This window comes from Cloeon dipterum, chromosome X (genome assembly GCF_949628265.1).
Source record: "Cloeon dipterum chromosome X, ieCloDipt1.1, whole genome shotgun sequence".
In the NCBI taxonomy this organism is placed as follows: domain Eukaryota; kingdom Metazoa; phylum Arthropoda; class Insecta; order Ephemeroptera; family Baetidae; genus Cloeon; species Cloeon dipterum.
In genome coordinates, this window is record NC_088790.1 from 7,582,831 (window position 1) to 8,697,017 (window position 1,114,187).

The 1,114,187-nt window shown below is 41.5% G+C and overlaps 105 protein-coding genes and 4 long non-coding RNA genes across 212 annotated transcripts in view; 61 read left to right on the forward strand and 48 right to left on the reverse strand.

Annotated features, from left to right (window-relative positions):
• sei (seizure) overlaps nt 1-59,619 on the forward strand; it is a 100,190-nt gene extending 40,571 nt beyond the window's left edge. The window contains exons 3-29 of one of the 9 annotated variants that reach the window (XM_065494023.1): nt 2,339-2,536; nt 2,783-2,915; nt 5,935-6,058; nt 6,910-7,126; nt 8,315-8,389; nt 9,335-9,486; nt 9,904-9,984; nt 30,966-31,034; nt 47,857-48,100; nt 48,610-48,803; nt 49,500-49,654; nt 49,715-49,835; nt 49,890-50,010; nt 50,143-50,303; nt 50,363-50,511; nt 50,691-50,833; nt 50,897-51,090; nt 51,149-51,372; nt 51,432-51,550; nt 51,885-52,034; nt 52,627-52,842; nt 53,288-53,489; nt 53,553-53,694; nt 53,750-53,868; nt 54,144-54,387; nt 54,884-55,105; nt 55,160-59,619. In XM_065494023.1, the coding sequence (XP_065350095.1) occupies nt 2,339-2,536; nt 2,783-2,915; nt 5,935-6,058; nt 6,910-7,126; nt 8,315-8,389; nt 9,335-9,486; nt 9,904-9,984; nt 30,966-31,034; nt 47,857-48,100; nt 48,610-48,803; nt 49,500-49,654; nt 49,715-49,835; nt 49,890-50,010; nt 50,143-50,303; nt 50,363-50,511; nt 50,691-50,833; nt 50,897-51,090; nt 51,149-51,372; nt 51,432-51,550; nt 51,885-52,034; nt 52,627-52,842; nt 53,288-53,489; nt 53,553-53,694; nt 53,750-53,868; nt 54,144-54,387; nt 54,884-55,105; nt 55,160-55,231 (4,241 nt within the window). In that variant the 3' untranslated portion in view covers nt 55,232-59,619. Of the gene's footprint in view, nt 1-2,338; nt 2,537-2,782; nt 2,916-5,934; nt 6,059-6,909; nt 7,127-8,314; nt 8,390-9,334; nt 9,487-9,903; nt 9,985-30,965; nt 31,035-33,011; nt 33,493-36,363; nt 36,545-47,856; nt 48,101-48,609; nt 48,804-49,499; nt 49,655-49,714; nt 49,836-49,889; nt 50,011-50,142; nt 50,304-50,362; nt 50,512-50,690; nt 50,834-50,896; nt 51,091-51,148; nt 51,373-51,431; nt 51,551-51,884; nt 52,035-52,626; nt 52,843-53,287; nt 53,490-53,552; nt 53,695-53,749; nt 53,869-54,143; nt 54,388-54,883; nt 55,106-55,159 lie in introns of those variants that run through there. The other 8 variants (XM_065494024.1, XM_065494030.1, XM_065494027.1 and 5 more) reach the window with 8 other exon arrangements.
• A 301-nt stretch (nt 59,620-59,920) lies between these two features.
• On the reverse strand, nt 59,921-65,557 carry LOC135946030 (cyclin-dependent kinase 2-like). Its single transcript, XM_065494046.1, has 5 exons — nt 65,267-65,557; nt 61,168-61,369; nt 60,833-61,108; nt 60,579-60,782; nt 59,921-60,521 (listed from the first exon to the last, which is right to left on the reverse strand). The coding sequence occupies exons 1-5, from the start codon at nt 65,380-65,382 to the stop codon at nt 60,402-60,404; spliced, it is 918 nt and encodes a 305-aa protein (XP_065350118.1). The 5' UTR covers nt 65,383-65,557; the 3' UTR covers nt 59,921-60,401.
• A 3,710-nt stretch (nt 65,558-69,267) lies between these two features.
• On the forward strand, nt 69,268-77,030 carry chp (chaoptin). The gene is made up of 14 exons (XM_065494033.1): nt 69,268-69,450; nt 70,987-71,227; nt 71,279-71,391; nt 71,452-71,622; nt 71,813-72,048; nt 72,112-72,402; nt 72,459-73,589; nt 73,651-73,815; nt 73,875-74,060; nt 74,136-74,423; nt 74,478-74,822; nt 74,877-75,272; nt 75,326-75,561; nt 75,624-77,030. Exons 2-14 carry the CDS (start codon nt 70,992-70,994, stop codon nt 75,874-75,876), a joined length of 4,047 nt encoding a protein of 1,348 aa, XP_065350105.1. The 5' UTR covers nt 69,268-69,450; nt 70,987-70,991; the 3' UTR covers nt 75,877-77,030.
• A 183-nt stretch (nt 77,031-77,213) lies between these two features.
• On the forward strand, nt 77,214-81,323 carry LOC135946028 (synaptic vesicle glycoprotein 2C-like). 2 transcript variants are annotated; one of them, XM_065494043.1, is made up of 10 exons: nt 77,214-77,389; nt 77,480-77,641; nt 77,718-77,880; nt 78,033-78,195; nt 78,428-78,628; nt 79,372-79,718; nt 80,138-80,271; nt 80,707-80,866; nt 80,918-81,045; nt 81,102-81,323. In XM_065494043.1, exons 1-10 carry the CDS (start codon nt 77,302-77,304, stop codon nt 81,137-81,139), a joined length of 1,584 nt encoding a protein of 527 aa, XP_065350115.1. In that variant the 5' UTR covers nt 77,214-77,301; the 3' UTR covers nt 81,140-81,323. The 2 variants fall into 2 exon arrangements, with proteins under 2 accessions (XP_065350115.1, XP_065350116.1); XM_065494044.1 differs by lacking the exon at nt 77,214-77,389 and having other exon boundaries at nt 77,515-77,641; nt 77,731-77,880.
• LOC135946029 (corticotropin-releasing factor-binding protein) lies at nt 81,192-87,763 on the reverse strand. The gene is made up of 8 exons (XM_065494045.1): nt 87,259-87,763; nt 87,046-87,143; nt 85,262-85,379; nt 83,994-84,151; nt 83,321-83,591; nt 82,252-82,427; nt 82,080-82,188; nt 81,192-81,725 (listed from the first exon to the last, which is right to left on the reverse strand). The coding sequence occupies exons 1-8, from the start codon at nt 87,518-87,520 to the stop codon at nt 81,589-81,591; spliced, it is 1,329 nt and encodes a 442-aa protein (XP_065350117.1). The 5' UTR covers nt 87,521-87,763; the 3' UTR covers nt 81,192-81,588.
• Nucleotides 87,764-89,994: 2,231 nt separating this feature from the next.
• LOC135946031 (cysteine-rich hydrophobic domain-containing protein 2) lies at nt 89,995-93,005 on the reverse strand. The gene is made up of 4 exons (XM_065494047.1): nt 92,681-93,005; nt 92,345-92,555; nt 91,469-91,585; nt 89,995-91,415 (listed from the first exon to the last, which is right to left on the reverse strand). The coding sequence occupies exons 1-4, from the start codon at nt 92,794-92,796 to the stop codon at nt 91,365-91,367; spliced, it is 495 nt and encodes a 164-aa protein (XP_065350119.1). The 5' UTR covers nt 92,797-93,005; the 3' UTR covers nt 89,995-91,364.
• Nucleotides 93,006-93,132: 127 nt separating this feature from the next.
• On the forward strand, nt 93,133-97,309 carry LOC135946027 (zinc finger protein 532-like). Of its 2 annotated transcripts, none has more exons than XM_065494040.1 (6): nt 93,133-93,386; nt 93,870-94,002; nt 94,060-94,205; nt 94,263-94,487; nt 94,549-95,176; nt 95,821-97,309. In XM_065494040.1, exons 2-6 carry the CDS (start codon nt 93,877-93,879, stop codon nt 96,916-96,918), a joined length of 2,223 nt encoding a protein of 740 aa, XP_065350112.1. In that variant the 5' UTR covers nt 93,133-93,386; nt 93,870-93,876; the 3' UTR covers nt 96,919-97,309. The 2 variants fall into 2 exon arrangements, with proteins under 2 accessions (XP_065350112.1, XP_065350113.1); XM_065494041.1 differs by lacking the exon at nt 93,133-93,386 and adding an exon at nt 93,431-93,515.
• A 366-nt stretch (nt 97,310-97,675) lies between these two features.
• On the forward strand, nt 97,676-107,757 carry LOC135946025 (band 4.1-like protein 4). Of its 6 annotated transcripts, none has more exons than XM_065494034.1 (22): nt 97,676-98,051; nt 101,965-102,112; nt 102,175-102,279; nt 102,398-102,440; nt 102,532-102,610; nt 102,839-102,936; nt 103,062-103,182; nt 103,245-103,332; nt 103,392-103,480; nt 103,539-103,602; nt 103,655-103,806; nt 103,866-103,984; nt 104,040-104,121; nt 104,444-104,656; nt 104,796-104,945; nt 105,004-105,207; nt 105,612-105,821; nt 105,891-106,061; nt 106,160-106,357; nt 106,430-106,712; nt 106,819-106,952; nt 107,128-107,757. In XM_065494034.1, exons 2-22 carry the CDS (start codon nt 102,026-102,028, stop codon nt 107,267-107,269), a joined length of 2,832 nt encoding a protein of 943 aa, XP_065350106.1. In that variant the 5' UTR covers nt 97,676-98,051; nt 101,965-102,025; the 3' UTR covers nt 107,270-107,757. The 6 variants fall into 6 exon arrangements, with proteins under 6 accessions (XP_065350106.1, XP_065350109.1, XP_065350110.1 ...); XM_065494037.1 differs by having other exon boundaries at nt 107,141-107,757; XM_065494038.1 differs by having other exon boundaries at nt 107,048-107,158.
• para (paralytic) lies at nt 107,736-148,651 on the reverse strand. Of its 5 annotated transcripts, none has more exons than XM_065494020.1 (35): nt 147,963-148,651; nt 139,306-139,346; nt 135,578-135,675; nt 133,849-134,231; nt 132,233-132,262; nt 130,263-130,418; nt 129,949-130,154; nt 129,199-129,327; nt 128,813-128,904; nt 128,510-128,722; nt 128,392-128,452; nt 128,189-128,333; nt 127,968-128,132; nt 127,657-127,911; nt 126,294-126,368; nt 124,350-124,754; nt 122,455-122,557; nt 122,317-122,385; nt 120,556-120,830; nt 120,320-120,493; nt 120,095-120,257; nt 119,849-120,036; nt 119,457-119,661; nt 118,639-118,779; nt 118,389-118,521; nt 118,195-118,331; nt 117,872-118,137; nt 117,643-117,816; nt 116,798-116,920; nt 116,387-116,509; nt 116,133-116,327; nt 115,866-116,003; nt 113,234-113,341; nt 112,899-113,169; nt 107,736-112,445 (listed from the first exon to the last, which is right to left on the reverse strand). In XM_065494020.1, the coding sequence occupies exons 4-35, from the start codon at nt 133,993-133,995 to the stop codon at nt 111,301-111,303; spliced, it is 6,210 nt and encodes a 2,069-aa protein (XP_065350092.1). In that variant the 5' UTR covers nt 133,996-134,231; nt 135,578-135,675; nt 139,306-139,346; nt 147,963-148,651; the 3' UTR covers nt 107,736-111,300. The 5 variants fall into 5 exon arrangements, with proteins under 5 accessions (XP_065350092.1, XP_065350090.1, XP_065350094.1 ...); XM_065494018.1 differs by having other exon boundaries at nt 118,639-118,791; nt 119,427-119,661; XM_065494022.1 differs by having other exon boundaries at nt 118,648-118,791; nt 120,556-120,806; nt 147,963-148,649.
• Nucleotides 148,652-150,857: 2,206 nt separating this feature from the next.
• On the reverse strand, nt 150,858-154,798 carry LOC135945319 (uncharacterized). The gene is made up of 8 exons (XM_065492940.1): nt 154,639-154,798; nt 154,369-154,534; nt 154,170-154,271; nt 154,056-154,118; nt 153,780-153,974; nt 153,542-153,723; nt 153,033-153,480; nt 150,858-152,355 (listed from the first exon to the last, which is right to left on the reverse strand). Exons 2-8 carry the CDS (start codon nt 154,530-154,532, stop codon nt 151,599-151,601), a joined length of 1,911 nt encoding a protein of 636 aa, XP_065349012.1. The 5' UTR covers nt 154,533-154,534; nt 154,639-154,798; the 3' UTR covers nt 150,858-151,598.
• A 268-nt stretch (nt 154,799-155,066) lies between these two features.
• ND-18 (NADH:ubiquinone oxidoreductase subunit 18) lies at nt 155,067-156,201 on the forward strand. The gene is made up of 4 exons (XM_065492968.1): nt 155,067-155,228; nt 155,512-155,653; nt 155,707-155,882; nt 155,941-156,201. The coding sequence occupies exons 1-4, from the start codon at nt 155,152-155,154 to the stop codon at nt 156,116-156,118; spliced, it is 573 nt and encodes a 190-aa protein (XP_065349040.1). The 5' UTR covers nt 155,067-155,151; the 3' UTR covers nt 156,119-156,201.
• Nucleotides 156,202-157,039: 838 nt separating this feature from the next.
• Nucleotides 157,040-159,962, reverse strand: LOC135945323 (UDP-N-acetylhexosamine pyrophosphorylase-like protein 1). 2 transcript variants are annotated; one of them, XM_065492949.1, is made up of 6 exons: nt 159,805-159,961; nt 159,210-159,756; nt 158,906-159,155; nt 158,552-158,698; nt 157,897-158,148; nt 157,040-157,839 (listed from the first exon to the last, which is right to left on the reverse strand). In XM_065492949.1, exons 2-6 carry the CDS (start codon nt 159,698-159,700, stop codon nt 157,450-157,452), a joined length of 1,530 nt encoding a protein of 509 aa, XP_065349021.1. In that variant the 5' UTR covers nt 159,701-159,756; nt 159,805-159,961; the 3' UTR covers nt 157,040-157,449. The 2 variants fall into 2 exon arrangements, with proteins under 2 accessions (XP_065349021.1, XP_065349020.1); XM_065492948.1 differs by having other exon boundaries at nt 159,210-159,962.
• Nucleotides 159,963-160,306: 344 nt separating this feature from the next.
• Nucleotides 160,307-164,206, forward strand: LOC135945326 (PHD finger protein 7-like). Its single transcript, XM_065492950.1, has 11 exons — nt 160,307-160,527; nt 160,905-161,180; nt 161,230-161,331; nt 161,380-161,504; nt 161,562-161,739; nt 161,794-161,897; nt 161,955-162,068; nt 162,124-162,242; nt 163,185-163,320; nt 163,385-163,580; nt 163,642-164,206. Exons 2-11 carry the CDS (start codon nt 160,950-160,952, stop codon nt 163,729-163,731), a joined length of 1,395 nt encoding a protein of 464 aa, XP_065349022.1. The 5' UTR covers nt 160,307-160,527; nt 160,905-160,949; the 3' UTR covers nt 163,732-164,206.
• A 194-nt stretch (nt 164,207-164,400) lies between these two features.
• On the reverse strand, nt 164,401-166,030 carry LOC135945335 (thioredoxin-related transmembrane protein 2 homolog). The gene is made up of 4 exons (XM_065492960.1): nt 165,825-166,030; nt 165,575-165,755; nt 165,113-165,492; nt 164,401-165,056 (listed from the first exon to the last, which is right to left on the reverse strand). Exons 1-4 carry the CDS (start codon nt 165,972-165,974, stop codon nt 164,937-164,939), a joined length of 831 nt encoding a protein of 276 aa, XP_065349032.1. The 5' UTR covers nt 165,975-166,030; the 3' UTR covers nt 164,401-164,936.
• A 137-nt stretch (nt 166,031-166,167) lies between these two features.
• Nucleotides 166,168-168,488, forward strand: LOC135945328 (zinc finger and BTB domain-containing protein 14-like). 2 transcript variants are annotated; one of them, XM_065492953.1, is made up of 8 exons: nt 166,168-166,571; nt 166,824-166,964; nt 167,019-167,192; nt 167,236-167,604; nt 167,663-167,780; nt 167,842-168,064; nt 168,120-168,203; nt 168,259-168,488. In XM_065492953.1, exons 1-8 carry the CDS (start codon nt 166,509-166,511, stop codon nt 168,314-168,316), a joined length of 1,230 nt encoding a protein of 409 aa, XP_065349025.1. In that variant the 5' UTR covers nt 166,168-166,508; the 3' UTR covers nt 168,317-168,488. The 2 variants fall into 2 exon arrangements, with proteins under 2 accessions (XP_065349025.1, XP_065349026.1); XM_065492954.1 differs by having other exon boundaries at nt 166,170-166,571; nt 167,248-167,604.
• spdi (split discs) lies at nt 168,472-181,917 on the reverse strand. Of its 9 annotated transcripts, none has more exons than XM_065492929.1 (15): nt 181,760-181,917; nt 174,589-174,776; nt 173,654-173,775; nt 173,305-173,544; nt 172,961-173,112; nt 172,130-172,640; nt 171,579-171,770; nt 171,277-171,525; nt 171,058-171,220; nt 170,389-170,952; nt 169,822-170,052; nt 169,431-169,625; nt 169,283-169,375; nt 168,951-169,222; nt 168,472-168,862 (listed from the first exon to the last, which is right to left on the reverse strand). In XM_065492929.1, the coding sequence occupies exons 1-15, from the start codon at nt 181,786-181,788 to the stop codon at nt 168,773-168,775; spliced, it is 3,291 nt and encodes a 1,096-aa protein (XP_065349001.1). In that variant the 5' UTR covers nt 181,789-181,917; the 3' UTR covers nt 168,472-168,772. The 9 variants fall into 9 exon arrangements, with proteins under 9 accessions (XP_065349001.1, XP_065349002.1, XP_065349004.1 ...); XM_065492930.1 differs by lacking the exon at nt 181,760-181,917 and adding an exon at nt 181,507-181,725; XM_065492932.1 differs by lacking the exon at nt 181,760-181,917 and adding an exon at nt 180,858-180,983.
• A 315-nt stretch (nt 181,918-182,232) lies between these two features.
• Ho (Heme oxygenase) lies at nt 182,233-183,747 on the forward strand. Of its 2 annotated transcripts, none has more exons than XM_065492962.1 (3): nt 182,233-182,388; nt 182,545-182,638; nt 182,880-183,747. In XM_065492962.1, the coding sequence occupies exons 2-3, from the start codon at nt 182,551-182,553 to the stop codon at nt 183,536-183,538; spliced, it is 747 nt and encodes a 248-aa protein (XP_065349034.1). In that variant the 5' UTR covers nt 182,233-182,388; nt 182,545-182,550; the 3' UTR covers nt 183,539-183,747. The 2 variants fall into 2 exon arrangements, with proteins under 2 accessions (XP_065349034.1, XP_065349035.1); XM_065492963.1 differs by having other exon boundaries at nt 182,240-182,488.
• LOC135945314 (citron Rho-interacting kinase-like) lies at nt 183,740-191,203 on the reverse strand. 3 transcript variants are annotated; one of them, XM_065492924.1, is made up of 29 exons: nt 191,078-191,203; nt 190,271-190,490; nt 190,042-190,217; nt 189,822-189,982; nt 189,674-189,769; nt 189,438-189,618; nt 189,269-189,382; nt 189,050-189,212; nt 188,623-188,993; nt 188,274-188,564; nt 188,104-188,220; nt 187,873-188,046; nt 187,642-187,816; nt 187,460-187,580; nt 187,216-187,402; nt 186,924-187,151; nt 186,647-186,868; nt 186,265-186,594; nt 186,047-186,208; nt 185,808-185,996; nt 185,605-185,752; nt 185,370-185,551; nt 185,172-185,313; nt 184,912-185,116; nt 184,701-184,855; nt 184,428-184,646; nt 184,221-184,373; nt 184,052-184,166; nt 183,740-183,996 (listed from the first exon to the last, which is right to left on the reverse strand). In XM_065492924.1, exons 2-29 carry the CDS (start codon nt 190,476-190,478, stop codon nt 183,927-183,929), a joined length of 5,055 nt encoding a protein of 1,684 aa, XP_065348996.1. In that variant the 5' UTR covers nt 190,479-190,490; nt 191,078-191,203; the 3' UTR covers nt 183,740-183,926. The 3 variants fall into 3 exon arrangements, with proteins under 3 accessions (XP_065348996.1, XP_065348998.1, XP_065348999.1); XM_065492926.1 differs by having other exon boundaries at nt 190,271-190,487; nt 191,078-191,174; XM_065492927.1 differs by lacking the exon at nt 191,078-191,203 and adding an exon at nt 190,956-191,043.
• Nucleotides 191,204-191,338: 135 nt separating this feature from the next.
• Nucleotides 191,339-194,976, forward strand: Cib2 (Calcium and integrin binding family member 2). 2 transcript variants are annotated; one of them, XM_065492969.1, is made up of 5 exons: nt 191,339-192,433; nt 192,549-192,583; nt 192,647-192,764; nt 192,825-192,975; nt 194,528-194,976. In XM_065492969.1, exons 1-5 carry the CDS (start codon nt 192,383-192,385, stop codon nt 194,743-194,745), a joined length of 573 nt encoding a protein of 190 aa, XP_065349041.1. In that variant the 5' UTR covers nt 191,339-192,382; the 3' UTR covers nt 194,746-194,976. The 2 variants fall into 2 exon arrangements, with proteins under 2 accessions (XP_065349041.1, XP_065349042.1); XM_065492970.1 differs by having other exon boundaries at nt 192,828-192,975.
• A 302-nt stretch (nt 194,977-195,278) lies between these two features.
• On the reverse strand, nt 195,279-225,610 carry kon (chondroitin sulfate proteoglycan 4-like protein). 2 transcript variants are annotated; one of them, XM_065492916.1, is made up of 16 exons: nt 225,329-225,610; nt 210,728-210,891; nt 209,841-209,983; nt 209,087-209,392; nt 206,414-206,810; nt 204,455-205,108; nt 203,952-204,261; nt 203,443-203,690; nt 202,784-203,091; nt 201,000-201,697; nt 200,408-200,934; nt 199,822-200,352; nt 199,562-199,760; nt 199,167-199,322; nt 198,517-198,938; nt 195,279-198,080 (listed from the first exon to the last, which is right to left on the reverse strand). In XM_065492916.1, the coding sequence occupies exons 1-16, from the start codon at nt 225,384-225,386 to the stop codon at nt 195,933-195,935; spliced, it is 7,269 nt and encodes a 2,422-aa protein (XP_065348988.1). In that variant the 5' UTR covers nt 225,387-225,610; the 3' UTR covers nt 195,279-195,932. The 2 variants fall into 2 exon arrangements, with proteins under 2 accessions (XP_065348988.1, XP_065348987.1); XM_065492915.1 differs by lacking the exon at nt 225,329-225,610 and adding an exon at nt 221,943-222,205.
• LOC135945329 (beta-1,3-glucan-binding protein-like) lies at nt 212,623-217,041 on the forward strand. Its single transcript, XM_065492955.1, has 8 exons — nt 212,623-212,825; nt 214,273-214,403; nt 214,637-214,791; nt 215,332-215,495; nt 215,951-216,208; nt 216,267-216,418; nt 216,669-216,767; nt 216,818-217,041. Exons 1-8 carry the CDS (start codon nt 212,753-212,755, stop codon nt 216,932-216,934), a joined length of 1,149 nt encoding a protein of 382 aa, XP_065349027.1. The 5' UTR covers nt 212,623-212,752; the 3' UTR covers nt 216,935-217,041.
• A 4,419-nt stretch (nt 225,611-230,029) lies between the features above and the next one.
• On the forward strand, nt 230,030-234,873 carry PIG-O (phosphatidylinositol glycan anchor biosynthesis class O). The gene is made up of 8 exons (XM_065493008.1): nt 230,030-230,358; nt 230,512-230,798; nt 230,857-231,129; nt 231,184-231,254; nt 231,602-233,037; nt 233,638-233,863; nt 233,943-234,331; nt 234,393-234,873. The coding sequence occupies exons 1-8, from the start codon at nt 230,164-230,166 to the stop codon at nt 234,591-234,593; spliced, it is 3,078 nt and encodes a 1,025-aa protein (XP_065349080.1). The 5' UTR covers nt 230,030-230,163; the 3' UTR covers nt 234,594-234,873.
• Nucleotides 234,870-237,637, reverse strand: LOC135945376 (uncharacterized). Its single transcript, XM_065493009.1, has 4 exons — nt 237,526-237,637; nt 235,943-236,441; nt 235,083-235,575; nt 234,870-234,959 (listed from the first exon to the last, which is right to left on the reverse strand). Exons 1-4 carry the CDS (start codon nt 237,590-237,592, stop codon nt 234,942-234,944), a joined length of 1,077 nt encoding a protein of 358 aa, XP_065349081.1. The 5' UTR covers nt 237,593-237,637; the 3' UTR covers nt 234,870-234,941.
• Nucleotides 237,638-240,266: 2,629 nt separating this feature from the next.
• On the reverse strand, nt 240,267-248,537 carry LOC135945756 (zwei Ig domain protein zig-8-like). 2 transcript variants are annotated; one of them, XM_065493616.1, is made up of 7 exons: nt 248,253-248,537; nt 245,123-245,280; nt 244,719-244,929; nt 244,347-244,474; nt 243,592-243,760; nt 242,705-243,252; nt 240,267-242,294 (listed from the first exon to the last, which is right to left on the reverse strand). In XM_065493616.1, the coding sequence occupies exons 1-6, from the start codon at nt 248,308-248,310 to the stop codon at nt 243,152-243,154; spliced, it is 825 nt and encodes a 274-aa protein (XP_065349688.1). In that variant the 5' UTR covers nt 248,311-248,537; the 3' UTR covers nt 240,267-242,294; nt 242,705-243,151. The 2 variants fall into 2 exon arrangements, with proteins under 2 accessions (XP_065349688.1, XP_065349689.1); XM_065493617.1 differs by having other exon boundaries at nt 242,705-243,276; nt 248,253-248,536.
• An 81-nt stretch (nt 248,538-248,618) lies between these two features.
• LOC135945758 (uncharacterized) lies at nt 248,619-254,052 on the forward strand. 2 transcript variants are annotated; one of them, XM_065493621.1, is made up of 2 exons: nt 248,619-248,885; nt 253,389-254,052. In XM_065493621.1, the coding sequence occupies exons 1-2, from the start codon at nt 248,769-248,771 to the stop codon at nt 253,902-253,904; spliced, it is 633 nt and encodes a 210-aa protein (XP_065349693.1). In that variant the 5' UTR covers nt 248,619-248,768; the 3' UTR covers nt 253,905-254,052. The 2 variants fall into 2 exon arrangements, with proteins under 2 accessions (XP_065349693.1, XP_065349694.1); XM_065493622.1 differs by lacking the exon at nt 248,619-248,885 and adding an exon at nt 252,457-253,211.
• On the reverse strand, nt 250,246-252,230 carry purple (6-pyruvoyl tetrahydrobiopterin synthase purple). The gene is made up of 4 exons (XM_065493624.1): nt 252,072-252,230; nt 251,747-251,826; nt 251,153-251,232; nt 250,246-250,699 (listed from the first exon to the last, which is right to left on the reverse strand). Exons 1-4 carry the CDS (start codon nt 252,131-252,133, stop codon nt 250,502-250,504), a joined length of 420 nt encoding a protein of 139 aa, XP_065349696.1. The 5' UTR covers nt 252,134-252,230; the 3' UTR covers nt 250,246-250,501.
• Nucleotides 254,053-254,935: 883 nt separating the features above from the next.
• Nucleotides 254,936-263,498, reverse strand: LOC135945757 (uncharacterized). Of its 2 annotated transcripts, none has more exons than XM_065493619.1 (3): nt 263,476-263,498; nt 256,132-256,472; nt 254,936-255,392 (listed from the first exon to the last, which is right to left on the reverse strand). In XM_065493619.1, exons 1-3 carry the CDS (start codon nt 263,479-263,481, stop codon nt 255,056-255,058), a joined length of 684 nt encoding a protein of 227 aa, XP_065349691.1. In that variant the 5' UTR covers nt 263,482-263,498; the 3' UTR covers nt 254,936-255,055. The 2 variants fall into 2 exon arrangements, with proteins under 2 accessions (XP_065349691.1, XP_065349690.1); XM_065493618.1 differs by lacking the exon at nt 263,476-263,498 and adding an exon at nt 258,526-258,631.
• A 3,060-nt stretch (nt 263,499-266,558) lies between these two features.
• sbb (scribbler) lies at nt 266,559-281,687 on the forward strand. Of its 3 annotated transcripts, none has more exons than XM_065493615.1 (6): nt 266,559-266,875; nt 271,117-272,392; nt 275,913-276,039; nt 276,444-276,531; nt 276,857-279,504; nt 280,093-281,687. In XM_065493615.1, exons 2-5 carry the CDS (start codon nt 271,310-271,312, stop codon nt 279,462-279,464), a joined length of 3,906 nt encoding a protein of 1,301 aa, XP_065349687.1. In that variant the 5' UTR covers nt 266,559-266,875; nt 271,117-271,309; the 3' UTR covers nt 279,465-279,504; nt 280,093-281,687. The 3 variants fall into 3 exon arrangements, with proteins under 3 accessions (XP_065349687.1, XP_065349685.1, XP_065349686.1); XM_065493613.1 differs by having other exon boundaries at nt 276,857-279,423; XM_065493614.1 differs by having other exon boundaries at nt 266,559-266,805; nt 276,857-279,423.
• Nucleotides 281,688-281,836: 149 nt separating this feature from the next.
• Nucleotides 281,837-282,865, reverse strand: NP15.6 (NADH dehydrogenase [ubiquinone] 1 beta subcomplex subunit NP15.6). Its single transcript, XM_065493623.1, has 4 exons — nt 282,760-282,865; nt 282,498-282,686; nt 282,307-282,440; nt 281,837-282,189 (listed from the first exon to the last, which is right to left on the reverse strand). The coding sequence occupies exons 2-4, from the start codon at nt 282,651-282,653 to the stop codon at nt 282,039-282,041; spliced, it is 441 nt and encodes a 146-aa protein (XP_065349695.1). The 5' UTR covers nt 282,654-282,686; nt 282,760-282,865; the 3' UTR covers nt 281,837-282,038.
• A 1,346-nt stretch (nt 282,866-284,211) lies between these two features.
• Nucleotides 284,212-295,163, reverse strand: LOC135945347 (titin-like). 2 transcript variants are annotated; one of them, XM_065492976.1, is made up of 3 exons: nt 294,801-295,163; nt 285,215-289,042; nt 284,212-285,066 (listed from the first exon to the last, which is right to left on the reverse strand). In XM_065492976.1, exons 2-3 carry the CDS (start codon nt 289,040-289,042, stop codon nt 284,554-284,556), a joined length of 4,341 nt encoding a protein of 1,446 aa, XP_065349048.1. In that variant the 5' UTR covers nt 294,801-295,163; the 3' UTR covers nt 284,212-284,553. The 2 variants fall into 2 exon arrangements, with proteins under 2 accessions (XP_065349048.1, XP_065349047.1); XM_065492975.1 differs by having other exon boundaries at nt 294,793-295,162.
• A 5,756-nt stretch (nt 295,164-300,919) lies between these two features.
• On the reverse strand, nt 300,920-314,216 carry LOC135945313 (histone-lysine N-methyltransferase ASH1L-like). 2 transcript variants are annotated; one of them, XM_065492922.1, is made up of 18 exons: nt 314,021-314,216; nt 313,470-313,564; nt 313,298-313,412; nt 313,087-313,245; nt 312,870-313,031; nt 312,623-312,814; nt 312,309-312,563; nt 309,757-309,918; nt 309,461-309,704; nt 308,206-309,406; nt 307,940-308,147; nt 306,405-307,884; nt 304,719-305,921; nt 303,908-304,204; nt 303,703-303,850; nt 303,268-303,610; nt 303,068-303,211; nt 300,920-302,784 (listed from the first exon to the last, which is right to left on the reverse strand). In XM_065492922.1, the coding sequence occupies exons 3-18, from the start codon at nt 313,379-313,381 to the stop codon at nt 302,641-302,643; spliced, it is 6,426 nt and encodes a 2,141-aa protein (XP_065348994.1). In that variant the 5' UTR covers nt 313,382-313,412; nt 313,470-313,564; nt 314,021-314,216; the 3' UTR covers nt 300,920-302,640. The 2 variants fall into 2 exon arrangements, with proteins under 2 accessions (XP_065348994.1, XP_065348995.1); XM_065492923.1 differs by lacking the exons at nt 312,309-312,563; nt 312,623-312,814; nt 312,870-313,031; ... (2 more) ...; nt 313,470-313,564; nt 314,021-314,216 and adding an exon at nt 311,483-312,236.
• Nucleotides 314,217-315,122: 906 nt separating this feature from the next.
• On the forward strand, nt 315,123-317,064 carry LOC135945327 (uncharacterized). Its single transcript, XM_065492951.1, has 3 exons — nt 315,123-315,265; nt 315,319-315,703; nt 315,970-317,064. The coding sequence occupies exons 2-3, from the start codon at nt 315,320-315,322 to the stop codon at nt 316,852-316,854; spliced, it is 1,269 nt and encodes a 422-aa protein (XP_065349023.1). The 5' UTR covers nt 315,123-315,265; nt 315,319; the 3' UTR covers nt 316,855-317,064.
• A 47-nt stretch (nt 317,065-317,111) lies between these two features.
• E2f2 (E2F transcription factor 2) lies at nt 317,112-318,513 on the reverse strand. Its single transcript, XM_065492958.1, has 3 exons — nt 318,371-318,513; nt 317,749-318,312; nt 317,112-317,691 (listed from the first exon to the last, which is right to left on the reverse strand). The coding sequence occupies exons 2-3, from the start codon at nt 318,286-318,288 to the stop codon at nt 317,320-317,322; spliced, it is 912 nt and encodes a 303-aa protein (XP_065349030.1). The 5' UTR covers nt 318,289-318,312; nt 318,371-318,513; the 3' UTR covers nt 317,112-317,319.
• Nucleotides 318,514-319,994: 1,481 nt separating this feature from the next.
• On the forward strand, nt 319,995-324,338 carry Ubqn (ubiquilin). Of its 2 annotated transcripts, XM_065492945.1 has the most exons (8): nt 319,996-320,148; nt 320,693-320,885; nt 321,016-321,396; nt 321,547-321,657; nt 321,756-322,081; nt 323,006-323,395; nt 323,458-323,575; nt 323,638-324,338. In XM_065492945.1, the coding sequence occupies exons 1-8, from the start codon at nt 320,047-320,049 to the stop codon at nt 323,712-323,714; spliced, it is 1,698 nt and encodes a 565-aa protein (XP_065349017.1). In that variant the 5' UTR covers nt 319,996-320,046; the 3' UTR covers nt 323,715-324,338. The 2 variants fall into 2 exon arrangements, with proteins under 2 accessions (XP_065349018.1, XP_065349017.1); XM_065492946.1 differs by lacking the exon at nt 321,547-321,657 and having other exon boundaries at nt 319,995-320,148.
• A 32-nt stretch (nt 324,339-324,370) lies between these two features.
• On the reverse strand, nt 324,371-327,937 carry LOC135945320 (uncharacterized). Of its 4 annotated transcripts, none has more exons than XM_065492942.1 (6): nt 327,878-327,937; nt 326,808-326,939; nt 326,557-326,754; nt 326,155-326,472; nt 325,961-326,098; nt 324,371-325,904 (listed from the first exon to the last, which is right to left on the reverse strand). In XM_065492942.1, exons 2-6 carry the CDS (start codon nt 326,908-326,910, stop codon nt 324,886-324,888), a joined length of 1,776 nt encoding a protein of 591 aa, XP_065349014.1. In that variant the 5' UTR covers nt 326,911-326,939; nt 327,878-327,937; the 3' UTR covers nt 324,371-324,885. The 4 variants fall into 4 exon arrangements, with proteins under 4 accessions (XP_065349014.1, XP_065349016.1, XP_065349013.1 ...); XM_065492944.1 differs by having other exon boundaries at nt 326,557-326,712; nt 327,763-327,936; XM_065492941.1 differs by having other exon boundaries at nt 327,763-327,936.
• A 350-nt stretch (nt 327,938-328,287) lies between these two features.
• Nucleotides 328,288-333,114, forward strand: LOC135945318 (bromodomain-containing protein 4). Its single transcript, XM_065492938.1, has 12 exons — nt 328,288-328,425; nt 328,665-328,970; nt 329,037-329,191; nt 329,245-329,325; nt 329,381-329,941; nt 330,226-330,355; nt 330,478-330,578; nt 332,005-332,124; nt 332,181-332,560; nt 332,612-332,772; nt 332,828-332,957; nt 333,018-333,114. The coding sequence occupies exons 2-12, from the start codon at nt 328,693-328,695 to the stop codon at nt 333,042-333,044; spliced, it is 2,124 nt and encodes a 707-aa protein (XP_065349010.1). The 5' UTR covers nt 328,288-328,425; nt 328,665-328,692; the 3' UTR covers nt 333,045-333,114.
• Nucleotides 333,115-333,313: 199 nt separating this feature from the next.
• Nucleotides 333,314-335,516, reverse strand: Idh3a (isocitrate dehydrogenase [NAD] subunit alpha, mitochondrial). The gene is made up of 6 exons (XM_065492957.1): nt 335,370-335,516; nt 334,988-335,113; nt 334,717-334,889; nt 334,401-334,664; nt 334,096-334,345; nt 333,314-333,990 (listed from the first exon to the last, which is right to left on the reverse strand). The coding sequence occupies exons 1-6, from the start codon at nt 335,394-335,396 to the stop codon at nt 333,760-333,762; spliced, it is 1,071 nt and encodes a 356-aa protein (XP_065349029.1). The 5' UTR covers nt 335,397-335,516; the 3' UTR covers nt 333,314-333,759.
• Nucleotides 335,517-335,542: 26 nt separating this feature from the next.
• Blos2 (biogenesis of lysosome-related organelles complex 1 subunit 2) lies at nt 335,543-336,875 on the forward strand. Of its 2 annotated transcripts, none has more exons than XM_065492966.1 (4): nt 335,543-335,718; nt 336,147-336,277; nt 336,335-336,446; nt 336,516-336,875. In XM_065492966.1, the coding sequence occupies exons 1-4, from the start codon at nt 335,670-335,672 to the stop codon at nt 336,575-336,577; spliced, it is 354 nt and encodes a 117-aa protein (XP_065349038.1). In that variant the 5' UTR covers nt 335,543-335,669; the 3' UTR covers nt 336,578-336,875. The 2 variants fall into 2 exon arrangements, with proteins under 2 accessions (XP_065349038.1, XP_065349037.1); XM_065492965.1 differs by having other exon boundaries at nt 336,535-336,875.
• A 23-nt stretch (nt 336,876-336,898) lies between these two features.
• On the reverse strand, nt 336,899-356,043 carry Mhcl (Myosin heavy chain-like). 5 transcript variants are annotated; one of them, XM_065492921.1, is made up of 19 exons: nt 355,906-356,043; nt 355,209-355,840; nt 355,087-355,149; nt 354,873-355,034; nt 354,052-354,576; nt 352,825-353,271; nt 351,886-352,237; nt 351,617-351,776; nt 351,261-351,411; nt 350,830-351,159; nt 345,175-345,303; nt 344,791-345,024; nt 343,851-343,970; nt 342,684-343,078; nt 341,940-342,063; nt 341,089-341,404; nt 338,692-339,191; nt 337,619-338,208; nt 336,903-337,165 (listed from the first exon to the last, which is right to left on the reverse strand). In XM_065492921.1, the coding sequence occupies exons 2-19, from the start codon at nt 355,719-355,721 to the stop codon at nt 337,090-337,092; spliced, it is 5,187 nt and encodes a 1,728-aa protein (XP_065348993.1). In that variant the 5' UTR covers nt 355,722-355,840; nt 355,906-356,043; the 3' UTR covers nt 336,903-337,089. The 5 variants fall into 5 exon arrangements, with proteins under 5 accessions (XP_065348990.1, XP_065348992.1, XP_065348989.1 ...); XM_065492918.1 differs by lacking the exons at nt 350,830-351,159; nt 351,261-351,411; nt 351,617-351,776; ... (5 more) ...; nt 355,209-355,840; nt 355,906-356,043 and adding exons at nt 345,537-347,587; nt 347,654-350,237 and having other exon boundaries at nt 336,899-337,165; XM_065492920.1 differs by lacking the exons at nt 350,830-351,159; nt 351,261-351,411; nt 351,617-351,776; ... (5 more) ...; nt 355,209-355,840; nt 355,906-356,043 and adding an exon at nt 345,720-350,237 and having other exon boundaries at nt 336,899-337,165.
• A 1,395-nt stretch (nt 356,044-357,438) lies between these two features.
• On the reverse strand, nt 357,439-361,305 carry fabp (fatty acid binding protein). 2 transcript variants are annotated; one of them, XM_065492973.1, is made up of 5 exons: nt 361,238-361,305; nt 360,933-361,056; nt 358,104-358,276; nt 357,934-358,044; nt 357,439-357,585 (listed from the first exon to the last, which is right to left on the reverse strand). In XM_065492973.1, exons 2-5 carry the CDS (start codon nt 361,000-361,002, stop codon nt 357,532-357,534), a joined length of 408 nt encoding a protein of 135 aa, XP_065349045.1. In that variant the 5' UTR covers nt 361,003-361,056; nt 361,238-361,305; the 3' UTR covers nt 357,439-357,531. The 2 variants fall into 2 exon arrangements, with proteins under 2 accessions (XP_065349045.1, XP_065349044.1); XM_065492972.1 differs by lacking the exon at nt 361,238-361,305 and having other exon boundaries at nt 360,933-361,061.
• A 375-nt stretch (nt 361,306-361,680) lies between these two features.
• On the forward strand, nt 361,681-362,875 carry CHOp24. The gene is made up of 4 exons (XM_065492967.1): nt 361,681-361,835; nt 361,894-362,064; nt 362,131-362,456; nt 362,667-362,875. Exons 2-4 carry the CDS (start codon nt 361,941-361,943, stop codon nt 362,814-362,816), a joined length of 600 nt encoding a protein of 199 aa, XP_065349039.1. The 5' UTR covers nt 361,681-361,835; nt 361,894-361,940; the 3' UTR covers nt 362,817-362,875.
• A 428-nt stretch (nt 362,876-363,303) lies between these two features.
• Nucleotides 363,304-363,729, reverse strand: LOC135945342 (cytochrome b-c1 complex subunit 6, mitochondrial-like). The gene has a single exon (XM_065492971.1). The coding sequence runs from the start codon at nt 363,649-363,651 to the stop codon at nt 363,388-363,390; it is 264 nt and encodes an 87-aa protein (XP_065349043.1). The 5' UTR covers nt 363,652-363,729; the 3' UTR covers nt 363,304-363,387.
• Nucleotides 363,730-363,928: 199 nt separating this feature from the next.
• On the forward strand, nt 363,929-369,472 carry Set1 (SET domain containing 1). Its single transcript, XM_065492937.1, has 9 exons — nt 363,929-364,347; nt 364,407-364,499; nt 364,606-365,222; nt 366,042-366,459; nt 366,508-366,688; nt 366,748-367,413; nt 367,799-368,106; nt 368,294-368,551; nt 368,613-369,472. The coding sequence occupies exons 1-9, from the start codon at nt 364,135-364,137 to the stop codon at nt 368,784-368,786; spliced, it is 2,928 nt and encodes a 975-aa protein (XP_065349009.1). The 5' UTR covers nt 363,929-364,134; the 3' UTR covers nt 368,787-369,472.
• A 388-nt stretch (nt 369,473-369,860) lies between these two features.
• LOC135945336 (tubulin-folding cofactor B-like) lies at nt 369,861-371,046 on the forward strand. The gene is made up of 5 exons (XM_065492961.1): nt 369,861-370,161; nt 370,228-370,371; nt 370,443-370,536; nt 370,591-370,782; nt 370,834-371,046. Exons 1-5 carry the CDS (start codon nt 370,021-370,023, stop codon nt 371,022-371,024), a joined length of 762 nt encoding a protein of 253 aa, XP_065349033.1. The 5' UTR covers nt 369,861-370,020; the 3' UTR covers nt 371,025-371,046.
• Nucleotides 371,047-371,349: 303 nt separating this feature from the next.
• Nucleotides 371,350-372,839, reverse strand: LOC135945333 (uncharacterized). The gene is made up of 5 exons (XM_065492959.1): nt 372,628-372,839; nt 372,234-372,476; nt 372,125-372,182; nt 371,795-372,067; nt 371,350-371,734 (listed from the first exon to the last, which is right to left on the reverse strand). The coding sequence occupies exons 1-5, from the start codon at nt 372,747-372,749 to the stop codon at nt 371,525-371,527; spliced, it is 906 nt and encodes a 301-aa protein (XP_065349031.1). The 5' UTR covers nt 372,750-372,839; the 3' UTR covers nt 371,350-371,524.
• Nucleotides 372,840-373,192: 353 nt separating this feature from the next.
• Nucleotides 373,193-375,873, reverse strand: Srp54k (signal recognition particle 54k). Its single transcript, XM_065492947.1, has 11 exons — nt 375,659-375,873; nt 375,417-375,593; nt 375,106-375,335; nt 374,898-375,048; nt 374,656-374,804; nt 374,466-374,598; nt 374,076-374,204; nt 373,914-374,022; nt 373,692-373,862; nt 373,545-373,640; nt 373,193-373,485 (listed from the first exon to the last, which is right to left on the reverse strand). The coding sequence occupies exons 1-11, from the start codon at nt 375,734-375,736 to the stop codon at nt 373,337-373,339; spliced, it is 1,572 nt and encodes a 523-aa protein (XP_065349019.1). The 5' UTR covers nt 375,737-375,873; the 3' UTR covers nt 373,193-373,336.
• Nucleotides 375,874-376,790: 917 nt separating this feature from the next.
• LOC135946335 (acidic mammalian chitinase-like) lies at nt 376,791-379,541 on the reverse strand. Of its 2 annotated transcripts, none has more exons than XM_065494539.1 (10): nt 379,417-379,541; nt 378,416-378,496; nt 378,178-378,360; nt 378,015-378,115; nt 377,830-377,961; nt 377,652-377,779; nt 377,481-377,598; nt 377,242-377,427; nt 377,062-377,184; nt 376,791-376,998 (listed from the first exon to the last, which is right to left on the reverse strand). In XM_065494539.1, exons 2-10 carry the CDS (start codon nt 378,492-378,494, stop codon nt 376,864-376,866), a joined length of 1,185 nt encoding a protein of 394 aa, XP_065350611.1. In that variant the 5' UTR covers nt 378,495-378,496; nt 379,417-379,541; the 3' UTR covers nt 376,791-376,863. The 2 variants fall into 2 exon arrangements, with proteins under 2 accessions (XP_065350611.1, XP_065350610.1); XM_065494538.1 differs by lacking the exon at nt 379,417-379,541 and adding an exon at nt 378,617-378,771.
• Nucleotides 379,542-379,729: 188 nt separating this feature from the next.
• On the reverse strand, nt 379,730-382,521 carry LOC135946336 (uncharacterized). Of its 2 annotated transcripts, none has more exons than XM_065494540.1 (5): nt 382,346-382,521; nt 381,873-382,156; nt 381,664-381,820; nt 381,186-381,359; nt 379,730-381,042 (listed from the first exon to the last, which is right to left on the reverse strand). In XM_065494540.1, the coding sequence occupies exons 1-5, from the start codon at nt 382,352-382,354 to the stop codon at nt 380,929-380,931; spliced, it is 738 nt and encodes a 245-aa protein (XP_065350612.1). In that variant the 5' UTR covers nt 382,355-382,521; the 3' UTR covers nt 379,730-380,928. The 2 variants fall into 2 exon arrangements, with proteins under 2 accessions (XP_065350612.1, XP_065350613.1); XM_065494541.1 differs by having other exon boundaries at nt 379,731-381,042; nt 382,247-382,518.
• Nucleotides 382,522-384,180: 1,659 nt separating this feature from the next.
• Nckx30C lies at nt 384,181-481,753 on the forward strand. Of its 4 annotated transcripts, none has more exons than XM_065494532.1 (10): nt 384,182-384,552; nt 385,603-386,409; nt 413,489-413,512; nt 447,158-447,353; nt 457,468-457,730; nt 469,363-469,497; nt 472,706-472,853; nt 472,981-473,096; nt 473,791-473,927; nt 476,525-481,753. In XM_065494532.1, exons 2-10 carry the CDS (start codon nt 385,609-385,611, stop codon nt 476,763-476,765), a joined length of 2,061 nt encoding a protein of 686 aa, XP_065350604.1. In that variant the 5' UTR covers nt 384,182-384,552; nt 385,603-385,608; the 3' UTR covers nt 476,766-481,753. The 4 variants fall into 4 exon arrangements, with proteins under 4 accessions (XP_065350606.1, XP_065350604.1, XP_065350605.1 ...); XM_065494533.1 differs by having other exon boundaries at nt 384,184-384,552; nt 457,483-457,730; XM_065494534.1 differs by lacking the exon at nt 413,489-413,512 and having other exon boundaries at nt 384,181-384,552.
• On the reverse strand, nt 481,594-482,689 carry Apf (purine phosphoribosyltransferase family protein Apf). Its single transcript, XM_065494543.1, has 4 exons — nt 482,550-482,689; nt 482,363-482,480; nt 482,186-482,298; nt 481,594-482,126 (listed from the first exon to the last, which is right to left on the reverse strand). The coding sequence occupies exons 2-4, from the start codon at nt 482,472-482,474 to the stop codon at nt 481,932-481,934; spliced, it is 420 nt and encodes a 139-aa protein (XP_065350615.1). The 5' UTR covers nt 482,475-482,480; nt 482,550-482,689; the 3' UTR covers nt 481,594-481,931.
• Nucleotides 482,690-482,870: 181 nt separating this feature from the next.
• Nucleotides 482,871-485,394, forward strand: ReepB (Receptor expression enhancing protein B). The gene is made up of 4 exons (XM_065494542.1): nt 482,871-483,006; nt 484,232-484,464; nt 484,765-484,921; nt 485,136-485,394. Exons 1-4 carry the CDS (start codon nt 482,877-482,879, stop codon nt 485,177-485,179), a joined length of 564 nt encoding a protein of 187 aa, XP_065350614.1. The 5' UTR covers nt 482,871-482,876; the 3' UTR covers nt 485,180-485,394.
• Nucleotides 485,395-485,525: 131 nt separating this feature from the next.
• Nucleotides 485,526-488,006, forward strand: LOC135946334 (uncharacterized). The gene is made up of 6 exons (XM_065494537.1): nt 485,526-486,059; nt 486,112-486,248; nt 486,306-486,510; nt 486,561-486,709; nt 486,770-487,171; nt 487,237-488,006. The coding sequence occupies exons 1-6, from the start codon at nt 485,883-485,885 to the stop codon at nt 487,655-487,657; spliced, it is 1,491 nt and encodes a 496-aa protein (XP_065350609.1). The 5' UTR covers nt 485,526-485,882; the 3' UTR covers nt 487,658-488,006.
• Nucleotides 488,007-488,321: 315 nt separating this feature from the next.
• On the forward strand, nt 488,322-494,510 carry LOC135947389 (RRP12-like protein). 2 transcript variants are annotated; one of them, XM_065496229.1, is made up of 20 exons: nt 488,322-488,605; nt 488,925-489,093; nt 489,147-489,276; nt 489,333-489,515; nt 489,566-489,682; nt 489,732-490,177; nt 490,236-490,521; nt 490,714-490,890; nt 490,940-491,067; nt 491,131-491,257; nt 491,315-491,545; nt 491,597-492,010; nt 492,064-492,228; nt 492,292-492,436; nt 492,765-492,922; nt 492,985-493,250; nt 493,307-493,473; nt 493,527-493,682; nt 493,744-494,029; nt 494,085-494,510. In XM_065496229.1, the coding sequence occupies exons 1-20, from the start codon at nt 488,473-488,475 to the stop codon at nt 494,209-494,211; spliced, it is 4,011 nt and encodes a 1,336-aa protein (XP_065352301.1). In that variant the 5' UTR covers nt 488,322-488,472; the 3' UTR covers nt 494,212-494,510. The 2 variants fall into 2 exon arrangements, with proteins under 2 accessions (XP_065352301.1, XP_065352302.1); XM_065496230.1 differs by having other exon boundaries at nt 488,931-489,093; nt 494,085-494,505.
• A 181-nt stretch (nt 494,511-494,691) lies between these two features.
• On the reverse strand, nt 494,692-498,314 carry pasha (partner of drosha). The gene is given in 11 exon segments (XM_065496231.1): nt 494,692-494,915; nt 494,970-495,164; nt 495,215-495,472; nt 495,526-495,719; nt 496,041-496,187; nt 496,245-496,357; nt 496,419-496,723; nt 496,859-497,001; nt 497,060-497,149; nt 497,211-497,589; nt 498,164-498,314. Coding segments are annotated over 10 exon segments (1,908 nt in total). The 5' UTR covers nt 497,581-497,589; nt 498,164-498,314; the 3' UTR covers nt 494,692-494,822.
• Nucleotides 498,315-498,589: 275 nt separating this feature from the next.
• Nucleotides 498,590-499,604, forward strand: LOC135947395 (uncharacterized). The gene is made up of 3 exons (XR_010575623.1): nt 498,590-498,745; nt 499,296-499,435; nt 499,494-499,604. It is a non-coding gene; the product is annotated as an uncharacterized LOC135947395 (long non-coding RNA).
• A 76-nt stretch (nt 499,605-499,680) lies between these two features.
• Nucleotides 499,681-500,911, reverse strand: Ctu1 (Cytosolic thiouridylase subunit 1). Its single transcript, XM_065496233.1, has 2 exons — nt 500,364-500,911; nt 499,681-500,302 (listed from the first exon to the last, which is right to left on the reverse strand). The coding sequence occupies exons 1-2, from the start codon at nt 500,721-500,723 to the stop codon at nt 499,694-499,696; spliced, it is 969 nt and encodes a 322-aa protein (XP_065352305.1). The 5' UTR covers nt 500,724-500,911; the 3' UTR covers nt 499,681-499,693.
• A 54-nt stretch (nt 500,912-500,965) lies between these two features.
• Nucleotides 500,966-502,487, forward strand: LOC135947394 (stromal cell-derived factor 2). The gene is made up of 6 exons (XM_065496236.1): nt 500,966-501,058; nt 501,205-501,266; nt 501,339-501,472; nt 501,581-501,705; nt 501,761-501,860; nt 501,948-502,487. Exons 1-6 carry the CDS (start codon nt 500,992-500,994, stop codon nt 502,114-502,116), a joined length of 657 nt encoding a protein of 218 aa, XP_065352308.1. The 5' UTR covers nt 500,966-500,991; the 3' UTR covers nt 502,117-502,487.
• Nucleotides 502,388-510,802, reverse strand: LOC135947392 (MFS-type transporter SLC18B1-like). The gene is made up of 9 exons (XM_065496232.1): nt 510,486-510,802; nt 508,383-508,677; nt 506,140-506,235; nt 506,011-506,084; nt 505,722-505,938; nt 505,160-505,250; nt 504,961-505,100; nt 504,404-504,597; nt 502,388-503,943 (listed from the first exon to the last, which is right to left on the reverse strand). Exons 1-9 carry the CDS (start codon nt 510,665-510,667, stop codon nt 503,376-503,378), a joined length of 1,857 nt encoding a protein of 618 aa, XP_065352304.1. The 5' UTR covers nt 510,668-510,802; the 3' UTR covers nt 502,388-503,375.
• Nucleotides 510,803-512,548: 1,746 nt separating this feature from the next.
• Nucleotides 512,549-625,147, reverse strand: Flo2 (flotillin-2). 3 transcript variants are annotated; one of them, XM_065494987.1, is made up of 9 exons: nt 624,928-625,147; nt 523,211-523,305; nt 522,383-522,584; nt 517,165-517,397; nt 516,088-516,207; nt 515,633-515,847; nt 514,986-515,169; nt 514,786-514,932; nt 512,549-513,901 (listed from the first exon to the last, which is right to left on the reverse strand). In XM_065494987.1, the coding sequence occupies exons 1-9, from the start codon at nt 624,974-624,976 to the stop codon at nt 513,872-513,874; spliced, it is 1,275 nt and encodes a 424-aa protein (XP_065351059.1). In that variant the 5' UTR covers nt 624,977-625,147; the 3' UTR covers nt 512,549-513,871. The 3 variants fall into 3 exon arrangements, with proteins under 3 accessions (XP_065351059.1, XP_065351060.1, XP_065351061.1); XM_065494988.1 differs by lacking the exon at nt 624,928-625,147 and adding an exon at nt 523,361-523,379; XM_065494989.1 differs by lacking the exons at nt 522,383-522,584; nt 523,211-523,305; nt 624,928-625,147 and adding an exon at nt 519,721-519,905.
• LOC135946069 (glucose dehydrogenase [FAD, quinone]) lies at nt 524,593-530,103 on the forward strand. Of its 2 annotated transcripts, none has more exons than XM_065494110.1 (5): nt 524,593-524,764; nt 526,684-526,934; nt 527,549-528,149; nt 528,250-528,762; nt 529,226-530,103. In XM_065494110.1, exons 2-5 carry the CDS (start codon nt 526,705-526,707, stop codon nt 529,754-529,756), a joined length of 1,875 nt encoding a protein of 624 aa, XP_065350182.1. In that variant the 5' UTR covers nt 524,593-524,764; nt 526,684-526,704; the 3' UTR covers nt 529,757-530,103. The 2 variants fall into 2 exon arrangements, with proteins under 2 accessions (XP_065350182.1, XP_065350183.1); XM_065494111.1 differs by lacking the exon at nt 524,593-524,764 and adding an exon at nt 526,065-526,182.
• Nucleotides 530,176-533,671, forward strand: LOC135946070 (glucose dehydrogenase [FAD, quinone]-like). Its single transcript, XM_065494112.1, has 5 exons — nt 530,176-530,703; nt 530,906-531,292; nt 531,570-531,982; nt 532,255-532,603; nt 532,933-533,671. The coding sequence occupies exons 1-5, from the start codon at nt 530,309-530,311 to the stop codon at nt 533,285-533,287; spliced, it is 1,899 nt and encodes a 632-aa protein (XP_065350184.1). The 5' UTR covers nt 530,176-530,308; the 3' UTR covers nt 533,288-533,671.
• On the forward strand, nt 534,641-536,880 carry LOC135945576 (glucose dehydrogenase [FAD, quinone]-like). The gene is made up of 2 exons (XM_065493352.1): nt 534,641-534,735; nt 534,973-536,880. The coding sequence occupies exon 2, from the start codon at nt 534,985-534,987 to the stop codon at nt 536,836-536,838; it is 1,854 nt and encodes a 617-aa protein (XP_065349424.1). The 5' UTR covers nt 534,641-534,735; nt 534,973-534,984; the 3' UTR covers nt 536,839-536,880.
• LOC135945574 (glucose dehydrogenase [FAD, quinone]-like) lies at nt 537,012-539,538 on the forward strand. Its single transcript, XM_065493349.1, has 2 exons — nt 537,012-537,237; nt 537,315-539,538. Exon 2 carries the CDS (start codon nt 537,327-537,329, stop codon nt 539,217-539,219), a length of 1,893 nt encoding a protein of 630 aa, XP_065349421.1. The 5' UTR covers nt 537,012-537,237; nt 537,315-537,326; the 3' UTR covers nt 539,220-539,538.
• Nucleotides 539,665-542,026, forward strand: LOC135945575 (glucose dehydrogenase [FAD, quinone]-like). Its single transcript, XM_065493351.1, has 2 exons — nt 539,665-539,784; nt 540,089-542,026. The coding sequence occupies exon 2, from the start codon at nt 540,093-540,095 to the stop codon at nt 541,944-541,946; it is 1,854 nt and encodes a 617-aa protein (XP_065349423.1). The 5' UTR covers nt 539,665-539,784; nt 540,089-540,092; the 3' UTR covers nt 541,947-542,026.
• On the forward strand, nt 549,114-569,788 carry LOC135945934 (glucose dehydrogenase [FAD, quinone]-like). The gene is made up of 5 exons (XM_065493886.1): nt 549,114-549,417; nt 563,566-564,000; nt 565,473-566,034; nt 566,427-566,830; nt 567,144-569,788. Exons 2-5 carry the CDS (start codon nt 563,629-563,631, stop codon nt 567,693-567,695), a joined length of 1,890 nt encoding a protein of 629 aa, XP_065349958.1. The 5' UTR covers nt 549,114-549,417; nt 563,566-563,628; the 3' UTR covers nt 567,696-569,788.
• LOC135946281 (glucose dehydrogenase [FAD, quinone]-like) lies at nt 572,883-579,253 on the forward strand. The gene is made up of 6 exons (XM_065494437.1): nt 572,883-573,038; nt 575,490-575,558; nt 575,666-575,878; nt 576,343-576,952; nt 577,159-577,544; nt 577,989-579,253. The coding sequence occupies exons 3-6, from the start codon at nt 575,676-575,678 to the stop codon at nt 578,704-578,706; spliced, it is 1,917 nt and encodes a 638-aa protein (XP_065350509.1). The 5' UTR covers nt 572,883-573,038; nt 575,490-575,558; nt 575,666-575,675; the 3' UTR covers nt 578,707-579,253.
• Nucleotides 591,634-602,637, forward strand: LOC135946128 (glucose dehydrogenase [FAD, quinone]-like). Its single transcript, XM_065494191.1, has 5 exons — nt 591,634-591,854; nt 599,325-599,515; nt 599,805-600,158; nt 600,255-600,687; nt 601,202-602,637. Exons 2-5 carry the CDS (start codon nt 599,406-599,408, stop codon nt 602,201-602,203), a joined length of 1,899 nt encoding a protein of 632 aa, XP_065350263.1. The 5' UTR covers nt 591,634-591,854; nt 599,325-599,405; the 3' UTR covers nt 602,204-602,637.
• Nucleotides 606,505-611,619, forward strand: LOC135946678 (glucose dehydrogenase [FAD, quinone]-like). 2 transcript variants are annotated; one of them, XM_065494985.1, is made up of 5 exons: nt 606,505-606,657; nt 608,854-609,438; nt 609,779-610,301; nt 610,353-610,742; nt 611,020-611,619. In XM_065494985.1, the coding sequence occupies exons 2-5, from the start codon at nt 608,861-608,863 to the stop codon at nt 611,395-611,397; spliced, it is 1,869 nt and encodes a 622-aa protein (XP_065351057.1). In that variant the 5' UTR covers nt 606,505-606,657; nt 608,854-608,860; the 3' UTR covers nt 611,398-611,619. The 2 variants fall into 2 exon arrangements, with proteins under 2 accessions (XP_065351057.1, XP_065351058.1); XM_065494986.1 differs by having other exon boundaries at nt 608,861-609,438.
• Nucleotides 612,102-614,520, forward strand: LOC135946676 (glucose dehydrogenase [FAD, quinone]-like). The gene is made up of 3 exons (XM_065494983.1): nt 612,102-612,249; nt 612,339-612,973; nt 613,092-614,520. Exons 1-3 carry the CDS (start codon nt 612,232-612,234, stop codon nt 614,326-614,328), a joined length of 1,890 nt encoding a protein of 629 aa, XP_065351055.1. The 5' UTR covers nt 612,102-612,231; the 3' UTR covers nt 614,329-614,520.
• On the forward strand, nt 615,179-617,903 carry LOC135946677 (glucose dehydrogenase [FAD, quinone]-like). The gene is made up of 2 exons (XM_065494984.1): nt 615,179-615,840; nt 616,353-617,903. The coding sequence occupies exons 1-2, from the start codon at nt 615,194-615,196 to the stop codon at nt 617,587-617,589; spliced, it is 1,884 nt and encodes a 627-aa protein (XP_065351056.1). The 5' UTR covers nt 615,179-615,193; the 3' UTR covers nt 617,590-617,903.
• On the forward strand, nt 618,769-625,756 carry LOC135946675 (glucose dehydrogenase [FAD, quinone]-like). The gene is made up of 3 exons (XM_065494982.1): nt 618,769-618,840; nt 619,038-619,672; nt 620,154-625,756. Exons 1-3 carry the CDS (start codon nt 618,784-618,786, stop codon nt 621,388-621,390), a joined length of 1,929 nt encoding a protein of 642 aa, XP_065351054.1. The 5' UTR covers nt 618,769-618,783; the 3' UTR covers nt 621,391-625,756.
• Nucleotides 625,607-627,291, forward strand: Pp4-19C (protein phosphatase 19C). The gene is made up of 6 exons (XM_065494991.1): nt 625,607-625,756; nt 625,951-626,103; nt 626,155-626,307; nt 626,359-626,532; nt 626,591-626,907; nt 626,965-627,291. The coding sequence occupies exons 2-6, from the start codon at nt 625,954-625,956 to the stop codon at nt 627,092-627,094; spliced, it is 924 nt and encodes a 307-aa protein (XP_065351063.1). The 5' UTR covers nt 625,607-625,756; nt 625,951-625,953; the 3' UTR covers nt 627,095-627,291.
• A 37-nt stretch (nt 627,292-627,328) lies between these two features.
• LOC135946681 (NAD-dependent protein deacylase Sirt4-like) lies at nt 627,329-628,722 on the reverse strand. Its single transcript, XM_065494990.1, has 3 exons — nt 628,511-628,722; nt 627,764-628,387; nt 627,329-627,704 (listed from the first exon to the last, which is right to left on the reverse strand). The coding sequence occupies exons 1-3, from the start codon at nt 628,511-628,513 to the stop codon at nt 627,369-627,371; spliced, it is 963 nt and encodes a 320-aa protein (XP_065351062.1). The 5' UTR covers nt 628,514-628,722; the 3' UTR covers nt 627,329-627,368.
• A 229-nt stretch (nt 628,723-628,951) lies between these two features.
• cactin (cactin, spliceosome C complex subunit) lies at nt 628,952-632,856 on the forward strand. Its single transcript, XM_065494980.1, has 9 exons — nt 628,952-629,208; nt 629,325-629,988; nt 630,054-630,266; nt 630,795-630,909; nt 630,972-631,148; nt 631,206-631,422; nt 631,603-631,956; nt 632,416-632,560; nt 632,620-632,856. The coding sequence occupies exons 1-9, from the start codon at nt 629,126-629,128 to the stop codon at nt 632,806-632,808; spliced, it is 2,157 nt and encodes a 718-aa protein (XP_065351052.1). The 5' UTR covers nt 628,952-629,125; the 3' UTR covers nt 632,809-632,856.
• On the reverse strand, nt 632,847-638,483 carry LOC135946683 (uncharacterized). 2 transcript variants are annotated; one of them, XM_065494994.1, is made up of 3 exons: nt 638,199-638,483; nt 635,219-635,567; nt 632,847-633,500 (listed from the first exon to the last, which is right to left on the reverse strand). In XM_065494994.1, the coding sequence occupies exons 2-3, from the start codon at nt 635,548-635,550 to the stop codon at nt 633,143-633,145; spliced, it is 690 nt and encodes a 229-aa protein (XP_065351066.1). In that variant the 5' UTR covers nt 635,551-635,567; nt 638,199-638,483; the 3' UTR covers nt 632,847-633,142. The 2 variants fall into 2 exon arrangements, with proteins under 2 accessions (XP_065351066.1, XP_065351064.1); XM_065494992.1 differs by having other exon boundaries at nt 638,195-638,483.
• Nucleotides 638,484-645,627: 7,144 nt separating this feature from the next.
• AkhR (Adipokinetic hormone receptor) lies at nt 645,628-663,738 on the forward strand. 2 transcript variants are annotated; one of them, XM_065494667.1, is made up of 8 exons: nt 645,628-645,709; nt 651,244-651,515; nt 652,143-652,291; nt 653,447-653,552; nt 654,438-654,645; nt 656,921-657,053; nt 658,838-659,025; nt 662,271-663,738. In XM_065494667.1, the coding sequence occupies exons 1-8, from the start codon at nt 645,679-645,681 to the stop codon at nt 662,537-662,539; spliced, it is 1,356 nt and encodes a 451-aa protein (XP_065350739.1). In that variant the 5' UTR covers nt 645,628-645,678; the 3' UTR covers nt 662,540-663,738. The 2 variants fall into 2 exon arrangements, with proteins under 2 accessions (XP_065350739.1, XP_065350740.1); XM_065494668.1 differs by having other exon boundaries at nt 658,838-658,976.
• A 20-nt stretch (nt 663,739-663,758) lies between these two features.
• On the reverse strand, nt 663,759-675,121 carry LOC135946451 (zinc finger protein 474-like). The gene is made up of 4 exons (XM_065494666.1): nt 673,746-675,121; nt 670,567-670,683; nt 668,223-668,526; nt 663,759-664,540 (listed from the first exon to the last, which is right to left on the reverse strand). Exons 1-4 carry the CDS (start codon nt 674,886-674,888, stop codon nt 664,386-664,388), a joined length of 1,719 nt encoding a protein of 572 aa, XP_065350738.1. The 5' UTR covers nt 674,889-675,121; the 3' UTR covers nt 663,759-664,385.
• Nucleotides 675,122-677,281: 2,160 nt separating this feature from the next.
• On the forward strand, nt 677,282-696,955 carry Tsp (Thrombospondin). Its single transcript, XM_065495279.1, has 21 exons — nt 677,282-677,443; nt 678,579-678,755; nt 682,112-682,326; nt 684,899-685,049; nt 685,204-685,239; nt 685,309-685,382; nt 685,515-685,572; nt 687,175-687,572; nt 690,525-690,746; nt 691,329-691,481; nt 691,878-691,982; nt 692,043-692,150; nt 693,074-693,242; nt 693,304-693,481; nt 694,151-694,326; nt 694,761-694,866; nt 694,917-695,038; nt 695,091-695,178; nt 695,486-695,669; nt 696,466-696,703; nt 696,756-696,955. The coding sequence occupies exons 1-21, from the start codon at nt 677,368-677,370 to the stop codon at nt 696,854-696,856; spliced, it is 3,135 nt and encodes a 1,044-aa protein (XP_065351351.1). The 5' UTR covers nt 677,282-677,367; the 3' UTR covers nt 696,857-696,955.
• Nucleotides 696,943-698,873, reverse strand: LOC135946855 (cyclin-dependent kinases regulatory subunit 1-like). Its single transcript, XM_065495285.1, has 3 exons — nt 698,698-698,873; nt 698,400-698,527; nt 696,943-697,367 (listed from the first exon to the last, which is right to left on the reverse strand). Exons 1-3 carry the CDS (start codon nt 698,754-698,756, stop codon nt 697,267-697,269), a joined length of 288 nt encoding a protein of 95 aa, XP_065351357.1. The 5' UTR covers nt 698,757-698,873; the 3' UTR covers nt 696,943-697,266.
• Nucleotides 698,874-698,991: 118 nt separating this feature from the next.
• Nucleotides 698,992-699,925, forward strand: mRpL54 (mitochondrial ribosomal protein L54). The gene is made up of 3 exons (XM_065495284.1): nt 698,992-699,338; nt 699,422-699,631; nt 699,738-699,925. Exons 1-3 carry the CDS (start codon nt 699,203-699,205, stop codon nt 699,848-699,850), a joined length of 459 nt encoding a protein of 152 aa, XP_065351356.1. The 5' UTR covers nt 698,992-699,202; the 3' UTR covers nt 699,851-699,925.
• Nucleotides 699,926-700,196: 271 nt separating this feature from the next.
• FucTB (alpha-(1,3)-fucosyltransferase 10) lies at nt 700,197-702,044 on the forward strand. The gene is made up of 6 exons (XM_065495283.1): nt 700,197-700,462; nt 700,519-700,655; nt 700,713-700,938; nt 701,024-701,213; nt 701,273-701,447; nt 701,502-702,044. The coding sequence occupies exons 1-6, from the start codon at nt 700,324-700,326 to the stop codon at nt 702,012-702,014; spliced, it is 1,380 nt and encodes a 459-aa protein (XP_065351355.1). The 5' UTR covers nt 700,197-700,323; the 3' UTR covers nt 702,015-702,044.
• Nucleotides 702,045-702,089: 45 nt separating this feature from the next.
• On the reverse strand, nt 702,090-704,318 carry LOC135946852 (zinc finger protein ZFP2-like). Of its 2 annotated transcripts, none has more exons than XM_065495280.1 (5): nt 704,255-704,318; nt 703,668-704,198; nt 703,437-703,617; nt 703,143-703,380; nt 702,090-703,093 (listed from the first exon to the last, which is right to left on the reverse strand). In XM_065495280.1, the coding sequence occupies exons 2-5, from the start codon at nt 704,178-704,180 to the stop codon at nt 702,145-702,147; spliced, it is 1,881 nt and encodes a 626-aa protein (XP_065351352.1). In that variant the 5' UTR covers nt 704,181-704,198; nt 704,255-704,318; the 3' UTR covers nt 702,090-702,144. The 2 variants fall into 2 exon arrangements, with proteins under 2 accessions (XP_065351352.1, XP_065351353.1); XM_065495281.1 differs by having other exon boundaries at nt 703,668-704,186; nt 704,255-704,311.
• A 147-nt stretch (nt 704,319-704,465) lies between these two features.
• lig (lingerer) lies at nt 704,466-712,810 on the reverse strand. Of its 8 annotated transcripts, none has more exons than XM_065495274.1 (17): nt 712,702-712,810; nt 711,885-712,068; nt 711,588-711,671; nt 711,312-711,500; nt 711,055-711,256; nt 710,205-710,921; nt 709,785-709,936; nt 709,280-709,609; nt 707,406-708,059; nt 707,229-707,355; nt 706,913-707,049; nt 706,711-706,860; nt 706,364-706,486; nt 706,022-706,309; nt 705,767-705,913; nt 705,607-705,636; nt 704,466-705,354 (listed from the first exon to the last, which is right to left on the reverse strand). In XM_065495274.1, exons 2-17 carry the CDS (start codon nt 712,026-712,028, stop codon nt 705,259-705,261), a joined length of 3,570 nt encoding a protein of 1,189 aa, XP_065351346.1. In that variant the 5' UTR covers nt 712,029-712,068; nt 712,702-712,810; the 3' UTR covers nt 704,466-705,258. The 8 variants fall into 8 exon arrangements, with proteins under 8 accessions (XP_065351346.1, XP_065351345.1, XP_065351343.1 ...); XM_065495273.1 differs by having other exon boundaries at nt 706,711-706,857; nt 706,922-707,049; nt 709,785-709,954; XM_065495271.1 differs by having other exon boundaries at nt 706,711-706,857; nt 709,785-709,954.
• A 574-nt stretch (nt 712,811-713,384) lies between these two features.
• ND-B8 (NADH dehydrogenase (ubiquinone) B8 subunit) lies at nt 713,385-714,996 on the reverse strand. The gene is made up of 3 exons (XM_065492191.1): nt 714,835-714,996; nt 714,438-714,544; nt 713,385-713,527 (listed from the first exon to the last, which is right to left on the reverse strand). Exons 1-3 carry the CDS (start codon nt 714,921-714,923, stop codon nt 713,445-713,447), a joined length of 279 nt encoding a protein of 92 aa, XP_065348263.1. The 5' UTR covers nt 714,924-714,996; the 3' UTR covers nt 713,385-713,444.
• Nucleotides 714,997-715,104: 108 nt separating this feature from the next.
• On the forward strand, nt 715,105-723,300 carry Hs6st (heparan sulfate 6-O-sulfotransferase). Its single transcript, XM_065492188.1, has 3 exons — nt 715,105-715,332; nt 715,399-716,155; nt 722,007-723,300. Exons 2-3 carry the CDS (start codon nt 715,521-715,523, stop codon nt 722,647-722,649), a joined length of 1,278 nt encoding a protein of 425 aa, XP_065348260.1. The 5' UTR covers nt 715,105-715,332; nt 715,399-715,520; the 3' UTR covers nt 722,650-723,300.
• Nucleotides 723,301-726,729: 3,429 nt separating this feature from the next.
• On the reverse strand, nt 726,730-731,293 carry LOC135944936 (E3 ubiquitin-protein ligase rnf168-like). Of its 2 annotated transcripts, none has more exons than XM_065492186.1 (8): nt 730,854-731,293; nt 730,609-730,763; nt 730,404-730,481; nt 729,834-730,044; nt 729,665-729,778; nt 729,533-729,611; nt 729,363-729,487; nt 726,730-728,083 (listed from the first exon to the last, which is right to left on the reverse strand). In XM_065492186.1, the coding sequence occupies exons 1-8, from the start codon at nt 731,143-731,145 to the stop codon at nt 727,644-727,646; spliced, it is 1,494 nt and encodes a 497-aa protein (XP_065348258.1). In that variant the 5' UTR covers nt 731,146-731,293; the 3' UTR covers nt 726,730-727,643. The 2 variants fall into 2 exon arrangements, with proteins under 2 accessions (XP_065348258.1, XP_065348259.1); XM_065492187.1 differs by having other exon boundaries at nt 729,363-729,469; nt 730,854-731,292.
• Nucleotides 731,294-731,577: 284 nt separating this feature from the next.
• On the forward strand, nt 731,578-742,245 carry Mgtor (Megator). Of its 5 annotated transcripts, none has more exons than XM_065492174.1 (31): nt 731,578-732,472; nt 732,535-732,646; nt 732,700-732,921; nt 732,975-733,134; nt 733,191-733,365; nt 733,421-733,827; nt 734,305-734,514; nt 734,570-734,809; nt 734,864-735,043; nt 735,097-735,290; nt 735,347-735,497; nt 735,548-735,841; nt 735,992-736,208; nt 736,267-736,465; nt 736,518-736,713; nt 736,779-736,933; nt 736,986-737,231; nt 737,281-737,431; nt 737,481-737,741; nt 737,879-738,445; nt 738,509-738,701; nt 738,759-738,955; nt 739,117-739,203; nt 739,280-739,657; nt 739,881-740,021; nt 740,078-740,245; nt 740,294-740,420; nt 740,572-740,690; nt 740,742-740,910; nt 740,966-741,229; nt 741,932-742,245. In XM_065492174.1, the coding sequence occupies exons 1-31, from the start codon at nt 731,728-731,730 to the stop codon at nt 742,165-742,167; spliced, it is 7,161 nt and encodes a 2,386-aa protein (XP_065348246.1). In that variant the 5' UTR covers nt 731,578-731,727; the 3' UTR covers nt 742,168-742,245. The 5 variants fall into 5 exon arrangements, with proteins under 5 accessions (XP_065348246.1, XP_065348247.1, XP_065348249.1 ...); XM_065492175.1 differs by having other exon boundaries at nt 739,120-739,203; XM_065492177.1 differs by having other exon boundaries at nt 740,966-741,247; nt 741,932-742,070.
• A 463-nt stretch (nt 742,246-742,708) lies between these two features.
• On the reverse strand, nt 742,709-748,054 carry LOC135944934 (cohesin subunit SA-2-like). Its single transcript, XM_065492183.1, has 17 exons — nt 747,901-748,054; nt 747,613-747,786; nt 746,986-747,514; nt 746,692-746,896; nt 746,415-746,640; nt 746,201-746,354; nt 745,967-746,115; nt 745,473-745,914; nt 745,173-745,355; nt 744,900-745,112; nt 744,689-744,850; nt 744,128-744,488; nt 743,870-744,000; nt 743,641-743,811; nt 743,175-743,383; nt 742,949-743,109; nt 742,709-742,897 (listed from the first exon to the last, which is right to left on the reverse strand). Exons 2-17 carry the CDS (start codon nt 747,777-747,779, stop codon nt 742,833-742,835), a joined length of 3,528 nt encoding a protein of 1,175 aa, XP_065348255.1. The 5' UTR covers nt 747,780-747,786; nt 747,901-748,054; the 3' UTR covers nt 742,709-742,832.
• Nucleotides 748,055-748,426: 372 nt separating this feature from the next.
• Nucleotides 748,427-758,087, forward strand: LOC135944933 (nucleoprotein TPR-like). 3 transcript variants are annotated; one of them, XM_065492180.1, is made up of 19 exons: nt 748,427-748,633; nt 748,701-748,842; nt 748,899-749,120; nt 749,172-749,325; nt 749,385-749,559; nt 749,617-749,838; nt 749,896-750,077; nt 750,129-750,572; nt 751,023-754,013; nt 754,064-754,265; nt 754,320-754,402; nt 754,463-754,561; nt 754,620-755,027; nt 755,384-755,542; nt 755,597-755,714; nt 755,774-755,886; nt 756,245-756,506; nt 756,558-756,809; nt 756,970-758,087. In XM_065492180.1, the coding sequence occupies exons 1-19, from the start codon at nt 748,594-748,596 to the stop codon at nt 757,101-757,103; spliced, it is 6,402 nt and encodes a 2,133-aa protein (XP_065348252.1). In that variant the 5' UTR covers nt 748,427-748,593; the 3' UTR covers nt 757,104-758,087. The 3 variants fall into 3 exon arrangements, with proteins under 3 accessions (XP_065348252.1, XP_065348253.1, XP_065348254.1); XM_065492181.1 differs by having other exon boundaries at nt 756,371-756,506; XM_065492182.1 differs by having other exon boundaries at nt 756,416-756,506.
• On the reverse strand, nt 757,179-765,393 carry RasGAP1 (Ras GTPase activating protein 1). The gene is made up of 17 exons (XM_065492185.1): nt 765,211-765,393; nt 764,396-764,507; nt 764,143-764,341; nt 764,008-764,090; nt 763,789-763,945; nt 763,353-763,733; nt 763,145-763,293; nt 762,890-763,091; nt 762,360-762,578; nt 762,143-762,301; nt 762,016-762,089; nt 761,658-761,764; nt 761,477-761,604; nt 761,303-761,421; nt 758,837-758,991; nt 758,271-758,478; nt 757,179-758,209 (listed from the first exon to the last, which is right to left on the reverse strand). The coding sequence occupies exons 1-17, from the start codon at nt 765,263-765,265 to the stop codon at nt 758,134-758,136; spliced, it is 2,583 nt and encodes an 860-aa protein (XP_065348257.1). The 5' UTR covers nt 765,266-765,393; the 3' UTR covers nt 757,179-758,133.
• Nucleotides 765,394-765,420: 27 nt separating this feature from the next.
• On the forward strand, nt 765,421-766,321 carry LOC135944938 (transcription and mRNA export factor ENY2-like). The gene is made up of 3 exons (XM_065492190.1): nt 765,421-765,628; nt 765,884-766,029; nt 766,084-766,321. Exons 1-3 carry the CDS (start codon nt 765,573-765,575, stop codon nt 766,167-766,169), a joined length of 288 nt encoding a protein of 95 aa, XP_065348262.1. The 5' UTR covers nt 765,421-765,572; the 3' UTR covers nt 766,170-766,321.
• Nucleotides 766,322-768,556: 2,235 nt separating this feature from the next.
• Nucleotides 768,557-770,113, forward strand: PrBP (Prenyl-binding protein). Its single transcript, XM_065494417.1, has 5 exons — nt 768,557-768,720; nt 768,964-769,026; nt 769,085-769,220; nt 769,276-769,397; nt 769,461-770,113. Exons 1-5 carry the CDS (start codon nt 768,680-768,682, stop codon nt 769,540-769,542), a joined length of 444 nt encoding a protein of 147 aa, XP_065350489.1. The 5' UTR covers nt 768,557-768,679; the 3' UTR covers nt 769,543-770,113.
• Nucleotides 770,114-770,931: 818 nt separating this feature from the next.
• Nucleotides 770,932-774,585, forward strand: LOC135946268 (uncharacterized protein DDB_G0290685-like). Its single transcript, XM_065494416.1, has 8 exons — nt 770,932-771,000; nt 771,569-771,611; nt 771,669-771,934; nt 771,996-772,548; nt 772,604-772,843; nt 772,897-773,118; nt 773,172-773,306; nt 773,364-774,585. The coding sequence occupies exons 1-8, from the start codon at nt 770,947-770,949 to the stop codon at nt 774,308-774,310; spliced, it is 2,460 nt and encodes an 819-aa protein (XP_065350488.1). The 5' UTR covers nt 770,932-770,946; the 3' UTR covers nt 774,311-774,585.
• Nucleotides 774,586-775,227: 642 nt separating this feature from the next.
• Nucleotides 775,228-792,840, reverse strand: LOC135947528 (bromodomain-containing protein 4-like). 3 transcript variants are annotated; one of them, XM_065496471.1, is made up of 11 exons: nt 792,407-792,840; nt 782,529-782,645; nt 782,224-782,469; nt 781,773-782,165; nt 780,821-780,964; nt 780,654-780,764; nt 780,466-780,590; nt 780,160-780,409; nt 779,914-780,105; nt 778,408-779,494; nt 775,228-777,568 (listed from the first exon to the last, which is right to left on the reverse strand). In XM_065496471.1, the coding sequence occupies exons 1-11, from the start codon at nt 792,548-792,550 to the stop codon at nt 777,495-777,497; spliced, it is 2,883 nt and encodes a 960-aa protein (XP_065352543.1). In that variant the 5' UTR covers nt 792,551-792,840; the 3' UTR covers nt 775,228-777,494. The 3 variants fall into 3 exon arrangements, with proteins under 3 accessions (XP_065352543.1, XP_065352542.1, XP_065352541.1); XM_065496470.1 differs by lacking the exon at nt 792,407-792,840 and adding an exon at nt 785,916-786,131 and having other exon boundaries at nt 780,821-780,931; XM_065496469.1 differs by lacking the exon at nt 792,407-792,840 and adding an exon at nt 785,916-786,131.
• Nucleotides 792,841-795,349: 2,509 nt separating this feature from the next.
• On the forward strand, nt 795,350-799,303 carry LOC135946330 (uncharacterized). Of its 3 annotated transcripts, XM_065494524.1 has the most exons (8): nt 795,350-795,458; nt 795,956-796,313; nt 797,176-797,319; nt 797,376-797,486; nt 797,551-797,675; nt 797,731-797,980; nt 798,035-798,287; nt 798,342-799,303. In XM_065494524.1, the coding sequence occupies exons 2-8, from the start codon at nt 795,966-795,968 to the stop codon at nt 798,881-798,883; spliced, it is 1,773 nt and encodes a 590-aa protein (XP_065350596.1). In that variant the 5' UTR covers nt 795,350-795,458; nt 795,956-795,965; the 3' UTR covers nt 798,884-799,303. The 3 variants fall into 3 exon arrangements, with proteins under 3 accessions (XP_065350596.1, XP_065350594.1, XP_065350595.1); XM_065494522.1 differs by having other exon boundaries at nt 798,035-799,303; XM_065494523.1 differs by having other exon boundaries at nt 797,209-797,319; nt 798,035-799,303.
• Nucleotides 799,304-799,788: 485 nt separating this feature from the next.
• Nucleotides 799,789-803,027, forward strand: LOC135946331 (uncharacterized). 7 transcript variants are annotated; one of them, XM_065494530.1, is made up of 8 exons: nt 799,789-800,003; nt 800,176-800,438; nt 801,234-801,496; nt 801,556-801,942; nt 802,356-802,436; nt 802,492-802,602; nt 802,662-802,786; nt 802,843-803,027. In XM_065494530.1, exons 3-8 carry the CDS (start codon nt 801,380-801,382, stop codon nt 802,943-802,945), a joined length of 924 nt encoding a protein of 307 aa, XP_065350602.1. In that variant the 5' UTR covers nt 799,789-800,003; nt 800,176-800,438; nt 801,234-801,379; the 3' UTR covers nt 802,946-803,027. The 7 variants fall into 7 exon arrangements, with proteins under 7 accessions (XP_065350602.1, XP_065350603.1, XP_065350598.1 ...); XM_065494531.1 differs by having other exon boundaries at nt 802,359-802,436; XM_065494526.1 differs by having other exon boundaries at nt 799,790-800,016; nt 802,326-802,436.
• Nucleotides 803,028-809,428: 6,401 nt separating this feature from the next.
• LOC135947056 (uncharacterized) lies at nt 809,429-810,074 on the forward strand. Its single transcript, XR_010575579.1, has 3 exons — nt 809,429-809,672; nt 809,809-809,836; nt 809,899-810,074. It is a non-coding gene; the product is annotated as an uncharacterized LOC135947056 (long non-coding RNA).
• A 109,215-nt stretch (nt 810,075-919,289) lies between these two features.
• On the forward strand, nt 919,290-949,560 carry LOC135945783 (LIM/homeobox protein Lhx1-like). The gene is made up of 7 exons (XM_065493656.1): nt 919,290-920,014; nt 925,771-925,976; nt 945,358-945,575; nt 945,824-946,045; nt 946,670-946,973; nt 947,424-947,576; nt 948,707-949,560. The coding sequence occupies exons 1-7, from the start codon at nt 919,305-919,307 to the stop codon at nt 948,724-948,726; spliced, it is 1,833 nt and encodes a 610-aa protein (XP_065349728.1). The 5' UTR covers nt 919,290-919,304; the 3' UTR covers nt 948,727-949,560.
• Nucleotides 949,561-950,515: 955 nt separating this feature from the next.
• On the reverse strand, nt 950,516-965,203 carry faf (ubiquitin carboxyl-terminal hydrolase-like faf). Its single transcript, XM_065492147.1, is given in 37 exon segments — nt 950,516-951,444; nt 951,639-951,976; nt 952,602-952,745; nt 954,405-954,837; nt 955,175-955,275; nt 955,327-955,482; nt 955,537-955,709; nt 955,763-955,890; nt 955,948-956,144; nt 956,203-956,369; nt 956,432-956,682; nt 956,741-956,903; nt 956,958-957,111; nt 957,174-957,489; nt 957,544-958,027; nt 958,085-958,292; nt 958,351-958,593; nt 958,656-958,936; nt 958,990-959,233; nt 959,381-959,812; nt 959,864-960,154; nt 960,287-960,424; nt 960,477-960,717; nt 960,943-961,286; nt 961,398-961,727; nt 961,966-962,066; nt 962,120-962,408; nt 962,462-962,668; nt 962,720-962,977; nt 963,033-963,171; nt 963,224-963,396; nt 963,455-963,611; nt 963,664-963,798; nt 963,856-964,081; nt 964,139-964,316; nt 964,381-964,630; nt 965,080-965,203. Coding segments are annotated over 36 exon segments (8,097 nt in total). The 5' UTR covers nt 964,486-964,630; nt 965,080-965,203; the 3' UTR covers nt 950,516-951,272.
• A 53-nt stretch (nt 965,204-965,256) lies between these two features.
• On the forward strand, nt 965,257-969,384 carry LOC135944920 (uncharacterized). Of its 4 annotated transcripts, none has more exons than XM_065492154.1 (6): nt 965,257-965,390; nt 965,690-965,825; nt 965,970-966,678; nt 966,729-967,121; nt 967,816-968,127; nt 968,185-969,384. In XM_065492154.1, the coding sequence occupies exons 3-6, from the start codon at nt 965,986-965,988 to the stop codon at nt 968,404-968,406; spliced, it is 1,620 nt and encodes a 539-aa protein (XP_065348226.1). In that variant the 5' UTR covers nt 965,257-965,390; nt 965,690-965,825; nt 965,970-965,985; the 3' UTR covers nt 968,407-969,384. The 4 variants fall into 4 exon arrangements, with proteins under 4 accessions (XP_065348226.1, XP_065348227.1, XP_065348229.1 ...); XM_065492155.1 differs by having other exon boundaries at nt 965,279-965,390; nt 965,486-965,825; XM_065492157.1 differs by having other exon boundaries at nt 965,283-965,399.
• On the reverse strand, nt 969,057-972,323 carry Uxs (UDP-xylose synthase). 2 transcript variants are annotated; one of them, XM_065492159.1, is made up of 9 exons: nt 972,193-972,323; nt 971,927-972,134; nt 971,396-971,724; nt 971,054-971,339; nt 970,888-971,001; nt 970,651-970,838; nt 970,465-970,597; nt 969,941-970,074; nt 969,057-969,883 (listed from the first exon to the last, which is right to left on the reverse strand). In XM_065492159.1, exons 2-9 carry the CDS (start codon nt 971,991-971,993, stop codon nt 969,767-969,769), a joined length of 1,368 nt encoding a protein of 455 aa, XP_065348231.1. In that variant the 5' UTR covers nt 971,994-972,134; nt 972,193-972,323; the 3' UTR covers nt 969,057-969,766. The 2 variants fall into 2 exon arrangements, with proteins under 2 accessions (XP_065348231.1, XP_065348230.1); XM_065492158.1 differs by having other exon boundaries at nt 971,927-972,239.
• Nucleotides 972,324-972,463: 140 nt separating this feature from the next.
• On the forward strand, nt 972,464-974,189 carry LOC135944924 (dnaJ homolog subfamily B member 9-like). The gene is made up of 4 exons (XM_065492166.1): nt 972,464-972,703; nt 973,097-973,366; nt 973,434-973,660; nt 973,719-974,189. Exons 2-4 carry the CDS (start codon nt 973,132-973,134, stop codon nt 973,968-973,970), a joined length of 714 nt encoding a protein of 237 aa, XP_065348238.1. The 5' UTR covers nt 972,464-972,703; nt 973,097-973,131; the 3' UTR covers nt 973,971-974,189.
• Nucleotides 974,190-974,279: 90 nt separating this feature from the next.
• Nucleotides 974,280-975,542, forward strand: LOC135944925 (dnaJ-like protein MG200). The gene is made up of 4 exons (XM_065492167.1): nt 974,280-974,358; nt 974,443-974,651; nt 974,710-974,903; nt 974,963-975,542. The coding sequence occupies exons 1-4, from the start codon at nt 974,354-974,356 to the stop codon at nt 975,164-975,166; spliced, it is 612 nt and encodes a 203-aa protein (XP_065348239.1). The 5' UTR covers nt 974,280-974,353; the 3' UTR covers nt 975,167-975,542.
• An 8,657-nt stretch (nt 975,543-984,199) lies between these two features.
• LOC135946167 (uncharacterized) lies at nt 984,200-1,001,322 on the forward strand. Of its 2 annotated transcripts, none has more exons than XM_065494247.1 (7): nt 984,200-984,350; nt 992,192-992,530; nt 995,868-996,182; nt 999,841-999,918; nt 999,971-1,000,090; nt 1,000,142-1,000,225; nt 1,000,648-1,001,322. In XM_065494247.1, the coding sequence occupies exons 1-7, from the start codon at nt 984,243-984,245 to the stop codon at nt 1,000,903-1,000,905; spliced, it is 1,302 nt and encodes a 433-aa protein (XP_065350319.1). In that variant the 5' UTR covers nt 984,200-984,242; the 3' UTR covers nt 1,000,906-1,001,322. The 2 variants fall into 2 exon arrangements, with proteins under 2 accessions (XP_065350319.1, XP_065350320.1); XM_065494248.1 differs by having other exon boundaries at nt 984,201-984,350; nt 995,895-996,182.
• A 34,747-nt stretch (nt 1,001,323-1,036,069) lies between these two features.
• On the forward strand, nt 1,036,070-1,036,404 carry LOC135946225 (uncharacterized). The gene is made up of 3 exons (XR_010575501.1): nt 1,036,070-1,036,125; nt 1,036,184-1,036,240; nt 1,036,307-1,036,404. It is a non-coding gene; the product is annotated as an uncharacterized LOC135946225 (long non-coding RNA).
• An 878-nt stretch (nt 1,036,405-1,037,282) lies between these two features.
• Nucleotides 1,037,283-1,041,325, reverse strand: LOC135946223 (organic cation transporter protein-like). 2 transcript variants are annotated; one of them, XM_065494351.1, is made up of 12 exons: nt 1,040,961-1,041,325; nt 1,040,517-1,040,792; nt 1,040,322-1,040,459; nt 1,040,080-1,040,183; nt 1,039,868-1,040,022; nt 1,038,894-1,039,062; nt 1,038,716-1,038,847; nt 1,038,395-1,038,555; nt 1,038,211-1,038,345; nt 1,037,948-1,038,144; nt 1,037,736-1,037,893; nt 1,037,283-1,037,675 (listed from the first exon to the last, which is right to left on the reverse strand). In XM_065494351.1, the coding sequence occupies exons 2-12, from the start codon at nt 1,040,754-1,040,756 to the stop codon at nt 1,037,597-1,037,599; spliced, it is 1,668 nt and encodes a 555-aa protein (XP_065350423.1). In that variant the 5' UTR covers nt 1,040,757-1,040,792; nt 1,040,961-1,041,325; the 3' UTR covers nt 1,037,283-1,037,596. The 2 variants fall into 2 exon arrangements, with proteins under 2 accessions (XP_065350423.1, XP_065350422.1); XM_065494350.1 differs by lacking the exon at nt 1,040,961-1,041,325 and adding an exon at nt 1,040,851-1,040,937.
• Nucleotides 1,041,326-1,043,338: 2,013 nt separating this feature from the next.
• Nucleotides 1,043,339-1,046,336, reverse strand: LOC135946224 (uncharacterized). 2 transcript variants are annotated; one of them, XR_010575500.1, is made up of 7 exons: nt 1,046,205-1,046,336; nt 1,046,043-1,046,077; nt 1,045,555-1,045,993; nt 1,045,325-1,045,436; nt 1,044,555-1,045,269; nt 1,044,221-1,044,500; nt 1,043,339-1,043,922 (listed from the first exon to the last, which is right to left on the reverse strand). It is a non-coding gene; the product is annotated as an uncharacterized LOC135946224 (long non-coding RNA). The 2 variants fall into 2 exon arrangements; XR_010575499.1 differs by having other exon boundaries at nt 1,045,555-1,046,077.
• Nucleotides 1,046,337-1,047,607: 1,271 nt separating this feature from the next.
• Nucleotides 1,047,608-1,050,160, forward strand: LOC135945861 (protein yellow-like). Its single transcript, XM_065493783.1, has 6 exons — nt 1,047,608-1,047,638; nt 1,047,767-1,048,104; nt 1,048,416-1,048,988; nt 1,049,042-1,049,201; nt 1,049,250-1,049,441; nt 1,049,958-1,050,160. The coding sequence occupies exons 2-6, from the start codon at nt 1,047,775-1,047,777 to the stop codon at nt 1,050,158-1,050,160; spliced, it is 1,458 nt and encodes a 485-aa protein (XP_065349855.1). The 5' UTR covers nt 1,047,608-1,047,638; nt 1,047,767-1,047,774.
• A 281-nt stretch (nt 1,050,161-1,050,441) lies between these two features.
• The window catches only part of LOC135945257 (ras-specific guanine nucleotide-releasing factor 2-like), a 75,537-nt gene continuing 11,791 nt past the window's right edge, over nt 1,050,442-1,114,187 (reverse strand). Inside the window, exons 2-26 of one of the 9 annotated variants that reach the window (XM_065492825.1) lie at nt 1,102,753-1,102,887; nt 1,080,991-1,081,097; nt 1,076,003-1,076,150; nt 1,073,400-1,073,602; nt 1,072,414-1,072,643; nt 1,067,576-1,067,769; nt 1,063,891-1,064,016; nt 1,063,699-1,063,801; nt 1,060,981-1,061,107; nt 1,060,457-1,060,566; nt 1,059,010-1,059,269; nt 1,057,721-1,058,073; nt 1,057,501-1,057,622; nt 1,057,337-1,057,435; nt 1,057,068-1,057,274; nt 1,056,357-1,056,595; nt 1,056,171-1,056,305; nt 1,055,906-1,056,048; nt 1,055,194-1,055,214; nt 1,054,789-1,055,029; nt 1,054,489-1,054,668; nt 1,054,342-1,054,439; nt 1,054,009-1,054,291; nt 1,053,743-1,053,940; nt 1,050,442-1,053,668 (exon numbers count right to left, since the gene is read on the reverse strand). In XM_065492825.1, coding sequence (XP_065348897.1) covers nt 1,053,465-1,053,668; nt 1,053,743-1,053,940; nt 1,054,009-1,054,291; nt 1,054,342-1,054,439; nt 1,054,489-1,054,668; nt 1,054,789-1,055,029; nt 1,055,194-1,055,214; nt 1,055,906-1,056,048; nt 1,056,171-1,056,305; nt 1,056,357-1,056,595; nt 1,057,068-1,057,274; nt 1,057,337-1,057,435; nt 1,057,501-1,057,622; nt 1,057,721-1,058,073; nt 1,059,010-1,059,269; nt 1,060,457-1,060,566; nt 1,060,981-1,061,107; nt 1,063,699-1,063,801; nt 1,063,891-1,064,016; nt 1,067,576-1,067,769; nt 1,072,414-1,072,643; nt 1,073,400-1,073,602; nt 1,076,003-1,076,150; nt 1,080,991-1,081,097; nt 1,102,753-1,102,887 — 4,266 coding nt within the window. In that variant the 3' untranslated portion in view covers nt 1,050,442-1,053,464. Of the gene's footprint in view, nt 1,053,669-1,053,742; nt 1,053,941-1,054,008; nt 1,054,292-1,054,341; nt 1,054,440-1,054,488; nt 1,054,669-1,054,788; nt 1,055,030-1,055,193; nt 1,055,215-1,055,905; nt 1,056,049-1,056,170; nt 1,056,306-1,056,356; nt 1,056,596-1,057,067; nt 1,057,275-1,057,336; nt 1,057,448-1,057,500; nt 1,057,623-1,057,720; nt 1,058,074-1,059,009; nt 1,059,270-1,060,390; nt 1,060,567-1,060,980; nt 1,061,108-1,063,698; nt 1,063,802-1,063,890; nt 1,064,017-1,067,575; nt 1,067,770-1,072,413; nt 1,072,644-1,073,399; nt 1,073,603-1,075,990; nt 1,076,151-1,080,990; nt 1,081,098-1,102,752; nt 1,102,888-1,114,187 lie in introns of all 9 variants that reach the window. The other 8 variants (XM_065492824.1, XM_065492821.1, XM_065492819.1 and 5 more) reach the window with 8 other exon arrangements.

Here is a 1,114,187-nt window from a genome sequence, read left to right on the forward strand (position 1 = left end):
TAATAAAAAATATTAATTTCTAACTATAAACAAAATGCCAATTAACGTGTTTGACTAGCTGTAACCGTTTTACAAATAAAAACGATATTTCGATTGATCAGCTGTTGTGCGCAATCTACGTGATCGACTTTTCCTAGAAATATTGTCAATTTGTGCAGTTTTTTCGAGACGTGACCGTTGCCTCTTAAGCCTTTTCGCAGCAAAAACTTTTATCCGCAATAATGTTGAGTGATAGTTGACAGTGCAGCCCTTGATTAGCCAACGCAACTTGTTTGTCTCCTTCTTCCTGGAACCTGTTGCCTTGCAGCACGCCCTGTCCTCCGAGAAAAGACCTCGTCGGAAGCAGCAGAGTCCCTAAGAGCGTGGCGTGCAAATCCCGTGTCGCTTGGCCTCGGCCTAATCCCGCAGCCCTCTTGGCAGCGAGCTAGCGACTTAGCTTTTTGCCCGCAGCCGCTCGCACGCAAAGCATTTCTCTTTTTTTACGCCCTGCGCTTCCTGGAGAAGCCGATTCCTTTGTGTGTGCGTCGCGCGCGCTGGTAAAATCGCCGCCGCCGCTGCCGCCGCCGCGCCCAATGGAAACAAACAGGTGCAAAAAGCGCACGTGGCAGATTCAAATTGATCACCGCGCCGCGTTTTTGCCCGCTGTGGGCCGACTTGTCGGCGAAGCAGCAGGGAGTCGCCCGCGTGTAATTTAATGTACTTTTCTTCTTTCTTTCCTGCCCTGACACTCCCTCCCACGCCGACCGACACTCCTTGCCGCAGCAACAGGCGCTATTGATCACGCCTGCCTCGCTCTCAATGACTAATAATTCAATCAAAGCGCGCAAGGTGCGGCTCGCGAATCACCGCCGCACATTTTGCGCCCGCCGGGCGTGGAGAACACAATTTGCGACACCCTCAAAGGCCGAATCCGGCCGGGGTGGGCTCCTGCAAACAAAGGCAGTTTTTGCAACTCGTTTGCTTCGAACAAAGGCTCGGCGTGAGACCTGGTGTGAAAGGAACGACAACAATAACTTAATACAAACTCAATTAGGGCAAAATGTAGCTGTCCGTGATACTCATGAGAAAGGGAAACATTGTAATTTATCTCATTGTTTGGTTTCTCACTTTAATTTAAATGATACTTTTGTTTAAAAAGAAAACTCAACATGTCATTTTTATGTACTAAAAACTAACGGTTAAAATAGGATTTTGAGAATGAAGTGAGTTTTAAAGCCAAATTAATTATCAAAATCAACTAATTTAGTGCTATGGAATTTAAGCGGCTGACGATTTTTTTCTCCTGCCGAAGCTTCAGATTTTCACGCGAACATTGAACAAGCTCATAAATCATGTGAATGTTAAATTCAATTCAATTTGGTTCATTTCTCCGAAACAAGTCATGCTAAACATAAATATACAAAATTTAAAATCTAGCGAATCACATTAAGGAGAAATTGGCCATTTGTAATTTTAGAGAGCAGTTTAAGCCTTGCCAAACATCATCTGAGCCGGCTAGAAATACGCGCAAACTTTGGTATTTCAGCCATTTTGATTACTTAGGACTATGTATAATAGTTAGAGTTTTTTCAGTCTCTTCCATATCCTGGATAGCATAAAGCCGTTTGAATTGCAAAATTCTAACGCATCAATTAGTTTGTTAACCTTATAAAGTAAAAAAATGCAACTCATCGATCAATTTTTTTCAATTTCTATTGATATTATACAGCTCTTTAAATTTCAGTGGAGAATAAAAAATTGAAAAGAACTACAATTTTGAATACACAACTGAGCACACAATTTTGAAATATTATGAAAATCTAGAGTTTCACTTGACTATCACCAAATTTTTGAAATATTTCCTGCAAGCGTGAAAATAACGGGATATAATTATTCATGTTCTTTTTTTGCTAAGCAATTTTATTATGACATCTAATTATTTTTTAGATAATTTATACAATAATCATTCTCCACTAACTCCAGTATTGATTTCATTTACATATTTATTGTATTGGGCAATTAATTTTATAGCTATATTAAAAAAAAATGGAAATCAATACTGGCCAAAACATACTACTTCTGCTATATATTTCTGGGCTCTAATTACTTTAATTGAAAATTAGAATTTAAGAATCTTAATTATAGCTATTAATTAAAAATGCGTCGATTTAGTTCAGTGCTGTGAAGAAATTCACTTGAAGAAACACCTTTTCATTTTAAATTTGATATCCCTACGTTATTCTATTTCACAATCTACCCACTTGAAGCGAAAATCAAGTCAAGGGGGGTCGATTTAAGTATAGAATTAGTTTCAGTTGCAGCCAACAGTCGAGAGACTCTTAATGTTTATTTTTTGCAGGTACAAAGTTCCTGTGCAGTGAAGTAATCGCGCCCGTGAAGAGCGAGGTGGACGACATATGTCTGTACATTCTCAACTTTGAGGATCTCACTGCAGTCACGCCGCCCATGGACGACAGACCCGGCGGCAGCGCTTCTGCACAACCAATGCCAATCGGCGGTGCCGGGCCTCTCCAACCTGTGAATCGCCTTGGGCGGCGTAAGCTATGAGCTCTTGCTCGAAAGAGAAATTCTCAGCCGACCTGAACAAGCTGGCGGGCGCATTTTTATTTGAAAAGCGGCAACCTTCTCGCTTAATTAAAAGTTCGCCTGCGCCCTACTCCGCCTTCATGCACGGCGAAAGTGGAAAACGGAACTACGAGCTTTCCCCTGCACTTTTTGCAATTCGCCGCTTTCTAATTCAGGCAGGTCTGCCGATTGGACTAATTAAGGACGATTGTTTCAGTGGGCCGTGCGAGGCAGTCGTTCCGACAGTCATTTAAGATGGGACCATTAAGAAGAGGGCGTGCCTTTTTGGAGAACGCGATATCGGCCCCGCAGACCCGGCCGATCCGCGAGGAAATCTCCCTGGACGAGAGGTGAGGAGAGAAAGAATGAAAGAGAGAGAGAGAGAGAGAGAGAGAGAGAGAGAGAGAGAGAGAGAGAGAGAGAGAGAGAGCGAATGTGACTGCAACTTGCACAATGACGGGTGGCAAAAAACGATTGTATATTTTGAATAAGTAATTAATTAATGGAAAAGGCCGCCTCGAACAAGTGAGCGTGACTAGAAGCTAATGCGAGCGGCGCACCGGATTTAATTAATTGATTAATTGCTATCTGCGCGTCACAAGGCAAACGGGCCGAATAAATCAACGCGAACAAACGCGATTATGGGCGCACGGAGCGCGAGGCACCAAGCTAATTCATGCACACGAAATTTGATTTGAATTTTCCTGCTTCCTTCGCGGAGCTGTGCGCTCTCGTTCCAGCACTGGCGGCTCGGAAAATTGTGATTAATTACGCGGCGAAAAATCGATCTCGCCTGCCCAACAAATGGATGACTGTGAAACGTATACACACATCTGATGGCTGATACCCACGAAAAAGTGTCGGGTGTCCATCAAAGCGAATCACTTCGCTTCGCAGCTACAGAAAGAGCTTTTTGCTTGGCACATGGCATCAGTTCAGAAGCCGTATATTGCTGGAAATTAAAGGAAGTGCGCTTTGAGAGTGTTAAGAGCCAATTTGAGCAAAGCGTTTTAAAGAGAGCTCTTAAATGGAAAGGATTTTTATAAACCATTTGAAAACACTTCAAATTTTAAACAAAGTAATGTTATTTCTTTGCCATTTAACAAATCCTCCCGCGATACACCTGTCACAATTTAATTTGTATTAATCACTCAGGAAAAAATAAAAGTTATTAAATTAAAACTAAGCACTAACACTCCTGTGCGAGCGAGGAATATTTTTGCAAACAATGTGTCAAACAAATACATTCCTACCGTTTCTTCAGCTTGGATAAAAAAGCAATTTAAAACTCAAGACGAACAATATTCACACTAGAATTTTTCTTATGGTGTACACTTTTAAAAAACGAAACAAGTATCTAGTTCACTAAAACATTGCTTATCAAGAAGAACAGGTCATGACGGCCATTTTGAAAAATTAAAAATTTAAATTCCGTCCATTTAAATTACCGACAGCGCGTATCAATGAATTTCCACGTGAGCTGTTCTGCGACTAATTGTAGAAACACAGCATACTCGCGGCGTGTCTCTCTCGCTCGGCTGCACGACCGATGGCGTCACTAGACGGGGAGGCTCTGCTGTAGGTGCTCAATGCTGCAAAACGCGAAGCATTGCAAAGTGCACTTGTTATCGATCATGCAAGCGGCGAATGCGATAATACTGCGAGGCTCACGCAAGCAAGCAGCGCGAAGTCGTTTTAGTTTTAGTGGCCTCGCCGGTGATGCAATAAAATAAAGCATGTAGCAAATGAATGAAGCGCACACACACACACACCATACATGGAGCCCGCCCGCCGGATTTTGCCTCAAAGTGGAGAGAAGCTGCTTTTGGCACGAGCCCAAAATAATTTTATATGACGCTTGTTTCTTCTTTATTGCCTTCTGCGAAACGATGAGCGACGAGGGGAATGGTAAAAAAAGGGAGTGTGGAGAATAAGATAGTCCGCCGCCGAACCAACTTGCCCGCGCTTGATTCATAATTTTCTAGAATATTTTTGTTTTCATTTTTACTGCCGGCCAAATATTTATTTTAGCTTGCTGCTCATAAACTGGGTCATGGGACACCAAAACTATCGATTTGGGCTTAGTGTCTGGCCGTTTATTTTGTTTTTAATTTTATTTCTTCCGCCCCTAATGCATTTTGTCCCGTTTCATACAATTAATCTCGCGCTGCAGCTGCGTATCCCTCGGAGCAGCGGAATAAAAGTATTTTACGAGCGTGTCGACCCAGCTCAATCAAGAACATTTTCACGCTTGACTCGGCCCAAAAGGCCCTATCACCGTAAATTAGCCCAAGTGCTGAATGGACGCACGCCCGATCGCTGCGTTTCGGCCGAGGAAAAAATGCCCAGCGTCCTTTTTGTGCAGTCCGTCGCCCTTTGATCAGCCGGCGGAAGCGAATTGCGGATCAAACGCTGTTTCTCGTTCTCCACCGAAACGCTTATGCAACCGGATGGGCATGGTGCTGATGGAAATTAGATTGTGGCTGGTTCGAGGGGGGCGCGCGCGGATTTGTGCTGAATGGACCCTTTTCGCGGAAGGCAAAGGGCTTAATTTATAGCGATATAGGGTGTGGGAAACAACCCTCTTGACCGTCACAAAAGGGTGCTTCTCTTATCTTAGAGAAATAGCGAGGCCTTTGCACATCAACACCCACAAATCACCCCGTTAAATAAGGACAACATGCACAATTTGAAATTAAGCGCATTTTACTAGCATGTTTAAAATTATTCGGTTCCAAAAAGTAATAAATGGTACTTTCATCCCATACTCTTTAACAGATAAAAGTTGAAAAGACCAAATTATTGCTCTATAATTTCTCTACTATTGATCCCATTAAAAGTTTTGCAATAGGTTTATTGTTGTTACTTTCAGAAAAATAATCTTCGGGTGTCCTATGAACTATAATTTTGGTCATATCATCTTCAACCCCGTTTGAAATAATTACGCGTGTGTTTAATCAGTATGAGCGATAGTAATGAGTTAATAGGAGGAAAAAGAAACTCCATACATTTTTTCATTTTTTGTTTGTATTTAATATCAATAAATTTAACTTTTAGATTGGAGTATTTTTTATAAAATTATGCTCAACGCTTGCTTGAGAAATTAGAAATATCTCAGTGCATCTTATCAGAGGCCTCAGTTTAACAGCCTCTTGTGCGTAGGTAACGTACTTTTCTCCGCCATTCTATCGCCGGCGTGTACACACAAGATGAGCAATTTGCACTGTGAAACGGGTGCAATTCCGCACATGATAGCAGCAAATTGCGCGAGGCATGAGGGATGTGCAAAGGTGCGAGAGCAAGAGAGAGAGAGAGAGAGAGAGAGAGAGAGAGAGAGAGTTTATTAAATGTCGGTTGTTGTTTTGACAGGAGTGAAGTGCTGGAAGTGAGCTTCCCCGAGAAGCCCCCGCTGTCGGCGCTGCACCACCGCGCCTCTGTTCCATCGCGCACACCGGCGACGGCGCTACCTGCCCTCACGGCGCCACCCATAGGGGTAAATTGAGTTCTCAACCCCACCACGTAAACCCCGTCGTCAGCCGGCAGCACCGACAAGTCCGTCGTGCTGCCGCACCGACAGATTGCGCCTGAAGCAACTTTTTCAACTCGCACATCCAAAACAAAATTACTTGGAATTTTCAAAAATTTTCTTTTCCTCCTCTCATATCGATTAATATTAAATTTAAATCAACAATAAAATATAATCAAATAATCTGTATAGTTTTCCAGCATGTCTCTTATGGAAATTTGTTAATAAAGATATTGAAGTTTGCTTTGACTCGAAAAATTCTACCTTTCGGGGGAGATATTTTCCTGCTTTCCTGTTGACACTTTCTGGTTGACAGCATTTGATGCGCCCTTTCCGTGTCGCAAATGACATTTCTTTGTGCCAAAGGGTGCTGACCCTTCAACCAAACTTCCCTTTCATCTGAAAACTCACTTTCTGCTGTCCTTCTCTCCGCTGCTTTCACACAATGTCAATAAAAATCGGATTTGACGGTCCCAGAAAGGTGCTTCAGGCGCGTCCAATTATTATGCCTCAATATTCAATTTGGAGTGTGCGGCAAAGGCACCCGTTATGATGGAACAAAGTATGACAAATTTTTTTTTAGACCTAAATTTTTCTCAAGCACTAAAAATACTGATTGTTTAAAATGAAATCATCGCTGAATTATTTGAATGCAAAGATTGAATTCTCGAGTTCTTTCCATGTTTTGATTCTTAAAATTAAAAATTGTATTGAATTTCCAGGATATAATAATAATTGTTGTTTATTCTTCCTGCACTTATTATCTGATCATAAAAATTTTATATTCCAGAGAAGTTAAACGAATGTTTAATTTTCAGGCACCGATACGGGTCAGAGACGGTGACAGCAGTCCTGAGTCGTCTCCATCACAAAAGCCTCCGGCGCCACCCCCGCACGGTGGTGACCTCATCCCTTACAGCCACCCTCCGTTGCGGCCGGCGACCTCGCTGGACGCGATTTCGAAACAGAAACTGGCCGAGGCGGCCGCCGCGGCCAGCCAAAACGTGCCTAGCAGGAGTGCCACAATGAGTGCCCGTGAGTGCCAACGTTTTCCTTTCCAATCTGCACCGTCGACACTTTCATATTATAATTATTATTCTCTGCCTTTTTTATACTTCTTGATGAAACCTTTTAATGTCAGTCGGTGGTCACACAAAAAACACACTAATTTGCTGATATGAAATAATTACTATGCCCCACACACTTTCCTGTTGAGAGTTTTAGTTCTCTTTTTTTTAACTTGGTGTTTTTTTTAATGCAAAATACTCAATGAGGTTGATGTCAGCACTAATTTCTAGTATCTTTATTTAATAACGATTAGCTAGGGTTGAAAAATAATTATTAATTTTTTTGACTTGGTGAATGTATACCTGTTTCTTTCTATTCGCCTGACTTATTGCTCTGTTTTGTTTTTGACTAAGGTTTTTTTTTACGATAACCTACTAACACATTTTGCGTAACCACCCTTTCCCCCAGAGAAACAAATCAAATTATGGATTTGAGAGTGGGTTTTCTCAAGATTTTTGCCAGCGAAATTTGATTGATGACCATTTTATCAATCTAATACAGCTCGGATAAACAAACTATCCCTTTTCCCGAAAATAACCTCTACTAGTTTTTCAACCCTAGCACTTGATTTTCGCCCTCAACTTGTTCTGGAGGATGTTTTGTTGAAGAAGGACTTACACACGATTTACATTACGAAAAGTGTTTTTTACCAATTATTGGTGTTTTTGCTTATGACAATGGTTGATGTTGTGTGCATTTCTTGATGTTTTTGATGCATTATTCTTTGAAGGAAAGAAACAGTCTTTGATGATGTTCCATATCTCCATTGTTCACATTTTCTTTCATTTTGTGACGAGAACAGCAGAGAGCATTCGAATGGAAATTAAATTAATTTGATGCATTTGCTGAAAGACTCCGTCAATATATTTTCACACCAGATAAAGCTCACATCGTTCTGTTGTCAGCGTGAAAAACGGTGCTTCACTCATGCAGTCATATTTCACTTTAATATTTATTTTATTTATTTCCTTTAACTAATCTCATCTCAGCGAATATGAAATGGTCATGAATCACGATTTATTGCTCTCGCAAAATTGCAAAGTGTCATCGCGTGCCAACAATGGCGCTGGCGGTGCCAAAACAGACTTATTTTGAGAGCATTTTCCTAATTTGGCATGATGCTCGTTTGCAATGTAATTTTTTCAATGTGTTTAGTAACATGCAGCTACCCTGAGCCCACCCTCGAAGACACAAGGATTCGGCCACACACGCTAGATAATTTTTCAGAAGGTAATCTTCAAATGTCTGATCACTTGAAAAATTAAGCAGTCTCATCTCCCCCAGATTGATTGATTGATTGATTTGGAGTTTGATCTCTTGTTCCATATTATATTTAACTCTCCATTCTTTGATCATTAATCGACTTCTTATATTTATAATTGACTTTCATTGCCGCTATAGTTGCGTAGAGCGACCTTTCCCAATGGGTTTTGCTTCAAGTGTGAATACAATTTTTTTAAGCCAGTCTTGAAACTCAAAACCTTTCGTCGAGCCAGAGAATTCGTACTCTACTTGCCACTAACCTGTTTTTCGTTTTGGATGATTCATTATTCATTGTAATAGTTGGTGTTTTGCATGGAAATATTATTATCTTCTTAAGTGTTGTCAGTGTTGCCTGCTTTCAATGTGGGTCTCGCATTCAATTATTAACTGTTTAGCAGTAGACTCTCTTTCGTGTTTGTTAATTATTTATTGTACTTTGGAACTGCAACTCAATACACAACTTCTATTATGCCAACATTACGTGTAACAAACTCTTTGATTATACTTAGTAACTTTCTCAATATTGCTTATTTAAACACAATATATTTTATCGGTCACTGTCGTCTTTGAAATGCAATCGATAGAATGAAAACACAAATTTAAATAGCTCAAACATATAACTTCTAAACTCTAACCGTTAAATTTAAAGCAATAAAAATTCTAAAGCCACTTTTTAATCATTTCAAAATTTAAAATTCAACTTAAAAGTTTTGGAATATTTAAAAAGCTTAGAGTAGAGTCTACTTTTGCTAGAGGCGGCCATGATTTTACTGGAAGACAATCTCCTGCAGACAGGACACGTTTTTTCCTGGTACTTTTTTTCTCATTGTCCGAGAGAAATGTGATCGTTTTAGCAGCCCGAGTAGCCCCAATGGCCCACTAATCTGCAACAAAGCAACCATGTTCTTTCAGCTGCGGCGCGAAATCACGTTTCCAAATCCTTCCCGAACGCTTCGTCAGAGTCGGACCTGGCGCGGTACCACGCGGCCATCTGGGCCGACCAGAGACGCGACAGGAAGTCTCCATCGCTTAGCAACGTAGCCTCAGATAGCCTAAGACATAAGGTACAGACATGCGTGTCCCGCCTGCAAACCTCCACCTCTCGCTCTGTCTTTCTTCTTCTAACGCCACCCTCTCACGGATCGTGACTGATTCTGTGTCTCCCAGCGCACACCTCCTTACCCTGTGGTGCCCATTTTTGTGACTAAAACAAGCAACAACAACGTGTTTTGACGATTTTTGCAAAAAGAGCACCAGCTTGCTGCCAAACAGCTCCCAAGACTCAATACTGCTTTTTGTGCCGCAAGAAGCGAACGTTTTTGCCTCCGGATATCGAGTAAATACATGCTAGAAGCAAAATGTGCTTTTTGTTTGCTGTCGTTCTTACCATAAGACGACGACTATCGCTCTCTGCAAAGCAAAAACAAAACGTTCGTTTGTGCCTGCATGTAAATTTAGCAAAATTATCTATCTGCTTCCAGTTTTCTATTCAAGACAATGGATCGGCAAAATTTTTTCAAGGTGCTCTCCACACTCCTAACATGGGTGAAAAAGTTGCTCAGGTGAGTACCCTTTCCACGTTATTCACCTTTCTCAAACCGCGTGTACATACTGTAGCAACTTTCACCGTAGCATTTTCACTTTTCCTGCTGATACTCTTTTTCATTTCGTCCAAAATACGGACATAAATTTTTAACGCGTTGACCTGGATTTGTCAGGAAATTTAACTTTATAACCTATTCTACTGCGTAACCGGGGTGGTTAATGGATTAAAAACTACACCATTCGTTTTAAAGTTCGGGCCCAGATATGATAATGATCGCCATTAACAGATGCTGAAACTTAACTTACGCGCTAATAATCCGACAAAAAGAGGAAAGTTGTGAGCGTTTTTATTTAGGTCGGAGTTTATTGCGAGAACGAAGAGGCCTGAACTCTGAAAGAACCATTATGCAAAATCTTTTCGAGGCAGGGCCATTGCCTAAAAGCACCGTGACTTCTGCGCCACCGCTCGCAAATTGGCCGTTAGGGAAAAGGCGCTGTGTGCGATGACAACTTTAGCATGCATCCATTTCTTTCTAACCTCCTGTGTGCAAAGCTGGCAAATAAAAGAGCGGTGCAGTGGGCCACGTAACTAAGAGGAAATTGGAATTGGCAGCGCTTTGGGACGCGATTTCCTCAAGTATACGGCTTTCCAGCCTATATGTAGAGTTTGCTGCAGCCTTTGACATCTGAATTTGGCAGTTTAGTGTCTGCGTCACGAAAATAAACCTCTACTCGGTGAAAGGAGCCAAAAGATTTAACCCAATCTATTGTTCGGAGGATAAATTTAGATTAGCATTTAGCACACGTACTAGACATTGTAATTCAATTCGGTGGCATAAAGAACAGGGGTCATTATTGCACAGCATGGTCTCTACATCAGCATTCAATAGTAGAGAATATAATGCGGGAAACCAGAAGCACGTCACTCGGAAAATGCTTTGGTAGAAAAGCAAGTTAATTTTTATTGCTTCTCCGTTGTGCTGCAGTGCATATTAATTGGAATAAAACGAATAAATGCTGGAGACGCAAGCCAGCGTTGAAATAAACCAAATTGCCTCTTCAAATTCCCTACTGATTTAAATTTATGTTATCATCATCACGCCTCTGCAATTTAAAATTACGAGAAATAGGTTATTTAGATGAAAACACTGCTTCTCCTAATGCAAACAATAAATTTTTTAAGCCATGTGAGATTACTTATGTTTCTCCATCAATTCATTCACATTTGAGTTACAGCTCAAAATGAATAATTTTTAATTTTTTTTTTAATATGTTAGGCTTCTACTTAAATCTCAAAATCGTATGCATGGTCTGCTGATCGCAAGGTCACTCTATCCAAAAATAGATAATTTTTACAGCCATTAAATTTACGTCAGTGTCTTAAAAATGTGACTTCAATACTTTTCTATTTTTCAACAAATAAAGACAGAATTGGAGGAGCAGAGATAACTCGCAAGTTGTCAATTTTCGATCCTATGACCACCTGGCCATGAGTCATTACATTTTTAGCAAGTTGGCCGCACAAAGGGCGGTCGTTCCATTGTGTGGAGACGCCGAGATTCAAAAGAAACAAGGCTGATTTGAGCGCGCTAATTAGCTAATGCCCGCTAACAAGCTGGCTCGCCTTGCAGACTGACTCGAAGGTTTCGGCTCGAACGAAACAATAGCGCGTGATTAAATCTCAGCAATCAGACAGGGAGGAAATATTTTACCTAATGAATTTGTGCTGACATCAAAGCATAAAAACGACAGACAAATTTATCTGTGTGTAGTTGTTGGCATTGCAGCAAAATGTGCCGCGCCGCGTCGGAAGAGCTACTTGGAACAGGCCCAGTGGCGAGCATCGATTTTTGCCCTTTAACGAACTGATACATACTGGAACATGCAACGCTGTTGTTGAACCGAGCTGGCTGGAATTTTTTAAACGCAAAACACGGTTAACGAGCCTGATAAATAACACAAGATATGAAATGAAGTTTTGCCGTGTACCGCTCGGTAATTTAGAACTCAATCTAGTTCAGGTGCTGACGCAAATGGAATCAAATTTTATATGAAGCTCTACAACAGTTGCAACGCTAAATTGCAAGTTACTTTGTATTGATAAAATTTTTGAAACGACCTTGCTTTAACCCTTGAGATGCAACTATTCTGTCGTGAAACCGACGAGGAAATTCAACCTCAATTGATTGACCACTGGCCAGTGTGATGCATATAATTTATTTAATATGCAGCACGCACGTCGTTTTCATTGAATCTGATATTATTTATTTTGCTTTTATCAAATCACTCCTCGGTTTGATACCTGGAGACCATTTTTCAAATATAGCATAAATTTTTCCTCGTTGTAGAGGTCAAAGTTGTGAAAGCATTAATTCTTTTGAGCCATGTTCAGAAATCTGAATAATGGGGAATTCAATACGCACCCGTTTCGACTTTCCTTTGCTGAAATCGATATAGAAAATAGTCGACAGAATAATATCCTCTACTTCTGGCTGGGGTTGCAATGAAATTGGAGAAGTTAATCAAGAGCGATGAGTAACGGAGAAGAATTTCGAGTTGGACTGGGCGGCGGCCTTAATAACCTCCATATCAAATTGGTGCCTAGAGAAAGTCGTAATAAAAGAGGGTCGAGACGAGGAAAAATTTGAAATGGGCTAAATTCCTCATCGCTTGGCAAACAAACATTGGCTGGCGGAAAGAATGCGGCGCCGCCGGCTCTGGACGAGTAGCGCAGAGTGTGGCGTGCCCGTCGTCGATCGGCGGGCGCGCCGAGTCGCGTGAGGAGCCGAGTTGCGAGCGAGCGAGCGACGGAGCCAGCCAGCCCTCGGCCCACTGGTTGAATGGAGCCGCTGTAGGTGGCTTTAGTGTCGATTCGACGCAGACGAGTGAGACTAGAAGAGATGGCACACAGATTTTGGAGCTCCGTCCTCCGCGCTCTGCAGCAGTAGCCGTCGGTGCGCGTGTAAATTGGCCTGTGTCGGTTGGTTGGTTGGTGCGTCCGGTCAGTGCGGCTCCGATCAGCTGTCCCCGTGCGTGGTGCGTACTGACGGCGCCATGCGGTGAAGAAGGGCGGCGCCGCGCTTCCGGGTCCGATGCTCCTTAAATGTCACAATCGAATCACGTAGCAGCCACGGCGCCGCATGCAAATCCTGATTTCGCGCGAGCAGGCGGCGCCGTCACCGCCGCCGGCAGGGTCATGCTGTCGCCGACGGAGCCACTCGGTCCGTCCGCTTCCGTCGGCGCCGCACCGCAGGCGCTGACCATGACGCCGGTCGGCGCCGCAGTGTCCGAACATTTAATGGACAGCAAAGACATCAGGGTGTTGAACGACATTATCGATGACCTGAACCGCTTTGACGCCGACGGTGACAGCCTCGGCGCCGCAGACTCCCACAGCATCAAATTGCCGGAGGAGCAGGTACAGCATCCCTTCCTTTCCATTCTTTTCCGTTTCGCTCCAGCGAACATCGCTTCTTTGTTGTTTACTATGTGAATATTGATCATCGTCGGTAGAGATTTGTTTACGGCATATGGCGCAATGGCCGATCAACTGAACTAGAAATTGCCGCTTTTGGTCCATTGGCGGAGGCAAACCACCCTGCACGCCACACCCACCGTCCACGCATGATAAATCAGAGGCCTGTATTTTTGGTCCGCTCAAACGTGGCTTATAATTAATTAGTCGAACTGCTCGTTTGCAGCCCCGCGGAGAGTTGCCATGCTCACTGTTTACTTTGCAATCGTGCCTCTCCGTGGGGAGTTTCAATTCAAATGTCAAACGAAATCCCATAGGCTTCGATCCCACATTTGCCCTTTTCTCCCAATTCCACGCCTGGCGTGGTTAAAACAGCCGTCAGAGAGCTCCATTTGACCAAAAACCTCCTCGAGCTGACAATTCTCAGTCTTTTTTCAGTGGACAACAGGTTGGTCTCTTTGGCCTGCTATTTTACTCCTCGGTCGTAATTTCAATAAATATTATATTATGATTAATTCTCTCCGGACGGATTTGCTGGCTGAATTCACCCACGTGACTGGCTCTGTTTACTGCTGCCATCTTTGTAATGATGTAATTGCAACACGATGATGGTTCGCCAAGTGGAGGCTGGCTGCCGCTCTCCCAAACAGTTCATTCGCGGCCTCTCCCATTATTATTGATTACGCGGCAGGCCCCATGCTTTTCCTCCCGTCCGGCGCGTTTTGTTCCCGTGCGCTGGGTGAGGGAAAAATGCGGCCGAATTGGCTGTAGTCGCGAGGCCACGCGGACTGCCTTTTGTTTTCGACCGATGAGGAATTGGGACGACGTGGGCACGAGCTGTCGCCGTCGGTGTTGGGTCATCTCACCAGCAGCCGCCTTATTCCAACTTATCTCGTCCCTGGGGCGAAATTATTTCCAGCAGCCACCGTGCTAGTAACCTTATCGATCTCGTTCTATCCGCGATGCGATGCCGTGCTCGGAAAGCCAAGAATCAATCCCGACCTGGGCCGCTTCCAGATCGGAAAACAGCACCAACATTTGACTCGACTCGATCAATAGATAAACAACGAGACAATAGAGACGCGAAGCATTATTTATCAGTCTCGGGTTTTGTGCCGCGCCGATCGATGGCTATTGGCTTTGGCCTCTGCGAAATCCGCGCCTTTGATGAAGCAAAGAAGTCTCTCTCATCTGTTGACGCTTGTCAATCAGTCCCATTCGGAACCACTCCAGACTTATGCAACGTGCTTGTCGCCAGTGCCCGCCGTAGCTGCAGAACTCGCAGGAGCTACCAAGAGAGCGCGACTCTCCCATACAGCCGGCCGATCAATAATCTCCCTCTCGCAACTCTCAGTGGCTGAGGCACCCCCACACTTTCCTTTTAAATGGACGAATAATACGTATTTCTCGGAAAGAACTCTGCGGGGAGCTGAATTTTTTCGGCGGCAATAATTGAAAGGGAAAGACATGTGGCATGCAGTGCAAAGTCGTCCCACGTCAGCTCAGTTCAGAGTGGTAGGCTGTTAAATATGAAAGCATCGCCATTTGCAGAGGATAAATGCTATGGCCTTTTTTGCCATTGTGCCCTTTTAACGGTCTTCCATTGCTATCCATCGGCTTTTTTCACGTCGCATTAAAAACACTTACTGGCCAGTGTGATGTTGCTCTAAAAAGTGTAATGTATTCATTAGGAGTTTTTTATTGCCCAAACAGAGGGAATACTAAAACGAATAAAAATAAAACTCCCCTTATCTAAATGCGCCGGGTAACCATTTTTACGTTTATTTGTTTATTGGTCGTAATCTAAAGCGTGGGAGTGTTCCGTTTCATGAAAAATGCACGAGGTCCTTTTTTGCGCGCCAGCTCGAGTGTGTCGCTCCCAAGCAAGGACGTCTTTGTTTTGCAATTTTTAAGTCCCTCATCGGCTCTTTGTTTGGAGAGGGATTCCGCATTGAAGTCTCTGTTTATTCAGTCTCGCACGCATGCCGCACGCCGGGGCAATTCACAACGGTGCCTGCTCCTCCAGCACTTTCACCCTGACACCGGAAATTTTTATCGTCTAAGAATACAAAAAATGGCTTAACGTTTGAAGGGAAAAATGCACGGCTGTCTGTCTCTTGCTCTTGTTTACCTGTGAAAGCATCCATTACATCAGGAATATTTCAACATAGCTAATGGCTTGAGTGCTTGAGCTGATAAGTGTTGAAATGTGCAGAGTGAAAATCTGTCTGTTGGGAATCAAATGAGTTTATATTGATGTAGTGTCTCAGTATGGAGAGGGAAAACTCTCAAGTCAAAAACTTAGAGCAATAATCTTGTCCTCTTGAGCACGGTATTGCAACTCCGCATGGTAAAGTCATTAATTAGATACAACACGGGCATCCACGCAGCTCAAAGGGGAAGCAATTAGTGAGCAATTATTATGTTTTCATTTAATTGAAAAGTAGCTGGAGCGCCTCTATCTGCAGGCTGGAAGATAGAATCAGCGAGCGAGATTCAAAAGCGACGCGCATAATAAAGTGTGAGTAACATCATCAAACACACTCGCACACACACGCCGATTTCCAGGGCTGCGCAGTATTTTTAAACCTAAGCCCTCTCGCTCAGCTTGGAATAACGACAGACCTGCGGCAGCCGCTTCAAACGAGAGGCTCGGCCTCTCTTCGAATTACACGCGGGAATAAGCACTGGACACTAAATTAATTAGCGTCGATTCTAGTTGGTGTAGGAAGGCTGTCAAAGCGTGAAACAGAAGTAAATATGCCTTATATTTGAGAAAGACAGTTGACACAGCCAGGCACATGTTGACATGAGTTTCACGCATAGCTAAGCTAATTTGAATCGTTAATTTTGTCATTTAACGAAGCATGCAAATTCAGTCAGCAAAGCAAACAAGGAAAATTCAAATTCCAAAAAACCTTCCTCGTTCTTGAACTAGGATCTAGCGTATATATAAAGCAACTTCCTCAGCTAAACCAGCGCGCTACAAAAATCATACAAACATTCTCGGAATTTGAAATGTTGTGCCAATCCTTTCAAAGTCCATGCGCCAAAAATGTAATTCGGTTCGGTGGGTACGGTGGAGTTGTCAACAGCGGCCAGCCCAAGTCGCACAATTTTGCTAGGCTGACGAGCGGGCGGGTCCATTAGTCATTGTGCGCACCTCAGCGTAAGTGTGCTAATAAATGCTACTTAAACGGGTTTGTGTTCGTCTTTGACGCGTCTCGGTCGGCCGCCCGCTGGCCAGAAAAACTACGTCATGGAGGCCCTAATGTTTGGCAGCCGCCGCTACAAATATCTGGAGAGAGTTGGCCGAGTTTCAGCTCAGACAAACACTTCTTACCGCCTTCCGATTTCACGCGTTCAGTCACGCCGTATTCCGTTCAGCCGAGACGCTGACGCCTGAATACTCACTTTTTATGACTTCACCGCGAATTTATTGCGACTTTGATATGATACACAATTCCGCAGTCGGTGGAATTTCTTCCGTGCTGGAGTAAATCCGGTGCTGCGCGTGCTAGCTTACGTCATTGCGAAAGGCGAGCCAAGAATTTGATGACTGTAAAAACATCAGACGGCGGAATTAATTGCACGCCACATATATACCGGCCGGAAAACACCATTTTTGCCCGATAATCCATTCAAAATGCTTTTTTTCCTTCTGGCCACGGTGCTAAAATTTTACGGCTCCCCAGCTGCAAAACAAAAGCCTGAATCGGTTCTGGCATCGGCTCAACTAATGAGCTCCCACAAGGCATGATTTAGCGCACTCGATGCAAGCGCCGCTGCTCTCACCTCTCGCGCTTGCCGATTGCCGCCTGCTTTTTGCTAATCGAGATGTCTGACGGGGAACGTTGCACGCGCTTTAATTCTCCTGCGGTGCAAAGAAAAAACGACGACGCGCCGTCGGTTTACCCTTTTCTGCAGATTTACACTTTGTCACGTAGTGCAAAAAGAGGGGAACGTTGCTGTGACCAATTGTAGCGGCGCGCACACAGTTCGTGCCAGGCGCTTGCGAAGTATTTTTCCCTCGCAGAAAGGCATGGCAGCGGCACTTGGCACAAAAAACTTGCAGATTACAGTTGGAGTAACATGTATTGAGCTGGAAATTTGAAGCATTCGTGAAAGCCTCACGGCGGCGCTGCTGGTTGGAAAAATTAGGTCAATCTACCGGTGCTTGTTTATTTCCAAGTTTTTTGGAAGTTGCAAAACACCGGCACCGAAAATACATACGTGGTTTTAATTACGCGGGGTGAAATCCACAAGTTTTGTTAGCGACTCGTTTAAAAAAAAAATGCCAGCTTGTGGTGATGTTCTTCCGTGATAAATTTATCGACAGCAGGTGGTGCTGGGGCTGCGCTGTGCAGATCGAGGCAGAAATTTACGTCCGCGCGCTCGGTTAACCAGCTTACAAATTAAAAAAGGCAACCGAGAGCCGCAGTCGACGAGTGTATAAACAGCCAAGCGTGGTCTCACTGAAATCAATTAATGAGGCTGCACCAACGCCGTTTCTGTTGGCAGCCCATTGTTCAAACCGCTGTGATTTCTCATGCAAGACGCTTCCCTTAACAGTTCATGCACCGGAAGGGCGAATTTTACTTGCATTTTTCACACTTGTTGTGGCCTACTTTTAGTGTTATATTCCGAGGGGAACTTATTTTCTCCATTTTGTAATTAGAACGAACTGGTATGGGGTAGGTTTTTGAATGAAAACTTCTTGTTGTTATCAAATTATCGGCGAGTACTGACAATTGAATGCCAACAAGCGTTTTCTAACAAATTCAAAGAAGTGCTGACAAAAGTTACCCTCTATGTGTCTTTAATGTAAAGCATCTCCAAATTCAATTGCTGGGAAAACCTTTTGCGTTCGACAAATCAAACAGGGCCATTGCTACGAGCTCGTTTGAAAATTAGCACAGAAAAAGGATTTCTTCGCTCTGTTCCTGGTTATTGTTTCCCTTTGTAGATGGTTAGTCCACTTTGTAAGCCCAAATATTAACTGTCTTGGAAGTAGCGTTGAACTAAAAAACGAGTCTGATAAAAAGCAACCTCATTTCTAGCTATCTTAACTTTTTGAAAATTTAATTTAATTTCTTGCACCATATTTTTCCTACCTGTGTGCAACTGTGCTTTAACTGCCTAGCTGGTTAGATCTAAAATAAATTATCACATTGTATAACTTATTGCAAAATGTTACATTTTTTCGTGTTTTCCTCTATCTCTGATACTTCATTATTTTTCGTTAAAAGCTTTCGTGTTAATTTCAAAACAATTTTTACTGGTGTCTTTGAAGAATGTTAACATATTGTATGGGCACACGCAAAGAGTGTGGGAGTAATTAGAGGAGAACCAACTCAATCGTACTCGCACGGACTGTAAATAGTCGTATAGAGTTGTTTAGTTGGCTTTTGATTCTGATGTTGATTAGTCCAGGGAACTGGGGATTCTCTGCTTCTCAGACGAACTAAAAGAGCAGTTTACTTTTGGCCTTAGCCTTTAACTATAGTTTAGCCTTTAACTGGTTGTATCTTTGCATTAATTGAAATCAATCAGAATAAATTTAAATGAATATTTAAAACTCTTTGAAAGTCAGTTAACAGGTTTTTAACATTTATGTTAGTTAATGGCAGGTTTCAAATATTCATTTAAATTTATTCTGATTGATTTCAATTAATGCAAAGATACAATTAGTTAAAGGCTATTAATTTAAATTGAAACCGATTGATTTTAATTAATGCAAAGCTGTAATTAGTTAACGGCTAAGGTCAAAAGTAAACAGCTCTTTTAGTTTGTCTGAGAAGCAGAGAATCCCCAGCAGTTCACTGGACTAATCAACATCAAAATCAAAAGCCAAGTAACCAACTCTATACAACTATTTACCTTCTGTGCGATTACGATTGAGTTGGTTCTACTGTAATTACCCCTGATTGCTCTAATTAAATGTGGCATATGGTGTCCGACTGATTGAAAACTCATCAGCATAGCAATCTTGCAACTTGGATGCAGCTGGAAACTGTAGATCCTTTACTGTGCAAAGCCACAGAAGCTAATCGGAAATCTGCTTCTCTGTATAGTAGTTACTTACAGCTTATGTGTATGCAGAAGCAAGTACATACAAACAGAGCGAAAACAGGCCACAGGTTGCTGTTGAAAAATGCACTTCCCTACTCGGCTATTGAGTAGCCACTCTGAACTACTAGCGATTGAACGTCGTCGCAAAACCCGTATTTCTCGATATTTCTTCTTTTAACGAGCCCTTTCCTCACAACGCTCAACTCATTTTGCGTCCAATCAAATGTAAAATTTAATTGCCAATCAAAAGGAAGTTCTTGGATTCAACGGATGTAAATAAGTCAATCATTTTTGTTCATTGTTATTAATTGCATTCTTTATTTGATGATGAGTAGGCGCGACTTACATAATATAAAACACACAGAGAGGGTCGCTTTTGTTGTGACATAATATGCAAGCCGCGTCGAAGCACTGGGACTTTCGACTTTTGGCCCGGTGCCAGTCCACCTCGCACACAAAAGAAGAGATTACATTGGTTGAGCTGTCCTTACAAAATAACCCCTTTTCAAACTGCCCTCGGCAGCGATTGTGCACATTCATAAAGCCTTCAATTTTTAACATCGAATGAATAAACACAGATGCAAAAACAAATTAGCCACGACTGGACTGACATGCAAGCGCCTATCAAAAGGATGCAGCCACTTGTGAGAAAAGCTCAAAGCCTCTTTAACTGTCACATTATCCATGTGCTCTCAAGCGTTTCCTAAATATAAACTACTTACTTTCGGTGCAAAAAATGAGGTTGGTGTGTGCATTAGTGCACAATGAATAATTAGGTATTCAAGCTAACCTTTCACGTGAATATAAATTAAGTAGAACCATATCAAAGTTTTAGAAGTGAAATGTGTGTATTAGCAAAAAGCGCAACACGTATCTCCTGATAAAACGAATGTTTTACCAAAGGAAAATAACAATGATGCAAATGAGAAGGATCAACCGAGTCAACAAAAAGTCGGATTCCATGATCAAACATAATATCTTTTATATAACAACCTGATAAAATGATTACAGAGAATATCGTTGCTCGTAAAGGTGTAGCGTAACACGATCCAATTAGTGAGAAGAGTCATATTTATAAACTAAGGGTCAGAAAGCAAAGAGGCTTCGTCGCGATGAAATATGAAAGGCAAGTTGGTGCTTCACGAGCGAGGGAACTGTGCCTTTGAGCGTCATTATCATCGCTTGGCGGGAAACCGAAAAATGTGTCGTGAAACCTCGCTAAGTTATTCAAAAGGGCTGAATTCGCGGCTTTAAAAGCTGCCGCTCCCCAGGCGGCGGCAACGGCGAGCAAGAGAGGAATACAATGACTACGCAGAGAGGCCGATGGTGGCAGGCGGCTGTGGCCGCCTCTTTGGTGCCTACTCGCACCGGGGTGTGATCGGGGGTGCACTTGCGCAAGATGGCACGGAGGCTGTGAGATGCGCGAGTCGGGGCGCACCTCGGCGTTGGTGGCGGTGGCGGCTGGGCCGCTCTCGCTCTCTCCACTCTGCAGCTGATTGCAGTGACAGTGCTCCGAGGGTGAACATCGACGACCCTGTCAGCGCGCTCTCGTTTCAGTGAAACACCCACCTGCCCGCTCGTGTTACTCTAAGGTGTGAGGTAAAAGCTGTATTTCTGCAAAGCACCCCGCTGGACGAACAATTCTGTTGGAAATTCGCCAACACGCTCGCACGAGGTCAATTATTTTAATTGGGGGGCAACTGGTGTCTTTGCCGCTTTTCATCGGATTATTGATTAGCCGGCTGCTGCAGTTTGATCCTTTGATAATTACACTCGGTCTACCTCTCAAACAATTATTTCTTCTGCTGGGAGCTCGTTAGTTACAGGAAATTTTCCAACCGCTCAAAAGGTTCCGCGTCACCTTTTATTATGCTGTTTAAGCCTCCACGCCACGTTCAATTTTTTTTGCATTTTCATCTAGCAGGTCTCGCAGCAAAGGAAAAAAATAATCTTTTCCCTCTCAGAGTGTAGCTCACATTCCAATTTCCCGTCAGATCCAGACTGTGTTACATGGAGAGTAGCTTTGATAAAATGATTTCCAAAGTCACGTCGACAGGCGAAACATACTACTTATACCAAGCACGGAAACGTCAATTTTTCCACAAAAGATATATACTACTCCTTTACGCCACTTGGTTAGCTTTTACTCGCAATGCATCCATCCCGTAGCGTTTCCAGTTGAGCAAAATATAGAACAGCAAAAATATGAGGGTTGGCTTTTTTCGTATTTTTGACGTAGATCTTTTGTAGAGTCTCGCGGCTGCTTAGAAATTCACATCATATGAATTCTGCCTGGTCTGAACGTACAAATGAAAGGGATTACGGCCTAGTTCGAAATTCTTTTCGTATTTAAATGAATTCCTCAAACCACCATTAAACCTGCCGAGGCGTGTTGCTGAATTATTTTCCATTGTATTTACTTACATTATGAGAAGGCCAACAATTATTTGCTCGTGCTGTACCTGCTTCAACAGCTGGCCCCTTGTTTTTTGGAGTGAGTAGCGGTGGCCTCGCCGTTAATGACGCCGCCGCGCTGCTTGCGACACGCCCTTTTTTATAATTACACTTTCAACGGATTATACGATTATGCATATATTCTAAAAAGAACTCATTTAATTTAAAATTCTCATTCCTGAAATAACATTAGTTTGCGCACGAAAGGCTTTAATCGAAATAGCTCTCATTTCTCTCTACGTCTTAAATAAATTAAATATTATACAAATAGAATGGAAGTAACCTTTGAAGCGATGTTTCTATTTAAAAATGAGCATGTGGTTGACAAGTTAATCCGTTTATGTTCTTGAACTCGTTCAATCAAACCTCCTTAACCATGGCCACAAAGTTCCAAATTCCATGCATAAACTCTTTAGTTGGATCTAAAAATGCTTTCAGACAAGGCAGTTACTCATTTAAATATCTATTGGTATAAACGGCTGCGGTGTCAAACAATTCCAATTCTCGGCGGCTCTGCTTCTATAGCCTGAGTAAAATCGATCCTCATTGAAATGGTAATTGCGAGGCGAACCTTCGTCTGGGAGATGAAAGACCGTGATGATCGAAACGCACGCCCTTTTCTTCGTGAACTGCGTTCAGCCTTGAGGCAACTGTTGTGCTGTTTTTCACGTGCATGTAAGAAATGCGTCTACTGGCGAGTGGCATGCGGGCGAGGCTCGCGAGCCCCTTTTAGATTAAACGTAATGAAAAATGAATGGGGATTATAATACACAGCATGCGAGCATGCAAGGTGAGCGCACTCGCCGTCGTGTGTACAAACTTTTCTGCTCTGCATCGATCGTCTGGAGGGCAGGCGAGCACGCTTGCTTCCACTCGTGGCATCCGCTAATCCGGAAAACCCTTCCTTGCGTCGAGTCGCTCTTTCAATTTGTGCCCGAGGAGGGCTGAGGGCTGACGCTGGCTAAAGAAATTCTTAGAATTGGCCAGACTTGTGCTGCAATCGATTGCCCTTTTTCCGTAGACGTAAGTGCACGAATCGGTAACAACTATATACCAAACATGAGAGTCTCGTTTCTTTGGAAATTTATCAAGGGGAACTTTACTGTACCTTTTTTCTATTGCTTGTCAAGTTGCCATCGCACTTTTTACAGGCCAGTCTTGGCCATTTCGTATGAGGTTGAAGTTTTTGTTATAAAATATTAAATGACCCACTCTTTCAGTATTTTTTATTCATTTTCGCCAGGAAAATAAATAATATAAATGGTGGCTAAACCTTTTTTTTACTAGGAATAAGATTCATGGTTAAGATCAGGTTAGTATAATCATCCACATAAAGCTGGCTAAACGTTGCTCCTCTGTCGAGTTCATCTCTTATTTCATTTGAACAAAAATTGCCAAGGACGGGAAGACATCATTATTTACACAAACATTTATGTTGGCTAAAATCTTTTATAGAAACAACGTTAACAACTTTAAACATCTGTTTCAAATTTTATTGAAACTTACATTTAGAAGGTAGACTTACGAAAGAGAAAACCGCGAAATGCATTTGCCTTCTTAGGCATATACCAACAATTGATTAATAGGTCTTCAATTTGCTGGTTGCTCTCCTGAGAGCCAGCAAATTGAACGTAGCGTCTAGAGAGGTCAAGTGATTATTGCTAAAAGCCTTTTAAGAAGAAGTGTTGGTGTATCAAGAACCTAGCTTGGATAGTCTCTGGCCACATTTTTGTGAGACTCTGATGTAAAGGTTAATTGGATCTGAAAGGTTTGAAAAGCCGATCCGCTTGAGAGTTGGGATTTCGCGGAATGAACCAATAAATCAAGTCAACGTTGCCTGAGCGTAGATTGGAAAAAATTACGGTTACTCTCTCCAACCATGAAAAATAATTTCGACGAACCGGAAAACCAAAATAAAGGCGAAAAATCATTAGCTTGCTGCAGCTTTCGGGGAATCCTAACGATTGTGATTACGAGAGATGCAAAGCGCCGCCACAGAAGGCGAGGTAGAAATTACGAGTCCAACCGGGGTGCGGTGTGTAGAAACTTTCAGCGGCCTCTCATGCTCATTTCATGTGAATTGCTCTCCGCAGACCGCGTTGTTGCAAATGAGCAGCGCACCTAGCAGTCACTGATTGTGAGATCGCGTTTGGTTGAAGCTTTTGTGCAGCCAGTGGTGGCAGGCCTTATAAGGTGAGAACACTATAAGAGTATCGCTGGAAAGCCAATTTGCTATTTAAGCGTGAATGAAAATTTGTCAGTGTTAAGAACTTCTCTTTGAAAATTAAGCTGGCTTGTTGGTACAACAGTTTTAATTATTCATTCCGTGGTTACGTGCTTTTTTGTTTATCTAATTTTCTTGCATACATGCTACACAAGTTGCATATGTCTAAAAAAAATCATTTCTAATTACAATCTGAAATAGAAATTTAATTAGTGATTGTGAAGTACATCAAAATTTATTCTGCTAAGCATATTTAATCGGGAAGGAGCGATTATCAATGCGCTATAAATGTACACGAAATTACTTCCACTCCTTACAATAGCTGAGAAACCAACAAGTTATTTCGAAAGCTTGCAGATCACAAATGCAAACTGCAAATAATCATTGACGAGAGTTCTTTGAGTATTGCGGTCGCAAAGTGGCTACTCCAGCATACGCCTCTTCGAGGATGTTAGCACCTTTCGTAGGCGAATAAGTTAACAATTAGCAACGGCGTTGATTCTGTTGTCAATCGTTTTCGCCAGAGGCGCAACCAACCCTTTCGCGAAGTTTTTTTAATAATCTTCTCGCGCGCGAAAAGGGGGCCCCCGGCCCCCGCGCCTCTGGTGCCACCATCGGTGGTCGAGGAGGCCGACGATGATGATGCCGACGACGAGCAAGACATGGTGCGGGTGCTGCTGCATCTGAAGGAGTGGCAGACCCATGTGCGCAGTGCCAGCCTCTGCAGCGACGACATGGTTGAGGCACTCCCCGCCATCGTCAAGTCGGCCACCTCTGAGAAAGTGGACACGGTAGGACAACAGGCTAGTTGAGCACTTGAGTACACCATCTAGTTGTCCAAGCTGTTTATTCCCCGATACAACGGAGTTGGGTGTCTGTTCGTGGTGTTCCCTGCATGCCTGTTGTGCACTTTTGCCCCAAAACGTAACGTTTCTCACATAATTTGGGAATTAATTACAGCTCTACAAAAAAACCTCCACACTGTGATTTTTCTGTTATTGCCATTTTAAAAGAGCCGTAATTGGTAATAAAATTACCGTAATTACAAAAAAATTGAAATCATCAGTTTCTATTAAACACAACATATATAAACATTAAATTATTTCGATCTTAAAATCTCATTATTTTTAAAGTAGATTGAAACAGGGTGACTGTTAAAAATATTTGAATTTTTGGATGCAATAAGACGTTGATCGATAAACGATTTGTTCTACAATTTGCAACAAAAAAAAGATAGTGCTCTACATACAAATTCAAAATTTTTAAAATTTCTCCAAAATTTACCGCGCATGACCACATTTTCTTGATAGATTTCGATTCCTCTCGTTGAGATCTGTCCAACAGCGTATGAAACCTTTCAAGGAAACTCTTTGTAGTGAAATAAAATAATAAGATATCAAGTAAGGAGAGAGCCTAACCATTTGAAAAGAATGCAAACTTTGCAGCCAATTTTCTAAAAAAAATACGCTACTTCTTTGGTTTTTTGGCTTCAACTGAAGCCTAAAGGATGAGTTCATGCATTGGCAACAAGGATTTTTCCAGGGGTTTGCAGTATTCAAATCCTCTTTAAAATATTAAGCTTTTTTATCATTTTGGTTACTTGTTTTTTCCATTGAGGAAATTTTGCACTTGGTATTAGTTATCAGGAGCTGGAAATATTTTACCAATACACCAGTTGTGTAAGCCCTTAGTGTTCGAAGGCGCCAACAGATGGCGCCACCATAGACTTTCGTATTAAATTTAATTTTAAGGCACTTGCGCTGCGATTTCAGACTCAATCCTTCCATAGTGCATTTTCTATTAAATTTGTTTCCATTGACGTGCTGGAAACCAAAATCGGTTAAGCTAAATTTAAAGTATACGGTGGTGCCATCTGTTAGCGGCTTTGAACTCCAAGGGCTTATACAACTGGTGTGCCGGTGTACGGGTTGTTATGGTGATCCTTCAAATAGATGATGAAAAACAAAATCATTGGATGCAAATCCAGCGATGCTTTAGAGTACACTTTGTTAAGCTTGTACACAGATTCAAATGTAATCATTCAAGAGCAGATCACTAAAATCAGCTCTCATTAATCCAGTTTGTAAAACAAAGTGGATGTTGCATTGGATATAATCCCTCAGAGAGATTAATTGAAAAAAAAACTATTGCATTCAGCTCCATTAAAAGCATACATAAAGTATAGATTTTAGCTTTTTGATCAAATTTTCACTGATAATTTTGTTGAAACCGAGTGTGTGTTTATAGATTCATTTTCAGTAATCATTCAATTGGCATTATTTAGAATCACCCTGCTTAACCAACAGCCCTTGATTTCCCAATCCACACATAGATGCAACACCGCGCTTCAACACGCAGAGAATGACGTCCGTCCACAGGAAACTTTCTCATGTACTCCCAGTTGCATACTCAGCGGTGGCTTTCCTTTTGCGCGCGGCGGACCAGCGCCCGCCCGCCGGTCCGCGAGCAGGACATGGAGAGTTCGCGCAAATCCATTTAACCGCTCGTAAATTTCAACGCACTGTCGGGCGCCACCGCTGGTGCTCCACTCGTCGCTAAACCGACATTTGCAATTTGCATGCGCGAATGACAGTCTTGCAAAATATGTAGATATATGGGAATGTTTCAATGATAGAAATGTTTCAGTGCTTTAACCATAAAAAAGAGGTACGAGTTAGGCATGAAATGAATTTTCAAATGTGTGTGGGACTGTGGGAAGAGGAAACTTTTTGTATTTAAAAAAGTTTCAGATCAAAGAAAAATGACAGGTAACCAAACAATATAGCAAGCACTTTTTACCATGAAAACCATATGGGAAGAGATTAAATCCACTTGTACGCTCTCTCATCTGTAAATATGAAATGCTGAGCGCTTGATTTTAATGAAGGCTGGAAATTCAAAGCACACAAATACCTTGAGTGCAGGTGGAACAACTAATGCACTTGGAAAAGCAGTGGCCTGGAAATTTACGCTAGACAAGTATGTTGTAAATCGAAACCTTAGACTATTTGCCAAGAAAATTAAAAGCAGCCTGCAGAATGCCAGCAATTCAATTTCATTACAATTTTAAGTTGTACAATCCACTTGTCTCAGTTCAAACACTCTTGGGTATAATTGGCAGCAAAATCATGGCACTCGTAGTCAAAACCATTCGTTTCCCTTCCAGCCACTTCAGACAATAATGTAAGCAGACGACTCACACAATCTAATCGATTATATACCTTTGGCATTTAAAGTGCCCAGCACTTTTCTACCTCGCTCAGCTTGGCGTGTGTTGTCCATTTGCACATGCGTGCTGCTAATTGCGAAATCAACTCTCATCTAAATCCACACTTTCCTTTGGAGCAGCACACAAACCCGTTTTTAAGCACATCCCTGGGCACCGATCGATCTTTAGGGGAAAACACTAGGCCATGTTAGATTCGACGCGGAATTGACACACGAGCGGGATATCTCACACGCATTGCGCGTTGTATACACAGCTTGCATTTCTGTAATGCGATTCTCTCGCTCGCAAAGTCGCAAGCCAAACTCATACTTTATTGACGCGGTGGTGCCTGTAGCCGGCGCCGCGTTTCATGCTGCCTGCCTGCGCCGTGCACGCCATACGGGCCGGGCAAACAGCCACACGTGATTATTATTCAACCTGGAAAGTGTTCTGTCTGCAGTTAGTTTTGTGCCCATTCACCAGAGGGAGTTGGCTTTTACTCGGCTCGCCCTTTTCGCACGCCAGTTTTATATGAGAGCGAAGTAAAAAGGGGGAAAGTTTCAGCTTTCCCATCAAGGCCCGCACCGAATTCAGGGCAACAAGCGATTGCTGTCGTATTTTAAGCAATCTTTTGAAAGGCAACTCCAAAGGGTAGGCTTAAAAAAACGTTAAAAGGTACTTTCAAAGCGAGCAGGAAAATGAAAATTAAACTACACACACGGGCTATTTGTCTTCCTCAAGTTTAACAAAAAAATGCTTAACAAAATAACTCAACTGAGCAGTTTGTCATGATTTAATGATGACATTTCCTGGCTGTCCTGACTCACGTGACGTTATTCACACCCTCTCAAGTTGCATTTTGCCTCTTCATCTGAACACTTTTCTCATCTTCGGGTGCCTGTGCTCAAGCTGGCAATTTATTTACACTCTCGTGGGTATATTCTGATAATCGATATTTCATTAACGTGTTTTACTTGGGGAGATTCTTGTAAGAAGAGCCAACTTAGTGCCGCACACGTGAGATTCCGATGTAACGAGCCAGATTAGCGCGAGCGACGGAGAATTTCGCTCGCGGTGAAGCTCGGCACTGCGGTGTGGCTTGGCCCACCGAACCGAGCCACTCAAGTGTGACGGCGCTGAAGAGACTAAAACAAACTTCAGCATTGTTCCTCTCGCTGTCAAGTTTGATGGAAGACGAACACGCCAGTTAGTTTGAATTGGCAAACCCAATCCGATCCTGAATTGTAAATTAGAATAACAAAGAGACAACAGACGCATTCAAAGCAACCTGGAATGAATTGCGTTGTTTACAGGATGTCTCAAATTACTCGCGTTCTGATGTTTGTTCCACAGTCATTTGCTCCAAGTCGTACACGTCGAAGTTTGAATTACACCAAGTATACCAGATATATTTCCCCCTGAACTATTCTCGGTAGTTCAAGTCTATAAAGCTCTCTGAGAGATGAAATCCTTTTTTTATGTTGGTGAAGGAAAATTGCAGAGCGAACAATTGCGACTATTAAGCTTCTACAATAATGACGAGATATTTTCCTGGATTCAATATGTTACGTGCAAATATTTTGTACGCAGCATTGTTAGGTACACTTAAAACGAAAGGAGCTTCGTTATAATTGACCTCCTTTGTTAAATCCTTGCCTGGTGCTTTATAATATGCCTCGCACAATGTGCACCATTATAAAGGAATGAATCAGTGGCAACAAGTGCAAAATGAATAGGAAAAGATAGACGCAAACGCTGCTTGAATCACAACTTTTAAATATCGATTCCATCTAATCCTAAGAATCCATGCTGTTTTTCTTAAGAGTGCCTGGAGAGAAAGAAATGTTTTATTCACGAGATAATAATTGATAATGTCGAGAGGGAGGATATTGAGCCAGAAGCCGTAATATTATCATCAAGATCTGCTGAATCTGCCGTGAGTGCGCTTGCGTAAATAAATCATCGTGGCAGCAGATATACCAAGCCCAGAGGCAACGCACATATTTTTTCTTAAAGGTACTCTTGCCGGCGCAGGGGAAATCAGTGTGTCTGCAACTAAGTTGTCAGGAGGCGTGTGAAATGGAAACGAAGAGCACCACGTGATCGGAATATCAAAAAGACTGAGTGGGTCCTCTTATCAAGATGCAAATTCGAGTGGCCTGTGTCACAATAAAAATAAATTCCCTTCGAGTTCATACCGGGCGGAATCGTCTGCTTATGCTAATGCGAGCGGGGCGGCTGGTGCGAGAGATGGCTCGGTTAACAATTAAGGTGAGGTGCGAGCGGGGTCCTGTTGGCCCCGTGCCACGCATCCCTCCTCGATGCTTATGTACTTACATGGTGGCGAACAATTTTCCAACCGGCTTCGCACCCCAATTTGGCACACTTCTTGTGCCCTTGTAATAATTGCGGTGCATGCGATCTCGCCCTGGGTGAGTCTTCCCTCGCTGCTCACTGAATTTATGGTTGTGGAGGCTGGCTGGGCTAAAATTTAGTGGTCTCTGCCATATTTTACACTTCGGCCGTTTTTGAAAACGACCCAAGTCCTTGAGAGGCTTTGTAATGTGCATTTAAAACATCGTGATCAAAGGCTTTTGAAATATGATCAAACATCACTAATTTACAATGAATATGGGCTCAACGAAATTTGTTAATGCACAAATTGTTTGCAAAAGTTCCTCCTGCAATCATGACGAAAATTACTCAAACATTTATTTTAAATAAAATCAGCCATTGAACTCACAGGATAAGGCCTTTAAAATTAACCGTTTGTGTTACAAAAACTCAATCATAGCATATTAACTAGAAAAAAATTAATTCCCATAGTTTGTCAATTACTTCCCGGCAAATTTCAGCTCTGTTTCAGATAATTCAGCCCTAATCAATAACCCATGGTAAAAATCTAACTAAAACAAAATTAAAATACATTTAACATGTTTATTTTATTCTTCAATCATTTACTCTTTGCAATAAACACATTAATTTAAATAAGTATAATTCACAGAGAGCAAATGCCAGAAGCTTAATCTATTTTGAACGCTTGCTTTTAAAATACACAAACCATAAAGAATCGGGGCTCCGTCGCTGTTATTAATTTACCAAACAAACAGTTTCAGCTAGCCGTCTTCGGTTTCTCGGAAAATGCGCCACGAGCAAAGGCGGGCTCTTTTATTGACTCGTTGTGATGGCCGGGCGTCTTCTGATGACACGGCAAATATTTGGCCCTTGTGTCCGAGTTGACGGGACTGACGAAACAATAATCAATTTCTTTGCCTGAGGCGATTTGGGGGGATAATAAACCACGCGGCGCCTTTCAGTAGCCATGTGCGCTCTTCCGATTGATTTGACAATCACTTATGCACACCCGCCTGGCAACCGTGTGAAACGGCACAGTATCCGTTGGCTATTAAGGGGTCATAACAACAGAAAAGTAAAACCCATAATTGACCTGTCTTGATTTTTTCTCCTGAATTCTCATTCCTTTCTTCATTACATCAATTGGTTGTAGAGCTAGCCATTTTTGACTATTTTTTAACGTTCTTTTTTTTTGTTTTTTGTTAAAAAGGATTGCATGGAAATTCAGCCTGTTTTTAAATTTGAAGAGACAGAAGAAAGTAATTATGATGTCGGGCAGGTAAGACGTGAAAATAAAACGTAACACGCTAGATTCTGGGAGCTTTTCCGCCGAAATATAAAACAGCACCATTTCCAAACATCTATCACGCAACAGTAATTAGTTTAAACTAGAAGTTGAAGATTTAGAATAAAAATTCTTTTAGAATTGTCCTTCTTATCCAAGTATTTTGTCTTTTTATAGATACATCCAATATTGTCCTCTTTTCAGCAAAGTTGTTGACGTATATTGTAGCTGAGTCGTGTGTTGTTGTCATCTCGAAATAATTAAGAAGTTTTAGGGGCCCTCGAGCACACTACCGTCGGCCACAAAGCGTTTAATTAAAACCTTTTGCGCTGAAATTTCTCGCCCGAGAGGCACAAAGGAGAGACGTCAGTCTGCTTCCTTACCAAATCCCGTCCGCTCCTCGATCCTGCCGTGAAAATACGAATTGTAATTAGCGTGCTATTCCGACGTGGCAATTAAACGCGATAATTCACGAGTCACTCGGTCCCTGCGCGAGATAGCCGGGGTGATAGCGGCACTTCGGGAGTTCGCCACGACACATACATGTTCTTTGTACAATGAAATATTAAGCGTTCGCCAGTTGGTGAATTTGACTTGCAAATTCCAGGCTAACATGTTCTGTCGGTCGAGGAGGCACTTTGCTAGGTGCACGCAGCAGAAAGCCTCAAATAATTTTACAGCACGCCGTTAAAGCACTCGTAAAACTAGACATGCTTTTCCCCGGAATTATGAGTGAAACTTTTTAAGGGACAACAAAATTCGCCGTCGATATCTGTTTAAGGCCACGGCGGCAACTCCCGGCACCCGGAAGAAGCCAACGTCAATTGCCGCGTGCTTATAAATCGGAGTAATTTGCGACGCAAGTAATCCCCTCTAATAAATTGGCTCCGGGGGGAGAAGCGAGTAAAAATTCCCATTATCTTGAGCACATAGAGCCCGCAGATAAATTAAAGGACAAAACAGTGCTCTTGAAGAGTGGGTGGTGTTTTCACAGAAGGCACCGCACATAAATAACGGTCCGATTGTGCTTGCTTCTCCTTAACAGAACATTTTCATCGGCGCCAAAACTTTTTGTAAGCACTCTCCGAGACGTCGGCTCTGGCGGTTGTTGGTGCACGAGGAGAAATGTGTTTGTGTTTTCGTCCCGCGGCGCGAGCTCAAACAAACGAAATAATGGCACTTTTATTGATTCGTGTGCGCAGGCCTTGAATTTACTGCCGTCTTGGAACAATCAAAACGTCTGTATGCTCAAATCACTGCTGAGCACATAAAGATTGGCTACTTATTTTCGACGAACAATTATCCTTTGCGCTTTTGCTCAATTGCTTACGCACGAGAGCTATAAATAGGGGATAATTATCAAAGATGTCAGATTTATATCAACAAACAAATATGTTAGAAGCCCTGTGGGAAAGCATTTTTGTGAAATATTATTTGAATAGGGTTGTACTTAAAAAATTATTTGACAAAACAAAATTCATATTTTAAAGCTAGCAATAGGTGAAAATACATACAACTTTAATGAGACTGAATTTCTTATGATTTTTTTTTATTTAATCGTACAACAAACTCAATTTTAACTTTTAAATTTCCCCAGAAGCGGGAAAACGTTATAAAAGATTGATTGGCGATGTAAAATAAACGATCCAATCTTAAGAAACTTGCTACTGTGAAGAAAAAAATGCAGGCCGAAAACAAATATTTTCGGGAGGAATCCACCCTAACAAAGACGAAAAACAGCCTCTCGTCTCCAAAGCGAAAAAACTGCCGCATTTCCATAGAAATGACATTCGCTCGGCGCGTTGGAATAAATCAGCGTTCCCTGTTTGTGCGGGGGTGCGTGTGCCATTTCGGCGCTGGGGCAGCGGGGCGGGGGTTGGACGGACGAGTCGGTGCTGACACCAAAGCACCCTGCGGAGACGGAAGCAACTACTACGATGCCAATCATCCGCCATGCAAAGGCAAGCTGCGCCGGCAGTCTAACTCGCAGGGGCGGCACGAACGGAGGCCGCTTACAGACGAGTAGCGCTCGCGCAATGTGACTTCAGCCCGCGGCCCAGCGCATGGAGGCCGACGAGGCGGCCGGCGGCAGGCGGCCGTCGCGGCCGCTGCCACGACCCGACTTTCACATCGACGTGTCCGCGCGCGAAAACAGCGGATTCGACGACGACGTCCTGCCGTCCGTGTCGACGCAAAACTCGACCCTCGGCTCGTCCATGAGCCTGCCGACGCAGCGGCCGACGGCCCAGCAGGCGGCCACCACCAGCAGGGACATCGACGAGCTGCCGGTGCTGCTGCCTCTGCGACACGAAATGTGCATCACGTCGGAGCCGCGCTATGTGACGTGTAACAGGCCGTGGTATGGGCCGTGTGAGCGCAGGACTTCGAACGTGGCTCCAGCCAAACACTCGTGCCTCACAAACGGAATCATGAAAAAACTGCACCGTGACAGGTGCTCAGACCGTTAATTTGTGTTTTGTCCTGATCACCATCCATTAATCACACGACTTCCGCCTTTCCGCTCCGCTTCACACTTGGCCGATTGTTTCGTGCCCACTTAGCAGCAAGTGTCAGTTTCATTTTCATTTCGGTGATTGAATTTACACCTGGCCGGAGATAAAATTTAAATGAACCCTTCTCGTATGCAACGGAGATAGAAAAACGTGGCCATAAAAATGACAAATGGGGCTATGAATAGCTTTTCTCATACATTCAAGATTCTTTGCCTGTAAGGTAACGTTTTCACGAAATTTACGCGGCTATTTTATTTTTTATGAGTATCCATTCAAAAAAAATCCTGAAAGCTACTTATTCCGTAAAATATTTGCCCAACACAGAGCTTGTTCCGCTCTATTCCTGAAAAGCACTTCGTCACCAGGGACGTGACAACGCGAATAACAATGGCTCATTTTGCATTTTTAATTCAGAATAATAGAGTGCACGTGCCTTCAGCCAAATCATCTTGCTCTTCGGCACTCTGGCAGATAGCGCTATGTAGCTTTGCAGTTTTTGCAATGCGGCAGTTCCCATTCAACTCCCGCGGCTTGTGTAGCGTGCCTCGGTGGTGCATCGACATGCAAAACACAATACGGCCGTCGCCGCCTGACAACCTGGCGGAATAAATTCACACCGGAAAGCAAATATTGCGCTATTGACACTTCCTGCTGTCCATCAGACGGATTAAAACTGTCACTTTTTGAGAAGTGAAGCCACAGCAGTCGGCCGAGTGTTGGAGCAGTGCCCATGCAAAATGCATGCAATCTACTTCCCAATCGCATTGTGTTTGTTTATTAAACCAACATGCTCGGCAGAATGAAATTGCTCGAGCCGGCCAGATTTCGCAAATTGCATTAGTGTCAGTATTAAGACGTTGACGAATCGAAGGCCTGTTAAACAAATTATTGATGTTGGCAAAAAAGTAGGTTTCGTTGCCTGCGCACCTATACTAACCGATCGGGAGCACCGCTCTAGTGATCGAGAAACTTGTGCGAGCACAGCGAGAGAGCGAGCGAGAGAGAGAGAGAGAGAGAGAGAGAGAGAGTCTGAGAACCCATACGACTTCTAGAAAGGCTCAATTCACATAATACAGAGACGACGCAAAATAAAATGGACATATGTACGTACGGCGAATGAGTGACACACACTCACACAAGCGCGCAGCTTAACTCTTTTATAACCGGCAGCGGCCACGATGGGTGCGAAGAAGAGACCGAAAGCTTTCCCGGATAATGCTCCTAGTTATATCCCGCGGCCTGCTCCTACAAGCACGCATTAGGATGCACAGACCACTTCGTATGTTCACCACCGCGCCTTTCAAAATGAATTCACGGCCTCCTCGTCAATATTATGGAAATTCGCGCGGAAAACGCGCGCGTGCGGTGAATCAATATAATCCCTTGCTTGTTTTGAACCACCGGGTCAGTGGGGCTGATTGACGGGACCGAACGCTCCTTCCTTCGACCCGCGGCTCCTTGCAAGAAGCGCAAGCGAACTACACGCAGTCTGCTTGACCGATCGTGAGCACTTAATTCGAATTGAGTTTCGCTAATACGCTGGGTCGTCAATTCGTCTTCCGTTTAACGAGTCGTAAATGGTTACTTACGTAATTAAAAATACGCGTGGATTAAAAATTAGAAACCAACTCAATGTCAAGACCATGAACTTTCACAATCCTGTGCCAATCTATCGTAGAACCGAAAAATTACTTAAAAGCAAGCAGAAATTACCATTTTAAAATGTTAATTAAAAACCAAATTAATTGCCTGTGCCCCTATGCTATTTATTCCGTTTTTAACCACGCTATCCGAGAAGAGAAAGTGGCTAAGTTAAACAAACGCTGACTCATTAATCTTATATCAAGAAAATTTATTTCCAACGCGTCAAATTTCATGCGGAGCGTGCAAAATTGCCGTTTGTATCCGTCGTGCATACATCAACCTGTTTAGATCTACTCGCGAGAGCTGCCGTTAATGAACTAGTTTCAATTTAGAGCAAACTTCGTCAGCTGTTTTGCCCGTCGTGCTCGCCCATGAGCTGGCGCGTGCGATCACGTACGTAGAACGTTCGTTTTTATTAGAAAGCGCATTCCCTTCCTTTAAGTTAAATATTCTGCTTTGCCGTGGCAGACTGTAGCCACTTTGAAGTGTGTGTGAAAAAACGACACAAACATGCAAGCGGCGAGTTATTTTGAAAAATTGCTTTACTGCATTGAATTTCCGCAGTGGAGGTAACAGCAAATCTGCATACCACCCGAGGGAAATTTTCCGCTATCGTAAACCACAAAAGTCGATTTTGATAGACGCGTCCATAAGAGAAATCTCAATGCGAATCAGATCAAACCTAGCCCAGAAAAATAGAGAGGTCGATACGGAGATTTTATTCAGCCCAGCGTGTATGTAAAAAGCTTTATGATTGGGGTTGTTTGCAAATTAAAAATGAATGTTGAGGTTGCAACCCCCGATCATATCTCAAGCTGAACATTAGAGTCCATTTTGCCAACGTCAAGAGCGATCTTTTGCGGCACACTATATTGATGAGCTCTCACTTCACTGGATGTACCCAAGACTCACAATGGGTGACCGCCGGCAATATTATTGCCAGAGCAAGTCGTCGTCGTTGCTTGGATTATAACAACCATGTGCAGCATTAAAAGTGGTTGTGGCCATTATGTTTTCCACTCGTTTGCCCCGGGCCAAGTGAGAGTCAATGGGCGAGCGCAGAAGGACAAAATAATGAGATGAGAGGAAATCTGGTCGACAAAGCATGTTGGTTTTTAAAAGGGAAAGGCGGAAAATACGTGACAATTGGTGTTACTCCCGGTTAGGTCACCTGATGTAAGTGCCACTCCAGTGCCAGCCCACATTAACCCAACTTCAACGTCGCTAGCATCTTCCACACAGAGGTCAGCGTGGAGACAAAAAACTTTAAGCCAACACACAAGTGCCACAGGAAGTTTAGTTTCTTTATCACCTGAAGACCTTCATCAGTTACAATCTGCAGCTCAGGTACGCCACTATTTGAACACCAACAGATTATTTCCTCGACTTCTTATTTCGGTCCAAATTTATGCAACCGGCGCGACTCAAGTGTCTACTGTATAAGTTCAAAGGGAATTTATAAAAAAAAATTGAGTGCCCCATCTGGCGTGACTATTGGAGCTAATCCAAAAGTCAATATATGTGGCAATAGGGGAACGGGGTTTAAATCAGAACGCTGCATTGTTTCGTCAAAGCCCTCTCGGTTTCTCATTTCAAAACACCGTAGCCTGGCATTAATGAAAATAGAGACATGACTCATTAATGGTACGCATGAGCCAATTCATGCCGCAAGTTTATTTATTTCTTTATAACAGTAAGAAATATCGCCGAACTATCGTGATTCACATCAGGATTTCACTTTCTAGAGCAGGAAGATAACAAGTGATTTGTCATGAAAATAACAACGCGTCCACACGTGTAGCAACTAACCACACAAAACGTCCGGCGCAGCGTGGTTGCGTCGCGTGATTAATGCGATGATTCAGGCTATCAATCAATTTCACACTTTTTTCACGCGAAATTTATTCGTGCCTCTTTTCCTCCTATTTCCATCAAGGGATGAACTATGATTTGGCATAAAAGCGCCGCGTTGCATATGCATGGGGTCGACGACTATGGTGATAAAGCACAAACCGCCTGCGCCTGGCCATTATCTTCAACACACGCATCCGCACTTGTTTGTTTGGCCAAATTTTGCGTATAATTTCCAAAATAATTCATTGCCACAGAGGAGTGCGACCTCGTTCCGCGTGGTCTCTGCTTTGTTATGTTTTGTTAAGCTCAATGCCATCTGCTCCAATGGTGAAATGAGCAAGCGCCGCGCACTCGCAGCAGCTATTGATAAGTTGTAAAGTTTTTACGCGCCGATCCAAGAATAACAAGTGCTTCTGTGCATACGCACACTAACTCTCAGAAAAAGCAATGCCAGCTCAGTGAGTGTCTAATTGAATTTGCAGACTCGAGTGCGGCTCGAAAGAGCAGATACGCGCCGCGTTCTTAATTCAATTCGGCTGTGGGGCTGCCGTCAGATTTTAATTTATCAGGGATTACACAAAATATCGCAGAGGAGCCTGACGAACAGGTGGATATAAAATTTTCGAAGGGAGCGATCAATTATCAAAGAAGCCTTTCGCAGCGGTGCATGCCGGGCTGAATTAGCTGTACCCGTTGGCCAGCTCCACGCACGAGAACTGCACCTTAAAAGCTTCCCGCTTTTATGCCAAAACGGTGGAGCAGAGACGCCAGCCGGCCGTCCAGTGTTTGACCATAAACTTTCGTCCAATTCCCCCAATAAAACTCTGACCGGAATTATTTTTATCTCGCTGCCAGAAGTGTAATATTGGCCATCAATGTTTATTATTTTTTCCTTTAAGAAGCAGTCCCGGCGAGTGTGTGCACCGGCATGTATGCCGGCAATAATAATGCAGACAGCATAAGGGTCTATTTTGGGCTCATATCTGCGGAGGCAGATGAAGGAAGCTCCCGCCCGCGACTCAGTAGACTAGCAGCCGCGCCCTGGGCTGCAGCCGCCGACTCTCTGCTCCCCGCGTGCGTCCAGGCCGGAAAATGCTGGACGACGAGGCTGACATCCATCTGCCCGGCACCGACGCCGTCGCCATGCACTACATGGCGGCGCCTTGCTTCGGTGTCGACGACGCCGCCGCCGTGTGGTTCACGCCTTGCACCACCAAGGCGATCGCGAGCCAGGTAAAGGCTGGCCGCCCCGTTTGCTCTCAGAATGAGGATGGCAGCAATTTTTATTGTCTCAGAAAAAATATATCAAAGTCGTTATTAAAAACTGATGGAAGCTTGCGCAGAATAAAAACGGCAAAATAATTCAATAATGTGATCAAAGGGGAAAATCAGATGTCATGTATCAGAGCTTTGGTTGTTGATTTCACCGGAAACTGAAACTGAACCCACACAAAATGGCCTGACAAATTATTAAAATTTTCCCTTCGATATGCCGTAAAATTCTCTGCCGGTTGGCTTGGGAATCAATTCAATTTTTTTCTTCCCGAAATTCTACTTTTTGTGGATTAAAATACTATCCATTAAAAATATGAAACACTTTCAAGACCTTTGAAGAGCAGTATCTAATTTATCAAATAAGAACAAAAAATATTCAAACTCTCTTATTTCAGCTATAAATTTTGCGGCTTTTGCAAAAAATCATTTCGACCCCTTTTTTAGTTTTTCGGTCAAAAATGGTCAGTTTCTTATTATTGCTAGAAAAAACGGACAAAAATTGTCACTTGAAATTTTGCTTGCTTACTGCGAAGGAAAACATTTCTGCTTTTTTCAGCATGGGCAATTTCAATTCATATTTACGCAGATTCTATGCCTTGAAGTTCATTACGTAATCAAAACGATCGTGTCAGACTCTGTTGTGTGCCGCCGTGTGCTAAAAATGATTATAAAATACATTCATGCATAAAATTCCCATGCCAGTTTTGTTTTGGTATCGAAATCTGGTACACCTTCAATTCGCGATGTAACCTTTTCAATTTCTCTTCCCGGCATCAACAGTCGCGTTCGAGTACTCCGGCGAGAGTTCCCCTCATTTAAATAATGGAAATGCACAAACTTCATCGCACTTTCCGCGACAGCAGCAGTTTCGGCTCCACTTCGGCATTCAGGTCAAGCCGAGAATGTGATGCAATTTCTTTTCCCTTTTGTACCATCTCTGCTCGCGAACATATACATAAAAATCGACTTTTAAGTTTTCTCATAAAACGCGCCGTGCCTGCTCTTTCCTCCAGAGCAAAATACGAACAGAGTTGTCGATCGCCTTGTACCACTTTGGTCAACAAACTAACGCGCCAAGTCAGTCGGAAGCCGAGTAATACCGATCCCTAGAGCAACTTCACTTAAATTTCTCTCCCGCCATATCAGATCGATTCGCTGTCTGCTCTCGTTATCGCTCTTCTCCCCGACATTCAATCAATTAATCGGATATCTTGTAAAGACAATAAAAAATCGCTATCCTCCATTACGTAATGAAATAACTTGGTAACTGAAAAAATCGCGAATTACAACTTCCTTAGGGATATCTATTTCCTACTTTGAACAGGGTAAGCTTTAATTTTTTAATGAAACAGTGAAAACAAAGTTAACGTGCAGGGATTGCATACTTATTTTTATCCAAATAAATTATGTTAAATTTGCTGGACTTTTGGGGAGCAGATTAAGTGGGCCACACGAAAAGTCACACGACAACTAACCCTTTAAATTAATCAATTTGGCGGGAATCTGATGTTGGCGCGTGAATTTTTTCCGTCACGTTTTTACTACGCCGACCACGCACACCTCGGCACGAATTCGCCGACACGCCCAACTTCACGCGCCCGCCCGGTTTGCGGGTGTGGCATTTTCACCCCCGCAAACACAAAAGAACTACTTTGACCTAACACATTTTTCTTTCCTCTTCTTTCGGCAGGTCGTTTGCGTCCTAAAACAAAATCAAATCCTCTCTCCGCCGGATACTGTAATGGTACTGTGCTGTGAACTGCACAAAGTTTACCATCGCTCCTCAACGACGAACGCGAACGAACACGTCTAGTCGTAAACGGAAAATAGCATCGTTTTCTTCCTTTTTTCGCCTCTAGCTCTCGCCAATTTGTGCATCTCTCCAGGCTCTTTCCTTTTGTGATCTGATCCTACAAACGATCATTTCATCTCGAGTTTAGAAGAAAAAATGTCGAGTAAACTCCGCCGTCGGGAAACTAATATTTCTCAGATAATGGTACGGGAACGTGACTTTTGTAACGCGATTAGCCAGATTGAAAACGGCCGGGATTGACGTCTGCTTGTGGCAAAAGTGATTTCCAGAGCAATCTGATCGGCATGCACGACCGATGGAAACGAGTAATTGGCAAAAAAGCGAGTTTCTTTTCAACTCCAGGCCATTTTTCTCTCATGCGAAAATAACAAATTCCCAATATTTTCTCATACGCCATTATTTCCCTCGGGGGGTCCACGATTTTTGCCATCAATTCCGAATTTTTTACGCTAACGCGAAAAGCGCAAGTCAGTTATTTATTCGTGCACGTGATATCCCGAAATCAACACGATCGCACGTCGACCGGTGACGTAAAAGATTCATTATTGCCATTCGGCCGTGAATAGCGAGTCATTTGGCTTTGCCTCCCGGTGTGCTGATATACAAAGTGCGTCGTCGACTGCATAAACTGTGAATAATAAAAGGGAATCGAGTGAAGCGTGCATTAACTTGTTCAGTGATATTTCACCCCCGCGTGACACCGCAAATCCCCATCGGAGGTGCCTACCCGCATCCGCACGCACTCCGTCCGACCCGGCCGCGCCCGCGTTCGCTCTGGCAGTTTTTCAATGCAAAAAATTCGACACCGCTTCAAAAGCTCTGTTGTCATTGACGCCGTGCCAAAATAAATTGTACAACGGCAACTACAGCGAGACTTCAACACGCAGCGTCGCCACCGTTTAACACGCGACGTATTTTTTTAAAAGAATAAATCTTGTAATTATAATTTCGATGCCCAATTAAGATGTTAACAACGTGCTACATGGGTTTTAATTATCAAACCCTGTGTAAACAAGCAAAGCCACTTTAATTTATGACACTTTATGATCAGCAATCATAACACACGTTCAAAATTAATTGTAGAGAGCTGTGGAATATTAATAAAAATGATGCAGTGTTCGATCAAAAATATGGCATTATAACAGAAAATAATGTGACGTCTCTGTCATCGTCTCATGCCACTCTTGGAGAGCTATCGATTGGCAGAGCGTACCCTTAAAATTGTCAACGTCATTGTATTCAATTGCGAGCACCCTTCATTATTCGCCCCAATTCTGCTGAAAGGAATGCGCTGCCGCCTTTGTTGCGGTTGGAGAGTGAAATAACTCCGTATCAACAACGGCCTGGCACCAACTGGATTATACACACACGCTGCTGTCGTCCCCATAAATTAAATCCGCCGCGTACGTTCGGCGCGCATGTTTTCACCGCGCAAAAAGTTTCCTCTTTTATACGGCCTTTTCAAACTTTGCGCTGCAGCATCCGCAATTAGATCGCCGCGTGCTGCTGAATTTCAGTTGCAAATTAACAAAAATAGGCCTGGGATTTTTTGCAGCTGTTGGAAAAAGTTGCATTTGGATCGTCTTTTTGCTCGGGCGGACGAGCCGGCCGGAATAATTCATAGGCTTGCACCATCCAGCAACGTGTGTGCAGGCTTTGAACTCGTTACGCGCGCGGTCGGGCCGAAATTTTAATGAATACACTCGGCAAACACGGTGCAAAAGACGGGTCACAGCCTCGGATGGGCTGATTAATAAAGCATTAGCACGATGAACATACACGCCCCTGTGAAATGGAAGAGGACCGAGCGGAGCCCTCCGTGAATGTATACCCGTGGAATTAGCAGAGAATGACACACACCTGCCTCCGGCGGCCAATCTTGTTACTTATTAATGCACGAAACCAAATAGAAAATATTATGAAATACGCGAAGCGTGTGGGCTGTGATTTCTGCTCTGTATGAATGAGAATCGTTACGTTAATTTGATGGACGTCGGTTGCCCTTTGAAATTAGGGAAATTACTTTTTATAGCTAAAGGTCAAACCATGTTTACCTTTATCGATCGAGTGAATTCAATATCGATTAGTTATTTTTCATATTATTCCACAACGCAATTGTAGTACAAATGACGTACCGATTAATCGTAATTATTCAAAATATTCCTACTAACCTACTTGAGCATGAATGATTATTTAATTAAAGCTACCAGGAAAATTAAAAAAAAAACATCTAGTTTATGAAGCAATATGTGCGTCATATAGTTTTTAAGGAATCTGCATTACATTCTCCTTATTATTAAGCAAAAAATCGGTGAATTTATTGTAAGCGCTTGACCTCTTTCTCATTATTCCATTAAGTGGTGAATCCCTTGGTTTGTCATGACTCTAGCTGCTTCGAAGTCCTTTTATCCCCTTGACAACATTTTGAACCGAAGACAAATAAAATACAAGTCTGCCACGAAGCTTGCGTGCTCAGCCAGAGAAAGCCTAAGCACACTTGACATTTATGAGAAGCTAAAGAATGTGTACGTTTTATTGCATTTTGTTCGCTGCCGTGATATTTCTACTTTCGGGCCACCGCTTTTATCAGTCGCTCGTACAATTTTAATATCGGCGACCACATAGCTTCCCTTTGTAATTTACGTAAATCACACTGGCTGCGCCGCGAGGGCTAAAACGGTTTGCTTACTGATTTAATAAGTGGGCCGGAAAATTCTACGCTTGATTTTGTCCGCAGCAATATTGTTATCGAAGTTCAATAGTGCATGCTGTCCTCTGAACTGGGTCACCAGCTTGCCAGCCTCAAATCTTGGTTAAAAGAGTTGTGAATTTGCGCTAAATAAAAAAAACTCATTCGTTTCTGGAAAAGCAGCGCCAGTGATTAAAGCATTCATTGTCTTGAATACATGCTGGTTACATTGCCGTTCATTAGGGGGAAACAATGCCAGCCTTTATGGCGAAATAGAAAGGTATTATGGCAATCATTTCTAACCAAAAGTCCAAAGCAAGTTCCAACATCTTCTTTAAATAATAATTAAGTTGAATTTAGAATTTAAATACATATATCTTTTGGCTCAGTTTGCTGTCTGAGTTTATACAGAAGTCAGTTTCTGCTTTATTGGCTTTATCAAACAAAAATCTGGAAATTTGTATGTCTATTTTATAAAAAAATTATTGAACTTGATTTGGAATATTATGAGTAATTAAGAAAAATTTTAACCAACAGAATTGGCTGAGGGCTCCCCTTAAAAAATTTCAAATTTACAGTTCTGCCCACTTCATTTTTTAGGCATAAAACTTGAAAATTTTTGTGGCTTAATAACGTGAACATTTATAGCGAGTTGTCCCAGCGGGCAGAGTTTAGTAAGCGCTGGCAAATATGGGAGCCGCAAGCAGAACAATAAAAACGCAGCAAGCAGTCTCGCTTCGCAAAGATACAGCGTGCGTGCCCTCGCGAAAAGTATGCGCGGGAGCGAGCGTAAAAAAAGAGGAGCGCCGGCTGGAAAGAGAGTGGAGCGACCAAGAATATCTTTCGCCGTCGTCATTACAGTGTAAACACACACCCTGCTTTCTTTGCACAAAGAGTCTATCTTTCTGCGTGTTGACTCCTGGGTGAAAGATATCGTTACCCAAATGCGGCCAGCCCGGCCAAAGAAAGCTCGTGTTGTACGTGAGAGCTGCAGTTTGTGCGTGCGCGTAGGATGTGGTGCTCGCTTCCGCGAATTATTATTTCCGTGTTTTCCTCGACTCGCCTGCACGAGGGCTCCCATAATTTAATTTCGCACAGTGTGACATGCTGGTCAAAATGAATAGCCGCACGGCTTACATTATTAAAAGGAGCTCGTCATTGCCACAACCACTTAGGGAGGTATATATGAGAGGAGTGTAGCACTAGTTTCCACCCCTAAATGTTAATGCGTAAATTAAAACCCGAAATTTTGCATTAATTATTTAGACGCACTTTAAACTTTCTCTTATAAAATTTCAATTTTGTTAATGACACTTCTTTTCAGCCTGGGTATCTAATTAATTTTAATTTTGCCCCCAATTTTACTATAGAGTTACAAAACAAATATTAGTGTTATTATCTTACGCAGAATTCAATTGACCCCAGTGTAAAATAAGCAAATTTCCTGTGGTACTAATAAGGTAAATTTATTCCTCAAACACGATAGGGAAAGATCCAAGTCCGTTTATCAAAACACGACGCTCATGAACAACGTCGGTCTTTATTAACCATCGTCAACAAATCAGTCAAATTCAAGCTGCTGGTAGCGACGGAGCGTCAAATTACTCCGCGCGGCTGTTGATTAACGCATAATTTAGTGTTTTCATCAACTGAAATTAATTTGCATGCGCCGTGGCGCGTATGTGGCAAAATGAAACGGGAAATTGGCATTTTGATAAACAAGGCAACCAATTCAGCAGACTTCGTTTATTTTCAATTAAAATCTTGTTTGGAATCATTGAACTTTCAGCCGGCAAGAAACAATTGCCATACCACGACTAATAATTGTATGACCCACATATCGCGCTGGGTCACGCTTATTTCAATAGCAATGCCTGTATTTTCATAATTAATTTAGAATGGTGATGAAGAGAGCCGCACCTTCCGTGCAGTATCATAATTATGGCAGCAGGCGAGCCAGGCTACGGTGTCTGTGTTCATGCAAAACCGTAATGATTTACCTTACCGCGTATTGTAAGATGTCCCATTATGCATTTAGGTGTTGCCCCCGTGACTAAAAACAGGCATGTCCTTTTGTTTTATGTGAAATTAAATTGGAGCCGCATGTAATCCATTCGCTATTTATTGGACTAATCTGGATTAAATTTTACACGTTCGGAACGCCGTCTGCATGCTTATGTTGCGAATGGTGATCGTTCCCGCTGGAGTACCGTTTCGCTTTTAATGGCCTTAACTCCCAACTAATTGATTGTGCGTCGCAGTTTGTTGGCTTTTATTGTTGAGCATTTACAAGCTGCTGTCGTGTTCAGAAAACAAATTTGGGCGTGACAGCGAGTGACGATTTATGCGACAAAATAGTCGAGAACTTTTTTATCTTGATTAATTTATGATTTATTTAGCTGCGCTACTTCTGTCGTAAGGGAGCCGAAATAAATCAGAATTGTGATAACAATGATAAGCAAAAGAAACAAAGTGTTTTGTGTTATTGACACGAAAGCTTTCTAACCGGCTTGCCAGCTACACGGTGGTATTTGCCTTCTCACAAATTACCCCCGCTTCGAAATTTCGTATGCTTGGAAGCGGGCAAATGAGAAAGAGGGTGCCAGGGCACTCGGTGCTGCAGGGACAATAAAACTTGCATGACCTTTCTGGTAAACTCACAAACTTTCGCTTCTTATAACGTGAGAGTCAGTCAGTTTTTCGTTTCGAGGGATCTGGTGTGGCGTAAAATTTTAGATCCGATTCCCTCTACACTAGCGGAAATAAAAGCGTCCTCGGAGACGCAGCTGCTTGGTATTTCATGCGGGCGTAATTATATTTTCCTTTGCCGGGCCACATCTATGGCAAGCTCGCAGAAGAGCAGTTTTACTGCGAACACGCAGCGAGAGCGGCGCGCAATATTGATTCCAATTTTGCTTATTGCATTATACAGTATATGTACCTTACCGTCGGAGCAAGTGAGCCCTCCTCTCAATTCGCGATGCTATATTCAAATGTCGAAAACGGCCAAATAAAATTTACCGCTGCCTTGTTCAATCTACCGACAACTGCGGTTTCCTCTTTGCACTCTTCATTTTATCCCAAACGAACGAAATAGGCACTGTCCGCGCACAAATCCGATTAACACTAGGATGGAAATTAACCCTATCATGACCGGCAATAAAATCCAGTTCCCGACCGCAATTGGTTGCAGGCTAAGGAAAAAGGTCTTGTTAAACTTATTTTTTTTTAATTAACTGTATGTATGACTGATGCAAACATCTTCAGAAGCTTCTTAGTAATTCTAAGCATGAACTGAAGAAGCAAAAAGTTTTGCAATTCTGCACAATTTTCCTCTTCTCTGTTTAACGAAGCGCCAAGAGGCACTTTCTTGTTTTAACGCAGTTCTAACTTTCCCAATTAATTACTGTGAGATTCATAAACAAACTCGCGTTTCTCCACTTGCCGCAGCTATAAAAGCGGAAAAATTTGCGTGCGCGTGCCTTTCTGGCCTTTCTGGGATACGATCGCGGCAGCCCATAGGCGTCGGCGAACGAGCTTTCTAGTGGTCAGAACTGAGCGTTTCATGGCCGAATGCTAATTAAAATGCGGAATGTTTAAAAAGAAGTTCCAAAGGGGGAACGAGAATCGATATTATGCATACACGGCCGACCGCCCCACCAACCTATACAAATCAACTCATTCTCAATCTCGGCATTTGTACAGCTCTCGCGTGCCCGCGTGTGTATATGCAGCTGTAAATCAGAACACGCGTCCAGGACTCCCTCCTGGCTCATCGTGGGCAGCTTGCGTGTGAACGACTCATATCCGAAGCCAAATTGCAATATGGCCAGCTGGCGAAAGAGTCGCCGTCTCATACAACCGGCTTCATTATTTCTTATTTTAATACGATCACGATCTACGACCGACTAATTCAACGTCCGCGATGCACATTTGTTGTCCATGGGACGTAATTCACCCAGCCCGACGAAGGAATCCCTGATTAAAATACAAATTAGGGCCTTTCCACTGGTATTGCTTAATTATTTCCCGTGCTGAATGCTGAGCTCGAGTTCCTAGACCACGCAAAGGAATTTTCATGGCGCGCATGGAAGGGTGCACGTTTGACCTATTTTCAAACTAAATCGCGCGCTCCAGCTTGCTAATATCCTGTTGTCAGACGCTATTTTTCACGTGTTTGACGGGTCGTGCGGTATAAGAGATTGGGAAAAGAAATGGCTGGCGATGACGAGCCTGCTAAATCGGTTTCTCCAGCTACAAAAATAGCCACGTGACTCTGATTGTCCGAACGGTTATTACACATGAAATTACTGCATTGATGAATGCCAGAACCACGCGAAAGATGAATATCTGGACGCCAGGAAATTGGTGTGATTTTCTTGACAAGTTGGTTATCGTTCTAGCGTTTCTGGGTCATTTGGTGTGAGCGCTGGCGAAGCGAGGCCGCAATAATTTCCCCCGCGGTGAAGGCGGAAAGAGTTAATTGTACTTTTTTTGCCTCCGCTCGCTGGACGCTCAACAGGGGTTGCAAGGAAATGCAGAGGTGATTAAAAGAAAATGTCGGTTCGTTAAGGATTTCTTGTATGCACCTTCACGTGCAACATTTCCGAGGGGTTCTTTTCATTACGTAACCTGGAAAATATTTTATAATGCATTTTGTCGTTCACTCATCGTATTTAATAGGTTTCCTGCTTCCTAAAATCCCGCTTTACCTTAGCTTCTCTAGCATATAATTCCCCGGCTTGGTAAGCCACGTAGTAAATTTCCATTAGTATTTTCCCCTTCTTTCCCACGAAAAATGCGTTGCGCGCGGAAAAATTGGAATGCTCATATATCACCGGGTGGGCGGCTGAGCGAGCATGTCGGACAGCAAAAAACGCGCAGCGGTGCCCACCAGAGAATTCACCGGCCGTGTTTTTCCGCGGCGCGCACCTAAACGCACCACCGACCGCACAATGCCTAGATGTAGTGGAGAAAAGAGCTTTCCAGCTAATGAAAATTGATTTTTGCGCTTCTGTGTGCCGGCAGGTGTTGTCATTAGGAGCGGACGTCCTACCAGAGTACAAGTTGCAGTCCCCGCGGATCCACAAATGGACAATTCTGCATTACTCGCCATTCAAGGCGGCGTGGGACTGGATCATCCTTATCCTAGTCATGTACACGGCCATTTTCACGCCCTACGTGGCCGCCTTCCTCTTGAACGAACCCGACCACAGCAGTCGCAAGAACAAAAAGTACGGCGACGACCCCATTGTTGTCATCGACCTCATTGGTAAGTCAAGGCACACGTAACTTAATAGGAAAACTATTGAAAAAACAAATGAAATTTTTTAATGTTATATAACTACTCAGTTATGGTTATTTAAAGGTTTCGTCCTCTAGCATGCAGCATCAGTTATGTGGTTTTGCTAAAAAAAAATAAACCGAATTTTTCCTCCAATCAACATTTTAAAAATCCCTTCCAATTTTTTAAATTAATAAAAATAAAACTCAGCGATTTGATTAGATTAAATTCAAGACGTTGAACCCAATTCACAATTCAATTGCTATAGACTTCCAGTTTAATGAACCGCTTAATACAATCTGAACTAAATAGAGTTGTGCAAATATTGGCTCGTGGTGTGCCGTAATTGAAAGGAAACTGCGAATCAACATCAGGAGCGTGACTGCAAGATATTGCTTTGTTTGATGTACAAACGGCACAAGTGTACATACCTGTAATATATCGCGTGGCAAGATGATTGAGTTGCCGGCGTATTTATTTGTTGCATGCGGTTGCAGTGGACGTGACGTTCATCATCGACATTCTGATAAATTTTCGCACGACCTACGTCAACTCCAACGACGAGGTGGTGTCGCACCCTGGCAAAATCGCCGTGCACTACCTGCGAGGCTGGTTCCTGATTGATCTGGTCGCTGCTATCCCTTTCGATCTGCTCCTCTTCGGTTCGGACACCGACGAGGCAAGTGAAAATGTATGCCCTGGAATGCGTAACTATTTTTCTATATTTTTCGTCTTTTTTGCACACATACACATACCACAACATTAAAACATATGTCCCTTTCTAATTTTTAACCTAAAATGATTTTTAATTAATCGTTTAACAACCATGACCAGCACGATGTTATACATCACGAACCACTCTTTTTCTTTTTACCATGAATCATGTTTAATTTTAACCCAGTGAATGTTTCGCCCATTTTCGTGCTCATATTCAAGAACCCACATTTTCGAGATTAATATGGCTTTGAATATTTCCACTGCGTTAAGTTCCGAAGTGGTTGGCAGTGAATGGGTCACCACTATGTTCGAAAGTTTCCTTCCACGTAATCAGTGAACCCCCACAATATGGGTGTAAGTATGTGAAGGGCGGCACACTGATCACCTATAGTGAGAAAATCGTAGGGCTGCAACCGGCCGAGCGTGGGTGTCTTGCAGAAAGTATAATCTATTCGCAAAGGGGCTAAGAGATACTCCTTCTAACATATAATAATTAGAGTATATTACGAATTAAATTTTTTTTTTCATAAACAATTTTGAAACCATCAAGTTGAATGGGACTATTGACGGAAACAAAGACAAGTGTAGACGCACACTGGAAAACTTGATCGCACTCTCAGGCACTAATTTTGTTGGACTCTTGGGAGTGAATTTCGCCTGTTTTTTGCAGACCACCACTCTGATTGGGCTCCTCAAGACTGCTAGACTGCTCCGACTTGTGCGGGTAGCTCGCAAAATCGACAGATACTCCGAGTATGGCGCCGCAGTCCTCTTGCTCCTCATGGCCACATTTGCTCTCATCGCACACTGGCTCGCCTGCATTTGGTAAGTGCTGCGTGAGTAACGATGACGCAAATTTTTACCGCTGCAATTTTCGCCTTCCAGGTATGCAATAGGAAATGCAGAGCGGCCGCTCTTAAAAAGTAAAGTGGGGTGGTTGGATCTCTTAGCAAACGATACTCACCAATTTTACTACCCCAACAACACTGGCGGGCCTTCGATAAAGGTTTGCGCGTTTGCATACGTCACCCACGAAATTACACCCATTGTTTTGTTTCAGTCTCGTTACATCACAGCGTTGTATTTTACGTTTAGTAGTCTGACGTCAGTAGGGTTCGGCAACGTAGCGCCTAACACGGATGCAGAGAAAATTTTTACCATTTGTGTGATGCTAGTGGGATGTGAGTTGACCTTATAAATATTATCGATTCATAATAAGCGAGTAAAAAATTTATTCTTCATTAGAGAGAAAAATATGTTATGTTACCCATTGCTCTGCAGCAAGATATTGATCTCTCCTCTTCTGCTTCCAGCACTTATGTACGCCAGTATATTTGGTAATGTATCGGCGATTATTCAAAGACTTTATTCCGGTACTGCGAGGTACCACACACAAATGTTAAGAGTGAGAGAGTTTATTCGTTTCCACCAAATTCCAAATCCATTAAGACAGAGGTTAGAAGAGTATTTTCAGGTAAAAAAGTTAATTTAATGGAGATTTCATGATTTTAACTAAAAATGTGACCTTTGCAGCATGCGTGGACGTACACGAACGGAATAGACATGAACAGTGTCCTGAAGGGGTTCCCTGAGTGTCTTCAAGCCGACATTTGTTTGCATCTCAATAGAAATTTGCTCAACAACTGCTCTGCATTTAGTGGGGCATCGCCAGGTTGCCTAAGGTAAGTTCGCACGACGACAACGAAAAAATCTCTGCGCAGCTCTTGACCCAGTTTGCAAATTTCTACTGCTCGAGCGGTCATTGATATTTTAATTTTGCCGGGAAGGCAGAATGCTGTCGCGCTCCGTGTCATTTACCCCGTTCCTCGTGTAATTAACCACGCAACCCTTGTCTGGACAGGGCATTATCTATGAAATTCAAAACAACCCACGCGCCGCCGGGTGACACTCTGGTTCATCGAGGCGATGTGCTAACGTCCTTGTATTTCATATCGCGGGGGTCAATAGAAATCCTCAAGGACGACATTGTCATGGCCATTTTAGGTGCGTTGCTCTTTTGTACCCGCTCCCAGACGGGATAACGTGTGCTTGCTTTCGTCCTTACAGGAAAAGACGACATATTCGGAGAAAACCCGTGCGCTCACCCGACCTTAGGCAAGTCCTCGTGCAATGTCCGGGCTCTTACTTACTGTGATCTGCATAAAATACACCGTGATGACCTGCTCGACGTGCTGGATTTGTATCCCGAGTTTGCCGAATCCTTTACCACCAACCTCGAAATCACCTTCAACATGAGAGACGTGAGCAACGGCCCTTTTTCCATGGTGATAAGAGTAACGATTTGTTCTTGTTGCGCAGGAGGAACTGGCCGGAGTGGATCCGCTTGTGGCTCGACGGAGACCGCCGATCGCCTCCAGGTCAAACTCTCAAGACCGGGATTCCGACGTCAGAAAGGCTGCTTACAAATTGCCAAAGAAAAGACGAGCTACTCAAGCTAGCACTGGCTCTGGTGTTTGTACTGTGGCTGACCTCAGGGAGCAGCGGCAGGACGACGAAGATTCCAGCGAAGATCACTCAGAGTTGTATGAAATCACGAGACGCTTTCTCGTCGATTGATTCTGACGGGCCACTTTTCTTCCAGTGATAAATCAGGGCACGGTATCCTGGAGTTCTCGCCAGATAAAGCAGGACGCGACGTGACTCCTCTCAATCTGGACTTCAAAGAAGAGCCAAAATCCTCTGCTCTAAACTCCTTGTCAGGTACGCAGAGTGCTCGCGCGCCCCTTACGACTTGTTCTGTTTGAAACAAAAAGTCTTTTGAAACAGATCTCGAACTTTTTTTCTCACTGGATCAACTTTTCATATTTACCTGTGTGCAGTGATTTTTCACCGACAGATATATTGCATCATTTTTTTCATGCATCCTGCCTGCGAATTTTGAGTATTTTTTGCCTGGTTACATAACACTCTGTTGGCATTACCAGTCATGTTTTGCTGCAACCTCTCGCAGTATGCATTCGTTAGATCTCTATTGTTTGACATTTTGCATTTGTTTTTGTTCGTCTCCTCTCAATCCTCGTGGCCACGTATGCAGGCATGCTCAACCAATTGAAAAGGAGCTTCACAGACCTCCGTATTCATAAAAGCAACAGCAGTCACAGCACTGAACACCATCAGCGATTGCGCGAGCAAGACGAGCACGGATGCGTTCTTGCTATTTGTGATGATAAAGACTCGGCCAACGGTAAGCACAAGCACCACACAGAAAATCGCGAATATTTTACGCTGGATGTTGAAAAAATTTGTTAGTAAAAATTGGTCCATCGCTGAGAAAGTATCTACAACTATATAGTTTAACCGAAATGAATATTGTCAATAATTGGTGTGTTTTAAATGCTTCTTGCTTGATTTCTTTAGTTAATAATTGTTATACATCACTTAGTAGCTTAGATAATGAATACTCAATAGACAGAAACATAATATGTATTTAATTAATTAAATATGTGAAACAAAACCAGTTGTGAAATAAGTCTAGAGGTCAGTACGCATATTACGTGTTTAAACAAGCTTGGAGCTTCAGCTTAAAGGCATTGTAAAATCTGCTTATCAAGGCTTATTGGCTGCTGCCGATTCAGCTTGAATTAATTTAGCCGCTGAAGCAACGCAGCTGAGCAAGCAGATTTCCGATTTGCCTCGATGTTTCTGCCGTTTCTGTCGCACAGTTTGAGCGTTTGTGCCCGTGTTTTTTGGTGTGTGAGTGTGCTGGAAAAAGTGGCAGCGAGCAATGAGTAGAGTGAGTTTAACCCTGGTACTGTTGGCTTTATGTCCCAATGTAGGTAAATGGATGAGAAAGCAGAAACCCCTAACCACCTCAGCCACCACAACCACTACTTCTTCTTGCTCTAAGACTCAGCAAGCAACTTCGACACCACCAACAACGCCGCAGGACTCAGTAGTCGCTTTGGATTTATGCAAATCTAAGCATGGCACTCTAGCAGTTTCTGTCCGTTGCTTAAAAAAGCAGGAACCTCCTTTACTAATTAACACATCAAGTAGGTGGCTAGATGTACAATTTCTGAGTGTGTTCCCTATATTAACCGAGTTCTGCTTGGTTTTACATTTGTTTCGTTCTGCGCATTGCGTCTGACCGCAGAAAATGTTTTCTCTCTCGATTTCAGTTTTTGCTGATATAGTTCCTGGTTTTCTTCATTTCCATTTGAATATATCGTTGTACAAAAATTTAATCATAAAACTTCGTGATCAGTGAACATAAATACATAAATCGATCGACTCGCCATTCTAGCGTGGCTGTTAATATTCACTTAAACACTTCAAAATTGTATTACATTATATTTATCTGCACCTTTTTGAGAAATGCAAATACACGTTTTAATAATTTCCAACGCAAAACTTATTTATTTTTTCTTTCACTGGTGTTTTATGCGCTTGTCACGCTTGACTGTTTAATAACCGCGAGCTGCGCTTGTTTTTCAACAGGTGCGGAAGCAATGGTGCCTCGAATCGAGGAGACCGTCCTCGAGCAAAGCGGCGAGGATGCCAAGAAGCAAAGTCCAAAGAAACCTAGCCTCTTGGCCCCCTCGCCCTACGCGACTCCAGAGCCATCGCCACAGCCCTCCGCCACGGCATGTACATGTTCTCCCGTTGTTGAAATCAACGCTAGGATCGATCTGCTCAGCAGGTGCAAAATCCTCTTCGAAATCAGTCCGATTCGGTTTTAAAACAACGCAATTCTGTTCCTCAGGCAACTGTTCAATTTGGAGCAACAGGTTAGCAGCGATATGCGCCTCATCCTCTCTCTGCTGCAAAAACAGACTCCAATGCCACCGCCACTGAGGAGAGAGACTTCCTCCTCGGCATCTTCACTTGGACCTGACCTTAGAGAAGTGAGGGCAGTTACCTAGGTGAAGGTGCGGCTAAAATTTCGGAAAACTGTTCCAGACTTCATCTGACTACACAACTTCCCGATCCACAAGACATAATCGACCTCCTTTGATGCACAGTAGCCAAAGTGTCCCACAACAAGAAGCATTCCCAAGTGACATCCAAAGGCCTTACAGGTACGATACTCCTGACTCGAGTATTTTTTAATTCGCAAAAAAACATGGAAATTTAAGATTTTCGCTATTTCTCCAAATTTAACCAAAAAATTCATTATTCCATAAACAGTGTTTTTAAAATAAGTAAAATCAAATTTGATTTATTTGTTAATTCGTTTTTAGAATGCCTTTCAATCATTATTAAAATTGCCATAGGAAAAAATGTGAAAACCCGCAATGGAAAATGTTTTCAAATTTTTTTGCAACCTCTGTCTTATTAAAGAATGTAATTTCAGACTGGAAGGAGTTGAAGGGAGCGTGGAGAGTCCGAGCGGCGACGATGCCGAGCGGGCCATCGCTAGCGGTGGCTTTTCGAGCAGTCCCAGCAGTCTAGGTCCAACTTGCTCCAGCCATATGCGATACAGCTGCAGTTGCAGTCCAAAATGTCCGTCCTTACCCCAGGCAGTGGCTGAACGATTGTCCATGCCCACTGGACAGCAGCCTTCACGCAGCCAGTCCCAACCATCTGACTTACCGCAGGTGAGCCCCTGAAATTTTGAAACTTATGCAACATGCGCATCAGATATGGCCTGCCGGTTGCGTGAAAATTTGATATGGGAATGATCTATATAATATACTGTTTTTATCCAAGTTCACTAGATGGAATTCTAATGACTAAATTTGCTAAACAACTTGTGGACAAGAAATTTGATGTTGTTGTAAATGTCGATAATCATGAAATTTTGACCCACAAATTTTTGTTTTTACTCGTCATCTAATTTTCCCCAATACAGAGCTTCGAAATATTTTTTAAAATAACAAGTCAATTTAAAATAACTGGATTATGATCTAGTTGATTTTGCCTCCAGTAATTGTTTTTTTATAAGATCGGTCCAAAAATTCATAGGGCTCCTCCCTCGTCTGTAAACGATTTAAAAAAAATACTAAAAGGCTACCATTTTGACTGATCATCTGACTTAAATTCCTAAACTAAATGAAAAACGAAAAAACTAATTAATTTATGGAATTCACGTAGGCTCATTTGAAAGGCACCAAAAGACGAGCAGGGTCACTCCAGCTGAAGGAAATTCCAAGCAGCTGGCTCTCCTCAGCAACGACGCCGCTCAGACCAAGGCACGACTCGAGAGAGTCCAAAGAGTCCAAGGGAAGCGAGGCCGAGTCTTGGGAGTTTAGATCAGCCACTGAGGCGCCAATCGCGCGTCTCGAATCGCTGGACGAACTCGACCAAGCGTCACAGGTTGGCGCAGCTCATTAATCGCCGTGCAATCGCTCACAGATGAGTTATTTTCAGGGAGCTGATAGTCCACATTCCACAGAAAAGCCTTGCGCAGAGCAGCAACAAAAACGATCGTCAGATGTGTAGAGCAAAGGAAAACTAAATTTAACCAAACGAAATTAGAGGATAAAGCACCCGCCGCACACACTCGCATACACTTACTGATTGCCACGAAATGAAGAACAAGCATTATAATCTAATAGAGCGCACTTCAAGATTTATAAAAACTGTTGTTTCTTTGCCCAGCTGCTGGATAATGTTTTCATTGAGACACATAATGCAAACTACTTATTGTGTTAAATGATGAAAGCGTCAACAGTCAATCTTAAATGAAATATTTAAATTTTACCAGTAATTCATTTGATATGATTAAGGCTGTTGATGTTTCTCGTCCATTCGAGCGCTGTCACAGGCAGAGAAGGCGTTTTTAGAAAAGCGTCTCATTAATTCGCACTAATTACAAATTACGCTTCTTCGACTAGTTGATTTTGCTACTTTACTAGAAGCTTTGGTAGGCCCCATCAGAATAAGCAACTTACCAAGTTACGAAGAGCACTGTGACTATTATTCCCATCATGAGATTATTCTTTATGCAATGAAACATGCACAACGATGAGTGGAACATTTGTTATGTTTCATATCAATATTAGGCATGCAAGAGTGTGAAATCATTAGCAAGGCTGTTAATTCGATAGCTATGTCGCATCGGTTTCACTACGATAGAAGTCCACAAAACGCATTATAAAGGTAGAAACAATTTATTACCATAACGCACCTGAAACTCTCTATCATTAATTCCTTTCCATTGTAGATTTTTGCCCCATTGCCTGTTCTCTGTAAATACTGGCGCAATTGACTTAAACAAAAATTTAAAAAAAAATCAAGATTGGCTCGAGAGAATCGTGAAATGCTGGCCCATTTTTCCAGAGTCATTTGTATACACTGCTTATGGTTATAGTTTAATATGAAACGCAACTTTAAAGGAAAACCAAATGGTAATAAGCTTTAATAATTTACATAGAAATATCATTTGATCTGCATAACAAGAATGCGTACGCAAATAAAATATCAATTAAGTTCTGTAGAAAAAATGAAATCATTTCGGACCAGCATCACTTGTAATCATTCACAAATTTCTCCCGATGTAGATCACTATTTACCATTAACTTTTAAAAGTACGTTCAGACCTGGAGAAATGGTCGGCAATTTCTTTCCCTAAAAAGTAAGGGCAAACATTGGATGAATATGCTGAGAAGAGAAAAAGCAAACCTCATTAATGCACTACACTGCTACTTGTGTAAAAAATATATTGTTAATTATGTAAAATTATCAAAACAAATTTAAATATAGCTGGGACATTACAATTCATTGTTGATTATCAAACACACTGAATGCAGGTTCACGGTCACGAGAAAAGCGACGATAAAAGCTGATGTGTACTGTGTTAGCTCATTTTATTATTGAAGTTTTTTATGGGGGAGCGCTGTAAATTTGAAAAAGGGTTTCGTGTATACTACGTTCTTCATATTCATACCTAATGTGGACATGACAGATTATTTATACTAATTGTAGTGAAGTGCGTAGCAAATGGAAAAATGGAGAGATTAAAGCTTGATGCTTGAGCAGTCTGTGTGCAAAAACAAAAACTTTGCTGTCAGATCTAATTAACAACGGCTGCTCCAATACTGCCAAAGAATTCCGCTAAATTTCTCTAAATTTAAGTTGTTATATTAATTGAACAGAGAGTCACACAATGCGTAACTTTCCCAAGTTACGATGGCGGAACCAGAAGAGGGGAACTGAACATGGGTTTTTTCCACGTAAAATACACTAGTTTTATTTTATCCTCACCCTCTGGTTAAATTATCGCGCGATCTGTATGATTGATTGTTAATCTCTCAGGTATATATATTTATTAATATTTAAGCAGAAGTTCAGCATTAGAGTGAATTTAAAGTGTTTAGCCACACGTTGAAAGTGAGGGATTATTGCGGTGAGAATTTAGGAAGTGAGATAATTAGTTACAAGTAAGTTTAGTATTTCTACGCGGTTGTGAAAACTTTACCAAAAATAGGGACAACAATTCAAACACAAATGCACTACTTTTAAAAAAGGAAATCGTCTTCTCTTGAGCAGTCTAGTCGAGCAAACATGCCGAAATGCGTGTGTCTATTTTTTGGAACAAAATAGCGGCTCAGTACGTTAAATTTTCGATCGATTGAAAATTAGGTGCATGTGCAAAAATGAGGTGAATTAATTGGGTCAGCTCAGTTATGGCAATTACACATAAATATGCATGCACAGCGCTCTCAAAATAACTTGCAAACAAGCTTTAATAAAAGCTACATGACCAAAATTTTGATTGATTTTGATAAAGAAAATTAAAGAAACTAAAATCGATCATATCCGAATGAATGTTAAAATAATTTGCAAATGAGCGGCCTTTGTAATTGAAATGCTGTTGCGGCATCAGCTTAAACAGAAATTTAAAAGAAAACAAAAAAATCGAGGTGGCGCTTTGTCGTTTCTCTACCTACATGACTCTAATTCCAAAACCTTAAATGCTAAATTTTGTAAACATCAAAAAAGGGTAAAACTTATGAACTCAGAAGTTATAAATTTGTAGTTTTGATTCAGCGTTGATCTGCCAGAGACGCGACGAAATTAAATTGGATCTTTACTGCTGTGATCGCAAATATTACTGTGTATTAAAATGTAATAAAGGCAAATGTTAACAAATTAGTTAAGGAAGGCAGTGGTACATAAATATTATTTAAATTAGTTGCAATTGACCGAACCCAATAATAAAAAAAACAGGACAAGGGCCTGTCGTGATAATGTTTCTATCAAGAAAATCATGGTTAAAATTGTAAAAAAATTGTAATATTTATTAATATTATATTATGGTGAAAGTTTGCGTTTCCCCAGAAGACATGATGAACGAATTTGTTAACAATTAGATTCCGTGCCTTGGTTTAAATCAACTAAACTCGTTTGAAACACTCGCAAATACAAAATTAGTCCGATTTTGCTTTTTTTACGAAACGTTAATATACGAGCAACGAGATCGATTTTTCGTTCCAAGTACTTACTTTTGTACATACATTTCGGGGGGAAATGGATTAATATTACGAAAGAGATACACAAAATACACGCCAATTTGTACCTGGCTGCAGCCATTATTCCACTACTGAATTCATTCAAAAGTGTGCTCGTGTGTCTGTCTACATTTGAAGCGCGCGCGCAGTTATAGAGATCCTAATAATTGATGATCAGAATAAATAATGGTTTTGAAGCGCAAGCTTCGATTTAATAAAAAGCGGTTAGACCTAGTTGATCAATTGAATTGTAAACTGAAAGCGAGTAGCGAAACTTTTTTATGCAATTAGAGAGTGCGTTCGTAATTACCTTAGCTAGCTTTTGGAACGAGCAGAGTAGACGCGGCAAAAACAGATCAGTTATTTGTAAAAAGTGGTTTTTGCATGAAAATTATTACATTTAAATTTTCAAGCACCCCTCATAGCTAACGAGTTGACAATTAAATAGCGATTTAAACTTTAAGAGAATTAGCTGCTGAATTAAAGCGCCCTCGCATGAAAGACAGAATGATAAATCATTATAAAATACTGACAAAGGAAAAATGTGGAGCATAATACCACGCGTTGTAAACATTTTGTTTCAAGAAAATGGTGCTTTCACGAACACACACGTTAAGCTTTTATGATTGTGGATTTTTACTTGCAAAAAGCTTTGCAGCGTTGTGCCCTAAGAAGAAAAATCAAACTGAACGTAAGCACTCATTGAATTTTTCACAGCAGTTGATTTGTCATGTCAGATAAATTGTATTGTAACTTATTCAAAGAAGCTGCAAAACTCATCATAAGACTGATGAAAATGTTAAAAAATATCCAGCAACAAATCGCCAGAGAATATTGTTGTGGAAATGACAACACAAGAATTATTACTGACCACGTTAATTCTCATATCAATGTTTTCGGCCAATTTTCCTCTTTTTAAAACATATTCAATTTCAACACGGTTTTGCCGTCATTGCTTGCAGACGAACATTCGCGATGTTGATTTTATGAATGTTAAATGAATGTAAATTACAAAAAAAAAATGAAAACAAAGCGGCTTTCGGTGTCATCCAAAGTAAAATATCGCATATCTGGGACGTTTGAAATTTTGCCAACTCAAAAAAGTCGATGAACGTATAATAGCAGGATATTCATTTTCTGTGATTTTCAATTTGGTGATTTGTTTGTACGTGTAAATAGAAAGAAAGTATGCTATTGATCGTGAGAAAATACTGTGTACGAAAGTCTTTGTTCAATTACGAAATAAAAAGGATGCTTCAGTAAAAAAGAGCAACTTCTACGAGATATACAACTAATTGTTATTATGATAACGCATCATCCTCATTCTCAGTATGACTTGTCATGATATTATTTTGCAATAAACACGCTGGCACAAAACGACTAGTTTTATTAATTCATTTCTCACTGAACTCTCGAAGGTTTTTTACACAAGAATAAACTAACAATAAGTTATAGGAAAGACTTAGTTACTAAGAAATTAAGACTGACTCAATTTCATGTTATTATTTTAGCTAGTTAAAATCTGTTATTTAATTTCCAATATAATGATTTTCATCAAAATTTGTCAAAAAAATTCACAGCCCATTTTATGACTTTAGAATACTTCCGATGTGCGTAAGATCTGTTTAGTGCATAGCAATCAAAGACCTATGGTTTAAAAATGGACAAAAAGCATAAATTATTACTTGAAATAAACTTTTATTGAAAATTGAACAACTATAATTAAGTCCCTCTGATTATCACAAAAATTTATTTCAGGATTAAATATGAGTAATGAATGATGTGAAGCTCTCTCTCTCCCTCTCATGGTCAACCAACAATGCACAGTGTAGGCAATATTAACAAAAACCTATGTTTTCAATCATGTTTCCCCTGTTCCCCTCATTTGACTGACATACTTACTGGAATGCGGAGATAATTTGTACATGGTTGCAACATTGTTCCATTTTAACATCATGTGCTACTTAGAAAAAACAATTATGCAGATTTGGCAGTGTATCTCGACTAAAACCAGTTAGTTGAAGACATCCTTATAATTAAAGTTCAGCTGTTAGCTGACATTATTTTTAAATGGATTGATATGATAGTTGCAAGAGAATTTAATTGTTTAAAAAGGCACTGCATCTAGTATCACATTTAATTTTGTGCCATTTTGTTTTTCAGCGTTGCTTTTGCTCATTGATAGGAGGAGGGGAAACAATTTCCGCTTTGAGCAACCACGGGTGTTTCAGTGCCTCCATAGCAGTTATTCTTTGATCAGGATCATAGGTCAGCATGCCCTGAAGAAATCGATTAATTATTATTTGAAACTCTGGATGTCAAGAAAATTTTCTTACCAGGAAGAGATCGAGAGCATCTTCGGGTAGCTCTGGCAGCATTTTGTGGAGATTGTTCATTTTCCACTTGGGGAATTGCGGTTTGAATGATCCCAGTTTAGTCACTCCAGGCCAGGTTGACTCATCAGGAGTGCCAAGAGTTCGAAAGATGCGGAAGAGCTGGTCAATTTCAGAGTCACCAGCAAAGAAGGCTTTTCTCTGCAGCTGATATGAATTCATAAGAACCGCTAAACCGCTACAAAATTAGCACCTACCAGCTCAGCGAAAATGCAGCCAATGCTCCAAATGTCCACGCTGCATGTGTAGTAAGTAGCGCCCAGCAAGATTTCTGGCGCTCGATACCAAAGGGTGACGACTTCATGGGTGTAGTTCTTGAACGGCACCACAAACGCTCTGGCCAAACCAAAGTCAGCAAGCTTTACTTTTCCATTCTTCATGTCAATCAAAATGTTCTGCGGTTTCAAATCTCTGTGGAGGATTCGATTGATGTGGCAGTATCTGATGCCCTCAGTCATTTGGCGCACAAAACTCTGCAAACGAAACTCGTGAGTAACCTCATATAGCCATCGGACGGAGATGGGTTACTTACTCGAACAACATTTGTGGGCACAGCCATCCCGACACAATCAAGAAACTTCTTCATATCCATGTCTAAAAACTCAAACACCATGTAAAGCTTCTTCGTGGGTGGGACGTGGACAATGTCCATCAGAGAGACGATGTTGTCGTGCTTCAGTCCTTTTAGCAAAGCGATCTCCCTGATTGTTGTACTGGGAACGCCTTCGCCCGTTCTGCAAGCATATTTTGTTAGTGAATAGCAAATTCTCAGCGCAGTTAGCAGCTGACCGTTTCTTCTCAAAAGCCTATAATCCTCAATTTTATTATATAGCCTTGGTTATTGTATTAGTTTTTAACATTCAGTTACATAAGTCGAATCACATAGTATTGTAAAACGATCCTAGTTTTAAAAGCACTTAAGAATATTACTCGAAACTTGTTCAAGTCACAAAATTAATGATGCAGCAAAACAAGCAACACAAGACAATTTGCAATGCTGGAAAGATAATTCAAAAAAGCTGTTGGATTAATTTCCCAGTGGAAAAGAGAAGTTAGCAGCGAGCGAGAAGTGGTTAGTCGCCGATTGGTTAGTAGAGAGGGGGCGAGGGGCTAAGCTGAATCGTGTGGTGCTACGACCACGGCCACTACCAACGCATGCACCATCCGATTCAGCGGTGCCACGCAGCCCATGAGGAGCAACACTTTCGAACCAGGCCTCTTCGCAAGTCATGCACACCACCAACTTAGTTTGTTAGTTAGAATGTTTGTTTGTTTGTTTGTCGTTAGAACGGTCCAATCAGAACATTATGTTTGCAAGTAGTAGTGTAAGCCATGACAGCACACATCAGCGCACAAGCACAAAAATATGATGAGCTTAGCATGTAAATAGATGATTGGTCCTACTGAAAAATTGTCATTCCGTTTATTGACATTAAGCACAAGAAATTTGCAAACCACAGATTTTATAAATTCAACGCCAGATAAAGTATTAATTCACATTTTACACATTACAAGCTGTTTAGTGGTAGTCCAAAAATTATTTTTGAGATTGCTATGAATTACAATAATTATATTTCTTTTTGAAAAAAAATTATCCTAACACTGATTTGCAACCTCAATTTAGTTAAGATTTTCACAAAAAATGGTATTAATGCTAACAATGTTTAACAAGACTAAAGTGCACTTAAGTCAATTGAAGAAATATTAAAATCGACAATTTTCTAAATTAAAACATGCAAATGAGAGAGGTATTAAAAGAGGACACGGATAAAAAGCGACCCTATATAATATTTTTAAAAAATGCTAGCTGACAGTCTATAAATTCATAGATCAACGGATACGATTCTTGTTATGCGAGACTAAATCTGTTAAAAGAAGCTGAATGAAAAATTCAGGAGAAAACTGCGACGCTGAAAAAGCAGCGGCCGCTTTTCTTTCTTTTCACCCAGAGCAGGTTAAAAAGCAAGCAAAACAGCACCCTTTGATGTTTTCAAGTACATTCAGAGACGAGAAGTGAGGAGCGAGAGGGTTGCATAGCAACAAAAAATCCCCAGCTCGGGTCCGTGTTAATCACCTAAGTGCTAGCGCCAAATCAGCCCGAAATAATTCCGCCAACCCACCCCAACTGCAGGCGCAAGTGCAAAACAGAAAATCTAGAAATCAAACCATGAAATTGACCGTTACAAATAGCAATAATCGGCGAAAACCGAGTGGGGAGATGGTGGGGGTCAGCATGCAGCAATTCGAAACAACGAAAACAAACAAATTGACAAGAAGCGTGGCGCAGGGTGCCTGTCAGCTGCGACCGAGGGGCGGCCGGGGCCCTCGGGGTCCGAGAGGCGCACCAACAGCGGTTGCTTGGGTTTCCCGAGGCCCGCGAAGGACACGCTACGGCCGAGGGCGAATGCAACGCCATTTCCCTCCGAAACATCCCTTGGCTCGACTCGCACTGGGGGATGAAAATAAGCATCGATAATCGCGCGCGCCAGAGTCACCTGGCATGTAAACAGAGCATCACGAGCGGCGGCGTTTGGCGGGAAAAGGACGGCCCTCTGCGCAGGACAGTGGCGGGCGCGCAAATTTTTCGCTTTCGACAAAACGCGGAGATGAAATAAAGCCGCCGAACTAAATTGCCAATTACGTCACACACGCACGCCGGCAGGAATTTTTTGTGCTACTCGCGCGCGACCACTTCTGCATCCTTGCCCGATGAGATAAGCTACTTCCTGTGCCTGGGAGATTGCTTTATTGTTCACCAGCCAGCCTGCCGAGCACATGGACCACCAGGTTTCGCGCAGGACTGAGAACGGGTGTTCAGCGGCACCAGGACATCAGATCTGCGTGACTTAAAGAACTCTCAAAAGGGGAATCGCCGCGTGTTTTTAACCTCTCAAGATACCACATATATTTATTAATTAAGATTAACTGAATAATCAAGGATAGGAAATAAAATAAACCAACACAACCACAAACAATAAAGAGACAATAAAACAAAACAATATTACAAAAACTACAACCTTTCTCTACAGGCAAAGATTTCTACACGACTTACACAATACCAAACACATAATGGGGACGAAAATAACACCAAGCCAGCAAGTAGCGGTGATATCGTTCTCGGTTGGGGGTTGGCCACACCGACTAAAAAACTCCTCTCTTCCCATTTCGGAAACAGCCATGCTGGAGTGAAGGAACTCCAACTGTGATATGTGGTTTCTCTGGACCATACCACGGTACAAGAGTTCCTACGTCCAACACCACTAACTAGCAGACGCAAACTAACGACACAGGTCGGGTGCTATTTGAGTCATGCGAGGTGCTGGAACTTCAGCCGTGATATGGCGCTAGACAGGTGGACATACCACGGTATTGAAGTTCCTACAGCTAACTACTCAATTTATGTACTTCTAAAAACAGCTACGGTTCAACTAGAAATTAAATAAAAAAATCAAACTTGATCGAGTTCATGCGACAACAGAAAAATGGTACACTTGCTAAACATTGATTCATAATTAATAAAAGGATTTTTAACTACATAGCTGAAAATTAACTTTTATAAAAATCCAGAACATTTTTCCTTGGTACAGAGCAGATTTGGTTGCCACATAATCAATGTGATATGGACTAATATAAAGCAAATCACAAGAGATTATGGGGCGTCCACATCCACAATCTCGACTATTTCCTTGGCGAAAGAAAAGAAAAATGTAGTTATTTAAATGAGGAAAGCAGTGCGTTTCACTGTAGGCTGCAGTTTTAACACAAATTTTGAATTTTCTCAATAGAGCATAAAGCTCTACAGAAAATTTTACAACACAATGAAATTATTTATTATTAAAAAGCTAATAATTGGTGATGTTCACGGTGGTGGCACGCCAAAAAGATTGAAGGAACTCCTAATTGTGATATGAACAGGAATTAACAAGTCACAATCAGGAGTGCCCGAGTCTGTCGGCGCAAATTTCGCTGCAAAATAGATATCATTCGGTCGCATTCTGAAGATGACTTGACAAGGATGACGGATACTGGGAATGTGATATGACCTAGAATGCAGCAAATCACATCCCCAGCGACCGCACCCTCAGCCAGCATAAAGCTTGCTCTCCAGGTATTTCTCCACTGAAGCCGGTGGATTGAGCAATGCCTGTTTCGAAATCTCAGGGCGACGGGGGATTAATTTCACAACACATTTTTCCCTAAAATTTCACAACCGACTACCTGGCGTCGAAGACGACGCAAGTGAATAGGCGACAAGCCATCTTTCAGTTTTGGGATTAAGGAGGCCGAAATAAAATTGAATTGAAATAAATCTATTTATGTACATACATTCACAGTAAATGTGCGGATAAACACGAAGTAAGGACAGGTTTACGATAAAATATTATTCCATATCAAGAGCCTGGTTTAATGGGACAGAGGCATATTAAAATGCTGCATTTCTTGTGGTAGAAATTAAAGAAATCAGAATCATGTTTGTGCTACAGGTGTGGCTGATAATTAGCGCGGGAAAGTTAATTTGGCGAAATGGGCCGCTCATAGCCCGAATCGTCGAGCTATTTTTGGATGCTTTTGAGAAGAAACGACAAACGCTTGAACAGTCATGCTAAAATAGTTAGACAAGATGAACTTACGGCTTGAGTGTGATCTTTTTGAGGGCGACGTACTCGTTCGTCTCGACATTGCGGGCCTTGTAGACGATGCCGTAGGTGCCCTCACCGATTTTCTCGATCCGCTGGAACTTATTCATGTTTTCAGGGGCTCAGGGACATTCCAGCGAAAGGTCCGTGAGTGATTCGGTTCGTTCGGCGACGTAATTCGGCAGATTCGGCGGTGAACGTGCGTCACATTTCCAACCAGCACAAACATGTGCTTTCACACACGAGACGCTAAGTTGCCGCCAACAAACGGGCGATATAAGAAAACGTGGCTGTAACTGATCGATATATTTTAGTAAGTTGGTAAAACTCACGCAGGTTTTCAACGCAATTAGTAGTCAGAAGTTTCCCGACACCCGACACTTTATATCGATAGCGATGATTGTGGGATTCCACTTGCCGCGTTTTGTATACCTAGTAGGTGGTGCTACCTAACGGACGGGAATGAACTACATCATGCGATAAGTTTAGTTGATATTTCCTGCCACCTGCAGGGCCTAGTTTGAAACTAGTTTATTCAATATTAGTCGGCACGAAAGCCACGCGCAGAGGCATGGGCTTATTGCTTCTTTCTCTTCACAATTCTCTTTTTCCAGAATTCAAATTTTGAGTCATACAAAATTCTAACAAAATTTTATTTAATTTCTGATATTTAATAAGTTCTAAGTGAATGGGCACGTTATTCAAATAAGAGTGCGCTCGAAATTTCTGAGATAAGATTAAATTTTATTTACGTAATAAGTGGTACAAGGTTACACAAAAATCACTGATATTGTAAATATCAACAACTATATTGCCTGTAGAGAATCATTTTAAACTGCGAAATAGGCCTCTAATTTTTTTAATTCAATTATTTAGATAAACTAACAAACTACTTTTGTTATTACCAGGCAGTATATCTATATTTTAAAAATTTGTTTCCCTAATAAGGACTTTTGCAAAATGATTTACGTTGGTAGAAAATAACTTTGTCATTCGAATTTATCCTGCATTTATTTTGGTGCATAGTGATGAATATAATTTTGTAAATTAGCCAATTAGAAGACATTTTACATCACGCTCTCTTGGTCTGCACATTTATGATTTTCTTGTTAGCTCTTGCTACGTGATTCTTCGTTTATTTTCTCAACATGAAAAACAAGTGGAAGAAAATAAAGCCAAAGTCAAACGTCCATGAGAAAATGCAGGTTTGAAGAAAAATAACTTAAAAATGGTAAATTCTAGGTTAAACAAATGATTTGAGGTCTCATCGGAAGTACCTCACAAAATTGCTACTGCAGAAAACTACACGGAGATAAAAATGTTGCTGCATTTTGCTTCGTTAACCATGGAAAACGAATGACTGCACTTTTCACGGGCATAATAATAATAATGGAGAAAAAGTGACTGATTCCGCCTAGGTATTAACACAAATATCTCTCTAAACATTCCATTTTTCTCAAATTTTATTAATATAATGACCGATATTTTTAACTGATAATATCAGAGAAAAGTAGGTTACAACTGATGGCTGAAAACACAAAATTTATTATATATTTTGAATCATTATCATCAGCTTTTTCAGATAACACACGATGCGCTGACACGTGTTAAATAACAAGAGCTAATCAAATTCAACACAAATTTTATCGGGAACAAAGCGTTATTCGTGAATATAATCGCTTAATAATAATAATCAAAATACGTGATGTTTGAGCAGGTAGCATGGGCGAAGTGCGGGTTTCCTTTGCACGCCACACAGTATTTCAGTTTGCGCCCATGTACACTGTTATCCCCTTAGGTGGCTGATGTGAAGCCCCGCCGAACCCTGTCCACCGAGCCAGACCGCATAAAATATAGTCAAACAAACGCCACAAGTCGACTTCATTTATATATTCACGTGCGGCGAGCGCCATGTGACTTTCGGTCTCTGCGCGTTCGCCAGCACTTCTTTAGCTCCAAAAGCCTTTAAATCGCCGCGCGCTCAGACCGGCTACATATTATACCAGGCCAACACAAAAAGTCGGCATAGTTACCCTTAAATCGAGGCGGCCTGTTTTGTAGGGCTTTCCTGGCCAGGTCAGTGAAAGGAATTCCGGTGGAAAATGAAATCGAGCGCGCTCGCCGGGACTGCTGCCGGGTGGAAATACCATCAATTATAGTCACTGACGCCAGAAATGAATTATTTGTGGATTGGCCTCAATGTATTTCACAGTGTGATTGTTCGTTTAGTGCTTGCTAAATTAATGTGCCTATTAAACGAAGCGGTTCGGATCGTTGCACCTTGTTAATGCTCATACTCGTCATTGCGCAATTGCATTTTACCGCTAATAAATGTTTAAAATGTTATGTTTTACGCATGGATAGATGCATCCACCACAATTATAGTCATTATAAAAGCGAAAAATATAACCTGTAAAACTTATAAAAGTAAGTTTATGCTCATAAAGTTTACAGAAAAATGGAAAAAAACTGAAAATCGTCATTAAAAAGTATAGTGAATAGAGATTTTTGCACAATGTGGGTAGAATTTATTGCATCCTCTCTAGAGCTATCGTTAATTACAGTGTACTTATGGTGCGGTGAGAATAATTTTCTTCCTCGCTTGGGACATGGCTGGGCATCAGTAACGCGTATTTTATCTCTTTGAAGATAATTTGATGTTGCTATGCAACTTTGTTCCTCTCGGAAATACACAGAATGAATCGTTCATTAATGAATAATTGAGCTGTCACCACAGTCTCGCAATCATACTCATATAAATAGTCATTGAACAAACAAAATTAATATTCCTGCGATAACTTGTCAACAGCTCCAGTCTGATGTCTGACAGAAAAAAACTAACTGACACAAATGAAGCAAAAAATGCAGCAAATAAATGGGTCTCGTCAAAATCTTTTCTAATTTCGATTTTTGATGAATATTGTTCGCCATACATTTTTTCTCGGGGTTGTTAACACTGAAGGCATTGTTCGTCGATGTTTATAAAATGTTGCAATTCTATTAGCACAACGAATCGATTTTATTCAGCACATGTGCGACTTCTTAATATTGCCTTTAGATTAGGTCTCACAGATAAAAAGAACGGGGCTCTTTTTTACCAATTTGAAAAACCTTCAAAGGGTGACTGTGCGCTTTTCCAACAGTGTAATGAAAACACGCTGCTGCTGCTGCTGAGAGCTGATTATTGCTGTTCCCAATTGTGCACACGCTTGGCGAAAAGTTCATTTTCTTCCTTTTCTTGTTCTCGCCCGTCGCGTAATTTTATGCAGCGATCGAATCGATAAAAGCTATACACACAAGGAAGCAGCAAAGTTTGGTTTGGAACTTCTTGTTTACTTTTAGTCAATAATTCAGTCCTACGAGAGTCGTCGCGAGACACGAGTGGTCATTCAATTTGCACTGGGAAATTTTGCCTGCGGTGAAAGTAATTTGCAGCTTGGCAACGCAACGAGCTGCGACACAAACTCAATAATACAGTCGATTCCTATATAGAATGTTATATTTACTTCTGACCTAATTTTGCCGATCTTCGCAGAGAGCAAAACCGATAAGTACTAAAGTCATTTCGCTTATTTGTCGCGGAGCAATATTGGCTTATTTACTATTTAAGACCTTGAGTCCCTTGAGTGTATTTTTTCAACCTGCTGCGTTTGCGACATGCTATTTTGCACTTAATCAAAAATTCACGTTGAGCCGGTCAGAATAAGAAGCAACAACAACTGTCTTCACCAACATGTGCCGGAAATTGAATTAATGTACGTAGAGGACGTTCCGTGCGAGTACGTAGCGGTCAAATGAGCAAAACCAATCGAACGCATACATGCACGCGTCAGACACACACACTCTGAATTAATTATCCTCTCTTGGCCAAGTTTCTCGTGTGTGCGGCAGGGGTGGCGCGGAAGCTCCACCGCGAGTCCATTTCTTTGTTCGCCAGCCCCCAAATGAAATTAGCGGCAGGGCGAATCAGTACAAGTGAGCGAAGCTGTCTTTAGGCGGGCCGTCCCCGCGAGAACCAGTTGTTGCCGGACACTCGAGCAGACAAAACCAGGGCGGCGGTAGCGAATAGTTGTCGGCCTTCGAGAGCTGCAGCAGTCGGCGGTAGACGGTGGAGTCGTTACATTTATGAGAGAGCATCCCTGAAGTCCTTGCTTAACCAGGTGGATTTATTAAATCAGGTAAGCAGGCGTTATTTGATTACAGGGTTTTTGCTTTTATCGAACACTTTAATAAATAGGATAACATCAAAGCAAGTAAGTGGTTTTATAATGCAATAACTGCTTATAAAAACCGCTTGAAGGAACAAAGAGAGAAATTTCCAGATGCCTCTAAATTGCAAAGGAACTAGACTTTATCACCCTTGATGTCAGGCACCTTTCAACAGAAAGCCAATTTCCCGCAATTTATAAGGACGGAAATTAATGAAATCTCACGACAAAAGCTTAAATTAGTATTCAGGGCTCAGAGCCGCTGCAGCCTCGTTTTCTTTGATGTTTTTCTTGGTTCCATCAGCAGGCTGCTAGGGCGAATTAAAAGAGAAAATAATTGCCGCTCCGTCTCAATAAAGTTTGACCCAAAATCATCACAGAGATTCTAAAATAGAAATAATTCAAGCACTTTATGAACGCACTGGCTACATCTGGTGTCGGATGAGAGTTTGCGGCCAGTTCCAGATTTTAAGACCCACGAGCGTCTCACGTTTTGTTTAGGAAAATAAACATTCCCATAAAGAATAAAAACCGTGTGTTAGCTAGAGAAGACTCGTGCTGGCTGGGATTGTGATGTGCGCGTCGCTCTGTTGTTTTTCTTATCCGCTTTTACACTGGGCAAGCCAATGACCAGAGGGGATGTTTTCGCGCTGCTTCATGCTCACGGCTATATAGTGACGTAAAACTCACAATTGCTTATTGTTATGCATATGAAAATAACATGACCAGCCGCTCTTTCGTGCAAATGGACGTATTCGCAAAGCAAACATTTACTAACGGCTAACGGCACGAGGGTTCCAGTCAGCACTTTGTTTAAAGAGTTTGAGAGTGCCGCACGCAGTTCCAAGAAACGGGTGTGCAGATCGTTTGAAGGAATTCACACATTGCTCTCCCTTTCGAAGTATGCATTAGCTGATTGGCCGAATACCTACCGCAAAAAAACAGAAAATAATACATTTTACCAACTCCTACCGCAAAAAGCTAGGTACAATGATGCGTAAAAATATAAAAAATGTATAGGAAATTAAACTAACAGACAGGCGCGAGCAATTTAGTGAATAAAAATTAACAAATTAATGTAATTATTAGAAATAAGGGAAATAAAGATAAATATAGCGGTGGACTTTTATCACAATGAGTGATGCAACGCAATTTTACGTCATTTTGCAAGCAATAATGGCTATTTCAAGAAAAAGAAAGAAATACATTCGCAAGTCAAATTACATTAACTGAATTTCTTTAGTCTGCGGGGAAAATTAAATCAGAATGGTCAGCTACCAGCGAAAAATTCTGACAATGAGAGAAAAATCAGATGATACACGTTCTCGCAGTGTCCAGCAGTACTTTTGCATCCAAAACAAAATTCATAACCGCAGTATTAACTGCAAAGAATTCTGAGTCTGGGATTTTTAATTAGTTTAATATATAATATGCGTATATTATAAACACTTCACAAACATAGAAACTAATATTTATTATTAATGCATTTTTTCTTAAAATTTTCAGTGAAGATGTTCATCGCTGTGAAAATAGGCTACGCTATGATCATAGTGTGTCTATTACTGATGACTTGGGCCATTATGGTCAAGGCCAGTCCTGTTGCACTGGGCAGCGGCGTTATTAACTACCCAATGTCACTCGGGGCTCAGCAAGATGCTTCTGACTCGATTCAGTATCCTCCTTGTGCTTTCAACCCCTTGTGCACCTGCTCGAAAGCAGTGCCGGACCTTGGCATTGTTTCTTGCCGGTTAGTAATTTTTGTGCGTGCTTTTCTTTTTTTACGATCGATCTTTTGCAGGGATGTACCCCTAGCGCGACTACCTCCGTCACTAAATTCCTCTAAGATATTCATTCTCCGCTTAGAGAATAATGGTCTGCGATGGATTGAACCACAGCTCTTACAGTCCACTGGTGAGACTAATATTATTCGATAATTTTATGAATTATGAAAATAATTTTTAATTAAAATAGGACTTTATCGCCTCCAAATCAGTGACAACCCTCTACCGGAAATTCCCGATGACTCCCTCATGGGCCTTGAGAGATCTCTGTGGGAACTTGCCTTGCAGAGGAACAAGTTGACATCTGTTCCTAATAGAGCTATTCGCTATATGCAACGACTTAGGCTTCTCGATCTCACAGGTTGGAGCACTTTGTTCAAATTCCCAATGTTTCTCATATCGACTTTCATATGTTTAAAATAAAATATGCGCGTGACGGCTTTCAAGAAATAATTATTGTTTATATTAAACATTATTTGCAATTTTTTGTCTAATTATTAAAAAACTACTCGAACTACCTTGTTTAAACGCCTTAATAATTATATTTGCAGGAAACGACATTTACGAATTATCTTCTGATTCTTTCCGTGGCTTGGAACAGTCGCTCTTAACTCTGGTACTTGCTGACAACTCAATTAATGCTCTTCCCCCTGGCGCGTTCAGCGAACTGAGCAGACTGGAAACTCTGGATCTGCGAGGAAATGCTCTTCAGAACCTCGACGCCTCAGCTTTGCCGCCAAGGATTCAACACCTCTCGCTGGCTGACAACTTGCTATCGAAAATGCCGGTGCGACTTTTTAAAATTAAACAATTGTTTACAAGATAAACACGGCTCGCTCTCATTTATCAGGTTGCCGCTTTGAAAACCGGTATGCAGTCCCTGGACCTGTCGAGGAACAGGCTTGTGAAGATCTATCCTGAAGAGGAAGATGACGACACCGATCTCGAGTCGAGCGTCGTTGGTGACACCACGCAAGGAGGAAACAAGAAAAACAAAGGAAATAGCGACTACCCTAGAATTTCTTTGGATGTGCTACGCCTGGAATATAACTTTATTACTGAGCTTGAAGAGGCTTCTTTCCGAACCTTCACTTCGATTAATTATACCTTCCTTGACGGCAACCCAATCAACACGCTTCACGTAAGAAAAAATAATAATTAATTTGTAGAAAAAATTGTCGAGTCATTTTTTAACAGAACTACGCTTTCAAAGATGCGACCATCCGTGACCTTTCAATGCGCGACTGCGGTATCAACACACTTCCACTAAACGTATTCGGTGGACTGGAGAACAGCTTGCACTACCTCGACCTGAGCTCTAACAATCTGAAAGAGCTGCCTCACGGTATGCTCGCCCGTCTTCCAAACCTGCGTGGTCTCAATTTGAGGGACAACCGCGTGAAAATCGAACCCAACATGTTCGACCACGATTACTCGGGCGCAATTCCCGTCAATGTGAAACAGAGCAATAGAAATGCTGACACTTCAAACAAGAAAAATGTTATTGGAAACGCGAACAACCTGCACCACTTGGACATTTCTGGCCGAGAAATGGAAATGTTCTCCTCGGTGCCCGAAATGATGGAGCCGTGGACAGGCCTTCGTGAGATCTCTTTTGGAAGGTTCAAGGGTGGCAAGAAATTGTCTCCTGAGGACTTTACTGAATTAAGCCCGGACGTTGAGGAGCTGAATTTCATCAATTCTGGCCTTACTGGAATCAACGCTCACGCATTCCGCAATGCTCGCGGCGTGAGGCGGCTCGACTTTTCTGAGAATTCTATCAAGAATTTGGACAATGATGCATTTGTTGAAATTGGACACTCCCTGGATGAGCTGAGAATGCACCGTGCTCTTAAAATGGATTCTATACCTGCCAAAGCATTTATGCACCTGACTGGCACCAAGGAAATCGATCTCAGTGCTAACGGTCTGAAAACTATCCCAGAAAGCTCATTCATGGCTTTGAAGAGTTTAAGGCGCATTCGCATGCACGATAATCACATTGGGCGCATTCCCAAGGGTCTTTTCCTTCCCGAAACACACATGTACCTTGAAGATGCCGACTTTTCGTTTAATGCGATCGATCACGTTTATGTTGACACGTTCAAAGGTTTGACTTCTTTGCGGCAAATCCGCCTTGATGACAATAAAATAGCTGCAATGGAGCCAAAATCCTACGCTGATTTGCCACGCTTGCGATTTTTGGATCTGCAAGGCAACCGCGTCAATGAACTGAACACCGACACCTTCCAAAATCTGCCGGAGCTTGAGGAGCTGGATATTTCATACAATATGCTCAAACAGCTTAATTTCGCTGCCCTCGACCAGGTAAACATAATAAGGTTATTTTTAGATTTTGTTTTCGCTATTTATCAAACTATCTTTAAAGGTCGGAACACTAGCATCTCTTTGTTTCAACGTTAGTCACAACAAGCTGACTGAGCTAAAACCAGTAAACGTGATGATTAGCAATAACAATAATAACTACAACAACCAAGGCAATTACCACGTCAACGTCAAAACTATGGACATTAGTTTTAACAACATCACGGAAGTATGTGAAGCTGTAAAATATATTGCGCCGACATATTTATTTTAATTCTATCCTCTCAGATTGCTGGAGGATTTTTCCGTCCAATCGAAACGGCTCTGACTTATCTGATGCTTGGCCACAACAGCATTACAAATGTTACTAGGGAGGCTTTCGGCAATATGCCTCACCTTCAGTGGCTCGATCTCTCTCACAATAAATTACGAGAAGTTGATTTTGATGCTTTCCGCCACACTCGACGTCTGCAGGTAAAATTTATTATTATTTTATAAATTGAAGCTACGGTTTAAAAAATGATATTTATATTGCAATTTAAATTTTAGGTTCTATTTATGGATCACAACGAGCTAGCTGAAATTCCTGCTGAGACTTTCCACAGTTTAACCGAAATGAGAGTAGTTTCTTTTGCCCACAATCAACTTCGCCAGCTTCCAGACGGCCTTCTATTTGCTGCCTCTAATATGGAGAGATTGGATGTATCTAATAATCAGCTCACTAGAGTGCCAATCGGAGTATTCAGCTCTGGTTCGGGGCGCTCACTTTGCGAACTCGACCTTTCAGGCAACCAGATTGCTGCTCTTCAACCTAATGATGCTGTGAATAGGTTTAAGGTACACAATCTGCATTTCAGCTCCAGATGGTTTTTTGTTAATAAATACTTGCAGTCACTGACTTTCCTCGATCTCTCGGACAACCGTTTAACGCGCTTGGACGACAGCACTTTCCTGGGCATGTCTCAACTCTCTTCACTGCACCTGAGTTTCAACAACTTTGACTCCTACGGACTCTCTAGTGCCCTCGCCGCTCTGGACTCCAGCCCACGACTCGTGGAGCTCAGTCTTGCTGGACTGAATTTAGACACACTTCCCTCTCTACCTCCTCTTCCAGCTTTGAGGGAACTGCATGCGCAATATAACATTCTGCCCGCGCTGCCATCCGATTTGGCCGCCAACCTTACCGGTTTGAGAATGCTTGACGTGAGGGACAACTCCTTAAACACCCTGGGACAGGTAAATATATATTTCAATAAAAAGCAAGTTGCCCATCGGAGACCTAATTATCAGGTTGGACTTGGTGGCGGACTGATCCTGCCTCAGCTGCGAAGCTTAAAAATTGCAAACAACCCACTTGGACTGATCACAGACGCGTGTTTGGCCACAGCCACCCGTCTAGGTGAACTGGACATTCGCAACCTGACGCAGCTCACTGCAATCGAAACCGGGGCTCTGTCCAAGATGAACCACTTGCGTACCCTGAAAGTCGGTACCTTCAACATGGCTCGCGACTTCAACATCCCGCGTTTGATCAAGCATAACATTGCACTGAAAAATCTATTTGTGGAGCTCGACTCTCGTGAAAAGGATCTCAACGATAAAATGAACGGCATCTTCCCCACGAAGCTTTCAGCTGTCTATTTCACTGGAAAATCTTTGAAATCGATTGGAAATAATGTGCTTCAAGTAATTATTTTTTACTAGCAACTTTGAAAAGTTATTTAATATTTATCATATAGGGAATCCGCAGTCCCATGTTGCATATTGGAATTCACAACACCAGCGTTGAAACTATTCCCAAAGCATTCTTCAATCAACTTGGCCGCACCAGAAATCTAACCCTGGATGTCCGCAACAACACGATTAAGAGCATGGCTAACCCTAACAGCGGAGAACGTCCAGGGGCGCCCAAGGCTGTTTTCTTGACCCACCTGCAAATGTCTGGCAACAACTGGAACTGCGATTGCGAACTTGGGTAGGAAAAATAATATTTTTGGTACAAAAACAAAATAATACAATATTCCCAATTAATTATAGTTGGGTCGAAGTGTGGCAGCGCAAGAAGAGGCAGTTCTTGTGCCCCGGCGGCGATAGAAACAAATGCGAATACGGCGCGGAAGACGATCTGCGAAACTCCAAATGCGAGAACAAACAACGAACCTCCTTGATAGAAGTTCTTAAAGCAGACCTGGAGTGCGGATGGTCTTCGGGCAGTGTCAGCTTGACGGCCCAGAAGGCTGTGGCCATTATTCCAGCGATCGCCCTTATCATCATGTCCGTCCTTTACTAATCCATTTTCAACCGCAGGCTGAACATGTAAAATCTACCAAGCATTTCCCACGTGTGCAAATCAAATCATTATGTATAATGTTATTTCAAATTGCTGGCATTGGTGTCGGATCTGGTCATTTTGCGAACGGAAAATTCAATTCATCGTTATAAATCCTTTTTAAAACGCTAATCAAAAGTGACTTTTTTATTTTTATAGATGCTTTGTTAGTCGTCTCACTCAATAATTTTCATTACTGTCTACGCATAGTTAAAATTTGGTCGGAACCTGATGATTACATTTTCCTGTAATTGATTTGCATCAGATATCCGAATAAGGACGAAATCAGTCCAAAGTATTGTACGAATAAAATAGCCAACAAACTTACTTTTATCAAATGATAAATTAAAAATTTTAAAATAAAAATTGGATAAAATTTGTTTATTATTAGGAAGCGTTTTAGTGGAATGAGAGTATTTGGTGACAACCTTAAAATTTGTAAACGTGTTATCGATTAGTGAAGCAACTCACAATTATATAGATAAACACTCTTGCAGAGGCCGTTGCATTGAGCAGCCAATTGCGTTTTTTCTTCCTATATTTTAGTGTGTATTTAATTTACAATCAAAACACATCAGGAAGAAAAGCATTTATCAAACCAAACCTAATCAGGTGCTAATGACAGCCAAGTGTGTTGATACATTTTTACCGCATATTATAGTGTTCTCACAAAACAACTTCAAGCTGTTCAAGCCTATTTCCGTGATTTTTCAAGTCAGCTTAGCCTACGTCCATGGTAATTTCTATCCGGGTAAATACCAAATTATTTAATTTTTTGGATGGCTTATTTTCGACCAATTCATGAACACCTAAAAAATTACACAATTTTAGTCATCCCAAAAATTTACACTGTCACATTTATCTGTCACATCAAATTGCTGGCAATTAGTGTTAGAATACATGCACCTATTGTTCCAATCAAACCTCAAAACCTCCTTCAGACGAAAAGTCATAAATCACCAATTGCTCAGATATTTTCAATTTTTATTGATTAAATTAAAATGAAAAATATTAAAAAAATCACATCTACGCAAAATACATTAAATAAATCTGTATCAGCATTGTCGTTTTTGTTATTGGATAAATAAATTACATGATTAGATGAAATATCAAAATCGCATCATTTAATCTAACAACGTCAACGCAAAGAGACCTTGTAGTGGCAGTTGCATAGAAAACTGCGAGCAAAACAGAGATAAAGAGCACAAAAGCGGTGGCATATTTACGGCGTTTGCTCATTGTTTGCAAGCTGCAGCGCACTATCAAAATTTATAGTCTTTTATGCACGTGGGACGGTGCAAATCTCACGCATTTCCATAAAAGCTTGAACAGTGGCCGCAAGCGGTCGACCAAATCAGAAAAAACGAGCCACGGCGCAGTCAAGAGATGACACAGCAAAAATGTTTTGGCGCCGATCTGTTCCATCAGAAAAGGAACAAGGTGGCAAATTTCGAGGAATCGATAACATTGGCAGGTAATATTCTACAGATTAAAATGCTATTTTAACAACCCTTTGAGAAACTTTTGAACATCGTAATGATTTTCCCTTTTGCAATATTTTCAGGCAATGGTAAATTCCAATTAGGCGTCGTAATTTGCGTTGGCCTGTGCCTTTTCGCCGTTTTGACGGAGGCTTCAATGGCGTCTTATTTGCTGCCCGCGGCCGAGTGCGAGCTCGATTTATCATTAAAGGAAAAAGGTCTGCTCGGCTCCTCGGTTTTTGTGGGTAAAGTATTTATTTTCTGCACGAATTACACACACCAGATAGGCCGATAGAAAAAAACGTATGCCTGGTATTAAAGGATTTGCAAGCAGTTCCCTTCTGTGGGGCGCCGTCGGCGACGTTTGCGGTAGAAGGAGGACTATGATGATCACTCTTTTATTGTGCGCCTTTTCGACTTTGCTTTCGTCCGTCGCTCCATCCTTTTTGCCTCTGCTCATCTTCAGAGTATGCTCGGGTTTCTTGTGAGTGAACCTTTCTTTGAAATCCAATCACCACAGCATTGATCCAAACACAAAAGTTAAAAAAGTCAATAATATATTTTTTCACCAAACTTTGAAAATTGTATTCTATAAAATAACAACGTTAAAACTTGTGTAAATATTTTATTTCACAGCGCTAGCGCCGCATCGGGCCTCATGTACGTCTATTTGGGTGAATTTTACAACAATGCAAAACGGCCAAGGGCCATTGTGGTGGCTGCCTCTTTGGGGTCAGCAGGCGTTGTCAGCATCCCTGCTGTAGCCTGGTTTATACTTCCTAAGCCGTGGATTATTAATGCAAGTATAATAGTTAAGTTGCTAATAATGAGCACAGTACAGCATTTCAATTATAATGAAAGCGGCCCCACGCTGAGGAATGCGCTGCCTTGATCGGAAAATCTATGCTTTGCATATTATTAATGCCTGGATTAACGTCAGATATGAATGAAATACATTATGAACACGATTCAATAGATTAAATTTCCAGTCAGAATCAATCAACGGAAAAGAATTTAAACTTTTTGTCCAGATTCCTGATCTGCCATCAATAACGTCGTGGAGAATTTTTCTCGGAGCGTGCTCCATTCCTAGTTTTACTGCTGCATTCTTCCTCTTTTTGCTGCCTGAGAGCCCCAAGTTCCTGATCAGCAAAGGAAGAGAAACGGAGGCACTGGAGATCTTCAGAAGCATCTACAGCGTAAATGCAAGAAAGCCGAAATCAAGTTACTCGGTAAGCAAAATATATCTCTGCCGGCGCTCTTTTTTTAATCCGGGGAACGATATAGTAAATTCGAAACGGAAGGACGTAAAAAATATTGTACGAAATCAGAATCCCATTTCGGTCTATTTTGCAGCGATCGTCAGGCGCGCCGACTGAATTTTATTGGCGTGGGGAAATTGAATGAAGTTTCAAGAGTGCTTGTTCGCTACGGGCGGCTCACGATGCACGACCGACTCTCAACCTCTCGACTTTTTCCTGGTATTGCTGCAAACGCAGTTTGCCGCGAGATCAGCGGCAAATCGCAAAAAAATCGAGATCACAAAATTTACGAGCTCTGGTTTTTACCGATTCCGACCGTTCTTAAATTCGAAAGGGAAAAAAATCAATCTCCTATTGGTTGGCGAGGCAAAAACTCACCCAACGTACAACGCACGGTTTGAAAGGTGTCTATTTACGAGCTAAAGGTGGCTCAGAGGAATTGAATTCCCCGAAGCTACTGCTGCATGGCGTCCATTAATATTACAATAAACGATGAAGGCAAACACGCTGCTCGGTCCCAGCAGCATACATTTTTGCTCCCCACGTTGGGTACACAAAGGGAAAAGTATATAATACCCACGCGAATAACTCTCGCAGCACTATAATTGTGGTCCATTATGTTCACATTCGTGCGCGCACCAAGGGCAAAATGTAATATTTTTACTTTACGGCACAATTCAATGCACATACCTGCTGCTTTCGTGTGTGCCCAGGTTGACGCGATTGTAGACGACAACGAAACGTCTCACGCCAAGAAGGACAAGTCCATCATACTCATGTGCTGGGAGCAAATCGCACCGCTCTTCCGCCGCGACCTGCTCGGGCAGACCTGCCTGGTGTGCGTGCTGCAGCTGGGCCTCTTCTTCGGCTTCACGGCCTTCATCATGTGGATGCCGGAAATGTTCAACCGGCTCAGGGCGCTGCCGGAGGGCACGGCCACCCTATGCGATGCTATGGCCGCAGGTTCAGACCTCCCTATGATGGAAATTGTCGAGGCCTCTGCTGGGATTGTGCCCCTCGACACAATCGTCACTTACAACACCACAACCACTAACTTCACGTGAGTTTGTTATTGCTTTGCGGTCTTGTTAAGTTCTGTGCGGGCAAGGGAGCAAGAAAGGAATAGGGTTCCAATCGGAAGTCACCGAGGATGGTAGGCGCAAATATGCAACCGGCTCAGCCGGAATGCGACGCGTGGTGTATTCTTTGCAGATTAGTAATGAAGCTGCTCTCCAATAATATTTTCATTAAAAAAATCCTCGTTATTCAAATATCAATCAATAAAATATCAGAAAAATAAAAAAAAACAGTTAAGGATATTCACGAAATTTATTTACTCGCCGCAAAAAAGGTTTAGTTAAAAACACTGAAGTGTTAAAAACTTCTCTCCTAAAATTATTTAATAATTGAAAAATATTAAATTCGTTATCTGAGTCACTGCTGGGGTGGAATACGTTTGATAGCTGAATTATTCCACAGGGAGGAGCACATCTGCGACTCAAGCATCGACGATAACGTGTTCATCTACGGCTTGTTCCTGACAACCGCAGGTGGTGTCGGCAACATCATCGCTGGTATGCTAATTGGAATAGCCGGCAAACGCAACCTTTTTGGTAAGTCGGAATATTTCGGCCAAAAAAATTTATTTAATAATTCCGTCCAGTCATAATTACGTTGAGTTAGTATACAAAATAATTGAGTAATTTTCAAAGTATTCAGGATCCCGTTTCACCTAATTCCTAATAAATCAACTCATCTTTTTTTAACATTATATCGATCTGCATGTTATAGCATCTACGTCAATGTTAAAGATACTAATATTGCCTGTTTTTTAGGCCAGCATTTGTCATTACTTTAATTGATTTATGAATACTTTAACTTAACAACATTATGTCGGCTAGTAAAAAATTGTGAATTTGCATAGGATAATGCACCAAACTCCAGAAAAATGTATCAATCCATAAATGAAAAATGGATGATTTTATTTAGAACTGATATTTTAAAAGACATATTTTGCAGATTTTGGTATTTTGTATTTAAAATTACAGTGATATCTTCACTTGCTGCTGCGGTAGCGGTCGGCATTGTGCCGCAAATAAGGCAGCCTACACTTTTATTGGTGGTGTACTGCTCGGCGCTATGCTTTGCAGGTGCTGGACCTGGCATCCTCGCAGCCGGGACTATCGATCTCTTCCCAACCTCTCTAAGGTTAATCTCTACAATTAATCTTGCAGTATAAATAAAAAATTTGATCAACAGAGGGATGGCAACCTGCTTGTCGATGATGATGGCCCGCACCGGCGCTCTTCTCACAACAATAGCTTTTGCTGCACTGCTCGAAATCAAGTGCGAGTATTCCTTCTACATGCTTTGTGCAGTATTAACTGGTGAGCGTAATAGAAAATAAATAATTCACGCCAACTCATCACGACTGATTCCGCAGGTTGCGCGATTCTCGGGCTTCGTATCCCCGCTAGATGAGCGATTCCATCATGGCATTAGGGATTATTTGTTTGAAATGAAAACCGTCTGCTGTTTATTGCATTAGATTTTATCTCTTTATTGACAGACTCTAAAAAAGAAACACACCCACGAATGAATACACTGTGCAGACTCTGAAGAGGAAAGTGGTAATTCAATAAAATGTCAAAAAATATGAAACGTTTACGGGAAGTTTTACAATGTTTGCTGTTTATGACACCATCATTTTTGGACAGGCAGAAATGAGTTCAAAAATAGTGGGGCTTAGGCGCTCTCCGTATATATGTGTGATAAATAATGGTTACAGCGCTTATCAGAATACACATCATCTACAATTGGGATTTGCACAGCAGGAAACAAAAAATGTGATCAACTAGTCAGCTAACATCGTGTCGTTTCAGGTTTCGCAGATGCACAATATCGCACGAAGAGGAAACGTGTCGTAAGAATTAAAGACCACAAACGACCGCCGCCATGTCTTCCTCGCTGGCCGGCCGAACAGCCACGGTGACTGCGTTGTCAAACTCGCCACTCGACACCAAACGAACAGCAGTCACGCCGCAAAGCACCGTCTCCTCAGTGCTCCCTAAAACAAAATCCATGTTCTGCTAGCCTGGAGTGACACGGGTGGGAAAATTTGCAATTCAATGAAAAGTGGCATGAGCTGCCAAAACTTTTGACTCAGCTGAAAATCAACCCTGAACTCATGACGGCCATAACAAACTGAAAATATTTTATTAGTGTTCTTATGCGCTCGTTCATTGTGTTTATGAGCTTTGTTAAAATTTTATCTGGCATGAATACACTTTTTATTTGAGTGAAGATACTGTATTTACAGAATGGACAAAAACAAGTTGAATGATACTTATTGAATTCGGCATAAGCAACATGAGGTAGAGCTAGTCACACGCAGATGCACACGTATTTGGGTCACACGTACCTGGCCTCGAATCTAGACCGCAGATTGAGTCGGCTAAAGCCAAGTGCCGCGTGTCCAACCCTTCTGATCCGCCTACTTCGACATAATCTGTGAGTCCGCGCTTCTCACACTGACAACAAGCAAAATGATTTTTTTTTTATTTTAACACAGCACTTTCTCTGTTTCGACTCACCTTATGAATGGTTCCAATTTCCATTTCGAGGTTGCGTTTGGTGTTTGTCATGCCGACACTAAGAGACAGAACTGTTACCCTGGCAGGAAAGAGTGAGGCAAGGCTGCAATTGACCGATTTGCCGTAATTGCGCAGAGTGTAGACGTCAGCAGTACCCTCCAGCAGAATGTTGCAAGCTGCAAAAAAATTAATTGGCGATCGAACTTCAATTAAAATCGCGAGATTTTCGAGGGCACAAAATAAATGACGTGTCGGTCCTACGTTTCTAATTAACCATAACGTGGGCAAGAAAACAGGCGTAATTCAAAGCGTGGTGATGAGAAAGTAATCGAATAAGGCATCATAATTTAACACGCTGCCTCGAGAGATTCAGCCAAATTGATATTGTCGCTAACGACCTTCTCGCCTAGCGAGCTTCGCGGGGTGGTTAGGCCGTCGGCCCTCTTGTGATGCGAGAGATCTTCTTGTCTCATTACACGGATTAATAGGCGACGACAAGCTTTCAGCTGGAATTAAACTGCAGCGGTCTAACAGTGAGCAGTGCGTCAAATTCAATCAGCCCGGGACACTGAACTGCGGCACGCCAGTTACATCATTAGTTAAATTTCACCGTCAATCGCAAATCAATTATGAAATGAATCAACTGTTAAAAGCGAATTGCTAGGTTTGTTAGTCAGTCTTCCTGGGATAAGATTTATTGTGAGAGTATACGAAATTAAAAATCAACAGTCTCCCAATGGGCGTCATATTAGACATAGCAAACGCAGCAGTGCAACTCAATAGCGTTGCTGTGGAGTTATGAACTATACATTACTGCATCGCTTTTGTTGAAGATTTCTATATACAGACAATCAGCTAAAATTTATGGAGCTTCTTTGATAAAAATACCGCTTAAAGCCCATTGCTGCAAGTCGACATATATCAAACACCACAAAGCGTTTCTAAGGACTGGAATCAGAATAAGCTGGTCTCATTTTGCAAACCATACTTCTCCTTTACTTTAACGGGTGTGTCCATTTTTGCGTGCTGACGAGATATTTCGAACACTTGACTGTGTGTGTATACTCACGGGCAGGATTCCGGGGGAAGCGGACCGACACGGTAAAGCCGCGCGACTTCTGCGGCACCCTGAACTGGACAAGAGCCGCGTTCTGGTAGCTCATGAGACTCCTTTTCTGCTGGCCGAACGCGCTGGGGGCAGCTGCGACCCCGCGGAGGCCGGAAGTAGATTCCTCTGCAGGGGCTCCATTGCAGGTTTCGATGAATCGCCGGCGCATTGGCAGAGGGTGGTCCTCCTCAGCGGGGAAATACTCGCGGTTCAGCTCCCAGCCATCAAAAAGCTGCAAAAGTGGGACACCAGCCCGTTGCATTATTATACATATTTGGAAATTCCGATTTCGTCATCGCCGGGAGCGGCGACCCATTTTTTGCTTTCACGCTGCGATAAAATATTTTGATTGAATATATTGCCATTTTCTCTGAAACTGTTACAACGGAGATAGAAACTAATTGCAACGTGATGTCCAATTAGTGCTTAGAAATCAGGCTAATTGGCCTAATTGTTACGCGAATCTGACGCTACCTAGGCTTCTTGATTTGGTTAAACTCTGCAAGCAGCGTGCAAACGAAAGCTCAGGATATGCAACACGCTCGACAATGGCGTCGCGCGGGTTGCTTTTAGCGCGTCGCTAATGCAGTTTTCATCTCGAGCAGCGTGATACGCTCATTAAATTGGAACGTACCGCGACAAGGCCTCCCTGCAAGCACGGGACATCAACGTAACTGAGGGTGAGGTGCACTCTGCGATCAGGATCAGTGAGCAGGTATAAGCCGCACACCTCACCGCCGGTGTCACCTTTGAAGTAGTAATTGCCTTCCTCTGACGCAACAGTCATGCAATCTGCAACAATTTTCGATTTTCCTGTGTTAATTCGAGCACGAAAATGCATTTAGCTCTCCGAGGGATTAAACATTTATCGTGCACACTTGTGTGGGTGCCCTATTTCGCTTCACGGATGACAGAGCGTGAAATGTGCAGCATCGGGATTTCAAACACAGATCTGTTTTGCATATTACATTGTTTTGACAGCCGTGCATTACTTTTACTTTCTGTTGGAGATGTGTGACTGCTTTGATCGATTTATCTCTATCAACGGATAGATTTTTTAACCGCGGTGCTTACGTCAATTTCCACCTGCCAAATACAATCAACGTAATATATATTGTTTACACATGAAATGAAAATGTCTAAAAGAGGTGCATTTGCTGTTTTCCTTTTTTAATTATGGCTTTATAAATCGCAAGTTTTTTTCTAATTTCTCATAAAGGGCCTCGAAGACATGATAATTTAGCTGTTCACAACGAACCATCTCGTGGGTATTATCTTTGTTCAGCGGGGTCTTGAAGGCTAGTCGATATCGGGAAGAAGGGCTACCCCGCAATTTCATCACTGCCACTGAGCGAATAGGTGTTTCCCCTGTGATAATAGACCGACCTTTTTGTTGAGCAAACACTGTATCGTCCGCCCGTTATAACAAATACGTTTGCGTTGGATGCCCACAAATTGGGACGCAGGGGAAAATTTGCACAGGCCAGCTACTTCAATTAATCCTAGTTAATTAACAGGAAACTTGCCTGCCTCTCTCTTAACGCGAAAACACAGGAATAAAGAGAATTTGCGCGTAGGGGTTAGATTAAGGGCACAGCTAAAGCTGGGGAAGAGAACTTTTAGATTATAAATATGCAACAATTAGACGAGAGAACTTACTCTCAGCAGGCAGAGGTATGTTTGATAAACAATAAACCTTTCGCCTAAGTCGTGTATTAACTTACAGTTGCGTTGGGTGCTACTTCTTGCTGAAACAACCCCTTTGTGTGCAATGTTTGCGCTGGCACAACAAAAACTCTCAAGGAGCAAAATCCCCTTTCGCGAGCACCAAACATTGTCGTGCACACACAATTAAATGTACATGCTGCACACAAGAGATATAGAGATAGTTAAAGAGCTTGCCTGTTATAATGTGCTCAGCAGATCGTCTTGTGCGTTTTTCTACGAAACTCGACGGCAAAGTCAACCCGAGAATTCCAGACTTAACAGACAGGTTTTGGTTGTTGGATGGTGTCGTAACCTGGAACAAGAGCGGACGGAAATAATTCAAAAGTAAAACAATCGTTATATGCGGGTACCCAGTTTCCAAAATGTTGTAAAATTTATAAGTACTGATAAATCCTGCGTGGCTTTAATAATCAGAGAAGTGGCAAGTTTTGCTACTATTTTGGAATCATCAGTCTCAGCGACTTGTTCGCTAAAGCTACAAATGCCTGATTTTACCAATTTGTGATTTTTATTCTAAATTCTCGAAATTATATTTGTCCTGACTTATTTAAATTTGATATTTTTCTATCTTTCAGTGCTTCAAAATCGTTGGATATGTCTGGGTTTTTTTCATGTAATCAAGCTTACAGAAAAAATTGTAATCTGGCGGTATTATTATTCTGCACGTTCGCTCTGCAGTCCTCCTACGCAGCGATGAAAAATTATCACGTTAATTAGAAGACAGCGTTTCGCCGGGCATATCTATTATGCGTATCCACTTACTACACAAGTCTCTTGCTCAAGCGGCGTGATTACTTTTTTGTAAACAATATTTGTGCTTTGTTACTCAAAAACACAATAGTAAAGGCTTTATAAATATCTTGCTGTCATCTTGAATATTAATTTTCCTTTGAAATGAGAAGGATTCGGAGAAATACAGTTTTCACTTTAGCAAGCAGGCTAAAGGCAACACCTATTTCACTCAAAAAATGTGAAAATAAAAAAATATATAGAGTAGCTATATCGGCAAATCAAAATAAAAAAGCCAATCATATATTTAATTTACTGAGTTTGACATCACTGTCACGATGAAACTTTCCTTCATGCACATTTAGTGATATTGTTGGAACATGAGTGGGTGAAATAATGGCACTCTTAAAGCATAGAGATTTTTCGTTAGAATAAAGCCATGCAAAAGGCATTAGATTTCATTAATCGTATTTTCTATTGCGTCGTGGTAGGGCTGAAATTGCGCATCGCTTAACAAATAACCAAATTTTCTCTGTCGAATTGATTGCTGCCCTTTTCTTGCAAAAAGGAAATTCGTGTTTGATTGTTGAGCTATGCGCAATTTTTCCACCACCTGGATGATTTTTAATTTTTCAGGTGGATCAAAAAGATTTTATTCAAAGCCTAAAATGCTTATTTTTGGACGCTATCCACCAAATTAAATTCATTGTTAGTCTCCAGGTCATGAGAAAACTATAAATTAAATAACTGGAGACTGTTTGGTTCAAATCAGTTTTTGTTGAACCCACGTTGACTTGTTTTCAAATAAATGTTGCTTGGTGTGCTGTAAAAATGCAATTTGTTCGCAAAAATACCATCTGATTTCATTTCCGTTTTATTGCTCTGACCGATGAGAATAGAAAAAGTAATTCCATTTTCCAAGCTTTGTCGGGAAAAGGAAAATTTCCACTGTGAGCATCAAAGAGAAAGTGCCTTATTCTCAACACTACCGGTCCGGAAATTATGCTCTGATTGCGTGTAGATTGCAGCGATCGAAGTCTTTCAACTGTAAATCAGTTTGCTCCTTTAAAGTCCAGCGACGCAAACTGTATTTTATCACGGAATCGTTTTAATTTACAAATAATTGCTTGATGCAAAATATTTTGACTTGCCATATCATGCCAGTAACCTACGTAGTATTTTTTACTATCAAAAAACTTGAATTGCCTTTAATAGATTAAATCACATACCTTGCTTGAATCCACAAGTGCAGCAGGAAGGGCCAAAGATAGTGCCGAGAAAAAGGAAAGGAAGATCGCTAACTGAGGGAAGGCCGTCATTTTTTTACCTAGAACATCATCAAAAGTAATACGCCATGAGAAAGTTTTCTCATTTCAGAGATACTCGGATCAATCGAATGCCGCTTTCCGAAATTGTCGAGATAAAATAAAAATTATACTCACTCTGAACGGAAAGACGAACGAGAGCTATTTGCCAGCGAGCAGGGTGCGAAAAGGTCGGTGTGGCCGCAAATAAGGGAGGCAGCCAGTGCGGTCCAGCTCTTATACTTATGTGTAGGCAACCAGCGCATGCACCGCATCCATCCTCCCACTCGATTGCCGCTGTCACCACGCACTTGTGCTCATCCTTCTTCAGCTTTATTACAATTCCTCCCCGATTTCTTCCTCGCGAGAGGAATGCCAAACTTATATTTTCCATCTGCATCTTATTCTCAATTGGCTTGATTCGCACGCGCGTACGCACGTTTCCAAAGGAGGAAAAAGTTGTGTCGTCTTCATACTTTGTTTGTTCAAGCTTTTATTCGACGCGACATTTGGCCTGGAAGAAAATTGAATTTTCTGACCTAATGGATTCGCGACAACTTCTTCAAACTGAACGAAGCCACAGTTTCCACATGAAAATTGGCTACACTTCAGCAGGCACTGCAATTTTATTTCTGCCATATGGGTGAATTCGAAAGTGAATGAAGTTAAATTGTCTCTTCATATTAGAATCACAACGCGCAGTCTAATTGAATCGGGACCTCTTTAATAAACTTTCGGCCCTCTGAAGGGAGCATGCCATTCCTCAAATTTCCGCCGAGACCAAAAGCAAGCAAGTAGAAACGGAAATGGGACTTTTGAATAAATAAGCGTAACGCAGCTCTCACACAAAAAGAGCAATGGCGGAATGTTGACCTTGCTGCGAAATGCCAATGGATCAATATTGAGGGGTTTTCTAATTACAAAACTCGAATGGATCACTTTGCCCAACGTCAATGAGATGCTTCCCACTGGTTTTACACCGCGGAAAGAAAAAAGCGGGTTGCCTTCGTTTCAACGAAGATAGGGAGGAGAATGGGCCGCGTACACGGAGCTCGATGTTTTGCACAGGTTTTTTTCAGTGCGGTCGCTGAATCGTAAAAGATGGAAGAGCAGCAGGGCGCGCATTATCACTCTCTTGCCCCGTGATTGACGGCGAAATTATTATTAAAGTTGAAGGGAGATGAGTGTGTTCCTGAGGGTACTCTCGTAATGATGATAGACTGGTAGCAACCAGCGTCAATGACATTGCATCAATAGCATATCTCTCTCCCTGGCGCTCGAGAATATTCAAGAGCGAGTGTAATATCTGTCTATTCATGTGTGTTCGATTCCGCGGTGAAAAGGAAATGTGTCTCCTTCTCCATAAAAGCTCTAAAACAAATTGATCAAAGGATATTCCAGCAGCCAAATGCTAAAATAACGGACGAAGCTGCTTTCTCTCATCGTGTCTTTTGACAATTTTTCGAAATTATTTAGTATTCTTTTGAAGTCAAGGCGTCAAAGAACGAAAATGTTGGAGTGGGGCACAGATTCTGCTTAGTGGATTCGCCTGCGTGTTTCGTTTTGCAAAAGCGCAAAGGTATTGGAGAGGTGCTGCGTTACACAAAATTAAATTTTCAATAAAAGGCTTTTAACTCGAGCTCGAGGGAGAGCCCCTTCAAAGTTCGCTCAGCCTCTTGTGTCGCACCTTTTATCTCGCGCCTTGTGCGCCAGAGATTTTCCAAGTTTTCGTTTCCTCCTGCGTGTGCCTTTCTCTGCTTCTAATTCAGTTCCCTCGGATGCTTATTTATCGTCGACAAGCAGACGATTTCGCACTGAACACAATTTCCAAGGCACACAGGTGCGAATTGATAAAGGTTGATCACGGCCTTTGTGTAACTTCAGCTCCCAAAGCAATAGGGGCAGTTGAAAATCTATTACCGGGTTTAATACAATTTAGGAACCACAGGTGAGTCAAGCAATATTCTTGCCACTTCATTGAATAATGATGAACTCACTGTCAGGTGCAACCACGACTATAAAGGTCAGAAGTCTTTTACTCTTTGGCGTGTTCCCCTTGTTTGCCACCCTTTGGTGCGCGAGCACATCTGACACAAAAGATTCCCTCTGTGCTAAAAACTTCAGTCCCTGCTCCCACACACAATAAAAGTTTCGCACCTCTCCCTCCGTGGACACTTTGTGCGCCCTATCTTTTGAGCTTTCCCTTGCCGTAAAACCATAGAGAGGACAACGTGCAGAGTAAAATGTAACCTTTAACTACGTAACTTATTTTAACTCTAATAGAATTGAGGTATATGGAAAAGCAAAGAGACACGCTTGTAACGGTTTATTCCATCTCCTGATTTGTAAAGAGTGACCTACCACACCTGCGTGAGGACTGCGAGTGCAAATTTTGTGAAAACCCAATGAATTTCTACAATTTTCAAGACTGTTATAAAAACAAGTTGTCTCAAGAAATATCGTGTATCCTAATTTATTTTGTCTGTTATTCACTTTTTGTGTTTAATAAATATGTTATCATCATGGAAAAACAAAATCTTGTATTGAATGAAGGAGGCTGATTTAAAACTTGTCTCCAGGTGAGCTAAAACTGTAAATTTCCCTAAGGGGGAAAAAAGAAAATATGAATAAAGTGAGACTGAATCCAATACAGTTATTTCTACTCTATATTTTCTGGTTTTGTCACTCCCAAAATAAATAAAAACGTTAAAATCTCATTATTTTCAAATGTATGGGGCTATAACTATATTATTTATCTTGAAATTTCCCTAAGTTCCTTGCAAGCTGATAAATCAATGCTTTAGTAAATTAAAAAATATATATTTCTTCCTTTTTGAGCCTAACATTCTCTATGTGTTATTTCAAAAAGTCAGATTTACATAATGAATTCAATTTATTTGAAGAGTTCATGCTCAGTTACATATTAATTAATTCCAGCGTAGTAATAATAATCAGTATCATTGATCAGCTCGTTATGGCCACATGAGTTTTGAGACAGTATTGAATCATTCCAACGATGATACCAAATTAGTTTTCCATCAAGGAGAAAGGAAACAATAGTTGATGTAAAGATTAAAATATATCTGATATCATTTTTTGAAAATAATTTTGAAATCTGCTGGAAGCTGCTTCTTCTCCAGTTTCATAATGTTAACAATTATTGTAGCACATCCTCACAGCGAGTGGCGGCTAATGATTGCACTGCTTGCAGATCAAACATCTCCATTTTTCATGATATATTATACATATTTAACATACATTTAAGTAAATAGTCACAATAAGCTTGTCACGAGTTGTAAAAGTATTTGTCAGGTTGGGCGCACTCTCATACTTGTGCTATTACAAGAAATGTTAATTTCTACATGGTGCTTTAAATTTGTGTGCTTGAATCGTGGCAAAATGTGCGAGCAGACATTGGGAGCACTCATTTGGAAATAGCAAATATATTAAACACGACAGTTTCTAAATCTACCTATATGCAATAATGTACTCCTTGCAAAACACCCATATCACATTTCATTTAAAATCATCATCAATTTTAATAAAAATCTCCATTTTATTGTACATACACGATAGCAAAGTTGCAACAGCATTGTCACTGCAAGCAAATTCTGAGAGTGAGAGTGGCGACCCAACCCCTGAGTAAACCGTTTTTGCCAACTAGAGTATCTCAATGTCTATGATATCGACGAGACTGCTCAAAAGTTAAAATTTAAATGGATGTATTCGTATTTTCCGCTCCATAATTCTGGATGGTGAAAAGTGGGGAGTAAATTGTGAACTCTCTTGAAATTTATCCACACTGTTTTTAAGATTTTCTCAAAGCTAGTTAGGCGTTGCAAATTGGCACCAAAACAATTTCAAAAGCAAACATTTCTTTTAACCATATCAATGAAACTTTTCTCATACTTAGCTTGTGACGCCACTCTGCTAATCAGAAAGAAGTCGTTTTCCCACACACTACTGGCCTCTTAACCCAGATATTTACACCATTCCACAATAGTTAAGCATACACATATCTCAATTTCCAACCATTTTAAATTCAGTTTTTGAGCCGCCTTGACCCTTATTTAACGAGTATAATCAAAGACTCTAATAATTGAATTAATTGCTAGCAAAGACCAAGGGGTGCCCATTACTGCTATGATCACTTTGAAAGGCTAAAAATAAATAAATTGTGATACTTTCCTACTGCCTAGATGTAATGTACATTCAGGAACGGTAAAAATGCTGTCTGGAAGCCATCAATCTGGTCTGTAGATTGGAATTTTCGGTACAAACTCCACAAGCAAAACCTGCATCAAATTATGCAATTCTGATTCTGCTTTCCATCAATTTTACTACTCACATATTCCATCATTGACGACGAGTCACACCTTCTTTTGGCTAGTCTCCAATGAAGCCCTAATTTGTTATACAGCCTTGAGTTCTCATAGTCCAGCAGCTTGGTCAGGGATGATTGTGCCTGAAACATTTACATAATAATAATGATTAATGATGTATGACACGAGTTTCTCGAGGCAAAATAAAACATATGAAACGACACCAAGAACGCTCATTTCTGACCACTTTAATTAAAATCTAATATTTTTAGCTGTACTACAACTTCAAAGTTTTTAAGATGTTGTTGCCACGTTAATGGATCATATTTAGGCTATTTTGGTTTTTCAAACTTTTTTACTAGGGTATTCCAGTTTTTTTTTGCAACGTTCGACCTGATTTTTGTGAGCTTGATCTTTGACCTACGAAGTTTGTTACCAAGAGCAAATTGTTTGGCGTTAATTGTCGGAAATGTATTTCATATTTATTAAATCTACCTCAGTCCAGGCAATTAAGATTTGAAAATCACCTTTTCAACAAAAAGCAAGTTTAAGCCCCTGTAAAATAGGCAATCTTAAAAATTTAGACACCATATTTTAGTGTGCAATACTAAGGCAACACCTCTAGAAAATTCTTCCATGCCAACGGGGTTTAGAAAATGTATAATATCAAACTACAAATAACTGATTCGGCTCATTTGATTAAGAAGCCAAGGATCTCCGGAATAAACAATAATAATTTATTCTTGGGCTATAAATGAAAAAACAATATAATTTGTAAACATTTTACGAGCTCCATAATTATGAAAAATGTGATGTATTTATTTAAAATACATAATCAGTTCCCAATAATGTCATAGGTCATATATTGCTGCTAGCTCTTTCTCGAGAAATGATTTCCTTACCCTTCTACTGAGGCATACAACTGGCCACAGGGAGCAGCCAAGGGTGCAACAGCAGCACACACATCCGCACAGCAGCCACCGCACATTGACAGGTAGAGTTTTGCGGAGTTCACTGTTGATCCTTGTGATCGTTGCTTGGAATTCTTCTGGAGCCACTCGAGAGACAAGACCAGATGGGAATTCTGTGTTAAAGACATTGCTCAAGCCAAATCTGAAAATAGAAAAATCATTTGAAGAGAGGGTGTTGAAATGGTACACACATAACTTTGTAATTGGAGCAGGACACTGCGCAATTATTTTGAGCAGTGATAACGGGAAGATCGAGTGGCAACTCACATTGTCATGTTCCCTGCGCCTCTGACGACTACTGGATCAGGAGCAGTCATCGCGTGGTAATTTTCATCGAGATTTGTTTCCTCCTCTTCCTCGTAAATAGCGTCGAAATCTGCCATCTTTTCTTCGAAGACGATCCACAGTCTTCGACTTCGACCCGGATCTTTGCAAACCCTCTTCAGCACAGACGAGGGCGAATGGCACAAAAGTTAAAAAAATAATTTCAATTTCGTTAGCTTCAGAGGCATCGTCGACACGCTTCGACTCAACCTAAAAGTGTTTATGAAAACAATAACAGAAATTTTTGTCTGAGGCAGCACCAGCCTATTTCCCAAGAAAGAGACGTGAACAGCTGCGCACCACTGCGCACGGCAGTAAACATTTGGGCATTCAAATGCTGCCGCCTTGCGCAGTAATCGCAGCTGTATGAATTCAAATATGGCGCCTCAGGCAAACTATGGCATCTCTTCGGAGCGCACGCTGTTTATTATTGGATAAAAATATCATAGGAGCGCATCCTCGGCGGTCGACAAGCGAGACGGAAGAATCGAATCTTCAACCCTGGTTGGTTTGGTATGAGGGTGTGGATGTTGCTGCGGGCCCTTGAAGCCAAATTTCGGGGAAATTTGATCGGGCACCTTGCAAAACCTGGTTTAAATCGCGGGTTTCGTTGCAAATTGTTTGATCTCGACCAGCACACACACCACAGGTGAGACGCAAAGCGCATGGTTCAATAATACAAAGCCGGCAAAATGTGTGTACGTGCAACTAAAGCATGTGAACATGACGATTTCAGGCGTCTGAATTTCCCCTTGCAGCTGCAATTACCCTTCATACCGTTAGTTGCAATTGAATGGATTTGTCGCCATTGGTCTTACTGTTTTTATTTGAAGTATCGTATTGAAATAAGTTTGTTCTTTATTTTTGAATGATTGCAACAACTGAGCTGTATTATTTTGTTCAATGTATTACAAAATTTGTGACGTTCATTTTTATCTGACGTGTGATGATGGCAAATTGATTTTTCACTTGGTCACAGAATACGCCCTTTTTACCATTAACTTTTGATTTCACAATAATTTGAATTAGAAATTAATATGAAGTTATAGTTGTTAGTCTTTTTATTGATTTGTTGTATTTTCTTACTGATAAAAGAACAAAATCAGCTTCATTATTATTTGTTCATATTCAGATAAAAAATGAAGAGAAGCAGTTTGCAAACTACGAGAGTAAGTCGGACACTGAAAAGAACACCAACAAGGAAGCAAGTGTCTGAGAGAAACTCTAGTCCAGACTTGCAATCAGTTGCCAAAAAAAGAAACACGGTAATTTCAGGTCAGGTACTGATTTGCTTAGCTTTTAATTTTCCTTCCTCGTTTCAGACAAACACTATTACTGAGGAGATGATTGGGAAGTTTGTGCATGAAAGATTAACTCGGAACTCTCATGTTTTTCTTCCATCCCCTGCACCGATTCACTTGAAGTTTGAATCTAGTTGGCTGCACAAATGCGAAGATTGCGGTGATGCGTAAGTAAACTGTAGGTAGTTCAAAGGGAAATTGTTCAGTGGAAGGTATTTTTCTAGGTTCCTTAATGAGGAGACTTTCAAACAGCACGTAACTCGCCGCACCATGAAAATCACAGTGTGCGATGTCGGCCAAGATAGTGAAGTGTATTACAACCGATGCAACTTCTTGGGTGGAATGAGAAAGCAAGGCAGGAATCAGCAAGTGATCGACAAACTGAACATCAAGGTGGAGCCGCTCATCAAAGAGCTGTCCCATAAGTTGAGTGGAGGAGACATTGATCTGTAAGTATACTGCTCAATTTAGTTGAGGATTTCATTAAAACTAACTTCAAAACTCTCATAGAGCCTCGTTGAAAAAGAATTCGGAGGAGTTCTACAAGCAGGTCCAGGCCAATATAAGAACCAACAAAGCAAGCAGCCTTGATATCATCGGCAGCGAAGCTAACTCTCAGCCCAGGGCAAAGAGCGGTCCCATCAAATCCACTATGAGCAAACCGGATTCCAACCAGATTGAGCCCTTTGGTATGAAGTGCCCAGAGTGCGACTTGCCAATGGCCACGAGGCTCAGGCTGAAGCAGCATCTGGACTTTGAGGGGCCTGAACCTAAAATCTGCGCCATTTGCCACCTGCCGATGCCTAACAAGTGCAGTTTGAAGGCGCACGAGAGGCTGCATGAGGCAGCGAGCCAGTCTGCGGACCACTCATTCATGTGCCCAGACTGCGGCGTTCAGTTTCTCTCTCGGGACACGCTCTTGACCCACATCCATCAGGATTGCATGCACGGCTTTCTCAGTGCAACCTTCCAGTGTCCTCAGTGCTGCAAACTGCTCTCCTCGTCTATTAGCTTAGAAGCGCATTTGCTTAATGAGCACACAGAAAAGGTCTATAAGTGCAGTATTTGCCACTTAGTGGAGTCAAGTCCCGAGGACATAGCCAAGCACATATCGCAGAATCACGTTGAGAATGGCAGGGTAAGCATTGAAATCTGTGTTTGCTGTTTTATTTATTTATTTATAATTTTTATTGGAAAATGGCCAGATGTATTTAGATAGACAATCACTGTGATAAACTTTCCAATTAAAACAAAATAATTATTAGACCGTTAAATTTGGAAATAAGCGCAATGTTATTGTTAAATAAATTTGGCCAAAATACACCATAATTGAATTATATTAAATATTTTTTCAAAGGTAATAAAAAAGAATTATGTTTTGGTATTATTTTTTTAAAGAACACCATCAAATACTTAAAAATATTATTTTCCTCTGGCACATTAAGTTTATGAAAGTTTGATGATTGATGCTTGCTTTCTCCTGTTTTCAAAGTGTTACATACCGTTTTAAAACCACCCTTAGCCGTATTGCGTCAATTTTATTTTAAAAGTAAAGATTTGCACATTCCAATATAAGCTTAAAACCTGTGAACTCATATTTTCAATTAAAATTCAAGGAGGCAGAACTGCAGTACAATTGGTAGTTAAGGGTAGCAATAACAGATTGAGTATTAGTTTGGTCTTAGTGTAGATTACTAAATATTTATGATAAGAAAAGTTAAGTGTTATTTTCTTCTCCAAACTTGTTTACTGTTGACTCACGTGCAGTTTTAACAATTTCAGACTACTGCCAAGAAAGTGATTTTCAACAACTGCGAACTCTGCCCAGGAAGGTACATAAAAAGCAATGACATCCTTTTCCACGTCCACAAGCACGCAGAAGAAGCAGACTCTTTAGTTTGCTACGTCTGTGCGCCCTGTAATGTGTACGTGGAGACTAAGGAGGAGTTCCGCGAGCACAAGCAACTCTGCAAGCAATCTGTTTCCAAATTCAGCACTCTTGAGGTGGGGAAAAGTGAAAAACCAAAGAGCAAGCAAAGCAGCCCAGACCTCACTGACGAGGCCGACTCGCGATCCTCGACGCCACCTAAGAAGAAAATGAAATCCGACATAGGCCCGCGACGCAAGTCGGACGAGGATCTGCCGCCGGCCAAAAAGAACTGCATCCGTTGTGGTGGCCCAACTAAAGCGACCAAGAACGCCGCCTGCATGTACTGCCGTTCTAGCAGGGTAAGCGTGTTGTCAGACGACAGCCCCTTCAAGCAGCGCCTCACCATCACGCAGCGCGGCATCGCGGTCGAGGAGATCGACACGGACGCATTTGAGGACGCGATCCTAGGCAAGAAAAAGGCCGATGACATTTACAACTGCTACATCTGCAAGGAGAAGCTGGTCAGCAAGTATGGTGACGTGGAGCACCACTTCCAGGAAAAGCACTGCATCAACTTCACCAGCAAGAAGATCAACACCAAGAACTTTAAGGTCCAGCTTGAATCCATGAAGAACGAGTTTATGGAGAAGTGCAAGAGTGATTTCAGCTGCAAGTCGTGCCTGTTCAAGACACAGAATGAGACCGAATTCAACCGCCACTTGCTGGAGCACAAACCACTAAAACCGATCTCGTACATATGCAAAAATTGCGACATCAGCTTCGCCATGAAGTCGTGCCTTGCCATGCATCTGGAGCAGAAACACAAGGTCACCGACACTGACGTCTACTTGAAAGACACCGACCAGATGATCAACCGAAAGGAGTCGCCCACCATGAAGGAGAACCAATGCCGCGTGTGCTACAAGGAGTTCAACACGGCCCTTGAGATGAACACACACTTCCGCATCCACGGCATGGCCTTCCTGCTGAACAAGACGCGCAGCACCTAACAACGAACCGCTGCGCTGGGAGCGCAGGGAGATGCTAAGAAAAAACAGTGATTCGTTCAATAATAATTGTAGTCCCAATTGCTATACGGTTGAAGTGTCCTCCATAATATACACATTTACAATTTTTAGTACTTAATTATTTTCCTGAATGCAAATATTGCTTGCTGCTTGAATAGCACTTTTGAATCAATTTTGTTACGAGTCTTTCCTGAATAGACCTTTTAGTTTTTCTTTAGCCATCCGTAACTGACGTCAGAAGCTTGCGTGCTTTAATTATTTATAATTATTAATGTTTTCAAGAGATCTTGGAAAACCTTCCGCGAACAAGTAGATAAAATGTACTAAAGATTTGTCAAAATTAAACTGAATTAAAACGCTTAATCCTAATTGATGCGAATGATTTTATTAAGTCGACTTTGCCAATTCCCACAGTTCAAAACTAATTAAGCTGCTTTCAATGCCTTGACTTATTAAGAATAATGATAAAAGAGTCCGCTTCCCCAGACGGTTTTGGGTTACCGCGCTTGCGAAGTGAAATTAAACTCGTCGTGGAATTGAAAAATAGGTTTTTTTGTGCCCGCCGACGGTCGCAACCACAATATTGGATAATCCGATTCTCATCAAACATCAATTGGATAAAGAGATCGCTGCGTGGATAAAGGATAAACTGCGGCTGTTAGGTTGCAAGCCTGGTTACACGGTTGACTTCTCCCCCTTCTCGCTGGCGCTCGCTCGCTCGCTCGACTTCTGATTCCAGCGAGCTTCAGTGCGATCTAGATAGAGTTCGCTGAGTGAGACGGAGAGGTGCACGAACAGGTGTCGGGTCGGTCGGTCGACGGTCGGTCAGCTTTTTTAATACCGTGTCAGGTGAATCATCCACTGGTCCGCTGCAGTTTTTTCTTCGTTATTTATTCACGAGTCGAGGGCAGCAACCCCTTAAATTTCTGCATCCCTCCTCGCCTTTCTTCGCTTCGCAAGCAGCTAGAGGGAGAACGCGCCACAAAATCCTCTCGGCGCTCGCCGTGCGTATTCACCGCTCTCGCGGAGGCAAACGCTCGCTCGCTCTCCCAATGCGAAGGTGCAATTAAACTGAATGCATGGGTTCACGCCAGGAGAATTTTCAACTCTGACAGGTAAGAATGATTTGTGACGTCACACACACCGTACGGTATATATATCGTTCACTGCGTCTTTTCATATTTCATTGCTTCCTCATTGTTAAAATAATCGAGAGCGCGCGCGTTACTTTAATTACCGACTCGAGTAGTGCATCGAGATTTGAACTGTCAAGAAGAAGGTCAATAAACTTGTGGGGGAATATTACGAGTTTTGCGCAGAGAGCGGAGATTTTCGCGGAAACTCTGATTTCTATTAAGCATTAATTGCTCCGACCGAAGGATAGGCGTAATTTTGGTCCGGCACGGAGAATTAATATTTTCCTGGTAACTAATTTTTCTGTGTAGTGTACAATAAAGGCCAGAGCGCGCGGTCGAAGGTGGGAGAGGAGGAACCCACCTTCTTTTTGCCTCTGGTGGAAATCCTCATGAGATCGAGTTTGTTTTAATTATATTTCTACCGATCGTCTGCTTGTTGCCTTGCGTGCGTCTGGTTATTATGGTATATTTTTATATACCTGCTGTAAATTTTTTTCCTCTAACTTGAAGCCCTGAGAAAAAGGTACGTGCCCTGGGGGGTAAGCGGAGCAGTCCGTGAGAATTCACCGTGGATGGACACGGTCTGCCCACAACCCGAGCAATTCAAAAATTCTCCGCCGACACTGCATTTCCATATAATTTAACACGAATTAGTGCAGGCGCAGCGCGCACCTTTTTCCGCGCCGGGTGATAAATTACTACCATTAATATTTCGCATCTACCGCCGAACAAAAGTATACCTGCGCTCGCGATGAAAACAATCTCTTATTCTTGCTTGACTGTATGAAACGGGGTCGAATGCGCTGCATTCTTTCTTTCATCTCGGGCTTTTCTGGCGCGGTGCAATTTAACATATTATTTGATCCGCTTGATGATGTAGTAATTTAGAGCTACGCGCGCGAACTAATTTCTCCTTCCTCTTAACAGATTTCTTGGAATTAACCGGACTCTGCGGCCCCTAAGGAATTTTTAGGCATATTAAACGTTTAGCATTAATTTCACTTAATAACTCTAATAAACAAAATTCAGTCTTAAACTGGTCTAAATCTGATACCGTACGTTTTACTTTAAAATGTTCAGCAAGAATAAAAAATAAATGCTTAAAAAAGAGATCGAGCGCAATATATATTAAAGTTAATGTAGCATAAAAATTCAAGATGATTGCAAAGAGCGACATCAAAGGGCGCAGTATAGCTCAATTCCCATTAGGGAAAAACAATGAAGCAATTATTTAGATTTCTTTTGGGTCCTGGGTATTGCTTCAGACATGACGAGAGCAATTATTCTTCTTCTCTTTTGCGTTTTCATTTTCGCTCTAACCATTATTGTCCGGTTTGATTTTCTTAGAGCGGCAATAATCGGCTAGGAGTACCATACCAACAAATTTTACAAATAACTTAGACGTACGTGACTTGAAAAATGTGTTGAATATTATTTTTCATGGCTCTCTTGGAAATTTTTTCTGACAGAGGGAGCAACGTTTTTACTCAACAAAGGAAAGATGCTGTTTTGTGTTGTTGCCGACGTAAAATACTTTTTGTATTATGCTGTTGTTCCCCCAGCTATTCAAGGTTCTTTTATTGTTGGGCATCTCATTCTTCGAGTGTTAAAGTAATCCTTATGAATGGTGCCCACCAGCAGTCACTTTAATGTATGTCTTTAAGGGTCTTGAACTAATCGAATTAAAGAAAAGCAAAAAGTAAAAAAGCCGAGGAAGCCTTGAATGTCCACCAATATGATTTAAACCGATTATAACTAACATTTAATTTATTTTACCCTGTTATAAAAAGCTTAGATTATTGAGATTATAATTGCAATACCTTGAGGAAGAGAAACTATTACCAATAAATCTAATGGCAATTTACATAGGAATAATTATCAATCATTTTTATGAGAAAAATGTATTTGAATAAAGAGCAAAGACCTGGAGCCTCTGGAATTATTTCTCGGCATATATACAACTCGTTTGTATATATATATATATTTCATGATGACGTTACGTGTTTTACGCATGCACTGGCACCTTGGGGGATTGCAGCAACAAAGTATCGTAAGAAATGACTCTCCAAGCGTGTTGTTGTTTTCCCAGAAAATAGTGCGTATTGTCTCGTAGAAAAGAAACCTTTTTACGTGTATATATATTAAAGCGTGCACTTTCATTGTGGACGTGCACAAAGCTGCCGCGCGCACTGCATTCCCAGCTGAGCATGACATTCCTTTCAGAGAAGCAGATTTTCTGCTCAGCTTGTATAGAAGAGCAGAAAAATGATTGTTCCCTCTTTGTAAATGAAAAGTCTCCGCACCTAACGTTCCCCTTTTTTTTATTTTTCGTTCGCGGCTCTTTGTGCGAGCTCGAAGCAGCAGAACTCATCAGGCTGAGGGGATTTCGCGATGAAAATTCCCAGGGCGTTGATGCCGTGTTTCTCAATATCCACTAATGGAATTTGGCTAATTAACTCGACCCTGCTCGGTGCGGAGGCAAAATTACCGGCGAAAAAACGCGCTCAAGTGTCACACGAACATCACGAAATTGAGACGGCCAGAACGAGATTTTACGGCCGAACGGCAATTATATTATTTCAAACAGGGCGCTTTTTTGGGCGTTTAGGAGAGGAAAATAATAAAAAAGGACCATTATAATGTATCATTGGGCTGCTGAGTCACGAACCATTCAACAACACCTATAAAACAAGACCGGTTTCGCTCGACAGGAGATAAAAATGAAATATGCACACGCATGCACGGTAGCTCATTACACTCGGAACGGAAACTCAGCTCCAGATTTTTCAAATTTAATTGATATTTTAGTACAGCCGCGGGTGAAATTTCAGCAGAGTCGTGGCTGCGGCATTTTTTAGAGTTGAGAGTAACACACTGCTTAGGCTTAATTGAAATAAAAGCTGTTCTGCGTGGTGGCGGAGCGGTGAGTGGTTGGACCGTTCGCTGGCTGCGCCTCCGTTATTTTTTACGCGGATCCATAACTTCTTCTCTTTAAATTGCGCCGAGAGAGCTTCTTGTGGTCCAAATCGCTAGTGATTGTGACAGTTGAATACGCCTCGCTCTCACTGTGCCTGCGCGTTGACGCGAGTCGAAGGTCAAGGGCCTGTCGCGACGACGCCGAGGTGACCCCAGCACACTCGGGATGCACATAAACTTGAGGTTTTCCTGTCTCTCTGCGGCCGTAAAATTTCGGTGGGAATGCTACCGAAAAGCGAGAGGAAGAGGCGAAATTAGAATTTGCATTGTTGATTTTCCCCTTGAATACGTAATTGCCAGCGCGCATAATTATATTCAGCGAAACCTTGAGTAATTCGATTTCTAACGCGTGGAATTACAAAATGATATTCGCAATCAAGTGATGTTGCGCGTTTTCGTCATCTGCGACAAGAATCGCGCGCGCAAAAATGGCAAGGAGACTTGTAGGAAAGAATAGAGCGTTCCCAGCCTTACGTGCGTTAATATGAATGCACGCTAGTGTGCAGAGTCCGTTTGGCCAGGGTCCAGGGACTGAGGAGGTGCTCTCGCACATACTAATGGCGTGATGCGCGCTACAGACAGGGGAAGGGCGCTCTTATACTTAGAACAAATTCACAAAAACTTTTTGCTGAATCCAGGATCAGTTGGAAACCGTGGACAAAGAGCAGCACGCAGACGATATCAGCGATCGGTAAAATCTGATTTTATGGCAGCTCGCTCCGCTCGTTCCGTCATTTCTAGATCAGAAGAAGCAGAAGCAGATGAAGCGATAGGCGCGCGATTCTATAATTTTATATGGAGCCGAGTCTGCACGTGAAGGAATTCACATAAGCAAATTGCTATTGTAGCAGCGCGATGACGACGTCTGTCTCTCTCCCTGCTTTGTTTTTCATTGCGAAACCTTATTTGATTTCAGATCACCTTTCTTGCTCAGGAATGACTCATGACAATTGTGTTGCGACCGAAACGTAGACAATATGAGGTGCTTTGTTTGGAAAAAGTCGCAGAGCTTCCTCTGCAAAATCGTTCTCCTCGACGAGCAAGAGCTGATTCAGGAAATTAATGTGAGCCGCGCGCTGTTTGTCTTGCTTTTTCCACTTCATTTCGTAATCAAACATCTTTGCAGGACTCGACCTCGGGCCAAGAACTTTTAGACACGGTCTTTCGGCATCTGAATCTTTTAGAGACTGCATATTTCGGACTGCGCTACCTGGACCCCTCAAATCAGCCGGTTAGTTGGTTTTCACTCTGCTTGATTCATTGTTTGCTCTGCGGCACTAACTCTCCCACTCAGCGTCGTTCCGCAAACCAATTAGGCTAATTGCTAATGGCTCCTTGTTTGATTCCAGCACTGGTTGGACGTGAACAAAAAAGTAGCGAAACAGTTGAAAGGTAAATACATATATATTTTACGTCTCCTCGCAGATAATTCAAATTTTTCCTGCTCGAATTCTTTCATAACGAGAAGCTCTTTTTCTTCCAGGCTCAGATCTCTTTACGCTTTACTTTGGTGTCAAGTTTTACGCGGTCGACCCGTGCAAGCTGCTCGAAGAAATCACAAGGTAATAATTCAGTCATTCAATTTACGCAGTTAGTATGTGGGTCGTGTAAAACCTAATTGTTTAATGAGAATTTATATACTGGCGGGGGGACTGGAGCCATTTCATCAATTGAAATACGATCTCGCACTAAAGCTTTAACAGCAGGGAGGCCGGCGCACATTTCAACCACGCACCAACCAACCTTTGGAAGAAGGTTAATTCGGTTCGTGTTACTTTCTTTTGTTGCAGGTATCAGTTCTTCCTGCAAGTAAAACAAGACATTCTCCAAGGTAGATTGCCTGTGACGTTTGACTTGGCAACTGAACTTGGCGCCTATGTCATCCAATGTGAGTCGCTCATGGGATCAATTTTATTTCACACACGGGTTTAATTATTTTCCTTCCGTGCCAAATAATTTGAATTTACAAGTGCGAGTCAAACGGTGATTTACGTTTGATTTTTACATGTGCAGCTGAGCTCGGTGATTTTGATCCGCGGCGTCATTCCCACGGATATGTGTCCGAATTTCAATTGGTCTCTAATCAAACGTTCGAGCTGGAGAGCAGAATATCGGATCTACACAAGGGTTTAATGTGAGCCTGCTCAATTTAAGATGTAGATAGTCGCAGATTTTGACATTTTTTGCCCTTCTCAGTGGACAAATTCCAGCAGTCGCCGAGTTGAATTACTTGGAAAAAGTCAAATGTTTGGATATGTACGGTGTGGATCTTCATCCAGTGCTGGTAAATAATTTTTTGAAAAAATATTGTGTGAAATTATAATTTTAGCATCCGATTATTAGGGTGAAGACAATGTTGAGTACTTTCTTGGACTCACGCCTAGTGGAATAATAGTGCTTAGAAATAAAACCAAAGTGGGCAATTATTTATGGTGAGACATTAATAATTAAAATTGTGAGTTTAGCTTCATGTTGGTTTATCTCTCGCAGGCCCAGGATTACCAAAGTTTACTTCAAAGTGAGATACTTCATGCTGCGGGTGTGCGATAAAAATGTGAGTATCTCTAGCAAGGGCAATAAACAGTGAGCGCAAATAAATATTTTAGAACGAAGAAACAACGTACGGTTTTGAGACTCCCTCTAAGCAAGCGTGCAAACATTTGTGGAAGTGCTGTGTCGAGCATCATGCCTTCTTTAGACTTTTGCAAGTAACGCCGGCCTCTTCAGATAATTTATTCTCGTCCAGATTTAGATACAGGTACTTGAACGATATTGATCAGCGTGCGTTACGGCGTGAAATATATTCCCTGCTTGCAGTGGCCGGACGGAAAAGCAAGCGCAGTTGGACGCGCAAATGAGAATCAGGAGCCCGCCCCAATTTTCCCGAACCCCTAGCAGAAGACACCAAAGAAGAGTCGTCGAGGGAGCTCAAGAATGTAAGCTCATTATTCACGAAATCCACTCCCGTCTATGCAACTCACTCTTTCGCAGGTCCGAAAATCGTCGATGAAAACTTGAAGCAGGAAATGATGCTCCTCAATACCAAAATTATTTCGATACCACAACCTGTTTGGTAATTAAAATTCATTAGTCTATCAAAAATCAACAAACAAAATTAGATATTTCAATAGTAAAATCAATAACTCCTTGCATTTTTATGACAGCAAAAAGTGAATATAAATATTTTGCACGCTCTCTTAAAAACAGCAACTGATAAATAAATTTGATTAAATTATTTTAATAAACGCAGATATGCGTGCAACACTGAATCTACAATTCCTCAATTTTGAAATATTTTTTATGCTTCTCTCGCAGTCAATTTTCTTGCCGTACACTTTTTATTATAATATTTTTCACATTTCTCGCCAAAATTTAATTCATTAATCTTTCTTCAGTGCACCTGAAATGCACAGCACCTCCATGCCCAACGGGTCAGACTCGCCCAAGTCGACGAGAAGCGCGCCATGGACCAAACCAAGAGGACTATACACTGGATCTGCGAGTCCCAGGTCGGTGCGTTCTGCGGGCCACAGACCCATGTTCCAAAACTACCACCGACGCTCGGACAGCGTTGAAAGTCAAACGTCGATCGACAAAGAAGTCAAAAGGTAATTTGACACTTCTGGGAAACAATAATCGCAAGCTAGATTGCTTCCTATTGCTCACTTCCCTTGAGGAATTCCCATATTAGTAGACTCATTAAAGTAACTGTCGAGCCCGGAAACTTAATAAACAAATTTACCTCAGGCACAGGAGAAGGAGCAAAAGAGGCTCAGACAATGAAAGTGAGCACTCAAAGACCTCAGGTCGTTCCCACCGTCACCGGCACCGCAGAGAATCTGACACGGAGAACGACAGTCATAGGCACTCCCGCCGGCACAGCAGCAGCAGACACAGGTTGCTTTGAGAAACAAATACGCTATGAGACAGCAAATCTAATTTGCTACGGTTCCAGGCATAGTAGTAACTACGAACTGGTCGATTCGGAAGAAATGTGGAGGAAGGTGCAGCGGCAGCTGGATGAGAGCCGCGCGCAAATTCATCAAGCCACCGTTATCAGGGATTTGGGCTCCACCAGGCATGCCGCCTACTCAAACGCGATAGACACTACTTCTGAACCGGCGTACAATCTTCACAAGAGGAAACATAGGAAACACAGGTGCTTCAATCTGTCATCCTTAGTTACAAAGCAAATGATTCCATTATTTTACTAATTCTTGCAAATTTTCAATTTTTAATAAATTTGCTACTGACTTAAACAAGTATGGAAGTATTAGGACATAATATTTGGGCAATATGCGAGACTGAAGTGTTTCAGATAGCAAATTTTCAATGCAGAAGATACATTTCCGCGAAATAAAAATTTTTGCTCGTTTATCTTGCCTAAGGAATAATTAAAAGGGAAAAATGCAACACTTTACTTTATCGTACATTTTTAATGATCGTTACAAGCTTTAGTTGTTTACTGTGACTTTTCTTGGGGAAAAAAGATTTTTAATCCTTTTATAGTCGATTTGTAGAGCAGAAATGTGTTAAAGTGCGCATCACGTCATTATTTTTCAGGTCGAGGTCTCCCTCCAGTAGAAATGCGGCGTTGCCGGAGGAAATAAAGCGGCAGCTTGAGTTCGACCTGGTGGACACAGAAGGCATGCCGGAGGACAGGCTGCGCGAGATCGATTACAAAGTGGTGGAAACGAGGTCAAAATCATTAAAACCCAAGATTTCCGCAGCCACGAATAAGCACCGCCATCGCTCGCCGCGGAGCGTGAATGGGTAAATAGGCAGCTGCTTTGAAGTTTGTGTCGACGAGGTGTATATGTTTGTCGTGTGTCATTATTGCAGCATGGGCAAAGAACAGCCACCTGACAATGGTGACAGTCCTCCTCCCCCATACTCTCCCCCTCAGAATGCAAATAGCAATGGTTCGGAGGAGAATGTGCGATTAAATAGCGGTCTTTCCTTCTCTCTGGCATGCGACTCTGACAATGTTATTAACAACAATTCCGCTCCAAGGTTAGGCAGATATTAATGCTGTTTGTGCATTTTGTGTTTTAATTAAATTGTCACGAACCCTCATCTCAAATTTAACCCGCGATTAATGTGACTTGCAGACTGGATGCCGACGAAAACTACAGCTTGCCGCCGTACGAAACCTCTTACAGACCCCCATACCTCAATTCTTCCATAAATTATAACGCACCCAGTTCACTCAGCTTGCCGAACGGCAACTTGAAAATAGGAGCAAGGCAGCAACACAACAGTCTCGACAACAACTTCAACCCGGCCGCGGACGTGAACAGCTCTTATAGGTGAGTTGCGTTTAATTTGCGCGCGTGGCGCCACTTTTTTCCGCTTTGCTGATTTTCATTTGCCTTTCCCAGACTCGACGACAACGCGAGATATCGACAGAGCCCAATGTCAAACGTCAGTAATGCACAGCCGTCGCACTCGCGCTTGAATATTCTCCGCACTCACGCGGCAAATTCCCCATCGTTTCTGCCCTCACCTGTTGGCCCTTACCTCCCTCATGTGTCGCTGTATGAAAAAAATCAATATGCAAAGCCGGCACCACGCAGTCCAGAGAGTGTACGCAGCACCCGGTCCACCCCTGCGTCTGTGTGGATGCGACCCAAACAGCACATGAAAGAGGCAACATATGTCAAGGTATGTTTCATACACGTACTCGCAAGTGTGAAAATCGATTTTGCGGTTGAGCCAATCGGAGAAAACTCTAATTCAACCGTGACGCCCCTCTTTTGTCGTTTTGCAGACCGCCGACCAGAAAATCGAGCCTGATGACCGCAGCCCCTCCCTCGACCGGTGCTCCAGAAACCGCTCTTCCAGCCTGGAACTCGTGCTGTCGCCCCTGATCCAAAGTACCAAAGACCACTACAGCAACCAGCAGTAAGTACCAAACTCGACACGACTGTGACGACGCGAAAAGTCCTGTTTTCTAGTTATGTGACGTGAGGCTATTTCATTTGCTGTGCTTTTTATAGTTAACGGACGTAGACTCGATTTTTCTCTCTCAGCCAATCACGTTTTATGGGCTTACCTAATGGACAATTTCGATATGCTGGTTTGATTCGCAGACCCCTGCTCGAAGTATAAAAGACATGGGCCCGCAGTCATCCGCCGCGCGATCCTTTGACGGCCCCAGCAAATTGATGCCAAAACCCAACAAGCCCGACTTATCCCACGAGATGAGCACAGAACTCTAAATCTTCGCTGTATTTATTGTTACACTCAATCAAACTTCTACCAATTACCTAGAGCCGGTGTTTTTACTACTTCAGATAAAAAGTTTCTAAAATGAGAAGCAATTAATGTGTGATTTTTATAATCTATGTGTAACTTTGTTTTTTAAGGAACTTTAAATATATTTGTCTCTTTTGCTGTCTTTTGGCAAGAGCTATTTATTCAAAGAAAACTTTTGACTCAAAAGTTGATGTGGATTTTTCTGAAAGCATTTAAAAATTCTATAACATGTATGCTAATAATTTTAAGTTTTGATGTAAACCTTTAACTTTTGGCACGTTGTAGAGAAGCGACCCGACTTTTTGTAGCACTCGCGCAACGATATTATAACGATGAATTACTCTGAGATTCTATATCATTCTACGATTCTTGTGTTCATGTGCGAGAGAAAAGCTGCGACGTGTGGGGTTGAAAAATAAACACGACCACTTTTTAAAGCAACATTTCATAATTTTATACTTTTATTTAAACCTCCATTCTGATAACTTAACGTTAGATAATTCTTTAGATCTAATTCATGAAAATCTTAGCCCCCTTTTTATTTTTAATGCCAAGGCTAAAATCAGAAACAGTGCATATATTGTTTAAAGCTCAGTTATTTGAATTAAATATAACCCTTTAATTTTTGTCAGCCCTTCGCAATTTCTGGAACGAAATTCTTGATAGAGCAGAGAGCTGCTTGTGTTTTGTGTTCCTTTTGCAATCACACAGGAGAGCTGCAACGGACCGCGTGCGGAAGGCGGTAGAAATGTGTGTGTATATGGGTCAAATGTGTGTGTGTGAGTGAGTGTGTGTGTGTCCACCGAATGCATTTTTCATGTAATCCATCAAATTTTGATGCCGCGGCGTGGATAATATTATAATTATCTGTGTCTCGTCGAAAGGAGCGGAACTCAATAAGGAGTCATCACTACCACAAATTGACACCCGATTACAAATTTTTGAAGCGGATTTTCTTCCTCTAGACTGATATAAAGCATAGTATCGTATCCTATTATATCTAGGTAAAGGAGAGTTTGTGACATTCATATACTGCGCTGGATTGGTCTGATTGATTTGTTCGAATTCTACACAAACACACAAATCTCTCTCTGATAAATTTTTTATTTTCCATCAGCACGATGACAAATTCACTGTAGCAGAAATTCCTCCTTACAAATTGAGAATTGGGATTGACAAATCATTGGATCGAAGTAGTGACCGCGCTCGAGAGGACCGTGGGGAAGAGGGAGCCGGTGGCCATCGGCAGTGGGGAACTGCGCCGAGGGCTCTTGAACGGACCGGTCCGTTGCGGTCGCCTCTCACGCGCTCACAGCTTTCCACGTTTTCGATTCGTTGAATTCCAATAGGAGCGTTCGTATGTGAACAGAGGAGCGTGGAATCGCCGCCTTCCGCGAATTACATTATCGCTTGCTTTTTTCTCTAAAGACAAATCAACAAAATGCATACTCTCCAAGCAGCATTATATAAGGAGTCATAATTTGATGCTTTGATTTACGCGCTATAATTCGTGCGAAATCCATAGCAAGCATTAATTAATGTTTGTATTTCTCTTTTTTTAAAACTCTTTATTTGCAGCACGTAAGTTCTTTGTCAAAATTGGGGAAGTGATAATTTTGGCAAAGAGTCCAGCAGCTTTTCAGCTGAAAACGCGTTCATTGTGTGAGTGTAGCTGTTACTTTTAAATTCTTTTCTCTCTTTTTTTATCTTAACAAATTCTCGTAATCTCTCTTTCTCTTTCTGCTATGGAAATCCCGAATTTCTACACTGGCCAAGAAAACAAATTCGTAGCCGTACATTATAGCAAAAGAACAGTGCGAGTTTTTCCATACATCATCAATGGGTTTGATTTGTTATTTCTTTCTTGAAACTTCAGCCAAGCACATAATAGGTTTTACTTCATTAATCGCTTGTTAAAAATTTTGTTGCGTATTTTTTCTCACATAAAGGTTTGATGTCGTGTGTGTGTTTCTGAGTGTGTTTGTGTATGTTTCTTGCGTCATCATATTCGTTTTTCACACTGTTACAGTTCTTTAAGTTCTTTTTGCCGTTTTTCTTTTCCTTCACACTGCAATTATTTTTATGCTTTTCTTGTAAAATCAATTGTTGCAATTTATTTAGAAAAATAACAAGTGAAAAAGAGCATGCAAAAACAACAACATATCCTACTGCAAAAAGTTCATCGTCGCATATTCATTCAGTTCAAATATAGAACTTGTTGTGTTTTACTTTTTGTGAGTCTTGTTTAATTATTTATTGTGTGTAGTCAAATTAATTACTTTTGCGTGTTCATTTTTTTGGTTGTTGTTGTTGTTGTGTCGTACATTGCCGCCATATAATGCGTTTGCTTTTTATGAAACCGGATCAAAGACTCGCTCAATAATTTGAAAATACGAAACAACGCAATCAATGCTGTCGGGTGTATTTTCCACGTACGTTATTATAAAGTACCATAGTGGAACGTAATATAAAAATAAGGCGATCGGAACTCCATGCACACAAACACGCGCGCACTCAAGAGTCTTATCGTTAGTCTATTTAGTATTTTATGCAATTATTTTTGTGTGCTGAGGGGGCAGGCGCGCCGTCCGGCGGCGGGCAGGCGTGTCCGGGGAAGAATCTGCCTGCGGGCGCGCGGCGCGGACGCTCGCTCGCGCCCCCTCAGCTTTTATATTCTGTTGTTGCAAGCTGGAGTTCCATTTTTTGTGTTAATTTATTTAAAAAGTAGCAAATTTTATAGCTCGCGCTAAGCACACTTTTCATGCACCACTTTCCATCGCACCACTTTTCACTGAATGCAAGAACCAGTGCGTCCTGATTGACGAGCGCGGACGACGAGAGACGCGTACGCGTGCGTGTCCGTTCGGTTCTTTGGGCGCGCGCGGCGTCTCCCGTGCGCTCACCGCGAAAATTTCACGTCGCACACCACTGTTGTTGTGAATCGATTTAGATTTGTGACGAACAGTGCGTGGTCAACAACTTTTTCTCTTCTCTTGACGGTGGTGTAGTTGTACGAGCTACGTGAGTGATTTTTGCGAGAATTTATCAATTGGTCTGTCTGCACCTCTGGAAGCAGCGAATGTTGTACAAAGTGTCTATTCAATAAATGGCATTTATTGTAAAACGAATCAAACTCCCGTACGCCTTAGTTGAAAAATTTCTCAATCAAAGCCGAAACGCTGAGAAGATTGTAAACTGGTTGGAAAATCAAAGGTGGCGCAAGTTGGGGGGTGAGTGTTGAGAGTGAACAAGAGTAGAACACAAAATTTCCTTTTAGCAGCAGCTGCAGCGTCGTGTGAGTGTGTGTTTCGCAACACGTCCACGTTTTCTTTTACATGCGCGCTATACTTATCGCTCTCCTTTTCTCTCGCTCTCTCTCTCTCTCCTGCCTTCTTGCATAATCATTACATTTTACATCTCCTTCCGAGCGGTCGAATGGGGAGCAGAGAGAAAATCGAAAATCGGGAGCAGGAGGAGGAGCAAATCTCTAGTCATCACAATTTTTGCAGCGAGTGTGTTTTGTGTGTGATTTTCGTGAGAGTGTGAGTGTATAGGTATTTTATAATCGTAAACAGGCAGCGGAGATCAAAAGCGAGCGTGTGTGTGAGTGAGTTGTTATATTTTTCGAGTGTGTGTGTCGTGTTGTGTTCGTTATTAATTTTTTTCCTTTTGTTCTTGCTTCCGAGAAATGAACGTAAAAACAGGAGGGCTCAATACAATATTTTTTTTCCAACAATACTTGTGTGTGTTTAACAACCGATCAAGAAAACGGGATCGTAACGAGTGTTCGTCCTCTCTCGCCAGTTGGCTACGGAGGCGACCGTCGGCTGCTGCAGCAGCAGCAACTTGCGGGTCAGCCTCGCGGCGTGTGTGTGATTGTGCGAGAGCCCGAACTCACGCCAGTCATTCAGCAGCGTTGTTTGGCTCGACACCGTCGTCCGCCCGGCGAGTGTTGTTACTCGGGCGTGGTGTCCAGCGCACGGGGTGGCCTGTCTCAGACATCGGTCGAGCGCGACGTCACGCTCGGCGAGCGTGAGTGCTGCAGCACGACGCGGTGTCCGTTCTTGGTGGAGAAGCCGTCGCTCTCGACGACTACAGAGGTCTGCGCGGTGGTACCGCCGCGGCCGCCGTCGGCGCCGCCAGCCTCGTCGGGCGCATTCGAGTCGGACGCGTCGCCGGCCTCGTTCTCGCTCTGCGACTGCGCCTTGTTGCGCGCGTTTTTGTGCTTGCGCCACGCGTTCTGGATCAGCCGCGCGCAGTACTCCTCGCGCTGCCGCCACAGCGTCGACGACACCGGCTCGTAGCCGGCCTCGCCGGGCCGCGTGTTCACCTCGCCCAGCTCGGCCGTCTCCTCGATGGGGCTGCCCTTGCGGGCGAAGAAGTCCTTGGTCAGCGCGTCCAGAATGTCCACGCAGAACATGAGGTCGCCCTTGCAAATAGGGATGTCCATCGACACGATTTTGTACTTGTTGGGCTTGTGGATCTGCAGCGGCGGCTCCAGCACGTCGAGGAAGTCGGACAGCTGGTCGTAGCGGATGTACTGCGTGCCGTCCGGATCGAACTGCTGCCAGATCTCGTAGTACATGTCGTAGTCGTCGTCGGTCAGGCCCTCCTGCACGTCCTCCGTCGCCTGCGAGTAGTTCTCCAAGATGACGGCGATGTACATGTTTATCACGATCAAGAAGCTGATCACCAGGTAGGACAGCAGGAACGTGATTCCGACCGTGCTGCTGCCGCAGTTGCCCGGGTTGCCGATCTCCGGGTCCGGCAGCTCGCAATCCTCCTCGTTAATGATGCCGTCCAGCACGCCGTCCCAGCCGGCCGAGGTGGACATCTGGAAGAGCAGGATCATCGACTGGCCGAACGTCTTGAAGTTGTACACGTCGTCCAGACCACTCTTGTCCTTGACGTGCATGAAGAAGGACATGCCGAAGATGGCGAAGATGAACATGACCAGGAAGAGCAGCAGGCAGATGTTGAACAGCGCCGGCAGCGACATGGCCAGAGCGAAGAGCAACGTCCTAATGCCCTTTGCACCCTTCACTAAGCGCAGCACTCGGCCCACTTTGGCGACTCTCACCACTCGCAGCAAGGTGGGCGACACAAAGTACTTCTCGATCAGGTCGCTCAGCACCAAGCCTGCGGACATGATCAAACTCTATGCATCTCTAGGAGACTTTGGTCGTAAAATGATTATTTAAAACCGATTTTTTTTTTAGTGACAAAAACGGAAACTTTGAAGAATGAATTGTTTTAAATAAACGATTAATTTACTCATCAGGCGTTTTTCGCTCAAAAGTATTTAAAAACCTCCTAACTTTAATGATGATTTTCGGCTGAAAACCTTGAAAAACTGGACATTTTCGCAACAACTTAAACCAAGCTCCAAAAGTCGATTTTTAGGTCTTAAAAATAAATTTTTGAGTCGTACGTAAATCTACAGTTCCAAGGGAGAAAGCCGAAAAACAGCACGTTAAGCGGGTTGCGTTCCCAATATAAACGAATTATGCAACGTGCTAACCACAAGTGCTTAGCAGGTTGCATACTTTATATTTCTAGTAAGACTACGATAAAATCAATTATATCTGTTACCTAAGATTGAGAGAATCACAACTACAAAGTCGAACAGGTTCCACGGCTCTTTGAAGTAGTGGTAGCGCAGAGCAAAAATTTTCATCAGGCATTCCGACGAGAATATCACAATGAATATCGAGTTCAGGACATCCAGCATCAGAGTGAAGCTATGCGATTGCTGGTAGTGATCCATAGTCATGGTCAACATGTTGAAGCCAATGAACAACATGATAATCATGTCGAACTTCTTGTTTGTGACGATTTCGAAGACGATCGCTTGCGGCCTCCACTGCGAACATAAATTTTGGCAAGTTGCAGGATCGACCGACCGATTCGCGCATGTGATAGTTTACCCGTGGTCGCGGCGTCGCCTTCAGCGGCTTCTTTGAGCCCATCTTTTTCATGGCGTTGTAGTACTTTTTCTGGTCGTCTGTCATGAACATCTCAAGCGATCCCCCTGCGTGCATAGAAAAATGATATAAAATTTCATGTTCCAACTGAAATCGCTGTTTATTTTTTCTCTTTTTTTATTGAATAAATGCTATATTTTTTCAGGCATAGAGGAGCCAAAGTTACATACTGTGAATTAGATGTGCTTGATAAACGCTTCAGTAAAAAAATAGATGCATGTAATTTTTGTACAGGTTGGATTTCCTCTATGCTATAAATATTTTGTGTTGAGAAGTTCAATTCAAAATGAAATATATTGATGCACAGAAACGTTCCCATGTGCTTATGAAACTATAAAATTCTCCTATATGCAAAATAGTAATGTGGAAAATTTACATACCTCTCATTTATAATACCTGTATATTATACTATACTCTTAATGTCTTGGTCATATTTACAAGTCATTTAATTTAACTTAAATGACTTAAAAATATTTCATTTCTCTAATATGAAAGCGGCAAGAGTGATTTGTTGTAACCTCTTTAACTTCTGCCTTTTGTTTGAAATGATTCGCAATATTTCATAATATACAGAATATCATCCTCATGAAAGAGTTGATCATGGTAAAACGGAGATGCAGGATATTCAAATTGCAAACAAGCAACAGAGAGCCTGCAACCACTCGGTTCACTGAGTGAGCACAATTAATTTTGCAACTACCAATCCACGTGGGTTCGAATCATTGCAGGCTCTGGTGAGATTTGGTCGTCCATCAGGAGGGTAGTTAGTAAAGGGTTGTTAAGTGCATTCCGTGCAAAATTCCGTGCAGATGTATATATATAAATTGTCAGATCACAATCAACTAAAGTCGGAGTAGCTCCAACACTATTGGGTAAAGTACTATCAAGAAAGAGAGAGAGAGTTGAGGAGTAAAATTGTTGACTGTAAAATCAGTTAGTTGATTTACATGTGAGAGAATATTTAAGTAGACAACATACTGAAAACAATATATATGTATATAATTATGTACATCATGTCACATCAGGTGCAAGAAGTTTTGTATATCCACAAGTGTTCACTAAAAAGAGATCCATTAGCGGTGTGAGTTTCGAGAGTAAATAAGAGAATTTTGTTGATGGAAGAGAGAGAGCATGTAGTTGGCTGGGTAATGGATATGATGGATGGAGTACGGGGCGAGGGTGGATAGAGAGATTTCAAGAGAGTTTGGCCAAAAGTAGTTTTGGTTGCCAAGTACTTGGCGTGCTGAATTATAGATATCAAATATGCATTCCATGTTTTATAGCCAGTTGGCACCCTAGGTCAACTTCAATTCATTCCCTTGCGCATTCTCAAATATATTTTGGTCCAAAGATGCACGGTGAAGAGGTTGGGTCAGTTAAAAATTTTGCAGACTTCTAATGAATTGAGTTGCAAAAGCTTTAGGTAATATAGTAATAAAATGGTAGAATATGGTAAAGAAACAACGAAAATGTATAAGAAGAAATATTAAATTCAAACCAGATGAGAAGAAGTAAGATATGCTTGCTCAGGTCTCTCGTCCTAGTTTGATTGAATCAAAAAGGACTTACCTTTAGCGGATGAAAAACGAAAGGGAACCGAAAGGAAAAACAATAATTCAATCTACTGAACTGAGTAACTCTCATTTCCAGAGAAGAGTCGTAGGATATATGTAGAAAATATAAAAAATGGAATCTGAAGTGTCTAATAAGAAGACTAAAAAAGAGTCGTATATATAATGGAAATAGGTAGTCATACGAACCAAAAGTCGTACGATTTAATTACCTTAAAAATAGATAGAAGATTAACTTTCCCAGCTGATCCAGCATCTGATAATAATTAGGGACTTTAGTTCAAGTCTTAATCAGGGAGGCACTGTATAATAATGAACGAAATGAAACGACCTTTCAAGTCTAATGAGTATCAATGCACAACAATACACCTCCTTGCTTGCACACACTAGATAAAGAAGAGGCAACAACTGACTCATGATTCCGAGGTTCTTGTGATCAAAGTATTAATTCTAAAAGGACTCGTATAAGAGCAAACACGACATATATGTATATAAATATGAATAATGCAGTCAAGTCAGCAGCAGAGTATTTACAACATTGAGGTTGGTGCCTTGGAAAAACACTCAGCAACAACACAACAGGGTTAGAAGATGAAGAAATAAGTCTTATAGGAATCTTTTTAGAATCGAAGACCAGGGTCCACAACATTTAAGTATTGGTTACCTAAACGTGTCTATTCATCTACCACTCAATGATCTTAGGCCTAAACAACATCAACGTTTGCACGAATAGCATGAATGTAGTTATATCAGGGGATAGTAATTACTGGGGGAGGTTTTCTATATATATATGTCATTGATTCACTTTAAGGCAGTTGTCCGAAGAGAGTTGAGGTTACGTGTTTGCGTTACACCCATCTTAATCACAATTTCTACAATTTTATGCTGATTCCACACTAATATAGCATGGTTCCCGGAAGTATGTATTGAGTGAGTATTATTTTGCATTTGAATGTTATCTCAAATTGATCGGTCAGTTCTGTTTTCGCGTATTTGATACTTATCTTCTTTTTCTGCTCATTGAAGTTGTCGATGATGACACCAATGAACAGATTCAGAGTGAAGAAGGAGCCGAAGATGATGAAAAACACGAAGTACAAGTACATGTAGATGTTTGTCTCTCGAATTGGTTGCTTGTCCACCTGAAGTAAAAATTATAATGTTTCCTAAGTTCTACTCGCAAAAGCTCTATATTGATCGTGAAATCAATAACGAAATTTTATTAAAAATAAAATTTCTAAAATCAGGCGAATTTGAGTAAAAATCGCTACCTCTCGCGAGTCAATCGCGTCGTTCATGATTTGAATCCAGCCCTTGAAGGTGGCGACTTGGAAAAGCGACAAATACGCTTTGCCGACGTGGTCGAAATTCATGGGCGAGTTTTCCCAGGTGTAGTTTTCAGCAATGCACGCGTTTCTGTCGGGAATGATTTCGTGGCTGATGGTGGTCTTGTTGGCGTCGACGCACTGCAAAAGTAGCCAAGTGAGTCTCCACGTGCCACTTCGAGAGCCAACTCTATTCTCACCTTGAAATATTTTCCGGCGAACAGCTGCACGCCCATGATGGCGAAAATGAGCCAGAAGATGAGACACACGAGCAGCACGTTGAAAATGGACGGGATGGCTTGTACCAAAGCGTTCACCACAACCTGGGCGTGGGCCATAAATTAGTGTGCATAATTCATCCGGACTCAAGCGCGGTTTCATGCAAATTTCACATCATTTAAAGCCTTCACTGCGACAATTAATCTAAAGCGTCTGCTAAAAGCAAAAGAGCATGCGGCAAGCTATATATATTAAGTATTTCCTAGTACGATATACACGTTAGCCTTTTTATTTACTGTTAACAGATGAGAAAGAGATAGAGATAGAGAGATATATAGAAAGAAAGAGAGCACTACGTGTGCCGTGCCGGGAGCTAGGAGGGCTGTACCTACCCTCATTCCCTGCATACGAGACATGGCTCTGAGAGGTCTCAGCGCTCGCAGGGTCCTCATGGTTTTGAAGGCTTGAATGCCTCCCGCACCAACCAGTGACGCTACGAAGTTAATTAGGGACACCTGAAGTCAAGAGCGAAGCCACAAAATAGAGACATTCAAGGCAAGTGAGCGGAAGAGAGACGGCGCCTCTGCAATTTTTGCAGGCAAAAGCGGCCGTTGTGTGTGAGTTAGCATTGTTTGGTCAGTATAGTAGGTTCACATCTGCGAGAAGAGGTACGACAGAGATACGACGGCACTCGACTCTAACGCACGGTATATATATGTTAGAGAACACTGATATTAGCACATTGATTTTTGTGGAAATGTCATTGAGTTGGCCACAAATAAAGTTTCAGGATAAGGGGACAGATATTCAAAAAATGTAAAAAAAATGTAGCCCCATTGTCAAGCTTGCGAGTGTGGGCCACACTGCAGAAAGCTGCACCAACATCAAAACAGCAAAATACGACGACGACGGTGGTCGGTGTCGCTGCCACACAAAAACTTACTCGCATCCCTTCCCAACGAGATACAGCTCTGAGTGGCCGTAATGCTCGCAGGGTCCGCATGGACCTGAACGCAGGGATGTCGGCAGCGCCAGCCCAGATCGCAGCCAAGTTTATTAATGACAACTGTGGTTTTGTAACAAATTTAATTCACGGAAAACTTATTTTCACTTCCCTTCCCACGGCAAAATTACTCGACAACAGCTATAGCACCAAGTCAACTTTTTTATTAAGTTTTAGTAGACCAGCGCTGTGACAGTGGAGAGTGTGCGAGTGCTAAGTTAAAGTAGGACTCACCATCACAATCACGAAATCCAGCCAGCACCATGCGTTGGTAAAGTATTTCGCGAAACCAAGGGCAAGGAATTTGATCAACATCTCGATGAAAAAGATCACTGTGAAAATTCTGTCCATGTAGTACAAAATATCTTGCAGGATTGGTCTGTGTTGTAGGTGGACGTCCTCCAGAGCCTGCACAAGATCAAATTTACTCTAAAATTAAAAGAAAATAAATAAAATCTCAAACCAGTGCCAGACTGCTGAGGAGAATCATTGTGATGACGGCAGTCTCAAAGTATTTGTTCTCGATCAACTGGAAGGTCTTCAGGCGAAGGTGAGACCACCCTTGCCAGAAGGGCGAGTCGTCGTCGCCTGCCAGGAATGGAAACCGCTTGTACCAGATCTCAGGAAAGCAGTCGGACGGATATTCTTGCAAAAGAACATCGTCTGTGCCTGCGTCAATCACAATTTGCTGCTCCTCCTCTCCTTCTTCTTCACAGTCCTCTCCCAGTTCTAAAATATGTTTCCATTTGGTTCGAGTGGGACTTAAAATTTAGACATAAACCATACCGTCTTGGTCGAGGTCTTCCTTGCTCGCATCCTGCTTTTCCTCACCATCAGTGTCTTCATCATCAATTGTTTCCACACTTCCCTTATGGCTATCGTTTCTGTATGGATGGTTTTTATGGCTCCCGTATGATTTAGTACTGCAACGTAAGCAACCACCTGTGAAAACACTTGCAAAATTTAAATTGGTTGATTACCTTAAGGCATCATCGTCTCTATGAATCACAGAATTGTCAAATCTGTTGTCGTGATTTTCCTTTATCGAATTGCCGGTACCGGCCTTGATGTTATTCATCATCCTGCCCTTTTTGATTTTGTTCTTGAGATCACCTGCGGAGAGGAGGGACGTGAGTGCCCGCGGCCAGGACATTGTAGCATGCAAAAACACCGATCACAAATATAACTGAGCTCCCAGATTCTGACTCAGTAGCATTTTGTGACGCAGACCTAGCTCACCGTGAATGGTAAACTCCATTCCATCTCCGATGGCCACCTCGAGTTGTGTCTGGTCCTTGGGACTCTTCTTGTCTTTGTATCCAATGCCATCGGCGAGAATATCGTCGGCATTGAGGTCGTTGTCTGTGTCGCCTATGTGGGCATCTGGAAATACGTGAAAACTTATTCGTGCCAGGGAGAACCAACCATTAAGCTAGGCATGTCTAGTTAACCTCCCGCGTGAATATGTACACAAATAATTTTGACAAGGAGCTAGCATGCTCAGCAGTATTATTTAAATGGTTGGTTGGTTTGATCATTGAGTCAATGCCCAAAAAGCAAGGAAAGAAGGCGATTGTTTCAGGGATGGGGTTCGTGTGTGTGATTAATTAATGTACTCGGATATTTGTTACTTTTCAGAGAAAATCGCTGTGTCCAATTCAAAACCTTCCAGACACACTGACACGCAAACACGCAGACAAACGTCTCCACTCGTGTCATTTTTATGATTTGGTGACCATTGGTTGTGTAAATGCGTTTGTTGCAGTAAAAACTCAGAGCAATAGTGGGAGAAATCAAATATCATACATTCAAAAACTAAAAAACACAGAGTATACCGTCTCAATAATCTACTGACACAAAATCAGTGTTATGTACAACTGCAAAATTATAAAAGTAAGAAATAAAAACTAACTAGGAACGAAAAATAATAAAATCAAACTGTGGGAACAATACCATGTAATTAAATAGTAAACCAAATGAGTACACTACACAAAAGGACAATGTGATTGGATATAAACCTTCTTTCCAACTCGAAGAGGGGCCCTCACCTGGCGTCTGATCGGATATCTGGTTTGTTAATTTGGCTCTCAGGGCTTTGGCCACATTAACTACTGATCTTTTGACCCAAGCTTTGAATCTTCCGATTCGGTTGAAGGCTTCTGCAATCTTGTTTGTCTCGTTGTCGGCAGTTGGCGCGGACAGATTAGACGAGCCGAAGTTGGACAAGAGCAAGGCCAAGAAAAGGTTCAGTACCTGAAATGTTGACAAGTTTTCGTAGCCAAAGTATCGATCTTTCTAACTTTATTTTTTTAACAAAATTAAAATATGAATAAATTTAAGACTGTTCCTTTAAGGACACAGGTTAAATTTCCGGCGTAGTTATGCAATCCGCTCGGCATTGTTGTCAAGCAGGTTGCGTTACACGTTGCGTGATACTCACAACCAAATTGCCGATGACGACAGTGGCAAGGAAAAATGGAATGCACGACCAGTCTCCAACGTGCATGCAGTCCCACATAGATTCGATCCATTCTCCGCAGAGCACGCGAAAAACGATCATGAAGGAGTGCATGAAATCGGTGAAATTCCACCTTGGCAGATCTCCGTCAGGAAATCTGCTCACGTTGTCTGAAAAAATAGCAGTATAAATTAGGAGAAATTCTGCTTTCAATCCTTTGACACGTACCAACGTAATTCTTGCCAAAAAGTTGCATCCCCATGACGGCAAAGATGAAGATGATAATGCACAATACAAATGTTAAGTTACCCAGGGCACCTACTGTTCGACCCATGATAGATATGAGCAAGTTGAGAGTGGGCCACGACTTAGCCAATTTGAACACTCGCAACTGGAATCAGATGGAAGCAAAAATGAATGCACCACCGTAGAATCCAATCGGGATCAACTCACCAATCTGAAAGACCTTAACACAGAGAGACCTTGTACTCCCTCTAGACCTAACTCTAACAATGATAATGCTACGATTATAAAATCAAATATGTTCCAGCCTTCTTGAAAATAATATTTTGGACTCATGGCTATCAACTTCATAGTTGCTTCGATCGCGAAAGTTGCCGTAAAAAACTGCAAAAGAAATTAAATTCGATTACAAAAAACACCCTTCCTTAAGAACCCAGAAGACGTACGTAGTTGCCGCTCTTGAGCGCCTTCTCCATGCCTTTGTCCATGTCGTGGTGGTCGAGGGCCATGAACAGGGTGTTCACCACGATGCAGAGGGTGATGAAGAGCTCGACGAACGGATCAAACACGATGAATGAGACGAATTCCTGGAACTTGAGCCATGGCCAGCAGCAGTCCCAGACGCAAAAGATGTCGATGCACTTCATGCAGAACGCCATCGCTTTCTCCTTGAACTTGGGACCTTCGTCGTCGTCGTCTGTTGGGAAATAATATATGGACACTGGGCAAAGCACCAGGCCAAACACGCCAGGTTAGTCATGACTTAAACCCTGAACCTCTCACGAGACACCCAGCATCGATAAGGCTGATGACATTTATTTGACTTATCGCTTCTCCGAGCTTTAGTTAGTCTCCGCGCGCAGACGGCAGTTAGCTGAACTTGATTAATTAGGTTACAACAACTGACGAATATAAAAATGCTTTCTATCCCTCCTAAGAATGATTCGTGTTACGTAAAGAAAATTCACTCCACAGAAGACTGAAATAATTCGTTTGCAAAGTCCAAAAATCAAATTTAAGTAATTTACCTATGATGATACCGTGATTTTCTACGTGAATGCAGACGTGATTATAATTTCTCATGTAAATTTGTGATATGCTATGTTTTCTCCATTGATGTCAGTGTAAGCAGCAATTATTATTGTTGTTTTTAAGAGATAATTAAGTGAGACAGGTTGAAAGCAAGGTGCAAGATGGTCTAGTGTGTTCCAAGTAGTGATGAAGTGTAAACGGAACTTTAAATGGAATCAATAACCAGTGCTGAAATATGCAACTTTCAACACACAAGGGTTTATCATTTAATTAGCTGCAGTTAATGCAACCACAGGAGCGTTTTATGATGAGGTTGATGAATCTTTAGAGTGGCCACAAAAATTTAATTTGCTTTTTGTTATATTTTCAGTCATGTGACCAGCCTTAAACGTACTGAGATAGCTAATAAAGAGGAAATCAATTATTATCATTGTGTACACATAATACTTTTCTAAATTATTTGCTAAAAATGCATTATTTTTTTTCTTTTTGCATTCTATTTTCTAAATTTTCTGCAGCTGTACAAATCGTTTGAAGACATTCACAGGGACAGGCTTGACAAATCCAAGTCATAAGGCTCGTAACTCAAGCAGGATAGCGAAAAATATCAAATGTTTTACCCACGAGCAGAGTCGCATTGTTATGCAACCCGCTTTACTTTACTGTCAGGCGCGTTGCGCAGAGTTCAAAATTTTATCCGTCAAATATTTTTCGCTTGGAAAAAATAACTAGTGTTTAAAGAGAGCGTTAATTTTTTAAATCATGCACATGCCAGATTTAAAAAATGGAAGGAATGAAAAGACCTTTTATAATTTTTACCTAAGATCGTGCTTCACGGTTTGGATACAATGCATAAGGAACAAAGATAGACACAAGTAAACTAATTTTGAAAAGTTTCACACAATCCAAGATCCAGGATTTTTCGCATGCATTCCAAGAAGAGACAGAGTCAGGCACAAGCCGGTTAACTTGTAAAGGAGGGAATTCAAAATAGATTTTTAGATATATATTCAAATTCTATAGGATTCATTTGCAAAACCGTCCAAGAGCCAAAACAGTCATTTTATAGAATTCATTTAATGCACAAACACATATGATGTACATATATGTACAGCGTATCAAAGGGTACCACAGAGGTCATCAAGGTCTAAAGGTCATGCTGCCAGACAACTTACCTCCATGGTCACTGGCTCGGCTCTGGCGGCCTGCCGCCTGCTCGATAATATCGTTTAACACCATTACATCTGAAATTAGAATTGAAATTCGGGATGAAAATGAATTAATTCAAAGAGGAATTGACGACGCGGTCGCACCTTTCATGTCTACTACAGTTTGATGTTGTGCAGGTTCGATAAATGGGTTCTCTTGGTGCTTGCCTTTGGCCGCCCCATCTTCGCTCTCTGCACCCAGCGACTCCTGGCACGCGGAAAAAGCATCGCGATTAATTTCACGCTTGTTCTGGTAGTTCAGGATTGAGCATGCATTACTTTGGTTGATTTTCTAGACTTGTTCACTACTTTTATCTCAAAGAGGTTCTCAAAATATGCGTGTTTATGTGCTGTTAATTGTTACTTTATGAGAATTTCAAAAGATTAACAGGTTCGATTTTTTAATTGCAGAATCCGCGTCCCTCCGCTTCGTCGAAGGAAGCGAAAAGTGCAGAGACGGAATTCCGGTTTGAAGGAGAAATGATATGGATCGAAAACATGCAATGGTCAGTCAGCTTGAAATTGGTTAGGATAGCCATCCTGCGAAAGAGTGAGAAAGTGAAAGAACGTCAAACAAAAAGGTACGAGGAAGCGCGTAGGAGCAGCGCTGAACAACACCGAACCAACTGTGTGTCAAGGTACAATTGGTGCCGTCAAATCGTTTTGTACAGATTGTATATATTTCATTTTGGTATTTGTCTGTTTGGTCCTCTCACCACCTGTCAGAAGAGGATAAAAATTCTGCATGCATCTAGAATAAAAAGTATGTCATGCGTCGGCTCCATGCTGTTCACAAATCATCGTGCTTTGTATGAAGGGGTTATGGATAGCCCAATCAAGTCATGCGAGTTCGTCGAGAAGAGCGCGCCGACTGCTTCAATCAGCACGTCTCGCTCGACGCGAAAAGGCCGTCCAGTGGATTCAATTATTTTTAGAAATTTGAAAACGTGGCATTCAAGATATGGTTGAGGAAATTTTAAAAAAGCGCTAGTGTCGGTTCGTTTTGAGTAGCGGCGTTTTGGTGTTTGTCAGCAGTGGTGTTTGAATTTTATTTATGCTGCAAAGTATATGGATTTTGATTTCCTGCCGAAATGAGCCGGCTACTTACGCCGTCCTTGTCGATATAATCAAGTTTCACTTCGGGCCCAAAAAGTTCTCTAACAAAGTTATCAATAAGCTCGTCTTGAGTCGAGTCGGGACCCCCATCCTTGCTGTGCTTCTGCAGGATTTGTTTTCCATCCCACTAAACAATGGTCCAGGAAACACATAATCAATCAATGCTTGAAAATTGAAAATGCGCAGATATGAGGGGCATAGTTTTACAATGATCAGAGTATCATAATTTATACGTTGCATGCGAGTACAGTTTGTGTTTTTTCTAGTTTTTCTCCAGGTTTTTGAGGTTTTTGCTGGTAAATGTCGTTTTCTGTTGAGTTTATTTTGATGCAGGTGTAACTTGTCTTGCACAGATGATGGTCGGAATTTTGTATTTTTTTTAATGTTATTTCACGATAATAAGCATGCGAGATTAATTTGGTGGGTGCAGTTGCAGGATCCTTAATGTCGTGGAATAAGCGTTAAAGTAAATCAGCCGTATGCGAAATTGAGTAAGTAATTATTTTGGAAAAAATACAAAAACATCATGCATGAAGCCAAAACCGAGCTGCCTTGCTTTTTCTACTACTGCAATACGATGATGTAATAATATAATATATAATAGAGATAATAAGTCATTCTACAATTAAAAAGAGCGCAAAATGTTCCAAACGGAAACCAACGTCTCTATTCTATACACAGGAGGGATGACCACAAGTAGTATAAAAATACGTAAATAAGACTGGTTAAAATTGCTGTGTTCTTTCACGTTCCACGTAGCAGGATGCTCCAGGAATTGGGGGATGGGGTTGTTCATATTTTTATATATAAATTTTTTGTTTGTAGAGTATATAAAATTATAGCATTTGGTAACAGATGGAGGAAGAGCTAGTACAGCTACTCACAAAGTCACGGGCATATTTGTTGTTGCTGTCCATTATTACTTCAGGCACGTATGAACAGGGGTTTCTGGATCTACATCTTAAGCGTGACTCCTTGGTCATCCCTTTCCCGCAGAGGAGGTCACCGTGGGAGGTGTAGGATAATCTCGAGGCGTGCGATGTGTAGGACGAATGCCTCGAGCCTAATGTGGTATAGACGGGTACGATAATGGCTCCGTTCTCCTCAGACATAGGGGTAACCGCATTCGAATCATCAGCATACGGCAAATGTTCTTGTGCATCTAAGTACGTTGATAACACTAATGGCTTTTTATCACCGAAACGTCTACCATTTCTTAATGTAAACTGATGACTTCCTCTAGAGCCTCTTCTGATGTTAAACGGAGAACCGGGAAGGCTGAGACTCGCCTGCAAATTGGGTGATTGCTACAATCGCGGTGGACGGGGACTTTTGTTGGTTTTAAAAACTATAATATAATATATATCATAGATAGAGAGAACTTGTGATCCGTACAGAGTTTTCAAAACACGTGAGCGGACTGTAAAATTTGGATATGGATATGATGTTTATGGAACGAGACAGAGAGTAAAATCGCACGATTTTGAAAGAATAAACTGACGGACACTCTACAGGAAAAGGCAGACATGCAGATCCAAAATCTATCTCGGACGGAGCATTCCAAAGTCTACATATCCGCAGGCGTGTGAATGAATTCTGTGAACCTCTGCCTTCTTTGCGCAGGGCTTACAGGGCCAGAGAAAAAACATCCTAATCGGGTCTTGCGCTCTTATATGAGTTTTGCCGCAGTAGAAATTTCTTTTGTTCAATGAATGTGCGAAAGCGGCTGCAAACAAACGAAGCCAATCGAGTGACAAGGCATTATTTCCATGTGTAAGGCGATGGTGATCAGAGTTGGATGCGTGGGCTTAAAAAAACATTGCACAACGAGGCGCAAGCTGCTGGCTTTGATGTTTTGAAAAACTGACATGCAACCAAAGCGGCTTCGAATTTTTTGTTGTTGCTGTCATCAAACAGTGAACACAATTTTCATGGAAATCAGATGCCTTTGAAGAAGGCAGAGGGGTACGGGTTCAACAAAATTTTACTGGTTCTGCTTGTATAACAATTAAGAAAAATGGAATGGCGCAAAACAAATAGAAACTTGGCGTTCAGGTTAAAAGCACGAGAATTAATCCACGCTTTACGATGATGATGTTTGCAAAAATTAATGGTTCTAATCACATGATTGATTTAAAAATCGGTACGGGGCTTTAGGGTGACATTTATTATCAAAAGAATGGTGCAATAAAATACGTAATTCTTTCGGCGCAACAAAACCACCAATATGGTTTGATCGTTTTTCCATGCATCTGAACTAAGAGGGACATTCACTAAAACAGCTACTGGAATAAATTGTTAATTTTGAAAAATAGTCACATAATAATTCGACTTCTGCATTCAGAGAGAAAAAAAATAATACATAGAGAGAGAGAGAGTATTCCTAGTGGTTTGGTTGGTTTTGGATAGTTCTGCACTTAAGGGGATCCACCATGGAATGAAACTTTCACCGCGATATTTTGCAAGAGATCTAATTATTAAAAGCGTGGCGCAAAAGTTTCATAAAAAATGGTGAGGTTCAGATAAAAAAAACATTCAAGGGCATGATACTGCTACCGGTATTCAATTGACAACATTTTGTGACACTTTACTGCTCTTTTATACAGGGTAATTACGCTCATTAAGAATTTTGTCGAGATAATTTGAATAATTAAATGCATAATTGGGCAAATCTAAAAATAGAAAGCGGTTCAATTGATCAATAACATCTCACAGCACAGACAAAAGCTTGCCTGCCCGAGAGTAAAACAAAAGAATATATAGCGATATATGTTGGACAGAGTATATAATAATATATATCTCCAGAGTGGGTTACACAGGTGACATACCTTCATTAAGCTCTCCTGGTAAGCGCTAGTATACTGACTTTTAGCCGGGTAATTATCGCGCATCTGACTCGAAACCTTTGGGGAAAAACACCAGCGAGTACTCATTAATGTGTCACAATATTTGCAAACTGAACAATCGATGAGTGTTGTTTCTTTCTGTCTTTCTTTTTTTTCTATTGACAGGCAAAACCGACGACTCTCCAGTTACGGAGGGTCGCGCGCTCGACGTCAATAAATTTATTATAATATATATCAACAGCAGTGAACTTGTTCGATTTTTGCTCCAAAGAGCCTATATGCACTAACCCTATTTAGTAGATTAACGTCTGCTACCATTAACATGCAACACCAATTAACTTGTCAGACGAAACAACTCGCATGCAAGAAAAACGGCCGTATATACCAATGTTTATCCAGATCATTACAGGCAACAATTAATATGCACCATTCTTTTGAAACAATGATCATGTTACAACAGCGCTCTAGAAGTGAGCAAATGAAATGGGGCGGTAAAAGCAACCAAGGAAACATGGTCCAGCAAAAAATAATGAAAACCCGTATCAGAAAGCACTAATGAAACACATATGCACTTTCTGGTATTAGATATACATATGTAGTACATAGTGCTCATTGGCATATTGCGTGAGTGTGTCGCCACAGTAGTTAAAATTTTTAATTTTGGTCAGAGATTTATTATGCTGTAGTTGTTTTAGATAAATTGTATTTACTATTGTGAGCTTCTGTGAAACTATTACACACAGAAAGCGTTCAAAGAAAAACTGTCTTCGACAATTTATATTTCACTAAGCATTAACGGCACAGAGAAAATAAGGATAAAAGTAGCTTCTATCTTACAGAAACCAGCAATACACACTGATCTACGTAGGCAGAAAAGAGTATAGTAATCAGAACGGCACAAAATTAAAGTCCATTATATTGATTGCAAACGCAGAGTGTATGTGAAAACACAACTTTTCAAAATGTGTTGAGCATAAAATTGAGCAACTGCCAAGTGATTTTGCTTAAACTATAACACAGAACAAGCAAAAAATGTTGACAAAAAACATCTGTAAAGAAGCTCACATCTAAATCGTAATATATATGGATTGAATTTAAGGTTGGCGAGCGGCTAGCCTTTTTGATATTTCATGCAATCTTTTTCCCACAATTCTTTCCGACCAAATATAAAATTAGTGGAACACGTGAGCAATAAATTTCGGTAACACCGCTCGCCAGCCTTTTCCCATCAATAGTAAAAGTGGCACGTAACTTAAAAGAGCTAACGCAGAGTAAATTTGAAGTTGATAATGAATTTTGCGTCAGCGATTTGTCTTGTAAGAGAAAGCCAATTGCACAGACATACCTTGCGAACCTTGCCATTGGCGCGGCCACGGTGCTCACTTATCGAGTCTCCTCCCTCCGATTTGATGCTCATTTTCTCCTTGTTATTGTCATCGTTACCTTTCTCCTGTCCAACAAACAGTTCGTAGCTGTGACAGGAGAAATCTGATGGTGACTTGACGACTCCTTCATTTGCGGCGGCCGCGGCCGCCGCAGCGGCCGCCGCGGCAGCGTCATCGATTTTCTTTTGCTTCGCCATCGCAGCTTCTTCCGCTTCCTGCAACCGAAAAGTTGACAAATGCCTATAAAATGTTTCACGACTAGAACACTCACCCTCATTGCCTCTTCTTCGGCCGCCTCTTCCTCTTCAGCCTTTTTCTGCAACTCGTCATACGACATCGCGACGATGGCCAAAATCAAGTTCACGAGGTAAAACGAACCCAAAAAGATAATAACGATGAAGAAAAGCATATGCCATGGCCCCGCAGAACGCAGAACCTGCACGCAAAGGCTCGTTAATTCTGAGGAAAAACTAATTCTGAGATTTTTCGTACCAATTGGTAAAGATTTTCCCAATAATCCTGGGTCATGAGACGGAACGCTGATAGGAAGGCCCATCCGAACGTGTCAAAGCTCGTGTAGCCGTAGTTGGGATTCGGCCCGAAGCCTTGTAGACACGTGTAGTCGGGCGGACACATTCTGCGGCGATAATTTCATTAAAGCACTGCACCTAAATGGAAACTCAATGCAAAATTACCCTGCACCGGACGAATTTCCACAGAGTGGTATGTTTTGAGGATCTTCAAAAAACCAGTTGGCTAGAAAAAGAAAGTTGTTAGTATGCCGTGCAAATTTTTTGTTCTATTGTCACTGACTATCATTGCTCATGAACTCGTGCCAAGATTCGTGGGTTAGGTTCCCCCATGACCCGTCGAGTGGGAAGTTTCTTATGCATTTTTGGGTTAGGACGCCCATATAAATTTGGAGTCCAAGTAAGGCAAATACAGAAAGTGAAAACAGGGTGAGGATGATTACGTCCCGCAGGTTCTTGACAGACTCTATCACGGCACCCACGATCGTCTTCAAGCCTGAAATGCACAGTGCACAGCCGGTTTAACACCAATTCAGAGCGCGCGCAACATCATTTTCCGCGGGGGAAATATGGTTTTGCTCCGTACCTGGCACAATGGCCACAGTCTTCAACGCCCGAAGAACCCTGAATGTTCTCAAGGCAGCAAGGTTGCCCAAATCTATTCCCATAGTTACATAGCTGCAAGGGAGGTCATTGGAAAATTAGAGAATCACTTATATCCAGGCACAAGCGAGAATTTTTGGAAAATCGACTACTTTTAGAGAAAAATCTACACAAAAGAAATCAAACAAAGGTAGATTTTATAAAATCTAAATTGAAATTGTAATCTATTTAGAAACTTAACTTTTTATCAGTTTTCATTATAATAAAATCAAATTCAAGAATTTCCTCAGAGTTTTAAAAAGAGAACAAAGATTAAAATGTCTAAGATATATAAAATCTAGCTATCTAAGTTGTTTCTAAGTAACTCACGCTAAAGCTATAACTACGAAGTCCAACCAGTTCCATGCATCTCTAAGGTAGGTAAACGGCTGCAATATGAACCCGCGAGCCATCACTTTGACTGCAGATTCAAATGTGTAGATGCCAGTAAATATTACTCTGGAAAAATTACATTGCGTTTGAGTTTTAAATCAGTAGATAAATTACAAAGTCATATGGCTGCTAAGGGGGGATGAAAAACTAGTTAACTACAACATTTAGTAAATCGCTACGCCAGGCCCGGACTGGAGCAAAAATTACGGGGAGCTACTGAAAGAATCCAATTTATAAGATAGTGTCTGCGGATTTGAAATTTATTTTAGAGAGAGCCGATTTCCACTCTACGATTACCAGTCCGTACCTGCTCTTCTACACAATGATTATAAATTAGTTATTCAAAAGTTTAGATCCTAGGCAATTGTTTGATATTTTATTAGGAAACACTCAATAACCACACATCAAGTAGTGTATATCAACAACTGATTGGTAGTGGTGGAAGGTGTTCTTTAATTTTTGTAGGTTAATTTAATCAAATTTGGAAAATATTTTTAAAAATAAAGCACTGCAAATCATCAAACATAGTTGTGTTTCTTTTGAAAATGAATTTACGTCCCCAATTTTCTGAATGAAAAGGCAGCTAACGCGAACCAAGAATTTTGGTGTATGGAGAAATAATTTTGAAAGGTAAGATGAGAGTCAAGGGTGAGTTTTAAGCGAGATATCTAGAGGAAAACGTCTTACTCTGTGGACTCGACGGTGGGCGTTGTGGGCATGATCATGAGGATGCAGTTGGTCAGGATGGTAGTGATGATGAACAGCGAGAACAAAGGGTGAACCAAGATACAAATAGCCACACGACGTATGGGGTTAAATGGGTCCAACAGCCACATGGCGTCAGTTGCGTTGAAGCGGAAGATGTCTTTTCCTTTGCTTATCACCACAAATGTCTGCAAAGGCAGAGAGTGTCAGAACAACAGAGCGATTAGCCATACCAACGCGCTACGTGGGCATTCATTTTTTGTTTGTTTGTTTGTTTTCCTCGACTACACACTTACTCTTTGGTTATGGTAAAAACTATCAATATCTTCTAGAGGGGTGGATGAAAGCTCTGGAGGGAAACTGCCCTGCAGGCGCACTGGGATTGGTGCGCCCTGCTCCAAGGTAGGGTCCGGTTGGGGGCCTTCATCTTCGTCCTCGTCCTCATACCGAACCTGCCGAGAAACACGCCAGCGTTAGCTACACTTGCGGATGCACCTCTACCTCAGATCAGGACCTTTACCAGGCGCCTGAATGAGAATAATTTGCAATTCACCTCTACGCAAACTTTTTTCACTTGTAATTCAGTCTTATAATATAGTAACATATATACTTTGTGGCTCTAGGCAAAGCAATCCGGTAAATGTATATGATAATCGTCAAAGCTTCATTCTCATTGATCCTAAATCATTCTATGGTCAGTGCACTAAATTCCATTCTAGAGCCTTAAAATCGACTTTATAAATATTCTATCGGTGTTCAAGTTTGCTACGAATGGGCAATGAACTAGTGAAAAAAAACTGTCAAGATCATCTCAATTTTTAATTCGGACAATAAAGCAGGATTAGTCTTCAAAATGGACCATGCTGTTTCTCTCCGCAAAATACCAAAGAATCGTTCAATTATACCAATTCAATGATTTCCATGAAGCTCTTTAACAAGTCGCAAAATTCTTATAAAAACTGAGCATGCAAAGGTTTTTTCGTTTTTCTATTCTCGTTCTCTGATGCCTATTTTTTGACGCCATCGGCAGTAAACATAACCTTTTTTAATCAAGTGCTTGACACATTAGAAGAAAATAAGTTGCAACATCGATCTTTGATTTGAATTAAAATGTGAAAAGCATTGTGATTTTGTGATTATAGAAGATTTGATTGCAACCACACAGAATTTATGCGCGTAGCATTGACACATTTATAGTGAGGTAATATTTTTTTTGCAATATTCGGGGTGCATTTTCTGGAATTGCGCGGCGAGGAATTGCGTGTTGGTGTACTTTTGTAGTCACCCTCCTTCCGAAGCAAAGACTCTACATTAAGACTTGAAGGATATCAGTCAGTTGTTAATTGGTCTCATTTCGAGGGCAGAATTGATAAATAAATTCGAATATGCGCATGCAAAACAGGGTAAGGCAAGTTTGGGGTAAAGGGCAAACATATTTCGGGCGGGTTAGCAGCTGAAAATTAGAATTTTCACATTTAGCGCTGATTTTCAAGATTCAATTAGTCCCCAAAATCTTCAGTCCACTTTTCACTCTTTAGAAATCTTAGAGCTTAACAGCAAAGCAAAACAGGGCAGAAAACACAGATAACAGCAACATGAGCAACACACACAAAGAAGTTTCATCGCAAAGTTCCGTGCAGATGCAATGCGGCGCAGTTTGCAAAACAGCGGCAGGGGTTTGTTCGCGAGCATATAGCAGCTTTTTTATATGCAGGTGTGGTCTGTGGTGTTTCGTGAGGAGGCGGATTTCGTATATTACACGGCGTAATGGTTTGGAGTGGAAATGTTGGAGCGGAATTGCAACAATATTTAGGATTAGTTTTACAGCAATTCAGAGATCTTATTTATTAACAAAATTGAGTTAAAATTTCCACTCAGAATTTAGGAAGAAGGTGAGTTTTGAAGAAAATTAGAAAAACGGATTTAAGATAAAAGAGTAAGAAGATAAGGCGTCTTAGTGTTGAGAAAAAGAAGGTTTTTTCGGTGACCAACTATAGTCTGACAGAAATTCACGTAATTATTACGTCTCTTTTGTTTTAAGTTTTTGCTAGCAAATAGAGACGCCGAAAGCATATAATGTTCTCTCTTATTTAATTATTTAAGCAGTGACTTATTTAAAATGTTGAAGGAGAAGATGGAAGGAGCGAAATCAAGCAAAAGTGAACGCGTTTAATAGAGAGAATAATGAAAGAAAAGGAAACCATACAGAAAAAGGCTATAGACTGAACAAATAATTGCATAAATAGTGTCAGTTGGAAAATCTTACTTCTTTTTTCTTTTTCTTCCGCCCAAAATCCTGCAATCGAAAAATATGGCAGAACATTGAGAAACACACACAAGGAAAGAGGAGTTTTAGCTAAATAGATCCTATATAGAGTATGTATAGTATGAAGGAGGGAAGAGATGTGTGTTCTGCAACACTAATTGCTGCAGAGAGATTTCTGAAAGTCAAACACACGCTCGCACACGCACTGTTCAGCATATGTCTTTCGGAAATTATAGGAGTGAAGCAATAAATCGGTGTTTCAACACACCGGTTCGATCGCTCGAAATCAAATTTGAAGAAATCTGTACATGTAAAAGCATGGCGTTCAACTCTGATAACACACGGAGCATTCGTGGGGAACACAGGGCGTCCAAATGTCTGTTCATGAGGACATTGTTTGGGTTGATAGAATGAGATCGAAATTTCTCAACAAAATCCATCAATCATCATGCGTGATCCAATCCAAAAGCGCTTCAATGTTGCAAAAAGCCGCAAGCTTTGCTTTTCGTCGGGAATTTGGTCGTGATTGATTTGGTGGAGAAATTTATTTATTTTTGTATGTCTAGCGATACTGGGATCGAATGTAGTTGGAGGTTATGCTCGTAGATTCAAACTAGGTCTTATTTAGGAGCATAATTCATGTATCCTGCGAAATGATTTGGTTTTGAACGCTGTAGGAGAAATTGGTTTATGCAAATCACACGCCACACACGAATGTTTCACAACACTGAAAATGCAGAATGCTGCTAAGAAAATCAAGAGCTTTAAGGGCAATGAAGTGGTTGAGTTCATTTTATGTAACTATGGACTCTGTTTTAGAACAAACGATGAAAACCAAAAATGAACACTCAAAACAAAACTCATGCAGCTTCACATCTGGGATGGTACTCGTTTCTACTCACACACAGCGGGAATGTCAAACCGCAACTTTCATGGAAAACAAAAGGAAGACTTTTTTGTTCCTTTTTTTTAATGATCGCGCTTTTTGTCTCATTTGTTGCGGATGAGAGTCTGAATGGAAAGCGTCGCGATTTTGTCTCATTTAGCACCCTTTTTTAATAGGCTGTTTTTTGCTCGCGAAACGTGGCAAATAAATGTTGAAAGCACGCGGCTCATCGCTTTATTTGCCAAATCAAAGGAAATGTACGTGCCTTGGAATCTTCGAGTTGATGAGGAGGGAAATATTATTTATCGTTAAATGAGATATCATTCACGATGTGAAAAATGTAAAATATTGAGATGTATTTATACAAGAAAATGAGCAATGGTTGGTATTCTCCTCCACTCACCGCTGGTGAACTGACAATGAGAAAAGTTTGGTTTTAATTTCGAAATTCCAGCTTCCATGCTGTGAGTGTATGAATTCGCTTCATTTGAAATTTGAAGCGAGAAAAATGAGCAGTTGTGCATTTTGCCTGGTCTCGAAATAAATCTCGTGAGCTCACTCAGCCGCATTGAATTATAATAATTCGACAATAAAATGCACAACGGTTTGTGTCGTGAGAATGGCAAAAGTAATTCGGCAGCACTGGTCACTTCCATGAAGTGGCTGAAATCGGTGGGCCAAGCAGATAAATCGGGGACGGGCGGGGATGCGCGGCCCTCGTTTAACTCACCTCTCCTTCCGCTCTCTTCTTTTCAAGCTCCTTCTGCTTGGCATATTCCTCGGCAATGCGCGCCTCGATAGCTGCAAGAGATTCTCGCGTGAAAGGACGGAACAAGCTGCGTTCTTCCTCAGAGACGCTTTCCGAGTCTTCAGACATTGTCTGGGGGTACAGACAATGGGCTGAGAAGGTAATGGGCTAGCAGCTAGCTTCGGGATGCCGGCTGGTTCGCTCAAGCAGTACTTCGGCGGCGACAGGTCTCCAAGGGGGTGGAACTTGCAGCTGTGATTCTCTCAGCAGCAAGTGGGGCAGCGCTCCTCCGGGCGGGGGCCTCGCAGCAGCCTGAGGCGATAGCGTAGCGCATCATCCTCTCTGACCTATCGCTACCTTGACACCTGCAATGCAGAAGGAACGGTCACAGCGCAACGGCCTCAACAAAATCTACTGTGCGGACACGAGCCTCTGAATTGCATTGTAAGATGAAGCCCTGTTCTAAAAAATGCTCCATAACTTATTTGTCTTATTTTTTTTATCACATATTGTAAATAAAAAGATCTTCATTTGAGGTTGGCTCTTCTAAATTGAACACGAACTTCATCTTCGTTGCTTAATAATCTCCTTTTCGACAAGTTTTGGAGTAACAGTAGCGTTGTTTGTTAAGCATTTCACGAAACAAGGCACTCGTGTAATGCTGAAACTTGTCTGAAAGGAAATTGAGCATCAAGGATGAAGGCCGGTATCAATTTATTAAATATATATTTAATTAATATAACATTTTAAGGTTCAATGTCAATAGAGAAACAATATGTGTATATTTCACCGTTTCCATAGATAGTATCGCCCGAGCTCACCAAAAACTTTCAATTCCGTCGCAAATGAAATTGCCCTCAGAGAAAATCGGGAAGTTCCTGCTACAAAGTTAGGCATAGATGGCGCACCGGTTGCATAGATTCGATTTGCTCAGGCGCTCCGCTGTCAAAGGGTTTGCGAAGAATGTCTGTTGCGTGGAGCACACAGAACCTTCGCTCAAGCCTCGATTACCCAGGATTTATTCATTTGGCAAGCGCTTAGAAGCGAAATACCTCTGATGCAAAAGGGCTCTTGGCATTATTGGTACTCTCTCTACCACAAAAAGGCCGATATTTTTTTTCCAAAACACACCTGCAACGTGCCGATAAAATATGACCGCAGACACCGCAGGAATCTATCGGAGAAAGCAAAAATGCAATTTCGAGCAACTGTTTGATCTGCGTGAAGAGGCATCGATTGGAATACCGCGCGCGCGGCGCCACTTCCTGTCCAAAATATAAATAAGTGAAAGCACCAGGGATATCTCTATTGAGCGGGTATTCCCAGAATACGATTGCTACACCGCCGGCCACTGACGAAGTACATGGGGCGTGTCTGCGAAATTTTTATGGCAGGTGCACGGTTCGGGTGAAACGGACCATTTCCCCTGCACTAAAGCGGAATTATTTCGTGAAATACGACGCCACAAACTCAAAATCCGTAAATTTCCCTTAAGACACGTCTCGGGCGAGAACGGAAAGGAATTGCTGCTGACCTTCGCGGTGCGTCAGTCGGATCGATCATCGTCATTAGCATAAATTGCACCGCGAGAGTTTGATTGAGATATTGGTTCAGTGTGGGCTTGCTCAAACAAACACATCAAAGAGGCCGTGTAACATGGAGTGTGTGCTGATCGATTGGTGATAATAATAATGGGATCGGGCGTACTCACCACCCTCCTAATGAGGGATGTTTCACGCGTGCAGTCCAGCTTGGCTCACGAAAACGGCGTATTCGATGACGTCATGCTGTTACTCGGAGTCAATGTTCCTGGAATCCGAACGACACAATTCGTTACAAAAATTGCAAAAGGCGACTGCAAACTGCCATTGGGAACCAAAAGCACCTGCATACGAAATCAGTTTTTTTATTGAAATGACTCTCGCGAAAGGGTAACATTATGTATGATTTTTTTGTCCTATGTATACCACAAAAGGAGAGCGGCGCGCGGATTTTCTTGGGGTCAGCCCGGGTGTGTTCTCATCTAGGCGCCCTCTCGACCTTCTCGCCAACTACCTACCGCTCGCTCGTTCGCTCGCTCTTCCTCTCACAGCACAGCCCGCTCGCTGCGGAGCAAAAAATGCAGTCCGCATGAGGAGTGATCGAGCAGCCCGAAATTTGCCTCGGCAGCTGGGAAGTTTCCTGGGCCGGAAAGGTTATTCGTGTTTATTGTGTAAGAGAGAGCTGCAGTGTGACCGATTTCAACACCCAAACGGCTGCTTTACCGCCGCGGTGGCCTCGAGGGGCCCGTCGGCGCTGCGAACGCGTCTCCCGCGCGAACAGCCACACCCGAAATGGACTTTTGTGGGCTTTCTCAATGATTTATCAATGCACTCAGTCCTCAAAACTAATGTGTAAACCGGTGATTTTAACATTAAAAAAGCTTCTCTCTTGTATTCTTGGTTTTTTTATTTATATTAATAAAAATAAATAAAATAAATTCAATAGTGTTACGAATTTCCAAAAATCACAACAATTTTCAAACTAAAATTTCTCATTAATCTAAACTGTGCATTCAGTTTTCAGATTGTCAGCAAAGTTAAATGAAAATTAAATAAAAATTTGGCCACAAAAATACTCCTCTCTGTATTATTATATTCAATAATTGTTGCTAATAATCGACACACACACTGCTTATTTAAACTGTTATCCTTGTGATTTAAATTACAATTTATAGAGTAATTAATAGAAAAGGAATGTCAAAGTTGGCCACGAAATAGCGTGAGTTTCGGTTATAATTTGATCAATTTTAATTACGTTTTCGATCCGACCGAAACACGATAAAACCCCTGGCGAGCAATTAATCGGAGGCGTTCGATTTTGGCTGTTGAATCAGGTGAAACAATCGCGATCGTCATCACGTGCGTTTATTTGGTGCGCGCTCGCAACGCTGCCGAGTCTGTGCGAAGGCTTGTGATGACGCAATGCGGCAGACATAGTGAGAGTGCACATACTGCCTACTAAAGGGTTCGCCTAAGGGGTGCCGGGGAGTGAGCCAGCGAGCAGTCGCACCTCCCTCTCTGCCAGTTCCCTCCGTTCGCTTCTCGTTCTTTATTTTCACTTTTAAACCAGGTCGTTTGTATTTATTACTCTTGGAGGGTTCCCAAAACCGTGCTGGGTTTCCTGGTGGTGGTAGCGAGAGGATTTAATTTTTGTGCGCAAAGAATTCCACCTCGGCGTCTGCGAACGCGGAGAAACAATGACTGCTGCGCTGACCAGTCTAGCAAGCAAGCGACGCTGGCTGCGACAAAGTACTAGCATTTTAAATCAATACTAGGGTGAAAATCTCGATTGCCCCCTTCGCAAGCACGCGTTCGCCAAGACGGCGAATAAGGTCAGCCGGGGTCAATTCGATTAGCCGCGTGGACTCACAAACTATGCCACTGTTCGAGTCTTGTAGCTGAGATTGTTCAAGCTCTGCATCTAATTTTGATTGGAATAATTATTCCGAGAAAATGTAAAAGCTGTTTATATCTACACTGACAATGGAAAAAAGGTTTTTAACTGGTGCACTTCAAACTTATGTAATGTGGAGCAACTTTTCAAGTCGGTGCGATAAATCGAACTTCATTCGAGGAAATAGCTTTACACGAATACAGCAGATCCTTCGTAATAAATTATTTTGCTCTCAATGACGTCTCTAACCTGCACCGGAAACATTTTAGCGGTGGTTCTAAAACATCGGCGGCTATAATGTGAGAGTCAGCGGCGAGGAGGAAAACGGGAAAGGGCGGATGTGTGAGAGCGACAGGAAAATATATGTGACCTCCATGCGTGCTGGTGACAGAAAGCAAAATTAGTTTGTATAAATAGTGCAGGCGGGACACGCACTGCACGAATTTGCCAGGAATGTCGGACGCACGCATGTAATTCCGCTCTAATTATACGTAATTGGACAGTTTATTATAGCCTCAGGCTGGTCATTTGCCAGTGTCGTGCCGCGCGGAATATCATCGGTTCGTCCGGCGAATCAAACGACAAGGCCAACAAAACTCAAGGTAACGCCTAAATAGCTGCCCATTTTGTTGCGGAGCATATTCCTCCATTTTGGGATTCCGTTTACGATCGGCGCATAAAAATCCATCTGACTCATCGGAATGCGAAATCTGCCGAGCAGCAGCATCAGCAACCGGGAAGATCCAAAAAAATCTTGTTGACCCACAAATACACACAAGGGTGAGCGGCGAGAGCGGTCCTCGCGCGCGCAAATAGCACATTTCGTCCCCCTATACTCTGCGCGAGGGTTGCTCGCTGAAAACGATGCCAGCAATGGAAATGCAGCCGCGGTCTAATGACCTACTCTGCTCTCCTTCAATAAGGGGCCAACCGGCCGACTGCAAAGCAGGCAGGCGAGCGGGCGAGAGGGCGAGCGGGTGAACCAGCGAGAGGGCGAACGAGGGAGGGAAGAAATATACGCGCTGTCTGATGGTACACGCTGTCCTGACCCAGAGAATTGCGTGTCGCAGCCGATCAATTAAATAACGTCTCAATATAAGGTGCGTGAATGAAATTAATTAAGCGCGAGCGAGCGAGGGCGAGCCGCGCGCCAAATATTTCACCGGCCAATTTCGGTGGTGCGAATTCGGAGTGAAAAGAGCACGAGAGCAGAGCGAGCGAGCGGCTTAAAGTCAGCGAGAACAAGCGGCAGAGCTGAGAGAGCTGAATCCACGAGCACGGCTCGCCTGCTTGCTTGCTGGTGATATCGATTGAGCTACAGCTCTGCTGGTACTTTGCCACATTCACAGGCCACCTCCATTATGAATGAAAGGGGAGCAACTGCCGCGTAAAAACGCCGAGAGGCCAGTCTGTCGATGCTGCGAATAAATAAGCAGCGTGTGCGTTTCCGTGCCACTTTAACTACTTGGCTGGCTGCATGCTTAATCTGCGGCCGGCCGACCGGCCGGCCAGCGGAGATATGAGTGCGTGGGCGGGCGGGCGTCCTGCTCACGCGCCCGATGCCTCCGCGCCAGCCCGCCCGCCCGCCCACCCCGCTGCTCTGCTGACGGCGTGTGAGCAAACAAGACCTTTGGCCCCAATTTCGCGACTATCTCACTTGGCATGACCCCCGCGGCGGCAGCTCTCGCTCATTTAAATGGCGATTGGATCATAAATTTTGGCTCGGTGCGCGCCGCGTTTTATATCTTGAGATAAGCAGTGAGTAACTGCTGTCACCGGAACAGCCGGAAAATCGCGGCGAATTAACTTTGTCCGCGGCGCAACTTTTCGGAGAGACGAGCATGCCCTCCGACACCCGTACACTTGCGACAGCATAAAATATTTAAAGTAGGCAACCTGCTTGGCGTGCATGTGCTCCGGTTGCATAGCCGCATTAAATATTAAAGCCCACGAGCTCTTTACTCGTATTAAAAAGTCGAAATTTCGAGCCGCTGCTTAACTTACCATTTTCGCCTATAACACATAGTAATCCTTTCAGAGCAGCCCTGCAACAAAGAGGGGAAAGGTCAGTAAGACTCGTTATCGGCTCTTAATAAGGCTTCAGGGTAAGTAAAGGGCAAAACGTTTGTCCCATTCGCGGGGGTTAGTAAAACGGCTGGAATTTCAGCCGTGTGACGAGTGGCGCAAGTGTTTTTGATTCAAGTGAGCCGACAGATTTAGAAATAAAGTCGGCGTTTTCCTGATTGCGACGGCTGAAAAGAGTGGCGAGCAGGTTAATCCAGTCAATGTTGCATGGAAAAGTAGACGACGACCCCATTCATGATGCAAATTGAGCGAAGCGTGACTCAAAATGTTTATTATTAACTCCAGCTTCAAAGTTCCCAGAAAACGCGCCGGCTTTCTTGTCAGGCACGGCTTCTGCGGCAAGCTGCGGCGAGCGCAGCTCCGTCCAAACGCACGCATTCCAGACTTTGTTTCATATTTTTAAACAAAGGGTGCGGAGAAAGTGGCATCGCTATTGAAAGTTTGCGACTCTCCGCTAGGATTGTGATCGCGGCATTAATTTCACCTGAATCGTTCATGTCGCAAGATAATTTTTCATGTCTTTCCGAGCCACCGGCGCGCGCTCGTTGCTTGAGCCAAACAGCGTGCCAACTTTTATGCGCAATGAAGAGATTAGCCTCCGACGTAAATTATATGCTTATTGCCTGTTGGTGTGCGTTTTGCAAGCGCAGTATGTTCGCCGGCAAACAGGCGAGACGGCTCTTTAAACTGCAAACTTATATATTTAAATGTAAATCAATACACACGCGGCGCTACGTCACGGCCTTGGCGATCAATACGCCCAACTACATCGCCTACTCGCACACACTACACAGAAAGTCGGCTATCGAGCTTTAAATGCCGACTTCAGGTAGCCAATGGAACTTGTAGGCACTGGAGCATGCCCAGGATGTTATAATAATGCGGTGCTGCAGGAATCTCGAGAAGGCCAAACCCGCGTGCCTCTAAATATTTAACCAGCTTGCTCACTCGTAAATGATACTAAATGTTTCCATTTAAAGCTTTTTATCAAATAAAGGAAAGTCTTGTCATTTTCTACGCTTTATGCTTCAGTTTAATTTTATATTTTTGGCAAGTCTAATGTTAAAAAGAAGAATTAAATAAGAGATATCTTGCTCAAATTAATTCGTAGACACAACCAAAATGATTTAAGTAAAAAAGTTGTTGCAGAGCTATAAAAAATTCTCCAATCGTGATCTCGCAACACGTATCTCTTCTTGAACATTTTCCATATTCAACGTCTGCGAGGAAAAGCTGCATAACAAATCACGTGTGAACACGAGCGGGTAAGCTAATTAAACGGCGAGCGGAAGGAATTATCATGAGACTGAAGGTCGGTGACCGCGCCAGGGGCTGATGCGAAATGCTCCGAGGGAATCCGTCAGCATCATTCAGAATCCGAGTGTCGCCGCGAGAGAGTTGACAAAGAGCCCCTTTTACCATCAGACACTTTAAATACCGCACACAAAACGCAGTCGGCGGCGACGGCGGCTCAGTGTGAAAATGCCACTCTCAAATTCTTTTTCAAAAGACAGAAATTGCCGCTGTGCGCGATGCTCGCGGAAACAGCGACTGAAATTTGAATCAGTCAACCTGTGATTACAAGTGAGTGTGTGTGTGTGTGTTGTATTTTTTGCTTTAAGGTACGTTGTCATGGCAACTGGGCTTTTTCCGCAGTAGCGTTTCAGTCTCGGGCTACGTCACCCCGACCGGCCGCTTACGTCACTATCAAACGCTAGGAATATTCTGTGTCCTCGTTACCCCATAATCAAGATCGCATTGTGCATTCTCGAATTATTGAGGCTCACCAGGCTGTTTCGTATGCGAGCCGCCTCCGAGCGGGGAAAGAATGCCGCGTACTCCTTCGATCAGCGCAACCGTTTGTCCAATTAAGGCGAGAAATGGGCCAATTTCCAGCGCATTCCTCCCCTGAATTTTTCATCTCCCCCTAGTAGAGTGTACGAAATCACGGCCACCTCGCGCAAGAGGCGCAATTTGCAAAAATAGAACCGGCGAGCGGGAAAGTGGAGTAAAAATAAATGGCGCATACCGGACGGAAATTCTGTTTACTATTAAGATTCACGGGCACATGAGGAAAAACGATATAAATTCTTAGTTCAATAAACCACGCGCTTAGAAAAATGCTTGAATAGGAAAGGAAATTGATTCATTCTATTGCAAATTTCAATACAGACTGTTAAAACCTACCTGTAATCATTCATCAAAAAATTAAAAATTAAAAATTTCGCCCTCCAGAGAAAGCTGAACTCTTTTTTCTAGAGTCTTTTGCCCTGACCTTATTTGTAGGGGACATTCTCGCAGAGTAGTGGTTCCCGAGCCATAATATTTTTTATAGTTCTCAGGAATACGCTTAAAAGCTCGAGTAGAAATCATTAATGAACAATGAGACTATGTTCAAAGGGTGCAAGTGAAGCCTTTTTAATGCACTGGGTGAAAATTTAAATACTTATAAAAAGTGCATGAACGATGAGGGGAAAATAAACGGCTTCCGCTATAATTCCCAAAGGAGCCGATGATAAAATTCAAACGAAACTAGTATAAACTCGCATTGGATGCGCGTTTTATGTCTCCTTCCTTTTCTCATACAAATGTTAGAAAATAAAATAATATGTGTTTCTGTAGCTTGTGAATGCCAATAAGATTTAAACTTTGGGAATGTCACTTGAAATTCAAATTAACTACCAACCTGCAAGATGATTGATAGAGTTGCGTTGACTGCAAAGTCCAGCTTGTTAAAAATACATGTTTCAATTTTAGCACTCTTTATGGAAAAGTTTCTACGAGTGGTAATGAAACCCCTTGCTTTAGCCACCACTGGGATACAGAGCCACGTGCGACAAATAATTTCGCGAACGAATTACATGGGCAGCACAGGCGCAAGAGATGTGTCGGTGCTGAGAAATACCGCCGTTGTCCCCGCACCAGGAACTTAGGTTGAAATGCTACACATTCATCCCGTGATATCCTTCCATATAATTATGTTAGAAAGGTGCAAACCGACCAGTAGCGAGTCAGACACCTTTCACATTTCTCCCCAGTTCTAATTAACTTAACAACGCGAACGAGTCAAATGACGGAATCCATCTATCCAGCTCAGGTTCAATAACTCTCACAAATTTTACTCGATTTGAGAGTGCACGCCATCGTCTTAAGTTTTAACCAATTTGAAGTTGCTTAAAGAATCTTTAAATCGATTCAATTATTCAAAATGAGTCTTGATTCATGTTAATTTAATGAAAATATAATTTATGAGATATATACTGACAGTTTTAATTGCTTTCATTACAATTCCATGAATTGTTTACACAACAAAAAGAAAGAAAGAAAGAGATAATTAAGATTCTTCCTACGCGGCTAAGTACTACTGTTGCTGAACAAAGGCGATTCTCCAGCCGCCGTTTTGCAACTTACGCAAAACGGGAACAAACAAGACGGAAGACACACCCCTTTCATCGCACGCAGCCACACCTGGGATCTGCGAGGGAAGGCAAGGTTTTTTTTAGTGACAAAACTACGCACAGGATATTGCAGTTCACGCACAGGAAACACGGTCGGTTCTATTGCGTTTTCTCGCAAGTCGGCGACGCGGCGAAATAGATATATATGTTGCCCGCGGAATGCGATGCGCTGCCGCCGTGACTGACAATGACTTCAGGGCCAGTCTAATTGTATTTCACGCATTAGCTTCTCTTTTCCTCGTCACTCTCCAAGGTCCAACTGCAGTCGCAGCAACCGTGCGAGAAAGACCGCTTTCTCAGTCCTGCTTGCTTTTGGCCTGCGCAATTGTGGCTGCAGCGCACGAGAAATTTCTCGATCTTTCTTTCGGTTTTATATGTATAAGTGGGTGGTTTAGAGAACTCCAAATGAACGAATACTGGAAACTTTCATTCCACCTGTCTCGAATATGATTATTGGTAATACACAGAACCGCGAAGGGATGCTAAAAAGACACAGCATACGTCATTGGATTTAGATCCTAGTTGCACGAATTTTATTTTGTTGTCTGTGTTAATCATACAAAACAGTTAAATAAACTACATACAATCAGAACCAAAAATTAAGCTAATAAAGGAATGTCGGTTCGTAACAGGTACGGCACAAACTAATTTTATTGTTATTACCAACAACGCCGTATTAAACAAATTAAATTGCAATTTCAATTGCATTTAGCCAAAAAGTTTTGCTTCTTTTGTGGAGTATTTTTTCACGCTGTTTTCATTTAAATTCAAATGTAAAAAATATATTTAAATTTATGGACTACTATATTTTATATCATAACTTAGTCTACGACACTTAATCAAAACAATGAAATGGAGGCATAAAGTAAAATTCCTAACCGTCTAAGCTCAATGATTTAGGAATTAAATGCTAGGCCGACTTACTCATTACATTATTTCAAATTGCTTCGATTTTTGAACTTTTTAGTTGGAGAAAAATAATTTCATTCTAAAATGTTAAGTTCAAAATGGGTTAAATTGTAAAGTAAAATCTAAAAATTGTATAAGGTAATCAACCAAGATTTTAAAGCCAGTATATTGATTTAAAGTTCAAAACATTATTTGAGAATACTCAATTTTAATTGACAAAGAGAGACGTGCAGTTTTATTTCCTATATTTTCAGCACTATCGATCTTCATAAAATTACTAAAATATCACTCTACATCATAAAAAAATAAGAAAAAAGTCATACAAGGGCCTCAAATTAAAATCATTTGATAAATTGGCAGGCCATGAACAATATTAGCGATGAAAAGTCAATCTCGCGCGTGCGAAGGTACATCAATTATTGTCATCGCCGCGTTACGGTTGCGAACAATACACAGCTAATGATCTGATGACAGTGGTGGCAAAGGCGGGATTCTTTTAGCTCAGGGTATCAAATATTTGTGATTGTCGGGCTATTGATTGGTCCGAAAAAAGCCGTCCATGAAGTAGACACAGACACGACGAATAATAAAAAGCAGCAGCTTTTAAGGAAATTGATCGTGCGCGCGCGGCAGTGCAGCGGCCATAATTTCTATTATCTAATTCCGTTGTTTCGCGTTTCGCGGCCGAAAAGTGGGGCTGGAATGTTCAGATTCAGTGGACCAATTAAAATGGCCTTTGGATTGGCCAACGGGTGACGTCACGCGGTCCCAACTGATTGTGAGCGACACGCGAGAAAGTCTTCTTAATCAATACACACAAGCCTGCTTATGCAGGCTGCCAGAAGCGGCGAGCAGCGGCGGCGGCGGCTGGCCCGCGTTTTCCGCTTTTCCTCCGGCTCAGCAACCCCAGCGAGAGAGCCGCAATTTCGTTTGCGCCACGCGCGCGATTGAAAGCCAACATATAGAGGTGACAAATGACGCCGCCTCTCAAAAGATCAAGCTGCCAAAAATGACGAAAAATTTGTCTCGCCGCAAATTTGAGCCGCGACCTCTGGGGACAAAGCCAGGGGAAATTTCGCATTATCGCGCCGGCTGCTCGCAAAGTGGATTGGTTTACAATACATTTGCATTAGCGGCACTATCAAGCTGTCGTTATCTCCGGCAAACAGTACGAGCGATTATTGCCAATTGAATAAATATGTAACTTGAAAACGCAAAGTATCAGGGGAGCTAGCTCATCTGTCAGCCCGAGAGCATTTTTAGTGGAAAAGAAATAAATTTCGGCGTCAGACGCCCGCTGGGACTTTATCAAGAAATCAACATTCGCTTGACGGTTTTAAGACGCGGTATTGATTTTCAATTTTCTCGACACTTGAGCTCGAGTGTCTTGCAACAAGTTTTCAGATCAATAGTGTATCTTGACAAAAAAAAAAAAAAAAAAAAATACGCCGAGACGCCGAGAAATGTACATTTTGAACCGACCGAACTGACTAGTTTTGATCCGCGAGAGGAAGGTGCATTTTCGGCGGTGTATGACATATTACATGCCTCGCGGCTGGGAAACAATTTGAGCAACCGGCGAAATGTTTGCTTTGAGTTCATTATTGATGTTCCATACCTGGATGACAACCCACCAGCTTTCGGCTCAGTCACGTGTCCTCCAAATCGAAGCTATGCTTTTCTAGCCGACGCCTGTTTTGAACAATCGCCATGGCTACACACATGAAATATATGACTTTGTGCCAATCATTCCACGGCGAGCTTTCTCTTTCTGTCTCGCAATTTGCCACCGAGATAATTCGAAAGCCACTTTGCTAACTCGTCGCGGCGAAAGCAGCAACGCACGTCCAGGCCAAAAATGTCAATAGTTTTGATTGTATTTTTAAAGCTATCGCACGGCTGGATCGAAATTCCGTGGTAGCGAGCATTTAATGCTAGCGCGATGAAGCGATTACGGCGCAAACAATAATAAACTCGCTGATATACACATTGTGAGGGGTAAAATCTAGGAATTTAGATTTACCTTTTTTACAACCGCGAATGTTTTGCTCAAGTGATCTCGTTCGGTGTTGCCGCTCGATAAATTTTCCCTCTGCGAATTCGACTCAGACAAATCTCTTCCGTCAACGTCTGCGCGACTGCCGCGTTTGTCTTTCGGATGTGCGTTTCGATTATTGGCGGAAGACGATCAGATTCTGAAATGGCTATTGACGCCCCGACGGTCTCCCGAGGAGATTCCACGACTTTGAGGATCTTGTCAACTGCAGCAATTTTACCCTTTTGGCGGCTGAGCAGCAAAGAGTCGATGCCGTGGTAATTCATTTCCCGCATGCACTTCTTGCCGAGTTATGAAAATTTTTCCTCCTTCCACCCTGCGCTCACTGCGGTATTGGCATGTCGCGCGAGCCAGCCGAGCATGGAACGGCTGGCTGTGCCTCTACATGGGTATATTTATTTACAAAAGCGCGCGCCTCATTCATTGCGGCCCATCAATGAGGTGGCTGCTGCTGCTGCGGGGCGCTTTCCTTCCACCTCTGGTTCCTAGAAGCGAGGGTCTCCGTTCGCCGACCCACCGACCGACCGATCGGGCATCCTCTCACGACGCGCTTGTTGCCAAAGGGGTGCCCAAAAATCGTTACTCCGCCGTTCGTTCGTATTTTCCTGGCAAACGCCACCGCACGCCTGACTTTTTGTTCATCAGAGCCGCGCAATTAGCGCCAGACTGTTGGAAAAATGGATTTTGTCCAATGGCAAACAAGGTGGGGTTGCGTGGTGTCATGTTCGAATGCTCTTATTCTCGTCGTGTGCCAGTTTTTACAACGGCGAGAGTTCAAATTTCATCGAAGGAAATTTAACCAAATAAAACACGAGCCATTGCGCAAAAGACAGACAATCGAGATAAATCGAGAGCGATTTGAAAATCCATTTTTATATCACAGACAAAAGGCGATGCTATTGTTCTCTTGTCATTAGTCGGGCAGAGTAATGTCTTTTGTGTCAGCATTAGCGGCGCAAGTGGGCGAATGTGATCCCATTGAAATATAAATCAACAAAACGTTGCCACCGTGTCTCAATTACGGGCTTATGCCAGCAGATAGAAGGGAAAAAACTGGAGCAGCACACGGCATAGCGTTTCTGCGGCGCGCGCGAGTAGGTGTGTGTGTGTGTGTATGTGTGTGTGTGTGTGTATGTGTGTGTGTGTGCTGTGTAACATTAAATTTCCCTCAACAAGGTCGGGCCGCTTATCTGGAATTGAAATACGAACGGGGAGCCCACGTTCAAAATGTGTACCTGTGTCTCCTGCTCAACCAGCCGTCTCGCTACTGGAAAACGTCCGAACAGTTCATCAGCCGCCGGCGCTAATTACTTTCCGCAGACGATTTCGAACGGTGTTGGGAGTGTGTGTGTGTGTGTGTGTGTGCCATTTCATAATATGCAGTATTTTGTTTCTTGGCAGCGAGGGGAGGGGGAGGCGAAGGCGGTTTTGCGGGTGGCCGAGCTGCTGGAGGCTTGCATGTCGCACACCAATTGTGCACCGCACTGCAGTAGTGTAGACGGCCCTCAAGGTTAAATGGCAAGAACCGACGGACCGACTCACGAATCGGAGGAAGGCCGCCGCTGAGGATTCAATTAACTCGAACCCCCCTCCCCCTCTGGCTGGGGCGGCCCCTTATTAGGATTGCGGCAAACGCACTTTGGCAATAATTGAAATTCTGGCCAGGCGACCGAGGAAAAATGCGTGCTCGGGGTGTCCTACCTGAGCAGGGAGCGTTGACGGGCGAGCAGAACGCTTATGTAAGCCGCCGCTGATGAATGGGCTGATCGATTTGATTTGGGCAAAAAGCCCTGCCAACTCGATCCGAATTCGGGACGCAAAGGGGGCCGCCGATTAAATTCGGAGAGCGTCGGCAAAGCTAACTGGGCGTAATTATATAATGCCCTCTAATTAATTCAGGCAATAAATCAGCCGCATAATTGGCCATTAACAGTGATGGAACGGGCATGCTCGTTTTGCAAAGCGTGCATTCTGCTCGTATTTCGCAATGGAAGACGCCACTGCTCGAAGCTGCTGAAGTTGCTGTGCAGAAAGGAGGCAAAAGGCTTCTTGTCTGATTGAACGATTCGAGCCCAGAAAAGGAGAACGAAAAGAAAAATCTTCACTAGCTATCGATTTCTGGGGTTGTAAGGGGGAAAGTAGGTGGTACTCACCTAAATTATGCAGTAGCTGATGATATTACGGCTAGTTCGAGATGGCAAAACGATCAAGTGGCGAATACAGAGACTATTCCATAAAAGCGTCACTATTTTCTGCTTGCTTTAAATAATTGGACAGGAAAAGAATCCAGCACTGGCTTGCTTGATTGCGTGAGTGAACGAGTAGTGAATTTGCGTCCTCCGTTTTAGTCGTGTGAGAGTTTATGCAGGAATAGAAAAAGATTAAAAAACTGACTTGCAAGCGTCGACTGCGGTGGCGGCGGCGGCGTTGGCAATGGCGATTATCGTTAAACTAGTGAGTACGTAAGTAAGCGATGCACTGTTCTGGACAATTTAGGACGGCGGTTGGTGCTTGCGAATGCGACTTATGAATCTAGATATGAGGTGCTGCTTGCCTTGGTATCCGAGTTGCTCTCTCTCTCTCTCTCTGTCTCACTCTTCGTCTTCAGCCCTCCCGAGTGTTTGTGCTGCTTGCCTCTCCAGCAGGGGTTACACACCAGTCCTATTCGTGTTTCCCATCCGAAAAACTGGCAGTGAGAGCAGATTGATTCAGCGTACTTTCATCGAGGCCGTCACAGCAGCATCGCGGACTGCAAACCTTGCGTTCAAAGCAAGCAAGCCCTGCCTGTCGCACGGAGCACCAGCAGCAGCAGAACTCTGACAACTGCATCGATCGTTGCGCCGTTGCGGCGCCAACCGGCCTCCATCGAGCAGCCCCGACCGTTCTCCATCATGGAGGCCCCGGCGTCAATACCACACACCAGGCGCCGCCCCTCCCACCCCCTGCCTGCCCTGCGCCCTTCCCCGCCTCGCCCAGCCCGTTTTTATCCCCGATTATCTGGGCCTTCTTTTTTGGGCTGCTCACTTTTTCGGTCGCGGCCAGCACCGCGAGCCGCGCGCACGGAACCTTTAAACGTGTCGTCCGCGCTCTCGCTCGCTCGCGGTCACCGCCTCCGACGCCCAAATTCGGGTCATTTGTGCACGTTTTGGGTGCGGTCATTGCAGAACATTGCACAAACGCACGCACCCACACACACACACGAACACGCACGCCGCCTTTTTGCAGAAATGATCAATGGATTTTCCTCCCAGTTTGATTTCGCACCCTTGTCTTTCTTCCGGCCCTGTGCCTTCAGCTCGAGGTCTAATAAACTTTTCCGGATTGAATCGCACGTGGAAATTCAATTTTTATTTTTATTTTGCGTTTTGGAGATTTGTTAGCGTGTAAATCGCCTCGTGGATTTTTAGAACGACGCGCCAATATTGAATAGCCTCGCTGGCGAAAGAGTTTGCCACTTGTTTAAAGATTTTCTCCGACTACCTTTCGGTGAATGGGAGTTTGGGCGTGGCGAAAGCGTTTGAGACACTTTCTGAAAAGCGTGCAGGCAAAATTCGACCACTGCTGCTAGACAAATTGGCGCACGTGCACGTGCACAATAGGAAGCGTCTTTGGCACAAGAAAAAAGTCATTTCAGGGCTCAGCACTTGATCTTCTGAAGAAAGAAAAACTCACGTTTTCTAATTAAAAAATGAGCTACTCCAAAAATAGAAAACGTTCGGAAATATCAGGAAATCGTTTAATATTTATATAAAAGAGAAGGAATAACTCAACTCCAGCTTACTGAGCAAAAACACACTTAACGCGTCTGATTGTTGCTGAGAGAACAGCTGCCATCTGCCTATTGGCGACGCAACAATCAGTTCTTAAAGAACGGCAGACACAGGAACCGATATTCCCTTAAATCGACTGTTGCCCCAGGTGCCAATCCCGGTGGATCCCCCGGGGGATGCATCCACCGTTTTAGGAGTCGACTTTTCTTATGTTAGAGTCACGCGAAGATAATTAATGTTATTGATAAGAGCAATACTATTTGTAACTGGATGACCGAAAATGACGATAAAAGCGAGTGAAATTAGCGAAAATTAAACAGGGATAGTAATAGGAGGATCCACCTCGCGGGGGACCCATCCACCGCTTTCCACCACAAAAAAATCGAGATATTTACATTAAATAAGCCTCCAGACAACTCTTTATGTTGTAATCCATTAGGATCCAAATCTATTGAAGCGTCCTTACTTTTCATCAAACATACGCAAGTGTCAAACAACAGACTGCTGCAGAGAAAGCCTGTGCGCATCAGACAAAGAGTAGAAGTTGGTTTTAATGCGCATTTTTGTCACATCAATTAGTTTTGTAAAGCGCACTGGAGACAATGGCAACAGGATGCGGGGCGATTGCCGCACAAATAAGCCTGGCGCGTTGAGGCGATGTATGCAACCAGCGCGTCGGCTGTGCTCGAACGATTGCATACATACTCTCTACACGACACACGATGAGAAAACCTTAGAATTTTAATATAAATATAAGAGATGCACGGGAATCACCGTATTAAAATTGTCTCGATATTGAAATAAATTAATAATTTTTTAACATGCATAACTGGAAAAATATAATCCTCTGCGGTTACCTGTTATTCTGTGTTGAATGAACTTAATGAGGTTGTGAATTCTAATAAAATATTTTGACGGCAAAGGAGTGTACAATAATATATTAGGATGTACTATATATTATGCTAGAAAATACAAATTCAAATTTTAACCACTTTTAAAACCAACAAAATATTAAAAAAATAAAACATGGAAAATGAATAAAATATCAAATCTGCATTGACAATAATAAAAGAGAATCTGCATTTTACTGCTACAATTATTTAACTAATAGTTTAAAATTTATTAGTAGCTAACTTTGTAACCTTTAAAATCTACAATTATGTTTTTATTACAACAAAACAAATGTCATACAAAAACTAGTAATCAAAACGAGATAAAAAAAATCAATATTATGTTAAGATGTCGAAAGTAACATAAAATTCACAATCAGTTGGGATTGAAAACGCAGTTTATTTTTATTTACCATACTTTTGATTGGTAACAAATTATTATTTTTATAAATTAATTTAATAAAATTTACTCCATAAACAATGCTTAATCCATTATTACAATTTAATTAGCATTACGAGGCACTCATTATTTTCAAACAGGTTCTGTAAATTAAGAGTTAAAAGATATAATTTCTGCTGCTTTCCTGAAAGGCCTCAAACTCGCAAATGAGCATCATTATTCACCACAAAGCCGCTTTTAATTAGCAATTCAAATTTGTATTTGTATGCAGAAAATAAATGTCCTAATTGCATTTGTACAGAATTACTTTATTCTGTGATACTGTGTTGCGAACCCAAATTTTCTCTCATATTCCAGAAGCTCAGTGCAAATGTAATTATTGCAGGAACCTCCTGCTCTACAGGCAGGTTGGCTGCGTGCCCTCTTATTTGACTCTCCGCCGAAAAACTTTTATGACATGATACACGCTAGACATTTTGTCCCATGACTGAGCGAGTCACGCATGTAGAGAGAAGCGGAACCCTGCTTGTAGCAACTTTGTACAAAAATAATATTGAGCGCCCTGCTGTAGCAGAGAAACATTTGAAACGTACATGCACGGCAAAATGTTCCTTTTATGCAAGCCAGACTAAAATCCTACTCATTCCATTTCCGCGTTTTACATTGTTTCTAATTGGCTCGTTTGATGTTAAATTATTGGGGTTCGACGATGGCTATATTTCTTTAAAACTAAGAAATTTTCACAACATCCCCCTCCAAAGAAACTTTAATGGGATGAATGTATTGACTGGAAGTGTATTTCTTGTTTGGAATATCATACTCCAAAATTTTTTCAAGAAGTTCACATTTCGCTCTAAAGCTCATATTCTTTCTGAACCTCTTGGCTTTGTCAAAAACCACATTGTGGAGGTAGCAACGGTGAAATGGAGTCACTTGCCTGGCCACTTCCTTCCAGCTGATCTTGAGTATGTCATCCTCTTTCTGCTTCTGCACTGCTCGGACAGCATCCAACGCAACTTGGTCCCTCAGAACCTTATTCTCGAGCCTAAGCTCATGATACAGGTGGCGAGTCCACAGTCTGTAGATGTCGATTTCGCACATTTTCATCTGTTCAGCAATGTTCTTGTATGGGAGAGATTTCAATTTCTTGAACTGTTCAATGGTTGGCCGTTGGGTGATTTTCATTGCAACTTGCAGGAACGCAGCAATTGTCTCTTTGGAATTAACACTTTGTTTAGGAAGTTCTTCTGATTTTCTCTCCAGCATTTCGCAGTGGCGCCTGAGGCTTTTCCTAGATCGACCAATTGCGTTTGCCAAGCGAGAAAACTTGTCTTTGCCGTTGTATTGGGACAGGTAGTACCGAATGAAGTTGTTTTCTTCTTCAGAGTACACTTTGCTCTTTTTTCTTGCGCCGTACATCTTCAAGTGAATGAAGCGTCTGCTGATGGACTGAAGAGATCTTTTCGGGAGGCCAAGGCCTAAAAGTCTGAAATCACAAATAAAAGAAGCCCAAGCATAATTTCAATAAATTGAGAGGTTAGAACAAAAATTGTAATAATCAATGGATCGCTGTTTAACAAGAAATGATAATTATGGAAATAAGGCTAGGGGATTACTGATAATAACAAACTAAGAGGTTTTTGTTGATGCAGAGTTGAATAACTTGATTTATATAAATATTTTAAAAATAACGGTGTAATATAAATAATTAGGCAGGACAATTTTAAAGCTGAAAATTTAGTTTTAAAAATCTGGTATTGAATTGTTTAATTTTTTCAAATAAATGATATTTTCGTAAAGTACTAAAATTTGTATTATGATGGAGAATACACATTGATAATAATATAATAATAAGTTCCTCAAGAAATATTGAACCACCTCTCTTTTAATAATTATGTTCGAACTGAATTTATTTTGTCTGGATATGGCAATGTATGGGACAAATTAGCCCTGCAGAGCCATAATAAAGATTACTTTGAAACTTAAATAAATTTCAACAGTCCATTTTCTGAAAGGAATTAATTCTATGTAAAAATATTGACATTAAATTTTTTCAACTGATAAATGTTTAGATTTTGCATTATGCTTGTCACTCGTTAATGTACCAATTTTATAAAGCCACGTATCAGACATCTAATCATGATAGATTGTACAGCAATGTACCTATAAAATCCTAGGAGAGTGGTTCTTGATGCAGCATGTTTTGGATCAAAAACCTGCCAGTCATCTTTTCCAAGCTTGTGCTGCTTTTGAAACGATTCCCAGTTTTTCAACAGCACAGCATCTTCTTCTTTACTCCACAGCTTGCCATCTGAAATCACGTCCATTTTCTTCAGCTCCTCTCTCGTCCTTCTAGACAAGCACAAGCTGATGGAGTTTTCTATCATGTGCTCTTCGTGTACGTTTGTGTTCAGAATAATCAGAGAACCGAGTTTATCATCGATTTCACTCTGGGTCAGTGTCTTGTACTTGAGTTTGTCATTTTCAGGAAAGCTTGGCAAGTCTTCTGGCTCCAAAGGAATGCCCAAGGTGCGGCTCATCATCAGGTGAGGCTCCAAGATGTCTTCTTTGTTGGATGACTTCTTCGGCGCTCTTTTCCTTACAGAGTTACCTATTAATTCAAATTCCATTAATATTTAAATATAAAAGTATACTATAGATTGCCTCATTACTTGGGTTTTTGGTACTTGTTGGTACTTTCTCCTTCAAACTTATTTTTGGAGTGGATAAAGATTTCTTTATTTTCCCACCATTCACCTGCGAAGTGGCGCCTGCAACCCCATTCAAAGACCAATTCTTTTTCTTTGTCGAGTCGGCAGACATACCCTCAGCGCTTATTTGCATGTTGACAGACCTTGGAATTTCCAGATATAAGGGATTATGACACACCACTGGAAATAAACATCTTACTTGTTAATTCCATTTAAGGTTTGCCTTTCCAACTCTGCTACAAGCGATTTCTTCGCCCTCTTTCCTGAATAGTCCTCTGTCAAGCTAGTTTCTGCGATTTCAGCCTTTTTTTTCTTCTTAGTTCCCGACTTTGTTATTTCAGGAGTATTCTCAGACTCTTTAGTGTCTGCTTGCCCAGAGGTTGTTTCAATCAACCTGGAAAATTACACAGAAATGGTTTAATTGATATCACTACAATAAATTGAAATTCAAGCTGAACTATGAATCATTTCTTACGATTTGTCACTTTTGACGTTCTTAGGAGGTGGCATAATAGAGTCGTCATCTGAGCTTCCAGAACTAAAAAATAATTTGTAAAGTGATAAGAAGTTAGATGTTATAAATTCCTACCAGTCGACTGATTTTGTGGCCAAAATTAGTCTTGATTCTTTGTTTTTCTTGATCGACTCTGAAAAGCTCATTTCAGTTGATTCCTCATTCGCTTCAATTTTTCTATAAAAATTTCCATAACTTTGTTTTAGTAACATGCATAACATGAAACTTTTTCGCATGTACATATTTAGTGATAAATTTCATTAAAACAACAAACCTTTTCTTTTTCTTCTTGGAACCTTCATCACTGAGACTGAAGTCAGACACGCTTAAAATTTCATGAACTTCAGTTCTTTCAGCATTACTTTTCCTTTTCTTTTTCTTCTTTTTGGCAGAAGTTTGGTCAATCGCGTCCTGAACATCAACCAACTTGTTTTCCATCGCTGTAAAGTCAAATATGATGTTATAAATCATGCGTTTTTACATTGCATTCATAATAACAATTACATATAACATACAAAGAACAAATTAATTTTATTGCACAAACCTGCAGATCAAATGCAAGACACACAAGTCACAGGCAGGCAGAAGGCGTGCGATGAGGACTACAGACAGCACATGGACATGGACAGCACGAGCCGCACGAGGACTGATCGAGGAATATTAGATCGTTTACAAAACTGTGTAGTGTACAGTACATTATGCGCATCTATTTAAGGAGAGTAAAGGTAGGAGATGCGAATAAACAGACAGAGTCACCAAAAGTGGGGAAGGGGTGGGGGCGAACAACCAGCGAACAAGCGACGTTCACCCCCACCCCTTCCCCTCTTTTGGTGACTCTGGCTGTTTATTCGCATCTCCTACCTTTACTCTCCTTACACCTATTGGCCCATTCAGACTGAAGCTCTAATGTGATTGGGTAGTTTGTATGTACGTATATATTCCAGGAAATTCTTGACTTTAGCGCTCATAGATGGCGCTTAACTCATCTTGTGTTTTCGAGCTTTTGATTTCTCTCATCAGCTGTTAGAGTTAGAACTGAACCAGAGAGAGGTGAAAGATGGCTTCGAATCTGGTTCTAATATCCCGTCAACTGCGGCAAAAATTATCGAATTGTGGCACTCTATCAATTGCTAGGTATGTTAAACATCTATGTAAATCGCATTATGTTGCATTAAGTTGATTTAATAAAAATTCAATAAAACAAACTTTTTTCCAATTTTCGATTCAAAACACAAGACACACTGCGTTCTAAAAAATTATACAATACATATTTATACAAATTCGCAAGATATGTACCTGTAATACCATGCTCTATAAATGTGCTGTTCATAACTTGAACCATTAACTTTGCACTGCATTCAAAAAGATCTTTAATCTTGTGCACAAGACAATAATAATATTTTTTGTTTGCAAACAGAAACAACCTCATCCGTGCTGGTTTTGCAAGCGATGTTTCCAATCTGAAGGACACTCAGAAAGATGCCAAAGAACTCTTGGCTAGCCCTGAAGAGCAGGCGCACCGAAAGCAGATGGAAGGCTACATCACAGTCGATGCCAAGGTAAAACAATACACATAAAAACGAGCAACTCTAACATTGAGAATGGCGTAAAGGTCGACATCTCACCAGTAACCGGTGTGCCGGAGGAACACATCAAAAACCGAAGAGTGCGGATCTTCGTGCCGGCGAAAAATTCAATGCAATCTGGCACTGACAACATTAAAGCCTGGCAAATGGAGTTTGAGACCCGTGAAAGATGGGAAAACCCTCTCATGGGCTGGGCCTCCACGTAATCATTTCTCATGAGAGGAAGTCTGTGTTAATATCACTTGTCTTTTCTTTGGCAGTGGTGATCCTCTCTCCAACATGAAGATTCAGTTTAAGGACAAAGAAGATGCGATCGACTACTGTGAAAAGAATGGCTGGAAATGGTATGTTCAAGAGGCAAATACCAAAACTCCTAAGCCGAGGTCATACGGAATGAATTTCCACTGGAGCAAGAGGTCCCGTGTTTCCACCAAGTAGAATTGGGGCTCCTATAGATTGAACCCTTAATAACGATGCTATGTAAATTATGGTTAAATTAAAACTGTTGATATGTGTAAGAACTTAATTTTCATTATTACGATTTTAAATATTTCGCTGTAACGATGTTTTTTGCATTGTGCTTCAGCAGAGGGTAACTTATTAACTTAAGAACTTGGTGGATAGTTAAGTTTGCCATTACTTTATATCTGCAAATATTAAAGATCTCAGCCAGCCAAGCCATGCCAGCTGGCTAGTATTGGGTCTCGCGTGATTAGCCGCCGTAAATATGTCCTAGCTGTGCCAGCCACCAGTCAGAAAGTCCAAAATATTGGCTCCCACCCTTCAGGTCGTTAAGCACCATCAAGCTCCACTTCTATATCTTTTTGTTAGCCGCCGCCTAAAATTATGGGGCTGACAATGAGCCTCTAGCATATACCAACTTAAAATGAAAGGATGTCAAAGAGGAAATAATGGAATTTGTAAGAAATTACAGGAAATTTTCAATGACAAACCTTTTAAAAAAATAATTTGCCTTATATTCTAGGGTCCGCCTAGTTCAAAATTTTCTAAAAAAATATTTTGAGATGTGAAAATGATTTAACTTTCAATTTAAATTTAAAAATTCATTATCTAAATATATTCCAAAATCTATCATTTTTAGTCACTGAAGGAGAAAACATATCTCCAAATGTGAATTGCAAAACCCTGAAAATGATAAATCTTAATTATCGAGTTCTATGGACCAGCAGTTATCTAAAGGGAATGTTCAACAATTCGAAATCAAGAACCAACGCAGTAATAATTGTTCTGAAGTCCAATTAATTAAATTTCTGGATCCGCTCCATAAATCGCAAGAGCGTTACTTGACGAGTCATTTAAAAAAATATAGCTTGATGAGGAATTTCAATTAGCCATAAATTGCTTTTTTAAAATTTTAATTGTTCAAAGAGAAGCCACCAATGTGTTTTCAACAAAAATATCTAAGACTATATGACAAGTGAATCTTATAGAAACTGATGACTAAAAATTTCCTCACACAGAGTTATCATAATGGTGATGTAATTCAAGCTCCCAACCCTTTGTCTAATGGGAACTTTGACTGCAGCCTCTTCTTACAAAATGTTATAAAAATGTTAACTGGCGTGGATAAACTGGGAAAAGGCTATCACAATTTCTCAGAAATAAACTTTGACCACTCCCAACAGGGCTCACAATGCTATGTCCCACAAGTTTTAAATGCAGAAGAAAAATCGCCTTTTGGCAATGTACACTTGACAGTACCCTGCAAAATATAATATAATAATAATTGTTTCACACTAGCTTTAAAATCAATGCACTGTTTCTTTAGAGGGAAAGAAGAGATCATTGTCAGCGAGCTTTTTAGCATGGTCAATGCTGGAATTTAGGAGCAGCGGAGTTTGCAGTCTTTGTCCTGCAACAAGGGATCCTAGCCCCTCTCCCCTGTAGGAAACGAGTGGAGATATTTCAACAACCAAATTATCGGAATCAACAGAAAGGCCTGTTTCGTCAACAAAGCTGCCGCCGTTCGCCATGACTAATCGCCGATGGAATGAAAGAAGAGCTTGCCGAGCGGTCTTTGGAGTGTCGCTTTTTTCACCAGGCCTGTTTTTCAATGGACTGAATTCATCTTCTCGAGGCACTTCCCAGCAAGCAAATGTTTTGGCCAGAGGAAAAGCGTCAAACACAAATTTTTCAATCTATTATGTTAGATAATTAGTAACAACGCAAATATAAAACAAGAAAATAATTTTAACCTTAATTCCATTTGGCTTGTTAGGAGCCTTTGACTCTCCGGTTTCAGGGTTTGCCACTGGAATGCACTTGCGTGCAATGTGGAATTTCAGTCCATCGTTTTTGGTTGCGCATATTCTTTGCAGGAAAGGAACAGAAAAAATGTGGTTACAGATGCTCCCCAGGCAGTAGGTTAGCCGGCCGTCAGGATTTCGCTTTTCGGCCTTTTCCGTTGTCAGCTCACTGTACTCAACAACATTGTAATGACCATCAACCTGCAATAATTTGTCAGTTTCATTTTTAAATGCTGATAAAATGAGAAATTAATACTGAACTGAGCCTGGACCTTAAGTGAGAATAATTTAAAATTAAATAATTGAAATGACATTGAGTTTCAAACTTCAGCAGAAATGGAAATAGTGCTCTATATAGATGTTTACAAATGGACAAGATGAAGAGTTTTTTTTTTTTAAAGATAAGATAGGACAATTTTTATTTTGAAAAACACAGGATTTTCTTAACAGCAGCAAGAAATAAATAATGGTCTTGAATAATATATAAAATTGTATGAAATTATTATATATGCGCTATGCGTATTTGGCTGTGCAGCAAAAGTTGAAAACCAAAATGATTTGCAGTTAAGATTTTAACCATGTCTGGATTGAAAATATAGCTTACCAGGCAAATAACGCCAACAGCCTCCTTGGGCTGTGTTTTATTAACGACCTTTGCTCCACATTCCGCTCCTTTTTTGTTGCAATAACCAACAAAAATTGGGTCTGCAGGTCGCACAAGGACATTATCCACTCCATAAACATGAACATACTAGAAAAATAAGATAAAATATTGATTAGAACGAGGAATCACGTTGCTTGGTTGTGTAATTCTATTAGCATTGTTTGCGTGTGTTCTTCTAGGCTGGCAATATTTGAGTAAACAATTATGCGTATCTGATCAATGAAGAGCAAATCAAGGCGAAAATGTGTCAGCTTATCTCATCACGTATAATAGGAAGTGCAAATATTAGCTTACAACAAGGCCGCGTTTCTCCATGTCGTCCAATACTCCATTGTCTCTGAGCGCCCTGAAGAGGCCTCCGTTACCGTCCGGCGCTCTGGCGATCCTGCTGGGCGTCTCCAGTAAAATTTTTCCGTCAGGTGCAAAGCACACCATCATTGCTTGTTCAAACACAAACACCTGCTTCGGGTCAAGTCCGAAATAATTCCTGTCAGAGAGGAACTGAATCGTGGGCTCTCTTGTGTGCTCACTGGTCATAATGTACCTAAAATTAATTTTATGAGAACATGAATGGTAACATTATCTGCTAAATTAGTACCAAGGAAGAGAAGACTTTTTGCCGGTGAGCTCCTCCGCGAGGTTTTGGAGGCGCAGAATCCTTTCAGCCTGCAGTTGATAGAGCGATTTGTGGGAGGGAAGACCGATATCATACATGCCTTTGGGGTAAACTACCCCAAGGCGAGTCCCCTGTCCTCCTGCCAGCAGCAAGGTGGCGACTTTTCCATCGGCGATAAGTTCCAGTCCACTGTTCTCAAGCTGCTCCAATTCTTCGGGACTGGATTCGGACGCGAAGCCACAGATGTCCTCGGGCACAGGCTCCATCCTGGACTCCAGGGATTTGTTGTCGCCCTGCGACTCAGCCTCCATGGCCTGCCTAAAGAAGTCGAGGTTTTGCTGCACGTCGATCTCGGAGATGTCAGCAATCAGGCTGTTCCTCTCCGAGTCGGTCAGTCTGTCCCAAAAGTGAAGGAGGTGGCCCTGACCGTGTGCGTCCAGTCTGGCCTTCAGCGTTGCGTAGTCTTGTGGCATTTTGCTGCAGCATCAGCAGGTGTCTGGAGAGAGCCTAGGACAAGAGTGGCTGAAACCTGAGACACACTGACCACGTCAGTTCTGTTGTGCTTCGCTTTGCTTACTTGGCAACCCGGCAATGACACAACGCACAGTGGGGAGTGTAGTGCGAACACCAGTGCTTGCATTCACCAACGCCGAGATAAGCGGAGAACAGGGAGTTGACAGTCCTCGACACAGGCCAGGGCCGAGAGCTGTTCGCATGCGTACTGCTGTTACATACCTTCCATGTATTTTACAGTATCATAGACCACGAAACATTGCCGTGTATATATAAGGTATGATAATAGTGCCCCCTCTATTGAAAACTTACTATTTACACGTACGGATGGTCGCGGAGCTTTCTTGACATTTTATTTTTTGCAGCAACTGGTTCACGGAGGGACTTGAACGCTTTAAAAATTTGTCCGCGAAATTATGAACTATTTACGCTACACATAGCTGACAACAGGCTGACAAGAAGGTAGGCGTGGTTCGAACGGGCAAACGAACGCATCCTCCTCTCTCTTAAGTCCTTATTCCAGTTTTTCTCTGGCGCTACTTTCTACTCTTGTTTCCCTCTCAAATCCCTATAAACGTTTTAATCAGTCGGCAGTCCCAGTCCGAGTCAACGCCAAAATTTCTGAGAAACAAGGCTGAGACAAGTTTAGTTTCAATTTTGTGAATTCCATTCACTATGTATTGATATTTGACGATCCGGCTTTTAACATTGCTGAGAGCTATCATCAAGTGGTGGCAGTAGAATCTCAATCTCATCGGTGTTAAAAAACGAAAAATTGTGCTCATTGGTAATTTTTCATACTTTTTGTGTATCTATGTAGTAGCATGTATCTACCCAAACTTAAAGCCCAAAGCAAACATCCTCTCACCACTACTAAATCTCTTTGGTTAATTTTGTTCGATAGTTTTCGATGGACAAATTAAAAACAAAACCAAAAATGAATTTTATCTCTAACGAGTGCATGCTTAAGAAGTCTTAATAACACACGCTTAATATTATCATAATCTGGCAATCAAACTCTTTTAAGTGCCCGAACAATTGTTTTCTACTAAGGAATATCTGATATGTACATACATAATATATTGCTTAATTTTTGACTGTATCTACTTAAAATAAAACTTGTTTACAAATTTATCCTGATTTATTTTCAACATATTTTTTCAGGAGCAAGTTATTTTCTGATTCATTCTTCGCACATCCAGTGGGAGAATGAGTGCACAACGGGGCAGAAGTTTATCTAGCTTTTCTACCACATCACCCAACCGTCAAGTTGCACCATTTGCCAATTGCCACGTTGTCCTGCAGAGGTTGGATGAAAAGACAGTGAATGAAATCAAGAACAGGAAATATTGCAAGCTCTGCAATCGTAGTCCAAGTGACCAAATGCTCTATGGCAAGATGCACACTTTGAATAAATTAAATGTCCATTATTACTGCTTGGTAAGCCTGTTCAAATTCACGTGTAAACCCAACTAATTTCAAATTTAAGCTGTTTGCGTGTCACTTGGCCCAGAAAGGCGCCGACACCCAGGGTATTTTTGGATTCTTGGAGGCGGATATCAGGAAAGAGATCAGAAGAGCCTCTAAAGAGGTAAACATCAAATAAAAACAGTCAAATGTCACTAATTTAATTGTTCAGAAATGTAGCTACTGCCATGAAGGAGGCGCAACAATCGTCTGTGTCCAGAGATTGTGTAAAAAGGTGTTCCATTTTCCCTGTGGCGTGGAAAATGGATCTCAGCACAACTTTTACAACAAATTCCAGTATGGCGTTAAACTGGTTAGTTTATAAGGTGAAATTAGTAATCTATTTTCCAACAGATCGTTCTGCAAGCAACATCGGCCTTTCGTAAGAATCCCTGCCATATATGCAATTGACATGGAGCCAGTGTTCTGTTCCATTTGCATGGAGGAGGCAAAAAAAGATTTGAAATGCATGAAAACCCTGTGGGCACCTTGCTGCAAGAAGAACTCTTGGTTCCACAGACCTTGTGTTCAAGTAATGATTGAGATTTTGTACTTAAAATGATCTCTTTGACACGTAATGCAACAGAGATATGCCTTGAGCTCCGGATACTTCTTCAAATGTCCTAGATGCAATGACAAGGATGATTTCTGCAAAGCCATGCTCCGCTATGGAGTGTATGTTCCTGAAAAGTGAGTTCTCAGCGTAAAAAACTTGCCTAATTAATTTCTACGAATGTATAATTGTAGGGATGCTTCATGGGAAACCGAGGGAAACCAATTTGGTGCCCTGTATGAGAGGTACAGCCATTGTGACGCAGACATGTGCCTCTGTCCGCAAGGACGAGACGAAGACAATCACAGGTAGATATATGAAACTTGCAGATAGAAGTTCAGTTAATTGAAATTCTGACTTCAGCCCATGGAAAATTGTTCTATGTGGTGCGTGTGGTTCGCAAGGCATCCACGTCGGCTGCACTCAGTTTAAATCACCACTACGCAGATGGTATTGCAAGGGATGCAAACCAATCGTTGCAGGTAATTTTTTTCTCAATCCAGATTGCACTAGCAGGAGAAATGATAGGCTCCGTATTTTTTAGATCGTAGGTACAAAAATAACATCAAAAAATTTCACCTAATGAAATTTTTTTCTTTGGTCTTCGTGAGTAGTCCAAAAGGTTTCATTACTTAAACACAATAGCAAATTGAAGGCAAATCTGCCCACGAATTAATCAACATGTCATGTAAATTTCAAGAGTCTCTTAAATTCTATATTTAAGCCTTAGAAATGCTGAAAGCTCTATAAGGCTGAAAGTGAATTGATCCCAATTTTCTGCGTTCATTTACAAGTTTAGTGGACAACCAGATTTGTTAAGTTTGAATTAGTGCTTAAAACTGTAACATAACCATGGTTGCAGTTTGGAGTTGGGCGGTTGCGGCTTCCTTTACATCATCAAATTTTTGACTTTTTTTAATTGGATGATAAAAAATAAATGTCATTTAGGTGTGGTTTATGGTTAAGAGTGTTGTACAAACCTTCAATGATATCTTAAATTAAAAATGCATTGCTTCATTCATTTGAATATAATGCCATCAATATCATTTAAAAATTCATACAATATTGCTGTAAAACCTTCACGCTAAATCATTTATTTATTTCTTTTATCGAATAAACTATAAAAAATTTGCTGCACAAAATACTTCAATTTTATTAAAGAAAATAGGTAATTATTTTTAATCTTACTTTTTGGGCCACACCAAATAATTGTGCGGTTTGCGGATCAGTTTAATTGGTGCGGTTGGACGCGGTTTTTGTTTGGTTGCGGATTAGAAATTTTACCTCGCAAATTTGAATCCTAAGTTGTGCGTTTCGGAGGGACCCACTATAATATATAGACGAAATAGAAATAGTCCAAAAACTTAATATATTATGTTTGATGAGCTTAAAACTAGTATCTAAAACCACAACTTTTTGTCTAGCTTCCTCGAATGGTGCATGCTCCAGTGTCCATCTTAATTCCATTGCCCACAATTCAAATCTCCCTGGTCCATCATCCCTAACCCATAATCCCTCACCACCAGCACCTCAGGAGGAGGCTGCATCTGATGCCGAAAGGTATGAAACACCTGCAGCAGAATTAAGGTCCCTTACAGCCCTTACACCTCTGTGTGATAATCAGAAGACAAGCAGCTCTCCCCACCAGTCGCCCACAAGGTTATTCCCAATATTCTACCGAACCGATAGAAATCATGGAATCGGACGAAGAGGTAGACGTCGAAATTCTAGACGAGTCAATAAACATCCTGGAGGTAACATCAGCAGGTCAGGCAGTGAGCCCAGCACGTCGTCCAAGCATTTCTTACCCTAGACGAAAGGTGAATATTTTCAATACATTTTCATTTGAGCTGTTTAAAAACGTCCTGTTCCTTAATTCAGCATCAATTCGCGATCATTGTTGATGAGGAGTCTGAAGCAATGGATGATACTGATCTAGAAATATGTGATGACGTCATGATAATTTCTTGAAACCTATAGAAGCACTCTGACACTAAATTTTGTATTCACTTGGAATATTTTTTCGATTTGGATATTAAAATTGTATATACTTCCAAGCTAGTTGAATTGTTCATGCAGATTTTGTCTATACTATTTGCTACTCAAAATAGTGTTGATCTTGTTTTAATTAATGCTCAAATTTTTCCATTCCACCCTGGAGTAATTGCAATCAGGCTAAATAGGACCAGTGTGGCGCTGCAACTCATTCTGATTTCTTAGATTATTTTTGTAGTGGGAAATATACATCTTGCAATCTCTAAGAAATGTGGCTTGCTCGCACAACTTATAAATAATTAAGATTTCAGCATAGCATTACTAGATACGCCTTCCTCATTCCGAACGTTTCAATATCTCAATATAAGTTAGAGTCTTGATTTTGATGTTCTGAAGGATGAGAGTTTTGACATGTATGACATTTGTGTATTAAATAGGTATATTAAAGATGAGCAAATTTGTCTTATTTCCAAGTCAATTATGCTACTTCTGTCACTTTCAAATATTCAAGTGAATCTAAGCAACCTACTGAGTACATTTTTTGTAGAAGTATCAACTACTCCCAAATGAAAACAGTGGGATTTTATGCATAGCAACGTGATTATTGACTTGGTTTTGAGCAAGAGGTAAAATCAGTCCACAATATTCAACAGTCATGAAAATTTTATTATGTAACAAAAGTGCGATTAATATCAATGAAACACCTTATAATCCATCAAAATTGTGCTCATAAATCACTTAAGATGATTAATGTCCGCTATTTTTATTTAGTGAGGCGCAACTTTGATATAGAACAATCATTTACATTTGGGTTAATGTGATCAGAATTCCAATAGCGAGTTTCAAATTACGCTAGTCCAAAAATGGATATAGCAGACATGGGCACTAATGACTCTAAACAACAATACTTCATGCGTGTGACTTCAAACATAATGATGACCGTTTAGCTTTTCATTGATACTGGTCTATCAAAATGCAACGCATTTCTAGTCACCTAAACATGTGCGGGTAACGTGATTCAACTTTCAGGGACAAATTATTGTTTCAAAAACAGCACAGGCAGAAACAACTAACATAAATTTGGCAGCAGTAACAAACTGAAACAAGAATTTTTCTACATAGAAACTGATGACTATAGACATTTCCTCCATAGCAGAAATACATCTATCATAAGTTTACTTTTACTCAGACTTGATGTGCTCCTCAGAGCTGTCCTTTTTGCTTTTCTTTGGAGATTTAAGTGGATTATTTTTACACTCGTTGTAGATATTGTTCAGATCAAAGGCAGCTTTAACATTGTCCTGAAAAAAGAAATGTGATTCAGTTTTAACTTTAAATTAAGATCAGAAACTAATACTTCAGAAAAGTAAAATTTATGGAGTTTGTTGGTAGCGTCTATGTCGGGCCGCCTGATGTGCTCTTTGCCGTCCTTGAAAAGAAGAACGGTAGGCAGCTGTCTACTGAGGGAAGAGTCATCGATTCTGAAGCGTCGGGCCACTTCAGGGAATCGACCAACGTCCACCTTAGCAAACCTCAAATTTTCAAGACCATACTGGTTGGAGATCTCAGCAAAGATGGGAGCAAAGTTGACACAACTGGGGTTCCACGCAGTGTAGAAAGTAACCACCCAGACGATTTTCTTCTCCCTCTTGATCTCCTCCTCCATGTCACTGCCCCTAAAGTAGGTGACATTTTCTGGGCCTTTGTAAACCGGCTCAGGGAATATCAAGCCAACCACTGCAAATTTAAAATTTTGTCAAACGCTCAACTTCTATAAGTTTTTTTAACCATGTGACAATCAAATGAGGTATACACTTACAAATAAATAGCACTCCATAGCCTATCCCCAACTTGGTGTCGGCATAGAACCATAAAATAAGGTTCGCCCCCTTCGTGTAAATGAAGCTTGAGGAAAGGTAGCTGACCATGGACATGCTGCCCGTCTTTCTTGCTCTCACCACAACAACGATAAGTAAAAAGAACAATATCTCACTTTCTCTCTGCAAAAATAACATAAAACATTTAAAATGTGACCATCATATTATTCAATACCAAAATAGCTCCCTCACCATGTCAAGCTCCCCACATTCGACTTTGTCAGGGAAGAGGCGATCGCAAATAGGGACGATTTTCTTGCCAATCATGTAAGAAAATGTGAGAATCAGGTTGACCCAATAGTAGGGAAGCACCAGACGCTTCAGGTCTTTGGTGAATGCCATTATTTTATCTCAGAGCAACTTGCCCACAATTGAGATAGATACCTCTTGATACACGATTAAGCCTTACTCAAGTATCTTTAATAACAACCAAATCCACGACACGCCCACATATGCTTTGCTATTCTCACGAAAGATTCTACCCGGAAGCTTTGCGCATGTGCTGTGAGGCAAGGTTTGTTATGATTTATGGTCCAGCTGATACTTCTGATACTCACAATCAGCGCTTGGGAATCGTGTTTAACAAACATAACAAACGGTGGAAATTATTAGGATTATGTAATGTAATTAGTTAATTTCAGCACCCTAGAATCGAAAATTGAATTATTACAGTGCTTAATCATCGTCTCTGTATCTCAGGGAAACATTTTTGCGCATTTTTGTGATGCGTTTGTCTCGCAAAAGCCGAGAAATCGAACTTTTGGCGTGCATCGCAGCATAGAACGTATCTTATAATTACCAAAACAACCACATCGTGTTCAGTAAAAATTATCCGAGACTAGCCGCTGGCGCCGTCTCATTTTCCTTTTTACAACCATGGATGAATGCACTTTTAAAAGTTTTCACGATTCCTCAACCGTTCTATGTGAAGGCATAAAGGTATGTTTGATAAAACTTTGGAAAAATCAAAACCCTCGTTCACACATACACACAATTCTCGTCTCAGACATGTTAAGGACGGTCCTTTCTCAATTTTAATCTTATGGATGAAAACTGAAAACGATAAGTCTGAGAGGTGTGAGTGAACGATTATTATGGATTTTATGTAATATACAAGTTATATGTATAAATTTTACAGTATATTATTTTGTGCACAGACGAGTTTTAATTTGTATTTTATTCTTGTTCAAGACCCGCATTGTTGACGAAATTGGTCATCTGTTGCACGATGAAAAATTTGTCGATGTGACCATTCTCTGTGACCGTCATGTCTTCAGAGCTCACAAAGTGATCCTGTGCTTGGCAAGTCCACTCTTGCGTGAACTCTTGGAGGTATGCACAATTTTGCTGTAATTTCAGACTTAAAATGCCTAAATTTTCTTCCAGAACAACCCAAGTCCGGATCCAGTGATATCATTTTCAGATGGTGTGGAGTGGACACACATAACCTGGATTCTGCAGTATGTCTACTCGGGTCAAGTGTCTGTACCAGAAAAACATTTCAAAGAGTTCTTGAAGACGGCTAGACTTCTACACATCTCCTCTCTATATAACTTGAAGGTGAAATTTCAAATAGTGTGGCAATGATGCACTATATTAACAGATGAAATTGCAGGGACCTGAATTGAACTCACCGTCTGTGAAAAGGCCATCCACACCAGAGAAAGAGCCACCAGTTCCCCCTGCTAAAAAGCTTCGGATCAACAAAAAGGTGCCCAAGAGAAAGGGCAATCTAGTGCCTCGCAACATAGGCGAAGAAATTCCCATAATTATCAGCACAAAATCCCTCGAAAGAGAGTCATGTTTGCTGACTTCAGATTTGACACCCAGCCAACAGATCATCATCAATGCAGAGCCTGTTTCGCCAGAAATTTTGAAGGAGGGAGTGTATAGTGATCCCAATCAGGAAGTGATCACAATTCAAACAGGTCACGTTGATGATATGCCTGTAGAAGAAATCGTAGAGGTCATGGTATGTTAATGAAAATCACTTAATTGTTTTAATGATTGACATTTGTTTTATTACTAAGACATCATCTGGTTCTGACAATGCGAACGTCCTTGAAGCTTCTGATTCCTTTACCCCAGAAGTCATTGTCAGCGAATCACCAGAGAACCAGTTCAAATACCTGTATGCTCCTTCTAAAGGTAGCACTATCAATTCCATCAAATTAAACTATACTCACAGAGTGATTTTCCTGTTTTGCAGCACATCTGAATCCTACCCATTCGCTAGCTCCTAAGAAGTGTAACACCTGCGGCAAAGTTTACTCAAACCTGTCCAATTTGAGGCAACACGTAAACTTAGTACACACAAAGCATTCTGGAGTGAGGTGTAGCTTGTGCCCGAGAGGGTTTAAGCTGGAATTGTACCTGCGGCGACACCTATTAACAGTGCACAACATCAAGCCAGTGAAGAAGGAATCAACGACGTATGGACAATTAGAAATTACTGCAATTCAATTCACTAACTTCCTTCCCAAACAGGAAAGAGTCCCGCAGATTGATGAGTTTGAAAGCATCTCCATTGCAACTGTGCGTTGAAGATGAATATGAACCGGATCAAAAATTGTAAACTTAATTTTTCAAATTCGGACTTAAATCACTATACTATTTGTTTCCATAGGATATCTGAAGATGACTCGGCAGTGGAAAATATTGATCAACACGGCCCTCTGAGTTAACAAGAGCAACAAGATGAGAATTCTCCACATGTTACCTGAATTTAATTGCTAGTGTATTAATACTTATATGCTTTGGTGTGATAGATTTATTGAGACCATTTTAAGCACAGATGCTTCGTTTGAAGAAAATGCGCAATAAATTATACTAATGGGAGTTGCAGAATATTAATCACTTGACGTCTTTATTATTACTGTATATTTTATCTAACAACTCATGATCAAAGCATACAATATAAAAATAAGCAGTCTTTAGTTCCATGTAAAGTTAACGCCAGTACAATACACGAGATCCACGCACTTGGACGATTTTTTTAGAGTAAGTTTCAGGAGAAATTTCTCACTGGCTTGCAATATTTAACCACGGACTAACATACATTTTTTACAGAGATAAAATGAAATTCTTGCAGTAGGTATTAATAAAGTGGACATATAGAATAGTATGCAAAGAAAATTATCCTAGGATTCAAAGTGTTTATAGACTTCTGTCACATAGGCCATGACTTGCTGCCAATCAGGTCGCTCCATGTGGGTCATCTCCACAATACTCTGTAATGAAAAAAAAAATTAGTGTTTGAAATTTCTGTACAAAATATATAATATATTTGAAAAGAATTCAAGTGCAAAAATTTCTTACCAAAGTAGTAGGAATTCCAACGCTCTCAGCGGCTGAGAATGCCACAGAGAAATTTCTCCTCTTATCAGTGGGCACAAGTGTGTTGTACGGAACAAGTGCAGGCAGGTAAGAGTGAATAAGGGCACAGAGAGCAAGGCCGTCGTTCCATGAGCTCGAGAAGTTGGTGATATCAATGCCCTTGTAACCAGCTGTCTTCGCCTGGCACCACTTGAGCAGTGCGTTTCGCTTCGAACCGCCGTTTTTCACCAACTTCCACAGAGGGTCCTTAGAGGCTGTGATGGGGAAATATTTAATTGAGGATCTACCATGGAACAAATTTTCTCCATCCTTACCAACTTCAGGATTAGAGTAGTGTCTTGGGCGTTGGGATACTACGCTTGGCGGTTCCTCCGATTTTGTCGGTTTTACAGGTTCCTTCAAATACTCTGCAATTCCAAAAAGGAATCATGATCTATAATTGAGTTATTTTTTAGTCTCTACCTTGAAAGCTAGTTTTTCTGGTAAGGGAAGTTGTAGTCCGGTTATTCTGTTGCTGGTCTCTCAGCGGGCTCTTTGAGAGTTCGACCGCTGGAGGAATCGGGGACGGGGTGGAAGGGAGCGTGTTGCATGGCGACGGAGTGGGACTCGTCGGGGTCGTGGCAATACTGTTCGAAGTTGAGCTGCATCGGCTCTCACCTGCAAACCAGAAGAATGAGACTTCTCGTTAAGATAAAAAAAACGTTCGCGCAAATCAAGAAGTATAGACAAAAGACGCAAGCTGCTACCCCAAAAGCACCGGTTTGCTGTTTAAAGTATCAGCGGCAGAGCAATCGCACGAACAACGTGTTAGACCCTATACCGGGATATGTGGGAATGGAATATTGCAAAGTACCGCAGTCACCGCCAGCCTTGTGATGCTTGGTGGCGTTCTCGATGCTCTCGATCAAGTTTTTGACTGAGAGTCTGTTGTCGGCGATCGCGGTTCCTCGCAGCCTCCTCGCGGCCGCCGCCATTTCTTGCTGCACGGAGGAGAAAACCGCGTCGCACGCTGGAGAGGTGGGCACAGGCGAAGGGGGCGCCTCAGACAACGAGGTACTCACTGGCCTCGAGGGAGATTGTTGAGCTGGGAGGAACACAACTTTTATTGAGGCCGACCTTCTCTCGCACAACTGGCTTATCTACATTTTTGTCACAGCCAGGGGTTAGATAGCTTTTTTAATAAAGAGGCGGGCTTAAGTTGGTTACATGTTAGTTCTGTCACCTACGTAAGCATCCTAAATAATCATGTATCATGTTAGCTGCCACTCATTAATAAAGTCAAGGCAATTTTTACGCGGGTTATCAAGCCAATAACACGATTTGTGGGAACCTAACGGAAATATTTCTGCTGGATGGAAGTGTTTCACACACGATACAGAAGCAAAAGCAGAGACACAGAGATGGCTCAAACTGAACTTACTCATTTGACTTGCACTGTCAAATGCAGGCTTTGGCACTACTCGTGTTGAGGATGTTTGCGTTGGAATTTGAAGGGACAGTTTTCTCTGGAGCAACCAGCTATTTTCTTTATAGTCAGCAGCCGAGAACTGCGGTTCAGACCTTCTCTTGTCAGAGAGGTTGGGACTGACTATGATCAGGCTTTCGGGATCGCTCTGGTGCTCAGCCAGAGAAACTTCCTCGTTAACAGCATCAATGTAATCGTCAAAAATTGTCGGCAAAGGTGGGGGCGGTGTGCTCGGCAGTGGAGGAGGGAGTGGAGACACCAAGCACACCTTATCAGTCTCATCTGCGTTCCTAGTTGCGAGAGCTACGTGTTCGTTTTCAGTAAAGCTGAGAAAAGCTTCATCCACACTTGAGTTAGTGTTTGTTTCAAACTCGTCTACATACTCTTCTTCGCTGATGACAAAGTTTGATCTTATGTCATCGTATGCGAGCAAAGTGTCAGTGAATTTTGGATCCTCCAGAGTGGGTCCAGCACCATTGGATGCAAGAGAGTCATAGCTCAGTGCTTGACTGTTTAGTGCTGAGAAATCAACATGCATCAATATTTCATATATCAAAGCGTTTCAGAGGAAAAGAAGATTCATACCAGGTCCGTGTCAAGCAAAATCAAAGTAAAAATACCTACCCTTTGCTTTGGCCAATTCAGCTTCCAAGGAACGATTTTTCTCCTTGAGCGATTTGTTCTCAACTAGCAGTTTTGCCAGCTGTTGCTGGGCCTCTGTCTTGAAATCATTGGCTACTCGAACAGTCATCAGCAGGTCACTTCGGAACTGCACCCACTCTTCATTCTGGTGATAAGAATTGTTTCAAAATACATATTTCTCAACACAGCATCCTGACAAACCTCCTCGGCTCTGAGCCTCTTTTCTTCCTCTAACTGAGCCTGCACCGTCTTCATTTCTTCTTTTAAGGCTATGTTTTCCCTTTGGGCTTCAGAGAGAGTGGCCCGCAGTTGTCGCTTGTCCTCCAAATGTCTCTGCGCCTGAGCCGCCTGCTCTGTGGCAGCGGCTTGCGCTCTCTTGGTCTCCTCCCTCTCCTGATTTATCACAAACTCTAGTTCGGAAACCTGGGACTTAGCATTGTTGCGAGACACCTGCAGTACGGCCACATTAGTTCCAAATATGCAAATGCACACGCATATGTAACCTTCAGCTCTTCTTGAAGAGTGTTAGTGGTCTCCCTGATTCGAGCAACTTCCCCTTGCGCCTTTGACAGTTGCTCCTGCAATTCAACTATTTTTCCTTCCAACTCTTCTTTCTCTGACCGGATGCTCTCCAGTCTGGACTCGAGCTGCGTTTCATCAGCAGGGGTCGATCTGCACTCTTCAAGCTCTTCAATCTGAAAAGAAAAAATACTCTGCCAGTGAGAAAAAGATAAAACTGAAAAATTAAGCAAGTTGAGCAAGTTTTTTCAAGACAACATTAAAAAATATTCGCACCAAGGTTGAAAATGAGTCATGTTCCATTCAATAGATCACATGATAAGAGTTTTAAATATTTACACGTAAGGAAGAGTTCAATTTTATTACTTTCTGTGCAAGTCTTGAGTATTTCCAAACAAGAAGTTTAAAAATCACCAAAGATAAATTTTAACTAGTCTGTCATTGAAGTTAACACTTCAGGTTTCTTTCATGTCAGAGGATTTTTCCGAATCTTACTTTTAGCATTTATCTATTGACGACAGTGTTGTGAATTTACCTTAGCTTTCGCATTGGCGAGAAGTGTTTCCATCCGCTCATACTCGATGGTCTTCTCCTGACCCTCTCTGAGTGCCGCTTCAAGTCTGTCCTCAAGCCTTTTTTTCTCAGCAACGCTGACCTCAACCTGGGCTTGAAGTAGGGAGACTCGCTCATTTTGCCTGACAGAGGCAGTCTCTGCAGCGGACAGTCTTTCAAGGGTGCCTCTAACCCTGGCCTCCGCCGCTTCGTTCAAGGTCTGCTGCTCGGATCGCTCCTCATGAAGACCTTTAATGATCTCCAGAAGTTTAGTTTCGGTGTCGGTCGGCGCGGGCAGTCCCTCAGAGCAGAGCAAGGCGGTCAGCGACTCAGATCTGGCTCTGCAGTCCTCGAGGCGTTCAGTCTGTTTGCACAGTGACTGCAGCACGACGGCTTTTTCATCAGTGATCCGCGAATTTTCTCCTTGCAGCTCGGCCAGCTGATGTTGCAAATCCGCCAGCTCCTGCAGCGTGGCCTGCAGTTCTTCGCTCGTGCTGTGACAGTGAATTGATAAAAGGTGGTGATTTGTCTCTTGAAACGAAACGACTCTCAAGGGGAACGAAAATTAAGACTCAATACAAAAGTAACAAATAATGTATGTCACAATATAAGACTTGCAATGAGGGAGGGAACGCAAATGAGATAAATAATGGCCTTGAGAAGTGATGCAGGGGCAATAAAACTCACTCAGACGTCTGCGACAAAAGCTACACCTTGTGATCAAAGCCATGAACGATGGTAGTTTATTTGGCTTAGCGTCACAGCAAGGTCGAATCAATTGCAGCAGCATCGCCAAAAATAAATTTATCATTACCTGTAGTGAGTTTCCTCCATTTGGTGTATGCGGTCTTGTAGCCCAGCGACAGATACTTCACTGCAGCTCCCGAGACTTTGGTGTTCCCAATCTGGAGTGCCAGGTACTCCTTGCGAGCAGGTCGACGCTAGCATATCACTTCCAAGCACATCCTGAAGCACATTTTTTCATTAAAGTAAATTATCCATTCTATGTAAACGAAATGTTTAGATAAGAAAAAAACGAGTGAACTTAGATGTGTATTGAACTTTGTTTGGAGATTCAACAATGTGCAAACATTGTTTCATTCAAAGCAATAAAGCAAACGTTATTTCCATAGGCCAGGCCAAAGGTCAGATACTCACATAGGGCGTTGGTGGCTCTGTCCCGGCAATCGACGCTGGCGCAGACGAATGCTGGTGAATTTGGCCGAGCATTAATTTTTCCGTGTCTGAAAGCGGCTGCAGCTGAGACGCGGGAGGATTCGCGGTGGCCATCGCAGATGCGGCCGCTTCTAACTGCGCCAGCTTTGTTTTCAAAGCTTTGTTCTCGGCACGCAACTCCTTGATCTGAGCATTGCCAGCCGCTGCGGATGATGCCATTTCCTATTTTTTTAAAAATTAAAATTAAATTTGATTATGATTTATTATTGGTGGAAAAGATAATTGGTGCAATCGAATTTAATAATCTCTATAACCAAAAAGGGAGACATACTTTTTCCGCCTCTTTAAGTTCCCCCTTAAGCACATTCACTTCAGCTTCCTTTGATTGAAGCATTTTCGACAGCTCCAGGACCTTGGCCTCGAGGTCTAGCACAGCTGTCGTCGGACTTTTGACTGCAATGAGAAAATTACTTTCACAGTTAAAAAATGAAACTCATATTTTTTTAATAAATGCATTTTATATCTTGACATTATTTGGTGTTTTAGAGAAATAAGATCATTGTGACAACATTTGTGTCATCAGCACGTTTCAAAGTTAAATTATTCTTGTTTAAGCCACTCCACAGGTTGTATTATTTTTTGCTTGCTCAACTGGCATCAATGCACAATGCACTTGATTGTGAAACAGGTTGAACAAACGTTAGAAAACCGGCGTTCAGCATGATGCCGTGTAAAGCAGACAGCTTTAAATGAGTCATGTTGATACTCAGCGTTTTTAGCAGCTTTGTCATTTCGGAAGTTTAGTGTGTGACATTTTAACTCTGCGGAAGAGAGCTTGTTTAACATAGAAAGGGCGTGTCTGTGTGATAATTACAAGCGCTGATTGCAAAATTTATTTATAGCTTTTCCTGCACCGTGTCTCCCAAGTGGAAACTGCGGTGCCGTATTGAAATGAGCTACGCAGACGAGGAAATTTATTCGCGCTTAACATGCCGGCGCGCCGCGACAGCTCAAACGAGACGATGAACCATAATTTTTCTCCGACCGCATTAGGCAAGTTTCCTTAAAGGGTCTCGCTAATTGACCTTGATATGTTCTTAAGGCATTATTTGTGGACAAGAGTCTTAAAAAGGGAGAGAGAAAGAAAGGGATAGACAGCGGTCATGAAAATGGGGACAAATAATTGCACGTCTGCCAATGCAAATAGCGTTCGAGAACGAATAAATTACCAAGGACAGTTTTTAGATTGAATTATATTCGGCATACCTAACGAGTTTGCTGGACGATTTTCCGCTTGGCTCGGTGGAGGATTCGTAACGGTCTCGGGTTGCGGCTGCGGCGGCGGACGTGTCGCATTTGCATTGGCACGGGCACTGCCTTTAGTAGAAATCTTGCCCTTGTCCGGAACGGGGGTGGCTCCGCTGGTGGTGTTCGGGAGACTCGAAGTCACCGACCTGCGGAAAATAAGGCACTTTTTGAACTTGAGCATCTTGCTGGGGCTGCTGCTTTGCGGGGCGGTCAGCGGAGCATCATCTTTCACGAGAGCAGCCTGTTGAGCGAGCACATCGCGACTACAGCAGCTGCTGCTGCTGCTGCTGGCGGCGCCTCTCGAGGTCGTCCGTCTCGAGGAGCACCAGTCGAGCGAGCGAGCAGCCAGCAGTTGTGCCAACTTTTCTCTCGGCGGACCCGGTTTTTCAGGCTGACTCGTTAAACGGGGGGCATTTGCTCTCGAGCGACTGATGCGCAAGCTACCTTTTGGGTCGGCCCGCGCTGACCCTCAAGGTCGCTTTTCGCCCCAGGTGAGCGTTGACAAGATAAGGGGCATCGTCCAAAAATCTGACTTAATTAGATCTGATAACAAATCACCCAGATAGAAAAAATTAGATTAGAAAAAGAGTAATTTTAATCCTCTTTGAGGCAATTGTGAATCGAAGGGTATTCTCTCTCCTCTGCATTTCTAGCCGACATTTTGTCTGATAACATCTTAATTGCGTTTTTTATCAAATATATTTACTATCGTTTTACCCGGCATTTTGTCATATACACACATTTTGTAGCTCATAGTCAATAACAATTTAAAAGCATGTGAGAACAGGCAACACTCCTAGCAAACAACTTACGAAAACCCTGTCCTGTGATAAACGCTCCTAATTTAAGGATAGACAAAAAAGTTGTTTGGAAAAATGATATATATATATATTAACCTTTTCTTTAGGGACGACGAGCTAAACCATCTGCGGATTTTTTCCATTTTTACTGTTCTGAATTCCTCTATTCAGCTGAACTACTGATGTGATGCACGCACAGCCAGATAACTCTCAATACTGCGGATTGCCAACAGCGACAGTTAAGATTAAACATCGTTTTATCTGGCACTAATTTTTTGTGAAAAGCGGGGCTCCGACCGACTGGCTGCGTAATCTAAGTGAGTAAATAATCAAAGGCGTCGAGGGAGGACGCCTCATCCAGGAAATTTAAAGGCCGCACAGAGCCACCATCTGCCTGGCGTGCAGGCGAACACAATGCTTTGCCACTTTACCGCCGACGCCGCTGCACAGACAGGCAAGGCGCGAGTCGTGAAAAATTTAGTTAACGCAATTTAGGGACTCGTGTTTTGGCAATTTTCATTTCGCCGAGGAAGATAGAGAAGATTGGTGTTCGCACGAACACGTATCATCTTGGCGGAACCCCTCCTTTTCGCGCACGCACACAAATTTTTTTCATTCCCTCGTTCTCAAGAGAGAGAGGCGTAGTTATGTAAAATTCACGAAAAGCGTCGGCGTTTAAATCTTCGGAGGCACCTTGCAGAGAGGCAAAAGTTAATTTACTGCCGCATTCCGGGCGTCCACGAATTCGCCGTTTCGCCGGCGCTTCAAACTTTTATTTATTATCATCATCATCTTCAATATCCTATAGTGACTGACTGACAACGAGAATAGCTGGGCGGAACTCGCAGCCTGCGGCTAATTTTTCAGTCCAATTACACTTCGATACTTTCTGCGGCAAACTTCGGAATATTCAGCGGCTGTGGCGTCTTTGAAGAAATCTCAAGAGGAGAGAGATGAAATACAAAACTCATCAGGCTTAACTGTAAACTCATGAGAATACACAGTCTCTTTCGAGGAGGAGGAGGATGAGGAGGTAGGGGAAAGATGCTGTGGCTGCAGCAGCGGCAGGCGGCGCTTTTCTCGCGATCTCGATCAATCAAGGACACCCAGACACCACTACCAATTTTAAAACTCCCAGAAAAAAATGCTCCTTCGCATCGCACACCAACAACGAGTTGATTCGTGAAATAAAACCTGCTTCCGCAACGAAAATCCGATTATAGTAATGGCGTGGAAAGGATATAATTTCTCGAACAGATCCGCCGATTGTCCAAATGAAACATAAATCGAATTAATCCGATAAAACATGTGCTCCAGCAGAGATTTTCACGATCGTTGGCATAGACGATGGCGTGTAACGAGTTATGAGCATAATTAATTAATTGCAGTAGAGCAGCAGGAAACGATTTTCAAAACAACTTGGTGTAATAAGCCTTCGGAATGTTTGGCGTAGTATCACGTGCTGATTACGCCTATTAAAGCGGAGAACCAATTAGAAAAAGGGGACCGGCGAAAGGAGGATTCTTAGTTGCATAAAAAGGAGCTTTTCGTATTTTTAAATATCTGCGTTTTTCCAGCTCACAATTAAATGCTAGTTGTGGAGAAAATAATTTCAAAGCAGTAAAATATGATGACTTTTTCGTTAACAAAATACTGCGTAATATCTGACAGAAAAAGTGAACAACACACTAAAAATCTTATTGTTTACTTAACATTGCGTGAGAGGTCAAAACAAATTACAGAACAAACAAACAGGCTTTAAAGTGACTGACCAATAGAAACAAAATCCCAAAACGGATCCACATTATTGTACTGTGGCTCTTTGACACGCAACATTAACTTTAACTGTCGTGTTTCTATATTTCATCACGAAACCAAACTTAATGTTCTGTCCAAAGGTACAGCGTAAACAAAAGAAAACAGTTATTTTTATCACTTTCAGCCGATAATCCATAATTTAAGTGTATAAGAAAAGTTAAAGTTCCCCGTTTTAAATGAAATTTCAAGGCTCGCATTCAACAAATCGCCATTTGCGCGGCGCCACGAACAACCACGACAGCTAATTTCAACCAAGGTGCGTATTGTCCCACCAGCAACCCTTGCAGGTTTTTTGCACAGCGATAAGAGCTTGCGTTGGTGCGTGGGCAGCGGGAAGGCCGACACGTGCGGCGAGACTGAACAAAAAATTAGCGCGGTAGCCTCTCGAGAGAGGAGAAGAATCGAGTGCGCCATCTGCGATATTTACAATCGCACGCCAAATAAACAATCAGGAGCACGGGCTGGAGGCGGCAGCGTTCGGCGGTCGTGAACTGCTAAGTAGGCCGGCCTCAGCGCACCGACTCGCTCGCTCGCTAGGAGAGAGCAACATTCTCTTTTCAAAAAATACGTACGCAATTTTCATTCTCGGCGCGAGGCACCTGTCGTCCGTGCGATGCAGGTGCCGAGTGCACGTAAGGCTTCTGCCCACACCGGCTCTAACTAGCCGTGTCTTCCGCGGCGCGGCCGACCAAGATTTGAGCACGAGAACGTTGTTTTACTGCCCAGCGTGTCGCGAGAACTCCTACTGCTAATTACTTAGCACCTGACGCCGCGCGACAAATAAAAAAATTACGCTCACCAAGGCACCACATAATAGCTGAGTTCTTCGAAAAAATTAACAGACTTGTTGACTTTATGGCCCGCACGTCTCATTTTGGTTGGAACTGGCTAATTTGTTTTGCGAACAATGTTTCGCGACACATCATTTGGAAAATTAGCCGTTAAACGCCAATTTTTCTAAACCGCTTACTTAGAATAGGTTTTCGGTTACTACAAGTTCCCGAAACAACTAAGAAAAATTTTGATTACTTCAGATTTAATCAGTTACAAGGAATTTCTTTATCGATGTCAACAACGAATTAGAATCGTATTGAGTTTTTTTTCAATCCTCTCAGGTTTCGTGGCCTGAAACCCGAGAGGATGAAGGGTCAAAGGAGCGGCCTTCTTGTCAATGGCTTAACCTGCGGCCTTCCTCTTGGCACCCTACCACAAAAGAGAACGCCTTGGAGTTGGAAAGAGTGCAAAACAGGGCACTGCGTTTTTCAACGCGGCCAGACCCCCTTGAGTAACGGAAATTATGCATTCGCTGACATGCAGCACTGTAATATTATTTGTTTATTATTCATTAACGTCAAGATGACTACGTTTAAGGCCATCGACGCGCGACAGCACGAGACGAGTTCTCCCGGGAACCAACACCTCGTTTAAGCTTTAACTAAACTTTTCTGAGCAACACAGCAACGCAAAACGATTTCCCCTCATCGAAATGAGAAAAATTGTGCTAATTTTAAGTTTTTCCCAGGCTCGTCACGAGCGAGTATTAGCAGTTTCTTCCACCATCGAATTTCTGTGATTTGTTTAATGTTTCGTGCTAAATCCATAAAGTGAAGGCAACTTTTATTATTCCAGCAACAGCTTTGTGTTAATGGACAATGAAAAAAGTTTTATTCCGAGTGGGGTAACATAAATTGTCCAGAGTTAATGTTTTGAGTCTATGGCTTTCGATACAACGCAAGGAAAATAATGCAATAAATTCGGAGCATTAAACTGAAATGACACCAGCCCCAGAGCTACGTCTCAGGGTCGGCCCATACGCACCGCAGTTAGGTCACCAGCGCAGAGAATAAAAAATCACCGCGACAAGATTGAGTTTCCGTCGAGCCGATTGGTTGGCTCTTTTTCCTCCGCAATAAGCAGATTTTGCCAAGAAAGAAGCCAGAAAATAGCGAGCGCAGTCAATACTCTTAATAGGTACAAATGTATATGAATACCGCTTTCGAAACAAAAGCAAGCGCTATACAGGCCTCATTTTTGTCTCGCAACGCTGAATGCATTCGAATGGCGAATAATTTTTAAATTTCACTCCTCTCTTCAGCTTTTTATTGAATGGAATCAATTCTTCATGAAAGCGCTCATTGATTGCTGTTCCATTATGTGATTATTTTGATTGCAAACTTGTTTCTATCACGAATATTAATTTTCTCGTCATTACTATGACTTCATTCTCTTACTAATTGGAACATGTCTACCGTTGCAAGCAATGGATTAAATTTCATTGTTAAGAATTTTTTTAATTAAATTAAACATTCGACGTGTTGGTGTCGTTTATGTAATTAGAAGTTTTAAAGCGACATGCTGCCGAGTGCGACGAAAGATTGGAAGTAATCTGTATCATTCCACTGTTGGGTGGTAGCGTGATTAAAGCAGCATTTTTTAAGTCAAACAGGGATAGAAGAATTAAAATTGTTCAAATAAATGCACTGGTTTAGACCAGGGTTCGGAATTTACCAGAATTTCATATTTTTATCATACCAGGTGGTAATTACCAGCGGTATTTACCAGTTATAACTGATTTTTTTGCTGCGGGGCACACTTATTTCAACTATACTACTTACATATTGTACTATGATAAAAATTTCACTTTCCTGGTAAATATCGAATTACCTGGCGAAAACTTGGTGGTTTTTACCGTTAAATGACATGCTGGTAAATACTTGCGAACCCTGGTTTAGACTCGTAATACCAATATTGTTGAAGTTCAAGAAATATTTGCCAAAACTAACCAATTCAAATTTGTACAATTTTCGTAGGGAGTTACTCAGTTAGATATAGCACTCTTTGAATTACCATTAGAGAGTACAATGCGTGGATGCAATCACACAAATTGTGGGAAAATTATGAAGTAAATGGCATAAATATGTTGTTTCTGTCAGGATGAACCATAATTGAACTATTTTGTGAAGTGTCAAGATAACGAAATCGGGGAAAATGAAGTTTGGAAAACCTGAAAAACAAGCTGTTTCAATTTTTTTCAGTTCAAATTGATATGAAAAACCTACAGATGAAGGCTTTTCGTTCTTCAGTCAAGTTGAATTTTTAGCGTTTTCAGCTATCTTACTTTAGTTTCACGATTCAAATCAGATTTTGTGTTGTTCTTTTGAAATTTTAACAAAGATTTTAAACAACAACACAACGGTTGAATTGAAGTCAATTCAGCTTGAAACGCGATAGCTGCGGGTTAAGGCTCTTTTCTAGACAGCTCATTCTCATTTCGAGTGTTTATCTCGGCGTGCGTGCCTCTGAGGGTGCGAATTAACAGCCTCCGCGTTGCCCTAATTACCGCAGTGCGGAGTGCGGGGCGGGAGCGCTTGAACACCGCGATAAGCAAACATGACCCAATTATTTGGCCAAAAAACACGGCAAAGTGCAGGAGCGGAACACTGCAGCCAAATTTAAATTCCTCGTCATGCTCTATTCCCCGCGTCTGTTTTATTATCATTGGCAGGCTGCGAGCAGGTGCCGTTTCGAAATAACCGCGATGATCTCATTTTTATCAGTTGATCGGCAAAAATTTTGACTGCGATCCAAAGTAACATTACTACTACTTACTGCTTTGCATGCGTGCGCGATCCTCTTTCAGTGTCGCTCGAAACGGGTTGATATCGAGGAATCCGCTGCTGCGGTGAGACCCGAGGTGTTATTCTGAATCAATGCCGCGCGCGGATTGTATATTATTGATTGTGATGGGAGAATCAGACGCATGGGCAGATATAATAATATATAACTGCACCGCGTCGGGGAGAGCTCAAATCACATTGAGCGCACAGCGCACGGCAGGAATTTCAAAAGCCAAAAGGCGTGCCCGTGGATATTTAATACACTTGTTGTATAACGCATCACTAATCACCATCCTTTCCAACGAGAGGACTGGTATTAAAAAGCAATAAAATCTGATCTGAATGCAAATTGCGTTGGAAATAAAAATTATAATAGCATCTCCATCGTGGAAATCTAGCCTGGTAACGGGTCGCGGCCAATTTTATTTTTCTAAATTTAGCGAGGAACAAACTGGCGTTATTTTACTTCCTTCCTATAGCAAATTTTCTTATCAGACAAAATCAATAAAGATTAGAATCGGACGCTGAGATTTGTCTTATCAGCGTGAGATACGCGAAAAACGTGCGTTTTGTTTTTGTTGTGGAGCGACCGAAAAGCTGAGACGACACGCACAAAAGGGAGACACATAAACAAGACTCACCCCTTTTTAACGGCAGCTAAGCTCATAATAATATCCGTTGGGCAGACCAGTGGTCCACCCTCCTTCGGTCGGCGGCCAGCTTGTGATCGGGCTGGAGAAGTCGGCGGCCAATATTCGCGATATCACGAGGAATCCTCACGAGAAACTAAACATTGGACTGACAGCCCAAGGCCCAATTCTCCTTTTATGACACTCACTGACAGCCGCAAACCGAAAACCCCAGTCCTACAATGGAGGGGATAAGTGCACCTACCTAGGCTCAAATTTCCTGAATCGTCGCATTTCGGGTGACGGCCGGAATCCAGAACTCGAAAATCATGTGGGCTAGTCGAACCCATCGGCCGCCGACGAGAATTTGGCCGAAAACTGCACAGTTTCGCTGAACAATGGGCATGCGCCGCCACTTTAAAGGGTATACTGCGAAGCCATGATGCTGTGTGTCAAGTGGCGGGAAAACTGAATGGAGGGGCAGGGGAAATTTCAGTGCAGACAAGAGGTCTTAAATAACGCGATGAATCTTGCGTCGAATAATGAAAACCACTATAATTTGAAGATTCTTGGTCGAAATATTATTATATAGTAATTCTAATAAAAACTTTTGCATATAAAACCCAAAAGTTAATATTCGCTAAAGATGCTGCTTAGACTTTTATAGTGATTCGTAAGAGGCGCCTCCATTGCAGGGAGTGGGAAATGTGGACATGCGAGTCTCTTTCCATTTAAATTTAAATACGTCAAATACACTACACTGGTTCATTGAGCGAAGTCACAACAACAACACTAGTCTCGTAAAACACATAGAAGCGCGGCGGTCATTTAATTGAGTCATTAATTCCATATAAGATTTTGTTGCGATATTCCGGCAAATAATTACACTAAAACGTAAGAAATTCTTAGAAAGGATTCATTCATCGCGTAAAAAGATTATTTTCCCTTTTCTGATTGTCACTCTTCATCCTCAATCGCGCACGGACAGATAGACGTTAGTGCGCAATAAATTAGAGTGTAAAATAATCTTCCTCTTGTTTTTATCTGCAGGCAATCATGAAAACCTTCATCCAAGAAATGCGAGAAGCGACGCGAGACGTACATGACATTAGCGACAAACTTGTCAACGCAAAATTAATGTTTGGTAAGGTTATCCTCTTGCTTATGTGACTTATCCCGTGTTTGTTTGCTGTGATTTCTTCACTGCGGTGAACAACCACAGCCTGAGAGATCACAAATGATCACGTGCACGATTGCTAATCGACTCGCAAAAGATAATAATAGCAGATTCCATCATTTTTTGATAGTTTTAGAACTTCCCAAAATAAATGGAAAAATCCTTTGAATTAAATCTGAATTCCCCCTATTTAAATTTGTTTTCGCAGCAATGTCAGATGACTCGGTGTGGGCGGACGGTTTGCTCATTTTTTACGAGATCTTCAAATTTCTCGAGGGAGCAATGACACGGATGAAAGATTCCCTTATCGGAGAGTTGGACGTGGAGGGATTGAGAAGGACCGAGGCGTTTGAGAAAGACCTCTCGTTTTTCATGGGACGTGGCTGGGAAAAGCACTACCAGCCAAGGCCAGAGGTGGCAGCCTACGTTCGCTACTTGAAAAATTTGGAGGAAACGGACCCACACCAGCTGATGGCGTATATCTACCATCTTTACATGGGCCTTCTCTCTGGAGGCCAAATTTTGCAGAAGAAAAGGCAGCTAACGCACAAGTTCTTCCCCGTGTTCGGCCAGCAGGTGCAGAACCCAACTGACGGCTACGAGATCACCAATTTCCACAATAGGACAATCGCTCAAGTCAAGCGAGACCTGGCCAAGAAAATGAATGAGGTTGCTGCCGAACTGGACGAGGCTACTAAACAAAAACTGATTCAAGAGAGCAGAACTGTTTTCATTAAGAACAACGAAATTATCAGAACTGTACAGGGCGCAACTAATGTGGTTGTTCGGAGAGTTTCAATCTTTCTTGGCACTATTTTACTAGCCGTCGTTATTACTAGCTACCTTTTTAGGCATTACTCGTTTTGAGATCAGGAAAACCAAGGGATATAATCTAATGAGAAAATATGCACTCAGTATTGAAAAATTCGCACAATTATGATGATTAATTGTATTTATCCTGGATCTCAAAATTGGATTTTGATCTGACTGAAACTGTACTGTAAGTAGGTAGAAAAATTTCCACTTAACTAGTCTTTCGTAATATATGTCTGGATTAAAATAGGATAATTACGCAATTTTGTGTTTTATTCAATGCTTAAAAGCTAAGTGCAGTGCTCACAGTAAAATATGTCTAGCAGACGTTGTTACTATTTGAACGAGAAGGACAGTTGGCAAGATCAAAATTTAATACCATAAAATAGGAATTGTATGTTTTTAAAATCCAAATCACCTTAAACAGTTAAAATAGAACTCATCAAGGTTCTTCAGTTTCTAAGGATTCTTCTAATGAAGAGGTGAAGCTAAATTCATCAGCTGGCATATCACTGCAAATTAACAGAAAATTAGAGTCTGATTTATAAAGTCAATTTTTGCAATTACTTGTCAGATGTAAGTGACAAATCTTCGGCTCCCTGACAGCTGATCCTCATAACTGTTGTCGCTCCTGTTGACTGCTGGGCAGTTGCAATAGTCACTCCAGGCTTTGTGCCAGCGCCTAGAGTTGAATGGCTTAGAAATATTATGCACATGACAAATCTTTGTTGGTTACCCAATAGCTTTGGAGAAGTCAGAGCCAAGGATCCCTCATCCACACTCAAGAGACTTGTGGCGTCTTCATCTTTCATGCAAAGTTTATCTGCATTGGGTTTCACTTCATACAAAGCAGACTTGAACTGCACAAAGAGACTGGGTGCACTGTACACTGTTGGAAACAAATGATAATCAATTGCTCAAGGTATGAGGTGATGGAAGTTACCAAAGGCAAGAGGCTTGTGAGCCCACTTGAAGTCACCAGGTCGAGATCTATGGCCGAACGAGTCGAGGAATATGGCCATGTCAGGAAGGCACAGCATGAATTCTGGCTCTGCCTTGCCACTTCTCCTTGTCACGTCGATCAGCTTCACAGGCCCTGTTTTGCTGTTTTTCAGTGACACTCTCACTGAGGAGAGAGAAATGTCTGATATGTCCAAAAATTCTGTGAAATTGAATGAGATTAGGACCTTTACCGTTTAATTATAGATTAGCATACCCTCTACAGAAAAGTCTTGCAAATCAACTTCAAAGATATCATCACAAACAAGGAGCAATGACTGAGGGGTGAACAGAGCACTGGAGGTCGGGAAAGCTGTGGCCAGAAGGCGAATTGGTTCGAATTGAGTGGAGCCAGAGTTCCATTTCAGGAAGCTGGAAAAATTCCACAATCATGATTAACGTCTGGGATGCAAATAGCTCGTCAGTACCTTGTGTGTGTCTTATTTGCAACGCAGAGGAAGGTCATTTCCGTGTCTCCCTTGATGGCCAAAGGTTGAGAGACGACGCAAAAGTGACACTGATCTGGCACATGCTCCAAAGGTTTGGGCGAGATTGATGGTTTGGAGCACTGAGCAGCCTCAGCGGCCACAGTAAGAGCTCTTAATTCACACTGATGCAGGTTTGATGGGGAACCTGCAATTAAAAGAAATGTAAGAATAAGTCTTCATGTTGTAGCAAGCAAACTTACCTGATATAAATAGTGCAATACCCAGGTGAGGGACAAGCGTGATGCTCTTTACTCTATTAATGCCAGAAATGTGGACCAATTGAGTTCCAGCAGCCTTGGCATGGAGGCTGTACAGTCCTTCCTCTGTTCCCAATAAAGTAACCTACGTGTTGCGAATTAATCAGTTTTCACATATTCCAAATTTCAGCATGGACACACCTGTTCAGCAAGGGAGACTGCACAGTTGATTGTGATGCGGCAGTATTCAGGTAGGGTGCGTTGCTCCATAATGATGGGACAGTTTTTGGAGGGGAAGAGAGGCTTTTTCACTTGAAAATCGACTTTTTTCGGTGCCACTTGTGCTGGAGTTGCTGGTGTTGCCAATGCAGCCTCATTAATGACTGGACGTTTTTCCAATTAGTTGAATTTAGTAATTTTGTGTAAGAAAGAATACCTTGTCTTGTGGGAGTAGGGGTTGGCCGACAATCCCAAGTCCTGGCTTTTTCTTTGGCACTCATTGGTGTAGCAAAATTCTTAGACACGTATGGAGAAGGAGCAACATTTTCTTTGGGATGGATTCCAAATATTTTGTCTGCTAGAGTCTGCAAAATATTATAAATGAATTACTTTCAAAGTAAATAATATCCAAATACAAACCCTTTTCTTTTTGCCCGCCTCGCTCTTTGATTGCAAGTACACTATAAGCTTGTTTTGCTGAGCAAGCTGAGCCTCCATTTTCATTATTTTTTCATCATAGCGAATCTTCAGGTTCCTCATTTGCTCTTCAAGCTCGTCAATCCTTTTGCTTCTGTCTTTAGTTGTCAGGTTGGCTTTTTCCAAGGAGAGCTACAATAAGAAGCTTAGCAATTGAGACGACATAATATTCAACGTTTTACAGCAATCTTTTCAGCATCTTCCCTGGCAGCCTGAAGGTCAGTCAGGGTTTCTGAGATTTCTTCCTGCAGATCTGTATTCTTTTCCTTCAGAGAATCGATCACTTGACGCTGTTCCCTTGTGTGTCTGTCACTCACACACAGTGTTTCTTCCAACTCATTGATCTGAATTTGGAAGTATATCATGATTATTTTAATAGAGATTAGATGAAAACACAGACCTGTAGAATTAGTTGTTCATTCTGATTGCGGGCTCCAAGGATCTGGTTTTTCAGTTCTTTTATGTCTTCAACAGCATCTGATTCCCGCATAGCTGCCTCTTGTTTGATTTCGGCCAAAGTTTCCTCAAGCACTTTCTTGGCCGAACGTAGATCGTCGGCCTCTTTAATTTTGGCACTCAAATCGTTGCGCACTTGGGCTATTTCTCCCCTTAGCCTCTGAATCTCGAGCTTTCCTTGTTCAATCTGTACTTCAAAAGCAGCTCTGAGCACGTCAGAGTCGTCCAGCTGTTGCTCCTGCTCAGTGCAGATCTCTCTCAAAGCAGCATTATTCTAAGTTCAAAAATTTGGATAAAGGATTTTCAGGATAGAATGCAAAACAAACCTCCTTTAAAGACTCCAATTGAGCTCGGAGCTGAGCGACTTGGGAGCCAGCGCTCTGAGCATTACTCTTATTCGTTTCAGCATCTTTTTTTAACATGTCTAACGAGTTTTGCAGCTTAGAGGCCAGGTTGGTTTTATCACCAAGTTGATGTTTCAGGGAAGAAAGTTCTTGAACCTTTTCTATCAAACTGGAGTGCAGTTCATTTTCCTTCTTTCTCAGATTCTTAAGTTTTGACGGAACAGTTAGTAGATTTACGCAAATTAGTGCTAGTTTATACCTCAATTTCAGCAGTTGATTTAGTAATCGTGATTTCATTGGACTGCAACTTGTTTTTCAGCTTCTCCAGTTCCGCGACCGTGGTTTTCAGTTTCTCGTCAGTATCAGCCATAGTCTTTTCTATCACTGCCTTTTCCTCCTGGAGAGTTTTGTTCAGCGATTCTGAGGTTTTCAACTCGCGTTGAGTAATGCGGAGGTCCAATTTTGCATCGGAAAGCTCCCGCTCTTTCTGGAGGTTTGAACAAAATAGATTTAATTAGTCAAATATTAGAATCAATGGTGTCAGTATGCACCTTGAAAAGATCAGTCTGAGCAGTCCTGCAAGCTTGCCTGTCAAGCACAGCACCTTCTCTGGACTTTTCTAACTGTGCCTCCACATGCTCAAGTTGCGCTTTCAAGCAATCAATTTCCCTCTGGGTGTTTGCATTACTTTCCTTTTCCATAGGAGGGGTTATACTAACAGTTGCAGCAATAGAAAACCTATTTTTGCATTTCAGAAATATAAAGGTGAATTAGATTATTTAAATATGCTCTTACCGCTTTGACTGATTCAATTCACATGATTGCAGATTTTCGTTCTCCTCCTCCAGACCTTCAATTTTCTCCTCCATTTTGGCCATGCACTCTTCAAGAGCCTCAAACTTCTGCTGCTGCTCCTCTAAGAGTTGAAATAACTCAACAATGAGTCAATGAACAAAAATTGTTTCAACAATTAATACCATGTTTGCTGGTAGCATCCTCAAGCCTTTGCTCCAAATTGCTCTTCTCTGCCTGAAGCTTGTTTACATCCTTTTCAAGGTCAGCAACCTTCTTTTCCAAAGCCCTTTCTTTCCTGGAACTATTCTTAGAGATTTCCAATTCCACTATGGATGTGTCCAACTCATTTTTCAATTTCTAAACAAGAAAAGAGATTAGAATTTAGAATAAGCAATCAAAATTGAATAATTTACCCTCAGCTCTTTTTCATATCTGCTTGACTCAGCTTTAACTGCTTTCTCAGCGTCATCCAACTTACGCTTGTATTCTTCCAGTTTATCAGCCAATTTAATCTTTTCATTTTCAGCCTTGATTGCACGATTTTCCATTAAGTCGTTTTGATCTTTCAAAATTTGGAGATCTTCCACCTATATAATGTTTGATTAAGTGAGAAGTCGTTGCAAAAGTAAACCTTTGTAAATTACCAATGATTTCTTTTGGTTATCAAGTTCAGTTAAGGAGTTCTGAAGACGAGCAGATTCATTCTTCAGCTCCGATATTTTATCTGCACCATCCATGAAACTGAGAGTTTCTCTGCGAGCCTGGTAATCAATCATGCATCAAAATTAGATTTAAACAAATTAAATAGGTATACCTTAGAAATACTGGTCTTCTGTTTATCAAGAAGTGCTTGCAGACGGCTGTTAGCATCCTGTTCAGCTTTTAACTGCTCTCCTTGATTTTTCAACTTACGCTCCACATCTGAGAGCTTAGAGCCACTGCTTTCAAGTTCCTTTTGTGCGGACTCCAGTTGCTTGTTCAGTGCTGACAGTTGCTGCTGCGATGTGACTTGCCACTTGGCTTTCATGCTCTTGACCATTTCCAACGCTTTGCTCTCCACTTCGTGCCTCTCATTCCTCTCTTTTAAGATAGTTTTATGGTATTCCTGAATGAGAGGAAACCGTTAGCTCTTGGCGAACAAGAATATTAATATAATTAGGTACATTAGCCTTCCTGGTTATTTGGTCAAGCTTGTTCTCCACCTCTCGACGGGCAACCATGGCTTCTTCAATGGCGCGCTCCTTCGTTTTCAAAAGGTCCTTTAAAGTTTTCACTTCTCTGGCGCGGGCAACGTCCGGGTGCTCAGATTTTGACTTTAGGGGGCTGAGGACTTCAGGCGCAGACGCTAGGGCTGCAGAAGAAACAGGAGTCTGGTTGGGATTCAGCGAGAAACCGATGAAAGGCAACTGGCGCCCCGAAAATATTTTCTTTGTTAGAAAACACTCAGGGACAGGTGCTTCGAAGTCGTCGACAGAAGCGTTGAAGTTTGACACATCAGTTGCGCAAGATAATATTGGAATATAAGGCGGCACAGCTGAGAAAAAAAAATAATTGTTTTTTAAGCATACATAAAATATAATTTATAATTACTATCTCTGATTGAATTCCATGGAGTTCCAGCGAAAAACGCATGCTTTTTTATCTGCATGGCGTTCAGTCGAGATGAAGCAGGAGAAAGAAGTCCAGTAACCAACTGACGGAACTCCTTGCTATCATTGAAATCAGAGGGGAATGACAGGCTCTCACTTCCCAACTGAAAATAAATCATAAAGTTCAGTTTTAAAGCTTTCACTAGAATTCCTTTATTACCTCATGCGCAAGGATGTTGCTGTAGATGTGCGTCCTGTCCACATTCTTGAATGGGGTAACGCCATAGATCATCTCAAAAGCAACCACACCAAGAGACCAAAAATCGCATTCAACCTAGGAGTCAAAAATATAAATTACCTGAGAATGTGATTTACCAACAAGTACTTACGCCATATTTTCCACCTTCACCAGCGGCAGCTTGCAAAACTTCTGGAGCTATGTACTCAGGTGTTCCAACAGGCACGAGACTGTCAACCTTGCCCTTCTTGTTCAATTTAGCGGCTGAGCCAAAGTCACCAAGTTTCAAGTGACCGCATCGGTCAAGCAAAATGTTGTCAGGTTTAATATCCCTGGTGGAGAAAAATGATTATTAAACCAAACGTTTGTGTCAAGGTTTAGGTCAACCTGTGAACATATCCCATCTTGTGCAGACTGATAATGGCCATTAGAGTTTCTGCCAAGTAGAACTTGGTCATTTCCTCAGTCAAAGTTCCATGGAAGCTAAATTGAAAAAAAATGTACAAATAGTGTTTAAATTTAATACTGCTTTTACTTGTCCAGCAAGCCACTCAGATCTCCTCCAGGAAGGTATTCCATGACGATGTAAAGATGGAGAGCATCTTGAAAGGCGTATTTCAAGTATGGAATCCATTCAGATGCACCAGGTCTAGCAGCTAAAGCCAAAATGTCTCGCTCTTCTTCGTAAGAGTTAGCCTAAGTTTAATGCATGGTGTTCAGTCCATTATTCTAAATTTTTACACTTTGCAACTTACATCTTTTTGTCCAGTGGAGCAAAGTTTTGGAATTTTCTTCAAGGCATACAAATCGGTTGTCTGCTTCTCCCGGACCAACTCCACCTTGCCGAAATTACCGTTCCCAATTACTGCGACAACAGTGAAGTCGCCCTCTTTAATACGCATTGATTTTAACTCTTCAACGGTAGTGGCAACTGAAATTTTTAATTCAATTATGAATAATATCTAATTTTTGCTGTAATCATACATTTGTCGACAAACTCAGCAACTGGTTCTTCTTTCTTGAGTGCCTCCTTGTTGCATTCATCATACAGAGCGATTAGAGCGTCTTGCATAGCCTCTGTGTTCATCTTATTGTTTATTTCATCGCCTTCCAAGCCAATGTAAGGCGACTGCAAGCGTAGGTTCAGTTTCGCGATCCTCGCAGAAATTGACCTCTCTGTTTTGTTATCCATTATCTTCGGCTTCTAAAATTTAAATTAAAAAAAATAAACCATTTTATAATTTTTAACGGTATCTATAGTATGCGCAAATTAAAGATGGTGCAAATTTTTAACTCATCAGTCTACATGATGTGTAAAACAAAATTATTTGCGTTAGGCTTTGGCCCAAAATATCATTATGAATTACATTATGGCAGACTCACCATTTTTGCCCAATTCACACTTCTCGCTAGGATAGGGATTAACATTGAATCTTCCCATCAGAGCGAGAAGTGTGAGCGAGTGTGAGTGAGCGGAAAGTTTGAGCTCCCCATATAACATAATATAACCTGGTTACACTTCTCGCCAGTTTTAAAGATATATGTAATCATATAAAAGGATATGGGTGGTGAAAATTAAATGTCGGGACGAGGGACGAAAAGTGTTTTTTCCATGGAAAATTACAACATTATATACATTGTAATGTATCATATCTATCAAATATCATACTTTTTGTTGATGCAGTATGGTAATCCATAGGAATTGACAAATAAAGAGATGTTAGCGCGAGAAAAACATTGCCATGGGTCAATCATTCCAAAAGAAATAGATATTCAAAAAAATTAACCCACCTTTCATTCGCGTTTTGAGAGAAAAACGCCCTTTCTCGAGAAAGGGCCGTTTGCTGGTAACAACAAGCACCTGTGAAAAACTGTTTTACCTCCAAAACATCCCTCCTCTGTCGCTTACTGGCTGCAGCGGCTCGCTGGCTGAACGCGCTCATTGGCTGTCCGCTCCGAAACGTAACGACAAACTGATATACTTTTGCTATTTGCACGGATTTTCCGTGTGGATAAGGTACATGGACCAGAAGAGTCAGTCTGATTGTGAGACGTTATAGACACTTATGGGTTGAATTACGCTCGCATTCGCAATAATACAATTCTTCAGGGATAACAGAAGAGATGGGAATTTTTATTGGTCTAAATACATACGTGAAAATATATTTGGATTTCGATTTTTCTTTTCAAATTTAAAAAGCGTGCGCGACAAAAATTCGACGGATACTTTATAAAACGAACAGCTCTCAATCGAAATAAAAATAAAACAATATTTATGTTAAAATAAAACTTTTTACACAAGGCATAGTTTTAAAAACCAATTTTTTTATTTTTTGGTTGAGGTAAGATTTTAATAAACTTTTCAGTTTTACCGGATTTTCATTTCCATTAACACATAAAATTTGAGCCAGCGATGATCGAGTGATGATATTTCGTGTAGCATCAAATGATCAACGACGGATTACCCATGGCATCTAGAGAAATTAATAACATCTTGTAATATTATTTTTTGATCCGCCGGTATCTACGATTATCGACAAAGTTGACTTTTCTAATTCCATGAAAATATCAAGCTTGCGTCCAAAAAAAGAAGTCTTTTAAAAAAATGTTAGTGGGATAAAAAAATTGTCATGTTTTTAAAACTCTCAATAATGTGAAAGTTGTTTGAGAATTGATTACCACGATGAACTGATTACGTGTTGATTTAAAAAACACTTTTCTCCCAGATAAAATTCACTTGTGGAGTGGTAAAAAATAACACGCATAAAAAGTACAGACAAACAAGGGGCAATGTATTATGTGTGCTGAGTTTTGTCTCTTTTATCAGGAGCGTGAGTTTATACAAAACCTCGTGGTTAGCGTGTTCCACCCTTAAATAATTATACGGCCAATTGAATAGGGATAGCGAGAGTGCGTGCGTGTTCGCGGTTCGCGTGATATTTGGCACCACACCCTGATTAAGTTGGGGTGTGGAAAGCAAGTCCGCCTGCCTGTTGACCCGCATTACTCGCGGGCCATCATAGAGCGCGCGCGTGCAATCAGCACGTCCCTCTCCCCAGTGCCCGGCACCGAACGTAGACCGCACAAATTATCACCATGGGTAACAAGGTAGTTACTTTCTCCGAGGAACAAATTGACGACTACCAGGTGAGTTTTTCCCTATTAATATTGATGAGCTCGCGCGCCGGGGCTCATGTTCATGCAACAGATTTATCCCGACGGCGGCAGCAGGTTGTAAAACGCGCTATTTTACTTTTTCCAGGACTGCACCTATTTCACGCGCAAGGAAATTTTAAGGTATCGCCCGCAGGCCGTGAATCTTGGCGCCGCACACAGTAATTCAAACTGATTTCCCTGCAGAGTTCACAAGCGCTTCCGCGAATTAAGTCCCAGCACGGTGCCGAAATGCATGACCGGCGACGAGGCTCACACAATTAAAGTGCCGCTCAACTTGATGGAAACGCTGCCCGAGTTCAGGGTGAAAATATGAATATTTAAAAAGTTACAGCCGAAAATCACCAGAGAACTTTGCACTTAGCAGGAAAATCCGTTTCGGAAGCGCATCTTCTCCGTCTTCTCCAGCGACGGCACTGGCAACATGACGTTTGAGGATTTCCTCGAGCTGCTATCAGTGCTGAGCGAACAGGCGCCGCGAGATATCAAAGTGTTTTACGCCTTCAAAATATACGGTAGGTGCAGCGGCAAAGAAAAATTTAGAACGACGACGAGAAAGTGGCTGCTGCATTTTCCATTTATATGCAGGATGTGTAATAATCCCGCGCTCGCGGAACGAAATTGCACACTCGACACGAAATTTATGCATGCCGCTTTGACTACATGCACGGCGGCACAGCCTCGCGCGTAACGCCAGGCGCACACAAAGAGAAATTGAACCGGCGCCCTTCGCGGTGGACAAAAAGAGCAGCGCCGCGGAGAGCGCTGAAAATTAATTGTGGGGATTTCGCTTCATGTGAGTCTGCGGCGAGCTGCTATTGCGAAACGCGACGAGCAATTGAGCCATTTCAAACGGGCTAACGAGCTGTGCTCACCTTTTTACTTTTCGAGCTGGCAGGCATGTTTAGATTGAAATGGCTGGAAATTAAAACTTGCAGACAGAGCATTTCTTGAACTAATATATAAGGACACTTAACGATATCAAGCCTTTGCCTCATATAAGCCTCTTATACAAAGCGTTGTGCTCCAGTTAGTCGACTTGTTCTTTAAAAATAAGGAAAGAGCAGAGAGGTCGTTCTTTCTCGCTAACTAGATTTTTGCGGTGTGCTGCAGGAGTTCCCCATTACTTTTCCCAAGCCTACTCCATTAATGAAAGCATGATTTGTAAGTACAGAAATTTATGCAACTCGCTGCGAACAAAAAATCTTGGTAATCCCTCATCTGCAGAAACGAAGACCTTTACAAAATACAAACAAAAGGCTTCCAGAGGGAAAGAACTTCATTAGTCGCCGTGAATTCGAGGAAAGAGCAAAGCTACTTGAATAAAGAACAATATTTGCCTTGCATTTATAATTAGTTTATAAATAGCTACTGCTCTTCTTTCTGGAACTCTTGTGGATTTTTCAATTTAACCTGGCTAAGAATATGTTTGAATGCGAAATAACTAAAATTTCCATTCAACCGTAATACTACGTGTTACCCAGCTCCAAAAGAGATATATTATGTTCTTTATTATGGGATTTAACATGGTGTTTGTTTTAAAATTTTATTTTAACCACAATACGACGACAAACTAATCGATCGCTCGATCATTTTTACTTTTCCATTGCAAGAAAATATAGCTCCAAAGAAAAAGAGTTGTTTATTATAGGTCATACAAATTTTCTGAGCTAAAAGTTCCATTTTCATTTATAGAATTCATTTTAAATTAACTTAATTTTTGAAATAAATGTAAATTAACTTAATTTTTCCGGAGTTTTGCACTTGTAAAATTAACTTTAATTAGCACTTTGAAGAATCGAAGGCATTAAATGGTGTAAAAATGGTAGCAATATATTTCTCAGATCACCCTATGGAATGGAGTTTTTGTTTCTGACCGTCAGAATTGTTATTGTCTCGACCAAATGAATGAACTCTAAATTGAAAAAAAGCCTAATTTCATTTTTTTAAAGCCATTGCCAATCTGTATTACTGACTAATCAATTTGATCAGTTAACAATAAGGTTAACTTCTTGTTAAATCATATTATCCTCCTTGTTGAGATCTTGTTTGTGTTGTGACCAGCAGATTTCGACGGTGATGAACATATTGGTCCAGCTGACCTGCAACAAGCACTCACGCTGCTCACGAGTAACGAGCTCAACGCCGAGGAGACAAGCCAAGCGTGCGCCAAAGTGGTCGAGGAGTCGGATATCGACGGCGACGGCAAGTTATCATTCATTGAGTTCGAACACGTTATTTTGCGTGCTCCAGATTTTCTCACCACATTTCATATTCGCATATAAATAAGATACTTGTGCGTCTCTCAGCCTCTCTCCGTCTCATCCATTCTCCGCGACACGACGCTAATGTCATATATTGGCATTTTGTGTACCCATAATAACGTAATATCCGCGCCGAGGCGCATTTCAAATGCAAAAGGAAAATTTGGAATTCAAAGCATCAGAGAAGACAGAAAGATATCATTCCTTTTTCCAGGCGTGTATTTTATTGTCGCTAATAAAAGTTGATCCATATGTATTGTATAATTTCTGGAACCATTCCAATGCGGCGACCGTACTGCGTGTCACGACGAATTTTTCTCTAGCGCGCTGTGATCAATTTTTGTGTTATATGCACTCGGCAGTTAAATTCAAAACACGATAAAACGGCACGAGCGATAAATTTGAAGTGTTATTGGATAATTAGAATGGAAATTAGGGTCCTGCAAAACGGCGCGTTCCTTCAATGTTTGTAATTGGCTTCCAACATGTTGATTTACGGATCACGCTGTGTGTGTTCTCTGCTTTGCGCACGCGAGGAAGAAAAAGAGCCTTGGTGTGTTATATTGAAAAATTTATTCTGCACTTCAATATGCATACACATCTTTTTATGTAGTTCCATTCTAAACGAGAATCATAAACTTTCGCCATGAAAAGCGTTGAGATTTATTTACTTTTGACTTGAGTTTTGACGAGAGAGCCAAAATGACTGAGCTTTCAACATACTAATATACATTTTATCTTTTTGCAATACTTACAATAGTATTTCGATTTTTGATTCACATAACAATTCACATTTTGAAAATATTTTGAAAACTTTTACAAACTTACAACAAGCAAGTTATATGTAAAAAACATGCAGCAGACTTGATAAATTTGAAACTGTCAAAAACTTGAGCAAAAAGCATATATTATGTTTTGTAAACGAAATGCTATCGATACACCGGCAGAGCTCTACATCCATCTCTGTGTGCCTCTATTACTTTTGTCAGCTACGAACGTAGAAAATCAATTTCTTACAACCTATACTCGCTTACTCGCTGCTGGCACACCACATAGTTTCATACAAAAATAGCATAAATCACATTCAAAGGAGTGGTTCGAAGTGGCGGAGCGTGCGATAAATTTGCCAGTGTGCGCGTCTCGCCCGCGTCCCCGCGTACGTCGGACCTTAATTTTCGCGCCCGCGGCCGCCCTAAAATCTTACGTACTTAAACCCAGTACTGGTTCCTGCGCAGCATCAGGTTGCTGCTCGCCTTGGGATTTGGCAATTCTAGGTGAGTGTCGTAACTACTCCAGTCTTCTGTGTTGCTCTTGGGCTCGTCGGCCACTCCGTACGGGTACCTCACGTTGATTTCGACGTCCGAGTCGGACGCGGGCAGGGTCGGCTCGTTGAGGATGATGGTGCCGTCCAGCGGGATCACCTTGCACTGCGGGATGGACACCGGGATTGGCGAGACGGCGCGCCAGCTGTCGCTGCTGTCACTGTAGTGGATGGAGCCGTTGATGAAGCGGTTGCTGCGGTTGGGCCGCGGCGACAGCGGCAGCATGTTGTCCGGCGGCCGCGGCAGCGTCGGCGCCGCGTCGATCAGCTCGGAGGCGCCGCCGTTCGAGCCAAACGCGTACTCCTGCTTGCCCTTGGCGACGCCGCCGGCGTGGTCGGTGCAGCGGCGCCGCCGGTTTCGGCACTGCACCAGCACGATTATCAGCACCGACAGCGAGATGATGCCGAAGATGACGATGAACAGCAGCAGGTAGTCGGGGTGGATGTTAGGGCTGACCACGTTGCCCAGGTCCTTGTTGCTGTTGAGGCTGGTGCCGCCGCGGCGCGGTGGACTCACCGACGAGTGCACGTTTGAGCCCGAGTGCTCGCCGCGGTCGTGCCGCACTTGCAGCCGCAGCTCCACCACGGCCGGCTGGAAGATGGAGGCGGCCAGCACGAGCACCAGCAAGTCGTCGACGCCGTGCTGCTCGACGCCCAGCTTCTTGGCTACGTAGTAGATGACGCCGCTCTTGACCTCCTCGTGGCTGAAGCGCTGCACGTCCTTCTCGCGCTCGGTGCTTCCCTGCCCGCCGTGCCCGGACACGCGGATGATCTTCTTGATGCGGCCGTGCCTTGGCTTCTTGGCTATTTCGTACACGGGGTTGCTGTTGGTCAGCACGGCCAGCGGCGTCGCGTCGATCACGTCGAGGCCGAGCCTGTTCTTGGCGCCAGCCACCGCGTTCACGTTTCGCGAGCGCACTAGCAGCGGCTCCACGGTCACGTTGATGCGGCACGCCACCGACTGCACGTCCGTGCCGGGGAACCACGCTGTCAGCTCAAACTGGTCGCTAGAGGTCGTCATATCGGTCTGTACATAAATTATGCGGCGCGTGTCAACGTCCGACTGGCCGAACGAGCCGACGATCGCGTCCCTGAGGTAGAGGTTGCCGTGGCGCGGCTTCGAGCTCACGTTGTACCGAACGTGCACCCGGTTGCCGTTGGTCAGGGCGTCAATATTGTCTGAAGTGATGAAAGACTCGCTTGAGCCTTGCTGAACAGCGATGGGGTGGTCGGATTTCACCGACAGGTTCAGGGGCAGGACGTGGATGTTAAAGACGGTGTAGATCGGGTTGAAGTGACCGTCCGACACGCGGAAGTAGAAACTGGTCGGCTGTAAGGGTCCAGAGTGCTCGTAGAAGATGTGGCCGTGGTTGATGTCATCCTGAGAAAACTTGCCGGCTTTTTGCGTGTGCTCGGCGATGGATCCGTTCCGGTCCTCTTTGTACACCATCAGCAGCCGGCCCTGCTTCGGCTCGTTGATAATGTCGTAGATAATTTCCTTGGCAGAGGTGTCGGGGTCGACCGTGAAGAGATCTTCCGTGGAGAGCTGCTTTCGCTGGCCCTGCACTACGGTCATGTTGGGCGAGTTGGTGCGCAGGGAGAAGGGCTGGTCGTTGATTGGTCGGATATTTATGGGTATGGTGCCGTTGTACAACAGAATCGCGTCCCTTTCTTTGTCTTGAGTTTGCAAAACCAGGGAAAACAAAATTTCATCAGTCTCTGTGTCCGAGTGGTCGTGCTGGTAGATCACGTGGTGCGTGTCCAACTGCTGCTGCGTGAACATGGTACCCACGTCTGCAACAAGACCACCCTGGACAAGCACCTCACCGTTGGCTGGGGCACCTGTCATGAGCATCATCACACTCGGAGCGTTTTTCCACGCGCCGCTGTGCGATTTGAGGAACTGAGCGACACCAGTCATGTTGATCTTGATGGAAGACGCGCCGCCCTCGTCAACGACGATCGGCTCCAGGTTGAGGAACCTCTTCAGCCCTTCGGAAGTCATTGAAGAAACTGATATATCGATGTTGAAGAGCTGGAACAAAAATTTGTGGTTGTTTTTACTTCGCGCAGGATTAAAATTATTAAAAGTCTCCAATAAATTTAAGTCTTGCAATATTATGAGAAACGTGCATGCATTTTGATATTTCTTTAATTATTATTTAATGGATTTTAATAATGGATGATTTTTATGATTTCATCTTAAAAATCTTCGAAAAACCCATCTTTAAAGAAACTCATGACTAAAATCTGTTTAAAAAATTTAATTAACTAATTCCCAAAAAATATAATTATTAAAGAATAATATTTTCTCGTGTTAAACGCTTTACTTGTACACTTTATGATATAATGCAATCCAACAATAATGGATACAAAAATATGCATTTTTCTTTGACGCAATGAATTAGGATTAATTTCAAATAAATTTAAAAATGTCCTGAATGTAGAAAAAAATTATAAGTTTTTTTTACCTGGGCAGAGAGATGGTCTGCGAAATCGGTCGACACGTCAAACACGAAGGAGTCGTTTGCAGCAAGCTCGGTGAAGGCTTTGGTGTGCTCATACCAAACTTTGCTTTCGTTGACATCTCGCTGCGAGAAAGACGTCGCCTCCTTGGACAACCCTTTTGACGTCTCGACGATTATTTTTCCGAGGGCGGGCGGAGATTTGATTGTGTAAGTGATATGGCGGGGCGAGGGATTCGGATCTGATGTGTGAGCGAGGAGGTGCTTCGGGTTGATCGACTGGCGCATCATTGGGAAGACGTGCAGACGTTCGTTGTGAACCAGTGTCAGGGAGAGCTTCCTCACAGTCACATTGACCGAGTAGTGCTCGGGGTCAGCGTTGATGCCGTCGGTCAGGGACACTTGGAAGCCGATGTTCTCGACTCCTCCTGCAACGCAATAAAATGCCGCAATACGTAAAACTCTCAAGCTTTCTCATTCAAATATTAATCCGACCTCACTCAGCAGGATTAACGAGATTAAATCCAGTGTATAGTTATATAAACTCTTGAAATAAATTCCAGGATTGGTTTAATAACATGTATAATGAAGTCGGATGATAACTTAAAACACAGGCGCAATGTGTGCGGTGAGAAGTTAAATTCCAAGAGTCTTACCCGTGTGCACGAAGAGAACGTGCTTAGCCAGAAGTTGCGCTTGCGAAAACCGCTCAATGGGGTTCCTTGGTGCATGGCGCAAGGAGAGAAATCCACCTCGCGGAGCTGAAACCACAAATGTGATATTCTCGACGGGAGAGTCGACGTCCACAGCACCTGCACCAGACAGCAGTTATGCAAATATCAATTTTCAATTAAGCGCCTTGGGTATATAATCTCCATTTGCATAATTACATTTGCAGTGCGCTTGCTCATTCTTAGAATATGCACCGCTCTTTTCATAAAATATGCAAATTGGGAACCACAAATTAAATAACTTTTTAAACTATATGCAGTGCGGCTTATTGCTTTGACCGATACAATTTAATTTGATCAAATTTAGAATTAATTTATACCCAGTTGTTCGTGTCTGATGGCAACAATCGCGCCTTCATAGAGCTCAAGCCCGGTGTTGTTAACAAGTTTTGGTTTTTCATCGTCCAATGGCTGCACAGTGAGTTTGATTATGGCGGGTAAAGAGTCTTTGTCGGTTCCAGCAGCTCGAGCGACCACAGTAAATTGGTCATCCAGCTTTTCAGATCCGTTGTGTTGATACTGAGGAAGTAGAATTAAAAATATAATTGCGCTTTAAGATTTATATCAAATCGCGCTTTACCAAAATTTGTCCCGATTCAAGCTGCTTGCTACTAAATTTTTTAACATTCATCGATTTTCCTCCTTCCTTCGCTAACACGAGTTGACCAGCTTTAGGCAGTTTCGTTACTTTGAATTCATTAATTTTGTTAACATAGTAATCAGTAAGAATGGCAATGTTTGATTTGGACAAGGCTACAATTCCTCCTTCGACGACACTCAGCTCACTGCCTTGAACGTAAATGTGTTTTGGCACAACCACAATTCTGAGCCACAGTCCCTGCGTCGACCAAATTCCATTGGTCACGTCGAGCACGATGCGATCTTGCGTGGCATTTGACGACGCCTGAACATAGTGCAGTCTTCCCGAGTCGATCAGCGTCTGATCAAATATATTAATTTCGACGTTGGCATTTTGAGTTGAGAAAATCGATTCTTCCGTCGACAGGCTGGATGGCGTAATGCTTAATGGTTCAACCTCCAGGTAACCAAATTTCGGCTGCTCAGTTATTATGAACGTGACATCTGAGGCGGGTATTTGATTATGCTCGACCTGAATTTAGAATAAATATTACATAATTGAACATTTAAAAAAATTAAATACCAACCTTTAAGACAGATGATCCCAGTACAACACTTGTTGACTCCTCCACGTGCAGAGTTTTGTTTGCGGAAAAAACGAGAGGCTCCCAGTAGACAGCCGGATAAATCTTGAACTCGAACCTGCCCTCCGCGTAAGCCTGTTCTTTTGCCTCCACCCTGAATCTGAAATGATCCTTTAGCGCTTTGCCACCGTCGTGCTTGTAGACGACGTTTCCCTGCTCAATGTTGAGCTGGGTGAAGGTCTTGGACTCCTCTCCGTCGACCTCGAGCAGGCCGTGGCTAGGCGACTCCTGCACGGTGTATTTGATGTCCTCAAGTTTAGCATTCACGTTCGTCTCGACGCTCAAGTTCGCCGCATTTAAAGGAACAGCCACCGCTTTCTGAACCACCAGACCGCTATTGTTTGCAATCTCAATAAACGGCGCCGAGGCACGAAATTCCAGCTCGCCAACAGTGTCAGAGTCGCCATCGTTTATGTGCAGCGTGACTTTGCCATACTCCTCGCTGCCGTCGTGACGAAAAAGAATTCGGCCTGTAATGAAAGCAAATAGTTTATCCTGACTGGTTTCTTTTGAATTTATTAAATTGTTAAAATACCTGCATCCAAATCGGCCTGGGTAAATTGATAGACTGGTGATTTCGGCTCCGCGACCGAATAAAGGCCGCCGTGCGGTATTCCCCTGCGCTGGTAAAAAATATCTTCCGGCTTTGTGTCAATATCCAAATCCTCATAGCGCAAATCATTTCCGGTGAGAAGCCGCTCTCCTCCCTTCACCACCCTGAACACCCGGTCGATCGTCCGCATGGGTTTATTGTCGTTCTTCAACACTATATTAAAGTGCATGGTCCCCAAATACTGGAAGTCGGGTGCGTAGGCTATAAAATGAAACGAGTCCTTCCTCGTCTCAGAGTCGTCGTGGGTGTAGATGACCCGCTCGGCGGCGAGCTCGCGCGAGTCGAAATGCGTCGCGTTGCGGCGGCTCAGAACCGAACTCGCGTTCTTCAGCACGTCAATTCGCCCGTGGCGCGGTACTCGCGTCAAATTGTAGGACATGAACGAGATGCGCACCATAGCCAGGTTCAGATGGCTCAAAGAGATGATCACCTGGCCGCCCTCTTCAACCTCCAGAGGCTCCAGGGTCACCCTCAGCGGATCCGATGTCGGACCTGGGATGTGGACGAGCGAGAAAACGTCTAAGTCTGAACGCGGCTCGCCGTCGTTAACGGATTTTGAAGCAATGCGGAAGGAAAATTCGTCGTGGATGCGAGAGTAAGCTCTTCGCTTCAAAGCATATCTAAAATAAATATTTCAATTCAATTATTAATTGATATTACAATAGCTAATTAATATGAATGGAAGGCTTATAAGTCAAAAAATTATAAAAATAAAATAATATTGCACGCTCTCGTACCGTACAGCAGCTGTTTCGGCCCTGCAGCCTCATCAGCAGTACTTTACCTCCAAAACAAAATTCATAGCTACAGAGAATTTTGAATCAGCAATCATTGAAAACGTCCGCCTACACTCCTTTCAGAGCGCAAACAAAAAGAGAAACCAGCAACTAAATTGACAACCCACAACTCGAATCTTTCTGTGATAGAAATCCCGCTTATTTAAATTAAAGTTAATGTGTTTATTGAGCCATATATGTTCATGATAATTCAAGCGTCAAAATAAACTGAAGCAACTTAAATCAATGGTTTTTTAATTAACGTGGTACCTTTGAAAGCGTTAAAAATAATTCACACACAAAATTTGGATTTGCAGTTCCAATAGTTATGAACATAAGTTTTAATCATACAATTGAAGCCGATTTGAATATTTGTTAAACTGCCAAAACCACCTAGCTATTGGCTTAGAAATCTTGCAGATTTTGCTTTCGATTCGTAAATGAGTTCATTTTTACTGCTTAAAAATGATTTTATCGGTAGATTTATCATTTAAAAATAATTTTTAAAATAGTGATTAAAATGCGATTTGCAGACCAATTTAGCCTCTTTAATTACGTTCTAGTATTAAAATAGTGCTACTATGCGTGAAATTTATAATATCACTCCTCAAATTTTGGAACAATTCTGATCACTTTTGATCGCATGCAACAGGTATGCAAATTCTAAACAATGGCCAGAAAATTAATAAATCTATGGTCGAAATTATTCGATTTAAATCATTTAGGCATGTTATTCTTGTTTATTCTTGCTCTAGTCAAATACAATTAAAATTAAAAGATTATACAAAGCAAGAAAAGGCGAACAATAATAGCGAAAAAAAATATTCCAACCTTACAATCTTAAAATAAAATCCAGACATCTAATATTTATTCATGCATCAAGTTTCAGCAAAAAATACTGGGATATATGATTGTAAAAGAGGTTCTTACCTTATCTTTTCATTATTGATGTCTTGCTGAGTGAAGGTGCCTTTGTCCTGAATATACACTTCAGAATTATTTTCACTGAGAATGAGGTGGCCAAATTTAGTTGTGTGAACAACGTGATATACGAGGTCCTCGCTGCGGGAGGACTTTGGCACGGTGTCGTAGAGCAAGTGGGTTGACCGGATGGTGCCTTCTTGCACCCCATCGAGAGTGATTTCCTCAATATGCACGCAGTCAAGGCGCAACTCGACAAAGATAATTCGGAAGTCATAGGTGGTTGAGCTCTTTGTGTTTCCAGCAGATGCCCGAAACTGGGGAATAAAAGGAGCACGGAGCAAGAGTTATTAAGTGAATTCATTGTCAAAGTTTTTATCTTGAAGAAAAACAAAGTTAATATAACAAAAGAGATACAGAGCCAGCTCAACTATGTGCAACACACGGAGGAGAAGAAAAAACGCAACAGTAAATCACATAATTTTTTTGCTCGGCAGAAAGAGTTACAGATTGTGTGCAAGCCTGGCCCAGAGGCAAGGTATACATTTTAACAAAATGTCGATAAAACACAACCATTTATCATACCGATATGATTTAGAGGCGAAAATGCTTGCAACACAAAAAGAAAGACGTGTGTGCCTAATGGAGTGTAAATACTGCTTGCTAACCTTAAATTCGTCGTGCGTAGGGTTGGCCGACGTGTGCTGGTATCTGATTTGCTCCCGTGCTAACTGCGAGCTGGTAAAGTGCTGAACCGCTTGCCACTCGCCGTTTCGCAGACGCTTGAGCACACCAAACTGGGGGGCCGTTACAATCTCAAATTTGATCTCGATTGACTCGGGGTCGTCGGCGTTCGTTACGAAGGCGAGGTTTTTCGGCATGATCAATGTTGACGAGTTGTGCGTCATCACCAAACCTGCACGCACATTTTTAACACACATAAATAACACAAAAATTGCGAAAGAGGGGAAAAAATGTTTGTTTGGGAGTAAAATTTCATTTTGCCAAAACAGAAATGGGATAAATGTTGTCACAAGGGTGTATTAGTTTCATTTTTATGCTTTTGTCTTGTATTTCAATCAATATAGTATCTCAGAGGGAAAATAATTAGAGAGGTATCGCATTTCACCGGTGGAAATATGAAACACTGGTGCGTGGGACGAGAGGAAAAGTTCACCTGTATTGTTGACAAGTCGAAGTTGCAGGGCGAACGCAACAACGCTGAGGACGGCAACCGGGCTGGTTAAAATGCCATCAGAGACCTGGAGAGCGACGCGACAGGAGCCTGCGTCGCCAGTGTGTACAAACAAAACATTGCCCTCGTCCACGTCCTTTTGTGAAAAATTGACGATCGCTTGGCCCGGGCTGCGCTTCAGTTCGATGTGAGATTGGCTATTTATATTGACCACTGTGTACACAAGCTCTGCGCTCGGCGTGTCTGGGTCTACGGCTTGCAGCAAGTCGGACGGGATCACCTTTTTTGTTTCCTAAAAATATAACCGAAGGGCGACGCTTTCAGTTGCAAATTTATGAGGGCCGCTTTGGGAAATTATTGCTCGGCGTAGCGGCAAAAAGTCTAGCGTGTGCTATACATGTACACCGGAATAAAACAAAAGTGGGAGCGAATTATGCTCGGCACTTTGGGACAGTGATAAAATGTACGGATTTGGTGGTGCTAACCTGCGCCAGTTTCAGCACTTTGCCTGATGGAATGGCCAGCACGGGCCGGTCGTTGACAGCAGTGATGTTAACGGGCAGAACAAATCTGTGTCTGCCTTGCAAATAGCCGGGCAGCGTGTAGCCCGCGCCGGGGTTTAACTCCAGCTCGAGCTCGATCAGATCGAGGTGGTTTTCGTTGCCGTCGTGCACGTATCGCACCTTGTCCTTGCTCAAGTCCAAGAGGGTGAAAACCTGCGTCTCGCCTCTGGGGCGGGTCTGCTCGACTTGCACCGAGCCATGCTTGGGCTCGACCACAACTCGGAAGATAACGCCCGAATCGCGTACCCCGAACTTAGGGTAATCGAGCACCACGTCGAGATTGGCAGGGGTGAGCAGGGCGTGCTCTCCCTCGTTGACGCTCAAAGTGTTGAGCGACACGATTTCCAGGTCAACGGGAAGCGAGCCTTTGGTGAAAATTTTGTATCCAGACACGTAGTCCGGCTTGACGCACAACGGCTGCTCGCACTCGCAGCGAAACGAGTCCACGCCGTGCTGATAGCAGCGGGCGCCCGGCACGCACGGCTCTTCCTTGGCGCACGGGAAGTCCCAAACACAGTCGGGCAGGATGCCCAGCGTTACCTTCGCCTCTGGGATGCCGATCTTTTTGCCATCAATCTGAAACAGGAGATGGGTTTCGTCTTGATGATTGCCGCCAAAAAGCGCCTTTGATATTTCTCCCAGGACGCCGTGCCGCGCGCGTAAACGCCCGACAAGAGGCGCTCGGGGAATACTACTTGCGTTTTGATTTCGCACGCTATCGCTCCCGCTCCCCTCGGCACGTGGGAAAGAGAATTTTATCTCCGCGCGAGATGATTTAATAATTCATTTCTATCGCCTCGGGACTAAGTGAATTTTTTCCTCCACCCTCCTGGCTTATTTCAGCAGAATTTTTCATGCTGTCAAAATCTTTGAATACTTGAAGGTACTCCAGGACGTTTATTATAGAAAGTAAGCTCCAGGAAAATGAAAATACCTAAAAATAAATTAAAAACAGGAAAATCATGTTTGTGTTTTTTTACCGGATGTGAGAGGGAGTTAACAATCATGTTAACGCTACCCTGCTGAGGTGTTATTTCCATCAGAAAAAAAACCACAGATAAATTCCTGATTTAATCGTGTTTTTTGCGTTTTATGCAACCAGTGAAAAGTTGCCACTTAATATGTTTATAATTTAGTAACTGGCAATGGGCAAGCAAAATTTTCATTAACTTCCTGAAACGCCGCAAAAATTGGTGTTTGTTTGTGTATTTCTTTTTGTTCCGATTTAATATTTAAATTGTTAGACTCATTTACAGTTGATCTTCTGCTTTCCATCAGCATGAGAGCAAACACGCTAAATGAAAACTAGAATTTTGTATCATTTACTTAAATATTCCTGTTATTTGTTTTAAGCCCATCAAAATAAGTGTTTCTATTCAATCCCACTACTGTCAGTTGCTATTTTAAAATTTATTTTTGATTAATTGCATTACTATTCCGTTTAATTCTCCATGATGTGTTGATATTCTGAAAAGGCTGGAAATGATTACTGACAAAAATCGCAAAAAAAAAAACTAGATGTCCAGTGTATTTTTAGCAAAAATTCGTTTTACTGCCAAATGCTATGAAAAAAATAGCTGTTAACATCAGAGGTTTAATCATGATCATTATAATTAGAAAGGTCTAATGTTTTGGTTGCGGTTTCCAATTTCAGTTCGACCTACATGCAGAGCTGTTTACACAGTCAATTTCAAACAAAGTGAATTAACTCAATGATGCGGTGCTGATTACAAAGAAGTCTGATTGATTCGCCGCTGTCGGGCGGCGCGCAATCACGCAAATTGCGAAAGTTTACGATTGGGACGCGGCGAGAGCAAAAGTGTGCGCAACTTAATATTCTAATTACAGCGCGCGGGGAGTGAGAAACAAACATTTAATTACCTCGATGTTCCTCATGCATCCCTTGAGACTCTCCTCGGCCGCCCTGAAGCTCTGAGCGAGCGCGCGGGCTCTTTTGTTGATTTCCACGCCGCCCAAGTAGACGCTGTCCCCGAGATCCAAGTACTGCTTGCCGCTGAGGCTGAGCCGCATCGACGCCGTCTTGCCGTCGACGCTGATCTCCAAGTAAGTGGGGTTGAAGTGGATGACCACGCGGTGCCACCTGCCATCAGAGACGCTCGAGTCGCTGCGCAGCTCGGCCGGGCCGTCGCCTTTGTCCAGCAGCAGGCGCAATTTTCCGCCCTCCAGCTCGACGCCCATGTAATCGGAGCGCGAGGTGAGGCCCGTGTTGTACAGAATGATGCCCCGCTTCGAGCCGGTCTTTAGATCAAACTGCCACCTGCAATGCACAGGGTTTGAATATCGAGCCCGGCCAGGCAAGACACGATTTTAACAGTGACTGCCAGCCTGCGACTAATGAATCCATTGAATGGGAAACAATCGGCACCGCCATAAAGCCGGCCGGCCATTGAAAGCACCGTGTCAGCAGCATTGCGAAATAATAAAAAGCGGTGCGCAAAGGGACGAGTGCATTCAATTAAAACGAACAGTATAAAAAGTCAATTTGTGAAATTTACACAGTAGATTAGATGGACAGTAATATTTTATATCGACGCCCGTTGGAGAGAGAGAATGGTTCGCTCGCTCACTCGCTCGCTGTTTTTCAGCACACAGCGCCGAGCGAACGCATCGGAGCAAAATGATTTTGCCGCTTTATTTGATCGGTTTCCTATATGAATCGAATAGCTCGCTACATCAGATAATGGCGTTTGGTGTGTCATCACCGAAGATAAAAGAATCGGAGGAAAAAACTGCAGCAGCAGCGTGTCTGTCCAATCGGAATTCCCGGCTCGCTCCTATGCTCTTACAATGCGGTGTGCAACTCGATTTAATACTATATATGGCGCGCGCCTCCCGCCCGCCAACCATTCTATACGGCAAATTCATGCGTGAAACCGCACGCGATCATTCGATTAGCTCGACCGCGTTTAAAATCTGCAGCTTGGAATAATACAATTCCGTCCCGCCGGCGTAACTTTAATTTGTATTTTTCGCTGACATGAAACACGTCGACAGAGTGACGCGCGCGTTGTGACTTTTTGTGTGCGCTCTCTCGCGTAAATTTTGATGGGACGCGCGCGCTTACACACACATATATGAAAAAAGCGAGCCTACTTTTTAAACTCAATAACTAGGCTGCCACTCGGCGTGCGGGAGGGTGTCAACTTTTAAATTGCACCGAAAACACGACAGTTAAGAACAATATTTCACATTAAGGCAGCGTGCAACGACAAGTCGTCGGGGTGACAAACTTAAATATTAAAAATGGCTGCTCCGTGTATTTGAAATCAGCTAGGATGGACGGCACGTGAAAATTTAAAAATAAAAAATTAACTCGTACGCTCACGTGCTGGACAGCAACTAATTTGACCCCTTCATAGCTGTCAAAAAATCAAAGTTACAGAGAATTTTGCCTCGGAAGCCGTGGAAAATGACTGACTGCACTCATCGTCCGTAGCAGAGAACAAGTGACGAACTCTATGAATGTCACCAATCACCCTCTCCGCACCAGATTTTGTTTAATGTTTATTGTTCACGAATTACTAAAGTACAGTAAAAATAATATATCATCAATTAAAAAACATGAACAGTGAAGCATATTCATCCCCTGAATTGAAAGGAAAATTTTAAGAGAAAGAATTCAGCCCAGTCGTTGAGGAGAACAATTGACAAATTGTAACGTTGTAATTTCCCTAATTAGCTTTACATTTTGAGATTTGAGAACGTCTGAGAATCTTTTCTTCAGCTGTTTACCGATGTATTTATTTTAAAATATGTGTTTTCTCGCTAGTACAGTTCTCCCTTTCTTGCTTTGAAATCTTTTTATTTGATAGAAGCAAATTAATATTAAAGCGACGTAAAAAAAATTAAATCTCAAGATGAAGTGAGATATTTTCCCAAAATTTTACGACAAGGAAATTAAAAAGACTTAAAACTCTCTTGAGATGTTTAATATCATATTAATTTCATCAACCAAAAGATGTTAGCAAGAGCAAAATCTCTGAATGGGAATGCATATTGAAAAAATCAATTTCGGCCTGTTTTAAAGCCAACATCACGCAATAATTTTAGAAAAATTTGAAACGTTCTTTTGTGTGTCACAAAATTAGACGATTGACTATATTTTTTAAAAGCTCCCGATTGTCTTGAGACGACTAATCAGTGTGAAACATGCAATTCTAATTGTGAGTCATTTGTACCATACTTGCATAACTCATCGAAAACCATAAAAGTTGGCTAAATATCCGTGATTCTTTTAATTTTTAAGCGTCTCTGGCCATTTATTGACTTTCAGACTCTAAAACGTTTTCTGCGAGAAAATGAAGCCTTTTTAATTAGACCCTTTCCCGGCGGGAATGCTATTTTCGTCTCAATAAAAACGTGTTTATTAGGCTACAAAAGATGCATAAAACTGTAAAAACCATCCCAATCGAATAAATTGCTCCATCAACCAGTCTGAAAATAAAAAAGTCAACAATTTTCCGAGAAAAATCGTTTTAATTTCACAGCCCTACAAATAAGTGTTATTTTGGTTTCGAAAATTAATTTTCTTACCTGGCGCCCGTTCGCGTGATGGAGTTGGGCAGCGCGACGAATGCACCCTCCTCGACGAAGCTGATGTCGCGCTCGTGGCCCGCGTTGAACTCTTCAGCGCACGACCACGTGACGCCGTGCACGTCGACATTGCCGACGCGTTCGCGCGCCCTCGCCAGCACGTTGATGTCGTTATACTGCACGTCGGCCATGCAGCCGCGCAAGTTGTCCAGGTGGCCGAGGAAGAGCTCTGAGAAGTCGCCCTGGCCGCCGACGAACAGCCCGTAGTGGATGTTTAGCTCGTAGAAGCGGCCTGGCAGCTCCTCCCTGCGCGCGATTGCATGAATAAAATATGCAATTGCCTGCATATTTCAGGCCGTGTAATGAGGCGAAATTATTTATTGCCGGCCGGCCGGCCAGCCAGCAGGAGCTGGCGGGCAGCCGGTGCTGAAGGTTAAAAATGTGTGCAAATTAATTTTATTCAGGCCCCTTTTTCATAATAGAGGCCATTTAGCGGCGTTGCCGGCGGGTCGCGATATTATTAACTTTGCCTTGGCTCGCTCCATCCACACGGCTGGAGGAACACCATTTTCCACTTTTTATTCATAACACATCCGCTCATATAAAGCAACTGCACAAGGAGAAAGAGAGAGAGAGAGAGTGCAGAGCGGGTAAAAGGGGACGCCGGCCACAGCGCCGCTGTGCTTTTGGGGTGAGACTGGCTCAGCGACTGTGTAAATTTATATTAAGAAGGACATTAAGCATGTTTGCAAACCTGGTCACGTGGATCATATCCACCTGGACGGTCATGTCGGCGTCTTTTCTTGTTATGAACACCTCGTGCCACGACAAATCATCGAGCCGCAGCCCCTTCGCCAACTTAATTTCCGACTCGCCGGCTCCCAAGTTCACGTGCACCTATTCAATCCGAACTTCCATTACTTCTCGAAGCAGGGGAGGCGGCGGCGGAATAGATGACATAAATTTTTAATCAAAATTCTTTCCGCATAACTTTGTGTGTGTTCTGAGAAAGAGATCGTGCAATTTTTATGAGTTCGCGATGATGGAGCGAAATTAAATTTCTCTTGATTAAACTTGCCATCCTTCGACTTTATTATTATTCCCAACATTTACTTTGTGCTGTGTGCGCAAAGATGCCTCGCTTATAGAAATAAACTGCGCGAATTATGCATATACGCTCACAAAGGGAGCAAAATTAAAGCATTTTTAATAACAAACGATCCCGTCGAAATTCAGAGCTCCGCGCGTCGATTTCGCGCACGATAGAGCTGGCGACCGCAACCGCACAATATCAACAAACAAATTTAGTACTTGCCAAATACTCGTTTCATGAAAATTCAAAACGCGCCCGAGATCAATATGGTGTGTACTGCAGTCGGCCGAGCGAAGCATTCATAGGCAAATTCTAGACGCAGCTGTTGCACAGGCTGCATACTTTACAACGTTCGGTTTTAATATACCGGATTCCTTAGCTCCACCGCAGCACGATGAAATAAAAAAATGTAATCAGTGCAAAAATGTGAATGCTATCGGTCTTTCTCAGAATTAATCTCGCCGAAGGGTATGAAAGAATTTTGTCACACGATGATCAAAAGGAGCAAACGTTGTTGGAAAAACAGTGAACAAAAAAAAAACACCCACCTTTAATCTTCCAGACTCGAGCCGGACGAGGAAGTAGTCGGTTCGTCCCGCGGCTAAGAAGAGTAGGGCGTCCGGTCGCTTGGTCCTGAAGCGGAGCACCAGCTCGGTGGTGCTGCGCGAGTCCTGCAGAGGCACCGAAATGTAGCTGCTGCCGAAAAACGAGGCTGAAACACACGGCCAGAATTCGTCAACGCCATGCATTTTTCAGCGATAAAGGCGTCACAGCGACACAACAATAAATATAAAGCGGGCCCCTCGCTCAAACTGCCCCCAAATGAATTTAAGTTTAGAGCGCCCGCAAACAAAAACGCACAGACACGAATTCTTTTTAATGCCCTAAGCTCGGGGCTGGCCGGGTTGAATTTTTAGTCTGTTTTGCTAATATTTTGAGCCCTTTTTTATGCCTCATTTTGTCAACATGACCCAATTAAATATTTGTGCACGCAGACTCTGTTCCAGCGCGCAGTGGCAGCGGCGGCGGCGGTGGCGGTGGCAGCGCCCCGCTGGGTTCTTTATGCGCGGAAAAAGCAGTGTGGCGTTGCACACTTGGCAACACGACCGGCTTAGAGGCATGCGGAGACATAATTGGAATAATCTGACAACGAAAACGACATTTTGGCTACATTAAAAAAAGAAAGCAAGCAGCAAGACGCTGTAGGACGTAAAGCTTCATTCAGCACCGTCGCCGCCGCCAACAACGACACACGACGCTGCTCGTGCGCGCTGAAAAGAAAGAATCGAACGCTGCTAAATTTGAAATGCGCTAATCTTGGGCGATGCATCTGCACTCGAAAGAGGCTGAATCATCAGTTTGCCAAAGAAGGTGCTCGAGGCTCTTAAACCCTCGCGACATGCTTTGTGACGAATATCACCCTCCGTCGAGCACCGAGTCGCGCGCCGCGCACCGCGTCTGCCTGCTATACATACATACCCTCTTGCTCTCCTTTCACTTCCTTAATTGGACATTGCTTGTGCAAGTGGGAACGAGCAAGAGGAGCGAGCGAGCGACAGAGACACACACACAGGCTAAATTTAATCACTTTAGTAGAAATAATCATGTCGTTATGTGTCACATAAGAAGTGTCTCGTCGCACTTTTATTCTTTGAGAAGAAAAATAGCAGAATGTGTTCCACGGGACGTTCCTATTTTATCAACTCGCCGGGGGAGCAGTCTGAAGCTGCCCTGATTGTGCGCCTTTCGCAAATTAACGGCGACTTTGCAGCATTGACTTTTTGATCACAGTTGAAAGCAATAACGAACTTTTTCATGTGCCTAATGAAAACGGCAGTCGAGCGGACGAGTTCCTCGAAGAGACATTGGATTTTCATTTTAATCTTTAGCCCAGAATAGCAAGTTACTATTCAATAGGCTTTTAAAAAAGATAATGAGGTTCTCCTTGAGCTTTTTTCGACACTGATAAGGCAGCGATTTACGGTTGAAAGGGGACAATCAATTCGTTCGAAGTGTTGCACGTCGTACCCATTTAAAATGCATCGATAATCAGCATATATGAGTTTTATCTAGCGTTAAAGCGTTGTATAACTCTGAAGTGATCTTGAATGGTGTTGTGTGTCGAACTTATTTATCATTTTGTCGGTGTCATGCCTCTTTTTGTTAAGAAAACTCAATAAAAGCGAATTATCGTGCACGAATGCGCCCTCACACAGTTGCACTCAGCCGCGCGATCAATTTATCTTCTCTTTCGCTTGGTGTTTGCCGTTGTTGTTGCTTGCCCCTTTTTCACCGACAAAGCGGATGAAAATAAAATTACTAACGCGCGACTCTTGGCTTGGGCACTAGATGCCACACATGCACACACAGCCATTACAGATATTAATCGTCCCCACCGGTTGATCCGGGTTAAACCTCCTTCTAGAATTGATGCGGACACTTCGCACTTGGACTGCACCGAGCGCTTTAAGATAAAAAAGTCGAGATTCGATTGGAAGGGCGTCTCGCGTTATATAAAGAGTGGGTATCGCTGCTCGAACTTTATTTGAATTTCTGCGTTAGCTGCCTTGACGATGTTGGGCGCAAAACAAGTGGGCGTTCTGGCGCTGCTCGCCGCGCTCGCGATCAATTCTTCGCATCAGCAAGGTGAGGAAATGCGGCGACGATATATACATTTTTTTCCTGAAATCGATCTGTTTTAATTGCCGCGGGGGCTTTCCCCGAATCCGCTTGCGCCTACGCTTAACTAAAACTCTCAGGAATTTCGGTCGATTGGCAATTTCGCTGAAGCACTGTTAAATAGAACTAACAGCATATCTTAGCAGTTTAATTTAATAAGCTTGCCTTTAATGAAGTTCGGAAACCCCCGGTTTTTGTGAGCTTGAGTTAACTAAGAAAATATTATGTAACATTTTTTCTGGCGAACTTTTCTTCCAGAAATAGAATTATCGATTGCTATGGCCAAAAATAATTTTCTTAATTTGCCGCATAATGTAAAACACTGACGAAACAGGCTATTAAGCGTGCTTTATGTGCGCACCCACAAGTGCGGAGGAGCATGGCAAACACGGCTTGCGGCGGGGGAAATAGGGCATGTTGAGTGCTGCTGGGCATCCTTGTCCTGAGGACGGCCATAAATTTCCGCGCGACAATAGTGGAAGGGAGAAATTTGGCAATCTGGAACGGTCGGCGATAATCTAAATTTCCTTGCCGGCGCGCGCGATCCGCCTCTCCACGGTACATAAATCCGAAGGCAGCACGCCCCATGGATATGCTGGTTGCATAAATTTAATTAGCTGCCAGACGAATTCATCCCCGCGGATAACTGCGTGCTATCGAGCGCGCCCTCTCGATATTTTCAAGAATCTGCGTCTGATTTACGAGGCAATATAATATTTTTCGTGCCGACGCTTTTTCTGCGCGCCGCTTTTATGAGTTCGGCTTGTTATTTGCCTTTGGCAACATACTATTCCCTGCAGCAGGCGCACTAGCATAAACTTGCTGCTGCTGCCGCCGCCACCGTCTCGCAGCTTCTGCAAAAGCAAGCGCGACAGTAAAGTGGCTGCACCTCTGGCACCCAAGATTATTATCTTATTCGCCGACAATCTGCTTCGGCACTTAACGACTTTGAGGCCCGCTGTTTTTATCGCTCAATCACGACGGAGCGAGCGAAAGAGAAGCGAGTTGCATCAATAATAATATATTTTATATCTGGCTGATGGCGAGCGCGCGCGCTGGCGAACAAGACGTGCCAATAAGGGTGGCGAATCCATTCGCACTTTGCTCCCCCTTTTGTTACGAATTGATTTCCACTTAGTTATCATCGGTCGCGGCCAATTAATCATCGAGTAATAATTCAAAATATTCCGACGGTCTCGCGCAAACCGCAGACAATCGATATGTTCTTGATTGCACGCGGAGGGGTTAATAAATGCTCATTTATCACATCGGAAAAAGGGGACCGCATGTTTTCTGCTCTGCTCGCCTGCTGGAGGGAGCAAAACGCGACTGTCAACACCAACTTTTGTTACCATGAAGAATAAAATGAACCAGACGACCGGCAAAACCATAAAATCGTTGAGTTTTTTTACAGGATGCGAGCCTTCCATTACGCGAACGAACAAGGGTGGCACCGTCTGCAAAGGAGCGCTCGTTTTCAGCGATGAGTTTGATACCCTCGACCTGGACACGTGGCAACACGAAATTACCCTGGCTGGTGGAGGAGTGAGTTTTTATTTGATTGTTATGGTCTGTTACATGGCCGGTTCATAAAAATATACTGCGCGCAGATAAAAATATTCCCTAGAAATGTACTCTGAATCGCGCAATTGCTCTGCAATAACATTCATCGAATGCGGGTTTAACCCTCTCATAATTACATAAGACCTTTTGTTACTTTCCTTGTAGCGGTCTTTAACCCGACTTAAAAGATTAACGCTTAACGCTTCCTCTTGCAGAACTGGGAATTCCAAATGTACTACAACAACAGGTCCAACAGCTACGTCAAAGACAGCAAATTGTTCATTAAGCCGGGCTTGACTTCTGACCAGTACGGAGAGGCGTTCCTGTCCTCAGGTGTGCTCAATCTGCACAACGGCAATCCCGCCGACCAGTGAGTATTCGAAATAATTGCGAATTAGAGCCACCCCGGGCAGCCTTTCATCTTTCCCCTTTGTTCCCAAGCGGGCGGGCGAGCGCGCGCGCTTCCGACTAACAAGGTGCACGTCCTCGAATCGATATACGCGACGATAACCAAGAAGACGGCTTAATTTTTGCCACGGCACTCGAGAGAGCGGTGATGTGAACAACGCGATAAAAGACTTCTTGTTTTTTTACTCCCAATTAAGTAACTTTTGAAAGAGGCGGTCATAATCAGCGCGGGCACGTATTCCACTCTAAAGAGGCCGAATTTTTACAGCACCGCTTTATTTTCATGGGACCCTAAACTTTCCATGAAGTTCTCCCGCGTGTTTTGTTCTTACTTTCGCACACACACACACACACACACAAATGATTTCCCTCAAACAAAAGCAATTAAATCATAAAAGACCGCAACTGGCAAAGCCAGAGAGCGCCATTCATGCCGGCCTGGCGAGTTCCTCCCGCATTGTGCCCATGCACAAATTTTCTAGCTTTTCCTTGTTGTTTCCAGATGCACCAACCCAGCGTTCTTTGGCTGCGAGCGGTCCGGCAACCCCAGCAACCTCCTCAACCCCATCAAATCAGCTAGGCTGCGCACGGCCAACTCTTTCACCTTCCAGTACGGACAGGTGGAGGTCCGAGCGAAAATGCCCGCTGGAGACTGGCTCTGGCCAGGTACGAGCGCAAAATTTACGCCGCAACTGGGGCATTTATTTGATACTGCTGGCTTAATTTGCTCGGTCGCCTCTGGCGGCGGCAAGTCGAGCGGGTTGCGTTTCTACAATTAGCAGGCGCTTGTATTTACGACGAGACGAGAGGGAGTCGAGTGCGGGCATAAATCAATAAATTTCAGCCGCGTTCTACGGGATGAATGGGCTCGGGAGATTGGGTGTAATTTCTGATGCCTACTAAAAAGCAAGTGATACACACTCACTCACAAACACACACAGGAGGAAAATGTGATTTGAACATGAGCCCGCGAGCGGATCATCGCTCGCCGTGTGCCCCGCCATAAAAACAGGAAAACACACACGCACAGGCGCATTACTCTGCATTTAAAGCATCAGTTTCCGCTTTTTCATCCCACTGTGAATTTCGCTTTGATGTAATTTGATCGCAAAATTCTGCAGCTGCGTGGTTGCTGCCGGCCAAGAACGCCTACGGCACGTGGCCCGCGTCCGGCGAAATTGACATCACCGAGTCCAGGGGCAACCTGAACCTGGTGCTGGACGGAAAGAACATCGGCACCGAGATGACAGGCGCCACTCTGCACTTTGGCCCCTACGTCGAGGCGAACGCGTACGAAACGGCGCACTTTGAGAAGAACACAGCGGCCGGACAGGGCTACGACAAGGATTTCCACAACTTCCAGCTGGAGTGGACCCCTGGTGAGTTGGGAGTCGAAAGGGCAGAATTGACTGACTGCACAATCCAATCGGCTTGCAGACTTCATTAGGTTCGGAGTCGACGGAGAAGAAATCGGCAGAATTGATCCCGGCCCAGGCGGATTCTGGGAGTACGGAGGATTTGCTGCCAACTTGCCCGGAGTCGAGAATCCCTGGAGGTTCGGCACAAAGATGGCTCCCTTTGACCAGCAGGTGATTACTTTAAACGACTAACTTCCAATTTAGACGGCCGCTGACGGGCGCCGAATTTATTTTGATTTTACGGCGGAGGGAGGCACACACACGGGAAAACACGGAGAGCCGTGCGTTAAGAAGATTTAGCGCAGGTGCGCGGAGCTCGTTTAAAGGGCCCGCCGCCGTCGCAGCACACAGATCGCATCTAGAAACATTCCTCTGGATAATTAACTTTTCTCATTTTCGCCGATCCCCTCTTGTGTTTCAGTTCTTCATCGTGCTGAACGTTGCCACAGGCGGCGTCGCGTATTTCCCAGACACAGCCCAGAACCCAGGTGGAAAGCCTTGGGTGAACACCTCGCCCACGGTAATGATCGTCGTCGCGTATAATTTCGCAATAAAATCGAATTGTTCCAGGCGGCGGCCGACTTCTGGAACGGACGCGGCCAGTGGTTGCCCACCTGGAACCTGGATGTGAACGACGCAGAGTCTGCTGCCATGCAGATCGATTACGTCAAAGTCTGGGCGCTGTGAGAGAGAAACACCCGCACATATACACACACAGCACTCTAACACACACTTCCGCCAGCGGAAGACTGTAAAGCTCGTCTAACAATAATAAATATTCCATTCATAAGCTGCTGGCGCTGTTTATTGATTTACGCTTTATCACCGATCATTAGCGTCGTCGTAAATAACGTAGCCGCGCGCTCGCGGTTAGCGGTACTGCTGGAAAATAATAATAAAAAAAGAGGGAAAGAGAAAAATGGACGGCTCTCGCGACGATTGATTTCTTCTCTCCCGATCCAAAGAAAAAGGGTGGCGGTCAGCACCTTCCGGAGGAGGATGTCGGCCGGCTCATAGATATGTATCGCACGCGACTCGACCGTAGACCGCGGTGGGTGTCCTAATAAACCGACGACATCAGCGTAAAACACGGGCATAATTGCCGCTTTTCATGTGTTAAATCGGCCGTCGTTATGCGCGCGCGAGAGAGAGTGAGTCCAAAGTGGATATTAAAGCGGCTGCTGTTGACTTTGTAATTTACTGTTAATTAGTTGGCTCGGAAACGATTTTCCAAGGAAAAAAGGAATATTATCAGCAGGCCGTCCAGCGGAGTAAAAAAGAGCCGCCGTAGCGCCGCCGCCGGTCGAAATAAACCAACATTAAACTGTTAAAAGACGCTGATTGAAAATACACGCCGCTCGTGATATGCGTGCGCTATAAAAAGAAACAAGAGCGTTGCTTTCTGTTCAAGGGTGCTTTTTGTCGGTTCGAGGCGCACGTCATTTTCCCTGACGCCAGTTCATTTACACTGAGCAGATACATAAGTAACTCGATACCTGCCTATTCCCCTTGCACACAGCACGCCCTCTTGTTCTTCTTACATCTCGCGCAGTCCATGTGCCCGATGGAGAAATCTCGGCGGCTGCTGAGTGAGTGAAGAAAAAACGACGTGCGTGCGGCGAGGGGGCAACGAGAGCGCGACGCACCAATTTCTGCGCCCACGTGTAAAACAAACCCTTAACCGCATAATTCGAGGAGAGGAAGCGGTCGACTTAGATTTCGCGAATTTAAAATTGAATCTGCGCCGAAGCCGTCTGCGTGGAGTGCAAATGGAAAATAAATTTTACTCAGAACCGAGCGTGCCCGGCGCAGAGTCCATAAAAATATATACTATACACCGAGCCGAACTGCTCGGGAAGTCTGTGAAAAATGGAAATAGAGTGGATTTACTGCCCACACTATTTTTTACGATTTCTATATGATGAAATAAGCCTTTTTACCCTAGATATAGAGGTTCTGGAAATCTTGTAATACAGTTTTATACACGCCAACCAAGCAGCATAATGCAAACGGACGCGCTTATGCGGTCGGTTGGTCCTAGACTGAGCCTTGAGAGGCTGCCATGAATTTAAATTCGGAGGGGAATTCGCTCCTCACGTTCCAATATAAAATGCTTGAAATTCCGAGAGCGCAGCGGCGGCGCTCGAAATTTTCCGGTTCACCGCAAAAGAACCAATTAAATATTTCGCTGGGAAAACTTTGAAGACCGAAACTTGTCCCTCTATTGTGCGGAAACCGCAAAAGATTGGCACAATTGAATCGTGGTTTACGGGGGAATCCCAGAGCGGCTTTAAGAAAATAAGAGAGTTTTACGAACACGAAATTAGCTCAACTCATCGTGAAAGCGAGCGTCTTAAGAGGCTCATCCCTGCCAAACGCAGCCCCTTAAGAACCTCTTCTGGAATAAGATCGGCCGATAGCTGGCGCGTCTTGCTGGCTTGAGGAAGTTTGTTTCCGATCCTATTTTGAGCCTGTTTTCTATTCACTTTTAAGAGCGAAAAGCGGGGCGTATGACACGATGAGCTAGACATTGGTCGTGCGCGATGTCTCATGCGTCTATTTTTAAATTCACAACAAATTTCAACCGCCTTGTTACATTGCGCGCGCGGCAGGCAAAAGTGAGTGAGTTCGGCCGACCGGCGTTTGCTTTCGTCGAGGTTTATCAGGCATTCACACTCGGGGCGCGAAGTCGGATCGATTTTTCACTTCCAAAGGGTCCTCGCGCTACCCTTTCAGAGCAAGAGGATTTGGGCGGCAGCGATTCTCCGGCACTAATGGAAATTGTCTGTACGATGTTTTGTGCAATAACAATAAGAAGAATAAAAAAACAGGCTCGTCCGCTTGACTTATTCAGAGGCCGCAACAACAGACGCGCGCCGCACACACAAGATGCTGCGTGCTGGAACGCATCCAGTTTCAGCAGCAAGCATGTTTAAGTGGCCGAAATTTTACTCTAATATACGAGAAATAAGTGCCTCCGCTGATCCCGCGTCGTGCGGCGCATGTCATCGGAAAACTCGCACACGAAATTGAGATTTCCAGCGGTTTTTCGGGCCCGTGTGTGGGCAGGCCATATGTTTACATGCAGCAAAGCATGCTTTTGCTCTTGCGGCGGGCAACACTAACAACACAAATAGCTGCAATAATGGAGTGCTTGAGTGGAGGAGAACCCCGGCTCTCTCTGATGGCGTCACTTTGCGAGACGAGCAGGAGCAGACCGACGACGGCTGTCCTTTTTATTACATTTTTTTGAGTGCACCAAACGCCACCACACACGCGCGCACGCCCGCCCGCCCGCCCGACCGTCCGACCAACCGACCGGCCGCCCCTGCTGTTTTATTTCAGCCAATTTATTAGATCGATTTATATGAATCAACACAGACACACACATAGTACACATATAATGCTTTCGACCCGATGCCAAACTTGTACCCAAAACCTATTGTCGTTTATGTGGCCCAGTGCGGGAGAGCCATTCCATCGATTTGCAGGGCTCATTGTTAAAAAATTCCAGCGGCACCATTGGCACGGGGTCGGAGGCCATCGAGTCAGTCGCGCGCGAAGCATTATAAGCAGGTAAATGCTCTTTTTGCCCCGTTTTTGCCATTTCGACGGTCGGAATTATTATAATCGAAAATTCCAGCGCGCGGCGGCGACGGCGGCGAAATGACCGGCCAACCGAGCCGCGTTTCCGCACAAAACCTTCGTTATTCTTCTTTCAAGAAGAGATGGCTGCAATGCAGCTAGGGTTTAGGCGATGCTTGAGAGGGCACCGGCGACTTGATACTACTGGAAGATAAACTTCTCTCCTATTTTCTCCACAAAGGAGTGTCTTGCAAAATTAAACAGACCCTTTGTTTTAGCATTCAGCTGAAAGGGTTTCCACATTAGACGCCGTTGTTGGAAAGTGATCTCTGTTATAAAACTCGAGAGAATCTTTCCAAACAAGCTGCGCGCGCGAGATGAATAAAAAGAAAACAGCCACACAGCTCCATATATATAATGCCGGCCATGCACCGCACCGCACACATACAACCCCAGCACGTAAAAACAACCCCCATTTTTCCCCGAGCTTTTCCGCACCTGGCGCTTCGAATTTATGTTGGCTGGCGCATGCAGACATCAAAGTTTTAATTAAGCCAAAGTTTCCGCATCGGCTCATTGTTATTAATCAAAGAAAGGCGGATGGAAATATCAAAGCCGAGGGTCCTATTTTCCAACTCACTGAGTCTCGACGAGCATCTTGCGATAATCGGTGGGCAAGATGTGCTCGCCGGCTCCCGCTCTCCGGCCGTGTAACTTATTTGCCTGTGTGTGTGTGTGTGTGTGTGAACGAGATGGGTGGCGGGCGCTATCGATTCGGTGGCAGATTTATTTTGCACACGTTCGGGGTCATATTTTGTATTCAGCGTGGCCGTCCGGGCTGCCGGGGCGGGGGGCTCCCGCATTCGTAAGAGGTATTTGCAACCCAAAACGTGTTGTTCGGGCAGGCAATGGCAGGCAGTCACACATACGCTGGAAAAGCAGGCGAGCGCGTGCGGCTTTTCCTGCTGAACTGGAAAGCACGGCTCACCGCCGGCCGAGCATGCTCTGCCTGCCTGCCGCGGTCTATTCGAGATTTATGTAAAATTCTTCCAGTTTTCTCTCCTTTTGTTAAGAAAAGCACTCGCAGAAGTTTCCTCGGTAATAGCTCGGATGTGCCTATTGCGTGGAAAGAAGAAAAGGGTCTTGCGTGCGAGAGTATTTTCGCCACTGCAGAATCCTTTATTACTGACGTATAATACATCTTTCTCGGAGGAGCAGGCAGGGGCGAGGGTTGCGTCTGCGAGAGGCCCTCGCACACGATAATTTTAAACAATTTGCAGCAGCAAAAGGGTCGCGGGATAAACGGTGCGCACATAACGTTTACGAGTGTGAGTCCGCGGCGGCAAGCAGATTATTACTCTCTGCACAAGTGATGATTATCAACTTTGTCAATAAGTCCTTAACGAGATCCGTTTCGCGAAAATTGATATACCGAAAATTGCACACAGGGGTGCTCTCCAAAAAGTTTGCCTGCCTAGCGCGGATTTGCTGTTTGCACTAAGTTTGATCCCGGGCTCAATTTCTCCCAGGAGAGTTGCATAATGAGGGTGGCACTCGCTCTCTGTGTTTAATCCATTCCGGGCGTGCTCGCCTCCGTGTTAAAATTTGACAAATTCAGGGAGGGGAAAGGTCTTTAAATAGAGATTTTCGTTAAGATTGGGCGAAGTGTCGTGCGCGCTCTCTCTCCGCCAAACTTTTCCTCCCAGGCGTGGTTTTTATTTTAATATCAACTTTCGGCGGCTTGAGCGCGTGAAAAAAAGAGCAGAGAGAAAGAGAGAAAAGTCTAGAGAGCAAAATTATCATTTTGCGCCAATTCCTTAATGGAAAAGCATTGTCGACCGCAAAGGGGGAAAGATGACAAAAGGAGAGTCCCTCGCGCGCCGCTTTTCTTTTACACTCTCAGTGGTACCTTGTAATCACACGCCGACCGAGCAAAAAGAGAATCCTGCCCTTTCGTCGCCCTAAACCTCAATCAACACACAACTGACAATAAGGTCGGTAACCCTGACAAAAGCAGACAGACGGCGAGTCGCCGCCGCCGCCACCGTTGTCGCCGCCAATTGTGCGGTGATGGTGTGAAAAGAAAAGAGAGAGAGACACACACACTCACCGAGATCGGCACCGCCGGCCGCGTGACAAAGATCGGGTCCATTTTGCAGCAGCCACCAAGACGGCGCTACAAGCACGGACAAGAGCAGCAAAGCAAACCTCTGGCAAATTTGCGCCATTAATTCTCAAGCCATTACACCCGCGGTTTCACTGAAACGCACTGCGACGGCGAGAGCAAGCGGCGCGGGCTGAGGCGTGACTGGTTAAGTGCAAGGCGGCCAAGCGCTCATTTCTGCTCGGAAGAGTGTCACCTAGCGACTAACTTAACAAAGCTATCAGGGAGCGAACCCTCATCACACGCCCTCCGCCTTCTCCGCGCTCCGCGTTCTCCGCTTCTGCTCTCTCTCTCTCTCTCTTTCTCTCTCGTCTCTCCTATAATTATAAGTCTGCGAAAATATATATCGAGAACTACGCCCTGTAGTTTCCTGCGCGCTCTATCTCCCGTTCCCGTTCGTTCGTTCACTGGTTTGCCAGCTCGCTTCACTAGTTTAATGCCTTTCTTACTCTCGACGCCAGAGTGGTTTTAATTAAGGTCGGAAGGAAGGGAACAATAGTCGATATGTTCCTTAATTTTTTTAATTATCTCACGTCAACACCGAATAGGGCGTTTTGCGCTGGAGCACGCCGCGCGCTTAATAAAATGAAATGGCCCTCTGCTTCCTTCCCGTGCTGCTCTCCCTGCGCTCACTTAATAACACTTTTAGCATTTTCTGCGATATCAAGATATCAGCCGGCTGCACGGGGATAATGGTATCCAGCACCGGAGATAAGCAGCGGATAATTAACACGGGCCCCAGGCCCCACTTAAAATGAATTGTCCGGCTTAATGTGGCCGAGAGCGGTGTGCGCGCGGCCAAGGGTCTGAAGGGTTATATCTCAATTAGCATTTTTCACGTGCATTCCGGGGCAAGATAGCTTAACGATTCGCAGCACGTCTGATTTTTTCCTTCCGTCCTTTCTGAAGAATTGCCGAGTGCGGACGACTCTTTTTTCGTCGACGGCAGTTTGGCTTGGTATATGTATGTAGTGGAATTGCTGAGAAAATTGTTTTTATTTTCCTTCCAAATTGCCTGTAATCACGGAGCCGAGAGTATTTATTTCCTTTACTGCAGCGAAGGCAAACACACACACACACAGCCAAAGAGAAGAGCACCCCCGTGCATAAGAAACATTTCAAGTTCCTCGAACTTGGCCCGTCTTCTTAAGCGCGTTCTAATAATAACCACGCATATTAAAAAGTGTCCTCTCTCTCACTCACAAACACACACAGAGGAAAAAACAGTTTTCATCAACAACCCGCCTGCCGGTTTCCCCGCCCCCACTTTCGTCGAGCCCAAGGGCTGCTGAATAGGCGGCAAAATCCCAGTAATTCCAGCACTCTCTCCCACTTTTTATTGATTTGGAGACGCGCTTTTGATCTTTCGAGTAGAAAACTCTTTCCCAAACAAAGGAACACACCGGACAAGGAAAGCAAGAGGCTTGGCAAAATTAATCCTTCTTCCACGGCTTTCCATGCCGTCCGCGCATTATTTGTAAGGCGGCAAGACGCGGCGACATTCATCACCGATTATAGAATTGGAAAATTTCCAGATGGAAATCAAAACCCGGCAGCCAACAATTAGTCGAGCTCTGCGTTATTCGAGACCCTCTGCGCTCTCTCGATGCGGTCAGACGTCTGGAAAGAGTCCCTTTTTTAGAACCAACACTATTCTACAGTGTGTGTGTGTGTGTGTGTGTGTGTGTGTGTGTGTGTGTGTGTGTGTGTGTGTGTGCGACACACACACATAAGCGCGCGCAAGATTCGCTCTCGCAGCAGCTTTTTATCATTTGATCTGCCTGCCTGCTGCCACCCGTCCGGACGAAAATTACACACCGCCGGCGACAATTGTTTATGTAAATTGAGCAGGCACGTTGGCAAAATTGAGAGCATCATCTCTGGATGTTCGTGAGACGAGCTATTGATCGCGCACTTCGTTAAATTTGTAAAGGAATTTAAATATGAATGCGGCGCGAGCAACTTGACAACGCGCTCTCGCCGTGCAGTGCAGTGAGTGAGGCCGAGATAGAAAAATTCAGGCCTTGTCGTGTGTAAAGACGGCTGGGCAATTTAGAAGTTCCAATCACAGCACAATTCCGCGCGCGCGAGACTTTCGGATCCCATGAACTGGCGCCAGCATTGCTATGAGGTGGTAAATAAGTTTAGGAGTACCACCTATTTGAGAAGAAAAGTTTTGGCTGATTCAGTTCTCTCTCCGGCAAGTGTAGTTTTGCCTCTCTCTCTCTCTCTCTCTCTCTCTCTCTCTCTCTCTCTCTCTCTCTCTCTCTCTCTCTCTCTCTCTCTCTCTCTCTCTCTCTCTCTCTCTTCTCTCTCTCACTCGGCAGATCCATACTCTATCGTCATCTGGGGCGCCCGCCGCGCGCTTCCATTGCGAGAGAGAGAACGCCGAGCGCGCGTTCCGTGGCACAAAAAGAGTTATTAGGGCCGTGCCTGGGCTCCCGTATTGGAAGCCGCCGCATTTGAATCTGCTTTGGTAGGCACCGCGTTTTAAATTCCTGTGGGGTGTCTCTCTAGCCGAATTTCGCTGCGGTTTGTTAAACTGCCAAATTCTTCCGCAGATTTGCAGTTAAATGGACTCGCCCCCTGTTGTTCTTCCTTTTCGGGTCGCGCAGTTCTCGCGAAATTCATGTGCAAAGTTCCGCGCGCGCGTTGCCCAACTTTTTGTTGCTCTGCTCTCGCAACTTTCGAGCGTATTAAAAGTTAATAAAAATTTGTTTTTTTCCCAAAGTGCGTGGGAGATTTTTCTAAAGGGTTTTTTTATTATCATTATTCGGGAAAGGTGAGAGCAAAACTTTGTAATTAACTTTTTATAATGTGTGTGCTCTCCGGATCGAAGTTTCTTTAGGGATGCAAATTTTCTTTGCACAGAATTACCCGGCGGTAATTGCAAACCACACAAACACACTTCCCCTTTCTGAGAAACTCAGTTTCTTACACACAGTCGGGCGCTCTACACGACGACGAGCTTTGTGCTTAATCGATTCTGAATCTCATATGCTTTGTGCTTTGTCGGGCGCCTTTGACAGCGCGGAAGCGACGCTGAGAAAGTGCCTATTGTGGCCCAACTTTGAGCTAATCACCGGCATGTTACCCAGTAATAGTAAGCAAGAGCTCAACAAGAGAGCGAACCTAATGAAAATTTAAATAACTAAAATTTCAATCGATAAAACGCTCAGCGAGCGAGCTGGCGGGCAGCAGGCGAGCGAGCGAGCGAGCATGAATGGACCAAAACACACACACACGTCGGGCACTCAAGAAAAATGTCACGCGATCAACAGCTGAAACGCGAGAAAAATCGGTCATACATGAATAATTAAGTGGCGACTCACCAGTAATGGCAGAGGCGGAGTGCGCGAGGAGGACGGCGAAAAAAGGGGCCACCCACATGGTGCTGGCCGCCGCACACCAGACCGAGGGACGCGCGCGGCTCAGCGGTGCCGGGCCCTGTGCATGCTCCCTGCAAGCAGACAAAGACGCCTCCTGGGCTGATTAACGCCGCTTTTCCTGCGCCTCCAGCACAATGAACCGGCCTTCCGAGAGCAGTCGGTGTGTTTGTTGCAGCAGCAGCAGCCCTCGGTCGAGCAGCAGAAGCGCCTGCCTTCACACTGAGAGAGCAGCTTCCGCTCTGCCGGCGAACCCAAAACCACCCCTCCAAACAACCCCAGCCTGCGCACTCACCGCGCGCGTTACAGCCCTGATACGCATTCCGACCGAGCGCAAAACCCTGTGTTGTTCGTTTTGGCCAAGATTTTGGCAATTTGGAACGCATGGTTATTTCACCGGTTTTCCGTTTGCCCGCGTGTGCATATTTTAATATTGATTGCACATTAAACATTTCTCGCGACGTTTTCCATTAAGCCAGTGCCAGCCAGCGCGAGTATTATTTGGCGTTACCGATATGTACTGTAATTAAATTTTAATCTGTAATTAAGTACCGGCCGCGAGCATAATTTACTGCATATTGCCACCAACATTTTATGATCGCAGCAAATGAATTACCTGTGAATTATCGCTCTGATGATATTATAATGTTTGGCAAGTTTCGAACGCGAATCAATTTAATCGTTTAATGAAATAATGTTATTTTAAGCGATAGTGTATTTAACAAATTTGAATAAGCTCGTCGACATCTATCCACACACACCTGTAAAACCATTTCAGCCATGAATAGGGTGGACAATTTTAGACGATCGATGGTTTATATAAGTCTCCGATTTAATTTTTTCCCAGCAATGAGCACCAATCACGCAATTTCGAGCCATACTTAAAACTGTCTACGACCATCTTTAGAGCCCAAGAACTATCAAAACACATTTATTTTTAAATATACCAAAAATTCGTTCTTGTCTATATAGATTTTTGGTCCAATAATGATTTATCTATTCATAAAGAACACTTTTCACTCGAGGTTTATTGTAATTATGATAAGAAAATATATATAACAATTAAGGCCTCATCTTCGTTGAATTTCGGAGTTTTTTAATTAACTCGACCAGTTTCGGCAAATTTATTCCGCCCTTTTTCCAGAAAAAGTTTTATGGAATAAAAGCTGTTGCCTACATTATTTAAGTACCTGTTTCGAACAAAGCAAATTTTTCTGTTCAATTTATCTAGTGGAGACGGGTATATGGCATACAAATGAAAAAGATGCGTTCTATTTTTTCGTCAATTTTTTTGTAACGAAAATTTTTAGAATTTTTACTCGTGAAATAGGGTGAATTGGACTAGCCGAAACTCTGAAATTCGTTTTCTTATCAGGATAATTATAATTTCTCTTTTTAGAAATTTTAACCTTTTAAGGGGGTTTTGAGACTTGTCGCCTGCTTATTCAAGGAAGAGAATGTTGCTGACCTAAAAATATTAGTTTTCTATTAAATTCTCAAACCTGAGCATACTTTCAACAAAACCTTGTTATTTTCTGATAACATTTTTATTTGTTTCAACAAAATTTAAGATTAATTTAATCAATAGATTTTGGATAGTCTTAGAGACACGTGATTTTAACAGGCAATGTTTTACAGATGATTTTATTGATATTTTTTAGTTTATTCAGTAGACGATCCGAAACAAAGCTTAAAATTAAATAGTTTGGGGCTTTGACTCCAATATCTGTTCAATTTCCATCTAAATCAATTGAAAGCATCAGAAATTGGATAAAACCCAATTGGCTTGGAACATAACATTCCTACAAGACAGAAAAATAACTGCATATTTTGTAGAAAATCTTGATTTACTCACAACCCTTTAGCAATGCCATATGAATTTATCCGAAAGTAAATATCGAGTTCATTTGATATAGTTCGTTTTTTTCAAATCTTATAGCAGCTCACAATTTCACCAAAAACCTCTCTTGGAATTTGGAATGAAACGTGATTACAGACACATTAAATTAATCTTTTTCTACTTTATAACACGTCAGAAAGCAAAGTCAATGCTGCTATAAACCACCACCATATTTGCTTTTAGCGTACCTTTTTAATAAAATGCGAGTAAATACCACAATATTTGCTTTCAGGGGTAATCCAATTTGATATAACTCCTTAGAGCTGTGTGTTTGACTTTAATTCCGTGATAAAATAACACATTTTTTTATTTCTTAGACAATTTGCGGTCAGAATAAGTTTAGATAATTTGAAGGTTGGTTTTTTACAGTTTATTTCCCAAGGGTGCAAAATCCAATCAAAGCTGTAATGAGATCAGTTGTTTTTATGAGTGGCCAAAAAATGCAGACAGCGCTCCTTGTTTGTGTTCGCAAACAAATAGTTAAGCTGATCCGTACAAAAAGTCCAGACTTTTGCCTCTTTATCAGCGCCAAATTCGGTCTGCATTCTTTGTTTGCGGGACTTGCCACCGATAAGCAAAACTTTGCCATTAGTAAAGGCTACGTGTGTGTGCTGGTGTGTTTATGCGGTCTATAGAAAAGTTGCGGCCTGCGCGGCAAAAACTTTTGTCAATTGTGTGTTTAGAAGACCGAATCTCTATAGTTTCCTGCCCTTTATGCGGGGCGTTCTGATTTTTTTGTCTTGAAGGGATCCCGCGCGCGCTGAAATGGTGTGCAACAATGATAAAAAGCTGGAATGAACTGCTGCTGCTGCTGCTGGCAAGCGCTTGTTTCCAACATAAATGTGGAGGGCGGAATAATGCACATGTCAAAAGTGAAAAAGGACAGCTCAGTTTATTTCCATTTCTCCACCATGCCACATGTGCACAATTTTCCGTCGTGAAATTTATGCTGGATGATTTATATATAAATATATAATATATTCTGCACAATATTCCCTTTTTGCTTTTAGCTTTTCATTTAGCACTGGTTTAAAGTGTTTTATTTTTCCTATAGCGATCAAGAGGATGTGTCACAGTTGCAAAATTTAATTATATCTGACGTGGGCTACTTTTAATTGCGAGCTATCGAGGCTGAAAACTCACTGCAAGTCCGCACTCATTAAAAAAGAGTTCGATAAGTAAATAGGCAAATCAGTTTTTCGCACTATGGAAAGTGTCATTAAATAAAGTGACCTGCGCTGGAAGTGTAAAAGCATTTCTGTGGGCGTAAACTGGCCGGTGTTCAGTTGGCGTAAAAATCTGCCACCAGCAGTCTGAAACATATTAAATTTCTCAGTATCAGTGAAAAATTATTTAGATATTTCACGTCCATGGTAACGAACTTGTTAGTCAATAATTAAAAAGAATCATATTTAGAGAGGAACGCTGTTCTGCATGCAGCAATTTTTAATGAGAACTCACAGAGCGAACAATCAGGTCTTGCAGTAAGCTACAGGCGATGAAAATATAAATTATCGTCCGCTGTCGATATTTTAATACAAAATATGATATTCATTGTACATATCCATTTTCAAAAGAAATTAAATATAAAAAAGAAAACAATTCATCCAGCCAAACTTTTAACAGAGGAAGCGGTTTTTTTCTTATCACAGAAGTTGCTTAGCCAATAACAAACTTGAGATTCTTTGTAATTTATTGCGATAAAATTTAGAAAAAAATACCATGAGAGTATAGCAATCATATTCAGAAGAATTTTAATGGACAATAACTTTTACAATTTCCTCGTTGATAAATTACTCTAAAATTAAAAAAAAACTTTAGATAACGCGTTTTACCTCAGTCCTTGAAAGGATGATATATAGATAACAGCATTACCATTTATGCTACACATAAGCAAGATCGTGATAATTTTACTATTGAAATAAAAATAAGCTATTAATATAATTTTAAAGTTTGCAAGACTTAAATATATTTGGTAAACAACATCAATTATGATAATTTATGCAGTAAAAGTGTAGTACTACATGCGCTTTCTATATTTGTTCAGCGCATTTTTTAATATATATATAGATGGATGTATAATTTATTCAACCCCAACGGTGTACAGCTCTGAAGTAATTTAGCACTACTTCTTATATTAGACGCCTGAGATAAAAAGAGGTAATTTTAATTTAAAAAAAAAGTTTAAGCAAAAAAAATAAAAAACTTATTTGCATAAAGTAATCTTGTAATAAATATAACCACTACGTTGATACTAACAGGAATCTCAAATCATTAAACGACACGTAACGCTTACCTAGATCGCATTATTTTCCCAGCGTAATTTGGGAACGGGGTCGACAGTCTTGTCACGATCAGAATAAAAACGAAATGCAACCAGCGAAGCAACTCGGGCATGCTGGTTGCATACATATCAGACCACGCAACGAAGCTTTGTGATTTTCATCCCCGCCGGTCGTGTTTGTTTTTTGTCTGTGGAGGTGAGAAACGTGCCGTATGTACGCAAAGGGGATGAAGATTTTTATGTAAGAGGGAAGAATCGAAAAATGTTTTTAATTCGTTCGTACGCTTTTCTTAAATAATACAAAAAGATGGTTCCACTATGCGCAATAAATGCCAAAACGAAACGGCTGGATCTGTTTTTACGACGAATAAAATCCTAGTAACAATCTATGAAACACGTAACGTCCGTGTGAATAGTCGTCTTTATTGATCCAAGATGGCGCTCAATTCCAGCCTCCAATCAGCAGAAGTTCGTTCTGGGCAGGAGCAACACGAATCAGCTGCTCGAGTACGGGCGGCACACGGCCTGAGAGCAGTCGAGATGATATTTTTCTTCGTTTTTTCTCGTAAAATGTGATAATTAGCCTCGAATAGAAGGATGAGTCCGTTCTGGAAGCAATTCGCCATCATTTTCTGGCTGTTTTACGTCCTGTCGGCGAGCCTGCTCATTTTTATGAATGGGTTTCTACTCAGCCGGGACGAATTCACAGACAAGGCCTCCTGCGTCAACAAAAGCACTGTCCAATATTCTGACAAACATAACTTGCAAGTTTGCACCGATTCTAAAAGTCAGGTAACTTTGCATCGTTGGTTTAACTTACATAACGCTGGCAAAATATGTTGTATTAATAATTAAAGGATTCCGAATCGCTGAAAATTTGCCACTGACTTGAATTTTCATGTTATATTAAGTTTTTAACATGACCATAATAACAATGATTTTCAGAAACTGGTGCTTCTCATTGTTGACGCCTTGATGTATGATTTTGCTGATTTTGATGTGAACAACAAGCAACCCTTGCCGTACCAAAACAAGATGCCTATCTTCATGGACCTTGTCAAGTCAAAACCCAGGAACGCGAAGCTATTAAAATTCATTGCTGACCCTCCAACCACCACAATGCAGCGATTGAAAGGGTTAACGACTGGAAGTCTGCCCACTTTTATTGACGCTGGGTCCAATTTTGCGTCTTCTGAAATTGCAGAGGACAACTTTTTGGATCAGCTAAAGAGGTATTTAGCTACTTTATTAAAATATTTAAACACATTGTTTAATTGTGCCGTGTTTTAGGTCAGGAAAAAGTGTTGTTTTCATGGGTGACGACACATGGACCTCATTGTATCCAAACCGTTTCAAAAGGGAATATCCATACCCGTCTTTTAACGTTTGGGACCTGGACACTGTCGACCAAGGCGTCGTAAAACACATGGAACCAGAACTGAAGAAAAAAGACTGGGACCTGATAATTGGTCATTTTCTTGGTGTAGATCACTGCGGCCACAGATTCGGACCAGAGCATCCAGAGATGAGTAGGAAGCTAAGAGAAATGGACGATTTCATCAGGTAAAAATTTAAAATGGAAATTAAAAGAAAAAATAACGTGATTTTCCGCTGCAGAAATCTGGTTGGTATGTTGGATGATGAAACTACATTGATTGTGATTGGGGATCATGGAATGACAGCAAATGGTAAGTAAAATTATAGTTTAAAAATTCTACTGAACAATCACTACCAAAGTCTTGTCGGTCGGTACCCTTTAACAGTATAACTGCTAAAATTCAAAATTTAATCATCCCTAGATTCTAGTCTTTGATATTAATTAAAAAAAATCGTTTTAATCGTATTTTGCAGAAACCCCAGGTAAAAGTAAGCCAATGGAATTGCTTAAAATATTTGTGTAAACCAACATTTTAATATGATACAGACTGAATTAAATTCAGGTTTATCACGCAAACCAATCAGAAAAAGAGCTGGTTATCTCATTCATGCCTGTTTGATCAAGTTATAAATTATTTTAGTCATTATTTCTCCTCAGGAAATCACGGTGGTGACAGTGTAGCCGAGGTGACTGCTGCCATGTTCGTCTACTCGCCTCACTCGGAATTGTTTCCCGCGAGTGGTGAACCTGTGCCGCAGGTCATGCAAGTGGATCTTGTCCCGACTCTCTCCTCCATCCTGTCGGTCCCTATTCCCTTCTCTAATCTGGGCACTGTGATAACCGAAGCGCTGCCACTCATCGAAAGCGACTGGCCGGCGCTCCTGATTGATCTATTGAATAATGCCAATCAAGTCAATCAGTACATTACCAAATATCAAAGCCATGGTGGCCAATTTTCCGATGAACTGGTAGCTCGTTTAAGTAGAGAGCACATGGAACTGGTGGTGAAAGCTACTAAACTAAAGAATTTGGCTGGATTCCACGAATTTGTGGCAGATGTACGACGCTATCTCGGTTCAGTTAAATTAATGTGCGAGGAGGTTTGGGTGCAATTTGACTTGGCCTCGATGGTCCTTGGTTGTTTTGCCACATTAATAGCTAGTTTTGCTGTTTTCATAGTAATCAGTGCGATTCCAGTTCAAGAATTCATTGATTTTGCTTCCGCGAAAAAATTATCCCTTGCATTATTTGCTTCTGCCGCGATATCAGTCATTAGTTGGTTATTTTTAGGTGCTTTTCTAGAGTTTTCATGTTTCATGTCTCTGTTTCTTATCGTAGTTTTTATTTTCATTAATAGGCATGAGGCCAATAACCACTTGAAGGCAATCAAGCAATCAAAGAGCCTCATAGATTTAAATATTTTATCCGCGATTGTGCTCCTGATTTCTCTATTCGGTCTCGGCTCAGACAATTTCGTCGTCGAGGAAGGCTTTGCTGTTTCAATTTTAACGGCAGCTCTGATTGCGTCGCTATTTTTCTTTTGGGTTGAACGGAAACAAAAGCCGGGCCACCTTTTTTACGGCCTCCTAAGCTACCAAAAGTTGGCATTTACGGCTTTTATAGCCGCCTTTTTCGCCCTAGTTTGGTCACTCGCTCTTTACTGGCAATGTAGAGAGGAGCAATCTTGGTGCCAATCTCTTCCCTCCACTGATCTCAATAAAAATGGCAAACTCTACCAGCAAGTAGCATTTACCCCGCTCATATTCCACACATTCCCAGTTCTGGCAAATTGGTATTGGTTGAAAAAGAACGGCAATTTAGTCTCAAACGAACTCACAAGCCAATTCATTACTTATTTACCCATTCTAACCACCGTCCTCTCAATTATGTACTGGGTGCTCGAGTCCCTTCCTGCTCACCTGCTCAAGAAAACAGTGCAGTGGGACCTGCAAATTTTGCCACAGATTTGCTTCCTCCTGATTTTAATCTCATTCCTGTGCCTTCTGTATGACCCCCTGTTAGTCCACGTGGTTCACCCTAGGGAGCAAGTTCCGGAGGGAAGAGCTGACCTCGTGCCGTACCTCTTCCACCAGGTAAATTGGCATTTTAAATTTTTATCAGTGCGGCCGCAGATTACTTTGGATTTCAATCTAGTTGGCAGGCGGTGTTCTTTGCCACATGTATTTTTTAAACCTTTCGCAATAATTTTTGTAGCAGATGGGCTAGTTTATTAAAAATATGAAATACTTAAAATGAAAGAAATCATTCAGGATCCCTTCTACTGAGAAGAAACTAAAATATATGTCTAGAAATTTTGAAAACTCAAATGGATCATTTTTAGATTCCGTACTAATGTGAATTTAGTCTAGGAATATAATGTACTTCAATGCGAATAAATTTTTAATAGCGACCTTAAAATTATTTAAATTTTAAATGAGGATTGGTGGCGATAGAGAAAAATTGAAGTTACAATTCCACGGACAAAAATTTTTCCTGATTTTCCCAATCAACGTTTTAATTATGCGGCCCACCCTCGTAGAATGGCAATTTAAAGTTATATTAGTTTTATTTTTGAAAAATGAAATAGTTTAAACATTTAATAAAAAGTTGTTCACTCAGCTGAACTTTTAATGACCACATTCTGTTCATAGCGAAAAAAAATTAATTTGTTAATGTACTCTCTGCTATTCTAGGTAAAAAGTGCTCTAAACAGAAACGGCAAAAAAGGAGTGTGTGCTGTTTATGGCCTGTCGACTGCATTTTCATCCGCAGCTTCTGTTGTTGGATTGCTGCTGTATCAACTACTTTCATTATTGCAAGGCAGTAAAGTGGTTCCCGCACTAGTCATCACATTAATTGCCTTGATGCTTTTAATCATCATTGCGTCCATTTCAAGACTAAACACTATCGTGCTGCCAGGTATGAAAAATCATAAACTATTTATTGCGTTAGTGGGAAATTGCAACTTTAATCGCCGACTTTTATGTTCACATTACAGGCCAGCTTGTTTATGTGCCTTGGTTTGCCGTCGTTTCTTGGGCCCTCTTATCTGTGGTGTGCTTCTATGGCACGAGCCACAACGCCACTTTCCCCGGCATCCAGTGGCAAGCTGCGTTCGTCGGCACCAGCGGACAGTTTTCTTCAAACTTCTTGCCAGGACTTTTGATCATCGCCAGCACCTTCAGCTCGCAGATCCTCTTCGGATTCCTGCTGCCCCTGCTACTGGTTGCTCCTCTTACCGTCTTGAGCATCAATGGAGGCCTCGCTAGACAGGACGTTAAAGAAAAAGCTGCGAACGGAGAAATGTTCATTTACGAAAAAAGTAGTCTCACCGAGCAGGGCCTCTTCATGCTGTGCGTCAAATACATCCTTGTTCTGTTTTTACGGGTATATATGAAAAACTCCCTTGAATTTGGTTGAGATTTAATGAAATTTTATTTATTTCCAGACTATGGGATCCACTTTCACAGCCCTGATTTTGAGAAGACATCTGATGGTGTGGAAAGTGTTCGCACCCAAGTTAATTTTCGAAGTTGTTGCATTGCTAGTGAGTATGACCGCAGTGTTATTTGGATATATATTCTTTGTGAGAGTTTTCAAGGCTGTTGATAAGCTGATGGGGGAGTTGGAAGAAAAGCAAAAAGCTTAGTAAATTGATGCCGCTGACAAGTGGCCTTTTTTCGGCCAGTGATGTGTTCAAGAATTAAAAAATTAGTTGTGCCTGGTGCGGCATGGATGCTCAACTGCACTGAAAGCATGGCAGTTTCAGAATCACGTCATGCTCAAAATGCAGGATGACGCCCATGCAGCATTTTTTGTAGTAGTCACATGTCGTACAGGCAACGATAATAACTATTGCACAAGTCCATAAAACCAAGCGCAGATAATGTAAAAGGACGTTTGAATAAAATATAAGTCAAGAGAATTAATTTCCAATGCTGCTTTATTCCTACAGCTGTACATTACCATACTGCATCGCTGCAGACTGCAATCATCCTTAATGAGGCACCTTAATCTGAAATCAATACACCATATACAGACATAATATCAGTATTTTTCCGGCTAAAGACTGGGTTTTTTGAAATAGGTCACTGCGCTTTTTCTACTAGCGATAATAAATAAAAGTTTTTGCGCGCACCTTCAAATTGAGGCCGCCACCTTCGTGGGCAGAGTTTGGGTCTCTTCCAGCTCCCACGGAAATGAGCTCTTCAGTGCCTGGAGGCATGCTCTGGTGTCCCTGGTGTACGGCCATTTGCACACTTCTCACCGGGATGCTCCTGACGGTCCGCGTGGTGGTGGTGCCTGCGGCGGGCGGAGAGGTGCTGTTCTTCGGCGCAGTCACGTCCTGTCCGAGTCCGGTCAGCATGTCAAAGACCTGTCCCAGGGTCTCGAGGCGCTTCTGATACGGCTCGAGGGGGTCAGGCGTGGGCGGAGGGGTTGGCACCCACGGCGGTAGGATTTTTATTTTCTTGGGAGGAATGAAGGGCAGCGACTTCTGCTTGGCGACCATGTCGGTGACGGTGTCCATGAGTGCGCCCTTTAGCTCGGCCACCTCGGACAAGATCGAGTTGAGCACCATGTCTTTGGAGCTGAAGGCGCCGCCGGCGGGCGGCGGCAATGAGCGCTCCCTGCTGCGAACGGAAATTAATCATGCAGTTACACTCGTTGCCAAACAAAGTGTACGGATTTTTGGAACGGGATCTGCAAAGTTTTCATCCTGTTAAGCTTATTGTCATGTTAAAATGCGTCGGCTGCCAAAACACGCGGCGCTCATTTATATCGGAAAAGCTTTCAAATGCACTGCCAGCGCAGATCACCAGGTGCACGTATTTCACAGTGTGCCAGATAGCAAGACGGGGAGGAGCTTTTTGGAACGTGAAAATACAAGGTAGTAGATTTAATAACGCGGAAAAAATGAATAAAAAATGAGAGAGAGCGAGTCGAGCGCCGGAGTACAAGGGGAGCAGAATAAAATAATCGCGTTCGTTCATAACATACCTCTCCAGATCTACGTAAGGGTTGTGCTCGTGGTGGCGTGCTGCCAAACTCCGCGCTGCCGGGGCTGCAGGGGTCGGCATCTTGGAGGCGAAAAGTTTCTCCAAAAACTCGGATACCTTGTTCACGTATTCACCAGGGGCCGCTATGGGACTCGACGGCAGCCAGAAGCCGGGTGGAACGATCGTAGGCTTGGGGGTCGTTGGGATCGGGGCGAACAAGAAGGGGAAAGCCGGCGCCGGGGCCTCCGTGGCGACCGGCTCGCTCAGGGTTGCTGAGACCAATTGGGCCAGTTTCTGTGCCTGCGTCGCAAAGTCGTCCGCCGGGGGGGCTGGGGCCGCCGGCGGGGACCAGAAGGCGGGGGGCGCTACGGGGTCGGGGCTAGCCACCACGGGGCCCAGGCCGCCGAACAGCTTGTTGAGGAAGTCGGCCTTCTTGGCGGCCATGCCCGCTGGGTCGGTGGCCGGGGCCGCAGCGGCGTCCAACGCTCGGCGGCCGGGGGCTGAGGACAATAAGTTATTGAGCGTTCGGCCCTTTGCGTCCATAAAGATCTGTGGATTGGCAGGCTTAACGGGGAGGAATGGGCTTAGAGTCATGTAGGGGGCCTTTGGTTTCGACGCGAGCACGGCCCGGCGCGCGAACGGTCTGCCCGGGGACGCCCCGATCGGCCGGCGTCCTGCAATTTAATTTAAAAACTTAGAGCAGCAAGTCTCGTAAAGCTCTTTTATGCTTATAAACTTTACTTTTTACGCTGGCGTTTGTAATAACCAACCGACCGACTCGGCTCGCGCTCGCATGCCGAGAAGACGGAGGGCGGCCGCCGATGGAGAGAAAAATCCCCGGCGCGCGCTATAAGGCATTAATTTCCAAAGATTTGCCCAGAAGAAAAGAGTAATAACTTGGAGCGGTGCCTTCTGCACCCGCTCAATAATGGGCAGAGGCCGACAAGTCCAAATCTTGGCGTGCGGAGGCAGTAAAAAACATTAATGGCAATAAATTAAACGCCGCATCCATATTTCACATCCCGTTAAATGCAGTCCGGCGAGTTCTTTTCGAAAATTCTGATAAGCCGCCGAATTTGCGCGGGAAAAAATGCAAATCCAACGTTTTTCGTCCAGCACCCCTCGCAGTCATAAAAAAACGCGCACTTTCGCCGACGTTTGAGAAGTTTATTGCTATCTCTGGTAGTGACAGTGCAGTAATAGTTAGCTCCCCGAGCTGCGACGCCGACCACCCACCCAATGGAAAAAGAAAAGACTGCAGCCAACAGCTATAAATTGATAGAGCGAGGATTTTCTGTAATGTTAAAATGTTCTGGAAAGACCGACAATTATTATGCCTCATAAATCGAGATAAAGATAAATTATCTCGAGGCTAATATGCCGTCCGCAAATCCCGCGAAAGCAAGCAAGCAACACTGCTCAGTTATTCCGTTCTTTTTCTTCTTATTCTTCCTCCTCCTCCCTTTTCAATTTTCCGACTTGGCGCATTTACGTATAATAACCGTGCAGAGCAAGAGAGAGTTTTTGCAGCGCGAGCAGAAAGTGTATGGTGCGAAACATAAAAAAAGCGCAAACGAGGCAAACCTGGCAGAGCGACGACGACGGAGACCAAGACGCCGAGCAGGGCACACCACCACGCCGTGCACCTCATGATGAAGCAAGAAGAAGTGATTACAATGTTTCACCCACCGCGCAGCCCTTATATATATAGGAAATTGCAGCTGCAGCTCGTGATCATAATCCACGGCACGGGATCTCCCTCGCAACTTAAACCAACAACTGCTGGACGGGACAAGTGGGCGACAAATTAATCCTCTTAGCTGTCCTAAAGCTGCCGTGCTGGGGGCGAATTTAATTAAACCCTGGCACACACACCGTTGAATTGAAACGGTTTTAAAGGATCTCCGGCACGCACAGCACAAATACAAGCGCATCCCTCCGGTCCGGGTTGGTCCGAATGGAAACAAAATAGCGAAAATAAAATTATGCAAAGGCCGCGCCGCGTATATCCAGACAGCACAAAGGGCCTCGAACTGCGAGTAAATCTACCCGTATGTCTGTGTGTTTTTTTTTCGCCGCAAAAACGGCAATCTGCTGAGCGTGTGTAATACTGTCGAGGGTTGCTGAATATTTTGAATCCTGTGTTGAAAGGATGACACCGTATATATAGCCTATTTTATTGCTGGCTGCAGGGCACACTCACGGAGCGTGGGTATCATGTACCAGTGTAGTTTTCGCGCGTTTCGGTAATAACTGTTTTGATGGCTGCCACCTGGAGGCGTGCTTTTTTCACACGCTTCCTACAGATTGCCATATTTCGGGAATCTCATCGCACCTTTCTTTCTTTTCTGTCTGTCGAGTCGAGAATTTCCTCTCGCATCACTCGATAGGTCATGTGCCGTCGAGTGATTCAATGTGTACGTGTGTGCGGTAAAGCGCGAAAGTTGAGACATTTGAGAAGTGCGCACTAAAAGCGAGGAGTCGTTGAACAATGCATGTGGATTAAACGCCGCGAGACATGCAACATCAATATGCACGCACGCCCTAACTTTTCTTGCCACTCTTTTCAAGAGAGTCCGTTCCGCTCAAGCAATTAATAAGACTTCTCCCTTTTTATTACGGTTTTAATTAAGAAATTCACTTGACAGGCGTCTAGTGCTGTTTTGTATTAATACACCCGATAAGATCATTTCAACGCTCTGCCAAAAGGCTCTCCCTGCTATGGCAGGCCGATGAGATTTTCAATAAACGGCCCAAGAAGCTGTGCTCGTGCTGATCCGTCAGTGATAATCAGTTGGGTATTAAAGGAGGTGCTATGGTGTAGTCACAACAATATAGCGCAGAGAGCCAATTTGCAAACGACCGTATGACCTTAAAACGTTAATTAATGCGTGGCTTTACCATCAAAATTCAATTTACTAGATGGTTTGAGAGATACGCTGTGGCAAAATGTTTCATTCAGCATTACACGCTATTCAAGTGACAATAATGCATTGACATAAGCTGCTCGTTGTATAATTTTACTGAGCTGTAAACAAATCCATTCCTCATTTTGTTGTATACACATGTGAAGAGTTTTCACCGTCGTTTGGAGGTTCGAGTCGTTATGAGACACCACGGTTGCGCATTGCCACGAGCAAAACAAACATATGCCCAAAAACGTATATTGGTTATTTGCATAGGCAGAATAACTCTGAAGCTGTGCTTTCTAAAGCGAGCAAACAGATGAATTGGAAGCGAGGGTGAAGTTTGAAACTTTGTGCCCACGCACTTCCTCTAATTTGTTGGTCTATAATCCAAAAATTAAAGCCGAACAATTAATCACTCGCGCCAGATAAAACTTTGACACGTGATTTTGCTCTTTGCCACATGTACGTGTGCAACAACTGCGCTCTGCTCGTTAAGGGCCTTCAAATTCGCTTCTTAAATCTGATTTCATGAATAATGGAGTAGAGGACAATAGTTTTTAACATCATGCAAGACGCTGTGTGCATATATACGGTATGCAAATTTGTTCTACTACGCCCGAGGAATCAGACGAGGCGCTGCTCTCTGCGCCTTGAACTGTTTGCTCAGTTTGTTGAATTAACTTTTGAGTCTAATATGAAATTGTAGGTTTACTCAAACGCGTGTTTTACTTCAAATTGCAAGTGCAAAAAGCGAAAAGGTTGGAAGCAAAATAACTTTTCATGCTCGCTAACGGAAGCTTTATGTTTTATTTCTGCCCCTTGCATCCAAATGACTAGAGAAAATTTGCATGCGAAATCATGTATATTGGATATAACGAGTCTCTTCAAGTTCTCATTTGCGCTCCGGGATCAAGTGGCGTATAAAACCTTAAGCATTTTAATTGGGGCCTCTTTTTGGTACAGCAAGAAACATTGAGGCGGAAAATGATTTTGAAAATTAGAAGGCTTTTATAATACACAACATATAATACTCCTGCAGCTTTCACGCACTCTGTGCACCAACTTTTCCATTCAGAATACAGCGAATGTATAAGCTCGTGCCGCTCGCTCGCTCGGATTTGAATAAGCGCAGCAGAAAGGTAGAAAAATGAGGAGCGTGACGTGGAAAACGTTCGAGGGCTGACTACGGCGCCGGAGCCAACTAACAATAAGCCACTGATTGTATGTGCCGCTCCGACGTGGCACACTGGTGGGGCTCACTGCATAATCTACTCCAACAGGGGCACCGTTTTAATTAAACTGGCTACTACGTGTGGCTGAAAAAGGCGATTTGAAATATATACACTTCCGTTTTAAATTCCTTTCGCCGACCTCGTCCGTGCGGAGCTGGGTGAAATAAAAATGCGGTATTGGCCATTGAGTGTTTTTTTTAGATTTATTATGATGAACATCGTTTTAATTCCATGTCTCTTCTTTTTAGTCTATTAATAATATGTACATTGCGTCCTAAACAGGTGTACATGTGTTTTTTACGCGCGAGCTTATGCGTGTTTCCCTTGACGCCCTCGTCTGCGGGCTATTCTCTAGAAGGGAAAGCGCAAAAAAGGAAGCGCGCCCCGCAACTAATGGGACGTTTATACAATTGTTTAATTGTTGTAAAACGCGCTTCCCCCTTTCGCTCCCTCTGTGTCTGCGTGTGTGTGGAGCTTAATCCCCGGTTTCTCACAATTCCGCTTTCTGGGTCCCTTGGGAAATGTTTATTACACCACAGAGAAATGCTCTAGATTTCTAATTTTTCGCGCTTTTTATTTTTTCTGCTGGAACTTTTGCTGCAACACGTGTATCCAAGCAGAGTGAGAAAATTGTCGGGGTTCGTTTCGTCAGATTCGATTCTTACGTTACATATCGTTAAAATGGTTTGAGCGCATTTCTAGTAGGCACGGGTCAGTGAAAAATAGTATCACTCCCCTCGGTGGTCAAAATGCACACCAAGGACCTGCGTTGGGGTGGTAATTCTACGACTTTAGAATGTTCGATAAGCTCTTCTTGTGTTCAAAAAAGAAATCTTAACCACTTTCTCTGTAGTTTTTATAGTTTTCTCTCTTTGTTTAAATTTACTGCTCCTGCAATTTATTATTCCCAAGGGATTGAGACCGTTGTAACATTTAGACATTAGCTTAAAATTGGAAAAACAGGCGCAAAAAATCGTGAAATGAACACTTAAATTTATAGAAACGGGCGGTACGTTAAGTGCCGGCTATACGTCCGGTAATGCACTCGTTTATTTCCGAGCACCGCTTGTGTGTGAATGCTGGTTTGCAGCAGCAATGCTGCGCATAACGTATCAATCAAGATTTATTGCTGATTGATAGGGGGGATTGTGGAGTGTGATATACATATGGGCCGTTTCAGTACTCGTATCTGAAGCAACTAAACACATCCATATTTCGCTATATCGGGTCGTGGGCGTTTTGTGTTGTCCGAAATTATTATTGCACTCTGTGTATAGCAAACATATACATCAAACAGAAAACCCGTCGAGATCAGGTATATGGACCCAACATATTGAATGTCGTTCAACAGTGGAAAAAAGGAAAAGTGGGAAGCTGTTTATTCTGCGTCTGTAGAGGGTTGAGTTGAATATTTATAACATTGGAAAATCCGTTCTTGAAGTCTTCTGGGATTGGATATACAACCATAACCGTTAAACACTAATAATCGCTGCGAAAAAACGCAATCCCGTTGTGAGAGCGGTCGTTTTCGGCTTGTCAAATCGATTCCAGACCAGGTGCTTATCTGCACTCGTAACGTTGACACTTTCTGCGTTGAACATGAGTGATTGCAATTCTATAGTTTTTGTGTCTCGACGAGCCAAAGCGGCGGAAAGTTCCCGTCCTCAAGCGCTTGCACATTAAGAAAATGGGTAGAAGGGGATTTGCTTCTCTGCACTCGGAGAGACACACCAAGTTTGCTATTCGACGGGGCAAAGAACGGACGACTTCCTCGGAATTAACTTTCTGTTTCGACTTGGGAAATGGGCTAGATTATTGTGTAACTTTTGTACGATCGATCGCGAGAATGCATGAACGGAAGGAGCTGAAAACCGTCTTGACAAGCCATACACTATTTAGATATTTAAATGCTTTGCCGTGAACACATGAGCGAAGGAAACAATTGGAAAATGGAGTCCGATTCGGTTTGGAGGGCGGATTATTTAAATCGCGAGCAACAGTCCTTCTATCCGCAACGTCGCTGAGTTGTGTGTGTGTGTGTGTGTTCGTTGCGAAATCACTCGCTCTTCATCCAGACGGGGCCTGGAGCCGGCCAGGTGCAATCTACAATTGATCCGCTAAAGAGCCAGAGAGACAGAGAGAGAGAGGGGGTATTCGTTGGGGGATGCGCCTGTGACAAATGAGATTCTCTCTCGTCCAACCCGGCTTCAACCTGGAACAAGTGATTTAGCGCTAAGTTGATTTGCATATATTAATTATTCTGGAAAGAGAGAAGAGATTTCTTATTTGGAGAACGAGATTCGCGCTGGGCGACAATCTCCTTAGGCAAATGCCATTAATCTGGCAGATTTTAATTGAATAGTAATCCAACGGATACTAATATGTGGCCCGAGCCGAGGGTAAACAGATTATTAATTAAGCCCTATTAGCTTTTATGCACAGCGTAAACCCAGCACACGCTGATAAATATTGTTGCTTCTGGGAAATTAACACGATGCTGCCGGACGTCAACTTTCACCCTCAGCATTTTACGAGAGCGGACTACGACCTTTTTGATCATATCATCCTTCAAGTGGACAACAAAACGGCCGTTTTTATTTAAGCGCAGTAAAACACACCCACCTGTAAAACGTTTTGCATCCCTTCCGACGAACTGCGGCGAAGGCTGCTGCTGCGGGATTTCCACTCGGGCGGACTGGCGTCGAACACTCGCCTTGGTACAAAATTCGAGTCTGCCGTCGTGTGTTGTGCAGTAGATCCCATCGAAAGCGTTTTTTCAAAAAGCACCGTCCACAAGACATAACAGTCTTCACAATAATAAAAAATGGAGATCTCTCTTTTTAGTTTTGCAAAAAATTGTCCAATCTCACGCGTCTCGCAATTTTTATATATCATATACAATTATGTCCGGCGGTGAACAGTTTCCTTTGTTTCTCTCACGCGCGCACACAGAGGAGTTTATGTCGACTTCAAAAGCGTAACACACGTTTTTGACTAACTCAGCAAACTGCTCACTCAAACAAGTCAATCTGGGGGCCTTTTTTCTTAGTCCATTCACATAAGTGACACTCAAGACCCAAGCACTACGACAATCACGCTCAGCAGACAGGCGCTTAATGGATACTCGAGCCGTAACTGTCCACCATGCTGCATTGCCGCAGGCTGCTCCCCTGAAAATTGTCATAAGAAGGACCCTGTAACGTTTTGAGAAATTGTGTGAACTAACGAAATGGTTTCGCACGGGAGACGAATAATATGTATAATAACGACTAAATGCACAAATAACGCAAATAACTAAGTACACAAACAACACACTTTACCACAGAAGATAAAAGAAAAGTGTAGCAAAATCATAATATGGAAAAAATGTTCTTGTCTAGGTCTGCACTTTATTTTTCTACTAGTCGAGCAAGGAAGCGATAGCAATAACAAAAAATCTCATTTGTAATTCATGAATGCGCTAAATTCTGCAGAGTCTGCAGCAGAAAAGGTAAAAGTCAGTGGCTAACCATTGAGAACATGGACCGTGACTATCTTTTGGTTGGCGTTGGTCGGGTTACACGCGTATCTGCCCGAGTCGGGAGCTTTGGCGCGCTGAATCAGCAGGTAACTCGTGGTGATGTCACCTTTCTCGGTGATTACGCTGACACCGCCCCGGGGTGAGTCGTAATTTATCTCCTGGAATCAGAGAACACAGTTTGCTTTGTTTGACATTTTAACAGGAAAATGAGAGAGTGCCGTCGCTCGAGAGGGTAAATACACTGTCCTTTTTCAACTTTTTTTGTTTCAACACCAGAAGCAGAACGGTGCACATGGGGGATCAGACGGCATCAAATAAAAAGAGCATAAAACAACTTTTTATTGATTTAGCTCCAGCGGGAAGCTACACAATGGCTCTCTCTCTCTCTCGCGCGCGCTGTGTGCTGTCCAACAAAGCTGAAACAGCTTTGAAGCTACCGTGCACAGCCCGCCCGCCCGACGTCGAGTGGGCCCCGTGCAAGGAAAGGGGCTGAGCGCGATATTGGAGAGGGCGTGCAGCACTTCTAAAATGCATGTGTTGTTCGTCGGGGACTCGTATACACAAACAGCGCGCCGGCACGGCTTCAGTCATTAACCGAGTTGAAATTTTAATCAGCGCAGCAAAATGCGCGCACGAGTTGCCCGTTTTATCCACGAGAGGACAATTGTGTTACGTTCAGTCAGTTTCTCGTCGCTGCAGTATTCAAGCAGATGTAATCATCCCCTCGTATACAAACACACATACCTCATTATTGTGGGTCCAGTAGATTGCTGCCGGCGGCTCCGGACTATTTTTGATTATGCATGTCAAGTTGATGGTCGAGCCCTTGTTGATGTACATATCGGGGCCACCAAGGATCGTTGTAATCGGCTCTGCGGGCACAAATTAATTGACGTGATCGTTAAAGGCGGCCCAGTATCCGAGAGAACTGGCGCGAGATAGGCCAGCAGATGAACAGTAATTGATATATAAAGTGGCCGAAGCGCGCAGGGGGAGCGGCGGACGAATTTGCAACGCCATCAAAAATTAATTCCCCCTGTCGCTATGAGTGCGCGACGGAAAAAGCGAGCGATTTCGTCACGCCTGGTCAATTTGAATTGAAATGAATGCACTCACCGACCACGGAGAGATGCATCGAGTGTCCGATCGGCGGCGTCGTGCTGACCTGGCACTCGTACATGCCCGAGTCGCGCCGCTGAGGGTACCTAACCTGCAGCATCCAGTCGTCGAGGTGCGGCGAGTGGATGGACTGGAAGCGCTGGTCGCTCGTGTAGGTGTACCGGTTGACCGTCAGCAAGTGCAGGTCGCGGTGCCGGATCCATGACACCTGCGGCAGCCGGCCGTTAATTAAATTCCAGCGGTGATTTTATGATACACTTGTGCGTGTCTGTTCCGCGAATTGGCGTTTTTTGCGCTCCACAGGGAGCCGACACACACGCACGCGGCACACATGCACGATCGATAGGACGTCATTCGTTAACAATTCATAAATCGTCGCTGCATTATTCATTCGCACTTACCGTCCTGTTCCCCAAATGACGGACCCTGCAGTTGAGGTAGGCTGTCTTGCCGACCAGGGCGGTGACGTTCTTCGAGGCGGACGTCTCAAAGTACGGTCCCGTGTTCTCGGGTGGAACGAGATCTTCCAAATCCGCGTCCTCGTCGAAACTGGTTGAGCCTGTAAAAAGTAAATTTGGCCTCGTCAAACCGAGAGCAAGAGAGAAATTGAGAGGGAAGCAAACAGAGCGCGCGCGGCGCTTCTAAAAAGCCAACTCGGCGCGCTCCAGCAATTGATTTTACTGGTAAAAGGGATTACGGCTTGTTATTTTAGGATTAGTGGCAGAACCTTGAAGCCAAAAAAGTTGCTTAAAGCGCTCTGCGCGCGCGTTTGATTGTTTCTTAAAGAACAAAGAGCTTACACAGAAGCAGCCGCGAGTTAAGCAAATGAGAAAAGTTTGCTATGCACACGCCCCGAGCGATTTTATGTATACGCAATTGTTTTTTGGGTGCCTCTTCATAATTAAAACGCTTGTTTGCAGTCTGGAACTGCCCGGCGTGCGTGTCACGGCTGCTAAAAGGCGCAACGGCGTGCAGGGAGCCCCGGGAGCGATGCAGGCCATCGCTCGGTGGCGCAAAAGGTACGAAAAAGGCTGGCGGACTTTATTTCTTTCTCTTTTTACCAAACGAATACTAAAACTCTCGTGATGAGGGCCTTTTTATAAAACCATGCACACTTCTCAGCCGCCGTCTTCGCGCACAAAACCCGGCGGACAACAGAAGGAATATTAAATAACACCCGGCCGAAAGCGGCGTGGCGAATTCATCTGGCAGACGGGCGAGCGGGCGGGCGCGACGACGAGTCTCTCGGCCGTGTAAAAAGATACACACCCTCGCGTTTCAACTTTTGTGAAGTGTGTGATAAGGGTTAAATTTTGATTAGAAGCGGTCATGCGATTTCGCTATGTAGGGCGAGACCTCGGGGCGCCGCCGCCGTTACCACCGTGCGCCCCGGTAGCTTCTGAAACCAGCGTTCGCTTTTTTAACGCAATTAAAACAATGTTTTTCATGGAGCGTCGGCGCTTCACCACCGAAGAACGAGGTACATGAGCCTTGAAAGCGAGCGGAGAAGGAAGGTATTGATCTAGCGTTCAAGGAGCGCCTCACGCTACACCACCACTCACTCTCGGGGTGCAATGCACTTGACAGAAATTGAGTGATAAAAAGCGGATTGGGCGACATTTTGCTGCTAAAAATGAACTTACTTACACTCCCTTATGCTGCCGCGGAAAACAGATGTACGCGGCAGAGGCGCAAACACGCTATTAGTCAACAAAATCAGGTTTGATTTAGGATAGTGGATTATGTGGATTTCACCCGAGCTATACCGTGGGATGTTTACAAAGTGTTACGCACAAACTTTTTGATGCCTCTCTCTCGCGCACGCTGTTTGTTTACAATAGCCCCTCAAGCTCCCGCGAAGCGCATTAAATATTTTTCCGCCCAATAAAACCAAGCCGAAATCTATTTCCTCCGCGCCAGTACCAAAGGCCAAAGGTCCCGGAATTACGCAACCGTGTCACACACAGAATGCGCGCGGTTTCGGGCTTGAATTCGCAGCCATGTGAAATTACATTTAACGTTTCTCTCCATGTGAGTGCATGTATATGCTGGAGGAAAAGTCTCTGCATCACTATGTGTGTCACGCCTGTGTAGCCCTCGCGAAGTTTATTCTCCAGCGGAGCAATAAATAATCAATACCAAAGTTTATCAAGCATGAAGATCAGCACTTATAAGACTAGCACCGAACATTCGTCTCTCTCCCGCCCATAATTCCAACTACACACACACTCCACTCGAGACTCTGTTTTAGTGCCGCTTCGGGGGAAAGTCACTGATCGAATAGAGAACAATACTATGGATATTACTACCGTACACATTGCAATATCAAAACTTTGATACGACTTTACATTAATAGCTTTCTGCGCGCACTGACCGGTGCTTGCACAGCGCACGGCGCAGCAACGTCCCAGCAGAAATTGCGTGTGTTTTACATTTAATTAAAGCTTTCTGTTTGCCGAGTCGCGCACAGTCTCGGAGACGCGCCCTAAAAGTCGCCGCCGCAATAATGAATGTACATGCATAATAATGATCATAATCAAGCGCCAATAAAAAGCGTTTCGGCCAGCAGTTGGCAAATTTCCACGCAGCGTACTTTTATATTCTGCGATTGCGATTATTGGTGTGCGCGGGGAGTGGAAAAAACAATTAAATTTCATCAGGCGTTTTCCCTAGCAGTTTTCCGCGTGCGTTGGAGACCGTCCAAAAATTCACAGGAATTTCGCAAGTTATTGAAAACGCGAGAGCGTCTGAATTTTTCACGACGCGCACCTTTCACGAAAAAGACCCTCTCAATATTTAAGCATCATTGAGAGGATGTTTCAATTTGGGTTCCATAAAGTTGGAACAGCGGGCTCCAGAGCTGCGTGTGCGGTGTTGGCGGCTCCCACAAAAAGTTTATAGGGTGTGGAGCAGATGCGATTGGAAAGCGGCACGTCCCCTCACAGCACACAAGTGCGCAGCTTTGAATGAGGTGAATATGTGTTGCACAACTAACAACGAATGAATTGGATGCCCAGCACACACACACACACACACACACAGCTCCCACCTCAAATTTGAGCTCGCGTTCTCCTAGGCGCACTCACCACAACGCGAACGGACCCGGGAAAAAGAAAAAAATAGGCACAGCAGAGAGAGAGAGAGAGAGAGAGAGAGAGAGAGAGAGAGAGGCAGCGCAAGATAAAATTCATCTGCTAAAAAGGGGCGCGGAAATGAGTGCAAAAACTTTTGCCTGCCTTTATTCCCTTAATTGATTATGCAAAAAAGGGGACGAAATGAGAAAAGCAGATAAAAAAAGGTGCACGTTGGCTTGCTTTCGGCGTACATATTTATCCGCGCTCGCGACGTTGCAAAAGGAGGACGGGGAATAATACTAGGCGGCGCGCAGCAGGCGCTAATTGTTATTAATTATATTTGCGGCTCAGGTTAATTAGTTTTTCCGCTGCTGAGTCGGGATAAAAAGCGGGCCGCCAATTAGGGCGTCTCGCTGAGCTGGCGGTGGGTGCGAGATTCGCGCATTGTTTGCGTTACCTGAGCAGAGGACGAGCGCGAACAGCAAGAGGTTGACAAAAAGCAGCTTGAGCACCATCGTTGACACGGCTGTTTCCCCCGCACGAATCGCGAGCGAGAGCTGTTTCTCTGCTACTCCTGGGGCATCACACGGGCTGCTGCGGGTTCGCGGTCCGGGCAGTGCGTCCGACGCGAGTCGTCGTCGTCGACACGGCGGAAAAGGGAACGCTGTACTTTTTTGTTTTGCGCCCACTTCCTCGGCGGCCGCGGCGCGCGAAATCGATGTGCTCCTCAGACGGGCTGGCGGCTGACTAGCTCAATTGCGCCGGGTGCAGCGGCGTTCGTCCTGCGCAAAGCCAGCCTGCTGGCTGCTGGGGAGCGTTCTCTCTTCTTCCAACCCCTTAACTAACCCTCGACTCCCCACACTCGCCGACACCGACGCGACGAGAGCTCAATTTTTTGATTTGTCATTCAATTTCAATTAGCCAGCTTGGCCAGATATTTTTGCATTTTTTCCTCGTTTCCCAATGAAGAGGGATGATGGGGTGGCGTGCATCCCCCTTCCGTGGCGACGCCTGGCCGGCCCTTTGCGAGCGACCCAAAAAGGTTTCCGATAAGAGGGCGTGGCCTGCCCCTGGAAGTTATTCAACAGTGGTAAATGCCCCGAGATATCGACGTAATATGTGAATGTGCGTGCGTGTGTGCGGCGCGCGTGTATTCCTTTATGTGAGGGATGAGAGTGAACCTGCTTTTTTCCTCTCGAAAGCCGCCCCATAAGCAACGCCAAACTTAACAATCCGGAGATTAGATCGCAAACGCTGATATATCCGCGCGTGCTGCCGCTGCTGCTGCTGCTGCGGCGCCCGCACAAGCACATACACACACCAAAAACTTATTAAATAAATCTAACCAAACACCGCTTAATGTGATGGTCCCAACGCGTTGGCACCGAAAGCGTCCTTCGGGGACCCATACAACATAAATAAATAATATATAATTCGCTTTACCCCAGCTCGACGAGACCGAGCGCGAATCCAACATATAGTGAGACACACGAGACGAGCTGGAATAACCAAAAGAGGCGCGAGAATAACCCGACGTCGCAAGTCAGCTCAATATTTTATGTCGCCGATTTTGCGCGAGCTATTGCTTCTAAGGGAGCGTGTGTATATGGTGCGCGCTCTGTGGCTTTTCAAAAAGCAATAAATTCTCGACGCTTTTATTAAAATTCGATCAATGGAAATGCTTTCCACGCGTTCACAATCAGCATCGGCTCCACGGTGCCGAGATGATGGACCATTTTCCTGCAAAAGTCATCCCATTCAAACTTCCAATTTCTCGCCTCGGGCGGAGGCAGCAGAAGAATAATAGGCCTGAGGGGCCAAAAATCGTCTTATGTACTCCTCATCGGCGGCCCCATTGATCACGCCAGATCGTAGATTGAGTCTTTATCTTTATTCCCGACTGCGCACATTTGATTAAAAGTATATTAGGACCATAAAAAAGGCAAAGGGGTTTGTGTGTGTGCGTCGTTGCAACTTCGGACATGGCACACGCATTCCCTGGCTGGCGGTCGCCACTGCTGCCGGATATATAGTTGGTTGGTTGGTTGGTCGGGCCCGCGCGCGGCGGTTGATAATGCACACCAGCTTGGTGTTCACACAAAATTAAATTCCTTTGGCGAATTCCAGTCGCTCGCACCGCAAGACGACCCTTTTCTGTCGTTTCCCGCTGCCTCCTACGTGAGAGCATTAGGCCATGGGCGGGTTTCTTCAGCTGCTGCTGCCTCCGTCGCTTTTCGCTCTTCTCTTTCTCCCTCGGCCTCGGCGGCGCAGGAATCTATCAATTATGTTGATGACGTTCGCTGAAGCGGCGGAGGGTCCTCCTCTCTGAAACACGCACTTATTGATGCGCGCACCATTTGCAGATTTTCTGCCAGCTTAGCTTTTGTCTCTTTGATTTTCCTTCCTTAATGTCATATAAGAGCAGGATGAGAGCACATAAACGCGCGGTCGAGGGATTTGAACTGGAAAATTTTATTTGCCTTGACAAAACGACATTCTCAATTGCAGTCCCCGTTTGCTTTGGTCGTAAATGCGACTCTTAAATGGAAAATAAACAAGTGATCCGTCTTACTCTTAATGGGAGGAAAATTCGTCCTCTTTTCTCTCTCGGGAGATAACAGCGGATAAAAAGCATTTCCCATTATGCAAGACAACGAAGCGAAAACAATAATAAGAATACACCGCTGGAACGCAGAACAGCCTGGTTTACTCTCCGCGGTAAATTACGATGTTTTTGTCCGTCTCGTACACCTTGACTTCGTACAGCATGCTGGGATCGGGCAGCTGGGCCTTAATGCCCTGCCAGATGAAGACGGCCACGTTCTCGGTGGTGCTGACCACATCCTTGAAGTAGGGCACGTCCTTGTCCAGGTTCTTGTGATCCATCGTGTCCATTATGGCCACCTGAAAATGTTTCGTGGGCCACAATGTAAATTTCATTCACAAAATGCTGCGCACCGCGTGCGCTCCCAATCTCCAAAATTTACTGCGGTTTGCGAAACCGCACACTCTGGTTGCGTTTTCCCTCTAGAGCAACTTTGGTGCCTGTTATTTTGCAGTAACTGTTGGGGTTGGCTCGCGGCGTAAACTTGTTGTTGATTTGCCCCGCGCTCGTTGCGATACCGGGAAACGGATAATTGGAAATTTGTTATCTAAACGCACCATTATATTCTCTTGTCGCGCAACAATGCTGTTTACCGGCAAACATAATCAATGGAAAATAGATATCATCAAACGAAGCGCAATTTTTAGAGACAGACAAAACCAGAATTAACGCGAAATCAATAACTCGTTGGCCTGTGAATGGTTCTCTTGGAATAGCCCTTGGAGAAGTTAAGTGGAGTTGGAGTGGCTCACCTGCATGTACTTCTTCAAATCAGCAATATTAGCCACCATGCCGTTGTCCGGGTCTATGGGTCCTTTGAGGCTAACTTCCACTGGAAATAGAGAAAAGGTCATTGGCGCTTGTGGGGGCTTAGGCCACTTTTATAATTCGCACTATAAAATTTTGCGGTCCAAGAAGTGCGGCTGGCAACGGACCAAATTCGCGTGCGGCACCCTGCTTTAGCCCTTTTTTTGGGACGCCGCTATTTATTTGGGGCGGATCTCAGTCACCAGCATTTTAAATATCTTTGTGGCTTTATGTAAATTAACTCTCTGTCGGACGTTAAAGCTAGTGGTGTGAAGAAGAGAGAGGAAAAATTATGCGCCGCCCTTTTTAAGCTTTAAATTAAACTTTCGGGTTGAATACATGTGTTCCGCCTCTCTTTGAAGAGTTGCATGGAAAATTATTAATTAGTTTCTGCAAAAAGCCATTTCCCAGAACACCACGTTTGAAAATCAACTAAACAGAAAATCAACTGCTATTTTTCGAGCCTGTCAAATTCACACGGCTAACTTTACGCGTAATTTTATTTTCCCGCTGCGAAGAGAGAATATAAAAAAAATGACCTGTGTAGTTGTGTCCGTGTCCATTTGGGTTGTTACATTTGCTGAAAATCCTCTTGTTTTCCTCGTCGCTGAGCGTTAAGCTGAAAAACGCAAACTTTTATGAAGATACATCATTCGTCGATAAATTAGTGCCTCGCACGCGTAATCCGCGCGCTACCGCTGTGCCCCGTTCTCCGTCAGCGAGCGCTGCGAAAGCACGTGACTCTGGTGCGCATAGCCTTGGAGCAGGCGACCCGCACGTAGCGAGCGTGAAAATTGTCAGTTTTGCTCGCACGAGCTGCTCCCCGAAACAAGAGCACACAACAAATTAGCGAACTCTAACTACCTGTGCAGTCTGTGGCACGCGCTAAGGGTTTCCTTCCTCGTTATGTACGCGATGGGCGGCATGTCGGGGTAGATTTCGAGCCGAAGCAGCGCAGCAACAAGCAGCCTTATTTATTTCGACACACTGTCTTTCCTATTTTATGCTGATATGGACCGGTTTTCCTTCCATCGAGAGGAGGGTACAGAGGGCAATGAAGCGACGACGACAGAAAGAGAGAGAGAAAAGATGCAGTGGGGGACCTCGGGACCTGGTAGCGCGAGTGGGAGATAGGAGACATCCAGCGATGAAGCAACAAAGATTTTTGTTGATCCCGATTTTATCAGGGGTGGATTTTAGGAGAATGCTGCGACCGCCGCCAGACGGCAGGTGGTCGCAGGGGTGTCGATTTCGGCGTCAAGTGGCGCGAAGACGATATGAGAAAGAATTTCGAGGAAATATAAAATAATACACCCGCTCGGGGCGCGGCGTATTGATTTTTACTTTGGAACTTGCTCACGGCGAAATTATAATTATTTCCCCTCGAGAAGCGTCAACAATCCAAAAATGGAGCTGGCTTTTAATTAAATCCATAAGGAGCTGGCGTGAGCGGAGAAAAACTTTGCCGGGTTAATGAAACAAATTGTCTGATCACAGCTGGTGGTCGTCAGGCTTCTTTGAGGGCCAACATTTTCCGCGCGAACTTTTCTACCGAAAATAAACCTTGGCATCAGCAAAGAAAGAAGGCAGGCGCTACCCACGCACACGGGACGTGGAGGCTCGCGTGGCTATGGAAACCGATTAGCAGCAGAGCTGAATGAAATGCTTATCAGTGTAAAACAATCCATTTAAGATGACTTTGACATATAGCTGTAACTGCACACCGCGTGCGCGACACATCCTCTCATTGTCACCTGCCATGAAAATGAAAGTGTGCGATACTGTTTTGAATTCACTTGTTACGAGTATTGCTCCATAATTGGCGGGTGAATATCTCGTCGCGTATTCTGCCCAGCCTTGGTCTAGACCAACATAGGTAGAGGGTGGTGTCAGGTTAATCGTGCCCCTGGGATCTAGCCCATTATATAAGCCGCCACGCCGCTGTCGATGCTAGAAGTTAACAAGCGCTTGTCACAAGCAACTCCTCAGTCCACCAACATGAAGGTAACTTTTTTTCTCTCAGCTCATTAATTTCCAACCGCCTCGAACGGATTGCGGGATTAATTAAAAGGACCTTCCTCCTTTATAATTATAATTCTCTCTATCCAGCTGAGCGTGCGTCGGTCTGTAGTGAACATGTATTTGTTGTTCAAACAGTTGACTCGTGTGTTTGCATTTCAGTGCTTTGTGCTGCTCGCTGCCGCATTCGCCGTGGCTGGTGCCGGGGTTGCCCCCCTGCACACCCTCGTGCGTGCCCCGGCTTATGACAGCGCCTTCATCAAAAGCGAGCGCGTCGGCGGCAACTTCGCATACAAAACAATCGAGAGCCACGCTTACGTCCTTCACACGCCCCTGGTGCAGCAGTTGGCCATCCCCTTTTCGGTTGCCTACTCGGCGGCGCCCGCCTTCACGTACGCCGCCCCTGAGCCTTACAATGACGTGATCGCGCACCAGCAGGCGGAGATTCCCGAGGTCGAGACCAGCGCCAAGAACACCGCCGCCGAAGAGGCCCCCGCGGCCGAAGAAGAAGCAGCCCCTGCTGCCGAAGAGGCCGGAAAAATCGTGGAAGAAGTCCCCGCAGCTGGGGAGGTGGTCGACCTCGAGGAGGCCCAGCCTACCGCCGAGGGCCCTGGAAATTCTGCCGCCTCCACCGATGCCCCCGCGAAAGATAACTCCAATCAAGTCGTAGAAGTCTGATTTTTATCCGGCGGTTTTCCTTGGAATGTATTACCAGTGCAAATTGTAATTTTAGACATTTTCATTGAATTTATTTATGGAGAACAGGATTGATTCATTCTTAATTGCTAGAAATGAGAAATAAAATTATTAAATACCTGTAAATAAATTGTTGTGTATAATTTTCGCAACCTATTTTTGGCAGAGAGAACAAACACAGAGCGAGTAATTTGAGGAATGCTATATGGGAACTATGCTCATTCTCTGCTTTCAAAGAAAGACTGTCGGGAAGAATGGAATTTGACTCGCATATAGAGGGAGAACACGAAAAATCCCACTTGGCATTTTGAGAGGTGTATATATGTGTGAAAGCACACAAACTGCCGCTCTCTGTTTGATGATTTGCACAACCTCTGTGTTGTGCGTCATGATTTGGCCACTAGCGCTTCAATCAAAGCACTCACCATCTGCACACATATCAAAACTTTGCCACTTTTGAATGTTTTCGTTTGCTTTTTATACGAATAAAGCAGAGAATGTCTAGATTTAAACTAGTTTAATTTACATGAAATTCTCTTGGGCTGAAGCGAAAAATATCTCTCTAGTTCGAAAATAAAATATTTGCTCTGTGTCTCTGATTGCTTACTTAAGTAGTTCTTTGAAGCGGTTAATATCTCATATTCAACTCGGAAGTGGCAAATTAAAAGTTACAACTCTGGATTATGAATGTGTGCCGGCGCTGAAAGAGGCAGTGGTAGACTGCGGTGCAGCGTCGATATACGTGACCAACGAAAAAGACCTGAAGTGCCAGCGGCAAGTACAAGTTGCGGTCGTCTGTGAAATCAGGAAGCAAAATATATCCACTACCAAAGTTCGTCTTCACCACGCTCGTGTACACTTCATTTGAAGAGAGGAAAACTCATGGGTTATTAATTGCACAACTTCATCGTGTTTTATGCACAGCGCGCACCACTTTTAATGTCTCAATGAAGCTTTTTATATTCATCGTTCAGTAGAATAAAGTGGGTTAAAAAGCAATAAATACAAATGAATGAACGAGGAAAAAACAAGTTTATTGATTGAGAAATGTTGCTCTTAAAAACTTTGTAATTGCTTGTGATATGTTTTTAGTATACAAGTGTATATATATTTGAGCAGCGATTAATCCCGGATTATTGCCCGTCCTCCTGGTCCGCTCCGTCAGCAATTTGCTCTCGGTGCGCCCGCTGGAGTTGCAAAAGTCTCTCCCTGAAAGCGGCAGGATCCAGGTTGAAATTGTCGGCCGTGCTTCTGTACTGCGGCAAAGGCAGTTGCTGGATGGGTTTCTGGGCATCCTGGGGGAGGTCGTACGATTTGGTCTCTTCAATCTCTCCGCTCTGCTGCTGCAACTCGGCAGACTCGCCTGGGAATTCCCTTTGGGCGGCGGCGAGTTTGGGCACTGGCCCCAAAATCAATCCTCCGTGCAGATAAGGGAAGGGGTGACGGGCCGCGATGATTGGAATGGTGTACCTGCGGCCGAAATTGGATGGATTAAACCGACTGCTCGCACGCTCGCCAGGCTATTAGGTGTGCAAATCATAAATCCGGGCGAAAATTCGCGCGTGCAGCCCGAACAGTAGACAAGGCATTGCTAAATCACCCTGTTCCGGCCGGGGCTATTAACGCGCAAGACGAAATTAGATATGGAATTTGGTGCACGTGGTGTGCAAAGATTACGTGTCCTTTCTACGGTACGGGCCGTCGTCGCATTTGTCCGCTCGGGCGTATGTGCCTTGCCAGGAGTGGGAGGGTTAACTAACAATAGGAGCGATTATGAGGTGCTCACGGAGCGAGAAGTAATCCTCCGGTGCCAATAAATGTAATGTGCTAGACTTCTGGCCAGCAGGCCGGACGGGGCGAGCCGTGGGATTATAGCAAGGGCGGTGGGCGGGCTGACCGCGCGCTTGCTTTTCGTACGGGGCGAATATCATTATTTAATTATTTCCACAGTAAAACTGATGGCCCGGCACACAGCGCGGCGAGCGAGCAAGCGAGAGCTCTTAAAGAGCTTAAAGCGAAAGGGCTACTCGGAAAACGCAAAACGTTTTATTGATCAGATAGGGAAACTGGGCTAGATTGTATCTTTATGATGATTTGCATTCAGAAAATGAGCCGCTCTTTAACGGTTATTGCGCTAATTTGCATTCTTTCATCAGAATTTTTATCTCTCACTCGCTGCTTCATTTGATCTGCTAGGCTGATTGCATACCTCGTCAGGGGATAAGCCCTGGAAAGGGGCACCTCCGTGTAGTTGACTCCATCGACGACGCCGCCCTGCTGCGCGTTCAGGACGGGCAGCGGCTCCTCCGTAGGCTCATCCGCCTTTTCGCCGCTCGTCTCCTTGCTGCTCGCCTCCTTGCTGCCACCACCGATCACTTCCTTGCTGTTTTCCTCCGACTGCGAGCCTTCCTCGTGCAAACTGTCGAGCGAGACGGCCTCGCTGGGCGCGATTGAGCCGTCCGACTTGATCAAAATGTTGTACACCCGAGGAACCCTAACCACACTTGCGCCCTGCACCAGCACGGTGCAACACACCACTATGGCCACAACCTGAAATCGGAGAAACATTAATTGATTTGGGAGATTTAAAAGTTTTTATTATAAAAAGTTATTTGAATTTCATGTAGCGAAAATAACGATTAATTAGTCGGTTTAGAACGATTTTTAATATCGTTTTAGCCGGATTAACACAACTTTAATCGTTGAAGCAAATTTTTCACCGCGCAAAAAGTTGGCTAGTTTAGTTACAGTTTAAGGGATATTTATTTCCCTGAAATATTTCACGTTAGAGGTGTTTTATTTATTTTTAGTTTGTATGCAGAAGCTTGCGTAAAACAAAAGTTTTGAGAAAAAAAATCCATCCCTCTTGATTACTCTGGAATTGTTTTTAGCTGTACACAGGTATTTACCAATATTTTTTTAAACCTTTTTGATGTTTCTTGATAATATGGGTCAAGGAATTTTATTCAAAATTAAGAGTAACTAAATTTAATCTGTTGTAGGATTTTCTTCAAAAGTTACTTTACCTAACGATAGAAATTCTAATGGAACCGAAAAATGTTTCATAAGACAACAAATTCAATCAAAAGCATTTAGGCAGAAAAAAATCAAACAAAAAGTTGACTTCTGTTTTCCGCAAAATGTACGATTTGTAATACATTTTAGCTAATAAAGACAGGCATTGTCTTGAAATTGCATCATTTGTGCGTATAGATAATAATTAGAAGCTCAGGAAAAAACAGTAGAGAGTATAATTATACTTGCTCAATTAATTGCGGTGACTACTTCTGTTATTCTCATATCATTAGTTTCAACCGATTAATTTTGCTGGGATTTCCGACTAAGAATTCGCTTGTCTTTTCCTCTTGTCTGTCAAAAGCAGGAGAGACGTTTGACGGATTGGATCCATTTCCTTAATGGAAAATCAATAGCAATGTGATGCCTCGGGTCTCTCTCCAATTTCCAGGTTCTAAAACTGCTTCCCCATTTCACGGGAAAACGTGTGCTATTTGCCGCAACCCGTCATTTCGCCGCACTATACTTGATTGTTTTCGAATCGATTATACATATTGAACGGCGCGCGCGGACACAAATAATAATAATACACAGCGTTTTATGAAATGGAACACTCGCTCTCCGTAGCTATCTCGCTCCAATCCCTGCTGCGACAAGCGAAACCACTTCACCTTGAAATACGAGCTCGCTTTCATTTCCAACTCGCCTCCACTCCCATATAGAATGGTGAAAAAACAAAACGCATGCAAAATCGACAAGGTTGACTAGCGCGCGCTTGATTTGCCGAGAAGCCCGACTCTCGGGATCCGGGGGCCGGATAAAAAATAATCCGAGAAACAAAAAAAATCGTGTATATAGCGCGCATTTTACCACCCTCGCGGTGTTGAAAGCAGCAGGCGAGAGAATTTGGCTATGAAAACACGTACGCCGCTGCTCTTCTTTCTCTCTCGCTGCTCAAATTCATTCACGTCTCGTCCTTATTTATGCGAATAAGCGCGTTTTCAGCTTGGGGAGGCATAATTCACGCGCGCGCAAGCTGAGAGGCATAAAAAACAATTGTCGACTCAAGTTGTTCATTGTCAGGGCGCCAATTATTTGGTCCAGAGAGTTATGTCGTCGACACACCACGCGGCAAGTTTGTGTGGAAAGCAAGCGGCTGCTCCTGCCAATAAAGTTGCACCCAGCTTTTCCATCGAGAGGGCTGGGTGATTTATCTCCCCGTCGCCGCGTGTTGTGTGTGTGTGTACGCATAACGTTTAAAACTAAAAAATAAAAAACGGGGCGGTGTGCTGCGGCAATGTTTCGCAATGAGACCGATATATTGTAAATCAATGACGTGTTTCGCCTCGAAAATCTGCTAATTCATTCGCCAGAGCGGTCTTGAAAACACAAAATGCTGGGTTCATTTTCAACAGCGGCGCGCGCGTGGCACTGAATATTTCAAACGGAATCGCTAATGTAAATGTATTCGCCGTCCGCCCGTGCTGCTATCGCGTCGAGTGATTGATTTCACTTTTCAAAAAATTTCGCCGGTGCAGGCAATTTGCGGATGATATATTCGCGCGCGCTTTGGGCGAAAGAAACTGACCTGAAAGTAGTGATGCATCTTGGCGGCTGGCTGGCAGCGATAGTTTAAGGCCTCGTCGAGCAGCTCGCCGTTTCTCTCTTTACTGACAACCTGCTCCTCGGCAAGATCTTATTTATATATCTTTACTTATCCCCACTGACTAAAAACGGCGCGCCCTTAACCTTTCCCTAACTGCTCCTCGGAGACTTTTTTCCAAATTGTGACTTACCGTTTGCCGCATCGCGTTATTTATTTTACCAATTACAAATTTATCTGACCGGAAAACAAATCGAGAGCCGCCGCCGCCTCGTCCTGTATCGAGAATCTCGCAGCCGGAAAAGAGTTTTGCTGCGTGCACTCTCCGATAAAGCGGATAGGGTCGTGCTTTTTTCCAATTCAAATCAACTCAATGGCCACAAATCCGATTCTGCCGAGCGCGCCCGCAGCAAGAATGATGAAGGACCCGTACTTAGCCCGCAGGAGCCATCTGGGCTTCATAAAAACGTACATTTATCTGGGAAAAAACGCTCGAACACAAGGGTGCAGAAAGGGCTGACAGACTCGGCTGCGCTCGCTGCTCGCAGAACGAACGAGCACCAGAAATCAGCCGCTTCCTGTGCCTCAGTTGGTTTAGTGTGCGCCAACTTTCTGCTCCAGAGGTCGCGCGCGCGAGCTGCGCTGGACTTGATTTCCCGCTTTTCTTGTGGTGGAAAAATATAACGGCGCGCGGCCCCCGCTTTTGTGAGGAATGTGAAGTACTTTAAAGGGTGCACTTAAACTAGACGAGCCAACGCCGCAGCCAGCGCAGAAGAATCCGCCCCAGCAGTCTAAAAGCTATAAGGCGACCATCATCAATTAAAATTGAGACATCGCCCGGCCTTGGATGGAACTGCGTTTTGATTGTTTCAGCCACGCACGCACACAGACACACACAGCACTGCGCGCAGAGAATAATCGACTTAATTCCAGCATTGTTCCCCATGGTTAAATTTTAGTCGGTCCGGAAGAGCAAATTTATCATGGTGTCAAAAATAAAATTGATCTTCGCGGTTCTGCGTGGTCGTATCTCTCCGATTTGCTTTCCGCAGTAACAAACTTTCTGCAGTAGGCAGTTTTCCTCGGCGGATGTTCTCGCTTTTGCACTGCTATTCATTTGGCTGAAAATCCTTCGTTGATTAAATTTGCTCTTTTACTTGAAAAATGATGCCGCCATAAATATTAAATGTCGTGCTCAAATGATATGTTACACGGAGTTTTCGCACTCTTTGCATATATTTCACTTTCACGTAATAATAAATGTGGAAAATAAATTCAGAGCAGTGTGTTACATGGCAATTGTGTGTGCAGATCTGCGCTGAATAATGATAGCGTGCATGACAATTATTGCGCACTCAAATGTTCCCCGTTGTAAAGTAATATACATTTATTGTTAAAATGTGGAGCGGCGCTTCATTATAAATAATGGACCTGCGATGAATTGATCTGTCATTCATTTGCTCGCCAACATGCAGGTAAGATATGTATTACTGAAAGCACGCTTCGTGTAGTCTTTATAGCAATCGCAATTTGTCGCGCGGGTTCAGCGGTGCAAATTCAGAGCAGCAAGAAACTTCGCGCAGAAATATATGCGTACTCGGTTCGTCGCTTTTGACGCCTACGTGTTGCTCGCTCATCGACATTGATTTTCCCTGAAATACGCGCGCGGACACGGTCGGACGCATGTAAAGGCTGTCCTGGACGACTAACACGTCGCCTTTTCCTGCATTGCAACGGCGCAGAATGAAGACCGATGATGTCCTCGACCTAAAACTCCAGCAGATGCCGTCGAAAAGAAAAATCGTGTTTACGGTGACTTGACGTTCTTCTCTAAAGTGTTTTCTTGGGGGAAGTCGCGAAACAGCCACCACCAGGCCGCGTGGCACGCGCTGTGTTATCATCGAAAGCACCAGAAGTGCAGCTCTTATTGAAATTTCCTTCTATGGCGTCAAAATATGTTATTGATTTTAGCGAAAATATTGCAGCATTGATATTATTTGTGCGTATACAATCCTCCACATGACAGTTTTACAACACACCAATCTGGGGAACCGTAAAAATGGAAACGAATATTCAACCATAAAACAGAATTGTTTTTGCTGATTTTTTTCCTTCCAAATTTTACCTCATTCAGGCTGAGGTTTGTTTGCTTTGACGATACTTTCCTCGAACGGAATAATGATCTAATTTTAATCTAACTATTTTTGCGTCCATGTGAACACCTCATACTTTTTCCTAAAATCGCGGTTTCCCAGTTATTTCCACTTTTTGCTGCAGTGTTTTTTTTCTTATACTGGGAAAATGCATTCCACATGTTAGTTGCACACATGAAGGAGAATGACGCACATTTTTATTTATTTCATTTTGACGTTTTCTCCTACACAGTGTGTTGCCAAAAAGAGCCTGCTTGTTTTATATTGTTTGTTCCTTTCTGTGAAAATTGCAGTTCGCCGTCGCCACTACTTTGTGCGTTATCTCTTGCTTGCACTTGAGCTACGGCCAGAGGGTGTATCTGTGGCAGCCCCGGAACACCCACAACTGGGACGCCAGCCCGCCCAGCAAGTGGCCACCCTTCATTTGGCACCACGGCCACCCCAGCAGCCGTTCGTTCGCACCCCACCCGCCCGGCAGCTCCAAAATGCACCCTGCGAAGTCAGCGAGCCGGAAAGAATTGTCGAGGCACGCTGAGTGGGACCCGCCGGCCGTGTTCGTGGCGATTCCGATTCCCGTTCCAGTGTCGGTCCCCACGGCGGCCGCGGCCCCGACCCCCCTGCCGAGCTCGGTCGCCGCCGCCGCCCCGGCCCGTGGTGGCGCCCTGGGGCTGACCGCCGCCGCCGGCCTGCAGATGCAAACCACGTCGACCAGCAGCAGCGGCGGCGGCGCCAGGGGACCGATTTCGGCGACGGTGACTCTAACAGGGGCCGGCGGCGTGCCCGTCGGCGCCACCACAACCAGCACCAGCACGGCCAGCGGCCTCTTCCCCGCGCTGGCCGCCTTCCAGACGCAAGGCGTGGCCAACACGCCGGCTGCCCAGGCCGCCGCGCAGGTCGTGGCCGCCGCACAAGCTGCCTATAACGCGCAGGCAGCTTTCCAGGCCCAGGCGGCCGAGGCGACCAGGGCGGCCACGCAAGCCGCCTACGCTCAGCAAGCGGCTGAACTCGCCAGGAACGCGGCCAACACGGTTACCACAGGCATCGGGGCGCAGCTGCCCGCTTTGCAGCCCTTCGGATTGTAAATTGATGCGAACGACACACCCAAACATTTTTTGCACTATAACTAAATAAAACGTTTTATGAATTATAAGAAATGCACAATAGAAAATAAAATAAATGTCTTATAGAAACGATCTTTGATTTTCATGTGGAGATTAATAATTAGTTTTTAAATGTTATTTAAGTTAATAGAATCATAAAAGCAAAAACGGGGACTGAAAAATTTCCCGAATGGCGGCTGTTTTTAATGGAAGTTTAAATAAAGAACAAAAATTGCCTCTTACACTTCGCTTCCAAAAAATATGCCACTTATGCAGGCCAAAAAACTTGCGAGTGGGTGTTTTTCAGTGCTTCACCGTAAACGTGGGTGACGAGTTTCATTAAAAATTTCCACGCGAAGAAACACAAAATAACTCCCACCATGAAGGAAGACGAGCTTCAACAAAACGTTTGCGTGATTTCTATTCTTTTTGCTTTTCATCATAAAGTCGGAGGGAAAAAGCTTTTAAATATTTAAGCTGCGCGCGCGTTTTCTTTTTTCGTGTTCCTTACCTAATAATAATATCGCTTATTCTGTAACAATATTGTTTCCAACTTCTCTGAACAAGCTGCTGTTTTTCATAAATAAATTAATAGAGGTCCATCTTCGCTGCGCCGGCACCAGAAGGCACATTTTGCGTCGCCGCAACGAATTCCACTTTGCCGTGGCTAGCCGCTGACCGCTCAGAAAATAAAAAGGCTACAAGGCAGATGAAGCTAGAGTAGGTCTGTTTTTAGAACGAAATTTTGAGAGCGAGTGCATGTCGCAGTCACTTTATTCTTGTGAAATTTTGTATATGGTATTTATGTGTTAACATTAATTATAATTTAAAAGATGAAAACACGCCAGGACAATTTTTTCATTAATGCATGCCATTGAAAAACCCGTACTCAATTTACAAGTTAAAAGCAAGAGCAATTTAACTGTTAATCATTTTCCGATTGGATTTACACTTTATTAATTAATTATTCTTGTTCAAATTCTGTGGTCTGATTAGTCGGACTGTGAGTTGATAGGCAATCATAAATAAAAACAATGCTGAAAAAGTATAAAAAGTGTGATGAATACATATTATACATATTAGGATCGAAATTTCAATTTATTACTGTTGGCCGAATTTCAAAGGCTGACTGTTTGGGGAAGATTAAAAGCGCTGGCAGTCTCCCATTGCACAGCTATAAAAGAGGGATAAACCCACTGTCATCGAAGTGCGAAACAAATGAGCAAATTGCATGGTGTTCACTGGCAGGCTCACACAATCAGGCTCGAGAGCCTTGTACGTGCGCACGTAGAGAGCCAACATTTAGTACGGAGGTCGTCCGCCAGTTTAACGACCCGCGGCGCGAGTCCAACACCCGTCCAGAGGTGGCAGCACCGCGAGTGCCCGGCAGTTCAGCACCCTTCGCTTCGGCAGCCATCAGCACGGCGAGATCTGTGAGACTGCGAAGTCCTGCCTGCGCTGCACACGGTGGATCTTATCGCTTGCAGCACGGCTCGTTTGGCACGGCTCCGCACTTTATTTTCCCCCTTGCGCCGTTGATGCGCGTCGCCGCTAAAATATTATGAAAAACACGGGCACCGCACCTGCACCGGGAAATAAATAGAACTCGTTTCGGAGCAGAAAAAATCTGCCAAAATTGTGAACACAGGCTCTTTTCGGGGAGGAAAGTTTGGTATAATTACTCGCATCTAGGCGGTCCTAGTCGACGGGCATGGTGGTCGCGCACTAATCTGGCTTTACAGCCTGAATGAAGAAAGTTGTTTTTTATGAAAGCGGTTTATGTCTGGAGGAGCGCACGTAGTGTATGTTGGGTACCCACAAGTATGTGCAGAAAAGGGAGGGAGAACTGCGCGGGGTAGTAGGGAAGAGGATCAAACTAAACATCGTTCGCCTCTGTATGACAAAGTCAGGCCCTTTTCCAGTCGGCACACGGGCCACCACAAGCAGCCGCCGTTCGAGGTGGATGGGCGCGGCCCACCGCAAGCACCCGCCGCCGGGTGCTTTTATCAACATGCTCACTCTTCATTTAGTTCACAAGCCGTCTCACATCTTTTAGTGCTGCATAGCACGGCTCTGAACCCTTTGGTTTCAAACGCAAACCCAACATGTTATCCTCGCTCTCGCTGCCGCCTCCTTCCCATTGTAATTATTATCCGCAAGCCGCCGTCGCACTCGCTGCAAATATGCTGTCTCTTGCCCTTTTGTGTTGACTGACTGCACTGCACATTTATTAATTTGTCAATTTAATCGTGAGGAAAAATCGGTCTCGCGCGTTGCACACACGGAGGATCATTTTATCCGTGTCCTGCCAATTACGCGGCGGAAAGGGGCAGCGTTTTTATTCCCTCTCGGGCAATCGATAAAACAAACTGAAAAATGCGGAATTCCGCGGTTCGGCACGCAGCAGCGCGCTCCACGGATGCGCAGAGTGTACACGGACGGGCAAAGCAAAGCAAAGCATTGCACACGTGTTTGCATTTACTCTTAAAAGAGCTCCCCGACGCTTTCTTGCATATTATATATACGCGTTGCTATTATATTATGAACTGAAGGAGCGCGGCGAGAGCTGGCAGGCGAGCGGGCGAGCGAGCGAGCGAGCGACTCAACACTTCATGACTACCACGCTTGTTGTATTATACAATCCATTTAGTATACTTCCATGTTGGCTACCTCCGCGCGCCGCGCCTTGCACCTTTATTGTCCTCGTCGTTCCTCGTCGTGCTCATTGTGAGCGCGCTCTCTTGTCTTGTGCACTCTGCGAGTTTGTTGTTTCGCAGCAGCCCACCTTCCAATTGTAAAATAATTGGATTGATTGTACATAATTAATCGCCGAAATTGGCAGCGAGCCAAAATGTAATTGTGACTGATTTATGGAATTCTCGGCGGCTGCACAAAACGCAGAGAGAAAGCGCCGACGATGGAATAATAAATAAAGGCGAGCACTGCTCTCTTCAAATATAGATATCCCGCTGCTGCTGCTGCTGCTGCTGCGGGCGTCTTTTGACTCGGGACTCGGCTGTTGGGCTCTTTATTGCTTCCAAATAATGTGCAGCCAAGCGGAAAAACACCGCCGCCTTGTGACGTGCGGAGCAATATTCAAAATCAATCGCTTTTAAATGTACGGTGCCAGCTTCGCAATAGCGTTATAAAGATGAGTGATACAGCGAATCCTAGGAAATCCTTGTTGCCATGAGTTACCTATAAACTGGTATTTTTTGTGGATTGAGATAAAGCTAAATTTCTCATAGCAAGTTTTTTTAGAAGAGTGCGTTTTAAATGGTGAGCACTGTCTCCCCATTGGAATTCATATTTTGTAACCAGGAATTTCCCCGTCACAAGGCAAACACCGCGTCGAGACGAATCAAAATCTTCCAAGTCAAGAAATCGAAAAAGAGACCACACGTGAATTTTCCTCTTTGACTTTTAAAGAAAATACAAAAACACGTCCATACCTGGAGCCATTGAAAAAAAGATTTTCAAATTTTGCTCAGCATGGATCCATTTAGAGGAAGTGTTTAATTCCGTCTATTAGCGCGTGATTCAGCTTAATAAAATTTCAGTAAATTAATAAACTCGTTTCCCCCGGGCGGCGACTTTTCACAGAACGGCTAATACATTCAGACGTAAATTACGAAAAAATAAGGATCTAATTGAGGAGGAAAAAAAGGCTTCTCCTCGGGCGCGATAAAAAAGGCAAGGTCAGCCCTCTTCTCGTTTTTACAATTTGTGCCTGGAGCGCGCGGTTGGCCGTGTCGACGAGAGCGACGGCGGAAAGACGCGCGGCGCAAAAAAATCCGATATTATTTAAAAGAGATCAAATACGCTTTGAGTGCGCGTTAATTAGAGAGCACTCAACCTATCATTATTTGCGCTGCGCGGCCGAGTGTGTTGTTCAATTAAATAATCGCTTTCGAATAACACAAACACACAGCGCGCAGATAAGAGCGGAGCGGAGAGGAGGCGGAGAGTGCGAGTTAAACGAATAAATTTCACACATCATTAGGATTTTCGTCGCCTCGCGCGCGCGGTCAATAATACGACGTGGTGTACATGGGCCGGCCGCAGCCGTCGAGAGACGGAAAATGCAGTAATAAGAGGACGGCTGAGCCGCACAGGGGCAGGCAGAAGCAGCCGCAGCTGAAAATAACACGCCGCGCGCAGACGTCTTCTACCGCATGCGGGAGGCGCTCTCTCTGCTCGGCCGCGTCGCCCGTGCGCTGCATATGTATAATATATGTGTGTATACGAGCAGATAATAATATTCCGCGCTGCTCGTCGTCGTCGATGACTACTTTGCTTGCTTCACACACCGACCGACCGACACATGGCAATCTTGATGAGAAGTACTAGAGAATTTATCACCCTCTGCCAGCCATGAAAAATCAGCCTCCAGTTAGCCCAACTTTGGCCGGGCCCACCGCAAGACCCCGCCGTGATCGATCACGCCGGGCTCGGCGGTTTGCTCCCGAAGAACGCCACCGACCGCCGGGATAAAATCGCATTCCGATCGGGGTGTGCGAATGCGAGCCGAGGCGGGCGCAAAAATTTTTCCGACGCCGGCTGGAAAATTAAAAGCGTGTCTGCGCTCCGCAGCACGCGGTCGGCTGCCATTCGCAACGGCAGATACTTGTGGTGGGCCGCGCCAGAGTGGCTGCGCTTCTCGTTGGCGGCGCGAACGAGAGATTTCAGGGCGTCTCTCCTCTCGTTTGTCGCGGCTTGCTTCTCGGCCGGCAGCTCGGCGAGGTTGGTACCGTGTCGTGACGTTGGCTGCGCTTACACATTGTTAGGTTGCCGCTCGTGTTTCAATTGTCGAATGTTGGGGGCTGCCGACGCGCTCTCGTGTATTGACGGCGGCTCTCTCGCACCGTTTTTACGCAATTCAAGACCGATTCTGCAGTGTTTCGCCGATTGGATACGACCCATTCGGCTGCCGAAAGTGTGCTCCGACGTGTTGGGAACAAATAAGTAGTGTTGGTGGTGTTCACGGCCGAGAAACTGATACCCACGAGGAGGTGCGTTTTCTCGGATACTGGTCTATGCGATGCTGAAAGCCGTTGCTAACAAATTCAGGATTAGTCGTAGGTGAGTGCCACCATTCGACCGGGACGCGCCGAACGGGCCGAAAGTTGGCGGGACGCGTCCGGGCGGCCGAACTGCTCGTCGCCCGCCCGCCGACCGCATACTAATTAGGCCAGGCGGCATTTAAATTAGCATGACAATGCGGCTTATCGATATGCAACCGAGCCTCTCGCGCGCGGCGAATCTGCCGTGCGCAATTTGCATTTTCGGCCGAATTTATACATTCACGGTGTCTACGTGTTTTGCGTTGACGCATCGGCTATGCGCACTCAGTGAGTGAGAACCAGTTTCTTCCGTCTGCTCTGCTCGCTTGTCATGGGCCGTGCCGCAGACTGGTGAATTTTAAGCAGCCAAGACTTTTTTGCTCTGAGCAATCCGACCAGCGTTTATATACATTGCGATTGTCGAGGAGCCCGATCAAAAAACTAGCTCCGAAGAGTTAGTTCTCGCGCTTAGAGGGAGGTACAAGGTCTTCCACAGGCTCGTCACACACACACAATGCCCTCGGTGCCATTTTCAGCAGCTTCCTCGAGCTTCGGGCTCGTAGGTTGCGACAGCAAAAGCTATGCCAATTGGATAAAGAGGAAGTGGTTATTATTGTCCCGTTAGTTTACCCACCCACCCCTAGAAGTTTATCGGTGCATGGAGGAGAGAAGAGAAAAAGAGATCACGCACCCTGCCTCCCCCACCCACTAAAATGGAAAAAGTGTGTACATTGATTGTGTTGTCGCTCACTCCACTCGCTAGCTCGCCTCCATGTTTACGGCAAGTCATCTCTTAGGTAACAACTGGTCCGGCCTCAATTTCAACCCTCCAAGCGCATTAATCCGCTGGTTACAAAAACCCGTTGTTCTCATCGCAGCTTGTGAATGATGTGTGTGTGGGGGCGGTTTAAGGGGGGTTGTTTTCGAGTTGGAAATGGGACTCGATGCCTGTCATTGAGAGGATGATAATATCCGGCGGTTGCTTTTATTTAAATTGCACACACGGCCCAGCGAACGAGCGTATCACGAACGATTCGAGGGGTTGAGCAAGAGCAGGCTGTAAATAATGCAAATCATGCGTTGGTTGGAAAGGTGCAAATTTCCACGTCAAATCGTTGGTTTCCTCCGCGAGAACTAAACGAACTAACCGCCTCAGGCCGCCACTCAAGTTTAGGAATGCTTGTGTAATTCCACGGTGCTATTATCGTAAATCATCTGGTGCAGCAGCGATAACATCGAAATTAGTTATAGTTCCGAATTGAAAATTATGAGCGCACGAAGGCTGAATCGGACATAAATATATTTGGCACCGCAATAATTTATTCAAAGCACGGAAATGACAGAGATGGTTGCACCGGAAAGTTTATAATTTACAAACAAAGGTTTCAGCTCAGCTTTTTAAAAAGTTTGGTAGCGAAACTGACAGAAATTAATGACAACTGATTTTAATATTAAAAGAATCCTTACAGCTTTTATCACACACTATATATATGTCTTTTATTGTCTGCGACAGTTTATCATTCTTAGTATCACACTGATTGTAATTATCTAGTCACGCACAAGGTTGAAATACGAAACCGAAAATAGACCAAGTAACTGGTTTTCAACTCGTTGGCCAACGTAAAAAAACTAGTTTTTCTGTAAACCATTATTTGCTTGAAGCTTAAATATTCATTTAAGAGTTGCTTAAAATCTTAAAATTAACTGCACACTATTTTAGTTTTAACCTAATCGAAGGAATTTTTTCAATCTGGAATCAGGACTAAACTTTAATAAGGGGAGTGATTTTATGTTACAACTAGACAGCAGAAATTTGTTCACTAACTATTTTGAAGAATAAAAAAAAAAAAAAACAATTTCTCATGCGACGAATTGCTTTTTTAATCACCCGTTCTATTAAGAACCGGGTAAGAAGAAAATGGCTCCCTGATCCTGGCCTCTTTGGTTTCTCTAATGATCACTAAGTTAATTTATTAACTCTGTTTGAGTGCCACATTTAATAAAATGAATTTGATAAGCATTAAAATAATAACGCACACAACAGAAACTTCTAAACCGCCACGTTGATATTACAAGGAAATTGCCTTTTTCCTACCGAGGCTAGCTGAAATTTCGTGTTCATCTAGTTGATTTACTCTACTTCCGGCCCTCGGCCGTAGAACAGAGGAAAAGTCATTAAAATAATATCGATCATGCAGCCCCACGGGTGGTCATGCACCTAATTGAGTTTCCCTTGGCCAAAGTGCTAGGCCACTGGTCATTTGTGGCTCGGGCGGCTCTTGTGCACGGCGCCGAGCGCGATAAATGTGCACGAGGCGGTTTCACACGTAGCACACATTATGACAAACTCGTTCACACGGCCAAGTGTATCTTGTTTGGAAATACATTCCGCCTTTAATTCCGCCGGAAACTCGTCACTGTCCGTCTGGCGGTGGTGAATCGCTCGCGCCGGAAACAAATATTCAGCGGCGCCTGTGATCGGATTACTGATTGCGTTCGGGGACACTTGGCAAGCCGAGGTGGTATTGATTGAGCCCAAGTTTACACAACTTACACTTACAACAGTCGTCGGCGCGCGCTTTGTAAACAAGCTAGAGCAGCTAGACGCGCGCTCATTACAAATTACAAGGCTTGCAGACCGACAAAAAAGTGGACGAGGGTGCGTCAGACGCAAGCGAGCTCGCTCGCACGCTCGCGCGGGTGCTTTTAAAGCGAGCAATCCCCGAGAGGCGTACGAGCCGAGTTCTGCTAATTCGCGCACTTAGCGTTTGTTTCCCGATCTCGTGAGACTGCTGCTGCCGCCGCCTGATTAGATAGTGGAAAAAACACGAGCCCCGGCGCTGCCGATAACATCGCCGGAAAAGGCCTCCTGCCAAACGCCCTGTCGATTTTTGAAGCTCGCCGTGGCGGCCGGGGTAACTGTGTTGTCACCCGGGGTCAATATTCGAGCTCTCGACAGAAAACACTCAAGTTTGAAAAGTCTTTACAACAAGCAATAATTGTGAAAGAAACATTTATCTTTCTTCATGAAACAAACAAAACTGATTGAAACACGATTTTACCGTAAATTCAATAAAATAATGCTCCACGCAGCTTAGCAGAAATGTGGTTAATTTTCCTGGATACTAAAATAGGAAGCATAGCGTTGTCTTTATATTCTGGTTTCATTTCACTTAAAGAAGCGTTAATCATTTCCATTAACTTAAAAAAGGAAGTAAGGAATATTTTAACAGCAAAAGACTTAAAATCGTTTAATTTCTTTCTTACGTTATGTATAATTATGTTCTTTTTATTAGCTCGAGTAACATTCACCGAAATCTTGCTCTCACCCGCAGTCATTTTATATCTCTACAGGAAACTCGTTCTGAGATTGGTAAATCCGGAGAAATAATGTTATCTACTCTACACTGTTCGTGATTAATTTTTTGTTACCATGTTTGCGAGGCGAGATAACAAGCATGTAAATTACAAACCGAGATTGGCCACTTATATCTGACCATGTATTTCCTTGTTATTAATAAATTAGAATTTAATGTTGCTAAAAATCTAGTTTACTACTAGTTTTTTCTTGGTTTGAAGTAACTGAGGTTTTATTACGTACAATTGAGAGTAGAAGATATTATCTTGGATTGAGCAAAGTAAGCCACACGTGCTTTTTCAGATTATTTTTTGTCTTTTCAGAAAGATATAAAATAATTTTAATTCTAAACAATACTTCTCGGATGTGTGCCTTAAAATTTTTAGATTTTCTAGACGCTTATATCTATCACGCTTTAAACATGCTATGCTGATAACTAAAATCAGACAAAGTGAAAATTTTGTTTTGGAATTTTGAATGATCACAAGCTTGATTTTTATTGATCCTAATTCCTAATCACATTATCAGTTCGTTATTTCACAATTATGGCGTACATAAACGACTGCTGAGGGTCAAAGTGGGATTTTCAAGTCATAGTCAGTCTTTGTGTCTCAAATGAAGCTATTGTTGGCAGTAAGAGTAAATGTAATGGCGCAAAGGGCTATTATTTACCGCTGAGAAAGGAATTTTTGAAAGAGAGTGGTTTCATAATGATGTCAAAATGTTCGAAATAGTTTCAAATGCTTGTTGGAAGACATCACGGCCTTATTTGTCTGAATGTTTTCTAATGTTACATAGGCTGAGCGTGATTTAGAAGAAATATACCAGCATCGTTAGTTTTAAAGATATTTAAAACAAGAAGCCGCATCCCCTAATCGTTCTCTGTTTGCCTTTTGTTTCAGAACCTAGAATGTTGGGATCTGGAGGCCCACGCGGGCCGGCAGCGAGTTCAGCCGGCACTGTGCTTGAGTCGTGGTCGTGCAGCTGCAGCCTAGTATTTGTCCAGCAGCAGCAGCATCGTCCGATCAGGCCGCTGAGTGGTTGCCTCGCGTTCGCCAGTGCTGCCCAGGCCGGCGCAGCGCTGTTTTCAAGTGCATGGCGGAACCAATGAGAGAGAGTCCGCTGCAGGACAGCAGCCACCGCGGAAAGGTGGCAGACCCCTGCAAGAAGCTTTTGTCCTCGAGTGCAGCAGCCAAGCAGCAGCAGCAGGGTGGTGCGCGCGGCGGGGCCGATCCCGCGACAGCAGCAGCAGCGCCAGCCGCTAGTAACAATTTCGACGACGATAATGAGTGGGACATCGGAATCGGCAACCTTATAATCGACTTGGACGCCGACATCGAAAAGACTCTAACAGTCAAACAGGGCAACCACAACAACAACATGGCCTCGACCGGCTCAAGCAGCGCGGCCGTGGGTGCCAAAGGAAAGGTGGCCGCCACGTCAGCGGCCACGGCGGCCGGCGTCGAGCACTCGGCCACCGTCGACAAGGGACTCAAAATGAAAATAAAGCGCACCAAGCCGGGCACCAAGGAGGCCAAGCACGAGATCGTCAAGGCCCCGACGGTGGACCCCTCGGGCGTGGCGACCGCCCCGGCGGCCGCGCCTCCGCCGCCAGCGGCCAGCACCAACGGCGATGACTCCGCCGGAAAGGCGGCCAAACACAACAGCGGTGGCTTCGGCTCCGGGGGCGGTGGACAGTCCCCTGCGGTCGTCGTCGGCGGCAGCCCCTCGTCCGCCAAGCGCGGCAGCCTCGGTGGTCACCGACGCGACAAGAGCAAGCACCAGCTGGCCAAGTCGTCGGCGGACCAAGTGAACGGCGGCCCTCCGTCAGAGCCCCCGGGCAGCGTAGCCCCGGTGGTCGTCCCCCAACCTGGCAGTGCAGTGTTGAACAGCAGCAGCCAAGCGGAGGCGGTGGCGCAGACCTCCGCTGCCCCCGGAAATCCCCAGCCCCCGTCCCCCGCGTACCCTGTGCTGGTGGCCGCGGCCGCCGCGACCCCGGTGGGGTCCCAGGCCCTGCCGACCCCCGCCGCCAAGCTGGCACCGGCCGAACTGGCCGTCTCGGCCCAGTGCGCCAGCCCTGCCAAGACTGAGGACGCGTCGTCGTCCCCGCCCCCCAGCAAGAAACTGAAAACGACCCCCGCTGTTAGTTGTACGACTAATGGAGTGAGTGATGCAAAGGTAATTATTATTAGCAGCGCAGATGCGTCGTCTTCTCGTGCTCGTGCTTCTCTTCACCGCGCGCGATAGAGAGAGAGAGAGAAAGAGATCGACTCGTTGTTTATCCTTCGTATAACAAGCTGTTAAACGAGCAAAGATTACACCATTAGTGAGTGATTCAGCCAAGCGGCGAGCGAATCGCGAATAATGCTCTCTCGCCTCCGCAGTGTCTCATTTTTTTAATTGCCCAGCGTTAATCGGCTTTGTCGCGAGCCTTCAAGTTTGTTTAACGTCGAGTGTCAACATCTCTGCACTTCTTGCTCTCGCAATTACTCCACATGATTGAATTTCTTTCTTTTTTTAGAAATGCGAGAGACGCGCTGCTTTGCTTCCTTTTACAGCCCCGACCTTCGTTTATTGCTCCAGGGTTGGAGTAATCGCGTTATCGTTTCTAAAGCAGCCGCCTCGATTTCCCATAATAGTAAATCCGAGCTGGGGTTATCTCTCTTTCGTTTCCACATTCGACGGTTTGTTTGGCAAATTTACGACTTATTTATAGAAGTTGAAACATAGACCATAAATTATTTCCGTGCATTGCTTCGCGAGCAAACAGAGTTTCTCTGTGTGCTCGAGAGAAACGCTGGAGTTGTCCTAAACTGTCATTACCTACATGGCAACAATCCGTCGTCTGGCGAAACTTTTTGCAATGCCACTTTACTCCGACTTGAAAGTCTTCTTCAGCTGCGAGAAGTGTCAAATCAGTGATTTCGCAGAAGCCCTTGAACGGTTAAATGCGGATTTACTTAGCAAGCCAAGCATTTCTGAAGTGATTAAGAGGCGTTCGCGAAAGATGGCGATAAATATTTGCCACCCATTTATCGTGTTTTTATCAGGCGGGCGACATTTCTGTTGACACAAAAGAGCAATAACTCAGTGTATGCACAAAGCTCGCTCGTGAATTCCGAACCCAGGTTGGAAAAGCTGCCTGCATACAAAGGCCTTACACTTACTTTCACTTATTCACTTGATATGCATGTCACGGGTGTCACGGTTTCCATTAGTTGTTTCATGAAAATAAATTGTTTCATACGGGTGCAGCTTAAAAATGCAAGGTTGAGCAAACAACTTGGCTGGCCGGCCGGCCGGTTGCCTGCCTGCCTGACTGACTGCTGAATGTCTTACTCGTACCCGCGGGCGGGCTCGCATTTTTGCTCACGCTCATCTCGCTACAAATTGCACACTAATTTCTCACGCCGGTGCGCCTTGACGATCCCGATTTGGAATGTGGATTGCAAAGTTAAAAGAGCCGGCTCGTTTGCTTTATTCCCTCGTGTTTTTTTTCGCCACCGGGAGTCTGGTGTTTAATTTCTCGGAAAATATTTTCTTTTCTCCGCTGGATTAGCAGCTTTTCTATAGTGTCTTTATCTCAGGTCCGTCGACCCCTACGAATTTTTCTTATCGCGCGTCGTCCGTCAGCAGGCCGGTTCCAAGGTCATGGTCACATTACGTGATTTTCCGGCGGTAATCAGGGCGCCGCCTTGTGCCATGCGAATCGATTAATCTGCCGACCCTGGCTTCAATTTCGAATTACACGCGTGTGGCTAATTTTGGACTCGAGCAGAGCGCATCAAGTCGGCCAGCCATTTTGTTGTCGAGACGCGGCCGCGGTGATACCGTCGTAATTTTTTAATTTGCAATGCTACGAGGAGCGATATGTGTCTGCTAAACCGCGCTCGGCCACAACATCACGTCAATACGACCGTATCGATTGCACGGCGCGTGCATCACGGGAGGAAGCAATTAGCCGCATTTCCGGGCCGCCTCCCGCTCGCTCAAATTTCGAGCCGCAAAAGCATTGCGCGAGATTAAAAGATGCGTGAACGCGAATCAGCGACACCTGCACGTCAAGGGGTAATCGATTCGCACGGGGTGAAAGAGAGCAAGCAACTCGAAATCTGCCCATCGCATTAAGTAAGCCCCGTTGTCTGGGGGTTGGTCGGTCGGCTAGCTGACTCTCGTTGGTGAGCCAGAAATCAATACTACGGTGGTTGGTTGGTAACAGCCAGCTAACTCTCATGAAAACACAGCGGCGGCACACGACGCGGCGGCGATATATCGGTGTAGTATTATTGCACTGCTGAAACCGCCCGCCGGCGAAACATTTCAATGCAGAATTACGTGCGCTTGCTCTCTTTACGCGAGGCTGCTCTGTTTTCTTTGCCCGCCGCTTTGCCCTAATGACGAGGGGGCTTGGGAAAAGTTTTTGTCGCGACTGACGCCCTTTGTGAGGGAGCGAGCGTGTGCCGCAGTCGACGGGCGGGCGGGCGCGCAAATCTGCCTGCCTGGCTGGCTCGAGTGGAGTTGTCGCAGACGGAGATTTAAAGCGTCGTTAAGGGCCGACGTAAAGACTTAAAAGTGGCAGCAATATTTGTAATTAAAAAGAGGCGCGATTAAAGCGGCCGATTTTGCTTGTTGTGATGAATTATTTGCCGCAAGGGTCGATAGTGAATAACGAACGCCCGCGGAATAATCTCATTTGCAGCGGTGTGTGCACTCCGAAACAAAAGTGTGCTCATGGGTGCGCGCCGCTAATGGATTCTAAAATGGAAATGGCACGCGGATTCCCGTGGGCTTAGTGGACGAGTGTAGTGTGTGTTGTTCGTGGACCTGCCGACGGATAAACAATTACGCGCGCGGCTCGTTCCGCCTCCTCGAGCCGACTAATTGTGATTAATTTAATCGTCATTTGTCGGCAGCTGATCAGATAGATGCAAATGCGATCAGCGCTGTTTCGCAATATTAATCAATGACGCCTTCCGCCGCATATTGACCATACTTTATTACGTTTGTCAACACGGTGCGCGCGCGCTGATTGATTGCACGTCTTGCTCGCTCCCCGTCGCATTAATCGGCTGATATGTGTTAATAAGCATGAATACATATTATAGAGTGTATAGTCAGCGGCGGCGGCAGCAGCAGCAGCAATAATTAATGCCGCGGGACCCGGAGAGAAGAGCTGGCCGCGTCGCCCGCCCCTTCTCACCCTGCGCCTGCCGCCACCCCTGCAAACGGCAGTAGCGGCCGCTTCCGACACCCCTGCCAACATCCACACCGCACCGTTGGCAAATTTTTCATGCTGCTGCGCGTTTGCCCGAGAATGATACGTGAAATACACACATATGCACATGTCGGACGGATGAGCGTGCACACAGCAGCCGGGCGCGCGAACACACAATATATATGTACATATTTATGCAATGACTGTTGTTGTTGCTCAACACGAATTGTGGCAGCTGAACGTGTTGCTCCGCTACGCGATTTATTCTGAGCACACTGAGCAATTTTTCGCGATCGTTGCCGCCGACAGTCGTTACAACGCGGGCAATTAAGATAGCATTACGCGGGTTCAAGAGCCGCGAGATAATCGTCTTATCATTTTGACACATAAAGATTATACAATTGCGGCAATAAATGCTGAACGCGTCGTCGGATTAGTCGCCTTTGCTCCCGCTTAATGCGTTTTCCTCTCTCTTGTCCTCAGGTGGATGTGAGCGATGTGTGTGTGGGAACAAGTGTCGGCACCATTACAGAGCCAGACTGCTTAGGCCCTTGTGAACCAGGCACCAGTGTCACCCTCGAGGGTATCGTCTGGAACGAGACAGAAGGAGGTCAGTATCTTTATGTAATAATGCAGCGACGCTTCACGCTGCCGCTCTGTTGTTGCTCCCTGCTGCAATGGAGGCACTCACTGGAACGCCAAGATGGAGCCCGGAATATTAAATATTTTGCTCTCGCTAGGCAGCGCACGTTAAATTGCATTAAAGTTGCATGTCATGATAAGTTCAAAATCGTTGTCTTTTATTATTGCTAAACAAATTTGTTCTGTTCCTACGCTCATGAATATTCAAGACGCCGTTCAAAAGTTGAACGCTGAAAAGCAAAGATGCTGAGAGTTTGAGATTAAAATTAATGTATGCATGCTATGCATAGACATGGGAATATGTATAAGCAGACTGCACCTACATAAATTACGTGTTGTACGCCGCCATTCTCAAATGAAATTATCTTGCAGGTGTGCTTGTGGTAAATGTCACATGGCGTGGCAAAACGTACGTGGGAACTCTACTAGACTGCACTAAACACGACTGGGCGCCACCAAGGTATATACATACGCACACACGTTATTATATCTCAAATGTTACAACAGCCAATGCAGTGGTTGGCCTGCGTCTCTTGTTACGGACGTGTTTTTCTATTTGATTGGAAATTCTTTCTCGAGGCGTTGCCCTCCTTTTCATGTTTTTATTTTTTCACCGATTTGGCTAGATGTCAAAATAACAAATTGGTTTCCTCAAGGTAACACAATCACACTCAAACACTATGGTACATAATTAATCACCTAGAAGTGTTACTCGTTTATTATTGTTTCCTAACACGCGCGTCAAAGAGCAAAGCGGTATTGAACCATTTATTTGTACGTTTCAGATTTTGCGATTCACCAACTGATGATCTCGACGCCCGAGCGCCCAAAGGTCGAGGGAAGCGAGGCCGCGGCTCCTTCTCGTCGCCTGCAAATGATCTCAGCAACTTCACCGAGACTCGTTCCTCGGTGCACAGCAAACTACGCAACGGTGCCAAAGGTCGTCGCGGAGCTGCAGGTTCGCCGGCGCCGCCCTCCGTGCCCGTCTTCCCTCGACCGGACACGAACAACAAGCGCAAGGGTCGGCCCAGCGAGACAGAAGACAGCAATGGCGGTGCGGCTGCCGGCAAGCGTAGCCGTTCTGGCTCAAGAGGGCCGCCGGTTAGTCCACCGGCGTCGCCTGTGCTGCTTGAGTGTCCCGAGCCAAACTGCTCCAAGAAGTACAAGCACATCAACGGGCTCAAGTATCACCAGTCGCACGCGCACGGCGCCGCGGAGGAGGAGCTCGACTCCAAAGACGCTATCAACCTGTCAGAAAACGACGAGAGCAACGCCGAAGTGCCCTCCGTGCCGCCGAGTCCGTCGCCGGAAAAGTCCTCGCCCAAGGTTGAGATCAAGAAGGAGTGTACCCCAGAGCCACAGGTGCCTTCACCGGTGCCTGCTGAGCCTGAGAAGGAAGTGCTTGTTTTCAGCGAGGAGCAACCCGTGGTGCCGCCGGTCGCAGGCTCGTTCGCCATTGCAGCCAAGCCCGCGACCATGCCCGCCGTAGTTCAGAGGACTAGCGCCGTTCTCAACGTGCCCACTCCTCCTAAGCTGCTCCAGCCGACCGTCGCGTCCGCTGAGCCTAAGCTTGGTGACAAGTACAAGGTGAAGATCCCTACGCCAGTGCAGCGGCCGCCCGCCACGCCCATCACCACCATCAAAGCTGTTCAGCCACTGCCCGCCGCCGCCGCTCCAGCCGCCGTCAAAGACAAGCAGGAGAAGCAGCTGCAGCAGCAGCAGCCAAAGTCGCCTGTCATGCCGGCCAACCTGACACCTAAGAAGAAAACGCTTCGCAAGTCGCCAACCGGCAGTCCGCAACCTGAGCAGCAGCTTAATGGACTCGTGTTCCCGATCGAGCCTGCACCGGCGTCGCCCCTGCCGCTTACCCAGCAGGCTAGTGAGGGCCGCGAGGAGGTGCAGAGTCCGGCCTACTCAGACATCTCGGACGACGCGGCACCCATCGACGCGGAGGTTAAGTCACCGCCCAAGGGTGGCGACAAGAAGTCTGACGGCCAGACGCCTATAAGCGGCTACGGCATGTACCCTTACTACGGCCAGACGCCATACCTGCCGGTGAACGCCGTTCCTGTAGCAGCGGCGACGCCGGCCGATGGCAAGGGTAAGGAGGACAAGGAGTCGTCCAAGCTGGATAAGGACAAGAAGGAAGAGTTTGTGGCAGCTGGAAAGCCAGGCACGACGGGTGTCCAGCCGGCACAGACAGCTCCACACTACTATCCGCCTTTTGGCTATTACCCTTACAACATCGACACGACGGGCTACCCGATCGCGGCGGTGATGGTCGACAAGTATGTGGACGACAAGGAAATCAAGATTAAGGAAGAAAAAGTGGAGAAGGAGGGGGCCAAGCAGGGACAGGGTGTGAACAAGCTCGTGAAAAGTGAGGTGAAGGACAAACAGAGTGAAAACCACCAGATTCTGAAGGAGAGCATCGAACTGAAGAGTCAAATGGGCGAGAAGAAGTTCTTCAGCCCGTATTACGCGTTCGAGCGTGAAACAGACCTACAGTCGATGCGCAGGTATTACTCTGGGCAGCCGGACAAGCGGAAGGATGTGCAGCCGCTGGACGCGACCGTTAACAAGGACGCGTCCGGTAACAAGAGCTCGAAGTCGACCAGCAAGCCGCCGGTCGCGGCCAAGGAGGACAAGAGCGAGAAGAAGCAGGAGTCAGAGAAGAGCAGCAGCAAGCAGGAGGGCGTGAAACCAACCATGGAGACGCAGGGCCCACCGCCGCCGACAAACTCGTACGCCTACTTCAACCCCAACTACATGCAGTCGGCGCACTATAGCACGCTGCCGTTCGACCCAAACCACCCGGTGTACCGCGGCATGAGTCCGATGCTGGTACCGGGGCCGTACGGCGCCACACCCTACTTACACCCGCCAATGCGCTATCCAGGCCCTGAGGACCTGTCGCGCGGCCCACCGCCGGCCGCACCCACCAAGACGCTCGATATGCTGCAGCACCACCCCTCGCAATACGCTTACTCGTCGCACAAAATCCACGAGCTGCAGGAGCGCGCTCTCAAGTCGCCGACGCCAGGCGCCAAGACCCCTTCCAACCCGACGCCACCGAGCGCCGGGGGGCCACCGCCCTCGTCCGTCCCGGGGGGCCCCATCGCCACTGCTCCCGGACGCAGTGGGCCGCCGAGACCATCGTCCGGGGGCGCGACGACGCCGTCGGGCGCGTCTACCACCAAGATCGCCCCGCCAGCGGCGGGGGACAAAGACCCTCTGGCGCCGCCTCCCATGCGGTCGCCGCCCCCGCAGCGCCACGTGCACACACACCACCACACGCACGTGGGGCTCGGCTACCCCATCCTGCCGGGACAGTACCCGAGTCCCTATGGAGGTAAGCCCGTGCTGAATGATTTCGAAGATTCATCTTATTAACTGGTCAAACTGACTGAGCGAGCTTCAAAAGTTAAGAAAAGTTAGTTTCCACTTTTTCCGTATTTTGGTATTAGAAAATTTTGTTTGTACATATTTTTTTCCATACTATCTCCCTATGTTTGTCCTTGTGTTTAGGTTCTTGTAAGTTTACAGCATGTTCTAGTTGGTTGGGAAACTTGGTTGATCGGAAATTTTGTCTTCAAATTTTAAATTAAAACAATTTCAACAGAATCTCGTATTATGACATTTTCCAATACATATGCACGTTTTTTGGAATTGTTGAATTAACTTTTTTCAACCGCAGTAATACTTAATAATTAATATCAACGGTATTATCAGTTTTCGATAAAATTGTGGCCATTTTAACTTTCACAAGGCAACCTTGTCTTGTGTTCTCCATGCTCATACAAAAATATAACTCATAATTGCGGTGAAAGAAAAATCCATTCGGCAACTCAAACACCATAATATTCATTAGTGCACATAATGTTTGATTTTAATAACAATTTAGATCTGATCTCGAGTGGTAAATAAAGTCTGATTGTCCAGGTTTTCTAGTCCTATCCTTAGCGTGATGATTGCTATTTTAGCCAAATTAATTAAGTTGTGTCATTTTTTCTTGTTGCAGCGGCTGTGTTGGCGACCCAGCAGGCGGCTGCTGCATCAATAGTCAACCCTGTCTACCCGTCGGCATCGACTCCCAAGTAATATGTGACTGACTTCGCCAAGAAGTGCACACAAACTTAATACTTGTTGACGGTTCAGTAACGGAACAAGATCTTTGTGCAGATTATCCAGCAACCAGACACTTAGCAGGAACAAATTGACATTATAGCCTCCTAATTTTCAATTTTTATCGGCGTGAGCTTAAAATTTAGTAATGGCTGTAAAGACTCCACATATACATTGCTCTAAATACATATATATTTATGATTTTTATATAACATCCCCCCCTCAAAAATAGCTTAAATTGGAATATTGTATAATCTGCAAGTTTTGGTTTTGAGATGCTCTGCAACTCTTCGGTCTCAAATCGAATAAATGTGCGGGAGTCAAAACTAAGCTATGTGCACCTCCAAGAGTGTGAGGTGGATTTTGAAGCTCTCATTGTGAATCTTACATGGGACTCGTGGCTTGTCTTCAGTTTTTCTGTTGTGTAAACAAACCTGTATGACAAGTTAGCTGCGAAATTGTGGACGGTCGTGAGATTGGTATCAAGCACCATTATCCGCTTAATGTTGCATAATTATATTAGTGGTGCATCTGCGTGTCAGCAAAAGTGCGGAGTAATTGTAGGAAATGTAGGAAATTGTTTGAATGGGTCCACAACGAGAGTTGCGACTCGTTCAAACCATTTCGGATTTGGAAAAATTCCTATTTTAATCGTTTAATGGTATCATTGTTTGTCTCTCTCTCTCTCTCTCTATCTCTCTCTCTCCCTCTCTCTTGAATTAAGCAAGATGAATTTTAAAAACAAACACCTGATTTTGTTACGCAAAGCCTTTTACCGGAACCTGAAGGCTGACGTTAATAAACGACTTGTTAGGAGGCCTGTACAATACTCAAGACTATTGATAAAAGTGAAATTACTATGGTCATGCCAAAATATCTATGATGTATGAGTTTGCAAATTGGTGCACGTCTTATATATTGTAATCATAACCACATCTCTCGATAGCTTTAAGAATTTTAAGCGAACGGTAACCAGCTTGTTTGTAACTCACCGCTGCATACTATTTTGGAAAGTTGCAATTTCTCTCTTTTCAATGTCCATTTCTTCAGGATTGTACACGGTGCTGTTAATAATGCATTTAGCTGCGTGTGATGAGGCGTGATTGCGAATATTTCACGAGCGGCTCGGAACACGATTACAAATAATATCTCTTGCTTGTAAAGTGACAGAAAAATGAAGAGATCCAAGTATCCCATGTTAGATAAGTGCATGTATGTATAAAATAGAGTACAGTTGGAAAAATCTTGATGTGATCACAATTATTCACTGCATAGTTCTTAGAGAAATGATCGAATCGATATAAACTATTGCATAGAGAGCGCAATGATTGAGTAACTTTCCTTGTCGAGTTAAGTGTAAATGAAGTGAAATAAAATATTTTTGTTCATTTTAATTGTTATTATAATGCTATAATAGGCTGTCGATCAATAATTTGTAATGTACATGAATTTTTTTAGAATAGAAATAAAAGAAATGTTTTAATTCAATAAGCATAGTTTGCTAAATCTTTACAACCTGTCAACCAGGGACTGCTATCATTTTCTGCCTGATAATTTAAATATTAAATATTCTGTGCAAAATGCAAGCTGAAGATAGATTGAAGGGAAGTGCATAATTATATTATTGAAAGATAGTCATGCTCATTTAACACTTTATTTACATTAAACAATGCGTTCTCCGTAGTTCACCTTACACTGGCTGCCCAAATATATTCAATTAAATTAAAAAACTTGATGCCGAGAGCAAGTAACTCCCATGAGCAGTAATTAAATATTTTGGGCAGTGAGTGCACCACATCTTGGTTTCTTACAACTGCTGCTACATTTATGACCACTTTTTGTTTAGATGACAATATCAGTGTTGCCCAGTTCTTCGTCAGATGGTAGAGTAATTTTTGATGGTTCAACATAATTGCTATCAATCAAAGGCAAACCTTCAGCTTCCCGCCTTCTGAGTTCGAGAAAAGCTTCTCTCTGCGCCCAGTCATGGTATCTGAAAAATAGAGTTGTTACACTATTATTAGCCTGTGAACACTTTGGTACAAATTAAAAATTCAAAGGATGCTTTGAAATATCAAACAATTTGTTAAATAAATTAATTATTTCTTACCCCCAGTCAGGGTAATACGCCATCAAGTAGGATCCCATGACCAATCCAACAGTCACAGATGTGAACAAAACAATGTGCATGAAAAATCTGTCCTCTTTCTCGCTGTGGAAATCGAAGCCATAAGTCACCCAATTCTGCAAGGCAAAAGCAAAGTTATCAGTCGTGTCTTAAAGTTATCGTTTTGAACACACCTTTTTTTCCACGGCACCAGATTTTGCTTCAGTTTTGCCCAAAACATCTGTAAGGGTGGCTGTATCACTGTTTTTCTTTGAAGTGGAAATCAGCCGGACGGCCTGACTTCTGCTGGAATTTCGAACCAAAGCTCGAGCAGCCCGCAAGGCCAGCATATTGCTGTTCTTTCGATCTGACGAACCAACAAACTATAAAAAGAAAACCAGGAATCAGCCCTGAAAGTTTGAAAAAGCCCACAAAGACCCGACAAACTAGACGTACAGTTTTGGTTTGAAAAGACAAATAATGGTGCCGTTGCAAACTACTATTTGCACCTCTCTCTCGGCTCGAATGTTTTCTGTATTCAAACCTCCTTGGAGCCGGCACCGGCAAGGGCGGCAAGATCTTCCTCAAGCAACATTTCCGTGTAAATAGTGTGTTATTCTCTCATCAGTCCCAGACTGGTCCCAGATATGCATGTTATGTAGTTGTTATCGTTGTTATTATTCATCAGAGCCGCCAGTGTTATTTTGTTTAGTTTCTCAAATTCTTAAAATTGAACTACATACTTATAATAAGCTCATTAATCTCATTATGCAACGCAACTAGATACATAAAGTAATAAGGTAATTTAGGAATCTACCAGAAATTGACAAATTAAAAGTAAAACAGATATGACTCATTTTATGTTAATCTATCAATGCAGTTCTATGTTATTATTTTCGTTATTCTGCGATCATAGTTTAGCCATATGGGTACAAATTTCTATTTTACCCTTTTAACCATCTCCGGATTTCTATTATTTATCGTTATTTGTTTGTGAAATCCTTACTAAGTATCCTAAATATTTTTGATATTATGTTACATTCGATCTGAGGATTCGCTGTCAAGAAAGTGGATTATGAATTTTAAAAAAGGACTAACATATTTTTTCTTTATATCACCGAGTTAACTTTTTCTAGGGTTAACTCTAGGTTCAATTTGGCATATATGTCATATATTATAGCACAGTTAAAAAGAGATAAATTTCAAATTGCCCTCATTTAATTTTAGTAATAACTACATAATGTATAATTTTATTATTGTACATTATCACAATTATTTTACTATATTAGGCCGAGACAATTTGTATTGATGAGTTAAATACAAATTAATTTGAAATTAACGAAATTCCCTAATATTATAATACATAAATTACGATAAAAATAATTATTTGTTGTGAATGTATATAGTGAATTGGTATAAAATCGCAGTTGCCGCTTGCCATTAGATTGTGCTTAATTGTTCTTTTTACGAAATATAATTATGTTGATTTTTTTGTTCCTTTCATTAGGTTAAAATAAACGTGGTTTCTATTTTAATTACGTTAATCTCTGATTTGAAGTTTAATATTTCATTATTTTTACTGAAAATATAGAAATACCTATTTTAAGAAAAAGCTTTTATATTTGTGCATTTGGGTTCACTTTATCCAATTCGGCCTGACGCTGTGCATAAAGTGCGGCAACAGCAAGTAGAGCGAAGAACACAAAGAATGGAATGAATTAGATTAAATTTTAGCAACGTGTGCATGCTCGTCATACTAATTTGCGGTCACTGAATTCATTTAGATTAGCGCGGACTTTTGTTTCCGCTGCGCTAAATTTAATCGAATTTGCGCATATTTCTGCTATTCATCTAGAGTTAGTTGTTAACGTTGAACGTGCAGTGTGTGCTGCAAAATGAAACGAAGTGTTTTATTATTTCATAATTTTATTTGACATAAAATCATTTAAATAAATGGCAATTACAAACCAGCAGAATTAACTTCTCGTTGAAAATATTTACATCTTTTTCATATTTTATTACCTGGTGCATTTTGGGTTAAATAATTATTGATCTATCATATAATTGAGCTTTCAACTGCATTCTGCATAATTATTATGTCGTCGTAATCGTATCCGGGCTTAATGAAAATAATTATTAAATAAGAAATTCACGTCATTCTCAACACACTGCACTGGAGAGTATTTTGATGAACTGGGAATTAAGGCAGTCTCAGGCACACAATTATTATTAAAATAAGTCGCCGGCAAATCACTCGATACTGAAGGGCAACTGGTCCATGTCGCCTTTGGTCTTGACACACCTGCCCTTGTAGCAAATTTCAGTCTCTAGTGAGATTTCCGTGGTGGTTGAGGTGCCGATGATTCTGTTTGGCGCCGCCGTCGTTGCGACCTCCTCGTCGGGCACTGTTGTGCTCTCCTGGGTCGTAAAGTCTTCAGGCTCGAGGGAGGTACTCTCGGCGGAGATTTCTGACGTGACTGGCTCTTCTGGAGTTGTCACCACAGGTGCCTCAGTGGTGGTGGTGGTGGTGGAGGTGGTGGTTGATGTGATATGGATCGATTCGACGTCAAGTGTTTGATGCGAGGTTGTTGTCGTTTCCTTCACATCTAAATTTGACAGCTTGGCGTTGCTCTCCTCTGCTTTGTCACTACTTTTGCCATTATTCAAATTTGCTGACGCGATATTTTGCGACTCGGCAGTCTCGAAAACATCTGCTGTCAGTGGCCTTTTCTTCAAACGGATTCGTCGCTTGACGTTATTTACCTGAGGGCAGAATTTTCGTTATATTTTTTGTTATATACATGATATTGGTGCTGCGATTCCAGTGAATGATGATGGCCGTTGGACGTTAAGTTTTGATTAGTGGGAGATGCATGAGGGGAGATGGTAGGTGCGAAGCTCAAGGACCAACCTTAATTTTGGCAGAGAACTTTGGCTTCTCAGTTTCGACTTCATCCGAAGACTCTTCGGCTAAGACCGTAGGTACGGCGTCGGTAGAAGCGACGACTTCTTCTTGTTGAGGCACTTCGTCGGTTGTCGCAACATCTGTGGTCACCTCTTCAGTGACAACTTCTTCCTCATTAGTTTCTCCTTCGCTGTATTTACTCTGGTAGAACTCCTTTGGAACAAGATCTCCCAGCTGTTGAACGCTGATCTGCTCTGACCTTTGGCTTTCTTCAACCTTGAATTCGGGGTCTTCACTCTCGTAGAAATTGTTCCTGTGCCCTGCCCTCAAACGTGGCCTGTAGACAGAAGCAGGCTGATCCTCATCGACTTCGTACCCCTCGGGATAATTTTGTCTTGGTCTGTTGGCGGAAACTCTCTTCCTAGGTGGAGCTGGTGCCTCTTCGACTTCTTCCTTGACCTCTTCAACGTTGTCCCGCGCTGTCTCAGCCTCCAGGCTCTTCGAGTAAGTCACGCCGGTCTCTATTCTGTGCTCCTCATTCCTTACTGATTTTTGCAAAAGTCTGCCAACGGCCGGCCTCTCACCTGTAGCAACTTGCTGCCTCCTGGAGTTCCTTACCGCAGTGCTGCGAGCAGGAATAGTTTTTTCACTTTCGTTTTCTGCTTGATTAGCTGGGACTGGCCGGACAACTCGTCTCCTCTGGCCAACGCCAAAGTTCTTGAAGCGACGGGGAGGTTCAGTGGCTGGCTCTTGCTTTTCTGTCTCTTGCTCGACTTGTTCGGGAACATAGACTGGGGACTCGTTTGTCACTCTTTCAGCAGTGACACCTTGCCTGACAGGCTTGTTGAGCTCAATATCTTCCTGATTGCGGCTTCGCACGACCTGCGGTCTGGCCCTGACTCTGGTTCTCTCGGGTTGATAACGGCGAGTGTTTTCTGTCGCTGATTCAGGCTCGGCTTCGGTGGTAGTAGTGATGCGGGCGCGAACGACAGTACGACTGCGGGTGCGCTGAGGGTTGCTCTGTCTTACGTTGTCGGTTTCTCCCTCCTCAGCGGTATTCACGCGGACGCGTTGTCTCACGCGACCTCTTGGCCTAGCTGGAGCGTTGTTGGCAACGTCATTGGCAGCAACAGGCACTCTCTGTCGTGTGCGTTGGGGCTCAACAACAGTAGGAGTTTCGGACGCCACCTCTACTACAGGTGCTTCAGTTTCAGAAACGACTTCCGGAGCAGCAGTTGTTGACTGAGTGTAATACTCGGGTACAGCAGTGGGAGCAAATGGTGTAGCTGAGAACTGCCTGACAGGTGTGTGCGGCGATGGCGAAGCAGTCGGGTAGTTCAAAGGACTGGGAGAAGCCTCAACTACAGGCTCTTCAGGATACACGGGTTTGAGATTAATAGTGGCGCTGTTGTCGGCATAAGTCACTCCACTCTGTGGGATAACAGCCGGCTGAGTGTGGAAGGCGTTTTCGAACTGGAATGATGGGAACTGTGGCCTCACTTCAAAGTGCTGCTGTCTTGAAGGAATCTGGGCAAAGTTCTGGAAATCGTTGAAAGATGAGATTTGAGTGGGCTGAGGGTAGTTGGGTGCTTCAGTCTGAACCAAATTTTCGACGTTGGTGCGCTGCAGCTCTGGTACATCTTCCTCTTCTTGCACCACAACCTCTGGCTCGGGTGTCGTAGTTCTTTGACGAGGAACAGGTCTGCGTCCACGGTTGGCTGGTCTTCTTTCAACATTTTCTTCTCTGACGGCAGGTGCAGGAGTGCCTCGGTGCTGATTTCTAGTACGAGTGACTTGCCTAGTCGTAGGGGCCTCAGTAGTGGTTGTGGTCGTGGTGGTCGTTGGTGGCTCGGTGACAGGCTCAGTCACGATCTCGTTGATGATTTGAGGCTCAGTGACGACTGGCTCCTCATTAAACTGAAATTGGTTGTGGACAAAGTGGGAGCGAGGGGGTTGTGTTTGAGGAATTGTTTCCTGCTCGAAGAAAGTATGCGGTTGCACGTGCTGAGCAGGAGTTACTTTTTGGTGGATGAACTGCTCGACATGCTGCTGTGGGCGGTGGTGCTGCCTATTATGGTGCTGCCTGGGGAAATTTTGCTGCTGAGGAGGAGGAGGAGCGAAAGCCGGCTGTTGTGGCTGGAAAACTTGCTGCTGTGGAGGGAAAACTTGCTGTTGGGGTTGAGGCGGCCCAAAAGCTTGCTCATCCTGATAGATAAATTGTGGCTGCTGAGGTGCTGGGCGTCTTTGTTGATGCCTTTGAGGCTGCGTGAAGGATGGAATTTGTTGGGGACGAGGAACCGGAGCCTGAGGAGCTTGAAATTGAGTAGGGTTGAACGGAGCCTGAGTAGCTTGAAATTGAGTAGGGTTGAACGGAGCTTGAGTTTCAGCTTGAGGAGGGTTGAACGTAGATTGAGCTTGAGGGGGGTTGAACGGAGCCTGAGTTTGAGCTTGAGGAGGGTTAAACTGATGAGTTACAGACTGAGGCTGGAAGGACGGTCTATTTCTATTCGACTGCAGAGAGTTGACCAGCAAGGGGATAGCAGGGTTGATACCTTGATCTTCATTGTTTTCAAACTGAGGAATCTGCTGAGGAATAGGTTGACTGTGGATGGCTCTACCGGAAGGCCCAAACACAACTGATCCGATGTGAGGCGAGGGGAATGGAATTTTGTTGTAGCCTTGAGGAGGATTGTAACTGAGAGGTGCCACAAAGAATGGGAATTGTTCGACCTTACGTTCTACCCTGTTAGTTTCCAAGCTGTTCAAGTAGGGCAATTCAAATTTGGCGTATCCTTCAGGTGGTGACATTTCAGCGGGGCCGACAAAAATATGTGGAGGAGGATCCTGCTTGTCAGGAAGTTGGTCCAAAACTGGAATAGTGGTTGCGTCTTTCAGAGTCTCCAAAACATCTGAAACGGTGAGCTTGGTCGTAGATTCAGGTTTACCACCGGTCAAGTACACGGCCAGAGGAGGCTGGTGAGGAGCAGGCTGATTTTTGGGCAACTCGGATGGCTGAGGGAATCGCTGCTGGAATAGATTCTCTTGCTCTCGCAGATTACTGACGGGTTTCTTTTGCTGCTGAATTTTCTTCTGTTCGACTTCCTGTCTGATTCTTTTTTCTTGCGCCTCACGTCTCTTAAAGTCCTCCTCCTGAATTTTCTTGCGTTCCTCCTGATCTCTCTGCACAGCAATGCGCTGTTGTTCCTGGTCAAAAAGTTGCTGCTGATTTCCAAAAGGTGAAGGACTCCTGTTGAATTGATTGATTACATCCTGGGGTGCACGCTGTTGCACAGGCACGACGTTGGATTGTCCTTGGAAGGGTGGCAAAGCGTCAACAGGAACATAGACCAGTTGCACTTCTTCCTGCGGTACTGTTTGGTTTTGTTGTTTCACAGGGGCGACTTGTGGCTGCTGTTGAGGTGGCAATTGTGGCTGCTGTTGAGGCGGCAGTTGTGGCTGCTGATTAGCAAATTGAAATTGTTGAGGAGGTCCTTGCTGAAGGAAAGGTGGAGGAACCGCGGTCCTGAAGGCGGGTGGGAACCTAGGAGGTGGCCCAACCGACGCCTGTCCGGGGAACCTGAAAGGGTTTTGTTGCTCTCGTGGAAATCCAAACTCGTTTCTGATCTGACGAGGACCCTGGCGGAAAAGGAAGGGTTGCTCTGCAGGAGGTCTCAAAATTGTGGGCACATCTTCTTGTGCAGCGACTTCCAGGTCTCGTGGCTTAATGACGGGAACCCAGTCTGTCCTGTCTATTTGTTTGATGGGCTGACTCCATTCGGGCTTGTCGGCTGTAGCCGTAGCTATCAGAAGAGCGAATGCGCAAAAGCGCATCATCTGAAACAAAAATATCTTATGGTTAAAATTGCTGTTTAACAAATAAATATTTTAACATTAGTCATTGTAGTTTGTATAAGCCTATGCTCTCGAGGCTTTCATCATTTTCAAGTTTAAATTAGAAGTCCGAAACTAGAAGAGCAGGGCAGTTATGTAGAAATATATAAAATAAAAGCTACATACACTGAGGAAACTGCTTCGAATTTCTACTTGAAAATGAGCTATTGTATCTTTTCATTTAAGTAAATAATTTTCATATGTAATTAGTTTGTATTAATCTTTCGCGCCTCGTCAAAAATAGTGTCACGAAAAATGAGCGAAGAAAATGGCAGAGAAACTGTTAGATTTTCTTCTATCCTCCTTCCGCACGTCGAAAAAAGATAATGCTACTTTTACTTCTGACCACGATTATTTTTTGTGTTTCGAGCGCACGTGAATAAATATTGGGACGGGTGCTGTCTAATTAATATTCCGAAAAAGGAGAGGATCTCGGAGCGGAGAAATGCAGCACACCGTTGTTCAGCGCGGTGTCGTGTGCGTTGGAAACGAGCATAAATATCATATGTAAACGCAGCGAGTAGCAGGCGTGAGTAGGGTGTTGCTTTTCCCATTGTCGGCGGATTTATTGGAGAATGAAAGTTTAAGGTCATAGAAAGGAAATGCTCGGCGACGCCGCTTCGTCGTCATCCCATCCATCTACACTCTGCATCGTTTATTAACATGTGAATAAGCAAGCGGGCAGTTGTTAATACACGCTACTTTCACCTGCCGCGCGTCTGTGGCTGCGAGCGCTTAAGAAACGAGAGATACACGATGATGTTCCCATAGAAGAAACTGCGTCTCCTTTTGAAAATATTTCAGCTCGTCAAATTATAGAGCGTGCTAGCAGCACACACCTACCGGTTAGCGGCCGGCTGCTACACATACTTCTGGCGTACAAGGTGAAAGGCGAATTTCTTTTTTTATCAATTAATTTCTCCTCGGGATGTTGCGCCGCTCTGTGTGTGTGTGAGTGCCCAGTTTTGCGGGCGGCACGCTGTTTCGAGCAACAATAGTCATGCCTCAATTGTTTTATAGATCTCGCACACACTCAAACATCGCGAACGCGAAAAGAAATTAGCGAGATTCCGGGAGGTGCGCGCGGCAGAGATCGAAAATCAAGGCTGGCGGCGCTCGCTCGCTGGCATCCCGGCGCCTCGCTACGCGAACAGCAACAGGCCTTTTTTCATCCCGTCCGCTGCTGGGGATTTTGCCAAACAAGAAAAGTTTCTGACACGAAAGGAAGAAGCGTGTGTGTGTCTCCATCAATAAAATCGTCGTTGGTCAGCAGAGATTTTCTCTTTCCGAACAAGACCCGGATCTAGCTCGGCGGCTGCCTCTGAAAGTTGCTGATTTATGCGTGCAAAAAAGCATCCCACCCAGCTCGCTTTATTCGTGCGCTGCAAATATTTCACTTTCCGCTGCTTCGTGGGCCCGATCCGGGAAAAAGTAGCAGTTTTATTATTTGGAGAGATGCTCACTTGTCACATTGCGTTTGTTTTTGCATTGAGAGCGAAAGTGACGTGTTCTTCGCGGATTAACTGATGACCGGCGTTGGCGGACGCCGCTCCCTTCGTTTAAAGTGAAAGAGATGCAAGGAAAGAAACGGATGCCGGCGAAAGGTTGCAAACGGATACAAAATCCCAGTGGGCCGCGTCATACGCGTAGACGCAAAAATCCATTGCGCCACAGACAAACGGACGTCTCTCCTTATTCATCACTCTGAACAATTAGAAAGAGAAAATCAATGAGTCAACGCAATTTAATATAGGCAAACCGCAGCAATAACGTAATTCCTTCGGTTAATCCCCGCGTGTTAGCGGCACTTTCGATCGATCCTCGCGTGATGCAAGCGTGCGCGAGTTTGTTTTCCTTTAGCAGGTGCGTAACCGCGAACAATTGAATTTTCTTCCTGTTTAGTCTCCTCACACGGGTGCACGCACTCAAACAGATTTACTAGAAAGTTACGCCTCGTCAATTTCGTGGGACACTTTTACTATTTTAAGGCAGGTGACAATCAGAGGCTTTTCTCGCGAGTGAGCTGGAAATGGTCCGGTTGCATCAGCTTTAATTCGCACCTGCTCTACAAACTAGCATAATTTAATTTTCTTTTGGAAATTGTGACGGCTTCCGCATACAAATGGCTCTTCTCGTCTAAAGCTGCTATTTTAAGCCGGTGTGGTGCCCCCGAGGCTGTATCAAATTGACTTGATTTCATAAGGCTAGCGGACGCTGCGATTAGCAAACATCTATCAAATGCCTTTTCATAATAATCTCGGCTAAGTATACGTTTTCACCTCGTTACATAAGTATAGCGGTGCTGTGTCATTCGGCTATCGCACAAAAAGTTGCTCATTATTTACGTGCTTGCTTAGCGTGAGCCGGCGAAAAATGCATTACGGAGCAAAGAACGGTGATAATTCACGCAACCGGCCGATAAGCAGACACACGAGAGATTATTGCGCCGGCTGAGTTGATGCAGACGTGCGGTGATACACTTTCACACGCACCTAGCATACGACCGCCGCAGCCGCCGCAGGTGCTGCTGAGCGGCTTACATGACATATTGGGCAGCGAGAGTAATTTCACGAAGAGAAGAAAGAAAGGGAAATCGGTGCGCGTTGATCTTCTCACATGGATTTTCCCGTTGCTGCAATAAGGAGTTGGAGGGCCGCAGCCCCGAACTCATAAAAGAAAAAGTGCCATGATGGATCTGATCCACCACCTGCCTGCCGCACAATCGAAATAATGCGGCGGCTGCACCTGTGAGGCTCACTTCCGAGAAGTGCTCTCCGATCACGCTCGCTTTCATCTCAAAATTCGCCTTCGGGTCTTCTTTTCGGCTCGTGTGCGTAGTTTATTCATCGCTGCGCGGAGATCATTAGAGAAACAGAAAGCAGAGCAGAAAAGTCTGTCCGTGTGTTTGCGGCGATAAACCAAGCGTGGCCGACGGCCGACATACAAAGTGAATCCGAGCCGGACGGCCCAGCTTTGCGTCGCTTTCCACAAAGTCGGTACGTGGGCCAAATATCCGATGGCATGCCGGCCGGGTTTTTGCGCTAAATAAAAGCCGAGCCGACGAGAGCAAAAAGCAGTTTCTGTTTGGCTTTTGCTGCCCGCCGTAAAACTACCCTTTATCGAGCCGGCACAGACAAGTTTCGCTTTCTTACGCCCGTTTTACCGGCTGCCTCTTTGCAGATAATTTTCCGCGCACCAATTAGCCTGGAAGTGCTTCACCAACTTAGCAAACTTCGCCCGTTTGCAGCATGATTTGCGCGGCAACTTGCGCCCTAAATTTCACCAGAGTATTATCGAAAGCGGGCGCTGTGAAAATTCGGAAAAGTAACTCACTCCGCGGGAATTTTGCAGGAAAATACTCCGCATCGCGCGAGTGATTAGTTATGAAGCTTTAATGGTGCGTTTACCATGCGCAGGAATTTTTACTGCCGAGCATAAATCGTACAGTCAGCGTGGCACACAAAATAAATTTTTCTCTCTTGTTTCAGCAGGGTGTGCGTTTCGTTTCGTGCGAGGCTTTCTAAAAGAATTAAAAAATAACCTCCAGTGAAACTTCTCCCATATTCAAAATAGGCCTCCAACACACACCTTGGCACTTTCCTTGTCAACATTTATTGCAGGCAATTAAGCCACCGAACGACAGCAGTATTAATTGTGAGAAATTCGACAAAAGAGGAAACACGGTAAACATTAACAGAGTTATTTCAGAGAAGCAAGCTCCACTAACTAATAGTTTTTCGCACGCAATCAGCTGTAAAAATTGGTATGCGAGACTAATTGCTTAACGAGTTCATCGGCAGTGAATTAGGAAAGCCATAAGCAGTCATTGAAGAATCGGTGCCGAGGAGGCAATTAATCGTCAAGAGGTTCACAAAGCCGATTTGCTCCGCAAGTGCAGAATTCCCGCGCAGCTGTGCTGACACTGAACACGGCAAGTCTCATTGTCAGCCGAGTAAGTAATTAGTCCGTGAGATCATGAGTTTCCTGTGTTACGCAAACTATAAATGCTTTTTTTCTCTTTCTTTTCTTTCTCCGCGCGCGTCTTGTTGCAATTTTCAAGATGAGTAACCTCAAGAGGGTTTAATTAATAGCTGAGCCAGCGTTGTTAACAGGTTAACGGGTCTCTTAAGTGCATCCTTCTGACTCCGAAGGGTGAGAATTAATTTCAAGCAGGGCTGCGCCTCTTGATTAATCCTCTTCTCGAGCTCCTCTCGCAACAGACGAGGACTCTCTAATCCGATTTTAAAACTGGCTCAAGAGGCAAAAGTTAGCAAATTGGATGAACTCTCGAGAAAATGCAATGTTTTGAAACTTAAATTGCTGACGATAAACCAATAAAAAGTAAACTTCGCATCACTGCCTCTTTATGTGGCACATTCTTGGAATCACACGCCATTAGATTCCACCCGTAAAAAGAAAAGAAAAAGTGAGCCGCGAAAATCGGATCCCAATTTGCTAAATTCGCGGCGAAGAAAGCGGCCAATCCTTATTTCCGTCTCTCGGAAACTCATCAGTCGCGTGTGCACCTTAATTGGCCGCGGCGTGTGCCAATAATCCGCTCGGACGGAGAGGCGTGGATGTTAAAAAATTTCGAGCAGCCAGCCCTGATCATTAAGTATTGCTTCACACTCTCGGAACGCTCTGTGCCCATCTAAGCTCACTCTCATTAATCTACTTTCACTAATTATACACGATATCCTCGTGAAATGGATGCTGTTTGCGCTCCGGCGTCTCGCATTAGACACACGAGAAATTGATAATTACGCGCGGCCACTCGGAATAGACTGATAACGCACGTGCACGGGCAATGCACACACACACACACACACCGCGAGTTTTGCTTTGCTGTCAACGAGACGCACGCCGGCGTGAAATCTGTGTCAAAATCTCCGTATAATGCCGCGCGGCAGCCGCTGCCAATTGATTTCTCAGAAAATTTATAGCCGCGCCGTGCGAAAATAGAAATCTCAAGAGGATGAGAGAAGAGAGGTTATTGCCGAAATTATCGAACACAATGCAGCCGCGCACGTCGACAAATCGGTGTGAAAACGACCGTAAAATTTTGATTCATGGTTCATGGGAGATGAAATATTATTAGTTGGAAACGACGTAGCATGATTAATTTTAAATCGATCATTACCTACTTGGGTGCTTTTGAATTATTTTAAGAGGGTGTTTTATATATTACATGGAAAAATGAGTAAAAGAATTCTCGATTAAAAACCTGAACCAGGAAAGGAAAAGATTTGGCTCGGCAATTTTTAATTAATAATCCAGCCAAGCACATACTAAAATTAATTTTGCAGCGATGTATGATTCTTATTTAAATCTTTACCCTGACATTTTCTTGATTTCTTTGATCTTAAAGCCTCCGGCCCTGTGATATTTTTAATAATCTTTAACGGTACGGTAGCAAAACAATGGATTTTGAATAAGACTTCCTTCACATAATTTTCAAAGCTCAATTTAACGAGTGATTGTAATTTATAATTTTTTTAAATGCAATCATATGAATGAATTAGTTTTTAGACTAAATTGAATCAAAGATGGCTAAAACTAAAGATTGATTTTCAATATTTTAAAAATTTATAAAATAATTTTTAAAAAATTATAAAAGTGAATGAAAAATAATTAAATAAAATTTAAAAGCCGTTACTCATCTAAGCAATAGAGTAAAGGAAAATCAATCGTACCTTGTCACCTCTTCTAATTCGGATCGATCGATGAAGGAGTCTGAAGGCGAATCAACCCAGGAGCGTTGAGAGGCTGCACTCGCACTACAGAGCGTTTCCACGGCGTCTGACGCTGAATGTTAGTGGCACTGCATTATTATTTGACGCGAGTGCGAGTCTCGGCGCTTGGTGGGCGTCCGAATCTGAACGGGAGGTGGTATGGTTGGTGGTGGCGCACACACTTGGTTAGTTTCCGGAGGCTGGCTGCCACCGCCGCGCTGCTTAGAAAGTCCGGACGAGAGATGCGGCCCATGCCTTACGCCTCTCTTGCGCTCTGTTCCAGTTTTCCAAAGTTTCATGTAGGCCAGCCGCGACGGTCGGCCGGGCTGTGAGTGCTCTCGGGCCGGCCAGCGAAAGGCCTGCACCTCCCGAGTCCACAACTACACCCGGCCGGCGAGAGGGAAAGCGGCTGCTGCTGCATTCTTGCTGACACCTTCGGCTCTTTTTTCCGAGCAGCCGGCCGGCTGGCCGACCGGCGAGGTGCGCGGGCCTTGAAAACTCGTCCCTGTGCTGCCGACTTAAGGACACGACCACTTTTTTTCTCCGTCCGCGCGCTGACCTTGACCCAGGCAGGCGAGGAACCGACGACGAAGCCCGGCGAGAAAGTGCCAAGCGGCGTGCCTCGCAAATTGTTGCTGTTTTCCTTCTTTCTTTCTCAGCACTTGGTGCTAATTGCGCCGAGATGAATTTTTCGCATGCCTCTCCGGTTTCTCTTATTGCGCATTGCAAGGATTTTTTTTGTTACAAATGTGGTGGAATAAACAGGATTCAAATTGCGGAAAAGATAATAAGAGCACGCTTAGCTGGCCTCCTCCGCTGATATGAGCGAACAAAAGCGTCTCTGTGCGAGACAATCTCGAGAATAAACTCCTGAACATAACGCAAACGGCCAATTCTGCAATCTAGATGGGAGCTTGTAAAATTGTGGAAAGCTCATTGTCAGAGATTGCTTCCTACAAAGGACCTTTTGAACATGCACCGCATTCGTAATTTAGGTAATTTAAGGAAATGCCTTCATTTTCTAGATTTTTAGAATAGAGAAACTTGATAAATCCTTGTTTTATTCTTGGAAAAAGTTTGATTGGTATTTTATCGAGCACGGAAGTTGTATAGAACAATGAGAGCAGACAAATTAAATATTCACTGCGTAAAGCCACGTTTGCTGCTTGAGACAAAGTCAAGTTGGGCTAGCTGTGTAAGAGTCATCTTAAAAGGAACTCGGGAATTGTTATGATCCCTTTATCAAAATCTCCAGTCGTTTCGCTAATTCCCTCTGTATCCTGCAATAGGGTATTACGACGCCATGCCCTACTGAGTCCTTAGCGTGTTTAGATTAAATAAAAATAACTCGACTCCTTTGTGAGAACTGATATAGCTTAATGGTTTTTAAAAGTTGGATTGGCGGGGATATTTTTTGCACGTTGAGTTTCTTAAAGAGGTTAATTATTATTTTCAAAAGTGTTCATATTACGACCGACAAAAATTCTACTATAATTTAAACATAACATTTTTGTACCTGTTAATACCCGTTGTTAATCATAAAGTTGAGAAATTCTCACAAAGCAACGTGTGAGAAAGGGCGATACCCCTGATAAAAAAAAACTTAATTAGGACTCCACCCATAGGAGGACAAAGCCGGCGTGAGCTTGTACGAAATAAAAAGTTTGCGTGCCACGAAAATCACAACTTGCTGTCGCCTTGCAGAGGGATGCAAACTGTTCCGCAGTGCAGTACTTCGGTGCGGGTGGCATAACCTTTCACGATACTGAAACTAATGTCTTTAAACTGTATGCAACTCTATTGTTTTAAATTTTACGAGCAGTCCTGTTTCGTTCTTAAGTGTTGTTTATTTTTTTAATTTAAAATTCAGAACGTATGCATTTCGCGCGTGTTAAATAATGGCTCCCTTCTGATTTTTGTAACCATAATACAGGGGTGTGGAATGTGGAAATACGCTGGGACAATTAGTGAGACTTTTATAAGCTGGAATGGTGCGTCATTAAATGGTGCGGAAAATAATATGAATTCCTGGGTTTTTTACACGAATGACGTCACTTTGTGAAATCTCCTTCACTTCTACTGTTTGCTGACTATTATTGAATTCCAAATGTGCTAGTCAAACTTCAAGAAATCGGGCACAGAGCCTGCGATTCTCAATTTTTAACCGTTTTAACTCGTAAGTTTTACTCGTTTCGTCTCTTTTCGGTGATGCAGATTTTTAATATCAATGGGAAACATAAGTGCTGATTTTTTTGGTGAAAAATAGGACTGGATGGGAAAAGTTTAAATTTCTTTTGGATTCAAAGGTCTCTACTAAATTTTCCAAATAACTAGTATGAAATAATTGAAATGGTCGCTTTTCCGACGGCATTTTCTTTTCCTCTTTAAGCTCTAAACTCATCCAAATATAGTATGGGCTGACTTCAGCTTTGTTTTTCTGGACATAGTTTGCTCATATTACTGTACTTGTTTACCGCAAATTCGGCCTTCCTAAAATACTTTCAACCTGAGATAAATTCATGTATTCTTTAAACAATTTTATTTAAGCAAACATCCATTAATGAAAGGGCCTCTATTTAATTACTCCTCTCGCTCTTTATACCTTAAAAAGGATGTTCCGACTCTCGGAAACGTGAATGTTGCATACTTGTTTTTTTTTCATTCACAACAATTTTCCATTTGCAAATGTCAGCCACCTGCGGCCGCTGATTCCGGTTCACATTGCACGCGTGCGAATCACTTTCTGTTTCTCTCCTGCTCGTTTTTTCTTTCTCCGCTCGCATTTTTATTTACAATAAACAATCCGATTCCGCGACTTGTGCGGCTGGATTACATGAATTACGCGGTTTTGCTTCTGGCGCCCGTCGAATCAGCGCAGATCACTCGCGATCACTCTTCGGGCGTCAAAAAACAAGAATTATCAGAGCGTGCATGAAATTTTGCGCGCGCGAACCCATTTCTGCAGGCTGTGTTTAGTAATAATTGATCAAATCCAGAGCTTCAGCAATTGCCTTTAATTGCACTTGCTAAAATAGTGAATACTAAATGCTTCGTTTTGCGGATTCATTTTAATTTACTATTCGTGATTACTGGACGATTTAATTAATTTAGAAAGCTTGCTAAATTGATACAAATTAAAGAAATATTTTAAAACGCATCCCTCATATTCTTTAGCTTTCGCCTGAAATAAAAACAGTATAAAAGAAAGAAGTTAAGGAAATAAACAAATAATGCGGCTCTAAACCTAAAAGTGAACCTTTTGAAATGAAAATTAATATCACACGTGTCAATTCTGTACAGCCGGCTGTTTCGTCCTCTCAGGCCTCACCATTGTTCAGTAAAACAGAATAATCCAATGCTGCAGTATTTGGTTGCAAAAAAATTGAATAACCGATCGTTAGAAATGATTAATTGTGCTCATTGCTGAATACGATTAAGGAGAAAAAAGAGCGATGAAGTATTATTCAGAAGGTTTCATATCCGCGTAACCATTTTTTTAAATTAATTTTCCTGCTTTTTTGCTGGTTACAAAAACAAAAAAGAAATTATTTAAATAAACCGGCTGATTTTAACAATTAATTTCCGCACTCCGCATAAATTTGTGCTATTAATAGCAGCGTTGGACAGATGAATATTAATTTGCTTGTCGGGATGGGGCAATTCGTTCCGTGAGTTACTGCACACTGGCGATTTACATTAAAACCCACAAAGCCATTCCGCACGATCGTCATGTCCGAATTTGTGCACGTGAATGGATTTGGAAGCAAAAATTTGCTAATCCCCTGCCATATCTGGTTGGCCAACAATGAGAGAAATTGACGGGAGTACAAAAGACAGACAGAATCAAGTCCCTTTCAATATACGCGATTACTCAACGAATTGATTTTACTTTCCGATTCATTTCGACGGAGAGCGGCGTGGTCGTGTGTATTATTTTGGCTGATTGCCGTTTTGAAAGCAATTAGATTTATTTATTGTCATGCCGTGATTTGACAGAGGGAACGCAGCCAGCGTGACTACGCCCCGCGGAGAAGGGCGGCTCTGCTGCAACTAGTTCAGGGCTAGTGGTGCCTGCCTGCCTTTTGTCCGCGTTTTTCACGGGGTTCGCGTTGATTGCTGCACAGAGAGCAGATTTTCCACACGAGGCCCGCGGCGATTCTTTTAAAAAGTCGGATCGTGACACCGACCAAGAACGCGGTGAGCTCTCTCTATTCAAGAATTCGGCCTGCGATTGTTACGTGCACGGCGGACACGCGAGAACACCGAGCAGGGATCCACCGTCGCTGCTGCTGACCGCACTGATGCGAGCGGGCCGCGTGGTCCTCGTCTGATTAAGAGAGCGTGCACGCGTCGATAATTATAGCCAGATCCTGACATAAATAGCGAATAACTTTTACTACTTACAAGGAATGTCTTGTTATAAGTGATTATAAAGATTCGAAGTTTTGCCAATTAGCGAGCCTGTAGAGATGTAAGCCTTGTTTTTTGTCATTTTATTTGGCTCGTTTAAAAAAAAGGAATAAATCTGAAAAATTTAAAAATGGATATAAAAATTATTGCTGATTTTATTCTGGTTCCTACGCCATTTACTGACAGTATAAATTTATCAAAGGAAAGGAAAGGAATCTGTCAATTTGTCATTTTTTAACTTCCGCGAGAGCTTTTTTCCAAAATCGCTTTTCTGCTCTGCATTTGTTCTGGAAGTAGACACAATTTCCTGCTTTTTATCATGCTAACCAAATATTTCTTGTATTTATTAAATATTTTCAACAAGAAACAATAAAGTGTTTTTTTTATATTTTTACCTAAGATTTAAAATGGAGCAAGCAAGGCACCTTGATCGTCAGCTCCAAAAACTTTCTCTATTCGCCATTATTTTAGCTCAAAGTGAAAAATTACAAACCAAAAATAACAAGAAAGTCGAAACGTGCCCCTATATCGATCCGTCTCGTCAAAGGAAGTCGTAAAAAACTTTAATATTTGAGCTTAAGATTATTTGCAATATTTTAAATTCTACAACTCAAAATACAGTGCCAATAACAATTTTAATTTTAAATCAATATGGAGGGATTTAACACGTTCTCTTTTTTTAAACATCTTATTATATCCTACAAGATAGTTAATAGATTCAGCGAGAAAATCGCCAAATCTATTGATGACATATAGAGCTACTCCAAATAATCTGCATAATCTGATTAGGAGAGAGTTGGACAGGAAACCAGTTATCGGAATATGATTACCTCGGAGAAGAAGTTAGTGACATTTTCAATAAATAAGTCGAGTCACTTTTGCTCGGATGTGCGGTCGTTAGTAGGAAAGTCTGCAGGCATCAGAAATAGAATTGGAAATTAGCCGCGTGCTGTAAAAAGAGGCGACGTGCATTTTTGTGCCTTTCTTCTTCCTTCGGCAGCGGCAACAAGCTTGCTGCTTAACCATTCGCTGACCGTAAAAAGGAGGAGAAAAATGTGAGAGTAAAAAGCACGCCGTGGTACAGAAAGAAACACGTCCTTGATACGCAACCATCACGCAGCACGTCTGTAAAATTGAATTGAAATCAAGGGAAACGCAAAGAAATTGTAATTGCGCTTTAAGAGGATATTTACAATTATTTCCCACTCTTACTTTCAGTGCAGTGATTTTATTTTATAAATTAAATATGACACAGAAAAAAGAATGCATTACAGTAAATGTATATATATGTTAATTGATTATAAAATTTCAAAAATATTTCACGGAACCTTAGTTTTAAAAATCTTTATTGGGCAGCAGTGGCTTTTATTGCGTTACACGATTTTTGTGTGATGAATTCCTTCCTTATTTTATAAATTGGGTTTCACAGAGAGGGTGATTTATGGGGTTACATGATACCTTAAAAGTATCTTTTCTATTTTTTACTATGAGAATTGAGTGAAGTCGATCTTTTTGACAGTCGCCAGTGATTCAGAATCCCCTGTAGTAAATACTGTGCTACGGATTTTCTCGCTGGTTGAGTTCTGCAATCCAGTACAAAAACTTTTATCATGAAATTAATATTTTTCATATTATTTTCTTTCGTTCAGGTTAGTTCATATTGAAAATACTAGACAAGTTTTTTTGAGCGATATTTTTTATTACAGGTTAAAAGTTAGTGATGTACAAAGAAACGTCAGACGAAAAAAAGGTCAAAATTTTGGTTTATTCATAGATAACAGATCAAAATTGCTGCCGATCATTGCTGCTGTCGATTACGGAAAATCGACAAAGTCTTAAGTTATACATTCCACCGTTTCCAAATTGTGATAAAAAATTTGGGTTGTCCTGATGAAACTAATTGGACAAAGAAGAAATGCACCGTTGGAAACAGATTCAAGGTAATTTTGTCTTATTGGTCACAAAAATAGAAAGTAAAAACTTAAATTGTACTGCAACACCGGATTGAGCTTCCACGTGCACATGAAGATTGTGACAATAGTTTCAGTGTTTTCGTGCGCAACTACAGCTGAGAAAAAATTTCACTCACAAAGATAGACTACGGACAACAGACATGCTGGTCACTAAAGTCTGCGATAAACTACAGAAGATCTTAAGCAAAAGAAACAAAAGGTTTTGGCTGAGGCCGGGCGACTGGCTTCTGACCCAACGGAGAGTTGTGTCTTCAAGACAATCGGGCCAGGCAGCCTCAGCCGCGCGCCCTCAGCATCTAAGCATAAAAACAAGCGTGAAATGTAACGTTAACTTGGCTGGTTTGAACCGCGTTCATGAGTTTCGAAAGCATAAATTAAGTAGGGGAGGCGTCTCCCTGGACAAAGTGGCTAAGAGCTACACGAGGTAAATAAAAAATCTGTTCTTGTTATTAAACACAACTTGAACGGTATTAAATACTGTTGATCACTTAACGCGTCTACCGGGATTATGTACATTCACCTCGTTATCAATATCAACGGAAACCGAATTTGAATGTGTTTGGGGGGAAAGCCAAATGACTCGAAAATGATTTAAAAAACCTCAGCCTTGCAATGAATGAATGGATAGATGAGATTAAAATTTCAAACTATCTCTAGTTTCCATTTTCTCCTCCAACTATGCTGCATGAAAAATATTAACCGTTAATTTCTGACTAGCATAAAAATATTAGTCCCGAAATTTCAGCTTCCAAATATATGACTCGACCGCAACCCCCAAAATAATTTTGTACTCGCCGAAAAAGTTGCCGTTCGTGCGCGAAAAGACAGCGTTGCCACCGCATAGTGATTACATGGCCAGCAAACTCACTGATACGTCTGGGTGGCAACTCGAAACTTTGGCAGCATAACTCGCCGTTATCCGTTTGGCAAGGAACTACAACATTAGCAATGCTTGGTTACTTTCGATTACTCTTTTGTACATTGAGAAACCGGAAAAATCGAAACGTTAGTGCTACCGAGATTGCCCGTTCAAGAAAGCTGCCGAGGAGCGAAAAGTGTATTTATTTTAATTTATTCAACCAACTTCATCGAAAAATGGGTACCTAATGCTGTTAGATAGACATCTCTCCCGTCAGTCATGTGTCAAAAATGCGTGATTAAATCGAGGAGAGGTCAGAACTTAATTCATTGCGAGGAGGGTTCCTTCTGTTTATATATATCACAGCGCATCGTCTCAAAATTTACACTTGAGGGCTTGCAAAGAAGCGCTCGTCTTGATCGGTTTGCGGCTCTTCCTACTCCTGCGCCTCGCAGAAAGGCGGCTGGATGAAGCCGCCGGCGTCATGCTGTTTGTACTGCTGCCGGCCGCGGCCACATACGTGAAGGCCACTCCTTCACAGCAACCGCAGACCCGCTTCCGTCGTCCTCAAGAGCTCTGCAGCGGCGTCGGTTTCTTGCGCTGCCTCTTATTTGGCTCCAGAAGGTAGGACACGTCCAGCGGCTGCTTGCACTGCTGCTTGCCCAGCAGCTTTAGCAGCACGCCATTCAATCGGTCAATTTGAGTAGCTCTCTGAAAACAAAAACAAAAAATCGCAATGTTTTGGAAATAAATAAACAGAGCTGTCTTTCAAAATGTTTATATTAATGATTTCTTATTTCCTAAGAAAAAAGCTGAATAAAAATATAGGAACACAAAAATCAATAATATAATATTTGGTTTCCAGCCAGAGTTAAACGAATCGCTTCAGAGTTAACTAGTGTTAAATTGCAAACATTTTAGCTGAAAATATTAGTTGTGATACGTCATATTTATTGAACTGTTCATTTGATTCACTCAATAAATCTAGACTCACCCTCACAGCTGGGGGTACTTTGTTGGCAGCAGCATGCATCGATACCCTTTTGTGACTAGTTTTGTGGCCATCTCCTTTGCCACCACCTTCGTCTTCTCTAGTTTTGCTCTTAGACCTGGGCGCTGGACTGTTTGTTGGATGAGGCTGCAAATTGTATAATTTTATCTCCCATTCTATAATAAACTCCAGTCCAAACTTACTGTGTAAGATCTGATAGGTTTCAGCTTTGTTTCAAACAGCTCAAAAGCGTAGGGCTTCATCGAAATTTGCTTCGCACTCTTGATTGGGAGTTTGGCGAACAGGTGCGCCGTTTTGTCCACCCGAAACTCGCAAATGTACACATGCTGCTCCCGAGCACCAATTGGGCGACCCTTGCAGTAGGTCGGCAAGTCAAGCACCCAGCACTGGTCGAGGATCAGGTCGAAGGAAACCTTCTCGTACAATGGCACCCGCATCACCTCATTTGGGAAGAAACGACGCGATGGTTCATGGAAGGTCTCGTGCGGTCGGAGATAGTGGTGACCAAAAGCATACCTCTGACCACTGGAAATAGCCAAATTTTAGCTAAAAATTCATCCTTTCCAATTTTCATTTTTTGTCTTAAGTGTTTGAAAGAAAAATTCCAGTGCCCTTACTTTTCAATGAAGAGCCTTTCTATCCTGAAAATGTCGCAATCATCAGGCATGGCGTTTTGCAACGTTTTGTATGTATGCTTCTGAGGCGGCTCTGATGGATCCGTGATGTCGTCCCTGTCAATGTCGCGGAGAACATAAACAGTGTCTCCTGCAAATTGGGTAGCCGTGAGCACTTAGCAAATCGAGTTTGTGAGACCAAACAAACCGATTCTAAGCTGCAGCTCTTCCCGCATCAGAGAAATGTAGTAGGTCTCGCCCTCTTCTGCGTATTCAGGCGAGGGGTGCATCACTATATCCCTGTTCACCGTTCGCGGGTTGCACTGCTCGCACAGGTAGTGCTCCACAGAGCTGTCTGCCTGGACGCAATCACCGTGCTGCCAGACGAGGCAGCGCTCGCATTGTATCATCAGTCCCTCATCCATGAAGAGGCCGCAGATGCAGCGGATCACATCTTCTTCGCTGTCAACGGCAGTCTTCTTGGCGCCGGGAGCATTTCTGACCCCTAAAAATGAAAATGACGGTTATTGCAACAGTTTCCCGATCATGAGCACAATCATATTTGCATAAATCTTCTGTAAGCAAAAATTATTGGCAGCTTCAAAGTTTAAAACGACACCGTACAGTTATAAAGTTGTATTGGATTTATTTGCTTGTGACCTGCGTATGACGAAATTGGACACATAAACTAGACAGACAGACAAGTAATTTATTTTAATTTTTGTAATTTATGTTGTACGGCGTGCCAGAATTGATGATTCAGGACAACGCCAAAATTTAACAGAGCACTGAATTTAAGGATTTAGCAAATATAATATTTCTTCTTATAAACTTCTCATTATGGTTTCAAACCCCCATTAACTCGCTCTTATGGATTGTGGGTGATATCGCGGTGTATACTGCGACGAAATTACAAACATTTAAATAAATTACTCGTCTGTCTGAATAATTTACGTGTCAAATTTCGCCACAAGCCAATGAATCCAATACAACGTTATATAATAATACGCTGTACTTACCTGAAACAGTTTTCTTTTCAGAGTAGAACGAAGTAGGCGGCAACTCTCCCAAGATGTCCTCCAACTGCGGCATAATAGATTGCTTGGCGTCGTTGTAAATTTTGCGTAGCCTGGCGGCAACGATTCCGCGCGGCGAGGTTCTCCCGTAAAAGCCGATGTTATTGCTGAAGAGGCGGCTGAAGTCGAGGTCGAACGCTTCCACCGTTGTGTATGTGCCGCTGGTGATGTTCTTGTCAATAATGCTGAGGTCGATGGGCTCCTGGACCCTCTCGTAGTAGAGCGGCAACTTCTTCTTGGTCGGCAGGTTGAGGAAGGGCGAACACAGCTGCTCGCCCTGCTCGTTCTTGGCTGTGACCACTGCCTGGTACAGGTCCTTGAACGTGTACGCCAGCCTGGCCACCTTGTTGAGCTCAGGGTTATCCTCGGCTTGCGCGAGGCGCCGCGTACGCACCGATCGCGGTGTGGAAAGGGCGTTGAGCTGCGCAAGGAAGACGTCCGCCTTGTTTGAGGCTTGCGTTAGCTTGTTAACGGTGCCCGACGCCTCCTGCTGCTCGGTCGCGTGCTTCTTCAGCTTCTCTCGGAAGCGCTTCAGCTTCTCCAAGTTGCGGAGGAGGAAGCAGTGGTGTTCCTGCGCGAAGCATCGCTGCTGGTGCGACATGGGCTTCATCGGCGCGAACAGCTGGTTACGCATCTGCGTGTCGCTCATCTTGCCCGTCCTCTTGTGCCTGGTGCGCTTGCACTTGCGTGACTCCTTCTTCAGCCGCATGCACGAACGCCGGTCGGTCAGTGGCTGGTTCACACGTTGATACTTGCCGCCAATCACGCCCCGGCAGTTATCACTGCCGCATTTGCACGGCTGGCCTTCTGCAGCGTTGAACAGCGAAAAGTTGTAGTCGTAACCAAGCTCCTCGCCAGCCTCGATGTCGCGCAGCGCAAACAGCGCCATTCGGAACAGCCCGTTCACCGACCACTTCTGCATCTCGCAGTTTGGCTCACACGAGTGGTTCACAAAACGGCACTCGCCACCCATGCGGTGCCCGTCTATCACCAGCCCTCCATCCAGATGCAGGCAGTAGTGGTGCGTATCGTTTGCGTACCGCGTCTCCATCCGGTTTTTAAATTCCTTCTCGCTAACAACTTCACCGACGTACTCCATAATAAAGTCTCCGTTCTTGATGGTCTTTTTCGTGCGCACGCCCCAACCTGTGAGTAACAGTAAAAATGATTTTCATAATTATATAATCCATCCCATGTCGAGGAATGTAAAATTTCCTCAAAAAAGGGAAAAGCATTACATTTAATGAACATGAGCAAGAGAAATAAATACTACACTTTAGTAGTACTTGTGAATTAATCAACGTAAGGCGCTTCTTTAATTTTACGGTTCAATTACACATATTTAAAATCACTAAGCCTAATCCGTAAAATAAGCACTCAATGAGTGTGAAATCTGACTGATAGGAAATTCGCAAAGTTTGCAACGACATATAAACACACGTTTGAAGAGGGCATTAACATAACCTAATAATCTAATTCAAAATTTAAGCCAGGCAAATTTAACTTGCAATGTTTGAAAAAGATCAAGCGAAACAGGAAAAATATAATATAAGTAAATTTGAATAGTGTATTTATTTCTAGTTTCACTTTGGAAAGCAGTGATGGGGGCAATATAATTGTGAATCTTACCCTTTTCCTTTGTCATGAATTTCTCGACGCCAGGCGCCCATTCGTGCTTCTGGATTCTCTGGTTGGAGCACTTCTCCTGGCAGGGACACAACCTGGGAATGCACTCGGCGTACACTAGCTTGTTGATGCAGTCATCTCCACATCCAGCCACACCAGTCTTCTCTGGAGGCTTGCAGTTGCACGACTGGTGCGCCTCGTACATGTACGGGATCTTCATATCATAATAAATGTTGTTGCGTATCTTCTTGTAGTTCCACGACGGCACCTCAGAGTCTCTTCCGGGCAGTTTGTTGTGCTCGTGCAGCCACCACAGATCGTAAGGAAGCTCAAAGTCCAGTTTTCTCACGCGCAAGAACTTTCCGCTGTCGTAAGGTGGCGGTAGGAGGCCGTACTTGTGCTCTTCCTTCTTGTATGCGCAATTCCGAGCCTTGGAAAGTTCGGCGGGCGTACTCTTCTTGGTCTCTTCGCCTTTATAATACTGAGAGAAGAGACCTGCCACCAGGTACTTTTTCCTCCATCTCGGTTGTGGTTTACCTTTACTTTCGACTTCTGGTATATCAGTTTCGACACCACCGTCAGCTACGCTAGCCTTGTCGTCTTCCTTGGACGAGGCTACCACCGACAACTTCATTCGTTTCGCTGCTCGTTGACTAAGAGGCATGTTTTCCGTTGTGCTAACGCTACATGCCGCTGCTTTTCTTTTATTTGTCTTTCTTGAGGATTCCATCTGCTTTGGTTTAAGATCTTTAACTGGCTCAGGCGCTGGAACTTCCTTCTTGATCTCGGGTTTTGGCAATTCAACTTGGCCATCACATTTCTTGGGCTTTTTCTTTTTCTTGACTGGAAAGCCAGTCCTGTTGATGGCTTTTCTTCTCTTGGCTTTTTTCTTCACAGCATTGACGGTTTTCTTCAAAATTTCTAGCTTAGCTGCCAGTTTGGGCTCCTTGGACATAAGTTTCTTGCTCTTAGTTTTGTTAATGAGGTCTTGAAGAGGCACGTCGTCCAGGTCGATGTCCTCCTTCTCACTCTTCATCACTGAGGGGTTAACAGGTTTCTCTGTTTCCTTCTCTTCGCTGTTTGCCGGCGGTGTGTTGGTTACGGTGGCCGTGATTTGATTGGTGGCCTTCAGAGCTGCGGCTCTTTTCGACAAGAGCGCGACTACTGGAGTGCTAGCCTGCTTCTTTGTCGACGCTTCCAACTTTTTCTTTTTGATTTCGTTGAGTGGCACATCATCGTCGTCGTTGAACCTGGATATGCAAGACTCAATAGCGTCGTCTATTGAATTCCTGCTCGATTTGGACGCTGCCGACGACTTCTCAACCTTGGACGACGCAACTTGAGACGATGCCTGACTCATCTTGGAATTTGAAGATGGTGATTCAGCACTCTGGTCTTGAGGAGGGTCCGCATTTGGCAATTGACTGGGCAGGTGATAATGCCGCTTTTTTAGGGGTAATCTCTGCTCATTTGGTTCAGCCCGCTTTTTAAAGGAATGTGTTAATGCAAATTATGAAAATAATTAAAAAGTGAGTTACCTTCGGCACTTCCACTGCGCTCTTTTTTGTTTTCCTCTTGACTTTTTCTTTATTTGATGAATGGGGTGATTTTGGAGGTGGTGCCTCATTTTCAGATTCTTTATCGCTGTTTTTACTCCTCTCTGTAATTTTCCTTTTCTTGACGATCTTTCTCACTCTGAATATTAAAGGCAGTTTATTTTCGCCAGGAGCTGGCAACACCAAGTTCCTGTAAGAGTATAAATAATTAGGAATGATTTATAAAATATTCTTAGTAGTTCACATACTTTGATATTGTACAGCTTTGCAGAGAAAGAATAAGCTTCTCCAAATTCACCAAGTATTTAGGGTCTTCGTGCTTGCTATCATTTCCTTTTACATTCTTCTTTCTCTTGAATGCAATGTTCTTTTTGGTTTTATTCAGTTTGCTCTTCTTTGGCTGATCTCTGTTGTGACTGGCTCGGTGTCCACGTTTCCTGAGTTTGCCTTTGTTTTTCAAACCTTGCAACTTCTTGTGCTTTTTGCCGCTTCTTGATCTTCTCTTAATAGGAATTTGCACTGCATCAGCAAGCGTGCCTTCGATGGTGAACGGGATGGTAAGCGCCTTTACATTCTTCTGCCTCCATCGCCTCTTTCGCGGCTGAGCATCTTTATCATTGTTCTTTTCCGATTTTTCCTCACAGACCATCTTCTTTTCAGTCGTTTTTTTAACAAGCCGCACTTTGCTATCACTTGTTTTAGTGGATCTCTTTTGAGACACGAATTCAGGCGAATCAGCCTTGGCCTTAATCGGCGGAGCAACTGACTGTTTCTTGGATGCTCCGTCTTCAGTCTTTTTGGGCCGCCCAGGTCCTCGCCGGGCTTGACCGCTTGGTGACTCAGCATCGTTGATGACCTTTGCAACAGGCAACACTGCGTCGCCTGCGCTCTTGTCCTTCTTAGGCCTACCTCTGCCCTTTTTCTCAACCGACACAACTTTTGTGGGTCTTCCTGGCCTCTTCTTTGTTTCACAAGCTGGGGAATATTCCTTCGTCGCTGTTGTCTGGATGTAACTTGACTGAGATGAAGCGTGGTGTGGTGACGCGGGTGCCAGATTAGAAGCGGGAGAGCATGACTGGTGCACGGGCGAACCAGCGACCGACTGAATTCCACTATCTGGAGACACATTAGACTCGCAGCAGTCTAGTGGAATGTAGGGTTCGATTTCGACGGTATTTTTTGAATTCACCTCCTCTGTATTCCTCTCTTTTTTCTGCTTTGAACGCCTCTGTTTTGGCGCACTCGTCTCAGCTTGCTCAGATTTTGGTTTAGTCGGGCTGTTGGAGTAGCTGCCTTCCTTTTTGTCATTTTGAGAAAGTAAATTTTGCTCGTATTGCTGGAGGAGCCTACATGAATACATCGGAGCGTTCGTGTGGGAGCTCTTTCTGTCCACGTCACTGCCTTCATCCTCGTCATCGCTGACACGACTCCTTCCGCCATCTGTGCAAGCTGTTTACACAATGAGTTAAGTTATGCTGCTGAAATTGCAAAGTGTCAACTTACAAGTGCTGTCTTCTACAACGTCAATACTCAGTATCCTATCATCCACCATTTTAGACAAGACTTCGCGGCCCGACTCGCTGTCAGACGAAGAGTGGACGACTGCATTTTGAGCTGGGGCTACATCTGCTGATTTTCCAGCCAAAGTCGTGACGTCCTCGAATCCAAACGGACCGGCGACATCCTCGTTTGTCACGGACGCAGAAACATCTGGCAAGATAGCTGCTAAGTCTTCTTGGTTTATCTCCTGTTGGTGCGCGTATTAGGTACAAACCTTAGAAAATAAAATTTCATTTTACCTGTAATGCATCTCCAGAGAGCTCGTGTGCAAGTTGCGATATTGCTGCTTCAGGTTGAGTCGAGCGAGCCGAAGAGGCCTGGGCCAGCGACTCCTGACCCCGTTTACCCACAGCTCGCTGTGGAGGTTGCTGAATTTGTTGTGATGTGCTTGCAGTCGCACCCTGAAAAATCAATTTCACAAAATCAGACAGAGAAAAACGGTCGATCTAGGATTTTAACAGAAGGCTACACTGTTTCATTCAAGATTTGAGTCACTTAAAAAAAACTGTGCTGTCGCCCTTGAAACCATGCGTGACAAACGAATAATTGCAAAATGAATCTATGGCAAATGCTAGGAAACACGCGAAAAATGGCAAGGTCACATTTAACAAAAATCAGCATTTCTGCTAATTACTTTAATTTAAATTCATGTCCAAGCTGTTTGCACGGGACGTATTCCCCGAGAAATCACTGCACATTCCAGCGGAAACCTGTTTGACGAGCAGCCATGAATAAATTTTCCATATTTTCGGATTATACACGAGCGCAAATATGTTTCTTTCAAATCGAGCGAATGCGTGGAAAAAGCGAGCGAGCGAGTAAGCAACCCTTTTCGATTCTCCCATTCGGGTGCTCTTGACCCGATTTTGTTTCGTCCGTGCTCTCACTTTTGGCGGCGGGAAGGGCACAGTGACCTCTGACGAAGTCACCGAATGCCTGCTTTGTCCAGACGCATAACTCACTCTTTATTTAGTAGCAGCGGCAACCTTCTCGCGCGCGCACATTAAATGCGCAAAAATCGAGGCGAATCGGGCTGCCGTTTGCAGAATGCTAAAAAAGCGGCCGGCGTCACCTTGAGCGAGAGCGGCTTCCGTAAATTTGCACTTGCCAAATCGACAAACGCGCATTTCAAGGTCGGGCGGCCCATTATATTGTTGGCTTTACGGATCCCATAATAAGTCCCTTAAAAAGAGCGACACACTCGCACACGCATAACGAGTGTCCGTGCGTCCGCTCCGCCGGTGCCCCCTCTAATTAGCTAAAGTCTGCATCTCAGGAAATCGCTCTACCATTGTTTACCTGACGGACTGTGAGAAATCACGAGTCGATCAGTGAGTCACTTCAGACGCATCAGGCAAGGTCCGAGAGTGAAAGCGATTGTTATGTCTGCTGGCTGTTGCAGGCGCAAAAGTGAAACCGATTCGCTGGTCGGTGCGCGACGACCACGCGTTATACATAATTATGCCGGCGCGAGTGCACAATAATTGCTCTTTGCCGGTTATTACCCTATCAAATAGAGAAATCTTGACTAAACGAACATAAGAGAATGATTGTTTCTCAATTATTTGAAAGTGAAGTGAATTGGTTTTAAGTGACAGTTAATCTAAAAACGACAGTTCATGTCATTGAAATTAGCAATTGTAATTGCGCGTCAGGGAATAAATCGATTATAATTTTATTGTTGATTTTTCGTCTTGGAATGTCTAAGTAATTCAACTTTAAAATACAATAAAAAAAACATCATAGAAATAAACTGTCACTTCAAATTTTTAAAAATTAAATTAAAATTATGAGAATTATATTTTCTGTGAAAATAATTGACCAGAACTGCAGATAAACAACAGTAAATAAAAAATAAACAACAAACGAAATGGGAAATACATATATGTATGTTTAATTCACCTATTAAAACATTGGAATAAAAAATTTAATTATATCGTTGATCGGAGATTAGGAGCGGGTTACCTGTTGACATGCCCTGAGCAGGTGGCTGACCAGATCCCAATCCCAGGCACTGTCAGAGCCGCCGTCGGAGCCCTCCTTGCTGGCCAGGCTATTTTGTTGCAGGGCGAAAATGAACCATTCGGGCGACACGGGGCCCTGCAGTCCGGCGCCGACCGGCAGACTGTTGGTCGGCGGCGGGCCAGCACGCGTAAGCTCGACAATCATTATTCTAGTGCGAGCGTCGAAAAACACGGCTTTACATTACGAGCGCGTCATGTCGCACCAAGTGCTCGGCACCTTGCTCTGCCGCAGACTAATTTTGCATGACAGGAGTGGGAATTTACACCTCCGATGATGGCGATTACGACGTCGGTGAGAGATGACGCTGCCATGCATGAGCACTCCGTCTTCATTCTCAGGAGTGTGGATCTTTTGAAGGTCAAGCCGCCAAGCACATGGAGGCAGCGCGTTTTTATTTTTCTCTCTCTCTCAAGCTCGCTCGCTCACTCCCTTCCAGTCGCAACAACTGCTGCTGCGTGGGTAAAGCGAGACTGAGTTTTTCAGCTGCCACCCAACACAGCTCAAGCCGTTGCAAGACAAGCGCCAAAACTTACAAGACGCGCATTGTAATTCAACGTTAGCACTGCCGCTCTATACATATGTATAAATATTTTGATCGCTTGCACCTGCTTGTCTCTATGTTCTTCCCGCCATTTGGAATTCATTCGTTTTTTCTTAATTTAAGTTAGCTGTTTAAGCTTATTAAAATATCAAGAAAAAACGCCTATAAAATAAAAATAAAAACATTTTATACCATAAGAATAATATAAAATTTAAAATTTCCTACCTTTGACTCCTCCTTTTTGCGTGGTCGAAGGCGAGTCACTCTTGAATTCTGAACCTGCTGCTGTTTCTTCTTTTCCTGAGTTTGTTGAGGATTTATTTCGGGTTTTGACTGAGTTGATTCTGGTTTTGACTGAGGGGGCGGTGCCGGGGGCGAAGGCTCCTTCGCATTAACACTTTTGGGCGGTTCTTTAATTGGAGCTGCTTTCTGCTCCACTTGCCGGGCGACCGAGGTCGAGATTTTTAGCTTCAACCCTCCCTGCGTTAAAAAATTCAGCATGAATTTTTGCTTACATTACAAACAACTTTATAATCAACCTGTTCGAAATTAGTCTCCCTGATAAGGAAAACTTGTTGTGATAAATCAGTAGGAGACGTGGGCCTACTGCAGGATGAGTATGAGGAATTTGAGCCAGACGATGACGAAGAGTTGCTTTTAGTTTCGCAGCCATCCTCACTTTCGTCTCCATCAGAAGAGTCATTATCATCGGATGAACTACAGCTGGTACCCTTTACAAAATGCTCATTTTAAACTTCAGTTCACAACAATAAAATTCCCAATTACATCTGCAATCGATCCACTTTCATCACCACACTCCGAACTGCCGCTTGAAGACTCGTTATCACTCTGCTCGCCACTGTCACTGTCATTGCCATCTCGGTCTCCACCGCTGGTGCTCCAGGGTTCACTCAAAGGATAAGGAACTTTTGTTGTAGAAGGTGAACCCTGCGTGAATATTAAATTTAGCTGCGCCTAGTAAAAACAAAAAATAATCGCTTACCTTGAAAGCTGACATGTCAACTGTTGATGGTTGTTCCTCAGGCTCCGTGTCGTCTGGCGGGCGCAGAAACAAGTTGGACAAAAACGAGTTGCCGCACTGGCTGATCATCGGGTGATCGTCCACCCTCCGACCATTGCTATCCAGTCCTGGAACCAAGAACTGCATATCGATTTATTACTACACGCGTTTGAACTTTAAAGGTTGATGTAACCTTTTTCTCCTTTGGGGATGAAGGCGAGTTCGGCTGGAAAGCTGGTGCCAGTGCCATTGAACCTTTGTCTGTTTGCTGGGACATGATTGTTTTGATTGATCAGTCACTTCTGTATCTGCAGAAATCGAAATAAATATTGTAATTTGTAATAAAATTGTCAACTCAATCTTACGATGATCAATTTCTGCCGAGTTCAGTAGCACAACTTTCTGGGTTGTTGACCGTAGTAACGTTGACCATCATTCTATCGATGTAACACATTGATTGCTGGAACCAAAAACAATTTTGTTATGTAAAAATACATTCAACTCCGGTAAAATTGATGAATTAAATGACTTTTCAGTATTTACGTCACAAAATACACACATGTCATGCGTCCCACGAAAATAACAAACACACAAACGGGATTCCAAGGTATGATATTGGAAGAAATTAAAAATTTGCCAAAATTTTTCGTTACGCATCTTCCACAATATTACACATTTTAATGCTAAACACTATTCGCGATTGATCGTGTTACATTTGAACCGCAAAGACGCCTTTTTGTGCATGCATAATTAAGAATCGGATTATTGATGCAATTACGGACGACTTAATTTGATCGACAGGTGCCAATCGCTTTCTCGAGACAAAATTAAGTCGGTGGCTAAACGATCAAAGCCATTGACAAATTCACAAATAGAATAAATTGTGTAATAATTACGGCATCATGCAAATGTTTACCTTCGAGACTATGCACCATCTCCCTCAAAACGGATATAAACACAATACATTACAAAATGGCGGCGATATAATTCTTGACCAAGGAAGTTATCGTTGGCGAGGGACAGTTTTGCGTGGATGTGCCGTAAGAGGGTAGCACGCAAACAAATTGCACGCGAAGGATCAGTGCAAAAATGCGGCGTAGGGGTTCATGATTGTAATATCACGGAACCCGCGGGATTCAAAGCAATTTAGTCGTGGATTTAGCGGATCTAAAACTTTGCGCCTTTTTTCGTTGCATGCATTTAATATGGCGACTAGTCGTGTCTGCCAAACTGCATAAAGATCTTGTTTCCGCACTTTCCGCAGCACAGGATGGCCAACGAACGATAAACATACAAGCATAGGCACACGACCGCAGCCGTGCCGATGCCGATACACAAAAGCGACAAGCAACTACAAAGGGCACAAGTCAGCATAAGTCAAGGCCGGAAACAGCAGGAAAAAGATTGGAACCGCAGTGTTTTGAAAACGTGCTCTGAGCTTAGCACAGCAGGACAATAGCGTAATTTAATCATGACAACATGATATGAGCAGCACATTCAGATGAGCAGTTTGAACATAACCCAGTATCGACTAGTCGAGAATGCTAACGTAAAGCCGCACTATGTGTACGTCGTAGAAATTTTATATTACGGGAAGAAGCATTTGGTTGAGAAAAGATACAGCGCTTTTCACTCCTTGCATCGCGAGGTGAGGCTGAATGAAGTTATGCTTTATTTGCAATAAATTAATTAATTTTTACAGCTTCGAACAAATTTCCAAACACCAGTGTTTCCTCCAAAAAGGGTTCGGAACACACAACCAAAAATATTAGAACAGAGACGTTTAGGCTTGGAACGGTATCTCCAGCAAATGCTGAGGTCCAGTGCTACAAGAAAGAAGATCCTTACATTTTTCGGTCTTAATCCCTCCCAAGAAAATGAGTACGTTTTTTAAATAATTTTTCTGAAATCCCCAACAAGGGTGTTATGCTTTCTCTTAATTTATTATATTATTATTTATTTGTTTACATGTTTCCAGCTCCATTACCGTGGAAGATTTGTCTGAGGAAGAAATTGATGAGGACGACAAATCTGTAAACCACACTCACATTTTCAAATACAACCAAGACCCTTACCTGGCAATTGAGGGTAACAAATTTGGGGACATTCTGAGTTCTGGAGTCCTATCAGTGTATTACGGTGATCACCACTAAACTTAAATGTGAGTCTGACTCTTTTCGTCTGTTGAAGACGCTCAACAGTTCTCTTTTCCAGAATGGCTTCTCTAAGGTTAAGACAATTAGCAGTATTTTTGCTCATCTGGGTTGTTTATGCTTCCACCTATTTGATGAGGAAGCCATTGGGTGTGATCAAGCACCTGATGGCGCAGGACATGCACTTGACCAAGGTGCAACTGGGCTGGATGGACACGGCAATGCTTTTGCCCTACGCCGTGCTTCAGGTGGTCTTTGGACCAGTTGGAGACCAACTCGGCCCCAGAAAGACTGTTGGCATCTGTCTCTTCATCACTGGGCTGAGTCTTTTGACGTTCAGCTCTTGGGACAACTACTACATGCTGCTTGTGCTGTTGTTCATCAGTGGAGCGGGACAAGCACCCTGCTGGCCGGCCTGTTGCAAATGCTTGTCAGCCTGGTTTCCAGTAAGCTTGATAATGATAATTTCTGCTGCAAACCATGCAAAACGAAATAAATGGTTTTAATACACTGCAGAATGAAAATATACCTCTATCTGCATGCTAAAAAACTTATTGTTTCTTAAAGTGGAGAAAATAATTATGAATTTTCACTATTAACCTCTTCTAGGTCAAGAGTATCATAGCCAATTCTAATTTTTAAATAAAATTTAATCCTCTTTTGATTTTTCTTATAGTTGTTAATCAACTTGATAATTAAAATTAAATTCCAGGATGACGCTCTCAACACAGCCTTCGGAGTGATGTCGACGTCTGCATTTGGAGGGAGCATAATTGCCTCAGCCTCTGCGGTCTACCTGCAGAAGATGTATGGCTGGCGTTACGTCTACTTCATGCCGTCATTCCTCGTCCTCTTTTTGTCAATTTGCGCTTGGCTCTTTATGAGGCTTCCTTCTGAACTGCGCATCACGATCCCTGGCAAGGAAGATAAGACAAAGAAGGCCCAGCATGCTAGCCAAAGTCTCTTCGAGCTGTGGCGCATCCCGTCCGTGTCCGAAATGGCCACGGCCATGATGTGTCTCAAGCTTGTGCGCTACTCCATGTATTTGTGGCTCCCCATTTACCTGTCGCAGTCGCTCAACTATTCACCAGATCAAGCAGGCCTCTTTTCTGTCATATTTGACGTTGGCGCGGTCATCGGCAGCACCATCCTAGGTTACATCGTGGACAAGTACTGGCCGAGACACCCGCTTGTGCCGATTCTCATGTCTGGATTCGTCGGCATTGTGTCCTTTGTTTTCTTCACCTGGACTGCACGCTGGGGCATGAGCTACAACATGATTTTCATGGTCGCTGCTGGAGCCGGCGTTTGCGCCCCTGACGCCCTCCTGGGTGGCTCTGTGTCCATGTCCATTGGTGAGGCGGACGGGAGAAATGCCGGCGCCTCCGTGACTGGTCTGATTAATGGGTTTGGAAGCTTGGGCGCCGTCGTTGAAGGTCCGCTTGTCGGGCTGATAACCGAATGGTTTGGCTGGAACGCTATGTTCCTCTTGATTATAGTGCTCTCCACTTTTGGATCGATGTGCGTTTTCAAAGCCATCATGATACAGAAAAAGCAAATGCGTAGTAGACAGTCGTTGCTAGATGTTGATATTTAAGCTGGAGATATTGTATTTTGACTGTCTAGCGTAGAACAAAGCACAAAGTCGTTGTTGTTTAATTTATCAAGTAAAAAATATTCCAATAACAGATCTCCATTAGCGTTTTATCATTTGACAATGTTACTTTGATGGATGAGCATTAATTGTAGTATGAACTCCTTGCTTAACTTACTCTTGAGACTTAATAAATGATATCTACTGAGGAAACCTTGAAGTATTATTTTAAATTAAAAATCAAGGAAGAAAATAAGCAGTTGTGTTGCAGAGTAGTTTTTTTATTGTTTAAGTGCGGGCAATCCAACTAGTGCAGTTACAAAATTTTGGCGCGAAACATCTACCGCCAAGCGTAAGATTTGTACCGCAATAGCGCTTTAATGCCAACAAAAACAGCAATGCGACCCAGCAAAGAAAATGATGGTGATTGGTAAAAATACAATATTTTACATAATGATTGAGTAATGGTTAGGCATCTATATCATAAAGGTCTGAAATGCTCTCATTGTCTCCATGACTGAAATGATAGTCATGTGCTGTGGTGGGTGGGCTGAGCCTCTGCACTGGCCACTTCTCACAGTCGAGCACCAGATCTTCGTAAATCTGCTCAAAATTTTGTAAAATGAGGGGGTCCGTGTTTTCCTGATCAGACTCGTGCTTCTCCAGCATGTTCAAGATGTTGTCAATTTCCTCATCTTCACTCTTGGCTCTCTTGGCAGGGCGACCTTTAACTGGTCTTTTGGGTTTGACCTTGTCCTCATCCTCCTCCTCCTCCTTTTTCCTCTTCAAGCTGCGCTCATTGTGATAGTCAACAGACTTCTGCTGGTCGACAAAAGAAACCTGCATAACATAAACACTGTAAGTCATACCTTTTATTAATCTAGATTCTGAATTAACCTGAACTGGTCCACCAGTGGACTTGATGCTGAAGCTGAACTTATTTTCGGAGATTGTGCCCATCGCTAGGGAGGCACCAGGAGGAGCATGAATTGCAAGCAAATTGCCCTCGGAGAAGACTTCAACTAGGTCCATGGGCGCGACATAGCTGAGAGGGACATTAGCTTTTTCCTCCGTGACATTTTTCATGCTCTGCAGGATCCAACGACGGTGGGTGTCGATTATTTTCTCATAGTCCTCCAAAAGCCTCATTTCTTCCTTGATGATTATCAGACTTTCTGCATACTCTGCAGTGTTGGCGCTGGGGCCGCCTCCTTTCCATTGTATACTGTTTTTACTCTTCTTCTCAATTAACCCAATGCCTTCAAGGACATTGGTGATGTCATAGATACGACGCTTCTGCCGCACTGCCAAAATGTCAGCAGCTACTTTCAGGTCAAGAATGCCCTCTTTCGCTTCTTGAAGCAGCGTTACAAATCGGGTTGTGAGCAAGCCAAGCGACTTCTCAAAGCGACTCGGTGCCGAAGGTGTGTCACTCATATTTCTCGAATCTCTTGGTTTTTCCTGCAAGTAAATTGCTATAATACTTGATTCCAAGTTGAGAGCTAATGATTCTGCTCACATGAATGGCAAACAATTCGCACTGACGATAAGAAAAGGCACGGATTGCAACTTTAGCGGGTAATTTTCCCTCGTCGCGTTTTGTCAACAAAATATTTTCAAATTGAGCAAGGCGCAACAACTACGCCACCACAAGCGCTACGGGGGACGTAAAAACTATCAAAATTTCAGCGCTGTGATTGGCGAAAGCGAGAGCGGGAAGCGAGCATTTCAAATATACAAGTGCGGGAAACCATGCTGCTGTCTTTGATGAACCAGGGGAATTAATCATAAAGGGAAAAGGGGACTTTGCCAAAACAATAACTAATTTTATCGAATTCAAGGAATCTTTTTAAAGAAATCAGCAAGTTTTAAAGTGGTTTCAGTAGTGAACTTATCGAAGACTTTCGGGGGATGAGGGGCCTGCTGAGGTCAACGGGATACTTATAGCAGAAGTTTCCAATAATTGTAAAAAAATTTATATAAAATGTGGTGCATAAAGCAGAAGTGATAATAAAATTGCTATCCCATATATATCATAATAAAATGCATTATATTTTATCATAGTTCGAAATAGATTATTATTTTTGTTATAAAAAATGTTGAATTCAATAAATACTATTATTAAAACAAAATAATGTAACACAATATATGTGTACCAATAAATTTTTGTTACCCTAGCTAAAAAAGAAAATTATTTTATAATGAAGCGTTACGTGTTTACAAAATCTTGATTTCATGGATGTCAAATTATATTGTAATAATACTGTGTTTGCATTGCTTATATTATGTCATTTTAATATTTGACTATTTGTAATTGATTTATAATGACATATGAACTGAAAATATTTTTTTATGATTTATTTATCCATTATAGTTCAACATACAGTAAATTTTCAAAGGCCAAAATATTATGAAAATGTTTAATACTTTGAAGAAAAATGTTTAAAAATATCCAAAATATTTCAAAAATCAGCATCCAGCAGTTTTCTATTTTCTATGTGACATTAAAATAATGATACTTTAATCTGATTAAAGGGTAACTTCGGAGGCATCCACCATAATCAAAATTAATTTAGTGTTGCGCAATCTGTACAGACATACCAAAGATTTTTCGTAACCCCTACTTAAACTTGGCACATCCTGTGAGCAATATTATAAATGCGAGGTCACCGGGTCCCAATAACACCGGCGAGCGGAAAAAATAAAAATAAAACAGGCCTGACTAGCCGCAGAGGAGCTTAGGCCCTATGTGGCCATCTTTTTCATCTCCCTGCAAGGGCAGCCGGCAGCCAGTTCCGATATCCTCAAATATCTCCCTTTCTTTTGATACTTTTCTAAAATGCCTTTTACTTTACAGCGAGCCAATTGGCTAGATAGTTGGCTCGCATTATTATAATAATAATTGCCTGTTACTTTAGGGAAAAAAGGAAACATCTTAAAATACATAATACAATTTTGATAATGCATCAACAATTGCAATAATAAACATATTGTTACAGATGGTTATATGTTATATGACCAGTGGCTATTTTTAAATTATAAATTTATGAATCAAAGTCGCTGTTAGCATCCGTGAAGCACTAGTCAGCACCCAGCGCTGCGCAGTGACAAATATTGTTCCTGCGCATCGCGGTCTCGAACAGAGTGATATAACTGAAGTAACACTTTATTCGACGAGTCATCCAGCTGTTGAAAATGGCGGAAGGACAAGACGGCCCGAAGAAAATCTCGCTAAATGTTAAAACCACCAAGGAAAAACACACGGTTGAGGTAGAGGAAACATCCTCAGTCAAAGACGTAAGTTATCGCTTTTTAAAAATGCATCTGTTTTGGGACCAATGTGGCGAGTTCTGCGCGTTTGGACACATGACATCCGCCCCGTGCTTGTCTCGTCGAATTGTTTTGCTGTCGCGTTTATGAGGATTCGCAAAAAATGACCGCAACCCCTGTTTCCTCTAATGGTATTCGACTTTGCAATATGACGACCATACTAATTTCTGCCTGATTTGCTCGGTTAAAATGCGGATCCATCGATAAAAGTGACGCAATTAACAAAATCAAAACTCGTGATTCACCGCCTGAATTTGACAGTCGTGTTTTTCGTCGGCGTGATATTGCGACGCATTATGCATGAATCAAATTCGCAAATAGAAGATTAAATTAAGCATTCCGTTCACAGCTGCAACGGGTGGGGAGCGAAAATGCTTAACTTCGCGAAACAATTCATGCAAACAGATATAGTTTTTTCATCCCGGTCTCGTTTAATTGGTTCAAAGCATGATATGACACTTTCATGTCGAGCGAGTACACAATAATTACGAAAGCTTAAACATCATTTCAGTTCAAAGATGAGTTGGCAAGGAAATTCAATGCTCCGCCTGAGCAGCTCTGCCTGATCTTCGCTGGCAAGATCATGAAGGATCACGAGACGATGCAGACCCACAACCTCAAAGACGGCTTGACTATCCATCTGGTTATCAAGTCACCTCCCACCAACCAGTCTGCATCTTCGTCGTCTGCACCAAGGCCACCAGGTTAATAGTTGTTTTCAGATCTAATTCCTATCTAAATAATAAGAAAACTTTTTTGCTATTATTTTCCATACTAAAAAAATATTATTTCTGGCATGATTTGTCAACTAACTAACAACAAAAATACTTCAAGCTGACATCAGTGCAACACCTTTTGGACTAGGAGGAATGGGAGGGCTTGCTGGGCTTGAAAATCTTGGCCTTGGGTCTCCCAACTTTGTTGAAATGCAGCAGAGGATGCAGCACGAGCTGCTGTCGAACCCAGACGCCTTGCGGCGTCTCTACGACAATCCGCTTGTCCAGCGATTGATGAACGACCCTGAGAACATGCGCAACCTCATCACCTCGAACCCGCAGATGCAGGAACTGATGGAGCGCAATCCCGAAATCACCCACATGCTTAACAACCCTGATTTGCTCAGGCAAACCATGGAACTCGCTAGAAACCCTTCCATGCTTCAGGAGCTGATGCGCAGCCACGATCGCGCCATGTCAAACCTTGAGTCCATTCCAGGTGAGGATTTGCGGCAGAAAAATTGACTGCCTGATGCTCAAGGCCTTGGTGCCGTTTCGATTAGGATCAGACTCTTTGTTTTCATTCAAAACTTGGCTTGGCCGCCTTAAACTCGTTTTCAAAATTTCTAAATTCAATCTTTTTTTTCAGGCGGTTACAACGCCCTTCAAAGAATGTACAGAGAAATTCAGGAACCTATGTTGAATGCCGCTAATGAAAGTTTTGGTCGAAACCCTTTCTCCGCTTCAAGCGGTGCCTCGGGTAAGAATCTATCAGTGGTCAAAACGTTAAAGATCAAAATTAACTTCAAAGAAAGTTTATTCAATTTTCTGAATTAATAATAATTAAAAAAATTTCAGGCAACATTGCCAACAATCCTCAACAAGGACAACTCAACAGGGATCCCCTACCGAATCCTTGGTCTCCTAACTCTGGTGAAAACAACCCTGCTGGTGGCGGTGGCGCGAGGCCAGGCCCACCTCGTTCCGTTCCAGGAATGGGAATGCTTAACTCGCCTGCCATGCAGAGCATGATGCAGCAGATGATGGAGAATCCGCAGCTCATGCAGAACATGATGAACGCGCCATACACACAATCAGTCATGCAGTCCATGATGTCCAATCCAGACATCGCCAATCAGCTGATGGCCAATGCTGGATTCCTTGGCGACAACCCCGCAATGCAGGTAATCACGATTTCCTTTGAAATTGATCAAATGCAATTTTAATAATATTTTCTGCATTTGAAACCGTTGACAAGGAATGGGAAATATGTCTTATTTCCCACGATTCTTATTCATTTTTTGTCAGCATTTTCTGGAAAATTGATGGCGCAGGTTTTAATATAATAGCTTAAATATGCGTTATTTACCATGGAGGTATTATATAATTTCAACCGCGTCCCTGGAAAATTTAAAAAAAACAATTCAATCAAAATCTGTAGAGGTGGCTAACGTTTACTCTGGTTATGAATATATTAATTTTTTATTCTGAACATGTTGGGGACACTAACAATTTTTAAAACATTTAATACAAATTTTCAAGGACATTGTATGACATTAATTGACATTAAAATTAAATATTTCAAAATGTGTTGCAGTTATAAAATATTCTTTGTTGGGAAGATAAATTTTAAATGGCATATTAAAATTAGCATAAAATATCTTTACACAACTAATGCATCAACATAATTGATTGAAGTTATAATATAAACAATATTTCCTTTTGTCTTGTGCAAAATTGAAACAAAATCAAAATGTTATGTTTTGATTTTTTTTGGTAAATCACGAATTATGTCTTGGCAGTATTTCACGTCTGAGTTTTATATGATAAGACTGGGGATGTACTATAATATTTTTCAATTATTACATAATTGTTTCCTTTTTATGAAGCATCTCACAAACTATTTTAAATTGTGGGGGTTTGAGCCAAAGAGAGATGATGATTCATATAAATTCCTCTTGTTTGTCAAGAAGTAATTAACTCCAAACATTGCTTAAAATGGAAAACAACCTTTGGAAAGAATTTGTTTTTGTGTTAGATAATTGTTATCAGAGATATAAAATAAAAACTTAGATAATTAAAAACATGGATTTTCTTTTAAATTCTAGGAACAGATGCGAAACATGATGCCAAATCTCCTGCAGCAGATGCAAAACCCCGAGATGCTCTCTCTGATGTCGAACCCTCAGGCGCTGAACGCCATCATGCAGATCCAGCAGGGCATGGAGAATCTGCGGGCAGCTGCGCCCGGCTTCGCCGCTAACCTTGGCCTTCCCTCGATGGACAATCCCCTGCTGGCCGGCATGGGCGGTCTTGGTGGAGTGGCATCGCCCGCCACTGCGAATGCCCCGTCAAATCCCGCAAGCCCGGCCGCCAACGCCGCCCCTACCGGTACCGACACCAACACAACCACCTCCAGCACAACCACACCCTCCGCCACCCCAGGCGTGCCCAGCTTTGCTAACAATGATCTATTTTCTCAATTCATGGCCCAGATGGTAGGAATATTTATTTTAATTATATATTATGTTCTGCTATATTCTGTCAATATCTCAAACAGATTTCCACCATGTCGACGAGTGATCCTTCGAGCAATGCTCCGCCAGAGGAGAGGTATCGGGCTCAACTGGAACAGCTTACCTCTATGGGATTCGTGAACAGAGAAGCCAATTTGCAAGGTGAGCCGCTTTAGCCTTTGAATTATTCTTTCATTCTATTGACTGATTGAATTTGTTTGCAGCCCTTATTGCAACGTTTGGTGACATAAACGCAGCCGTGGAAAGGTTGTTACAGAGTAGGCAGACATCGCAAAGCTAACGTTGCAGCCTTTGTGTGACTGTATCATACTGTTTGTTGTAAATTTTTGAGCAATTGTAAAACACTCGACACACACACATAATGATGCCTAATGTTTCCATAATATAAAGTTATCCGGCAAGTTTGCGTTTCAGATTTGTTATCGTTCATTTGGTGGCTCCAGCTGTTTGAATATTGTACGTTGTTTAGGACGGTTCATCGCTTCTATATCAAACACCGGACTGTAGTGTTTATTTTGTGCAAAGCGACGTATCTCTTGTTCCAGTGGGGAGGTTTCTCGGCGAGAATATAGTGCTCCTCCATTTTTGGTGCCAGTGTGTTTGCTGATAAATTTTGAACGACGCAATTCATCCATCTCCACTTCCATTTTTCTCGTCTCGCAATCTAAAAATCAGTGTTGTAACCGCGCAGAGTTCATTTCCGTTTCGTTTTTCATTCGGCAAGCTTGACGGTTTCGATCAGTGAGCAAATACAAACTACAATTTTGTAGGATGTGTATTAATTATAACTATTAAAAGGCCTGTCTCTTTAGATGACAGAAATTATGAAATATTATACCTAATTCCCTGACTGCTGTTTTTATTCAACTTCAATAAAACAAAAAACTGAGATATACACTTAGAAGGTCACTTTTATTTAGAATTAAAGATTGGATGTAAAATATGTCCAGTTAAATTTATTCAATACAAATTCAATGGAGGAGGAACAAATTAAAGTTGCAGCATATATTTACTTCTGAAGTAAATCCCTCAACTTAAAAAAATATAATTGTATAAGAGCCTTAGGGAATGTTAAATTTGAAAATTAGTAAGGCGTAATCACCGTTAATAAATTCGTTAATATGGTCAGGGAACAGTTAATCTAATTAATAGGTTCAGGCTCTCATACGACATTCAGTTGATTTCACAATAATTAGCTTCATTTCTAGCTACCCAGAGATCATGAACAATTAAGTAGCTACTTACAGTAATGCCAATTAAACACAATCTATGTACAGGCTGGGTCTCAAAGCCAACCATTAAAATAATTACATATATATGGAGTTAAGAGAGGTACACGCTGATAAAAATAGATGTTTTGCTGCATTTTACCCTTCTCATGAGTCACAATGATAAAAATAAGCTGTGCAAGTTATTTCTGTAGATATCACTAAATGTACATCTTGTTAATTTCAGTGGCCGCGGCTTCTGAACCTTTGCTCGCCATTCCTATAGTCGTTTCGTTTGTGCTGTCTTCTGTCCGACCAGCTGGAGACGTACTTCTGGCGCCCATTGTCGCGGAACTGCGCCCTCTTGAACTGCCACCCACCGTCATTCCTCTGGTGCTCGCACTTTCCATTGTAGCAAACATACTTGTTGCTGTCACGATTATAACTTTTCTCTTTTCCATAATACTCCTTTGTCTTGAACACAGGCCTTTCAGCGTGCTTTTGGAACTTGGTGTTGTTCTTCTTGAAGTTGGAATAACACTCCTGGGAGTCTCCCTGGTTCATCTTGCCCTTGATGTGGCACCAGCCGTTGACCACGCTCGCCTTCAGCTTGTGCATGCTCTTCCAGAAGTTGCCTTTGGTGCCAAGCTTGCCGCTGGTCAGCTTTTCCGCTTTGTTCTTCACGTCGCTCACCATCTTTGAGACAGACTTCTTCACTTTCTCTACGACAAACGAGCTGTGCTGCGCCGTGTTCTGCTGCAACATTTTCAAGCTCTGCTGCAGGTCGGAGACGGTGGCGGTCAGCATTCCAAGGCCTGAAGCCACACTTTGGGGAATGTCTCTATCCTTGACGATGCTTGAGCCGTAGTTGGACAATCGCTGCACCAAATTCTGCAATTCAGCCTCTGCCCTTCCATAGAAAGAGTCCATTGGATGGGGCTGTGGCTGTGATCTCTTCTGCTTTGGTTTTGGTGCTTCTGGCTGCTTAATTTTGAAACTAAAGGAGTGATATAGTTCATTACTCTCAGCTTTTGGCTGCTTAACAAAGCGGGTTTGGAAAATTTCCAGCAGCTCATCTGAGTAGGGATCAACAGGGTCAAACTCCTGCGGCTTTGTTTCCTGTGGCGCCTCCACAGAGACGGAGCGGGCAGTCTCATTTTCAGGTACATTTTTGTTTGACTCATTGTCAGCTGCCAATTTTTTATCGCTGTCTTCATTTTTAATTAGAAGTAGCTGCCCACGTTCTTTGCGGCCATCAATAGCTGTTAGCAAGAAATATAAAATTGCTGAATATTGTGGAATAAAAAAGTACACATACAATCCTGCAGCTCCTCAAGTTGCATCTTTAGAAAGTCATTCTCACGGCTTAGAGAGTTGAGCAGGTTCCAGGCCTCGTCGCTCAAGTAAGTTTTCGGCACTTCAGCAAATTTCGGGACATGACACTCCTTTTGCAGACCTTGAATTCCCCCAATTAAAATTATATTTCGTGGGGGATCAAGAGGATTTTCTTACCCATGAAATGTCCAATGCCGAGGCCGACAACTGAAGCAAACACAACCACCAAGAGGGCGTTTAGATAGTGGTTCACCTTCGGGCTTGGGTGGTGCACGTAACGCCGTTCCCCCTTTTGTCCAAGGTCAAGAGGCATGTCTTGCAAGGACGAGAGATCAGAGTAGTCGCTAAGGCTCTTTGAGCCTGGGGAGATGCGGCCATTCTCTGCTGCAGGGGCCACAACAGGCTTTATAGCCTCAGTTTCTTCCTCCAAATCGTCAACTTCGCCTTCGCTCTCAGAGAAAGTGGATATGCCATCAGTGTCACTTTCAAGTGGACCTGGAAAAAACCAAGTATATGATTTTACCCATTTCAATTTAACTCAAAAGCTTCTGTCCCAAATAAAAAATTGACAATTATTACCTTCGATTGAGCTTTTTTCTTGGTCTTCCACGGAGACATCTTTCAGCGACTCACAGTTGTCATCAACCTGCTCCTCCTGCGCATCATCTTCAGGGTGAGGAGGAGCGTCCCTTTCCGAATTTTCTGGCTGTTCATTGTCAGCTTCATCGTCGGCCACTAAAGAAAGGAAATTTATATTAGCCCACTCTGGGCTTGTAGCTTTAAAGGAAGCATTATATTAACATATTTGGACTCATTATCTATACACTCACACAAAGATGCATCAAGGGCTTCGTCAGTGTCTACAATTGTCCAATTATCCAGTAGTTCACTGTCACTGCTGCTGTCCCCTCCCTCGTATATTTTAGGATCCATTGCGTTAATGGATCTGCACAATCCAAAGCCTGAAAAATTGAGAAAAAAAACAGGATGGTTTAGTTGTGCAACTGAAAATTTTAAGAAGTGGCGTTCTAGATCTAATGTGGTAATTTAAAGCATACTTAATAGCAACTCTAAAGAGATAGTATTATTTTTAAACCAATGCTATGTCATTTAAAAGATAATAAAATCCTGAAATAACATGCCTATGCCTTTATTAACTTGTACAGGATTACTGAGAGTCAATAATGTAGTTCAGTATAACATTACAGTATTTTTATATCATAACCTTTTTCGATCGGTTTACCTCTTTCGAGATGGGCGATCCCTGATAACGAACAACTCGCAAAAACTCCGCGCCTTAATCTATATAATTTTATCGGAATTTAGAGAAAATTGTTAATTATTGTTATACATACTTTGTTAATGTAATTGCCATAAAACAATAAAAGCAAACACGACACTCCTCGACGATGATAACACACATCATTACATAAATATATTATCATCATCTTATGTATAAATAATATACATACATACGGATTTAATCATAGCAGGCTATGTTATTACTAATTACTATGACACACACACACACATCAGGTCTTTTATTAACACGCGAAGATTGAAATCACAACTATGACCGACCTGTGTAAAATTGCAATGGGCATTGAATAATTTTAGTTAGGAAATAGAGCGTGAAAGTGACTTTTTTAGCGTTTTACGTAAAGCGACGCAAACCCACACAAAACAGATGCGCAAAATCATAACAATGGACTTTCGGGGACTTTCTCCCCAATCACTGTGATCAACTCAATTAATGGCAATGGGATTATGAGATGAAACATATACCCGCGTGGTTGCACTGCTCACACCCAAGAGTTTGCGTCTAGTCTCGATGCAATTATAATGAAATGGCGAGAAGCGCGAGGAAACTGATGTTGGGCTGTGATAATATGAACCTCACCAGACCGATTTAGCTGCTGTGCTGTTCTGGGGACTTGTGATTACAGCTGCGCTGCGCAGAGCATCAAATAAAATAAAAATGTACAAGCACAAGCTACATCATGGTTAAATTAAAAGCGCTAAATTCAAATTTCAGGGGTTGAAACTTTGTAAATTGAAAATTCTCGCCACTAAAACATAACACCATGGATTTACTATCGTACCCTCTGCAAAAAGTTCATAAGGCTCCACGGTGGATATATCAGGAGATAATTTCCTAAGACAAATTTAATGACGAAATTGATGGTTACTTAAATATTGGATGAAAAGCTATATATTTTATTCTAAAAATTTGAGTTGAAAGTTTTTTTGCAGTATTAAATGAACGAAAAGGAATGAATAAATATAATGCGCATCTGCATCTCCTCTGACAAACTCTGCCCACATTGCCAACCTTAACCATTTTGGAGCTAAAGCCGGAGGCCCGAGGCCCGTTTGTTGATAAATGTAACAAGATCACAATAATAGCGGAGGTTTCAAGATTTAATCCAAATAGCCTCTGCAAAATAGGTATGCTCAGAAATCTAATTTGATAGATTGTTAATTGAACTTTACTTTCGAACTCTTAAAATTTGCATGAAATTAATGAGTTAAAAGTGGAAATAATAAAGCTACATTCCGAATGCTTTTAGCAGTCTCCCTTGACAAGCACCAATATTTTGGTTAAATTACTTTATATTAGGCTCTCTCTAGCATGCCTCTTATCAATTTGCACCCCTGTAATGAATTCAAAAATAATTTTTTTGCAGGAAAAAAGGAAAAAGAAGGAATCTTAAAATGAATAAAAACAACAAACAAAGTCAACGGAAAGGGTCAGATCCCTTTTCTCAAAGGACGACTAGAAATGAACGATTTGCTCAGATGTCGAAACAGGAAGAATTGATCGAACAGAAGAAGAAAGAGTTGTTAGCAAAAAGTGCAAGCCAGAAGCCGCAGACGGCAACAACAACTACTACTGCGCCACTTAATGCCGCACCTACGCTAGCAACAGCAACAACACTGCCAAAACCCGCTCCCGCTCTCCGAGCTGGCTCACTTGGAAAGAGACCTAACTGGTACTCATTAACAAGCCTTATTTGTTGTCAGACACATTTTATTATTATCTTGCATATTTATTAAAGGTGGAAAAGCAGAAACAATGCAAGCTCTTCTTCTGCGAATACATCAGAGACTACCACCATTCCATCATCAACAGCAGCAACAAAATCGAGCAGTGACAACATTATGTTTAAAAACGACGGCAGTTTTCTGGACAAGTTTAAACAAATTTCTGACGGTTCGTTCTGAAAATGCCGTAAGTTGTAATTCTGATAGGCGTAATTATTGCAGTGTTACCAAAAGAGGAGCCTATAGACCACGTGGTCTACAGCAACACTTCGCCATACCAAGGACAAAGTTACAATGACAGAGGTAAAAACTGGTCGTGACAAGGTTTCGTATTTTCTCACCGGTCCTTCAATCGCAGGATTTTCTCAAGGACAATCAGGTGGCTCTCACTACGTCTCGAACGTACCTTCAAACAGGCCAGCGTCGCCATACTCGCCATCGAGGATGTCCCCAGACAGCAGCCCGGTGCACAGACCCCAGTACTCTGCACCGCCGCCACCCACCCCGGCGCTGCTGCAGATTCCTCCACCAAACATGCTGCAGCAAAATCCGCCTCCGTTTCCATCTCTGCCGATGGTCTCTATGGGGGTGCCGCCCCCGCAGGTGATGGTGAGCACCTCGGTGCCACCCCCGCCCGTCAACATCCAGCAGCCGCCTCCGCTGATGAGTTTTCCGCCACCACAGCCGCCGCCAGTGATGAGCCAACCTCCGCCTCCAATCATGAGCATTCCGCCTCCAAACCTCAACACGCCGCCCCCAACGCTAAACCCGCAGTACCCGCCGCCGCTGATGGCCCAGCACAGCCAGCAAATGACGGTGACCACCGTGACCGTGTCCGTGTCCTCGGGGATCCCCATGATGGCGCAGCAGCCGATGGTCACCTTCGCGGAAGCCGTGCCAGAAAATATTGGACAACAAGGTGAGAGCCAACGGCCAAACACTTATCTTTTTCGTTTTCGCTCAGTTTTCAGCAGTGGCGAGTATGCTATTATCTCTACCGTTCAGTTATCGTTATTTCATATTTTTCCTTTTACCAATTAATGCAATGAACAAAAAATTTGATTCAGCAACCATTATTCTAGAGCACAAACTTTGACGCACTGTAAAATAAGCAAATCACTAGCGCGATGTCTCTTATGAATATGGCTGCTCAGAATCAAATTTATTCACCCGATTCGCCAATTACTGACTGGAGTTTCCCAGTTTCTCCCGCAGGAGACGTGACAGCTCTTTTGACCCCAGCAAGTAGGCAACTGGCCGAAATGGTGGCCGAAGGTGGTGACGAAATCGAAGATATGGCTCGCGAGCGCAACCGAGACGACCCTACCATGTGGTTAGTCCGTCCGACTGACTCGACGCCTCCGACTGGCTTTTCGCTTGTTTAAATGAAACGACGAATTAATATTAGTAGCTGTTCGGAACCGATTCTCATTCTGTTGTTTATTTTTGCTATAGGTTCTTGTACCAGCCAGACGGGGACGCCTACAGGCAGTACAGGGATTTGGTCAACAATTTGCGAGCTGCGAAAGCGATCAAAGTGGAGCAGAAGGCTCACAGTGAGTGTTTAGATGAAATAAGTTAAAGGATACTTTTGAAATCAATTCAAGCTTTTTCAAAAATAGAATTTACATTTTTCTCATTGTCAGTACTACAAATTTTGCGCAACAGCAAATATTTTCTGACGTGATTTTAATTTTCTGCGCCAAAAGCCAGGAATATCTTTGCTGTGAGAAATTGTGGAATGAATAACATCCTGAGGTCAGAAGATAAGAGAGCATAAAAATTTATGGCTAAACGGTTTGCTGCAAAATCAAACAAATACTTTTTTTTGCAAAGCATGACGTCCCTCAATGAGACAAAGCTGCTTGGTTTAGAAAAGAAATTATTCAAAAATTTGTGTGGTTTTAGATAAATTAATTTTATGTTTAGAGCAATTCTTTAATATTCATTCTGTGCACGAAATTATTACCAAAAAGAATACTGAGCTTCACAAATGTTGATTTAGGTGAATTAATACCTAGGTAATAATTTCGTGCACAGAATGAATATTAAAGAATTGCTCTCCTACGCGTATTTAAAAACCAGGATGAGTGGCTATAAAAGATTAAATTGAAGAGCGAATAATGCCACACGCTTCTGTACTGTACGGCAACTCGCCAGTAGTAATTTACCTGCAAAGCAAAGCTGTGGGAAATTTTGAATTCATAATGGTTCATACAGATTGACTGCACTCATACAAAAAATAAAAATTATTTGTTAATTTTGTGCTTGATTTTATGCTTGTTTTTCCATTAAGAAATCTAGAAAAAATGGCAAATTAAGAAGACAAAGCCCTCTAATTAAAATAATCAACTATTTTGCGTGCACTTGTGATGCGAGAAAAGTTTGGGGGTCGAGCGGGCTCATTTGCGCCTAAGTGTGTTTAGTAATTCTTAATTAAAAATAATTAAGAGCGTCATAATTAGTTCAATCTTTGCAAGTGCTAATTGGATGCAAGCTAAGCACAAAAGAATTTGTTGAGTTTAAAGGCACAATTGTCTGGGTTAATATTTTGAGCTGCAGTGCTGAACAATCAGGTCTCACACGCTCAAAACATCTGTTGTTTGCACCACGATGTTCTTCAGCCGTGCTCTGATTTCTTCCAACTGGCTCGGGGATCGGAGTTGAAAAGGGGTTGTTATCGAGTTTAGACTCTTTTTCATTTAAATTATAAGTTCATTTGAATTTGGGAGGGTTGCGAAAGCTCTCCGACGGGCCACTTACTGGTTTGCACCTCTCCACACAGCGTGAATTAATATCACACAGGATGAAAGTCTAGCGTTTCAAGAAAAGACCCCGGTGCTGGGGCAGGAATATGAGATTTCTCACATTTTATATCTGCAGCTGCGAACTAAGCATAAAAATTAAATTCCAAAATTTATTATTTGCTTTTTATAGGTGAAAATTTAACTAAGGTCGAAAATATTCCTATAATCATTTCAGTTAAAATGGAGCCGGAATCGAAACAGTCGAGAAAGCGAAAATCACGGTGGGCCCCAGAGGACGAAAAGGTCAACATTGCAGCGCCTGGCGTACTGCCTTCTATTGGCAAAATCCCTCTGGGTACCCAAACACAAAAACAATCACATTATGAACATCTCTGATGAGTTGCCCATAAGGTCGCGGCCCTGCACCTATGCTTTCAAAGGTCACACGGACGGACACAAAGCTGCTGGCCTATGCCAAGAGCGCTTACGGCACGGTACACCTGAGTGAGGAAGACTGGAAAAAGTGCGAGGACCACTACAAGGTGCATTTACTTTACAATGACATGATGCGGAAAAAGGAGCAGCTGGCAAGGCTGGAAAGGGCCGGCAAGCACAAGTACGAGTACGACAGTGATGAGGATGTGGAGGGCGGCACATGGGAGCACAAGCTGCGCTCGGCTGAGATGGAGGCGACCAACAAGTGGGCTGACGAGCTGACCAAGCAGGCCGAGGGCAAGCACCACATAGGAGACTTCCTGCCGCCTGCTGAACTGGAAAAGTTCATGGAGAAGGTGGTTTTTGGTTGCCCAAACGACAGTAATTTAAAAAAAATATTTTAACAGTACTCAGCTGCCAAAGAGGGTCGTGAGTTGGACGTCTCAGACTACAAGGAGTTCAAGCTGAAGGAGGACAACATCGGCTTCAAAATGCTGCAGAAGCTTGGTTGGTCCGAGGGGCAAGGCTTGGGCTCAGACGGACAGGGAATCGTCGACCCGGTGAACAAGTATTTCAGTCTGTCGTTTTAGATAATAAGACTGTTCTAACGGTCGGATTTTCAGGGGAAATGTGCGGTCTGAAAACCATGGCCTTGGAGTTAAACGACCTGACAACATATGCTCGGAAGATGACGAGTATGATGCTTATAGAAAGCGCATGATGCTGGCCTACAGATTTCGGCCTAATCCTTTGGTAAACACTAAAGATTGCCCTGGTTAATTGGTCGCTAATTTCCGGCTCTCTTAATTACAGAATAACCCCCGACGCAATTATTATTGAGGCTTTTACTGATAATTTTAATCGTGACGTTGCATGAAAATTATAAAATTTTTAAGTGTCTCTTACCTTACGCACTGCTCTGTTGTTTATAAGTATACAAAACGCCCTCTTTCAAAAGCCTAGCATTTAAAAATATTTTTGAGGCAGATAGATGAAGTGAAGCTTTAGATGTCACAATACATTATCTTACAAAATCGGTGTTGGCCAGCTAGTTGAAAGGCGCCAGGACTTCAAAGGAGTTTGGTTAGCGAATTGAGACGATTAAGATGTAACGCTTAATGTTTTATTTTATTTATTGTATAACATGACAACAGCCCAAATGCTCATTAAGTCTGACTAGGTCTTTAAACATCACACCTCCCTCTCATTAACAAGTAAATAAGTTGGTGTTAATGAACGACGTACAAAATCAACACAGTGGCTTTAATTGTTTGCGATTTTATTTCATTAAATTGGCAAGAACGAGAATTTTGATTCGCTCTGAGATTGCAACCAACATTAAAACAATACTTAACAGTGGCTGAGGTTAAAATATTATAATACATCGAGTTAACATTTGAAGCTGTCCTGCATTGCGTAATATGAGTGAATACTTTAAGTCTGTACTTTTAGGAGGAAATGAATCGAGACCTGCCTTCAGCCTTTTCGCTTAACCTACTGTTTGATCAGGGCAGACCTTTACTGCATACTAAGAATCAGATTTTGGAACAGCGACTTAACCAGCGATCTTGCGACAGATTTCGTTGGTGAACTCTGAGCACTTGGCCGATCCTCCAAGATCTCCTGTTCTGAACTTGCTCTCCTTGATGGTTTCAAAGCAAGCCTTCTGGATCTTCTCAGCGTGCGAGTTAAGGCCCATGTACTGCAGCATCATCACGGCTGAGAGCAGCAGCGCGGTCGGGTTGGCCAAGTCCTTGCCAGCAATGTCAGGAGCGGTGCCGTGAACCTTAACACGTTAAAATCAATTAATGGAATTTTCTTAATGGTCTCTTATCATCTTATTATTTCTGACAAAATTCAAGGGTTGGGAGAATTTATCAAGAGGACTTACAGATTCAAATAGAGCGCCGTTCAGGCCAATGTTTCCGCTGGGGGTGAGGCCGAGACCTCCGACAAGTCCGGCGCACATGTCAGACAGAATGTCACCGTACAAGTTGGGCATCACAAGAACGTCGTATTGTCTGGGGTCCTGGACCATGCTGAGGCACACGGTGTCAAGGTACTTTTCCTCAAACTTCACGTCAGGGTACTTTTCTGCAACCTCGCGGCAACAGTGCAGGAAGAGGCCGTCGGACATTCGCCTGAGAAAAAATTAAATTGAAGGTCACGACGCCCTTGAGAATAAATTGCACTTACATGATGTTGGCTTTGTGAACTGCAGTCACTTTAGATCTGTTATTTTCTTTGGTGTACTGGAAAGCGAATTCAGCTACTCGGCGGGAAGCGTCTTCAGTGATGAGCTTAATACTCTGTACAACTCCATCAACAATTTCGTGCTCGATGCCAGAGTATTCGCCCTCAGTGTTTTCTCGGATGGTGATGACGTCAACATCGTCGTACAAGGTTTTGTAGCCTTCCAGAGATCGGCATGGCCTCACATTCGCGTACAAATTGAACTCCCTTTAAAATGTGGCGAGTTAGAATGGTTCATGAAATTTGTTTGCTATTTTACTTTCTGAGGGCCAGGTTGAGGGATCGGTGACCCTTTCCCACGGGGGTCATCAACGGGCCCTTAAGTCCAACCTTATTTTTGTTAACAGAGTCGATGGCGGCTTGTGGAATTCCAAACATACCGTCAGGGCCTCGGACAGGTGTCACGTCGACCGACTCCCACTGGAGGGGCACCTAATACAAAAATATGGTGTTAATAATATTTTTAGATTACTTTGTCTGAAAATTTTTTAATATTTTTGAATTTTATGCAGATGTGCGTCACAATTTACCTCAGCTGCTGCGAAAATCTTCTGCACTGCGGCAGAAATTTCAGGTCCAATGCCATCACCAGGAATAAGGGTTACAGTCCGCACTTCGCTGCTGTAGCGACGGGCGAGCGGCACAGCCGTGGAGAACTTAAATCAATTTAGCACATCTGATTATGTTATTCTATAGTGATAATATAAAAAGTAATTTGGTAACCTATATAATGGTTTGCGAATTATTTTGTTTTTTGCCAACGGAAACAAAGTCTTGAAAGAAAAGGTAATGCTAAGGATTCGGAAGGCAACGCTTTTGAATAACTTTGATTCGAATCTTAGACGATCTTATGGGCTTGACATTTAACGATATTGCATACGAAAATTCGGGAAAATTCCTGAAAAAACTCACCGCTTTGCGGACCAATTGTGCAGCCATTTTTGACGAAAAAGGGCGAATGATCGAGAAGTTCTGCTAGTGGCCGCGTGAGGCTCTGTCTTCTTTGCTGCACAGTTTGCGAGAAAAGAGCCATGAGCCATGCGCACCGGGAAAAGGGGGCGTGTGTTCCCGTGTTTTTATTCACACCCCTCACAGCTGCAGCTCCCGAGTCTCTGTCGCGAACTATTGATTTCACTTTCTTTCCCACTCCTTACTTTTCCTATTTTCCTCACTTTTCCTTCAGCATTCGCTCAGGAAGGTCGACTCCGTGATATGGCTGACGAGATGGAAAATGAGGGAGTCACAGACTCGCCAAAAAAGGGTAAATATAAATTTTATTTAATATCAAAATTTTCATAGATAGCCTCCAAAACTCAATTCAATTTTTGCGCTATGTACGTGATTATTTTGGCAATGCGATAAATGCAAATATAAAGTTTCAGGCAATTTTAACTGATCTTTTACAAAAAATATTACATACATACCGTCTTTTACTACTTTTCTGTCAAGAAACTCAAATTAATTTACTTGAAATTTCCATGGTAACATTTTCACTTGCGTTAAAAAGAACTAGAGCAGATAGTGAGTACGCGTGTGCAGAAAGTGAGTCAAGGGTGGCTGTGTGTGCCTGCCCTGGGGTTGACCTGGTAACCCATTTGACGAAGCTGCCAGAGCAGCAGCTGCTCCCATGAATAAAGTATAAACATTTACAATAGGAGCTTGACTTTTAAAATTTTCCTTTTGTTCCAGGGCCAACTCTTTCTACCAGCACAAGCAGCTTTGAAGCTTTAGACCCTCACGACCCTAATTTAAGTCGCCTAGCGAATACAATGTTCCAAAAGACAGGGGACTATTTGTACGGCGAACTCACTGCCACTCAGGTATGAAAATTTAAACAGCTTTTAACCTTTCTGGCTTGACATTTTTATTTCATACAGGAGGACTACAAGCTGCTGGAGAACATGAACCATGTCACGGTGAAAAAGTACTCGGACATGCGGCAAATCGCGAGCAATGTGTCTAAGAGTTTGATCGAGTTGAATGAGAAATGTAAGTGCTTTAAATTTTCCATCTGGCGGCAAAGGGGAACTGCTCGTCTGTTCTCGGTGTGATTGACAGTTTCTCAATGCCTCCACAGACAAAAGCCTGCAGCCGTACCTGGAGCAGATCGATCAGATTGATGACAGCGTGGCGAAACTGGAGCAGGCAGCTTACAAGCTGGACGCCTACTCCAAGCGGCTTGAGGCCAAATTCAAGCACTTGGAGAAAAAATAGTAGTCGCGAGTTGATCTCAACTCTTTTATTCCATTTTAGCTCTTAAGTTCGAGCCAGTGAGACAAAAGCTGTGCTTAAGTTAAGTGATTGTTTTTCAGATTTTGCATTTTAACACTCTTTGCGATATTTATAAAAATGATACTATATTATATATAGGTGTTGATTATCTCAATAAATCAAGCGAGTCATTAGGCAAACCAAAAACAGACAAGGCTTTTTTCATTTAACATAATTGCAACAACAAAATTGCTCTTTATTCTCTTCCACTCATACTACATATTTTATAGTTCAAGTTGATTGTAGATATATAGTTTTAAGTTTGTAATATACTTGATACTTTATCATTGGGGATTTGTCATTCACTCTATCCATGACCAGACATGTACATCATTAAGTGAGGTGCTCGTTGAACTACAGCTTAGGCATGAGATTCGTCTTTGGAGTCAGTCAAATGTCCTACGCCATCTCCAGGGTCACTCTGCCCCTCAGGAGACCTGAAATACCATTAAAAGCCAACAAATCAAAATCAGTCAAGATTTTGAACGTCAATTTTATTTATAGTGAGGTGAAAGTAAAAATTCTAGGTGATTTTTTAATTAATTACAAGATGGTATCTTAAAATGAAAAAAAAAAAATAAATTCTTACAGTTGGGAAACCTTGGCACGTAACCATAGAACCATCACCTCATTTACTAAGGGGTCCTTGGAGAAAGGCTTAATTAATGTCTGATATATTTTTTACATCTTAAATCATCGTCTGGGGTGTGAGAAATCAACATCTGGTACCACCATATTTGTCATTCAGTTACTATGAAAAAATGAAGATTGCTAAGGCGATACGAATCGCAGAGAAATTCAAGCAAACAATTTTTGAAGCCCCAAACAATGATTTAAAACGGGAATATCACCACACTAATTCTAAATATATTTTGGTTATTTGAACATACCTGCAGGCAAAATCTAGAAATTCGTGTGATTCACCGACCGAGTCGAGCAGTGACTCGATGGAGCCACTCGACTCTGAGCCGAGGTCCTCGGAGTCGCCAGCCATGGCGGCCTGCAGGTCCTCGATGCGCAGCAGCGCCAGCCTGAGGTCGGCTCTGGCCTGCGCCGCCTCTGCCTCGACTGTTTCCACCCGCAGCTCGATCTCCTTGCGTTTCCTGATGGCCTCTGCCTCCTTGGCCGCGACGCTGGCCTCGCGTTCACGTGCCTCGCGCAGCAGCCGGGCTGAGCGGCGGGCGGCGTCGTTGGCCGTCGCCTCGCGCAGCCTGGCCGCCTCGGCCTCCACGGCCATCTTGTCCGCCTGCTCGCGGAAGCGGCCGCTCTGCGTCTCGGCCCGCGCCCGCGTGGTCGCCTCCAGCTCCAGCCGCGACTCTAGCTCGCGGATCTTGGTCTCGAGGCGGCGCGCCGTCAGCCCGGTGGTCGTGTCGCCCTCAGCCGCCTCCAGACGCGCCGACATTTCAGCCACCTGCTCTCGCAGTGAGTTCCGCTCCGCCTCCAAGGTTGCCGCTGTGACTGCAAGCTCCGTTGTTGCCGCCTGGACACAAAAAACAAGTTCAATTGTGAGTTTTTCAGTCGTTATTTAATTTCTCATGAAATATTGAAACTAGCTTTCTTCAACCACACTGCCAAATCACAAAAAAATTAACACGAGTTATTAAAATTAATTTTCAAGTTTCCGGCATTTTAAAATTACTCTGGATTTGATTTCTTTAGGAGATACATTCTACTTCTCAACTATACGATCTCTGAGCTTATCAGAGTAACAGAATTTGCCAGTGTTCTAAAAGGTTAAAAAAACCTTTGAATTAAATTAGGGCTACATGTTAAAAAAACTATATATTAATAGATAAGCAAGTTTCATTTTGTGAGCAGAAATTTTTTTACGATTAAGTTGTGGTTGCTATGTTAAGTGTCATTTCATTTTATTATACTATTGAAATTAGTGTATATTGAACCATTAATTTAAAATGTTTTCAAACCCTTATTCCTGCGATAGATATTAGCAAAAGTGACAAACCTGTTCGACGCTGATTTGAGCAACAGCAGCCTTGTATTTCTTCATGACTTCGGCAAGCTCCTCCTCATTCTCCTCGAGCTGGCCCGCAACCTCTGTTCTGGCTCTGACTGCGGCGGCGGCGCGGTCTTCGGCCACCGCGCGGCCTCTGCGCTCCTCCTCGAGAACCGCCTGCAGCTCCCTGGCCTCCGCCTCGGCCGTCTGGCGGGCCTTCATGGCCACCGCCCTGGCCGCCTCGGCGTCCTCCAGCTGGTGCCTCAACGCCCGCAGCTGTCCGCGGCCACCCGTCTCGTCGCGCTGCCTCTCCAGCAGTCCGTGCGCGTCTCGCAGCAGGGCCTTGGCGTGGCGCAGCTCGCGACGCAGTCTCTGGATCGTCTGCTCATCTTCAGGGGCGCGGCCCCTCGCAACCTCTGCCGCCTCGGCCAACCGCCTCTCCAGGTCGTGCTTTTCACGTAGCAGACGCGTTCTCTCCTCGTGCTCCGTCTCTAGCTGACTCTCCAGAGCTGCAGTAATTATTTGATTAGATTTATAAAAAAATTACATGTAAAATCTAAGAGAATACTTAAATTAAAAACAAGGATTTTTAAAATCTAATTGAAAAATTTACTGGTCAGTTGTCTCTTGTACAAATCGACTCGAAAAATCCGTTCATGCTCAGTTTATTTTAGAACTTCTGCTCAGCACTTCCCGGAGGCTATGAGCTCACCGAGTCCCAAAAACACCGCCAAGCGAATAATATGGGGCCGCAGAGGAGCTCGCGCCCAATTTGGCCATCTTTACGCCTCCTCGCAACGAGGTATTTTATTGAAGCGCCTGACATTCGTCCATAAAGCCACTGGAAAGGTGCGAAAAACTAGCAAGTTGCGAGTCAGCACCGATGCGCCTACCATCTAAAAGAGCATTTCGAGTCGCTAAATTAACCTCCTGCTACCATCTTTGACACTGAGCAGCCACCCCATTTTCTTTACACTGCTAAGAATGCCTTAACAATGCGAGCCAACGGGTTAAGAGTTAAATTAAAACGTTAGAGGTACACCACATCATACATTATCACAAAATTTTAAATAAAATTAATTAAAAGAGCACTCTTTCGAAAGGATTTTGTTCAAACACAACGAATGTAATGTTATTCACACGCAAAAATATCTGATATGGATGCTTCACAGGATTTACGTTAGCGGGTGCTTAAATACGACATTACGATTAATAATCTGAGGGGAACATTAATGGTTAATGTATGTTAATTGTGCGTTATGCTCACTCATCTTCGATTATGCCTTATGGTATTGCGATCTGGGGCGCAAATGATGAAGCGTTGCAATCAGTGTTTGTCGCTCAGAAGCGTCTAATTTGGGCCTTGGCAGGCGAGAGATATTGGAAAGGGTTGACCCCTTAATGCTCTATGCGACCCCTATTTTAACGGTATAATTTGCTTCTAGTTATCTTGAGAAATTTTTCAGTGCGCTAAAAGATTTCTCCTCAAGATATTCTACGATGCTAATGAATATTCATATTCAAACTTTATTTATTTTATGGCATAGTCACACATGATGTAATTCTTCACCAAAATGCAAGCTATCAATTTATGAATACACACACAATACAAGATTATATAATAATAATTTAAGATGTTTCTAAGGCAATTTTATATTTTCTTGTGGAAATTGTATTATATCGGGCGTAAATTACACCTATATGTAATACCATGTCATGAGACAGTTAAGTTTTTCTATTTTAATGATAGATTCATATATTTTCTTAAAAGAATTATTTTAAGTGCTTATTTAATTAATCTCGGTCAAAGTTTTAAAGATAATTTGGTCTAGTCTTTCCTTTTTTCAGAGGCTCAATGTGGATAAATATTAAAATGTTAAAACAGTTTTAAATGTGAACTTTGAACTTGTTAAGTAAGAATAGGGAAATTTAAATATTGATATTTAGTATTTATCAATGCAAAATAAAGATGGAAATGTGAATCCACCAACTCAATATTAAAATAATAGTCGGGCGATTTTTATATTAATATATTAAAGGAAATATGATAATCATTATATATTTGACTTTACCTCAAATGGTAGATTTCGATCAAATTTGCTTTACACCCACATCAAAACTTTTCATTCCCCTGTGCCACATATTTAGATTTTTACAGTTAATCCTCCAGCTTTTGCATAAGCAAGAATGACGAGCCATTAGAAAAACGCTCAACGTATTCCATTAAAACCCTCCATTAGCATACAATAATAACTGGCATACTTTCTTCAACTGGACAGGGGCTTTTTTGGCCCCCAAATGTTCATGACCACAAAATTAACAGAAAAAAAATGTTACCAGATATCAAACTCCAGAACTTCTTGGCGGAAAAGCAAGGGACAAAATTTAGACCGTCATTATGCTCACCGCGGACCTTCTTCTGAGCGTTTCCGCGGATTTCCTCGAGTTCGTCGTCGCGTTGGCTGTACTCGCGCTTGGACTCCTTGCGCTGCTGCTCAAGGCTCATCTCGAGCCGCACCTTGGCCGCCTCAAGCAAGCCCACCTGACCGGCCAGCTCGTCCAGCTCCTCTTCCTGCTCCTTGACGCGTCGCTCGAGCGTGTGCTTGGCCTTTCGGAGGGTGGCCACCTCCTCCTCGGCCACCCCGCCGAACGCCAGTTCTTCGAGCTCGCGCCCCAGAGAGGCCACTTTCTCGTCTCGCATCTCCAGCTCCAGCCGGCACGCCTGAAAGCGATCAATCGTCTGGTCAACCAAAACATAGCCACAAGCAAGGCAGCCAACCTCGGAGACTTCAACGCTCAGGAGGCGCCGCGCCACGGTACGGGCGATAACGTTTGTTTGAGTAACTTAGTTGTGAGGATAGAGATTCGAAATTCTCGGAATTGTCGTTTAGGAGGCGAAAAAAGTATCGGGTATCGATAAGCCGGCGCGGAAACGTTAGTCCCCCTTCAGCGTGCGCGCGGGAGAAATACCGCGGCGTGCACCCAGGTGGGGCACGCAGCAGGTGAATGAATCGCGTGTATTGCACTCTTGAGCTCGCTGCCGCCGCTGTTACTGTTCTTTGGGAATTGTGATTAGCTCGGCAGTAATTATGAATGTTAACGGCGGATTTCGGCAGCAAGCAGGAGAGTGCACTCTCCCGATCAGCCGTACCGCGCGCGTTTCGGTAATTAATCAGGAAGGATGCAGATGGAATCAACAACTATGGGAGTTTATGATTGATCGAAACGCAAAAAAAAGGAACGGAAATGGTGCTTACGGCCAGGTTCTGCTCGGCAGCTGTTTTTTCGGCCGCCATGAGGTCTCTCTCCCGCAGAGCTTTTTCCTTGCCGGACTTTTCAAGCCGCAGCGATTCCTGTAGTTGGTGCATTTCACTATCAAACCTGCGATAAGATTTGAAGGTGTCCATCAATATTTGTACACAAGAAAACAGCAGTGTTAGAAAATACGAATACAAATTAGTGGATTTTTAAAGCTACACACCGCAAAATGGAATTAAATAGATTGTGAAAATGAATTGTTCGTTATCAGGCAAAATTTATTTTTCCTGTTTCAAAAATAGCTATGAAAAATTGTATTAGTTATCATTTTTTTAACATAGGGATATTTAGTAGAGGTCTCAATGGGGCGGCAATCTTTGATTATTTAGTTTAGTTATTTAAATAGGAGTTGCTTCTCTAATAAACTAGAAAAATATCACATTATATCTTATTTTAAGAAGCCGAAAGAATAAAAAACCGTGCAAACTAAGCTTGATTTACAACTAAGATATAAAGGATGTGTTGAGAAAAAAATGTAAAATTAACTAAATAACAGTAGATATTATATCAGTCTCTGTAAAGACTTAGCAAAATAAAAATCCGGTTTGCCAAAATCTATGGATTTTTTTTATTTATGTGTATTTTGTCGATTCAATATAAATTCTTTGAAATGAAACTAAAACAATTCGTACACTGTTAAAATAAAAATAAATCATTAAATAAAAATATTGTTTCACTCTTACTTCTTCTGCCTTTTCTCGAGGATGGCGTTCCTGGCACTCTGCTCCTCAAGCATCAGCCTGGTGTCGTTGTGCTCGCCGGTGACGCGCTGCGCCTTCCTCTTCATCTGGGCGACGACCTGGCGCTGCTCCTCGACCTCTTCGAGTGCGTCTGCCACCCTTTTCTCGGTAGCCTTCCGAAGGGCCATCAATTGGTCCTCGTTCGCCTCCTGTTGCTGCTGCAGCTGTCGGCGGAGTGCGGCCGCCTCCTTCACGGCCCTGTCGAGCCGCTGCTTCAGGTGCTCGTAGCCGGCATCGTCGTCGTCGCCCGACGTGTGGGAGGAGTCGTCCGTGGCACGGCACATCAGGATTTCCATCTCCAGCCGCTGGCTCGCCTCTCGTAACGAGCTCTGTTTTTCCTGTGGAACGACCATCAAAATCGGCTCTTTCTCTCTCGATATGAGCTGTTTAAAAATTAGAGCTATTCAAATTTGATGAAAAATTATAACAATTTCAAAAATCTCAAAAGGGTTTATGAATTAAGTTTTTTAATAGACACATGTCCATGAGACACGCTTGTCACTGTACATTAGTAATAAACATACATATCACACAAACGCGAGTGAGGAATTTGTTTGCAAAAACTGTGATAAATGAAATAGCTTAAAATATTAAAAATCAAACTTTCTCAAGCCACGAAACTAAATTTTGACTTTTATTGTTTCTAAATTTTACAAATAATATTTAAGGACTCCCATATTCTTTTGTATTTTAGCGAGCCGAAACTTTTTCTAACTTCTCCTCTTTCTAAAGAGTTCTTACATAATAAGATAATTAAGGATATGTGCAAAAATTTATCTCCTTTGCACTATGCAACCTGCTCGTTGTTGCGCAACGGCAAGTTGCATAATACATTCTTTCGGAAAAATCAAACAGAAGATGAGAAATTTATTGTAGCTCAAGCCAAAGGCTCGTTTACTTTACTGAAAACGTAGCAATAATTCACGAAGCATAGCTGGCCGACGATAACCAAGAGCTCGAGTGACGCACGAGGCGTGCTGGCTCACTTGGAGAAAAGATAACTATGCAACAATAGCAGTCCGAAAATACACACGTCAAAATCGCTCGGCCGACAACGCTTCGTGAATGATAAAATAAATAAATGGGGGGCAGAGGCAAACAAATAAATACCTGTGCATTTTGGAGCTCGTGCTGGAGGCGTGACCTCTCGACGGACTCGGTTTTCAGGCGCTCGGCGGCCAAGTGGGACGCGCTCTGCTCCTCTGCCAGGGCGACGGTCAGCTCGTTCATCTGCGCACGACATTTAGGACGCGTCAAGGCGGCTGTCCTGGCGAGGAACTGGCCGACCTTGGTGGTCAGGTAGGCCGACGGCGTGCTGGGCTGCTTGTGGGCCGCCGACGGCCGCACCGAATGGGCCAGGCGACGCGGCGGCCCATGCACGGGGAAGCGCAGCTCAGCCGAGAACACGACCGGGTCCATCATGGAGAATAGGCTGGACGGCGGCCAAGCTCTCGACAACCCAGCACGCCCGTCGCCCACGCCACCCGATGACGCGTTTCGCGTGTGCCGAGAGGGTTACGCGAATTTGATAGCCACGCATGGTGGCCCAGGTCAAGATTCGGTAGTTTTCTTTTTTAATTTGGCGGTCTTCTCAAGTTTATTATTTTGTTTATTTTCGCCTCGGCTCGAGAATAAGTGGGCTGCGAGGGCTACGAACTTCAGAATTAATGGAACATTAATGGCGGGAGGAGAAAGGACACTTTCTGCTCGTCTCTCGTCCAATCTATTAATAAACAATGCGAACCACCACCGCGGCTTTTCGCTTTAATGTTGACAAGTGGGGAGAGAAAGGATTATATATCAGCGCGCTTCTTGAAAAATGAACACCGCGGCTGTTATATAAATAATAGCTGCTTTCTGCTTGACTACGCGCGTAAAATGCTTCGCTTTTAATTTTGATGATTTGCTTCGTTTGCTACAAAGCCATTAACATTTAAAAAATACGATCGCAAAAATATTTTGCTCGCAATATTTTTCCATTTAGAGTCTAATTAAAACTCGTGATTTGCAAAGTATGAAAGAGATATAAAAAGCAAATAATTTCACTCACCCTCGCTTCAAGTCTTTCATTGTGCTGTTTGAGCCTTAGTTTCTCAGCCTCCGATTTATCCAAACGCATCTTCAAGCCTTCTAGCTCTTCGGTCTGCTTGCGCAACTCTTCTTCCGCTCTGTGTACATTCAGGAGCGGAGCTACGCGCACCAGTAGGCGCCACCAGGGCCAATCCCTCACCTTCAGGAAACGCCTGACATTTCTCTGCACACACCTAACAGCCACCTCTTGCACCTGCGCCACAAAATATTGATGATTACTATTACACGTTATAATGATTGCTTTAATTTGAAATAGTGGCGATTCCTTAAGCCATAAAATAAAAAAATGACGGGATTTTTAACTCATGAACAAATATTTATGAAATAAAAAATAGCACTATACCTTTCGCTTTTCAAAGCGTCTCCTGGCCAAGTAGCCCTTGCAGCGCGCCTGAAGTCTAGTAACATGGTCCTGGAGTTTTTCGTCTCGTTGCGCCTCCAGTTGTCCAAGCACCCCAGAGCGGAAGAACACCTGAGAGAACATGCGGAGGCTTAGACTAAATAATTAAGTTAAGTTAGCCGTTAAAAATTATTTTTAATTGTTTTAAAATAATCTGATTTACTGATGCTTGTTTAATTAAGCGCGAACAAACTAGTGAATTATGATTTGGTTTATTAAAATTGCTTGGGCTAATCGTTTAATGTGGATTTGGTCGGGATTATTTGTCTGGTTAATTTGTGGTGCCTGCCTACACGTCCAATCACCTGCATCTCTGTGAGGTAGCGCGTATCACCCACTTTGCGACCAGTGTTGGCCACCACCAACCCGATTCCGCCCCCGTCAGCCCCGTCCACCGTCATTTTAGCAGCGGCCGCATCCACCAGTTCCGTTTTAGTAGCCGGCTGTCCGTCCACCGCGGAAGGCGTCGTTTCTGGTTCGATATTTACTGGATTGCCGCTTTCCTCGGGACGTTCCTTCACCGCCTGAATGCTCTCCAGCCGCTCGGCCACCCTGTCGCACACCGACTCGGGCTTCTTGGCGTTCTCCGCTTCCTTTTGGCTGCTGCTGCTGGACTGAGCATCCTTGTCCAGTTTTTGGCCGAGCACCAGCTTTCCGCGAACGGTACTTCGATCGATACTCTCCGTTTGATTTGCTTCATTTGCTGCGGTTTTCGGCTCCACGCTGCTACCTTTTGAAACATTTTTCACCGGGCTTTTGGACGAGCGGCGCACCAGTCTGGTGACTTCCGACGGCTTTTCCGCGCTTTTCCCTACCTCTTTATTGGCTAAAGTTAAGGGAGCGTCTTTTCGCGCCACGCAAGTGGCTTCGCTGCTGCTCACATCACGCTTTGTTCCACTCGCTGCGGCCGTTTCTGTGCCAGCTTTGATATTAATTGAGCTCGAATTAGTTTTTTGCGCTTCGCATGCAGTGCTCGTATCTACTTCTTTCTTCGCGGCACATAAATCAGGTCTAACAGCGTCGGCGACCGCAGAATTGGCGACTGTTGGTGGAAGTTGATCGCCTGTAGCAACGGCACCGCCGCTTTCTTTCGAGGTCTTTTCTGCTTGCACTTGACTTGCATTACTTTTCTCTTCCGCGATTTCCGAGTTTGGTCTCGAATCTGCTGCTGGCTCCGTTTTCGGTATTTCTACCGTCTTTGCTTTGCTTTCCTTCAGAGGCGAAGACTCTCTGGATTTCAATTTCGATTTTTCATCGCCTCTTTTGCTTTCCTGCCCGTTTTTCAGAGGCGAGGTTTCGCGTGTTTTCGACGGGCTCTTTTCCTTGACTCCGTTCGCCTCTGGCTTCTTTTCTTTGGTCTTTCGCGACCCGGTGCGGCTGACTTTGCTTTCGGATTTGCTCTTCAATGCACCCTGCTCGCTTTTTCGTTTTTCCTCAGCCTTTCGCAAAACTATTTTGTTAAAGACCTCACTGAGCTCATCCGATTTGGGCCGCTGCTGCGGGTCGGAGGTGAAAAACGCGCCACTTTTCGGTCTCGCGGGCCTTAGTACACCGAACCCGATCTTGGGAGCCGGCTGCGTTGGCTGCTTGCCCGCGCTCGCTGCTAATTTCGTCGCGTCGTCCGTTTTGATTTTCTTATCGGCATTACTATTCACTTTGCCCGATTGAATTCCGTACGACGCGTCGGCATTTTTGCCACCGTCCCCTTGCGACTCGCACGTGTCCGTCTCCTGCTGGCCGTCCGCCTCCTTCTTGAGCGCCAGTTTGCTGATTTTTTCGCTTCTCTTCATGCTGCTCACCCTTTTCACTTTGATACAATTGCGAGTGTCTAATTTTACTGCCGCCTCAGACATACTGACGTCGTCGTCCTCGTTGTTCTCGGTCACCAAGAAGCTTTCAATTTTCTTCATCAAGTGGTCCTCCTCGTCGCCTTCATCAGCGGCACTGGGCACTTGATCGCCTTTCGGCTCGCCGTTACAATGCGCGGCGTCCACTCGATCAGAGTCCTCCACTTTGAGCGCCTCGATCGGCTTTGATATTTGTGACTCGATAGGTTTCTCCCCTTCTTTCGGCGCACCAAGCGGCTCGTCGATATTCGGCGCGTCCGTGGAATGCGGCCCCTTTTCCTCTTTTGGCAGTGCCTCGCTTTTAGTCTCTTCCGGCTCTCCTTTTGGCTGAACACAATCTATTTCGCTTTGGCGATTTTCTGTTACTTCAATCACAGCTTCCTCTGGGTTACCTTCGACTTTTGCGTCTTGAACTACTATCTCAGCTATCTGATCCTCTTTTTCTTCAACTGTGGATGCAGTTTCTTCAATATGCTTTGGCCTTTCAAGTTCCTCCTCGGTACTCAACACTTCAGAAATATTTTCAAAGTCAGTAACAGTATCAACGGTAGTATTATTTGGTATTAAATCCTCACTTTTCACTGCCTCCGCAGCTGGAGCTTCTAATCTGGGCGCTTGCACTACTTCTACTTGAGCTTCCGTGCTCGGCTCTTCCGCTACTGTTTCAATTCGTTCCGATGCAGCACCGCTTTTGATTTCAGTCGACGCGGAGATGATGCTTTCCGCGGCTTTTTCTTCTAATTTTACCGCCGCCACCGCGCAGCCAGAGTCCACTTTAATGTCGCTTTCAGTGGGAGCAAGTTGCACGACAATAGCATTATTTATATCAGACGCCGCGTTCTGCAACGTCACTTCTTCTACTTCTTCTTTCGCCTCTTGAACTTGTACCTGCGCCGATTCGATTGGTTTGGGTTTTTCCTCGGTTGGATTGTCGCCTTCAGCTGGCTGCGATTCTAAATTCTGAGTGGGCGCTTCGTTCAACGGACCGGTATTGGGCTCAGACGCCGCCTTCCCACAATTAACAGCCTCGCCGGCGTTGATTTCGGTTTCGGCAATCTCTTGTTTGCCTTCAGAATTCGACTTTTCAGCTGCAACAGTTATTGAACTCTGTTCTATTTTCGAGTCTGTTAAATTTTCGACTGCCTCTTGTGATGGTTTTGCGATGTCAGCTGAAGCGACTGTTTCTTTCGACGATTTTTCGGTGGTTGCTTGGCACTCACCTGTGTCTGGGGTTGGATTTTCTTGATCAACTAATTTTTCTTCCGTTGTGGATTTTTGGGCTTCATGATGTGAACAATTTTCTACAGTTGCGGATCTTTGCAATTCAGGCTGTGAAATGTCTTGTTTTTGCACTAGATTCGCAGCGTGTTGTTGAATAAGAGGTTCTGGCACCGATTTATTCGCTTCAAAAGAGTTTTTCACCAGCGATTTTTCAGCTTCAAGAAGTAGTTTTGCGTTCTCCACCAGCGCTCTCTCCTTTTTAGGAGATAAACTTATAGTTTTGGCAAGCAATCTCTCCTTCTCTTGCAGCTCTTTTGCTTTATCCACTGGCAAGTTAACTTTTTGTATTGCAGGTTTTGCAACTTTTACAGCCGATTTTGTTACTTCTGGAGATAACTTGGTTTCATCGGTCGGCGTTTTTAATGGTTCAGTTGTTATTGCGTACTCACTTTGCACCGCACGAACTTCGACAGGAGCTGAATCGTTACTGTCAACTGCGGTTTGCGTTTCACTTGGTGTCAAAGTCAGTGCAGCATGAAGCAGCGGACACTCGACACTTTCAGCATCTCCAGTGCTTGGCGACTTGCTAATGCTGGAGACTTCAACGGGAACAACCTCCGTTTTCTTCTCCGCAGTGGGAACGGTCGCTGGCTTTTCGGCGGTGATCACCTCGCAACTAACGATCTCCGCTTTCACGCCGACGATCTCTTTGTTCAACTGGTTGTTTGTCAAAACAGTGACATCTTTGTTATCAACCTGCTTCGCCGCCTCCACCACGGCCGCCGGACTCGCAGCCTGTCCTTCTTTTGTGCTCGCGCTCTCCACTCGAACTACAGGTTTATCCTGTGCCGTTGCTTTTTCTCCCACTTGCACGCTGCTTACGCACTTGTCCAGCGGCGCGGCTGCTGCGCCCGGTGGGATGCAGCCTTGCCCTTGGCCCCGCCGGTCTGCCTCCGCGATTCCCTTATTCGCCCACTGCTGGCAGCTGCCTTCCGCCTTTCCTCGGAACTCGGCGATCGCCAACTTGATTTCCGAGCTGATTTTCAGCAGCTTTTCCGTCTGGTCCTCGACCTGTTTGGCACCGACCGCCACCTCCCGTGGTGGCTCGACCGCGACTGCAGGTTCGGCTTTTTCAATCAGTATCGACTCGCCGGCTCCCTTCACTTTGTCCACCTCTGAAATAATTTCACTTGGTGCGGCGTGAGACTTTTGCCTCTCCGCCTCCGTTGTTCTCGCCGGCTCGACTTCCAATTTTGGAAGCTGCTCGGGCGGTTTATGCAAAGCCACCGCCGCCGCACCGTTCGATTTAATTGGCTCGGCGGGCGGAGGCTTTGGAGGCGCGGGAGCCTGCCGCTTTTTGCCGTGACTGACTCTCGCCGCAGGCTCGCCCGGCTTACTCTTTGCGTCCGCCACTACTACTACCGCACCACCACTCGTATCGGCATCGTCCGTCTTTGTCACCTGGTCTACAACGAGCACGCTCTTTCTGATGGCACCGCCGTCCTCCAGCAGTCTTTTGGGCGGCAGGGGCGGCGTTGCGGCCGGCACGCTTTTGTTGGACTCGGCGTCGTTGCAGTCGTCGGCGGCAGCAGGTCTTTGACTCCTGCGGCGCTCCTTCTCGTAGCGCGCCTCCACGATCTCACTTATCTTGCAGCTCACCCGCTGACCTTCGTCGGCGCCGCCCACTCTGGTGCTCTCGACGGCGAACACCTCGCGGATCAGCTCCTTGTTATCAAGGATGATCTGACCGGTGCGCTGCAGCTTGCGCACGTCCGAGTCATCCTCCTCGGGGGCGGCGGTGCCCCGCGCAGGGCCTAGCAGCGCGCTTAGCCGGCGGAACATGAGCAGGCAGCCTAGGTAGAAGAGCAGCACCGCGGCCAGCAGAGGAGCCGCCTCGTCTGCTGGCTGGCGCGGCCGGCTCATCACTGATGATCTCGCGACCCGGCACTCGCGCAGGGGGCGACACCATCAAGGCCGTCCACTTTTTCGTCGCCGCCGGCCACCATCAGATGGACCAAGCACCATGTGTGCCCACTCGCAGGTCCTGCCGATCTTTGCCGCCGCGACACACTGAATCGTCGGCGCCGAGTGTGTATACTGTGTATGTGAGTGCTCCTCGCTCGCGGCGGCTTTGCGTAATTGCCGCCCGGGAGGGACGCATCACTCCGTGATTGGAATACGCGGTCACATGAGATGAATAAATAAAAAGGCACCCTACGCAACAACAACTCTGCTCGTGGCTGGCGTGCCGTGTTTGGCGTAAAGTCAACGAGATACGTGAGCGTGGCAACAACAATTGGAAAAATAAAAATGAGATCATTTTACTCCTTCGAATTTATGAGGCTGTAAAACCGCACCGCTACTTGACACTTTAGATGCTACGCACCGCGTGTCTGAATACGCAGGCGTGGGTTCTTTCTTGTCTTGACGGGGGACAGTGTGCACAGATAAAACTAAAGGGGCCAAATAGTAGCACTGACCGCAGCTTACATAGCGTAAACATTAAAAAAGAAAGAAAATCGATACTCACTTTGGTAAGCCCGATTCGCCACTGACTTTCTTCCAGCCACTCAATCGCCGTCAAGGTTTCTTGGACGGCCTGCCTCTCTCCGTCGGTACCCATGGGGCTGGTGGGCCGTTCAACTAAACCCAGCAGACCAAACTGTCTGCGGAATTCAGCAAGAGGCACATTATCTGGGAAGCCCTGCTTGTGAAGTCGCGCAGCAGGCAGCAATTGACTTCCTCTCAGCTGGGCCCGCAGAAGAGCGACATCGATGTCTTCCTGATCAATGCGGTCCTTGGCCAGCAAGCAAATTACGAAACGCGGCCTCGCTCTGCGAAGGGTTTCAATGAGCACGTCCTGAAAGCAAATCAAAAGAGGCGCGTTGTGACTTTTGACCTTTTATAGATTGGCAATCAATTCAGAGGAAATTCCGAGAAATCAATTTAAATTAATCTTACCGATTGAGCAAGCATTGTTCGAACAGAATTTAGGCGACCAGGCCTCGTGCGGCGAACACTAAGCGTACCGTCCATCAAGCCTCCAGGCAACAAAGTTGAAGCTGGCCCAGCAGAACACTTTGCGAAAGAACTCATCTGTCTGATTGTTTCCCTGTAGATACAGAATAGATATTTGGTTAAAGTGGGGGAAAGTAAGACAGACAGAATTTGACACTGCTTGTGAAGCAAATTTCACTTTCATTTTCACCGGTTTGTAGCGCAAGTATCATTTTACACACACCTCAAGAGAAGAGCGGGATTAATGATTAGGATTGGATTACAGAGATGTGGCGCAGTAATTGTTTGCATATTCGTACTTGTTCGAATCCTGCAGGAGTGTTCCCGCCACTCTGGTTAACTGACTCTCCTTGGCTTGGGTGAGCCATTCACTAGTGTCGTAAGCTACACTGCAGGTTCCATTCGAGTGGTTGATGGTGACCTCGTTGGTTCCTGTGCTCCAAGCCATTCTTCTCCCATCTAAAATTACAACAAATGCACTCATTAAGCATTTATTAATAAAATCGGTAAAAACGTTAAGTTACATCTCTTTTGAGTTAAATATTATGGTAAAATTAAAAATAAAAACCTTTGTCAGTTTCTTTGGTCAATCGCTCAATGACAGTAGCCTCACTGGTTGCTGCTTCTTCTAGCTGACCAAATACTGCAGTTTCTAGCAAACCTGCAACGCCTGCAGCTTCAGCTTCTTCATCAATGTCAACATTCACTTCCTCATGCTCATACAAATGCATTGGTCCCTGTATGGCAGTTTCGTGCCACAAAAGGTGCAACCTCTCAGCGAGGTAATTGTGACATAAACCTGGCCAACCCTGCAGCGAGTTTGTTTGCAAGCCCGGGGCGTCAAGCAATAAAATCGTTGCTGAGGTATTGGTTTGACGGCTGAGGCCTCTATTTATTAAAGTTGCAACTGCATGAAGAACCTGCAAAAAGTGAAGATTGTGGCAGCAATCAACTTTAAGACAAAGAAAGAAAAACACACACAGGTTTAATATTTAAATTTAAGAAAAAATTTAATGACTTTTCTCTCTGTGTTAAATTAATTCTGAACAGTTAGTACTGTTGACGAGGCCTGCGGGGCCAATACAGCTGCTGTACAGAACGAGAACGTGTAATAAATTTTTTCCTCATATAATTTTCACTATTAGCTAGCCATCCAGAGTTAAATTTCCTCGCTGAGTAGAGCCATCCAGTAATCAATTGCTTATTTGAATTAATTTAATTTAGTAATAAATATTTTATGGCTTAAACTCTTCTAGAACTTAAGTTTTAAATATTGATTCTGATAACCAATTATTATTAATCAAAGAGGTTTCCATGAAATTACACTATGGTCAATTCAATTTTAGTGTAGGACATTCAAAATTTAAAGGAAAAATATATGTTTCATGATTGTATTGACAAAAGAAGGCTAAATTCTTAATTATTGATAATGTTTGGCTAGTTCTGTGCATGCTAATTTTTCAAGTCATAAATGCCTATTTGCTAAGTTATTTATTAATATTTTTACCTGTCCATACAGTCCTGCAGAGGCTTGTGTGATAGGACCAACGCAGGGTGCGGCAAACAGGGTACGCTGCAAGTCCTCGAGACTGAGGCCTAGCAGCTGAGCGGCAATCTGGGCACTTTGAGGTCTGTGGAATCTGGTTGACGCTTCCCCAGCGGCGCCTAAGTGCAAAATTGCAGCCAGCACCGTCCACAGCGCGTTTGACTCCTGCTCAGTCACTTCGAGTGCTTTGAGAGCCATGCACAATCGGTTGAAGTCCGCGGCCGCCCGAAGCCGATCGTCAGGTAAGTGTGTAGGATCGATAAGGATGTTTGGAAGAGCAATCAGGGCGTCGAGGCTGAGCTCCCGACGCAGTGGTCCCTCAGCACCAAGCAAAAGGCGATATAGCACCTGGAACGCCTGGTCACTTGCGCTTGACGCAGCGATACGAGTTTTTTCAGCAAGAAGAAGCTGTCAATCAATAAATTTTCAATCTTTAATAAATGTTACAAACAATACAAGTATGGGCATCTTGAGAAATGAATGGATCGCAACAGATATTTGAAGGAGACATTTGATTACATATCGCAACCTCTGAGAGTGACAGTTAAAATTTAATTTGCGAATCCAAAAAACAAGAAAGAGTGCTCACAAATGAAAATTACGAAAAAAATGGTGTTCTCTTCATTTAAAATTCTTGTAAGCTTTTGTTTTTCTGTTATAATCATATTGGAATGATTTAACAAATATACCAAATATTTTTGTAATATACCATAAGAAAATAGTTGTAAAAAGAATTAATGCAACATAATTACTGTAATGCTTGAAATTTTAACTTCCTATTATGTAACAAGATAGCTTTTACCGTAACACAAAAGGGCTAGAAAATCAAATGAAATTTTACTACATGCAACCAATACGTAGGAAGGAAGAAGCGGTTAAGCCTTAAAGCAATAATATTTTTTTGTCCAAAACTCTGATGATTTAAATAACCAAAGCAGGTCTTTACTTGTTTTTCTAAAGACCATAAAGATTGATTATAACAAAAAACTCACAATCTTTTTTTAAAAGAGTAAAGCAGACGAAGACCCGAGGCAACAAGTTAATGATGTGAACAACACTATTATAGTTAATTATATTATATTAATATATTATAGTTAATAGATCATCAGGGACGGCAAGATCAATTTTATCTCCTTTAATTTTACATCTCAAGCTGAATTTTCCATAATATCAAGTTGATTAAATTACCTGAACATTGGCAGAAGCAACCTGTCCACTTTGGTCCACATCCAGACTGTACAAGCATGAGACTTTGGTTGCGCTTGCTGTTGGTCCACTTTTCACAGTGCAAAAGGCCTCCACGATCGTGACTGCTGCGATCAGCTTGTCAGCAGTGAGCTGCCCCCCTGACGCGGTCCACGCCAGAAAATGCAGAGCATGTCTCAAGCTAGTTGACTTTCCAGCACCTGATCGGCCCATAAAAACAAGAGCCTGGTCCCTTCTTGAAGCCAGAAGGGCTCTGTATGCAGCCTGCGCAGCACCATAGACGTGAGGAGGCCAATCTTGAAGACTTATGCCCCGGAAGTGGGAGGCCAGCTTGTCAGAGTAGGCTGCCAGCGGGCCTTGCGGGTTGACAATCAGGATTGCGGGGCCGGCCCTAGTGTGGTGCAGGTGAGCAGCCGCTCTCATTCGGATCACATGCAGGGCAGCAGCTTCGTTGAGAAACGGCAGGCTGCTCAGCTCTTCAGCCAAATCAAAGTCTGGAGAGTTTGCCTGGAATTCCGGGCAGAAATATTAATTTTTTTATAGAAATAAACAGGATAATATAAATCACAAGGGACACATCTACAAAAACAATGATTGTTAGTAGGCTGGGCTGGTTTTAGTTCAAATTGGGCTTTAAAGTCTGGAGGATTTCAAGAACAATTTCTCACAGGCATGCACTCGTGGGGACTATAAAAAACAATGCACGCTGCTTTGTCTTACAATTAAAATCTTCCCATCACCCTTCCTAGAACGAAAGACCGGCATTTACGTAGGATTTTTTAGATCAATATTCAAAATTTTACCTTTTCAACATCATCCTCGTCAACCGTAGCTTCTTGTCCTGTTGCTTGTATTATAACTCTGACCGACGATGAATCGGGAGTAGTTGGAGGTAACCTGGTAACTTTTGTATAGCCATGTCTGTGAACGAGCCAGTCCCAGCTCGCTTCATTGCCTCGACTTGTCTGAATGTTTGAAATGTGAGAAATTTACGTGAAGCGAATTAAGTGATCTTACCTGAAGAATTCTTCGACTATTTTCTCTGTTGCTCAATTCGACCAACTCGGGCACTGGCTGCACCTACAATATTGATTTTTTTAAATTTTAATTATGAAGATGAGAAATTGAGATATAATTACCGTGACAGTAACAGCATGGCCACTGCTTTTAATTAATTGTATGACTTCTTCTCTGCTCTTGTCATCCACCCTCTCTGCATTGACTGCCATCAGTCGGTCTCCAGGGAGGAGCCCGCTTTCGTGACCCCTCGCACCAGGCTCAGCTAAAATCACTGTTCGGCGTCCGGCGGACACGGCCCTCCTCAGAGAAAAACCAAAGTCTCCAGACGGCTGTCTGCGGATGACCAAGTTCCTAGGGGCAGGCAGAACTGGCGGAATTGCTTCTGGTAAAGGCCAGTCCGCCTTGGAGGGTGGCGGCGGAGGCGGGCCGCGAGGGCCTCCTCTGCGTTTCGGTGGCTTCGGTGGAGGTGGCTGATTGAGAGCTGCCAAAAAGTCTGCGCTGTAGTCGGCCGTGATGCCCAGTTTGGGTCGGGCAGACTTGTTGGGTCGCATTTTAGCCCGCACCTCGTCCAGCCGAAGCAGCTCTTCCGGCGTGAGCCGCTTCTTTTTCTCCTTTTTCATAAAGTTGAACATGACTGGGAGCCGAAAGATCGACACGTCAGACTCGCGCTTGAGGCCCCCTCGGCGGTCCCAGAAAGTGGGCCGCGATGACTGCGAATTTAAGGCGAGGCTTGCGGAGAACCGTTAGGTTACTGAATGCGAAAAAATGCGAGCAGAAAATTGAGTCCACATTTTCGCAACTCCGGAAAATACATACTTTCTGTTGCTTGGTCGACTTTAATGCATTTTGAAAATTCGGTCCGAATGTGGCAGCTGGCACCGTCCGAAACCAAAACAAACACACCAACACCAGTGTCAAAATCCTGGATGCCCCGCCCTCTCTGCACCTGACCGACTGACCGCGCTGATGCTGCCACCTAGGAATGCAATTGTGCCGGTTTTAACGATATCAACGCTGAAGGCGCGAGACAAACTTAATAAAATTCACTCTCGCTTCAAATTTTAAGTCCGTAATTATAAATATTTAAAAAAATAATATGGCAATTATCTTCTTGTACCTTATTTATAATTATATGTATGTAAGTGAAGACTTGAATTTATGAAAACACTATAATATGATGTTTTAATTTCTAATATTGTTCACGAAATAATTATGGCATCGGGAATTAAGGCAGAACTTGAAACTTTGAACCATGAAATAAATAAAGGACGAATTTTTATTAAACACCAAAGGTGTACAACAACAGACGAACATTTTAATTTATCATAATTATCCCTAATATATTATAGTTTGTATGACTACACGCCGCTATGAAATATTAAATGTAGAAATTGAGAGGTTTCATCCGAGCTTGTAAATATAATATATATATATATATATATATATATATATATATATATATATATATATATATATATATTAAGTGTGTGTTTTCCCACTAATCTTGGAAATTCATCATGCGCTATCTCTCCTCTCGATTTTTCGTTACCTAATTTCAAGTGGGATGAAACGTAACTCTCATATGAAGATTTGAAAAAAATTTGTTCCTAAAATTCTAACAGTTTCATTGGAGTCAAACAAATCTCATCAAAATTTAAATAATTTTTCTTCTTTAAGGGTTGTGCTGTATACTGTATATTTTAAAGAATTAACCTACAAAAATCTCAACTCTACGCAATAGAGCTTCAAATTAGTACACCTGTTAGCTGCCTATAAAGCAATCGCAGTAATAATTATTAATTATAAAAACAAGAATTGCATCATATTTTGCGATACTTAAAGAAAAATTGCGTTTTCGCTTCATGAACAGCGGAAAAAATAAAGACTCAAATAAGCTTGACAGTTACTCTCACTAGTCTGGAGTACATAATATTTCAAACATGAAGAGATAAATTGATTTTTATATACTTTATCTTATCTCTAGTTAAATATGTACAAATCATTTTTTCTGCTCCGTCCCTTTGATAAACTTGGGCGAGCCGCCAAGCGAGATGCAGGCGCCAGTAGTTACTAACAAGCGATCACGTCATAGCTGTTTATTTTATGTCATCTCGTAGATTGTATAAAAAATGAACGGATCAAGTTAAAATCTAATTAGCCTAAGAATAAACTTGTAAGAGATGAACTGAGTGAACGTGTATTGTGCTATATATGTATTTTGATAAAGATTTTGGTTGAGTTTATGAAAAGATTACTGGATGCGTATACCCAGAAAGTCAAATGACACAATATTTCCAAATTTACCAACAAAGTTAAAATTTGGAATCGACAATTAAAACAACCAGTAAATTCTTTTGTTATATTATCACAAGGATGGGTGATGCATTAGTTTATTAGTTTTGTCATCGGCGTACAAAGAAGCTTGTACTTTTGGGGGGACGCTTAGGCAACCACCTTGTAGTCCCTGACGCAAACGATGTCACCAACTGTAAGGGTCTGCAACAATAAACAGATATGACACATGAGTGAATTTATATCTTCGTAGAACTCGGCGTTTATTTTTTCAAAAATGAAATGGCCGACATCTGCACACTTTCGTGCACCCAAGCGCATGACTGTACACTTCATGACTTCACAAGTCTGTTTTAATTTAGACCGTCTGTCGTATTTTTTGTCAGCACGTGCCGCTTGACCAGCAGCGCTGCTGGGGGACGCTGAAATGGGCCCTTACAGCATCAATCTTCCAATTTAAAATTCTAATAGGGAAAATTCTTCAAACGTCATGTCTCAAGTACGAATATTAATTTCTAAAGGATTCAAGATTTTGAAAAAAAAACAACGAACCGTCTTCAATTCATCGGCGCTCCACTCTCTGACGATGACGGTTTCCTTCTCACCCTCCTTGACGTTCCTCTGCACCTGGGTCAGCTTGTTGCCTTCGAGGGTCAGCAAAGACTGAGAAAACGAGTCAAAATGGCATTATCACCGAATTTTAAATGCGGTGCGCGGCCAACCTTGCACTTGCGGCCGTCGGCGGTCTCCTCGTCGATCTCCTCGTTGTTCTTGAACTTGATCTCGGTGTTCTTGAAAGTGGAGGTGGTGCGCAGAGTGAACGTGTCGCCTTCCTGCAGCAGCTCAACCGTCGGCGAGACGGCGTTGCCCATCTTGCGGGTCACCAGACCGACGCCTACAACATTCAGGGCCAAAGGTCAGCCGACAGACCAAGGGGCAATTTGGGCAATCGCATTAGGCGCAATATATTGCCCGCTCGCTCTCGCTAAACGGACTCGATAGGACATTCCATTGAGTGGCCGCAATAATTGCTATTGTGAGAGAAGAGAGAGACAGAAAGAGAGCGATGGAAATTGAATCGACGCGGCGGCTGCGGGCCTTGTCATGTGATCCTCTCCTTTATGCTTTCGGTGCCTGCGTGTGTGTGAGAAAAAATTCCGTCTGGCAGCCGATTAAGTGAAGCTGATTGAGACGTCGCGCGACCAAATGTATCGGGCATAATGACTGGCACCAATAATGCCATCATTCATTACAATTGTTCAAATATAATGTTGCTCGACGCGATGTTTGAACATCGGACCAGATAGCGCGCAATCTGGTATAATTGGTTCAAAATAAACTGAGATAAACGTTGTAATGCTCTCTGCACTGATTGTTTCTAACTCGAGTGCCTCAATTGACGACAAAATGCTCTTAAATTATTTGATGAAGATAAATTTACACTACCCTCATCTTAATGTGTTTTCTGGCTTGTCACGAGAAAAGCCAGCATGTTAAAAAAGATAGGGAATTGATAATTCTATATAAACCGTTACTTTGGAAACAATAATAAATATTGTTTGAATTTTAAATGATAACCAAAAACTAACAGCATTGCACGTATACAGGATAAGACACTTCCTCAAAGAATAATAGCCGCGTGCATCATACTTTCCCCTACTCGACCGGATGAGCGCATCGAACGTTCCTACACAGTTTGTGAATACATAATTTCTGCGTGCGGTTTTAGTCGCTTGAAATGAAATAACATAGTGTCGTATTACTAATAAGCCAGATTTTTTTACAATCAGTTCAAGCGGACGGTGATGATTCATCATGCGAATGATCGTTGAACAAACAAGATTGCACAAAGGGATTGCTAAGTCATCATCCCACTCGTTGTAGCCTAAGTGTCTATTTTATAGCACAAAAAAATGATCTGAAACTTTCTTAATTGTTACATAGTTTTTACAGCCGGGAATAGACAATATTTAGGTTAAAATGTGACCAAGAAAATGTTCATACAAAGAGCTCAGTTGAAGATGTGAACAAATTTAACGTTCGAGCACTTTTCAGTTGATTCATAAAAACATGAAATTATGTTACTCACGATTGAGCCCAGGTATAAAAAGGGTAAAAATTCCGGCGTGGGCTGCTTTGGTCATTCTGGATCACGTGAGTAACAGTTTTGAAACGGGAGAGAAGCGACAGAGCCAACAACGTTTTGTTTTTTCCTATTTCACCACGAATACTTGTGAAGTCAAGCGAGAGAGCTGATCATATGAGCAGAGGATGTGTGAACGTGCTGGCAAACCGCAGCAAACTTGGCTTTGTACGCCAAAGAATCCAATGCAAAATGACCTGAATTTCTTTAAGTGAATAACATAATGTTCATTGTAAAACAAAACGCGCAGCGCACTATTTGCTGTTGAGATTTTCCATTGGTCTGAAGGCGCAATTTTTATTAGCTGTAATTAAAAACAACCAAGCTCTTTCAATTATTATTTTAAGAATAATTTCCAGGCGAGCATAAGGATAAGATAATAAAGTTATCGTTTTTTTCGAAGTACTCGTAAAATTATAAATTAATCAGAGTGTTTAGAAAAAGATTTCATTTTGCAACTCGCTATACTTTCATTACATTTAGCGTAACAGACGTAATATGGATTTAATGTGTAATTTTCCTGTCTTGCCACGCAAATTTTACTCGTTTACTTCCCCCTAACCACGTGCAAGCAGCTTTCGCGGAAAAGAACCATGCTATTATCGGCTATTATGCGACTTGCACACGCCACTTAATCCAAACGGAATAATCTGACAACACCTGGCCTGCGTGCAGATGCAGATTAAACTTCATTCGCGAATACGATATCTTACATAGTCGTTATAGCACGACTAAAGTTCACGTGACAAATTTCAAGAGGGAGGCAAACTTCTGGGTAGCATTGCAATCTATATTATGAAATTATTTCGAAGTGTTTGGTAATTTTTTACGTAACAAAAGAGCAAACGTGATGATTTTTAAATTTAGGTAATAAAAAAGGGACGTCTAACAATTATTTTACAATTTATATTTAAAGGATGATAACGAAAAAATAGAACTAATCACGAAATGAGCAGAAATTATATCAAAGAAATATTCACATGAGTTAAAATAATTAATTTCTCATCGGGCAATTTGGTAAATTGAATGCTGCGGACGCGACGCGTTGCCTGGGAACAAAGGGAAGGGCGGGGTCCGGTGGTGGCGTGACAGGCTCGCTCCTGTCAGGTCACGCCACCCGGCAAGCGCAAGCAAGTCTACATTATGGCACCCTCAGCGTGAAATCTCTGCTGAAAGGGGAGTGAATTCGGCAAATATAATTAAACGCGTTATGAAGTTCACGCGCATCGCAATGCCAGACGAAACATCAGCACACACAGGGTGCGGATTTTGATGAAAATTGGACGCATTAACAAACCCAAGGGAGAAAAATGCAAAGAGTCGTCTAGTTCGAGATAGACCAGTCTTGGTAGGCGGGGTTACAGAGCCGGCTTAAGTAATTTGCGAAAATCTGAGAGAGGATTCTCACCAAGTGCCTTCATGTACTCATCGAAGTTTTCGCTCTTCTCCAGCTTGTATTTCTTTCCCAGGAAGTCCATGTTGCTTGTTGATTGCTGCGAAGCTGACAATGAAGTAAATCGAAATTCGGCTCTTAACCCGTAGTAGACATGGCCAAATAAAAATCGATTTTTAATATCGATATTTTTTCTGACGATATTTATCGATGTTTTTTGTGGCTAAACATAGGTTATATAGGACGATATTTTAACATCGATATTTTTTCGGACGATATATATCGATTTATATCGATAGTCAAAAACATTTGGTGATGTCTAACCCGTAGCTGCCGGCTCTTCAATTTCAATGTGAAACGCAGTGGAGAGGGGATTTTTCAGCGATCTGTATTAATGCAAAGGATGAACGTATGAGCATGAGCGCAGGCCTGGCCCGTGGTGGGTGCAAGCTACGCTTACAGCCAATCACATTCTGTAAGTGTGCAAGGGCTTTGTATTCTGTTTACTCACCGGTTTAATTAAAAAAATCACCAGAACTAAATTGAGCAAAATGTGGATTCAACCAAAATTTAGAATTTTGAAATTTTTCTGATTCAAGCTTCAAGAATGTAACCCAATTATTGCTGCAACGAGTTAATTTTTGGTAGAAGGGGAAGCGGCATATTTGCAAATTAAAAATGAAACCAAAAAATGCAGCTTAATTTTAAAATAAATTTTTAAAATCATTGAATCGGTTTGAGTCACAGAAAAGTAGTAACCATTTCGTACCGGTTTTTACCCAGAAAATGTACACGTCTCTAAATTTCAATGATGACATCTACCGCCGAGAAAGAAAACTAATAATCACCCACAGCATTGTTATTGTACAAGTTTCTCCCTTAATTTTGTAAATTTCTCGGTATTTCACAGGCTATCAGGTAAATTGAGTTCAAAAATATCTTTGCAGAACTGGGCCAACGACAATTTTAATTTCAGTCAGCCTTGGGGCGAAAATTCGAGTCGGCTGACGTGGCTTGGTGGTGATGTGGGTCCCGGCCCTTCTTGTGGTGGCCGCCCTTAGCGGGGCAGCTGAGGCCTATTTTATCACGGTTGATGCTCATGCAGAGGAATGCTTTTTCGACAAGGTTGAAGCTGGCACCAAAATGGGTAATGATAGGAGAAAAATAACAAATAACAATATTGCAATATGTTCATAACACCGGCTCTTGACAGGTCTCATGTTTGAAATCGCCGAGGGTGGATTTCTGGACATTGACGTCAAAATTGTGGGACCAGATGGAAGGGTGATCTACCAGGGTGAACGAGAGACGAGTGGAAAATACACCTTCGCCGCCCACGTGACTGGAGTCTATACTTACTGCTTCAGCAACCAGATGAGCACCATGACTCCCAAGGTGGTGCTCTTCAATATGGACATTGGTGAAGCACCTAAAGAAGCTTCCGAAGACACAGATGCACACCACAACAAGCTAGATGATATGATTAGGGAGCTCAGCAGCACACTCACTGGTGTGAAGCATGAGCAGGAATATATGCAGGTTTGTCTTATATTTAAATACTAATGCAATAATAATAGCTTTTATGGCTGCATGCTTAGAGCTGGCCTTCCCTTCTTATTTTGTCAATATTTTGATTATTTGTTTTCCAAAATATAGGCATCAAATTATTTTGTTCAAGTTAGGTCTATTGCCTCGTCTGTCCCATTTTTATTTCCCTTTTAAAAATGAATCCTACTATCAATTTTTTAGGTACGTGATCGAATTCACCGCAGCATTAACGAGAGCACAAACTCAAGAGTCGTGATGTGGAGCTTCTTTGAAGCGCTTGTTCTTGTAGCTATGACTCTTGGTCAGGTCCTCTACCTCAAGCGATTCTTCGAGGTCAGAAGAGTGGTCTAAAAGACTTCCCATCTTTGTATTACTGAATAAACTAATGCCTTGTTGTTTTGATTCATAAATAGTGCTTTTTTCTCAAGGCATGAAAACAACCCTGCAGCCCCTATAAATTCGCACCTAATTTAATACTGATTTCGAGAAAAATTGTGATACTTTTCAGGATTTAAAAAAACTGTCCAAATTAGGCGAGTCTCATGTCTGCTGTAAACTCCAGCCCTTTTTATTAAAGATAAATTTGGAAGACTCGCACTTGACATAAATTTTTACCATCAGAGCGAGAAGTGTGAGTGAGCGGAAAGTTTGAGTCCCCCATACTTCTATTGACTTAAAAATAAATCATTGTTATCAAAAGTCTTTAGAAGGTAAGATGAAAAATACAGTATTCCGTTCGTGAGCCTTTAGAATAATATTTTTTTTATCAAAATGTTAAATGTATTTTGAAATTTACCAAAGCAATTCTAAAAGCTCCCAAGACAGAGGTGATTGTATGTTGGTCTTAAACCATTCGTGGTATATTTTTGTAATGAACTATTATGTACATAAATCAACAACAGTGGAACAATGACTTGATCTTCTACTTGAGATGGCTGAACAAGGTCTTGGTTACGCAAGCGTCCAGGGCGTGAAGAAAATCGCTAAGTTCCTCAACACAGGTTTCGGTCGTGCGACTCTTGCTGTTGACCCGGTCATTGCACGCTTCATACCGTTCCTTTAGAGCAGCGATGCCAGCTTCCTCGCTGCACTTTCCCCTTAGCAAGGTTTGAGGGTCAACCAACTCATCGTCAGCCTCCTGCGCCCTGGCAACTTTGACCGGCTTGAAAAATCCAAAGAGGGGCATTTTTGTGCAGACTCGGCTGAGCTTTTTGGCTGCAGAGATCCAATATGGCGACCTAAGGAGAGAGGCCTGCGCACTACGCGAGTCTATTACACGAAGCTCGAAAAGAGCTTTAAAATACAACAAAACGACGAAATAGAATTTCACTTTTACAATAAATGATTTAAATTTTTTAGTAGCCATTGTTTTTTAGTGAAAAATAAAATCATCAGCTGTGAGATTTTTCAGATTTTTATTTTTGTTGCAAGCAAGTCAAAAAATTCACTAATACGGTTTACGGTTAAGGTGGTAGTTCTGCCAACAGTGACCGATTTCAATGTGTTCCCTCTTGAAAGTCGACCTTTTTTAGCCCTTTTTCCGTACAAACCTTTTCCGAGGGCTTCACATTAAGAGTCTGGGCCCTTCGGGGGCCCTCTTGCGCCAAGACCGCCCCCCGGTTGAAGGGCCCAAACGTTCCTTTGAGGTGGCGTGTTTGTTTGTTTACAAATGGAGAATCAACAGCGGCCGCCCGCGGTTCGCCGCAACTACAAACTTCTTTCGGACCCATTTATCACGAAAGGAGCCCAAAAAATTTATCGTTATAATGGGATCCCTGACGATAGAACAGCCCCTCCCATACAGCCCAGAGATCCTCGGTCCGCGCTTACCAAAATTTGGACCCGCATGGAGGTTATGGATTTGCCAGTGCCGCGATTCAAGGTTTAAAAATTTCAGAATTTTTAAATGAAAATTGCACTGAAACATTCGCTTATTTTCAGATCGACGAAGATTATGTTGGAGAGCCTCCACCTTTGGAAGTCACAATTTGCAATTTGAATGATAACATTGATAAGGCTTTCCTTACAGATTTGGTGAGCATAGCACGTTGCATTCTGATCAGAATATTTTTGATTTCCCACCATTTCTGAAGATCAGAACTAAACAAAGTTTGCTCACATTTATGAAATCAATTTTCAGGTTCGCAAGTGTGGTGAAGTGGAAGAACTGTTCATCTATTACCATCCACACACTAAAAAACACTTAGGGCTAGCCAGGGTGGTTTTCGTGTCTCCCAAAGGTGCGAGAGCCTGCGTGTCCCGCTTGAACGAAACGTCCGTGATGGGCAAGGAGCTGGCTGTGACACTTGACCCATTTGGCGAGCAATGCCGGCACTTGTTCCAAACGCTAACAGAGCCTCAGCGTCGGCCATCTCCACCCCCGGAGGCTCCCCCGACACCGCCGCCTCCACCACCGCCGACCCCTCAGCACCAAACGCCGCAGCAGCCGCCTCCCCCGCCCACTGCAGCTTACGGTGCCCCTCCACCTCCTCCTCAATGGGGGTGCTGGCAGCCCGAGCCACCGCCACCTGAGGAAGAGTCGTTGGACTTGGATACCAGAATTCAACTGTTGCTCAGAGGGGGAGCCCTTGCACTCGACGAGCCTCCCCTCCCCACGGAGGCCGCGCCCGCTCCGCCTCCGCCGCCTCCACCGGAGGAATCATCTCCTCCTCCGAGTCCATTCCTCGGCCCTGAGGAGTACAAAAAATGGTGCAATGAGGACGATCGTATGAGTTTGGCCAGCCTGAGTCCAACAGGGTTAGTTTGTTTCATCCTATCACAATAATTTTTAATAACTTCTGTTGTGTTGATTAAAACCTGACGTTGAAAGGAAATTCATCTCTTAAAAACGTTCTTAAGACCAGGTTGTCTTCTATATTGGTTGAATTGATACATGTCCATCAAATTTCTAACCTGCGAATATGGCAGAAGTTCATTTCCGCGCCTTTCCATCATCCACTAAAATTAGATACCAATATATTATTTGTCTCATGTTACCTAGAAGAAATAATAATATTTTCATTCCCAATCGACTTCCATTTAAAGCTAAAAGATTTCAATTTAACCATCAAAAACATGCGCGAAGCAGGTTTATAATTTTAGCGTCCTGTATAATGAAACTTGATTTAGCCCGAACAGTGTTATAAGGACAGTGAATAGATATCCTCCTCCTTGTATAAGTAAGCTACTTTGCAAATCCCCTCTAACCTTTTATTAGCTTGTTGAAAGGCCACTGGTAAAAAAGTTTTGAACTCAAGTCAATAAATAATTGCTAAGAATTATATGATGTATCAGTGAGTCCTCGCCAGCGTACAGCTCGCTGAAACTTTATTATGTTTTAACAAGAAAATTGATATCATGCGATAATCTAACCACACTCGACGTTAATTTTAATGTGAATCGTCTGTATCAATCATGCTACCAGCCTATCCCATTTTCTTTGCTCTTTTGCATCAAAATATATAATGCTTCAACGTCACAACTTAAATTTCAATTTTTAACTGTTTCTTGGTAAATTTCAATTTCAAGAAAACGCAAGTAATTCTTTTATATATCAAAACCGGAAATATTTTGTAGGCCTGTTGGAAACGACGCCTCATCAGAGATGATTCCAGAGCCTCCAACCTTCCTGCCTTGCTTCTATGACCCTTACTTCCAATATTACGCTCACGTTGCTCCACCGCCTGTTGTGCCACCACCTCCGCCGCCTCCGAAAGAAAAGGCCACCCTGCCATGGTGGGTGAACCGAAGAAAGAAACACGCGAACGTGGTTTGTGCAGTTGTCGAGGCCATGGTCGACGAGCTGAGAGACATTCTTGAGCGCGATTTGCACAAAAAGATGATCGAGTACACTGCCTACAAGACTTTTGATCAATGGTGGGCTGCGGCGGAACAAGCGCAGACCAAAGAGGAGGATCGTCCCATACTGCCTCCAGAACCCGATTCAATGGGCCTGGGAATTCGTGCCACAATGCCAAAAATGCCATCTTTTAGGGTGAGGAACTCACTAATATCTTTTTGTTTGCTGACGTCATGCACACAGAGAAAGAAGAAGTCTCCAGAGCCGGAGGAGAGAAAGGAAGAGGAGGATGAAGATGTTGTTAGGAGAACGTCGCCGGAGCCAATGTCGCCGCCGCGGCAGCGAAGAACTGCTCGACTCCCATCATCAAGTGAAGATAGCTCAAGTTCCAGCTCTAGTAGCAGTAGCAGCAGTTCATCTGAAGGTAACCTTTTTCCTTTAACAATTTCCGCAAATTCTGATCATGTGCTAATCATATTTCAGATGAAAGCAGTGATGATGATTCAGAAACGGAATCCGATGAAAGTGATAAGGAGGTGGAAGAAGAACCTGAAGTTCTTGTTAAGTCTCTTCCCACAGAGGAGAAAATGGAAGTGGATGAAACTGCTGCCAAACCCGTTGTTGAGAGAAGAGAGACCACGCCTGAAGTCGCTGCAGCCTCACCAGCCGCAGTGGCACCTGTTTCTGTACCTGACCTTGATGAGGAGACAGATGAAGCGAGTGAGACAGAAGAGTATGTCAAAGAGGCCGCTAGTCCCGAGGCCGCATCTCCTACTGAGCGAGAGGCGACCGTGGCCATGGACCACTGTTACTCTCTTCCACCGGACGAAGGCACTAAGCGGAAGCAAGGCTTCAGCAACGACCACGGTTACACCACCGCCCCAGTGCAGACACCGCCAAAGCCCAAGAAACGGCCCCTGGTGGAGGAGAAGAAGAGGCCGTTGCCAAGGCCGATGACACCGCCGCCTATCCATCCATCTGTTACTTTCAAACCTCGCAACCAGGCCGCGGAATTTGGTGCTCTTTACGAATTCCTTACACAAGGTGTTGACGACGAGGACATCGCGCTCATGAAGAAGAGCTACGACATGCTGCTCACCTCAGAGAAATACGAATGGCTGAATAACACCCACTGGGTTGATCATCCAAATATCCTTTTCAAACTACATTACCACATTCCATTCTTTATTTTAAGTTCATTTTTTTAATTTTAGTGGGAGGGAATCACGTGTATTTTGGATTAGTTTGCCAAATGTGTCTATTATGACGTCAAAATGTTAAAAGCATTATTAGTCGAGGGTCGAGGTATACTCAATCATCTCATCATCTTGTAACTGACGCTGCATCACGCAACTTTGAAACCTTCCCTTACTAAATTAACTGTTTGTGCTATTTTCTCAAAAATTGTGGTCAAAATATATTTTATTCCAAATTTAAAATCATAGTACAAAACGCAAAGCCTTAAAAAATGGATTTCCATCAACTTTTGCATTAAATATTTCTAATTTTGATTTTATCCTTGACTTCTGAGCACTGACAGACTTGAATCTAGCACCCAGCGCTGCAAAGAAGCGCAGACGTGAAGAGCAGAGGGTACACCAGAGCGGCTGTGCACGGACAGAGGGCTTCTACAAGATAGATCGTGTGGAGAAGGCAAGAACAAAGTACCACTTTGGAAGAAAGCAGGTGGAGACGGTAGAGACTGTCGTCCTGCCTGAACATCTGCCAAAGGCCATGAAAATGCAGTCGATTAGCAGAGAAGCTAGAAGCAACCAACGCCGGCTGCTCACCGCCCTCGGCATCGACACCGACTCTGATCTCCTCAAATTTAACCAACTCAAGGTTTGATATTGATTGCATCTAAATCAGTTTAAAAAGTTTTGCGATTTTACAATTTTGTTTTTGGTACTATATTTTTGTCAATTTTAATTTGTCTTTGTAATGATTAAAATGCCGCTATCCCCTACAATGATATATTACTAGCTCACCATTTAAATCTTATGTTTTATGCTTGCTTTTTGTATTGCAGTTCCGGAAAAAGCAACTTAAATTCGCCAAGTCCTCTATTCACGATTGGGGGTTGTTTGCTCTTGAACCGATCGCTGCTGATGAGATGGTGATAGAATACGTTGGCCAAATGGTCAGGCCTGTCGTCGCTGACTTACGAGAGGGGCAGTACGAGGCCAAAGGAATCGGTAGCTCATACCTGTTCAGGATAGACACAGAAAATATAATCGACGCAACCAAGTGCGGCAACCTGGCCAGGTTCATCAATCACTCCTGCAATGTGAGTTTGACGTGATGTAATAATTTCTAGATTAATCATCAATTTCTACTTCTCCTTCCAGCCGAATTGCTATGCCAAAATCATCACCATTGAAGGCCACAAGAAAATAGTCATATACTCGAAGCAGCAGATCAACATCAATGACGAAATCACCTATGACTACAAATTTCCGCTGGAGGAGGACAAGATCAAGTGTTTGTGTGGTGCACCTCAATGCAGGGGTTACCTCAACTGACTTTTTATATGTATTGAGATGCAAATCGATTTGTTACACTGTGATCAACTAGTGTTTCTAGAAGTTTCCTCTGTGATGGCGTTTAAGAATTAAGCCTTGGTGTGGTTGCCCACATGTAAATCATGTAACTAGTATGTTCCAGTATAACCAAAAAAATTGACTATCTAGAGAGTGTCAGATTTTAACGTTACAATCTAAAAATTTCTTGTGACATCACCAGGCTGATTGGACCTCCTTGTTGGCCTAGTTCCCGCTTTGATTTTACAATTGGGATAAAAGTTTTCACTTTGGAATTTAAACATTGACGCCTTCCTAAAAAATTGACCTTTTTAATAAAGCTAGTATTATGTTTGCTCTGTAAATAATTTTGCACAAATAGTTTATTATATTATTATCTCGGACCATTAATTTAAGATTTGACCATATCTACCTAAATGGCTGAATAGACCGTCAGTATGTTTCAATTCCTTTTAGGAAATATAAAACCTTCATTGGCCACAATTATTCCTGAGGCAATCCTTTCAAGGTTGAGTCTTAAACGCTTTCCAGAACTCCACTATGTTTTACCACGCTGTTTTGTCAAAATTAGCACCTTTATTTAAGTTTGTTGTTTAAGTAAATTTGGCATTTTTAAATTGCAAGTGAAGAAAGGAAATAAAATGATGTACTTTTGTAAAAAATGACAACGTGAACTTTCATTGGAAACAATTGTAAACCTCTACTGGCTTTTTCATTTTTCTGTTTTTTAACGTTGGAACAGTCTATAAGATTAAAATGCCCGCAGCTGAGAAAACATTTTGTTTCGTAATATATATTTATACATATTTTACTTTCTATCACAAAACGTTCTTAATTTTTTACAATTTAGTAATATCGTTTGATGCGGCACGTATTAATTTAGATCCTACTATCATCATCATCTATATTTTGAGTTTTTTAACGGGCTGACGCCTGAATCAGCCTGAATGGGGACTAAGCATATAATATAATACACATAACAGCAGCACGTGGGTTGACCCCTCCACCGAACAGTCGCTGCGAACACGCCCCTCGCACCTCCTGATGTTTTGACTTTGACTAGCAAGAGACCAAGAGAGAATTCTGTTGACTTGAAAAGCTATCCAAATTCAAAAACCAAGAACCCGGCTCTCGCTCAGACCAGACCCACGGCAGTTATTTCAGAATTTTAGACAGAAACGTTAAAATCTTGAACTTTCACAAACTTGATTCGAGAATGGAGCCCATGGACGTTGCAGAAGGAAGTGTGAGCGTGATCAACACCGATTTTGTGAAAGTATTTGTTTCAGTCTCCACTTCAAGCACGTACAGTGCTGAGAAAAGCTTTGCCAGAGGCATCACAATTGCAGACCTTAAAGTGAGTTATGAGGCAACTTTTACAAAATGTCTATATTATCACCTTGATTCGTTCTCAAAATTGCAGTGCAAGCTCGAGTTGATGACAGGTGCCAGTGCCGGGTCGATGCAGCTGACAGTCTTGGACAAGGCTGGAAACCGTGTTTGCCTGTTGGACGATAATAACCGACTTCTGGGATCATACCCTGTAGATAGTGGCATGGTCATTTTCGTAAGTAAATTCTCAGGGGAAAGATGACGACTGCAAAGTTGAAAAACTGCCAAAACATTGTATTTTTGTAGGTTGCTGATGTTGCCCCAAAATTTGATTTTGACATAAACTCCTCTGAAGTGCAAAAGTTTGAACTTTCTGCTGAGAAATATGCTGAGAGAGGAGGTTTGAAAATTTTATGGCCTTCTAAATTGGTATAAAATGAATAATTTTTTGCAGACACCGTCAGGGCTCATCTTGCGAGAAACAAAATAGGCAAATTTGATCCAGCTCGGGAAGAGCAGCTGAGGCAGGAAAGAGAGGCTCTTGCCCTTCTTGAAGCTGAGTTGGCGAGCAAAATTGGTGTTGGAAACAGATGTCAGGTCGCAGTTCCAGAGCAGCCAACACGAAGGGGGCAGGTTATGTTTGTCGGTAAGTGAAAAACAATTTATATTCTATCAAAAATTGACAATCAAACTCCAGGAAACGTCCATTTCAAACCTGGAGTTTGGGTTGGAGTGAAACTGGACGAGCCTTGCGGCAAGAATGATGGGAGTGTCGAGGGTCAAAGGTATTTTACCTGTCCTCCAAAATACGGCAGTTTTGTCAAAGTTAGCTATGTCACAGTCGGGGACTTTCCTGAAATTGATCCTTTTGAGGTAGACGAAATTTAAGGATTTCAAAATTCTGATCGAACTAATTTCTTACCATTAAAAAATAATAGCTAGTAGCTCTCTTGCATCTTATTGGAAAAATTGCTTGAGGGCGTGTTATGTTTGCCAGTGTATTCAATGGCAGCATTTCAACAGCATTTACTTTGCATCTGATACAGTTCTCGTGCCTTAATTTGTACTAGCAACTTTTATGACCCTCAAAACTACTGGTCTGATAATATAATAATTTATGTTTGGTTTATATTAATTAAATTCTTCATAAAAAATTATAACTTGAAATTAATGTAGTTGGTAAGTAGTCTTTTATGAATGCGGTATATAGTCATAATTTTAATCACCATTTTTATTTCGATTGGATTTTTCACTGCACAATCAAAGCAACATATATTATATGGTGGCTTTGGACAAGATGTTCTAAATAAAACCTCTGAACCACATAAAGAGTCATAAAATTGTTTTAAACACAGCATAACATACACAGAGCTGCCTAGAAAGCTGAATTAATCATTTGGCAGCTCAGTAATGACGACACCGCTCTGATGTCGTGTGTACTGACGATAGTGAGCCATGTTTCGTGAAAGGGGAGTGTTGTATGATGAGTTATAAAATGTTAGAGCAGGAACTTGGGGTCGCACCGTGTTGCCTCCTTGCGCTGGGGTGCCTTCTGGATCAAACTTTCTTCTGGCCAAGTAGAAAAGGTCTTTCCAGACCTATCGCAAAATAAATTTCTATAGTGGCACTCTTCATTATTAGTTAAATCTTTTCTATACCATTGAGATGAGAATAAATATTGCACCAAAAATTTTGGCAATCACGTTGGAAACTCCTAGCAAGAGGGGGGTTGACGATCTTATCAGAATTGACACTTCTCGTATGAAGCCGAGGCTGAACATTGCAAGTGACTTGACAGCTATGAATGCACCCATTCCGACTGTCATGATTGCTAGCAGGGCTATTCTCAGACAGTGCACCACGTTGGTCACAGACAGGGCGAATTGCAGTCTTTGCATCACATCTGACCAGAGCATTTCAGCTTCATCATCCTTCAACAGCATTTTTTACTAAATTAGTTCCTTTTTTAGTTGGCAAAATTCTTATACCGTTGGCTTTGTAGCTTCATCTTTGGATAAATCAGCAAAATCATTTGGGCCTACCGACCTATATTTTTTAAATCAATAAACGGTTTAAAATTAGCAATAACCTCATCACCTGACAATTTTAAGCTTAAAAATCACATCCTTCTCGATTGGATCGATATTCACGTGTTTCATTTTGAACCAATGGTTTCCAAACGGACATCCAAATGGCAAAATCGTGTAGAGAACAGTGAAGTCGGGGGCAATGACTATATTCGAAGTTTTTATCGATTCGTGGTTGTTATGAATGTCCATTCGAAGTTTTAACAAATTTCCTCTCAATTCCGTCTCTGACTTGGACAATACAATCACATCCCTGGAACAACAATAATTTTTGTTTGTTATAAAATTGTTCAAGAAATATTCTTTGATTAGCTGTAAGAAATAAATTTATAACAGGCATTTTAGAGATGGTGCGATTTCTTCTGCACCTGCAGTAAAAATAATGACATAATGAGTTTACAAACTTGTATCGGTTCATGTGAGGCACCCATCGTCGCTCGGTGTAATTTCCCAGGAAAATCGTCGATTTCAGCATTTTTTTGCAGTTTTCCTCTAAGGTAGAGCAGCCATCGCTTTTTCCAGACATTTGGGCTGAAGTCGAGGTGACACGCTGATTTAAACTCGCCTCCGAGACTTTTGTCGGATCGTCGATCACCAGTCACGGTCTGTCGCTGGCTTGCGCTACTTGGTGATTCCCCTAGTCCCCTACAATCAGTACTCGACTTTTTGTTATTATACATTAGTTCCCATTGCCTCCAGTGGGGGAGCAGCTGGATTTCATATGCGCAGCAGGCCAGGTGCCTACCAAGGTTGCTCCTCGCAGCGCTTTAAATGCTTCAAATACGAACGTCAATGGCACTTGCCTGGCTTTTTAGCCGATGATGGGTTATTTTTAACAATATAATTATATTCATTTATTATTCCAAGGATTTTCACCATTCATTTCTGCTTTCTTTGCGATTACTCCTTGGATTGCATTTTTGGGTTTTAAATTTTTATCTGAGATCTTCATAATGAAATTGCTGGAGATGAAAACATTATTTTACCTTTATTGATTTTATATGAAATTACAAGGTGACACTTCAAATGTCGTGTACCAACTTCAGCTCTTCAAATAATAAATGAGGATCTGCGGTGAACTTTTAACAGATAATTTTACGGCAATGCATGAAATCATTTCTTGTGTTTTCCTCCACCACCACCACCGCCGCTGCCACCACCACCAGCTCCGCCTCCTCCCATTAAGTTTCCGAGTCCCCCAAGACCTCCTCCTGCTCCTTGCTGCAGTTGCCTCATCATGCTCTGCAAGCCATTCATCCCTCCTAGAATTGAGAATATAAAATTGCGTAACAAATTACACTAATGCAATTCAAATAGTAACCCATTTGCTGCAATACTCGTGGATCCATCATTCGTGCCATTTGGTGATTTAGTTGAGCCATTTGCGAGGGGTTGACGTTCTTCATCATGTCACCATCTTGAAACATTAGTTAGATATCAACAACGCGTAAATAATTATCTGGATTACTTTTAAACAGCCCCTTGATGCCACCCATCTTTTTCACGACGCCGGCAAACTTGGTGTACTGAGAAATCAACTCCTTCACTTCCCTCTCGGTGACTCCAGCGCCGTTCGCCACTCTCGTTACCCGACCGACCTGTTTGCCAAATAATTTCGCCCCGTCCCTGTGGTCCAACTCTGTAAATCACGGCTTAGAGTTTTCCAATCAATTTACAGAATGAAACTGACCTCCATCATTCATACTGTCCATGATTGTCATGAGCCGCTTGAGACGGGCCATCGACTCCTGTTCAGACCCTTTCGAAAGCAAATCTTGCGAAAAACCAGGGATCATTCCCTGATGAGAATGGATTAATACATGTTTGCCAGAACGATCAATTTAGAACTTGCCATAATTTGGGAGAAGGGACCCATTTTCATGATGTTTTGGAACTGTTCGTACATGTCTCTCAAGGTAAATTGACCTTGTTTAATCTTCTGCATCAGTTCCTCGTTGTCATCCAGTTTCAGCTCGTTAACCTTAAAATACGCGGATTATTTAACATAATTTCAGTGTTCAGGATTTTTAAAATATGAGAAAGGTGGCCATTTTTTAAATTTCAGTTACTGCTTGTCATTTTATGCCATTGTTCACAATTTTTTTAAATTGACTGCAATTATTATACATACATAGAACAATAAACAACTATATTCATGATGGTTAATTAACTCATAAATTTCAAAGGGGTTCATATTGTCAGTTAGTAATGGAAACTTTAATTAAAATGTGCAGGGCTTTACCTTGTCGATCAGGCCTTCAATGTCACCCATGCCGAGCAGCTTGGAAATGAACGGCTTAGTTTTGAACGATTCCAAGTCGTCAATGTGTTCTCCTGTACCAATATATATCACAGGACTCTGAGTAGCAGCAACCCTGAAGTTTGTGTGTCAGTTTGATATCAGACAGATTGCCAAGGGGGTAAAGACTTACGCGCTCAGGGCACCGCCACCCTTCGCATGGCCGTCCAACTTTGTAATGATAACAGCTCCCACGCTAACTTTTTCCTTGAACGCCTTGGCCTGCGCCTCGCAAGCCTGACCGATACTCGCATCCATAACGAATATAGTGTTATCTGGTCTCTGGAAATTAACATTTACAAAATCAATTTCAAATTTAATTCCTGGCATTTTGCATTTGTTTAATTTTCTGGGCATATAATTAAAAACACGTACAATTGCATTTGAAACTGCCAACATTTCCTCAAAAAGAGAGTCTTCTTGTTTGTGTCTACCGCTGGTGTCCACAATGATAATTTCGTAGCCTTCTGATCGGAACAGATCTACACCCTCTTGAGCAATAACAACAGGATCCAACTCCGTGTAACTAGAATTAAAAATTGTTACATGATGAATTTTGATTAAATTTAATCAAAAGTCCAACCTTCCATAGAAGGGAATTCTAGCTTTTGTTGCGTTCTGTTTCAACTGATCGTAGGCGCCAGCACGAAATGTGTCAGCGCAGACCAGACATGCCTTCCAATTCTTTTTCATGTAGTGGTAAGCAAGCTTGGTACACGTGGTCGTCTTTCCCGAACCCTGCAGACCGACAAACATGATGACATTGGGCCTGCCGCGGGTCGGTTGGAAAGGCTTCACTCCAGGGTCGACCAACTACAAACAAAATTAGACGTTTTCAAATACTACCATTTTTAAGGATCGTCTTGAGAATCTTAGTAACGAAAATTTATTAACCTTCACGAGTTCACGGTAAACAGCGGTCTGAATCATTCGCCGCTTATTAAGGCCACCAGCCATCTCGTCAAAGTCGATTACGGATCTGACATTTTCCCTTAATTGTTTAACCAGGCGAATATTCACATCGGCCTCCAGCAATGCGGCGCAAATCTCTTTTAGCATAGAATTCAAAACCTAAAAAAATAAAAACAATCAGTGTGTATTAAAGTGTGTCAAAACATATGTATGCACCGATTTACCTCTTCATTGATGACGGTCGCATTGCTCAGGGACCGCAGGGCGGTCGTGATTTTCCGACCTAAGTCTGCTAACACCATTTTGGCCTATTTGAGCCCCAAAGGGCGCTGACAGGGATGAGAAAAACTGAGTTGAGTTTGGAACTAAGACAGACGATGGACGTCTCGAAAGTAAACACGTCAGACACAACAGCTGCGACTTTAGCGACTGCCACGATCCAGTGTTGCCAACACGCAGAAGAAAATGAATATTGCCACCCCACAATAAATATTATTAATTTAATTGCCTCTACCTTGATAGCGGGTCAGCGCTTAAGATTAATTATGAAAAATATCAATTTCTTAAATAACAAAATGATAATTGCAAATATTGTAGAAGATTTGCAAATATTTTTAAATTTAAAGTGCGTGTGCTGTCACTTTATTTTAGGTTTACTGAAAAACACAAATTATTAAAATAATAATTAAAGAATTTAAATGATATCAGATTAAATAGAATAATATAAATGAATGTTTTGTCTATGTGGTTAGGTAATATTTTCTTTATTTTGGCACATAATATATATTATATTATCTGCATTGAGCTTACATATATCAAGATGAAAAACTGAAAAATTCAAGTACATTTGTCATGCTATATATTACAATAGAGAATGAAAAACCTCATACAATCCCTTTAATTGTAATTATATGAATTAAAATTAATACTATTTGAGAATCATTATAATTCCATCAATTAAAATTCTATTTTGCTTTAAAATCATATTGGTTTTTATTATTCAGTTTTGATTTTTGATTACAAAAATTTCTTAATTATAAAAAATAGCTCCTCCGGGCGCCTGTATACTAAGAATTTAATATTTAAAATTATTTGTTTATACTCTCAAGGGAGAAATAATTTTATTTCCCACATTAGAAACTGACAAAAATAGCTTGGATAGTGAGCTGATTTTGAGCAACCTCTGCCTTAGATAAAATGCATTCATTTTAATCACTCTTAATTGCATTGAAAATTTACGTCACTCGAACACATGTACCGCCTTTGTGTGTGGAAGTTCATTATTAAATTAACAACTAAATCTTTATTGCTTTGAAATAAGGTGTATTATTGGACTCCATACATAACTGCCAGCCGTATATATAAAATCATAAATTTATTTGAATATTTTGTTTCCAGTGTAATAATTTACTTAGCAGTTAAGTTAGGTTTAGTTCAGTGTATTTTTCATGGCTGTGATGAGTGGGTATTTCCCCTCATTACATTCTTTAGAGCCAAGGAAGTCATCAGTTTCAAGACCCCAAGCGAGCACACCTCCTAAATTATTGGTATTTGCATATTCCGCCTGCGCATAAACAAGAATTAATTGTTTACAATGTACCTTCTTTACAGAGGACAATAATTTTACCTTTATTTTCATGGACTCAGGGTTTTCGTAACCCACCCACAAACCGCCCTTGAAGGCGAACGGCACCTTTTGTTGAGCTGCCCAGTTGATGCTCCACAAGCCAGGGTATTGTAGCTCGCAAATCTACAAATGAAAAAAACGTTGTTTTCTACTTTTTGGCCAGAAAAGAATTGCTTAAACCTCATAGTAGGACAAAAATCCGGATTCCATGGTGTATGGGCCAGGCAAACCAGGACCATTGGCAAGTGCTCCAAGCCCTGGGCTGTTTTGGTTGGCCAAGGTAAACGTTCGTCCAAACGTTGGAGCGCCAAGAACTAATTTTTCAGGTGGGCACCCATTGTTGAGCCAGAATTGAATTGTAGCATCCTATTTGAGTATAAGTTTCATAAATAAAGAATTAATTAATCCGATGAATTTACAATGTTCAGGTTTAAATCGGAGTCAATGTGTGAGGGATACATCGGAGAGTTGATTCCTGTTGTTGAGTCCCAGCTTCCATGGTAATCGTAAGACATCATGTTTATGAAATCCAAGTTTCTACAAGAGAGTTATATTAAATAACTGAAGATTAAACAAGCACAAAATCTTACTTGACAAGCTCAGGTATATCATAAGAAATTGCTACTGATCCAACGGCAGCGTGGACTGCTGCGGTCAAAAGCAAACCTTCAGGCGCAAACTTCTGTTTCAACTCTTGAACCAGATACACGAAGTTTTGCTGAAAAAGTGAATTAAAAGATAGGAAATAAAAAGATGCGAAAAATTTACTTTGTCCTCTGGGACACCTCCTCTTTGCGCTGGATACTCCCAATCCAAATCAAGGCCGCTGAAGTCGTGTCTCTTGACAAAGTTGTACAGGTTGTTAACAAAATTGGACCGCAAATTAGCATCTTTAACCACCTAAATAGAAAATGAACATTGTTCCTTAATCGTTGATAATGGGGTTAAATTACGTTTGAGAAAACGGTGGATCCTTCATTCCAGCCACCAATTGCCACCAGTGTTTTCAATTCGGAATTCTGCTTCCTCAATTCATTGAACTTTTTGAAATTTCCTAAAATGATAAATGAAACGTATGAATAAAGAAAGATTCAAACAAGTTTTTATTCATTTTACCTAATCCGTAATTTTCTTCTAAGTCGAGATAAGGATCCATCACTCTGACTGTTCCATCGTTGTTCACTCCAATGAAAGCGTAAATGAGGTGAGTGCATAGATGTGGGTCGATGTTGGACACACTAAATTGTCCCTTGTCATTTCGAAAGTACGACCAGCTGCTGTAGTAGCACATCAAAACCTCTGTTCCCAATATAAAAAATCATTAAAATGGAAAGAACTAAAATAAAAAATATACTCTTGGACTGGACCGCATTGACTGACAGAACTATCACTACTGTGAGCAGTAGGATGCCGCTCACAAGAGAGCACTTCATGCCTGCAAAAAAACAGTTTTTAAAAAATTAAAACATTTTTAGTGTAAAATAAAACGTATGCAATGTGCATAACAGCCCGGTCGAGCAGGTTGCCTAGCTCTTCAAATATAGTTGAAGAATACCTGAATTTTCTTTTAGTCACGTTTGCGAGAGGTGGAAAAGCAAACGTGTCCGCTCACCGAGAGCTTGAGAAGCAAAGTGAGCGTCCGCACAGAAATGTTTCAAACTGGCCCGAGCGATAAGTATAGTCGGTTTTTGTTCGTGACGTCAGAAGAAGTTGCATACGCAAGTGACAAGTTAATTGTCACCCCACCCTATGGTGTGACTGCCAAAGAGCAGGATGTGTGCTGAAAAAACGCGATCAAAACTAAAAACAATAAGTGCATAGTCTGATCGGCAACGTCTTTGATGTGCACTGATTCTAATCTACACACTTGGCACTTGAGAAATATCGCTCGGATCGCTTGTATGCAATCTCGACGCTGGTTGAGATTGCTCGTTCTGTGAAAAGACAGCTCAAGTGCGTGTTAACACGTAGTAACTGCCACAAAACATTCCATGCTTGATAATTTGACAAGAGAACATTTGATTATTCACCTGTCCTTCCTCATTTCAAAATCGGAGGCCTCTATAAAAAAACTATACCGCATGGTCATGTAAATGCTTATCAATGTCATTTGTAAGGCGTTTAACAATAATTATTTCTGTTTTCACTTCAGCACAAGGTCGAGTTCATTGACAGATAATTAACTACCGAAATTTTTCCTGCATGCCTGGAAAAAATTAGAGTCTACACCAAAAATCTGGATTGATAAATTACATCACACGACGATTTAGATTTTAACTAGCGGTCAGAAGGCATTCCCAAAGATCACGTGCAAAAAGACTAAAAAATTGAGGAAAAGGCAAAAAGCATACTCACTGTGGAACAAGACTTGATCTACGATTTTAAAACCAACTAATTCTTTTGCAACCGGCGAACGCAGATTTATACGACGCTCAAATCAGTTTAATCTTGCTGATTAGAGAATCAGTGTGAATGCTGAAAATCCGCGTAAGTGTCCATCAAATTATCTGAGACGTATGTTACCAAGGTGGCTAGAAAATCGACTAACGTCACGTAAACCACTTTTACCATTATAAAATGTCGTCAATCAATCACACAATAGATAGTAATCCGCACATTTTTAAGGAGAGATAAAAATTATAAACCTCTCATTCAATAAGGAAAAAATATTGCGTAGTAAATACGTCTGTACAAAGCTACATTTTTAACTTAATTAAAACTTTAAGGAGCAGAAGAAGGGGTCTCTAAAACACTTTGTGGTTTTTCATGGGAGGATATAATTTATTTTTTAAAATATTTGTAAAACAGTACAAATATTTATGATAAGATGGTTTCAGCAGTTGGTCCCAAAATTAAGATACATCCAAATTTTTAAGTTTAAAATATGCAAGGGTTACAATTAGGCAACGACTAGAAATTCTGTAAGCTACGATAATTTTGGTGTTTAACTGGCCAAAATAGGAACAGAATGGTAAATCATGTAAATTTTGCTTGTCTTTTCTTATTTATTCCATCAGGCCTTCTAAATCAGGTGGTTAAAAAAACACAAAAATCAGAGCGGCTTTGCAAAAATTTCTATGAGATCTAGAACTCAAAAGTACTATGTATTTATTCAAAAGGATTCCTGTTTAAGCATGTCCAAAAATGTGAAGAAACAGAAAAATATAATTTATTGAAAGAGTGATAGTTGCAGAGTCATTTTTAATCAAATGTTGCTTTTTCTTATTTTTAGGCACTTAAAACAAGTTTTACACTCTTCAAGTATGGGTCGACTGAGTATTATTTTCATTTGTAACCTTTCCATCGAAATAGTACCAGTTCTTTTTAGAATCAGTTCCTATCTTTTAAAAAATTATAGATCATAATTATTGCAGTTTAATCAAAAAATGGCTATACAAGCTCAAGAGGAATGAATTGCATATTCAGGAAATCATTTTCAATACCATGTACAAATCTACAAATAGCACATTGGCGAATTGAGAGCAAATTGATAACACACATTCATACAAAGGTGCTTGTGATACCAGGAACAATTTTTTGTGTACAATTGTCATTTTTTCTGCAACTTAAGTACACTAAATTAAGATGAAAGCAATTTGATTGATCCCAAGAATGCTGTTGTTAGCAGATATAGTACGTCGTATTTTATCAAAGTGCACCACATTTAAAGAAAATGTTATTGATTCGAGGAATGTCGATGTACTTAGTTTTTTACAAGTTTAATTACGCCCCACTTAAAGAGTCAATCAAATTGACAACAGGAATTCTTATCAGACAAATATGTATAATATTATACTTGCAGCACGATGACTAAACAGTCAACTGTTTTTACATAAAATCACGAATCAATTAGATGTTAGTGATTGATTATGGGAGGCGCGGATGCTTTCCCCAAACAAGGAAGCCAACAGCAGAAGCCACAACAGCACCAAGTAGGAAGGCCCCAAACGAACTGTGTTGAACAGTGTTACAGATGGCGTTCTGGACACAGAATTGATAGAATAATGACTAAGAGTTCGAAATATAGAAAGGAAATAATATTGCGGAAAAAAACACGTCAACCCAAGAAAAAACCCAGATATGAGGCCAAGTGATAAAATATAAAATTAGCTCTTGGTACTCACCCAGCCTCCTTGTGCGCAGACCCAAATTGACAAAGATCCAGTAACAAAACGCAAACAGACATCCATAACTGTGTGGAAGTAGCGAGAAGAATACTCTCGGATGGCGCGAACGCACAACTCGAAACAGAAGTAAAACAGCACCAGCACCCGTTCATAGGTTACTATACCGTCCTCCTGCAATGCAACAAAAATATACAATAAATACTGGCCACAAATCAGCTCCTAATTTCCTAATAATTATAATAAGATATAATAAAGCAATTTATTCTCAAGTTACTCAATCTTTCCTTAAAATTTTCTTCCTAATTAAAGGCAATTTGGGTGGGGCGCTACACTAGGAGCAAATTGATAAATTGGACCCCCTTAATTAACAGCACACACTTTCAACAGAAGTTCAAAATTGAACAATTAACAAAAGTAGTGTAATCTATAACTGATTGCAATAAGATAATAAGTACAGCAAGTAATGTTTAATCACCCCAAATAATCCTGATAGCAGCTCAGTGAAATTTTCGACTGAGACGGAGTCAAGAGGCACTTCATTAGCTTGTTGGCGAATGATTTGACGCTCTTCGGACTGTGCAAACCTGCGCAGAAGGTTACTCAGGTCGGAGTCAGAAGGGTCGTAACTGTAACTAAAAGAAATTGATTTTCAGATAGAGTTGGTTCATCCTTGGGAAAACATACCCGGACGTATTCAAACTGCGTTGTTGCTCATCTTCTCTGATTTGCCTCTGCAAAAAGTCCAAGTACAAATTTCGGCTCTGATCGGACACCCTTGCGAGATTCTCAGGAGTGCTGCTTTGATTGTTTTGGACGCCCGATTGGCTATTAGTTGAAGGCCGCACCAAATGTTCGTCCGAATACAACAGCTGTCTGCTGTCATTTTGATTTTGCGAGAGCCAAGCCTCAATATTATCATCCGTCTCTCGACGAGCCATTTTCTTACAACGGGGAGCACAATTTCTTTCCTGGTGAAAGTGAGTATAAATAGATTAAATATGCAGTTAAAATTATAGAAAATAATCCGAACGTCAAAAAGGTCGAAATTGCACACTTACCAATAGGAAAGTATTACTTTATCAGTAAATAGTGGCTATCCAAGCCCAAAAGGATAGAGCTAGCAGTTTTTCACTATTTGGCTTGCAGCCCGCTCTTACCGCTCTCATGTGGATGAACGGCTGTTTTGATGCGTACTGTAGGTGCGCGTCGATGTTCCACAGCGTACGGGGTTGCACCAATCAAAATTGTCTTAGACTAAAAAGCGGGATTGTCTATTTTGACCTGATTTTTGCTGCCACCTAGCGTGCATAGCTGAAAAACAGAAGCTTTTATTACAGAAATTACACAAATAAACGCAATCACCTTTGCACTGTGACTATGACTTTTATACTTCCGCTTTTGCAATTTTTAACTATTATTTTGCGTCTTTAATCTATTATTCATAAATAATATGTTACTTGGATTTTTAAGCTAACGATTTCCTGTAGAAATTACACTTTTTGTCCATTTTCTTATTTTCATTAATTCATTTTAGTAATTTTTTGTGCGTATAAACCTTTCCTGCACAACGGAAAGTGCATTTATAGATGACGTAAATGAAGATGGAAAAAATTGTACAAGAAAAAATCTATTTTGACTGGTTTATATGTAAAAAGTAGAAAACTGTTTGGAACACCACTGTGAATTATAAAATGCTTTTTCCGCATTTTCACATTTCAAACCTCAAAAAATAAGAAAGAATTTTGATTTAAATTTCATGAAATATTCATTATTATAATACCCTCGATTTAAAATTAAAAACTTTTTCACGTTTGAAACCCTAAAATGGATTACGAGAGGGATAATTTAGACCATTATTATTTTGTTCTTATATATGAAAGGTGAATATGAAACCCAATGGACATCGCATAGAAGTTCTTGGAATTTTTAAAAAGGAAATTTTAATCTTTTACTAGTTAGCAATATTATGAGATAAAGCCGGTGATGAAATTCTTACAAAATCATCGGGGTGGAAGAGAATATCCTTCAAATTTTTGACATACTAGGATTAATTGTTGTCTCAAGATTTGAGACAAATATTTGGATATATATTCATGGCAGAGTAAATAACACATTAAAAGTTAAGGTATTGAAATTCACTAATAATGGTGAACTTGGCACAATTAATTAACACCCCAGAATAAGTTATCGAATAAGAATAAATTTCTAAAACAAAAGCTTACCCAGATTATGGCGGGTTGGCCATTAAACGAGACAATCCCAATATTTCACCCTTGGCAAGGTCAGCAGACTGAAAGTCATTGATAATGGTGCATTAATTACGATCACAAAACCGACAATATTTTTGAGTATGTATTTTCTCCTTACAAAGCGTGCGAGAGGCACCAAGAAATCGCTGGTATTGCACGCTCGGCTGATGGAATGAGAATGAACGCGTTATCACTTAACTTGCAGTGCGCATGGGCGCACAGGTAAAAACTCAGTCAGGTGGAGGATTAACGTATCAAGTGGCGAGCACTACATCATATCCTTTTCTTTTTTGTAAGTCAATTTGACATACCAATTTAGAAATAGAAAATGCTTTTAATTATGTTTCAAAATTGCAGCGGCCAAATGCACAAATTTTAATTTTTCTCACTTTGTTTAACAGCAATTTATGCTTAAAACTGTTGCAAAATGCCAAAGATATTATAAATTGCAATATTTAAAAGTTAAAAATAGACGTGTTTTTGCAGCCCAGTTTAATTGCAATACCAACAGCCCTCAACAGAAAAATGCACGAAAGAATGAAAGCACCCTGAGGCCGGCTGCGACCTGAGAGAGGCTCGCAGTGACCCAGGTCGCACGGGTGGGTGGATGAGCACGCGGGGGAGCAGGCAGCAGCAGCCCACGGAGCGCGATCAGGGCAGATGAGGGGGAGAGAAAGAGCAAAATTGCGCTAGTGTTATGCGCACTGGGATTGTGCAAGCAGCGAGCAACGGCAAGGGCCCATTCCATTATCGACCGACCAGGCAGCGCTGCTGGCCTCCATCCCAAGCACATAGTAGGACGAGAGGGGTGGTGGTGCTCACTCACTCACACACACGGACGGACGGTCGGAGCGTACCACCCGGTCTTGGGGTCTGGCAAAGCACACAGTGGAGGGGTGGCTGCCTGGCTCAACAACAAGCGACTGCTGTTTTCCCGAGCAGCAGCAGCACTAGCAGCAGCAGCAGCAGCGGCCGACATCGACCCTGCTGGTTGTGTCAGGCACTCTCTGTCAGTGCAATATGGATTCGTACCCAGTGACACTCTGCTGTGAACCATGACCTGATCGACGCCGCCGAGTGCCGACTTTTGCCAAATCAGCTCCACCAATCGACAGGTTCGTGTTCGCCTCCGCCCGACCTGCCCTGCCGAGCACCAGCCACCCGGCGTTTCGCTCCCTCTAATTGCCATTCCTCGGCGGTGGCTGCTGCGTGAGTGGGTGCGACACCCGAGTGGGTGGATGGCGGCTTTCGGGAAAATCGCAAAACGCGCGCCTGCCTCTTCGGCCTTTGCATGTCGGCCGAGCCCGAATCTTCGGCGACTTTATTTTGCACTGCCTGCACAAGTGCACAGCACACGCTCGCGAATAATTCCTCCAGCTGCTCTGACCGGCGTTTCGTGACATGCAAATTTTTTCTGCGTCCTTGCTGCGAAAATTTAATATACCAGCGCGAAATTAATTTTCTTTTCTACCCTGGTAGTCAGTGTATTATTTGCCATTTTTCTTACTGTTTTTGGTGAATTCAGGATTCTAACCGGTGCGGAAAGCGATAAAAGCAGCTGCCAAAGAGCTCAAAAAACGCCTCGTGATATTTTACTTCCCGGCGTAGTATGAAAAAAGAAATGCCTTAAATGCCCATTTTTTCTTTCCCTTGATAGACGAAGAGGAGTTTTCCTAAAATTAAGAGTACTTTTTGTGCGATTTATGGATCATTGCTGATTTTAATTTAAATATTAAGAGGAAAATTGACCAATAAGATAATCAACACAAATTGGAAACTGAAAATTATATTTGCAGAGAACCATTTTTGAATTTTTAGTTAAAATGCAAAATAGTTTTGTTAAATTTAAATTTTATTTGGCAATTTTCACCAATTTAGGCAAAATAAAATTCAAAAATTATTTCAATCATATAAGTTGCAACTTTGGAGGCTTTTTTGATCATGATCGCAATTTTCGCTTCTTCCAGCCAATTATAACTTTTGTCTCCTCAACAATTAAATGCAAATTAAAATTGACCCTAAACTATTTTTTAGATATATTAACAAAGTATTGCATTTTAATATCATTAAAAATAGCTTTGGGATGTTTTATTTGTGATAGCAACTCAAAGGTTTTCGAATGAGATAAAATGATCTGATGACGAAAATTGATGGCGTTGTTGCAGTTGGCGATGAAGAAAGTGCGGCTGATCACGACTGTGGTGGTGAGCAGCATCATGCTGCTCATCAAGCCGTGGGCCACGCACCACCAGCGGGGGGTGCCGGACGCGGTGGCGTCGACGTCCGAGTGGTCCTCGCGGCACCTGCTGAGCGGGGGCGGCCACCACGGCGGGCACGTCAAGCTAATCGAGAACATGACCTCGCTGAACGAAACCGAGGTGCCCAAGGACCCTCTGTTTCCCGAGGACCTGTTCACCCTGGAGCAGCGGCGGCAGGGCGCCGTCGCGCTGCACATCCTCGGCGTCATCTACATGTTCGTCGCTCTGGCCATCGTGTGCGACGAGTTTTTCGTGCCGTCCCTTGACGTGATTATCGAGAAACTGGACATTGCGGACGACGTGGCCGGCGCCACGTTCATGGCCGCGGGCGGCTCGGCGCCGGAGCTGTTCACCAGTGTGATTGGCGTGTTCGTGTCGTTCGACGACGTCGGCATCGGCACCATCGTCGGCTCGGCCGTGTTCAACATCCTCTTTGTGATCGGCATGTGCGCCATCTTCAGCCGGACGGTGCTCACCCTGACGTGGTGGCCGCTGTTCCGCGACTGCTCCTTCTACTCCATCAGTCTGATCACGCTCATCTTTTTCTTCCGCGACAACAGCATCTACTGGTACGAGGCGCTCATCCTCTTCATCATCTACCTGCTCTACGTCTCCTTCATGAAGTGGAACCAGCAGGTCGAGAAGTTCGTCAAGCGCAACCTCAACAAGAACAGAGTCACGCGCGTCCGCAGCACCGACCAGTTGATGCCTTCGGTGAGTACCCTGACACCATAGACTCGCTCTCACACACACTTTGGTTCGTTGTCTATCTCTTTCGTTCTCACAGAGGTCGACATACGATTTCGTTTCATTATGCAGAGGAGATTTATTATTATATAGTATTTTTGGACTGACATGATTCCGCGCATTTCTGATACGTTAGAGTGAGACTTTTGATCAGATGACGCATGCCAATTACGACAGCATGTTCGATCTAGACGATTTAGAAAGTTACCTTTTTGCAAACCCCTGCCCCTTTCCCGCCATAACCTGGAGAACAAACATACCCCCAAAACCCTAGATATCCATCTCATCGGTTTCACGCGACATCTAAATTGCTAAGCCGAGACCGAAGAAATATAAAGAATAAGCTCATCATGAGCTCTTACCTCGTGCATAATACATCAAAGGCATTAAAATCTCCCCCGAGTTCAAGCATTTTTCTGCCCTTTGATAGTTTCAAACATCCTTCGCAATTGGCCATAGAAAAGAATTTATTCCATCCTTTTTTTAAGCGCGTTTTTGTGCGCTTTTTCCGAAAATTTACAAAGCCTTTTATGGCTCGTAAAAGCAAAGTGAAGTTGTTCCGCGCACTATCTTTAATCTGCAAAATGCAAATCGCGTGCGCCTCGTAGCAAGCGTTGCGCGATTTTTTACCCCCGATTGCGAACGCAGCCCGCAGCTTTCATCCCTGATCCCAATTAAAGCTCACTTATCGTGAGCAAATATACAAACAGAAGTGGCGTCGCAGCTCGCTTTTATTATATTTCATTATTCATCATCCATCAAATATCGGCAATAAATCGTGCGCGTGTTTTGCCAGCGGAATCGGTTTAATTTTGTCAGCGAGAGAATCAATAAAAGAGCCATAAAGGGAAAGAGACGCAGCGATGGTAAAACATAACTATATTGGCTTGTAGTTATCGCGGAATAATGGCGCTCGTAACTATGCATTAATTGATTTTATTGTTGGCACGACCTCATAGAGTCATGAACAATGGTCGAGCAAAAATCGTGCCTGGGTGGAATTTTCCTCCGTTCTTCTCGGCAGCGACATTAATCAAGCTCATTATTTGCCGGGCGTTAATTATTTTCAGCCCATCAGCATAATATCATTCCGCCTCATTAACCACTCGGTGCAAAAACTATATTTTAATTAAGCCTTGGCAGATGTTTCTACACTGAATTAAAGGGAAATAAATCCGCGCCGAGAACAGGGTCACATTCGGCGACAAAGGCATGGAAAAGTGCAGACAATGGCGCAAAACGCCGGCAGGATGATAACCACTGACGTGAGAGGTGGCTAAATTGAAAAATTAGAGTGCAGATGCACAATTTGCAGCTAGAGGAAAAGGGTTAATATCGTGGTAATGCGCTTTTAAAGGGGCCGCTGTGACGTGGAGCCAAGGATTGCGAGTGATCTGAAAAGTTTGCCTCAGCGTGTGCAACACACAAAAGTTCTCTCTCTCTCTCTCTTCCTCTCGAATGAATGCCGAGAAGCAGCAGCTTCTGTGCAGAATAAATAATGCATATGCAAAAGCGGCAGTGAGCTGACGGATGGATAGATGCGCTCGTTGCCTGCTGTCCCCGAGTCGCGCCGCCGCACCTCGCCGCGCAGCCAGCAGCTCGCGGGGCGAATTGAAAAAAGGAAACTGGGACGATCTTTATCTAAATGTATAATGTCATATAGTGATAGAGAGCGCAATGGCGGCCGTATTATGCTTAGTGCTGCACCTTTTCTATGCAACTGCTGCCGCAGACGGAGCGCACTACATTATTTGCCGCGCGTCATATACGCTAATGTACACACGCGGAGGGAATTTTTTGTCATGAGAAACGACCATCTTTCATCTCAAGATGCTCTTTTACTCTAATGTTGAAATGCGGTTCAACCAAATGAATGGCCATGAAATTCATATTTTGGAGGGCTCCAAAACTTTTTTAACCATCTCATGATTTACAATGATACGAAACTAAATTATAATATCCATACAAGGCTAAATTTTAACCAGAATTATTGAAATAAATTAGGTCTAGATTTAGCACAGTGATAAATGCAAACAGCATGTCTGCGAGAATTACCAAGTTTTGAAACAGCGGCAGCAGCAGCAGCAGCCATTTCCATAGGTAGCAAATCCTCTTGCTGAATTTTTTGCCCAAGTCAAAGTTTCCTGAATATTGTTTCGCGCCCAAGGAGCTTATGCGGTGTAGTTGGCGAACTTTGCGCGTTTATCTTTTCTCTAGGATTACGTGGGATTTGATAATTTTCCGCGCGGCACTCTACATACTTCTTGGTTGGACCCGTGGCTACTAATGCTGGATAATTTAAACGCACACGCTGCGGAGGTTGCTCTCGAATGTATTGCAGCAGTTTTGTCAAGGCACACTTCTTAACGGCGGCGGTGAAGAGAAAGAGAAAAGAGAGCCATTCGTGCACGCGCGCACGGGCAGGTGCGTGGAATTAATGTAACACTCGAAGTGAAAAACTGTCAGTGAATTTATCCTGCAGAATGACAACGTGTCTCACTCCTGCCATTTAAATTCTAATGTGGTGGAATATTCGTTTCGACGTGGAAAATTGTGCCTTCTAACGGCGCAAAATTGCTTTTGTTTTGCAGCACTGGGCCTTTTCGTTGTAAAAATCTTCATTGGACTGGACCTCGCGATAAAACGAGCCTGTATCACGCAATCTTTTACCTCGGTACTACGCCAGGCGGGCAGCCGGTCGGACGGGCTTTTTATTTGCCCAGCCATGCGCCTTCATGAATAATGCAGTCGCATTGCTTGGTGTGCTTGCGCTCTTACAGCCAGCACTCGTGCACGGGCAATGTGACTCGACGCTCAAAAATTACTGCCCCGCCACACAGGAATTATTATTATTATTCATTAAAATAGCAGCGTCGCGAAACTACGTGACACGCGGCCCTACTTGGACACCGTCGTCCATCAACTTAATTAATACAAGTGGTCTTAAATTGTGGAAAACGTTCGAGGTTGTGCAGTATTGCTCTCAAATTTAATTAGATGCTGCGCTTTACATTATTTCAGTCCGCTGATGAATTATTTATGAAATGCGCAGAGCAAATAAATCATACTTTTTGTACCAATTATTGCGAGCATAGTTTCTATTGTGCCAGACAGAGACAGCTAGCGAAAAGTGCGGAGCGTGAAAAACGGGGCACAATTTTTGCCCCTTTGTGAATAGCTCGCAGCAGCTCCCATTATTATCGCTCCCGCGTTCCATATTCATTTCCATCCACCACGATAATTTTGTATTCAACACTCTCGTTAGCGGAAATTTTAAATTCCTGCTCTCCATGATTTCCAGCGCTTTTGTTTTGTCCGCATGAAAAACAGATGTTTCCAGCAGAAGCCATTATTTGTACGCGAGCCCGTAGAGCTGCCATTTTAAAACAACGTGTGTTGTGTGCTTTTTAAGAGAGAGAGAAACAACAAACTGCAGTGATTGGCAGGCACTATTTTTATTTTTTAATAACCTGTGACATTTTCCGCGTGGGGTTTCCACTGCTGGGGATTATCGCACTTTCCTCCTCAGTCAGGACTGAAGCAAAAGTGACACTGGCGACCACCTCATTGTCAGCCCCTACACAATTAACGACACTAGTGTGTGGGGCGCGTGAGATAGCGTCAGGGGGAAAGAGACAAGCACACGCACTTTTTGCAACCGCGATCGCACTTGCTCATTAACGCTGCCAAATGACTGACGGCTGCCGCGGCGAAGGACTACTCACACGCTGCATTATTCAGCTGGTGGATGCGAGGCGGGGGAGTCAGATTGCGAAACGCCGACGCACATAATGTATTTAACAACGGGCAGGAAAACGGGCCTCTTTAAAATTTAAATGCGGTGTCGGTGAAAAGTGGAGGTATTTTCGTTGAATTTGGCGTCACACCAGGGTTAATGGCTCTGAAATGTGGCGAGTGGCCAGAGGGTGAGAGTGATGACACCTCTCGCCATCAATGCACAAATATTTGCAGAGACGATAGCAGTAAGTAATGGGAATTTTAACGGCTTTCAATTTGACTTTTATGGATGGGGTTTGGTCTAACTTAGATAAAAAATTAAAACATTATTTTAAATTTTCACAACTGAAAATTACCTTTGCATGATATCGCGCTGGTGAGCAGCTCTTTCGTCCCCTCTGGCCATTAGCAGTATTTTACCTGCAAAATAAAATCGAGTACTGACGTAATGATGCAAATTTTGCCTAACTGACCTTTTTTTTATCAAAAATGGACAGTGATGAGTTCTGTAAAATCCCGACCTCTTTCAAATTTTACAGTCTCATAATTCACTTCAGGAGATAATTTATTTACCAGCACAAAAGAACTAGAAGGAATAATTCCAACACAGGCTGTGTAACGTATACCTATGCTACTTCAGTAAGTATAAAATAAATTTCCGCTATAAATGATGGAATAAAAGAGGTAATTAAATCGATTATTAATCAACTGTTACCATATAAAAAAGGATTTTGGTGGGAATTAACTTTTGAGACAATTCAATAGTTTGATCAAAGATAAATAAAAGCGTCTATCAAAATTTCACAAAAAAATAGGGACTCTATGATACGTTTTTTGCTTTAAACCCTTTAAACTAAAATTTAAAGTCTACTTTGAGCTTGATATTATAAATGGTGACATTTACATCGTTTCTTTACTTCAAAACTCTTATATTATTTAAATTTAGGAGATTTTGACATATTTTTCTAGCTTTCAAACTGTTTCAACACATATATATGATTTTAAGTTATACAGATTTGTTTGACTTAAGAGATTTAACAAACGGATAACAGCACAGGCATAGAAAAAGAGGTAATTCTCAGTGTAATATATTTCCAACCCGACTAGCAACCTACATGGCTTCTAAAGAAGCAAATTTCATAAAGCGATTTTTCCATGCCTTTTGAGGGCATTCGTGTTTCAGCCTGCGTAGGTCTAATGCCGCAACCAAAGCCAGTTTTCCACGCAGTAAACTGGAATAACCACCCTAAATTCGAGGCAAAATCCACCTTGCGCGAGAGAGGTGACCGCTCGCACGGACGAATAAAAAGCAGCAGCAACGCGTCAATTAATTAAGCTAACAGCCCTCGCGGTGGTGGCCAGCATAGGTGGAAAGCAGTAGTTTGCGCTTTGCAATAATGTGCTTTATTAAAACGCATTCCCCTCTGCGTCTTCCGTGCCCATTGTTTTTTCACGCGTGTGGGCGGCTGCGCTGGCCTGTAAATCACGTGTAAATATGAAATACGCGGCGCAGCGGCTCGCATAACCACTGTCGGGCCAAGCGAACAAGCGAGCGAATGAATGAATGAATGAAAAGCCGGCACTCGCGCGCGTTTTCGCATTATCATTATGTGTACGAAACGGTGCTGGGTGTATAACTCTCACTTTCGCATGTGCCTATTATGCGAGCAGGCAGGTGAGCGAGCCTACGCTACACTCTGCGCGAGTACGTTCCAACTGCGCCTGTGTTATTGATGTCGTTGCAGTCTCGACTTGCCAGCCTTCCTTCCTTCCTTCCTCGCTCTCTGTGCGATTGCGAGTGCGTGCCGCCGTTTCATTTGCATAATACCTACGACTCCGTTCCTCGGCAGGTGCGTTTAATGATTCGAAGAGCAATTGCTCTAGTTGTCGTCCGTTGTTTCCTCCATCCGCCTTTAGTGCGGGGATTTTTGCAGACGCTGCAGAGAAGCTTGAAGGAGAGGATCTTATTTTAAAAATGACAGACCTCTGGATTTGAACTAATTGAAATCAAATCAGTTTTTGGTGCAAAAATTTCAATTTTAGACTGTTCTTAATAAATTGTTAATTAATTTAACATATTTTAGTTCTTAATTTGAAGACTGATTGAATTTATTGCTTCAAATTATATTTTTGTAAAAGTGGGTGGTTATTTTATTTTGATACATTGTTTGTATGAAGGCTTCATTGGTTATAGAATGCTGCTCCATTTTTTTTATTGTTTTGGTCGCGGGGAAGAGTTGACCAAATAATAATTCTTCTTTAACACAGACTTGTTTAATCACCAACAGGACTGTAATACATTCAGTCAATTACAATTACAATAATATTTTATCACTAATGGCACTTACCCCAAATTCTTGGGTCCGCGAATTAATAAACGTCCGTTACAATGAACTGCCAATTGAAGAATGATACAATTTGAATATTCGCGTTAACAGTTAGAAAACAACAATGACAATTTGAAATTCTTACACGGCAACAATGAAATAATACAGACCAAATACAACAATGAAATCAACAATACGCTATAGTAGTCCCCTCCGTAGGCTGGAGGCCTGAAAGGAACATCCATATCTATCAGGTTGTTTTACTCGGCGGCCGTATCGAGTTGTATTTCTTGGTTGCTCGGCTGGCTCGACGCTAAGTGCAGGTTGGGGAGGTGGTTCGGGTGCGTGATCTTCTTGTTCGTCAGGTTCTTGCTCAGGTGGAGGAATGATATGTGGACTTGGTGCAAATTGAATCAATTTCGGAGGTGGAGCGATGAGAATGGGTGGCTCCGGCGCCAAGATGAAGGCGGGTTTCAGCCGGTCAATCGAAATGGATTTTGGCTTACCCTTAACTTCTAACTCGAAAGTGAGACGTTTGGTGGACTTATGGGGGCTCAGCACCGCCTCTACTGCTGGGCGCCCTTTTCGTTTTCCAACTTGTCATTTTCAGCGCGGCTCTTCATAAATTGCTGGAAGTGGCGGCAGCCGTTGACGCAGCGGCGTGCTTTCTTAGCAAACCTGTCGTGGTAGAAACAAAGGTCGGTCTGCACGAGTCGTGCGTTCAGAGACCTGCTTCGACCGCGGTCGGGTTGGCGTCCTCGCTCGTCCTTCTCCATGAGGTTGAGAAGCTTGGCAATATTTTCCTCGATTAAGGCTACTCGAGCTTCGAGAGATTTGGGCTTTTGCACTGCAGCGACAGATACAGTTGCAGGTGCGCTTGCTGCTTGAGAAGGCATTGCAGCACCATAAGCATCGTACAGGGCGTCAGCTGCCTCTGCTGCCTTCGTCAAATCCGAAGCGAGAATCAGGGCAGGGTGCCATCCAGCGGGCAGAGCATTGCGCCAGCATTTGATCGTGAGCTCTTCGATGAAGATTGGATTGGTGCGCAATTCATCGTTCGCACAATTTCTCAGGCGGTTCAAAAATTCAGAAGGACGCAAAGTCCCCATCTGCAAGGCTTGCATTTTCTCGACGCTTGCTGTGAAGCTTTTTGGCTTGAGAGTCTGCAGCAGAACATTCTTCAATGACGTATATGGCATTTCAGTCGGCTTACTGGTGATGAGGTCGCGCGCCGCGTCTCCGATTTCGTGTAGCATAACATCTCTGGCGAGAATGTGATATTTCACGGCCTCATCGGTGATGCCTTCGATGTCAAACGCTGATTCCAGCAGGGCGAAGAACATGTCGAGCGAGAGCGGCGTGAATGGTACGGATAGGAAATCGGCGTTGTACCGACGCTGCGAAGCAGTCGTGGATCCAGCTTGGGCCATGATCGTGATGGAACCTCTTCACACTAAGTTCAACGCGGGGTCACCAAATTTGGTCGCGGGGAAGAGTTGACCAAATAATAATTCTTCTTTAACACAGACTTGTTTAATCACCAACAGGACTGTAATACATTCAGTCAATTACAATTACAATAATATTTTATCACTAATGGCACTTACCCCAAATTCTTGGGTCCGCGAATTAATAAACGTCCGTTACAATGAACTGCCAATTGAAGAATGATACAATTTGAATATTCGCGTTAACAGTTAGAAAACAACAATGACAATTTGAAATTCTTACACGGCAACAATGAAATAATACAGACCAAATACAACAATGAAATCAACAATACGCTATATTGTAAAAGTGGGAAAGGTAACCTTTTCAAAAACTCACTACTGTCTAAAATCCTTCATTTTTGATAAGTAGAGATCACTCTTGATAAGTGCTATCAAGTCTGCGTATTAAAGAGAGAAACAATAATGGATTATTTTTATTCCTATTTTTATAAGAGAACCTACTTACGAAAAATATTTTCAGGCAGAATGTTCTGTACTACAAAAGGGCAAAGACCAACAAGGCTTAACTTGGTCTAAACATACATTTTAAAGAATAAATACTAATTTAATAAATGGAAGTCTAATTTTGTAAAAATTTATGCGTAATATGCATAAATATTTTAATCCAAAAATTAACTAAATCCAATTTATTCATTAAACATTTCAACAGTTTAATTTAAATATACTTAATTTATAGATTTTTCAGTATTTAAATTTTCGGAGCGTTAAATCTTGAAACACAAATCCATTATTTCTGAAAATCCTTTACATCTTTGACTTAGAGTTAATTTATATTCGAAAAGTGCAGCATCTATTATTCGAAATGAGAATAAACTATATTAGCTTGAATCTCGGCTGGATTTACTGATGCGTCATCATGCTGCTATGCTAATTTGTCTGATGAGCCGACGCTATATTCCACGATCAGGTGCACCTCCTCGTCAGGGCAATAAAAACTAATTACAGCCAATGAAACTCGATGCAAAAAGCCGGTCCGCGGTGCACGACCCCGGCCGGTGGTACCAATTGAATTATTCTTTGACCCAGTGACCCGGCCGCGTGAATGCCGAAGTGCTGCGTAATTCGCGCGACCTTGGCGTCCGCGAGGGCACTATCAATTAGGGTTGACCACCTCGCTGGCACACTGCACTGCACGCAGGGGATGCAGCCCCGCCGGCTGATGCGTGCGTGTACATAGAGTATATTTACTCGGGTGGGTCGGGAGGCAGCATCGAGTCGAGTTTGGGCCTAGCTCGAATCGATACACCCACCGCCCTCGCGCTCTGGCACCAATCCCTTCCTAACCCCGCGTCGCAGCCGCCGGCAGACTCGAAGACGAAGCGAGTGAAACAAACCCACCCCCTGGCCTGCCCGCCCGCGCGCACCACTAGCACCGCCGTGTGCGGTCTTTCTTCTCTCTCGGCTCTTCCTACCATTTGCTTTATTGACCTACTTTATTTATTCTCGCTCACTCGCTCGCTCGACCCCCTGCTCTCCGCTAATAACCAAAATATTGACTCTGATAAGAGCCGCGCCGCCGGATCAAAATAATGATTGGAAACACGATCGGCTTGCCGGCATCCATTTTCGGCTGCTTTTATCGCGTGCGTGCTGTGTGCTTGGCTATTTGTTGCCCTTGCACAACGCAGGATTTGAGATGAAACTGCTGCCGGCTCGGCCATGTGCGTGTGTTGCGTGGTTGTTTGCTCAAAGAGGCTTGCTGCCAGGTGTAGCGTGAAAAACTATCAACACATGGAATAGCCAAATAGTGTGTCAAGTGGAGCACGGAGGCCGAGCTTCCGTCAGGCCGAATTTAGGCACCTCCCGCCCAGCAGTTGTGCAAACTCTTTCTTTGGACATGCCGTGGTTCGGAGTCAAATCGATGGACTCGATAAGCGGCGCACGCAAACCGATTAAAATAAATATTTCAATTTCCTTAAATCGGCTCCATCCATTAACAGTTCTTGTGCCTGCCGTCAGACCAACGAATTTCCTGGGCATCGGAATAAATGAAAAGATCTCGAGCTCCCTTCACAAGTGGACGGGTCGAAACATTTTCGTAGCGTTTGAGGGCAATTGGCCGGTCATTAAGACTGCAGCAGCCCTTCCATCCCCTTTCGCTGGCGCAGTGCATTCGATACGTGACTGGCATGTGTATAAATCATCAATTAAGCGGAAAAAAAATCATTCGCTAATAGGATCAATGCGGCCCCTGGCCGAGTTAATTAAAATCGGCGGCCCCCGCACGCTTGGGCACGGCAGCTAATTAACTTCACATGTATATGTCTTGGGGAAAAACTCGCTGCCTTTGATAAGCTGGCAGCCACATCGCCGCCCCCCGCACCTCCCCAGGTGATTGATGTCGGCTCGAGGGTGGCTCTTACGGCATTTTTGGAAATTAAAGGCAACCTGGGGGCTGCCTGCGTGGGGCGTGTTTGATAATCATTTGATAGATTGCGCTTAGCGTCGCGCGCGGCCCTTGATTATATCCAGATTGATTTTTTGAAATTGTGTTCCGCGTCGCCGGGGAATCTTAACACACTGCAGGCCAACATGAATTGGATTGAGCGCAGCCAGCAGATATTATCTTGAACGAAGGTCTTCACGCTGGGTGATTAATCTGTTTTATTGGCGTTATCGACGCCGACTCCCTCGAATTCTTGCAAATCTGTACCGTGTGTAAGGCAATCAGAATTTAGTGTCACGTCATTCATCAAGGTCAATATGTAGAGTTGGGAACTTCAGGCGGTGGGCAATTTTTCACGTGCTTTCTTACATCGAATTACGCACTTTTAAAACTTTTTGAGAGCTTCAATTGTTTAAACTTCCAAAAACCATCAACATCCTACTATTAAATCACTGCCTTCTAGAAACCATATAAACGCGCGCACAAGGTAACCAAAATACCGTCGTGGAAATGATTTTTCCGTTAAAAAAGTTGATTTTTTTGTTCGCTCTCAGACGGAAATCATCGTCTAATTTATTTACTTACAGCATTAGCTAGGTTTAGAAATGTTTTAAAAGAGTAGGTATAAATTTTGTGGATCTATCCAAAGCAATAATATTAATCCATGCATTGGAATTCAGCTATAAATATTTATGATTAAAATTCGCAATCTCTGTAATTGAGATTTAACAGTAAAAATTGTTCTCGATTTCTGCAAAGTCATCTTTTTCTGTCTACCTATCAGTAATTATGTTTGCTCGTAATTTTCAGCCCTTTCAGGAAATTAAAAACAAAGGATCGCGTGGACTAGCACTTTTTCGGTCGCATCAAACTTTCAGAGATCTCTAATGCAAACATGAGTGCTAAGCCACGGAAAGAAATCCTTTTTAGCACACCTACGTCCGAGGTGCGAGTGCGAAGAGCAAAGAAAAGAGAGGCCTTTCCTTTGTGCACGCTGGCCTCGTTCAATTTGCACGGGCGCTCGTCTCGCAGCTTTTTATCTGCCGACGCAAAGGAGCGTTTAATTTTTGATGCGGGGCCAAACAGCGCGCAGCTCTGTCACCGAGAAAGTATGCAGCTCTCGCGGAGAGAATTTGCCCAGCGTTTGTGTGTGTGGTGTGCGTCGATCTATTATACAGCACAGGTGGGTTATGGGCCTATAAGGCACGCGGCGTACATACTGCCGCAAGGGAATTATGTCATGCATACAGCAAGCGAGAATGGCGTGCGAGTCGGAGCGCGCGATAAAGTCAGCTTTATTTCATACAACAGGGCACACAACACTTGGCGGTAAGAGCGAGCGAGCCTCAATCAATACGCGCAGGAGTCGAATCGATTGTCAGAACGGCGTATTAGTGCTGCTGCTGCTGTGTATTAGAGGTATGAAACAACCTGCGCCCGCAGCCCCCATCCCAAATTCCGAGAACGTGACCTCCACCAAGCCCCGACTCATTTCAGCCCGGACTGTGAATTGGAAATGAACTGCAGCACTTAAACAAATTGCACCCCTCCAAAATCTGTCATTTACGGCGCTTTTTTCCTGCTGACGGTCATCGCATTCGAATATCAAATGAGCTGAACGCAAATTTCCCAGGTTTATTTTGAGACTCCTTCTCTCTCTTTCTCCTTGAAGGATTAAATTATGCAGCCGCCCCGGTATTATTATTGCCATAAGGCGAGGAGCTGCTTGCTCTCTTCCGACTTTTTCTTTCTTTCTTTCTTCTCTCGAGGAAGCATTTATTTTGTTTGTTTCTGCCGGGGAAAATTGAGTGCGCGTCGGATTTTTCGCGAGACGCCGGGGAAAAACGCTAACTTCATTTTCCGAGGAAAGATGCTGCTGCTGTGAGTGCGTGAGAGCTTTTATAGTTTATGAAGTTCTGTTTGTGCCTGATGTCTACTCTTCTGTCGAGTAACAATGGAAGAAAATGCAAGCAGCCCATGTAGTAATCGCGTAATGCGGAAATTTTTCTTCGCGCACCATTAGTCGGCTTTCCAGTCGTAAAACAGACACAATGCAAATAAAATTGATTCACAAAACCAACATGAAAAATTTTATCGTTCATCTCCACAGCAGCATTATTTTTTGTCTCTCTTCCAGAGACTGGTGCAATAAATATATTCACGACTAACTAGATATTTTAATTATCTGAAATTGACCTCAAGTTCTTTGACACCTCTGCTTATGGTCAATCAAATTTGGGAGCGAGATTTTTTGCTACAAGACACGTGTTTACAAGACATATGTTTGCCATTTTTCCCTATCACTCCCGCTCGAGTGAGGACTGTGCCAAACAAATAAAACATTTTACCATTTCCAATCCGCAAAAGTAGCCATAAAAACTCTGTTAAATTTATTGTCTATTCTTAACTTTTTTGCTTAGTTAATAACAACATTCACATATTTAGATGAAAATGGGAAGAGCATAAATAAAGCATTTGCAAAATGTCTCTCGAGGTAAATATAATTTTAAATTAAAGTTTCGCGTTCGCTGTGACAGCAAAGACGTCCAAAATCTGAGGCTTCCTTTTTCACTTTCGCGGCTGGCAACGACAAAAGTCTTCACCGTCATCCTCCTCTTTTTTTCTCTCGTTTTAAGAGGACGAAAAATGTTGGTTGCTTAGAGTGGCGGCGAGCTGCTGCATGAATGCCATCATGATTAATTCAAGCTAAAAAGGATGAACTGCGCAGTACCTGCAGCGGCGAAAGCATCTCCACGCGGAGCGAAGGAGCGCTGCCGTTTTAATTTGCGCTAGACTTACACGACTTCTCTCCTCCGAGGCGGAGATTTTATTATTTTTAGCTGGCAGTCGCGTGCGATGCACAAAATGCTGGGCTGCAGAAGTAAATGGAAAATAAGCGGCCGCCTCTGCCGTCATCACTAATTCACGGCGCGCTGCGGGAAAGAAAAGCGTTCATTCAGATGAAAGCAGAATCTCCGGCAAGCACAACATCTGCCGTTTGCCAGGCTCAAACAAAGCGATAATTATGCAATTACGCTAATGGCGGTCCGCTGGCTGTAGTTACACTATCACTTTCCAGCGGCGGCGAGTGATTTCGCCCCTATGGAGCAATGCGTCTTATGCAAATGCGCCGCGCGCCGCAAAGGAATTAAGAACCACCAAATCTTGGCAAATGAATTATGGAATTGCGGCGGCAATTAAAAATTAATTCTGCACACTCGCGCTCCGCTGACAAAGTAATTGACCCAGTTTCAGTCTCTCATTGGATGAAAGGACCCGGCCGCCGTTGCCACTACACCCTTTACTATCCAATTAAAAAGGACTCTGGCGCGCGCGAAACGGGCCAAAACTCACTCTCGAACTGCGGCGTCAACGTGACTTCCAGCGAGAAATTCGCCGCCACCGCCGCGCACGGGGCTGAGTCACAACCAGAAAAGTGTAATTACGACTTCAAAGCAAGCACCCCGCGCCACCCGCACCGCGCGCGCGAGAGCTAAATGCCGGCGAGTTTAGTGTGCGGCTCGAGTGAATAATTAAAGCCGCACTCGAGGGAATCTTTAAAACCAAAGGTTCGCTCTTGAGTGAGATGAATGTCTGCAACACTGCGTACGCCACACGTCTCTGTCATGCATGTGCGTGCGACAATTGCGGCACTTGCGACTACGGCGTCACTCGCTCCTCGCCCGCACACTTGTGAAAATTTGAAAACTTTTATTCTGCAAAAAATTTAGGCTGTAAAAAGTAAAACGACTGAACAGAGCGGTAATTTGAACATTTAATTTGACAGGATGAATCTAGAATCAAATCATCAAATCATAAATTTAACTAACCGCTTTTTGAAGTAGCGGCTGTTGATTACAAAACATATTTTCGAATTTGAACTGTTGACGGCTGATGAAATTTCATGTTTCTTTGAATTAAACCAAATTTTCCTCCAGTTTCTATGACAATAATTTTTAAACTAAAATTTTGAAAATTCAGGCAATGCAAATTAGAAATTAATTTAATTAATTGAGTTAATTAACCAGTCAGGACTTGGAACACTTTTTTCAAGTCATTAATGAGAGCTCTTCGTGACTTTCCTGGCAAAAAAAACTAAACAAATTCAAGGAAAGTAAAGAATGGTAATTGATTGACCTCATCTCAAAGAATCTACGTTCTCAATATTAGCAGTCCTGATTGATAGGAGACTGGTTTCAAAATTCGATTTAAAACAAATTTGAGAGTAAGAACTTGTTAAGACACCTGGCTTTAGTCCAATTTTAGCCTACTAAATTTTTTAGTTTTTTTTTTGCTCTTTTTATTCCTGTCCTCTCGGACCGGGAAGGGCGCGCACTGCACTAGCACGAATGCTGAAACCCGGGTCCCAATAACACCGCGAACGGATAACATGGGCGCACCAGGCCGCACAGGGACCCAGCCCACTCAAGGGCCACTTGCCTCCGCACCGAGGACTGCATTGAAACGCTAGAAATTCGTCCCGTGAAGCCAAATCACGCATGCTGAAAAGGTGCAAACCAGCAAGCAGCGAGTTGTAAATTTAAAATTAAAAAAGATGTTTCAGGTTTAAGTAAAAATGATGTTACATTGCATGTTAAAACATGAATCTTGATCTATTTTGCCAGCTGGAATATTTAACACGTCTCGTGCGCAGTGAAATATACCGAGTTTGTGTCATCTGTAAAGGTGTCGGAGTGATAAATAGTTTCGCCGCCTCAACTCTGGAGATTAACAAAGCCTAGGCGGTGGATCGCGTTTTTGCCGCCCAGTCTTATCTTGAGCCAAACAAGGCGAACACACATGCACGCGGCCGATGATTCACAATGCTAATGAATAATGCACACTCGGCGCTTGATTAATTTGCTCACGACCATTTAAGTCGAGATCACGCGATTGCGCGATTTTACTTCGGAATGTGGACAACGAGAGTGTGGAACAAATGGCTTGCATTTGTACTGCTGGCCCCATTGTGTCCAGAGGAGGACTTTTCGCTCGCCGCTCGATTCGACCTGACCAAGCGAATCACGAGCATATATCAATTAGATCGACTTGCAGCACACAAAGAAGACACCGCAGCCTCATTAAAAAGGGAGTCAAGGCTGAGAGCTTTTTGGTTGGTTTTAACAGAGTCGACGCCAGGCTGATAAGAACACTAGTTCAATTTCAATCCGCCTTTTGTGCCCCTTGTTTTGAATGTACAGTTTCATTGACAAAGTCTTGGTTGCGTGTTTGTCGTGCGCAGTGTAAAAACAGAAAATGCGTGGGAACAACTCAATTTTCCTTCCGCCTCGCATTTCCCGTGGCAATTTTCCAGCCAGGGTTGCGCGTGTTCTTCCAAGCGACGACAGGACAATATCATTTTGTCCGCTTCGCAAGCGTGACAGGCTTTCCAAAAGCTCGTATAATACGTGAAAATATACGACTGCATGCGTATAGAGAGATATAATCCGCGTGTATGTATATGTTTAAAACCGCATAAAACACCCGGGTGCATATCACATTTTACGAGCCGGAAAATAGGCTCGGAAACGAACGAATTTTCCGGCCGGTGAAACGCAAACGTGTGCAATATTGATTAACGAGAGAGGGCTAATTAAACTGCTCGTCTCGCGAGACGCTTTACTTTCGCATTTTCAACAGATATGCAAATGAGAAGGTGTTCCCCCGTCGCCTCATTGATCACCCCAGGGGGCGGAACCACTTGGCCAGGGGTCAGGTTCGTCGGCCTTGGCTGACCTTTGCCGTCCGCCCGTTTTATTATAACTATCATTATATACGGGCATTGAATTCAAATTCATGAATGCGAGAGCTAGAAACTTCCTTCTTATCGGCAGCACACGCTAACGAATTTACATTTTGATGAATCGTCAATGTCCACCACCCCCTTGAGTTATCGCCGCGGTCGCGGGGGTCACGACCCGCCTAATGGGATGCCTGCGCGCCAACTTAAGGATTCACTCGCGCCACGTATGCGTGACCCCGCGCAGTGAAACTTTCCTTTGACCTTTCTTGCGCAACATTTCATTCGGCCAGAAATTATCTTCTAAAAAACCCCTTCAATGGTACTGGTTTAAATTAGTATGAAAAACAAAAAGGCATTTTTTGTCAAATATTTTTAAAACATTAGTTAATTGTCTAAGGATGATTTTGAATTGTTTCATCACTAGTTTTGTCCTCTTTCTATGTTTTTGTTAATTATCTATTTATTTCTTGGTTCATTCTATGACAAGGTTTTGTTGGTCAATGTCTGTCTGAACCCTTTTGTAGTTTAATGTACAATTTGTAAAGGACAAAACTAAACTGAAATCAAGACTTTTGCATTTTTAATTTGGTCGTTTTGGAAAACAATCATCGACATAAAGTTATTCGATGCTGCCTTTATTAATTTAGATTTTGTTTTTTATTCTGAACCATCTGTCATGTTAAGATTGTAATTTGGTGGTAATTTGCGTTTTTTTATATCGCTCACAAAATAACTTGCAATTTTATTGGCCAACACGGCATGACATGTCTTTCTTTAAGTGCTTTGGAGTGAAAAGCTCTAACTTAATAATACGGCAAAATGCCGGCCTCTTCAAAGAACGCGGCCATAAGTGGGTTGTTTTGTTGACGAGCTTTTGTGGCAGCAGGAAGATGACACAGAATGAGCAACATTAGCAGCCACTAAATTTAATAGCCTTCTAGAACGCGGCGGAGAAGCTTCGGGTCATAACAATTGCGATGCTCGTAAGAATCGCGCAGGGTTTCATACACACTGGCGTGACTTGCATGTTTATGCTCTTAAGTAATTGACAAGTGCGCCGGAGAAATTTTCCTGCCTCTTTTTGCCAAGTAAAAGTCGCACACGAAATGAAATCTTGGCCTCGTGCAGCACAAACAAACACGCTCGAGTCTGTTTTGGCAGCCTTTGTGTGGGTCTTTCACGAGTGGCGTGTAATGAAGTGCCACGAGATGATATTTGCTATTGGTGCACCGCCGGCAGCATATTTCTCGGGGGCAGTTGGCACGGTGCCCGCGCCGAGCAGTCAGGAAGAGGCTCTGAGGTGATTTGCGGGCCAGCCTAATTTACAGCGTGCGACCGGCAAAGCGGCATTCGACGAAGACAACCAGAGCAAAAATAGGTCTTTTACGGCCCATTAAAAGTAAGAAATTTATTTCGATCATTGTCGTGTCCGACTTTATGTGACGCAAAGAATCTTCTTTTGGAAATTCGATCTTGCCAGCCGATTTCCAGCCTTCGAGATAACATCCTCGCTCTCGTGATTAGACTTTCAGATTTATGGCTCTTCTCCCGATGATGTGTTATTTTCTCTGCCCAAGGGTGGCAGTTATGTAAATAGCCATCAAGTCCAATAAAGTCGATGTTTTGTGACCGTTCAGACTGGCCTGATGTCTTTGTGCCTGTTCGCCTACTTGCTGGAGCGGACTGCGTCGTTCCTTATTAGAGATAATTGAAACGTTGTCTTGCTTGAATGCAATTCATTTTCCCTAAATGAGATATTCAAAAGTGGAAAAAATAGCTCTTCAAATGTGGTACTCGAAATAATATCTACCTCATTTGAAATTGCTTGGATTTTGAGTGAGAGAGGGTTGTACCTCAGGAAAATGAGTGGCAATGGTATAATTATAAGAATTTATCTCCTGTTCAGGGTATTTGTACCCTGGAGATAGGTATAGCGGTCAATACAATTAGATTTAAAATGAAGTCATCGGTGGACTGAATGACGCACGAGCTCTTGAAATTAATTTCAGTTGACGTGATAATTTCCAGAACGCGCGCACTTTCACTCTCTAATGAAGCAGAGCGAGAGAACAGCTCGATCGATTGCGCTGGCGGCCCAAAAAGCGAACGGGCTGCGACGTTCAAGTGCGATCGCAAATGGCGAATTAATTAATGTGGCGTGTGATTAGAGACGCGTGTGACGATAAAAATAACCAGCAGGCGAGAGGAAGCGACGCACGCATACAAACAACTCGGTTCTGCACCATCAATCTCGACTGCGCGATTATACGTCCGTGCACACGGCTTTGCTCGCAAACCGAATCAGCAGAGCTCATTTGCGAAATGAATTATTACCGCTTTTTCCCCTGCCACACTGACCGACTCAATTCGTGGACACACACACGCAGTGCACCTTGTGATTTATGAATGTGTGTGTTTGCACAAGCGCCGGCTACTCGTGGTAATAATATTGGGCTTCGGTTTGCGCACATTCGTAATTGTTATCGGCAGAAACCGCACACGAGAGCAAATAGTGCCGCGTCATACCGAGCAGGTGCAATCTTAATTAATTGGGCTAGATCGATACGTGCGTTTAGCTTAGTTAGCCGAAATTGGAAAGCAATTAGTGGGCACCATTGTATACCAGAATGTGCGGTTTTAAACTGTGCTGTGCAGTGACTTCCCGAGAGCTCCAATCGAGGAGAGTATTGTTTCATTTTTTAGTCTTGTTGGTTCTTGCCGTTTTGCGTCGCACAAGACACTTCCAAATTCTTATTATTTAGAAAGTGGCATTTACAGGACAATAATGAATAGCATTTTGCATGGTTTATCACTCCTGCGCGAGTGAGGACTGCGAGTGCAAATTCTGTGATATTAAACAAATTAACTTTTACCATTTTTTTTGAATGTGTTAAAAACAATCTGACGTTGTGCCAAGCCGCCAAAGCAAAAACGAGCATTGATATGTGATTTAATTACTCTGTATTTTATGTCTGTTGCACACCTTTTGGTGTTTAATAAATATTTCATCATTTTGCATGGTTTAAATACAAAACTTAAAGGGATCAGAAATATCATAACACTTTTTTACACAGTGCATCTAAAGAAGGATAATAAAAAATCTTGTTTTGTAAAATTATTCCACGAGAATTATTTCCAAGTTCTTGCTATACAGCCTCTCGAGTGGTTCTGCCATAACTTTCAACCAGCAACCAGAGCAATTAATCTTCCGTTACGATGGTGAGTGGAGTCGCCGCGCGTCTGTTGAGAGTTTGCAATTAGCTGAATTAGTCAGCAGCAAAGTTGCTGATGGAGAGGACAAGCCCGATTTTTGCAACAATCCTCTTTGCGGCGCCACAAAGTAGGCCCTGCTGCTGTTGCGAAGATAAGACAGTTTAGAGCTCACTTGCGTCTCCGCACCCGCCGGACAGTAATTCAGGCTGAGTATAATGCAGTGGTGCGGTGAATTCGCCCGCAGAACGACGCTCATTTCGCCCGCCGCTGCTCGGTCACCAATTTAAAAACACACAGAAAAAGAGACAACGGGCCAAGTATCATCAGATGGCGGCGGGCGATAATTCGCTAATTAAAATGCAAATGCGCGCTGCTGCGAGCTTCATTTTTCGTCGGCCGACCCCGCTACTCCGCTCTTTTCCCAATTCCCGGCATTCTCACTCACTCCCTCGTGCTCCGCCCCCCTCCCTCTCTCCGTCCCTGTACTTCTCTCGTGGTCTACATTCGCAGAGAGAGGAGTTTCAGTGCGCGGAAAGTTTCTGCATAATTTGCCTCGCACAATGGCAAATCTAGCCTTTGAGTGACGGCATTTGAAAAGCAATGAAAATCGATTCGTGCGCGCTGCTTCAAAGCGGCCATGTATACGCGTACAAAGGGAGATTCGGCGCCCACTCGCTCGCCTTGAAATCCTTGGCCTTATTATTGTTTATAAAAATTGCCGCCGTTATCAGCGTTATTATTTGCTACATTATCGTTGCATTTCGGCCTCGATCTTGATAGCGTCTCGCCGCGGCCGCTTTGATGGGCCGATGCCGTGATTCCGCCTTTTCTCCTCCCTCCAGCCGTCACTGACGGACGGACCTGATTTACCTCGCTGATAAACCCCCGCTCGCGGCCTAACATGCAAATTTTCCCCAGACTTTCGGCCGTGCATGTTCGTTTTCCGCTGTTGATCTCGTGTGTATTAAAAAGTAAAATTGCGATTCCTGCCTTTTGACGTGGTAGAAAGCCGGAGAACGAAATGGAAGGTCATTCGACGGTCGTGAAAGGAGAACAGTATTACAGACGGACCTCTAATGTTTCACAATTTGCATTCTGTTCAATGTATAACTAGAATCTAATTATAGTTCTTTATTCTAAACTCTGTAGATCGCGGCTGGCAACAACCCTTGACAAAACATGAAATGGTGGCCTAAAAACCCAACAATAATCGACGTCTATTTTAATATCATATATATTTCTCACCAAAAAGTCATTGCATTATATATCATGGCGATAATTTGATGCTTCGAAAAACTCAAGATAAAAATGTTTCTTATTCTGCTCTTTCCAGAAGGTTTAAGTGGCTGAGATCTATTTCCTCATTTCCACACCAACAACCCAGACAAAAATCAACAGTGGTTCAATGCCAGAAAAATTGAGAAATAACTCAAAAATACATGGTTATTTTCTCGTCAAACTATACAAATGTTCATAGAGTCTAAATTCAAGAATTAAAATCTGTCGAAAGCATTTTTGATGTACTTAATAGTTGCCTGAATTTTTGCTCCTAATTCCTGTGGTAAAAAATTTCGTAGAAACAAAAAAACGTTAATTTTTGGCCTGAAAAACTGTTTGGCCGGAAACACCGACTAATTTGAAAATTTGATAATCATCTTAAAATAAGTCCTAAATTTGATAAAAAAAATACGAAATTTTTCCATAAAATAATAAAAATTTGACAGTTAAAATATTTACTAAAAGTAGTTTCTTCGACCGCGCTGAGATTATTAATTCTATTTTGTCCTCTTTATTGGCGTCATTAAAAGTAATATACGTCGACTGTGAGCGAAATCGATATTCGTCACGGAATTCGGCTGCTCGAAGGAAAAAGGGTGAAGAGGAAATGAGGTGCAAATCGCATTATACACAGCATTATCGTGTGTTGCGAATCGAGCAGAAGGGTCGGTTGCGCTTTCAACAAAGAATCGGCAGCAACCACTTTGTGCGTGCGTGTGGTGGAATTGTGGGTCACAGTCCAGGGCGAGATGGCGATGAAGCCGTATCAGGAGCAACTTCAAAGGGACACGACAGCATCAGAATACAAGAAAGAAATTAGCTCGCAACAACAAACACTCACTCACCTTGACCAGAGCTGTTTTATAACAATCCCCGCTGCGAGTCGGTGATTTTTTCGCACACAAAAACTGGGTTGACGTCATGGCCAAAAGTTTCAGATTATGAAACGGACAAGCCGAGCGGGCGGCTCACGCTCGAACAAGTCGCAACTAATTTTCTGGATTTTGTCACAAATGACTTAACTCCCTGTCATCCGCACGCGCAAACCAACTTTCGGTATCTCATTAGCTCGCCAAATCCCCGTTGTGTGTTTAACTAACATCGATTTGACTCAGCACCCCCCGACTTACGTAACGTGCGCGTTTCTAAATTGGTCAACGAGTCGCTGCAAACGGAAAAGTACGAAGTGTGTCAAATGCAGCAAAATCTTTTCACACGTGGCGTGCGTCAACAGATAAGTACTCTCGCATCGGTAGTCAGCGAAAAAAATAAACTGCAACCGATATCCTTTCGTCAAGGGGCGAGAGGATCTGGCGTTGACTGCAAGCTCATTCATGGTGATGAAAACAAGCGCGGCGGCGGCGGTTTAACAACCACATTTTGCCGCGCGGCTGCAAATTTACGTCAACACAGCAAGTGCCGTTGGTCTTGAAATATTTACCGCCTCTTCTGCCGACGCAAATGACACAGTCTCGGGCGCAGCCGAGCAGAAGCGCTCGCATCAGCGAAATCCAGCCCTACTTTGCATAATTCATCCGATGGTGTTTGAGGATAGTTGGCCCCTTTCTAAATTTTTTGTGTCACAACACGTTTTCTGCAACAAGGCCAATTTTTGTGCTTGTGGATCCAAAAGGTCGAGAGTGCCTTGTTTTCCAATCCCGCCTCAAGAACTTTTTTAATTAAAAGCCAAACATTATAAATGAAAAAGATTAATCCAATTAGAATTTCACTCATTCCAGTGCCCCGGCCATAATCCGTTTTGAGCGCTGCGGAATTAAAAAGTTCTTGCAGCTGTAAAAACTTAATGATAATTTCAGCCAAGTTTGCTGATTTCATTAAACTTTGAAACGGTGAAAAGCGCAGTTCGCTGTCGTGTGTTGTTATTAATTTTTTACGACGACCTCCGCACTCTGCTCTGCTACGCACTTTCGGCGTTAGACTCGTTGAACCCGCGCAAACGAACTATAGTGCTTGTGACACTTTTGAATTAAAGAATGATGCACCTTGGCTGCAAGCTCCTCGCAAAGCTAAAAAATTAAATGGATGTCCTCCAACTAAAAAACAAGGGACATTTTTACATTCGAAAATGGTACCATGCACTTTGGCTCAAATGATAACACTTACAATCAATTCGAAAATCTTTCTCGGATCGAAATTTTTCCTGCAAATGGAAAGAGAAAAATAAATATCTCGTACATTCTTTGTATGGTTCTCAAGGTCTCATCAGCAGTGAAACAAAAGCTACACTGCGGAAATTTCCAATGAATTTTGCTTAATATGGACCGTGGAAATCAAAATCAATTATTTGTATTCAGTTACTAGGCAAAATTAAAAAGAAAACAAGCGATGAAACTGAAACATTCACAAAATTCGCAAGTCCACGCATCCATATATAACTTTAAGAAAAAGCACATATTTTTTTCGTTCGCTTAAAATTTGATAATATCTTTGGATTACAAGTGTAACTTTGTCCTTATCACCAACCTTTTTGAGGGCTTTCAATTTGCAAAAATATTAACCATATGCATCGGAATGCTAAAAACATTTGCGCTTTATCACGGTTTAAGTTGGAATGTGGGCGATCTTAAGAATCGTTCTGGCAATTTTCTCAAAGGCAGCGGCCGAACGGTTGAGTTTGGTCCACGCCATTCGCAGCTGGCGCATAAATAGCCGGGCGAGCCATTGACGGAACGTGTGTTTGTGTGTTCTGCGCTCACTTTATGGTATGTATTTGTATGTGCTTCCTTGTATATATGATGATCGCCAGGCCGCTCGTCGTGTATACACACAGACACGATAGTAGAGCGAGGAAACGGAAGACGTGCATATGGCAGGCCCAAGATGGCTCACATTTTCGCGTGCACTTCTCGCGCGTGGATTATTCAGTTGATTATTATTCTGCGCTCCGTTCTCGCATCGCGTGCTCGCGTCTTAAGTACATAAGCTGTGTGTTGTGTGTGTTTGTAAACAGTAGAAGCGGGCTGCTGATGCGATGCAAATGCCCTCGCTGCTTTTTTTTGTGCTGCTGCCGCGTTTTTTATCATTGTTATTTCTTCGCCAGGGCGGAATTAACGCCACACGCGGCGAAATCGATTTTTATTGCAGCACCACGCAAGGAAAATTGCAGAAGCGAAGGCTGCAGATTTAGTCTTTTCGGGTGACAAATCATCCAAATCGTGAATTATTCAACGACGACAGTAAAATATTAACAACCTTTGCTCCACAGCTCCCCCTGCGTAAATAAAGCACACACAACAATAAACACGCCGCAGGGAGTGAATTAAGGAAGATAAGCCACTTTGTGCGTGCGTGCATATCCGAGGTGGCTAACAAGTACGGAAAGCAATAAAACAAGTTCGACTCGCTTGCGTCGCAATCCAAGGCTGTAAAGGGATTAGTTCAAGACAACTAGTCTTTGAACATAGAGACACCTATGGTCTAGTACATACATATGTGCACGAGGATATGCTGCGAGGAAGTGAAGTGTCAGGCTAAGCCGATTAAATAATTAGTGGACGCAGGATTCATTATGCATCAGGGCCGCTGCGAAGAGGACTCTTGGAATTGCCTGCCTCTTCGCTTATTATGCACGCCTCGTGCCCTAATTTGCCGAATCTGTTACCCGCAAATAAAATTAAATGCGGTTGAGCAATTACACAGGAGACGTGCCTCTCTCTCTCTCTCTCTCTCTCTCTCTCTCTCTCTCTCTCTCTCTCTCTCTCTCTCTCTCTCTCTCTCTCTCTCTCTCTCTCTCTCTCTCTCTCTCTCTCTCTCTCTCTCTCTCTCTCTCTCTCTCTCTCTCTCTCCCCTCTTATTCTGCGGGCTTGAAAACAATTTGCGGACATTCGGTCTGGCGTATTCCCACGTCAAAAGTGAGGTAGCGTGGATAAGACAGGAATTCGCACTCTACGGTACAAAAAAAAATTAATTCACAGCTATTTGATTCTTGGAAATATGTGCTCCCGTATAATCAAGAACTTTCATCATGAAACATCTTTAATTTCCAAAAAAATTTCTCATCAAGGTCGATATTAATCATATTTTGGATGCATTTATTTGAAATTTTCAATGAGCAAGAGAATATAAAGCAAAAGGCATCACGGAATTGAAACGAGGAATGAAATTCCCGGCGCAGCTGCGTGTATGCCGGTGCACACACAGGTCGTTTAATACGGAACATTCAAACGTCGCGTCTCGTGGTGATCATTATCCGTATCAACAGCGGCAGAAAGCGATTAAAACGTGGATGGCGCCGTTCGCAGTTCGCAGCCGTTTTTGACACACGACACGACGAGCCGCCGCGAGCGGTTGCACGGTGCGGTTAATGCGTGCGATAAAGATGCGCACACTCCGTACAAAAGTTCCAACAGATGCTGCTCCTAGTGCAAACGTCACCGTCTGAATTTCTCTTTCCCTATTGAATTATTATTCTAATGAGATGTTCCGGACCACACACACTCTCCTAGGGAGAAAATCAACATGGCGCCGGGTGCGAGAAATAATATAATTGTCCTCTGCGTCAAAGAGCTGAATACACACGTTTGCATACCCTCGTGGCTCCGTCGGTTTTTTCCTTACAAGGAAGACAGTCGAGGAAAGTTAGGATGATTATCTTAATCTATCCCTGGAAAACGTCTTTTGTGTTGATCTGCATAACTTACAGGCTGGAGAGGCGAGGAAATAAATTTACTTTCGGATGCAAATTAAATTGTACACTTGCGTGCCGCTTATCACGCACTCCGCAGTTTCATTTACAATTCAATTCAATTACACGAGACTCGAGTACACAAAAAGCCGATTCTCGTCGCCTGTGCAGCTACGAAAACGTGTCGAGACCCAAATATATACCTTTTCCTCCAATTCGACGAATTGCCGGCCGTGGAGGGTAATAATAATTGCGCCCGTACTTTCGTGAAAAAAAGATCTAGCGTAGAGGTACATACGTGGCGTGCGGCAAAAGTGCCAGCCAGCGGCGGAGTCAATCGAACAGCCGCGGAAAAACAATGATAAATAAACTCTGGGCAGTGGACAAGCGCGCGAGAGTGAATTGGGTGAAAAAGTTGATCGTGTTTGTTTTATAACGAGACCTGAATGCCGTTTTGCCAGGGCGAAATATTGAATCGAAACGGATGAATTTTACACCGGCTTGTTTTTGTGCTCACAGTTGGCGAATTCGTGCGCCAATTATGCTTTGTTGCGGTCCTTTGTTCGCTCTGCCGTGACAGGTTCGAACTGAAAAGGCCTTTTCGAGCCCACTCTTGAAAGTGCGCAACGCACATAATCCCCTGCTCGTTGGCCCATCGAGCTTTCCGCTGAACACGCCCGCCGCACGGGTTGCATACACTGCACACTCGAGACACGCGGCCGAATTCGCAAACTTTGCAAAATTAGCTGCCGCTCCTCGACGATGCATGTCGAAAATAAAAGTTGAGCAGCACGCGAAATGATAAATATCGTCATTTAAATCGATGTGAATGAATTATTTAAATGCTTTACACGTGATTTGAATTATGCATTAAAAGCCAAGAAGTGCTCTCATTAAAATTCTAGCATTTGACGTAAGTTATTGCTATAAAGAACTGATGAAAATACAAACTTTCAGCTTTACTCTAAATCTGTTTTATTCCATCAAATATACGACGACTTTAAAGTTAATTGTGACAAAAGTCAATATCACGCAAAAGCAGAGCATGGATGCTCGATTCTCAAATAAAATTAATTAACTGTTATAAAATAAGCACAATATAATCCGAAATTACAACCCACCGACGTGACATTTCCTTTTTCTCTCTTGTCTCGCCGACCGAATACAGGTTTCCGCACTCCAAAGCAAAGCAGTGACCTCGGCTCAGGTATTTATTCCCTCTACATTGTTTCACTGTGTCTGCCGCTGCAGTACGTATCTAGTAGACGATCCGACTAACTCACCCCCACTGCTGGATCAAACTCTCACGCTCTGTAATTTATTCATCAAACAAGCGAACGTGCATTTACATCCAGAGAGCGACCAGTTTGCTCTCTCTCCTCGATTTCATGCCGATTGTGCAGCAATTTTCACGCTAGTTCGAACCAACCAACTAACTAGCTGGCTGACTCCTAGTACCGAGCCACTCCTCACTCACCACCGTAATATTGATGCTATCTATCTGTCCCCCCTCTCTCTATCAATCTATCTATCTCTTTCTCACTCTGTATACTCTCACACGTAGCTCTCACCGCGCCGAACGGCTGGCGTTAATGATTGTCACGCATCAATGTTGACATTTTCACTTTCTGCGTTGTTCATCTCCGTCCACGTGCGTCGCGTGCTCTTTTTGGTGTGTCGATGTAGTGTTTTGTGCCGAGCTGTGCCCCCTCCTTTCTAGCTATTTGTCCATCAAGTTCAGCCAAAATGCATTACTCGAACCCGCCTCTCCCGGACGCACGATCCATTGATGTTTAGCCGTGACTTTGGTTGTTTACTGACTGTGTGATGTCGTTTGGGCTTTCAAAACCCATTGTGCTTTCCAAAGAATCGCGGAATTTTGACACTTTCAAAGGAGTAAGAAAGTTGACGATTGGCACGCAAGTCAAAATACCGCGACCGCCTCAATGGTTCCCTTTTCTCCCGTTCATCTCTCCCACGCGAAATCTCACATCTGCTCCTCTATACTATAAGAAGTTTTTCTTTCATTCTTCATTTCTGTCGCCACTGTATTGGAACCTCATTATCATTTCATCTAGCATTTACTATTTTACTTCTCACACTTCGCTCAGCTGCTCCGTTGGTTTTCGAATTTTTCTCTGAACAAAGAAAAGTCTATCCTGTTTCAGTGTTGAATGACTAAAATGTAATTTCTTCCGATTCCAGCACCAGAGTGCAGCACAAGCCTTGGTAAGTGTCCTGAATTCTTTCGTCATCGGTTTTGTTCCTTAAGATAAAAAAATTGAAAAACAGGAGTACATTTTTCTCCCTATCCCTCTCTGTCTGCCTGTCTCTCTTTGCTCATTTTCAATTTCGCCTCCCTCCAAACAGCAGACGGAATAATTATATTCTCCCTCTGTTTGCGGATTCCCTCCTTATTTCTCTCGATACCTCCCTTTTGCGTTTCTGCATGCAACATGGCTTTTTGCACGGCTTTCTTTGTTTGCGCGTCTCTTCTCTCGTTACTCGCTTGTTGTATGTGTACGACCGACACGTGTTCTCCTCGCAAATTTTTTCACAACGTGTATGCAAATGGAATGGTGGTATTTTCACGTGAGAATGCCGCCTGCGAACACCCGCTGCTTTCTGCTGCAAAGTGGCACGAAACGTGCACCGCCGCCTTGTGGCATTGTTTACAGAAGCGATACCAGACTCCGAAATCGAATTCGCCCTCGGCGCAATTCGGGTCAAGACTATACACATGTACTTTTAAAAGGCTGCACAGCCTTGAGATTAGAGATGAAAGCCGGATCATAAAGCGAATATCGAGTGACCCGATCACAAGTTTCGTGTTTCGACAGATTTTATTTGCGTTGTTAGAATGTAAAGGTAAAAAAATTCAAATAATTTGGGTTAGGGATTTTAGACGACGAATTTTAAAATTGTAAGGCAATAAGTATAAGCATGAGTTATTAAAAGAAATTTTTAAGACAACATTCACCTTAACAAATATATGATCGATCTAAAAACATCAAACTCGTTTAATGCTTGCAAGCTAATTTGTCTTTTAATTCGATTTTTAATGGGGCTCATTGTTATACAGTGTCAATCAAAGATTCGTGACTTGTATCGACCTCGCAAAATTAAAAGATCCTAAATTTTAAGCATACTTAAATATTCAGTTTTATATTCACTCTCTGGTAGTATCTAAAAATATTTTCCTTTTGAAACGCCACGCGAAAAAGTGCAATGAATCGTGCGTAATTTAATATTATTTGAAACACTCTAAGCGTAAATAAGCCTTAACCAAACTTAAAAAAGGCGTTAAAAAAGCATCAATTTCCAAATTAGGCTTGTGCTTCATTAAATTTTGTAGAAAATAAAAATTTACTTTTATCCACGCTGAATAAATTTTCCCGAAAATTCGTTTGTTTTTGTTTTCGTTAGCTTGTTTCTGCAGGTTGTGTTTCATTTAAATAATTTACAAGATGAACCAACAACAATATCATCTCGGCTTATACAATCAAAGATTTTTGCCTAAAATGTTTCGGTCCAGGAATCCTGCTCTGACCCCTGATAGAGGTGCACGTGCACTAGCCGCTGGTTATCCATGGTGGAATCGTCCGTTTGGGAGCAATGAAAGTTGCAATTTGATATGTCTCTAATTGATGAACACTTTGTTGTTCGCGCGCTGGCGCCACTTTCGTTTGTTGGGACACACCCCTGAATAAAGTTAGTTATGGCTGACTAGGAATGGAGCGTGTTTGTGTTCTACGAGGCTCCCTAGTTAAGAGGAATTGGGCGAAAATAGAGACCTTTTATTCACTGGCAATTGGCCTAGGAAGAGCCGAAGGCATAGCAAAGCAAGAAGTTAACAATTGGCGACGAGGAAGTGTGAAGCGGACCGCAAATCTCTGAAGAAGTACACCGCGTGCGTATGGGTTTGCCGTCAAAACGTGTGAGTGATTCTCAATATCGCTGAAAATCAAGAGGATCAGATGGCGGAGGACGAGCAAGAACGACCTGTGCCTCGCGAGGGAGCAAGAAGAGGGAGACGGCCTGATCCGTTTAATCCGAACGGACCGTTATCATTCGATGAGTATCTCCAAAGGTGGGCTTTCCATTTTCGGGTGCAGAAGATTACGGATGCGGAAGAAAAACGAGACTATTTTGTAGATGGCCAAGATGACAGGACTTTCAGCATCATCAGTGAAATCTGTACGCCGACCATGCCGGAAGAGGCATCGTTTGAGGTAATCACGGCAAGGTTGTCGCAATACTTTGTGCGAAACGAGCCGCAGAAGATCGTTTATCAAGATCAATTCAACCAGCGTGTGCAAGGACCACAGGAGCCGGCTGCTGAGTATATCGCAGAATTGTCAAGTTTGGCTACGAAGTGTGGTTTAAAGGCAAGGGAGGAGTTGCTGGTGCCAAAGATTATCAGTGGTTTAAAAAACATAAAACTGAAAGAAGAATTCTTGGCGGAAGACTCAGACAAGCTGACCTGGGATTTTGTGACGGCAAAGATCTATGCGCATGAGCGTGCTGCGATGAGTGCCCAGACGTTATCCGGTGCAGCAACATTGAATCAGATGGGGGAGTCGGCAGCCAGGAGATTTGGCAAAAAGGGCCAGTTCCAGAAGCAGCAACGGCGACAGGGAAGTGGGCAGGAGGACGAAAAGAAACTGTCTTGTTCTGGTTGTGGCCGCCGGCATGAGCGAGCAGACTGCACGTTTAAGGATGCGGAGTGTTTCGTTTGCCAGAAGAAGGGACACATCGCTCGTGTGTGTAAAGCTAAAGGGAAAAAGGGTAGTGCTCACCTTGTACAGGAGGAAGAGGATTTGGAGGAAGGACAGGCGGAAGCTGTTACCAACTACCTGTTACAGATCGAAGCAATGCCGACAGCCAAGCAGGGAAAAATCGAGTTGGAAATTCCACTGGCTGGTCGTAAGCTGTTAATGGAAGTGGATACGGGAGCAACATACTCACTCATTGGCTGGCCAACGTTTGTAGACTTTTTCCCTGATGCTAATTGTCTCCAGCCGAGTGATGTGAAGATGAAGACTTGGGGCCAAAGTGGAGATATTAGAGCTGCTGGGAAAATTATGGTAGAAGTGAAGCCAAAGGGTGCGCCGCAAGTGAAGTTGGAACTCCTTGTCATGGAAAAGGAAGGCCCTGCTCTGATTGGAAGAAATTGGTTCAAGCCACTGGGGATTTCAGTGCAAGTTCCGGAGTTGGGGGTTACAAGAATACCTCCTAGGGCCCCAAAGAAAGTATGTTTGCCTGAAGTACTCCAGTTGTCACAGCTGCCACCTGAGCTGAGTGAGTTTGCAGAAGTATTTGAACCAGTGTTGGGCCGGTACAAGGGAGAACCTGTCCATATTCCTTTGAAGCCTGCCGCTAAGCCAAGACAGTTTCCAGCACGAAATGTCCCTTTCGGTCTGCGAGAGAAAGCAGGCAAAGCGATCGATGAGCTGGAGAAGAAAAAGGTGATTGAGAGAGTAATGTTCAGTGAGTGGGCGACGCCCGTAGTGTACGTGGAAAAGGGCGAGTCAGTGCGGTTGTGCGCCGATTTTTCAGCGACCGTCAACCCTGCGTGCGCTTCGGCGGATTTCCCGTTGCCGTCAATCGACCAGCTGATCTCCGGTGTGAAACCTGGCAGTCATTTTACTAAAATTGACTTGGCAGATGCCTATCTGCAGTTCGAGGTGGACGAAGAGTCGTCCAGGATGCTGACCATCAGTACACACAAAGGTAGATACCGCTTTTTGAGATTGCCCCCAGGATTGTCAATCTGCCCTGCTATTTTTCAAGAAAAGAACCAAACTTTGATTGGGCACATTCCTGGGGTCAAGGTATATTTTGACGATGTGCTGATCGTGGCAGACTCAAGGAAAGAGTTATACGACAGAACTCGAGCAGTTCTCCAAATTTACAAAGACAATGGCCTGAAAGTGAAGCTCACCAAATGCGTTTTCGATGTTGCAGCGTTGGAGTTCCTCGGGTACAGCTTTACGCCAGAGGGGGTGCGAGCTACACCAGAGAAACTCAAAGCCTTGGACGATATGCGAATGCCGGAAAACGTGGATGAGTTGCGTGCCTGGCTCGGGTACGTGAATTACTATGACCGGTTCATTCCGAACAAAGCAGCTATCCTGACCCCTGTCTACAGATTATTGAAGAAGGGTGTCCGGTTTAACTGGTCTACTGAGTGCCAAGAGGCTTGGGACAGAGTCAAGGAGGTTCTTCGGAGACGGTTTGCACTGGCGTACTTCGACCCCGCAAAGCCGCTCCGCCTGGCCTGTGATGGAAGCAAACGCGGAGTAGGAGCTGTGTTGAGTCAGCTGGATCAAGATGGCCAGGAGGTACCTGTCATGTGTGTGTCGCGAACCCTGAAGAAAAGCGAATTAAACTATTCACAGATTGAGGTGGAGGCATTGTCTGTCGTATGGGCCGTCAAGAAACTGAAGAAATTCCTGTGGGGACTGCCATTCGAGCTGGTGACTGATCATAAGCCACTGCTTGGAATCTTCGCCAAGGGCAAGCCTATGGCTGATGACTTGCCTTCAAAATTGAAGAGGTATTGCGTCTTCCTGAGGGATTTTGATTTTGTGCTGGTCCACAAACCTGGAAAATTGCATGCTAATGCCGATGTCCTGTCCAGATTGTCACTGCCGTGCGAAGAGGACGAGGACGAGGACGAAGAAGGCCGAATAGCATTTCTGCAAGTGGTGGAAACCAAAGACCGACTGTCGCTGACGCAGTTCCAGGACGAGACAAGGAAAGACGAGCAGCTTCAAGTCGTCTATAAATGCATTCTGCTAGGTAAACACCCTGAGAGCCTGCCGATAGGCTACGAAGAATTCAAGAAAAGGTGGCCGCAATTGAGAGTGACTAATGGAGTGCTGTCATTTGGAGAGCGAGCAGTGGTTCCTACGAGTCTGCGTGCCGGAGTACTGAAATTGCTGCATAGTAATCATTTTGGACAGACCAGAATGAAAGCACTGGCACGGCAGTTCTTCTGGTGGCCAAACATGGATGACGAGATCGCCCGAGTGAGCGCTTGCTGCCAGCCGTGCGCATTATTCAATAAGGCTCCAGCAAAGGCGCCCATCATTCCTTGGTCTGTGCCCCACCGCCCGTGGGGACGAGTTCATCTGGATTTCTTTGAAGTGTCTAGAGGAAAATCCTTCATCGTAGCCGCCGATGGATTGTCCGGATGGATTGACGCCGAAGCCACCAAAAATATGGACGCAGAGACTGTGATTAGGTATTGCAGGAAATTATTTAGGATTCAAGGGTTGTGCGACATGTTGGTGTGCGATAATGGTCCCGCTTTCAGGGCCCAAGAGTTTCAGCATTTTTGTGAGAAGCAATCTATTGAACTGATATTCGCGCCCCCTTACAGTCCACAGACCAACGGCCTTGCCGAAAGAGCGGTGCAGACTGTGAAAACGTTCCTTAAAAAGGTCCCGGAGAGAGAATGGCCTGAGAGACTGGATAGTTATCTACTAGGACACAATTCAACACCGCTGGCAGCAACTGGGGTTGCCCCGGCTGAATTCAACTTGGGCCGAAGGCCACAGACTGTGCTCGATAGACTGCGCCCGGAGATGGCTTTAGTACAACGCCAGAGCATCAGAGATAAGAAAGCAATGTTGGCAGTGGAACAGTTGCCAAAAATACCCCTGCCCGAGCAAGCAGCAGTTTGTCGTAGCTACAGGGACCCAAAAGTTAGATGGGAGCCAGCTCAGGTCGTACGTGCCTTGGGTCCTCGGCGAGTGCTGTTGCAGACGAGCCATGGTACGGTCGAGAGGCATGCGGACCAAGTAAAACTACAGCCAACAGGACAGGTGCCAGGTACCGGGACCGTGCGTATGGACGAGGAACTGCCTCAGGGTTATCCTGAGCCCCCTCAGGTACCGCTGGAACTGCCTGAACCAAGGCTGGAGGAGGAACACGCACTTTCGGAGCCTGGTCCGGTCTCTCCGGTAAAGCCGACAACGCCGGTACGAGAGCTTCGAGTTCGTCCAAATAGAGACGTGAGGTTGCCCGCAAGGTTCAAAGACTATGTGATGAAATAACGGCATGGATATGAGGCTGCGATAAAAGAAGAGGCTGATAATTCAAGTTGTCACGCAAAATGAGTGAGGTACAATCAAGTGCAAGTCAATGTCGGCGTGAAATTTTGGTGGGGCAAAAGTTGGGTTATTTGTTTTTCCATTTGTTTGATTTTGCCAAATTATGTTCTGTTCAAACTAAGGCAGGAGGAATTGATATGTCTCTAATTGATGAACACTTTGTTGTTCGCGCGCTGGCGCCACTTTCGTTTGTTGGGACACACCCCTGAATAAAGTTAGTTATGGCTGACTAGGAATGGAGCGTGTTTGTGTTCTACGAGGCTCCCTAGTTAAGAGGAATTGGGCGAAAATAGAGACCTTTTATTCACTGGCAATTGGCCTAGGAAGAGCCGAAGGCATAGCAAAGCAAGAAGTTAACACAATTGTCCGGCGGCCCGGCCGGAATGTAAGCATCAACAGCTAAGTGGAGTGATTATACATTTAGCACGCACTCCAGAAATTCCGCCGGTGCCGTGTTGAAAGTTCTCGCGAGACCGACTTGTTTGCTCACTGCAAATTTTTATAATTGCGCGTGCACACACTCGCGCGCGCACTACGCGCGGCTTTCTCTCTTACTCGGGTGTATAAATGAGCAGCAGTGGTTTCGACCGCCTGCTTAATTGCCTGTGTGCTATTATTTTGTTCAGAATACTATGCGCGTTTAACTTTCACTGGTAAACTTGCGCGTAAATTATGTTTTACAACGCCATCAAATTTAGTACGCTCTCAGCCGCAAGGACATTTTCCAAGAGGAATTGCTATTTAGCGTGTCTGAAATTAAACGAGCTAAGTACACGAGTGTTTATTCAGTACTTATACGATCGGCTGAGCGTATTTCGTGCTTACCAGACAGTATTAATTCGGAAAGTAGAAAATTTTGATTAAATTTGTATCTGCTGTTTGGAGATAACCACATTGTAAGTCGAAAATCTTCAAGCAATATATTGTATTATATATTTAAGATAATTTAAAATGATTAAAACGGAACAGATATCAAAATTTAACTCTTACAATATTTACAAAATGTATTTTAATATTCAAACGAATCTACTAGAGCTTATATAAATTAGAAGATTTGAGGCTGTATTGCATTTTTAAGGATGGTAGAGACCGATCAGATATAACGACAATTAACTGGGCTCCTTCACTTTCCACCAAATCACTAGAGATATTTTAGCAATACCCTCTTGTGACATTGTGATACTACTATTATATATTCATTTAATAAAGTTTTATTGGTAACTGATTATTTTCCCGTTCTATTATAGAAACGTATTTTTACGCCTTGCTCCCAAATGAGCCTGTAATTTGCCTTTAATCACGTCTAAATTTGAACTCAGCGGATTAATGTTAATTTTGCTTGTTCCCTCTCGGTCACGGCCTTTCATGGGACGGCTGAAAATTGAACGTGTATAGCCGACCAACTAAAATTAACCAGTCGAGCGGCACACGGCACAAACTCCCCAAGTGCGTTGGCGGTTTTCGAATCGAAATGTCGAATATGACGCACACATTTGCACGTCCAAACAATCAATGACGCAAGCGTCCATCCACTTTAGTTTAACAAATTCGCCCGGTGCTGCGCTCGTGCGGCCCCGAAACAGGTGTAGAAAGGTGGGAATTACTCGTGGTCGGGCGCAATTTGAAAGCACCGGGGGGTTGTTCAGCCGTGTTAATGGCGCAGCTTGCTTACTCGCGGGCGGCGTGTGATGTCACCCATCGAATTCAAGAGCGCAGCCTGTTCAAAGTTTGCTTGCTGGCCTTGTGAGAGCGGGCAGAACGGGGCGAAGAAAGGATTTGCGCTGACGTCACGCACCTCGGCACGCAGCAGCCGACAAATGGCCCGCCCTCCCGCCGCTCCCTGGCCGCTGAAGCTAACCTTTATGTCACTGCCCGGCAGCGTCGTGTGTCCGGCCAAATTCCTTTCTCTTTTGTCGACGCACAGGTCGCGGATCACCGGCTGCGATCCCCGGGGATTTTTCGCGCTTGTGTAGCAGTGCCAAATTTAAGACCTTTTCTCCTCTCGCGTCTCCCCGGGAGGCTTGACAAATGCAACTGCAGTCACTCTCGCTTCCCCATTTTATGGCTGTCAGTTTTATTTCGTTAAATCATTTCTTGTAAGATCGGCAATCCGTAAATTCGAATGTCTCGACTGGGGGATATAAAAAAATGGGATGCGTTGCTATCGAATTTTCTTGCACAGATTTTATTTTCAGAAAGCAGAAAAAAATTTTGCTTTAGGATACAATCAAGTACACTGCGAGAAACTGTTATCGTGCATCAACTCCTCTAATATTGCGTTGCCGGATTATGAGGATTCTGAAGCCTTTTCTCTGCCATTTTTAAAATTGGTAACCTGTCTTTATTTGTTCAGTCAGAATTTAAGGCCAGATTTAAATTAAATTCATGATAATGAGAGAGTCTTAAACGCTAACGAGCTTTTATTTAAAAAAAATTACACCGCGCAGTATCTCTTCATGGCTGTCATTCGTTGCTTATATTTTTTAGAATCGTTTTAGGAAAAGAGAAATAGAAGTTTTACTGGACCAGACACAAGGAAAATCAATATCAACATCCTTCTCGATTAATTTTATTTATTATTTCAATCTTGCTGAGCGTTGCAGAACGCAAGATGGCTGTGCAGATCCGCGACTGGTGGAAAATTTCCACTCTATTGGCCAGCCAAAGTGTCAGGCGGCCGCATTTTCAAATCTCCAATTTCGTGTCACCCGATAAAAGCAGCCCGGACTGGCATAAACTGTATCCTATCTGTTCCTCTCTCCGCCCAGCATCGCGATAAAAGAGATGAGTCAGACAGAGAAGTGACGCGAGGCTGCATGCATCTCGAGCACTCACTCGAATTCGCGATTTTTTTCCTGCCTTTTGGTGGATGGGCAGAGCATCCGTGGTGTTTTGTGCGGGCTCAGCAGGTTTATTGCTTCGCGACCCGCCCTTTTGTATTCCCTCCCGAACAAATCTCTCTCTCTCTCTCTCTCTCTCTCTCTCTCTCTCTCTCTCTCCCGCAGTCGCAATAATATATTTTCACATTCAAGCGGCCACAATTCCACATTTCCTCTTGGAGCAGCCACAATGATACGTCAGATAAAAGCAAAACGACATGCGCTATATCAAGAAAAGTTGCGGCACGAGCGGCTGGAATTGCTCACGGGACGCGCGGCCTCCCAACTCCCATGCATCTTACTTTGTTCTCAGGGAAAGAGTATTTATGAGGAAAAGCGACAAGTGCACAGCGCTCGTGATGAATCGAAACGAGACACAAGCCGAGGGAAGATCGGATGCTTTTATGGTGGACGCCATCCGAATGTTCTATTTGTTCTTAACCATTTTTCTCTTTAAACATGTCAAGCTGCCCTTCTTGGAGTTATAATTAAAGCTCCACAAGTTTTTGCTAGAAAATGTTTTAAATCATTGCATTTTTTTTATTGCTGACCCCCTTTATCCTGCTGCTTAGTATTAATTATTTAATGGTCTTTAACTTGTCAAGGAAAATTCACTTTAGTGGAACAAATAATGATTTTTAAGAATTTGGCTTACCACTAGAAAATATTCTAAAGCTAATTTTCTCGCAACCCAGTTTTTAAAACATTTTAATGTCGTGGGAGCGCGTGGCTGCACCATACGCGTGAGAGGCGAAATAGGCTCAGAACTCGTGATAGAAGGAAGGGGTACACTCGTTCCCATTTTTGATCAAACTCGAATATTTTTACCATTCTTGACTATTTGTAAATTTATGATTATTATTTCTATGCCTCTTCGTTCTTGTGGGAAGTTACTTCATTAAATATTTCTAAATATTTCTTTGAAGCGCATATTTTTGATTCCCTGACAGGCAAAAGGGTATTAATATTTTGAGCAACCCCTTTCATAAATTTCAAATGGACGGTATCGGAAAAAGGAGAAGTCCCGTGCGAAAAACAAATAGGAAATAGATTAATGGTGGAGGTACGTTGACGTTTTGCCTATAACTAGGGTGTCGCCGGTGCAACTCAAGAGCATCTGGCCCTGAAGGCGTCTCTTGCTGCACGCAGCCCGCGGCACATAAAGCAGCCGGCTCAGCAGTTTATTGGCGCGCGCGACGGGCATAGTAAAAGCGGTGGAATTATGGAAAACGCGGCACACGTGATGTTTGTCCCCTCTGCAGGTCGAGAGAGGCAAATTTTTGCCGAAGACAGCTACCTGCCCGGCGGCTACGGCACGAGGCTTGGCCCAATTGGCATGAAACGGAATAATTAATCAAGAGCATGCACTCGCAACACTCGTGGATGCTTTTAGCCGGCGCTGTGTATGTCAATGTTTGCTTGCCGAGCGAGCACAGATTGGTCCGACTTTTTTCCGTCTGCCCTTTGTCTGCGCGTTGCATTTTAATTCGTGAAAATGCTGCTCGAGCGACTTCTGTTTGCAAATTGCCGCTGGCTTTTAAACAACGCTCTGTTGCTAATTAGGTCGCTCGCTCGCTATAGTGTTCAATTAGGTTGCATAATTTGTTGACCGAGTGCAATGTTAAAATTTAATTACCGAACTGCAACTTTTAATGACGCGCTTACGAGCTTCTAAACGCAAATTGCTGCTTCCGAGGAGTGCCAAGTTTTAGCCAAGTTTCGCAGTTACTTTTTACCTCTGCCGAGTCTCGGAAAGAATCCAATTTCAAAAGCACACAATCTAGAAAAAATGCAGTCCGTGAAAAATGGGAATGCCGATAAATGCTTTCGTTCTCTTTTCTCTTGGATTTACTGCCGTTCCGGTATAGAAAAGCGCGGCATGCCATGCTAGCTCATGCAAGTTTTACGAGCACTCACTTTTTAATAGAAAATCGAGGAAACTGTCGTAAATTTTGTTTACTGCTACTCGCAACGGAAGCATCAAGTAGTTCCATTCAAATGCCCACGAACAGATTAAAAACATTCGTGTCCTGATTACGCAACCGGGTGAGCACACCGGCTGCGCGCGTTGCCTAACTTAGAATCGGTCAGGCGCTCCCCCCCACCCCACTACACGATCGGTGTGAACATTGTGAGCGAGCAAATCGGTGCTGCAGCGAAATGTTTGGGCCGAAATTTTGTTGCATTAGCTAGGAATTACGACCGGCGAGGCCGCCAGCGTACGCAAGCTACATTTTGTAAAGCTCGAGCGTGGTCCTAAAATTTATAAATTAAATTATATGCTGTCATGAGGGAAAATTCCAATAAATGATAGAATTTTCTTATTTTGAATTGACCTAGTTCCATTTTAAACATGTGGGAAAAATAACACAACCTGATTTTCAATTTTTGAAAGCTTTGTTTTCTTAAATTAAATATAATTGAAACTAGGCCACCACAAAAAATGCAATTTTGACTTTATCAATATACGATAAAGAGCTAGAACCACTTATAAATTTTGATAGACTATGGAATGTAAAAAATAGTCTAGCAAACACCCATACTGAAAAAACACATTATTTTAAATCAATTTTAAAGAACCCAGGCTTCTTTAACCTTAAACCACTCTAATTGGGCTATAATACTTAATTGCAATGCGTTCTTTTTCACTCTTCAATTAATATTAGAAAGTATTTTGCAATTGTCTGAGGTAGTGTTCAGAACGCACAAAGCCATTCTTTTATTTATTTAGTCCACTCTCAAGGAAATGTATTGCTGGTACATTTTTCTGTCTTAAAATGATTGCAAAGGACAAATTACCGAGGGCATTGTTTTAAGGACATTTGTCACACGGCACCCCGTGTCCTCACATCAGTGTTGGTTGTCGCAGGACGGAGCGGCAATACATTATTTCTCAAGGAGGAACACCACCTTGTACTTCGTCGGCGGGAGAGGACGATTTTTCTCCGAGAAAAATGGCCTGGAAAATCGATCATGGACGTGCCGTAATGGCGCGAGGGTGAATTAGTTAAATTAGCCTACGGTCGTGGTTGGCGGCCGCGAAACACAGCTAACGCTATCATCGTTTAATGAGCCGCACAGACTTGTGCGAGATGCTCGGCTCATAACTTTTAGTGCCGTGCGACCATAAATCAGACCCCGCGCGATAGCTGACTGCTTTGTGTGCAAAAAATCAGCCAAGATGGGAAAAATGAGCGTTGTTCGCAATCAATATGGGCCCGCGGCGCGCGCGGTGGGAAATCCGGAGTACGCTTGATGCGATGCCGTTCGATAATTTCGTTCTTACTCTCTCTCACTCGCTCTGGTAGTAGTAATAATAATATTCGTCGTCAGAGATGGTTATGCTTTGCGAAAAGCGACCGCTCGGCGGCGACGCGATTTCCTCGCCATTTGCGCGCGCCAGATTGCTCTGCTGACGACTCGGGGGCAAAAATCCTCCGCCGGGCCTCTGGGGAGTGGTTTTATCTTTGCGTGCACCAAGCGTAATCACCAAGAATGTGAAGTAATTAGGGTGGCCCGCTGATTCCTCGAATCAGCCTTCCGCAGCCCCACGGGATCCTCTCTCCACGTTCCAAGTCAACTTCATCTGCGACCGAAACGCTCACTGCATTCATCAAGAACGGCGCTCAAGGTCATGCCCGTTGGCAACGCTGAAGGAAATCGATCGGGAACGATTTTTATGCGGGATGATTGGGAAGGATATATGCTTACACTTTTTCTGAATATTTATTGAATTTTTGGAAAAGGCGACCACTCATGGTTTTGTTCATAATGGCAATAAATTAAACCAGGCTTCATCCTCGTTGTTTTTACTCATGATTAGGACGTACTGGATGACTTCGGAACTATAGTCGAGAGATTAAAACGACATTTTTTGCAACGAGGATGAAGCCTGAATTAATTTATTGCCATTATTTATTGAATTGTTTTACTCTGTTGAACTTGAAGCCACCTTTTTTCTAGTTTTCATGGCAAATTTAATTTGTATTGTAATTGATTAATAAAATAGGCAAGTACAACCATAAAAACACATTTTTAAAATTGCGAAACAACGAAGAGTAAAAAAATATGACTCGTACATTAAAAAAAAATTTGCTGTCTCAGTCAGTGACTTAGACGACATATAAAATTTAATTAAAATTAAATTTAAGACCATACATGAATTTATGGCAATTGAGGTCTACCATCCATTTCAAATTAAATAACATGGATTTTGAAAAATGAATATTTCGCTACTTGTTTTATATCTAACCAGGTAAAATGGTGATATTTACAAGTAATTGGAATAAGGTCACTCAGTTCACGACCTGTGCTCTATGAATTCGTTTAATTTTGCGGTTACGAGCGCGACGGGTGCAATAAAATTGGCTCCGACTAGGCGAGTCCAGCGCGTGGCGTTGGTCCCGCGTGCACATAAAAATATACAAACGCGTCTGGTCGAATAGGCTCATCTCTGCAGATGATACACCAAGGAAATAGCAGGCTATTATTTCGCACAGTATGTCAAGTGGGCATCCCCTTTGTGCGCGCGCGAATGTGAGCTGGTCTGTTGTGCTAAATATTCCCCGAGGAAAGCACGAAAGGAGACGCGCGAGCAAGCAAGCGCTTGCCGTCCTCGCCCGTGATGAAACTGCGACTGCCGACGTGGCTATTGTTTTGCTCGCTCTCCACTTATTTTGACTTGCAAATGAGCAGACTCGATTTGCAAGCGAGACCGGCCCGAAATTGCAATTTTAATCAAAGTTTTCTAGGATGCCCCACTGTCATATAAATGTAATGCAATTTGCACAGAAGATAACCAGCAAAAATATCACGCCACCTGTTTATTCGATTTTTCCAATTCAATCAACGCAACTCTCTTATCGTTTTTCGCTCAATCTCGGGGCTGGAGGAGCGATCGTCTAGCATCAAGCGTCACAAACCGAATTTTCGACCCAATTTTCAGTCTCGCCAGTCTGTCAAGTGTGCCCTCTTGTCGGCGGTGTCAGTGTAAGAGCGGTGCTCTCTCTCTCTCTCTTTCTCTCTCTCTCCACTTGGCGATAAGGCATGTTCGGGAGGGCGAAACACGCCAAGCAGGTGTGTCAAATATATATACATATACGCCGGCGCCCTACATACGCGCGCCCGTGTGTGTGTGTGTGTGTGTGTGTATACGTACAAAAGGTGAGCATCACGTCGGTGCAGGCTCAAACCCCTGATTGTTGCGAGAGGCGACTGCTGAATATCAATCCCGCCACACGTCGAGGGTGCTCATTTTTCATTTCGGATTAGCAGATGTACGAGTGTGTTTGTTTTCCAAGTGGCGTAATTTCTCGCCGCTTCTGGAACAAGGCACTCGGGCATGAGAAGACTTGGGAAATTAAGTCGATATCTTTTTCAAAGCTTTGTAGAAGGCAACTGAATACATTCCCTTACAAATTAGAAATTATGTATTCAAATATCAAGACCAACATATTTAATGAGAGTAAAATACTGGCCAAATCTCCAAAATGTGGACACAAAATGATAAAATATATTTTTAATCTCGCAAATTTAATACTTTCACGATATATCATTGAACTCATGTTTTTTTCTCTCAAGGGCTATTAAAACTGTAAATTTGCTTGTTAAATGTCGCAACACACTGCATGGTCCAGTTGATTAGTTTTTTTCTGATTTCAATTTGCTTAATTTAAATTAATCCTCATTCATTCTTCACTCGTTTTCAGAAGAATATTAATAATGAAATTTTAAAAATACATATTTTTAATCTAACAAAATACATAATTTCAAATTAAAAAGAGAAGTGCTTGGCCAAGAAATTTTTTCTGATAGGGCAGCATCTGCAGCCTTGGTCAAGGTACAAAAGAAATTTACATACTGTAAAGCAGAATTTTCTCTTATTGGTATTGGAATAAATGATGGAATTGGCATGTGGATTTTTTAAGAGTTAGTTTTTCTCATAGGGAGTGTTGTAGGGTTTCATAGAATATAATATCGTTACCTGTGATCTTTTTTATATTTTAAAATTTGATTGTGCACAGAATTGAGGGCGCCCATTCTGTTTCAAAAACCACAATTTTACTTTGTTTGAATATTTTTCTCTCAAAATTAAAAAATTATCAAAACCTTTAAATAAGTCCACAAGTTAAGGCATGAGTGGGTGGCTCAAATTATTGCTGCTTTTACCACTCTTCTGGGAACTACTCAACTCGCGAATTTTCATGTTTTACGTCTGCACTCGGCGCAACTTTAGCTAGAGTGTTATTGCTGCCTTGAATTAGCATTAAGCCGCCGGCAGGTTGCGCAGGCAATTCCGGCTGCGAGAGATGCTCCTTTTTAAATTGCAAGCTGCATCACCGGTCACGTGGAAGCGATTGTTACGCGTTCGCATTAGCGGTCTTAATTCCAAAGAACTCCATCTCACTCAACAAGACGCTGAACATTTAATTCACGATTACCAGCCGCGCGGCGGCGGCGGCGGCGCTAACTTAATTCCAGCGCAGCGCTCGAGCGGAGCCGTAAAAAGAGAAGTCGCTTGCAGCACTTGACTTTAATTGCGATGTGTTTAAAAGCAGGCCGGTGGTGATGCATCGCGCGCAATAAAAACAGCAAGCGCATGCACGTTTAAGTGGCGCTGCCACTGCATATCAGCCCTTATTAGGACGGTGCTCCCTCTCGTAAAACTAAATTAATAATCAAACGCCACCGTGCCTGTTAAGGCTATTCACTCGTGAACGCCCCGAGCGGCTGATTGGATTTTCTTCTTGTTATGAATCACGATCGGCTGCAAAGTTTCGTTCGCCATATAATTGTGTGAAAAGCCCCGCTCGCAAGTAACGCAATTAAAATTCAATTTCCTCGCGAGTGGAAACAAACAGGCTGGGCTGGACCGAGGAGCGTCGGCAAGTCTGGAATCGGGGGGTTGCATCCCTTTAGAGCGGCCACCCCTTGAGAGAGGCAGCATGAGCCGTGTGCTGTGCAAATCACGTGACTGGCAGCGATCGATCGCGGCGCCCGCTTGGCACAGTGCCCATCTCCCTGCCAGCAGTCTCGCGCGCACCGCTGGATGCACCGCCCGATGCAAAACTATAAATATCTCTTTCTCTTTTTCTCGCCGACCGATGATGCACGCCGATGGCGTCAACCGTGTTTTACGACCTATAGCTCGCATTGTTTTATGCCCGGTGGCGCGCGCGAGAGCGATTCTCGCAGCAGCCCGCCCGGCGAGGGCTGTTTGCTTTTTATCTTGTCCGCAACACTTACTCGCCGAGGACACGTTGCTTAATTCGAAGCGAGTTTGTTTCTGCTTCATCTGCCGGTGACAAGTTTTGTATTTTTGCCCTCCACCCGCCGCCCACGAGCGCGAACATTAATCTTTGACGTCAGCCACTGCGTTTGACGCCGGCCGTTTTTGACTGATGAACACCGAATGCGTTGCGGGGACAATTGCGAAAAGTCGATTTCGGCTCGGCGGTGCTGCCGAGTCATTTGTTTCGGACAACCCCAATTAAATTGATTTGGCAAGGCGATTGTAGCGGAATCAACTGCGTGCTGTGTGAATTGAATTAGTTTTTTTATTCAAACAAATCAAGCTGTCTTCGTTGTAAAATAGCACACACACGCATGTGGAAAGCTCAAGCATTAAAATTCTTTTAAAATTAGCAGCTATTTTTTATTAATCTCGTTTTGCTTCCAATTTAATAAAAAAAATAACAAAGTCGTTCATGAAAATATCATTATGTAAGCCTTTGCCGCAGACATTTAAACAAACTTGCTGATTTTTTAATACAGGATTGTTTTTCTAGACAGGTTGGGACATAAACAGAATCCGTTTCTTGTTCTAATTTTTATTTAAATTAGCAACGCATCCTCAGCTAACAATAAGTTATACTGTAAAAAATTTATCAAATGGTCAGGATACAAAGTCCCCTGCAGATTCCTTCAGTGAGGTTTTTGTTTTGGCTCAAATTGTGTTTATCACTGTCCACGTTAAACAAAAACAAACTAAACTCACGATTTCTGTACCGACTTGGCGACTGCTGAGCAAAAGCAACGCGCAACTAGGCTCGTAATTTCTTTCCATCCCGGCTTAAGAATCGGTCTAGTTGTGCCTCGCGCAAAAACGCCATGATAAATTCCACGCAATTTTCATTTCTCCCCCTGAGAAATGCGACGAGCTTAAAAACTCATCTTGCGCAAAGTCGCGCTCCGCAAAGTGCAAAAAGGCGTAATGAAATATCATGACGAGCTGCGTGCTTTTTGCCGTGGCATTTTTACGTTCGGCGTGGGCAAAAAACGCGGCACAGAGGGTAGAGCACGACTGGCCTGCACGCTAATCACGCGAATGTTCTGCGACATTACCCTGGCGGAAGTTGGGAAGGCTTGAATTGAGTGGAGAATTTCGTCGTCTCTGCCCTGAAACGGGCACATACCAGACTCGGCGAAAGTCAACTGGTTTTAATAAAGGGCGAAAGTCTGCTTCATTTAGGCCGAGATTTGATTTTATCGCTCGACACTGAGCTCAAGTGAAGAGAGTCCTGGCTTGTGGCCTGCAAAAATGTTAAATTGGGAAATAATTCCAACCAAATTAAGAAAACTTTCTTTTAATGCATTTTTCTTGTTGAGCTCAGGAAAGTTCTTCTTGTCATAACTTTGTTCTGGATCGGAGCAGAAGTGCGGAAACGCCCTGCTTTTTTGCGCAAAGATGGGCTTAAGCAGGGCCAACCGGGGGATTCAATCAAGCAAGTCGTGTGCGCTGGTGCCAATCCAATTAACCGAAAACAAGAGGCGAGTTGCAAAAACGGTCTTGGCCTAATTTCCAATCCGCCGCCGGGGTCCCAAGGAAGAGACTGCTGCCTCCGCACTGCAGTACGGGCATGCCTCGCTCGCCCGAGTGCGCGCCCTCCTCTGTTCCGTCCTGCCCGGTGACGGGGTCGAATTTTAAAGAGGCCGCTCTTGATCCTGGATTTGAGCAAGGCCTTAAAAGATTGCCGCCGCTCAAGCCTCTCGGTGTAAAACTTGTTACCTAAAGACAAGCCCCGCAAATTCGTTGGATTTTATTACTATGATCAAACAAAAATCTCTAAAACCACATTTTTTTAAATTATAGAGTAAAAGGTTGTAGAGAAAAAAATACTTTCAAACTAGACAAGAGCTTTTCTGGCACCACAGTCCTAATTAACAAAACAAAATCCAAATTACAGGCGAGAAATTTAAGTCTCTCTTTTTTTTAGCACTATCAATTAAATTTGTTTTTATTTCTAAACACACTGGAAAAAATCAGCTACTAATTTAATGAATATTGTCACTCATGCAACTTTTTTTGCAAATTTTACAAGAATACTTCCGCTTATCCAAAATTTAATGGATGAAATTCAATACTTGTAGAGTTAAAAACTGTGTAAGTCTTTTGTTTTTAATAATAAACATGAACTCTCAAAGGAGAAATTTCACTGTCCAGTTTGGCTCGCAATCTCCTCGCCGTATTGACCTTTGATTTAGCTATAACTGCATTTAGAGGTCATTTCCCGCCGTTAAATTCATTCCGTCGTACTATTGGAGTGTCAGGCGTGTGTTTTTCCGTCCTTTGCGCCATCACGGAAACACAGTGTGATATGACTGGTCGGAAATGCATTTGGCACGTCGCAATAGCGTCTAATGAAGTGTGCGGGCTGATGCAAGCAGCGACGAGCAGGCGAACGAACACGGGTCAAACAAAGTGCTGCTGGGATTTGGCTCTGACGGCGACATAAAACGCTTTGATTGGGCTGCCTCGGATGGAGAGGAGACACACACACAGCATCCCATCCCCCTGCCTCATATAATAAAAGCAGCCGAGCTGGCACGTGACCGGAAAATTAAACCAGCCGGGGAAAAATACATTTGCTCGGGATTTTCTTGTCCTGATTGCTGATCCATTTAATTATGACCGTTCCGCCCGGTCTCCGAGGCGGAATCGCATTTGTTTGAGCAGAGGCAATGAATAGAACGCCGCGCTCTTTGCTGATGCTCGTTTTTCCAGGTCGTCCTACGCTTTATTTTCGTACACCGATGATTTATCTCCCGCGGGCACAGTAATTAATTCGTGGGTGTAGTTGAATTTCTATCTGATGGTTTTTCGCGGAGGGCCAACCAACACAAAGCAAATTAAATTTCGGCTAAATGTCGTGACTCAGCACAAAGCCCGTCTGGCCGCCCACGGAAAAGATATATATGAAATTGAGCGTCTGCCAGCCACGGCAGAGGGCAAGATGGCGAAATTGGCACATTAGCCGTCGGGTAATCGACTGCAAATTGCCAAAGTGGCGTTTGTGTCGCTCTTTTTTAATTTCTTGTATGCGGCACCGCTCCAAATTTATGTGTACGTGCGTGCAGCCAGCGCCGCCGGGAATGAATTCCGTTCGGAAAAAAAACATCTCCATAAATTTTGCGAGGCAAATAAATTTTAAAGTAGACGTTGCCGCCACCGATTCTGGGAGCGGAGGCGGCGGCCGGCGCACTGCAAAGTACGAGCATAAAATATTCGGTGCGGCTCATTTGAATGTGAATGCGACACTGCCGCCGCTGGCTGTTGAATTTGAACACGTGCAAATGTTATTGCGATGAATTTTTATGATCAAAGACGGACGGAAATGCTTGCTTGCTCTCGGCTTATACTCGAGCAGAGCGCCGAGCGTTTTGCAGTTTTCGAATTTATTAGCATGTCAAAAAGATGCCATTCGCGGTCGTTCTCTTAAACGGCATCTCGGCCTGTGCTCGACAGCTGGCATCTCAATTTGAATTCTGCAACGCAACTCGTGAGACATGGTGGGTTTAGATTCTGTAATTTGGATTGTAGAACAAGGACGAAAAATAAAATAAAATAATTTAAAATATGTGCTTTAACTTTTGATCATTATTTAGTAAATTATTGTTTTAGTATAGATTTATTGTATTAAAACTACCGCAACAGTTTATATTTTTTTCTTTTAACTTTAATGTACTTAAAATGTTCATGTATTTAAATTTATTATTTGCTAATGCTTATAAAACATTTGACGTAAATGTGGTAAAAAATAAAAACTTTTTTGAATTTGATTACTGAAAGTTTAATGTACGAATAAATATATTTCCACCCTCTGATGTTCTCGTTGAAAAGGATAATTCGTGACCAAACTTTCGAATCAAATCGGGTCTTTGGAGGATGGCTACAGGTCCAATAATTTTAAAGCAATTCGTATAAAATGAATTTATGTATATTAATACCTAAACTATCAACTTGATATCTTATTCGAGGACACTTGAACTAAGTTAACCAGCTCTACTGATGCTACGAAGCTGCATGGACACATCAGAAAACTCGACTTTTTCAGAAACAAATACTTTTATCTTGCCGCGAAATTCGTTTTCTGCCGTCTCATTGCTGGCCGCGTCTCGTTGCGCACAAAGTTGACTTTATCTTCACAGTCAACGAGTCGCATTCGAATTGAGCAGGCAGCGCTTCCCTTTACTACCCATTTCATTCTTCTTTATTTCCTGCGAGAAACCCCTTCTCGCAGATGGAATTTTGATGACCTACTTCCCCCGGCCAAGCGCGCGTCTCGTGCGAGCCGACTGGACCCATCTCCCCATCTCGGAGTAAATAAAGGGTCACGGGTGCGCATTATTATCATATTACGTTACACTCGGCAATGATGCTGCCCGGGAAAAATCTAATTTCGCAAGAGGTGCACTCCGTGGATGTAATTTCGGCAAATATTGGACCAAGCCGCAACTTTCTTCGCTTTTTCCTCAAAGTGCGCAGAGCGAGCTCGAGCACGGCGGACGAATGACACTTAAAATTTGCGCAAAGAGAAGTTTCATTTGGCACCACTCCATGTTTGACCGAGTTTAAATTATCTGAAGCTTGTTCCTATTCTCAAATTTCGGGAATCCGCTAATTAATATCCTGCAGAGCAAAATTCGCCTCGCCGATCCCGTCGTCTTGCGGTGTTCACAAAGCTTGGTGAATTCCTCTACTGAGGAATTTGAGACACCGTGCGGAATGCTCGCAAGCAGGCGGACGGGCCCGGAGAATGAATGGATTGGAGCGGGGCGCGCAATAATATTCCGAAAGTAGCGTTTCTCGCCGCGTGATTAATGGTTGTGCTTTTAGCAACCAAAAGGTACTGCTGCCACACACTCGTGCCTGAATTCCTCCTCACCGGCTCGCAATTTATAATGGCCGATCGGCTCGGCGAACAATGTAAAACGATCCGCCGTGCTTTTTCCTCCCACGCGGTTGCCATCCGAAAATAAATAGGGAAAAATCCATCCATCGCTCATTAGATTTCAAGTGGTTAAGAGCTGCTCAGCATCCATTGTGCGCCGGCACGCAAGATTAATGACATTGGCCCGCGGTTAAATGTGCGCGAAGAGTGGAACCTGTCCCACCAACCCACAGAAATCGCAAAAAAAACTAAGGCTGCCAATCTCTGGATATGACCCAAATAGGTTTTTTTGTGAGATATTCTCCGTGCATAGTTAAAAAGGATTGAAATAGAGAGATATGTGAACAAATGGACAGTTGACCCTGAATTTATACATTTCAAAAGGTGAGGAGAAACTCCGGATTTTCTATCTGGTCTACTGGCACCCCTCGCAAAACACTCAATTTTTCTCTCGCTCCTGTTAGGCTTGCGAGATGATTGATCGTGATTATTTAATTTCTGCCAAAGATTGATTCCACTTACTTGAGACGTTTATTTTCGGTCAATATTTCCAGCTAGAATTGCCGTAATGTGTGTTTTTCTTGGATAAGGCAACAAGTAAACAAACTTTTTGCACATTGATTAATGGACCACACATAGAACGCGGTGCCAGAAAAAATGTATAGCTCTCTAGATCAGGCCAAGGGGCGGCAAAAAGCAGTGGAACGAAGCCAAAGCCGCAAAAAACGTCGCCTCGCGGGGGTTTGATTTCGGCAAAACGGGCCATATTTGATCCGTTTGATCTCGTTTCGCTGCTTTTTGCAAACAGCGTGTGTGTGTGTGTACGTACACACTGCGATGTAAAAGCGGGCGTCCCTTTTATACCGGCTTAATCCGGCGGCGTGCGCGCTCTGCTTTTTGTTCTTCCCATTTGCGATATATTCAGTGTGTGCAATCGTCTTTATTAGCTGCCGCCCTTTCTCATAAGCCGTCGGCGGGCCTCCAAGTAGGTTAACTCAATAGGTCTCCTTCGTTTCGCTCTCGGCGTAAGGCGCATTAAAAGAGCCTTTTGTTCTGCAAATATTGCGTGACTCCTCCTCCTTTTCCTAACAGTGCGTGAACTGCTCTCTCTCTCTCTCCCTTTCTCTCGCTCTCTGAAAACACACCATAATCCCGACTGGAGCAGCACCGATAATTACTTCCACGGCCCGTGTATTGAGCAAATTTGCATTCCTGGCTCTTTTATTTGCCAAGGAGCAGTAGCACAAGAACACGCTCGGCCCGTTAATAGAGTGTTTTTGCGCTCGCTCGCGAAACGAACAGCATGCACACCGAGCAGTGCAGAGGGCAAATGAAATGCAAATGCTCCACCAACTAGTGCGCGATATAATTTATGAATAAAACATTATGTGTCCACGTGCACGGTATGCTGAATGCATGCGCCACCCCGATAATTGCATCTCTACCCATGTGCCGCTGATGCAAGGCGGTTTGCATCGAAATTCCCCGCTGCGCAGTTTCAATCGCCGGTGAATAGATTAATAAATAGTCCGTCGATGGCCTCAGGCAATATAATAATAAATTCCTGTATTGCCGCAAGTGTCGCGCTATTGATCCCAAAGTCCACGTTCGGGCCTGAAATTCGATTAACCGCGTTGTTTGGAAGGGCAGCATATCATATGGTGTCGAGAATAAGAGCCAGGAATTTCAAGCCATCCACACAACGGTAATGTCATCTCGGTAAATACTTGAAAAGGTAATTAATTATTAGGTGGCTCTGAAGCATTTCAATTGCACTCCTAATAAATTCATTGGATGCTTTAACCTCAAAGAATGCACTCAAAAAATTAGAAACACCACGTTATATTTTACATTGTTCTAGGGTTTTTACTACACTTTTATGCCGCTAATGAAAATTACCAAAAACACTTTAAAATTTTTTAAATCAAATGAAAATGCGTACATTGGATTTTGGATGATGTTATAGGGGATAAACTCACTTTGGACGCTTTGGAGCACCACTTCCTCAAATAACCCTTTTGTATTTTAATCTTACTCAATATTTGAAACAAATGAGAAATGATATTTCAAGATCCATCAGCAGAACTCGCTTATTAATCTGGAATAATAATGAAACAAAGTGCGATAAGAGTGATTACTCTGTGTCGCCCCGTAATGGCGACGAATTCCGTCGACAATGGCGGCGAAGCGAGTGATGCAGCCTCCATTTCCTCTTGGGCGAGGGCTTAGTGCTCGCACACACACACACACACAAGCTCTCGCGATTGTCTCAGCAGAAAACTTAATTAAAGCGGCTAGCAGCGTCAGCAGTGCTCCGTTGCTCCCCTTTCTCGTGTGTTATTTTATTCCATTAAACGCAAACGGCTCGTGTTGATATTAACTCTGACGCTTTTTTTGTAAATAATAACTATTACTACCTCGGGAACAAAGAATCTGATTGGAAGACTGCTAATTTTCGTGCAAACGTGAGTTTGCAACGTATGACTTTATTGAAGTGAGTTGATTCAATTCAAGACGCGATAAATGAACTAATTCTTTGTTCTAGTGGTTAACATTATTTATTCCAATTATAGCGCCAACGAACAAGTTTGGTTAAAATTCAAAATACAAATTCAGAACCTTTTCCAACTTTACAACGTTCAACTTATTTAAAGCTGAAAGTGTTTTTGTCTTTGAAAAATTATTTTATGTTTTGAAAGCCAGCTTAAAATAAATTTAAATGTTGATGCGATCAACTATGTGTAGAGTTTTTCTCCAAACCAAAACAAATTTGCATATTTTGAGATGGTGCATTAATTAATTGATTTCACATGCAAATATGCTGATTAGTTGAAAGCTCCTATTGAGCAGGCAGGTCGGCGCTTTTGCATTGCTAAGCGAGGCAGGCATGAAATGATTGTGTTGCTGCTTCTGCTGAACGACGTGAATATGGTTGACGTGCTCGGAAGCATGACTTCTGTTTAAAAGGGAGGAGGAAAGTGTTAAATATGCAGCGTTTAAAGAGCAAGCAAGGCACGCACGTCCCTTAGGATTCGCCTAACTGGTTGCATAATTTCAGAAACGCTAACAACAGGCGCCGCTTTTCACTCTCGCGAGTGTTTCTCATGACAACTCGCTGCCGCCAAAGGCTCAAAACTTATTATCTGCCGCAGAAGCTTTATAATTCTCTAAGTCTACCGGGATAAATTTTGTTCATTTAAAACTTTTGGGAGGTTTATCAAATATTTTTGACGTCACACTTTTCCTCATTTTCCGGCAAATGAAACGTTTTAATGGGACGGAGGCCGGATTAATTGGTGCAATCCGACTCTCGGCGTCTTCGGAAATAGCGTCGGAAATAATGGCTACCCATCTCGGCATATAAAACTTGTCAAAACTCGGCTGCTTCGTTTTTGCAGTCACTCAATCACAGTACAATGTTCGCAGCAAAAACGCCTACTGTATCTGCGGCTTATTTCTTGCTGGGTATCGGATTCCGGCGTGTCGACATATTTCTTGCCAAGCTGCGTGAAAAATGGAGTTTTTATTCGAGCTCAATCGCGTTGCGTCGCCATATGCGTCTTTGTCTCCATGCGGTTGCGAAATTCGCTGGCTTGGCAGATAAGTTATCCATTGAGCTATGTGTATGATTTGCAGAGACTGGAACACTTTGGCGTAATGAGAAGAAGCTGTTGGCGCGAGAATTTCTTGGCACTTTTCCATCCTCTGCGCAGATAATTTCGCCTGATTACAGTTTAAAGTATTTATGCACTGTGCTAACACATCACCCTGCCTCTTCTTGGCCAAGTCATGCGTTGAAAATGAGATGAAATTGCACTCCAACCATGTGGCACAAGCTTCCGGCGAATATGATGCATATATTCATGTCTTTGAGGCGCGACAGACAAAGCAGAGACTGGCTGCATATGTTGGGGTGAAGCTCTGCTGCATTAGGCAAATCAAGCTTGGGAGAAATAATTCAACGCTGTCTCATCCCGTGCGTTTTACTATACCTCAAATCCAGGCTAAAGGACTGTAAAATTACACAATATTCACGATTCATAATTTGCATTTTTCATTCTTGAGCCTCTAATCGTTGTGGGAACACAAGTTTATTAAGATTAATGCACTTTTAAGCCATTTTAACCACAATGTAAGCTAAATCCATAAAAATCATGGTAAAATTATGTATTTAGGCAGGAAATTTGGTCTTTTATGCCCATGATAAATATTTTCAGCAAAAACTTAACTGTAAAATTGAAGATTGAAGAGTTTTTAATGTCAAAACTTGCACAAAGTTTGACTTACGTCATCAAAACTAACATCGTATTTTAGCTAACTCAGCTCTTTAAATTAAAAAGCTCCCAAACGTGTTTTGATATTGCGCAAATAACTTAATGACCAAACAGTTCTCGCCCACGCTTTAAAACATAAGTTTTGCTCATAGATCCAATTTAGTAATTAAGTATAAAACCTGGTATTAACATTAGTAGGGTTAAATATAAAAATAGTTCGTTTTAGGAGGGTTGTGAGGCAACATGCGATTATTACTCTTCTTTTTTCAGAAAAGGAAGCCCCCTAAAATCAAGACACCGAACCATTTTTCTAGCTTCAGCATTAAATTTGATGAATTTTGTTTTAAAATATTCAGTCCAGCTAAGAAATCGTCTCAAATCGACCTATTTTTAAATGGATTATCTCTGCCAACCACAGCCAACCATTAAAAATACGCTATCTGTTAATTTCACAGCCCTATAAACTGAGAAAAATGAAAATTAGCACGCTACTAACCTAATCATTCAATCCGCACTACATTTATGAAAACAGTATCCAAATCTAGGGAGAGGAAAACAAGCGCCGAAAACTTGCCACTGCAGGCATAGTTAATTAAAAACGCAATAAAAAGCAAAAATAGTTGATAACCCGTGTCGAAACAAGCGTGCAGCATAAAACTGAGCCATAAAAGCAGCGAAGGAAAGGGAATTCCAATCTCGAGGAGAGAGTGCGTACACAAAATCGATGCTAGTAGATTTTAGCAGCGTGAATCGGGACGCAGGGGCCGTCCCTGCTTGGCACACGCGTAGCTCGGCCTATATATAACACCCTGCTGACCCAGTTCAGGGTGCTGAGCTAATAACAAAAGCAGTAGCAGCACGATCGAGTCGGGAACCGTTCCAAAATTGAATGAAAGGCAACGAAAAAAATAAAAGGAGGCACTGCTTTCTCCAACAGCCAGCTGGTATTGTGCTGTTGTAGCGTTCCTTCGCTACCCCGAGGGGGTGACGAAGCCTCTCTCGAAAATATAGCCCTCACGGGGAGCCATTTGTCATAATAATTTATGATAATAAGATGAGGTTGCTCGCAGTGAGCAGGGATTTCTGGCACGGATTAGCCCGCAATCTCGGGCAATCGCGGTGCATTAAATTTTGCGTAAATGCGTGTGTGTCTGTTTACCCTCGACCGCAGAGATAAAATAATGCAGCTTTACTACCAGGGATGACTAAATGGCGCGTAAAATTTTGACGTCAGCCGCGATGAGAGATTGTGTGTGGCGCGCCTCATGCCTTGTTTCGAACTTAAACTTTCGGGGATGAAGGAGGTGCGGTCGGCGTGCTGAAAAAATGACTAAAATGCAATCAGCCCCGAAGAAAACGGATATTAGAACCAGTTTACTCGTCATTTGCCGGAGCCACGCAACGGTAATCCGTTCGATTGAAGGCCCGACGGCGTTTCCACCAAATTGGCCCGTCTTTCACAGTTTCCTCTCAGCGAATTGGGTCACGCATATTTTTTGCACTCTGGCAAAACCTCGAAGAAGTTCGCCCTAATTTGAATGCAGCTGGTCGGTGCATCGTAAATTAAACCATGCTGACGCCACAGCCAAGTGCTCGGGCATGCGAAACACGTGCCGAAGAGCTAACTGGAGAAACGGAGCACATGCATATTATCTCGTCGCAATAATTGCGAAAGAGGGATTTGGCTCATGACTGGGATTGCTCTCGTTTGCACAGGAAGCAATTAAACCGTCCCCTGGAAACTACAACAATGCGGGACGATCGATCCTGCTGTAATTTATCTCCGTTGAAGGCCTCTGACGGCTCATTAAACGTTGTACGTAATTTATATATTTTTCTATCAAATACCTCAAATGAGTTGCAAAAAAATCTGTGAGTTTCCATAAATTTCTTGGCACTCAATTTTTCCACAATTTATTATTTTTAATTATTTGCCATTGATCTTGGCTTGAGCTGAATGTAAAGAGTGTTGCAGGGAAATTTCTCTCATTGCTTGTGCAAGAAAAGGGAAAAATTAACTGGAATAAAATCGGCGTAATTTAAACTGCGAAATAACAAAATAAAACCATTGTTCAAGGATGCAGAACCCCGTAGGGTATTTTTATTTTAATCATTTCAATGGTTTCCTATTTCATATTTTAGTTTTTTGCAACCGTCTTTATATTTTTACCTTTTGCCTCGAATTACGCTCCAGGAAGTAAATCTTGAAATTCGGGAAAAATTGAAGACAAGTGTGTTGTTTCAGAAAACAAAAGAAATCAAAATTAATTAAGACAAATTTGTGTAAGCTCTAGGAACTGATAGGAACAATTAACATTCAGCCCAGCACCCCCTATTACACTAATGCTGGATTTTTTTCGCAAATAATGTTCGGTACTGATGTGCGAAAGAGTAACCCTCGCAGTTGTTTCTTCCGCAGAATTCTTTAACAACGAGAGGAAAACGGCAAAATTTAATAAAAGGTATAATAATTCGCGTCTGCTGACAAGCGAGTTAATACCCCGCCAGCCGTGTTCTTTCTTCCCTCCTTTCTTTACATTATTAAAACGGGCCTGCCGTCACGCACTCTTTCCTTCTTTTTCTGCATTCCTCGGCTTTTCAGCAAATTTCATCAAAGCCCAGAATATTCCACCTGCGCTCGGTGTCGCCGGCACATTTGCACATTTTTCACCTGCAATTGGGGCGGCGTGCGCCATTTGTTTCAATCAGCCGCCCGCGCGCGACTGGCAGGCAAGAATTGCTCAATTTATCGGCCGTCCGTCCGTCCGTCCGCTCGTCCGTCCGATCAGGCAACCGCACCGCGCCCCATTAGCAGACGTGCTTTTCCCCCGACCCACATGCTTTACTTTCCCGATCCCACTCGTGAGCCATTCCTCTCCATTTCAGCGCTCAATTTGCCCTGGCGACCGAGTAATTACTGCCGTCTCGAATGGTTTCCTTCTTGCTCGACTTGAACGAGCAGGATATCAGATACATACCGTCCTTGATTGATGAGAATGACGAGAATTAGATCTTGCCAACTTGGTTTCTTTGGAACGGAAGCACTGCTTTTTGCTTGCTCTTACTGACACGATGTGAGTGATTTCTCAAAACTCGTTAAAATTGTATTAGGCGATAAAACACTATCATACTGAAAGTGATATAACTTGACTTGTGTAACTTTGATGATATTATTCTGGCTCAGTTTGGCGAGAGATTATCCAATGTAATTTATCATTTTTCTAGCCGTAACACTACTTGCCATTGCTTGCATTTTTTAATTTTATGTACTATTTCTATTGACTTTGCAAGAATAAACTAATATTATTTAGTTACAATCATAAATTTTTATTCAAATCATTGAGAGTAAGCTAAATTAATTAAAGTCAAATTAAGACTTTTACTGGACAAAAAACATTCAAATTTGACGAAATTATCCTGGTTTAAATTTCCGGATCAGAACCCTTAGGACATTCGGGAAGGATTTCCTTTATTTCCTAAATAAATATGCAACACGGCTAACTCAACTACTTCTCTTAAATTAAAATTTTTAGTCCCTTGTAAACTTCATCCTTGTACCAAATCATTCTTAAAAAACACGTAACTGCTAATCTTCTTTTTATTTTGGTTTCCAGCTGTAACAAAACGTTATTTCTTGTCACCAAATTTGCGTCTAGTTTTATCTATAAATTTTTGTTCGCTTGAATTATGCAAACTAACACATTCACAAGGATTTTATGTATCATTTTTTTATCTATTGACTGGCCACTTTGAAATTTTCTTCTGAAACATTTCCTCAATTTTCTAGTTTTAAAAGTGTCTAAAATATTTTAGATCAGTTTATACAAGCTCCTATTTCTAAAAACAACGTAAATCTTGGGACCTATTTTTAAACAATACCCAAAAAACAGAAAAACGAAGATGTAAGATAATTTTTGTGGTTAAAATTGTCCAAATAATACTTAATATATAGTAACTTAGCATCTAATTTAGGTTTGAAAATTGTTTATAATTTAATGATCCATCCCTGTAATTGTTGGCTCAAGAGAAAGAAAACTAAACTAAACCAACTTACTTGGAAGGTTTTCATATCTTTCTAACCAGTTGCTATCCAGTTTGTGCAGTTGATGACATACATTCCAAACTGGAAAAGGATGTTTAAAATCGCGTGTAATCTCACTGTCATTGCAGCAAGCGGAGAGCGAGACATTATCGTTATGACACTACTTGTCACAGTGTCTTTTCTAGCGTATGCTCCATTTTATCCTCCTTTCACTTCAACAATGAAATAAGAGACGTGACACAATGTCTGGAACAACCATGCAATGAAGAGTAGGAGCAAAAATAAACACCATACCTGGAAATGCAAATAAATGCAAGCAACTGTTTAAAGGCAGCAAAAAAGCTCTATGAACTGCATGATGTTCTCTCTGATAATGCACGAGAGGCGAGGACTAGAGGAACGCGTTTCATGTGAATTTCCTGTGATGCAGGCACACAATACGAATTAAAACGGTGGCGGAATTCTATTGAGCTGCGATGCATTGTTTAATTAGCGAATTATTACGTGCAGAAGACAGGTGCTCGGCTTGTGCAATCGTCAGCAATTGCTGCGAGCGGCTCGTCGGGCGTGCACGTGGCAAATTGTTCGCGAGCGAGCGCGGCGGAGCCTCGTTTGCAAAGCGGGTGGGTGGGCGGACGAACAAGACACCCGCGGCACTGCAGTGCATTCTAATTAAATCAATGCCGCGGCCGATAGCACGCCGGCAAAGCAAGCGAGCGAGAGACACTCACTGGCGGTTATGCGATGCATAAAATGCACCGCCTGCTCTTTGAACCGCGCCACACGTTGCGAGTTGATTGCGTCGCGTGTAATGCTACTCTCCCGATACCTTTCAAAGCAATTTATTCCGTCTCTTTCATGCATTGCCTTCACACCACGTTGGCAATCTTCTCTTTTCGCACTCGCGGTGCCCTAATTCATCCCTGGTAATTGCACGAGAGGCTGTCCTGCGAGATGAATCGGAACGAAGATGGTGTGCCGTCGCGTGGTATAGCTCTGGGAAATTAATCTAGTTGCATTCAAGTTGACACAAACTTGTCGTCACTCATCCCTTCGCCGTGGCTGCATCGCTTTGCATTAGCTTGCCAGATGTATCGTGTTTGGACAATGTGTTATTTTAGAGACACTGACTGACGGTGAGCGTTATAGAAGTTCTATACATGACTCTGATTAATTTCACACAGCAAACAGTAGCAGTGGAAACCTCTGAAAGTTGTTTTCATCGGGAAGTGACTTAATTTATAAAAAAAACATTGAATTTCAGGATTACTGAAAAAGCACTTCTATTTTTCGTTGAAATTTTGACTATCTCAAAATATTCTCGGTTTTATTTAACCAAAATGTAAAAATAAAGAAGATGCTCTTTTTATGTCATACACTCTTTCAGTCTTTTTTTAAATAGTAGCTTTCAATTTAGTGTTTTTCCATGGAGCAAAAAATCAGCTAAAAGTTAGGTCATGTGTTTCATTGCTAATGTTTTGTCAAATTGCATCATTAAAAAAGAAACTCCTCAGAGCAAAAAAAATGTAGTTTAAAATTGTTAATTATGGGGATGAAATTTTTGCAATCAGTAGAGCTAGCCATTCACAATTTTGCAGAGCTAAAAATTTTCAATTTACTTAAATCCCTAATGCGAGGAGGACTGTTTTATTAAGTTTTAGATGAAAAATTAAAAAAAAGTTTCTTAATCGATCAGTCTGTATTCACAATCCTTTCAAACATTATAGCTGTTTTATTTAATTTAAAATCTACCATTGCAAAATGGTTTAGTCATAATATCAAGGGTTATAATTATAAAGCTCACCAATTCACACAGAGAAGTCGGATCTCAAACCCTGTTCTTTCATTCGAATGAGTGGCTCTCAGGAGGGTTGTAAATCAAAGCGAATCAACTTTAGCCGGTCTGGCTTGGTGAAACGCCAGTTATTTTGTTGAAGTGCCCGTTGTTACAGCACCAAGTTAAAAAATCCTCTTGTAGCACTTGGTGAACGAACTTCTTTGAAAGCAACCCTGGGGGAACACTTTGGGCCAACCTTCCGCTCGGTCCCGGCGAAAAGTGGCTGAGCGCTTGTGCAGTTTTAGTGCACAAAAATTAATAGCGCATGCCATGGCCGCTCGGGCGGGCGGCCGGTCAAGGCCGCAAACAAAAGGAGGGGGTCTGGGCACTGCAGCTCCACTGCGCCCCGGCAGCTGCATTTGCGCCAAACCGGCTCTAACAGGTCACAAATTCGCCACTCGGCTCGGCGCCACACCCGCTTCTTAGCTGGGCGAAAAGAAGCAGCAGCAGCAGGGCCATTAGAAAGCAAGCTCGGGAAGTCCTTGAAAAAAGCGGCACGGGCAAGGAAAGCAGGCATCTCAATTGCTTCCCCCGGCTCACGGCTGCTGCTTTTACTGGACCGATGAAGTAACGCCGCCGCCGCCACCGCCGCTAAAAGCCATTGTTCTTGCAGCTGCTGGTAATTTCTGCCGCAGCCGCTTTTTATGATTTGTTGTCGGCAACAAACACGCTCTGTAGCGAATCGATTGATTGCCGAGACCGGCCGCGGCGCCATTACGGGCTCATTTTCACCACCAGCTGCATGTCGAACGAACCAACCAACACGACTCGCTAGACAAATATTTAAAAAGGTCCTTGAACCATCGAGTTTGTTTCGTGGAACCCTTTTTGGCGGAGCGGCTGTTTCCTCTTCATAAATAATTTAGGCCGGCCCTTGGCAGCACGTCTCGCGCATCTTTTGACGCGGGCCGACGCCGGCCGGGGCTGCGAAGAATGCATAATAATTTTTCCTGCCTGACGTAATGCGAATCACACGGGCAAACGCCCCTTGCTGCACCGCTCGCTCGCTCACTCTTGGGCTGCTGCTGGCTGCTGCTGCTGCTGCTGGCTCACGATTTATAATTTATTATCCGCTCGAGCGGGACGGCGATAACTTTCAGTTCGAGCAGCGCTAGTAACGAGGGAACGTGTTAAATCTCGCCGTCCCGGATAAGAAAGAAGAAGAGACACGACTCTAAGGGCTCCCGCGACTCGGTCATCGGCACGTATTGCCGGCTGCGGATATCGGCTTTAACCCCTTTACCTGTTTGCGTGCTGGATGCCTGCACAGGCCGACTAAAGGATTATTCCGACAGAGTGCCTCGGCCGAGTTGAATGACGGACGTTTTATTAACGGGGCTGCTCGCTGCCTTTGCGCTTTTTTATAATTTGTATATATCTCTGCTCTCGGTTGAATATTTTACAATGCTTAGAAGTTCTTCTTGTAATTACTTTGACGAGACTATGTAAAAACATAGCAAACTACTTATCGGTGGGGTTTGGGGATTTAAGACTATTGAAAATTCGGAATATTCATTCCATGAACTTTCAAACATCAATTTATCTCGTGTCACGCATGTTTGAGCCATCTATAGCTAAAAAATTGCCAATGCACACTCTTTAAAACCACGTCTAGCCTTCTCTAGAAACCTAAAAACGCATGTAAATGGTCAAAATAATAATTGCAATATTCATTTTTCTGCCGAAATTACAATTTTCAGTTGATTTCAGATGAATTTTGCTCTTCGTTGGTTAGTTTTAAATAAGGGGAATCGATTTAATTTCAAATTCAATCATTTTTTGGCATTTTCAGGTGTCATTAAAATGCTTGCACAATTTTGACAAAAACCACGATCTGCTAATTTTTTCACATTCAGTTTTTTAATTAAATTGGTGGTAATCACACCAGTGATTATTTGGCTTTTCATGTCACCTTTAAAGAACCATTTTTTACAGTTTCGATTGCTACGTTCAACTTATTGGTTAGTTTTTGGCCGATATAGGGCTAGGAAAATGCAAATGATTTCTTGTCTTAAGTTATCGATATTTGGTTCCATCAAGACTGAGTTTGGCTGGTCTGTTTACTATTTAGAGGTGCAGCAGGCAATGCTAATTTTTTCTAATTTCTATAAAAAAATCATAATTCATTTTCCTTTTTTATCCGGTTGATTCTGTTCGACAGTCTACCAAGTTTTTGTTAGTAAAAATGAAGGATGTAAGGATCGGTTATTATTTATATACTAATTATTAAGTCGGTTTGAGGGAAGCACAGTAAAGAAAAAAAGAAAAAAAGACACTACAAGTTCGGGAGGGGCATTAATTCTTATAACTGAGCAAGCAAAACAGTTTCGGATTCACCTCAATAAAACTGATTTCGATCTTTTGTAGCTAAATACGTCATAAAAGCGCAACTGTTGGAAATGACTTTGATTTTCTGTGATATGTTTAACATAAAAAATGCCTTGAACATGTTTAACCAAATCAATCTTTTTTGTCGCCAAAAAAGCATCAAAACATTCCAACCCATTTTATCAGACAGTTTGGATTGATTGTGTGTCTGCTATTTGTTTCAGCACGCGAATGCCGCCACGTCGAGTCAAACGAGCGTCGGGGGCGGCTCGTTGAGCGGAGGTGCGCCGAGTGGGAACATGACCACTCACCAACACACCACCCACCATCACGTTGGGGCACCCATCTTGCACTCGGGCACTAAGTTCCGGCACGGCCTGCTCCAGCTCATGATCCACACCATCGACCCGCTGCATGACGGTAGGTTAGCTCCCCCGTCTCACGCCCCGCCGCCCCCCACGGGCCGGCAGCCCCGGGGGCGGCGTGCGGCCCGTCCCCGTTAGCCACCAGGCCACTTGGAGGATGCTGAGATCAAAGCAGGCTTTATCAATCAGTACCGATCGGAAAACCACCAAAGCAGTGATCTAGATTTCTTGTGTGAATGTGTGTGAGCGTCCTTTGTTACGGTTGCCGGACTCGTGGTGCCAAAATATGTCCTAAAAATTATGTCCAAGCTCTGTAGGTAAAAAACGTTGCCAATTTTTTACAATCATACGAATAGAAAAATAATAACTCAATATTTTTGAGGAATAAATTACCTATCATCGTCAAGACGTGGTCACAATAAATTTTGCACTATCACCAATATTTTCAATCCTAAAAGGGTTAATTTTGCGCGGAAAAAAGTCTGATTTGCAAATTTGACTATTTTCTCACATTTCATTCCCTTAAGGGTTTGGAAATCTGAAGTTGTATCGATTAGCTTTTTTCAGAAAAGAAAAGTGACAGTAAAATTCAGTTTTAACACTTTGCTTAAAATAATTGGCCTTTTAAACTGGCCAGAAAATATCTGCCTTAATCATCCATCAAATAAAAGTCAAACAAATATTAACTATACTAGTTTATTTTCAAGAATAAAATTCTGAGGGAATGGAATTTTTAAATTTGTATATTCGGTAAATTAAAATTATTCTGTGAAATTGCAACAAAATTAGGGAATTTGGGACACTTTACGTAAGGAAAAATACGGAATATGGACATTTTCTTTGGGACATTAGGATGGCACCCTGGAGGACATGGAGAGGAAAATTAGCGGCGGCAACTGACTGAGAGGGGGAAGGCCCATCCGCGCAACCGGAACAAACATCCTAGGAAATAGCGAGCTTTTCTTCTCACACACACGTCTGGCCCAGCTCTCGGCCGCAGCAGTCACGTCTCGGTCGGAGCGCCTGCAGCCGAGCGAGGCCAGGCAACCGGTGTCGCACTCGCGCCAGCCGGGAGAGTCTATTTTAATTTTTCAAATTCAATTCGGAGAGGCGTGGTGGCGCGCGCCCTGAGTTCGGAAGGCGGAGGGATAATGCTGCATTATCTCTCTCGCCGTCAGCCCACACAGCTCATCAACTTGCTCTTAAGATCTTCTAGGATTTCATCCGCCTTGCGTCGATAGAGCGACTCACATACACTGACACCAAACATTGCATCCGTACGCACACACATTGCTCCAATTTGCTCCGCTGAGCACTTTAATGTCGAGACTTCAGCGGCTCCAGTCAATCTCGCTCCTTTTGAGCGCGTGCTGGCACACAGGAGTGCATTTCTTTTGCCCGAGAGAATTAAAGTGGATTTATGATACACGAAAAACTGAGGTGAAATATTTAATCAAAGCTTAAATTTACCCCGATATATTTTTCTCACAATGTGATCAATCCTTATGAAAATCATGGTTTATTTCGGTAAAAATAGTGCCCTTCACAAGTCACATCGCGATGTGAAGAATCAAAATCAGACAACAACAGTCACGCTGGGATAAATTTAATTAAAAATATTATATGGATGGTTGGTTGGTTCTAGAAGAGTCTATTACGTAATATTTCGACAAAGACAGTAAATAAAAAAGTAAAATGTTGATGTGCTGAAAAATATTCTCCTTACAAGCTTTTGTCGCTGGAGAATTCTTTAATCGGCTGTAAATTTTTACTACCGCAGCAGAAAGTTTTCCGAAACGCAACCGATGAGAGAGGGAAATAAAAGTGGCGCTAATTTTCCTAGATGTTGAAAGGGGCAAGGGGTTATTATGCAAATTGCGCATGCAATGAAAAAGTTTCGGCTCTTATCCCCAAGTCTAATAAAACGTCGATTTGACCGCGCTGCCTTTCACGAAGCGAACGAATCTTGCGAGCGTTGCATGCCGGGCTGGTGCAGTGCCGGCGGCCCGTGACCAATGAATTGTGTTAATTATCGGCTCGCGTGCCTCCCAGCATGACAATAAATTGCACTCTCATCGGCCGCGCCACTCAACCGGCTCAAACAGCTATTATAATTTTCCTTTGCTGCTGCTGGCAAGAAAGCGGGTCATCACGATCGCAAATGGCCAAAGGAATAAATAAATCGGTCGTCTTTCAATACTTGCACAATTTGTTGAGCCGTTCCTGGCTGCTGCAGCAGAAAAAGAGGGGAAAAGGGATCCGAGAACAATTAATCATCGTCTGTGCCCCACTTTTTATCGCTCAAACACAAAATCGGCCATTATGCCGGTTGGCAAAGTTTTTCGAAAGCGGTTATTGCTACGTCCTGAGTCTATCTCTCGAATCTTTGTTGACTGATTATCCATATTATCCGCGTTCCCTCTCGTTCTCCTCTGCCCGTCGGAATATAGGCCAGACGAGAGGCGGGCGCAAAAAATTGCGTTCCGCGCGCGGCAAGAGTGAGAAGGGCGATTTCTCACAGCCTCTCTCACTCTCTCTCTCGTCGGGAACCCCTGGGTAAAGCGATCAATAGGCCACCGCACATTTATTGCTCTGGCAAATAATCACACGCACTCTTGTAATTCAATATAGGCCTGCTGCTCCTTTTAATTCGGCCAAACAATTCCTTCCCCTTGCTATTTATACAGCGAAACAAAACGCGCGCCGGGGAAATAAGTCACTCCAGACGCTCCTTTCACCGGGCTTTAACAAAGCTTCCTTTGCGAAACAATCCGCCACTGACGCAAAAGAGAAATTGAATTTTTCTGCCAACGTGGAAAAGGAGAGTTGCAAAGAATTATGAGCAAAAGTTCAATGTTGGATTTTAATGAGGCACAAAAATACGGGATCTTGAATTAAATATACTGGAATTCTTCCAGCAGACTAAAAGTTGAATAACAATTTTATTGCTCTTTATTGCCATTACCATTGCTTACACTATCTGCTTCTGTATAAATGGTGTCTAATTTTAATAATGAATTTTAATGGAAGCTAAATTTCATGAACTTGCTAATCTTTATTTTCGTTTGAAGCAATATTGATTTAACTTTATGTCACGTTAGGTTTGTGGGGAAATCGTTTCTTTCTGGAATAAACCAACTATAAATTCCATTTTATTTTTATACATAAGAAACGTTAGTTAATATCGAAAACAAAGAATTCGTGCACGTTTGAACGATCCGAAATGAGATTACCACGCGAGTAATTTTAATTTGATGGTTCAGCACGCTGCGGAGCTTAGACTTAATATTGTCATAAGTAGACTCCATTTGACGAGACGAATTGAAGTCCATATTGGAAGTGTTATAAAAGCTACAAAGCCCAGAAAAAATCTTTCAGGGAAAATTTTAGATTTTCTAGAATATTAATAATTACTCTTTGGTTGATTCATCTCGATAAAATATTTTGAATAAACCAAAACTCAATAGAATTGAACAGTTTAAATTTTTATATCTATTTCTAGATCTTTGTTCAGTTTTCGTGTCGTAAATCGTTAAATTCGTTTGATTGAAAACTTGATTCATCAAGCTACTAATCAAAACGTAGAATCCGAACATATTCGGAACTTCATTTAAAAAGAATGGATAATTTTCACCGCTCCTCTCTTTTTGAAAAACTATTCAAAAAAATTCCAATCCACGTTGGCCACATAAATCCTTCGATTTTCGAATTCAAACAATGGAGGCTGACAACAAAAGCAGAAAATTGGAGCGCTTTTTAGCCTCATAAATCAGCGCGGTCTCTTTCAGCGCGTCCCACATCAATGTACAGAGCACTGTAGTTAAAAGCACGAGCACACCTTTTAATGTGATTCAACGCATCAGCCACGCCATCCCCGAGGTAATGGATATCGAAAATTGGGCTCCTGCACTCTCTCACTCTCACTCGTGCCCTTATCGCACTCAATCGCTGTGCTATGACGCAAACGCTGAACTCGCTCTCAAAAATGTAAATATTCCCGGCACGTATTTCGGGCCTCGCTCTCCTTTTCTCCTCAAATCTCGTCTTGTTTCCACCGCCGGTTTATTTGAGAAAAATGAATTTTTATACATTATCGAGCTAGCGGCGACCGAAAAGCCCGTTTGGCTAGTTGGACTCGAATCCGTCGTCAACGACACACAAACATTCATACCATCCCGCACTCAGTCAGCCCTGGAGCAACCACTTTACCGAGACTCGCACACACAAATATACACACATACACGCGCGCTACTCTTTCGCTATTGTCAGACACGTGGCTTTGTTTGGTGGCAATTCAGCGCTCGAGAAGAAACCGACTCGGCCAACTTTGCTTTGTTTTCGAATGTTGCCAATTCGGCAGGCCGCCGACAAAGCCACTATTGTCGAGCGAAATTAAATGCCTGACAGCAGCGCCACTATTCCCTCAGATGTTATTAGTTAGTCGAATTACAAAGTGTACAATTCGCACTCTATCCGTCGAGAAAAGCACTGCACTCGCATTTTTCCTCACTGAAAGTCTCATCGTCACTGTCTCTTGTCACAGCATCCATCAAGTACATTTAGATAGATAGAAATTTGATCCGCCACTGCCCCTAGCATTGTTTCTTCGGCATTCAATGTCTTTCATTGGCAAGCCGCCGCCGCCGCGCGCACATATCAGGAAAATCGTCACGTCTGCGGACGACCAAGATTATTTCGCATGCGGGCGACTGCGAAAAAATTCACATATCTGCCTGAAATGCTAGCGGACGTGCCCGGAAAATTAAAGCCGCGCCTACATGAGTGTGTAGATAGCCGCGCCGAGTCGCGCGCTCGGGCTGCATCTGGCAGTGTTTTCTGTTATAAATTTGAGCGTGTTATAAATGTTGGCGCTTCCTCCCACCCACTCTGTGTTTAGTATTTCAGTCAGGGCCCCCGCTTTTTGGCTTTGCATTTTGCTTGTTTTTGCGGTGTGTGCGCTTCTGTGTGTGCGTGTACGTGGCCCCTTTTTGCCGCGGCCCGAATTTCCTCTCTATTTATCGGCCTTTCTGTTGTTGTCGGTGTTTTGGCGTCCATTAAAACAACGGGCCGGTTTTCTCTTTCTTCCTTTTTTCGCCTTTTTCCCGCCGGCAGCAGCAGCCGCACGGCCGGATCGATGCCGGTCCCAATTTGGTTTTATGACGCATATTCGGTGCGCGGGCGGCTTGTGCATGCATCCGAGTCCGCTCCGACGAGGAAGAACAAGAGGGCCAACTAGGCATTTCATCCCTCTGACACTATCACACTCGCAGTTCGACCCGGACACGCGTCCCTCGCAAAATAAAACAAAGCCTCCGTGTCAGCCGAGAGATTATCCGGCCCGGGAAAAGTTCTCAGATCGATCTGGCCGCGCGGCGCAATTTTCGTGCGTGGTCCATGTGTCGCGAATATAGATTCAAACTTCCCGGTGATACCATCCGGACTTGCCAATTTTTCTCACTTTTTCGATAATTCGACATTTTTGCAATCTAGGAATTAATTTTCTTCTCAGACAAAAACATTCGTTCCCAGAGATCACAGAGCAAGTTCCAACTTGTCTTTTGTCTAGATGTTTATTCAATAATGAAACAGTTTTGCCCTCCTTTAATCAAACACAAGCAAAGGAAACGTGATTTTATTCCACAGCTTGTATTTCATGTTTAACTTTTTTGTTGTTTACATATATGGACGATCGGATTATTGGTTGACATTTAAAAGTTGCTGAAACCTGGCCGAGATGAGAAAATCCGACATATATCACAAACAAGGACAAGTCCGTTTAATTTCCCTTGACATTTCAAGAGCTTAGAATAAATTTCCGGTCGAATAAATTTCCGTCCCAAGTCTAGTAATAATTCTAGCAGTCAAAATGCCCGGAATAGATAAACCGCGACCGCCGTTCGCTTTTTATCAGCTTTGACGTCAAAGTAGCCGTTCGACAATTTTTTTCCTTTCACCTTTGCCAAGTTTGCGCTGCCGACGTCGATATAGCTCGGCGCCAGATTCAATTTTCCGTCGAGCGGCCGCCTTGTTTGCAGCTTCAAAATCAAATTATTTCCTCTACAAGTGTATTATCAGGCGACGGCGTGAAACGCGGCCAAAATCCACCGTGCAATTTTCATATTATTCGGCACGCAACTTTTTAGAGTCCATTTGCCGAATTCGCAACAAACACAACAGAAAAGTCGCACGCGCATCGAGTGCTCTTTCCAGTTTGGAGCGAACGAAAGAAATATCGCGAGCAGAAAATCCGCTAAGAGGCAAAACTTTTGCTGTAGAGTCATATAAAATCGTGTCAGCTCGGGGATCAGTACTTTTGTACTCTGCTATTGCTTTCCGCGCAGCGCCCGACTTGAGCCAAGTTCGCTGGCTCGTTCGCTCGCTCGATGAATGTTGTTTAGTTTCGCCCGCGCTCCTCTCTCTCTCTCTCTCTCTCTCTCTCTCTCTCTCTCTCTCTCTCTCTCTCTCTCTCTCTCTCTCTCTTCCTCTTTTATTTTCTGACTGCTCATCGTGATTTACAACTTGGTAAGCGAGCCCTGATTAAAAAGTTTGCGAAACGAGAAGAACAGAGAGACAAAAATGCAGGCGTTATTACCCACCGAGATTAAGTGCCAGCACGAGCGGACGTTTCAACTTGATTGTTTTGCTAAATTACGCACAATGCTGACTATATATTCAAAAAAAATGCGGCAGCACGATATCGTTCTATTTTTGCTGTCAACCGGACTTTTGGCTAGCTTGACAAGGTCGAATTTTTCACTGATTAAAGTGCGAAAGCAATTTTATGCCATGTTGACTTGAAACGAAATGGCGTTTTTAACTTTTCATATGCCAAGTCTTTTCATTAGCTGCTTATCAAAATGTATCGCATGACTTCCACGTTCAGGTCAAATTAAGCCAAGTTTGGTTTCAAACTTGAATGAATTTTTATGACCTAAGAGTCGGCCTTGCCTTGATCAAAAAAGTATAAAATAGCCTTTTCTATATTTAATTTTTAAATTCGACTATACGCAATCACTAGCATTTTACCTGTTTTAAATTAGCTTAAAAATGAAAAGCAAGAGGAGTTTCTAATCATTCAAGCGTTGCAAAATGGTAGACTCTGAATCCATAATTTATTACAGTAAATTTACTTATTTCAAGTGCTTTTAAGATTGAGAACATGACATAAATCCTTGGACAGAATATTTTTTTTTCAAATTGCAATTTTCGTGAAAACTCCCATTGAAAAAAACTAAGGCCACTTTTCTATTCTCCGTGATATTTGGATATTGGCACCACTTCGCTCTCGCATTTTACTGTTACGAGGCGAAAAAGAGTCGGAGACGCGAAGCAATATCTTTTTCGAAGCGCGGCGCCGATCTCACGTGAGATAAAGCCGCTTTGGGGGTGATTTGAACGAGTGATCTCGACTGGCGAACTGGTTGTCTTCGGTTTCTCGCTTCGGCGGCGCGCACTTTGTCGCGAACAATGCTTCCCTGGATGATGGCGAATGCAAATTCCTGTGTTCGTAAAAAGCGGCATGATGTCGGCGCCGCTCTCGTGGGAGAAAAGCCTTCCGATGGATGTGCATTCACATGTGCGCACGAGTCGCGCCGCGCGCGCGAAAAGCGCACTTTGCCCGCGATGGATGGATATTTTCTCACTCGAATTAGGTCACTCCGACCGACTTGCCACAGATGAAACTACATCAGACTTAATGAACTTTTGATGGCAAAGCCTCTCAACTGCAGCTATATTGGCCAACGTGAACGGAAAAATCCCGCAGTCTCGATAGCTCCCGAGATTGCCTGCGCGATATAGCGAAATTGCAAGGAGATAGACGTCAAAAATATGATAAAATCAAATGTTAACCTCTAGAACACTTTGGTCTAACATGGGCCGTCAAGATGAGTTGAACCGAATGCAGATTTTGTAAACCTAACACTAGTAGCTGAGTTAGAAAATGTGAAAATGGACCTTTTTCTAAAGCCTGTAAAATGTTTATAAGATATTTTTGCGTTTTACATACTTATTTAACCCTGCAAAAGTCAGTGCATAAATTTCCAAATAATTAAAATAAAGTACGTGCAAGAATTGACGTACAGAATAACAAGAAAATTATAAAAAATATCAGTATCATGGTAATCTCTCGCCGCACTGGGCCGCTCAATGAAATCGTTTTGACTTTGACCTTTTTCTAACAACATACAACATGTTCGTGAGTGACATAATTTTTGTTCTACAACCAACCGAACCGATTTTGGCTAAAATTAAAGGATTCGTGCTTCGGTGTCAGTGTCAAATCACAAAAAAGTCATGAATTTCATTAGACTCCTACCAGATCTGTGTGCATTTCAGATTTTTTGTGTTGTGCAAAAAACCTGAAAAATAAGGATGTTTCGCTGATCACATTATTTTTCTTTTAACGCCCTTGTTCTTTAATGACAAACACCACGTGCCCCCGCGGCGAACAACATGCCAGAGCTTTCTGTTAATTTTAGCCGCCACCCATTTCAATTTTTCGCAGGAAAACGTGTCCCGCCCCGCTGTTGCGATAGCTTATTATATATAGGAACGTGATTATAATATTACGTCAGCAAACCATTGTTTGTGCCTCTTTTATTTGTCCCGTGTGCGTGCGCGGGTTCATTTCGCCGTGTACATGCGGCTGATAATGCTTTTGTGATTGCTCTGCGTTGTTGTCGACACTGTGTATGTGTGTGTGTGTGTGTGTGTGTGCGTATGCATTGTTTATAGTTGCCACCACCGCGTCAGACCGCTTTGATGAGCTCTTCGTTAAAAATAATCCCCCGTTTTAATTAGGCAGGAACTATTGCGAAATAACCGTGTTTTTGTCGGCTTTCCACTCGCTTTTTACGTGAACGTCTCTAACTCTCTCTTAGCCAGAGTTAATCTAACCATCCAAGCAAGCAACACCTGCTACTTTACTACTTCTTCTCTGCATTGCATCCCACCTGGTGTAACCATAGAACAGAAGCTCTGCAGGAAATGACTGACTCGTCTGTTAGAAGCTGTCGCGCCGCTGCTTTTCCCTCGGCACACGCATAACCACGCAAATAACCAAGCTCGACACTCGAAATAATTGCCTTTGCAAGTATGCGAGTACTCAGACATTAATGGAGTAATATCGTAATCAAGAATTAGCTAATGATGATTAATATTTCACGTTTGTGACTAAATCGTGGTAATTCTGAATTTAAAGGCCTATGTACAGAGATGAACATTTGTCGGCACTTTGAAGTTCGAAAACATTTGTTGGGATTCAATTGTCGGTAATCGCCAATAATTTGGTACCAACAAGGAGTTTTCACTTGAGTGAAAACCGAATCTATCACAAACAGCTGGTTTTAGTTACGAAATGGGGAAAAAGATTCACCTCAGAGGGCCTTTAACATTTTAAATAAACATGTATGGACAATTTTTCTATCTCTCCTTTCCTTTAATTTTTGAAGATGCTAATAAATATAACATTATGGACAATTAACCTTTTCAATCTTTTTGTCCCAAATTGAATTATTTTATGTTTTACAGAAGGTGAAATTTTTCGTTCTTGTCTCATTGTCAGCATTTTGTGATTGATGAGGAAAAAACCAATGCTTTTTTATTTGCTCATAACAAAATACTAAATTAATCGAGAACCAATTTGTTCACTAATGAAAAACTACTAATAGAGAAAATAATTTCTGAAGTAAACCGGTTAGATTTTTATGCCGATCATTCTCTATGATCTATCTAGAGCTCTTGTGAATTTAGCTGCAAATGCATTTTTTTCTATGAAAATGTCATTCGCAATCTCATTTTGTACTCTGCTGAACAGCATTGTAATACTTTGCCGAGACGGATGAAAAAGAAGCACTTGCAATTGTCGTTTCATCTTGAGCGTAGCAGCGGGTGTCGAGAGTGGAGCAATGTGCACTGCAACCGAGTTGCACAATGCACTGGCAACCAAGTGGTTGAATGCGGCGTGTGCCGCGTGGATGGGCAGCGGCGGCCTAGGTCTGCTTGGCCGTCTCTCTCTAGATGGAAAATGAGTGTCGGCGCGGCGCCCGCAGTGCGATATATTGGCAGTCAATGTGTTTTGCAAGCGAGCAGAGCGGCGGGCGTGGGTGCATGCGGCTCCACCACACCGCGCCGCTGAATACGCCAGGGCCGACTCACCCGTACAGTAGACCTCTTTGTTCCAGGAAAGGTGGACGAGAAGGCGACGCAGCTGCACGCGATCGCGTCGCTCAAGGTGCTGCTGGACGCGACCAAGCCGCAGAACGGCGCCGCCTCCATGGCGAACCACGCGGGGGGCAGCGCCGGGGGCAGCACCTCGACGGCGCAGGCCGACATCGGCGGCGGCTCGAGTCGCGGCCAGCAGGAGACCGAGCTGGCCGGCGCCGCCGACCAGCCCAACGGGGTCATAGGTCAGGAGGAGGGCGCCGACCCGGTGAGTGCCAACTTTGCCTTTCTCTCTCTTTCTTCCGCTAGACAGCAGTGCAGCCGAACGTTTCTTTCTTATACTTTCTTTCTCGCTTTCCTTTCTCTTTTGATTAACGGCTGTTGTTATCCAGTCGACATTCCACCTTTGCGTTTCCTTTTTTAGACTATATATACCGTATACTTGTCGATAAAACGGACCCGTTCCCCGCCGCCACGGATCCGGAGCTTGTTTTTCCATCTCTATCTTTCATTCGAGTGCTTTGGCTGTAAATAATTCCGCTTTCCTGCCACCCTGCGACTGCATCTGCGCAGTTTCGGGCATTTTTGATACATTTACTATCGGCACACTCTTGGTTTGCCCGGCGGGGAAGGTCCAGGCTGTTGTTATGGTAGAGTGTTGTGCTCAAAACACCTGGTGTCCTGTCTGTTTCCACTCTGTGTGACTTACTTGACCATCTCACACCAAACTTGAAACATACACACACCACTTTTCCACTCGAGTTTTTATCCGCTACACACACACACACTTTTCACTCAATGAGGACACGCAATCGATTTAGAGAGCAGAAACCGGCGTGTATTAAGCTTATTATTTGAACAGCCACCAGAAAAGTTTTCGACCGTTTGAGAATCTAAACTTTGGGACGGGTCTCGTGATAATAAAATAATCCATTTGGAGCGAAACAACGGGTAAGCAAGTTTTAATGCAAACAAATAAGGTTTGTTGGAGGAACTCAACGAGCACGTTGCAAGTAGGAGAGGGCAATTGCGGCCAGTCCCCGCGGGTTTGCATTTTCCGGGCCCGAGGTCTTGCGGTCAGCGGGCTCCTTGGGGCCCATGTCGGTGGTTTTAGCCACTGAGCACTGGCCGGCGGGACAGACGTGCTTGCGCGGCGCCGACAGGGACATGACCCGCTGGCTCACCCGGTGCACGCAACGCACGCACTTAGACATACTTCTTTCTTCTCTGATCAGATCACGCGGAGAACAGAATTCGAGCGTGCTCCGAACAGCACCGAGTTTTGATTTCAAATTCGATATTCGGGGAATTCCTCTTTTGGAAATGGGATTGTTGTTTTCTAATTATAGTTCTTTTTATTCCAACAATGTAACGTTAAGTCTAAAGAAAACTGGTTTTTACGTGAAAGTTACAATATTAGCATTTAAGGGGGTTTTCTTATTTTTTTCTTTTGAAAATTTTAGCTTTTTCTATTCAAAGCAAATAATTATCAATGATGCCTTGAGGCTGTAAACTTAAACTAAATATATGGTAGGATACGATGTGGTTTTTTATTCAAATTTGTTTGTTCAAAATTGACAGAAGAGATTAAATGAAAAGAAAGCTAAAAGAGAAATATAGCTTGTACGTACCTTATTTTAATATACGGAATGAGCGAGACAAGTGAATTTTTTGAAAAGTATCCCGCTAATATCTCGCACTTAAGCTGCAAAAATAATCACGTTACATACATTTTGCAAAGGAAATGCGAAAACGATTGGAATCATGCCTGCACTCAGATCCTCAGTTGCTAGGATTTAAAAAAAAAATAAAAACTGATTAATTCTATTAATTCAAGGAAGTCTCCATACTCCCTCATTGGGTCTCTTCTGTAAACTTCTAAAATGTTCCACTCTTTCCACACGTCCATGAATAAAAATGTATTGCTTCAATATATTCGTTAAAAAAATTGTCCTCTTTTGAAATCCGTTTCTTAATAATTCATGTCAGATAAGAAATGTTTTTCTTTCCTGCGCAAAAAATATCGCCTAATTCCAGAAAATTATTACGTTAAGGCTAAATATTCGAGCACCTAGAGCGATTTGGTACTGCAAATCAATAGTTTGCTCGAAAGAACGCGTGCAGCCCTTAATCTGCACACGTGCGCGCTAAAACTGTGCAAGGAAAAGCCGTGAAACAGCCGCTTCACCTGCTTTCCCTAATCTCTGGCTCGGCCGCAAATTATATCCCGCCGTCATCGTTAATCGCAGTTCCACGTGTACGAATTGCGCTTTATCGCCAGCGCGCTGGGCCGTTGTTGCGGTCCGAGCGTGTTATTATTTTAATTCACGGCCGCACCTAGATTTCCGTCGAGAGTCAAGGGAAAAGCGTCGAGCGGCACGCGAATCCGCGCCTTCCTACCCGTCGATGCGTGCAGAAAATTTGGTCCGCGTGTATGTACAGCGATCATAATAAAAATTTAAAAGGCAAAAAGTGCAAAAAGTCTTTAAACCTTATAATTAAGAAGGGTTTTGGTAAGGGAGTTAATATGTGGGATTATTCAAATGAGATTACTGGAAGATCAAAGAAACGAACAATTCAAATGATTTTAGAGTCTGATATCAATGAAAAAAGTCAGGTAATATCAAACAGTAAATTTAACACAGCTATATTGGTCAGAATATCCGCACAAATTTTCATTATCTTTTAGTCCTAGTTATTGAACTGCTGCTGTTGAGATTGTTTTATGCTTCTCGTTCTCTTAAGAAATATGAACGTGGAAAATATATTTCCCTGAAAACAACAAAAAATCCGGCGAACAGAGAATGTGTGAGCTCTAAGAATTTGCCATCAATTTAACCAAAAAAAGAGCACGAAGCCAAAAGATTTTTCTGCTAGACATGTAAAATAATTATTTCATGTCATCGACACAAAATTTTCTAATAACTGTGCTCAAAAACATTTTTTATAAACTTTTTATGAACATTTTTTGAACGGGTTGAACGGGTTCCGGTGGCTCTATTATAATTGACGTGCGCGTGAATCGATTTTGCTCCTTAAGAGGGCGGTCGTCGTGTGCTTTCCCCTGTCGCCTGGATCCAAACAAATGCTCATTATAAATGCAAATTCTGCGTCAACAGCAGCGTCGTCGTCGTCGTCTCTTGATGCTGATTTATTGATGCCACTTGCTTTTCCGGGACGCGCGCGGTGGGTGCTTCACCGCAACGCCCGCCGAGACGGCGAAACGGACCCGCTCGAGCGCGCCGTAATGAGATAGATTAATAATCGGTTTGTGCTGTGTGTGTTATTGCCGCCGCCGAGATAAGTGAGTGCGCCTCATTCATTCCCTTTGTGCGCGTCCCCTTCCGTCCCCGCCACTCGGCCCCGTTTCACCGAGGAATAGCTCGATGTGCGCTTCATTGTGATTACGAGAATCTAATTCGAAGCAGCGAAGACGTAAAAACTGTCCTGGCGCATTTGTTTACTGGAGATTCTAATTGTTCGTATTCGCTGTTTTCTTATGAAAGCTTGGCTAGATCATATTTTTTTCTTATATCATCGTTTGACTCGATTCAAATATTGTATTTCTAAATTAGAAAAATAATAATTTATATTTTGGAACAAATCCAGGCAACTTTTAGCGGGGTTGGAGGTGCTGGCTGGAAAAAAATTAGCGTCACAGCACTGTTTCTATTTCCCTGTAAATTGTGAGCTATACAATATAACTGAAAGCAAGCAAGGAAATGCAACATAATAATTTACAATGATGCGCCAAATAATGTTCCCGCAAGGCAGTTGTCTGATTGGCACAATGTGGTCAAGGGCAGCAACGTGCTCTCAACTAATTGGCATAGCTATGTATCTTATCAGCAGCATCTAATTGATAATTTAGTGCTAATAAGATTTATCTTTTATAATCATGTGACTTTCGCTGTTCATGAATCAGAATATTTATGAATGAATAATTTATAAAACGCAATTATGCGTGCAACACTAAGCCTACAATCGTTTGTATCAATTTTTACAACTCATTGCTGCTTCTCTTAAACTAATTATTTTTTAAAACATTTAAAAATATGATACTTTTCACATCGGTCACCACAAAATCTACATTTAATTTAAAAATATCTCGTGGTTCTTATAGATACATCTGATGGAAACAGAACAAAATCGTGATACACATGGCACGCAAATAGATTAAGTAGTACATGACTGTCTATCTTTTAAATTTGATTTGCTCCAGCTACCATTTAAAATCGTTTCTGTCAGAGAGAATTCTATCAAACAGAAACGAAGTTAAACGGTAACTGAAGTAAACAAATTTAATCATACCATAGGGGACCTACAATATATATTTATATTGTTTTAAAGTTTTTCTACATCATACAAACGTATAACAAAAAATTCTTAAAATAAGAAAAAATGATTTTTACATATAGACATAAAATACAAAAATTAATTAATTTGTTAATAAAATTTAATTTATTGCGTGGATTGTAATTAAATAATCATAAAAAATATAAAGTTAATTAAATAAAAACTGTTTTAAATTATAAATATTGCAATGCTTTGTTTGAAATTAAAAATCTAAAAAATTGCGCAAAAAGATCGCAAACAGAATTGAACAAGCGCTAAAACTAAAATATAAATTAATTTAACAAAATATTTGATCCCACCTTGACTGTTGCATTATTCCTAGAATTTATCGTTGCTAATTATTTTGGTTTTATGTAATAGTATTTAGCTAGTATACACCCGGAAATAATATGTGAAAAAGGCTGTCTCCCCTCTTTTAGGAGACAGGTGAAAAATTTTCATCTTTAAAAAGGAGCGGCCGCTGCTAAAAAGTGATGAACGGCCAACATTTCGTGGCGGAGTGGCGTAATTAATTATAATAAAGACTCTCTCGGCAGAGGATGAAAACGGAAACGCGCAGGCCTTTGAGGCGAGGGCTAAGTCGCGAAACCAACCCCAGGATGGCTTCCAAACGCACTCGCGTAAATATTTGCGTACAATGGTGCGCGCGCGAGAGAGATATGAAACTGCTGCAACTTTGGCGCTTTTGCGTGCGGCCGCGTGCGTTGGATGTGTGTTGATTTTTGGGCAAGAAGTGCAACCGCAGAGAGATAGGGTGAGCACAAGTTTGCATCCCCTCTCTCTAGGGGTAGGGGGTCGAAATGAATGCGAGCTTAATCAGGCTAATTGGGCCAATTTAGTGTCATGATCCGCGCTCAGCCGACCTCAGCGCCGACCTGAAAATTTATAATGCATTCGGCGAGTTGAGGCTCACTCTTACTCGCTCACTCGTCGTTACTGACTTTATGGGTTACATTATGTACTGAAGCAAACGGGGGGATGATGGCGGTGACAGGCTGTGCTGGATGTCCAGCCCCGATCGTTAAGTGCAGCCTGCAGAGTACTTCCAACTGATTAATGATTTGTATTTATCTGCGTCGCTTTGATTAATGCGTCCGCCGCTTGAAAAACGTGTAAATGATTGGCGTATAAAAATACACTTGGATTGATTTATATTGCAAAGTATAAACATTTATAATCAGTGACGAATCGATTAGAGACATAAAGATAATTAATTCGGAGCTTAATTTGTTACCAGAGAATATGGAGTTAATTTTATATAGTTGCTGATTCCCCTGAATCCCCCCCCCCCCCCTCAGTAAAATAATATAAATTGAATTTTATTCTTGATTTCACTTAATGACACTTATTGAAATTGACATAAAATAGGAAAAGGCAACAATAGTTTCCATGATGCATAATATTTCTCATAGCTTTACCTGGAGGTATGATCAATGGGGTTTGAGATTTTTTTCATAAAACCTCAGCAGCTGCCTTCAGCTTTGTAATGTTTCTTTGAGCCAGTAAACTCTGGAGCATTTTTCAAGGGAGTACCTTCCGGCGCCATCAAGTGTCAAAAGTTCCATTTTGCATAAGTAATTAATTTCGCTTTCGGTAGCGGAGCGCTGAACATCAAAGCGCAAAATTTCCGCCGAGTTGGATCCGCCGACGGTATCATATCTCAAAAGCGAGGAGAAAGTTTGACAGAGAGATTTCAGCAAGCAGCAACTTAGTCCCGTGCGAATTGAATGAAGAGATTTGGCACGCTCGTGCGGCCGGCCGAGTGCGCACATTTCGCGCCGCACAAAACGAAAAAGAGAAAAGAGCGAAAAAGAGAGGGCACTAGTAAGACACAAAAGCGAGCGATTCGCCGGGCAGACGGAGCGAGTAATTTATTTGGGCGCCGAGGTGTTATATTTGGGCACCGGGGTCGTCGGAATTTTTTGACACCGCCTGCGCTCGTGCTCTCTTTCTCGCTGTCCCGCCGCTCACATGTGAGCGGAGCAGCCTGCTTATTCTATTGATCGGGCGGCGCCACGCTCGCAAAGTAGTGGCGCTAAGAGGGGGCGCTGAAGAGCCACGGGGGTGCCCCTACATACCAGGCACCAGCTCGCACTCTGGCGCGCGCGGCGGGCCCACAATAATTGTACTCTCTCCGTGAGTCGTGGTTGCGGCACTTTGGCTGATGCAAATCAACCTGATTGCCCTCAATCGGGCCTGCCCGGCCGGGTGACCTCGGTCGACACCCGCAGGACCTGGCCAAGCCCCCTAGAGCGCCGCATTTGCATTCAGTTTTGCTTTCAACTGGTGCCCCTTTGTCTCCCGAGCTGCATGGCGCAAGTGGCCTTTTCCGACGACCAGCCTAACAGCACTTCCTGCTCCTTTCGTGCGACAAAGCATCTGTTTTTGTTCTCCTCTCTGCTAGTTCTTTTTGCTGAGAGGAGTTAAAAGTAAATTCCTTCACGCTTCACGCAAAGTTTAGCAAAGATAAAAACGCCTCATATTTGACGTCATGAATGGAAAAAGTTGTTAAATATGATGCTATTAGCACCTGTTTTAAATAAATACATTTGTGGAACTATTTTTGTCAAACCGTCGATAGCGTCTGTTTGGTGTTGCTTCCACTTTAATTTCAAACCTGGTGCTTTTCAACCTCGACAAAAAAGCTTTCATGTGAAGCGTGGAAACAAAAACATTTAGTGCGGCTGAAAATCATTGCTTGACATTTTTTATATCGATTCTTTTTGGTTAGCTAAACCAATTTTGGCTTTCAGAACCCAAAAAAAATTGTTTTTCAATTAAAAATAATTCACAAAAGCGAGATGAGATGCTTGCAAGTTGTAAATTGAAGATATTTATGCAATCCCAATTTAATTCCATTAACTGCGTGCCTATTATTTAGTGCCATCCTGCTTCACGATGTGGGACATCCAACAGAGATTTCAATAGCAATAAGGAGGGACTTTGAACAAAAAATTATTCGTTGAGTGGAGATATAAAATCTACCTCTTTAATTAAAAAGCTTTGCGTAATATTTCCTAGAAAATTTCCTGAACAGTCTCAGTGCTTTAAAAATGGCAATTAAGCTCTGTCTTCCGAGAAATCCTATTTTAACTTCATTAATTTGTCAATATTTTTATTCGAGATATAAAAAACAAATACAGACATAATCTTACCAGCAAGCATGGAAATTATTTGAAAAATTAAAAATTTTATAATCAAACTTCTCAATACAGTCCGTTTTGAGTATTAAAACGAAACTACCTGATTCTAGCTGATCATGATGAGGGTAAGAAGCACCATACAGATTAATTTTTTTGCTCTTGGAACAAATGCGTAATTGAAATAAAAAATAAAAACAATTTATTAATTATTGTCACTCTAAGGCCTGCAGAAAACACTCTATGTCCACATAATTTATTTAACTGTCAGAATCATTTTTATCGCTATTTAAATACAGACAAGAGGAAAATATAAGATTTTGGAGCATTTATCAAATTAGGAGAAGTCGAAGAGAGACATGTCTGTCTGATTGGCTCATATCCAACGTAAAACTCGATGCTTGAAATTATTATTTTTTTATTTTTGCTTCGGAAACCATTGTTCTTTAGCGAATTTGGCGGGATGCGAGGATGAAATGACCAGGTACTCCTTGAAACCGTATTGTATGTGCACGCACGCACCGCATCCCTTGGCACAACAGCTGAGGAAAAAATAGCCCACTTTGCCGGCATTGTCCTTTGGGCTGTGTGCGTATTGTCTTACGCGTGCTGCTCTTTGGCGCGGGAATACATTCCAGTCGAAAATGTCTCCAAAATGGCGCCGGCCCAGGCTAATTTCCACCCTATTACACCCACAACAATGCGAATTAGATCGGCCCTTTGCTGAGCTGCGCGCCGCCCGCGCCCGGCTGATTTGCATCGCCGGCCTCGAAACGGGCTGCCAAGTTTGCTCCAGAATTTTAAATATCGGCAGGCTAAATCTGACTCTTATTTAACGACACCTAGCCATAAACGCCATAAACCAGCAACAAGTAAAGCAAACAAAACGCCGCTTTACTGCATGCGCCACGCACGAAAGAAATTTGAGCTCCGGCGTGTACTTACAAAAAGTGAGCCAAGGTCAGATAAAAGACCGCCTGCCTTTTAAGATTATGGCCTGTAAAAGAGCAAACGCTCATCTATCTGACCTTTCGTGCGAGCTGACCTTTTTCGTGCGGATTCCGAGAAAGGTGAAAATACGAAATAATTTCTGATAACTTTTTAATCGCCCTCCATTTAGGAGCAGTCGCTGCGTTTGAATCGAGCATCGTTTTAATTGATGCCAGCCATTAATGCGACATGCTTGCAGCGCCGCGCTTTATTTTCCACTCGCAAACAACAAACAAAACGCGCGCGCTCTGCAAATCTGCCGCACATTTAATTGAGACTAATTCAACTGGCTGTTGTGCATCCATCACGGCCGTGTGTAATCTCCAATGAAAAAGCTTTTACAAAATTAATCCCGCCGAGATTCGCGCGCGCAGATGACGACGATGCCTCTGCCTGCCTGGTCGTTATAATAATCATGTCTCTAATGGGCCGCACTCGCCACAACACAGCAAGCTGCTTTTTTGCATTATCCGCCACCGACGAGTGGGCCGATACATGCACTCGCCAAAGCCAATTAAAAGCAGGAAAAACTGTCATTAGCGTTGATTGTCCTCGCCGCAAGACGCATGGGCAGGGATTAACACCGCATTAGGATTCGCAATTTATGCACAAAAGAAGTATTTATTTTTGTTTTAATCTGTAGATGGAAAAAGGATAATTAGTGGCGATTAGAAAAAAGGCTTTATCAAGCTGAATGATGTAAACACTCATTTTGAAACCAAATATAAAATCTCCATAAATAGGTTAATGAGAAGTTATGATAAAAGCCTTTCGTCCTTAACCGTGATTTCCTAAAGACGTCTAAATGCATTTATTAATCTATAAAGTTAAAAAGGGTTAAAATAATTACCATGCCCACAAAGACAAAGTAAGAGATTTTTTTTAAAAAAAGGTCAAAAAATAAATAATATTGTAGAAAATCACTTTAAATTGAAAAAATGGAGATCGATAATAAATAAATTTAAATATTGGAAATAGCTTTTCGCAGACTCAGAATAATAAAAAAGTAACACGCTATTGTTTAAAAGGTTTTCATTGCCTGCTTGAGATGAGCGAGGTAAATATAGTTGAGGCCTCATATATTGCAAAACTGTTATACCTTTCAGAAGCTAAATTATTTATTTCCATGCAATTGAAAACATTAGGATTAAAATAAAATTTATTTAACAAGTTCATATTCCTAAGTTTGTGATTGTTAGTTACCAGATAACAAATAAAGAGTTGGATAAAACTTTAAATAACTCCTATTTTAACTATTAAGAATTAATTAAAAGAATTAAAGATATTCTAAAAGAATAACAAAATCGAAAATATTTTGACGGTTTCAACGAGTAAGCATAAACTTGAACTCACGAAAGAGCAACTTTTGACACTGAATATTTCGGCTACAAAAAGATTTTCGGTTGCAAGCATGAAACAAATTAAAATGTAGAATTGGACTATTTGGCACTGCCCTCATTAGTTCTGGCAGTGCCACGCTGAGGTGCGCCTCTTAATTAAAAAGCCGCTCTCGCAGTTTGCGTCACATTAAGAGCGGGAACAATGCGCGTAATTCGGTAAGGTCAAAAGGTGCGCGCTGCACACGGTGGGCGAAAGACTTTTTCTCTGGCACCGTGCCCGCCCGGTCGCCCAGCCGCCCGCAGACTCTTTTCTGTCGGCACGCGTTGCCTGCGATGGTCGCCGCCGGCCTTTTTCACCGCCGCCAGAGACACGCACCAACAGTTATTTTCCCTGCACCTTCGCACAAAAATGGCTTTTTGCGAACGAATTTCGCCCGCCCGCGCCGACGGCGAGGTATTCAACCTGCTCCCGCCGCCGTGCAGCAGGTTGCGCGACGCCGAAAAAGTGGATTTATCCGTCTGGGGCGCGTGCCAAAATGGGCCCCTGCTCGAGAAAGCTCCGTCGTCGCATTTCACGCTCGTTGGGCTTCGATTCAAAACATAATTCTTGCACACGAAACGTGAAAGTTTTCTGAGAGGAACAAAACTATTTTCAAATTAAAGCAAATGAGTGCTCCAAAAAGGCAAGCAAAATTAGATTCGTGTTATTGACGAGTGATAATTTATGCTACTTTTGAGAAGAACTAAAGGTGTAGAGTCTAAGAACAATAGTTGACAGAATTAAAATGTTCCAATAGGGTACAACTTACCCTGTGGACAAATGACTTTTTTGATTCGATGGAAGCAGCAATTTTAACTGAATGGTGTTTTTGAGTCATAAAGAAATACCTCTTCTTGCTATATCTATACCAATCACTACAAGCCATCATCCGCTATAAAATGTATACATTTATATATAAATTTACATATATATTTATATATGAACTGAAGCTATTTTTAGCCCAGTTTATATGTATTTTACGTTAGCGTCTTCAATCTCCATCGATTTAAATTTAAGCAAATTGCTTTGCAAATATTTCCGCTTAGTTTGAAATTACATAGAAATTACTTTCAAACCAATGGCTTGAATTTTTATTTGACGCAGTTCAGTTTCAAGAAGGGCGAGTACCGTGGTTCGCGGAATTTCCTTTATCGTTCTTTTTTGTGCTCAGCAGTGAGTGCATTCAATCATTTTAAATCGCCGATGATACAGAATCCTCTACAAAATAGGGAGTATAAGAGCCATTTTTTAAAATTTGTTATACATTTTTCTTCTTTTGACTTCATCTCCATAAACGGTATTTTTTAATTGCATTGAGTTTTTTTTACTAACGTATACAACGTTCATGAAACGTCGCGTCTACTGTTCCTTTATTTGTCATGCCGTCGCTCTCTAAATTGAATTTTATTGCTTCGGATTGCGCATTCCTCTGGCTTACACTCGCTGCAAAATCCGCCCTCGAACCGCCTCCGACAAACAGACACACACACGAGAGTGAAAAAATAAAGCTGGCACAGTCATATATAAATGCAACACACGCAAACACTGACTGAGCCGTGTGTCATTCCTGCAGTGCATTCACTCATCCATTGTCACCACTCGATCGCCCGCCCACCCGCTTTTGTGTTCTCCGCAGCTGCTCTTCCATTTCATTCCACTGTCAATCAGCAGTCAAGGAAGTCCCAACACTCACACACACAGACCAAACGCAGACCCAAACAACACTCACACAGAAACGTGAAAATTGCGAGATTTGTACAACATTATGATTTGTATTCCGCGTGGTGAACGAGACGAATGAGAACTACACACACACATACACACCTCTGAAAATGAATTTTATTATTTTGGTTCGAATCAAGGAACGCCGAGTTTGTGAGCGAGCGATGATTTTGGCTGTTGATTTATATTCATCTTGTTTTCGGTTCCTCTCCTGAGTTGAAGGTTGTGTTCGTTTCATATTTTGATCATAAGCGCTGATGACGAGCTGTTGATGACTCCGTGCTGGGGTCGGGCTGGTTGTTGTGGTTTCAGGCCCGTGAGCGATTGTTACCTGCAACCTGTGATACACCTCCAACAGTGCCAAGAGGTGGCCCTCGAAACCTCGTGAGCTCGCCTCTTATCACCGATAGTGCTGCCGCTGATCAGACGGACAATGATGATGAATGTGTAGGTCATCCCTCCGTCACCCCCCTCTAGCCCACCCCGCCCTCGCAACCACTCGCCCCCTGAACCCCGTCAGAGCATTTTGAAAATCCGCTGCGTGACGTTTGTATAATATATATGATACTTACTAGTTTTCTAAGAACAGACCCCTTTTTTGAGCTGAGCAAAAGGTTCTTTACGTGATTACATTTGAGTGTTTTTCATCTCAAAAGATTGATTGCTTTTTGGCAACCGAATTTTTGCTCTTGATGGATGGAGAGATTGATCACTCACAAATTAATGTTGTTCTTATGTCACACTTCTTGTTCATTTCTCATTTGACTTACACATATGATTTTTTACTCCCTCTTTGATTTTGGTGGCGTTACAGGTGTGGAAATATAAACTTAATTATTTTAGAGAGATGAGAAAACCCCTTTTAAGTTTGTAATCCATTTTAACAGAAATAAAAAACGCGCAAAAAAATGTGGTTTAAAAAATACAGTTTTTTGTTGGAAAATAGTTAGATATTTTTGCAAAAAGTTTGATTTGGACGATGAAACGATCACTAACTGATTTTCAAAAACAAAAAATAATTTCATATGTAAAATTTAAAATCGACTGATTTGGACCGATAATCCTCCTGAATCCTTAAGAAACGACGAGCAAAAAATGAAAGGATAATGTGATTTTCCTGTCCGTTTTGGTATTTTCTGCATATAATTTTAACGTTCGCCGTCTTCTCAATATAGTGTCAAATATTTTGTTTAAGTTTTCGCTTACTCGCTCCAAAATATAACATGACATATTAACTTTGAAAATTGCTATAAAATCTTGTTTTTGAGACGGGATTAATTTCGGTGAAGAATATTTGATGAAATAAGATTAAATACTATTATACAGGTATAAAACCTAATGTCATGCTATAAAAGTAAAATACGCGTGGGTCTGTATCTGGGCTTTGAGCAAATTTAGAGAGTTTGGGTAGTTTCAAAAGTTTCAGACAGTTTTATGTTTAATGAGAAAAATTAGGAGATCGGCTAAGTTTCAACACACATTTTATTCCTGTGAATTTCCGATTTATTCGACATATCGTAAAATATTGCTCACGTGCTATAACTTCTACACTGATGTTAAAAATAACTCAACGCCGATTTCATTGATAGACTTTGGTCAAAATCCCTATTTTCGGTGTACGCGTGTACGGAAAAGAAAACTAGTCAAGTCACTGGTGATTCTGGTGAACGAACACATGTGTGCTTTCTCCCTCTCTCTCTGAAGCGCGATTGTGGAAAGTGCGGATCGAAAAGTGAAAAAGTGCTCGCATTCCGGGCGTGGCGAGTAAATTTGTTCGCCCGCGAATAAAATGCGCGCGTGCATATTATGAAAAGCGCCCGGGGAAAGTGTTGCAGAGAGAGGCGAGCTCGGAAAAATAAAAGAGAGACTTCAATTTGCGTTTTACTACCACAATTGTGTCGAGTTTGCAGTGTGTATAAAAAAGATGAGAACACGCTCGCTGTGAGCCGTCGGTGTGTGCGTGCCAATCTCGCAAGTCCCAAGGGAGCAATATTTCAGTGGTTTCATTTACATACCTGTAATGCCAATTTCATTGGCCGTGTTTCGTTGGCAATCGTTCGGATAGCATCACCACATCCACCACCACCACACCCTTCTCTCTCTCTCTCTCTCTCTCTCTCTCTCTCTCTCTCTCTCTCTCTCTCTCTCTCTCTCTCTCTCTCGCTCTCTAGTCTCTACTGCTCATTCACCATTCGTTTGATTTACCGTTCGTTTTTTTCCTGCCTTACGCTGTGTACGCTGATTAATCCGCGTGTTGCGGCAATTCCGGCAACGGGCGAGATCAATCATACGCTTCGTCTGCCGCGTTTGCTAATTTTTAATTAATTGACACGCGCGGCGGACGTCGCAGTTGATCGGAATGATTCACTCGTCGCCCGGTGCGCGTTGATTATTTTCCGATAATTATGGACGTGTGCTGCGCATTGTGCGTCAGCCGCAAGGGTGCAAATGTGCGGCTCAATCACAACTATATACATATACTGTGTGCGATTTTCCATTCTTCCATTCTCGTGTTTTATCTCTTCTCTCTCAGATTATCTGCTGGTGCATGCGTGACATACATATATATACTCTATCTCTCTTGTATATTTTTTGCCTGCGCCCTTGTTCTCTTACACATCATTTTCATTCAGTTCAGATTATGTAACATACATAAATACATACAGACCGAAGATTTTCGCTTCCGTAAACGTGACTCATGCAAAAAAGGGAAGCCTAAAATTTTTGCCGTGCACGAAATTGTCCGTTTCCCTTTGGCCGGTCGCCGCGCGCTTCTGGAATCCATGAGAGTGCACGCAAGTGCGGATTTTCAGACAGCGCGCAGCCTTCACTGATCTTTATCTAGATTCAAATTTTCTTCTGCCTTGCAAATAGTTGGAGCGGAGCTTCCGCACCAAAGTCGGACTCTCCGCCTCTAGTGTTAATTAATTCGTCTCTAATGTTAGCTCTCACATCAGATTTGACTAGTTCTTAGCGATTAGCGGACACATTTATTGATAATTTAAGCAGAGCAGGCCTAGACTGATTTGCAAGGCATTCGAGGAATTGATGATTTTTGACCTGATCTGATCATATGGTTGATTTTACTGTTTTTGCATTGGTTTTACAGGCCTGCAGATGCACCACAAGTGATGGAGAGTTGTTGATTGACATGTTGTTGTTGATTGTTGTGGTTGATGTTATTCTATTGTTTTTTTGGACTACGTTTTTTGATTGACTTTGTGTTTGCCTTTTCCTTTTTGACTGAACTACTGACAAGATGAGTTTGTGATGCGTGTGTGCATTTTTCGAAACATACTACAAAATTTTTTAGTTTTCGCCAATCAGAAAGCCGAATCAGTCGAAAGTGGTTTGATTTTTCACCTTCCATTGTTTTTTGAAATACGAGTTTAGCAAATTAAGAGATATTTATGAAAAATAGCTCAAACACTGACACACAAACACACATTAAATGATGAAATTCGTTTGCAAAATACTTTTCCATCTTTTCCTGTTGTCTGCTCACCTCACAAAGATCTCGCATACAGTAGAAATATATTTCTTTCTTCCTTACTCACTCACTTTCTTTGTATATCTTTCACTTGTGTCTTGTATTGCGAAATCGCCACTCGCGCAACCGGCGCACTTCATTTTTAATCCGTCTCTCTGTGTTTAGAACATGCCTGGCGATGCGCTGGATGAGCCTACCGACCCATTAGACATCTCGTGGCCCAACAGCTGTCGCAAAAGAATCACTTACGTTCTGGTGGCTCCAATCATGTTCCCATTATGGCTCACCTTGCCCGATACTAGAAGTCCGAAAGGTATTAAATGACAATCAATGCGCCATTAGGGTTCAACCTGCCCTTTGCCTCCGAGCTTGGCCTCGTCACTCCGGCTTAAGCACGCGCCTTCATAAATGAGTCATTCGGTTGCTAACAATGTTCGCAGGCAAGAAGTATTTCCCCGTCACCTTCATAGGCAGCATAGTTTGGATTGCGGCCTACTCGTACCTGATGGTTTGGTGGGCCAACGTCGCCGGCGACACCGTCGGTATCCCACCAGAGGTGAGTTCAAAAAATATCGTTTTTTTCCTCTAAAGAAGTTAAAAAAATGAGTGCTTACTCGCTTAGCTTATTTTTTTTTCATTTTTCATGAGAGGTGATTTGATTTTATAAAAATGAATAATATATTGAAAGAAAAAGTCTCATTATTGTAATTTGGTTTAATTTGACCAACTTGACTTCGGAATTTTATGATCAGGTCTATTTTGTAGTTTTTTTTTGTATTTCAAATGCTATTAAGTTTACCATAAAAAATTTGCAGATTTTTCAGGGTTGGATTTTTTAGTTTACTGATTATTTTGTTTTAATTTTTAAACAATTGTGCTGTTCTCATAACAGGTTTTGCACACTGCTACCATTTCGTCCTCTTAGAATTTTAACATCTTTTACATGATTCTGTACACAATTTTTATATTTTTAGGATGACAGGCATACGAAAATAATTTTTAATACAGAGTACACTGCATTTGCATGTGGTAATCCACAATATTTTATTTGATACTTACAAATTCAGAATAAACTGTCTTTGCTTAAACTGACATGATTTTAATATTTTAGGACTGTTCTTGATTGAAAATAAAATAATATTCTTAGTTTGTCAAACAAAGCTTAGTTTTGAGATTAATCTTATCTCAAGCAATTCTTTCTTAGATAAAATACAGCAGAATAGTGAGTTAAACCTTTCCCGTCTTTGCAGGTGATGGGTCTGACCTTTTTGGCGGCCGGAACCTCGATTCCTGATCTCATCACGTCGGTGATTGTGGCGAGAAAGGGATTTGGTGATATGGCTGTCTCGTCATCTGTCGGCAGTAACATCTTCGATGTCACAGTGGGGTAAGTCTTATCCATTTTCCCCCCACATATCAACGTTTTTAAATGAAGAGCTTTATTTTACCTGGTTTGAACTCAACAGGGAAAAAGCTCTAGAATAATTGAAAATTAGTTTCGATTCGCGAGAAGATCTTTGGTTTAGGCCAGTGCTCATTCCGCAAGTTGGTCTCGCTTTTCTCATTAATAAAGTGGAACAAAAGCACGAGTTGAGCTCGCTGTACTGTAGCTCTCAACCCGTGCAGTATTTACATATTTACCGAGTGCAGGGGCAGGAGCTCTCGACTGCTGGCCCATTTATTAAAAAGGATATAATGTATACATGTGAAGCAGCCATTGCTTGTACGTGTGTTCTGCTCGGCTCGCTGACTCCCTCTTGAAGCAGCCGCTTGAAGAAACGCCCTCCCGCCTGCTCCGTCCAAAGAAAGCAAAAGTCTTTTTGCCCCCCGGAGTCTGCTGCATGCACGAGGCAGAAAAGAAGCCAAGAAGCAGACCCGCCGCAGCATTTGCATTTGTCGCGATTGCTTTAAGTCTCGAGCCGGGTGTTTAAATGCGCTGTGTTTCCCCGTCAAAAATAGTAGAGAATTTAGGAAGTTCGGCAACGAAAGTAAAGTACTGAAAGCGCAAATGGCGCATAAATCATGTGTGGGCGTCTTTTAAGGGAAATCAATGATAATAAGGCAACAATCAACTGTGAAATGGTCTATTGACTGTTATTTTGTCTCCTACATACAACTCTTGGATTTGATTCAAAACGGGAACAGATTTTTAGACTGAAAATATGAGTGTTTGTTAATTTTTCAATGCCAGAAGAAAGAAAAATATTCTTAAAAATTAAATAATGATATATTGTTTCTTACAAACAGCCTTTTAAAATTTGCAAGTTAACAATTTCTTTATTTAATATAGGGATTGGGTGTCAATGACAGCAAATTAATTTTTTCCAGCCTCCTATTACCTATTAAGCACCTTATGAGCAGGAACCTTTTAAGACTTCTGAGTCACAATTAAATTCATCTGATTGTGTAGGTTGCCCTTCTCAATTGTTGCCTTTTGAGATATACGAAAAATATCCGAATGAAAATCTGCAAAAAAAATTGATTTGTCCTTTGGTCACCCAAAACTGTTAATGAATTTTTTCCAAGAATAACTGTCAGATTTAACTTTGCCTAGTTCCCAAAGAATGAAAATAATTTTTCCTCTTATTATTTTTGACGGTTTATCTCTTCTCGTTAACGGGCTGTCCTTATCACCGAAAACTCCGCATCGACAACGTACCAGATTTAATCATTCAGCAGTGGGTCACGCATTTTATGAATGGCTGCGGCGCAACACTTACACTCGGACACGAACACGCACATGCACAGGGCGTGCGTGCACGTTGCTGCGGCTGACTCCATGCATAATGTACATTAGTGGGTCGGCGTGCGTGCCCTTGGGGCCGGCGGCTCATTGTGCTCCTGACGCGCCGTGCGCTTTTTGTCGTCTCGCTAATTTTCCTCCCAGAACTGCTGGGCTAATTTGCTGCGCCCACGAAACGCGGCTAATTTTGGAACGAGGTGTTTTCCCTGTTGTTACGTGTGTGCGAGAGGTGCGTGAAATTGAAATTTGTCGTGTTCGTTATTCTTGGGCGGCGGAAGATGGAGAAAAATGAAAAACATAGATTGTGACGGCGATTGCTCGCAAGGCTGGAGAAATTAATTGCTCACGTAAACAAGCAGCTCCGGCAAATTTGTGACAGCTGCCGTTCGCGTCACGACTTAATTATGATTCTTTTAGCCTGGTTATGCAACCGGCTTGACACTTCTGCCAAAACGGTTGTATAAGCAAGCAAATTATTTTATTTTAAGAAATTATTCCATATTTATGAAAAGAAGTACATTACTAATAATGCTGTTGTGTTAATTGGCAAGACGATTATTTGAAGAATGAATGACAGAAGCTCAATTTTGAGTGAATTCGAAATGATTGGCTTCCAGTCGTCATGGGAACAGCAAGAATAATGGAATCTCAAACCATTTTAAAAACTTTGACAGTTTTTTAATATTGGAACAAATAACAGTATAACTATTAACAGGCACATTAAATTTTTAATTGATTCTAAATTTTAGATAAGTTAAATCAGTTTGTAAATTACAGGCTTGTGTCCACAAAATTTAAGATTAGTTAATCAATTATTTTGTTCTCCCAGCGAGATATTCTGGAAGAAACTGCATGGAGACTTTTTAATTAAGGAAAACTTGTAAAGTAAAAACATAAGATATTTTATAGAGTAAAAGTTTCTGTTGGTTAGTAAAAAATGTGCAAAATCAAAAACAAGAAACAATCTAAATGTGTTTCTTGAGAATTCGACTTCAAATATTCGCCTGTTAAAAATTCGCTGAAATTTCTCAATCCAACAAATTTATCATTTTCCATTTTGCTATTGCTGAAAATTATAACGTATAGATAATATTTTCAGCAAATATCTACTATCCCTAACTATATTCTTTTTATATTTTATCCAAAACAGAACACTGGATTCAATTTCTGTGTTTATATATAGTTAAGACAAGTATTGCATTGGGCTTGCCTCTAATTTTTGTTCTGACTTGGCATTGCAGACTCCCTGTGCCTTGGCTGATCTACGGCATGGTGTACATGAAACCTGTAGAAGTGAACAGCGTTGGTATGGTGTGCTCCATCTCCATCCTCTTCATGATGCTCGTGTTCGTCATCATATCCATCGCTTGCTTCCGCTGGCGGATGAACAAGGGTCTTGGCTTCACCATGTTCTTGTTATACTTCGTGTTCGTCGCCGTCTCGCTCATGTTTGAGTATGAAGTCATCACGTGCCCCGTTTAAATGTATTAAAAAAAACACACGGACTACTTGCTGAAAAAAAGTATCGCGACTATTCCGGTCACTTTTTTGTTGTTGTTATCGATTCACGAATTCGAATCTCAGAGAGAAGACCGCTTCTTGGTGGCCCTTGGGGCGATTGTGAGGTGAACTCTGCTTGCTGAAATTGAATTCAGCGCGTCGTTCGAATTATACACGGGAGAAATGAAAAAAAATATCGAATTTTTCACTGAGAAGATTTTGAAGAAACCCCGAGCATGTGGTTAAAATGATTTTGAATTTTCAACAGAGTTACATTATTAATAATACATTCGAATGGCCTACACATAATATTACATATATATTTAAAGAATATATATTAGAGAAAAAGAAAGCTGAAGCAAAAGTCTAATTTCACACAGACTCTAGTGGACGAGCGAGAGCTGATGGCGCGCATTCAAAGCGAGTGAGTTGCCTCTCGAGATCCAAACCAGGAGTGTTAATTTTGTAACACACACAAACACAAGTCCAGAAACATAATCGTGCCATTTTTGTTGACGAATACATTTGTTTGCGAAGCAAGTCGTTCATTAGTTGTAATAAGAGGAATTGATTGATTTCTTAGAAGTCGTTAATTACGATCACGCTCGACTCACTGTTTCGGAAAAGTGAAATAACAAACAAAATGCTCGATCCTCGGCGGAGAAGCAAAACTCTCTACGGTTGCTTTATACGATGAAATTTGATTGTATCATTATTGAGTGATCAGGTATAAAAGTGAGACAACAAACTGTACATATTTAACTAGCAAACAACTGCGTAAGATTAATTATAAAAACAATTAGCTAAAATCACAGTTAATGGTTATATACACAGACACAAGATGAAGAGAGAACGGTTTGTCTTGTCTTAAGTTACAAAGTGATACCAAAAAAGTTGTGATTGCTTAGATGATATTACTAACCAATAACAACCGACACGAGAATTATAAATTACCGACTGCTGGCCTCGTTTTTGTAAGTCGCCGGCGGCCGCAAGCAGAACAAGTTTAGATGGGACAAATTGTTTTTTAAGGGCTGAAGTTTTTCAAACGTCCTCCAAGCAGGTCCGCGTTGCGCCTCCTTCCGCAGCGGCGCACGAGTCACCATGCCCCATGAATTTGTGCCATTTGACTGACTCGTTTGGTTCTCGAGCGAATTGTCCATTATCCGTATGTGAAGCACCTCCCGCGCGCATTGTTAATTGCTATATATTTTATGGAGCAGTTTGACATCCCGGTTTAATTTTGGCGGCGTGGTCGCTCAGCCGCTGCGAGGACTTGAAAGAGAGGTTTTCCTGTTTGGAAAAGTAATAGCCTTGTCGACAACCCTTCGGGCTCGGAGGGTTGTCGATGTTGCTCATTTCTCTAAGTGTATGAAACTCTGACGATCTCTCCTTTGCTGTATTTTTAACACGCGTTTCATTGTTGTTGTCCGCAATCCGGTTATTTTTGTAAAAGATCCGTGTTTTTTCAAATCGGTGTCGAAAAGTTGAATTGGTGCTTTCCTCTCATTGTTTTTTCCTAAATTGTAACGCAAAACTAATAAGGCGAGAAGAAACAATTGAAAATTGCAGTCTCCGCGCGCGAACCATCCTTTTTGAAAAACGCAAGAAAGACAAGTTAGACTTCAGAAAAAGCAATAAGCATCAATGTATAAATCGTAAATAAAGAAAAAGTATATTAACGCTGACGAAAACGAGATTTAAAAAGAATAAATTTATATACACGCTACCAGTTATTGACCGAATGGATTAATTACTACTGTAAGTTATGAAGACAAGTCTTTCTGTGTGGTAAATTCAACTGTCTAGGACGATAACACGATGATGTGAAGCGAGTACACTAGAAGTCGGCAGAAAAACCCACACACGTGTTTGTACCATATAAACAAAAATGTGAGCATCAACAACTGCAGATTATTTATAAGCAGCGTAACTACTAAGGGCATATTGTAAGAGACTAACTCGTTGAAGTAATAAAAACTCTATAAGTTTTGGAGGATAGACGCCGTAGAGCGCGTGCGAGGCGGAGCACATCATGCGAGTTTCGGTGCGCGCGTGTACATAAAATTATAAAAAAAATCTTGCGACAAGAGTGAATATAATCTAGAGCGGCGGCGAATGAATTCACACACCACGAGTGCATGTTGCTATCCTTTAAAATGTATCTCTTTCTCTCTTCTATCTCACTCTTCAACTTTTTCGCGACGATGTTGTTGCGAAATCACTTCAATATGAAATGCAAAAGTAAAATCTTGTCGCTGTTTCTCTGAGCAAACTCAAGATTGACATCAAGACATGCACCTTCATACCGGTAAACGATACACACACACACACACACACACACACACACTAATTAATTGATTAAATTACTTACTATACTGGTCATTATTCTCTAAATAATATAGCTAACTAGAGCAGGTTTACTCTAGATAGACTCATTGTCTCATCGCTGATGAAACTTTCAACATGAAAAGACAGACAGACGTCTTGACGGGTTCCGGGTTTGTAATTATTTCTGCTGCAAAACTGACTGCGCTTTTTCATCAAAATGCTGATGTTGATGTATGTGTACCAAGTTTATTTCACTCTGGCTCTATACACAGAAAAGTTTAGATGGGAAATTCCACGTCAGTGTCTTTAACCCGATCGAAATTATTAATTAACCCATTTGTTCGTTTCCCCTCTAATGGTGTTTGTCACTCACATACACACACTTTGACTATGTATTTCACGCAAAACTGTATTTAGCTCTCATTCATTGAACTGTTGTTGATTGTTATCTAACTATTCGTACATAACTCAACTGGTGCAAGCTGCACAAAGTTTTAAATTCTTATACTCATCTAATATATGAATATAAAATACTAGTACCTTAGACTGTGTGTGATATTTTTTTAGATGAGAGACGCGTGAATGCCTGTTGATTATTTGCTATGGCGCGAGTGTGCTGCGAATACAATTATATATTCATATAAGGTATATATATTATATATAGTTAAAACAAACAAAAAACGAAGAAAAACACTCAAAAATCTCTCTCAACATACACAAACAAACACACTCTGTATTTCATCCTCTCTATCTCTCTCATTATTGCCAACGTATACACACTCACACTGTCGTTCGCTATATATACAAACACACTCTGTATTCAGATATTGAGTTGAGTTGGAATGAAAATATGCAAATACATCCTCACATTGGAAATGTCTGTCGACAGTGTGTTGCGATAAAAAGAAACACAAACACCTATAAACACGTCACACATTTCAACGTTTAAACAATAAAAAAACGAATTTTTCTCTCGCCTCTTTATACAAAAAGATGCAACAACTATCATACCCTAATTATTCATAAAAATACAATTAATTGCTGCGATTACCAAAAAGAATCTCACAAAACGTAATCTCTTTCTCTAATATTAAAAAAAAAATGGAAAATCTTCTCCGCTTCTAATATAAAAGTTTTAAAAAAATATTTAAATATATCAATATTAAAAAACCGCGGTTGATTGAAAATTGATCATTTGCTGTTGTTAATGAGTTCCCAAAAAAAAACGAGCGCCATCACCTCAAATTCTGGAGAGTGCAGCCTTTCATCAATGATTTTCAGAGCAAAATAATGAAAATAATCATTAAAAATCAACATAACAGCGACGACTTAACTGTGTTCTTAAAAACCATAGTGTTGACGAAGTATTTGAATTAAAAAGAAAAGCTTTTCTGCTATCCAATGTTGTCGTTATACAAGAAAGGTCAAAATTCGGAACATAAGCTTTCACCTCTGCTGTGTAACATTGAAAACCTGAGGCAGGCGCAATCCAATAAAAAAAAACGTGTATTACCCAACCGCACACAAACAAAACTCACACACACGACTCACACTCTAAATATGATCTGATTTTGTCGGTAGTTTCCGAGGAGGCGTGGAAACTAGAGATCTGCTGATTTTATTGAGGTATAATTACATACACAAACACATAATAAACCAAAAAAGAAAAACTAAATGGATGGCACACTTTTGTATTTTGTAGCAAATATCTTCGTATTATTAAGTGCCTAGTAATAATGTTGAAAAATAATGATTATATCTTGTATAATACTGTGTAAGACAAGTTAATCATTGAAAAAGTTAATTGTTTCCCCTCCCTCCTCCACCCCTTGTGTTGTTTCCCGTCCCTTTTACGTTGATCTATTTCTCTCTTTCACCGAGATTCGGCTCGTTTACTACTTCAAATTCCGACAACGTCTTAGCATACTGTATCAGAACCGCGCGACTTTATAGTTTCGACTCGGTTAGAATCTAAGATTCGTTGGTTTGAGACAATTGCACATATCAGGCGTTTCCAAATTTCATTTGTGGAAAGTTTCGGGCTGATTTTGCAGCCCGGTTGTTCGAACGCAAGCAGGGCTCTAGTCAAAGCACAACCAAGGAGCAGAATGCCTCTTGGATCAATGCTAAATAATCAAAATTCGCGAACGACGAGAATTAACGCTAACTCCTAGCACGGCATAGACACACGTATCCGACTTGAGACGCGATACCTAGGCCTATGGTTGCATACAGTATGTCTCTCTCATGAATATATCCTAAAATTTTGATTTTGGTGACGGTAGTTGACGTAGCTTTATGATTGCGACAACTTAACATCTTCTTACTCTCTCATTCCACATCTTATGACATTAACTATCAAAATCTTGGAATGCATCTTTTTGAATGCTCTGTATCAATCCTACGCTATACATTATCTCTTTATCTCTATTTCTCATAATATAGGGTCTGTCCTTGTTTCCGTTTGTCAAAAGGCTCATTTTCTTTCCCTTCCTTTTGCACTCTTTCTCTCGATCCTTTTCATGTGTGTTTCCCCTTTTTCACTCCAAATTTTGTTTGTGAAATAACGCGTTTCTGTTGACACAATGTATTATTTACATAATGATGAGCAAGAATATAATAATTGTTTTTAAAAGTTACTCGATGTGTGTTTCATTTTTACTCGAAACCTAATGAAACAGTTAATTTTTTGAGAGGTTCGTGAATATTCATTGGCATTTTTTATTGGGACACCACTAAAAGCTTACAATAAGTAGAATTCAAGTAGATGGCGCAATTAAATTAATTGGAATTGATAATAAAGAGGTGATAATAAATTTAAACCTTGTCAATATAAGCCTGGCACTCCTTCAGCAACTCTTGCATGTCTGCAAAATTCGCACTCTTGCAGGCGTCATCAATTTGCAGCCAGTCAAACGCCTTGTGCTCATGGGACAGTATCACAGGTGTGTCAGGGTTTACTAACTCGGCAAGGAAGTAGACAGACACTTTCGGCTTGCCTTTGACTTCGTACTAGAAATTAAAATAACTGTCAAAGACTTATTACTACAAAACATTATCAAATGTTTTACTCTCAAGCTTTTGGTGAAGTCAGTAAGTTTGAGGTCCTTAAAGTCGATGCCAGCTTCTTCTTTAGTTTCCCTTTTTGCTGTTTCCATGTTATCCTCGCCCTCTTCAACATGTCCTGGATAATAAAAAAATGGTTATTTTTTCACACTGATATCTTTAAAAGTTGATAGCCAAAATACCTTTAGGAGGTGTCCAGTGGAAAGGTTCATAAGAGGCCTGCATTAGCAGGTATTGAATTTGGTTTGACAGTCTTCTGAAAATGACAAAGCCGGCTGCACGAATTTCACCCATTTGAATCTGGAAAAATAGAAATAATCGATTGATGAGCAATAAAATAATGAAATTCAGGCGACATTAAATACCTTACTCGCGTATCAGCACTGAATTTCAACTCGTATTGCTTCAAATTAGCTAATTAGATAAGAAATAATACAAAGTGGTGCAATTTTAAATAGGGCCGAGGAGCACAAGAGGGGCGTGGTCTTTGTTTGGTTCGCAGTTCATTTGTTTCGTTCCTTCCTTCCACCAACCGAAAACTCGAAAAGCAGCAACCTTGAGCCTTGAGCTTTTCTTCGAGGTAAGTCTCTCTTCGACTCATTTAAACGCATCTACTAACTAATTATAGACTCGCTTAACGATCGGACTCAACTTTCTCGTTTGCATTTAGATCGACACGCATCCAAAAGCTGCAATATGGGTTCCAAAGTCGATGACTTCCGCAACAAACTTGAGAAAACTCTGAGCGAGGAGGGCAGACCATGGACGCCTATTCTTGGCAAGGCGGAGGAAAAAACCGGCGTTAAGAGACTGTACATTGTCATCGGTAAGCACAATTATCTTTAATGAACACGTCATTTTGAAGCTTTCCACGTTCTTCATCTTTCTTGATTTGCTCTCGGTTCGCAGTCATTTTCTGTAAAATTTTCATCATTTACCCATTTTCGCCCTAATATGACTCATTCTTTGATTTAGTTTGGCGGTACTTCATTTCCTATCGTAATAATAAATTTTTCCAAATTTATGTGATAACAAATTTATTTCAAAATATTGAAGTGAGTAATAATATTAGTTCAGTTGAAATTAATACACCAACTCGACTCACAATAATTATTATTAAATCGTCCTCGTCCCTCGCACTAAAAATAACAGGCTTTGCAAGAATTCTTCAGTTTGTCCACGCACTTTGCAGAAAATGAAGTGTGAGTGCTCAATAAAGTTTGTTAAATGCGTTTTGTAAATCAGCCAATTTTTAGATCACAACCACAGTTATTAGAAAATTTCCAAATATTTCTATGTTTGTTACAATTCTACTTCCTTACTATTGCCACATTTTTTACGTTGTGGATTGTGGATTATGATTTAGGGTTTATTTTTATTTATCATATTTTTAGAACCAAATTAATGCCATAAAATATATAATTATTATCTTTACGCTTGGATTATACTGAAAGGCTTTATAAGAAGATAATTATGTCCAATTTAACTAATTATATTTACTTAATTTTCGTGTAAAATACTCATTAACAAAAGTGGGCCAAATTTTTGCATTTATTCTCAAGAGAACCACTTATTCACTGTAAATTAAGGGTTTTAGCGTCGGTGGAGGAGCGAAAACGGCATGGACTTGGTTAGAAATCCTAACACCATACACCATGACTGTAGATAATGAATAAAGATAATGCAGAAGTCTTTATTTTTTTATCGTTTTTATAAGAATGAATATTAAAAAAAACTAAGAATATTGCGTCTCCAGTTGTTGCTATCCAGTACTAAATTTCATTCTTCTAATCTGTGTCATTGTTGTTTGAAATTCTCATGAAAAACGTCATTTTGCTGGCATAATTAGTGCATATTTCGCATATTAATTGAAATGATGCAAACTCAAGCAGAGCAACATTTGAGCTCTTGGCTTAGCGATAAGTGGGAAAATGTGAACTGGAAAAATAGAGGTTGTATGTATGGCTTCACTGATTCTTGGCTTTTCTTTTTCCTCGCATTCCAGAAGATGCTGTCCAATTAAGTCATATCTTCATTTCTTTGTCTCGCAGGCATTGCCATCCTCGTCGGTCTGTACCTGCTCTTCGGCTACGGTGCTCAGCTGCTGTGCAATGTCATCGGCTTCATTTACCCAGCCATCCGCTCGATCAAGGCCATCGAGACGAGGAACAAGGAGGATGACACCAAGTGGCTCACCTACTGGGTTGTCTTCGCCGTCTTCTCACTTTTTGAGTTCTTCTCAGACCTGCTGCTCAGCTGGTTCCCCTTCTACTATCTCGCCAAGGTACTAATGTCATTATGTTATAAATAGTAATTAATTTAATAGGAAACTTGTCTTCCAGTTCCAGTTTTGGAATATTCTCGATTTTTCTTTACATTCTTTTTATGATTTGAAAAATTCCTCTATTTTTTCTGTAAACTGTAAATATTTTGCTTCGAAGTTTGAAACCACCACTTCCTTTTTATAATCACAGATACACAGATATCTACTCTTCTTTATCAAAGTATAACGTTTGCATAACAAGGAAGGTCACCGCAATTCATATTTCACATGGTCTGATTATTTTTTGTGGGATGTTCACAGTGCTTATTCCTGGTGTGGTGCTTTGCTCCAAATGAGTACAATGGCTCCCTGATGGTCTACAGCCGCATCATTCGTCCCGTGTTTTTGAGGCACGAGAGCGATGTCGACAAGGTGCTCAGCTCCGCCACCGATAAGCTTGGCGAGCTCGCCGGCAATGGTACTTAAACTATTCCATACAATTTAATGAAGATATATGTATATATGTTCAAATTTATAACACCAAAATTAAGCAGGAAGTAAAGTTAGCTCAATTGCAATCTTTGTAATTTTGAATTTTAATTTCCTGTGAGATCTTAAAACGCGATAGGGTTTAATTTTAAATGCTTTACTGCGGAAATAGTGTTACAATTATGATTGTTTGTATTTTTCAGCCGCCAAATTGGCCACTGATGCTGCCTTCAAGAAGTCCGATTAAAAAAGACAAACTCGCCTCAACAATCGCACGAATTTTTATCTTTAAATTTCCCTTTTATCATATTCAATTAGCCAATGATCTCTATCCACATCCACAAAGACATGATGTTGTTATGTTTTAAATTAATGCTAAAAATACGCCTTATATCGCTTTATACAAAATATTCTTTGCCGTGCCACTGTCCTTTAATAAATCATGTTTGTCTTTACCGTTGATTTCTTGATGTTTTTTTCTACAATTTTCGAAATAGCATTCCCCACAAAAGTGTGTTAGTGTTTCAGTCGAAAAGAGGCTAAAAGTTTTTAATTTTGTGCAATATTTGCGTTTAAAGTTATGCAAGTTGTTTCCTTTTTTGTGTAGAGCAAAAACAACATTTTCTTGACTTAATATATAATGAATAGCTGCGGAAACTCTATTTTATGGCAGTGTTTATTGCCAACAAATCGATTCATTCTCTCCCTCAAAATAAATTAAATTTTAACTAAAAGGATTGACAATTAATGCTAAGCCAACAATTTATCGTTGGAATTCAAAAGATGGGCATGGCTATTTTAAATGAGACTCCGTTAGCACAGAGACAAGGGGGCTCAACATAAAAGCCGAATTTCACGCTGCCCCGCATTTTCGGTTCTCATGTTTCAAGGCAGCAGAGCGTTATATTTTCAGAGTACTCTTGTTTCTTGCCCAGACCAGACGCATCAAAATGTTCAAAAATCTCTTTAGTTTTGTGGAAAATGGTACAATCAAGCCAAAATTTTTCAAATTTTCCATTTCAAACCAGAGAGCAACCGAGATGGTGGAGAAAAAAATCACTGCTCTTTCCGAAGGCTTGCACACTGATTGTTCTTTCCTTGTTGGACCTGAAGATTCGACTGCACAAGTATAGTTTCTGAATTTTTATTTTTATATTTAACATCTTTTAATTCCTTAAGGTTTTGCATGCATACCAGTGTGATTTGAAACTGGGAAGTGAAGTTTTCGATGCAATGCTGAGAAACTCTTTATCGGAATCAAAAAACCTGATCAGGATAAAGCACCACGAGAGCCGCATTTTTGAAATGCTCTTACAGTAATTAAAATAATTAAATTTGGAAATTTAAAATTTATTCGGGCTATTTTTTGTTAGGTATATCCACGTACATTGCCTGCAAAACGACCTCGAAACTTTGGAAGATATGATATCACTAAGTTTAGCCGCAGATGAATACCTCGTGGAGCCGCTGCTCAAGCTGTGTGTACACGCAGTAAAAAAAGTGTTGAGTCCAGACAATGTCTGGCTTGTGCTCAACTCTTTGAACCACCGTCCTGAGTTTGCTGCCAAATGTGTAGAGGTAATTGATTATTGAAAAAAAATTGTATTTACTTGAATATGATCTAAAAGATTTTAGCCACGCACACAATGGCTTGCTTGAAACACCCTTCCTTTGTGAGCGCTTCCACAGAGAGCCTTTTATTATTACTAAAACTAAAACGTCTGAATATCAATTCAGAATTGGATCTGGTAAATGCGTGCGTTCGATGGAGCCAAAGGTGATATAATATAGTCCTAATTATTTAAATAGTATTAAATTAAAATTTTTAATTTCTCAGCTCTCCAAAAAACCACATTAGGTCAATTTTGCCGCATCTCAGACTGCTGAATTTGCAACTGGATGAAATATCATGTGTGTCGAAATTTTTGAACTGCAAAGAGAAAGCAGGCTTGGCCCATGCAATTGTTTTCAAGGATAAAAGCCTGATGCCAAGCACCCTTTGCTGCATTTCCTGGGTGCGGCAAATTTATAAGCACATCCCTGCACTGGCGAAAAGCGAGGGCATAATAGAAATCATTCCCAAAGAATTGCTTTCTATCGCTCTGAGGAATCAACTTAAGTATGAGCTGACTGCTGAGATGTCGGATTACAGACAGAGAAATGTCATCAGCTTTACTGCTGCAAAAAACATGTTCGTTACGTCTTTAAAAATCCTCAGCCGAATTAACAAAGCAGACAGGTACTTTATTTGACAAATTAAATGTGGTAATTAAAATATATTATTATCATTTTTATTAACAACAGTGTACTCTATGAATATCAAGAATATCTCCAGATTTCATCGGAACGAAGGCTACCGGGCTCGAATAAGTCGAGTATCATATCTTCCGAGCACATCCAAGAGCCACCAAACTCACCGCAGACGTTTCTCTATTCATTTAAGGAGCCGATCTACCTACCAGAAGGAACAAATTTCTGGCTACATTTAAACTATGGTCCTGGTTCAATATACACGAATTTTTTCACGAAAGGAGCTCTTAGTGCAAGTATGCCACGAAACCGAAATTTAAAATGCAGAGAAGGCGAAAATATTGCGGTCAGAACTTTCTGCGTCAAGCATAATTATTTCGCTGAGGGGAACAAATTCTCTGAGGGCAAATGGGAGGAGGTCGTGTCTGATAAAAAATTCTGTATTGTTACTAGCTTGAAATGCAAGTTTTTCTAAACTACTTGCTTCATATTTATGGAACATCACAATTTCAAGTGTATTTTTTAATTTCAAATACTTATAGTAGTTGCTCTCTTTTATTTAATTAAATGCAAGTAAATAAATTTACATGCTTTCATCAATGCAAGCTTAACTGACTTCCAATAAGACTTAACCGCAGCAACAAAAAGGCGACAAAAATATTAGATAGGGTAATGAACGGGTGTAATAATTATTATTATTAGACACAGTTTTGAAAATTAAACCTAAAATACAACCTAAATGCAAGTATATTACACAGAACATGGGATTAAATGTTTGAAAATTACTGTAAAATATAATATTTGAATTGATGGAATTGATCAAATAAAAGTCAATATTATATCCATAGAAAAACTCTATAATTATTAAGAATCTGCAATATAAATTGATAACTTGAGCAAATTTAAATTAAAGGTTTCTTAACAAAATTTATTTGTAACATTCGGTAAAGTTTGATCTGTTTTCTGTAAATTATGCAGTTGAACAGTGCGGGTTTCATGCCTACTATGTAAAACTCAAGCCCTCGTGCTCATCGCGCTAAGAATTGAATAAAAACGAGATTTGATTGGCAGCAATGGATAGAGCAGCTTGCTGAACCAAGGGGGCGCGGTTGTGTTTTCTTCATTCTTCATTCTCTTCCCGTCCGTGTTGCTGTGTAGGTACAGTGCACGTGTCTTGACTACGGCCAGACTACGGCTGCTGGTTGATTGATTTTGATTATCCTGATTATGACATTGAGTCTGCAGCGTTGATTACCGCTAGCATAATTACAATTTCTGCAGTATCTCACCATGAAGCGTCCCAGAGTGAAAACCAATACGAAAGGAAAACGCTGGATCAAAGGACAAAGTTGCGTGTCCAACCCTGAAGCGAACAAGTTTCGAAAAGCCGCTAAGGAACGCTATCTGCCGCTGCAACCGGGTGGTACGTTTATTTATAGGTCCATTCGAGTTTACTTAAATTATTCCCCTGATGCAGCTTAATTATTTTATTATTCAAATTAGCTATATTATATGCGATAAGCATACAGATGCGGCTACGTAATTTGTCTCAACATAATGTTATGATCGATTATCTTTTTATCCATTTAATGATTTGCTTTTAATGTATTGTGAAACAACGCAGTTCTCATGTATGGAACGTTTTTTATTGGATTTTTTAATTCGGTGTTAAACGTTCTTTATGTGATTGGTTGTTATATATTTTTAGTATAGATTTTAGCCACTGATCCAAATAATTTCAGTTTCAGAGCCAGTCCCGGTTCGCGAAGGACTGAGCAACCCTCCTGGCTGGAGAGGACAAACGAATACCAGTGTAAAAGAAGATGGTTCCGTGGTATCAGGATCATTTAATATGTCCAGCAAGACTTTTGCCAGCGATTGGAGCGAATGTTCCAACAAATCATTTGATAAGTAAGAGCGAAAAATTATGCATTGCAAAAAACCCAATAAAAATTGTTCTACAGTTTCATGCGAGGTTTCGAACCAACAAACCCTCTACACGTAGAAATGCTTGCTGCTATTTCAGGAGTCACTGAGTATCTTCAATCAAAGGCTGGCGCTGTTGAATCAAACGATGAATATTTTTTGTGCTTGGTAATGCATTCTCTCATTTTTTATTGTTCAAGACTAATCTTGATTCGGTTGTACAGATGGCCGCCCTTGATAAATGCAGTGAGGAATCAAATTACGCCGCTGTGCTCGCTCTCTTGGCACTTCTGATCAAGAAAGTGTCACCAAATATCCTGAGAGTCAGATTCACTGAATTTTCTATGACCTTTGGGGATATTTTCGTTAAATTTCAGGATAAAGGAAATGCAGTGATTCTCAAATCTGTAAGTTAGAACAAATCTGTAAAGCGGTGCTAATAGAATTATTTATTTAGTTACTCATTTGCCTGAGCACCATGTTGAAGGTGCAAGACGTCGCTGCTTGGAAAGCACCGAGCACTACTTACCTCTTGAATGTCATCATTTCATTTGGTGCTAGTGTGCTGCCAAAGGTAAAACTAAACAAAAGCTCTGCATGCATTAACGACAATATGTTTCCAGGTGCGAAAGGTTGCTCAACAGGTGACGGCTGAAATTCTGAAGTTCACGGAGAGCGAAAACGGAATTCACCCAGCTGCCACCGCTGCAGGCAAATTTGTGTTGGAAGAACTTATAAACAAAAAGACTCGCATGGACGAAATCTCTCCATTGCTGTACCATGTCAACCTTCTGAAACTCATCATGAACTTCTTACCGGCTCAAGAAGTGAAGAGCATCATTGAGCATTTGCTCAGTTTGACAACAGCAGGAAATGCTACGCTGACCAAGGTTACCCTGCACACCCTGCAGGTGTTCATCATGTCCAAGCCAACCTCTAAGAGTTTCCCTCCCGATTTGAACGGCAAGCTGGTCGGTGCCATGTTCAAGTTTCAGCCGTCGAGCAAAGACACCGATTTGATGCTCCTCTGGCTTTCTGTTTTGTCTGAGTCGCTCACGCATCTCATCAGGTATGACTTACTTAAAACGCCTGGTCGTGTGGACAATCATGAGACCCGCATGTTTCAGTCGCAAGCCCCAAATTTGTTTGGGGTATGTACCGCCCTTTGTAAAGGTTTGCTCCGGCCTCTTGTGTTTGGAGAACGACGTCACTTTGATCAGCGGCTCTGCTTTGGCGCTCAAAGTAGTTGTTCTGGAATGTCTGCTTGCAAAGGATGTCAAGCTGGACGCAGACGCCCGCAGAGCCCTCAAAGCAGCCACTCAAAGCTCTCTGGACAGCATGGAGGAGTGTCTCAAGTTCAGGCACAAGGCCACTTGGAAGTATGCTGTTCATGTTCTCCAAGCAATATACCAGGTAAATAATTGTTGAAATGAATTTATAATTATTACAAAATTATGCTGTATGCATAACCAAAAACACGTGATTTTAAGGAAAGTATCATAATTGTTTTAAATAAGCTATGTGATTTAAATTTAGTTTTTCTTTGTTTAGACCAAAGGTTTGCGTTGGGGGTAATGGCGTTGTGTAATAAATTCTATTTTGCAGGTGATATCCTTGGAAAATGAGGCCATGCTAAATAGAACATTAAAACTTTTGGCTGGGATCCGTCAGCAAGCGGATTATGTTGACGAAGGGGATCTTTGTAATGAAATAGACAGGGCAGTTGGTGCCTTGGTAAAAAATCTTGGGCCTGAGTTGGTCCTATCTAAGATTCCTTTGCAGGTGAGAATCAAGATTTTCACTAAATTCAAATTCTAAGCTAATTTTACAGATCTCTGGCAATGAAACATCCCTTGACTTTCCCTCTTCCTGGATTATTCCAGTCTTGAAAAATCACATTGAAGTGACAACACTGGAATTTTTCCATCTTGAAATTATTCCCAAGATAAAGGCTTGCTTGTAAGCTCCATTATGAACTGCAACTAGATAGAAATTACTAAAAACGTTCGCTGTTTTTTTTAGTGAAAAGTGGAAGGAATTGGAGGAAAAAGACGTGAATGGAGCCCACATTTTCCATTTGCTTTTTGTTCAGTTGTGGTCGATTTTCCCCAGCTGCTGCACTGGTCCAACAGACTTTCAATACATCAAGGTATTAATTGCAGATTGCTCAACAGCATGGATTAAATAACTAAAATATGACCAATAGAAAATCGCTAAACTGCTAGGCAATGCTTTGAAGGAAGATGAGATTGTAATCGCTGTGATGTCTGGATTAAGGAAGCTAATCGCCATTTCACTGGAGGACAGCGAGAAGAAGCAGCTCCTCGGTTACTACAGCAAAAACTACTTCTTACTTCTGTGCGCAATTTACACAGACATGAGTAAGCCTGAGAACAACAGACTCGCCAGCCTGGCAACCATCACTGAATTCTTGAAGGTGATGTCTTGTTTCATTCTGTAACAAAACTTATTGAAACAATTTCTTCAGATATCTGACAGTGGAAAGCACACCATGTTCTTTGATATAGTTGTCGCTAAGTTGGACCAAAAACTCACGACCGCCATGAGCAAAGCTGCGAAAGGCCCGGAGGTGGAACAGATGTCTAAGAAACAGGCCAAGAAGAACCGCATCGTCGAAAACAACTATCAGGACGCGATTTTGCAATTACTTATAGTGCTTACTCCTTTCCAAGATGAATCCAGGCTGGCACAGATCATAAACCTTTCCTCTCACTTGGTCCTTAGTTTGGATCATTCTGAGCAAAAGAGGGCGTACAGGATAATTGAGCAAATTTGCTCTTCAGAGCATGGAGGCTGCAAGACATTCCTAGAGAAAAACATGAACAATCTGGTTGAGCTTGTTTCGGTTGCTGACACAGTTTGCAAAAATCCCGGAAGAACCGTAAGACTGAATTTATCCATACTAAATGCTTAAATTTTGTTAATCTCTTACAGGCAAGATTCAGATGCCTCATGTTGATGAGCGAGCATCTTGAACCGCAACAGGGAGCGATCATGAGCCAAATGATGACGGAAGGTCTGCTTGGTTGCAGAAATGAGAAGCCCAAATGCCGTCAAATTGCTTTCTCACTTCTTGTACAGCTCAGCAAAGTTCGACAGGTTGTTTTGACCGTTTAAATTCATAAATTAGTATCACTTATAATGTTTCCATTTTTATTATAGAGGTGGACCAAAGAAAGCGACAATGAGGCACTTGTCAGCTCTGTGAAAGTATTGCTTAACAGTTGCCAGACAGTTTACCCTGATGACAAAGTGCTGGTGTCTGCCAGCATTTTAGCAATTTCTGCCCTCATTCATCAGCAAAAAGGTTGGTGATGGTTCCACAACCACATTTCAAGAAATTGAAAAATACAGTGGGCTCTTTCGCTTATGCTATTATGATCTCTTATAACATTGTAGATAAAGGGTGTCTTTTTATGAAGCTAATGTTTAATTTAGTCAAACGGGTCTCGCTCATTATCAGTAGTGTAAATTTTGTTTTGAGTAGATTGACGTAATCTATTAAATGCAAATCATACGCTCATAATTGATAGAAAAAATTACTTGCAAGAAACAGTGAAAATGTGGGTGTTAGTACAAAACGTTGAGGGATGATTGTAATTTGACTTTAAAACCCATTTTATATTATGTTCCAGAATCTGCATCTCCTGAAATTTTGAAGCTAGCAATGCCAGCCATGGCCACCCTTGCTGCAATTTCCATTAGGGAAGTGTCAAAGGCTGTTCTTAGTTTTTACAAGTGCGTCTTTGCGGTGTATGATACTGCCGAGTTAGCTCAATACATCACCTCCATGGTACCAATTGAAAAAAACTTCAATTTTTCCAATTAACAGTCGCGCGACCGCTCGTTTTGTAGGTAACGACTATTTGTGACATGAGTGACAGCTGCAAGAAATACTTGCGAGTGGCGACAAAGCAGATTTTTGAACGCATCATACGCAAATTCGGCATTCAAACGCTGGAGGTTGCGGTGCCTGACGAAGATAAGGTCATGCAGAAGAGAATTAAAAATCTGAGGAAAGAGCTGGAAAGAAAAGCTAAGGCGAAAAATGTAGATGAGCCAGAGAGTGACGATGACGACGACTTGGAAGCTGCTTTCTCCATGACTAAAAAGCCTCAAACGTACACAATCCTTTATCCTAACCACCTTTCAGAAATACAAAGTCTTACGATTTCAGGATTGAGAGTGTGTTGGCAGAGTGCGACTCAGATGAGGAGTACGAGAAGATTATGGACAATTCAGCTGAAAAGAAGCCCAAAAAGCGTAAAATGATGGATACGTGGATCCAGGAAAGTGATGATGTCATCGATTTCACTGATCCGGTTTCAATGCAGAGGATTTCTGGTAATGGGCGACTTGTCAAGGGTTTCACTCCAGATAAATAAAATAAATTTCAGCAAAGCGTCCTGGGAAACCTGTCGTTGCTCCTGCTCAAAAGGCTGAGCAGAATAGAGGCTTTAAATGTGCACCTGATGGCAGACTCATCATTGAGGAGAGTGATGAAGAATTCAAAGCTCCTGTAATCAAGAAGAAACGGCACGATGACTACAGCGGTAATCTATTGGCACACATGTTGATTCATTTGGTATATTAAAATTTAATTTCTCTTTGTAGACGATGATCAAGACATTGACGATCTGGATGAAGCTGCTGCACCGCAAAGAGGACCTCTTGCTTCTGGATACGTCCTGCAGAACAGCAAGGATCTGAGCCAAAGCATGGAGGATCTTACTTTGCAGAATAAATACAAGCCCGGTGGCAGTGGCATCCATCGGCCAATCCCCGGTGTTCACACGGGCTCGGAATACAAAGCAAGCAAGGCCAAGGGCGACATCAAAAAGAAAGGACGGCACGATCCGTATGCATACATCCCGCTGTCAGGAGCTCTCCTCAACAAAAGGTTTGTTTAAAAACTATATGATACATGTTTTTACTGTTTTGAGTCTTAATTTTAGGAAGCGAGCAAAGAATGCTGGGAAACTCTTAAATTTGGAGAAAGCTGCTGCCAAAGGAGTTGCTAAGGGACTGAAAGCAAAGGCAAAACAGAGGCGAAATGGCGCATCATTTAAGAAATCTATGTAGCTATGTTATCAAAATAAAATATCCATTCAATCTCCAAACATAAACTTATATGATAATAATTCATGCTGACCACATAATGCAGTGTGTGGTTAATTGATTGGGTAAAAATCTTCTTTAAAAGTTCAAAATCTTAAGGGGTGTGTAGCTTTAGATTTCATTGCATTTAATTTTGGGAACTTCTGAGAAACAACTTAAAGCGCGTAAATTAGGAATTTGATGCCCAGTAAGGAGAGTAAAATGCCAAGCAAAAGCAGGCGATAGTGGAAAGGTAACAGGTGAGCTTTACAGAACTCTGTCTCTGAGTCTGGCGAAGGATTGAGGCGAGAGACAGCTACATTATGTTTGCATTCTGTTGGCTTACTGGATTTGCTGAGATATAAGAGCCGCTGTGACTAGAACCAGTGCATATATCTGTTGCCTATCACTAGTAGCCCGTCAAGGATATATACCAATTAATCAATAACAAAAAGCAATCTAAAATCTTGTCAGCAAATTTTTTATTTTGAGTTTACTAAGAGTCACTAACAGAGTGTTGAAATCTTATAACAATGTGAGACTAAGTAAGGCTTGATACACAAAACCCAAAAGTTGTCGTTTCCACGACTATAATTTCAAATGCTAGAAACAGCATCCTTTGACATAGAGGAGGAGGGCTGTGAAACATTTCCTGGTGGAATGAAAACTCCGATTGGTTTAATTTTGCTCTAGAGGAAGAAATATGATAAGTAGTTGCCACCAGACAAAATTAAATAACACACCTGTTTTTCGTGCAGAGCCATCATTTCCTTCCGGAGTTTCTCTAAAATCGCGTAATTTGGCGAGTTGTGTGAAGCTTCTTTCTGCAGCACCGTAATCTCTTTCTCCTCTTGTTTCTTCTCCTTCAAGCTTTTGATAGATCTAGTGCCGTAGAGCCTCAGGAGTGAGCCCCAACTTTTCACGTTGGGATGCAATTGCTGTAAGCACAAGATTTAAATTAAGTGGTTTAAGAAGCACTCAATCATACTTTTAAAATTTCCTGTGAAGCTCGCTGCTTGCCATCTCGCTTGTTTTTGCAAGGTACTGTGGCAGTGTGCTCTCCGACACGCATGGTGTATTCGTTTTTCTGGTGCTTTGAAGTGTTGACGTCATACTCGATCTTCATATTCTCCAGCTTAATGTTCCTTTGCAAGCAAATGAGGAGGATCCCATAAGGCGATAGTTCACACGTTTTAGCGCACAAGTCTGGAACTCTTGGGTCCGTAATGTCGATGCTATCAAAATACTACAAAAGCAAAATCTTGAGTTAAAATGGATAAATATTAGATGAAAATTCACATTTAGATCAGTATCATTGGAAGTGTAGCGCCCTTTACTGTCCTGCTTCATGACTTTCCTGATTTCTGGAATCATCATCTCCAGGGTTTCTTTAGCAGCTTCTGACTTGGCCTGCTTCTTGCTAGTGCCAAATCCTTGGCCATATCTTACGTCGTTAACTATCACTGTTGCAGAATATGGAGTTGCAGCGTTTTCTAAAATGAAACCATACGATGGTGTGACTCAAAAATAAAGAAAAACATTTGATGTTTCCCAGATTAATATTATTTAGGCAAAATCAACTAAAAAAAATGACAAAGAATTTCAACTGTAGAAGTAACACAGAAAAAATGAGAAAAATTGCAGCTTCAAATGAATTCCCTTTAATTGAAGAATTAGTTTCAAAATTTAAGTTTATTATGGGCTGACAGGGCAACTCTGCCCCAAATCAGCACACATCCATAAAGTAATGATACAATTATGTAGGAACAACATTTGGAAGGAAGTAATAGCGAATCGATTAATTCCAAACTTACCCAGCTCTTTATACTCATACTCTGGCTGCTTTCTCAACGCATGCTGGACATATTCATGAAGTATGCAGACATAGCTTTTGCCGTTTGGGTTCATCACCCACTCTTTTCTTGGTCCCACAGAGCCCGCCCTGTCATCTTCATTTTCATCTAGGCGAAAAAATCACACATCAATTTACGTCATCAATTAAAATTGAATATCAATACTTGGATTGTAGAGTGGAAAAGTAATCAGATTCGTGCCCTCTGGCAAAGTAGACCTTGTTAGCTGTTTCTGAGCTCTCTCCATTTTTGAGAATCGGCGGCGCGAAATCCAAGAGCTGCCACAAAAATTGATTACATTATTTTATTACAATTAACAAGTAGTATAACTAGACTCACTTGAATCTCTTGACTTTGATTGTTTTGAATTCAAATCTAGATTTGCAGTAGTTTTGAAGTTCTGTTGAGGTGACTGTATTGCTCTCAATATTTTCCTTCACGGTTTCAACCCGTACTTTTGGAAGATCAGCTTCTAAAATTCCATTATAAAATATGCTAACTCTTTAATTATCAAAAAACTCACGACCAGTTGCAGGCGCGTTTGAATCGTTGTCTGTTTGCTTAACCTCCTTTGGCTTGGTCTCTCTTTCCTGAATTTTAGCATAGTGCAAGCAAGGAATTGCGTTGAGAGGAATGTTGTGCTTCTGCAATATTAATAATGTTTTCATGGCAATAGAAATTTCCGAAATTTCATATAAAATATATAAATTAAATTTTAAAGGGTGCAGTTGTTGGTTTTAAATTTTTTTGATTGATTGGGTCTTATTTAAGATGGTTACCCTGACACTGCCTGTGCCCAGTGCGTAAGGGCGCGCCATGGTGCACACTCTAGTTTTCCTGTGTAAATATACAGGCATGCCGCACTCGTGCGTGATTTTAATCCAGCCCTCTGGCAAAACATCAAAGTGATTGTGGTCCTTTTCTGTTAAATAATTAGTGAAATCAGTCAAAAGTCCTTGAAGAGAATATTCTGGGTTTACCATTCAAAACAATTTTCTCCTTTTCAACTACGTCTTCGTCGTTCTTCTCCATTTCAGCTTTCTTCGCCTTAATCTTTTCGGCAGTCACGCCTTGAAAAAATTTTGAATTACAATTCAGCTAAACATTATGTTTATGTCATCGCAAGACAACCTTCTTCCAGCATATTGTGGATTTCATCCACGGGCACATCAGACTCTTCAGATGATTCATCAAATGACATTTGATTGGAATCTCCGTCATCATCAGGAGACACCCTTTCAGCTTGTTCTTCGGCATTGAAGTAATGGTACTCGTCCAGAATATCAAATGATAAGAATTCAGCCGGCACTGGCGTGTCTCCGTTCCTAGACTCGCCCTCCTCCACTTCCGGCGGCTGCGGCGGCAGCTCTTCCTCATCAGGAGGTGGCGGAACAAATTCCTCTGGTGGTGGAGGTGGGGCTTCAGCATGGATAAATGGGCACTTAGCGGGACTTTCCAGCTCCCCATCAGAGGAAGATCCGCTTTCAAAAGTCCTCTTCATAATTTAAAACTGAAATAAAATTTTGAAAGTTTCACATAATGATATTTAATGGAAAACTGCGACTTTTTAAGGAATTTTCACAAATTTCCAAACGAGTATGAATACTAAGAAACCATGTTACATTTAAATTTTTCATAATTTTTAAAAGAAATTCAAGTACTGGTTGTGGTCAGCAATAGGACCCTTTTAACAAACATCCACAAATTTTTGGAAACAAAACATAGGACGAAATTCGGTGGCTGCGCTTGTGTAGCAATGGCTAGAGAGATTGTGGAGACCGAGGAGTTGCGTTATATCAATTAGCAGACCTCCAGACAAAGAGAGGGCAGTTCAATAAATAATGAATAAACCCCCTTCCTATTCGTCTGAAAAATATGCTAATTATATATTCATTGGCTGGTACGCAAAGCTGCTGCACTAAAGGGCTGGAGTCCTTTAAGGAAATTGTTGGCCTAAAACATGCGAGTTTGGCAATACTTGACTTTAAGATAATGTAACGCTCTCAAAAGGGCGCGATAAAGAACCGTGTGATGGTGGTAGACAATTTAAAAGAGGACAATAATAATTGATGGAACATATGTACACAAATCAACAAATCGTAGATAAACTAAAGAATTTTTGAATTTGTGGTGGCTGCACGCCGAATTAAGATCCAACCCAACGTCCTCTGCAGTTGTTGTATGATAATATATCATAGATAGAAAAGGATTCCAAGTTTCCCTAGCCCTCAAAGAAAGCAGAATACTCAGAGCAGAAGATTGATGGCAGCGGCGGCAGCAGCAAGGGACAAAACAAAACAAAATTTAGCGTGATGTAGCGGTGCTAAAAATTATCAACAGCAGAAACTAGCTGACACCAACAGGGTGCTAGTGTTTCGAAAATCTATTTCTCAAATCACAGGGGGCGTGACCTGGGCGTGATCGATCACTGGTTATGCTTTTTCTCAATGTTGCCAACACAACTTAATTTTTTTAGTCAGTTATTACTGGTTATTACTAACGAGACAAATTGATTTTGTTGGTACTGTTTACTAAAGCTCCTAAACCCTCCACCCTCACTGGGACTGCTTCACAAGTCAGACCACTCAGACCAGCACTACAAAATTTCCAAAGCCGAAAATCAAAGTGTCGCTTTCACTTAAAAACTATTTAATTTCATAAAAGAGGTTCGTATAAAAATTTATTATTTGATAATATGTAATTATAGAAAATTTCCATTTAATGGTCTCGTAGGGGTTTTAAATCAAATTTGCTCATTATAATTTGTAAATACATAGAAATACATAATATAGAGATTGATTCATTTGACAGTTTTCGGCGCCGAGTTACAGTTTTCTCCACCCCTACTTTAACATAGGATTCTCATAAGAACTGGCGAGATGTGTAATCCGGCAGAAACTTTAACTTTACCATATAATAGGGATGGCTGATGGCTCTTTTCCGATATCGTACCTATGTTTAATTAATTAGGTGCGAACAGAGGCTGGAGGCCTCGGCAGACACACTATTTTTAGGCAATTTTCATAACAATCCAGAAATAATAAATAGAATATTGCAAATTTTTATCTGTAGCCCATAACAAATTGGGTGCACGTGCAAAATCAGGGGCTGCAGAGTATTCTCTTATATTTCGTACCAAATTTAGGTGCACTCATCAACTTATTGTAAGGTGTGATTATTAGTTATAGATATTCAATAATTGGATTTATTTTACAGAAAAATGTTTGGAGCTCCTTCTAAAGCGCAGGCTATTCAAGGGAAGCCTGATGCCAGCAGAGATGAGAGCAAAGAAGCCATTAATGCCCTCATAGCCAATCTCATCACGTTTGGAGTTCTTGTTGGAATGATCCGAACTGGTAAAAATATTGTTAATATTTAATGTCTTTTACTAATTTATTATTTAAAAAATTCCAGTTCCTTTTGCCATCAAGCAATTCAGCTAAAATATTGAATAAGAAAACCACAATGATTGTAATTTAAGAGGTTATTCATGTTTAATTAAAAATATTTAAAATACATACTGTTTATGAAGGATTTTCTTTTCAGTTCTAAATTCCAATTGATTTTGAGATATAAATGATCAAAATATTTTCACGGTGTGAATAAATGTCCATTCATGTACTCCTAATTTTATGTGACTTTTTGCTGACGCCCTGTTTGGCCTTGCCCTCATTGAGACTGAGGAGTAGGGTGCACGCCTGGCACAGCTCTTGACTGGAAACGTGGCCACAACTGGAGCAAGTTCCCTGCTGCGGCGTCTTGATTCCTGTTTGAAACACCAAATTTTCCCCAGAGTGGATAATGTCCATGATCACAGACGGTCTAATTCGCTCAAGTTCTTTGAGGAAATTCCTTGCGTGACCCCTATACGCGTTTGGGGCGTAAACACATTCCGTCGAGAAATACTTGAGTTTCCTGAAGTAGGCGTACATGACAATTTCCTTCTCGTAACAAAACTTGAGTGGCTTGACCCTGGGCAGAGCACCATCCGACGACGTAATTGCCGCACAGCAACGTCCCAAACGGGCGACGTCACCCCTCATTATGTTCATCAGGACAGTCTCAGCAATATCGTCCGCGTTGTGTCCAGTAGCGATGCACGAGGCCCCCATCATCACGGCCCCTCTCTCTAATGCCTGCCGTCTGAAGACGCCGCAGAAGGTGCAGTTATTCTTCTTGCCCACTTCTTCTACCACCCGGTCCATTGTCCAGCCGTATAAATTCTGTAAATTTATTTTTTAATGAAATTTAATAATTAAGACAAATTAACAAAATCAGCCTGACCTGATAGGATAATATTTTAAGGGGTAATTGGTAGTCGTTTTTATTCTCCTTGACGGTGTTCAGACTGTCGTCTCTGTAGCCTGTGATGCCCTCGTCGATGGACAGCAACATGAGATTCAGTTTGTAGTCGTATTTGTCGTTGAGGAACTTCATGACGTATGCCAGCACTGTCGAGTCTTTGCCGCCGGACGCGCCGATGGCCACCAGCTGTCTCGGGTAGAACAACTTGCCACTCGTGATGGTGTGGTGTACCTCGGTTTCAAAGGCATCGAAAAAGCACTCCTTACAGAGAGACGTTCCTGTCTTCGGACGGCGCAGGATGGCCTTCCTACCGCAGTTGGTGGTGCAGGACACTGGCATGATTGCTTGTGAGAAAATTACAAGCCGAGCGTGGGATATAATCAGAAATTTATGCAAGTTCTTCTACAGGAAAACATTGAATGTTTGAGCACATGTGAGGAGATTTCGAATTTTGGACTCGCCAACAGCTGACGGAGCAGAGAGGATGCTGGTCGTTCATTGGCCTTTGCTTTTCGCTCTAGCCAATCGCAGCATTCAGCGTGGCCGGCCTGGCTGAATGTTGATCAAAACACAGGACAGCACACAGTCTGGAAATTCGTGAACAAAGATGACGTACACCAATTCGATTTTCTTCCTCTCCCTCAGCTTCCTTCTATTCCTCGGTCAAATCGAAGGTATCTATTTTAATAAACATTATCTTATTGTAAGTTTAAAAGCGATTTAGCCAGAGACTTTTTACTAACAAGTAAAATAAACGGCATGAAACTCATGCCTATATTTTCATTTCCACCCACTAATGATTGCAAATTTTTGGTTACAGCGAAAAGAACACAGTTTGTGACTTGCGGATCAGTTATTAAGCTATTGAATACAGACTACAAAGTAAGGACAAACTTATTTAATCACCTGAATAAGTGCTTGCGTATTAAAATGGTTTAATAATATATGACGCAGGTTCGATTACACTCGCACGACGTGAAATATGGATCAGGGAGTGGACAACAGTCTGTCACTGGTACTGAAATTCAGGAAGACGTGAACTCTCACTGGGTCATCAAGTCTGCAACAGGAAAATTCTGCAAACGAGGGTAGGAATGCTAATTTTCTTAGGGTTGCGAAGAAAATTTCCAATTAAATAATTTCCACCGCCAAATTTTTCTAGTTTGTTATATAATTCCGCGAATGTTTCATTTCAGTGAACCAATTGCGTGTGGCGCTGTGATTCGGCTGGAGCACTTGGCGACGAAGAAGAATCTCCACTCTCATCATTTCCCATCTCCACTTTCTGGAAACCAAGAAATATCGGCGTATGGAGATAATGGTGATCACGTTATCTAGGAAATAATCTGCGGTATTAAATTAATGTTTTTCCTCAGCTGGTGAAGGAGACACGGGTGATCACTGGACCGTGGTATGCAAGGGCGACAGCTGGCTGAGAGATGACTCAGTCTTGCTCAAACACATTGACACTGACATGTAAGCTTAAATATTTTTTTTCGCATATGGTTGAAAATCAGATTTATAAGTGCCTAGACAACTATCATAAAATAATCGCGGTTTTAGGTTTCTTTCGGTGACAGGGCGGACATATGGACGACCCATTAATGGCCAGTTGGAAGTGGTTGGTGTGTCTTCGCCATCAAGTAGCCACTGGCAGGCAGCCGAAGGCCTCTTCATCCATCCAAGTGACTTCAACGCTAAAGCGCAAAGCTACATTCACACCGAACTCTAAATCAACCAAAGTTTACACAGTATGAATGGACCCTCTATTGTTTTTGTGTCTCCAGTAACTTATTCCGAGTTTGGTGAATCCCACAAAACGGCAACCTTTTTAAGTCACAGATGCTTCAAGGGTAAAATGCGTGAGAACTTTGCACCAGATTTACAAAAAAAAAAAAATGTTGGATTGCGTGTGCTGTTGCAAATAATTTCAATTCATGTGATAACTTGCTATAAATTTTTTTTTTGGATGAGTTGGGTGAAATGACAAAGCTGACACAGAATTTAGTTGAATGTGAACCACTTCAAATTCCTTTATTATTTTAAGGACAAATGGATACAGTTTTCCAGCTTGAGAACAATTAAAAATGCAATGTAACACAATCCACCTGTTTTCAATTTTGTGCTACGCTATCAGAGTCCTGCGCATACATTTATCTGATCTAATGAAAATTAAGTCACCAGAAAAGGCAGATTAGCGTTTTTAGAATGTGATGATATTCATTACAGTGGTTTAGATCTCACATCTTAAGTAAGTCATAACAAAGGCTCGGGCACCAATTATTATTTAATAGTGGAGTCAAATTAATGGTGCAACTCATTTAAATTGGCTCTCAGTCAAAAAGATATTAATATCACTGGGCACAAATTCGCTTTGTCCCTTGAAGAAGCCAAAAATATCCTCAGCGGCATTATCATTTGATCGCAATGCTTAGCAAACTAGAATATCTTATCCCATAATAAGGTAACGTACGGAGTGGATTCATGATGGAGATGATTAAAAAACGTTAATATGAACCTAATGTCAATGGAGCTAAAAATCTTGGAACCTGATTTATCGGATATAGTCGGGAATACAATGCGAAATTTAGAATTAGTCCTTAAACGAAATGGAAATTTTCTAACGTAAAAATTATTTGTAATATTAACTAGGGAGACATTTAGAGTTAAATTAAATTTGCAAACTTGTCGCTTTTTTCTTTTTCAAATAATTTCCATTTCGTTCAGAACTCAAGAATCTGTAATCTTCAGACGGCACAAAAACCTTGTCAGAAACCACTCGGGTGCAAATCACGGTCTATCACTGCGTTAGCAACAGTCTCACTTCTTTGTCAGGGCAACGTCTCGTTTCCGCTATCACATGTTATGTGTCCAGTTCCTCACGCAATTGATCAGGTGAACGAAAAAGTAAATAACGAAAATCCTGGCAAAATAAAACTGTTTGATGAACCTGTTGTCTGATGCACAACCGCGATCGGAACTTAATCGACATCACACCTCAATGGCGCCGGTCGCCGTCAGCGCGACCGTCTTCATGATTTGGGACGGCCCCATGCCCGGCGGCGCCGCCATCACCCCGTTGCTGTCAAAGCTGCCGTAGCCGTTGTGCTGGAACTGCGAAATCCGCTCAGTCAGCAGCGCGTTGTCTTCGTTGGTGGCTGCCACGTTGTCCTCGCTGGCCTGCCGCTCCTCGTCCTCCTCTTCTTCCTCCTCGTCCTCCTCCTCCAGAATGTCCTTCTTCACGGGCTTGACCGGCTGGCCGTGCACGGAGAAGAAGACAAGCACGAGCAGCGCCACCGCGAAGGTCACCCCGGCCATCAGGGTGGCGCACGTGGGGAAGCCGTACCACTCGAGCACGAGGCCGCCCAGCGACGGACCGATCACCTCGCCCAGCGAGTACATGCCCGACCACACGCCGGCCACGATGCTGTACGTCGGCAGGTCGTCCGAGCAGCCGCCCGCCACCGCAGCGTCCAGCACCGCCTGGTATGTCGGCAGCAGGGTCAGCGCCGCCGCCATGCCCAGGATTGCCAGCGACGCCAGAGTCAGCCACAGCGAGCTGGGGGAAAGTCATTACGATATTGCTGTTAATTGCACACGGTCGCTTTTATAAGCCCTATATAAACCCCAATTGCTGAGTGGATTAAAATTTCATGTTTATGCTATGCAGGGGTCCGGGAAATATTTGATTATAAGGCTCCGCATACCATGAGACCAAAATTAGGGTCGATCTTGGGAAATTTCTGTTTTTATCATCCAATAGTAGTTTAAAACACAAGATGAAATTTGCGCAATTTGAAAAAAGAGTGAAAAATTAAATGAACTTTCTGAAAAGCAAAAGAAAATAGGAAATTAAGATTTTAAAGGATAAGTAAAATTGCCAGACAATTAATTTTTAAGAAATGAACAATGAATAATTCAAATTCAAGCCAGTCAAATTTTTTCCTTCAAATCTTTATTGTGCAGAACAGTTTTTTTTAAAAAAATTAAGCCTAAATTTATTTCAAAATATCACTCACCCTGGAAGGAATGGAATCAGCGGCGAAGGTCCGATTGTGAGAAGTCCAAATGTGCAGAGCACAAGTCCGAAGCACATCATGAACCAGTGCGAGCCAATTTTGGAGGCCAGGAGTCCCCAGAGCGGACTCGCAGCAGCGTACACACCCGACGAGAGCAGGAAAACCAGGCCGACTTGCTGCGGCGTCAGATTGTACTGCCAAACGTTAAAAGTGATATTAATTTTCATTGTTATTGCCAACAGTGTTATCTTAGAAATATACAATGTCAACTTTCGCGTTTTTAAATTAAATAATCTACTTTATTTGGGATGAATTTGACTTCTAAATTAATAAATGTTCAACAAGGCTAACTCTATTTTCTTTAAATTCTTAACGTATAGTTTTTAGTATGTATTATTTCCACAATTAAAATGTGAATTTATATTAATTTATAGTTAATGTATTTTTATCTACAAAATTCAAGTTGGAATAATGCTTTACATGGCTTCATATTTATAACATTAAACTGAGACAATTAATTTAGAGAATAAAATTGAAAGTCAACAAGGGATCCAAACCTGACGCAAATGTGGCTCAAGGGTCGGGTCGAGAAGGCCCCAGTTTGCTGCCGAGACGATGACAACCAGTCCGATGACAACCACCGAAGGCACCCGCAGCACTTCCAGAATCGAGCCTGCTTTCTGACGTGGTTCATTCGCTGAGACAATAAATTTTGTGTGTAAAAGTTCCTGTTTGTTTGGAGACTTCAAATCCTACCTTCAGCTGCCGGAAGGAGATAAATGTTGATAGGCACGAAAAAGACCATCACAATTCCAAGAGTATAGAAGGGAAGTCCAAAACCACCAACCTAAAAAGGTTTTAATTTTATTTATACACATCTTTCTGTTAGGTTAGGTTATCAAGTTATTTCAATGAATTAATTGAAAATAAAATTTAAAAAATCGGCAGCTACAGCAAATATAATTTTTAGGAATGCCTTAAATGAAGATAATACAAGCTATACAAGCTCCTGTTTGAAATTAAACCTGTCCATAATTTGGGTATTAATATTAATAAATACAAAAATCATTCATATATAGCTATGAAATTTGAATTAGATTATCTTTTGTTCAGTAAGCTTATTTAAACCTACGGCTATCCAGCCAAAAAATCGAAGACAAAAAAATACCACTATTTTTTACTTTTGTTTTCTCAAAAAGGATTTTAAATAATAAATTTCCCTCCCCACAAAGCGCCTTTCGTAAACAATAAATTAATTTTAATATAGGTGGCAAGGCATGTAAGCTTGAAACATAATAAAGTTTAAAATATTGTTTACCGAGTAGAGGACACCTCCGAGTGCCGGTCCGACACTCATTCCGAGCCCGACAAACGTCTCTAAGATGCCCATGACAGATCCGATGTTGTCCGGGAAGATGTCGGCGACGAAAGTGTAGCTGGCGGTGGAGTAGGCTGCGGCGCCGAGGGCTTCGGTGCCGCGCAGCAAGAAGCTGTACGTGACGAAAGTGGTCATGTCGTTGATCCTGTCCATCAGTCTGCCGGAAAGCGTCCACATTTAACAATTATTACACACCTCTCGCTAATGCCAAGCTCTCTTGCCTTATTACCCAAAAATTATACTGCAGCCTCCGGCGAGGAACATACCCGACATGAACATGAACTTGGCGCCCACCAGCGGAAGCTGAAATCAAATGGCATTAGTACATTTGAATGATTAAACTTTCGTCATTTCTCACAATTTTGCCAAACAGCGGCGAAGACACGAACATCACAAAAGCGTAGAAGCTAAAAACCAGGCCGGATACCGTTGCGTTCACTCCTTTGGCTGAAGCCTGGAACAAATCAGTTGCGAAAAACTCATTAATGAAATATAATTTTATTTTGCTATTGAATTTCACCGTCACATTTGCTCAAACTTTCCTGTCTTACTTTTTTAATAATCAAAGCAACTGCAATTTGAAATTATTTCTTGACCCAAGCAGAGCTCCTTTTAAGTCACTCTGTTGGAATTAATAGAGAAAAACACTTTGTGTGATACATAGGTTTTGTTGCACATCGCTAACATGGTAAATTACATTCGCTATAAATTGCACATATACAAGAAGGCACAGCCTCCCAGAAATGTTTCTCAGATTTAAATAACATTTCGAAATTTTATAAATAATGCACGCATTGTTGCACAATTTTTAATAAATTATTCTTTTGGCTCGTTGTGTCCAAACAATGCGTCTCGATTTGCATTTCAACGAGCTCCCCGTGAGGCGATTGTGCGGCCAACAACCCGCAGCACTTATACAGCCGTCAGAAAATTAATTCAGGATTGATCGCCAAGAAGGGGATACATTAATTAGTTGAGTGACACGGCGGAGTTAACATGCAAGATCATGTGGCCTCCTCTCTTCTCTTCTCTTGGCGTACTCTGCGAGGAAAGATAAACAATGCATGATATATTTCTTGCACTGCTCTTGTGTGTTGTCTTTTCATTCTCGCAGCGAAAATTTCAACACAAATGTAGGGTTACGGAGGAAAATAAATCGCTGCGAGCGTGACAGATAGTTGCAATTAGCCGTGAGATAAGACGGATAAATATTTGTTTACAGTGCGCGCATCGCAGTGAATCTACTTTTTAATTGAACATTTTTCCACGAGCTGATATGAGTTGGTTCGTGCAAAATACACGCCCTGCGGTAGCGAACGGTCGTCGCCGGCACCGCATTGCACGGCGGGCTTCTATAAATACGTGGTGCCGATGCAACTAAATGCAAGCAAGACTCGGTCAGTGTGCAGCGAGCTCGCGGACGAAGAAGCGCATTACCGGCCTTGGCCCACTTCATTTCCTAATCAAAGTACTCTCATGCAGAAGGGCTTCTTTTCTTCTTCACTTAACGCCAAATATTTGCTATTACACGCCGCCAGATGACAAGAAAAATGACACAATTGATAGAGGAGCGAAAAGGCCGCAGAACTCTGCGGGTTGGTTTGGAGGCGCGATTTTACGAAATGCCCAAAACGAGCATGGTCCTTGTTGAAAAATTAATTTGGGTTAATAGACGATTTTTGGACAGCCATTAAAAATATCATGTTTGTTAGAGATGTGCCATTTTAGATTTTTTTAAAGAATAAAATCGTTGTCTGAGCTTAAAATCAAATGTTAGGAAAAGCAATATTTACAAAAGAGTGATAATTTTTAAAAATAAATTAAAGATTTTAAGACCTTAAATTTTTTAATCCAAAATTTGCAGGAACAGAAAAAGACAAGATTTTTTAAGTCATCAATTCATTTGTGCAAGTTTAACTGACTTTGCAGCTAGCTGAGCTTCGTTAAAAGTTTACAATATGCACAGGAAATCACGACTTATGAAGTATTCACGAGACGCGCCTGCCACGACTTCCACATTTTAATTTTAAAAACAAAACTGTATTGCTCAAGTGTAATCTAACGGCCGTGTTCATTGTGGTATTCTTATAATGCTTTTTAAAATATTTAAACTATGATTGAAATACTGTCAATTGGTGTGAAGCAACTAATAATTTTTAAACGTGTTTGTTATAGACTTTTGTTGTTTAAAAATATGTCTGTTGCACGATTTCAAGCCCACAAATTTTGTAATAGCATTGTGGTATTGTCTCAAATCTTGTCCCCCCCCCCAAACAAAACAAATGATTTCAGTTATTCAAACTTCAATCCTTGAATTTTGTCTCTCAATTTTTTAGTTAAGTTTATTAGGATCAATGCTTGAGATTTGGCCATCAAATTTTATATAGTGAGTGGATTTAGAAGCATCATAAAATTTTTACTTGAAAACCAATTTGTTTTACTGTAAAATACTATTTTATGTTATACGAATTAAAAAAGGAAAAGTAATTTAATTTATATATTGAAACAACACATTTACGAAATCTGAATTTTAAGATGAAGTAAAAATCTGCTGGCAATATTATGCAACGGTTATATTTTTTAATTTTAGAGCAAAATTACCTCTTTTGGGTAGAACGGCGCCATGATGGACATGGAGCAGAAGCTGACAAAGTCCACAAGTGCGAGGGAGGCGAACACGAGCTTTTGCTTGCGGTCGAAGTTGCTGAAGCCGGGCGCCTTGGGCGTCAGGTGCGTCCTCAGCAGGCGCTGGCTTATCCTGCGGCCCGACGGCGGCGTCCGCTGCCGCCGCGTATGCTGCTGCCGATGTAACGGCGCCGGCACCGAGTGGCTCCGCACGTGCGGCGTCCCGTTCGGCCGGAAGAAGACGCGCTTGCCACCTCCATTCTGCCGACGGCTGCAACCAGAAAAACACACCGAGAGTTGAGTTATGCAACCAGTTTGACAACTGAGTCGGGCGGGTTGCCTGGGACCCAACCACCAGGGACTCTTACCAGGGACTCTTACCAGGGACAGTGTAAAAATTGGATGTTGCGAAAATTTTGTTCAATTTGTGCGCTTCCCACAACGCAAACTCGAGTCACCAGGGGATTTTTATTTAAATTCAATTGTGATAGCGAGATACGTGGCTCAGAAATGCTTAAAATTGAATTTTAAGGGCAGGTTTAGTGTCACCATGCTGATTTCTTTGCCCTGTGACAAATAATGTATATAGTTTTCTTTACTTCACAGAAAAAGTTTAAAATTTAGTTACAAAGTAGTAACCTTTATTATTTATTATGGTTATGCAGGGCTATTTTGCCCCATACATTGTCATATCCAGACAAAATAAATTCAGTTTGTACATAATTGTTTAAAAGAGAGGTGGTACAATATTTCTTGAAAAAAAATTACTTCCTTTCACGGAGGAAATTGCAGGCGAGTAAAATAATCTTAACTTTCACACTAGATGCGCAGTCATATTGCTCTACACTTAGCTATTGCAGAGATACAAAAGTGAAAAAAGCACGATTGGGAAGAATTGTATATTTATTTCTCAGAATATCCAAATGTCTCCATGATAATTTTGTCTTGTTGAAGATAAAAGCTACTTCCAAAACCTCAAAGTTTTTTTTAACAAGAAATAAGAAAGTCTAAATTTAACTGCGAAATTATCGACTCACCAAAACCAGTAATTTTCATGATTCTGTAAATGAATTATTTCTTGACAAAATCAGTGAAATTCTTGTCAACGCGTCGAGTTCTAAGCCGTTTCTTGTTAGTATAATGATTAAATAACTGCACATACGCTTTCTGCTGATTAAGTCATGAACCAAACTTGTCCACATTGATAACGTTTTTGGCAGTGCAAAACATGCAGGTGATTATTTTTCTTCAAATGAAAAAATATGTTGGTACTCCGGCTCCGCTTCTCGAGAGCTTTTTAGATTGAATATTAATGGAGTTCAGGATGCACGCGTCTGAGGATGTGCAAGGCAGGGGTTATAAATTATTGATTAAAATAATCAATAGCGATTCGCTCAGAGAAAGAAGAAGCAAGGTGCAATTTTACTCAAGATTGTTGCCTTGAAGAAACAAAAATGGCTATTAAACGTTTTAAATACTCTCGGTGGAAAACTTTGGCCTACTATGAATTTTGATTATGAGTACACGAAAGGTTATATTACAGATCAATAGACGAGCGAGTGCACTCCTGTGATTTTGGCGGTGCTGCGGGCGCAAGGCAGAGAGAAAGAGCACTAAATTTTATCGTTGGTGTGTGCCGCAGCCAAAAAGGGCAAGAGAGGGAGGCGCGGTGGAAATTTGCATTATTTTAAATTCCGTCCACCATCGGAGATAACAAGATGAATAATTTTCTATAGGTCATCTGGGAACAATTAAAACAACTGATTTATTGAGCAAGCAGAAAGCAGAAGCAGTTTGAAGACCATAAGTGGTCGTAATAATTTATCGAACAGTAGACACCACCATTTGTTTTATTATCACTCTCCTCTCTATATGCGTGCCGACTTGCATTGTTTGCATAACTCAAAGACAATGAGAAACACGGCGTCAGTGGCACATCTCCTGGCAAATATCCAATTCACAATAAAAATCCATACTATATCGGTTGATTTTCTTCAAACGCCTGCACAATCACGCAGAAAGAAGCAACAGCAGGCCAAAAAGCAAAAAAGAAAAAAGACCAAATCGATTGGAACTCACCTTGTCGTTCCGGCGTCGATCACGCTGATGGAGCGGCTCCGCCTGGCGCCGCCGCTTCCGTCAACCAAGACCTGCTGGTCGTCGTCATCGTTGTCGTCGTCGTCGTCGTCGTGATCGTCGTCATTGTCTGAGGCCATCAGGGTCACTGCGATGTTGACGTGGTGCTCGTCGGCTCGGTCCATGCTCGCACTCGCGACGACTAACTCGGCTGCACTGCGCGCGATGCACTCTGCCTGCACTCCGCCGACCGGCCTCCGTGCATGTGTGTGCAATTGCGACTCTATTTCGAGTCGCCGAGACAGCAAAACACTCACTCGGGGCCAGCCTCTGGCAGCAAGAGGAAAGAGAAATAGAGGGCGGGCGGGTGGGCGGAGGCGCCGGCGCCCGCAGTGCCACCCCTCACGTCAATGGGGTGGCGGGCGCGCCCAGCAGTCACTTCTGCGATCGGCACATGGCCTGCGTGACTCGCGCGCACACACACAGTATACAGACGTGCGTGAACTGCATTGAAAGGGAAATAACCACCCTCACTGACAGCAATGCGGGGGTTGATGTCCGATTGGGGAAAATCCGACAGGAAATTTTGCTCTTGGAACGTGAATGACCATTTTCGCTTACGGAGAAAGAAAATTAATAATTGCGAGACCTTTCCAGGCAAATAGCATAACTTGTATGAGTAAGAAAGTATTGATCTGTCTTTTAATCATTGTTTTACTTTAGAGGCCTTAAATTATATAGTCTTTATAAATGTGCTACAAATTAATTGTTTGTGGACAGGCTATTTCAGAGTTTAATATGAACCTACAAAATATTTTTAACGTACTAAAAATGAATTTGTTAAATTGAAATTTGATATAATGTAACCCTAACCTGTTTTCAAAATATATAAAATTACTGTTTTTTCTTAAATAAATAGTTATAGTATTATCAATTTATTACAATTTCAAAAAATAATTTGAAATTGTTAATTATAATTTAAACTTTCTTACCAGGAATAATTGGCAATTAGGGCTCAAATCTTGCAAACTGTTTTGAACAACCGCTCTATTCAAGGTCATCTGCAGACCGCTGCACCATAAATTATGTCAGAAAGTAATTTAAATTATTTTAAAATACTGCTGATTAGGCCGCGGAGTCAAAATAGCTGTTGGCCTGCACTAAAGCGAGCGTGATTATTTTCTTTTTCAAAATTTCCAGTTTTAACGTTAATTCAGATTAAAAAAAAGAAAACGTTAGTTGCTATGTCGAACGGGTGTGAGACCAGTTAAAATCCACCCTGAAAGAAAAAAGACTTCCTCCAGCATAAATGTTTTTTTTTTAATTTTGTATTAGATGTGTAATGTTGGTAAAATTTCAAGCTCTCGCCGTTTAGGGATTTTAACTTTTTAGACTTCCAACAAAATAAATAAAGTTATCTACTTCAAGCAAAATTTTAAACTATTTTAATAAATTCGAGTAGATTTGATAGTTGACATTAAAATATATCCTTCAAATTTGTGTCACAGCAAGAGTTCATCGCCACCTTCTTGCTCTATTATTATACCTTATACCGCGTTTAATTTTGAAAGGACAAATTTTTTTCTTCAATAATTTTAAGGGGAGATTTTAGAAATGAAGAGCACATTATGGCCAAAACATTTTTTATTATTTTGATATATAATCATCATAATAAGGTGATCCATGTGTGTATAGATTTTGTTGTTTTGTATAATGCGGTGACTGATGACGGTGAGTGTGTGTAGTAAATGTTTGTCAAGAGCCGTTTTTACTGCGAGATTATCACTTGTGTGTGAGTGAGAGAATTACGGCCAGCATTGCTTGCTTTCTTTTTAAACGTCCTTTCAATATAATATTTTTTCATCTCCATCAATTTTTCCACACACCGTACATGCTTTCATTCTGCAATTAATCTGCCATAATAATATAGTGTACTGTCTTCTCTGTATTTTGTATATGCGATACACACGTGCGCTTTTTGGTTTCTTAGACAGCAGCTTTTCAAAAGCTGCGCGATACAAGATTGGAATAGCAACTGTAACGAAGAAAAAATTAAGAAAACCGCGTCGGCAGTATGTACACACGTTTATTGTGCCATGTAAAAACACACGCACTCGTCGCCGAACAAGCAGATGGACCGTGCAATTACAATTTATCTTCAATCCCGGCAACACGATCGGTCAGCAGCTTTCCAACAACAATCTCGTACTCTGATGAACCAATTAAAGCATTGTCCTTACATCGAATTTTTCACAAATCAATTTTGCTTCCTCTTATTTAACGCCTAGTACAATTTTCAAATCCACAAAAAGAGGAAGTGACCAGATAAAAGCGTGATTGCGACATTGTGAAACTTAATTGGATATAATATAGTATAACGCTATAATAATGCAACGTAGCTACAAACGCATACCTTGTTAGTAAACAAAATATTGATGAAGATTGATTAATGAATGTTTTTTAGCAACAAAATCCCAACGTAAGATAATCATATATAATGGTAGGTTTAAAACCAAAGAGTAACAATAAAAAGAGTACAAAAATACGTACAACACTGCCTTAAAATGGAAATACATCATTGGTTTCCTACGCTCAGGGTGACAATTAATGAGTAATTTTTCTTTCGGTTGCGCATACTTAAACATCGAGAGAATTCAGATCTGTAGTGAGAATATCAAAAAGTGTCCATTTTAAAATTTCATCCATCTATGTGAGAGGCACCCTGGTATATTTTTAGAGAAGAAAACTAAGCGAAAAACTAAACTCTGAATTATCCTGCCAAACGCTTCATGAGTGCCATTAAACATCTTCCGGGTGCATATTATTTTCAATTTAAATGTAAGTGGATAACGCAGCTGCACAAATGTTTCTGGTGATCAAAATGCATCCTTTTTGTAACAATAACTTTTGACAATTTTGTTAGTTGAACACATCGGCTCAGGTTGCGAGGCCTACATCTATTCATTTTTACGTTACACCACATTGTTTGGTAACTCTTGTAATTGGTCTAAAGAAAATCATTGTGCTTCCAACAGAAAAATGGGGCGTCGAATGCCAAAGACGGAACGAGAGAAACTAAAACTGCATTATTTCCAAGCTACTTTTCCCCTTCCATCTTTGCTGTAACTTTAGTTTGGAATTTCGAATGCATGGCGTTCAAGGCAGGTACCTCAAGTTTAACAAAACAACTCAACAACAGTTGGCTTGATTGAATGCACCACAAAAATAAAATTAAAACGCAATGAGAGAAAACGCTGGAGGGCTTCAATCCATTTTCTTTTGTTTGCTTGTAATATTTTAAATCCAGATCATCGTCTTCCGATCTGAGGTTTGATGTGAAATAAGCATGTGTTGGTAGATGATTCTTGTACGAGAAGCGCCTTCGCTGCTTACTTGGCGCCGGGCAGTTTGCTTAGGACCTGAAAAAAGTGTTATTATTTCATGATACTGTTTTGGTAAAATTTAAAATCTCCGTGAATCCTCTACCCTACAAACATTTATAAATGCGTCAAATTATTTATTTGCAATTTTTTATTTTATCTAAAAGCTATTTCCGAACGATCTACATATTTAGATGGGTGTATGACATTTAAAAGTTACGTTTGTGACCTGTTAATCCTTGAACAAAATGCGATAATAATCAAAGTTTGGAGCAAAACCTCAGCTTCCTCTTTTTTTAGATTTCGCATATATCGAATTTGTAGATTTTCGGAATTAGATGGCTATATTTTAACTTGATTGATTTTTTTTCCATTTAAGATAAATGTTTAATCTGGTTACAATCATCTTGTTACACTAATTCGACTCTTTTTAAAGTATCAGTTAATGGAAAATTTTAATTCAGCATGATTCTTGAGCACCAAAAGGGTAAATAATTGAAATTTTTTGATGAAACCATTTGATATTGCAAATAAATTCTTTTTAAGACCGAATGACGTTAAAGCACTGAGACTTGATAAGCATAAAATCAAGTAAAAAGTCTTAAACTGTCTAAATTTTTGGCATATCTTATCTTTTTGATCAGTTTATATCTTTTGAGGTGGGTGACCCCCTGATAGTAAACAAATCGTGAAAACTCCATGTCCCATTCTTCATAATATGACCAAGTATATAGCTTAATGATTAAGACAAGACATCAGCTTTAAAATGCTTTTTTAAAAAAGTTCAACAAACCAACCATTCAATATCTTTTTTAAAATCAAGAATACCGTCAGTTTTTTTTCAATACCTATAAAAAGTTGTGATTTGATTAAAACGTGTCTTAAAACAAACTACAAAATCGAAATATCCTTTCTGGAAATACCTTTGAAATGTCCACTCCGGTGAGTGCATGCAGGGCAGGCGGTATTTGTCCAGCCAACCTCGCGATCTCTGCCGTGCCAGTGTTTTCGCCACTCAAAAGCACAATCTCCTCCGTCTTGGCCAGCGGTGCAGAAACCTCAGCAGCGATCTGGAAGAGGGACAAGCGTGAGTAGAGCTGCAGGATATAATCGAACATCTTACCTTTGGCAGTGCTTCAAGTACGAGGGACATGATGGCGGCCTCTCCGTACTGCTTGTACACGGCCGCCTTCATCCTCATCCTCTCGGCCTCGGCCTTGCCCACCGCCTCAATGGCGTAGGCCTCGGCGGAGCCCAGCTTTTTGATTTTCTCAGCTTCCGCTTGGGCAGAGGCAACGGTTTGCGTTCTGTAGGGAAATATTGGATATTAGCGCTCATCGTAAATTCATTAGGTAACAATGACAAAAGAGAGGAACTGTTTCATATATGCACAGGGTTAAACAAATCAAAATGGGAAACTTTGGTAATCTTTCATTTTTTTTTAAATGATGAATCCTCTAAAATTCATTATTGGAAGACAACACGCATCCTTACTTTTATATAATAAGGAAATTAGTGTAGTATTTTTTAAGTTTAAAATAAGCAGATACCATAATCGTTTTTGCAAATTTAAAATAGCCATATTTGTTAGAAAAAAATATTGTTAAAGAGTTGCAAGCTTCCCTTTAAGACAATCTACAAAAATTGTAGATCTCCCTGTGCACAGAAATGACTTCAAGGATTCAACAAAATTTATTTCCTTATTTTCAGTTACGTTTATTGTTTGGGTAAGAGCCTCGCTAATTGTTAAGTAAAGAAAGAGTCATGAACCTTTTGCCCTCGGCGATCATTTGGACGCGGTAGCTTTCGGCCTCGGCGGGGAGACGCACTGTCGACGACAGCTCCCTCTCCTTGCGCTGCACCTCCTGCTGCTCCACCTCGATCTGCTTGCGTCTCTCCACCACCTCGATTTGGATTTCTTCGTTTCGGATTCGCTGCCTGATTTTGGCCGCCTGCAACTCGTAGGCCAGCTGCGCCTCTGCTTTCTGGAAGAGAAGGGGGAGTTTGTCAGAGTGGAGATCGATTTTGAAAAAGGGGGAGAAAGTGTTTGGAGATAATTAAAAATAAAACTCTTTAGGATTTCCACAATCTATATATGTGAATTATTTTTGCAGGCGTATTTGTAATTAATTTGGAAAATCAATGATTTTCATCGCTTCTCTTAAATTTTACAAATTTTACAAAGCGAATATTTTTTAACCAATTAATTGAGATGATATTCTTACAGCCGTATTGATTTCCTTGTCAAAGTTGGCCTTCTGCAGCTTGAACATCCTCGAGTTGTCTTCGATCTTCGTGTCAGTATTGTACTTGATGTCCATCGCGGCTCTCTCGCATTCTGCCTCCTGCAATCACGAAACGAGTGAATTCTAGTGCTTTTGAAAATCCAATAAAAACGCCGCTCGAGTCGGCAGCAATAAAAGGGAAATTTTCAGACAGGATCTCTACACTGTCTAATGATAACGTATCACGCCATAGATCATAACAATGACGACCTTTCATTGTGTGTGGCATCAAATCGATTGAGAATAAACGAGCTGCATGGATTAAATCCGAGTTTCCATGCGTCTCTCTCAATTGCTGGGAAGCGCAGCTGCCAGAGTCTGTTTTTAAACTAGGCTGAGCGCGCCAAATGATAATCAGATATGCAAAAATTGCCGTCAAAGAGCGGCAAAACGAGCATATTCATGAGGATATAATTGGATTAGAACACTGACGTAGGAGGTTTGCAGGTAAAAATGTAGATACATTTTCTGCACTTAATTTGAATCCTTCATTTTTAGTGTATAGTATTTGAGGATGTGTATATTATGGGTTGGAAATGTTGAGGGATATATATGCTCATAAAATGGAGTCGAAAGGATATTTTTTAAAGCTTTAGCAAAAAATTAGTAAATATTGGAGATTTGGTTTAACATATTATATTTCAACAAGGCGTAACTTTAAAAAATACAGAAAGGAAAAATATTAGTAAAGACTTAAACCAGATTTCCTGTAAAAACCCCATACTTTCAGATTACTTATTACAGAATCAGAAACCACAAATTCAATATCACGCCAAACTAGAGGAAATTCTGGAATTATTGATTTTTTTAATATAAATAATTTATGATAGTATTTTTAAATGTTTCTTGAATTGTATGAATTTTTGAATCAAAATATATTGTATTAGAGGATGTAAAATCTCATTTGGACAAACCGATGGGATTTCACCAAACAATGATTTTATTATTAAATTTGAAATGGAGACCTTTAAAATCCTGGAATATATGAATTAAAAGAAAAGTAAAGAGTGTACAAACCTTGATTCCGGCATCCCTGTTGGCCTGCGCGACTCCGATGTCTGCGTCGCGTTTGACGTTGGCCGTCTGCGCCTTTCCGAGCGAGGCCAGGTACTGCACATCGTCGTATACGTCCTTGATGGTGAAAGAGAGGATCTCAATGCCCATCCGGCCGACGTCGGGCGCCGCCACCTCCCGCACCAATGCAGCGAACTGGTCCCGGTCTTTGTACACCTCTTCCACGGTAAGAGTTCCTGCGAACGGATATCAATATTTCGTTATTCTCTGGCTCCATCATCGATTACTTGTCTTGCTGCTCATTAATTTCTCGCAGTAGCTTCCGTCTCGCGAAATTGATTCAACAAGCGAGCTAGAGTCAAGTTATTTGGTCTTTGACCGCTGTTGATCTAAAGAAATACTGTCGCTGGCGGGTTTTTATTATTGTTACGTGTGCAACGGTGAATGTCGTAAAATGGTTTTCTTATCTTGCGATATTTTATAGAGAAAAGAAAAGGACGGCGAAAGCAATTGAATCTTTTGTACTGCGCACCAGATAAAAACTTACAACACGTGCGCTGCTTTTATTTTGCTGCGCTTCCGTTGCTCTGTTTCTCGTGTAATTATTTCTTTAGAAGGAAAAATTGAACGGGTGGCACTCTTATCAAAAATTAAATGTTCAGCACTTTCAGCAGCACGGCGTGAAAATGAAAGTAGAAAAAAACCGCAACGATAAAAGCTGTTTAATTTTCCTCTGTAAACAACCAACAAGATGCTTGATACATTATCTGAAATTCACAGTCTCGACGCTCCTTTTCCCTGAATTGACTTTCTGATCCTTTAAAAAGCAAATATTTTACTTCAAGATAAGTTGGACGGGTAACCGAATAATACGCAACCATTATCCGCTCGCTACCTTGCTAGGGTGACGCCGAATTTATTTGAATCTAGTTACAGCTGACAGCACCAGGCACGCATAATTTACTGGCTAGCTCTCCTTTCAAATAATAATAACAGTCGTTGTTTGTTTTTCCGTTTGAAACCTTCAAGCTAAATAGTTTTGTAACTCCCAACTGTCGACGAGTAAAAGTTGCTTTCGAGGTTTATAATTTATTCTGCCCTCAGAAACGTCGCAATAATTAAACTGGCCCAATGTGAACTGACCAAAGTTAAAGCATTTAATTTTAACTGCAAATTAGTCCAAGATCTCAGTTAATTTTATTTTGCTGGCTGCCGCAGAAAATAAATAAAATGAGAAAACCAGCTTCACGAGGAAATTTTAAGGCAATCGAAATTTCCTGTCTCAGACAAAGGAAAAATTTCTAAAATAGAAAAATTGAGTTTTTGATGTTGTGAGAACACAAACAAGAATTATGACCAAAGAATAACGAAAAAAGGAAATACCCAGGTATACAAATATATCTAAATATGAGGCAACGATATGTTAAAACGCGCGCTATATAAAGAAGGCCTAAATTAAGTTGAGTAAAGATGAACCTTAATGAAAAATGCTTAGTTTTCTGTGTTTTTCTTTCTTCCTTTTTAAAATGCATTGATTTTCCGGTTAACAATTTATCTTTGCAACCTGAAAAAATAGAAAGCGCAAAGCAACAGTAAGCATTTCTAATATATCTAAATAGCACCAAATTCCTCGAAACTTAACCAGCTTCCGTGTTTGATGTCGATTATTGTCGTGTCGCTTTAAAAAACGGTGCATGTCTAGCTTGTGAGAGAAATTCTCCTTTTGGCGAAAGCGAAATGAATAACAATTTTCAGAAGGCAGACAGAGCTCACCACTTAAAAACCATTGATATATTTCAGTTGATTTTCTTGGAAAATTATGCGGCAACCTGATAAAACTCTAGCTTAGTTTTAGTTTGATGAGTTTTTTTTAAAGATGAGTTTTAACCAGTTTGAAAAGGGCCGTTCAATAGTAACAAACTTTTCCCCTGTAAACATCAAACTGCGAAAAATTATTGTTGTTCTTTTATGAACCAAATGATCACTACCCTTAAGGAAAAAAAGGAAATTAACCTAGGCAGCGTTTTTTTTTATTTCGCTGCAAATTTGGTTTGCTTTAGAGAGAACTGTATTTTGTCTTTCAGAACAGGACGTTTCCCAGTGTTGAAATACCTTGACATGAGGCATACTCCATTGAATAGGTCTCGTAAAGAGGAATCTAAATCAGTCAAAAACATTTTCAAGCACTTTAAATATTAAAATAAATCGATTTTTTTAAATTTTTATTTGCACCTTGATCCACTTTTGACTATTGCACTTTGTAGAAACGAACATAAATAAAAAATAAAAAAAACTACTGCTTACTGAAACCAAAGAGTGCACATTATTTTTTTGCTACCGCTCCACTGCTAAACATCCTTCATAGTAAAATTAATTGATCTGAGGCTAAAATATGAAAAAATAGCTAAAAATTGTTTAACTGTCAGATTAAAAATACAACTACATATTTTATCATGCATGATTTTAAAAGAAAAAATTTAATAGAGACAGAAATCTCCAATCTAGGTTTCTTGCTGTTTGATTGTGGTAATTTGCAAAAGATCCTCAGGTGCTACTCACTTTTTGACCACAAAGACCGTAAATGCAATCGTGATTCCCAGGCTGACGGCTTCCAAATTGGCCAACATTTCGAAGAGAAGGGCGACAGAGTGTGTGGTGCTTGAGGGGGCGAGCGCGCGGATTAAACCTCGACGAGGAGCGAGCAGCGAGCGACTGCCGAGCGCGAGAGTGAGTGAGTGACTTACTCAAGAAGAATATCAGCGCGCGGCACTCTCGCGGCTCGGCGCTTGTTTGGACTATTGATTATGGAAAAACTACAAGAGTGCACTCGCTCGCTCGCCTGCTCGCTCGGACTGGGCATTTATGCAAAGAAAGAAAGAAAGGAAGGAAGGAAGTCGCGGGCTGGTTGTGTCCACGGGATGGGGCTTCTGTACAGACCGAGAGTGGCCGCGCTCGAGGCGGAGTGCGCTTTTAGCCGCGATCTGACTCTCAGCGGCGCAGAAAAACGTGCTTCCTGAGCATTTTCATCGTATTAAGAGCCCTTTGCTAAAAAACAAAGCGGAAAAAATCGATATGAGACCCACATTGTGATATGGAGCAGTGACGAGTAATTGATCATCGGATGCTCGTGCGCGCGAGTGTGTGACGTCACTTAATTAGCAACTGTGTGTAATGCCATTGCCAGCCTTGGATCGAGCGAACGGAGCTTGCGTTTATGTAAATGTACGCGAGCTATCTATCAGAGTGCAATAGTACAACCGACGGATTCGACATTGGAAACTTGTCCGCTGGAAGTGCAATTCCTATTCCTGCACCATTAATATCAATGGTGCTACGCGCGGATCGTGATTATTATCATTTCCGCAGTTTGTACGCCAGAGGGGGATGATAGCAAGATTAATTCTAAATTTAGCCTCTAATTTGAGAGGAAACTCACTCTGAATCCCGTCCAAAGTGACATGAAACCCAGTGTCAGTGATAATTTTCAACACAAAATTTTAATTGGATTGACCCAAATCAACTAACTGTATTAATATTTTTTTTAAATATTATCCCAGAAAATTTAAAGGTTAATCTGAGAAAAAGAAAAAATGGAAAAAAGGGGACCACATTATTTTAAGATTGAGTCTAAGTCTTTCTAATAGAAAAATTTCTTGTCATTACAGGAAAAATTCAATCACCTGTTGCTTATTTCCAAATGTCTTATTTTTAAAACCTGTTCTTCCAGATTTAACATTTAAATCAAGGTGTATATTTTTTCGGCATTAATATTAATAATAAGATAAAATTAATAATTACAAATTGTAGATTGAAACTTTCCACATCTATACTTTAATTTGGTTTAAAACTTAGATTCACAAATGAGGAATATTAACAGAAGTATCCTTTTTGACTGGGAAGCAGTAACGACTTTTAAATGAGGCACAGTAATTTTCCTGCCAGTTATATCATGACGTAAGAAATCTCAAAAATAGATGGACTTAAGAATATTTCTAACAAAAGGACAGTGTCCTAAGTGGGGCGATTTATTTTTACTCGTCACTTAATTGTTCTCTTTTTTATTGCATTCAGCATCTAAGTGGTGTCAATCGATTTCTCCGGACGGCGAAGCATTATCCTCTGCAGATCGCCGAAGTAATGATTTTATTAAGCTGATAAGGCCTGAGGGGATGAAATAACTGCAGTCCTCAACGATATTGTGTGAATATAATTGTCAATGTATTATTTCCCATCAAAAATAAATGAACGTGGAAAAAATTTATTTCAAAGCATATTCCTTAAAATTCTTTTGTTTCTTTTAAAAGCGTTGATAAGAAATAGCCTTATAATTTCTGTTGAATATGCCTGTGATGGCTGTGATTTCTTATCTGGTTACCCAATAAAAATATTGTGCGCACCTTTATTCACACGCATCCATCATCCCTGGATTACTGTTGGTGTTGCTTAAAAGGTTTATCATGTATCGACGCACGGATTGATAGAATTATAATCACAATGGCTTTATTGTGCGTGTATTGATACGCGGCTGTCACAATATTGTCCGAACTCAATTAGAGCAACGAATTGGAGCAAGTTACACGCTTAATTCGACTTGTTGTGTGTATTATAGCGACAATAATTGCACCTTGTCGATCGGCGGCGTGTAATAAGGCGTTCGCTCTTGACCGAGGCCCACTTTTGGCGTGTGAGCCTCAAAATAGACCGCAGCGGAGAAACTCTGGTGGCGCGCGCCGCTGCGGTTGACGATAAAAATGCAATTACTCAGGTAATATGCAGTGCATCAAAGCGACAAACACGAGAGAGAATATTATTGCATTTCCACGTATGGCGTTAGAGGGTCGTTGCCAGGCCTTTATTTTGGATACCACCGCGGTAAAAGCGTCTTTCGCGACTGCCGTGGCGTAAGAAATGGCAATATTGGATTCTTCTACCGCGTTTCGGCGCACTTTACAGAACCGAGATTGGAGAACGAGTTGCAAAACGATTCTGCAGTCGATAAAGTGTTCGTTTTAACTCCAGCAAAATTGATTATCATCGATTTTCTGTACAAACACGAAAGTTGCCCGTCTTCGTAAACTTTATCTAATTTAAAGTCGCGGAGCATCCAATTTGCAAGACGCGGTGATGCGGATTGCATAACCTACATTCTCTCCTTTGACATCATGCCGTGCACATTTTGTTTCCCATAACTAAACTATTTGAGTAAACTTTATCCACTTACCCAAGATGGCTCTGAGGTGGCCTTCCAGGGTTTGCAGGACGGTCATTTTCACCTCTTTGACCGACTTGCCCAGGAACTGCTCGGACGCCGTCTGCAGGAGCTCCTCAGCCTTCATGATTTTGCACTGGGCCACACCGGTCACCGTCAACGGCACACCCTGCGCGGTCTCCACTTGCTCGCACATCGGGTTCAGCGTCATCACCTGCGGAAAAATCACAATCAGTGCCGAAATTGACATTTTCAAGTTGAGCTAGTTGCTGATGAGTAGTCTGAATTAAAAAAAAGTTATAAAATGATTTTTTAGCATTTGGTTTGGTGTTTAAGACAGTAGACCTTATTTTTGTGCAGTCCATTAAATTTTATTCACCAGTTGAGCACGAATCAAGCAATTTGTAAACTTGAAATCGTCGAATACCACCAACATCACCGAAAACCATCTATATCGCCTTTGAATGCATCCTATACACAACATAAACCTCGCCAAAACGGTCTATATTGCCGGTGAATTTTTAATATTACTGATACTGTTTTTCAGATTCAGATTGTATTTTATTTTTGTTTAAGTCGATATTTACATTTGTGACTTATTAAAAACACGTCATAAATTTGTGAATAGTTGTTGATATTTGCTAAGTAACTTTTGAACCTTTTGGGTTTTAAAGGAGAAAAGAAGTTAAATTTCGAATTCCAAAACTCTTTTTCGATTAAGATGTACAATTAACAAAAAATAGGCCTATAAAATGTATTGGAATTGGAATTTAGTCGAATTTGTTCAATAAATTTTGTGTTTAACTCAAACTAAATACAAAGGAAAAATGAAGCATATACCTCCAAAGAGAGCCTTTGGACGTCTGTGACAAGCCACCAGGCCCAGGCCCAGCCTCCGACGATGGTCGACTTCTTCGTGGAGCCACAGCATCCTCCTGTAACACGAAGATAAGAAAAACGTCAAAAAACTTTTCCATAAAAATCCGATACAATCAGAGGACGGTCAGGTCTGTTGCCATTCTTAGCGAATTTCGAGACGTGCTCTCCTGCATGCGTCCGAGACGAAAGCAGGAAAAGCCGTGTGACACGTCGGTAAGCCGCGCGCCGCATTGAAATGCAAAAGGAAGAAGACGTTGCAACGGCGAAAGAAAGAGTGCATACACAATCTGCTGTGTCCTGAATTTGAAGATGGCCTATGTGACTGATATCGCGTCTCTTTCTCTCTCCCGCGAGCACACTCCGGCTCCTCTTTCTTTTGTGCTGACCTTCTTGAGGTTGCATGTAATAATAACTACATTCTTGGAGGGTAACGCCCTCTGCCCGTAAAACATCATTTTTTTGCGCCAGCAAAAACAGCGGCATACTTAGCGGAGCCGTTTGATCGAATTTTAAGACTGGAGGGATGTCTGATGAATGGGAAAGAAAAAATATAGCATTACAGGAAATTTTTAAATTAAGAAAAGAATGAAGATTCATTGAGTCAAAAAGGTTTAGCTAAGAGTTTAAAAATAAGTTAAAATAAGTTTCAAAAAATTCTTAGCTATACTACCCCTTGAATAGGGGATAAAAATGGCAACAAGTTTTTGTACAGTTTTTGCAGGCAATTTTGACAATAAAAATTTTCAAGTTAATATAATCGAAGAGAATCGTGTGATTTGAATATATATGTAACTAATTTCAGTTTTCGATGTAAAAAATAAGTTTAAAATTTAGCACAAGAGAGCATAGATTTTAATGTTTAAATAATTATTTCCAGGCTAAACATTTCATGAGAACAATTTTTGACTGCTTTTGAGAAAAATGAAACAACTATAATTAAGGACATTTTTTAGTCTAATGATTAATCGCTATTAAGACAGATTTCTCTCGGCGGTGACAATTAGAAATCAGTGTCCTCCCGGAATCCGCTCGAGATTTCCCGCGCACCACATCCAAAGTCCTCCTCCGCAATCGAGAAGCGTCCCCTTTAAAAACCCGGGGGGTCGTGGAAGATTAACATGCACACTCGAAAGGCAGCGGAATGAAGAAACTTTGAAGAGAATAACGAGCCGCCGCGCTGTCTTGTGTGCATACATTCGTGTTTTTTTTTTCTTTTATTTTCATTCATCAGCGAGGTTTCGAGTGTGTGTTCGGCGGGCTGGCCAACGTGCGGCACAGAATGGAACAAGCTCCGCGGTCGCCTGCCTCTCCTGCCGAGGACTCACACCGTTACCTCTGCGAACCCGTTATCTGGCGCGGGCTTCCTCAGCTGGTAGGCCAGCAGTGCCACTCGAGCCTTGTATCTCAACGCAGCAGCCGCCGCCGCAAAGTGCAAATCCACCGCTGACTCACCTGCCGACGTGTGAAATACCGAAATTCGACTACGCCGGACCTGTTGTTCGCTGTCTGAGCCTGGTGAGTCGGCCGAAAGAGTTTTCGGAGATGAATTTATAAAGGAAGGGACGGCGATTTGCAAATCAATGAGTAATAATTGCCGGCTGGCTAAAAAGGATGATTGTCCCTACTGACGTCATTCGGGGAATTTGAATAGTCGAATTATTCAGCAGTCCTTTAGTGTTTACTTTCTTCTCAAACGGATACGCATTACATTCAAATCTTAAATAAAAAAATCGGTGTTGACTGTGTTTAATAGGCTTTAAATATTTAATTTTGAAATGGAACAATCCAAATCCTTTTAAAGGTGGACATTAATTTATTCTAAGATTTAACAAATTCCTAGCACTCCACTTAAGGAATGATCCGCTGCCGGCGAAGGATTCCCAACGGAAAACACACGATATACGCTGTAAAAACGTTGCTGCTAAGCGAACTCTGGGAATTAAGTTACAAATCCAGTTGTGTCTGCGTTTTGCACGACTTGCGCAATGTGTGTCACTTGGCACGAAAGGGTGCTTTGAACGATCCCACGTGGTCGCGATGATAATTAACGGAACTCATCCAGCCGCGCCGAGCCACTGCGTACGTGAATGAGGTATTAAACGCGTCGCGAAATAATCGCAAGTCACTCGCCGAAACGGAGAAATGTCAATATTAGCACCCTCTTGAAGCGCCGTTAATGTGCATGTTGGCAAACTTCTCAACGGTGAATGGCATCATCCGCTCCCGGGATTTTTGGGACGGAAAATTGGCCGCGGGCGCGCTAGGTTCAAGGGACGAGGAGCGTTGCCAATAAAGTTTCACCTTCTTGTCACTGATCGCTTTCAATTTCGCTTTGCTGACGAAACTGTTTTTCTGCCAAATTTAATCTCCGTGCCGCAAGGTAAAATCTCAATTGAACATTTTCATATTTCATTTGCATAGTAAATATAAATGAAACGGGACTCCACCTCGATTTTTGATTGCATAATTCCAGATTAACACCTAGCTAGGCGTGTTCACAATACCTAGCTACCCTTGGTCCAAATTCAGGATTAAATTAAAATTTCTAATCCGCCCCACTGACATTGACAAGCAAAACAATGTACACACAATTATTAACACGCAAATCAAACATTTCGCTGGAATAATATGTCGTATTGAGCGGGAAAGAGGAAACAGAAATTGGTCGTTGCGTCACGAACCGTGACAATTTTGAATCGATATATCACATACGTGTGGCTGTACTTGCGACCAATGCATTAAAATCCGAGCACGTTCGCGCCTTTTCTGAATACAAATTTGGAGAGTGTAGTGGCGGGGATTGTCTTTCACCCTGGGTGAAATCTAGGCGCACTCAGGTCCCAAAGCGCCGACTGTCAGTTTGCCAGTTGCTTGCAGCGCATCACGGACAAAACACTAAGCCACTCGCAACTTTTTTTATCTCCTGCCATCAGGTATTATACAAGCAGAGTTTTTAGCATTGCACTATAATACTGATTTTCTCAGATATCTAGTCTATTTCCGACTGTCATTTTTATAGTTAATTATTGAAACGCTCATGATGCAAAATCATTATTTTAATTAGCATAATATTTCAAAACTTAAGTTATCTTTTGCTATCTTTGCCCTGCTGAGCCATGCGATTTTCTTGTTTGTCTTCCTCGATTTTGTGGCATTTATATATTTAAATAACGACATTTTATTTAAAAAAATCTAAATCGATGAGAATTTGTCATTCTTACATCACTGCAATTATTTGCGATTGCGCCCGAGCACATAAGCGTCCCTAATCAATTTCTCTTTTCCTTTTGGCACACCGTCCGATTGCTTTCCAATAGCCATTCCGATATCGCACACTTCACTTTCTCCTAATCAATTTTCGCATCTCGCCCTGCTTCCCGTTGCGTGCTCGAAATCGAGAATGTCATTCATTAATTGTGATCCGCATTTCGCAGACTGTGATGCTGTGAGATCCGATGGCGACCGCCGCAGCTGCAGCCGCCCTGCCCGCCCTTCTGTCGGGCGCCACGTCCGCGGTGACCACGGCTGGCCTGTGGTTCACACCCCTGCTCGTGGCCACCCTCGCCTATTACCACTACGACCTCATCGATCCCGAGTCGAGACCCATCGACGTCGAGGTTGTCAAACCGATTTATGACTTCATCGTGGTCGGCGCTGGCTCGGCCGGCGCCGTCGTCGCCAACAGGTGGGTCTAACATCCGCTGCAGGAAAATGTTTAAATGATTCGCGAGAGTGATTTTTTAACCTGGCAATCTCCGTTTAGCGTTTAGAACATATTATTTGCATTTCTTTGAGCTCAAATTAATCACAGTTTTGCATTCAACCGAATGACAAGACAAAAAACATTGAAAATTTTTAATTAATGGAAGTGGGTCTTCTAGCCAAAAACATGAAATTTCACTTCAAAATATTTAGAAACTAGACAAAAAATTAATATAATCAGGAGTGAAAGGATGGTCAAATCAAAGTAATGGAATTAAATATTTAAAATCAATAATTTTATTTTATTGATTTTATTTATGCATCGACTTTTACAAAAAAAAAACAGATTTTATGTTTTAAAATAGGTCATTTACTTTTAAATGTTTAAGTAAATATATATTTTTTGTTTTTCTCCTAAATAACTTCCTAGAAATGATTGAAATTTATCTATTATTTTTTCATGCTGATCAGTGTCTTTTAAGTGATTCAGATACTTCGTAATTAAAACTAAATTATTTTAAATCTTTGTTGTGTGTAATTAAACCGAACTCTCAAATACGAGAGCAAGGTTTCTAATTTTTTATTCAATTTTTTTAGATTATCTGAAATTAATGACTGGCAAGTGCTACTGTTGGAGGCCGGGGGTGACGAGACAGAGATTTCGGATGTGCCGGTGCTTGCCGCATACCTGCAGCTAAGCCAGCTGGACTGGAAGTACAAGACGGAGCCGCAGCCAAACGCGTGCCTCGGCATGAAGAACCAGCGGTGCAACTGGCCCAGAGGCAAGGTGCTCGGCGGCTCGTCGGTGCTCAACTACATGCTCTACGTCAGGGGCAATCGGTACGACTACGACTCGTGGCGCGACCTGGGCAACCCTGGCTGGGGCTACGACGACGTGCTGTACTACTTCAAGAAGTCTGAGGACAACCGCAATCCGTACCTGGCCAGGTCCAAATACCACTCGACCGGTGGCTACTTGACTGTGGAGGAAGCGCCCTGGCGCACGCCTCTCGCTACCGCCTTCGTGCAGGCCGGCGTCGAGATGGGATACGAAAACCGCGACATCAACGGCGAGTACCAGTCCGGATTCATGCTCGCCCAGGGCACCACCCGCAGGGGCGCCCGCTGCTCCACGGCCAAGGCCTTCCTCAGGCCCGCCAGACTCAGGAAGAACCTCGACATAGCCATGCACGCTCAGGTGAGGTTTAACGGGAAACGTATATTGTTGAAAAGATGAATATTTTCTTTCTTAGAAATAATTTAGTCAGATTTTATAATCTAATTTTTAAACGTATCAGGCGACGCGCGTTCTTATCGACCCAAAGACGAAGCACGCTTATGGAGTGGAGTTCTTCCGCAACGGAAAGATGCACGTGGTGCGCGCCAAGAAGGAGGTGATCGTGTCCGGCGGCTCGGTCAACTCGCCGCAGCTGCTGATGCTGTCTGGCATCGGGCCTGCACAGGAGCTGATTAAGCACAAGATCCCGGTGGTCCAGGACCTGCCCGTCGGTGAGAACATGCAGGACCACGTGGGCCTGGGCGGCTTCACCTTCCTGATCAACCAGGAGGTCTCGCTGGTGCAGTCGCGCTACGAGAACGTGCCCGCCGTGCTGCAGTACGCCATGCTTGGCACCGGCCCGCTCACCGTCATGGGCGGCGTCGAGGGGCTCGCATTCATCAACACCAAGTACGCCAACAAGACCATCGACTTCCCCGACATTGAGTTCCATTTCATTTCCGGCTCGACCAATTCGGATGGAGGAAGGCAAATCCGCAAGGCGCACGGCATCACTGATGAGCTTTACGAAAAGGTGAGTTTGGCGTGTTTGACACGAGTCTTGAATCTTAAAACAACTTTTTGAAAAATAATTCAAGTTGTAAAGCAAAAGTCAATTAATTCGAATACTCGAATACTGCGTTTATTTTTTTACGTTTGATTGTCCTTTTTAGGGAAAGCATTTAAAGCGGCATGATCCATTTTGAGAAATGAAAATCAAATAGCTAAAAATCTTTAATTTTTTTTTTATCAATTAACTAGTATTCTGACTTGAGTATATTTTTCTTTGTGTAACTTTACTCATTTTTCTTATACCTTAATTTTCACGTTTTTCATTTATTTCTATAAAATATTGAAGTTCAGTTTTCTCTAGAATTTTAATGCTTCCTATTTTAACTTTAAATTGAGTGCATAGTTCAGAAATATGTGTTCATGTGAAAAATTTGAAACCACGATTTTCATGATATGAACTCCACGTTTTGCTCATTGAATTTCAGGTGTACCGTCCAATCGACAACAGGGACGTGTGGTCGGTGCTGCCGGTATTGCTGCGGCCGCGATCGCGCGGTGTGATCAAGCTGCGGTCGCGCAACCCGTTCGACTACCCGCTCATCTACCCCAACTACCTGAGCGACCCGTTCGACCTGGCGACGCTGGTCGAGGGCGTCAAGTTCGGGCTGGCGATGAGCAAGACCAAGTCATTCCAGCGCTTCGGCAGCAAGCTGCATCAGATTCCGTTCCCGCAGTGCGTCAAGTCGACGCAGTTGTGGACGGACGAGTACTGGGCGTGCATGGTGCGCCACTACTCGGTAACCATCTACCACCCGGTGGCCACGTGCACTATGGGCCCTGCGTACGACAAGAAGGCCGTCGTCGACCCCGAGCTGCGGGTGCACGGCGTCACCGGGCTCAGGGTGATCGACGCCTCCATCATCCCCCTGCTGGTCAGCGGAAACACCAACGCGCCCGTCATCATGGTGGCAGAGAAGGGCTCCGACCTCATTAAGAAGACGTGGAATCGTCTCTGATTTCTGCGCTCTCTCCCTCACACCTCTACTGTTCTCATCCATTCCGACATAAAGACTGATTCGTTTTATCGCGCATGAGTGGCTGACTACGAGTGAGTTGATAATATTTTATATAATGCAACACGTGGACTTGAAACCTACTATACATTATCATAAAAAGGGCTGGGAATTTTAAGCGGTGTAATATTGGAAATAACGACGACTTTCTTAGACCTTTTTGGGCTGGGGAGATAAAATAGTCAACTAAGCTGTATTGAATTCCCAACCCTCGTTATAAATTTATACAGCATTTTAACGATTAAAGCAGAAGTTTGTACTTGTAAATAAAAACACGCTTTTTAATAAGACTGTTTAGAGTTTCATTTCTGCGCCTGTCTGCAGTTTATATTGTAGTATTAGTAAACTTTCAATGCTTTGTTTGCTTTCGTTCCGCGCAATAGAGGAAGCTAGTCGTGAACTTGGCAATGGCGATAAATGCGACGAAATTTCAAAAGCACGGCTTCCAGATTCATTTGATATCAGGAATAGTCAGCAACAAGGGTTTTTTCGAGAATGGACTGCACCAACGTTTACAGGCGCAGTTTCCTGGTTTTTCACCGGCTGCTCAACACCTACTTGTCCGGTAAAAAGTGGATGGTATTCTTCTTCGTGGCCATAGTGAAGTACAGGCCCGATCTGTTCGCCATTCACGACCGGCCACGAGACACAACCATCTTTAAGAGTAATTACGACTTTGTCATCGTCGGCGGCGGCTCCGCGGGCTGCGTATTGGCAAACAGGCTGTCTGAGAACCCTGAGTGGCAGGTACTGCTGCTGGAGGCCGGAGGACCCGAGCCGACCCTCTCGGAAATCCCTGCCCTCGCGACCGCTCTGCAATATACCTGGTACGACTGGAAGTACCATCCTGAGCACACTGGCGACGCGTGCTTGGCTTACAAGGGTGAGAGGTAAAAGCAGAATTAATCTAATAATTTAATTAGAAGCATTTTTAAATTTGCTAGTTATTAAAAAAGAGTTTGGGTTAAATTCGAACGGTGATTAAATTAAATTGAAAAATGTATCTAATTGAAATCATTTTTAAAATAGCTTTTTTTAAATATAATTAAAAAATAATTAACATAATTTGACAACACTTTAATTTGTTTTCAGATGTCGGTGGCCTCGTGGAAAGGGTCTGGGCGGCAGTTCCGTCCTGAACGCCATGCTCTACATAAGAGGCAACCGGCGCGACTACGACCTTTGGGCAGCCCAGGGCAACCCTGGCTGGAGCTACGACGAGGTGCTACCCTACTTCCTCAAGTCGGAGGACATGCGGATCCACCGGTACAAAGACTCGCCTTTCCACAGGTCGGGAGGAGAGCTGACCATCGAACACTTTCGCTACCAGACGCCAATCGTGCCTGATTTGCTCGAAGCTGCCGTTGAGATGGGCTTCCCAATCAGGGACTGCAACGGTGCCAGGCAAACCGGCTTCACTAAGTCACACTGCACCCTGAGAAATGGTGTCAGGTGCAGTGCGGCCAAGGCATTTTTGAGGTTTCAAAACACTTCATTTAAATCTATTTGTATAATTTAAAGTGATAAATTTTAGCTAGGCAGTGCTTTATATATTATTATTATTGTAAATTTGATGCACTTGTAAAAGTCTGAATTAACATTTTCACTCCTCTATATTGCACCCTTTTGTTCTATATTACATTTTTTGTTAAGAAATTAAACACATTTCTTACATATAAAATTCCTATAAAATTTAAAATTGCCAAAATACCTTTATCTTTACAAAGGTATCAAATAAATTTTCCTCATTTTACAGACCAGCGCGGAACCGACCGAATTTTCACGTGAGCATGTTCTCGCACGTGGAGAAAATAATCATGGAAAAACGTAGTGAGGGCACGGTGGCACGGGGTGTGGTTTTCAACAAAAGAGGCGTGCGGCACACGGTGTACGCTAACAAAGAGGTGATCATCTCAGCCGGCTCCATCAACACGCCTCAAATTCTGATGCTCTCGGGCATTGGCCCACGCGGGCACCTTCACTCGCTCGGGATAAAAGAGTTCAATGACCTGCCGGGGGTTGGGCAGAACCTGCAAGACCACGTGTCGACCGGCGGCAATCTCTTTCTGGTCGACAACCCCGTGACCTTTGTGATGCCCCGGCTCATCACTTACAAGGCGGTGGAGAGGTTTATTAAGCGGAACAGTGGCCCGTTGTGCACGTTTGCAGGTTCATAATTTATTTTTTTTGTTATGCAGATCTAGTTTAATGAACCAAATATAACGTATGATTTTATTCTTATACAGATGTATTTTCTGCGGTTAAATTTTAGATGACCTATTAAAATTTCAGGCTCTATAAAGTTTTTTCTAAGTCCTGCACTAATATAATTTGTGAAGCTGTAGTTTTGGTTCGGTAAAGCAAAAAGGTTTCTGCACATTCCAAATTTAAAAAATTTGTTTAATTATTGTATTTTAATTATTTTTTATTTTAAACCGTAGGCGCTGAAGTGATGGCATTCATAGACCTGAGGAAATCCGAACGGGCTATGAATGGAACCGAAATCGACGACGACTGGCCCAACATTCAGCTACTGATTGGCGGCTTCGGCGACAACGTTGACGGCGGCACATTGGGCATGAGGGCCAACGGCCTCTCATTCGATTACTACTCGGAAGTGTACGAGAAGGTGCTGTACAACGACGCCTTTGGCATCCACACCGTGCTCCTGAGGCCTTACAGCAAGGGCAACATCACGCTAAGGAGCGCCGACCCCTACGAACACCCTGTTATCCAGCACGGATACTTTACGGACCGAAGAGACGTGGAAACGCTCATTGCAGCCGCCAGGTATAATTAGAGACGTTGAGTAATATGAAAATAATTCATGGGCTCTTATAAAAGCTATAATTTTTGGGCCGTCAGCATTTCACTTTTAATGAAAAAAGAGTATCAAACGCCAGAGGCGCACCGTGATACGATTCAAACTATTACTCAATGGTGCTGCACCTATAAGACCGAGTGTTTAATTTTACTTAATATAATCTAAATTAAATTTTTGTAAAAAATTTTATTTTAGAACCATATGATACTGCACATTGGTAAATCTTTAAAAACCCTCAGGCACAATTTGTTTTAATCACTTCTAATTATTCTTCTTTTCTATCTTAATTCCTCAGGTTTGTGATGAAATACGCGACGCAGACGGCGGCGCTACGTCGGCACGGCGCGCGCTACAATCCGCACGTGTACCCGCGGTGCGGCGTTTTGGGTGTCAACTCGGACGCGTTTTGGGAGTGCGTGATCCGGCACTACAGCCAGACTATCTACCACCCGACATGCACCGCCAAGATGGGCCCGCTGACCGACCCGATGGCCGTGGTTGACCACGAGCTGCGTGTCCACGGTGTCGAGAAACTTAGGGTGATCGACGCCTCCATCATGCCCAACATCGTGTCGGGAAACACGAACGCACCTGTCATCATGATCGCAGAAAAGGGTGCCGATATGATCAAAGACTTTTGGAGTAAGTAACTGGCAAGAACGCGAGTGGATGGAGAATGTTAGAATGGTTTAGTAAGCAATGGTTTTAAGCATTAATAATAAGCAAAAATATGATTCAATTACAATTAGATAATAGTGATGCAATAATCTGACCACGATTATTAAGAAGATCCTTTATGAATTACGCTTTTTATTGTTTGTGGTATAGTTATTAATGTTTAGACAATATTCAATCTGAAATAATTCTAATTTTAGTGCACAATTTTTAAAAATTTGTGAATGTATAATATTATGTAGTCAAGAAAAATCATGAACGGTTGGAAAATTATCTAATAACCAATGCTCATTAGCTACAAATAATTATTTTGTAGCAAATATCTATTTGTAATTATCATGTAAGACAAAAATATTGAAATAAATTAAAAAGATTAAAAAAACGGTTATTTCTTTTTTTGTCAATATACATGTACTTGCAACATAAAATAAACATATAAACTCTCCTCCTGCAGCACAAAAATATGGATGGTGCCAGTTTCTCTTGCCATTTGCAAAAAGCAGGGATGCGTTTTAACTCGAAAACAGCAACCCCTCATCACTTGAATTGCTCATTCGAGCCAGCGGATGCGGGGTGGCGTTGAAAAAGAGAGTGCGGCGATCCATCCCGCAAATCGTGGACGGAATTGTTTTCAATGAGCACCCCTTATGCACTACCTGTCAGTGGTGTGAAAAGAGGGAAAATCAAAGAGCGCGTTTCCACAGTTCCAAACCACCGAGATGGAAAATTTTCTTCTCTGAATTTATTTTCCTAAGGTCTCAGGTGTCTTTTCAGCTAAGTGATTCAGCGAAAATGTGGTTGGACGTTGAGGTTGGAAAAATACTTCTGCGGTTCAGATAAGGCCACACCATATTTTTTTTCGAGCAATGCTTTTGGCCTTGGCTGGTGTATACAATTGTGACTGAAGCGCGTTGAGGATTGCAGGTGCAAGCGAGTTTTTGCGACATTAATAACTGCCGCCAAATGTAAAATCGGTAAAATCAAAATATAACAAGGTTTTCGTCAAGGAACCAACCATTTGTAATATCCATTAATTTCTTAACGAAAATGCTTAAGAAATAACTATTGACTTTTTTACCATATGGAGATAAAACCAAACAACTGATTTTCTTATCTTGATAGATAATAAGATCGATCAAAACTACCTCTAATAATAGAATTTACTTAGGTTTCTCTTAAAATTAAAATAAGTAAAAGCTAGAAAAATAATAAGGAAAAACAAAGCTCATCTACAGACTGGAGTGCATGAAAGAAGTTGACCTTCACGTATCTGTGGAATTCAAGTGGTATCATACAAAATAATCGTACGGGGGAAGGAGTGGGTATGAATTTCGCAGCAGGCATCAACGGACTCAGTCTGCAAACAAGATTGCTCGGCACAGAAGATTGATAAGAGGACACGTCTGCGTTCACTAGCCAGCAAGTACTTAAATATTCTTCTAAAATTACACATTTATAATGAAACAGCATTGTTTTCATTTTAAATAAAACAGTTGCAAGACATAAATCACATTAATGCTCATGATTTTATCCAATGAGATCAGAGAAAAACAAGCTACTTGCATTAATAACTAATAGAGCTTACAAAAATTTTTGGAGGTGTTATAAACCTTGTTTGATACATAAAATATAAGTGATTATTTTTTGTTGGGATTTTTAGCTGCCTGAAACAATGGAGGCGGCTTCCAACTGCATTCAGCATCCGTGCCCGTACCCAAATGCCGGCGGGGCTGCAACTGTACTTTTCGCCGGCTTGGTGAACGCTGTGCTGAACGCCCAGTGCAATTTAGGCAACCCTGCTCAATACCCAAAGGATGTCGGAGGTGCATTATTGCTTCCAGAGTACGATTTCATTGTAATCGGCGCCGGCAGTGCCGGGTCTGTGGTGGCCAGTAGGCTGACCGAGGAGGAAAAATGGAACGTTCTTCTGCTAGAGGCTGGTGACGACCCCGGAATGACCACAGACATACCGGCCCTGGCTGCTGGACTGCAGCACGGTAGAGAAGATTGGGAGCTGTGGGCCGAGGCCGACGGTAAGACCTGTCTGGGCATGCAAGGTGGCAAGTGTTATATTCCACGCGGTAAAGCTCTGGGTGGCTCTTCATCTATAAACGCATTGCTTTACGTCAGAGGAAACAAGCACGACTACGACGACTGGGAGAGGACAGGAAATACGGGATGGGGCTATGAGGAGGTGCTCAAGTACTTTAAAAAATCAGAGGACGGCGAGGTCGAGGACGAATTCCACGCCAAAGGCGGACTGCTCAGCGCCAAAAAGTATCCGACTGAGCAGATGAAAATCATTCCACACTTCTTCCAGGCAGCCAAGGAAATGGGCTACGAAAAGGTTGACCTGAACAGCGCCACCCCCGTGGGCTATGACAGGTTGCCGTCGACTCAAAGGAACAGTGAAAGGTTAAACACAGCGAAAGCCTTTCTAACACCCGCCAAGGACAGAGACAACTTGCACGTGTCTAAAAAATCGCATGTCGGAAAACTGCGAATTGAAAACGGCAGGGTGATTGGTGTGGAATTTGAAAAAGACGGTAATTCTCATTTTGTGAAAGCTACAAAAGAGGTGATCTTGTCCGCCGGCTCGACTAACTCGCCGCAGATTCTGATGCTCTCTGGAATCGGACCCAAGGAGCACCTTGAAGAGCTCGGAATCCAGGTTCACGCAGATCTGCCAGTCGGGAAAAATCTACAAGACCACTTCATGTACTCGGGAGTCCATCTGACACTTAAAAACTTGAACGCTAAAATCCCGGATCCACAAGCAAAAATGCGGGATGACCTGTATCAGTACCTTTTTTATCGCAGAGGAGATTTGGCCTCGTTCGGCACAGGAGATTTCACGGGCTTCATCAACACGCCTCTGAACAAGGACAAAAGCAGACCGGACATCGAGATCCACCACAATTTGGTGCCCGAAGACGACCAGTCTAGTATGCCGATGTGGCTGCACTCGCAGGGGTACAACAAAGAAACTTATTTGCATTTTAAGCAAGTTAACAAAAAAGGCGCCACTCTGATGCTTATTATCACGTTGCTTCGTCCAAAAAGCGTTGGCGAGATTAAACTAAAATCTGCCAACATATCTGACCGCCCGGTCATCCACGCCAACCTCCTAAACCACGAAGATGACCTCAAGACCATGATTGAAGCCATCAAGTACGCGAAAAAGTTCGCTGAGACGCCGACCATGAAGGCGCTCGGTACAGAATTCGAGGACGACTACAAGCCGTGTAGCAACAAGCACGAAATCGGCAGTGACGAGTATTACGAGTGTTGTTTGCGCCACATTGGAGCCACCCTATATCACCCCGTGGGCACATGCAAAATGGGGCCCGACTCCAGCGACTCGGTCGTTGACCCTGAGCTGAAGGTTCACGGAGTCAAAGGACTGCGAGTGGTTGACGCGTCCATCATGCCGAAAATAGTGTCGGCGAACACTAACGCGGCTGCGATTATGATTGGCGAGAGGGGGGCTGATTTTGTTAAAAAAGACTGGGCACCCTCAGAGTAATAAAATAATAAATAAAGAAAAAATAACAAATAAAATCTAAAATATGTTTTTCTTTAATTATCATACCATATGATTGTTTCATGCATAAGACGATCATAATTGTACTCATCATTTACAACTAATTTTAAACGGTAAAATAACTTGTAAAAACGTAGTGTGAATATTACAAGCTGTCATTCTTTTTATTTTTTTAAAATATGGTAATGAACTTGACCAAGCTCACCTTCGTGATTGTCACGAAATATAATTATGCAAGTGACGTCTATGAGAATGAATAGTGTATATGAGTGGGAGTAAATAATGCATTTTTAAGGCGGAACGATTTCGCTTCTTGAGCTAGCATCACAACTCTTTTCAACAGCTTCACGAGAGGTTAGGGCTGCTTTCGTTGGTCTGCAGGTAAAAACCATGATCTTCTTTTAAATAAATTATTGTGTATAACAAATTGTGTATTCTAATTGTGACTAATTTTCCAGCTCTTAAAAGCAATGGATGCTCCAACTAACTGCATCCAGCACCAATGCTCAAACCTGTACGCAGGTGGGGCTGCAACAATACTTTTCACCGGTTTCGTGAACGCAGTACTGAACGCCCAGTGCAATTTGGGCAACCCAGCGCAGTATCCGAAGGACGTCAGTGACGCACAACTGTTATCAGAGTACGACTTCATTGTGATTGGCGCCGGCAGTGCCGGGTCGGTGGTGGCCAGCAGACTTTCCGAAGTGGAAAAATGGAACGTGCTGCTGCTGGAAGCGGGAGACGACCCTGGGGTTCTCACGGAAATACCAGCACTGACGTTCAGCCTGCAGCACGGCCAAGAAGATTGGGAACTGTGGGCTGAGGCCGACGGAAAATCGTGTCTGGGCATGCAGAATGGTCAGTGTTACATACCACGCGGAAAAGCTCTTGGTGGATCGTCATCGATCAACGCGCTGTTTTATGTTAGGGGCAACAAGCATGACTTTGACGACTGGGAAAAAATGGGAAACAAAGATTGGGGCTACGAGCAAGTGCTGAAATATTTTAAAAAGTCCGAGGATGGCGAGGTGGAGGACGAATTTCACGCCACTGGAGGTTTACTCAGCGTGAAACAGTATCCAGGAGAGCAGTTGGAGATAATACCTCACTTTTTCCAGGCAGCAAAGGAAATGGGCTACGAGCAGGTTGACCTGAACAGCGCCACTCCCGTGGGCTACGACAGGGTGCCATCGACACATATAAATGGCGAAAGGCTTAACACAGCGAAAGCCTTTCTCGCTCCCGCCAAGGACAGAGAAAACTTGCACGTATCCAAGAAATCACATGTTACTAAACTGCGTATCAAAAACGGCAGAGTGGTCGGCGTAGAGTTTGAAAAGGCAGGCAGCTCTTACTTTGTAGCCGCCAGTAAAGAAGTTGTTTTGTCCGCCGGTACGATCCACTCTCCGCAGATATTGATGCTTTCAGGAATCGGACCAAACAAGCATCTAAAAAATTTTGGAATTGCTGTTCACGCCGACCTGCCAGTTGGGAAAAATCTGCAAGATCACTTCATGTATCAAGGCACCCATTTAATACTGAAGAACATTAATGCTAAAATAGACTTTCAAGCCAAGCTGCGGGATGACCTGTACCAATTCCTCTTCTATCGCAGAGGCGACTTGGCATCGCTAGGAACAAGTGATTTTACGGGATTTATTAACACGCCTTTGAATGAAAACAAAAAGAGGCCGGACATCGAGATTCACCATGTGCTGGTGCCCCAAGACTACCACGTCATGACGCCCATGTGGCTGGACTCACAGTGGTACAATAACGAGACTTACGAGCATTTCAAACATCTTAATAAAAAAGGCCCAACTCTGATGCTCCTGGCAACGCTGCTTCGCCCAAAAAGCGTTGGCGAAATCAAACTAAGGTCTACAAATGCGTTTGATCCCCCCATTATCAACGCAAACTTCTTGGACCACGAAGACGACGTCAAAACGATGATAGAAGCCATTAAATACATGAAGAAATTCGCCGAGACGCCGGCCATGCAGACACTTGGCACGGAATTCGAGGACGACTACAAGCCGTGCAGCCGCAAGCACGAAATCGGCAGTGACGAGTATTACGAGTGTTGTTTGCGCCACATTGGAGCCACCCTATACCACCCTGTAGGGACGTGCAAAATGGGGCCTGACCCCAAAAATTCAGTCGTCGACCCTGAGCTGAAGGTGCGCGGAATTAAAGGGCTGCGAGTGGTCGACGCGTCCATTATGCCGAAAATCGTTTCGGCCAACACTAACGCGGCTGCGATTATGATTGGCGAGAGAGGAGCTGATTTTATTAAAAAAGACTGGCTTTGCCTCAAAATAGAAGAAAATATCACAGCTGGTATGCGAGTACATTTTTTGTAATCTTCACTTATATCGCAGTTTTTTACGAGCTTTCAATTTTTAATCAAACATAAAGAGTGATTTTCCTAAAAAGTCTAACTATTTTATAATATTCGCTTACGTATTTGAAAATTTCGATAATTACTTGCTTAGAGTTTTAAGCCCTCGACAGTACAGCTCTAATTATTTTTTAACGTATTCCTTTTCTATTTCCATGTATTGGCGTAATAAAAATCCTGCAAATTTTTAAAATATGTAGTTTGTCTAGTCGCTTGCAATATGAGAACAGAACTATGTATCAAAATATAAGTATTAAATCGCAGAGAGAAAATCAATCCGACTTTTGATTTTCATTCATTAATAATTTTAATAATAATTTATTTTGATCTAAATGAATATAACCAGTGTGTCTGTTTGTTTAAAAATTCAACAAATTTTATCTCTGATATCGTCAATAACTTTCTTAAAATGCTACATCATGTTGATATAATTCTTAAGGTTACAGGTCATGAGATATAAAACTTGTTGGTTCGAGGGGCTCTGCCATTTTATCGTTGAGGAGCGAGCGGAGAAAATCGGCACTCTGGTATATATTTCACTTATCTTAATCGCATCTTTAGCCGCAACAGTTGTTTTGAACATACATAATTTTGTATTCTAGATTTTCCCCGTCAAAATATTTGTTTAATTTAATGTAAACCAACTTTTTTCTGTTATAGTAAGGGCAAAAGAGCCCTTTATTTTATTTGCTATTAATTAAAATCTTCGATTTTTATTGGATTTTTTTTTAAATAGTGAAATAATTCTTTCTTGGGGATAGGTGTTCGTTACTGGAATTTTTCTATCAGAAGAAGCAACTCTGCAGAAATTGATTGGCCTTACTTTTGCAGCATAATGAACCTCGAGCAAGTGGCCTCAGTTGACTTGACGTGCACGAAAGGCAACGGCACAGCAGCCGTGCTCTTTGCCACACTCCTCAGCTCTCTGATCGGCAAACAATGCAGGCTAAATAACCCCAACCAGTATCCAACAGACACCCCAGCTGACCAATTCCTGCCCGAGTACGATTTTATCGTAATTGGGGCGGGCAGCGCGGGCGCCGCCGTTGCAGGAAGGCTAAGTGAGGCGGAAAATTGGAACGTGCTGCTACTGGAGGCCGGCGACAACCCCGGTCTGACGTCCGAGGTGCCGGTGCTCTTTTTCGAATCGCAGCACACGCAGGACGACTGGGAGTTTTGGCCCGAGGCCGATGGCAAAAGCTGCCTGGGCATGGAGGGTGGTCGGTGCTACTGGCCGCGCGGGAAGGCGCTCGGCGGCACCTCTGTGCTCAACGCCATGATCTACGTAAGGGGCAACAAACACGACTACGACAACTGGGAGCGGATGGGAAACACTGGCTGGGGCTACGAGGAGGTGCTCAAGTACTTCAAAAAGTCGGAGAACGCAGATAAGTCAGATGAATTCCACGCGAAAGGCGGCCCTCTCGAGGCCAAAGTCTACAAGAACGGCGAGCCCAAGTTAATTTCTGACTTTTTCTACGACGCAGCCAAGGAACTTGGCTACGAGAAGATCGACGTCAACTCGGCAACCCCCGTCGGATACGGCACCGCACCGTCCACGCAAAAGGACAACGTCCGATTCAACACGGCTAAAGCTTTCCTCAGCCCTGCAAAGGATAGGCGGAATTTGCACATCTCTAAAAACTCGCACGTTACGAAATTGCGTTTCGACAAGAATGAGAATAGGATAACCGGCGTGGAGTTTGTCAAAGGCGGTGAGAAACAGTACGCAAAGGCCACCAAAGAGGTCGTCTTGTCAGCTGGAGCCATCGGTTCACCACACATCCTGTTGCTATCTGGCATCGGACCGCAGCAGCATTTGAATGAGATTGGCATCGACGTCATCAAGGATGCTCCTTTTGTCGGCAAGAATCTGCAAGACCACATTCTCTTCCTGGGAAACATTTTTGCATTGACAAACGTCAACCTGAAAACTGCAGATCCCGAGCAGTTCAAGGTGGAGGAATTTTTCAAGTACCTGATGCACAGGACCGGATACTACTCGACAATAGGCACCTACGATTTCATGTCATTCATCAACACGCCTCTCAACAAGGACAACCCCCAGCACCCTGATATTCAGATTCACCACTTGATAGTAATGGCGAAAGACCCTCTAGTATGGCCTCTGTTCCTTAAAAATCAGGGCTACAATCAGGAAACGCGTGACTACCTACAGCAGCTGAACGAAAACCACACTCTCTTCAGCCCTGTCATCACGCTGTTGCGACCAGAGAGCGCAGGAGAAGTGAAACTAAAATCATCCAACCCTATCGAAAAACCTTTGATCTTCGCCAATTACTTTTCTCACGACGACGACGTACACCGAGTAATAGAAGCCATTAAGTATCACAAACGCTTTGCCAAAACAGAGGCAATGGCGAAACTGGGCATTAAACGTGTGGACTATCTTCCCGCGTGCGCGAAATTCGACAAGGATTCGGACGAGTACCACGAGTGCGCACTCAGGCAAATCGGATCGACTATCTACCACCCCGTAGGCACCTGCAAAATGGGAGCCGATCCACTGATGTCCGTTGTGGATCCTGAGCTCAGGGTGCATGGCATCAAGGGGCTTAGGGTGGCCGATGCCTCCATCATGCCGAAAATCGTGTCAGGAAATACCAACGCGCCGTCCATCATGATAGGAGAGAGGGCCGCCGATTTTATTAAGAAGGCTTGGCTGTAGCATGGTAAAAAAGTGAATTGTGTTGCTTTTGTGAATGCTCATTAAATAGAAAACCAAAACGGGTGTAAATTTTGAACAAATGATTTGTTTACTTGCATAAAAAACTGCGGACTCATTACTGTTGAGTTTTTGTGCGCACGATTCATTAGAATAATAAAATACGTATTTGCGCTCATTATATTAGAGTCAGCTGCAAACTTTCTCTGCGTGGTCGTATTGTGTGTGGAATCAGCGCCTTGAGAGGTAGGCTACACGCTCGCCCGTCAAGTAAGAGAGCAGTATAAGCACCACGGCGCAATGTTTCTAAATTCAACCGGCACCATTAGCTCAACCAACAATGAAAGGAAGGTACTTCATAAAAAATTCATTCATTAATTGACGATAGGATATATTAATAAAAAATTAAATATTTTGGATTTGTCTCTTCAAACTAAACACTAAAAATCTTGAATTTCGGCATGTCTACAGCCAGATAAAAGTAAAAAAAGTCAAACATCCCTCTACTATTTCGTTTACAATATTTTTAGGTCTTATAAAATTGTCCATATTTGTATGGCTTTAGCAGGTATTAATTGATTGATATATATGGTTTAACTGCCTAAAATTTGCATGTTCCGATTTTCCAATACTAACTGTTAACTAAAAAAAATTAAAATTAAATTTTGCAAGCTTAGGTCAGGTTTTTGAGTTCATTATAAGCCCAGCAACAAAATTAAATAATTAATTTATTTATGATGACTACATTTCACTTGAAAATGAACTGTCTCAATAAACACGGGTGAAACGGCAAGGAACGTGATGCTTTTGAAACTGAGTCATAATAACAAACCACATTATGCAAAATGAGAATTCCCGAGCAGCAACTTTCGTTCCGATGAGTGACACGAATTGTAGCATATTGCACCTCCATTTATGCATGCAATGCAACTGACTGACTCTTTCACTCGGCCGCTGATCTCGCAACACACGTGCAATTGCACCGGCAGGGAAATGCATTTCTCCTGCCTGCACGCTGCAACAGGTGAGAGAAATGGCTTTACAAAGTGCTCAATTGGATAACAACGAGACGAAACTGCGCTCTTTACGTGATCCAAGCACGTAGACCATCTCTGAAGAAACACTTGCAAAAGAGCTTCTTTCTCTCTTCGGGCTGCAGAAAAAAGAGAGAAAGAGAAAAAAGATCAGCTTCCAATATTTGCTAGCGAGCAGGAAAGGCGTGACAATTGTCGGCACGCCGACAGCACTCTCTGTGCTTTTAACACCACGTGCATATTATTAGAATAATTCATGGGAGCGCCTCTGCCTAGAAACACTTATCCAGATAAATCAAAGCGTGCCACGATTGTATTGAATTAACCGACAAACAGGACGGAGAAAAGTGAAACTTTGATTTGTTTATCTGCCTACCATATCGTTCAAGTTAAATAATTCAGGGCGGATTCATCCGTTTTAAGGCAAACATTTCGACGACGATTCGTCACTCGCGTTTAAATAAAGAGGAATTTCCTAGCAAGTGGAATGCGATTAGTAACATTAACTTTCTACCAGCTGGCAAGACGCGGATTAATTATGGGCAAGGAACAAACATCTGTCAGAGGACAAAAAATTAGATGCTCAACCTTTGCATGAATTGGAGAATAGAGATCGTAAAAAATTGCGGCCGCAAAAAAATTAATACTCAAGAAGCTGCAGAATCATCTTTGTTAGCTCATGTTGATTTTGTGATTTCAAAAGAATAAATTGTTGTTTGATAAGATTTTTATGCAGATTGGAACCTAAATGACTGGTTAAAAGCGAGATATAACCTATGGAGAAAGGACATAACATAAAAATATCGTAAATCGATTACTGTTTGTCCTGAGAGATCTCCTTCACAGTAATCGTATCGACTGATGATTATAGCAAGTATTCATCTATTTAAAATACTAATTGTGATTAGAATGAGGATTAAATATTTAGAAAAAAGTCCTGAAATTTTAACTTCATTTTAAAAAAAAAATCTTTAAAAAATATCTGCCATGCATAAAAAATCCCACATTGTTGACATAGGCAACAATCAATTTGATTTCTCAACAGCGCGAGCAATTTTCTCACACCATAAACGTTTGCTATTTTGCATCGGCCATAAATCGAAAGAGAGGCCGCGAGGTACCACGCAATTGTCACTGCGGTAATAGCATTTGACTGCGTGAATGAATCTCGCGTCGAGAGAGTTTCCTTTATCGTCGATAAAAATGCCATTCGGACACTCCTATGCTTCAGCGCGGGCCTCACGCGGGCAATCGGTCGTTTGTTTTGCGCCCAGCGGAGAAATTCATTTTCCGATGCGAAAGTTTCTGCTAGCGGCCCCCGGCCGGCGTTTGTTCGTTCAATTTATTCGCGATTCGATCAGCGAAGGCTAAGCAAAGAAACGTGTGTTCATCCATTGTTCCGAGTGCAAAATGAGACCGGCCTTTGATTGGAATTAGAACAAAATTTCGCTGATTAATTGTGCGCCAACACGCATTGCAAATAATGCAGTGGACAGATTTCTAAACCAGAAATGAATAAGAAGCGGAAGAAAATTGTGACAATTGTGATTTGTGTATGGCTAAAAGTGCCACCGGGCAATCAGAACGAGACAAAAAATATGAATGTTAAGGAGTGAAAAAAATTTAATTTAAGATTTTGAAATTTTAATAGAAATCAGAGAAGGGGTAAAAAGAAAAGAGAAAATTAGTTATTGCATTTTAATTAAATGATTTCTTCCTAGACTAGAAGTACAAGATTTTTTCCAAAAAAAGGCTCATAATATTTTTAGTAAAAATAATCTTGATTAATATTTGTTTTCAGTCAATTTAATATGTTCTATTATTGTATTTCGCTGAGGGCCGTTTCATTCTCACGAATAGATCAAGAGTTTACTTAGGAATTTGTGTGTCAACAAGCAGCAATCCAGAAATCCGAGACCATTCAATATTCCCTGTTAAAAGAGGGCCGTTTAAACGCATGTTTGTGGAGGCGACTGTCGGCTTTGACAAAGGATTACGTTTGACCCGTTTGACTGAGGGTTTTGGATTGGAAAGTAGAACCCACGCGTGCATGAGAGGACTGCACTGTTTTCCAGGAGACAAAAAGATGCATTTTCGCCATAGGCACGAAAAAACTTTGTCAGAAAAACGACATAGTGGGAGGCCGAGGACGAAAGTAAGAGTCGGAGCAATTAAGTGCTGTGCATCTCCATCGGAAAGCTGAAAAGTGCATCTCATCATTCACGTAATCGACGCTGAAAGTGAAAACTGCGAGCGTAATTGTTGCGCTGAGCGATGACTTTTTGCTCTGAGGAATTCTGAAATGCATTGTTGTTGCATTGCAGCACGTGAGCGACTATTTTTTCTATCTCCCTGACGCATGTTGTCGACGTTTTCAATACATAATATTGTACAAAGAAACCGAGACGGCGGCTTGCAACACTTTCCGGCTGGACATTTCATTAGAGCCGCGAGAGACCTGGTGCACGTAGGCACGCAGCAGCTGCTAAATACCTTTGCACTCGAGATTGGTTAAATTCGCACTTGACGGATTTCATTCAAGATGCATTGGCACGCCGATTGGCGCAATAATCGCACTTCCTGATCGTTTGTGTTGTGCTTTAGATATTATTGCAACAACTTTCCAATGTTAGATCCACTTGTTAAAAGGCGTTAAATATTCTTCCAGAGAAAATCGATTGTGGTTTTGAGTTTATTATCCCTGGTTGAAGCTTTATATTTGAAAGTGAAATGTGAGGCAAAATGCGGAAAGCAAAAATCTGTTGAAAGGAGGCTATTTTGCAAAATAAAACCGTTGGTGTTTTGCTTTCTTGTCTGTTTACTATACCGAAAAATGTATTATAGAGATGCACTTTTGGTGTCATCGACTTCTCGCACTATGCCGAACCTTGAATTAATGAATCGTGGACGCTAACAATAAAAGCCCATACGTGAAAATAAAATATACCTCATAATTAAATTATATTCCTATATAACCCAAAATTAATTCAATCCATCTTTATTTAACTTATGGCATGTCACTACAAAAAAGTAGTTTTACCGTTTTGCCCAATATTTTTATTAAATTGTTTTTGTTTCCAAAACTTTAAAAATATAAAAAATAAATTATTAAATTGGACAGGCTCGTTTCAATCTTGAAACTAAAATTTCTTGCAAAGCCAAGGCCATGCCTTTCAAGAATTATCAACAAAGTGCGTATGCCAAATTCCTAACTTATTTTTTAAATATATCTGATAGAAAGCGCGCATCTTTAAAGACAAGCTTGTGACCTTTCACTGTCAAATGATATTAACCTCCAAAACAATCTTAATGCATTTTTACTTCTAACATAAAATCGGTTGCCTCCTAATAAGATTTCTATTTATTTAAGCTTGTCATCAAATCCGCGGCAACAAATTATAATGAATCAGAACTGAAAAAGTAATTTCGTATATACGCTTTATTCACGTCTTTTTTCCTTATGTAAATTTATTTTTTCCACTATAAAAACACATTAATGCAGAGGATAAAGATTATCAGCGGAGCCGGTTTTTTGTTTATAGAGAGACATTCTTCACATATCCCATAATGAAAAGACAAGGATTGTATCTATCCCAATGGATAAAACAGAGTAACTAGATAAGTCGAAACGGCCGCCACAAAGGCGCTAGAAATCCAATTCAGATGCCTAATCTGCTGAATATATATGCGGACGCAAAAAATGAAATTGCCAATTTGCAAGTCCGCGTTTGTTGAATGCAGCCAGACAAAGAGCGTGTCCACAATTTGCCGATGGCATCGAATGAGAAACGGACCTCGAATTTCACTTTCCATCCTCTGTCACATCTTTCTTTTCATCCTCGAGTTTTTCCTCAGCCGCCGTTAAAGGCTTGGCATCAAAATATTTTGGCGTCGTCAAAGTCACGGCGAGGGCCACACGCACGCAAATCCTTTTGTCGCCGGTAATTAACACCTGTATGTTCGGCGCGAATTAATATAAGAGGAAGGAAAGAAGATGAAATTTGTACGGCCAAATTGACTTTCTCCGGTTCATTTCGCGATTGTTGTTCTTGACGCCGCGCTGTCAACTGGGCACGCGGCAACAAAGAGACTTGCTGAAAGGGCAATTACCAAAAATGGATTTCCAGCCACATATGTATATGCCCGTGCTATTGTGCGCGAATTAGGGTCAGAGTGGGAGAGTTGAATTTTTGGTTGAGCCTCGCAAGAGCAAAAACATCCGGATTGGTCTCTATTCCGAAAAAATATGAAACACTCGCAGTGCACCGGACTGACAAATAAATCAACATCTCTTCTGTTTTTATTAAGAGCGTTTTCTTTTGTTCCACACAATTAAGACCTTTTATCTAATAATTATTGGGCTCGGGATCGAGACCCCTGCTGCTGCTGATTTGATACGTCGCGGAGATAATATTCTAAATAATGAGATCGGATGGAGAAATTTCTGCACAGCAGACCCCTTGGCGAAAAAGGTTGAGAGAAGCCCTGCATAGCCTGTTAATTGTTTCTAAAGAGTAAAATCAATTTCAAAGTGCTTGCATTTGATCTAGAAAGCGATAATTTTCTCCCCTATCCGCACGTTTTCTCGCGCGGTCCATTGATCAAATGGGAAAAATCTACCTTTCGTGTGGAAGAATTAAAAACTCACAATATTCCGTGTTTATAAAGTAATTGCGGTGGAAAGTGGTGAGTGGAGTGAACAGCTTTACCGCACGTCCGATCTCTAAATTTTCAAGCTTACGCGTCAGAAAGCGTCTAAACGTGAGCAAATTGCTGCAATTTGAACGCATCGTTGCGTTTCAGGGGCCTTTGCCGAGATTAGGAACAACACTGACCTGCCTCTGATAGTGAGTTATTTTTAAAAGGTCCACTCGGATATCTTCAAGTACCACAAGAAGAGCCGGTTCATACCTGAAATCAGAATGTGAAGGCAATGAGTAAAACAAATTTGAACTTGGATGACTATAAAGAGCAGAGTAACCCATGATCGTAAAATTTAAGTTTTGTGCACTTGATGGTTTTAGCACGCGTTCTTGTCGTTTGAATTTACCTTCACAGAGCGTTTTAATAAAAATTTTATCTGCCAGTTTTCCTTGCTACTGCTAAGTTCAATGTTAATTAAGATCTCAAATTGCATAAGGTTGGTCACACAAAGCAGTTCCTGCAATTTATTTTGGTCCGAAACAATCAAGTGAATGAAGATTACTGTTGGGGCAAAACCCACACACATGTCAAGAGCAAAACTACTATTTAACTGAATTCAATGATTCTTTTTAACATTCGTAATGAGCCCATAATAAGTTTTTTCCAAATATGCTCAACGTGCGTACGTGACTTAAAAATCTTGATTGAAATAAACTTTTGATTATTAATAAAATTTTGAAAAATCATAAAAAAAATAGTATTACGTAATTATGCACTTTTGTGCTATGGTCGTATTCGAATATTTTATCCTGACAAAAAAGAGGAATGGAATCTCCCTGATATTTATGACGTAATCCTTCTCATGTATTTTTAGCTTTGATCCGATAACGGTTTATCATGTTGAAATTTTAATTTAATTAAGTCAGACTTTTGAAAGATTAAAAATTTCATGGCAAATTTAAATTATTTCAGATTTTTCTTTTTGAGTGGGGTGGCCAAACCATGTTGATAAAATTTGCTGGAAATATACATTTGGTTAGTGATCGTTTTCTTTAGCTTTGAACACGAGATTCGGTGAATTAAGTTGGCATTTATAGTAATAAATTTGCCTATTTCATAGTGAAATCTAGCAAAATGTGACAGAAAATGCGAACAAACTATTGAGGTGCCGGGCAAAGGGTCGTGAGAACCACAGCTTTCTTCAATCTCACTATCGGCTGACTTGCATTCTGTATTTATCCAAATCTAATCACCACGCATCTTTTTATTTTTTTCCGACAAAAAGCGCAAGGAAAGTCACACACGATTTTAAGCCAATTTGATGCAAACAACCCGACACAAGTGGCGAGTCACGTCAGCGACGCTGACCATGAGGCAATTGGCGATGACAATGCACGCTTGCAGCCTCAACCCCCAAAACGGCGGAGGTGGTGGTGGCGGCAGCGAGGTTATAAATAAGTTCATCTCGGCAGAGAAAGGCTTCAGCTCCTTCGCGGCGGCAAAAGCAAACTTTCTCTCTCTCTCCAGCTTCGGCCGGGCCGTCCCGTCGGTGCGTCGAGTTTGTTAAGTAACCAGTCAGTCAGTTTGCACTTGGTGATCACGATGGTGAGACTGCATGTGCGAACCGTCGTCTCGCCGGCCGCGCACACCTGAGCGTCAACACTGCATCATTGTGTTTCACATGTGTTTTGAACAGACTCCTCCATTTAGTTCCTTTGGATTTGGTGTCTGAGTGCGACAAAGGGTTTCCCTGTGATTACATCTTCTTTCGACATTGGAACGAAGACAATATTCAGGTAGGAAGTTGGTGTTTCTTCCCTCTGATTATTTTTTCCTAAATATTAAAAATTTATTTTTAGAATTACCAGCAAAGTGAAATTTTTTACGGATTTCTTTAATACTTTAAATTATATTATGTTTAAAACTAGTTTAGGTCACAGGTTTAATCTTTCTAATAGCACTCAATTAATTAAAAAGCCAATAATTTAATGAAAATAAATCGCAAGGATTGGCAAAATTAATAAAAGAAGCTTTGACACAGATTCTCGGGATTCAATTTTACCCTCGCATCAATATGCAATAAAAAGTTTTAGAGAATTTGTCCTTCCATTTCTTCTGAATTCCACAACGGACCAGTATAAATTACTCCTGGGAAACGGTCACGATAGTGAATGAAAATAAGATGCACCTTTAGTCGAAAGTCATTAATTGCACCTGGACGCGGCCATAATCTCACCTAAATATCAAATTACGTGGCCGAACCCCATAAAACGCAATAAAACAAGGCCCACTGATACCAAAACTCACTCATCCTTCCAACAATCGCTTTATGCTTTTCAACTTTCTTCGCCGACGTCTCAATTTACTCTCTGACGCTTTGGAGCTTTCGCGGGTGTGCCACGGGCTTCGAAATTTACGTAAACAAAATAAACACGTCCAAACCTAGTTAACGAGACCACCGGCAGATATTAACGTGAGGAGCAGTGTGAGAAATGGGCCATAAAAGCGGGCAAACAAATAATATTTAAACCACCTTCCGACTACTGATTCACCAAACAAAACAACTTGACCTAATACGCACTCTACTTCACAAAAAAGAGCAGGGATGTTCATTAAGAATTTCTCGGGCGCAACCTTGACTGGCTGAAGTAATGCAAACGAGTTACGCGAGCAAAATTACCAAATAAAATGTCACCTGGGAACAAGACACAGATTGCAAGGAGACAACAAAAGAAATGGGTTCGCTCTGGGAGAGTTTCGCTTTCAAGCAGCGCAGACCAAGTGGATAAATAGCACAGAGGAGTCACGTACACATCGCGCAAATAATGCTTTTTTGCGAGCGACACTAACCTTGCCGCAGAAAATATGTCGACATTTTGATATCGACCCAGTCTCGAATTTCCGGAACCTGTTTGTTTCTGCGGACTAATTGAGGTGCAATGAATTTATGCCCTGGTTTACTGCTCATAAAAATTGAACTGGTCAGGATGCGATGAATAATATAAAAGCAGTTATAAACACTGGACCAGTTTTGCCTGCATTCAGATTTACGCACTTTTTCGGCAGAAAATAGTGCACATCGAGATGGCATATCTAAATAAAATTCGAGTGAAACTAGTCCATTATCTAAAACCAACGATTTTACTCGGTTTGTTGGAGACCGTCGGTCGAAAAAAATGATTTCAAACGAGGAGAAACACGAGAGGAATTGAGCCAGCCTCGATGTTCGCCAACCCTGACTTTGGCTATGTGCGCCGAGAGTGTGTAGTAATGAAATAATGATGAGGATGAGAACCAGAGATAACAACCCAACAACTTTCTTTGCGCCAGTAGAAAGAAACCAGTAGCAGTCGAAATGGCATGAGCGTCTCATCACAAAACAGAGCAAAACCGCAGTCTCGATTGCCGCAGCGTACTGCCATGAAGACCGATGGAGACAGTCGGTTGTTTTTGCTTCGTTCCGAGTAAACGTGAAATCTAAACTCCATCAAGTTCATGGGCACGTGCATTGATTTTTTGACCAAATAATGATCGCGTAAAATTATGAGAAACAAATTTTTACTGCAGACAATTGATAATATTTTTTAGCAATCTAAGTTTTGTAGACAGCATTATTTGTTTCAAAATATCTGTTGTATAGTTGTATGCGTTGTATGCAAATTTCAAGGACTGCAAAACGCTATTTTTGAAACCAACTCTGCGAACTTAAAAATATTTCAAGTATTTTAATAAATTAAACCTGACATATTATAAAAGGAGGAAAAATAAATATTTCCCGCTGAATCAAGAGATTGGATCGAAATGTTAAATAGAGCAGAGCGGTATTTGAACTTAATATCCAGGGCATTGAATTGCCCTTTATGAATCAGTATACAAATGTGACTGTTCATACTTAGAAAGAGAGATCATGCGTCTTACGTAAATGACATAATTGTTACGACGGCAAGCAGCGAGACTCTGCATGCATGGCTTCATCTAGGAAATGAACTTTTCTCCTCTAATAACCATAGAGCGTACTCAAAGACCGGTCTCGCTCTCAGTTACTTAACGCTTGCTAGAAAAATGCAGTGCAGGTAATCTGAGAAACGCAGCTGCCAACAGAGCCGCCAGTGAGAGTTTCATTACAATTTTTATTTCGATTAATACCCACTGCCGGCTCGGCGTGTATTCAATTGGCATTGCACTCTCAATGCAGAGAACGGGCGTTATTACGTTAGAAAGTACACGCAATGCACTTTCTTGCGCAATGAGCCGCACCTGGCAACTCCAGAAGTGCATTATTTACCACCCAAATCACGCGGCGATGGGAAATTTAACGTTTATGCTATGCAGTATGCACTAATTGATAGGTGCACTTTCTTCCTGAAGGCTACTGATCAGACTGCTATGATGTCAGTTGTTAAAAGGAAAAGAATTAATTTTCTCATATTTATGAAGAATTATTTATTCAAATTGTTCGAAATATACATAAATTTTTGACAGGTAAATTCAATTAAAATGTCGCTTCTGGCAAGGAGCCTGTTTGAATTGAAATAAATAAATTCAAATGAAAACGGTATAGTTTTAAATTCATAAAAGCTGAACTATGCGTTTACAAAGTTTCAAAAGTCCCTCTAAAATTGTTGTTGGCACCAACAATCAATTTGTAAAACAGTTTGCATTCATCATTGCATACATTTTGTTCGTAATTAATCATGGTTTTTTAACATCATGACCTTTGTGTTCGGTGATTTGCAATTAGGAAGGCTTTGAGAAAATCCCCGAATGATCTCCCTTGAGACAAAGATCTTGACATTCGTGCCAGAGAGCGATTGTCAGGAAACAATGACATCTGTTCGCAAAAGCACACACACATGCCTCTATCTGGATGCAGTTTGTTGAGCATTTTCACGCGGCTAATTGTTATAAAAGGCGTGGCACAAGTAATTAGAGATTCCGCCAATTACTTTCACCGAGCGCAATGAGTTCGTTCGATTGAAACAATGAAACAGGGAAATTTAAATCATCTTAAGGTTTGCCGTTTGTAAAAGCCAAAGGGCGTCTGCGAAGAGAAATAAACCGCTCGAGCGATGAGATGCACCTGCTTGGAACAATATTTTGGGCGCGTACCCACTCAGCTGTTCGATTTCCTGAACTCTTGATTTCACTTCCAGACACCAATGGCAGTCTATCGATGCTATCTTCTTTTTTTTCGCACCTCAAACGTGACATTGATACATGATCTAGTCTCTATAGAGAAATTGAAACTCTCGCCCGTTATTCGCATGAAGATTAGCCAAAAATGCCGTATTTTTTCGGTGCTTGGTCAAACACGCATTAGCAAAGCAAATAATTATAAGCATTCGCCCGTAAAATCCCGAATTTCAGGCTGGGTCAAAGGAAAACCAACAAGTAGATGTTTCGCAGCTTTCTAATGGACGCGAGATACAATGTCTAGATAGAGCACACCGCCGACGAAAAGGTAAAAGCCACGCGTGTTCTTCTCGCGGGGCAAATATGTCAGACACAGAGTGTGCATTATCATAACCATTATTAGACGGCCATTTATATCCCCCCAAATCCAACACTCAGCCACCAGGCGGCAGTTCCGAAACGGGTTTATACTCAAGAGCGTGCCCTTGAGCCACCTGTACTCATAGTTGACCTATAGATAATGGAATATTTGCATTGTCCAACGCGGTGTGAATTAAATATATCTGCGTGCTGGCGCAACACGATTGCGGTTCGATTCCGCATCTGTGGAATTTCAATAAAAATAAATTTGTTTGCGGTCAAGAGATGAATTTTGGTTTAGAAAAGCAGAGCGGAAAATTGGGACGCCTATTACAGAAGTGAGACAAAAATGGTTTTCACCGGAGGAATCCAAACTAAAATTGGAATTTCAAGGAGCAAATTTATTTGCTGACAAATATTCCGATGAGTAAGGAAATGTAAAAATAAATCGGTTCGATTCAACCAGTTCTGCGTCAGCGGCAATTATGAAAATTTTACAACTCTATTCGTGTGATTGCCACAGAGCTGATGCAAGCACAACAATTAATGTAAATTAATGGAGCCGCTGGAGCGCGGCTAATTTCCCGTGCATCCCTGATCTATGCAGCATCATCGTGACTGTTTGGATTCAGCCTTATCTCAACACCGGCGGCATCGAGCGAGAGAAATGAAAATTCAAAATTAAAAGACGTGAGAGATCGAGCACGCTATAAACTAGTAGAACAGAGAGATGATCGCCGCGAGCCTGGAAGCCGCCGCGGTAAATTGCTCTCCATTGTGAGCGGCGTGCGAGAATGCGCATGCAAATCAGTCCATTAGCGAATTCGGAAGGAAATAATGGAAGAAAGCGGTGGCTGTGCTTGGTTACAACGTCTGCGAGTCGGGAATTCACAATGAGTCTGGCTCGCTCATTGATTATTCGCCAAGCCACACACACACGTCGACCGAGCAACTCACACGTTCCAAAACACGATCATTTGAATAACAATTGAGAGCAAAAAGTATAAGTTGTGCTATATGTGCTTAACTTTTTCTTGATATTTTACGATGCAGTTTCTGCGTGTGGATGAATACGCAGAAAATTTTGATTTTTTTTGTGTGTTTAAATCATTCTTGAACTAAAATTGATCCAAGTTCCAAGTACAGTAAATATCTTGCGAAAAGTACTGTACAACTTCTAAAAATTGTGATGGGTTTCACTGGAAAGGAGAATTTTCCTGATAAGGAACACCCTGTAGCCGTGGTATAGATCGCGAAGGCAAAAAATTGAACGAAAACACGGTCAAAAGCCGTGCATGTTGTTACAATTAATTGTAAATTAGTGCAATTAAAAATGTTATTTATGAAATGCAGAATTTGATTGATGATTTGTTCGAATTATATTAATGCATCCTTCATTCAATCTATCACCTGCTAATAAACCATAAATTCATTTTTATCGTGAAAATATTCACTTCAAACATAGTAATTGCATTTTTCAATCTTAAATGGGTAAACAGCGTTAAAAGCCAAACTGTGTTAAAGCTGGCCGACGTACTAATCCAACATGATCTCATTCGGAACCTGCGGCTGCTGAGGAATCCATCATGTTCCGGTAGAGAAATGGGCCTGAGAGTGTCGATCATCTGCGGCTGACCTCGTTTTTGGTCGCGCTTGAATTTCTGGAGGGTGATCCTCTCGATTTTAGTAAAACCGGCTTAATATGTTCGGCTGCTTTCCTGGTCGCCGCGGTTTTCGCGGCTATAAAAAGTGGAAGTCATAAAATTTATTTAATATGTATTGCCATGCCGTGAAAATATTGCTGTGAGCACAGACTGTTGCAGGAGTGCAAATCTCCACGCACTTCTTGGAAAACAGCTATTTTAAGGCCTATGATGTTACCAGGCCTTATGAGACGATTTCTTATTTGGCGATTTGCCTTAATGTTCAAAATCATTCAGATATACGCATACAGGGTTTTGTAAATAATATCCTGGGCGGTTAAAATATTATAAATATATTCATTTTTACAGTAAATTTAGAAAATTTTACACTTTTTAAACAGTGTATTTAATTTAAAACTACCCTATTTTAAATAAAAGGATTGATGTAAGTGTTAAAAATCCAGTATAATGGTGAAAATTGACCTCGAGAATTTAAAATCGCATGGGTCAAGAGATGATAAATTCTTAGTTTCATTGATGGCTGGTGCGAGAAATTTCTCTCCGCTTTAAAATGAATATTATTGAACACCCTATTAAAAAATACATAAATTTTAGCACACAACCGCGGTCTCGCAAGTCAGCTCTTTTGGTAATTCAATTTATATTGTCTGGCAGTTTCCCCTTCCACGCAATAACATACGCATTATTTGACTCATCTCAGCAGAGAAAGTGATCTTTTGATGCAAATCCCCCTTGCACGGATAGCGGACAGGACACGTGCGCAGTTAACTATTCTTCCGACTTGATCTTGCACACTCATTGTATTTCCCTGCGAAATCGGTCGTGATCTTCCCAAAGAAGCAGGGAAAAGTAATTATGCGCTGCTCGTGGTTCTTGAGTGCCGTCTAAATTACGTCACCAAGCTCCTTTGTTGGCCGAGATGATGGAATAGCGATTTTATTTGAGCTTTTGTTTGCTTAGCTTGAACGAAATTGGATTTGTCACACTGCGTCTTGTTGCACAAAAGGCCGCAGCAGCGCGCCGCCGCTTTATGATAACATTAAAACGAAGGATTTCTTTCGGGATGTCTGCGAAATACTCACTGGCCGTAAAAAGTATTAAGAAATAAATTCAAGCAAATAAAATATCAAGTCCAAAACGAGATGCCTTTCCAAAAAAGAGCCTTTCCATTATTATTCGCCCATCATTGACGGGCCAGCACAAAACAAACTTTCAAACATTGATTATAAATTTTGGTATAAAAAGACAAAAATGAATATATGATCAATTAGCAGTCACACTATTTGTCTGCGGTAAATAGCCTTTTTATAGATGAAAGGAATAAATTTGAGTAAAATAAGTCAGATTCGAGTGAACCAAAATTTTCTCTCTAATTTGAGAGTCTAAATTAGTCCAGGATAGCATGTGAAACAATTAAAAAAACTATAATCACAAAATTAATATTAGTTGAGTTGAAATATTATAAACCCTTTTTTCTGCTTTTTTTGTAATTTTATTGCACTGCGTTTGAACTAGCCCGCTGTACACCATAATAAAGAAATGATAGCAAATTATATTTGCCTCATCTTGACACGTACACCTTGCGTGCAAGTGGTCCAATAATATGGAGCAGTTGCAGCGGCTGCGGCGTGCTAATAGTAACTTTCACCTTGAATCTATTTTTCGTTGCTGGCCGGCGGCGAATTCTTTTTGCTTTTACGAAGCATCTTGATACGCGTAAGAATTTTGCCGCTGGAAGTTGATTTAATTAGTCAGAGGCGCACAAAAGAAAGGCGCGTTTCGTACGTCCCAAATCATAGAAACAAGCAGACCATTGATCTACGATAGTTAAGACTTCACCGTTATTTTTGAGTTCGGCAGTGAATGTGGACGTCGAGAGAAAAAAGGGAAACTTGTTGCGGTTATTTTCGTAAATAAACACATTCCCACGTGCTTCATCGGCGGAATCGAATTGTGTTATTCGCGAAAATTTCTCCTTGCACCGATTGATTCAATCTGACTGCACTGAAAGTGGGCGTGCGGCCGTATAATTCTACGCAGACCAACAATGTGAGTACTTCTTGTAACTTTTAAGGCGGCGCCCTGAAGAAAGTGCGATAAATCAAAAGCATTTCGTAATGACGCTTTTAACATCAACGATGACACACGAATCATTTCGATTTATGTGAGAAACGTAGGAGGCATACCTCTGAGTAAGACTTGGGATGATTTTTTTAGCCGTGAAATGTGTCAGGTCAAAGAAGTCGTTTATTACAGTCATTAAGTAGATTTATTAGAGAATAACTAAGACAACATAATGCGTTACGATTGATATGAAGTTGTACCAGCTTAAAACGCACAAATATTTACCATGTTTTAACAGCGGACACATAAATTAAATCGACTGTGATTAATACCACAGAAATTCTAATTATAATCGTTTAATTCCTCGACATAATTATTCTCTTTTAAAATTGCAGTCTTGGAGTTCATTAAATTACGTTCAAAGCATAGTTATAGGAAACAAGTAGTTACACATTTTTTTAGATTTCATAGAATTCAATGTCAAATATAAAAATCTTTTTAAAACAAAATGATTCCGTTTGCTATTAGTTGAAGACGTGCGGAACTCAATTTCCGAGCCTCTACAGTCACAGGGGATTTCCGTCAAACGTATTCTCCTTAAAAGTGCACACCTTCTTTGTAAGCGATTAGCACAGACCGGATTTATGCAGTAACTTCCATTTCCATTCATTCCGTCTGACGATTCAGGAATTTACGTTGAGCAGACGGTTGCTGCACCGCAAGCGCACGCTAAGGTCAACGAAGCCAACCTTTCCACTTTCATTCCCACAAAGCGCCTCCTCTGCATACCCAAGTCGTGTCATAAAACATGATTGACGCTCAAAGTACTCGAAATTAGTCATACACCATAATTTTACTCGCGCCAAAAATTTGTCTGATTGCCCATTGTTTCAGATATCGATCTTGAGCAGAGATTTTCGAAAGAGATTAGGCACGTGTTTTTTTTATTTGCGTGATTCTAGCGTGAACGTTAGAAAAACATCAATCGCGCCTCCTCTTCTTGGCATGTGCGTGGGATGTTTACAAATAATGAGTTAAGAGGATGTTTTTCGCAGAATGTTCCTTGACATAAATTGGTTGATAGGGAGCAGCACTTCGGCAAAGAGTAAACCTAGTTCTTAAACGATTGCTAATTATTACTTTACACGCATCTTGAGTTAAGTGACCCAGCAAGCTTTCAAATTCAAACTTATAGCCATCAGTTTAAGTTTTGAAGCCTAAATTTAACAAACGACGATATCCATTTTTCTGAGTGACAAGTGGTTTCTAAAAGTTCATCTAAATGCTAAACAAAAAAGGCTTTCAAATAATTGTTTGCGGGCGACATGAAAACTTTCAAGCGTTAAAAACTGATTCGCTTGTAAAAAAGAAGTAAGAAAATCTTTCAAATGCAAGGCCTGACTATCTTTCATCATCAAGTAGTTACAGTATAAGTAATTATTCATGGTTTTGTCACTTGTTTACCCTGGTCCTAAAAAGATTTCTCTGCATGTCGAATGGCAAATCTTGACCTTTAGACTTGGTCTATCTTAATTTCAGAGCGTCAAATTTATTTCACAAGGTGAAACTATTATGAACATTTTGTGTTCAACGTTTTGGATCATTTTACGAACAATTTACGGCCAATCGGTGGGGCCACGCGTCTCGTGAGAACTGATGTGTTGGCCAACACTCGAGCTTCTTCGTCTATCTCCTCCCGCGGTTATGCTAATGACTGGTCCAGCAACGCCGGCTCGTTGCGCCACTAAACGAAAACAGAACCTTTATCCTCGGCCCGCATAGACCATTTTAAAGTGTGGGTGTGCCTCGTGAGACCGACGTAACGAGCCTACTCGAGATCATGAGTTTGTTTATGCGTGGTAACATAAACTGTGCTACGTGCTCTCGCCGACGTGCACGAAAATTTGCAACTGCAAATTTTATTCAAAAAATGAGAACATTTTGTTGAAATTAAATAAATGAGGAAAACCTTGAGCTGAATTAACGTAATTTTGTTTATTTTTGCTACTTTACTGGACTCACCGCGCCGACATTCGCGTGCCTATTTTAACTATTTTGCGTCAGATAGAGCTAAAGTTCCATCACGCAACGTGCAGAGTTAATATAATTAAAGCAGCGTACCTTTAATTTGCACGCATTTTCAATTAATTATTACGGCATTTTGAGAGTCTTTCGTTTTCTTTAAGGGAACTAAAAGTCAAGGCCTACAGTGGCACACAAAAATGTGACCCACTTGTATTGTAAACGGCGTGCGCCATGTCTTCGCCGGTCAACAATTGAAATTTTCAAATGTCGAATCTCTTGAGACGACAAAAAATAAACCGCACTCAAAGTAACACATTTCAATTGCACGGTGACTTTGCTATTTTGGATTGAGAGTAAAGAGAAATTTGCAAGGACTCGTTGCAACATAGAGACACATTTTAGTTGTGATCAGATTCGCTGATCTAACGATGACTGCGGTGCGATTTTCCTGGTTTGCCGAAAGTAAGAGTGGCGATCGGAGCCAATCGAATGATAAATCAAATCTTTGTCCACTTTCTCACCAGCTCTAATGTCTGCGCAAAAAGAGCCTCGATTTGATCTTGCAGCTTCCTAGAAGGAATTTGATCGGCATGATTCTCCACACTGCCTTTTTTACTAGCAGCCAGCCACCTGACAATGAAAGGCTCCAGTGAAAGGTCCAGCTGTGCATCATAGCTGAAAAACGCGCGGAAAATATTACACAACCTAAAAAACGCTTTGCGTCTGTCTCCAACGGCGGGTGCATCGGACGGTGAATGACGCATTTCGCTTGGCTCTGCTTCCGCGTGAGTTTAACAAGGTGGCCTAATTAAAACGGCGCATAGAGCTCAAACATCTCCTGCTTGATAAGTCACGGAGAGCCTTATGCATGCCGTGATTTATTTGGATCGGTTACCGCGTCTCCGGAAATGAACAACACTTTCTCCGTGAGATAACGGCTTCACACTCTTTGCATTAATTACATCGCGAGCAAATAGCATAACAAGATTCATTTACATCCTCTTTTTTGAAAGAAGAGAAAATATTAGATTATTAATTTGAAAACGTTATTATCGTGTGTTGAATGAAATAACTTAATCCCAAAATGCTCAATTCCAGACTCATAATCATGAGCCATCTGCTTTCAAAGGAAACAGACTCGATAGCAGAACAAAGGAACAACCAAAAGTAATTAGAAAAAGTCTGCGTTTGGAATTTTCTCAAAAATGAAAACGAAAGAAGCTTTATTATACCAACTGGAGGTTTATTGGAGGCTTGCGCCACGTTCTTTTTAATGAGCGCGGAGTAATTAAAACATTCCTCCACCGCACCAGTTTGTATCTTTTCTTTGTTTACTCGGAGAGGATGAGCCATAAAAATGTCCCGAGTTGGAAGAACACGTAAAAAGTGAAGAGCAATTTCTCCGATCGTTAATTATATAGAAACAAAGTGGTGTGACTGGTACAATATGCTTAGCTCATTTGCAGATGTGAAACGTGTCGACACGTTTGACACATAAAGCAGAGAGGATCTAATCAGGCAGCCTCTCGTTTGACACAAACGGCGATTCAATTACGCAACTGATTGTTAGCCGGCTTCATTAAATTCAAAATTAAAGGCTAACTGCTGATGTAATGAACTGCTGCTACTGTTAAACATGGTTTCGAGTTGCAGCGCGCGTTGATAGCGATGACAACGCACTTTGTCCGGACAAAAGCTGCTGGCCCATGTATATCATTCAAACTGCAACAATGACTTTTCAAAAAGCGACCTTTGCATTTTACGGTATGGCAAATATTTTACATGAAAGGCAACCCTATTCTAATGGAATGGGTGGCAAATATGAGGCAAGGACGCGACCTTCCACACAATTTTTGTCGATTTTCCGCGCGAAAGAAAAAAATCTGACATAAAAGGCCAGGAAAAGCAGATATTTGAATAGAGGCGAAGAGTTGAAAGGTTTCGTTCACGTTTCTTATAACAATTTAGCATCATTAAGACGGCTTTTCAAACGAAATTACTTTCATCACTCATCGCCGTCTGTTAAAAGCTTTTCCAACCTATCCCGCCCATAATTCACCTTTAATAGAAGCCATTTCCTGATGAGTCCTGTCTCTGAGATCTCTTTGATCGAAGAGTGCTCTCACTTTAAGCTAATTCGATCCCCATCTGGAGCATTTTCCTTGATTGCAAACGCCTGATGGCAGGTTGCACAGAAATGGATGGCATAATTTCGAGGAAATAATCCGTATTATGCTTTCCGGCGCAGCAGAAGCGCTAGACCAAACTGTAGCCGTGACTTTCTACAAAGCGCGGCCAGAGAAAAAAGTGACAAAAATAACCGGCTTCGGCGCCTATACGCATTTGAATATCCACGACGAAGAAAGCGACTGCAGTGAAAAGAAACCCTAATTGCATACCATTACCGCGCAGATGGGCCCGAGAGAATAATAATCAGGGTAACGAGGAATTGCGTGCGAATTTCTCTTTTTGTCTGTGCGATCAATTCTAATATAAGACCCGTAATTTGCGTGCTCGTCAAATTTTATTTTTATGATTTGCACTTGGTGAGATAAACACAAACAAGTTAAAACGCGCCGCGAACATGTGCATGACCAAATGAGCATCTATCTTTGATTTAATAGATTCCTTTGAACAATTTTGAGTTATTTACAATAATCGTTTAACAACAAGTAATTTTCAACGATAAAAGTTCCTGCCTGTTAAAAGCAAAGATGCTTAAACAAATAATTTTTTGCAAAAGTCATTCATTTTTCTCCTGAAATCCCCATCAGTGAAACTAGAATGCACGTTTTTTCGACTGCATACTCTAAAAACTAATGACTAGAACAAAACAAACAATGTGACATGCGGGTGCTGAAATTGCCAATCAACCGAAAGCTGCCTTGAGCTGCATCAGCGTCATTCAATGACTGTGATCCGTTTCGCTTTTGCGGATCTTTAGACCGGTCGACCGGCTGGAGAACGCGGCGCGCGCACGTGTGTGTTCGCTAGCTTGTGATGAAGGTCAAGATCCACCTGACTACCACATCCAGTCAGTGCGCCGGCCAACTTTCATTAAACACCAACAGGAGCTCGCCGGCCGAGAGTGAAATTGTGAAAGAGAAAGGACCGGCGGCCGCGAAAACACTCCCTGTGGGATATTCGGAAATTTGGCATTTATTGAGACTTCGCTTTCTTGGGATCGAACTCGCGAAATTTGATGCAGATTTGCGATTTTCTTAAGCCTTGACCTGCATATGGCTCAAATGGCGGATATTGTGTGGAGCTCTAGGGAGGCAGGTTCTTTGATCCATCATTAAATCTTGATTGTACACTATATACATTTCTTTGAAAAAATTTGTTACCAACGTCACGATGACAACTGATATTGTAAATGCATTCCCCATGTAAATTTTGAATGCCGAATTTTGCGAATGGAAAGCGTGAGCTTGTGAGCTAGCTGGTTGCCAAAACGCAATCAACAATGCGTTGTCTAATAAACAGTTCCTAATTCCTGTGCTACACTTAAGTGCTATATAGCTAGGAATATTAATGACATCGAGAAAGGCTGCTTGTGAAATTCCACCGCCTGCAGCTTTTACATTAGTACCAAATTTTTTTCCTATACCAGCCTTCGAGGCCCGAATGCAGACGAGAGTACAAAAAGTTTCTTGACTGTATTCTTACGCGCCGCAGGCGTTGGCGTCCTCGAGAGTCGAGCAAATTAATTTCATGGTGCTAATTGTTCACTGGAAAGTGAATAGCGATCGACAGTACAAAAAGATTTTTTTACAACATCCTTGTTTTCCTGAGAAAGGGAAACGAATACAATATGTAACCTTTTTGAAGGAAACGAGAGAAGCACAATGCCAATGGCGGCAAAGGTGCCTGAAATGGCAAACATATCGCGTTTGAACAATATGTTTGCGCTATGTTTCTCTTCAACTATAATTCAGACAGTTGACCCTTGGCCCATGGTATCTCTCCCACCGAAGTTTAGCAAATGTTGCTGTCAGAGCAATAATTCGTAAGGCTCGGCACAAGGCTTGAATAGCGAATAATAAAACTATCTAAGTATCTAGCACGTGTACATTATTCCACGCATCAATTCCTCCTTCACTGGCTAAATAACTTTATCCTGGCTGCAGTTCTTTACTCTTTAAGATACTTCCCATGGTTAAAATTGGCATAAAGAAACATATTTTAAAGAGATAAACTTACACGTGGCAGGGATTCATTTCAGGGGAAGGAATAGATATACGGGAAACAAAATATGGTTGCTTATTTCTACTTTATTTTTACATATTTATTTTCAAACCCATCGTTTCTTGCGCTAGAGTGGCGAGTAAATTGTTTACATATTATATAATGAAAACAGTGACAGCAATGTCTGAAGTTAATATGAAGTCAGTAAAGAGACTCTTGTCCAATTTTGGTTGACCATAACAAAAATCAGGGTCAATATCAGACCTTAAAGAGCTGATTAGTCATGGGCTTATTAAATGCGCGCATCCGTAAGTGAACATCTAGCGAGCAACTTGGTTGCAAAAAATGTGACAGCTAATCTGCACGTCATCCAGGACTTACTTAATTTGAGCGGAAAATACTCTAATTAAAATTAAAATTTGGACGGTTCAAGATTTTAATCCACTCGATGTTAATATTGGCTAAATTTTCCCGATTTCATAGCTCTAAATGTTTTGATTTCTGTTTCAGGTGTCACCTTTATGATCAGCAGTGCGATTTCGTGACCCCGGTTTAACCCTCTCATAACCAAGCATGGTGTTCGCCGTCTCAGTGGTGGTGGGCGCCATCAAGACCGCGACGGCGCTCGTCGGTGGTGCCTTCTGGTTCCTGCCGACGTTCATGCTAGCTTTCGCCTACTATAACTACGAACTTTTCGACCCAGAAAACCGTGTCATAAACCAGCAACAATTAAGGACCGAGTATGATTTTATTGTGGTCGGCGGCGGGTCCGCGGGCTCTGTAGTCGCGTCCCGCCTGTCCGAGGTGCCCGAGTGGAATGTGCTTCTCCTAGAGGCCGGTGGTGACGAAACGGAACTCTCGGACGTGCCAATTTTGTCTCTGTACCTGCACAAAAGCAAATTCGACTGGAGGTACCTGACGCAACCCACCGACTCGGCTTGTCTGGTGAGAATATTTTCATTTTTATTATGTATTTTATTTTCTTTGTACTTGAAAATTCTAGGAAAGGAAATTAAATTAATTTTATTTGTGCACGAGAGGTGGGACGTAATAAATTGCTCATTTAAATACAGTGAAATCAGGGGCCTCTCGTTTTTGGGTAAAACTTTATTATTACTACATCGGAGTGCGAGTCGGAACTGGACGCTGGTTTCGCGAAAGTGAAATTAGCTGTGCCTTTCAGCATCACGTGGCTGAGAAATTTGTATGAATAACCGTGGGTAGGCAGAGATTAATTGTGTCTTTCTTTCACTCTCTCAACCAGTTGAGCTACGCGTGGAAAAAAAGACATGATCAAAATGTTTTGGTTGATTTTTTTTTAAATTTTAATTACCGAAAAATTTGATTTTGTTTCGACTGCTTAGTAAGGACATAAACGATTTAATAAGTAATTCGAGCCAGGTTCCTTGAGCCTTGCAAATCTGGCATTTTACGAGAATTTAATCTCCTTGTCAAATGTTTTGATGTCACGGCTACAGCAGTGGCGCAGTAAGAATAATGAAGATTTATTTATTACATAAAACCCATCATAGGCTACCAGCTGCTATTAGACAGCAAACTGTTTTTGTAACGTAACGAAATTAGAAATTGCAGCCTGCTGAATTTCGGGAAGATCACGACTCGCTGATCACGCGAAGCGAGCCGACGCAGGTGTTGAATAATACTTAATGATTCAATTGCATCGCTAGAGTTTCTATTTGATAGCGTGGGTGGATACAAAGCGAGTCAAGTTTAAATTACAATGTCAGATTACACATCGCTACATGCTTGTTTTTTTTAATTATCGTGTTTTGTGGTTTGTGCTGAAAACGCTGCATTTTTCGTCTCACAGATAAAATGACATGATTCCCACCTCCTAGTAATGAAACAGCGTTTATTGCGTGCGTTATCTCCCACGCTATAACATAGCTGAGCTTCAATACAGTAGACAAATACTTTTATAATTAAGGTGTAGCAATTAAATAAACAGCGAGAGGTGTGAAAATAGCGCTAAATTGAAGCTCGTTAACTAGAGTTGGCAATTCCCGCAATTACAGTCGATTGTTTTTTTTCGTAGCCTTTGTCGCTGGTGACCCAGCCACACAAATTTACACGATATGGAATTTTAAAAAACGTGAACAAGCAAACTCAATGGCCAAAATCTTCTAGAAATTGCTATAAAACTTTATGCTAAAGCTGTTACTATTTTGTATTTTCAGAGGAAAAAATTAAATACGCATACGGCTGAATTTTCCTTGGAAAAATGGGCAGATAACTAACGATAAATTGAGTAAGAGTTAATTAAGTCCAACATGCATTTTGTAATCTATGAAAGAGACTGCACATTTTTAGCTAATATCCTAAACTGGATCGGTTCGAAAAAATATTTTTTTTCGTCACTGTTGAAAGATTAAATAAATCGAATGTCTTTTTTTCAGGCCATGGAGGGGCACAGGTGCAGTTGGACGCGTGGCAAAGTGCTCGGCGGCTCGTCCGTGCTCAATACGATGCTGTACATCCGCGGCAACAAGCGTGACTTTGACGAGTGGGCGGTGCAGGGCAACCCCGGCTGGAGCTACGAGGAAGTGATGCCCTACTTCCTTAAGTCCGAGGACCAACGCAACCCATACCTGGCCAGGTCCAAGTACCACGCGACGGGCGGACCGATGACGGTGCAGGACGCGCCATTCAACACGCCTCTCAGCGTTGCCTTCATCCAGGCAGCGCAGGAGATGGGCTACGACCACCTGGACATCAATGGAAAACAGCAGACGGGATTTGCAAACTTCCAGTACAACATGCGCCGAGGCTCGAGGTGCTCGATGGCCAAGGCCTTCCTCAGGCCGGTCAGGCTGAGGAAGAATTTGCACGTGGCACTTTGGTCGCACGCAACCAAAGTGCTGATCGATCAGCAGACGCACAGGGCCTACGGGGTTCAGTTTTTGCGGAACGGTCACATTCAGACTGCTTTGGCTAGGAAAGAAGTAATTCTTACAGCAGGTGAGTTTATTTAAAAACATTATCTAACACAGTCTTCATAAAATATGTATTTAAAGGTTTTGCGTTTTTAAATACAAAAGGAGTTAAATAGTTAAGTCTTAGCTGAGGCCCCAGTTAGTCAAATAGTTAAAAGTAGTTCAAATCAGCTAAAAATTGTTTTCATTGCTAATATGCGTTTCAAAATTAACAAATAGGTAGTTCTTATTTTTCAAATTAGCTTGGAAATGATAAAATGAAAAGAAAATCGCACTGCAGCGCAGTGACATTTTCTCACCCCTCACTTGCAGTGTAAACTCAATTTATTGGCTAAATATTGATTATCTCCTAATATATTCAATTTAAGCTTTGAAATATTTAATTTTTAATTGACTGTTTACATAATTTCGTTCCAGGAGCGATTAATTCTCCCCAGTTGTTACTTCTCTCCGGCATCGGACACAAAGAACACGTGAGCCAAATGGGAATTCCACCAATCCAAGACCTGCCTGGCGTGGGCAACAACCTGCAGGACCACATTGCCATGGGCGGCCTCGTCTTCAAAATCGACAAGCCAGTCAGCCTGGTCATGTCACGCACGGTCAACATCAACTCAGCCATGCGTTACGCGTTTTACGGCGACGGGCCTCTAACGTCTAGCATTGGTATCGAGACGGTCGGGTTCATCAACACCAAATACCAGAATGTGACAGAGGACTGGCCCGATGTTGAATTCATGATGACATCGGCCTCCACCCCATCAGACGGTGGCTTGCAAACCAGGGTGGCGCACGGAATCAGAGAGGACTACTACCAAGAGGCGAGTATCCCTTAAAATATCCCGATGACTATGATGTCTATATCAATTTTTAAAACGTGCATTGTTCTTTTTGTTTAATTTTTTTAACCAATTGGCAGAAAAGGATCTCTTACAACGAGTTGCTTGGTTTTCACTGTCCGTGATTGATGCATTTAATAAATTCATGCTAACCTCATCACTGTAACGCGAGTGATGACTGTGTTTGTAAATTTTGTTTAAAACGTTATTATTATTTTCTTTCTCTCTTCTGTCTCTGCTTCGTCTCACGCAACTTTTATATATTTTTTTAAATAATTCTGAATGCAATTTTTAGGTGTATCGCGAGATCAGCAACCAGGACGTCTTCGGCATCTTCCCCATGATCATGCGTCCCAAGAGCACCGGTTTTATCCGACTGAAGAGCAAGAACCCCAAGGACTACCCGCTGATGTACCACAACTACCTGACGCACCCTGACGACATCAAAGTGCTGGTGGAAGGGGTGAAGGCGGCCGTGGCCGTCGGCGAGACGCAGACGATGCGTCGCTTTGGCGCCCGGTTCTATCGGAAGGCGGTGCCGGGCTGCGAGAAGGTGCCGCTTTACACGGACGCCTACTGGGAGTGCGCCCTGCGCAGGTACACGCTGTCCATCTACCACTACTCGGGCACGGCAAAGATGGGTCCGGCGCACGACGCCGAGGCCGTCGTCGACGCCAGGCTCAGGGTTTACGGCGTGCCGGGACTCAGGGTGATCGACGCCTCCATCATGCCCACCATCACCAGCGGCAACATCCACGCGCCGGTCGTCATGATCGGCGAGAAGGGGGCCGACATGATAAAAGAAGACTGGGGCGTCGCCATAAACTACACAGCGTGGCATCCCTGAACAGCACGCACGAGTTGCATGCTTCCGCTCACATTCTTGTCACTACTTAATCGCCTTATTTATTTCGCTGCTACATAAGACAATATTCAGTGGCCAAAATTCACCTGTGTGACTGTTCCGTCAATCTTTCGTAGGATTTCTACGGTATAATCGACTGAGCAATGTTAGAGATTTTTTTTCGAAAATAATGTATATATATTTGATTTTTTACTACGTGCCTAATTTAAGCATAAAGCGAATAGTTTGACTGCCTGAATGTAGGGCATACATATTTAGTTTTTTTTCATCACGGTGAATAAACCGGTATTTTCGGCACATCTTTGGCATGCGCGGCGACCTTGCTTGAGTTGGTTGGAAATGATCTTGCCGGCGTGCCCAATTAAGGGTCAGCGTGCTTTAGCGGCCCAGCGCGAAGAAAGTGCTATCGCGGAGGAAGTGGTTCGAGTAAAAGTGAAGTACGCTGAAAAAAGTGCCTCGGCTGCGCATCACGGCGTTCATTATCGTACACGCGCGAATTGAAATTAAGCAAGTGTATTTCACTCTCCGCCTTACAAACTAGACTTTCGCTTTTCTCGGCGAGTCAAGTTTTATGGGGGGCCTTCCTAACCTTTAGAATGTCGACTCACATCTCTCACCGCGCTTCATAGTTACTGCGTTTCCGGTTTTAAGCTTTGATCTTCAATAATTTTAAAAAGTCAAGTGCGACAATCCAGGAGAGAAAGATTTTAAGCATATAAACTTTTACTTTAGCTGGTTGAAATTAATTTGGCCAAGTCTCAGGAAAAATTATCTAACATTTTAAAACTTAAATATTTCTCTAAAACTATTTCTTATATATTATAATAAATCAATGAGAAAAATTAGGTCCTGTTCCATTTTTGCGCTCAAATTAAAACATCTGGGACACCTATTTCTCTTGAACAGTACTTGTCAAAATTTTGCAACGTGATTTATTCAAAGCAAAGACAATTTGATCCTGTTGCGATGATGAATGAGAGTTGTAGGAACGAAACAAGCTGATGATTGATAGATTGATGCGTTCAGCAGATGTTTCCAGCCGAACCAACAAAAGGAGTCTAATTTGCCGTGGAGGTGCCGAGTGTCGATTTATTTCATCTGTTCGCCTGTATAAAGCAATGATGTAATTTAAACAAACGGCTTTTGATACATCTTTCTCGCCATTATTGCGGCAATCCCAATAACTCACGCTGCTTTTGTTTTCGCGATAGATTAATGTATGCGCTTTGGATTAGAAATGGTTTTTGCTCTGCCCTTGTCACGATCCATCACGCTGGCAACACGCACGGCCAATCATTTCGCACAAAATCCATCTTTCTTGTATTGAATATTTTTTCGAAATTCAACTGTTTGCCTATTCAGGTGCAGAAGCAAAAACAGGAGGTGGAAAGAATCTAATTGCAAGCGGCGATGTCGTTAAAGTCTTGTTTTGTTGTGTCGCTGTGAGAAGCAAATTAGATCTCTACGATTTCTCTCATCAGCGTCCAATCGACCGACGGACGTGCTCTTTTTCAATTACATTCTTTCTCTTCGGCGTCTTCAACAAAACCATTTCACCTGGTCTCGATTTATTTTTTATTTTTTCGAAAAAACTTCCGCACTAATGGCGAGAGAAATTACGCTCTTAAATCGCATATAAAGTAATCCTGCTGTGATGAATATTATAATTATTTCTATGCCACTTAAGGAGTTGAATAACAACGTTCTTTGCTGTTGGTGTGTGTTAGTTGCAGTGATTTCGTGTGCATTAGGCTTCCATTAAGGGAAAAGTTGCAGTGGCGGCAATATATAATTAATTACAAAAGTATACGTATGAATGCATCGCTCGCTTTCAGGCTAGGCGGTGGATAATAATAATAGTAGCACGTGTTTTGTGTGCGTGGAATGATTCCGGGTACTTCCTGCTGCATTATGTTACGTGTGTTGTGTTTCTTAGCGTTTCAGACAAAAATTTTAAGTGCCACGTTGAACAGGTAATCGCTCACATACCTCAGATCCTACTTTGTTACAACGCTAGCGTGTGTATTAGCAATATTGGGAGCAATTTTATTAATAAAAATGTTAATTGAAACAACTGTGACTTGGTTTAATTGAGATCAAACCCCATTGTTTAAACATCAACGTGACCGGTAGGTAAAGAAAGAGGTCAGCATGTGTGCAACTTTAAGAAACAAGTAAAGTGGGTTTCAACTTCCCATTTTTGGAGCTTTTTTCAATAAGGTTCTGTGTGTGCGAAACACTATTTGGCAGTTTTTTAAACGAAATTAATTTTATAAAAATAATTTATAGAAAAGAAATACTCTTATTAATACCAATTTTTCATTTGATTTTTATAGAGAACAAATGAATCAGCATAGAGATACATTTTACTTCAGTGTGCAATGAGTTAAAATAGAGCACTGCGGCGTCCTCTACCAGACAATTTCTTACTTTACCCCGCGAGGTAGTTAGCCGGCATCCCGGCAGGTGAAAGCCGCGGTTCAATAAGAGGACGGCAAGAGTCACACTCGCAGTAACTTTCTGATGCATGCGATAGTGTGACTAAGAATGCCGTAAAATTGATCCACTCTCTTAGCCACCTCCAACTGGCTGACTCTTGCAGACGCAACAGCTGATGAATAAACGAAGAAGAGAGTAAATAAAATTCGTCACCAGGTCCAACGAGAGAGAAATTTTATGCGTTTTTTATACAAGAAGTTTAACTATTGCCCTTTACATCGCGATATTTCATAAAACGAATTATTTAAATAGCGTGATTATTTTTTATATACTTACAAGATGATGATAACTTAAAAGCTCAAATGGAATAAAGCCGTACCTGAAACACACATGAAAAAATTGTTAGATACAGTAACAAATTACGATATCAAAATGATTGTATGTAACGCGCTTCACACGAATGTGCTGCAGGTTGCATACACTGAGGTGTGCAACGGTAAGAATTTCACTTTCCCCATCAAAGAGTAAAGGTAAGTATTAAGCAGAGCACTTTACATAAAACAGCGATCATAATTAACATTAAAAATACACTTACTTATATTATTTGTAAATAATGCAAGGATCACAGAGCGAAAGAAAAAATTGATTACTTGCATTATTCACCCATGAATTTATAGTTTGCATTGAGAAATCTGTTCAAACTCAAACTCCAGATGTTCGGTGAAAAATCGGGCAAAGGATTGACAGAACATGATATAAACAACAGTGACCGAAACTTAAGCACCCCGACCTTTCCCAACATGGAACGCAGGATCTTTGTGCAGATGCAAATTGTGTGGCCACTGATCCCTCACAATCGTGGGCCACACAAGAAAAGCGGCTTTTATCCTGGCACCATTCACAGTAATAACTATAATGCTAGCTCGAGTGAGGTCGGCGGCGCTCGCACAATGGATCAGCCATTCTAGAGAGCCGTTGCCATAACGAGCTAACGCCCAAGACGATAAGCAAATTACTTTTAATCAGCTCATTATTTGAATAAAACGCAGCTTCTTAAAGATTATTAGTCCTAAATTTATGGCTTGCCAGAATGCAAGTTAGCCAATTTAAAAGATATTATAAGCTTCTTTCATACGGCTGAATTTTAAATAGCGCATTTAATAATCATTTCTAATTCTTGAAAAAAATACTGTTTGAACAAAAACATACAATTTATCTTAGAGCTCAGGAAATGATATTTAAATTGGTCTAGAGAGCAAACCAACAGTAAAATATGGTACAGCTGACCCAAAATTTCAATTGCTTGAATATTTCATGTGCTTGTTACCAAATGTTTTTGAATAGTAGTGGTACATTTTTTCTACCATATTAATCATTTTTCAGCGATCGAGTTGTGCATTAATAATAATATAAATACGTTAATCCTCCCAAAATCTAATTTTTTTCATTATATAGCTCTTCTGATTGGCACAATATTAATGATTAATAAATGCAATCAATTAATGATATTGGTTAAAATGACAATTTAAAGCACGCTCATTCATCATTGTACTAAATTAACCTATTTGTATTTATTTAAACACTTAAATGATGCAAGCTGCATGATTTAATCGATAATCTTAAAAGCAATTTTCAAATACCGAAATAAGCACTTATTTAGCTGCGAGATTTAAGGCAGCGGCTGGCGGGACCGGCTTAGCAGTTTTTTTTGCCCGGCGGCGGCGGCTGGCTGGCCATATTTACCGGCGGCGGACAATATTTTCAACGTGAATTTTGATAATGCTTAATGGCCCGGTACCCCGGTAGACATTTTTTTCTAATGTAATTTTTAATTTTTGACCATTTTTCACCAGGTCTGGCGTGGCTGGCCCATACGAAACCAAAAATTTGCCTTTTAAATACTATGTATTTACAGCAAGTCCCTGAATACAGTTCATTAGTGATTTTTAACATATTATACGGAGGAGTTGAGAAGGATTCTTGTGAAATTGTTGCCAGTAAAAAACAATTCAGAATATTCATTTATGTACTGCACGCAAAGCATTAGCTCAACGATGGGAGCCAACGGTTCGGGGTTTCCTGGAAGTGCAAAGTGCGAGAATCAAAATCCATTTAGCATTATTGAATAAATTTGAAATTTTCGACAATTTAGAGCTGAGATAGAACCGTTTTTGTTTCTTTTAAACCGGTAATAAAATTCGACGTTTTCATTCGATTTGACATTAATATTAAACCACCAAAAAGCCAACAGTAAATTCTGCGGTTTATCCCGAACAATGGAAACCCCAGATCAGACTGTGAGCATTGCGGTCCGCGGAGGTGATTGCAAGGAATCCGAGAGAAATAAGTGACGACCGGCGTCTCCGAAATTATGTGTCGTGCTAAACGACGCGTACACCAGGCCCAGCACACAGTCCTGACCATTCTTCTCGCTGTTCTTCTCGGCCGAGAGCAGTGTGTGTGTTTGATCAGCAAATTGCTTTCGAGTGAACTTTCACTGCAAATGCAGGCGAGCCAGGCCGGCGAGGCGAGTGGTCATCGAGCACCGCGCGCGCATCGCGGCCGTGATCAGCAGCAATAATACGCCGGTGCCGCCGTCGATAAGAGAAAGGAGGGGTACGTCAGGTTCAAGAGAAATGCTTGGTTTCTCAGAGCAAACGGATGACGCAGCGTTGAAAGGGCGCTGGTTGCTCTGAAGAACGCATTACCGGAGAACGGCCGAGAGAGTTTGAGGGGAAATTGTTCAAGATGGGTCGGCAGACACCTCGCAGTGAAATTACTCTCGGCTCACTCGCCGCGAAAAGTTGAAGTAGTCGTCTTTTCTTTTCCCAAACTCCTGCCCATTCTCGACTTTCCACCCGATCGGATCACAAGGAATTTAATCGGGTGAGTCTTCCTTCCCATTCGGCCTTGACCTTTGATTACGGATCAGGAAACAATTGAATTTTTTGCCTTGAATGGTTATAGTAGGTGCTAATTTGCATTTTATGGCGCTTTTGTGGTGAAAAAATTAGGCACGCGTGCGGTTTCCTCTATTCTTTCTTATTTACGGCTGGTTTTTATCGACATTTTTACTATGGATATGTTAGATAATGCCAATTACTGTCTAGCAAAGCTCAGCTTGCCCAGGTGAATGATGGTTCAAATGAATTGTGCAGTTAGTTACACTATCCAGAATTTATTCGGCATTGAAACCACACGTTTTCTTTTTTTACTATATTTACGGATGGATTGGTTAGGTAACGGGAATATTAACCAAAACGCGCCTTGAATAGACAGAGGCTGCATACGTGACTGTGGAGTGCGCGTTAAAAAAGCCATTAATCAAATCTCTCCGGCCGAAACCATGCATGTAATAAATAATTCTGACCTGAAAAGACACTTATCCTTCCATCACCAACCCATTTCGGCTGAATTTAATGAAAAAAGTGCTCATACGCGAATGGATTCGAAATAGATAAAAGATTTCCACAGTGCGCCAGACGACATGGTGGCGAAATGAGACTAGATTTGCTAATGGCGCGGCGAGATTCCACGACTACTCGCAGCAGCCAGGGATACTAAAAGCAAGAATTAGTCTCCTTTCACCGGCGGCGGTCACGACCGAAAAATAATCTCTTCGCGCATCTCCGCTCGAATTAGCGGAAAATGACGTCTCGTTGTAAATAATCAGCAGTCACGCCGGAGATTTCAACGCCCGATTGATGGAAATTGAGCAGTAAAAAACGGCGCCGCAATAGACGAAACACCCGCCCGCACGCACGCTTGATGCTATCAAACGTTTCTATCGCACCTTTAAATAGCATGAATGGGAATCGGTTGCAAATGCATTTGTTTATATTACAGCAATTTTAGGGGCGGAGGAAGCAGAAAACACACGTTTGCTCTCTGGCCGGGCCAGCCTTTTTCTCTCCGTTTCTGAGAGAAAAGTAAATAACACGGAGACTTGTTCTGTTGCTTCTCGGGCTGATCAACGTCGGCCTACTTCTCAAAACCAACTGGCTGAAACGAGAAATTAACGCACTTATTTATCAGACGGTGTCAATTATTGTGTGTTACGTGCCGCGGAGCACACATTTATAGCCTAGAGAGAGGGCTTTTTTCGAATATAGCGGTCAATTTTTCAATCCAGTCCATTTTTCTAATAAAAATCATCACATTGTTTCGTTGAAAATTTATAAAGATCAATCTAAGAGAATTTGTAACATTTCAATTAACCAAACTCGATTAAAATTTATAGCTACACAGAGCTAGAGTTTGGGCTGAGGATAATTTTAATGCATTCATAAGACGCTCTATGAAAGCCATTTGATTTGTAATTTAACATCTTACATTTTAAATACAGTTATTCATTCATTTCCATTAATTTCTAAGTGATAATTTTAATATCAGAAATATTAAAAAAATTTGAAAGTTACAATTTTAGAAAAAAATACAAGTCGTAAGATGAAATAAATTTGGCACACAAAAACTGTAAGATTATGATATCTTAAAATTTGCACGTTGTTCTGGTGTAGGAAGATTTTATCGACGCACTGAGCGTTCTCTTGTGTACTAAGAAATGCCGAGTCAGAACCGAGGATAGGAAGAAAGCGCTCTCGAGCACATGTGCTGGAGCGCATCTCTTTCTTCTGCACCAGCGGCGCATGATTCCAATTCCGCAGGCTGTGTTACACACTTTGAAGGTCATTAGGACACAAAAAGAGCCGAGATGAATGACGGGACCGCAACGGGATAATTAAATTGGTTACAAAACCAGGCGCGCTCGCGAGTGGTAGAGGAAGGAAAACAAAATTGGCCGAGAAAGCAACCACGCAAAAACACACGAAAACAATGTCGTGCTAAATTAGTATGCGTAATAACGCGAGTGGCGCCACGCAAAACTAGTATGTAACAATTCAAATTGTTCTTATGCAAACGCGCACGTGGGTTACGGTCTTCAATTCCTTTTTTGCGTTTGATCGAACGCCTGGCGAAGTGAAATCAGCGCCACTTACTTTCTACCAGTGCAATTTTTCCCCACCGAAGCAATTGCTTTCCGAATTGAGGAAGATGCTGCGAGGTTCAATTCAAGAGTGAGAGGATGGATATTTGAATAATTCATTCTGCCGCTTTCGGCGTGCAATTAAGTTATGAATGCGATTTGAACAAACACTTCTACAAAAGAGACGAAAACACTAAACGACTCAGCCTCACAAAATTTATTTTGCCGATTAATGCGTACTAACAGTAATAAAAAAGTGAGAATAATGACACCCGAATCGAAAGTTTCTTTTGACATGAAAATTTAAAATTGGATAAAAAAAACTAACTAATAAAACCTGAATATCATTTCAGGACTAGTGTGTTGGAAGCAACGATGATCGGAGCAAATAAAAGCTAGAACGACGACCAGCTGTAGAAAAGGTAAAATTTGTGAGCGCTCTCGCTCCATTTACATACATTACCTTAACGGCAGAACTCTCTCTGTCTCGGAAGTAGCCACGGCAAATAACCAATTTTCCGCTTTTCAGGAGATGCGAAATGGCACTTCTGCTCGGCGCAGGAATGTCAACCGCCATGGCGGGCCTCTGGCTGATGCCCCTCATGCTTGCCGGAATCGCCTATCATCGATATGAGACCGTCGACCCAGAGTCCAGGGTTCTCGACGCGTCCAACAAAATTAGGGAAGAGTATGACTTCATCGTGATTGGAGGGGGCTCAGCTGGAGCCGTAGTCGCAAATAGGTATGAATCACCTTTATATCGCCACATTTACATTTTATTTTACCAATTTCCAAATTTATCAGAGTTCAGCAAAAACTCTTAAATTTTTATTCGTACGACGCTTTAAACGGAAATCTATACTTTCATTTCACGGAGATACTTAAAATTCATCGGAAATACTTTTTATTCTTTGTTTCTGCAACTGCTGACAATGAGAATTAACAATGTGCGATTCTCGGTCACCCGTCGTGCATTCCTCGATTGAAAGCGAGCAGAGAGAAAGAAGAAGTGAGAGTGCTATTAATTATTTAATGGTACACTACACGTGCTTCCATAACCTCTGCATACATTCACGTGCCATATAAGTTGAGAAAGCACGCAACGTGCTCGGCACAACGCTGGTGCCGGTTGCATAAGTCAATGCAGTGACGCTTACATCTAGAAATGGCTTTCTACAAATAAATGATGCTATCTCGTATTCGCAGACTGTCTGAAGTTCCTGAATGGAATGTGCTGCTGATCGAAGCCGGTGGCGACGAAACGGAGATTTCGGACGTGCCCGGTCTGGCCGGCTACCTGCAGCAGAGCGAGCTGGACTGGCAGTACCAGACGACGTCGTCCGAATCGTCCTGCCTGGCCATGCATAACCGGCAGTGCAACTGGCCCCGCGGCAAGGTGCTCGGCGGATCGTCAGTGCTCAACGCTATGCTCTACGTTAGGGGCAACCGGCACGACTACGACCACTGGGAGCGGCTCGGCAACCCTGGCTGGAGCTACGACCACGTGCTTCCATATTTTATCAAGTCTGAAGACAATCGCAACCCCTACCTGGCCAAGACGCCGTACCACGGCACCGGAGGCTACCTGACCGTGCAGGAGAGTCCCTGGCACACGCCCCTCTCGCTCACCTTCCTACAGGCGTGCCACGAGCTCGGCTACGAGAACCGAGACATCAACGGCGAGTTCCAAACGGGATGCATGATAGCACAGGGAACGATTAGGAGGGGTTCCCGCTGCTCCACAGCCAAGGCTTTCCTCAGGCCAGTCAACCTCAGGAAGAACCTCGATATTGCTCTCAAAACGTTTGTTTCAAAGGTTAGAACTACAATTATTTTTTATTATAAATGGCTAAGAGTATTTTTGTATACAAATCATTCAATGTACCTTCTTAAAAGTTGTTAGTAGAAAACTCGATTATTTTATGCAACTTGCGAAGCATAGATGTTGCGAAGTTGCCTATCTTCACGCTTTAACATGTTAAAATCTTGTATTTTTTCTCAACTCCTCACTTTTCATTTTAGGTCGTGGTCGACCCTACAAAGAAGCAAACAGTTGGAGTGGAGATTTTGCAAAAGGGCAAGAGCAAACGCATCATCAGAGTAGGAAAGGAAGTCGTCCTGAGCGCGGGTGCCATTGGCTCGCCGCAGATCATGATGCTGTCCGGCATCGGCCCGCCGGACCACCTGGCGCGCATGAAGATTCCACTTGTGCACGCTTTGCCAGGAGTCGGCGAGAACCTACAGGACCACATTGGTCTCGGAGGACTGACGTTCATCATCGACCAGCCGTTTACGTTCACCAAGGAGCGATTCCAAACAGTACCCGTTGCGTTGGAGTACATTTTGAACGAAAGGGGACCTCTGTCTACGCTTGGTGGCGTCGAGGGATTGGCATTCGTCAACACAAAGTAATTATTCACATATATCCAAGGGGTGAAATTGCACTTCTGGTTTTTATGATTATGGAAATGTACGATGTCTATTTAACTTTCCATTTACAACGGTTGTTAAATTTAAAATAACGTACTTTCACAAGATGTCATCACTAGGTGAAAATCAGTAATTAAATTTGATGACATCTCAAATGTGATGTGTAAACGGTTTTTGCAAGTTCGGCGTGCCTCAAGCATAATTTATTTCACTTTTTAATTAATTCGCGACGCACGCCAGTGACAGTTAATGTATCTAGTGGAGTGGCATTTGATCTAGCGCGAGCGAAATCTGCTTTTTGCAAATTTGGAATGTAGCAATTTTACTATTTCCTCAATCTCAACCTGTGCAATGCAGTGAAGAGAGAATTTTATATTTTATAGGCAAAGTAATGTTAATAAATGCCTATTTTTGTTTCATAGATACGCCAACCACTCTGAAGACTTCCCTGACGTGCAGTTCCACTTTGCGCCAAGCTCGATTAACTCGGACGGCGGCGAGCACATCCGCAAGATCGTCGGCCTTCGCGATATCGTGTACAACACAATGTACAAGCCCCTGGTCGGCTCGGAGACGTGGACCATCCTGCCGCTGCTGTTGCGGCCCAAGAGCTCTGGGACGATCCGTCTGCGCAGTCGAAATCCGCTGCACCACCCCAACATCCGTCCCAATTACCTGTCGCACCCGGAGGACGTGTACACCCTAATCGAAGGCATCCGCATCGCCATGCAAATCTCCAACTCGACGGCGTTCAGGAAATTCGGCTCGCGGCCGCACACCATCCCGATGCCCGGCTGCAAGAAGTACGCCTTCGACACCGACCCGTACTGGGAGTGCGCGCTACGCCACTTCACTTTCACCATCTACCACCCGACAGGCACGTGCAAAATGGGTCCAGCCTACGACCAGCTGGCCGTCGTCGACCACGAGCTCAGGGTGCACGGCGTCAAGGGCCTCAGGGTCATGGACGCATCCATCATGCCCATGATCGTCTCGGGCAACCCAAACGCACCAATCATCATGATCGGCGAGAAAGGCTCTGACATGGTCAAGAATGCGTGGTACCACTCAAAGGGCGACGAGGACATCGACCAACTGCACGAGTTTGCCGACTCGGAAGAAAACCAGACCGTGGAATAAGGACAGAATCCTTCACGGCAAGAGCGGTTTCAGCTGGAAATCAAACCAAGACTTGATGTGTGCAATTTCAAGATTCACTAGGCAGAGAATCAATAATTATTTATTCGCCAGTCCTAAGTTAGTTAGACCCTGTGCTCAATTCCTGTTCGTTTTACTTTTACCCGAAAGTTCCGAGTCAGTAAGTTTGCTATATACTCTCGCCAGTTGATAAGCTCTCTTTTGGAAAAAAATACAAGCCATATTATGCTTAGGCCACTGATGATGAGTGACTCGAGAAGTGCTACGATTCGTTCGACAAATCCGTGCGTCGAGAGAGCGCACGACCGACAACAACTGTCACTCTGATCGGACAAATTGTGCTGAATTATTGTTGCGTGAATCGGGCGGCACTCGAGCGCCGCGGTGATGTACAACACAGACGCAGAAAGTGAGTGTGTTTGGTCCGCAAATCGTTCCGCGAAAGACATATTTTCTAAGGTAACAAGGCATGAAATTAGCCCTGCTGTCGCTGCTGTATTAACGCAATAAATAAATTTTATTGGAGTAACCCGCCTCGTCTAAACACACAAACACGTGGAAGGCTTCCGCAGCGGAAAAAAAACAACGACTAAGTTTGTGATGCTAATTTGTAGAATTACGTAAAATAAAAGAATGAGCTTTCTTCTGAGAGTAAAAGTTAGTTCCCTTCCTGAGTAAAAAAGACAATCGTGAGCTTATTTGATTCAATTATTTCGCTTTGTCGAGCCATTATTTTCACGACACGGAATGACTTAATGCACTCCTGGGACTCGTTACAAATGCAGAGGAGGAAAAGAGATGAAGCGGGGCCTTGGGCGCCAAGAGGGAGAAAGTACAAAAAATCAACACGGACAGCTTGTGAATGTGCCGGTTTAACTACTACCGTGTATAAATATTATACACCGTTGAACGGAGAGGCGCTTTTGCCACATTCGCGGTCGCAAAGTTAAAATTAAAAAAAAAAAATAGAATTCAAGCTTTGACATTTTTCCTGTATATAACCCAAAATGTTTTAATTTTTATATCCCTGAAATTGATCATTTCAACAATGGTTCTTAGATATCAAGTAACAAAATCACATTTTTAAATAGATGCTTAGGATTTTTCATCCAACGTTTTGAATTTAAAAGATCTAAGTTATGAGTGATTTTTTAAACAATCAAACGAATTTCTCCGAAATAAAACCAATGCACGACAGAACGTTCAAAATCTCGTGATTTTTGTGCGTGTTTGAAATAAATAATAACAGGAAAATAAACCGAGATGAAATAAAGAGTCGTCTAATTTGGTCTATCACGCTTACGATCAGGGTGGTCAGACCTTAGACGTAATCCGGACAAAAAGACAATAAGCCGATTAATCAGTGGGCGCCTCTCCGGTGACGGTCAAGTCGAGCTCTCTCGCTCGCGTCTAGCTGCCGGGTGACGTCACTGGAGAAAGTGATCTCGGGAGGCTGCACCTGTTGGTCGCGCCGCCGCGAAGCAGGGAGCGACCTTAAAGGTAGTAAAGCACAACCTTGGTATACGTGACGACCGGCAGTAGCTCATACGCGTGATGCAACAGCCGCCGGCGCAGCTGCAAGCACACAATGGCTGCAACGAATAATAATTAACGCTTCACACCCGATGAGCGCGCGTCTACCATCTTCTATGATCATCATAGAAATTTATGCCGACCTCGAACTTCACGTGAAAAGTCAAAATCATCGTGCTTCCAAGCGCGAGAGTGAGTTACGAGTTCGAACACCAATTGTCTCTCTCTCTCTCTCTCTCTCTCTCTCTCTCTCTCTCTCTCTCTCTCTCTCTCTCTCTCTCTCTCTCTCTCTCGGCTATTCATTCATAGAAAATCGTTTTCTGCTTCTCGGCACGAAGATTACACGCGGCCAAGGTTGCTTGCGGCCAGATGAATGAATGGAACGAAATTGTTGTTGGGTTTTGGTTGTTTACGTTTATCACATCTGTCAAGTTTGATGTCTTACTACACGTGATTTTGAGATGTTAAAGTAGACATGGAGTTGAGTTGCAACCAGAATTATAATGTTAAAATATGGGAACAAGCGCCTTAAAATCATTTATTGTAATATCAACTGTGAATGATGATGACAACGTTTTTATCATTAAATATTAATGACAAAAACCACCACAAAAGAGCAAAGTATTTAATTATTCATAATGAAGTCAGTGAAACAATTTTATGAAACCGATAAGCGAAGAAAATTGCATTGATTTGTTTTTTTTTAACTTTTCAATTATGTTTAACAATATTTTGGAAACAAGGATCCTACTTGACACTGAGTAAAATTTTATCGTTTGATATTTAGGAACAGAACGACACATTATATAACAATAACGTAATTTAAATTTTCAAAATTGAAAATCTGTCATTCGATCAGTTTAGCGCCCGAGTTTGCATATAAGCTACGTGCGATCTTAGAGCAACGCGTTTGATTGAAAGAGTTGACTTTCTTCTGAAACGTCCCAAAATAGAAATCCAGTCAACGAGAAATGCAAACCGCCGTGGTGCGGTGATAAAAGTGTTCCATTTTGCGTCAGCCAAGCTGACTGCTGCTTGCATATCGGTCCACTCATGTTTTACATATCCAACACATTTATTTTGCATCGTTTCCCTTTGGCGGGCGACAGTTGTCGCTTTAATCTGACAAACGGCTCGCTCGTGTCGGAAGAAAGTGAATGCTAAACTTGGCGTCAAGTGTGCCAACTATTATTTGCCTTGTCATGTTAATCCAATTTGACTGAATGCGAAAGTGAAATGAACTAGCGGTGGATGCGATTAATTAGTCAGGTCAAGTTTTTAACTTGGAATTAATTAAGAAATTTCACCGGCTATTAATCAACAACTTTTAACAAAAAGGCCGCGATTTTTGCATAGCTGTTTATTCATTTAGAAGATTAATAAAAAAATTTAGATGCGATCAATCATATATTTATTTGTATTATTGGCTAGAGCATATGAGTTGCAATGTGTGGAAATTCTGTTTTTTTTTTAATTTTGGGATAAGAAAATTTTATTTTATATAATCTGAGTGAGCTATCAGAATTTTTCAGAATCTTCGGTTTTCAGGAGAGGTAAACAAAGCTGCTTACATTAGCTAATCGTTTAACGTGTCCGCTTTGTTTAAGAGCAGTAGTTGTTGTTTCAACGTTAATTGCGATACAAGCAGGAAGAGCGGATGTTGCTCCTCTATATCATGCTCATGTGTAATCTCACGTAGAGCACTGGCGCGGTTACACCGAAAATTTCTCTGTGCTTATGTAAATAGCTAATACCATGTGATGAAACGTTGCTCCATTCTGCCTACGTGCTGCCGAGAAAAACACGTGTCGGAATCTTTTGTTGCTAGGCTTGGCCCTTCGCTTCCTCATTGTCACTCCCAAGCACAATCTCAGCAGGAGGATTGAAAAACCCTGAACGAGGCAGCAGAGAGGAAAGAAAGGACACAGCATGCTTTTTAAATCACGCTGCTTAAATCTTAAATTCAAACAATTAATTGTATCATCAACAACCATCAAATAAATAAATATAAATATCTAAAGATCGGATTAAAAATATATTGCAGGATTTTAAGAATAAATAACTTGATTTATCTCGGATTGCAAAACTCTTTTGTTCCCATAACGATAACAAGATAAATTAACGTGTGTTTGATGCAAATGCATGACACGTAAGGCAAGCCATTTGTTAGCTCGCTTGCTATTATTAATCTCTGATTGTTAGACTCAGAGAGCATTGACAGGCCGAGGATAGATGAAAGCTAGTTTATAGTTGTCACTTCATAGTTCCTCACGTGTGGCTTGGAAAAAGTAATAATGGAATTGCGTGTCGCGACTCTTGAGACCTGACAATGATCTGCCACGTTGCCACGTACAGGAAACAAAAATAGACGTGCTCTGCTTTCTCGGACAAAGTCGGCGACTTTTTTTTAAAGGTGTGCTTGCTTACAAAAGATTTTTGGTTAAGGTGACTGTTTTTCTGTGCACGACAAAAACGTGACTTGGTGCAGGTTTCTCCGAAATTCGGTATTAAAAATAATTAGTCACACCAAATGCGCGGTGGCCACCAGGGAAGATCAAAACTTAATGACAGACCAGATTGGGTACGTACAGATGAAATTTCACCAGCCAAATGTCTAATTGCAGTCTTTTGGGCCAGATTGAAAGCATCCGCAGACCGGAAAGAACAACAGGATTAGATTGCGAGCGCAGACGGGTCTGGCTGACCGACGGCACGTAGCAGCACAGAGAGTTTTTCCGGCGGTGCGAATAAATAAATCAATTTCTCTTTTAAACCTGCAGTGGCAAATATTTGTTTTGTGAGAGTCACCGCAAATTTCCTAATATTTTGAGGGCAAACAATGATATCAGCATTTTTTAGGATTTGCAAACGATATACAAAATGGCAGACGTGTTGCTTTTCTTCCTTTTTAAAGTATATTTTTTATAAGAATCGGTTAAATCTAGATTTTTGAAACTGGTACTATACTATCATCATCAAAATACAAGAAATCTAAAGGCTTCCACAAAAATCAGATTTCTCTTTGAATGATCTTAGCTCCATCCGCATTTAACTTTTTACACCATCTGGTGCAAAGTAAAAATCCATGAAGAAATTAAAAAGCAAAATTCCTGTGTAGCAGGCGACATGCTGGAATGATAAAAATCTTCTTCGCACGCTTAATCTTCATTAATCAAAAGACTGCATCGTGGCTATACGCTAATTATGTTAAAGTACTTTCCCAACAGAATAATTAGAAGCAAAGCTCGCACCGTGCTGAACGTGCGCAGCTGAGCTGATCTCGTCGTGAAAATTCGAGGTGCGAAATGCAAGCATTATCTAATGAGCGAGTGCGAGGTGCCAAAAAGTCACATCATTAAATTGGCCATAAGTAGTGGCCTATTAATTCGATCTTACGCAACCAGATTTTCCGTTTTATTATTACGTAGGGCGTGACGATGCTTCGCGCGGATTCTCGTTCTCTTTCACTAAGCGGCGGGCCTGCGAAGATCGCTCGCGGATAAGAAACTCGCGGCTCTTAATTCATGATCTGATTATTGGGCAAGACGCGCGCTTCCCGTACTGCAAGTTAGGCGCTGAAAAAGAAAGCAAGGTGGCCGCCGTTCTATTAAAAATCCATTATGCTCTTTTATTTTGCGCATTTCCCCGCGGCCTCCCTGCACAAGCCAGCTGCTCTTCCGGGCGCATTTCGAATTTTAATTAATTTTATTCATAAGAGAGATGGACAAGAAGTGCGTAATTGACGGCGTGATTCGCAAATTTCAGAAAACTGTCTCTTCTCTTTATTGCGTAATATTTAATGGACTTTTACCTGCGATTGAAAAATCATCCTTCCTATGATGATTATGGTCTATTATATAATTATGGTAAGCATAAAGAAGAAGCCGCATGTCTCGAGGGCGTGCTCATTTCGTGTCGTAATTTTGAAAGCGCTTTTTGGCTCTGAATAAAAATAATAAGCCATAAAAAGTAACACAAAACCCGATGTTATGGATGTAGATAAAATCTGAGGATAAAAAGTAATTGCAAGAAAACATATAGCTTCCCTTAGACCAAAAGTAAAAACCGTAAAAACGCAGTCAACAATTTTTTTTGTCCACTTCAGTACGCATCAAGCATTGCAGCCTCAAACTATCACCCAACAGCGCACATTGCTCAACAACAAAAATCAGAGTGCTCGAAAATGAAGTCGATCTAGGTTGCCCAATCAGCGTGCACAGTGCACTAAATGGGGATAGTTTCCTTCGATGAAACTGATTTTTAAAAATTTGCAACAATATTTCAAAAAAACTAGCTGGTGTCTTAATGACTTGCCTTTCTATTAATTATTGCTGCAACAGTTACTTTAATGCACAATACAGATCGCAGCCATTACTGCGAGGCCGAACGCAATGCTTGATGCGTGAATACAAACGTTTTTTTAGTTACAATCTTTTAAACTCGAGACGTCTGGGGAATGGAATCACCTCTTCCCTGTGAAATTTAGACCTGATAATCAAGGTCTATGAGGTTATAAAACTTCAATTTTTTAAACTACTTTTTAAGTTTACCTCAATGTTCCATAATCTTGATTTTTCCAATCTCATTACAGAGGTTGGAGAGTATCAATTTGCAACTCTTTAAAGCCTGGAGGAAATAACTCATAGGTCCAATAGAGACAAGAAAGTTTGCACTCACAGGTCACGTCAGCGAAATAAATATCAGCGTGAAGTGCCAAAGGTTTCTTGTCCGCTCTAGACGAATTATTTACAGAGAAAATCGATATCACGAGCGACTCCCCTTGATAATGGGCCAACATAGTGCATCACGGCTGTTGCCGATTAAGTTTCACTTTCTGCATTTGCGATGCACTTTTCCCGCGTCGGAGATGGATCCAATCATGCGGATGTGTGTTTTGTTATTGGGTTTGCTGGAGGAGAGGTCATTAGAGGCTCGCTTTTATGACTCTTCCTAAAATTATATCACACCGCACGTACGGCACTTGGAAATGCCGTGGGAAGAAGATGCTTTCTTTCTTTATTCTCGGCCGAGTGTTAGGCAACCGCCGCACCAGCCCCCGGCCATCTCAATATCAGCTTTCTTTCTGGTAATAGTCGTCGGCAGCGACGACCGAGTTAATTGATCGCAACCTTTGATAAAGGTGAGCTAACTCAGGGACCCATCGTTTCACTTCCTTATAAATCAGATCTTGCTTGTGCTCCACCATAAAACAGCACGCGTGTTCTCGAACAGTTTATGAGTCTCACTCCCAACTTGTCGCGCGCTAATGGTTGCACCGATTTTAATCTGTGTGTATGTGCGCATGCTGAAAAACCGACGAGGGGAAATTTTGCATACTATGTGCCAGTTCTAATTTCTCTCACTATGCAGATTTGTATGATATAAGTTGTTCGCAGTTTCTATTTTTCAAACTCATGCAAGTGAATATCTTGGGAGTGCATTATTTCAGGATTTTCTATTAAACATACACGTATTATCAACATCCTGATATTATAGAAAAAAGAAATTTAGTATATTCATTCGATAGTTGTTAAAAAAAATAAAAAAATATGCGAAGGGTAAGCAAATTTTAATTTAAATAATTCCACAAGAAACATTTTAGTGCACAAAAATATTTTTCAAGACGAAGATTTCAAGATTGATTTTAGAAGAAAGCACTCCCTCTATGTATTTATTTAAAATATGGTTTTCACTCTCGCTTGACATGCCATGCAATAAATCCATTTGTTATTATTTGTAATCTATTAAAAGTCTGTAGGTCATATACATTAGTATCAACAAAGAAGAAAGTTGTCGAAGCGAGGAGGAACTTCATAAATCTAATTTGCTATGGAGGCGTATCCAAGTCAAGTACGTGTGTAGAAAAGTACGTACATCCTCACTCTCTTCTCGTCCATGTAATAGAGGGCCGAGTTTATTGCTGTAAGTGGCGCGGCTGTGTGCACTTGAATTGAGTCACATGAAACGTGAAATTTGCCAGATGCGCTCGTGTTTTCATCCGCCTTAAAGCACATATTGCTACGCACGTTGTATTTCTAATTTTGGACTCCGTTAATGCAGCCTGTGTTTGGTAAGTTTGAAAGTGCTCTTTCAAACAGTCACGTGAAAACACGAACGATGATTCTGCAGAATGAATAAAGCATACACATATGCTCCGTATGTAAAATCGTCTTATATTTATTCTCAATATTTCGGCCCGAGACGCTTCAAAAGATATTACGGACAAAAACACAAAACATGTCATATTTCATATCCGCAGCTACGCAAGAGCTGTTGTTTTTTTTTAACCTATTTGCATAATTCTAGCTTTAAACGTGGCTTATAAATTGGATGGTCGTGATTTGGCTTTCGTATAAAAATCATACTCGGCACCTTGTGAAATGGACACCGGCCGCTTGGTATTCGCCAACACGCCACTGCTCGTGTCGAAACCTCCTCCATCCAATGTTTGACGAGTTATTAGTACCGAATGAAAGTACTAAACACTCTGTCCAAAGGCACGAAGAAATGCATTTCTTCCTCGTCGTGAGCCACATGACGCTTGCAGATGCGACTCTTCGGTTCATTATCACTATCAAGGATGCTTCAATGCCTGGGAAGGAAAGCTTTGCTGCAGCCTCAACCATGCATAAACGAATTTTCCGTGAATAGATTGAATTTGCTTGCGCACAATTACATTAAATTAAAAGGACCACAGTACAAAGGGAGCATGTCGATTGCATTATTAACGGTTTCTAGTTCGCCACAGCTTCATTTGACCACCACAGAGGCACAAATATTGCTACTGAGCTCACAAAAATAGGGAAAAAGTGAATTTTGGAACCAAACACTGATTTAAATAAATTTTCATTTGTCTGTGTGATTTATTTATGATAACTTACTTCAAAAAACAAGATAAGAACTGATGCATATATTTAAAAGGGATTTCCAACACCATAAAGGTTGCTGGGTGTAATTTTTGCTGTCTACTTTAGTTTGTTGTGTCCAGAAACACACAGCGCTTACGGATGATACTGCGTTGTATCTCTCTTACAGCTCGTAATAAATAAGGTATGGCGATAAAAGTCAGTTTGAAGGAAAAAGGAGAAATCGAAAGTGCACGGAGGAAGAAAAAAAGCGCCCGTTGCTTATTCATGAAACAGAGAAACTCATTCCAAGTGCGACATCCCCCGCTGCATCCCAATTATGTACAGTGGAGCAGTTCACGCGCGCACGCGGCTAATGACTTCTCCAATACATAAACTGCAAGAGCACGTACGCCGAGGAAAATACATTCTTCTCATCCCACGCGCGGAGAACAAATAAAAATGCTACACAGAGGTTAAAATGTAGGGCACACGACTAAGCTTAAGGTACGCGTGCATTCCATCGGCGAACAACGCTTATCGCGGGCACGCACGCACCTGATTTCGATTTGGCCGCACGGCTTTACGGCCTTAACCTTTGGATATCGATCTGCCTGCCCACTACTTAATCATAGGCGCCTTTTTTTAATTAACTCTCCACTTTCGAGCAGAGCAGAGGAGTCTATTAGGGTCGACGCCAAAACGCTGTTGGTACAATTTCTGCAGCTGCTGCTTTTTAAAACTATGCCTAAGTAGTAATTATCTAACTACGCTTTACGTCTGAACTGTTTTGGAGAACATTAAATTCTGAGCCTTTTTTGGAAATACGATTCTAGCCCAATGAACGAAAATGTTGTAAAGGAACTCCGTTCAGCTCAAGAAATTTTTGAAAAAATTATAAATTTTGAAGAAATGTATATGTATTGCATATTATATAAAGAAAGCAAGATAAAACGACATTTGACATTTATGACTGTTTTGTGCAATCGTAACTTCCTGAGTCGAGCTTCTTTCATTGTATTTTAATGCGCAGACGCATAAAATTCCTTTGTGTTTCCGCCAGTTTCATCATCTGTCCGATTAATCACACTGCAGCATCGTCTCGATTTATATAACCTAACCTTTAGAATGAACCCTGAAGTGCCTCAGAGAAAGCAATCATGCCAAAAACTCTTCCATCCATCAAGATCCTCTCGATCCACACATTTCAATTGTGCGTTTTGCGGAAGAGAAATGTGACGGACGAAGCGTGCAAGTGAATTTGGCAGATTCCGGCGCGATTGCGACCAAGTTGAAATCAAAGCCTATAAAAATAGCAACTTGGTGGCACGTCCGCCAGCCAGCCTTTTTAAGTGTTACGTTGCACAGGGTTTACTGCTCTAGCCTCGATTTCTGCAATTCTAAGCGAAAATGCATATCGCAGTACGCACTCATTGGTCGGATGCCTCTTTGCCCAAAAGCGGATATTGTATTAAAAAAATTCCAGAAGTTTTCACTAGAAAAATTTAATTTTATGCCCTCTAGAAATGCATTAAATTGGGCATTGTGTTGTTTGCTTTGATTTAATTGTTTGCTGTCCATTTCATTACAACAGTTATGCCAATTTATTCCGGACAAAATGGCACTCCCAAGAGGGCCTTTAGCAAAAAATAACAGTGCACTTCCTGCCTCTGTATTTGGATCACTGGAATTATTTGGCATTGTGCGTCGGCTCTCCTGGGAGAATCTTAAGCGAGATGCTTTGCTCGAAATCGGACAAAAGCGCCATCCGTCATTCAAGTCAGCAGTAGCAGCAGCAGAGAGAAAACGACGGCATGCAAAAACAATGTGGGTGATTTTAACGCTCGCAATTGGAGAGAGCAAATTTTAATGGAGAGTTAATAAATAGCGGAGGAGAAGAGAGTGCAGCTGCTGCATTATCAGATCTGATGATGCTTTTACAAGGAGAAGTGGCGCGGACGAATTATTAATAATTGTGTTTCTCGAGTGCAAAAGTCGATGATCCGGATCGCATTTCAAAAAGGGGCTATTCCATTATAGACGGCGACGCTGACTAGCTTTTCCTTCGCAATAACGCGAGAGTAATTCGAGATTTATGGATAAGAAGATGCAGCAAAAGTAGGCCGAGACGACAACAAGCCAACGCGAACTCCATATCGCGCCTTCGTTTATTTTTATTATTTGCTCGAGAGGTAGAGTGTACTTCTGGCTCCAGAGGGGAAATGATTGCCGGCTTGAATTTTAAATCGAGTTGCTGCACTAGATGTGAGTGAGAGCTTTCTGATCGATGTCCTCAGGTGCATTTGAATCTCCAATTTGCATTATGTATTATGTTAAAATTCAATTTTGAATAAGTTTTATTTATTAGTTTTAGATAGTTATAAAAAAACTAAGAATGGGGGATTTAACTTAAGGTGTCTCAACTGAGGCACACATAATACTGTATCATCTGTATAAAACAAATCTGGACTCCTTTTTGCCAGGAGAGCTAGCAAATTCTATTTTCAAACTTTTTCTTCCAGGTAAACTTCTGACGCCCTAGTTAACGAGTAAAAAATAATGTTCACATACTAGGGAGAAATTTCGTAAAAATCACTTAAAATTTCAGGAAGCTAATATTTAAATTGCGTGTTGATACAGTGCCTAGTTCATGAGAGCTATTTACACACCTGAGAATAGAAATATCGTGAAAAAACACGTACGAGCCTCAATGCTATATTGAGTTATAAAAGTATGCACTTTTCATTTCTAGTAACTTCGTCATGTACGAGGTAAATTTTCTCTCTTTTTGTAATTCCTTCACATAGCTATCTTTAGTCACATTTTTATTTTTGAGTTTGGTGTGTTTGTAATCTTAACAAGGAGAATTCATTGCTAAAAAAGATTTCCAGCCTGGAGTTATTTCTCAACGAATACATATACTTTGTGTTTCACTGCACGCATTTTATGTGTGATCTGTTGCAAATTACAGTAATTTCCAAGCTGGAAGGATTTCCCTTGGCGCGGCAAATTCAAAGCCCACTTGAACAAATTACGACTAATTAGGCGCGTGGAATGAAATTAAGCGTTGACTTTTCTTCACCAAGAGCAACAAGCAGCTTACGTCAGCGCGCACGCGGTGCGAAATCATCTGCGGAATGGCAATTAATTTGGCGCGATTTCAATCAGGAAATAGCACTACAAATCATTCCGGCGGCCTGGACCGACTGACATTGTGTGAAAATTCACGCATTGAGTCATTACTCGAGTGATAGAGCAGCGCAACCCGCAATTAAGCCGGCTAATCGATCGTCGCGCGTCGAAACCGCACATATTTTCTCCAGATTATTCGGACTCGACGACGCCTGCGTCGCTTCCTGCGTCATTAATATGTGCGAAAACCGCGCCGCTTACGCAATGCCAGCCTCTCCGCGGTTGACGACAACAATAATCGCGAGATCCGAGCCGCGCACGCATTTCCTTACGGGAGTTTTTGTGCACCGAAACGCGGAGCATAAGTAAAATTATCATGCAGCCGCTGCTCGGTATGCGGAACTTGGGTTTTCAGCACCACCAGCCGCAGAGAAAGTGCATTGATTGAATTACGTCGGCGACGCGTAAACACTACTGGAAAACAATCGGCCGGCTAAATGCAATTACTCAATGTTACGACGGTGACGGAGGAAGAGTGCTTGTTCCTTACTGGTATGCGCTAATTATTGCAAAAAGCCGAGAGACTCTTCTTCTCGCTTGCCTCTCACTTATAGCGGTGCAATAATGACTTCATAAAAACTGAAAGCGAGAGTCCTGATCTGAAAGAAAAATGTTTTTATTTTACGTCAACGATTCCCTAGCGCTTTTATCCATTTTCTTTTCTCAAAGAATTTGTTGTTTTAAGATGCTCTAAAGTATGGCACAAGAAAGGCTAACGATTGGTGGAAACTAAAAGCCACTAATAAATACGTAGAGAGTGAAAGGGCACTAAATATTTTTTCATAATTGTATGAAAAGATAACGTCCTTGAAAAGGAATTGGATCAACTGTTTTCGGATGACGTCTTCATTTCTAAATTGTTATGCAAAATTTCACAAACCTCGCACTTGTTGGCCTTGCCGTTTCATTACAAGTTAGTTTAAAAAATTAGAAGCAAAGCGTTCAATAAAATTCTAACCAGCAACCTTGACTGTACATTTCACTAACGAAACTCTCTAGCCCAAGTAAAACCAATTACAGACACCGCGACCTTTACATTTTTTCACTAATCGCTTATTTTCCTAATTAGCTTAGCGGGGAGTTGTAAAAATCTCACAACCAAGAATACAAAGCGGAAAGTAGCATCAGACCTACTTTTCAAACAAATCTTTACATTTCGCTACTGTCACACAATATTAGTGTGCGATGTGAACAATCAACCGCTGTTTCGCTTGCATTGGGACTGATCTAATCGCACGTATGGGGTTTGGTAGGAGGCGAGCCGGCAGCTAGCTAACCAGCTGAGCAAACCGAGCCGTTGGTGCCGAAGGAGAGAGTAAAAGCTGCTGCGCTGGTGGTGGTGCAGCCGAGGAGGATCGGCGGGCCAGACGGCCAGACGGTGCCAACACTCGCTTCCGAGCCGTGAACCACTTCTCTCGAGGCCTCCTCAGGACCGTGCTTTGTTTGGTGCACCCAGTGTCGCCTGCCACCTGGCACCGACACATTTTTGTACCGGATTTTGTGCTCGTTGAGTAATACTGGTGGCTGAATATACCCCAAACAAGGATTATGTTGCCAAAGGTACGTATTTATTGAATTGTACAAAATTAGACATTGATGGATTTGCATTAAAAGTTCGTAACTTTTAACTGGGAACACGAAATAAAAATATTCTATCTAATTAATTTAAATGTAAATGCATTCTATTTAAATATTAAATATTATAACCGTGCAATGCCCAGATATTTATATCTATAAATTAAAAAATATCCATTTGCTTGAAGGAATAATTTATAAAATATCCTGTCTATTAAATAATTTAAATAAACTATTAATATGAGTAAAATATTATTGATTCATTTTTAATTTTTTATCAGGATGAGAACCTCGTGAAAATTGAGTGCAAAGATCGGAATCGCTTTTCGCTTAGGTTTCTCCGTCCCTTTCAAGAATGGTCTAAATTGTAGGGGAAAAATACCCACGTGCAAATTGCACCAAAAATTATAACCCAGTAACCTTGCCTTTTACGTGGGAATTGCGGCAGATTAACGAGGTTAAATAAGCACTTTTAATTCCTCTTCCCACATGCGCTGAAGTAGAGTATTTATTTTCAAAAAGTGACATCAGCCGCTGCAGAAAAAGTAGTTTCTCTCCGCACGTAATTATCTGCCTCGCCATTGTTCCAGCACGTTATCAGATATGCAAATAGGCTGGGCGCGTCTCTTTTTGGGCAAATCAGATTTCTGCCTCAACCGAAAAATGACTTTTCGAAGCAACCGGACAAGTTTGTACCATTAGCGGACATTTTAATTCCACCGGACCCACGTTGATTTATGATAATTGCTTTGAGAAACCCCTTGGCAAATATTTTCCAACTTAAGCGCCATGAGCAGGTTTCTCCGCTGTTGGTGAAAAAAGGTAATGAATGACTGTCATCACACTCTCTTCTTCAGTTGTGACGTGATTTCCTGTCTTGTGCGAGGCAAAGTTCAGATTTCACCCGGCGCCGAGTGAGCGTAGGCCGCCGCGGCGATTTGAATTTTAATCACGCGTCATGCCGAGCGAAATGCAACGTTGCGCCCCCCGTAATTACCATTTATTACGCGCGGATTAATATAAGTACTTGTATAAGTATGAGCAAGCTGCTCGTGGGACAGTGGTTAGTCTTTCTTTTTCTCCCTCTGATAATGCAAGACATGCCTGTACATTTAGCGGAGAAAGGTTACTAGGAAGCGTTATATTTTCATGAGTACCTTCTGCGAAAATAGCCGTTTCAGACGAGTGAGTGAAATCGCAGTTTTAATGGTCAAAAGAACATTATTAATGACTTCTTTTTAAAAGGAAAACATGGCAGTCAAATGTAAAATATTAAATATAGTGCTTTGATTTTAGAATTTTAATCAATCTGCGTAGTTTTTACTATCAAATTCACAGCTCATTAAGTAGAACAAGTGCTACAGTTGAGCACTCAATGTAGCAATAAATTGTTGCATAAACCATTTCATAAATGGTGGAAAATCTCCGACTTAAAAGGCCATAAAAATTATTACTTAAATTACACCAAGTTATTAAAATCGATAAAACTTATCCAAGTTACCGCAAGCAAATTTCTGCATCTCCATGTGCGAGCTGCGTCTTGCGAAAGGTGCGAAAAGCCATAAACATGCATTAGCGATCTTTGATTTCGCAAAAACCAACGCTGGCCCATCAAGCAATCTTAGAGAACCCCAGTCGAGGACGGCGTCTCATCTAAAGGCAGTCGATTCGGCCCAAAAAGCACACTCGCGACGCGTGTAATTAATCAAGGATTGTATCTCACGACCGACCGACAATCCGCGGTCGTAAATCAGCGCACACTGCCTACGTTTCTCGTTGGCCAGGTGAGCAGCAATCAGCGGCGCCGAAATCCACTCAATAAGCCGGCGGAAATTATGCAAAATTGTGGTAACAACACGATTTCGCGCGCGTTCACTAACTAATTGGAGCCGCGCCGAGTGAATAATTCACTTCTTGCAAAACACACTCGGAGCTAGACGGAATTATTATCGCTCCCATTTATGCAAACGGCACGTGCGAGTTTTACGATTTCGCGCCGTTTTCCCGTAGGGAGTTTGCCTCCTGTGTCGAGACACTAACAAACCAACAAATAACCATTATTTGCCAAAGTCTCATCTCACACAAGTTATTAATAACCATCTAGGAAAGAAGTCGCGCGCGGTTGTGTAACGCAAAAGAACTTTCCAAGGTGTGCGATATTCGGTGTCGCGATGATGACACAACACAAACCTTCACTTGTGTATAATTCGACTCCTCCGCCGACCGGTTATGGTGCAATTTAGCGAAGCATCAATCTTACCTGCGAACAAATAGAAAGAAAGGTTATTGTTTGTGCCACTTCAAACAGCTAAATTGCTTGCTTCAAGCTTCCAGATAACACGCTAAGAAAACTGCATGTTATATCATTGAACATCAACTTTGCTTAAAAAAATTACTCTTCTCCTAGGTTAGTTTGAAAAAGTGAATGCCAGAGAACAAGCTCCCAGTTCAAGAAAAACGAAAGTCAGCACGATTGAAATAACTGTGTACTTTTAATTTTGCTATTCAAAATTGCAGTAAGTACACAAGGCGAAGATCAAATTGCACTTTTCCTCGTTAGCGCAAACGTTGTTGCAATTTTATTTTCTGAAAGTAAAGAAACGCAATTTGCAAAACAATTATACTTGCAGTGTATTTATCGCAGTTTTTGCGCGGCAAAAGCACGCCATTTGCACGCAATTAACAGGCTGCCGCGTCAGTTGTAGGCAATTCCCCTAGCTGGCATGTGCATTACGGAGAAATGCAGCAGACGCTGAAATTAATTCGAATTTGTACGCTTATCATTTCGGATCCAACACCTCCTGTGCGAGTTGCTCTTTCCATAGTATAATTATTTTTCAGGTCTCTTGCTGGCTAACTGAAAGTTCAGAATCGTGAGTTTGGTTGAAACCGGGCGGGCTTATTGAATCGTGAATTTATGCGGTATTTCGCCGGCGGTCGGAGCAAACACGCAATCAAAATGATCCACAGGGAGAGCCCGCTGAGTTGATAATAAAATGGGTAATGGCCGATTTAGAGCTCAAGTGCCTATTGTATATAGACAAAAAACAGGCCAACTATCCACGTAGAAAAAGAAAACTGATCTTTGTCTAGAATAGAAAAAAGCAATATAATTGTTTGTTTTCTGCTATTAGCATTTGAATTTCCCGCAGCTCCGACAAAGCGTCGTTTGGAGCATTGCTCGCTGGCTACATACACTCAAAATATGCATAATGCGTCTATTAATTTTAAAGACACAGTGATAAGCCACGATTGATTATTGAAATTAGCTATTAATGTTTACACAGAATTCGATTCACGTAGCTTAAGTGATCATTCCATCATAAGGGAGGAGCGTATATTGAAAAGTAGTGTGTTGGTCGGAACTAGTTTGGCGGGTTCGCGAGATTACGACACGCCAGCTGCTGCCAGATCACCGCATATTTGATGCAAACGGCCCATTGGAAAATTACTTTCACTGCCGCCGCACGCGGGCATCGCAAGAGCGGCTTATGCACTGAAAATTTATGTGACCGCTTCCTTCCTCCGAAACAGATCCACTACTTGAACTCGTCGGATGGGATGTCGTTTTATTTCGCTATAAATTAGAGACCATTGCAGTCACCTTTTCGCGTCGATTGAGATTTCTCTTTTTGGGATCGTCGCTCTTAATCAGACGCAGTAGCATATAATATTTTAGATTACATTCCATTAGGCCAAAAGGTGATAGTTATCGTGTCAGAGCAAATGTGCAGTGATTTAGTTCCAGTGCCTTTGGTAAATCATCGTTTCGAATGTAACGGAGCTGTTTCTCTTTTTGTCATACCTTTAGTTTTATGACTAGGCGAGGTGCGGCGAACCACTTTCATAAACTAACAATCAACGCCTTGTTTGAACATTATCTAGTTTCCTCTTTAAGTTCGCAAAATTGATGATGATTGATACTTAGCAAAGAGAATAATTGAATTCAGACACGACAATTTGATCAAGATATGCAAATTTTGTCGGGGAAAAGGTGAAATCGGATTTTGATTGATACTTGTCTTTATAGACAAATTGGTGTTTGATAATAAATAGAGATTCCGATTCATTTTTGTAAAAAAATTTATACTTTTCGGCATTATAAAGCCTGAAAAAAGCTATCATTTGTGTGCCACACACGCGTGTCAGAATTTAAAAAGGTCATCGGAATTCTCACGAAGGAGGGCCCTCCGCATTTGTATGCTTATAAATGTTGGTCAAAGCAAAGAGAGCGAGCGCTGCCACTCAGCAATTAAATCGAATGAACGGAGGCCCTTTTTGGCGAGAAAGAGACAATCTTTCTAGTCGGGCGTTTGTTTGCATGACGAGAGACGTAAAAGGTGACGAGTCAAATGGAAAGTATCGAAACCCTTGCCACCCGTTTTGGTTTGGTTCTCGCAGCTAGTTGAAAGCAAAGAGCAACAACTGCTTTTGTTTACAAAGAGGGATCTCCGTGAGGTCGGATGAAATTCCACGCTGATTAGGCCCGACCTAATAAACAATAGCAACCTTTAATTTCAGTCAGCAAGGTGAAGAAGACGCTGGCACGCACACACGCTTTGCATGTGGCCGCCGGGCAGCAGTCGCCGCCAATTAAACAGCATATTGTCAAAAAGAAATGCGAAATGGGAAAGTTCGGTCGAACGATAGCATATTGCCTAAAAGGAGCTCCGGTTGTAATAGCTCGTCCCTTTTACGCACTCACGAAAACTGACTCTAGCTAATTGGCTTAAAGCAGATAGACAGTGAGCAATTCTATTTGGGATAAAATATTGCTATAATAAAATAGGCCTACAATAAAATGGCTCTGGAAGTGGATGACAAAGAAATCACCTGTTTCTTTTGCAGCTATAATTATGGCATGATTAATATATTTACCATGGCCGAAAGGATTTGAAAACAGGAGTAACTTTTGCCCGATGTGATCTGAATTGCAGCTTGCTTGCGTTGTCATTCGTACACATATCATTCCTTAAAGCCTTAATGTTGTTTATATTCGAATTGAAAATTGAAAGCCGTTGAAAATTTGTCTAATTTTTTGCTCACTCATTTTTAACTTGGCGATGGCTTGGTTTGTGTTTTACATTTTTTATACCTTCATTCATACCTTTATTCCAAAAATTCTACTGACAAATTAAAACGCTTTATTATCAGAACTGAAATTATAAATTATTAAATACACTAAGCTCCTCTGAGATAAAAATTCAAAAGATATAAAAAGCCATACATAGATGTTTTAATCTTAGGGTTTCTCTCTCATTTACTCGTCTTGAAATTCCGCGACTCAGATCCCTAAAAGGCACCAGGCCTACATAATCTCGGCTCTTCAGCCCGCGGCTATAACTGCTGGTGATTCAATTCCTGTGTAACAATTTCCTCGTCGCGATTAACAGAAAAAAAGACAAAAGTTGCCGCTCGTATCGCTTGAGCTTGAGCACGCGTACGTAACGCGGCAGTTCCACTTTCACCACCAGCGTTTACCCCGAGTGCGCTCTGGGCAATTAGCAATTGCGCATCCTTTGGTAATCGCGATGGCACGCTTGCAATTACACCGCGGAAATGCACTCTAGCCGCAAAAACGCCTAAATTGCTACTTTTTGGGTTTGAAGAGAAAGACCCACTTTCTTTCTTTTGCAGCAAAAGCGCGCACACACTTATCTGCAGATTTATTATGTCAAAGCCCTTGAATGGGCGCCGGCGAATCCGATTAAACGTCTACTCGATCGAGCGTCGGTTATTATTGTTAAGCTATTAATGGTATTTGCACCAAGCGAGTACGCAAAGAGTGTCTTCCGCCCGGTCGACTGCTTTGCCTTTTTTAGAAAACAACTCTCCCGACCAGTTGGAACGCACTCTGCACTTGGCAGATTAATTTCAGCCATAGCTCGAGTGTCACTGAACTTGGTAATTGATGAGGCGGCGAACTTTGCCGATTCGTGCAATTCATTCCCCCAGCGAGTGGAAAACTTTTAATTGATTTACAACTTAGTGAGGCGAGTAATTAATATAGATATGGCACAAATAATATGATTTGGCAATATTTGATTGAAGACTGAATCAAAGATTTTCCCCGAGTTTTTTTTTTAAATAAATAATTGAAAAAATTAAAACTCTGGTCCAATCTTCAAAACTTATTATGATATATATGACACTCCAAATATACGAATTTATTATAAGAGAGAGGCCCTTCTAAAAATCCATACAACTTTTATTTGTTTTTTCCTGATATTTGCAGCATTGCTGCGCGAGAGAAATCATCCGCTCGCTCGCAAATTTTCGGAAAGCCTTTCAGGCCGCCACTGGCAAGTAGTTGGCATAGCTGCTGCTCTTTTCCGGCCTGGCAAGCATCCAGTCTTCAATTTATTCGGTTGTGTCCACAAGGGGAGAATAAGTAGAAGAGTTGCTTTTTGCGCATCTTGAAAATAATTCTATACTGAGCCGCCTCTCTCGCGTGTTATCATTCTAAAAAAAATAGGCCATTGTCTACTACTCTCTGACTCGTGATTTGCAAATTCGAGTGCACGACGTACATCCGTTCGTCCGTTGATAGGAAATAATCTGGAGCAGCGCATTTCTTTTCCGTTATTAACATTATTTCTAGCGCTAGATTGAGTTGTCAAACACTGACGGGCGTTTTGATGAAGTTTTTCATCGCCTCTTGGCAGGACAGGCGTCGTCGTTGGCTGCGGCACGATCGATCTTATTGTTCGGGAAGCGAGGGTGGTGTTTGCTGGAGCGGCAAGCCGTCCGAATTTCCCTTTGATCGACGTTCGCACGCTCGATAAACAAAAAGCAGCTTGGACCAGGAAAAGAGAGGACGGTGTTGTCGGTCCGTCACGTCAGCCGATTGCCCACCGAGTGACGCCGGCCGGCTCTTTCTTTTATAATTTGCACAAAATGATTCAATCCACGTGCGGAGAAAGTTTAGGCAAGGCCATGGTTATTATTGTTACGAGAGCAGCCGCTTACCAAAAAGCATCATGCAAACGCAGTCAAGTGCACTGCCTTGGCTATTATTTGCTGCAGCTGACGGGAGAAAACGACAACGCCAATCGATTGTCATTCTGCGCGGAAACTTATCCATGCGGACGACAGTCACCATAGAAATTCGCACACGGAATCGGCCTCTGAATGACCGGAAGATATTGAATGCTGGCTGTTGATCTTTACAATTAGTCTTTAATTCGAATTAAAATGATATGAGTTTCTCTCAGATTACACAAATATTAGGTAATAGCTAACAAGGAAACGATATTATGAAAATCGCAATTTCTCCGTCATCAAAAATGGCTTCGATTTAAAGAGAGAAGCGGTTGAAATGTACTTATTACCAACCGCTTTGTACCTTGCGGTTAGCAGGAAACACGCACGAGGCTGCGCGTACGCCCTATTTAACCACTCGCGTGCATTTTCGGAACCAACATAACATAATTGAATTTCCTCTCTTGTTCGCAGGCAACATGACTTGATCGTTGGGGAAAAGAGGACTATTTTCATCGGAATGACGTTTGAGGAGGAAAAAGCTCCAAGGTAGCAATGTTGTTCCCCAGCGTAGTCGCTGCAACCGCCCTCAAAGCGGGCTTCTCCCTTCTGGGCACTGGCCTCTGGACGCTGCCCTTGCTCGTCATGGGGCTCGCCTACTACAGGTGAGGAAAACTTCTCAAAATAAACCACAAATCCACTTTCTCGGTTTTTCCTATTTTGGTTGTACGATCGAGAACCTTGGATATTGGTTTTTTTTATTCCATCATTGTACGATCATTCATAGAATTTATTGTTAGTCAGCCAAGGAAATGTCGTATATGTCTACCAAAAATGTAGCATTTTCATTAAAATATGATATTTTGAAACGAATCACAATATTCAAGAAGTAACGAGATCGAATTTATGTATTTTAAAAGGATTAAAAAGTACTACAAAAATTTAATTTTCCAGGTACGATGCCCTAGACCCAGAAAACCATCCAATCAACCGGCCGAACTTGTTGCCAGAGTACGACTTTATCGTAGTTGGCGCCGGTTCGGCGGGGGCGGTGGTGGCTTCCCGCCTCAGTGAGGTACCCGAGTGGAAAACACTAATACTAGAGGCTGGCGACCAAGAGACGGAAATCACCGACGTGCCCTCACTGGCCGCTTACCTGCAGCTCAGTAAAATCGACTGGGGCTACAAAACCGAACCGACAGGCCAGGCTTGCCTTGCCATGAAAAACGGTCAGTGCAATTGGCCGAGAGGCAAAATCCTTGGCGGATCGTCGGTGCTCAACTACATGCTCTACGTACGAGGAAATCGGTATGATTGATTGCGTTTTAGAGATGATTTTAAAACAAGTGATTAAAACCACTTAATTAATCAGCTCCCTGAACTAAATTATTTTTCTTTTGACAGGTACGATTACAACCTTTGGGAAAGTTTGGGCAACCCTGGTTGGAACTTCGACAACGCACTTTACTACTTCAAAAAGTCGGAGGATAACCGAAACCCCTACTTGGCCAAAACACCATACCACTCAACAGGCGGTTATCTGACCATCCAAGAGGCACCCTACCGCACCCCTCTTGTCATTGCGTTCGTGAAAGCTGGCACCGAGATGGGTTACGAAGAAAGGGATATCAACGGTGAGAATCAGTGCGGCTTCATGGTGGCGCAGGGCACAATAAGGAGAGGCGCCAGGTGCTCCACATCCAAGGCGTTTCTTAGGCCGGTCAGACTGAGGAAAAATTTGCATGTTGGACTGAACGCACAAGTGACCAAAGTGCTGATCGACGCTGAAACGAAGAGGGCGTATGGCGTCGAATTCATTAGAAGTGGAAAGAGACAGGTTCGTGCACTTCGTAATTTACAGTTAGATTCACTCTTGAATTTCAATAATTTTGCTGCACTGATTGTGAGAGATATGTAGAGCAAATGTCAATAATTTAATTAACAGAGAGCTTCATCCATCGATGTTGTGTTCCCCTTAACATCATTTTACTTATTAACTGTTGACATTTTTTTCATTAGCTGAGAATTAATTGTAAGTTTTAATTCATTCGAATCCAGCTCAAATCATAAAAATTATATGAATGAAATTAAGTAAATAAATATAATAATTTAAATGTGACAAATATGTTAGTTTATCATGGTTAAGCGCTAAATATGAATAAGTAGTAAGTTTAATTTATAATTAAGGTTTCGTTTATTAAAATGCAAATAAATATTTATTAGGGGTGGTCACTAACTAAAATTCCAATATCAAAACTTATTTTTAGTTGCAAATTTGGAAGGATTTAAATTAAAATTTTAGGAGAATGTATTCAAAAGAAAGTTCACAAATTTTCCTTTCGCACTTTCAGGTCGTCTTTGCGAGGAAAGAAGTGATTCTGTCTGCCGGTTCCATCACGTCGCCGCACCTGCTGATGCTGTCCGGCGTCGGCCCGAAGGAGCACCTGACCGCGCACGGCATCCAAACAATCGTGGACTCGCCGGGCGTAGGCTCCAACATGCAGGACCACGTTGGCATGGGCGGTCTCACCTTCCTGATCGACAAGCCTGTGGCCATCGTGCAAGACCGTCTTAACGCAGTGCCTATCACGCTGGACTACGTGATGCGCGAGCGCGGCCCCATGACCATGCTGGGCGGCGTCGAGGGCCTGGGCTTCGTGCGGACGCCGCTGATCGCGGCCAACTTGTCGTCGGACGTGCCCGACATCCAGTTCCATTTCGCACCAGCCAGCGTCAACTCGGATAACGGCGCCAGGGTGCGCAAGGTTCTCGGCCTGTCCGAGCGCACCTACCGCAAGATGTACGCGCCGATCGCCAACAAGGACAGCTTCACCATTATCCCCCTGCTGCTGCGGCCGCGATCTAGAGGGGTGATCCGTCTCAAGAGCGCCAATCCATTCATGGCGCCGTACATCGACCCCAACTACTTCTCCGACCACTTCGACCTGGCTACCCTGCGAGAGGGCGTGAAAATCGCCGTCCAGCTTGCCGAGGCGAAGGCGTTCAAGCAGTTCGGCACCAGGCTGCACAATATACCAATGCCGGGATGCGAGCATCTTAAGTTTGCCTCTGATGAGTACTGGGAGTGCAATATCAGACACTTTTCTATGACCATCTACCACCCGGTGGGCACCACGAAAATGGGGCCAGACAACGACCCCGAGGCCGTGGTTGACCCGCGACTCAGGGTCTACGGCGTTCAGGGACTCAGGGTGATCGACGCCTCCATCATGCCGACTATCGCGAGCGGCAACACGAATGCGCCGGTGATCATGATCGGCGAGAAGGGCGCCGACCTCATCAAAGAAGACTGGAACGTAATCAACGAGAGTTACTATTTGAAGAAGCGGTGATGCGTGCACGAGGGCTGCAGGCAGTTCCCAAACATTTAGTTTACTCAAAAAACTGTTGCCTTTCTCACTTAAGAGAGTTACTACAACCAGCTTCGCTTTTGTTACCATTAGTTGTTAAGTGTTGCAGTTTTGTGTAGTTATGCGTGGTTCAATCAGCATATCATAAACATAAACGTCTTCCATTCGAGAAACGTTTTTCATCTAGTCCCCGCGATGATGAAGTGTTGAATGTGGGAGAATCAGCCATATCGTGAACACAATTATGTATTTGCAAGCCTTTAAAAATTAGATGCCAAATATACACTAAATTCGTCTAAAACTGGAATTTGTAAATTTTCCTCAGTGTTCATTTTGTAAATAACAAAGAGTATTTTATACTGCTGCTACAGTTAATGATAGAAAGTGTATCAAATAAAATCCTTTTATAAAAAAAATTAGGACCTTAATTAATTCCAAACCAACATTTAAAGAACACATTAGCTATCAACCATCAATCATGTGTTTTGCAAAGGCGCAAAAATAGCTTCCTCTGTCAAGGGCAATATTGCAAAGCGTCCAAAAAATCTGGTTCTTGTTGGGCCGTACGATGTTTAGTTCCACTCGCAAAAGACGGAGGCCAAGGTAAACCACACACTGCGATCCATCGAGCTTCGGTTTTATGTCACGTATCAGCACTGCGAGAATTTTAGATTCTACACAGATCTCTTCCTACCTAATTATTCAAGTAAAATTCAATTCAATCCACACGTCTACTCAGGAAATTCCGTAAACACTCCTCAGTACCACTGCGTGCTAATTTTAAGACCCATGCTAAAAGCAAGACCGTAAATAATCTTTCACATAAGAAAGCTACAAATAGTTCCTGTTGAGCGAAAATTTAGCACATAATTTCACACGTAATCGTTTTTATAGCAGACGTTAAAAAATTAATAGCGGTTTGGTTCAAGCTGCTACGGCAAATAAAATATTTGAAATGGATTTAATCCGTTCATCAGTCAAGGAAGAAGCTAAAAAATTTATTAATTATGTGATTCTCTAAAATAGAGGAAGAGGAAACGAATTGAAACGATTTTTGAGTAGTGCGGAGATGTGCAAAAACGGTAAAGGTAATTTTAGACAGCAAGTTCATACTTTTTGTCATCATGGACAAAAATGGTGCATGTTTTTAGCCCTTTCCTGCTGCATAAAGGCGCGCATTTGCGTGATTAGCTTGAATGAGCGTGCGTCACACAACGATTGGATCTACCTGCTCGTCCACACGTAATGTAGACCAGTTTTTCTGGAAAATTAGTTTATCTACTTGCTCAAACAAACTTTGCTCGCATTCCTTCACAGGCGAGACAGCGTGAGTCTGCCATAAAAATTGACTACTTCAATGTTTTCCAACTGCAAATGTGAGCATAAAACGTTTAATTTGTTTTTAGACAAATTTGAACGTAACTTGGACTTTGTTCTACTAATCAACGTAATTTTTAAGTTTGCAATTACGTATGGATGTTTTTTTCAAACTATAGATCTTACAATTTAAGTTTTTTGTTGAAACAAAACCTTCCGTTTCTTTGCCACCTTGTTGTTGTTTTTTTATCAAAAATTTATACTGCTCATGATTGCGTACGATATCTCAAGTCTGTTAATTAATTTTATTCACGAGTTTATTAATCACGAGGAATTGGAGGAAAAATTGTGCCCTCGACTCATGTCGTCCATTGTTCCAAAAATTCGAAATCATGACTGTCTATTCATTGTACATCATGGAATGTATGAAATATCTCTAGTTAAAAGTAGATCGAAATTCATGTTAGTGCGGGAGAAGCCAAATGTTGGTCCCGCTACGCGTAACGCAGTCAAACACATTAGCCCTTATGATCTCTATGTTGCTCCGTGTTCTCTACATAGGTCGACCCAAAGCCCAATAGTCATGATCCCTAGACTATTCAACGCCCTGCCGACTGAAATCAAATGTATACAAGACGACCAATTATTTCTAAATACTGTAAAGAGAATAGTGATGCAACACCAATTTTACGACCTTTCCGATTATTAAGTCTGTGATTTTGCTTTAGGATAATGATATATAGTATATGTATAACTATTAGCTGTAATTAGGTTTATTTTGACGTATTTTAAATAGTCACCATTGTAAATATCGACTAAAAGAAAATAAAAACTATCTGGACTTACTAACTTTGCAATTAACGCAAAAAATAATATAATTTTAAACAGGAAAGCCTACACATGAGCTGCAATGTGAGTGCTTGAATGCAACACAATATCCCCTTTTTTATTTTATATTTATCTCTGAGCAGTGATTCTAGTGATTAAGAGCCAAATGGAATTTCCCACTGATTCCCACGTTACCACCAGCTACCACGTTCCAGCATCTTCTTTCCATAATCATGATAATCTGTTCATTTGCTGCACAATTTATGCAAAGAGGAATATTCCATCCAAGGGGTATTTCCAATTACACATGTGTATTAATAACAACAATCAAGAAAATTACTCTATTAAAAATATATTTTTTTATGGAAAGGAATATTCCATCAAGAGCGTTTCCTGTTCCAACCGTCAAGTATTCCCAGAAGTTGCAATTTCTACAAATATTGGTGCACGTCGAAGTGCTGGAGAGAGTGCAATTGAACAAACATTACGAGCGCTGTCAGCGTTGCAAGCCTCTCGTCAGTTGCATGTCAAGTGGATTCTTTGTTTAATACATGTCAACAGCTAGCTGATAAAAATGTCAGCGGTGCTTCGTTGCCACAAGAGGAGCACAATGAAGGTAAACAGAAGAAAAAACGATTGTTTGACCGACTTTAACGCGTGCTATGCAAACCCACCTAACGTAATATTTTGGTCGGTTTCCTATACATATTTGATAGATCGCCCCTTGCCTTCGTGTATTTAGAATAATAATCAATTTGCTTCCAAGGCAGCGTCAAGGGATGCAATAAATTCATGCCAGTGATCGTTGTCTATTGTCTATTTTAATTTGCAACGTGCCACAGCAGCAAAGGTTGAGTGCTCGTTGTATTGATAGTAATGCTAGTTAGAAAAAGCACTATGGTGGAAGTTTATTTTAATGTATATTAATTCACCAACAACTAAGAATTCCAGCTAACAAAAGGGAAATGTTTTGAATATGATACCATGGCCATTTGTTCATTATTATATTTGTATATGACTTTTAATGACACAGATTAATTTTTCCGAGCAATATTCAAAATACGACGACTTAATCAAAAACCAAAAATATTTAGTTACTTTTAATAATTGGTACATATTTTAATTTCGGTCCATGTTACATCATTCTAAGTAACTGCAAGTCACTAGTCTAGCAATCGACAAAAATTTGCACGTGCTTTAAATCACGCATGCTGAATAGAATATTGCCTTTGTCTTCTTTCACTGACCTTGAATTAGGCGTTGGCAGATGCAAGAATGCACGCAACACAAACGGAGGAAATTTACTCATCAAACAACGAACCATTCATGTTGGCTAAACCTATTAACTGTAGACAAATAGATTTGGCCATCTATATGCGAGAGCAGTTGGCTACCGATATTATTTTAACTACACGTGCAGCGAAAATTCGAGGAATGGTTTCCTGATAAATGCGAGTAATTTACAATTATGCAACCGTTTACAACTCGTGTTGCTCGCTTAAAAAGCAATTTCATGCACATTGGCACGCCTATTTTGGCTTGCAAAATTCATTCTAGACGTACTTTCTCAAATGAAGCTGGGTGCGTTATAAACAATAGGAAACATAAGAACTTAATATTTAATTAAAAAATAGACTTGATAAAATGAAAAATGGCAACCCTGAGATTAAGTTGGAATTTAGGTTGAGATAAATAAACTTATTACAAGTAAAACGTGAATGAAACCGCATATTTTAACATTGTTATACTAAAAACTTTAGTAAAAAAGTAGTTTATATCAAAGACTAGATTGGCTGAACTGGAAATTGTTCTTTAGCATTTTTAGCGTCTGAATCGATCGACCTGGCAGACGCTTCGTCGCTCGTTTTTTGAAACCAGAAACCGCAGCGTCAATATTCCATTTGGACGGAGCTCTTGCTTGCCAATCGATTGGGGAAGCGGACGGGGAAGCAGGAACCAAGCTATAACCGAGTAAATCTCTGGGAAATCCCCGGACCAGCATAACACGAAAGTTGAACCAGAAATCAATGTGATCCTATCTGCGCGAGCACAAAATAGGTGGTGGTGTGGATGGGCAGCGGCAGCGGCACTTCTTACGCAAGGTCAAGATTGTCGCGGCGAAAAGGTGGTGGCGAATATAAATAGTCGCACACGTCGCACCGACCTCTTCCAACCAGCACGCACGCCAGGGGAGCAACTTCCAACAGTTGGCCCGAAGGTTTAGTTTTGTTTCAGTGAGGAATAATTTGTTTGGGAAACGAAGACCTTTCAACCAGCAGTCGGAGGAAAACGTGAGTTGAATTTCAAGTATTTTTGTTCAACTACTGGCTCCATTAAACTATTGTATGTAGAATTGAATGACTTTTTTCGTTCACATCAGTAGAAACATTTTTAAAGGGCATAAGAGATCATCTTCCTGCTTTGAACAAGATTTTGATTTCCTTTTGAATGAACGGCCTTCGATAGTTACAAGCCGCTTTTGTTCGCAATTCAAGAACTAGGCGTGAACGAGTTAGATGCAATCTGCTTAACTTGACGGCATAAGTCAAAACTATGCACTTAACGGCCTTGCTTATTACGATTTTTGGGTGCGACAGTCAACTGCTGTAATCCAAAATATATATATTAAAGCAATCACAACTTTTTCCTGACGAAAATCGTGTGCAATAAGGCGGATTAGCCGCGGCACAGTTTCGACAGAAGTAAATCTGCAGTGCAGTGTTTCAGTTTTTCTCCTTACTTCATTATGTCACACCGAGTAATATTTATCTCACTACGGCAGGGCCAAGTTTAATGAGTGACTCGAGTATAGTTAGATACGCATTGTGAACAGCGCTTTAACCATGGTGTTTGAGCCGTTGCACAAATATTTAAAGCCATGCTGTTAACTTGAGATGCTGACCTTCTCAGCAGCATTTCTGGTATATGCAGCTGGCTGGAAACGAAAGAGGCCGCGCTGAAAATTCGCAAACACTTTTTAAATTTCAAATATAAACATCCGCGATTAAGGGTCACATTTAATTGGTTTCGCCTCGCGTGCTCGCATTTCAGTCGTCTGGTACTTTTTGCAAGTCTTTCATGCATTGCGAGCCGTTATGCACGTGTTTCTAGCAATTTCAAAAACCAGGAAAAGCAAAACTAGACATTTGAAGTAATCTATAAAGAAGCGCGACGGGTGAATAATTAAAACAGCTTGCACCGACCTTGATTGTCGATAAATTGCGTTAGGAATAGTTGTTAGGCGCACCTTGATCGTGAACGCCAACGGTGGCTTCTATAACTTGGTAGCCAGAGATCAAGAATAAAGAAGTCGCGGGAGTCGTAGGAAAGGTTAATGAACGTCTTTAAGACACTAGATTAAAATGTCCTCGGTGACAATAACTCGTTAAGTGAAGGGATATTTAAAAAAAATGTTTTTCTTAAAGATCAGTTTGCAAACCATTAATTCTAGACCGTTTTATTCTAGCTTGTATGCAAGTCACCTTGGCAGGTCAATTGTTTCTCTCTTCAACGCACTTCGCCACGATGTGTGATAAATATAGCTACAATCTTTTTTCCACTTAAATACCCCTATTAGTATTGGCAATATTTAAAACTAGAAATGCATGTGCATTCATTAGAAAAAATAAAAAGTGATCTCATCAATGGAAATATTTAAAAATTATAATAAAAAGAAAGAAATATATTTATTTTGAAATCTACAGAAGTCCAGCCAATTCCGGAGAATTAACGGCTGGTGCTTATTCTGCTACACAAGGCAGCATAATTTTAGTACATTAGTGTGCAAATTACATCAATAAATTATTTTTTAATGCAGTGTCGTCATTGAGAGTCCATTATATTATTAATAAGCCACTTTTTGATGTTTCGCTTCACAACACATTTGTCAGTTAAATTTTTAAGTTCACTTGGTAACATGTTCCAAAGTCTTGGCAAGATACATTCCGATGTTCGGTTAAAATATTTGTTCACATGCATTGGTTCCACAACTGGGGCTGTCGAGGTTTTACCTGATGATATTACGATCGCATTAATAATTGTTGTGCACCGATATGTAATGACGTGAACTTTCGGGCGTCCACAGGGGAGAGCGGAGGGAGAAACTCAGGTTCTTTGTCACACGATGGAATGGAAAATTTGAATTTTAAGGCACCAGTAAGAAGTGTTATTTTAAGTTCATAGAAAGAACAAGTAATGTACATTTAATATCGTCAGGTAAAACCCTGACATAATCTCGTTTAGGCTATTAGATATTTCGGCCGCTCAGGTTTCCTCTCAACTACTTCAAATACAAAGCAAAATTGAAGCAATCCGTCGAGGCAAAAACAATTAACTGCGTTTGAAGTTAAATTATTATTCTTTTGTTTTTTTAAGTTTTCAACTCTTTCCATGGATCCATCCATGGTTTTAAAAAGAAAAAGATAAATATTTAATTTACATTTTGTCCTGGGAACTGTCTATTATTGATAAAATATTTTACGTTTAAGGATTCAGATGGATGTACGAAATCAAACATGGCTCCTAGCGTGGATGTCGATTCTGCTGAGCTGTCTGCTGCAGACAACCACCGGACAGTCGCATATGGGCCTTTTTGAGGCGACTATCGAAGTTGTCTCAGAGGGCACCCGCTTCATGAACCGCAACCCACGCGACGCGGAGCCCCTGCGACGCAAGTACGACTTCATTATAGTGGGCGCCGGCACGGCCGGCTGCCTGTTGGCGAACAGACTCAGCGCCGATCCGACGCACACGGTGCTGCTCATCGAGGCAGGCCGCGACGAGAGTTTCATCATGGACGTGCCGATTTTGGCCAACTTCTTCCAGCTGACACCGGAGACAAATTGGGGCCACAAGACAATGAAGCAGGACACGGCCTGCCTGGGCCTCAAGAACAAACAGTGCAAATTGCCGCGCGGCAAGGTGCTCGGCGGCTCCAGCGTCCTCAACTACATGATTTACACGAGGGGCAACAAGATCGACTATGACAGGTGGCGCGATATGGGCAACCCTGGCTGGGGCTACGACGATATCATGCCGTACTTTAGGCGTCTCGAGGATGTGCAAATTTACAGGTAGTTTTTTTACAATAGTTAAAAAAACTTAAATTTGCTTGTTTATTACTACCCTTGACCCTTAAGAGTAATGTGTTCCGAGCATTTTCTGCGCAGACATGAGAGGCAAACGGCTTTTTGAGCCTAACCTTTGACTTTACTGGCTCATTTTTGTTCGTTCAATAAAAGCATGTACCAACAAATGAGGAAAATTATAAGTGACATTTAACTTGCCTTAGCAGAGCCAGAGTTCATGGAAGGGAGATTAAATCGTCTTACCTGCAACAAAATAAAATCATTTTAGAATAAATTGGAGGGTTATTAGAGCCAAATTAATTATTGGGAAATGTCCCTTTCGCAGAAATTTCAGCATTAGAGGCACGGCCGGACCTCTGACAATCACGCATCCGCCCTGGCACACCCCCCTCGCAGAAAGCTTTTTAGAGGCTGGCAAAGAAATGGGATACGACATTGTTGATTACAACGGCGAAAGGCAGCTCGGCTTCCAATTCATCGAAGCTACAATGCGGAACGGCACGAGACTGAGCTCCAACCGCGCCTTCCTCATGCCCGTGCGAGACAGACCCAATTTGCACGTGAAAAAATTCGCAATGGTCAGCAGGGTCATTATCGATCCCAAGTCAATGAGGGCCATCGGAGTGGAATTCATTAAGGAGGGCAAGGCGCAGAAGGTGCTGGCCGACAAAGAGGTCATTTTGTCTGCCGGGGCGCTGGGCACGCCACCTATTCTCATGCAGAGTGGCATTGGCCCCGCGGACCACCTCAGGTCGATGGGCATTCCTGTGCTCCAGGATCTGAAGGTCGGCTACAACCTGCAGGACCACTTGTCAGTCCCCGCACTCACTTTCCTTATCGACAAAAAGGTAGAACGGAAGAGGAAAAGGGTACAAAATTATTACAATTTTACCACATAGGTTTCCATCATAAACGAACGAATTTTGGACGACGCGAAAATGATTATCGAATTCATGGCGTACCACCAAGGTCCTATCACCGTGCCCGGCGGCGTGGAGGCGATCAGCTTCATGAACTCCAAATACAGTAACAACACTGAATATCCTGACATAGAGCTGCTTTTCGCCGCCGGCTCTATGACGAGCGACCCTACGCTGCACGCCTGCCTTGGTTTGCAACAAGGAATTTATAATGAGGTGTACAAGCCGATTGAACGTAAGGACGGATTTACTATTTTCCCCCTTATCATGCGGCCCAAGAGCCAGGGCAGAGTGATGCTCAGGTCTAGAGACCCTATGAAGTTACCCCTCATTCAACACAACTATTTGATGGACGATTCAGACATAGAGGTACGTAAAAAAACATTAATATGATTAATACGTAATTAATATATTATATTTATTCGAGATATATTTTGATCTAAGCAAGCTGCACATAAAAATCGCGCGTTTGTGTCAATTTTTGCAGCGCACCTTTTGCATAAAAATATTATTTGTGTTTGTTATTTGCCGGCTACTAAACTAATCCTTTTAACGTTTAGTTGATATTCATAGCTATATAGGTAGCGTCTTTGGAGGCCGAGTTTCGTGCATAAATTTCACTGTCTACATTCTAGATTTTTTCTAGATTTTGTTGGAGGGCGTCAAGACTGCGATCAAGGTAGCAGAGTCAGAGCCGTTTAAGCAATATAACACCCGCTTGCACAACATCCCCATCCCTGCGTGCAAGAGATTCGCCTTCAACTCGGACGACTACTGGCGTTGCACCATCCGCCAGTTGACGATGACGTTTTACCACCAGTGTGGCACTGCCAAGATGGGGCCGGCGACCGACCCTGACGCCGTCGTCGACCCCGAGCTGCGGGTGTACGGCGTAAAGGGGCTGCGCGTGGTAGATGCTTCAATTATGCCGTTCGTGCCGACTGCACATACAAACGGGCCTGTCTATATGATTGCCGAGAAAGCGTCAGATATGATAAGAAACACTTGGAGGACGAGGATGTAAAATAGACTGATGTTTCTAATTCAATGACCATGCATTTCTGATAGCTCCCGGATTTTCGAAGCCAGTTCCTTTTTGCACTGATTTTATATAAACACAAGTCAATCTTATTTATTGCAATAAGGCTTATTGCCATTATTTGTGTATATGCTTTTCGTGTGTGTTCAACTTGTATTACTATCTTATCTGATGTTTTTACAAATAAATAAAAACGTGTAGAAAAAATCGGCGTGTTATTCTTATTGCATATTACAACAATTTGATAGAAGTTTTACGTTTATAAATATGATAAAAATTTTCATATAAATGCTTGGAAGCACGTGTCTGCTAAAATTTAGTAGAGGTATATTTTGTAGATCGTTCAAAGAGAAATCGATTAGGTAACATGAAATAGCGTTGAGGTAGGATAAGAGAACTTGTTCACCTTCATATTATTGTGCTGAATTAATAATACTTTCAAAATCTCAGCCGCGTTTTAGTGCAAAAATTAACATGGTTAATAGTGTTCACAATGTATTCAATAATTATATTGCTAGAGCTGCTGTTAGAAATAAAACAGCGAGTGTCATAAAAATGGTAGAATGCCGCAAGATATTTTTTATTCTGCGCAAAATATAATCGCACAGCGGCCTGCGATTGCCGTTTTAGCGTCTTCGTATGGCTGAGACGCAATCGTACGCACAGAAAACTACATTTTGAAGCGTAAAACCACGTGTGGAGTGCAACGGCGATAATTCCACAGCCGTTATTCATCCTTGGCCAATAAGGGTACCCTGCCCAGATAAATAGAGATGGAGCAGTGCATCCATTCTTAGTTGACCGCGCACCTGCCTGCACATGCATGGCTCCAGTATGGTAAGATTAATTAATTGCAATAATTGCGGAAACAATAAGTGATCAGTTTAATTTATAGGAAATTGTCTCTTAAAATATGCTTTTCCTAGTTGAGAGGCATGTGGGCAGTAACGACGGTTGCACTTCTGTTATCACTGCAACTGCAACACGGCGAGTCGGTCCTTAGAGACTTAAGTGTGCTCGAAGCGACGCTCTCTCAGCACAGAGATCTCATCAGGAACCCCGAGGGCCTGCCTTACGATGTGCCCACCAGCAAGTTGTGGGAGGAATACGATTTCGTGGTGATCGGCGCCGGCACTTCAGGCAGCGTCGTCACCAACCGACTGACCGAGGTGCCGAAATGGAAGGTTTTGCTTTTAGAGGCGGGCAGGGAAGAAATTAAGTTCACCGACATCCCGGTTTTCGCGGCACACTTCCAGCTGACCGACTACAACTGGGGCTACAGGACACAGCGGCAGAAGGACGCCTGTTTGGCATTTAAAGATGAACGGTGCGCCTGGCCCAGGGGCAAGGGCATGGGGGGAACCAGCATCATTAATTATATGATTTACACGAGGGGCCATCCCAGGGACTACGACGGCTGGGAGGAAATGGGCAACCCTGGCTGGGGCTGGAAGGACGTGTACAAGTACTTCCTCAAGTCGGAAAATGCGCACGACGACTTGGCAAAATCGGAATTTCACTCCACCGGCGGATATTTGGATGTTTCGCACCTTCCATACAGGTAATGCAAAAAAACACTTTTATTCATAGTTGATCGTTTCATTTAAAATTATTGAATTGTGTTTCACAACTCCCGCTTTAAGTGACTAGGGCAATAATGTAAACAACGGCGGTTTCAGCACTAAGTTGATTGACTCGTTCATGGAAGGCGGCATGGAGTCCGGTTTTCAGCCAGTCGATTACAACTCGGGCGAGCTGCTCGGCTTCTCAAGGCTGCAGGTGACGCAGCGCAACGGTGCCCGGTGCAGCGGCAGCAAAGCTTTCATCCGACCTGTGAGGAACAGAGCCAACCTGCACGTGGCCAAGGAGGCGCAGGCGACCAAAATCCTGATCGACCCCGAGACAAAGCGGGCTTGCGGCGTTGAATTTCAGCGACGCAACGGCCGCTATGTCGTAAAAGCGCGCAAGGAGGTGATTTTGTCTGCCGGCGCGATAGATTCTCCCAAACTTCTCATGCTATCGGGCATCGGTCCACGGGACCATCTTGAGTCTTTTAACATAACGGTTTTAAAGGACTCACCGGGGGTGGGAAATAATTTGCAAGAGCACGTCTCAATGAGTGGTTTGACATTTTTGGTCAACGACACGGTTGCCTTGATCGAGGATCGACTGGCACGCTTGGAACCTCTTTTGCAATATGTAAATGAGGGTAGCGGTCCGTTGACCTTGGCGGGAGGCGTCGAGGGACTGGGGTACCTCCGCACGAAAGTGGCCCAGACGCCCTCAGACTATCCCGACGTGGAACTGATTTTTGCGTCAGGGTCGTTGAATTCGGACGATGGGAGGGTTGTCCGCAAAGGGCTGGGTATGAGAGACGACGTTTACGACGCCGTCTTCAAGCCCATCAACAGCAAAGACGCGTGGACCGTGTGGCCCATGATCCTGAAGCCCAACAGCAGGGGCTGGGTGCGGCTAAAGAGCAAAAATCCGATGGCCTGGCCAATTATGTACGGCAACTACTTTGACGATCCTAACGACCTGGAGTCGGTCGTGGAAGGAATCAAATTTTCGATCGAATTAAGCAAGACGCGGGCCTTCCAAAAGTACAACAGCACCCTCCACGACATTCCCTTACCGGGTTGCGCGCACCTCGAGTTCAACACTGACGACTACTGGCGGTGCGCCGTGCGGCAAATGACGACAACACTTCACCACCAGTGCGGTACGGCCAAAATGGGACCTGCGAGCGACCCTGACGCGGTGGTCGACCACGAGCTGCGGGTGCACGGAATCAAGGGCTTGAGAGTAGTGGACGCATCGGTCATTCCAAGAATTCCAGCTGCCCACACCAACGCAGTGTGTTTCATGATAGGGGAGAAAGCGTCTGACATAATCAAAAGCCAGTATGGGAAGTGAAATGGATTATTTCAATTTAACTGAGAATCCATACTATGCCGATCAACTTAATGAAATGTGATATACTCGTCCGTGGGGTCCATGTATAAAAATAACTGGACTGTATGCAACCTGCGCGACACCCGTGTGTATATTGTATGCTTTACAGGGGCCGATGTATGTTGTGAATGAATAAATTATTACAGAATATTTGAGAGTAAAGCGAACTTCGTGCTAATTCAAACACCTAATTAAAAATATTTTTCCTTAAGACCCAAAAACTTCATATCGAACAGATTTTTATTAATTGACAGAAGCAGAAGAACCTCAAAGTAAATTAAAACAACTACTTTATTTTAAGTGGTGTAACTCAAAATAGAAAAATATGTGCAGCAAATAAATAACATGAAGAATGATTATCTTTAAATAAATTTCCAAACAATACTATTTGTCCACATTCCTTGATTCAAAATTACAAAAAACTTGATCCAGTTATGGCCAAATATATACGCAGCAATTAATTGTAGTTCCAGTTGTTGATGCCCTCTCGGGGGGCAAATGATTGTATTGCGACAGCAACGCTACCTTCAAGCCATGCGTACGTAGTTAGTGAAGAGAATAGTTTCCAAAGCACACTAGCAATTGAGCAAGAATTATGTCGTGTATGAACGTATCGCTCGCGTACATTAATTACAAGAGAGCTGCGTTGCGCACGTGAAATGCAGCGTGAATTTCACTGCATTTATCAAACGTACCACTTGAGGGCCGCTGCTTTCGTTGATAGAAATCTGTATGTTCTGACGTGCGTGGTTAGTTGGATTCAAACTACTCTTTGTACCAGATGCATTAAAACCTTGGCATAAAGGTAAGCTCACTCGGAACGAAAATGCAAAAAATGAACAATTTAAATCTGTTGCAGATGTGCTCTTTTCGGCTTTTGCTATTTTTACTTATTGTGATTCGATTTTCACATGGCTTTCTGAGCCAGCTCGAGGCGGTTCTAGCCAAATACAAAGAACTCTTTGACGATCCCGAGAGCCTGACCTACGACATTCCGACGCCTTACATGCACGCTGAGTACGACTTTGTGGTCGTGGGCGCCGGCACCTCGGGTAGCACAGTGACAAACAGGTTGACAGAAGTGCCCACCTGGAGCGTGCTGCTGCTGGAGGCCGGTAAGGACGAGCTTATTTTCACCGACGTGCCTTTGTTGGCGGGCCACTTCCAGCTGACGGACTACAACTGGGGCTACAGGGCAATGCGCCAAGAAGGGGCCTGTTTGGGCCTCGAGGACCAAAGGTGCCCGTGGCCCAGGGGAAAGGGCATGGGCGGAACCAGCATAATCAACTACATGATCTACACAAGGGGCCACCCCAAGGATTACGACGGATGGGAGCAGATGGGCAACCCTGGCTGGGGCTGGAGAGATGTTTTCAAGTACTTCCTTAAGTCGGAAAATGCGATGGAAGACTTGGCCGACTCACCTTTTCATTCAACTGATGGCTACTTAGATGTTACCCGCAATTTTTTCAGGTATATTTTCGTGTGAGATATTCTCATGTCCTCCTCTCGAGTTAAATCGTGTATATCCAGCATTTGAACAATATAATCAAGAATATATAAATTAAATATTAAAATTGCAATTTTATTATGTATCAAATTCTTAGTGGTGTTGTGACAAAATTCTTTAAATTAAAAATAACGTTGTTGACGAAAATATAAATTTTAAATTTTACGACAGTCATAAGAATTAATTTGATAACACAATGTTTATAAAAAACTATTATTGAACATATATATACAATTATTATTTAATAAAAAAAATTATCTTTGGATTATTCTATTTAATTATGCAGTATTTATTAGAAGGACTAGAAAAAAAACTTACTGTTGAAATTGTATTAGATTTTTTTAATTTTTTAAATACGTATGATGATGTTTACCTTGGTCACGCATCATCTAAAATTTTTATTAATTCCATCATTTTCAAATGGAGAACAAATTATTATTGGGATCAAATATATTGCAATGTTGGGTTGTTTCAGAACTCCACTAATTGACGCATTTATTGAGAGTGGCAAGCAGTCGGGCTTCAAGGAAATCGACTACAACTCGGGTGAACTAATCGGCTTTTCGCGACTCCAAGTTACGCAGCGCAGGGGTGCGAGGTGCAGTGCGAGCAAAGCCTTTCTGCGCCCCATTCGGAAAAGGGCCAACTTGCACGTGGCCAAGGAGGCGGTCGTCACGAAAATCCTTATCAGCCCGAAGAGCAAGACGGCTTGGGGAGTCGAGTTCGCCCGCAACGGCCAGCGCTACTACGTGCGCGCGAGGAAGGAGGTGATTTTATCGGCCGGCGCTATCGACTCGCCCAAACTGCTGATGCTGTCGGGCGTCGGTCCCAGGGAGCACCTCCAGGCGTTGGACATAAAGGTACTGCTCGATTTGCCGGGGGTAGGAGCCAATCTTCAGGAGCACGTGTCGATGAGCGGGCTCACATTCCTTGTCAACGATACAGTTGGAGTGGTACAAAACAGAGTGGCCGCCATCGGCCCGATTCTGCGCTACATCAACGACGGAATAGGACCTTTAACCTTGCCAGGCGGAGTCGAGGGTCTCGGCTACCTGCGGACTAGAGTGGCGACAACGCCGAGCGACTACCCTGATATGGAGTTGATTTTTGCATCTGGCTCTTTGAATTCAGACGACGGCCAAGTTGTGCGGAAGGGCATTGGTGTAACTGACGAAATTTATAATCATGTTTTCAAGCCTATCAACAGTAGAGACGCTTGGACAGTGTGGCCCATGATTCTGAAGCCTAACAGCCGGGGGTGGGTGCGACTTAAAAGTAAAAATCCATTTGCATGGCCCCTCATGTTTGGAAACTATTTCGACGACCCAAACGACCTGGAGGCTATCGTCGAGGGAATTAAATTCTCGATCGAATTGAGCAAGAAAATGGCATTTCAAAGGTTTAATAGTACCCTTCATGGCATCCCGTTACCAGGGTGCGCTTTTCTCAGGTTCGGCACCGACGATTATTGGAGATGCGCCGTGCGTCAAATGACAACGACCCTACACCACCAATGCGGAACCGCAAAAATGGGACCGGTCCACGACCTCAGCGCAGTGGTTGACCATGAGTTGAAGGTTCACGGATTAAAAGGTTTAAGAGTGGTAGATGCGTCTATTATACCGAGAATCCCAGCCGCTCACACAAATGCAGTTTGTTTCATGATCGGAGAAAAAGCGGCGGATATGATCAAAAGCTTCTACGGAAAATGATTTTAAAAAAAATCTAATTCATCGATGCAAATTCAATTTTGTTTTAAAGGTGAGAAACGAAAGTAAATTTGTGCTTGCAGTTGATTCTAAAAATATATATCTCACCTTGCTCAGTTCTTCTGCTTCTGTTTGCTGTCAAGCGACTTTTTAGTAAGTAAAAAATGTCATCCGATTAAAACACGCCGTTGGCGACTCGGTTAAGAGGGTTTGGCTTGGTGGTATTTTTTGATTATGTTAAAGGATTAACATAATATCTCATCTGGAACTAATCCGTTAAAAACTTATGCTAAATTGAACAGTCGTTGTTTAAGACTGACACCATAGTTGGAAGTGGCTTCGTGTTTAAGTAATGTCCACTATTACCATATGACCAGTAAAAGACAACATCTAAAAATGTAAATAAAAAATTTATATGAAAGACTTACAAAAAGTTTTTTATTTGTTAAACCAAGCTCAGGTATGTGGAGTCTAAGTTTTAAGTTCTTTTCGCAGTAAGGCCGAATGAGCAAAATTAGCATGCATGAATAACAACGCCCAAGAGAGATAAGCGCAGCAATTGTATTCAGCGAATATTCATTCCTAAGGATAAATTGCTTGAGATATTATCTTTTCTATAGCCACGGCCGTGATCTTTTGCAATGTCAATAGCTAAGCAATAAATCCTTCTTCAAAATAAACACGCCCAATTTAATCCGTTAAATCCGATTCAGTAATCCACTTGTGTCAATGCTTACAGATGCTCTTGAAAAAATGGGATAACCGGTTTGATCAACACACGTGCTTACGTGACTTAAAGCTTCAGACTAAGAAATTTGCTATCGGACATTTGCCCAAAATCAATTATTAAATTTGCAATGCACAAAAAAGGAAAGCTAATTTATTGTTTGTGGCAAGACAAAAAAGTTTGTTGTGTACTATTAAGTAATTTTTACAGTTTTTACACCATCGCATACGCATTATTCGTTCAAAATTACCTTGAGTGAAATTAGGTGGAAATACAAAAAAATAATTCAAGCCGATTGCAATAAAATGTGAATCACCTTGAATCAAATAAGCACTGATATATGTGAATTGAATTAGGTAGCGCATGTCGGATTGCGTTGGATGTGACTTAAAATAAAGGCAGAGGTACTAGGTAGGGAGGGGTGGAGGGCAAATGTTTTTGGAGGCGAGCGATAACACGATGGAGCCAAAATGATTCAGTACCGAGTTGGCTTTCGAGTAGGCAGGACCCTCTACCAAGAGAGGAAGGTGCGTATTATTATACAGATTCACATACCGCGTCGACGTTTATCTTTTTTCTCCTCTCTTTATTTCCTAGCCTAAACGAACAATTTAATTGGCTGCTTCGGCACTAATTGGTGGCACGTAACTCTTTTCCCAAGGGCATCCACTATTCATTTAGGAATTTACAGAAACAATTATGTAATTTTTCATGCCATTTTCAGATGGGGTATCTCAGGTGTCTGATATTTCAATTCATCTTCCTCCTGACCGTTTGCTCGATCCGGGGAGGCGCCGCGTTTGATTTTCGCACTCTATCCTTCGCTCTGGCCCAGTACCGGCAAATTATGAGCGGCCCTGAAGGACTGGTTTTTGACATGCCGACCAGCTTGTTGAGCGCCGAGTATGACTTCATCGTCGTCGGCGCCGGCTCCGCAGGCAGCGTTGTCGCCAACCGACTAACAGAGATGCCGGAATTCAAGACTTTGCTACTCGAGGCGGGAAAAGACGAAATCATGCTGTCCGACATGCCCGTTTTCGCCGCCCACTTCCAGCTGACCGACTACAACTGGGGTTACCGGACGCAGCCCCAAAAAGGGGCGTGCTTGGGGTTGAATGACCAGCGCTGCGTGTGGCCCAGGGGCAAGGGCATGGGAGGTAGCAGCATCATCAACTACATGATTTACACGAGGGGCCATCCCAGGGACTACGACGGCTGGGAGGAAATGGGCAACCCTGGCTGGGGCTGGAAGGATGTATACAAGTACTTCCTGAAGTCGGAGAACGCCAGAGGGGATTTGACGGGCTCCCCGCATCACTCGACCGGAGGATACCTGGACGTTGAAATAATCAGATACAGGTAAGAACTGCACGATTTGTAACCGTATAAGATATTCCAGTAATTCAAATTTTCAACTTCTCTGTGGTTTCAAATTGAATTAATTTAATTTGTTTATGGAATATATAGCAGAAATCATCACTCAAATTAATTTAAAAATGCATGATTGTTTAACAGAAATATATTACGAAACAAAGTTGGAGAAAAAAATCGTTTTATTATCGATTGGTAAACTTAACCATTGTTTAGTTATTTTGCGTTTTAATTAAAATAAAAAAATTTATCTCTTTACTGAATTTGTTTTATATATCAAGCGACGTTTAAAAGGCACTATTTTTTATTTCAGTATTTTTAACACCAAAATGTAAAAATTAAAAGCACGTGTACGATTTAAAATGCCGATTTAATTGATTGAAATTAGTAAAATTTATAATATGAAAAAGTATAATAAATCACACGATCATTATTTATAATATTTAAAATTTCAATTTCAACGCTTTAGGACGCCACTGGTTGACGCTTTCATCAAGAGCTCAGAAGAAATGGGACACAAACAGATCGACTACAACTCTGGCGAGCTGATGGGATTCTCATATTTGCAGGTGAACCAACGCGAGGGCCGTCGGTGCAGCGCCAGCAAAGCGTTTATCCGGCCCATTCGCCACCGGCCCAACCTTCACGTCGCGAAAGAAGCGCAGGTGACGAGGGTGATAATTGATGCGGTAACAAAGCGCGCCATGGGCATCGAATTTGTACGCAATAACCGCTGGCATTTCGTTCGTGCGCGTAAGGAAGTGATCCTGAGCGCTGGCGTGATCGACACGCCGAAGCTGCTGATGCTGTCTGGCATCGGACCCCGCGAGCACCTGGAATCGCTCAACATTCCTGTGGTGGCAGAGCTGCCTGGCGTCGGTCAGAATCTGCAGGACCACGTGACTACGACCTCGATCCTCTTCCGCATCAACGAAACGGTCGGTTTGAAGGAGGAGCGGCTGACGCAGGTAGGGCCGTTTGCTAAGTGGCTCGACGAAGGCCGGGGCCCTATCACCATCTCCGGAGGCGTCGAGGGCATTGGCTACATTCGGACGCCGATCTCGAGAACCGCCACCGACTACCCGGACATCGAACTCATGTTCATCTCGAGCGGCCTGAACGCGGACAAGGGCCGGGTGGTGCGCAAGAGCATGGGCGTGTCCGACGCCGTGTACAACGCCGTGTTCAAGCCGATCGATGATGTGGACGCGTGGAGCGTGTGGCCGATGCAGCTGCGGCCCAGCAGCAGAGGCTGGGTCAAGCTGAAAAGCAAAAATCCGTTCGCCTGGCCCATCATGTCCGGCAACTACTTCGACGACCCTCACGACCTTGACATAATCGTCGAGGGTATCAAGTTCGTCATTGAAATGAGTAAGTCAGCTGCTTTCCAAAAGTACAACAGCACCGTGCACGACATCCCCGTGCCGGGATGCGCGCATCTAATATTCGGCACCGACGATTACTGGCGGTGTGCTGTGCGGCACTTGACGCAGAACGTGTATCATCAGTGCGGCACCGCCAAAATGGGCCCCGCCAGCGATCCAGAGGCGGTCGTCGATCCTCAGCTCAGGGTGCATGGGATTAACGGACTCAGGGTGGTCGACGCGTCGATCATCCCGCGCATTCCTGCGGCGCACACCAATTCGGTTTGCACCATGATCGCCGAAAAGGCGGGGGACATGATCAAAAGTGACTACAAGAAGTGATATTAAATTATTCCGATTTAACCCGTTTGCGCGAGAAATAGTGGAATGATAAATGCAGCTAATATAATGCCTCGACTTATGGTTAATGATGTAACAAAAAATGTTTTCACCTGCAAGGGCGAGAATATACCAAAATGATAAACATCGCATGCATTTACATGTTAACATATCACATTAATTATTGCTCGAACTTTTGTTCAGTCTCGAGGCTGTTGTAAGAAACTGTTAACTTTTAACAGAATCTAAGTATGGGATCTCTTTATAGGAAGAAAAATGTTCAAGTACAGAAAAGGAGAAAAGAATCAAAAATTATTATTAATATCAAAATCTGTTTCTAAACGAGAATCAGGCCCAAATAAAAAATGCATCTCATTTTCCAATATTCCCAATTAAGAAGGAAAATATACAACAGCTCTCGATTGTTATTAAAGTTCATTTTTCTTAACTGGTTTCATATCATTTATACTTCCATTTTCCTAGTTTTTCTACGTTATATGCTACTATATAATTACTCTGATAAACTACCACAGAGAGCAGACCGCACGTTTTCCCCGTTTAGCTGAAGCAACAAGCTGCGTTGCCATTTCCATACCGGGGGGCTAAACTTTGTCCTTTTGCACGTAAAACATACACAGCACACACTCCCCCTGACAAAACGACCCTTTTTAATTTGCCGTGCGCCGCCACGTGAGGGCAATTCATCATAAAAACGCTGCACTTGACACGAAGCGAGCGGCGAGCTGGCGAGACCTAAATTTGGCGCAGGCGGGCCAGGCGGGCGGCGCCGAAAAAGAGTCGATTTTTATTATATCACCTGGCCAATGGCTCAGAACGGATTACCACTAAGGGGATGTTGGCCGCCCGCTCTGGGCTGAATGCAGAGCGCGCGTTGCTTGAATAAAGACCACTGATGATGTCGAGGGGACGCGCCCGCGTCCTAATAAAAGATGAATCAAGCTGATAGATCACGCACATGCGAGGCTTCGACGATAAACGACGCGAATGGAGAGTTTAAACAGTAGACTAAGTCAACGCATGATGTTTGCATAAAAATAGAAGGAGATTGTGTGGCTCCTCTTTTCAAGAAGATAAATCAGACTGGATTTACATTTTTTTAATATTTATCGCATTAACATTTCAGCAGGCCTCGAGGCTTCAGGTGGATCACAAAATATTTTGTTTCCAAATCATACACATGTTTTGGGTTGTTCTGATAAGCGATATTATATTGTCTATTATGTTCATTGTGAAAAATTGCCTCCTATGTTTTTAATTTTTACTTTTTGTTGGTGTTTTAAGTATAAAATGTGTTATGTAGACGACGTTATTTTCAGATCAAAGGAAAATTTTGAAGACCGTCTTGCGGTTTTTATTACTCAAGAAAAGGACGCGTAGAGAACAGCAGCTGGTCCTTCGGGCCAGATAATTACGAGAGATAAACTTGCAGCACTGTTTCTTTCGTTGAAATAAGGCAATGATATTTGTTTCGGTTTTTTTAACCTCTGCACAGCACTTCCCGTGGGCTATGAGCTCAGTGGGTCCCAATAACACCGCCGAACGAATAACATGGGGCCCGAGTGGCCGCAGAGGAGCTTGAGCCCAATGTAGCCATTTTTTCGCTTCCTCGAACCGAGTTCTTTGATTAAAAAGCCAGACATTTGTCCCTGGAAAGACTAAACCAGTAAGTGGTGAGTCGGCGCCTGTGCGCCTCCCAACCCGTTGAGCTATATTTGAGCATTTTGAGTCACTTAATTAAGCACCATTGGTTCATACACATACAACTCCGAATTTAAAAAATTGTATAACCGTTTCAAAGTATTTTATATCTATATCTGTTTCTTTATTCATGTACATTACATAGGTCGGATTAAATAATTGCTATATCAGTTTTTATGGCCGGAAAATGCTGTGGATAATATCGCATTCAAAATTCACCTTAAAATAAATAAATACTTCCGTTTGTAGTTTTAGCTTTAAGAACTCTGGGAATCAATATTGCCAAAAAGATCAGAACCTCAAGATGATTCTGTTGAATTCTAATGGCAATTTCATAGTGATAAATGATATTCTTCTATTTTCCATGTACCAATGGCAGTTTAACACCCAACACATTGTTTCAAGGTCACGACTAACAGCGGCATCTCGGCATCTCTTGATCAACACTGTGCGAAATATTTGCACGCCCCTTTTTTTCTTTGAAACATTAAGGCATTTAACAACATTTCAATGCTTCAAAGGCTATATTTCACGGCATTTCTTTGCTTTTAGCACCAGCAAACAGCATTTCACGATGCAGCCCTTAGAGACCAAAGAAGAAAAACTTAAAATCCGTGCGTGGCCGTGGAATTGAAACGCAATTAGCAATGAGAGATTTAAAGAGTCGCGCCGCCCGAGCGAAATATTCCTGAGTATTTTTGGTCTTGGGTGTGCTGCTATATACTGATAAAAATTTAATTCATTTGCTTGCTTGCCTCTTTCCTCTGCAGCAGTCACTTTTGACGCAAGCAAAGAAACATACGCGCGCGCCAGCAAGCGAGAAAAGCTGCTATTCGAGCTGTAGGAGTGGCTCAAAACAAAGTGTAAAAAGCAAATAAAATATTTTTACCTTCGATTTTCCTCTTTTCCAGCAAGCAAAAATATTGACGCAGTAATGCCAAATAATAATGTCATAATAATTTCAACTTGAATCAATAACAAACTCGCATTGAAATTCAGCCCGGCGCCTCCGGCAACGAATGAAATATTCAGTGCAGTTTTTCCTCCTGGCCCCAGGCTGGCTGGAAATCTATTTGCAGTGTGCGCTTTTGGAGAACAACAGGGGTCCATTGTCGTGGCGCATGATGATAATGGAAAACAAGTGGCAACCACTTAGGCTAGCTGTAAAATGCAAGCGGCGAAAAATTGTTTGGAATCATCGTCCGAATGATGACCAAACGGGGCGAACGCGTAATTTTGTTTGAGTGTGCGACAAATGAAGCCTCACGAGTGTCTTCTTCTTAAGACGATGCGGTCGCCGTCTTGCGAGGGACAGTCAAAATAACGAGAGACGAATAATAAGGTTTCGGGATTATTCAGTGTTAAATATATTCAAAGGCACCACCGCAAAGCTTGCAAAAGGGTGTGCTTCAGATAATGGTGCACCTTGCAACCCCCTTTCAAGCAAAATAATAATAATAAATTTAATGAGATGAAAATTTATTTTTAAATTTCGTTTGAGTTTAAATTATTAATTTTGAATTCCTTTTAGTTACAAAGAGCCACCTATGCACTTCCTCCCTTCGGTGTTATCAATTAAAACCCAGGTCAACCCTTTAATGCAATTCTTTCGTATTGATTATAAGGACTCTGGCCAAAAACAACAAACAAAAATGCGAGCGACCGTGCCGACAGGGCTGGCCAGCGTCGAAGACCCAGCCCTTGCTGCTCTCCGTGGTTCGCCGAGGGCACCACGCCCCCGTCGGCAGCCGAAAGGCACCCCGTCGGTGCGGACAGGCTGAGTCCGCAAGGGTGTTTTGCTGCAATGTCACACGGACTCACCTGATACGATGAGAGCCTCGTTTGGTCCGACAGTATAGATATTTCCCATGGTTCTTGATATTCACGCACTGACACTCTCAACCGGTCACAGACGACTCAGCACCATAAACGATTGTGAAACGAAACTGCCCAAACCAAGGAATTTATATGAAGGCTAGAACTCTTTCTAAACACGGCACTGTAGACGGGACGCAAGCAAGAAGACTACTTTATAGGCGGCACGGCGGCGGCGCGAGGGGTAAACTGTAACCCCCGCCTCCTCGCTATGTTGCGTTGCGTCATTTTACCCCTAGCTCAGTGTGGGTGTTTTGTGTTTTGGTCGCATTCTGCTTTTTCAATAACATATTTTATCTTTCGGTAGGGTTGACGAAATTTTATTATCCGGAACGACGGTAGACGCTTTTATTTTGTATTTGCCGGTAAAAATAATAGCGTGTGCTTGCAAGACGTAGGACTCGCTTGGTTCTCTTCTCTGATTAGTAATAAACATTGCTGCCAACCATAACATCCTTTCAATTAATTCAACAATATTGATCCCATTATTAGACATAATACTATCATACCTCAAAAAATTTGGATAATATTATTTGTAATTTATCCTATTATTCTCCATTGAAGATCTTATAGCATAAAAAACAAATTTCACAAAAAAATGAATGATTCACAAAGCCGCTAAAATTTGTGGCACCCCTGCCGCATCCATTTGTCTCACAACAGTATTGAGTCTTGTTTACTTCCCCGTCGTTTAATTTACCCGTTTTTCGCTCTTTACCGTCGAGTGTTCTCGCTTGTTTCTTGATAGAAACTCGCGTGAAACAGCCAAGATCAGGTTTGTTAAAAGATCCTTACAGAATTCTCGCACTTTATGCGCATAATAACATTACTTCCTTACTTTATATCTAAATGTTCCTGTTGTCACTTTCCAATGCATTCATTGAACATTCTTCTCTATTAGCACCTGAAATGCATTCTTCTGGCTTCCTTTATTATTCAATTTGCTGATAACATAATTGTTCCCCGCAGAAAATGGGAGACACAAGTGATCTGGACCGTCAAATTGAGCAGTTGAAGAAATGTGAAATCATCACCGAAAACGAAGTCAAGGCTCTTTGCTCCAAAGCCCGCGAAATTTTGGTTGAGGAGAGCAATGTTCAGCGTGTGGATGCACCAGTTACCGTAATAAAATCAATTTTCGAATTATTGGGCCTCTATCACACTTCTTGACAGGTCTGCGGTGACATCCATGGACAGTTCTATGATCTGAAGGAGCTGTTTAAGGTTGGGGGCGATGTGCCTCTCACAAATTATTTGTTTATGGGAGATTTCGTCGATCGAGGCTTCTATAGCGTTGAAACCTTCCTCCTTCTTCTAGCACTAAAGGTTACATAAAAAAATATAATTTTTCTTGCTAAAATTTAAATTTTCATGCAGGTAAGATATCCCGACCGAATCACATTGATACGTGGAAACCACGAGTCAAGGCAAATCACCCAAGTCTATGGCTTCTATGATGAGTGTTTGAGAAAATATGGAAGCATCACAGTCTGGCGTTATTGCACTGAGATCTTTGACTACCTGAGCCTCTCCGCCATCATTGATGGAAAGGTGTGTGTTAATTTTTGACAAAGAAGTTTGTTATTAACTTGAGTTGTTTCTTTGCCAGATCTTCTGTGTCCACGGTGGGCTCTCTCCATCGATACAATCCCTTGATCAGATCCGAACCATCGACCGGAAGCAGGAAGTTCCTCACGATGGACCCATGTGCGACCTGCTGTGGTCTGACCCTGAAGATACTCAAGGCTGGGGCATCAGCCCAAGAGGGGCAGGATACCTCTTTGGATCCGACGTGGTGGCTCAGTTCAATGCCACTAATGACATCCAGATGATCTGCCGAGCCCACCAACTTGTTATGGAAGGATACAAGTGGCATTTCAATGAGACGGTGCTCACAGTTTGGTCTGCGCCTAACTATTGCTACAGGTAATGTTTGCTTCTATCCATTGTTTTGTTTTCTTATAAAAATGGGATTGATTCTAGATGTGGAAACGTTGCTGCAATCCTGGAACTGAATGAGAACCTTCAGAAAAATTTCACCATCTTTGAAGCTGCACCACAGGAGAGTCGAGGCATTCCATCAAAGAAACCTCAAGCCGATTACTTTTTATAAAATCTTCCATTGTGTCAAGGATCGCAGAGATACTTCGTCCTTTCATTCGCGAAAATTTCTATGATCCATCAACAAATTCTTTATTTTTAACTACAATAGATGCGTACACAATATTAGTTTAATTCCATTCATCTACAAAAATAGTGAATTTTCCTCTGACTGACACTACCGAATAAATTGAAATTATTTCATGATTCCGTTCGCCATTTTTATATACATAAAAAGTCGAATAAATCTGTAATAACATTTGAAAATTTTAATGTGTATCAATAATTCACAAATTATTATTCAGTTCATGAGATAGAAACGTCATCACTTCACCGCATCTGGCATTAATTTTAAACTGCGCTAAATTGTCGCCAAACGAAGGACCAATGTTGACTAAAGCAATCGGCATTCTCTGCTTGTGAGCGTGTTCTATGTGATCGCGACCAGATCTCGTATGCAGAGTTGTTCCTAGGACTAAAATTGCGTCGCTCTTCTCAATTTCTCTTTTAACTTGTTCCTTCCGTCCTTTGGGCAAATTCTCGCCGTAGAACACGACATTTGGTTTTAAAATGCCAGAGCCACACTTCGGGCATGGAGGTACGGTGAAATTCGATGAGACTTCCTAAAATAGAAGTAGAATTAAAATTATTTTAGCATTTAATCTCAATAATTTAAACTTGCTTTGCTCAGTTCCACATCTCCATCAGGTCTGAGGGCAGTCGCCTCAAAGTCGATGTTGAATAAATTTCTATTCGCTGATCGTAACATTTCTTGAAATTTAAATCGGTCCAAAATATTTTCACAGTTCATGCACCGGACCTCAAACAGAGTGCCGTGCAGCTCAATTATCTTTTTGCTCCCTGATTTGTGGTGAAGTCTGTCCACATTCTGAGTTACAAGGCAGCTAATTTTTCCTTTGTCCTCCCAATTCGCCAGGGTGTAGTGCGTCACGTTGGGCTGTCTCTGCGTTTGGTAGCTCCAACCAGCAAAGCTCCTTGCCCAGTAAATTTTTCTTGTCGACTCCTTCTTCATGAAATCCTGGTAATTTGTTGGCTTGAAATTCGGTCTTCGGGCCACTAGCCCGGTGCCCTCGGACCTGTAGTCTGGAAGGCCTGACTCGGTCGAGACACCTGCTCCGGTTATCACAAAGAGACTTCTAGCTGACTGGATGAACTCCGTCAATGGGGCCAATTCAGAACGCTTCACAGACTCGTGTTTAGGCACATAATTTATCATTGTGGCAAGTTTCTTTGTGTTTGAAGGCAGCGCTTGCGATGTAACTTGCCTTAAATTACGGAACCAACTCTAGAAGAAATTTTTGAAAATTAATTATTTATTTTTTCTAAGATGTAGTTAAAGCAGCTGTTAAACAAACATGAACTAGCAAACAACAGAACAAAAACCGATTGAAAAATTAATGACTTTTACCATTTTAGTCGTCTACGTAGTATAATGATGCTGTCAATAGGTATAGAAAATATATAAGTATGTAAAGCAAAAATTAAAATGCTCGCGAAATGCGTGCAAGACTTGATGTTGAGTGTTGTTGTTATTTTGGTGAAGTGGGTTAACTTAACTCTGATAAAAGTGTGTCAATCTTTAGTTCAGTGACCCCTATTTCACGTTCACGAGTAATAGTGAAAGTGTTTTGCTTGTTGTTGATTGTAGATGGCGCCATCATTCGAAATTTTTGAAGCAACGCACAATTAATCAGCCAACCAGATGTATTGAATACAGAACAGCTTGAATGAACTTGACCAATCACAATCACTTTTCAGCTCAGCCTAGCCCACCCAAGCCCACCTAGCCCTAGCCGTTTGCTGATCACTGATCACTGATCACAACCTGCTCCTCAAAACACTGTAGAGACAGAGAAAATAAGTAAACATCATCAAAACTGCTACTGGCTGTACTATTTTCATAACAGGTGAAATAAGCAAAACTCCAAGAAAATTATTGTTGACTGTGTCTCCGGGAAGATCCAAATTTTTTATACATACATATGTACACATAATATCTGACAAATTAATTCAAACCTTAAATATGGACGTCTATAAAAAAGGAAGACACGATCGCGATAAAGGAGATTCAAAATATGACCGGAGTAGAGATCGCTCCAGAAATAGGTAAATATGTATTATATTATATTTAATAACATTCAAATACTTTAACTATCTCAATTTTACGTATGTATACTCACATTATAACTACTTATGTAAACAAATATTTCTGCAATTTATAGAAATCATTCTCCTGATCGTCGGAAAGATGAGCGCGAAAAAAGACGTCAGTCATCGTCCTCAGACACTGAGAACGAAAAGAGGAACAGAAAGAAGGAAAAGAAAAGCCGCAGGTCACGGTCAAGATCTCGCACCCGCAAGAGTAAAAAGTCCAAGAAGAAGAGGAAGAGGAGTAGTTCCTCTGGAAGCTCCAGTTCGTCCAGCAGGTCCTCAAGCCCCAATACAAACGACAGACTGATGCAAAAACTGGAAGACCAGAGACAGATGACTGTGGAGGAGCGAAGGCGGCAGAAGGAGATAATGAAGGCAACAGAAACGCCAGAAGAAAAGAGACTGCGGCGATTGATGAAGAAACAGAACAAGGAGCGGAAACGCAAGGAACGAATGGGCTGGGACAATGAATATCTCCATTACACCAATAATGACAACCCCTTCGGCGATGCAAATCTACTGTCCACATTTGTGTGGAAGAAAAAGCTGGACAAGGAGGGTCTTGCAGATGCGAGCCGAGAGCAGCTGGAGGTCGTCAACCGCAGTAAGCAGGAGGAAAATAAACGCGAACTTGAAAAGGTAAAAAAGAGGAGGCTGGAGAGGGAGCTGGAGCGGCAACAGCGAGAGGACGAGATGCAGCTCCTGCAGAGACAAAAGGAAGCTGCCCAATTCCAAGTATGACGCTTATTCAATTCATTTTAAATATTGTAACATTTTACTTAAAAAATAACAATTTTTAGGAATGGGAACGTCAGGAGGACCAATTCCATCATGAGCAGGCGCGTCTGAGATCTACTATCCGTATACAGGAAGGCCGAGCAAAGCCTATTGATCTGTTGGCCAAGTATGTCCACTCCGAGGAGGATATAGACGCTGTGGAAATGCATGAACCGTATGCCTATTTGAATGGTCTCGCCATCCAAGACCTGGAAGACCTTATTGAGGACATCAAAGTAAGTGTATAAGCCACAAGTATGATCTTTGGATTTGACGTTTTCATAAGTTTACTACCAAAATTATTAAATTCAGCGGGGGCCATATTCGTGGGACGCGCAGTTATGGCGTCCGGTGAAGTATGGCGCGTAAAAACGGTCACTTGAGAATGCGCGAAAAGAAGCAAGTTTTCGTCAATATTGTGACAAAATTTGCATCACTTGTACTAATTATGTCTTGGATTGTAAAAACAATCTCTTGACACTCGTACGGCAATCCCAAAGAGAGCTTTTTGTTTCCCTCATTCAGACGCCATCTTGGATCTGCGCAGTGCGAAACAATTTTATCGCATATCTGGCAACCGCTGATTAAATTTAATAGAGAATTGATTGATATTTTATGTATTGATTAATTCTATAGCAATTCATCGATATTTGAAGAAAATTGAAAAAGAAAATTGGTATCAACAACCGCTTTTCTCTCTGATAATACCTCTATTTCTACCTCTATTCAAAAACAAATAATGTACGAATTTCATAATTTGACAGGTTTACCGAGAACTTGAAAAGGGCCAGAACGCAGACTACTGGAGTGACATCACGGTCATTGTACAAGACGAACTCCACAAGTTGCGAAAGTTGGAAGGCGCTGGTGAACACGAGAGTGAGTTCCCTAATCCAATAAGATTTTTTTGCGATTCATTCCAATTTAATAAAATGTTGCAGCTGTCGGACGGCGCGAAGGAATCCACCAGTCTGTTGCCAATGAGGTAGCATCAATCTTCAAAGGAAAAACTGCAGCCCAGTTAGCCGAAATCCAAAAGCAGATTGAGGCCACCATCAACAAAAAGGCTGAGGGCGTTGACATCGGATATTGGGAGTCGTTGCTGTCCCAACTGAAAGGTATTACAAATTCATACCCTTGTTTTAATTGGAATTGATTCAATGCGGTGTTTTCAGCCCACATGGCTAGAGCTCGCCTGAACGATCGTCACCAAGCGAATCTGAGGAAGAAGCTGATGATTTTAAAAGAGCAGCAAGGTGTCAAAGAGGAACCTGAGAGTGATTCTGAACAGGCTGGTCCATCTACAGTCAAGGAAGAGGAGCCAGGCCACAAAGAGGACAGCAGGGCTTCAAGAATCACTTCCGAGGATGACAATGATGAAGAAGATTCAAGGTTAGTTTTGAGCTTTCTGACCACAGTTTAACCAGCAACTCTAGCAGTATATATTTATGTTTTTGCTGTGATTTAACAAAAACACTCATTGAATGAAATTTTCGGGTAATAGAAATGAGAACTGCATGTATTAAACAATGTCTGAATGAACAAAAAGAAAGTAAAAAATTACTCTTTTAGGACTGAGCTCCCTGATACTGGAGAAGCAGACACTTTGCTAAACGACGCCATCGCTCTTTACGAAAAAGGAAGTTACAGTCCGACCTACATCAGTCCTGACGCCTTGGAAGCAGGCATTGTGGTTGTTACGGAGGAGGATGACGAGAAGCGCATAATGTTTGCCAGGCAAAGGGTTTTGGGGCACGGAACCAAAGTGGAGGACGTCACGACGGCAGAGGAGAGAGCGATGCAGAAGGAGGCTCGTATGGGCATGAATACCGACGAGGTGCAGTTTTCGGTTGAGTCGTCTTTGGAGAAGGAAGTTTATCTTTGGTCTGACAAGTACAGGCCCCGCAAACCAAGATATTTTAACAGGTTAGTCAATGACAAAACTGCCTCTGATGAAACAACACAACAAAATTTGCTTTAAAACTAGCATAAATCTCAATTGTTCAGATTAGTACCATCCAAAACTTAAATGTTAAGTCTTATAATTAATATTCATGTATTGTTTGGCCTGCAAGCTGCTCCTGTGTATTCAACTTAGGAATGAGAAAACAAATCTCACTGTGTATTTTTCCTGAAATATTTAAACTTTCTTTACTTTGGCAATTCGTTATAAACAAAACAAAAAACATAAGGGTTTGATATTAAAAGATCTCAACCTTTTCCTTTCTAGACTTGAAAGCTAACATAATATACAAAACAAAATACCTTTGCCATTTTTTGTAAAATTGTATTTAATTAAATTCCGAGTAAGAAACTGCTTCTGTGGATCAAATGTATCATTTCTAAGGAATTAGTTTTCAAACTTCAATTTCTTTTTCTTTGCAGAGTTCACACTGGTTTTGAGTGGAACAAGTACAACCAGACTCACTACGATATGGACAATCCTCCTCCTAAAATTGTTCAAGGGTACAAGTTCAACATATTCTACCCTGATTTGATTGACAAGAACGCTACGCCTCAGTACTTCTTGGTAAGTTACTACCAGCATTTTTAAACTGTCTTATTTAACAATTTAACTCTGTATTGCAGACCCCTTGTGGTGACAATCGCGACTTTGCAATCCTTCGCTTCCACGCTGGACCACCCTATGAGGACATCGCCTTTAAGATCGTAAACCGAGAATGGGAGTACTCTTACAAAAGAGGCTTTCGCTGCCAATTTCATAACAATATCTTCCAATTATGGTTCCACTTCAAGCGCTACAGGTACCGACGTTGATTGTATTTTCAGTCTATTAAAGTATTGAAGTCACTATTTCTTGAACAACTCGCCTTTTATTGGAATATCACAGCATAAAAAGGTCCCTCAATTAATTATTCTAAAATATACACAATTTTCATCTTGAAAACGTCAAATCAAATCGTTGGTAGCATTGGTGGTCTTCTCTTTCGCAGTGAGATTTGAGATCAACTAACAAACGGTATTATACATATTCGTTGTGTCATGTTTCATCGCCAGACTAATATGAAAAGGGGTAATATGTCTTCATAATTCGAGTCAAAACTGCTTATACGGTCTGAAAATAACCAGCACGTATTTTTGTCTATGTGTACTAAGCGGCAGTGGAGCTATCCGAAGCAGAAGCCCAGTAAGCAGTTTGTGTGCTATACTGTGTTGTCGGGGATGACGTTGTAGTGGTGGTGGTAATTGTGGTTGGCGAGAGGGTGCTCCTAATCCCGCTAATTGGCTTGCACGATCTGTTGACTCTGCTGATCGTCACGTAAAATGCGTATGCAAGATAGAAAATAGCAAACACCAAGGCTAGACACCTGAGGCGGCTACGAGGGCGGCCTGCCTCAAGAAGCTGCTTCATGTTGAATGTTGGCTCCATCGTGTCCTGATTGGAGTGGGCAGCGTGGCTTGGGTCGAACATTTCGTCCCAGTGCTCGGACGGCTTGTACAGTGACCACCTGAAACGTTGAAAACAATAAACATACTATATGAGTATGGGGATTTCAAATCTTATATTAAAAATTTTGTATTCCATATATTCAGGGTGGCCGCAGGAAAAGTGGAACATTTGAAAGAACAGTCTCATGCTGGAGCAGCTTTTTCCGACCCCACTCATTAGCAGTGCATTTTACTTGATTTGTAATTCTAAATCGACTCTGCAATTATTAAATCTGCTAAAGATTTGACATGCATTGGACGTTAAAATTGATCTATTGTGCTTAGGCGAATTCAATGTTATTGATTTTAACAAATTTTCTGCACATCCAGAAAAAAGAATGAATAAAGCCATTGTTTCAACCATTTCATTTCGTGACTATCAATTTCTCGTTGATTAAAAAAGAAATGAAAAAGTGTAGATGATCTAACTTTGTTGGAAAAGTCAACTTGACACAGTTTAATTAAATATATTGAGACAAGACTGAATTTGTCTTTTACTTTTTTTCAGCATTAGCTTTTTTCTTGTATTATTTTGAATAATTAATTCTTTGTATATTCCTTGGTTACTCAAGATTTGCTAATTCATTAAAAGCTCTTAAAGTGAGCCATCATGCCTCTCCGCATATCAATGAAGTCATCATATTCATTAGAATTAATCAGATCTGACCTACCTTTAAGATTTATAGTTTTAAAAATAGGCGACCACTCGTGGTTGCGTTCATATTGGGAATAAATGAAAACGGTTATTCATTTATTCCCAATATAGATTTTACATACTTTAAAAAAAAGTATCTGATATAATTCAAAAGCGTACTTAAAATTGCTTTCCGTTCCTTGCCACTTTTATTCATGTGACAGAAAAATTCCATTACTCTCGCCATTATAAAATGACTCACGTGCGCTCTCAACAGCATAAAAGGTCTGCTACTCTTTTGAGGAAATTTAATATTGCAAAGCCTTTAATGGATCAAACCTCGCACACGAACGTATATCTACAGAAAGTAAAATATAAGCTCCAACATATATTATAGTTAATGAAAATTTAATAAAATTAAGAGCGATAGCTACAAATAATTTTTTGGTGAAACAGTGTTATTCGAGATATTTGTGCGAAAATTATGCGTGGACCCTATGGACTTCAGTCTGGTGACGAAATAATGTAACATATTGGCATCTATCAACAATGTAATAAGCATTAATTTTTGACGTGGAGGTTTTCAAATATTAATTTAGCAACTGATAAAGCCCACCACTTCCTTTTTATTTACAAGCCCGAAAAGTTAATACTTTGGTTTATTTTATAAGGGTCCATAATTTGTATAATAGCCCGCGTCCTAACTAATAAAGTTTATTGCTGGGTTAAAATTATTTTGTTGATTTTAAAACACCCTTTTTGAACCAACAATGATATTGTGGGAGCTTTTATTACCTGCTCAGAAAAAGGATTAAAGATTCCTAAGAGGAACTAATAAATTATTGTAATAAACCAAAAATCTTAAAAACGAAATATATTGTAAATGAGTGCTTTTGGTAAGAACGATGTTATGATTGTTAATATATAAAGATAAAAAAATTAAGCCTAAATATTTTTGGGGTAAAATGTACCATCTGCATTACGCACCTGAAACCTTTAAAAAAATTTGTCTATTATATTTTTTTAATAAACCACCCCGTCTAAAATTCACTACCCTTGTATTCCACCATGTTATTGAAAGGAATTGATTGATTCGAGGGAGACCTTGACTCATCGTGGTGTACTTCGATGACAACACTGTTCGTTGGCGAGCCGGCGTGGAAGCGTCGGGACGCTTCGACGGCCGCCGGGCTGGGGCTGCGTGACTTGAGCGAGCCAGGGTCGCTGCTGTGTCTCTTGAGACCGCAGGCGTATGACCTACCGCGCCTCTGCTGAGACAGTTCGCGGCGGTGGCACTTTAGGCTACCGGGGCAGCTGTGGGTGTTTTCCCAGGAAGAGTCGCCGGGTGGGTGAGCGGCGTTCGTGGACGTGGGGCTGCCGCCAGATGACGACGATGTGTTGCGCCGCCGATGGCCGCGCCGCAGCAACAGACGCATGCTGATTTATCCCCGAGCTGCAGCATATAAATTGCTTTTTTAATTAAATGAGCAGGAAAATAATTGTAGCTGGCGGCTAGGTAAACTACACTCTCACCGGATATTGCGCTTCTAAGAATGTAAAAAATACGGACGGAATATCATGTTGTGACTCGCTCGTCAGATGGTTGCTCAACTTGAATTAAAAATTGCGTTGCTTGTGCTTGTTTTTCATGGAAATGATCGTTTTCCTTAAAAATCTATATAGCAAACAACAAGTTTGCTTTTCACAATAATCTGTATATATGCCCATAAAATTCCACCATCTACGGTGGGATGAAATAATGGTCGTTTTAAATAATTAATATTATATCATAAATTTATTTTTGATACCTCCAGTTTATCAAACCTTTGGCAGCTTTTGGGAAAACAGCTTTTTGAAAAGGTTCATGCTCCAACCCGTCCTTTCAGGTAAGAGTTTTTGTTGCATTTGCAACAAAAACTTCTGCGCTTTTCAGTTAGAATAAACCGGCTTCACAGCGGCTAACTACGATGCTGGCAACTTTAGCAACTTGGGTAATTCAATGTGCCCTTATCAATCACAATTACAATCTTAAAGTTTTGAAAACCAACTTTTCCATAAAGAAGAACTTTTCTCCTTTAAAAAATAAGCTTACTGAGAGAAATATAAGAACGAAATAACGAAGGAAGCAATTTAGTCTCTGTCAAATCCCCTTTAGCAGTAGTAATAAAGAGAAGCACGAGCTTGTGTTGTGCTCTATACCCTGTATAGCATTTGCGACAATAAAATGGTTGGGAATGAAAAATTCGCTTCACTGCTAATCAAGCCACAAATAAAAAAGCGCTCTCTCGTTGTAATCAAGTAAATAAAAACCACCAAACGCCCGTTTCATATAGGTTGGCAGTCTGAAAGAGTAGCAATTTTTAAAAAAAGAACTACAAAAAATGGCTTGATTTTTCAAAAGAATTGAAAATAAATTTTAAAAACGCCATATAATGTTTAACCAGAGTTTCGACGGAATTACTAAGTGAGTGTGAGCAACGCTCTTCCTCAGCATCAACAGCAGTCGTCTCGGAAGGAAGGGACGCGCTCAATTTTTCACTGGATGTATGAAAGCGGCTTAGAAATACATCATCTTTTCATTTATTCAAGTCTGTGCTGCCAAACTTGCTGTCACCATCCACGTTTCGCTACCATGTCCCAATTTTTGTCCGTCACGCACACATTACAGAAGGAAAGGGTCTAAAAATAAATCTCCCTCGAGGGACGGGTTGTTTATTAGGTGCGAATGAAAAGGCGCAAATTCCATCCTGCTCGGCAGCAAATGAAGCTTTGCATGCGGTTATGACACTCTGCTTTTGTTGAGTAAGTTTATTCAAATCAACATAATTTAGGTTTTATAAACGACTTTCACTTTTCAAATCATCTCTGAAGAAAATAACACTTTAATTGTTGCATTTTTCATTTAATTGCCTGCTAACGCGAAGTGTTCCGAGAAACTTAAAAAATAAGGGTTGTTTAAACCACATCAAATTCCACATTTCTGTCGCAACAGCCGTAATATCGATCCGGACAAGGAAAATTGTTGCAAAAAATATCACCGCCTCGCTGCCTACTCTCAACGAAAAACCGCTTTGTCTTCATTGTTCGCGATTTTAATATTGATGGGCACGTTGTACCATCGTGTGGCTTTCTGTTTCATGGAGAGCATTTTGCAAAATGGCAAACTCTCATACATTCAATATCACAAACTTTCCAACAGGTTTACCTGAGCGGAAAAATCAGTTAAAAAGCTCTCCACTCAGCTTTTGTGTTGAATCATATTTGATGTGTCATTAAGTTTCAGGTATATCCACTCAGTGTGAAAAGCGCCAGTGAAGGGGAAAAATAATTGGGGCGTGCAATGAAAATATTAAAATGTTGGAACTGATCATCTAGAAATGCGATATTATAATTTACTGTAACTATTGCGCGTGAACGCAAATTATAGCAGGAAGATCAATTCTTTAGAAAGTTAATTTTCCGCCAAGTTTTTTTGTAGCTTGAGCAGAAAATCGAATCTTCTTGAAGCAAACTTGGGGTTTCCGCATTTTCATTTAGAGGCAAAGACGTTGCTGCTTGCGGGAAGGGCAATTTAATAAGATGGTAAATAATGAGAACTGTGTGGCCTATTTCCTTCGAGAATACACATACGAGAAACGAGAATACGTGGGAAAGGTTTATCAAATGTGCTCACAAATCGGCGTTTCGAGTTTGGCTCTAGGGCTGCTGACAAAAATCAACTGTAATAGCGAAGAGGAAAAACGGAATGCCTCTTACAAAAACTGTCTTCTATCTCTGCTTGTGAATATTTAATAATAACTTGATAAATAAATGCAAGAAAAACATTCAATTCAGCTTTGAAGATGCGAGTGACCTTTTATAACATACTTATTGTGTTTGTAAGAGACAAACGCGAGCAGGAAGTTCAGCTATATTTATATTTAACTGTCCCAAAGAGAGCATGCATGAAAAACATAAAAAAGGAGAATAAACCAAGCACGAATTCATATCTCTGCAGCACAGGAGGAAATAAAGAGGGAATGTTCTCAAAAGGGTCGGGTGTCAGTCAAGCTGGGCATAGCGAAAGCACAGTGAACTTACGCACTTCTTGCTGCTTTTCCTCTTCCGAACTTCCAGCCCACGCGTCACCACGCGCCAGCCGCAAACATAATTCAGATGTTGTGTGTGTTAAGCAGCATGGTGCGATTCGCGTCAATTAATTCCGCATGTGTCTCTGATGCCCGCGTTGCTCTCGACTGCTGCGCCTGTGAGTACCATGCGTCGAGATATTACGCTATTCGAGCTCGCGGGTGTCTTTTGCGGCTTCATCCATCCAATTATTTTGCAGCTGCGCATCCAGCAGTCAACCAACTAACCTCTTTTGTTTGACATGGACGGATGTCTCTGTTACTGCATCGAATTCGTCTTGCCGAGGCCGCACCTTTCTCGAAGCAGCGCGTACTTAATCTTCGCAGCAGCGCTGCCGCAATTTAGTGCTGGCAAATGTATTGAAGAAAATTCAACTTGCTATTCAGCTCTGGGTGCGCGTTATCGCAAAACTGTAAAACGGAATTGTTCAGAGGAGGGTTAACTTCTCTACATGCGGAATTGTTAGATGATGCGTGTGCTTTCGTGCTGGTTCTACCCAACGTGGGAGGCATTCTGAGTTTCAAAAGTTGTAGCGGTTATCATAGGAGGAACATTATTAAGCTTACATGAACTGCATTATACACCAGGCCCACGTTCTAGTTCAGTCCGTAATTCGCTATGCTGCAATGGCACCCGACCTTGCGTGCAATTTAAGAATTGCAGGGTTTGGGCTCACAGAGAGGCTTCTACGGTGATTGTTTGCTGATGCCTCCAGGTAGGAGCGGTGCGGCGGCAAAGTAATTCACTTTCGCAGGCGCCGTTGGTGCGTTTAATTCTCGATCCAATTACCGGCGAAGCCCCTGTAGCAAGCACCTCCTAGTAAGAGGGAAAGACCTTTTGTAAATGGAATTTATCTACTTTGATCGCGCACTTAAAAAGGAAGTCGATAACTTCTTCGTAATAAATAAATGTTATCTATTTTACCAGCGAAATCGGCTTGATCGGCTGACAATAAGCTGATGGAATTTTAAAAGAATTAATAAGAAGAAATAATACCATTTAACGAATACAGTGTTAAATTGTTATTTCACAATTATTGCAATATCCATTAATAGGTGAAAATTATGGTTTTTGCTGATAAATTCGTAAATGAATCGCTTGGTTGGCGCTGAGCTTGAACAATGATAATATTTCCACATCCACACAGGAAGCATTTTTTTATTCAAGTTTAAAAATAGTACCTATGAATATTATTTTAGAATAAAACAGCAGCTGTTTCAAAGCATGGTAATAATTTAACTGCTACTCAATGTGTGTGGCTAACGTGATGATGATGTGATGGCTTGAGCCAAGGATATAAATTAAATTGCACATTCTCGCACTAGACAATCGTTGTTTTGGCTCCTTAACCCTTTTCAGCAGTATTTTATCTGGAAAACAAAATCCTTTCGGTGGAGGAAATTGTCTCACCAGCCCTTGAAAACAATTGACTGCTCTTATTTGTTGAGCACATTATATCCTGAAAGATGTAACAAGAAAAAAAGGAAAAACGAGCATAACAACTCATTCGCACTGTCAAAGAAGAAGAGCTGCAGGCGTAGCCCCTTTAACAGTCGAGTTATGCAACCGTCGTGTCCCCAATGTCAAGCGGGCTGCATAACTTCAACTTCGCCTAGTTAAGGCGGTTATTTGGCAGCGAGCAGGCGGAGGCGGAGGCTTGTGTCGCTTCGTTGGCCGTCCCAACGGCCGTTCTGTTATTTTCACCGGCTCGGCCAACGTGGTTACTAATCCAATTTGGAGACTATGCACGGCGCGTTGTTTTTATGTGACCCGCCTGAAATATTAACTTTATGCAAATTAGACTTTCATACAGCCTGCCTGCATTAAATGCCCCACTGATTCTGAATACATTGCTTCAAAACTGTAGTAACTTGACCTGAGATGAGATATTATGAGTCTTGAGTCAAAATAAGAACTTTCAGCTGTAGATATGAACTATTATTTTAGAATTATTGCTGATCTACTTTTGAAGAAAAAAAAAGAGGGAACACGAAGTTTTTCGTTGGATCAGCAAGTCAACTTTTTATCGGTTAACCTCTTTCGAGATTGGCGAACAACTCGCGAAATTACATATCTGAATAACATGGGCTCACGAGCCTCATTGGAGGAAGCCCAGCCCAGAAAAGGACCTCAGCTCAGTAACTTTTTTATTGAATCGCTAGACATTCATCCCGTGAAATTAATTCACACATGCTGGAAAGGTGCAAATCAGCCATTGGCTTATATAAAATTATTTTTATTTACGCTAGGAATTCTAGTGCAAAAAATTAGAGGTAAAAGCTTTATTCTTAAAAATTTTTATACACTTGACGAAGCACCCCATACTAAAATTACATGTTTCGCGGAGAAACATCCAGATAAGTGCGCATCTATAGAGAGTGGCTTTTTGTTTTCTTAAAGAGATTTTACATGTTTGGGATGCTGGTATGAAGTCATGTAAAAAGTTGGCCGCCGGCTCTTAGCAAATTAAGCACCACTCGTCTTCCCGTGTGGCTGGGAAAAGCCATCTTCGAGACAATGGAGTGTGTGTCGTGTGCTCACTTATACAGCCGTTTTTACGCCACCAACCTGAAATAATTTCAAGCCGCGCACTACGATGACAGGGAAAATGTGAACCTGAGAAATGTTTCTCCTGTTACGAAAGTTCTAAAAGCCAATTATGTTTGCTTACTTTGGCTTCAATTGTTCCATGCAAAGAGGTCATGTAGTTTGCGACACATTATTTACGCACCCAGACTCAAACATTAAATGAAGTGAGTTTTCCAGATGTTTTTGTACTTCTTGCTCTTGATATTCTAGGAGTATTCGCTCTTTGGAGTTGTGTCATTTTATTTTTGGTTTGATGTGGTGCCGTCTGCGTGTTTTCAAATTTGTATTTTAAACTCAACTAACAGCAACTGATAGCAATGACTATATTGCATATGATATGCTGCACTACAAAAATACCTCGCAAACTCTCGTTCTAGACCGTACAGCACTCACCAGAAGTATTAAAAACCATATCAACCCCGCAGTTAACTGCACAGATTGTCTAGACGTAACGATCGATCAAAATTTGTGTTTATAATTTTTGTCTAGAGCTATCAAATGATAAAAAAATAGTACACATGAAAAGAGCATTCTGGAAGCGTGGTGTCAAGCCATGATACTCTGCTTTTTCATTTTCACCGTTGGGGATATTTCAGGAGAGAGAAAAAGCGAATAAATTCCAGCCGCGAAAATGAGTGAGCGCTAAAAACGCTCTAACTGGCGGTGCGTAGAAGGCGCGGTGACGATAATTGGCGTCGCTACGCAACCGGCGCCGGCCAGTATTGAAACACGCGAGGAAAATATTAATTGGACGTTTCAAAATGCAGAATTTTGCTTCTAAAATTCGGCTCGAAAATGAGCGATTCTAGCCTATTTTGAGGAGGAAAAATGTTTGAACTAGAGAGCATTTTGTATGCAGGAAATTTGCTTCGTTTTTAAATGCTTGTTATAGTAAGCAAAAGCGAGTGTATTGTTTGCACCTGTCAAGAGTGATGCTTGTTGAATACACGCGGAGTTAGCGTTTTCACCAGCATCATTCATTTTCTCGCTTCCTATATTTTGTTGATCAGACCGCAAAATTAGATGCGTCGGCCATTCCCCGCATATGCACGAAATACGTACTGACGCAGACTGCAGCGACAGATGCTACTGATACAAACCAGGAAATCGGTTACATTTTATCTTAAAGTACAGAGAGAAATTATTGCTCGCCGAAAAAAATCATTTTATAAATTTTCCCCTTGTAAAATATTGATTGTATTTATTGGCAATGCAAAGATCTAATGGTACAACGCTGAATCATTGCATAATTTTGGCAAATAGCAATGCCATAATTTCATACCAAGAGAAGTATTAATTTAAATGTTGATTTTTTGTTCTTTCTTGCTGTTCACGATCGAGGAACGATTTAATTGCATAAATATATTTTAGCACTATTCTATAGGAACTACTTGAATTATTTTCCTATTCTATCCACACTCAGCAACCCTATCTAATTAACTGGCAATTTTGTAAACGATCGTTGTTGTTTCAAAGTATAGTAGAACGTAGACATGATTATCAGAGAAGGGAGGTGCATGAAAGGGATAATTATAGTAATTAATATAAAACTCGATTAAAAGAAAATATATACATACAAATGCATTCTAGTGAAATTTATCACGCTGATTTTTTCGATTGTTTAAAGGCTATGCTTTCTTTGAATATATTTGATCCTACGCCCTCAAGCCCGCGCCGCAAAATGGGTGCCGTGTTTGGAAATCAATCTGATCATTTTGGACCGCGGTCAGTTCCAGATGTAACGTGTTAGCTGTTAAACTTCCGTCATTCGGTGAATGGCACCCTGAAGCCAGACACGCTTCAATTCCGCGCACGAACGGAATAGTCCGAGGGAATGGATGTGTCCTCGATTACTTAGCAATTCAGTTTAAATCTAAAGTTTTATTTTTCAAATGAGTTTGAAATTAAGATTAATTTTGGACGAAACAAGGTTGGTTCAGACTTGGTTTACTTGTTGTAGACTTCTTATTAAATTAAGAGCGTGCAATTTTCTTTGCAAACGATTTTTCATGATACCAATGATAACAAAAGCTCAGCGGGGTGTCTTACAAACAACAGAGACAGCAGGAAGCCCAGTCGATCTAAAACCCCTTGCGTCACTTTCAAACAAACTTTCCCTCCGCATATGTTTGCTATTTTCGTGCGATTGCTCTTTTTCTAGCCAATTTCCTGCTGGTGGAGCTTACAATACCGAGAAAAACAATTTGTATCGGGAAATATTGATTGTGATGTTTTTCCTAGCATAACATTTCAAATTAATTTCGTGGGGCAGGTTCAGTGCTTTCATTTTTCTAATTTAGTCGTAATAGAAATTGTTTGGTGAGAATAAACAAGCAATAATAAAAAATATGTACATATTATGGTGATGTTTATTGCATGTGGTGGAGAATAAACAGAGCAATAAAGTAACTGCATCGAGCACTTCATGGTGGAACAGGCCAACTGTTCTTGAAGATAACGAAGTTTCTGTTATCGACAATAAATTTCCAAGTGCAAGTCAAAAGTTCCCAGCTGCAAGCTAAAAGTTGAGAAAGTAGATAGTCAAGCGTGTGAATCTCTATATTAAGTGTTATGGTATTTCTTTGACATATTCACAGGAATGACAATTGAAATAAGGAACTAATTTTGGTTCTTATGCGTTCAAAAGTTTGCTGCGGAATAACCAAACTCGCGGATCCACATCTGCAACTCTATTAGGCATGTTCTGATAATTGCTTGTTTTGCGATGTTTGCTCAGCGTAAGGAAATCACCAGAGGCGCTTGCAACAGAGTTCCAACAACGCTATCTTGATCTTGAACTGAATTTTTAGAAAGGAAGTAGTCGTGATTTATAATTTCAATGAATTCTTCAAAAAAAACAAAAAAAACACTTGCAACTTATCTTAATGTTTGCTCATGTAGAAGCTTGTTTACTCGTTGTGCACTGCGAGTAGTCGCAAAGGTTTAATCCATCAAGCGACAAGGTGTTTCTCCGAAAGGGTTGCTGGCACTCTCAACGGCTTATATTGTAAGACTAACACTGCAGCACTACTAGTTGAGTGCCTTTGCGAGGAACAAAACTTGGCTCTCGAGTCCGCGTACAAGGAGAATAAAAGGCAATCAGATGAAACAGTAAACTAACGCATTCGGAGAAAAGATAGAATTAAAAAATAATTCGTCCTGATCCCGGCAAAATTGCGCAACTTTCAACAACCAAACGCGAATTTCCTTGTTGCAATAAAAGGTCAACAATCAATTCGACAATGAAAATTTGGGTGTTCGTTGAACGTTGCGCAATTTTGCCGGGACTAGGACGAATTGCTTAATGAGCAAGTTTGCCAGGCGAAATCGAGCTGAGGAAACGCGCAGCAGAGTGAAGAGACGACCCTTAAATTGCCTCCTCATGGAATGACGGGTTTGAAAAATAAAACTTTCGTTGAAAACTCCCCTTCAATCTCAGCTGTCCGTCAAATCGAGGCGGACCAATATTTACCGATCAATTTCGATGGTGCCGTTCGGCCTGAGGGCGAAACTAAGTTGGAGATTATAGAGCAGCTGCTGCGGATGCAGCAAAAATCATAATCGCTCCGACAAAGGAGACGACCCACGTAGCGACCACGACCACAATCTTCTTTTTATGCTGGTCCGAGTCAAAATGAACATTGGCATCAGTTGGATCAATGCCCTGATCTCATCTCATCACGCAACAGAAAGAAATTCAATCAGCTAGAAAAACTGAGTCAGTCCTTTTCGTGCTCTTCCACAAAAAAAAATTGCTGAAAATATTTAACTTTTTACTCAATTTACAGTCAATGAAGCTTAATGAATTCTACACAAATATAGAAATGTATATTTAATTATGATGACTGAAATTTATTTCCTTTTTTTAGTACAAATGTTTTGTGGTTTTTGATGCAACTCATCTAATTTTTGTCCATTTTACGTATGGATTCTGTTGTTAAATGTATTTGACGTTGACTGACCACGCAAAATATTAAACTTAACTTAATTGCATTTCATTGCATGAAAATTGAATCCCGTCATATATTCAGATTAGCTTATCAAAAAACCACTACTATGTTAATTTTAATTTTATTCATTATCACAAAGAGTGTCAAAGAACAGACGCAGGGAATTTTGTATATAAAATGACAAGAATATTTTCATTTTCCAAATCAAGGCTCGTCAAAGATTTTATGGAAAGCTTTTTACCCCATCGTTTGAGAACATCTCTCCCGTGTACTTAATCTCCACCGCTGCAAACTTCGAGATGACGGTGAAGAGGTCGTATATTTTTCCAACAGAACTTTGTTCAAAGCAGATTGGAAACATTTTTTTCGCGTATAAGGTACTTTTTAATAATACTGAATAAATCATGCGAAAATGAAGAGTTTCGTGCGAGAAAACTCATCCCTGGTAGAAACGAAGTAACCCATTTATTAAATTAATTAAATTTCTGGTAATGGACGTTTTCAATATATAGTAGTGCCACTCACTTTAATCCGATTGCCTCTACTTTTTTGGAAGGAGCAAAGTGTAATCAGTAACTATTACTCGCTGATTCCAACTTTCGACGCGTTTGAAATGGACATCCGAGGAAATTTCTCTGCTGCCCTCACCATTGGTAAATCTACGGAAAGAGGTGAAAGAACGCGAAATAAAATCGTGAGCCGTACGTGGTAGGCATGAACGAGGCGATCGGCACCGTGGATTTTCGCGCAAGCCCCTGCAGCTCGGGGTGCGCTGCGCACCCAAAGGGTGGAAGGAGATGCCTCTCCAGATTTTCCGAGCGGCCGACAGTCACTGCATCCCCGTCATCGGCGGAACTTGTTGCACCTTTCAGTGCTTGGCAAAATTGTTGCGCCATCATGGCGTTCTTCCAGGACACAACCTCAATCGGTAAATACCATCATTGTTTAAATCTTGAACTCTATTTAATGTAAATCTGGTTTCAATTATGGAAATCATTAGTGGGAACCGTCATTTGAACCTAAATGAAAGCATTTAAAAAAGGAAAGAAACCTCATTTATCATCCAATAAAAGATCGATCTAATTTAATTTTCGGAAAAATTCCAAAACTTGTGTTAGTTGGAAAAATGAATAATTTTATCTGAGGCAAATAATATGTCAGTTATCTTTCAGAAGAATTATCCATTTAAATTTCAATTCCAATTACGGAATTTGATTTAGATTCAAAGTGATTTTATTGCGGATCAGCAGAGCATCTATACTCCACACCTCCCCACATTCAGAGATAAAACAGATAAAAATACAAAACATTTGATTTATTTCAGACATTTGACTGACACAACTTCATGGAAAATCCCCTCCATCGATAAATTTTAATTATCAATCAAAGTTTCCACTCGATAACACTAGACAACAATGTTAATTAGCGTAATTTAATTAGTCAGAATTCGAATCCCAATATGGGTGTTCAGTGAAATACGAGTGCAGACAATAATGATCAATGGTCTCGCAGTATATGGTGTAGCCATGGTAATAACAATTGAACAGGAATTATGAAACTGCTTGTCAAAAACTTCGCATTTCAAGGTTTTCGCACTCCCCGTTAAATTGTATTGTGTCTCTGGTGCCATTTGTAACGAACGGAGTGTTCATTGTAAAATTAACGACCAACCCTGCCACCCCAAATTTTATTCCACTGAGTAGCTTTTATTTCGTGAAGAACAAAAGGTTCCTTTCAGGTCGCTCCATCTTTGGCAAAGTTACTCAGTGAAAAGGAAATCCTACTCACAACCAGAGGGTTCGGTTGAGTTTCTTCTTTTAACGCTCGAATTGAGACGTGCGCGTTCACCTACAACTTTTTTCATTCAATTAACGGCTTTATGCGAGTTCTTCAAGAGCCATAGATTCGAAGAAATACTCAAATTTCCTTGAATTTTCTTCATCACACAATCGGGTTCCATTTGCCTCCATCCGGTGAATTCGTAATTAGGGGATTCACTTAACTCTACTTCCCTGACTGCTTCATTACCGTCTGCGATGCTTTAAAATTTTAATGACTTAATTACTAAAGACTTTTTCTGCGGAAACGCTCTCTTTTTAATATATGCAGCCTTACTTAGAGCGTGCTATTTAAGTAGCTAATTACTTGAAGGTTGGGAAAGAGCGAGAAGCGAGAAGATTTACTTGACTTTTCAGAACGAAAAATAAAGCGATAATTTGCTCTCAGACTTATCAAATTATCAACTTTATCAGGGCCAGCTTTACGAACTGCCAAATAAAAGAATTTTAAGTCGTTTTTATGGAATTTATGTTTTAGAAATATTAAATAAATTTTCATCAAAGGCCGCCAAACCACGGAAGTTAAACATATAACAATTAAAAAAAATAAAGCGATCCATTTTTCTGTTGAAATAAATATCGCGTCTCGTAACTCTATTCCCAGTTAATCGGAAATAAAGTAAATGACGCGGTCTTGTAATATAGTTTTTCAAAGGTTCTCGATATCTGAGGCTGGATTAACTGGACAACAAAGCTGGGTGCGCACTGCAAATTAAATTTGTGAGTTCAAAGAGCAAATGCAGAAAGTGACAATGCAACGATGCACACGAGGCTCAAAGGCAAAGGAAACAGGCATTTCAGCGGGGGCGTGAGCTACGTATTCAATGTGACACATGAACGGGTAAGAGCTAAAATGTGCCAGCAAGTGGCCGGCAAGCACCATTGACATGATGATAATGCGCCGAAAGGCCGGCGCTGCTAATTGCTAAGCGACGACCTAAAAAGTGGAATCAAAAGCGAAAATTTATCGCGCTCTTCATATTTATTCAAAGACAGGAAAAACGCTACTTATGTTCTTATCCGGGGTCAGACTGAAAAGCAGTGATATCTACTGAGGATACGGAAAGCGTTTAATATGCAGGCAGAAAGTGAATATTGATTATTAATAAATACCAGGAAAGTGAATAAAGATTGCCTAGTTAACGTTCCGAGAGAATAAAATTAGAAAAAGCGCGTGAAAAGTAAGTTCTAGAAATTATAAGCAGAGAGCTGTGCAAACAAACATTCGGAGTAACCGCGTGTTTTTTGCCCCCGAGGGAAATCTAATTAAACCAAAGGTCTTTTTTGGACCTCAATTTGGTATCTCAGCGGAATTTCAAGCTCGCCAATAGCCAAAATGCCTTTCAGGGAAATTACATTTGCATACATAGACGAACAGTTTTTCCTTGTCCAGCTCACTCGCATTTTTGCATCAAAGCCCTTCTTGCGGAAACCAAAGGAGGACTTAATAAAAAGCAGAAAGGAAAACAAACGGGTCAAAGTGTGGTACGCAAATATTTTCGTGCCTCACAGGCAAATTTTAGCTTTATCATGAATATTCTTTTATCTGGAAAGAATTTCCCATGTTGGTTGTTGATTGTTTGTCCAGAGATTTGGGCAGGATATTGTTCTCTTTTGGCCCGATCCGATCTGCTGACAATACCAATACGCTGACCGTGTTTAATCTGAATAACAAATGTTTACAAAAGCACGGCAAGATGTATGCTCTAGCGAAATTCCCATTATTTGTTGGGTATGTGCATGTGCAGATTTATCAGTTGAACCTGAACAAAGCCGGTGGTCACGCGTTATCGAAAAAGCGAGCTTTGCTGCGGTATCTCTCCGCCCATGCATTTCATGGAACTCTCCAGATTGGAATTTCAACAAAAGCTCTCAAATGGTTTAACGATCGTGTGATGCTTTTTGGATTTATTGGGCGATTCGTTACGCTATCGAAAATACACCGCTTCATTGTAATTGTTCACTTTTTGAAACTTTTTTCTTTGAAACTTTTTATTTTGGGACAGCTTTCCGAAAAGAGAAAGGAGAGCCACCGTTAAATAAATTGCTATGGGACAGCACGCGCCGCAAGGGATGAGCCCGTCCCTGTGATGGACTGCCGTTGCCCTCTCACCGGGACCTTTGGTTGAAATGCAAGACATTTGTACTGTGAAGCAATTCGCACATGCTGGAAAGGTGCAAACTATAAGGCAGAGAGTCCGAGTGCTTGCGCACGCCTCTCGAATATAAATGGACCGACGATGTGAAGGTGAAGGCATCCAACCTGCACTAGACCCAAACACATTTCTCAGATTCACATTGCATGCTCTTTTTTGTGGCTTGGTTATATGAGATTTTTATAGATTTAATTTTCATTTAAAATGTATTCTCTTTTTTTCCCGTATATCCCATTTAATTAATTTTCCGACTTTTATGAACATCGTAAACTTGGCGAAATGTGCGTGCAATGCTGGGCTGATGCTTAGCTATGTGTGCAGGGTATCAAAATCTACCTTTTCATAAAGTGTAAATCGATAAGTTCTGTCGCTGTTGTGCACCGCAAGTGAAGAAAGGTTTCTCGCGTAAAAGCCTGTTTGATTCCTTGAGTGAGGCGACAAAAACGGCTTGGAGTGCCACACAGGAGAGGGTTTGAGGTAGTTTGTTTACTCTACCCTGCTTTCTCCAAGCCGTTTTCTTTTTCCCTATTTGCAATTCATGAGAAACCCGCTGCAGGTGACAATATGATAAACAAGTCTATTTGCACGCAGATAGTACATCTCAGTGAAGCGTACAGTTGTTCGATTTGTCGCCTTATCTAAACATTCTGACAAGTTTGATAAACGCTGGATAGAGCAAATAATTGCAGCGTGCATTATATATAGTTCTCGAATTTCCTCGCATAAGTGGAGGGCATTCATCCCTCCACTATGCACAGTGCTGCAACGATATTTTTAAAAGCCAAAAGCTTATTACTCACACCCAGCATGCATGAAAATTTAATTAATATAAAGGATCGAAAGCATACCCATTCTCGATGTTTAAGGGTTTTAATTTATCATATTCAATGTCCTTTGAATGAAACTGATATATTTTATAAACTGAAATATAAGATAGAAGTTTAAAACATATATTTAGTGAGGCCTGTATTTCTCGAAAGCAATAAAGCAATAAATTTTGTAAATTATTTTTTCTCAACTTCTTATCCGATATTTAAACGATTTCTCTTCTTTGATGTACTAAGATATATTGTGCCCTTGGAGGTACTTCAAAAGAGCTCACCGAGTATTGTATTTGCCTTCAATTCCTGGAAAACGGCTTTTAGCGTTGATTCACAAGCTCTTGCAATTTTCCATTTGATCACGCGATGGTGGCGTTCCATGAGTGAAGTTGGGTACATGTAGATAAGTCGACTTGAATTAGATTTCTCTTATAGCATGCAGCAGTATGCAACTCCAAGAACATTTCAAACTTCGCTGTTCACTGGATTGCACTTATTTGCTAAATAAGACGCGCATTGACTGACGATTTCAAAGAAATTTTAAACATTACATTCAATTTATCGCCTATGGGCTGAATATTCCCTTTTCCAGCACGAAAACGAGTTCCCAAAAGTAATTTTCTGCTCTCACATTTGTTAAAGGAGATAACGATTACTTTGGGGATTACCTTTCACTTGAAACAGGAATAAATTATTTTCGGCTGTTTGAAGAGTAAAAAGCGGAACCACCGTGTTTTCGTGCATGTTTTCAGACATTTCCACAGACGCCGACAAATAAATTTCAAAGCCACTATAGCGCCAGTAGGGATTAAACTTGGCAGTTGGCACAACGAAGCAAAATGCTTTCGCTTATCTTGACGCGCCCTGTTTAGTTTTTTACGAAGCTCATAATCTGCTTGGAAATTTAGACGGTTTTGCAAGATGAAAACCAGGCTGCGAGCAAACGAAGGGACTCGGGCCAAAACCCAACCGCAAACTGTCATTACTTTAAAGGGACAGAAAATAGCCGCTACCTTAATCACAGAAAATCCGGGCTGACCAGTGGACTTTGCCGTTTTTTGTCGTTTTTTTCCCGTTATTGAAGCCCCTTTGCCGTTCTCTCGGCAGTCAGTCTTATTGTCTGCAAGATCAGAGCAGCTGAAAGGGCAGGAGCCATTGTGACGGACGCCTTTGCAACTTATTGGCCACATTAGAGTGACACGTGCCAGGATGGATGGCTGGTGTGGCGGAGTCCGATAGAACGCACACTTTTGACAAAGGCAGCGCCTCGGCCTGCCGAGTGTCAAACACAGATGCTGAACCCTTTCGCCTGCCTGCCGGGCTCCTCCATTCAGGCCAAACTTGCGATGCCGCAAAAGCGGTGCTTTATGCTCAGATATTATCTTTTATGCGCCTCTTGGAAATACAAGACTTTGTGATCTTTTCAGCATTACGCACCCAGGTCTTTAGGGAAAACGAAAGTCACGTAATGAGGCAGCTTGAAAATTTGACAAATTATGTCAGCGCATGTTTTGAAAATGTGAAAAGTTTGTTAAGAGCGGTGTAAATGAATAAAAATTCCATCATATCCGTGCAAGTTCAGAAGATTTCTGCTATTTTCTTTTCTATTTCTTCGAGTGAATAAAAACCACAATTTTCTTGTTGCAGATTTAACGACCACGTCGTTTTTCTTTGCGGTAGAAAACTCGTCGGTGCTCTCGGAAAACCAGACGATGAGCTTTGTGGAGAACGTAACGGAGCTGCCGCTGGATATGCGATTCAATGCCGGCCATAAGCTATCCATCACCATGTACAGCATCCTCTTTGTCATCTCAGCCACTGGAAACCTCACAGTCTTTTTCCTCTTGCTGCAACGCAGACGCGGTGCACGCTCCAGGATCAACACAATGCTCCTCCATCTGGCCATTGCAGATTTACTGGTAGAGCTTCACTCTATCCAATTATTCATTGAAATTATAATTTGATGCTGCGAAAAATGCGTAGCACGTTCCTGACAGGTTTCATGAGTTCCCTTTTTCTCGATTTTAATATTACAAACTTTCCGCTGAGTGGGGAAAATTTTAATAATACCTCGGAGAAAATAAACTTGAAGAATTTTGCTTCCAGAATCTTGACAAGTGCTTTTAAAATTAACGTTTCTGCGAAATTGACAAAGCAGAGAGACGTAGCTCTCACCAAGTTTCTGGAATGGCACGGTGGATTTAACAGGGAATCTCTCGGCATCTTATTAGTTTTCGAGAGGATCGAACTTAAGCGGCTTTTACGCTTCACTTCATGGAAACGCCCACTCTTTAAATTTTCCATCGGAACAAAGGAAAAAAAATTAGTACATTTTCTGTTTTCTGTCATGTTTTTAGTTGCCGTGAATGGCTCTTGAATAATTCTTTTGAGTGTGACATATTGAACAAACTGACGTTTCCTCGTTTGCGATTCCTGCTCGGGAATTTTCACAGTATATAAAAAAGACCATATTATCTTGTAGTTATAACCCTTGAGGATAAACAAACACGAATGTAAATTACCCTTCCGCCGTGTTATTTTAACAGGTGACATTTTTACTGATGCCCTTGGAGATCGCTTGGGCTTTCACCGTGTCATGGAAAGGCGGCGACGCGCTGTGCCGGATAACAGCGTTCTTCCGCACATTTGGCCTCTTCCTCTCCAGTTTCGTGCTCATCTGTATCAGCCTTGACAGGTATGTGCTTTATTTTCGCCCTATTTTTCGCAATTGCGCCACGGGCAACTGCAGTGATTGATGCTCTCGTCGCGTCTGCCGCAAGCTAGCGCTTCGCCTGACAAAGGCAGGCCTTCTGTTCTGCTTGCAACTGGAGCCAACTAGCGAGACTTCTTGCGCTGCCAAAGAGACCTTGCCGATACCTCATTTGCTTGCGTAATTCAAGAGCAAGGCAGCAGCGGCTCCAACAGATCAAATTTACACTGTGTGAGATCAAAGCAAAGAACGCACGTATATATAGTGCGCTTCATCACTCACAGTTTGACTAAACGGATTACTCATTAGGTCACCCTATCAAAAGAGGTCCATATACTTCAGTTTGTAAAATTTTATAGTTACAAAATTTACACATATTAATACAACAGTAGGATTTGTTGTAAAATTTTATATTTAATAATTTAGGTTGGGACTAGATGACTGGCTATTTAATATTCTGTGCATCCAATTTTAGAAATTATTGTAATGGTCATCTGCACTCAATGATAACTAATCATGTAATTTGTAGACATTTGCGATTTGCAAAAATCTTTTAAAGCGTCTTATTTAAACCACCCAATCCTGACTTAACATGATAAAAAACATATAAAAATTCTTAACTCAAATCTTAAATGAACAAGTTAACAATTTTCAACCAAAAAATTGCCTTTTCGCACCACCCATTGAACATTAGGAGCCATAATTGTTAGTTTTGAGAAAGGAAATCCCATTTATATGTTAAGAAAAGTCTGAATTTTTGTTCCTATAAAATCTATCAATGCAATATTGAGATTTACAATAATTATTAACAGACACCTATGAAGTTTATTGTTGTAAACCATTTCCCATAGCAAGAGGTAGTAAAGAGTCTCAAGCTATATGGTATGATTTCGCATACACGCTAAAGCAAAAGTTAAATGTAACAGGAAAGTAGTTGCTCTTTCTGGGTAAACCAACCCTTCAAAGCCTCACCACTTGAAATTGTATTCCGCCTTTACGCAAATGGATTAAAATATACAGTACGATCCAATAGCAAAGATGTAACATTTTCATGTGAAAAGGGTCTCTTGATGGAATGAAATGCGTGACATTTCAAATCTCTTCAGCAAAGTAAGCAACTTTGAGTGGCAAATGTTGCAGATACTACGCCGTTCTGCGTCCGATGAGTCTGACGGCCGTTGACAAGAGGGGCAAAATCATGCTTACCACTGCCTGGATCGCATCTGTGGTCTGCAGTTTGCCGCAGGTAAATTTGCTCACACCCTGGGGGTACCCGGAGGCCATAGCCTTGAGAAACTTATTTGCTTAGCCTGCATGTTACTTTTATCAGTTCAACTGGGAATTCAACGTGCAATCTTATTAGCTAGGGACAGCATGTGGAATAATTTAACTAAGAACGACAGGCAAAGTGTGTCCACTGGTTAATTTGTATAGAGCATGAGCATGCAACTGGGAGGTATAATATTAATCAAATTAACTATGTTGTATACATGTAAGCCATTTTATTGCTACTACTACAATGCTACGCGTAATTCCCTTTAATTAGGCCCACCTGAAAGAACTAAGCCGGATATTTGTGGAGTTAACTTCAGCCAGCTATCAAAATTCAATTATTTCTCTTTCACCCTATTAACAATTATGTAAAATTTCATTAAAAGACTTCAGAAACCCCTAGAAATTATGAAAAAATAAGTTCAATCTATTTTAAATTAAATAAGAATAAAAATGGACACAGAGGGAATTTTAATCGAAAAAACATAAAAAATATGCAAATGTGTTTTTCGATTCGGATTGGAGTATAAAAATTGACAGTTGCGTTTCATTTACATAAAAAAGGGCTTGAATGCTGACAAAATATTCTGTCTTATGGAGGGTGAATAACGGGGTTTCACAAGAATCCTTCACTTCTAATTTATTTTAATTGTGCTAGGAAATGAGTGCAGGCAATCGTTTTCCGAATCCTCTTGTGGAAGGGACTGTATTTTGCAAGTAAAGTACTGCTGATAAGACCTGAGGTTTTCCAGTACGATAAACTGTTTTTCATCAATAATTGATATTTTAGCTGCCCCGTAAAAACTGTTGTAGATTTGTTTATATCAAGATACTGTTTTTTTCGTTCTGTGCACGAAAGGTGGTGATTTTTCACGTGGAGCCGCATCCGAAGCACACCTGGTATGAGCAATGCGTGACTTTCAACGTTTTTCCTTCGCAACGAGTCGAATTTGCCTACACGGTGTTCGGCATCGCCCTGATGTACGGTCTGCCTCTCGCCGTGTTTCTGTTCTCCTATGCGTCGATCATCTGCGAAATCTACCGCCGATCTCGAGACATTGACAACGGTAAGTCTATATCAACTACATTGTTGTGACAGCCAATTAGTGCTCCTATTTTGGGAGAAGAGAGCATTTTCCTGGAACATAATCTTTGGAACATAAGTCACTCGGCACTAGAACATCATTTTATTTGCTCCAATTTGATTTGCCTCTCCAATGCATTTAATTGGCAAGTCTCATCAAAAGCGAAAACAGATGTACGTGCTCTCAAAAGGCATAGACCATATTGAAAGCTAGGAGATTTCCTTTTTTAATTTCCACATTGTATAACAACTTCATCTCGTCCACTTTAAAATGTTGATGAAAAGTAGAAAGAAAACTCTTTCTCGAGCGTAACTCTGACTAGGTTAAGCGCACAATGATGGGAAATTTCATCTTCGCTTATTCCCGCGTAAGTTTGCTCTAGGTATAAAGTTAGCGAAGCAATCTAAACTAACGCCATGTTCAATAAACAGCTTGGAGCGCGAATTTTGCTCAAAGGCATGAGCCGAGCTCTCACATTTGCTTGTGTCGGCTGAGGCAAGTGGGATGAATTTATATTAATTTTATGCCATCGCCCATCGGAAGGGACGAGGATTTATCTGCTGCTCGCGTGCATGCCCAAGGACTGACCGCGTGTGGGTCCTGGAGTTAAATAACGAGCCACCCCCGCACTCGGCTCAAGTGTCTACTGCTGACACTCAAATTAAGCTAATGCTTCTGCTTATTTATCGACCACAATAGCTGTGCTACACGCGTTCCCACGATGAAGTTGCGGGAACACGAAGAACATACGCTCCGCTGCAGATATTATGCTGAGTGGGACAAGCGAATTTTGTTACGGCTCTACGCCTAGTTTTCATTAATATGCGGTGGGAAATGTGGTGAACCTGAGCTTTAATTTTGAGCCGCAGCTAACACACTGCTTTAATTTTGGAGAAGCGAAATGTAGCACCAGCTTGGGTTCTAAATTAGAATTTAATTTAAGACGTGCTTATGTGTTCTATTCTGCTTGAATGCTCAAATTGTTAATTAAAACGGAGATCCAATCAATTGTCACTTTTATCGCACGGACTGAGAAAAGATATAAATTAGGGCTTTTCTTTCTCGTCTTTTAATTTATTTTATTTGATCTCTTTTAGATTGATAGCTTTTTCTTCAACTACCACATTTCTTGATATTGCTTGTTTTCAAAGTTAACGGAGAGAGGATGAATATTTTTTAATATAACGAAAGCAAGTCTCCCACAAGTGGAGAATAAAAAAAAAGGAAAATAAGTCAGAGATAAATTTATGGTTGGCAGGATAATTTTGGCTCATGATGAGCGAAATCAACAAATTCCATTCCACTTTTCAGTCATTTTTTCTGCTCGTGCAATTTTTCAAGGAGGCTGAAAGGAGATACGGGAATCATTTAAACAAGCTGGATCACATGGAGTGCGAATTTTGTTTTACCAATGTTAAGAATGTGATATTTGGCGGTTACCAATTTTTCCAGTGCAAAATTCGCGTATTGGCTTTAAAGTTATTTACCTCGTAACCAAAATTTACAATTGAAGTTTTGAAAATATAAACTTGAAAAATTACCCATAACAGAACATTTGGGAATAATTTTCACAAAATGACCAAATATGGCATCTGACCATCACCAAATTTCCTTAAATCTGTTATCTACTGGGTAAAAGTTCACGCTTTGTTTTCAAAATTGTATTGCTTAAAGATTTAGTAAATATGTGATTTCGAGTTTTACATAAAAAAGCGCTTACAAAATGAAAATATTGATGATGTATAGTCCAAACTGATGAGCATTTTATCATGTTTTGCACATCATGAGCCGAAAGAGCCCTTCCTCACTCATAGGATTTAAAAATCCTTTTCATTGCTATCGCACAACCACACCAAGCTCCTATCATTCTCTGAAAACAAAAGAAAATTATTGCTGTGTCGTTCTAATTGGACAACTCTACTTCCCATCACAGAGTCGCTTTTCATTATTCCTTTTATTCCCTCTAGTCTCGCGGTTTCATTGCTCGTTTTTACCACAAATGAGAGCGGGCTTTTTTAGTGACAAACATGCCGGAGAGAGGAAATCGCATTTGCGAACCATTTTATATTCCAACGAACAGAATGTTTAACTACAAACAGAAGCGTATTTCCGTGTTGCTTACTGTTCATGCACTACTGGCATAATTATTAATCTCTTGAACAGGAAAATTTATAACTCGCAGAAAAACCTCGTTCCTTGTGGTTTTACATTAACTTATGCTTTATTTACTGGTCAATATGCGTGCGGTGTGTTGCAGATGGTGATGACCGCATTCGACGCTCGAGTCTCGGCTACCTCGGAAAGGCGAAAATACGCACGCTCAAAATGACCATCATCATCGTGGTGGTGTTTTTCGTCTGCTGGACGCCTTACAACGTCATGTCCCTCTGGTGAGTATAATTACGCCTTATTTGCTGTGAACATACACTGCCGTACTATTGTCATTCAAACACTAATATTTGCTATTGGTCCCAGTTGGCAGAAGTTTTCAAATGGTGTTTAGATATTATTACAGCGGCTGTTAGGATGCAAATATGCTAGTTTTGCACTTTCCGTTTAATTAGGCTCAATTATGTATATATATGTAAATATATTTTTAGTTATCAAATTATTCTCGCCTTATATTACCCTTTTAGGAAACAAAACTTTTGACTATTTTGCATTAATGAATTAATAAAAAAGACGTATTTGAAAGCAATATAAGGCTATCACAAATAATACAAAATAAATTTTTAGATGGTTTTACCACATTTGAGGATGGTAAAATGCAATAAGCATAGCAGAGTATTCATCTACACAGTTGTTTCATGAAACTTAAGTAAAATAAAATATTAATATATATTTGGACCAATATTTCATGTCTGGGTTAAGGTCAATTTAAACTATTGCCAAAAAAAATCTGGATTTTTATGAGGAAATTTAAAAGTCTACAGGAAAAATTTGTCACTTGAATTGATTTTATTATACCCTCGATTTTTATTGAATGTGAAAATGCAATTGAAATATTTTTCATTTTCATTAGAACCGACAGCTTTGTTTTTCAATATTTATCCATGAAGTGCAGATAATGAAATCTGAGAGTAAAAGCTGCCATAATGCAAACTTTCCGCTTACTGGCTTTTTTGCATCATCCAACTTGAAGGCTCTCACTAAATCTCCACAAAACACCATCATAAGCTGGTATTTCCAGGAGCACTTGTGACGTGGGAGCTTCTGGTAAAATCCAATTTTAGGCAGAACCCAAAAAATATTGCTTTCCTCTGCTCCCTACCGTTCGCAGACTAATCTTTTTTAGATCAGGTGGAATATATAAAATGAGATACGATTGTCTCTTTACTCGTTCTGGCTAATCAATAGAGCAGCAGTCTGCTAGGATAACGACAAACTGCAATATCAGTTCCAGTCAACCTGATATCGTAAACTTTACCTGCAGCAGTTGGCCTCTTTTTCTTTTTGTTGACTTCTTGTTTAGCTTTCTCATCTGTGTATCTTGCTACTGATTGGGAGCCCTCAAGCGACAAGTCCTTACCATTTTCAAGCCAGCCAATATGCGCTCGCATAAAACAGATATAGCCTTATTTTTTGCTTCCAAACTTTTTCAATCAGAATATCATTATTCCTTTGACTTTTGCCGGGGCGTAAGACGAATTTGCGAGCGTTGCCACACATTTGGTGACATATCAATAAAAACTAATTTTTTTCAATACATTAGAGCTTTCCTTTGAAAGCGGAGAATATTCTGAGTTTTTTGGTGATGGAGTTAAAATGTTCAATATAAATAAAACCAGGCTTCATGTTCGTTGTCAAAAAGAATTCGTCGTTTTTAATACTCGAATTTCTTGTTCTTTTTGACAACGCGGATGAAGCCTGGTTTTATTTATATTGAACATGGAAACAACCTCGCGTGGTCGCATATTTAAAAAATTGGAGTTACAGTGATTTCATTTTTCAAATGCTCTTTAACAACAAGAAATTAGTTTTTCCCAATTTGTCAGCGCGATGACTATACGGTCCGATTTATCGGTTTTCGCTAGCGTTGTTGCCTTTTTGCATCTGTATACTACCTGGCCTATGCATTATATACATATGTATATCTGACTTGGATGAAAAATAAACAAGTGAAATATAACCTATTCACTAGCATAAAACGTGTTTGCGTGCGTTTGCTTGGCAGGTATTTCTACGACAGGAAGTCGGCAACAGAGCTGGACCCACGCATCCAGAAGGGGCTGTTCCTGTTTGCTGTGACCAACTCGTGTATGAACCCGATCGTGTACGGCGCCTTCAACATCCGAGTAAGGCGCGCCGCTCAGGTGAGCAGCAGCCAGAGACTGCGACAGCCCGACACCGTGACCACTTCAGGTGTGCCGCAGTCCCGCCCTGCATGCACCACACCCTATCGCGAATCACTTGCTATTTTTCTTTGCGCTGGAGAGGAACTTATATTTGCTCTACTTTTTCCTTTCCTACAATTGAAAGTCCTTCGAGAGAAATTTTTACATGGAGATTGTCAGGGTGCCGTCTAGAAGAGAAGCTCAAGCCTGTTGGTTTCCTATCATTTTCTCTCTTTTGGGTCATTTGCAGGGAACAGAATAATAGATTTCTTTATCATTTAATTGATCTACCAAGTCCAACATATAGATGAGACGCAGGAGGTAAGCTTGTGCGAGTGGGGTGACGTCCGTCTTGGTCCTTGTCTGGTCGAAGAGTTCACAACTCAGACAGCCACTCCTGCTCTCGCTCGCCTAACAATTTATAATTCTAAAAATATCTAAATACTCAGCAAGACTCAATGTTTCGTAATCAATAACGCACAGTAGGCGTGTTTTAACTGAAAAGTCGGTTAAAGGGGTATTCTTAACCCCTGACAAGAAGCTTTCATGGATATGTTATGTGCCTCCACATTTTTCTAATAAATTGAGCTTTCGCTAAACCATTTGGGCCTTTCCAGTTGGGCATTTTCTCTTTTATTTTTTTACTTTATTCATAATTGAGTATATTTTCCTGAATCATTTGTAACGGAGATGAATTAGGCATATTGCTTTTATGCATCCGTAACCCCTTTCCTATGAACATGTTTCTGTTTAGTACACATAATATATACAAGCAATCGAGAACGCATGTAAAAGCAATTTGCTCTGCATTCAGGGACGCTTTGGCAATGCTTTTGCAAAGAGCCTCTATCGAATCCTTTCAGTTGCTATTCTCTAGTGTGAACAGATTGGCATGTAACGTTCATGCGACAGTAGTTCGAAGCGACAGTTTGGATACAGATCAAAATCCGTTGAACCGTAACATGAAAGCTGAGAGAACGCTTCAAGTCGGATCTCATTCCGCGAACAGAAGTGTCACAATCATCGATTCCCACAGCGCAGGCTTGTTTCAAGGGGCAAATTTTTTGTTCCCGTAAAACTTGTCATGTCTTATTCATATTCGTGTCTATGGCAGAAATAGAGCCCTTGAGATAGCTATATCAACTCTCGGAAAAGTTTTATAAAATTTGCATTCATACAAAAAAGAAAAAGGGAGGAGAGTGTTCAATGAAACGCTGATGAGATAATTTAATATCTTCCTCGAAGTATACTTTTTGTTAAATTTGTATCAACATGTGACGAGCGGACCCAACCTCAGTCGGTTTGAACAGTGGCGTGCTTTATCTTCTCATCGATTTGACCAAGCTAGAAATTTTGTATTTTTGGTCCAATTGACAGGCTCCAATGAACCCTAACCCACACACATCCATCATGCGTGCACACGACGTGCAGTTCGTCACTGACTGCTCGGTGCTTCTAGGAGAGTGGGATTTCATTCGCACATAATTGGTGGTGAACTGAGCTTTTGCGGGGGGTTGGAGAGGAGCAATAGTTTAATTAATGCCGGGGGTTTACCAACTCCCTCAATCAAACCAGACTTCGAATTTCTGTATGTAGTAAATCAAAATTATTTGATTAATTGCCACATCATGTGGAATTTGATGTGGTAGTAAACACAAGTAGTTATTGCAAGTAATTGGCTGTGTGGCATGAAGGAATTATCGCGATTTTACTGTCGTGATAAAAAGTTTTGAACATTGTTTGCTGTTTAGCACAGACAAAAATAGAGCATATTAATGATTATGTTCTTCTCTCTGTCATGGGCACGCGTGTTTACAGCTCGCCCCATTTTTCACCAAAATAAATACTCATCTGTTGCTTTCTTTTTTAATTCAATCACTCTGGAATATATAACACTATACTGACTAGAAATTAGGGTTGGATAGTTGGAAGATCGACCATTTTTTACCTACCCTTTTATTTGATGGTACCAGAAGAGTTAATCACAATCGAAAACTCTTTCAATCTCTCTTAGAGATGTTAATTGTATACGAACCATTATCGTCTTTTGAATCCGTTTACACGTCTAAAAATCACAAAATATACAGCCGTTATCGCTGCACCATCGGTTTTTCTATAAAATTCTTTATGATCTGTTGGATTTTAGACAAAAATAGTGTGAATTAATTTTGACCAAACTTTTTACGTAGCTTTGGGATAATATGACGTAGTGTTCAATAAGGATGGACAATTTGATACTGTCGGTAAAATATTGCTCAGCAAACGCAAACTTAATTGAATACATAACTGTCTGAACGAAGCCCAACGCCATCTAAAAAGGGTCGTCGTCGTTTATCTCAAACAAACCGTCTAGAATTCCTAACCTTATGAATAATGTAGAGCAATTTAAAAGTCCAATACTTCCACGGAAAAATATGAGCTCTCATTTTTTGCCTCAGTAGAAAAGTTTTGGTCTGTGATAGAATCAACGAATGTTAAACGGAAATATCTTATTTTCTTATTTCTGCAATTTCCAACAACAAACAAATTTATCGGCTCCTCGTAAAATTTGAGGAAAAGTTTTTTATAAATTATTCATTCTGGGAAGCACATGCAAGTGCCACCCATCCGGTAGATTCGTGGAGGAAATCCGGCGTCCAAACGTTCGAATAATAGGCTAGTCTTCCTCAGCATCAAAACGTTTTTGGTTTTATCGCTCACTACCGTAAAAAGCAATTACCACCGCGCTCTTACAATTTCTCCGCCCACGCAGCAGGGTCTAAAGCTTCTTAATGCAGGAGACACATTTTTTGTGAAGCCCATAATCCGGTCTGCGTTTGTAGATTTGGGAGTTTTAGACTGTTGACTCTTCTTTTTCTAAACTTTGCAAATGGCAACGAATCATGAAATCCATCATTAAAAACACCGTATGACCAAAAATCCGACTCCACCGGCAAAATGTGGCAAATAATCCCAGTTAAATATTATATTTTCTCAATAAAGTAACACGACGTATTATTATCCGCTCGTACGAAAACTTAAATTAAATTTAATCCGACTTTTCCAAGTAAATTTTCCATCTAAAAAAGAGTTTGAAAATGAAATGCTTTTAGTTAAAAACCAAATGAAGAAATCAATTTTTTTCTTTTGCAATTAAACGTATTGGTTAAAAAATCACCCAAATATTTTTGCTCTAAAATGACCGTTTTCCCAGAAACCCCATCAATTTAAGTCCAAAATCTGCAATAACTAAAAAACGTTCAAAATTCCCATGTGTCTACGTGTGTGTTACAGAAGCTGCAGGGGGACGGCAGCCGAGTCCGTGGGCGAGCCGCGGGGGCCCACGGACCGGAGGAGGCGAGCTGGCGCAATGGCGGCGGCCGGCACGCACGACAGGGCCATCACCGCTGTGGAGGCGCCCGTCGGCGCCCCAGGGGCCTGCGTTTCGTGGCGCCGCCGGCGGCAATCGTCGCCATCGGTGCAGCAGCAGCAGTGGCTCCAGCGGAGCCACCTTCGACCCCTGGGACCACCTGACCCCTTGCCCATCCGCCACCCGGCTCTAATAATGGCGACGCCACCATCGTCATCGAAACCTCGTTCAACGAGCCGTGAAATTTGTGTGCGGTTTGAGCGGCGTCTGTGTTTTCCTCCGCAGCGCTTTTTATCTCCGACAGCAGGCTCTTCTTTTTCCATATGGGTAGTGTGAGTTTTTGCGCGCGCGACGACTCAACATATTGGAAGCGACGTGAATGCGTGCGTGGAGCAGTATTGCTGCCAGCCTGAAAGTAGGATTTGCGTGGATTTCCAAATGTGAATCACCGGCAGTGAAAGGCTAGTGCACTCTAAGCTTATCTCGTGCGCGGACTCGACCATCAGGATTTGAGCATTAGTTCGTTGTTTATTGAAAAGTTAGGAGCATATATTATTCTATATCTGTGACTGTGATGGATCGATTTTGCTTGTGTCATCAATGAAGAATCTGACGTAATACGAAAATAGCGAACGAGAATCAATGGAAAATAAAAATCAAAGCTTAAAATATCATGAAATGACATTATGTGGAAAAATTTATCTATGTGTTTCTTGAAAATAATTAGGAATGTGAAATTCTTAGTCCAATGCACAATTTGGATGGATAAACTTTAAATAAAGTAATTATATATTAATGTTATGTCTCTATGAGACAAAAATGTTTCTCATTCAATACTCAAGTTCTAGAAGTTGTAAAAAAATTTTGAGTGCAGCAATATTTTTCTTATTTAAAGAGCAGATTCTTTTATAAACACGAATCGAAAAATTTATACGGATAATTTGATTGCTCAATTTTCTTTGACATTTTTAGTGGCTAGAAAACTCTTGAATGTGAAACTCTGTCAATATGTGATGTATACGTGTGACCAGTGTAAAAAAATAAATGTAAAATATCAGTTGGAAGCACAAAAGATTCTGAGCGAATTGTGAGTTTCGTCCCTTGCTCAAAAATATGATATTTTTTTCAATTTGCGCCCATGTGGTTGGAAGTAATCACATATATACCCCGTTCTATTCCTGGATGTAACAATGCGCTCTCCTATCCCAACGATGTTTCCATTCAACTTTTTTCGCTGGTGAAAAATGAGAACATGTAAAAAATAAACCTATTCTGTAAAATGTAGCTACCACCCAAGGTGCGGTAGCAATTTTCTGGCGGTGTGCTCAAAACTTCGCGAATCTCTTCAACCCAAAAATGTACTCACAAATAAAATCTCCCACTTGAATGTGACATTTGTTCTGAATTTTTATTTCTGTTCTGACCAACATAAAAATTTTGCACCCTCGAGTACTTACAACTTTTATTTACACACAAACAAACATTATTTTATAAAAGTCAGGGCTATATTGATATTTGGAGAGGTTGAGCTATTAAATATGAAAATTGGATGTATATATGTTTGTATGATGGTGAGCAAAACGGTAAGCACCAAAGCCCAGCATAGCTTTTAAATTCCAGAAATTCCTATCTTTGAACAGCAAAAAATAATAAAATATTTTATACTGGCTATAGATATTACAAGAGTGTGATGCAAAGCACTTGTACTGTGTTAGTGGCATTATTTAACTGTTCATTCTTTCAATTTTCTAAAAATTTTGATTTCAAAGTTAATCAAGTAATTTTGGTCCCTCGTAGGAATCACAAATGTCAATAAAAGCACCTTATTATAATTACAGAAGCTGTAATATTTCCTCTCGTTATTTTGTGTCAAGGCATCCACACCATTTTCCCTCATGACAATTTGAAAGTTGAATTATTTCCCTGAAGACGTTCTCCAGTTACTCAATTTATTTTCAAAGCCCTTGGTACCCGCAGCGGTGGTGGAGCTCAAGCTTGCGATAGACTCAATTATTTTCCCCTGTAGATCATGTTTCTGTTTATTTCCGAGCGTCTGCCTTCGATTGTTGGCAGCTTCGGGTGTGCACCTCGAGACGTTCTGGCAGAAAAGTACGGTTGCAGCCCCTGCAAGGCACCAGCTGCTCCAGATGCGACTCGTACTCGGCGCCAAAGCTCTCCTCGTGTTCCAGAACATCTGCAAACACCATTACAAGTTTTCAAATTTTCTCTCCACGCTCAACATTTGTCTTACAGGTGTTTTTCACGGCGTAATTTGATCAATTTGTACAGTGCAATAATGGTTAAGATGCAGAGTTTGACTCGACAGTCTGTTTGAAGGGTGTGTAATTAATTCAATTTTTTACTAAACATTAGAGATATGGAAATACTACCCAAATTTTATTGGTTACGGTGTAGAACAATTTTACAAATTTCAGAATTTGGTTTATTAAAATCCCTAGATCGCAGAAAGGTATTTTTTTTATAAAAAAAATGTGTCTCCATCTAGAAGAGAAACAGATTGGATTGGATTTGTGTGTACTCACTTTGTTGTTGCAACAAGCAAAGGTATAAAAGTGCAACCTTGAGCTTGAAATATATAATTATCATAACCTTTTTTCATTGTAAATTTTATTTTTTTATAAATCAATTTGTGAAAGCTATAAGTTTGCTATTTCAAGCATCACTTATTAGTGGATAAGATAATTTATAATTATCTCTACAGGGAAACTTGCACTGACTCTGTATTAACCCCAACAAGGAAAGCAGATCGCATTACTTCCGGGACAATTAAAATGTCAGAATTACCACTGAGATGTAGATCATGTGCAAATGAAGTTTGAAGTAGAGATGGATAATTGGTACCAATTAAAACGTGCTTTAATTAAATACCCTAATTGCATATTGCTCGTCAACGAGAATTTTAATTAGTCACAGAGGCACTAAAATAGAGTTTCATTAATATCAACAAAGAAATGAGACGATTGAAAATGTTTCTCTCCTCTCGTCGTCTCGTCTCTATCACAAACTATTTCAACAGATTTTTTTGTTGAGAAAAGAAGAATATATAGCAAAAAACAAGAGACCTAGCAAAATCGTCGAAATGAAAGTTTAATAAACTTGCTTTCCCCACACGATCCTCATTAGACTATAAAATTAATATAAATATCAGAGATTGCAGAGATTAAATCATTAAAATTGTAACTATAAAAAAATTAAATTTTCAACTGAATAGTTTACCAGTAAACGTATAATCACGTTACAGTTGCGTCGGTTAGACTTAATCAGCTTATCCATTGAATGCTAAGTTCTCTTAATAACTGGCAATCTGATTACAACAATTTATTTTGCATGATCATATCTCAATTAAATTCAAATTTAATACCCTTAAAATTGATTAAATTTGTTCTGTAGCACCCTGTGAGTTGCACCATATGAATTTGATCCCCTTATACGTATCTATAACTGGAGGTGGCCCGTATAACCTTTGCTCTCCACTCATCATATTCAAAATTTCTGGCGTTTTCCACCCTCATGCATGGAGATGTCCTTGAAAATTTATAGTTGGTTGACCACGACGGAGTTTCGGGCATCGATTTTCCTTTCTGTTTGTGCCGTGCCAGTTCCCATAGCGACTCATGCTGTGTGTGTGTTAAAATTGCCGCGCGCGTCAGGCTAATTTATCACACGCACTCATTTACTCGCGCCTCGAATATGCATACACATTTATACGAGCGCGGGTCTCGCGGCTTGCTGCGTTGTGCATTGTCGTGCGAGTAATTACGCAGCTTTCAGGACCCTCGCCGCTCCATTACAAGACGTGGCTGCAGGCAATTTTCTTACGCACCGACGAGCTGCTAATGGAATGAACGAAAAAGTTTAGTTTTTAGACGCTTTTCGCTCTTTAAATTCCTCTCGCATTTTCGGCCGGATTTTCCAAGTTGCTGTCAAGCTGCCACGCTTGCTTCAACCGTTAGCGTTCTCTTTCCATTAGATTAAACAAATTGTTGATAATGAGGCCAATTTGAGAATAACATGGCTAAGATTGAAAGAGGAACCCTTGAAAAATTATTAAAATTAAGTTAAAGCTAAATATTTGCTAGCTGTATGTAAACTGCGGAAAAAATATGGATACAAAGGTTGTGTGCTTTTCAAATGACGGGCGTGGGCACTGTATCTTATTTCACTCTTGAAATAAGTTAGTCCACACCTATGGATAGAATTTGACGAGAGGAATCTAAATCTGACCTTAAAAAAATGTTATAGCTCATTTTGTTACTAAAATATAAATTTTTATTGTAGCTTCGGTCCTCCTTTGATAATTACACTCAATAATATAATAATTAAATTGTACTTCAAAACCTCAGCTACTTGCTTTAATAATCCTAACAAGTTTTTTACTGTGAACAATTAATATTGCAATTACGGACACTTTAAATTGTGTAAAAATGTTACTGTTTGAAAATTTATTGCACATATGAAATTGAGCTTCAGATAGAAGCAGAAATTGCAGTAAAGTATTAAATATAACGTGTGGGTCACTTCGAGGAAAAAGTCCGGTATTTCAATTCTTCGAGCCAACGACGGAAGTTTGACAATACTGTTACCCCCCAATGCAATTCTTATGGCAGCGTAACAGGATTTCTAATCTCTACTATAGCCATCGACTCCCACTTTTGCTTATAAATTAGTGTTTGTCTAATTTGAAAAAGCTTCAAGGAGCAATGGGAGCAGTAAAAATACAATGTAAAATTTAATAAAGATTTGATTAAATTACATAGTCTGTAGAGGAGGCCTTTACTGTAAATACTATTATTTACTTTGCTGCCACGTGCCATAAAATAAACAATAAACCACTGTGTTAAAACATAAATTGTTTGCTGTATTTTAATTGAGAGCTTTTTAGAATTTGTAAGGTTTTTTCATCGTTGAAGCTATACAAATATGTACAATTTTTACAGCAGTAAGTTTTTTGGTTCTCATTTTAATATCCTACCCATTTTTCTGAGAAAGCAGCTCAAAGCCTTCAAAATTCTTTTTTATGCTGGAATGGGATTGAATTACCCAAACGGAAAAATGGGAAATCTGATCTGGTTGGGCGAAAAAATTGGAATATAGAAAAAATGTGCATCGCGCACGTTCTTGTATACTAAACAGCAGTTGTTTCGGCCTTCATGCATTATCGGTAAAACTGCAGCAACTTGCTTTTTTGTGGTGGAAAACGTTTGACTGCACTATATACGTATTAATACTAGGTTTAATTTTTTGTGCAGTTGACTTTCTGCTTATGAGGCCTATGAGCGGCTGACACAGCTGCTATCGCTTACGATAACGTGCGAGGTAATTATTTCTCATGACATTTCTATTTGGCTGCCCACATAAAATTTATAGTGTTTTATACATTCTTTGAGGTTACGTTTAACAATAAAATAATTTTGCGTTACGAATTAACCCAATCCCTTGAAAAAGATAATCCGGCTTAAATATTTTAAATCAACCGTAGAACATTATTTTCCCATGTCAAATATGGAGAAAGAGGCTGCCGGTTGTGCTGCGTCACCGAGGGAAATCGCGCTGCACAAACTCGTCTCTGACGGTGACATTCAATTTGCGTATCCACAGTGCCTGTGTTGATGAAATAATTCCACAAAAACTTAGGAACGCAAATATGGAACATTATCCAGGTGCCTCTTCTAGTGAGCGACGTGAGTTATAATGCAAAACGGGCCAGAGAAATATTGCAACAGTTGCTGTGATGTTTGAGAACTATTTCTCATATAAAACATTTTCCGAGTGCCATACCAAATTAAAATGACGATATTATAATTAGCTTCATCGAGTTCTCCATTTAGAACACTAAACGGAAGCTAATAACTCACCCGAGAAGTGATTATTCGGTGGCCGGGGCTCCGGTTTCCGCAACTCCGGGGCCAGTTTATCGTTTTCCTGCCGCCACTTGCGCAAACAACCGGGCTCGTGAATCGGTAAGCTGAGGGTGGCGAACGCCCTTCCACACAGGTAGCACTGCGTTTCTTGATCCGGCTGCACAGGCAGCTGCTGATGACGAGGGCTGCTGTGTTCCCTTGGCGACGTCTTTTTGGCGGCGGCGGCGACGACATCACACGGGCGCCGCTCCGAGCGTTGACACTGCCTCGAATTCGGCGGGCTGATTATTTCCTCAGCCTTCAACAAACAAAGTTCACAATTAGCTAATTGAAACGAGATGCTAAATTTTGCGTCTGTGTCTGTGTCAATTTAGTAAATTAGTACCAAGCTGAGCACAGTACTTTTGAAAATACCATTCCTTTTATAAAAATGTAATGAGGATGTGAGGTTATTTAAAATATGGAGATGCAGACTTTGCCCTTTATGAACTCACCAGTGCAAAGCATAAAACGTGTGGTGCCTTTTTCCCAGCGCAATATTCAGGAAGTGGAAAACTACCATTTTATTATTACTTCCTACTTTGCATGTATGCTAATGAAATGGTTTGAAAGCCGCGTTAACTACGCCTCTGTTGTGAATTCGCACGCGACTCTGATGCTAATCGCCGTGCAGCTAATTCATTTTCTCCGCAGTTGCGAATTAATTTTACAGAATGAAGCATGAAATTCGTATTAGAACGAGTTATGCAGCCTGTCGGACAGCGAAGTTGTGCGGGCCTGCCGAATAACTGCGAGCCTCTTGACTGTCTCTAAATAAACGAAAGCTAACTGCGACCCGGCTTTAATTAGAGAATTTCCCTCGTTAAAACGAGAACGTCCGTCCGTCGTTCCGACGTAGCAAAAGCACATTTCAAAGAGGAAATTATGTGACGGGCCAAAGTGGATGAAATCGCGACGCAGTGCAGCGCAGGCGGATGAGCTAGTTTGTGTAGGGATTAAAATATGATATTTAGGCGACCGCCTTTTTCCTGAGATTATTATCGTTATAAAAACTTCACTTAAACACGGTTCGTGCATTTAAAACGATTCTTTCACTGAAAAACATCTAAATATGAAAAGATAATCCCGATAATGCGTAAAAAGCCTTTGATTTTGCTTGAAGTTAAAACGCTAATTTATTCTTGGATTTAAAGTTTCAAATTAAATCTATTTTCCCAATGAATTTTGTACGGAGTAAAAATGTCAGAATTGTGTGTATTATGATGTGTCTATTTTTTGAGAGTGCTATCTATATTGGAAGCATTTTAAGTCCAGCCAATTCCAAAGAACTGTTGGCTGGTGCCATGCGACATTAAACGTCTGATAAATTTTTTATTGTCTTAATTTCTTGTGTAGCGAATCTTCAATAAAAATGCTTCAACTTTCGGATTTATATCATTAAATCTTGTAAATATATAAGAAGAACCTTCTGGTCTCTACAGATAGTTAGTAAGTTTCACAGCAATTGCAGCTGTAACAATGTTTATTATTCTGCGGGTCAGAAAAAAGGTGAATTTATAAATTTTTATGATATAACAATTAGGTGTGAAGCAGGATGTAGAAAAGTCGCGATTATTTTTTCACTATATTTGCTCAAAATTTTCATGTTTTTAATACTTATAATTTTTAATGGTAAGAACAAATCTCTATTAAATTTGTTACATGGCAGTTGAAATAGGCATTTTTTATTTGTTTTTCAAAATTAGAGATTAATTAGCACAAAAGGGAAATAATTATTAAAAGTAGATGATAGAAAATCAACGAAAATGAAGCACTTGTTAACCACAAGAAAGAAAAATTACAAATGACACCACTTCGTTTTGAACAGAGTGGGAAAAAGAATTGCTTTCACAAAATATCCTTTTCTCTCGCTGTTCTTTTTTTAATTGTGGTCAGCAACGAGTGGTTGGTGCATGAGAAGTTCTACTGATGAGGACTGAGGGTTGAAAAAGCTGTTAACTGTTGTTAAGTATGAGAACGTGTGAACTCATTTTACCCTTCCATAGTTCACTTGTAGCCGCCCATCCTGTTAAAAAATCCACACCCGCAAAAAGTAGAGCCCTGTCTTAGTTTCATTACATTCCCTAACACTGTCGGTTATTTTACTTTTTTTGCGAATTTTTGTTTTTTCTGTTGTTGGAAAGGCCAGTAAATTTTCATAATAGATTTCAGCTAAAAGCTGAAGCCCACTTAAAACCGACAATTATGCGTCAAATCTCATTCAACAAATTATACAGCTGATGGATGTGAGGAAAGAAAAAAATATAATTCCACGGCACAAGAAACACACAATATGTACCTGATTAGATTTCCAAGAAAACTGATTCCAGCAGCTGGTCTCGTCTAGCGAATGTTTCTTTGCCGGCGTCGGCTTCTGCAGGTTCGGTGGTAGTTTGGAATTGAGCCGCTGCCAGCCCTGAAAGCAGCCGGGATAAAAACGTTACATTTCCTGATGAATTGCCCACGTCCTGCGAACGCATTCATCATGCAGGGAGGGCGTAATTCGATTTTTGAAACGTGTGCTCGTCAGGCCAAAAGAGGGGAAAGGAACGGGTGAAATGTTCTATGTAGTAATCCGGAATTCACTGCTTTTTCCATTTAAATTCTGTATGGGAGCAGAGGAATTTATGATGTTTTTGCGTCCGGTGAGAGTTTTCTCTTTCCCTGCCTTTTTATTTTGACGCATATATGCGGGCAAAATGGTCAAAATTAAAAGTTATGCAGGGCTAAAACAGGAGGATGCTGGCTGGATCGCCCGAAAAAGATGCAGTTTTCCCAGTATTAAAAAATTCACGACGTAAACTGATGCCATTTAAATTAAATTTTTAATTCATATTATTCAAGTTAAATTTAATGTGGTTTTTCTAGTGGAAGGAAAAACAGTGCAGTCAACTGTTTAGAGAGACACTATTATAAAGCTAGTAGCGTCGAAGAGTCTAATACTATATGGCACAGGTTGTTCATTTAATTTAAAAATCCTAATCGATCTAAATGGACTGAAGCAGAAACTGCACTTTGGTGTAATTTTCCAGCCTGATTGAGCGAGCACAAAGCAGATTGCGTTGCTGGTTCTGTTCGGTTGATGTATTTTTTATGGGAAGCGGAGCTGAAACGAAATTTTAACATTAATATGGGCTGCTAAAAGCAGTGTTTCATTGGCTCAATTCGCTCCAACATTGAAATGCTGATTGAGTTAATTACGCAGATTTAGACAGTCACTGTTTTTAGCGCTTGCCAAAAATGTTCCCTAGAGAGAGCTCAGTCAGGGAGTAATGAAACGTGTGTCGACGTCGACAAAAATGTCATGTAACAGATTCTATAGAACGATGGGAAATCGCACTTTTTGTTAAATTGATTAATTAATCATATTATAAATATTTTACTTCGCCGTCAGATTGGCAGTTTAAGCCGGTCTATGATAACATTTTTGGACTTCCGCATTTTATACATACAAAAGCCTGGGGCAATGCATTAATTAATATTCAAATGCAAACTGGTATGTAGATGATGGTGAACACAAATTTTCCACTTCAGGTATTTTACTACACCTACATGTTTTATCCATTCCAATTTAATTGCAGCTGCTCAACAAAGATAATGAAGACTAATCAATCTTAATCTACATGAATGGATACAATAATGACACAACTCATTTCATGCATTTCAAATTTATGATGACCACGATTAACGACAACTACTGGCGTGGCCCTGATAGACAAATTTTTGCAAGATTTGCTTGTCATGGCTATCACTATATTTTCTGTAATAATATAACGTTTCACTATGAACCTAACAATGATTGTAAATGTAAATTTTTTGGTGAGACTTGTGAAAAATCTCATATCCAAAAGTGCACAACAAGAAAACTTATTTTGAGAGAAGCAGCAAAAATTTGTAAAAATTAATCAACTTTGATGTATAGAGTGTTGCACGCATATTTTCCGTTTAATAAAACATTATTACTATGATAACCACGATAAGTTATGAGCATAATTTACTCTGCTTCTTTATATCAATCAAAATTACAAGAGTTGTGAAAATAATTTATAACTTTTTCCTATCATTTTAGGATCCCGATAAATATTTGAAATTTTGATTTACCTTGCAAAATACACGTAGATTAACTCATTTTGACCAGTTTCCTGATTAAACCGACAACTGTTGTTAAATTTAAGTCTATCAGCCTGGAAATTGAATATCTTCTTTTATATATGTTCAAAATCTTGTATCGTAAAAAGTTCTGAAGCAGAATAATTTTCGTTTTTAGTTCGAGCTCTTTGGTCAGTCAAAAACATAATATTCGGCTGATAAATGGCGATTTTCACGCGCCGAGTACCCACGAATACAAACGTGTTTCGAATGTCAAAATCAGCAATACATCATATCTAATTCTCCATTGAGATATCCCAAACATTACTCACACAGCAGACACTCTTTTGCTTTTTATTTTGGAATTGACTACCAGTCATACACAAAAAGTAACAGATTTGTTGCGCAACTTGTTGCTTTGCTGTCGCAATTATTCATGTTTTTTTGTGTTAGTTTGTTCGTGTAAAAAGTTTTCCAAGCGCTTTTCTTAATAATTGTTGTTGTACAGTTTGTAAGTATGTAAGTACAAATAAAAATAATGATGTAAATAAATGTAGAAACGTGCCGAAACAAATTACCTCATCTTGAAAGAAAAAATTATTTATAATAACATCAAAATGAATCCTAAATTGGTATTGATGCCATGGGAGATGATGCACTCAGGGAAATTATATTTTTAGTTCAAAATTCAATTTAATTACCTATGCGTGTTGTGAGCTGTTTACTTTTCCGTAGCAATACTGACAAAAACGGTAGGGAATATCTCAATTGATAGAGATTAAAAAACCACTCACTCTATTAAAATACCAAGTTAGCGGGAATGTTACTAAATAAAAAAAACATGAAAAATTCAGATGATATATCGACCAGAAATTAATAATTCAAAATCTTTCCAGGCAATCTCAGCTGCTGGGATAAAATGAGTTCACCGTGTCTGATCAGCGCAAACGAGTGCGATGGGGTCAAAAATGAATGATTACAAGGCCCCATTAGCGTATGCAAATTTTAACCTGGAACCACGCGCGTTTGGGCGGCGTTACCTCCCGCGAGACTCCATCGCGTGGCTCAAAAGCAGCTCCGTAACCCAGTTCGCATTGAGAGTGCCGGTGACGATCGATAGGTAATAAAGAGAACGAAATCAGCGCGCGACGACAATGCGTAGGGATACCCTGGAACCGACAATGATATCTCGTTGGCGTTATTCTCTGAATGGCCGGCAAAACAAAGAGGCGAAATGGGATACGGCCTCGGACATGGGGATGTACGCTCTGCGGGCGCTTCACTAATCAAAATTAACGCTTGGCTGGCTTGTTGTCGGCGCTGGCACACTATTCTCCCTTGCCGCACACGTACTTGCCGAGCGCGTGTGAAAAGACCAACAACACTCACCTCCAGGCATTTGGACTCGTGCTGGGCCATCAGACTGGCGTTTAACTCTTTGCCACACACGTAGCACGCTGCTTGCTGTAATTTGGCCGGCTGCTGTTTTTTGCTGCTCACTAGCTTCTGCTCATTATTTTTTGCCTTCTTCTCACCGGCCTTTTCTTCGACCACCACGAACGCCCGGGGCGACGCCGACCTCGTGGGGCTCGTTCCTCCCGCTTTCAGGCTGGAAGCCGGCGGTTTCGGGCTCGGACTCTTATTTGTCTTGGCGACGGGACTCGCCGGCGGCCGCTTTGGCGACACTGATTTCGGTGCGGCCGCCGACTTTTTGTTGGGTGCGGGCTTCGGACAGCTCAGCGGTTTGGGCCCGAACAACACGCCCTGCGGGTCCGGCTTGGGGAAGTACGCCTTCAGGATGCCTTTCTGCGGGGGCTCGCCAGCCTTGTTGCTCCTGTACTTGATGGGCGTCGGCCTCTGCACGGAACTCTTCACCGGCCGCGTCACCGTGACCGTCGGGACGCTCTTGCTTTTGGTCACGGGGTGGCTGTGTAGGCGCTCGGGCAGGTCGCTCCTGCCGCAGCTGCGACAGGGCTCCGGGACGGACCTTTTTCCGCCGCCCTTTTTAGCCCCAAGCATTGATTTGGCTGGGTTGTTGTTGTTGTTTTCACGGATGAAGGTCTTGGAGCGATATGAGGTGGACGCCTTATTCCTGTGCATCAGCAGCTCGGTGAGGCTGTCTTCGTCCTCCCAGCTCTCGTCGGCCTCGCTCTGGGAGCGGCCCATCAGGGGCCTGTGGTTGGGCCGGAGCTGCATGTACGCGCCCGAGGTGGTGATTTTGGCGAAGGCCTTGAGCGGCGTCTTGCCGCCGCGCTTGCCCGAGCTCCTGCACAGGTTGGTGATGTTCAGCAGCGCTTTGCGCGTCAGCGACATGTCCACCTTGGTCAGGTAGCTCGTGTCCAGCACCCTGGGCCGCGCCAGGGTGGCCGTCTGCGGCCGCGGCCGCTCCTGAAAGCACTTTTTGCTGCGCAGGCTGATGGGAATGCGCGCCGGCTTGCGCTTGGCCCTCTCCAGGTCGGCGCTGCTGTCTGAGTCCGACCTCTGGAGGGGCTGCTGCACGACCTGCAGAGGTCGCCTGCTTCGGTCGAGCATCGCTCACTCGCCGTGGTCAAGCCACAACTACGGCTCAAATGCCGAGGAACACGCCAGTTTGGACACAAGTGACGTCACCGAATCACGCGAGCTCTTTTCATAGCGGTCGCTAACTTTTCCGCTCGCTCAAAGCAGCAGCGGCGGCATTACGTGTTAAGTCGCCGCCGCGTCTTATGCATAGCATATAATATGTATATTGGGTCAGTGCGCCTGCTTCTTTTATCGACTGCTGCTCGCTTCCTGAATGCCTGATGAGGGAGGACTATTTTCAGTTTCCCTCTTCATAATACTTATGCGGCGTGACGAGGCGAGAATTTCACTGAAAATCAATTTCGATTATCATATATCTCCCATGCGCACCGCCTCTATTTATTTTCCATGCCTGCCAGCGCATACATTTGAAACCGAACCCTAATGGTTACAAATTTGGAGCAATTTTAGCATGAATATTCAATTGCTATAACCACCATTTCATTGGCAACATCAGTTGTTGCAAAAGGGAGTATATCGATGGTAAAATAATTTTTTATTCATGAATAAAAAATCTATAGCAGAGCATTAAAAGATGATGTCTGTTCGCTTCGAGGAAAATGTCCAGCATTTCAATTTATCATTAATGAAAATTATTAAATAAAGAGTTATTGGACAGCAGCCCTCAGGCCGCGTCAACATTATTTTACTCGCAAAACAAAATCAACAGTGTAGCAATCTACAGACGAGGATTTTTAATCACTGTTTGAAAAGGATTGTGGCGCGCAATCAACATTGCTTTGATGTCATTCTCCCTGTAACAGTTTTTTTTTTTATTATTGACATGCCAATCATTCACAAATGAGGAAAATTTTACGATAAATAAGGAAAGTATCAGTTTCCTGTCATAAAAGATACATCATTTTATAACAGTCATATTTCCAAAATTTTATTCGAGACCGACGAAATCCGCGGGGGAATTGTGTTAAAAACACAAACAAGTAATACCTTGATAGAAGTGCGCGATTCCACCCCATTTTGAAGGCCGCCTTAATTTGCCATTCTATAATCCAAACAACAGAGAGATATTTTTATTGCGCTTAAATTGGAAAATTTACTGATGTGTGTTGATGATGAGTTGTTTTCACATGATAAAAAATGAAAGTAAAATTTACCAACATATCCACGAATAATTTATGAGTCCCATTTGAGAACCATATTATGATATCGTGTTGCAGTAACAAATTCAAATTTGGGAGCAATTTGGAAGATTTCCAACTCGTTACTTGCTAGTTTCCAGCACTCGTGAATTAATTTCAACTGAAACATTTCATGTTTAGCGCTTCAATGAAATAACCCCGGGGTGGAGGCAATCTCACGAGGGGGTGCTTATTTCTAAACCGGATTTCTTCCACTCAGGCTCGTGTGCATAAGCAATTCGTTCGCGAGTTGCTCGCACCTCTACCTCAGAAGAGCCAAACGATCAAGCACCATCGAAATGAGGAACTATGAAAAAGTTAAGTAAAAAGCTAAATTATGACATAAAAAATGTGAGGTTGTTGAAATACACAAGTGATGAATTATTATCCCTATTAAGAGCAATATGCTTAGCCATGTGCGGCAGACTGGCCAATAACTTCACGTAAGGAAATTTGTGGAAAATGTGATGATGGCTGTAACGCGTGATTTAGGGCGCAATTTGCGTAAAAGCTTTTCAAAAGCACACACGACAGCGTAAGTAGCCCTGGCGCGGTGGGCGAGTTATGCGAATTTTGAAGCACCTTCCTTTTGTTCAGTTCGCGAAACTCTTGTTTCCAGCATTTCAGCGGTAAATGCGGTCACACTTGCCATTTTGCCCTTTATGGCAGGTATGCGGCTCGATTGCTGCGCAAATACTCCCACATCGACCCTCCCTACGGGCGAATTATTGCTCCATTTCAAAACATACACCAAAGTCATTTTCCTGAGGGTTTAAAAAAGCTATTTTCTCGCAGCAGGAAAAAAAGAGTGCGACAGCAAGCTTGGGCGGAAACATAACAAGGGCGCTTCATAAAAATTGTCCCATGCAAATAAACCAGCGTATGTGAGCACAAAAGTTTGTGAAGAGAGAAGAAAACAGAATGCACCCTCACAATGGACCAGCAATTTAATTTGTGAACAATTTCAAACTGAGGTTTTACAAATATATAAAAAATATATTTCGTGCTTTTGCTCCAATAATTCATTCCATTCTTAATAATAATGGCTGTCTCTCTATTTGAGCTGCATATTGCCTATATTCATTCCACTGTGCTGCACTCGCAGATGCAATCCAGATTATCCGCAGCCATCGACGGCATAGCTTTCTCGCCCGCGCTCACGATGCGGAGGCTGCGGATCGGAGCTATGGAGATGGAAGAAGTAATTGGAAGGGGTCCGAAAAGTGAACAAGCGTCGAGGTTTAATCGCTGTGCGCCGGCCGAGCTGCCAAGAGCTGATCCTCTGGGACGCTCTAATCGGACAGCGAGCCATGCATCCCCTTACGCTGTTCCCCGCACTGCTCGCCCTCCAGGCGGGGCTTGTCGCCACCATGAGCGTCGACGACGGTGAGAAACCATTAAACCTAGAACACTCAAGTTAATCTAATCTAAATAGTTAATATTAGTCATTAATCATATTTTGACTGTTCATTTACTGAGGATTTAAATTGATTTTATGTCAGTTGAAAATAAATGCAGTTTTGCCATAAACCGAGAAAGCTGCATTTAATTTCAAATGAAAAATGAAGACAACTTTGTGTGCTTTTGCTTTCATTGGCATCTATCAAAAATTAATTTTTTTTATCCACAAGAGCGTTTAAAAATAAAAAATAATGTGCATGAAAATCCCGATAATTTGAGCAGTTGAATTTTTTTGTTCGCGCTCATTAGTTTGAGCTCAATCCCATGAATAATATTTCACAAAACAAAACACTTTGATATGAGAAATGGTGTAGTTAAAGTTGAATTCCACGAACTTATACGCACCAGTAGATTCCCGCATATAAATTAACTCAATTTCAGCGCATTCCTACAATTCCAATTTGCTTGCTATCCTTTCTATGGCGGAAAAAACAGCTTCCTAGAAATATTGCTCAAACACACTCATTCAGAGAATACTTTATTCAGGGAGAAATGTTATATTGCTTCATCTCGTGCACTTGAGGAATACAGATTCATTGTAAATTAGTTAGATGGCAACTTCTCTTGAATAATCAAGCTTTTTCATAACTTCACGGAATAAAATAATGAATTGTAATTTTCTCTTCATTTGCATATAATTAATTCCAATAAATTAGTCTAAGTTTACTCTTTAATTTAAACCTAATTTGTTTGCTCCTAAGCTGGATGTAGCAAACGGATTATTTAAGAAATATATACGAGCCCAAATTTTACCAGTTAAATTGTTTTCATTCGTCCGACATCAAAGGTCGATTGAGATCAATTATTTTGCTCCAATTTTCGGTTACGCTGCATCAAATTTTGTCTGGGCAGCTGTTGTTGTCCACTAGAGAGTGAAAATAAGCTTAATAGAGCTTCAATTACTTGTTAAAAGAAACTGACACAGCGCTGGAATAAATTTCATGGATCGAAATAATAGATTAGCTAAAGCTGCAAGGGTGTCAATTAATTTTACCTCTGAACGTTGAGATCAAACATTCTGCATTTTGCCGATACTAATGTCAATTAATGATTGTCACAGGCATGACAAAGAGACTGGAGGAAGCTGTGCAGGGGGAGTCGTTCGTCATCAGCTTGAAGCACCTGGAGCCACGCAAATCGGCTCCAAAGCACCGTCAACAGGAGCCCCTGTTCGCTCTCGTCTTTTCGGGCTCCGACCAAAAAATGACGCTGCTCTTGGACAGACACTCCAAGCAAGGTGGGTAAATGAAAAAAAACTCGGGACTTCCATCACCGGAGCAACGCAGGGAAGGGATAATGCTCTGGTAACCAACAAAAAAGGAGGGCTGAAAATAATTTTTGCATGAAAAATGAAGAATGGGGCGGTATAGGGCTGTGCGGCATGCATATTGAGGATGAAATTTGAGAGCTCTGCTGTACGCTGCTGTATTATTGATCTTAAAAACTCTTCTCTGTATATACATACTTGATAATACCGCCGAGGCTCTTCTTTGCACGTTTTTTTCTTGTCCTGATGCGTTTTTGATGAGGTAAACGTAACATTTTTACGATTTTTCACTTTTTTTCTGCAAAAAATGGTTGAGAACGTTCTGAAATTGAGATAAAGTGGTATTGAAAACTCCATAATTCAACTTGTTCGTGTTTAATATTGGATGTTAATTGGTTTCTTAAAAATTTCAATTTTTAGATTTCAAAATGTAAAGTTTCCATGATATTAACAAAGATTACAAGCAGCTGTAATCAATTTCAGATTGAAAAATCCGTTGAATAAAAAGGTAGAAGAACAAAATCTCAATTAATTCTAAATAAGTTTCTCATTCTATTCATTTAATTCTGATGTGATTATTCAAAACATCAGTTGTTTTCACTTTAAATATTTTGACAGCTTCAAAGATGTTGAAAGAGACGTGTAGGACCAGGAAATAGAGAGATAGTCGCGAATAACTTTGCATTTTGGCAGAATTGAGCGTGCTCTCCCTTTATTATGCAGAGTAACGAATTCAGCAAGTGCGACAAAGGAAAGGTCCCTTGCTGCGACACCCTCACGCCAAAAACATCTTCCCCCAGCATGATTATCACTGCATGAAGTGACGATTTCGCCTGGGATGTGTCGAAATTTGTCAGCACGCGCTTCGTTGTGTGTGATATTATGAATGCGAACGAAAGGAAAGCAGACGATGGCAGGTGGGGCTCGCTTCTGTCGGTGCCCTTTTAGGGCCTGGTGGGCCGCAGAGGCGTGAGTGTCGCCCTTGAATCGAGGCCCACTCGAATATCTGATCAGTGCGCTGCGGCAAAATTCACGTTTTCTCCCGTAAAAATGAAAATATACAGCCGTGTCTTCGCCTTGCGTGTTGGCTTGCAGACTGTGTAAAATTCATTCAATCGAAAATATTTTTGAATTACATACCAGATAATACCTGCCTCACATCGAAATTTATGAGGAAGCGTCTGAATCTCATTATTGGGCAGGAAACCCATTTATTCTGATTTACAAGGCTGTTTAATTTGACGTGAAAATCAATTCTGATGGCATTGGCACTGTCCTCGTACTTTGTCAGATGCTATTGTGATAATGAATTTTTCCACCGATCAATTTATGCACCAAATCGCGTGGGAAAATACAAAAAGGACTCATTGTCAGAGCTTGTTATTTAGATAAAAAAATGCAGTTGACATTCTCTTTTTTGCTTCATAGGGTTCAGTATTATTATGGATTTTTTCGTCAAAACTAGACTAGAAATGTGAGTCAAGGGTGTGTCTTTATACAATGCCACACAGCTTTTAATTTAATAATAACCACCGTGTGCAGCACGCTTCTGCAACAACACGAGACTGATTTTATCTCTTTACTGGCCTGATTCGTTGAGTATGTTTCCGAGAATTTTACGCTTGTCGTTTAATGAGCGGCTTATTCTTCTTTAAAACCCATTCGATGTATCTGAAAGCAACAAGTTCGGCGGATCTATTGCAAAAAGCCAGCGGCACATGTGTCCTGGAGGCATTGAGTGATTACTTTTATTTTTTTCTTAGCAAATCCTTTTAGCTAAAATGTAATAAAATCCAAGAGAGCCAGCGGCAGTTTCCTCCTCAGTTGAGTCCAACTTCTGCGGCTGCTGATCAGTCGGTGGAAAAAGAAATGCGTGCTCACGCGGAGTGCGTGGGTGAAAATAGCTCCTCTTTAACGCCCAATGAAAGCAGCCAAGCTAAGTCATGCCTCACCGAATAATAAATAACACTCTCCTGCCGGTGACAAAATTGTCCCGTGGGACGCTCTCCTTGTCTCTATTTTGGGAGAAAAGGATTAAAACCACCGCGTGCTGCAAGGAATTCATAAACAAAAACAAAAGCCGGCAGCTGTAAAGCCCAATTAGTAACCGGGATTGAAGGGGATGAAGGTACGAAATCCCTGTTCGTTTAGGCCTTTTTGTTTTGAATGTTGAGCCCTGTGCGGTAAGTTTTTCACGTTGCCTATTGTGTGCGAGATATTTTCCCTCTCAGAAATTGTTCTCACCGACAAAAGGCGCTCTGATTGGGAGCAGCTGCTCCTCGATCTGCTCATTTGCCAGGCGAACTTTCGTAATCGGACCCTTCCATCTTTCGCCCAGCAAATTAATTTGGATTTTTCAATTTATGGCACAGGGGATTTGCTTGAGAGAGAGAGAGAGAGAGAGAGAGAGAGAGAGAGAGAGAGAGAGAGAGAGAGAGAGAGAGAGAGAGAGAGAGAGAGAGAGAGAGAGAGAGAGAGAGAGAGAGAGAGAGAGAGAGAGAGAGAGAGAGAGAGAGAGAGAGAGAGAGAGAGAGAGAGAGAGAGAGAGCTTCCAGGAAAGGGTAGAGACGTTAAAATACATTTTTCATCATTGATAGTTGCTTGAAATAATTAATATTTTGTGCATTGATGCGTGCAGCGTGAAAAAATATCAAAAAAGATAATTAATGCCACGAAATTATTGAAGATATAGGAGGGAGATTTTGAATGCCAGAAACTTCGTGCATAACGTGTGTTTAAATTATTGTTTCTTTGCAACTGATGTCAAAAATAGAATCATTAGTTTCTTAAAAAACTAGGGTGTAGCAAGTCTGGGCGCACCGCTTATCGTTAGATCACCGAAGTTACGCAGCATGCGTTGCGCAGCCGGTAGCTGGTTGCTGGATCTGGAAAGCCTCCCTGCCGGCTACATAGCTCTAGGCAAACTCGCTACCTTGCTGGTTTGCACCTTTCCAGTATGCGTGATTTGGCATCACGAGACGAATGTCCTCGGTGCGGAGGCAAGTGGCCCTTCAGTGGGCTGGGTCCCTGTGCGGCCTGGTGCGCCCATGTTATCAGTACGCGGTGTTATTGGGTCCCGGGTTTCAGCATTCGTGCTAGTACAGTGCGCGCCCTTCCCGATCCTCGAAAATGGGAAAAAAATAAATAAAAATAGGTAAATGCTCTGTGAAAATGTTTATCCAAACAGAAAAAGCAAGAAAGAGGTGCGAAAACCATTTCCCCTTTCATAAAGATGTTCGATTGACACACAATAAGCTTCGTGCGGGCGAGTTTCCGTGAATGTGACACAAAGCTGATGGGTGACGCTTTTTCGTTTTTCGTTGCAGTGCTGGTGGAGACGTGGACCGGCGGCGACGACAGCGTGACGAGCAGATTTGCAGCATCGCAGCATTTGAATGACGACGCCATCATCAAGTCGGTGGTGCTGGACGTGCAGGTCAATGGCCCGTTGACCCTGTTTGTTGACTGCCACAAGGTCGGCTCCATTGCCATCCCTCGCACCGTCGGCCATATGTTCGAGCGCTCCAAGCGCCTACACGTGGTGAGTTTTCTTCTTTCTCTTTCGGCACCTCAACAAATGGTAAAACCAGAGCCTAATTGAGTACGACGCAGCGGCGCTGACCGCGAAATTTCCCTCAAAGGGAAACACTTAGCCCATTTTCACTAATAGTGGGCCGTCCCCAGGGCCACACCATCAGGAGCTTGATTGGCGTGGAATACGTGTGGTTAACAAAGCGGATCGCCGCGCACAGCCTTTGTTCAGTCAAACGTGTTACGAAAGACAGCTCTTTGAATTTTTTATGAAGTTGTCACCGCGTGTTCCCCAGGGATGAAGGATGAAAAATTGTCATACTAAATAGTTGCTTGCGGATGACAATCGCACTGTAAATTTTTAAATGATTGTTGCAGAACACAAAAACTGAAAAGCAGACATGTAGATAGAAATAGAGAGCAAATTTTCACTTGTGCAGCTTTTGATTTTTTTATTACAGTTTATTTAACCACTGTCAAAGTTTGTTTATGAATATCATAATTCACTGCATTTGAAAACAACCATCACTTGCGCAAATTCAATTCTGGAATTGATGTAGTGGGTCTTGTGAAAAATATACAAGTCAATAAAATATATAGGTTTCCTTCAAATTTTCTAATCAATCAGGTGTGTGGAAGGACTGTGGCTCAATTTCAGTAGCCTTTAAGTTCTTCAAGCGCTGGTAAGCCATCATGTTATTAAATATCCAGAACAGGAAATCCAGCAGGAAGCAAATCTCATTGGCAGAGACTGAGTCGCTATATAATTTGCACGTCCACCGTCGGCCTGAATTTTATTGATTTAGAGACAGGAAAAGTTCCATTAAACGCGGAAAAGCAATGAGTTCTCTCCATTTTCGAGAGAAATGTTTCATTGTTTAATCAAGCCCAATGTAATTGATTGCAGTTGGGCTTATTGTCGTCGCACAAATGGAAGCAGTGAGCAATCAAAAGACGACGCGGTAGGGCTTATAGATTTCCTCGTCGGCAGAATTCATGTAGCAGATGGTTTGAGAGAAATTCAATTTACGTAGAAATGTGTAAGTCTTCTCGGTCGGAGGCACGCAGCCTTTTTCTCGTCCAGCTAGTCCACGCGCCGTTGGCTGCGGCGGCCGGGTGCGTAGGTCCGACGTCTCGGGCCAAATTAGGAGAGACCAGTTGGCTCATTTTTTTCTGCAGAGCGCTATGTACTCGATCGCTAGCAAGCGAGCGATTCTTCCTCCTCACGTGCCACCTATTTTCTCTCTCTTATTGCAAGATTGTCTCCAACAAAGAAATGAAATGGGGATAACTGGCGGAAAACACGAAGGACCAAATTACATAGAAGGGTCTCCTCCACCTCCGCTTCATCGTCATTTGGAAGTTAATTGGAATAGAAAGCGACACCTACTCAGTAATAACTCAGTCAGCTACGAAACTGGGAAAGAAAACGAGAAACTCGCAAAGTGCTATCAAAGCTTTGTTTCCGCTGGCAGTTTTGAAACAGCCATTTAATGTTTTTAGAATCATAACGAGTGGTATGTTTGCCCTTTATCGACGAAGAATATACTCTCAGCATTCTTCACGTGGGAGTAAAAAGGCGCATGAATGAACTGTTCCTGCCCGAGGAGCCGGTTTGAAACTTGCATAACTGGCATTGAATAATCGTGACTCAATTCCAGTTTCAAGGTACTACTATTTTACACTGACAACATCAGACTGCCTTAAATTCAAAATCCAAGCAGCACTCTTTAAAATAAGCTATTTAATTTGTGGTCAGTTTGGAACAATTCAAAATTTTCTACTAAAAAGGATTAAAACTATTTAGGAATATTTTATAGTTAGATTGATCCCAGAACAACGAGTCTCTGGAATGTAGAATTTGTTGTTGTGTGGAAACCATTCTCGTGCGTATTGTATTCATAAAGCCTTGATCTTATCTGTGAAAACAATGCTGGATTATGGCACCGCTTGGTAGCTTGTGGAACTTGAATTCAAAGAGACTCTTGAGTTATGCGTAGGATGGTATAACTTTGTTTGTATTCTCAGACCTCTAATAAGCTGTGTTCTCGCAGCTTTTCCGAGAACAGCTGACACTCATTTCATATCTGCTAAATCAACGCCGAAATAGCATTTCTGTTCGCATCACAAACAAGCGGGCTGGGTGTAATTCTCCACAATCGAGCTTAATTTCTTTGAATGCGTTTAACATAGTCACCCTCCGGATTTAAACTAATTCATTCCACATCAAAACAACATTTTTGCGCCGACGCGCTACATTACTTTATAAAACAACATTTTGTATGTTTTTGGTTCTGAAAATTTTTAATCTAGAGGCTTCCCGCGAGCTGCTGGAAAGCTTTGTACATTTAAAATACAAACCACCTTTGATGAATTTTACACAGACTAACCAAACCTGCAGTGTATTTTTATGAAAACACAAAATCCCACGTTTTGTTGGACGATTCTAAAAGCGAATAAAATATAATCAGATCCAGATTATGATTTTCAACAAATTAAAAAGAGGAAGATGCATCAAATTAAAATTGTAAACCTGAAAAATGATCAAAATATTAAAACGATTCTCAAATTTATGGTTTCAGACTCGAGACAAACGATTCAAAATGGCGATTCACACCAAAACTACGGTTGGAAGTGTTCTTTCAGAAATGCATTGCACCTCACCACATCATTTGGACAAAATGCAAGCGGACGAGGTACCACCAGGAAACAGTGTCTACACTTACAGAAGGGGTAATTTACTACGTTTTACAGTTTTTTGGATTTATTATACACAAGTATCTAAGACTCACAATAAAATATTCCTAAACATAGTTTTAATTTTTCACTAATTGTGAAGCACAGAGTATTTGAATGTTATGAGATTGATATTTATTCTCAATTTCAGGAGACATTCCGTTGATGCATGAAATTGAAGAAAAAGGTTAGTCATCTACCCTCTGTTATCAATGGATTCGTCTTTAATTAAATTTAACTTGTGCAATTTTATTAGAGTCGCTGCTCGTGAAAGCGCTGTTGGAACTGATCAACACCGTCAAGTCTCTCAAAGACGAATCCGTGCAACAAGTGAGTACTCTAGTTTCTCATCTCAACACTTAACAGAATAAATAGCCTACTTCTCTATCAAGGGGATAGCGCTTCGCTCCAAGTTTAACATCGTTAAGGCACAATTAAATCCAATTTATCCTTCTGTTTCAGACCAATGAAATGAGAAGTTTGAGGGAAGTGCTCGAGAATTGTGAGATGTGTCACGCAGGTAGGTACTGAATCGGGAGTCACGAAAAACGAAAAACGCAAGCAAAGAATATTGATTTCTAACTTCAGGGATTTTCACCAGTTGATTGCATTTTTTTATTCTTTCGGGCTTCAAAAGCATTAATTTTGTAGTAAATGTAGTGAGTAGTCCGATCCTTGGGAGAATAACATCCTGATGTCTTATGGATAATTAACCCGACAAAATAAAGCGACTATTTTGATTTTGAAAATCAGTCTTTTATTTAAAGGCGAATACCCTAAGACCAGGATGCTATTCTCTCCAGGAATAGCCCAAGAAGAATATACAAATTTGACTTGCAAATTGTTGGCCACGAATGCCTCCGATTCAAATTAATTAACGATTCGAGCCACCACAACCACATCGCGAGTTCACAAGAGGAGAAGAGGTTGGCGCACAACTTTCCAACAAAGAAATCTCTAACGAGTTTAAGATGCTCTCTTCCTTCCCTATCAACGCCAATTAGGCATGAAGTTTGAAAACTTCCTTGAGCTCGGAACTCACTCTGTCAATTTTCTTTTAAAGGAATCGAACAGTGATAAAGTTTTCTTCCTTTTGTAATTCAAGCTTAATCACTTTCAGTCGGAAATCATTAATAATATTAATTTATTTGAACTTTTACGAGGAACAGCTAGCTAGTCAATAAATGGAATGAATGAAAATACACGTGTATATTTCAAACATCCAATCGGAAGGATTTCATATACTTTTTGCTGTCGCTAAATTTTTAAGAGATTTATATTGACTACTATAATTTGTCAATTCCACTCAAATAAGAGAAATAACAAGGAGAATTATCCCAGATTCGTATTTTAGCAACTCCAAACATGGCATGAGGTTTGTAGTACCTTCGTATCGGAGCTCAAAATTTACTCTCAATATTCTCAACAAGAGTGAGCAAATATAATTTTGATAGCTAACAACATAAACATACACGTTAAATTGAATCGATGATGTTAGGCAAACAAACAAACACAAGCGGAAATACATACAATTGGAGTCAGCATGTGTGCGATAAGCCACGCTCCTGTATTCTAGGAAATTGACTAGTATCTCTAAGCTAGAGAGTTATAGAAAAATAAATCGCGTGCAGAAAAAATATAACAAGAAAATCCAAAATGGCTATACTCTGCGATGAATTAATTTTATGATTGGTGGCATCGTAAAAAGAAACTTCCAAAGAAAAAATATTCTTGCATGGTATCATAATATAAATTGTTAAATTAATAGGTGATATAGAAAACAATCGGCTGCACTAATTTCTGAGCACGAGCAAAAAGAGAACCAAATAAGTTATGAAATCTTGTGAAAACGCCTCTAGTAGAGTGCCAGAAAAACGTTAATTTCCAGAATATTGAATTTCACATTCTAGTTAATCACGTAATGGGAAAGTTGGTGCGGTTTCTTGAAGTTTTTTGCGGATAAGCGGGGTAGCTTTTAGGGGCTTCCGCAAAATTTATGGAAATGAAATTGGCACACCAGTAAATTCTACCAATTTATTGATGACCCTTATTTCCTTCCCATCAATGATGTTCTTCAGCACAAAAGTTTTCTCATCCTTTCTGTCCACAACCTGATTTGCAGCTCCCCCGCCGCGACGGCCCATGTGCAGTGACAACCCGCCGCCGTGCTACCCGGGCGCCCAGTGTCAGGACACGGAGGGCGGGCCGGTGTGCGGTCGGTGTCCGCGCGGCTACGTGGGTGACGGACGCCAGTGCCGGCCTGGACAGACGTGCGAGGACAGGCCGTGCTTCGCGGGCGTGCGCTGCTTCGACACGGTGGACGGCTTCCAGTGTGGCCCATGCCCGCCGACGCACGTCGGCGACGGCGTCAGGTGTAAGCCTCGCAACGCTTGTGAGCAGAACCCGTGTCCGCAGGGCGTCCGGTGCGAGAGCTCCGAGCAGCCGCCTTACTACCGCTGTCAGCCCTGTCCGCAAGGCAGCGAGAGCAGGGATGGACGCAACTGCCAGGACATCAATGAGGTAAGCACGCTTTAATTGCTTATTGAATCATGCAGCGAATGATTTTATCTTTGACAGCTAATTAATGTGAAAAACTAGGATATTGGATGTAGATTGAATTAGAAAATTGTATCAAATCGATAAGCTCAAACCAGCACGTTGGCTCTCATTTTTAAGGCGTTCATCTTCACAATATCGAGGCAATGGGCTGCCTATTGTCTAGGGCTGGAAATCTCCTGGGGAGTTTCCCAAACCTGCAGTGCAGCGTTTTCATGCGGTTTATTGCACTTAATAAATAAAGGAATCGGAATAGACTAATTTTACCATTAACACTTATATGTTAAACGGTATCTGAAAATCTGTAGTTCACAGCGTTTGGCATTTTTAAATGATTTTTTAAAAAAAATTATCTATAACAAATTCCATTAAAATTTTGCCTTGTATAAAAGTTGGCAAGAGAAAAAAAATTCAAAAGCTGCAAAATTTGTTTGCAAAAGCCCGGGAGAAACTAGCCGCAAAAACCCTGCAAATAACCGCAAAAAAATAGATCTGCAAAATAACGAATTATTCCACTGCTAATGTCAGCGATGGCTAAAGGTAGATCACTGTTACTCGAAATGTCCAAATAGCTCAATTGGGAGGCGAACCGTCGCCGATTCACCACTCGCTGGATTTCGCACCTTTTAGTGTTTTTAGGGATAAATGCCTGGCATTTCAATAAAAGACCTCAGTTCGGGGAGGCAAAAAGATGGCCAAACTGGGCCTAAGCTCCTTTCTGCGGCCACTCAGCCCCATGCTATCCACTCGGCGGTGTTATTGGGACCCGGGTGAGCTCATAGTCCTGTGCTTTGCAGAGGTTAAAAAAAGATGCATGAGCTATATGATACAAATCTTGAAAATTTAATATGCAATTATTTTAGGCACATATATAATAAATATGCTATTTATTTTAGCTATAAATTGAGTTACACAACCAAAAAACACCAGGAGTTACCGATACCACGCCGCTTTCTCGATATAAATCGTCTAAGTTCTATAAATAAAGTGACATTATTTCCATTCACCAACCGTATTACGCAGCTATTGTGCTTCATTTGCAGAAATAGCAGTGCAAACATGAATACGTTCGTAGGCAACCGCTTGACATGGGAGCTTCGCAGGTTGCATAATATTTTTATCTTCAAACCAAATGAAACGCCCGTCATCGGCAACACATGATAATTTCCCGGTTGAGGGGAAAGGAACCGCAGCAGTCTATCGAGTTTGCATTATTGCATAGAATTACTAATAGTTGATGTTCATTGGCTCCCTTATGGACTTTGGATTACCGCAAAGTAGTTTTCGACAAGGATAATCCCTTTTAACGTGTGTCATTTGACTTGCAAATCACAAAAGCACAAATTTCTCTCCTAATAACGTATTTTAACTCAAAGAGACAAAAACATTTACTTTGTCTACTATTTTGCTGCGCACTGTAATTTAGTGCAAATTAACTGCGCACACAAGCATGAGTTCTCTGATTAACAAAGAGGCTTTTGAAGTGTCTGAACTATATGCACTCCGACGCTCTTTGTGTTTCATTCAGCACATTCAAATTAGAATTTAGAACGAAGCACCTGTTACCCTAATTTACAACAAAGTAACATTTTCTCTTTGTCACTCTTGTATGAAATGAGAAATGAATTACAAAATGCTCCGTGTCAATTTTCATAAACCATAATTTAGACAAAAGCGAAATGAAAATTATATTTTCAGAATTACTCTCGGCGCAACTTTTGATACAGGTTAGTAAAATATTTATTTAGGAGCTCAAATTTGTGTTTTGAATACCTCTACAACCGAGAAATTGACCCGTTTCATAAATTTTTAGCCAACGAGGAAACACGTTTGGTGTGGATTTTGTAATTTACTCAAGCGTGGTGCTTCTATTTGGAGGATTCGAAGCGAATGTTTGCAGTCCCTTTACAGACAGAGCTTAAACAGAAAATCAACACGAAGTGCTGGCGTTGCGCAAGAAGCTGGCGCAAATCACAGCGGGATTCTCGCATGCCATTTGCAATGTGTTGACTTTCCGCATCAAGGTCTTATTGTCACAATAAGATCGAAGGATATGGGTAAACAAAATAAAAGCAAGGCGGGCTACTAAATACGTTTCCTATGCACAAAACACATAAAAGTGACGAAATTATTCCGTGAATATTGATTTTCCTTTGATCCGCACTGAAAGGATTTTTCATTGTGTCTCTGGTCTTCATTTGAGCTGTATTGACTTTCGTTAGATTTAAGAATTCTGTTTGGGTATATCTTTGATGGCTGTTACGTAATCAAATTCAATTATTTGTATCCATTTTGTATACAGTTAAATAGAGTTTGCTGTGCTGCGTTGCTGACTACAAGCAAAAACCTACCCTCGGGACTAAACAAAAATAGCCACTTGTAAATCAAACTGAGTGAACAATATTTGCTGAAGCAATTTAATTAACATCCCGCCTCTCAGTATTGTGATTTTCACTATTCCTTTTCGAGCTAAAATGTTTTTATAATTACACCGAAAATATGAACAGCATAGAACGATTTTAGTGGATATATGTAGTATAATATTTGCCGTATTTGTGTACAGCCTCAAAATTTTAGCATGGCTCAACGAAATTATTTGTGTATTTTAAGCAATTAAGCAACACGCATGACTGGTTGAAAAGCACACGCACAACTTGTTAAATGTAATTATCAGCGAGGAAATCACGAAGCTACATTGAGGAAAATCTCTGATAATTGTTTAGCAAATATGCTGCGCAAGTGAGTGCAAATTCTGTGATAAACCAATTAACTTCCATCACATCCTTAACTGTGATAATAATAATTTCACCCTGTCTCATGCAGTCAAAGCAAAAACGAGCAGTGAACAGTGATATCCATGTCGTGTATTAATATTTTGTTAATTATTTCATTCGTAATTGTTTTGCGTGATTCTAGTGCGAACTGGCGCGGCCGTGTGACCCCCGCGTGCGCTGCCAAAACTTGAGCCCTGGATTCAGGTGCGATCCTTGCCCGACTGGATTCACCGGCAGCTCCGGTGTGCAGGGCGTGGGCTTGGAAGATGCCAGGAGGGTGCGGCAGCAGTGCCACGACATCGATGAGTGCGCCGACGGCAGGAACGGCGGCTGCGTGCCCAATTCCCAGTGCATAAACTCTGAGGTGGGTGCCTTGCACGACATCATTTTATTTAAAGTTTAAAATTGTCAAACCAGTCGCGGATGCTGCTCGTGAATTGAGTTCAACTGCTAGGCAGGGTTCAAGAATTGTTCAATTCGATTCTGACCTTTTTCGAGAAAATAAACTTGTTGTTATAAACTATCAGGAGTAATAGATTTTTCCCAAACTGAAATTAAAAATTAAAAAGAGATTTTGAAAAAAAGACAAGAAGTTTGAAACTTTTATCCATCATTCAATCCGCTTGTATTATTTTAATTAAGGCTTCCAAATTAATATTGTAATTTTTTAAATGGTTAAACTTTTATGGGTGTTAATGTTTATTTCTTGTATAGATCGTTAAACGCGCAAAATTACAGAAAAATCTCCCGCTCCTTATGAAAAAACAAGTTCTTGTAAGGCAGTGAGGCTACCCAAAAAATGCGAAATGTTACGAACACTGTCTGCTATTCGGTTCAATAAATTAAATCAGCGTTTCCTGTATTTATTCAAAATTTAAAAATAAATCTGCGAGATCTTTTAGCATCCGAAATTCCTTGAAATTTAATTGAAATGTATTATTTGCAGGGTTCATTCAGGTGCGGCCCTTGCAACCGAGGATTCATCGGCAACCAGACCATGGGTTGCCACAACACGCCAGGCATGTGCATGGACGGCACCGTTTGCCACGAAAACGCCGAGTGCGTTCGATTCCACGGCACAAATTCGTTCTCTTGCAGAGTAGGTCCTATTTCTGTATTCGTCATTCACACATTCAGTGCCCAAGTTTTGCTAATTATAAGCACGGTCTGCAAAGACGGAAAATTATTCACTCGCACTCAAGGAGAGCTAAAACTTTATAATGAAATGCACAGAGCGTACCTGCTTTTGTATAGGAGCGGGTCAATCTCTTTGAAAACATAAATAGCGTTTCTAAATGTAATATAGACCCTTGAAACTTGAAATCAAACTTTAAGAGCTAATTTTGTAAAAAAACTGATAAAATTAAAATAAGTTTCTCCTTTCCTTGTGAATGATCGAAAAACGAACTTTTTTGTGTTGCGTCACCTGATTTTTTTTATTTTCCACCTAAAACCCTAATAAAAGCATAGCATTCTCTGCGTCGTTCGTTTCCAGTGCAAAGTCGGTTGGGCTGGCGACGGCAGGGTGTGCGGCCCGGACAGCGATTTAGACAGATGGCCGGATCGCGATCTAGGCTGCGCCGACCCCAAGTGCAAAAAGGTGCGTGTGCCGCGGCAGAAAACAATTTCGCCCGCATGTGATGATTTATCTGGCCCATAGGACAACTGCGTCAACGTGCCTAATTCCGGGCAAGAGGACGCGGACGGCGACCGTATTGGAGACGCGTGCGATGCTGACGCAGATAATGATGGCATTCTCAACAACCCGGTAAGAAGGGATGCTAGCGGAATTTCCTCCTTTTCCTTTTTATGGAGTGTCAAGAGCACACATATTGCTTTCACAACTACTCCATTCTTACGTCAGCTAGATTGCAAACTGGCTTTTGCCTGTTCACCGTAGCAGTCGTGTTGAATTATTCACTGCTTTGAGTTGAGAGCGAATTATTTCAATATATGATGCACACTTCATAGAACGTAACAATTTCATTAATGCTTCCTCGCGATTAATTGAAACCAGCGACCTTGTTACTGAAGAGTGTTGGTTTCTATTTCATCGTAAATCCTTAATCGTAAAATAATTACTACCATAGCATCGTGCAGTCCATTCCATTGTTGTTACGTTTTGAAATTAGTTTAATTCTAATATCGAATAACCAGAGTGCATTCATAGCATTACATTGTTGCTACGTTCACATCAAATTATAATAAAAATGAAATCTTGATGAGAAAATTAGAATTTGCAAGATCTATCTCGAAAGCGAAAAGCTGATTAAGTTTCATTCCATTTTCTTTTAAAACACTCGAGAAAGCAGTGCGCTTACCTTTAAAATAGTGAATAGGAATGCAGTTTAATTAAATAGAATTAAAATGCAGAGGATAATCAATTTTTTTCTCAGATTAAATTTTCCTATAGTAATAAAAATGGGTCTTTAGTTACCTAAAAAGCAACACATAACGTTTGGTCCAATTTATCAAAAGCTATATGTATTAAGGACTAATACATGACTCTCCTGCTGAACCCATAGCAGTTATAGACTTTTTATAGCAGAAATAAAAAATATTGCACTCACACACTCGTTTAACGTTTGGTCACATTTTACGATCTGGCGTGTCTTACTCCCTATTCCTTAATCAAAATCAATAATCCTAGATGATTGGAAAACATTATTCATTTTGAACCGAATTGAACAGGACAACTGCCCTCTGGTTCACAACCCTGGGCAAGAAGACTCGGACCCTGATGGCGAAGACCGACAGGGCGACGCGTGCGACAACTGTCCAATGGTGATCAACGTCGATCAAGAGGACACCGACAAAGACGGCTTGGGTGACGCATGCGACCCTGATATAGACAACGATGGTACATAAAGCCACGAAATCCAAAATGCAATCGATCGATCATCATTAATTTTTGCGAGCAGGTATTCCAAACCAGCAAGACAACTGCCCGAAGAAGGCGAACCGCGACCAGCAGGATCAGGACCGCGACGGCGTCGGCGACGCTTGTGACAACTGCCCGTCAGTGCCAAACCCAGATCAGTCGGACAGCGACAGCGACTTGGTGGGCGACGCGTGCGAAAGCAGTCAGGATAGAGACAGGTGATTTACTAATGTGGCGGAGATAGTGCTCGGCACATTATTTATTGATAGGACAGGGAAATTGAACGTTTTTTATGAGCTTCAAATCGTTCTTAAAATATCAAATGAGTATTAAACATGCAAGTTAAATCGATTTAACCAAAATATTTCAATGAGCAAACGATCAGATTCACAGAAATTTTAGGTTTATATTCTTGAAATTTACCGACAGAAATTTATTTATTTTGTATTTTTTGGTCACAAATGATAACCCAAGTATATAACAATTTATAAAACTGTCCAAAGATCTTTCCCAGAAACACAATCCTAAATTTCTCCGTCAGCCCCTTTTTTAATCTGCAATAAACGAGGAATCGCATTACAATTTCCCACTCCACGACTGGGCTTTCAACGTTAGGGCGCACAGCACGATTTTCCTCTAAACGAGCGCCACTGCAAATTCAGCAAAAGACCATCCACCTGTCACACTCGCGGTCAAAGCAGAGGCTAAATCTGCACTCAGCCGTTGCGAGACCCAGCTGCGTAATTCGTGATTGGCATTACTTGTCATCTCTCTTTCTGAGACGCATTTCACCCCTTTTCAAAAGGCGCGATTGACGCACGCACGTCTCGTGACATCTGATGTGAGTGGTGATTAACGATCGCTTTTGTGCATTTTGCGGCACCCAGGGACGGCATTCACGACGACAAGGACAACTGCCCCCGCGTGGCGAACAGCGACCAACTGGACACCGACAACGACGGCAAGGGAGACGAGTGCGACACGGATGACGACAACGATAGCATCCCCGATCTCCGCGACAACTGCCCTCTGATGTACAATCCGGGCCAGGAGGATCTCGACCGTGCGTATCAAAACTTTTTTCCTTGAGTAACGATTTAAAGTCCTAGTGTTTTCAAATTTTTATAAATTTCCCGCAAAATTATTATTTTTTGTAAAATAGCTAGCTAGAAATATGTAGAAATTATTAAGGCGAGGAATTGTTTCAAAATGTTTATAAATCACTCTTAATAAATTATAATTAATACTTTTAATTTTTTACATTTCGTGTGGAAATTTGAGTAACAATAAAACGGTTGGTAGAAAATGCAACCCTGAAAGCCAAGCTATATTTTCATGGAGATAAAAATAGCTGGATGGAACGCAGTTTCCACGCCACTTCTCAATCGCAAAATCGAATAGTGAACATATACGAAAAAAATCTGTGCTGAAAATTGCCTTTCCTGTTTCTTGCCTCCAATAAGTTCATGCTTGACAGACGTCTCTTTCTTTTCGTAGGTAATGGCGTTGGTGATTTGTGCCAGGACGACTTCGATGGCGACGACGTTCCCAATTACCTGGACAACTGCCCAAACAACTCGAAAATACACTCAACTGACTTTAGGTATGGCAACAAGGAAATTTCGCTCGCGAATTTTAACCAATTTGATGCAGAACGTACCAAACCGTGGTGCTCGACCCCGAGGGCGATTCACAAATCGATCCCAACTGGGTGATTTTCAACAAAGGCGCGGAAATTGTGCAGATGATGAACAGCGATCCCGGACTGGCAGTCGGTGAGCTTGGCAGCTCATTTAAGATACAAATTAATTACAATTCATTCCTAAGGCTATGCTGCGTTTGGCGGAGTCGATTTTGAGGGTACCTTCTTTGTCGACACGGAAATTGATGACGATTACGTTGGGTTTATATTTAGGTAGGCCTACGGCATCACGAAAAACCCGATGCAAATTTAATTTTAACTTAAATAGAGAAAAGTATCTACGAAGTTAAATTTAAACCCAAAATTAAATACATGGATTTTCATACATCATTCTGGATAGCTCCAAATTTTCAATTTAGCATTAAATTGAATTATTAAATTAGAAAAGCTTTATTGTTAGAATTCGGATTAAAATCGTAAAATTTTGTGTACGTCCATTTTCTGATTATAAATCCAAGTTTTGTAGAATCTTTAATTTTATTTTCATTTGTAACTTGACGGAATTTCTTTCTGTTTTAAGCTATCAAGACAACCAGAAATTCTACACTGTCATGTGGAAAAAGAACACGCAGACCTACTGGCAAGCCACTCCATTCAGAGCGGTAGCAGAGCCGGGAATTCAGTTGAAACTTGTGCACTCGAGCACTGGCCCGGGTCAAATGCTGCGGAACTCCCTTTGGCACACCGGGGACACTGAGGACCAGGTCATTTTCCAAACCATTGAACAAATAAACTTCTGTGCTGCAAATATGGATGGACCTTTTTCGCTAGCTCTCTAACGCTTTTAGTACACATTATGATATTATATTGCATACGCATATTTAAATTCTGCATGAAGGTGACTCGGGATTTTCAATTAATCGAATACTATATTTCCTAGGCGTTCTGACACTATGATCATGATTTAAAATATTTCATGCAAAACTGAACGTAAATAGTCCAAAATGCGCACTAAACATAAACTCGCTGTAAATTATTTATTATTTGTTTGACTCTATTTCCCCGTCTAGATTCATACATTTTTTTCCACCCTCCATGATAATTTGTTGTCTCCATTTTAGGAGTTACGTAACAAATCTAATTTTAATATGGATATGAGATTGTCCATCTCAGTGATTTTGCCGATTTTGCATTAACTGGTCAGAAAATCAATGAAAATTTACATATTCGTCGAACAAAATAAACAGCGAAGAAGGAAAAATGGGAATGAATGCGCCATAGCTTTGCGAATTTTCCTTTTTCCACAACAACTTAAAAGCAAACAAGGCAGCTCGTATAAAATTAGCACATTATGTACAGTAATTTTTAGCAGTTTGTGCAAGGGAGGGCCTGGACTTCCCTACGCAGAACACTTTCATCTTTATATCCAATTAATGATTGTGAATGAAAATTTTGGAACGTGCTATCAATTGAAACTGTTCATTCAAGCGAGAACTGTGCGTGGTTCGAATGGCTTAAATTTATGAAATAGTCTCTGAACTGGCCCAAAATATTTTACAGGTGAAACTATTGTGGAAGGATCCAAGGAACGTGGGCTGGAAGGAAAAGGTGGCGTACAGGTGGCTCCTACTTCACAGGCCCAAGATTGGACTCATCCGACTGCGCATTTTTGAGGGGGAAAACATGGTGGCCGACTCAGGCAACGTGTTCGACTCATCCCTGAAGGGCGGACGGCTGGGCGTGTTCTGCTTCTCGCAAGAGATGATTATTTGGTCTGATTTGGTCTACCGTTGCAACAGTAAGGTATCTCGCAATGAATAATTCAAATTGCTGAGGGCTTAAATTTTTAGATAACGTTCCCGAATCGATTTACCGAGAACTGCCACCAAGGCTGCAACAAGAGGTGGACATCGACATGACTTTGCCACCGCGAAGGGTCGCTGCAAACTAAAATTTGCTAGAGAAATACTAAAAAATCGTTTTGTGTTCTTCTACCATTAATTATGATTTTGAGTCTTCAATAAAATCACCGCGCGATGCCTTAAAAAAACTAGCATCATTTATTACTTACAGCATTTCTTAGCATTTAACATATTATAAACTTCACATTGATAATCTACAAAAGAAATTGTTACTTTTAACGCATCCTACAAGTAGTAATCATTTGCGAAAAGAATAAGAGCCAACACCTATGTCGGTATCAGATAGGTAATTGTGCAGTTAAAAGTGTGGTGCGAATTAATACTCGTTAAAATGCAACTAATTGCTACTCAAGAATTAATATTTACATACAGATCTGGTGAAAGAGAGCCTTAAGATAGTATAACACAGGTTTGTAGCGCAGGAAGATTTGAAAATTCATTAGGCCTTGATGTTCTTTCCTTCAATTTTCACATTGTTGTTCATCGCAGGGTTGTTTGGGTCGTAATTCAGTTGTCTTCTGAATAATAGAATGTGGGGTTCTGTGGAAACGACAAAAAGCGTCTTATTAGCAAACTAACAGTCGAACAACAACTACTATTTTAATTTGGTTATTACAATACTGATGTAAAATTATTCAAGCTTGACCGGATCGAAATAACGATTGAGTTCACGGCTCTTATGGAATATTCACACTTTTTGCCCAACTCGCACTTCTCGCAAAGATATGGACAGGTTACAGTTTCTGCCGGGTTACACATCTCGCCAGTTCTTATGAGAATCCCATGAAAAAGTAGGGGTGGCGAAAACTGTAACTCGGCGGCGAAAACTGTGACTTTTCCCATAGGACTGAAACATTGATTCTTCCCATCAGGGCGAAAAGTGTGAGTGATCAGAAAGCGTGAGTCCCATAATATATTTTGGAATTCTTAATTAAGCATCAGATTGGAAACTTTTCATTTGAAAAAAGTTGAAGTAGATCAAGTCGTCTATGTAAATGGCAACTGGAGGGGACCATATTTTGAGAATAGAAATGTATTAACTCGATTTGCATGCCATGGATATCACCATGCAGAAGTTACAGTTTCCGCCGGGATACACACATCTTCTTATAATAAAATATGGGTGGTGAAAAGTGTAATTTTTCCTTATTCGTAAATGTAGATTTTGTGGTGAACGGTGTGAAAAGTATTGTAGGTTGAAATGTTCAACTGAAAGAATTATCTATTTGTGTGTAGTGTAAGAGAAGCAGCGGAGGTACTCTTCAGAAGAGTTGTATGCACATCTAAAAATTGGTATGATGAGGGACTCACGCTTTCCGATCACTCACACTTCTCGCTCTGATGGGAAGATTTTATATGTTAATCCCTATCCTAGCGAGAAGTGTGAGTTGGGCGAAAATGGTGAGTCTGCCATATGTATTTATAGATACATAATAATATTATGTCCGGACGATTGTAGGCTTAATATTGCACGCATAATTGCGTTTAATAAATTATTAATTCATTCAAATCAAGTCGGGTGCTATGCACACGATTAAGTAAAAATTTGTAGATGCAGTAAAATTTGCACACCTGGCTGGTGAAACATGTAGTGGACCCATCCCTTGCTCTGCTGCACGCCAAGACCCCTCCATTCTTCCTCTGACATTAGGTGAGTCTTCGGGACCAACTTGGCAATATCACGAGGCAGGACAACATGCCTGGAAGACGAATTTCAATTAATGTGAGGGTCACTCATTGTCAGTTAATTGAATATACCAACAGACGTATGACATTAATATTTAACAAAATACTTCCTCCATGCGTTAGATTGCACACTTAAGTTTTTGTTTGTCGTTTGTGATGAAAACGATCAAACTAGAATTCTTACCTGTATTCGTACTTGTCATCGTTGTACTTGTCCGAGTACGAAATGTTCTTGTACGACATTTTGCACTTTTTCCAACCGTATTTTGAAACGCAAATTAGGAAAACGATTGGGAGTAAAAAATGTTCCGGTTAGGTCCTGACAGTTTACACAGTTGAAATACACCGGCTGCTGCGCGGGAAATAGCACGCTCTGAGGGGTGACGGGATGACGTCATCTGACTTCCATGAAGCTGATTCGTCGACGCTTTCTCCCTAGAACCATCATCGATCAGTGGTAAAGTAACCAATCACATGTATGTAATTGTTATAATTTTGCATTTCGTCCCATGCACTGGGAAGGATAGAATTTGTATTATATCTACTACGTTTTGCTGCATCTGCATTGATCTGCATCCCCAAATGAAATTAAATTTCTGAATCGAGCGGATAGGCGTCAAATTCATCAAATATTTAGCTCGCTTCGCAGCAACTATAGAGCTCAAGGCAGACAGACACTCCTTTTGAAAATGTCAATTTCACTCTCAAATTTTGCTCCAACGTGCCGGCGGCTTATTATTTTTGGCCAACGCCTGATGACAAACCAGTCGATATCAAGGGACTTTTCATCAACAAACAAAAATTTTGCTGCAAAGCCTGGTGGAGGTAAATATCAAACTCCTATAAATATTTTATTTAATAATTATGCGCGCGCTTGATAATTTATAAACCTTTTTCTTCTAACGCAGCTGTGAATATTGGCGGACTTGGAAAGGCGTCCAAAAAGAAGTTGGGAAAGTTGGGGCCGGTTGCAGAAAAGACTGTCCTCTCTGTTGAAACAGACACCAAAAAATTGCGGGACTTTGTTTGTGGATCAAATTTGCAGAAGGAGGGCGGTGAGGAAATTCAGGTGAAGCCAGATTCGGAATATCCAGATTGGTTGTGGACTATACGGACAGGTAAAAGAGCCACTTTATGTCCGAAACTTTCTTAACGCATAATTTATACCAATTAATAGTTTCATGATAAAAGATTACTGTTATTTAATATGTAATATTTTTTCAGGAAAATTTCCAGAACTTAGTGAAATGGATCCAGAGAGTAAGGAATACTGGCTGAAAGTTAGAAGAATGGGAAGATGGAACAATAACATATTGATGAAACGGAAGAGGTTCTAGTCGGTAAATCAATGCATTGTCCTTACTGTGAATCCGCAATAAATTGAGGGAAAGCAACGTAGTTAAAATGAAAAATATTAAAGCTGTTGATTTGTGAGATCCTCGCCTCAACCATAGTTTGGATAAATTTAAAAAAATTAATTAATACAATCTACAATCTACCTACTAAGTGATTTGATATCGTAACTACTTTATATTTGCCAATAATACGATTCCATCTATTTATACAATGAAGATATAATATGTGAGAAAGGGTACAAAATCATTTTTGATCAGTTCAATTTAAAATTTCCCGCTCAGAGAGTCAGTCGCTCATTGGTTTACTTTACCACAACAAAGGAGGAGAGCGCAAGTAGTCGAATTTCAAAATAATTAAATAACTAAATCAAATGGAGATTGAAAGCTATTTCTTGTCATAGTCTAAAATTTATCAGAAAGTGCTTCCAGATAGATATGCTGTCAAGTGATTGGCAATGAGCTGCTTTTCAGTTTTCTTGACTTTCAAAATTAAGCACTTTTTGGCACTTGTCACTTTGCTGTCGCTAGCATTGCTTATATTGAACTTGACTAGCTTTAGACGTTTCAGCTCTGAAATAAATGCTGTTGAATTTGGTATGTTTGAAAATCTTTGACTGTTTGCCTGAAAGATTCATTAATGGTCTTTTTAGATGTCCAAATTCCTACTATTTTATGGTGGACTCCTTTTACTGGTGAAAATGGGGTGTTGAAAAATTGTGACCTCGGTGACGATTTCCAGGCATCTTGCTTCTTCACCAACGAGAGAAAATTATATCAACAAACTAAGGTATGTTCAAGGAAAGCTGATATTTGTGGTTTAATATCATGTACTATTTTTCTGCAGGCTCTTCTCTTCTATGGCAGCAGCTTCAATGCTTGGGAATTACCACCACGTAATCCTAAGAGGAAAAGACCATTGTGGGCTCTCTTACATGAGGAATCGCCTCGGAACACTGCCCTTTTGCAGCATGAGAGTGCTTTGAGCCTTTTCAACTTTTCGGCCACCTTTAGTCGTCATAGTGATCTTCCGCTTACACTGCAACACCTCACAAGCTTAGAAGACCTTGTCGGTAAAGTTACATTCACCATGGTTTAATTTGTTCCCTTGTTTAATTATTGAATGCTTGAACTTTTGAATTACAATTCAACATTTAGGCCACGAATTTCTCCAGTCATGGCAGTCAAAGGTTCAGTTCCAAAAGAAGGAGGGACTGGCTCCTGTGGTTTTCATTCAGTCGGATTGTGATACTTCAACTGACAGAGATAGCTATGTTCGAGAGTTGATGAAATATGTGAAAGTTGATTCCTATGGGTCCTGCCTTCAAAACAAAATGCTTCCCGAGAGGTTTGAAATTAAAAGTTGCATAATTGTCCCCATATTATGCTTCAGTTTTGATTTTTCAGCATTCGAGATCCTATGAGTGCCTTACATAGTGATGAATTTTGGAGGTTCCAGTCAAAATACAAGTTTTCAATCGCCTTTGAGAATGGAGAGTGCTTGGATTATATCACCGAAAAGCTTTGGAGACCTTTAGTTATTGGGTCTGTGCCTATTTATTACGGATCGCCGACTTTCCAGGTAAAAAGGTTTAATTAAATTCTAGATTTTTTCTAATATTCAAATAATTCCCAGGACTGGCTGCCATTCAAAAACTCCACCATAGATGTCCGTGATTACAAGTCTCCAAAGGAGCTAGCTGAGTTTATTTTAATGTTAGACTCTGATGAAGAAAGGTACAACCAATTTTTAGAGCATAAGAGACAGAGCCCAGAACGATTTTCAAGTGAATTATTGCTTCACATGCTTGCCGAAAGAAAGTGGAGCGTTGGCGAAAAACTGTGGAACAATTTTGAGACAAAGAGCCTAGTCGAAGTTTTTGAATGCTACGTGTGCCAAAGAGTTCATGAAAACTTGAAAGAAGGCGAGTCTGTTGTTAAATTAAATCATTATGAGTGCCCGCCACCAGTTTCCGCTCTAACAAAAACAACGTTGAATAATTCATTTTGGTTTGAGCAGTGGCATCAAGGGCAGTTTGAAGCTCAACTTGTCAAGGAACTTGTAGAGACTGGAAAAGTTGTTACTCAAGACGAGTTTTATGAAATCGTCGGCCAGAGAATGGTTGCCAAAAGAAAGAAAAAAAAGTAAATTCTTATTGCATTTTTAATAAAGTTATATATATATATATATATATATATATATATCTGCATAATTGAAAGCATATTTTTAAACTATCCAGTAGTTTTATTTTACAAACGATAGCAATGCGAGATTGAGCTTATAGAGCAAAGTGGTTCTGCTGCAGGTGTCTCAGGTCTTCCGCAGTCAGGTCGGCAGGCATTGAGAGGTTTTGATCATCTCGGGTGAGCAGCATGTCATTTATCTGGTGCCTGCCAAAGTCGGGCAGCAGCAGCATTTGCGGGTCGGCGTACCTGCTCAGGTCGGCCAGGTACACAGGCGACTCCCTCGACTGTTGCCGCTGCACAAACTCCTCCACGACAGACTCGTGAAGTCGAACATCCGAATCCAACAAACTGCTGATTTCCGACACCTGGAAGTGGTGTCGAGGCTTGGCCAAATCCAAGGAGGCGTCGCCGCTTGTGCACGTGTAATTCTTTGGCATTTCCAGGTCGATCGGCTGGTCGTTCTCTTGCAGGCTCAGCTGCTGATGGGAGATGTAAACCAGGTCTTGCCCACTATCGGTGGACACACTCATATAATAGTGGTTGTTGGCATCGGCCAACATTGGCGCAAGAGTCAAGTGGTCGTCCTCGATTTTTGCATGTTCTGCTTCCTCCTGCTCCTGGGGCGCTTTCTGCTTTGGCTTCTTTTTCGCCTTTTTACGCTCTACAGGCTTCAGCACCAACTGCCCACTCTCATCTTTGATGTATCGGTCCACAATGCGCCCCGCAGTCTGGTCATTGTGACACTTTTCCCTGTGGCGTTTGAGGTGCGAGCTGCGCTTGAACGACTTATTTTCGCAAGAATTGCAGGTGTAGGGTCGGTTATCCGAGTGGCTCTTCATGTGGCGCGTCAGCTCTGAGGGGCGCTTGAACGATTTCGAACACTGGCTGCAAACGTGGTCTCTGTTTTCAGAGTGGAGGAAGGTGTGGTGGTCCTTGAGGGCGGATAGATTGTAGAATGCCGAGCCGCACAGTTCGCATACGAAAGATCTATCATTGAAGTGGAGTTTGACGTGCCGCGCCAGATTGGTTTTGAACCTTGTCCTGAAAAAATGTCAATCGAGGCACTTTTCCAAGGTATGGTGCAATTTACCTGTACTGGCAAATATTACATTCGTAGTCTCTGTTGTGGTGCGTCCTGTCGAAGTGCGAGGAGGCTGCTTTTTTACTGACAAAGTATTTTTTGCAATTATCACATTGAAATTCGAGTTGCGCAGGGTCGTTTTCAGAAGCTAGCATCAATTTGTGGTTTTTCGACTGTAGGTGGTTTTCGTAAGCACTTCCTGTCGAAAATGAAGCGTTGCAAGGCTTGCATTTCTGCTTCTTTTCCACTGAGGAGTAAAATATTATGCTTACTTGAAGTATTAAAAAAATGTATGTGAACTACCTAAATGCTTTCTACGGTGCTGTTCTAAGGCAGAAACTCTGATGAACTTTTTATTGCAGGTATCACATTTATGCTTAGGCTTTTCTGTGCAGACTTGATGGCCATTTTGCTGGTGCTCGAGTAAAACTTTCCAGGCGGAGAACCCCTGCTTGCACGTTAGGCACTGGTACTTTTCATGACTCTAAAATTTGAATTTCATTAGAAAAAGATTAAGACTAATAAGTGTTGCACCTGTAGGTGTGCATTATACTGCTGTTTTCTGGAGAAGGTTTGGTGGCACAGTGCGCAACACATCATCTGGCTCTCCTCATGCGCTTGCTCTACGTGCGACTCAAGGTCCTCTTTGGAGTTGCAGAACTCGCCGCAGAAGTTGCAGACCTGCTTCTCTTTGGCATGTAGCTGGAGGTGCTTGTACAAGCTCTGTCTACGAGTAAAGGTCTTGTCGCAGAACTTGCACTTGTGCGAGTAGTCGAGCAGGCGCTGGTTGTGCTTTTCCCTCATATGCACCTTGAGCTTCTTCTGGGAGGTGAACAGCTCGTCGCACAGCTTGCAGTCGTTCTTCTCGTGGCCTTGCATGTGCTTCCTGTAGTGCCGCAGCAAAGCGAACGTCCGCTTGCATTTCAGACAGGTTATTGAGTGCTCCCTTGTCTTCCGAGTCACTGGGGGTGGCTTCTGGGGGGTGTAAAGTGGAGCGAAGCCACTCGAGCAGGCAGGCCCCGTCACTTCCCCGACTTTTTTGCGCATTTTCACCTGAATCGTGATCTATTTAAAATAACATCGAAAATGTTTTGTGGAAGAAAGAATAACACGAACAACACCTTTTAGCTTTCATCGAGATGGACTCCATACTCGTCTATGTACTCAAGGGCTTGTTTTTCTTCACAGCTGGTTTCACCAATAAGCAGGGAGCAGGGCCCCTTATTGGACGCCAATTTTTTGGAGTGGGGAGAGCAAGGCTCTCGAAATCTTCTATTCCGTAAATTAAGCCTTTTTTGCTTGTGGGTTTGCAGAGCAATGAAAGATATAAAATTATCAATTATGAATTATTTAATTATGTTGTGTGTTGCAATTTATCTTTACAACAAAAGTGAGGGCCATTGCCAGCTTACTTCGCTACACATTTCTTTCAATAGACACAACTCAACCCCCTCTCAAGTTGATCCAACACGCAGGACACATTCAGTAGAAGAAAACGGATTGAGGATGGTGCAGCACGACCAGCACAGTAAACTTTATAATTCTGTCAGATCAAGTGCCGCATTTGCGTGAGAATGCATGTTTCCACTAAGAGTAATAAATAAAAATAATACATGACCATTCCGTAAAAAAATGTTCCGGCGCTGTTTAGTTTAATGATTTTTAATAATCCTAGAATACAGTTACGTTTACACAATAATTACCAACTACAGGAAAAAAACTATTCACATCATGTCATCAATCAATTTAGGTTTCCTGGAGTACTGCGTAATTTTTCAAATTAAAAGGGCGAGCAAACGTTTAAATTAACCCTTAAAAAAAAGTTGCACGTACGCTGCTTTTTTGAGCGCAATTTCCAGATTGCACGCAATCCCCAAAAAATGGATATTGTTTTCAATTAACTCTTGTGTTTGTGTTAATATTTTATTTTAGGCAACTCGACAATTGCCTAGACAGTCGTGAAAAATAAGATCGAACAAAATGTTTCAAAAATCAGTCTTGACCGACTGATTGATCTTTGCAAACCCTTGATGCTTTTGATGTGTGTCTTGTCTCTATGTATGTGAGTGGCAACCGTTACATTCAAGTACAAAATAAGAAAGAAGAGAAGATTTTGTCTGTTAGGTTAATTCTGAGTCCAGAAAGTGTTGTATCCCTGCTTGCTAGTCTTGTTCTGCTGAGAACTTGTCTGCGAACGCTGTCCTGAGCCAGTGCCAGAGTCCTGTGAAATCGAGACGCCGTTTTAGTTTGGTCACTGGACATGGGCACAAGTTTACACAAGAAGCAGAATTTGGAACGGAATTGGCATGCACAGTTCCCCACGAACCAAGCAGACAGAACTAGGAAAGCTTTTAAGGCTGATTATGTGCTCAAAGTCTAGGGAAGCTTGAATGTCAAGTAGAATTATATTAGTCTTTCTCTAGTGCGAGAGGACTGACTGTATGGACAACAGGGAATCAAGTCAGACACTTACCGAGCGTCTGCCCTGGTTCCTATACTCCATCTAGATAGAAAGAAAAATAACTGAATAAGTCAGAGCCGTTTTTCCAAGCCTAGCTGCTTATTCCATGGGGATTCCAAACAGGAAATAAAATAAAACAGGTGCTAAGTGCTGTATCAGAGTGCTATCTCACCTGATGCAGTTGCTGATGCATCTGCTGAGGCATCGCTGGAATGAAGAGAGGAGCGTACTGCGTGGCACCCGCTCCGATCTGGCCTGTCTGGGAAGCCGGCAAGCTGAACGGCTGCGGCGCGGCTGAGTAGCTTTGCTTATCGTATGACTGCAAGTACAATTTTGAATGAGATCAAACAATTTACGAGCAATCATTTTATGAAACCAATAACTTTAAATAAAAGATCTGAAAAAAAAACCACAAGGGAATACTCACATTGACTTTGCCGAGAGCAGGGTGCGGCTTGCCGTACATGGCGGACGTAATATCTGAAGCAGACCCAGTGGCCGAGCCAGTAGTACCTCCGCTACCGACCACACTACCCTTGCCGCTCTGGCCTCCCTGACTGCTGGCGTTGACATAGCCGCTGCTGCTCTTGCTGTAGTCAGCAGCACCTTGGCCAGCCAGGCTGTCATAGCTGGTGCCAAAACCCGTGTAGCCGGCTGGCTTTGCATACTGCGTGCTGTTAGTGGCAGCATGCGTGTTTGTGGCGGGGGTCGGCAACTGCGGTTCCTCGCTGGTCAGTAATGGTAGATCCTCATATTTGACAATACATACCGGATATAAGGGTGCGCTGTATTGGAAGCTTCCAGGTACAACATTGGCTCCGTAAAAGTAAGCATAGCCAGGAGGCAGCGTGGTTGGATTGAGCATAGGCTGCTGGTGGGTCGGGGTCGCGTTCTGCAATGAGCATGTGAATTATGATACCAATTTTCACAATCACATTAAAAGTCACATTTAAATACTTATTGTTAGTAGAGAGCGATAAGCATTTTTTTCTTTAACATTTATGCTTCTTTAGTACAGTGAAATTAGATGGCACTGATATGGATAATTATTAGGTGGATAATATTGTTTATCAGCCTTAATAGGAGATCAAGTACAAATTAAGTCTTTGGGCATACCTGTTGCGAAAGGGTGGAAGGAACTGGGCTGGAATTGTTGTCAGTTCTGGTGTACCTGCCGTCGCCGGACACAGAATAAGCCACACTGGTCATACCACTATCCCGTCCAGTAAGGCTGCTGATGTCGTAGTAGCCACCAGGCGTCTGCTGCTTTACCAAATGTGAGCATTGAATTAAAACATTTGAATCACTTGCGGCTTACCATTGGTACCCGAGATGAAAGCATTTGGTGTTGGAAATCATCAAAGCTGTAGATTGGCTGCTGCACGTTGAAGTACGGCACCTGGCCCTGCCCCATGATGTACTGCTGCTGGTGGCTAAGCATCGCTGGTGGAACACCTTTAAACAAACACGTCATTATTAGGATGTAGTAATGGCGCAAGCAATTGAGGCCACTTATTTTCTTTTCAGCCAAATGCCAATATAATCACATAGAATCATAAGTAGTTTTATAAGGTAGTCTGGGGTTTTTCATCATTCTCAATCTCAAGGGAATATAGTAATTTATTTCCTCTTACCTGCAGTTGAACTTGTAACTTTGGTGCTAGCTGTGCTGCTCTGGCCAGTGGAAGTGAGACCAAGGGCCTGTGAAGCAGAGGCTTGCGTTGTAGAACTTGACGTTGTCCCGCTGCTGGGAGCATCATACTGCAAGGAAAAACTGAATTCCAACACACATTTACTAAAGAAAAAACTACCTGTCCATCCTTGGACGACGCCATGCTGGAGCCCATTTTGCTGGCACTGACCGAACTGGAGCTGTGCAAAGAAGACGTGGTGGTGGTTGGACCGTTGCTCCCGTAGTTGCCCGGGTACTGCGTGCTGTTGGCTGCGGTGTACGCTGTGCCAGATCCTGAGGTAATGTAGCTCTGCGGATACTGCTGGTTGTAAGTGGATGAAGTGGCGGCCGAAACGGTCTGGCCTATCGACGGGTATGCCTGGTACGTGTTTCCACCAGTCGACTGATGGTAGGTGTTTGTGCTGCTAGTCTGGCTGTAAGTGGTGGTTGGGGCGCTCGACGACTGGAACGATTGGTTTCCTCCATAACCCGATTGACCGCTCGAGTACGACTGGCCCTGCGTCTGCCCGCTAGGGTACTGCGAGGACGAAACCTGAGACGAGTAGCCGCTCGCCGGCCCTGACGACGGGTAGCTCGACCCCGACTGATAGGACTTCTGGTATGAGCTCTGGTAGTTGGAGCTCGTGTTGTTGCTGTTCGAGTAAGCCAGGTTGTCCGGCTTGGCTGACTCGATGCCAGTTGAGCTGACAGGTGGCCGGTAAGAGCCGCTCTGCTGCTGCGCCTTGTGGTCACTTACTTGCGCAGGGAATGTCATGGAATCAGTTCCTCCCAACTGAAAATAGTTCGCAAGATTTGTCAAAACAATACGAAACAATCAGCTGTATCAATTCATTCTTAACTCAGCTTTTCAGACCGCCTCATCTCTTTATCAGTAGAAAAAAATGAACCAGAAAATAAAAGCATTGAACGTGCTTGGCAACAGATACTGGGGCTAGGGTTTAATATTTAATCGCTTACAATAATATTTATTCTTTAAGTTTGAATTAAATGAATATTAACAAAAGAGTAGAATGCTTGATATTTATTGGTGGATCAGATTAATCTACGCCGGACTGTTTGTTAAGAATGACGAGAATTAAATAAATATAGAAGAGTAAAATGGCCCGAAGAAAATCACTCTGACAGAGTTATAAGCAAAGAAAATCAAGTTTATTCCAAGAAGCTTGGTGATGGTTCACAACCTCTTTTAATTCATTAGTATAGAATAAAAAAACAATGAACTTAAATTTAGTTTAAGCTAGGCGAAAATGACACATAAGGAATAGAAGAATAGCCAGTTGATCCATGCATTGTTTTAGTTTTTTCCCATAAATAGCATATTTAAATTCAAAGCTTAAAAGTTGCAATGCTGAGGGAATGCGACATAGAAACACTTGTTTGCTAGCTGACACGTGGTTTTAGGCATCACGTAGTTTACCCAATATACGAAGATTTGAGATAGAAGAGGCACGCAGGCGTAACAGAGGGTGTAACACCCTTCAGGTAGTCTATTGGAATGTGCTGCCCTCTAAGTATGGCATTAAAAGTTGTTGATACTTCAGTGTTCAGAGTTTTATCCAGCCGATTTAATCAATGGTGGTTTTAACCCCCCTATTTTAGCCGGCTTTATTCTGGTTTTTGAATTTTTTCACAGCTTGTCAAAAATCCACAAGTTAGTTTAAATTTTTTTGTTGCAGTCGAAAAAAAGCAAAAAACAAAACGGATTAAGCCGGATAAAACCACCTCGTTGTAGAAAAATCCGGCTTTTTCGAAACACTGATACTTTCAATTCCGAAAGTCCATGGCAAAAGACTCAATAGAGATGTTTTCTCGATACAATTACTTAGGTCTGATGGCTACCAATAATTTATTCATGTATCAGATAAATGCCTAATTCTTCAAAGTATATCAGTTGAGTTTTGTAAGGTAGCTTAGGTTATTTGCATCATTTACATGAATAACACAATAATTTAGAGACTTAACAACAATTAAACAACAGTAAAATTTCCTAACCTTTTGACTGTGAGAGATGGCAGACAAGCTGGTCTGGCTCAGGTCCTTGGCATTGGCAGTCTGAGCTCCAGCCGAGCTCGAGTAGGCAGTCATGTTATCTTGAGCCTGTTGGCCCTTGCTGTTCAAACTCATGCTGCTAAGATCAAGCGGCGGCCCACTACCACCGGAACCCTGTTTGAGGTCGGATGAGGTTTTGTACTTGGAATTCGACTCTGGCGTGCTCTTCGAGAGCTCAAACGAATCTGAGCCAAACTCGAGTCCTCCGAACTGCACGTCCAACCCTGGAGCCGTGGTCGCGTCGCCAGGCATCTCAACAGCAGAGGATGGAATCTAACAGAAATCAAACAAACGGGTTCGTCAAGCAAAGCAATCATGGGTTCACAAAATATATGACAGTCCAGCTTCATTGCTGTTACTTGGATTAGTTTTATCAAGATTGTATTTTTTTTTAAATTTTTCAAGGGGTTAGTGGGTGTTAGAGTACAAACAAGAGACAAACCCTTACTTTTGAAGGGGGTGGAAGCCTTGTACGCTGCACCTTTGGTCTGGACTGAAGGTTTTGTTGAGATTGGGGAGCCGTCTGTTTCTGCTGGTGAGGCAGCGACTGCGCTGAGTTCTTAATTTGGCTGCTGTAGCTGGCGTTCGAGCCACCGTATGCTGTTGCAGAGTAAGATGCTGCAATTAGTGTTTGATTACACTCCTGCTTGTGAGACAGAAATATGAGGCATGACTCCAATTTCGCATGCATCAGACAAATGCCTTCGTATTCATCAAAGAGTGATATTCAGTCACGTTTTGTAAGGTAGCTTAAGGTTTTTACATCAATTGCACTTGGCATTTAAAGAACATTAAATGCGCGCCCTTCCCGGTCCTCGGACAGGGATAAAAAGCAAAAAAAAAATACATTAAAAGAACACGAACATACCTGTCGCCGAATATGACGCAGGGCTAGACGACTGGTAGTTTCCAGCAGTGGCCGCGTAGCCACCAGAGTTGACAGCGGAGACATACGAGATCGGTTCCTTGGGCCCGTTGGTGGATGATGCGCCGACTCCGACAGCGGCCTTCAGGGATTCATTTGCCGCTGCCACCTGGGTCAGTTGAGAGAAGTACTGAGATTGTGCTGGTGTAAGCTTGTTCGGTGTGGTGGTCAGCGACTGCGGAAGCATACTGGCCGCCGTGTCGAGGCTGCTCGCCGCGCCAGACAGACCTTTGGCCACGACAGCGGCCATCTCACGGTCCATGGCATCGACCGCCTCCATGGCCGACGGCCTCGGCGCTGTGCTCGGTGTGAATACCTTGGTATCAGCCAGGGAGCCGGTGTATTCCTCGTTATCCCAATCTTCAGTCACAGGGAAATTGTCGTTCCACTCTCCCACGCCGTAGTCAGCACCATTAGCGTTAGTCTCAGCCTCGTTGTCCCCATGGGGGTCCCACGTCTCTATCGACTTGGGAAAGCCTCCCTTCTCCCCCCTGCCTTGGAAGGTACGAGGCCCCGATCGACCGCCACCCCTACCACCTCGGCCAGATCTTCCTGGCCCGTTGGCCATTCTGCCGGCACCCCGCTTAGGGGCTGATTCACCCTTGACACCGCCCTCCTCCTGCAAGTTCTTCTCATTCTCTTTGTTCTCTCTACCGCGCCCTGAAAAGTAAAATGAGAAAATAAAATTTATTACACACCTACAGTACAACTAACATGCAATTTAAAATATTACAAAACAAACAATGTTTAGATTTAAATTTTAATATTGTTAAATATGCAACTAGAAACGTACATCCACGGCTGTCTGAGGAGCCACGGCCCCGCATTCGAGGAGGACCACCACCTCTGGTGCGGGAACGCTCTCGGTCGACCGTTGAATCACCAGGTTCGCTACGATCCCTGGCAGCGCCTTCAGACTTTTCTCCGCGAGAAGATGAAACAGCACCTGCTTGGTTGCGAGTCTTCTTTTTCTTTCCAGATGTTTCCCACTCACCCTGAATACACGTGCTCTATTAATCAAGTTGAATAGATCACAAATTTCGAACTTACAGTTCCAGAGCCCTCAAGCAGCATATTCACTGCTCTGTCCAGGTCATTGTCGCAGTCATGCAAAGCGGTGCACACTTCGTCCTCCGACTTGCGCGTGGCGTCCATAACCTGCTTGATTTTGTTTTTCATGTCTGGATCCTCAGTTCGAGTGTCAATAATTTGTGCAAGTCTCATTTGTTCCGCAGTGGCCTAAAATGGAGCACGTGTTACAAATTGCGTCAGGGGGATAATCATAAAATGGCGTGGCGTGTCCATCCTATGCCCCCTTTCTTTTACCTTGTTGCCCTCCTTGATGATCTGAGCGGTACGATCACTCGATGGTGCATGAGCCTCCTTGTTATTTTGACCTTTGTTTTTGCCCTGGTATTTGAAAATATTTTAGCTTCCAAGACGAAACTTTGATTCTATTCTACAGAAGAACCAGGCAAGAACATGCGAAAATAAAAAAGGAGCTCCGACATGCAGAGATACACATAAATACGTGTCCCCTCCGGCGGAAAAAAAATTAACCCCGCGATGAACAAGCGTGAAATTTGTGCTTAAAAAGGCAGCACAAATCCATTAGAAAATTACCTTTGGAACATTGTCTGAAGCTTTGGGTGTGTCTGTCTTTGTAGTTTCTGTCTTCTGAGCTTTGTTTGATGGAGTAAGGTCGCCGCTGGATGATTTCGCAGCACCTTTGCCGCCACGCGGGCCGGCTCTGATAACAGAGCTCATCTTGCTCTATTCTTATTATGTACACTTTTTACAAGAAGTACTGAAACAGAAAAAGATACAATCATTTACCGATCAGCGTTTCTTGTAATTCAGGACATTAACCAGTACATAGGTTGTAGTGTCCTTGAAATCGTAATGCGTGCATCCCAAGCAACGCGGCTTCGGCCATCATGCAAAGTGACGAAATCAACAAAATAATAAAGCATTATGGGCACATAAATGTGTTTCACACGAAGGGAGTGTTACAAAGTTTTGAAACAATTTCTTAATCTCTACTAGTCGATATAACTTGAAAACAACCGTCCTTTGTGGGTCAAGCATTGGTTTTCCTGTGCCGGGGTTGAGCATAAACAATCACAAAAATGAGCGAACAGTGTGAAAAATCACAACCAAAACGCGTAATTACCAGAGAAAAACTTAGCGGATGGTTAAAGAGCACAGTTACATAAATTAAAAGCGCAAAATTGAAAGCGGAAAACGCATAGAAGCTCCCGGTTTTAGCCCATGTGGGAGAGACGCCATTTCCATCTTTAAGCAGACATAACTTGATGACATCTATCCAAGGATAACATTGTTTATTTAGCTCTAATGGTCAAATTTTTGCGCCGGATCGAGCGGCGATTAACCCAAAGTCCTACCCAAAACAAAAGCAAGAGAAATAAAGGCTACTTACAACGCAGAAACTGGCAAAACTGAAGGAAATTCAGAGAGGAACTCACCTCGCAAACGCTCAAAAAAGCAAACGGTCACGTGACTTGGAAGGCTTCGCGCAAGCGTCGTGTTGCGGCGCTGACGTCATTTGTATATTGTGCGAGGGAATTTTTTCAAAATATTCTTCAAGCCCAGTGGTTTATAAATAAAAATTTCTTTAATAGAACGAATTGACCAATTATTTTAAATGAAATTATAGGCTGAATTTAAATAATAAATAGTCTAAGTGACTCCACGAGCAATTTTTATTAATAAACAATCCAGGATGGTGTATATTTGCGAACTATTGGAAAGTTGTGGAATAAAACCAGTTCCTGTATATTCGATTGAAGTGTTGTTGCCTGCATTTATGATGCATTACATACTCTGTACTTGTTATTATGATGTATGACAATGTGCAAAATATGAGTTTAATTTGATACGTCAATGGTGGTTCTTGGTTACTTCATAATGACAAGGATGATAAATACTTATTGCAGAAATTCATTCATCTAAAATATATATTTTTTTAGAAATTATTATGTCTTTATTTAAGCTTAGTAAGTTACTAAATTTCATCAGGTTTGAAAACGATTCATACAAAACAAATTTTAATTTAAAATACTGTCGTTTGTAATGGTAAAATAGGGATGAGAGAAAGTTCCATTTTCCACTTATTCTATAACAACATCATCTATTTATTTACACATAACTTCAACCAATTAATTATTTAGCCAACTTCTCGATCTGTTGCAAAACATCTCCTGCTGCCAAATTTGTAAGAGGTACGCTGCTCTCTTTTCCAAGTTCTGAAATCAAAATAAGATGGCATGAAAACAATTATTGCTAGAACATAACAAGACATTACCAAAAAAAGTCCAGTTACTAGTAAAATTAAATTGTGTTAACATTTTTCCCCAAATAAAGCCACAAAAAATTATGACATGATCTTTCATCAAAAGAATTTTTGTTTCATTACAGCCAGGCTAACACAAACTGGCCTTTCGTTGTGTACACTAAATTCTTAATAGTGATGCTTTTTGTAAAAATTTATAAAATATACCCTAGAGCAGGTGGGTGACCTGGCATTTTGGTAATAAGATAATATCATTTAATTAATATTTATTTTTGTCTTTGGAGCAAGCCTCAATTATTTCCTCATGAATAGACGTTGAAACTGGTTAAGAATTAAAACGACAAATTTGAAAACAACGAGGATGAAGCCTGGTTTCATTTTTTTTCTTAACATGAAAACAACCTTGAGTGGTCATGGTCACCTTTTTAAAAATTAAATTAATATTTTCTAAAATTTAAAAGATGACGACAGATTACCGAGAATGGTTTAAATGGAATCTAAGTTAGGGCGGTGAAGCTGATCTAGAAAGAGAGAGGAGAGGGATACAGAGATTATTCTATGACACGAGTGCGAAAACTTAAGGGTGTTTATTTGGCTCTCTGCCCCCGACTGTATGATACTTTGCAAACGAGAACCTGCGAGGACATGACTGTGAAAGAGGTTAAGAACTGCAGCTTGAGGGCTGTGCAAGTTCCGGGCTTTAGACCTCAACCCTGTACGTCCGAAGGGTACAAAGGGTTGAGCGCCAGACGGCGGTATTAAGAGCACCCGAACTCGTCGGCAGTCCCACCTCAATTCACCACAAAATATTAGTTAACATTTCAGCACTTAAAGAACAACGTTCGTTGTTTTAATTAACGTACCGTATCTAGCATAAACTCGAGGCTGAACTCCGCTGCATTCTCTGATGAGGATTGGGAACCGTGGGTTCGACTTCTTCAAATCAACATAATGCTTTTCAATGAAGTCTCTGAAATTTAAAATAAAATTTAAGCTATCATACTATCAAAGTCAATATGTATGTATATATTACATAGAAATTTATCTAATCGTGATTTTCTAATAATACATACATACATGAAAAGAGATTTACATAGCAAATTTATGTTATAATATAAAGCTGCATAAATATTTTTAATCAGAATCGTGTATCATATGATAAAAAATAAAGTGTTCAATGTTCATGGCACAGCATCAAGTGAATAGGAACTACATATATATAACCACCATTCAAAGTGATACATATTTTAGCGAATTTACCTCACTCCTCGGCTCTGCTCGGACTTCTGGCAGAGGTGGATTCGCAATTCCTTCAGTGCTAAACCAAATTTCAATGCTCTCCCAGCCATTTTACGCAGAAATACGAAAAAATCGCAGCAAACTGTAGGGCAACCAAATTTTACAAAACTACAGTTACGCCCACTATGTTATTTATTGGCGAGTCCGCTAGATGGCGCGCAGATCGAGTGTCTTTGTTCCCTTGCCACTTCCACCACCACTTCAAAATTATTACGGAGAGGACTTTTGGTGCTGGCTGGGGAGAGAAAGACAAAAAACATCAGAGAAGAGAGAAGATTTATACAACAGGCCAGTCAAGAGAAGCTGGCACTTTTTCTTCTGCGCTGTCCGCTAATTTATCGCACAACAGCAGCAGCAGGGGCCGACGTTCCAAGGAACGACGCGTCGAACACCCGGTCTGTCTGTACGCAGGCTAGAGAGGAGAGGAGCCCTTGCGAACAACAGATGCAGCAGCCGCTGGTGAGACACAAATCAACAGTGATTTGGTTTCGTCTATGCAGCATTCACATTGTAAACTGTTTACAGTGAGGCGCCGATCGCTCCGAAAACAGACTGGCGGAAGAAGGACTTCTTTGTGTCCGCACGCCAAGCGAGCTGGAGCGAGAATGTAGAGTCGAGGACGCAACCTCAGCGGCGGCCCCTGAGCAATGGCCAAGAAGCAGTTGAACAATGTCGAAGTGCAAGTGTTCGAGAGCGAATTGGCTTCCCTAGCAGTTCGAGAGACGGTCCTCCTGGAAAATAAAATGGACTTGCGGTCGAAGAGCAGGTACAGGACCATCGTCTTGGCGTGCTTCCTGCTGGCGGTCTCCAGCATCATCTACTTGGGTTACTTTTGCTCCGACCAGGTGTGCGCGCTGTCTACGGCCAGCAGGCCAACAGCTGACCTGAGCACCTGGGCAGCGCTCAACCTGCCGTCCATCGGTGACAACCTGGGCCGGCCTCTTGAAAGCGCCCTCAAGGGTCAGAGCCTCAGTTACGATGAGGTGCAAAACGAGACTTTTGATATGAACGCTCACGACGTGATGGTGTTCCTGCACATTCAGAAGACCGGAGGCACATCCTTCGGCAAGCACCTGGTGCGCGACCTCGACCTCAAGAGGCCGTGCACCTGCCACAGAAAGAGGAAGCGCTGCTACTGCTTCCGGCCGAACAGCACTGAAAACTGGCTCTTCAGCCGGTACTCCACGGGCTGGAAATGTGGTCTGCACGCTGATTGGACTGAGCTGACCAACTGTGTCGACGCAGAGTTGGACAAGAATGAGGGCGGAGCGGTCAAAAGAAGGTGAGAAAGCTTGTTCTCAATGTTAATAAATATCCTATGTAAATATTGCTAATGTTGTGTGTAACAATCAACTTGCTTGAAACTATGTTTCACTATCAGTAACAGTTCAAAGTTCAAGCTGCCGAAAGAGTTTTTATCTACGCAGCATTTGGCTTTGATTTTTTGTACAAATCTTTGGGCAGTAGGTATTAGTTAATGGTAGGAAGGGAAACAAAACAAATGCGTTGGCTCCTGGCTGGCGGCGCTTGGTTCAGCCTTCAGCTGGGACGCTGCCCTCCGTCGCTCTTTACAAATTCATTTTGGCCATTTCAGTATTAGTGACAACTACACTTTCGATATCTTGATTTTTGTTTGGGTTAAAGAGCAATTTCATAATTTTTTCTACTCATGTTACTCATACCAACAAGCATCGCCTTTTTAATGACGAAATTGGAAAGTAAACGGTAGAAGGCTATGTCGGTTGAAAAATCACCTACATTTTCATTCAAATTGTATGTTATTTTATTAATCCAGTTTGAAATCGCATCAAAAATAGCATTTAATTGATTTAGATTTTGATAAAATACTTCTTTGTGATAGGTGAATTTAAATCTCCATCAGGAAGTATTTTAAGCATTTGTATAATAATTGGGCTTATTGTGAAATAAAAACGAATTGAATTGAAGGAAGAATTTGAACAATGTTGATTTCGTCAGTTAAAGTGAATCTTGAGAAATATTTTCATGGTATTAAAGTTGACACTGATCGGTCCGATTTATTAATGGATTTTCAACTTCAAAGCCTGATCTCCGCCGTCTATTCGATCACAAAACACATCAATGCTCAATTTAAAATCTTTCTCGCAGATGCCACTATAAATACTCTCAAAATTCAGCTATAAACACGCCGCTGTAAAAAACTGGAGAGGGATCGTCCGAGTGGTGGCTTCATTTAAGAGCAGCAGAGTAAAAAGGCCGTCAATAATCTTTGGCAGGTTGTCTTCTTTTTCCTAACGTTGAATAAATTGGTGCCATATTTTGTCTATGCCAAGAAAATAATTTTGATTACTCGAAGCCTTGGTTGAAATTATCATAGATGATTTAATCAGCAATCCCTAACTTGGAGAAGGGCCAGCGCAGTTTAAATTGCGCTATAAATGGCATGGTACTAAAGCTGCACTGAATAAGCAAACCGGTTGCCGAATTTAATAAGGCAGGAAGACGTTATGAAACTCTTGGTGTCAATGGACAATTGCATTGTGTACCAATTCAGCAATCATGTAGATCTCGTAATGCTATTCATTGCAGGTTTTGATTCGTGTCCTGTATTCGGATTTTGACATTTCGACCTGACAGACTTACAACATCAAAACAATAATTATTATGCACTTCTTTATTGGTTTTGATTTGCTATTAATTAATTTTTGATCAGAAAATTGGTCACTGCGTTATGTCAAAGAATGAAAAGTTTCTTGACTTTTCCAACTGTCGTATGTGTTTATGTCAGGATTGAAGCGTGAATTTTGTCCTAAATTTAACTTCCCGATAGTGATTATCACACGTTTTCGTGTCGTTTGTACAATTTCTAACGTGCTACGTCGCGTGATCAACTGTTATTTATCTCTAAATTGGCTTGTCAGAGAATTTAAAAGCGATTTTCAAATACTTTCCGTTTATCATCAGCCATGGTTTAAGCTCCTTTATTATTTGATGAGTTGCAATCTTATCTACAGAGAAAAAAAAATAGTAACCAAATTCAGCTACAAAGAGCATGGTGCTAAATTTTAATCGTCATGTGCGCAAAGAGAGATTAACTCCTTCCGCCAGCTAGATAAAAATGTGTTTATCGCAACCCTTTATAAAGCCGTTGGCTTGCCTATTTCGTGCGACGGCTCATATTTTTTTCATGATCGTTTCGCGTCGTCGTTCATATTAGATGGGGTGGCGTAATGGCAGCGTGATGAATGCATTATTCAGCCGATCCCCGTGCCTGTGCCGCGCGCGGGGCGGCGGCGTCTTGTTGTCAGTCCCAAACACAAATTGCTGGTAAATTATTTATTAGGTCAGATTGCATCGGGCCATGGCGAACGTGACAGCCTGAAAAGCCGGCCCCGAGACTGGCCGTGCACTTGGGCGCGAAAGCGATAATGAGCGTGCCGTCACTGAATTCGCCGCGCGGCTCTCTTCCGCTGTATTGATTCAGCTTTTATCTCGCTAGTTCGGCTCTGCCAAGACGGAACTTGGGCTTAATGAGACTGGCTTCACGTGGAGGTCTGTCTTCTCTCGTCGCCGCGGCATTGCTGAATCTCAAAGAGCTGCCCAAAATAAATTTGTATCCGCACGCACGACGTGTTAAAAGCAGCCAAGGCTCCATCCAAAATTAATGACCAGATTTGTTAGAAAAACCGGTCTTTGACAGAGAAGATTTGTAACGTTTGACAATTATTGAACTATGAGCTTAGCTTCTATCTCAATCTCGCGTGTAGCTTTAAAATTTATAGTCGAAACTAGTTTTCATTTTAGTTGCTTAATAAAGTAAAAGGCAAGAGGCACCAATAAATTTTTAAGCCGAATTTGTCTAAAAAACAAATATTTTTATAAGAATAACCTTGTAATATCCTTATCCTATTTAAGCATTATGTTTCGCAATAGATAGGGGAATAAATTACTGATTTAATTGATTTGAACGCTAGTAATGCACGATACTCAATACTTGTAAATTCATAAATGAGCAAGCGAGCTCAAGTATATGGTTTTCGTTGGTTAAAGAGAAACCAAACGAGAAACCTGCATAGTGCATCCCCTAAGGTAGAGTCTTTGTGAGATATGTGTTAGGATAATACATGACAGACATAAGTAATGGAGCACTCTTTACAATAGCGCGGCATCTTAAAAAAAATGGGAAAATCTGTTTTCCATGTGAAAAAATATAATAGAAAAACTGTGTAAGCTGCAGCAATTCGACACAAGCATGAATGTGTTTTTAGACACTGGGACTAAAGAACATACACGTGGATGACAAAAAAATTTACGACCAAGTGAGGGTGACTGACATAGAACAACGAACTGGGGCATTAAGAGCAGGCATCCTGCAGTGTATGAACCTATCAGTCCGCTCAAAAATAGCCCAATTCTACGATTTGTTAAAGTTAATTGAAAATGGCAGATATTTTCTGATGAACAGGGATTTTTGTTGATATTAACTATCGTTCAACTATCCCTACCGATGTTGAAATATCTTTTCAGGACCGTAAGGTACACAACTTTAACAAAATTCGAAAGTCCTGGTCCTCCTGGCCAGATCGTTCGTTTTGCATTTAAGAGTAAAAATGAGTATAAGTGAAAGCGGATCTCGCATTAACATGACAGAAAATATGAAAATAATTGAGCGTGGCCAAAGCAGGGCTGCAATGAGAAAGTAAGAATCTGTCAAAAACGAAACCTTTTAAACCAAACAATTTCCTGGGCATTATAAACTAAAGTACTCTCGATGTTCATAACCTTTTTCAAGCTTTACCACGAATAATTTATTTTTACGACCACAACAAAAGAATCCTTAGCCTGCATGAAATTTCCAAGTACGGTGTTGGTTTCTGAATGTGGATAAGATTTTGTATTAATTACGCCGCAGAGTTAAATTTCATTGCGGCTCCAGAGTTTCCCGCGAGTCATCCAACCTTGCATCTGTCAGTGTCAACTTAACCTCTCGGTTTGAGTGAAATGGAGTTTTCGTCATCTCTTTATGCTTTCCTTATCAAAAAATGTTTTGCGGCTACAGCAGGATTAAAGAAATTTGACTGACCAAAGTTTTTCCCCTTCAAGGGCGCGTACTAATAACTGGAATGAATATCTGTACATTGTATTAACTTTCAGATTCATATCTCGGTTTAATCTTTTAGTCTGTTTTACTTGGTAACATACGCTGGCCACCCGCATCGTCTGCGCATTTTGCGACTAAATCTAGTCTTTTCGTCAAGGCCAGCAACGAAATAAATTTGCCAGTGAATTGATTCACCGCCGCACAAAAAGGGTCCCGGCCGTCGAGGTGTTAATTTTTGCCAAACTCGAGTTTTATTCCAAGAGCTCCACGTCATAAATTTAGATGAAGTCGTTCCCCTTACGAAAGTGCCGTGCCAAAATTTTTGCAAAGTTAATTGTAGCTCATGCGGTTAAAACCTGCTCGAATGTACTTGCCGAGGGCAAAATAGCGATGAATTCGTCCATGCGCGCACTAGACTTCACATCTACAAGGACTGAAAGTTAAATGCAAACGCCTTAGAAAATTGATGGTCTGTGTGTCAACAGATATGTCTGTGCGCTTTCTTAATATTTTTCAGATATCAAATGACCGGGTGACATGTAGGATCATAATTGTACAGTATTTATTTGATAGAGGAAAGTTATAAGAAAGATGTTATCTCAATGTCTGATGGTTAGAGCTAATCTTGAGAGGTTATCTATTGTCGTGATTCGCACTAACCACAACATTCATCATTCATCTGATCGCATTTATTATGACCATTTTTATGATTTGATTGAACACAGCAAATGTCTGAATATTGAAAGAACACGGACACAAATAAAATGCAAAATATGGAGTTCCGTATTCAACTTGAGAATAGATATTTCCGCAGCTCAAGACCGAGATGAATTTTTAATCACATAATTTTTACAAATTGATTTTTTTATCCCTGTATTGGCAAACAGAGTTCCCTCGCGCTGGAGTGGACCGCATTTATTCCAAATTAAATAATGAATTTTTTAACAGGCCAAAAAATTTCCTCTTGGTTATCATTTCATTAATAATTCGTTCTTTCTTTTCTTTGGTGCTGACTCCATGCACGGAAAACGGGCACCCTGCCGCTGCTGGTGGTGCCTACCAGTCGCGCATCAATAAATTTTGTGCGTTTCATGGTCACTCTTGAAATTCAGCACGCTAATTTTTTCTGAGAAAACCGACACTTAACAAATAGGACCTTTTGAGTTTGAGTAATTTATGAATGTGCCCTATTTGTCTTCATTTGATAACATTATTATTTTTTATTGCACTGCGTCATCTTACGTAATACCTGAATTCAATTCCACGTTGGTGTTAAAACAACTTGAGACCTTAACAAATGATGATGGAAGAAACCAAAACATTAATTTTAATCCAAGGTGATTTACAATAAGAACTGAAAGCAACCATTTTTAACAAAAATAAACACTTCATAACTTGCCCTGTGTAGATTCATACAGGGTGGGTAGCTAAATGTAAACATTTGAAGAAAAATAGCTTACGTTTGTTCTTGTACTGGAAAGCAGCCTTTTCTATTTAATTTCAGAGGGGCTTTTTATAAACGTTCGTTTCTGCACTAATTGCCAAGCACGATAAGGTAGACGAAATCTTATTAAGCCTGTTAAGCCACGCCACTCCCCGCGACACTGACAAAAAATCACAAGCCCATAACTCCCTCTCTTATTTTGCAAGAGAAATTTTCTTTTCAATTGTTCACTTCTAATTAGTCCCCCACCTTAGTAATAAATCCACACTGTGTTAGCGTAAGCCATTGTATTATGTATTCCTTCATATTCCTAAATTTAGTTTAAAATTTGCAGTTTTTTTTTTAAATATTTTCAACCCTTTAAAATCAACACTGAAAAAATTAATTGGGATGTCGTTTTTACAATTATTATTCAAGGTCCGCGTGATTACTGTCATCAATTAAAAAATGATCCTGCGCCTTATCTTGAGAGATTTATGATTGTATTTATTTAAGATGTCTTGATAGATTAAATTTAAAAAACCCAAATATCAAGAATTGCTTCTGCTTGGAAAAACATCGTTTAAAAGTTCCAAACTAATTTCTTTCTACCGTCTGTTCTGTCCGCAGATACTTCTACCTGACGCTGCTGCGCGATCCCGTCAGCCGCTACCTGTCTGAGTTCCGGCACGTGCAGCGCGGTGCCACTTGGCGCAACTCGCGGCACTGGTGCGGCGGGCGCGAGGCGACCGAGGAGGAGCTGCCGCACTGTTACTCAGGCGACACATGGCAAGGTGTTGACCTGAGCCAGTTCCTCGCGTGTCCGCACAACTTAGCGTCCAACCGGCAGACGCGCATGCTGGCAGACCTTGCGCTGGTCGGCTGCTACAACCGGACCTACTTGTCCCACGAGCAGCGGGACACGGTACTGCTCAGCTCAGCCAAGCGCAACCTGGCGGCGATGGCCTTCTTTGGGCTGACCGAGTACCAGAAGATCAGCCAGTACGTGTTCGAGGAGACGTTCAACTTGCGGTTCGCGGTGCCATTCGAGCAGCACAACTCAACTGTGTCCGGCGCCACGATGACCGAGCTGTCCGAGCAGCAGCTCGAGCTGGTCAAACGCGCCAACAACCTGGACATCGAATTGTACAACTTTGCCAAAGAGCTCATGTACCGCAGGTTCGAACGGCTGAAGAACAAAGACAGCCGCTTTCAGGAGCGGTTCCAGCACCTGGGCGAATTACCTTTCAATTGGGACAAGCTGGAGGAATGACACGCGGCCCCCACAGGGCCCTCTCGGCAGCTCCATTTTCTTATCTAATCGTTTCATAGTTAGATTTTATACGCATTTATGCACAACCATTCGCCGATTCATTTCCTATTGAGACTTGAAAAATCACTATTAATTTAAACAATTTGCCTTTTTTAATGACAATTTTATATTTTGTGATCAATACACTTGGAAATTCTTGCTGGCTATATAATCGTTTCAAACAATTTGACTGAATCGATCAACAAGAAATTTTTTAAGCTATTCAGAATAGGAGTAACGTAATCATTATTGAAAATGTGGGCAACGATAATTTAAACTTTTAAATAAAAGCTAATTTTATATGTCAAAATTAAAATTATTCTGCTTGGATTTTGGAAAGCTTCAATAAAAAGTTTGACTGTTGCGACAGCCTATATAAATTTCCAAGTCTCTTGATCACATTTATATTGCTGATAATATGAGTGGCGTGGCTACACACTCAGCTATAGATTAGTTGACAGATTATATCGTGCTGTTTCAACAATGAAAGTAGATAACTGCAGATGAAACCGTCATAGCTAGGGAGTCCAATAGTTCAGATAGATGACGCTTGCGTGATATTTTTGCAGAGTATAGCCCGTGGACAGAAAATAAACATTGGGAAAACGTCAATAGACCATTTTGATTATTAGGACAGGTAGAAAAACCCGCTAAAAGATAAGGTAAATATTTTAAAATGCCATCTTTTGGTGCCCGTTGACAATTTTTGTAAATATACCATTTTTAAATATTAGTTATTATCTACAGTGGCACATCTTTTCTGTTCCAAAAAAAAATCAGACTGTGGAATGGAAAAATTGTTTGATGTATTCAAGCAGGACATTATACATATAAAATAATAGTTATTATGAGTTATTTGTCAATGCAACACATTGATAAAAAAAACTTTTGCAGTATACATTGTTGTCTTCTATGCGTCGCAACAGCAAACACGAATCCAATCAACTATTTTCCTCTCTGGAAACATTGATTAGAAATGTTTTGAAACATTTCATTTCATTGTATCCCTAAATTTTCTTATTAATATTTAATGTCAGCTGTGATTGTAATTGCTAAATATGATCTCGCTCCTCAAACGTCACAGAAACAATGTCATTTATGTTGACTCTGTGTAGAGGTTGCATAACTTAAATATGCATAGCACATACACCCTAACTGATTTTCCAATTCAAGGCAAGTGCCGCGCGTGTTGAACAAAGCATGGAAATCTGCTAAAGAGAGTGTTATTTTTGCGTGAGTTAACTCATTCATTATTCGCTAAATTAGCAAACACTAGAAAGCAAATTAAATGCAAATGTGACAATCTCCCTCTTGAAAGTGAGATTTGTTCATAAGATCGGGTTTAGCCAGAAAACATTTTCTCATTAAAGCATCCCGATTCAAATTTCGAAACTAAATAACACTCGTTACACCCAAATATACAACCCTATTTTTATAATTTCACCTTCCAACCCGTGCAAATCTTCCCAAGTAACTACAAGAATGAGCGGTCGTAATATAAAATATTTTACACGTGATGCAATTTCCCGTAACGCGATCGAAAATGTGGATGGTCAGTCCTTGTTATAGCGCTTGCTTTTGTTGGATTGCGGTTCAGACGAAGCAAAGGTCACGCAGATGCGAGAGGATACAGCACTAGGCTTGACTCGGTGACCCGCTCGTCGCTCTGTTAATCTCAAGTATGATTGGCGGCCCCTGCTGTTCCTCTGTCAGCAGTAGTTCCATCACTCGAGTTTATTCACATAGTTATAATATCTTGTAGTGCGGCCTATGTGTGTTCACGTGCTTTGAAGAATCGGATTAGAATTGAGCCGCTGTACTTATCAAAAGTGGTCCTTATGCTTTTGCAGACGAGACAGCGCTATTCAACTGGCGCTTCATTAATTTTCCTGTCGTTATTTTTTTACTCGCCGACACACATGATGCAATGGACACCACATGCGTGACTTTCTCAGATGAATCTGCCGCCTGGGTTTGTTTTTAAAACTCAAGTGGTACAGCGGGAGGTCTATTCGTTTTATTGGAAATTTAAAAAAGGCAGCTATTTCTAATTATTTCACATATGTTCTCCAAGGTTTTAGTTTCTGTTCATAAAATCAGACACATGCATGTGTTTTAACTGTTGATTGTTGCGAAATTTTATATGACAATGCTTAAGTGATCAAGTTTCAAAATAATCTTTATTATGGTTCTGCAGAGCAACTCTGCCCCAGACAAAAAATCTCATTCCCTATGAATTCATCAACTGTGTTATCTCCTGGAAACGTTATTGTCGCTGTATTCTGTGTCAAATAACTCCCAATATTATGATATCCTTCTTGAAGCTAAGAAAATAATTGAAATTATTTGAATCAGCATCGTTTCGATAAGATTTAACCGCATATAGATAGCTCAATTTTATTACAAAAATATACAACCAATTTTTGTACATTTTTTTAGAACTGTTTTCAATACTGTAAGCCCTGCAGGATTTATCTAGTTGATGTGGACAAACCCCATTCGATTTCATTGACCTCGGATATTTTTATTCAGCATTGAAATTTAGCACTTCCTCTGTTTGGTCTCTCTTGTAGACCGCGTTCCGCACGGCAAAAAGGTGCTGCACGTGCGTCGTCGCTGCTCCCCTGTAGCATTTTGAACGTTTGCTCATTAATCTGTGAGACGGGCGGCGCATCATTAGAATTTTCGGAGCGTATTTCTAGGAAAAAAAAAACAAAGCTGCTCTTGCGTCCACAGCGCAGCCGAGAGTTTCAAAATTGATTATTCGGTGCTGGGTGAGCAGGCGGATTTGAAATTCAGCTCCCAATACGTAAGCATCTCTCAAAATAATAATTTTGTGAGGCGCATAACAAAGACGTCGTTGTTCTCGAACCTGTTCGCCAAAGGCGCGGTTTCCTGCGTTCCGCGGTTGGCGAACAAAAATCTGTCTAATTGGCCAGAAAGTTGAATTGTGCGAATATGATAATGACGGCCGGTAGTGTCTCCGGCGCAGTAAAGCAGCCGGTCTGGATGGACGAGAAACGACCGCGCAGCCTTTCTCGTTCTAAAATTTACATATCATTTTGTGTGTGGACGAAGGTTGCCGCGAGTTGGAATTTTTCATATATGAAAATGATACGTATTCGGTTGCCAAAAAGGCATTGAATTCTTCCATGTGCCCAGGAATTTGTGGTATGTAAAACGAAATGCGTGCAATTATACGTGCTCAGTTGGACGGCTGGAATAATGTTGTATAGATAAAATGAATGCGCGTCGCGTTTGTTAGGAACTAATTTTGAGGCAAGGAGTCAAACAGGGTTATTTGTTTTGCAAATGACGTTCGGTTCGTCTTCAGTACCAAAGTGTTTTTATGATGAATATATATCAATGAATGAATGCAAGTTAGAATTGAGGTTCGAATTAATTTGTATTTTACTGAACGAATTATACATTTGGGTTGACGTGATAATTTAGTTTTTGTTTTAATTGATGTCAATTGGGGCTAATTTGTTTGAATAACCAAAGCGAATGTATCACATTGAAAGAAATGAGCATTATTATAATACGTGTATAAGTGTAAAAATGTAAATAAAAAGGAAAACCCGTTCATGCCAATAAATTGTGAATAATAAAAAATATTTGTGTTTCATTGCAATTTCACACGCGCAAAGGGAATCAATCAGCAGCTATGAATGCTAAACAGTCGCGTCGAATTTGCATGAACGATAGCCACTGTGCATGAAATTTTTAACAGAGATAATGACAACGTGTTGAATCAATGAAATGCTAATTTAACGTCCACTCAAATTTGTTTACATGGTAATTTTTACGGCTTTGATGTTTCCGACCTTCGAACAGTCACCCGTACCTGGCATGCTAATTGTAATTCCGCGCCAACGGCAGAGGTTAGTTATCAAGCGGTGGCATCAGCTCGCAACGCCGACAACTTTGCATATAATGGAGTACCCATACTAATAATCATTTCCTTTGTGCTTGTCCAGAATTTTAATCGGGCAGAGCAAAGGGAACAAAGAAATTGAGCAATATGGAAAAGCGGCAGAGTGTGTTTTTGCTGTATTTTACATACTACAATTTTATTTCGAACTTTTGTTACAGAGCTTGCTTGCATGGCACATATCCCAAAAACATTATGTACACAATTTTTTATTATCCAAAAATGTTCTGAATCTTCCGTACAGAATAAATCGGGGATTGAATGTTATGCAAACTTAATATTACTGCTTCATTCTCTCTCTCCAACATAATGTGCGCAGCATTTTAAGGCACTTTCATTTTGAGATACAAAATAAATTTGTTATAACAGCTTCTCAACAAAGTATTACAGTTTGTACTGAATCTTTCGCGCAAAAATAACCAACCCCAAAAGTGTTATTTTTACGATTAATATTTGTCACGTTCTTTTCAACAACAAAAAAATAAATTTCCCGGTAATTTACAAAATGTCTCCGCACGTGGAGCGAAAAGTCTTCGTGTGTACATCAAAGAAAGCGCTTTGGAAGGACAACGAAAAAATTGCACGGTCTCGTCTTGTATAGAGAACCCAAGAAATGCGAAAAGTTATTACGAGTCAGAAATTTTTAACACCTAAGACAGGGTTAAAAAGACTATTTTACAATAATATGTTGCACGTTATTCCATAGTTCTACAACATATTGGCTATATAAAACAAGGTGCTCGTGGAAAATCAGGGCTTTATTTCCTTCCTCCTTTTTTTCATTCGTTTTGCTTCGGTTCTTTGTACAAAAATGATTGCTTTTATCATAATAGTAGTAAAGTGTATAATACCTAAAAGACTACTGAGCTACTCACCTACAACATTTTGGTACACTTATGTAACATAGAGATTAGATGAAAAAGTAGCGTGTCGTAGTTTGTTGTGTGTGTTTTCTTTATTTCCTCTCATTTTTACTTCTTCTTGTCCGAGCAAACCCTAAACATTAAGGAAGATTGCAAAACTAGTTGGTGGATTTGTTTGCGGCCGCCCTGCGCAGTGTTTCCCGCAGTGTGGGCTGGTTGCTGCTCTTGCTGCCCTTGCTCCGCTGAGCCGACTTCTTGTCGAGAGACCTGGTCCGCAAATGGTACGAGTTGTGAGCTTTCACCTCCTCGTCGAGCTCGTCCTGCAGCTGTTTGGCCATCAGGGCGTCTTGTCTTTCTTGTTCCAAAGTACTCAGGTACTTAGAGTAGTTCAGGCTATCCGCCCGTTTGCCTCTAGATAGGATTCCGTCCACGGAGTCCTCGTCATCACTTAGCGCGAAGGGATCCGGCGAGCTTGAGCGGCGGTCCAGGCTCTCTTCATTCATGTCTACGTCCGTTGACTCGCCCACGCGCCGCACTTTGCTGTGGATGAACGAACTCGACGGACACAGCTCCCGCTTCACCGCTTTCGGCTGGTAACCTAAGTTACAAACACACGAAAACATTTCATTAATGTTTTGCATATAAAGTAAATAGTGTGATTGCATTTTGTAATTTTATTGGAATTGTGGCTGGATAACTCAATTTAATTCAGGACAAAGATGCTTAGAAAACACTTTAATGTAATTATTTGTCTTTTTGCTTTGAATGAAATGCTAAAGTGTAAGATAAAATACTTGATGAAAGCTATTAGCCATCAAGCCAGCCTGTGCCTCGACTGCCTCCGTGCAGCATTGGTAAGAATTTAGAAAAGTGATAACATTGACCAAAAAGTATCCATGAAGAGTTAGTAAAAATTCACAACAATGTTAAGTTGAGAGAACGAGATTTAACATCGTTGATTGAAATTTCTGCGCGATGTTAAGTTCAAATTAAATAGGGATCAAAGAATTTAAAATAATGAAAATCAAAATGCTTTAAAAATATTCTCCAGATCACTAAGGTAAGACACAGGCGAGAAATTTTAAGGGCTTTTAGCATCAAACCTCAACCAGGCACCCAAAAGTCAAAGTTTTCAGCAGAAATGTGAGACAAATAAAGAAAGCCGAGAAGGCCACAAATTCAGGGATCACCAATTTTACAGTGCGCAAAAATTATCCGCTGGGTTATGACGAAAAAATAATTAATTTTTTTCTAAATTTAACCCCACAAAAAATTATATTTGCGCCAAATAAGATAAGAGTTAAAGAGTTGGAAAAATGCAATAATATTTACATTTATCTTTTTTTGTGAATTCAGTGGCGTGTGAATTTTTTCAAAGTAATATTTCTTCTATCCAACAATATACAGTTATGTTCTGCTATAAAAATTCATATGTGTTTTAGAAAGAGTGCGCAAAATTCCAGAAGTTTATAGTAAATCAATGTTTTTTTTTTAAAATACGAGTTTTTGTTGAAATTTGAACAACCGCTATTCAAAGCTTAGTTTTTGACGCTTTGCACAGCAGAAAATGGACCAAATAATGGGACCTGATTTAGGTTTCTTGCAGTATAAAGTACAAGGATTATATTTGTGAGGCTGATTTGCCGCGTTCCAGTCTCACTCATTGACAACAATCTGGTAAATTCAAGATTTTTAATCTTTGAAAATATTAAGCTCTTATCAGCTATAGATGTAAAATTTTAAAAATAGAATCAATAAAATGAATTGAAACAAACTAGCAGTTTGCTGATTTTGTGAGCATATTTCGCCGAGAACCTATTTGTGAGGAATGACGTAGCGGCTGATTTGCACAAAGAGTTCAAGAGGGACAGGCTTACCTTTGAAAGCAGAAAAAGACGAGTGCGGCTTGAAAATGTTATTCGGTGTAGACGACTCTCGCTTCTCGAAAAAGTGAAGTGTAGAAAATTGGCGAACCAAAGGCGGACTGGAATTTAAAATTCGACTTTTATTTTCGTTGGGCAACTTTCGTTACAAATTAAAATAGTACCTGCAAGCAGGAGTTTCCTCAAACTGTAAGTTTTTGACTGGGGTTGCTCTAATTATTGGAACTTGAAGCACCGCACCGTCTGAAATTCATAACTTAGTAATTCACTTCAGTATACAGTTTCACAAAACAAACCTGGCGACAGTTTCGGAGGAGTCTGAGGAACTCTGTGAATAGGTGCAAATTCAAAATGCGGGAATTCGTTGGTGATGCTATCGCATCGGTTGATTTTCAAAGCATCTTTCTCGTCTGCAATAAAAATCGGTCAGAAACCATTAAACATATTCTGTGTTGAGTTAAATACCAGTGAAACTTCTATCAGTCTGCGGAGAGTTGCTACGACTGTTCCCTTGTAGGGGCTTGACTTTGGAAAAGAACACGTCCAAGGGGCCTCTGACTGACGAAGACCCAGAGGCCAGCGCGCCCAATTTGTTTTCCTTGTCATCTGTCTTCTGCTCTCCATTCTGTATCACGTCCATTGGTTCAGCTTTGTTTTGTAATGATCCATTGATATCCTGAAACAATTGTTTTTATCCAGTCATCATTTTGAAATGAAACGGCATTTAAATCCATGAGAGGAATCGATAACAATCTTGAAATAACGCAGTTATCAAGTTGTATAAAGAGAAGATAATGTTACACCTCAAGTCTACAGATAAAGGCACTTCTAAGTTTGAACACGATTTGACGGTGAATGGATGAATGAAAAACAAATACCTCGGTGGAATCTTGGGCATTGTTTGATATCTGAGGTTCAAAACAAAGAAGGCGCCTTATCTAATGTTCGCGAAAAATGACAAAACACCTCTAAAACGCCAATAAAATTATTTTTGTTGGAGTAAAAAAAACTTCCTGAAAGAGCAATTTCGCTTACCAGCTCAATTTGTGACTGTAACTCCCTCGCTATTCGCTCGTCCTCCTCTTCCCTTCTCTTTAAACTGTCCTCCTCTTCCTAAAAAATGACAAAATGCACCTCACTCAACTCAATTCAACGACGCAGTTGAAATTGCGAAACAGCAAATCAATAGACAAGTGCGAGCTTGTACACACACGACTAGATAAAATGTTAAGTGTCGTACCTGCAACTGCATGATGAGTTCGACCGAGGCTTTTTCCTCGGCCTCTTGCCGCTGCTTTAGCTCTACCTCGAGTTTGGCCTGGCTCGTCTCGAACTCCTTCCTGATTTCACCAGGCTGGCTGATTTTGACTGGCGCTGGCCCTGATCCCTCGAGCACTGCAAATAGGCAACAAGGTCGCCAAGGTTAAGTTTACGTCCGAGCAAGGTTATATTATGCGTGTATACAATTCGATCAGCTCAACTCACCGTCTTCCAAGCAATCGTCTTCGCCTTTTTGTTTCATTGCGACGTAATCGGCGTAGTTTCGCTGGATGTGCTCCCAGAGTTTCGCATTCACCAGGCTGCCTTCCTTCCTTTCCTTGCGCAACCACGCGCCGACTCTTTTCCGACACATCGGGCAAGTGAGGTTGGCCATTTCCATGGAGCCGTCGAAGCACTCAAGGCACAACGCATGTTTGCAAGGCAGCGTAACTGGCTCCACCAGAATGCCTCGGCAGATCGGGCAGATCAGTTTTTCCAGGGTCAGATTCTTAAACATTTTGCAGCCCTCTCCGACACATAGGGCCCCGTCGATGTGCAAAATTTCGCCAATTCAAACGTCACAATTGAGAATGAACTTTTCCCTCCAGCTGGGGCTCTGATTGATAAACATCCGTCAAAGCAGCACCACCAGCGCCACTCTCCGTGCAAGTATTAGCAGGAAACCCCGTAAGGTTAGCATTGTCTGCGAATGTGGCCGCAGCGGGCAGCACCGTTTGCGCGTCGTAAACACAGTACGCATGCGTCGCCTACTAATGGATAGTACGAAAACGTAGCACGGCAAAGCGAAAACCAGATGGAGCTCGAATCAATGAACTTAAAAATGGATGACAAGCTGCTTGAGCAGCACGTCGCACAGGTTGCGCGCCACTAGCGCTAAACAAAGACGCAGCGGTTAGCGCTATAATCAAAATCATAAAATCAACACACGGCGCCGAACAAATTTTGGTTGAATCGCGCTCCCACACAACGATAATTTGCGGTGAAGATTGCTGTGCTGTTATTTCAAGAATTCAGTTCTTCCTGCCATAGAGAATTTAGCGTAATGTCCTGAGAATTGGTCTGATTACTCTGATTCATAATGGACCCGAAGAAAGACCAAGAACAAGAGGTTGCGGTGTCGGACGACGACGGGCCTGAACAGGAGGACGCCGAATCTGAGCCACAGAACCCTGAAGACGATGGTTCAGATTACGATGACGATGATGATGACGACGTTGAGCAAGTGGAAGATGAGGAAGACGACACAGAGGAGAGATATTCGGCACGGGCTCAGCCACCTTCTCGAAGTCGCAGTCCGATTGAGGTCGAGGTTCTTAGCAGCGATGATGAGGAAGAGCCGCCTGCACAGGCGTCTTCGCAAACTGCCCGAAGCAGTTCCCCTAAAGATTTAGAGCAGTCGTCTCAGATGACCGAGGAAGAGGATCCCACTGACGAGGATGAAGATGAAGAAGAGGAGATGCAGCAAGAAGTCTACGAGTCGTACGAGGAGTCTGCGGCTTCTGATGAGGAACAAAGCGAGGAGGAAAATCGCCTTCATATTTCTGAGCAAGATAGAGAAGAGCCAGGTTCGCCTGAAAAAAACGAAGAGGTCGAGGAAATGGAAAGCGAGCAAAAAGAGCCTGAATCTGACGTTGACTACCAGTTCTCCAAACCCTTTGAGCCCACAGAACCGCTTGACTTGCCTGTGATGGATCCGCTGACTCAATACTTAATGGACAGCGTTGAAGAACTCAAGGTGTTACCTGATTACGTACTCACCAAGCTGACAAATATTTGGGCTTCCAAGGATAGAGAGTTGAAAAACCTTAGAGAACAATTGTCAGGTTGGTTTCAAACAATTTGTACATTCATATATTTCTTTATTGCTCTATTTTTTATTTTACAGTTAACAGTGAGGAAGCTTCAACCTCAAGGATTGCAGACTTGGAAGAAACCCTTCAGTCAGAAGTAGCACCAGTGGAGCAAACCGTGGAAGCCCTTAATGATGCGCTTCTGAAGTGAGCATTTTAATTTCCTTCACAACATATTTCCACTTAACATTTGTTTGCAGGAAACACAGAGAGTTGAAAATCTTGCACTTGCAAAGAGATGGCATCCAGTTGAGGGAGAAAGAGTTGTTGAGGCAGCTTAGATGCAAAGATGAGGAAGTGCAACGAATTGTCTCTGAAAACGCGAGCTTGAGTGCCCAACTTAACAGTGCGATTACTTCAAAGTGTGATGCTCTTTTGAAGATGCAGAATATCGAAGGAAGAGAAATCCAATTGAACAACAAGTGAGTGATTATCTAGATTTCACAATGTTCAATCTATTTATTGTCTTGCTAAGGGAATGGAGACTGGACCAAGAAAACGCCTCATATAGATCCAACTTAAAAAATATGACTGAAAAGCTGGACTTGCATACTCGTGAATTGACCCAATTGAAGCACGAGACCTCTGTCAAGATAACTGACTTGGAAATTCAACTGAGAGAATCTAAAAAAGAGGTGAATAATTGTTACTGATAAAGTGTTGCTCAATTTAACCATGAATAAAATTATAGGCTGAAGAGTCGGAGAAACTTGCCTCATACCTAAAAGAGGCACTAGCGCAAAAGGAGCGCAAAGTGGAAAATCTCCAAGAAAAGCTTAGGGATGTCAGAGACGCTGAAATTTCTTTGCAGGAGGCCCACAATCAAGAGATTCAAGCCAAGACCAGAATGGCAAAGTTATATGAGGGTAAATAATTATGTGCTCCCGACCTTCATATTTAACAAAACATAATGTTGAACAGAGCAAACTTCTGATTCCGACAAAATCATCACCGAGTACATCGCCACAATAAAAGATCTACAGAGCACTGTGAAGGAAGCTGTTGAGAAATGCGGAGAGCTGGAAACCAGGGCTGAGACTGAAAAAGCTAGTTACGAACAAGAAATCAGCCAGAAGAATAAGATGATTTTTGAAATGCGTGATGAGTTGAAACGTGCCAACGAGCTGATTGAGCAGCTGAAAGAGGCTGAGATGGAGGAGCAAGTGTCATCAATCGCGCCGTCTGCCTCAACAGCTAGGCACATCATAAACTCAAAGCTCTCCTTCACTGAAATCTACAACATGTACAAGACCAAGGAGAATGAGCTTGCCCTTGCCAGTGCGGAGATTGAGCACTTGAAGGAAACAATGGAGTTAGTTGTACGAGAGGTAAGCATTTGTATTTATCTTCAGATTTAATGGCAAAATCAAATTTTGACCTGAAGGATTTGGTGTCGGATGGTTCAAACAAGACCAGTAACACGGCTACTTACTTAACTTTTTTCACTAAATCAGTAATGGGTTGTAACAAATATTTAACAAATAATTAGTCAAATGACACATCAATTTCATCTAGTTTTGGGCAGGGGGAACTCTGAGATCGCGGCTACAGGGTTGGGAAATCTGGTGTTCAAACTTCATGCCGCAATTTAGAGTTTATTTGAATTATAATTATTACTCTGCACAACTGCTTGGAATGAAATTTAGTTTATCTTTACTCTCAGAAATTACAGTACATTATTACATCAATTAATTGGAAAATAAATTTGTAATTTAATTAGAATATCTGATTAAAGACAATTTGGAATCGAGAATTCTGGAACTTATTTGGGAAACTTAATTTTATGCTCATTTTCATATCTACAGGTCGAGGAAAAGGCTCCAATCATCAGCAAGGACAAAGAAATTCTGAACATGACGCAGGCAGAAAATGAGAGAATCCTGGGTGATTATGACAAGGTGGCCAAAGAACTGGTGCTTGCCAAAGAAGAAACCCGACAGATCAGGCAAAATGCCGGTCTGTACAAGAGAGACAATGAGCGAAAGGATGTCCAAATTGCTGACTTGAGCAAGCAGGTGGGATTTATATTTTTTTATATTAGAATTGTAGAATTTAACTGTTGAATGTTAGGTTGTGGTGCTTCTTCGCGAAGTCGAGGCTCTAACATCAAGGCGGCCAATGATGCGTGCGAACCTCAATCAAAGCTTTGACGTCTATGCGAGCATGACTCCAAGTCAAATGCTGACTCAGCGTCTTGTACCGTTCAGAGACATCGAAGAGTTGCAAAGCAGAAATCTGGAGCTGCTGGCCATTGTCCGAGATTTGACCCAGCAAGCTGAGGAAGCTGCGCAGATGAAAGAAAGTGGAATGGTAAGTCTGTTGTATGTTGCTTTGATCGAATTTTATTAAAAATTCATTGCTCAGGACCTTGTGACGTTATCAAATCAGCTAGAAAAGGCCCTTGAAGAGCTGAAAGAGCTGAAGGACAAAGAGAAGCAACACACACTCCTCATTGAGCAACTCACAGAACAAAGAAACCAGTTCAGAGAAATATCTCAGTCAGGCAAAGGATTCCAAGACACTGGTGTATCTCCTATGAAATTCGTAAGGTTTTTGTTTCCCAATTTAGCTTAATTTTAACGTTTTTTGTGATTCAGGATGCTTCTCCAATGAAGAGAACTTTCATTCCCTCTCTTGAGGATCGCGAACTGAAAGCCAAACTGCTCAAGACGCAAGAGTCATTAGCAAAAATCAACCAAGAATTTGATTCATTGATCAAGGAGAGAAGCGAGGAATCTGCCAACTACAAAAAGGAGATCGAAAAGCTGAAGCAAAATATCGAGGATAAAAAGTTAGCATTCAGCATTACAAACATTAAAGAAACTATTGATCCTTTTGTTTTTTCAGCATTGCTCAAGCCAAGCTGAATGCATTGTGTGAAAATCGTGAGGGCAAACTTGCCAACGCCCAAGACAAGGTGAAAGAACTCACCAAGCAGATTGAGTCGCTGGAGTCCAAGTGCAAGGCGCAGACTGAATGTGTGACAAGTGAAACTAAGGTACGTGTAAATTATATTGTGTGGATATCGTGATATATAACATGGAGTAGAAGCGGCAAGAGCTGCTGAATGAGATGAATCACGTGCGCTGCAACCTGAATCGTTGCGAGGCGACTTTGAGCAAGACTCGCACTGAGCTGGAGAGTGCCAGATCCAAGGAAGAGGCTCTCAAGAAGGAATGCGAAACTTGGAAGAAATCCTTTGAGGAGCGTGGCTCAATTCAAGCCTCTGTTGAACAAATGAGACTGGCTTTGGAAAGGTCCAGGAATGAGGGAAGTGAAATTTTGATCCGCCAACTTGATGAGGCTAGACTTGAGGCAGCAAGTTTGCGAAAGCGGCTTCAGGTAATGTCAAAATTTAAGTGACACACCAATTTAAATAGCTGACAACCTAGATAGGAGTGCTTCAAATATGCTAATATGATAAAACCAAGAATTGAATCGCATAAAATCAAAATAATTCTTGTCATTGAAATTCATTTGGTTGGGTTGTAGGAGGAGACCAAGAGGTATGGAGAGGAGTTGAACCAACTGAAACTCGCTCTCGACCAAGAAAGAGAAAACGTGCTTAAGGAACGCGCAAGCACAGAGCAAGTGTGTGACGAAAAGCTGGTCGTTCAGGCACAACTCTCTCAAGCATTGCGTGATGTACAAGCACTGAGGGCCCACAGGAACCCCAGCGTGGACTCTTCAATTCAGACTGAAGTGTTTGGTATGTTTTAAAATGTTTATTGAAACCCTTTTTATTATATCGATAACTGCATATTTAGTGAGTGAGGAGGTTGTCAGAGAGAAGATTATGGCCCAGCGTGCTTCCGAGTACGAGGTGTTGGTTGAGTCTCTGAAGTCTGAACTTGACCAAGCCAAGAAGAAGGCTTTGGAGTTCAAAAACATCGCAGATGCTACAGAGCGAAGTTCTGTTGAGCTGAAAGAAGCTCTTGAAACTGCCCAGACAGATGCGAAACAGAGGTACATAAATCAGCGATTGATCAGGGTTGGTAATATATCATCTCTTGAACAGCAAAGAGACTTTTGAAGAAAGTGAGAAGCAAACAAAATTAAAGATCGAGCAGTTGGTGTCTAAGCTAGCTGAAGCGCAGGCAAAGGTACAAACTGCTAGCGCAGAAGCCACTCACCAGCTGGACATAGTGAAGCAACAGTTGCAGGAGGTTCAAGCGGAAAAACAAAGACTGCAATACATTGTCGAGGAGAGCCAGGTGAATTATTTTTAAATGTTTTTTTGTGTTGCTCAATACTTAGGTATTTTTGCTGCCTAAATTAGGTTCTAAAGAGTGCTTTGGCTGCTGCTGAGGAGGAGTCCAGACGCATTGGCGAACGCCTCACGCACGAAACGGAGCAGAACATGAAAAATATGGAGAGCATTGAGGCACTCAAATGCGAAATAATCGTTGTTGCTGCTGACAAGGCGGCTGTTGTGTAAGTTTTCGTCTTAATAATAATTTTTATTTTATTAAAACCGAAATATCAGTGATGAGCTTGAAGAATACAAACGCCTGGTTTCTCAATTTGAAATCGACCTGGAGGAAAAGGAGAGGTGCTTGGCAGAAGCCAATTCTGGGCATGAGCTAGAGAAGCAGCAAATCAAGGAGCACAACGAAGCCCTGCACAATCAACTGCAAACGATGGGTGCTGAGTTGAGCGCTCTGAAGCAGGGCACTCTGTCTGAGAGGAGCATGTTCTTGGGCGAAGGAGCCAGTCAGCTAAATCTCAGCAAGCAAGTCAATAAAGCAACAAACCTATAAAGATACTAATTTTTTCCACAGCATCTCTGTTGATGACTCACAGTCTTCGGAACAACTGATGCAGGTCATCAAGCATTTACGAAGAGAAAAAGACTCTCTCTCTCTTCAGTGCGAGGAGTTCAGGGTCAAATGGGCTGAAGCAAAGGCCAGGTCTGAAGCTCTTGACCAACAGGTAGGACTCACAAAATTTAAGGAGCTCCCAAACTTAAACATTCCCAAAGTTGGAGGAGGCGGCCAGACGTTCTGCATTGGATACTCCAGAGGGTCCGGAACTGGTGACCAGGGCCAGATACGAGGAACTGCTTCGAAAAATTGAGATGATGGATGCTCTGAGCGAATCCGCAAAACTGAAGCGGGAGGCGTGCACTGAACTGCAGAAGGCCAACACGGAGTTGGAGACTAGAATCCGATCGCTACTGCAAGAAGTCACGGATGCCCAGGCACAAGCTAGGAAGTACGAGGCAATGGCTGGCTCATTGCAGGTAAATAGAAATTTAAATGCGATATTAAACGCTGTCCATTTAGTTAAAATATATTCAAAAATTAGATTTTAAGCCGTTAGTGCCCTTATTTGTACAATCAGTACAACTCATTGATAAAATATTTTATTTTCTCCAAGGCCGACTTAGTGGCTGTGAGAGGAGAGACAGAAAGATGGCGAACTTGTGCCAACCAACTAACTGAAAAGGCTAATCAAGCCAACCCAGAGGAACTGAAGAGACTGCTGCAGGAGCGAGAAAACTTGCAGAAGCAGTTGCATTCCGAGCGGGAAGCGTTGAGCAAGGAACGGGAGGAAGGCAAAAAAATAAAGGCCGCTCTCGCTGAAAAGGAGCAGCAATTAACTAGCCTTCGAACCGAAGCCACTCAGACCAAGACCAATCTGGCCAAGATCACAGAGGAGCACACTAAACTAACCGCTGCTAACAAAGAACTTGGCGACAAGCACAAAGATCTGGCTTCGAAGGAACTGACTGTTCGACGAATAGCCAAGAAGTACAAGACTCAGTATGACAATCTCTTGGTGGAAGTGAAAAAGAAAGAGGAATCCAGCGCAAGCTCTAACGCCGCTGATGCGGAGCAAATTAAGGAATTGCAAGAAAAGCTAAAAACATCTGAGACAAGAGCCGAGGAGTTGGAATCCAAGGTGCAAGAGCTGGAAGCTAAGATTCAAGATAATGACTCGCAGGTCAGAATTTGCAAATTTATTATATTTTGTTTTGAATTTCATAACATTTATATTACAATCTAGTATTCGACGAAGCAAAGTGAACTCGATCAGCTGCAGGAAGAGATTAACAGTATAAAGCAGAAGGGTGACAAACTGAAGGAGTTTTTGACTCAGGCCAGGAAATCCATTGCTGAGAAAAACAATCAGTGCGAAGAATTGAAGAAAGAAGTGAAAATCCTGTCTGATGCTCGAAATCAGCTAGTTCAACACAATGGTAATTTAGTTCAAACACACCCATCTCACGCAATGTGTGACCAATGTCACTTTTCAGATGAGTACAGATCAAGAACAACTGCTCTACAGAGCAACTATGAGGGTAAAATTGCCAGGCTCGAAAAGGAGAAACAGGAATTGCTAGCTCAGTTGGAAACGCTGCATTCCGCGCAGCAGCACCAACCTCAGCAAGATGTTGAGATGCCAAAAGTTCAGGAGGAAAAGCCCCAGTCATCTCCTCAAATAGAGATTCAGGTAATTTTAAAAACATTTGTAGATATTGAGGTTCGTTTTGGAATGAATTGATGCAAATGATAGAAGTAATACAGACTATTTAAATTTTGATCTTAACATTCACTATCTTTCGGTTTGGTCTCAACCTAATCCGAGTTTTAAAATCTTAAAATATTTAACAGCAGGCCTCAACAAGTGATGCAAAGAGCCTGACGCGAACTGCCAACGTTCCTCCTTTGTTCACCGCTCAAGGCCGTGGACGTGGACAAGTAAATATCAAGCGACTCTTTTTTAGCCTTAAATTTTTGTCTTGCGCAAACTTGTAAATAACAAAATTAATTTCAGTCAGTTGTGGTTACTCCGACCACCCGCGGTACGCCGACTGCCCTTCTGAAGCCAATGCAATCTGAGAGCGGCCAGGTGCAGGCGCCGACAAGCAGCGCCGTCGCTGAGTCCAGCACCTCTAGCGCGCGTGCACCGACCACCACCGTCAGGAGCACTGCCAAGGTGGAGAACCAGCCAGTGGAAGCCGCATCCACCAGCATGGAGGGGCAGGAGGACGTGCCTACGCTGCTTGTCCGCCCGCATGAGGTGCACCCAGCAGTCTCTTCAAGCCAGACGCCGGCTGCCTCGAGCCATTCACAGGCAGCAATCAGCAGCCATATCACCCTGAAGAGGACACGTGACTCTGTGTCCCCTATGCCTCAGGAGGAGGAACCCAGAGTGAGTTAATTTCTGTAAAATGACAAATTTTCTTTAAAGCCGAGGATAGTTTTGCTTGAGCAAAGATTTTCATTTAAAAATTTAAACGTCTTTAAATGCTTTACCAAACTGAAATGTGCTCTTAGGTTTCATTTTTTACTAAGGATAAAATTTAGTGTGGAAACAAACTGCTTGACCTCAAATTATTTTCAGGGAATTAAAAATGCTATTGTATTATTTCCAGACTAAACAATTAAAGAGTGAGGTTGATTCAGCTAGTGCTGCTGTAGAAGAAATTGATGAAGAGCCCAGCTCTTCCCATAATGAAATGAGTGAAGAGGACGTGATATTCGTTGAAGATGAATATGCAGGCACTGATAATGAGGTAGATTTTTTACATCTTTTGTTACTGGGCGTTGTTCATATTTATTTATACCCTAGATGCAGGCCAATGCTGATGAGGAGGCGATTGAGGACGTTGAAGATGAGGAAGAAGAGGATGAAGAATCGAAAGAGGAGGAGGGAAACCTTGAAGGGGAAAATGACGAAAATGAAGACGGAGATGAGGATAAGCGAGATGGTGATGGAGCAGCTCAGAAATTCCTAGAGGTAATGGACTTTGTTGAAGGTGTCGCTGTTTCTAAAAAAATATTGCAGAAGCCTGAAGAGGAAGCTGAAGGTAATGCTGATGAAGACGAAATTTTGACTGGTGAGGACCAAACGATGGAGCCTCAAGAGGGACAGGTTGAGGATGTGGAAGATGACAATGAAGTGCTCATTGAAGGTACAATCGAAATTTATTTTACTTTTGTTAATAGTGTTTATATTGAAGAGGGAAAATTTTCAAATTCCTTTTTGTAAAATTCTGACTTATAGCATTGTTCAATTAAGTGCGTGAATGACGGAAACTGGATCACTTAATTCCTTATTTTCAGATGAAGAAGAAAGTGCCCCAGCTGCCGTTGTTGAGAATGAGCCACCACTTGAACAGCAGCAGGTTAATGTTGCTGTACCCCTGGCCCCGGTTGGTCAGCAGCCACCCCCACCAGCACTGGTGAGAACCAAGCAGGCAATGTCCTAACAAAAAGCTAACTTTTGAAAACAGTCGCAGCATCATGCCTTTGAAGAGTTGGGAGATTTTGGAATAGTTCCATCGACGCCCACGCTGTTTGCCCGCCAAAATGTGTTCAGCGAGGCGGTCGGATCGGCCCCTCAAGTTCCTCAAGTTAGTGCCGGCTTGCAGACCCAAGAGGCAGGCCCTTCTCATTCCAGTGGTATAATTAATTTGTTGCATTCAAACAATTTGATTGACTATTATTTGCAATTCAGCCCCTGAGGCACACTCAGCTGATCGCTTGGAGGTTGCCGAGGAGAGCACAGGAAGAAGCGTTCCCACCACGCCTCTCATGACTTCGCCACCAGAAAACATCCCAGAAGGTGACGATGAGGGGGTTAATCGTGTCAATCAGATTGATGATGTGATCGAGATCGAGGATGACAACGAAGGCATCATCATTGTTATGAGCGACCAGCCCAGCTCCAGCTCTGCTGTCCCTTCCATCAGTGTCACAGCCCCTGCTGGTGGACCAGTTGGTAATAACAAAATTTAAGGTCAATTTTTCCACATTCAATCCATTGACACAGTAAATTATTTCTGAGAAAAACCTGCAAACAAATTTTTTTTTAAAAGGGAAAAGATGCGTGTTAGGCAGGCGTATAAGAAAAAAAGGGTTTTCAGTGTTGTATAATTGAGTCTGCGTCATCAAAATAAATTTAGAGTATGGTTTTTCAAACGTTTTTCTGGATATTTCGTAACAATTTGGCAGTGAAAAAGAAAAGGTTTGGATAGTGTTTCATAACCCAATTTATTTTACGTTTTTCTAACTAATTTTTCATATTTCGTAAGTATTACTGCGCTGGAGGTACATACATTTTTTTTTGATAAATAAACTACCTTGGTTTTTCTTAATATCCTGGACTCAATTCACAAAACTGGAACAAATTTGCACTGTGTGCAGACTTAATATTTTTTTAATTATCTCTACTGATTTCACAATGGCTACTCCCACTGCCAAAAATCAGGTATGAATGACTTACAAATATTGATTAGCCTTGTACAAATCGAGTTATTTTGTCACTCTTAAATATTAGTATCAACTATATTTGTATGTGTCTCAAAAGAGACTGGGCTTTTTAATATCAAAAAGGTTTCCATTTTAGAAAAATGAAAAATAATCATTTTTGAACTCCCTTTTTACTGTAATAACTAGCAAAATGAAGACCCAACAATTTCAGCTAGAGGAGTGAATCGAGCCCGTCGCTCTGGAGGAAACTTTGGCCCAGGACGTGCTCGCGCAGCCAGACCAACCCCTATTGTGTGGGAACCGTCTAGCAGTCAGCAACAGCAGCAGCAGCCGCCGCCACAGCAGGCGACAGCCAGGGGCAGAGCTTCATCCAGCAGGGCTCGTTCAACCCGCTCAACTCGCGGTGGAAACAGCGGAAGTCCCTTCACGCCGCTCGATTTCATGTGAACTCAATTTTGTTTTGTTTCTAGTAATATGCTGTAAAAGAATAAACAAATCGCATTTTTTAACTTTGATGAACACTAATCAATGCCATTTAATTGCCATAACTCATCCTAAACATTTATTTTCTTTCGGAAAAGAGTTATAACTATAAGGGAAATAGTTAAAGATCATAGCCAGCTTCATTGAGCCAGGATAATTTTGGGTCACATGATCAGGCGCCAGCCAGTGGGCCAAAGTTGATAGTGCTGGGGAAAATTTTGGTCTTTGGGCCAGTAAGCATTATTATCTTCACTTTGAACGTTTTGTCAGCCACATCAGCTGCCACCTCAAAATCAATGAGGCTCAAAAAATATCAGTTGCGCTTACACTGAATGGAAATCCTATTCAGGTTGCAATTTACCCATTAACAACCATGAATTTAGACTAGCTTCTTGGGATATTCGATTTTTTTCATTCCAACTGAATTCTCATCTTTAATTTGTATTTTTGTTCTGGGCCTGCAAAGTGGGAATGTTTTTTTCATTTGTTTATGAATAAGGCGAAATTATTATATTTTGACAGTTATACACAGATTTATTCACTAGAAAAGAGATATGAACATGAAACATTACAAGAAATATTTGAAATAATCAATTTATGAAGATGACGGGTGAGTCTATGGTGTAAAATTAGTACTGGGGATAATCTGGGTCATTTTCATCTCCATCATCGTCACCTTCATCATCAGCTGCAACTGAAGCGGAATTAATAATTGCTGGAAGATAGAAATTGTGAATCGTCTTACCAGCATCTTTCCTCTTCCTGCCATAAGCCCTCTTTGAGGTCTGCGGCGGTAGGTCAGTTTCTCCATGCACCAAACTGTTGCGGTACATCAACAGAGGCTGCCAGTCTTCTCCCCTGCTGGAGGGCATACCAGCTGTGATCCTCCGATCCAAGTAATTCAGCCTGATATTAGGGATAATTTTTTTTCAAATAAATATTTGTGCTCATCAAATGAAGCCAAAACTTACACAACACGCTTGTCTTGTTTTAGCAGTTTGTTGGTGAACTCAGTCAGAATCTCTAAGAATGGCAGATTTGGCGGTGGGCCCGTCGGATCCATGGCGTTCTCCAGCGGGTTCACTGCAAACAAGATGCCTTCCCTGTGGAGCGCAGTGATTGCTTCTCTATTGCGCACGGCATCAAGGCCAAACGATAGAGCAAAGCGTTTCGCCAGTTCCTGCGGTGGATAATTTATATATATATTTTTTTTGCTCTTTTTAATATATATAAAAGTATACAATTATATATACTTTTAGGGAGATGCGAACCATCACACAAAAGAGTTAAGAAACCAGTAGTAAATATTTCGTTTTAATGCCCAGTAAAAGGATGGGATATTTTTAGTGCGAAATTTAATGGAAAATACGTAGTTTAGCAAACGAAACAGCATTTTAGCCGCTAAAATGGTTAAATAAAGCTAGATGAAATTTTCACCTTAAGACTGATGAATTCTTCTCCTTGGCGGTTGATACGGACGCCCTCTCTATGAATGTCCCTGAAGAGCATGGTGAGGGAGGCAGCCATTGTGCGGGCGCAGTTGACTTTGTTGATCTCCCTCGCCTTGCCGAGAGTTGACTTGATGATGTCGCCATAGTCATTGTAGTACTGAACGAAAACAATTTGTAAAAATATACCCTGTTCTCGATGCAAAGCGAACCCATACCCTGACATAGTGTTTGAATACGTCCGCTGCGACTTGGGTAGGCATTACATTGTACACTACCAGTTTGCAGAAAGAGGCCAAAAAGTTGCGCCGCTTGTGCAGTTCCTCAATTTTTGTGTGCTCGTCAGGATCTAAAAAATATATTTGAAACTGTTAAGAAAAAACGAATTTATACAAACTACACTAATAAATTTAGTCTGATACTAATATAAATTTTAATTTCAAGTGTGCAAAATTTGAATTTGGTGCACCTCATACCTATTTCCTCGTCAATGAACACATAGCTCTGGATGAAGTCATTGAGCATTTGCTGGAGCGACCTGTCCGGTTCATAGACCAAAGGCACCAGGGTTGGATTGCTGCCGAGCTGGCTGCAGAAGAGGATGAGGAAGTCGCAGATGGTGATGTAAGCCTCCTCCTTGAACAGTTGTACAGGCGACATCAGCAGCATTTCCTTCATCGTGTCCATGAACTGGTTGTTGCGACTCTTCAGTGTCTCCACTTCTTGCGCCACTGTTGTGTTCGTGGCAGTGGTTGAGCCGCGCTCCAGCATGTCCTCCAACTGGCGCAGACCCCACAGGATGGAGAAGAATGCGGCAGACATGCAGTACTTGACAGCCTGAAAATAAATACACCTAAATGAATCTCTTAATTGCGAAATTATCTAGAAAAAAAATAAACTACGTCCACACTGAGTAGGGTTCTGTTAAAAGTGACATCTTACTAACCATTAAAAAAGAGAGAGTATAAATATATTGCTTTTCCATCTCAAATATTCCCAAGAGAAGCTAAAATTTTTAGGACAAATATCTACTCTACCTCATCAGGGTACATCTTGTTCCCATCTTTAGCCTTTTGAATGCACTCATAGAGCAGCTCATAAATGCGCCAAGCACCCATGTTGTGGCATGCATAGAAGATCGAAACTTTCTTCAAACTATGAACCAAGCTGAAGGTTTCATCCTCGTCGGGCTCCTCGTCCTGTAAGTTGAAGGCATGAAGAGGGGAAATCAAGAAGAGAAACACCAACCCCTTCAATGAGTGAGTTGTACTCATCAAGAGACTCCTTGAACTTGTTGACGATCATGTCGATTAAAGTGCTTCTGGCGACGTCGCAGCGAGTGTAAATTGCCAGGTTTTCGCAGCACAAAGTTTCAAGAGTTTTAGCACAGGATTCAAGTACCTCAGTATCTGTGTGCCTCTCCACCAAATCTTGGATGATCCTCAACAAGGAGTCCAAACTCTGCATATTTTAGCGCAAAATAAGATCCATTTAATAAAACCAAGTTACACGGAATTGTACCTTTTCCTGCCGAGACGAAACATAGACGTCCAAGTCAAAGTACTGAGGAATGCTCATGAGGTTGTTGATTTTGTCCGGGTCGGCGCTGTATTTGGCTAACAGGAGGGGCAGGGTGGGGATGAAATGCTCAGTCAGCTTGGCTCGGTCGTCATTGACTTGCTTGATTTCTTTGGCGGACAGAATCTGCAGCAATCACAGGAATAAATAAACATTCTGTGTTTTAGTTTAATTTATTTATACATATAAGTTTCATGAAATAAATTAATTACAACTGACAATTCAGTATAATTTTATAAATACCTTTCTTGTAGGTCCTCTGCCAACTGGAGGCTCACCAGTCGCAGCTTGTCTGATGCAGCAGGTCATGATTTCAATCAGACTCGTCTCCTGCCTGTCGTCCAACGGCTCCTCCTCAGCGCCGGGCTCCTCAAGCAGCAGATCAGTCATGCACTCCCAGTCCTTCATCATTTCGTTGGACTCAATGAGCGAGTCGACCAGGTAGGCCCCATGCTCGTGCAACTCAGATTCAATGAAGAACTGGACCAAATCTCTGATGAGCGGCGTGGTGGGGAGGCGCCGCTTACCCCTCCTGGTGCGCTGACCGGTCTGCGTGTCCTCGTCAGGCACAAAGAGGCGCTCGTTCAAGAACTCCCCGGCCGCTTGAGCCACGGCGCGATGCGAAGAGTACACCAACTCGTACACGTGTTCGCAGTCTTTGTCTGAGAGGATGTCTCGGTGGTGTCTGTTTCAAATGAGAATTGAGTTTTGGATAATTTTAAGGAAGTATACTTTACTTTAAAATGCTGATGACCAGCCGGACAGCTTGAACTGCCACGTCGTATTCCTTGTCCAAAGTCATAGCCACGATCCTGTCCTTAAATTTGCTGGTAAAAAGTTCCAGCTTTCCTTTCAGCTCATCAGAAGCATAGAGTGGTTGCAGAGCCTGAAAATGGAATTAACATGCAAGCTTTAGATCTGATATTTTTTCCAACTGGCATTAGTGAAGTCTGTGCTTAGAAATTAATTACCTGCAAACACTTGAGGCGAACTTCTCCACACTTATCATGCAGGGTCCAACCTATGTACTTCAAGTAAGAGTCGTCCAAAAAGTTGTTGTGGAACTTCTTCATCCAAATGCCAATCTCGGCCATGCAAATGGCTCTGATTTCAGGTAAGGTGTCCCTGTTAAAATTTTTAGACTAATTATCAATATCCTTTAACAAAGAAGCAGATAATCCCAACCTGTATCTGTGCACAAAGACAGACTTGAACATGTAGGTGAGCATGTTCTTTATTTCATCCATGTTCTCCTCCAGCTCCTGTCTCTTGGTCATCAGCGTCTCCAGCCTGTCGCTGGCCCTCTTGTCCCTGCCCTTCTGTCTTTCAGCCTCATACTGTCGTTGGGTGTTGTCCAAATTCACGGAGACGGTCAAGGCGACGTCAACCAAGGCAGTCATCAGCTTCATGGCTAAGAGTATTTTTAGCTTTCCCCGTTTAAATAAAAAGCAACAATTATTACCAGCTAGAGTGGCTGTGTGACGGAAAGCTCGGACCTGAGAGTCAGACAAGCCTGTGAGGAGGGAGATTACGTTGTCCATAAGGTATTGATCGTAAATGATCGAGTACTGGCACTGCTTCACCAAAAGCTGCACGAACTCGCAAAAATTCGCTTTGAATTTTTTCCACTGCTGGCCAGTCATGGTGAGAGGGTATTCTCCGCTTTCCTGAGAGAAAAAAATTCATCAAATTATTTACTCTGAGAATGTGTCAGAATAGTCTTTAAACTGATTTTCTGCAAATAATATAAACCAACCTCATCAAACTCTTCAGTCATTTTCCTGATGACCTTCGCGTGTTCCATCTCCTCCTGCATTTCTTCAGTGATTTTGCCCTTGCAGCCGGACGCATTGATGAAAAACTGCATTAGAGAGAGCAATGCTGACCCCCTCTCCGTCTTGTACCGCTCAATCCAGTCATCCACGACCTGCTGCAGTGACAGCCGTCCGCTCTTGATGATGGAGTATAGGCTGTTCTCATCATCCAAGCCCGACTCGTTCGCAGGTCTGCGCCCTGGCTTCCTGCCAGGAGTGCTGGTGGTAGAACCTCTGCCTGCTCCACCGCCGCGATTGTATGTGCCTCTTGGACGGCCACGGCCCCTCGTGGACTTCGGGATTGTCGGAGAAGCTGCTTGCGGCTGCTCAAATTGGTGCTGTGGCTGCTCATATGTGGAAAAACTCTGCATTGGCTGCGCGAACGAGGTGGAGGGTTGATTGTAGCTCTGCTGCAGCTGGCTGCTCGTGTCAAACTGCGATGAATCGCCACCTCCGTAAACTGTGTCTGACCTGAAAATATAAGCATGAATTTAGTTCAACCTTTTAATTACATATGGTTTTAACAGTGAAAGGCGTTGCAAAGCTGCATTGAATTCTTGCAAACATACCCATGGGACATAGGTGTGGGAGGCTGCGGTGTGTAGGCCTGGTAGGCGTTGTAGGACTCGTGCATGTCGCTGGCCGACACGTCCATCGGGGTCATCGGTGTCATAGGGTTTTCATATTCCGGTGGTGGATCATCCATCCGGATCCTTTTGCCGCCTCGGCGCTGCATTTTATCTCTGGAAAGGATTTAAATTGGAGCATCAAATATTTTGTGCTTTTTTATGACCCATTACATATAATCCAATAGGTTTCGATTGTTTGAGGTATCATTATCATACAGCTCTTTTTACCTCTAAGATAAAGCAGACACCTAAAAAAATCCACTGAGGGTAGTGAGGGTTCCTCAAATCCGTCCACTTTTGCGGGCAAACTGATGTACACAAAAGGGACGCCGAAAATAAGCACTATCCGCCCTCTGTGTGTTCAATTGTCAACTATAGATAGATACATTGATACTGATACAAAATGTCATACATTATACAAGCAATGCATTTAATGCATTCTAATTATTTTGCTCTATTTGTATTACACAAACATTGGAAACTTTATGTCTCGAACGAACTGTGTGTTTTCAGAGTTAAACTTTTTGTTTAAAAGTTCCTTCACATTATCAACATAACAATATTAATTATTATGAATTTAAATAAGTAATTTGAGCGGGAGCCTGGTTGGTTGCGCCTGGTTGCGCCCACGCCCACCTATCTGTGAGAAGTGTGAGACAGGAGACTGCTTGCTAGGCGCCAGAATTCAAATCAGCCATACAGACTGGCGCACCTGATCAGCAGCACAAACAGCAGTCAGCAGCAGGTCAGCAGTGTGTTGTGTTTGTGTTTAGTGACTTGCCTGTGTTGTGGATCAAATTGTCGGCGAAAATATTTTAATTTATTGTCAGATTAAAAGAAGTTAGCTTTCCACTTCATACGAGATAAGAAAATTTGAGATGTCGAGCACCTGATAATCCACGATTTCACTTAAGCTGAAAAATGGATAGCGGTTTAAAAGAGCCTGCACCCTCTGATGATGGTTAGTTTGTTCATCATACCTCTCAATATTTTCGTCAAATTTAATGTGAATTACAATAATTTTATAGCTCAACAGCAATCTGACGATGGGAAGGCAAATTCAGAAGAAGATGAGAAGATTGTCGCCTTGCGCAACCACATCGAATATCTCTTAGAGAGAAACGTTGCTGGACAAAAAGATTATGAAAAACTGATCAAGCAGTATAAAAGGTTTAATAACACATACAAAACGAAATTGTGTCATAAAAGCCCACATTAATTTACAGCCGTGAGCAAGAACTTAATTCTGCCAATGCAAAGATGTGCGAGGCATTATTTCAAGTTGCAACATTGACCGCACAATTGCATGTGAAAGAAGATGCGGTGAAAAACCTGAAGACAGATGTTGATGTGTTGGGAAAGCAATTGGCTGAGGCCTCGAGAGCCAAAAACAATGCATTGCTGAAGCTGGACAATATTGCTAGTAGAGAGGAGACTTTTGAGAACAAGTACACAGATAAAGCACTGTTTGAAATCTTAAATTATCAATTCAATTACAGGAAAAGAATGATGGAGCAAGAAATTGACTTGCTCCGAGGACAGATTCTCAGTTTTGAGCAAAGAGTTGAGCGCCAGGAGGCTGAGCTTGTTGACGCGACTTCGTCCTCAAGAGTTGTGCAACTTGAGAGTCAGCTACAGAGAATGATTGATGAGGTGAATCTTGTCAATTCATTCCCTCTGGATTGGATTTAAATTTTTTGGGTACTTTCAAGCTTGCCGCTCGCGACCAAACTGCTCTCAGGCTTCGCAACCAATTGAAAGAAGAACAGTCCAAAGTGTCCAAACTCGAGGAAAGACATAAGTTGGACCAAACCAAGGAGTCCCAACTGCAGCTTATTCACAAGAAAGAGCTTGAGTCTCAAATCAATTTATCTCGTATTTCTCAAGGTGAATTGTTACATTCAACAGTGATTTGCTTAACTTATTTGTTTTTGTTTATTATAGAGAGATTTGAAGAAAATGAGAAGAAGTTGCATGAGTTTAGCGGCCTTATAAAGAAACTGGAAGCTGAGCTTGAAATAAAATCAATACCTGGAGATGCTGAGAGGAAAGCTCTGGAGGAAATTAACAGGCTAAATCAAGAACTGGAGAACAAAGACAACAAAATTCAGAATTTGGAACTCTCTGTATCACAACTTGAGATTGAACTGGAGCAGATCAAGAAAGGTTGGTTACTGGGTCTTTTTTAAAATAGGTTGTGATTAGAATATTGTGTATTTGCAGACAACCTTGACCAATATATTCAGAAGTTGTTCCCTTCCGCCTCTATCGTCAGCCAGCATTTGCAGGGTGATTTGAGCCTCTCCCAACTTTATGAGAAGTATTCTGCTGTGCTTGAGGAATTTAACACAACCAAATACGAAAGAGACATGCTGAGAGTCAAGTTCAATGGCCTCACAGATGACGTTAGTATTTTCTTAAGTTCCCTTACCAAATTTCACTGGCGAATTATCTAGCTGACAGTCAAGGTTGACGCGTTGCATGAGTGCAAGAAGAAGCAGGCGGCAGCAGAACAACAAGTGCAGAGGCTCATGAATGAGAACAAGAAGCTAATGATCGAGTACGAAAACATGAAGCAGTCGGCCAAAGAATCAGCGCGCAGCGTGGCCCAGCACTTGATTGATAAAAGCCAGCTTAAGCAGCAGAATGATGACCTGCGCAAGCAGGTCATACGCCTGGTGCAGGAAATTGCTGTCTTGAAGTCAGGTGAAGAAAGTCAGCTGACTGACGAGGACCATCTCGTGCTGTTCAGGGACATTGATGAGCTGCAGCACAAGAATATCGAGCTGCTGTCCCTGGTGCGAGAGCTGCAGACGCGGGCCGAGGCAGCTGAGAAGGAGATGGAGAACGTTGAGAAAGTGGCCAGTTGCAATGAGCGCCTGGATGAGCTGGTTGAGCAGGTGAATTAATTTAAAAATTGTTTTCTTTGCAGTATTTATTAGAGGTTTTAATGACTTAATTCTCGATTATATAAATAAACATTAGGGTAAATTTTTGCGAATCATAAAGTATTAATTCATTATAAGCGACAAAAATATGAAATAAATAAATAAAAGGTCATGGTCAAAGTTAAACTAAACAATTAAAATTGTGATAATTGAAATTAGATTAAAACCGCACTGCTTTTAATTTTAATTTGCATACCGCTTTAGCAAGTGCTACCCATGCCCAGCCATATATTTATTGAATTTAAAGAAATTTAAATTCTCAAATTAGCAAGACTTAGACGTTTCCTCTATAAATTATCACTTTTCTCTCAAGCAATTAATAATGTCGCTAATTTAAATACAATGAAAGGATTGTACCTAAAATTCTAACTAGAGCATCTTTAACGAAAAACTATCATACAGGTGAAACGCTACCAGGAGCGGGAAGCATCGCACTCAGAAATGATGCAGCTGCTCATCCGGCAGCGGGACCACTTTGAGGAGATGTCCAAGAGTGCGATCCGAGCGGCCGAGGAGAAGGTGCAGCAGATGAGAATGAGCCTTACCCCAGTCAAGGGCTCAGAGCCCATGGACGTGGCTGCCTCGCCTGCACCGCAGCAGCCAGAGCAGCGTGTCCTTTCGCCGCAGGTATCCTCACCAAGACTGCAGGGACAGCAGCAGAGGCCGCAGTCTCCTCAGATGTCAATGCAGAGGGCAAATAGACCGCGCTTCTCACCGTACACCGCTGGTGGGGTGCCCCCGTCGAAGGCTTACGTGGACGCCCTGCAGCTGCGCTACAAGAAGTGCCAGGACGAGCTGGAGAGTTCCAACAAGGCTTTCGCAGAGTATCGGGAGAACTCGAAAAAGAACATGGACATGGTGATCAACCAGCTGGAGGAGCTGCGCAACGAAAACCTGGACATCAAAATGGAGCGGTCAGAGCTGAAGGCGCTGTGCGAGACGGGCAAGGACAAGCTGGCCAGCATGAAAAACATTATGGAGGGGCTGCAGAGGCAACTGGATGCCGTGCAGAAGATGCGTGACATCCAGGATGTGATCATCGGCAAGCATGAAAAGAACACAATCGAGCTGAACAAGGAGATAGTGAAGACTTACGCCAAGCTGTCCAACGTGGAGGGACTGCTCGAGCGGGCCAACGCAGAAATCCGCAGACTGCGGGTCAGTGAGAGCTCTGCCAGGCATGAGTGTGAGTCGCTGAGAGCGTCCTCCTCCAGCCAGAATCTAGTGTTCCTCGGTGCTCAAGAGCTGAAGGCCGCGAGACAGCGGGCCGACGCAGAGGACAGTCTGATCCTTTCCAACCAGCTGCAGGCGGTGATGAATGAGAACAAAGAGCTGAAACAGCAACTTGAGTCGGGTCAAGTCCATCTCAAGGACGAAATCAACCGTCTGGAGGCGTGTCTCAACAAAGAACGTGCTCTGCTGGCCGGGGCAGTGGCCGAGAAGGAGACGGCCGTGTCTGAGTGTGCCCGCGCTGCAGAGCTGCTCTCGCAAGCGCAGCGGGACGTGATGGTTCTGCGCACCAACAAGAATCCAAGCGCCAGCACCGAGGTGCAGACAGAGAACCAGTTTGACTACGAGCACCAAATTGGCCAGCTTGAGGAGGAGCTGCTTGCCGCAAATGCGCGCAACGTGGAGGTCAAAGCCAAATACGAGGAGCTGACCGAGACGCGCGCTCGCGACGAGGATGTAATTGCTCAGCTGAAGAAACTTAATGATGAGCTGAAGCATGCTATCGACGTGAGCAAGGAGGAGTTTGAAGCGGAAAAGAACGCTGCCAAGCAGAAGATAGACTCACTCGAAGGCGATTTATCCGTCGCTAAGGAGCAGCTGACGGTCGCTAAAGAGCAGCTGTGCAGGGCTGAGAAGCAAATTGACTCGCTGCGGGCTGAGGTGGCAAATGCGGGCCAGCGGCAGGCGGTGGCCATCGTCGGGCAGGAGAAAGAGGAGGCCATCAGGAATCTGAAGAAGGAGTTGGCGGCCATGAAGGAGAAGCAAGAGCGGGGCGAGGAGAGTCTCGAAAGAGAGAAGGAGCAGCACAAGCTTGACCTGCAGGCGCTGTCCATCACCAGGAAGCAGCTAGTGGCATTAGAGAAGACGTCCTTGGAACTGAAGGAGCGAATCTCCAGCCTCGAATTCGAGGTACAAAAGGCCAAGAGTGACCTGGAGAACGCCAGACTGACGGCCAACGTCGTTTCCGGAGACCAATCCGATGAGCTTAGGGAGCAGAACCGAATTCTGTACCAACAGCTGGAGCAGGTGTTGAGCCAGCGGGGCAGAATCGAAAGTTCCCTCGGCGAGGAAGACGCCCTGCTAGGCGTGCTTAGTGTTTTGCGGCGCGAGCGAGATCTAGCGCAAGCGAAAGCAGACGCCTTCGAGGCCAAGGCGGCCAACATGCAGATGCAGATTCAGACTCTGAGCGCCAACCACGCTGAGCTGAGTGAAGAACTGGCCAGGCTGAGGGTGGGCGAGTCGAACCAAGTGACGGTGTCTCGGAGCAAGTATGAAGAGTACCTGCAGATGGCCGAGAACCTGAACGCGCTCACCGATTCGAGCATAGTGCAGAGGAAGAAGAACGACGACCTGGCCAAGGAGATCGCCGAGTTAAGGCCTAAGTGGAAGAGCGCGATGGAAGAAATCGAGAGTTTGAAGAACAGGAATAACCTGTTCCAAGAAAAGATCATTGCGGAAGAAGAGGCTGCGAAGGAACTCATTGAAAAGCACAGGTTGGAGGTTGAGAGGGCAAATCAAGCCGAGTCGAAGATTCGAGAGATGGAGCAGAAACTGAACTCGACTGGCTCGTCGCAGCAGCAGCTCAGCTCGGAAATTTCCAATCTGAAGGTTCGCATCAACGCTCTAGTCCAGGACATGACAAAAAAGAATGCGGATATCAGGAGGATGACTTTGGAGAAAAACGCTCTTCAAAAGCAGCTTGAAGCTGCCAAGGGTTTGACTAGCAAGATTTCGGACGAGTTGGCGCAAGAAAAGGCTAATGTTGCAGCCAAGGCCACGGAAATCGAGCAGCTTAAGACCAGCTTGGAGAACACGAAGAAGGAAATGACCGCCAAAGTGAACGAGCTGACAGGAGTGGTCAACGAGACTAAAGAATCTCTGGGCAAGAAGGAAAAAGAGTTTGAAGACCTCAACTCAAAGCACGGCAAGGTGCGCGCCATAGCGAAGAAGTACAAAGATCAGTATGACGCTCTTGTGGCCGAAAACAAGGACAAAGCTGCTGCAGAGGCCAAAACTGGCGCACAGGAGCAGGCCAAAACCAAAGAGATGGAGGGTAAAATTGCTGAGATGCAGACCCGACTGGCGGAGGCGGAGACAAAAGCTACAGAAGCGGAGAATGAAGTGCAGAAACTCAGCCAAAACCTGGATAACATCTCTAAACAGGTAATATCGATTTTTGTTTCAATTGCCTTTATATAAATGAACTTTGTTAGCTGGTGGAAAAGTCGACGCAGCTAGAGCAAGAACAGAAAACCAACGCAGAGAGGCAGAACCGCACCAAGACGATCATCGCTGCCGCACGTAATAAGATAAAGGATCAAGCAGAATTGATCGCCAAGAAGGATGAAGCGATCAAAGAGAAGCAGGAAAAGATCTCTCATCTCGAAGGCTCTGCTCAAAATAGCGGTAACCAAGGTATGAATAACGTCACTTTTTGTAGATGAAAATATTAAAATTCATGCTGCCTAGATCAAGAAGATATGATCAGCCAGCTGAAAAAGGAAAACTGTGAGCTTCGGGCCCAGATGGAGCAGTCAAAGCAGGATTCTAAGGTAACTTTCGTATTTCATTCCTTGAATTAGCATTTTAATATCGGTCCGTTCTTACAACAGGCTTCCAAACCAGCTGCTGGTCCGTCAGGTGCCACTCCGTCAGTGAAAATCAGACCAATGGCTTCCCAGTCACAGCCTCCAAAAGTCAAGCCTCAAACAGTATGAACTTCGCCAGTAAAATCATTTTTTTTTTTTAATTCGTTGAATATATTTTTAGTCTGCCGCTGTCATCCCGACAACAAGGGCTGCTCCGACCGCCCGCCTCCGGCCTATGGTAAACACGCCAGCCAGAAACGTGGCCGTCCTCGCGCCCAGCCAACAGGATCTGCCATCTAACAGCGTCACTCCAATTCAGGGCACGCCACGAACACACTCGACCCCTCCCAGATTGCCCTCCAGAGAGGAACATTCCAGCGACTCGTCCACCAGCCTCGATGAGTCCGCTGCTCAGTCAACGAGTGCCAACGTGGTGCTAGTGCGTCCCAACGAAGTTTATCCAGCCCCCTTTTCCAGCCAACCGTCCACTTCAGCTGGCCCGTCTGGGCCACCATCAGCAGGTCCTTCCTTATCCTTGAAGAGAGCCAGAGACACTGAAACTTTGACTATTCAGCCAGATGAACCTCAGGTTTGACATTATATCCTAAACAAGCCTATTGAAAGTATTATTTTGGTGTGCTCTTTTATTTGGCATTAAATTAGTGTAACAAATTTAGAACTTGAAAATTACTGACTGGTTACTGATCCATGCAATTTGTAGGCAATGGCACTGGAATATATTTTATTTTCATACTAATCTATGGAATTTACACAGCAAAAATGTTGATAATTTATTTATTCTTCATTCAGATATGCAGATTATGTAACAAAATCATTTCTGAGAAGATATAAAGACAGCTACACCTATTTTTTAACATTATAATTGTATATCTGATTTCAAAATGTTTTCAATGTTGCTCTAAAAGTAACATTTTTTATATTTAGGCCAAACAATCTTGCACTGAATCAGCGGAAGAGCTTGTGCCTGAAATGGTTGAGGAGCCAGAGGTTGAGGAGAGACTGGAAGAAGATCCAAATACAGAAGGTGCAGTCGAGGGTGAGGAGAACGAAGAGGCCATCAACGAAGAACTGGAGGAAATGGCGGTATCTTGGATTGATTTCAATTTGAAAAAAGTAAATCTGATTGATTTTGATCAGCTTCAAGCTGTCGACGGAGATGACGAAACTGAAGAGAATTTGGAGGAGGAAACTGACGAAACTCCAGGGGAGCCAGCTGTTGATGCCGACGGAGGCAACGCAGAAAATTCTCTAGCTGGTGGTGTATTCATTGTTATTTGGTCTATCAGTTTCCAACTAATCATAATGTACCCGCAGCTGCGGAGGCTGCTAGCAATGAAGAAGGCCTCCAGGGCGGAGGAGACGCAGAGCAACCAGCACAAGTTGATCTTGTTCCGCAGGCAGCTCCAGCACGCGCCAACTTCATGCTGGTCAGTCCTTACACTGTGTATCAGTCTGGTGATGAGTGGTGTGCTGTTCCTGCAAGGACCGCTCTAAGCACACCAAGTGCTGAGAGCGACGATGACTCTCTATCGCTGTCTTCACCTTTTGACATGGACCCTTCAAGCTTTTTGCCATCTGATTAGCCAAAATAGCATGGTCGCAGTTTTTCATTTCTCTCTTGTGCTTCTTTTTGGTTTTGGTCTGTAAATATGCATGTACGAATTTGCAAGCTTTTCTGTTTCACATTCGCATATGATTTTGCTTTGTTCCCTTCATTAAATTTACTTTACCATTATTCTACGCTATTTTTATTTGAGCACTGTTTGCTTTTTGTACCGATTCCAGCCGTTGTTGCAACAAGGCTTTGAGGAGGTTGGCGATTTTGGTATCGTCCCCTCAACGCCCACTCTGTTTGTGCCACAACGCCAAAGTGGTTTTGGTGAAGTAGTTAGCTCACCATACGTTCCTCAGGGTCGTCACTTTACTTTCGCCTCTGAACCTGGTTTTTCCTCACAGTCGCAATCGGCCTCAGGTGGTCCTTCGGACACCGAGGAGTCGGCCGGCGGACACACAGTGCCTGGCACGCCCATTGCCAGTTCTCCAGACGGTCAGTAAATTTACCAGGCGTCATCTGTAGAGCTAATCGCGCTTATTTTAGATGTCGTTCCAAACGTGCATGTTACTGACGCGCAAGCAAGTGACGAAGCGGAAGCTGGCCCCTTGGAAGCCTCGCAAGAAGCTTCCTCAAGTAGTGACGCCCAAGCTCCTACTGCGACACCGCTCATGCAGCGCAGGATCCCGACGGGAATCCCCAGCTCCGCCAGAAATCCGAATTATGCGTCCCGTGGATACACCTTCGGGCAGAGACCGCCTCTGTTGTCCAGACCGACGCCCATTGTGTGGGAATTGGGTAAATAACGTGCAGCTAACCTTTTATCTCAAATAATCATAGCGTATGTTTATTAATTCTTATTTTGTTGTTTGACCTTTTCAAATCAAGAAAACGTTATCACGCTTTGCCAACAAATTGCTTTGGAATAAATATCATGCTTTTTTCAATTTCTTGACAGATCCAATGAGACAGGTCCAAGGTGACAGATCCAATGGCAGGGGTGTACGCAGGGCGTCCGGAGTCGGGGCACAACAGAGAGGGCGAGGAAGAAGTCGTGCTAGGGGCCCCAATCCTTTCCAGCGAGGACATTAATTATGTTCTCGTCTCAACTCTCAACGTCAGTTTGTGCGACTAATATTGTGTAATATAGAGTAAAACATTTTTAAATACATTACATATAAAATCTGTTAGTTTTATTAAAATTTGGAAGAAAAAATTCCAGGAATTTGACAATAGTGATTTCAATAATGATTAATCAGTTTTGAGCTACAGCTTTTCACAAAGATAAGGCACTTTTGTCAGCTACTGCGCAAAGTCTCTTCTACTATCTCAACATGTCCGAAAGTTCAAAGAAAAGCAAGTGACGCGTTAAAATGAAAAGTTAAATAAATTATATGTTATAGCTACACACAAGCTGTGTGATGTTTTGTAAAACGACGTATCAAAATTATTTAAGAGCCAAAGTCAGTTAAAAAACAATTCATCAATCTTGCACAAATATTCGCAAATCTGCAAGGGTGAGTAATACTGACTTTCGTCAAAATCATTGTTCGTAGTGTTTAAATTTTCATCACAGAAATGTTCAATTATATATGCGTTTCTCTTAAAATCCTAATGGTGTGCGAAACCGTCGCAGTTGCTCGTGAGGAATAGCAATCGATTGCACTGCGTGGCTCTATTTACATCATTTATCGGCGAAAAAGTGAAATGCATCCAAGTAGTTTATATTAAAGAAGTTAAAATCACTTTCATGACATGTACATACAATAAATTATTTAAAGGTAAGTATTTAAATCATCTGCATGTAATCTGCGCAGTGTGAACAGATGTTATTTAATATTAATTGCAAGTAATAGGAGTTGCAGTTGCTTTTAAGTAGTATGAGTTGCGTGAGTTCCTTAGCATTCACAGGAACAAGTGGTACACAAACAAATTCGACATCCAAAAATTAACAATGGTGTCAAAGAAAAGATAGGAAAAACTAAAGATATAATTCAATTGGTACCCAATCTCTTGCGACGTTAAGTAGTAAACATTTAAAACTTTGCAAACATGTACAGTCAAAAGAAGAATTGATGTGTTCGCAAAAAAAGATAAAGAAAAATGCAAGCGCGGCTGTAAATTAAATTTGTCTGTCGGGCAGTAGGCTGGCTCTCGTCGTTAGAAGCAGGTAGTTGTCGTCGCCAATAGGAGCGTGTCTGCAAACAGAAACATCAAAGTGATGCGTGTGCGATCTACATGGCCACAGAGACTACTCACATTGTTCCGAGTTGTGTGCGCGACTGCGCTGAGTTGAGATGGCTTCTGTGCCTCTGCACCAATTTCAGGGTGATTTCTTTAAGGGCGCGTAGCGTGTTGAAGCACGACCTCGCGTCCTCGAACAGAGGCGGCAGTGAAGTATTGGCAGATATATTGTTCGTTGTACTCTCTGGGTTCTCCCCGGCATATGATTGGTGTTCGCACGCAGCTGCAACAAAATATTCATTGTTAATATCACTTTTGCCAGCTTGCGATGTATTAATTAAATTTGTATACCGATGGCACATATTTTCTCTTCAATGTCCCAGGAATCGTCTATTCAAAAGTTTAATAATTAATTAACATAATTCCAGTTGCAAATCTCATTCATTAATTTAACCTGTGGCGTACTATATTGTGTTGTAATTAACCTACTAATGGTCATATTTAAATTTCTGGTACATCTTATTGCATTAAAGTTGTTAAATGGCGCAAATTCAATAAAAGATTACGGGAAAAACTTCAAAAGTTCGTGACAAAAGATTTTGCTATATTCAAGTTAAAATCCAATTCTGGTCCCTACTGACCTTTCAATGCCTCCAATTTGTTCATGTGGGCAGCAAATAGCGAATGGATTCGCTCAAGCTCCCGGTCTGGATCCAAACTGAGCTGCAGACCAGCTCCTTGAAGTCCGCTGGTCACATCTCGACAACCCTCAGCGTCCTCTCTTGTTTGCCTGCAACTGCAAGGAAAGCGTTAGTGACAAAGTGGCCGTTGATGTGGAACAGCTAGTTGTAGATTGCGATGAGGAAAATAGCAAATACACGTAAATTAAAAACAAAAATTAAGTTTTCATTGGAGCAGTTATTTGCGAGATTGGAGGTCGATTGGACGCGATTTTTCAGCGTTGAAATTTTTAGGTGGCAGTCATATTTGCTTAAAGTACTTGTTAATAGATGGTGAAATTCCAAATTTGAAGCTCGGGAATGGGGGCGTTCCCTATTTTTTCGGTATCTCAAAAATACCCAAAAAACGAATTCTGTAAATGAATTCTAAACTGCAACTCTTGACTGCATTGAGGTATCACCTTGAAATTTTCACTGCCTAACCTAGTTTTTAATCCTGAACAACTTTTGCATTTACAAAAAATTCGCAGGTCGAAGGTCAAGGTCACCTTTTGTGACCTTTTTTTGAAAATTCAAATTTAAGGGATGATAGCCCCCTACGATTTTTTTGGAGTTCAGGGCTGAAATGTAGCCCGTGAAATTCTGCACAAGTACACCAAGTTTCATAGGTGCAATCGCGATGCTTTTGCTGCAATTTGAATTTGAAGTTTGAAAACCTGCTCGAGGCCGCTTGACCGCGCATGCACTTTGAGCGGCGAGTTTGCTACTCGTTCTTCAAGTTGATTTTTTTTGCATTTCACTTGCTTAGAAACACCAAGAGGGCCTAGGGTAGACCAAGGAAGGTCGAAATCGACCTTCAGGGTCTGTCCCTGACGTGACCCTGAGATAAAAAATTTCGAAAATTTCCAATTTCATCGAACTTGGTGTCTTTTTATAGGTTTTCACCCCTGTACAGCTCAAATATACAGCCAAAATTGCCGAATTATAATCCTGAAACCGGTTCTTGAAGTAATTGTGGTAGCCATTCATCCAGACGTGATGTGCAAAATGGTCAAAATTTTAAAATTTTAAATTTATGAAAAGATGCTTCTATTTTGCACACATGAAGTTCATAATATGTGTTGATAATAAAGGATCTTAATGCTTAATACTATGAAAAAATGGTATTAAATGCACTGGCAAAAAAGCCACTTTTAAAAACCAAAAATTTGTGTTTCCTTTCTTTTTCAAATGAAAAATTTTAAACATGTAATTTAATTGTTATTTGCTCTACATAAATCTTGTAACTTTTTTTAAAAAAACAATCGTTAATTTTTAACACTCAATATGAACTTAGTGTGTACAAAACAGAAGAATCATATCATAAATTAAAGATTTTAAAATTTTGACCATTTTGCACATCACGTCTGGATGAATGGCTACCACAATTACTTCAAGAACCGGTTTCAGGATTATAATTCGGCAATTTTGGCTGTATATTTGAGCTGTACAGGGGTGAAAACCTATAAAAAGACACCAAGTTCGATGAAATTGGAAATTTTCGAAATTTTTTATCTCAGGGTCACGTCAGGGACAGACCCTGAAGGTCGATTTCGACCTTCCTTGGTCTACCCTAGGCCCTCTTGGTGTTTCTAAGCAAGTGAAATGCGAAAAAAATCAACTTGAAGAACGAGTAGCAAACTCGCCGCTCAAAGTGCATGCGCGGTAAAGCGGCCTCGAGCAGGTTTTCAAACTTCAAATTCAAATTGCAGCAAAAGTATCGCGATTGCACCTATGAAACTTGGTGTACTTGTGCAGAATTTCACGGGCTACATTTCAGCCCTGAACTCCAAAAAAATCGTAGGGGGCTATCATCCCTTAATTTTGAATTTTCAAAAAAAGGTCACAAAAGGTGACCTTGACCTTCGACCTGCGAATTTTTTGTAAATACAAAAGTTGTTCAGGATTAAAAACTAGGTTAGGCAGTGAAAATTTCAAGGTGATACCTCAACGCAGTCAAGAATTGCAGTTTAGAATTCATTTACAGAATTCGTTTTTTGGGTATTTTTGAGATACCCAAAAAATAGGGAACGCCCCTATTCCCGAGCTTCAAATTTGGAATTTCACCTTCTATTAACAAGTACTTTAAGAAAATATGACTGCCACATAAAAATTTCAACGCTGAAAAATCGCGTCCAATCGACCTCCAATCTCGCAAATAACTGCTCATTGTTTTTTTAACTTAAAACATTATGTCTCCTACCATGAGCTCTTAACAATTTTAAACAATTTCCAATTATTTTCTACTTTATATAAAAGACGTTTTTCTGGTTAAGGAGTGACTTTATCTCGCAATAGTTAGTTAAAAAAATTATGAAAAAATATTTTTTTATTTATGTGTATTTGCTATTTCATTATTGCAATCGTTAAAGGTGTTTCGCAGCTTACCAGAGCCAGTTGCTGTTTAAGTATGCAGCGGGATGGTAGTGCTTCAGCCTCTGTTTATTTGTTTGGCAGATCTTGGTAAGCAGATCAACCCATTCCTTCTCAGCCACGCAGTTGGAAGCCTGCATGTCAAGAGAGAATCAAGACACAGATTTATTAAATGATGATTTGACCTACCTGGACGTAAAGGGCTCGACCGTTTGGTTGCACGATTTGGAACATGTTTTTCTTCTTGAAGGAGTCCTCTTGAAGGCGTTCCACCGCCAAAATATCCGATAAGGGAATGCAGAACAAGGGTGGCTCTCCTTTATTAGAAAAGGATTGTGGAACAATGTAATTTTATTGATAGTACAATTACCTTTCTTTTCTGAGTAACTCAGGTCCTGAGTTGTGAGTTTGAAAAATCTTTTTTTGAAGTTCTTCCTTCCAAATTTCTTCCTCCCTTGAGCACGTTTGATGAGCATTCTGTTTGATACATTTTTAATTTAGAATGCATCATTATCTACCACGCAATGACAAGAAACTAACTATCAGCGGTTAGTGCGATTGTTTCAATTTTTTATACCAGATTTTTTTAACTCTAGGAACTCTAGCAAAGCAATTTGGCTTATAGAATACTCACTTGTTAGTCCTATCCACTTAGCAAAGAGTTAAAACACACAAAAATTTGAAAATTTGAAAATTTTTAGCTCAAACCATCAAGCTTTTGAACTTACCCTTCCTTCAACATTACTGGCTCAGCCATGACATGCTTGTCAGGGTTGGATGAGGCAGAAATTATTTCTAGAAACTGCAGACAAACAGTTAGAAACTTTTGACACTAATTAGCTTAGAATTATTCACCTGTCGCACCGCCTTGATGTGGTCTTCAGTGTAGCAGAGCGAATGCACTGGCTGCATGTAGTCCTCTTTCACTGTCTGACGCTCCTTGCAGCTGACCAGGTTACCCAAGCTCTGCACGGTTTTAGAAATCAGCGTCAGAGTTCGGTGGGTTTGAGCATCCTGCGGAGGCGTAAAATTTCATGAGAAAATACCGTTAAGACTAAACGCGTTTTCTCACGATTGTTTCCGTTGTGAGATCAAAGAGTCTAGGTCCAAGAATGGCTGGTGCAAAGAACCGCAGGAAGATGAAGCCTGATATTACTGAGTAGCGCACTTCATTGTTGCCTTTGAAGAAAGAGCACGCGACTTGCTGCAGCTGATGGAATGCTTCGCACATCAGAGCTGGGCACTGCAGCGCCGAACTAGTGATGGCTTTGAACACTTGCCTCACATAACCCTGTAGTAAAAATGTGAGATATTAGCAAATTTAATAGTGAGTTTCCTTGTGTATTTAATTGTTTCAATTCGAAATTTGTTATTAATGGGCTAAAGTATTATTTCATTAACCAAGACAAAATTTTCTCATATTTTAGTGGGTGCTTCAACAGTTTTATCCCTGTTAATCTGATCCTTGATACATCATATTTTTAAGTAGACATTTCATTGAAATTGCTGCTAAATGAGCGGGAGCAAAAATAAAGAAGTTAATAAGAAATTATCTTTAAATGATCATCTACATACAGATTGATTCGTGCACTCGGCACTTACCAACAGGTTTTCCAAATTAGCCGCAGCTTCCGCAGGGTTTTTCAGGCGCACAGGATCAACCTCACATGGTTTCTTTTCGGATAGGACGGCATCAATGACAGGTTTCAAAGTGCTGCGCAGGTAGTGTGGCCCCGACACCTTCATCAGTTCATCAACCAACTTAGTGGCCAAGGAATTCCCTCGGAATATCGTGTTAGGGTCACTGAAAGTGGCGTGTTAAGACCATTGGCGATCAAGGTAAACAACAGCACGCACATCACTCTTGCGGTTTCGTGCGTTGCCAGCACTTTGATGAGTGGCACCAGCTTCTCGTGGTGCATGAAAAATCTCACAAGGGGTTGAGCTGCGTCTAGTTTGGCACCAACTATTTCTCCAAGCAAAAATACAGCACTACTTGAGACAGGCTAGAAAAATGATTATTCCATTTTAAGAGACGCTGATGAATACAAAAGAATCGATTTACTTGTGCGGTTACGCTGGCCAACAGCAAATCTCTGAGTGAGGAGTAAGCGGCCGAGGGTAAGACATGGTCGGCTGTGTAGTGAATGCGGAGGCGGATGGAACCAAGGTCAATGTTTTGTGAGGCGGCAGTCGGCGAGCGTGCTCCTTCCCTTGGGTTCAGAAGGTACCATATCGGCTTCTGGTCCATCGACAACAGGCCTTGCAGGTTGATTTTGACCTCGCCGAGGAAGGCAGCCTCAGTGGTGCCAGCCGTGTCGTGCCGAATGGCGACCTGCAACTCAACTGCTTCAGGACTGTCCCGCAGCTGGTACAACTGGGACGTTGAGGTTGACGCCTTGGACCGCACAGAGGCGCGCAGGTCCTCTCTGTCAAAGTCAGGAAGCTGTGCATTGGATTTGTGAGATTTTTTCTAAATTGATGACAGTATAGTAACATACATCAAAGAAAAAGCATTCATCGAATACAGGACTCGTGGTTTTCTTTTTTATCCTCGACTTTTTTGAAGAAACTCGACCGTTTGAATACAGAAGCGAAACTACAGCGTACGGATCACACGCACCATTTTTTACACTTAGCTCCGCGCATTCGATTAACCTGTAGACGAGTATTAGTAATTAATGAGGGTATTAAATAATCAATTTCTCCTGTCAACTTGCCTGACGCTAAGACGGTGCTTTGGTTCGGACGAAGAGTTGTTTGGTACTATTGTCTCAACTTTGAATTCGAGATGGACTTTGCCCTGAAAGCGACAGTGTTAAATTTCCATCTGGTTGCTCCAGATCGAGGCTTACCTGCACTTCAGAGTCGGCATCCACAGGTCTCAGAGGAAACCAGTGGTCCATGTCGTGAATATTGGAAAGATGCTGTCTCCTGAGGGCGACCTTCCCGATCACCCTGGAGGTTCCAGGTCCAACATTGTCTCTGACGTACACAGACAGGAAGCGGAACAGTCTTGGAACCTCAAATTCATACTCCTCACCAATGTATGGGCTATGGAGTTTACGATTTTTATTATTTTTTCCTCAAAACATGAGAAAAATCCACCTTAAATCGGATATAATGGAAGTGCGGTAGATCTCCTCCTGGTCCAGCGATACCGTGCAGAAAATGTTTGCATCTGAGCCATGGGAGCGACGAGGAAGATTTTTAGCCTCCCCTTAAACACGAATAGTCACAAATTTTAGACTTGAATAATCCCGGACAGCCGGGACAGTCCTCCAAAGTCTTAAATTTTTATTTATGACAATTAACGGGTATGATGAAGCAACTCGCGTGTAATGTTAATTTTACAAGCTCTTCTTTCGCAGGTCAGACTAAAAAGGCGAGTCAGAGTTCAGTCGGAGCAGCCTTCACAATAACTTTATTCATAATCTGGAAATACCCGTAAGCCGATCATATTTCATCCGAGAAACGAGCAACGGAAACTCCACTCGTGCACTTGACGGAAAATACGTTACGTCGAGTGAAAGTGCACGATATTTAATGAATGGGTCTCTTTATCATATCAAACTCTCGAGACAGGAAGGGTGGGGACCTAATGAATGAATCAACCATCTATGTAAACAAACTGATTAACACTGGCCCAGACTCGTATCTGTCAACGCAGCGCCGGCGCTGGAAAAACGCGTCGCGACGCCGAATGCCGCGTGCCAAACGGCGCCGACAACACGCCGCCGACGGCCCCCGCAAGTGGCGAGGCCCACACTCGGGCCAGGAGACAAGAGACACCTGTTGAGCCACATGTCGCGATTCTGCGTCCGTGCGGCCGTCGCCGGCCGCGAATCACTTGTCAATCCGATCCCCGCAATTTCGGGCTATCGTACCGCGTAAAAGGGACGCGCGCGGGGCGCTGCACTCACCGATTTTAATTTTTACTCGCTCCTCGACTCGAACGGACTCCTCGTCGTCTGCCATGTTGGTTCATCTCCGTGAGCTGCTGTGCTTGTGATCACCTTCTTCAATGACGCGATTGGTTCATTCATGCAAACATGGCCGCCACCCGCTCGGGCAGTTGGCGTTCACTTCCTGTTTCTTCTGCTGGCCAGTGTGAGAAAAAGTAAATAAACAGGAGAGGAGCAGCAAACAGCGAAACAGCCACCGTCCGCCTACGTACCGCATAGCACGCACGCCGCAGCCGCACCGCACGTAATCGCGAGAGGCGCTTCCACTGTCCCCAGGTGCTCTCGTAAAGGAACAAAAGACGCAGCAACCGGCCGCGAAAATGAAAGAAGAGGATGTCCTAACCGCCAAAATGATTGAGTCTGGAGAACTGAATAGGTTAATTGTTGTTGTTGTTTACTTGCCTATTTCGTGGGAGTGTTATGCATGATACTTAAAATTCTTACATTCTAGAAAAATAATACAAATAATGTATGTATCTATGTATGATATTATATTATCATAGCAGAATCACAAAAATTGTCAAATTTCCGCCAGTTTCTTATTTTATTCCAAAATCGTGGTAGTACATAAAAGATATATGTAATGCTCCGAATGAAATTAAATTTTATTCGGATTTTGTATTCACTTCAGATGGAAAGAGCTTCTTCGTTTGAGGCTTACGGAATGTGGCTGGAGAGACCAAGTCAAGCTTCTCTGTCGCGACGCAATCAAGCAAGGCAACGTGGAGGAAATGACTGTGGATCAGCTGAATAATGAAGTTACTCCGAAAGCCAGACGTAAAAACACTAATCCTCAATATTCAGGCTTTAAATTAAACCATTTTATCGCAGAATTGGTCCCTGATGCTGTGAAAATTGAGCTGCTGACAAAAATCAAGACCTTCCTGCAAGAGAACACTCTGCAAGAGTCGCAGTGACTTATTGCTCTGTTGACTGAATATATTTTTTTTCACTCTCTGTGCACAGACTGGAGGCATGAACTTTGAAATGATTGAAGTAACCAGCTGTATGATTGTGTAACTATATACAAGCAAATAATACCCTAATTAATTAAACGTTTAAAAATTAATTGAACTTTCTATTTATATTATGTTCATGGAATCGTCTGGGATAATTTGGACCAGGGTTACATTTTGCTTACCACCCTGTTTTTTTCCACTCAATTTTTACAAATTTCTTGAGCAAGAAATTAATTTGTTCCATTTTTCTTCAGTGAACTCTAAAATTTCGGTTGGGAGTGCTCAAAATTTCCGCCAATGTGCAGATATTTTCATCTGAATTTCGTAAATTTCCACTTTCCTGCCTCAATTTCTCCAAAAATTGTTCTTTTACAAATTTTCATGTCAAAGTTATAAATATGCTATAATATTTAGTAAATTTTTGAAAAATAAAGTGCCTGCAAGTAACTGGTAAAAGTTGAAAAAACGCATTATGCCACTGCACTGCATTTAAAAAAAATCGAGTTTTTGCAACCTGCAAGTATTCGTTTTTGATTTTGATTAGAATTATTGGTTCATTGTTGATGATATTTTTCACCTTTGGTCACTTCCGGCAGGTGGCAGTAGTGAGAGCTTCACTCTCCTCAGGTGGCAGCACTGCTTTGTAAGTTTTGTTGAATTTTGAATCACTTCACCATACGGGCACACGTGCTATAAAAATGTTACATTATCTGAATCTCAGTGCTAGAAACGCGCTCTGCGATTTTCTGCAGTAATTTTACAAAATCAAGGTTAATTGATCAGAACAGACGTTAGACAGTGGCCAAAGATGCCTTCACCGTCAGAGAATATTTCAGCCCAGGTATTTGAAGAATTTAACTTTGTATATTATGTTAGGAAACTGGAATTTATCAAAGTGACTCTATTTTCCTCAAAAGTAGTTATTTTATGAGGGTATGCTCGGAAGTTTTGGCCCTATTTTCACCAAAAAAGCTTCGGAGCAACACTTCAATCAGTTTTAAATTTATGACGAATTGCTTGGAGTCACAAAACTGAATTGATTTAAATAATCAGCGGCTTTAATTGCGATGGACTGCTTTGGTTAATTCATGAAAGAGCTAAAGGAAAACTAATATTTTTTAAATCCATTTATTATGCAATAATATTTGGTAATTTGTTTCGAACTTGTTGAATAACGCCGATTTAAAATTTCAGCTGCCAAACCATGGAGAAGGCCAGACTATAAGGAATCCGACTCAAGGAAGTACGGGGAAGTGAAAGGTTAAATATTTCGTCTGTGTGTTTATCATACATCCTTTAAATTGTACTTTTTTCAGTCGAAAAAATCAGAGAAAAATTGACTGAGCCACAAATGAAAGAAATAAGAGATAAGTATACGGCGAAGTATGGATACTTGGATACCTGCTGGGCACTTGAGTGCATATACGATATGGAAAAGAATGAAGATGGAACGGAGAGTGCTGAATAGCTCAAATGAGCTGACTGAAACTGCGAAAACTAGGCAAACAAAAGAAGAAGCAGAAAGCAAAAGTTTGATCAGAGTGAAATCTGAATATTATATTTTCATACGCAATAGAACAACCTGTTGTAGAACAATAAAGTCACGAAAGCAGAAGAAGCGGAAGGCTACCAAGGCGACAAATCTCTAGACAAGATCCTCAAGTATATCGGCATAGATGACAAGTCTGACCATGAACAGACAAGTACTAAAAAGAATAAGAAAATGATGGGTTCCAAGAAAAACAAGCCAACCTAAGATGCGACTCAATAGGAAGGAAGATTTATAATTGTGTACAACTCATATGTTCCTAAATAACTGACCATAAATTAATATTTTTTATCATGTTAATAAAACCTTTTTATGCATTAAACCATCAGTCTACTGCTTAAGCTAACCAGGTGTCATTCCTTAATATGATCCACTCCCTCAAAGACGGCAAGGCAAAAGAGCCACCTGAGGTGCAAGGTTTGCGTTTGGGCGAAGAGACGAAATTCCTCTAGCAGATAAGCGGCATGAAATTTGAAAATTACCCTTATGAATTAAATATTTGAAAAAATTGAACACTGTTTATTTCATGTGCATGTATGTATGAAAACGTCCGGAGTAATTATTTGGACTTGCAATAGGTTATTTAATAAGTGTTCGCTGAAAAATATTGCAAATTTTTTTAAATACCGCAGCATATCACAATTTTATATTAATCCTTTTTATTTAACAGCCAAGCATTCTCAAAAATTCATTACTAATAACAGAATTGGTTTATAGTTCGATAAAAGATGAGTGCCACACTTAATGACATTTTTCACCTTAAGTCGATTCCGGCAGGTGGCAGCACTGCTTTTGTTGATTTACTTATTCACTTGACCAGGTGCTTTCGCAGTGTTAGAGAATGCTCTGTTGTTTTCTGCATTAATTTTTACAAAATCAAGGTGTATTGATCATAACAGACGTCGGACAGTGGCCGAAGATGCCTTCGCGGTCGGAGGATATTCTGAAGGGGTTCAAAGTGTGAGTATATTTCACGAATCGAAAGGAAATTTCAGCTTCCTTCAGCTGCATACATATGATACACATAAGCCACAGGGTGAAATCTAATCAATGCATCGCGGGGCGGTGGGCTAAAAAAGCAGCGAAACACGCAGCTCGACGTGCGGGTTGCGTGATGCAATTACCTGATTCAAATCAATCTTTTCTTACACAAAGACATGGCACAATGAAAACTCATAATATTATTTAATCAATTTATTTCAGGAATTGGATGAACCTTCGAGATGCAGACACTGGAAAAATTCTTTGGCAGGGCACGGATGATTTGTATGCAAATTTATTGACAACATGTGAAGCAAGGGATTAATTTTAATTTCAACAACAGATCGATTCCGGACGTTGAGCACGAGGCCAGGGTGCCGATGAAAATTCTAAAGTGCCGGGCTGTGTCGAGAGAAATCAACTTCTCTTCAGCAGAGCCAATGGAAAAATTTAGACTAGAACAAAAAGTGCTTTTTAAGGTTTTATTCTTAGTTTTTTTTTAAATGTTGAATTTTAAGAAAATGTGACTTTTAGGGACGCTGTCTTGAAGAATGGTTCTTTGAATTTGGGTTTGTCATTCCCAATTCAACAAACACATGGCAATCCCTCATAGAGGCTGCGCCTGAATCTCAAATGATGCCTGCTAGCGTTTTGAAGTGAGTAAAAGTGGTCATTTAATGTTTGAAATATGCTCAAGTGATATATATATTTTTTTGAAGCGGAAACACGGTCATCGAAACCAAATTCTATGATGATGATCTTCTGGTGTCTACATCATTAGTTCGCCTTTTCTATGATTAAACAGCCAGACCTGACAATGACTATAATGTGCAAAAAATGGATTTTCTACCTAAGTGGGACCACTTTAAGTTTGATTAGTGATTTAATTTCGCCCAAAATGCTGATAAGTTTTTGGCTTTTCGTTCTCCGTGTATGGTTTTTCACGTTTACAATGCCTGTTTAAATGTCGAAAACAGGACTGAGCCATGTGTCTTTCTACCCCACTAATTTTCTTAAGTTATCTGAGTCAGGAATATTGATGTAACCATTACCGAGTGAAATCACCAGCACATACCGTTTGGAATTTCATAAAATATTAAGACACAAACTTGCACGTAAATTAAGTGCAGTCAAAACTCGAACTCAAGAATCACATAGCTGCTTCATTTAGTGCTTTAAAATTGAGCGCAGCTATCTTGGAGTTAAATTGCTCCTTGTGTTTGTTCCTGGCGCATGTGTTTAATTGCATAAAGAAAAATTTGCAGTTTAAAGTTTCATTGTTTTTATTTTATTTACATGTCCATCTCTAGTCTTATAAGTGTAACTGTTCACATTTCACTGATATTGATCAAATAAAATAAAAACATGAATAGCAATTGAATTTCTATCAAACCTCAATGATAACTTTACAATTTTAGGGGGTAACTAAAAATTGAACATTTTTTTTCAATACCTGAGACTAGAGAAAATCAATTGACATAATTTATTTCACATCAGAAATTCATCAGGCGTCATTTATCAGCAAAAAACTTATGACCAGTCAGTCAGTCGCTTCATCTTTCTCTCAAAACGCTCAAAGGTCATAAGAGTCCCTTTAAGAGCTTTATTTGATCTTTATATTTTTGCATTAGACATTAAAAACCAGTGCGTCATGGAGTCCATTCTCCCCCCACTCTGCCACAGAATTAGGAAATATTAAAAAGCACATTCATTGCGGGGCAATCACAAGAATATGTCGGCCACTTGAATTAATTTTTTCTGTCGTCGAATTTTTGTGGTGAGAAATAGCATTGTTAGCCTGAATTCCTTCACCACGTACTTCCAAACTTGCTCAAAATCGCACCATTCCGGCAATTTATTGGTTGTGACAAACATTTATATGCCGCATTTTTGTGCGTTGAGAATTGCATGCTTAAAATTTTCTAGTTCCTAGTTCGCATTTTTGTCGCGGCTGAAATGCTTTCTCGGCTGCTCAGCTCTAACAGCGAAGTCATCAAATCTCGAATCTCGACATGGTTCCAAGAGTCAAGGCGTTAGCAAGCGTTGCTTAACTCAATTTTATCCCTCCGAAAGTACAATCTTTGGCCTGATTGTATTCCAGTTGTTGGTAAATACGATTTTTAAATAAGAAGAGCTTCAGCTTAAATTTGTATTCCGAAAAAATATTTTTTTAGACGCTCCCCGAAGGCAGATTTGGATGCGAGAATGCCTTCGGAGGGCGACGATGTGCAGTTTGAACCTGCTGCCTCCACTGGACAGGTATATCCTAGTTTTGCAAAATTTTATATATTTCAGGCTCACTTGGAAATAGAGACACGCTTAAATTTCAAATCGAAACAATGCTGGAGTTTTTGGATTAGACTTATTCTGAAAATGAAAAAATAAATGGACTGTCTTTAATTCATCTGGTTCCCAAAAGAGGTTTTAATAAATAATATGCTGCGAAAATTTGAAGATATTAAGAATTATATAACAAAATCCTTGATTTTCAACCCAAGTATTTAAAGAATTTAACTTGGTATGTTACGAAACTGGAATTTATCGTAGTGACTCCCCTTTATTAATTTGCTCAAGAGTAAATATGAGGGTATGTTTATAAGTTTTTGCCCCATTTTCACGAAAAGCAACAGTTCAATATTTAAATATTTTTCGATTGGATTCACAGAACGGAATTGATTTAAATAATCAGCTGCCTGAATTGCGATGGACTTAGCTTAATTCACCGAAGAACTAAAGGAAAACTAATATTTTTTAAATCCATTTATTATGCAATAATATTTTGTAATTTGTTTTAAACTTGTTGATTAACATCGATTGAAAATTTCAGGAGCCGAACTCTGGAGAAGGAAGAAAGTACGAGGAAGTGACAGGTTAATATTTTGACTGTGAGCTTATTGTCATGTCCTTTAAATTGTACTTTTTTTCAGTCATACAAATCAGACCAAAATTGGATGAATCCCAACAGATTGCTCTAAGAAAAAAGCTTGAGCCGAAATATGGATACTTGGATCCCTGGGCACTTGAGTGCTTACACGATATGGAAAAGGATAAAGAAAATGCAGAAAATCCAGAAATACCTGGAGAAGATACAGATATTGCTGGTGAAAAAGATGATAGTTCCATGCAGGCATCAAATAAGCAGACTAAAACGGCAAGAACTAGCAAACAAGGAAAGAAGAAGTCACAACCAAAGGTTCGATCAGAGTGAAAACTGAATATTATTTTCATACGCGCAATGAAACCTCCTGGTTTAGGTCGAAATTTCAAAAGCGGAAGACGTTAAAGGCTTTCTAGGTGACCAAGCTTTGGAAAAAATCTTACTGAATATAAATGGCAAGTCTAATGATGAACAGACGCCAGTTAAGAAAAAGAAATGGCAGCCCCCCAAAGATGCGCCTCAAAATGAAAGTGATGAGGAAGAGGAAGACAAGGGAAAGGAGCCTCCTTCTTCCGAGGCTTTTGCTGATACTTCTGACAATAATAATAAAGTTGATCCTGAGATAAAGACGCCTGAGCTTCCCCAACCTGAGCCCACTCCTGATGAAGACAACAGTTCACGCATGCCATGGAATGTGCAACAAAAGAAAAGGCAAAAGCTGAAGAAAAATGACGCACCTTCCGTGCAAAGTACTCAGGGACCGACACAAGGTGCGCAGCCTCCATTTCCGCAAAGAGAAAACGCAAAAAAAGGACAGTTTGATGCACCAAATACAAAACCTGTGCTCCCTCTGCCAAAAATTTCTCCTGCCAGATTGCCTTCGAGAGAAGTCCAGCCAGAACATTCATACTCTGCTGTGCTACAGCCTGGTAAATATTATGTCAATAAAAAAGAGTCAACCAATTACATACATTCAATCAATAGCTAGAGAACTGGGACAAGGAGATGGAGAGAACAACCAATCTCCAGAGGAAAAGAATTTGCAATGTAGCCAGAAACTTGAGGCTGACTTCACCTTTCAAATTGGCCCAGAAGTTAACGAAAGTGATCACAAAGTTGAAACCCCTGAGGAAAAGGATTTGAGAAGTAGCCAGAAACTTGAGGCTCAAAATGGCCCAGAAGTTGATGTCCAAGATAAAAATAATGAAAACCCACAGGCTCAAGGTAAGATTGTTGATAGAACAGTCAAAAGACGAAAGTTAAATCTGTAATTAAAGGAGATGGAGAGGACAACCAATCTCCAGAGAAGAAAGAATTTGAAGGTAGCCAGAGAGTTGAGGCTGGCTCCACCTTTCAAATTGGCCCAGAAGTTAACGAAAGTGATCACAAAGTTGAAACCCCTGAGGAAAAGGATTTGAGAAGTAGCCAGAAACTTGAGGCTCAAAATGGCCCAGAAGTTGATGTCCAAGATAAAAATAATGAAAACCCACAGGCTCAAGGTAAGATTGTTGATAGAACAGTCAAAAGACGAAAGTTAAATCTGTAATTAAAGGAGATGGAGAGGACAACCAATCTCCAGAGGAAAAGAATTTGCAATGTAGCCAGAAACTTGAGGCTGACTCCACCTTTCAAATTGGCCCAGAAGTTAACGAAAGTGATCACAAAGTTGAAAACCCTGAGGATCAAGGTAAATATATGTCAATAAAAAGAGTCGAACAACCAATTCCAGAAATTAAATCTGTAGTTCAAGTAATGGAGGCTGACAAAGTGCTTAAACAGGACCCAAATTCTAATGAGTCAAGAGTTGAGGAAGACGACCAATCACAAAAAGAGGATTCTGACCAGTCTGAAGGTTCGTCAGGCGACCCAAGTGAGGATGAGGAACCTTATAATGAAGAGCCAGATTTTATTGAGTCAGATTTTAATGAGCCAGTTACCCCGTTGGCAGAAACCATGGGAAACTACAAATTTTCTGATGAGGGAAACTTCTCCTCAGAGGAAACAGAGCTTCCACTGCCAACTAACGTTCTAGCCAGAACCTCAGGGACTCAGCAAAGACAAGAATTGAAAGTTATGCCCCCAAGAGATGATGAAAACCAAGTTCCAGCCATGCCTCCACCAATGGGACGCCACGAGAAGGACCGCAATGAAGCCCAGGGACATGGCGTTTCTAAATCAAAGACGCCACCAAAAATAAAAACTGAGCGAGCCCCTGCTCAGTCTGGACACGAACCGTCAGAAGATGAAGACAGACGAGAAAGTTCTGGCAACAATCGTTCTAAAACCAAGACGCTGAAGAAAAGAAAAACTGGGCAACCCCCTGCTCAGTTTGGGGACAAATTGTCAGAGTGCAAAGACAGACGAGAGAGGCAACAAAACGCTGACAACAATCGTCCTAAATCTAAGTCGCCGCCAAAAAGAGAGACCAAGCAAAACCTTAGTCAGTCTAGAGATGAATCAGAGGAGGAGAGTGAGCCTCAAGATAAATATGAAGAAGACCAAGTGAATGATGAGCATTACAACCTCAATAAACGCAGAGACGAGCGAAGGAAGGATTCAAATGGAGACCAATCCAATAGTGACACCAGAGGAAGCAGAAATCAAAATGGTTTCATGATAAAAATTGCCTTTGAGATCGAGATTTCCGCCCCTGGCATGGAAATTAAGTTCAGTAAATCCAACAGCAATTGACCTTGGAAGTCGAGTCAAACGATGGCTCTTAAGCATGAGCCATTTTAGATTTTAAGTCAACTATAGTGACAATTTTCCACTTAAGGAAGCGAGCATTCAATTTTTAGCATTTAAGTGTATAATATGATACTCAACATGACCTGCGAAGCTTTTCAAATGTAAAATTATATACATTTTAGGAATGTAATTTCAAATTAACTGCATGCATACTTTTCTAGTATTAGCATTTCTGAAATCACAGTTGTAAACTTATCGGCTTAATGGAATTATATTTTTAGTTGAATTGGCTTGAATAATAAATATCTTAATCTTAATATAATAATAAATCTTAATAAAGCAGGAAAAGCTAATTTTTATTTACAACTTTTCCCACAAAAGAATGATGTTTGTTGTAAGATTATAACAATATTTTAAACGTGACGTTTGACAGTGCTTAACAGCCCGAAGGGTCGGAAGACATTTTATGCTCCTGCACTTTTTAATTTTTGACCCTTTTCACTGGCGGCTGCCCACGTGACGCAAAATTTGCTGGCTGTCGTGGCGCCTCTAATCCTCTACTGCTGATAACTCTCAAATTTACAAAAAGAAATTTTCCAGAAATACGAATCAAGAGACGAAATCCCCTCGATCGCCTTATGGAGGACAAGACTATCCCGCATATGTAATAGTTAATCAGCGAGGGTTGCATAACGGCTGAAATTACTTTCTAAAAATAGGATATCTGAATTTTTTAAATAATCTACTTTCCCGTATTTCTATGAGAGCATTCACATCCTACCCCCTTCACTTCTAATAAAAGACAATTTTCTTTGCAGCATTAATAAATTGACTGATCCATCGCTCTACTGAATCTGAAATAGATTTACAAAATACTCTTTCATAAAAACCAAATGAATGAACACTAAAACACGGTTAAATTGGAGAAGCAATATTTTATTTTATTAAATCCAGTGTTCAACAAAACAGACGAAAATTTTAGCAGACATTTTGAGATTTTTCAAAAATAAGGGGATTTGATTTGGTAAAAGGCCGACAGCACTGAAATTTCGAGATTGAAAACAAGTTTTCACCCACCAACTGCAATAGTTGTGTGATAAAGAGTACAAATTTTCGTTACCTGATAACATTATTTCTCCTTGCACGGATTGCAATGGTGAGAGTACACATGAAAGACTTAAACGTTCCATGCAAGTTGGCGAACGGAACCTTCGCAAATCAACAGAAGAAAGCTGTCTCCAGAGTTTTTTAACATTTATTTTGCATCATGTTTACATATTTTCAATCTGCAATAGATCTTGCGACGTTTTTTCCACTTCAAGAGCGACAACTGTAAGTTTATTTTGCAGTTCGGTATTTTGATATATCGTAAGAGGGAGTGTGGGGGGAGGGGGAGAGGAATCGGGGTCGTTGAAGTTTCCAAGTTGTACAAGTCGGGAAGAATTAGGCCAAAAGTTTTCACGGGCAGCCAAAATTTCTATGGGCAATTTGTCTCCAAACACTCGGAAGCAATCCATACATTTGACGCGTTCACAACCCCGCGAGAGGGGACACGATCCTTTTAAAAGTTCATTCTCTGCTGAATACGGACGTAACAGGGGGCCGGGCGGGGGGAGCAGTGTAAGCAACCTTTTGCGGGGCGCGCGCGCGCGAAACGAAATGGCACCTGCGAATGGAACCCGCGATCACAACAAAAATAGATTATGCGGTATCTTTTGATCGCTTGTACTGCATATATTTATATTACACACAAGTTGATGCAGCTCGGCGGCGCATAGGTGCCTGGATGGAGTGGGAAATGATATTAACAACTGTCGAGGGGCGCCCGAGAGCAAGACTCGAGATTGTCAGGGGAGGGTTCGACAACGGGGGCAGGGGGGCTCCTTATTGGCGCTCTCGGGGTGATCAGTGCGGAACCCAATTTGCAACGGAAACAATAGACGTCACACGGATGATGTATCATTTTTTCTCGCAACAGGTGAATAATGAATGTTATGTTAACACTGTAAGTTTCCATTCTGATATCGTGTTTTGTTTCAAGTGTGAAGTGTTTGTGTGTTTTTGTGTGTGTTTATGTGTGATATTTTTCACTTTTTATCTTAATTTGATTACTCTTTTTGTGTTTTTGTTTTTATCGTCATCCCAGTCTTACAACAAAAAGTAGTTGATTCTAAACGAATGATATTTCTACGTTTTGAGAGGTTCAAATCGTGAATTGAGAGTGACAATCTTTTTCTTTAGTACAACGTAAGGAATGATTTAAAGACAAAATCAGAAAACCGTATTCAAATCTGAGAAACACAATGGTTGGTAGGTAGGTAGGCAGGCAGGCAGACAAATCGTAGTATAAAATTTGTTTTCTTCCAACAGAATAAATTAACGGCATTCAAGAGTAAAACATGGGTTACAAGTTTGAAACACGCATTTGTGTTCACCATTCTCGGTTCTTTTAAGTATATTGTCTCATCTCTTGCAGCGAATTCGGTTAGTCTGCGTTTTCTCTGGCATGACACGCAACAATCAGTGACTTTATCAACAGCAAAAGTCCAGTCGGGCGGGGGATTATTTTCTTCTCGCATATTGCTAGAATTAGCAGCACTTGGATCGATTAATTTCATTACGGGCTCAAGTGTGAGAGAGTTACTCTTATTGCTCTTGGTGTCATCCCACTTTATGGACTAGTATGACCAGATATTCGCAAAATCTCATTGGTCGTGATTGAAAAAACAAATTTTAACCAAATACGTAACTATGCAATCAATCTGTTACAATCTACTTGCATTCATTTACGTCCTCGGCCGCACAGGAGCCAAAATTGTTTTCGCACAGCAAAAGTCTATTTTCACTTCAACAATTTCTTTCAATGAACGGAGGAACCTTTCAACTTTTCGTAACACGCTGCGTCTCTCAGTGTTCCGTGTGTGTTAAGCAGTACTTTTTTTCTCATTCGCAATTATCACAAGGCCACGACGACGTAACACTAACTCGAGTTCGAATGGCTGGCCGCCTTGGCGTGGTAGCAGCAGATGCAACGATTATTTTTGTGTTTTACTCTCGCTCGCTCGTACGAGGGAACAGGAACACAACACACTGCTCTGGAGTCCGTCATCTTGAAATGACCGGCGGTAGGAAAATTTCGACCAGCAAGTGACCCATGCCAGAGGTAGTAGTCTGTCCTCAACTTTCACTAGGGACAAAACCACGAGATGTTTCGGTTGCTCGAACCTGCCGTGCTGAGTTCAAGTTCGGTGTCATGCCAGGCTGAGGGGGAAAAACCAGAGATATTATTAATGCAAAATCGTCGCCAGCTCAAGGCACCCTGAATCTAGGTAGATCAGAGATCTACAAGACAGCACCAAATTTGTTTTTAAACTAGTGGCTTATGGAATACAAGATATATAATCGAGTAGCTTGTGGTTGGCAACTCATAGGTCGAAGATTTTAGTACCAAAATCGACATCCATTCATATTAATCATGAACATTTATTAGACGACACCGATTTCTTTAATGTATTGTGTTTGCTGAGCCAAATTAATATTTTTAGTTTGGAATGGCATTAAAAAATCACTAAAGTTTCAAGAAAGTCATATTTAAGATGATGCATTTCTAAATTAGTGCAAACTTTAAATATTGAGTATATTTTTTATTTAATTTAGATGGATGATTTCAGATAACAATTTACCTAATTTTGGGTAATTCATTATTAGCAATGTTATTAAATTTTTTTTTAGAAAATATCCTTAGATGAAACTGGAAAATTTATATTTGCATATACGATCAGAGAGTTTAAAGTTGATCAGAGATACAAATAATATAATTAATTTGATACTTCCATCATTCGTGTCTCTGCACAGATCATTTAAAATTTCACCCTCTTAACCTTGCAAGAAAATATAAAGTTTCTAAAATTCCAAACATCAGGAATTTTTCTGAATTAGTTTTAACATCCTTCTTCATCGAACCAGGCTTTATTTCATAAATAAAAACGAAACAAACAAGTTCAGTGCCTTCAACAAAAGCAACAGTTAAATAAAGCAGTAGGATTTAATTTTAGGATGCAGCAAAAACTTGGAAAAAATAAATAGGGCTTAGTGCTCACCATTTCCGATGAACTCGACCGTCTCCTTGTAGTTGTTGCTGAGGGTGGGCTCTGAGAACAAAAGGGGCTGGGTTGGCTGTCTGAACATGGCTGCAAAGTCTTTAGTCTTCTTAGTGGTGGGCACGTCACTCAGGTGAGAAGAGACGACCGGGGCAGCAGCTTCTACGCACGCGGGGGTAGCGGGGGCTGTGGCGGTGGGTCGTGGCGGGACTGCTTTTTGCTTGGCCAGCGGCGGAGGGGGCGAGGAGAGAACGGGGGCGCAGTCCAGCTGAGAGGGAGGCGGCGGCATTGGCGTTGGCAGGGGGCCCAGCTCGTCCATCAGCGACGCGTTGACGCTGAAACCGAACGTCAGTCCCTCCACGCTATCACTGCACTGAGTCTTTTCATCAAATATCACAGGTGGCTGATTTTGTAGCGTGCGCTGCTGCTGCTGCTTTGGCGGGCACGACACGGCGGGCGGCGTTGCCGACTTGGCCTTAACAGGGGCGACGGGGGCGGCCGCGGGGACCATCTTGGGCGGCAGGGACGCCTGCCGCTTGACGTCACCGTTAGGAACCTTGGGAGGCGGCAGCGACACCGGCGCCAAGGCAGGCGGCTCCTCCGATGCCTTGCGGCTGCCGCCCTTGACGCTCTCAGCGAGCGACGGGTAATAGTCATGCAGCACGTTGACGGTCGTCTCCTCCGGCGGCGTGTTCGGCTCGGTTGTGATGGACGAGACGGATGACGACGTCTCCTCCACAACCTGCGGCCAGCTCTCCTCTGCAACGGCAGCAGTTGTCGCTACTGGGGTGGGCGGAGGAGGCGGGTTGCGCGCGATCGCCGCATAAGACATGATGGCGGCATGGTCGGGCGCGTGTGCCACCGCCGCGGCCAACGGCAGGTGTGAGCTGGCCGGCATCGAGTGCACGCTGTCACAGTCGTCGCTGCTGTCAACACCCGACTGGTCCGATGGAGGCACACTACACGTCGACTTGAGCTTGCGCCGCCCACCGGCGTGTGGGTGGTGTGGCAAGTGGTGATGATGGCTGTCCTCCTCATAGCCCATGCCACCACCACCGCGGATGTACGAGTGGCTTGCAGATTGGTCCTGAAATTAATGAAACAAATATAACAATGCGTTCCTAAACACCAGTCTTGGGTTTGAATTACGCAATCTGAAAACTTTTCAAACAATATGCAGGACATGAATAGTGAGCGAGTGGTCTGCTTTTAAATTCTTTAAGACAATGTGTCTTAAACTAAAATGGGGTTGTGAAGCGGAAATTAGACTTAGCTCTGATGAGTGTGACTAAATGTAATCATTAATGACGTCATATTTTTTCTTTAAAAATACTCATAATTGATATTGAATCTGTTAATTGATCAATATGCTGTTTTTAACCAAATAATTGTTTGTTATGTGTAGTGATTGCAAATTCGGATTTATATAAGAGCTTATAATATGAATATAGTAGCAAAAAGAATAAAATTGAAAAATCTATTTTGACAGCATATTCAACCCATTACCTTCTGTTTCCTCCTTCTCTGCTTCTTGCTGTTGGTGACGGTTTGGAACTCAAAACTGTCCTCATTGGAGAGAGGATTTGAATCAGAGTAGATCAGGTTGCCTTGAGAGTCTTCGCTCTTGACGCTTGCGTTACCATTCTGCTCATCTAACAACCTGTTGTACTCCTCCTCGTCATCCAAGTCTTTGTTCGCCTGCGAATTTTTCTTTTAATAGCATCACTTATCAACAAACTTGAGTCTGCCAACCTCTGAAGTTCTGTCCTCTCCTCCAATGGACCTACAATATGGCGGGATAGTGATGTCTTCGAGCTTTGACTTAGACACTTCTTCAAGACTATTCGCTCTCTTTATTTTATTCTGGCCTCCTTCGCCAGCACCCTTCCTTCCCACTTTGGCACTCTGTTTCTGCTGCTCCCTTTTGCCATCTTCCGAGTAGCGCTGGTTGCGTCTGCTTACGTTTAAATCACCAACCCGCGGTTCTTTGTGCTTTAGATCACTGTAAAACAAGATAAATACAATTCTGGGAGAGTTACTTGTTCGCGGAACTCTCACTTGGTAAGCACCACTTTGCTGCCTTTGTTGGTGGTCTTTTCCCCGATGTATTCAAGGAGGTACGCCAGGTGTTTGTTGCCAACATATCCCTCTATTTTCTCGCTAGGGACAACATTATCCTGCTTCTGGAATTGCATATACAATCAAAATTAAGCTAATTCATGTGCTAATTTATTAAATTTCATTACCTTCTTCGATTTCTTCACCTTTCGAGCGTTGCTAGAATCCGAATTGCTTCCAGGCATGTTCTCATTCTCATCCATTTTGTAATTTGGTGGAAGCTTGGTAGCTGGTTTTGACTGTTGGGTGAAAAAACGGTAAACAATCAGTCGAAAACATTGCACAATAAACAAACCTGTGTTTTCAAGATGGCTGGCGATTGTGTGCTTATGGGTGGCTTGTCACATAAGACAGAAGTTACAGAGGCTGTTTCCTGCTGCAGACCAAGTTCAAAAGTATCAGGACTCTGCATCAATAATTGAGATTGCTGTTTAAAATCCTGAATAAGCGCACGCAGCAGCAAACAGCAAACGAAACCAAAATAAAACAGCTAATTAGTATCAAAATAAAATCCAAGCTCAAAAGGCCCCCTGAAGATGCACTACTTCACCAATTTTGAATTAGGCGTGCAAATTTCTCCATAAGTCATTCATGCCAAGTTGCAAAATGGAATCAATAAAAAGTGCACCTGCAGAGGGCCATAATATGGGTTAATAAAATAAGCATTACTTTTTACAAAGGCAAAGGTGTGCTGATATCGACCAAAAGCAGGAAAAAATAATCTAGAGAGCTTTAACAAGCGGCTGTTGTCGCTGAACGCCCTTTTCCTCCTGTAAGAGCCCCATGTTAAATGAATACCTCTGGTAAATCGCTCATTATTCTTCTACCTAAAAGCTGAAAACTGATTGTTTGGTCTCTACTTGCGGTTGATGAGTTGGTCTATCAAATTATGATCAAGAAACTCGATCAGCTGACACACGAAATGTGTCGACCAATCAGCGTGTAAAGTTTCCCACGCATGTTATTGCTCATTTAAACGATGTTACACCGTTTTTCATACTTATGTTTTAACTAAATTTAGGCATGAATTTTGAGCTGAAAGTAGAGACCAAAAAATCGGTTTCAGCTCTTTGGTAGCAATTTATCAGAGGCACCTAACAAAAGGTTCTTAATGTAGAAAAATGCGTTTTGTGACTTCAGCCACTCCATGGCTCTCGTTAAAGCTCTCTAAAATAATCAGAGATTCAAAAACCTCTAAAATGGAAATTAAAATGGTATACATAATAAAAGAGGAAGAAAAAAATCACCCGAAGAAGTATTGCTTTGTCGACTTCCTCAGGTTCCGAGACAGAGAAGGAGGCGAAAGTCTTGTAGGAAGAGGAGGGCTCTGGCAAGTTGTCCTTGAGCTTGGCCGCGTTGGACACCATCTGCATTTCCATCTCCAGAGCCTGCGTGTGCGCCTTTTCCTCTCTGGGTTCAAAGGTGGTCATCTCTGTGCCCGGAGGAGAGGATGCCATACGTCGGTGCTCCTTGGACTCGCGCCGAGAGTGCAGGCCCATGAGGTTCAGCTCTTCCAGGCTGGCCCTTTGAGAGCTCTTGCCGTAGCCCTCCTCAGCGTGGAAGTTGTGGTGCATCTCGTTCACGCTGCATGGCAACGAGCCACCTTCTCTCTGCCGCGTGCTCACGCTCTCCGACATAACCTGAATAAATTTGCATCTGATTAGCGACACTTCCCTTTTGCTTTCCATTCTCAATTACCGAAGAGCAAGTGGAGGAAGTGGAGGCACCCCTGCGGAACTGGTGCGTGCCGTGTCGGCGGGCAGGCGGGTCACCCTGGTGACACTGGTTGATGTTCTGGAGGGAGAGGCAGTGTGACTGTCTTTCAGATCCACCCTTCTCCCTCCGGCCAACTGCGCGCCGCTTCGGCCCCAAAAGTCGCGAGTCGATGAGGAAGGCGTTGTCGTTGCTGTCCTCTTCGGATGTCTCGACAGTCTTCAGCAGCTCCTGCCAAGACACACAATGCTTATTTCAGCGTCCACAAGCCACAGCGTACAAAGACTTACATTAAATATCTCGCTCTTTCCGACTCGGTCCTTAGGCCTCTTGTAGCTGTAGGCTTCGTCGAGAAGAGCCTTGAGCTGGCCATCATTCAAAGCCGACACATTGCCCCGATTGGGTTCCTGAGGACATACAATTGAACAGTGATTAATTACAATGCACAAAACATGAAATCTGTCGACGATAATAATAATTATTGTGACCACTCCCACCCGTTTTGTCTGCTATCAGCTTTCTCGTCAAGCAACAAATATTTTCAAACGCGTAAATGGTTCACGGAGTTCAATGTTTCCACATGGTCGATAATTCTCGACACTTAAGTCCAAGTCAGTCAGAAGAAATATAACACATTATTGATAATGCACACACAGAGTTAAAAATAACACACAACCGAGTTGTTTGAAAACAGTGCAATATTGCATGATTGAAAGTTTGTTGATGCAGCTGCCTGCCCGCCAAGTGGTTCTCCTTAAGTTTAGCGTTTCTCGGCAATCGCAAAGCAGCACAATAAAAAAGTGATGTCACCACCGTGCTGATAATAAGAAGCGTTCGCAGTCGGCAAATGATATTACAATGAGATATAAATATGAAATTTCAAGCTCGCATTCTCGTCTCTGATCGGGTTCGAGCTCTCAAATTAAGGTGGGCGTGTTTCCAATCACCTTTTCCTCGTCTATTTCCTAACTAGGAGGGGGCTGGCTGCGCCTCGCGAACCCACACGTTTCCCTGCAGCCGCCCAGTGAAAAGCCGTACCTCGTGCATAATAATTAAAACATCTCGAAAGCTGCAAGCAAAGAGAGAAAAGCACTCGCTCCAATTGCCCCGGCAGATTACACGAAATCGTCGCGCCTTGAATGCGCTTGTTTATCGGCGACTTATCGTCTTTTCGCTTTCTTATCGCCACGGCAACCTCTCAACTGGCTGGTGAATTGCAATTGCAGGAGCCGACGAAATTAAAAAGAAAACAAATCGGAATCGAGGGTGGTTCGGGATGCTCCCCCTTTTCGGTCGGCATTTCTACGGTCTCCCTCGTTTTAATTCAATAATGCCTGCGATGCTTGCTTCGGTTGTTGAACCACATGTTGGACTTTTCTTTCTTTCTTTCCTTGCAGCAAAACTAGGTTAGGAAAGTGAACTGCGCGGCGCTTCAGCCTTTATCTCAGCTGTCAGAACAGACTGGGGCGTTTTGTGTTATTTGAGTGCAGTCAAAACATTCAAATCCAGAAAATTCTAGTGCAATTGCTTTCCTCGGTTGAATAATATGTATTGTGGCGGTAAAGATGACTAAAGCATCCACCACAATTGTTTTATGAATAATTTAATGACCAGATGGCGCATAATTTGTAAAAATGACAATCATGGTTATCATTATCTCCAGCAATATTCACAGTATATAGGAGGGACATTTAAATGGAGAGTTCGCACTAAATTTCTTTCCCAAGTAATATTTGAAAGGTTAATTTTTTTGCAGAAAATAAGGCTTATCAGGCTGTCAGGGGGTTTACCCTGATGATATTTAGCAATTAATAGAATTGTGACCGCTCAGTGAAGCTCTCTCTCTAGCAGCCCTTTTGGCTGTTCATCTGAGACCTAGTAAACATCAGGTATTTTTGCACAGTTTTATCCAGTCCTGTAAATCCTCCAATCATTTCTTGCAAGACCATCGGAAGGAACACGCGCGTATTAAAATCAAGTAAATCACCCTTGGTTTCATATATTCATTATTTACCGGACGCGCGGGGCCTGAGGTGCGAAGCCGCCCCGCACCCTCTCACACCGTGCAAATTCGAAAGTTGACATTTTGTAGCAAGGACGAGACGATTAAAAGAAACCACCAGATAAATTGCTCGTAATTCAGGGGCTCTGCCTAATTTGGTAAAAGCCGGTCGGACAACTCGGCGTAAAAGCCAAGCGTGGCATATTCAGATTGTTTGATGTTTCACTTATTGTCTCGGGCAAAAATTAGAAAGTGGTAAACATTGGTAAAGAGCGCAATTTCCCGCTAAGAGCCCATTCGATCAGTGATGCGGAAGGAAACAAAAAAGGAGCCCCAAGAATTTTCCAACACCACGTGCCCTCGGCAAATAGGGCGTTCGCCGTACCAGTCACGCAGAATGTAAACACAAGTTCCGAACAACTAGTGCGCCAGCCAGGTCATTATTATGCCTTTCGACTCCCCGCAAAATCATTACGTTTGCCGCGTGACGTTCGCATCATCTGTGCCCATACGCGTCGCGCCTCGAAACACACAAAACGAAAACGACACGAAATCAGTCAGAGCGCCGGGGGGCGTGGCCGCCGAAACCAACCTTGATTGTTTCCTGTCGCGAGTAAAACGGGAGTTACTTTACATTATTTCTAGCAATGACCGACGACAGACGCGAACCCCACGGGTTTCATGCTCCCGCCTCATTATTATGCAAAGACGCCGCAGACTTGAATTAAAATAAAACGGCGCGGCAGCGTCGTAAGCAGATTAGACGACTCGATTCAAATTACAGAGCCATTTTTCTGCCTCACAGCTGTGACTCATGGCGAGAGATTAAAATTGTATTTGGCCACACGGCAAGCGACACGTCAGGAATGGAGGACCGTGCTGCAAAAATTCCGGAAATTCCATTTTCCCCTCATTTTCATGGGCATGCGAATAGTAATAAAGGTATTTTTCCTCCCTCACGTGTGTCCGCGCTGAGGCAAGCCAGCCGTACTACTTTCTTACTCGGCAAACAACTTGGAGCAAGAAGTCGGTGCTTGGATTTTTTGTGCGTGCCGTTACCAAAATAGAATCCGCATACACACGAGAACTTCAGCCGCGATTGAGGTCGAAAAAGCCTACGGAAACGCACCTCAGATGACGAGTGCCGAGAACGCGGAAACCGGGTTGTTCGAGGGGGCAAAAACACCCCGCGGGATAGGAAATCCGCTTCATGCGGCCGAGCGAAAAAAATCAACAAGTAGCAACAACCGAAACGGGGGGCGGAACCCGTGGACGGGCGTGCACAGCGGGCGGCTGCTGCTATAGTTGCGTTGCCCCGTGCCCCGAATCAGCTGTAGGGGTGAGGCGCCCCGTGCATGCGGGGGCCAGACGGGGCGACCTTGGAAAGTCCAACACCCGAGTGTGTGTGTCGGTCGGGTGGGTGGGGGATGCGGCCGCGGCCGCCCGGAGCCCCACGGTGGGGCGGCGGCGGCATCTGAGGGGGTCGGCGCGACGCGGGGCTGCACTCACGTGGGCTAGAGGGGGCCCGTGGGCGGCAAGGGCCTGCGGACGGCGAGCAGTTGGCCGATTTCTCAACACGAGGCGGCCATCACGCGGCGTGACGTCACTCGCAGCAACAACGAAACGAAACGCGAGCCGCGCGCTCCAACTCACTATACAGACTGTACTCACTCACTCTCTTTCGCTCTGGCTGCCTGCCTGCCTTGCCTGCTGCCGTCGCTGTCGGTCGGTCGGTGGGTCGGAGCGCCGAGCGCGCGGCCAACACCGAGTCGGCTGTTTCGCTCACTGCCTCACTGACGGACGACCAGCCCCGCGACTGTTTTTGATCGGCAGCGCCGCTTTTCCAGCGCGACAGAAACCTCTTCTCTGTCCGCATCCGCAGCCGGCTTTTCGTTTCGCGTTTCGCCCACTCTCCATCGGCACGCGCGTATTTTGGCGCGGACGGTGTGCACTCAGGTGCGAATCGCTGTGCTCGAGTGGCTTCTGGCAATTTGTCGCCGCGGTTGAGACAAAAAAATATAAAATGTTTACTTCACGTATATTACTGCCAGGATATTTATTTACAATAAAAATAAATTTAAAGTAAAAAAGCCTTGAGTAGTTAAAAATTTTGAAGCGCAAAAATCACGATGATGAGGCCTGTGGGGCCGAAACAGCTGCTGTACACTCGTACATTACCATAGCGTGAGATATTCATTTTACGTGACAATTTTTTTCGAATATTTGTTAGATTTTCATGACTATTTGTTTGCTTGTGGGAGTGGCGATTGTAAAATCATTTTACTATTACGTTTGTTTTGCCCCAATATTTGACACTTATTTTTTATTTTGAATCTGCTTATCTGCTCTCAAAGATTCTCAAAAATTCACCCAAAATCTTACCTGTTTTTTTAATGCAATTGTTTAAGTCGTTATTTTTTATTATTGCAAGATTTTACTATGAATATTGTGAATATCTAAATAAATTGCATTATGTTTTTCGCATGATTTCCAGTGGAGGAATAAAAATTGAACAGCATGTTTATTTCCTTTTTAACCAAAGCCATGTGTTTGTTATTGCTGGGATTTATTATTTTTTTATTCCTCAGAATTCTGACGGACTTCTCTCTTTGATAGCAACATTCCTTTATTATAAAAAGTATGTAGATGAATATATTAACGTTATATGATATATTCTATGTGTTGTACACCGTTGGTGTCTAATAAATACAATAATAATAATTAATACTCTCCAGTCCGAAAGAAAAAATACGATGTTCAGACGAAGAGGTTTGCAAAAATAAAAAGAGGCAACACCAGCCAGATCGGAGTATTGTTTAACTGTGAAATATCGCTGACTATTTGAGTTTCAATTAGACCCTATGAGTAACACAAAGTTCTGCCAGCAATGAGACAGCGCTTGCGCAAGTTTACTGTGTGAATGTACAGCATATGATTGCTTTTAGAGACTTAAAGATCTGCATTAAAATTTTAGAATAAATACCGACACTCTAAACAATGATTTTGAAAGAAACATTCAATTCCTGGCAAGAAATCTTTTCAACCGGACCACTGTAGGGCTATTTTTACCCCAAACATTGATCCATAAGGATCAAGACTTGTTTATGCGTACGTTATAATGTCATACAAAAGCGTGCATATAATTAATGAATATTATGCAAATTTTAAACTGCAAACGACTATAAATTATGGCGGCAGGTTGAAACTTTATCTCTCGCGCGGGTAAATCAGCATAATAACTAGCTTTCAATTATCCGCGTTTCATTTGCTCAGCGCCGGAATATTTTACGGACGGCTTTTATTTTGTGCATGAATTACAGATTTGTCTACTTGAAGAATGATCAGCAGAGAAATCTAGTTCGTGGCGCACTCAAACTTTCAAACTGCAGATAAATCGTTCGCACCTGACTGCTCGAGTTAAAACTGCGATTCGCCGCCTCTGTGTGCAGTGAAAAGCGGTGTTCGCGTTCGTTCCTTCGCTCCACTTTTTCACAAGAGTGTCTTGAAATTGCATTAGCATGCCCTTGGGAGCGCACAGCAGATCATTCGTACACGTATTTCTATTTTTCCCGAGTCATTAGAGGGAAAAGTGAGGCAACGCGAGCGCGGGCTGGTGTCAAGTGATCAGTGAGCCAATATTGCGCACGAGAGGCGCCAAAACACAGATCGAGTTCGTTATTCGTCAAGCGCCGCGGGCCGAAACTTTTTAACTAGCCACGGAGTGTCCTAGGTCAGTGCTATCTTCCGCAAAACCGATCGACACGAGAGAAAAGAAATTGATGCGAGATGTCAGAACTTTATCGCACCTGTTGAGAGGTGATGAATCAAAAAATGAGCGGCACAGCATTGGGGTAAAAATTATATTCAGAGCCACTAAAATGCGTATCTTTATATGATTCTCTATTGAAATAAAAGCTTATCAAATTGCACAAAAAAGCGTTAAACGTCAAAGTTGGTGGTGTGACTGCGATTGTGGAAGGATTGCATCAACGCACGTGTACATTCGCGATTGCGGGCCAGTATCACTTTTCGGGTGTAAATAAATGTGCTTGGAATGTACTTTTATTGATCAGCACGAGCACTCTCTCTCACTCTGAGGGGAGGCCTCGTGGGGTGCGAAGGGAGTTGCTTTGAAGCTTGAAGCGAGCGCCACCAGCGCACGCCGAAACATCCCCCGCACTCACCCTCTCTCTCTCTCTCTCTCTCTCTCTCTCTCTCTCTCTCTCTCTCTCTCTCTCTCTCTCTCTCTCTCTCTCTCTCTCTCTCTCTCTCTCTCTCTCTCTCTCTCTCTCTCTCTCTCGTATCCATACGTGCGGCCGTGGCGTCGCAAATTCGCGAGTGAGCATGAAAAAATGACACTGCACGTATATACGGCTCGCCCTGCAGCTACGCGTCAGCCTTATGCCGAAACGATTCGAGATCAAAGGAAAATATCAGTGAAACGACTCGCGGATATTAAGAATTTAATATCGCTCGAGCCATGCTGCGAACAGTTTGCCTAAAGAAATTGAAACGATGCGGCGCAAACTATCGTGATGCGCAATTAAAGTGATTTTTGAAGCGGAATCTATGGAACATTTAAAAAGCTGGCGAATTATTATGTTTAGGCATTTCAAACAATAAAAATCCCCGCCTCAATTGAAGTCAATTTAAGAGCAATGCGCATAAAAAATCTTAATTGAAAAATCATATTTCACATAACAGTTTGGGTGATTTAATACAACAAGAAATAGAATTCTATCCACGTTCAATTTCAATTCTTGAGCCAATTTTCGATGCCAACAAATAAATTTCCAGTCTTTGCTTTTAGTTAATGCTTGTCAGTCACCTGTTTCAAGTTAAGCTGTAGACATTTTCCTCAGCGAGTGCGTTCAACTTGTGATTTAAGCGGCGTAAGTTTGAGTAATTCCGCCGAGGTGGAATTGGGAAACGCAAGAACTTTGTTGGTCCAAGGTGTGTTAAAGACCTGTGCGCGTTGCCTCATTTGCTATCGCGCCACAACGCACCACGTACAACAAACGCCCGCGAACTTCACTTGACAAACACTCCTCGGATTAATAATAATGTGGGCGCCTGCACAACAGCTTAAGGGCTGATATTAGACCAACGAAACAAATAAGGGAATTCGCCAATTTAAAAAGATCCAAAATACAAAATAAATGAGGAGGTCAGCATGAATGCAAATCGTTCAAAATGCTAACGAATTCGACTTTCCAAAAAACATCCTGTTGACATTGTTAGCCAACTGTTTTATTTTAAGAATATTAAACAAAGGAATATGAAATATGATCGAAAAAAGCTTTTAAGAATTTTACCATTATCTTGATAAGAAAACTTAGGCCTTGGGATTTGTGATTACAAACATGTGTGCTGGATAGGAAAAAATAGAAATATCTAAAAACTAAATCTGGCAAATCTAGACGCACATATAGACAAAGGCTTTGTCACTTCTGGTTGCGCCAAAAGGACCAAACCTTTTGTTGTTGTTGTTTTCTAATCACGGACCATACATGAAAAATAAAAAGAAAAGGAGCATGAATCATTTAATCGAAGTTGCCACCGCCTTAACGTAGATGCAAAGGTTCCAACGTGAACTTATCATAAACTATAAGCCGAGATGACATTATTATATAGGTTGAAGAGCTAACAAAGTTTTGCGACAGTCGGATGCTGAATGCTGAAATTAAGTTGTGCTTCGTGAGCTTTGGGCGTATTTAAGGCTTGCCATGAATGATCTCAGAATGAGCGCATTGCCAACGCCAATCTATCCTCCGCATCCTCTAAAAGGGGCGAAAACTTTAAATCACACGTGGTGAGCAGCCGAGAGCGACAATGATTCGGGCAGGTGTGCGTAATTTACGCTGCGTTTGCGAGTCAATTGCAGCGCCGATGGTCGCGGGGCTAATTCGCGCTCGTTTGCACGTCGGGGCAAAGCAGAATTTATGCGTGCGCGATACGCGGCCGGCCCCCGGAGCAATTTGCATTTAAATTCGGTCCGCGCGCAAGTAGTGAGAATTTATTTCGACAAAAGAGCGCCAACAATGAAATGATCGAGTGGGTGGGAGCGGCTGCAGACGCGAGAAAAATAATCGAGAGAGAGCGAGAGAGAGAGAGAGAGAGAGAAATGGGTGTGCGGGGGAGTCGGCTTTTAGAGGCTAAATTTAGAAAAGCCAGCCCGTACGAGGCAGAACCGAATTTTTGGCCGTCTAAACAGCACACTGCATTGCATTACATCATTCAAGCGGCACAGGCATTTTAAAGTGGCTCAGCCTGCACTAATGACTGCTCTTCTAGTATACGCTTGCAGCGTAGAGAAACTGGAAATTCTTTGCGTAAAAGTTATGACCACAATTGAGTTAATGGGGTAAAATTAATGACTTGTGGTCCAAGCTTAATTAACCTTAAAACATTCTTGTCCTAACTTCAGATTTACTGCTTTGACTATTTGCTCCCTTTCTTGGCAACTTTAGAAAGCAAAGTTTTTTTGATAGAAGAGGAATTCCAAAAATTATTTGGAGCAGACTGCTCAGAGAGTTTTACGAATTTTCCCTCTTGAATATTAGATTTGTTTAAAGCTCGACAAGAATTTTCATTCCATATATAAAAAAGTGTATTAAATTTGTGAGGAAATATATGTCTTTGAGTGTACAGAATCTAACTGAATCATATTTTTTTTATTAATTTTAGAGAATTGGAAATTTTGAGCATGATGAAAGGAACGACTGTCGACAGCAACTTTGTTCTTCCTTCGTTTATAAATTATATCAGTCGTTGCACAACAAAAATAATACATTCTAGATATTAGATAAGAATGAAAATCCTTGCTACAGAAAATCTTGGATTTGACGAAATTGAGAAAATACTAATCAGAAATTTCCACGTTGGTTAATATTTTGTCACATATTCATTGAAAGGCTGAGGAACAAAAGGAGATCTCAATAACCAATTCTCTTTCTCATAACTTGAACAGTCAAAGACACTCTCGTTGCTCGTTGGCTCAAGAAACGCGATCAGCTTGTTTTCAAGATCCTCTCTCTCTCATTTTGGCTTGCATTTCGCACAACAAGGACGTTTTTCCGCCAAACTTTCAGCCTCTGCTGAGCTTTGCGGTGGTGATTGTGTTTCATTAGTGCCCAGCAGTAGTCGGCAAATATTATGAAAGGCACTCACAGGCAAGGATGTGACATCATTCCATTCTTCTTTCCCAGATTGCTTTTCGCATTCCATAAGCGGAGTCGATTCTCACCTCTTCATTATTCCGGCGGTGAGAGGAAGCATTATTATTTGCAATCTACTCTTATCGGCATATATATATATATCTCTCTCAATGGAATTCAAGGATCAGAAAAATGTTTCATTGATTAATTTTCCAAGCTTGCACATCACTTCATTTACTTCTTATGACGGTATGGATAATTCAATAAAAATTCCACCCCTTCAAGTAAAAGTCGGAGGGTAATTTTCTAATAATATCACGGAGAGACAAAATATTGAAGCCTATAGACTAGCATACACACCCTAATTATAAAAAATAAACCACTAGAGAATCCGAATTTTATCACGCCGAAATGCGAGTCGCGCTGTTTGGCAGTGGTTTTCCGCCCGAATCCAGCGGCCAACTTACTTCCGTTTTTGTGGCTTAAACACGACTTTGCTCTATCCATGCACAAGGGCATAGATAAGATTTGATTTTTAAGGAATGCCAACCGAGAAAAATAAGAAGGAGAATGTCAATAAGCATGCTACTAGGCTTGTCAAAATCAGCTGTCACTTATAGGTGATATTTCAATCGATCTTAAATTAGTATTCCAATTAAGTAGCAGTCGCCTGTTAATTAAATGAAAATTATGATAATAAGCATTCCGAGCCAGCTCACAATCTGGCATGAGATTGTGATCGCAAACAATAACAACAGAGAGCCAGGCAAATCCAAATTTGGTTTATGTCGCCAACGCAAAAGAGCATGGCCATCTGCGCACCCAACACATCCCTTGCGGTCGGTATTACAGGCCAAACACCAACCCCCGTCGCAGCCACACAGTCCCTTTTTCGAACCCAACCCCCGGGAGGTCAGCTTCAAGTCGCGTCGGAGGTCAAAACGTGCCGAAATACGGCCGTCAACAAAGAAGGCGTGCCCTTCGTACGAGAGCCGCTGTCAGGGCTTACCGTTAGCTCAGGCGGCGGGTGCTCGGCGTCCGTGACAGGGGCAGCGGCCTCGTCGCGCGGAGCGGCCGCCTCGTCGGAGCCCTGGGCCGTCTTGTCGGGGGCTTTGGGCTCGTTTCCCTGCGGGTCCTCTGGGCACGGCGCCATCTTGACGCCCAACTCAAAAGTCTCTTCTCGCGGCTGTCGGCTGGTCGGGAGCGGCTTAGACGGTGTATCGACCGCGGCCCGACATGTCCACGGACGCTGGTGCACCAACAAAACGCCTCCTAACACACGCGGCTAATGCAAACAGGACAGACGAGGCCAAGTCTATTTTCTTCCATGCTCGTCGTCGTCCTTACCACCATTCGATTCTCGGCACGGGTCGCCACAGCGATGCTCAACTGTCTGTCAAGAACTTTGCTAGCGAAAAATACGCAACTCGCAAGTTGGCAGCATTCGAAAAGTTGTATGGCCAGACGCCCGAGAGTTCTCTGATAGTTGCGCAATTTAGAGGTCAGTTTGGTTTTCGGAGAAGCGGTTTTAACCAAACCAAACCAAACCAAACCACGGTTTGGTTATATAATTCCCTAAAAACAAGATGGCGCCGTGGTTTTGGTTTTAAAATCAAAGAGATGGTTTGGTTTGGTTGGTTTCGGTTTTACCTCTGTAAACCGCAAACCGCAAAATTTATGCCAATAATAAAGCAACAGCACAGTTGCACCTACAACCCGCCGGAAAATATATTCTACCACAAATAGACAAAAATCCGTTTTTGGATTTTTTTTTATTTTGAAATTCAATTAAAAAATATCGACTTTCAGGCTTTTTTTGCACCACTAATTCTCGAGTTCTAACAATCAGAATTTCAACAACTAACCCCCTTTAGACTCATCTCGACTTGCACTAACGAGCCAAAGTGTTTAGGGGGTGCTTAATACCCCATCCCATTTCAACGCGATTGCTACAATTTTATTATGCTTCCTCTGGGCTTATAAATACTTGAAGTTATCCGAAATTCATTCCAAATTATCACGCTGTTGCACGTACCCTGTCCCTTCTTTTAACAGGAAAATATTTTCCAACTAAATAGTAATTCACCGAATGCATAAACCCTTTGTGTTCAAAGCCGTCAACAGATGGCACCACCGTACACTTTTGTAGTAAATTTAATTTTAAGGCCACTGCGATTTCTGACTGAATCCTGCCACTGTAAATTCATCATTTAATAAGTTTTCTTTTGACGTACTGAACACCAAAATCAGTCCTGCCATTCGCCTTTGAAACGTTGCAAAAGATTTTATATTTCAAAAAATTGTCTTCCACAATTCTACGACGGTTGGCTTAACCGATTTTGGTTTTCAGCACTTCAAAAGAAATTATATCAACTTAAGAATGGACAGTGGCAGGATTGAGTTGGAAATCTCAGCGCAAGTGCCTTAAAATTAAATTTATTACGAGAGTATACGGTGGCGCCCATCTGTTGGCGGATTCGACACTGAAGGTTTATATTATATACAACTAGTAAATTAATACAGTAATCCATTATTATAAATCTCTGTCTTTTAACGAGTAGAGGGTAAGCAAAGCACCCTTTAACTTTTCAGTTGGTCAGGGGAGATCAATGGAAGTTTTTTTTGGAAATTCTGATGGTTAGAACCCAAGATTTGGAGTTGCAAAAATTACGAAAAAAGAAAATTTCTTTTTCATTTTTTAAGATAAAAAACCTTCTTAAATATAAAATTTCCATCACTATGCAATTTTCTTCTAATTATAAGTTCGCATTTTTTATAGGAAAACTTTTAGGCATATTTTCTAAATTTCAAATTTAAAAACATATTTTATTTATTTGAGGCTTCGAATATATATATATATATATAGATGTTTTTATATGTATAGATGTTTTTATATATATAATGAAAACCAACCAATTCATTATGGTTAATCCATAAACCAATTATTGGATTAAACCACGGTTGGTTATGGTTTTAAAACACTGCCGTGTGGTTTGGTTTGGACAGTTTCAAAGTTAGACTAAGTGGGTTTGGTTTGGATTGGTTAAATTTTTTTAGGTTTGGTTGGTTGTGGTTTGCGAAAAAGCAAACCACACAGGCCTCTATTGCGCATACAGCATGATACAGCATGCGCAGAGAGCCATTTGTTGTTGTGTGAAGCTAGCCGCTCGCGAGAAGATAGCCTCTTTCTCTGCAATGCTGCCAACCTAAAATTTTAAACGCAGAGAGTGTTGGTGGTTAATTTAGAAGAGGTTTTTAGGATAAAATATTTTTAAGCCGACAGAGGAAGCATGATAAAAAATGTAATATTATAAAAATAGTAGCAATGGGATTGAAAAGGGATGGGGGTAAACAATTCCTCAATACTTCAGCTGGTTAATGGAGGTTGAGACGAGTCTGCTTGTCTGCTAACGTCAGCGAGGTGGTTTTTGTAATTCTGATGGTTAGAACCCGAGATTTGAGAGAACAAATAACCCTAAAACTCGCAAGATTATGTTTTTTTAATTTTGTTCATAGAGGAATTATCCGACACTAATTATAAAACCACTCAAAAATTTTAGTCCTTTTTGCTGTGGCCGAGAATTATTATTATTATTATTTTTTAATTGAAAAAGAAATATTTGATGCACCGCGTATCTTTCGTATCTCGTATCATGTCTAGTCTTTTTCTTTTAGCCCTTTAATTTAACCCTTTATTTTGCTCAAATTTTAATTTGTTCACTAACAATAAGAGACGCATTTTTTATTTATATATAATTAACTTAATCACAACCCCCTGAGTCGAACCACCACTTTCTGCGTTTGAAATTTTTGGTTGGCAGCATTGCTGAAAAATCGGCTATCCTCACGCGAGCGGCTAACTTCACATTCGTGTTTGTTGTTGTTGTTGCCAAGAATTTGAATTCGAATTCGCCCTCTGACGGCTCCGACACTAACTTACAATTAGCACTACAGCACTAGACGCTATCAGGACGCTTATGTGTATGAGCACGTGCACGCTGCTGGCTGTAGACTGACCACGCTGTGCCTACCTATACCTGCACGATTCTACTGATTTGTGTGTTAGTTGCATTGATTTACAAAAATGATATTTTTATAGGTATCATTATGTGGGATATTTTTGTATTGTATCGTATTTTGTTCCATCCCCTTTTTCCTTGTTCATAAGCAGCTCACAATCAGTAATTTGCCGCCGCTTTAAGTGTTTGCGTTTGCAATTATTTTTTTGCCGGCTGCGAGAGCGCTTCTTTTCTTCAATTAATGAATTGTAATGCTCTGAAATTTCTTGGAAAATCTGCTATGCAATTAAGGTTTGCAAGCTGATCAGTGAGACCCACCCAGTTTGTTTATATTTTTTCTGGCTGACTTGGACTTGAGTGTCGAGATTTATCAACCATGTGGGAACATTGAACGCGTTTGAAAAGTATTTGTTATTGGTTGAGAAAGCTGATTGCGGAAAAAAATGGGAGGGAGCGGTCACAATAATTAGTATTGTCAACAGATTTCGTATATTTGTGCATTGTAATTATGTAATCACCATTCAGTTTTGTGTCCTTAGGAACCCAATCATGCCATGCAGCGTGAACGAGATGCCCCACAACTTCCACGCTGAGGAGGGCTACGGCAAGAGCTCTCAAAGGGCCAGCCTGGAAGAGCTGAACCTCATGGGCCTGCACTCTCGGCGCGAGTCCAAGGAGCACCGACGTATGGCATCCTCTCCTCCGGGCACAGAGATGACCACCTTTGAGCCTAGAGAGGAAAAGGCGCACACGCAGGCTCTGGAGATGGAAATGCAGATGGTGTCCAACGCGGCCAAGCTCAAGGACAACTTGCCAGAGCCCTCCTCTTCCTACAAGACTTTCGCCTCCTTCTCGGTCTCGGAACCTGAGGAAGTCGACAAAGCAATACTTCTTCGGGTGATTTTTTCTTCCTCTTTTATTATGTATACCATTTTAATTTCCATTTTAGAGGTTTTTGAATCTCTGATTATTTTAGAGAGTTTTAGCGAGAGCGACAGAGTGGCTGAAGTCACAAAACACATTTTTCTCCATTAAGAACCTTTTGTTAGGTGCCGCTGATAAATTGCTCACCATTCCTCTACCAAAGAGATGAAACCAATTTTTTGGTCTCTACTTTCAGCTCAAGAGTTAGTCTATCGACACATAAACACGCCTAAATTTAGTTAAAACCAAAGTATGAGAAAAACAGTATTTTTATTTAAATGGACAATAACATATGCTTTGGAAAATTTTAATGCTGATTGGTCGACACATTTCGTGTGTCAGCTGATGGTGTCTCTTGATCATAATTTGATAATTTACCACAATTAGAGTTCAAACAATCAGTTTTTAGCTTTCAGGTAGAAAAATGATGAGCGATTTACTAGAGGTATTCATTTAATATGGGGTTCTTACAGGAGGAAAAGGGCGTTCAGCGACAACAGCCGCTTGTTAAAGCTCTCTAGATTATTTGTTCTGCTTTCGGTCGATATCAGCTCACCTTTTGCCTTTGTAAAGAGTAATGCTTATTTATTTAACCCATATTATGGCCCTCTGCAGGTGCACTTATTGATTATATTTTGCAACTTGGCATGAATGATTTCAGGAGAAATTCACACGCCTAATTCAAAATTGGTGAAGTAGTGCATCTTCAGAGGGCCTTTTATATTGTTGTTTATTCTTCCTCTACAAGTCATAGCTTGGATTTTATTGTAATTCTAATTAGCTGTTTTATTTTTTTGGTTTCATTTGCTGCTTGCTGCTGCGTGCTCTTATTCAGGATTTTAAACAGCAATCTCAATTATTGATGCAGAGTCCTGATACTTTTGAACTTGGTCTGCAGCAGGAAACAGCCTCTGTAACTTCTGTCTTATGTGAAAAGCCACCCATAAGCACACAATCGCCAGCCATCTTGAAAACACAGGTTTGTTTATTGTGCAATGTTTTTGACTGATTGTTTACCGTTTTTTCACCCAACAGTCAAAACCAGCTACTAAGCTTCCTCCAAATTACAAAATGGATGAGAATGAGAACATGCCTGGAAGCAATTCGGATTCTAGCAACGCTCGAAAGGTGAAGAAATCGAAGAAGGTAATGAAATTTAATAAATTAGCACATGAATTAGCTTAATTTTGATTGTATTATGCGATTCCAGAAGCAGTATAATGTAGTCCCTAGCGAGAAAATAGAGGGATATGTTGGCAACAAACTCCTGGCGTACATCCTTGAATACATCGGGGAGAAGACCACCAACAAAAGCAGCAAAATTGTGCTTGCCAAGTGAGAGTTCGCGAACAAGTAACTTTCCCAGAATTGTATTTATCTTGTTTTACAGTGATCTGAAGAACAAAGAACCGCGGGTTGGTGATATAAACGTAAGCAGACGCAACCAGCGCTACTCGGAAGATGGCAAAAGGGAGCAGCAGAAACAGAGTGCCAAAGTGGGAAGAAAGGGTGCTGGCGAAGGAGGCCAGAATAAAATAAAGAGAGCGAATAGTCTTGAAGAAGTGTCTAAGTCAAAGCTCGAAGACATCACTATCCCGCCATATTGCACGTCCTTAAGAGGAGAGGACAGAACTTCAAAGGTTGATTGAATCAAGTTTGCTGTTACAAGTTTTTCTATAGTGAAAAATTCGCAGGAGGACGAGGAGGAGTACTACAGGTCGTTGGTTAAGCATTATGATAACGCAAGTGTCAAGAGCGAAGACACTCAAGGCAACCTGATTTACTCTGATTCCAATACTCTCTCCAATGAGGACAGTTTGGGGTTTCAAATCGTTATCAACCGCAAGCAGAGACAGAGGAAACAGAATGTGGAGAAGCACCACTTGCCACACCACCTTCACGCCAGAGGGCGGTGCAAGCTCAAGTTGACGAGTGAGCCGTTGTCGGGTCAGTCTGGTGTTGACAGCCGCGACGACTGTAACAGCGTGCATTCGTTGCCAGGCAGCCAACACCTGCCGCTGTCCATGTCAAGGTTGCTTATCGGCAGCCGCGAGGCGCTAGAAGAGCAGCCGACCTTGGTGCCATCGTCGCTGCCGCCTCTCAAGGTTCCTAACAGTGACGCCAAGCGGCCACCCAAAATGGTCCCCGCCTCTGTAAAGGCCAAGTCGATGACGCCGCTACAAAATCAGCCACCTGTGATGTTTGTTGATAAAACTCTGTGCAGTTGTAGCGTGGAGGCACTGACGTTTGGTTTCAGCGTCAACGCGTCGCTGATAGACTGCGCCCCTGTTCTCCCCTCGCCCCCTCCGCGAGCTACCGCCACCCCCGCGTGCGTAGAAGCTGCTGCCAGGGTTGTCTCTTCTCACCTGAGTGACAGATTGTTGGATGAGCAGAGTGTCAAGAGCGAAGACTCGCAATTTCACTCTGATTCCAATCCTCTCCCTGATGAGGACGAGTTTCGAACCGTTATCAACCGCAAGAGACGGATTAAACAGAAGGTGGTGAACGAGAAGCATCACAACTCCCACGCCAGAGCTCGCTAAGGAAGAGCTGAACCTCATCGGCTTGCACTCTCGACGCGAGTCCAAGGAGCACCAACGCACTGTGTCTGCCCTCCTGGCCAAAGAGATGACTACCTTTGACCCCAGAGAGGAGGAGACGCATCTGGAGATGGAAATTACACCAGTAGACCTTGTCGAGAGAATCCTTGAAGTGACCATCATTCGAAGCCGACGTGTTGCTCTGATTGAGTTCCTATATAGAGACTGAATTAGCCAAGTTCCCTGAAAACATCCAAGAGCTCCTCTTTCCTACAGGACCTCTACATCCTCGGTCTCATAACTTGAAGAAGTCAATTAGCAATAATACTTCTTTGGTTCTTTCTCATGGATTTATCTGATAATTTTTCGGAAACTACTGATTATTGATATTAATAAAACTCATGCAAAACCCATAAAAATATAAATATTTTTCCATGAAATCAAAAATCAAGCAGACAAAAAACTACAAACGTAATGAATTAATTTAAACAAATTTTTGAAAATATGCCAGAGATTTTAAAATTTTATCAAATGAATTTAAGATTAAAAAGAACATTTCGTCCTGGTCGCGGTAAATTTGCACATCACTCAACAAACCCAAATTTTCATTGTCGAATGGATTGTTGCCCTTTTCTTGCAACAAAGAAATTCGCCTTTGGTTGTTGAAAGTTTCTCAATTTTGCCGCTACCAGGACGATTTGTTGCATTCGAGATAAAATATAGAATAGTATTTTCAATTTTAGATTGTTAGAATTGAAATTAATATTGATTTAAGGCATCATAATTATGATAAAAATTGTCTGGAGAGGTGGAACACCTACGCTGTGAATGAAGTAATCTGATCACACGTAAGTCGCGCCAAAACAGTTCAAAGCTCCTCGCGCAATGCTCAAATTATAAGATCTGCGCCAACGTAAACAAAATCTTGGCTGGCCCAGGCTGTGGCTAGCAAGATATGACCAGAATTTGACTGCAATTTTGTTTCTTGTTTATACAAATATGTATGTTCTCTCCGTCCTGATCCCTGATCTGGTCTTGCACACAGTCAAGAGATCGGCCCAGATCAACTTATTTTGCCCTTCATCGTGCCATCCGTCTGGCTATCCGCAGTATGTCAAATAATGTATGTACATAATGTATGTATCTACTTATTCTTATGTTTGTAATTTTATTTGGCAATTTTGGCAGTAAAGTTATGGCGCATAGTATATGTATTATACACAATGATATATAATAAATAATGCATTATGTATTATTCATACATTACAAACTATTCTTAAACTGTATTTTTCTAGCACGGCATTCCAGTCCAGAATGGCTCTTCTACTTTTATACTGGATTCGTCAATTGGGATTTGAAATTCTATACTGACACAGGGTGCAGCAAAGAGCTGAACCTTATCAGCATCCAACTCAAAGCGCCCCTCAAATCGTAAATGAGAACAATGATGCTGATCGTGAGAGGTGATGAGAGACATCAGACCGGCCACCGCGCTTTTTGATCTGTAGGAAGCTTGGAATGGCTTGGAAGAAGAGGAACATTCTTGTCCATTTAAAATGTATGGTCATGACTCAGGTGTTACGTCTACTTAGATACATTCGGTGACTCAATTATATGGTGGCCTTTTAACAAAACCGTTGTTTATCGTACACAGCGTGAACGAAATTTTGTCAGGGTGTGTATGTAATATTGTGGTTATTATGCTAATAATTGACGAGTCACTGCCATGGACTGCTATTCTCAAACATAAAAAAATGCCGATTGAAAGTTCAAACAGCATGGGGGAAATACGAGCAAGAAGCAGAAAACCTAACACGCGCACTAAATACTTTAAGTGTCTGAAAAAATACATAATTAATAAAACACCAAAATATGACCAAGATTCAGAGAATTTATGTGTTACTAAAAACTAATGTTTTATGAAAGCAATCAGTTATGTAAAAATTTTAATTTCTGTGATGTCGTTAAGATGCAATAATTGACTTTTTTTTAAAGAAAAGTTTTATTTATGGAAACTACGTAAGTCCAGTCCACTCGGGAGAATTATAGGCTGGTACTTGTTCTGCTGCACAAGGCAGCATAATTGTTACAGTCATGTGCGGATAACTTACAATCAACAATTTATTGCAGTGCAGTCGTTGAGAATCCATTGAATTGTTCATAAGGCACTTTTTTATTTTTCGCTTTACAATAAATTTGTCAGCCAATTTTTTTAGTACACTTGGTGTCCTGGCAAAATACACTCATGTTTAAATATTCTTTTTTAAATGACTAAGTGTTTGAGTTTCATAAAGTGATGCAAGCAGAGATGATGTCAATTAGCATGACTTTTAGTCTTACATTTTATCTTTAGGACGAAAAGTCTACTTTTATACTGGATTCGTCAATTGGGATTTGAAATTCTATACTGACACAGGGTGCAGCAAAGAGCTGAACCTTATCAGCATCCAACTCAAAGCGCAACTCCATTTGTGAGAAGTGAGAAGCCGCCAAAAAGTGATGTCGAAGAGCGTGAACACACGGAACAGAGGAGGCGCTTTGTTACAAAGCAGCGTGAACAAGATGGGTGACCCACCAGCCCGGAGACATGGCAGTTGTGCCTCCATTTGCTCTTCAGTAATTTTAATTGGAAAGCTAAAGGGAAAGTATCGCTAATCAGATTCAAATTTATTCAGGTGATGCTGGAGAGCGTGAGCACACAGCAGAGAGAAGGCGGCTCGTTGCCATGCAGCGTGAACGAGATGCACCACAACTTCCACGCTGAGGAGGGCTACGGCAGGAGCTCTCAAAGGGCCAGCCTGGAAAAGCTGAACCTCATGGGCCTGCACTCTCGGCGCGAATCCAAGGAGCACCGACGTATGGCGTCCTCCCCTCCAGGCACAGAGAAGACCACCTTTGAGCCCAGAGAGGAGAAGACGCACACGCAGGCTCTGGAGATGAAAATGCAGATAATGTCTAACTCAGCCAAGCTCAAGGAAAACTTGCAAGAGCCCTCCTACAAGACTTTCGCCTCCTTCTCAGTCTCAGAACCTGAGGAAGTCGACAAAGCAATACTTCTTCGGGTGAGTTCTTCTTCTTTTATTATTCTAATCGCTTTGATTTTCCACTGAGAAGTTTTTGCATTTATAGTTGTATTGAATTCCCTCTGTCTCTGCCATTGCAAAAATAATTAATTCCTATTTTATTAACCTTTATGGCACCTCTGCAGGTGCGATTATTGATTTTTCTCTGCTATTTGGCTTGAATCTTGAATGACAGGATGATCCTGTTGAGAAATAAACACGCTTGATCTAATATTGGTGATTGTATAGTGCACCTCCAACGGGTCTTTCGAACTTAGTTTTAATTTAACTCTAATTAGCTGTTGTATATTGGTTTCGTTTGCTGTTTGCTGCTGCGTACGCTTATGCAGGATTTTAAGTAGCAAACTAAATTCTTGATGCAGAATCCTGATACATTTGAACTTGGTCTTCAGCAGGAAACAGCCTCTGTAACTTCTGTCTTATGTGACAAGCCACCCATAAGCAAACAATCGCCAGCCATCTTGAAAACACAGGTTTGTTTATTGTGCAATGTTTTCGACTGATTGTTTACCGTTTTTCACCCAACAGTCAAAACCAGCTAATAAGCTTCCACCAAATTACAAAATGGATGAGAATGAGAACATGTCTGGAAGCAATTCGGATTCTAGCAACGCTCAAAAAGTGAAGAAATCGAAGAAGGTAAAGAAATTTAACAAATTAGCACATGCATTAGCTTCATTTTGTATGTGCCATTCCAGAAGCAGTATAACGTAGTCCCTAGCGAGAAAATAGAGGGATATGTTGGCAACAAACACCTGGCATACCTCCTTGAATACATCGGGGAAAAGACCACCAACAAAAGCAGCAAAATTGTGCTTACCAAGTGAGAGTTCCGCGAACAAGTATCTCTCCCAGAATTTTATTTTTCTTGTTTTACAGTGATCTAAAGCACAAAGAACCGCGGGTTGGTGACGCCAACATGAGTCATCGCAACCAACGTCGACAATGTCCAAAGGATGGTAAAAAGAAGGTGGCAGACTAATTTCAAAATTGTTATAAATTTAATTCATGGTGAGCTGAACAGATGAATAATTCAATAAATCTACAGTAGATGAACTACACAACATTTAGAATTTTGTTTTAAAAACATCAAGTCAGTAAAAGGCGTCACTTCTTGAAAATTTAAAAATATATTATATAGTTATCACCAAATAAGTAAGGATTAAAATTGCTCTAATAATAAGTAAAGTCAATTTAAATCACAGCGACACACATGATAAAAGCGATAGGAGTTTGCACTAGAGAGCTAATCCACTACTCCAAAGAGCTCCTTAAAACAAATACGGACAAAAAGACCACTTTAAATCTTCACAACTAGAAAGTTTGGTGCAAAATTCCCCACTGAAATACTGCTTTGCAATACCATTTTTTTTTTTTAATTTTAACTTCAGACCACAAATACTATTTTTAGATTTATTTTTAAATTGACAAGTTAACTTACCAAAAATATTTTACCAGTGTCCCCAAATTTGAAAAAAAAAATAAAAGTGAGTTTAGAGTTGACATGAAATGAATGGAATTAAATTGTCTGTAAAGTGAGCAGGAAAGAAAAATTTCCAGCTTTTTACGCCTTAAAATGAATTTAGGTTGTTTGTCTACTCAATATTAATTAAACTAATTTCAATTTTTAAATTGGCTAACATCGTGATGTTATTAGCTTGTCAGAAGAATTATTCTTAGCTGAGTGTGACGATAACCTTGTATTTCATAGAAGTTAATTAAAATCCTAAGAGCTATAGGCAATAGATAATGGCAACAAATTTCTGATTATTGGGAAAAACACTTAATTATAAAGGACATTACCAGAAGCCAAATGATAGAAAGTGTCATTAAATTTTTAACTGGGTAGTGATCAATCAATAACTGAAACATTTGGCAGTTTTTATCAACAACTTAAATAATTATAATTTAATTCATACTCAATGAATCAATTTCTCCTTTGAGAGTAAATTACTCGAGCTCGTTAAAGCGCATGATGAAAGAGCAGGTAATCCATCAAATGCTTATAAAATCCGCGCGCACCCCGACTCCAATTAACGGCTCAATCAGCGGCGAGAGAGCGAGGGATGACGAGCTGCTGGCCGCGTCGCGCTTTATCTCGAAGCGCCCGTAGACTAGACTCGGCTCGTTGACATCTGGATGTAGTAATTAGTCGCGAGAGAGCCGCAACAACAACATCCGTCTTAATTAATCACTCGCTCTCGGCGGCTCGCGTCTTGCAAGCCGTGTCAACGCTGAGCTGAGAGACGCATTTGGCCATTCTAGCAGACTAATTACCAGCTAATTGCATTCATATTGATAAATTCTTCATGGTACCGCGGGCGATAAAGGCGGCGAAAAAAGAGGAAAATGCGTGCGTGACTGAACAAAATGAATGGTGTGGTGCGCGCAATCAATGAGCCGTGCAGACCAGCGTTTTTAGACAAGCGGAAGCTACAGAATTCTGTTGAAAATAATTAACATGCATTCCATGCATGGCTTTGGAGCAATTATTAATCTCAGCTTTTCTTAAAAATATTTAAAACAATTATCAAAGAAGGAAAGTCCCGGAAACAAATCTTATAGTTTTCACAATAAAATTCTAAATTGAACCACGCTTTGCGTAATTTTCCTGCTTTTCCGATTTTTCCATTGTTTTTTGTTACACGCAAAATAAAAGGGTTAATATATATTTTGTAGAAAGCTAGATGTTTACTCTCACAATAATTAAAGATAAATTGTTAAGTGGTCAAAAACACATATAAATCACGTTAGAAAGAGCGAATCTTCTGGTTAACAAATTTTTTTACTAAAACCTGTCATGTATATTACTGGATAACAAACTGTTAGAGTGAGGTCAGAACACTACTAAAAAACCTTGCAAAAATCACACATTCAAGCCTTAGAACTCTTGTAATCATACGACTTTTGCAAAGGGAAAGAAACTGTTCCGTCAAACACGCTTTCAGTGCGGGTGGCATAATATTCGTTCCAATCTTTCACAACGTAAAAATCTATATATCTTGAACTATTTGCTTTCTAAAAAATAAATACAATTGGAAATTCAAACCTTTCAATCATTGAACAAATTAAAATATTGATGTATATTTTTGACGAATTTGAATTAATGATATACGCTATACTCTTAGAAATTTAATTAATTGTCGATTTTTCCTCTAACAAGACAGGATGTTCATAAATTAATACTGCAATCAGTAGCCGAAACTAAATTGTTGAGCAGAAAAATGTCTGTCCTGTTACACAAACCTATACCGCTAGCCTTCAATTTAAACAGGAAAATTTTAACTTTTGACTTTTCCCTAGAGTGCATTCTCTGCCGTTATTTGCTTCAACCGACATTAAATTTGTGCTGATATTGAACGTTGTGAGCAAAATAAAACAGTTTTAGTTTTCATTTTCTTTCTGATTGCAGAAAAATAGTAATCAAGCAGCCAATTCTGCAACCTCTTTTCTTAAAAAAATTTTAATCAACGTTCATTCTCGACTAAAAACCTAGCTCTTCGATTTTTTACAATCATAAATTCATTCTACTCAACCTCCTTGTTTTTCTTTTGTATCATAGTCTTCAAACTTTTCACCATAAAGTTAAACAGGGAGAGTAAATTTCATCAGAGGGTGCGCGTCAAGTGTGTAATCTGCCAATGAGAAGCAGTGCATCAAATAATGCGAGTTTGTAACCCTATATAGAAGCTGAAGGGTCACGTGTACGCGTCGGGCGGAAAATAATAAGAACACGCGGTCCTCGCGAGTCCTGACAGCGCGTGGGAACGCTCAGGTGGACGCACCCCGGGAGCAAAACACCCCCTTGTTGTAGCGACGCGCGGCCACGCGATCATACGCACCCCGTAATTAGAACAAAACGTGAAAGGATCATGCACTGCCACTCTTCATACAAAAACTAGTGGATGAGCCGGCCAAAAGTGCAGCAGGCGCGTTTCAATTTCAAACTATGTGTGGTGTACACGGTAATCGTGCGTGCGCTTTGTTTTCGGAGCTGTCAAATGGAAATCACTCGCACCAATGAGCGATCCGTGTTCGGCCGGAAGAATCACGTGCACTGCGCCAACCTTTGTACCATATATATTTTCAAAATGCCAAATGCGATCGAGAGAACATGTTTTTGACATTTGGTTTCAACGCTTCTTGCCAAATTTAATTAGCTAATTAGCTCGTTTTAAGTCATTATTTGTTTGACATAACATAGTGATTATTCAAATCGAAAATCCATTAAATTTTTGTAACGAAGTTTGGAAACTATTATTAATTAGAGTATGGTTTTCAATTAATTCAGATCAAGTGATAAACATGGCGCAGGTAATTGTCATAATCATCGATTATTTTTCGTTACGTTGTTTGGAAAAAAATATGTTTAAAATTTAGATATATTGCTCTTGACACACAATCTTGCCTAAAAGTACTTTTTTTAATGTCACCCAACTTGAAAAAACATTCGTATTCCAAATTTCATATTTCACTTTCAAAAAATTTTCGAAGCAAAAATTGAACTAGATGAAGAAACATATTAACTATTGCCAGAAACTGAAAAAACCCGGAAATTTACTGTTTTATTTTTAATTTCGCTAGAAATTGACAATTATTAAGAGCAAAGTTCTGACAGTATCAATTTTGAGGCGAAAAATTGTGAATTCACTGCTCTGAGTTTGACACTGATTTGAATTCAGCTCGTGCAATGTTTTCCGAGCCCATCAAGGAAAGTCAGCGCAGGAGGGAAATTTTACAATACGGTAGGGCTTTTTCAAACAAACTTAGATGGCACACGCGGCTCTGCGCAAGGGACGTGACGGTTTTTAAATCACTTTGCGCGGATCAAAGTACGTCAAGAGACACTGACAGGGCAGTGAAAAGTTTACTCCCGAGACGACAAAAAGGCACAGAGTGCTTTTTTTTCCTCTAAATGGTTTTGAATGTAAACTTTTCTGATATCTAAAAACCAAATCTGAACAGTTTGAGACCATTTTCAGCTCGTTAAAATTTTACTGATGGTGGCAGATGAAAACGCAATGAAACGATTGTATTATTATTTTTCAAAGCCGATAAATAAATTTAAAGTGTGTACTGTAGTCAATAGGAAAGGCACAACAATCAGTTGCGGCGACTATCAAAAATAAATTTGCTTGTATGTGCATTCGAATGCACTCGCCTCCCTCGCGCAAATTACATTACATTTATTACCCGAGTTATTGCTGCAAGGAGAGAAAGCGTCGGAGGCACAAAAACGCACTCGGCGTCCCGGGGGTGCAAGAATCACATACCCGAGAACGAATTGCCCGCTGCAGCGAGCGAACATTCATCATCACAATATATATATAATATAATGCAATATGTGCATGCGAGAGAGCAAAAAGGACCCCCGTCGACTCGCATCTGTTGTCCACGCATCAAACACGAATCGAACGCAGCAATAACACTTGTCTTTACACATGTCACATACTCTGTGAGGGGTGGTGGGCGCGGAAGGGGTGAAAATTCCGCCGCTCTATCTCTCAATGCAAATCGACTGGCTGGCTGGTGCTCCGATAATTTATTTTTATTTGCTTTGCTTCCCATCACGTCAACGCCTACACCAACGCGCACGAGTTTATAAATTCTGCTTTGTTTATTTGAACATTTCTGCGCGTGCGAGTACGTTTGAAAATGCTTTTGCACTTGTCGCGGTTGGATTTATCTCCGTTGGCAAATCGTAATTTATCTATTTTGCGGCGACTCATGTTTCAGAGAACGTGTTGTAAATAGTTGCTTTATGTTCGCGAAGCATTCAAGTCACAAATAATAAAATATTGCCCATGAAGGGACGTGCAGTTTCCCATTTTTTTGCAGTTCACTGTTTGCCTAGCGCAGGAAATTTAATTCAAAAATCATTTTAGGTATATTGGTCTGATTTGTCTCATCTCAAGTTTAAAGACTTTTTACTTCTTTAATATAATACACATTTGCTTGCAAATATTCAAAAGTAGATAACATTTTTGTTTTATAGCGATTTCATTGAAATATTTATTAACTTTATTTATCGGTAGAAATTTGAAATTAAAAAAAAATGTATAATATAATAGCTCACACATTCTCTTCTCCAACCTCACGAGCAGACCTAATAGGTAAAACAAAATCTTTCGGTCATGGAAAACGATTTTATGAACTACGGCTGCTGATTGTAATAAATTTGAACAAGTGACGGATTTGACGAATGACACCACACTTTCTTTTTGCTTCATTGGTAAAATAGATGGTAAATCTTGAATTGCTCTCAATATCCCGGAAATTTCCCAACTTGAACACTGTTATTTTTATTGAATTTCGCGATGATTTTTACCTGCCTCGTGCTCGTGCAGTATATTCTTGTTTAATAACAAAAGAAAACATTAAAACAAAATTTTATCTCTACAACTCTAAAACCCACAGTTGCTCAGTCTTGTTATTTGAATACATTTTCATGAAAAGCACATGTTGGATTTAGATTTAAAACATTGGCTTCGTTTGATGAATTTTAGCTCCTTTTTCAATTTAAGCTTAATTTGAGTGGTGGTTTATATTTCTTGAACACGTTGGATAATGACGAATTGAGGTCTGTTTTGTGATGAGAAACATTGAAAAGTTATGTTAATAATATACTTCAACACAGGGATGAACGATTCTGGTAATACGCGAAATACATTCCATATGTCATAGGAGCAGTTCAAGGAGCGGTCAAAGGTTGGAAGTCAGGCTATATAATAACGATAATAACGAAGGATGCAGGCTGGTGCAACATAGCATTAGGAAATGTCATTTTATATCGATGTCGAAAATGAAATTAACAAATAAATTTTGAAAGTCGCAGAACATGTCTTACTTTTTTAAACCATTAAAATACCCTATCTTTTTTGGATTCAATTTACATTCTTTTTTTATATATCATTCAAATAGAATCACAAAATTATCTTTATATCAAGTTTTCATTTTTACCTTGCGTTAAAAATTTAAGACCAAATTCAAGATAGCCTATTTTACTTCCTTTAGTAAATGCATTAAGGATGTAGCTCAAATCCTCATTTCGAGTGCAATAATCTTCTGTGGGTCGCCTGGCGGCCTAAGCAACCTGCGGCACAGGTACCAAACGAGCGCAATGCGCATGCGGTACCTGTGCCGGCAGCAGTGCGTGTGGTGGCATTTAACCTTCGGAAATCGAGCGTGCAGGGCGTGTGTGGTGGTTTAGCGAATAGTGCTCGTCATTAAGTAAAACCCCATGCACTGCGCTTATTGATTATTATTATTCTTGTTTATTCTTGCTCTAGTCAAATACAATAAAATACATTCAATTAAAAGGTTTTACAATGCAAGAAATATTGTAATTAAATATTTGAATTTCATACAGTATCTCTTTTGGGGAGTGGAGTGCAATTAACATTTTGTTAATTTAGTTAGGATTGCAAAAGATAATATGTACTGTAACGGAGCATATTTTTGTTTTCATTTGTAAGTTCAAGTGAGCAAAACATTTTGCGATTAAATTCACGGGATATTGTTTCAATTAAAATGAAACAGATAAGCTATAGTTGTATTTTCTCGGCAGGAAGCTCTCTCATATATATAAATGGCGAATCGCGCAAACTTTAAGTACACATCTGAAAACATGGCCAAGGAACAAGCAATGTATTTCCTTCTCTTGCTGACTTCTGCATTGGTCTTGGCAGTTCAATGCGCTCCTGCATCAGGCATGAATCTAAACTATATTATTCAAGTCATTCGTCTTATGTACTGGTTTTGATTCTTTACAATAATGGCTTAGATTTGTGCCATTTTAAGTCATATTTTGAATTATCGTTAATTCAGATTAATTTGCAATTTCAGGAAACCCGCAATCAGACGCCGAAGAAAGGTAGGGTTTTATAAATCTCCTAAAATACCGGTGTGCATTAGGTTTTATTTCGAACTTTTAAGGGATCAGCGCCAGTTTTTTTCTGCCATTGGAAAGATAATTGGAGATATCATTGGATAAAGCAGGAAATGTGAGATGAAGAACAAATCTGAGATGACCCAACGCTTTGAACAAGTAGAGTAATATTGCATTTTTGTGGAGTCGGCCAGTTAATAAATTGTTATCAATGTATTCATAATTTCACTGGCGTTTTTGTAATATGGGTCCTTGGGTATAATAGTCTGAGATTTTTAAATTGTGTCTTTATGGTAAAACTGTTATAAAAATTGAAACAATGCAAGAAAAGTGTTTGATTCCTAACTGTGAATTTCTTTAAAAATAATCGAAATGCGAAGATGCCTCCAGCATACACAAATTGGATTTTGGATAAATAAAAAATTAGACAAAAATTTTTAAAGAAAAATAAAAAGTCACATTAATTGGCTGTGAGAAATTGACCTATAAATCGCTTCAATGGAGCCAAATACCGACAAAAAGTGGTCCAAAATACCATAAGAATTGGCATTAAAACCGTCTAAAGATAGTCGTCTTTTTGTAAAAAAAAAACTCTAAATATCCCAAGCCTTAACTTGACACTCACATGCTCAATTGAAATTAAGAAACCATTGGAGAAGTTAGTTGTCATCTTTAAAGCGTGGAGAAAGTAAATATTGCCAAAAGTCTATTATTATTATTTTTCGTCCATAAATGCTCGTTGATCAAGGTGTGCGTCTGCCTAGCTCAGAAGAAACGCATCGAAGAAATCGGCGGAATCGAGTGGATAGCTGGGATGTCAAATTCCATCTCACTCGCTTACGTGTGAAAGATTTCAAAGGCGCCTGCTCCCCTGCTTCATCTGCGCTCATGACTCTTCATTCTGAATGGCGCAACTAAGTGCCGAGGATATTGATTGACTGCTCTATCTGTATATATTTGCTTCGATTCAAAAAGATTGTTAAGGAAATCACTTTTGGTTTCCTGTTTTGCCATAGGTTTGCAGCTAATTTACTGAAGAAATGTTGATTCAACCGATTTACATTCTGAAATGAGACATGAAAAATGTGCAAATTTGCTTTCAATTGATTGAGGCTTGAGAAAATTTTCATAATTTTTCCATCAAGCGGCACCGTTATGCGCAATATCCGCTAATCAGCTTTCTCCGCTTCTGTCGCCGCATATTATTATAATCGGCAAAACTGCGAGTCTGGCGAATTTCCAGCACCATTCGGCGAATTAATTTGTGTTTATGACAACCAGCATGGAGCACAGCCACGCACACATAAATTGCGCTCGAGCCTTAGTTATCGCGCGATGGAATCGGTCTGGTGCATATTGAAAAGAGCGAATTTGCTGAATTCGCCGCTTCCTTCCAAATCGTTTGCGCCGCACACCAAAAGCAAACAGCGTTTTCTGCGAAAGCGGATTTCCGCCTTCCTCGGCACTGGCAAAACATAATCTTGCTCTCACGCGGCGTTCTCTTCTGACGTGCAATAAAACGGGCCGACGCGACGAACCCTCCTGCCAGATTTTTATATGCAAATTCCGAGTCATTAAATTACCGGCACTTGATAGAGTTTGGATCCGAAAGCGAGCTGCTCGTCGCCGCCAAAATCCGCCCCCGTGCCACCCTTCCTCTCATTTTCCCTGCTGCCTCTGCTTATTTTCACCCCCTTGCGCCCTTCTCCCTTCGTTTGCCCTTAATCGCCCATTCCAGAAGGCTACACTTGCAACTTTTCTTTTCTCTCTGCGCCGCGCTCCTTTTTTACACTGCACACACACACATACACACGCTCGCAGCAGCAGCAGCGGCGGAATCGGCGGGGGGTAAAATCGACTGCCCCACCCACCCTTCCACCCACAATTCAACCCCCAGGCGCTCGTATAACATCTGCCCATGAAGCTTTCGGGGGGATGCTGTAAATATTCCGCAAGATAAAAATAATGCTCTGCATATCCTTCTTTCTGTTTGCGGCAATTCTCCAGAGGGTTAGTTGCTCGTGCTCTAGTCTGCGTGAGTGTGCGTCTGACCCCCTCGCCTAGAATGTCGCGAATTCGAGGCAAGAGAGGAATTTATTCGGGAGCATGCCAAAACTCTCGGGCCGCAGCGAACGCGCCTCTCGTAAATGAAACTATTTAAATTGGAGCAAATAACGGCGGGAATTAACTTTTGCTGTAATTTACTCGCTTGAAATTTAGGAGAGAAAGCAAACAACTGCGAGTTTTAGAACTTGGATATTTTCATACAGTGCAATAACTTCAACACATGGCTTTTAATTGGAATTCTGAAAATATGCAACAGATTTTCTCAGGTTGACAAAAAGGGAAATTAATTAATTAATTTTTGGCACTAATTGTTAGCCAAAAAATCTCTGTGTTTGGTTTGCATTAAGGTGAAGTGAAAAACGTCGAGGGAGCGGAAAAATTGCGGAACGCTCAACAAATACACAGGTTTTGTTGCAACCTTTTCTTGCAACAAGGAATTCGCTTTTAGTTATTTAGCTTTTTTCCACTACCATGATGAAAATGAGATTTATGAAATAATTTTCCCTCTAAAGGATTTTGTTTTGTAAAGTAATCAGGGATCATTTATTCTTTAAGTGTCTTGTGATTTTCTATAGTTTGCACATTAAACCATCCACGCATAATTTAATCAGCTATTTGTTTCATTTAGATTTTAAATCTTATTTCCATCAGGTTTTCATTAAATGGTTTTTGTTGAGAAATTAAGATCATAGCTTCCCGTTAGAGATGCTTGCTAAAAATTCAACTTGAAAATCAATAAATGCAATCAATTTGTTTATTTATACAGGATGTATATAGAAAGAATGAATAAAACTAATTTCAGTCAAAAATTACCATTTTAAAGTTGAGCGCGATTTTCTTCTTCAGCGCATATAAAGTCCTTTGTTGTACGCTTTTTCATTTATCCGCCCGCTCTCACCTTGTTATGAACGAACTCACGGGCTGCCGGGATAAAAGAATATAAAAAGGCAAAAAAGCTCTTTTCTCTCTCGCTCTCTTTCCGTCTTCCAATATGCTAAGTCGCAGCTTAGAAAGAGGCTTGTATGATCTTTGGAGATTAGCCGATATTGACTCAGATAAAGCCGGGACGAAATTCTGCCTGAGAGAGCGAGAAAAATGCTGCGTTCGGCTTACGTTGCTCGTTCGCTCTCTCGCTTGCTCGCCCGCCTGCTTGCTTGCTTGCACGCCGCGGCGAATCCCAGGGGCTGCTGCTTTTCATTCTGCGAACCAGCAGCCTCCTCCTTTTAATCTAAATGAGATTTTTGCAGAGCACCCGCCTTAGTTTATTTCACGGCGGAGGCACACGCTTTTAATTTGAATGCCACCCCAAACATCCCCGGACGAAAAAATAGCTTCGAAATGCCAAGAATTTTGCTTTCATTTAGGCGAAACTCAAATCTGATGAAAATATTTGGCAAACATGCATGTGGATTCAATTTTTTGCAATTGCTATTATTCGTAAATTGCATTCCTATGCATTTTCTGAAAATGCTAAAATATTTTATGCATTTTTTATAATTTGTGCTAGAAGCGTGCTCGATGGAGGAGATGTAAGTCGATCACAGCAAGATTTTGCACAAAGTTTTTCCTCCCTCGCTGCCGCAAATTCGCAGCAGTTAAGACCGCACTCATTCTCGCACCCTACGGCTGGACATAAAAAATGAATAACGAGCCGGCTGGCAAGAGTTCCCAAGGGCCGTGGTCCAGACGTGTCGGGGTCGTCCTGTGAACAACCTGCCGCCCTCTGGGGAGCAGCCGAAAGCGGACTGTGGGTCCCTCTCGAATAATTTGTGCGTGCCAGCGATAACCTCGGAGTGATGAAATTAATAGCGTCATTTAATTCTCATCTAGCGCCGGCAAAAATTGTGCAGCTGCGTCGAAAAAAGCGCCGAGCGGGCTAGAATTTTAATTTGAAAACCGCCTTTCCACTTTGCTTGCGGCCCATAAATTTCGCCAGTGATTGCAGTTTCAATTTGCCTCGGTTTGCCGATTCCATTGGCACTTTCCCAATAATTAGTAAATTGCTGCTTGTCACAAACACTCTTGGCACAATAATCGCCGTCGTAAATTTCCATCCAGGCTGTGCGCTGAGATCGAGCCAAAAAGTATCGCCGTCTGCTTCCTGCTGCGGAGGACGTGCGCTGGATAATTTTCAGAAGACTCGCTTGCATATGCGTTCTCGGGCCGAGGCACATGTGGCCGAAACTCCCATCGTTTGCACGTGTTTTCACGCACCCTAATTAGCAGCTTATTAGCACTTTCCTCTCCCGCGGCTCATTTATCTTTGCGTGTCTTTCGTACTGCATTTCGCGGCCGGCGAAAATTCTTTTGGCTTTCCTCGCTCAACAGATGCTGTCCAATTGAATGAAGCAACGAAAAATAAATATTCGTTCTGCCATCAATTCTATTTTAATTTGGATAAAAAAATAAAGGGCTGAGCACTAACCTTCAACAGAAAAGTACTATTTTCTCGATGGTGAGTACTGTCAACTGTAAATTTCAGCTATGTATAAAAATTGTTCAAAAAAATATTAATATAACCAATGGAATTTTCAACTCTTAGGAAATTTTTAAAAAATCGAGGTTTGTTTCATCACGTCAAAAAAATTTGACTTCATCATTGTTGTGGCCAATAATATCCGTTAATGTTTCAACGATTACAGCAGCTGTTACCGCCTTGAAAAACAATTCCGAGAGAAATTTATAAAGGTTTACTTTTAAAATGACAGTTTTTGGATTTTTTGGATGGATAAATGGAGAAAAATAAAAATTATTTAATGATTTGCTCACAATTTACTTGACAAAACTGAAAACCTAAAGAATTTTAAAAAATTCGGAAAATAACACAGTCCATTCGCTTGTACCAACAATCACAAAAAAATTAGTAGCAAAATTTGATTTTAAAAATTAAATCCTCAGTGAGATCTTATTTCTTTGAGGGTGTCTTTTGTTTCAAAGTGCTGTAGTAAAATGCTCGGATTCCATGATTACGATGTTCACAGCATCCTGACACGTTGCTTGTTAGCACACCTTATGGCAATAAGCTCTTTTGATTAACAGTGCATTTTAAAAAGGGTTCGTCAGCTCATTTTTCGTTACTGCTTTTTCGGTGTGTGCGCATCTAGTACACAGCAGCGCACTGTTTCCGCCTGCACTGCACTGGGGTGCCGCCGTGGTAAATAATTCAATCCGTGAATTCACGGCGAGAGCCACATTTTTGCATTTGTCGGCGGAAAATCCCGGCGTGCGCCCAGTTATTTTGATAGATGACAGTAATTACAATGCGACAAACCGGAGGAGAGGATTTGTGCGGCGCATATTATTTGGGAGCTGTCATTGCACAATGAAAAAATATATACAAATTTATATGGTGCGGTACGTGCTGTACATTTCGGCTCGCGTGCTGCGCGATATTTTCGCTCTCTCGACAAAATAAAAAGCTTTTCGCCGCCATAAATAACGACAGACTGGTCGAGTGTGAGTGTATTGAAAATCTCCCGAGATTAAAAAAATACAAGCCCGTGAAAATTCGCGAATACGCTGACATGAATTACATGCACCGAACACAATAAAATGGGGACAAAATTTTCTGTATTATTTTTGTTTTGCTCCGGAGAAGATCAGCTTAAATAGTGATAAGTTGTATTTATTGTTTAGCCTCCTTTTGTTCTCTGACGAGTTTCGTGGGCCTGTTGGTTAAATTGTGAAATATTCGCTGGCGCTGCATGTTTTTGCACCCAATGGTCGTCCAGCGCCTCTGCGCTACAATTTATTTGGCAATTTAAAACTTAATTAATGCGCCTAAACGCTGACCAACAGGGTGCTGTTAGCGAACTTTTCTGATTACTTTTTCCGTCTCTCTGCCTTTGTGAGCAACTCAACTGGGATTTCATTGTTAGTTTTTACCCTCGAAACAACATTTTTATACACATAAATTCAAAACTTTAATATTTAGTATTTTATTTCATCGCTTCTATGCACTTGAAATATAAATTAATCTAAAATTTTATAATTCTGTTCAGAGGAAATCGGGAATCGATATTATTACTGTAAAGGATGCAGCTGGTAGGAGCAATACACCAAGTAATATTTCTTTTCTGCCTCATTGAGCAGCTAGCAAAGATGTTCCTTATTCTGGTTTCGCTTTTTTCATCACCGCCTTCCCGTTTTTTGCGGCTGATTCAAAACAGCTATAGTGCTTTTTTAATGGTGCGCCTTCATGGCTTGTTAACTGCCAGAAATACATACACATCCTCCTCGTCAGAGGAAAATTTTGAAACTTGATGCACTTCTCATTTAAGGAGTCACGCGACATTTCCAGCGAACTAGCTCGCTCTTTAATTTCGATTTTTTGCCTCGCGAGTATTTTTTCAGAGATCATCTTTCTCTGTTTTGACAGCGGCTCTGACTTTTTATCAATAACCCAGCAACTGGCTCTGAGGTTTCATTTTAAAAACGAGCATATTTTCAAGTTTCTTTATAGATTATATGTGCTCCAAATTTTCATTCTAATGTATTAAAAATCATAACAATGTCTTAAAAATTATGAACGGCTGAAATTAAAAATTTTAAGAAAAATTTGTCGAACACATTCATGTCCTATAAACTGCAGGAATTTGCTTGACCTACAAAACAAATCCACTTCACACAAAATTGACTGCATGCAACTGTATTGAGAGGATTCAAAATCACCGGCAGTTGAAAAATATAATTCGTACACCAAGTAAACATATGAAAGGTGTTGTTTATCAACTTGAAACAATTTTATTTGTTAGGACATGAAAGAGTCAAATTAAATGACGATCTACAAGCTTAATTGTGTTTTCTGCTGTACGCATTGATTAATGGCGTCGCGCAGATGATCAAACGCACGGCACAATATAGAGTGTTCGTTCAGACAAAAGGGTCGTTCGAGCGCGGCCAGAAATAGCAAGTGTCGCGCATAAATCTCGGCTGCAACAAATCGTTCGCACGCGCCGAAGACTTTTAAAAATGGTAACGAGCCATTTAGCACTAATCAGATGAGGGACAACGGAATCTATTTCCCGCGACTTTGTCAGCGGCGCAGCGTGGAAAATAAATGGTCCTTCGGGGGGCGGTGGAGGCTGCGGACACGTGCCGAAAGGTCGCAGGGACCGACTGGCATGAGCCGGCGGTAATGGAAAAGAGATCCCCCTCGGAGGTAGAGGACTCGCCGCGAGTGCCAATGCTGCCGGTTGCATACCCGGCAAATCTCCAGGTAAACTTGCTCGACGCCGTGATTACGGGTACGCCGCGCAGAGACAGCGCATGCAAGCCTCGGGGCGTGCGTTTTTGACGAGAACCGAAATGAATTTTTAATTAAAAGCACCTCCGTCGTCTCCTGAAATTTAATTTCCATGTTAATTTCGGGGAATGATATCAGTCTGTTTTTGATATTGTGAGCGACGCGCCTTTAATTTCGTCCGCCGCCCTTCACGTTTTCGGAGACGGCTTGGGATTTGAGGAAAGGTACGCGCAAGAGAGACTTCCAGACAAATGAGATCGCAACAAAAACATTGCTTTTGCCACGACGTTTGTCTGACTTCATTTCAATTTCTCGAGCTCAGCATTTACGTGTAGAGTTAAATTAAACCGGTAAAATCAAGGATGGGAAACTATTAAAAAAGCATGCAGCTGAAATTTTCGTGATTAAGTTAATGATTAAAATTACAAAATCTTTCCACAAAACGCCACTTTGTAAATAACCAAAATTAGTTTCTAATCCTATGCGTTAACTGGAATGATACAAATTAGTGAATGCAAAAAGCTGTTAGTTTTATATTATATACGTCTTATATTTATATGGTATTTAATTGGACTATCAATCAATTGAAATTACAAAAACGTTAAAAACTCACTCTTTGACTTCTTCAGCTATCTAGGGGAGATCACGATTAGTCAAACGATGTGCAGTTTTTGTAAATCTAATTTTGAGCTAAAATTTTACGAAAAACGTGTTATTATTTTGGATACCAACATAATCAAACACAGTGCTGTGTCAACTCAAATCCCGGGTTTAAAAAGTCTCATTTATGAAAACTACATATCACTCGACTCATCTTCCCGTTCCATGATGATGTACTGAAGTAGTCAGGGGGATAAACACCAAATTCTATTGCGAAGTGAGGTGCAAATTTTACTGTTTTGGGGGCGAAAAAGGGGTTAGGCAACCTTAAACTACTTTGGCTATTTAGGGGAGGTTGAGACTAGACTCGCTGTGTGTGGTTTTTGAAAATCTGACCACTAAAAGCTGAGATTGGGGCGTGTGAAAATATGTTTTGTAAACCCGAATAGTTCCAATTATGTTGTTTTTATTTTTTTATTAAAAATTTGTGGCAAAACGCTATTCCATATTTTGATTTATCTAACCTAATTTTTTTGTGCTCAACAAGATATCAATATAAAATTAGAGTAGATCAACTTTTCCATTTAAAAAATTGAGCTCCATTTCGAAATTTCAATTTTAGAATTTTAGTGACCTTGACCTTACATTTACTTGACAAACTAATTTGTGGTTAACAGAATAAAGTTATTCCTCTTGTTCAACGATTTCAACGCTGTCCGAACTTTCGTTACGACCAATTTGAACCAAATTGAAGAAAACTCGAAAATTTCTTAATTCGATATTAAAGTGCCCATAAAACCCGCAAATATGGGAAAGTCGGGGGTTTTATCATTATGGTATTTTTGGTTAAATGTGTTTCAGTAAAAATTTCTTCAACACCCTACTTCCTACCTAATTCCTGGATAGATGAGGCAGCTATAAAGTTTTTATTTACTGCATTTTATAGAGTTTCATTGTTCAAAAAGATAAAGAACTTTAACTAGCGATTGCTGAAGAAATCTATTTAAAAAATAACAATATACTGCACACCATCAATCCAATTTATATTGTTTGAAATCTGCAGCTAAAAATAAAAGCTTCACATAGTATTTGTTTCCATTTATGATTATATTGAACGACTATTAGCAAAATTTAACTAGCATACAGAACGATCAAATTCCTGTTAAATCTTATCACTATCGTAAAATTGCATTTCTGGCAAGCTCTGCTCTCCCTCTGGAGGGACAACTTTATTGGAGTGCAATTTATGCGTGCATCGTGCTGCCAAGAGACGCGCGTTTGCGCCCCCGCGTCGCACAAATAATACCGAAACGATTATCAAGAGGGATAATAATTTATGCGTGTGGCATAAAAATTTGCATGATAAGCTCACGTAGTCGATTCGAAAGGTGAAGCCGTGCTCGCGTCGCTATATTTTGCGCTGGTCACTCGGGCGAGATGAAAAAGCAGGCGAGCGAGCGACGCGCCGGCAATTTCAGGGCTTGCGAAGAGGCGACATTTCATGCATTTAGATCGCTTCATTCCGGCCAAGCACAATCTTTTCTCTCCTCACACTTTTGATATTGCCAGCCAGCCAGCTAGGCGCAGCAGCAGCCAGCGGGCGACGGTGTGAAAAAAATACATATCACACAGCAGCACCGCCAACACACACACACCGTCGTCCTCTCTTTCTCGTCTCCATTATTCCGAGCCGTCATTTTCGCTCTTTACGACAACCTTTCCTCGAAATTAGGGTCTTTCTTTAAGCGGATGAGAATGCCGTGTCACCCCGGCTTGCGCTTTTGTCCTAGATTTCCGTGCTTTGATTTTGGAATAGGTCTCTGTGCGAGCGTACTAGCCTAGAATATCTGATATCGAAAATTGTTTCTAGCTCTTTTCCCACTTCATTCCTCTTTTCCATGAAATCAAAATTTATTATTAAAAGATGCCTAACGTAGATTATGTACAACAAATTTTCAGGAAAACAATTATTCCCTTATCTCATATTAATTTTCTACAATTTTCCCAAGGTTTTTCTTTTAAATTCTGAGAAAATTGGCTAAAATGTCTGCATGCTAATTAAGAGGCAGCACTGGGTGTCACTTTTTTGTTTCACCAAATGTTTACCCCATTATTTGCGCACTAGTGGATAGATCGCGATGAGAGGATATTGTCCTCCTTGAAAACAAAAACACTAAACCCTAAAATCCCCTTCAACGTATAATAAAATAAAATATTTTAATGCAAACTGCAACTTTATGCTTTTTATACATTTTTCTCTAATTTAGATTGTAACTGTGAATCCTCAATGACAATAAATCCAGACCACGAAGACTGTTTTTCGTTGATCTCTGTTCAAATTATAGAGTTAATGGGGGTTTTGCAGTTTGACATGTTTGCGGCTCAAGAGAGCTTGATTTCTACCCTCGCGTTTGTAATTTGTTTTGCTGAAGAGGAAAGAAAGTGCGGGGCAACTGCATCAGGGAAAATAAGCAGCTGTCGAACAGAAGGTGTTGGGGCATGAGAAGTGGAGGCAAAACTGCGGCTTGGCAATCGGCGTCGCACGCTACACACAAAGTGAAGTGTATGTACGTATGCCATTTGCCAAAATATCCGCCGGCGCTTTTCTCTCCGCCGGCACTGCACTGCACGCGCGGCGCAAACTTTATCGGCGGGAGGCAACTCCTGCTGCTGTTTGTGCACGCATTGTGTTTTTAAATAATAATTGGGCCAGAAATTATTCATGTCGAGCAACCCTCGCGGTAAATTCGACCGCCCGCCCGCGCGCACAACGTATACAATTTGGCAAGTGTTTTTGTTGCGCCCCTCGTTGAATTTTCTCGAGAAGAGTGTATAAGCTGACTTGAATTTTCAACCCCATGCATTATTCATTTGTAATTTGCTGTGATTCGTCAAAACAAAATTCCAAAGTCGTATTCCATCTGCTACAAGGCACAAGTTTAAGGTAAATTGATATTAAAGCTAAAGCTATAGTTTTTAAGCACTCTTATATCCCACTATTGACTCAAATTTATATAATAATGCTTAACTTTGCTGAGGTATAGATCTGGAGATATAAGACGGACTTTGGAAAATAGATGATGTTTTAATTAGAAACAATTATTGCTTTATTAGGAAAAATTTAGGTCAAAGTGTAGGGGAATCAAAATGATGTAGCTTACTTTTTGTTTGTATGGCATCCCCTTGCTTTTTTTAGAAGCCCTTTTTCGAGCAGGAAATTGAACAGATACAGAAAGGTTGAATAGAATAGAAAATCCACGATTGAAATACCTAAAATTTGATTCAAAAATTAATTGTTTTAAAAATTGTACCATGCTGTATCAACTTATCTTAAAAAGTCTGCAAGGAATTCAATAATTTATCTAAAAATATCAATAAATATTTTTTGTGATGAAACAGAATCATCAACTTTTAACAGACCGCGAAAATAATTGGAAAGGTTTTGTTTTTAGGCATTCAATATTCAAGTAGAGGATACTGTTGCAAAAGTTCCTGCATATGGATTCATGCTGGTGTGCTTCTAATTTATACTTCACTCGACCCCTTTCTAGCAAAACGTCAGACAACAATAAATTTTTCACTCCAAATTAGCTCGGCCGCCGCGTAAAATCGTGGTGGCCGAGACGAAAAAAGAGCGCCGGCAAAAAGCACGCGGCTGATTTAATTTATATATGAGTGCGTGTGGAGCACGTAAACTTTGTGCTGATGAAGTTTTTCTCATCTGCCCTGCATGTAAGGGTATGGGCCGCGCGCGCGTTTTATTTTCCTTTTTCTCTCCCTCGGCTGTATGTATGCGCCACCGCTTTAATTAATCTTTCTAAATGCAGCACACAGGTAACTAAAAACACAAAATGAATTCCATTAAGGAAGCAGCTAGGCGGCATCTCATCAGCGCACAGCTTCCCAGAAACAATATCACCGCGAGAGCAAGGACGTACCGCGCGCATGTGTATTTTTAATGCGAACGGGCACCGCCGCCTTGCTTTTTTACATTTTGATGATACGAATTTTCCATGCATTTCAAATCAGGCTGGGCTTAATTGACTTTTTCAGGTGCGCTCGCCAGGATGAATAAAAGAAAAGCGGGTGACTTCCCTAATGAAATTAATGCACCTCTCGGCTCTCAACCCCAAATTAATTGAGTGCCGCCCAAGAGGGTTTCGTGCGCAGCATTATTTTTCATCTTATCGCTTCATAACACTCCCACGCGCCGGCAAATGAGATTTTTCGTTTCAGATGCATAAATCACGCCAGCAACCCTTCTCTTATGGTCCATCTTTGCCGTTGTTAATTAGGAAAATGCAAAATCGTAATTGCCCTGTCATTTATTATTAAATGAAAAAGCGATCCTCGCCAGTTTGTAAACAGATAATTATTTAAAAGAATCAAATCAAAGTTGGATTGATGCCAACGTTTTAGGGATATTATATTATCTTTTTAAATGAAAGGTTGCTAAAATTTCATATTTTTTTGAGTCACTGAATTAGCTGAATAGTTGTAGATTCTGACAATATTAAAAATGATTTTTAGTCTTAAATGTGGATTCTCAGGAGAAATATTTTCAAACTAGTTAGCAATAATTTTAAAACTTGAACAAAAATCTGAAAAAGTTGGTGAAAACTTTACCATTGCCTTGCAAATTTACACAAAATACACTCTACAAGTTAGTGAAGTTAGTATAATTTTTAAATGGCGGTCATTAATATGTAAAACTACTGAAGTCTTGATTTTTCCACGAAAAAATATTTTCCTTAAGTTGGGCAGAAGAATCAAAATCAGAAACAAGCATAAACCGTACAAATTTTGAGAAAATTTGTATTTAGTCTTTTTGTATAGTTCGAGAAAAAAAATCGTTAAAAGGTTCGTCTAAAGCAATCGAAATGTACAAAATAAAATGTCTAAAGTTAAACCTAGAATATTTTTAGAAAAAAAAACGTAAAAAATAAAACAAGCCTCAAATTCTAGTTAATTTTCAAGTAAAATAATTTTGAAGAACTTATGAAAAAAATTTCAATAAAACAATAATTTAAATGAAGCCCAAAACTCTAATGTAACTAATACATTTTGAAGAAATCTGAAAAAACAAATCAAGAGTATTATAGATGCAGATTAAAATATCAAAAGTAAACAAATCATATTTCAAACGAAAAAAAGCCACCGATTTTTTTAAATATAAAATAGAATTCAATGGCAATTATTTAATATAAAATTATTTAAAGATAATATCAAGAACAAAAAATATTATTCCTAGGAAAGGCAAAACTTCTCAACCATCAGAAATCAATGTGTTGTCCTTTATAAGTGTGAGGGTTATAGTTGTTTCTTTTCTAATTTTTTGCCGACGATAGGACGTGATAGTTTTTCTGTGAACCAATTTATTAAGTTGATATGTGTATGATTACATTTATATTTTCTAGTGTTGGTTCCAGTAAAAAGTTTTTTTCTTTTTCAATGAATCAATGAAATTTATGAAAAATATTTTAATTATTCTTGAAGGTAACAGTCATTAAATGGCTATATATATAGTGGGGACTTCTGTTATGAATCAGGACTAAAATATAAATTTTTTTTTTTTACACACGTTTGTTGAAAATAAGTTTTATATTTTGATGTTTCTAATATTAAAATGCTGTAAAATTTTTCCGAACTAGACGGCAGGGGTGTGGCAGACATAGACAAATCGTGCGTTTATGTATGAGGACGCAAATTTCAAACACAGAAAACGCAAGTCGGCTAGGAGCCTTGAGGGGGCCGTTTTGGGGATTTGCGAGTAAGAGGAGGGCTTCAAAACGGTCCCCGCGGGGAATTGAGCGCCGAGCGCACATGCAGTGTCCAAAAGAGGGGCCTGGTCGGTTGCCTATTCGGTGCGTACAACATGTCGCATTCGAGTGCGCCTCTATGCGCGCGAGCGGGTATAAAGGGCAGGACTCTTTGTCTCTGCTCCCTCGAGAGGAGGCTGTATTGCTTTAAATCTAACCCCTTATCAGCTCAGCTGCACCTTACACGTTTTCATGCTGCTGGGCAGCAATATAAAAGTACCGGCAGTGAGTCACTCGTCGCGTAGTCGTCGACAAAAAGCGACTGGGCAAACAAACTGACACTGAATGTGTGTGCGCGCGCGCTATTTGAGCTTCTCTCTTTGTTGCGCTGCGCTGTGAATAATAGCAATTGCGTCCTAGATAAGAAAGCCGAGATTGCGCGACGAAAGCTGCTGAATTTTGAATGCAGCACGCGGCCGACGTGCGAATGCACCTCTTTTTTTCTGTGTCTGCGCGCGCGACACACTCGCACAGCAGCACAACTCCGATTGCATCTCTACATGCATTGGGGTTTGTCTTGGCAGGAAAAGGGTGCTGTTTTGCTGGAACAGGTCCAAATCCATTTAGTTCTCAGTTTGTCAGTCAAAGGGTTAAAATAATTTATTTCTTTATTATATACACGGAAAAATATATAATTTTGACACCAGAAGCAATATTAATTTCTTTATAATGTTAAACTGCACGTTGCCATTCTCAGGAGTGTCAGTGGGAGATATTTGAGTAGTGCGGGGGTCTAATACTGGCTGCCCAATGTCAGAGACGGCAAAAGGGGGTTAATTTAGTGACTCGAAATTATCAAATAGCTCAACGGGCTGGGAGGCGCACCGGCACCGATCCGACTCGCCACTTGCTGGTTTTCGCACCTTTACAGCGGCTTGATAGGGACGAATGTATGGCGTTTCAATAAAAGACCTCGCTGAGATTAGGCAAAAAGATGGCCACATTGGGCCCAAGCTTCCCTGCGGCCACTCGGACCACTTTGTTCCATGTTATCCGCTCAGCGGTAGTGTTATATTGGGACCAGGTGAGCTCATAGCCCACGGGATGTGCTGAGCGGAGGTTTAAAAAAATTCGTTCACACTTACGTTGATTAATTGAACAATTAAACTAAAAACAACATGCAATGGTTCAATGGTTGGATTCAGACATTGTTTTCTCGAGAATTTGCAACATTAAAATATTTTTCATGATTGAGATTTGGTTCCTCTCGACTCAATTTACATGTGACTCCTGACGAGGATATACTCCTTGATAAGAAGTCAATGAAGATTCCCAGTAGTAGTCTTGTACTCGCCAATTTAAAATCATACAAGCTTTTGAAGTCAGTTGCTAAAGATCACAGTGCAGCGTGGGTAAACTTTGGTTGTATCTTAATACTGTAGAATGGGTTTGTGCACAAGCAGAAAGGATCCTGCTGAATTTCGCAATTTCGAAATATCCTTTTTAGTTATGAAACGGTGCTAAACTCTTGCAGTCAGATCTTTTTTTTTCAAATCCCAAGAAATTAAACTTTGTCAACAAGTATCACTCACTCGTCACCTCTTTAAACAACATCAGTGGCAATATAGCACCATTTGCGCTAATTGTGTTGCGGCAACAAATTGCAGACAACAAAGGCGTGCGCGCCACTCTCTCTCGTCAAGCGCCGAATATATGTAGTGTAGAGGCAGACACGAATGAAATGCATGCATACTAAAAAGACAAGAGAGGGTATTGAAGCATGAAATCTGGTTCTGTGTCGGTTTGCATTTTTAATCCCGCGGGACGCGCGCGGCGCATGCAACAATTACTCAATGCTCATGAAGGGGCGAGTCTGCGGGGAGCGATCGCTCCGGTTGCCTATGTGAAAAAGGGCCCCTTCGTCACCCACCCGCTCGCCTCGAGAGATCCGCCGAGATCGCGAATTGCGCGCAACACGCGTTCACTTTTTAATGCCCCCGGGCCCAAACAAAGCTCTCTCCACTATTTATTATGTAATTCCCCTTGGTCATCAGCATTACAATGAGGAGCACGCATCGGGAAATGTCGGAAATTTGAGTGAATCGCTCACTCTTGTTGCGGCTCTTCCGCATAAAATATGAACGAGAGAGTGATGACATTTAGCGTGTCAACATGAACAAAAATTACATTAAAACTTTTTCGCCCTCAAAAAACGTAAATGGCATATAATTAAAAAGTTTGATGATTGAAAATATCTATATTTTAGAGGGTGGTTAATGAAACTTAAAGAGAAAATTATCCTTAAGGTAAAACTGATTCTGCCACTCACAGGCCCAGTTATTCATTTCTTTATTTAAACAAAAATAATCCATGTCACAGAATGGTTATGGTTCACCCTTGGAAAACTGCAATCATTGCTGATTGAGAGCTTGATCAAATACTAAAGTAAGTGACGAAACCTCGTTGAACTCCAACGCAAATCACTCTAACAAAACTTAAATGCCTGTGAAATTCCTTCCAATTAACACGAGAGAAACTATTTTTCCAATATAATCAAATTAACCTAAAAATTCTAATTTTAAAGATTTCCAAAATCTAGGAATCTAGACTTTAGAGGAAAAGATCTGCAAAAAATTACTTTCGCACAACTTTCTGCAATTTATTGCACATTTTTCCAAAACATATGCTTTTGCATTGCGGATCATAAATATTTAACGTTGAATAACCAAAATTTTAATTTAAAAAAAAATTCACAAGAAATGGATTTAATAAAATTTGTTTTAAATTTTTATACTCTTCTGACTCTTTTGGGTCAAATTATGAACTTTTTCGGTGGTCGAATTGAAAAAATTCGGTAGAATGTGCAAAACCCCAGAATTAGTGGTTTGTCCAGCTGGTTTTGCGCAAAAAACAATTTTTGCTAATTGCAAAATAGGCTGACCCTGAAAAAGAGAGCACGAAAAATTAACTTTTGAGATTTCAGCAAATGCAAAAAAGTTGGGATTGGAAGAGTTTACATTTTTGTGATATCCAATCAATGAAGCTTGAAATCATGCTGGAAATAAATAGCCGTCTAAATTAACAAAGCCAGGAATGATTTTTTGCATTATATCCCTCATCACTCAGAGGAGCAAATGGAGCGAGTTGATTTTGCAAGGCTAGAGCCAGGCAGGCAGCGAGAGAGAGCAAGTTGTTTTTGGAGTGAAAATACCCGCCGGGGGCGCAACATTTATATTCTTTTCAGAGGCTCCGCCGGCGAGGAGGAACTCCCTCGCACACCCAGTCGGAGAGAGGAATACGATCGCGTCCGCTCTCCTATACGCACACAGCTCGGAAAGAGCGCGGCGCGTCTCAATTTTTCTGTCAGAGTTTTGCGGCCTCAGAACACAAGAAGGAGGCGGCGGAAAATAAGCAATTTATATGCATGGATCCTCCACCACCGCCGCTACCACCACCGCCGCCGCCGACGCCACTGCGCTCGAGAGTTGTGCGAAAAGAGAAGCACAAAGAGAGGAATGAAACGCACGGTTGCCTTCTGGCACGTCTGGTCACAGATCGAGATGCATAGGAAAAGGGTAAAAATAGCAATTAGAAATTACAAATCTTCTGGAAAATCTATAAGGAGCAAGGAGGCTGCGTGAGAATACATATAGATAATTTGATGCAAAAATATAAATTTTTATCCCAATGTCATATTTTAATAATTTTTAACACTAAAAAATTGTCATATTAAAACTACAATATTCTTTAAGTTTGAAAATTAAATTATGATTTTGTAGTACAAGCATAAAATTTTTAATAAAAATAGGGTTTAGTATGTCTATCAATGGTTTTTATGTATATTTTTGAGTCTCTCTGTTAGGGGCGCTCTTTCTCTTCAGTCTGAACCAACGGCCGGCTCTCTCTCTCCGGTTGTTCCTCTCTTTCTCTTTTTGCGAGAGATGCTGCAGGGAAAATGAAGCGGTACACACACACACACACACACACACACACACACACACACACACACTCACCATCCAGAGCGGCAGCAGGGCTGCTCCTATTGTTGGCCAAAGATAAGCCCTCGCCCGCTGCTTCTGCTGTACTACAAAGTAAATCATCGATGTAAAAGAAGAGGAGCACCAGGGAGCAGAAAAGGTCCGCTCTGCTTTTGCCGCTGCAGCAGCAGTCAAATGCAAGCAACGGCGCTCAGTCTTCCCCCTTTGAAACAACAAAAAGTTGCTCTTGAGCGCTACCAAATTCGGGAAAATGAAATTCGCGCGTCGAGCGCGCCGAAACTTTTCCATAAAACTTTGCACAGCGCTGGAAGCGAGGAGAAAAGTTGGTTTTTCGCCGTTTGCTCTTTGCTCTCCTCGCCCAGCTCTCGGCTCGATGGAAAATCTGCCAAGTGACGGAAGATATAGAGATCTGGGCGCGCGGGGTCTCGCCCAAAATTAACACAAAGTCGATGTTATATAATCCCCTCGCAGGCTACGCAGTATAATCTCTACTGACAGTATTAATTTAATTTAATTTAAAAAAGTGCACACATCAGAAAAAGTAACAGAGTTTGGTATCCCCTGCACGATTTTCCTTTTGCAGCTGGAGACGATGTTTGAATGATTTTTTGATAATTTTAGTTTAGGAAATTGAATGGATTACTAAAAATTGAACCTTTTGACGAGAGTTGTCTTATGAAAATGAGTCTGTTTGCAAAAAGATACCCTCCCAATTTTGGTGGGACACAGCAGGGGTGACAAAACATTTTTGGATTTATTCCAAAAACTTAAAAACTATGGGCCTGTTAGCCATTTATGTATTTATTAAAGGCATCGATCTCCTGAGATGACAATATAAAAAAATGCTCATCCTTTTTCTTAATATTATAGTGCAATATGTAGAACAGATAAAAAATACAGCTAAATGTTATTAAATAAATTTTTTTAATCTTGAAAAATTGGTCCTCTGCACACATGAAAATGAGGTCCGCATTTTCAACTGCAAGTCGGTCCAGAGGGTTTGAGAATTTATGGAATGTAATCATCAGCAGCGCACATAAGTGAGCAGCCAGCCAGCATTCTTCATTAAGTGTGAAATATGAGTTATCCCCGGCTCAGTCGGCTGCACAAGAGGAATGGACTTGATTCACTGGGGTAATTTCCACCCTTAATGATATGCAGTCAGGGGTTGTTGCCCGAGAATGAATGATGCAGACCCTGCTCGCCTTGACGCGACGCGTGTGTGCATGTGTGCGGTGCGCGCGGCCCTTTTCCACCTGATGTGCTGCACAAAAATGCGTGTTGAAATTAACGTCCCCGGTGGATCGAGCGAGTGGGCACAGAATGCGTTCAAAATTGCATTAGCGCACGATCGTTGCACTGGCGGCGCTGACTCTCCGAGGGTTGTGAACAGGGGGCGAAAAATCGTAATCGCTAGGGGTTTGCCATGCTGCCTAGCGCCGCGCATATTTATGCGATTATGGCCAATCCGCGGAGAGTGGCTGCGATACTAGACGTTTAATGTATTTCACACACCAGTTGTGCCGCCGTCTGTGAAACGACCGCGTGGTTTATTTTGTGCGCCAAGCAATCCCTGCAATTAATAGCCCTTAAAGCAATGCGTAAATCTATATAGGGCGATTGCAACGTGTTTTGTCCGAGTAAAAATACCCTCGATTTGATTTATCTGTTCTTATTCTAATCCGCGTCAAATCAGGAATTTCCATTTACATGTTTGCAGCACATTCAATACAAAAATCAGTAGAGTTGGAAAATTTAACATTTAAATTTTTTCTCTAAACCTGCTATCACCAAGTAAATTTATTTTATTAAATCTTGACACTTGGAATTCTACCAGAAAATTTTTGCATTCTTTCAGCTTTCCGCTTGAAATTTCAAAATGTTTTTCTATTTCACGGACATCGGAAAGTATGGTTAATTTTAAAAGCCAAATAGCGTCGATGGAAATTTTGAAATTGGTATTTTCTTCGTCCAGAAGGAATTAAAAATATTCCCAATTTAATTGCTTTTCAAATTATAATCAACTTGAAATTATTTTCAAACAAATTGAAAAACGTAAGGATCCCCGAATAAAAATTGGAAATAAATTGAATTGAAAAACAGCTCTTAAAACGTATGCAGTGTTTAACTCAAATGGTCAGGCTACAGATATCCCTTATTATTAGTATGTTTAGTTTTCATTTCTAAGTAAGCTTTTAAAAATGAAAAAAATAAGTGAATTTATTTTACACCAAAACAGGCTACACAATAAGTCCAATCCTGACAAAATGCCCTCTGTTTAAAAATTAAGTATGATAAAATATCATTTACTGGATGAACAAGCAACATTTTCCTATATATATCCACGTGAGGCCCATAATTGATGATTGTTCAAGCTCGGTTTGAGCAAAACGATACTTTGTGCACACGCTCATGACGCGAGTGCAATTGCAGATGTTCTTTAAAAGAGGAAATGACATAATTCTGTTGGCATCGCTCATTTCTTTCCGTCTTTCATTCCGTATTACATTCATATATTTATTCTTCTTATTTGTGTGCGGTTAACCAAGCATAATCGTCCGGCGGCGGAGAAATAATAACGAGCAAAATTACCTTTTGCAGGAATGCAGTTGGTGCGCGGCCAGGTGCAGCCAACTAAATTATTCATTTTACTGCTCATATGTACATTCGATGAACTTGCTCGGCCACACATGCACGAGAGGGCAAGAATGGAGAAATCCATCACTGCAGTCAACGTGGCTAGTAAATTATGAAAACCTCACGACAACGAGACTGACTGCTCGCCGCATTTATGTTTTATATGGTCAGCTCTCTGCCACTCAGGTGACTGAGCACGCAGGTTTATATTATTAAGCTTTTAGCCAAGAAAAGAGTTGGAAATTTATATGTATATATTTGGAAAAATTTTGAGAAAATATCATCATTGCATTAAAATCCTGCATTTTGCGAGCCATATATGATAGGTTATAAGAAACTAAATTCAAATTTACTCAACCTCCACAATCAAGAATTTAATGGACACATATATATCCAACATATACTACAAACTAAAAATGCGCTAGTTTGTTTCTTGAAGAATCTAAAATGGTTTAAATTTTTTCTATTAACTTGGAGTGTATTTAAATATGTCAATATAATATCTATTAAGTAAAATCTGCTATGTGTATTTTTTACTTTAAATGTTTTTAAAACAATTACCTCATTTTTGTGTTTTTGGCTTTAGGAAGTTGGAATTTAAAACATTGTTTTGAATTAATAAATTTCATCTATAAATTTTACGTCAGCATGCAGCTTTCCACTTTATATTTAAAATAATAACTTTCGTGTTGAAATTGTGAAATTAGCAAAATTATTCAGTTTCTATAAGCATTCTTCTTATTTGTATTCCACTTTGGGGGGCGGGAGAAAATCCCAGCGATTTCCACCATTTTAATTGCAAATCCATCCCCGGCTCATCTTTCAATATCGGCAGCGAGGGTGCTGGAGATATAGCAAACTGGCTGGTGAACGGAGCAGAAGAAAATCCATCCGGCATCATTCATCAAGATAGCCGGCCGAATAATAAAATAAAAAAGTCTGTGTGTGTGCGCGCACCAAGAGCAGCGCGGCAGAAGCAGCAGTAGCCCCCGAGAAGACGGAGAAGGAGCGATAAAACCGCAGCAGCATTTTTATCTAAAATGAAATCCGCGCTCTCTCGTCTATGAGAGCAAACGGGCGGGAGCAGCGCACGAGAGAGAGAAATATAAGAGAGGAACGAGAGAGAAGAGCGGTGTGCGTTTTTTGCTATATGCTGGTCCCACAAAAAATCTCGCAAATCGAGCAAACACAAAATGTGCCTCTGCGAAGAAACAAAATGTTTTTTTCTGCGATGGTGAATTTTTCCTATAGCCTTCGCGTATGTGATTTTTTTTAATTATTGCCAATGTTGGAATTGAAGAAGTATCAGATTCAAATCCACTTTCCTAGAAGAATGAGAATGGTGCCTATTAAAAGAGACGGAGACTAATGCTGATTACACCGGCGCGGTTCCTAACTGAATTTAATGTCTCCCTTATCAAGACAGGGGAGTATGAAAAAAAGAACGGCTCTCGGAGAAATGGCACAGGAGACGTTTTTTCCTTGAGCGAGCGCGTTTTTTCCTCGCTCTGTTTGCTTTGGTTTTCTCCCCTGCTCTCATTAAAAATTGCCAAGGGAAGATAGGAGAGAGGAAAATGACGACGACGGAGCAGGGCGGTGCTGTCAAAAAGAAACCCATAAATAATTAAACGGTGTTTATGCAAATTAGATTTCAAGACGCTTTTCTTAGGCCGAGTTTTTTTAAGGGTCCTCCTTTTATTCGGTGGATGAAATTCGGAAAAAAATCTCCTCCAAAATCCGCTGCTCGCTTCGTTTGACCTTTTGCCGTGGCAAAAATCCTTTTGTACGCACGGACCATCAGGTTAAAGTTTTATTTTTCTCTCGCTGACGGACCAGCCCCCCAATTATATGCCCGTTTCCAGATTCGCGTGTGCGTCTCGTTTTCAAAAGGGTCGAGCCAGTCTTAACGTACGATATTTGGGCTCTGTTTTATCAGGCCGGCCAGATCTCGGGCCAACGCGAAAAGCGCAATAATAAAGCAGCACCGAGCGCACAATTATCAAAAGCTGCGGCCGCAATTTAGGAGCAGCGAAATGAGAATCGTGCTACCAGCGGAGAAAAAGCAGCCGCGCGCGCGGCGTGTAATTTTAGCAAAACACAGCCCGACAATCAGCATCATCATCTCCTTCTCATTTCGTGCGCTGCACACCGAGAATTGCACGTGTTCTGTTCGTTAGACTCGGCTTTTTACCAAGTGGGACACAACGGAAGCATGTTTTGTGACCGGCGAAACGCACGCACGGCCAGCAATGAAGCAATCGATCGTGGAAATGATGCCGTAATCAGACTACAACTCGGCCAGCGTTTGTTGGGGGTCACTTCCGAGATCTCGCGGCTTCAATCACCAGCAATTCTGAGAAGAGGAACGCAGTGACATGTGATGTTGATGTCGAGCGCTTACGAAAGCCCTGGTATCATTAATAATAATACATATATTTATTTTAGCTTGTTTATCTCCTCTCTCTCTCTCTCTCTCTCTCTCTCTCTCTCTACTCTACAATTGAAAAATATAGCTCACAATCAATAAACATGCATCATATTATAACTAATAATATTTGGAAATTTTAATTTTTTTATTGAAAATTAGAGCAGCTCACACTTTGCATTTATTATCAACTCCAATTTTTATCTTCTATCCTGATTAACCTGACTAAGCGACAAATTCATAATTTTTTAATTAAATTTTATCCTAATTTAAAGTCAAGCTGTCAACAAAGAGGGGAATGCTTTCAGAGTTGCATGAGCGTTATCTTTTGAAAGTATGCAACCTGCTCAGCATCATCTTGAGTGTGAAATTATTTGAACTTAATTTTCTGCCTGCGTGCGTCGTTTGGAAAAGTGTAGTTTGAAGTACATCGCACCTCTTCCAATTCTTAACTTTACAAAAAGGGAGCAATTAATTTGTTACGTATTAATTAGCAATTTATTAGCGGGAATCACACAAATATTACAAAAAAAATGAATTATTTCATGACAAACTGCAGAAAAATAGAATTTGTTCGTTGCATAACTTTTGTCAGAGGAATGAGGTCAAATATCGTCCCGTTCGCCATTAAAAAAATTGGCGAGCCATATAATTTTTAAATACACTAGAGTTGTATAGTAATTCTCAGGCTTTTATACTTAATATTCAAGCTCGAATTGGCCAACACAGATTTGTTTATGATTTGCTGCTTTAAATTCCTCATAATATTTTTAAATTTATTCATCACTACCTGACTAAGAAGCGTTTATTTAATACCAACATTAAAAATTAGGCATACTACAAAATACATTGATGATTAATAAACCAAATACACAGAGCTAGTATAAATTTCGGTGACGATAGGATTCAGTGGAAAATAAATTAAATTCCATGCATTCCACATTATTCAAAGTGAGTGCTTGGCGGTATGAAGTGCATTTGTTTGTCCCCTCCTCATGAGCCGCAAGCACAACAAAAGCAAAAATAATTGATCGCGGCCGTTCTCTCTTATCCCGCAGCCTATTTTTCCGTTCGTTTTTCCGAATCAGCGGCAGGGGTTGTTGTGTTGTTCGTCATTGCTTTGTGCGCGCTGCAAAATATTAGTTCCTGGCGATTGGGCCGCGCGAATGCGAGTGGCACTTGTCTGATATCTGCGCGCGGACCCCAAAAACCACCCCTTCGCCGGCACACACGCACCAGCCTGACGTGGAGGGATGCATGTCACGAGCAGATAAAACTCTCTAGCACCGCTGCCGCCGCCGCCGCCGAGAGAGGAGACGCAAAGATTAACTCGCCCATCCGTGCTCTTACTCAACTTATTTCGTCGCTTTTGAATTGCGCCAAACTGCGCATACAATGGGGTCGAGGGTGTATTTTGAATTTTTGCCGCCGCTCCACCTTTTCATTACATGCAAATGTGTCGCGGCTGATGAAAGAGCCGGAAGAGCAAAGTGCTGATAAGTTAGTTACCCCCTTAGAAGCAAATTAACCCGCACGTTTGCATTCAAAGTTAACAATGAGGACAAGCCGCGCTTTATTAATGAAAGGAGAAATGAAAAATATTGTTTAAATGGTTTAAAACCTTATTATGAAATAGTAAAAATAAATTTACAGATGTTAGCACGTTTTTTGTACACAAATAATTATCAGCTTAATTCAAGGATTTGCATAACATTTAATTCTTTGGTTTTGTCCTAGAACAAACTTCATACTGACGTGCAGATACCGTTATAATTTTTAATTAAATCATATTGAAAAGAAATTGAACCCTTTTTCTGACTCCATAGTAAAATATACTTATTGTTCTCCTCTTCAAAAGAGTGCAGCGTTTTTTAATTTTGCGCGAAAAAATTGATGAATCGATATATATTTTTTTTAGTTCGGAATAAATTGACTGTTTATAGAAGGGAAGGCAGCGGCTGATCGTTTTGCAGTTCATTGACGAGCATAGTACGTGCCAAGAATTACGAACGGGTAAAAATTACCTGCACGAAAATAATTTTCCCATCGATAGCTACACACGCTTAATAACAAGTTTAGGCTAAAACCGTATCCGTCCCTTCCTGCCTCTCTCTCTCTCTCTCTCTCTCTCTCTCTCTCTCTCTCTTTCTCTGTCAAATGGAGCGGGGAAAAATGAATGGAGCTGATTTTAATTAAATTCGGTCCGAGAGCGCGGCAATATTATTCGGTGGCTCTGCCCACGGGGGCCATAAAACAAAAGTGCGCACCATAAATTTGGCCCGGCCGAATAATACTTATAAAAGATGATGCACTGCTCTCTCTCGCTCTCTCGCGCGCGTCTAAACACTGTGTTTATTTATTTATTTATAAGCATCATACGCGCGGCACAGCATCATCAGCAGAGGTGCAGACTTGATATTCCTAGTGTTTTACCGTGGCGGCTCGCTCGGATGGCTGCTGATTAATGACGGATATATCGCCCGATCATGCATTTAGATTGCTTCATTAATTGTTGCCCTTGCTTCTGACTGTGCTGTGCTCCCCGCGTGCTGTGTGTGTGTTTGGCTCGCCGGCGCTCATATGCGGCTCTGTTATGTGCCAAGTTCACATCCGTGGACAACTTCATTTGTGTACCAAATTTTCGTTGATGTGATGACCGTGGATTATATCAACTGTATCAACTGAATAATGAGTTTTCATGTACTCGTTTATGAGGAAAGAGACTCATTGTAAAGCAAGAAAAATGTTTTAGGTACTAAAATATTAACAATTGATAATAGCAGAAAGCTATAAACATTAATAATTATTTTAAATTGTACAAATATGATGTTTGCGATTTTGATTATTTGCGATATTTCAGCTTTTTTCAATTTAAATTTAGCTATTGCGTATATTGATGAGTTACAGAATAGATATTATAGATTTGATTTCGATATTCACTGCAAAATTGGTATATTTTTCAAAATTTAATCTTATACCTTAAATCCAATTAACATATTTAAACTTTGAAATTGCGGCTGTTGGGGTTGTTTTTATAGATATGTATAGTAACTAAAATTTTCATTTAGTGGTTCTTAAACAGCTTTCGTTTAAAAATTTATCTTGGAGAATGAGTTACACTCGTGCGATCCGCCCCTAATTTTTTCCGAGCCGACACCTTTTAAAACGCCTGCTCGCGCTAATAAAAAGCCGGTGTTGCTGCTGCTGCTGCTCTTGCGTTCGTTATTAACTGCTTCTGCTCTCTCGAGAAGAAAAAATAACGTGGTAATATTAGAATAAAGCGAAGGTATTCTCCGAGTTATTTATTTGCAGCGGGAGGGAGTTGCCGGGCGCAAGGCGCATGAATTATAATGCCTGCCATTTTTGTGCTGGCGCACACATCATTTCGGCGGATAGATAAAACGCGGCAGTCGCGCGCGTTTCGCAATGGTGTGTGTCTGTTTTGACGCCTGATGGTGTGTGAGTGCGAGCGGAAATAAAACGAAACAAAGCCTCTTTCTCTTTGGCTGATGCGCGAGTTGTTAACTTTTCACAGATAAAACGTGAGTTAGAGAGGAGAGAGTAGAAAGGCTTAAATAATAACGCTTCCCATGCACACATAATACGCGCGCGCGTGAGGGCGTACGCCGAGCAGCCAGAGAGAATTTCTCGGTGCAGCCGGAGGAATTCGACGTCGTCACAAAAAGGAAATAGCTTGCGCTCCCTCCAGGAAATTAACCGGGAAACGCAGTTACGCCGCCCTGATATTTTTATCGTCATCTTTTCGCAGCATCCAGCCGTGCACGCAGTCACAGCCAGCAACCCTTCCGTCACTTTTAAAAATCGGCGCTGCTTCGGGACGACACTTTACGAGAAAGTAATTGAGCGTTTCAATCTTTCCACAAACGTTTGTAATTTTTTAAATGTTCGTGTTAAAAATTCAACGATGGCTCAAAGTATAAGAGAGAATCTTACAGGACAGTGAAGGTTTTTGTTAAATGAGGCTAAAACTTTAATTTTATTAAACGTAGAGGATGATTGAAGAACCAAAGAAAAGTTGTAAATGAGAATATGCCAAATATCCTGGAAATTTATTCGGCTTAATCTTGAAAGTTTTTTCTTTATTGAAAGCCTTTGGAAATGTGCGAAAACCAGCAAAGTGGCGAGTCTGTGCTGGTACGCCTTCCACCCCGTTTAGCTTTTGGAGAATTTTGAGTCACTAAACTTAAACACATTTACAGCCATATGTATCTCTGACATTGGGCAATCAGTGATAGATCCCCGAAATGCTTAATTATCTCCAATTACTTTGAAACTCCTAAGAATGCCTTAAAAATGCGAGCCGACCGGTTGGCATTCTCAAAAGAGGTGAACTGATATAAAAATAATAATTAAAAATAATTAATCATCACACAGGAGCACAAATAAGTGCAACATTTTTATATTTCATCTTCAATTTCTATTTATTTTTCAATTATTCTAAATCCCACATTAAAGAGCACGCGAGTCATCGTGTGCATCAGGTTGGTCCCGTGTGTATGAAGGCGGATCTCTTTCCCAGTGGCAAGATGAGAAGTTGTGGCGAGCGGCATGCGCGCTGCTTCCCACGTCTGCAACCCGCAGAGCACTTGACGCTGCGACCAATGGCGGAACATTCGCTACTGCTCGGTCCAGAACTTACTCCATACCTTTTACCTTGTAGTTCATGATTCGAGTTGACGAAAAATTGTTTGTGTGTGAAAACCAACGGAATTAGTTTTGTCCGAAGTTTCTGCAAGTGATTGCGTAACCTTCTCGAGCGTCTGTTTCTTTTTTTATTCGCTCCGTGAGGAAAGTGTTCGCGCAGAATGGCAGGCATAGAGTAAACAATGAAAAGTTTCCACTCAATCGAGTGCACAACAGATAAAGTTTTTGCAAGCCAAATAAGGGTCGTGTTATTGGCAAAGTTTCACGATTGAATTATGAAAAGTTTGGCTACCGCTGCTTTCCTCCAACAAGTTTTTCTTTGTGTGCTTTGCAAATTGGAAAGTTTCGCTGGCAAAAATAAACCTTTAGCAATAAAAAATTCTTATTTAACAGGCTTCACTCAATCGATAAAAGTTTCCTCTTTGAAAATGGGGAAATAGAAAACCCTCAAAGTGGACCAGATCTCTTTTCTAACAATTTCAATCATACAAACGCATTGAAGAAAAGAACATATTTTCCTGGAAAAAGTTCTACTATACCATATTTCAGGTTGGAAGCGTTTCTGAAGCTCTCTCAATAATTCCTCAATAGCTGCAATTCCGTTTCTCGCTCGGTGGAGATGCAGCAGCCGAATATTATTACGCGGGGGATCTGTCTGAGGCAGATAAGAGCGCGCGCGTGTTCCCCTTGCCGCATATATATACTTCCTGCACGACGCAACCCTCGCGAGAGAGAAAAAGAACGAGAGCTTTTTTTTCTCCACCATTTTGCATCCAATTGAATAAAATTTCTAGCCGAGCAGTGTAAGAAACTATTTTCGGGCTTGAAAGAGAAGAAGTTGAAATGCAGCACGCGCGTCGGGAATTTATAAATGCTGAGGATGACGCTCAGAATGATGCAGCTTGCTCCACTGCAGTGCTTGAAAATTAACTGAGTTGAATAAAGAAGTGGGACAATGATAGTTTGAAAGGAGAACAGCGGAACAGAAAAATGTTGAAAGGAAAAATTTACGTAAATATTCGTGAAATCAGTGATTGCTGAGGAAAACATTGTTTTTTTCTGTAGAGTGATGTAAACAATGATTCGTGATGCGCGTACATAAATCTTTTAATAACAAATTCAGTGGAGTTTAGGCTTTTTAAAGTTGGTTCAAGATTTGTATACCGTTGAAATTTTAATTTAACTTTCAACAGAAAAAAGTATTATTTTAAACTGTTAACTAGGATACACAATTTATAGGACAGAAAATTTGTTATAAAAAGATCTAACTGATTATATCTCAGTAATGTATGTTTGATATCTCTACTAATTGGCTCCTTCGTGAAGAAAAACTTAAACACATATTAGCGTTTCATAAAAAATAGTTTAAAATTGTGGCACAAATCCAATGTGCGGAATTGATTTAAAAGTGCTTGGAAAATGCCTCCAATTTGCTACTCAACACAGTTCCTTTTTAGCAAAGGGTAGACACTGCCATGGAAACGTGACAAATTTGTATGTACTGAATTTCTAGCGCAACTTTCCTTCCTAAAGGCGGGAAAATGCAAAAAAGAGAAAACGCAAAGGAAAAAGACAAGCGGCGTAGCTCGGTCGGCGAGGAAGGGAGGTGTGCGCCGGGTCGATATCTCATTTGTTAAGAAAATAATAGAAGAGAGCTTGCTCTCTTCCTTGCTGTGAAGCAGCCCCAACACAGATTCGCCCCCGGCCGGCGTCCCTCGCCCGTTCCGTCGTCCCTACGCCCGCGTCCGCGGAGTTCTTTTCCTCTCGGGCGCGAGTAGAGAGTGTCAGGTCGCGCGGCGCTCGCAATTTTTCCTCTCTCACCCACGCCGCTCTCTCCGCACTATTGTGTGTATTTTCCGTGCCTGCAGCGCACGGCAAAGAAAAAGGGAGGAAAAATGAGACTTCTCCTGTGTGCAGCAGCAGTGGATATTTTCCACAAATGCCCTTTTTACCATAGCCAATCACTAACAACTACTCATAAACATTGAGAGGCACTTTTAGTTGTGTTTCAGAAGTGTAATTACAGAAGATAGTGCAACTTTGTTTAGCGTTTCACGATAGCAATGTATAGATAGGAAGCTCACTTTCATATGATATTCTTGATAGCCGCTGCAAGAATGACGTCCCTCCACGTATTATTTCAAGTACATATCGTTTTAATAGGCTAACATAAGTGTTGTAACATACATAATAGTATAAAAAACTTATATTAAAACGAGTATGTTAATAATTACTTATATATGTTATTTTTATCTATATAACAAGACTTGACTGTAACAAGTTGTCCAAAATTAATTTCCGTGGAAGATTAACTGAAACACGCAGCCTCAAAGTTGTAAGTGAAAGTGATGATTTTAAGAGTCTTTTCGGAACGAATATCTAAAAATCAATGAAATATATATAAATTAAATATATCAATCAATCAATCAAGTCAAATGACTGACCTTATATTTTGTTACTTAATAGAATCTGTTGTACACTAACTTGTGTTTAATAAACAAATTGATTGATTAAATATCTCAAGACTCGGCAGCTGATTTTGTATGTAAACATTAAGTTTTCAATTGATTGCAAGATTCGATGTAAAGCAAAATGCGAAATATGAGCATAACTGTGATAGCTGCTGCAGGTGGCTGCCAAATTTTAAAACTTTACTCCGGAACATATTAGGAAAACTTGAAATATGCGTGCTAGCACACATACACACTTTCCGCTTTGTCTGTCAGAACAAATATAAAAGCAACAACATAAATGGCTTCTCTCATCAAAGAGCGATTGAGACCGAGATCAAAGGGCCCCATTAAACGTGTTTGCGCAAACTTTTTAGATTTCTCTGCTCCGCTGGGGGAGTCGGTTGGTGCGCTATTGCTGCGATAAATAAATATACGAAACGCGCAGTATAGAGCACGCGGCTTGCTGTGTGTGTGTGTGTGTTTGTGCGCGTGTATGGCAAAACGCTCTGCGTGGAGAGAGAGAGATCTCCTCCAACGCAGCAGCAGCAGCAGCAAATAAAGGCAAAAACAATCAACCGCAATTGACGTGCTTTTGACACAAAATATAAAAAGTGGCGGAAATTTCTGCTTTGAAGCCGCGCGCGCACGAATGTAGCCCTCTGATACACTATTGCTAGGGCTCTCGATTGATTTTCCAGCAGCTTCTCTTTATACCAGTGCGCTGAGAAATTGTTATTTACTTTTTGGTTCGACCCTCTACCGTTTGCACACAAAAGATGGCTTTCGCAAAGAGAAGCCTTTTAAATTAAAATCGGAACCGAGAGCGAACATTAAACGAGATTCGTTCATTTTGCTGCAGTGCACAGCGCGCTCAATATGTACATATACACGATCCGCCAACTCATCTCGCTCTCATGTATACGGCGCGCAAATTCATGCACGTTCTAAATGCATCGTACAAAGAGAAGTCGAACGAGCGCAATTTGCTCCAGATGATCAATTTCCCGACCGTTTTTCAAAGAGCAGAAAATTGCTCCCATTGAAAAAGTAGCGTAGTTTTACAGCAAAATTGAAGCACGATCCGGAACTTGAAAGAAAATAAAATATATATGAATTTATGATTAGAGTTCAGAGCATAATTTACAGGAGAGTTTGTTTGAGCACGAATTCATATTGCAGGTAACATAATATGTCAGGAATTGAAGTTGATACATCTGGAATTTTAGTAAAAGACTTCATTAATATTATATATATATATATATATATATATATATATATATATATATATATATATATATATATATATATATATAAGCGGCAAATATTAGCTCTTTACGTTTTTAAGGGAATTAAAAGTTCACGCTGTTTTTTTAGGTCTGCCTTGACTTTTGGGATCGTTTTAGTGGTTTATGTCTTCAAGCACATAAATTCTCAGATTTGGGAAGTTTCGGTTTGCCTCGCTCTTGGAAATCAATCCGAAATTTTTTTCAAAGTGAGAATCGTGAGAATAGACACGCATAATAATATGCATCCTTAACTGAAAAAAGGCGGAGTGAAAAAGAGAAAAGATATTAAAAGAAAATGCCCATCAAATTTCCAAATATATAACGTTTCTTTCCCTTGTCGTTTTTTATGATAACTTTATTTTGTCATTTCAATCAAGACATACTCCTCATTCCTTCATCAAATTAAAAATATAAAAAGGAATAGTTTTTTAAAGACGATAATTTTTAAGACGATAAAATCACTTTTAGAGGGATGGTACTATTTGAGGGGGGGTGGAAGGAAAAGAGAGAAAAGCGAAGAGATTAGTAATTGATTAATTTTAGAAATTAGTATAATTTAATTCTAAATAGGGATTTTTCTGTTTCGAACACTGTTAAATTTAAATTTGCAAACTTAAGACTTAAAACCTTAATGTTAGTTTAGCTGCATTATATATTTTTTCTGTAGCTAAGGAATTAACGGGATTTATTTCTTGTGCTTGAAAAGTTGTCACCTGCATTACCAGCAATACTATATCCTCTCAACTAAAGAGCATCACTTCATGTTGTTAATTTCAAAACTTCCAGGCAGCAATGGCACACGAAGCGCGAGTCCTTGGTAAGCGGCCGCAAACAAAACATGCACACGTCATAATCCTATTTTCCAGCACATATAGCGGCCTTAAGCGCGCGCTCCTGCAGCTTTCCCTCTTTTTCCACCGTCCGTACGTGTAAATTTTCTTTCTAATTAATTGGGGTTGTAAAGAGCCGGCTGGTGTTGGATGGGTGATGGTGTTTGCTTTTGTGCCGCACACGCTTGCTTTTCCCTCGGCTCGCCGGATTTGACATTGTGTGTGCACAGCACGCGGTGCCTCCGTCCATCTATATACATATAAAGTGCGAATGTGTGTATATAAAACTAGGACGACAACGGCATACACGCACTTTATCTTGGCTCAATTATGCCGGCGGCCGGCACGCATCCAGCTGGAATTTTTATTGTGTCAACATCGCTCTTGGCAATTAATTAGCGCTCGAGGTAAATCAACACCCTCTCGCCGCGGAAAAAGTGCCAAAAGCAGGGACGCAGTCTCAACAGCGCTTTTTCGTTCGGAATAATTGGGTGACTTGAGTGAGTGAGAAAATCTGAATTTGGACCCTTTTGAAGGTTAATTGATTTTTAATTATTTTTGTTTCCTCAAGTGATTGTTTAGTTTACGACAGGGTAATTTTTGAACGCAAATCTTTGTTAAAACTGTGCAAACTCAACTTTAAAGAGGATTGATACTGCAAAATCCTGGAAAATCCTTGTTGCTATACGTAAACCCATCCCTTAGGAATCAGTTATGAAGCCAAAATTTTGACCTAAGAAGCACTGTACATTTTTGAGAAAAGTGACTGCATAGTTAGCATGCTTTTCTGATGGTGAGGACTGTCTTCTTATTTGAAATCGTATTTTATCACACATTAAAGAATTTCCCTAAAAGGTTTCACACGCTTTTGGACTGATCTCGAAATCTGCAAAGAAAATGTAGTCAAGCGCTGTCAATTTTGGAGAAAATTTGAAAAATTCGAATTTTTACTGTATAGCAAGGTCCTTTCTTACTGTTGCAAATTGTAGAACAAATTGTTTATCGATCAACCGCTTATTGCATCCAACAATTCAAATAATATTCAATTGTCACCCTTAAAATGATAAAATAACAATTTGTAGCCATAAATACATAATATTGAACAATTTGTTTGTAAAACATAATTTATTTTAATTTTCAGTTTGATTAGAATTTGCTTTGGCTTGCAGTAGAGATTGCCAAACAAAGATAATGGGTTGAATTATATTTTTTCCTCAATTGTACAACTATTTTTGCAACACTCGAATTTATATTTTATTTAGAGAGGATACTGATAAATGCCGCTACCACGGCGAATTTTGGCCTACTGAGAAATATTTTTAACTATTATTCATTCCATGCAAGGCGTTTTTGATGCAGCTTGTTTGCCTGGAGCGCGTGCTGTCGTCTCTTCCATTCCACTCCCAAAAATCACTCACTCATACTACGTTGTACTACGAAACTATATCGCTTTTTGCTGGCCTCACACTCGCTGCCTTTTTTACGTTTTGTTTATTACTCGCACTATAGTTTATCGTTTGTTGCTCGCAGTCTGGGGTTTTTGTGTTCGGTGGCCGACTCCTTTGTCCGGCTGCCCGCCGCGGCTCCGTCCCGATTTTCCACGCTTTTCATCGCGGCCGTACACATCCAAACACTCGATGCTAGCCGCCACAAAATTATAGGCACCGCATTTCAGCGGCGTTTACGTGTCTGTGATGAAAAATGCCGTTTTTGCGGTTGCTGAACTATTGGGACTTCAAACCGTCAGGCGAAGGAATTGGAATCGCTGCATTGATGCATTACATTAATTTTAACGAGTCAACAAAACTTAATAAATACAGCAGCTTAAGGCTTGTGCGTACAAATCAAAAGTCATTGCTGTAATTTATTTACAAATATGTATGGGTTTTAATTGTGAATAAACTTAAAAATAAAACAAATCCGAGTAGAATAATGAGCGAGAATCTAAAAAGAAATGAAGAAAAATGGTTGGAGAACAGTTAAAAAAGCGACTTAAATGAACTATGGAATTCACTTTGAAAAATATTAACGAAAATTAAGTGAATGTATATAGCCGGTAAATTTCAGTATTTCACAACGCCTCAAAGTTATATTGTTTGATTAAATATTTGTTGATATTCAAAAACCTAAAATACTGCATAGAAACCATTTAAGGCATTTGTATTTTAAATCAAATAAGAACAAATAAATCGTTTTAAAGAATAAAGACTGCGTGTTTCATTTTTTTTTAAATTGAAGGAATTGATAAATCAAATTGAAATTGAAATTTTGCTTTTATTGTTGGCTTTAATCCATTCTTTTCGGTAGTACACCCCACCATCACAAGAACGGTGTAATAAAGAGGCAATGTTTTGGTCACCAAGGACAAGCGGGATGCGTGTTGAACGCTGCGGCGCCATCGCGAAAATCGCAGTCAGGCCGTCCTTTCGAAAGAGCCGGTTTCGCAGCTTTTCGGCTGTAGCAGGTAAGATGGTTATCAAAGGAAATGTGTTGTTCACCCAGAGCCTCCCATCATGTAACAAAATCTATATACATGCATAATAATACACAACAATGGTCGTGCAGAGAGGTGCTGAAAAGATTGTGCACAGTCACGCTGAAGGCATTTCAAAGGCCGCGTGTTCGCCACGCCGAAAAGAGAAAAGATCGCCGGCAAGACGTGTATTTCGTGTGTCCATTTGCAAAGTGTCACGACACGTCGATCTTCAATCTCCCCGCCTCTGCCACCGGACCCTTTTCGAATATCATTATCAGAACGTAATTAAAAAAGGCTGATATACAACGTGGGAACCGATTTTTCCTTTCATCCTTCAAGAATGCCGTGATTTTAAAAATAGCAGTCAAACTCAGAAATGTTTTTTATATAGGTTAGTTTTAACAAATGCCAACTTTATTCAATGGTTAAAGAATTAAATTAATCTCTTAACCAAATTTTTATTCCATCCGTCAGATACAGCAGAGGGTTAAATTGATTCAATTTTTAAAATCACCTTTTTGTTCTAAGCATTTTATTAAAATAAACTTTTAGAAAAAAACCAGGCTGTCAAACAAAATCGAGAGTCAAAATTTAATATGTATGTTCAATTCCTGCTCCAGTATTCAAAAGAAGTTGAAATATTTGTTCTTATTTTTTTTTTGCTTTTTTATCCTTGTCCGAGGACCGGGATACTAGCACGAATGCTGAAACCCGGGTCCCAATAACACCGCGAACGGATAACATGGGCGCACCAGGCCGCACAGGGACCCAGCCCACTCAAGGGCCACTTGCCTCCGCACCGAGGACTTTTTTTTGAAACGCTAGACATTTGTCCCGTGAAGCCAAATCACGCATGCTGGAAAGGTGCAAACCAGCAAGTAGCGAGTCGGCGCCGGTGCGCCTCCCAGCCCGTTGAGCAATTTGAGCATTTCGAGTCACTAAACTAACCACTTTTTGCCATTTCTGACATTGGGTAGCCAGTATTAGATCTCCCAACTGCTCAAATACCTCACATTGCTTTGACACTCCTGAGAGTGCCTTAACAATGCGAGCCAACGGGCTAGTTTATTGTTAGTAAAAAACACCCATTCTATACACATAAACTATAATATATAGAAACATTTAAAATCTATCATATTAAATTTGCCACCATATTGGAGGGGATTGAGGAATATAGTTGTTATGCAAAAAAACAAGGTCATGTTTAGTTGATGTATTTTACCGATGATTATAATCAACTTTACACAATTATTATTTGACACAAATAGCAGAGATGAAATTTTCCTTTTTTAAATATTTATTAAATTCTTCACAAAGTAATGATCGGACCAAATTCAGTTCATAAATTTAGTGAGTGCCGTGTTAGCGTTGAAAGGGTGTATGTATATATTCAAAAGCTAGAGTTTTGACTGCTGCTATTGAGAGTTGGCCGCGCGGAGTGATTAATAGTTTCCAACAACAACTTTGTAACCTGTCGAATGGATATTCTTTCTTGGCTGCAGCTCGGCCAACTTGTAATGGAGCGAACGGTGACGAGACTCAAACTCTATTATGCTCGCTGCCGGGATAAATGGCCGCGACTGGACGCGGACGCATCGATAGGGTGAAAGTAATGTATTCTTTTTGTATTCTTCTGATCGGCCATTGTCAGCCGCAGAAGAATAAGACAAGACAAGTGCAGCACTCTTCCTCGGTCACCGCATAAAAAGTGCGATATCTGCAAGTCATTATAAAATGGCCCTTTCGATCTTTAATAATATACAACAACCCGTTTTATAAAGTTTGATGGCTAGCAGATTGTTAAAGAGATGATTATCAGAAGCGTTTCTTTTAAAATGAATTGCAAATCCTACACAGATAATAAAAACCCTTGATCGAAACTAGAATTTTTGTATTAAAAAGATTGTTAAATTGAGATCATTGACAATTTTTCGGAACTTCTTTCATTTTCAATTCAGTTTATTCATCCATTTTAGGACCACCGAATGAGCTGGAATAATTTGCATTTTTTTTTGCAAATTTATAATAAAACTTATTTGTCCTAAAATTCCCCTATTCAGCAAAAGGCAGGCGTAAAATCATTTAATTTATTTTTATGTTTGGTGTTAAAATGACCAAAGGTTGATTTACTTATGTAAGCTGTAACTTCTCAGTGCAAAAATAGTTTATGATTTATTTTCCAGACTGAAATGCTTTTTAATGGCGATTGTTAAATAAATTTTTAGCCCATTTATATTCCTTGGGACAAAATTCCTACATCTAGCGGAGAAAATTGTTTCAAGTATAATTAAATTTTAAATTAATTAACCTCTACCATTTGTTTTACAGAAAACTCTGTTCTCTTTTCTATAATAGTTTTCAAAAAATATGTCCCACTAAAATTAAATATCAGAATATCATGCTAATCCCAATAAGCGCAGGAAGATACTATACACTGAAATGAGTAGAAAAATTGCGCTTAATTTGTTTTCTTTATTATAAAACAATCTAAAATCCAGATTCATTGTTAAAAATGGACCAATTGGAAAAAAATACAAAATTGAAAGTTTTTTCCAGTAAAATGACCGTTGAAGCTTTCAAGCGTAGAAACCGAATATTATACTTTAGTGATGCTAAAAATACAGTCAAAACTGATAACTTTTGTGCTCGAAAAAAGGCTAACGGAAATAGTTTACCGTATCCTGAAAACCCCCGTTTCAAGTTCTAAGCCCTATAAAGTTATTGGTAAGTCTAAATTTGATTTTGGGCCTTTTAAAGCAGTTGAGATGGATTATTTGCTTTATCGCAGGGAAAATCCGGGCGCAACAACCCTTATCGCAGCATCTCTCCTCCTGACTTATTTACAGCTGCCTTTTCGCGTATTTTCCTCGCGCCACAGCATTCGAGAGCAGACAATAAAAAACAAATCCGCCCAGGTGCTGACAGAATTTTTATTCTCTGGTGGCGGCGCGACCTCCCTGCTGGAGAGATCAAACCGAGATAGCGCGCGGCAGAGCTGGGTCAAAATAATATTGCAACACACGCCGCGCGCACTTGGCCTGGCTACGTGTTATAAGGATACAAGCTGGACATCCCGATACGTGATTGTGTTTTCTGCCGAGCAGGCAGCTGTCAATACATTTTACGAAATGAAACCTTCTTCTCCGTCGCGGCAGCCGCTGGCGGTTCGCGCCGATGATAATCGAAATATCACGCCCGGAGATTGCGATTCTTGGAATTCAAATTCACTTTTGCCTTTGTCTTTAATCGGAACATTAGAGATGACCTTGGCTAAGTATTCTACTGGTGTTGCAAGGGGAAGGCTACGATTGATTTGAAAGTGTTTGGACCACCTTATTTAAATGAATTTCATGCTACTCATGATAACCGAACTTTAAGCTATTAGAAATTTCAGCTTTTCGAGAGCCTTGAAGACGGAAATTGAGATTCTCATTTAAATGCTATAGTTATATGAAAACCAACATTTCTCTGCAATTCCTTTTTATCAAAATAAATTCGCACTTACACTTAACTAGAAAGGCATTCACATGCAACACAAACCTGATTATAATAATAATTTCTAGATTTTGTAATATTCCATACTGCCACTTTGTATTGCATGTGGATGCCTTCCCGAATAAAATGAAAATCGGATAAATAAATGATTTAAATTTTGTAAATAAATCTGAAAAAATAGTAACTGAAGGAGATATTACATTCCGCCCTAAGAGGATGAATATTTTAATAAAAACTTGTATATTCGTTCAAACATATCAAATTAAATCGTTTCTTTTGCTAATAGAATTTTTGATAGTCTTAGAGAATTCTCCATTTATTTAACTACTGAGTCAAGTTTTTTAAGCGTGCCAATTATTGTTACTCCATGTAAAAATAAATTTTATTGAAGCTATCTAACCATCATTACATCTGTTAAGCCAGCCAGCACAATATCACATGTTGCAAAAGACACAACATCTGCTGCCGCGAAAGGGTTTGCAGCATGCTCGCGCGACAGCAGGATGGATGGAGAATCACGATTTTGCAGCCGGTCAAACAGCTTTACTCGCTGCTGTAGAGAGCGAAGAAGACCGGCGGCAAACATGCAGTGAGAGTGAGTGAGTGGTCAGTGATAAGTAAGTGGTTTTGCATTCGCGTCGCCAGAACAAGAGCAGGACGGGGGCTTGGGGGGTACGTGTGTGTGTGTGTGTGTGTGTGTGTGTGCGTTGAGTCAACAGGGAAAAAGCCACGAGCAAAACCAGCAGTGGCGGCGTATTCATTCAGAGGTGTCTCCAATATCAGAGCCACGCCGCTCGGGGGGAACAAAAGCCGCTTGTGCTTCTCAAAACATTGAAACTGATCCTGAGCACACACAAATCGCTCCCGCCCGCCCGCCCGCCAGCTCTCGCACGTCTAATCTTCAATTATCTGAACACTGCACTCGCATTGTTGTCACACCGAATTAGCCAAAGAGCATCATGGAAATGAGAAAAGAAAACCAAGGAGCCCGGCCGCGTGCGTCTCTCCTCCATCTCCGCGCTCAATGGGAAACTTTATCCGACCTCCAGGCTCAGGATGAATGGAGACTTACTCTTTCTCTGAAATTTGAAATTCGAATCAGCTTCACTCATACGGAAATGGATATTATTACAGTGATGGTTCAAAAGAGCAAAAACCTGATTGACATAAATTGAAAGATTCCTGAATGAGATGAATGTTCAAGAGTTAAATCTGTTTACCAGGTGATTCTAGGCAAATAAAGGAAAATTAAAACTTGATCAGTTTTGTTTTCATGACAGTTAAATGGAGCTATAATTCCATTTTAATCTAAAATTGAATTGGCTCTAATCTATACTCTGTGCGGATTTTATTGATAGGATGGGCGGCATAGCAGGGAAATTTATATTTGAAAATATGGTCTGCGTTATTTTTTTGGGATTGTGCTTTTTAGTAAGAGGGATTGGAAGAGTTTGACAAGTTTTCATCTGTTCTTCCCCTTTTATTATGTTCAAAATTATATGAGTGCAGTTTATAGTTGTTTTCAGCGACCAATGAATTTCAAATTTTCCGCAGAGAAATTAATTTACAGCTGATGAGGTCTGAGCGGTCGTATCAGCTATTACTCTTGCACGAGATATTAATTAATCACCAAAATTTTGCTCTTAGAATCTGTCGCACTCAAGTGAAATCCACAAAAAGTGAGTAAATTAATTAAATTACTTAAAAAACAATTTCCTACTTTCTACCTCCTAAAATATGTAAACCATTGGGAAACTCATTGCATAGAAGGATAAAAATTGTTTTGGTGGTTAATACTTTGCACGGATTACAAAGAAAATATGGTGTAAAAACAAGATATATATTAAATTTTAAACCGGTTTTGGTTGAAGTAGTTTCTTTGTTGCAAATCTCTCTATATTGCTGGTTTCAAACGATGCAGAAAATCGACAAGACTGTTAATTTTATATTCATTCACTTTGGTCCAGCTGTGCATATAGCTTGCCATTGGGGCAGATTCCAATCGCAAACTTATTATATTTAAGCAAAAAGCTGTTTAGACGAAACATCCCTTTATCCTGAAATCAATATCTTGAAAGGGGTTGATTTTAAAAGTTCTCTCTCGGTTTTTATTTCAAACAAACGAAAATAAACGTGTTTACTAACTGAGGACTACCGTGCATTTTTATTAATTGGAGCGTTAAGTTTTAAATACTAAGAAAAATTGCAGTCTGAATTGGCTCACAAAAAAGCATAATATAGTTTTGATCAATGGACAAAGGAGAGACCTCCCAACGCACAGCCGAGTGCACATTTCGAGGGTGACAATAAACTTGTAGAGTGAACGCGCAGCGCGCGAGTGGAACTATAGGAATATATAAAGCATAGCCCACACAATATCACGATAATAATAACAACGCAGCAGCGGTGGGTTCGGCAAGAGGCGGTTTGTGAATGTGTCGCTCTCTTTAATCCCGGCCGGGTCGGTCGGCGGGGCGATCGAGCTGGGTGGCACACTGGAAATGACACCGCCGCGCGTCCACAAACACAAAATCCGGCAGCCGCGAATAAAATAAAATGCGAGAGGCATTACACAGCAGCACACAAAAAGCACACACACACAGCAGAGCAGAGCAGATAAACCCTGCAAATCGAAAAGCAGCCGGCGCTGCTGCAGTGCCCGGCCGACGCGAGTAAAAAGTGAATCGGCGATGCGTAAAATTACCGTTGTGACACACATCCATCCACCCAGTGGTTTTGATGCGCGTGTTTGTGTTTGCACAATTGTCCGCGCGCGCGTTCTTTTGCTTTTGCATTTCGGCGCCGCGCCGCGCAAAAGGGATCAGGCGTGCGTTTGACGATTTGCTTGTTTTCTTTTCGCACCTCGCGCTCTGGCGCTCATCACACCGATGACACAATTCAGCTTGGGGCGCGCTGCAAAAATAACACGCGAATTATATCACCTCCGCTCTACAGGTAAATTTGTAACGATGGGCTGCACACAGCAATAAAAGAGTGTGGCATGCGTGTAAAAATCATGCACTGCGTTCAAATGGACAACACTGTCATAAACAGACGTAAAATTGACAACGAGGACGATTTTTCACAATTGAATGCAATTGCTCCAAATGGAGAAGATTTTGATATTTTGGCGTTTCTCTCAAATTTGCTGAGTTTTGGAGTTTCTAGATATTTTTTTTTTTAATAATAACATAAAAAGTATTCTTGGCTGTACATATATTCTCAACCGAGTCAAAAACACAATAAATCGCTGGAGCAGCACCATTCCCCATTAACTTCTCACAATGAAACATAATGTATTATTGAGTGCTGTAAAAATCGTTCAACAATTGTTGCGAAAAAATCCAAGGATACATACATACTAATTATTGTAAGAAAATGCGCTGTCAGAGCGAAATATTGCAACAGCAATCATCATAAAGTTAAGATAACAAAAGTCATAAGGAAGCGGGAAACCGTATATAGCTATCGCATTGCACAAGCTAGTTGAAAAAAATGAATAGGGTCTAGAGGGTCAAGATTAAGAGGATAATAAGAATTGACTAGACAAGAGAAGCGTAATAATTTTCCGAATTCAATGGTTTTATTAAATCACGTTGTAGATTTATACAATTCAATTCAATTCGTTTTTATTTCTCCAAACAAGTCATATTATTTTAAAAATATTTAAAGTCAAGAAAATCAAGATCTAAGAACCTTAATTAAATCATAAGTTTCAAAGTTTGGATGATGGAAAAATATAACACTTTAATATCATTAGAATTAAAAAACGTGTCATAAATATAAAAAGAAATAAATTCAATTTGAACATAACCAATTTTTTAGCATTAGCTTAAAAATTAAATCGTTTTGTGTATACTTGTTTGCTGTTTATAATATTACTTGTATTGTCTTATATTTTTTTTCTGTTATGAAATAGCTAACTTACAAAAATAATGCTTGTGTTGCAATAAGTTAAAAAATTAAAATATATGGATTAATCAGACAGAAATTACAAGTGAAATATATTTTTTATGATTTGAAGGTCAATGTTCGCAGAAACGTTAAAAAGAATACTATAATATATATTAATAAGCTGTTGTCTTTGGTTAAAATTTAAAAAAATCTTATTTCCCTTTTTTCTGGAAAAGCTTTCATGTGAAGCACACGGCACGATCCCATAACGGGTCCATCGAAGAATTACTCCTGGACAAAGAGGGGCTAATCTGGGGCCGCATTGTGCGCGCTTATCAAAGTCGCTTTTGTTCCGAATCGCCAGAGCGGGGGAGGTTAGTTATTTTAGTGGCTGTTTCATATCGCTCGCGCCAATGAATGCGCATGTACTGTGTCTGCATGCGTGCAGTAATAATGCACGCCGCGATGATTGTGATCAGTGCTTGCGTGACGTCACCGTCCCCGGCTGCAGCATCCATAGCCACGGCGCTTTGCATAAATTGCGCGAGGTCTCCCGAATGCATTTCCATAACTTATCTCTCTTTCTCTTCTCTCTCGGCAGCGTTTGGGAATAAATTTGGCGCAGGCAGCGTGGAAATTTAGTTGTTAGACGTGGTGTGGCCGGCCGGCAGGAAATTAATCGTATATTTCTCGATGCTGGCCGGCAAATATTAGTGTCAAAGGTCTGTGCTGCAGCCAAGGGCGGAGCCCCCATGTTTATGAATTTATTTGTTAAAGCACAGCTCTCTGTGAGTTATTAGTCCAGCTGTAACAGTAATATTTATTTAGTCTCTGAGCTGCAGTCTTGCTTAAGCAGGGAAGTTCCTAACTAAATTTGATGCGTAGCTATGCAACCTGTGCAGCATGTGTGTGGAGAAATTGCCTAATAAACTAAAAATTTCTGCACCTCTCTAATCTAATCGATGAAATAAGTTATTGGCATGGAATCCACCCGTATAAAACAACGTAAGATCATATATGAAAATGTTATTACAGTGGATTGATACAGGGCATCAATTGAAAATAATTTAAACTTTTGGCTCAAATTAGCGGATGATCAAATATGTAGTGCATGAGTTTTAATATTTTCAACAATGTGCAATAATCAAAACAGGATTAAGCAACAGTTAAATGCATTGAATTTCCAAGTATATAAAAATAATTAAACAGTCATTCAACGTTTTTTGCTTGATTTCGATTCGTCTCATTGCGATCTATCCAACGATGTGCAAATTATGAGGTGAATTTCCCTTCTGTCGAAATAAATCATAATTTTCAATAGGGAAACAGTGCTCACACCGGTTGATTGGCAATTATCATGCAAACTTTATAGCCGATTTCCAGGAAATTTAAACGGCAACCTGTGTAAATTTTAGTTCTTTACCAATTTTCGGAGCATATTTTAGGTAAAGTAGAAATTGTTTTGCTAGAACCTCTCCTCAGCACTTCCCATAGGCTAAATGAGCTCACCGGGTGACAACACCGCCGAGCGAATAACATGGGGCCCGAGTGGCCGCAGAGGAGCTTCGGCCCCTTCTTGGGCCTTCTTTTTCTTCCAACAATTTAAACATTTGTCCTGAGCTTGCTGGAATGGTGGCAAACCAGCAATTCGTGAGTCCCAGCCTCGCTGCTGCCTAGAGTAAGTGGTAGTTGATTTTGTGCCACAATATGGATTTTGACAAATGTGTTTGACAATTGTTTTGCTGCAGATTTCGATTTCTCTTAACAAGATCTATCCAGTTAACGGTGACACTGGGAAACTCCTTGTTTACAATCATTTTTCTATAGAGAGACACTGCTCATTAATTTAAAAACACTCACACATCTGTGCAAATCTTACTAAACCTTAAAAATTAGTTAATCCATTGGAAAACAAGGATTTTTCTAAGTTTCATAGTGTTCCCTAGTCAATATATATATTTTAAAGATGTTAAATAGGAAAATTGTTCTACCATCAAAAATTTATTTCTTGTTTTATTTAAACTTGGATTTATTGTTTAAGATTTCAACTAAATTATGATTTTTGAGAAAAAGGGCTCTCGTATTTTTCATATTTCTGCTTTCAAAAATTATTTTAAAAGTTTTGAATGCTGCGTAATGCAGTCAGCTATGATTTTGGATTGAAGGAATCCTGCCGTGCCGAAGCAACAATGCGAAAGAGTCGGGGGCGGCGTCGCTCCTTCTTTCTCTCTCTCGTGGCGTGTGAAATGTGAAATGCGGAGGACCAAGCGCACGATTTTATCCCGCATTTTCCGCGTTATGCATCCGATTCGACGCACACACACTGCTTGTTTCGAGATCGGTTTTTTGTCACACAGCGAGCAGCAGCCGGGCGGCGGCGGGCGGCTCCCCTGCATGCTTTTTCGATATGCACATTTTCCGTATTGTGCATCGCCGCGTGCAACTCTGGAAGGGGCGATAAATGTTGTTTTAATGCTGCACGGATGACTTGTTACACGCAGCGTTCTGTTGGCGCAGAGGGAGCCCCGAGCTCGCACGAGGGTCCGGTTTTGAATAATTACGTGAAATTAACCCAAATCGCTCCGGTTTAACAGTTCGTTTGTAAATGCGAAGCGGGCGCGCGCGAAAAGGCATATGCGACCGACCTTCACTCCTGATGAGCCGTGAAATTTTGGAGATTTTTAACTCTGCAATTATGATTGCGCGTACGTTGGGAGCAAATTATATGGTGCTGGTCGTGATACTCGAAAACAGAGACGGCCTTGCTAAATTGCTGCTGCTGCTGCTGCTGCTGCTGCTGCAAATGAAAGTGCTGTTTCGGATATTATTTCTGGAGTTGATTTTTTTGCGAATATTGGATTTTGAGAACGTGATCATATAAAAAATGTAAAATTCATCCAGCTGAATAAACAGGACATTTAATTAAGCAGATAAAGAACTGCAGGAAGATAGGAAATAACACGTTTATCAAGGAGATAAACATTGTTTTTCAACTGTTTTTTTTAGCTTTTTTATCTGACACGCTGTTTATGTCACATTTCCCGACAAAACAGCCATGACCTCTAACTTTGTCCCGATGACATAGTTATTCGTAATTTAGAAATTATAAAAACAAAATATACTTTTCCCCTATCAGTAAACATCCCACGTGAAATTGTCCTCTTTGTGACTCTCTATTATATGCATGGCTTCAAATCCCCAATAATCCAAGCTGGCGCTGTGTGGCAAAAAAAAACTTTTTCCGAGAAATTTCTTTATAAAGACGACCTCCATTTGAATTTTGCTGACCCAATGAATGGATTTTGGAAGTGGCTTATTCACCGAGCTGGATGATTAATTGGAGAATGACTGCCAGCGGATTGTCAATTATGAAGATACACTTTGGGGTGTTGACATCGATTTATAACGCATCGGCCTCCGCAGGGAGACGCATGAGGCAGAGACAGATTATTCATCAATCTTGCAAAAGTAAATGCATCATTCACCCAGTTGGTGACACGCACGCCAGACTGATTTGTAAATCACCTAATAGAGCGCCTGCCCCGTCGCTGAAAGCAGGCAGAGGTTCGTTCGTTCAAACGGGAGAGCGAGCGAGAGAGACAGTGCCCCCCAAGGCCTCGAAACGGAAAATAGATTGTCTCAGACAGATAAGGTAAGAGAGCAGACGCGTGCACTCGACCTGACTGTGAACAAGCCACTTAAACTCATGATTGCAAAGGAAGAAATTTGGCAGAGAATATCAATAGAATATCCTCTGTTTTTTAAACAATATTTAAATGAAAGAGTCACAATGTGAAGTAATATATGTATTTCAATCAATCAAAATTAAGAAATTTCACAATCGTTCAATTTGGTACAATTAAGTTTGTGTTGAATTTTTGGATTAGAGTTTTATTATGGATTGTGGATTTAGGGCTTTGTTAATTTTGCATTTCTTGCTTTACAATTTTTATGGCAATTCACCAAAAGTCTTGAATTGATGTAAATTGATTGTGTAAATGCTCTAATTTTTGTTTTTGAATGAAATATTTATTAAACACCAAAAGGTGTACAACAGAATTTTTGTTTTTAAAAAAATATATTTTAATATTATTGGTAGAAAAATTAAGATCCCAACAAATACATTTCGTAAATTTCCTATTCCAGAATTGGAACCAATGATTTCTTTCAGATTTAAATTATGCAAACTCTTCAAATACCCATTTAGGTTCCCTTGTGCATTTTCTATGAATCAACTATTTACTCTACTGATTTTACAATGGCTACTTCCACAAGAAAAATTCAGGTCTTATGTATTTATGCTGGTTTTCAAATAGACTTTGTTGGCATCAAAACAGAAAAATAATGTGTAATTAGGGTTCCACGCTATAGCGATTCAATGAAAACATCATTTTATGATTTCAAATGTTTATCCTCTTCACAAGTAAAACTTTTTTGAAATAAAAATATTTACCAAGTCTTCATAGCAAAATATTGTGAATTTAAAAAAGTAGAGCAGTTTTTAACTAACCAAAAATTTACAGGCTTGAAATATCAAATATTTTTCACTGTGTATAATGTGAAGCCTGTACTGCTTTTGCGAACGCTGTTATCAGCAACGACTGCAGGCTCGTTTTCGATTTTATCCTACGATGTGTGCGTGCACGTTATATGTATAATATTCGACAGGCAGCAGAGAGAGAGAGAGAGAGAGAGGAGAGAGAGAGAGAGAGAGAGAGAGAGAGAGAGAGAGAGAGAGAGAGAGAGAGAGAGAGAGAGAGAGAGAGAGAGAGAGAGAGAGAGAGAGAGAGAGAGAGAGAGAGAGAGAGAGTCGCTCTCGGTTAGGGGCGCAAAAGAGAGGGAGCAGTGAGAGAGATCAGAGTGGCGCATGCAATTCCGCGGTGATGTGAGTCGGAAAAGATCGGATTTCGGTTTGCTTGTGTAAACTGCAAGCGGATCAGACTTTGTAGAAATTCAGTGCAAGCGGAACAGCATGGCGAAAGAAGCGAGGGTGCCCACTTTGGAACTCCCTTCAGGCTTTTTGCGAGACGCGAACGCGGAAAAAAGCAGGAGTTTGAAAAAGGTTTGCCGTGAAAGATGAAAGCGGCGAGCTCCCTCGAGCCTTCAATGAGCTGCCAAACTGATTTTTCGCCTAAAATAATTTACCTGGGCCTGGGAAAATTATCATTTCGCTCTTGAGGCAACCCTCAGAGGACACTCAGCCCATGAATAATTTTCAACGTATCAAAATTTCACGAAGCCTTCATTTCGGTGAAATCACCAAACTTGGCGGCGAAAAATTTGCATCAACCTCTGTGTGGCGTGCGGCACGAGGCTCACGCTGAACTGCGCGATATAGCTCCAATTTTCCCCAGGCGCTCTTGCCAGAGTTTGCTCGTCCTCTCAGCACAACCCCGGCCGAATTTTGGCTGCAGCAACTTTCAAGCCGCTGTTAAAATATTTGGCCACACTCAAACAGCGTGAAAATAAGTGGGTGTTTATCAAGAGCCGCTCGGGCGGGCAAGCCGGCTTGTTCAAGAGGTGTACCTACACTACATTTGTTTACCTCGGCTCAGGGGAGGCATGAAATTTCGCATGCACTTTGGCGGGCGCGAGGCGAGGGGTGCCAAGTGTACGGCGTCGGCACTGATTAGTCGAAACATAATGATAATCAATGGCGGGCCCCAGCCTCCTCCCTGAAACAACAATAACGACGGCGGGCGGGCGGGCGGGCGACACCGTAATGTGGATGGAACTGCCGCTGCCTGGCAAATATAGAGTGAGATTCATGGATGAGAGAGGAACGCACGGAGCAAACCGCACTGCCGCTGCTGCGAGAGAGAGCGAGCGAGCTTCAAGAGAATGAGTTTTGGGAATTCGCGGTCTCAAAGGAGGGACTGGAATTACAGAGAGCGAACCGACCAGGAGCTGCCTCGCTTGCTTCTGCCTGTTTCACCAGGGCAGTGTGGAGTCAAAGAAAGAAATTATATAATAATAGTGATAAATATAAATTATTTTTTATTTGAAAGATTTATATTAACCTCTGATGGACGTGAAAAATATGCGTGAGTAAATGTTAAGTTTTAATAAACGCACAAGGCGTATACTCTATACAAAATAGTATTAACTATATTATATTACTAAAGCCCAGAAAACGCAAAACTAAAAGAAAATTTTTTCTTTTGGGCATGAAACGTGAGAGACGAAGCAATTATTTTTGGTTAAACCCGCCTTGATTTATATATATTTAATAAAGCCATAGGTAATTTACAATTTTTTCTTCAGAAGCTAACTACGTCCAACCTTTGATATTTTGGGTGTTCCACATCGCACATGCTCAAAAAGAATCCCAGTATTTCACTGCCCCTTTGGCTGCGTTGCGCGAGGTGAGATGCCACTCGCATGGCTGGTTCTCTTTCCCTTGCGCTCCTTTTACTTATATGACGCGCAGACCGACAACAAAAAACGCGGCGTTTTATAGCAAACTTTTATTATGCCATTACAAGTGCAGTGCAGCGCAGAGGTGACATTAAAAATATACGGCCTTATTTTCTTTCATAATAATAATTCTTGCCGTGTGTATGTGTGTGTCTGTATACGACTTTGTGCACCGCGAACAAGCACCAAGAGAGCGGCGAGTGCCGTATGTGAAGGCGGCTTATGTATCAGCTCTCGGCGGTGGCAAGCAGCACAATTTAATGCTTTTTCCGCAGTAAACCTTAAAAGTTATGGTTTCTCATTACGCCCTTAATCCTGGCGTGCGCGCGCGTGGATGGAAAATGTATAAAGGCGCGCGCACCAGCCCGCCGTTCGACAAAAGAAAAAAACAGGCATTACGAGCGAGAGTGTGTGTGTACATGCGCGAATAAAAATTAGAAAACAAGAGTAAAGTTTGCTTCTTCATAAAACGACGCTGGAACAGAGCTTTTATGGGCGCATGTAAATATAAAACGCAGCGCCCGTAAAACTTGTGTGTGCGCGCCAACAAGTGTTTTAATTTCAGATGCGATCAAATATTAAATCACAACCCAGATGCTCGATTTTATCTCGGGGATGACGTGCGCTTAAACTAAACTAGTCTACAACATTTTTTCAGATCTGAAAATATCCTCTTCAGTGGTGCTTTTTTATTTTGGTAGTATTACAATTGATATATATGATATAGAAGCAAGTTAACTATTACATAATTATAGTACGTATATTCGCAAAGAAATACTTTAATTATAATCAAAATCATCAATCGATAAGGTGTACGATTCAAAATCAGAATAATAACTGTAGCCTACTACATCTTAATTAGAGGATCATTTTGAAAAACAAAACTGACTTTGTGAGAATGAAGGACTTATAATATTTAAAGCGCATTTTTAACAATAAATTTACGAAATTGTTTTATTTCAGCATGGCGAAAATGGTCTAAATGCAACAGTTCTCCAGAAGCAAGCCACATTTGCAGGAATCGAAATCCCATATATCCCCTTCTCACTCAATCGCAATCAGAGGCGAATTGGCGACAACAACGCGCAGATTTGATGTGATTAGAGGCGTAGACGTGGTGCGGCTCTTCCATCCTGTTGCTTTGCAGCCGCAAATCCAAATAAACACACCAAGCAAGTGTGCGTTGCGTGCGTGCATGTTTGTTTGTTTGTTGGCGCGCTAAACTCGGGGGTTAATGATATGCGAGTACGTGCCTCCCGCTCTTCTCTCCGGTCGCAGCCGCATTGCTCTCAGCGTATACTTCGGAGAGGATGGTTTACACACTCACCCTGTCTGGCCATCAGGAATGCAATCTTTAATTTAACTTGAATTACAATACACCACGAGCGAGCTAGCGAGAGAAAGAGCAGGCAGACAGAGAGAGATTTTGGGCGCGTCGAAGTTATTTTCCACTTGGCTGGCCACCCCCTGCTGCTTTTGCACCACGCGCGTACGATTTACTCCCTCCACCCCTGCTCTCGTGCTAATCTAACCCCTAAGTTAACCAACCTCATCAAGCCACCCACCCCGGCCAGTCGGTCGGCACCCATCCATCCACCCACCCCCCGAAACAACCCCTGTGTATATGCGTGTGCATTCGCGACTCATGTGTCGCATGCGAAATTCCACCCCCGTCCACCCCCTCACGCGCACCCCTGATGGCGGTTGCGGCGGAGATCAGATTCGCTGGCTGCTCTCGAGACGGCCGCACCTGGACCTGGGTATTAATTAGCCTATTTGGCGCGTAATTGAGCGCGAGTGAGAGAAGTAGTGTTTGCAATTAAAGGCTGGATTGCGATCCCGGCCGGCGCCGGTAGACGGCGTTTCTCTGCTTTGTCTCGGAAATGGACTCCTCGCTTTGAACCGTTTTAATGGGCACTCAACGGTAGGGGCACCAGGTGAGAAGGGACGTGTGCTCTTCCCTATTGAGATTTGAATTTGTGAAAATATTATATCAATTTGATATAGTTCATTTCTATGAGCTCGTGTCGTGAATATTATTTTCCGTCAAAGAACTTGTGGTTTAATTTTAACCTATATGCATATTTATTTTTAAAAATACCATATAGATAAGAATATTGGTCATGATCAAAAAATGGAAATACATTTAAACTGTGGGTTTTTTACAGCACAACTTTACACTGAAGGAGATCCTCTTCCGTTATGTTAATAATTCGCATTTTTGGCTCCGGAATTTTTTTAAGGTATATTGTTTGTGGAATTCACAATTACCAACAGTTATTTATCTTTACAAAGTGCAATAATTATAAATCAAGACCGAATAACAGCAATAGTCAGCTTTCAGATTTTGCCAAATTAAAGCAAAGCAATTTGTGAAAAAATATTTTTAACCTTTACTTAAAAAACTATCTAAACATGAAGAAAAAGCTAGAAGTTTTCCAGGTCACCGTTTAAATTTTTTTTAAATTGGCTCAAACGATTGCATGCTGATCAAGCTGCGAGCACTGTCTCCTTATTGGAAATCATGCAAATTATTATCGCGACGATAAGGATCGAAATTAAGCGACAAATGGTTGACAAACCATTTAAATTATTGAAGAAATCGGTGAAATCTGAAATTTAACTGTTCCTTGGTCTGGATTTGATAATTGCACATTGTAGAGATTAACTGTTGCTGAATTCCACAAAAATAAACCCAGTGAACTTTATTTTATAGAATCCAACAATGCGAAATGTTCTTAATTGCTGGCCTGCTTTAAACGGTTTGTCTCAGATTTTTCGTTTGATATCAATTCCTCAAGTCACAATTTATCCAATAATGTGTGAATTATGAGGTGAATTTTGAAATAAATCCTGGTTATTAACAGGGAGACAATGCGCTCGCTGCTTGATTATATAGCGTGCAAGCTGTGGAGTCGATTTATCGGAAAATAAAACGGCAACCAGAAAAACGTTTCATAACTTTTGAATTGCATTCATGTCAATGAATCACGGGCGTGACTTTAGGATACAACTTTTGCTTACTTAACTGTAATAAGCATAACAATTAAAAAAAAAATATAAATAAAAAAATGCGGAGAAACACATAAACTCGCGACCGGTTTGACGCGCTCTCGCACTGCAATCTGATTAATCTGGATCACAATAAACAACGCTCGCAGTCGATTCATTCATTCGCGAGAGAGCTCAGTGAATTGTTCTCTCACCCGTCAACTAGACCCAGTCGTACATGTATGATAATAAAACGAGCGGCCACGCGGCGCGTCTGATAAAAGTGCGCGGCGGGCAGGGGGTGAATGGAAAATTCTTAGGGTGAAAGTGGTGGGTGTCGCGCGCGTTATCTAATCAGCGGAGGCTAATCTGGACACAAAGGAGCACGCTAGTCTTAAATTGGGGCTGTTTTTGATGTGGCCACGTGCTTCACTTCAGCGCCAGAAGGGATTTATTCCTCGCTTTTCCCCATTCTCACGCGGTCAGATGCAAACAGAGAGAGCAGAACATTTCTTCGCTCAGCATGCTTTATGGCGGTTTGATGGTAATTCCGGAAAATTTCCCAAAGCATCACCTCGTAAATATGTCAAGGTAAATTACACCGACACAGGTGTTGAAGCGGTGCATCTTAATGGCAGAGCGGCCCTTGAGATTGCTTATCAATCAGCTCGATTTGCATAATTGTTTGATGATTTCTGATGCGCTCTATCAAACCCTTAATTCAATTTGTTTACAAGACACGGGTTTTAATTAGAGGATATAGGAGGCTACATAAATGATTACCCTGCTGATCCGCAATAAAATCAAATTTGAATCTAAATAATTATAGTGATGCATGTTTTTTACTTGAATAGAGTAAAAACGTTATTAAATTTCAATTTTGCTTTCAATAGAGTTATGAAATCTCTTATTCTTTTACAGACAGCTTTATCCTTTTTAATCCAAATTTAATTTTTCCGCATATAGTAGAGCCATTCAGTTTTTCTTAGATTAAAAAAAATAAAAAGTCTTAATTTGCTCCATCGCTGATTTCTCCTGAGGAAAATCATCAATCTTGCCTCAATGGTTTTCAAGATAGCTGGTCAGAGATCTTTTGAGATTTCCATATAGTAACAACCTCTAATTTGAACGCGATATCGCAGCATTTCCTGCCCAACGCAGCAGCACACTATACTTGTATCGAAAAAGACTGGGCGCAGAATCAATTTCTGGAGCAGCTGTTGCATGCGCGGCTCTGGCGGATGGCCTTGCTTCGGGTCTCTCACCTGTGTGTGATACTGTTCCCGCGAGTCGGACGGAGAACCGCGCGCGCGGTACATATTAAAGTCATTTGATTGGTTAGGCCGCGCTGATGATAAATCGCGCTACCACCTCTCCGGGACCCGACGCTTTTATTATTCATTGGACGCTGGGAGGAGCCTGTCTCGGGAACATAATGAGAATGAAGAGAAAAAAAGGAAGCAGCAGGCAAGGAGCATCATCATCATCATCGTCGTCGTCGTCCTGCTCTCTCGATCCGTGCAACACAATAAATAAAGCACGCCGCGCGGCCGAAAACGTGTTTTCGTGTAATGATGATGGCGTTTTTCATTATTATTAATTACTACCGGGCTGCGTACCTTTGTCTGCTGCTGAAAATCTGTGCCCTGGCGCGCGGACCTACCTGGGGCCCCTGCCTCAAGTACAAAAACCTCATTTGGCTCGGCAGCGGATAAAAATCGTGTGGGCGTAGGGAGAGGTGAAAAATTGAGACGAATCCTCTTTCTGCTTAATTTGTTCCCACAGGAATGCGCACAGGGGCTGCAGCGGCATTTTCCCCGTGTCGATTAATTGTTACACAACTCAGCTAGGCTTTCTTTCTTTCCAAGAGGGAAAATGGATGGGACGGCAGCTGGCTCCTATCTTGTTCGTTCCGCGTTTTATTATGTATTCGCTGTCAATCTGCTGCACTGTCTTGGTGACACGATGACAAATGACCTGCAGGAATTTTTAATTTTACGCTGGCTTCCGGAATTAGTAAATAAAAGTGTGACAGTATATATTTTAACTGACTAGCCGAGGATGCTTTTCTAGCACCGCATAAAAACATGATATTTTTGTTCCTGCGCAATATCTTGAACGTGCATAGGAAAATATATTTAGTAACGAATAATTTAAAAGTTAAAAATGGTTTTATCACCGCGATCACTGTCAGCCTCAAAGTTAATTTATCAAATGTATCCTGCCTTTCAAAGAATCAATTGATTTTTGTTCATCAATCGAAAAATAAAAACGGAAACCCAAGGGTATGAAGCAGTTTTTTGCGGACCCGGTTTTTTGCGTTTTTTTTTTGCAGCTAGTTTCTCCCGCATTTTTTGTGCTCATGAAAAATTACATTTAAAATTTTAATAAAACTCAAAAACCCATGAGTCAACAAAAACCATAAACCCATTCTCTCTATATTTATATTGGGCATTTATTCAATAATATATAATCATGAGGTGCAAAAAGCCGCTGTACTTCATGACATGCAACCTGAATCAGTTTTGTAAATCAAATTTGCTTATTTTAATAAATTTATAGCTTTGAATTAGGATTCTTTTTCACTTACTTTTAAAATCCAAATAATAATCCTTTAAGTAAATATAAATTAAAATCATTAAATCATTATATTTTACGACGTTAAAAACAAATTCAGATAGTTGCTTAAATTGTAATGGAAATTTCCTATTTAATTGTATATAGATCAAGAATGAAAATTTAAATAAATTTTGCAGAGTCACGAATAATAGAATCAATTGCATTCTGGGCTAATCCCATTTTAACTTTAGGCATTTCCCGTAATTCCCGCACGAACGGATAGCATTGAAATTAAAGCTTTTTTTAAAAAATTATCTTAATCCCTTGTAAACAAATATTTTAGATTCAAATGTAATTTTAGTATTTTATCTCTGTTTAAGTCCAAACTAACCGAAACATTAATTCCAAAGATCCATTTAACAAAAATCAAATCATATACAATAACTGCCATAAATATCAGACAAGGATACTTTCCAAACAATAACATTGTTTAAAAACTAATATAATTTCCTCTTTTCGTTAGGGCGTAGAGAAACTGTTTTCTCTCAATTTCGTTTTCACGATGCATTAACACTTTTTTTAATTCAAAGTGTGGAAATAAAAAGCAATGTGTGTGTAATTCCAGCAATCGACGTTCCCACGCCCTAGATTGGAGAAAAGCAAACAAACAACAAGCGGGGCGAACTGTAGCAACAAGGAAGAAAAAGCAAAACTCATTACTCCGATTGTGCATCTCTCCGCAGATAAGAATGCGAGCGAGAGAGAAGAGTATAATAAAAAAGACAAGAGTCATAAACACCTAGAGCTCGTCGGTGTGTGGAAAATCAGAGGAAAGAGAATCTCATCTGCTGCGTTGGGTCCCTGGCTCGCCCGACGAAAGATGACCCGAAGGAAATTGGATTTTTTCTTCTTCTCGGCCGGCCGGCACGTCTGGCCGAGTGAATTCATCATTTGGAGTTGTATTAGACACACGATAAGAGTAATGTTCGGGCAATGACGTGCGCGAGAAAACAGAGGCAACAGCAAAGTCATCAATCTGTTGTTGGAGCTGCCAAAAACGCTCTTTGTCTACATACGAAACACACTCAGCAACAACGGACCGAGGCGACCAACCAGGATCGTGCACTCTCTCGCGGCTCCTGAAAAGATGCTGCGGGGTTGCGAGGCCCACTGAATGTGAACAGATTCGAATCTCAAATTATTAAGAAAGGCGGGGCGCACGCAAACTTGTGAACATCAGTGTCTATTTCACTCTCAAGCAGATTTCGCATCAAAAAATTTGAAAAAGGCGATGTAAATATATCAAGCACGGGCATCAGCGCAGCAGCGCAAGAAACAAGAATTTTATGGGAGAGTGAGTCGATTTCTCACCAAAAGGATGTGTACTTAAAAATTTATGAAAAAAGCAACACGACTCTTGGGAGGCGCTTGTTTCGAATTTGCTCCGATCGCGCCCGATAAATTTGTCCGACGCTGCTTGTTGATTTTTCACGGCTTGTTACTACCGAATAGTTTTTGGCGCCGAGAGTGTGGGAACTCGATTCAGGGCGTTATGCACATTTCACGATTACTGCGGAGTGCACTGCTCACCGTCTCCTATTTTAATTTATTTATCAATCTTTTGAAACAAAGTATGCTTGAAAAAGCAAATTATTAAAATTATAAACATTAATTACCTCGAGTAAACCTTTTTATTTAAGGGGTGTGTACATTTTTCCCAAGAATGACTTTCAGAAGTATATGAATGTATGAATTTCCTACATACCATTAAAAATAGATGCTTTCAACAAGTTTTTGCCTCAATTTAGCAAACCTTCAGTCAGATAGACTCATTTTGCGAAATTGGCGCAAAAAAGACGCGTTTTTCCCATTTTTCTCGGCGGCTCATCTTCGCATTTTAGCTGTCAATCGCGTCACATTACGCGAAGGAGCATGAACAACACGCCGATTTTGGACGCTAACGTGCGCACCGAGGCCGAACCGCTCGAAAATGTGTTTGCAGTAGACCATTGGGCAGATATGTTCGGCACGCAGCTCCCAGCGCCGCTTTTTCCTCCGCTCCGCGATGCTTTTTGCCTGCATTGTTGCTTGGCACTTGTCTGGGTGCTCATCAGGACGCGAAGCATCTTCGTGGGAATCTTGCCTTCGGGACCAAAATGGAGCGCCAGAAGAGAGACACAAAAACAGACACTATATAGCATAAGTTTTTTAAATGTTATGTTAAGACATCTTTTTATAATAATAAATTTGAATTTTTTGTTATTTTAGTTTATTTAATTAGTTAAATTTATATTTTTTATATTAAACTTTGTTAGGGATACAATCGGATGATTACTAATAAAACAAATTAATTTAAAATAATTATAAAAAATAGCAGTAAGCCTAGAGTGCAAATAGTTAATCAGGTTAATCTAAATAATTCTTTTTGTACTCCAAATTTGGTTTCACTAACTTATTTAAATGCACAAAAATCGTAAAATTCAAATTATTGTTTTCAAACGTGAGGAAATGCTTTTGAGAAGCCAGATGTCAAATGTCGACACATTTTCAGGATGTTGAGGGTGATTTTCTATTTTAAAAGCTTCAGATATAGATTTTAAACCATGTTAATCGTGTTTGATCAATTTTTGCGCCTCTCCTCGTTTTTAAGGCTGGAATAACACACCTAGTTTAGAGGCACCAAAAGAGCATTTCACCGATTCGCCACAGCCGCACCGCACCTCTCTTTTTACACAAACCTTTATTGACAAGCACGGAGGAAAACACATTTTACAAATCATATCGAAATGAAATTGACAGCGCAACATCCTACTGGAAAATCACACGCCACCGCCGGGCTGTTTGTCTCTTTCACACCTTGGGCCGTGATTCGATCGTGATTATTCGCCGCTCATACAGTTGCTGTGCTGCTGAATAATTTTGACGGATTTCGCCTCGCATGCGGACGGTTGGTTTTAATAAAAACAACGCCGACGCGCGGAATTCGCTCTCTGCGCGCGTGTGTTTCGTTAAAAGGTGTGAAAGATACTATCGCAATAATTAAAAATGAAATTGCTCATTCCGCGTGCGCGCGCTTGCGACAACATGCAAATTAAAAAGCGGCGAAAACACACAGCCGCATAGATTGATGCGAGAGAGATGGATATCTCAATACCTTTCAAGGGTCTGAACTGAATGCACAGATTTCCAAGACATAGATTTAAATAAGTTTCAGAGAGGCTCTGCTTTCGCTAAGAGCAAAATTAAGTTTTAATTTATTATTAAAAACCATAATTTAATTAATTCCATTTTTTATGTTGGGCCAAGAAAATAAAAAAAGGTTTGAAATCAATTCCTCTACTTAGTCTCCCTCTACAATGAGCAGGAGAAAATATTTTCTCAAGCGAAAAGGGCATAAATTGTTAAAATAAAATTAAGTTTAATGGCAATATTAGATACCATGTTCCAGAAAGCCTAAGCTTTTGTTCATCATGTTTTAAAAATTATAGTTAAGGTTGATGTTTATGATCAACTAATTGTAATATGAAAGACAGAGATTAAAGGGTAAGTATCTAACGCAGCTATTTGATTCAAGATTTAAATTAATATACCCAAATCAATAATAGAAGCCTGCTCAATTTCTAGTAAATTATTTTCGTTGAATTATTAAACCTGATTTTTCGCAGCTCCTTCCATGCAATTGTAGATTTTGCTAAGGCGTGAGAACAGTCTGAAAAGCGGTGCAAATTTCAATTTCATTCTCAAAAGGACAATGAAAAAGCCTCGGCTTCGATGCAATTTTTTGCTCTACCCTTGATCCCATTTGGCTTTTTAAGAGACGCGTTCTCTCTTTTTTGCGTCTCGCCGAGAAAATGCATATGAAACGACTCTCAGAGGCACCAAGGTATGCATAATAATAATTTTTCCGCCGGGAGTGCGCTTTTTCTGCGCCGCTTGCGTCTTGTGAATTTTAATACTCTACGTTGAAAAGAGATTTTAATGAGGTCTGGAATTCCAGGAGGCGTTTTTATGCGACCATTTTCATTCCCTTCCCTCGCAGGCAAAATAATGTTAAAAAGAATTTGTTTAAATGAAATGCGACTGGCTTGCTCCCTGTTTCTCTCTGATCTAAAATATACGTTGGAATTGTTTTTCTCATGCTCTTATACAAATTTCAATTTAAAAATTATCTTTATTCTTTAAACCTTACTATTTACAATTAGATTTTGAATTGCTGTCATCTCATTTTCTTTGAGCATTTTTCTTATATAAAATTTCTGTGTGCACTCGCGTGGTTAAAAGCTTGAAAAGGAGAAAGCATTCATTCATGTCTCGTTCCAAATGAAACTTAAATTAATAGCCTGTAAAACGTTTTCTCGTTTTTCTCCGCTTTGTTTTCTCTGCTGTTCGGGAGGCATGTTATTATTTAAAAGCGGGAGGGAAACTAATCAAGAGTTGGGCGGATCAAGAAGCAAAAAGGAGCACCAACTGCCGGTCGGTGTACACCTTTTTAATGTACCCCTGTTACACACTCACGTGTATATAATCACTCTCACGGGGCATAAATCTATAATATGCTGCCTCGTCTGCATGGACGGGTGGAATAAAGCTTCTCGTCATCTTTCCCAGGCCGCTGCCGTGGTGTATAATTTTAAGGATTATTGTTTATGTGGCATACACAGCTCATTTGTTCGATTGAAAAATGAACACAACTACCTAACCATACTCCTACACTTTCAAACAGCAATTAAATCGAAATTTTAATTTTAACGCGATAGAATTGAAAAGGGAAATAAAAATTTTGTTTTTCTCAGATCGTGCCATTTTCTATTAATTACAAATTTATTTTAAATTAATATACACTTTTCTATATCATCTACACTCGCATAAAAAATTCAGCAAGAGTCTTAATATATTTCATTTGTAATCCGGAAAACAGTTTCAGTTTAGTTGAAGTTATTATTATTAATTGATTATATAGGTATTTATGATTTTCGCATAACAAATTATAAATCTTTACAAAGACACGCTGAATGACGGTTACGTCAAAAACATTTCGACACAACTAGGACAGGGAAATTTATACGGCTAAAAATAACGAAAATAAGAAAATAGTGGCATTCTTTGCACCATTTTAATTAAATCAGGGAAATCAGTAATATACTGTTCTCAAAGTAAATTCCCTTGCTGGAAAGGTTTTTAGCCCAAAAAGTATACCACACTGGATTTTTTTCATATTGAAAAATCTGGTTCAAATGCTTTTTTGCGACAGTGTTAAAATGTTTATCTAAAATCAAACATCAGTAAAAAGTACTAAATCTCTTGTATTTTATACAGCCATTATAATCAAAGCGTAGTATTTTTCCCATAGATTTAGAGCATTCACTGTTTGCTTTTTGCTGTTAAAATTTGCGGTTTTGGCTATTTAAGGGTTAGAGTCCAAATATTAAAATTCAGCCAGTATATGGAATTTAATGAAAGAAAAAAGTATTTTAAAAATGCTTTCTAATTTTTTTGCAAATGATTTTCCGAAAGTTTGAAGCATCCAAAACACAGCCTGAAAGTTGGCAAGCTATAATTTATCCCAGAAGAACCAACCAAATTTCACAGTAATGAAAAATTTGAAACATTAGCATAATTAGAATTGCCTGTTGAAAATTTTCTATGTAAATTTCAACACCTATTGCATGGCCTCTTCCTGTCGAGTTCCCCTGTTCGGCTGGGCTCGGGAAATCTGCTGATCGTCGGAGATAGGTTTAAAAATTTACCTCTGCGCAGTGCTGGAGTACGTACTGAGAGAGCATTATTATATAACTCCGCCTTGTGCTTGGCAATGAATAATAATAAATCATCCCGGCCGAGAGCGCAGAGAGTTGGTTCTCCGCTTTTTTTATGAATAATCTCCACGCCCATAGAAAAAACAAAAAGAACATCTCATCATCAGTGCACAAGAGCGGCAGCAACGACGAGCCGAGACCAAAAAACTCTCAAAGTCGAAGATAAGCGAGCAAACTCGGCGGCCGAAACACCGCGCGCGTTTTACGAGCGCGCAGCCATAACTCGCGCCGCAATAATTTATTCACTTTCCAGCTGCCATATTTTAATGCGTCCACTCGGGGCAGTTTTTCCGCGGATCGTGAAGCGTGGCCGTGAACGTGCCCGGCTGGCTCACGTGCAGGTGAATTTACTACAAGGAATAATAATGGGATTTCATTCACTTTTCGTCTCGAATTTAGAATGGTAATGTATTCACGCGCGTGTGTTTTGGTTGCGTCGAGGGCCCCCTCAATGGGTTGTGCGTCCCGGGATAAAAGGGTATACGCACGGTGGCTCCGCACAGGTGTCTATCTCATCTTGGCCTTGGACACTTTTATGGAAATTTGTCTGTCGTGGGAACATCGTTAAAACTCTGCAGCAAATTTCTATGGAACCTAATACTCACAAAGTGCAAAATATGTTGATATTAAATAATAATTTATTTTGTATTTGATTCTTCACTACTTGTAACCTAATTTACTTTTCCAAAAATAAATTACTTTTTAACATTTTTGTTTAAATTCCGCAATTCCTTACGTTTCATATTTATGCTCTTCATATTTTTTTGCTTAACTAGGCTTAACTTTTCCTTTTGAATTAAACTGCTGAATTTTAATCACTTATCACAAATGAAACTACATTAAATAGTCATAAATATGAAAAGTAAATAAATATTTCAAGTTCGTCTTTCGATAAAAATTTTCCCAGAAAAACATTTCGCAAGATTCCTCTTTGATAAGGCTTCAAATTTCAACATATATTAAACTGATATTCTAGAATTTTATTGTAAAAACTGGATTTAAAAAAAATATATCCATTGTTAAGCTGTATAATTATAAGCAGGGATAAAACTTGGATTTATTTGTAAAATTTTGTAAGAGGGTCATTGTAGTGGGATTGGCAAGTAGCGGAGTTTCTTGAATTTTTGTCACTTGCGTCATCTCTATAAGCTGTCAAAAGTTTTTGACGGCGCCAGTGATTTCAAAATCTCCGGGAGTAAATTCTTTGGTCTGCATTGCAGCAGGTTGAAATCACTTCTATGTTGAGGCCTTATGGGATTGATGGGCTAAACAGGTACTGAACAGTACGAAAACATAGAAAACAATTTTCCTTTTCAAAATTTTTCTTTGCTGCCAATTCTTGGTAAAAAGTTTAAATTAAATTATTTTTCTAAAGAAAATGTTTAACAAGCTATTGGGACTCTCTTTGAAAAAAGCAGATTCAAGCATGCGGATGGGAATTATCACATCAGCAGGCGGGTGGAGGAAGGCGGCGTAATTAAATAAATCATCAAGCGAGGCGATTGTGTTTTGGTGCGTTTTCCTGCGGCGACTAAATTGGCGTTGCGAGCCGCTTTTTGAGCCTCCGATTTGGTCTGGAAAGAGTGAAAAGTCTCGTGGTTAGACAATCTCATTGTCATCGGACAACAGGGGGTCTCGTGGCTCAAAATAAATAGCTATCGCTCTGCGCTCGAGGCGTGCAGCACCTTTATCAAAATCAGATGACTGCCTTTTGCTTTGTGTATATCATAAAAATTTTATATGGGGGTATTGACGCACAGATCTTGATTCCAAATTTAAGTTTCACAATTTTTTGCTCTTGTACATTGCCTCACACTAAAAAAATAAACAGAAACCCCTAGAAACGACTAATTGAGACAATTAAATTAAATAAAAAGGTCAAAGACTTTTCGCTTTATTTTTAATTCAGTTTTTTTTAACAAGCAGTTGATACTGCTTTGTTGGTGGGCTGATATTTAAGTCTGAGCGACAAATTGATCTGTAAGTTGTCCTCTCGAATTCACCTTGTGTGTTTGGCCGGGTTGTAAGTCGGCCGACTTAGATATTGTTTCGGGGATTTAGATAAATCGATGCAGCGTCTGTTTCCACGTGACAATCACACATCCGGCATTATTAATATTGAGTAACAATAATAGTTCCTATTTAGCTACTGTTCGTCATGCGTGCAGGTGTTTTTCAATCCCCCCAGATTACAATAATACATAAATACCACTCGCGCTCGCATTTTGATGACACGCCCAGTCAAATCTCTCGCTTGGCATTATACATATGATCATTGTTGTTTGTTGTCATACATTTCGATGCATAATTCAATAAACTGGCTGAGCGGCGGGGCTTCCAAAGCCGGCACCGCTATATTTTGATTGTAGCTTCGGAAATCAAAATTATTATTTCATCATGAATCGAAAATTGTTATTTCAGAGGGATTAGCATGGCATTTAATTTTGGAAATTCAAAGTTATATTGAAAATATTTTGTGAGCTCACCTGCCAATAATTTTTGAATGAAGTTTAACTTAACAAACCAGAGCAATTTTAAAGGTAAGTGAAAACATGAGTTATTATTCCAAACTTCGAGTGTGCCAGAAGAGGAGCAGGGAGTAATTCTCTCACACGTCTCTGGGAATAATTACATTGTCAAACGCGACGAGGCGCAAAAATAAATTAAGCCCAGCTCTGAAATTATTTGTCACCAGTGAAAAATGAAATCGTCTCCTTATTTATGAGCGGACAAGTGGCTGGCTGACACTTTTCACCTCCACCTGCCCGTGCGGCGCACAGTTTTATTTTCCTCCGTTAAATCGGCTACATGCGCATTTTTGGTGTGTGTTGCTCGATCATTTATTTACGTGAGTGCGCGTCTCAACTTAATCTGCCATTGTGTTGCGCCGAAGAAAAGTAGCATGGTGGATGAGATTATTATAATATTGCGCGACTACCGTGTGTGCCAGGGGAATTATGTGTGCGGCGGCGAACGTGAGCGTCCATTGTCTCGTTTATCGCCTGGGACATCGCATGTCGAACTCGGGAGACACACCTCGCTGCTTACAATACCAAATATATGACGATGCTCTCTGCGCGTAATCTGGTTGTTCGCATCACTCTGCGTGCGAGCTTAATTTTCTTTATTACGTATTCATTCCTGCTTGGTGCCCACGCAAGCCTCGATGATGCTGAGCAGCGGTTTTTCTTTTTTGCTGTTTCGTGCAGTGTGGCATATCTTAATTCGACATTAAATAAAAATGATTTATTAGACTCATTTTGCACGTGTGGCAATTTGAGAGATATATTGATGGTCAAGGGAATATATAATCGAGAAATATTTAGAGCAGAGTTAACCATCCCACATTTAAGAATATCTTTTATCATTTTTATAGTCAGACCAAGACAAAGTCCTGTCTGTCTTAGGTCTGAGCTCAATAAATTTTTGAATAATTTTGGCTATTAACATTATTAAACATCATAAAATCATTTATTTGCATTTTTCTTTATCGGCTGGCCCAGCTCTTCAAATCCACAAGTCTACCAAGGTCCAAAACTGGCTGAAGAGATGGTATTATCTATATTTCACCGAGATTCACTTCAGATTTTCAATTCCAGAGAATGATGGAATTATTATGTCTGAATGAGGCTCTTCTTTTTTAGCAAACAGGAATGTCAAAATAATGTCAAAATGTTCATTGTGGATTGCGTTAGATATTTCAAAGAAAAGCAAATTGAAATCTTGCTCTCATATACGCCTTGCAGAGGGAGGGAAACTGTGCCGCAGAGCAGTCTGTCAGTGCGGGTGGCATAATATTTCATTTAATCCTCTTTTTCAAACAAAGAATAAACAATTAGGTTTCTGAACTGGAAGGCAACAGCTTTTTTGATTAAAATTAAAATTTCAAACAGTCACGATTTGTTGCAAATTTCAAACGTTAATTAAAACTCATTCTGTCGCTGCCATTATCAGATTAAATTTTAATTAAAATCAAATACACTTTTCCAGAACAAAATAAAAATGACTAAGCTCAAATGATATTTTTTAACAAATGAGATCGTATAGGATAGGGAAAAATAAATAAACAACGCTGTAGTCACTGACAATTAGTCTGCATTAAATCTCGTAAATGAAACAAATTGTGTCGTAATTGCATTAAATTCTCTATAATGAAACGGCTCGATTGGATGAATTTTCATGTCCTCATTAAGAGCAATATCCCTCTTTGAAACGATCAACAGCTCGGCTGGTGCATAGATGAAGCGTATCAGAGTCATTATAATTTTTTGTAGGTCTTCAAAGGTGAATAAAGATCACCTATGGCTTTAGATATTACATTTTTCTGCGGCGTCTGCGCCCCCCTGGGAGCCGCTGACCAATATTCAAATTCGGCCTCTTCAAAAGACAGCACGAGAAGATTTCTCTTTAGAACGGAGCATATATATCCGATTACACTTCACCTTTGCCAGGTTCTCAAACACGAATTTCTGCGGCATTTATCCGCGTGCGCGCGACGTTTGCAGAGTGTATAAGTTCACGTGTGTGTGTGTGTGCTGGTGTGCGAGTGAGTGCCAGCCCGCGAGGAGGTTCGGTGTGTGTTTCTTCTGGCCGTCAGACACGCTTTAATGAAAATGGGGATTTTGATTGACATCTGGGAATGGTTTTGCCTCCGCGGGATCTCGACAAAAGCGACTCGCGGCTACAAATTGCTGGAGAACATATTACACTACAATATGTACAAACGCTACCATACCCGCGCAGCAGCCATTGGCGTGCACTAACACACACGCGAGATCAACGCACAATAAATCTCAGCGAGGCGCGCGCATTTTTAACGGCCAAGATTAAGCACCTGTCGAATCTGAGAAATAATGATGAATGCGTCGGTATTCAAATGGAATCAAGAAGCGGAGTAATTTATTTGTAGTTCCGCGCGCGCCCGGCCAATATGCAGCCGCGAGAGCTGATGAGTTCGTTCAACGGCATGCACCATCATTTGATTTATTGCATCCAAGCAATGCCCAGATCATAGATTTTCAGTGAATTATGAATTCTTTGAATATTTCATCAGATGAGCAGAAACACAGTTCCTCTCAAGACATTCTTCTTTCAATTATAGTAAGAAGAATTTACTGTGGGAAATTTTAATAAATCATGCTTTAAACATAAATTCCGGTAAAATGGTACAAATTAATAAATTCATAGCTTTTTGGAGAAAATGGATTTTATATATTTTCTTGTAGTACTCGCCACCTGATGATGCTTTTAATTAATTGAACTGTCCGAATTTAATCTATGTGGTGAATAAGGTGCAATAGGAAGCAATCTCAATTTTTCTCCACTAAATAATTTATTTATATTGCAATTCAACGTACACGATTCATCCCTTATTTGTAATTTGGTTCCGTTTAGACAACCTGGTTAATAAACAATCCTATTCACGTGCAGGAAAACCGAATGGCAAAACTCAAACAGACTTTTTGCCGTTGAATAAATTAGGCTCAGGATTTCCACAGGTTGCTTTACATTTAATAATATAATCTTACGTCCATATCTAGGGCCAAGCGTTGAAAAGAAGAAGCCCGAGATTTGTTTTCCTCGATGACTGTGCGCATCTGGCTGACGGCACACGAGAAATGCAAAAACAAGGACCACAAACGGACGGATGGACGGACGCACAACTTGTCAAAAGCAGCCAGGGAAGAAAGAACAAAAAGAGGCGCCGCGCACTCGCTCCGTACGCCGTGCGGCTTTGTCTCAGGAATAATTTATCAAAATTCGGATGACTTTTCAAAAATCGAAAGGTCGATCGGCCGGGGAGTGGCTGCGCTGCGTGATTAATGATGCGCGCGAACGCGAGAGCGCCATCTGCATCACCTATTTCCAGGGCTCGTCTCTCAGCCAGGGTAGACCCTGGCTGGCTGGCTGTGGTGTTGCTGCTTTTGTGCGTGGCGCGGCAGGGTGCTCCCTTTTTTTTCTTTTCTCCGCGATGACGACGATAATTATAATGACCATCGCGCGCACCACAAAAGCGGGCCAAAAAGCTCCCGCGTCTTCTTCGACAAGCGAGCATCTCCTTTTATGTTTTCGATTCGCTGCTTTCATCATCTCTCACCCACTGTTCGACGGGAATTTATTGGATTATTATTATCCTACTTCTCCACCTTTGGCTGCAGATTCCCATCAGGGTGCGCGAGTCAGGTGCACCGCGCTAAACAGATTTCCAACAAATTGGTCCCGCGCGAACACAGGAAACAACTTTTGTGATAGCATCAAACACCGCGGCCGCAAAGACACGTCCCTCAAAATTAATCCAAGAGGGCCTAAACCCTAAATGAAAATATTTCAAATCCTTTTTTTTTTGACAAATTGTTCTTAGCAGTTATACATTATTTTGTTTTAGAAATGAACCAAGATTAATCATTTTATTTTATTTTTTCAGAGCAGATTTGATGAAAATGCACGTGAAATGGAAAACTAGAAGAAAAATGGTAAAACTATACGAAGAATCACGTGTTCATGAATAAATGTAGGCTTAGCAATAATCTTTAATATATTTTAAGCTATATATTGCAAAATTCTCTTTCAGAATCGAAAACATGAGAAGATCATTATGCTACCGAATCCACGTAGATAAAAATAGCTATAAGCAACACTCAAGTACAGTGTATTATTTTCGTTAGTTAAGTCTTTCGCCGTAAGCCTTCTATACAAACACAAAAATGCATATAATGACATTAAATAAGGGTATGCAAATTTGACGGTTGACCATTTTTCTTTGCTTACGATTACTTTTGGCAACATCAAATGAACAAGAGTAGTGCATTTTTCCTTTAAAGAAATTTTTTAAAACCTTCTAAAAGCGTTTATATCTCAGTAAATACCCCCGTAGAAAGTAAGTACAATTTTTTTACTGATCGAAATATTCAATCTCTTGTTTTTTAAAATGTGATAGAATTATCTAATCACTAATCAACATTTGTAGAAAAATTTAGGTCTGAGCTCTGAGCAATAATGATGTAAATCTGATCCATTTTCTCAAATACCTTGAGCAAACAAAAATACAGTTGACAGCAGTAAAACCCCTTGTTTAATTTTCGTGTATTTTTAAGTTTTGATGTTGATTGAAAAATTGATTTATCATTTTCTAATCACATCATCATCATCACTTCAACTAAAATGCATTTCTTAAATCCTGAGTCAATACATTAAATCTTACAGCCCCTCATCCTAACATAAATCACTGTGAATAATATTATGAAAACCCATTATTGAATAATCTTTTTCGCAAAAGATAAAAAAGCGGCGTCGAACCACGCGGCAAGCGCAGACAGAAGATATTCATGAAAATTCAAAAGCGGTACGTGCCGCGCGGAATATGGGTTCTTTGTCAGAGCCGCACAGAAATACACGCACATTCGCGATCGTCCTGTTCATCCATATTCATGATTTAGGGACCAGAGAGAAAAAGTAATTAACAAAGAACGGCGAGCAAACGCGCCCAGCCGCCCTGGCGCAAAAACACAAAAGCAGTCCGTCTGCCTATGCCTGCCTGCGCGCCGAGAAGTGCCACATAAACATGTATTAAAATAAAGCAAGGCACGAGAAAAATATAAATATAGACGAGATGGTCGGTTTGATGGCTGCTGGACCCTTCTCTTCGCGCTGTGCGCGCGGAGAGTGAGAGAGAGAGAATCGCGCGCGCCCAAAATTAAATATGTTTGCGCTTGAAAGGGGCTCGCTGGCTGGATTCGGATGATTTATTTTTTTGCGGTGGTGACCTTCCACTTGTTAGAAAAGGATTCCAATGCCATACGGCCGAGACAGCTAATAGAATCTTGATAAATTGTAGTTTTGCCAGAGTATGAGTGTAAAATTTGAGCATGAAGCATGACTCATATTTGGCTGCAAGCACTTTTTTATGCCATCTGTCTGGATTCTAAGAATATTTTCCTCTATAAACATCATTGCTTTTGAGAATGAAGTATGTGCTGGAATGTTGTTGAAATGCAAAATTAAAAATATTCAGGATAAGTTGTTTCAATTTGATTCATGACTCAAATAAAAAATATTCAATCTTGACTTTTTTAACTTAAAAACTTGACGCACTAAAATTTTTTACAGAAAAAATCCTTGCACAACAACAGCTGACGACATCATTGTCAGAATGAAAATTTCCGTCTTTTGTTTTGCGGATGGGGCTGTTTTCATTCATTTTTAGACCCAGGCTCTGTTTGTCTCGAACGTCAACAGCTCTTGCTGACTGATTGTGGGTGGTTTGTCGTCCGTCCGACGCTCGCCAGCTAATGTTTATCTCTCCACTGCTTGGTGGCGACGAGGGAAACCGACGGCCTAATCACTCCACCGCCAAGATCCTATTCCAATATATACATGCAGACGCTCTACCGGTGTGTATTCAAAATTGAGCTGCTGTCATGCAAATGATTGATTGTCCCTTTGGCGCTTTTGAGTGGGAGCAGTTGCGTTTCCTCTGCTAAAGCGAGTGTAAATAAAAATGGCTCTTAAAACAATGAAAAGCCATTAATCCCAGCGCTGAGTGATGCTTTGCCAAAAGAGCTGTGTGAAATATTTCAATGTTGTGATAATTTTTAGGCATCAAATTTAAAAGAATATTTTTTGAGAGGACAACAGTGTCTATACAATTAAACCGGCGGCCCGCTGGACGGCCCTTCGGGCCCCGGCTGCTCGAGCCAAAGGGACCGTTGGTCCTTTTGGTCGCGTTTTTGCTGTTCGTCTTTTTTCATATCTCGTGAATCGTGTTGAAAAACCGCGGCTGCGTTGTCAATGCGTCAAAAAGATCGGCAGCGTTGGAATAATCGCGAAAAGTGGCCCCGAAACCGATCTCAGGTTGGGGTACCCTGAAAAAGAGCGTCAGGGTGGGTTAGGTTGTAGAGCTCGTCGAGACGAATCGTTTGAAACTTCGTGAGTTGAAATACCCGTTGAATTTCTAGAGTATTTCAATTGAAATTATTTAATATTTGAGAGGAAAACAGTGTGTATACAATCAAATTTATCTGCTCTCTTTTCATGGGAAATTCGAGTAATTTTTTTATATATGCTGTACAAATTTAGCAAAAATATTGGCTATTTTTGCACTCCATAATTGAACAAACTGTTAACAACTATATATGTAAGGACTGATTCTGTGCATGTGCGTAGCTATCATATGATATTAAGTTAACTGATAATTATAGCTCTATTTAGAAATGATCCCCAAGAATCGACAATCGACAATATGTGCCAATCGCAATCAGTAAATTTTTTTCGCTCAATTTTTTAAATATAATATATTATATATATATATTCAAAATAGAATTTGATTTAATACAACACTGGAAATAATTTTAGAAATATATTAAAAAGGCTTGGTTATTAAAATATATATTTAAAATATTTAAAAACGTTTGAAAGCAAACATCTTAAATTTTAATAGTTTTAAATAATAATTTACACGTATAAATGCTATACAACGGCTAAAATTATTTTTTAATTACTAATCTAACAATATTAAATGTTTTTCTACTTTAAGCGATACCTTGTATTAATTATTTAGTAGCAAAATTTAAATCTTTTAGTATGTTTTGTATTTCAATATAGAAAATTAACTCTAACAGACTTAATGCGAAATTGTTGTCAATAACGTTTTTTTAAAGAAACGAAACTATGTTTTATTTTAAATATACATATATCCTGTACACATCAGTTGTGGGAGTCTCTATGTGCCATACTCGCCATTCACATAAGGTGCGCACTACAATAAAATTTGTATCTGTGTGCGTTTTCGTGCCCAGGAAGAATAGCAATAATAATTCTCATGTGCTCGCGCGCGCGGAGAGAGAAAGAACCGCGGCCGGAGAAACAGCAGAAGTAACAAAAGTAATGATTGGGGTGAAGTTGGAGGTCACGAGACGGCCACGTGCTTCGGGTCCCACAGTTAAAGGTGACGTCCCATCCATCAACCGATGGCCCCGCTTGCCACCCCCTACGCCCCCTGTTGTCAATAAACACGCGGACGAACGAGCTACATCAGAGCAAGAAAGTTGTTATTATGACAATCATTGCTGTGTGAACTGTTTCTTCAATGACCGACAGGACTTCACATTCAGTTGTTCTTATTTTGTTTTCTGCAAAATTATTCTTTATCAGACATTTTGAATTTCTTTTCTTGGGAAAATTCCAGCTGTTCAGTACGAGAATGAGCCTCGAATATTTAGTTGCTGCCACATATCCTGAATAAGCAACATGTGGATTAAATTAACAATTTTTATGGAAAATATTCTAGGATAGCTGAAAAATAATGCGCTTAAGAATTGAGATTTCTCACTGACATAGTTATATCGCGCGTAAAAAATCGAACATATCGAGAACAAAGTGAGAAATTGTCAAGTCACCTCTCAGCGGCAGGTTATTTTTTTACTCAATAAATCGACACCCTGCTCCGGAATCGTGATGCAGCAGCTCCCGAGATTCCAGAAACCAAGCAGCACCTTTTCCCATTGTCTGCCGCCGGTTGAGAGGGGAAATTCATGATTTTTTACTCGCGATTGCAGAACGGGCGCGCGCGGACGGCCACCAGAGTTGATTTTCGGTGCTTCGTTCTTTGCATCGGAAAGTAGTTTGTTTGACTCGTGTGTGAGTGTGTGTGTGCTGGTGTGCTTCTTTGACCTCACTCACTCACTCAGCCTGGCAGAATGTTGTGAGTGCCAGCCAGCTGATGTGACTTATAGAAGCTCATTTGTCAAAGGCTCGGCAGGCGCGACTCAATAGAAAACACTCTTCTCTCTCACTCACTCACACAAGCAAGGCTCAATAAAAGAAATAATAATAAACACAACACAAACAGACAGCCCTCACTCCACTTGTGTCCGCGAGAACTCTGCTTTTTTATTATTGCCATTGTGGCGGTCCTTCCTTGAGAACGGAAGAGTTATTGACTCTGCCTTGAGAATTGATTTACCTGATTTCTGATTTCTAAATGTAAGCAGTTTTATTTTGATGAGAAAAAAATAGATCATTCTCTCTGTCCAAAGTCCACATACAAACTCTTCGCTGTAAATTAAGTTTGTAATGGCGATTCGTTCCGTATTCAAAAAAGAAATAGAAGATAACAATGAAAAATTCATAATTAAAATAGTAAATCCTAAACAGAACTTACCACAATGTCATATCGCTTTTGTACAAGATATGAACATTGACAAATAAAAAAATGTGTGTTTTGTGACAAAATTTAAAAAATATAGTATGAAAAAAATAAGAAGTGTGATATTTTTAAAACTTTTCGCGGCCAAAAGGTTATTGTAACTCTACTACATCAGATAAATCAAAATCATGCAACTAAAACTTTTTATCGTTCCACCCTCACAAGATTTGAATTGTGAATATTAATTTACAGACACATAAAGAAAGGAGTGACGCATGAAATAAAAATGGAGCATGCAAGCAATTACAACGCGGCGGCGCCAATGAATACTCCAGGTGAAAAGTGGGCACATAAAGCACCCAGAGCGGGCAAAACTTGAGCCGAGTAATTACCGCAGAGCTGAGCGTGACCAATTAAATTCAATACGAACGGCGCGCAGATGACGTGGGAGCGCATCTCGAGTGCCTGCCTTTCCTTCTCGTCTCTCGACTTTGTGTGTGTTTGTGTTTGTATGTGTGTATTGGGTAATGAATGCAAACGCGGTGCTCTGCTCCGAGCTTTTTAATTTTGTCAGCACTTCTTTGGAAAGTGACCGAGCGTGGCGGAGGGAAATTGCATTTCTTTGTTGCTCGCAAATTAGATCCTAATTGCAACGAGTCATGATGAGCCTAATCTAATTTTATTGCTCACTGGCTCTGGATTCTGACACGAACGAGAGGAAGCTGAGAAAGGAGTGAGCACTATGCGAAAGCCGTCCGATTTTGCTCGCTCCGAAACTACATGGAATTCGCATTTCGAATGTTTATACTTTCCACATTGCGACAGGAGGATTTCGTTTATTCCATCACATCCAAATATCCATCCACTGGCAGACAGATGCTGCGAAATGAGCAGGAATCAAAAATTTGCAAGCACTGCTGAATGCAATTGTGTGAATAATTAAAACTGCTGGCTGGATCTGACAAAGAAGTCATTCGTACAGGCGGTCTCTCTGCAAGTGCTCAAACCAGCTTTAGCATATATAGGTTCATATTGTTTTGGCGGTAAAAAAATCTACTTGTGCTAAAAGAAGCACGTCGCGCTGGACTTTTTGATATAGGAAAAAATATCCACTTTACTTAATTCGACCCTCAAGAATCGATTGGTGAGATCAGATACATCATCAATGACGGTCTTTAAAGATTGTGACTATTACATTGGAAATTTTTAAAATAAAATTTAGTTTAATTTTTAGAGCTTAAAATATCCTCAGTAGGCATTCTATTCAAACCAAAAATTTCAATAAGAAAGACAATCAAAATTGTTTGGCAGATATTCTAATTTTCCAGTTGAGAAATCATGCACCTAATTTTTGTATTATTTTCATCTGAGCGTGAGCTGTGTCAAACAAAGCAAAAGGAAAGACTCAAGACGGGCCAAGAGGCGACGCACTTAATTTATGGTGGTCATGATGTCGCATGACTGATGATGATGGGAGTGTACATACGCGTGCATTATAAATACACCTCGGCGGGTCCACGCATTGTGTGCGCTGTTTGGACAACAAAGTTGAGCCATCAAGCAGCCAGACTGAGACATCACTCAAATTCCCGTATCGCCCGCCGCCTCCTGCGATACGTCAGGATCCACCGGGTTCACATAAATACCGAATAAATAATAATTCAAATGCGGTACAAAGTCGCACAGGGCCGGGAGCAGGTTTATTGCGCGCGATGCGAGGCACCGATTGTGCGCGCGACTATTCAAGTGATGGACTGCTCTGAATTTATCAAAGGGTATTTATCACCTCTCCGAACAAACAGACATTAAGGCTGCCAGCTCCCTGTTGAAGAGGTCAAGGAGATGTGCCGCGTCTTCCTTTGTCACCAGCCAGTCACCAGTGGATCGACGACTCAACTTTGAAGCCGAAAACGTTTTGTATGCAAATCTCGTCTGCTTTCTTTCTCTGCGCTGAATATTTTAGACACTTTTATAGTTATATTGTGACGTCAATTGAAATTTGGAGAACATTAGATAAAGTGACTTCCTTATAAGCTTTTTCCTTTGGAATGGAGATTAATTGTAATTTGGTTTTCAGCACATGACTTATTTCTTAATAATATACTGAAATTCTGAGCAACAAAATTGAGTGTTTAATTTAAAACAAACAATTTTCCTTTATAAAAACGTGTGCAAAAGAGAAAAATATCGATTTCCCTATCATCAAAAATAGGTTTTTCAATGTGTCAGCATTTTTACAGCTTCATAAAGTTTTGTTCACTATTTTTGTAATTATATATGCTTCGCATTTTATAATATATTTTGCCCTTGCGGAAGGCCTATAAATATAGACTAGTTTTATCTTCAGAGATAAAATAAGGTGGAATAACATTTATAAGTAAAAGCATAAATTTTGCTCCAATTATCAAGAAACAATCTTGAGAGTTTAATTTTTAATTTTCATTCATTATAAAAAATAACAGGATTTATTAAAACTATGGGATAATTTGAAACGCGTTTTATTCATTGTCTGAGAGAATTATATAAAGGCACGTGGAATATAATAAAAAATGATTTAAAACGATGTGGGAGAGGATGAAAGTCTCAAGAAATTTTCAATTAACTGAAGAAGCTAGAACATTAAAATGCTGGCAACTTTTTACAGCTCCTGTAAGGACGCATTTTTGCACCTACCTTTTTACGGCACACTGCAATCTCCATTTTACGATTCCGCGTTTTCTAAACTCGTTTTCTGTTCGCTGATTCTCATTTCGCCCCGATAAAGGCAATAAAAGGCATTCAGGTAAAAAGCTGTGACGCTTTTTTGTGGTCACAATATTTTCATGCCGCATTTTGTGTCCATACTTTATATACACGGCGAGCCTTTCTGTCCTGCTTTTATAATGATAATAACATCGCACACATATGTATTTAGTAATAACGGGGCAGTGGCGCTGCCCTGTGTTTTTATTATATCAGCAGCACAAAGGAGCATTTTTTCACACATTTTAATGCATAATGGAAACACCGGGCGCAGAACAACAAACAGCTAGAACATCTCGCGCCCAACGCGAAAGGGAATTTTAATATACAAAACTGAGTCTTCGCTGCTGGCCGCTCTCCGCGTTTTACCAGCAAAACCCGCGTGAGAGGCATTGTTGGCTTTTTTCATCCGCCTATCAATGCACACCATTTAAGGAGGAATGATAAACACAATGAAAGTCCGGCCGGGACAAAAAGCACGCGTTTTTGCTGCGGGCGCGCAGCAGCAGGAAAATCCGAGCCTGAATTTGTGGCGACGTGGCTAAAAAAAACGCTTGCTTTCTCGCCGAGGAATGCGAGAGCCGCCTTTTTGCCTGCATTTTTGCCGCATTGTCGCCGCAAGAGCAGGTGAGATAATGCCGCGATGATCAGGCGTTTTGACCGCTTGTCACTTTGCCGACGCAATTAGATCACAGAAAATGAGCGGCAACTCGTACTAAAAGCTAACCATTTTTTGCCTGACGCCTATATGATTTCTATTAATAAAAATTGAAATTATAATTTAATTCAACACCATTGCGGGCTGATTTGAATGAGATAAATTATTAATTTGTTGTTCAACACGAGATTGCACTTAAAATTTAAGCTTGCTATTATCTTATTAATAGTTTAATTGGATTCAAATATATAATATTAATTTGAAAGCAAAATTTAAACAAAAATTAACGTGCATTATTTTATTTTGCGTTTTTATACCATACCGTGATATTTTGGCATCTTGACTCTTTGGCGACGGAATTGTACCCGTAATTCTTTCTATTATATTCTGAACACTTCTTGTCCAAAGATGTTTTTAAAAAAAATCATTGATTCAAATATATGTACAAGTTCATTTGAATGAAGCAATATTTATTATGTTAAACTAGTTTAATTAAATTAAGTCATAATAATCAATAGAGTGAAAGCCGTTGATTCATACATTATTGGATAAATAATTAAAGGTATCTAATTTAGGTCATACACCTTTGAAATTTATTTTTCACAGGATAATCATTTGGAATTTTTAATAGAAATCTAGATACATAATAATATTATCCGATGTCAATGAAAATTAAAGAAGGATTTAACAACTCAATTAACAATAGAATTATGTAGCAGAAAAATAGTATCAATAACTATATTTGAAATCACACGGGAACGCATTCTGAAGGACACCAACAAAAGTACTTATGCACAATTATTAAACTCATTTTTGCACCACAAAGGGTTTTTTCAATTTTTCTTGGTTTCACTTATCTCAAATTCAAAATTTAAAACTGCTTCATTCTTATTTGTGAAAACCTTTGCAATAAAAACTTTTACTCAAATGTGAATTTAAACACTTTTCCTATCAAACTAATCAAATCAATCGGATTTACTGTCCATTCATCACACAAACTAATAACTAACTGAAGGTCATTCCGTTACATCAGAGTAGCGAGACTCCCCGGACGATTCCATGCCGGCAGTACTAATTCCAAACTTTTCCCCAACTGCCAGCGAATACTCGTGCGGCAGTGTCGAGCCGGTTGCATAAAAGCAGGCGCGATTGCGTGCAAAATGTCATCTCTCTCTCTCTCTCTCTCTCTCTCTCTCTCTCTCTCTCTCGTGCTCGCTCGCCGCGCTTTTGCGCCGCGAGTTCACCGCGTTTGTGAGGCTGCTGCGCCCGCTCGGTCTGCCCGCTCGCTGGCTGGCTGGCTTGCCAGCCAGTTTGACACGACGAGATTGACAGGGCCGTGTCATAATCACCAGCTCAGAGCAAACCCCGCGCGGCTCTCTCGTGCCACTATTGATCGAGCCAGAGGCTTCTCTCTCGCACTCGCAATTCTCTCTGCACAAAACCAAAGCCAAATGCGGGCAAAGAATCACAGTAAAATGCACTCTTTCTAAAGGGTTGAGTATGGTTTCATCTCCAGGGAAAATATTTAAGGTAACTGTATATAATTATTTGTCGTGAAGTAAATAATAAGCACAATCTAATTTTTTAAAATATTAAATTTAAGTCCATAAATAATAGCGAAGATTGGAAGGTGACGTCACAAGCTGACAAAAGTATTATTATTATTCTTTGATTTATTGGATTTATTCAGATAAAATATTGATAGACTTCTTGGTTCGTTCAACAATATAATAATTTTATTTTATTGGTCTTAATTTGTGATACAATCATTATTGTTATTGCAGCTATATCTCACATTTCGTATCGGTTTAACCAACAGAATCAATCCCTGGCGTTGGTCACTCAAACAAAAGTTTGTGTAATTATGTGCCAAAAATTGTCTACTTCATCATAATGTTTTTAGGTTCATTTTTATTTCAATTGATAAGCGTTGAAGTACTGTTCGAATTTTGATGTGAATGAAACTCGAGCGGCGGCAGTAGTTAATTTTTACGGTGCTGGCACGGCACCCCCTTCTGCTCAATCCAGGAAGCCAGTGTGTGTAATTCCTTGGCAATTTGTAACGGGGCATTAGAGCAGGTGTTTGCATTTGAGCCCGCCAGGATTTGGTGCACCAACTCGCACCTAGTTACCGCGTCACCACTCCATAAATATATTGATTGCCGCCGATAAAACGCATATTTATTTGCTCCCGATGCTCACAAAAGCCACCCTTCGTGGCATTAATACCAAAACCGCGCTCACCCAGTGTTTGTTATGCACCAGCAATTTAGCTTTCTGTTAAGAGGGATTTAAAATTATCTATTATTATCTGCTATAGATCTGCATTGTGGCTTTCTGCAGTGTTCAGAGCTCATAGATTCAAATATATTTTTTTGATATATGTTAAACCTAAAAACATTCTCTAAATATTAGATTTCAGCTCAAATTTACCCAGATTGCCTGGCAAAATTTTCTGCTTGTGGCTTTTTAAATTGCGAGTCCTGTTTTCTTACTAAAATTGTTATTTAATTAGGTAATAGGAGAAAGATGTCTTTAACGAGACACACCGTTAAACAGATCGTGACTAAGAGTATTTTTAAATTAGCAGCAAAAACATGGTCGAGCAGAGCGAATTTCCGTGTAAATCAGGAAGTTCTGGATTTTGATTGTTTCTTGGTTAGTGTCTTTGTTTCGGGCGAAAATTGTTGATTTATTAAACAAACATTTAATACAATTACTAACCTATCACCGGAAATTTAAGTAAAAAATGACGTCTTGTCAACATTACCCTAACATTCGTTTAAAGAAGAATGTGATTTTTAACCTCGAAAAATCAATGTTTTTAATATTTTTTAGAAAAGATTAAGTGCGTAGTCCCATTAACGAGCACTTAATATTTATTTCTACATATTTCTATGTGTATTATTTTAACACTGAGTTTTCCAAGGCTCTCACTGTTGTGGTTATATAAATATTGCCGAACGGAATCAAAATCTGCCGCAAAAACGATCAAGCACCGAAAAATTTCGAGAAACTTGGCAAAACATATAGCTCTTTGTTTTGCTCTCTTTTTGCTATCACACTTTTATATAGAGTGTAAGCCATTGAACCGACTCTTAATACAGGTCACTACTTAATGCAAAACTCATTCTAAAATTCGATATGCCGGCATGCATCAATCTTAGATTTATCAGAAAAAACGAGAAAATTTGACACAAAACAAAAGGGTCTACAAAATAAAATAAAATAAAATTTTAAGAAATTGGATCATATGAACTTTAAAAGATAAATTGTTAAATGAACATCCCTCTTTGAAACATTCCAACCTCTTTTTCCCAAAAATTAAATTTGAAGCATATTAGATCGGTTAGTGTTTTGGTGTAGCTATTAACATTGCAAGTGCACATTTCATCAGAGGCGTCGGGAAGCGTTGTTGCAGGAGACACACACTGATGATGTGCATTAATCATGGTCGTCAGCCGGCGAGAGAGCAAAGGCTGCGGTGCTAATGCGGGCGTGAGCCGTTTTAAGTCCACCGGGATTAGGGTGTGACGTCGGTTTTAAGCAAGTCGACCTGCTTGGTGCCCACCGAGTGACCCGGCCGGCAGCGGCAGCAGACCGCCCCTCGGCGCCCGCCCGCCCGCCTGCCCGCCCGACCGACCGACGGACCGAACGACTCGCCACCTCCGCAGATTAATTATGCATAATCTCTGTGGCGTGCTGCTGGAAATGATAATGCACTCACTCGCGCTGCTGGCTTAAGTATCCTTGCACAAGTGTGCGCGCACTAACTTTTTGCTGCTCCAGCACTCTGAGAAGGACACAATGTAAATCGCTGACTCAAAATGAATTTGAATTGAAGTGCGGATATTACCAGTTCTTTTTTATCTCTTAAAAAACCCTGGTCTTTGATTTGAGTTTGTGTTTTTCTCGTAACAATCTCTCAAGCTGATAATTTAAGAAAGATAAACAAATTATATGACATTTTGAAACAAACGCTGATAAGAAGCAATAATTACATACTAAATACATTTTGCAGAAAAACCGAGATTGGATATTGCCAAAACAGGATGCAGACAGCAATCAAATCAGCTTTTAAAGATTCTGCTCGAAAAATCAAAGTTACAAGAATTGACAACAGCAGGAAATGAGATATTTGTTTGTTGATCTACGCGGCCAGTTAATTTCTTGTTGATTAGATTTGCGAGCAAGGGGAAAACCAGCCCACTTTCGTTTCTACACGCACTACAGGGGTGGATAATTGTGTCGCAATATATATACACACACAGGGCTGCTGGGGATGATCTCTGGACGCCGGAGGGCTTGTCATTGGCAGCTTCGTGGAAAATAAAGTGGGCTGCGATCGCAGGCGAATTATTCAATAATGAAATGCCACGCACGCTGCAAACTACTATACTTTTATATATCCTTTTGACACAAGAGCAGTGTGCGAGGGCGGACCCGCTTGGGGACGCAGAGTGCAGGGAAATTGCTCTTGAATGAAACCATGGGGACGCACTGTTGCTCTGCAATCAAATCGTCATGAACAGAAATTCTTGCAAATAACGAGGCTTCTCTTTTCTTATCAGGTTTGGATTTAAATATATGAACACGGGTTTGAAAGGTAAAAAAACGATCGTGCCCGTTAAATTTTATCTAGAAAACAAGTTGTAAAATTTAAAACTGGAAATAGTACTTTTTAATTGTTGCCCTCAATATGAATACTGTTGAAATTAAGTAGTTCACGTATTTCATTACTAACTCTGCTTGGAAAATTTAAGAAATTTGCTACTGTCGAGAACTTATCTTTTTATATTAAATGACTTTTATTTAAGAGAAATAAACTGAATTAAATTGAATCGAAAATGTAACGAAAGTTCTATAATAATTGCACCTCTAACTCAGAAATGTTTAATCTGAGTAATGAATGTTTCATTTTAGACACAGAAAGACTTTAGACTTGCTACAATTCAAAGCTGCGGCAGTTAACACTGAATTCCCGTCGCGAGCCTTTGGGATCACGTCCTCAAACCTCTCTCCTTTCATGGCTGCAGAGGGTAATTTGGATAATAATTGCAGCAGCAACGATAATAATGAACACCGCAGCGTACAAGAGAGAGCAGCGAGTATGCATTATGCTGTGTGGTAGCTAGCCTTTGGTCGTGACGCCGAGTTTAATGCCATTATCCCCGGCTCTGTGTTCCACCTCCGATGTGTGTCTGTGTGCGCCTCTTAAACATGTGCACACGAGTCTAAAACACAGGTAGTCAGCGGTGAGAAATTTGAAAGAGAAAAAACGCGCCAAATTGCTGGGTTTTTTCTTTTTCCATATACAAGTTCGTAAATTTCGTTTACGTTTTCGCTGCAGCCTGCGAAGTAAATCACTGTGTTTTGTGAATTCTCACGCGTTCCTTCCACCAGTGCCACTAAATAACCGTGATTTATTTCTTCCGACAATTTGCATGATCAGGTGCCATAAAATTTGGCGGCCCGCGTGCTCCACCAAGGCGGCGTTTTTCTCTTTAGACCTCGTAACGGCGATTACATCTCTCCTTCTTTGTTTTGTTCGGGAAAGTTTTGTACACTTGATTAGCGGAGGAAAACGAAAGCGCATAAAAAAGATCGGCAGTCGATTTGGAAAAATTTCATCGGGGAAAAAATGGATTTTGACGCACAAAGGGGAGCGGCAGGCAAAGCCCTCGCTTAAAGCTTTCGGGTGCCAGAAACACAAAGCTTTTGTGCTTTTCGCAGATTTGCCGATCCATTTTTGGTGCGCCGGGCGAAATTTGTTGCGCGCACACGGCATATTCTATTCAATATTCAAAAGGGAATCGCTGGAGAGAGAGAGAGAGAGAGAGAGAGAGAGAGAGAGAGCTGGCTTGCTCGCTCGCTCTCTCTGCCTGGCTGGCTTTGAGGGTGGTGTTGGTCGGGGGTGTGTTGGGGTTGATGGTGTGCTGTCGCTGTATCTGATCTGTTTTCAGTTGCCATGGGAACACAACTCGCCTGCCTGCCTCTGCCTGCCTGCTCGCTCGCTCGCTCGCATGCACTTTTCCTCCCGACGACGGCGACGCCGAGTTTCATGAATTCGCTCTCTCCCGGTCGCACGCGCTAAAGTCACCACCGCCAGCGAAATCCGCCGCCCTTTTCTTATTGGAGACATCGATTTTCTTACGAGAGAGAGAGAGAGAGAGAGAGAGAGAGAGAGGCAAGCAAACAGCGCCTGCCGGCAGGCAACCCCGCTGCGCTTTACTATGCTCTGCTGTGTGCGCCGCTTTTGTTGGATCTCGCAGCAAATAGAAAATTCCTTGCTTACAGGTATCAAGCCAGGGGATGTAAAAACAAACTTCACTCAAGTTTCGATTGGGAATCAGTGTTTTGAATGGTGCTTAAAAATGTGTACAAAAATCAAAACCTTTTGTCCAAATGCTGATGGAATATGGAGAGGAGAGTAATAAAAACAATTGACGCAGGTGCCACTAGTTTTGATCAGCCGTCAAAAGTTTAATGCATCGATTAGAATAACTCATGAATACATCTATAGTATATAGTTTTACTTGAGAGGAATTTAATTAAAACTCACCTGCTGTTTGTTTTATTTTGATAAAAAATTTAAATATTCACCTATTTATGAAAAGAGGTTTGGAATTATTATTCATACAGTAACGAAAAGATTCATTGTGGGATTCAATTTTTATTAATAATTAGCTCGTAGATTGTTATTGTACAATGTGAGGTGCCAAGTTGTGTGCTATTGTCTGAGGAACAATTTTGTCCCCAATATTTGTGCAAACAAGAATTCAAGTGCCTTTTATGTTCATTAAATTGAAACATAAGTTTTTCCTCATTAAACTGACTGATATTGTCAGGGGTTATTTATCCTAGACGAAAAATATATTCCTTTACCTTTACGAACTAACAATATGGGGAAGAGAGAAATTTGCCATGTAGATCTGAAATTTTAAACTCTCCTCTCATTTTGCCTCGGAACGCACAAATTCTTTCACGTCTCTTTATTCCAATTATTCCAATTTTTTACTTTAAACGCACGAACTGCTTAATCGATGCTGCCAATTTAAACCATAACAATCAATATCAATTTCGAACAATGAAACTTCAATTTGAACCTTTTTCGAACTTTCTTGGAGAGGTTTATAACATGCAATGGGTTCAATGGGCTTGTATATAAACAGAATATAATTTTTCAGGAAATCACCTTGTTATTATTTATCTGGAGGTGGCAAAAAAATCATAATTTGATTGTAATTCTCATTAAAGTGTCTCGAAAAATACATATTTTTCTTTTTAACAAATTCATTTAGATTGCGATAATATAGGCACATCATAAATCATGATGTATATCATAAAAGAATTATAGCGGTGCTGCTGTAAAAGTGGAACAGCCTACTCCGCCGCTTGTATGGCTGATATCCCATATTGCATTCACAAACGCAGCAAAAAACAATTTCGGCGACGAGCTAAATTTCACCTCCTTAAGACACGATGCAATACATCGACAGCAGCGCAGCTTCTGCATCTTTCGGTTCTTTCTCCGCGCGCGCGTGTGAGGGGGGATAACAACAAATTCATTTTTTTCTATGGTGCTGCTGGCTGTGGCTACTGTTGTCGGCGCAGAGAGAGATTACCTCTCTGCGATCCAAGTATAGTCATTATTATAATGCCTCGCGATGATTATTGCTCCAGCATTCATCTGCCCGCAAGTGATTACGCACCGTGCTGGACGGACCGCAAGAAGCTGCTGCTGGCCGTCTTTCTCTCTGTAATTTCGCCTGGTCCGCCTCTGTACCAGAAGCCAGCGAACGATGCGAGTCTCATGCGCACGCGGTCATTATGGTCAGACCGTGAATCGCGACGTGACTGAATGTTCTCCACAGGCGGGATTCGAACCACTGCCTTCTCTTTCTGCACTGATACAAGAAAAATGTTAGACGCATAATAAAAATTATTAATTTTTGATAATTTTGCTATAAAAACTTCAACAAATATATCACCGACAAAGTTTCCTAATAACACAGATGATATTTTTTTTAAGTTTTGTTTTGCGTAGCGTTCTATTGGGCGTATTAGCTTGCTAAATTCATATCAACACTATACGTATTACTTTTAAATCTGCGTATAAATTACGCATCATGGAGGGCAACAAAGTATATCTTTTCAGAAATAAATCAAGTATAGCGTTGTAACTTTGTCAATATTATCAGGTAATATGTATTTCACCTTTGTTGACACAATTAAGTTTCAAGTGGAGTGCTTTTTAGTGTTGATTAATTATATTTTATATTTATAGTGAGTTGTATTTTTTGCTATTGGAACGATTTTTACTCTTTCCACAGCCAAAGTGCACTGAATATCAAGCTCTTTGAATTATTATTTCTATGTTGTCCTTGCCTGCTGCACCGTGATTACCATTATTGCTACCGCTGAGCGGGATAAAAGCGGGTAATTTGTTCTGTCCGGCTGGGAAAAAGGCCGAGCACGTCGCGGCCTTAAAATTCATAGGCTCCGCGCTCAAATATATGTGTGTGTGCGCGGATAATGCGCACGGCACGCACATCGTTTTTCGAGTAAAAGCAGCAATTACGATTATATACACACGCGGCGGCCGAAATTTTTTCCGGTAAAGCGCGCGGTGCGGACGTGAGTTCATTAGTACGGCAGTGCGGCCTGAGAACGAGAAGGAAAATCGTGGATAGTTTGTAATTTCCATTCTGCACCGCGGCGATTATTTTGGCGCGCAGATAATTCGATTAGACCGAGGAATTCAATCTTTTCATATCGCAACAGAGGTGATTTGCTTAATGATTTTTGGCGTATCACCGGTAGGAATAAATACATAACATCTCTTGAAATCAGGATGATTGTTTCGTCGCCATATTCTCAAAAGCGAGTGAGCCGCCACCGCAAACCGAAAATTGCTTCCCAACGGTGGTCTGCGGCGTTTAGCTAAATTTTGCGTCAACTTCAAATGCATTTTAAAGACATTTCAACTCGAAATTTTAATTAAAAATTAATTTAATTTGCTCATATTACTGAGCTTTTCCTTAGAAAATTCCAATCTTTGAACATGGACTTTGGAATCAACGGGTATATGGTTTGAGTTCTTAATTTTTATTCTTACAGATAGCAAATAAGAAAGAAACATAAATATATCTGATCGCATTGACAAAACATGTATCTACAAATTATGAAACTATAGAGCTTCAGTTAGACGTATCTCACAACAAAATGCCTTGCACGGTATTATTTTTGGAGAACATCAATATAAAAAAAAATTTTTCCTACTGACAGGATTTCTCATAGTCCAAGAATTTCTCGGGTGACAAATTTCTGAGCCAATGAAGACTGACTTGGCTTTTGAATTAATAGATAGAAAAGTTCAAAGCCCGCCAAAATTGTGAACTTAACTCAGTTTTTCTCAAATTGTAACAAACTGAAAGGAAAATTATATACCTAAGGACAAAAATAAGATATTAAAGGTGTCAGTTCAACGTCTGCTGAAGAGTCTTGAAATATATGTAAAGTCAAAAAACATGCATCAGGTATACGACCTGACTTATCGCTTCCAATAATATGAAAAACATTATCCTCTAGCGGATATATAAAATTTAAACTCAGTTGTTATTTCTTGCATTATTTTCTTTTGAATTACATGTGTACTATATTTATTGACTTTGCAAGAATAAATTTATATTTTTTTACATAACAGGAATTTGAAGAAATGAAAGAAAACAAGAAAAATAAAATTGACTCAATTGTTTGGAAATATAACCGGAATGAAGTTTGTTTGCTGGTTTTTACTCTTTTTGCAATTTTGTCTGCAGCGCTTTTTGTTGCCTGATTTGATATTTTGTGACACACAGGAGTGAAAATTGCTACTGCTTTACATTCAAATCGAGTCATCAGCTGGGCTGAGAGAGTTTCTAAATCGGCCAATAAATCAAAACACGGCGTTGCTTCGTGTCCATTCAATTCAATCATAACGGACCCGACCTTTCGACCAACACACTTTTCATTTCTGTGAAAAGCGGCGTATAATGAACCGCAATTATAAGCGCTAGGTCGAATCCAAAAGTGGGTCTACTGGACGGTGCAAGAATTGCCCCTTTACGCCGAGGAATAAGGCAAATCGCATGCACGTCGCGCGCGGTGTGCGGGGGTGACGTCACTCGGCAGGCCGTGGGGCAGGGATTGACCCCTGCGGGACCTCGCTCGTGATGTGTGTCTGTGCTGGATTTGTGTTTTATTTCACGAGTGTATAGCATACTGCTATTATGAAAGCAGCAGAAGAAGTGCATGCCTGTCAGAAAAATCTCCACGGCAGTTGAAAAGCGTGTGTGCGTGTACAAAATAACCGCGAGCGAGAAAACGCCGCTCCATCACGCCTACGGTTATAAATATTTCTCGTTAAAAATGTGTGCGCCGCAGAGATTGTGCCTTTTAATAAATACTAACACAAACATTTCAGAAAAAAATACGAGAGACCGTTAAAGATTTCTTGGCATCTGACACAACACAAGAGGAACACACTATTTTGACCTAAAACTCTCGTATACCTTTCAATGAGTTAAAGAACCATTCATAAAGTGATAGAGAGGAGTAACATTTAAAATCTTTATTGAGAGGGTATTTAGTTTTAGAAAAGTAAAAACAGTAGCTGAATTAAATTTAGAATTTAAAATGCAATGTTGTTACTGCTCGGCGCGTGAGAAGCAAAAGCTGAAATGCGAAAAAAGTTTAATTCTGCGCGTTCACATCAAAAGCTCCGACGTAATGCGAAATGGCAATCCAGCGCAGCTTCCGCACCACCGAAAACCACAAGAGATGAGTGCTCAACAACACTGTTCTCATCATCTCTTGAATTTCGCAACGAAATTATTATAATTTGAAAAGAAAATGGCTTTTTAAACAGACTTCTTTTGCATCTTGCCCTGGAAAGCAGTGAGCGAGAGACGATTCTGCTGCAGAAAGAATGAGATGTTTGTGCAGAGGAGGAATTTCTTTATTTCTGTGGCCACAGCGCTGTGAAATTAGAAAATAAAAATACACACTCGTTCGCTGCTGCTGCTTCTGCTGCTGGTGGCGGTGGTGCGCCGTTTTTCCTCCCTGCGAGCAGAATTTCTGTCCTGTGTGCTTGCACTGCGACAAAGGAAAGAAACGGATGACACACTAAAACATGTGCACCAGCGCTGGGAATGTACTTGAGAGAGACTCTCATAGAAAATTAGAAAAGCGAGACTGGGGCAGTGTCTCAAGCTCATTTCTTCAAAGAGCAGGAAGTGCGTCTGCACGATAATTAATTAAAAAAATTAATTGTGGTTGTTTGAAATTAATAAAATAATTATTAAAAATTGCCTCGAGAGTTTTATGAATAAAAGAACTGAATTCATCTCAAAAAGTCTCATCAAAATAGATATTTTTTGCAACGCGCCTGATTTTTTACCTTTTTTGAATCTTTACTTTTCGTTGTATAAAATAGAATTCAAAAGTTTAACAGTAAAGAATTAGAATTTGCCACTGCCCCGGAGGGAAGACGAGCTGTTCTCTTCAGCTATGGCAAAACGCAAAGCAAACAGCTCCAGTGGCTGTAATGATAATAATGCAGAGGAAAAAACTAGCGTTTAAAAGAAAATAGCTGTGCAAAGGAGCAGAAAACCTGTGCCGCTGATATTTTGCCGCAAAGAAAGAAAAGAAGGAAAAAAGGATTCTTTGTTTGCCAGCGCCAAGCAAGGTAAATGAAAGCAGAGAGCAGCGCGAAAAACGTAACTTGAGGCAAGTCGAAATAAGGCAAAATAGGTGAAATTCATGGTCGAAAAAAGCAGCACAGATCGCAAGTCTGGCTGATGGAAGGGAAAATTCAATTTACTTGTGAATAAGACCTGACGCGGCGGAGGAAGGAGACGAGAGACGAGAATAAAGGGAGACGTGTCGTGTCGAGGGAAAATTCATTTGTTTTCCCTAACAAATCGTGGCGGAGATTTTTCTTGTTTGACGCGACTGGCGAAAATAAAATAAGGACACGCGTTTTTCCTCTCGTTTGCGAGCAGGAGCGGCGAATGGGTGCACTTTGTTCGCGTCAGCACAGAGCCGGAATCATCAACAGTGCCATCAGACCCAGAATAAACTGCAAATAAGGTTAGCCCCGCTCGGCCGGATGAAAGCACACGCGTTTCTTCTCGCGCGTGCCAGAAAATGAGATTGAGCTCGGAAAATGCCCATGAAAAATAGCAGTCTACCTGCAGCCACCGTCGAGAGCTCCACCAGGAAATGGGAAAGAAGCGGGAGAAATGAAATGACACGCAGAACAACACAGCCCTCTGCTGGCAATTCCGGAGCAAAATCACCTTTCGGCTCCGCAGCAGTGCGCAATTTTTCGTCGTAGCCGCACTATCCGTGCTCGCTCGATGTTTGGCGTGATTCACGCTTTTTCTGCCTCTTGCTGTGGATTCAATTTCTCTTTAGGATTAGAACTTGTCCATTTTTGTGCGAAGCGAGATTTTAACGTTCAAATATTAAAATATATGCTTTTAAGAATTTATTTTAAAATTTTGATAGGGACTTAACAAAAATGAAAGATATCGAAATTTGCCTCTGTTTCACTTTCATGTGGTGCAAATTTTATAAAGTTTGGGACCACGTAAATTGTGTTTCAAGCGCTTATGTATGTGGTTCCTACCTTTCAGTTATGTGAATATTGATTTAGCATTTTTAAATCATTCATCAAATGTAATTTTGCACCAACGGTTTCTAAGACATGCATTCTGAAATACAGTTTGTTGTTGAAGGGTTTCGCAAAGTTTAGCGCTGGCCGGGTGTGTGTGTCACTCACTCAATCGACCTAACTTCAGTTCGGCGCCAAGTTCATCGTGCGCTGAAAGCTCTCAACACCGCGCGCCGAAATTCCCCACTGAGCGTTTTCCACCCTCTTTCGGAAAGTGTCGGAAAAGCAATTGCAAAACGATTTGGCTGGTGCCAAATTGAATTCGAAAACAACTGGCGTGCGCGCGTGCATTAAAAAGCAGCAGGCGACAACGCCCACTCGAGCGGCTCCTCTCGCGCCCCATTCATCGCCCCGTGATCTGCTCTTCTCTCGCGCCCCGACACTCAATAATACATTTCGGTTTGCTCGAATACTGCGTGCTAGAATGAGCCTCTGCAAACGGGAGAAGAGCACAAACACTGGAACTGCGCGGCTGTTTACTTGATCAAGAGTCCTTTCTTCCACTCGAAACAGCGGCAAATTCAGTTTTCCGAGAGAGCAAGTGCAAATAGAACAAAACGGCGGGTGATACACGCAGCATCCCCCCAACTTTCGGTTTTTCCTACTAAACAAATCAACGTAGAAGAATTTTCTGTTTGTTGGAATTAGTATTACTGAAAGTGTGTGTACGCACTGAATGGCAATGAATTGCAGCGCGGGGAGGGCGCCAAATGGAACTAACGCATCAAAAGCAACAGATTACCGTGCCGATTGAATATCATTCGCGCTGGCAAATATTTGCACTTTTCATTTGCCTACTCTCAATACATACAGCGCTATATATATAGGAGCACGTACTTGAGCGCTATAGCTTTATCCAACGCATTTGCTTTCATTCACATTATCACTTTTTGATTATATCAATGGAGCTAATTTTTGGGTATTAGCGTGTTAAAACAATGTACTTAAGCCAATTCATTAACACAAAAATTCACAGGTAATAGCTGAACAATGATGAATCAATTAAAAAAAATATGGTCCAATTCTATAAATTGCTCTAATTGTCGTGTCATGGGACGAACACCTAGCATTTCAACAAAAGACCCCAGTGAGGGGGGCTAACATGAGCTGGTCCTTATCTGGACTGGGCTTCCTCCAATGAGGTTCGTGCACCTATTTTATTCGTTCGCGATGTTATTGGGACACGGAGTTGTTCGCTATCAGGAGGTCACCCATCTCATGAGAGGTGAACTGTTAAAAAATCAATCCAATTTTTTTTTGTTTTCGAAATGACAAGCTTCGTTTGCCTTTACTGAATATCGTGATTTAATTTCCTCATCGTTGCATGCATCGTGACAAGACTGACGAAGAGGGATTAGCCACAAAACTTGGTCAAGCTTTTTCAAGATATTTTTTAATACTGGGTTAATAACTTATTTTTGGTAGCACATTTATGTATTTTTACTGTTTCCACAAACGGTTGATTTTATCGACTGTAAAATGCTTACTAAGCTAAAAATGTAAAATTTTTATTATAATGTTAACACTCTTATTAAAATATTTTCCCTGAAAGGCAAGTATCGGGCTAATCATTAAATGTTTCTGGTCAATTTAGGGGCAAAATGTTTCAATGCAAAGTTTGTTTTCAAAAGCAGAGAAAATGAGGAGCGTGCTCAACTAAAAGTTGATATATTTCTTCAATTTTAAAAAAGAACTTAAGTATAAAAGGGTTAGTTTTCATAAAGTGGAACTAGGTGAGGTTTACATTGATACCAGCCAAGTGACGAGTTTCGAATAAATTTGCACACCCTGCTGAGTGAGTTGCGCGCCTCCAGGCCAAAAGTGCATGGAAACCCTCACCGGAAAGCTCTGCTGAGTTAACTACTTTATTTGTGGCAGGACGCCGATGCAGAATTCAGACCCGGCGCGGAGAGGAAAAAAATCTAGACGCGCCGGGCTTCTTAATAATGTCATTACGGCGAAAAGCAGCGGCAGGTCCCGCGCATCAAAAAGCACAGGAAATCTCTCGGCTGCGGCGGCGGCAACCCCGAGATGCCTGAGAAATCTCGCCAATTCCGACGAGTCGGTGCTCACTCAGCGGGGTGCTAAATTACTCTGCTGAAATGAAAATTACCTCCTGGCTCTCGCTCTCTTTTTACTTCTTAATTTGTGCAAATAATGCCGAGTACGAAACGTGTGTGTCTGCCCGTCGAAATGCTTTATTATTTTTCTGCTCCCTTAATTATGTTTCGCGATTCTGGGTAATTCTCAGCACTTTATTACTTAGCAGACGAAGACAAATGCGGCAAAAACCTTTTTCAGTGTATTTTTAAAATAATTATGGTGAAATACTCGCACGCCTTAAGATACCATATAGAGGCAGTTAAAATGTGAGAAAGATTTTAATAAAAGGACTCTTCGTGATATTTAAAATCCTAAACGTTTCATTTATCATTTGCTGTCGACAATCGTACTAATAAAAAATTCTATGTCCGCATGATTATCAAGTCCAACATCAGCTAGTTAAATAAAACCCTTGAAATCTTTGGTATTTGAAAAATTCTGAGTTAATAGCCTGAGTATTATGCACACCCAGAAGAACCCAAACAAACCTTTAAACTTGCAGAAAGGGTGTGCGGGTGGGTGGATCGAGAATTTCGACTATTGCAAGAATGCAGAGGGGGTTTGTCTGAAATCTTGACGTTTTCGCTACCAAAGAGGAGGATCAGAGGAACAAATAACGTTTTCACAGGTGCACTATCCTCTTAGCTCGTATGCAGACGCGGAGATGAGAGAATAGTTGGAGCAAACCTGTAATTATGGTCGGATGGTAGTCGACGAGTGACCCTTCTTGCCCCTTTGCTGCGCTTCGGCTGTGCTGTGTGAGAGGGAAAAATTCTGGTCAGCAACCGGATGAAAAATTATTACACTACATAAATTGGCCGTGTGCCTGTTTTCAGGCAGAAATTTCCATTATCTATAAAAAGACGAGCTATTTGTGATAATAAATTTTATCCAACTGTCAAAAAAACTCATCTTTCTCGCGCGCGCGAGAGCAGAGATTCGTTATTTTTTTATCGGGCAAGAGTTTCGGAAAAGGGCCGAGGGCTTCTTCCGAGTATACGCCGGGCTATTTTACGAGTGATATTTGGAGGTGGCGCCGGCTGATGATGATGATGAGCTACTCGTTAATCGCCGAAATTGCGCTCGTTTAATATCTTTTAGGGGTAATTTTACGGCACAGCCCTTCTTTTATATCTTTATGGGGCCCTTCCAAATATTAATTTCCCGCGCGCACTTTACAGATGCTCTGTTTTTTAAGGCGGATTTTGTTGCTGAGCACTGCACTGCCGGCAAATTAAAAATTTTACAGCATGCCGTCCACCTGCAAAATGCCGAAGACAACGAATTTCGATATTTTTATAATTTCAATTAAATGCCTAATCCAGCACTGATATTTCATATTTAGCCCGAGTAATGCGTGCATTCTTTTCGCGGTCCATTAATTTCTCCCCCAAAATCTCGACTATATATATTAAAAATATTCGCTGCGGCGGTGAGTTCAGTGGGAACATATACTACAGTCTCAGTATATTGAGGACCCACTACAATCCGAGAAAAGTTTTCGTGATTGCAAAACTTGCTGCTTCTCGTACATATTCTTTTGAATGAAGTTATTTTGCGAGAGAGCGCAGAGGCCAGAGGCCAATAAATCATGTTTCTGCCAAGCTGCTGCTTTCGCGTTCGCTCTGGCAGGTGATTTTTGAGCCATTTCCACGTCGGCCCAATGAGCAGATCACGCGATATCGTGAAAAACCGCTTTATTACTCACTCACCCACCCGCCTTCCACGGCAGTTTCTTTTCTTTTATACGAATAAAATATAATTTTATTGCGCTACGAATGGAATGAGAGAGAAGCAGAAAGTCATATCAGCGCGGTGATTGTCTAGCTGTCACTGAATTGCCCTCTCGAGTTTCCATAAATAAAACTAATGCCCACTCAACACGCTATAAATTTTCGTTCCTTTGTAATAAGCGCAGTTTTGGGTCGAAAACAAATAAAAGCGACGGTGGGTGGGAAAAAGATCCATGCAGCCCAGCACTATATGGGATGAGTTTGTTTGTGAGCACGAAAAGAAACCTGCAATTATATGAGACGCCGCCAATGGGCAAACGCGCGGCTAACAAAACTGGAATGAATCCTTCGCGAGAGAAACGTGTGATTATGAAAAGTTCTAATTGGTCTCTCAGGCACACTTCTCGCGCCGCAGGGTGAACTAATTCATTACTACCCCCTGAAATCATTCGGAATTACTGTAATTACGCTGACACACGCGCTTACAGTAGCACAGAGAGGAGTGTGAAATATAAATGATCCTTTCTGAGAAGAAATATTCCTCCATTTTATACTTTTGTAGTTCATGAAACGTCATTGAGAATAAAATGAAAACTTATAAAAGATGAAAGTATTGAAACTGCAATTTTCTTTAAAGTTTAGAAAGAAAAAGACAATCTCAAAAGAAACTTATTAGTGATATCTGATATCAGAAAAATTAATTTATGGTTAGGACTTAACCCTTTAGGTGTATATTTAGATTGAGGCAGGGGAATCATTTTAATCCTAATCCAATTGTAAGGCAATAATCATATCCCCAGTATTCCCCAAAAAATTTTTGAAAATCGGGGAGGTCATCTTTTCTTAAAAATTCTATAAGTTTTAAACATTCACATTCACACACGTTTTACACGGATTTATTGACGGATTTGAAAGTTTTTCACGGTTTCAGAGAGTAAAATATATTGCTCAAAGCCTGGAATTAAACATGTTTTGTTCATATAATGCTCCCGTAACTATTTTAGAGGTCTAGAAAAATAGCTTTGCATCGTAAATCAATTTATAAGCTTTCAGCGTGAATCCATTTGGAAAAATTGTAAGAGCCAGAATTTTATTAATTACTTTTCTACTTGAGCTGATTCTTTTGTTTCTCTCACTCTCATCCTAATTAAGTTAACAAAATAACTGTTTGCTGCCAACTCAGTATTTATATTACCTTTTTCAGTTAATTTTTCCCAAAAGTCAAATGGTAAAAAAGACTCCCTTCTCTTCCTGGAATTTTAATTATTTTACAAAAAAATATTCACAGTATAGTTAAAACCAGCGGCAGATTAATCTACTGCTAGACTCGCAGAATAATGGAACTTGCACGTGCAAAATGTAATGTGTGTGCAGTGTGCTCTTCGGTGTGCTGCCGATGCTGCATGGTGTGTTGGCGGCGGCGGCGTGTGTGCCCATGGCTAAATACATTTGAGCTCATAACTCCCTTGCTGCTTTGCTGAAATCGAAAAATAAATTCGTTAAGCGAGGCAATATCGCGCGCCGCTGAACGAGCGGGGTGGTTGCCAGTTGTGCTTGGTGGGTTGTATAATCTCCCCAGCCACACTGCTTCCAACACACCCACCCCAGCCACCCAGCCAGCCAACCGACAATGTATAGCGCCGCGCACCAGCCCTTATTTCGGAATTTGAAATAGCGTGCAGCGAACACACAGAGCGTTTGATGTCGGTGAGCTTCCCAAAAAGAAAAAAAATTGGCTTCTATTTTTGCCCTCTTCTTTTTCGAATTATATATAGGATGGTTAGGGTTTTTTCGCAGTCAAAAAATGTGGAAATAATTCTGAAATTGTGAAAATTGTGGAAATATTTCGGCTGTTTTGCAGAGTCGTCTATTTTACTATAGTTAACGCAATTGGGGCTAAAGGGTTCACTTTTAGGCCCCATACTTGCCTATATCCAAAAACCAAAATTTTACGCCTTTTGCATAAATGTCTACATGCTGAAAATAATATTTTTGTAAGGGTTATATTTCTTAGGGCTAATTAGTTGTGATTGCAGAGTCCAAATTATAATTATGAACAAAGTAGCGATGCGATCATCGCAGTGTAAAATGCAATATAATATTCTGCAGGCCTAATTACACAGCGCGAATCTGCCATATCAGTGGGTGAAAATCTGCTTGTTGCCGCTGTATCTCACGCGCGCCGAAATTCCACCTGCGAACCGCAAGAGAGCACAATTATTCTCGTGGCTAATTTTCTGGCGAAAAGTTTGCCTGGCATGTCAAACCTCTCGCACTTCCGCTCTACGCTAATTGCTAATTGCTCCCCACTCGCCTTTTTTTTGCTTGTGCACCATAAGTGTGCTGTGAAACAAAATCTCGTTGGTGTAAAACAACAAGTGTATGTGCTAAATTTGGGAATTAAATACGAAAAGCATGTAGGGAGTACTTCTTAATGCGTTCAGGTCGATGGTTATGAAAATTGTACACTGATAAAAATTGCTATTAACATTATCACAATTAGGAGAGTATATAACATGATGGCTGATGATATAAAGTAATATTTTCTCTTTATGGAAATTGATGTTTAAGTCTTTTCTGGCTTGCGGAGAAGATTGATTTGAATAAGCAAGAGAGGAAAAATAAAACTTTTTAAAATAACATTAGAAAAATAAAATTTGATTATTCAGTATTCATATTTAGATTTTCTTCATAATACTAACTCTGAATTTCTCTATTTTTAGTAAAGAAAACATTTAAGCTATATGGTAAATTTCATTGATGTAAAAGCATTTGAAACTCCATAAATGATACACATTGATTATCACTTTCCTATATACTGACCATCACTGACATTGATATTTCCTTGAATGATATTCAGATGAATGATTTTATTTCCGGATGAAAATTATTGAAACTCACACAAATTTTGACATTCTTGCTAGTTTTCAATAGTCACGAAAATATGTATATGACGTGCCCCCTGTATTCCAATTTCTTTTTTATCGACGAATGAATTAAGTTAAATAAAGTGGTAGGCAGCGCAGCCGGCCGTATGTTCCTCCATTTTCGAGGGGCCGAATCAGGTAAAATTAAAGGGATTGGCCCGAGATGCTTATCAGTTCGGTGCGCCGCAGCATAAAAAGCAGAACATGCGACTTCTTTTTACGAGCTCTTTCCCCAATCGTGCCTCTCACCTGCCTGCCAACGTGCGTTCGTTCGTTTTTCTTTTCAGCCTCGCTCTCTCGCCGCCTTCAAATTTATATATATATGTGTATACACATTATGCAGTAAATCTATAGCAAAAAGAGCTGGGGAAAAGAATTATCGATTGGAAAAGAACTTCTAAGTCTCTTTTAATTCTTGAGAGCAACGGAGGGCACAATGAAAAATGTGCGGTAAATTGCAATTAACGTTGACACTTTTGTACTTGCAGCGTGCTGAGTGAGACCTGCAACCGCAGCAGCTCATGCCGACCGGCGTTGCTGGGCTGCGTGCTAATTTTGCGCAGGCACAGCATGGAAATTACTTTTTGTTCGTGATTGGTTTTTCCTTACTCGTTCAGCCAATATTGTTGTGAATATGAAGTTGGAACATGAACCGTTACAACGTGAAAACGGTTTGAATGAACACCAGTCTTTTTGAAAATCAATATTTTCAAACTAGTCTATCCTGATTTTTTTATTGAAAAAGTTTTTGTTTGTTTTCCGACTTCCGAGGATAGGAAATCACGCGATTTTCTCATTTCCAGGGTATTTTAAGCATTGATTTAATATTTATATGAAATATTCATTGATTAATTCCTTACTAAAAATACTTATTTATGGTCCTTTTGTTTATTTAGATAAAAGAAAGAAGTACACTCGCAGGTATAATAATATCAAATTTAAAAATAATTACTCATGTGGGAGTTAAGTCGGGTAATTTGCCAGGAAATTCTTCATTTTGAATAGGGGTTTTTAATTTTTGAATTCAAGATTATTTTAGATTTTCTTGCCTAGCTCTACAAAGTTTATGCAGAAAAACTCTATTTCAGGTTAAGTTTGTGAATATTTCTTCAAGAGCATTTTAAAGGTTTTCCAACTTAACGCATATTCGACTAAAACATCCCCATGGAGAAACAAAATGACATTTCCTTATGCTATGCAAAAGATTGTCTCACAACAGCAACATTTCCAAAACAATTTACACTAGTACCATTCTCGGGATTTCCTTTGAATGGCCGTGTAAATTCTCTCTGCTCATGAAATCACACTGTCCACGCAGAGACACTCACTCACGGTCTCCGCAAAATGTGTCATTCACGAAAAAGTACACAGAGCAGAGACTCAAAGTGCAGCAGCAGAGAGGGCGAAATGTAGAGCACTGCTGTGTGTGTACATATTCGCCGGTGCGCCACAAGGGACGCAGCGCATGCAGACAAAGCGAGCGCTCTGGCCGCGCTGAATGGCCCATTGTTTCCGGCAACAATGCATGCGGCAGGTCCTCTGTATAAATAGGCCATCTAAACACACACACAACCCCTTGCCACCCCCTACAATGCACGCGGAGGGAGGAGAGGCGCCATATGCGGCTCGGGTTTCCTTGAATTGAGCACGTCAAACACTTTTAATGCGGCGGCTGCGTGAATTAGCCGCATAAATCCATACATAATTTATCATAAATGGTACGGTGCATGTATGAAAACACGCGTCACGATGGGGATGATGTTGCCTCGACGGGGAGCGAGCAAGCTGTTACATTTTTCGATGAATGAGAATGGGGCAGGCGTTTGTGATTTTCGCTCGCCCGACGCAAATTAGCCGATTACATGGACCAAAAATTGCTGCCCCTAGTGATGAAATAATGAAGGGCTGGCAAGCCAATCGGAACTGAACAATAAGCACTTGAAGTACAGAACAAATTATTAAAAAAAGTATCTGTTGTTGTCACATTTTTCTTATGTCTCGACGATTTTTGAACAAGTTGGGCTCTCACCTGTCAACGTTCAATGACTTTTGACTAAACCAAAAATATTGAATGCTTGAAATAACTTTGCATACTATAAAAGCACAGTAAAATGTAAATGCTTCTTGCTTTTATTTATTGATCACAATCCATAAAAATCAATTTCAACCAAAACAAATATTAATAATTTTAAAATTGTATGAAATTTGTCTCTGACTGTTTCAAAGTAATCGAAATCTTTTTTCCATTTTGTTCCTTGACAGGCTCTAACTAAGTATCATTTTTAACAAGTGAGAAGCTTGAGAGCCACCCACCCGAGCGGTGCGTGAATATTAATGGAGTGGTCGTGGAGGGATGTTTGGATTTGTATAAATAATAAATAACTCGGCCTAAGGGCACGCGTTTCAAAATTATTCATGCAGCGCGCGAGCGAGCGAGCGGCAGTCTGACATTTCTTTTGCTTTTAGCGAGTTTTTAATTAAAGATCACTGCCCTCGGCGGAGCTGGAAAGGAAAAGAAGATAATATTAATTTGATTTTGTTGATTTGTTTCTTCGGCCGAGAGCTAGAGAGAGATAATGCGCGCTGCTATCTGCTATATAAAACATATGACACGCTCACAAAGGTAATTTGTTACTTGTTCGGGTTTTTTGCTGGCCGAGAAGCTTAATAGACTTTTGTTTGGGACTGGGCGATGATAAGGGTTGAGACTTAATCACGTTCGGCGCGCGGACAGATCGGTGCTTTATGGGGGGAAATCGTTTTGTTTTTTCTCAGTTTAAATGCTAATGAGACAGTTGATGAAATGGGATTGTCAAATTGCGGGGAAGATGAAATTTTATTTACTAAACTAAAAAACTTCTTACCACCATCTCCTTTGTGTTTGGTGTCTCACTTTCTTTCAGACTTAATCGAGACGTTTCAGCGACATGTTCGCTTTGTGCATGTGCCTTTTTCACTTAGTTTTTGGTATGTATATTTGGTATTAGTGAAATAAAGTTTAATAATAATAATAAGTACTTGAAAATTTACACAAATCGATGCGACTCTTTTGATTTACATAATTTAAATGGCATAAATGATTGAAAATACATAAAAGCTTGTGCTGAAGTAAAAGTAATAAAGATATGAAAACTTACGAAAAGTCGTTTTTGGGTAAAAAAAATGAATACAAAAAACGGTGGCACGCTACCCTGGAAAGATAAGTAGGAAATATATTTTCTATAAGTAAAACTGGGTTAAAATTTATTCTGTGTGTGTGTATATATATATAGCGGTGGTCGACACCAATAGTAGTTTGAGCAACGCAGCTGGCGGCGGCTATATATAAAATAGATAAAAATAATGGTATAACGTACAGTATTTGAAAACATATTAAAATGTTTAGGGCGTTTTCTGGGATTTAAAAAAAAATACAGGAACCTCATCTACTCTCGCATTTGGCAACAAAGCATGTGCTGAGTCGCCCTTGAGTTCTTTTGACTCTACATATAAAGAGAATTTTAACGGCAAGAGCAACGTGAAGCTGTTTTTTTAATGCAATAAATTTTGCAAATTCACTTTTACAAATCCGGAAGAAATCCAGCTGCAAAAATCCAGTGCTCTTAATTGTTTGTTGGATCTGCCCAGTAGCAGATCGTTGCCAGCAGTATATCAAGACCATTTCTGGGTAGCTTTAAATTTTCAAAAACCTTTGTAGTTTCGAAAAAAAAATTATATCTAAAACTATGCTCACATATATAGTAAATAAGTAAATTATGGAGGGGCGCGTCTATCGTGCTTGGTTCGTCCAGCGCCTATGCTTTGAGAGCGCGAGTCGCAGATGTGAGCATTTCCTGAGGGTTTGACTCGATCCGCACACGACGGATACAAAAAGCCCGTTTTATTTATTGCTCGATAAAGATGCGCGCGCGTTTTCCCTCTGCACTCTACGTGCGCTTTGTTGTTAACTTTGTTAACTACTTGGGGATGAAACGTTTAATTCGACTTTGGGGCCTGCTCGAGCGTGTAATTCGCCACATGCTTACTCTTTCGCAGCGGTACATATCGAATGAATGGAAACTGTGCGCTGTGAACGTTCGACCCTCCGAAACATGCGCGTATGGTGAGAGGGTGTACATTTCAGCCGTGCATATGTCTCACTCTGCGCTGGGCAGGTTGTGTGTTTCGCTTCGCTGATACATTTGGATTCGATGTAGTTTAAAAATCGTAAAGTAAAATTTTTAACCCAAAATTCAGATTCAGAAAGAAGTGCACAGTATTTAGTTAAATAAAACTTTATTTTAACAAATTGATATGATGCGTTTGCTGAGCGTGGAATTAATCTCTATAGCTGAGTAATTCCATTATTGTATTTTTTTATAATTTAGATTCCATGCAAGACTAGGTTTTCTTTTGGAATTATTGCAGAAGAATGATACATAATTTTAATCATTTAGGTGTACCTCTCACCTCCACGTGACAAAAGAATCACAAGCGCAAAAATTGTATTTTTTGCATGATTAAGCAACAATAAAATTTTAAAATCAGCATGAGCAAAAACCATTTGAAACTGATTCAATATTTACATAAAATATTTATCGGTCAATTTTTTATCTACTTGAAGGTGCTGCTGCTCATCTCGTATTCCGATTGCTACGTATAAAAAAGAGTAATTTGTAAGAAATTTGTTCTCTCTCGCGCGCGCACACACGGCTTGTGTGTGCTCACAGCGAGCGTGTGTGTGACGGCTACAAATGGGCCTGATGAATCCCCACGGGTGACCCCGGCGGGTCATCGTGTAAAACTAAGGCGCCCCGCCGCGCAAGGTCTGCGTTGCGGTTGCCTAAACCGTTTCAGCCCCTCGCTGCGACTATAGCATCTCAAGACTCGCTCTCAAGACGCCGCCGCCGCGCGCTTTTGCTCCATACTCGATCGCCGCCGCCAATCGTGGATTTTAATCCTCATAAAAGGTGCTTAAAGTACTCTTACTAACTCATATTTTAAGTGAGACTATTGAAAGTTGAAAGTTTTTGGAATTAACATTACCAGTAAAAGATGGGGAGAGTCCCAAAAAACTAAAAAAAAATGTATTATGCTAATCATGGAAAGTTGATTAGTTTATCCATCGCAAATAATTTTCGGTCTTCCAGAGTGATATGTCAAAAGCTGCTGAAGAGATACAGGCTGAGGTTCTAAGTACATTTTGACTATTTTTCTGACGTTTGGAGGAAGAGATAAATTCGAATTCACCTAAGGACAATATACACACCATTAAAATCCACGACCCGAATAGTTATCATACGCACACTTGTATTAATATTTCCCTGAATCACTCACTAAACACAACACACAATGAGGGAATAAAAATATAATGCTCAAGAGAGGTGTTAAAAATGATGTAATTCCCAAGTAAATTATTGCTCTCGATTCTTTCTCGCAACGTGCTGAGAATATCTCCAGCTTCTCCCTGCGTTTATATTTTCCTCCGAGACTGAATCGCAATGATGATGATTGCGCCTCTTTTGTAATGCTAATTTCCACAACGTGCAGGATTTATTTTCATTTCTCTCTTCCCACGCGGCTGCTGGGGCACGTCGGCGAACATCGTTGAAAATTTTCGAAGAAGAGAAGAAGGCAGCGGTTGTTGGTCAGCCCGGTCCAAACTCGCACAATGCTTTGGCGAAGCCTATGTTGTAATAGTGCACATAAAAAAGATCAGCAAATACGACAATTAATCTGCCGTGATGATATTTTCAGTGTTCATTTCCTTTTGAGAAAAGAAATAATAATTATTAAATATTCGAACATCGTTTTAATTGCTTTCATAAGTTTAGACCAAACTTTTAACCAGTGCATGCTGAGAGATTTTAATAAATGTGTTTCTTGACTTGGTAAGCAAATATATTAATTGCCAGGTTTATAGCCATAGTCAATCAAGTGCTTGGATCAAGACGAAATAAATAGTTTGAATAAGACTTAGTAATATCTCTTAGTTTAAACAATAGAAAAAATTTCTAGCGTTGCAGAAGAAAAACAAAACTTGTCCGCTATATATTTCAGTTGATGTAGTTAATTAGAAGCATGCGCGATTCATTAATTTTTTTTAATTTTAAAGCCACCACAAAAGCTTGCTCTCAATTTCTTGCAATAACAGACTATACTTGAAGAGTCTACTACTATTATTTATTGAAGAAAATCTTGCAAATAAGTTTGATCCTCCGTATATAGTTCGAGATAGTAAATCTATTATTTGGAACATTATGGAAATCCTGAATTAATTAGCATTTAGTGAAGCGCACACATGCGAGTTCTCTAAAGGAGAGAGATGCGCGCACACGGGGGATGAAATCGATTCGATCGGGTTTTCTGGGGAGTCGATTATTTACGCGCACGACCCGCTTTGTAAATTACCAACGCGCGCGGCAACATTACAAGAAAAAGGGAAATTTTGGCTGCCGCGACTCCTTATTAAGCACACACACCGTGCGCGCGATAAGCAAAGAAAATGTGCAACAGTCATCTTGTGCGCTGGAATTATTGCCGCGCGCGAGGGTTGCTCAGTCAGCTCGCTTTATAAATCATTAATCACAAATTCAGCGGGGGTGGCTCTCAACGCGCAACCTACCCCCCGGTGGGGCGGCCCAAGCGGTGACTTTATTTGTAGTTGTGCCGCCGCGCTAGACGACTCTCGCTGCGGCTGTTCCTGACACGTTTCACGGCGCGACCTTTGACATGTTGACGAGGGCACAAAACGCAGCATCAGCTGAGCATGCGGAGGCAATCGGCGCGCGGCGCACGCCACCGATTTCGCCCCATCATCGTCGTCATCGTCCTGCCGGGCGCGCGCGATTTATGCTAATCAGCAGCACGCACGCCGCATTATATTGTTATAAGCGGTGCAAGTCCAGCCTGTGGGTTTTCCAACTTCTTACACACACACTGTTATCCAGACAAATATGATAACATAATAACTTGATAAAACTCTTCGTTGCACTGCATTTTGTACAGTTATGGTTCTTTGGATACAAATAAATGATGTTCCATCTCAATAAGTTACTCAATGATAATTTAATTTCAATGCTGCATGTTTTTTCCAGTATACATTTTTACAAATTTCTTTCTCCAATGCATTGCACTAAGAAATGAAGTTCTTTAAATTATCATTTGGTTTATTATTTTAATTTTTTTCTTTAGGAGCTGTTGTGATCTCATCTCAATTGAGCGCCGCACTCACATTAGTTTTCAGGTCGATGTAAAATTCCGCAAGAGCGTGTTGCACATGGAGCTAGAAATGAAATTTGGTCACAAAGTATTAAGTTTCACAAATAATTACTCATTAAAAATAAATTAATAATGACAGCATTGAAACTATTTAGTAAATTCTTGTGCAAATTTCTATGTTAATTTCAATTTAAAAGTAATTAAAACTTTTTAAAGGATAATTTATTTTGCTATAAAGATTTTACTAAATTTTATTTTTTACCACTTATTGTTTATTTAATGTTAATATTATATAATTTTTGCTCAGTTATAGTTTATTTCAAGATTAGGTTTCAATCAAATACTGTATAATATAGTGATCTATTGAACACGTAAAAACTTTTGAGGGCTATATCATATTAATATACACGTATATTAAATAACTTAATTTAACATGCCTTGCATATATATGGTCGAGATGAGGGATTTGGAAAGACGTTTTGACCTAAGTATAAATGTTTGGAAAAGACAATGTGATTTGTCCAATTGCCTTTTTATAGAAAAACCACACAGCACGCAGAACGTGTTGGTTAAATGACAATTTCAATTCAGTTTTATTTCGCCAAGCAAATCATTTATAATTATAATATGGGGGTTAAGTATATATATATATATATATATATATATATATATATATATATATATATATATATAAATAAAATTTTTATTAATTATCGACGTTTATGCCAATTTATGGCAATCACTTCTTTCTTAATCAAAAGAAGTTTATAATAATTCGATTTGTTTGCTGGGCTCACTTCGGCTGTGTATTCCTACAGAGTCTTATTTACTTGTTTAACAGAAGTGTTGCCCATTCTCACATGCTTCCTTTTTTGTAATTGACCTGTGATACTATAATGTATTATTATGACTAAATGTGAGAATAAATAAATAAATAAATAAAATAAATTGTGTAGGAATGATTAATAACGGTGATTTTAAAAAAAGACTCAAACGAATTTGTCAAATTTGAGTATTTGCGCGGCTTAGCTTTTTACATCTAATTTTGGTATGCCATATACATTTTTCGACTCTGATTGTTCGTAATTTGGCTTTTATAATGTCGTTTCTAGTAGCGCACTATAGCACTCCACTCGTAGAAAGAAAATACAAAATTTAGTATATCGACGCGCTCGTTAAAATGTGCAGGGATAAAATCGGGTAATTGGCTTGCTGCGTGTGCGTGGTCTCGCTACTTGGCCAGACTGCTGACTGTAAGCCGCCGATTCTTTTTTTCTTCTGGCTGAACATATTCTTTGTTTTGGTGTTATGGTCAATAAATTTAATGAGCTGTATGAAATTAAGAAATTTACTTCCCATGAAGGATGGAAAAGAGAGGAGACCGCAGCAACTCCTCGTGTTGGCGGACCTCCGCCTCGTCGTATTTTTATTTTCTGAGTTTGATGAATTGCGGATAATGAAATGCGATTCTTAATTGATTTTATAATACATTTTCCCAGCCGCCGAAAATACTAAATGAGGAGGCGGAGCCAGCAGTGAGGAAAATAAAAGGGTAAGGAAAAGGGCTTCCATTTATAAAAAGAGAGAAATTAAAAAAGGCGAGGATCAGTTTAAACATCTGGGAATCGCATTAAAAAAGGGGATGGACCCTTTCACGTTTCATTCCCGCGTGTTGCTTCTCCTTTTTTTCATCTTGGCTTCCTCCTCGATACACGACGTAATATAATTATACACCTTCACCACACACTATAATTTACTCAATGGCTCGCTGCTCTACCGTTGACGCTTTTTATCAAAAAACGTTTCCACTGCTCCTATCTTGCGCCGCGCGGCTCATCAGCAGCAGCGCGGCGGAAAAGGAGCAGAGGCGATCCTTTTAATTGCTGCCCTGACCCTCCCAGAGAAATTATCATAACTAATTACTTTTCAAATTTATAGCTGCGAATCGAATTTAAATAAATAACATTTTTAGTGCAACCTGTTAATTAATTTTGCGACAACTTAATCAATCACGGCACACTAAAAATTAAATCTAAAATCAGCAAAATTTTATTTGTAAACAATGCATTGTTGAACAGGCGAATTTAAAAGATAAAATTGATTTAGTGGAGGCGGCTGATTTACGGCTTTGTTTTATTTTCCACTCGGTGAGAATAATACGTCCCAGCAGCAGCGCAGCCTGCACAGCACAGCACACACTCATCTAAATGGCTTGGATCCCTCTCTCCATATAATAATTTTAGTGCTTTTAATTGCTACTTTAGCTCAAAAGCGATGCCGTTTAGCTGATATCCCGTCTCCGTGCTGCTGGATTTCCAGCCGCGCCGTTTAATATTATATGGGCAGCAGCCAGCCTCTTGTGTTGTGTATAATTTCTGATATTGCATGCATATTCATACTCACAACAACGCGCCGTACATCAAGGAGAGCGAGAGAGATAGCAGCGCACCAGCAGCCCATCAGGTATATATTATATAAAACGGCCGGTCTCGACAAAAATATATAAAGATATATCCGTGCACACACAAAATCACGTTTTTTTAATGTTGCGACGTAAAAGCTACAGCCTTCTATATAAAGGCTCAAATCAAACCGTTTCGATCAAACTCTGAGAGGAGAAAAAATTGGAGCGTAGAAAATTTCTGAAATTCAGGCTTTACTTTTGTTATTTTTTTCTGTTTTTTAAAGGTAAATATGACGATATTTCTCTCTGGTTATTTTTTATTCCATTTGAAATTCACGAATGTTAACTCTCAGCGGCCGTTGTTGATACCAATTTTAAATATCTCTCTTTGTGTGTGTGTGTTTGCCTCGATCCATTTTCAGCCATAAACGAGCGGCGAAACAAAACTTTTTGATTGATCGCCGTGAAAACAAAGTTCCGTGGAGAGATGCGGATGCTGATAAAATATTAACCGTGCAGCTCGCAAAAGTTATTGCAGAATGAACGGTAGCGGAGATGCTGCTTGGGGGGTTGAACGAGAGGGATGATGATCCACACAGCACAACCGTGCATGCAGAGCTGCCGCTGCTGTGGATTGAGCCTGCGATATTCAGCAGAGCAAGCCCGGCAGACATCAATTACACCAAAGCAAACATCATCATGCTTCGTGAATAATAAGCATTGTTAGATAAACAACAATATGCGCGCGAGCGGTGAAAATAAAAAAATAACATATCACATGTTGTGTGCGATGCGAAGCAGAGCTTCTCTGGTGCACAAAAGTAACAAACCGCACCACCGTGATGCTGTGATGCTTCCGGAAGGGAGGAGCAAAAATCGCGTTTCTGCATTTAGCGCAACAATTTTCTGGCTATCGATAGGGTATAAGAAACAATCGTTTCATATTAGTGTTCATTATTTGCAAACAAATGAACCAATGTTTAAGAGTTGTTATGCATAATTAACTCATTAACAAGAGTGCAACATCGTTGATTATTTTTATTTATTTTGTATCAGTCAATGCGGTTACTTCTGTCATCATTTCTGACTTTTTGTGCACATTTAAAATAGTTTTGACTTGAAATGTATTAGCCGCACGAACCAAGAAAAATAAGCAACAGTATGGAAAGAGTTTTGGCCTTACGTATTATTAATTAATAACCCTTCGTTCAATTACACTTCCTGATCGATTGCTCAATTCGATTTCATCTTCCTTACATCATCTAAATTCTACTCAAAAATAACCAAACGCGTAGGATCACCTGTTGACGGATGAATGCCTTTAAATGATGTACGTTATCAATTATTAATTGTTAATTGCTTTATTTTAATAAAGTATTTGCTAAAAAAGATTTTAACTGGAAAGACTTTAACGAAATGGTTTGAAATAATTTAAAATATTAAGCTAAATACTCCCTCCAGTATTTTTACAAGCCCAAAACCTCCAAAGAATTTTGTTATGATTGGAACGAGGGGAGCAGCAGCCCTGTTTTTGGGCCTCTCTCCTTTCCCCGGCGCAGGGAACTCTGTTTCTAATGGAGTGCTGTGCCTTTGCTTATTTATCATTTATTCATCTGCGTGCAGAGCAATTTGGCTGATATTGCCTCCAGATCCGCGATACATATTTTAGTCGAGGATATTTAATCATCCAGCCGCCAGAGCGCAGAAAACATAAACTGTGTGTGCACAGCACATATTTCTCATCCTCGGCGTGCGCAAATGTAAATACACAAGGCTGCCATGAAATTTCGGCGCAATTTTCTCTTGTTTGTTTGGCTGCTGAAAAATGTGCGGAAAAAATTGCCCTGCATGCTCGAAGCCAAATGGTCCGGCGAACAGGATAAATTTTGCCAAACAATGCGGCCACGGATTTTAGCTCCTTTGGTGAAATTCGTGCGAAATTAGTCTCGGCGCAGAAAACATACACAGCCGAGCGCAAAATGAGCAAACCGAAACAATATTTTGCTTTATTGTGTGTTTGCATATTTGTTTTCCATTTCCAGGCCTTTTAATAGCGGCAGTTTTTTGCCATTTACCTGAGAGCCACTCGCCGCGAAAGCGAAATAACATAAAATAATGCCAGGATTTTGCGAAAAGCAATCTATATACGGCCAAAGGGAGAGCAATAATAAAAAACGTAAAAGGGAGATTGATATTTTTCTGTGATGCGCGGCGTGCTTTTGTTTGTGCGTATTATACGCGAATGCGAGAGCGAGCGGGAGATTAAATTTTGCGCTTTGGTATTGCAATTACAAATCAGCAATTGGTGCGATCACTCGCGAGAGATTATTTTGAATAATTGGCTCACGGGCGAAAACAAGTGTAATTGAATCTTACTCCGGCAATCAAAATAGGCCGCAAACCAAAACGATTGTCCAGCTGCAAAATTACTCTTTGAGCCCCACGCTGCCGGACTAAATCAACAGGAAAATTAAAATTTGCTTTTGTTTTTCGATGCACTGCATCGGCAGAGAAAGCAGCGCAGCTGCTAATTTGAATAAATGGTTCTCGTCGGTGCTGGAAATCTCTCACCAAGACATTAAAATCAATTAATTATTGGTTTGTGTGGCAGGACCTATAATTGCAAACGTCACACGGTAGCACTTACCCACGGGGCTGAATCTGAGTGAGAGAGCAGAGCTATTAGAGCCATTGGAATATATCAATGGAGCAGAGCTGGCAGCCTGCGTGCTCGCCGGCCAGTGAATAGAAAATTATAGACCTAATAAAACCGACACACACACGCCGAGCACCGCATATTTGAATATTCAAATAAAAAGTATATATAATGAAATCGACTTTTATTACGAAATCTCGACTGTCTCAAAAGTAAACAACCCAAACAACAAGAACCATTCCCAAAAATAGAATATTTATAGACTTCCAGCTCAAGTGCACATGTGGATCGCGCACGGCACGTCTCATTGCTGCTGGAAACAAGAAGTTAAAGCTGAAGGCGAGCCAGCAGCAATTAAGGCTGACCCGCGGCGCTGAGCGGCAGAGAACTCCCTCGGGCCCGTTCGCACGAGGCCCTTTTCGCGAGTCTCCGCCGTGCGTATGTATTCAGCGCGGCACCAAATTACAGGTGGTGTCTGGATTTATGTTCGGTCGTGATTCATGAGAATGGGAAAATGAGCAATAGACCTGCTGCAACTCGTTGAATCTGAACCCTTTGAGGCGCGAGCGCTCGTAAAATCCTTTTCGGCATAGGCAACCCGCAATGCAGCCGCCAGGGCTGGAAATATCTTTCGCGGCTCCCTGATAATGATAGCCCCGTGAGGCTGCGCCAAGTCAGGAGATGAAATAATTAAAAAGGCTGCGAAAGGGAAAGATAAATAGGAAAAAAGCGCCTGAGCGCCGAATCGCCGCGAGTCAGGTCCTTTTCCTCGTAATTGCCTCTCTCGGTATAGAATTATCCGGCAGGCTAAGATGCGCTGCTGTTTGCTCACTATTGATCAATTGTATAGAGCTGTTTCAGGTACAGTGCATAGTTGAAAGAGGTAATATTCATAACCTAATTGAAACTTTAGATTTGTGAGACAATTACAATTTACTTATTTGAATGATCGCGTCTTATAGCGACGAAGTCCAATATATAACCCATATTCTTTTTATAGAGTTTTCAATAACGCATAATTTAAATTAAATGTTTTCTACTCCCGAGATTTTGCGTAATTGTTGATCCTTGCAAGGTTGATAATAATTCATGTCAACTAAAAGAAAGTAATGCCATGGAAATGCGATGTGAAAAATCAAACTAAGTTTTTGCATCGATTATGGTGTATTAATAATCATAAAACAGTTTGGGAAAACTGCGCGTGTAAGTTCTGAAACGAGACTCATCTGAATGATATCCTGCGTTGTTGAATAACTATATAGGTAAAACTAATTGACAAGGTCCAAATATTGTTTAACAAAGAGAAACTTTCATTCCAAAATTCTTTCTAATCATTTCTGGGTTGTAGTTATAAAATGAAAATTAATTGCAAAATTAAGAATCAACAGAAATATAAAAATTAACTACTTATTAATCAAACAAAGATGACAAATTCGAAACCAACTAAGACCAAGAATAAAGTTAGCGTACATATTTAAATTGCCTGCATTCCTGTACGTGCATGCTTGCCAAATAAATTCATCTACCAGAACTTCCAAAAAACTTTAATGAATTTTAATATGAAACTGAAATAAAATTATTCGAGTTTTCGACGGGTTTCTTCCATTCATGCTCTTGCAAAAAGAAGACTTGGCGTGTTCCGCCTGTTTTTCTGCAGGGTCACACACATTCATTCACATATAAAAATGTGTAGCGCGCATCAGTGGTACAACGCGCAGAGGGAATCTCGAGTCTTGGCGAGCGCGCGCGGTGGCTTTTGGTGCTGGCGGTGGTGCAGAAGGAGCGCATTTGTCAGTGTCCTGCCCGATGATGAATAGACGATGCAGGCGCAGGGGAAAAGGTTCTTTGTTCTAAAGCGACTCTGGTGCCATAACTTATTGCGAACCATATTTCTTGACGCACCGGCAAGCATAAATATTAGAAATGTGTGTATACACGTACGCTTTTTCCCCTGTGCTTGCGCGTACTGCGAGAGAGAGCGCGACCACCGCCAGCACCTCGGGCGCTTTGAATCTCGAAACACGGACCAAAACAGACGCGCCGAGATGAGAGGAGAAGTGCTAGACGGCTAGCAAGAGCACGACCAGCGAGTGATAATTTATTTTTATTGTCTTCTATTCTTCCTAATCAAGCGAATAGGCCGCGCCTATATAGCCCACGAAAGACAAATCTTCAACGATAAAGCAATTTCAAATATATGGGCCAAGAAATATTATCAAATAGTAATAAAGCAGAAGATTTGAGTTATAGAGATTAATTTTCTTTAAATTTAACGATTAAAATAATATTATTATAATTAATAAGCATTAACATAACTATTTTTTCCAAGAATTTCGCCACCCAAAATCGAGAAACAATACACCAAAATTTATGGTGAAATAATGCTTCGCACCATCTAGGTAATTGCACATTGCAAAATAAAATAATAGTATATATAGAATAGTATATTAGGAAAAAAATCAATGAAATCGGTGCCGTAAGCTCGCACCTATTGGCAAGTTCCAACTAACAATAAGAGAAAAAGTAAATAAAATAAAAGATCTCGTTTCCAAAAGTCACCCCTTATTTCTCATAGCAGCATTGAGTGTTCATAAATTATCTAAAATGATCAAGCTAACAGACCTAATATTATGCCAGAAATTCAAAGAATGTAGTATATATATGCTGAGGAAATTTTCCACGATGTTTTCAATCGAAACTTTAAAAATTTATGGAACATATATTATGCCCTACATATTTGAGAAATCCCTGACAAAAATCATAACACTTTCAACGCTTACACTCCATTTCAAAAATTTTGGTGAGCACACGCGGAATGTTTCATGAACAGTCGGTGCTTTTCCTTTTTCTTCAAATTTAAGAGTGCTAAACGGTCTTATTTTTTATCCAGATTTCTGCTTAAGTCAAAGGCTGGCAGCCTATATCAGCCCATAAAGGCTGAAATTTGGATATTAACCTGTTAATATTTTGCCTTATTTTTTCTTATAAAATTTATTTGTGTTTTAAACATTTTTGAAATTGACAATATTTTGATGCAAATAAAAAATAGCAAATTACTATGCTAATGCCAATTGTATAGAGTAGATGAAGCAGGTATAGCAGGTTGAAGGGGATAAATTACCATCTAGAATTTCTCAGTAGGGTTGTAATATTTAATTGTTATTTACTTTTCTCATTCACTTTTCTAGAAACATTATTCGCTGTCAACTCCTTCTCGCGAGAGTCCATCAAATGGTGCGTCAAGACAGACTGTCTGGCAGGGCAGACTGACACCCATCAAACTCTCTGCGCGAATGCACGCAAGTGGGTCAGCGCGGCGGGTCATGGGTCAAGTGAAGCCTTTGGGCACGCGAGATGCAGCGCAGCACCCATGCGGACATTAGCATATTGCAATGGCACGACCACGACACACGAGGAGGAAGGCAGGCAGCCGGCGACACATGACAATATCAAAAAACACAAGGCGCGCGATGAAAAGCCACGGCAGCGGCGACAGCTCACGGAATAAAAAATCGGACGCCCCGCCCCTTGGCCAATGGGCTGCGCGGCGGCTGGCATGGCGAGAGAGGCGAGTGGCGCTGCAGTGCTCCTTGTGGCTAAAGGGGATAAGGTTGAGTTTGGCTCAGCACTCATCAGGCCGGGCCCAGAGGGGCCGGATTCTGCGCGTGGCCGCCTTCGAGCAGCCGCGGCGGCCGTCCTGCCAGAGAGCCGGCACGGTCAGTGTTGTGGCAACGCTAGACGCGAGCGAACGAAGCGGCACACGCGTAACCGAAAGAAGCCAGAAGAACCGATCCGCCGAGCGATTGAGAAGGCCGTGTTTGGCGTGCTGGATTTCTCGACCGGCAGGACGTCGACCAAGCGGCTGCAGCGGGGCCTCGCGGCCGGCAATGAACTAGCCGGGGCCGGCGTGGTGATCAACCCTGTGTGCATCCTGCGCGACAAGCTGGGGACCGTGACGCAGCAGCAGCCCAACACAACGCTGTCGCCCTACTTCCATCACCACCAGCTGGGCTACCCGGCGGCCGGCGGCCTGGGCGGGGGTCCTCGGGCGGCCGCGGCCCTCCACTCAGCGGCCGCCGCGGCCGCATGCAACATGATCACCCTGTGCGCCGCCTGCGACAAGCCCATCCTCGACAAGTTCTTGTTGAACGTGCTGGACAGAGCGTGGCACGACGAGTGCGTCCAATGTTACGACTGCCACGCGCACCTCACCGACAAGTGCTTCAGTAGAGAGGGCAAGCTCTTCTGTAGGACCGATTTTTATAGGTGAGCACCCAGCTTATTTTGTCGACTAAATTTTCAGCGATATCCTTATCAGAAAACAAGGTTGCGAGCGCGTGCGGCGCTTCCCTGATTACGCTCGCTTTTCCTTTCTGCGGCTTTCCTCGTCCTTGTGTTTCAAATCGCAAAATAAGTTCGTCTGAGCAAAATAGATCAGTTGTTTCTAATTGAAGTCAGCCAATTTTCTGTGCAATTCGGTCACAGGACTTCAAAATCAAAATTGACATATGCACACGGGTGGAGTGCATATTTCAGGGTTTGGGAGGTTTTTGCCAAAATGCAATTTTTCATTAATACAACTTGATGGAACCTCCAGGATACGCACGGGTATTCGCTTCCCTATTATTATCATAATTTAAGTGCGTTATTTTAAACAACAATAATTGATGTGCGTTGTGGAAGAGGAGCGCGTGTTCATGTTTAGTCAGAACACCCTAATGTTTTGTAATGTCTTTCTGACGGTTTATTGTATAACTTGGGACAAAGTTTCAGAATGATAGCCATATGTTCACCTCCTTTGAAAGCTATGTAAGACAAATTGAAACATAATTCTGGCGTTGAACATGCTCATTTTCAGATCAAATCTTAAAAAAAAGCTATATGACAATACTATAATCAAATTACTTTTAATTAATAGGTTTCATTTTTTCTTTGCTCTCGTTTTAACCTTATGAGAAAGTGTCCCAAGAATTATTCCTTTCTCGTGATATTTCTTGAAGTGAGATGAACTCTTACACTAACTCATTTTTGAGATATTTAATAGCAAAAAATATTATTGCTAGTTGGAATGATAATTTTCATCAAATTTATCCTATTTATTAAATAATTTAATCAGTCTAGTCTTTATTCCTCTTAATTCCTTAGCGAGTGAAATTGGAATTTTAAGATTCAACCGATTCATCATATTTATTATTCACCTTAGTAAAGAAATGTACTGAAACTCGCCAGAATTATGAAAAATTTGAATCAATATCTGATGACAATTATAGCATAGGCTTGTCCTCGTTGCTTAAGGAATATCAATAAATTTTTATTCTTCGCCTCTCTCAGCTCCAAAACTGTTGTTAAATTTGAAAAATTTTAAATTACAAAACGTCAAATTTTCAATCCATCGCTGAAAATTCCGTCCTCGATCGTTCACAACCTGAAATCTTTCCTGAACCATCATAAAAACTTTCGGCAGCTTGATCAGAATGAAAGGCCTCTAAAACCACTTCAAAAAATAAATACTAAAATTAAAGTGCATATTTTTATGGTGCGAAGAAGCAGCTCTCTTCTGCGTGCAATGGTCATAGAATCTTTATGGACAGAAAGACGAATAGCCATGTCTGATTTTATTGAAATTTAAAACCCACAAGAAATTCTGAACCCAAGCAAAGTTTGGATTAAACGGATTATATCTTTAGGAATGCAAAAATATTTTTTAGATTGTGAATGCGTTGTTGCACTAAACCTGAGATTTCCAGCTTGACAACATTACTTCAATCTGGAGAAGTATTAAAATAATGAAATACAGTGTGTCCCTTGTCATGTTCAAAAGATTATTATACAAACTTTGTTATTTTTAATACTAAAACACTCTTTTGTCAGTTTGAATTGTATGGGCACATCATTTCGAAATCAGCCTATACAATAGCCATCATCTACTTATAAGGGTGTGGAAAACCATTTTACAGAGGCTTATTAAAAAAAATTGGTATCGTATAAAATATTAGCTGTCCCTTACCCTATATTTCAGTACCTGTTTTGCAACAAACAATTTATCTGTTTTTATTTCGTCTTGCTGTGGCACACTCATATGGAATAAGTAGGCTTCTTGTAGATTTATATTTTTTCAAATTTTTTTTAATGTTGTATATTATATTGATTTGCATTTTATCTCATAATATGACTGAATTCGCAGAAATTGGTCGCATTTCACTTGAAATTTTTGAAAACAACGAGGATGAAGTTTCATTTAAGTCTCAAGAATGCAAGCAATCTCGGGTGAAAATTTGTTTTCAAGGATTATAAGTTCGAAATCACGTTTGTATACAGGTAAAATTAAGTTCGTGTATCACACAATCAATATTCAAGTTGTTCACAAAAAGAAAATTCATGTTTCTTCGAAAATTGTTAACACGAATAGTTGCCCACATGATAAATGCTCATTCGACGTACGCAACCACTTGGTTACACGCATTATTTGCACAAATTTTCAAGTTGAAATTTCTTAATGGGAAAAAAGAAAAAGAGTTCCCGGCCATTTACATATATTTGTCTAGTTCAAATGTCGGTCGTGTTTTGTTGAAAATCAATGTTGATAATGCTGTGTTGCTCGATAAAACCCAAACTATAGTCAGAAACGAAACTTTGGCTGCTGAGAAAATGGCGTCCAGCCGCGAGATAACGTCACTCTTTCGTCTCAGAAATTTAAATATTTGCGTATAAATTACCATGCATTGTGATACTCACGCGCGACATTTGCATAAAAACATGCCCGTCTCGGAAGTAGGAGCACACAGCAGCACTTTGTATAAATACTCAGGGGGTTGGTCAAAAAGAAAAGGAATTAATGCGGGACTTCCGTGTGTGCTGAGCAGTCTCCTCCAGCGCAAAAGCAGATTTATAAACTCGGCCGCGCGTTATCTCGCGGCGCACAATATTATTATTCGGCTTGTACAATTTTATGGCCGCCCTATAAAAATTTATTGGAGGCTGTAACTCATTTGATAAAACAAATGCGCGCACACACCGGAGTGGGTCTCTTTGCGCTGCTGCCGAGTTTGTATTTGTATTTGTACACACACAAAACACCGATTCAAACGGCGGGGAATCAATAGCGAGTTGCAACCCTGCTGCTGCCGCCGCTGCTCCCGCCCCGTGGAAATAAATTTTAAACCACCAGCAAGCCAAGGAGCGCTGCGCTGGTCGCGCACAATGGAAAAAATCTTCCCTCTGCCTGTGTGGCGACGTGCCTGAAATAATATCTCGCCTCCCTTTTTATTTTGAATTTTTTTTATTTCTCTCGCCGCTGCACAAACATTTGGTATTCATGGCCAAACTTTGCACCTCGCTCGCATGGTGGGAAATAACAAAAAAGTAAGCCGGCTTATTGTTGCTGTCAATTGAATGAGTGTGAGAGATGCTCAGCGCGAAACTGCACACTAAAATACGCGTACACGCACAAAGCGAGCTTTGCACCGACACAAAACACTCCAGCACGTTGACACACCAGAGTGACGATTTCATTTTTGTGTTTTTCAACATTCACACTGCTTTTGAGCCTCCAGAAGGCTTTGAAAATACCGCTCCTGCTGCTATGGCCGAAAACTTGACGTCATTTCAGGACCATGAGAACTATATTATTTGTAACAAAAGATTGGCTATATCAGTTATATCAGGCTGAAAAACTTCCGGTGATAATTCCGATTTAACTAATTTCACAAACTTGTTTTTATAACTACATGAACATAAAAATTTTATCTAGCTCGGCCCAACATTTTGTTATCAGAATTAGGCAGAATGTGGTTTTTATCAGTGCTTAGCCCGACAATAATTCAACCATTTAAATTGAGGGAATATGAAATAAATAAAAACAATGCTGAAACCAGTTGACGTATGATATGATAATAAAATGTCATGCGTGCTTTAAGAGGTCCTATTAAATTTAATTTTGCTCAGTGGAAAATAAACAAAAACACTTTAATTTATTTTCGCCACTTAAATGATGTATAGTCTTAGTTACGACCAATTTGAAAATTTTGAAGCATAAAATTACAATGATACAAATTAAGATAAATATATAGCTCGCGGCACAGCAATGAAGCTATTTTACTTTTAATTTCAACCGAAAAAGTGATTCTGCCGTCCTTGACATCTATACCAAAAATTAGATGGAGACGATTTTTATCTCAATTTTTAAATACAAATAAAGCATTCCTATTCCGTGTGGTTAGTACAGATTAAAGAATATCCGTTTTAAATCTGCATCCATTTTCTTTTTAATGGGGTGCAGCGCACGTTGAGAAAATAACACAATTGTTTTTGCTGCTGACGTCTTCTGATCGCCGGTACGATTGATGAAGAGCAAGTAAACAGCTTTTTAACACCGTGCAATTAGAGTGAATGAGTGAGTGCAGGTCAAGAATGAATAAAAAGCGGCGGGAACGTGTTATTTTCGCTGTCGCGGGAAACAAAAAGCCGCGCACTGAACACGTACGCGCGGCCGTCAATTAAAACCAAGAGAGCAGCGCGGACAAATTATTCTAATTTATTTAGATATAAGTATTATTATCGAGCACGCGATGGGCATAAATCTTTGATGTGATGGACTGCAGCCAACGTGGTTTTATTTATATCAACATTTCGCCGGTTGCAACATACAACTGCTGTGACTTTAATAAATAATTTTATGTTCGAGTGAGTGAGCCGAGTCGCGAGCCATTAAAATATATAATAGTGAGCGGTCCTCTACTCTCTCTCCGCTTGCATATATATAGTGTAATCACTCTCCGGTCGTGAAATTATTCCGATGAGCGATGCATATTCATAAACAGGCCACATGAGCGCCCGGATTATGGAAATAATAATGAATGCACGATCCTGCACCAGCCTCTCAAATGCTATATACTCTGAATATGAAAATACACGTCGTGGCAAAACGCACAGACCGCTGCTGCGCTGAAAGAATAATGCAAACGAGAAAATAAATCAGGTTTGAATTAAGAATGTGTAAATGACCACTTATGAAATATAAGACTCTAATCATTCTGAAATAAATTGAAAGTATGATCATCCTTTGTAACCACTTATTGTTATAAAACAGGATTTGAATAATTGTTTCTGAATTGTGATGTTTATGCTTAGCTACTTATTGATTGAATCAAATGCCAATTAAAAAAAAAAACTTGAAACAATTTTTGGCCTAACCTAAATATTGTACTAATTGTCCCCACTGCAAAGAAATAAATTAAAGAATTTAGAATTTAAAATATCATTAATTTTTAATTAGTAAAATATGTCGAAAAAATTTTATTTCAGATTTTCACAAATCATTTGAACGGTTCTTGTGAAGTTATAAAAAATAATAAATCACACCAACCATAGAAAGAGTGGAAATGAATCGAATTACAACTATTATTTTTAATTTATTTATTTTTACTTTATAAATATGGTATGATGTTTGCTACTGCTTTGCTGGATTCTTCGATTATCGAGTTTCGCATCAGGGCCATATGGGAGTACGCGTAATAATTTATGCATTGGCTGACGAGTCGGGATTTATCCACGTATTGCGGCTGGCCTGTGTGTGGACATCTGGGGGCTTATAAATTATTCGCCACTGCTGCGATGAGTCGCGCGCTTTTATCTCGCGAGTTGAGCCTTCGCTGAGCGGCCAACTTTTCAACTTTTCTCTCCAGCTCGCGGAGAGGCGATATACAAACGAGAAATAAACTGCGAGAGCGGATTTTGGCATTAATTAGCGCGCTCATCTTGATAATGCTCTGGCTGCAGCAATATGTATCTGAATTTGTGTGTGTTGACCCTCTCTTTTCCTGCGGGCGCTCGATTAATTATTTCGTGCCGTTTGATTTGGGCAACGTTGCTGTTTATTTATTTATTTGCCCGGTCAGGAGAGAGAAATCATTTCACGCGCGCAGCATGTTTGGGAGGCAATAGGGCAGAATGATCGAATTAAACCAACCGAATTTCAAATTTATCAAATTCGATTTTAAAGCCTTTTCACTCTCTGTTCACAGGCGGTACGGCACAAAGTGTGGTGGTTGTCTACAGGGGATTTCGCCGAGCGACTTAGTTAGAAAAGCGCGGGGCAAAGTGTTCCACCTGAACTGTTTCACGTGTCTTATATGTCGAAAACAGTTAAGCACTGGCGAAGAACTCTACGTCCTCGACGACAATAAGTTCATCTGCAAGGACGACTACCTCAGTGGGAAGAGCTCGCAAGGTAAGTGTCAGAACTTTTGGTCTCTTCTCGCAGTGAACTTGAAACTCGATCGTCTTGATGTGTTTGATTTTTTTTTCTTATTTTCCTTCAATTTTTGGAAACGCTTATTATTCGTCTGATTGACCAGCAGTGGCTGAAAAAAATAAATATATGCATTACAAAAAGACCCAAAATTACCATTTAGTGCAACACTATCCCGTCTCTTTCATGGAAATGAGCGTTAGTAAGTGGCGTCTGGTCCCTCAAATTCGGAAATTATACGTGCAGGCCTCTCCCCGTTGTAATTACCGCGACCAGAGCTGTCCAATATATTTGATTGATTGGCGGTCAGTCACGGCGGCAAAAAAGAATAAAGAACCGATCGCTCTGGCTGCACCGAAATCCAAGAGGCCCGCTGAATGAGAGGGTCTCCGTGCGTATATATAGGGATACACGCACTGCGAAAATGAAGCGGTGCGTCGGACAGCTCGAGGATTTATGGGGCGCTGGAGGAAGGGTCACTTGACTTGCGGGAAGGAGAGCGCACATGCAGGCGCCTGCCCACCATCCGACAACAGGTCTAGACTGAGGTCAGTTTTGGTCCCCTGGAATTAGCATTAATTCGGCTGGGGGAGCAGAGCGCATTATTATTTTTCACGGGAAATCGGAAATTGATGGGTGCCTTTTGACCGGTGGGCCCTTGTTTGTGCTTGAGGAAATTTAATCATTGTTTTAGAAATTTTGAGAATAGCTGTTCACAAAGAACTAGACCTTGAATTTTGATGAGCGTTTGGAAGCCTAAGTAGAATAAATCAACAGTGATCCAAGAAAAATAAACGGCCACTGAACAATATGGAATGGACTGAAGAGTGCAATATTCCCATTGTGAGAGATACTGCAGAAGGTTTGGTTAGGTTGACGGTCTTGGCGCCTCTGTAGCCTCACACGACAACGTGGCAAGATAAGCTTCTACTCGTTGTAATGCCCAAATAAATACCTTCGCAGTCCTTCGGGATTCCTTGATCTATTAAGATATAAAGCATTTCTTATGAAATTATTACATGAAATTTAGTATTACTATTTCGAAATTCGTGGTGCAATTCGGTTTTGAAATGCATATTGGTCAATATCGTCAACATGATAAGATTATATAAGCCTTTAATCCCTATTTTCCCACGCCTTGTTATGTCTGTCTCACCTAATGGCCACTCGCTAGCCAATTCACCGAGTGACGCGGAAAGTTGGAATTTCAAGTATCCGCTGGCTGAGTGATAAAATCAAATATCCAAACTGATTGTGAATGATAGGATGAAAAATCCAAAAATATTATTCATGTCGGAGGCCTCTGACACCGATTAACTGCAACTTTCAGTGCACACTTGACACCTGCAATCGATTGGAATACATCAATTATTTTTCTATAAACTCGGTAGTTGACAGTTTAAAAATGTTCAAGTTGTATTATTTTATTTGCCATAAAACTGACTTTGCAGGATTCAATTGATAAATTCATTGCCAAAATGCAGACAGGTATATTTTGATCAATAATTGCTAAACTGACTGATATACATTTTTTTCCTGACCTTTGGATGCCATTTTTGAATGTAAATAATGCTGCAATTTAATTTAAAATGAATGTTCTAAATTATAATTTAGCATATTTTAGTTGAAGCTCTATTTACACCTAGATTGATCAAAGTTTTTGACCGAAATAACTGCGTTATATAACAATTACAGGGACACATTTATTGGAATTATTCAATTAGTGATATCAGCTAATAGCTCTCATCTAATAGAGACATAAAACGGAAACAAAGGGTTGACGTGGCAGCTGGCGAAATCGTGAGAGATGGCCGCGCATATGTCATCTGGCACAAAAAGTCGCCCAATTTTTTGTCAGTTTCCTAATAAAGCAATGGCACGCACGCGGCGCGGAAACATCCGGCCGCACGAATACGAATGCGAGAAATAATAATCGCGTCGCTCGAGTTGAGAAGTGTATATGTAAGTGAGCGGCGTGTGTATAAACAACGTGATCTGCCGGCCATCAGGGTAATTGGCCGAGTTTTTTGTACCTGTCCAGCAGGGCACGCATTTTCGCCCTCGCTTTCCTCTCTGCAATTTGCGCTCACCGCAAAGGGCGATTATTATTTTAGGAGGAAAGGGACACCGCGAACGCGTTTATTGTTGTTATTAGAGCCGCCGGAATAATTTGGGTCGGGGGGTTGAGAATTACAATTAGGCAGCGGAAAAGGGAAGAACGGTCGACGCTGAATATACACAGCACACATATTCGCTGAACGGAACTTGCGCGTTTTGATAAGCGAGCTGTGTGCTTTCCTGCGCTGCACGCGCGGAAAATTTGCTTTTTGAAAACGAGCGAAAATGTGTGATTTCTGGGCGGATGTTATAAATAGAGAGCACTTAATTCTGGTCAAATTATATAGAAATATCAAACCAGGAAATTGCCTTTTTTCAAATTAAGGCAAATAATTTATCACTTCTGTTGTTAGTTGGTATAATATGAACGTTAATATGTGTGTTGTCACAGTTGTGATTAACTTTGTGTATATCAACATGCATGATAAATCAGAGAGTGATATAATTTTCAGCACAAAAAGGAAGTGGGGGCTCAGGCTGCGAAACAGGCTATATCATGCTGGCGAGCGATTTTGAATTTGCACCAAAAGCGACAAAAACAAAGCGACCACACCGCTATCGCTGTCACTGAATCGAAAACTGTTGTCATCACACACATACTGGTTGGCTCGTTTACAAGATTCGCAGTTTGATTGTGCATATTGGATAATATATAGGGAGTAAATCCGTGTTGAGGCTATAATTCACTTAGCTTTCTAGCTAAATAAACTAGCTTTAACTTTTAACACACTTGTCAAATTATTGTTACTTAAAAATAATTTAGTGCAAAAAATTGCTATTTTTTCAAATATTTCGATTTGTTTAACCAAGCATAATATTTTAATTATAGTAAACAAATTAATATCTTGAGTGATATTATAACAATTTCCACAATTTCGTAGTGACTACAATTTGTTAGCATTTAAAAATGTATTAATTATTTTCAAATCATTGAACTGTGTAAATTAAGTAAATATAAATACCAAATTTCCGTGTTTATAGATTTCACTTATTATGGTTCAACATAAATATGTCAAAGATAATTAAAATCTAGAATGGAATCCAGGACTCTATTATAGATATGTATTCACAGAGCCGACCATTTGAAGTGATGCCGAACAAGGAAGTGCGTGCTTGTCGTGGGAACGCCGTATGACCATCACGCGTTGATTTGCATGTAATCGGCGTAGTGCGATGCAAATTGTCGGCGCTTTGCTGAAGAAGCGACCACACCAGCGGCAGGAAGCTTTTACATTGCAATCGCGCGCGAAAGGTGTCTTTCGGACACACCACGAGAAAGATTGCCAGCGATTTCGGGCCACACGCTTAATAAAGTGCGGTAGGTTGACATCAGATGAGCTTGCCAGCAGCACTGACGTCCAAACGGCTGATGCCACTCGCGCTATTGTGCGCACTCCAACAGCCGTGGCTGCGGACAAATGACTGGTTAAAAATTTGGCACAGACAAATCATTATACTATAGGCAAGAATTAGGGATTTTTTTTAAATCTGTTTTTTTCTACAGTGGTTGAAAATATTTGTATTATGTTACAGTCCCAGCTATATTTAATTTTACAGGAAAACTTGATGAATGGGAAAATATCCTCAAATAACTCATTTTAAAATAATATTTAGACCAGCATTTAATCGGTCCATATCCATAGTATGCCACATTTTGCCTCTGGAAGTCTGTTTTCAAAACCAACGAATTTGCTCGTCTGCCGGGATTTAAATACATTGCTGGATGTGTGTGTAATGAGTGGGGCGGTGTCTCGCATCCTGTCTGCGGCGATCACAAAAGGAGCAAGATAATGATATTGGCACCATTAGCTATGCAACGCACACAAACATTAGTGCCATCCACCCTGCACGTCTCTCTGCTTTTTTTTGCTGCCAGCGGTGGCTTCTGCCGCTTTTGGGTGCAGTCGCCGGGCCGAGCGATTACCCACGATTTATTGTCTATTAGACGCGCTGCCGAATTTCATATCACTAAGCCAAGGACAATGGAAAAACGGTCAACCGAGAGCGCTGAGACTTTTCTGCTAAAAATCGAGCCGCAATTTTTAAAACGGTCATGCGAATCTTTTTTATTTATGCACGACAAATTACCCGCATGTGTGTCGAAAGCAAAAATAACAAGTTGAGAACTGCTGATTATAAAAATGCTAATAAATCGTGTCCGCGTGAAATTTGTAACGTAAACAAACTGATGCCGGACCTGAATCCATGCTTTCGGGCGGTTTAATTCATTTCACAAAAACGTTCTTCATTTGTATTCTCCTGCTCACAAGCGTCGTAAACTACTGGTTTGCTTATGCAAGACGAAGGGACAACTTTTTGTGTGCCTCGTGGGTGAGAAGAGAAAATTTACATTTGACCGACTGAATTTTCCTTCTGGTAAAAACACTCAAATGCCAAAAATGAACTATACTCTGGTGAAAGTGCAAATTTCTTTGCCTCCGCAAACAGCAACTCTCACAAAGGATATTAAAATCAAATTAAGTAGATCGTGTTGCTGGCAATTCTAATCAAAGATTTTTAACTCTATCGCATAATGCAAATAATGGCTCAAGAGATATATTACGTTACAAATATAGAACAACTCCTGGACTATCATTACGTGGGGAATACGTATATGGTTTAAGGTCATTGCTAAACCCGTACTCCCGCATCATTGGATAAATCACCTCTCTTTTGCTGCGCTGCTGTTGCATTAAAAATAAGGCTCTCATGAAGGAGGCGTTGCGCTGCATTTTCACGCCGCTTCGCCGCTCACTCAGCGCGATAATAAATGAATGCGTCGATTTGCCGGCACCGACCTTTTTCCCATAATTGCAGATCATGTGTGCACGCGCGGAGCATGCACTTTGGCTTAATCTCCACTTATCCGCGCGCACTCAGTTTTAAATAAAAATATACAAGAAGCGTCCGAATGCAAACACATAATACATAATTTCTGCTGCTCTATCATTCAAATGCACCTCGCGGAATCTAAGCAGCGTTTTTCTTTCTTTCTGCTCAAAGCGAGAGCGCACGTGAGAGGTCAGCACGACGGAAAAGCGGCCTTTTACACGAGATGAGATTACGCCGTGAAAATATGGTGCTGGTGCTACTCATATCAAGGTTCAGCCGCGTGATGCACTTGTTTTCCCAGCCAGCAGCAGCAGCCTTCCAGATCGAGAGAGATGTGCTCGCGGTGTGTGTAATATATAATAATGACGGAGCGGCACTTTTTCTCTCTTTCTCTCGTGGTTTTCGAGCAGCGGCAGCAGCCTCCCAAGGGGCGGATCGTCTGACCTCACGACCAACTAATTCCAAAACGCACAGCCGCTTTTTCTTTTACGCTTTTCAGCCGTGTTTGGGCGCAATAAGAAATTGCGTATATGTGCGGCTTTGAGCTTCCGCGTGCCGTTTTGCGGATTGTGTGGCCAGCGGCGGTCGTTGGCACATTTAACCCTTTGGCGAATATTGAGAAACATACCGTTCATTATGGCTTGGCAAAAATACTTGACAGTCGGTCAGCAAGGATTGCAAAAAATTCATTTAAAACTATAATTAAAAGTTGCACTAGCTTGCGTGTTTGTTCATTTCTTGTATATATACACACGCAAAAATTCAAAAAAGGCTCACTTTAAAAAAACGGAGAAAATTTGTTTTGATTTCATGTTGGCAAGCTTCGATCTAAGAAATCGAAAAATAATTTTGTGTTTTATTAATAATTATTTTGTCATATATATACCTTGGTCCTTGAAATTTTGTCAAAAATAATCCGACAAAATTCTGTGCAGTCCCGCAACTTGGCCTCCCTGAGATAAAATCTCGCACAAAATTCATAAACCTAAAATCATATTCCTTTGATTCAAGTTATTTCAAAGATTCTGCTTCTTTTGTATTTTTTTATCGTTTGCGCCTCAATGAAGGCTGCGGTAGTTCATCAAGAGGATTTTTGTGCCATACAATTCTTTTTCATTTGAGTATTAGATTTGACTGAATATCATTTTCTGTTCATTTTCAATATTACTTGGATTTTTCTCCCTTATTCCTATTTGAACTGTAGACAATTATCAACAAAAAAAGAGAATTCATTTCACGGATATTTCAAAAGTAACATTTAAATTATAATAAATATCGCTTTCCGACACCTTTCGTTGTAGGGCCCTAGAGAAGACGATAATTTCTCGTTGAGTGTGCACAGAAATTAGATTCACACCGTCTACTTCCAAAAATTTCCATAGCACGCATTCTCTCTGCGCACTTCCTCTCACGAAAATTTCGACATACACAATAACCCCCTGTGGTGCAGTCGACACCGCGGCTGAGCGAAATCCCTCTCGAGCAGCCAGCGAACTGTGAACCTGATGGCCGCGCGCGCGTTCGTTAATTTCCAGCATGGAAACAGCAGCGAAATTTGCTGGTCCAGCGGCGAAAATGAAATATGCGGCGCGCGCGGGGAGTTGAGCCGTGCCGCATCAAAAGACCGAAATCGAAAGAGAGCAGCCAGCATCACGTACCCTGCTGCTGCTGCTAGTTCGACGAAATAATTGCTGCTGGTTTTGCTCTGTGTGTGAAATTACGGCTGCTGCTGCTGCTGCTGGCCAGCGAGCTGGTGTGCCGCATGGAAATAATAACTTTTGCAGCAGCAGCAGCGGTAAAAGAGTAAAATAGTAATTGCGCCTGGCTGCAGCAGCAGCAGCTTTTACTCGGCGGCGAGGTTGATGATGATGATGGATCTGCGCCAGGACGATGATTATGGGAATCTGCGGCCAGAGAGATGGGTTTTGAGTTTGCCGCCACCGCAGAATGCAAAGCCTGTAATCAAACACAAACAAAGCGCTGTGCACCACAAATTCGAGCAATCGCGCTCCGCGGGATGTATATTGGCGTTCGCCTCCGCGCTGCGAGCCCGAGACGACAATTTTGAGATTAGTTTCTGTTGTTGGTGACGGCCGGAATGAAAGGTCGACCAAGTCTCATTCATGATCTCAATTATGTAGCTGTCTTCATTCATGATTTTTTACTACAACTACTATTCTGCGATGAATGAACACGCAATGAGAAAATTGCTTTTAGAGTTACCTGACAGAGGTCCCCTTGAGAAACATCTGACGACGGGATCCAAATGAATTGAATTCATTAAATTTTACATATGATATGTTAAACTGTAAAACCGCAGAGAGCTCTAAAATAATGAAATCCTTTATTCCTTATTTTTCTGTGTTGCCTAGGTAAACCTTTCTCAGTAATCACACAATTGTGCAATGAGTTTGCCATTATACTTAGAATCCTATTGAATTTGCTACAGTGAGAAATATCTTGCTCTTTAAATAATCATAATTATATTATTAGGGCTATAAATAAACTTGGGAATTTGAGCAAGAAGGAATTTCAGAAAGTTGAGAAAACCCGGCACAAAGTTTGATTAAAAGAGCTTCCTGTCCGATATTGATATCTGAAATTTTATCATATCAAAAAGAGCATAATTTTTCCTCTCAAAATTTCCCCGTCTCAATCCATAAAGTTGCTGATCCCCTCTCGCAGCCAGTTCTTGGGAGTTCAATCACCACTTCTGCGTACACGGGGCATCAAGTTGTCAAACGAGCGAAATTGAAGCACCGCCGCCGGGCACATACACACACTCGGCTCAAGGAGCAATTCGCCTTTTAATTTGCAGAAATGGAACAATAAAAATAAAGAAAAGAGCAACATGCGCGCATAAAAGACGCTCCGCGCCGATAATAAAAGCAGTGGTGCCGGTGCTGAGTGTGTGGCAGAAAAATCGATTTACATGCTTCGCACGGTACAAAAGGTGGTCAGCAGAAAGCAGAGAAAAAGAAGCTCCTGCTGCGCTTTTCATTCCCTTTCCGATAGGCGCACACATAAAATAATATTACTCCTCTCGTTCGCCGCCGCCGCCGCAGCGAGTCCATAAATTTTTTTCCAAAGTGATGAGTCCGGAATAAATAGTCGCACACGGCGAGATAAAAATAAATAATAATTTACAAAAATCTTTTTAATGACTCAGCTGGGCGCGCGTTTCTCTGAATCGGACCGCTTCCCTGAACACGTTGAGAGCGCCAATGCTGTGTGATGTTTGTTGTGTGTGTATAAAAAAGGGAAGGTGAACACGGACCACCGAGTGGGTAAAATTTGACACCTCGCTCATGCTCTAAAAAGTGTGGCAAATCGACGGGCTTTTATGCTCTGCTCCAACAGCACCAAGCAGCATTTTCGGCCCTTTATTTTATAGTTTACGTGTCTCATCTCTCTTGCAACCGAGACAGATATATATATAAATTCAGACACACGTCTCTTTTTCTCTCTTGCCTCTTCAGACAATCTGCCAGCCATCAGTACAGCTGTAAAGTCTGTTCTTTTCCAACTCGCGGCGCGTATCTTGCAAGACGTTGCTTTTGCGGTTCGCGTATCGCGAGAAGTTGAGAGTCTGCTGCTCCAACGTGATGCGAGAGATTATGCAAATGCTCAGGTTTGCAGCAGAGCTTATTTCTATAAATTTAAATCTATATATTGAACGGAGTGAAAACTCAATTGACATTCACAGCCGAATCTTATTTAATTGGCACGCCTAAAAACACGTAACGAGCTGCATGTAAACATCAAAACGCTGCGGAGTGGAATTTGGATGTGTTTCGACTTGAGCGAGGAATGCAATTATGCGTAAACGTTTTATGACATCAGGCGCGCCGTTGATGATTTGTATTCCAAAATCGCTCTCTAAATTATCAACAATCAACTTTTTTTTTTAAAGAAGAATATTTATTTGTTATCTTTGGAAGTCCAGCCAATTCCGAAGAATTAACGGCTGGTGCTTATACATAGCTGCGCAAGGCAGCATAATTTAATACAGTCGTGTACACATTATCATGAGATTAATGCAGTATATGGTCGATAAGACAACTGGCGCATCCCCCCATATAGGAAAGAATGCTAGGTGTAATATTTGATTCGCTTCAGTTTTTTTAATGTATTAGCGAGTATAAAAATGAGAGCATATTTTTGGAAATAAGTTAATCATGATTTCAATTATTCACAGGCGGCAAAACGTGACAGTTAAATTGCTCGTACTGCAAAGCACCTGCTGTTTCGGCCCCTCAGGCTTCATTAGCAATATATATTACCTATACATAGAACAAATTCATTAAAACTGCAGCAGAAAATTGCAGAAGAGATTTAGTGGAAACGATTAACTTGATAAAAGGGAAAATATAAAGCCGATCTATCGATGTCACCAAACACCTTCGATGTGACACAAACCAGCTCTCTTACACAATTCACAACAGTTATTTTCCTCCAAAGCATTGATTTTAAATGATAAAGGATCATGAATTCCCTATGTACACTTGAAGAGAAGACTTTTAGGATTATGGTGGTAAAAGTCGTGCTCAAAATTTTCAAATATAAATTTGCAGTGTGAAACTTAAGATAAAATTATAATTTTGTATTGCATTAAAAATTTGTAATAAACATGGTAAAGCTAGTAAATTTATTATGTAAAAAACCATGGCCCTTTTGCAGGAAAAATAGTCGAACCACTAAAATTCCTAGGCCCACATATAACTAGACACGAAGACAAAATCAAATTTTACGTTTTCTTTTTGAAAATTACAGCCCATAAAATCCCTAAGAATATAGAGCAATCTACAAATAAAGAATTTAGCAGTTTAGATAGAAACTGCAATTTCGACTGGACCCTAAATTTCGAGAGGCAATCAAAGCCTTTCCGCAGCGTGAGTGAAATCGCGGTGGCAGAGATGGTAAAATAAACAAAGCCGCGCTATAGAGAGAGAAAGAGAGCACGGCAGCAGGCGGCTCGTCGCTCGCACGAAAGGGGTGCCCTCTCTCGCTTGTCGATTGGTCCAGGCGGCAGCACACTTTTCACTGGACGACCGACCGAATTTATCTGCAGGCCGAACGCATGCGCTTATCTCGGCAAGTGATCTCGCTCGGAATTATTTTCATCCCCTGTTATCGCTTGCTTATGCAGCCCGCGTGGCAGGGGTGTGAAGCCGGCTGCTGCTGCCGCTTAAAGAGGCAAGACGCCGCGCGGCAAAAATCAATGGACGCGCGCGGGGCCACCGAGAGATAGCTGCTGCCTGCCTCGCAGGAGATGCGGCGCGGAGATATACATTTTTCATTGCGGGGCCACGCGGCGCGAGAAGGGAAAATAAAGAATTAACGCGATAAGCGTTTCACTCCCTCGCATTGTGAAATCGACACATGCGGAGGACGCTCACGATTTTTAATCCACAGCTCCAGTACCAGTAACAAGAGCATATAATATTTTTTTCTAAAGGGTTAAAAATGTTTGGCATCATCGACATTTCATAAATTCATATTTTACCGTTTTGTTCTCTTTGACTTCATTTGTTTTTTTTTAATTGGAGGATGTTTCAAACGGAAAATTAATTTTGTTATTGATAAATACATTTTCTGTTATTCGACATCAACGGTGCCCAGCCTGTAAGCATTTAATTTATTTATTTTAAAAAGCAGCTTTGTGACAGTGGAATCGCTTTCTCACAGTTTTAGTTAAGTTTGTAGTTTAAACACTTCATTTTCTTGAGCCAATATTTTTAAGGGGCGACTCATTTAAATTCGTCGCAGTTGTAAAAATCTAAACTGTGGCGCCTTCTCGCCACTACTGTCCTAATAACTATTTTGCATTTAACCTATATCGCCAGGTGGCAGTATGTCAGGGTTTTACCTGACGATATTACGATCACATTAATAATTGTTGCGCACCGATATGTATTGACGTGAACTTTCGGGCGCCCACAGGGGAGGGCGGAGGGAGAAACTCAGGTATCAATAAAGGCAACACGAGCACACGACCTGCTCGCACCCACGCATTCGCTCTCCTGACGGCACACGAGCAAGAGGGTAACTCTCTCGCTCCCCCGCTCATCCCTCTGGGTAGCCACACTGTACTGTCGACGCCATCAACAATAAACTGGTATGGTATAGTAACCGGGCATTTTCCCTTCTTGTCCACCCTGCACCCTTTAAAGTCTACCATGGCTATAGAAGAACAAGCTCTGACCTCGTGATAGGGAGAAGGCGCGCCGGCAGGGCCGATTGCACCCATTCGGTGGCCCTGCCCCGCGTCGCTGACATGTGGAGGCACACCGGCGAGATGTCCAAATGTCTTCCTCCAGGAAAATGGAGAAAAATCTTAAGTACACGAGAAGTACCCGTAAAAAGTTATATGTCAGCCCTCACGAGCGAAGAGTTTTTTTTCTGTTGCCATAGTGCCCTCCCAAACCCAGCCCTCCAATTTTTTGGACCCAAAACCCCCACCAACCAACGCGTAATTTCTTCCTGAAGGACATGTAAAATCGAACTCACGTACGCGTCATGCAAATTTTGTAAATATTGTATAATTTAAAATATGTCAGGTGCATAATAGGCGATCTAATTTTTTCTTTGCACACTGAGCCATATGTAAATTTTAAATGGACGGTAAATCTTTGAAAATCGAACGCCGGTTGCTCGATGAATTTTTCGGTGAAAGTACTGAGGACGTTGAATTATACCTACAGGACTTACACGTAATTAGAAAAATCTCGGGAATGACAAAAGATGAAACGCTTAATGTTCTTGAAGGCAAATTACAAGGGCACGCGAAAAACTGGCATTTGCAATGGGAATCTGACCCATTAAATGTAAATAAGGGACTTTTGAACGATTTGAAAAGTTGGCACAATGATTTAAAACATTTGAACTACGTAGAAAACCGGAGAAAATATAGCAAACCGCGAGATTCTTCCTCTCTCTCAGATAGCGATCAATCTACCGATAACTTTGGGACAGATTACACCTTTAGAGTCAGCCGAGACCGTAAGAAAAAATCGAAAACACAAAAGGAGGAAACAGATGAACTAATTTTACTCCTCCTTAAACAGTTGCAACAAAAAGAGGAGCAAGCGCGCACTCTTCAAGTGGCACCTTGCACCGCTCAGATCACATACGCGTTAACTTCACCTCACACTAATTATGTACTCATGCAAACCCCGCGACCTATACAACAACAGTTCGTGGAAACCCTTCCTCAGCCGCAAGCACAGCATGCTTTCCCAATTTACCAATATCCAGCCCAGTACCCGTCATACCAAGTGCACCCACCACCAGATTTCGAACCTGCTTACCAAACGGCACCCCAGTCGGAGAAACATCAATTTTTCCCATACCGAATCCCCAAAATTTGCTTCAAATGCAACCGCAGTGGACACATTAGAAAACAATGCAGATCTCGCGGAGGAGATGCGTATCGCGGAAATAGGAGACAAAATTACTCTTCGCGCACGCACGGCCTTAGAACATCTCAGCCGGCAACGGCAGGCGGCATTCCACCAACCGCGATTTTTCCCCAGAACGAACACTCGACTCAAACGCGAAAGATGCTCCATAACGTACCGGTTTATTCACCCAAATCAGCAACAAACCCAGAAAAGGAGAATCAAAAAGGGGCAACGTCTATCACGCAAAATCAAAGCCACGCCAGGGAACGCACTCATGTAAATACTGTAAACATGTAAATACTGTAAATTCAATTTCCTCCAAAGAATCCGAGTCTCCAGTTCCCTCGGAAAAGGGTAATTCGCAACAACAAAAGCACGCGATTAACCAAATATCGTTCTCATCAGTGCCAAAATCAAGTTCAAGCGAGTATTTTGATTGGTCATATTTTCAAGACGAAAACCAAAAGCCAGTAGTGAATTTGAACGAACAAAAGAGAGAAATTCCGCACACAACCGGAGTTGTAGCTCAAAGTGAATTAATATCAAGGTAGAAAATTCAAATCCGTGTCAGATTTCCTATAATTTTTATTTTGCCTATAATAGACAATTTTAGAAATTAATTACATGGAAATTAAAATTTAATAAATTTTTAAATTTTACAATATGAGCACTGTCATATTTAAAAAACCACTGATGATATTATATAACTTGTAGAAATTGCCGGTTGTGTTGGATATTTCAAACTGATTAAATTTATCACTATACGAGCATTCAACCACAACTTTATATGTTCAGGTCTTTGTCACACAGAACAATACTTATATTCTTCTTATTTTTCCGCTGAGATATTATTTTCTCATTAAATCCCAACTCGATGTTACAGCGGCAATAAACGCATTGTTATCAGCATGATCGTCAGGTACAAAAGGTGCCTTTGTGTTGTTGCACCACCATATAGTACGATGCAAATCTCCATGTTTTATCATATACACAAGCCTCTTAAATCCATGTGTATGTGAGTGTCGTCTGCGTGGCTGTTCTCGTTTTAATCCGCGGCCGCATTATTTGTTCAAACGGAAAACGATCCTCCCGGTTATAAATAAGCAAAAAGCTCAGCACATATATGCATTCGACACACAGCGCAGCGCTCGAGATTCAAAGCGTCCGCCGGCACAAACCTACTTTGAATAAATTTATGAGTAATTCTCTCGAACATGCGGGTGTTGTCGAAAAGGAGATTATTGAAGCGTCCCTTTTGAAAGCAGACGGCTCTTTAAAAACAAAAAATCACCCAGGAAAATTTAATGCTATTAGCTAACACATGTTTTGAGATTATTAAACGGGAGGTGAAATGGCAGCTCAATCATTTCTCAGAGAAATCTTTTCCCATTGAAAGTTGGGAATGATGTTAATTGAGACTGATCACATCATCTCAAAAATAAAAGATTTGATATTTAATCAAAACAGAAAATTGCGACTAGAATTTTTCCATTCTTATCTTGAACCATTATTTTGTATATATACTTGCCTATCGTTATTTGCTTCTTTATTTATAGCATAATTATCTAAATTTGCAAGAAAGCATTCCACTATCGCGAAAGGAATAGGCTTGTGGCTTTGGTAACTTGATAGGATTTTATTTAACTCCGCCCTCTCCCTCTCTGCACTTCTAGGTGTAAAATTCCCTTGTCGCTCTCTCCGACCACATATTATATTATATTAATTAACTCAAATCGAAATGAAAAGGTCTCGAGAACATCAAATTGCTTTTGAATTCCACTGTTGTGTGTTTTGTTAAGTTCCTCTAACAATAACATAGTAAATCACAAAACTAATGCTGCGTTGAATAGCTCCTGCTTATGTTTATATAAAAAATACTAAGCTTGAGTTAACGCATTATCAGCAACTCCTCCTTTTTCCCCATTCTGTCCACTTGCACACGAACTTTTTACAAAACGTCAACACTATTGTCCGCTTATCGTGCAAGCAGTGAAAACCAGCTACCACGTCTTTACAATGTTTTCGAATATGCAAAAGGCAAACGAACATTCTTCACTCTCTCCGACGCTCTTTATTTCCACAACAAACAAGTAAGAATCCTTTTCTTTATCGAACTGGATATGGCATGTTGTACGCGGAACGCAAAACATACGCTGTGTCAGTGGCGATTGCCAGAAGCTGCTCACAAAGAAACACTAATTCGAGTGTTGCAAATTGCTCTACAATTCAAACAACAACTAAAATTCAACCCTTCGCAAACGCCGCTGTCACAATTTGAAAACCAACCTGGCCAGCCTTGAGAGCAGATGAGATTAATTGTGAAATATTTCAACTCTTTTTTCTCATTTTATTTTTACACGTGTTGCCTTGTATATATATGCTGCGCGGCATAAACCTTTGTTGGCAAAACAACATACATATATATTTCTCTACGAATATAATAGACACGAACTATAATAAGACACATTCTTACGCTGGACCTCTTTTCTTAACAATAACGTCGTGTGGGGTATATTTCTATTTTTTTGCTATTTACCCTTGTTGACAGGAATCTCCTTCCCTTATATATTTCCAATCCTTCATTCTTGAATAATATGTATAGGTATGTCAGGGTTTTACCTGATGATAGTGATACCTGACAGAGTATTTTTGAAAGAGCAAAGATCGGACAGTTTAAAAAAAATACTTTTATCCCCTTAGAATGCACACCTGATCGGGGAGGATTGCACTTTCTTGAATATTCACTTAAACGCATCGTCGGACCGTCGGACCACAGCTCACAAGTGCGTTCCCAAAATATAAATAATCTTTTGTTCGAACCAAACAAATCACAGCTCTTGCATTTTAAAAGATACGATCAACTTGTTTTTCAATACAACGATTTTGACTAGAACTAAGAACAAAATGGCTTTTTACACAATTAACTGCAAATTCAAAATAAAATTGTTTGTTAAAAATAGATAAATAAAAAATCCCAGCCACAGACCACTTTCGATGTTTTTCTTTTTTTCATTCTGTAGGAGTTTCGTGCCTGTCAGAGGGAGATAAATTCTACAAAACCACCTTTCGCATTTTCATCTGTCAAAATATAAATTTCGTAACAGTATACAGCCGCCCGCATATGTACAGAATCAAAAATGTATGTCCTAGAGTCAGTCCGTCAAGTCGAAACAGACGCCACAGTTGCCACATTTGACACGTTTATACCAAAAAAAGCAGAAACACAAATTTCTTTGATCAGTACCTGCTGCGGCGTCTTGGACTGTCACTCGGGACGCATTTCATGAGAGGCAGACCCAAATACAATATTATATGAAAAAAGCGACGTGGGAGATGGAAAAACGAAAAGACGGTAGTTCCACACGACGACGGCTTGCTTAATCCCGTTTTCTTTTTTCTACTTGTGTCATCTTACGTTTTTTGAAACGCGCGCGATGGACAGGAGTGCTTCACTCAAACGTGCACTGATCTGCTGCTGTATAAGCTGCCGACTAAACGCAACCGTGGACCACAGGACCACCAGGCTTGAAATCATGATCTCGATAATACCTCTCAAACACGCTTGTTGATATTTTTCCTGTGGATTTTTATTTCATCGATTTACAATTGCTAGGTGTTAAAATATGAAGTGTGCAACCAATTTTTTGTTGTGAATAACTATCTTTCGTGTAAATTAATTATTAAATCCCAATGCTTAAATAGATATAGATTCTCACAGTCAGTTACAATACCTTTATTTGATCAATATAAGTCAAATAATAGGCATGTGATAAGGGGCGACATTTCTGGGAAACGCAGGTGACTAAGATCCTGCCCAGGAGGATAAAGCCGAATTGAGTTGTTGAACTTTATTCTGTGTGCGGGGGAGGAGAGGTTAACCTTTCTCTACAATTATTACATGCCATCGATTTTTCTTCTGTTGTATCAAATGGACAAAAGTAGAAACCAGCTCTCATTCGAAAAATATTTTGCCTTTACTCATTGAAACTGACAATGTGTATTTTCCGAGTGTGTATTTCTGGGCAAAATATGCTTTGTTTATTTATTTTCTTAAGATAAATTGTACAATGGCTGACAACACACATTGTTCAGCCCCTGGAACTCGCTCTTAAACTTAACATATTTTTTACTTTTGTGAGTCATTGGGTTCTACTCCCCCTAAAAGAGTGCCATTGTATTTAACCTCGCTTGACCGAAAAGAAGGCATCAAAATTTTCTGTTATTTGTTATTATTTGTATTCGGTGGGCTATATAATTTTACAAAAGTGGAAGTTTTTTCATCTCAAACGTCGCATCGGCTGGCAGGTATCACAAATTCACAAACAGGCATTACCCCTGTCATATGGTCGGTCGAATTTGCTTGACGTGACCGTGAACCGGCTAGTGATCCACCCTGTTGTCCCTCGACATTAGGACATGGAGATCTTGACACTCTTCTTTTTCGTCTCTGCCACAGCACAAAGCGTCGAAATTCTTTGCCGCAAACTGACAGCTCATACAAGCGCGCAAGGATGTTCATTCTCTATTGTTGCCTTGCTCGGTGGTGGCTCACGTTTGATTTACAGCAGCGCGGCAGCGGTTCTTTTTTATAAATATTTTTGATTTTCATAAATGTATAAAAGTGGCCGTATCTTCAACTCGCCGAGTGAAGCGAGTAGTGGGCAGTAAAAAAATTTATGCACGCCGCGCCGCTGCTTTCAAGTGCTTTTTCTCGGACTTCTTGGAAACTCGCTCTCCGCGTGATAGTTGTAAATGAGAATTTATTTGAGCGCAGGTCAAGGTGTGTAGCACTGCTGATGCACCGACAGCCTCAAATTTCTACTATTTCCCGGTCTTTCTGGCCGCTTCTCTGCAGGAGCACCGGTAAATTTGTGTTCATTAACGCGTGCGTTACAAACTCCCATAAAAACAAACTCGTGTTTTAGTTTTAAAACGCGTCAGATTTGCGCAACTTTTCGCTCAAGTCTTTTGGAAATTTCAAGTGCTGCAAAGATAAGCGCTCGTCACGAAATCAATAAAATCGCGCGTCATTCTCTGCTGTCCATCGCTCTTTCTGAGCACGCTCATCAGCTAAACCATAAATCTCGCGTTTGTGACGCTTGATTTGATTTCCACGGAACAGTTTCCACAGTTTTTGCCTTAATTAGGGATGCGTGAGCTTTACTTGGCGGAATCACGTGCGTCTGGCCGTTTTTTCCGCCGGACCGTCCTCACGCCCGATTGTTTTAAAAGCGGGAAATGCCGGAAAAAATCTCATAAGAGAGACATCCATGAGACAGAGTGCTCGAGTTAAAGCTGCGTGACGAATCTCGCTCGCAGGAAAACGCTTTTTTCGCCCTTTTTTCCCGCGGACCAAACGGACGTGCCGCTGTTTACGCAATGTGCGGATTGTTATGTTCAAGAGCGAGAGCAGCGTCTGACTCGACGCAAGAAAAAACCACGCATTTTTCAAACCCCGCGCTCGCCAGCACATGCGGTGATAATTCCCTTACAAACCGTGAAAGGTTACCTTGAGCAGAGCCGCGAGTTTTTCGATCAGGCAGTGACGTCACGCGATCGCACTATCTCTGTATTTCCATTGCGACGTGTATTGCCGACTGCGAGATGATGTGCCGGCGAGGGCGTGCGGATCGGGAGCTATTGCGAATTGCAATTTGCGGTTTATTGCATCTCGGGTGCCAATGTCGCGTGCACCAAGGCCGGCTTTGCCAGCAGCCCCAGATTAATTATTGCGTCGATTTTTGCATTTAAATATAGAAACTCTGTTATTCTCGCGAGCGAGAGGCTCAATTTTTTCCCGGCCGGAATGGAAACGCGCCGCCACCTCTCGTCTGCGGTTGGCTGCCAACTTTTCATCGCTCTCGCAAGAAAGCAGCTTTTGCCAAAAAGAAAACCTTCAAGTCAGCTGCTATCGTTTCGATTGCGGAGCTGGTATTACAAGACGTCGCCATTTTGTACAGAGAGCAGCAAGCACTGGGAAGAGGGAACTGGCTGAAGTCGAGTGAGTGTGGCTCCCAAGTTTTGCCAGAGGGAGAAATTGATTTTCCTAAAGTGGAAAGTGCTTGCTGCAAGCAAGGGCCGGCTGCAGCCGAAGCCGCCGCGCGCCCCACCAGCCGGCGGTGAATTTGGTCGGCCAGAGCGGCTGATCAGCAAAGCTGCCGCTCTTGTGCTCTGGCGAAAACTTTAACTCCTTGCAAAGTCTGGTAGTCTGCCGAATAAACACCATACACCGAGCTACACTTCCACATGTACGTGGCACGCACAACTTGGGCCAAAACTTTTTGACCTCGTTAATCTTTCAAGAGACTGCGCTGCGGCGTGAGCTCTTGATCTGGCGCGCCAATTCCGCGTCTGCCGTTCCAATTTTCGGCTCAGCCGTGAACTTGGGTGTTCTCTGGACGCTCACAAAGTCTCGATCGACGCACTCTAAATTAATCTGAAGAATCAAGTTTAAAAATTGGGCAGATTCCGCTGAAATTTGGAAAATTTAAAAATCTTTTGTTCCTTTAAAAGTAATACTAACTCGGCGCTCTAAAAATTTTCAGGATTGTCCTGATTTGTTGTATTTTTAATATAATACATTTTACCAAACCCACTTGGCGTACACAACACGTCAACCTTTGCAGAATTTTGCTGGTTTTCTAAGCATCATTTTTCTTTCGAAACACCTTCGCTTGGCTGATAATGAAATGTCTGATTAAAATAAAATTTATATGTGATAGCAATGACAGGCATTACAAGTGCTTTTTTTAATATATCAAACTTTTGTTTTCTAAACAATGTTAAAGCTATTTATTCTTAAAATTAAAGTAATGCTTTTTAAACCAAGTCCCCGAAACAATATCCCATTCTATCCGCTCATGAGGATGTTTTGCTTGCGATCGAGTTTTCTTGAGAGTTTCAAGCTCATCCTGCGAGAAGCGTCGGTTATACGACTGGCAAGACAAGCCTTCCCGACAAACTGCATAAGCTCCAGGGGCTAACGTTTGCACTGTGACTGTTCGCAGGTGATTCCCTGATGGGTTCCGCGAGCGAAGAAGACGAGGATGAAGACTCAAAAACGACCTCTCTGCCCCCAGAGGCCAACAACAACTCGTCGAGCAACAACCACAACGTGCGGGGCGCGAGTCCCGGCGCCTCGCTGCTCGGCGGGATCGGCCCGGGCGACCTCAAGGTCGATCCCTCCCTCACAACCCCTGAGAAAGACTCCCTGAACGACTCTGAGGTACGTAGAATCAAAGTTTAAAGACTTGGAATTTATTTAGTCCATGTTTATAGTGTTGTTGGCGTAACTGTTTAGTGAGAGATAAAGTTATGAAAATAATTTTATTTAACTTATTTTCGAATTAAAATTTAAAATTTCAGTTGCACTTTCGCTGCTCTGCTTTTGATTTAGTAAGCCTTTAAAGGAGATGCACTTAAACAATCACTCTGAGGTGACGAATTAAGAATGTGTTAATTTTTTGTTCGCAGGGATCGTTAGACGGCGATCCAGAAACGCGGGATTCGCAGACAGAGAACAAGAGCCCCGACGGCGACGGCGCGGTGGGCTCGAAAAGAAGAGGTCCCAGGACAACAATCAAAGCCAAGCAGCTGGAGATTTTAAAAACTGCCTTTTCTCAAACGCCCAAGCCGACGAGACACATTAGAGAGCAATTAGCCAAGGAGACTGGCCTGCCCATGAGAGTAATCCAGGTAAACTTTCCTTTCGTTTTGTCCCATTATCAAAAAGTGCGATGGGGGATGATCGTTATTATTTTCCGCAAGGCTTAAAACTTTTTTACATCGATTCCCTTTATTCCTGACAAACGGGTGGAAAAAAAACTTTGTCAAAGCGGCCTCGTTTTTATCGCGGGGGCCAGAGAGCAAAGGTGTGTGCACAGACGCACCGTTTGTTTCAATTACCCCCGTATTAACCCCCGGCGCTGCTGCTGCCACTGCTGCGTCGCAGACGTGATAGAAATAACAAAGAGGGGATTTGCTGCCAGATTTTCGTTCCGTTCCTTTCACTAAAATTACACCTTTTGCGCTGCAGCATCGCCGGCGCCGATTTTATCTTTGGCTAGATCCTCGTGCTGCTGAAAAAAACGAATTAACTTAAGAAGGAAATTCTCTTTTAGACTGAATGAATGGAATGAGTCATAGTTCTGTTTGGTTGAATTTAAACGTCCATTAATTTTTTTTACTTTCTCTGCAAAAAATCTTTAAAATTCCAGCAAGACAAACCCTTGCCCTAATTCAATAAGAGTCACTCATGACCAATCCTTTACATTCCATCAAATGTCTGAATAGTACAAATATCGAATTTTCTTTTTGCAGGTATGGTTCCAAAACAAACGGAGTAAGGAGCGCCGCCTGAAGCAGCTGACCTCGATGGGCAGGGGCCCGTTCTTTGGATCGACGCGTAAAATGCGCGGCTTCCCCATGAACATGAGTCCTGGCCTCGACGACGGCTCCGCTGGCCCCGGCTTTCCGTACTTCGCGGCAGCTGCTGCAGCGGCGGCCGCGGCCGCAGACGGCAAGTTCCCGCCGGAATTCGGCTACCCCGGCCAAGGCTTCCACGACTTCTTCCCCGGCCAACCAGGCGGGGGACCACAGGGGCCACTCAACTTCCCTCCGCAAGGTAAATAAAATTAGCAACTCTTCAAGAAAAAATACATTCTTAAAAAATGAACTGGAATTAAATTTCAATTGTATAATGACTTTTGGTTCTGCTTGTAAATTATTTAGTCAGACAAAATTTGGTTAAACTGATTATTTAGATTCAAATTTTTATTTTCTGTGTATAGAGTATTAATTTAATTTGATATCAACTCAAATTAAATTAATTAACTAAAACACTTAATTAAATCAAGTTTTTCACTCCAACACAACAATCATACACAAAATTTGAAGTAAAATATCATATTTAGGAGAAATTACGGATTCACTGTAGCAAAATTGCTGAAATTTAAGTATGGAGCCGAATTTCATAGCTTCTTTAGAGTAAAATCCTATATTCATAACTAAAATTAATTTCACTACATTTTGCAAGTTGCAAATTATTAAATCAAACTGTTTTGCCATTTTGCAGGAATGGTTCCTGGTGGAATGGAAGGCGGCCCTGGTCCCATGTCGGGCCCCATGCCCGGCGAGTTCGGCCCCATGAACCCCAACAGCGACCCCTCTTTCTTGCAACAGGGTGACCTCATGTCGCAGCGGTCCAGTCCAGAGTATATTACTCCAGGTATGTTTCATGCTCTGTTTTACGTTTCCTTTTGACACAATTTCGCATGCCGGACCTGCTGACGTTTATTGATTGACTTCAGCTCGCCAATAAATCACGCCGATTCCGGCTGAACGCTCTTCGCGTTTCAGAGGAAATATAAAAGCCGGCAGCACTGGATTGAATTCCGCGCGGCATTAATGAATTCAATTAAGGCAGCTCGCGGGGGGTCTCGCCGTGGCCGCTGAGTGTGCTTGTTTGTTGTCTGCGCTGCGCTGGGCTGTGTGTGATAATGACGAGCCTAACGACCAAGACGACAAGAAAAAAGCGGCGTGTCATGCAACATTTGCTCGGTCGCATTTATTTGTACACGCGTTTTGTTTGTTCTCTCTTTCGGAAACGCGAGCCAGCAAGAGAGAGATGATGCCCTCTCATGAGTAGCTCGACTTCTTAACGTCTCTTTGGCAGCAACTAATGTTTCAATTAATTCGAATTGAGCTTGATTTTGTTTTTAAATCGTTATTTCAATTTTCATCGCTATATGAATGTCAAAGTTTTTTAAAAGTTTCAGTCAGTTTTTATTATCAGTGATGCCAATGTTGTATTAAGAGTATTTAATAGTGACTTTTTTATTGAAAGAAGAGTAGGCATTTAATTTAAATCTATTTCACAGCTTCGATTGCCAATATAATATGCTTGAGTGCTTCATTCTTCATTAAACCTTTCACAACATAATATATTTTCATTGAGAATAATTGCAACAAATTAAGGAAATGTTGGTTCGGTGCACAAAAATTGTTCTCAGCTTGTGCGGTGTGTCCAGTCGATATAGTGTGGCACGCGCGTGGGCCAAATTAGACTGTCAGAGGTTTGATTCGGAGACCACAGGGATTGGTTAATCAGAGTTAACGGGGCGGACCGAGATCAAATGCGTGGCTCACTCTCCAAGTAACGCTCCGTCGGCACCAAAACTCGGCACTCTCTTGTTGTATTTTTGTATTAAATGCGCGCTCGCGGAATGAGAATTCCGTTCCGCAGATAGCTAGAGGCGATAAATCAGCGCTGACTATTTGCCGGCACCTGCTACGAAATGTGTCAAAACGAGAGGAGCAATATTGAATTAAAAATTAATTGAATTCCTTGTGTTTCAGGCTACTCGGACTTTGGCTAAAAGCAAGTGAGAAGAGGGCGAAAGAGACCTACCTTTTTATTAAACGGATAATTAGCTCTAATGTGTGTAAATAGCTGAATGCTGATACGAGATCTGTTGAATGTGCGTCTGCAATTAAATGTGATTACAAGAGATATTAATATTAGACAATTATTGATTATGATACAGCTATTATTACATCACAGACAACCACACAGACACTCTCGATATTACTGAATTAAATTACAAACAAATTACACTATGGCTACTGTATTAAAATTTATACAAGGCCGATCGAGGACCTTGGCGATTTGGAACAAAAATGAATGAATTTAATAGGAACTTCAAAGTGCGCATAGCTAGCTGCATAATTAAGTGTGCCAAAAAGTTTACGAGAACCATCTCTTTCACACACGCAAACTAATGACAAATCTATATTGAAAAAAAGATGAAATTCTGTAGTTGCGAACAGCGCGACTCTTGATTTTGTTAGTTTGTTTATAGTCCCGTCAGATGCGACGCAGTTTTGTTCTCATTGTTGAAAAAGAAAAAAAAGAAATTGTGAACAGCGGTCGTCACCTTTGATCGGATTATGTATGTGAAATTCCCTGTTTTGAATAAGAGCATTTATACGATTGTGAATATATACACGACATGTTGGCAGAGTTTTATGTATATTACATAAGGGATCGACCTATTCACACGCAAAAACGTTCTTTTGTGTTTTACCTACATTTGGTCTTCTGTCTCCTTTCCTATTGTGTAACACCTGATGATGGAGGTTTTTGTCATCGTTTTGATGACGATATCATGTACATATCTGCGCTACCCTCAGAATAAAATCAAGGCAAATAATTTAACCATCTTTCATTTCTCTCTCCTGTATTAAGTTATAAGGAAAGATTGGTCTTTAAACAAAGGAAGAAAGATCGTAAATTAATTGAGATCAAATATTCAACACAGATTCATTCTGATTGTTTTCCCCACCTTTTAAGATGAATGACGAAATTTTAAAATCGAGACTGCGAATCTTATTTGGCTGCGACGTTAATTAAAAAAAATATTTTAAGGACAACTCAAATTGTCATCACGACAGCTAGAAAGTGAAAAAATAAAAAATGGACATTGACTGTTGTTTTTCCAGTTTGACTTTACTCGAGAACGAAAAAATTAAATTAAAAAACTAACTTTATGAACATAGTGTATCACACAGCATGATCATTTAACAAGGATCGTATTTTATCATGCCCCGTTAGGAGAAGAGTTGAATTTCATAGAATCGTCTGTTTGAGGCGATAGGCGTTTGATGCCAAACACTTGAGACTATTTATATAGAGAAACTTATAACTTATTTTGAAAAGTTAGCAGCATCTATGCAACCTGCTTGACGCACAAACTAGGGCGTAAAATTCCGTCAGATGACTCTGCTCTACAGTGCGTGCAGAACAGACGTAATTTGAGGTTATAGACTAGCGATGAGACGCACCGAATCTCTTCTTTTTAATAATTAGCAAAATTTGGCATAAATGATCTCCAAATTCTTTAAAGAAATTAAATCGAACTTACTTCGTTTTTCAAACTGGGTTTCTAATCAATAAACATTAACCTATTGAACGCAAATTTAAACAATTGAGTTCACTTCCATAGAGGGCTATACGTGAACTATTCAAGTGATAATTTATAAAGCAATAAAAAAATATTTATGAATTAGGATTTCCTTAAATTAAGGAAGTATAGCATCTCACTTAATCCATGCAGGGGAGAAAATGTAATAAATCGAAATACTCTCTGTAATGATACACAAATGAAATACTTGCGATGCCCTTTATTACAGCTTTCATCAAGTACGCAGTTAGTTTTGAAATCTTTAGCAGATGACTGCCTTTAAAAAGCCCCGAATTTAACAAAAATAAATTCAGAGGCTCATCTGGAGTCTGTGACCAAGAAAAACATCTCCCAAAGAAAACACTGTACACATTTACGCGCTCAACAAAAAATTTACAAACGTGAAATAAAAGTCATTTTAAAGTTTAATTATGATCATCTTGAACGACGCTGCTTGAAACTAATTACACATATAATACGGGTGGCAGGGGAATTGAGCAAAGTATCACTCATCAAAGAAGAATTAAAAATACACAGAGTCAAGTGAAAAGCAAGGTGAAAAAGCAAAAGTTGCATCGTTTTTCATAAGTTTTCTGTAGTTTAATTTCTTTAATCCATTCCATATGAAATGCTAGTTTGAGAATCGTCTGACAACAGTAGTTTCATAATAATTATAGGGTCAGTGTATTCGAGGGAGAGAAAGAGAAGTATGTACCATTAATTGATAAACTACGTGTGTTTCCGCGTGTGTCTGTAACAAAAGGGTCCATCTTTGGCAATCAAGACTGACGGTGAAGCGTACATGTGTGTGTGTGTGTGTGGCACTCATCCTTTCTACACAGTCACTCTTAGCAGCAGCAGCAACAGTGGCGATAGGCAGAGCCAAATTAAATCACCGCCCACGTCAAAATAAAAACAACAGCTTATTGCATCACTCGCACCTCGCGGCGGGGCTGCGCTCGTCAATTTTCAGGAACAGTGTCTGGCTCGCTCGGGGTGATCTCAATGGTGGGACTCTTGGGCACCACGTCCGCGGCCGGCTGGCTTGGCGGCACCTCGCTCGTCTGCGCAGAACCACTTGGCGACGGCACCGACACAGTTTGAGTGCTTGGTTCCGACGGGATCTCTACCTCGCTGCAAAAGAAATTAATTTGACTTTAATTTCCAAAGTCAACTTCTGCAAAAATGCAGCGTTTTAGTTTGCCACTCTGCCAATAATATTTCCTTCGCTTTTTAAAATGCGAAAAATGATAGATAAATTTTTGCAGCTATTTGTTAACAATTTAACCAACTCATTTTAGTTTAAGAATTGGATCGAGTTCACTTACCAGGTCTGAACAGGGCTCTGTTGGGGTGAAATGGTTAAATTTGAGGGCACATCTTCGGCTTTCTCTGTCTTCCGCTTTCTCCCTTTGATGACCTCATTGACTTCAACATCAGCCAGGCAGAAGGCAGGCATGGAAGTTTTGTTGACGGCCCACTCATATCGGTCAAGTTTATTCAGCGTGAAGGCCTGCACACCTGGAATCACTGGGACCGTCGGGGCCGACACTCTGTTGTGTGCAGGGTGCACTAAGGCGCTCTGGGTTTGCGGTGCTTCGTCTGCCACTGGGGGCGAGCTCTCACCTTCTTCGGACAGTACTTCAGACTCTTGCTCCTGGTTTGACTTCATCATGAAAAAATACGATTAGTTTGACTAAAACCTGTGGGCTTCAACACAAATGCATTTGAAAAAAGAGCTAGTATAAGTTATTTCTACGTAAATTAATATTTTAATTAATTTGTTCTGATACCCGTGATACCCCAATGAGATCATAAAAAATTGAAAAGGTTAGAAAAAGTTATATGTACACAACGTACACGAGGATAACAATGAAGTTATTTTTCCCAACGACTCTTCATTCCATTTTTTTGTGGTTCTTTGTGAGCATAGAGAGCGAAGCGAAAATTCAAAGAGAACGTTCTGATTCTATAATGTTGAACTAACTGCAGAGGATTTCAAACCACTCAGACCGTTGAAAATGAGGCTGCACTCAAATATCGAGGCAGTGATCAAACACTGAGAAAAAGAAAAGAAACTAGGGTTTAACTGTGGTTGAAAAAATCGTATCTCAAAAGTTAGCTCAAATTGCTCTGAATGCAATTTGTAAACTGATTGTAATATTATATATTCAGACGCCTTAATAAACTAAAAGAGTTTGCTGTTTATTGAGGAATTTGATTGTAGGATATGAACTCGCTTGACAAAATAAACGATAGAAAAATACTCAGAAGTTTGACACTAAACTTACCATTTCAGGACAGAGTTCCAGTGCTTTTTCAAGAGTTTTCCTGGCTGAACTGGACCTCTCTAGGAAGTAGCCGTTGGTGGTGTCATTCGACTGCGCTGGTGGAGACCAGTTGTAAGAATACTGAGGATTGGTCGGATACGGGCGCTGTAGAAATAAGTTCAAACAACAGAATTAGGCAACGACCTAATTTTTTCGTGAAGAATAATAAAAAATTACTGCCCTAAAAGAACAGGCAAACAACCTGTCGTCTTCAAAATAAAATTATGTCGGCGCGCAAGTAAAATGCGAACGACTTGAAAATTTGTAATGCCCAAATATCACAAAAGAATTCCTCAAACTTGTGAATCCCTTATGGTACTAATAAGAGTAGAAATTTAAAGCCACTTTAATTTCAATTATATTGTTTGCTTAACAATAACTGACTCCTAATTTTACCACAAGTGATTTCAATTAAATTGCCAAACACTCTGATTATATTATTTTTCATACAAAGTTATCTCATTGAGGGACAAAACATATTATTTATTCTATGAAGTCCTCAATGTCCTTTGATTCAATAATATTTTCAATAGAGGATATTTTTGTTCATTTGTAAAAGTGAAATTAATCTATTTTTTTACACGATTACCCTCAGCCATGTTTTCCATTGGGCAAACCCTCACTTGCCACTATATAACCGCGGACCAAATGACACTCGAGTTACTTGAGAGTTAATTTTCCACGCGTTACAACGGGCTAGTGTGGGAGACGTCCGCAGCTATTCTTCTTTAATTGGCAGAGTAAGTGGTGAGAAACTTATAGTTAACTGAGCTTATTAATTCCTCTTTTCAAATTCAATTTTGTAAAGATTAATTCCCTTAATATTCAGTTCCTGATTGTATTTCGGTTATTTCAATATGTAATGTTCTTAACTGAGTCAATATCAAGGTGAAATATACGTATTCAATATTTATTAAACCACATATGAATTTTGCTGTATCGTTTAAAGTACCAGCTTAAATAATAATGTTACTTGCATATAACATAAACCAGGTCTCTTTCATTATTTTACTCTAGTAATTAAAGAAACTACGCGATCTTGAACCGCTCGTCTAAAATTTATATTTATCAATTAAATTACATTTTCTAAAATTATTCTTTAAACGTAAATTCAAAATCTTCCATTTCCAACTTTGGGAACTAATTAAAGTTGGTGGTGTCAGAAAAATCCTGAAAGGGCACGGTTTCACCGGGGGGGGGGGGGGGGGGGTAACTACTGGGGAGTTCTGTCCTGCGGCCCGAATTAATGCCTGGGTACGCGAAGTTTGCAACGTAATTCTAGATAAAGGCAAATTTTTGAATAATTTATCAGCTAGATTACTCTGACAAAGTTGCAATTCACAAACTGGAATTAGAAATTGCAGACAAATATCCATTTGTTATTGAACCTGTGCTCAGCACTAAACTTCTCGTGGGCTATGAGCTTAACAAGTCCCAAAAACTCCGCCAAGCAGATAACATGAGGCCTAAGTAGTTGCAGAGGAGCTTGGGCTTGACGTGACTATCTTTTAGCTTCCCCCTACCAACTTCTTTTATTGAAACGCCAAAAAATGTTCATATGACACTATTAAGGTGCAAAATCCAGCAAGTGAAGTGTCCACGCCAATGCGCCTCCCAGCCCCCAGAACTATTTGATCATTTCAAGTCAATACATTCAACACCTTTTAGCTATGGCGGATATTGGGCAGCCAGTGATGGATCCCCCAAAATGCTTGAATCTCTCTAATTGAGTGAAAATTTGATATAGACCAAACAAAAACCTACCCTCTCAAGCTCATCCTGCAGCCAGTCAACAACCTGCACCCAGCGCCGCTTGATGTCTGTGTTAGTGGTCAGAAGGGAAGCCGCACTGCGGCACTTGTAGAACAGGTTCACCATGAGCTTGATGCACTGGTAGGCTCGTTTCTGGTAGTTGCCCTTAGACCTGGTGATTGTCTCAAACAAGCCCTCCCGCTCTTCCGGCACGCCCTTGAGAGCATTGTGGATGCGGTGTGATTGCCATGAGTCCTCTATTAGCAGCACGTTCAGAAGCAGATCCATGTGATGGCGCAGCTCATGGCAGTAGGCAAACGCCACCTGCCACAGCAGCTCTGTCAGCACTGTCCTTGAGAAATGAGGGTTTTCCCAGCAGCAGAACTGAAGCAGCTTGACTGTGTCCTCGCTTGGTGTGTTGTCCTCAATGAGCTTCTTCACGTAGCTGTTACAACATAGCAATGGATTTTATTTTATATGCCTCATAATCAACTAAATTTAAATTATCGTGGCTCGGCTCTATCTAAAACAGATTCACAATTTTCTGCGATGATTACCAAAATTAGTTGGAGCCTTACCAATATTTATTATGTGATTAGATTCAATTTAATTTCTCCAAAAAAGGTAAAATAGGAGAAATAAAAATTTTGAGTTGAATGAGGATTGCTTTAACAAATACTGAGGGAAAAAATTATATCTATCATTTTCAAACATGTTCTTTAAATGGTCTAGCATTTTCACAAATCACGAAAGTGAATACGCATGATAATTTTGTTTATTACCTCGTCCGGCCGTACAAAAGTTCAGCAACTGGGCTCTGAATTGGCATCAGATAATCCGGGCACTGGGGTTCATAATATGGGTTTGGCAACACAGGCAAGTTCTGCAATTGAAATTGTTAGACTACGCGGCAAGTCAATCAACCCAAAATTACTTGTTGTGCAGTCGAGCACTTAGAGGAAACATCACAGCAGCGAACAAGTAATGACACCACCTGGTGCAATTTTGTCAACTCGGGGTACTGGTACTTTATGGCGGGCCCAGGCCCTTCGTCAACGGCCACGCACATGAAGAGGTACGGGACATTTAACTGCAAGGTCAGATTTAAATAACAAATACTTCATCACACCAAAAAAACACCCACCTTCAGAAGCTGTGCCCTCTCCACCAATCCCTGCATGGCGTAGTTGTGGAACAGCGAAAAGTAGTGCGGCAGCTGGCGTCCGTGGTCAGCGATTTCTCTGTGCAGCAGAAGCAGCACAGCGTGCAGAAGGTGGTCGCTCAGGGTTGCACTGGGGTCTACGAGGCCCGCTGTTGCTGTAACAATTGTATTTATCATGGAGAATATTCGCACGATGGAAAATCCTTACTGGCACTGGTGATCAGAGGGGAAGGGCACGGTCCATCCTGGTTGGAGCAGTGAGCCAGTACCACAATGATTTTGATAAATGCAGACCGGACCTCTGGACTAGGACAGCTCAGCAAGTACTCAGAGAATCTGATGAAGAAATAAGCCCATAGTACAAAATGTTACTTTTAATCATTATATTCTTACCTGATGGGGTTATTAAAGAGCACGTTGTGCGCAAACCAATGCCGCACCCTCTTGGAGTAGCGAAGATGGGCCCACGTTGCGTCATACCAGTCCATCGCAGGGCCTCGCAGCGTTTTCTTTGTGTGAAAGCCTGTGTGGAACAAAAAGCGGGCAGCCAGCTGCACACTAAGCAGACTTAACTCTTCATTCTCGGGGGACTGAAAGAAAGAGATGAATTCTAGTTAACAAATACGCAAAATTTTAACAGCTTGTTACCATTTGATCGTTCATATTAGGGGGAGGACTGTTGCAGGTGATCAACTTCCGCATGAATTGGAAGTATTCCGTGCAGAACTGGTTGCGGTTATGCATGAACTGGATATTCTGGCGACGAACACTTCGTTCAATGGCTTGAGGCATTTTCAGCATGCCCATTTTGGTATCTACTCAAAAGGAAAAATCAGTATTTAGAGTAAAGACGAAAATCGCATCCTAATGCACTTACACAAAGAGAGTTCATTGATACTACGAGTAATGTTGTCCACTTCAACATCCAGCCTTGTGTAAAAAAGCATATAAGCATTCCACCAACGCTTCTGCCGGCGGTAACTCATCCTCTTCAGCATGTGATCAAACACCTCGCCCATGTACTCTCCGCCAAAGCACTGGGACTTCATCTCTTCTGGGTCATCCATTTTGCACTCAGTGACGTCACCGTCATCGAATTTGTACCACTTGGAAGAACCATCGGGTTGCCTGACACAAACAAATGTTGAGCATTGTCCACACAGTGGCAGTATCTAATTAAAACTACCTATGAAGAATGTATGAATAGTAGTGGCCTCCGCTGGCCTGACCAGAATGGACCACAATGCCTGAGAGTTGGTATTTGGTGCAAACTTCCTTGGGCTGACTGCTATCACCGGGCGGGTAGTCGCACTCAATGACTTCACCCTCGAGTTTGGCCAACCCGCTTACTGCAGAAAAGTAGGATTTGAAATTATATGCCTATTTTATTTCTGATAGTTTACCAGTGTAAGGTTCCATGTCCAGGTCTCTTGGGAATTCAAAATAATCATTAAATTTGATGGCACAAACTCTCTCATAGTCGTATTCAAATCGCTTCAGCTGGATTGCCAAGATGGGTGGAAGTTTCTTCACGCACAGTCTTTTAACAGTCACCACCTATTGGTGTAATAATATTTATAGATTGTCCATAAGATAATTAATTAATCAATCTCTCTTACCTTCGCATTACACTTTTCACAGTGGTATGCGTCGGCGCCTTCCAATAACTCTCCTTTGACGTACTGCTCCAAAGAGTCAACCAAGTTGCTGTGATTGCGGATGTCAACTGAGATCACACTAAATGGCTCTTCTTTCGAGTAGCGATGCGGGCAGCCCTTGCAGATCTTCTGGTCAGAGAAAGAGCCACCTAGGACCTTGCTCATCACTTGCTCCTGCCGCAGGGCTTTGAAGGCTTCGTCCAAGCTCTCCACTAGACTCATGAAGAACTCAACGGCATCTTGCTGCTCTCTCAGATTTACTGGCTCGCCTTGCAGTCTAGACAGTTAAAAATGAGATAAAATGTAATTCAAAATTCGTCCAAGGTATTACTTGAAATGTTTCCACAGTCCTCTGGGAACGTAGAACTGAAGTTTGCTGTAAGCCAGGTGTCCAAATATAGCCTGCACCTGCTTCAAGATGCTCACATTGTATTCCTTGCGGGACTCTTCAAGGTCACCTCTGTCTGTGTCATTTTCAGCCTCCAAACAACCCTGTTAAAAAATTAGTGTGCATAAGTTAAATGAAAACAGCCAATGCATTACAGGTGCATAAAATGACAATTGTAATTGGGAAAGAGAAAAACCACTCACCTCTCCTTCAATTCGGTCCTCTCCGCTGAAATCTTCATTGATGTCTGTTGCAGCGCCTTCCGCCGCCAAGAGGCCGACTCTGATGCTCTCCACCATGTACAGTTGTTGCAGAACAGAATTCATGTAACACGTTGCACCAGCGTTTTTCAGTCCAACAAAACCGTGTGTCGGTCTAGGGCCCACAGGGGGCATGTAGTCCCATTCAGTCAAAGATAATTCGCGGTCTAAGGAGAACACATAGCATTACCCACTGAATTTGTTTTTGGAAAGCGGCTAGTTACCAGAATAGAACATGTCGGTGATCATGTTGACCAGCAATTTCATATTGGGAACACAGCCAACGCAAAGGGACACTAAAAGTTCAAAAGCTGCGGTCACTGTTGACGATGACTGGCAAACAGGTACTGCCGTTTCCATTGGTAGATCTCCAGTGCGCCAAAGCTGAGCCATCAAGTGCGACGCGGGAAAGACAAAGTCTTCCACTATGTCCTGTTAGCAGATTTTAATTTACGAAATTTATAATAATATCAATATATCTAGTGGCTACCTTGATTAAGTTGCCACTTTTGCAGCCAAGGTCGTGCTTCTTGTCAGGCTTGACAAATGCAAAGAGTTCTCTTGCCAAACCCAAGTGGCCTTCTAATACTGCATCGTCAAACTTTGTGTCACCACTCTCTTTCACATTTTCCCTGACTTGCTTCAGCCAAACTATCTCGTTATTGAGCAAAGTCTCGGCGGTGGGAAGAGGGCAATTTGATACAAAAGCAGAGTTGAGAAGACGGCAGAGAAGCTATTGAATATGGTAAACATGGACCATTAAAAAGCAAATAATGTATGAAAGGGAAAACTAACCTGGAAGTACTCGTGAGATTGATCGGCATGTTCCAGCACTGATGTGTTCAGTACAGTGAAAAGCAGCGTGATGCAAAACTGAAGTGGTTGTTGATTGCCAGTGCACCATGTGGAAATCAATAGGAATTGTTCACTAGCGGCCACTCTGATGGCTCTGCTTGGGCACAAGAGCAGCAGATCAATGATGAAAGTATGCCAGTTCTTATCTCTGATGAGCACTTCAATGCAGTGTGGGTGAAGCATAAGTTCCACAGTAAGCGTCTCCAAAGCTTCACGGCAGACTAAAATTTAATAAATTAAATTACAGGCACGCTAGAAATTCAAACAATTTTACCCATGTAGTCATCGAAGCCGACAAGTTGAACATCAAACTGCTTAGGGATTGACGATATCTCAATTTGCTTGGCGTGCAGTTGTTCAAGCGAGCCATGCACAAGCTGCAGATTTCCTGAACTGGCGGCCCAAGCCAGTCGCATAGTTGCTTTGATGGAGGTAATGTCAGGCAAGAGCCATAGAGCTCCCTGAGCAAAGTGAGGAAGGGTCCACAATGCATTGCCCACTTCTGTGCCTTGCAACATCTGTTAAAAACAATCAGCATATCAACTGTACTGTTGATTTCACAAATTGAAAGCACCACGCGAAAATTAACAGAAATATGTCGTTGATAGTATAAGCCAAACAATATATGGTTATATTATTTTGTGATTGCCACAAGCCGCACATACCTGTTGAGCGAGAGCCTGAGCAAGCTTGTTGGCCACTTGTCGCATGGTGTATTCTGAACTCTGGTGAGGCACAGACTGCAGTGCGGCTCTCAGCACAGCGACCATTTTACTGCGCATGGAAGGGCCCGAGAGGTTGCCGATTGCAGGGGCGTCGCTCGCAGTTGGCGATGGCAACGACTGTGCAGAAATCCTGTTGTCATCCAGTACGTGGGCCATGACGTGTCCCACGATAGTCAAAATCATCTTGGCGATGCGCAGGACCTGCAGGTAGGCATGGCGCTTGGTGGCCAAGTCCGCAGTGCTTAGGAAGTTAGGGTCTTTCAGCATGTCAAGAAGAATCTGCGCTTTCTCAGAGCGAATGACAGCTACTTGGAACTCAAACGCTCGGTCTGACAGGGGATCTTGTGCTGGCATAATTAGAGAGTACATAACCTAAAAAATTTGGCGTCAGTAAATATGCTTTAAGATTAGTATCTGATTTACTTGAAGGTAGTACAGAACTTGCGATGGTGAAGATGAGAAAAAGAGGCTGTCCATTGTTGGTGGTGACTTTTCAGTGGTGGGGGAGGAGACCTCTCCATTCACTTCAGTTGGTGCTTGGCCATTCGAGGTGACTTTAAAAATCAGCTGCAGTTGCTGAATTGTGTGAGTATCAGCAGGCATCAATTGAAGGATGCTGCGGGCTGTTTCTCTCAGTGCAGAGTGGTCCAACGCAGAACCCAGGTCGGCCAGTTGGAAAAAGAACTGAGCGAACTGTTGCTGGATAGCCATAAGCTAGAATCACATTGAATAAATGCTCAAAGACAAAAGAAGATACTGCTGAGCAGGATCCTACTAACACTTGCGTTAATGGTTTTATGAGCATGCATGTAAAAAATATTTTAAGATAGCAAGCTTGGGTATTACCACTCCTGGAAGTGTGCTCTCAGCCTCTGATGAAGCCCTAAATTCTGCATGGTGAGGAGAAGACGTGGATGAGTCTGAGCTCGTGTCTGGGCTGCTTGGCATATTTGAAGACTGTTGGCAGAGCTTGCCATTAAGCACCTGCGACAACTTTGTCAAGTATTTTGTCTCAGAGATTGACACGATGTATTACTGTTTTGTCTCTCAGCGGGACGTGAGACAGAAGTTTGCGGTCATCTGCTGTGTCAAGAAGTTCTCCATTGAGAAATAAGTCCAGCTTCACTGTAGTCGGTGAAGCTTTGATGCGTCTAAGGACCTGTCTACGCAAGGCTCCTAATGTGTCATTTCCATGCGTCGACACTTCTACGTCATCTATGGGTCTACCAGGGTTTGCAAAACGGACTAGCAATGCCAAATGTTTTCCACGGTACGCTCTGCAAAGAAGAGATGTTAACAAATTAGAGACTTGCGCGTAGTGAGTGAGACGTTCCTAAAACCATTTGACTCAATCTCAATAAATATACAGCTACAGATTAAGTTATATCCAAAACATTTATATTTTCTCAACAATAAAACTAAGCCATCAATATGTCAAGAAAATAATGATTGATCATTGAAAATTTAATTAAGGAATTTGTAAGTTTTAAACAAAAACTAACCTTCTGAGTGGCAGGATTTTCCTATCGCCCAAGAAGTCACAATCACATTCAGACATGTACTCGTGAAGTACGTTCATGACCCGGCACAGCTTGTTGGCCTCTCCTAAAACCTCAGCCTTCCTAGATGTAGGAGAGCCAGGCACGCCCTTATTGCCAGAGTCCAAGTCTCGCCGGAGCAGCGAAACAGTGTCAAAATGAGCTCTGAGGCGGTCCATACATTCTGAAATGAAGTTCTCGTGGAAGCCGACAATGTTGGCCTGCAACTGGGGTCCGAGGTTTGTGTTCACCTCCTTCAGCAAGTTGATAGCTCTGTGAGCAATTTCTTCTCCGCCGTTTGTCACCACCTGAACACAGATTACTTTCTGAATAACGATTCCCATCACAAAATTTAGTTCAAATAAATGCATAGTCTAACAATAAGACATGTTTGATACAAAAGCAAAGAAGCTGCATACCTTCCAGATGTAGTCAGTCCCAATCAGATCAACATCTTCCATCAGGAAATTCCTGCGCTTGGCTTTCAGCTTGCCCTCTCTAGTGTTAACAGCCTTAAAGAATCTCTCAAAACACCTCATGCCACTCTCCGTTAGCAGAGCAGGGTCCAGTTGAAGCACATTGTTCTCAAAGAATTGACGATTGAATGACGGATCCAAGTCAGGCTCGTCACCCATTAACTTTGAAAACCACTTGAAACAGGCCTCCCGGTCTGAAGGAAAAGCAGCATTCTCAGCCAAGGTCTGCCAAATCTGCTTAGCCTGATCCGCACACAACCACAACTGTCCATCCTGAAAGCGGCAAAAATATTCCAATGACCCACCAGAGAGAATATAAGTGCAGCGGTTCAGGAGCGCGGTCCTTCCCTTTTGTTGCAAGTAAAAAATTGTCGGCGGTTTAAATTATAGTAAATTTGCATTATTGATTTATTTCAATGATCACCAATAACACAAAAAAAGTGAAGAAATTGTATATCAACGTTCTTCGTTATTTCTACCCTCATCCCTATTTATAAAACTCTATTATTACCTTCAGTAGAAAACGTAAAAAGTTAAGTCTCTCTTGAATTTGCTGGGGGTGATTATACCGATCGTCTGGGAAATATTGGACTGGATCTAATATTGGATTGTCTGAAAACAGATTTTATTCAGCAAATATCATTTCCATGATGTTGAGAACCTACCGACTAGAAGACCTCGAACGTAGTCCATATACGCTACCAAGTTATTAGTTACTAGGACTACTAAGCTATGCGTGTCTTGTAGTTTTTCTATCACTTCTTGCCGATGACTGGAAACATTGTGGCCCACGCCTGTTGTTCTTTGGGCATGTCCACCGTGATTGATGGCTGGCGGTGGCTCGTACAAGCAGCAAATTTCTCGAATTTGTTTTAAAGCTGGCAACACCCACTTAGCACTTTTCAGTTCGTCAACGCACTTGTCCAACCAGACTGCCTTCTGAGCATCCCTATCCTGCGGTTTAAACCAGTGAGAAGTGAGTCAATTTGAACAACCGTCAGCATTACCTGAGAGCAGCTATAATCTAAAATCTTGACATGGGCATTTAAAGCTTGGTCCATGATTTCTGTAGGCACATCTTCAGAATGAGCCAAGTTCCAGAACAACATTAACACTTTGTGAGCCATGACGCCGCCCTTGTCATCCTCAGCCAGTCTACGAATCAGCTCCAGCAGCTTCTCCCTTTGTTTCTTGTTTGCGTTAGTCCACGAAGACTGACAGATAATAACATTAACTTTATATACCTTAAAAACTATCACACATACCTGAAAGCACTCGAACAAGTGATCAAGTTGTTCAGGAGAAAAGTCCCAAGCCAATTTCGCCAAGAGATCATGCAAGTTTTTAACAATTGCTTCGTGTTTGCCAGCCTGAGCTGCCCAAATGTTGTCCAAATCTTCCAAAGTGAGGGCTTTCTCCTTGATGACGAATCTCAAGATTTTCTCAAGTTTCTCAACATATTGTGGCTGATGCAATGAATCTCTCAAAACTATCTGTAGTACTTTGTGTTCTTTCAGCCATTTCTATATTAATAAACATTCCATAATGTTGGAGAAATGATAGCTATTAAGCACTTACAGCCATCCTGTCAGCAGTAAGCCATTCTTCATCATCTGGACCCCGATGAGCATGAGGGTAGTAAGAAACACTTGTGATAACCTTATTAACTTCATTGAGAGCATTCATTTTGCCATTGAATGATGAAATTTGCAGCAGTCTATCATTGGATTCGTCAGTAGTGCAGAAATTGTTTACAAAGTTCACCATACCTGAGGATCATTTTAAGCCTAAATATCTCCAACTCCTTTAAGATCTCTTCCTGATGAGGGACCCTGGACACAAGACATTTGCAAGCCTTCAGAATAGCAGAAATCGCATCATTCTTAGCTTCCTTCTTAAGCTCATCATCTGTCAATTGGTCCAGTAAAGCAGGCACCACATGCTATAAGGAAAACAAATAATTATCTCTTTCAAACATGAATAGATCGAATGAGTCATACCGTAATGGGCATGAAATATGTTGTGACAGTATGGACTGTGAGGAACTCGGAACAGAGACCAAAAGGGCGCAAAAGAGCATGAATCACAGGCACTGTTAATCCTTGTGCAGTCACGAATCGATCCAAGAGTGCTTGGAATCCTCCCAATTTGCCAAACCTAAAGGATTCAACATATTAAAAATTTCCATGGATTCTCACAATAAACATACTTGTTGATCAAGTCTGCAAGCCACCCCTTTGGTGCCCTCTGATCTGGCAAGGGCCGAGCAAACAACTCGTCATCTTGCAAGAGACTGCCTATTGGAATTGATTCTGACTGCCTGCCTCCATTGAATACATGGAATCTGTTATCATTATGCGATAAGTTACACTATGGCTTGAAATAATTTGGGTAACCTTACTTGTTGTTTGGATTGAAAACAATGGCTAACAAATCTAGCAATGGGAACCAATCATGAGGTAATTTTAAAACGCACAGCTCCACAAGTCTCTCGCAATTTTGTTGAATGCAGTGGTGTATGTTGTATTTCCACGAGTTGACAGCCTCATCAGTTAAAATTTTAGTGAAGGAAATCGTGAGCCCTTCCCTGAAGAAGCGTTGGCATGCTTCCGATCTCACGTCAATGCCTACAAAGCGCATTATAATATATTGCGACCTAGTTGAGAGAGGTCAAACTATTGTACCTTTCTTGCAGAGGTCAATGGATGCCAAGAGTAAGCACTCCAGTTCTTGATCTGGCAGAACTGGCACCACCCAACGAGCACTGGACACCTTGTCCTCCAGCATAGCAAGTTTGGCGTGTGGGAAGGGTGGTTCTCCCATTTCGTCCTCCAGACTTTCACTGAAGCCAGGTTGAGGGTCCTGGAATAAGACGATCATCGACAATTCCAGGAAATTACTTTCGTAGAATACACGGTTGCGTTACCATGTTGATGTCGGAGTGAGTGGTGCTCTGATTGTCCGTGGGCATTTCGAGTTGCCCACCTCCACCACTCTGCTGTTGACCACCAACTCCTCTGGATATGGTCATGTGTAATTTTGCTTCTGTTATGTGAGGAATTTAAAATTCTCCTCCACGTCTTTAACAGACATGCACTCTTTCTGTGTGTGCTAGCAGTCTTATCTTTTAATTTTCTTAACCACAATCCTCAATTGAAAATCTCTCCAAGCATTATCTGAAAAGAAGAGAATTTCTGATTTGAGCCGCGATATTTGCGATTTCTTAAACTTTTTTGCAATTGTCAATAAAGGGGCAAGGAGGCGTGTTCGTCACACCAATCCGGCTAATTCTGGCGATAAATATGCAACCCAGAAAGCCGGAAGGACAATCAGTTGTGCGTGAACCGTTGCATGTATGTGAAAAATAGTTCCGTCTGCCGATGCTAATCTCCAAGCAAAATTAAAAACCAAAAATATTTACCTTGCGCGATTTCCGACCGCACAAAATGGCGACTACACGGTGTCGTATTTGTTTCTCACCGAATTTTCCGCGGCCGCGACCGCTTTTCATAGTTATCAAAAGAAATTCTCGTGCTCGAAAAATTGATTCACAGTTTGGAACAAAATGCCGAGTCAGTTAGCCACACATGAATCACCAGATCGGTAAATTAAGCCAGACACTCACCAATAATTTGACTGTGTGAAGAAATCTTTTCGTTTGACGTCTGGAAATCACAATACTTGGGGCTTCCGTAAAGTTGTTTTACTAGTACAGTGTTTCAACGCGGCAATATGGATGCATCAATAACCAACACAGACAGTGGCGCTAGTGCTCTCGCTCCGCAGCAAGCGCAGCAGCCGATGGCAAAAACTTTACGAAAGCCCGTCGTTTACGTATTACTCGCCTATATTGGCCTGTCTCATTACTACGAGTATTAATTTCGCAGACAAGACATTGTTTATCTCCAGTGGCGAAGGCTTCAGATAACTCGAGAGGTATATAAAGTTAGATTCCTAACTAAGTAGTGTTTATACACTTTGCATCTGGCACGATTTCGACATTTAAAGTGCAACCCTTTTGTACACTTAAGATGGTGAATGGAGCGTATTATTGGACAAGTGGACATTTTAACCATTGATTGGCCGAAATGTAGTCACGTGACCGTAAGGGCCAATGACTGCCGAAAAAGTTGTCAACAAGGGTGGAGGTGTTCTAGCAGTGTTCTTCGGGACATTTAAATTTTAAAGGCAGAAGGATAATACAATAACACTCGTTTCCCTTGCGATAATTGCAGATTGGCGATCAGGGCTCGAATTTCAAAGATGTGTGGAGAGATGTAAGGAGTATATTCATCACCTACCCCAAGACAGGTGTTGATTTCAAACTAAAATCTTAAAGTTGGTTTTTACATCGATATCCGAATCACAAAGGTAATTTAAATGCGACACGGTAGCAAGATCTTTCGCTGATTTTTCAATAAAATTACTGTCACGTAAAAGAGTTTTGAATACTAACAATTTTTCAAGTTATAAACATTCTATAATATTGTCTCATTCCGTCCATCACTTTTGCAGACAATTGGCGCATAAAATGCCTCCAGTTATCCCTGTCAAGTCACTGTACTCGATCGTCCTTGACAAGGTGACAAGCACTCTATACCATTCAGCAGCGACCGGGAATTTCAATTCAGATGATGTTCGCAAGTACTTGCTTCGCGTGCTGCATTCAGGAATTCGGCAAGATCTGATTTCCTCTGCCACCAAGAAGTACAAGGCTGACACGGGCACTGTCCGATTCAGCACGGCGTGCAAGTACAACACGTACAAGTTGTTTGACCTCATCGGTCTGGTGCTTGACTCGACCATCAGACGCTTGCACCCTATCGACCAGGACAGTTTCCTCTGGATCAATGAGTGTCACGAGCTCTTTTCCTGTTTGGAAAACTGCCAGGCTGTCGGACTAGAGGAACTGAGCGTCCGCGTGCGGATCAACCCACGTCACGATCTCGAATTTGTATCCATCATGAACACCACCTTCCACAGGGTTCTGTACAAAATGACAAACCTGCGAGTGTTGATTTTACGGAGCATCTGCGACAACGAGATGCTGCGACTCATCGGTGAGCACTGTCCCAAATTGGAGCACTTGGACATGACGTCCTCTTGGCTAGTGGATGACAGAGGAATCAGGCACTTGCTGCTGAAAAATCCCATGTCATTTTACGAAAATGATTACTCAACGAGTGCAGATTGCGAGAAAACAGCGTGCTGCGCTCATTTAAAAGTGAGATTTTAGCTATATTTACACGCATTATTAAACCAGCGATATTTCAGGTTGTTCGGATTCAAGACACAAACACAACAGAGCTTGGAGTCATAATGCTGCTGCTGTTCATACCGCAGCTACGCTCCCTTGGAGGCTTCATTTACTACAGAAATGTGGGTGATGCCATCCTGTCTCTGCTAGACTGGAAGCCATCCTTGTTCTTAAGACTGACAGACCTTTGGGACACCCACCTACCCGATGGCAAGTCCGAGAAGCTGATTTACGCTTTGCCTGGCCTCCAGAGTTTGTACACCAGAGGGACATACCTGCCGAGGATTTCAGCCTGGAAGTTTTTGACATCGCTCACCATCGACTTTGACTTCCGAGACTTTGGAGCGCTCTTAGAAGATTTTCTCGCCGTTTGCGGGCCTCGCTTGCAGAAGCTTGCTATTGTTGATCAGGTTTGTTTTAGGTTCTAATTTATATTCTTTTTTTATTCTTGCATTGGTCAATACAATAAAATTACATTAAATATGAAGATTTAAAAATGGATATTTTTCTTCATTTAATTTTTATTTCTCCAAACAATTCATGATTTTTTTTATCATGCAGCTTAAAATATAAGTAAACAAATATAAATCATCTGGGAGAAATAAGGCATTATTTGTAGCATTTGCGATCAAATTGAAGAAACTAATGATTAAAATAGCAGCGAAATTTGCTTCTACTAATCTAACCACTCGTCATACCACAACTTATCCATTTCATATGAAACATTCAAGTATTTTATATTTATTCAATCTTAAAGACTCATTCAAAATTCAAAGAAAAATGAATAATTACAAAATATTCTTGAAAAATTTAACAGCTCGTGATATGATTGTAAATTTAAATTTTGTTTTCAGCAATTTTTTCATAAATTGCACGAGGTTTAATTAAATCTGCAAATAACAAAGCAAAGAAGAATTTCGTGAAACTCACAAAAATATTCAACTACAACTTTAGAAGTTTTACTCTGCAACTTAAGTTTTCTCTGCATGAAATCTTCATATAGTTTCAACAAATATTTAAAAAGAAAATCATTTTTCCAAGTACTCTTAATTAAGCATGCAGAAAAGAAATCCGATGATCTAGTGGTGTTTTTCTGGCACTCAGGTCCATGCGATGAACTTGGAATCCATGTGCCAACTGTGCCCAGCGCTGACAGAGCTAACGGCAAAAATTTGCTGCGACATAAAAGACGGAAGGTGGAGAATGAGCCCAAAATCAAGAATGCCTCTACTCAAAATTGCGAAAGTGCGCCTGGAAACCGCTGAAGTTCTCCCTGCGCTGCTCTTGTGCACGCCTGAGTTGACAAACCTGGAAATTTTCTACGAGCAGGATGGTACTTCGCCTGACCTGGACGACGTGATCCTCTCCCAAGCTCTGCAGTCTGCAAAGCACGCGGCGGACCCACCATGTTTAGAGGTGAGTTGTTGCTTTTAAATTACATTGAAAAACCAATACTATCTCTTCTTGCTGCAGTTGTTGTACATCAGGACAGAAAGCTCGCTTGGGTGGCTTGGTTTGATGGATTTACTGACGTTCTGTCCTAACTTGAAGTGCGTTGGCGACCTATATCATTGGTCGGCGCTAGACAAAACAAGTCTAGAGCAGCTGGAGGAGTTAACGATCATCAGAAATTGGAATTTAACCATCCTGTTTCAAGGCGTGAGGCTCTCAGCAGGTAACTTTTTGAAAATGTAAATTTCACCCAGTTGAATGGCAAGGAAGAAATTTGTGGTTTATAAATTTGACTCTTGAATTTGTAAGGCTGGAATATGTAATGCGAGAAGACTTAAAATAAGGTTAAATTTAGGACGTTTGAAAGAGGTATGACCCTTTTGGCACCAAAATTATTGTAATGAAAAGACTTGAAAATATTTATCATACATAATGTTTAGCAATTAACACTAAGCAATAGAAGCAATAGCATACTACATATATTTTGGATGAAGGAAAGAGTGTTTGGTAAAAATTACTTGTGCCATTTTGGTTTTCGGGTATTTATCGGAGATGCATATTTATACACTAGAACCGGAATTTTATTTTATTGATCTCTTGAGTGTCAAGGTCTAGAAATTTGTTTTATTTTTCTTTGCGAGGTACTTGACAAATAAGTTTGGCGTGTGTCTTTTTAAAGTTTAAATGTTAAAAATAAGATTTTCAGGTACCTGTATTATTATACACTAACATAATTATTATGCAGCAATTAAATGTTCGTTTTTGTTTAGTGCATGTTGATTTTTACATTAATGCAATGGATGCAAATAACAATACTAACACGAAGCATGAAGAACGTGGATTGCACACATGATTATTTGAATAAGAGGAAATCAGAATTTAAGACATTACAGTGGTTTTAGAGTGTGACATTTATTGTCCTTTTATAAAAAGCATAATTACTAACGCCTTATAAGGCAAATTCAATCTATAAGGGATGTAACAATTAACGAACCTTGTAAAAGAAAATTTGTCACTTTAAGTGTGTGTTTTAGAATAAGTCTTTGTTTTTTTATCAAACATTTTTTGAAAATAGTGTAATTTATTGTGTGATAACAGAGGAGAATGAGTTTAATTAATTAAGACTGATATACTTGTGATGTATTTTTTCTTCAATATTTCGCGAGATAAGAATTTTATGTATATAATGAATAAATATTTGTCTTTTCTTCAATACCAAAATCCTGTGATTTTATTTGTCATTACAGAGTACAAAATTCGGTAAAACAGTCCTGGCCTAAAATTATTACTTGATCGTCTTAAATAAAATTCAAAAAATAATAACAGAAAGCTGATCAGAGCTTTAAAGAACTATAGAGTATTTTTATTTGTGATGCTAAAGAATCGACGCTATGGCCAATCTCATTGGCCAATCCTGCATTAAAAAGAGAAGGACTACAGCAGAGCAAATGGCTACATCATTGTTAATAAAAGATTCCAAGGGTAAATAAGGTAAATGTTAAGATTTCACAGTCTTCCTCGCAACACATGTTAACTCCAATAAGAGGATGAAGGTAGTAAAAAAGCATCTGTGCGTTCTGTTCACAAACAATGTAACACAACACTAGGAGTTTGGCACACCATTGTCAGGCTGAAAAACATTGCGCTCACTATGCCTCGATCTCTTTAACTCATTCTTGAAATACTCAACAGTTCTCTTTAGTCCTACTTCCAGGGGAACCTATATTTAAAGGGCCGTGTTTTGCAGTGGTTATAATTAGCATTCAAGGATTATTACCTTTGGTTCCCAGTTTAAGTATCGTTTGGCTCTTGAAATGTCAGGCCTGCGCCTTTGAGGGTCATCTTCAACAGCAGCCACTAATTTTATCTCACTACTACCGCCAACGAGGTTCTTGATAATCACAGCAAAATCTGTTTCACAGGCGAAAGATAGAAATGTGAGTGCTGATTGTGAAGAGTATTCAACGTGGAAAAAATCGGTTAATTACCCATGAAATAGCACAACAGATAACATAGAACATAAAAAATAATTATTCCTCGACTCTTTCAATCAAAGCGAGGACAGGTCCAAGTTTTTATGCTGCGTTTGCAGAGTTAAAAATAACCCTAACATTTAAAACAAACACAAGTTGTGCTACTTTCTCTGAAATGCTGTGCATGCTAAATGTTGAAATAATGTTAAGCAAACAAACTTTTTTCCTAACTGATATCATTTTCAACCTTTCAAGTAATCCGTGTGCTAATAAGTTGCAAATATTTTAAATTAGGAAAGAATGAAAAAACATGATTATATTATAGTACCTTTGATAGTCCTTTCAATCGGATTCCCTAAATTAACTGGTTTGGTCATATTTGATTCCATCAGGCTGATTAATCCATCAACAAGATCAGACACATATTGGAACGACCTTGTCTGCGTTCCAGGTCCATAAACCTGCAAAGTACACGTTTACTTTCAACATAGCTATGAATTTATTGAACGCCTACTGTAATTGTTTCGTTTTTAAGTGCCTGAAGAATGAAGTTGGACACAACCCTGCCGTCATTCATATGCATCCTTGGCCCGTAAGTGTTGAAAATACGAGCAACTCGAACGCTGACATTTTCTTGTCCCATATACGCATAACTCAGGGTTTCCGCCACTCTTTTCCCCTCGTCATAGCAAGCTCTGGGGCCTGATACTCATATTAAGAAAAATATTAGAGTTTAAGATATTATACTAGCCTATAGGGTTGACGTGTCCCCAGTAGGTCTCTGACTGAGGGTGTTCCTCAGGGTCGCCATACACTTCCGAAGTGCTGGCAATGAGAACTCTTGCACCAACTCTTTTAGCTAGGCCTGTTAAAAAGGTTCAGTCAACCTGGTTCTAAAACTTATATTTTCAGCTTGCCTAGGACATTGATGGTGCCTAAGGTATTGGTCTTTATGGTCTTCACAGGGTTAAACATGTAATGGGGTGGGGAAGCTGGGCTAGCAAGGTGATAAATTTGGTCCACCTCGATGTACAGTGGTCGAACTATGTCATGATGGATCAGTTCAAAATTCTCATGACCAAGCCAGTGCTCAATGTTTCGTTTGCGGCCAGTGAAAAAATTGTCTGCGACTGTCACTTCATGGCCAGCAAGCATGAGTCTGTCGACTAAGTGCGATCCGACAAATCCAGCACCTCCAGTAACCTGCAAAAATATAAAAATGTGTTTTATTATATTCAAAGGTGTCAAATTTCTTTTACTAATATTCTTTTCCTATCAAAGGGGCGAAAGTCGACAACTGGAAATTGTTTGGGAAGTCTTTTCTCTAACTCCATCAGTTTGGTCTGTAGCTCGTTGATTTTTAGTTTGGCCTCTTCCAGGTCGTTTTTGTCGGCTTCATGCCCATCAAGTACTTCATTTTTCCTCGTTTCAGAAAGATCATTATGAGGAGCCTCTAAGGCCATCATGTACTGCGGCCCATGTCGACTCTGTTTCAGGTTAACTTTCACCTCTCCCAGAGCATCATCAAGATCGTCGTGAACATCTACAGCAACTTGGCTGTTTGTCCATTGAATGTAGAAAATTAAAACTGAAAAAAGATAGAAGAAAGAGTTAAGTATTAGAGAGGTATGTATTTCACGAAGAGCTTGCTAATTAATTATCAAAATTAATTCCTGTTTCTCGTGCTAGCAAAAAAATGTTGTAATTTATATCATTCAGAGGAATGCAACTATAAAGCTATAATTAATGAAGCTTTATGTTAAGATAAAAACTGATTATTTATTACGTACCGACAAAAACGCATGTGGAAACTGCCATTATTCGTCTCATCTGGCGTCTGATAAAGCCGCTGTTCATGCTCGAACACTTTCCTTGCCTACATCACTAATATTTCAGAGAAGAGAACGCTGGCACTAAAAGTGTCTCTCGCCAAATATTTGAGGAGTAGGGAAGGCAATCAATCCAAATAACGATAATGACCAGGATGTCACGCCAAAACTGTGGGTAAGCCGAATATCTTTACTGTTATGATGAGATTTAAATGTTTTGTTCCAACCACATCCAGGTCGGTCGCGTCTCATCAGCTGATCTGCAAACACATAGCTAACAGCTGGAGGCGTGGTAGAATTTCGTCCTAAGAGACGTCCAATCACAATCCAGATCGTTCTAATGAACCAATGAAACGCTTTGCTAACTTTTTTCTACATGGTTTGGTAGATAGGTTCACTTTTTTGCATTTTAATGGAATTTTGTTTCAACTTTTTGTATTTTGCGGCTCACCAAACATTTTTTACTGTATTTAACTCAAAGATATGGAAGCAAAGCACAATGAACAAAAACTAAAACAAACAGTCATGCTAGGGGCTAAGGCTAAATTCCAATAGTAGCACATTACGTGGATCCTTCGCATCAGATCACATCACGTCTACAACAAGAGGCGGGGCTAACAGCTGAACTGAACTGAACGCATTTTTATAATTTAGGACATTCAGAAAGTGCGAGAAAGTGAAATTGTAGCTCGCCACTCCAGCCTCCAACCTGGTGCTCTTGTGATTATTATAGTTCAAGTAAGAATTTATTATTTGTTCAATTATGTGTTTACAATTATGTAATGTATTTGGCGCATCGCAATATTTTTTTCTGAAGGATAGTAGAAAAGTGAAAGGCTTTGTTGGATTTCTTCACATTTTAGCACTTTGGTTGAAACCTTTTGGTGGTCCTATGATCTCTCAATATGGTCACGATTGTGTATTTGACTTGAGCATTAACACAATTTATGTAGTACTGTTGCTAATTGTTATAAAAAGAAATATGTATTATCATAAAAAGGAATGCGCTAAGTAATAATACATAATGTAATAAATAAAGCACGTCACGCAGATACCTTTCACTATGTACATAATATTACATAATTTATTCTATTTTTAAAATTTTAAAAGATTGTTTTTTATTTGTTACAGTATTATGGACGTCTAACATTAAACTAATTGCCACAATGAAGTACAAAAATTTGTTAACTAAAGCAGCCTGGTTGTCAGTGGCTTTATTTCTATTGACATTTGACTCGATTGAGGCTGCAAAAAAGAAGGATTACTACGAAGTTCTGGGAGTGAAGAAGAACGCCACCGAAAAGGAGATCAAAAAGGCTTTCAGGAAATTAGCCATCAAGTACCACCCTGACAAGAACAAGGCCAAGAATGCAAATGAAAAGTTTCAGGAAATATCTGCTGGTAAGGAATAAAATTATTATACCTCTCGATTAGGAACAGATTATTTAATTTTATTACAACTTTTTAGCGTACAATGTACTCTCTGATGCGGACAAAAGGAAGAAGTATGACTTAATGGGTGATGAAGATTTCCCTCGACCTGGAGGAGGACAGCAATTCCATGGCGGGAACTTTAACTTCAATTTTGATGACATGTTTTCTCATTTTGATCAGCACTTCACTTCTCACCAACAGTTCCAGCACTCTGGAGGTGGCTTTGAAAATCACTTCAAGTTTGAAGACTTCTTCGAAGAGGTAGAAACCCTCACTACCCCTCACTCAGTCAAAATTTAATTTCCTACTTTTCTTTCAGCCTCAGCACGAGCAGTTCTTCGGAAGCCACTTTGATTTTGAGCCGCACACGTTTGCCGATGGTTCCTCTTTCTTTGGCTCGCACTTTGGCAATCACCACAGCAGCCACTCCCACGCGAGTTCTCAAAAGAAAGGAAACCACTTCTCTAGTCATGCATCAGTGCACCATTCAGGTGACTCAAGAGGTCAGTCTTGCCGCACAGTTACTCAGAGGATTGGAAATACTATAACTCAGTACACTGAATGCTCCTAATACAATCAGTGTGGACTGTATGAAGGCTGAGATAAGTCTGTGAACAAAATTGATCTGCAAATGATTTGTGATATGTGCTTGGAGGATATGGAATTGTTTTTGTAAATAATTACCCCTTGTTAAAGTGCGTAACGTAGCTCAATATAATTAAAACCTGACTAATCACAATGTCGTTAACTGTTTTCAATAATAAAAATATTATATTTCTTTCAAAACTTATTAGGTGGTATCATTTCTGATGCATTCCCACCATCAAATTTTAACTCGCTTGCAGGGGGGATCGCGTTTTTGTTATCAGACATACCTTCATTTCGACAGTGAGTCGTCATATGGGAAGCCACCTGCGCTAGCAGGAAAACGCTGGAAATTTATTAATTTTCAAAATGAGGTTTGTGCAGAGCTTAATAATTTTTTATTGTTAATCAAATGCACACGCTCAAAAATGCAATATTTTAAGAACGATTTTTTACAGGACAACGATTTTAGCAAACTTTTTTCTTTGTGCTGTGCAACTCACCCTGGTGATTGCGATGAGACGAGACTTGTACGAAATACTAGGAGTGAAATCTGACGCGTCATCAAGTGAAATTAAGCGGGCTTTCCGGAAAATGGCCCTGCGATATCATCCTGACAAGAACAAGGCGACTGACGCTACTGAGAAGTTTTTTGAGCTATCTGAAGGTCAGGGCCATGAGTTTTAGTAATGCGGGTTTAATTTGCAAAATTGACTTTGATATAGCATTTGACATTTTGATAAATCCTGAACTGAGGAGGAAGTATGACTCGGGAGACTATGGACCAAAAGTTGAGGAGCAGCACACTTATCAGGGTGATAATTTCAAATTCACCCCAAACGATTTCTTCGCAAAACATTTTGAGAAGCACATGGAGCAGCAATTAAATAATCCTCACCTTTCGCCCTCAATGAGAAATGTGTGTTCTAATGCGTGTGATTATACCTGAAAATTTTTAATTTGCTCAACTTGCTATAGAGTTTGAAAGAGCACTTGCTGAAGCATTATGAATCGCTAAAGAAGGCACAGCAAGAGGTGAAAAAAGCAAGTATTCACCACGTGCATCATAATGTCGCCAGTGTTGAAAATACTGTCACATCGAATGATCCAAATTTGAAGTGCGAAACAATCACCACAAAAGTAGGCGATTCTATAACAAAGACAACAAGTTGCAAATCCTAAATTTTCGGACCAATAATATCTTTCATTTAGATAATTTTTTATATGTTTGCCTTCATTTAATTTATAAATGCACATACAGCCCACTCGTGAAAGTGGTGATTTTATGTTGTTGTGTGCCACGATACGAATCACTATCTACTGTGTACGTGTAAGACCTAAAGAGACCGTCAACGACAGAATGAAATGATAAAGTTTACGAGTTGAGTATGCAACCTGTTTAACTTATAAATCAAGCCAGTTGCATATGCTAAAACTTTTAAATCAAAAATGTCATCTCATGCAAAGGATACGCAAGATGATCATGCATTGTGTTTAGTCAACTTTTTAACGATATAAATATAAAATACATACAAATCAAACAGTGCAGAATTTTATTAATGACCTTAAATTCCACTAATCCCTCAAAAATTGCGTGCACCTATGCGATATGTAAATCCAAGCATTGTTTGGGCCAATATGCGCCTAAGTTTGACTCTTTGTATATAGCAATAATAATGTGTTCATTCGGATCTGTGAGGATTGCTTTCGGCAGTCCGAACTCGCTCTTTTTGGTTTGCTCCTTTCCAGAAAGCGTGAATGAATTTAACGAGACGAATGTCTTTTGCGTATTATCAGTAAAAGACCCCGGTGTGTTGGGGGGGGGGGCAATAATACGAGCTGGGCTTCCTTGAATGAGGCCCGTGCACCCAATGTTATCTGTTCAAAATACAATAATTGGAACATGACGTTTCCGCTCGCATTGTTAAGGCATTGCGACTTTAGGGATAAATGTGTTGCGTTTATATAAAAGACCTCGTGTGGGGAGGCGAAAAGATGGCAAAAGCTCCTCTCCTGCCACTCGGGGCCCCATGTTAACCGCTCGACGATGGTATTTGGACTGGTACGTGAGCTCTATATGTCCATGGAGTGTGTTGAGCAGAGGTTTAAAAAAAGTGGAAATGAAATATAAGATTGTTGCTTTTCTTTAAAATCTAGATAAATTTTGTATCAATTATATCTGCTTGTTTTTTTCTACATTATTTTCTGATCTTGAAATGATCTTTTTCCTCTCTTTTTTTATGTTGGGTAGCAATTGTCAGGTAGGATAATTTATTTCCATCCATCATTATAATTGAGCTTTTATTGACTTAAATTAACACAATGCACGCATAGAAAAATTCCATTGAAGGAGCTGAGGTATTTCATTGAAGCGCCGTAATGATTAATTAAACAGCATAAGTAGATAAACTAGATGTGCAGTTAGTGTCTTGTTCCCACGAAGAATATGCGGCGAATTTCCTTTCATACCGCGTTACTGCTCTTCTCACACGTAGTCGAGCATAATCAAACGCAAATCTATGAATTCATTTTGCAGGGAAAATGCACCGCACGCATCGCATCATTCCCGATCGGCGGCGCAGGGAAAGAATGTGGTCAATCGGCTGGCCAGCCGCGCGGAGAGCGAACGAGTTGACTGAGTCACGTTATGTGCAGTTATCCGCTCTCGCGATTATCGTAAAACGCGCAGACGACCGACCGACTGCCACGATATGTGCCATTTGACACATAATATTATTGTTGTCGTCCTCCACTTGGAAGTTAATTATTTGTACGTACACGCTGGAAAGAGAGAGAGAGAAAGAATAAAAGCAGAGAATTATTTGCCGGTGCACAAATCTAACTTGACGGCTCCGAACAGCAGAAAATCGACCGCGTAACGGGTAAGACGTTGTCTGCGTTCGGCTTCCCCGTGTGTGCAATGCACTTATTATTGGACGTATCCGGTATTGAGAAACGGCAAAAGTTTTCGAGAGAGTGTAATATGCTTGAGCCTTTTGTCACGAGATAGTTTGATGTCCTCCAAGTCAATAAATTTAATCACGCATCAGGCACACTAATCAAATGAATGAGCAGAACCTGATTAAAATTCATAGCAAGAACCAAGCTGGTCAATGCGTTAAGAGCGATTTAGTTATCGTCAAATTTAGAAAAAAATAAAAAAATTTCTATGTTATCTTCCAGTGAATTGGAATTATGTTTAAATTTCAATTCAGGTTTTTCTCTCCAAAAAAGACATCACAGTTCACAATTTCAATGATAGGGGAACGTTTCCAATTTCAGAAGAAATTAAAGTCACTCATTGAGTATCCTTTTACTGTCGCACATTTTATTATAATCATATTGGTCAGGAAAACATAGATAAAACATAAGATGGGCTGTAAAAATGAAAAATTGAATACCAAAAATTTAGCTCACTCGTTCTTGAATTAGAGCCTGCCCCTGTAGTAAGCGCTCATCACCAGCAAAACAAAGTCCACACCACAGATTTGATTACAGAGGGAAATGAATCAACAATTGACTGCAAAAGCTCATAAGCACAATCAAAATGAGAAGAAATAACAAATCTTTCAATAAATCTCGGCTGTGTCAGATTGAATTTGCTGCTCTTGGGCTCGTATTTAAAAATCGCAATAGAAAAAAATATAAATGAAGCGACCATCTGGACCGCCCATTTGAAAGTGTGATGTTAGATTAAAGATCAGTGAAGATTTATTTTGGTTGACCACAACGCGCAATTGCAGTGGCCAGTTTTTCATCTCAGGCCTTCTGCCCTCTATTCATCCGTGGATGCAAGTGCGAGTTAGGGAAAAGTGTGTTGATTGCGGATCACCGCAAGTGAGAGGCGATATTTTCTCGCGTTTAAATACAAACACGCACGCTGGTATGTGAGGCGATTTAATGAGTACGTGAGTGTAGTGCGCCGAGCATTATTTTAGCATCGCACTCACGTCGCTGGCTTTATCGGATGCAGAAGAGATGCTGGTCAGTCCGTCTTCGCAGCTTAGTGTGTCACACACGCGCGGAGCACGCTTAATATAACGACAGTTTGATGGCATCTGCCAAGCAAATCGCCAAGACTGCCATCAGCAAATTAGAAAGCATTTCGTCGTGTGGTTACCTCAATTCTTTAATAAATATGTGCACTAATTACGGATGGTTAAATTTACATCAACTTCTTGGTGACTGAAAATTGAGAGAGCTAGAAAATGCATGCTTGGCAAAATAAAGTTGGTTATTTTATCTCTTGATCTTACTTGAAGGCTTTTTATAGTAATCATCGCACTTCTTTGCGTGATCATAAATTCAATCTTGAGTGTATTTAGTTCATGTATTTTTGTATTTTTGATTCAAAAGATGCAGATTTAAAAAAATTATTGTACAAAAAAGGTGAAACACGAATTTGAGTTTAGAATATAGAGTTTGATTAAGTTTTACTGTTCTTATCAGGGTTGAGAAATTTCACAAACTAATTTTTATATTGAACAGAATTTGCTAACAAAATCCTCAGGTCCTCACGCAAGCTGGAAAGATACACTCTTAACTCATCTGGCATAATTTCATAGACTTTAAAGAGATGGTATCCCATAAATTTGTAAAACTCTTCAGTTTCTGCTCATAAAAATCTAGGAAAACAACTCGTAGACAAAAATTTTAACCTATGTTAATTTCTATCTTTGCGTGGATTTTATTGATTTGGATAATCTAGTAAAAGTTAACTCTAAAACATGCCAATTTTACTTAAATCTAATTTTTTTATAGAGCTTCAAAGCAAATTCATCTTACTTTCCGTTCGTTACTCTTCAGAACCGAGGTAAACGCACACATGGTCACAACAATGAAAAGTGAATTTCCAAACAGGAAGAGCTGAAGCTCTGCTGTCGATTTTTTACAGTTTGTCGCAATTTTCTATCTTCTTCTTTCGCGCACCTCAACCGACCAAATAAGCTTGACTGAGAAGCGAAATCCGCAACGGCGGCAAATTGAGCTAATCCAACTCAACAAACAGCACACTCCGCGGAAAATAAACGCCAATTTGCGCGCGAGGCGTGAAGCCCGAGCACACACAATAATCGCGTTATTGATTACCCTCAGGAGTTCTTTTACTTTCCATATGTGTCCACATGTGGCATTTCGGCAGCAGATGCGTGGACAAAAATTTTTGAAAATATATAATATACACACACGCGATGGCCGCACGGCGGCGGCAGGAGGGAGCTGTGGGTGGTACAGTCGTTGACCCTGATTATTGTGCCGCGTGTCCAGTCCAACGATACGCTAGAGATTGAAATTCATCGCGATTGCTCTCCTGCTGCTGCTCCTGCGTGGAAAATGAAAAATGCGCATCGTTCGTAATAAAGTTGTTAACGTACAATGTCCGGCGCAGTGCAAAGACTGGTTCTCATTCCGGTTTCGGTTGGATTTGCTGTCGGACGAGAGAGAGCGAGTGAAAAATGAAGCGAAATTCGCACAACATGCGTAAAATATCGCGTTTGTTGTTGGCATAATCGTCTGTGTAAATGTGCTCCGTAGCTAACTGTACGTATATTGTTAACAAGGAAACTCGGCGAGCATTTTTAATGACACTGGAGCACTCGGTAAATAGCGTTGCCTGGCCGAATTAGCATTTCATAATAATTTGAACGAAGAGAAACCCCGGTGTTAAGGAACGCACCCGTGGTGAATTAATCAAGAGACAAGGATTCAAATAAATTCGAAATGTAACAGTTATTTTAAATAAAAAGCATTTGTAATTGAGCTCAAGTAATTGTTACTCTCATAAGGTAATAAAATTTATGGCTATTAAAAATCACGTTCACACCAGTCCCTTTTAAGGAAAAACACATTTTAAATTGAAATTTAGTTAAAATAGAAAAACTCGAATGAAATATAAAAAAAATGGTAACTTATTATGGCCATGATAAATTTAAACTATTTTGAATAAATTTTTTTCAAAGACAATTGATATTCAAAGACTTAAAAAAGTTAAATTTATAGCTTGATTTTATTTAGAAATTGAAACATCGCAGTACATTGTTTCGTTTTTACCTTTTACGTTATCCGTTTGTGAATTACCCGCCTTGAGAATTTCCTCTTTCTTTTGCAAGAGATTTAAAATAAAAAAATCTTTCGCACGTCAAAAGCAAGAATGAGCGTAACAAAAGAAGAGAAGAGGAAACCCAGGAAACCGAAGATTTTTTGCACGAAATTCAGCCCGGGTGTTTTAAAGCATCGAACGAAATTGGCCGCGAAAGTCTGATTGACGTGCACGCCAAACAAATCGACGGCTACAACAAAGGCTGTTATTTTCTCTCTCGTCTCGTCTTTGCTGATTCTGCGGTGCGTGTTAATTAATTGTCACAGAGGAATGAATGCGAGTGGCAAGACTCGTTTTTCATCTTCCGCTGTTTATTTTAGCCGGCTGCGAAGACAACGAACTTGCACTTGATTGTAACGAGTGCTTTTTGTTTTCCCGTACCTGAGAAAGAGAATTCACTGGTGAAACTGTAAACCAATACAGTGCACCGCTTCTCTTCAGTATCTTTATCTCTTTCCGACGAACAACTGGAGCCGAGAAGTATGCGTGTGTCACTTTTTATAGTTAACCGTGAAAAGGAATTTGCGAGATTTTTGCATGTTTACGGCGGTTATTATTTTAACATTTTTGCGCCACTGACTTGCTACAAAAGAAATGTGTGGCATAGATTTTTTCCTCAATTAGGTGAGCCTGAGGTGACCTGAAATTTCAGTTCCCGTGCAAAAAATGCAATGATATGGCTAAATGTTTTGTGCCAAACGCAGTCATTGTTTTGAGGATACAGTGATAAATTACAATTATTTCGCAGTTTGTTTGCAAGGAAGTTGAGCTTTCGGAGAAATGACAAACAATGATACATACACGTCAATTTGTCGCTTAATGACTATAGAAATGCGTTTTTAGGAATATTGCGGAGTCATTTGTTTTAATTTGTCGTCTTCTATGCATCAGTAGATTCATATCTAGAAAGGAAAATGCAAAACGTAAAAAATTTCTCGCTTCTTGAGACACAGTATACTATAGCGCACGTTCTAGGCAATATTAAATTGAGCCTATTGCATTATGAATATGCCCTAAATATCATTTGAGCATTTTCTTAAAATTTGGTACCGTTTGGAAATTTGTATTCTTTTATTTTAAATTAACTTAAGTAAGAGCAAAGCTTTTATTATTACAGATCTAATCATTCTTAACCTTCATTCTATAAACACTTTGTGAAATCATTTTTTACATAATATCCTGTTTTTTTATCGGAAGAGAACCTTTTCAAATAATGATACATCATCCGCAACAAGTTTTTCTGTTGCTCTACACAAATACAGCATACGTGAATGCACTTCCGTGCATCAAAATAATTAACCTTTCTCACTTCTGCAAGAAAACGAGAAAGAAGAGCGCATCACACACTAGCCTAGTTTCCATGCAGTAATAGCTGCAATTAATTTGCGCCGATGCATCAGCTGCAGCCGCGCGCACCTATTCGCTTGCATTCGATGCTCTTCTCTAGCCGACCCAATTCTTGCGAAGGCGCCGCCGAATTTGCGTTTGTTCCAGCCGATTTTTTCCAGCCGGCATGCAAATCGCGCACGCCGCCGCGCGCGTAGCACTCAGACGCCGTTCAGTGGCGGCTTTGTGTGTGCTCGTGCACGAGAATAAGACGCCTTTTTCACACGTAACACTCGGAATTACACTGCAGCACAGCCACTTATTACCCTATTCTACTTTGCTTATCGCGTACTCCAACGGATTATGTCCGTTGACGCGCGTTTCGTAATCGCGATGCTCTGCATACATTTGAATCCATCCATCATGCGCTGCCTGCCTGCCTGCGCTTTTCTCGCGACTGCATTTAGGCCTATTTTCGGTGAGAGCTATTCTAGCTACTTCCTTTCCACACAAAACATGATGCGCTCGAGGAATCCTCCGCTGGACACACCGCATTATTATTTCCTTAAAGCAAACACGTGGGGAATTAATGTGTCGAGAATCATGCCTTCTTGACACTTTAATTGACGCGAGAGATCTTCGTTCCGCGTCCATCGTTCCCGTTTTATTCATGTAGGTGTGATCTCTATAATTAGAATTTTAGCACCTGCTTAAAGATATATATAAATGTTTCGAAACAATCCTGTCCATGAAAAGAAATCCTTTGGTTTGTATGGGGTGTTGCATTTTTTTTTTAATTTATAACCATCGGAAATGGCAGCTAAACATTGATATAAAAATTTAATAAAATAAATATTTTTAAACTTATATAGTCTGGGAAACTGTGCAATGTTAAGCCACTGCTTGGATAAAATCATCCAAATTTGAAGAAAAATCTACGCTAGCTCGCTTATTTGCTCAGAGATCTGTTGGCCAAGGTCAACCTTTTGTTATTATTTCCAGCTCAAAAAATATTTTATGGCTGAATTTCCAAACGGATGATTTTACAGCAAGTTAAAGAAAATATTTAATTGCAAATTACCAGACAAATTTTGATAGTAAAACCTGAACAAAACGCTCAACAAATATAAAATAATATAATTTCACTAACAAGTAGAAGAGCCTTTTTAATGGCATGCAAATTTCCATCCAATAGGAAGAGTTCAAAATATAATTTAATCGATATTAGCTATCAGAAATAAAAGAAGGTACACAACTTTTTTTCAAAAAGGCCATTTCAAAAACACTAATGAATTATAAATTCAACAATAAATAAAAATAGCTCTAATGCCACTAACACACATGAATAATTTTTGATTTGATAATGACACTCTTAGAATAGTAAGTTCCAATGAATAATTCAATCTCAGTATCCTGTATCACATCCACAAGTGTACTACGGTATACTGAACAATTGATGATTTTTCGCTCGACTCTGCTTTGCACAGTGAAATGAGGCAAATAAGCATTTGATTGTCCGTGTCTGCAAGAGTGTAGTGCGCACACAGATGTCTCATTTTAGGAATTCGAATCGCTCAGCAGAACAATTAACCATGCAGTAAATTGAAACACCAGTGAACCAGAAAACCGAAATGCGGACTGTGTAATGTATATATGTGCCACTGGTCGCAAAAATAGCAGAAGCATCTTTTATTAATTTTCACCAAGCGCCGAGTGCGAAGTAGTTTAGGAGGCAAAACCTCACACAGCGTGCCGCACGAGAGTACAATTTTCACTCTAGTGTATTGTCAAAGAATGGGAAACGCAATTATTGCGCGAGAAAAGATCTTACAGGGGGCAAAACACGCCTACCGACGCGGTAATTCCCAGGTGTCGATTCTCGATTCGCAGAAACAATGCGAGCTGTCGATATTTTTCATCTTTTCGTCTCGCGCACCGAAATGGGTGCACGGCCGCGCTTTTTCCTCGATCACTTTTGTTTTGCTTCGGTTCGTCGAATGATGAGTTCATGATGAAATGTGTGGACGTGATGATGACGCTTCAAAACGTCCACATATCCAGTTAGCGATCGACTTTTTGCTTCCAGAATTCCGGAGCAAATTAGAAACTTTGCGAAAATTTCCCATAACAGCTTGTTTCCTCCTCACTTTTTAGTGTTGCCGCCAAACGGATTGACATAATTCATCATTCAGCTTTTCAACCTTAACGAGTTCAGCATTCAGTGTCAATTTTTTCGTTCACTTCTTTTTAACTTTTTGCCTTACGGAACTATTTCGCAAAGCCCCCTGCTCCAAGCTTAAAAGTTTTTTTTAATTAATATGGTGAAATGTTTTATACTTTGATGAAAAGAGAACTATAAAGAAAAAACATAGTCACCGCAAATTGTATTTTTTGTTTTATTTTCCATATATAAAAATAATAAACCATTAATAATAATATAAAAATATAAAAACAAAATAGCACAGTCACATTTAATTGTAAGAAATACTTCTCCTTATTGTCATTTTCCATAAAAAAATTGTAAAACCTATTTTAAACGTTATTATATAATCATTAAATTTTAATGAACTTCAATAAAAGGTAACCTTGTTACAATAATGCAACTATATTCTTATTTTAACCATTTTTCTCCACTACTATGAAAAAGGGGGAAAAGCGCGAAAGGAGATAAGCATTTTGCCGTACAATTAGCAGGCAAGTGCGGCGCGGCCAGTGGCTTTTGCCGCTGCCGCCGCCGCGTTGCAAGGAGAGGGAGGCCGCGGCGGCCGGCGAGAAGCTATAAAGTGCACTCGGCGCGGCGGCTGCAGCCACTTTATCACAGCCACAAACGCAGAGATGATGTCCTTTAAGGTCGCCCTGCTGATGAGCCTGCTGCTCGGCCAGGCACTCGCCTTCTGGGGTTCAGACGAGAACAAGTACATCAAAAAATTCGCAATGATGAAGGTGAGTCACTCTTTTAATTGCTCTGCGGTAAATTTAGAGGTTTCCTTTTACGGTCACTTGATTGCAGTGGTCCACGGGAATTTTTTATGATGCTAGTTCAAATCAAGGTAGGGAATTTAAAACAAAATTACAAGTTTGTTAAATTTTAGAATACGGCATTATATTTTTCTCATGATTTGAATCAAAATAAATTAACAACCAGGAAAACCAGGAAAGCTAAATCCTCTCTGAGCACTTGCATTTATTCGAGATATTTTTGTGACGGGTATAAAATCAATTAGTGTACTTAACCGCAATAAATAAAAGTGCTGCTGAGAAAAATTAAGAGCACAACGATTTAGCAGTCAGTATTAAGACAAACCCACAAATTACTATGCAAATTCAGGTGGACTATCTGAAGAGGTGAATTTGCAGTTTCTGCCTTTGTTTTGACCACTTAGGAAATTTTCACGTTCTAGTGGCACTCCGACGCATCTCGATAGCCTAGTTCTCTCCTTATGAAATGACTTAACTGTACCTAAAACAATAGCTCACTGAGCACCAAACTCGCAATTATCAATCTTGCTCCTTGCCTCATTTCACGAAATTGCAGCGCACATTAGCTTCGAGAAAATTGTATGTTTCTTTTCAATCAGGAAAGAAAATTCATGAGTCAAAAGTTTTCAAGTATTTTCTTTTAATTTAAGTTGTGTTAATTGAAAAAAATTCTCATTTAACTAAAAATTTCTTAAAATAACAAAATTTCTCTGAAAATTTTTATGATATATCAGGGTTATTTTCTACCACTAAAATTAAGGTTTTTACTGTGATATTTTAAGCATGGGTAATTTGCCACAAAATCTTTGGATATACGGGCACTTCAAAGAGGGAGAATTGCGCGTGAACGTTTTGCATTGCTTACTTGTTAGCATCTCAGCCGCGAAAAAGACTTTCAGCAAAGCATTTAGCGGCGCTTGAGAACAAAGGACGAGTGTCAGGGTAATGGCCATCGGGTCACGGAAGGTGCGGGTGCCGCCGACGATGCGTTGGTCGGCTTTCAAGGATGGCCCGCAGACACACACGGGTTGAACGCTCGCGACCTGCGGGCAATTTGTTGATGTCTTCACTTGCGGCCGAAATCACTTACGCCTTCGCTCTTCCTGCGCTGGCTGAAAATATCGTCGCGGGGGTATAATTTGATAAAGTGCCCTCACGCTTTGCGACAGGCCAAAGGAATATTCCAAACCGCAGACTGAAATCGAAATTGCCCGAATGTCGCTCCCACAAAAGTGGTTTTGGAGTAATTTGTGGGTGCGCACGCTTCTATTTTTCATCCTTTAGAGCAAAGGCTAAATTATTAAAAAATATATATCATCCTGTAGAATTCAAACTGCTGAATTGAAAAATGGCTAAAGCAAAAAATCCTTTTGAACTAGAATGCAGCTGTTTTAGTCTTTCAGGTCTCAACAGCAGTACTAAATTTAAACTGATAAACCACAGAACTAACTGCAGATTAGGAATTAGTCTAACCAGCCGTTGAAAGCGCTGCAGAAATCAATGAAAAAAGACAAAAAGTTAACATAAACCCGTGTAAATCGCCACTTATATAAACTCAATCTATAAAATTCCCAATTCCTACTTTTTATCAATTTTTTAAAGTTATTGTTTTACATTACTAAGGACGCCAAAAATTTTAAATACTTTTCGTGCTTTTGACTTCAGAGTATTAAAACACTAAAAGAATAGCTAGCTGTAAAAATCTTACATCATAAAGACATTTAAGGAGCTATAGTGGAAGCAAACATTAAAGCAGCTCGTTTGCTATGAGCATGATGTTTTATTCATATTTCTAAAAATTTAGAATGCGAATAGACAACAGTAAAACTAATTATTTCTAAGTGCAATACGAAACAGTCAGTTCATAAAAAAGGTGACCCATAGAAAATCCTTCATAAATCAAATTGAGTGGTGAAGTTTTTATCGATATAGATGAAGCCACTAAAATAAATTAGACGTGGAACGCGCGCCGTAAAAACCAATTTCCGAGCAGAGCAAATAATTTGACTTTCCAGTCGGTCGCTTCAGAAATGAAGAAATTAAGCGCAATTTGAGCGATTTCCGTCATCGAGCATCAGGCCGCGAGCGTTTTTATTGACGCCTGTGCGATGTCCCGTAAGCTGCTCTCTAGTTGATTGATTTTTGCGCCCAGTTTCATTGACAATATTCCAATCTGCAGCCGCACTGACCGACCGTTCGACACCGATCACACAGAAATCAATTGGCGCGAAATCGGGGTCAAATGAAAATCCAACGCCGCCCAAAGAAGACGCCTCGCGGTTTTGAAAGAAGCAGAGCTTGCAAGGAGGATGCGCTTGCTTTTTAAAACCAGGTGTTTTGACACTTTGCGTATTGTTATACACCTGAAAACGACACCCGATCGAGGCCACGTCATAGAATGCGTGCGTGCAGACGACTTTGATGCATGCGACGGACTTAATTTCGCTCCCATGTCACTCAAGCCGCCGAAATTGAGCCTAGCATAAAGAACGGCGCCTTCGGCGATCTGGGACGCTTCTTCGCACTTTTTTCTTTCGTGAATAATGCCATTGTCAGCAGAAATTACTCGTTTAAAGTGTTGTCTCACTTATTTAATTGATCGCAACTGTTCAGTTTCTTAAGAGGCATTCTGCAGACACGGTAGGACAAAATAAATTATTCCTGGATAAGCATCTTGTTAGCTGCACAGGCTAAATTCTCAATCCTCCGAGCGGCAAGAAAATAAATGCATTCATGCTTTGCATCTCAATTTAACAGCAAAATTTACGACCGTTTTATGCAAAGACGGCTTTTTGCCATCTCCTATTTCTACGTGCGTTGAGCAGGATGCACGAACCACTTATTTATCTCGCGAGACAGATGCATTCTAATTCAATATGTCCGAGCGCCCGAATAGGAAGTAGCCGTTTAAGATTCAAACCAGCGCAACATCTTTCCTCAAATCACTCATTACTTTAATGCGTGCGTGCAGCATGAACACAATTGACATCTTTATTGCACTTGGCACATTTGTCTTCCTCTTCTACCGAGAAGTATAAGCACCGCTACCATCTGAATTTGTGTCTTTAGGTTCTCACAAACAATTTAATTCCGTTTGCGTATTACTCACTTATCAAACAAAAAATGTAAATTTTCTAATTAACACATTTGTAGCAGTTTCCGTTTAGTTTCGCACGAAAAGAGCGAAAAGGTGCCTTTTTGTTGAAAACTTCACAGCGTTTCCCGTGATCCTTTTCATTACAGAGATAAAGTAAATTGTGACTTATAATTTTCTTCAGAAAACTCCGCATTTTGATATCTTGATCATAACTGAACTTTAAATAGTTTGTGCCAGCATTTAAAAAGAAAATTCGACGGTGTAAAACGATCAAGTTGCGAACAAATCTAAATATCAGTCATGCAGAAAACCGGATCGCTTTTCTTCTTGCACCGGCCAATTAATAAACAGCTTTTTTACATCCGATTAATTGTCTCCAGCGACCTATTTGGAGCACCGCACGCCGACGCGATAACAAAAAAATCGTGCTTCCTCGCCCTTCAGAGCCGAACTTTTGATTTTCGCCCGACGAACGGACGATGCTTGTTGATAAACACAGTCATAATTTATTATTTATGGAGGTCGAAATTGCTGCGGCCACTTGCGGCGAGGTAATGCCGAGTTAATTTCACGCGTGTGAGATTTTGGATGATAATAATGAGAGTATAACATTATTAGGGCGTGTTTCGATCTTACAGGTTAGAAAGAGAAAGAAATGAGTTACTTTCTGCCGAAGGGAGCGGTCTCAATAAATTGTAATAGCATTGCCATTGATCATCTTCATTCTCACGTGTAGATGAAAGCGTGTTTAGACTTACCAAAAATATTAATTATTCCTGATTTATTCAGTTAAGGAAATTAAAATTTCATAAACGTTAAAAATTATTGCTCTTCATATTTAAAAGCCCTCGCATAATCTTTTAACAAACATTAAGAAATTATAAGAATCGGCTTCAATCTACATTTTTCATTATTTTTGTGATGATGATGATGACTGATTAAATTATTGCATCAATAAAAGTTAAAATAATATGAATTAAAATAATAGGAAACGTAAGGTTAAAAATTTGTCTACCTCTAGAGTTATTTTTGAAACATTTTACATGGTTAGATAAACACTTTGACCAAGATCTACGCTTGACAGAACCTGGAACTGTTGGGCCTGTCGATCCAATGACCATTCAAGTGAAGCACTATTTTCGACTCCGCGTCAGTACAGTTTCCATTGTCGGCATTTCACGCTGCGGATTAAGAGTGCAAAATAGCTACACCCACCCTCTGCGCCTCCAAATAATAAAAAATCCTACAAATCTCGCACGTTCTCCGCTCAAGCGATATATCACCGGCGGTTATTGTTTCTTGCGATTCACGTACATCTCTCGCACACAAGAGGTAATAAAGCAAATCCGGTCCGCCGATGATGATATGCATCGTGCGATAAGAATGCACTCCATTATTATTTTAATAACGTTATAGGCTGCAGACGCTGCCTTGTTGGCGTGTGTGCCCATTCTGGAATTAGGTTCACACACGCGGCCCTCTGTCTTTTCTTTTATTCTTCTTTTAAAGACCGCGAGTACAAGCTCATATTTGGTTGCGTTGTTTAAGTACAGAGAGCAGATGGGGATTTTGCATGATGTCGTTCCCACGCAGATGGAAAAAAAGAGTTGGGAGTTGAATTTTAATTTCAAATTTTTATAGAAATTCAAATAATTTTTAGTTTGAGATGACAATGAGCGTTGAAAAACATTGAAAAGGTTAAAGCAAAAAATGATTAGGGATATCACATGCATGAAAGTTCATAAACACAGTCAGTCTTTACTCGCGTTGCAGAGATAGGTATTTTGCAAATAAAATTATGAAAAACTGTGAGAGGGCTTCCACGACAATAAATGGGGCAAAAAATATCTGATCTCAATATCAGGTACTTCAAAGAGAGAGAAGGTATTAAATTACATTAGCCTTTCATGCCTATTTGTTCACTTTGAGTGTAGCCATTGTTAAATCATTTTAAAGGATCAAGTTATGTTGGTAGAAATGAAGGAATGAAAGACTCGGTTCATAAGCGGTAAAAAATTGATTAAACATTTCCAGATAATTCATTTTCTTTTTTTTAAAGTAATTACAGGTTTTGTGTGCTTTTAAAATTTCTTTCCAGGAGATTAATCACTCCATTAAGAGGGTCTCGAGTGCGTGTCTTTATAAAAGTTAGAATTTTTATATGGTTTTGAAACGGTTCACAAAGACCTCACGCAACTTCCCCGCAGACACCCAATTTGTGCGTAAAGCCGAAACAAAAGGTTTCCGTAATTAAATTAGCATCATAACATTGTTCTAATGGAATCGTTTCTCATCTCGAGAGCACTCAAGCGGCTCAGCTCCTCGGTGGCATTCCTTTATATTATTTTTCTCTGCTCCGCACTTTTCACACGCTCGGCGGATTATTTTGTCTCCTGTCTTCCTCGTTTCTTATCACAAAGCGCGCGAGTCAGCCAGCGGACGATCGCAGAAAAAAGCAAATTGAATTTGCTGCTTGACGAGCTTTCCTCCTCATTTGCGCGCCGCGCGAGATGCTCGGCTGAATTTCCGGAAACGATGCGTTGGTCGGGAATCAAATTCGTGTCCTTGGCAGATTATAATTCTCGCTGCTCCTTTTACTGTTACATCACTTGATGCATCTCCGCGCGTCTGGCTATCTCTTTCTCTCCAATTACGAGAAAAGTGCGAACGGCGGGCTCACGAAACCGGCAGCAGCCTTTAATGGTACGACAATGATAGTAATTGTTAATTTTATCTCCGCCAATTAGGCTTTGTTGGCTGAATTAGCTTAATTGGCCAGCTGGGCATCAATCCTGCTAAATAATCACTCTCATCTCAACGTCTCAACGGGACTTGTTCGCGGAATCACGCGCAGCAGCATTCGGTAATTGCAGCACGTCGCCATTATTTGATAAACACCGATTTGATAGGCAAATATCAGGTTTCCCTTGCTAAATTATCGTCTAGATTACTTTTTAAATGTGAGATGAATTCGATCGGCCCCGGGGGAATCGATTTTAACGAATGAAGACAGCTGGAACATTAATTGGACGATCAGCGATGACTATAAATTCTTGATGCGCGCCTTTGATTTATGTTAATGGAACGCAATTGAAGACTTTGTAGATTTTACTGTTATAAGTTCTTGCTGCATTATTTGCATATCATATACGGCTGATCACAAATCGATAAATGAGAGATTAAATCATAAAAAATGATGGAAGCATAAAAAAACTATAAACATACAACTTCCTTTAATATTTAACGAATGGTTGCTAATACAATTTAAAATAGCGGATGCGTGACTATAGAAAAACAATTTTATCGCACGCTTCCATACTGGAATACCACTGTTTCGGCTCCTTTTGTTGGATGGTTACCTGCAAAATAAAATCAACACTGCAGGCGGGGATTATGAAACGCCAACCGTTGAAATCGATTTGCAAACACATCTTGAAATTTGAGTAATTTTTCATTTGAATAAAATTGCAATGCTAAAATAACAAAGCCTTTAACTTTCATTGCTTTCAAGGAGTAACTATTTGAACCAATAATCAAACTTTAATGTATTTATATATAAGATCATATTAATATTTTTGATTTATGGATTTATTTTCGGTTGATAATTATTTTTGTTCGTCCCTGAAATATGTGCTGATGTTTAAAGCGTCAAGGACGAAAATTGCGTTTTAATCTTTTCCCTTTTCAACGCCAGTTGAGGCACAGATGGCGCAGGGTCGACAGACGGCTTTTGCTTTTGTGCAAGTTTTGTGAAAAAGCGGCATAGCACACACAATCGCACGTGAACTCGTGCCCACTTTGCCGTTTGCGCGCAGCATCTTGAACAGGAGCAATGACTCCTGCTAATGTGTATTCTTTCGATCTGCAGCGTCCGCGCGGCCGAATAATAGCGCTTCGTTCGCGGAAATGACCGTCTGCTGCTGTCCGATTGTTGTTAACGCAGACTGAAAAGACGAGTCGCGGACAAGTTCACTCTCTAAAAGCGCGAGTACAAATACAACGAGAGGCACGGCGTCAGGTGCAGTGCACGCAGACACAATTCGACAGTTGTTGGCCACATGAAAAGACGAAAACGAGAGGAATTAATGAGATTGCTCTCGCTATAAGCCACTTTCCGAGAATGAATCGCACTTTTTGCAAGAGGGCAGATAAAAGTAAAGATGCCTTTGAATATCATACAGCGCAGCTTCGTCGTGAGCAGGCAATAAAATTCATTTCATTTTCATTCTTTTTACAAAAAAGCTATAGCAGAGACACAATACATATTTTTATTTCGAATATTTATATGGAAGAGTTTAAAATAAAAATTACATTTTATTAGAATGCTAAATTTCTGATTATATGGGGAATGTTATTATGTTATAACATTTTATTGGTTGAATTCCAGTACAATTATTTGGCCTATTTAGTTTTTTGTAATTCTAACTTACTGTTTTGGCTGATTTAGACTGTTCTTCAGGGAAACTTAGGATTCGAGTTAAAAAACTAGTGCAATTAAACATGTAATTATTATCACAGACATTAAAATAGATTTGGTTCTTCACCAACTTTTTGTGTATTTAAAAAATAGAAAATACGGTTTTCCTGGTTTTGAATCTTTGTTGACCTTAATTGACGTCACTGCACTGATTAAGTTTATAATGTTAAACATTACAAAATCGAAGTACTAGAGAGGAGATATCTAAAAATAGAAAATTTTATTCCTCAGGTTTATGAAAGCTGTTTTGGAGATGAAGTAGTGCGCGAAGTGCGCGAGGAGATGCGGGCGGCGGCAGCGAGGTGTGCGGCGGCCGGCGCCGCAGGTCCTCCTGGACCAAGCAACACGCAGGCTGTCTTTGAGCAACTGGAAAACACGGTGCCACAGACGACCAGACCACCCTCCACGACACCCACGCCAACGTCGACGACGACGACCACGGCCGCCCCTGACACGACCACCCCTCAATACTTCAGCTCGACGAGGAGGCCATACAACCCTGCTGTGGTCGCCAACATGGGCACCGAGACGCTGCTCAGGCTGCAGACCCTCTTGCAGGGACTCAAAAACGTGAGTCGAGAGAGAGATTTTATTTCGTCTGCTTTTTAGGCTTGGTAATTGTGGTCGTTTTAGCTTGATGCTATAAAATACTTTGCAAAGTTGTCTAAATTTATGAGTTTCCCTCATATTTATTTTAAATTCATTTTCCACACTATTATGAAAAATTTTGTATTTTTATGATTAACTTAACAAAATTTTTTCATTGACTTGAAGTTTTTCTCCTATTATAATGCAAGTTGTTTTTTAAATATTAATTATCCTTGAAATTTAAACATTATTTTATTGTTCTCAATTTTTTCATCCTAGAAAGAAACAAATAACTGCAATTTTAAAGGCAATCTAATTGAAAAAAGAGGAAATGAAACACAGGCTTTAATTACGGTATGAATTTTTGCTAATGAAAAAATACAGACTATTCCACAAAATAAATAACATTTTTTTATATCTGTTAATGACTTTTTTGAAAGCGGCATGTAATATTTTTGCTTCATATTGACTAAAAGGCTAATTGGATGAAATGTTCAAGTAAAACTCTCACATCTACTAATTAATGAATTTGTTGCTTTACTCACGTAAATTTACACGAGCACGTAATATTTCGTTAATTGTCTGGCTGACTAAATATGTTTGTTTTTATTATCGCTGCTCATTTACTGCTTACAATAATTTATTGAGTTTTTGCAAGCACCAGATGCTCTTTTACAGTTGGTGCTTACGGTCAGGCAAGCGCTTTGTGTCATGACAAATGACTTTACACCAAAATATTATTCCTTTAACATCAAAAAATATTCTCGTCTGAAACTTCACAAACACAAATACATCTGGAACACAAAAACATTCATCCTGCGCGAGAAACAGAAGAATTTTGCTTTGCCATCAGTGGCACGCAGATAGTGACTTGTTGCGAATTAGCAGGCGAGATGCAGATCAGCACTTAAACGACGATTAACCCATTTTCCGAGCAGCTTCATGGCGTGAATCTGGCGAGAAAATCCGTTTCCTTGCTCACACGAGCGACGACGTGCAGTACTCGCATGTGCGACCGCGACCGAGGCGAGCGTGGGTGATTAGCGCTGCTCCACTAAGACACAGCCGTGCTGTCCGTCAATCCTTTGTTGGCTCTCTTTTTTCGTGTGGGAGAAATGGAATTTTTCACGCACAGCGGCCGCTTTTTCCTCTCTGCGCGCTAGCTGTTTTGATCACCCACCGTTTTCCGCGTAAATAAAGGCGTTTGTCTTTCATGCCCCATTAAACATTTATTTATGACGTTTCTACACGCACTTCATTTCTAGCAGATTAACGACGTTTTTGACTGTGTTGATAAAAAGACCCATCATAACCGTCAGTCTTGCGTAACTCTTAATGGAAAAAGGCTTATTTCTTGACTTTTTTGCCACAATCATAATCTCAGCCGCGTAATTTTTAGGCGGTTGGTTGGCTGAACCGGCTTCAGCATTTTTGCCTGGAGCTGGTGCGGCTGACAAAATTTTTAAAGTCAAGTTTGGCAGTGCTTAACGGTCCAAAGGGTTGGTGACCAATTTTTCTCTTTGACTAGCTTATACCTCAAATTCATTGAATTAGCCTTTAAATTGATTTTTGCTGCTGTGTCTCATTTGTCCAATTTGCAATGCCGGAAAACTAATATAAATCATTGTTTATATTCAACTATTGTGAAACTGATACATTTTTAGGCTCTCGATTTGGAAAACAAACATTTATTTAGTTCTTACCGCAATGAAAATTTAACGAATATCTACAAAACATTTTATTGCTTCGGCCATGAAGGAAAAAATCTGATCACCTCTTTTGAGGGTTCATAGCAGCTAATTTAAGAATTCCTAGTTGAATGTGTGGCCATAGAAAACGCTGCTAACATTCACAGAAGCCTCTGTAGCGGATTACCTTTCCTAGAAATGAAAAGGTGCGTGAAATTGGCAATAGCTGTCTCTATCTGCTCTCAAGCTCTGTTGTGCATTCTTCTCGCACCGAAAACGAAAGGATTGAACAGGACAAGACGCGCGAACACAATGCACTGGACGACAATTGTAATTTCCTTCCACATATGAAACAGATGTGCTGGCTTTATTGTCACTTTTCAAGGAACGCTCTATACATATTTCCCTCGTCGGTTTCGCCTGATTTTTATTCTTCCTGCGAGCGACAACAGGTGTACTGTTAGGTAATGAGAGATGCAGCTGAGTAATTAAACATTACTTCAACAAAAGAGAGAGATGACAGCTAGTTGTTTTGTTTGAATCTTTTCTTACTGCTTGCCCATGTCGACAGTTACTTTCTTGCAAATTATCCTCGTGACGCGACAATTCAGATGTTTTCTAGAGTTTGTAATTGAATAATTGCTCCACATCATTTCACGTCACTTGGGAAATATTTCATCAACCGTTTACTTGCAAAGGTTTCTCCAGTTTTTTTAATTCCGATTTATGGAACAAACTCGGCATTTTTTTCTTCGACCTTGCTTGCTGCTCCAATTATTTGCAAGCAAGGAGTTTCCCTGTTCGGTATTACATTCGAGGCAAACAGGACCGGAAGCACGCATCTCCTAGAAAAGTGCGTTTCCCACGTGATTCAGTCAGTGGAGTTGATCGCGTCTCGCGCGGCCTCATGCAGCTTTCGGGCGAGATTTGTTTAAAGCTAAATTAAGGCCGGTTGTCTCCCGGGCATGCTGAGCAGTCAGATGTAGTTTTGAATGGGAAGAGACTTAAACGCACGAGTAAGCATGAAATTAATATTTCACACGGCGATAGTTTTGCTACTGTTATACTCGCTGCTGCGTTCGTTTATTTGTTTATCGGCTGTCCAAATGCGATCAGATCGCACGCAGCTGAGCTGTTGTTTCTCGCTTTGCCCTGACGGAATTTGTGCAGAAAAACGGGAAACCACACAAGATGTCGATTATTATACGCGGTGGACACAAAAAACTCACGCGGAGAGCGTTTGATTTCTGGAATTGTCTTAGAAAAGGTGTTTGTCGAGGAAGGAAAAGGCGCATTTTGTGGTTTGAAGGTGTGATTTGCTCTTAGAAATCATTTTACCGAGCATTTTCTCACGATGACTCTTGAAAATTGAATTCGTTTCTCCTCATTATGTAGTTCTTTAAATTCCTCTCTATGATAAATAATGATACATTATTTTTCTCAGCAATACTCGTACAGAAAATGGATTAAATTTTTTACTGTACATGCAAAATCCTGCAAAGTCCATACTAGCCTTCAAGATTTATAAAAATTATTTAATCCAAAAACAAAGATACACAGAAACAATGACACGTACATTTGCTTTACACTCACACGACGCATTGGGATTTTGTCTCTTTTGTTCTCAGCAGTTCATGAATCCTTCGGTGTTTTCACAGCACGGCGGCGCAAACCTGGCCGCGGCGGCCGCCAACGTGGCCAACGCCTTCACCCCGCAGGCCATCCCCCAGCAGCAGCCGGCGCAGGATGCACAGGCGATTCCCGCACAGCACTTCCCACAGCGCTACCCCTTCACCCCGCAGAACTACGCTCCTCAGGGTTACTCTCCCTACGGCGGCGGCTACGCTCCTCCTGCGCCCTACTACCCCTACCCTCCGGCCGTGCACAACCCCTACTACTCGTACCAGCAGAACCCCTTCGCCGCTTTCTTCAACCCTCGTACTTCTGTGAGTAAATGTGTCCCTTTTTGTTTGGCAAAAGGCATATCCTCTTTTTATTTTAATGCAAGAAATGGAAAAGGGCGCATACCATCTAGACTATCGTTTGAATTAAATTTAAGTTGACCCAATAGCGAAAATCACAAGAAATAACATACGAAATCAGTAAAATATATATTAAAAGAGGAAGATCTCTCCTGCAAGACAAGAAATTCAATTTATCCAAGTATTTCTTTATCTCTGTGATTCGTCACGCAGCACAAACATTTGCCTTTAATCTGAAATCTGCAGAATGAGCGCAAATCGTGCTTTTGTCAATCTTATCGAGTGTGCATGCCCGCACTAGGTGGCCCCAAAAGCGGCGTCAATTATTCAAACAAAAGTTCTTGGACCATGCCCAAGACATGATTTTCTCCGCTTCTCTAAAAAACAAACAATGTGCCGCGTGCGCGGTCATCCTAATTTACAGCAGCTTTTCTAGATCCACTGCCTTTTCAGAGATAAATAATAATCTCTCTCTCTCTCTTTCTCGCTGCTCGCGTGTTCGCCTTCCTCGCATGCCCGCAAATCAGACGAGATATATTGGAAGAACTGGTTTTTACTCTCTGTCGTCGCTTTGCCCATTATATTTTATGCCGCTTTATTCATTTCTCTGGCATGCCGCCGCGATGTGACATGCACGCCACATATGTGTGTCTACTCTTGTGCTTTATTCACGAGCGCACCACGCAGACTTTATGATCGGGGCACGATATTGTCTTTTATTTCTCGTTTTGCTCTTGAACTTGACGCTCTCTGGAGGTGAGGTTCAAAGAGAGAGCGAAAAATCTAGGACCATTTTCTCTTCAAGGCAGATTTGCCTTTCAAGCATTCAGGACAATAAAAATATAAAAGATTACTCTTAATTTTTTCAATGTTCTTTATTGACCTAAATATGGATGAATTTTATTCCTGTTGAAAGCTACGCCAAAAATTTTGATGCCACATGCAAAAACCATGACTTCATGAACTTTAAACGGTAACAATAGTTCATTTTGCTTTTTAGAAGTGGGTCGTTTGTCATGAGTTATTTTTATTGTTTTCAAGTAAGCAAGATCTTTGCGCGCCTCTGATGCGAATCTTGCGCTGGTCCATTTATAGAATGCAAGAACCAACTGTTGACCCTTGCCTGACCCTGTGCACAATGACCTGAACAGTACGGTACACGGCCTGGAGAGCAATGCATGTTATTTTTTTTCCATTCCAATTCCTGGCGACGCTTTCCAGCAGCCGCGCTCGCTTTAGTGCCCTTGTAATTTATTACGAGAGCAAACAGCGAACACCACAGGAGAAGAATTTGTGCTCTCCGCCCTTTTTTTATCGGTGAACATAACACACAGCTGCTCAGGTCGAATTACGCTTTGCAGCGGCAATTTGGCAAATTGACTGTAGAAAATTGGCGCGCATTCGCGTTGTTTGGTGCGACTTTTTGCGCGAATAATAAAGGCATTTCCTTTGGCGGGTTCAACGGTATAACACTTAAATTACTCAAACAAGGTACACATGCCAAAAATATTGAATCAATCCTTTCCATTTCAGAGCGAGATTTTTTGTTATTGTTTTGGCACTTTTTCCGAGGTCATACAACTCGGAAAAGTTCAAAGCCCTGCCAAAATTATGGCGCCTAATCCAATTTGCTCCCAGTCTCCCATATCCAGAAGCTGATACAAAAAACCAATCCGAAAATAGAAAGCGAAAAAATCCCAAATTACCGCATCGTTATGGTCGGTGTGCGTAATTCGAGGCCGGAATGCGTCTCTTCTCTCACGCCTGCAACTCAAATAAATATGTTTCGGCGCTTGCAGCTGATAAAAATCATCAAATGGGAATCTGAGTGGGTGAGTGCATCTACGCGGAACTCGGTCGTCAGTCATGGGCATCAAATTCGGATCTGAATCCTGTTACACATTAATTGAATATTTTTAACGCCGCGCGCCGAGTGCATCGATCGCCCAAAGGAATTAGATTATTATTTGCCCAGCTCCATTCAATTGTCGGTGGGGCGTGATTTAGCAAATAAATTCAATATGCAATTGAAATTGTGCTCTGGCCGGTACGGTTCTGCTTCAATTGGGTGGTTCATTTTCCTACGAGTGAGCAGAGAGCAGGAAGCAGCGTAGAATCTCGTTACACAAATTGGCTGAGGAAAGCAAGCCTCTTTGTTATTTATTTTCTTGCTCGTTACGCCGCGCATGCAACACTTTTTCCCTTCCTCCGTAATTCCATCTCTCTTTCCTCTGCCGGCGCCGCTTTTTGATTTTTGTTTACCGGCCATTGTCCGCATGGTTTGGCATCTCCCCTGCTCTGCCGTCACACTGAATTAAAAATTATTTCTCTTTGATGCTGAAATGTGTGTAAAATTTTTTAATGAGATTATATACGGAATATCTCTTTATTGTTCGACAGGCGTGGTGTTTTCTGGCACATATGTAATAATTGTATTTTTTGAATTGGAATGCGTTGCAATAGATGGCGAGAGCCACGAACGGCAACGAGATTTATTTTTATTTGCTCTTCCGGCATTTTATCTCTGTTTCTACATTTGGCTGCAAAATCTGCAGTGGAATTAGATTCAATTTAGTCCTAAATAGATAAAATTTGATCATGAAAGCATAAAATCAACTTTCTCATTTTTTTCGGAGAGCCATATTTATTTTTAACTATTCCTGAAAAGTAGAACAAAAAGCGAAGATTGTAAAAATGAGCATTTAAAGTTTTGTTCCTTCTCCTCCGAATTCAAGCAACAACACCTGTTGATAGATATTATCCATTGTAGCACTCGGCCTGACTTACATGGACAAGTATCTCATTTAAAATTCAATTAACAAACGATATCCTTTTATGAACAGCGAGTATAACAGGAGCTCTCTGTAAGATGAAAGCAGAGTTTATGAATCAACAAGATAAAATGAAAACCGCAAATCGCAGCAGCGTCTGCTAACAATAGAAAAACCGGCTTGTTTTCCTTTAGCATCATCACTAGTCGGATCATCATCTTTATTTTCCGTCCCCATCGCGGCAAAAACGCCTTTTTTGTCCAGCATAAAGGCCGCTTTCTGCTGAGAACCGATGGGCAGCAGAAAACTTGCGTGGGAAAGTGTTAATTGAGGCGACATTTGCGGACAAAGATCCTCTCTGCAGACTCCGTTAAAACACTTATTACTGATACAGCTAACGCGCCTCCGAACAATGATTCCTTGTAGACGAAAATACCCAGGCAGCTGTCTCGGCTTGTGCGAACTTCTGAACGGTTCATTAAGGAAATGCATAATAGCGCGCGGTTATGGCAGGCTTGGTAAATTAAAAATGATATAGATCGCAGTGCACGTCGCATTTTACTTTTTAATTGGCCTTTTATGCAAATAATCCAGTCTAATCTCCTCTTTCATCGGCGCCGCTTGTTTTGAATTCAATATATGCGCTACATGTGCTCTCATTGTCTATTTGAGAATGTTGCATGATGAACCCATAACTCTATGAGCTAAGCGCACAATTACGAGCGTTTTGTTTAGTTTAACGATCCTCAAAATATATTTCTCACGACCCGTCACGGAAGAAGACCCATTCTTAATTAATCCTTAAAATGTATTTGGTTTTTATTTGAATTTCCGTTTTTCTTGTGTTACAGAGGGACATGGACTTCCGCAGTAGCAACGCAAACGCTAAGACCCGCAACATCACCTGCGTTATGCAAGAACTGGGATACGTAAGTTGCAACGCCATTTCATCGAACATAACTGATTTTTTCTCTCGATTAGCTGGACGCAAATCTGCAGCCCAACTACTCCGGAATCATCTCTAGAATCCAGCGCCTGCCTCTTCCTGCTGAGCTTAAAAGTGACATGAGTGACGCGGTTCAATTCTGCCAGAAATTCGCTGTAAGGAAATAATTTCAAAATCGAGAAATTAAATTTGATTGTAACTTGTAGCAATGCGTTCCTGAGCCTGACGAGAACAAAATGCAAGTGTCTGCTGAGTTCACCAAGCCTATGCTCTTCTTCAAGTGTTACAAGGTAATTTATTCGAATTTTAAATATTAATTTTATTTATTGTACGCCGTGTTAGGCATTTCGTGTTAGGAGAATACACTAATAAATCATAAAATCACTTGTTCCACTTAATGGCTGCTGCTTCTCTGGAACTTATGTTTTCATAATATTACTGGTACTTTTCTTACTGACTTCCACAAAACTTCTGCAGCTGCTACACAGTCCGAGGGCGAGTTTTTTTTTAATTTTTCTCTTTGAATTTTGGCAACTATTAAATCTTGGAAAATTAACGCAGAGCCTAAAAGCCATTCTGGTAATTTAAATTTCATGTTCAATTGCATTTTACCATATTGTTTTCGATTTTCATTGAAAAAATAATTAATTTACCTGAACTGTCGTTTTTATGATCCATTTTGTTACTAATTATAATTATTTTGATACAACAGCAAAAGAAGTTGGAGGCGTGCGTGCTGAAGGACGTTAGGGAGCGCTTCATGCTTGCCACTGGCGGCAACAATGCTGACCCCGAGATCCCCGACCACAACACCCTAGACGAGGAGGAGAGCACCGGCATCCGCAACACCTTCAGAGGACGCTCCAGCAGGATTATGAGGAAGAGGAACAAAATGAGCAAAGTCAGCAGCGCCACGACCATGGCCGATCTGTCTGACGTTGTCTTCGGGGACGCCACACTCGCCTTGTGAGAGAAAGCCTAGCAGAAAATCAGAAGTTGCGAATTCCACCGAATTCGTGCCCACAGACTCTTAGTGCTTTAAGTATGATTAAAATGGCAATGCAAATGTACTGAATGGGATGAACCGTATATTTAAAAAAGGTAAAGTTGCGGAGAGAAGTTCTCGGCTTACTTTTGGGCGGGTGAAGGGACTCTGTGTAACTCAAACTGTTGTACAATGCTGGTTGCCAACTGTGCCTTTTCCTCAATAGAGTTTGTTAGATGTAGCGTGTCTCTATATTTATTGAATAATTTATTGCAAGCCCTAACTTATATTAACAAGTTTAAAAATATTAACATATTTTGTGTCAACGAAACCCTTCTGCCAACAATGTCTGCAACGTAAAAGTGTAACTAACTGAGCCAAATAAAACAAATTGTTTGTGAATTTCTTAAGTGTTTATTTACTTCTCCAAACATTATCATTTTTAGTCACCTGCTATCGATCTTTATGAAATGAAATCAAGAATTTTATATATGTGTGCAGCTCTTGCTATTGCAAAAATTTTGAACTCAAAGGACAAATGATATTCCCTAAAAATGAAGTCATTTCACAAATAAAAAAATTCATTCATTCAATAAAAATACCTCGCAACCCCTTTTAACAACACATAATTTAACATTACATAATTAATTAATGCTTCTATATTTATTTATCACTCATGAAAGTTAAAAATTGTAAGAAATTAACAAGATCTAGAAACCCTGCAGCAGTAAGAGAATTAAAATAAGAGGTAGAAATTGAACAATTTAGGCGGGGATTTTTGACTCGCTTAAACATTCTTACAAAGCATGGGAAAATGTCAAAATTAAATTTAATCTTATTGATGGTTGTATGAAAATCGTTTCTGCGATCAATTAAGAAACAATTTTCATGTCAGATGATTAAAACATAATTTTTGTTTTGACTAAAAGTAAAAAAAAATATTTTTTTCAATATTTTGATCTTAGTGTTGTAAAAATTAATATTTTTATGAAGTGGAAATGGAGCCATCATGGAGTTAAGTCGTGCTTTTATGCAACTTGCGTTGTTTGAACGTTTCGCAAATTGCCTAACATTGCAATATATAACATTTGACGCGACGACGGTACTTCAAATCCATTCACGGTATTTGGGACTCTATAATAGTTCATTTTCAGCTAAGTTAAAGCCGGGGTTGTCACTCTCATTCGAAGAAAACGTTCAAAAAATAAAAATAATGCTCAAAATAATCGCATAATTCAAATCGAAAATAAAATAGCAAATTTATTTTCTGGCCAGATCCTTGGTACCAACATATTTATTTAAATAAAAAGTAACACCTATGGATTGTATATTTCAGAAATTATCATTTGAAAGTTGAAAATGGTGACCAAATGTGTCGCCGCTAGAGTCATAATCTAAGAACTCCTTTGTTAGTTTGAGACGCTATACAAAAACAATATTTTACCTCAAATATAAATCTTCGGTTAATTTGATAATTCCCTCCAACCATGAATGCAACATTTTTCGCATGCTTGAGCTCTTCCTTGAAAAGTTTAAGCTGAAAGTGTGTATTAATGTACAATCTATAGAAAGTTCATAAGAGAAATTAAAGAAAAAAATACGTCTTCACAATCTCGCATCCTTTCCACATGCAATTCAAGCTTTGTAAGTGCTTCTCCGGTTTTGTGGCTCTGGAATAATTAATTATTCAAGAAGATTTTTTGTTCAAATAAATTAGCTAAAAGCTTACCTCAAGAGTGGCTGATTCACAAATATTGAACATTTGAAAGGTATTTGTTGCTGCCAATACGAGATACGCTGTATTTGTAATTATCATCTTCAGAGAGTTTTCTTTGCTAATTGTTATCAACCCAAACAGCGCTCCAAGCGGGTTAAACATAGTGAAAATGCTTTCAAAAATTAAGAAGTTCATTGATAGTATAAGTAGGGGGTTGTAAATCCGGTTAACGTTGAGAATGACTGCATTGGCTCTTGAATGGGTTTCTCTCAAGGCTGTGAGTCGTTTCTCCAGACTAGCGTCGTTTCTTTTCACTGCTTCCTGCAAACATATTACTTATAGTTAAATTTTTAGTGCATCAAGTGTTCATTTACCAGGATTTCATCGTTTGTGCTTTTGAAAACAACCTGGCAAGCCGCTGCCATTAACGTGACTCGGAGAAAGTGAACCATGATCAGGACGGTTGTGAGGCTCGGCCCAAAAATGCTCTCAAATGACTCGTACCCTTGAAAATATAGCTCACAGAAAGATTCAAACAAATATGGGACCAAAATAAAGAAAACGCCTCTATTACTAATGTGGATCAAGTATTTTGAATTGTTTTTTGGCAGTAGCGTATTGAGATCATCATCGACGCTTAAGAGCTCAGGAAACGTAGTGTATTTCAAGATGAGGGAAATTATTATGATGAGAATGATGTTTATCCTCTCCGCAAACAATAAAATTTTAAATGTCACCCTGTTTGGAAGAATCGCCACTTTGTCGGCATCAGTACGAAAACTTTCCTAAAAATATGAAACTTATTTAGAAGATTGAAAATTTTTGGTAAAAAACTATATAAATGCCAGCAAAGTGGTTCCCACGAAGGAAAGATGAATGGTGGTGAAAGCTAGGCAGTACACGTTGTATGCAATCCTCTTTAATTTCCTTTCCTGTTGCTTTTGCTGATTGATTCCTAACAAGCATGCCACTGCAGTAAACGAGGTAATAGATCCAAAAACGTCAAGAGGCATTTTGCATCTCCTTCATAGCTCATTTTATAGAAGCACCAATTTGAAGTCCCCATTTAAAATTTATGTTGTGTTGTGCGAGATTGTGAAATAAAGACAACACTATTTAATATTAAAAAGCTATTGATGTTTGTTTATTTCCTCGACTAATAAATTTTGGTAGGAATCAATAATTCAACACCCCCAAGGTTCAATTGATGACGTCATTACTTTAGTGAGTTGCTTGCTAATGAAAATGACCCCTTCTAAAAATATGCAATAATTCATTTTCTTTTCCACCTAATTGGTCTTTTTTTATTGATATGGCAAAAATAATTTTTCGTTAGGTTATTGGAGGATAAATCATTTTTCCTGTTTTGTTTGTTTGTTTGGGAAATTGAGAAAAAAACTTTAATTGCGCAAGAGTTAATATTTTAAACTAGCATAATTATATATCACTAATTATGTTTTATTCTTACAATTAGCTTGAAATTTACACATATTTATTTCTACGCATTTACTTCAATCACAATCAATTGGAAGTTGATCATGGTTATTAAATGTGCCACCGTCAGTGCTACTATCTGACAACGTAATAATATTTTAGTTTTCTCAAACAGGTCATCAAAACGATGAATGAGTTTTATACCTCGTAAAGCAATCTGAGATTTATTTGATAGCTCCCTCCAACCGTGAAAGCTACGTTTCTAGCGTGCATTAACTCTTCCCTAAAGTTCCGGAGCTGAATGATTCAACGTATTTTTATTAATTTTTCGTTATACACAATTGAACGATTAATCACCTCTTCACAATTTCTCATATCCTCAATATTCATTTCTAACTTCATCAATATGCCCACGGTCCTCTGACCCTGAAAGAAAGCTGTCAAAAGTAGCAAGAAATTTTGAGTAATTCAACGCTAAACCTCAAGAATGGCCGATTCACAGTGGTAAAATAATGATATTAAATTAAGAGCAGCCAAGGCAAAGAAGGCTAAGTTTGTGATTAAAAACGAGAACAACTCGGTGCCATCCATTTTGAAACTTTTCAACTGGAACATGGCCCCAATCGGAGAGTAAAAGCCACAAATTATACCAATAATTAGGTAGCCTATTGAGAAAAGGAGGAAAGCATTATAGACTTTGTTGACATCGAGAATGATTGAATTGATTTTTGAATGGGTTTCCCTCAGGTCAGGGAGTCTCTCCTTGAAACTTGAATCGTTTCTCTGCACTGCGCCCTGAAATTGAGAATCCTTTAGTTCACGACTGGCAAAAAGCCCTTTTGCATCATACCAATATTTGATCGTTAGTGTATTTAAATACGGTCTGGCACGCTGCTGCAATCAAAGTGACTCTAAGCAAGTGAACCATAACTACAAAGATTACGAGGGTAGGTCCAAATATGCTCTGAATCGCAAGTTTTCCATAAAAATAACTTTGAAAAAATATAAAAATTAGCAATGGAATCAAAATCACGAAGCTGCCAGCGTTGCTGAACTGCCGCAATTTGATCAAGCATTTTTTATCCTTCAAACAAGTCAGTTCAATGTCGAGATCATCCACAATTTTGGAGACCGTTGTATTTTTCTTAAATCTTACTGCCCAGGAGAGAATTACGAGCAGTAACGAGATAATCCTTTCAACAAAATTGATGCTTCTAATCATTATCATGTTCATTGAAGTGTTGTGAATATCGTGATGTAAGCTTTTCTGTGAAATTAGTTCATCAGAAATGAGGTGAAGAGAGAAAAAGGAAATATACAATTAAATATGTTACTGAGTAATACACCGGAATTGTGGAGAAGATAATACAGTACAAATCGTGCATGAAAAATAATTGCTTGTTCGCCCTTATATGGTTGATTCCTGCCACGTAGGATAAAGCCGTAAAGGAGGAGATAGATTCGTACATGCTTACAAATTTAATTTGGTTTTATGTTTTATTTTCGACTGCGTTTGCCACATCAAATAAATTAGTTGTTGACTTTCTAACTGACCTCATTAAGGTATAAACTAATAGATGCACTCTCAGGAAAATTAAATTGTATATGTCTATACTGCACGCGGTTGCCTAGCACTCCACCAATGAAAATAGTTACTTGAGAAAGTGTAGCTAATTCTAAAAGACCAACATTTTTGGTTTGGCTAATCTGGCACAGCTCCGCGTTTTTCATGTTCAATGTACTCCTCGATAAATAATAAATCGTTTTCGGCGTGAACTGTTGGCAAATTTAATCAGTCCTAAAGAAAAGAAAAAAAATTGGGGAAGAGAAAAAAATGAGACACATTTCAATTTTTGCTTCTGCAACACATGATTTATAATCATATTTTTTTCTATAATTTACTCATACATTCCGAAGACAATTAATTGGAAGTTGACCATAGTGGTCAAATGTATAGCTGTCAATGCTCCAATCTAGAAACATCAAGTTAGTATATAGCATTTAATATTAAGCTTAGAATAAATTTGTACCTCAAATAGAAGTTTGCAACTAATTTCACGACTTTCGCCAATCATGAATGCTATGCCCTTAGAGTGTAAAAGCTCTTCCCTAAAATGGTGGAGCTCAAAATGGTTTATATTTAGTTTGAATTTTTTATAAGTACTTCATCGCAATATCTCATCTCCTCAACATGCAACTCGAGCTTCAGCAAAGCGTCACCAGTTTTCTGGCCCTATCAAGTAATTTTTGAAAATTAATTTCATATAAGTGCATGCCCTCACCTCAAAATTGGCTAGTCCGCAACAGTAAAATAATGCAAAAGAATTGAGAGCAACCATGCTGAGATAGACTAAGTTTATGACTGTCAAAGGATTAAAAAATGAACTTTGCGTTTGAAATCCTTGCAATTTGAGCATGCCCCCTAGTGGATAATAAAGGCCGAAAATGATTTCAATATATAAATAGCTAATTGCTAAAAGGAGTAGATTGCTGTAAATGTTGTTGACAGAGAGAATGATAGAGTTGACATTTCCATGGGTTTCTCTTAGAACCGGCAGCCTTCTCTTGAACTTTAAGTCTCTCTTTTCCACAGCGTCCTGGATTTTAAAGGATAATAATTGTATAGCTTAGAACAATCTGAAGTTAAAGCCACATACCAGTATGTCATTATTCGTGTTTTCAAATACAAGTTGACAAGCCGATGCTATTAAAGCAACTCTAAGGAAATGAACCATAACCACGGTAGCAACAAGCGTGGTCCCAAATATGCTCTGGATGGCTAATTTTCCGTAAAAATATAGTTCGCTAAGTGAAAAAATAGAAAATGAAACTAAAATCATGGTAACACTAGCGTTGCTGAATCTCCGTAATTTGGTCAAACGGGTTGTATCCTTCAATAAAGAGAGTTCAACGCTAAGATCATCAAGAACGTCAGTGATTTTTGATGATTTTGTGCATCTTAAAGACAAGGAATGGATTATGAGAACCGTGGCCATAATCCTTTCGACAAAAACCATTATTCTGATCATCAACTGGGTCCCTGCTGACAATGACACACTGTAAATATCTGCGTGCCAGATTTGCTGTATGAACAGAATTATTTAAACGTTCGTCAGACATTCAGTGAACAATTAATTTAAAGCATGCCAGTAAAAACGTTGCAAAGTGAAACAGAGGAATCGCGGTGAATATGGTACAATACAAGTTGTATAGCATTCTTCGTGTCCAACGTTCCTTCCTGTCTTGTTCATTTAATCCTAATAAGAAGGCTAAAACAATAAAAGAGGTGATGTATTCTCGCATGGCTACACGTAGCCGAATGTTCTCCGAGCCCTCACTGCGTAAACAATTTAAAAATTGCTTTTTGGATATAATTTGTCTTATAATGAAATAAAGATATACACTTTAGGAAATTAAATATCAATTAGCTATTGTGTGGTTGCTAAGCACTGAACTTGCTGTGTGAATAAATAGGGTGTTTACTCATAAGGCAATTCATATGTGATGCTTGCTATCATTTGAAATACGGCGTTGACATATGTCTCTCACATTCTGGAATAAATATTTTTAAACCTAACCTAATGCTTATTTATTTATTTATAAAACCTCTAAATTAGCAAATAAGTAAAAATTGTAAAAGCCACGAAAAACGTATTCAAGCGCTTGAATTGAAAAGGAACTAGAGATTTATAAGCTGCAAAAATGCAATTATGGAGAACGACACTGCGTTCATGGCAACGCTTAAACAGAGGCTTCAAGCAGCAATCAACGCCGTCAACATTTAAGCAAGATTGCAAATTAACTTTGATAATTCAGATAATATATGTGTTCTAACTTTTTATCTTTGAAAATTTCGAACGAAATGGAGAGAATTAGCAATAAAATCGCGCTTGCAGATTCAAAAAGAAATAAAATTAGAACAAAATTAGAGTCAAAAGGGTTGCCTACCTGTCCCTCGTTAAACCCATTTTAACCTTTGGACTTCCTGCGTGGCATCCGACCACGCAGGCAAACACGATGAAATTGGAGAGAGTGCAGAGGAGGGCGCTGCGCTTTATCCACGGACGACGTCCGCCACCGCCGCAAGAAGCGAACGTTATGCCTATACAAATGCACCTAAAGTACACAGATCTGAACTTTTTCAAAAAATGCGAGGGAGGTGCTATCGACTTTAACCACCGTGCGCGCATCATCGAGAGACGACAGCTGCGAGGCGACGCAAACGAACGGCACCAGCGTCTGCAGCCGCCGCCAGTGCGTAGTGTTTTCGGCCAGCGGGCCTTTTCCTTCAGAGTGGTGCAACCGTGGAACGATCTGCCACCTGAGCTCAAAGAGTGCACCGTGGCCGAATTCCCCTCCCTTTGCAAAAAGCATTTGTGGAAAGTGAATAGTGATTAGATACGTTTCTATTGTGGCTCAGCGCGGCGAGAGATTGCACCATGTAATTGATCGTTTTGGCTCTATTTTGCCAGCACTGTTCGCCAATTCTGTCTAAAACCGTTATGTGATTTTATATCCTGTTATTTTATGTATTTATGACAAGGCAGAATAAACAAGAATAATAATAAGCTTTCATTAATCGACGAATTTCAGTTTCTAAGCGCATCCAAACTCTCATAAAATAAATTTTAACTTGCATGCTTTTATCTATACTGCATTTTGAAACAAAACATGTTTTATATTAAAAACGCCCAATGCCTTTACTTCAGGAAAATAATCCATTATGATTTTCCTTAGTTGTTCAGACGAGTCAATAACAACGTATTGTTTGGCATTCTTGACGCCAATTTGATAGCTGGGTTTATTTTCTCAAACATGCTGCACTCTGCAAATCAACTCTCATTTGATACTATTTTTGAATATAATATGTGGTACTGAATGAGCGTAGTCAAGGTACGAAGATATTGCACCTGCAATCTAACAAAAAAAATAATTAATGGATTGGAGGAATTCAGTTATGTTCAAAATTACAATGAACATTGTTGGCTTTTCGATTTTAAAGATTCCAAAAGAAGTGTAGTTTAATTTCTGGTAATGAAGAGTCTCTTGTCGAAATAGATAGAGCTTAAATTTAATGTTTTATTTAAGGACTAGCAGTGTCAAAAAACTGTGAAATTAATTTCACCTGCTCTCTAAAGAGTCTGTTTTTGTTTTCTTCCAGATTCATTTCCATTTTGTAAAGAATTTCCTTTGTTTGATTCATCTGCAATTTAAACCAAAAATTACAATTAAAAAAGAAATTCACAAATTTGGTTTGTACCTCCGTCATTGTGGACTCACATTTAATAGACACGTGAAGCAAGTGAGCAAGCAACTCCACAATCCAGACAGCACAACAGAAGAAAAGCTGGATTCTGTTTTTGGAGTAAAACTGCTCCAGGTCCCAAATTGAAATGATAATAAGGTAGAGAGAGAGGAGGATGTTGTAAGAGAATACGGATGGCGAAAAGAGCAGCACTCCTTGAAGCGAGTCGCTCGTTAATGACACAACGTCGCAAATATCTGAAAATGCACTGCGCAAGAACGCGATTTTCAAACATCTTTCGCCTGTTGTTTTGCTACAAGACCACTTGAGATCAATGTCCTAAAATACCAGAAGTTATGATAAACTATCGTGACAAATTAATGTTGAGTACCTTTAATCTTGAATTGACTACAGCAAAAAGATGTTCGGTATGCGTGGCGATTAAAATTAACAAAGTATTCAGAACTATATTGGCATAGAATGCAAAATAAGCCGTAGCTAAAACTAACACGTTTGAGAGTTCATAAGGATAAAAATAAAATTCCAGTGACATGACTAAAAGAAACATGCATGTGTGAATGTACAAAGTTCGTATAGGTTGTACTTTTGCTTTGGAAATTAAATCTTCATCATACAAGAGTCTCGATAAAAGCTCATCGAGAGATTTCAAAAGTTTGGTGAAGTTATTTCCACCAAAAATTAGGAAATGAAGGGTTCCAAAATGTCCTGCTGTGATCAAACAAGATAAAATGCTGGCACCCAGGCTAAGGACAACATTATAATCGTCTGCGGGTCTCGTCACCAAATTGGAAATCAACCAAAACAACGCCAGAATATTAAAGCTGGTTAAAGTAACGCAGTAAATTGTACACCACTTTCCGCCAGCTGGATATAAACCAAAAATCTTGCAGAAAATAGTGATCGGGTACAAAGCACGATGCACCAACAACATAGTTCATCCACATAATGCTCTTTATTCCCGGCGGACTATTTGCCAAAATGTCCAAGACGGAAAAACAAACGGAATGTTTTGATAGCCTCAATTATTGTTCTCTTTCAGCCCTTCGATTAGCATATGGAATTGGATGAACGTGGCTAGATATGTGACGATAGTTCCATACACCTGCGAAAATCAAAATCGATATTGGTATCAAATCATAGAGTTAATAATTTGTAAATACAATAGCTACTAAGGTGAAGTCCAATTTGTAAACGCCGTAAATGTTGTAGCTTGTGTTTTGATAATGCACCACCTCAAAGTAAAATGCTCGCACCTACAAAGTCGATTGAAATTCAATTTCCAATGGAGAAAAGGTTGCATATCAATTACTTTTTCTCTCAGTTCACACTCACTCAGCCGCATTTCTAATTTGTAAAGGATGTCTCTCGTGGCTGCAACCTGGACATGAGCTATTTTATTTCTTTTTTCACACACTTATATTTTACTCAAGAAACCTCTCTTTGCGCTCTCTGGCAATCGTGCGTTACGTTTAGAATGTTCATAAATGTCAGAGAGAGCCATATTGAAGTATTCACAATGAGATCAGCGTAATTAGCAAACTTGTCTTCTAGTTTAGTAATCGTAACTAACAGAAAATATCCATTGGCGATGTTGAGAAACATGGTTATTGGCACGGAGAACAAGGTCAAAGGTTGAAATGTGCAGCTAGTAACGTCGATTGACATACAAATTTTGTTGAAAGACATCCTCAGGATCTCAATGTCTGGTCTGTTGGAAAATGCCTCTTTCATATTCTATTAAATGCGACTGTAAAGCGTGATTTTTTTTTTGTTTGGAAACTATAGCATTACCCCCAGTTCTATGTTAATTTTTCTCAAAGTGTAGTGCGATATCCTAGCAAGAGCAGAAATCAAGAGATCCGTTTGGATGACGGCAAAGAAAGTGGAATAGCTAGCTGTAAAAAGCGAAAACCAGCTCAAATCAAGATCTTCAATGCAGTAACTGAGTCCCAGCGAAAGAGTCAACGGTGAGGCGTATATTATAAAATTAATTTTACTACGTCGGCAAATTTGTTCCGAGTGCGATTGATCTCTCCAAAAGATTGCTTCATTGATCAATTTTGTGAGCCGTCTGAATGGATGTCCCTTAATAATAATAAAATAGACATTTCCAATGCTTCGGACAATCGCTAAACACATATAGAGTCCGTTTATGATGCACATCAATGCGTTATATTTATAGTTAGAATAGTTTGAAAAATATTCCTGCACCACAAAAATTGCTAGCGAAGCTATGGCTATTTGCAAAAGAATGCAGTAGCATTTGTGCAGTTTAGAGCCGGCTGGATAAATTCCGAAGATTGTGCACCAGAGAATGTCCCACGACAACGTCTTTTCAGCAAACATATTCGGCCAAATGCATTAGCATCAACAAACGCGACGGATAAATGGATCAAACAACCATTTACGTCAGTTTAAATATTTTATTAACGGCAGTATTACAACAAAGAATCTATTTGCTGCGCCGCGAAATAGAATTGAAGCAAAGTAGCGAGGTAAGTGATGGCAGATCCATACATCTGAAATAATTATTTGTGTTTCGAAAAGAGTTTTGGCTCGCTCTTATTGATTTCATTACCAAAGTCAATAAAGATCGATCAATTTTATGCGTGTCCACGACATTAAAGTTCGTCGTCTGGTAATGCAATGATTCGTAGAAGAACAAAGCGACCTGATGAATAATGAGTGATTTTTTAATATTTGGAATTAAATAAAAAAAAAATCTTACCGTTTCTCTACATTCACTTGCGGCTTTCATTTCAAAGCGATACAGTAAGTTTTTTGTGAGCTTTATCTAAAATTGATTAAAGAGGAAATTAAATACATGGAATATGGAAATTTCCTTTTATTACTTGGTCTTGAACGCGATGACACCGCAGCGTGACATAAACTAGATTCAGCGTTAGAGTGGAACACCAGCAAAAGCAATCGGCAACGGCGGAAAGCCTAGATTGCTCGTAAAACTGGTCACGAAAATGAATGATTAAAAAATACACATTACTTATGTAGACAAAAAAGAAAGACGGCACGAAGGAGATATTCAACGGTTGAAATACTAAATTGGTCGATTCAATAAATTTTCCGGTTTCAGCAAAATATTGCCTCAGAGAATTCAACCGAAAATTTGTTGTTCGCTGCGTTCCTGCAGAAAAAAGCTCCTTCAAGATTAAATTTAGCAATCAGTTTGATTAAATTGGGAATCACCTTAATTTCTGAGTTGATTTTCACATAAATAAGTTCGGAAACTCTTGCAAGAGCAGTAATCATTGTATTTGATTGCAGCATGCATATAATTGTAAAAAATTGCATTCCAATGCTGCTAAGTTGAGTCCAGGTTCTGTCCAGGAAAAAATTTTCGAGCCACACGCTGATAAAAAGGATAAAGGCGCAAAGTGAGGCCAAGAAAAAATGGTCCCTCCTGATGACTTCCAGCTCTGTTTTCTGAATTTCTGCATCGTTAACCAGCTGCTCTAGTTTAGAGATGTTATCTTGAAAAGCTTTCTTTTTAAATGATATGAAATAAAGGTTTCCAATAGTTCTGGCCATCGATACAAAGAAATAGATGGTGCTAAGTGTCTCTGTTGTTGCATTGTGAGTTTCCCTCTCGGATTTCACGAGCAGCAGAATACTTCCAACAATAGTGAAAATATGCAACAACGAGCTATAAATACTGCAATAAATGTTGAACGAGGGGAGAATGCCGAATATTTTGCATATAAAATAATCAACAGAAAGAGCTGCCTGGAGAGGCATCATGATGTGAACTGCAGCGATAGCTCAAATTACAAAGTTGATTGATTTATCTACTACACTTAAATTAATGAATATTATTTTGGCAACAACATGAAACGTTAAATAAATAAATGACACATAAAAAGTTGAAGGATTGATCACTTTAAAATAAAGAAGCAGCAATATTATAAAACATTGCCGAATTTTTATTTGTTTTTACGCAGTACAATCAGTTTGATTTGCCGCAGAGTGAAACTGAATAATTGTAGCGAGGTATGTAACAAGAGGACCAATCATCTAGATCACGAGAGAAATGCATTTTAAAATAAGTAAAAATATACATTATGATTAACTTACAAGAGTAATTAACGTTTTATCCAAATTAAAAACTCCAAATACGCTGTACCCAACACACTGGCAGTGAATAGTTTCACAATAGAACGTAGCAATCTGAAATAAGCATTTTATTTACAAAACAAATAAGAGAATTTATAATTACATCTTGTTTACTCGTCTCACTCTGATTCGTCATTTCTAATTTATACAGCAAATTCTTCGTTTTAGCAACCTAAAAAATCTAAAAATTAATTTAAATTTAAAACAAAATAGTTTTTTAACTTTCCTCGTCCTTCATTCTATGAGAGCGAATAGAGACATACACAATGTTCAAAGTTATAACAAATATCCAGTTCAGACACATACACATGGACTGGATCTTTTTTTGATCGTAATAACTATCCATGTTGAACTGAGAGACGATTATGTAGTAAAAATTCATCAAATTAAAAAAGAAAAAAGAAGGAATAAAAGAGGCTGTCAGCGGACTGAAAGCAAAGCTAGTTGCGTTGATAACACTGCAAATATCAGCATAGCTTCTACGTAAAAGCACCAACGTCTTTTCGCACAGGTTTTCATTCATTTCCTACACGGGCTAAAATTAAAATTAGCTCCAGGAAAACCGTTAAATTTATACCTCTAAATATTTGTTTATTCTCTTTAATAATGTTTCTGATGTCCACGCCAACGCAGCTAGCAATAAATTCGTCTGAACCATGACCATTGCTGCGAAGTATGCTGAATACACCTGGAAAATGACTCCATCGACCGGGAAAAAAGTTAACTCGATCACCGCGCTCCACACCAACAATGGATAGTTAACAAACGCCATCATCAAGTGAATTAGGTTGATTGCAGCAAATTCAGTAGATGGAACATTCAGTTGTTTAATCAGTCTAGTTTTCTCAGTCAGTATTATTTCGAGTCTGTCAGCGTGAAAAATCAAAGCAAACAGATTGCCGACACTTCTAACCAACGTCAGCAATCCGCATATCACGTTGAGCGCGTCAGATAATGGGTTATATTGCAGAAAAATGTCATCGCTGCTTTCTATCCGAGCTTTGAAAGTCAGAAATATGGACACAATGCAAATTATTTGCAGCGTGGAGGCGTACAATTTGTAAGGCATTGAATCGGTGCCATAAATTCCGGTAATCTTGCTAAGAAAAATGTCAAGAGAGAGTGCTTTACACGAACCCATTATTACCGGAGCTTAACTCTTTCTCCTAAATTAGGAGCTGTACGGTTCAATTTTCACCTTAGATATCAACACTAAGATCAATCGTTTAAATAGGAAATGACTAAATGAACTGCAGCCATGCGTTAAGTTTTTTATTTATCAATATGACTTTGATGTCGCACTCAAGAATAATGAAAAACAAACATGCTCTTAACGAGGTCAAGACGGTTGTCATATCAAAATGATTGAATTCTGTTTATTGAGAATAATATATTTATTTTAAAATATCCAGATAATTAATAAAGCAGGCAAGAAATGTCCGCCAAAATACTTGTAAACCTATTTTGACTGCATAACTTGATTTGATGCAGAGTGGAACTGAATAATCGTAGCGAGGTACGTAATAAGCGGACCAGTCATCTTCATGAGAGAAAATGAATCAGAATCTAGCAATCGTTATAATTTTAATAATCATACAATTGCAAGCAGAGTTTTGTCTAATGTGAAAACTCCAAACACGTTGTATCCAGCACGCTGACAGTGTATGGTTTCAAAGTAAAACGCTGCAATCTGATAAAAGAAATTATTATATAAAATTCGACTGATTTAATTTTTATGTTAAATACGTCATGTTTTAAATGTTCACACTGAATGTTCAATCCCAATTTATAAAGCAAATTCATCGTTCTCGTGACCTATTAAAAAGGCAAAAGTTACTTACTTTTGATAAAATCTTAATAATTTTTTAAACTTGCCTCATCCTTCATTCTTTGAGATCGTAATGACAAATACAAAATGTTGAAGTTTATCACAATTATCCAGCTGATGCAGATGATTGAGGTTTCGATCTTATTTTTTTCGAAATAAATGTCCATGCTGAACTGAGAGATGATCATGTAGTATGCGTTCATTAAATTCAAAAAGAAAAAAGAAGGAATGGAAAATGCCGTCAACGGACTAAATGCCTGGCTTGTTTCATCGATAGCACTGCATATACTAGAGTAGCAGGAGCGAATGTGCGCTAGAGTCTCGTGGCGGGTATTTTCACCCATATCCTGAATATATTGTGTTTATCAAAACCGCAATTTCTATTGAATAACAAAATTACATTACCTTCAAAGTATTGTTTGTTCTCTTTAGTAATATTTCCGCAATCCACGCAAATGCAGCGAGCATCAAATTTGTCTGCACCAAAGCCACAGTTGCGAAGTATTCAACAAACATCTGAATAAGTATTCCGTTCCCCAGAAGTAAATTGTACTCAATTGCTGCAGTGCATGCGAATATTGAATAGTTCATAATGTTCAATAATATGTGGATCTTGTTGATTGGAGCAAATTCAGTTGTTGGAATGTTCAGTTGACTAATTAGTCTATTTTTTGTCGTCAAAATTATTTTCAATCTTCCTGAGTGACACATCAGAGCAAGTAAATTGCCCGCACTTCTAACTACAGCTAAAAATCCGTAAATTACGTTTAGCACGTCCGATAGTGGGCTGTATTGGAGAAAATCAATGTTAGTCTCAGTTCGAGCTTTGAGTGTCATGTAAAAAGCCACAAAGCAAATTATCTGCAGAGCGGAGGCGTATAATTTATAAGCTATCGAATCGGTGCCGTACACTCCAGCAATTTTACACAGAAAAATGTCCAAAGAAATTGCACTCTCCACACTCATTTCAAATTATCAAACTATGTGTTGCTCGAGAACGATTTCTAACAATGTCCAATATTCAAACCACTTGTTTTGAGTGGTGTCGTGAACGAGAAATTCGATGGTGTTAAATTGATTTTTGTTATAGCAAAGAAACCACGTTGGCCTCGTGTTTTTATTTGATTGGCAATAAGAAGGCCTCCTGAATGGACGCAGCAGTGTTCAAGGCCATTATATACGCAACTCAATTTTGAATCGCTTCCAATTGTGGCTCTTGATAAAGGAAACAAATAAAACATTTTGTATTCTTTCTGGATTATTTTTTCTTGTGAAAATTTAACATACAATAGAATCTAATTGCTTCGCCGCAAATTTGAATTGAACAAGAGTAGCAAGGTATGTAAATGAAGATCCGTATACCTGAAATATCAATAACAGTTTAGAATTTCTCCAGCAATGAAATGTATATTTACTGTCGCCAATAGCGATCTATTGATCATTTGTGAATTAAAAACATTGAAGCTCGTTGATTGGTAATGCAAGGACTCGTGAAAGAATAATGACACCTGGAACATCGTATAGCGCTTATAACAAGCAGTCGAGTTTAAATCTATCATATCTTACGCTCTCTTTTATTTCATCAGTCGATCTCATTTCCAAGTAATAAAGTATATTTTTGGTACTCTTAATCTGTATTGTACAGATTTTATCATTTGATGTGAGTTTATTTAATGCATATATTACCTTCTCTTCAACTCGGTGGCAACGCATTGTGACGTATATCAAATTCAAAGTGAGCACTATTATCCAACAGGAGCAGTCGATTGCAATGGAAAACGACTTCTTTGCTGACAAGTTGTCATATTCCCAAAAGGTCAATGTCAAGTAGAACACGTTGATTAAATAGAAGATGAAGAACGAAGGCACCATGCAGATATTCAGCGGCTGGAAAGCCTGGCTCGTTAGCTCGACCAAGCTGCAAGATTCGACATAGCACCAACGCAAAGTGGCTAGATGAGATTCGTGCAATTGGAGCTGAAAAATGTAAAAGACTTTACGTTTTTCGAAATTGAAATCTGTGTCGGATAACCTGGATGGCTGAGTTGATTTTCGAAAGAACAAGTTCTAGCATCCAGGCGATTGCAGCAGTTAGCATGTTTGATTGAAATATCGAGAGCAAAGTGAAAAATTGAAGTCCAATGTTGCATATGAGTGTCCAGCTTCTGTCTGCATAAAAATCTTCTATCCATACACTGGTTAACAAAATAAGCGCGCAGAAAAAAAATATCAAGAGTTGGACTTTGCAGATTAATTTTAAGTCATTATTACGGATGTTCAATTCCATAGTCAATATTTGCAATTTGATTAAATTGTAGAGCATTCGTTTGCTTTGCAATGCGACAAAAAATATGTTGCCAACGAGCCTGATCAAGGCTACAAGGGTAAATATTGGGCCTAGAATGTCTACTCCATTAAGGTTTTCCACTGTTGACATCCGCAGCACATAAATGCACACTGCTGCTGCAAACAGGTTGAGCAGCACACTGTAGAGTTTGTAAAGCGAGCTTCCCAATGGAAATATCCCGAGAACTTTGCACAGAAAAATATCAACAGCCAAAGCTGATATAACTGACATGGTGCCCGGCAAGGAAGGTTTGCTAATTTTTCCAGTGTGTATTCACCACCAAAAGTGTTTTGCTTTCGTTGCCCTGATGGGAAAAATCAATGAGCGAAAATTGAAAGTGAAATTCAAGTTGTCAATATTTACATATTTTGCAATATTCATGCGATCCACGTGCTTATTCTGCCGCATACACGTACTACTCTGTTTAAGCTGTCTGCCAGTGTTTTTGCAGATATGAAAATTGCCCTCGACCTCGAGCCAACAAATTCACGGTGTCACTCAAGATATTTAAGCCTCACACTGGTCGTTGTTTTGTCACAAGACTGTGGAATAATGCAGAAGAGGAAAGCTTAGACAATATCAAATTGGCCTTTTTTCAATATAGGTGCAAGCAGGCCAAATGAGAGTATTTTTATCTCGTGTTCCGTTAAACATTTTTATTACCTGAAGTTTCTCGGTGGTGTTTGTGTTAACAACGTTATTCTAACACTGAAAAGTTTGTTATGTGAGCGAAATAATACTTCCCGCACGCAATAACTGCTCCGCGGAACAGTATTCATTGCTTTACAAGGCGCATGCCTGTTTTATTTGTTAAAATACATGCTGAACAATGGTTATTATTTCTATTGTCAGTCAACGCTATCAAAATTTATGTCTTGAAAATTTAATGTATATAACTATTTCAATTTTTTGATCATGTGCCATTTAATGAATAAAAATATATAAAAAAATCCAGACAATTTTTTTGATATTCTTCTGGAATAAAGAGTCAATGTAAATCACCGCTCACTGAAAACTTGCCACAGATGGAGGAAAATTCGGACACGATACAGTCCATGAGTTCAGGTGGTAGGTCGTTCTATATTCGATTTTAGCTCTCTGGCCGAAAGCGCAGCGCACTGGCGGCGACTGCCGGTCGTTCGCGTTGCCTCTTTTCGTTGATGCGCTCTCGGTTTTTAAAGTCAACCGCATAACTCACTCACATTTCTTTTTGCATTTTTATTAGTGATTTTTTATGAAACAACAATTCCAATTTTGCGAGTCTTGTAGAGCATGTCGGCAAGTTAAAACGAATATAATAATTGCCTTAAAAAAACGTCTTAGAATTGTGATGGACTAAATTTGGTTACCATTTAGCATAGCCGCGTAATGAAACTGAATTATTGTAGCCAAAAATGTGAAAAATTGAGTACCAAACATCTAAAATAAAAATTAACATTAATAAAAACCTGGTTTGTAATTAAATACTTACAAATGCTACCAAAGAAGTGTTAAACTGGAAAACTTCAAATATGTTGTATCCTTTATGTTGATAGTGAAGGGTTTCGGTGTAAAATTTAAAAATCTGAGGCATTCATGAGGTGATTAAAACGCATTATAAATAAATCACTTAATTTCTAACACGCATACATCTTGCTTTAGGTTTGCATCCCCAATTGCCATCTCCAGCTTGTAAAGCATCTTATTTGTCTTTGAGACCTAAAAATTAAATTGTTCAAGTATATATTGAGCTTTCAGTTCTACTATTATAACCTGGTAATTTACTCTGTTGCCCCGCTCGGTCAAATAGATCAGATTAAGAGTCAAAATGATCAACCAGGACGAGCAAGTGACAAGAACACCAGTTAAATAATCTTCATAATAAGGATCCAAATTTAAGATGGCAATTGCAGCGTAGTAAAGGTTTGTCAAAAAAATCACGAGCAAGTAGGGAGCAGAGATGGCAGTCAAAGGTTGAAATGCTACACTCGTTGAGTCTATTAGAGTGCAGACTGACGTGTAGCTTGCCCTCAGGAATAAAATATCATCTTTCCGAGCTTTTTCCTTAACAAAAATATCAAATTCTATGTTATTTACACTAGATATTTTACCTGCAAACTTTTATTTATGCTCGCAAGAAGAATTTCTGACATCCAAGCGAAGGCTGCAATGAGTAGATGCGTTTGCACGAAAGCAAATGCAGTATAATAGAGGTAGAGCATTCGAATGAGTTCCCATTTGTCACTGTCAGTATACAACCCAGCTTCCTTGTAAGCATTCCAAGCGAAGAGCGTGAAATTCAGTGCAAATAATCCGAAATGAAATTTATTAATAAATTTCATTTTCCCATCAGGAACCTTGAGCTGTTTTTTAAGTTTCATATTTATACAAAGTATTTCATTTAAATCCATTTCGTAACACAGTATATGAATCAGATTACCCGCATTTCTAAAAACAGATAGAGTAACTGTGATCGCATAAACCATATCGCCAACAATATTATAATGTCGGCTTGTGTTATTGAAAGTCCAGATGAGCATGTCAAAACAAAGATACAAGCATAAAATTTGAACGCATGTACTGTACAGCTTGCAAAATTTAGAGCCTTTGGCGTAAATACCCAAAACGTTGCAGACGTTAATGTCAACCGCCAGATCTCGTTCTGAAATCAGGCTGCTGGTGTTCTCTCCCTCTGTAAAAATTTCCTGTTTGTGGGTGCTTGGTATGAGCTTGAATTATAACCCTACTATTCTGGTTCATCTTATAGCGGACGTCTGGTCGGTTTTTCGTGGCTTGTTTGAATGACAGAGGCAATATTGCACTTACAATAACAAGGAAATGTTCATTGGAACAATTCAATTTTCTGACGGAGCAATTTATTATTGCTTCCTATGTACCATTAGTACCGTCAAACTCAGCTTATTGATACATATTTTCCAACTTAAATTTGGTCGATAAGATAATAAATATACTAATTTATCGATTGAAATTACTTCTGTTTCAAATAAAAATGGAACCAATAAATTAAAATCAGCGTCATTTGAATTAGGAGAACAAAATATTTTCTTTGATTTCGCAATATTCTTGTGAGTTATGTTATCTGTGAGATACCTCAAAACTAATTAATTATTTATTTATTAATTATTAATTTATTAATTTGTTATCGCTTATTCTTACTGCGTAATGGAACTGGATTATCGTGACTAAATATGCGAAGAAATGAGGTCCAAACATCTAGAATCAAAACAAATAATAGTAAATTAATGTTGATATAGATGCCAATGAAGGGGGAAACAAAGGAGATTTGTCGTGTAGTTTTTTAGATGAGATTAATTGTAGCGTTCTACACTGCGACCAAGGAATTAATAAAATTGTGTTCTAATGAATGAAACTCACAATGGTCACCGTAGAAGTTCCCAATTCGAATACATTAAAGATATTGTACCCTCCACGCTGATAGTGAAGAGTTTCGATGTAAAATAATGTTATCTGTGCAGTAATTATAAAATTAATTATTAAAACATAACTTTTTTCAAAATAAATTACATACATCTTGCTTTAGTCCCTCATCAGTAGCTGTCAACTCTAATTTATAAAGAATTTTGTTGATCTGACACAACTAAGAAAATATTATGTGTATTTTTTTAATGTTACTTTAAAATAAATATACCTGGTAGTTTACCCTGTTGCATCTTTCCAACAAATACAACAAGTTGAGAGCCAAACTAAACAACCAGCTTAAGCAATTCAAAACGACATCTATTTCCCTACTGTCAAAGTAATGGTCTCCTTTAAGCATCATTATAACAATGTAATAAGTTATCCATAGAAAATTTAAAAATGTGTATGGAACAGAAATTGCGGTCAAGGGTTGAAAAGCCACACTCGTTAAATCTATGAGGCCGCAAATTTTACGATAGCTCTCCCTCAATGACAAAAGCCGTTTTTGTGTAATCCTCTCCTAAAATGAAATGTTAATGATTCCATTTGACAGAGCTAACAATTTTACCTGCAAACTCTTGATAATGCTTCCTAAAAGAATTTCAGAAAGCCATGCGAACGCTGCGATCATCGAGTGCGTCTGAACGAAATTGATCGGCAAGAAGTAAATGAAGAACATCCGAAAAAATTCTAGCATATCAGTTGCGTATCTTTCAAATTCATAGTAGCCACTCTTGAAGAAAAGCAAGATATACACCAACAATATTCCTAAATGAATTGCTTTCATATGCGTTAATTTCCTCTCGGAAATTTCAAGCTGGTGCATTAACTCTGAGTACACGCTCAGTATTTCTTCTATTACTTCGTCATTATATATAACAAAATAGAGATTTCCCCCTATTCTTAAAAATGAAAGAATTCCTGAAAGTGCGTATACAGCGTCAGTCACCATGTTATATTCACGGCTCGGGTTATTCAAGCTCCAGTCGAGCATATCGTACGAAAGATACAAACATAAAATCTGTAGACACAAGCTGTGCAGTTTGTAAAATTTGGACCTAGAAGCGTACATCCCAAGTATTTTGCAGACGTAAATGTCCACTGACAAAGCTCGTTCCGCCAACATGAACAGTTCGCCGAGTGGCTACTTGCAATTTTCACCGGAGTCAGTGTGGACAGAAACAATAATTGCTTGTGATTATTTTCTTACATTTTTAGCTTTATACGACTACAATTTTAACCTATTGTGCTGAGGACAAAGTATGGACACTGAAGCCATCAGAGGCAAACTCGTCATTGTAATTGTTTAATTTTCTTTTAAATAAAATCAATACCCAGTAATTTGATCAATGTTGCAACACAGTAGAAAAATGGACAGAGCACCTTTGAAATTTCATAATCATTTTTCAATTTATTTTATTGCTTTCACTACGGACAGCAGCTATACATTAATTCAATAGATATACTTGATATTTTCACATATTTCATGAAGTATCAATATTAATTTTTTTTGGCTAAATCATGTTGTCGTTCAGCATAATGAATGATAAAGGCAAAAAATGTGAATAATTACGATCCTAAAATCTAATAAAAAATTTTAATTTGAACGTGACGGTGTTTTTCAAAACTTACATCATGTGCCACTGTCTAGCCTGAACACCTAAAAAAGTTATTTCCTTCATTTTGGTAGTGGAGAGTTTCGATGTGGAAAATGTACATCAGTATATTCAAAATCGCTATAAATTAAATATAAAAATATCAGACACTTATGTGCTGCACAACCATTTTTCTTCTCTTGATCAGTCGACTTATTTGTTCGTCTACACTTTTCTTCACTTTGCATGGTTGCCGCATATTTAAATTGGATAATTGTGGTCAAATAGGCGAAAAAATTGGTGCCAAACATCTAACATTGAGTAATATTAAAGGGCAAACTTGAAAACCACCAAATAAATAATGAAACTCACGAGTGTCACCCACGAGGTGCCAAAGTTAAACACTTGTAAAACATTGTGTGCCTCATGCTGATAGTGTAGCGTTTCGATGTAAAATATAGAAATCTGCAACCATTAAAATAAAAATTATTATATGAACTGCTCTTTGTAAAATGGTTCCACTTCTTCTCGTCGCAAACGTTCATTTTCTTTGTATAAAGTATCTTCCTAGTCTCGGAAATCAACAAATAACGAACAATCAATAATGATGATTGTATTTTTCATATTTCACTATTTTTTGTTTATTAAACTATTGATTGATTGATATTTCACCTGTAAATTTACATAGTTGCACCGCACCGATAAATTTAGTAAATTGACGGTTAATATTGCAAACCAAGACAAGCAGTTTAATATAGTCTGTGCTACTGCATTTTCATAATAATGATCTAGCATGAGGATAAATACGATAACGAAATAAATGTTCGTTAAAAAGTTTAAGAACATGTAAGGAGCAGAGACGGCGGTCAAGGGCTGAAATGCAACACTCGTTGCTTCAGTGAGGCTGCAAACTCTGTAGCTCTCCCTTTATAGTAAGAGTTTTTTGTGTCATCTTGTCCTGAATACCAAATAAAATAACTTAAAAAAATAGCCAGCACAAACTGTAATCATGTTCATTGATTTGTCTTAATTGGACTTCCGACAAGCATGCAAAAGCTGCGATTATTGAGTGCGTCTGCAGGTAGGAAACCATACAGTAATAAACGAAGATCATTCGTAAAAATACTATTGTATCAATTTGATCAACGGAAAATTGGTAAAAGCCGATTCTAATGAAAAGCAAGCCATTCGAAATAAATATTCCTAAATGAATAAAATTTACAAATGCCACTTTAGACTCTGGAATATCATGCTGCTCGAGTAGCCTTGAGCTCTCAAACAAAACTTCGCTGATTAAATTTTCATTATGGTTAAGAACAAAATAGAGATTAAGATAATTAAGAAATAAAGATAAAGCATGTCGCAAGAAAAACAAAAACATAAAATTTGTATGCACAAGCTGTTTGGCAGCGTAAATGCCGAGTATTTTGCAGATGAAGATGTCCACTGCCATGGCTCTTTCTGCCAACATCGGCGTAGAGCCGCTTTGCTTGATATCTCTGCGAAATAAAACCATCTTCTCTCGCTCTTTCTACCGTTACTGCAACTCTTGAGAGCAAACACCAATATTTCAGGCTCTCTCTTGGCTTACATAGTACTGTACATATTTGCTTGAAGTTTTTCCTCATTATAAATTCCTTTGAGGCAAATAAAAAGTATCCTTTGTTTGTTTATTCCTCTATTCAATGAAAGACTGTAGGTCATCGAGAGCGAACTTGCCAGAACACATTCCTTAATTCAATTTTCATTGAGCTGAGTAATCAAAATGTGGAATTGTATCAGTGTTGATAGATGCGTGAAAAACGGGCAGAGCACCTGCGGAATTGCCACCAATCAATTTGAAAGGCCTTTCATGAATGAAATATTAATTTATACAACTGCGATTAGGGTCCTATTGATAGCATTGACGCCAAAAATATCGAATTTCGTCTTTTGATAATGCAGCACCTCGTGGAAAAATAGCGAAAACTTTGAAGAGAGGACGGTCGTTATGGGAACAAAATTCGAAACAAAATGCTCACTCACATTCTCTCTTGCAATTTTGTCGCTTTCGAGAGTTGACAATCGATATAGTATGTTTTTGGTGACTGAAATCTATGAATAAAATTTAATAAAACGAATATTTGAGTGGAAAAATACCTGATGAGTTGCCTCTTGGCACCTGTTGGTGACGTACCAAAAAATAAAAGATAAGCTCAGTAGCCACAAAACGCTTGCTGTGGTTATGGTGAGTTTGAATTTCTTGTAGATGGGGTCCAAGTCCAGCATCACCATTATTATGTAGTATCCGTTTTGCAAATAGAAAAATATGAACACTGGGATGCAAAATGCTGTAAGCGGACTGAATGTTTGACTCGTTAAATCGATCAGAGCGCAACAGTCCACAAAACGAGCCCGCGCCTTCAGAACTTCCTCTTCAATCTGATTCTTGCCAATGGCGTTGAATTTCTAGACGTTTCAAGCAATTTTTAGTTTTTTTTCTGTTCAAATGTAACTATATACCTCGATTTTGTCGTTTAATCTTTGGAAAATAGATTTCATTGATGACGCGATGGCGCCGAGTAACAAATTTGCTGCAGTTAATTTATAAAAAGCGTAATAGTTTGCGATGTAATGCAAAATATATAGGAGACTTAGGTCGAATTCAAAGTTTATGAGCTCGCATAAAATGCTAACTATCATGAACATTGAAAATAAAACAACGAATTTTAGGCGCCGTTGTGAAATCTCCATTAGAGCATCATCTTTCATTTTACAAATTTTAAACTGCTTGTTGATCAAGTTCAGCATTTTTGTGTATTTTTCCCCCATGAATGTGGCGAAGTAGAGGTTTCCCAGCTGAGTTACAAATGCCAGCAGCACATAAAGCACTTCCATAATATCTATCATTGGGCTGTAATTTCGATTTATATTCGCGGTCGTTAATATAATCAACCAAACGTAGCATGTTAAAATGAAAATTGACACCACGAAACTATATAATGTATATGCGAGAGAGCCGTTTGGATAAAAACCCAAAATTTTGCAGAAAACAATGTCGAATGCGAGCACATTTTCGATATTCATTTCTCATGCGAGACTTCTCCTTGGTGCAATTGGATGGGAAGCGGACTACAGACAAATGTTTGCCCTATCGATTGAATTTATTTATCGACCCATGTTAATAATTCAATGACTAACAGACATTTTTAAAATATGAAATTGAATTATGGTAGACAAGTAAACCACAGTTGCTCCTGATATCTGTAAAATGAAAATAAAAATTAATGATTAATTTGAATAGAAAAATCAGTAAAAATTAACGGTTATTGTTTTTTATATTTTACCATAAATAAAATGCTCCTGTCTAGCTTTACAATTCCAAAAATACTGTAATGCACATTTTTAAAGTGAAAGAGCTCTTCGCGGAACCAAAATATCTGTAACATAAATATAAGGTATAAGTAAGTATTTTAACATTTAAAATTTTTTTAAACCTGGTGTTTGACATCTTCACAATATGGTTCGAAACTTGCTTTGAGCAGTAAATTTCTAGTCATCTGGGCTTCCGCAATGGTGCAGTCGCACGCCCAAACCAGCCGTACGAGGTGTAACGTCATCACCAGCAGCCAAGTGGTTGATATGGAAAGCATCGCCGGTCTGTTAAGGTCTTCGAGATTGAATAGCGCGATGCAACAGTAATAGTAGCCGTATATTTGGTTGAAAAAGTTCAGTGGGATGGAGAAGACCAGGATCGGCGAAAAAACGAAACTCGTCTTGTTGACAACGCTGCTCAATGCAGTGTGACATTTGCGACGGATAAGAAGTTTATTTTCTCTCATTATAAACTACGGAAAATTTGGCATTATGGTGTGTATATACTAGTAAAAATTTGACTAGCTTATACCTTTGGTATTGACTGATTTAGCTCTCTGAACAAGATTTTTGTTGCAATGCAAATTAATCTCATCTTGACTTCCAAAGCTGTTACTAACAGAAGGGAAAAGAACATAAAGTTCACGTGGTAAAATGTCGAAATGCCATTCATCCAAGAAATATAACCATTTACAAAGAATAGCGCTTCTGAAATCGCTCGCCTAGAAATGTAAAATTACAACACAACAAAATTGTTAAAATTTTCCCTCCTACTCTGTTAAAACATTTTTCAGTTCATCTTTCAGGTTTCTTATATATATTTGTTCGCATTCCAGTTTAGTGGCAATGCCATCAAGCTGGTATAAAAGCTGGTGAACCTGCCCAGGTTGAAAAATGTTGCAATACATTATGGCGAACGCGATGAGTAGAATGAAGTGGCTGAAAATCAATGCGCTGACTTCCATCACGATATTTTCATACTCGACAATGAGCGAGTTTTTCCTTAGCGTGTCGTCAATTACGTATAGTGTCACCAGAGCCAACGATGCGAGAACGAGGGAGCTGTAAATTCGAGATGAAATGCGAATCCATCTCGCTCCTTCATGAACGGGATGGATTCCGAGAAGCCAGGTTGCTAAAATTATAGGACGCAGAACTGATTCGGTCGATGTTTCTTTCATTTTTAAATTCTGTCGTCACCTATACTCTCTTGGCCAGTCATATTTAAGCTAATGGTTTATATATACGTGTCAACTTGAATGGTTCGATTAGAAATATTGGAATCATTATGTATGGAGTGAATAAAATAATATTTTATTGAACTCAAATATTGTTCAACAGCAAAGATAAAACGGGAAAAACAGAATTTATCACATTTCCAACATGTTTCCGTTCAGCTTGAGACAAAATTAGATTGTTTAATTTTCACAGTTTAATAGAATATAGTTGTACACACACAGTGTAGTGATAGACCACTTTTTTACAAATTAAATATAAACAATTGTGAAATGTGAGTCATTCGAGCACGTTTATGTAGCAACCTTTCATTTATGATACACCAACGTGCGTTTTTTTAATATTTCAAAATTTAAAATTCACAATGAATAGTTCTAGGATGCATTTTCTGTCTACAGTTCAAAGTTTAGAAAATTTAAAAATAAATTGTAATCAGAGGATTCTGTGCTCTTAATATATTGTTTGGAAAACAAAAAAAATTTTACTTCTGTCATGGAAGATTTGTCCTCAACATGATTACAACAGTAAAATGTTGTGCGTGCGATTTAAAAATTTTAACTTTCATTTGCCTACAAGTTTCCGTTGTGTTAAAAAGCATTATGCGGAACCACATGATGTGTAGAGGTCAGAATATTCCCATCAACTTAACTGCAACTGCATGATTCTAAGCTGCGAAGGTTTTTCTCGAGAATGTGGAATTGCACGATGGTAGTCGTGAACGCTACAATCGGAGCAGCGGCCTGTATATTTAAATTTTGTTTTATGTTATTATTCCTGGTGGTTATTATAGACCTACCGCATAAATAAGAGATCTATCAACACTGAACACATCATACACTGAAATTTTAATGCTCTTGCTGTGCATCAAATCAAGTTGAAAGAAAAGAATCTGAAACAGAAATCAAATCGCGTGCATTTAAATAAAATTTACCTGGTTTTTCAATTCAGCGTCCTCAACAACGTGACTTAATTTTGCCAGTAGAATTTTCGTTTCATTCGCCTTAGTGAGGCAGAGCATGGTTTAGAAAAATATTTAGATATCTTAAAAGTTACTTAATTAATATTAAAACTCACGTGAGCCAACGAATTTTCACAGACTGAGGTTAGAAAGTGATGGTGAAAAGTTAAAGCTAAGAGCCTCCATATGGCAGCATTAAAAAATACCCATCTTCCGGGCGAGTATTTTTCTTCCAGATCCAAGACTGCAATCACAATGAAGTAGAGAGAAAAGGCTTGACTGGCTACCATGCCGATAAAAGTGGAGAACATTAAAAGAGGTCGAAAAATCGTATTGCAAATAAGAACAAGGCTCCGTCCCTCTGCATGGCAAGCACGTAATTCATTTAACTTGTATGAAATTGTTGCGAGATCTTCATTTGTGTTGGCTTTCTTCGTCATTGCCTGTTTAATCATTATTAAGAATTAAAATTTTTACCGAAATCAAGTAAAAATATCAATTAATAAAAAACAAAAAGAAAGTTTATGTTGATTATATAAAATTCAAAGTTTTCAAGGTCTTATTTACAGGTTGGTGAACGATAGAAACGTATAATTTATTTAATAAAGAGACAAAAGACTATTTGATTTTATTATAATTTAAATTATAAAATGACCACATTATTGTCTTTTACGGAGAAATAAATTTTAAAAAAATCGTGAAAGATGCCAATGATCTCATATCTGAAGCTTTCTGTGGTGTCCATTATAAGGATTAATTTTATTTGAAATTTGCTCTATAATTCAACAAACTATTTTAATTGAGAAGTAATTTAAAAATTAACGCGTTTTAAATCAACATTTCACTATTTCAAGTTCTGTATCTACTTTAAAGGTTTTTTGGTGAGCCTTCGATTTGATACCTTAATATCCTGATTGATTTTTGCAAATACGCATCCAAATCCTTTGGCCAAAACTATCAAGCACATCTCGATGACCACCAAAACGAGCGTGTTGCTAATTGAATTAGTCATGCGCAATAATCGTGCATCCTGATATTTTCTTGTTTCAAATCCAATTGCGACGCATATAAGGGCCGAAGTCACAGAAGCAATCACGTATATCCTAGTGAACGAAACCAAGTTCTTTTTAATCCGCCTCTCGCACTGCACGCTGCGGCAGAGGCTGCTCAGCGAAACAATCAACCCATTTAACTCCGCACTCATGAATAAAGCGAAATAAACTCTGTAAATTATGAAGAAAAACACGGCCACTGAAAAGAAGATCGAAATGATGCTGATGATGAGGTTTTCGTGAGTGTTGCGCCTCGCACTGTTTCTCAACTCGATCGTCCGCACTGCGTTATCCAAAATTTCGTCCGTCACCACCAAGTTGTACAGCTGGAATGCAATCGCCAATGCCACACAGTATATACTATGGAAAACATGCCCATTTTCTCTGTATATTCCTAGAATTTTGGCAAGACGGAGTAGAGGCCGAATTGCATCTTCCATATTCACGATTAATACCGTTTCCAGGTTTACGGCACTTCTTTTATACTTACATGGAAGAAAATCGATCAGTACTTCAAAAGTTTTGCCTCGCCCTCATCATTCTCATGAAATATGCAATGCGTGAAACTTGTGCTATAAAACAAACAATGTTTTCATTTTTTCTAGATTTTAGTGCTGATAAGAACCATTCATTTTCGTTGCAGGGTTTGAGCGAGTAGGTGGAACTGAATTACTGTGGCCAAAAATGCGACTATCGTGCTGGTCACCTGAAATTTTCGATTTAACCACGATTGGTAAGTATCTTAAAACACTTTAAGAAATAACTAACAGAAAAATGCGTTGCTTTGTTTAAGTTAAACACGCCATATGCAGTGAATTGAACTCTTTTTTCGTGGATCAACTCTAGTTGAAAGAAATGAATCTGAAAAGAATGATGGACTTCAAGCTCTCCACAAATGAATAGATAATAGCACACCTGATCTCTTATATTACAGTTTTCTATTTTTAGATTCAGTCTGGCCAAAACTACAGCTGTTTGAGAAATCTGCAAAAAGTATTTTTGTTATTTTAGTTTCCATTTTTTTTTAAAACTGTGGCTTACTTCATTGACTGCATTTTCGCATATTCCAGTAAAGCAGAAATAATGTAGAAATAGACTTGCGAACCACCAAGATCCAGCCCAAATTATAAGCGAATTTTTGCCAGCGAAGTTTTCTTCCAGTTGCCAAATACCGCAACAGATGTAATAAAGGCAGTATAAAGGACTGAAAAACATGTTGGTACTGATCGTCGTGATCAGGATGAAATCAAACGACGAGTTGCATTTGCCGATTAATTTCCGACCATTTGAATGCGCCTCCCGCAGATTTCCGATTTCTGCCATTAATTCCGTCGGAGTTACTAAATTAGCATCTAACTCCTGAGAAACAAAAATCATTTAAATTATAAGGAAAGAAAAATCGCAGGTGTGTACCGAAATTTGTGCGTTAATCTGTTTGAATATCTGGTTAAGTGAGTAGGCCACAACAGTCACTTGGACCTCCATTACTATCATGGCCAGCGTGATGAAACAGGCAATGAACACTCGGTACAGGTAAAGCTCTCTTGTATCCCAAGTCATGCCCTCCAAGATAGTAACAGTGGCCGCACACACAAATGCGACCGTAATATATCTCAAACAAAATCTATGAAGGTTTTTTTCTATTTCTATCCTATACTTAATTTTAGAGCAAATAAATTCAATACTCTTGATTATTTCAAAGTAAGTTTCAGACTTATATAGAGCAAAGTAAATTTTCAAAGTGATAAATAAAAACAGCATCACAGAGAAGAACAGAGATAATATGTTGATAATAATGTTGTCCTCGCGAGACTCAGCGAGGGTGGATAATTGTAGGGATTTTATGGTGTCTTGAAGGACTTTAAAATTGAAATAATGGGTCAGAAGGCCAACAACCACACAGTAGAATTTGTGTAGTAAAATAGCCGAGCTATTTTTCCTGAAGTGGCTGTATATGCCCAAAAATTCTGCACACCGAAGAACAGGTTTAAACGCGTCTTTCATTTTGGATCTAAGTGAATAAGAAAAATAACACCGACTATATTTTGTAAATGTATTGACAAATGAAACTGATGCAAATGAATAATAAATTTGCACCCATTTATTGTGTTGATATGATGACGTTGAAATGACGTTGCTGCCAAACGAGGAATGAATTTGTAAGGTACCATATACCAATAAATATCGATTATGACAGGGGAAAGAGGTTAAAATGTTTTTTGCATTAGGCCTTTTCTCATTCCCTCAAATGGATTGTTTTATCTTATTAATTCTGATCGATACTCTATAGCTTTTTGTTTCTTACTTTTTCCAGCATGGAGGGGAAAGAGAGCACATTGACAGCCCTTTACACATTTTTGGGTCCGGCTCTTTTCTTCGGTGTCAAATTCGCAGAATGCCGCGCAAACGTTTATGCTAATTTGACAACGGTTTACAGCTCATTAATTTTGATATCCATAATATTTCAGTCAGTGCATATTTTAACTGCTCTCCTCGAATTTTTCCAAGGCCGCTCCTCAGAGTCAGTTTTCGGAAACAAAAATCGCACTTTAACCGTGTTAATGATGCTGCAAAAAATCCTCTCGATAGCCATCGTTTCAGTCATTCTTTATAGCTCAGTTTTTAAATCCCGTGAGTTTACTAGGCTCTTGGAAAAATTGGACAAAGAGTCGAGGCGAATGAAGTGTGAAGACGATTATTTAAAACGTTTGAAAAGATACTGCATGAAATTTTCTCTCTTCCGTTATTTTGTTTGTGCAATTGCTGCCTTTCTAGAGTCATGGGCGTGGATTAAAAACCCAACCATGCTGATTAACATGACAAACATAATATTTATAACATTTCTCTGGTCGGTAATGGAGTGGTGCTTGATAGTAGTTACCAATGCAACGCGCTTCCTGTTCTGCCAGTTAATCATCAAAACCGAGGTGAGTTTTTTTCATTCGTTGTCGCATTTGCAACCGCCCCGTTGCATTTCACTTATTAATCCATGCAACTGAATCATGGTGGCCAAGTAAGTCAAGCTAGAACCTCCGATCTGAAATAGCAATCAATTTATTACAACATAAAATTAAGATAATGTTGTTACCCACCAGAAATATTGAGTTCTTGCTCAACGGAAACAAATCCCCGACCGAAAGAGCAAGGCTTCCTTGAGCGTGTATGATTTCACTATGGAAATAGTGAAGCTTTGAAGGATTTAGAATAAATTTCAAACTTTCATATATAACTTACAGATTCTCGCAATGAGTGCATATTAGATTTTAGTTCCAAATTTAAGAGAGTCCTGCGCAGATTTTGTATCTATTTTAATCAAAATTATATTTTGCTGTAAGTGAAACTATCTCGTTTCCTCACTCCAAGCGCCCATTCATCACAAGCGTTTGCCAAGCAAAAAAAATAACCCACAGTCAGCAGCAACCAGAAAATTTCATTTACGAAAAGCGGGAAAATCAAGTATGTAATAGCTAACCAACAGAAGTAAAGACTGAACAACGCCGTGAAAAAACTCAGCAAACTCGACATAATTATCAGAGGCTTAAAATAATCGTTTGCTAATTGCACTGCCGCGCACGTATTTCGGAAAACGAAACGCGATTTGTTAACGCTGGCCACCTCGCATTTGCGAGCCAAATAAATGGTAGTGCATTTTACTGATTCCTTCAGGCATGCAACAATGATAAACATTTTTATTTGAACGAACGAACTAAGCGTCATTCCGTAAATGAAACTACTCAACAAGAAAAACTTGGGGACGTTATTCTTTTCCACTATACATTCGGCGATTGTCAAAAGCAAAATCAATGGGGGCAACGAACCCAATGTCCATTTGCACGTACGGAAGACAAAAGAGTTGAAATTTTGTTCCATTTTGTGGCATTTTAATTTAATGTGCAAAATCTTCAGTAAACGTTCAAACTGTTGCTTTTTCAACAGTGAATAAACGTGAATAAATATAACAAATGGGAAAACTAATATAATGCAAATTATATTGCACAAAACGATTATTAGACTGTCGCCTGTTCCGAGCGAAAATTTGTTAATCTCAATAAAAGCTGCTTTGAAGTAGAAAAGATTAAAAATGGCAAGCACCACTAACTGGTACATAATTGACAGTTTTCTAAATTTGAACCTCTGAATGCCTATCGCTGCTTCAAACCAGTTCAGTGGGCCCAATGACTTTTGGAAATCATTCCATTCATGGGACGCACTTTCACTTTCCATTACAGTCAAAATCATTAAAATACAAGAAATAAATAAGCTTGGGTTCTTAAATGCAATGGTGTGCTGCCTAGAGTGTTGCGCGTGCTGTCATAATAACAACCTTTATATAACCATCAATAAAGTGTTTGACGATTCATTCCCATCTATTATAACATTGATATTAAAAACAAATATTATGAGTTATGAAAACTAATAAATTACGAAATAGCTCTACCCTGCGTGGAATCGACTTTTAATGGTAGCTCTATATTAATAAGAGAAATAAGAAAATTACATCACCTGTTTCCTTCGCGGCTTAAATACATTTGCATAATGGCACCTTTTTATTCATCATAATTATATAAATTTAAATTATTGAAATTATTTTAACCCATCTGATCTATAATTTGAATCTAAACTCAAATTGTTTTCCTTGCAGGAACCAGTTTGTACACCTAAAACCTTAAAGATTTCTCGGACGAGTTTTCGAAAGCTGTGCCTTATAATCTGCAGAACGAACGAATATTTCCAACCAGTTCTCCTGACAACTTTTACAATGTCATTCTACAACCTCCTCTCCGCCATTTACTTCATGGCCATACTGACTTTCGACCTTGAAGAGGGATTTCTGGAAACAAAACTCCAGATGATCATAGGATGTTGCATCTGGGGCTTATTGTCCTTAACTCAATTTTTCCACTTGTGCTTGAGCTGCGAGAGAACTACAAAAGAGGTTGGTTTTATTAATAAATGAATTTTCTCACCGATATTAAATAAACAGGGTGACAAAGTGAGAGGCTTGTTATTAAAAATTGAACAAGACGAAAGGCAAGATTCAAAAGAGGAAGTATATAAGAACTTTCAAGTTTAAAATAACACTTGGCTCATTATTTAATCTTTTCCTCAGGCGAAACTATTCAGAGAGGAAATGCTACATTTAAGTTGCACCTATAATGTTTTTAGCATATTTAAGATTGACAGAGGCCTTGTATTTGCGGTTCATTTTATTTAAAAATAGTGAAAGAGCGAGAAATATGACTGATTACAATTTTTGTAGATCTGCGGTGCAGTGCTGACATATGCAGCAACGATTTTACAATTTCACCTCGCGGTTAATGGACTTTTGTCTTTAAGTACAACTTTTTGAGATATTTGTTGATATTTAAATATAATTAAATGAAAATTTGCTCTCGAGAAACATGAGAAATAATTTCAAAATAGGTTTATTCAAATTTTAAATAATAGTTCAATCAATGTAAAAAACGTGCTTGAAAAATTGTAACCTCGTGTGCAATTTTTCAAGAGACAAAACAGAGAGTACACTTATATATAAATATTGCAATAAATTTCAGGCAACTACTACCACCGTTACATATTTTGTCATAAAATACTCATTCAGATTCATTTACTCGTATAGTCCGATTAAATATTGATCTTATAGTAGTGTAACTCAGAGAACTAGGTTATTACATAAACAATTGAAATCTCCACCTACGCATGAACCTTGTATTATTACATAATTTGAGACCAAATTGGTTAAGGGATCAATAAATCGATTAATTTTGGTAACAGCAGAGGAAGACTACTTTCAATATGACAAGAATCATATAAGAAATAGAACTATGCTATGACTCATCGCAGCGTAGGTGGTGCGTTCAAAAAGTGACAGGCCCTTCTGCCCATTTTTAATTCAACAAGTGCAGCATAAATCATAATTAACTATTTTATCTCGGTCAATATGCCACCTAAACGTGGTTTTGAACAGGAAACAAAGCTCTTGATGAATGTGTCAAGAGCGCTGGGCTTCGTGTCAGTCGATTCCTCATGGCTGCACATTTCCTACTGCTCAACGATCGTCCTATCCTTGCTTTTTCTTTCGGTACACTCGATATATGTATCTTCAGGAACCCCTACGAATCTGAACGCAGCTTTCTCTTATACAACACGTTCGTATAATGTAAGGCACATAATTAAAATAATTTCAGAACAGAAAGCTGATTAAATTTGCAATAGGTGTTGTGTCTACTTCTGGTGGCCTCAACTGCTTTTTTCCAAGTGACCAAACGGAAGAAATACTTTGGTTTGTTCAAATATTTGGGTTTGCACGCAAACGACGTCGTTGATTTTCAACAAGCATCAAGAAATTCGAATATTTTCATTTTGTACTTTATTTGTACCACACTCTTGCTATTAATAATAGATTTGTACAACTATTCTGGAGACATCTATACAATACTTCTCTGTTTGTTAAGCGTCATTGCAGTTTCTTTGGGGCGATTCATAGAAATCAAAATGCTTGTTATTGTATATGGAATTCAAGATGTCTTACGTGGGGTTAACGCTCAAATTGAAAAGCTTATCAGTCATCGACGTGATAAATATTTTCAAACATCACATTTGTATACACTACTAGAAGTTCACGACAACATGTGCTGTCTTGTAGGTGAAACGAGCCAAGTATTCCAAGGGGTGATAACTATTTCCCTTTCGTCCTCTTTCTTCAACATTATAGTTTCTTTATATTTTATAATCATTGTGATTTTTTCATTAGAAAATAATTATTTCAACAAAATTCTTCCTCAAACTATAGAAACTTTACTATGGCTCATAAATTCAATAGTACAATGCGTCGTGCTGTGCATCAACTGCGAAAAAGTGCTGGGTGAGGTAATATGATGAATGTTCAATAAAACGGCAAATAATCACTTTAATCACCATTGTACAGGCCAAGCGGACAAGCTTATTGCTTACTAAGCTTGAATTAACTGGAAAGTGCAGTGAGGTTTGTAGCAAATATGTTTTATAGACACTTTTCGTTCATTAGAGGTTTGTTTTTTAATATTTGCAGGCTAAATATTTGAAACATAGAGCATTCCACAATGAAAAATGCGAATTTTCCATTTTCGGAATATTTTGCATCAGCACCAAGTTTTTGTCTCAGGTATCCAGTCAATAGTCACGTCTTTAATTACATGATTATTTTCCTATTATTTCAGGCAAGTGCCACAACAATAAGCTACTTGGTGATATTGATTCAGTTCCACATACTTTCTCAAGATCTCGCTAAATAATTTTGTTATTGTGATTAGCTTTTACCGTCAGCTATAATTAAGAGTACATAATATCTGCATAAAAATATAGGCAAAAAAATTGAATGCCAGAGATGATCCTGGTGAAAATAAAGTATGAACCTACTACCAATTTGTGAATCGGAAGTCTTTAACTATTAGTCATTGCCATTTCACTCGGCCGGTTTCTAGACATCAAATTGCTTCATTGTTGTGTTGGAATTTACGATGTCTTGCACGGCAACAACTTTCAGCTCGAGGATTCCATCAGGAGCGCGATGAAAATTTCTGAACGCCTGATTAGTACAGACTGCTAGAGGTTTACGCTTGTATCGTCTTGTGGATGGAGAAAACAAGCTAAATATTCCAGAACTTTATAACAGCCTCCATATCCATGAATTTTTTCGACATCCTTGTATCGTCATTTAATTTAATTGCATATTGATTACCCCACCAAATATCAATATCTCGAAGGCAAACATGAGGTGCAATTTTTGGCTCACCTCATCGATGTTGCACCGCCTTGTTGTGCTGTAAATAGAATGCTGAAAGAGGTAAAGTAACAGAAAAAATCATGAATTTTTCTCAATTTCCAGGGCTGGTTTGTTTGTTCACAAAACTTGAAATATTTAGAAAATGCAGTAAGGTATCAATGACATTAAAAATTGGCAGGTTATTATCTAGAATGGCATGTTTCACGCTTCACAGGTGAAGCATTTGAAACTTCAAAACCGTTTCAGAGTGATAAAAAATGCGTTTTCTGTTTATGGATTGTTCTGCATCAATATAAAGTTTTTATCTCAGGTATTCATCCCAACGCCTAAATATCTTAAATCTATTATCACACATGTTTTCCATATTTTCAGGTTGCTGCCTCTACAGTTACTTGGTGATACTGTTTCAGATTCACAAGCTTGCCGAGGATCAATCAAAATGATAATTTACAAATGACCAACAAGTTTGCAAATTACAATAAAAAAATTATCAAATATGAAATAGAAATGGCGATCAGAACGCTTAAGTCTCAGGAACTTGTCGCTGCATTTCTAAAATTTGATAAGAATCACTAGCTAAATAACACGCTCAATTCCTTCGTCGTTGACGAAGCATGGGTTGAAATGCGTGCCAACAATGTTCTCGTCTGATGGCCTAAAATATGAAAGATTGATGCATATTGGGAAAATAATTCTGATTGATTAAATTCCATACTCTTTTGGTTTTATACTGGACGAGGCTTTTGGCAAAATACGTGTCGTCAATGGCCCGTGCTTGTATTCTGATGTAAAGAATAAGTAGAAGGAACTCAGAGCAGCCACCAAAATCAACACGCCGTATGCAGAGAGAGTAATGCTGTCTGCATAAAACGCCTGCCAAGCGGAAAAAGTAACGAAAATAAAGCTTTCAAAAATAAATAATCTAACCAGTGAGTTGAGGAACGGCGCGCCCATGAGAAAGAACCTCCCTCCCGTGAGCAAAAGCATGATTATAAACGGCCGCCTTGCAATGGGAATGTAGTCTGCTGTGCCACCGTTTGTCATCACGGCCAACGAGCAGGCGATGGAAATTCTCCCAACCACTGCCAAACCAACCATTGTCCATCCTCCGCGGCTGCCCATAACTGTAACATTCAACAAACCAGACAAAACGTTGTGAATTTTATTTTTTAATCATCGATTAAGCTCACAATTTGGCGTAATAGCCCACGAGCATACGCAGCAAATTCCTCCAATGAACAGGAGAAAGCTCATAAAGCCGATTTTATACCTCGACTTTAAGACCAACACCAGCCCGATCATCGTTCCGACGATCTCGGCAGCACCTGCATTGGATTCGAATAAATTTTAGCCAAAACAATGACAGTGTTGTGCCTGCAATTGTCGTCCTTCCTGGGAGATTCGTTCCTCCGACATTCCGAAAGTTCAACAAGCCACCGTAATATGTGACAATGGTAGAAATCCAAATAAGTTGGCAGCAAAATACTTTCATTTTTTCAAGAGGCTCCTTTTCTGCATCATTTTTTGTTGCGGGCCTGTCACGAACATACGCATTGATTATGCAATTTGCTTCTCATGCATGTCGTGCAAGCTGCAAACTATTTGCGCCTCCCATATTAAGAGATAGCTTTGGTTTTGACCCCGCAAAACTCGCGAATTGCTGACTCCGAAGGTTAATTTGTGTCTTGCACTCACTTGTCTGGCTTCGAGACCGCAAAATCATCTGGCAATATATTTCCATTGACCTTGGCCGCCGACCTTAACAGATTCTCAGCTTGTTTGTGTTTTCCGTGCGCGATTAGCCATCTCGGTGAATCTGGAAGGAACCTTCAAAGCGATACTTTCAGCAGGAAGATTTATTTTAAAGGCATACCAGCAGAGGATGATAAACAATAAGGTAGGACATGTAATCATCAGTTGTAAATTAGACCACGACCCAGCTGCCTCGTTCATCCAGCCTAAGGAGAGTGCGCCGAAAGACCAGAACAATTCGTAGCACACACCAGCAATTAATTTTGGCTGACCACTCGTCACATCAACAACTGAAAATTCAATGCGTATAAATAAATAAAAATAGATTTCGTTTAACAAAATATACAACATTAAAAAAGTTTGCATATAACAAATATTTAGTTTATTTTTAAATTTACAAATTACGCAATTTTGCGCCATGTCTTAACAAAATTTAATAGAAGAAACTTAACTTATACTCGCTCTCCTAGAAATCAATTTAATTAAATTCAATAAAAAAACTAATTTACTGCTGTAACTTGTGATCATAAATTACTCTCAAACTAACTAACTGTTATTATCTTTATGAATTAAGGCTGAGTAAAGGGTAATGTGGTGGGGGCTAACAAGATTTCGTCTCTGGCTCCCCTGTAAGACTTGTGCAATGCGTTTAGTCAACTGTTTTTAACAGTAAGTCATTAAAGTTTTCCTGCAGATAGTTTGGAAGAAGTGAAACAATGCTAATGAAGGGGCTGAAACAGCTATGTATTCTACAGTTAAAAAACACGTGAGATAATTTTTATCTTTGAATTTCTCTCCTAGTCTCCCATCGTCATGTAACTCACGCTGTTGTGTTTTTTTTTTGAACAAATGAAACCATACTAAGTATATCTATATAGCCTATACGATATCTTTTAAAATTATCACTTACCTCTCATTCATTCGAAATATATAACGGAAAGCATTTTAAATAACATAGGCGTAATAAAAAAATTGATTTTTGTTGATTTTTTAAAATAGTAGTTCTTTCTCAGATTCAATTTAAAAAAATTTTCAAGCAATTTTCTATATTAGAGCAAAATAAATGCTAATTAAAACTCATAAATTTGCACTCACCTATTTGGTATCCTGCAGAAAACATAATACACGCGCTCAAACCAACGAGAAACTTAAGAAAACAATGCAGTATATAGATTGGCTGGAGGGCCAGCGCGATGCCGGCGGCCACCTGCAGAGCCGCGCCAGACACAATGATCGCCCGCGGTGAAATACTAGCAAAACACGCATGAATTATGCAAGAACAAACATGCTTATCACTTAAAACTCACATCTTCAGTAAAGAATAAGTGACGACTCCGCCACAGAATATTCCAAACAGGTACAAAGACTGGACAACGTTTATCAGCCTGTTTCTGTCGCATACTAATGACCACTGAAATATTTTAATCACCGCATTAATGGAATTACCGGGGACGTGACACTTTTTACTTTATCTCAATGAACTATTTTTCAACAAACGCAGTGAGGAACAAAAATATTTGTATTTAAAAGTAGGAATTATTGTTTTCACCTCTGTTATCATTGTAGTTCGGTCAACCAAAAACTCGAAGTTCTTGCATTCAATCAGTCCATCATTGTAAGGCAAGGGTGCCGAGTCATTTGCATAGCCGGCGTAGACGAAACAAGGATCGAATCCATTCAAATATTTCTATCAAGGGATAGTTTAGTGCTACAAACAGCCGCCATTATTGTAAGGGCTACAAACATTGCTCTTGGGGTGCCACTTTTCGATCCACTCCTGCGGCGTCCACCTGTCCTTATCGGTACGCGCGCAAAAGTACATGCCGCCGAACGACTCGGGGCTGGAGGCGAGGAAGAGGATGCTCATCATCTGCCAGGCCGCCGGTATCTTGACCAGCGCCACAAGCAGCAACATGCGCCACTGCCACGGGCCGAAGTAGCCGAGAGCCACGATCACCGGGTCCGAGGACTCGGACGGAGGCATCGTCAGCGACTGCCAACTCGCAATTCCACGCAAGCCCTGAAAAAACACATATTATCAGCCACCAAAGCGCGCCGCACTGATTTTAAGAGTTAACCATTCCGAAGCGTTTGAGTTTCACCATATTGTTGCTATGAAAAAAAAATTGTGCGGACGAATACAAAAATACGCGCGCGCGTGTACACCGACGTCACACTTGTCACTTACCTTTAATATTGTTTGTAGCAAGGTTTTTCTCGTTGCGCCAGACGTCCGATGGCGCCGTGTCCTCTTCTCGCATGGAACAAGTTCGCCGCCGTTCAATTGACTGAATTTTCGATTGGGGCCTCGGCCTTTCAATTAATACTCTTTGCAGCCGAGCGGCTCTCGCGAGACGAACAACAAGCAAGGTGATGCACAATGGGCAAACAATGCAAAAAATATCAATCGAGATAAGAAAGTGTGAACCTGCCGATCGGCTAGTTCATTACAAAATATAATTGATTAGAGCTACTTTTTTCCATCAACGAGTTATCTTTCTCTATAAAACATGAGAATGGAAATTTTCCTCACTCTATTGGTTTTATGAAGCAATAATGTTTGTTCAGACAACGCTTCTGGAATGCATTTATTTACTCGACACAAGCAAGAATGTTGAATACTAACGCAATATAAAAATAATATGTGTGTTCTCGCTGCTAATTGAAAAAAATTACGCGTTATATCGAAAGCAATGCGTCACATCAAATTTTGAGTAGCATGTAGTTTAATAATCAATGAAAAACACTGTTAATTTATTCAGAAGTTGTTGCTGATGCGTCAAAACCCTTTTAATACTTTCACAACGCAGCCTTCAACAATGACCACGCAATGTTTTTTGACTGCCATTAGGCCAATTCGTCTGCCTTTGGGTTTTTTTGGAATCCAAACAAGTGCAAAATTCCACGCGATTTTGGCAATTGCTGCCGTGTTTGGATTCATATCCCAAATTATTGTAATGGATATATTTCTCTATGACACTTTCTCCGCTGAAATTACGAGATTAGGGCCGATCTCAAATTTACTCTCATTAGCACACGTCACTTTACACATCGCTTTGCTTCTTGTACTTCTCGACTTTCAGTTTTTTCGCAGGCAAATTTTTTTAGAACTTTGCCATCGCCTTGACATTGTGTCTGCGCAGCTCGCGTGTCAAGATCGATTCCTGCAGCAATCATACAGATTTTCTTTGCTCCTCACTACGATTGTTAATGGATTAGGATTTTTGCTTTATATGGGAGACAATTTGACATGGCTAGACGAAACCAACTTTATTTCTATTTTTGTTACTAGCATGGCCACAATTTATTGGATGAATGGAAAAGCGTTGGTTGTTCTCTTTTACCATTCAATCCAGCTACTATTTTGTGAGATAAATTTGCAAATCGACCAGGTGAACAAAGGGGAAAATTTTAATTTTTTTATCCTAACAATTAATTTTTACAGGTCCATCAAAGTTCCTGTGCAAGCAGCTTTTTGCAAAATGCCGGAGAGTATTTTGAAAATTTAAAACAATGTCACAGTACGCTATGTGAAATGATCTCGGCCGTCAATGACTGTTTTGGACCAATTCTGTTAACTACCAATTTCATGCAATTCATTGACGTCATAAATAGTTTGTATTACGTAATTATTGTCATTTTAAAATTAGACGACCACATTAGCAACGAAAATGTCACTCTTGTTGCATCCACAACTTTCATTAACGCGACAATTTTCTACGCAGAGCTTGTTTGTTTTTGTTACAAAGCGGTGCACAGCGTGCGAGAAGTGCGTGCGTTTTTGTTATGTTGAATTCTTTTTAAATTTTGAGTATTTTTCATTCAGGGAAACAAAACACCAATGCCGCTTCTGAAGCTGGAGTTGGAATTTACGACAAACAAAATAATATTGGAGGAAGTGTGCATATTAATAATTTTACTAGGCGTCAAATTTTACCCGTTTATACATTTCAGTGCCAGTTGTTCAGAGAAGATTTGATGCATTACAAAAAATACAGCTTCTCTCTTTGCGGCATGAGCAACATTGACTACCAGTTTATTGTTACTGTATTTTAATTTAATTTTTATTGCGATTTTACCTGGAGCTTATAATATGCTTCCAGATTTCAGCTGCCATTGTGGCATATTTGGTTACAATAATCCAATTTCAGCTGGTGGTCACGTCATTAAAAACTCATTAAAGTTAGCAGCTCTCCGTTTAAATATCGTTAGATTCTGGTAAAATTTTTGAACTCACCTCTTCCATTTTAATGTAATACGGGTAATTTTTCAGTTTCGTGATTTCCAAGAAATGTTTTACAGCTGGGTGCGCGTTGGCTTACTTATACCAACGACAGCAGGAAATATAGGTCATCACAGAAAAGACTCAAGGTAAAGCGCGTGAAGTACATGTCCTTAACATAAATAACCTCTGCTTTATTGTTATTTGTGTTTAAAATGAATCTGCTTTCATTAGCTGCGCAAAATTTATAAATAATAAGTTGTTTAAAAACGCAGCTGTGAGATCAAATTAAATATTTTTACCATACTTCACTGGAGTTCAATGAGACAAGAACCAATAATCGCTTTATAGTTAAAAATATAGAAACACAATTTTTTATTATCAAACAACGCAGCAAGTATAGAATCATCTAATAAACATATAAAAATTTAATTCACAGGCACAATCTCGGCGCCGTAAACATTAACTTCAGTGGAAGTTGTTGCTTTGTGAAAAACTCTGAATTGGCGTGTGTAGATTTTTCGCCTCCAATGCACTCTCGTAGCCGTGGTTGCTTCTTCTTCATCAACAACGTCTAAATTAGTGTTGGTAGAACTCCAATTGTGTGTCTCATCTGGAAAAGCGGTGCCATCGTTTTTGTTCCAGCTCGCAAAGTAGGTTGTGGTCTCTTTAGTTGTCTGCGTTCCTCGCCTTGTTACGCGGCCCCATATATGACCTGATGCACTCTTCGTAAATTTTATATAATTTTTTGTCGGTGGCAACTTTGTTGTGGTTTTATAAATTTTTCGAGTAAATAATGGCTTGGCCGTTATTGCGATGAAGAAAGTGTCCACAGCAGCAGTGATTTGAGGAGGTTCCGGCTGCATTGGATTTGTAGGCGCAAGATCTAAATCGTCATCTTCCCCTGTGCGTGGACTCCTGAGAGTGCCTAAAATATTTTAATTTAAAAACAGAAAAAACACGGAAGTAATTTTATGAAATTTAGATGAACGAATGGATGAGCTCTACTCTGGATTAACTAAAAAGAGCTTAGTTGTTATTTAATTCTTCTCAAATGTTCACTTATGTAGCTATCCATTCTGAGTAAAATCCACGCAGATTTGATCCATTAATTTAAATTACGAAGTTATAGTTTTGTTACTATCTTTTTCAGTAATGTTTACGATTTTTAATAGTATTTTTTTAAATATCTTAAGCATTTTCTCGCAAGCTACAATTTAGTTCACCTGTTGCCCAAGGGTCAGGCGAGGTTGGTGGAGTTACCATTCGCTCAAAACTCTCCTCTAAATCGTAGTCTAGTCCGCCAAAGTCGCTGGACGCAACCTGCCAGTCCATAGATCGATTAAAGACTGGCGCGCTGCTGTTACTCTTTGTCCACGGAGGCATTCGCATCACGAACTGCCCTTTGTTTGACAACCATTGCTTTTCCTCCTCCTCATCTGTTTTATTACCACTTGTTTGAGGCAGTCCGCCGATCTGCTGAATTCTCGACATTGCATCGTCATCCTTTAATTATGTATTTTGAATTGCACCTGATGTATTATTTTCAAATAACTTTACCAACTCAGTTGAGTCATTCCTGAATAAAATAGTTTTTAAAGCTTCAAAGATGCTTGCACAGTCAGTGTTTTCTGCCCAAAACGTAAAAAATATTAACAAAACGACTAGCATCGCTGTACATTCCGCAGTTTGCAAAATTTGCCCTGGAAAGCCATACTGCCAGAATATGGATGCGTGGCCTACTTAGTTATGGCAGCTGACGCTAACGCTAGTTTCCGCCTAGTCAAAATGCGTCATATGTTTGTTTGGAATAGCAAAGCACCCAACAGCGCGAAAAATACCGTTGTTAACTTTCATCCAAGATTAATGTCACATTTGCCAAGGGTGAAATTTAAAAAGTTAAGTTTGTAGTAATACATGGCTGATTAAAATTGTGTGAATAAACCACAGCAAAAATTAAACTATTTTTATCTTGTTTCTAACCCTTGCACAGGAGTTTAATTCTAGAAATAAATCCTCGTCTCCAGAAGCAAATGTGGTGTGTTAAGATCCAGGAAAGGAAAAATTCCAACGCCATTACAAAAAAGGCTTTTGATGTATTTTCACCCACAGTTAACAATTTGCGGTTCAAATTTTTAATGATAATGTGCTTCCACAAGGCGAGGAGAATGAAACCCAAGCTTGTCTTTCTGACCAACGTCTCTTTCAGTTGCAAGCAACATTTCTAATATCACAATTGCGCAATCCCAGTTCAAGTCGAGTGAATTCCTCAGGGCTGTACACAAATCGTAATAAAATTATGATGTCAATAGATTTATGATAGTTAATACCTCGATATTTTGCTTCTGTGAAGATCTTGAGTTCTTAGATGGATCAGAGGCAGTTTTCTAAATCCAATGCCCTTGAAAAGTATTATCTCCAATGCTGCCAGAGGTGAGAAGTCTGCAAAAAACAACATGTAAGCGCTAGAATAAGATAAAACCACAAACGTGCCCTTGCTGTCAAAAGACAGTCATTTTTATCTCTTCTATAACCACAAATTGTAAACTAAAAATGTAACCTGTGAGTAATGACTAGCCTTCTCTATCGACTTCTTCAGATGAGGGGCATCACCGACTGTCTTTCAGCTCAAATCAAAGAGAATCACTTCGTAAGCTCCATTTAAAATGCAAGCCAGTTCCTCCAGCATTGGCACTCAGGAGCATGAAAACAACAATTATTATCATATAATGAGTATGCAAAAATATGGAAACATATATAATTAAAAGTGGAGTAATTGTGATATTCAACATTCAAAAGCGCCAAACCATCATTAATTATTCAGCTTTAAATGGAAACATTTTGGAAAAAATGTTAGCTGAAGATTTTTTAGCGTTGCTTTACTTACAAGCATGTTTTTCAGAACATTCTTCATAATTTCCTGCTACAGTCATGACGTCTGATTTTGGCTCGAGCATTGCACACCATGTTTTTTGTCTTCTTGTTAGCTCAGCTCAAAACTATATTTATTTGATTAAGGTTGATTGTGATTAAGGCTTCATCTATTACCGCAATAATTATAATTGCCACTATGGTTAGAGGCCCTGAAACCGGAAAAAATATTATATAATGTTGGGAGCACACGAAATTTAATTGAACCTCAACTTTATTTCCATGTATCATATAAGTAATACAAAGATATTGAAGTATCACATATACCCCACCTCCTACCTATAAATTGTGTATATCTCCTGGGTTTCATGAAGTTTTCAGCTGAGAGTTAAACGTGAATATATTTCGACAAAACCACTAACGTTGCTAATCACTATCAGTCTATCACTCGTCCCAGCTGATCGAATCAACAGCAACACAGGCGGCAAGGTGGTTGGCTGTTCGCCAGATTGTGTTGGCAATACTGCTCTTCAAATTTAGCGCCTTCTACTTTTCGGGAAAAATAATGACAGTTCTACTATTCCTTATAGCTATCTTAGCGATCGTGATTACAAATTACTCGATTTTGTTCCAATGAAAGTCGATTTTGAACTCATTTCACTTTAATTTCAAATACACGATAGATCTCTTAAATTTGAGAACCGCGATTTTATTATAAACTAAGCAAACTAAGCTATTGTGTAAATATGGTGAAATTTAATTCAATATATGCAATATATAATCCAAAATTATTCATTGGTGCGCACTTTCTAAAAGCAAGTAAATTTTTAATATATTTTTAATATTTGAATTTTTAAATTTTTAAAAATAGCAAGTTTGAGAAATTAACTAATCAGATAATAATGATGATTGCGAATATAAAATTACCCCAAATAATGATCTTCCAACAGAAATATTATCTGAATTCAATTCGTACTTTCTTCTGCGAATCAAAATTTCTTCACTAGGAGGTTCTTCTTGCGAATGACACCACCTGAAGAAGGATTTGGTCCGCCGCAGAGTCATCACTGGGCTTTAAGGAAAAGAGCGTGACAAAAATATTTCTCACGATAGATTAATTTAATACCTCTTATTTGATAAGGAGGTGGCTCTATATTTCTGATTTTTAGGAGACTTGACCCTCTCGCCCTTTCCCTTTTCACGTCACGTACTGATAAAAAATGCGAGGAAAATTAAACCGACAAGCGACTAATAATTTTGAGCTGGGTCAACTGTTGTAATTGAACCACACACAGACATCCCGAAATGTAATACACTATGCTTATTTTTTATTGTTATTGCAATTTTGCTATGAGAGACTTATTTGTAAATGCGCAGATAGGAATGGAGGAGCTTCGATTTCTGTACCGTTGTAAAATACAAATAAAGAAATTGAATAAAATGGGAAAATGACATCAGGAATCGGACCAAGCAACCAAAACGCCGAAAGTTTCAATGAAATAATTATTTCCTCCTTGCTCTGGTCAGAGGCCAGAGCACTGTGATAATTTTCGTCTCATTTATCGTTTGCTGTACGGCCTAACCTTTGCACTTTCCTCAAACAAAAATCAATGCGATCTAGCTTAACATTTTTTTAGATTAGTTAACATTAATTTCAATGAGAAAATTGCGCATGACGTTTCATTTTAGCGGCATTATAAAAGGGCGTCCAGTCGCTCCTCTCTCATTGTCTTCTACAAGTTATTACATGCAGCTTTCTTCTACAAGGCAGTGGTGAGCGATTTTCTTATTTATTCGTGTTTTTTTGTTTCAAATAATTTTACTCTAAGATTATAGACCTGTGCACACAGTTAAGTCAAGAGACAACTCATTTAATTTCGTCTATTTTTGTTTTTAATCAGAAAACCTTATGATGTCGCCATTCCCGTTTGTCACCTTTTTGCTCGGCCTGTCCCTGGTCTCTGCCATCAACCTGAGTAACCTGACCACCGTCTACGAGTGGCCAGACAAAATTGAATACGACTGGCCGTCAGAAACGTTCAAGACAAAGGTCATTCAGGACACAAGTTTCGAATTCAACGGCATCCATCCTCGATTCATGGCTGTCTCTCAGGAAAGGATTTTTCTTAGCCTGGCTGGCTATGGTGGCCTTCCTGCCAGCTTGGTCTTCATTCCGACAAACAGCACGTCTTCATCTCTGCCTCCTTCGCTTGCTCCTTATCCGTCCTGGGAAATGCATGTAAGTAAAAAAACATAGAATTTATCACCAAAAACTGAAGTTGGAAATTTGAAGCATTTCTTGTTCATGCTTACAAATTAATCGGTTTTAAACAAATTTCCTGTCACTGAAACTCCTGGAAAATCAACCAGCTTATTTTTAATCGAATCCTTAATTCATGAAAACTGACTAAAAACTGAAACTGACAATTTTACTCCAATAAAATCAACTAAAAATATTTGACCAAAATTCACATCTCTATTGCTCACTTATCTGTTAAGGGAAAAACAAGTTTTCTTATTAGGTTAATAATATTAATCGTGTTTTTGCAGAACAATGATATATGCGGTACAATTCAGTCAGCCTCAGGGCTGGAAGTGGACAAAATTGGACAGCTGTGGGTGCTCGATAATGGTAGCAAGAAATGCAATGCAAAAATATGGATTTTCGACCTGGCCAACAGCGACAAAATCCAACACGTACATGAATTTCCTTTCCATCTTGGTCTGCACGACTTGGTTCTCGACGAGACGCCTGACGGATGGTTTGCCTACATCACGCGTTTTGAAAAGGAACACATCGTCATTTTCAGCCTGAAAACGAACAAGTCATGGCTGCTGGACACACCGGGAAAATCTTTTTTATGCCTCGCCCTTTCTCCTAAGCAGGAAACGAGACTGTTGTATTTGGGAAGATTAGACTCTAATGAGCTGTATGCTATTTCCGCGAGTGAAATCAGGGATAGGAAACGAACTGCACATCCAAAGCTGATAGGAAAGTGGAATCAGGCGCCGTATAGAATGCTAATGGACGGCGCTGGCGTCATGCAAGCCGCCTTTTTCCGGAAGAAATACACCTCAACTTGGAACACTTCACTGCCTTTTGCGGAGAAGCCTTTCATTGAGGTGTAGCAATTTATTTTGTTAAAAATAGACATCTAAACGTTCTCACCTGGCAGGTCGAAACCCTATATTCAAGATGGCCATTTGCTTTTGCGTCTGGCACTTCAAGGAACCTTTGGATAACAGCCTTCAATTGGAATGCCAAGCCGAGATACAGACTGCTCAAGGATGGAGTAGGAGCAGGCAAAAGATCTTATCTATATGACGCCTCGAAATGTAAACGTGAACATTTTTTAAATAAATAAAATAACTGTTTTTTTCCAGTCGATTGTTTGGAGGGTTGCCACGATGAGCACGGCTACTGCTCAAGACCTGGCGAGTGCCTTTGCAAGGTCGGATGGAAGGGCAACTACTGCGACGAGTGCCACCCCTACCCTGGCTGCGTCAATGGCACCTGTAACAAACCCTGGGAGTGCAACTGCGAAGCCAGCTGGGAAGGAATGCTATGCGACAAAAGTAAAATACATTTACAATTCTTTAAAAGCTAAATGATCGAAATTGACTTTTTTATTTTCATTTTTTTCACAAAAGTACATGAATAATAACAGCCAGTTGGCTCACATTGTTAAGGCATTCTCAGGAGTGACAAAGCAATGGGAGATATTTGAGCAGCTACCCAATGTCAGAGATGGCAAAAAGTGGTTAGTTTAGTGACTCGAAATGCTCAAATTGCTCAACGGGCTGGGAGGCGCACCGGCGCCGACTCGCTACTTGCTGGTTTGCACCTTTCCAGCATGCGTGATTTGGCTTCACGGGACGAAGTTCTAGCGTTTCAATGCAGTCCTCGGTGCGGGGGCAAGTGGCCCTTCAGAGGGCTGGGTCCCTGTGCGGCCTGGTGCGCCCATGTTATCCGTTCGCGGTGTTATTGGGACCCGGGTTTCAGCATTTCGTGCTAGCGCAGTGCGCGCCCTTCCCGGTCCTCGGACAGGGATAAAAAAAATAAAGAAACAGATAATTATTCATATTATTCAGCGCTGTGCAATCTGACGTGCAATCTGGAGCATGGCTCCTGCGTGGATACTGGCGAGTGCCTCTGTAAAACTGGGTGGAAGGGCGAAAACTGCGATGAGTGTCAATCCTACCCTGGCTGCACCAATGGCACTTGCAGCCAACCCTGGCAGTGCAACTGTGCTGCCGGCTTCCATGGAAAACTTTGTGATTTAGAAGATGAATAAAAAGCAGAGAAAAATAATTTACTGGATTTTCTTTTTGAAGCGAATGATTTTTCTTTGATCCAAAATTCCAGCAATAATTTTTTGCTTCTTTGCTATCGTTCAGGGTAATTATAGATATTGTAACTGCGCAAGTAACTTTAAGCCGATCGCAAGCTCTCTCTAGAATACATCTCGGGTTTTTATTAATTCCACAGTCTACAGTCATTCAGACACGCCATACCGATATTTTCTGTAGAAAAAAACGGAACAGCTTTCAAGGAATAAATCAAACACGCAGTAGCTTCAAACATAATCAACTACTTGATTTTATTTGCATTTTAATCTTTTTACATTCCAGTTTTCACTTGGTTACAGCCTTAAGAGAAATCCCAAAGTGTTTTGTTGCTTTCTTTATTTGATGGATATAGATATGTTTTTATTTTTTGCCCATATACTCACGCAATATGACAACTCGGCTACGTATAATGCATGCATCCACATGGAACATAACTCCACTAAAAGTATCTCGACCGCGAGTGTGGTTGTTGTCCCCCTTGCGCGCCGCGTCAAGCTTCAAACTAACCACGGGAAACATTTTTTACGACTCGTTCACGACAGAAAAGTAATATTTCGTCACGCAGACGCCACTACACTCTTTTAAAACGACGTTTAATCATGAACAACATTATTTTGATTGGGATGCTTGGAACATGTGAACAACTCTGGCAATGCAAACAGCAAATATTATTTTCACTGGAACGGGGATGGGGGGATATAATTTTTGTCCCTATAACAGAGATAAATTGATTCAATTGAGATGCATGAAATAGCCAATTGATTAACATTTTCAAAAATAGCAGCAGGATGTTCCTGATTCAAAACACTGAATAATGATATATAGAATATTTTTTTCTAACAACCCACTCGAACGAGGCGAAAAATTTCATTCCCTTTAAAACAAAATACTGTTTTCGCCGGCCTGAATATGCGGTTTTCGTGCTTTTGGTTTAAAATTTGTAACAACTAACGAGCAGGATGAGTGAGAAGGCTGTCAAAGGACTCTTTTTTAGTTACCACAACAATCAAATACTTATCTACAACATTTTCGCAACCATTGATATAGAATTCCAATGAATATGTCGGAAGAGTCACTTTCCCTACTGAAGGATATAATATATCGTAATTTCTGTGTTACTCTCTGCTTTCTCAAGTGGGATGACCTCACTCTCTCATATAGTACAATTCCCCTGCTCCCTACTTTTTGTTATGAACGCCTAGGATATTTTATTATTATTGCTTAAAGCTTGAAGAAGGCAGGCCAATTGTCACAAATATTGGCTGTTTGTAACAACAAAATTCCACATTCACTGTGTGTGTCTGTGTTATAAAATGACGCTTCTTTTGTTTGTCCCCTTTTGTATGGATATTTCACACTCGCTTGATTTTGTTTAATAGTTGTCTGCACGTTTGTATTGCATTTTGTATGTGACGGAATCTACATTCTTTATGCCAAAATAGCGCTGGCCACGGAAAACACTCAATTTCGTTTTGGTGGGGTGGCTTTCGGGGAGACAGGATATATCAAGTTGGTGGGCAGTGAACACTAATAGAGACAAAAACGGGGGACACGATTCTTAGAGCGTATGTTTTAAATATTTATATTTTCTGATATGCGCGCGTATCATTTTAACAGCATTTGTTCCCCGTAGGAAGAAAGAGTTTGCTCATTCCCTGGAGAGATTTTCAGAAAAAGCCTTGAATTCTACCTGAAAAATATCCCTGATTTTTAAACGATAGAATTGAGAGCTCCTTATTTGGATTCGCACCAGTTTTTCACGTCATAGACATAGATACGCAACCGGAACACTACATTTTTTCCGACAAAAACATTAAATATAATAGAACTACTCGCTTGTGACTACATGGGGAGCAGAGGTGAATTCCAATTCGCTACGCGGGTGGGAGCGAGGGCAGTTGGTTTCTTTTAAACAGCAGGATCGGATTCCGGATAAAAAAGGTACATAGAAAATTGATCAAGATTGTTAACCGTAAGGCAAGTCAGTTAAAGAGAGCCTTGTCTGTCATTTTCACCTGCGACACGCACTCCTCCATCCGACCGCACAGAGTCAAGTCGAGGTGCTGCGGTTCCTCGATTGACTAGAGATATGAGCGCGAGAACGTTGCACTGAATTTTGTCGCCGCGGGAGAGGTGTAACCACTCAACAGCTACTTGACTGCAAATTCAAGATTGGAAGACAGATAAGGGGTCATAAGTCAAAGGACATATACATATATGCTTTTTCTTTCACCGTATACATCAGTGTTAGTGCGGTCTGAATTGATCTCGGTTATTATTTATTCTCGCGTCTACAAGAGCAGAGGGGAAAATATAAAGCTATCAAGGGCAAGATGAACGCAAGTTTCTTTGTGGCATTCTGTGTTTGCTATTTGAACTAGGTGAGACGGTATTCGCACTGTGTTTAGAATAACTGCTTTGGCTTCCACGTTTTGCACTTATGATCGAGGAAGTGAATTTACTGGCGACCGAAAACGAACGAAAAGGAGTTTAGCTCTTGAATCACTTTTGCTTGCATGACATGTGTGTGAGGATGTTCCAAACGCGTGATCAGTCGCAATTGAAAATTGTAGTGAATACATGGCTTGCTTGTTCAATTTTTTGCTCGAATTAATTTGAAAAATGGTCAAAAAATACTTGTATTAATATGCGCAAAATCCTGGTTCAGATAACATCATTCAATTACAATAAGGAAACATCCATAAATTCCATATTTCACCGAGTATTCTAAACTTATATATTTTTTCTGCAACGCCAGCGTTTAATAAATAGAGTATCTCATTTTATCGCGCTAGAAATTGTACAGCTTTTTCTGGTCAGATGGAAAATATTCCCCAACAATTCTGGCGGAAAATGCCGATTAGCCAGCTAACGCACCACAACAATCAAAGAAACCAACCAAAGACTGCGAAAGCGCCGCGCTTTATCACATATTGTGCTTGTGGGACCAAATCTTTTTGGTTCTGGAAAACGCCAATCGAGAAGCACAACAGAAAAATAGTCTAAATCGTCCGACTCTACTAATTGCACATGACACGATAACATCGCACAAAGTTAGCTTTCCGCACCTTGAGTTTCGTTCTATGCTGGCGCTTAACAAAAGCAAGAACTCGCACTAGTGCACAGGAGACAGTCGTAGTAACGATCCAGATTAATATTACTCTTGTCTCATTTTGATTAGATGTGCTTGTATATTGTATAAAGTGTGTGCTTGTGTTTGAAAGTGGGCTGATTCAGGCGGCGTGACCCCTAATTGGAGTCCTGACACTGGCTGATGGTGGCCGCGGAGCCCAATCTCGAGGTGCGTGGCTCAATTTCCAATGACATGTTGTACAGCTGGTCGTCGTCCAACAGCAGACTCGGGTCCAGCAGGTAGTTGGTCACCTTGGAGATCAATTCGATTTTGTACGGCGTCTGTTGGAAGTGGCGGATCTCGCGTATGACATGGGCGATCTGAAAATTATATCGTTTTTAATGAATTCAAAATTTTGAGATATAATTAGAGCATCTATGAGACTTAAACCCACCATTCTCATTTTTGAGAAATTCAGTAAACCCTCGTCAGTGAAGTTTGGAGTGCCCTCCTCGATGAAGGAAAGATCCGTCAGATACATGCCCAAGTAGGGGATGCAGGGAGGATCGCATCTGTGCAGAGCATCCCTCAAGTTTCTGAACCTGCCGTCGGCCGAAACAATAGTCTGCAGCTTTTCTATAGACTGCTTCGTCTGCAAAACGTTGTGTAAAGAAAAGAGTGTGAAAATATCTTGTTTTGCCCCATCTTTTTGGTGCTTACGGTTTTCGACACTTTCTCCCAAGTCTTCTTGAGGCGGAATACGGAACTGTTGGTGAAAGCAGCGCAGATTTGGAGGACGCCGTTGAAATTGTGCAGGCAACGACTTATGTCGGCTACGGCGGCCCACTTCTCTATGGCAGCTATTCTGGCCGCCAAGTTGTCCCTGCGGATGATTTCAGAGACGACTAGGCGGGAGACCTCGTTGAAGCGTTTGGTCATCAGCAGAATGTGGTGTGCCTTTGTGATTTTGTCTGGCTTCATCCACGCTTGTCCCAGAAACTCTCTAAAATCACAGTGCTGTGAACGGCAAGGAAATTAATTTCAAAAACTCACTCGCTACAGATGGATATGAAGATTTGGTGGTCCAAATACGTCATTTGCTCTGCTATTTCCAGGGCGGACAGAGTCTCGATGCTCTCCTTGCTAGGATTCTGAAAAAAAGAAAATAAAACCTGCTCAAAGTAAAAATCAATGGACTACCTTTGGAGCTGCCAGCAGCCCTTCCAAATCCACTTTGACATGCTCTGGCTCCTCTCTGGTGATGAGCCGCAGGAGTTGTGATGCTGCTTTGTGTTCAGCTGGCAGTAGGTTTGGGCTGTATGTGATGTCGTCCAGGAACTCGATTGTCATCGATTTCAGCCGCTGGTCCAGTTCAAAGTCCTGAAAAGATTTTACAATTTTTCACAAGTCCCAAGCATTTACTCAAAAGCCTAAGAGAAATTATAGTCAAGAAGCGCACTTAATCTATTATCATAGAGTTAAAAGAAGAGTTTTCTTTGCCTGAGCGTGCTTGGAAACCCAGTGTCTTAGCACGTTGAGCACCCTCATGGTTGCCGCTGTGGACATGACTGATTCCTTCCTGCGGTTCCTGTCTCTGCAGCTGCCACGCAGACTCATGGCGTCGCCGACGCTGCACCTGGAGGCCCTCTGCATCGGGGGCACGACCGGCGTGTGGTCCCTCGGGTTGCTCGAGGCCGAGGTGGCGATGGCGAACGCGGCCGCCGCCGACGACGTGCTTGACCTGCAATTTCCAGTTGGGTCTCAGCACACGGCAAAATGACACCTTGTATCATATTTATCGACCTCTATTTCGCCAGTTTTTTAGTGCAGTTTGGAAAAATCCTGCTATTTGCACAAATACCAATCAGGCTAGCATGCAATTTTCAGAAGAGAGAATTCACTCACCAGAGCGGTTCGTTTCCAATGCTGCCAGAGGAGAGCAGGCGCATTTGCACAAGGCATGATCAACATTAAGTGACAAGTAACTCTCAACAGCTCAGAGCCAAATATTTCATTCCGATATTATGCAGAGTAATGTTATATTTTCTTCTGACCTTTCTTAATTCCTGCGCCGGAGAAATATTTGGCGAATCAACATTGTATATATGAAATATAAAACTTTCTAGTCGAGTCGAAATGAACGAGGGGTAAATAATTACGAAACATTTTAGGAGGTCTGAATGAGAAGGATTCAGACACACATTTATCGTTCGAATATATTTACAGAAGGTTATTTACAAAAGAGGTTCCGAAGCACATTTATATGTTGATTTAAGAGCAAGAATAAAACAGAACTCAACCCTCGAAAAAGAAGTAGAGGAAGAAACAGTACAGTAGAAATGGGCGACTGAGAATCTCAATTGATGCGTCAAGAACGGAAAAAAAGATGAGAAAAACACTTACACAAAAACACGAAACATAACCACAGAGAGTTCAGAGATAATAGATAGAGCTCGTTTATCTGTGTGTGATTTATAGTGCTCGACTTGCTTTCATGGGTTATATAGTATACAGAATAACGACAGCAGCAGTAAAAACAAGTGGATGCAAAATGCAGCCATCAATGAGTAAAATCGTTTGCTTGGTTCGAACAAGCGCGTCGACAAAAAATTCTCACCTTCTCTGTGACTGGCGGAAAGAGGTGATGACCACGCCAGCCTTGCTTGAGGTTTGCGGCGAGTCGTGCTGGAAGCTCGCCCTCTGGGACACGGTACCGCCTCCTTCAGAGTCAACCACAGATCTACGACCAGCGTAGTAACTCTGCAAAATAACAAGAATCATCGTGAATAATTTTAAAAACTTCATCATTTGCCTCAGATTTTTTAAAACATATTTCACACCTACCAAAACAAGACTGATTTTGTTCATCAATTAAGACGTACCTGGATGAACGAGGAAGCAACATTGGCAGTTCCAATCGAAGAAGACCTGAGGGCAGCAGCTCTTTCCAGTTCTGCATCGTCCTGGTCTTCCAACTCAGTCACCGACGAGCGCTCGTTCCTCGTCGAAAGAGACGACTGAAATCACGTTGTGCAGAACCGCAAATTTTAATCGTAGGATCATCTTACCCTGGCAGGAACTGCAGGTGGCTTGGAAGGTCGCGGAGGTGGATCTGGTGGGCGCACGGGTAGCGTCCTCTCTGGAGGCGGTGGCGGATGCTGTGTGGGAGACTGCGTGCTCTCCGACTTGATGATGGGCCTGCCGGCCAAAGTCTTGTCCGACTCGCCACTGTCCTCCGAGCTCGATGCCACCAAGGTCACCGTGCTCAGGTTGCCGGGCGAAGAGGGCATGCTCGTGACAGTGTCACCTTTCAAATTTGTATTTTTATTCAAAGTTCGTTTGCTAAGTCTAGTAAGAGCGAATTTCTAACGAATTTTGTATTGACTAAATCGCATTAAGCTTTTTTAATATTTGCACTTGAAGAATGCAAAAATACTCTACTACAATAAATTATTTTCATTGGCATGAAAGCATGGAAGCTACCATTTTTCTTATAATTTTGATTTAAATTTATTTTAATGCTGCGCTGATTTGACTCCGTTGTGGCAGAACAATTGAAAAAGAAAAACATTACAAAGCGATTTTTACACTGTCTTTTCCTACGATTCTCTTTTATTCTGGAGCAAATGCAAGTAAATTATTTGTCCCTATTCAAATCAGGATCAAATAATGCCGACATAATAATTGCTGCCATCCCGAGATAAACATTTAGGCAACCTGCTAAGCGTATAGGACGCGCGGGTTGCATAATTACAAAAAACGCAGGATGAAACTTTTACCTGTGAGTGTTTCTGAGCTTGAGGAGACGGCGATGGACTTTGGAATTGTAAGGAACTTTGTGCCACAAGGTGGCTCTGCCTCGCCATCAGGGTCCACTTTCAAGGTGACACTTTTTCTAGGTGTGCCTGGCGACGAGATCACCGTGACTTCTGTTGTTGCGCTTGCCTCGCGTATTTTTTGCAACCCAGTTGTCTGCTCATCTTCGACTAGATCAAGAACAAGAAAAAAATATTATTCCTTGTAGCCTTTCAGGTTTATTGAGCCTCACATTTCCTGAAGCTGCAGCGCCAGTGACCTTTGGAGTACCCTCCCGCCTGCGAGTCGTAACTGTGGCTGCGATCGCGGTCGCTCATCTCCGAGCCGTAGCCTGAAAGCAACTCTGAATGTTTTACCGTTCTTAAATGGGACACACCTAACACACGACAGGCACACCTGAGACGGAGCTGGCACCACTTGTTCTTCGGCACGGCGAAAGGGCACTGCTTCGTCGCCGCTCGGTGTCGTATAGGTGCAGCATGTTTGGGTCCTCCCTGCCCGTGATGCCTTCCATTGCCCTTAGAAACACAAGGAAATATTTATTTTGTAAAAAATCCAACAATTAAAAAATGACAACTCGACTAAAACCCTGCTAAAGAGTTGATAATCGGCTTACATAAAAGATTCGGGCCCTGCCGAGGGCTGGTCAGGCGGATCGGCGCTGTAAAAGACGCGTTTAAGCGCCTCAAGCACGGTGACGCCGTCGGTGAAGACTCGGTAGGTCAACAGGAAGGTGTTGAGGAAGTCGATGGACAAGAAGCGCAGGTCGGTGAGTCGCTCGAGCAGCCGCTCCGGCGTCGCGTATCTGATCTGCGGCACTTTGCACGAGTTGAGCGTGCGGCTGAAGCGGATGTCAACGTCGTCTTTGAACAGCTTTGGGTCATTTTTAATCGACTGTGGCATCGTCACGCTCGACGTGTCTGACATGGAGCCGTGCAGCAGGTCGTTGAAATGCACATTGTCCATGCACTGCCAAATCGCACACAAAAAAAAGAAAAAAGCATTACTTAACTTCGTAAATTGGTATTCAACCGATAAATAAGTAATTGTTTTTTTATGAAACGGACAGAGACCAGAAAAGCATAGTGTATCATCACAATGACATGAATCAGAATTGAAAATTTACTTTTGAAAATTCAGAAAAACGGATGCCATTGTCGCGTTCAGCGATTAGTATGCATAAGAACAACTATTGAGCTACCTTATCCAAAATTTACAGAATTTGTCAAATATTCTTTATCGTGGTAAAAAAAAAAGATTGGGTGCAAATATTGGATTTTGTAACTATTTTAGTGAAGGTTTTTCTTAAATATCGAAAATTGGATTTAATTCCATCTAAGGTTTGAATTTGAGCACAAGCAGATACCACCTTTCGAAAACGAAGAAACATTTTGTGTGCGGCTAAAATTGGTGCACAAACAAAAGTTCTTGTAATGTGTGTGCCAACTGGCAGCCAACTGACTGCGTGCACGGTTTGACTATCGTTGCATTAAGTAAGCTCGTCCCCCTCGTCTGCCATCGAGTTAATTTGTCTTCTCAACAGCTACTTTAAATGGCTTCTGGATTTACACTATGTCCTGCGGTGCATGAAATTACGTGTATGAATAGTCGCGCGCGCAGATAGATCCAGCACACGCCAAACAGCTTAAAACGTAGGCACGCGCACCGCTGCCGCAGTTATATAATTGTTTGATTGTGAATTTTTGTGCCAGGTCAAATTAGGTAATAATTAATTAGGGGCGAACGTGCATATATTATTTAACTTTCGTGGTAGTAAAATATTTCTATATGCCAGAAATGAAAGTTACGATTGAAAACATTCAAAAAAGATTACACTAAATATTACTTGTCAGAAACCAGTCAGAGCAAGCGCGAGAGCAGATGGAAAAACGTTAAAAAAGTCACCTGACTGATATCGCTGATCCAGGCTTGCTTTTCCTGCATAGTAGAGGCGACCAGGTGGACCGTGATCTGGCTGCCAGCGGAACCCTGAGAGGCGCCGATGCCCGACGAAGTGCTCTTCACGTCCAGCACGATCTTGAAGTCCCTGTTGTTGAAGTCTGAGAGCTTGTGGGCGCCACCCGGAGTCAGGTGAGACGTGCCTGTGTTGGCGCTGCTCTCACTCGTGCCGCTCGACTGACTCGACGCTGAGCACACTGAAGCACCTGAGCGCACGATTAGTGGACACCGGCCAGGCCACTGCGCCGCGGGGGGCATGCGGGGGTTGGGGGCGGCGCACGGGGGCCGCCCCAACATCCAGTCTGAGTCTCGATCAGGGAGCGGGGGCGGGCGGGCGGGAACACAACACTGGGCTAACAACTATTTTTTTTTATTCCGACAGCTGTGATTTGTGTGTGTTTTTAAATTCAAGCAGGTTCTATGCGATTGCTGATAGTAAGTGGGGGACTTTTTATCGGGAGTAAGGTATTTTGGCTTGAGAGAAAGGTTGCGGAATTTGCCGCCTAAAATTGTGGGTTACAATTTTGATAATCAACGTTTGGTATTATTTCTTGCAGTCAGTCAGATGGATCCAGACTTGGGAATTGAAGCCAATGAGCTTTTAATTAATAAGCTTTATAGATGAGAACATTTTTTATGATTAAATTAAATCAAATACAACCGAATCCGAGACTTATAATCACAATTAAAATAATTTTTTCAGACTAAGAAAATAACTGTACCTTCTTGAACAGAACATTACGTATTTTAACCAGCAGACGACCAGAATAATTTTTCGTAGTTTCTAATAAGTATCAACCACCATAATTGAAATATTTAAAACCAGTGAAATTGAAATTAAATTGACTAGTCAAATATTTGCTATTTAAAAACCAACCTGATATACCGAAATCAAAGGCTTTAGTTCCCAAGTCTTTCAATAGTGGGACCTTAGAAACTATTGAATCATTTTCAAGCATGCCAATTCCAAAATGCAAGCATTTTATGTAATACCAGAAATTTTCTGTGGACTATGTTGAAATAATTGAAGCAGAAAAATTGAGTTTTAAATTCACGTGTTTCAAAAAGGCCAAAACAACTGTTTTTTTTCAGGCAAACAGAAACGAGGTAAAACGAGCAGGCACAGACACGCCATTCAACGTTGTCAGGCGGCGGCCAAAAATGAACAGCGAGAGGGTTTCCAAGGGAGGGGACGTGCGGTCATTTTGCTCGCTCGTCCCGCTGCTTTCCGATTGCGCTTTTCCAAGACCTGTCTAAGCAAGGCTTTCGACTCATTCAGCAGGGTGTGTGAGAATGCAGGTTCTGAGAATAAAGGGCCTAGAGAGACCTGGTTCCCGCGTGGAGGCGGGCTTGAGTAGATGTTGGGGCGACTGGGCCGTGGAGGATGCCATACCGTCATCGTCTGTTGCAGCGCTCGACTCGCTCGGGTCCTCGATCAGCACGGCGTCAGCCAGAGGGATTTTGCCGATGTCCGGCAGCAAGTGCAGACGCCCTCCAGATGTCCTGTGCAAATTACATGAATTCAACACCAAGAAAACTTGAAACTGGAATTTTCTGTTCATTACGTCGACTGCATTTGCTCGCGAAAAATTCATTTTTACATAATCAAGATAACACTATATCTAATGACAACACGTCACCAGCAATTTTTGTAATTTTAAATCATTTGAATTTTACCAAAACGATAGGAACTCTATTGTTGATAAATCAAACAATCTAATATTTAGTGAATTTCCAGCTTGGTCACGACAGATCTCCTGCTTAAATACAATTTATTAACTGTAAAGTTTGAGACCAAAGTGATTTTTCGATCATTGTCAGGAGAAAAATATGAAGCAAATCTACTTCTTAACAATTTGGAATATTATATTAATATATTTTTATGCTCTACATTAATTAAAAAAATCACGATCTCACCTGGTCGCGAGGATGAGATGATTGGAAAACAAGAAACACTGCCGGAGCGCCTCCTTTTCAGTTTTGAAATTAGTGAGCCGACTGCGCTGCGACCTCTGCTTGTCGTTCAGCACCTGGATCAGACATCCTGAAAAGCAATACGTTTTTCAGTGATCAAAACAAACAAGCAGTGATGGAGGCGCCAATTCGGAGCGCGGCTACAATTTATTAGATGATTAGGGAATCGACGGAGATAATTTGAAGCACGCCAGTTGTTGGTCTGGGCACATCGATCTCTCTCACCGTGTTTTGGCTCACTTTATCTACTGGTACCAACATGGCGCTGCGGTAAAATATTGTTAAAGGGCCGAGGTGATGCGAGAAAACAATAAAGGCACCCGTGAGTCAATTTCAGGCCCGATTGAATTTGGTGCATTACAATATTTCTCGCTCTGTGGGTGAAGGCAGGGAATCCGCAAATTTGCATGCAGCCTTCCGCCTCGATCAATGTCAATATTATCGATCGCCAAGGCACAGAAAGGAGTCTGATCAGTGTCGTAGAGTGCACACAAATTTAACGAGATGATGTATTAAATCCGAATTGAGGAGATTCGTTTAATTTCGGAAGGGGAAACAATTGTGGGCGGCTGCGAAAAGGGAGCACCGCACTGGCAGAGGGCGACGGACCTGTTACATTTACGCTCACGGCCGATGGCTGGAGTAAAGCGTAGTACGGAAGCGGAGGCGGCGGGGGCAGGCGGTCGGCGGCGGCTGCGGGCGGCCTAGTCGGCTCGGCTAGGCAGCCAGACGGTGGCACGTGTGCTGCACGGCTGCATAAATTGCGGCGACGGTGGCAACGAGTGAGTCTCTGCTCGGGTCGCGAGCGGCGAAATGCATCGGGGCGATCGACGCCACCCCGCACCCCTCGACTCGATACGATACCCTTGCCAAGGTCGCCAATTACGTCACCACCGCCACTCTTGTGCACGCAGATGAAAATAGCTCTGAATAAACACGGCCCGACGCACCCCTCGAGTCGCGGTCGCGGCGGGCCGAACGCCACCGGGGTCTCGAGTGCCGCACAGAGTCTCGCGCTCTCCGCGCTTTATTTACTCGCGGCCGGTTTGCGTTTGGGCTCGCCACGCCGACCACGGGGCCCACGCCGACCGCCACTTGACTCGCGTAGTCACGACAACTTGTTGGATTCCACCATCCCTGCACCCCTCCGGCAAAACGCCGATTCCTCAAACCCAAGATTTATCCCCCTTGAAGGATTTTTTCCTCAAGCCTCGATTTTTTTATTCCAATGAATTTGTAGCCCCATCCACCCTCGGGGGCGGAAAGTTTCCTGCCGGGGGTGTTATTTTTGAGGTTGCCGCGCGGACTGCAAACAGCTGGCGCCCGAGGAGCAGGCGCCCGCACCACGACCCCCAGCCCGATCAATAAATACTGGGTCAGGGGTGAGTCGGCTGAGTGGTGACGCCCCCGCGGCGCTCACCCCAACTACGAGCGCAAGCGGTTGCGCCGTCGCCGGGTCGCGGTCAGCGCGCGCCAACCTTCGCCGCCGTGACCTGGGCTCCAAGCGCTGGGCTGCGTATTGAAATTTGACACAGCACTTTTGCGCATTAAAAACAACCGCGAATAAAAAAGTTAGGCAAGGAAACCGTCGAACACTAATTGGAAGCAGGGCTGTTTCCTGGTAGAACTTTTTTGATTAAATAAAGCCTCTTTGTTGCACTGTTTGTGCAAAATACAAATTAAAATGAGCTAAATCAGTCTTCAAACGTAATTATAGCTTCAAAGGCCAGTTTATGTGGAAAAATAAGGCCAGTTACTAAGCATTCAAAGCCCGGTCTTTTAGAAGTTAATTAAATTTTAAATCCGAAAAAAACAGACGAGCTGAATGATGCGGACAAAGGTCTTTTCGTGCAACATTATCTTGCTGAGTGCAGCGGCATGTCGCTTAATTTTGGTTAATGTGCGCCGACATTTTGCTCAGGCGAGCCAATTACATTAATTCTTGATTCAACGCATCGGTGGCTACTTCTTTGAGCGCCCCCATGCTCCAGCTAATTGGCCTCTTTGCCGAATTTTGCTGGCCCTTCGCTGCCGTTGCCACGTCCGCGGATTTTCGGTCTGGTCGTTTTTGCAAAATTTGTGCCCGCTTGGCCGAGCATTTTGCCGCGGCCGGCTGAGTAAATTTTGCCCGCAATGTGTGAATTAAACATACAGCGCGCGCTCGCCAAATTTCGCTAATTTTGGTTGGCAAATGTTTGAAAAGCTCAAAAGAAAAGAGTAGTTGCGGTGAACAGTGAATTTTGTACGCGTGAGATTACTAATTGTGAATAGCTAAACATCCAATGTATAAATTGCTAAAACTAAATTTATCTTGATTAAAACCAGTGAGCATTATCATCCGGCAATGATTCTTTTAAACATTGCATGCTGCCATTAATTTACTTGCGCGTCAAAATTTACAAAAGGCCATCCAAATATTCCCCATCTGTTGCATTTCACCAAAAGAAGCGGATAAAAAATAAATAAAATAAAAACGAGGTGCCGAAATTGAAGATAGGAAAACTATAAGCTCCTCTCGGAAGTTTGAGTCACGAAGAAACATTTTCCATAAAATGAGCCGTCGAGCAGTAAACACAGGCGCGAATTTCGCATTCAAAATTACTAATCATGTCATTACAAAGTTCGGCAGAGTGCAAATTCGATGGATTTGTCGCGGCTCACCTTGTCGCACGAACACTTGGTTCACGTCCAGCAGAATGTCGCACCCCTCGACGATCATCCGCTCTACTGCCAAGTTTTTCCGCAGATTTTCCGTCTCGCTCACCTGCAAACGCACCACCAAAATGCTAAGTATTTTTTCCAGCCACCGTATCGTATGTTTGACACGGTGCCAAGCGAAACGAACGTGCGTACCTCATCGTGCATTTGACGTGAGAGATCCTCCAGCTGCCGCCGAGCATTTTCCAAACTCTTCCGCTCCACGTGGTCGTGCGGCGTGTGCGCCAGCAGCTCGTGCAGCGTTATTATGTAACGAGGCACCTGAGAAACATTAATTTGCATGGTATTCCCTGTGCATGATTAAATTGAACAATACATTAATTCTAATTTTCAATTTCTCCTCGGGAGATTAAGTAGCTACCGTTTAATTTGAGTAATATGGAACGACTTTGAGCACACTAAAAGATAAAAATCTGACACGTTTTCTCTGATTTGGAAATTATATAATTAAACTTCTTTAAATATACATTTATTCACAATTAAGTTCCCGATGAAATTGTTTATTTATGTTGCAGCTTTAGAAAATTGCAATTTAACAATTGGTCAAGGATGGTTTTCTGCGCTTTTCAGTTCATTCTTTAACAAAACAAATAGGGGAAACTTTACATTATGTAGTGACTCTCATAATATTGTTCATTTACGCGTACAAACACCCGATTATTTACAAATTGGAGGTGCATGAAGCGTACAAAATGTTGTACAAACTCCACATCGGTGTACACATCACACGCGAAAAAGATAAGCTTCAACTGATGACATTATGGAAAATACGGAAAATAGTTGATCAGATATATTTGAATATACAAACACAAAGCTGCGTAGCTAGCCTGAATATATTTATTAAAATATTGATGGTGACGAACAAGAGTCAACAGTCGATTTCATCGTTTTTATATGATGTCTTTTTTACCGATGCTCAACAAGCGGGTCTAAAAAATTTGCAAGGCCAATTTTGAAGTACAAACCTTCGAGATTTTTGGCGGCTACGATTTTCATCGCAATGCGTGTTTCAAAACTTGACCTTGTTTTAATTGCAAAATGTTCAAAGTTTGTTCCTTCCAATTATTTGCATAAATCCTATCAGTGAGTCTGTTTGAGACTCAGAAGTGCCTAAATCAGCTATAGAATTTTGAGCATCACCGATCTGCAAACACGAATCCACTAGGCACGTGCAAACATTCGCTTGAGTGCACAAAACCAACTACATCAGTTTTGCACCAAGAAACGCTGATCAGTCAGGCGTGCAGAAACGCGCCGCTTTTCGCTAATGGCAAGCTGTCTCTTTCCTAGTCTAACATCTTACGCAAACTAATTAATTCGTCGACGGCGGCGGCGACAGGTGGGCGGATGATGCAGTCTTCTTTTGGTCGATTGGCGGCGACGCATTCACGGCCATAATAATTTTCCGTTAGTCAGTGCAACGGGCGGGTGAGATCGGAGCACGACCTGCCGCCTTTTCGGGGCCCGGTCGTGCAAAGTGCGAGCTCACACGCTGGACGGCGGTCAAACGGCAAAATTATATAGCCACGAACGCAGCGCGCCCCTCGCACGGGATGTTGCCAACTCTAATTAATCAGCTGCAGGCCGAGATTCCACATGGATTTGCCCACTCGACGAGTCGTCGCCGGGTCATCATTTATTGAGCTGCTTTTTCGCTAAGCCACGCAGCCCGGCCATCGAAGAGGAGTGCAAAACAATGCCGGCACATTAGTTAGAGCGAAAAAATGCAACAAAGTCGGTCAGATCTGGTGCGCACTCGCGCAGACAAAATTCTGAAGGAAGTTTAAACAAACGCTTTATTCCTTTCTGCCAGACTTAATACAGAGTATTAAAAGTTTCACCAAGTTGAAAGTTTATTTAATTTGTTGGAGGTTTCCACATCAAAACCAAGTTTCATTTTTGGCAACTAAGTATCATCTTGTTTGATATTAATTAATACAGGTTTAAATGTGCACACAGTACCATCCAATCTCATCTCCATGGTACATTTCAGCACCAGATTTTTATAATTTGGTTTTTGTAGAATTCCTGGCGGCCTCGTGCATAAATCGAGGGCTAGAACTTAAACCAAACAAAAAAAATTTACAATTGAGGTTTTTCAGATCATTTTGTTTTTTGTCTTGCCCAACTAAAATCAAATTGCTTTTTGTAACCGGGATGGGGCGCTGAAAGGGAGCAATTGAAGAAAAAATGAAAATTAGCCGTCCATTTTGATTAGTAAAGTTAATTTTACCTTTTATATTGAATTCTCTAGATGGATAATATGTATATGTATTTCCGTTGAATAAAACAGATTCAATATTTATAAACCAATATTGAATAAACAGACTGTTACATAATAAAGCAAAATAGCTCGTTAAAATATAAAATAAATATGCTTACACGGATTTAGAGGTCAAACAGAGCAAATTCAATGAAAATCATGCATCATGCTTTTTGCAATTCATCCTATTGAAATAGACGAGAGTATTACGCAGCAGTTTAGCATGTGCAAATATTACATCCCTCGCCATTGGCATTTCTTGGTCGTGTTTAAAACGACTGCATGGTGCACTCGAGTATTGCACGCAACAGAGTGAGATGATTGCTCTTCTGCAAGTTGCGCAAATAGCAGCTGTGCAGCAACGACGGAAGCACATTTTCCAGCCCGGAGAAAATTTATGCACGCTGCGAGGATTCGAGCAAACAGCCTGGTAATTGCAAATTTCACCAAGCGGCTACCAACACGAGAGAATAAAGAGAATTAAGCCGCGTACGTCCTGTTCATATTATTTCTGCTCAATGAACAAATTTAGTGGTTCGTACCGGTACTAATCCGCGAGCAAACAAGGCGGCGGACGTAGACACGGGCAATGACGCAATATAAACGCCCATTTGGAGCAGAAACGAACAGGTGGCTCTCGTGTCCATCCAATCGTGCCTGGTCATAAAAATCTGATGTAAATATGGGATGCGTGTGATTACTGCGGTCTGACAGATTGACACTGACAAACAAAGAGTGCAAATTAACCGGAGCTCATTTAAGCTGATTGTGAATTTCACTTGTCACGTCGGGAAATGATTGACGTATATGACCTGAATCCTTTTCATTTTAATAATACTTTTGTGTGCAACATAGAAACTTTTCATATATTATCTGTGTGGGATACTATCTGAGTTATTCCATGCTTACACTTTCATGAAAACGTCACCATATTTTATCCAGTAAACCGCTCACGACGACGTTAATTGCGGATGTGTTAATAGCCCTCACGCTGTTGAGTGAGAAGAGCAGCGCAAGTACAAAACTTTCAACATTTATCAACAGCGGAAGGGAGCTTATGAGTAAAGTTTTGCATTGTATTTGACACACTTTGGTCGTGTGCGAGAGACGCATTTCCTCTGCCTTGTGCAAAAATACAACGTGTTTGACAGCTTTGTTCAGAAACACACATCTACATTTTCCTTGAAGACACATTCAATTCCGATTTTCCTCAAGACTCCGCAATTAATTATTCAATGCGGAAAGCAATTTCCATTTCTTACACGGAAAACCCTTCCAAATATCACAAATAATATTATTTAACTAAGCTGACAACATAAAAACTTTCCATATTTGTCACATAAGAGGAGGTAAGGAAATTACGCGAATGCTCTAGAGCCCAGAATTTGGCGTTGGCACAATGAAAATTAAATATTAAACTGTTCTGACGCACGCATTGAAAATCAAGCAATTATTTCACAAACTGCAATTCTGGTAGTCCCTCAATAAACCAGCATTAGGATCAATTTACGCCATTCTGACTACTTTTTTGCTGGCGCAGGGTCTCAAGTAACTAACCTGGTGCATGGGGTAGGTGAGGAAGGTCTCGAGCGACCTGCCCTGGCAGGCGGGCTTGTTCTCGAGGCGGGCGAGCAGGGCGGCAAACGCCGGCGACTGCTTGCACTCGGTCAGCACCTGCAGGCTGTAGTGGTGGTTGCGGACGTACTCTTGGTAGATGCTCAGCATCGGTAGCAGCATGTCGAAGAGATCTCCTGGAACAAAGGGCGGCCCTCACCAGCACAGGAGCGAGAGGGAGAGCGGAGGGCAACACGCCAAGTCAGCTAACAACAATACGCGTGCACAAGCCACAGAACAACAACAACAACAACAACAACAAAAGAAGAGGCTGAGTTCATGTCTTGATCGTGCACACACGGCAGATCGACAACTCAAGACTCAAGAAATGGAATCGAAGGCGGACGCCCCTAGCCACCAGCCAGGAAGAGAGAAATATCTCCCGATTTTCGGAGGCCCAGAGTTTCAAGAAATGTACTTGCTCGTTTCGAAGAAACATTGAAGCTTATAATGAAACCAAAATATCAAATAAACAAGAACGGCTGAATTTTAATTAGTCTTGGCAAATGTTTGAGCGCACATATTGCGTAAAAGCGTCACTTTTGGAAGGCGAAAAGGGAGCACAGAAGGCTTAACTCTGACATTAGCAACCGCAAATCGTGCCTTTCTCTCCCAAGGGAAGCGGCCGTCGGCGTCGCGCCCAAAAACACACACACCATGGACCAGACCTAGCTGCATGCCAATCGAGTAACAGTTGTCGGTTGGTTTGCTTCCAGGGGCTCGGGTCGGATAGAGAGAGAGGTAATAAAGCAGCACTGACCCATGAAGGAGGCCACGTAATTACGGAAATAACTTACCGAATGAGAGAGAAGTGTATGGAAGAGACAGGGCAGAGAGCAAGATGGATAGAACACCAGAACACTGAGGTTTGTCAAGGAAGAGAGAGCAGAAGATATGCACGCAATTCGTGGTCTCTCTGCAGATGTTGCTAAAAGCGAGCGGGCGGGCATGAAACGCGCCACCCGAGACTGCCTTTTTCTCTTTTACGCTCTTTTCGGCAAACAGGAAAGTTTAATCACGTCTAAGTTTGCTTGCTGCCTCTCACACCGATGATGAATATTTCAGCTCTGCTTGATTTTCTTTACGAGAAAATTTTGAGCCCCAAGTTTTTAAAGTGCGCGCTTCCGCTTGCTAAAGCTTCATAAATGAAACAGGATTTTGCACAATAAATCTCCTTTGATTTAAGTTGAGTAGACGAAGTTGCTCTACGGAATGAGGAAAGGTTGTTTTAGGGTTATAAATTTTTGAAGACTTGAATGAAATTGGTGGCATACTAAATTTAGCTCTAAAAATTCGGTTGTTTCTAGTCCAGACCAAATCTATCGTTCCAAGAGCGAGCGAGAGAGAGTGATACAAATTTTCATAAGTTTTTGACAATTTTAGCACATTTCCGATGTCATTGAATTAAAAAACTCAGGGAAAACCAATCTTTCCCAAATTTAAAATACGTGAAATTTTTATCCTGAATGAAAGTCAACGAAAAATTGAGGAATGGAAAGTACAAGATCGTTTAATGGATTATTTTTATTCAATTAGTTTTGGAACGAATCGTTTTTTTATTTGTCTCTTTCAGTTAATGTTATGTTTATTTTTTTAATGTCAGAATTTTCTTAATGTTGGCGTAAAGTTAATATTACATATTTTTCACCAACAACTCTTGGTGTTAAAACACTTTCCAGACTTCTCGTTGAAGAAATTATTTATTTATTGGAACGTTATGAGAAACGCCGCGCCTGCAAATTGTTCATTTATAATTTATTTGCAATCGTTTTACTATAATTTCCGGCAGAATTTTCCTCCAAATTAAAAAGTCAATATTGCAGAACGTATTCAGGTAGCGATCCGGTTTCATCGAGCGTGGACGAATGAAGCATCAAAGTTTTAACTGCCCTCTGCGGCGTCTTAAAAGTTAACGTGAGTATGCAACCCGCAGGTCCCGATCGACAGACAGGTTGCCTGCTGCTCCTTATTTGTATTCATGTCTGGCGCGGAATCAGCTTACGAGCTGAGCGTCAAGGCCATTTGCATTCAGACCCGCACAACAGTCGTCACGGAAGATGTCGTCTCTTCCGCCCTGCACATTTATTCGCAAAGAGTGCAAAATTCAATCAACCGAGTTTGTCCGTCGGCGTAATTAGATTTAACAGTATTATTCTTCTTGGTCTCTGCGGTTCTGGTAAATAAAAGGCCTCGCGGCCCCAGGTTCTTTTGAATTCACCTTGTGAAAGGCTTTTAATTGATTCAACTCTGCGCTCGCGGCGTCCGCAACGAGGTGTACGTTTCCGTGTACCCCAGCGAATCGCTGTTTTCTTTGTGCTGGGAAAAGGTCAAACGCAGTCGCAAGTTTCCTTGATGTGTAGTTGGAAATTTATTTCGTTTGCTACCGGGCCCAAATTGGGGCTCCACAAAACGTGGTCAATTTTGCTTTTGTTGGAAATGAATATGAAGGACTTTCGGGGATAATCGGCCATGCCAAGGCTCCATTTGACTTTATATGTTAACTATTAGTAGCTGAGTTTTTTTTTGTTGGACGAGAACGATTTTTGGCCATAATAATTTTTATCAGACTGTAATGACATTATATTCCATATAAATATAAAAAAATATTTCGTGTTAAAAATTGACAGCCAAATTTTTTAATTGCATCATTTAATAGGAGAAAAGGTGAACGTGAAACTGGAAGTTACCAAGAGGAAGCTCAATGAATCCTAGCCATCAATGTGCCTTCAGCCGAGCCGCCGAGATCACGAATGACGACATTGGTCCCCACGGTTTTGGCGTGAAATGTTGAACCGCATTGAACGGCTAAAATTTCCTTTATAGAGTCGCTTGGCCTCAATTTATCAGAGACAACTTACGAGAGATTTTTCATCAATCAAGAGCTAAGAAAAGAGCTTTAATGAGTTATAAAAATGTGAAATATTATGGATTTTATGCAATCGTGATCAAAAGAAAAAAATAGAACGTGACCGTAAAAAGTTCTTAATTTCAGGTCAATGAAGTAATCTGACAGCAGAAATGGAATGATCATCTTCCAGCTAGCTGCTGTTTTGAGCATATCAAGTCATCAAAAATAATTTTAAAAATCACGGTGAGTTAGCTTCTCGGGATTTATACAGAACGGCTACTAAATGCTGTTGCGTCATCGTTTAATCGCGTAGTCTACGGCTGCAAATGGCATCAGCGATTTAAAACTGACACGGACTGGATAAATCTGTTTCTGCAGGCGTGCAGACCAATCGTGCCGGTGATAATTCGAGGCAGGCCGGTGTAGTAATTGATTGGAATGCGCGTCACGTTTATCGATTGGGGTCGAGACCGGGCGGCGGGCGCGAAATGTTGCACCTGACTGCGGCCGGCGAGAGCACCTAGGGCCGTAAATCAGGAGCACAGATATTAAACAACGGCCTGATTTCTTCTTCAGCCCGGACGGACGCGTGCGGTCGGAGCAATAAATCACGGTTCGGAAGAAGGCTCGTGTGTGTTTGTGTAGGGAAAGCAGCGAAGGCGGGCGTGTTTGTGTTCGTGGCGAAGCTGCTGTCAAAGCTAATAAACGCAGGGCTAGGTAGCAGCGCGCGGGAGCGCAGCGGGCGGCCGAAAAGTCAAATACACAAAAGCAGCAGCTAATGGTTTCACGCTCTACTCGCTTCAAAACTGCAAAGCTCTATAATGTTAACGAATCTGCCGCTAGCAGTCGGCCCTTAACTCCCAGGGACAACAGGTGGATGCAACACCCCTCTCTTATTTTTTTCATCTCTTTCGCAACGTTTTTCAAACAGAAATTAGAGGTAAACGGAGGATCGGATGATATAAGTCTTAGAAAAAAATGTTTTCGAGATTTTGTGATTTATTTTTTCTTTTAATCAGAGTTGCAATGAAATTTTTTGTCTTATTCCTAATTGAAGTATTCATTAATTGTTGAAGTTTAAAAGCTATTAATTTCTGACGTCACTGACACTACCCATTGGCAACAACTATTTTAGAATCTCTCTTTTGCATTGCATAAAAATATAGAGGGCAAATCTCTCGTTTTTGACATGCAAAAGATCTTTGAAAATTTTCCAGATTTCAATTTGTTCCCACAGTGATTTGGTTGTGGAATTCCACTATAATTTTAAATAAATAAAGCAGCACAGCAGGTATACTAAATACTTTTGCAACTGCATTGATGCATTCCAATTGACAAATTGTTTCAAACAAACCGGGGAGGAGAGGCAAGATGATGTCACGACAACACTCTGTGTCCAGGGGTCAGGCCGAGCCGGCATCGTATTTAAAAAAAATCTAGTTCTACTTGACACAAAAGGCAAACTAGTTTACTGAAATTAGCTAGCAATCTCTAATTACGACAGTTGTAATCTAATCGTTCCGGAATAATTATTCTAGATTAATAAGAAATCAACCAAACTCAGCAGTTCAAACCACGAGTCTACACACAGAATCAGCTTCAAATCATTTAAGATAAGGTGGTGGTTGCTCGTATTCGTTCGTAAATTGATTTAAATATTTCCTCTTGATAAACAAATGATAAATTTATCGACAAATTTATTTTGTATAAGTGTAGTTGAAATATAGAACAGCAGTTGATTCTATTAAGTCTAAAGGTTTTGAAAAATCAAAAGAAGATTTTTTAAAGATCAAGAAGAAGTTTAAGTTTCTTTCTGGATGGATTGAATTAGGTCGTCGAGAGCAACACCATGAGCCAAATAGTCAAAGAGAGCATACCACTCGGGGTGCAGCTAGATCTAGCAGGTGTGTGGCACAACATTGGAGTGACTTACCAAGAACGAGCGTTGGCCAACTTTCCATGCGCGAGGTCAGCCCCTTGAGGAAGATCTGGTGCAGGAAAAGCACGGTCTCACTGTTCAGGAAGATCGAGTTGACATCCTCGTGCGAGCATGGCGGCTTCTTCGAGCTGGCCGCCATGCGGAAGGGTCGCAGGAAACACGAAACCAGCACCTCCATCTGCTCCATGTACTCCTCCTCCGCCTCCACCATCCGGAAAACGAGGCTGCGTGCCGACCCGGAGGAAACGGTTCACCCAGTGAAATAACGCGAGCATAAAAGGAGCACTCTCCCGCAAAACCGCACGAGATTTCTCAAGACAACAATGGTGACTTTATTACGTTCAAACAATATTATCCTATTTCCTTAGAAGAGTCAACGTGTATCTAAAGAAATTACGCATTCATGAATAAAAACACACATTTCTGATGTTGAAAAATTGTTTCTGAATAAAAATTCTTGTGATGTTAAAAGTGCAGGAATATTCTGTGCAGAAGAATCTGGGAGGCATTATTTCTATTTTAGACTCCTCTGTAAGCTAATAAACTTGTGACGTCAATTCATTAAAAAAAGGTCGAGCTTTTTCAGTCTTCGACGCACATTGAAAGGCACTCATGTTTATTTTAGATCAGGCTTATAGCGCTCTTTTATCCTTAAATAACTGCAAAGTGCGTTGATCTGACTATTTCCAACAACAATACTTTTATTTCCAGTAAAACCTGACCCTAAAGATGTCCTCTTATAATTTTCTTGGCACCAATTTAGAACACAAAGGACTTTCTAACTCGTTCTTCGAAATCATAGCAACTGACGATTCCCACAACCATATTATTCAATTCCTAAATAAGATTAATTCAAAGAGTTAGACGCACGCACGCTTCGTATAAAAAAGTGGATAGAGTGACGATTGCTCGCTTCCGAGCAGAGCTGCGTTTGCCAAAGATTGATAAGCCGCGGCGGCGGCTGCGTCTAATAATAATACCTGTTGCGTTTTCTCATGCTCTCGGCGTGCGGCGACTTGATGTACTCCTCGACTATCTGCTTCCAGCGTCTCCGGCACAGCCAGCCACGAAAGAAGCTCTGCACCTTTTTTATTTTGCGCAGCTCGTCGGCCTCCTTCGTCGGGCCGGCCAGGCTCGTCTGCTTCACCGGCACTGGACGCCATTCCCGCTTCAGCGCGCACAGCTGTGAAAAGTTTGGATAATTTGAGCCTAACGTGCACAAATATATTTTGGAAAAACAGATGAAGTTATTTAGTCGAAAACTTGTCAGTAAACAAACTCAAAGCCTTCTTTGCTCTGAGGATTTCGAAGGTCTACGGTCCTAATGGAAAAGTTGTGGAGGTCGATGCTGTAGCTTAAAGCGCCTTTTTTTCTTGTGAGCACGGATTTTGATTCATTTGCTGAAAACATTTTTTCAATTCTTGGAGTCTAGTAGTAAAAAGGACACAATCTTGGTTTGTGTGTCCTACAATTTGTATTTAAACAACAAAACTGCAAGATTTATTTTTTAAACGTATTTTTCAATAGATTGCCTGGTTTTGTAAAAATGGAACTCTCTAAAACTAGCTGTATGAAACTTGAGAAAGTCGAATATTTAGTACAATCAGACAAATTGGATTTTACTCGTCTAATATTATTATTTCTTGTTTTCGTTCACAGCATTTTTGGAAAACCTACACTTTCAACTAGTTTCCAGTAGTCACATTTCCGGCATGTAAAACAGTGCGTTGATTTTTTAATTTTCCATCGAAAAGTCCAAAATTCTTCTAAAAATTCATTGAGAGCGGGATTCAAAAAACGACGGCCATTTTCAAAGTAAACAAATTTAAGTCGCAAATGTGTGTTAATTAATTCATTCAAACCGATTTTAGATTAATTTAGCACCATCATCAACAGCTTAAAATTGCAAATGAGAACATAAAAAGCGACACAGAGTATCAGTTTGCAAGGGGGTAAAGGGGTGCAAATATTTACCCTGCACTCTCTATTTTGCCGGCAAACATTTGCATGCGCTTGCTCCTCGTTCGTTGCATAATAACAATCTGCGCGGGAGCCGATTTGGTTACGAACATGTTGCTTGCACGATAAACACCCTCGCGTCTCGGTAAGCAAAAGCAGGGCGTGGGTGCGTGTGAGTTATTAACTCGCTTTAGCACGAGAGGGATTGAGACAAAGCGAGTTGAGGACGAGTGCGAAAATGAATTAATATTGCGCTCGATCTACGTTGCGGGTGGGAGGAAGCATTCGCCTTTGTAATTACGCCGCGAAACCATCTAGTAATTATATGTCGCTTTGCGGCTGCAATTGCGTTAGCTGAATGGATAATTCACCAACAGATTGAGTTTGATTGAGCTGCTCTCCGAATGCAGCGACCGTGTTTTGCTTTGAGGCAGAGTGATATTATGTTCACGGATCAATTTCAATCTGCCTTTGATAATTTTCTAACTTAATTAAAACAAGGACATAACTTTTTATTTACTTATAAATAATGCATTTTCATGCTGTTCAATCTCCTATATCAGTTTATAAAGGTGCACAGATAAAAGATTAACAAACCACCCAGTAAGTCTTTAATTAACAAAAAAATTAGGATTTTCAAAGTATCCTTGGAGTCATTTTTATTCGAAATAGTTGTCTTCCCGCACATCTGCTATGTGCAATAATGAAATCAGGACCGAGGAACAGTTAAATATCACATGTGGCCCAATTTAACAAAAAAAATGGGTTTGTAAATTATTTTTTGCTTAATTTCGATCCTTCTCCAATGGTGTGCGAATTATGAGCTAAATTTCTCTTCTGGCGAAATAAATCAATAAGGAGATAGTGCTCGCCACTTGATTAGCATGAAAACTTTAAAACCGATTTTCTCAAAAATTTAAACAGTAACCAGGGAAATTTTCTGACTTTTTCCTCATATTTAGATAGTGTTTCAAGTAAAGAGAAAAAGGATTAATTTTTCATAGATTTTCTGTAAAGCTTTACTATAAGAATGCTTGCTTATTCTACATTTCTTATAATTTATTTATGTAATTGTTGCTACCTATCCACAGTTAATTCAATCATTCGTTCTAAATGACTTCATGAAAGGACGAATAAGAAATCTTCTTTTTAAATAATTTTAAAGAATTCCAGTTTGAGTTTGTCATTTATCCTTACCTTTATGGCTAGCTTGTCAGATATTTTTTAATGTTGAGCGCTACGTAAAGTAGTTTTCGATGAGATGAAGCAATTCAGTTTGAACTGTCACAGGAAAGGATCAAGGAAACCTTTAGTGTTTGACCATGTTTCTCGAACCTCTCATTGAGATAAATCATTAGACACTTTTTGCTCCGAGATTAAAATGGTGAACAGTGCATGGAACTCTGCAATACTATTAAATTACAATATCGTGCAGCTCCGCTTTCAGTAAATGAATATGAGAGAAAAAAATTGAAATTTTGGCTGGAAAATCTACTCTAAATTTATCCATGCCAAGACAAGCTGAAGTCAGAATGCTGCATCGCACTACTCAAACCACGCGAGAGCGATGGTCAAACGACAAAGATAAGGAAGGAGAGGAAGGGGTGCTCACTTCAAATCTCACCTCCGCTCGCAGCTTTTTGATTTCAGAGGCCAGCTCCTCGCACTGCTGGGTGTACTGCCACTTGGCCGTTTTTTCGCTCTCGACAATCTGGAGGAGGTGCAAGTGCTTCTGCTCCAATTCCTCTTTCTGCAGCAGCAGCTTGTTGAAACTGAAACCGAAAGCAAATAGGTGTGCGATGGAAAAGACTTTTTTAATTAAAAAATTAATTAAAACACGTGCAAGCAAGAGTTCTGCGAAAGTTAAGGTTTTTGACTGGTGAAAATGCGCGGCTTTGGTTGCGCTTGTAGCAGTAAATAATCTGCCGTCGATTTTCGCCCTTTGGATCCCAGGATTTTTTTGCTCTCCGTCACAAGGATTAATTTGCCAAACACTATGGGGCTTTATTTTGTGCCTGCGCCCGCTCGAGAGAGAGAGAGAGAGAGAGAGAGAGAGAGAGAGAGAGAGATGCGATTTTTCACAGGCATCGACTGGGATTTTCACCGTTGTTCCGGGGATTTATCCTTAAAAGACGTGATCCGCTTATGTGAGCGAAATTTCAAAAGCACCGGTTCGTGAAATGTATTTCAGCTGTGAATTCGGCTCTTTTTGCTCTTGGGAAACAGCCAGTCACGATGTAAACCATCCAAACCTTATTGACAAAGGTCACTTGCAATTTGCAATGAAGTTTATTTGAATATTCAACTGGTGGCGGCATTTAATTTCATTTTTGGCAGAAAGCTGAATGAACTAAGCCGAATTCGTAAGTCTGAACGAAATATGTCCTTCTCTGTAGAAAATGCCCAAAAATTACGATTAATTCCACTAGACCGAAAACTGTTTGTAGTTAATAAAAATTTTCTTCATTTAAAATTTGGTTACAAAAATCTAGAGCTCCTTTAGAAGCTCTCTCTTCCTAAGTTTGTACGTGCCCTTAAAGATATTTAAGATTTAAATAAAATTTAGAATATGAGAACCCATTTTCTATCAACAATGAATTAGTTCGTAGGGTTTTATCAGACCATTTGGAAAGGTTGTGAGACGTTTTTGCTAACACATAACTTCAACTGCTACACCAATTTTGCATCAGAATTAATCTAAAGCAAACATGCCACTGCAAGTTGATCGTAAGGACCGCAAACAAGAAGGTTGTGTATCACATTCTCCGCCTAAAATAGTAGCAAATTACCAGGTAAATTAACTAGTGTCCGGCCACGTGTAGCCAAGCCCGTAATCTAGTGCGTTTGCAGTGTTTAGGCAAGCCCATCAGCAAGCATAAAGGACGCCCCTGTAGCCGGTGCGAAATAATTCCCTGCGAGCCGGATTTGGGGGAGAGCAGCCGGCATGAGAGCAAAGTAAATCAAGCGGCGGTGGCGGCGACATTTATTAGCAGAGAATTAAGTGTATGCGTGACTCTGGCGGATATTACACGCGCTACCTCCAGTTGAAAAGTGGAAATCTTGTACTAAATTCATTATCAAAATAGGCACTGGCGTTGAGTTATTAAAATTTCAGCCGCTTTTCTCCGCGCCAGCCAGCCAGCCGCAGCAGCAGCGGCGGCGGCAGGAGCAGGCGTGACGTCAATGCATTCGCGAAAAGCGTACGCACTCCATCCCGCCTGCCACACGTAAGTATACATACATACATATACGTAACGTGTAGCATCGAACGCCTATGTACACAATGTGCCCGTATGTACTCGTGTACACGATGTGTGTATTTCCTTCCTTTGTGCTGACGCGCCTGGCCCTCGAAATTAAAGGCCTGAATCATTTATTCGCGGCACCAGCTCAGCAGCGACAGCGACAGAGAGAGAGAGAGAGGCGCTGGGGAGAGGAGGAACCAAAGGATGGTTCCAGATCAAAAGGTAGCAATGCTGCTTCTGTTTGGGCAGCCACGTATGTGTGTACCTCTCTCTCTCTCTCTCTCTCTCTCTCTCTCTCTCTCTCTCTCTCTCTCTCTCTCTCTCTCTCTCTCTCTCTCTCTCTCTCTTTCTCCCTCAAAATTGTACAATAATTTTTACTGCCGCTATCTGAACCAAATTGGGCCTTGCCTCGTTTGTGTGTTGTTCACGTGCTTGCCTATATTCTGCAGCTGCGTTTGCTTTAATTTTGTGTTGTGCTCAGAAAATGGAAAATAAATTTAAACTCTCAAGATTTTTGTTGTATACCGTCGGTGTATACTATGATTATTTTTTATTTTAACAATAACTTTTAGGATTCTCATCAATTAAAAAAAAGCATTGGAAGTAGCCTCATTTTGATCATTGGATCTCTACCCCTTGTAACAAAAAATATACATTTGTAAAAATATTCTGACATATTTTATATCCATAAAGCATCTCAAAAGCAAATAATTTAATGAGACTTGGCATTTTTAGTGGAATTTTTGAAACATTAATTTATGACGGTTGGCGCCATAATTTTTCACAAGCTTTGGTTAAATAATACGATTAAACAATGTTGTCGAAAAGAGATTTCACGATTTTGAGCTTTACGCAACTCTCTGAATCATTAATGGCAGACACTCTGACTTTCTCACCCCTGCCATAATTAATCTTTGAGCTGAACGAATAATTTGTGTTCCCTTTTCACTAGCGCATTCAATTAAGCTGCGGAGGTCGATCGCAAGTCTTCCCACCTTGAGCTACTTATTCTGCCGATCTAATAATTTCTTGATGCCGAAGGGAGGCGAGCTTGCTCTCTCATTTATCCGGCGGCAGCGTGAAAATTTCAGCAGAGAAGGAGAAGGAACATCGCCTCGAGCCGTGCGAATGAAAGTTGCAGCAGGCCGAGGAGCAATTCATCCTCGTTCGGCCCAATTCAAATGCTCTATGGCCGCTCCGGCCCGTGCGTCTTTATTGTAGACCATGCATATTTCACGCGCCAAGGGCTCAAAGGCGGCTGCAAAAAATCGCAGAATTATTCAGGAAATGACTCTGGCAAAGGTGAATAACGCATTGTTAGACGCTGCACCGCGTGTTCGGGCATAAATTTTGCGTTCAATGAGCCAAGCCGCGTCCATTTGAGCCTGCAAGTGATTAAAGGGTTAACAACTCTTTGTCTCCCCCTGGGATGCTTCAATCAACTTAATTTGCCGAGTTTGCAGAGCGGAAAGCCGTCTCTAGAAACGACTTGGATCACTGTTAAGTGGATTAGGTGAATGTTCGCGTGCTGATTGATCTTGCGAAATTAGGATAATTAATGCATTAAGACTCAATTAGCTTCTAAGCGGGTAACGATTTTTAACGACTTTGTACGTGAAATCAAGTTTATGAATTTTCCAAATGATGGCTTTATTGAATTAGATTTTCCATTCCTACCAAATCTATTTGCGTTTTTTTCTAAATCTGATTTTAAAAAGATAGCTGAAAACTGCGTGGTAATGCATTGTTGAAATCTGCTTCAAATATAGCAGTTAAGAGGAAATCTAAGAAGAAATGCCAGTCTTTCAGAGTGAAATCTAAAAACTTCTGATTCAAGGGATGAATTATTTTTATTTACAGCTGTCAAAAATTTGCATCCCTTTTACATTTCATCTGACATACTATACTACAAACAGATTTTTCAGCCCATTTTTACAGAGGTTTAGAAAAACGAAAACTAAATTAACTACGACGAACGTTTGAAATTTTTATATCAGACAAAAGTTTCAATAAGCATTGTATTTAACGAAAACCAGAAAAAAATCTATAGATCATCCAATTTATAGTCCATCAAACTGAAGTAAAGCAAAATATATACTATCTTAAATAAGCATAAATCTTTGTATTTAGTTAGTGTGATGACTACGGTTTTGGGGTTAACACGCAGCTAACTGTATCTTCTCGAGCTCGTGCACAAGTTGCTCCGTCGTGAAAACACAGCACTGCACGCTGCTTTATCCGCTTGAGAAAAGGGATCTGGTATCCAAGCCTCGAGGAAAATTGATTTAAAAGCCGATACTCACAGCCGCAGGGCCAAATCTCGGAGGGTTCCACACAATATGCCTACTTGGGGCGATCGAGCGGCTTCAGCAACAGACTGTTCGAAGTTATGCACACCGTGATTTGGTCCACAACTTGCTTTACACCTCCTCGGATCACTTCGCCTAGCAACTTCACCAGCACAAGTTGGTTGCTGGTAAACTGGTATCACGTTCTCCGCTGTGCGAAGCGAAATTCGTACACAGATGCGTCAGTCGGGTTCACCTCATTTATCATGTTTGCGGCTGAATTAATTAGCATCTATTCCCGGGTATCTGCGAATTGAGACGCTCTTCAATCATCCTACGTATTTTAATCTTATTGAAAATTTGAAATGTTCTGGAAGTAGAATGCTCTTTTTAATGCGAACGATTTTGTCTTTTATTTTATTGTTCATTTGAAATAAGAGAATTATCACGAACAAACTTTGTGGGAATATCCGGAATATCAAACTGATTGTGAGTTACTCTGTAGGATGATGTCAGCCGCAAGATAAATTTCTACCAGCTTTTATTCCGAATAAAACTTCCATGATGTATCTGTTGCTAACATGACGGATAATTAGCAGTTTGGAAAATGATAGCGTATTTGTAAACTGTTATAATGCTAGACCGCGACTGATGTAATCAGCGAGCTGCGTATATTTTTCCGACATCCAAAATTGATTACGCTTCGCAACGTCAAAACATGTCAAAGGGCATCAATATCGCGTAAAAAAGCGGCAAATCGATTTGGCGCGAGGAATAATTTGCGGGGCAAACTTCAAAAAGAGTCAGGGTGGCTACGGCGGTGTAATCGATTGCGTGCGCGGATAATTATTTCAACTGTTGCGACGGCAAAGCTAATGATTACCCAAGCCTGGACGATGAAATAATAATTATTGGGCTGCGTCGGCATCATTAGCGGTGGAAAGGGAGAAAGGAAAAGCAATTCAATACCAAACCCTATTTGTAGGCGAAAAAGTCATTAACTTTTTCATCATCTTCTCTCTTTCTCTGTTCGAGCTGTAAGGTTCATGGAGTGAAAGGGGGAATAAGAGACTCCTTACCTTGCTTCTCTGATGGCCTCGATCCACATTTTGCAGTCGGTTTCGCTGTTGGCCCGCAACTCGTACTGACGCTGGTTCTCCCGCCGGTACGATATCGCGAAACAGTACTGCGAACAAACACCAAATTGCGATGGTTATTACACCGAAACAATGAGACACATCAACTGAAAATTGCATCTTTGAAAACCGACAAAACGGTTAATAATTCAAAGTGCCTCTGAGTCAATCCAAAATTTGCAAGTTTAGAAGCTCAGGAGTCGATTATTCAAATTATGTTATTCTAAAACAGTCTTTTGTCAACTGTCCGCCCTTTTGTGATAGCCTGCTCCGAATCTTCCTTGAACAAGCATTGGTGGGTACTGGGTATAAATGTTGTCGGATGCGAGCAAGTGATGCGTTGTGAGGCTTTATTTGTCCGTTGGTCCCGCGTCTCCTTTCTCGCTCGATGGAACGACAGAATGATGCCCTGGGGCCGGCACATGCTCATGAGAGGCGAATATTTTGGACTCACGGCACGTGGCCAAGCTGGCCTAATCGAATTGAACGTGTTGCCCATGAAATTGGCCGCGTGCAACACTACTTTCCGCAGCTCTTGCGGGCATCAATTATGCAACCGCTGGCAAAACGTACTTGACGGCGCATTACGCAAAGTGCAGCACGTGGCCAGCATCGAGCCCAACAGCAGCTAACACTCATTAATTATTAACACAGGAAATGAGAACAGTGTGCAAATACTGCTTTTTATTTCTAGATTTTCCCACTTCGCTGAAAGCCTTTGAAAAATGAAATAATTCCCCAGGGTTCCCAGAGGATTATGCACGCTAACTTTTTACATACCAGAAAATATATAAAATGGTCTCTCACTGTCAGAGGTGGACGAAATAATATTCATTTTCACGCTCCCACAATTTCAAAGTGCTTAAATAAATTTCGCGTGCTGAGGTTAGAGATTTCAACCACACGTGTGCGGCTTTGGAGCAAACTAATGTCTTGGGTGGTTCTATTCTATGAATGTCCTTGGTAGGTCGGTTTACGAAATTTGCGGCTTGGTCAGGCGGATACTTAATGTTTAGAGCTGCGCCTTGGGCATTTCGATGAAAATTCATAACAACGGTGCAAAAATTTGTATTTTTAATGTTACGAGGACAATAGAATCCAGGAGATTTAGAAGCTACAATTTTTATAAAATCACACACTAAACACGAATCGTTTTATTTTACGTTGTTCTAAATTAAAATCTTAAAAGAAGGTATTTGCTAGAAAAGATTAAATAGAATTCGAAATATGTGGTTCAGTCTGCCTTCCTGCACATTTGTAATTTGTGGGAATAATGACATGAAACAAAGATGAACAATATACCTGTGGAAAACAAAAGGGAATTATATTTTAATGGTGGACAACTTTTCTTTGCACTGTTGCTGCTCAAGCCCGTGATAGGCTTAAGAAACATTTTCTGTGCAAGTGAGGTGGAAAAATAAGTTGCAAAAAATATTGCTTGGAGGATGGTCAACGTTTCATTATATAAGAAAAAACTAGCTCAAAACGAAATAGAAGCGTTATTTCATCACCATTAAATTCCTCAATTCTAAAAAGTTTTTTAGAATTTGCTTTGCCAGCGCGTTGGCTCGCATTGTTAAGGCATTCTCAGGAGTGACAAAGCAATGGGAGATATTTGAACAGTTCGGAGATCTAATACTGGCTACCTTATGTCAGAGATGGCAAAAAGTGGTTAGTTTAGTGACTCGGAATGCTCAAATTGCTCAACGGGCTGGGAGGCGCACCGGCGCCGACTCGCTACTTGCTGGTTTGCACCTTTCCAGCATGCGTGATTTGGCTTCACGGGACGAATTTCTAGCGTTTCAATGCAGTCCTCGGTGCGGAGGCAAGTGGCCCTTCAGAGGGCTGGGTCCCTGTGCGGCCTGGTGCGCCCATGTTATCCGTTCGCGGTGTTATTGGGACCCGGGTTTCAGCATTCGTGCTAGTGCAGTGAGCGCCCTTCCCGGTCCTCGGACAGGGATAAAAAGAGCAAAAAAGCTTGAAAATAGCTGTAAAGCCCCCATCAGACATCTATAACTCGAGCTCCTACTTCCAATGAAGGCGTTTGAACAGCCTTCCACCGTGCACTGGCACTAATTAACGAGCAATTTCATACCGCAGCTAGCAACTTATCATCTATATCATATTGTTTATCTGACGTAACGAGAGCATGCATGGTTGTTTGGAGCTTCTGCATCAGTTTGGCTCAGTATAGCAAACTGCATTCGTTCCTGTAATATTCCACCGCAAAACGCAAAAGCGGAGGCGAGCGAGCAAGTGCTGCACAACTTGTTGCCTACCTGGAGAGGGGCAAAAAGCTCGTTCATTTGCTTAGCAACGTGTAGCGGCCAAGGGCTTTCGAGAACGGCGGCCGGGTCGGTCGAGAGGCCAAGGGGGCACGATCAGAATTGCAAATCGCCAGCAGCAGCACTGCCTGGCCGACCGAAATAGCTTATTTCCCTCTCCCGCGGGACTCGGAAGAATAATAATTTAGCTAAATTTATTTGCTTTTCTCTTCTCTTCGGTCGGCTCCTACTCCATTGCCAGCACGAGCTGAATTAATCGAATTAATTAGCTACCGCGCTAGCATGATGGCAGAAATTGTGTCTTTTTAAGAGTGGATATTCATTCTTCTGCTGATTTTTCATCTCAGCTTTGATAAATTACTATCTACCTAAAAGTTGCAATCAAATTGCAATGATAATTCCTGTTTGAACCTTTCCAACATAGGACCGTATTTCTGAGTTGAGTTCTATTTCTTTGCAATGTAAGATAAGCAAAGACACAACAAAAATAAACGGTTAAGTAGCTGAGTAGAATAAATAAAATTAAAAAAGCAATCCATCACGTGATCTCACTTTAACGTTTGATCCATTCCTTTCCTTACAGACTTGTAATGAAAAATAAACGAAGAGCGACAGCACAAACAGTGCGACAAAGAGAAAATGCGACGACAGCATGACATTTGTTTATTCGATGTTCATAATTTTTTGCTGCTCGACCCACCAGCCATTAGTGCTATTTCATCATTTCGAATGTGCTCTCTCCCATATATTTTGACGGCAAATTTTCACTCCTGGACTGCGGAGCACACGAATCGATCAGCTTTTTAAGCCCTGTGTGTGCATTTTAGGGCTTATTTATCACGAGAGGATTACAACAGCCATGCAGGAGGCGCGATTTTGGTAATGATGATGAAAAATGAAGGGGCGAGCGCGACTCAAATAATGAGGATTTTGTCATCCATTCAGCCGGCACGTCAATCAATCACCTCGCTGCCCCTTTCATCCCCGTCGCGAAAAGTCGCGTAAATAATTTATCCGCAGGTGAAAGGTATGTGTGTGTGCCGTGGCGATGCACATTACCAGAATTACGTTCAGCGACACACACGGCGGAGGCGGCGCTTTTTCACCGAAATTGACGTCAAGGGAAATATTATTCCTGCGCTGAGGTGAGAGAGGGAAAATTGAGTCGCTTTATTGCTTCTCGGCGGAGGGCTCCGGGAAAAGAAATTCTAACGCACACAGGCGCCTCCTTCGTCTTTATTTAGATTTGTTCATTATAGCTAGTCTGAAAATACACGTGTGCCCGCTCCAGCCGTGGAAAAGCAGAATAGGAGACGTGCGCGCTCGCGGTAAACATCAAATTTATATTCGACGAGCGAGCACAAATGATTTCGTGATGTGAAAAGGAACTCGACGGTGCTGAGAAATATTAAAATTAGACACACAGCCACGGAGAAACTGAAACTGATGCGAGCTGAGTCGCTTTGCACTGTCGTCTACGTACAAATTCGCTCGATTGCACCCATTTTTCATCTCCAGTGTGCTGGAAATGCAAAAATTCGCAAGAAAAATCTCCAGCTCGATCAATTCCAGCCATTAAGACCCAAAAATTCAACAAACAGCATAGCCAATTTGAAATTGTTGGTTACAGGCACGAAAAATTTCTCAAATTTTGAAAAAATTTGAAAATATGCTATAGAGTTGAGCGAATGCAGTGCTGCGGCAGCCATTTTCCACTTTCTCGCAGATTTTTAGCTGGGCCTGGACAGATCAATTTTCGATAAGGTCTCGTTCACTTAGCCCGAGGCGAGCAGTGGCCCAGTTCTTTCTCAATTTGCGGAAACGCGCGGCTTGGGTCCGAAACAGCTGTCGGGAGCAGGCGGCTTTCCCGAAAGAGCCACACGCAGCCTAATTGAGAGGGAAGACTGAAGAAAATTCCCGAAGTTGCGAGCGAGAGAGGCAGATAAACAGGCGGCTAGGGAATGCGGCGGCGGCTTGAGCAGCAATTTGTCATTCTGGCGGCTCGCTCTTTCAACGCCCGGCGAAATTTAATTAAGATTAAATGCACCCCAGACTCGGTCCCCAAACACAAATTTGCACGAGACAACGTGTGGGGCAACAGCCTTGAAATTTTAGCGTGGCGATTTAATTGTGGCAGCCGCTTCGTCATGTTTTTCGGACACAGCAGGGGCACATTTAGCGCAATTTGGCTGCAGGGTTAATTCGCTACATTTGCCAAATTGCGTCGCTTGTTGTGTGGAATTAAATTACCAACTTCCCGACTAACGCTCGTCATGATAGGCGTATTATTGCTCGCAATTAGCTCCATTGTCTATACCACTGTGCGCGTCACAGAGTTTAATTCGTTGGGGGGGGGGGGGACAAATTATTCATTCTTGTGAGAAGAATTAATTTTGTGGAAAAAAATCATGAATAGTGCGAGAGCAGAGTGAATGAAGGTGCAAAGTTCGGTTGCCAGAGCTTCTTAAAGTGAGATTCATAAGTTTGGGGGTGCGCGTATCGACGCACATCGGCTCACCCATGACAGCGTATTATCAAAGGAATGAAACACAGCGTGGCATCTTAAAAAAGGTGGTTGCATCTTAATAGTCGCGGGTGATAAATAATCGCTCGCTCGCATCCTGCCATTAAAAAGGGGCCCGTCAGCCTTTTATTGCCAGCGCCGCGTGCAAATGGGCTTATCTGAGAAGCAGGCGAGGAGGTCGACCACTTTTTATTATTCATAGCAGCGAAAGTTGCGAGGCAGGTGTCGTGTGGCGAAATGGCGGCGGCTCGCATGATGGGATGAGAGGCTTCATTCCTTCCCTCGAACAGAGGAAAATTTGCATAGCTCTAATTATCCGAGACTCGAGAATAGTTTCTTCCAATGGCGCCAGCAAATATTTGCACGCTGAAGTAACGAGAACTTAGCAAGGATGTGATGATCAAGTGTGTGTGTGTGTGTGTGTGTTTCTCCGACTTGCACAAGTCTCGTTTTTGCGGTAGAATAACAGGTGGTGTGTTTGACTTTCATCAAAACTCGAGCTTGGAAAAACAGTCATAATTGCCTCACAGCACTGCTTTGTAATTTGTGGATCTCGTTTTTTGTCAATCATGCAAATTGGGTGATGAAAATTGTTTGCAATTTAGTTGAGAAACTAAAACAATTTTTGCTTAGTTATAGTCCACTACGTATAACGAATCACACATTTTGGTATATGGCGCTGGTGTCGCTTTTTTCTAGGTTGGATCTTAGTCAAAATTCGAAACAAGTCCCTTTCTGGACATTTAAAAAATATATTAAAACTGGCTTTGGACAAAAAAAATAAACCGAATTCGTGAAATTGTTTTGTCATTCCAATAAATGAATATATTTGTTCTAAATTTTTTCACATCTCGCTTTATCCTGGCCATCGCCAGCCAAAAAAATCTACCGTTGCTATCACCAACAAGTTGGTTGAATAGTTTGCGTTGGCATGAGAACTGAATCTGTGCAGCAGAAGCGGCAAATGGGTCGAAGTATCGAAAACCAATGGAATCGCCTGTAAATTGGGCCTTGACTGCGCAAACCATATCAGCTGAGCTGCTTTTGGTGTGCGTCGCTGGTCTACTCTTCAAATATAGATGCGGAGAAGGGCTGGAAAGATACCCACTCGCATTGTGTAGTGGATATGTAGTAAGAGCAGACCGCTCGGCTGTGCCAGGGATATATCGAGCCTTTATGCCGAGCACAATGGGCTCGAAACTTAATATGACACACGCAGTGCGATGAAATAAAAGGCGGAAAAGAGAAGGCGCCGAGTTTTTCCTCTTCTCCCATCCACCGGCACAATAAGGAACAATCATCTGGGCGAGAGTGAAAATCTATTCAACGGCCCCACGCCTCGTGGCAGTAATAATGGCCCTTTTTGCTGCACCAGAATATAACGACGCCCAACCTCTTTCAGTCGAATTGGATTGCCGTGATCAAAATAAATTATTCACTTTGATTAGCCAATTTTTCGTTGCTTACATGCAGTTTAGCGTGGCTTGCCAGGCAGAGTCTAACAACTGTTTTTAGAGTGGTCTTGTTATTTTTAAACGAGTTCCTTCTTTTTATCACGCAGTGTTTGTAAAAAGAGTTCTCTCGAAATAATTTCAAACAATATCCAAGAGCAACTTCTGCGACCAACTTTCCTTTCAATTAGCTCTGAAGACCATTTGCTGAATTTCCGATTGACTAACTCGGTTCTCGCTCCTTGCGGCTCAACAGACAGACAGACAGACCCTTTTGGCCGTGAATACACATCTCTCGTCTAATGACAACTCGGTGCCAAGCAACACGGCCGAGATCAAAAGTTGGACTAATTTGACGAGTCGACAGAGAACGCTAATGGAGAATATATGCCCTCTGCTCGCAATCTCCAGCCCGCAGAGCTGCGAATCTGGCTAAATTCAGGCCCCGCCGAGGGCTGACATGATTTATTACAGGGTCGAGTGTATGTGTGTTATTTCTGAGCAAAATCTCGTTATGAAAATGTCAAAATCAATACTTGAGGAGGGTGAAAACGTCTCTCCCGCCGCCAGCTGTAATGCTGCGTGTGCACGTTGTTACATACACACGTCTTCTCCAGCGGGATAAACTGCTGGTCGGATGAACTAAGTGCCAATAAAGAAGAGTATTTATGGAAGCTCGTCGAGAGGTGACAACTTCTTCTCGGCGCCAAAATCGCAAGGGCGTGATTCGCATACTTTATTCGCTCGAGTTTACCACAAGCCGGCACGACAAGTTTCAATATTGGATAATCTAGTTGCCAAGGCGAAATTCAGACCAATAAATCGGCAAAACATCCTACGCACATCATCCCCCTTCGGCTGAAATTACTTTTTTCAACTTTTTCATTAACATTTATGATTGCTTCGGTACAAGTTTGCAAAGTGAGTTTCTGCCGAGCAAGACGGACGGAAGGATCGCATCTGCACGGCACATAAATATTTATAATTAGCCGAGCAGCTTTCAGAGAAACGGAGATATTGCAGTGCTCTCGGTGCAGCTTTCACATAAATTATGAGATAACTTGCACGGGGTTTATCTGGGCGCTGCAGAATAATAATAAATCCTGTTTCAAGAGCCGCACACGGAGCGTGTTTGCAGCAAAGGAAGCTTTTTTATTTTTTATTGCAATCTAAACGGCGGTTAATTTGCAGTGAATTATGGAGAAGTGCGAGTGCGACCCACTTTTGTGCAAATAAAAAATGCTCGAAATAAATACCGTCGACAGCGGCAACGGCCCTAAGGAATAAGAGTTTCCAACAGATTTCATAACTCTGCTTTATTTTAAATAAACGCCGTACTTTATCTTTCCAATTTTTAATAAAGCGAAAAGGACGGAGATTTTATCCGTGTTTGAGAATAATTATTTTTTGGTCTTGCACCAAATTAGCGTTTGTTAGACTTTAAACGTGATCAGATATTTTTCATAAATGTGCAGTGAAAACCAAAGATTATATTTGTTCAAAGCTTTTTCCTGTTCAAACATTCCTTTTTTCACTTTATTATATTGATTCCGAGAACCCATCAAAACATTTCCACGGGCAGTAAATTGACTCGAGAAGCTTGAAAATGGAATGAAGGCGTATGACAGTCATTCTATGACGATGGCGAATAAATTCTTGGAACGGCAGGAATGGCATTGTGCGAATATACAATTTGTCAAAGCACGCCATCAGACGGCGAGTATTTTTCTCCCAGGCCGTTTGATGACTGGAAGGGAATTTCGTCGAACAATAAGTGAGCCGATTTCACGAAAGACCATAACAACTCAAGTGGCAGAGAGGTACATTTGCAGGGCTCTCGACGCAATTGCTGGCTATTTCCTCGCGGCGATAAGGAAGGGACGATGAGTTATTCAATTTTTCAAACTGCGGGGAATTTATATCCCACCTCTCTCTTGTCACGATGAAATAGGATTACGTTACTTTCCTTACAAAAAAATGTTTCATAAGGAAAAGAATGAGAAAACAAGGAGCACAGGGAGATACAACCGTAAAGTTGTTATCTATTACATTTTTAATATTCGTACGATTTGCTCAATAAGCCTTATCAGATGATTTTCACAAAGCACGGATCTCATTTTGTCGTGATTCACTTGTGTATTCTCTGACAAGCACAGCATCATTCTTTTCTCCTCTCGGCAATGCTGACAGCCTAATCGCGATAAATACAAATTAAACAGCATGCCCTATTTTCCTTGTTGCCATGAAAAATGGAGCCCGGGCGCTCCATTTGCCCGCTTGCAGCGGAACAAGAAAGAGTCGTCGCTTAATCCATCAAGTTTTCAGTTCGATTCACTCGCGAGCACGCCGATTACCTTTTCCCGGGCTTTTTTCCGCCTCTACTGCGTTGCTGGTTAATTTAGCAGACGCTCTTTTTTTTGTTTGTGTTTGAAAAGAGGCAAGCAGGCGAAGTGCGTTTTGCTTGAGTTGTCAACAGCGAAGGAAAAAGACAAGGAATTGGAATTCGACATTCGGCTAAATTAATACACAGAATCGCTCGCATGCGACGGAAAAAATCGGATCAAATTGCGGCACTTTCAAGGAGCGGTTTACCGAGCATCACTTTTTAGGAGGAGTTTTTTCAGCGCAGTATTTTAATATCCCACCTGTTCCTGTTGAGCTCCTTTTCCCAGCGACGACGCATCTTTCACGTCAGCCGTGCCACTCGTTTTATTTCTGGCGGGCGAGGGTGTGTTGCCACCGCAACGCAAAAAAAACGGACGAGTTCAATCAAACACCCTCATTGCTGTTTGTTGCCTCCAATAAAAATAGGGTTGCAAAGATTTAATGCGAAAATGCTGTACCGCGAGGAAAATCAATTCTAGGAGGAAAAAAGTACGCGGAAACATTAATTTGATTTAATCATTTGTGAAATTCAAACTGAGGCTTGTCCTTCTTGTTGCTAAAATATTTCATCTGTTTATTTCTCCACAATATTTCGGCAGCCCTATTTCATTTTGGAACAATTTACAGTCAGTTATTTATGGTTTATGGTACAATATTTCAATATTTAAAATGGGACACCCATAAATATAAAAAACACGAAATTTGACAACAAAAAATTATTAATTTATTTTCTTATACCACGAGTACTTTAGAATCGTCTTCATTTTTGGACAATTTGGAGATATTTTTAACGACAACAACGTCATTTTTATAAAATATCTGATATAGCTTGAAACAAACCCAATGAAAACTCTCTTGAATCGCGTATTGCAAACAACAAAATAGCTGCCGTGGGAATTACGGGGTGGGAGTTCTGGCACTCATGCATTCAGAATGCCTTTTTGCGCGCCGCATTTGGCTGGATAAACAACAACAACTTTGTTGAAAGCCGCAAGATTGATATGAAAAAGCACGAAAGAGGGTAGCAAGCGGGCTGCCAGCTTGTTTGTGAAATGAGCGCGCAGGTAATTGCAACAGCAGCCTCGCTCAAGTGATGTGATGAGGGTGCGGCCTCCCTTTCCCTGCCCCCTAATGCACGTGCACCCTTTCGCACGAGATAAATGCCGGGCCGCCCCGCGTGTGTGTGGAAATTGTCAATTTCACTGACCGCCGCCTCGGCCAAATTTGTTGTTGTGTCTTTGTAACTCGATTTCTGGCTGCCTCGAATGTTTTAGCAAGTTTCAGACAATGCCGGCTCAAGTGCGTGGGTCCGTGTGTGGTTTTCGCTTGCAAAAGCTGCCAGACTCCGCAAAGTGGCGTGTGCGAGGGCGTCCCTCAACAGGGAAATTTAATTGCACAATTGTTTCCCCTGAGCACGAAGCATATTTTAGTTGCTCTAAATTTATTCACAAACTGTTTTTGTAATGTTAACGGAATTGAAAAATTGTTGTGCATTATTCAAATCATATTGATGACTGTATCTTGATTAAATTTAGTAACACCTATAATGACTAATGAGGTTCATTGAAATATTCAACCATCAAATAATGCCCCCCTCAATTATGAACACTAAATATATCTAAAATATATGAAAAACGGTGAAAGTTATAGTTACCCAAAATAAATAATGTTTACTTAAACGATCTTTGAAAAATTTCCTCAAAGTAAACACCAATAATTTTAGTATCACTTTAAATCCAAAAAATTTTCTTAGCATGAAAAGTTCAAATACGAAAACTTTCTTTGTTTTTCACTAGAATAATTCAATCAAGGGCTTTATCCAGGAAATAGAAATCACGTACGCTAGCAATAATATTTTGGCCTAAATTAATTTTCAGTTTCCCCAGGAGAATATATTCCTTTCACGCACAGCTTTGTAAAATAATTTCGGTGCTTGTGTACAGCTCTGGCTCATTTGGTTTTTGAAGCGTGTGTACCTTACGCATCGATTTTGCAGCGTAATTTAGTAGCATATGCACGGAACAAAAACACGCCCGTTGGTCGATCGGCTCATCAAACGGACGAGGTGGATTCGCCAAACAAGATAAGGCGTGTAGCTCGGCCGATTTTGCCGAGCGTGCAAAATTTCAGAGCAGCACTTGCCCACATCGAGTGTCTCTAATGCTGAATTTTCAAGTTAAACCGAAAGAAACTGAAGGAAAATCCGCTCAGCGGGTAAATTCTCTTGAATATTAAAGAAACAAGTTTTCAGAGAGCTATTTTACTTTAATTAGAACAGTTCCAGCACACGCCGCCCAGACACGAGTCGTCGGAAATTACAAACAGCTCAGAAATGCTAAACGAGAGTCCAGCAGCAAAAACATTAATACCATTTAAACTCCCGGCGTGTTTTCCAACATTTCGTCATGGTCCTGTGCAGAATAATCCCGCGTGATTGAATTCCAAGTTGAATTCTTAAACGCATTAGCAACGAGAGAGGGGGATCTGGGGAATTTTTGTGCCCTTGTCAGTGTCGACAGGAGCTGGAGCAAGATAGCGAGACAGGAATTTTGAGCGTGCAAGAACGGTGTCTTGATTGAGAAATTCCATCCAGCGAGTTGGCTATTAAATTTGGAACGGCAACAGTCGTTCAGAATCAAGATGACGCACAACTTTGTCAATATAGAACGTTATTTTGAGCATCAGTATCATTTTCCCTTTTGACGTCGGCCGCGCGTTTCACATAATATCTAGTTGCAGTAGCAGCACACTCACAAAGGACGACTGGAAACTTCTCATTTAACAACTTCCAATAATATAGAATGTTTTCGGCAATTCTTCGGATTCTCAGAAATATGGTTAGTAGAGCTCTCTGCCTCTTTCCTTACGTTTCAAATGTATACCTACAAGATGGATTTTTAAGCGAAGAGGTTTGCTGGCAAGAGAGGAAATCCAATTTTATTACAGAAAGGCACTTTTGATGCGTATATTCTTTTTGAGTTTTACATTATTATCAACACAATCATGTAATTTGTAGAAATGGAATTACGTCTGATGCTTTTCAAAATTTCAACGTGACAGTGGAATTGTGAGAGAGATCCCTTGAGAATTATTGTGAGTAAACCAGGTAAAAATAAGTCGACAAAATATTCGTTTTGTGTCGCATTTTCTCTGGATTCTTCCGTCTCCGCATCGTGAAATTGCTTCATTACAACAGTTCTTAGAACTCGCAAACGTTTTTCGTTGGTTGCGATTTTTTTCATGAAATCTAACCACATCAAATAATTCTCTACAGATCTTTGTGAAAACAAAATAGGCACGTTTTCCACGAGGATTGCGAAGAACGTCGGTGGGAACCCCAAAAATTGATGTTTTGTCACAAACCAACTAACGGTCCAACAGCGGTGTTTCAATTACTGTAATAGCGCCACCAAGGGAAATAAGGGAAAGAAGTAAAAGGTTGCCGCGTATGTGTGTAGTGAGCGTATCTGCCTCACGTCCACGCAGGCGTTGGATTTACGTGAATATCTTGTGCGCAAAACTCGACCCTTTCAAGCAGACACAATTCCTTGAAGACGCGAGAATTTTCAATGGCAACCAGAATTCCAAAGAGCGCAGTGTTCTGTTTGTACAGATGCTGTCACGTAGGGGATTTGATAAAGTGCTTTGTTCGTGGCAGGGAATAGGGAAGAAAGGCTTGGATTAAATTACGACTCATTATTTTGGGCAACAAGCTGAAATTCGCTTTCGCCATTGTTCTCTAGTTGTTGTTATTATTATGATAATATAACGCGCAGCAGTAAAACGACGAGACGCCGCGCGCGCAACAATTCTGCTGCGCCGGTTGCATAGCTCGGTTTATTTTGAGCTTCGGGACTGTTTTGGGAGACGCAACTCTACGGCTGCTATATATCGTGTTTCATACGACGACGGACCAAATTATGTTTGATCGTTCTATTGTTGTAGGCAAACAGGGAGCAAGTCGAGATCTAGAATAGCAACAGGATTGCTTTGGTCTGCCCACTCAAGTTGAGCCGAATGGCACGTTAGTGTCAGCTCACCAGCTCACCCCGACGCTCTGATGCACTCTGCACGTGCCGCTTTGTTAGCGATCCGATCGCTTAGGTAAAACGATAAGCACTCGAGGTTATTTTGGGATCAACTAGCAAGTCTCTGATTCTACTGTAACGTTTTCACAATATCCTCAATAGTACCAATCTTGTAAGATTTGTTTAGCTTTCCGTGATGTGAACAAAATGCGGTGATTTAAATTTTCTATTTAATAATTTCAAAAAAATTACAAAGCCATGAAATATTAGCCAGATATTTTTAAGAATTAGTATTGCAGAGTTATAACTTTGGGGTTAGGAGGTGGAAATTAAACCTTGCGGGATTTTCAACAAATTCTTCTCTTTATAAACGTCAGTCACTTGGCGACTTAGTCTAACAGTTTACAAGGACCTTTAAACAGAAATGATATTTGACTTTAGGATTAACAATTTAAGAGAATCGACTTGAAGAACAATTTAAATTAGAAAAGAATTTACCCGATTGAGCCGGGTCCTTCACAATTAAACGCTCGGAACAATTAAGATGCGACTTGTTGGCTTCAGTGTCCGGCGAAAACTAATTTAAATTCAAAATCTCTCTCTGTTGCATTAAAGAATTTCTAACAATCTCATGAATAACAATACCCTAGACTAAAAATGAAAAAGGAGTGGGAGCTCGGCCCCGCAACCACTACATTTAGTCCGGGGGATGTAAACTGGAAGTTTTTTTTAGTGACATTTACTAAACTCAAATCGCAAATCTAACTTTTTTGCATGACTTTGCAGTTTTCTCGGCAGTTTTAGTTTGATCGGTCTGCTCTTCCACCACTTTCCTTTTAACTACTTCTATTGCAGAGACAGACTCTGTGGCTAAAATAAAAGCTGGTTTCAAACGGTCTACACTGACATTTTTGTGCTGGCCTTTGATTTCTAACTTGAAAAACTTGGGTCCTCTTTCTACTATCGGGAAAGGACCAGTGTATGGAGGCTGCAATGATTTTCTGACCGCATCAGTACGCACAAAACAGTGTGAAGCAGTAGCCATATCAGGATGAACAAATGTTTTGAGGTGATTTGAATGGTGTGAAGCAGGAGTCGGACGTAATTTCTCAATGACGCGGTTAAAAAATTCAGGCATCATCTCGAGGGCCGAAATTTCACCATTCTGACTGACCATCTACCGTTGACTTTTGCTTTCACCAAAAATAGACAAGACTGCACTCCGCGACAATGCAATCATTTGGAGCGTATAAGCCAGTATTCGACCGACATTCAATTTATCCGGGGAAATTGCAATATTGTCACAACATAACTAAACACAAATTGTTAATCAGACAAACGCACCAATGAGGTCCATCACATTAAAAATTTTCACCTCGGGATTGAGGGTGAAAGGAATTTATTTCAAAGAAAAATATCGCCTTGTCTATCACTGGATCAATCATTTCTAGAGTTTTTAAAAAAAAAATCATACAGCTGTTTCTAGTCTCAGGGTGCACCCCTGTTCTTCAAAATAAAGCAAAAGTCTTATCGTAGCTATGTTTGCTCCATTATTTGCACATCCTGCAAACGCTACCTGACAAGGGATTACTATTAAGAAAAACCCCGGAGGCAATTGATTCCCTTTCTACGCACTGTGTCCTGAAACGAAAAAGACTGAGTATTGTTGGAAAATACCAAAGCCCGGCACGCGTACGCGACACAAAGTAAACTTGTTTGCTCTCCGCCCTCGTAATTCCATCAGATCAGGTTCGCTCACGGCTCGGATTATGTCATCGGAACATTCCCATTCAGAGCGCTTTTATGTGCGTGCGTACGCAGTGTGTACAGATCAGCGGGGCGTAAATTCATTTTATTGACAACAAACTGAAGATGCGCACGTGAAATTGGCTCATCGTGTCGCTGTAATTTATTAGCTGTCGGGTAAAAAATCGCAATTACAAGACGTCGAAGGAAATTCTCGCCTTCTGCAGAGGCAACGCAGCTCTCTCTCTCTCTCTCTCTCTCTCTCTCTCTCTCTCTCTCTCTCTCTCTCTCTCTCCTTTTGCCATTTGACACCGGTCAAAAGTCAATCGAAAGACGGCGGGCTCTGTTTTCTCGCTCTTCGACTTCACTAAGGGTCCTCGCGTTTCAGATGAAGGTGAAAGGTCGTGCGCTTTCGATCTCTAGCTCTCCGTTCGCAAGTGTTAATTAAAAAAGGCTGCACAGCCGAAGGGGAAAAAAGGACATACAAGAAGTAATTGGCTGGGACAAAAGCTAACACCCTTCCGAGCTGATCAAAGTTGCCTGATACCACAACAAATGTTGTCCAGTCCAATTAAAAAATTCAACAACGGATTCTCTCTCTCTCTCTCTCTCTCTCTCTCTCTCTCTCTCACACACACACACACACACACACACACACACACACGTTGAACTGTGTCTGTATTTTAAATTTCAACTTTTTGTTTCATTGATCAGTTAAGAAATTAAAATTTGAAGGTTTAAACACATTAACTAAAGATACATATGGTGCCAAAATGTCAAAATTTATAATAGTTTAAAGTATTTTCGATTTTAATTTTAACGTTTCATGAATAACCAGAAGCGGAACAAATGCCCCCTGATCGAGCTTGATATTCAAATTGGCTTCAAAACCTAGTCTTAGGGGCGGAAATCACAAAACCATTAAAATTTTCATAATTGAAAAAGCAGCTTTGCTCGTTGAAATGAAAGAGAATGCTATTACCGCACACAGTTCGTTCGATTGAGCGTCGAAGACATTTCCTCGGCGGAGAGCACACTTTGCTTATTGATTTCACGTCTGCATTAGCAACAAAATAAAGTAGTTGTTAACCGATATTGATTGACAGCCTATTGTTCCCTGAGCGACGTGCAGAACGCAACTTTAGGCCTCGCGAGAGAGAGATAGATAGAGAGAGAGAGAGAGAGAGAGAGAGAGAGAGAGAGAGGCTGATGCGAAGCCAAGATTGTATTCACACACATTAGGGGTTGAGGTGGGGCGGCTGCAACGCTTTCCATGAGAAGAATTCGACGGTGAGATGCTACCCCGTGCGTCATCGATCACAGCAGCGCACACCTGCTGGTTAATGACTACCGCTTGCAAATTTTCACTCGCCCCGCATTGCATGCTGCACCTTACCGACCACATTTCACGCGCAATCTCGTGCTGGGGGATGTGAAAAATGACCCGATTTCTATGCAGCATTAAAAACGCGTGCTTTCCGCTAGAAAAATAGAATCCAATCTGCGACGTTTGTCCCACTTTCCATATTTGCCATCTTGCGAGGGAAACACCATCAATCGTGCCTCTAGAAATGGTCAACAGATGGGAAAAATCTATTTTTCACCGCCCTTCTTGTTGGCGCATATTCAACGCCGAGCAAAGAAAAACGTCGCTCTATTTTTCCCCGACCTCCTCCACTCGCAATGTGTCAGTGCCATTTCCAGAGCGCGGTGCTGACGGTCACTTTTTTATTCATACTTGTTGTACGAGCGCAAAATGCGACCCTTTTTTGATGAAGTTTATTTCAGTGCCATTGTGCCGAAACGACGGACGAATTTTCGATATATTATAACAACTGCGAGAGCGACCGAAAGTTTATTCGAGCGTCGTAACTTTGCATATTGTAGAGATATTCCCGCGGGGCCGCAAAATTGTGATTGCTATCGAAAGCGGTCACGCCATTGCCGAATTTTCTCGCCGGATGTTATTCCTGATGGCGTGACGGCCAATAAGAGCAACAGTTTGTGAGCCGCACTTGGCTGTTACGCAGTAATTGCCAAAGTCTTTATAGAGAACCTGTCGCGCAAGTTGGTTCAGCAAAGTCTGCATAGCCTCGGCCCCGCAAATGGTTTAATTTTCGCTAGTAACAGCATGGTCTTGACTACTTTAAGTATTAAATTAATTAAAAAAAACTCTAAACAGCACACAAAATCCTAACAATAAGGGTTTAATGCTAAACAAAAATTTCGTCCATTTTGGAACAAAAGTATCGATTTGATTATATCTGTTAAAAAAGGGCTTGAAAGGGGGTTTACAGTGTTTACCTGTTAAGTTTTTCCAAAACTATTTATTCTTGTTTATTCTTTAGTCATTTCAATAAAATACAATTAAGAAAAAATAAATTATCAGGTAATACACAGCAAGAAAGGGCAAACAGTACTAGCGAAAACTTTAGGTTTGGATTTTTTTAATTTCTCTAATAAAAAAGCGCATCTAATTAATTACTTTTTTCTGCACCGAATATTGTCTAAATTCCCCAAGCAAGTCTATTTTAGAAAAAATTTGCGCGGAAAAAAGAGTCGAAGAAAAAACGGGAGGCAGGGCCTATTACAACAAAAATCCTTTTAGTGCGTCAAGCACGACCACTACGGCAGAGGGAAAGTATACCGAATTTTCCCATTAGCACTGAGCCGCATTTTGCATTTTGCGGGCGTGACGCAGCGCCGGTGACGTCCCTTTCAGCCTCTTTTGAAAATTAGCGGCGCGCACTGCCTTTTGCAGATGCGAGCCAAAAATACATATGTACGCCAGCGGAGCACTTGAAACGACTGCTCCGGCTGATTTTGGCTTTTCAAACGCCACCACTATCCGATCCATTAATGCGCCATTCAAACGGGGCGCAAAATACGCGCCAGCACGTGCGCCCGACTTGGTGACTGCTTTTCTGCCAGGTGATTTCTAGCCAGAAGAATATGGATGAAAGTCCTGAATACGGAATTTATCGTCCTTGGCGAAGCAAACTCAAAAGTTTATTTCCCTGTCAGCAAAGTGGAAATGAAATTAGGGTAGAATTGGTTCAGACCACTAAAACGATTTTCCCGTTTTTAGAGAAATTCGTTTGCAAAAAAAATTTAACAACACTTTTTCAACTGTTAAGCTGATTTTTTGCTAGCATCCCTTAACAAGTGGTGTCAATTCATTTTTATATTAATTTTACTCGTCAATTTAGGGAAAAGTCATAAATTTTCCAGGCTGTAGCCGTTCGGCACCGCAATGCAGGAGCCGCAGCTTCCCCCATGCGGCGGAGGAAACTCAATTTCCTGACAAAAGCACCAGCTTCATCACAAAGGTCAAGGTTGCAAAAACAAACAACCAACTTGCTTAATATTTCCCAGGCGTCCAGCTTAAGACCATGCTCCCTCTCTTTTCTAATAGCCCGCACGGCCAACAAAAGTCATATTGCGAGCCGCCGAAAAAAATAAATAAATAAAACCGCGCGTGTTGGGTGGCACGCAGCGTGTAAATAAAACTGGGGCATGGATTATCTCCTCCGAGAGCAATCTGAAAAGAAGAAGAAGAGTGGCCGCAGGTGGGAGCGAAAAATTGATACCCTGCTTATTGTCTCGAGACACACACACACACATCTCTGACATCGCCCGAGAAATTACGCCGTGCGCGTGGCAATAAAGGAAAGAGGCGGAAAGAAACTTTTTGCCGGTCCTAGGCGATCGGAAATTTGTTCGCCAGCCTGACACTTCGTCTTTTCTTTTTTTCCTGCTCTCTTTCCCTTTTGGTCGAGGTGTGTGCCGAGAGAGATTACTTCTCTTTCTTTCTTGGTTTCGCCGACTGCTCTTTCAATAATTCATGTTTGATGTGAGCAAAGGATGTGGCCAGACCAGATGCTTGGTGTACCTACTTTTCAGCGGCAAAGTTTTCAGGTTCTTGGCACACACTCGGAGCCTCGGGAATTAGCTTTCGTGGCTCAAGTCTTCGACGAGGGATGTAAAATCATATTTTTTTGTCGAAAGATTAATTAATATTTGCTGACTTATATATTTACAATAGAATCTTTTAATTTATTATTGAATATATATGGTTTTCTTTAACCCATTTTTTATCTGAATGTAACTTTCTTTTTAAACATTATATATAATTAATGTAAATTCAACTAATTCCGGAAAGAATAAGAGCAACAGGATTTTAACCACGAAAAATTATTTTCTCTCTGGCAAGTGCAGTCGGTGAAAAATTCAACTTTACAGCAAGGATTACCGAGAGAAAGGCTGGAGAAAAATTAATTTTCTTACGCGCATCGGGGGCCCATTTGCGGCAAGGTGATTAAATTCTCTGGAGCGGACGCGGCGGGCGCGTAATCCAGCTTGAGTGATCGCCGGCAGCAGCTTTCACCGTCTGGCAGATTAATCTTTCGCTCATTAATCTGCAACCAGTTGGTTGTACCAAGTTTGGGGCGGCGTGAACAATGCTTGCTCGCTGGCGCGGTTTGCGGCCGACTCGTCAGAGGATTCGGCTTGGGCAGCGCGCCTGAAAAATGCATGCACGGCGAAAGCACCACCGCAGAGAGTGTTAAACTTTGAAGCGGTGGCGGTTTCTGCCTCTGCACCCTTACAATGCCGCCTTAAAAAGCAAGGGCTGCGCTGCACTGTAAAGCAGGCTGCTTCGTGTACCTTTGCCTGTCACAAAAGCAGCCGGCGATTAAATTTTAAACTGCTTCCACGCGCGCGTACCTTGAGAAAGCTGGCGGTGGATTGCTTTGAGTCTTTGCTCAGGTGTTGGCTGCTTGGATCAAGATCGTAAAAAAGGTTTAAAGAAGGTATTAAACTAAAAATACCATTCGCAGCGGCAGGAATAAAGTCAACGGTGGGATGGCTTTGTGTCAACGCTTTTTATAGGATCGAATTTTCCACATTTTATGCGAAAACCAACGTTTCTATGCTTCATGAACGAAAAGCAGGCATATTTAAAAAAAAATATATATATGCGCAGCCGATACTTTTTGGAACTGGCTTGGCAGGTTTGAATTTTATATAAATCTATACTTCTCTCATAAAAAACTATAGGCTTTTCAAAATTTACAACTTTAATATGAACACAATAAATCCTTTTTTTGTGAATCAACTATGTGCTCAAGGAAAAAGTAGGTTGCAAAATGGAACACCTCAAATTAAATTTTTACATCTTTACTGCATTGAATGTTAGAGCTACAAATCATTCTCCTCTTCAAAAATTCAAACGAAATAGGACCAAATAAGGAATGGAATTGAAAGCGTTTGTTATTTTACCCCGAAATGAGAAGTTTAACAAAATGTTTTACGGTAATGAGCGTCTTTTACGTTTTCATTAAGAGAAGCGATGCGAAAACTTGACGCGTCTGGTAGCGAAATCTGCGCCGTCAAGCATCCATCTCGCGTCTGCTTTTAATAAAACAGTCACGCCTTTAAAGTATATGTTGCCAAATTCCGATTTAATTAAAGCGAGTTGCGAACTGCTTGAGCCGGGTTCAAAAGAGAAAGAGCTGCTGAACGTGACATAGCATTCTCTCTCCCTCTCCCTCTCCCTCTGACGACTGGGTGGAATGAAGTGCCGAAATTTTCTCCGCACGACGCCAACAGGTTTCCATGTACCAAGGACGGCCAGCAAGTCGGCTGGGGCAAAGAGAATGATTTAATATAAATTGCACCTCAATGGTGCGAGAAACTGGATTCCCTACGTTGCCCTTCGCGCAGAGCAGCGAATTCCGGGAATTTCGGCCGCGCCTCTGTTTCTCCATTTTCGGAATTGATGATATACGAGCGGCGCACTTACTTAGTCCTTGCTGAAAACTTCCAACCGACCCATTAAAAAGTTTTGGACCGAAAAAGTGAGTCGAAAGCAAAGCATCCTTCTCAGCGCGGGCAGCGAATTAATTAAGACGGCAATGAGCGAAGGCACAAGAATAATAGCGGCGGTGCAGCCTCGTAATTTATGTTGGGCGGCAAACTCGCAGCGGCGGCCCCGCGGCGCAAAATAACCGCCGCTCCCTGCAGAGCATGTTTCCTGCTCCTTGTATCTTTTGTGCTCCGACGAGAAATAGTTGGAATTGCTGAAGGAAATTTTTTGCCCCAAAATATCTTGGTATGCGCAAAATTCGTTAAAAAATCTTGAAAATTTGAATGCAAGATGATCCAAATGAAATCAGTGCAAAAAATCGAACTTGGATGAGACAATTTAGTTAAAAAAAAATCTGAATATTCATATATCTATTTACTCCTATTTCATCGTGCTTAGTTCGATTATTGTTTTGCTAATCAGAACAAAGTCAAGTTAGCTAACGCCCCAATGAACAAAGAGCAATAAAACCTCTTTCTATCAATCGTTGCAGGAAATTTAGCTTGGCTAATAATTATCGAGGGCTAGTGCGGTGCGTAAAGCACGACATCAATCTTACCTTCAAATTGTTGCTTTTCTGATAATGATTTATTGATCACACAGCAGCAGCAGAGACGGTGACGGAAATGGAAAGCTCCTCACTACAAGTCGAACCTGCCATTTCTTTTCTGCTCGGCAGAAAGAGCCGCCGCTGCTATTCTATCCGCCTCTCGGACACGAAAGAGCCACTTTATTTCCTGCATGTCTTTTCGTAGTTTTAATTGGAAAACCATCGATTTCCTCCCGGACAATGCCTCGGCGAAATTAATGTGTCGACGCTGAGATTTCTTCCGTGAATAAAAAAATCTAGCGTAAGATATCAACCAATTTGTACCTTTGACCTTTACTGCTAAAAAACATGAAATCGTAAGATATTCTGTTTTAAATATTTTCCCCATCGCTGTGGCAATCCCCAATTTCATAATTGAAACAAGCGAATCACAATATCACCGATTGTGACGCAAAGACAACTTTTCGCCGATATTATTGATCCGTTTGGAGGCCATTATGCTGCCAATAAAGGTTCACCGTTGCGGAAACAAACACAACATTTCATTATGCGTGAGTGTAGAGCGCCTGTCTAACAAAAACACGAGAGTTTTCCCCTATCCCTAGTATAAAAAATATTATGTATCTATTCAGTCATGTGTGCGTGTGCGTGTTTTCATTTCATCACTCGGAAGAGGCGGCAGATGCTGTAGCTTTTGTGTCTGTCGCTCATTATGACGAAAAATGCGCTTTCATCGAACAGCGACGGCTCCAAATGGAATGGAAATTGTTTTTGATCCACTCTACATAAAATATCGGGGCTCGTATAGCAAATTATGCAGTTTGTCCAAACTCATGTTTTTTTCATGGCGTTTGCAAAACAGAAGCCTACCTGTTTGTTGTCGGTGCCGTCTTTGTTCTTGGCCGCCGATCCGGCCGTGATGAGTCGCTCGCAGTAACAGCCTTCCAGCAGGAGCACTCCCGATGGCCTGTTACACGTGTCCGACTCGTAGTAAAAGAGCAGGTTCTGCAAAAAAGAGTGCAATTTTTTTAATTCTCCTGGTTGCATGAACTGTTTCCTAAAATCTTCAATTTATTCATTACATTTTTTTTTATTCTCGTGTGTTTCTTTTCCATTTTATTTCACTTATTGAAGGTTAATCGTGTTTTAGAAAATATAAAATAAAATCAGTTTTCCTTTGTTACGCTATTTAGTCTATTTTTCCTGTGCTCAAATTAGCAAACACAAATTTCTCTTCAAAAAAACGTGACAACCTTCAATCGAATTTTAATTAGTTTCCTAAATCATAAAAAAGTATAATTCCTGTCCCATAGAAGAGGTTAAAAGCTCAGAAACAGAACATTTATGTGGAAAAGTAATCTCCGTAACCCAGGAAACGATCTATTCCTCCCCCTTTTCAAACACTTGTTATTCGTGATGCTTGAGAAATCTATTTTCTGTTCCGAGAGTTGCAGACAGCTCACTTCCTCTTTTTCCCACGATCGCTTCCAAAAGGTCTATTTTCCCTGGTCGGTTGAAACGTTATTCACAACGCCGTGCGTGCGTTTGATAGCGGTGCCAAATTGACAGAGTGCGACTATGTACATGAGTGTCAGGTTGCAGAGAGGCGAAAGGGGCTCTGTGCGGCACTCGAGGCCGTCACACAGCACTCGGATCAGACAATGGGGCTGTTGCACGTGATCGCCACACATGCATGGAATTGCTCACTTGCACAATGGAATCCTGCCGGCTACGCGCTTTGAGATCTAGTCATTTTCGCCCTCGTGCAGACAATAGGGCTAATTTCAGTGCTTGCCTCTCTGCTGTCCATATTGATTGCCGAGGATTAATTTGTCCTCTTTGCGCCGTTGACACGCCTCAACGCAAGCTGCGTATTTGCCACTCTGAAACTCCCAATCAATCGCATTCAAATCGGAAATTGCTGATACGGAGTGTGCCGTGAAATTCGCTAATGGATTTCCTTATGGCTGCATGATAATTTTAGCTATTGGCGATTGATGTGCAGAAGACGGTTATTTTGTTATAACCGCACGGGCATCTAACGATCCGCATTAATAATTCATCATTACCGGACGTTCAACGACAGGTGAAGGCGGTCCATTGTGGTGTGGGTGCGCATTGTGTTTCGTAGCCCCGACGCGCAATCAGCAGCTATAAATTCAGCGCCCGTGCACGTCTGGGGCATTGTGCCGGTGGCGAAATTCACCGCAAGAGGAGGCATATCAGCGGCCGTCTCAACGCGCTGGCTGCCTTTATTGAGAGGCGAGCGTGATCGATATTGCTAGATAAAGATCCTCTTCAGGAGACCCAATAATTGGCTGCAAAAGTAAATTTCCACGCCGCGAGCACACCAAAAACTTTCTCCCGAAATGACAGGCATAGCTTTTATTTCGACATTAGTCAAAGTGGCCTGGATCAGCTAATGAATATGAGCGCTCCTGCCTGATGTAAATTTAATAACGCCTGAGGCCGGACGCGCGCAGATACAGTTTCAGAGGACACTTTTCTACCATTCTGGTTACCATCTCAATGCACGCGTGTCGCTTTGTTTCTTTCCTGAGGCACGTAATTAAAACTCGCGAGAGAAGAGAGGTGCAAACGACCGCCGCACGCAAACTCGGCTCAAATTAATGAAGCTCCATGACATTCGGTGCCCGGGAAAAAGGCAGCCGGGTTTCAGGAAACAAAACACTCCGACTGTGAGACTGGAAACAGATTTTTTTAGTTAGCACAACCAAGCTATAGAATTTTGTTTTGTATTGTGTCAAATTGAGAGTGCAGCTTTTTTCCAGGTATTAGAATTTAATATGGAGGTGAATATTGAGTGTTTATATTAGGGGGATTTCATGGATTTGACTCCATGCTTTGGCGACGGGTTTTTATCGAGCTCGGATACTTGATTTAACATAATCTATTATTCCGGTAAGACACCAAAACCCGCTTGAACCAGGTCCGTTGCAATTAAATGCTCTCTCCACAAAACTTGCATTTTTGGGTCACTATAACTGCAGTGTACTCGAATCCAAACGAGACCCAAAAGATTTTCTTGTTTTGGCCTAACAGGAAAATTAAAACTGGGAGTTAATAGACCGAAAATTCGCAGTGTTTAATTTAAGCTCCATTCGGCCGAAAATGTATCAACGAAAAATAAAATATAAATAATTTATTTCTGGGGTCGGATTTCCACGCTGAAACTTTTTGAAGAAATTTTTGTATTTCGATCGGTATGCCTCTATAACCCACGAGTCTAATAATATGGTTAAAACACAAAAGCACATTTTATTCATGGCTTTAGTTTGATGAATTATTTGGCAAAGGTCACAATGGTACTTTTGGGTGAAACTCTAGCTAATTTCAAAAAGATGAATACTTCATTGGTGAATAGGTAAAATCTAGCTAAAAGATTTTCTACGATGAATCATCCTTCTCTGGGCTTTATGTCAGCACAGAAATCATGTTTGAGAACGGTGTCGAAGCGCTGGCTAGTTAATGAAGCGCGAAGCAGGGGTCGCACTCGGGTAATTATCCGGCCATGCTCGCGACCAGGGATAATTAAATAATTGCGATGATGGATGAGCAGAGAGCAGGCTTATCGCTGTCCAGCTGCCAAATAGAATGCGTCAGTCCTTTGAAAATTGGCTCCGACTCGGGCGAAGCAGCAACTCGTCTTTATCTATTTATCTGCGAGAGGTGGAATTAGCCTGCACGCGCGCACTAACGAGTTTCCCCAATTCAAAACGAGACCCGGCCGCTTTTCTATCTGTTCGACTTCTTTTATACATCAGTTGGTAATGCAAGTTGAAGTTTGCCTCTGCCTGGGAAGAAAATTCACCCCTCTTGAATCTACCTGTGTGCTGGCCGCACTGAGAAACCAGGAGCGAAAAATTGCACGGACCGACTCGTTTTTCGCTCGTTACGGCTGACGCGCTCGTGCGTTTGCATTAAGCGCGCGTGTGAAACGACACTCTCGAGGGGGGCCAAGTAAAAAGCAGCCTACTGGCGCCGTCAAATCTGTTACACGTCGTTATGTTAAAATGGGCTGATATAACAGACGGGTATAGCAAGGTTGTTTGCAGCGTTTTGTTAGCTTTCAATTAACATGATTTTACGTTCGCTAAACCTAATTATAAAGGCCCACGCAGATAGGGCAGAGAGCTCCAATTTTCAAAGGCAAAATTAACGGTTTTAGCGATGCTACTTTTTTTAATAATAAGTATTGAAAAAAGGCACTGCTTGCTCAGCAGGAAAATAAATTTAAATATTCTCCAGAACACTAAACCCCGATGTTCTTCTCGGTTAGCATAGCCGAACTGTTTTAATCCTCTCGATTCACCGATTCTACATCAATACCCTTTCAAAGATGTTTCACGAACAGCCCTGGGGGGAAATACTTCAAGCATAAAAGAGCGCTCCTAGCTCGCGGAAATACTTTTCTGACAGCGGCTGCTCTTTTTTTCCCCAAATGGCACAAAACCTGGCCTCTCGTGTTTTTGCACCGGGGAAAATTGAGAAGTATGACCTCCTTTCGCTCGCACCTTTCCTAACACACGCTTGTCGTCGTGCACTCTACGAAAATAAATCCGCAGAGAGGCAGAGTTGGCAGCGAGAGAGAGAATTAAATCTCAACGCTCATATGCAGCATTTTTACCGGCCCGCAACCCCGTATTTACGTTGTGCGCGTGCACGTACTCACATGCGGCGAATTTATTACTTTTTGCGCATTAGGGAATACGCGTTTATTACGCGTGCCGAGCACCGGCCGGGTTGGGCCGGATGGATTCGCTCGGCTAGGCCCTGTTGCCACTGCTGATTAGCAGATTTACGCGCAGGTGGTTCTTCTTGATTCGCATCCGGACCCTTCTCTCTCTCGAAACTGGCAAGCGCCGACCGTATTAAATATTCATCCACCTGATAGGATTGCATTTTGCCGAGGGGCTCGAAAAATAGAAAGGAAATTTTTTGAGAGCGGTTTTAGACCAAATTGAATTATATTTTCATTTTTCTGAATGAAAAACGATAGTTAATAAATTTGTTTGAACCATAAAGCCAACTTAATCAATAAAACATGGACAAGATGAAGACGTGAATTGCGGGAAAATTGCTATCACCGGCAAGAGAAAATGAATTTTAATTGGAAAAATGTAAATGCGTTCATTGCAATTCCATCATGACTAATATAAACCACTTTCTTGAGCGTCCTGTGAAACCAATGTCTTTTACCAAAGGAGCGCTCTTGTAAAAAAATGGAAAGCTTCGTACGTCATACACGTATAATGAATAATAATTATTCGACTCTAATTGGAAATAAATGCACGGAGGAAAAATTAAAGGGAAATGCTTTTGATGCGTTTATAATATTTTCTAATTTTGCTTAGCTTACAAATATAATATTTAACGGCCATTTTGCTATAAATTTCTCTTGACTGGGCAGCTTCAACTGCCATCAATTACAAGAAGGCTTTTTTTCTTCTAGTTTTTAGGCTTGTGGATTGTTGATAGACGTAGTGGTGTCGCACGCTCTTTTTGTTTGTGATCAGCAATTAGTTTAGTTGATCGTATTCATTGACTAAAAATTCGAAAATTTCTGCAGCTACAACTGTGCCGTGAATTATGTTAATTAGTAAATGTACTGCAGAATTTGCCTATGGGGCCGAAACGGCAGTTCAAGAGCAGGTTTAAAAAAATGTCTTATTATACACTTGCTAACTATCCTAGAGCCATTTATTGTAATTTTCTCTTTCCAAATTAATATCACCTCTAAATTTACCCATTCACTGATTGCAAATAAATTCGTTCCCATTGAGGGGGCTTATAAATCAATTTTTCTAAGCGTCCAGCTCAGCTGTGTTGTATTTTTTGGCCATACTTAAAATAATTTTAGCTCATCCGCACGTTTGACAAACCATGATTAATTTTATAGTTTGTTTTTTGCCTCATGCTTAACAGGTAATTTTTCACTTCAAAATTTACCAAAACTAGGCATCAATTACAGTTAATTGAAACCATTGCCACCATAGCATTCACAAGAGATCGACTGTCAAAAGCGGAAGGAAGCGCGCTCTGTGTGACGATGTTGACTTTATAACTAATGAATACGGGAGTCAAGCGCGCATCAAAATCGTTCGAGAGAACTTTGTTTATTTAGCAGCTAGAGTAGCAAATTTTCTCCGAATGTCGCAAAGCAAAGCGTGTTAATAAGAGAAAACGCGGTGGAGTTGTCAAACAGCTAGTGCTGCGGCAGGCAGTGGGACTTTCCGGCACAAGTATTTGGATAAAACCGCTCAGAGGCGCGTGTTTGCCCGTTGCGGTCGAAATTATTCCTCATGTTGGCAAAAGGGCGGCACAGGCTGTTCGAGCCGTCGCACCGCAAAGACAGCTGCCACCGTACCGAACGATGGATATTAATTTTCAGGTCACTCGTGAGTGATATTCGTCCGTCTCGGGCCGATGCGGAAAATAGTTCACTGAGACCACCTTGCTATTGAAATGGATTTCAATACGAACAGTTTTGTGACAGCGTAAATGGAAATATTGCATCGCTTCCATTATTCAATTTTATTTCCATTTTCTCGCACGTTGCAGCATCGGTTAATCAATTTAAAAATTCACGACTGTATGCGCATCCCTGCTGCAAAGCACATTCATAAAATTGAACAATGTTTTCAAAGTTGATTACAAGCTCGGCCATCACGTCGTGCGGCGGTACGAAAGTTTTATGACGCAGAGAGCGTCCATAAAACTTGGAAAGAGACGCCTGTGCTCCATTACCGGCAGCACTTCGCTCCATAACCCTTTCATGCCCTCTTCGTTTCAATAATAAAAGGGAAGAAAAACACCAGTCGATCACTCCCGTTTAAAACGGCACGCGAGGCAAAATCGATGCTCGCCATTTAGCGAGCGAAATATATCTAAATAAGGTCCCGAAATAAAGGCGGACACAAAGGGAGAGAGGCTTCGACAGTGGCTCGGCGCATTCAAATTCAAAAACATGGCGAACAAAAGCGCCGCCCGTTCATCAAGCAGCCGACGTGGCGGGTTAAACAAAGCCGGCAGCCGTCGGAATGCAACCCGCACAGAGGCAAAAGCCTGTGCGAATCCGAGCGGCAGATCTCGCTCTTTTTTCTCCAGCAGCCTCACTGCTGACGACACCGCGCTGATCCATCGCCGGCAAAATATTTTTCTTTCTTGCCGCACGCAGATCGATCCGCACACGTCCTCCGCCTTGCCTTACCCGCGGATTTGTGTACGTACACGCACCGATCGCTCGAACCAACAAATTTATGCACCGAGCAAACATTGTCGACGCTCTACCGGATTTGCAGCCCGTCGCATCCCAAAGCGTGATCGCGATTGCTTATTATATTGTGAAAAAATAATGCGTAAATCAGCATACAATATAATCCTATTGAAAGCAATATTGTCAGGAACGTTTTGAACCTTTTTAAAAAAAATAACTCCATGGCAGGGTATTTAAAATTGAAAATAAAACGATGATTTTAAGAGGAGATTTTGCCTAGTTAGGTAAGCTCATTGTCAGCTCAATCTTGAGAAAACCTTAAATTTTTGGCCGTGCCCCGTAAGGTCATTTGAAAAGATGTTTTGATATTGCTCTATTTCCACTCAAACTTTGAAAAGTTAATTTATTTATCACAGGCTCTAACACCTTGATATTAAACATTTGCGAAAGCCTTTGGTATTCGAAACCATTAACAGACGGCGCTACCGTATACTCCCGATTTTAAGGCACTTCCACCTCGATTCAGGACATAATCCTGCTGCCGTGCTTTCAGCCCTGAAAATGATTCCTTTTAATGTACTGATAACCAAAATTTATTCTACCAGCTGTAGAAACGAAATGCACATTTTTTTATAAAAAGTATTTCTCTTTTGTTTTAAGCAAACCAAAAGAAATTATTTTAAGGGCTAAATAAGCAGCAGCAAGATTGAGTCTAATATTACAACGGAAGCTCCTTAAAATCGAAAGTAATTGCTGGCGTCATCTAATCTAATGGCATCTTTGTACGCTTAAGGGGCTTCTGCAACTAGTGGATGTGCCAAATACAATCCGAAATTAGAAAATTTGAATTTGATAAGAATTCTATCAAACACAAACATAACGAAACTCCCTTGGTTCCCAGCAAAAGCGGAAATTTTTCCGCTAAGCTGAACCTTCCAAAAAATACAAAAAAAAAACGAGAGATACGAATCCAGTTACTTTTTTGTACTCTCCGCCTCTCGCCCAACAAAAGATTAATTGAATTCGGCCCAATTGCCTCGAGTGTGCCGGTTCAGAGCAGTTCGTTTGGCGGAAAGAAAAACATTGAGGCAAGCGCGGCGGTGGCACAACAAACGATGGAATAGCAATCATTGAATCAATAAACGAGGAAACGCGCTGAAGCCTGCGAGGTCGTCACAAATTTATCACTCTGCTCGGCGCCCATCTGGGTCTTGGCTAACTTCATCTCGCGCTAACTCAAGAATCCGGTCGGTTTTATCTCTGCTTGCAAAGCAAACTGGAGGCAGGCCAACAGAGTTCTTTTTATTGACGGCATTACTGTTACTTATCGATGGAAAAAGTGCTGCTCTCATCACTGATCTGAATTTTCGATTCAGCGCAGAGATTACGCGAATGCCGTTTCAGCGGGAATATTTTCATTTGTAAGGATTTCGCAAGTGCAAAATTAATAATTGCAGGACGGGGAAGACATTTCCAGCTATCTATTGTGTATTCCCGCCTATTGCATGTTGTGCTTTAGACACAACTTTACTCACAAACACGCAAGAGATCCAAGATTTTGAAGTTATGCAACCGTTATAGCCAATGTGCTGAGCGGATTGCCTGCGCTTAATATTTCAGGGGCTCCAACTTCCGTACATCCCTTCTTGAATGATACAAGAAATAACTTTCTTCCTCTTTTAGATTTGTTTCGAAGGAAAACGGAGGAAAACAAACAAAATATATTTTCTGAACTGATCCCTGTGAAATCAAGCGGCGAATGGGAGGAAATGACACAAGGAAAAGTCGCAAAATTGGAATTCTCATCATCAGCGCGTTTCCGTCGCATTCTAGGTCAGCTGCTGCACTAAATCAAACCATCTTTGAAAAAGCTAGTGCAGACAAAGCAGAGGAGACTTGTTGCACAGCGCACAGCAACAGCCAGCGCGTCGCGTGTGCGAGCGGGAAAGAGTCGGTCGGTCGGTCGGTCGGACGGCAGAAGGACTGAAGCCCAGTGATGTTGATTAGCGCGCGTACACACAAACAGGCCTAAGGCTGCTTTGGAAATTGCAGCCGCACCTAGCTCGGATGCGGCACACACGCGCGTGTGTCTTGTGTGCGTCGTTGTTTGACTTGCTTTGTCTCGTGGATGCTCAACCACTCGCAGGCATGTACTCGTTCTAACAATGTTGCAGCAGCTGTCGCCGTCAGTTGAGCAGCACCGGTTGGTTGCGGGCAACATCATCTCGCAGCTTTTATTTTCATCTGACTGATGGGGAGGAAAAGTAGGTGAGCACTCGCAGTGTGAATAGCACAAGGATAATGAGCTATCCGACTTTTTCCTTGGGAAAAATCCATTTCTGCTGTAGAGTGGTTTATAATCCCGAATTCACACATCTGCTGTTACAGAGTTTTTGGCGCATATTCTCGCAAAGGTCACAGGTGAGAATGAGAATGCTGGTGATAGGTTTTTCAATAACGGCGTAACCAAATAAGCGAATCAACCGTGCAAGCGCTCCCAGAAGAGATGTTAAGGTTTATTGATCTGGCTCCGCGAGCGACGGGATATCAAGTGATGTATAAATAAATTCGGCCGCCGCTTTACGGACCAATACTCGAGACGCATTTTGTCGACGGTAATAATATCACAGGCGGAAAGGTGCTCTCCTCTCCTTGTGTGTCTAAACTTTGACAAAGTTTGCGTGCGTGTGTGATATGAAAAGGCAGGCGAAAGAGAGCGAGAAAAAGCTGCGGCCCAAGGGTGATTGCAGTCCTGCCTTGAATCACTTTGTCCGCGCATTTTTCCCCGCCAAGTTTCTTGCCAACTGCGAGAGAGACCTCTCCTCGGGGAACCGCCACCACGACAAACTTGCCTCGTCTTATTTCCTCTGAAATTCGAATGTTTCTAGCATAGCACTTAGGAAAAGGCGAGTTTTGTTTCGCATTTGCGGGTTGCTTATTCACAAGGCAAACGACGTGCAATTCGCTTGACGTGAGTGTGTTGGGGAAACCTCAATGGCTTGGCAGGTTGACAATGGTGTTGCCAGCAGAAGGCAACTTTGCGGTATCAATACAATTCTTGGTTGAAAGTACAATCATAAGAAAGAGCTAACTGCGAGAGAGAAAGAGAACGACTGCGTGTAATTTCATTTTCACTTCATTTTTATTCTGCTTTTATTCTAATTTGGATACTTTCATGAAAGAATTCATTGTACAATCTTTAAATCAGTATGTAAATTTACAATTTAGGCTAGGAATGACTACAGAGGGAAAAAGAATTATAATACTTAAAGGATTTAATTATTCGTACGTCAGCGTTTTACTTCAGAACTCGTAATTTTAAAATATTTTTAGGAAAAAATGCAATACTCAATTTATTAAAGTCTGAATCGCTCTATGCTGTTCGAATTATACAAGTTATCAGAAATACATTAAAATTTTTGTTAACGTCACAGCAGATATTTCTCATTTAGAGTGTACCGTGAACATCCCCCAATAACACTAATTAATCACGACAGTCGTTTACGGATTTTCGGGCAACGCCATCAGTCGAAACGGAGTGATGATCTGTCATCCCAATAGAGAGGCTTTCAAAATCTATTCACAGCTCGAGCTTTCAAGCGGCATTGTCATTAATCCTTCCAAATACTAGGAAATTCTTACTAATTGCAGCAACAAGTAATAAAAATGGCGGGATGCCAAATTTGGCCTGGAAAGCACAGGCTGAAATCAATCGGCAAAATTGGGTAAATCGCGGCCACACACGGGCACGAGGGAGTGTGTGAGAGAGAGAGAGAGAGAGAGAGAGAGAGAGAGAGAGAGAGAGAGAGAGAGAGAGAGAGAGAGGGCGCTCTACGCTGCGGTAGCAGCAGCTCTTCCCATCATCCCGTGGGGTCAACACTGACGTCATTGCGACGTCGGTACCTGTTCGAGCTCCACAGGCGGCACACCAGCAAATCCTCCATTGCCCCTGGCCTGGCGTACGCGCGGCGAAACGTATTTTTGCCGCTGATCAGGTTAATTAAGGCCTGCGAGCTAACGCCTCCGCTCGTTCGCCTCTTGGTCAGACGAAATGGTCCCTAGAGAGGAGAATCTAATTGAATTCTGAATCGCCCTGAAATAATTTTCAAGGCCCCTCCATTAATTTCATAAGAAGAACAAGAAATATACGAATTTCCCCTTGATAGAAAAACGAAGAAAATTGTGGAAGCGTAAATATTGAATTCAGAAAGTGAGAAACTAATAATTCGAGAGGAAAGTGTAAAACCTACACAAAATTGATTATTGTTCACCCAGCAGTGACTGTGACAAAGTTTTATTTAAAAATTACTTCAAAATATCTTACTACCAAAGCATACATTGTATTTCTTAGCAGTGCATTCAAGCAAGATTTCATTTCGCTAAAATAACCATCGCTGTAATGAATAAGTCGCTAAAGTTTCGCTTCCCAGAGGGTTTTCCTGTCATCCCAAGACTGATGAAGACAACTCACGCTAAAATTGCAAAAGTGCGCCTGGGCATAGGGCGGGCGCGCGGGTTTTTTCACCCTCGCCGAGTCGCAGGCAGACAAGCGAAATGATACTCCGCACAAATAGTCACGCGGGTGCATCTCCATTTAGCTGTCAAGACGGCGCGTCTTTTCGAGTGATGTTGTCAAGAGACAGTGCAGGGGCAGAGAGAAACCGCCGGCACTCGTTTTCATATCTCGCACTGCGTACTGCAAAATGCGCCCGCGGCCCAAACTTTTAAGTGGATGCCGACGAACAAAGTTTTTAGCGGAGGAAAATGACGTTACACTTTGAATGAGCGTTTTGCTCTCCTGGAAAGTTTCTTTAATGAAAATGAATACATTCAATGAAAACTGGAAATGAAATCATGTTTCACCATGCACTGAAGACAAAAGACACACATAAATTCGCTTTTTCGCAGTTCTTTCTTAGTGCGTGGATTAACTATATTTTTTCTAGCATGATCTTCTGTGGCACTTTGATTTGCGTTCTTTTTCGATTAAACGGGGACACATATTTTTCATCTTAGGGATGTTTGCCTGGGGATAAAAAATGAATAGTCCTCCGTAACCTACATTTTT

Coding starts and splice junctions, on each gene's coding strand:
- LOC135946030 (XM_065494046.1), bottom strand. CDS start 65,382: ATGAATAAGTTCCAGCGGATCGAGAAAATCGGTGAGGGCACCTACGGC. Junction 61,109..61,167: donor TGCCCACAAATGTTGTTCGA/GTAAGTAACCCA, acceptor TTTCGTTTGCAG/AGTTTTGTGCGCCAAATGAC. Junction 60,522..60,578: donor ATGCTCTCGATCTCTTCCTG/GTAAGAAAATTT, acceptor CGATTTCTTCAG/GGCATGCTGACCTATGATCC.
- chp (XM_065494033.1), top strand. CDS start 70,992: ATGTTCATCGCTGTGAAAATAGGCTACGCTATGATCATAGTGTGTCTA. Junction 72,403..72,458: donor ACCCAATCAACACGCTTCAC/GTAAGAAAAAAT, acceptor ATTTTTTAACAG/AACTACGCTTTCAAAGATGC. Junction 73,590..73,650: donor ATTTCGCTGCCCTCGACCAG/GTAAACATAATA, acceptor CTATCTTTAAAG/GTCGGAACACTAGCATCTCT.
- LOC135946028 (XM_065494043.1), top strand. CDS start 77,302: ATGACACAGCAAAAATGTTTTGGCGCCGATCTGTTCCATCAGAAAAGG. Junction 77,642..77,717: donor CGGCTCCTCGGTTTTTGTGG/GTAAAGTATTTA, acceptor CTGGTATTAAAG/GATTTGCAAGCAGTTCCCTT. Junction 77,881..78,032: donor AGAGTATGCTCGGGTTTCTT/GTGAGTGAACCT, acceptor TTTATTTCACAG/CGCTAGCGCCGCATCGGGCC.
- LOC135946029 (XM_065494045.1), bottom strand. CDS start 87,520: ATGCAGATGGAAAATATAAGTTTGGCATTCCTCTCGCGAGGAAGAAAT. Junction 87,144..87,258: donor CGTTCGTCTTTCCGTTCAGA/GTGAGTATAATT, acceptor ATGATGTTCTAG/GTAAAAAAATGACGGCCTTC. Junction 82,428..83,320: donor CTTCCCCCGGAATCCTGCCC/GTGAGTATACAC, acceptor ATTTTTTTGCAG/CTTGCAACATTCTGCTGGAG.
- LOC135946031 (XM_065494047.1), bottom strand. CDS start 92,796: ATGGCAGATTTCGACGCTATTTACGAGGAAGAGGAGGAAACAAATCTC. Junction 91,586..92,344: donor TTGTATGCCTCAGTAGAAGG/GTAAGGAAATCA, acceptor TAAATGTTTCAG/GCACAATCATCCCTGACCAA. Junction 91,416..91,468: donor CGTCGTCAATGATGGAATAT/GTGAGTAGTAAA, acceptor AATTTGATGCAG/GTTTTGCTTGTGGAGTTTGT.
- LOC135946027 (XM_065494040.1), top strand. CDS start 93,877: ATGAAGAGAAGCAGTTTGCAAACTACGAGAGTAAGTCGGACACTGAAA. Junction 94,003..94,059: donor TTGCCAAAAAAAGAAACACG/GTAATTTCAGGT, acceptor TCCTCGTTTCAG/ACAAACACTATTACTGAGGA. Junction 94,206..94,262: donor TGCGAAGATTGCGGTGATGC/GTAAGTAAACTG, acceptor GTATTTTTCTAG/GTTCCTTAATGAGGAGACTT.
- LOC135946025 (XM_065494034.1), top strand. CDS start 102,026: ATGAGGTGCTTTGTTTGGAAAAAGTCGCAGAGCTTCCTCTGCAAAATC. Junction 102,611..102,838: donor CTGCTCGAAGAAATCACAAG/GTAATAATTCAG, acceptor CTTTTGTTGCAG/GTATCAGTTCTTCCTGCAAG. Junction 104,946..105,003: donor CACAGCAGCAGCAGACACAG/GTTGCTTTGAGA, acceptor CTACGGTTCCAG/GCATAGTAGTAACTACGAAC.
- para (XM_065494018.1), bottom strand. CDS start 133,995: ATGTCTGAAGACTCGGAAAGCGTCTCTGAGGAAGAACGCAGCTTGTTC. Junction 118,792..119,426: donor CTCTTCGAGTTGGAAAGAAG/GTTTATATCCAA, acceptor ACGTATTTCCAG/ATGCCCACATAGGCGACACA. Junction 118,332..118,388: donor AGAGACGATGATGCCTTAAG/GTAATCAACCAA, acceptor CTTACGTTGCAG/TACTAAATCATACGGGAGCC.
- LOC135945319 (XM_065492940.1), bottom strand. CDS start 154,532: ATGGAAAACAAGTTGGTTGATGTTCAGGACGCGATTGACCAAACTTCT. Junction 153,975..154,055: donor AACGTCAAAAGTGACAAATC/GTAAGAAATGAT, acceptor GTAATTTTCCAG/GTTGATTGAAACAACCTCTG. Junction 153,481..153,541: donor AACAAGTACCAAAAACCCAA/GTAATGAGGCAA, acceptor TTGAATTAATAG/GTAACTCTGTAAGGAAAAGA.
- ND-18 (XM_065492968.1), top strand. CDS start 155,152: ATGGCTTCGAATCTGGTTCTAATATCCCGTCAACTGCGGCAAAAATTA. Junction 155,229..155,511: donor GGCACTCTATCAATTGCTAG/GTATGTTAAACA, acceptor GTTTGCAAACAG/AAACAACCTCATCCGTGCTG. Junction 155,654..155,706: donor ACATCACAGTCGATGCCAAG/GTAAAACAATAC, acceptor AATGGCGTAAAG/GTCGACATCTCACCAGTAAC.
- LOC135945323 (XM_065492948.1), bottom strand. CDS start 159,700: ATGCCACAAGACTACGCAACGCTGAAGGCCAGACTGGACGCACACGGT. Junction 159,156..159,209: donor AAAAAGTCTTCTCTTCCTTG/GTACTAATTTAG, acceptor AATTAATTTTAG/GTACATTATGACCAGTGAGC. Junction 158,699..158,905: donor TGGAGAAACGCGGCCTTGTT/GTAAGCTAATAT, acceptor TTATTTTTCTAG/TATGTTCATGTTTATGGAGT.
- LOC135945326 (XM_065492950.1), top strand. CDS start 160,950: ATGAGTGCACAACGGGGCAGAAGTTTATCTAGCTTTTCTACCACATCA. Junction 161,505..161,561: donor AACTTTTACAACAAATTCCA/GTATGGCGTTAA, acceptor ATTTTCCAACAG/ATCGTTCTGCAAGCAACATC. Junction 162,243..163,184: donor ATGCAAACCAATCGTTGCAG/GTAATTTTTTTC, acceptor CTTTTTGTCTAG/CTTCCTCGAATGGTGCATGC.
- LOC135945335 (XM_065492960.1), bottom strand. CDS start 165,974: ATGGCATTCACCAAAGACCTGAAGCGTCTGGTGCTTCCCTACTATTGG. Junction 165,756..165,824: donor AATGTGGGGAGCTTGACATG/GTGAGGGAGCTA, acceptor TTATTTTTGCAG/AGAGAAAGTGAGATATTGTT. Junction 165,057..165,112: donor ATAAATTTTACTTTTCTGAA/GTATTAGTTTCT, acceptor TTCTTTTTTCAG/GACAATGTTAAAGCTGCCTT.
- LOC135945328 (XM_065492953.1), top strand. CDS start 166,509: ATGGATGAATGCACTTTTAAAAGTTTTCACGATTCCTCAACCGTTCTA. Junction 167,781..167,841: donor CCTGTATGCTCCTTCTAAAG/GTAGCACTATCA, acceptor CCTGTTTTGCAG/CACATCTGAATCCTACCCAT. Junction 168,204..168,258: donor TATGAACCGGATCAAAAATT/GTAAACTTAATT, acceptor TTGTTTCCATAG/GATATCTGAAGATGACTCGG.
- spdi (XM_065492928.1), bottom strand. CDS start 175,573: ATGGAAAAAATCCGCAGATGGTTTAGCTCGTCGTCCCTAAAGAAAAG. Junction 174,777..175,526: donor TCGTCGTCCCTAAAGAAAAG/GTTAATATATAT, acceptor TATTTTCCGCAG/GTCGGTGACTTCGAGTCTCC. Junction 169,626..169,821: donor CAAGGCTGGCGGTGACTGCG/GTACTTTGCAAT, acceptor TCTGGTTTGCAG/GTGAGAGCCGATGCAGCTCA.
- Ho (XM_065492962.1), top strand. CDS start 182,551: ATGAAAACCTTCATCCAAGAAATGCGAGAAGCGACGCGAGACGTACAT. Junction 182,639..182,879: donor CAACGCAAAATTAATGTTTG/GTAAGGTTATCC, acceptor TTGTTTTCGCAG/CAATGTCAGATGACTCGGTG.
- LOC135945314 (XM_065492924.1), bottom strand. CDS start 190,478: ATGGATAACAAAACAGAGAGGTCAATTTCTGCGAGGATCGCGAAACTG. Junction 188,047..188,103: donor ATAACCAAAAGAAATCATTG/GTAATTTACAAA, acceptor AACATTATATAG/GTGGAAGATCTCCAAATTTT. Junction 187,817..187,872: donor GATATGAAAAAGAGCTGAGG/GTAAATTATTCA, acceptor TTTCTTGTTTAG/AAATTGAAAAATGAGTTGGA.
- Cib2 (XM_065492969.1), top strand. CDS start 192,383: ATGGGTAACAAGGTAGTTACTTTCTCCGAGGAACAAATTGACGACTAC. Junction 192,434..192,548: donor AACAAATTGACGACTACCAG/GTGAGTTTTTCC, acceptor TACTTTTTCCAG/GACTGCACCTATTTCACGCG. Junction 192,976..194,527: donor TTACGCCTTCAAAATATACG/GTAGGTGCAGCG, acceptor TGTGACCAGCAG/ATTTCGACGGTGATGAACAT.
- LOC135945329 (XM_065492955.1), top strand. CDS start 212,753: ATGTTGGGCGCAAAACAAGTGGGCGTTCTGGCGCTGCTCGCCGCGCTC. Junction 212,826..214,272: donor CAATTCTTCGCATCAGCAAG/GTGAGGAAATGC, acceptor GTTTTTTTACAG/GATGCGAGCCTTCCATTACG. Junction 216,419..216,668: donor TGGCTCCCTTTGACCAGCAG/GTGATTACTTTA, acceptor CTTGTGTTTCAG/TTCTTCATCGTGCTGAACGT.
- kon (XM_065492915.1), bottom strand. CDS start 222,060: ATGGCGCAAATTTGCCAGAGGTTTGCTTTGCTGCTCTTGTCCGTGCTT. Junction 209,984..210,727: donor TCGAGTCTGGAAGATTAAAG/GTGGGTGTTTTT, acceptor CGGATTGAATAG/GTGCACGTGAACTTGGGAGC. Junction 199,761..199,821: donor TTGAATCGGGACAAATTTTG/GTAAAGCGCGAT, acceptor CTACTTCCTCAG/TATCAACACAACGGATCTGA.
- PIG-O (XM_065493008.1), top strand. CDS start 230,164: ATGAGTCCGTTCTGGAAGCAATTCGCCATCATTTTCTGGCTGTTTTAC. Junction 231,255..231,601: donor TCATGGAATGACAGCAAATG/GTAAGTAAAATT, acceptor ATTTCTCCTCAG/GAAATCACGGTGGTGACAGT. Junction 234,332..234,392: donor TCCTTGTTCTGTTTTTACGG/GTATATATGAAA, acceptor ATTTATTTCCAG/ACTATGGGATCCACTTTCAC.
- LOC135945376 (XM_065493009.1), bottom strand. CDS start 237,592: ATGAGGTGCACGGCGTGGTGGTGTGCCCTGCTCGGCGTCTTGGTCTCC. Junction 236,442..237,525: donor CGTCGTCGTCGCTCTGCCAG/GTTTGCCTCGTT, acceptor TATTGTCCTCAG/CCCCCGGCCGCCGAGCGTTG. Junction 235,576..235,942: donor CCTTACGTAGATCTGGAGAG/GTATGTTATGAA, acceptor TTCCGTTCGCAG/CAGGGAGCGCTCATTGCCGC.
- LOC135945756 (XM_065493616.1), bottom strand. CDS start 248,310: ATGGTGCTCAAGCTGCTTTTTGTCAACCTCTTGCTGTTCGCGCTCGTC. Junction 244,930..245,122: donor GTCATTTGGGGAACAGGACG/GTAAGTGCGAAT, acceptor CGGCTGCCGCAG/GTGTCATGGATCCGGCACCG. Junction 243,253..243,591: donor CACGGTCCATGTTCTCAATG/GTTAGCCACTGA, acceptor GACAATTTTCAG/GGGAGCAGCCTGCGGCAATG.
- LOC135945758 (XM_065493621.1), top strand. CDS start 248,769: ATGATGGGGTGGCGTGCATCCCCCTTCCGTGGCGACGCCTGGCCGGCC. Junction 248,886..253,388: donor CTGGAAGTTATTCAACAGTG/GTAAATGCCCCG, acceptor TTTGCATTTCAG/TGCTTTGTGCTGCTCGCTGC.
- purple (XM_065493624.1), bottom strand. CDS start 252,133: ATGCCGCCCATCGCGTACATAACGAGGAAGGAAACCCTTAGCGCGTGC. Junction 251,233..251,746: donor ACACGGACACAACTACACAG/GTCATTTTTTTT, acceptor CTCTATTTCCAG/TGGAAGTTAGCCTCAAAGGA. Junction 250,700..251,152: donor ATTTGAAGAAGTACATGCAG/GTGAGCCACTCC, acceptor AAACATTTTCAG/GTGGCCATAATGGACACGAT.
- LOC135945757 (XM_065493618.1), bottom strand. Junction 255,393..256,131: donor AGGGCTTATCCCCTGACGAG/GTATGCAATCAG, acceptor TTTCGGCCGCAG/GTACACCATTCCAATCATCG.
- sbb (XM_065493613.1), top strand. CDS start 271,310: ATGGCGGAACCAATGAGAGAGAGTCCGCTGCAGGACAGCAGCCACCGC. Junction 272,393..275,912: donor ATGGAGTGAGTGATGCAAAG/GTAATTATTATT, acceptor TCTTGTCCTCAG/GTGGATGTGAGCGATGTGTG. Junction 276,532..276,856: donor CACGACTGGGCGCCACCAAG/GTATATACATAC, acceptor TGTACGTTTCAG/ATTTTGCGATTCACCAACTG.
- NP15.6 (XM_065493623.1), bottom strand. CDS start 282,653: ATGCTGGCCTTGCGGGCTGCTCGAGCTTTGGTTCGAAATTCCAGCAGA. Junction 282,441..282,497: donor CTGGTGCCGTGGAAAAAAAG/GTGTGTTCAAAA, acceptor TTTGCCTTGCAG/AATTGGGTGACTTATGGCTT. Junction 282,190..282,306: donor GCGTATTACCCTGACTGGGG/GTAAGAAATAAT, acceptor TCTATTTTTCAG/ATACCATGACTGGGCGCAGA.
- LOC135945347 (XM_065492976.1), bottom strand. CDS start 289,042: ATGATGCGCTTTTGCGCATTCGCTCTTCTGATAGCTACGGCTACAGCC. Junction 285,067..285,214: donor AGTTCTCTGCCAAAATTAAG/GTTGGTCCTTGA, acceptor TTCTGCCCTCAG/GTAAATAACGTCAAGCGACG.
- LOC135945313 (XM_065492922.1), bottom strand. CDS start 313,381: ATGTCCCAGCAAACAGACAAAGGTTCAATGGCACTGGCACCAGCTTTC. Junction 308,148..308,205: donor CAAAGCTGTACAATATCAAA/GTATGTGAACTA, acceptor ATACTCTTACAG/GAACTTGGTGTTGCCAGCTC. Junction 305,922..306,404: donor ATTCATGACAAAGGAAAAGG/GTAAGATTCACA, acceptor TGTTACTCACAG/GTTGGGGCGTGCGCACGAAA.
- LOC135945327 (XM_065492951.1), top strand. CDS start 315,320: ATGGCTTCTCTAAGGTTAAGACAATTAGCAGTATTTTTGCTCATCTGG. Junction 315,704..315,969: donor GCTTGTCAGCCTGGTTTCCA/GTAAGCTTGATA, acceptor ATTAAATTCCAG/GATGACGCTCTCAACACAGC.
- E2f2 (XM_065492958.1), bottom strand. CDS start 318,288: ATGAGTGACACACCTTCGGCACCGAGTCGCTTTGAGAAGTCGCTTGGC. Junction 317,692..317,748: donor CCACTGGTGGACCAGTTCAG/GTTAATTCAGAA, acceptor TATGTTATGCAG/GTTTCTTTTGTCGACCAGCA.
- Ubqn (XM_065492945.1), top strand. CDS start 320,047: ATGGCGGAAGGACAAGACGGCCCGAAGAAAATCTCGCTAAATGTTAAA. Junction 323,396..323,457: donor CTCAATTCATGGCCCAGATG/GTAGGAATATTT, acceptor TATCTCAAACAG/ATTTCCACCATGTCGACGAG. Junction 323,576..323,637: donor CAGAGAAGCCAATTTGCAAG/GTGAGCCGCTTT, acceptor ATTTGTTTGCAG/CCCTTATTGCAACGTTTGGT.
- LOC135945320 (XM_065492942.1), bottom strand. CDS start 326,910: ATGGATCCTAAAATATACGAGGGAGGGGACAGCAGCAGTGACAGTGAA. Junction 326,755..326,807: donor AGCCCTTGATGCATCTTTGT/GTGAGTGTATAG, acceptor CTTCCTTTAAAG/CTACAAGCCCAGAGTGGGCT. Junction 326,473..326,556: donor AGAAAAAAGCTCAATCGAAG/GTAATAATTGTC, acceptor GGTTTTTTCCAG/GTCCACTTGAAAGTGACACT.
- LOC135945318 (XM_065492938.1), top strand. CDS start 328,693: ATGAATAAAAACAACAAACAAAGTCAACGGAAAGGGTCAGATCCCTTT. Junction 329,326..329,380: donor ACAAAGTTACAATGACAGAG/GTAAAAACTGGT, acceptor CTTCAATCGCAG/GATTTTCTCAAGGACAATCA. Junction 332,958..333,017: donor GATTTCGGCCTAATCCTTTG/GTAAACACTAAA, acceptor TCTTAATTACAG/AATAACCCCCGACGCAATTA.
- Idh3a (XM_065492957.1), bottom strand. CDS start 335,396: ATGGCTGCACAATTGGTCCGCAAAGCG. Junction 334,890..334,987: donor AGATTTTCGCAGCAGCTGAG/GTAAATTGTGAC, acceptor TTTTTGTATTAG/GTGCCCCTCCAGTGGGAGTC. Junction 334,346..334,400: donor GTTCACAAAGCCAACATCAT/GTAAGTGCAATT, acceptor ATTTTTTCTCAG/GCGAATGTCCGACGGCCTCT.
- Blos2 (XM_065492965.1), top strand. CDS start 335,670: ATGGCTGACGAGATGGAAAATGAGGGAGTCACAGACTCGCCAAAAAAG. Junction 335,719..336,146: donor CACAGACTCGCCAAAAAAGG/GTAAATATAAAT, acceptor CTTTTGTTCCAG/GGCCAACTCTTTCTACCAGC. Junction 336,447..336,534: donor GATCGAGTTGAATGAGAAAT/GTAAGTGCTTTA, acceptor ATGCCTCCACAG/ACAAAAGCCTGCAGCCGTAC.
- Mhcl (XM_065492917.1), bottom strand. CDS start 350,222: ATGAGCCGGCCGCGCCAGCCAGCAGACGAGGCGGCTCCTCTGCTGGCC. Junction 341,405..341,939: donor CTGCCGAGCAGAACCTGGCC/GTAAGCACCATT, acceptor GATCGCTTTCAG/GCGTGCCGGCTGGAGCTGGA. Junction 337,166..337,618: donor TTTCTAGATTTTGCCTGCAG/GTATGTTCAAAT, acceptor ATGGTATTTCAG/GTCTCCTGAGGGGCAGAGTG.
- fabp (XM_065492973.1), bottom strand. CDS start 361,002: ATGGACTTCCTGGGAAAGAAATACAAGCTGGAGAAGAGCGAAAACTTC. Junction 358,277..360,932: donor TGAGTACATGAAGGCACTTG/GTGAGAATCCTC, acceptor TGAATGTTGTAG/GCGTCGGTCTGGTGACCCGC. Junction 357,586..357,933: donor GCGCCGATGAATTGAAGACG/GTTCGTTGTTTT, acceptor TTATTGTTGCAG/ACCCTTACAGTTGGTGACAT.
- CHOp24 (XM_065492967.1), top strand. CDS start 361,941: ATGTGGGTCCCGGCCCTTCTTGTGGTGGCCGCCCTTAGCGGGGCAGCT. Junction 362,065..362,130: donor TGAAGCTGGCACCAAAATGG/GTAATGATAGGA, acceptor GGCTCTTGACAG/GTCTCATGTTTGAAATCGCC. Junction 362,457..362,666: donor ATGAGCAGGAATATATGCAG/GTTTGTCTTATA, acceptor TCAATTTTTTAG/GTACGTGATCGAATTCACCG.
- LOC135945342 (XM_065492971.1), bottom strand. CDS start 363,651: ATGCCCCTCTTTGGATTTTTCAAGCCGGTCAAAGTTGCCAGGGCGCAG.
- Set1 (XM_065492937.1), top strand. CDS start 364,135: ATGGAGAATCAACAGCGGCCGCCCGCGGTTCGCCGCAACTACAAACTT. Junction 364,500..364,605: donor AGGCTTTCCTTACAGATTTG/GTGAGCATAGCA, acceptor ATCAATTTTCAG/GTTCGCAAGTGTGGTGAAGT. Junction 367,414..367,798: donor CCACTGGGTTGATCATCCAA/ATATCCTTTTCA, acceptor ACTTCTGAGCAC/TGACAGACTTGAATCTAGCA.
- LOC135945336 (XM_065492961.1), top strand. CDS start 370,021: ATGGAGCCCATGGACGTTGCAGAAGGAAGTGTGAGCGTGATCAACACC. Junction 370,372..370,442: donor ATAGTGGCATGGTCATTTTC/GTAAGTAAATTC, acceptor GTATTTTTGTAG/GTTGCTGATGTTGCCCCAAA. Junction 370,537..370,590: donor GAAATATGCTGAGAGAGGAG/GTTTGAAAATTT, acceptor AATTTTTTGCAG/ACACCGTCAGGGCTCATCTT.
- LOC135945333 (XM_065492959.1), bottom strand. CDS start 372,749: ATGTCTGGAAAAAGCGATGGCTGCTCTACCTTAGAGGAAAACTGCAAA. Junction 372,477..372,627: donor CCTCACATGAACCGATACAA/GTTTGTAAACTC, acceptor TTGTTGTTCCAG/GGATGTGATTGTATTGTCCA. Junction 372,183..372,233: donor TTTAAGCTTAAAATTGTCAG/GTGATGAGGTTA, acceptor TAAAAAATATAG/GTCGGTAGGCCCAAATGATT.
- Srp54k (XM_065492947.1), bottom strand. CDS start 375,736: ATGGTGTTAGCAGACTTAGGTCGGAAAATCACGACCGCCCTGCGGTCC. Junction 375,594..375,658: donor CGACCGTCATCAATGAAGAG/GTAAATCGGTGC, acceptor TTATTTTTTTAG/GTTTTGAATTCTATGCTAAA. Junction 374,205..374,465: donor TTGAAGGCCTGATCGACAAG/GTAAAGCCCTGC, acceptor GCGTATTTTAAG/GTTAACGAGCTGAAACTGGA.
- LOC135946335 (XM_065494539.1), bottom strand. CDS start 378,494: ATGAAGTGCTCTCTTGTGAGCGGCATCCTACTGCTCACAGTAGTGATA. Junction 377,962..378,014: donor GATCCACCGTTTTCTCAAAC/GTAATTTAACCC, acceptor TTTTCTATTTAG/GTGGTTAAAGATGCTAATTT. Junction 376,999..377,061: donor CTGAGTCCATGAAAATAAAG/GTAAAATTATTG, acceptor GTTTATGCGCAG/GCGGAATATGCAAATACCAA.
- LOC135946336 (XM_065494540.1), bottom strand. Junction 381,821..381,872: donor CGCAGTTTGAATACGTCCGG/GTATGTTTTCCC, acceptor AATTTCTTTTAG/TTACAGTTACGACCCTTCTG. Junction 381,043..381,185: donor TCTGCGCACAAGGAGGCTGG/GTGAGTACCAAG, acceptor TTCTGTGTCCAG/AACGCCATCTGTAACACTGT.
- Nckx30C (XM_065494532.1), top strand. CDS start 385,609: ATGAAGAAAGTGCGGCTGATCACGACTGTGGTGGTGAGCAGCATCATG. Junction 413,513..447,157: donor AGAGTGCAGCACAAGCCTTG/GTAAGTGTCCTG, acceptor TATTTGTTTCAG/CACGCGAATGCCGCCACGTC. Junction 472,854..472,980: donor CGATACTAGAAGTCCGAAAG/GTATTAAATGAC, acceptor CAATGTTCGCAG/GCAAGAAGTATTTCCCCGTC.
- Apf (XM_065494543.1), bottom strand. CDS start 482,474: ATGGGTGAAATTCGTGCAGCCGGCTTTGTCATTTTCAGAAGACTGTCA. Junction 482,299..482,362: donor CCACTGGACACCTCCTAAAG/GTATTTTGGCTA, acceptor TTTATTATCCAG/GACATGTTGAAGAGGGCGAG. Junction 482,127..482,185: donor ACTTCACCAAAAGCTTGAGA/GTAAAACATTTG, acceptor TTTAATTTCTAG/TACGAAGTCAAAGGCAAGCC.
- ReepB (XM_065494542.1), top strand. CDS start 482,877: ATGGGTTCCAAAGTCGATGACTTCCGCAACAAACTTGAGAAAACTCTG. Junction 483,007..484,231: donor GAGACTGTACATTGTCATCG/GTAAGCACAATT, acceptor TTTGTCTCGCAG/GCATTGCCATCCTCGTCGGT. Junction 484,465..484,764: donor CCTTCTACTATCTCGCCAAG/GTACTAATGTCA, acceptor GGATGTTCACAG/TGCTTATTCCTGGTGTGGTG.
- LOC135946334 (XM_065494537.1), top strand. CDS start 485,883: ATGTTCAAAAATCTCTTTAGTTTTGTGGAAAATGGTACAATCAAGCCA. Junction 486,511..486,560: donor TTGCTGCCAAATGTGTAGAG/GTAATTGATTAT, acceptor ATGATCTAAAAG/ATTTTAGCCACGCACACAAT. Junction 486,710..486,769: donor TGCGTTCGATGGAGCCAAAG/GTGATATAATAT, acceptor TTAATTTCTCAG/CTCTCCAAAAAACCACATTA.
- LOC135947389 (XM_065496229.1), top strand. CDS start 488,473: ATGAAGCGTCCCAGAGTGAAAACCAATACGAAAGGAAAACGCTGGATC. Junction 492,923..492,984: donor CTCAATACATCACCTCCATG/GTACCAATTGAA, acceptor CTCGTTTTGTAG/GTAACGACTATTTGTGACAT. Junction 493,474..493,526: donor TTCAATGCAGAGGATTTCTG/GTAATGGGCGAC, acceptor AATAAATTTCAG/CAAAGCGTCCTGGGAAACCT.
- Ctu1 (XM_065496233.1), bottom strand. CDS start 500,723: ATGCCAGTGTCCTGCACCACCAACTGCGGTAGGAAGGCCATCCTGCGC. Junction 500,303..500,363: donor TTAAAATATTATCCTATCAG/GTCAGGCTGATT, acceptor ATAAATTTACAG/AATTTATACGGCTGGACAAT.
- LOC135947394 (XM_065496236.1), top strand. CDS start 500,992: ATGACGTACACCAATTCGATTTTCTTCCTCTCCCTCAGCTTCCTTCTA. Junction 501,059..501,204: donor ATTCCTCGGTCAAATCGAAG/GTATCTATTTTA, acceptor TTTTGGTTACAG/CGAAAAGAACACAGTTTGTG. Junction 501,267..501,338: donor TATTGAATACAGACTACAAA/GTAAGGACAAAC, acceptor TATATGACGCAG/GTTCGATTACACTCGCACGA.
- LOC135947392 (XM_065496232.1), bottom strand. CDS start 510,667: ATGGACCGAGCCGACGAGCACCACGTCAACATCGCAGTGACCCTGATG. Junction 505,251..505,721: donor TCGGAGGTGTCCTCTACTCG/GTAAACAATATT, acceptor AAACCTTTTTAG/GTTGGTGGTTTTGGACTTCC. Junction 504,598..504,960: donor TTGAGCCACATTTGCGTCAG/GTTTGGATCCCT, acceptor AACGTTTGGCAG/TACAATCTGACGCCGCAGCA.
- LOC135946069 (XM_065494110.1), top strand. CDS start 526,705: ATGGCGACCGCCGCAGCTGCAGCCGCCCTGCCCGCCCTTCTGTCGGGC. Junction 526,935..527,548: donor GGCGCCGTCGTCGCCAACAG/GTGGGTCTAACA, acceptor CAATTTTTTTAG/ATTATCTGAAATTAATGACT. Junction 528,763..529,225: donor CTGATGAGCTTTACGAAAAG/GTGAGTTTGGCG, acceptor ATTGAATTTCAG/GTGTACCGTCCAATCGACAA.
- LOC135946070 (XM_065494112.1), top strand. CDS start 530,309: ATGGACTGCACCAACGTTTACAGGCGCAGTTTCCTGGTTTTTCACCGG. Junction 530,704..530,905: donor TTGGCTTACAAGGGTGAGAG/GTAAAAGCAGAA, acceptor ATTTGTTTTCAG/ATGTCGGTGGCCTCGTGGAA. Junction 531,983..532,254: donor CCCGTTGTGCACGTTTGCAG/GTTCATAATTTA, acceptor TTTAAACCGTAG/GCGCTGAAGTGATGGCATTC.
- LOC135945576 (XM_065493352.1), top strand. CDS start 534,985: ATGGAGGCGGCTTCCAACTGCATTCAGCATCCGTGCCCGTACCCAAAT.
- LOC135945574 (XM_065493349.1), top strand. CDS start 537,327: ATGGATGCTCCAACTAACTGCATCCAGCACCAATGCTCAAACCTGTAC.
- LOC135945575 (XM_065493351.1), top strand. CDS start 540,093: ATGAACCTCGAGCAAGTGGCCTCAGTTGACTTGACGTGCACGAAAGGC.
- LOC135945934 (XM_065493886.1), top strand. CDS start 563,629: ATGGTGTTCGCCGTCTCAGTGGTGGTGGGCGCCATCAAGACCGCGACG. Junction 564,001..565,472: donor CCACCGACTCGGCTTGTCTG/GTGAGAATATTT, acceptor TCTTTTTTTCAG/GCCATGGAGGGGCACAGGTG. Junction 566,831..567,143: donor GAGAGGACTACTACCAAGAG/GCGAGTATCCCT, acceptor TGCAATTTTTAG/GTGTATCGCGAGATCAGCAA.
- LOC135946281 (XM_065494437.1), top strand. CDS start 575,676: ATGGCACTTCTGCTCGGCGCAGGAATGTCAACCGCCATGGCGGGCCTC. Junction 575,879..576,342: donor GGAGCCGTAGTCGCAAATAG/GTATGAATCACC, acceptor TCGTATTCGCAG/ACTGTCTGAAGTTCCTGAAT. Junction 576,953..577,158: donor TCAAAACGTTTGTTTCAAAG/GTTAGAACTACA, acceptor TTTTCATTTTAG/GTCGTGGTCGACCCTACAAA.
- LOC135946128 (XM_065494191.1), top strand. CDS start 599,406: ATGTTGTTCCCCAGCGTAGTCGCTGCAACCGCCCTCAAAGCGGGCTTC. Junction 600,159..600,254: donor CTCTACGTACGAGGAAATCG/GTATGATTGATT, acceptor TTCTTTTGACAG/GTACGATTACAACCTTTGGG. Junction 600,688..601,201: donor TTAGAAGTGGAAAGAGACAG/GTTCGTGCACTT, acceptor TCGCACTTTCAG/GTCGTCTTTGCGAGGAAAGA.
- LOC135946678 (XM_065494985.1), top strand. CDS start 608,861: ATGGATGTACGAAATCAAACATGGCTCCTAGCGTGGATGTCGATTCTG. Junction 609,439..609,778: donor GAGGATGTGCAAATTTACAG/GTAGTTTTTTTA, acceptor TCCCTTTCGCAG/AAATTTCAGCATTAGAGGCA. Junction 610,302..610,352: donor CTTTCCTTATCGACAAAAAG/GTAGAACGGAAG, acceptor TTTACCACATAG/GTTTCCATCATAAACGAACG.
- LOC135946676 (XM_065494983.1), top strand. Junction 612,974..613,091: donor GTTTCGCACCTTCCATACAG/GTAATGCAAAAA, acceptor CGGCGGTTTCAG/CACTAAGTTGATTGACTCGT.
- LOC135946677 (XM_065494984.1), top strand. CDS start 615,194: ATGCAAAAAATGAACAATTTAAATCTGTTGCAGATGTGCTCTTTTCGG. Junction 615,841..616,352: donor GTTACCCGCAATTTTTTCAG/GTATATTTTCGT, acceptor GGGTTGTTTCAG/AACTCCACTAATTGACGCAT.
- LOC135946675 (XM_065494982.1), top strand. CDS start 618,784: ATGATTCAGTACCGAGTTGGCTTTCGAGTAGGCAGGACCCTCTACCAA. Junction 618,841..619,037: donor CCCTCTACCAAGAGAGGAAG/GTGCGTATTATT, acceptor TGCCATTTTCAG/ATGGGGTATCTCAGGTGTCT. Junction 619,673..620,153: donor GTTGAAATAATCAGATACAG/GTAAGAACTGCA, acceptor TCAACGCTTTAG/GACGCCACTGGTTGACGCTT.
- Flo2 (XM_065494987.1), bottom strand. CDS start 624,976: ATGGGAAATATCTATACTGTCGGACCAAACGAGGCTCTCATCGTATCA. Junction 523,306..624,927: donor CGAGGCTCTCATCGTATCAG/GTGAGTCCGTGT, acceptor TTCGTGTTACAG/GAGGATGCTGTGGCTCCACG. Junction 516,208..517,164: donor ACAGGGATGCCGGAATCAAG/GTTTGTACACTC, acceptor TCGTGATTGCAG/GAGGCAGAATGCGAGAGAGC.
- Pp4-19C (XM_065494991.1), top strand. CDS start 625,954: ATGGGAGACACAAGTGATCTGGACCGTCAAATTGAGCAGTTGAAGAAA. Junction 626,308..626,358: donor TCCTTCTTCTAGCACTAAAG/GTTACATAAAAA, acceptor ATTTTCATGCAG/GTAAGATATCCCGACCGAAT. Junction 626,908..626,964: donor GCGCCTAACTATTGCTACAG/GTAATGTTTGCT, acceptor GATTGATTCTAG/ATGTGGAAACGTTGCTGCAA.
- LOC135946681 (XM_065494990.1), bottom strand. Junction 627,705..627,763: donor GAGATGTGGAACTGAGCAAA/GCAAGTTTAAAT, acceptor CTTCTATTTTAG/GAAGTCTCATCGAATTTCAC.
- cactin (XM_065494980.1), top strand. CDS start 629,126: ATGGACGTCTATAAAAAAGGAAGACACGATCGCGATAAAGGAGATTCA. Junction 629,209..629,324: donor AGAGATCGCTCCAGAAATAG/GTAAATATGTAT, acceptor TGCAATTTATAG/AAATCATTCTCCTGATCGTC. Junction 631,423..631,602: donor AATGATGAAGAAGATTCAAG/GTTAGTTTTGAG, acceptor TTACTCTTTTAG/GACTGAGCTCCCTGATACTG.
- LOC135946683 (XM_065494994.1), bottom strand. CDS start 635,550: ATGCGTCTGTTGCTGCGGCGCGGCCATCGGCGGCGCAACACATCGTCG. Junction 633,501..635,218: donor GTACACCACGATGAGTCAAG/GTCTCCCTCGAA, acceptor TCAACGTTTCAG/GTGGTCACTGTACAAGCCGT.
- AkhR (XM_065494667.1), top strand. CDS start 645,679: ATGGCGTTCTTCCAGGACACAACCTCAATCG. Junction 652,292..653,446: donor ATCTGTATCAGCCTTGACAG/GTATGTGCTTTA, acceptor CAAATGTTGCAG/ATACTACGCCGTTCTGCGTC. Junction 659,026..662,270: donor CGACACCGTGACCACTTCAG/GTGTGCCGCAGT, acceptor TGTGTGTTACAG/AAGCTGCAGGGGGACGGCAG.
- LOC135946451 (XM_065494666.1), bottom strand. CDS start 674,888: ATGCTCGACCGAAGCAGGCGACCTCTGCAGGTCGTGCAGCAGCCCCTC. Junction 670,684..673,745: donor ACGAGTCCAAATGCCTGGAG/GTGAGTGTTGTT, acceptor GGCTGCTTTCAG/GGCTGGCAGCGGCTCAATTC. Junction 668,527..670,566: donor TTTCTTGGAAATCTAATCAG/GTACATATTGTG, acceptor TGTTTGTTGAAG/GCTGAGGAAATAATCAGCCC.
- Tsp (XM_065495279.1), top strand. CDS start 677,368: ATGCATCCCCTTACGCTGTTCCCCGCACTGCTCGCCCTCCAGGCGGGG. Junction 685,573..687,174: donor TTGTGAGATGTGTCACGCAG/GTAGGTACTGAA, acceptor CCTGATTTGCAG/CTCCCCCGCCGCGACGGCCC. Junction 693,482..694,150: donor AGCAGTCAGGATAGAGACAG/GTGATTTACTAA, acceptor TGCGGCACCCAG/GGACGGCATTCACGACGACA.
- LOC135946855 (XM_065495285.1), bottom strand. CDS start 698,756: ATGTCGTACAAGAACATTTCGTACTCGGACAAGTACAACGATGACAAG. Junction 698,528..698,697: donor GATGACAAGTACGAATACAG/GTAAGAATTCTA, acceptor TTCGTCTTCCAG/GCATGTTGTCCTGCCTCGTG. Junction 697,368..698,399: donor CTACATGTTTCACCAGCCAG/GTGTGCAAATTT, acceptor TCGTTTCCACAG/AACCCCACATTCTATTATTC.
- mRpL54 (XM_065495284.1), top strand. CDS start 699,203: ATGTCAATTTCACTCTCAAATTTTGCTCCAACGTGCCGGCGGCTTATT. Junction 699,339..699,421: donor TGCTGCAAAGCCTGGTGGAG/GTAAATATCAAA, acceptor CTTCTAACGCAG/CTGTGAATATTGGCGGACTT. Junction 699,632..699,737: donor GTTGTGGACTATACGGACAG/GTAAAAGAGCCA, acceptor ATATTTTTTCAG/GAAAATTTCCAGAACTTAGT.
- FucTB (XM_065495283.1), top strand. CDS start 700,324: ATGAGCTGCTTTTCAGTTTTCTTGACTTTCAAAATTAAGCACTTTTTG. Junction 700,656..700,712: donor AATTATATCAACAAACTAAG/GTATGTTCAAGG, acceptor ATTTTTCTGCAG/GCTCTTCTCTTCTATGGCAG. Junction 701,448..701,501: donor ACGGATCGCCGACTTTCCAG/GTAAAAAGGTTT, acceptor AATAATTCCCAG/GACTGGCTGCCATTCAAAAA.
- LOC135946852 (XM_065495280.1), bottom strand. CDS start 704,180: ATGCGCAAAAAAGTCGGGGAAGTGACGGGGCCTGCCTGCTCGAGTGGC. Junction 703,618..703,667: donor AGTATAATGCACACCTACAG/GTGCAACACTTA, acceptor TTCAAATTTTAG/AGTCATGAAAAGTACCAGTG. Junction 703,381..703,436: donor GCACCGTAGAAAGCATTTAG/GTAGTTCACATA, acceptor TTTACTCCTCAG/TGGAAAAGAAGCAGAAATGC.
- lig (XM_065495270.1), bottom strand. CDS start 712,028: ATGAGCTCTGTTATCAGAGCCGGCCCGCGTGGCGGCAAAGGTGCTGCG. Junction 709,610..709,784: donor GGCTTCCACCCCCTTCAAAA/GTAAGGGTTTGT, acceptor GATTTCTGTTAG/ATTCCATCCTCTGCTGTTGA. Junction 707,050..707,228: donor AGTTACAAGTTCAACTGCAG/GTAAGAGGAAAT, acceptor GTTTGTTTAAAG/GTGTTCCACCAGCGATGCTT.
- ND-B8 (XM_065492191.1), bottom strand. CDS start 714,923: ATGGCTGGGAGAGCATTGAAATTTGGTTTAGCACTGAAGGAATTGCGA. Junction 714,545..714,834: donor GAGCAGAGCCGAGGAGTGAG/GTAAATTCGCTA, acceptor TTTAAATTTCAG/AGACTTCATTGAAAAGCATT. Junction 713,528..714,437: donor TCGAGTTTATGCTAGATACG/GTACGTTAATTA, acceptor TTTTGATTTCAG/AACTTGGAAAAGAGAGCAGC.
- Hs6st (XM_065492188.1), top strand. CDS start 715,521: ATGGCCAAGAAGCAGTTGAACAATGTCGAAGTGCAAGTGTTCGAGAGC. Junction 716,156..722,006: donor GGCGGAGCGGTCAAAAGAAG/GTGAGAAAGCTT, acceptor TTCTGTCCGCAG/ATACTTCTACCTGACGCTGC.
- LOC135944936 (XM_065492186.1), bottom strand. CDS start 731,145: ATGTTTAAGAATCTGACCCTGGAAAAACTGATCTGCCCGATCTGCCGA. Junction 730,764..730,853: donor AGACGATTGCTTGGAAGACG/GTGAGTTGAGCT, acceptor GCCTATTTGCAG/TGCTCGAGGGATCAGGGCCA. Junction 729,612..729,664: donor TCCTCCGAAACTGTCGCCAG/GTTTGTTTTGTG, acceptor TATGAATTTCAG/ACGGTGCGGTGCTTCAAGTT.
- Mgtor (XM_065492174.1), top strand. CDS start 731,728: ATGGACCCGAAGAAAGACCAAGAACAAGAGGTTGCGGTGTCGGACGAC. Junction 732,473..732,534: donor CCTTAGAGAACAATTGTCAG/GTTGGTTTCAAA, acceptor TTTATTTTACAG/TTAACAGTGAGGAAGCTTCA. Junction 735,498..735,547: donor GTGTGACAAGTGAAACTAAG/GTACGTGTAAAT, acceptor AACATGGAGTAG/AAGCGGCAAGAGCTGCTGAA.
- LOC135944934 (XM_065492183.1), bottom strand. CDS start 747,779: ATGCAGCGCCGAGGCGGCAAAAGGATCCGGATGGATGATCCACCACCG. Junction 747,515..747,612: donor CCCACACCTATGTCCCATGG/GTATGTTTGCAA, acceptor TTATATTTTCAG/GTCAGACACAGTTTACGGAG. Junction 745,356..745,472: donor GCAGAGGACCTACAAGAAAG/GTATTTATAAAA, acceptor TGATTGCTGCAG/ATTCTGTCCGCCAAAGAAAT.
- LOC135944933 (XM_065492180.1), top strand. CDS start 748,594: ATGGATAGCGGTTTAAAAGAGCCTGCACCCTCTGATGATG. Junction 749,121..749,171: donor GAGGAGACTTTTGAGAACAA/GTACACAGATAA, acceptor ATTCAATTACAG/GAAAAGAATGATGGAGCAAG. Junction 754,403..754,462: donor AGTCAAAGCAGGATTCTAAG/GTAACTTTCGTA, acceptor TTCTTACAACAG/GCTTCCAAACCAGCTGCTGG.
- RasGAP1 (XM_065492185.1), bottom strand. CDS start 765,265: ATGGCAGACGACGAGGAGTCCGTTCGAGTCGAGGAGCGAGTAAAAATT. Junction 764,508..765,210: donor GCGAGTAAAAATTAAAATCG/GTGAGTGCAGCG, acceptor TTCGTGTTTAAG/GGGAGGCTAAAAATCTTCCT. Junction 763,734..763,788: donor ATGAATGCTTTTTCTTTGAT/GTATGTTACTAT, acceptor TCCAATGCACAG/CTTCCTGACTTTGACAGAGA.
- LOC135944938 (XM_065492190.1), top strand. CDS start 765,573: ATGAAAGAAGAGGATGTCCTAACCGCCAAAATGATTGAGTCTGGAGAA. Junction 765,629..765,883: donor GAGTCTGGAGAACTGAATAG/GTTAATTGTTGT, acceptor TATTCACTTCAG/ATGGAAAGAGCTTCTTCGTT. Junction 766,030..766,083: donor AGTTACTCCGAAAGCCAGAC/GTAAAAACACTA, acceptor ATTTTATCGCAG/AATTGGTCCCTGATGCTGTG.
- PrBP (XM_065494417.1), top strand. CDS start 768,680: ATGCCTTCGCGGTCGGAGGATATTCTGAAGGGGTTCAAAGT. Junction 769,027..769,084: donor TGGCAGGGCACGGATGATTT/GTATGCAAATTT, acceptor TTTCAACAACAG/ATCGATTCCGGACGTTGAGC. Junction 769,398..769,460: donor ATGCCTGCTAGCGTTTTGAA/GTGAGTAAAAGT, acceptor ATTTTTTTGAAG/CGGAAACACGGTCATCGAAA.
- LOC135946268 (XM_065494416.1), top strand. CDS start 770,947: ATGCCTTCGGAGGGCGACGATGTGCAGTTTGAACCTGCTGCCTCCACT. Junction 771,612..771,668: donor AAAGTACGAGGAAGTGACAG/GTTAATATTTTG, acceptor ACTTTTTTTCAG/TCATACAAATCAGACCAAAA. Junction 773,119..773,171: donor TGAAAACCCACAGGCTCAAG/GTAAGATTGTTG, acceptor CTGTAATTAAAG/GAGATGGAGAGGACAACCAA.
- LOC135947528 (XM_065496469.1), bottom strand. CDS start 786,116: ATGCGGACAGAGAAGAGGTTTCTGTCGCGCTGGAAAAGCGGCGCTGCC. Junction 782,646..785,915: donor GGCAGCCAGAGCGAAAGAGA/GTGAGTGAGTAC, acceptor GTATGTCCTCAG/GAACCCAATCGGGGCAATGT. Junction 782,470..782,528: donor GAAAGAGCGAGATATTTAAT/GTAAGTCTTTGT, acceptor GTGTCTTGGCAG/GAGCTGCTGAAGACTGTCGA.
- LOC135946330 (XM_065494522.1), top strand. CDS start 795,966: ATGCCATGCAGCGTGAACGAGATGCCCCACAACTTCCACGCTGAGGAG. Junction 797,487..797,550: donor AGGTGAAGAAATCGAAGAAG/GTAATGAAATTT, acceptor ATGCGATTCCAG/AAGCAGTATAATGTAGTCCC. Junction 797,981..798,034: donor GAGAGGACAGAACTTCAAAG/GTTGATTGAATC, acceptor AAAAATTCGCAG/GAGGACGAGGAGGAGTACTA.
- LOC135946331 (XM_065494526.1), top strand. CDS start 801,380: ATGTCGAAGAGCGTGAACACACGGAACAGAGGAGGCGCTTTGTTACAA. Junction 801,943..802,325: donor ACAAAGCAATACTTCTTCGG/GTGAGTTCTTCT, acceptor TTCTTGATGCAG/AATCCTGATACATTTGAACT. Junction 802,437..802,491: donor CAGCCATCTTGAAAACACAG/GTTTGTTTATTG, acceptor TTCACCCAACAG/TCAAAACCAGCTAATAAGCT.
- LOC135945783 (XM_065493656.1), top strand. CDS start 919,305: ATGGCGAGAGAGGCGAGTGGCGCTGCAGTGCTCCTTGTGGCTAAAGGG. Junction 925,977..945,357: donor CAGTGGGAAGAGCTCGCAAG/GTAAGTGTCAGA, acceptor GACTGTTCGCAG/GTGATTCCCTGATGGGTTCC. Junction 947,577..948,706: donor TCCAGAGTATATTACTCCAG/GTATGTTTCATG, acceptor CTTGTGTTTCAG/GCTACTCGGACTTTGGCTAA.
- LOC135944920 (XM_065492154.1), top strand. CDS start 965,986: ATGCCTCCAGTTATCCCTGTCAAGTCACTGTACTCGATCGTCCTTGAC. Junction 966,679..966,728: donor CGTGCTGCGCTCATTTAAAA/GTGAGATTTTAG, acceptor GCGATATTTCAG/GTTGTTCGGATTCAAGACAC. Junction 967,122..967,815: donor AGCTTGCTATTGTTGATCAG/GTTTGTTTTAGG, acceptor TCTGGCACTCAG/GTCCATGCGATGAACTTGGA.
- Uxs (XM_065492159.1), bottom strand. CDS start 971,993: ATGAACAGCGGCTTTATCAGACGCCAGATGAGACGAATAATGGCAGTT. Junction 971,725..971,926: donor TTCCACATGCGTTTTTGTCG/GTACGTAATAAA, acceptor ATCTTTTTTCAG/TTTTAATTTTCTACATTCAA. Junction 970,075..970,464: donor GATTGAAAGGACTATCAAAG/GTACTATAATAT, acceptor CCTGTGAAACAG/ATTTTGCTGTGATTATCAAG.
- LOC135944924 (XM_065492166.1), top strand. CDS start 973,132: ATGAAGTACAAAAATTTGTTAACTAAAGCAGCCTGGTTGTCAGTGGCT. Junction 973,367..973,433: donor GTTTCAGGAAATATCTGCTG/GTAAGGAATAAA, acceptor ACAACTTTTTAG/CGTACAATGTACTCTCTGAT. Junction 973,661..973,718: donor TTGAAGACTTCTTCGAAGAG/GTAGAAACCCTC, acceptor CTTTTCTTTCAG/CCTCAGCACGAGCAGTTCTT.
- LOC135944925 (XM_065492167.1), top strand. Junction 974,652..974,709: donor GTTTTTTGAGCTATCTGAAG/GTCAGGGCCATG, acceptor ACTTTGATATAG/CATTTGACATTTTGATAAAT. Junction 974,904..974,962: donor TTTCGCCCTCAATGAGAAAT/GTGTGTTCTAAT, acceptor AACTTGCTATAG/AGTTTGAAAGAGCACTTGCT.
- LOC135946167 (XM_065494247.1), top strand. CDS start 984,243: ATGATGTCCTTTAAGGTCGCCCTGCTGATGAGCCTGCTGCTCGGCCAG. Junction 992,531..995,867: donor TCTTGCAGGGACTCAAAAAC/GTGAGTCGAGAG, acceptor TGTTCTCAGCAG/TTCATGAATCCTTCGGTGTT. Junction 996,183..999,840: donor TCTTCAACCCTCGTACTTCT/GTGAGTAAATGT, acceptor CTTGTGTTACAG/AGGGACATGGACTTCCGCAG.
- LOC135946223 (XM_065494350.1), bottom strand. CDS start 1,040,877: ATGGTGAAACTCAAACGCTTCGGAATG. Junction 1,040,460..1,040,516: donor AGTGGCACCCCAAGAGCAAT/GTTTGTAGCCCT, acceptor ATCCCTTGATAG/AAATATTTGAATGGATTCGA. Junction 1,038,848..1,038,893: donor TTGTTTATCATCCTCTGCTG/GTATGCCTTTAA, acceptor ATCGCTTTGAAG/GTTCCTTCCAGATTCACCGA.
- LOC135945861 (XM_065493783.1), top strand. CDS start 1,047,775: ATGATGTCGCCATTCCCGTTTGTCACCTTTTTGCTCGGCCTGTCCCTG. Junction 1,048,105..1,048,415: donor ATCCGTCCTGGGAAATGCAT/GTAAGTAAAAAA, acceptor GTGTTTTTGCAG/AACAATGATATATGCGGTAC. Junction 1,049,442..1,049,957: donor AGGAATGCTATGCGACAAAA/GTAAAATACATT, acceptor CATATTATTCAG/CGCTGTGCAATCTGACGTGC.